This window comes from Microcaecilia unicolor, chromosome 1 (assembly GCF_901765095.1).
Source record: "Microcaecilia unicolor chromosome 1, aMicUni1.1, whole genome shotgun sequence".
Taxonomy (NCBI): domain Eukaryota; kingdom Metazoa; phylum Chordata; class Amphibia; order Gymnophiona; family Siphonopidae; genus Microcaecilia; species Microcaecilia unicolor.
The window spans coordinates 500799568-501847533 of NC_044031.1; the positions used below are offsets into that span (position 1 = coordinate 500799568).

At 43.8% G+C, this 1047966-nt stretch overlaps 2 protein-coding genes and 1 long non-coding RNA gene across 3 annotated transcripts; 2 read left to right on the forward strand and 1 right to left on the reverse strand.

Moving 5' to 3' along the window:
- Nucleotides 1-43626: 43626 nt before the first annotated feature.
- On the forward strand, nucleotides 43627-257508 carry RAB2A (RAB2A, member RAS oncogene family). The gene is made up of 8 exons (XM_030214829.1): nucleotides 43627-43924; nucleotides 64693-64764; nucleotides 110121-110188; nucleotides 128520-128602; nucleotides 157675-157767; nucleotides 180374-180485; nucleotides 231103-231171; nucleotides 256083-257508. Exons 1-8 carry the CDS (start codon nucleotides 43879-43881, stop codon nucleotides 256173-256175), a joined length of 636 nt encoding a protein of 211 aa, XP_030070689.1. The 5' UTR covers nucleotides 43627-43878; the 3' UTR covers nucleotides 256176-257508.
- A 152817-nt stretch (nucleotides 257509-410325) lies between these two features.
- On the forward strand, nucleotides 410326-914976 carry CHD7 (chromodomain helicase DNA binding protein 7). The gene is given in 41 exon segments (XM_030214843.1): nucleotides 410326-410599; nucleotides 470125-470170; nucleotides 505322-507116; nucleotides 586177-586589; nucleotides 634856-634988; nucleotides 636446-636583; nucleotides 674883-674948; nucleotides 690520-690575; nucleotides 700735-700849; nucleotides 702169-702252; nucleotides 703736-703873; nucleotides 703971-704092; nucleotides 704399-704642; nucleotides 738087-738263; nucleotides 760653-760796; nucleotides 769843-770098; nucleotides 772670-772880; nucleotides 775510-775705; nucleotides 776967-777134; nucleotides 816339-816518; nucleotides 818864-818974; nucleotides 819091-819296; nucleotides 833261-833460; nucleotides 834284-834443; nucleotides 836108-836197; nucleotides 836935-837038; nucleotides 839822-839979; nucleotides 840051-840088; nucleotides 840090-840120; nucleotides 840684-840741; nucleotides 847984-848212; nucleotides 848440-848648; nucleotides 848796-849470; nucleotides 851337-851497; nucleotides 862324-862420; nucleotides 862423-862550; nucleotides 876662-877105; nucleotides 893146-893367; nucleotides 911621-911761; nucleotides 911931-912035; nucleotides 913306-914976. Coding segments are annotated over 39 exon segments (8937 nt in total). The 5' UTR covers nucleotides 410326-410599; nucleotides 470125-470170; nucleotides 505322-505496; the 3' UTR covers nucleotides 914215-914976.
- A 57277-nt stretch (nucleotides 914977-972253) lies between these two features.
- Nucleotides 972254-991654, reverse strand: LOC115460374. Its single transcript, XR_003940472.1, has 3 exons — nucleotides 991641-991654; nucleotides 988240-988241; nucleotides 972254-972341 (listed from the first exon to the last, which is right to left on the reverse strand). It is a non-coding gene; the product is annotated as an uncharacterized LOC115460374 (long non-coding RNA).
- Nucleotides 991655-1047966: the final 56312 nt, after the last annotated feature.

Genomic DNA, 1047966 nt, shown 5'->3' on the forward strand with positions numbered 1-1047966 from the left:
TCTCCATTTATGTAAGCATTTTTATGTATATTTACTGTATATATATATACTAGCCGTTGAGCCCGTAAAAACGGGCTGGTATAGAGGTTTTCCTCCCCCCGCGGTCACCACCGCTCCCCTCCCCCCCCGAAGTCGCCACCGCTCCCCCCCCCTCGAAGTCGTCGCCGCCGCCGCCACCCCTCCACCTGGTCCGGGCCCTCTCTTCACTTCTGAACTTACAAATCCATTCGCCGAACGCAGCAACGCACATCAGCTGAGCTGCCCCTTCCTTCTCTGCCTGTGTGTCCCGCCCTCGCTGACGTTACGTCACAGGAGGGCGGGGCCACAGGCAAAGAAGGAAGGGCTCACTGCAGCTCAGCTGATGTGCGTTGCTGCGTTCGGCGAATGGATCTGTAAGTTCAGAAGGGAAGAGAGGGCCCGGGCCGGGTGGAGGGGTGGCGGCGGCTACTCCGAGTGGGGGGGGAAGCGGTAGCAACGTCGGCGGCGCAGTTTCCCTCTCTGTCCCGCCCCCCCCCCCCCCGTCATCACGTATTGACGCGGGGGCGGGACAGAGAGGGAAGTCTCTACTGCGCATTTGCAGTGAGTACGGTCACTCGCCGTTTATATATATTGATTATATATAATTTTTGCACGTTAAAATGTAGGAATATTGATTAGTGTGAATGAAGGAGAGAATGTATGTAGAAGTGTGTACAAAAGGTGATACATAGAATGTAAAAATACACATATTTAAGAACATACGTAAGAACATATTTAAAGAAATTTCATAAATAAAAATTGAATGAAAAATTTATAGTGATCGTGCAGTGAATATAATGTATTTTTACATGGGATGTTCATTTTATTGCATTATGCTTATAAACATGGTTATGAATATGAACCATGATTTTCTCTCATTTTTATTTATATGTTTAAACTCACTATCATATGTTATTTTTCATATCTGTGTGTTTAGTCAACAGTATGACCCCTGGCACAGCTCTTTATGGGGAGCATTTTGTTGTTTTTAAGTGTAGTGGTTAATAAAGACTTTATTTTATCTCTCTCTCTGTGCTGCCCGTCAGCTTTTGTATTGCTGAGGGCTCTCTATGCTACCTCAGACCTGGTGATAGATATTAATATGCTGTGCACTAATGTCTACCGTGTGAGCTAACTTCAGCGCAGAAACCCTTTCTAAATGCAGTGGCCACAATAATGAGCACATCAAGCATTAATGAGCAGTTTGTCTGATCATGCTACACCATTTCTCATCAAACTACACTAGCTACCCATTAAAGCAAGAATAGAATTCAAGCTACTTACAATGATCTTTAAACGTCTCTATGGCCTAACACCATCCTGCATTCGGCACCTTGTCCAACCCAAAGAACCCTAAGATCCTTAAAGGAAATCAAATTGGTTTTATCAACTTCACAAGAATGTCAAAGAAAGAAAAAAAAAAACTCACAACATGACAATTACAGGCAAAGGAGCGGAACTGTGGAACTTACTGCCGCGAGACATAAGATTAATAACTATATGCATTGCAGACTCTCAGTTAAAACTTGGTTATTCCAGAAGCACTTTGGTTCAACCTCAGGAAAACTAGCCCCACATCTACAAAACACATGGAAGAAAACCATGAAACCACCTGCTAAACCTCACTCACACAGAACCTAAACTTGTCCCGATAAAAATGGCGAAGGGTCTACATTGCAGAGTATGAGTTCCAAAGACTATCAAGTTTCACATGATCTTACATAAACAATTATGCTCAACCATGTCTAGCTAGTTAATAAGATGTAATATAATACTGTTTACTATATACTGAACAGTTTCACTGTAAGTTATTACAAATTAATGTTACCTAAACTTTTGATAGCATACTGTTAAATGTAAACTGCTTAGAACTTGTTGCTAGAAAAGGTTATAAATACCAAATTAAATTAAATCACACACTTCTGCCTGAGGTAGCTTTCTACGTCGGTCACTCTGTGCACCCTTTCTCCACTGCTAACTCCTGACTCCACTCTTTCAGCCTCTCTGTATTTACCTAGAACAGGTTTCTTGAACTGATACATCATGTCCACTTTCTGATAATATTCAGATTCAGCCTAAAACTTCACCTTGAGGCTGCTTTTACAGCTTGCCTTTTATATACACACACCCACAAATATATACACATACATCACACACATTTTCCTGGACTCTAATCCGTCATTTATGTTTATCATGACTAAACTGGAAGCTCTGTGGACCAGTCTTTATAAATGGTTGATAGTAGTCTAGAATGATTTCTGGGAGAAGAAGGTAAAGCCAAAACATTGATGGAATACAAAAAGGAGAGAGATGTAAAGAATTTCTAAAAGACAAAAGGATAAAAACCAAGTATTGAACACCTAGAATAGGAGGGAGGGGGTATAGGTGGCAGTTACCAGCTTACTTTACTGGGCCAGACTGCATGGGCCATTTAGGTCTTTCTGACATAATAGTAGTATATTTTAAAAACAGGAATCAATTAACAAATACATAAGATTAGATGACAGCGACTAAGCTAACACCTTCATAGGTAAGCATTCTTTCTGAACTACACACTGTAATCAATGAATATCCTGATCAAAGGGCCAAATGAAACTGAACTTTATAATTTGGAATGCATTAATACCAGATATTTATCTGCTAGTTTTAAAGAATCTGATCACGTAAAACAATCCAGGATAATAAGATTTCTGAAGATATTCACCATTTTTTTGAACAACAATCAGCCTTTCCCTTCAAACTATCATTGGAATGCTTCACATCACAATACTACAGTATATACATAATTGAATTATCTTTCTTTCATTCTGCTCTGTCCCAAGGAATAGGATTTTAAGTTCTAAACACTGTCAAGAAATGTATTAAGTCAGTCAATAAAAATGTATTGCTTTATAAAAGTTAGATTTTTTTTAATTATCTGTACAATCGGGCCAAAGCTCTGGGATAGTAATTTGTAATAAAAGGGCACACACTGCAAAATACACTTTTTAGCAAGATGCATTAATACTCCAAATATGAGTCCCTAACAAACTTAAGTGATGAAGCAGTCAAATAAAAGGCTATGAAACCTGTTTAAAAACAAACACCACTACCACACTCGGGCAATGGATCCGAGAGCTAAGTTTGATAAACTACTTTTCCCTCTTTTGAAACTTCAGCACTAGGCTATTCTGAGAATTAAGAAGAGCAGACTGAGTACGGGTGAATCACACTGGTGAGAATCATTTGACACTCGTTTCGGCTTTCTGGAATCCCGCAGGCACACACAGTCTTTGGCTGTTGTATTAAGGTATGTAGTTTTTGGTTCTGTCATAAAGAAATTCAATAACTCATTTGAACAGAAATACCTTCACATTCTTGAACCATACCTAGAACCCACCTACACCCACCAAGCAACCCAGAGCCGGACGGCAGGAACTACGAAAATGTTCTGGGCTGCCCTGCTGCACAAGTGACCTGAACCCCGTTTCCCAGGAACCAACCGGAGTGCAGGCCCAGTCTGAGCTGTCACTCGGAACTGAGCACAGCCAATACTGCCGTCACCGCCCAGTCCAGGCCTCAGTCCTTTGCACCTATCAAGCGAACCCCAGTATAAGGTAGCCCGTTCCCACTCTCCTATCCCCAGCGGCAGAACCAGAGAGCAGGGCCCGAGCCGGCCGCCCACCGCTCCTCCACGTCACCCGCTCCAACACTGCGGAAAATGAGCGAACTACTGTCCACCCACCCTCACCTGGCTGTTTACAAACAGATAGAGGAAAAAAAAAGATACGGGAGAAGATACGGCGGTTTCTGCTACGGGCTTTTCTTCTTACCTGTATCCCCGATGATGATGTACTTGAATAGGTAAGGCATACGCCATAGTCGCGCGCTCTCTCTACCTCCTATGTGTATATATAATAATATGTATGTGAACGCGCGTGAGCTAAGCCCGCGTTCGCGCACGTGAAAAAAAAAATCCCACGCTACGTCCGCGCGCCTGCGCGCACGTCGCTCGCCTGCTCCGCTTCTTTCAGATAGCTGTCGTCGGTCTGGCTGTGAGTTTTCTTATGTGGTAACAACAACCCGCGCGCTCACCCTCTTGGGGTCTGGCAGCCTGAGCCGGACGTGGCGGAACAATGATGACGGCCTCCCTCCCTTCTGTTGGCCGATCCCATGATGACGTCGCGGCAGCCTCCTTCTGGAACAAGGAGGTTAGATTGAGGAATCTGATTCTGGACTGGGATTGGGAAGCGGTAGTAAAGTGCTTTGGTCTTGTGTGGACTTCCAGTATATTGGGTCTGAAAGATCGCTTTTGATTCGGATTTTTTAAATTGCTTTTGGAGACTGCTAATGGGTAGTTCGGTTTTTATATATTTAGTTTACTTGCATCACAATTTATGGAGTAGTAGCAACTTGCTAGTGAAGAAAGGTGTCACATTACATATGTGTGGATATTTTCTGTTTATTTTTTAATTAACCTTTATTCGGATATTGGATGATGTTTTCATGTGCGGCGTATCACAACCAGTGTTGACTGGTTTTAACTTCCATTAATTCTGTCCTATCCAAGGACATGGGAATCATAGAGATTATGGTTTTGCTTGGTGGATTAACGTAAAGAAGCTACGTTTCCTTGTCATCAACAGCAGATGAATCCATTAACTGATGGGGGTTGTATCCGCTTACCAGCAGGTGGAGATAGCGAACACTGAAAAACCATAGTGACCTGCAAGGTTGCCAGGTTTGCGGTTTTACCGCTCAATTGGGCGGTTTTCCGCGGCCCGTTACGGGCAATTTTTGCCAGCTGCGGGAAATTGGGCGGCTTTTAAAAAGCCGCGTTGCGGTGATTGGGCGGTTTTCTGGGGCTTCTATTGGTCCAATTTGGTCCAATAGAAGCCCCACAGAAGCTGGGTTACGATGTCAGGGGTGGGGTTAGTGACGTCGGTGTCTATGTCAGGGGGCGGGGTTGATTGACGTCGGGGGGGCACATCGGGGGCGGGGGTTGATGATGTCGGGGGGCGGGGTTTAACTTTGTGTGGGTTTTGGGCGGGTTTTGGGCTCGTTTGTGTGGGGAAAATTTTTTCAACCCGGCAACCCTGCTTGGACGGCTAGCCTCTTCTGCCTTCAGTATATCTCTATCTCCCAGCAGGTGTGGACGTCCCTTGATCAGCTCCTGGAATTCTGGCTGGGGTGGCTCCTGTGCTTTGCCAGTAGAGTGGGGGTGTTGTGGCTGGTGGTGCCCACTTTGAAGGCATACTTGGTTTTGTTCCCTGTCCCTGCCTTACCCCATCCCCCCCTCCTGCCGGAGTCCCTCTTTTGCTGCCTGCCTCTGCTTTCCTCACAGTGAAAAAAAAGGCACGCTTTTACTGCGTGGCTGTTCTGAGGCTTTCTCCAGAGATTCTGGTTCAGTGCAGCTTGACTGGAGCTCGTTGACTCGGTCTTCTGAGGTGAGAGTGGTGTCCAGCTCCTCTGGGGAGGTTCCTGCGGACAGTGTTCTGTGCGGGGTAAGTTTTGGCGTGAAGCCGCCATTTTATTTCTATATTTCCGTCCGGTTGGGCGATGGCTGCTGAAGGCGTTAAGCGCTGCTCCCGCTGTGGTAAACGCAGGTCAGCAGCGGAGCTTTGCAGTACGTGCTCTGAAAACGCTCGTGTTAGTACAGGAATGGCGAGCAGTGATTCTTCCCGCTTGATGAAGCTGGCAGCGGGCGCCATTTTGGAAGAGCCGCGTGACTCGGCCCTCGCGGTTGCAGAGGAGTCTGAGTTCAGGGGAACGCCTCGTTCTGAGGCTGCTAGAGGAGCTTCTTCCTCTGCTTCTCCTAATTCGGGGGCTGAGGGCCAGGGTGAGTTTTTCTCCCCTGAATTTGTGCTGCTGATGCATAAGGCCTTTATTTTAAAAAGGCCTCTGCCGGAGGTGCCTGACACCGCGTTGCGGGTTGGATTCCCTCCAGGTTTTGATTGTCCAGTGTTTACTCCTGAGTTTCCTTCTTCCCCCGAGCTTTGGACTGACGCTAAACATAGACGGGTAAATGCTCCGTCTGAGGGTGGCGCCTCTCCCTTTTCCCCCCTCTGGTCAGGCTGTGGGGAGTCTGAGGAGTCTGGTAGGCCCTCATGGACGGATGATCCAGATGAGGGTCCCTGTTTGCCACAGGATTTGGATGATCCTAAAGCGGTGTGGATTTTCCACTGCGACGAGCTGCCAGCGCTCATTTCTGATGCCTTGCAGACCCTTTCTATTGAAGATCCAGCCAAGGGTGATGCCTCCTCTGTTAATCCTAGGATGGCTAGTACCAAAAAGCCTTCTCGGGCTTTTCCTGTGCATGACTCCATCCAAGAGCTTATTTCTGCTCAGTGGTCTGACCCTGATGGGCCTTTCAAGGTAGCCAGGGCTATGAGTCAGCTTTACCTTCTGAGTGAGGATCACTTGGCCCCTTTTGGGATGCCTAAAGTGGATGCGTTGGTCACGGCCGTGACTAAAAAGACCACTCTCCCGGTGGAGGGGGGGGGGGGGGGGGTGTCGCTTTTAAAGATATGCAGGACCGGCGGCTAGAATCCGCGCTAAAGCGGTCCTTTGAAATCTTGGGCCTTTCCTTAAGGGCGGCGATTTGCAGTTCCTATGCAGCCCGTGCCTGTCTTTCCTGGTTACAGCAGGCAATTGATCAGCTCGAGGATGGTGCGGGTTCCCACTCTGAGGTTGGCCCGCGTATGGAGTCTGCCCTGTCGTTTTTGACTGATGCCCTTTATGATCTGGTCCGAGCTTCGGCTAAGCAGATGTCTGTGGCGGTTGCTGCCCGCCGCCTTCTTTGGCTGCGATATTGGGCGGCTGACATGGCCTCTAAGCAGAGGCTGGTGAGGTTACCCTTTCGGGGCCTTCTGTTATTTGGAGAGGAATTGGAGAAGATTGTTAAAGACCTAGGGGACTCTAAATCCCACGGCCTTCTTCCAAAAGTCCTGTTTTTCCTTCCGCTTCCAGGCCACGTTTCCGTGAAGCTCGCAGGTATCGCCCGGGGCGCTCTGCTGGGTTTTCTCAACGTGCCCGTTTTCAGCAGAGGAACTCCTTTCACTCGGACAAGTGTTCTGCAGCGGCCGGCCAACGGCCAGGAGTTCAGGGGCGTCCACCACAACGATGGGACGCCGGTACACTCCTCTATTCCTGCAGTAGGAGGAGTCTTTCCCCCTTTCTCGAGGAGTGGGCCAAGATTACTTCAGATCAGTGGGTCCTGGACCTGATCAGAGAAGTTTACCGATTGGAATTCGGTGCCCCGGTGAGAGACCCTTTTGTGGAGTCCCGATGCAGCACTGCCATCAAACAGGCGGCGGTAGAGGAGACCTTGCAAGTCTTGCTGCACCTCAGAGCGGTGATGCCGGTGCCTCCTGCCGAACGCGGCTGCTGTCACTACTCCATTTATTTTGTGGTCCCTTGGAAAGGCGGGTCTTTCAGACTGATCCTCGACTTATGAAGAGTCAACGAGGGAGGCCCTAAGAGTGCGACACTTTTGCATGGAAACCCTGCACTCTGTCATTGCGGCGGTACAGCCAGGAGAGTTTCTCACGTCTCTGGACCTCAAGGAAGCGTATTTGCACATTCCTATTTGGCCTCCGCATCACCATCTCCGGTTTGCGGTTTTGGGCCAACATTTCCAGTTTCAGGCCTTGCCTTTCAGCCTAGCCACAGCTCCCTGTACCTTTTCGAAGGTCATGGTGGTGGTAGCTGCCTTTTTCCTCGCTCCCCTCCATATCCAGCATTTCTCCTCTCTCCCTTCCCCTCCATCCATTTCCAGCATTTCTCCTCTCTCCCTCCTCTCCATCCATGTGCATCTCCTTCCTCTTCTCTCCCCTCCATCCATATCCAGCATTTCTTCTCTCTTCCCTCCCCTCCATCCATGTGCATCTCTTTCCTTTCTCTTCCCTCCCCTCTATCCATATCCAGCATTTCTTCTCTCTCCTCTCCCCATGTGCATCTCCTTCCTTTCTCTTCCCTCCCCCATCCATATCCAGCATTTCTCCTCTCTCTACCCTCCCTCCATCCATGTCCTGTATTTCTCCCATCCTCTACTCTCTTTCTCCCACCTATCCATCCATCCAGCCTCACCCACTCTCTCTATTTCATCATCTCCCTCAGTCCAACCAACATTGCCCCTTCTCTCTCCCTTCCACCCTCAAGTCCACTATTTCTCCTCAAACCTTTCTCTTTTTCCTGCTGCCTGCCTCTGAGAGTCTGGTCCCGGCAGTAATCAGACAGTACAAGGACAGGCACCAGCGCTAACTCGAGTGTTGAGGAGCATTCACATCCACATGCTCGGGAAGGCGCTGTTGGTTCTACCCTCTCTTGAGACGTATGCATCAAAGGGGCGGTACCAACAGGAACTCTACAAGCGGATAAGCGCAGAGGCTCCTCAGCACTGAAGTTAGTGCTGGTGCTGGGTCTTGAACTGTCTGATTACTGCCGGGGGCCAGACTCTCAGAGGCAGGCAGCAGGAGGAAAACAGGATCAGTCCCATAGCAATGCCATTGGAAACAGGTAAAAAAAAGGGTGCCGGTATGCTGTACGACACAAAAAAAGCCCTGACCAAGTATATAGGAAAAGATCCCAAGAAATGAGACAAAGATTTAAAGAGAAGAGTTATCCTGATAGGTACTAAGGGCCCAGATGCATCAACCAAACGTAAAAAAAATCTAAAACGTAAAAGTCTTTAACGAATTTGAAAAAAACGAAGAATGCACCAAAAAAAACAAGTCGAACATGTTCAGTGCGGTATTGAAAAGTACAATGCATTAAAGATTCGTTAAACTGGTGTAATCCCCATCGGTAATCAGCCCCTAAAGTATGCGCAGAGCAGCCAAGCGTTATGCTGGCTGCTCTGCGCCTGCCACAAACGTCAAAACAACAACAACAAAAAAAACCAACACAAACACGTGGCTCCCCGCTTCCCCCTGCATAAAATAGAAAATCAAAACAAAATCAAAAAAGAATCAGGAGGGGCAAAGGAACTCATCAGGAGTGCCCTTTATGGACAGCCTTGCCCCCCCCCCCCCCCCCGCCTGAGATACCCGCTGCTCCCTGCATTAAAAAATCAAAATTTTAGCAGCCCCGACCCCCCTCCCTTCCTCTCTCCCTCTATCTCTACTTTCTCCTACAGCTCCGCCTCCCGCCATCCTCTGCCCTCGTGCCCCGCCCCCCCCTGAGGTCGTCGCCGCCGCTCCCCCCTCCACCGGGCCCCCCTCTCCGCCTTACCAGGCCCGCGCAGCGCCTCTCACCTCTGTGTGAAGGTGCACGGGCAAGAAGAAAATCTGATCACCGCCGAGTCTTCAGAACGTCTCTCCTTGCCTGACCTGGGGCCGCCCTCGTCTGACGTAGGTTACTTACGTCAGATGGGGACGGGCCCAGGTCAGGGAAGGAGAGACATCCTGAAGACTCTGCGGCGATCAGATGTTCTTGCCCGTGCAGCGCCTTCACACAGAGGTGAGAGGCGCTGCGCGGGCCCGGTAAGGCGGAGGGGGGGCCCGGTGGAGGGGGGGAGCAGCGGCGCCGACCTCAGGGGGGCGGGGCACGAGGGCAGAGGATGGCGGGAGGCGGAGCTGTAGGAGAAAGTAGAGATAGAGGGAGAGAGGAAGGGAGGGGGGTCGGGGCTGCTAAACTTTTGATTTTTTAATGCAGAGGGAAGGGGAGCAGCGGGAACATCTAACCTGTAATGCTTCAAGAAAGAATGCAAGGAAGCCTAAGTTTCCGCTTTACAAATGTCTGCGGGCGGCACCAAGAATCTTTCCGCCCAAGAATCCGCTTGTCCTCTAGTGGAATGAGCCTTGACCCCCTCCAGAGCAGGCCTGCCTGTGAGCAGGTAAGCGGAAGCTATTGTTTCTTTAAGCCACCTGGAAATAGTGGGCTTTGAAGCTGCCAAGCCCTTACGCGAACCATCAAGAAGGACAAAGAGGCGATCCGAGCGATGGAATTCCTCTGTGCTTTCAGATAGGCCTTAAGTGCTCTCCTGATACCCAATGTGTGTAACTTCTTCTGGTCTTCCGAACTCGAAGAAGAGCCGAGGACTGGTAAGACCACTGACTGGGAAAGATGAAATGTGAAACCACCTTAGGGAGGAACGAAGGCACCAGCCATAGGACTACCCACTCCCGAGAAAATTCCAAAAATGGAGATCGGCAGGAGAAAGCTCGGACACTCGCCGCATGGAGGTGATGGCCACCAAAAATACCGTCTTGAGTGTCAAATCCTTGAGAGAACAAGAAGACAACGGTTCAAAGGAAGGCCCCGCGAAAGTGGACGAGGAGCGGCAGCAGCAGGCAAAACCCTCCAACCAGGACTGGACCAACAGGACTGGAGTAGAAGCTGTAGGCAGGCTAGGCAGGCATAAGCAGAACCGGAATGGACTTGGCTTGGCAGGGACTAGAAACAGGAAACACAAGCAGGAATCAGGAACTAGCGTGACTGGAACAGGACTCCACCTGCGCTTGACTGCCGTTCCCTAGGGGTTGAGCCCCTAGGTGCGGGCAGCCGGCAGGACTTACTGGACCGAGGGCAGAAACAAGCTAGACTAGACAGTGTTCACGATACAGGGTCTCAAACAGACAGGGATACATACACAAGCTTGGCTAGAACAGGATTCAAGATACAGGGCCTCAGACAGTGATACATACACAAGCTTGGGTAGAACAGGATTCAAGATACAGGGTCTCAAACAGACAGGAATATATGGTTCACAAACAAAAGGGAAAGGAAGCCAAAAGCAGACAGGGAAGGAGCAATCAGGACTGGATTCAAGACAGGGTTCAGGAGACTCAAACAGGCAAGAAACACAGACTAGGAACACTAACTAAGAAATAAGGCAAGACAAGGCAGAAGTGCTAACTGCACAAACACCAACCTGGACCTTTGACGTTGCAAAGGCAAAGGAGAAAGTTTCCAGGTGGTTAATAAAGCCTACCAGCAGCTGACGCTCAGCTGCAGCAATCTCAAAGCAGCTAAGGGTGAGGCTAGCTGCCAAACTTCAAACCAAGTCTGGAGGGCTAGAATATCTGGACCGGACCGGAAAGAAAATCTGGAATGTGTAGGGAGACAGCAAGACAGTCTGGCAGCCACCAGTTCTGGCCACCAGAGGGCGAGGTGAGCACAGCCAAGGAAAATAGTCACCATTGTGACAGAATTAACCAGTTGTCCAGATACGGATGCACCAAAATGCCCTCCTTTCTGAGGGCCGCCACAGCCACTACCATGATCTTGGTAAACGTGCGAGGAGCTGTGGCCAGACCAAAGGGAAGCGCCCAAAACTGGAAGTGCTGACCTAGAATCGCAAACCGAAGGAACCTCTGGTGACACAGGTGGATGGGAATGTGCAAATAAGCCTCTGTCAGGTCTAATGCCGTCAGAAACTCTCCTGACCGGACTGCAACAATAACCGACTGGAGAGTCTCCATCTGAAAAGTGGTGACTTTGAGATTCCGATTGACTGCTTTGAGATCTAAAATCAGGCGAAAAGGAACCCTTCTTCTTTGGGACCACAAAGTAAATGGAGTAACGTCCCTGTCTGACCTCTGAGGGAGGAACCGGGCAAATAGCCTGAAGATCTAGAAGTCTCACTAGAGTATCCCGGGCCACCCCCGCCTTGACGTGAGACCAGCATGGGGACTCCAGAAAGGCGTCTGAAATAGGTTGCACAAACTCTAAGGCATATCTGTCGCGAATAGCCTCCAACACCCACTGATCTGTAGTGATCAGGGCCCATCTCTGAAGGAAATGTGAAAGCTGAGCTCCCACGGGAATCAGAGGAGAGACCCACGCACCTTCATTGGGAGGGACAGGAAGGAGACTGGAAAGAGGTGCCGGGGTCCCGTCCCCCACGGCGGGAGCCCTGAAAGGACTGCATCCTCTGAAAAAACCTAGACCTGTGTCTGAGTCCCACGGCTGAACCGAAAATGACGAAAACCACGCGTCCACCCTTGTCCCGACCAGCTGACCAAGGCTTATCCTCCGGTAGGCGAGGGACCTTGGTATCACCCAAACATGTCCAATTCCTCACCAAATAAAAGAAGCCTCTGAAAGGAAACTTAACTTAGATTTGGAGGCCGCATCTGCCGACCAACCCCGCAACCAAAGGGAGCAATGAGCCGCGACCCCCAAAGCCATGGACTTAGAGGAAGCCCTCAACAAATCATACAAAGCATCCGCCAAAAGAGCGGACCCCATTTCAAGCTTGGCTACCTCTGCATTAATGGAAGACAGATCATCTGAAGTCCTATCCAAGTCTCTTTCGTCCCACGGAAGCAGACTCTGGCCACCAAAAAGCCACAAATGGCCACCTGTACTGCCAAAGAAGAGACATCGAAACTGTTCATGAGGAGAGCATCCAACCTGCAATCCTGAACATCCCGGAGGGTCGTACCACCATCTACTGGTACTGTATTATGCTTGGTGACCGCTGAGACAACCGCATCAACCACCGGCACCTTAAGCAGGGACCTGTCAGCATCGGGGTCCAGGTAAAGGCGGACCATGGATCTGGCCAGACGACAAGGAGAGTCAGGCACATCCCACTGAGCCTGAATAATATCCCGAATGTCCGGATGCATGGGAAAAGTCCTCCCAGAGGACCGGATGCCTTTAACTAGTAGGTCCACCTTACGGATCTCTGGAACCGCGAGTTGCTCATCTTCAAAGTGAAGCGTGGAGGCCACCAAGGAAATGAGTTCCTGAAGATCATCCTTATGGAAGATGCGAACAACCGAGGGATCCTCACCCGGCGGTAAGGGGTCTGCGCCTGCCTCAGAGGGGACCTGATTCTCTAAGAGCCCTTCTGCCAAGCCTTCCTCCTCCTCAAAGGAGGGTATTTCCAAATCTAGATCTGAGCCAAGGTCCTCCTCCGGGGCCCAGGTGACCCTAGATCTCTTAGCCGACACTATAGGCCTAGAAGAATGAGCCCCCACAGAAGCTGCCCCAGGAGATGCTGCAGCACCAGACTTCTTTAATAACAATGCCTGGTACATCTGGAGGACAAACTCAGGGGGAAATCCACCCTCCTGAGTCCCTCCAGAAGGCACCAGGGAGAGTACTGCAGAACCAGAAGTCTGAGAAGAAACCTGAGCCAGCAGAAGTCTGCGCTGACAAGCCGGCGGATTTTCCCACCAAAACTAAGGGTCCTGGTAACTCGGGAGCCAGGACCGGGGGTGCAGACTGAATCGCGGCTGGTCATGGCCCTGAAGGAGAGGGGGTCGCTGCTGAGTCCACTACTGTGCAGAATTTGCAAACACCGAGCGTGCTGATGTCACGTCGCTGACAGACTACACAGCGCTTCAGTTTTTTCGCCATTGCGCTGGAGTGCCACCGTGCCTTTTTTTTTACAACAAACTTCTCTAGCACAATAAAGACCAGGGAGAATGGAAAGTGCGCCACTGTAAGCACTAAAAGAGCTGACCTGCTCGTTTGTGCTGAGGGGAAAGCAAGAGAAACACTTGTGTCTTTTAAAAAAAAAAATAACTTGATTGCCTCTCCCTAAAGCTACAGCACCTTCCCGCCGGAAGGGAGAGCTCTTCCATGCGAAAGCCTCGGGAGCTAAGGGAGGAAGAGGGGGAGGGACTCGGTAACCCCCGAGTATGACACCCCTGAGGCTGGGAAAACTCCACCAAAGCCTCCAATTACCGTTCCTCTGTGCACAGAAGAGAAACACTTATAATCTCCTTTTTTTTCAGCAAAGAAACAGAAAGAGAGAGAGACTAAGGGCTTACCTCCTTCCACCTGCTGGAGACTGAGATTACTGAATCTAGGGTCAAATGGCCAGGGCTCTTATTGGCTCTCTTAGAGTCAGAAGTTCTCAGTCTCCACCTGTTGGAAGGAGTGCACAACCCATCAGTCCAATCCTGGGCCAGTCCGGAGGGATGCTAAGGAATGGAATCGTGAGACTGAAAGATGATGTGAACTGCTGTGAGGATAATGATGAGGAAAAAGCAAACGTGCTAAACAAATACTTTTGCTCTGTGTTCACGGAAGAAAATCCTGGAGAAGGACCATGATCGACTGGCAAAGATACTTATGAAAATGGAGTGGATATAGCAGAGTTCATGGAAAAAAGTGTTTATGAACAACTTGAAAATTTGAAAGTGAACAAAACCATGAGACAGGATCCATCCCAGGATATTGAGGGAGCTCAGAGAGGTTCTGGTGGGTCCTCTTAAAGATTTGTTTAATAAATCCTTAGAGATGAGGGTGGTTCAGTGAGATTGGAGAAGAGCGGATGTGGTCCCTCTTCACAAAAGTGGTGACAGAGAAGAAGCTGGAAACTACAGGCCGGTAAGCGGTTATTGGAAAAATAATGGAAGCGATGCTGAAGGAAAGGATAGTGAATTTGCTGGAATCCAATAGGTTACAAGATTCGAGACAACATGGTTTTGCCAAAGTTAAATCATGCGAAACAAATCTGATTGAATTTGTTGACTGGGTGACCAGAAAATTGGATCATGGACGTGCTCTTTATGTAATGTACTTAGATTTCAGCAAAGCCTTTGACACGGTTCCTCATAGGAGGCTCTTGAATAAACTTGACAGGCTGAAGTTGGGAGCCAAAGTGGTCAACTGGATTAGGAACTGGTTGACAGACAAACACTAGAGGGTGGTGATTAATAGAATTCACTCGGAGGAAGGAAAGGTGAGTAGTGGAGTGCCTCAAGGGTCAGAGCTGGGGCCGATTCTGTTCAATATATTGTAAACAAAATCCAGATACACAATATCAACTGGCTCACCTTTATCTACATGTTTGTTCACCCCTTCAAAGAAATGTAATAGATTGGAGAGGCACAGTTTCCCTTCACTAAATCCATGTTGGCTTTGTCTCATTAATCCATGCTTTTGAATATACTCTGTAATTTTGTTCTTTATAATAGTCTCTACCATTTTGCCCAGCACTGATATCAGACGCACCGGTCTATAATTTCCCGGATCTCCTCTGGAACCTTTTTTAAAAAATCGGCGTTAACGTTGGCTACCCTCCAATCTTCCGGTACCACGCTCAATTTTAAAGATAAATTACATATTACTAACAATAGTTCCGCAAGTTCATTTTTCAATTCTATCAGTACTCTGGGATGGATACCATCCGGTCCAGGAGATTTGCTATCTTCAATTTGTCAAATTGCCCCATTACATCCTCCAGGTTTATGGAGATTTCATTCAGTTTCTCCGACTTGTCAGCTTTGAATACCATTTCTGGCACCGGTATCTCTCCCAAATCTTCCTCGTTGAAGACTGAAACAAAGAATTCATTTAACCTCTCGGCTGTGGCTTTGTCTTCCCTGATTGCCTCTTTTACCCCTTGGTCATCTAGCGGTCCAACCAATTCTTTTGCCAGCTTCCTGCTTTTAATATACTTAAAACATTTTTTACTATTTGTTTTTGCCTCCAACGCACTCTTTTCTTTTTTCAAAGTCCCTCTTAGCCTTCCTTATCAGCGCTTTGCATTTTACTCGACATTCCTTATGCAGTTTCTTATTATTTCAGTCAGTTCCTTCTTCCATTTTCTGAAGGATTTTCTTTTAGCTCTAATAGCTTCCTTCACCTCACTTTTTAACCAATCCAGCTGTCATTTGGTCTTCCTTCCTCCTTTTTTAATATGCGGAATATATCTCTTCATTAGGCTTCTCATCCCTCATGTGCAGACTAGGCTAACCCATCTCTTATCCCTCCTCACCAGATTTACCTTGCCTCTGAATTTTTTTTAGGTTTCAACATTTTTATTAATGAAGCACAGAAATAATGCTCAAAAATGGTGGTTACATCTTGTAAATGTCTCTACAAACAATCAACACACACCAAGTATTGAAATTATACAATATTGCTTATCTCCATTAATCTTTTTACTTTATCCCCCCCCCCTCCTATATTATTAACTAACATGTTATCATCAACCTCTAATAACAACAAATTCTCCCCCTCCCTTTCCCCCCCAACTTTCCTTACTGCCAATTGACACCGTGTGTTCAAACGCTGGGCCCCCCAAATTATACCACCTGCCTGTGTCAACTGTGCAACCACAAAGCCTCAAATTAGGATCAAACCTTACTATACGGGCTTATACCCCTCCACAGGCGAGCCAGGGGGCCTGTGCTCTGATGGCCCCCCTACCCCCCTACCGAGGACATCCATTTCACCCTGGGAAAGGACTAATAGAACTCCAAATAAAACAGTCTCCTCTCCTGCCCCCCTCCCTAAACCCCCCCCCCCCCCCCCCCCCCCCCCCAGCCATGGTCTGCTCTACCGTCTTGTCAGTTGCTAAAGGGTTGGTAGAAAAAGATCTCTATTCCCATTTAATTCCCATCAGTTGCCGGTGGAACTTTAGACAATGCTCCAAGTTTATTAATAATGTGGCTCCTCGCCCTATGAGACAGGGTGTTAATATAACCTTCCCAAGTAAGGAAAAAGTAGCCTTGTGTCCGAGGGTTAAGCAGGGAGTCCCGGAGCTCCATCATAAGTAAGTCATGTAAGCGATTCCTCCATTGCCAGAAGGAGGGGTTCATTTCTTGCGTCCAGTTAACAAGTATGCACTTCATGCCCACCAAAAACGCCTTATGGGCCATTATGTTCTGGTATCTCGTACCCCCCTCTACTGGCGCGTGGCAACCCAACAAAATGGTCGTAGGCTGCTGAGTAACCTTTTTCCCTCCTATTTTTTCTAAATATTTAACTATTCTTGTCCAGAAGGCTGTTATAGCTGGGCACTTCCAAAAAGCATGGTAGAAGTTATTGTCTGGCGCATTACAGCGTCTGCATTTGGCAGATTCTATATATCTCATCTGACACAGACGCGACTGAGAGGTATAAGCCCTGTAGATCACTCTGACCTGGCATTCTCGAAGGTTTGCGTTTTGCGTCCATTTCAGGACTCCCCTCCACCCCTTCAACAAATCTCCCGGGATGATCCTTTTTTGTATGTCAGCTGACCATTTTGCTGCCACTCGTGTAAGGTCTCCCTGTGGTCTAGCCAATAACAACCTTTTATGTAATACTGATATCGAGATAGGGTCCTCTGTTGTCGTCTCAAATAATTCCCCCATCTTAGTGGACAAATCAACACCAAGTGCAGCATGGGGGAGTGAAGCTATATAGTGTCTAAGCTGTTCATATGCAAAACATACCCCCCAGTCTGCTACATCTAGGTTTAGTTCGGCCATTGTTTTAAGCTTACCGCTGGGCTCCAACCAGTAATGTATAAGTACTTTGTCCCCTTCTCCCCAGGAACTCACTATAGGATTTTCATCCACCGGACGGAACGCTTCATTCCCTATAAGGGGTAGTAATCTACTGCATCTAGGATCGAAGGACCACAGCCTAGCCAAGTCCTTCCATACGGCCTTTAAAGGCCACACCAAAACACTAGTCCGCAGTCCTGCAGGTAGGTCCTTTAATGCCCCGTGTAAGACATACATCAGGCCCAAGGGGCTGCACCTTGCCTTTTCTATCTCCAATGGGGTGTAATCCTCCCTCTGCAGATACCAGTCCCCTAGATGGCGCAGTAAACATGCCACATTATAGCGTTTAATATCCGGCATCCCCATCCCCCCGTTTCTCCAAGGCCTCATCAGATGTGAAAATCTTATCTGGGGACGTTTCCCAGCCCACAAAATTTTGTAAGCATTTTTTGTAAAGATCTCACTTCCTGGTGCTTGAGATACAGTGGAATTGTCTGTAAAAAGTATAGCCATTTAGGGAAAAGCACCATATTAAACAAGGAGATGCGTCCCACCAGCGATATCGGCAGCCCTGCCCATCTTCCCAATGTTCTCTTGGTGTCTTCTAACAGGTATTCTACATTTGCACTATATAGCAGCTTGGGGTCCTTGGTGAGCTGTATCCCTAAGTATTTGAACGCCTCCCCCACTCTCTTAAGTGGACAACACAGATTCTCCCACTGCCCCTCGCTCATTTGAAGTGTCATGACCTCAGATTTGTCTAAGTTGAGACGAAAACCAGAGTAGTCCCCAAATTCAGCAAAATGTCCAGTAGGGACGGCAAAGACACCTGGGGATCCCGTATTATAGTTAAGAGGTCATCAGCAAAGGCTGAGATCTTAAAGGAAGTTTGCTGTATCTGTACCCCTCTCACCTCCTCCATATTCTGGATTTCTCTTATAAGAGGGTCAAGCACCAACACAAAAAGAAGGGGCGAGAGGGGACATCCCTGTCGGGTACCCCTGGCAATCCTGAATGTTTCCGATGCTTGCCCGTTTACCCATACCTCTGCCATAGGTCCCTGGTACAACGTTTCTATGGCATGTAAGAAAAACCCTTCCATCCCAAATGCCCTCAGGGAGGCGAACATAAAGTCCCAATTAACCCGATCAAATGCCTTCTCGGCGTCAAAACTAATTATTAAGGCCGGGGTTGATGATTCATGTAACTTTCCAACGCTCCCAAAATTTGTCTCATATTGCGGGCTACTGATCTTTCTCGTACAAAGCCACCTGGGCCTCCTCCACTATCTCCGGTAGTATCCGTGCCAATCTGTTTGCCAAAATCTTTGCCAGTAGTTTTGTTTCAAAGGGAAGCAAAGATATTGGTCTATATGAACTGGCTAAGAGTGGGTCGCGGCCCGGTTTTAACAAAACTATGATTTGTGCCTTCCTTAGGGACTCTGGTAGGCCCCCCCTCTCTATACATTTATTGAAAACCTCTGTCAGACAAGGTATAATATCTGATCTGAGGAGCTTATAAAACTCAGAGGAGAGTCCATCCACTCCTGGGGACTTATGCAACGGACTGGCTCGTATACCCCAGCACACCTCGTCCTCTGTTATTAATCTATTAAGGCTACTTTGTTGTATCGCTGTGATCTGTGGGAGTGATTGTCCTGCTAAATAACACTCTGCTTGAAGCCCCTGGTCCTCGCCTCTGAATTTTTTATTCCACCTTCCTCACAGGAGTGTCTCATCTTCCTACTCCTTCTTCCCAGAGCTCCAGAACATCTCTGTTCCCTGATACCATTCCTGTTTCCATCCCCTGCAGCACTTCTCCTGAAACTCAAATTGTAGGTGTGATCAGAAGGGATATTGGGAAACTAAGGGGAACTCTTTTCCATACAGATATTTGCAGGAGGAAGGGAAATCTTGCAACATTCCTTTTACCCTAGTCCAAAGCCCATCTACTACTACTACTACTTAACATTTCTAAAGCGCTACTAGGGTTACGCAGCGCTGTACAGTTTAACATCTCTGCTGTCTGTAGCTAAGTTATCCCCCTCATTGACACAGCCTAATTCCAACCTGGGGGAGGAGTTTCTTTGGCACAATATAAATACAGTCTTGAGCCTAAGGGGGGGGGGGGGGAGAGGGGGCAGAGCAGGAAGAGACATATGGGGAGCCTATGGACTGTGATTTCAACATGTAAGAACCTGAACCCTTAATGGCTTGGGGAAAGAGCCAAGAATTACCTGGAGAGAATAAAATGGCATGGATTTAAGTTAAGTGGAGCTTTGGCATCAGAGTATTAATACTTTGAACCCTAGCATCCTTAAGAGACTTCAGGTGGGGCAACAAGTGTATCACAGCAGATTTCTCTGGAGCGGCGTGGGGGGGGGGGTTAATAGAGAGAGGGGGCCAAAGTCTCCATTGTGTTGAACACAAAAGTTTAAAGAATGGGAACTTTTTGTTACAATACATTGCTACTGCATCCTGTCAAAAAGAACTGGAATTTAATTGATGCATATATTAATTGTTTTTACATTTGCCAGTTCAAGATCTTGTAAGCTGGAACCTCTGATTATTTACCTGGCCCATATGGTAAGCCAGCTTATTTGCATAGAACTTGTGAAGATTTGCAAGTGGGAAGTATTGACAGATCCATTTGGAGATATTTGCATAAATTCATCTCACTTATGGTAAAGATGAAGGAAAAGAACAGTTGAATAAACTGAGCTCCTTTATCTATTTATAGTAGAGTTTATTTTGAATTTATGAACATTTTAATTGTGGAATATTTCACCCTGAGTGAACGAGAAACAGAAAGAGGGACCCTTAAAGCTTGAACACCTTGGGAGCAATGGCTTTGTGGACACATATTAAGAGGGAAGCCTATACCTTTTTTTTTTGAAGGACTGTTGAGTCCTTGCTTCACCACTCCTTTGTTGGGTGCAGTTCCCCAGCAATGACACAGGTCAGCAGCAGTTCACATCCAGAAAGTTTCTACAAGTTACTTCAGGGCCACAGCTGCACATTTTCTTCCTGCCCTGATCCTGACACCCCACCTGCTAAAGCTCTAGTGTCTACAGAGTAAGGGCTGGCCTGGGGACTTGAGTTGGCTGTAGGGGACTAACCAGTATCCTCTGCAAAAATGAAAATTGGCACTCCCTTGGTGGTAACTTTGGGCATAATACCCTCCTTGGTGACTCAAGCACAAACTTCCTCTTATATCTTATTGTACCAAACATCTCCTTTCTCCATTCTTTGCCCAGCACTATTATCCCTCTATTTCTTTCCCTGTTCACATGATGTAGAATAATATGGAGATGGGGCACTACTATAGCAGTATCCTCTCATCCATGATGGCATGAGCAGCCACGCAGATCACATAACCTGAATCTGGAGTTGAGCAGCAGGGCAGTGCTGGAAGGAAAAGAGAAGCCAGGGCTCAGAGTCTGAGCCAAGAGGGAAACAATGTAAGAATACATATAGTTGGAAGGAAGGGGGACCCCTTGCCCCCTTCCAAACTTACCTCTCTCTCTCCTGTTACCTCTTCCTGCTGCTCCTATACTATTGTTAGGGTCATTGTATCACAATGAGGCCACTTGGTCCATCACTACTGTCTCCCATGGGATGAAACAAGAAGAATCATTGTTGATTGATTTAAAAAAGGAGATAGTGTTTCTTTCTATTTCCCCTTGAATTTGTTACTTTCTCTTCGTTACAGATCTGATAAAGATCAGTTTTTAAGAGAGTTTTGCAGACTATGGTCGCATACTGCAACCCCCCCCAACCCTTACTTCCTTCCAGTAAAAATTGTATCCTAATGAACTCAGAGCTGGAGGAGAGGGGCGAAATACCTGCTACTCTCTACTCAACCCAGCCCTGCTAGCACAGAAAGTTTTATTAAACTTAAACAATGAATAAACCTTTGTGTCTATTTTTTCTTGGTCTTCTCTTAAGTTTCTTCCCTGCCTTCAAATTCCTCCTCTTATTAAGAATTCTTTCAATCTTCCTCTCATTTCTTGATATAGAGAGTATGAACACCTTCAAAGACTTCCAGAGACTTTACTAGAAACAGTATGAGTTTGACATAATCAATTTCTGAAAGGACTTAGTGTCCCTATGCTCAGTTTTATAATCAAGGCAGGAGATTGGTTTTGGAGGGAACAGCCCAGGCATATACAGAATTCAGGGGGTCTTTTACTAAGGCACTCTATTGTTTTTAGCGCGTGCTAAAAATAGGCGCTCGCTAAACACTAGAGATGCCCATAGGAATACATTGGCGTCTCTAGTGTTAGCGTGTGCCTATTTTTAGCGCGCACTAAAAATGCTAGCGCGCCTTAGTAAAAGAGCCCCTCAAATTCTTGTCTTTGGCTTCCTGCCTCTCTGGTTCGCTGACCTACATTTGAGGGGAGAGCTATCTAACCCAAAGGCCTTAGACATCTAAGTCCAAACTCTTATAGGAGATAGAGACCCATGGTTACTCCAGTCAGGACAGTGTGGAGCAAGTACAGTGACAGTAGCCGCTTATGCTCTGTGCTGTGACAGGGATAGTGGGAATGGTTGTTATTGCCTTTGCCATAGTGACAGTCTCTACTATTATTATTGTTCCTGTGGTAATGTGGGTGTGGTGGGCACCTAGTCTCTCCAGAAACAGCCAAACAAAGGGATAAAGATAACCAAAATCTCTTTGTTGCTTCTTTCAAGTATTCCAAAACCTGTTATTGCACAGGCTGACTGTTTGCAATCAAGCCTGAACAATAAACATAAATAATAAATCAAAGTCTCTTGTGTATCAGTCAAAAAGTTCTCCCCAAGCTTTCATTTAGCTAGGCTGAAACCCAGTATACAATGTTCAAAAACAGCCATAGGCCAGTGCTAGGCCTATCTCTGGCCTGGACATAGAGGATCAGGCTTCTCATGGAAAGACTGCTTTTTTGGCAGTCTTCATATTCTACACATATGCGGTAGAAGTCCATGTCAATATAGTTCTTCTAAACCACAGTTTTCACTAAAATAGGGTTCAATGCTGTGTACAAAGATGAAAAAATAAATATCAATAAATTAGAAAACCCATATCAGTGCAGTAATAGAGATTATAAGGTACCTTAATGTTTCCAAAAGCAGCATTATTACATTAGAGTCACCCAAACAGATGAGACTTTAACATCTTTTGAACTTTCAAATAATTTTGCATTATCCGAATATGCAGTGAGAGAGAATTCCATAAAGGAACAATAACAGCAGAAAAAATTGTGTTAACTACCCTAAAAAAAAAATGCATTTATCTAAAAACAGGACATAACATTAATTGATCTTGTAGTTGAGAAGAATGAGCAAACAATGATTTTGAAACTGTATCTATCGGAACCTGAGAGGTGGAACCATGAGCAATCTGAAACAATAAGCAAGCTGCTTTAAATACTATACATTCATTGACAGAAAGCCCGTGTAATTTTGTAAACTTATGTACCCTAAAAATTAGTCTAACTTCAGTATTTGGAATAAGCTGAAGCTTCCTCAGATATCTTGAATTCAGCCCCAAGTAAGAACATTGTAATAGTCCAGATGAGGAAGTATCATCATTTGGACCTAAAATGCTAATGCTTCTGAATGAAAAAATGATCATATTGATCACAATTGTCTCAACTTGAAGATTGTCTTCTGTCACAGCTGACCAATCTGAGGACCGTAAGTCAGAGAAGAATCAAGAATAATCCCAACACTCTAGACTCCGCATAAATAGTTAATACGTTATTGTTATTCAGTACCAGTGAGGAAGACCACTATGCTATCTGGATTTTTGAACCAAAGAAGGGTATCCAGAGGGAGCAGTTCCCTTCTTCCCCAGGCCCATACTTTTGGATATTGCAGTACTTCCTGGGAATCTCCTGGAAAACACTTCCTGTTCTGAGCCTCTCTGTTTGTTCCATTCTAGGGATTTTAACTTTATCTATGCTTGAGCCCCACCCCTCGTGACTAGGCAGGCTAGCTCTGCTTCCCTTAACCTGTTAGTGCCCAATGTTCCCATAATAAGCCATATGGGAACAAATTGGATTTGTTCCAATATGGGAACATTGGGCACTAATGGGTTAATGTGCCCCAGTGAGGGAGTGCCATTAAGGAAACCCGAGCTTACTCCAGACACTTCATCACAATCCCATCTATTACTAACAAGTCTATAAAGAAAAAGTTGGTTCAAAACATATCTATGGAGTGGTCTGGCTCATTGAGTGAGTAAGGAATTCAGCTTATATGGTAACTGCTTATGACCTCCTGGTTTTACCAGTCCCAGCTATAGTCCCAATGAGAAATAAATATGGTTATGAGGGATCCAACCATAGATGCCAACTTTTCAAAATTATTGGGGGTGCTAAGCCCAGTGGAAGTAACCCCTCCCTGGACACATACATGGAATTTTCTCAATATGGGGGTGCTCAAGCACACACAGAGTCGGCTCCTATGTGTACAACAGAAGTTCTCTTACATAAATTACACCCAGAAGGATCCCTGCAGGCAGCAAAAATCCACAGTTGTGAATTATGGGAGAAAAGACTGAAAATTATGCAGAGGTAAAATCTTATAAAAGTCATTTTGAATTTTAAAATAGAAGATGTTGTGAACTGTTATCTAGACCAGTGGTTCCCAACCTGGTCCCTGGAGGCAACCCAGACAGCAGGTTTTTGGGATATCCACAATGAATATTCTTGAGAGATATTTGCATGCATTGCCTCCACTACATGCAAATCTCTCTGAGGACTATTCATTGTGGATATCCCAAAACATGACTGACTGTTGGGCTACCTCCAGATTCAGGTTGGGAACCACTGGTCTAGATAACAGTTCACAACATCTTCTATTTTAAAATTCAAAATGACTTTTATAAGATTTACCTCTCTGCATAATTTTCAGTCTTTTCTCCCATAATTCACAACTGTGGATTTTGCTGCCTGCAGGATCCTTTCTGGGTGTAATTTATGTAAGAGAACATTCTGTTGTACACATAGGAGCCGACTCTGTGTGCTTGAGCACCCCCAATATTGAGAAAATTCCATGTATGTGTCCAGGGAGGGGTTACTTCCACTGGGCTTAGCACCCCCAATAATTTGAAAAGTTGGCATCTATGGTTGGATCCCTCTCATAACCATATTTATTTCTCATTGGGACTATAGCTGGGACTGGTATAAACCGGAGGTCATAAGCAGTTACCATATAAGCTGAATTCCTTACTCACTCAATGAGCCAGACCACTCCAGTAGATATGTTTTGAACCAACTTTTTCTTTATAGACTTGTTAGTAAATAGATGGGATTGTGATGAAGTGTCTGGAGTAAGCTCGGGTTTCCTTAATGGCACTCCCTCACTGGGGCACATTAACCCATTAGTGCCCAATGTTCCCATATTGGAACAAATCCAATTTGTTCCCATATGGCTTATTATGGGAACATTGGGCACTAACAGGTTAAGGGACAGAGCTAGCCTGCCTAGTCACGAGGTGGGGCTCAAGCATAGATAAAGTTAAAATCCCTAGAATGGGAACAAAACGAGGCTCAGAACAGGAAGTGTTTTCCAGGAGATTCCCAGGAAGTACTGCAATATCCAAAGATGGGCCTGGGGAAGAAGGAACTGCTCCTCTGGATACCCTTCTTTGGTTCAAAAATCCAGATAGCATAGTGTCTTCCTCACTGGTACTGAATAACAATAAGGTATTAACTATTTATGCGGAGTCTAGAGTGTTGGGGATTATTCTTGATTCTTCTCTGACTTACGGTCCTCAGATTGGTCAGCTGTGACAGAACAATCTTCAAGTTGAGACAATTGTGATCAATATGATCATTTTTTCATTCAGAGCATTAGCATTTTAGGTCCAAATGATGATACTTCCTCATCTGGACTATTACATGTTCTTTACTTGGGGCTGAATTCAAGATATCTGAGGAAGCTTCAGCTTATCCAAAATACTGAAGTTAGACTAATTTTTAGGTACATAAGTTTACAAAATTACACTGGCTTTCTGTCAATGAATGTATAGTATTTAAAGCAGCTTGCTTATTGTTTCAGATTGCTCATGGTTCCCCCTCAGGTTCCGATAGATACAGTTTCAAAATCATGTTTGCTCATTCTTCTCAACTACAAGATCAATTAAGTTATGTCCTGTTTTTAGATAAATGCATTTTTTTTTTAGGGTAGTTAACACAATTTTTTCCTGTTATTGTTCCTTTATGGAATTCTCTCTCACTGCATATTCGGATAATGCAAAATTATTTGAAAGTTCAAAGATGTTAAAGTCTCATCTGTTTGGGTGACTCTAATTGTAATAATGCTGCTTTGGAAACATTAAGGTACCTTATACTATCCTATTACTGCACTGATATGGGTTTTTCTAATTTATTGATATTTATTTTTCATCTTTGTACACAGCATTGAACCCTATTTTAGTGAAAACTGTGGTTTAGAAGAACTATATTGACATGGACTTCTACCGCATATGTTAGAATAGAAGACTGCCAAATAAGCAGTCTTTTCCATGAGAACCTGATCCTCTATGTCCAGGCCAAGATAGGCCTAGCACTGCCTATGGCTGTTTTTGAACATTGTACTGGGTTTCAGCCTAGCTAAATGAAAGCTTGGGGAGAACTTTTTGACTGATACACAAGAGACTTTGATTTATTATTATGTTTATTGTTCAGGCTTGATTGCAAAACAGTCCCTGTGCAATAACAGTTTTGGAATACTTGAAGAAGCAACAAAGAGATTTGGTTTATCTTTATCCCTTTGTTTGGCTGTTTCTGGAGAGACTAGGTGCCACCACACCCACATTACCACAGGAACATAATATAGAGACTGTCACTATGGCAAAGGCAATAAACAACCATTCCCACTATCCCTGTCACAGCACAGAGCATAAGGCTACTGTCACTGTACTTGCTCCACACTGTCCTGACTGGAGTAACCATGGGTCTCTATCTCCTATAAGAGTTTGGACTTAGATGTCTAAGGCCTTTGGGTTAGATAGCTCTCCCCTCAAATGTAGGTCAGCGAACCAGAGAGGCAGGAAGCCAAAGACAAGAATTTGAGGGGCTCTTTACTAAGCGCGCTAGCATTTTTAGTGCGCGCTAAAAATAGGCACACGCTAAACACTAGAGACGCCAATGTATTCCTATGGGCATCTCTAGTGTTTAGCGAGCGCCTATTTTTAGCACGGCTAAAAACAATAGAGTGCCTTAGTAAAAGACCCCCTGAATTCTGTATATGCCTGGCTGTTCCCTCCAAAACCAATCTCCTGCCTTGATTATAAAACTGAGCATAGGGACACTAAAGTCCTTTCAGAAATTGATTATGTCAAACTCATACTGTTTCTAGTAAAGTCTCTGGAAGTCTTTGAAGGTGTTCATACTCTCTATATCAGAAATGAGAGGAAGATTGAAAGAATTCTTATAAGAGAGGAATTTGAAGGCAGGAAGAAACTTAAGAGAAGACCAAGAAAAAATAGACACAAGGTTTATTCATTGTTTAAGTTTAATAAAACTTTCTGTGCTAGCAGGGCTGGGTTGAGTAGAGAGTAGCAGGTATTTCGCCCCTCTCCTCCAGCTCTGAGTTCATTAGGATACAATTTTTACTGGAAGGAAGTAAGGGTTGGGGGGGTTTGCAGTATGCGACCATAGTCTGCAAAATCTCTTAAAAACTGATCTTTATCAGATCTGTAACGAAGAGAAAGTAACAAATTCAAGGGAAATAGAAGAAACACTATCTCCTTTTTTAAATCAATCAACAATGATTCTTCTTGTTTCATCCCATGGGACAGTAGTGATGGACCAAGTGGCCTCATTGTGATACAATGACCCTAACAATAGTATAGGAGCAGCAGGAAGAGGTAACAGGAGAGAGAGAGGTAAGTTTGGAAGGGGGCAAGGGGTCCCCCTTCCTTCCAACTATATGTATTTCTTACATTGTTTCCCCTTGGCTCAGACTCTGAGCCCTGGCTTCTCTTTTCCTTCCAGCACTGCCCTGCTGCTCAACTCCAATTCAGGTTATGTGATCTGCGTGGCTGCTCATGCCATCATGGATGAGAGGATACTGCTATAGTAGTGCCCCATCTCCATATATTCTACATCATGTGAACAGGGAAAGAAATAGAGGGATAATAGTGCTGGGCAAAGAATGGAGAAAGGAGATGTTGGTACAATAAGATATAAAGAGGAAGTTTGTGCTTGAGTCACCAAGGAGGGTATTATGCCCAAAGTTACCACCAAAGGGAGTGCCAATTTTCATTTTTGCAGAGGATACTGGTTAGTCCCCTACAGCCAACTCAAGTCCCCAGGCCAGCCTTACTCTGTAGAACACTAGAGCTTTAGCAGGTGGGGTGTCAGGATCAGGGCAGGAAGAAAATGTGCAGCTGTGGCCCTGAAGTAACTTGTAGAAACTTTCTGGATGTGAACTGCTGCTGACCTGTGTCATTGCTGGGGAACTGCACCCAACAAGGAGTGGTGAAGCAAGGACTCAACAGTCCTTCAAAAAAAAAAGGTATAGGCTTCCCTCTTAATATGTGTCCACAAAAGCCATTGCTCCCAAGGTTGTTCAAGCTTTAAGGGTCCCTCTTTCTGTTTCTCGTTCACTCAGGGTGAAATATTCCACAATTAAATGTTCATAAATTCAAATAAACTCTACTATAAATAGATAAAGGAGCTCAGTTTATTCAACTGTTCTTTTCCTTCATCTTTACCATAAGTGAGATGAATTTATGCAAATATCTCCAAATGGATCTGTCAATACTTCCCACTTGCAAATCTTCACAAGTTCTATGCAAATTAAGCTGGCTTACCATATGGGCCAGGTAAATAATCAGAGGTTCCAGCTTACAAGATCTTGAACTGGCAAATGTAAAAACAATTAATATATGCTCAATTAAATTCCAGTTCTTTTTGACAGGATGCAGTAGCAATGTATTGTAACAAAAAGTTCCCATTCTTTAAACTTTTGTGTTCAACACAATGGAGACTTTGGCCCCCTCTCTCTATTAACCCCCCCCCCCCACGCCGCTCCAGAGAAATCTGCTGTGATACACTTGTTGCCCCACCTGAAGTCTCTTAAGGATGCTAGGGTTCAAAGTATTAAATACTCTGATGCCAAAGCTCCACTTAACTTAAATCCATGCCATTTTATTCTCTCCAGGTAATTCTTGGCTCTTTTCCCCAAGCCATTAAGGGTTCAGGTTCTTACATGTTGAAATCACAGTCCATAGGCTCCCCATATGTCTCTTCCTGCTCTGCCCCCTCTCACCCCCCCCCCCCTTAGGCTCAAGACTGTATTTTATATTGTGCCAAAGAAACTCCTCCCCCCGGTTGGAATTAGGCTGTGTCAATGAGGGGGATAACTTAGCTACAGACAGCAGAGATGTTAAACTGTACAGCGCTGCGTAACCCTAGTAGCGCTTTAGAAATGTTAAGTAGTAGTAGTAGTAGATGGCTTTGGACTAGGGTAAAAGGAATGTTGCAAGATTTCCCTTCCTTCCTGCAAATATCTGTATGGAAAAGAGTTCCCCTTAGTTTCCCAATATCCCTTCTGATCACACCTACAATTGAGTTTCAGGAGAAGTGCTGCAGGGGATGGAAAACAGGAATGGTATCAGGGAACAGAGATGTTTCTGGAGCTCTGGGAAGAAGGAGTAGGAAGATGAGACACTCCTGTGAGGAAGGTGGAATAAAAAATTCAGAGGCGAGGACCAGGGGCTTCAAGCAGAGTGTTATTTAGCAGGACAATCACTCCCACAGATCACAGCGATACAACAAAGTAGCCTTAATAGATTAATAACAGAGGACGAGGTGTGCTGGGGTATACGAGCCAGTCCGTTGCATAAGTCCCCAGGAGTGGATGGACTCTCCTCTGAGTTTTATAAGCTCCTCAGATCAGATATTATACCTTGTCTGACAGAGGTTTTCAATAAATGTATAGAGAGGGGGGGCCTACCAGAGTCCCTAAGGAAGGCACAAATCATAGTTTTGTTAAACCGGGCCGCGACCCACTCTTAGCCAGTTCATATAGACCAATATCTTTGCTTCCCTTTGAAACAAAACTACTGGCAAAGATTTTGGCAAACAGATTGGCACGGATACTACCGGAGATAGTGGAGGAGGCCCAGGTGGGCTTTGTACGAGAAAGATCAGTAGCCCGCAATATGAGACAAATTTTGGGAGCGTTGGAAAGTTTACATGAATCATCAACCCCGGCCTTAATAAGTAGTTTTGACGCCGAGAAGGCATTTGATCGGGTTAATTGGGACTTTATGTTCGCCTCCCTGAGGGCATTTGGGATGGAAGGGTTTTTCTTACATGCCATAGAAACGTGTACCAGGGACCTATGGCAGAGGTATGGGTAAACGGGCAAGCATCGGAAACATTCAGGATTGCCAGGGGTACCCGACAGGGATGTCCCCTCTCGCCCCTTCTTTTTGTGTTGGTGCTTGACCCTCTTATAAGAGAAATCCAGAATATGGAGGAGGTGAGAGGGGTACAGATACAGCAAACTTCCTTAAGATCTCAGCCTTTGCTGATGACCTCTTAACTATAATACGGGATCCCCAGGTGTCTTTGCCGTCCCTACTGGACATTTTTGCTGAATTTGGGGACTACTCTGGTTTTCGTCTCAACTTAGACAAATCTGAGGTCATGACACTTCAAATGAGCGAGGGGCAGTGGGAGAATCTGTGTTGTCCACTTAAGAGAGTGGGGGAGGCGTTCAAATACTTAGGGATACAGCTCACCAAGGACCCCAAGCTGCTATATAGTGCAAATGTAGAATACCTGTTAGAAGACACCAAGAGAACATTGGGAAGATGGGCAGGGCTGCCGATATCGCTGGTGGGACGCATCTCCTTGTTTAATATGGTGCTTTTCCCTAAATGGCTATACTTTTTACAGACAATTCCACTGTATCTCAAGCACCAGGAAGTGAGATCTTTACAAAAAATGCTTACAAAATTTTTGTGGGCTGGGAAACGTCCCCAGATAAGATTTTCACATCTGATGAGGCCTTGGAGAAACGGGGGGATGGGGGATGCCGGATATTAAACGCTATAATGTGGCATGTTTACTGCGCCATCTAGGGGACTGGTATCTGCAGAGGGAGGATTACACCCCATTGGAGATAGAAAAGGCAAGGTGCAGCCCCTTGGGCCTGATGTATGTCTTACACGGGGCATTAAGGACCTACCTGCAGGACTGCGGACTAGTGTTTTGGTGTGGCCTTTAAAGGCCGTATGGAAGGACTTGGCTAGGCTGTGGTCCTTCGATCCTAGATGCAGTAGATTACTACCCCTTATAGGGAATGAAGCGTTCCGTCCGGGGGATGAAAATCCTATAGTGAGTTCCTGGGGAGAAGGGGACAAAGTACTTATACATTACTGGTTGGAGCCCAGCGGTAAGCTTAAAACAATGGCCGAACTAAACCTAGATGTAGCAGACTGGGGGGTATGTTTTGCATATGAACAGCTTAGACACTATATAGCTTCACTCCCCCATGCTGCACTTGGTGTTGATTTGTCCACTAAGATGGGGGAATTATTTGAGACGACAACAGAGGACCCTATCTCGATATCAGTATTACATAAAAGGTTGTTATTGGCTAGACCACAGGGAGACCTTACACGAGTGGCAGCAAAATGGTCAGCTGACATACAAAAAAGGATCATCCCGGGAGATTTGTTGAAGGGGTGGAGGGGAGTCCTGAAATGGACGCAAAACGCAAACCTTCGAGAATGCCAGGTCAGAGTGATCTACAGGGCTTATACCTCTCAGTCGCGTCTGTGTCAGATGAGATATATAGAATCTGCCAAATGCAGACGCTGTAATGCGCCAGACAATAACTTCTACCATGCTTTTTGGAAGTGCCCAGCTATAACAGCCTTCTGGACAAGAATAGTTAAATATTTAGAAAAAATAGGAGGGAAAAAGGTTACTCAGCAGCCTACGACCATTTTGTTGGGTTGCCACGCGCCAGTAGAGGGGGTACGAGATACCAGAACATAATGGCCCATAAGGCGTTTTTGGTGGGCATGAAGTGCATACTTGTTAACTGGACGCAAGAAATGAACCCCTCCTTCTGGCAATGGAGGAATCGCTTACATGACTTACTTATGATGGAGCTCCGGGACTCCCTGCTTAACCCTCGGACACAAGGCTACTTTTTCCTTACTTGGGAAGGTTATATTAACACCCTGTCTCATAGGGCGAGGAGCCACATTATTAATAAACTTGGAGCATTGTCTAAAGTTCCACCGGCAACTGATGGGAATTAAATGGGAATAGAGATCTTTTCTACCAACCCTTTAGCAACTGACAAGACGGTAGAGCAGACCATGGCTGGGGGGGGGGGGAGGGGGAGGGAGGGTTTAGGGAGGGGGGCAGGAGAGGAGACTGTTTTATTTGGAGTTCTATTAGTCCTTTCCCAGGGTGAAATGGATGTCCTCCGTAGGGGGGTAGGGGGGCCATCAGAGCACAGGCCCCCTGGCTCGCCTGTGGAGGGGTATAAGCCCGTATAGTAAGGTTGATCCTAATTTGAGGCTTTGTGGTTGCACAGTTGACACAGGCAGGTGGTATAATTTGGGGGGCCCAGCGTTTGAACACACGGTGTCAATTGGCAGTAAGGAAAGTTGGGGGGGAAAGGGAGGGGGAGAATTTGTTGTTATTAGAGGTTGATGATAACATGTTAGTTAATAATATAGGAGGGGGGGGGGATAAAGTAAAAAGATTAATGGAGATAAGCAATATTGTATAATTTCAATACTTGGTGTGTGTTGATTGTTTGTAGAGACATTTACAAGATGTAACCACCATTTTTGAGCATTATTTCTGTGCTTCATTAATAAAAATGTTGAAACCTAAAAAAAATTCAGAGGCAAGGTAAATCTGGTGAGGAGGGATAAGAGATGGGTTAGCCTAGTCTGCACATGAGGGATGAGAAGCCTAATGAAGAGATATATTCCGCATATTAAAAAAAGGAGGAAGGAAGACCAAATGACAGCTGGATTGGTTAAAAAGTGAGGTGAAGGAAGCTATTAGAGCTAAAAGAAAATCCTTCAGAAAATGGAAGAAGGAACTGACTGAAAATAATAAGAAACTGCATAAGGAATGTCGAGTAAAATGCAAAGCGCTGATAAGGAAGGCTAAGAGGGACTTTGAAAAAAGAAAAGAGTGCGTTGGAGGCAAAAACAAATAGTAAAAAATGTTTTAAGTATATTAAAAGCAGGAAGCTGGCAAAAGAATTGGTTGGACCGCTAGATGACCAAGGGGTAAAAGAGGCAATCAGGGAAGACAAAGCCACAGCCGAGAGGTTAAATGAATTCTTTGTTTCAGTCTTCAACGAGGAAGATTTGGGAGAGATACCGGTGCCAGAAATGGTATTCAAAGCTGACAAGTCGGAGAAACTGAATGAAATCTCCATAAACCTGGAGGATGTAATGGGGCAATTTGACAAATTGAAGATAGCAAATCTCCTGGACCGGATGGTATCCATCCCAGAGTACTGATAGAATTGAAAAATGAACTTGCGGAACTATTGTTAGTAATATGTAATTTATCTTAAAATTGAGCGTGGTACCGGAAGATTGGAGGGTAGCCAACGTTAACGCCGATTTTTTAAAAAAGGTTCCAGAGGAGATCCGGGAAATTATAGACCGGTGCGTCTGATATCAGTGCTGGGCAAAATGGTAGAGACTATTATAAAGAACAAAATTACAGAGTATATTCAAAAGCATGGATTAATGAGACAAAGCCAACATGGATTTAGTGAAGGGAAACTGTGCCTCTCCAATCTATTACATTTCTTTGAAGGGGTGAACAAACATGTAGATAAAGGTGAGCCAGTTGATATTGTGTATCTGGATTTTGTTTACAAATATATTGAACAGAATCGGCCCCAGCTCTGACCCTTGAGGCACTCCACTACTCACCTTTCCTTCCTCCGAGTGAATTCTATTAATCACCACCCTCTAGTGTTTGTCTGTCAACCAGTTCCTAATCCAGTTGACCACTTTGGCTCCCAACTTCAGCCTGTCAAGTTTATTCAAGAGCCTCCTATGAGGAACCGTGTCAAAGGCTTTGCTGAAATCTAAGTACATTACATAAAGAGCACGTCCATGATCCAATTTTCTGGTCACCCAGTCAACAAATTCAATCAGATTTGTTTCGCATGATTTAACTTTGGCAAAACCATGTTGTCTCGAATCTTGTAACCTATTGGATTCCAGCAAATTCACTATCCTTTCCTTCAGCATCGCTTCCATTATTTTTCCAATAACCGCTTACCGGCCTGTAGTTTCCAGCTTCTTCTCTGTCACCACTTTTGTGAAGAGGGACCACATCCGCTCTTCTCCAATCTCACTGAACCACCCTCATCTCTAAGGATTTATTAAACAAATCTTTAAGAGGACCCACCAGAACCTCTCTGAGCTCCCTCAATATCCTGGGATGGATCCTGTCTCATGGTTTTGTTCACTTTCAAATTTTCAAGTTGTTCATAAACACTTTTTTCCATGAACTCTGCTATATCCACTCCATTTTCATAAGTATCTTTGCCAGTCGATCATGGTCCTTCTCCAGGATTTTCTTCCGTGAACACAGAGCAAAAGTATTTGTTTAGCACGTTTGCTTTTTCCTCATCATTATCCTCACAGCAGTTCACATCATCTTTCAGTCTCACGATTCCATTCCTTAGCATCCCTCCGGACTGGCCCAGGATTGGACTGATGGGTTGTGCACTCCTTCCAACAGGTGGAGACTGAGAACTTCTGACTCTAAGAGAGCCAATAAGAGCCCTGGCCATTTGACCCTAGATTCAGTAATCTCAGTCTCCAGCAGGTGGAAGGAGGTAAGCCCTTAGTCTCTCTCTCTTTCTGTTTCTTTGCTGAAAAAAAAGGAGATTATAAGTGTTTCTCTTCTGTGCACAGAGGAACGGTAATTGGAGGCTTTGGTGGAGTTTTCCCAGCCTCAGGGGTGTCATACTCGGGGGTTACCGAGTCCCTCCCCCTCTTCCTCCCTTAGCTCCCGAGGCTTTCGCATGGAAGAGCTCTCCCTTCCGGCGGGAAGGTGCTGTAGCTTTAGGGAGAGGCAATCAAGTTATTTTTTTTTTTAAAAGACACAAGTGTTTCTCTTGCTTTCCCCTCAGCACAAACGAGCAGGTCAGCTCTTTTAGTGCTTACAGTGGCGCACTTTCCATTCTCCCTGGTCTTTATTGTGCTAGAGAAGTTTGTTGTAAAAAAAAAAAGGCACGGTGGCACTCCAGCGCAATGGCGAAAAAACTGAAGCGCTGTGTAGTCTGTCAGCGACGTGACATCAGCACGCTCGGTGTTTGCAAATTCTGCACAGTAGTGGACTCAGCAGCGACCCCCTCTCCTTCAGGGCCATGACCAGCCGCGATTCAGTCTGCACCCCCGGTCCTGGCTCCCGAGTTACCAGGACCCTTAGTTTTGGTGGGAAAATCCGCCGGCTTGTCAGCGCAGACTTCTGCTGGCTCAGGTTTCTTCTCAGACTTCTGGTTCTGCAGTACTCTCCCTGGTGCCTTCTGGAGGGACTCAGGAGGGTGGATTTCCCCCTGAGTTTGTCCTCCAGATGTACCAGGCATTGTTATTAAAGAAGTCTGGTGCTGCAGCATCTCCTGGGGCAGCTTCTGTGGGGGCTCATTCTTCTAGGCCTATAGTGTCGGCTAAGAGATCTAGGGTCACCTGGGCCCCGGAGGAGGACCTTGGCTCAGATCTAGATTTGGAAATACCCTCCTTTGAGGAGGAGGAAGGCTTGGCAGAAGGGCTCTTAGAGAATCAGGTCCCCTCTGAGGCAGGCGCAGACCCCTTACCGCCGGGTGAGGATCCCTCGGTTGTTCGCATCTTCCATAAGGATGATCTTCAGGAACTCATTTCCTTGGTGGCCTCCACGCTTCACTTTGAAGATGAGCAACTCGCGGTTCCAGAGATCCGTAAGGTGGACCTACTAGTTAAAGGCATCCGGTCCTCTGGGAGGACTTTTCCCATGCATCCGGACATTCGGGATATTATTCAGGCTCAGTGGGATGTGCCTGACTCTCCTTGTCGTCTGGCCAGATCCATGGTCCGCCTTTACCTGGACCCCGATGCTGACAGGTCCCTGCTTAAGGTGCCGGTGGTTGATGCGGTTGTCTCAGCGGTCACCAAGCATAATACAGTACCAGTAGATGGTGGTACGACCCTCCGGGATGTTCAGGATTGCAGGTTGGATGCTCTCCTCATGAACAGTTTCGATGTCTCTTCTTTGGCAGTACAGGTGGCCATTTGTGGCTTTTTGGTGGCCAGAGTCTGCTTCCGTGGGACGAAAGAGACTTGGATAGGACTTCAGATGATCTGTCTTCCATTAATGCAGAGGTAGCCAAGCTTGAAATGGGGTCCGCTCTTTTGGCGGATGCTTTGTATGATTTGTTGAGGGCTTCCTCTAAGTCCATGGCTTTGGGGGTCGCGGCTCATTGCTCCCTTTGGTTGCGGGGTTGGTCGGCAGATGCGGCCTCCAAATCTAAGTTAAGTTTCCTTTCAGAGGCTTCTTTTTATTTGGTGAGGAATTGGACATGTTTGGGTGATACCAAGGTCCCTCGCCTACCGGAGGATAAGCCTTGGTCAGCTGGTCGGGACAAGGGTGGACGCGTGGTTTTCGTCATTTTCGGTTCAGCCGTGGGACTCAGACACAGGTCTAGGTTTTTTCAGAGGATGCAGTCCTTTCAGGGCTCCCGCCGTGGGGGACGGGACCCCGGCACCTCTTTCCAGTCTCCTTCCTGTCCCTCCCAATGAAGGTGCGTGGGTCTCTCCTCTGATTCCCGTGGGAGCTCAGCTTTCACATTTCCTTCAGAGATGGGCCCTGATCACTACAGATCAGTGGGTGTTGGAGGCTATTCGCGACAGATATGCCTTAGAGTTTGTGCAACCTATTTCAGACGCCTTTCTGGAGTCCCCATGCTGGTCTCACGTCAAGGCGGGGGTGGCCCGGGATACTCTAGTGAGACTTCTAGATCTTCAGGCTATTTGCCCGGTTCCTCCCTCAGAGGTCAGACAGGGACGTTACTCCATTTACTTTGTGGTCCCAAAGAAGAAGGGTTCCTTTTCGCCTGATTTTAGATCTCAAAGCAGTCAATCGGAATCTCAAAGTCACCACTTTTCAGATGGAGACTCTCCAGTCGGTTATTGTTGCAGTCCGGTCAGGAGAGTTTCTGACGGCATTAGACCTGACAGAGGCTTATTTGCACATTCCCATCCACCTGTGTCACCAGAGGTTCCTTCGGTTTGCGATTCTAGGTCAGCACTTCCAGTTTTGGGCGCTTCCCTTTGGTCTGGCCACAGCTCCTCGCACGTTTACCAAGATCATGGTAGTGGCTGTGGCGGCCCTCAGAAAGGAGGGCATTTTGGTGCATCCGTATCTGGACAACTGGTTAATTCTGTCACAATGGTGACTATTTTCCTTGGCTGTGCTCACCTCGCCCTCTGGTGGCCAGAACTGGTGGCTGCCAGACTGTCTTGCTGTCTCCCTACACATTCCAGATTTTCTTTCCGGTCCGGTCCAGATATTCTAGCCCTCCAGACTTGGTTTGAAGTTTGGCAGCTAGCCTCACCCTTAGCTGCTTTGAGATTGCTGCAGCTGAGCGTCAGCTGCTGGTAGGCTTTATTAACCACCTGGAAACTTTCTCCTTTGCCTTTGCAACGTCAAAGGTCCAGGTTGGTGTTTGTGCAGTTAGCACTTCTGCCTTGTCTTGCCTTATTTCTTAGTTAGTGTTCCTAGTCTGTGTTTCTTGCCTGTTTGAGTCTCCTGAACCCTGTCTTGAATCCAGTCCTGATTGCTCCTTCCCTGTCTGCTTTTGGCTTCCTTTCCCTTTTGTTTGTGAACCATATATTCCTGTCTGTTTGAGACCCTGTATCTTGAATCCTGTTCTACCCAAGCTTGTGTATGTATCACTGTCTGAGGCCCTGTATCTTGAATCCTGTTCTAGCCAAGCTTGTGTATGTATCCCTGTCTGTTTGAGACCCTGTATCGTGAACACTGTCTAGTCTAGCTTGTTTCTGCCCTCGGTCCAGTAAGTCCTGCCGGCTGCCCGCACCTAGGGGCTCAACCCCTAGGGAACGGCAGTCAAGCGCAGGTGGAGTCCTGTTCCAGTCACGCTAGTTCCTGATTCCTGCTTGTGTTTCCTGTTTCTAGTCCCTGCCAAGCCAAGTCCATTCCGGTTCTGCTTATGCCTGCCTAGCCTGCCTACAGCTTCTACTCCAGTCCTGTTGGTCCAGTCCTGGTTGGAGGGTTTTGCCTGCTGCTGCCGCTCCTCGTCCACTTTCGCGGGGCCTTCCTTTGAACCGTTGTCTTCTTGTTCTCTCAAGGATTTGACACTCAAGACGGTATTTTTGGTGGCCATCACCTCCATGCGGCGAGTGTCCGAGCTTTCTCCTGCCGATCTCCATTTTTGGAATTTTCTCGGGAGTGGGTAGTCCTATGGCTGGTGCCTTCGTTCCTCCCTAAGGTGGTTTCACATTTTCATCTTTCCCAGTCAGTGGTCTTACCAGTCCTCGGCTCTTCTTCGAGTTCGGAAGACCAGAAGAAGTTACACACATTGGGTATCAGGAGAGCACTTAAGGCCTATCTGAAAGCACAGAGGAATTCCATCGCTCGGATCGCCTCTTTGTCCTTCTTGATGGTTCGCGTAAGGGCTTGGCAGCTTCAAAGCCCACTATTTCCAGGTGGCTTAAAGAAACAATAGCTTCCGCTTACCTGCTCACAGGCAGGCCTGCTCTGGAGGGGGTCAAGGCTCATTCCACTAGAGGACAAGCGGATTCTTGGGCGGAAAGATTCTTGGTGCCGCCCGCAGACATTTGTAAAGCGGAAACTTAGGCTTCCTTGCATTCTTTCTTGAAGCATTACAGGTTAGATGTTCCCGCTGCTCCCCTTCCCTCTGCATTAAAAAATCAAAAGTTTAGCAGCCCCGACCCCCCTCCCTTCCTCTCTCCCTCTATCTCTACTTTCTCCTACAGCTCCGCCTCCCGCCATCCTCTGCCCTCGTGCCCCGCCCCCCTGAGGTCGGCGCCGCTGCTCCCCCCCTCCACCGGGCCCCCCCTCCGCCTTACCGGGCCCGCGCAGCGCCTCTCACCTCTGTGTGAAGGCGCTGCACGGGCAAGAACATCTGATCGCCGCAGAGTCTTCAGGATGTCTCTCCTTCCCTGACCTGGGCCCGTCCCCATCTGACGTAAGTAACCTACGTCAGACGAGGGCGGCCCCAGGTCAGGCAAGGAGAGACGTTCTGAAGACTCGGCGGTGATCAGATTTTCTTCTTGCCCGTGCACCTTCACACAGAGGTGAGAGGCGCTGCGCGGGCCTGGTAAGGCGGAGAGGGGGGCCCGGTGGAGGGGGGGAGCGGCGGCGACGACCTCAGGGGGGGGCGGGGCACGAGGGCAGAGGATGGCGGGAGGCGGAGCTGTAGGAGAAAGTAGAGATAGAGGGAGAGAGGAAGGGAGGGGGGTCGGGGCTGCTAAAATTTTGATTTTTTAATGCAGGGAGCAGCGGGTATCTCAGGCGGGGGGGGGGGGGGGGGGGGCAAGGCTGTCCATAAAGGGCACTCCTGATGAGTTCCTTTGCCCCTCCTGATTCTTTTTTGATTTTTGTTTTGATTTTCTATTTTATGCAGGGGGAAGCGGGGAGCCACGTGTTTGTGTTGGTTTTTTTTGTTGTTGTTGTTTTGACGTTTGTGGCAGGCGCAGAGCAGCCAGCATAACGCTTGGCTGCTCTGCGCATACTTTAGGGGCTGATTACCGATGGGGATTACACCAGTTTAACGAATCTTTAATGCATTGTACTTTTCAATACCGCACTGAACATGTTCGACTTGTTTTTTTGGTGCATTCTTCGTTTTTTCAAATTCGTTAAGGACTTTTACGTTTTAGATTTTTTTTACGTTTGGTTGATGCATCTGGGCCCTTAGTACCTATCAGGATAACTCTTCTCTTTAAATCTTTGTCTCATTTCTTGGGATCTTTTCCTATATACTTGGTCAGGGCTTTTTTTGTGTCGTACAGCATACCGGCACCCTTTTTTTTACCTGTTTCCAATGGCATTGCTATGGGACTGATCCTGTTTTCCTCCTGCTGCCTGCCTCTGAGAGTCTGGCCCCCGGCAGTAATCAGACAGTTCAAGACCCAGCACCAGCACTAACTTCAGTGCTGAGGAGCCTCTGCGCTTATCCGCTTGTAGAGTTCCTGTTGGTACCGCCCCTTTGATGCATACGTCTCAAGAGAGGGTAGAACCAACAGCGCCTTCCCGAGCATGTGGATGTGAATGCTCCTCAACACTCGAGTTAGCGCTGGTGCCTGTCCTTGTACTGTCTGATTACTGCCGGGACCAGACTCTCAGAGGCAGGCAGCAGGAAAAAGAGAAAGGTTTGAGGAGAAATAGTGGACTTGAGGGTGGAAGGGAGAGAGAAGGGGCAATGTTGGTTGGACTGAGGGAGATGATGAAATAGAGAGAGTGGGTGAGGCTGGATGGATGGATAGGTGGGAGAAAGAGAGTAGAGGATGGGAGAAATACAGGACATGGATGGAGGGAGGGTAGAGAGAGGAGAAATGCTGGATATGGATGGGGGAGGGAAGAGAAAGGAAGGAGATGCACATGGGGGAGAGGAGAGAGAAGAAATGCTGGATATGGATAGAGGGGAGGGAAGAGAAAGGAAAGAGATGCACATGGATGGAGGGGAGGGAAGAGAGAAGAAATGCTGGATATGGATGGAGGGGAGAGAAGAGGAAGGAGATGCACATGGATGGAGAGGAGGGAGAGAGGAGAAATGCTGGAAATGGATGGAGGGGAAGGGAGAGAGGAGAAATGCTGGATATGGAGGGGAGCGAGGAAAAAGGCAGCTACCACCACCATGACCTTCGAAAAGGTACAGGGAGCTGTGGCTAGGCTGAAAGGCAAGGCCTGAAACTGGAAATGTTGGCCCAAAACCGCAAACCGGAGATGGTGATGCGGAGGCCAAATAGGAATGTGCAAATACGCTTCCTTGAGGTCCAGAGACGTGAGAAACTCTCCTGGCTGTACCGCCGCAATGACAGAGTGCAGGGTTTCCATGCAAAAGTGTCGCACTCTTAGGGCCTCCCTCGTTGACTCTTCATAAGTCGAGGATCAGTCTGAAAGACCCGCCTTTCCAAGGGACCACAAAATAAATGGAGTAGTGACAGCAGCCGCGTTCGGCAGGAGGCACCGGCATCACCGCTCTGAGGTGCAGCAAGACTTGCAAGGTCTCCTCTACCGCCGCCTGTTTGATGGCAGTGCTGCATCGGGACTCCACAAAAGGGTCTCTCACCGGGGCACCGAATTCCAATCGGTAAACTTCTCTGATCAGGTCCAGGACCCACTGATCTGAAGTAATCTTGGCCCACTCCTCGAGAAAGGGGGAAAGACATCCTCCTACTGCAGGAATAGAGGAGTGTACCGGCGTCCCATCGTTGTGGTGGACGCCCCTGAACTCCTGGCCGTTGGCCGGCCGCTGCAGAACACTTGTCCGAGTGAAAGGAGTTCCTCTGCTGAAAACGGGCACGTTGAGAAAACCCAGCAGAGCGCCCCGGGCGATACCTGCGAGCTTCACGGAAACGTGGCCTGGAAGCGGAAGGAAAAACAGGACTTTTGGAAGAAGGCCGTGGGATTTAGAGTCCCCTAGGTCTTTAACAATCTTCTCCAATTCCTCTCCAAATAACAGAAGGCCCCGAAAGGGTAACCTCACCAGCCTCTGCTTAGAGGCCATGTCAGCCGCCCAATATCGCAGCCAAAGAAGGCGGCGGGCAGCAACCGCCACAGACATCTGCTTAGCCGAAGCTCGGACCAGATCATAAAGGGCATCAGTCAAAAACGACAGGGCAGACTCCATACGCGGGCCAACCTCAGAGTGGGAACCCGCACCATCCTCGAGCTGATCAATTGCCTGCTGTAACCAGGAAAGACAGGCACGGGCTGCATAGGAACTGCAAATCGCCGCCCTTAAGGAAAGGCCCAAGATTTCAAAGGACCGCTTTAGCGCGGATTCTAGCCGCCGGTCCTGCATATCTTTAAAAGCCACACCCCCCCCCCCCCCCCTCCACCGGGAGAGTGGTCTTTTTAGTCACGGCCGTGACCAACGCATCCACTTTAGGCATCCCAAAAGGGGCCAAGTGATCCTCACTCAGAAGGTAAAGCTGACTCATAGCCCTGGCTACCTTGAAAGGCCCATCAGGGTCAGACCACTGAGCAGAAATAAGCTCTTGGATGGAGTCATGCACAGGAAAAGCCCGAGAAGGCTTTTTGGTACTAGCCATCCTAGGATTAACAGAGGAGGCATCACCCTTGGCTGGATCTTCAATAGAAAGGGTCTGCAAGGCATCAGAAATGAGCGCTGGCAGCTCGTCGCAGTGGAAAATCCACACCGCTTTAGGATCATCCAAATCCTGTGGCAAACAGGGACCCTCATCTGGATCATCCGTCCATGAGGGCCTACCAGACTCCTCAGACTCCCCACAGCCTGACCAGAGGGGGGAAAAGGGAGAGGCGCCACCCTCAGACGGAGCATTTACCCGTCTATGTTTAGCGTCAGTCCAAAGCTCGGGGGAAGAAGGAAACTCAGGAGTAAACACTGGACAATCAAAACCTGGAGGGAATCCAACCCGCAACGCGGTGTCAGGCACCTCCGGCAGAGGCCTTTTAAAATAAAGGCCTTATGCATCAGCAGCACAAATTCAGGGGAGAAAAACTCACCCTGGCCCTCAGCCCCCGAATTAGGAGAAGCAGAGGAAGAAGCTCCTCTAGCAGCCTCAGAACGAGGCGTTCCCCTGAACTCAGACTCCTCTGCAACCGCGAGGGCCGAGTCACGCGGCTCTTCCAAAATGGCGCCCGCTGCCAGCTTCATCAAGCGGGAAGAATCACTGCTCGCCATTCCTGTACTAACACGAGCGTTTTCAGAGCACGTACTGCAAAGCTCCGCTGCTGACCTGCGTTTACCACAGCGGGAGCAGCGCTTAACGCCTTCAGCAGCCATCGCCCAACCGGACGGAAATATAGAAATAAAATGGCGGCTTCACGCCAAAACTTACCCCGCACAGAACACTGTCCGCAGGAACCTCCCCAGAGGAGCTGGACACCACTCTCACCTCAGAAGACCGAGTCAACGAGCTCCAGTCAAGCTGCACTGAACCAGAATCTCTGGAGAAAGCCTCAGAACAGCCACGCAGTAAAAGCGTGCCTTTTTTTTCACTGTGAGGAAAGCAGAGGCAGGCAGCAAAAGAGGGACTCCGGCAGGAGGGGGGGATGGGGTAAGGCAGGGACAGGGAACAAAACCAAGTATGCCTTCAAAGTGGGCACCACCAGCCACAACACCCCCACTCTACTGGCAAAGCACAGGAGCCACCCCAGCCAGAATTCCAGGAGCTGATCAAGGGACGTCCACACCTGCTGGGAGATAGAGATATACTGAAGGCAGAAGAGGCTAGCCGTCCAAGCAGGGTTGCCGGGTTGAAAAAATTTTCCCCACACAAACGAGCCCAAAACCCGCCCAAAACCCACACAAAGTTAAACCCCGCCCCCGACATCATCAACCCCGCCCCCGATGTGCCCCCGACGTCATCAACCCCGCCCCTGACATAGACACCGACGTCACTAACCCCACCCCTGACATCGTTAACCCAGCTTCTGTGGGGCTTCTATTGGACCAAATTGGACCAATAGAAGCCCCAGAAAACCGCCCAATCACCGCAACGCGGCTTTTTAAAAGCCGCCCAATTTCCCGCAGCTGGCAAAAATTGCCCGTAACGGGCCGCGGAAAACCGCCCAATTGAGCGGTAAAACCGCAAACCTGGCAACCTTGCAGGTCACTATGGTTTTTCAGTGTTCGCTATCTCCACCTGCTGGTAAGCGGATACAACCCCCATCAGTTAATGGATTCATCTGCTGTTGATGACAAGGAAACGTAGCTTCTTTACGTTAATCCACCAAGCAAAACCATAATCTCTATGATTCCCATGTCCTTGGATAGGACAGAATTAATGGAAGTTAAAACCAGTCAACACTGGTTGTGATACGCCGCACATGAAAACATCATCCAATATCCGAAATAAAGGTTAATTAAAAAATAAACAGAAAATATCCACACATATGTAATGTGACACCTTTCTTCACTAGCAAGTTGCTACTACTCCATAAATTGTGATGCAAGTAAACTAAATATATAAAAACCGAACTACCCATTTAGCAGTCTCCAAAAGCAATTTAAAAAATCCGAATCAAAAGCGATCTTTCAGACCCAATATACTGGAAGTCCACACAAGACCAAAGCACTTTACTACCGCTTCCCAATCCCAGTCCAGAATCAGATTCCTCAATCTAACCTCCTTGTTCCAGAAGGAGGCTGCCGCGACGTCATCATGGGATCGGCCAACAGAAGGGAGGGAGGCCGTCATCATTGTTCCGCCACGTCCCGGCTCAGGCTGCCAGACCCCAAGAGGGTGAGCGCGCGGGTTGTTGTTACCACATAAGAAAACTCACAGCCAGACCGACGACAGCTATCTGAAAGAAGCGGAGCAGGCGAGCGAGTGCGCGCAGGCGCGCGGACGTAGCGTGGGATTTTTTTTTTCACGTGCGCGAACGCGGGCTTAGCTCACGCGCGTTCACATACATATTATATTATATACACATAGGAGGTAGAGAGAGCGCGCGACTATGGCGTATGCTTACCTATTCAAGTACATCATCATCGGGGATACAGGTAAGAAGAAAAGCCCGTAGCAGAACCGCCGTATCTTCTCCCGTATCTTTTTTTTTCCTCTATCTGTTTGTAAACAGCCAGGTGAGGGTGGGTGGACAGTAGTTCGCTCATTTCCGCAGTGTTGGAGCGGGTGACGTGGAGGAGCGGTGGCGGCCGGCTCGGGCCCTGCTCTCTGGTTCTGCCGCTGGGGATAGGAGAGTGGGAACGGGCTACCTTATACTGGGGTTCGCTTGGATAGGTGCAAAGGCCTGAGGCCTGGGACTGGGCGGTGACGGCAGTATTGGCTGTGCTCAGTTCCGAGTGACAGCTCAGACTGGGCCTGCACTCCGGTTGGTTCCTGGGAAACGGGGTTCAGTCCTTGTGCAGCAGGGCAGCCCAGAACATTTTCGTAGTTCCTGCCGTCCGGCTCTGGGTTTGCTTGGTGGGTGTAGGTGGGTTCTAGGTATGGTTCAAGAATGTGAAGTTATTTCTGTTCAAATGAGTTATATTGAATTTTCTTTATGACAGAACCAAAAACTACATACCTTAATACAACAGCCAAAGACTGTGTGTGCCTGCGGGATTCCAGAAAGCCGAAACGAGTGTCAAATGATTCTCACCAGTGTGATTCACCCGTACTCAGTCTGCTCTTCTTAATTCTCAGAATAGCCTAGTGCTGAAGTTTCAAAGAGGGAAAAGTAGTTTATCAAACTTAGCTCTCGGATCCATTGCCCGAGTGTGGTAGTGGTGTTTTGTTTTTAAACAGGTTTCATAGCCTTTTATTTGACTGCTTCATCACTTAAGTTTGTTAGGGACTCATATTTGGAGTATTAATGCATCTTGCTAAAAAGTGTATTTTGCAGTGTGTGCCCTTTTATTACAAATTACTATCCCAGAGCTTTGGCCCGATTGTACAGATAATTAAAAAAAATCTAACTTTTATAAAGCAATACATTTTTATTGACTGACTTAATACATTTCTTGACAGTGTTTAGAACTTAACTCCTATTCCTTGGGACAGAGCAGAATGAAAGAAAGATAATTCAATTATGTATATACTGTAGTATTGTGATGTGAAGCATTCCAATGATAGTTTGAAGGGAAAGGGCTGATTGTTGTTCAAAAAAATGGTGAATATCTTCAGAAATCTTATTATCCTGGATTGTTTTACGTGATCAGATTCTTTAAAACTAGCAAGATAAATATCTGGTATTAATGCATTCCAAATTATAAAGTTCAGTTTCATTTGGCCCTTTGATCAGGATATTCATTGATTACAGTGTGTAGTTCAGAAGAATGCTTACCTATGAAGGTGTTAGCTTAGTCGCTGTCATCTAATCTTATGTATTTGTTAATTGATTCCTGTTTTTAAAATATTACTACTATTATGTCAGAAAGACCTAAATGGCCCATGCAGTCTGCCCAGTAAAGTAAGCTGGTAACTGCCACCTATACCCCCTCCCTCCTATTCTAGGTGTTCAATACTTGGTTTTTATCCTTTTGTCTTTTAGAAATTCTTTACATCTCTCTCCTTTTTGTATTCCATCAATGTTTTTGGCTTTACCTTCTTCTCCCAGAAATCATTCTAGACTACTATCAACCATTTATAAAGACTGGTCCACAGAGCTTCCAGTTTAGTCATGATAAACATAAATGACGGATTAGAGTCCAGGAAAATGTGTGTGTGTATGTATGTGTATATATTTGTGGGTGTGTGTATATAAAAGGCAAGCTGTAAAAGCAGCCTCAAGGTGAAGTTTTAGGCTGAATCTGAATATTATCAGAAAGTGGACATGATGTATCAGTTCAAGAAACCTGTTCTAGGTAAATACAGAGAGGCTGAAAGAGTGGAGTCAGGAGTTAGCAGTGGAGAAAGGGTGCACAGAGTGACCGACGTAGAAAGCTACCTCAGGCAGAAGTGTGTGATTTAATTTAATTTGGTATTTATAACCTTTTCTAGCAACAAGTTCTAAGCAGTTTACATTTAACAGTATGCTATCAAAAGTTTAGGTAACATTAATTTGTAATAACTTACAGTGAAACTGTTCAGTATATAGTAAACAGTATTATATTACATCTTATTAACTAGCTAGACATGGTTGAGCATAATTGTTTATGTAAGATCATGTGAAACTTGATAGTCTTTGGAACTCATACTCTGCAATGTAGACCCTTCGCCATTTTTATCGGGACAAGTTTAGGTTCTGTGTGAGTGAGGTTTAGCAGGTGGTTTCATGGTTTTCTTCCATGTGTTTTGTAGATGTGGGGCTAGTTTTCCTGAGGTTGAACCAAAGTGCTTCTGGAATAACCAAGTTTTAACTGAGAGTCTGCAATGCATATAGTCTATTATTAATCTTATGTCTCGCGGCAGTAAGTTCCACAGTTCCGCTCCTTTGCCTGTAATTGTCATGTTGTGAGTTTTTTTTTTTTCTTTCTTTGACATTCTTGTGAAGTTGATAAAACCAATTTGATTTCCTTTAAGGATCTTAGGGTTCTTTGGGTTGGACAAGGTGCCGAATGCAGGATGGTGTTAGGCCATAGAGACGTTTAAAGATCATTGTAAGTAGCTTGAATTCTATTCTTGCTTTAATGGGTAGCTAGTGTAGTTTGATGAGAAATGGTGTAGCATGATCAGACAAACTGCTCATTAATGCTTGATGTGCTCATTATTGTGGCCACTGCATTTAGAAAGGGTTTCTGCGCTGAAGTTAGCTCACACGGTAGACATTAGTGCACAGCATATTAATATCTATCACCAGGTCTGAGGTAGCATAGAGAGCCCTCAGCAATACAAAAGCTGACGGGCAGCACAGAGAGAGAAGATAAAATAAAGTCTTTATTAACCACTACACTTAAAAACAACAAAATGCTCCCCATAAAGAGCTGTGCCAGGGGTCATACTGTTGACTAAACACACAGATATGAAAAATAACATATGATAGTGAGTTTAAACATATAAATAAAAATGAGAGAAAATCATGGTTCATATTCATAACCATGTTTATAAGCATAATGCAATAAAATGAACATCCCATGTAAAAATACATTATATTCACTGCACGATCACTATATAAATTTTTCATTCAATTTTTTATTTATGAAATTTCTTTAAATATGTTCTTACGTATGTTCTTAAATATGTGTATTTTTACATTCTATGTATCACCTTTTGTACACACTTCTACATACATTCTCTCCTTCATTCACACTAATCAATATTCCTACATTTTAACGTGCAAAAATTATATATATATCAATATATATAAACGGCGAGTGACCGTACTCACTGCAAATGCGCAGTAGAGACTTCCCTCTCTGTCCCGCCCCCGCGTCAATACGTGATGACGGGGGGGGGGGGGGGGCGGGACAGAGAGGGAAACTGCGCCGCCGACGTTGCTACCGCTTCCCCCCCCACTCGGAGTAGCCGCCGCCACCCCTCCACCCGGCCCGGGCCCTCTCTTCCCTTCTGAACTTACAGATCCATTCGCCGAACGCAGCAACGCACATCAGCTGAGCTGCAGTGAGCCCTTCCTTCTTTGCCTGTGGCCCCGCCCTCCTGTGACGTAACGTCAGCGAGGGCGGGACACACACAGGCAGAGAAGGAAGGGGCAGCTCAGCTGATGTGCGTTGCTGCGTTCGGCGAATGGATTTGTAAGTTCAGAAGTGAAGAGAGGGCCCGGACCAGGTGGAGGGGTGGCGGCGGCGGCGACGACTTCGAGGGGGGGGGAGCGGTGGCGACTTCGCGGGGGGGAGGGGAGCGGTGGTGACCGCGGGGGGAGGAAAACCTCTATACCAGCCCGTTTTTACGGGCTCAACGGCTAGTATATATATATACAGTAAATATACATAAAAATGCTTACATAAATGGAGACTACAATTGTAGAATAAATAGATATTGATGTACTGAGAAGGAATGAAAGCCAGGAACTTCCTTCAAGTGAATACTGTGCAAGTTTAAAAAAGGGGGTAGAGTGGAGTTAAACAATGAAAAATTGAAATAGATTGAAAACAGCAAATCAAAGGAAGATGAATAAAAATGGTAAAAACATACCCACCCAAAAGTTTTCTCACAGCATAATGTGGTATTGAAACACACACACACACTTTCCGATAGCATGTTTATAATTCACCACTGGGTAGTTCAAAGTTCACATAAAGAGTGAATAAGTTGTGGACAAATAAATTACAAGTTAATATGCAAACATGAAGGGATTCAAAATGACAACTAAAAATAAAAACTGTATAAAGGGTAATGGACTTGATATACCACTTTTCTGTTGTACAACAAAAGCGGTTTTCATATTCTATGCCGGTGCTTTCTCTATCCTTACTGGGTTCATTCTGTACCTAGGACAGTAGAGGGTTATTAAGTTACTTGCCCAGGGTCACAAGTAGCTGCAGTGGAAATTTGAACCCAGGTTCTCAGCCCATTGTACTAACTATTAGGGTACCCCTATAAATAGCACACACAAAAATTAGAAAAAGACAAAATTGTGGTGTTACTTCCTTTGCGTGCATAAAATCTGTTTCATTGAAAGAATTGAAATTATTGAAATTCCTTATCGAGCAATTCAGACTTGAAACACTTGAGATAACAGGCCCACCTGAAACACCACCAAACAGCATATAAATACCTGTGAAGAAGCCTCTAAAAAATGTTAAAAATCTGAGTGTTAATTATGCATTCCACAAATGTAAGAATGTGTGTCGGTGACATTTTCAACAATAGGGACGCATAGCAACTAAGAAGATACGTAAAGTGCATAGGACAGTTCAAAAACAATGCTGTTAACCCAAGCACAACACAAAGTAGGTGGACACATTAAAGATGGCTCACATATGAATAATAATGAAATGATGTACATACATGCGTGATATGAAAAGGAAATACAAATCAGCTTTAAGCGCACTAAGCTTTAGTAAAAGGGCCTCTAAGTGCCACATGGCCCATAGGTATAAAATCGTGTCTTTCCAAATATGTCTACCTGCCGTGTTTTGAGCAGTCTGAAGTTTCTTTAAGGTTTGTTCTTTGCATTCAGCATAAATACCATTGCAGTAGTCAATGTGGCTTACTACCATTGACTATATCAGGTTGCGATCCCTCGGGAAGACTTGTTTCACTCTGAGTTTCCACAGTGGAACATTTTCTTTGTTGTGGATTTCACTTGGCTCTCTAGTGTGAAGTTGCAGTCCATTGTAACGCCTAGGAATTTCAGGCTTTCTGAGATAGGGAGGGTGTAATCTGGGGTGTTGATACTTGTGGGGTAGTCCGCGCTGTGTTGGGATGTGAGGATGAGCCAATGTGTTTTTTTTTTCTTTATTGAGTTTTAGTTGAAATGCATTTGCCCATGAGTCCATGATATTCAAGCTGAGCTTGATTTCGTTGGTGATTTCTGTCAATTTAGTATTGTAAGGAATGTATATTGTGACATCGTCTGCATACATGAAAGGGTTGAGGCCTTGGTTGGATAATGACTTGTCTAGTGGGGTCATCATTAGGTTGAATAGGATCGGAGATAGCGGTGATCCTTGTGGTACTCCACAGTCTGCTTTCCACGGTGATGATATGTTTTGTTTTGTTCTGGGATTCAGAGACCCCTGGGTTCTGTCTGGTACTGGAGTTCAGCTGTATAGTGGCAGAGAGAACCTCCAAGAAGGCTGGATTGACCTCAAATCTGACTCCTTTTCTAAATAGCACAAGTACTGAGGTAATCAAGAAGTTGTGAAGTTCTAAAAGGAATTGCCACTGAGAGAGACGTTGGGTCTAAGGGTCCCGCATTAGTCTGCCTCTCAGCACTGGCAAGGAAAAGATACCAGCCTTATGACAAACTGGATTTAGGCTACAGGTTATACAATGCGGCGAAAGAAAGCCTGATAAAGCAGAAGCATTTATACTTCCAGCCTTTGATCATTAAGTGAAGCCCACAGAACATCATTTGGGATGAGGAGTTTATTTGCCAAGATACAAGCCAAATCAGTGGTTAACAACAGGCATATACAATCAATTAGTTATAGGTATATAATAATCCAGCAGCAAACAGGTGCTATCTGAACCCTAGTCTTTTATAATTTCTTTTACCAATCAAAAGGTTTTACATGGGAAAGCAATTAGGTAATCTGTGAGTTCTGCTGGTCACATTGGTTTCCCCTGGACAGAGAGAGCAACCATGGCCCCTCTCTAACTTAAACCAGGAGATACACTGATTTTTATAGGTGCACACAGGATATGGATAATATGACAGTAGATATACCTGATTGGATCTATGCTAATGTCATGGTTACCACTGATTGGCTATACTAATGAGTAGCTCTATCGTGAGAACATGTTCTCTTCCCTAGCTTGCTTAACTTAAGGAAGACCCTGCACCTGGCTATACTGACCACTACTTCTCCTTTTCCCACCATGTTGCAGAACATAATGTCACTCTGTCTGTTAGACCCCCACCTTTGTGTTTCCTGTTGTTCTCTGCAGTGCTCCAACACTGGGAGTTCAAGTCAGTCACACAGGCCTGTAAGCTTTTCCCTCATTTTAGAGCCTGAACCAAAGTCTAGGCAGGACCAAGGCTCATAGCTGTAGCATTTTTATACAGTTTGAGTTTGATTTTACTTGATATGTTCTTGTGGTTAAGAAAACCTTGATCCAACTAAGTATATTTCCACCAATCCCGAAGTTGTCTAGTAATCTTATTAATATATTATGGTTTACCATGTCGAATGCACTGGACATGTCGAATTGGAGGAGAAGGATGATTTTGCCTATTGCTATTTCCTGCTTGAATTTGGCTAGGAGAGTGAGTAGTACTGTTTCAGTGCTGTGGAGGGGGCGAAATCCTGACTGTGATTCGTGTAGTATTGAGAATTTGTTTATATAATCTGTAAGTTGTTTGGTTACCTTGCTTTCCATCAGTTTGACTAGCTTTCCATCAGTTTGACTACCAACGGGATAGATGCTACCAGTCGGTAATTAGTGATTTCATTTGTATTTTTCTTGGTATCTTTTTGTATTGGGGTGAGTAGGATATTGCCATTTTCCTTGGGGAAGAGACCTTGCTGAAGCATGTAATTTAGGTGGGATGTGAGGTCTGCTATGAAGCGGTCGGTGGCGGATTTCATTAGGTAGCTGGGACAGGTATCAAATTTGCAGTGAGTGTTGGAGAGCCTGCTAAGTGCTTGGGTAACTGTTTCGATGGTGAGGAGGGCGAAGTTTGACAAGGTACGGTCAGCCGGGTATTCTCCAGTGGTTGGGTCCAGCTCATTAAGGAAGTTTTCGATGTCAGTGTTGTCCTGAGGTAGCTTGTTGCGTAGGTTTACAATTTTTTCATTGAAATACTTAGCAAGTTCATCTCCAGATGGGATGTCTGTATTCGTTGTACTGACCATGTTGGTGTCTAGAAGTTTGTTCACGAGTTGGTATAATTTCTTCATGTCTTTGTAATCTGTCCCTATTTTAGTTTTATAGTATAATCTTTTGGTCTGTCTTATTGCGTGTTTGTATTTTCTTTGTATTTGTTTCCATGCATTGATGCGTTGTGTATGTTCATCTTTTGTTTTTTTTCCATGCTCGTTCGAGTTTCCTGGATTGAGTTTTTAGCTTTTTCACTTCGTCGTTGAACCATGGTATTGAGTTGTGCTTACGTGATGTTCTTGTTTGTAAGGGTGCTATTTCATCTAGTATGCTTTTACATCTTTTATCCCATTCTAAGAGGTAGTATGCGGAGTCCATTTGTGCTGTCCATTTGTTATTGTATATCAGTTGCCAGAATGTTTTCATGTCTACCTGACCTCTTGTGCTGTAGGATGTGTGTTCTTGTATTTGGTGTAACCCTTCTTCCGCCAGTGTAGGGATAAGTTTAATTGATCGGTCCAGGCTATTTCTGTCCATTTAATATCTGTTCAGTTTTGGTCTGTTGAAAGTTTGTGTGAGATGAGATCGAGTGTGTGCCCTTTGACGTGGGTTGCTTGCATTTGTGGCCATTTGAGATCCTGTAGGTGGAGGAATTCCTTACATTCTCGTGTGTTGATAGAGTTTGAGTCTTCTAAGTGAAGGTTGATGTCTCCTAGTACTAGTATAGTGGAGTTGGTTACACATTTGTTTGTGTTTGAAATGAAGTCCATGAAGTTGGTCTGGCCTTCGTTCCAATTACCTGGAGGTCTGTAAAACAAGACACAATTCAGATGATCGCGTAGGGTTTTGTTGTGGATTATGATTGAGGCAATTTCAAGTTGAGGCATTATGGATTTGGCGGTGGTTTCGGTGGTAAAATGGGATCGATAGATTAGTGCTATGCCTCCGCCTCTCTCTTCCTTTCTGGTCCAGTGTATGATTTTGTATCCTGGAGGGCACAGCTCTAGGATTATAGGGTCCTTTTGGTCATGGATCCAGGTTTCATTGATGAAAAGTAGGTCAAGGTTTTCCGACGTAATCCAGTCTGTTAGTATTGCTGTTTTGTTTACAGCGGATCTGGCATTGATGTATCCCACTTGGATTGTTTGGTATGGGTCTTCTGTGTTTGGTGTTGTGTGGACTTTTATTGTCTTTTCTTTGTTAAGGTGAATTTGTTTGGACCGGTCTTTCCCTTCTGTTGTGGTTGTCCGCATGTTGGTGTTCTTTCTTTGTTTAAGATGTTGTCAGTTTGATGAGGTGTGGTGTATCTGATCAGTCTGTGATGAGTGTGTAGTATGGGTATAATGTTACTTTCTGCAAGTGGGGTGGTTAGTGTTAGGTGGATCAATGTTAAGGAGTAGGTTATTAGGAGTACAGTGATACCTCGTTTTTCGTTGGTAATCCGTCCGAAAACAATCGGCGAAATCTGAAACCAACGAAAACCGAGGCAATAAGAAAGCACAGTAGACGGCGATTTTGAAGTTGCAGCAGTTACGTCACTTGTGCTACTGGCGCTGTCAAGTACCACCAGGAATGATTTTTTATGCCATTCCTGGGTTTTGGCAAACCTGACTTGATGGATCTGCAGCCAGCTGAAGACGAAATCCGAGACAAATTTTTTTATGAAAAAAACGACGAAAACCGAAAATGACGAAATCCGAAGGCAATGAAAACCGAGGTTTTACTGTAGTTTGAAGGCATTCATTTTGGTTTCGGTTCACTGTGGGCTACTAACGAGAACGTGTTCTGATGATTGGGTGCGTGATAGGACTTTGTTCTTTGGTATGGAGTCTGGTGTTCTGGTCTTGTGTGTAATTTCAGCTTGCCTTTCAGCTGTGAGGTCAGTATTGGATCCGGCTTCAATGATAAGTTAATGAGCAGAGGAGGGGGAGAGTAGCTCTGAATCAGGGTCCTCCTTTAATCTGTCTTATAGCAACTAATTGCTTCCCACCCTCCTTGCCCAAAGAATCTTAGGCTCTTGTTTCTGGCTTTGGCTGGAGACAGAGGGGAGGCTGAGGGTAGGGGGGACCTTTAGAGCATTTTCAAGGTAATTAGCAGGGAGGTGTCACACATGCAACACTAAGCATTCAGCTCGGATGATTCCAATTTCAGAGTACCTGCAAGGTAATTAGCAGTGAGGTGTCGTATCTGCAAACAGAGAACTCAGGTTGGGGGATTCTTCACTCTGATATCCTGCTTCCAAGTTTCTGATCAGTTGTACAGCGGTCACAATTCAGTTCTTAATCATTTTTATGCTTGCCTAAAATGTTAAAGTGTTCATGGTTTGCCAATGTTCATAGATTTGCCAGTACAAAGACCAGTTTCTCCTCCCGACTTCTGTGATTACCTTTGATTACTAGCAAGTCGACCGGAGGGGAGGGGTTGCTCTTTGCAAACTTAGCCCCTCTGGATTGATCAGATGCAGTATAGAGGCTCTTTTAAAGGCACGCTTGTCCCGCTGAAAGTGTCCTCGGCTCCCTCAGCAATCACCCAGCCCTCACTTTGGTTCTCAAAGTCAGGCCTCTCTAGCCTTGTCAATTACAAGGTCTCAATCTCTCGGGTACAATAGATAATGTACTCACAGACTGGTGTTCGGAAGCGTTGTCCAGGGCACAGAGACTCCGCAACTCTGAGAGCCGTGTCAGTGTACTTATGTACTTTAGTAAACAGGCTTTTAAGTGTACACTAAATATCCTGTGGCATTCTGCATTTACTAATATTTTCTTCTGAAAAGGTTAAAGTGCACTGGAACTGCTCTTCAAAAGCTTTAAGGAAAGGCAGGGTGGCTTCTTCCATCGTGACTTCCCGGTCCAGCTCCCGTAAGGTGACACCTTTCCCTTCTATTCCACATGGAACAATATGCTCAAACCATGTTACGTCTATATTGCAATTTAGGGCTAGTCCATGAGAAGTTATGGTGACTGCACATGACCACATATAGTAAACCTCTGAAGTTCTCTCTGTCTCTGCCTGCTGGTAGAGGGACATAACCCACAAGTCTCTGGATTGATCTGTTGGGACTAATGGATAGAAAATTATCAGGTAAGAACTAATTTTACCTTGGCTACCAATTGAATACTGGGTGCAGTACAAAATTCTTCTTGCCTTTTAAAGCATTTTGTTTAGGTACCATCTTATCGCTCTACATTAACTATCCCTTATACTCTTACATGTATGTTAAGATCACTAAATGACCATCATATAGTTTCACCTGGACCTTGTACGGCTCAGATGGAGAATATAGGACATAGTGCATTTTATTTTACAGCTCCAGCACTCGTCCTCCATGTCACTTGCAATTTGTGGCGAGTTTTCCTTAAGGGGTTTTAAATTGGTATTAAAATCCTGGCTTTTCATCAGGCTTCTAGTTCCTGACTCAAATGGAGTCATTGTTGCTCTGGCATCCAGCACTTTAAGGGCCCTGCTTACTAAGCCGTGTTATAGGCGTGTTAACATTTTTAATGCACATTAACTGTGTATGTGCCTATACGGTTAGCGCCCATGCTAATTGTAGGCGCGTTAAAAATGCTAAAACGCCTTGGTAAACAGGGCCATAAATGGTTTTGTTTTAATTGTTTTTATTCATTTTTTTTTACGAATGAATGATATGATGCTACACTTGGATAGATGTTCTCTCTTTACTTTTTGAACATTGTAGTTCTTTTCTTTATTTGTTTTATTCTGTACACTGCTTTGTTCTGCTAGTCACTTAAAAGGGTATATCAAGTTTTGAATGAATTAATAACTTAGATAAAGACATTTTCTATATAAACCTTGGACACTTCTTAGCAGTTGAGGTTTAAAAGTCAGTAGGGAGACCAACTGTAAATGCTCCAATGGAATAGGCCCTTTTGGTAGGTCCAATCGGCCAGAATTCTCTTCATCTTGAACCAATCTGGTAATGGTAATGCATTTGAAATACCACTTATCTATGACAGAACCAAAGTGGTTTACATATATACAGGTACTTTCTTTGTCCCTAGTAGGTTCACAAGTTATTTGCAACTGGGATAATGGAGGGAATTGAACCAATTTCCCCTGGTTTTCGGCTTACTCCTCCACTCTCTATATATATCTGGTTCAGTATATGGTCTTTAGATGTCCATTATAGTGATGGAGCACTCCTCTTTGGTATGATGGCAAGGATTGCATTTGTAAAATAATTTGCGTGTTCCCACCAATTACTCGGACCTCCTATTCCCCCAGACTGCTCCTACACAGTCCAGGAATTAACAAACTCCATAATCGAGGACTCACTGGGATATAAGATGATAGTTTATTACACTCTTACCAAAAGCAGTACAAGCAAATCAGGCATTCACGTAGTAGAACAGCACTTCATGACGCGTCCCTCTGAAGTCTTCCTTCTCTTTCCTTCTCTCCCCCTCTCTCCTTCTTCTACCTCTTGCTCTAGCTGACACCCTGCTTATATATTTTTGGTACTATTCATTTCTATGGACACTCATTCTCTCACTGGTCATCTTTACATGTTATCAGCTATTATCTTTTAAACATCAACATTTGATGTCAATGACGTCAATAATAGCCAAGATTCTATGTGTTCCCAAACTTCCCCCTTTAGCCCCCCCCCCGGATGATCTCATCCAGGGTGCAACTGACCCAGTACTATCTTCATGAAGCCAAAACATCTTTGCTCTTGACTTCTTGTAGGTGCCAGTCTTGCTTATTTGTTTATAGAGTAGATTCCCCCACCCTTGTCAGCTCTCAATTACCTCATTTCAGCACTTGCAACAGTGAAATGTAATTTGTGTCAGAAGTAATCTTTGATTTCTACAGGCCTAGTTCTTAGCCAGAGCCATTGACCTGTATTTCAAACAAGTGGCAGCATATTTCTACACATTTCACCTGGTTGATGCAGAAGGACCTATACTAGATATCTAAATGACTTTTGTTTACATTGTTATATACCTTTAGAGATCTAACAACCTGGTCACTATGCATCTTAATGGTGTGGGGGGGAGGAGGAGGGGAAGAAAATGACCATATAGAGAAAGTCAAGCAGCTGACTCTTTTTAGGTTTGTGGGTTGTGTTTTTACTATTAGAATTGAGAATGTGAATAGAGAGAGAGAGATTCTGATGTGGCTGATGTTGAAAGTGTGAGAAGTGATACAGAATTTAATCTGGCTGATATAGATGTGAGTGCAAGAACAACTGAACCTACACGTTGTTCTTCGAGATCAACAAAAGGAAAATGTCGTACTTTTCTCAGCAATGTTCTCAGGAATTTCTTCAGCGATTACCGCCTCTCTGCCTGGTGTCAGCACTTCATTTGGCTTAAATAACTCTGCCACTCTGGTCCATGCAGGAAGAACAATGTTTTTCTCACTCACATTCATCATTCTTACAGGCACAAAGCCTCGATTTGGACTTACTAATGCGTTAGTAACCAATACTTTATCTGGCAGGTTAACTTTTCTGGTGGCTGAGACTACTACATTGCAGGCCTTGAAATCCTCTTACTCTTTGACATCTTCCTGGGAGGATCTTCTCGGACATGGGTGGGATAACTATCGGGCTTTTGCTAGCTAACTTCACAAAACCCAAGCATTCATCAGTATCCCACTCATCAAACTTTTTCACTTCTGCGATGTCGGTCATAATTCTAGAAACTTGACCTGACTTCCCAGTGAAGGACATAATGTTCTTAAACACATCTTCCAGATGCTTGATCACTTTCATACCAAGAATTCCTGGAGCTTCAGTCTCCTCTACTTTTCCATTTCTGAAGTTGTCACGCACTATAAAAATGCAACGTGAAGGAACTATCTGTCCCATACATTGGACATCTGCAAAGATGCAGGCCAGCACTGGTAGTTCCATGCCATTTGCCACAAATACTGTAATCCAGTTGACTTCCTTGAGCTCAGCAGGGTTTTTGAAATGCTTATAGAAGTGATTTGCATACATTTATGCAGTAGAACAATGAGATATGTATTTAGAGTTTTTATTTAAGCAAGTTATTGTAAGATGCATTTGGGGAATGTACTTACTGCTGATTTTTGTTTTGTACTTTTTATTTTATTTCTCAACTGGGTATTGTTACAACCACCTTACTTTATATCACCTTGAAGACATTATGAGTAGGCAAATTTATAAGTGTGCATAAATGATAAATGACTTGGGTATTTTAAGTCTGTCCCTTGATTTTTGGGGGGCTGACTCCTAGATTCTTAGAAACTTTGTCAAGGCCTGATCTGCAACCTACCTAGGCTTAGGAATTTAATTAGTTTCGGTCTTCCAGGTTTATGAGAAGAATGCTTTTCAGAATAATTAATTTTGAATTTCCCCTGAAAAATTGTATTTTAGGTTTCTCAGGTCCTATATTGGTCTCGTACCTGACGTCTTTGAAATTAAGAAATATTTGGAGTAGAAACATTTTGTTGGTTTTTGTGCTCTGAACCTTTCTTTATTTCCTGTGGAGATTCATAAGAACATAAGTATTGCTATACTGGGACAGACCGAAAGTCCATCAAGCCCAGCATCCTGTTTCCAACAGTGGCCATTTCAGGTTACAAGTACCTGGCAAGATCCCAAAACAGTACAATATATTTTATGATGCTTATCCTAGAACTAAGCAGTAGATTTTCCCCAAGTCCATTTTAATGACTTTTTAGGAAGCTATCCAAACCTTTTTTTAAATCCCGCTAAGCTAACTGCTTTTACTACGTTCTCTGGCAACGAATTCCAGAGTTTAATTACACGTTGAGTGAAGAAATATTTTCTCTGATTTGTTTTAAATTTACTACTTTGTAGCTTCATTGCGTGTCCCCTAGTCCTACTATTTTTGGAAAGAGTAAACAAGCGATTCACGTCTACCCGTTCCACTCCACTCATTTTATAGACCTCTATAATATCTCCCCTCAGCCATCTTTTTTTCCATGCTGAAGAGCCCTAGCCGCTTTAGCCTTTCCTCATAGGGAAGTAAGTCATCCCATCCCTTTTGTCATTTTCGTCGCCCTTTCCTGTACCTTCTCTAATTTGAAAATATGCCTCTTTTTTTTTTTTGAGACGCGATGACCAGAATTGCACACAATATTCAAGGTGCGGTTGCACCATGGAGCAATACGAAGGCATTATAACGTCCTCATTTTTGTTTTCCATTCCTTTCCTAATAATACCTAACATTTTATTTGCTTTTTTTAGCTGCTGCCATACACAGAGCAGAGTTTCATCGGCAATGACACCTAGATCCCTTTCCTGGTCGGTGACTCCTAATGTGGAACCTTGCATTATGTAGCTATAGTTCGGGTTTCTCTTTCTCACATGCATCCCCCAGTCTCGTAAGGTCCTCTTGTAATCTTTCACAATCGTCTTTTGATTTAACAACTTTGTATTGCCTGTTTTATGATTTGTGTGACCTTGTCAGTTGTAAGCATGAAATAAATTTAATAATGCTGAAGGAGAGCATCTGATTATGAGTGCTTGTGTTTGAGCAAGGAAGCAGAAATTGGCCATTATGCTCCCTAGATCTCAAGGATGGATTGATATATTCACCCTCTGCATAGGAAGCTTTACAATGCATCGAGTTGATCATCAGTTAGGAGCCCTTGAAGTCTTCTAGTAGTGAGAGTAGAAGCTCACTGAATTGCAAAAAGAAATCTGTTTTTCCTTACTTAGATAATCAGTTGGTGAAGACCTCCCAGAGGCCTGTCTGTTAGTCACCAAAATCAACCTTACATTAATCACAATATCCTTAAATATAGTTTAAATCTATTTCTTCCAGTAAATTTCAGTTTTTTTACAAAGATGAAAAGAGAAGGATTGAGATGAGACTTTGGGAGAGTGGAAATATTAGGGAATGAAAAATGGAGATAGTGGGGAAAGGAAATCGTTTGCTTGTGTAATATATTGGGTGACCTGTAGAAGTCTTCACACACACACACACACACTTTGCACATTTCTTAAAAAAAAGAAATTCAAAAGGCGTTAAAGTATGATTGTTTTAGTCATCCACATAGCATACTTCATACTTTCAAAGTGAAAGAACAATTATAGAACTATTCAAACGTAAGAATCTCAGTTGTATATGGCTTCACATCCTTTGACTTAATACAGCATTTGATAGAAACCTTTATTGCAGTAATGAGTTATTATAAGCAACTTCCAACTTTACAGTTTTTGCCCATTCTTTTTGGCAGGATAGCTTATATGTGGACTGCAGTTTTCAGGTCTTGATGTAGATTGGTACTTAGGATCATTGTACTTCTAAAAGGAGAATCGTAACCCCAGTCCCAGGTTTATGGCAGATGAATAGAGAGAAACATGGATGGTGCAAAACCTATCTTCACAAGTCTCCTTGTCCTTGCTGTTGCAAAGCATCTCCACAAAATAATACTGCTTCCAACTAGTATGCTTTATTGTATGGAGGGTCTTAACGGGGTGATGTGCTGTTTTGTTTTGTCACACACTGCACTTAATATTGAGACCAGAATGTTCCACTGTGATCTCATCAGTGTCCTTTGTGTTTCTTTGCAATTCTCAGAGGACAAGCAGGCTGAATTATTCTCATACATAGGTCAATGATTTGCGTCGGCCTGGGAATCTGCATAAAAACTTGCAAAAAATAAGTTTGCTAGAGCCTTCTAGCATTCATGCAATGCCGCACTACGCATTCACAAACTGACTTCCTGCCTGTCACACGACCACACTCTTCAGTTTATTTTCTTCTGCACGAGGAGTGACAGCTTTTTCTGTGGTCCCTCTATGTGCGCCTGGGAAAGAGCCTTCTTCAAATTTTTAAGTATTTTTGCTTCGGTTTTTTTGTGTCCAGGCGACTCTTCCACTGACTGCTCCACCGGCCCTGCAGCCTTCTCCTATGGCCGCTCTCCACGAGCTCATACAGGCCCGAGCTCGGTGCCACTTGCGGCTCCAGTTTCGGCTGCCACTCAGGTCGGCTCCTCATCAACAACGGTGGAGGAAGCTTCACAGCAGTCCATGTGGGCGTCGGCCTCTCGACATTGCCATTGAGGCCATAGGTTTTCGACGTCCAGGCAGGTTCAGTCTCGGAGGTCCCTGAGGGAGGTGCACTCTGACACTGAGGAGGAGTGCTCTTGAGAGTCAGAGGAAGATCCCAGATACTTTTCCTCGGATGAGTCCTTTGGGATTCCCTCTGAACCTAGTCCTCTACCTGAAAGGAGACTGTCTCCTCCTGAGAGCCTCTCCTTTTCATCGTTTGTGCGGGAAATAGCTGGAGCCATTCCATTCCCCGTAGATGTGGAGGATGAGCCCAGGGCTGAGATGCTCAAGGTCCTGGACTACACCTCTCCACCTAAGGAGTCAGTAACTGCTCCTTTACATAAGGTACTCCAGGAAGTCCTTATGCAAAACTGGTCCTTCCCTCTGTCTGGCCCCGTGATCCCCAAGAAGACTGATTTCCAGTATCAGATCCACAATGAACCTGGGTTGATGAGGTCTCGGTTACCCCATAACTCCATGGTGGTGGACTCCGCCCTCAACAGAGCCAAGAGTTCTAGAGACTATGCCTCGGCGCCCCTAGGCAGAGATGTTAGGGCCTTGGATTCTTTTGGGAGGAAGACATATCCAGCCGCTATGCTCGCTTCCCATATCCTATCTTACCAGCTCTTCACAAGCGTTCACTTGCAGAACTCGGTAAGGCAGCTGTCTACCTTGATCGATGCCCACCCTCTGGAGCAGGCCGAACATTTTCACCAGGTGGTCAAGCAGCAGAAGGCGTGTCGTAAATTCCTGGCCAGTGGCACTTACGACACTTTTGATGTAGCATCCAGAATCTCTGCTTGGGTATAGCAATGCGCAGACTCTCATGGTTGTGTGTCTCTGACCTAGACCATTCGATCCAGCAGAGGATTGCGGATGTTCCTTGCCAGGGGGGGTAACCTTTTTGGAGAGAAGGTAGAAGACCTGGCAAGAAGCACACAGATGCTATGGCTTCTCTCTCCCACCGGGCGCCTTCTGCTACATCCTCCTCAACTAGGAGGGTTTTTGGTGGGTCATGGAGTGCTCCCTAATTCTATGCTAGATGTAGGTACACTCTGGTGTTCCACCAACCTGCTCAGCCCCAGCGCGCTTATTCCCGTCAACAGCGTGCACCCAAGGCTCCTGCTGCTCCCCAGCAAAAGCAAGGGACGGGCTTTTGACTGACTCCATGAAAGCATAGCCGAAGTAACAGTATCCATGCTGGATGACTTAGGGGGGGGGGGGGGGAAGTTAATGTTTTTTCACCAAAGGTGGCCTCATAACCTCCAACGGGTGGGTTCTTCGAATAGTCCAGTTAGGATGCACCCTCAATCTGCAATCCAGACCTATAAATTGCCCACTAGGAGCTCATTTGTACAACTCCCAGCACAGGCAGGTAGTTGCAGAGGAACTCTCTGCCCTTCTAAAGGCCCATTTGATCGAACCCGTTCCACCAGGGGAAGAAGGGCTAAGATTCTATTCCAGGTACTTGTGCAGAAGAAAACAGGAGGGATACATCCCATCCTATATCTAAGGGCCCTAAACAAATTCCTAGTCCGAGAAAAGTTCAGGATTGTTTCCATGGGCACCCTTCTTCCCATGATTCAGGAGAACGATTGGCTATACTCTCTGGACTTAAAGGATGCTTACACACATCTCAATACTTCCAGCTCACAGGAAGTATCTTTGATTTCGGCGGGGAAAGCAGAACTTTCAGTACCGCATACTACCATTTGGCCTATTGTCAGCTCCCAGGGTATTTACAAAATGCCTAGCAGTAGTAGTTGTAGCGTCGCTACGCAGCCTGGGAGTGCATGTGTTCCCTTATCTCAATGATAGGCTGGTAAAGAGCACCTCGGAGGATGGTGCACGGGAGTCCATGCGGATGACTATCCAGGCACTGAAACTACTAGGGTTTGTAATTACGCCGAGACCCATCTCTCTCATTTCCGGAAATTGGGGGTTCATTGGAGCACTGCTGGACATGAAGACAGTTCAGGCCTATCTCTCCGAGGCATGGGCAGACAATCTTCTGTCCCTGTTGTCCACGGTTCGAACGTCTTAGCAAGTAACAGTTCTGCAGATGTTGAGACTGTTGGGGCACATGACCTCCACGGTTCTTGTTACACCAATGGCACGTTTGCATATAAGGTCTGCTCAGTGGACCCTAGCTTCTCAGTGGTATCAAGCTGCAGGGAATCCAGAAGATGTCATCCAACTGTCCATCGACTTTTGGAATTCTCTTCAGTGGTGGACAATTCAATCCAATTTGACCATGGGACAACCATTCCAAATTCCTCAGGCGCAGACATTGCTGACGATGGATGCATCTTTCCTGGGGTGGAGGAGCTCATGTAGATGGGCTTCATACTCAGGGAGCCTGGTCCTTCCAGGAAACAGGTCTTCAGATCAACCTCCTGGAACTTCGAGCAATAAAGGCCTTCAGAGATCGGCTGTCCAACCAACTTAATTCAAACAGACAACCAGGTTGGAATGTTCTACACCAACAAACGGGGTCACTGGATCTCGTCCTCTGTCAAGAAGCCGTTCAGATGGAGTATGGGCGCACCATCACGGCATTTTTCTCCGAGCCACTTATCTGCCAGGCATATACAACAGTCTGGCCGACAGACTGAACAGGGTAATGCAACCTCACGAGTGGTTGCTGAATATGGGCATAGCCTGCAAGATCTTCCAAACATGGGACACCCCCTCCTGTGGATCTTTTTGCCACTCAAATGAATCGCAAGGTCCCTCAGTTCTGTTCCAGGCTTTAGGCCCATGACAGACTAGCTTCAGATGCCTTTCTCCTGCTTTGGAGAAAAGGCCTGTATGTGTATTCTCCCATACCTCTAGTAGGAGAAGACTTTGCTGGAACTCAAGACCGCAGAACCATGATCCCGATTGCGCCCTATTGGCCGCGTCAGATTTGGTTCCCTCTTCTGGAATTGTCCTCTGAAGAACTGTGGAGATTGGAGCGTTTCCTGACCCTCATCACCCAGAATGAGGGATCGCTTCTGCATCCCAACTTCCAATCTCTAGCTCTCATGGCCTGGATGTTGAGAGCTTAGAATTCGCTTCCTTGGGTCTTTCGGAGGGTGTCTCCCAGGTCTTGCTTTCTTCCAGGAAAGATTCCACTAAGAGGTGTTACTCTTTCAAATGGAGGAGGTTTGCCGCTTGGTGTGACAGCAAGGCCATAGATCCTCTTTCTTGTCCTACACAGACCCTGCTTGAATACCTTCTACACTTGTCAGAGTCTGGTCTCAAGACCAACTCCGTAAGGGTTCACCTGAGTGCAATTAGTGCTTATCAACATGTAGAAGGTAAGCCTATCTCTGGACAGCCTTTAGTTCGCTTCATGAGAGGTTTGCTTTGGTCAAAGCCACCTGTCAAACCTTCGCCACTGTCATGGGATCTCAATGTCATTCTCACCCAGCTGATGAAAGCTCATTTTGAGCCACTGTCATGGGATCTCAATGTCATTCTCACCCAGCTGATGAAAGCTCATTTTGAGCCACTGAATTCCTGCCACCCCTCTGTTGCCAAAATCCTCCACCTTGTTCTGTTCCCTTCCCCCCCCCCCCCCCCCCCCCCGGCTCCCAGTGACAGACCCCTCAAGCTCCAGTACAAACACCCAGCTTTCTTGGACCCCCCCTCCCAACCTTACCATATCTTCCTCCTGGATTATGTAGCATAAGAAGCAAGACCACCTCCTCCTCCTCTGCTTGCCTGGGTCTTGACCTGACTGCTTATTTGAATTGTCCTGGACTGCATATAGTAGTTGGGCCCAGACAAGCAGAGGGAGGAAGAAGTGGTCTAATGTGTAGCCGCTTGCTTCCTATTTATGCCACATGGTCTGGGAGGACGGGATAAGCCGAGGGAGGGGTTGTGTGGGAACTGAAAGCAATTTGTGGGTGTATGCCACAAGGGAAGGGGATCAGAAACCTGACATTTTTTTCTGCCTTCTGTTCCCTATGCAGGATTCTGCAAGAATTACAGAATTCTGTGCAGGTGTGGGGAATTCTACTCCAGTTCTGCAGTAGTACAGAATGCCCTCAGGAGGAAGCTTGATTCTTTATGTAGAAGTATTCAAATCAGCTAAACTACTGTGATTGAACTCCAGTGGGTTGTTTTTAACCTGGATAGCTAAACAGTCAAATACGACTGCTATCTGGTCACAGGCACCGAGTATTGCTGATGCTTGGGTAAGTGCAGACTGGCCCTGGATCACTGTGGCACTCCCTGCATAGCGTGGGGTCCGTCTTTGCTGATGCTGAGCGGTAGTATCTGGTTATGTGCCACTCTGGGCACAAGTGATTTAACCAGGCAGGAGTCACTCCTGCTCAGTTAAATTGTTTTGAATATCAACCCCTTAAAGTTTTGTTGTATACTTATGTAAGGTTCATGAATGAAGCTTTGTCTTTAAAAATCTTTTATTTTTTTTTCCAGGTGTTGGAAAATCATGCTTATTATTACAGTTTACAGACAAGAGATTTCAGCCGGTGCACGACCTTACTATAGGTAAGTTCTCCAAGATAAGAATTTGAACTACAAGATAAGAGCTTAAATAGGACGGACTGTGTTACAAAAGAGGAACTTTATTTTGAAGTGGAATTATACTGAAGCTGCAGTATTGTGTGAAGTGGCTTGGAGAATAACCCACAAACCTTTAGGGCACACTAGCAGAAGCCTGTTGGGGATCCCTAGGTAGCAGATTTAGAAGAAACTAAAGAATGGACTAATGCAGGGCTTCTCAGCCCAGTCCTTGAGGCACACCCAGCCAGTCAGGTTTTGAGGATATCCACAATGAATATGCATGAGAGGTTTGCGTGCATTGCCTCGATGTACAAATCTAGTTCATGCATATTCATTGTGGATATTTTCAAAACCTGACTGGCTGTGTGTACTCTGAGATCTGGGTTGAGAAGTACTGGGCTAATGTATAGAGAGAAATGGCTCTTGGAATTCTTTCCATCTTTTCTGTGCGTCTGTGTTTCAGTGTTTTCTGTGACTTGAGGGGAAGAAGAATGGGTGATTTGAATGAATGGTACCCAAACATTCTGTTGGTTTGGAAAGAATAATAAAATGAAACTGTGGTAATATATCTAACCATTAGTTGTCACTGTCGGCAGATCTCAGATTGATTTAACCACATGGTGCCTCTGTCCCCAGGCAAAAGGATTCTCTACCACTAGGAGGCAATACACAAATAGTAGTAAGCCACTTGGTGTCAGGATACATAACAAATTAGTGATTGACGCATAGCTTTCTTCGTTTTCATAGTAGAATTCACAACAAAGTAAAAGAAATGCACATCTGAATCCCTAAGAGTCAGTGCAGCAGGAGTAAGTGGATGATGGGGAAAGCATGCACAGCATTTCTAATAGAAGTATTTCCAATCCTTTTGCATGTGTATCTGTGACCAAGAGAGGAAAGGGGACAGGTCTTCATATGGATCCCAGAGAACAGAGCAGGAGCTGTGGGTGTGCCATCACAGCTCCTTTGTGGGTTCTTTTTCCCTTTTAGATGGGGGCTGATATAGCTTGTGCCGCACCAGGAAGGTCTCTGAGGGCTCCCTTCCAGCCATGGAAGTGACTGGGTTGGGTTTCCTGCATGTGGTTGAAACCATGGTAATGCAGCCATCTTGGACCAGTCTCGCAGTCTCTCACTGAAAGTTGTCAGTGATGTTTAAGGCTTATGATTTCTTCCAAGGGGCAGGAATCCCTCTTCCTTCCCCCCCTCCCCTGAGCTATGGCAATGTCAGCTCTAGGCCTTTCTCATGGAGGCCCTTATCTAGTGGTCTCTAAGCACTTGCTCTGGTTCCAGGAAATGTTGGGAGCCAAGGGGCCTGTGATTTTCTGGGAGAAGAACTCTCTTAGTGACATAAATGGAAGAAGGGGAAGCTTATTGCCATCCAAGGGAGAAAGTGGGGCCTTCAGGAAGGAGGAATTTCCTCTTTGATTTCTAGAGTCACAGAAGCTCTGCAAAGTTTAGAGAAGCCCTTGGAAGAGATGGATGGAGATCCCATTCTGGAAGACCCCCCACAAGCAATCTGAATCTTTCCTGCTTCATAAAATACTGCAGTGAATCATCCTTTTGGAATTTGTGATGCCAAAGGAGGCCCTCAAGGGGGGACAAGACTCCTGGGTCAGCTCCACCTTTTACCCAAGGAAGAAAGAGATTCCTTATTTCAATGCTGAAGGTGCATACCTTGGTAATTGTAGTGACATGGAGGATCATAATCCCAGAAGAGGGTTGCATGATGCTCCAGGACTCGCAGAACAGAAATATAGAGACCCTCCTGAAACATAATCTTTTTCTTCTATGTCTATAATACTTCAAACAGCTGTTTAGGGGGCTGTGTGGCAAGGTTCCCTTGAGATGGGTGCAGCAGCTTTTGGGAGGGGGGAGTCAGATGGGAGTGTCTGGAGTCTGGGACAGCTTTTTGTTGGATGTATTGTATGATCTCATCTCATCTGTATCTCAGCCAGAAATATTATTTTGGTGGTGACAGCACATTGACTTTTATGGCTGTGGCATTGGTCGGCAGGTCTCCCTTTTTCACTATAGATCTGGAGAAATTGGTCAAGGATCTACGAGAGTCTAGGCCCCAGTGTTTTCTAGAAGATAAGCATATTCTTCCTGGCCCAGTGTTGGGGATGCCTCGATTTAAGTACTCCAGGAGATACAAGTTGGGAGGCAGAGCAGGCATTCCCTGCCCTTTCAGATCTTCTGGAAGCCCAAGGACAGCACCATCAATGTTCAGTGGAGACACACTTCACAGTGATGGGTGGAGGACCCACTGTATACTGATTCTGGTGGGAAGTTGTCTGTTCTATTTCTATCTCGAGTGAGTATAGATCATCTTGGGTCCTCGATATAGTTCAGCACAGTTATTCCTGAAATTTGTGGATCCAGTTTCAAATTTCTTTATGGAGTCCACTTGTGGAGGAGAGCTAAAGAGCCTAATTTGCTTACTTTGGAAGCTATCGTCACTATTCCCACAGTGAAGCAGGGACTTGGGAAATATTCAATTTATTTTTTATTGCCAATAAAGGACAACTCTTTTAACATCCTATCCTTGATCTGAAGGGAGTCATTCAGACTCTCGGGATTCTTCTGGTTCCTGATGGAAACCTTCCAGTTGATGATTCTGGTGGTTCATAAAGTGAAGTTTCTGGCCTTGTTGGATTTGGTGGAGGCTTATTTCCATATTCTGATTTAGCTGCATTACCATTACTTTCTCCATTTTACAGTCTTGGCGCAATATTTTCACCTCAGGGCCTTGCTGTTCAGACTAGTCTTGGCTGCAAGAACCTTTATCAAAGTGATGTTCCTTAGCATCCCTCCGGACCGGCCCAGAATGTGACTGATGGGTTGTGTACGCCTTCCAGCAGGTGGAGACTGAGAAAAAAACTGTGACTCTAGGAGCCAGTAAGAGCCCTTAGCAACCAGAGAAAGATCCAGTAATCTCAGTCTCCAGCAGGTGGAAGGTGGTGAGCCCTTCAGTCTGTCTTTTCTATACTTTTCTCTCTTTCTTGATTAGTTTTTAAGTGTTGGTATAATTTTCTTCTGTGTCCCTGTGCATTTCTAAGGAGATATATATATATATATATATATATATATATATATATATATATATATATATATATATATATATAAACAAAAACCTGCTCTTGGAAGCCTGAAACCTGTGGGGGTCCCTCAGAGCCTCGGGGGTGCTACACTCGGAAGGCCGAGTCCCTCCCCCCTGTTCCTCCCTGAAGAAAAAGCATGATTTTAATTTTGAATGCTTTAAATAGCAGTCTGTTGTCAGGAACAGCCTGACTGTGTGAAGTTCCTCCAGCTCTTCCTAGTAAGAACTGTAGAGGCAGGGAGAGGCAGCTGCTCTTATAAGCAAGAGTTTAAAAGAAAAAAGCGAGAGCCCCCCGGTCTGCTCCTGGTAGAGCCGTTTCTGGGCAGTAACAGCGAGCAGCACAGCTCCGGAGCGGTTCGCTGCGATCCGATCAGCTGTTAATTGCTCAGCTGTTTTGTATTTATTTTCCCCTTAGGAATGTCGGGGAAATTCCACTCCTTTGCCTTCTGTCAGCAGCGGGCTTTAGGAGCGAGTAGAGTTTGCCATTTTGGTATTGATCCTCAGAAACCAGGGTACTGTGATTGGGCAGTCGTCGGTACCGTTAGTCAGGGGGGTCCGTTTTTCCCATTGGGCCAGCGATCGCATCTCCTTCTCTCCAGCGATCGCGTCTCCGCTCCCGTTTTTGGCGGGAAACACTGCCATTTTGAATGTATCCTCGCTGGTTGTTTCACACGCCCCTTTGGCTTTTGAGCCTGTTTCTGTTCCACAGCCATCCGTGCTGCCAGCGGGGGAAGGAGGTTTCTTCCTGAATTTGTGCTTCAGTAGTACAAGGCTTTTCTCCTTCATAAAGCTGAGCCTGTGGACTCTCCTGGGAAGCGTTCTCTGCAGGGGGTGCCTCTGTTGTTCAAAGTGAACAGTTTAGATTCCCTGAGGAGGTTAAACAGTTTTTGTTTCTTCTGCTCAGGAAATTCCTTCATTAGCAGAGCAGTTAAGGTTTACTGTTTTCACAAACAGCACTCAAGAGGGATAGAGAGTGTTGGAATCTAGCATATTTTTATTTTTATTTCACTTTCGTGGGCACGAGGTTCATTGGAGCAAGTGAATATTTATCTTTATGATTTAAACATGATCTAAACGAAATCACCAACGAGATCAACCAAAGCCTCCAAATCATGCACTCCTGGGCGGATGCATTCCAGCTGAAACTCAACGCAGAAAAAACACAATGTCTTGTACTCACATCACAACATAACACAAACAATTACTCCACCATAACCACACCATACTGTTCTCTTCCCGTCTCACAAAATCTGAAAATTCTTGGAGTTACCATTGACAGATACCTCACACTCGATGCCCATATGAAGAATACGACGAAAAAGATGTTCCACTCCACGGGGAAACTCAAAAGAGTAAAACCTTTCTTCCTGAGATACATCTTCCGTACTCTGGTACAGTCAATGGTAATAAGTCATCTGGACTACTGCAACGCACTGTACGCTGGCTGCAAAGAACAGACTATTAAAAAACTCCAAACAGCCCAGAATACCACCGCCAGACTCATATTTGGAAAAACTAAATATGAAAGTGCAAAACCCCTAAGAGAGAAACTTCACTGGCTCCCACTCAAGGAACGTATTGCGTTCAAGATCTGCACGATTGTACACAAAATCATTCACGCAAACGCCCCAATCTACATGCTAAACCTCGTGAACCTGCTTCCCAGAAACGCCATAAGGTCATCCCGCAAATTTCTCAATCTGCACTTCCCCAGCTGTAAAGGACTAAAATACAAGCTGACACATGCCACTACCTTCTCTTACATGAGCACGCAGTTGTGGAATGCATTACCTACAGCCTTGAAAACTATTGACGAAATAACTATCGCAAATCACTGAAGACTCATCTCTTCAACAAGGCCTACAAAGAGAACCCATAGCCTTACAAAACTACCTCATCAACCCACCCAGTTATGAAAGTCCACCTTCTATACTAACCTGCCAAACACTTTCCTTCTCTGTTCCCCTACTTAATCTTTGTACACTACCAATTGTATCTGATATCCTGGAATGACTATGTCATAACAAAACTCTGTAAGCCACATTGAGCCTGCAAATAGGTGGGAAAATGTGGCATACAAATGCAATAACAAAAAAAATTTAAAGTTAATAAGAGCATGGGTGTGCATTTACTTGTAAGTAAGTTACCAAATGCTCAAACAGAAGTTTGCTTTGGGCATGCTTAATATGGCAGCCTCAGTTAAAAAAAAAAAAAAAAAAAAGGAAATGGCTTCTCTGACAGCCATGTTTCCATCTTTATGCTCCTTTCTAGTCTGTTGCTATGTTGTTTTTATTTTGCTAAGGTCTGTATGGTCTTCCAGCTCTGCAGCTGGCTGAAAAGCATTCTTTTGGGGAGAGCAGTTTATAATAAGGCTGCTCTAAGCTCATCTTTCCTTTTCTCCTTTTTTTTCCCCCCCACCCACCGCTTTTGTTTTCTTTTCCTTCTTACAGTGGGGTGCAGATGTCTGGAATAGGAAGCTCTTAATGCACTTCTCAAGCTTCAGTACACATTTTTTGCTTATATGCTTTAGCCCAATCCTAGTCTATGTCCACACAGCAGTTTTGTACATTTGCAGAGGGTTGCAGCCTAATTGTGCAAGGGAGGAGAGTGATGGTTCACCCCTACCTTGACAATTGGCTGGTCAGGGCAAAGAACGAATCTGAATGTTTAAACCAGTGATGGGCAACCTTTTGAGCTTGGTGTGTCAAAATTCGCCAAAAAACTGAGCATAACTCGGGTGGTGTGTCACTTCGAGAAAAAAAAAACATAATTTTGCGATATTTATAGTTTAAATAACAAAAATATATAATTGTAATATATAACTGTATTTAATAAACCAAAAAGTAATTATTTAACTTACCTGCCGCTATTTCTAATGGCGGGAAACGGCACCCATGATTTATTCTCCCTTTTTGTTTTCCCTCTCTCATAACGAATTGCTACAAACAAGTAGTGAAAGGAGCATTATAAAAGCAATGAAAAGTGATTTCTTAGCTGGACCGGTATTTTTAGGAACTTCCCAAACAAGTGTGGAGCAGGAGCAGCAGTCAGTGTCGAAGCACAGCTGAGCTAAGGCTGCAACAGGATCACAGAGAGGAAGAAAGCGGCCGCTGACCCGACTTTATTTGTCTGAAGAGAGCAGCAGCTGCCTGGGTTACTCGCAACTCAGCACTCAGGTTCGACATTTAATCACAATTGCCTCGAGCCTCAGGCAGTTTTTTCACCTGGCTGAGCTACAACTGCAGTGAGCTTGATTGGTTGTAGGGAGCCTGTCTGGCGCCTAAAAGGGCACTCCTAATTGGATGATTCTGACGAAGAGGACTGCTGGTTACCAAGGCTGCGAGGTGGGGCGGAGCAGGGGGGTTCAGACTCCGAGGGGGGTTCTGAAGCTGCGATAAGACCACCAACGCCCCTTTTGTCCCTGCCTAAGTCCGTACCTGGCAGTAAGAGCAGGTAGGCTGGTTTCTATTTGCTGCCGGCTTTCAACCCGCGTGTCATCCAAAATGGCTACGCTTGTCAGTGCTGACACGCGTGTCATAGGTTCGCCATCAGGGGTTTAAACAGTGGTTCCCATGGGACATGTGAGTGGTGAATACAATGAAGAGCCACCTGTCACTGACCCAGTCTGGACTGCCTGGGAACTTGGTTCAACACCCACCTGGGCTGATGTCTCTAGTCAAGGAAAGGCTGGAAAGCTCCAGTGTTGTATGTGGTTTTGGCTTTTTGTCACCTACTCTTGGCAAATCCTCATCCAGCAGCCTGGTATTGCCTGTGTACTGGGTCTGTTGCCTTTGGCGATAGAATTGATTCAGTAGGCCAAGCGCACATTCATCCACTACAAACCTTGCTGTTGTCTTGGTGGTTGCCCCCATCTTAAGATTACGCTTGGTGCCTCATACTACCCCTGCACATCTGCAGATGTCTTGGTGGTGGCTGGAGGAGCAAAGGTTAATGGGCTATGGACATATGCGCCTCACCTGGGTTGTGGTGACAACAAAAATGAGGCTTTCAGATTGGGGTTCTCTTTCCTGGGCCTGGTGGCCTAGAGATGTTGAAACAGCTCAGAGGCAACAGGCTGAAGACTTGGACCTTCTGCTTGGTTCGTCAGGATTTTTTAAAATCTCCTATGACTTTTAATGCAGATCTGCGTGCCCGGTGATGGTTTCTGGGCCCCTCTTGCTGGATATCAGAGTCTTTTGGTAGGTCAAAGGATCCAGCGGGAGTCCCATTAGATATAACAGACAAATTGGGGGTTAGGGGGAGAGGTGCAAAACTGTTTGCCCAGAAAAGCAATCCTGGTGGGTAAGAAATATATTTTTTAGGTCATGGACAAATCTAGAACAGCCTTCATGTTGGGGGGGTGGAAGAACGAACTTCATGCTATCGTGGTATGGGAAGCGAGGGAGGCCTATCAAACTCCCAAGTGGAAAAAAACATTTTCTATTATTGTGGAATTATATCTGAACATTGGGCTTCTAGCCTGCGTTAGATAGTTTTGAATAGACTGAGGTCAGGACCACAATGACCGTACTTCTTGTGGTCAGAACCATGATGGGGAGGGATGGTCTATGGGTTGGTTTCGGTAAGAGGAAGACCACCTTAGAGTTCTTTTGTAGGGTAAGAGGTTATAAGAACCAGTGACCTCTTACGGTTATTTGGTTTAGATATTGGATTTGACTGTGGGTGTTTGGAGTAGAATGGGGAGGGGGTTCTTTGGGAATAGGGAGATAAGTGCTTGATATATGGATATTCTAATAAGACATTGTATTGGTATCTGATGTTAATTAAATACAATAAAAGTTGTTTGAATATAAATGTACTACTTAGTAACTTCATTGCATACCCCCTTAATCCTTGTACTTTTAGAAAAAGCAAGTAAGCAATTCAAGTCTATTCCACTCCACTCATAGACCTCTACTGTGTCTCCCCTTATCTATCTCTTCTCTATGCTGAAGAGCCCTGAACTCTTTATCCTTCCCTCATAGGGTAGTCATTCCATCACCCTTCTCTGTACTTTTTTCTAATTCAGCTACATCTTTTTCAAGAGGTGGTGACAAGAATTGTACACAATATTTAGGGTGCAGTCACACTATGGAGTGATTGAGGCATTCCTTAGCATCCCTCCGGACCGGTCCAGGAACTGACTGGTGGTTATGTACTCCTTCCTTCAGCAGGTGGAGACTGAGAATTCTGACTAGAGAGCCAATAAGAGCCCTGGCCAACTAGCCCTAGATTCAGTAATTTCAGACTCCAGCGGGTGGAAGGAGGTGAGCCCTTTAGTCTCCTCTCTATCTTTCAGGTTTTGAGGTTTTAGGTATTATCAAGGCATAGATTGTCTGCTTTCTCTTATCTATATCTCTTTCTGTGCCTCTGTGGTTTAGGCTTTTGGTGACTGGGTGCGGTGCACACTTCAGTCAGTCTTGGGGTCCCCCGACGTTTGATTCTTTACTTTAGGCTAAAGATGTAAAGGGAGGTGATAAGACCTTTTTCAGATACATTGGAAAGGAGAAAAGATAGAAATGGAATTGCAAGACTGAAAGATAATGAGATTCCTTGTCATCATCAGCAGATGAATCCTTTAACTGATGGGTTGTACCAGCCTACCAGCAGGTGGAGATAGAGAACACTGAAGAATCACAGTGACCCTTGGACGGCTAGCCCCATCTGCCTTCAGTATTTCTCTATCTCCCAGCAGGTGTGGACGTAGCTTGATCAGCTCCTGGATTTCTGCCTGGGGTGGCTCCTGTGCTTTGCCAGTTGAGCAGGGGTGTTGTGGCTGGTGGTGCCCACTTTAAAGGCATATAGGTTCGCCCTTTCCCTGCCTTCCCCATTCCCCCCTCCTCCCAGAGTCCCTCTGTTGCTGCTTGCCTCCAACTTTCCTCACAGCGTTAAAAAAAAAAAAAAAAGTGCGCGCTTATACAGCATTGCTATTCTGGTACAGTGCAGAGTGACCGGAGCTCGTTGACTCTGTCTTCTGAGGTGAGAGTGGTGCCCAGCTCCTCCGGGGTGGTTCCCGCGGACAGCGTTCCGAGCGGGGTAAGTTTTGGCACGAAGCCGCCATAACATTGCTATATTTCCATCCTGTTGGGCGATGGCTGCTGAAGGAGTGTTCGTCTGACAAGACTTCTTCACGTGCTGTAAAGTGCAGCACTTTACAGTGTGTGAAGAAGTCTTGTCAGACGAACACGTTTGGTTCGACCTACAGTCTTTTTAAAGAGTATTTTACTACTCTGAAGATTTTGCTTCATTACTTTCCAATAAGACTCCTGATGCAGGCTTAACGGCCTAAACACAACGTTGTGTTGAGTCTTCGTACATCAATAAACTCCTTTCACCAACATACATCTTCCAGTCTTTGGTATCCTTGGTCACCCTCCCACTTTTTCTGTTGTACTAAATATTCTCTGAGGACAAGCAGGCTGCTTGTTCTCACTGATGGGTGACGTCCACGGCAGCCCCTCCAATCGGAAACGTCACTAGCAAAGGCCTTTGCTAGTCCTCGCGCGCCCATGCGCACCCCGCATGCGCGGCCGTCTTCCCGCCCGAACCGGCTCGTGTTCGTCAGTCTTCTTTTTTCCGCGCTCGGGACGGTCGTGTTTTGCCGCCGTTTCGCGCCCCTCAAGTTGACCCTTGCGCGTCTTCGCGGTTTCGCTAAAAAAAAAAAAGAAAGACCTTGGTCTTTGTCCCTTCCCGTGTGTCCAGTTTGTTTCCCCGACGTAAGTTTCCTTTCGCTTTCGGGGTAGGCCTTTTTTGTGGCCTCGGTATGGGTTTTTTCTCTCCCCCTTATTTTTGGTGCCCTTCGTCACCATCGCGAATTTTGATTTCGCCGGCGTGATTTTTCTGCCCATGTCATCGAAGTCTCCCAGCGGCTTCAAGAAGTGCACCCAGTGCGCCCGGGTAATCTTGCTCACTGATAGGCACGCGTCGTGTCTTCAGTGTCTGGGGGCTGGGCACCGCCCGCAGGCCCTGCAGTCTTTGTGCTCTTTTACAGAAGAGGACTCAGGTAGCGAGATTGGCCCAGTGGAACATGTTGTTCTCGGGCTCTTCGTCGACAACAGCACCGGAGGCATCGAGTGCATCGACTTCGACAGCATCAAGGCCTTCGACCTCGGCATCGAGGTATCGACCCTCTGCATCGTCGGTACCGAGACATCAGAAGGCTGCGTCGGTGGTACCGGGACCTCCGCTGTTGCTGATGTCGTTGGACAGTGGTGCTTCGACTGGAGTGCAGGTGAGGGCTGTCCATTCCCCTGCTGGTGGCGGTGAGCCTTCGGGTGGGTCTCCTCCTAACCTGAGGGCTCCTGCGGTATAGCCCCCCCCCCCCCCCCCCCCCCCGAGACCGACCTTCTTCGGCCTTGGCCCCCAAGGAAGAGACGGTTGGATTCTACGTTCTCGTCGGTACCGGGAAGCTCCGGTGACATGCTTCGTTTGAAAAAGTCAAAAAAGCATCGACACCGGTCACCTTCCCGCATCGGTACCGAGAGCTCTGGGTCGCCGAGGGAGTCGGCATCCAGTAGGCATCGGCACCGGGAGGACCGCTCACCCTCTGTTCAGGAGGTGTCGATGCGCTCCACCTTGGACAGCCCGGAACAGCCTCCACACCCGGAACAGACTCTGACCTCGCCGCCTGCATCGGCTTCCATGTCTTTTTCCACAGCCGCTCTGCACGAGCGCCTCCGGGCCGTTCTCCCGGAGATCCTGAGAGAGCTGTTGCGCCCTTCCCCTCCGGTACCGGGGGTGCTTGCACCTCCGGTACCGTCGAGTGAGGCGCCGGCTGGCCCTTTACCCGGGGTGAGATCTCCGACTTGTGTCTGATACCGATGGTGAGGCCTCGTGGGAGGAGGAGGAGGACATCAGATATTTCTCTGACGAGGAGTCTGATGGCCTTCCTTCTGATCCCACTCCCTCCCCTGAAAGGCAGCTTTCTCCTCCCGAGAGTCTGTCTTTTGCGGCCTTTGTCCGGGAGATGTCTACGGCCATCCCCTTCCCGGTGGTTGTGGAGGATGAGCCCAGGGCTGAAATGTTTGAGCTCTTGGACTATCCTTCTCCACCTAAGGAAGCGTCCACAGTACCCATGCATCATGTCCTAAAAAAGACATTGCTGGCAAACTGGACCAAGCCTCTAACTAATCCCCACATTCCCAAGAAGATCGAATCCCAGTACCGGATCCATGGGGACCCAGAGCTGATGCGCACTCAGTTGCCTCACGACTCTGGTGTGGTGGATCTGGCCCTAAAGAAGGCTAAGAGTTCTAGGGAGCATGCTTCGGCACCCCCGGGCAAGGACTATAGAACCTTAGACTCCTTTGGGAGGAAGGCCTACCATTCTTCTATGCTCGTGGCCAAGATTCAGTCCTACCAGCTCTACACGAGCATTCATATGCGGAACAATGTGCGGCAGTTGGCGGGCTTGGTGGACAAGCTCCCTCCTGAGCAAGCCAAGTCGTTTCAGGAGGTGGTCAGGCAGCTGAAGGCGTGCAGAAAATTCCTGGCCAGAGGGGTATATGATACCTTTGATGTTGCGTCCAGGGCCGCTGCTCAAGGTGTGGTGATACGCAGACTCTCATGGCTGCGTGCCTCCGACCTGGAGAATAGAATCCAGCAGCGGATTGCGGACTCCCCTTGCCGAGCGGACAACATTTTTGGAGAAAAAGTCGAACAGGTGGTAGCCTTCAGCATCTACCTCTTCAGGTAGACATTTTTATGGGGGAAGGAGGACTGTCCCTACTCTTCTGGTAAGCGTAGGTACAATCCTCCTTCTCGACAGCCTGCGGCCCAGGCTAAGCTCCAGCGCGCGCGCTCTCGTCAGCAGCGTGCGCCTCAGCAAGGCCCCACGGCTCCCGAGCAAAAGCAGGGGGCGAGCTTTTGACTGGCTCCAGCAGAGCATAGCCGACATCAACGTATCAGTGCCGGTCGGGGGGAGGTTAAAAGCTTTTCACCAAAGGTAGCCTCTTGTAACCTCCGACCGTTGGGTTCTTCAAATAGTCTGGCAGGGATACACCCTCAATTTGGCCTCGAAACCTCCAAATTGCCCACCGGGAGCTCAGTCCTACAGCTTCCAGCACAAGCAAGTACTTGCAGAGGAACTCTCCGCCCTTCTCAGCGCCAATGCGGACGAGCCTTTGCCATCCGAGCAAGAAGGGCTGGGATTCTATTCCAGGTACTTCCTTGTGGAAAAAAAAACAGGGGGGACGCGTCCCATCCTAGACCTAAGGGCCCTGAACAAATATCTGGTCAAGGAAAAGTTCAGGATGCTTTCCCTGGGCACCCTTCTTCCCATGATTCAGGAAAACGATTGGCTATGTTCTCTGGACTTGAAGGAAGCCTACACGCACATCCCGATACTGCCAGCTCACAGGCAGTATCTGCGATTTCAGCTGGGCACACGTCACTTCCAGTACTGTGTGCTACCCTTTGGGCTCGCCTCTGCGCCTAGAGTGTTCACGAAGTGCCTGGCGAGGACTAGCAAAGGCCTTTGCTAGTGAAGTTTCCGGTTGGAGGGGGCTGCCGTGGACGTCACCCATCAGTGAGAACAATCAGCCTGCTGTCCTCGGAGAATACCTTCTACAGGTATGTAGCATTCGCTTTTAACCATTTTCCTCTTTTAATGTTAAAGCAATATTTATTTATTTATTTATTTGTTGCATTTATATCCCACATTTTCCCACCTATTTGCAGGCTCAATGTGGCTTACATAGTACCGTGATGGCGAACGCCAATTCTGTTATCAGAAATACGTAGAGGGGCATCTTCGATCGGGACGCCCATCTCTAAGGGCACCCATCTTCGAGGACGGTGCAGCGAAGGGGCGGGGCCAACCATATTTTCGAAACAAGATGGGCGTCCATCTTTCGTTTCAATAATACGGTTGGGGGGCTCCCAAATCTCGACCTAAATGCTGAGATCGCCGGATTTAGAGATGGGCGCCCTCAGTTTTTCCCCCATAATGGAAACTGATGACGCCCATCTCAAAAACGAATAAATCCAAGGCATTTGGTCGTGGGAGGGGCCAGGATTCATAGTGCACTGGTCCCCCTCACATGCCAGGACACCAACCGGGCACCCTAGGGGGCACTACAGTGGACTTCGCAAATTGCTCCCAGGTACATAGCTCCCTTACCTTGGGTGCTGAGCCCCCCAAAACCCACTCCCCACAACTATACACCACTACCATAGCCCTGAGGGGTAAAGTGGGGGCACCTACATATGGGTACAGTGGGTTTGGAGGGCTCCCATTTTCCACCACAAGTGGAACAGGTAGGGGGGGATGGGCCTGGGTCAGCTTCCTGAAGTCCACTGCACCCACGAAAACTGCTCCAGGGACCTGTATACTGCTGTCATGGACCTGAGTATGACATTTGAGGCTGGCATAGAGGCTGGCAAAAAAGTTTTGAAAGTTCGTTTTTTTGAGGGTGGGAGGGGGTTAGTGACCACTGGGGGGGAGTCAGGGGAGGTGATCCACGATTCCCTCCGGTGGTCATCTGGTCAGTTCGGGCACTTTTGGGACTTTGACTGGAAAAAAAAGGGACCAAATAAAGTGGACCAAGTTCTCCCCAAGGACGCCCTTCTTTTTTCCATTATTGGCCGAGGGTGCCCATCTCAACCACGCCCTGGCACGCCCCTGTCCCGCCTTCGCTACCCTTCCAACACGCCCCGGGAACTTCGGCTGTTCCGGCGACGGAAAGCAGTTGGGGACACCCAAAATTGGCTTTCGATTATGCCGATTCTGGCGCCCCTGAAAAGAAGGGCGCCCATCTCCCGATTTATGTCAAAAGATGGGTGCCCTTCTCTTTTGAAAATGAGCTGGATAGTGGTAATTGCGTTAAAGTCCGTGAGTAACAGAGAGTGTCTTAGGTAGTTGAGGAGGAAGAATTAAGTGTCCTTTTCTGGTACAAGGTTCGTTGTGTTGCAGGGTTCAGATGTTTAGGTTGGATCGTTGTGGTAGGCCTTCTTGAACAGATTGGTCTTTAACGATTTCTCCGAGGACAAGCAGGCTGCTTGTTCTCACTGATGGGTGACGTCCACGGCAGCCCCTCCAATCGGAACACTTTACTAGCAAAGGCCTTTGCTAGTCCTCGCGCGCTCATGCGCACCGCGCATACGCGGCAGTCTTCCCGCCCGAACCGGCTCGTGTTCGTCAGTCTTCTTTTGTCCGCGCTCGGTACGGTCGTGTTTTCGCCGTGTCATGCCCCGCAAAGTCGACCTCGCGCGTTCTTCGTGTTGTTTTCAAAGAAAAACAAAACAAAAAAAACCATTCTGTGTGTGGAAAGAGACTCTTTAGTCTTTTTCCCCCCGCTATTTCCAGCTTTTTCGCCCCGGTAAGTTTTCTTTCGTTGTCGGGGTAGGCCGCTTTTAGGCCTCGGGTCGAAGTTTTCTTCCCCTTGTTTTTCGGGTGCCTTTTCCGCCATTTCGACTTTTGATCTCGCCGGCGTGATTTTTCCGCCCATGACATCGAAGTCTCCCAGCGGCTTCAAGAAGTGCACCCAGTGCGCCCGGGTCATCTCGCTCACTGACAGGCACGCGTCGTGTCTTCAGTGCTTGGGGGCTGGGCACCGCCCGCAGGCCTGTAGTCTGTGTTCCCTTTTGCAAAAGCGGACTCAGGTAGCGAGATTGGCCCAGTGGAACGTTTTGTTCTCGGGCTCTTCGTCGGCATCGGCACCGGGGGTATCGAGTGCATCGACGTCTTCAGCGTCCAGACCTTCATCCTCTGTCGCCAGTGCATCGAGGCATCGGCCCTCTGCATCGGCGCTGAGACATCGGACAGCTGCATCGACGTCGGTGGTACCGGGACCTCGTCGGCTGATGTCGTCGGACGGTGGTGCTTCGTCTGGAGTGCAGGTGAGGGCTGTCCATTCCCCTGCTGGTGGCGGTGAGCCTTCGGGTGGGTCTCCCCCTACCCTGAGGGCTCCTGCGGTACAGCCCCCCCGAGACCGACCTCCTTCGGCCTCGGCCCCGAGGAAGCGACGGTTGGATTCTACGTCCTCCTCGTCGGTGCCGGGAAGCTCCGGTGACATGCTTCGTTCCAAGAAGTCGAAGAAGCATCGTCATCGGTCTCCTTCCCGTGTCGGCACCGAGAGCTCTGGGTCGCCGAGGGAGTCGGCACCCAGTAGGCATCGACACCGAGAGGACCGCTCACCCTCTGTCCAGGAGGTGTCGATGCGCTCCGCTCTGGACAGCCCGGAACAGCCTCCACGCCCGGAACAGGTTCTGACGTCGACGCCTGCATCGACATCCATGCCTTTCTCTGCAGCCGCTCTGAACGAGAGCCTCCGGGCCGTTCTCCCAGAGATTCTGGGAGAGCTGTTGCGCCCTACCCCTCCGGTACCGGCGGTGCTTGCGCCACCGGTACCGTCGAGCGTGGCGCCGGCTGGTCCATCGCCCGAGGTGAGGTCTCCGGCGTCGGTGCCGCGTGCGGTACCGGCTGCCGTCGCCTCCCAGGAAGGCTCCCCGACTACGTCGGCGGAGGGAGTCTACCTCTCGACGCCCCCATCGTGGACGTGGCTCCACGGAGTCGAGTCGGGCGAGGTTGCAGACACAGGTCCGTGAACTTGTGTCTGACACCGAGGGTGAGGCCTCGTGGGAAGAGGAAGAAGACCCCAGATATTTCTCTGATGAAGAGTCTGAAGGTCTTCCTTCCAATCCCACTCCCTCTCCTGAGAGACAGCTTTCTCCTCCCGAGAGTCTGTCTTTTGCTTCCTTTGTCCGGGAGATGTCTACGGTCATCCCCTTCCCGGTGGTTGTGGAGGACGAGCCCAGGGCTGAAATGTTTGAGCTCCTGGACTATCCTTCTCCACCTAAGGAAGCGTCCACTGTACCCATGCACCATGTCCTAAAAAAGACATTGCTGGCGAACTGGACCAAGCCTCTAACTAATCCCCACATTCCCAAGAAGATCGAGTCCCAGTACCGGATCTATGGGGACCCAGAGCTGATGCGCACTCAGTTGCCTCATGACTCTGGAGTTGTGGATTTGGCCCTAAAGAAGGCTAAGAGTTCTAGGGAGCATGCTTCGGCGCCCCCGGGCAAGGACTCTAGAACCTTAGACTCCTTTGGGAGGAAGGCCTACCATTCTTCTATGCTCGTGGCCAAAATTCAGTCCTACCAGCTCTACACGAGCATACACATGTGGAACAATGTGCGGCAGTTGGCGGGCTTGGTGGATGCGCTCCCCCCTGAGCAAGCCAAGCCTTTTCAGGAGGTGGTCAGGCAGCTGAAGGCGTGCAGAAAATTCCTGGCCAGAGGGGTGTATGACACCTTTGATGTTGCGTCCAGGGCCGCTGCTCAAGGTGTGGTGATGCGCAGACTCTCATGGCTGCGTGCCTCCGACCTGGAGAATAGAATCCAGCAGCGGATTGCGGACTCGCCTTGCCGTGCGGATAATATTTTTGGAGAGAAAGTCGAACAGGTGGTAGAGCAGCTCCACCAGCGGGACACCGCATTCGACAAGTTCTCCCGCCGGCAGCCTTCAGCATCTACCTCTACAGGTAGAAGATTTTTCGGGGGAAGGAAGACTGTTCCTACTCTTCTGGCAAGCGTAGGTACAATCCTCCTTCTCGACAGCCTGCGGCCCAGGCTAAGCCCCAGCGCGCTCGCTCTCGTCAGCAGCGTGCGCCTCAGCAAGGCCCCTCGGCTCCCCAGCAAAAGCAAGAGACGAGCTTTTGACTGGCTCCAGCAGAGCATAGCCGACATCCAAGTGTCAGTGCCGGGCGACCTGCCAGTCGGAGGGAGGTTGAAAGCTTTTCACCAAAGGTGGCCTCTCATAACCTCCGATCAGTGGGTTCTCCAAATAGTCAGGCAAGGATACACCCTCAATTTGGCCTCGAAACCTCCAAATTGTCCACCGGGAGCTCAGTCTTACAGCTTCCAGCACAAGCAGGTACTTGCAGAGGAACTCTCCGCCCTTCTCAGCGCCAGTGCGGTCGAGCCCGTGCCATCCGGGCAAGAAGGGCTGGGATTCTATTCCAGGTACTTCCTTGTGGAAAAGAAAACAGGGGGGATGCGTCCCATCCTAGACCTAAGGGCCCTGAACAAATATCTGGTCAAAGAAAAGTTCAGGATGCTTTCCCTGGGCACCCTTCTTCCCATGATTCAGGAAAACGATTGGCTATGCTCTCTGGACTTAAAGGATGCCTACACACACATCCCGATACTGCCAGCTCACAGGCAGTATCTGCGATTTCAGCTGGGCACACGTCACTTCCAGTACTGTGTGCTACCCTTTGGGCTCGCCTCTGCGCCCAGGGTGTTCACAAAGTGCTTGGCTGTAGTAGCAGCGGCACTTCGCAGGCTGGGGGTGCACGTGTTCCCATATCTCGACGATTGGCTGGTGAAGAACACATTCGAGGCAGGAGCCCTGCAGTCCATGCAGATGACTATTCGCCTCCTGGAGCTACTGGAGTTTGTGATAAATTATCCAAAGTCCCATCTTCTCCCAGTGCAGAAACTCGAATTCATAGGAGCTCTGCTGGATTCTCGGACGGCTCGCGCCTATCTCCCAGAGGCGAGAGCCAACAACTTGTTGTCCCTCGTCTCGCGGGTGCGAGCGTCACAGCAGATCACAGCTCAGCAGATGTTGAGATTGCTGGGCCACATGGCCTCCACAGTCCATGTGACTCCCATGGCCCGCCTTCACATGAGATCTGCTCAATGGACCCTAGCTTCCCAGTGGTTTCAGGCTGCTGGGGATCTAGAAGACGTGATCCACCTGTCCACGAGTTTTCTCAAATCCCTGTATTGGTGGACGATTTGGTCCAATTTGACTCTGGGACGTCCTTTCCAAATTCCTCAGCCACAAAAAGTGCTGACCACGGATGCGTCTCTCCTGGGATGGGGAGCTCATGTCGATGGGCTTCACACCCAAGGAAGCTGGTCCCTCCAGGGACGCGATCTGCAGATCAATCTTCTGGAGTTGCGAGCGATCTGGAACGCTCTGAAGGCTTTCAGAGATCGGCTGTCCCACCAAATTATCCAAATTCAGACAGACAACCAGGTTGCCATGTACTACGTCAACAAGCAGGGGGGCACCGGATCTCGCCCCCTGTGTCAGGAAGCCGTCAGCATGTGGCTCTGGGCTCGCCGTCACGGCATGGTGCTCCAAGCCACATATCTGGCAGGCGTAAACAACAGTCTGGCCGACAGGTTGAGCAGGATTATGCAACCTCACGAGTGGTCCCTCAATTCCCGTGTATGCGACAGATCTTCCAGGTGTGGGGCACCCCCTTGGTAGATCTCTTCGCATCTCGAGCCAACCACAAAGTCCCTCAGTTCTGTTCCAGGCTTCAGGCCCACGGCAGACTGGCATCGGATGCCTTCCTCCTGGACTGGGGGGAGGGTCTGCTGTATGCTTATCCTCCCATACCTCTGGTGGGGAAGACTTTGTTGAAACTCAAGCAAGACCGAGGCACCATGATTCTGATTGCTCCTTTTTGGCCGCGTCAGATCTGGTTCCCTCTTCTTCTGGAGTTGTCCTCCGAAGAACCGTGGAAATTGGAGTGTTTTCCGACCCTCATCACGCAGGACGAAGGGGCGCTTCTGCATCCCAACCTCCAGTCTCTGGCTCTCACGGCCTGGATGTTGAGAGCGTAGACTTTGCCTCTTTGGGTCTGTCAGAGGGTGTCTCCCGCATCTTGCTTGCTTCCAGGAAAGATTCCACTAAGAGGAGTTACTTCTTTCTATGGAGGATGTTTGCCGTCTGGTGTGACAGCAAGGCCCTAGATCCTTGCTCTTGTCCTACACAGACCCTGCTTGAATACCTTCTGCACTTGTCTGAGTCTGGTCTCAAGACCAACTCTGTAAGGGTTCACCTTAGTGCAATCAGTGCATACCATTACCGTGTGGAAGGTAAGCCGATCTCAGGACAGCCTTTAGTTGTTCGCTTCATGAGAGGTTTGCTTTTGTCAAAGCCCCCTGTCAAGCCTCCTACAGTGTCATGGGATCTCAATGTCGTTCTCACCCAGCTGATGAAACCTCCTTTTGAGCCACTGAATTCCTGCCATCTGATGTACTTGACCTGGAAGGTCATTTTCTTGGTGGCAGTTACTTCAGCTCGTAGAGTCAGTGAGCTTCAGGCCCTGGTAACCCAGGCCCCTTACACCAAATTTCATCATAACAGAGTAGTCCTCCGCACTCACCCTAAGTTCTTGCCAAAGGTTGTGTCGGAGTTCCATCTGAACCAGTCAATTGTCTTGCCAACATTCTTTCCCCGTCCTCATTCCTGCCCTGCTGAACGTCAGCTGCACACATTGGACTGCAAGAGAGCATTGGCCTTCTACCTGGAGCGGACACAGCCCAACAGACAGTCCGCCCAATTGTTTGTTTCTTTTGATCCCAATAGGAGGGGAGTGGCTGTGGGGAAACGCACCATATCCAATTGGCTAGCAGATTGCATTTTCTTCACTTACGCCCAGGCTGGGCTGGCTCTTGAGGGTCATGTCACGGCTCATAATGTTAGAGCCATGGCAGCGTCGGTAGCCCACTTGAAGTCAGCCTCTATTGAAGAAATTTGCAAAGCTGCGACATGGTCATCTGTCCACACATTCACATCTCATTACTGCCTGCAGCAGGATACCCGACGCGACAGTCGGTTCGGGCAGTCAGTTCTTCAGAACCTGTTTGGGCTTTAGGATCCAACTCCACCCCCCGAGGGCCCTGTTTGTTCTGTTCCAGGCTGCACTCTCAGTTAGTTGGTAAATTTTTTTAGGTCAATCTCAGTTATGTCCTCGCCGTTGCAAGGCCCAATTGACCATGTTTGTTGTTTTGAGTGAGCCTGGGGGCTAGGGATACCCCATCAGTGAGAACAAGCAGCCTGCTTGTCCTCAGAGAAAGCGAATGCTACATACCTGTAGAAGGTATTCTCCGAGGACCGCAGGCTGATTGTTCTCACAAACCCGCCCGCCTCCCCTTTGGAGTTGTGTCTTCCCTTGCTTTGTTTTGCTACTTATGGGACTGACGAACACGAGCCGGTTCGGGCGGGAAGACGGCCGCGCATGCGCGGTGCGCATGAGCGTGCGAGGACTAGCAAAGGCCTTTGCTAGTAAAGTGTTCCGATTGGAGGGGCTGCCGTGGACGTCACCCATCAGTGAGAACAATCAGCCTGCTGTCCTCGGAGAGTACCTTCTACAGGTATGTAGCATTCGCTTTCTGGTAGGTTGTTAGGTCATATATTGTTTTTGTGATGTTTGGTAATGCATATAGAGCAATACCAATCTGGAAAAGCACAATAAAGAAACCAACATGCCTCTTCCTTACACTACAATATTAATGGAGGTGGGCAATATGATATTATGAGGATATATCTCCAAATGTTGCCCGGGAGGGAAAGGTTAGGACAGCTGTTGTACTTGGTGATTCGATCATTAGGCATATAGATAGCTGGGTGGCTGGTGGACGTGAGGATCGCCTGGTGACTTGCCTGCCTGGTGCGAAGGTGGCGGACCTCATGCGTCACCTAGATAGGATTTTATATAGTGCTGGGGAGGAGACGGCTGTCTTGGTACATGTGGGTACTAATGACATAGGAAAATGTGGGAGAGAGGTTCTGGAAGCAAAATTTAGGCTCTTAGGTAGAAAGCTGAAATCCAGATCCTCCAGGGTAGCATTTTCTGAAATGCTACCTGTGCCACGTGCAGGGCCCAAGAGACAGGCAGAGCTCCAGAGTCTCAATGCGTGGATGAGACGATGGTGCAGGGAGGAGGGCTTTAGATTTGTTAGGAACTGGGCAACATTCTGGGGAAGGGGGAGCCTATTCCGAAAGGATGGGCTCCATCTTAACCAGAGTGGGACCAGGCTGCTGGCATCGGCGTTTAAGAAGGAGATAGAGCAGCTTTTAAACTAGAAATGGGGGGAAGGCCGACAGTCGCTCAAAAGAGCATGGTTCGGGATAAGGTATCTTTCAAAGATATCACCATAACAGGGAAGATAGAGTATCCTGATAGTGAGGTTGCAAAAGAGATTGTAGTAGATCGGGTATCTTTAAATAACAATAAAAATCAGACAAAAGATTGCCAATTAATACTGTCAAGTACTAAGCATGATGTACTTAGGAACAACAAACATAGTTTGAAATGTCTATATGCGAATGCCAGGAGCCTAAGAAATAAGATGGGGGAGTTGGAATATATTGCCCTAAATGAAAAATTAGATATAATAGGCATCTCTGAGACCTGGTGGAAGGAGGATAACCAGTGGGACACTGTCATACCGGGGTACAAATTATATCGTAGTGATAGGGTGAATCGGATTGGTGGAGGGGTAGCATTGTATATTAACGAGAGCCTTGAATCAAATAGATTGAAAATTCTGCAGGAAACAAAACACTCCTTGGAATCACTGTGGATTGAAATTCCATGTGCAAAGGGGAAAAGGATAGTGATAGGAGTGTACTACCGTCCGCCTGGCCAGGACGAACAGACGGATGCGGAAATGTTAAAGGAAATCAGGGACGCAAACAAACTGGGCAACACAATAATAATGGGGGATTTCAATTACCCGCATATAGACTGGGTTAATGTAACATCTGTACACGCAAGGGACATAAGATTTCTTGATGAAATCAAGGACAGCTTCATGGAACAGCTAGTTCAGGAGCCGACAAGAGAAGGAAAAATACTAGACTTAGTCCTTAGTGGTGCTCATGATCTAGTGCAGGGGGTAACGATACGAGGGCCGCTTGATAACAGTGATCATAATATGATCGGTTTTGATATTGGCATTGAAGGAAGTGAAACTAGGAAATCAAGTACGCTAGCGTTTAACTATAGAAAAGGTGATTACGACAAAATGAGAAAAATGGTGAAAAAAAGACTGAAAGGAGCAGCTCGCAGAGTAAAAAACTTGCATCAGGCGTGGATGCTGTTTAAAAACACCATCCTGGAGGTTCAGGACAAATATATTCCACGTATTAGAAAAAAGGGAAAAAAGACTAAACGTCAGCCGGCGTAGCTAAACAGTAAGATAAAGGAAATCATTAGAGCCAAAAAACAATCCTTCAGAAAGTGGAGAAGAGAACCAACTGAAAGTAACAGGATAGATCATAAGGAATGCCAAGCCAAATGCAAAGCGGAGATAAGGAGGGCAAAAAAGGACTTTGAGAAGAAATTAGCGTTGGAAGCAAAAATACATAGTAAAAATTTTTTTAGATACATTAAAAGCAGGAAACCGGCCAAAGAGTCGGTTGGGCCGCTGGACGAAAATGGTGTTAAAGGGGCGATCAAGGAGGACAAAGCCGTAGCGGAGAAATTAAATGAATTCTTTGCTTCGGTCTTCACCGAGGAGGATTTGGGGGGGACACCGGTGCCGGAAAGAATATTTGAAGCGGGGGAGTCGGAGAAACTAAACAAATTCTCTGTAACCTTGGAGGATGTAATGGGTCAGTTCAGCAAGCTGAAGAGTAGTAAATCACCGGGACCTGATGGTATTCATCCCAGAGTATTAATAGAACTAAAAAATGAACTTGCGGAGCTACTGTTAGAAATATGCAATCTGTCCCTAAAATCGAGTGTAGTACCGGAAGACTGGAGGGTAGCCAATGTTACTCCGATTTTTAAGAAGGGTTCCAGAGGAGATCCGGGAAATTATAGACCGGTGAGTCTGACGTCGGTGCCAGGCAAGATGGTGGAGGCTATTATTAAGAATAAAATTGCAGAGCATATACAAAAACATGGACTGATGAGACAAAGTCAGCACGGATTTAGTGAAGGGAAGTCTTGCCTCACCAATCTAATGCATTTTTTTGAGGGGGTAAGCAAACATGTGGACAATGGGGAGCCGGTTGATATTGTATATCTGGATTTTCAGAAGGCGTTTGACAAAGTGCTGCACGAAAGACTCCTGAAGAAATTGCAGAGTCATGGAATCGGAGGTAGGGTATTATTATGGATTAAGAACTGGTTGAAAGATAGGAAGCAGAGAGTAGGATTGCGTGGCCAGTATTCTCAGTGGAGGAGGGTAGTTAGTGGGGTCCCGCAGGGGTCTGTGCTGGGTCCGTTGCTTTTTAATGTATTTATAAATGACCTAGAGATGGGAATAACTAGTGAGGTAATTAAATTCGCCGATGACACAAAATTATTCAGGGTCGTCAAGTCGCAGGAGGAATGTGAACGATTACAGGAGGACCTTGCGAGACTGGGAGAATGGGCGTGCAAGTGGCAGATGAAGTTCAATGTTGACAAGTGCAAAGTGATGCATGTGGGTAAGAGGAACCCGAATTATAGCTATGTCTTGCAAGGTTCCGCGTTAGGAGTTACGGATCAAGAAAGGGATCTGGGTGTCGTCGTCGATGATACGCTGAAACCTTCTGCTCAGTGTGCTGCTGCGGCTAGGAAAGCGAATAGAATGTTGGGTGTTATTAGGAAGGGTATGGAGTCCAGGTGTGCGGATGTTATAATGCCGTTGTATCGCTCCATGGTGCGACCGCACCTGGAGTATTGTGTTCAGTACTGGTCTCCGTATCTCAAAAAAGATATAGTAGAATTGGAAAAGGTACAGCGAAGGGCGACGAAAATGATAGTGGGGATGGGACGACTTTCCTATGAAGAGAGGCTGAGAAGGCTAGGGCTTTTCAGCTTGGAGAAGAGACGGCTGAGGGGAGATATGATAGAAGTGTATAAAATAATGAGTGGAATGGATCGGGTGGATGTGAAGCGACTGTTCACGCTATCCAAAAATACTAGGACTAGAGGGCATGAGTTGAAGCTACAGTGTGGTAAATTTAAAACGAATCGGAGAAAATTTTTCTTCACCCAACGTGTAATTAGACTCTGGAATTCGTTGCCGGAGAACGTGGTACGGGCGGTTAGCTTGACGGAGTTTAAAAAGGGGTTAGATAGATTCCTAAAGGACAAGTCCATAGACCGCTATTAAATGGACTTGGAAAAATTCCGCATTTTTAGGTATAACTTGTCTGGAATGTTTTTACGTTTGGGGAGCGTGCCAGGTGCCCTTGACCTGGATTGGCCACTGTCGGTGACAGGATGCTGGGCTAGATGGACCTTTGGTCTTTCCCAGTATGGCACTACTTATGTACTTATGTACTTATGAGTCTAATACAAGAAACAATAAAGGAAAGGCTGTAACATGAAGTCTCCCATCCCTAATTCAAAATACAAGTTATTTTAAGAAATTAGATATTACCAGTAGCAACTTTCTTTAAATCTAAGACAGCTTTCAGCTGCTTGGGGGAGAAAAAACGTACTTAATTCCCAAATATTTCATAATGCATAGGCTAATAAAGAAGCCCCTAATGTTATTACTTCTTGTCTTAGGGCCAAGAATACTCTTCTGCATTCATGTGTTTGCTTGGACACATCAGGATAGATTCAAAAGGAATTTACATTTCTAAAGTAAAGTCTCGGAGCATTTAAGTCCCGTTCAAACACAAATAACACTAATAATGTGGCTCTTTCAAATTCCTCTGATAACGATACTTCCAAAATTGCTGAAATATTTACATATTCCACTTTTTATTCTTGATTAATTGCACCTTGCTGGTTTCCCACCTCTCTAGATACAGAAGGAATATAATATACTTTATTTAATGGAGGAATAGCAGCTGATGAATATTTAAGAACTTGTACCAACTATCTCTTAAAGACTTCACGAGGAGAGATTCCCGGGGACTTGGGGAAAATTTAAAATACTAAGATTGTCTTCTATGAAAGTTTTCAGTCTGTTCAATCTTTTTATGTAGTATGATCTTTCTTTCACAATAGCAGTAGCTAAATCTTAAAGGGATTTAACATCATCTTGAATGTTCTTTGATTTGAAAAGTCAAATTTAACCCTTCCAAACTTTTTGATATCACATCATCTTTAATCACAAGCGACGAGAGTTCTTCTGCAGACTTGCTAAAAGTAGTATCCAGCTTCTGGAGAGCTGTCAAGAGAAACCACCATGGGTTCTTCTCCTTGAGCTAAAGGCACTGACTGAGCTCCATCAATGTTCTATCTCCAGCGACTAACAGCCTCTACGCCCCTGGATGGGGTTTCCTGAGCAGCTTCTTCTGACACGAGTGCCCCTTCCGTGTTAACAGGTCAATGGACATGGCAGCAGGTTGTGAACTGGAGGTGATAGTGACATCCAGTCCCATAACCTCAAACGTTCCTCCAATCAGGGTTACCACAGGACTTTCATCAGGTCGAGCGGATGGGGTCCGAATAGCATACCAGGCCAGCGTCTGCTGCACAGGGGAAGAAGTCAGACTTGCCGGGGAAACAGTCTTGACTACCTCCTTCCTCTTAGTGTGAGGTAATTTGGAAGAATTCACTATGAAAGAAACAGCAGTAGGAAAGTGAGACCAGGAGCAACATCAGGTTCTTGCTGCCATCTTAGCCAACCCCCACGCACACACACTCCACCACCACACCAGTTGCCTCTATTTTCCTTATTTTGTGATAGTTGTCCTTTCAAAAATTTAAGTGCTACTCTGTAGTTTTCCTTTGTGACTTCACTCCAGATATTAGCTCAGATTTGATACTTGCTTTTGTCAGCCCAGTGAGGATGAATTTAATTCATTTTGTGGTCTGTTAAAGTTTATGTAAGTTCTTTAGCTACTGAACATATAGGTTTATTTTTTGAATTAAGGGGTCCTTTTACTAAGGTATGCTAATGGATTTAGTGCCCACTAATGATTAGTGTGCTCTAAATACCAAGAAGTCCATAGATATTAAATGGGCTTCTTAGCATTTAGTGTTCACTAAATCCATTAGCACACCTTAGTAAAAGTACCCCTAAGTGATCAGTGTGGTAAAAGTATCAAATTCAGAATGGGAAAAAATAGTTTTAATTTTGATTTTTTTGTAATGATGGCTTTTATACTATTATTTTTAAATGTAATTATGTTAGTCCACAGTTAATGACTAGTACCCATTTTGACTGTTTTTTTCCTTTGACATGAGAATAAATATAAAGTGACTGTCTTGAAAGGGGTAGATTAAATTATTGTCTAAAATTGGTCCTTAAGTCCCTTAACCAAATCACTGTTTTTAGAAGAGCCATGTTGCTTTTGCTATGTCTGCAAACATTTTGGTCTAAAAATGGGCTATTTTGAGCATTCAGCTTAACTTGAAAGCTTGATCAGGGAACGTAGTGGATAAAAGTTTAGGGAAACTTTGAATGACAATCTTTAACAAACATTTTCTTGTTCACTGAATGTTTATTTGTAATCAGGTTTTTGCAGTTCTATGTAAGAGTCTGGTAGATGGCAGTGTAGCTTAATTTATTGAAGTGAAGTACTATTTTTGAAACAAACAAGTTGGTAGTTACATTCAAGATGAAAATATTCTGTGCTACAGATAGTGTTTGGATACAGAAAGGTAATTCTCACACAGTATAAATTAGGGTAATAGAATATGATTATTTGGCTTTCTTAAAGCTACTTTTTTTTCCGGTGTCTTTGGGGCGGGATCTTAACAAATTAAGGGGTCCTTTTACTAAGCTGCAGCAAAAAGTGTTCTTAGCATGCTCTTATGGAGGATTTTCTTGCACACTAAGGTCATTTGTACTGCAGGCGTAAAAATAGCCTTTTGGGGGGTTTCTTTATTAATGGCTATGCGCTATTGTTGCCATTAGCGCGCAGCCATTTAAAAAAATTTACCATATGAGCACTTGCCGCCACGCATTTTGTAGGTGATAAGGGCTCATGCGGTATTCCTGCACTAGCAAGGTAGCACGCAGTAATGTAGCTATGCTAATTGATTTAGTGCAAGAACACCCATTCTCCACCCCCTGACATGTCCCCTCAAAAAAAAAAAAAATTTTTAATTTTAGCATGCAGTTAGCATGCATTAATTTGACAGTTACTGCAGGACACTTGAGCATGTCTTGCCGTATGCCATTTTAAGGTGGGTTAGGTGTGCATTAGCAAAAGGGCCCTTTAGCCCATATTAAATGATGGCAAATAAAGACAGTTCAACATAGCAAGCTTGCCTGGTTGAGACTCTTCCTGTCTAGTTTTCTACCACTTTGGGTAGATGATTATGTCCTTCTTGTCAAGTAACAATTTATATGCACAAGTGCACAAATTGGTGATGCCATCACATGTCAACAGGATGCAACTGCTCTCCTAGAGCCCAGAACATGTAAGTTTTCAGCATACACAACTCTCCTGTGTTTTGTTTTGCCAAACTGACAAAGCTTTTTTTTTTTTTTCTTATATTTGAGATTTTACTTCTTAGTCTGCTGACAAGGTTGTCTTCAACCTTTAAAACTAAATAAGTGTTTGTTTCCTTATTGTCCAATTGCATTGTACTCCGTGCTCTACCAAGTCCAGTCAGTGAACTGGAAACCTGGGAGCAAATCTGTTAAGCTCCAACAAGTAGTGTGGCTTTAGCTTTCACGTCTGGGAGCTAGGCCAGGGCCAGGAGCACAGGCCTGAACAATCTACCATCTGCTGGAGGTAGGGAAATACTGGAGGAGATCCGGGAAATTATAGACCGGTGAGTCTGACGTCGGTGCCGGGCAAGATGGTGGAGGCTATTATTAAGAATAAAATTGCAGAGCATATACAAAAACATGGACTGATGAGACAAAGTCAGCACGGATTTAGTGAAGGGAAGTCTTGCCTCACCAATCTAATGCATTTTTTTGAGGGGGTAAGCAAACATGTGGACAATGGGGAGCCGGTTGATATTGTATATCTGGATTTTCAGAAGGCGTTTGACAAAGTGCCGCACGAAAGACTCCTGAAGAAATTGCAGAGTCATGGAATCGGAGGTAGGGTATTATTATGGATTAAGAACTGGTTGAAAGATAGGAAGCAGAGAGTAGGATTGCGTGGCCAGTATTCTCAGTGGAGGAGGGTAGTTAGTGGGGTCCCGCAGGGGTCTGTGCTGGGTCCGTTGCTTTTTAATGTATTTATAAATGACCTAGAGATGGGAATAACTAGTGAGGTAATTAAATTCGCCGATGACACAAAATTATTCAGGGTCGTCAAGTCGCAGGAGGAATGTGAACGATTACAGGAGGACCTTGCGAGACTGGGAGAATGGGCGTGCAAGTGGCAGATGAAGTTCAATGTTGACAAGTGCAAAGTGATGCATGTGGGTAAGAGGAACCCGAATTATAGCTACGTCTTGCAAGGTTCCGCGTTAGGAGTTACGGATCAAGAAAGGGATCTGGGTGTCGTCGTCGATGATACACTGAAACCTTCTGCTCAGTGTGCTGCTGCGGCTAGGAAAGCGAATAGAATGTTGGGTGTTATTAAGAAGGGTATGGAGTCCAGGTGTGCGGATGTTATAATGCCGTTGTATCGCTCCATGGTGCGACCGCACCTGGAGTATTGTGTTCAGTACTGGTCTCCGTATCTCAAAAAAGATATAGTAGAATTGGAAAAGGTACAGCGAAGGGCGACGAAAATGATAGTGGGGATGGGACGACTTTCCTATGAAGAGAGGCTGAGAAGGCTAGGGCTTTTCAGCTTGGAGAAGAGACGGCTGAGGGGAGATATGATAGAAGTGTATAAAATAATGAGTGGAATGGATCGGGTGGATGTGAAGCGACTGTTCACGCTATCCAAAAATACTAGGACTAGAGGGCATGAGTTGAAGCTACAGTGTGGTAAATTTAAAACGAATCGGAGAAAATTTTTCTTCACCCAACGTGTAATTAGACTCTGGAATTCATTGCCGGAGAACGTGGTACGGGCGGTTAGCTTGACGGAGTTTAAAAAGGGGTTAGATAGATTCCTAAAGGACAAGTCCATAGACCGCTATTAAATGGACTGGAAAAATTCCTCATTTTTAGGTATAACTTGTCTGGAATGTTTTTACGTTTGGGGAGCGTGCCAGGTGCCCTTGACCTGGATTGGCCACTGTCGGTGACAGGATGCTGGGCTAGATGGACCTTTGGTCTTTCCCAGTATGGCACTACTTATGTACTTATGTACTTATGTACCCACAAAGCTCCAGCCCTCATACCAATGATATTACTGGGAAAAGTCGAGACACTGACTTTTCCCAGTAATATCATCGGTATGAGGGCTGGAGCTTTGTGGGTAACTCCAGTACTTCCATCTGCTGTTAGGAGGGGGGAAACTACCCAGTTGCTCAGGATGGTGTTGCAGGTATAACTAAATTTCACCATTTTGTTGGTGAGCTCAATATGTTAATAAAATCCTGAAAGTCCAACACCCACTCTAGATGCCTTGTCTTAACTGTCTGGGCTCAGACCTATAATTATGCTGAATATAAGCACTGAGGGAAAGTGTCTGAGGTGATCCTTTGACAGATCTCTGCAGTTGTCATGAGTTGGAGAGGAAGTGCCTCGTTGCACAGAAAGAAGAGTGAAAAATATCTGTGGAGAGATCATCTGATTCTGCAGACCAACTGATTCTCTTCTGTGACTCTTGCTTTTAATTTCCCTGCGCAGTAGCTTTAGAAATCCAATCACAAAAATACAGTGCCATGGTTCTTCCAGGTCTGTGAAAGTCTTCAATGCAGTTGCACAGACCTTGGACAATCTAAAGCACTGGAGAAGTGCTGTCAGCCTTTTAAGCACAAACAAGCACATGCCTATCCTGAGCTATCTGAGCTGCCTTAAAAAAAACAGTATGACTGTAATGCTGACCTAGGCCTTTTTTCATCAGCAAACAAGCTCAGCTCACAGCACAGTTGTAACGGCATTGCAATATATATTCAATTCAATTCTTGTATATTGCTAATTTCCTTGTCATCAAGCAGATGAAGCCATTACGTATGGTCTGGCAGAACTTCTTGGGCTGAGGAGCCAGAGTCGGGTGCAGAATTGCCACAGGAGCTTGATGATCCGTCTGCGGTGAGGATTTTCCACTGCGAGGAGCTGCCAGCGCTTATTTCAGATGCCTTACAAGCCCTCTCGAGTGAAGATCCTGGGAGTGGCACAGCCTCCTCTGTTAATCCAAGGATGGCTAGTACCAGAAAGCCTGCTCGAGCCTTTCCTTTGCATGACTCCATCCAAGAGCTTATTTCGGCTCAATGGGCTGACCCCGAGGGACCTTTGAAGGTTGCCAGGGCTATGAGGCAATTATACCCTCTGAGTGAGGAACATTTGGCTCGCTTTGCAATGCCTAAAGTGGATGCCCTGGTCACGGCTGTGACAAAGAGAACTACTCTCCCTGTTGAAGGAGGTGTTGCCCTAAAGGATATTCAAGACCGCAGGCTTGATTCAGCTCTGAAGCGGTCCTTTGATTGGGCAGGTCTCACTGTTCGGGCGTCTGCATGCAGTTGTTATGCTGCTAGAGCCTGCCTGGCTTGGTTACAGCAGGCAGTGGAACAGCCCAGTGATGGAGCGGAGACATTATCTGAAGTGGCTCCGCGGATGGAGTCGGCCTTGTCCTTTTTGACTGATGCCCTTTATAATATGGTCAGAGCTTCGTCTAAACAAATGGCTGTAGCAGTGGCGGCTCGCCGCACTCTTTGGCTACGACATTGGGCGACGGACATGGCCTCTAAGCAAAGGTTGGTGAAGTTGCCCTTTCAAGGCCTTCTCCTGTTTGGTGAGGAGCTGGAAAACATTGTTAAAGGCCTGGGGGATTCCAAACCTCAGCGCTTGCCCGAAAATAGGCCGAAGCCTTCCTCTAAGGGTCAGGCGGTCCGCTCCTCTTACAGACCTCGCTTCCGTGAAGCTAGAAGGTACCGCCCGGGGCGTGCTGCTGGGTTCACTTCGCGTGCCCGCTTTCAGCAGAGAAACTGCTTTCGCTCGGACAAACGTTACGCAGCTGCCGGTTCAAGGCCTGGAGTTCAGGGGTGACCCTCTCAATGATGGTGCGCCGGCCCCCTCCTCGTTTCCTGTCATCGGAGGAAGACTTCCCCCTTTTTCGAAGAGTGGGCCAAAATCTCTGCAGATAAGTGGGTCTTGGCCCTGATCAGAGACGGATACCGAATAGAATTCGATGCCCCGGTGAGAGACGTGTTTGTGGAGTCCCGATGCGGTTCTGCCGCCAAACGGGCAGCAGTAGAGGAGACTTTGCACAGTCTGTGCCAGATAGGGGCTGTGACCCTGGTGCCTCCCGCTGAACAAGGTCTAGGCCGCTACTCCATTTTCTTTGTGGCGCCACGAAAAGGTGGGTCTTTTCGCCCGATCCTGGACTTAAAAAAGCTAAACAAGTCCTTAAAAGTGCGGCATTTTCACATGGAAACCCTGCGCTCCGTCATTGTGGCAGTACAGCCAGGAGAGTTTCTCACATCTCTGGACCTGAAAGAAGCTTACTTGCACATACCAATTTGGCCCCCGCACCAGAAGTTTCTGCGGTTTGCGGTGTTGGGAAAACATTTCCAGTTTCGGGCCTTGCCTTTTGGCCTCGCCACAGCTCCCCGAACCTTCTCCAAGGGTAATGGTGGTAGTAGCTGCCTTTCTCAGGCGAGAGGGTATCTGGGTTCACCCATACCTAGACGACTGGCTCATCAGAGCAGACTCGGAAAAAGAGAGTCATCTAGCTACAGCCAGAGTGGTTTCAGTCCTTCAATCTCTGGGCTGGGTCGTCAATATGGCCAAATGTTATCTGACCCCCTCACAATCTCTAGAATATTTGGTGGCCAGGTTCGACACAGCCTCGGGCTATGTGTTTCTTCCCGAGCAAAGGCGGTGCAAGCTTCAGAATCAAGTCCATCTGCTCCTGAGGATGCCCCGCCCTCGAGCTTGGTACATAGTCCAGCTGTTGGGATCGATGACGGCCACCTTGGAAGTGGTGCCAGGGCGAGAGCGCACCTGAGACCTCTACAGTATTCTCTACTTCAACGATGGTCTCCAGTATCTCAGGATTATCAGTGCAGATTTTCTTAGCTCCCTGCGGCCCGCCTCCGTATGGAGTGGTGGCTCTCGGACAGCATGTTGCGGCGGGGAATGCCGCTGGCGCTCCCCGATTGGTGCTTGGTGGTGACAGATGTCAGCCTGAAGGGCTGGGGCGCACATTGCCAGGGGAAGCATGCCCAGGGTCTGTGGACGCCCGACGAGTCGGAGTGGTCTATCAACCGCCTGGAGTTGAAAGCGGTGTTTCTGGCTCTTCTGGCCTTTCAAGTGACCCTGGAAGGATTGGCTGTCCGAGTGATGTCGGACAACACGACAGCAGTGGCCTACATAAATCGACAAGGCAGAACTCAGTGCAGAGGTCTAGCCGCGCAGGCCGAACAAATTTGCCACTGGGCCGAGCTGCATCTACAGTCCCTGTCAGCAGCTCACATTGCAGGTCAGACCAACGTGCAAGCCGACTATCTAAGCAGGCATCAGATCGATCCAGCGGAGTGGGAACTAGCAGACGATGTATTCCTGCAGATATGTGCCAAATGGGGCAAGCCAGTGATGGATCTTATGGCGACCAGTTCCAATGCCAAAGTCCCGTGCTTCTTCAGCAGACGGAGGGATCCTCGCTCTGCCGGGTTGGATGCCTTGGCTCAACCCTGGCCCCTGGGCTTGCTGTATGTCTTCCCTCCGTGGCCCTTGATAGGGCGAGTGCTCCTGCGGATTCGGCTGCATCCAGGAGAAGTGGTGCTCATCGCCCCGGATTGGCCCAGGAGGCCTTGGTATGTGGACCTCCGACAGATGCTGTTGGAGGCTCCCTTTCCGTTACCTCTGGTTCCGCACCTGTTGTCACAGGGTCCGGTGGCCATGGAGGACGCCTGCCGCTTTGGTCTTATGGCATGGCGATTGAGAGGGCGCAATTGAGAGAGAGAGGCTACTCAAATCATCATCAAGCTCCTGTGGCAATTCTGCACCCGACTCTGGCTCCTCAGCCCAAGAAGGTCTGCCAGACCATACGTAATGGCTTCATCTGCTATGACTAAAGGAAAGAAAATTATCATGGTAAGAACCTAATTTTCCCATCCCCTTTCCAGGGTTCAATGCAGTTTACATTCTAGGCGAGACAAAAGCAGATAGTGTTAGTGTGAGGTATGAGAAACATTAGAGACCATTGGTGTAATGCATGAGACTAGAAACATTTAAAGGAAAGGTTATGGATTATACTAGGAAGTAGAGGTCATGATGGATTATTATGGAGAAGTCTTTGGGAAGAGAAAGGTCTTTAGCCTGAAGTTGAGGTAGCTGTTTTCTGTTCTGATGGGAACAGGTGGAGAGTTCCATATTTTGACTCCAAGTATGGGGAATAGAGAGCTGAAAATCTTCGATTTCAAATTGTCTTTTGAAATGGTGATGCTAGCATTAGTTGTTGTTTGTCTGTTAGACTGGACCAGATATAGCAACGTGGTTTTAGTCAGCAGTTCAGAGGTGAAGCCATGTAAGTTTTGAAAAACTAAACGAGCAACTTTGAACCTGAGTCTTTCTGTTATGGGAAGCCAATGCAGTTTGTTTAGATGAGTTGAAACATCTATTTGATCTGTATATTAGTCTTGCAGTTGTATTCTGTATGATTTGCAGTTTTTTCTGATATTAACACTTAATACCAAGAAATAGAACGTTAAAGTAATCCAAGTGAGGTAGAACTAACATTTGGACTAGTGTGAAGGCTTTTTTGGTCGAAGAATGATCTGACTAGACGTAGCTGTCTCATTTTGAATAGTGTTATCTTCCATAGCTGATTAATATGGGAATAGAAGGTGAGTGAAGAATTGAGCAAGACCCCTAATATTCTGGTTTCAGATTCGACTTTAAAGCTTTGACAAAGGTTCCCAGTCAAGCGAGGAACGAGGCAGGGGTGTCCTCTGTCCCCGTTCCTCTTTGATCTCTCGTTGGAGCCCTTGATACGGCTTTTGAATAGGTCTGGGGAGATTAGGGGGGGTGCAGATGGGAGGGGAGGAGGTCAAAACATTAGCTTATGCGGACGATATTTTTCTGGTTTTGCGTGACCCCCGGCCCTCACTGCAATGTAACTTAAAAGTTTTGAAAGAATATGGTGAGCTATCGGGATTTTCTTTAAACCTACAGAAGTCTTGCGCCCTAGCAGTAGATGATGCTATACGCGAGAGGTGGCAGGGAATCTTTCCGCTGCAATGGGCAGATCAGGCTTTAAAATATTTAGGAATAATGATCCCACGAGACATGACCTCCCTGTACAGAATTAATGTTGGCCCACTGTTGGAAAGTACGAAACATAGATTGTCCCTGTGGCGGACCTTGCCATTATCTCTATGGGGGCATATTGCTCTCTTTAATATGCTTCTAGCCCCGAGATGGCTTTATCTTTTTCAGCAATTACCTCTGTACTTGAAGGGAAAGGATGAAAAAGCCCTAGATAGACAGATTCAAGGGTTTTTGTGGAAAGGGAAGCGCCCTAGACTGCCGATGGCAGTGATTACAACCCCGAGGGAACAGGGGGGTATGGGACTCCTGAGTGTGCGGAACTTATCAATTGCCAGTGCGATGCGTCATATCAATGACTGGTATCGGGGTACCCAGGAGTTCTCTGTCACTGAGCTTCAGACTTCTATTTTTCCTCAGATACACTTTCGTTATACCAATTACCCAAGTTAGCGTTTCAGAAGCACCCCTTGTTGCAATCACTTAGAAATACATGGCGGTGGGTGTGCAGGAAACATCATTTCACGGCAAAAACCACTCCTTTGCTATCTATTAATAATAATCCTGATTTTCCACCGGGACAGGGTAACAGCATCTTCAGACACTGGGCAACGCGGGGTATCCTTTATTTTGTCACATGTAGTTAGTGAAGAGGGGAGAATAAAACCTCTTCCGACATTGGTGGAGGAATTCGGTATACAGGGGAGACATTATTTTGAGTATTCTCAGTTGAAACATTATCTAGCATCCTTGTTATGGACAGACCTTACAGAGGATGTAATAGACACTCTGACAGAGACATACTCACTAGGTGCTCAGTTATCGGTTCCTCTCAGGTTTCATCACCAGCAATTAAAAGATTCTACCTCTGAAATAGATTATGTGCGCTTGGCCCGAGATTGGTCAAGGGATCTGGAAGCTGCAATCACGACCGACATATGCAAGGATTTTATTAAAAAATTATACCGGTTGCAATTGTCGGTCACGCAGTGTGAGCGACTATACAGATTTTTATTAAGAACAGTTTGGGAAGCTTGCCAGGTGCCCTTGGCCTGGATTGGCCGCTGTCGTGGACAGGATGCTGGGCTCGATGGACCCTTGGTCTTTTCCCAGTATGGCATTACTTATGTACTTATATATGCCACCTAAGAGGGCTGCACGCGTGATGGAGTCCTGTGATGGGACCTGCCCTAGATGTGGTGGAGGGGAGGCAAGTTTAGGTCACATGTTCTGGTTGTGCCCCTTAGTAGTGGAGTTCTGGGGGGAGATCACTCAAGTATTACAGCAAATGTGGGGGTGCACCGTGGTCCGTGATCCCCTCCTATTGTTTTATAAGTACAAATTTTCGGGATCACCACCTAAGGGGTTCAAGCGTTTTGTGTGTTTGGCGACATTATATGGGATCTCCACCATTTTAAAGTTCTGGCTGTCTGACTTGAAACCTCCATTGGCCTATTGGAGAGCACAGTTACTTCATCAAATGAAACTTGAAAGATGTAGTGTTCACTCACTGGATACTGAAACGGGTGAGAAATTTCGCATACAATGGGATCCTTTGTGGCTGACCTTGCCTTCCAGAGGCCGCAGTTATATTCTGAACATCTGAACAGCTTATAGGAGGGGAGGGGGGGACAGTTACATGGGAATGTGTGTACTATTGTTTGTACAAATTTTAAGGTTAAGATGTATTCCTAGATAAAGTCATCAATATTTTGTTAAATTTAGTTGGGGAAGGGGCGGGAGAAGGGTAGTTCCGGAAAAATGTTAAATGGGATGACGTGCAGACAAGTGCAGATTTTGCTCAATGTGGTGTTATTGATATCTACATTGTACTTGGTTAGAAGATTGTATTATTTCTTGTTTGTGCGATGTCATCAATAAAAAATTATTGAAAGCTTTGACCATTGGACAAAGATATTGATGATGGGACCTCAACTCCCTGATTTTGGAACCACAGGACTTTGTTTTTTTTTTTGCGCATTCAGTTTCAGTTTTTTTGTGCATTCAGTTTGTTTATTGGTCAGGGCCCAGGTGGTAACAGCCGTCATACTATTCGCTACAGACTGATTTGGATCCTTCTTTGATGCTGTTATTGTTAAGAGAAGCAGGATGTCATCCGCATAGGATAACAGTAGTTCATTAATCCCAGGTGTATTGAGGCAAGGGATGACATAAAGAGGTTAAACAGGATTGATGAGAGAGGAGATCCTGCAGGATCCCGCAGTTACTATACCAGTAGTTGGAAAATTGGTTGTTTTGCTTGATAGAATAGCTTCGATTTGAAAGGAATTCACTGAACCATTTGAGCACAGTCTCTGTTATTCCTGTCTGATCCAGGCATTTGAGTAGCAATGTGTGGTCAACCGCACTGAACACCGCTGATATATCGAATTGGAGAAGAATTACTTAGTCGCCTTTGCATAGGTGGTGTTTGACATATGTAGTTAGAACTAGCAGTAATGTTTCCGTGCTATGTGATGATCTGAAGCCAAGTTGTGACCAGTGTAAAATAGAAATGTTTTCCAGATAAAGAGTTGTTTACTAATGTAAGTTTCTAATGCTTTAGTATATGCTTGCCACTGGACGGTAGTTTGCAGGCAATGTTACGTCTAGCCCAGATCCCTTCAGTAGTGGAGCGAGAACAATTTTGCCCATATCAGGAGGGAGAGAGCCGGGTTTTAACATCTCATTGAGATCATTGGGTAACCAATTTACTGCTTCCATAGGGATGGATTTGAGTAGGTGTTTGGGGCATTGATCCAGGGAGCAATTGGCTTGGGAGCATTTCAACAGCATTGATCTTACATACTCATCTGTTAGTGGTTGAAAAGATTCACAGTTTTGGTCAGTTTTGAGTCCTTGGGTTGTAGGATCTCCGGCGATTAAGGCTGGACTACGGGTTGGGCTATTTTCCTCTGTTGGAGTAGCCTTAGATAGTTTGGACCTAATTTGGAGGATCTTATTGGCGAAATGATCGGCGAGATCTTGGGCAGTGGGACATGTTTTCTGTGAATGTTCATCCTTAGTAGTGGAAGCTAGTGTTTTAACTGAGGAGAAAAGTTTTTTTTTTTTTTTTTTTTTTTTTTGGGGGGGGGGGGGGGGTTGGCGAGATCACTTTGACCAATTAGGCTGCTATAGTATTGGCATTTTGAGTCATCTACCTTCTTTGTAGCGTCGGAAGGCTGACTTCCGTTTGGATTTATCAGTGGTATCTTCTTTCTCCATTGCTTTTCAAGGCATCGACATTCCTTTTTTAGGATGAATAGTTCCTCTGTAAACCATGGCGAATTTCTGGATGTCTTGACCTTTTAAGTGGTAAATGGAGCAATTTTGTTTAATATGGCTTTCACTTTGGTGTGAAAAATATAATCCTAGGAATCTATCATCACAATCACTTTCTCAAAAATGCCAGTTATTCAAAATAGAAAGTTTTGAAATATAAATAAAACCTAAATATAATTTTTTACAATATACCAAATGACATATTTATTAAATTCAACATATATCAAAGAAAAGCACATCAATTATTACCCCTATGTTGTACATCCAATAAAACACCCCTAAAACTTGAAGAGTTTGTCCATGATAGTCGCTTGATCTTATAAGTGCAGTCCACATATATTGGCAACAAAGCCATCCATTCAGTCCGCTGTGAAAGTCAATCTTCATACATGGAACTTCATTAAATAACTCTTCAGTCCTTCAGTTTTTCATAAGCACCTTCTCAGTCTGTAACGTATTTTGCAGCTCTGAAAGTATGAAGATTGACTCTCACAGCGGATTGAATGGATCCATTTGTTGCCAATATATGTGGACTGCACTTACAGGATCTTGACTTTATCATGGACAAACTCTTCAAGTTTTAGGGGGTTTTATTGGATGTACAATATAGGGGTAATTGATGTGCTTTTCTTTGATACATGTTGAACTTAATAAATATGTTGTTTGGTACATTGTAAAAATGTATATTTAGGTTTTATTTATATTTCAAAACTTTCTATTTTGAATAACTGGCATTTTTGAGAAAGTGATTGAATAATTTTCACTTTGGTGTCCCAGCAGGATTTGATCGAACCATGTGTAGGAGATGCGATAGTGAGGGAATCTGTTAGCTCCAACCAGAAAGTGGCCTCGTTGATTATCTCTGCTGGATATGAGTTTGGATGACTTGTGTCTGATTAAGGTTGACATACAGTTATCAATGGTGAAATCCAGTTGGAAATGGTCAGACCATGGCACTGGCTTCCATTTGATTGAACTAATCAAGCTATTAGGATAGGATGTTATGAAGTCTAACATATGTCCTTTTTCACGAGTTGCACCCTCGGAGAATGTAGTTAGTTTGCAATCCTTCAGGAATGATTTGAAGTTGTAGACATTGGTGTCTGCTTCATTTTCCAGGAAGATTAATCCTTGAGAATTGTGACATGGCAGAGGAAGTAATCTCTACAAGTAGTGGTTCTGCCTTGGACCAAGCTCCCAGAGGATGGTAAATGAGGAGTAGGGCAATTTGATTTGCCTCTTTTGAATCATCACAGAATTTGCATGACATGTATTCCAGTTCAGGAGAAACCCTAGAACTAACTAGAGACACGTGGAAAAAAAACTCTTAAAGATAAGAGTAAGTCCACCTCCTTTTTTACCCTGTCTTGGAGAATGAAGAATACCATAGCTGGGTGGATAGATGTGGGGCAGAATCAGACTATCAACTTCTGTGACGCAAAGCATCAAGATCATGTTTCCCCCTTTCTTCAGCTACATGACTTCCTGTTGCTTTGTGCATTCAATTTACTGTTTTCACCTCATTTATTGTATTTGTTGATTCTTGGTTATTTTACTATTGTTATGCTGTTAACAAAATTGTAAGTTTTATGTTAAACCGTACCTGCTGTACACCACCTTGGATGAATTTCTTCATAAAGGCAGTTAATAAATCCTAATAAATAAATTTAAAATTCTGACATTAATATTTAAAGCTCTTAGTACCGGCCTTACATAAGTACATGAAATTAGCTGAAATTGGGTGGCGGGGGGAAGAGGGGTTGGTGGTTGAGAGGCTAGGATAGGGGAGGGCAGACTTATACGGGGTCTGTGCCAGAGCCGGTGATGGGAGGCGGGACTGGTGGTTGGGAGGCGGGAAATACTGCTGGACAGACTTATACGGTCTGTGCCCTGAAAAAGACAGGTACAAATCAAGGTAAGGTATACACATACGAGTTTATCGTGGGCAGACTAGATGGACCGTGCAGGTCTTTTTCTGCCGTCATCTACTATGTTACTATGTTACATAAGTATTGCCATACTGGGAAAGACCAAAGGTCCATCGAGCCCAGCATCCTGTTTCCAACAGTGGCCAATCCAGGTCACAGATACCCGGCAAGATCCTAAAAATGTACAAAACATTTTATACTGCTTATCCCAGAAATAGTGGATTTTCCCCAAGTCCATTTAATAACGGTCTATGGACTTTTCCTTTAGGAAGCCGTCTAAACCTTTTTTTTTTTTTTTAAACTCCGCTAAGCCTTCCCAACTATTGAGCCACTCTTACCATCCTTTATGTTCCTGCTCATGTTCTTTGATTTTTGAACAATCATAGACTGGTATTACCTTCCCCACCTCGAGCGTGTTGGGAATCCACTCGGTACTGTGCTTTCTTTTTATTTTCTTTTTTCCTTTAGCTCCATTTTATTGGAACAATTTTACCTTTGGCACTAAGAGTGGAGTTACCAGAAATTTCGGTCTAACCTAAAAACCCATTTGTTCTCCCTTGTTCTTAAGTTGATTTTTAGTTTCACAGTGGATAATGCTGAAAGATTGAATGCATATGCAGACACCATTACCTTATTTCTCAGTCTCCTGATTTTATAGGTTGTGATTGTATCTTTCCTGTTTTTACGGAATTTTTTTAATATCTGTAATGTATTGTACACCTCTTAGACTTGCTCCCAAATTAGGCAGTATAGCAAATAATTAGTCATATCCCATGCATCTTGAATTCCATTACCATTTTTGTCTCCACTACCTCCTGCAGGAGGATATTTCAGGCATCCACCACACTTTTCTTTCCATATTCAGATCCTCAAGTAACTTCTTTTGGCACAAACCCCATATCATTTTTGTTACTCTTCTCTGAGCCACATCAAGTCTTTTCAAATCTCCAAAACTGAACCCACATGGGAAACAGGAGCTGACCTCTGTGGGAATACAACACATAGTAGAGAGTGACTCATGGCTTTCAAGATGGGATTTATCAGATAAATCTTTCTTTATTAAGGCTTCACAGGAAGACTGACACGGGTCCATGTTTCGGTGGACAAACTGCCTGCTTCAGGGGTCACAGGACTTAATGGAGCCACTGTCCTTTGTGTGATACCTAAGGTGGTTTGTGTGAATGTTTGTGCTGTTAGCAGAATGACTGCCAGCCAAGGGCAATCCCACCAAAACACGGCAGCGTTCAAAACAATGTAGTCATCAGATGCCCCCTACCCCCCCACCCCTGTGACCCTTGAAGCAGGTGGTTACTCCACCAAAACACGAACCTGTGTCTGGTCTTCCTGTGTTGCCTCAAAGACTTAACTGATAACTTCCGTCTTGAGAGTCATGAGTCACTCTCAATGCTGTACTCTCCAAAACTGAACACAATACTTTAAGGGGGGCCTCATCAACTACTTTTACAGGGTATTAATACTTTTTTCTTTTGGTTATGCCTCTCTATGTAGCCTAGCATCTTTCTGGCTATTGCCACTACCTTGTAACATTGTTTCACCACCTTGAGATCCTTGGGCACTTATCATCCCAAGGTCTCTCTCCTGAGCTGTGCTTCTCGCCTCCAATCTTGTACATCTCCTTTGGATTTATGCAACCCAAGTGCATCACTCTGTAGTTCACATTAAATTTTGACTGCCCAACCTGAAACCATTCTTCTGTTGAACTTGAATTAACACCCTCCGTTTTACTAATCTGGTTAGCACACATTTTCTTCAGTGTTCTGTATCCTAGTTGTGTTAGCAATCATTAAAGGAATTGTGCTGGAACTTACTTTTTTTATATAGAAATTCAAACACTGTCCAGGTCTAACCAGCGGGGGCACAGCAACTTCAAAGCCCTGTGCCTGGTCCCTGCTGAGTATCTCTGGCACCTGCGCTGATTCCAACAACATTTCTGTTCCAAGTGAGGGAAGAGACGATGGTGAAGATTTGCCCTCAACTGCACTTAACAGTGCTATAGTTCTGTGACTTTGTGTGGCTCAAATACCATCATCTCCCTTCCAGCCAGAGGAGCTATAACGTATTGCCTCTTCCTCTTTAACACGAGTATTCTATATCTCTCTGATAACCTCTGTAGTTTTCCAAATATGCTCCTAGTATTGTCTTTTAAATCAAATCACATGCTATAACTCTACTGCTCATAATACACACATGAATACTTGTATATATACATAAGTACAATTATTCTTGATTTCACCAAACAGCTGTTCTATTAATGTTCATATACTCATGCTTCAGAGGATGTTTATTATCCATCTATAACTCCTCTCCCCAATGATAAGATTGTCCATCAAAGCATTAGCTTGAACAGCATTTTAGTCCAGTAGATTCCGTCTCTGTATTCCACCTTCTCTTTTCTCCTTTCGTTATTGTAGTTAATTCAGGTCCAGCTCCTTATTCAGCTTTTTTTCTGATCATTATGTCAAACCTGACACAGTCGCTGTGTTTCACTCTAGGCGACTTCGGGGGTTTAACTGTGATAGGTGGATTAGTATTATTAGAGAGCAAAACATATTTTCTACCAAACCTCAATTAACTTCTAAAAACATTACATACCTTTCATTCTAAAAACTAATTTTTTGGTCGCAACTCCAAAGCAGGTCGCTATCTGGCTACGGGAACAATGGTGCCATGCAGTGCACAACGCCAGTGCATGCACAATAACACGTTTCTACTCTTTTTTTTTTTTTTTTTTTTTTTTTTTTTATACTGATTGAGTACGTCATATCATTCTACCTCCTTATTCAGCCTGGTAAGATGAGGTAACTATTTTTAAAAATAAGTGCTTAATGAAGGATTTTGTTGTTAATATTGGAGTAATCATTTGGTTAAAATGCATATTCATTGGGGAAATCCTGAAAACCTGACCTGGCAAGGGCTGAGGTTGGACACTCCTGCACTATAACATCATAAGCACCAGGTCCAGTGTGGCTCTATTTCCAACTGCTAGAACAGTTCTGTCTGTAGAGAATCCTGGATCTCCCTACTTCTAGTTGACCCGACAGGAATGCCTTAGTCAACATCTGGTGTATTTAAATCGCCTAGTTCAGTGGTCGGCAAACTCATTAGTCATCAGAGCCAAATATCAACAGTACAATGATTGAAATTTCTTTTGAGAGCCAAATTTTTTAAACTTAAACTATATAGGTAGGTACATTGTTATTAACTTAATTAGGGTACTCCTAAGCTGGCCTTTGCTAAAATCTCAGTCCTGGCCAGAATTGTGCAGTAGGACTGAACTCACTCAGTTGTCTCTTGGCTATTTCAAAGTGCAAGGAACTTGTGCAAACAGTATCTACCATTCACTACTTTTAATAGAATTACAGCATTAAAACCAACCATTCAAGGAAACTGTATAACTCAACCCCCACTCCACGCAGCATGAGTTTGAGGTGCACTGCTACCCAGCCCTGCCCCCACCTGCCCACCACCCTCAGCTCCCCAACAGCCCTCCTCTCTCCATTCCTACTGGCCGTGGCCACCCAGGGTTTAAACCTTACCTTTTGTTATTTTAAGTCGCAGCGACCGATGGCTCACTTCCAGGCTCCAGCTTTTCCTTTCCCGCTCAGTGACTCCTGCCCGCCCGCCCTCGCGGAAACAGGAAATACCTCATCAGGAAGGCGGGGCATTGAGCGGGAAGTGAAAGGCTGGAAGAGGTGAGCCGCCGGCCCGGCGCTACAACTTAAAATAAAGACGTTTAACCGCTGGGCAGCCACCGGCAGGAAGGAAAAAGGACGGAGGGCTGTCGGGGAGCAGAGGGCAGGCGCCTATGGACTGACTGTGAGCGCCGGACAGTGGCGGGGAGCGAACTCGTGGGAAGAGCCACACTCGTGAGCTGCGGTTTGCTGACCACTGGCCTAGTTAGTAGTAAATTTTTCTGTTACTCTGTCCACTTCTGCCTTCTTTCCAGATTAACCCATAGAGCCTCTTCTTTGCCTATAAGTCATGCAGTTCTGTCACTTTTAATATATTTATTTATTTATTTATTTGCTGCACTTGTATCCCACATTTTCCCACCTGTTACTCTTCCTTTTCTAACTACCCTGTTCTTCCTTAATAGATTATAGCTTAATATAGCTATATCCCAGTCATGGCTGTTCATGTGCCACATCTCTGTGATCACCATTGAGTCCAAGTCGGTCTCTTCCTTCACAGCCTTCCTTTCAATTGAAAGAAACTTGCCTCCTGAGCATTTATGCTGCATAGATATTTAAATGTATCTATCATATATCCCCTCTCCTGCCTTACTTTCCTCATACTGTACTAATTGAGATATTTAAGTCTGTTCCCATATGCTTACATAAGTACATGCCACACTGGGACAGACCAAAGGTCCATCAAGCCCAGCATCCTGTTTCCAACAGTGGCCAATCCAGGTCACAAATACCTGGCGAGATCCTGAAAAAACTCAATACAGTTTATGCTGCTTATCCCAGAAATAAGCAGTGGATTTTCCCCAAGTTAATTTAATAATGGTCTATGGACTTTTCCTTTAGGAAGCCGTCCAGACCCTTTTAAAACCCCGCTAAGCTAACCGCCTTTACCACATTCTCTGGCAACGAATTCCAGAGTTTAATTACACGTTGTGAAGAAAACTTTTCTCTGATTCGTATTAAATTTACTACTTTGTAGCTTCATCACATGCCCCCTAGTCCTACCCAGTCCTAGTATTTTTGGAAAGAGTAAACAAACGATTCACATCTACCTGTTCCACCCCACTCATTATTTTATAGACAAAGACCACGTGCTATTTTAGTAACCGCCCTCTGCATAACTCCATCCTGTTTATATCTTTTTGAAAGTTTGGTCTTCAGAATTACATATGATATTCTAAATGAGGTCTCACCAGTGTCTTGTACAGGGGCATCATCACCTCCTTTTTTTTCTACTTACCATTTCTCTCCCTATGCACCCAAGCATCCTTCTAGCTTTCGCGATTGCCTTTTCTACCTGTTTGGCCATCATAAGATCATCACATATGATCACACCCAAGTCCCACTCCTCTTGTTCACAAAAGTTCTTCATCCCCTAATCTGTACCGTTCTCTCAGGGTTTTGTAGCCCAAATGCATGACCTTTCATTTTTTAGAATTAAATCGTAGCTGCCAAATTCCAGACTATTTCTCTAGTTTCGCTATGTCCTTCCTCATGTTATCCACACTATCAGAAGTGTCTGTCCAAATTCAGAATCAGTATTATCTGCAAAGAGGCAAACCTTACTAGACAGCTCCAGCAATATCTTTGGAATGAGCTTCATTTATCACTACCCCGTGTCGCATTCCACTTAGCCAGTTCTTAACCCAGTCAGTCACTTTAGGGCCCATACTGAGGGCACTCAGTTTGTTTATTAGTCATCCTTGTAGAACCCTATCAGAGGGTTTGCTAAAATCTAAATGTACCACATCGAGCGCTCTCCCCATCACTTTTCACTTGTCAAATAGTGATTAAAGAAATTAGCAATTAAACAGAAAAAAACACCATATATTAACTATTCGTCCACAATTGAGGCAAGTATAAAAATTACAAAAACCTGGAAAAGAAAAACCAAAATGAAGGAACCAAAAGTAATCCTTCAGCTAGCATTAAAAAGCACTTACATTTGGGAAGAACAGCCAAAGGTTTTAACTGCTTCTCGTTAATTGATTTAAAAAGTCATGGAGCTGTTTGAGTTCAAAGAAGAATTAACATTCAACAATATCAAACAATTACAGGGAAACTTCAACAAAAAAAATGTTTACAATGATGCACATTTTAAACTTGTCAGTAATAATGCCCAGTGCAGTTTTTTTTTTTTCTGACTTTGTTGTGTAACCCTTCTTAGACACCTTGGGGAAAAGATGGATATAAATCCCACGATTAGATCAGATGAAGTTTTTAAGTATCCTCTTTTTTTTATGTAATTATTTTCAAAGTTTTATGTCTGGTCTTGTATTCTAAAACAACAAGCAGTTTACGTTTTTGTTACCTCACTTTCAGTTACTTCGGTTACTTGACTTATATAATTTGACTTATATAATTCAACTTCTTTTCTAGGTGTAGAATTTGGTGCACGGATGATAACAATTGATGGGAAACAGATTAAACTTCAAATATGGGACACAGTAAGTACAGCAGAGGCCCATTAAACATTACTGCACAGGTAGTTTTATTTGAAGGCAACAGTGAATATTTTTTAAACAGATTTATTTAAATATAAAGTTGCATTTAATCTTAGCATCAAATCACAATTCATCATAAATTCTGATTATCCTGGGCACACACTCTGGCACAGTCCTTCTACATAAGAGGTTTGACAAGTCTGGGCTAAAAGCTTGGACCTGTCAAACCTAAAGCCCTGGTGGTCCTCCAGACCCTCTCTCCACCCCCCCCCCCCCAACACAGAGGCCTGGAGGTCCAATAGGACCCTTGACTGGCCTCCTACCCCCACCCATCGAAGCCCCGTCGTAACTTTAAACAGGTTCTTAGGTTGAAACAAGAGGAGGGACTAGCACTCCCTCCCTCCTGTTGGCATTGCCTCAAAATGACAACACCCTGCCCTGCTTGGTGCATCCTGGAGTGCGCTGGGCGAGGCTTAACTATCTTATAAGGTTCTCCCTTATATGGTAGTTAAGCCCCTTCAATCGCATTGCCATTTTGAGGCGGTGCCTGCAGGAGGGAAGGGAGGGACTGCTAGTCCCTCCTCCATGTTTCAACCTAGGAACCTGTTTGAAGGTATGAGGAGGCTTCAAGGGGTGGGAGAACAACGCTAGACCACTAGGGCTAACTCCAGGGAGTAGGGGAAGTCTGGCAAGGGTCCCAGTGGACCACCAGGGTTCAATGTGTTTACCATTGGAGTGGGGGTTATTTGTTTTTTTTTTGGGGGGGGGGGTATTTGTTTTGGGGGGGCTGTGGGGTCCACCAGACCTCTGTGTTTGAGGGGCTGGGGGACTGGAGGTGTACCAGACCTCCAGGTTATGTTTGGGGGTGTGGGGGGCCTGGAAACATGCAAATGCATGCCGAACAGGGTCTCCCCATTCTTACCCAATCTTCCCCATTGCCAAATCTTAGCTGGCTTAGGGTTTGTCGCAGGAGCAGTGCCCTTGTTTGACGTGCTACCTGCTGAGCAGTGTGGAGGAATAGTGATCACCCTGTTCAGCATGTGTTTCCATGCAATTAGTGTTCAGAGCCAGCAAGCTCGTTTTACATGCTCGCTGGCTCTAAATATCGTGCAGGAACAAATGCAGGCACTAGTCTGGTGCTAATGGCCTCTAGCACCCACATTTGCTTTTGACCATCTACCTACTACTACTACTACTATTTAGCATTTCTATAGTGCTACAAGGCGTACGCAGCGCTGCACAAACATAGAAGAAAGACAGTCCCTGCTCAAAGAGCTTACAATCTAATAGACAAAAAATAAATAAAGTAATCAAATCAATTAATGTGAATGGGAAGGTAGGTGGAGGTGAGTGGTTACGTTACGAGTCAAAAGCAATGTTAAAGAGGTGGGCTTTCAGTCTAGATTTAAAGGTGGCCAAGGATGGGGCAAGACGTAGGGGCTCAGGAAGTTTATTCCAGGCGTAGGGTGCAGCGAGACAGAAGGTGCGAAGTCTGGAGTTGGCAGTAGTGGAGAAGGGAACAGATAAGAAGGATTTATCCATGGAGCGGAGTGCACGGGAAGGGGTGTAGGGAAGGACGAGTGTGGAGAGATACTGGGGAGCAGCAGAGTGAGTACATTTATAGGTTAGTAGAAGAAGTTTGAACAGGATGCGAAAACGGATAGGGAGCCAGTGAAGGGTCTCGAGGAAGAGGGGTAGTATGAGTAAAGCGACCCTGGCGGAAGACGAGACGGGCAGCAGAGTTTTGAACCGACTGGAGGGGGGAGAGGTGACTAAGTGGGAGGCCAGCAAGAAGCACATTGCAGTAGTCTAAACGAGAGGTGACAAGGGTGTGGATGAGGGTTTTGGTAGAGTGCTCGGAAAGAAAGGGGCGGATTTTACGGATGTTGTAAAGAAAGAAACAACAGGTCTTGGCAATCTGCTGGATATGAGCAGAGAAGGAGAGAGTCAAAGATGACCCCAGTAAGTGTACTTAGCATTTGGATGATTCAAAATGAAATGGAAAATTCAAAGTTTTTTACAATTATTTTGCAAGCAACATCAAACAAATTCAGTTAAGCCACTCGATCAAACTTAGAATCTGTGAGTTTGCTGTTTTCATTTTGAATCATCTAAATGCTAAATACGCTTATTTAAGGGACTTTGAGCATAGAAGTTTTTTTATATTACAGTATGCTAGAAGTTTTTTTTTTTATATTACAGTATGCTTTGTGTATAATTACATAGTGGATTGGAAGTCATCTGTTTTGTAGAAGTTTGCAGTTTAAAACCAGCTTGAATACTTGCAGCTGCAAAATTTCTTAAACTATATTTTTCTGCAATATTACTATCTGATGTTGAGTTCAATGAGATATAAATTTCACAATCCATAATTTATGTTTCTAAGGGACTTATAACTGAAAATGTTAGCCTGGCTGCAGGACTGTATTGAGCTGGAATCTTACCCTGTGCAACACGCTTCCTGGTGCTCCCATCCCACTCACTGTGCCGTGGCTAAAAGGGAAGACGCAATTTTGGAATCCCACCCCCCTTGCCCCCTGTGCAGACACACCTGAGTGTGGCCCTTCCTGACAGTAACAGCATTATCAGATTTGCTGCATTACATATATATACATTTTTTTTCCTGGTGGGTCCCGTCTATTATCTTTTAAGTTACTTTCAAGAACCTGTACAGAACAATTGTGATTTTTGTATATGTTATGTGTTCTGGAGGATTTGTTTTTGGTTTTAGTAAATTATATACTCACTGCAAAACACTATGGCCAAACTTATTCAAAAACACTCAGAATCAAACATATAAACGGCAAGTAACCGACTCACCTGCAAATGCGCAGTACTACTACTACTACTTAACATTTCTAGAGCGCTACTAGGGTTACGCAGCGCTGTACAAATTAACAATTAAGGACGGTCCCTGCTCGGAAGAGCTTAAAATGCGCAGTACAGACGTCCCTCTCTGTCCCGCCCTCGCGTCAAGACGTCATGACGTCAGAGGGCGGAGCAGAGAGGGAAATGGAGTCGGACGCCAACTGGAAATGACATCGCGCGACCCAGCCCCCCTCCGTATCGGGCCCCCTGCAGGGGGCCCGGCATGGAGGGGGGGGGAGCGGCGGTGAGGAGGGTAGCTGGACATGGGGAGAGGGCATGGTTGCTGGACATGGGGTGAGAGCAGGGCAGAGAGGAGGGTTGCTGGACATAGGGGGAGGGGGGGAGGCCAAGGGAAAGAGGAGGGTTGCTGGATATGGGGGGGGGAGGATCGGTGGACGGGGTGAGGCTAGGGGAGAGAGGAGGGCTGCAGTACTCGCCCGTTTTTACGGGCTTAACGGCTAGTCTTACCATAATATAATGTCACTAGCTCCCAGGACTCAGAGGAACAAACTTACCCTTGAAAAGGCAGCACTGTAAATATTACACTGGGCCCTAAAACAATTGTTAGACTGTCTATCTGAAATGAGTGTCTCCTCTATCCTATCTAATAAATTGAGTTCCTTTCCTGCTTTTTATTATATGTATTTTTTTTTTTTACTGTAAACCACCTTGGTCTGTTTGTCGATTTTGCGCGGTATAGCAAATTGAATAAACCATCACTCCCCAGTCTCACTTGCACACCTCCTTCAAACCTCTTCTGTTCAACACTTCAGGTGCATAGTCTCTGGCAGAACCCCCAGGTATGGGCACTTAGAGAAAATAGAATCAGAACAGGAAGCACTAGGCATAGGAGGAGTGTTCCTCTCAGGTGAATTTAGGGAGTGGCACTTGTGGTTTAGAGACCAAGTATTTATCCATAGAGCCTTGCTGGAAAGTTCTTGATAGTGGGGAGCTTTTCAATTTAATTTCCTGTTTTCCCTTAATGTCAAAAAATATATACTCTGTGTTTAAGGAAATCCAACAGTTCCTGTTCCTTCGGTGCCCCAGGGGACATGGTATGCCCCTTTTGCTGTAGCCATGCTGCATGTGAGGCAATTTTAGCTGGTCCAAACACACTCTGATGACATCAACGTCACGTTGGCTCCCTGAAGATACTCTGTTGTGCTGTTGGCTGGATGCACAATAGTCACAGGGCTCTGCACCTCCCTCCACACAACAGTCTTCTCCCTAGAGATACTTATTCTTCTCAAGACACACTGGTTGCTGCAGAAGAACCTCTATACCATAAGAGGTTTTCCATTGATATTTCACAAATGGTCACAACACCATTTGGTGTCCTCCTGAGGCCATACTGCAGTATATATTATGATTATCAGCTGGGACTGCAGGTAGCATGCATCAGAATTCATTTTTGTGCTTTTTCAGACTGTTATGCCTTTGTCAATAAAATCTAAGCCTCACAATATCCTGTCATTTCCCAATTTGAGAGGCCTTTTACATCTCAGAAACCCCCCTCTATATTTCCTTTCATCTCTTATATAGCCCCCATTTGAGCTACTGGAATCTGCTTTACCCAAGTATGTCACCTACAAGTGTGTTTTGTTTTTTTATTTTTCTAGTAGCAGTTACCTTGACTACAAGAATAAGTAAACTTCAAGCCTTGTTGCTTATAAAATGTATGCTCAACTTCATGTGAATATTCTAGTTGTGTGTCTTGGGAGTGTATTAGGTCTTTCTTGTCAATAACAATGACAGCGTTTTCTTTTAAATTTGTAATTTTATTTTGTTAACCTCCATAATCTGTTTCAGCCAGGCGGTATATTAAATTTTTATAATAAACTTAAACATCACAGAAATGTGGTTCTTTATACTCAGGAGACAAGGAAAGGTGAGTAGTGGAGTGCCTCAAGGATTGGTGCGGCCGATTCTGTTCAATATATTTTTGAGCGACATTGCCATAGAGTTATAAGGTAAGGTTTGCCTTTTTGCTGATGATACCAAGAGTGGACACCCTGGAGGGGAGTGGAAAACATGATGAATGATCTGAAAAAGTTAGAGGAATGTCTATGTTGCACAAATTACAATACAGATTCGGTTAGGCTGGAGTGGGCTTTGACAGCAACTCTAGTAGTTGGAACATAAGGACACAGTCAGGTGGACTTCTACGGTCTATGTCCCAGAAACACCAAAGAAAGACCATGACCCAAGTATATAATATCATGTTCATTGTTAATTTAATCATGAATTGATAATGAATGTGACTGTTGGGCAGACTAGATCAATCAAGAGCATTATGATTCAGCTCTTAGCATCAGGAAGTGCTCGCAGAGGAACTCTTCCCTTCTACAGGTCCAAGTGGTTGAACCCAGGGTTAAAAGAAAAAGATTCCATTCTAAGTACTTCATGCCCATAAAAAAGATTCCGTTCCATCCTAGATCTAAGGGCCCTGAACAAATATCTGGTCAAAGAAAAGTTCAGGATGGTTTTCCTGGGCACCCTGCTTCCTATGATTCAGGCAAACAATTGGCTATGCTCTCTGGACTTCAAGGATGCTTACACCCACATTTGGATACAGATTTCAAATACAGAAATACCACTACCAGTTCCATATTCTGTGTTGTGGCCTTGTATCCGTGCCCAAGGACCGCTTACCCTCCATTCAGCAGGTGCCGATGCGTTGGTTGTCTGGGAGCCAGGTACCGGCTCTCGAACCTCATCTGATTCTGCCACCGACTCCCGTACCAGCCCCACAGCTTGTTCCGATGGCAGCCCTCGATGAGTGTCTCTGGGCCATGCTTCCAGGCCTTCTGGAAGGGATGATGCGTCCTTCTGCCTCATTACTGCAGCCCATCTCCTGCGCGGAGGTCCCCCGCCCTTGGTACCGCTTGCAGTACCTGAGCCGGTTGCCACCCGGGTGGACTCTCCCTCGACGTCGGTGAAGGAAGCTTCGCCGGAATCAAGGCAAGGGTCCACTTCTCGACGCCCTTCACGAGGACGTCGATCCTCGAGGTCGAGGCAGGCTCGGGTTCGGTCTGCTCTTCGAGAGCTATTGCCCGATACCGAACAGGAGCACTCATGGAGTGAGGAGGAAGACCCCAGTTTTTTTTTTTTTTTCAGAAGAAGATTCTCGGGCTTCCATCTGATCCCACTCCACCTATTCAGGTTAGACAATCTCCACCTGAGTGTCTCTCCTTTTCGTCTTTTGTGCGAGAAATGTCTAGGAACATTCCTTTTCCTATGGAGGCTGTGGATGAGCCCAGGGGTGAGATGTTGGAGGTCCTGGATTATCCTTCTCCGCCAAAAGAGGTTGCAACGGCCCCCTTGCACAATACACTCCGGGAAGTGATGTTGCGAAATTGGTCTTGTCCCTCTAGCTAATTCAGTGGTCAACAAGAAGTCCGAATCCCAGTACAGAGTCCAAGGTGAGCCTGTGATGAGGAAGGCCCAACTTCCTCACGATTCCATGGTGGTGGATTCTGCTCTCAGATCCAAGAGTACTAGGGGCTATGCCTCGGCGCTCCCAGGCAGAGAGTCTAGGATCTTGGATTCTTTTGGGAGGCGTACGTATCAGGCCGGAATGCTCGCGGCCAAGATTCAAACATACCAGCTGTACACCAGCATCCACTTACGGAGCTCGATAAAGCAACTGTCCAGTTTGGCTGAAGCTCTCCCTCCTGAGCTAGCCGAACCTTTTCACCAGGTGGTCAGGCAGCAGAAGGCGTGTCACAAATTCCTGGCCAGGGGAGCTTTTGATTCTTTTGATGCTGCATCCCGGGTGGCTGCTTAAGGTATCGTGATGCGCAGACTCTCCTGGCTGTGTGTCTCTGACCTGGATCAGAAGACCCAGCACCGAATGGCGGATATTCCTTGCCGGGGGTACAATCTTTTTGGAGAGAAGGTTGAGGATATGGTTGATTCCCTCAAGAAGCACCATGATGCTATGGACTCTCTCGCCCGCCGGACGCCTTCTGCTACTACCTCCTCTTCTAGGAGGTTTTTTGGAGGGAGGAGGAGTGCTCCCTGTTCCTCTAATAGGCGTAGGTACACTCCTGCTTCCTGACAAGCCTGTTCAGGCTCGCCCCCAGCAGGCCCGCTCTAGTCAGCAGCGTGCGCCTCAGGCCCCATCTTCCTGTAGGAGGGAGGTTTATATTTTTTCACCAAAGGTGGCCTCTGATAACCTCCGACAGGTGGGTTCTTCAAATAGTACGGTCCGGATACACTCTCAATCTGGAATCAAAGCCTCCAAATTGTCCTCCGGGAGCTCAATCTTTCAGTTCCCGGCACAAGCAAGTACTTGCAGAGGAACTCTCCGCCCTTCTCAGCGCCAATGTGGTCGAGCCTGTTCCACCTGGGCAAAAAAGGCTGGGATTCTATTCCAGGTGTACTTCCTTGTGGAAAAGAAAACAGGGGGGATGCGTCCCATCCTAGACCTAAGGGCCTTGAACAAATATCTGGTCTGAGAAAAGTTCAGGATGCTTTCCCTGGGCACCCTTCTTCCCATGTTTCAGGAAAACGATTGGCTATGCTCTCTGGACTTAAAGGACGCCTACACTCACATTTCGGTGCTCCCAAATCACAGGCAGTACCTTCGATTTCGTCTGGGAACTCAGCTTTTTCAGTACTGCGTGCTGCCCTTTGGTCTCGCCTCTGCACCCAGAGTCTTCACAAAGTGCTTGGCAGTGGTCGCAGCATCGCTACGCAGACTGGGAGTACATGTGTTCCCTTATCTCGACGATTGGCTGGTGAAGGGCACCTCGGAGGCAGGGGCTCTACGATCCATGCAGATTACTATTCAATTGCTCGAACTACTGGGGTTTGTCATCAACTATCCTAAGTCCCATCTGATTCCCGTTCAGAAATTGGAATTCATAGGCGCTCTGTTGAACACACAGACGTCTCGAGCTTATCTTCCCCAGGCATGGGCGGACAACCTTCTGGCCCTCGTATCCTCAGCTCGAGCATCCCAACAGATCACAGCTCGGCAGATGTTGAGACTTCTGGGTCACATGGCCTCCACAGTTCGTGTGACGCCCAAGGCATGTCAGGCTACGGGGGATCTAGAGGATGCCATCCATCTTTCCACCGAATTTTGCAATCCCCTTCACTGGTGGACCATTCGCTCCAATCTGACCTTGGGACGCCCATTCCAAATTCCTCAGCCGCAAAACGTGCTGACGGATGCATCCCTTCTGGGGTGGGGAGCTCATGTGGATGGGCTCCACACTCAAGGAGTTTGGTCCTTCCAGGAAATGCATCTTCAGATCAACCTCTTGGAATTGCGAGCGATCTGGAACGCTCTAAAGACTTTCAGAGATGGCTGTCCAACCAAGTTATCCTAATTCAGACAGACAATCAGGTTGCTATGTATTACACCAACAAGCAAGGGGGCACCGGATCTCGTCCTCTGTGTCGGGAAGCCGTCAGGATGTGGCTTTGGACAACTCGGCACGGTATGCTTCTCCAAGCCACATATCTGGCAGGCGTAAACAACGGCCTGGCCGACAGGTTGAGCAGGATCATACAACCTCATGAGTGGTCTCTGAACATGGACGTTGTCCGCAAGATCTTCTGAGCATGGGGCACCCCCTCGATGGATCTTTTTGCCACTGAGTACAATCACAAAGTTCCTCAATTCTGTTCCAGGCCCACGGCAAGCTAGTGTCAGATGCCTTTCTCCTTCATTGGGGGACGGGTCCCCTGTACGCGTATCCTCCCATTCCTTTAGTGGGGAAGACTCTGCTGAAACTCAGGCAAGACCGCGGAACCATGATTTTGATAGCGCCCTTTTGGCCTCGTCAGATTTGGTTCCCTCTTCTTCTGGACTTGTCCTCCGAAGAACCGTGGAGATTGGACTGTTTTCCGACCCTCATCACTCAGAACGAGGGGTTACTTCTGCATCCCAACCTCCAGTCTCTGGCTCTCACGGCCTGGATGTTGAGAGCGTAGAAGTTGCCTCTTTAGGCTTTTCAGAGGGTGTCTCCTGAGTCTTGCTTGCTTCCAGGAAAGATTCCATGAAAAGGAGTTATGGTTTTAAATGGAGGAGGTTTGCCATCTGGTGTGACAGCAAGGCCCTAGACCCTTTCTCTTGTCCTACACGGACCCTGCTTGAGTACCTTCTACACTTGTCGGCGTCTGGTCTTAAGACTAACTCAGTAAGAGTTCACCTTAGTGCAATCAGTGCTTATCATCACCGTGTAGAAGGTCAGCCTATCTGTGGACAGCCTTTAGTTGTTCGCTTCATGAGAGGCTTGCTTTTGTCAAAGCCCCCTGTCAAACCTCTCCACCATTGTCATGGGATCTCAACATCGTTCTCACCCAGCTGATGAAACCTCCTTTTGAGCCACTGAATTCCTGCCATCTGAAGTACTTGACCTGGAAGGGTCATTTTCTTGGTGGCTGTTACTTCAGCTCATAGTCAGTGAGCTCCAAGCCCTGGTAGTTCATGCTCCCTACATTAAATTTCATCATAACAGGGTAGTTCTCCGCACTCATCCTAAGTTTCTCCCGAAGGTGGTGTCGGAGTTCCATCTGAACCAGTCAATTGTCTTGCCAACATTTTTTCCCAGTCCCTGGTGAGGACAGGTTGCATACCTTGGACTGTAAGAGAGCATTGGCCTAATACGTGGAGCGGACGAAGCCCTATAGACAGTCCGCCCAGTTGTTTGTTTCTTTTGTTCCCAACAGGATGGGGGTTGCCATCAGAAAACACACAATCTCCAGTTGGCTAGCAGATTGCACTTCCTTCACTTATGCTCAAGCTGGGCTGAATCTGGAGGATCATGTCACGGCTCATAATGTTAGAACCATGGCTGCGTCTGTGGCTCATCTTAAGTCAGCTTCCATTGAAGAGATTTGCAAAGCTGCAACGTGGTCATCAGTCCACACATTCACATCTCACTACTGCCTTCAGCAGGGTATCCGACGCGACAGTCAGTTTGGGCAGTCAGTGCTGCAGAATCTGTTTGGGGTTTAGAATCCAACTCCACCCTCCTAGGCCCATTTCTGTTCTGTTCCAGGCTGCACTCTCACTTAGTTTTGTTGTTTTCAGGTCAATCTCAGTTATGTCCTCGCTGTTGCGAGGCCCAATTGACCATTGTTCATTGTTTTGAGTAAGCCTAGGTGCTAGGGATACCCCATGCATGATGATGTCCAGCCTGCTTGTCCTCGGAGAAAATGAAGATACTTACCTGTAGCAGGTATTCTCCGAGAACAGCAGGCTGGACATCATCACAACCCTCCCTCCTCCCCTTTAGAGTTGCTCTTGCTTGTTATTTAACTGAGGGAAGTGCGCGGGTGTCGCGGGCGGGAAGTCACTCATGCATGCGCGGTCCCCACTCCCGTCGCACTGCTTCTAGAAGTTTTTAAAGTTTTTTTTCTTTAAATTCCGGAGCTCCTGGGCCGTCGCGGATGATGACCCATGCGTGATGATGTCCAGCCTGCTGTCCTCAGAGAATACCTGCTACAGGTAAGCACCTTCATTACCTGGAGCGAAAAGCAGCGTGGCTCCAACATGCTGAAGAGTGCATTAGCAAGCAGGAAGACAGGTCAGAGACTATGGAGGGTCGGGTCTTAGTGGTGGAGGCGCTGGCGAAACAACTTACTCAGCTGACGGATGATTTAGAGAACAGAAGTCGACGTAACAACAGTGTTGTGGTAATTGCCTCGGGAAGGGGGAAGTCGGGAGGGAGGGGAGCGAGGAAGGGTTGGTAAGTGTGTAGAGTTGGTTGGGGTATGAATGTTGGGGTGACAGTTTTGGTGTGGGTTTGGTTGTTAATGAGTAGGGGTGGTTTAGAAGGGGGCGGGCGGGAAGTTGGGGGGAGGGGTGGAATATGAAGAATTGAGGGGCCAGGAAGGGGGTTGGGTTGTTGGTCTTGGGTTTCCACACAAAGACGAATGCTGTATTTCTAGGTGGTTTGTAAGGACCTGGGGGGAGAGGTGGATATCGGAGGGGCCTAGCTGGGGGTCCCGTCTGACAGTTTCGGTTCTGGACATTTGTAGTGTTAATCTACAGGCCCCAGTGTGTCTGTAGCAAAAATCCGGGTACTCACCCTTAATGTTGATGGCATCCATTCCCCTGTGAAAAGGACCAGACTTCTACAGTACTTAAAAAGAATGCATGCAGATGTGGCACTGTTGCAGGAAATGCACTTGAATGGTACAGAACACATTAAGCTGCGTAGGTATTGGGTTGGGGAGATTTGTTATGCTTTTTTCAGCGACCGCCAGTGAGGGGTAGCCATTTTGATTAGGAAGTCATTGGCTTTTACACTTCATGATATTGGTCAGGACCCTGAGGGGAGGTGGGTTCTTGTCACAGGCATGTTGCAGGGGTGACAGTGGCTTTATGCAGTCTTTATGCCCCTAATATCTATCCCCATAAATTTTTCACCCAAGTCAGAGCTAAGCTTGCAACGTCAGATGAACACCCTCTTATAGTAGGGGGAGACTGGCAGTACTGGATATGTGGCGCCTACTTCACGAGGAGGAGCGGGATTTCACTTTTTTCTCTCACTCGCATAAGGTCCACACTCGACTGGATTATGTGTTGGTATCTCACGCTCTGTTGTGAACTGTGCTATAAGTGGCCATATGGGAGACAATGGTGTCGGATCATGCCCCAGCGTGGGTGGACCTTGGTTGGGGTACTCTTGCCCGGCTCTCATGATGGCGCATGAATCCGGCTTTATATCAAAGTAATGAGTTTAAGGTCTACCTGAGAAAGGCTTGGTTGGACTACTTATCCGAGAATAGTGCAGAGGACGTTGGGCCGTGGACCTACTGGGAAGTGGCTAATGCAGTTATCAGAGGGAAAATCGTGTTTACAGTATCGATGTGCAAGAAGCGGGATCAGGACATTGTAGAAGCGGCGGGTCGTCTGGGTGATGCCCGCCGGAGGTATGTCTCTCGCCCGGTAGAGCAAAACCTGCATTCGTATGTGGAGTGTAGGAAGGAACTACAGTGTCTCCTGAATGCCTGAGTTATGTACAGTATTAGACTCTATAAGTATAGATTGCACAGGTGGGGTAACAAGACGGGGAAGCTGCTGGCATCCCTGGTGCGACCGCGATCTGATAAAAGATAATGCGGGGAGAACCCATTATAACCAATATACAAGGCGAGTTTTCTAGATTTTACGCATCCCTGTATGATACGGGCTCCTTCTCGGGCTTGGTTTGTGAGGCCTTTTTTCAGCACCTGAGACTTCCGAGTCTCACTGCAGAGCAGATAAACACACTCAACATGCCATTAACAGGTAAAGAGGTACAGGGGGCTGTTAATCACTTGCAGTTGGCTAAGGCACTGGGGCCAGATGGGCTGGGGACAGAGTTTTATAAGATTCTTCAAGATCTTTTTATCCCCCCCGTTTATAAGTATGTGTGAGGATATCCGAGAGTCTCAGACAATGAGTCCCACTTTGAGCCATGTTTATATCACTGTATTACCGAAGCCGGGAAGGATCCAGGGTTGGTGGGGTCATACTACCCTATCTCTCTCTTAAATCAAGACCTTAAGATTCTGGCGAGCATAATGGCTACCCGGTTAGGGAAGTTTCTGCCCCTACTCATTCATCCAGACCAGGTGGGATTTGTGCCGGTAGATTCACCTCAGCCAGTATATTAAAGATCTGTCGAATATTACGGGAGGGAGCACAAGAGTCAGGGGATGCCATATTGGCCAGCCTTGATGCTGAAAAGGCATTTGATAAAGTATGGTGGAAATATTTATTTTGGGTCCTCCAGCGATTTGGCATCTCGGGAGCCTTTTTGGATTGGGTACGGCTACTGTATAGCAATCCCACGGCCCAGCTCCTTGTTAACGACATGCTTACAAGTAGTATCTCCCTGGGCTGGGGTACCAGACAGGGGTGCCCTCTCTCTCCTCTGTTGTTCGTGTTGTCTCTGGAGCCTTTGGCTGCTCAGATTAGGCAGGACGAGGGGCTGGAGGGTATCAGAGTAGGGGACAGTGAGTACCGAGTGAACTTCTTTGCGGATGATATGTTACTATTGCTCAATAATGCCTCCACCTCTGTGATGGATATAATACGGTCATTTGGTGACTTTGTGGGCCTGTGCATCAATTTTGGAAAATCTGAGGCCCTGCCTGTCACTTCTCCCTGCAGCAGGGACTTTCCGTTAATATGGGCCCATACAGGGATTAAGTACTTAGGGGGTATACTTAAGTGCTGCTCACGAGTGGATATACAGGAAAAATGTTATAGAGAAGTTGGAGGTGGTTCGTCGCCTGTATGCTCAATGGAAAGATTTACCACTGAATTTTAGGGGTCGCATAGCCTTGGTTAAAATGGTGCTTTGTGGGTGGCAAAGTGAGAGGAGGGGCTGTATCGCAGCGTAGTCAGCTCATTTATTTGGCATTCAAAGCATCCCCGTATTGCTAAGTTATCTCGTTCTAGAAGCCAGAGGGGCCTGCGTCTCTCAGATCTCAGGGTTTATAATGTGGCATCGTTGCTGCGCTGGGTGCATGAATGTCATTCCCTGTTGGCTAAGTATGCTCTCCCTGGCTTTTGGCAAGGGTGGTGTGCTCCTTTTGACTTGTTTTCTACTCTCTATGGTCGGAAGAAGGTACTTTGGAAATCTTTAGGAAGGAATCCGTTTGTGGTAGCTCTGGAGAAGGCGTGGAGAAGTGTGATAGGGAAAGCGGGGAGGGAGTACCTGTTTTTTTCTTTAGTGAATAATCCTGAGTTCCCTGCTGGGATGGGACAAGGAACCTTTCGTTCATGGGTGCAAGGGGGTTGCTGGTACATAGGTCACGATGGAATCAGGAGACCATCCTTTCCCTACTTTTGAGTCCATCAAGCGAGTGTGGAATCTTTCCAATAAGCAGTTTTTTCAATTCTTACAGATGAGATTATTACCAAAAGTTAGTGCGTTCTGTGGGATTCACGGTCCCAGACAGAATATTTCTTGCCATGCCGGCATCCTCCAATAGACTTTCCCAGTGGTATCAAACCATAGTAGACAATAGAGGGGCTCCTCACTTGGAAGGGTTGGCCTCATTGTGGAGTGCAGACTTAGGGGAGGTGGCTTCCAAGGAGCAATTGGGAGAGGCTTTTGAGGTTATCCCTAAGATCACAACTAATGCGGCCCTCCAGGATATCCAGTATCGGATACTTTACAGAGTACATATCACTCGGCAGCGTGGGAGGGAGATGGTGCTTTGGGAGGATGACCAATGCATAAAATGTCATACTGTGGCGGGCACCCTACTCCATTTGTTTTTGGAATATTCAGCACTTTCAAAGTTATGGAGCCACTCTCTGGTGGTTATTGAACAGTCCCTGCGGTAGCCCTTTGAATGGTCACATCAAACGCTACTATTGTGTGATGTAGGACAGCTCAGAAGGGAGGGTTTAACTGATGTTCAATGTCAATTTGTTTTATTAGCCACATTATTAGTCAAAAAATGCATCTTACAATCCTGGGTGGATCCGGCACCCCCATCGATAGTTAAATGGCATAATTTGATGAAGGAAATGGGGGAATGGGTGTCTCTTCAACATTCTTCTGCCACTTCAGGGAGGCAAAAGATGTATTGAGATATATGAAAGAATTACTCTTCAGTGGGCTCTGCGGTAGGGTCTGATGATTCGCTGGACAATTAGCAGGGAAGGAGATTAGGTAGTGGAGACCTGGGAAGGATTGGGGGGGGGGGGGGGGGGGGGGTTGGAAGGGATTGATTTGGAAAAAGCCAGAGGGAAGCACGGTTATGGTTCACACAGTGTAATTTTGCACCTTGTTAAGTTTTGAGGAGTTTTCTACTCTCTATGGTCGGAAGAAGGTACTTGGGCAATCTTTAGGAAGGAATCCGTTTGTGGTAGCTCTCTTGCCGCATGGCCATGTGTGCTGGGGGCTTTTTTACCTGCTGTGGTAAAATTGTCCCTAGCACGCATGAAAAACTGACCCCACCACTAGTTCAGGTCCCGTTTTCCCACAGCATAGTATAAAGGACCCCTAAGTAACTAGTCAGACTACATTTTTGTGTGTGTTTAATTATTTTAAACTATATTGTGTTGAAATATTCTTTTTCTATGATAGTAGGATGTGTGTTTTGTTCTTGTAATCTGCCTTAAACTGTTTTGGGTTAAGTGGAATATAAGTACATTTAAATTAAACCCATTGTAGTGGACCGGACTGTAGTGACAGCCATCTCCAACTCCAGCTTTTATTATCAGCTTCCTCTCTCTGGAAAAAACAGAGTAAGTTGTTGCAAGACGGTCAGCAGGTGGGGGCACTCCTTTAGATAAATTTTTACTTTCACATTCTGATACAGGCTTTTGTTGATAGTACTCACTTTTTTTGGTGTGGGGGGAGCACCTGGTCTAGTCACCTAGATACCATAGGGCCCCCAGCCCCTGCAGGTAAGGTAGATCTTTTACGGGGAGTGGACACCATAAAGCTGCTGAAACAACATGTGGGAAGAACAAAAAAGAGGGCAGGGAAGTGGGGTGTATTGTGAAAACTGGATCCATGGGAAAACCAAAGATAAGCTTGGTCCCACAGTGATGTTTACTTGTGATCTTTAGGAGGCTTTGGGATTGGGGGAGCATGAGGAAGGCAGTTGAAAGTGGTGAGGGATGAATTGAGCCTGCAAATAAGTTGGGAAAATGTGGGATATAAATGTAATAAATAAATAAGTGCAGGGCCGGCTTGACCTGTGGATCAGGTGAGGTTGTGGGCCAGGGCACTGGAGATAAAGGGTGCCAAACACCTGAGCCTGTGATGTCACTGGCCCTATATGTTAAGCTGGCCCAGAGCTTACCAGCTGGTGTTGTGTGTGCAGGGAAAAAAGAAGAGCCGGCAACCCTCTTCCTCTTTCTGTCTTGGGCTACCTCCCCCCCCCCCCCCCCCCCAATCTATATTTAAAGGTAGCTTTTCCCTGCCAAACAGACATTTCACATCAGCACCCTGGTGTCTTCCACCCTAGCCCCTCCTTTGCCGTAACTTCCTGTTTCCACAGGGACACAGCAGAGGGAACTCATGGTGCTGATGCAGATAGCGTTAAGTGAAACGCTGTCGGTATTCAGGAGGGGGGATACTGCCTTTTAAGGTAGGCCATAGGGAGAATGGCCTTGGGAGAGGTTGCACACCAATGGGAGGGTGTCAAACCAGTTAGCTCAGGGCACTACGGTCCCTTGAGCCAGCCCTAGATAAATGAGAGTGGATGAGAAGGACAGCCATTTCTCTACCATCTGTGATGAAGCTGCACCATCCTGCCCTCTTATGTGTAGTGGTTTTGTTTTGTAATTTGCACAACCAGTTGAATGGTGTTATTCTTGGCAATTTTTAAATATAGTTGCAGCTGGTTACCTGAACCAGATCAGAGAGGGAGAGATGAAGGTAATGGCCTGTACAATTGCTTTGTTGCTGATGCAGTTGGGGGCAAGTAGGTGTATAACCATTGTGATATCCAGGGTTGGTGGCTGGGGAGGATTTGGTATCCTAGCTAGTCATATAGTGGGGTACCAAATAGTCTGACAGCAATTTAAAGTGAATGAGGGACCATTCAGCAAGTAATATGCCACATGGCAGACATAAAAATTGGCATACTGGATCACATGGGAGTTCCACCTAGTTCAGTGTCCTGTTTCCAGGTCATAAGTACTTGGTGAATCGACAAAAGTAGCAGGATTCCATGTTGTGGACCCCCAGGGATAACTACTGACTTTCCCTGTGTCTACCTTTAACAGTTAATGGATTTTGTCCACATTTTTTTTTAACTCTCATTAACTGCTTGTATTTTCTGATGAGTTCCAGAGCTTAACTATACATTGAGCAAAAATATATTTTTCCCTGTTTGTTTTAAAACTTGAATACAAGTTGTTGTCTAAATTGCGTTAAAACTCTGGCCTACTTTAGTCCTGTTTACTTAATGGCATGAGTTGGGGAGCAAAAACCTGATGGGAATGACCATTGTACTAGTTTTCCTGTTAACTCCTTACAGTGAGAAATCCAGTATCTGCAGATCAGCAGAGCCTTTGAATTCTAACCCAAATGTTACATGGTACAGAAGATATACAAACCCATACTGAGAGGACCTTGAAGAATTTAAAGGCAAATCATAAACATTTTAGATTGATAATTTATTTTAGAATTTTCTGAAGAAAGCTATATTTTTTAAAAGATCAGGAAAAATGCAGTATTCTGACACGTTTGTTTTTTGATAAGTCATATAGAAGGTAGCCTTTGTATTGAACTGTAGTATAACTGATAACTCATTATGTTTAAAAAAAAAAAACATATAGAAACTCAGTGGCTCAAACAGGTAAGAAACTTGGCTTTCATTTCTGAGTCTGGCTCTGCTCCTAGGGTCAGCTGGGTAGCAGAGACTGTTTCCATTCCTGGGTCTAGATAGTTCCAGCCTGGACAGGGGATGTAGTGTAGGCATTGTTCACAGGCAAGGGGGAAGGGAAGGGGGAGGAGTAGGTTTGAATGCAGTTCAGTAACAATGAACCCCTGTTGACTAATCAAGAGCACACTGGTGCTGGGCTCCAGTTCATTATCCTGCTAAAGGGGCTGTGGTCTCAGTGACTAGAAGTGAGGGGTTGCATACAGGAGTGAAAGGAAATCCTGGCTAGGTGTGTATAAATGCTCAGGTAACTGTTAACACTAGCTGTGGCAGATTCTGATTGAGCTGAAAAGCCAGTGGATCAGGATGATGCTTCTGCAGTAGCCACAAAAAAAGAACAAAGGATCCATGCTTATTATGTAGAAATTTTGGTGTCTGTTTCACCAGTGAACATAAAGATGACTTTTACATCCTGCTGCCTTTTGACAAGCATTATATATCAAAGACAAAGGAAATAGATTAAGTGTAGTGCAGACTGTGTTAAGCAGTATAATTTAGAATATAAAATTAAATTTGAAAACATTTTGTGAAGGTTTCTTTTGTAATGAAATGATTACAGAGGGAATTTTGTCTTAAGACTGTTGAAAACTGGCTACAGTTTATGATATAATGAATAAAATCTGCATCCTTGGCCTTCCGACAACCTTTACACCAGCAGATGGTGGGCGTAAAGATGTCATTCATCATTTATTTACAATGGGCTTTATTTATTCTAGTGTCAACAGCTGCCCCAGGGAGCGGGATATTGAATTCAAATGCGAAGCTCTGGGTTATTTGCTTCCTTTCAGATTTGTCTTCAGAGCTTAGTTGCTAGGAGTCCATTCTGTGTTCTAATAATGATTCATGTATTGTGAAGCCATTCAGTAAATTGGGTTGTCAGGGATTGCCAAAAAAAGGTTTAAAGGTCTTGTTTCTGGAAGAAGGAAAAAAAATGGAGTGCCTACATTGGTCTTTATCCATGGCTCCCCTTTTCAGCTTTAGTGAGGCTTATTTATGCCACCAAAAGTTGAAAAATCAACTAATGAGAATAATTGTGTTCATTTTGAAATGTATGAGACAGAATTAAAACAGGCTTTTTTTCTTTCTTCTATCCTTCCTGTAGGCTGGGCAGGAGTCATTTCGTTCCATCACAAGGTCATACTACAGAGGTGCAGCCGGGGCATTATTAGTGTATGACATTACAAGGTGAGAGAACTTGAGTGCACATGGAGTATTCTGGGGGCATGAGAAGTGAGTTCACTGGCCAAAAATGTCAGAATATAATGGTAGATCTAATCGCCTTGTTCACTTAACATGGTTTATAGAGGAAAAAAACTTACTACCATCCTACAAAGAAAACCAGTAATGACCATCAAGCCTTTAAGCCACCAAGACAACCATGTGATCTCACTGCAGCATGAGATCCATATGGTTCAGCAAGGAAGGATGGCTGCCACTACAGAGATGGTTATCTTTTGATAGGATAATATAGACAGGTTCACTTAGAGGAGATTTTCCCTTTGGCCCTCAGCAAGAGAGGGAAACTGATTTGTTCTAGGTCACAGTTTGTGAAAAAGGAATATTTCCCTAGTAGTTAGAACTGTGAGCCTTCAAATTCCACTAACGTTCCTTGCAGCCTGGGGCAAGTCAGTTGATCCTCCAATGCTTCACGTAAAAATTTAAGGGATCTTTTACAGATGATTATCACATTTTTTTCCGCCACAGAGTTCTGTGGCAGATAACATGGCGATAATCATTAGTAAAAGATCCCCTTAGATTGTAAGCTCTCTGGGAATACAGAAGTTATTATGCTAGAATGTAACTTGTTTTGAACTACCACCAAAAAAGGCATGATCTAAAAGTTTTTAATTTAAAAAGTCTATCAAATCTTGACACTCTATTCTCTTCCATGGTCTAAGATGGAGACATTTTGGGCCTATAAGAATTGTAGATGTTTGTTAATCTTTGAATTTTCCAACAAGCAGGTTGAATCAGTCACACAAGTGGGTGATGTCTGACAGCACCAATGCAAGCATGCTCAGAGCTCAGAAACCTAGAATGTGGTTTTTCTGAGCAGTAAGGCAGTTTGCCACGAGACACCTCTGATTTTGAATGTGCTGCCTTCTACATGTATTAAACTATCTTCCATTTTAGATATATGCAGCCGAGGAGAATTGTGTGTGTGTGTATGTCTCCCCTCTTGTTTTTCCATCCTTTTTTTTTTTTATTGGCTCTTCTTCTAAAAAAAAAAGTTTTCAAAATTGAATTTAATCTTGCAAGCATCCTCTTTTATGCCATGAAGTTGCAACCGCTCCTCCTTCAGGTAGATGTTCAGCTTGGATGCCCAACAGGAATGTTCTCAGAGGACAAGCAGGCATAATATTCTCACATATGGGTGACATGATCCATGGAGCCTGGTGTAGACCCTGCCATGTAGACACTGCCAAAAGTATACTGTCACTTTAAATCTTTGAGGCAGTGCCCCCAGTGTGCATGCGTGGGTGCCTTCCTGCCTGTTGCATGAATGCGGAACCAGCAGTCTTTCGTTTTCCGCAGAACCAGAGAGATTGTACTTTCGATCTGTCAGCACGAAAAAATAAAACCTTTTGGAGCCTTTCCTTTTTCGGGATAAATATTTGGAGCCTCTGAGCCATTTTTCTTACTAGTATCGACCTGAGCACAGGATTACTCTAGCTCTCTGGACCATAGAACCTTTTGACCTTGCGTCACCCATTTTACCTCCATGTCGTTGAGGGTGCCAAGTGGCTTTAAGTGTACTTGATGCAATAGGACTATTTCAGGCAAAGGCCTCCATAATTGGTGTATTCAGTGCCTAGGTCCAGACCACCGAGACATTCACTATAACTCTGCCAGTGCATGCAAGCAGGGTCTCTTAAAGCCCACAGACTCCAGTGTGAAAAACCTTTTGGTTCGGCGTCGAGTATGGCAAAAGATTCGGTATGCAACGCAGAACCTGCATCGACATCAGGTGCACCCATGCAACATCGAGAGAGTGCTACATCAGACTCAGTGGGAACAGTCGGGACTCTACATCCTCATCATTGATGCTGCATGCATTGAGGGACCTGCAGCACAAAAAGCCTAAGAAGCATTTCCATTGTTCTTCCTCCACATGTTCAGCCATACCTCTCCTGCATTGATATCCTCATTGCACTCTTCATTTATAGTCAGTTATTGTAATTAGAGTAAAAATCAAGGAGTGCTCTTACAGAGTTTTAAATACATTTCATTACCATCTAAGAAGGAAACACTAACTAAATCATACAATATACTATATAAATTAAAGACACTTTTATTTTAGGCTAATATCCTTAATACAGTAGCAAGTTTTAAATTATTGAAAAACTCAAAGACACTAAGATGGAGTCAGCAGTCCAATAGCGAGAGGGGTGCTATCCAGTCTTTTGCATTGAGTGTCACATGTATGATTTATCTCCCAGTTGGTGAGATGTCATATGTGTATGCCCGATGCAAAGAGCTCCTAGCTCTCAGGGAACGTGTCCGTTCTCTTGAGGCTAGAGTAGCAGACTTGGTGGAGCTGAGGGAGACAGAGAGGTACATAGAGGAGACCTACAGAGATGTTGTAGAGAAGTCCCACCTCCAGTCTGGTAACACTTGTGCTACCTTGGAGGAGGGAGGTCTCCTAGAAGGAGAGCATCACCCTGGTGAAGTAGGAAGTACTCCTTAGGCCAGGACCTGCCCACCAGGGGATGTAATATCCTCTTGCACCGAGGATATGTCTCCAAGTGCTGCCCGGGAGAGAAAGGTTAGGACAACTGTTGTAGTTGGTGATTCGATCATTAGGCATATAGATAGCTGGGTGGCTGGTGGACGTAAGGATCGCCTGGTGACTTGCCTGCCTGGTGCGAAGGTGGCGGACCTCACGCGTCACCTAGATAGGATTTTAGATAGTGCTGGGGAGGAGTCGGCTGTCTTGGTACATGTGGGTACCAGTGAGATAGGAAAATGTGGGAGAGAGGTTCTAGAAGCCAAATTTAGGCTCTTAGGTAGAAAGCTCAAATCCAGATCCTCTAGGGTAGCATTTTCTGAAATGCTACCTGTTTCATGCACAAATATATTCCGCGTATTAAAAAAGGAGGACGGAAGACCAAACGACAGCCAGCGTGGTTAAATAGTGAGGTGAAGGAAGCTATTACTACTACTACTACTACTACTACTACTACTACTACTTAACATTTCTAGAGCGCTACTAGGGTTACGCAGCGCTAAAACAAAATCCTTCAGAAAATGGAAGAAGGAACCGATTGAAAATAATAAGAAACGGCATAAGGAATGTCAAGTCAAATGCAAAATGCTGATAAGGAAAGCTAAGAGGGACTTCAAAAAAAAGATTGCGTTGGAGGCAAAAACGCATAATAAAAATTTTTTTTAGGTATATTAAAAGCAGGAAGCCGGCAAAAGAATCGGTTGGACTGCTAGATGACCGAGGAGTAAAAGGGGCGATCAGGGAAGACAAAGCCGTAGCAGAGAGATTAAATGAATTCTTTCCTTCGGTCTTCACCGAGGAAGATTTGGGTGGGATACCGGTACCGGAAATGGTATTCAAAGCTGACGAGTCGGAGAAACGTAATGAGTTCTCTGTAAACCTGGAGGATGTAATGGGACAGTTCTACAAACTGAAGAGTAGCAAATCTCCTGGACTGGATGGTATTCATCCCAGAGTACTGATAGAACTGAAAAATGAGCTTGCGGAGCTATTGTTAGAAATATGTAATTTATCCTTAAAATCGAGCGTGGTACCGGAAGATTGGAGGGTGGCCAATGTAACGCCGATTTTTTAAAAAAGGTTCCAGAGGAGATCCGGGAAATTATAGACTGATGAGTCTGACATCGGTGCCGGGAAAAATGGTAGAGACTATTATTAAGAACAAAATTACAGAGCATATTCAAAAGCATGGATTAATGAAACAAAGCCAGCATGGATTTAGTGAAGGGAAATCTTGCCTCACCAATCTACTACATTTCTTTGAAGGGGTGAACAAACATGTGGATAAAGGGGAGCCGGTTGATATTGAGGGGCATAATCGAATGGAAATGCCTATATCCATGGGCGTTTATCTCCGAGAACGGGTCCGTGAAGGGGCGGGCCGAACCGTATTTTCGAAAAAAATGGACATTTTTGAGCTGGGCGTTCGTTTTTTTTAGCGATAATAGAAACTAAAAACGCCCAGCTCAAAAACGTCCTAATCCGAGCCATTTGGTCGTGGGAGGGGCCAGGATTGGTACTACACTGGCCCCCCTGATATGCCAGGACACCAACTGGGCACCCTAGGTCAGTGCGGTGGACTTCAGAAAAAGCTCCCACATGCATAGCTCCCTTATGGGTGCTGAGCTCCCAACCCCCTCCCCCAAAACCCACTATCCACAAATGTACAACACTACCATAGCTCTTGTAGGTGAAGGGGGCACCTACATGTGGGTACAGTGGGTTTTGGAGGCCTCCCATTTACCAGCACAAGTGTTATAGGTGGGGGGGGGAATGGGCCTGGGTCCACCTGGCTGAAGTGCACTGCGGTACCCACTAAAAGTGCTCCAGGGACCTGCATACACGCAGTCCTCTAGGACTTGTTGCTGCTATATAACATTGGTACACCAGTTGACACCTGAAGACTAATCTCTCCGAAAACGTCCTTTATTGGAGTAACCGCCTTTACTCGCAGTTAACTGCAGATCAGAGGTTTTGCCCCACTGGCAATGAGTCTCCCTGGTACTGAGATGAGCAGTAGGTCAGAGCTGGCAGAATGCTGTACAATGCCCTCTTTCAGCCACATTCAAGGGAAGAACTAAGTTCTGTAACGTGGCTACCACAGGAAAGGGAACAAAAACTGGCTTACAAAAATGGCCACTACCGCATGGACTACAACAGGGCACACTGTGACCCAGTAGGCAGGGGGAAAAACACCATGTGAGAAGAGCCTACCAACTACCAACATCGTGAGACTGTAACACAAGCTAATGAAATCACGTAGACCAATACCCTACACCTACCACAATGCAATGCTGATGTGACCCTGTACTGCACCCGAGAGCCACATCTGACCCAGGGAAAGGCTGTGAGAGGATCGAACACATTCTGCTGTCATGGAGGTGGGTACGGCATTTGAGACTGGCATACAAGCTGGAAAAAAAAGTTTTTAAAGTGGGTTTTTTTTGGTGGGAAGGGGTTAGTGACCACTGGGGGAGTCCGGGGAGGTCATCCCCGATTCCCTCCAGTGGTCATCTGGGCAGTTGGAGCACTTTTTTGGGACTTGTTCATGAAAAAAAAAGGGTCCAAAAAAAGTGACCCAAAATCGTGGGCAAAAGGCCTTTTTTTTTTTTTCGATTATCAGCTAAAGACGCCCATCTCTCCTTGGCTGATAACCACGCCCCAGTTCCGCCTCCACCACGCCTCAGACACGCCCCCGTCAACTTTATTCGTTTCCGCGACGGAGTGCAGTTGGAAATGCCCAAAATCGGCTTTTGATTATACCAATTTGGGCACCTTTGCGAGACAAACGTCTATCTCCCGATTTAGGTCGCACTATAGGCGTTTTTCTCTTTCAAAAATAAGCTGGATTGTGTATCTGGATTTTCAAAAGGCATTTGACAGAGTACCTCATGAAAGACTCCAGAGAAAATTGGAGAATCATGGGATAGGAGGTTGTGTTCTATTGTGGATTAAAAACTGGTTAAAAGATAGAAAACAGAGAGTAGGGTTAAATGGTCAGTATTCTCAATTGAGAAGGGTAGTTAGCGGGGTTCCCCAGGGCTCTGTGCTGGGACTGCTGCTTTTTAACATTTATAAATGACCTAGAGATGGGAGTAACTAGTGAGGTAATTAAATTTGCTGATGACACAAAGTTATTCAAAGTCGTTAAATCGTGGGAGGATTGTGAAAAATTACAAGCGGACCTTACGAGACTGGGAGACTGGGCGTCTAAATGGCAGATGACGTTTAATGTGAGCAAGTGCAAAGTGATGCATGTGGGAAAGAGGAACCCGAATTATAGCTATTGTAAGAAGGAAGAGGCTGTCCTACCCTGGTTAGGCCCCTAGAGGGCGTAGTTCCCCTAAAATGTCCAGGGAAAAGGGCTGGGTGAGTTGCTGAAGGGAGCCAGAAAGGGGAGGTATAGCTGGAGGTCGCTAGGATCGGGGCGAGTCCTGGAGGATAGCTGGAGGTCGCTAGTACCGGGGCGAGTCCTGGAGGATAGCTGGAGGTCGTTAGGACCGGGGAGAGTCCTGGGGGGATAGAAACAGGTGCAGCAGGTTATGGGCTGGGTCCTGTTTGGCTATTAACTACTTATACTCCTCCTGAGTTGTGAAGGGATGAAGGAGAGCTGGCAGCTGAAGAAGGGGCTGGTAACTGAAGCAGAGGAATCCCCATGAGAAGTACTGGCTGTGCCCTTTGGACTGGTGGTAGAACTGGGTGTTCCCAAGAAGGAAGCTGGCTGGGGTAAGAAGGCCCTAGAGTGTCTAGAACAGTGAAGAGGTACTGTGGGTCCCAGAGGAAAAGCCTGTGTGTCTAGAACAGTGAAGAGGGACTGTGTGTCCGGGGACTGTGTGTCCGGGGACTGAGTTAGTACTGAGCCCAAATGGATGTGTGAGAGGGCTCAGGGGGAAGAAATCTATGGACATTGAACTGTGCAAGAAGAAATGTTTAAAATGGAAGATTGCACTGAGTAAGAAGAAATGAAATGGTTAAGCTGGAAGAACTGTTTAAGCTTGTGAAAGTGTTTTAAGCTAAAAGAAGTGTGCCCCAGAGGCTGGAATAAAGATGTGTATGAAAATAGCCTGAGAGGTGAAACCTGACTATGTTTGCTTTTTGAGAAGCAGGTCACCCTGAGCAGAAAAGGGTGGTAGATTAATTTGCATAGATCTGCATACTGAGAACCAGCTCACCCTAAGTGAAAGAGGGACCTGGGATCCTGAGGAGGGAGCTTCATCATCACAGTAGCCTCATCATTTTCACACTATGTCATGCAAGGTTCCACGTTAGGAGTCACGGACCAAGAAAGGGATCTAGGTGTCGTCATTGATGATGCGTTGAAACCTTCTGCTCAGTGTGCTGCTGCAGCTAAGAAAGCAAATAGAATGTTAGGTATTATTAGGAAAGGAATGGAAAACAAAAATGAGGATGTTATAATGCCTTTGTATCGCTCCATGGTGCGACCGCACCTCGAATATTGTGTTCAATTCTGGTCGCCGCATCTCAAAAAAAGATATATAGTGGAATTAGAAAAGGTGCAGAAAAGGGCAACGAAAATGATAAAGGGGATGGGATGACTTCCCTATGAGGAAAGGCTAAAGCGGCTAGGGCTCTTCAGCTTGGAGAAAAGGCGGCTGAGGGGAGATATGAGGTCTATAAAATAATGAGTGGAGTTGAACGAGTAGATGTGAAGCGTCTGTTCACACTTTCCAAAAATACTAGGACTAGGGGGCATGCGATAAAGCTACAATGTAGTAAATTTAAAACGAATCGGAGGAAATATTTCTTCACTCAACATGTAATTAAACTCTGGAATTGGGTCCAAGTGATTTACTCCTCTTGGTCAGTCTGCTTGACCTATTACGTCTTCCAGATTTGCTGAGATTTTGTTTATTCCTCTGAATCGCCATCCTTAGATAACAATTTCTAGTATAGTTTGCAATTACTTGCCTCATCTTTCTGTTATAGTTTTATTTTTGTTGGGTAGTTCTCTTACATCTTCCTCAGTAAAGTCTGAAGCAAAGAATTTTAGTCTGTTAAGACCTTTTCCTCCCTGATAGCTTTTTTTTTTTTTTTACGTCATGATCATCTCCCTGACAGGCTTCTTACTTCAAATGTATCTGAAATGTTCCTGCTTCTAAAACACACTTCTTTTTAAATTCCCTTTATCAGTGTTATGCATCTAATTTTACTATTGGTTATGCTCTCTTCTTCATTCAGGTACTTTTTCCAGGTTTTGAAAGGTTTTTTTTGGCTATAATACTCTTTCACATCTTCTGCCTTTTCTGGATGTCATTTGTTCTTCTGTCCACCTTTTGAAGTTTTGGGATACATGTGATCTGAAGTTTCAAGATTGTATCTTTAAATGATGTTCCCACTTGATGTTAACTTGATGTTGCACCTTCTAGTTTTTACATTTTTCTCATGTATCATAGTCTCCCTTACTTAGATTGTGAGCCCACTAGGGACAGAAAAAGTACCTGCATATGATAAATGGGGTTTTTTTTTGTTCTACTTCCAATATTTTTTATTTATTTTATAAAGAGATAACAAGGCTAACTAAAAACACAATTAGCCTGTATAACAACAGGAAGGAAGCATTGTATACATGTTCAAGAACAAAATTGGATAATGATTATTGACATAACATAGCATAATGGTCACAGATGATTAGTGTATCATTGCTTTGTGTGGTTGTTGTTATGAATTTGGTCATGTAAAGGAGTCCATATTTTATTATATTTAATAGTTGCACTGAGTTTCAGCTGCAGCATATTCATATTTAGCTATAATGCATACAGAATTCCACCATGTTAATAAATAAGTTGCTTTGGATAAGTCTTTCCAACAAAAGAAAATAGTTCTTAAAGCTTGATGTAAGAGAATATCCAAAAGTTGTGCTTGATATTTATCTAACGGTGGTTGTATAGCTATGGATCCTAAAATAATTGTTATATTATAAAACATCCTGGATATTTAATGCATTAGATATAGTAGTCCATATAGTGATCCAATATTCTTGTATGAAAGGACAATAATAAATTGTGTTTAAGCGTACCAATATCCTTTTCACATGACCAACATTTGTCCATATTATATTTCATTGTTGATGTGTTCAACTTGGCAAATGATAAATATGATAAATGTTAACCACTTTGTACCACAGGTGGTATGTCAAATCCCCTTACACCTTTTGAAAATTAAATATTAGTGCACTAGATTTCCTTAGTGTCAATATCAATATTATTCTTATAAACTGCAGTTTCCACCGAAATGGGTTCAACGCAGTATACAGTCTTTGCATGAAACAAAATCAGTTCAAAGCAAGTACAAAAAAACCCCTCAGCAATACAATAATAAAAGTGACTGAAAATTAAGGGCCCTGTCTACTAAGGTGCACTGGTGTTTTTAGTACATGCTAAAAATTATCATTTGCTAACTGTGTAGATGTCCATAGCAATATTATGGGTGTCTACATGGTTAATGCGTGCTAAAAATGCTAACGTGCCCTAGTGCAGCTTAATAAACAGGGCCTTAAGTAAATTATGTTCCTTCAAGCAAACAAGCTTTAACTTTCCTCCGAAACGTAATCTCATTCTAATCTTAAAGATAAAGGAAAAGCATTCCAAAGGGGCACACCACTATGAGAGAATAGAGTCTTAACCACGCTTAGAAAGCATATATTCCTAAGGGAGGGAGGGCGAAGAATCAGTTTATGCCATAAACGAGATGAGAATCTGTGTAACGGTTTAGGAACCATGTTTACCAACAATTCTGATGCGGTACTATAAAGAGTTTGCTAAAACTAACAAGCCACCTTAAAAGTAATGCGAGTGTTGACTGGGAGCCAATGTAGTTTAAGAAATGTGAGGAAACAGTATCAAATTTATTCAGTCTAAAAATCAATGTGACAGCAGCATTTTGAATAAGTTAAAATTTTCTCAAATTTCTTGAAAGTATTCACAAGTAAAGAGAGTTACAGTAGCCAAGGTGTGGGAAAACCAACATCTGGACCACAAGAGTAAATGCCCTTTGGTCAGAAAAAGATCGTAATAGTCTAAATTGTTTTAATCTAAATATAGTCTTATGCCACAAAAGATTCGCTTGAGAATTATAGGTTAATGAAGAGTCAAGAATTACACCCAGGATCTTAGATTCAGATTCAATGGTCAAGATCCTATCTTTTGATAGACTAAATGAGAAGGGTATAGATACTCTGAACAAGAGAACCTTTGTTTTGTTGGGATTTAATTTTAGCTTCTTATTTAAGGCTCAGTCCTGTATCTTATGCCCAATGAGATAGTGTCCACAAGTCAATAGGATTCATGGGAAATGAGACTAGCAACAGAATACCGTCTGCATAAGTGAGAAGCATCTCGCCAAGCCCCAACTCAGTTTTACCCAGTGATGACATAAAAAAATTAAAACAGGAGACAGTGGGGACCCCTGAGGAATCTGTGTAGCCCGGAAACCAATATTTTTCCTGACAGTGTAACTACAGTTATGGAGAAATTTTGAAACCACTTGAGAACTTTACCTGTAGTATCCATTCCCTCTAGCTGTTCAAACAGCAAGATATGGTTAACTGCAACGAAAGCTGCCAAAATGTTGAATTGAAGCAAAAGTATTTGTCTAACCAAGCATAGTTGTTCCTTTAGAAAAGAAATTAGAACAAGCAAGAGGGCCTCAGTACTATGAGCTGCTAAAATCAAATTGTGTAAAATGTAGGCAGAAAATTGACTACCAACCCAGGATTCTAACATTTTAGTGAACAAAGGGATACTAGCAATAGGGTGCTAGAGGGAGAGAATGGATCAAGCTCTTTACCCTTGAGTAGGGGAGATAAGAATAATCTGCCCCATATCAAGCAGTAAAGAACCAGAACATAGCAATGCATTAAACCATAAAGTAAACACTTCAAAATAGTTGAAGGTATTGAAGAGAATAATGAAAAAAGGCAACTGTCGAGAGAGCATTGAGATCGAGAGCATTTCCGCAATAAGGAAAGGACCTCAGCAGTAGAAACTGGTTGAAATGAGGCCCATATTTGGTCTGCTTACACAGGTTCATCCAAGACTATAGTAGGTTGACTGGAGGCAGATGGAGCTTTATCTAGTTCCCTGCAAATTTGTGCAACTTTATTAAAGAAAAAAATTGGCCAAATCTTGAGCCAATGGTAAAGAGCACTGGGAATCAGAATGAGAGGTTGGAAATATGGTTAAACTATTAGCAAATCCATGAATAGATATCAAGCCAACAAACTTGCCATAAGTCTTCCTAGCAATTGAAGTTACACTCTTAAACTTTCTTTGAAAGTTGCTTTTAGTATTTTCTAGCAATTTTGTTTTATACCACCGCTTCTCTAAATGACAGCAATTTTGCATTAGAGCCTTAAGGTCCTCAGAAAACCAAGGTGATTTCCTAAGGACACTAACCTCCTTTTCTGTCTTAGGTGCTATTCTGTCCAATACAGATAAAGCATCCCAGCACAATTTAAATGAAGATGTAACAAAATCCAAGGTGGTTGTTGTTTATTTATTTATTGCATTTGTATCCCACATTTCCCACCTATTTGCAGGCTTAATGTGGCTTACATTGTGCCGGAGTGGCGATCGCCGTTTCCGGGTTGAGAAATCCAAAGTGATATTGCATTAGAGTTCATAAATGATAAGGTAAATTACAAAGTAGTTTTGCATTAAAGTTCATAAATGATAAAGAGTAGATTATAGAGTAAGTTAAACAATCAAATATAGAAAGTTCATATCCTGCATGAGAAGTAGAGTGGTAGTGAGTAATGCGTAACGTTCATTAGTGGCTGCGTAAATGAAGCAGTCAAGTGTAGAGAGTTCTGTTTTGTCTTGTTTTGGTGAAGTTTCGTTTTCTAGTATTTAGGATGGATCATTGTGGTATGCTTTTTTTTAACAGGTTATAAGATACGTACTTCAGACCAAAAGAAATTATCATCAATTTTGCCCCTAGTAGTAATAAACTTAATTGATCTTTTTGTAATTGATTTTGCCAAACAAATATTTTAAAATAAATTCAAGCATAAGATGGTCTGAGCAAGGTACTGCTGACCATATAGGTGAGCTAATCAAGTTGGAGGGATAAACAGAAAGTCCAGTGAATGGTCTTTCTCTTGGGTAGGGAGGACCATTATCAGTTAAAAAAACAGATCACAGTTAAGTCAGGTTTGATCATAGTATAATCACTATTGTCACACCAAATCCTGCATTCCACGAAGGATTATTTGTAAAATAGCTCCTCCTCTTGCTGGTTCCTGAACCAGCTGCTTCATAATACATTTATTTCATCTAGGATCTTTACCTCCTTAACATATCCTGAAATATTTGCCTAGCCAGTATTGGGATAATTGAACCTAAAAGTTTTTACTAGGAGTTTTTGCCTCCAGTGCAGTCTTCTTTTCAAAGTCTCTTTTTGCCTTCCATATCAGTGTTTTGCATTTGACTTGCCATTCCTTATGCTGTTTCCTATAATTTTCAACTCCCAACAGAAGGTAACCTCTCCACTGGCAGTTTTTAGAGAGAAGAGGAAATTCACTAGTCTTGCATGATATATATACAACATAGGAGATTTGGCTACAATTTTACCGCTCTAGGAAAATGCACTGCTTTACAAAATTCCTAGACCCCTGATGCAGGCCGGTAGGGCCAAAACACAACTCATGTTGGGTCGTTTTTTGATTACTGTTTGAATAAAGAATTTGCTGAGAACACCATCTGAGAGAGGTTGTTTTTCTCCACTTTTCTTCGCTTCCTATAATTTTCCGTCAGATCCTTCCATTTTCTGAAGGATTTTCTTTTAGCTCTAATAGCTTCCTTCGCCTAACTTTTTAACCATGCCGGCTGTCATTTGGTCTTCCTTCCTCCTTTTTTAATACATTGAATATATCTGGCCTGGGCTTCCAGGATGGTATTTTTGATCTACATCCACGCCCAATGTAAATTTTTGACCTTTGCAGCTGCTCCCTAATTTCTGATAACGTGTTCATTCTGACCAGGTGGATGGTAGTACACTCCTTCTGCTATCCTTTTCCCCTTTATACATGGAATTTCTATCCATAGGGATTCCAAGATGTGTTTTGTGTCCTGCAGAATTTTGTCTATTCGATTCAAGGCCCTCCTTAACATATAATGCTATCCCTCCACCAATTCAGTCCATCTTATCAATGTGATATAATTTGTACCCTGATATGGCAGTGTCCCACTGGTTATCCTCCTTCCACCAGGTCTCAGAAATGCCTATTATATTTATCCTTTCATTTAGTGCAGTATTTTCTAACTCCCCATCTTATTTCTTAGACTTCTAGCATTTCCCAAACTGTTTGCCGCAGCACCCTGGTGCACCGCAGCAACCTCTCTGGGGTGCCACAGCAAATCAAGGCTGGCGCAACCCGTTAAGCATGGCAGGGGGCACCACAGGCCTTGCTTACCGCCGTCACAGTTCCAGCCCGAGCTGTCCGCCCTCAGCTCCCCCACAGCCCTCTTTTTGTTCCTTCAGTTTTGCGTGTAAATCTTTTATTTTACATCAAAATCAAAGTAGCAGCAGCAGCAAAAGAAGCAGGCTCGCCTCAAGCCTTCCCTTCTCTCTGTGTCCTGCCTTCCTCTGATGTAATTTCCTGTTTCCGTGAGGGCAAAGTGGATCCTGTAGTTAAAGGAGTTCGTAAGTCAGGTGGATCCTTTCCAGTGCATCAGGTTGCATCAGGATATAAGAGACATTGTTCAGGCACAGTGGGTTGTCCCAGATGTTCCCTTTAAGCTTACTTGCTCCATGGTTCGTCTCCATCCAATTCCTGAGCAGGACAGAGATTGGCTCAATCCTCCAGTGGTAGATGCAGTAGTGTCAGCGGTGACCAAAAAGAACATGGTTCCTGTGGGTGGGGGCTCTGCCTTATAGGATCCACAGGACCGTCATCTGGAGACACTCTTGAAATGTACCTTTGATGTTTCTGTGTTAGCAGTTCAGGCGGCTATATCTGGAGCTTTAGTAACCCGGGCCTGTTTTAGGTAGTCAGAATGGGTATAGAGAGCTGGTACCGGAAGATTGGAGGGTGGCCAATGTAACGCCCATTTTTAAAAAAAGTTCCAGGGGAGATCCGGGAAATTATAGACCGGTGAATCTGACGTCGGTGCCGGGGAAAATGGTAGAGGCTGTTATTAAAAACAAAATTACAGAGCATATCCAAGGACATGGATTACTGAGACCGAGTCAGCACGGCTTTTGTGTGGGGAAATCTTGCCTGACCAATTTACTTCAATTCTTTGAAGGAGTAAACAAAAATGTGGACAAAGGGGAGCCGGTTGATATTGTATATCTGGATTTTCAAAAGGCGTTTGACAAGGTACCTCATGAAAGGCTACAGAGGAAATTGGAGGGTCCTAGGATAGGAGGAAAAGTCCTATTGTGGATTAAAAACTGGTTGAAGAATAGGAAACAGAGAGTAGGGTTAAATGGGCAGTATTCACAATGGAGAAGGGTAGTTAGTGGGGTTCCTCAAGGGTCTATGCTAGGACCACTGCTTTTTAATATATTTATAAATGATTTAGAGATGGGAGTAACTAGCGCGAGGTAATTAAATTTGCTGATGACACAAAGTTATTCAAAGTCGTTAACTCGCGTCAGCATTGTGAAAAATTACAGAAGGACCTTACGAGACTGGGAGACTGGGCGGCTAATTGGCAGATGACGTTTAATGTGAGCAAGTGCAAGGTTGATGCATGTGGGAAAAAAGAACCCGAATTATAGCTATGTCATGCAAGGTTCCACATTAGGAGTCACGGACCAAGAAAGGGATCTGGGTGTCGTTGTCGATAATACACTGAAACCTTCTGCTCAGTGTGCTGCTGTGGCTCGGAAAGCGAATAGAATGTTGGGTATTATTAGGAAAGGTATGGAAAACAGGTGTGAGGATGTTATAATGTCGTAATATCGCTCCATGGTGCGACCGCACCTTGAGTATTGTGTTCAAATCTGGTCACCGCATCTCAAGAAAGATATAGTGGAATTGGAAAAGGTGCAGCGAAGGGCGACTAAAATGATAGCGGGGATGGGACGACTTCCCTATGAAGAAAGACTAAGGAGGCTAGGGCTTTTCAGCTTGGAGAAGAGATGGCTGAGGGGAGACATGATAGCATAATGAGTGGAGTGGAACAGGTGGATGTGAAGCGTCTGTTCACGCTTTCCAAAAATACTAGGACTAGGGGGCATGCGATGAAACTACAGTGTAGTAAATTTAAAACAAATCGGAGAAAATGTTTCTTCACCCAACGCGTAATTAAACTCTGGAATTCATTGCCGGAGAATGTGGTGAAGGCGGTTAGCTTGGCAGAGTTTAAAAAGGGGTTAGACGGTTTCCTAAAGGACAAGTCCATAAACCGCTACTAAATGGACTTGGGAAAAATCCACAATTCCAGGAATAACATGTATAGAATGTTTGTACGTTTGGGAAGCTTGCCAGGTGCCCTTGGCCTGGATTGGCCGCTGTCGTGGACAGGATGCTGGGTTCGATGGACCCTTGGTCTTTCCCAGTGTGGCATTACTTATGGATGATTTCTCTCATATTGATCAGGAGGTAGGTAAGATTGAGATGGGCTCAGCCTTTTTGTCAATTGCTCTTTGATCTTCTTAGAACATCAGCTCAGTCCATGGCGTTGGCACTGTCTGCACGCAGGATGCTTTGGCGTAGAGGCTGGTCGGCTGATGTGGCATCTAAGTCAAAGTTGACTAAGTTTCCTTTTCGGGGTCTCTCCTGTTTGGGGATGATTTAGATAAGCTGGTCAAAAGTTTAGGTGGATACTAAAGTTCCTCATCTTCTGGAGGACCGTCCAAGGGTGGTGGGCCGGGGGTTTTCCTCTGTAAGAGGACGAGGGCATGATGTTAGGCATTTTAAGCAAGGCAGAGGTTCCTCTTTCCAAAGGTCCCGGTATTTTCAACATACTCGGCCCTTTTGGGGCTAGGCAGGGAGGCAGAGATAATTCCTTCTCCCAGTCTTCCAGTTGTTCATCACAATGAAGGTGTGCAGGCCCATCCTCTAATTCAGATTGGGGGTTGTTTAAAAGAGTTCTACTGGCAGTGGACCCAAAGTACTTCAGATCAGTGGGTTCTCAAAATAATTTGGAACGTTTTCTCTCGTGTTCACTCATTGTTTGCCAGATATTTTCCTAGAATCCCCTTGCCGCTCTTGGATAAAGGCTCAAGCAGTAAGGGAAACTTTAGCTCGATTGGTAGCTTTAAAAGCAGTTTGTCCAGTGCCTCTGCTCAAGCAAGGTACAGGCAGATATTATATCTATTTTGTGGTGCCAAAGAAAGAAGATTCTTTTTGCCCCATTTTGTATCTCAAAAGGGTAAACCGAGCTTTAAGAATAGCACAGTTCCGTATGGAAACCCTTCAGTCAGTTATCGTGGCTGTTCGCTCGGGAGAATTTCTCACAGCACTCGATCTCACAGAAGTTTATCTTCACATTCCCGTACGTCTGATGCACCATCGATTCCTTCGTTTCGCAGTCCTCTATCGCCATTACAAGTTTTGTGCGCTTCCTTTTAATCTGATGACAGCTCAGACATTCACCTAGGTAATTGTAGTGGTTGCTGCGGCTCTTCGCAAGAAAGGCATTTTAGTGCATCCATACCTAGACGATTGGTGGATCAGAGCGAAGTCTTATCAGGAGAGTTGTCAAGTGACCACTCAGTACAATTCTTACAATCTCTAGGTTGGGTAATCAATCCATTCAAAAGCAGTTTGGTGCCTTAGCAGACTTGATTCTCTGGGGGTCACGTTTGACACCCTTCAGGGAAGGGTGTTTCTTCCAGTACAATGCATTCTCAAGATTCAGAAGCAGGTGGCTAATCTCCGCAGTCAACCGGCTCCATGTGTTTGACTTTATCTTCAAGTTCTAGGTTCTATAGCGGTGCCTATAGAAGCGGTGCAGTGGGCCAGAGCACACATGAGAAGTCTTCAGAAGTTTCTTCTCTCTAGATTGTCTCCTCAGACAGATTCTTTGGATGTCAGGTTGCCTTTGCCTATCAAGGTACTTCAGGAACTCCACTGGTGGCTTCGGTCGAGCAATTTATCTCAGGGACGCTTGCTAGACTCTTCTCAGTGGACGGAAATGACAATGTATGCCAGTCTTAAGAGGCAAGGGAGCTCGGTGTCTGGGCAATCTGACACAGGGTTTGTGGTCCATGGAGAAGTTGACTTTCTCCATCAATCTATTGGAGACCAGGGCAATTCGTCTGGCTCTGATCCACTTTCAAGACCTCATCAAGGGCAAAGCAGTACGAGTATTATCGGACAATGCTACGGCAGTAGCATACATCAACTGACAGGGACGCACGAAGAGTCCCGCTCTAGCATGAGAGATCCAAGTCACCATGCAGTGGGTGGAGACGCATATCTTTGATCTGTCAGCTTCACATGTGGCAGGAGTCCTTGATGTGCAGGCGGATTTCCTCAGCCACCAGTCATTGGGTCAGGAGGAATGGTCTCTTTAGTTCACAAGCCTTCGATGCAATAGTTCACAAGTGGGACTGTCCTTTGGATTTGGTGGCGAATTTTCTGAACGCCAAGGTTCCACGATTCTTCAGTTGCATAAAGGAACAGAACTCGGAAGGTCTGAATGCGCTACTGCATCGGTGTCCAATGGATCTTCTCTATGTAGTGCCTCCTTGGCCACTAATCAGATGAGTTCTACACAGAATAGTCATCTGGGTCTGGTGATCTTGATAGCTCCAGATTGGCCAAGACGGCCCTGGTACACAAATCTAAGTTGCCTTCTCATGGAGCCCGAGCTTTGTCTTCCAGAGGAGGTTGGACTTTCATTCCAAGGGCCACTGGTCATGACAAATCCAGAACGATTTTGTCTTATGGCTTGGCTCTTGAAAGAGCTGGGTTAAGGAGGCGAGGTTATTTGTCGGCATTCATAGACAGTATTCTACGTTCCCGTTAGCGTTCTACTTCCCTGGCTTATATTAGAGTATGGAGGAGATTTTTGAGTACTCGTGTGAAGATTGTGGAATTCATTCTTTAAAGGCTTCCATTCTGCAAGTTTTGGATTTCCTTAAAGATGATTTGGATAGAGATTTGGCCTTAGCATCACTTAAAGTTCAGCTTGCGGCCTTAGCTTCCTTTTGGGGAAGAGTAAAGGGCAAGCTCTTAAGTAGTCATCTGGATATCGTTAGATTCCTGAGAGGAGTTAATGTTCTGCATCCTCTCAGACGTCCTTCTTTTCCTTCTTGGGATCGTAATCTAGTTCTCTCCACTTTGATTCATTCTCCTTTTGAACCATTAGTTTCTTCTTCTCTCAAGGATCTTTACCTTAAAAGCTGTGTTTCTTGTGGCCATTTTGTCTGCAAGGCGAGTGTCGGAGTTGCAGACCTTGTCCTTAAGAGCTCCTTTTTTTGTTGTTTTTGCCAGATCAAGTGGTTTTGGAGCCGGTTCCTTCATTTTTGCTGAAGGTTTTGACAGCTTTTCATGTTAACCAATCCTTGGTTCTACTGACCTTGGCATCTTCCAAAGGACCAGTGGAACGGAGATCTTTGTGTAAGTTAGATGTCCTTAGGGTTTTGAAAGAGTATGCAAGGTGGATGGAAGATTTTCATCAATCAGACCACTTGTTTGTTTTGCTAGGTGGTTCGTAGAGGTTTTTCTTCATCTAAGGCTACGCTATCCAGATGGATTAAGAAGACAATTTGTTCCGCTTATATTCTTAAGAATAAATCGATTCCAGAGAGAATTAAAGCTTATTCTACGAGGGGCCAGGCAGCGTTGTGGGCAGAGTTTTCCTTAGTCGCCCCGATGGATATTTGCAAAGCAGACATGTGGTCCTCATTGCATTCCTTTGTTAAGCATTACAGAGTGGATGTTCAGGCGTGTCGGGACATGATTTTTTTTTGTCAAAGGATGTTGACAGCAGGGCTCTTAGGGTCCCTGCTTTGATACTTCCCATCAGTTCAGCTGGGTCGGTCCAGAGGGATGATAAGGAAGGAGAAATTAGATCCTACCTGCTGCTAATTTGCTTTCCTTTAGTTCCTCCGGACTGGCCCATCTCGCACCCTTAGCTGTTTGTATTTAACTGTATTTTCTTTGATGTTTTTTTTTCTTAAGTCATCTCTCTTTTGAAGAACAGTAATATTTTCTTTGGTTTAAAAAAAAATTCTGTATCAGTTTTGTACATGCACAAATTTATATTTTCTAACTGTTGCATTGGTCTATTGCCACTATACGTATTGCTCTTTGTGCATGGGTGGCTGTACAACCTAGCGGAGCACAGATATACTCTTTCTTTCTTTTTCTTTCTTGCTTTCTTTTTCTTCTCCTTCCAGGCGCCTCCGGCCCGTATCTTCCTTCAAGTGCTGGGATCTTTGGCAGCCTCGCTAGAGGTGGTCCAGTGGGCTCAGTCCCACACGCATCTCCTGCAGCAAGCATTGTTAGCGAGATGGTCATCGTAGGAGGACCTGGTCGTGTGACTGCTGCTCAGGGGATGGTGAAGCACAGTCTCAGCTGGACTCCAGCAACTTGACTCACGGCATGAGTCTTGCGCTGCTGGAATGGATGGTAGTTACTATGAATGCTAGTCTCTTGGGATGGGGCCCCCTGCTTTGGACAAGTTGCACAAGGCCTCTGGACGGCAGAGGAGAGTCAGTGGTCCATCAGTTGACTGAAGACGAGAGACATTTTTCTGGCTCTCCAAGCCTTTCAGGCTCTGGTGATTGGCAAGATTGTCAGTGTGCTCTCCGACAACACCACAGTGGGTGGTGTATGTGAGCCATCAGAGGGCACCAGAATTGTGCAGGAGGCAGTGGCTCTGATCTTCTGGGTGTAGCCTCATGTTCTGGATCTGTCCGCAGTACTTGTCATGGGGTCAGACAACCTTCAGACAGATTTCTTAAACCACCACACTGTGGACCCCATCGTAATTATAACTCTATGGCTTATATGCAAGTGTGGAGGATTTTAGAGGCCTGATACCATGACCGTGAACTATTGCCTCTTCAAGCCTCAGTGGCACAGCTGTTGGATTTTCTTCAGGAGGGTCTGGAGAAAAGTTTAGCGTTGCCTTCCTGAAGTTTTTTGGGGTCCCATTGAGGGTAATTCTTTGATCTCCTTGCCTTGATGTTCAGCGTTTCTTGAGGGCCAGGCTAAGTTTTAAATTTGGGGTATGACGTATTGTTCAAAAATGGAATCGAAAGGAGTTCAAATAGGAGGGAGCTAGATTACAGTCATAATGTCCCGCATTAGCTAGTAGCCGGATAGAGGTGTTCTGGACAGATTATAGCCTTTTCATTGGGGTAATTCGATAGGCCTTCATAAATTACATCATGTCCAGATGAGATGCCACCAAGACATATAGCAGGGTGGCACAGGCAGAGTCATCAAAACAGCTGCAAACCATCTGGATGAGGTGGAGGGCATGGAAGCAAAATTCACCACCTTCATCCCATTTTCCAGGAAGACTATATTAAAATTAATCCTAAAGGGACCAAGTGAAGATACATCATTTTTCTGGAAAACTAGTAACTCCAAACCAGAAATCATAATAGACTTGACTAATTTCAGAGAAAGCTAGTCCTCAAGACACATGTAGCCAGTTAGGTTTTCAAGATACCCACAATAAATATGCATCTTGAAAACCTAGCTTGCTTGATTGTGTGTCCAAGGACTGGATTGATAACCACTGTACTAGACTACTATAAAGCCCTGTATACGTTGGTTTGACCCCAGCGTTTGCAGCAGCTCCAGTTAATTCAGAGTGCTACACGACAACTGTTAGAGGGTTGCAAGTATTGTGACCACATTACACCTTTCCTGTAAAAACTGTACTAGCTGTAGCAGTTCCTTGAAGTACCCATCTCAGATCTTCAAGTTTCTCAGATGTGGATCAGGCCAGAGTTCTTAGGACTAGGTTATCCCTCTACACACCACCTGAACACTCCCAAGGAGCAAACTAGGCTCTTCACACCCTGCAACAGTGGAAGATGTATGGAAAGCTTGATCTTTGAGGACTTTCATTGTATCGAGTATTAAAATGCCCTTAGCATAGGATAAGGAGCCCATCACGTCACACCCAGATCACCAACATTAAGAAAGCGAATCTTAGACAATCACATGGTTGTGTTTTATATAAAATAAATAAGAAAGAACTGAATCTTACATTCTCTGCAAAGAAGCACTAAAACTGAAACAGGTCCCCCTCTTGGTAGATACTTTTTCAGCAGTATACTTTATGGGTGAGTAGACTATGGTTGCAGGCAGGTTAGGTCACTACAGAAATCTCGTAAATGATATTAGGACCAGGAGTTAATTCACTGTATCTTCCAGTGCAGGGGAGTCCCAGTAGTAGATCTCTATGCATCACAAGTCAATAAAAAAAAGCCTCCATGGTTTTGCTTCAGAAGACCATACTGATGCAGATTATCAGATGATTTTATGATGTCCCGATAGGTAGCTCTTGCTTCCTGTCGACAGCGGCCACTGTGGATTTATAGGACTGGCTGGTTAGTCCTAAGCTCTCTGACCTCATCTTTTCAAGCCTGATCTTTGTGCTCTCTCTCTCTCTCTCTCTCATTCAAAGATGCATATACTGCTGTGTTAGACCATGGGTAAGCAATTTCGGTCCTTGAGAGCCCCAGCAGGTCAGGTCTTCAGGATAGATTTGCATGCACTTCTTCCCTGACCTGCTTGGGGCTCTCGATGACTGCAGTTACCTACCCCTGTGTTAGACAATGGCTGGACCCTTTTGCTTGCACCCTGTAGGACTTGCTTCAGTCACTTAGGAATTGAGTTGTTTTGTTGTTTTTTTTCATAGATCACTGATGTGGAGTTCCTCACAGGTCTGTTTTATTCCCTTCTTGTGTTAATTTTTTTTTATTGATCCTTCATCCTTGTCATACTTTTGGTGCAGTTGTTTTTTGTTTGTTTGTTTTTTTAATATGCTGACAATATACATATTCTTTTTGATGTGAATTGTTAGATCCAGATATTAGTGCCCTTAGTACATGTCTGGATAAGGTTGCTAGATGTTGAAGACTCATAACCTCTGACTTAGCAAGATCTAATTTTAATTTATTTGATTTATGCAACAAATTCAGAAGTTGAATTCAGCACTTAAAATCTTGAATATAATCCACTTTTGGTAAGCAGTAGGGTGAATTTTATTTTAAAAGCTTCAAATGTTATAGAATATTATGGTGAAGCTCCTTTCTGGGGTAAATCACGTGACTTCCCCATTTTATGAAGCATACTGGCCACCAATTGATTTAGAGTTCAGTTCAAAATAATTCTACTAATTTGTCAGTCTTTGTATGCAGGTCAGCCTTTCTTATTCAATAGTTTTTTTTCATTTTACATAATCAGAGTGCTCAGTTTAGACCTTTGCAGTTTTTTTTAATTAGTCTTCCTTCACCAAACAGAATTAATTTTGAGGGTACTAGAAGATTCTTCTTTTTCTAATCGTGCCCCTCTTCTATGGAATAAACTCCTGCTCAGAATTGAGAGGAGAATATATCTTTAGAGTGTTTTAAACTTGATTTTATTTTAAGATTGCCTTTTTATGAAATTTTAGGTTTGAAATTAATTGGCTTGTTGGATGGGATTCCAGTACTCTGCCAGACAAACCTATTTTTATGTTTGTTCATTTTATTTTTATATTAATTAGCTTTGTATTAATTGGTGTGAGGTGGGATTACTGTGAAGGAGATAGTGTTTATTTTTGTCTGGTTTATTGTTTTATCTTTGGTTTTAAGGAGAAGTTACTCTGATTATAACTTTTTTATTTTTTAATTGTAAACAACCTTGCTGGTTTCCTGAAAGGTAGTCAATCAGATCTTTTTTTTTTCTTTAATTTGTATGTATAAACTTGTATTTATAATACAGTACTTGAAAATACCACAAAGTAAACCATTAGGATAACGTTAGGGGAACAGCATAGAAAAGCAAATTACAATAGCAAGCAAAGAAAAATCACTATCTGGCAGGCAAATATTATACCTAGTACCCTAATTATACATTCTCAACCCAGAACAAAACAAATAATATACTCATTCTGACTGTTCTGGTACTACTAACCTATCCTTCAAAAATTCCTCTGATTGACAGGTCAAAAAACACATAATGATTCTGATATGTAACCAAACATTTACATGGAAACTTGAGAACGAAAGTAGCTCCAATTGCCAAGACCTTAGTTTTCAACTGCAAGAAAGCTTTTCTTTTCAGTTGTGTAGCTCTTGCCAGATCTGGAAACATATAAATAACCTGTCCACAAGGGAAGCTGTGTTGTGTTTTCTTCTCTCTCTTTTTTTTTTTTTTTTTTTTTTTTAAATAAGTTCTCAGGATTTCCATTTTATTCATAGTTGATTGTAATACTACTATCCAAAGTAGCTCTTTTATCAATAATATCCTGAGAAGATTCCAAATACTGAGAAAGGTCTAGGCTATCTGGAGAATTAAGTGGCTCCAGGGCTGCAGCTGCTTTTTCAACCTTAGAGACTTTTGGAAGATTATATAATAATCTAGTAAATCTAGTAAACTTTTAAAACGTATCTGGACAAAGCACCTCCTCAATAAAGTTGCCTCCTAGTGCAGTAGCAGCCTACTCTGCATACATGAAGTGATGCAGGGTTTTCATAATTTGTTATTGTCCAGGTTCAAGACGTGGTTATTGTACACAAAATCCCCAGTGAGGAAACCCCCCAGTTCATGAGACCTCGACTTTGTAGCTCAGTTCATTAAAACACTTATAAACATACCGCCTCAACAGGACTGAACCACCTAACCTGGAAAGGAAGAATAAGCTACCTCCAAGCACCTAGGGCCGGATGATCAAATCTCTGGCGCTGTATGGAACAGAGCTGGAAAATTACTGCCGGGACAGCCCAGCAAAATTACTCCCTAATGCTCAACACTAATTATTTGCAAAAATGAAAACGCCTTTAGCGTTGAACTTCAGGTAGTCCCAGGGACGCTTGTATGTGGCACATACACTCAGGAGTAGTGCATCAAGCACAACTCTTATGCGCATGCCCCAGGGGGAGCCTGTGCAGACTTCTGCGTTTGGGCACTGCCAAACAGTACCAAGAAGAAAAAAAAAATGAATACAAACAAAAAAAACCTCCAAGGTTTCCCCTTATAGAATGAAACTGGGGAGTAACTGGGAGCTATGAAACTTCCCTTTTGGCTCTGCTGCATTACCCTCCCCCTTTTCGATGAAATAACCGAGCCTTGCTGTTGACAATAGGAAGAGAAGCCCCACATTCCTGCTCTGGAGCCACTTCTACAGCCACTGCCAATAGCGAGCCCTCCCTCGTGCTGCTGAAGCTCAACACTGGTTTCCCTGCTTCTTCAGAAACCCTTACGCCAGCTCCAAGCTGGTGTAGGGTTTCCTGCAGTAAGGTCACCCTACTTTACTGAACTTTTCTGTGAACATGGGAGGAATACGCAATAATCTAACTTGAATGCCCACTGCTTTATCCATTGGCGTGCTTGCTATCCCTGGCAGTGGGGGCCTTTGAGTATCTTGCACTGGCAAACGCAGGCACTACACCGGCGCAAATGGCCTATAGCACCTGTGTTTGCGTCTGAGCATCGGAGCCCTTGTTTACTATTCATCATATTTGCAATTTTTCCACTACAGGTTCTTCCTTCAATCACACCTTAAGTTTCTGGTGTGAAATGAAACTGCAAAAAGCAGTTAAATTTCACACCAGCAAATCAATTGTGTCTCCCACTCTTTACCTAAAGCTTTATGCTCAAATGGTGAGCAAGCCCAGCACACTAAATTGTAAGGGTACTAGCTTACTATGTGAAAAGAATGCAGCCACATCAGTCTACTCAGCTTTTTATGTCCTTTGATCCTAATTAGGGCTGCATATTTAACACAACACATTAAATATTTAATGTGTGTTAAAAATTGTAATGCACACTAACAGCAGGTCTCTCTCCCATACCCACAACCATCCAGCATTTTTTTTTTTAAATGGTGACTCACCTGACCTGCAGGGACTGGCTGCTGGGTCGGCCTGCTGGCAATGTGGAGGAAGAAGGGCCATGTACCAGCATCCTGGAGTAACTGCAGAGCTTGGGACCGGCACAAGACAGGAGTGGCTGTAGGCAGCAGTGTTGGGGCCCAGAAGAGGTGGCCCTTGTTTTCACTCCATATTCTGGTTCTACCTGCTTCTTTCAGTCCTCTGACCTTGCCTTTTTTTTAATTCTTTATTTATAATTCCAATTTTTACATTACAAGAGATTTTTGTTTCAGAAAAACAGACAAGAATAATCTTTAGGATTACATCATCCATAGGAAATATAACAACAATCATAATTTAAATGCCTTCTTTAGATCACAAATAAACACAAAGAGGGGGCATGTATATAAGATAATGGGGAAATTTAAACAAGCAAAGAAAAGGTATGTAAAGAATAGACTTAACACGCATTTTCTATCCTTCAAATTTTTCTTCTTCTTCATCAGTTGGTTAGTAATTGCTTGGAATTAATGTTTTCTAAAATCAAGGAACACTCTTAACTGTTCTGGCTGAAAAAAATTTTAAGCCTTCATATTTCAAGACACATTTGCTAGGATAATTCAGAAAGAATGAGGCTCCCATTTCCTGGGTTTCCTTTCTCATACTCAGAAACATTTTTCTAATCTCCTGTGTCTGCTTAGTAACATCTTGAAAAATACGCACTGTTTTACCATAAAATAAATCATTCATCCTGCGAAAATATAGTCTTTTTACGGCATCCACATCCTGTTGAAAAACAAATTGAACTAGTAAAGTCATTCTTTCTGAATGTTCTGATATAGTAGCTTCCAACAGTTTGGATACGTTTAAAGTTGTTTTTCCATCGTTTCCTATTGGTTTACCAAGTGAAGGTAATCCTTCCGAGAGAGGTTTATTTTGTATATAATAAATTTTGTTTACTGGAGGTAAAGATTCTAAAGAATATTTTAATATTTCAGTCAAATATTTTTTGAAGGCATCTAGAGGTGATATTCCTATTTCTCCCGGAAAGTTTAGAATACGCAAATTTAGTCTCCGATTATAGTTTTCAATTTGGTCAATCCTTCTTTTAATTATGGTTTTATCTTTTATCATTTCTGAAGATAAATCTTGCAATTTTTTTACATCTTGATTAAGCTTTGTTGTTTGAGTTGTTAATTCCGTTTTTATAGTAGCCAACGAATCAGAAAAAGTGTTCATTGTATTCACTAGTGTAGAAAGTTCTTTCGTGGAATTTTCAATGGTTACAGCCAACTGTTGGAGAACTATCTATACGTTCTCCAACGACACCGTCCCCGGAGCTGCTTTCAATTGCTTCCATTCAATGCTCAGGCCGACAGGCCTTTGCTTTCCTCCAGGTTCCGCTTTTCCAGCGCCTTCGAACGAGGTTCCCTTGGCAAACACTTCGGTTTCGGAAGGGCCTCTCTGGATTTGGCGTCCTTCTTGGGGGGAGGGGCGGTGGATGAAGTGCCGGAGGCGACAGCGTGACATCTAGGCCCAAGTCCTCTGGAGTTCCCCCTTCCTGGAGGACAGCAGGACTCGTCTCGGCATTCTGGATAGAAATTCTCGAGGTGAACCTTTCTATAGACGGCTGATGTGGAGAGGAGGTCCAGGTTGTCGAGGCTTCCTCCCCTGGACCGTTCCTTTTCTTTTAGTATGCGGCATTGGTAAGAAGATTTTCCCTTCTACAGAGCGTCGATTCAGGAAGGCTCAAACCTCGTTCAACTGCATGCCGCCATCTTGACACGCCCTCTGACCTTGCCTTTAATGCTGAAGGCAGTCTTCTTCTCTCATCCGCCCAAGTCTCTCTGTAGCATCCTGCTCAGAAACAGGAAGTTCTGTCAGAAAAGACTGGATGCTACAGAAAGAGACTTGGACAGATGAGTGAAGCTGCCTGCTTTCAGTGTTAAAGGCAAGGTCAGAGGACCGAGACGAGCAGGTAGAAACAACGTAGGGAGTGAGAGGGAGAGAATGTGGACCATGGGGTGGGGAGCAATGCGTGAAGGATATGTCAGGAGGAAGAGAGAGAGAAAAATGCAGACTGTGGGGGGAGGGGGAGGGAGCTTGAGAAGAAGAGTTGCTTGATATAGGGGATGGATAAAAAAAACAAACAAGGGATGATGGTGCCCATGGCATGGAGGGGAGGGAAAGAATGACCATGGGATGGAGGGAAAGGAAGAGATGGTACCTATGGAGGAGAGAGGAGAAAATGGAGGAGCTGGTGCCCATGGAGTGAAGAGGAGGGGAAGGGAGTGGAGGAAGATGGGAGGATATCATGCCTGGGTAGAGAAGGGGGAGAGAAACGAGAGGAGATGGTGTTCATGGAGGGAAGCGAAGAGATGGAAACTAGATAGATTTGAAGAGGAGGAAGAAAAATGAAAGTTAAATGTGAAAGATGGATATAGGGCAGGAAGTGAAGGAGGAGAAAATAGTGAATAAACAGGAGGCCCAGAAAACGAGTTCAGAGCACAGGGAAGCAGAACCAGAGGCAGTGAGCAAGATAATTAGAAAAATATAACAAAGGTGAGAGAAATTATTTTATTTGTAGTTTAGTAATTGAAATGTGTCAGTTTTGAGAATTTACATCTGCTGTCTATATATTGCACTGTACAGGAGGAAATGTGAGGAGGCACTTTATACGATTAATTGTGCGATTAAAAATGTTGATCGATGTATAGCCCTAATCCTAATGCAGTAGAAACTGAAGTTGTTAAGATACATTCCACTAAAGTTCATATCACATTGTTACAGTCTGTAACTGACACTATAAAAGCACATTCAGTTAGTTCAATGGTTTTCCATCTCCTCTCCTTCCAGTTGAAGAACTGCGGTTTAGTCATTCATTTAAACATTTACTGTTCACTGCTGTCTAACATAAAAATACCTGGACACTGGTGACGCAATGTAACCAAAGACCATAACGGACATTACCTGACTCTTCTTCCCCCTTTCCCTCTCTAAGTTCCCCCCAATTGTACCTACCATACATGTACCTCATTCTACCACAATATCACCATGTATTTGCTCAGACCGGAATCGGCTAACGCCATTAACGGTAATATGTAAGCCACATTGAGCCTGCAAAAAGGTGGGAAAATGTGGGATATAAATGTAACAAATAAAATAAAAAATAAAATAAATGTCTCAGAGGAACAGTTCATATGGACAAGCAGCTCTTCAAAACTTTAGTAGTCTGTTCCCCAGTATTAAACCATATGGATTATATTTGGAGGCCAAGAACTAAATAAAAGCAGGACAACCCTCATCTTTGGGATTCCCCATTTGTGTGATTGATTTATCCTGTTTATTGGTAGGATAAATCAGATGCATATTTTTATCAGCTTCCCTGAACTCTGAAATGGACTGACAAGTCTTATGAGATGCCATCTGCACTGGAAGGTTTCTACATTCTCATAAAAACCTACTCGTTTTTTCTGACCTCTGATAGAGCCTGTGTTAGATAAAGTCATCCATATGTGTCTGATTTTTCCTACCGTCTACAGCAGTATTTCCCAAGCTGTAGGTCAGGACCCCAAATGATGTAAAATCTTCAGTAAATGTGGTTACAGAAACAAGGCATGCTCCCCCCCACCCCCCCCCAAAAAAAAAAACACCTTCATTCTGCACCTCCACTATGACCTCTGCTCTTGATAATGGCAGTCAGCATGGAGCTTTGTGAGTCGGCAAGCATTCACAGGTGCTGCCCCTAACTCCCACATGGACTTCCTGTGCTTGGGTCTGTCAGTGCACACTGATACACAGGGTCCTGTTCTAACTGGTGCTACTGTTTCCTTCATACATGGAGGGAAGAGGATGTGGATATGAGGGTAGGGGAGTGGGAATCTGCTATTTTGTATTCATCTATCTGGGATCCTATTACATAGCATTTTAGGAAGTAATGGCCTACAAAGAATATCTGTTACAAGTAAGCAAATTTGATTTCTACAAATAAGAAAACATTTATTGGTGAGACCTCACCCAGCATATTATGTCCTTTTCTGGAAGCCATACTTTATAATGATTATAGGCATGATAAAAGTAAACTCAGGGGGGTACCAAAATGTTGCAGTGTCTGCACACACAGCAATATGAGATGAAACTTAAGAACCTAAATATATCTGTTGTAGAAAAGAGGACATTTAAATGGCTTATATAATACACATGAAGCAAATATTTTTTCAGAGAAAAGATTGCTGAAGAGCAGGAGGGCAGAGTATGCCCCCCCAAGCACCATCAGAAAATATTTCTTTATGGGAAGGGTGGTAGATGTATGTAGTAGCTTCCTATTGCAGATGATGAAAACAAAAACAATAGTAGAATTCACGAATATTTAGAATAAAAATAGAAGATCCTTAGTAGCAGGAAAAAAAGAGAAATTAACTTGTGTCTATGGCATTGCTCCAGCAGTGACGTTCTAGATAGACATTATAGTCCTTATCTGTCTCCATAATCTTTTTTTGTTGTCTCTATAATGTAAATAAAATACATTATTGGCACTTGATATATTTGTATCATTTTTGCTCATGCCTAGGAGGGACACTTTCAACCACTTGACAACCTGGCTAGAAGATGCCCGCCAACATTCTAATTCCAACATGGTCATTATGCTCATCGGAAATAAAAGGTAGGAAAATTGAGCTTTCCGTTGTTTATTGCTACCTTTGCTCAATTATATATGGTTGTTTTGACTAATATTTTAATGAATGGTCAAAGTTCTATTAAATAGAGTGCTGAAAGTGATAAAGATTTTTTAATGTGTAAAAACTCATTCAGTAGAGCCAGACATTCCCATAAGGTGGTGTTCTAAATACATGACTGTACTTGAAAGGCTTAGTGATTGCATTCAGTATTTTGGCATTTAAAGCACGACATAGTTTTAAAAAAGTGAGACCCTACATATCTATCAAGCAAATAGCAAGTGCCCAAATTTTGTATGCTGCTTGCTCAATTGGACTCAAATGTTCGTCACCTCAGGTTATCATAGCAAACAGCAGTTTGCCCCAATTTCTTTCCGAGCCTCACTTTTTTGTAAACCTTTCTTGAAGCTTTTTATGTCAATCATTTCTTACTCTAGAAGTGATGGAATGGCAGAACAGCAGATTTGCACGGCAGAACAGTAGAAATGTATTACAAAGAGTGAGTGGCAGTGTCTTGCAAGCTCAAGGAGGTGACAGATTGGCAGTGGAATTTTTTTTTTTTTTTTTTTTTAGCACTTGATATACCGCAATTGATCCCTGAGGCAACTATGCAGTTTACAATTTATATTATAGGTATGTTGCAATATCTCTAATGGGCTCACAATCTAAGTCATATATTGTACCTGGGGCAATGGAGGGCTAAGTGACTTGCCTAGGGTCACATGATCTGCAGAGGGAATTGAACCTGGTTCCCCAGGATCTCAACCCACTGCTGACCATCGGGCAGCAGCGGGATTCAAACCCAGTTCCCCAGGTCTGCATCCCACCACACTAACCATTTAAATGGGGATGGAAGCTAAAAGTGTGTATGTGTGGTGCAGCAGGAAGTGTAAGGAGGTGGGTGTTCTTCTGAGCCTAGTCATTGCTTACCCTCTATTTTGCTAGCAGCACAATCTAGGTCACAAAAACTAGCAAAATTCCATGCTGCTTACCCCAAAGTCCACTTAAATAGATTTATATACTTTTCTTCCAGGAACTCATGCAAACACTTTTTTAAACCTAGTTATACTTACTGCTTTTACCACATCCTTTGGCAAGAAATTCCAGAACTTTATTATGCATTCAGTGAAAAAATATTCTCCTACTTTTCCTATTGTTTTAAATGTCCTACTTAGTAATTTCATGTCTCTTGCCTTTGTACATTTGAAAGAGTAAGCAATTCATTTTATGCTTACTAGTTCAACTCTGCTGAGAGGAGATATGATAGAGCTCTATAAAAGCAGTCTTTTCTTCTACCTAGAGAGCCATAACCTTTTCAGCCTTTCGTCATAGAAGAGTCATCAGTCCCCTTTTGTTTTGGTCACCTTTCTCTGTACCTTTTATAATCCACTATGGGGTTCCTTTTCGAAACAGAAACACTCTCAGAAAAATGTGTAAAGCTTATAATCAAAGCATCACAAAAAAACCACACAAGACCATAACTGCTGAAAAGATGTTCCCAGAGGGGACATTTTGTGGGAGTGATATGGGTGGTGGTACATGATGGCTTATTGCCGATAATGGATACGACTTCTTGGGCGGAAGGAAAAATGCCTGGAACTAGACTTGCTTTAAAAGCGTCTACGATAAGGTTAAACGTGTCTTTAGACCCATTTTGTGATTTTGCTGAGTTGAAAAGTGGAGCGGTGGAAGTGGTCATTTGTGAGAAATAGAGGAGAGTTGCTGAGTGTTTACAAACTGATGCCGTGGGATTGGTGGGATATAGCAGCTGTGAATGTTGTGGAGGCACCCATTTGTGGCTACCTACCTGACCAATGGGGGGGGGGGGGGGGATTGCCTTGGGAACCACAGGTCTAAGGTTCATGGGGTCTACATCTTGTAACTTCTCTTCAGCCTTGTGCTTCACGTCTGTTTTCAGCTGGCTTCTATTGTTTAGTAAACTATAACAGAAACCCTTATTAAAGCTTTAAAGTATTAGAAATATTCTCATTTACTCATGTTGTATAAATAATTGCTTTTTGTAAAAAGCTCAATAAAATTATATAAATATTTATTTGTTGTGCTCAGTTTTTTTGGTGTATTGCTGTGGACTAAAAGTCCAAGCTTTGCAGGGACACCACATTTTACATCATAGCACATACTACCTCCATCCTGATCACAATATTTAATTAATAGACAATATCCAAAAACTGATATTAAAAAACTGATGTTCAAAAAAAAAAAGGAATATTGTATAACCGCTACTTAGCTTAGGTAGAGATTGTGCAGAACCAAAGATCTTCTTCCTGCAAAGTTCTTGTCCACTGCAATACTTTTTTCAAAAATCACTCCGTGCAAGACAAGATTAAAAAAAAATCACTGTTCATAGGTTTTTTAATATCAGTTTTTGGATATTGTCTATTAATTAAATATTGTGATCAGGATGGAGGTAGGATGTGCTATGATGTAAATGTGGTGTCCCTGCAAAGCTTGGACTTTTAGTCCACAGCAATACACCAAAAAAACTGAGCACAACAAATAAATATTTATATAATTTTATTGAGCTTTTTACAAAACGCAATTATTTATACAACATGAGTAAATGAGAATATTTCTAATACTTTAAAGCTTTAATAAGGGTTTTTGTTATAGTTTACTAATTTTGAAATTTGAAAACGATTTTTGTTGGTTACCCAGAATTGCGTTTGGTATTTCTATTGTTTAGTGCCAGTTGTCCACATTTCCATTTCTTTGGTAATCCCCATTTGACTTCACCCGTGTGCCCTCCCATTCCCAGAGTTGAGGGGTAATTTTATTTTATTTATGTATTGTAATTCTCTATAAAGTTAACTCACCAGCTTCTTTTAATGTTATTCTTGTCCTGCCTCGCATTTTCAGTAGGCCATGTGGTGGGGCCCCTCACCCTCTACAGGGCCATCTTCAAAATCCACAGGGGAGGTGTGTGTTCCTCCAGTAACTGTTCCTGCTCTTCCTGCACTGCAGACGGCTCCCTGGCTGGTGCCTACGCTATTCCTCTGCTCTCCGGCCTGCCGAACACAAAGTAAACATTCTAGTTTTCTATGGCCAAGGACACCTGCTGCTTACTACCTGACCCGTTGCTATTGTGAGAGAACAGACGTGTATAACAGTTCCTTTCCCTCCTCATGCATATATCCCCCCCGCCCAGTTGTATCTAGTTTGTTTCCCTTCCCTCCCCTCTAATAGCAGCCATTGCTGTCCATATGTAGATATGAAGCAGCTGTTCTCACATCTTCCAAAGCCCTCAGCCTTGTCAGTTGTGAGCAAGGAAGCATGCAGAACAGAGAGTAAAGTATAGTCTAGCCACTGCCTATGCATAGCTGCTGGTTGGTACCAGCTAGATGGCTAGTGGGAGACAAGACACCTTTACTTTGAGGATCTCTAAGCAGTCTGACAAAAGGGTGTGGGGCTGTAGTGTGAAGGGGGGTTATAGGGCTGGTCTGCTGCTTCAAGCGGTCAGGAACAGACAGGGAGATGCTTATAGTAGGGGAATTGTGACAGACATCTGTAGATGTGGCTCCTACCTGGGGCCAGCAGTGCAAATGTGTACCTAGGATCTTTGGCAAGGGACACCTGTGATGAGAATTTGATTCCATACTCCAGCATGGAGCTGGACTGGGAGACGAGCATACTAGGTTTACACCATAGTTAATGTCACAAACCATGCAGCCCCATCAACCCCAGCTTTCCCTCAGACTAGATATTCTGTTGGCAGCATCAGTATAGGATAATGGGTAGATTGTGAACCTCCAGGGGACAGATGGTTACAGAGTGCAATGGTGATGTAGGTGAGCTTTCTACACCTTACTGTGAGCCGCTATGCTGTTTCTGTGACCTGCTTTGTATTCTCATGTCTAGGTAACTGTAGCTACATTAGAAGATAATCTCCCTTGTTCCGCCGTGATCTGGGAGAAGGGAGTGGAAAGGGAGACTCCAATCCTGTGTTCCTCTTTCCCTGGGGATTTAGGTAGCAGCTTGCATAGACCTTTTGCCTGTGTCGAGCTGTGGTGGGCAACTTTAATTCCACCTTTATTGCTGGCTGTGACAGGCCCTAAGTCATTTGCCATCACCTAATTAATTAAGTATACATACATACATACATACATACATACATACATTCTTGAATCCCACTGTTATCCAAAACCAAGTTTCGGATCAAAGTGGCTTAATTTATATTCTGGTTGAAAATTACAATGATTGTTTACATTTGCATTCTGGTAGAAATTACAGTAATGATTTTTGCCTACTGGAAGCACAGCATGATGGTTTGGATTGTGGCCTGGGATCCTGGGAGGGGCCAGGTTTGAGTCCCACAGGGCTGCCTTCTGCTGCATGGCCCATTAGATCCCTCTCCCTTAGCATAGCCCTCTGGTCAAGCACTTGGCATTCCAGGGGGAGCTGCAGTTTCTCAGTCCACAGGTGATTTGACAACTTTGAATAATTGTATCATCAGTGACTTTGATCACCTGAGGAATTGTTCCTAATTTCAGATCATTTATAAATTTGATAAAAAGCACTAGTCTTGGTCACCATTAAATACAATTTCTGGCCTTGGTAACTTGCTTTTTCCTCAATAAAAGCAAAGCAAAGAATTCATTTAATCTCTGTAGCTTTATTCTCCTTGAGTGCCTCTTATACTCTTTTTGATACCTGATGGTCTGACAAGACTCCCTCCCCCCCCCCCCCCCCCCCCCCCCATTACCATAACACAAGAGGCAATCAGCAATTCAAAGTTGGTTACCTGCCAGTATTCTGAAAATTCATGCCAGCACTATAAACACCTACCCAAACAAATCAGGTAAAGTTAGTTCCTTGTCATCAAGCAGATGAATCCATTACGAGTGGGTTGTGTCCATCAACCAGCAGGGGGAGATAGAGAGCAATGAAAAACCATAGTGCCTCTTGGCCAGCTAGCTCCATCTGCCTTTTCAGTATTCTCTATCTCCCCAGCAGGGTGGTTGCAGCTTGTTCAGGCTCCTTCAGAAAATCTGCCTGGGGTGGCTCCTGTGCTTTTGCCAGTTGTAGCAGGGGTGTTGTGGCTGATGTTGCCCACTTTAAAGGCAAATAGGTTAGCCCTTTCCCTGCCTTAACCGACCCCCGATGTGGAAGTAGACAAATAGGCAAGCCCTGTCCCTGTCTTTGCCCACGCTGTGGATGCAGGCACATAGGTTCGCCCTTTCCCCCGCTACTGATCCTCCGGAGTTGGAAATTTGCCTCTTTCGCTGTTGCCTCAAACTTTCCTCACAGCGTTAAAGAGGTTTTCTTCTAATTGTGCAGAGTGACTGGAGCTCGGAGACTCGGTCTGGTGAGGTAAGAGCATTTTGTAGCTTCTCCGAGGAGGGCCCGCGTTCGGGACGATTTTGGCGTGAATCCGCCATTTTGAATTTCCGCCGCTTTCGGCGATGGCTGCTGAGAAAGTAAGGCACTGTTCCGTTTGTGGCAAACGCAAATCTGCAGTGGGGCTCTGTAAGGCGTACTTTTCAGATGGTAGAGCCGGCCCGAGCATGGCGAGCGATGTTCCTTCCCGCTCCGTGGAGCTGGCAGCGGGCGCCATTTTGGAACAGCATGGCGTGACCCCCGCTGAGGCGGAGGGGTTTGAGCCTGGAGGGGTGCCTCGTATAGAGTCTATTAAAAGAGCTGTTTCCCCCGGACTGGAACTGGGAGGCCAGGGTGAGCCATTTTCCCCTGAATTTGTTTTATTGCTGCATAATGCATACATGTTAAAAAGAGCTCTTCCGCAGGGGTCCTCTGCGGCCCTGCTTTCTGTATCCCCTCCAGTGGAGTCTGGCCTTGGATTACCGTCAGGCGCGTTTTCCCCTGACAGATGGCCACAAGACAAGCGCAGAAGGGTGGATTCCCCTTCAGAGAGTGGTCCCCCCCCCCCCCCTGTAGTCGGGATGTGACGACTCTGAGGGGTCTGGCAGGCCTTCGTGGTCTGGAGAGCCAGAAGATGGTGCAGGATTGCCACCGAATCCAGATGATCCTTCTGCAGTGAGGATTTTCCACCACGATGAGCTGCCAGCGCTTATTACTGATGCCTTGCAGGTCCTCTCTATATAAGACCCTGGGAGTACTGAGACCTCCTCCGGTAATCCGAGGATGGCAAGTACTAAAAAGCCTGCTCGAGCCTTTCCTTTGCATGACTCCATCCAAGAGCTTATCACGGCTCAATGGGCTTGACCCCAAGGGGCCTTTGAAAGTCGCCAGGGCTATGGGGCAATTATACCCTCTAAGTGAGAAGCATTTGGTGCACTTAGCAGTGCCTAAAGTGGATGCCCTAGTCATGGCTGTGACAAAGAAAACTACCCTCCCAGTGGAAGGAGGAGTTGCCCTGAAGGACATGCAGGACCGTCGCCTGGAGGCAGCTATGAAACGGTCCTTTGAAATTTCAGGCCTACCCTTACAGGCATCTGCATGCAGCTGCTACGCTGCCCGAGCCTGCCTCGCTTGGTTACAACAGGCAGTGGAACATCCCGGAGATGGAGCGGAGCCCCTTATGGAGGTGGCACTGCGGATGGAGTCGGCCTCTTCATTTTTGGCTGACGCCCTTTATGATCTGGTCAGAGCTTCGGCTAAACAGATGGCTTTAGTGGTGGCGGCTCGCCGTCTTCTGTGGCTAAGGCATTGGGCAGCTGACATGGCCTCTAAGCAAAGGTTGGTGAAGTTGCCCTTTTAAGGCCTTCTCCTGTTTGGTGAGGAGTTGGAGAAAATTGTAAAAGTCTCTCCTCTTACAGACCTCGCTTCCGTGAAGCTAGAAGGTACCGCCCGGGGCGTGCTGCTGGGTTCACTTCGCGTGCCCGCTTTCAGCAGAGAAACTCCTTTCGCTCGGACAAACGTTACGCAGCTGCCGGTTCAGGGGCGACCCTCTCAATGATGGTGCGCCGGCCCCCTCCTCGATTCCTGTGCTAGGAGGACGACTTTCCCTCTTTCTTGAGGAGTGGGCCAAGATTACTGCAGATCAATGGGTCTTGGACCTGATCAGAGAAGGCTACAGAATAGAATTCAATGCCCCAATAAGAGACGTGTTTGTGGAGTCCCGATGCAGTTCTGCTGCCAAACAGGTGGCGGTAGAGGAGACCTTGCAAGGCTTTATTCACATTGGGGCGGTTCCCCCATGCCTCCCGCCGAATGCGGCTCTGGCCGTTACTCCATTTACTTTGTGGTGCCGCGAAAAGGAGGGTCTTTTCGGCCTATCCTAGACTTAAAATAGGTCAACAAGTTTCTGAACGTGCAGCATTTTCACATGGAAACCCGGCGCTCCATAATAGCAGTGGTATAGCCAGGAGAGTTTCTCACGTCTCTGGACCTGAAAGAAGCTTACTTGCACATACCAATTTGGCCCCTGCACCAGAGGTTTCTGCGTTTTGCGGTGATGGGAAAACATTTCCAGTTTCGGGCCTTGCCTTTTGGCCTCGCCACAGCTCCCCGAACCTTTTCCAAGGTAATGGTGGTAGTAGCTGCTTTTCTCAGGCGAGAGGGTATCCGGGTTCACCCATACCTAGACAACTGGTTCATCAGAGCAGACTCTGCAGAAGAGAGTCATCAGGTTACAGCCAGAGTGGTCTCAGTACTGCAATCTCTGGACTGGGTCGTCAATATAGCCAAAAGTCACCTGACCTCCTCTCAATCTCTAGAATATTTGGGGGTCTGGTTCGACGCAGCCTCGGGGATGGTCTTTCTACCCGAGCAAAGGCGGTGCAAGCTTCAGAACCAGGTCAGTCTGCTCCTGAGGATGCCTCGCCCGCGAGCTTGGGACATTGTCCAGCTGTTGGGGTCGATGATGGCCACTTTGGAAGTGGTGCCATGGGCGAGAGCGCACCTGAGACCTCTGCAGTGTTCCCTGCTTCAACGATGGTCTCCAATATCTCAGGATTATCAATGCAGACTCACGTGGCTCCCTGCGGCCTGGCTCAGTATGGAGTGGTGGCTCTCAGACAGCATGCTACGGCGAGGAATGCCGCTAGCGCTCCTCGATTGGTGCCTGGTGGTAACAGATGCCAGCCTGAAGGGCTGGGGTGCACATTGCCGAGGAAGGCATGCCCAGGGTCTTTGGACACCCAAGGAGTCGGAGTGGTCCATCAATCGCTTGGAGTTGAAAGCGATTTTCCAGGTGCTTCTGGCCTTTCAATTGACCCTGGAAGGATTGGCTGTCAGAGTTCTGTCAGACATCACGACAGCAGTGGCCTACATAAATCACCAAGGAGGCACTCAGTGCATAGCACTAGCAGCACAGGCCGCGCAGATTTGCCACTGGGCCGAGCTTCATCTGCAGTTTCTGTCAGCAGCTCATATTGCAGGTCAGAGCAACGTGCAAGCCGATTATCTGAGCAGGAATCAGATAGACCCAGCAGAGTGGGAACTTGCAGACAAAGTATTCCTGCAGATATGTGGCAAATGGGGAAAGCCCGTAATGGATCTTATGGCGTCAAGCACAAATGCCAAAGTCCCGTACTTCTACTGCAGACGGAGAGATCCTCGCTCGGCAGGGTTGGATGCCTTGGCTCAACCCTGGCCTCAGGGCCTACTGTATGTGTTCCCTCCGTGGCCCTTGTTAGGGTGAGTACTCCTGCGGATTGGGCTCCATCAAGGAGAGGTGGTTCTCATTGCCCCGGATTGGCCCAGGAGGCCGTGGTATGCGGACCTCCGGCGGATGCTGGTAGAGGATTTCCTGCCGTTACCTCTGGTACCGAACCTGTTGTCACAGGGCCCGGTGACCATGGAGGACGCCTGCTGCTTTGGTCTTATGGCATGGCTATTGAGAGGGCGCAATTGAGAGACAAGGGATATTCCAGTAAAGTCATTTCCACTCTCCTACAGGCCCGCAAGCGTTCCACTTCCGTGGCTTATGCCAGGATTTGGCGCCAGTTTGAGGCTTGGTGTGCTTCTAAAGCGATTACACCCATGCGGGCTTCTGTCTCGCCGATACTTGACTTTTTGCAGGATGGTTTACAAAAAGGCTTGGCCTATAATTCCCTGCGTGTTCAAGTGGCAGCCTTAGCGTGTTTTTGAGGGAAGGTCGCTGGCCTCTCTCTGGCTGCTTGCCCGGATGTGACACGGTTTCTTAGAGGGGTGCTTCGGCTTCGTCCTCTCTTGCGGGCTCCGTGTCCGGCCTGGAACCTGGGGTTAGTTTTAAAGGCCCTTCAGTGTTTGCCCTTCGAGCCGCTTAGGCGAGCTTCGGAGAAGGATGTGACCTTAAAGATGGTCTTTTTGGTGGCCGTGACATCGGCGAGACGGGTATCTGAGCTCCAGGCGCTGTCCTGTCGAGACCCATTTCTGCAATTCTCAGAGTCCGGAATAAATGGTACTACTACTATTACTACTATTAAACATTTCTATAGCGCTACTAGACTTACGCAGCGCTGTACGTACGGTGCCTTCCTTCATGCCTAAGGTGGTTTCAGTGTTTCACCTAAACCAGCCTATTTTCCTGCCCTCCTTTTCTAAAGAGGAGTTTCCAGAAGCCTAGGGGCAGTTGCACTTTCTGGATGTGCGAAGGGCTCTGTTGCAATATCTGCGCATGTCAAATGCCTTCAGGACCTCTGACCTTCTTTTTGTTTTTTTGTCAGGTCCGCACAGAGGGTCTCCAGCGTCTAAGGCCACTATAGCCCGTTGTCTCAATGAAGCTATCTTTTCAGCAAATCTGCTATCTGGCCGGCCTCCGCCTGAAGCCTGAAAGGCACATTCCACAAGAGCGATTTCCTCTTCTTGGGCTGAAACTGGAGCACTCTCTCTTCAAGAGATATGTAGTGCAGCTACTTGGGCTTCTAAGCTCTCGTTTGCCCGACATTACAGGCTGGATGTGGCTGCCAGGAGAGACGCGCATTTTGGAGTGCAAGTGCTGGCACATGGTGTGGCTTGTTCCCACCCTATCTAGGGATTGCTTTGATACATCCCACTCGTAATGGATTCATCTGCTTGATAACAAGGAAGGGAAAATTAGGTTCTTACCTTGGTAATTTTCTTTCCTTTAGTCATAGCAGATGAATCCATGAGCCCTCCCTCAGTGGTTCATTATGTGATTTATGTTACTTTTATGTTCAGTTTTTCCTGTAGATATGTTCCCTCATTGGGAGAAGTTGGAAAACAGTCTTCAGGATTTCTGTTCAGTTACAGGAGGATGAGTGAGTTCATTCCCTCCTTTGAATTATAGCTCCAGTTTTGTGGCGTTCATCCGCTGTGACGAAAGTTCATGTTATGCTTTGCAGTGTAACACTGCATTGGAAGCTTCAAATACTGAAGAGGCAGATGGAGCTAGCTGGCCAAGGGGCACTATGGTTTTTCAGTGCTCTCTATCTCCCCCTGCTGGTTGATGGACACAACCCACTCGTAATGGATTCATCTGCTATGACCAAAGGAAAGAAAATTACCAAGGTAAGACCCTAATTTTCCCGTGCCCTGCCACAATCCTTGTAAATAAGGTAGAACAGGTCAGTTATAATGCGGCTTTTTTGATGTATACTCAGGTCTGTCTGGAGTCTTCATGTTAACTGATAAAGCACATCATCTTTCAACTCAAAATAGGTAATCAATAGAAATAAAAGAAAATAAAACATAGAAAAGAAAATAAGATGATACCTTTTTTATTGGACTAACGTAATACATTTTTTGATTAGCTTTCGAAGGTAACCCTTTTTCATCAGATCCTTCTTTCCGATGTGATGAAGAAGGGTTACCTTTGAAAGTTAATCAAAAGTGTATTACATTAGTCCAATAAAAAAGGTATCGTCTTATTTTCTTTGTTTTCTTTTATTTCTATTGATTACATTTAAAAGTGGACTAACACGGCTACCACATCGCTCAACTCAAATAGAAAATGAAGAAAATATTACCTCTTTCACCAGCTGAAAGTGTAAGTGCACAGCAAGGAGTCCTTGTCATTGATCCCACCAGAGGTCTAGAAATGATAGTGGAGGTTGTCTGGCCACTGCCACCTCCTGAGGTTTTACATCTTCACTGAGTAGTGTTGGTGCTCAAACTCTCTTTGATAATTTGACATGGGGAATCTTCCCTGAGGCTTCCTAGTAAGTAGGTTGGGATCCCTTACCTCTTTCCCTACTAACTCGGGGTCTTTTGGATGTGGGACCAGATTTCAAACAGACCCAAATCCATTAAGTGGTATATCTTGACAAGCTGGAGAAGGTCAACTAAATCAGCACCCCAACTCTGTAAGCCAGTCATGTTCTTAGCAAATAGCCATTCACTTCTAAGTTAGGCATTGACTTCAGGCACACATTCATCTCCAGGAAGGTTTTATTGTCCTCATCAGGATTCAGTTAAATTAGTAGGCCTTTAGTACTTGTGGACATACGTGGGGCACTGCTATCTCTGGGAGTGATTGGGATACTACCTGCTGATTGCTGTTTCAAGAGGAGGCATTTGTATGATTGACTTGTTACTAGAATTTTAACTAGCAGTTCTTCTGTTAACTGGTGGAGGAACTGCTGCAGATTCTGCTGTTCCACCAACCTCTCTGGCCCACTCAGTGCTTTTTTTGTAGGAAAAAAGGTACCGGTACTCATGGGCGGGGTCACCATCTATGGCTCTGCCCCATATGGTGACCACACCCCTTATACCAGCCATGGCACATATAAGAAGTATCATTGAAAATACTATACCAGTATAGAAGAAAAAAAATAACTTGTAATTGTTTTCATTATAAATAATTTCTATAAGCTGTTACAGCTTTAGTATACCCAGTGCAAAATAAGACAGCAGATATAAATTCTCAAATTGGATATCTTCCAAACACTAAAATAAAAATAAAATGATTTTTTCTACCTTTGTTGTCTGGCGACTTTGTTTTTCTGATCATGCTGGTCCCAATCTCTGATTCTGCTGCTCTCTATCTGTTCCCTTAACTCCGTTTTCAGGGCTTCCTTTCCATTTATTTCTTTGCTTTCCTCCTTTCTTCTTCATGTCTTGCCCTACATCCATAGGTAAAAGCTGGGTCCTCTGCGGACTTGACTGGAGGAGGTATAGAGTGGATCCAGCTTTTGCGTATTTTATTCATCCATGTGCAGTTTTTCTCCTCTTTTCCCTTTCCCTCATCTCGTCAGTATGCATCTCCTTCCTCTTTCCATCTACGTCCAGCATTTTTCCTCTCCCCCTCCATCCATGTCAAGCATTTCTCCTCTCTCCTCCCATCCATCCATGTTTATCTCACTTCCTCTCTCTTCCCTCCCCTCTATCCATGTCCAGCATTTCAACTCTTTTTCCCCTCCATCCATGTCCAGCATTTCTCCTCTCTCCCCTTCCCTCCATCCATGTCCAGCGTTTCTCCTCTCTTTCTCCTCTCCATCCATGTCCAGCATTTCAACTCTCTCCCCTCCCCTCCATCCATGTCCAGCATTTCAACTCTCTCCCCTCCCCTCCATCCATGTCCAGCATTTCAACTCTCTCCCCTCTTCTCCATCCATGTCCAGCATTTCTCCTTTGCCCCCGTTGAGTTCCAGTACCTACCCCAGCCCTACCTACCTGCCCGCCCTTAGCTCCCGACAGCCCTGCTTTCTGTTCCTGCTGCCCCACATGTTTAAATCTTTGTTTTTTACCTGAAGTCGCTGTGCCGGTGGCGGCATTAGTGAAAGGACCAGGCTCACCTCCTCCAGCCTTCCCTTCGTTCCCGTGCAGTGTCCCGCCTTCCTCTGATGTTTCCTGTTTCCGCGAGGGTGGGACACAGAGCTTGCTGCCACATTGAGTCACCCAAAACAATAGCAAACACTATTTAAAACAGTAGTAAATGCTTATTAGAATTAACGGACTGCTTATGTGTGGTCTGTCTGTAAAAAGTCTAAAGCTGTTCCAGTTGGATAAGCACTGCCTTAAAAGGTGGAGGATAAAGGATTTTTTTTTTATTTGACAGTGTTTTTTTTATTTGAAAGCTTATTTGAAAGCTTCCTTTATGTAGATATATATCATGAAATAAAAAAAAATTGAAAATCACTAAAACAGCATAAAAAATAATTATAGCTGGTAGAAACAGCAGTAATAAACTCTGTATTTTGTGCTCATTTTTCTACACTGTTCTATAGAATACAGTAATAGATGGCCAAATTTCAGTGAGGATATCCTGTTTCCTGATGGGTTCCTCTTAACTGTTGTAATCTGCCTTTAGAAACCTGGATGGAATATATTATAATTAAATGGAAGTAAAATTGGGATGCACTCTCATTGGGGCACATGGAATCACATCTTCACTTCATCTCTTTTGTAGAAACTAACATTTTAGATACACAAATTGATTATTCTGTTTTGAGCAGGTTTCAGAGAAAAGAGGTTTTATAAGTCAAAAATAAATATTTTGTTTCATGCAGATCTCTCATTTATTTAAACACTAGTAAAAAAAAAGCCCGTTTCAGTGAGAAATGAAACGGGTGCTAGCAAGGTTTTCCTTAGAGTGTATGTTTCAGAAAGAGTATGTGCGAGAGATGGAGTGTATGTGTGAGAGAGAGAGAAAGAGTGTGTCAGTGTTTGTGTGTGTGTAATGAAACAGGTGGTAGCAAGTGTGTGTTTTTGTGACAGAGAGAGTGTATGTGTGTGTGAATGAGACTGTGTGCCAGGGTGCCTCCCTCCCCCAAGGTGGCCCCCTTCCCTCCCTTTTCCCTGCCTGCCAGATGCAAGTGTGTATTTGTGACAGACAGAGAGAGTTAGTGTGTGCGAGTGTGTTTGTGAGAGAGAGAGTGGGTGTGCCAAGGGGCTTCCATCCCTCTGCCTCTCTCCCCACCTCGTAGTTCTCCTGCAGCCCTCCCTGGCACTTGATCGGCGTTACTCGGTACTCCTCCCCCTGGCTGCTAACACTGTCATGTTTTCCTGCGTGCCTGCCTGGCAAGGGCCCCCCCCCCCCCCCCCCCCGCCTCTCTCCCCACCTCGTACTCCTCCTGCACCCCGGCCTGCCACTTGATTGGCGTTATTCTGAACTCCTCCCCATGCCTGCTAGCAGTGACAGGTTTTACCTCCTGCTCCTCCAGCCTTCCGTGCCTCTTGATCTGCGATCGTCGTTATTCCTTCCCCTGCGTGCTACACACCCACCTTCTCCTCCGGCCCTTCCTGTGTGTGGATCGTCGAGCCTCGTTACTCTTCCCTCTGCCTGCTACAAACCCACCTTTTACTCCAGGAAGTTCATTGTTTTTTGGAGGGTGGCAGCTTCAGGATCGTAGCATTGTCATGAGCTGTTCGGACGGCAGGGTCGGGAGGGCGCAGGACAGCAGCGTCGGGAGGGTGCAGGTGCCTCGTTTTTTGGAGGGCGGGAGCTTCGGGGTTCCGGCGGATCAGCTTTTCGGACGGCACTCCTCCCCCTGCGTTGGTCGCTGTTTGTCGCTGTGCGTCGGGGGGAAGGGGTGGAGGCCCTGCGTAGGTCGCTGTCTGTACGTCGGGGGGGGGGGAGCATCGGAGGGAGGTGGAACTGCTGATTCGCTGAGTGTCATAGCCCCGCCTGCAACGTCGTCATGTTCTGACACGAGGGCAGGGCAGACACTCATGGGATCTTGCAACTACAAATTTAGAATGTTGGGGTTGTGAATTATGTGTGGATGGGGTGTGGCTGAGGGTGGGTCTATGAGTGAGAGTGAGTGGTGCTGACAGCCTGGATCCATTGTTGCCAGGGTTGCGGTCTTCTCGCAACACTGGGCGGGTTTTCTTTGAGCAGCTGCGGCAAAATTTCGGCGGCTGCGGGGTGCGGGTTTGGGCTCTTCTCCTGTGGCCGCTGTGTGCTTTTTTCCGGGGCTTCTAATGGTCCGATGTGGTCCAATAGAAGCTTTTGAGGGGCGTGGTCGACATCAGGGGCGGGGTTAACGACATCAGGGATGATGTCATGGGGTGGGGCTGGTGACGTGGGAGGCGGGGCTGGTGACGTGGGAGGCGGGGTTTGACGTTGGGCTGGTTTAGGGCTGATTTGGGGCAGGGAAATTTTTTCCCATCTGGCAATCTTGCCTGGAACACTACAGGGCTTCAGTGTTTCCCTGCCACACAGTTAGCGTCAGAACGTTGGAGGTGAGAATTATTTATATAGATAGCTAAATGGGCTGTAAGTCCCTAATGCAGTACATTGGTTTTCTTATATTTTGTTATTGTGATGACTTACACTGTGCCAAAACTGAACTCTTTTATCTGGTTGATAATAAAAGGAGCTCATTGTGAACACTATCCACACTAAAGGGTTGTTTTGTGGCTATACATGAGGAATTGTGATATTGCATAAATAGGTGTGTATTTTTATTTCTCCGAGGACAAGCAGGCTGCTTGTTCTCACTGATGGGTTGACGTCCACGGCAGCCCCTCCAATCGGAAACTTCTCTAGCAAAGTCCTTTGCTAGTCCTCGCGCGCGCACCGCGCATGCGCGGCCGTCTTCCCGCCCGAAACCGGCTCGAGCCGGCCAGTCTTCTTTTGTCCGCACTCGGTACGGTCGTGTTTTCGCCGTGTCGAGCCCCGGAAAGTCGACCTCGCGCGTCCAAATTTATTTTGACGTGTTTTTTCTTCGGAAAAGTCTTTCAAGTGTCGGGAAGTGCTCCGGAAACCCCCCAAACCGGGTTTCGTGTTAATCCTCCCCGTACTTCCAGCTTTTTGCCCCGGTAAGTTTTCTTTCGTCGTCGGGGTAGGCCTCTTTTTGGCCTCGGTCGAGATTTTTCTTCCTCTAAATTTTGGTGCTTCAATTTTCGTCATTTCGGCTTTTGATTTCGCCGGCGTGATTTTTCCGCCCATGACATCGAAGCCTTCCAGCGGCTTCAAGAAGTGCACCCAGTGCGCCCGGGTTATCTCGCTCACTGATCGACACTCGTCGTGTCTTCAGTGTCTGGGGGCCGAGCACCGCCCTCAGAACTGCAGTCTGTGTTCCCTGCTTCAAAGGCGGACTCAGGTAGCGAGACTAGCCCAGTGGAACGTGTTGTTCTCGGGCTCTTCGTCGGCATCGGCACCGGGATCTTCGAGTGCATCGACGTCGTCAGCGTCCAGACCATCTTCCTCGGCCGCCCTTGCATCGAGCGCATCGAGGCATCGGGCCTCTGCATCGGCGCCGAGACATCGGATAGCTGCATCGACGTCGGTGGTGCCAGGACCTCGTCTGCTGATGTCGTCGGACGGTGGTGCATCGGGTGGAGTGCAGGTGAGGGCTGTCCATTCCCCTGCTGGTGGCGGTGAGCCCTCGGGTGGGTCTCCTCCTACCCTGAGGGCTCCTGCGGTACAGCCCCCCCGAGATCGACCCTCTTCGGTCTCGGCCCCGAGGAAGCGACGGGTGGATTCGACGTCCTCCTCGTCGGTGCCGGGGAGCTCCGGTGACATGCTTCGGAAGAAGTCGAAGAAGCATCGACACCGGTCCCCTCCCCGCGTCGGCACCGAGAGCTCTGGGTCGCCGAGGGAGTCTGCACCCAGCAGGCATCGGCACCGAGAGGACCGCTCACCCTCTGTTCAGGAGGTGTCGATGCGCTCCGCTCTGGACAGCCCGGAACAGCCTCCACGCCCGGAACAGGTACTGACGTCGACGCCTGCATCGACCTCCATGCCTTTCTCTGCAGCCGCTCTGAACGAGAGCCTCCGGGCCGTTCTCCCAGAGATTCTGGGGGAGCTGTTGCGCCCTACCCCTCCGGTACCGGCGGTGCTTGCGCCTCCGGTACCGTCGAGCGTGGCGCCGGCTGGCCCATCGCCCGGGGTGAGGTCCCCGACGTCGGTACCGCGTGCGGTGCCGACTGCGGCCACCTCCCAGGAGGGCTCCCCGACTACGTCGGCGGAGGGAGCTTCGCCGATGCGGGCGAGGGAGTCTACCTCTCGACGCCCCCATCGTGGACGCGGCTCCACGGAGTCGAGCCGGGCCCGGTTGCAGACGCAGGTCCGTGAACTTGTGTCTGACACCGAGGGTGAGGCCTCGTGGGAAGAAGAAGAAGATCCCAGATATTTCTCTGACGAGGAGTCTGAGGGTCTTCCTTCTGATCCCACTCCCTCTCCTGAAAGACAGCTTTCTCCTCCTGAGAGTCTGTCTTTTGCTTCCTTTGTCCGGGAGATGTCTACGGCCATCCCCTTCCCGGTGGTTGTGGAGGACGAGCCCAGGGCTGAAATGTTTGAGCTCCTGGACTATCCTTCTCCACCTAAGGAAGCGTCCACTGTTCCCTTGCATCATGTCCTAAAAAAGACATTGCTTGCGAACTGGACGAAACCTCTAACTAATCCCCACATCCCCAAGAAGATCGAGTCCCAGTACCGGATCCATGGGGACCCAGAGCTGATGCGCACCCAGTTGCCTCACGACTCTGGAGTTGTGGATCTGGCCCTAAAGAAGGCTAAGAGTTCTAGAGAGCATGCTTCGGCGCCCCCGGGCAAAGACTCTAGAACCTTAGACTCCTTTGGGAGGAAGGCCTACCATTCTTCTATGCTCGTGGCCAAGATCCAGTCTTACCAGCTCTACACGAGCATACACATGCGGAACAATGTGCGGCAGTTGGCGGGCTTGGTTGATGCTCTTCCCCCTGAGCAAGCCAAGCCTTTTCAGGAGGTGGTCAGGCAGCTGAAGGCGTGCAGAAAATTCCTGGCCAGAGGGGTGTATGACACCTTTGATGTTGCGTCCAGGGCCGCTGCTCAAGGTGTGGTGATGCGCAGGCTCTCATGGCTGCGTGCCGCCGACCTGGAGAATAGACTCCAGCAGCGGATTGCGGACTCGCCTTGCCGTGCGGACAACATTTTTGGAGAGAAAGTCGAACAGGTGGTAGAGTCTCTCCACCAGCGGGACACCGCATTCGACAAGTTCTCCCGCCGGCAGCCTTCAGCATCTACCTCTACAGGTAGAAGATTTTTCGGGGGAAGGAAAACTGTTCCCTACTCTTCTGGTAAGCGTAGGTACAATCCTCCTTCTCGACAGCCTGCGGCCCAGGCTAAGCCCCAGCGCGCTCGCTCTCGTCAGCAGCGTGCGCCTCAGCCAGGCCCCTCGGCTCCCCAGCAAAAGCAAGGGGCGAGCTTTTGACTGGCTCCAGCAGAGCATAGCCGACATCCAAGTGTCAGTGCCGGGCGACCTACCAGTCGGGGGGAGGTTGAAAGCTTTTCACCAAAGGTGGCCTCTAATAACCTCCGACCAGTGGGTTCTCCAAATAGTCCGGCAAGGATACACCCTCAATTTGGCCTCAAAACCTCCAAATTGTCCACCGGGAGCTCAGTCTTACAGCTTCCAGCACAAGCAGGTACTTGCAGAGGAACTCTCCGCCCTTCTCAGCGCCAGTGCGGTCGAGCCCGTGCCATCCGGGCAAGAAGGGCTGGGATTCTATTCCAGGTACTTCCTTGTGGAAAAGAAAACAGGGGGGATGCGTCCCATCCTAGACCTAAGGGCCCTGAACAAATATCTCGTAAAAGAAAAGTTCAGGATGCTTTCCCTGGGCACCCTTCTCCCCATGATTCAGCAAAACGATTGGCTATGCTCTCTGGACTTGAAGGATGCCTACACACACATCCCGATACTGCCAGCTCACAGACAGTATCTGCGATTTCAGTTGGGCACACGCCACTTCCAGTACTGTGTGCTACCCTTTGGGCTCGCCTCTGCGCCCAGGGTGTTCACAAAGTGTCTAGCTGTGGTAGCAGTGGCACTTCGCAGGCTGGGGGTGCACGTGTTCCCATATCTCGACGATTGGCTGGTGAAGAACACATCCGAGGCAGGAGCCCTGCAGTCCATGCAGATGACTATTCGCCTCCTGGAGCTACTGGGGTTTGTGATAAATTATCCAAAGTCCCATCTTCTCCCAGTGCAGAAACTCGAATTCATAGGAGCTCTGCTGGACTCTCGGACGGCTCGCGCCTATCTCCCAGAGACGAGGGCCAACAACTTGTTGTCCCTCGTCTCGCGGGTGCGAGCGTCCCAGCAGATCACAGCTCGGCAGATGTTGAGATTGCTGGGCCACATGGCCTCCACAGTTCATGTGACTCCCATGGCCCGTCTTCACATGAGATCTGCTCAATGGACCCTAGCCTCCCAGTGGTATCAGGCTGCTGGGGGTCTAGAAGACGTGATCCACCTGTCCACGAGTTTTCTCGAATCCCTGTATTGGTGGACAATCTGGTCCAATTTGACTCTGGGACGTCCTTTCCAAATTCCTCAGCCACAAAAAGTGCTGACAACGGATGCGTCTCTCCTGGGATGGGGAGCTCATGTCGATGGGCTTCACACCCAAGGAAGCTGGTCCCTCCAGGAACGCGGTCTACAGATCAATCTCCTGGAGTTGCGAGCGATCTGGAACGCTCTGAAGGCTTTCAGAGATCGGCTGTCCCATCAAATTATCCAAATTCAGACAGACAACCAGGTTGCCATGTACTATGTCAACAAGCAGGGGGGCACCGGATCTCGCCCCCTGTGTCAGGAAGCCGTCAGCATGTGGCTCTGGGCTCGCCGTCTCGGCATGGTGCTCCAAGCCACATATCTGGCAGGCGTAAACAACAGTCTGGCCGACAGACTGAGCCGGATTATGCAACCTCATGAGTGGTCGCTCAACTCCAGAGTGGTGCGCCAGATCTTCCAAGCGTGGGGCACCCCCTTGGTGGATCTCTTCGCATCTCGAGTGAACCACAAAGTCCCTCAGTTCTGCTTCAGGCCCCCGGCAGACTGGCATCGGATGCCTTCCTCCTGGATTGGGGGGAGGGCCTGCTGTATGCTTATCCTCCCATTCCTCTGGTGGGGAAGACTTTGTTGAAACTCAAGCAAGACCGAGGCACCATGATTCTGATTGCTCCTTTTTGGCCGCGTCAGATCTGGTTCCCTCTTCTTCTGGAGTTATCCTCCGAAGAACCGTGGAGATTGGAGTGTTTTCCGACCCTCATCACGCAGGACGAAGGGGCTCTTCTGCATCCCAGCCTCCGGTCCCTGGCTCTCACGGCCTGGATGTTGAGAGCGTAGACTTTGCCTCTTTGGGTCTGTCAGAGGGTGTCTCCCGCGTCTTGCTTGCTTCCAGGAAAGATTCCACTAAGAGGAGTTACTTCTTTCTGTGGAGGAGGTTTGCCGTCTGGTGTGACAGCAAGGCCCTAGCTCCTCGCTCTTGTCCTACACAGACCCTGCTTGAATACCTTCTGCACTTGTCTGAGTCTGGTCTCAAGACCAACTCTGTAAGAGTTCACCTTAGCGCAATCAGTGCATACCATTACCATGTGGAAGGTAAGCCGATCTCAGGACAGCCTTTAGTTGTTCGCTTCATGAGAGGTTTGCTTTTGTCAAAGCCCCCTGTCAAGCCTCCTACAGTGTCATGGGATCTCAATGTCGTTCTCACCCAGCTGATGAAACCTCCTTTTGAGCCACTGAATTCCTGCCATCTGAAGTACTTGACCTGGAAGGTCATTTTCTTGGTGGCAGTTACTTCAGCTCGTAGAGTCAGTGAGCTTCAGGCCCTGGTAGCCCATGCCCCTTACACCAAATTTCATCATAACAGAGTAGTCCTCCGCACTCACCCTAAGTTCTTGCCAAAGGTTGTGTCGGAGTTCCATCTGAACCAGTCAATTGTCTTGCCAACATTCTTTCCCCGTCCTCATTCCTGCCCTGCTGAACGTCAGCTGCACACATTGGACTGCAAGAGAGCATTGGCCTTCTACCTGGAGCGGACACAGCCCCACAGACAGTCCGCCCAATTGTTTGTTTCTTTTGATCCCAATAGGAGGGGAGTGGCTGTAGGGAAACGCACCATATCCAATTGGCTAGCAGATTGCATTTCCTTCACTTACGCCCAGGCGGGGCTGGCTCTTGAGGGTCATGTCACGGCTCATAATGTTAGAGCCATGGCTGCGTCGGTAGCCCACTTGAAGTCAGCCTCTATTGAAGAAATTTGCAAAGCTGTGACGTGGTCATCCGTCCACACATTCACATCTCATTACTGCCTGCAGCAGGATACCCGACGCGACAGTCGGTTCGGGCAGTCAGTTCTTCAGAACCTGTTTGGGCTTTAGGATCCAACTCCACCCCCCGAGGGCCCTGTTTGTTCTGTTCCAGGCTGCACTCTCAGTTAGTTGGTAAATTTTTTAGGTCAATTTCAGTTATGTCCTCGCCGTTGCGAGGCCCAATTGACCATGGTTATTGTTTTGAGTGAGCCTGGGGGCTAGGGATACCCCATCAGTGAGAACAAGCAGCCTGCTTGTCCTCGGAGAAAGCGAATGCTACATACCTGTAGAAGGTATTCTCCGAGGACAGCAGGCTGATTGTTCTCACAAACCCGCCCGCCTCCCCGTTGGAGTTGTGTCTTCCCTTGAAGTGTATTGTCTTGCTACATACTGGACTGGCCGGCTCGAGCCGGTTTTGGGCGGGAAGACGGCCGCGCATGCGCGGTGCGCGCGGGCGCGCGAGGACTAGCAAAGGACTTTGCTAGAGAAGTTTCCGATTGGAGGGGCTGCCGTGGACGTCAACCCATCAGTGAGAACAATCAGCCTGCTGTCCTCGGAGAATACCTTCTACAGGTATGTAGCATTCGCTTCCTGGTCATGCATCCAAAGGTTATGTAATCCTTTCAAGAAAACCAGTTAATCATTTAAATTAATAATGAAACATAACCAGAAAGGCATGGTATGGTCGCATTTTCAATATGGTAATACTAGAGCCCAGCTAAGGATCAGGTTATTTTGAGTTAGTCTTCCCTGGACCAAACTTGCTTTCTTTGTGCCATCACCATCCAGTTGGGTAGGCAGTGCCTTAAAAAGTGGAGGATAAAGGATTTTTTATTTTTTTATTTTTTTACATTTATATCTCACAAGCAAACTCAGGTTCAGTGTTGTTTACAGTTGAAAATACAGTGAGACATAATAGAATTCAGTAACATCATGGGAGCAAGTCAATGGATATATCAGAAACATTTAAAGTTGAGATTACCATATATACCCAATTGAACATATAAAAGTCGTCTTTTTAATGATAACGCATGTTAGAAAACAGCTGATAGCCTCCTTGCTTTGTTTTGGGTCTACCAGTACGGCAGCTGCTGGGGGAAACCGTCATGCTGTCTCCTGCTGTTTCTCCCGCTTCCTTGGTGTGAAACAAAAGAGAAAAATGTACTTAGAAATTCAAGGGAAGGACCAGCAGGAAGTGACACACTAATAGCATATGTGTTCTTTCCTTTTTGTGTCTGCTTTTAACTCTCAACTCCTTATTTGCCTGTTCAGTACCCTTATTTGTTTTAGTCATACCCATATTAAATGTAACTCCCTAATCCCTTCCTTTTCCTTTTTGTCTTGAATAGATTGTAAGCTCTATTGAGCTGGGACTGTCTCACACATGTTTGTGTACAGTGCTGCTTATTTCTGAGTAGTAGCAATAGTACAAGTACAGAAAGCTGTTTTGATACTAGGTCTGCAGGAGGATGAGATCATGATCTGTGATATCCTGTTGAGCTGACTCCTACCTCTTGATTTGACATGATTCTTTAATTTCATTTCATTTATTAAAAGCTTATGTACCACCACACTGGCCTTTGGTCATTCATTAGCATAACTGCAAGATGCAGGTCAGTGTTTTTATTTACAGAATCAGTTTTTCTGGAATAGTTTCTTAGCCTTTTAACACTTCAGTTTCTGAAAATCTTTTTGGGTGGTTGGATTAAATTTGCCTCCTTAAGTAGTATGTTTGTTTCCCCCTATTTTAGTGACTTGGAGTCCAGAAGGGAAGTAAAGAAGGAGGAAGGTGAAGCATTTGCACGAGAACATGGACTTATCTTTATGGAGACATCTGCAAAGACTGCTTCCAATGTAGAGGAGGTAATTTTTCTTTCATTTTGGTATGTTTTGTAGTAGTGATATCACTTCTCAATAGCTGCTATGTCCCTCTGTCAGGTGGTCCATCCATATGCATACATTTTGGCACATATGTCCAGCAGCAAACCGAGTGACTTAGTATCTGGTGGAGTCCCCATCCCTCACCAGCAGAAGAATAAGAAACAGATCCACAGTGGTGTGACTTACCTGATGTGCCAGCTGGGTCCCGCCCCCCGTCAGCAGAGTTGCTAGAAGCGAATCTGCGACATTAGAACAGTGGAACTTCTGAAAAGGTTCTTCCCACCTCTTCCCCTCAAAGGCAGAAGAGCATGAAGCAGATCTAGGCTTGCAGAGGTACTAGTGACAAGAGAGAGGAAAGTGAAAGGGAGCTATAATAAAAAGATGGGAGGGAAGATAAAGGGAAGACGAATGAACAGGGTAAGGTGGAGGAAAGATGAAGAAGGGCTCAAATAAATTCTCCCTAGCAGCACATGGACATATACCCTCTCTTCATACTCACACACAACCCACCGAGTTACTTACCTATATGTTCATACTTGTCTCATATACACCGTCACTTGCGCATTTAGCAGAATATATTTTGTTGCAGTGCTTAGATCATGCACTTCTCAGCTTTTAAGTCTGATCTGACATTTTAGGATAATATTGCAAGAAACAATGCTTTGATAAAAGAATACTGGACCAATGAATTACTGCATGTACATTTTGTTTAATTTGCCAGATCTAGATTTTACTAGGTGCTCTGTTTTGTTTAGCTTTGTTTCCTGACTCACATTCATATTCTTTTTGTGATTTGAGCTCTTACTGTCACAGGTGACACCTACAGTTATGCAGAGATCTGAAGTTTATCAGCAATGCTATGAAAAAATGGGCATAGGAAAACAATAGCAAAATACCATCAGCTAAGGGGAAACCTAGCTTAGACAGTTAAAAAAATAATATATTGATTAAAAACAAGGTGATGGCATCCTTGAAAAGTGCACTTCAGCATGAAACAAGAGGACCTTTGCAATGTCATGTCCTGTATGCTGTGATCTTATTTTCAATAATAGTGATTTATTATATATATGATATGTGTGTGTGTGTATATATCAAACATATAAACGGCAAGTGACCGACTCACCTGCAAATGCGCAGTATAGACTTCCCTCTCTGTCCCGCCCTCGCGTCAAGACGTGATGACGTCAGAGGGCGGAACAGAGAGGGAAACTGAATCGGAGCCACTGTCTGACGCTGCCGCCTGGAAATGAACATCGCGCGTACCAACCTCTACCCTCCCCCCCCATCCCCGCTGCCGCTCCTGCCCCCCTCCGTATCGGGCCCCCTGCACTGACCTGACAGCGCCTCTCACCTCCGTGTGGAAGCGCTGCAGGCAGCAGCAGAGTGATCAGCTGCCTGCAGTGCTTTCACACGGAGGTGAGAGGCGCTGTCAGGTCAGTGCAGGGGGCCCGGCATGGAGGGGGAGGAAGCGGTGGCGAGGAGGGGAGCTGGAAATCTCGCACGTTTTTACGGGCTTAACGGCTACTGTTTATATAGTTCTCCGAGGACAAGCAGGCTGCTTGTTCTCACTGATGGGTGACGTCCACGGCATCCCCCTCCAATCAGAATCTTCACTAGCAAAGACATTTGCTAGCCCTCGCGCGCCCATGCGCACCACGCATGCGCGACCGTCTTCCCGCCCGAACCGGCTCGTGTTTGTCAGTCTTCTTTTGTCTGCGCTCGGGACGGTCGTGTTTTGCCGCCGTTTCGTGCCCCTCAGAAGACCTCGCGTGTCTTTCGTGTTTCTATTTTCTGTGTTTGTTTAAAAAAAAAAAGAGAGAGGAAGGTTCCCCTTTTTCCCGTATTTTTAGTTTTTTTCCCAGCGTAAGTTTCCTTTTGCTTTCGGGAGCGGCCTTGTTGGCCACCCGTACGGGTTTTTTCTCCCTTTTTTCTCGGTGCCTATTGTCATCATCGCGAATTTTGATTTCTCCGGCGCGATTTTTCCGCCCATGTCATCGAAGCCTTCCAGCGGCTTCAAGAAGTGCACCCAGTGTGCCCGGATAATCTCGCTCACTGATAGGCACGCTTCGTGTCTTCAGTGTCTGGGGGCTGGGCATGGCCGCAGGCCTGTAGTCTTTGTGCTCTTTCGCAAAAGAGGACTCGGGTAGCGAGATTAGCCCAGTGGAACGTTCTGTTCTCCGGCGCTTCGACGGCAACAGCATCTCTGGATTCATCGGATGCATCGGCGTCGGCAGCACCGAAGTCTTCGGGGATCGCATCGGGGTCGTCGGTACCGAAGCGTCCTCCTCCTGCATCGTCGGTACCGAGACTTCGAAAGAGGGCGTCGGTGGTACCGGGACCCCCGCTGGTGTTGATGTCGTCGGACGGTGGTGCTTCGTCTGGAGTGCAGGTGAGGGCTGTCCATTCCCCTGCTGGTGGCGGTGAGCCTTCGGGTAGGTCTCCTCCTGCCCTGAGGGCTCCTGCGGATTGCGGACTCCCCTTGCCGAGCGGATAATATTTTTGGGGAAAAAGTCGAACAGGTGGTAGAACAGCTCCACCAGCGGGATAACACTTTCGACAAATTCTCCCGCCGGCAGCCTTCAGTATCTACCTCATCAGGTAGACGTTTTTATGGGGGAAGGAGGGCTGTTCCCTACTCTTCTGGGAAGCGTAGGTACAATCCTCCCTCTCGACAGCCTGCGGCCCAAGCTAAGCCCCAGCGCGTGCGCTCTCGTCAGCAGCGTGCGCCTCAGCAAGGCCCCACAGCTCCCCAGCAAAAGCAGGGGGCGAGCTTTTGACTGGCTCCAGCAGAGCATAGCCGATATCAAAGTGTCCGTGCCGGACGATCTGCCGTTCGGGGGGGAGGTTGAAAGTTTTTCACCAAAGGTGGCCTCTTATAACCTCCGACCGTTGGGTTCTTCAAATAGTCCGGCAAGGATACGCCCTCAATTTGGCCTCCATGCCTCCAAATTGCCCATCGGGAGCTCAGTCTTTCAGCTTCCAGCACAAGCAGGTACTTGCAGAGGAACTCTCCGCCCTTCTCAGCGCCAATGCGGTCGAGCCCGTGCCACCGGGGCAGGAGGGGCTGGGATTCTATTCCAGGTACTTCCTTGTGGAAAAGAAAACAGGGGGGATGCGTCCCATCCTAGACCTAAGGGCCCTGAACAAATATCTGGTCAAGGAAAAGTTCAGGATGCTTTCCCTGGGCACCCTTCTTCCCATGATTCAGGAAAAAGATTAGCTATGCTCTCTGGACTTAATGGATGCTTACGCGCATATTCCGATACTGCCAGCTCACAGACAGTATCTCCGATTTCATCTGGGAACACGGCACTTCCAGTACTTTGTGCTATCCTTTGGGCTCACCTCTGCGCCCAGGGTGTTCACGAAGTGCCTGGCTGTGGTAGCAGCAGCGCTCCGCAGACTTGGAGTGCACGTGTTCCCTTATCTTGACGATTGGCTGGTGAAGAATACATCCGAGGCAGGAGCTCTACAGTCCATGCAGATGACTATTTGACTCCTGGAGCTGCTGGGGTTTGTGATAAATTATCCAAAGTCCCACCTTCTCCCAGTACAGAGACTCGAATTCATAGGAGCTCTGCTGGATTCTCGGACGGCTCGTGCCTATCTTCCGGAGACAAGAGCAAACAATCTGTTGTCCCTCGTCTCCCGGGTGCGAGCGTCCCAGCAGATCACAGCTCGGCAGATGTTGAGATTGCTCGGCCACATGGCCTCCACAGTTCATGTGACTCCCATGGCCCGTCTTCGCATGAGATCTGCTCAATGGACCCTAGCTTCCCAGTGGGTTCAGGCTGCTGGGGATCTAGAGGACGTGATCCACCTGTCCACGAGTTTTCTCGAATCCCTGCACTGGTGGACGATTTGGTCCAATTTGACTCTGGGATGCCCTTTCCAAATTCCTCAGCCGCAAAAAGTGCTGACTACGGATGCGTCTCTCCTGGGGTGGGGAGCTCATTTCGATGGGCTTCACACCCAGGGAAGCTGGTCCCTCCAGGAACAAGGTCTACAGATCAATCTCCTGGAGTTTCGAGCGGTCTGGAACGCTCTGAAGGCTTTCAGAGATCGGCTGTCCCACCAAATTATCCAAATTCAGACAGACAACCAGGTTGCCATGTATTACATCAACAAGCAGGGGGGCACCGGATCTCGCCCCCTGTGTCAGGAAGCCGTCAGCATGTGGCTGTGGGCTCGCCGTTACGACATGTTTCTCCAAGCCACATATCTGGCAGGCGTAAACAACAGTCTGGCCGACAGGTTGAGCAGGATTATGCAACCTCACGAGTGGTCGCTCAACTCCAGAGTACTGCGCTGGATCTTCCTAGTGTGGGGCACCCCCCCTTGGTAGATCTCTTCGCATCTCGAGCCAACCACAAGGTCCCTCAGTTCTTTTCCAGACTTCAGGCCCACGGCCGACTGGCATCAGATGCCTTCCTCCTGGATTGGGGGGGAAGGCCTGCTGTATGCTTATCCTCCCATACCTCTGGTGGGGAAGACTTTGTTGAAACTCAAGCAGACCGAGGCACCATGATTCTGATTGCTCCTTTTTGGCCGCGTCAGATCTGGTTCCCTCTTCTTCTGGAGTTGTCCTCCGAAGAACCGTGGAGATTGGAGTGTTTTCCGACCCTTATCACCCAGAACGAAGGGGCGCTTCTGCATCCCAACCTCCGGTCTCTGGCTCTCACGGCCTAGATGTTGAGAGCGTAGACTTTGCCTCTTTGGGTCTGTCGGAGGGTGTCTCCCGTGTCTTGCTTGCTTCCAGGAAAGATTCCACTAAAAGGAGTTACTTCTTTTTATGGAGGAGGTTTGCCGTCTGGTGTGACCGCAAGGCCTTAGATCCTCGCTCTTGTCCTACACAGACCCTGCTTGACTACCTTCTGCACTTGTCTGAGTCTGGTCTCAAGACCAACTCTGTAAGGGTTCACCTTAGCGCAATCAGTGCATACCATTACCGTGTAGAAGGTAAGCCGATCTCAGGACAGCCTTTAGTTGTTTGCTTTATGAGAGGTTTGCTTTTGTCAAAGCCCCCCATCAAACCTCCTACAGTGTCATGGGATCTCAATGTCGTCCTCACCCAGCTGATGAAACCTCCTTTTGAGCCACTGAATTCATGCCATCTGAAGTACTTGACCTGGAAGGTCATTTTCTTGGGGGCAGTAACTTCAGCTCGTAGAGTCAGTGAGCTTCAGGTCCTGGTAGCCCATGCTCCTTACACCAAATTTCATCATAATAGAGTAGTCCTCCGCACTCACCCTAAGTTCTTGCCGAAGGTGGTGTCGGAATTCCATCTGAACCAGTCAATTGTCTTGCCAACATTCTTTCCCCGTCCTCATTCCTGCCCTGCTGAACGTCAGCTGCACACATTGGACTGCAAAAGAGCATTGGCCTTCTATCTGGAGAGGACACAGCCCAACAGACAGTCCGCCCAATTGTTAGTTTCTTTTGATCCCAACAGGAGGGGAGTGGCTGTGGGGAAACGCATCTTATCAAATTGGCTAGCAGACTGCATTTCCTTCACTTACGCCCAGGCTGGGCTGGCTCTTGAGGGTCTTGTCACGGCTCATAATGTTAGAGCCATGGCAGCGTCAGTGGCCCACTTGAAGTCAGCCACTATTGAAGAGATCTGCAAGGCTGCGATGTGGTCGTCTGTCCACACATTCACATCTCATTACTGCCTGCAGCAGGATACCTGACGCGACAGTCGGTTCGGGCAGTCAGTGCTTCAGAATCTGTTTGGGGTTTGAATCCAACTCCACCCCCCTAGGCCCATTTTTTTATTCTGTTCCAGGCTACACTCTCAGTTAGTTGGATAAGTTGTTAGGTCAATCTCAGTTATGTCCTCGCCGTTGCGAGGTCCAATTGACCGTGTTTGTTGTTTTGAGTGAGCCTGGGGGCTAGGGATACCCCATCAGTGAGAACAAGCAGCCTGCTTGTCCTCGGAGAAAGCGAATGCTACATACCTGTAGAAGGTATTCTCCGAGGACAGCAGGCTGATTGTTCTCACAAACCCGCCCGCCTCCCCTTTGGAGTTGTCTTCCCTTGTTTTTGTCTTGCTACATAAGGGACTGACGAACACGAGCTGGTTCGGGCGGGAAGACGGTGCGCATGGGCACGCGAGGACTAGCAAACGTCTTTGCTAGTGAAGATTCCGATTGGAGGGGGATGCCGTGGACGTCACCCATCAGTGAGAACAATCAGCCTGCTGTCCTCGGAGAATACCTTCTACAGGTATGTAGCATTCTCTCTCTCTCTCTCTCTCTCTCTCTCTCTCTCTCTCTCTCTATCTATCTATCTATCTATCTATATACACTTATTTGTTCACTTACTTATTTAGAGGCCCTTTTACTAACCTGTGCTATTAAATGCCTTATCTCGCAGCACACTTAAGGCACAAAAGTTGTGAAGGCACGCCACTGTAATCTAACCCATACTTGCTTGTCCCTACTAAGATCCATTCCATCCCTGTAAGTAATCTCCTCCATCCCCACCCATACCTTTAGCCTTCAGAAGTAGTTATTTCATTTAATTATGCTACTGAAATACATGAGAGTACCTACTGCTACTGGGAAACTGGACTGTTACTGATTCCTACTCAGACACCACATACCAGCAGAATCCTTTACCTCAGTTGCAGATGCAAATATGACTCTCACGCGGTACAAAATAGGGAACTGCAAAAAACATGCAGACAAAAACTGAAAGCAGAGATACTGGACTCTACATGTCATGCAACACCAGAAAAATAGAAACGTATGTCATCCTGTATCATGCAATATAAAACCAACAGATGCAAATTCTCAGCACCTGCATAATTCAATCACTAAACTAAAAATAAAATCATTTTTCCTACCTTTGTGGTCTGGTGACGTTATTATTCCAATCATTTTGTTTCCAATCTCTGGTTCTGCTTTCCTCTGTCTGTGCTCTTAACTCTGTTTACAGGGCCTCCTTTCCATTTGCAGTTTCTTTTCTCACCTCCTGCCCTATATCTGTTTGGCACTGAGCTTTCATGTTCAGCTTTCATCAATTTCTGTGCAACCTTCTCAAATCTATCTTGTTTTCCCTTTCTCTTCCCTTCATGTGCAGCCTGTCTCCCATCTTCTCTTTATGTTCAGCATGTCCTCCTCTTCCCTTCCCTTATGTTCAGCATGTCCTCCTCCTTCCCTTCCCTTGTGTGCAGCATGTCTCCCCTCTTCTCTTCCCTTCCCTCATGTGCAGCATGTCTCCCTTCTCCCCCTTCCCTCGTGTGCAGCATGTCTCCCTTCTCCCCCTTCCCTCGTGTGCAGCATGTCTCCCTTCTCCCCCTTCCCTCGTGTGCAGCATGTCTCCCTTCTCCCCCTTCCCTCGTGTGCAGCATGTCTCCCTTCTCCCCCTTCCCTCGTGTGCAGCATGTCTCCCTTCTCCCCCTTCCCTCGTGTGCAGCATGTCTCCCGTTCCCTCGTGTGCAGCATGTCTCCCCTTCCCTCGTGTGCAGCATGTCACTCATTTTCCGCTGTGGTATTGCCTCTGCTCCTCCTCCTTTCCCTGCAGGTCCCGAAAGCTCTCCCCCCCCCCCCCCCCCCCCCAACAAAAAAGTCCAGCACCTCTTTTCTTCTCCACGTCCCCTCTCTTCACCCCTCATTGGATCTCTCTCTTCCTTAACTGATTTCTCTGCCCAACAACTCTCTCCCTCTTTGCCCCTCGTGTCGGTCTTCAAAATTATTTCCCAGGTTTGTTTTTCCATTTCTTCTCTTTTCTCTCTCTTTTCCTTCTCCACATCTGCCACTGATCTGTTTTATTTCCACTTTTCTCTTCTCAGCCTTTAGGTTTACCTAATTCTCTCTTTCTCTCGTCCTCTTTTTAGTCTCCTCCTTTTTACCTCTTATTTGACTACTGTTTTTTTTTTTGTTTTTTCATCTCCCTCTCATCCCCTCTCTAGCATTCCCCTTGTTCTCTCAGTCTCTCTGCTTAGTCCTCCATTTCATAGTAACATAGTGGATGAGTTCAGATAACGTCCCATCCAATCTAGTCAATATCCTCTTTCCCTCTCAACCCTCACATACCCTGCACTGCATCTCATCCCATCATCAGTCCCAGCTCCATCCCTGTCTCTCCATTCTTCTCTTGCCTGCATGCTATCTTTTTAATTTCTTACTCTCTACCCCACTCAAATTGTTTCTTTCACCACCTTTTAAACCCCATTTCCACCCCCCACTCAACCCTTTCAGAGATCCATCATCCCCTTTCTCCAATACCCCTCCTCAGGGCCCCCATCCCTTTTCAATGCCTCTCATACTCTCGCCAGTCTACCAGGTCATTTACATTATGTCTCAGCGTCCGTCCCCCCCAACAGTTCGTCCCCTCCCTCTTACCCCCTCCCATTTCACACCCTAATTCTCCCAACCCATTAACACACCCTCACTCTTACGTACTAATTGCCGGATCCTCACTATCCCCTCTAAAGTCTCTCTCCATCTCTCCCATCCATAATCCCCCCCCCCCCCCCCCCCCCCCCCGCCAAACACTCTTCAGCTCAATTCCCAGTTATTTTCTGCTCTGATCCCCTAGCCCCGAGTCCCATCTTCTGCTCTTTTCAGGGTCTCTGGTCCATTTGACATGTCTTCTCTCCATGTCCACCATCATTCCCTCTGCGTCCTGTCCTCTCTAGCATCTGCCCACTGTCTCCCCACCCCTCATCCTGTATCCCTTCCCCTTCTACTGCCCAGCTCTTTCCCCTCATCCAAGGGCAGGCATCTCCCTTGATTATTCTCGTTCCATCTTTAGGTCCAATGACTTTTCCACTCTTCCCTCTTCTCACCTGCCTTCCTACCTCCTCAGCATGTCTCTCTCTCTCTCTCTCTCTCTCTCTCTCTCTCTCTCTCTCTCTCCATTACTGCAGCCTCACTTCCACTCTCTTTCTAACTATCTCTCTTCTCTCCAGGTCTCCTCCCCCTCCCCAGCATCTCTGTCCCTCCCTGCCTCTTGGTCAGGCATCTTTGCTTCCCTGCCCACCCTGTACTGCTCTGCTCAGCTGATGGGTAACATTTTTCTCTACCCCCTAAATTCAGGCATCTTCTACCAATGCAACTCTCACAGAACCAGCATCTTCCATCTTTGCCTTCTTCCTTCCCTGACATCCCACACCAGTGCCCCCCCCCCCCCCCCCCCCCCAGAATTGGCAGTCTTGCGCCCGCCCCCTCAAGAACCAGCATCTTCCACCTGTGCACCCCCCCCCCCCCCCCAAGGTCCAGCAACTATTTTTGTCGCCTTTGGCACCTAACCACTATTCAAGAAATCTAGACTGCCCAACTTGTCATTTCGTCCTTTAGATTGTAAGCTCCTTTGAGCAGGGACTGTCCTTTTTGTTAAAATGTACAGCGCTGCGTAACCCTAGTAGCGCTATAGAAATGTCAAGTAGTAGTAGTACTTTCCTCCTCTCCCTGACACTCTTCCAACCTTCTCATTCAATGCCAGCAGAATTGACAATTCAGGCAAGCTGCTCCCTGAAGCTTTTATCTGCAGCTCTCGCCTATGCAGGGACAGGAATTTGTGTCAGAGGAGGTGGGAGCTGCAGAAAGAAAGCTTCCAAGATCAGCCTGCCTTGATCGCTTACACTACTGGTAATGAATGAGAAGGTTGGAAGAGCGTTGGTGGAGGATGAAAGGAATAAAAAGTTGTTGGACCTCGGAGGAGGGGGGCGCAGGTGGAAGATGCAGCATATCTCTGTAGAGTGGCTCCTCATGGGATCCCTGTGGCACACTGGTTGAAAAATGCAGTGCTAATGCTAGCATTAGTGTGTGGCCATGTAAAAAAATTAATATGTGAGCACTGCCTCCTATTTAGGAGGCACTAAGGGCTTCCGCGTTGTGGATGCAGTAACCAGTTAACACACCAGTAATGTCAGCATGCTAACTGAATAGCATTTCTACCCCCATTTTCTGCCCCTTTGAGAGGTTGTGGTTAGGGTTACTCCTTTGGAAGGACCTTAGTGACCTTGGAGGTGTATAGAGGGGAGATCCTGCTCTTCAAGTGCTCTGGCCCATTTCCTTTAAGGGCCTTGAAGATCAAGTTTTAAATTTAGCCCTGTATTATGCTGGTACCCAGAGAGGTTTTTGCAGAGATGGTGTGATGTGGTCACATTGCTTACAACTTATCAGTCTTGCTGCAGCATTCTGAATTAACCAATTGCCTTGATTAAGAGGATAAAATGGCATCTATTTTAGAAATACACACAGGCACTTTTGTGTCTTTTTAGAAAATACTAGCACAGGGAGACAGTAAGAATGGCATGAGGTTGACTGCCCCTCTCGTTTTATTCATGGTGGAAAAGTGGAAGAGGAAAGTGAAGGGGACTTTGCCAGTTCCACTCTTGTCTTCTCAATAGGCGATAATGCAATTCATGGTAACTCAGCCCTTTTAGAGTGGGGCAGCAGGCTCCTTTGCTAGGCAGGGATGAGGAAGTCTCTCTGCCCTTAAAGAGGCAGTATCACTTTGCCCGCATACCACCATGTCCCACGGCAACAAGGTCATCTGTGCTGGGCAGTACTTCTGCTAAGGAACCGGAGCTGAGCAGAGACACTGCAATTGCCGAGCCCAAATGCAGACGAGAGGATCTCGTGGCAGCTGCGAGATGCTGTAGGGATCAAGCCAGGTAGATTCTGGAGGAAAGGTATCTGCCGGCTTCCTCAGCATGGGTACAGTTCAAGTAACAATTCCAGTGACGCTGGAAACAATTTAGCAAGCAAATATCTGGATCAGAAAATGAGTGAAAACTTGAAATAAGAGTCAGATTTGTACTCGTTGGCCAGTAAAGTGACCATGTTGGAGAAACTCTGAAACTGGGATACACAGAATGTATAGTGTTGCAAAAAACTTGAAGGATACACAAGCAGTGTGAAAAAAGGTAATTCAAGATTGTTGTTGCACCGGAAATATGAAGAGAAAAAACAGCATGAGGAAGTTCATGTTGTTTTTCTCTACATTGCCATCATCTTAGGGAAATTCAAGAAGTTCAAATTGAGATTCTTGAATTTCCCTAAGATGATGGCAATTTCAACTAGAGTTGTTAAAGAAATATGTCTGAAATTTTTAGAATACCTTCAGAGGCTCTCCCACCAATTAGTAAGATTTATTATTTACCATCTAGATCAGTGGTTCCCAAACCTGACCTGGAGGCACCCCAGGTAGTCAGGTTTTCAGGATTTCCACAACGAGTATTCATGAGAGATTTGCATGCACTGCCTCTACTGCATTCAGATCTCTCTCATGAATATTCATTGTGGATATCCTGAAAACCTGACTGGCTAGGGTACCTCCAGGACCAGGTTTGGGAACCACTGATCTAGAAGACTGGTTCTTGAGGAACAAACATATGAGTGGGGACCCTTCAGCGGTATTTCTAGCTAGTTTGAATGTGCCGGAATTTAGAAATATCAATACAATATGTGGACACCAGTGTGACTATGCTGGCTACCTTGTCCTTTTTTGAGATGGATAGAAATCATATTCGTACATTATTTTTTTTCAACATAGAACCAGAGTTGTTTTATGGTCAGAGGATTTGATGTTTTTCAGATGTTTGCTGAGAATTGCAGATAGCTGCCTGCAAGACTGTAACTTGAGAGTGCTATAGATAGAGCAATTGGTGGAAAAAGTTATGCAGTTGTCAGCAGTGCATTATCCAGGTTTCCCTTTTTAGACTCTGGGCACAATCTTCTATGCTTTATATATTTTAATTAGAGCTTTGGCAAAAAAAAAAAAAAAATATATGGCTCTCCTTGTAGCTGTTCAGCATTGTCTCTGGCTCAGAAATTGGCCTGCATATATTTCTTCTAAAATCCATCTTAATAAATTACCTTTTAAAGGAAGTTTGCTTTACAGTGATGATTTATGTTTATGATTATTGATATACCACCTTTCTGTGGTACAACTAAAGCAGTTTACTTACATACGTATTAAATATGTTTCTTATTCCAAGGTTCATGGGTTTCTGGGAGATCATCCCAGAGCTTCTTTTAGAGATTTCTTTCCTGTAGAAGACACTTTAAGAGGTCCAAGAGATATAGACCAAGAAGAGTGAGTTCTACTTAGGGCAGTAAAGTTCTTTCAGAGGTCAGTCCTTTCAAGGTAGCTGTAGAGGAAAACTTTCAAAAATAATAGAACTTCTCCCACTTCACAGTGGTATCACAAAGTATTCCTGTATGTCAGTTGTTTCATATTATTTCTAGAGTGATATGTACACTACAATGTCATACATAATCTGAAGTTCAAGTTTCCTTTCCAGATTTGTGATGTTTTCACATTTATCTAAGACGGGAAATGCCTCTGTACGTCAGTGGACTGAAATTCTTTTGACTTTCACAGACTCGCTCAACTGACTCTTCACTGGCATTTTCCCGCAAAAAGATTTCTCGTCTTTTATATAAATTTGAAAACATCCCAAATCTGGAAAGGAAACTTAAACTTCAGATTATGTGTGACATTGTAGTGTACATATCACTCTAGAAAGAATATGGCACAACTGACATACAGGAATACTTTGTGATACCATTGTGTAGCTGTAGAGGAAGCCAAGATTTTTCTGCAAGAACATCAGGAACTACCAAGAGGTTACAATGAAGGTTCGTGGGCCAGACTTCTGGGGTCTTCAATAGCAGGTTGGCTAAAGCCATTTTACAAGAGGTAGGTCTAGATAACCACTGATATATAGGTGCTAGAAGTTATTTGGGATGGTTATGCTCTGGAGTTTTCTCAATCTCTTTCTAAGGCATTTCTGGACTGGCCCAGCCATTTTTGCCTAAAAGGGGTGGCAGTCTGACAAACCTTGTTCAGATTATTTCATTTCAAAGTTGTGATTCTATTTTCACCTCCAGAAGGAACGAATAGGATGTTATTCCATCTATTTTATGGTTCTAGAAAAAGAAGGTATTTTCCAGTTGATTCTTCATCTCAAAGCGGTCAGCAAATTTCTCAAGGTTCCAAGTTTTCAAATGGGAACTTTAAGGTTGTTGATTTGGCAGTGTAGCAAAGAGAAGAGTTTCTTATGAATTTAGATTTAAGGGAAACTTATCTACAAATCCCCATAACAGGTTTGACACTACTTGGGATTGATGGCTGTAATCTTGAGGGCTCTTTTACCAAACTGCAGTAAAAAGTGGCCTCAGCGTGTCCTTACGCAAGTCATTCCTACACGCTAAGGCCATTTTGCTACCAGGGTAAAATTGTTGATTTTTTTCTATTTTCCATATTAATGGCCACGTGCTAACTTTTCCATTTGCATGTGAGCCCCTACCGCCACCTATTTTGTAGGTAATAGGAACTCATATGCTAAGCCTGTGCTAATCAGTGAGCACATGGCAATGTCAACACACAAACCAATTAGCACGGAACATGCCCACTCTCCACCCCAGACCCACCCCCATGCTAAAAAATAAATTCTTTTAGCACGTGAGTAGCACATGAAAATCCAGAAATTACCATGGGATGCCTCAGTGCGCTCTATGGTAAGCCGTTTTTTTTTTTTTTTTTTTTTTTTTTTTTTTGCAGTGGTAAGCATGCATTAATTCTTACCGTAGCTTTGTAAAAGTGCCGCTTAGAGTTAAGTGCTGTGGAACAGGATGCACATGAGAGCTTTAAAGAGATTGCTTTTCTCTTGATGGTCTCCGCAGAATCAAGAATTCCACATTGTACTACCACTATCACCAGAGGTCAGAAAGAGTCTCGACTGGTGGCTACACAGCAGCAATCTGTCCAAAGGCATTTGAGAACCCCAAATTGGAACCTTATGATGACAGATGCAAGTCTCACGGGTTGGGGGAGCACATTGTCTTGAAAAGTGGGCACAAGGTTAAAGATCCTCTGTAATGGCTCAGTGGTCGGGCCAGGGGCGTAGCCACGGGTGGGCCTGGGTGGGCCCAGGCCCACCCACTTAAGCCCAAGGCCCACCCAGGCATAGCACACCCCGACCACCCATGATCCCTTCCCTCCACTCCCACAGATCTGGCACTTCTTTTTTTTCCTCCCTGTTTCTACCGCAGCGATTCAAACTCACAGCACAGGCTGGCTCCGGCATTCGCTCTGACGCGTCACGCCCTCAATGACGCAACTTCCTATTAGGACGGGAGGTGGCGGGAACTCCGGAGCTACTGCGAGGTGTGACTCGTGCAAGCCTGTGTGTGCAAATCGCTGCCGGGTAGTTCATGCTGTAAGTTGCAGACACTGCATTAGAAGCAGGGAGGAAAAAAAGTACAGAGGTGCCAGATCGGAGACTGGAGGCGGGGAAGGGAGAAAAGTGTTGGAACGGTTGGAGGAGGGGAAGGGGAGAAAAGTGCTGGACCCGGGGGGGGGGGGCACTGGACATGAAGAAGGGAGAGATGCTGCATGGGGGGGGGTGGAAGAGAGAAATGTTGGACCTGGGGCACAAAGGAGGGGGAGAGAGAGAAATGGTGGACAGTGAGATCGAGGCAAAAATATTGGACATGGCGGAGGAAGGGCATGAATGCTGCATGGGTGGGTGGGTGAGAGGGAGGGGGAAGAGAGAAGTTGGCTCTGGGGTACAAGGGAGGGGATAGAGAGATGTAGGACATGGGATTGGATGAGAGGCAGGAAGAGATGCACAGGTGGAGAGGGGAAGAGAAGAAGATGGATCCAGGAGCAGATGAAAATGATGGAGAGATGCCAGACAATGGGATTGAGGGAAGAGAGAAGGAGATATGCTGGACCATGGGGAACAGGACAGGAGAGAAGAGAGGACAAGATATATCAGGCTAGAAAGGTGGAGATGGAAGAAAGAGAGAGCAGATGCTGGGCTAGAAAGGTGGAGGGAGGAAGGTGCTGGGAATGGTGGAACCATGTGGGAGAGGCCAGGAAGGGGAGGAGAAGGGTGGCAAGAAAATGGATGAGATGATAGTGATTACAGAGGGTAGAAATATGGTAATGGAGAATAGATAAAGATGGAAGGGAATGGAAGGAAGCCTGGGGAAGGAGTGAGATGGGAAATGAGAGAGCTAGTGGGCGAAAGAAGAAGATAGAAAGATAGGTAGCTGAAAAGTAAAAAGGAGGAGAAGGATGAGGAAGAGGGTGAAATTTGAGTTGACAGAGGCAGAAAAGAAAAAAATGAGAGGACAGAACTAAAAAGCAATGATCATTATATCAGAGGTAGGTGTAGTGAGGGAATAGACAGCAGCGAGAAGACAAATGTACAGCAGCCGCTTGAAGGAGAATTAGTAGATGACAGACAGGAAATTGGAACCAACATAATGGAAAAATAAAACATCCAGACAACAAATGTAGAAAAAAGCATTTTATTTTGAATGTTTTAAATGGAATATATTAGCTTTCGGAAATGTGCATAGCAATTGTCTTTGCATTGTGTTCAGTAGAAAGGAAATGCATTTCTGTTGTTATTTCTCCAGTGTTGTAGTATATGTTAAGTTTAACTTCTTGGGGTTCTCAATTCAATTTTTGTGTAACTATTTTAATTTCTAATTTGTGATCCCTTGGTCTGTATTTGGTGAAGGTCTGTCAGTGTGATTAGTATTGGCAGGTGGGGAAATTGGAGGGGAGGCAGGGAGGAGAGGGGATCAAAGAAAGTGCTCTCCTTTATTTTCTGGCCTGGGCCATAGCATGTCTAACACTGGCCCTGACCCTTGCTTTATAACTGGTGGGGAACCCCAAGCATCCCTAGCTGAGAACCTCCTCCAGAGGCAGCCAGAATTCCCTTCTACCAAACTCTCCAGTCAGTGACAGCATCCTTGAGTCACCGACTACTAAGCCCGCATGTGGTGCTGGCATTAGTGGCTTAGGGACATTGCTGCTGCCTGCCGAGCTTGGTAAAAGGGAGTTCTGGCTGCCTTCAGAGAAAGTCTTCAGCTAACAGAGCTTGAGGATCCTCATCAGCTAAAGTATTTATATTTTAAGGTGGAGGTATGGCGGAGCAGAGATAATTTTGTGCCCACCCACTTTAGGCTCAGGCCCACCCAAAATTGGCTGTCTGGCTATGCCACTGGGTCGGGCAACTATTGGGAACATGGGCAAGCCGTTGGCGCTCCGGAGTTTCATCAGCTACTTCAAATCAAAGCACAATGGCAGTAGCCTATGTCGGTGAACAAGGAGGAACAATAAGTTTGCAGAAGAGGCACAGATGTTCGTGGGTAGGACAGAGGAGAATCTGGAAGACATCTCAATGGCATTTGTGGCCAGAACCCAAAATACTCAGGTGAATTACCTCTGCAGGAATTCTGTTTATCTAGGAGAATGGAATCTAGTGGAAGAGTCTCCTTCTTGGAAGTAGTGTACTATTGGGGTTACCTGATAATGGATCTGATAGTTTCACCTTAATATTCCCTTATCTCTTGTTTGTTCTGTTTGTCTGTCCTAATTAGATTGTAAGCTCTGTCGAGCAGGGACTGTCTCTTCATGTTTAGGTGTATAGCGCTGCGTGCGTCTAGTAGCACTATAGAAAAGATAAGTAGTAGTAGTATTAGTTTTTAGTAAGAGAAAGAATTGGAAGTCAAAAGGAATAGATGCTTTAATTCAACCATTGATGTAATTCCACCATAGTTACTCATAGGTAGTCATTCAAAAGTTCGAGAAGCATCTGGATGATTGCTCCAGATTGGCCAAGAATAGCCTGAAAGTAGAGGATACAGGAAGCACCTGTTGGTTCAAGGCCCAATCAGCATCCCATCAGTTTTGTCTTACGGTTTGGCTGTCAGGGAAAAGTTAAAGAAGAGAGGCTATTTGAGTAAGGTGATAGCTACCTTGTTACATTCTAGAAAAATGTCTACCTCATTAGTATACATAAGGATTTGGCAAATTTTTTAGAATTGATGTTGAGAGGTGTGTGTTCTTTATTTTTTTTTTCCTCTGCATTCTTCTGTTCCAGATATGTTGGATTTCTTCCAAAATGGTTTATTCAGCAGGCTGGTTAGCCTCATTGAGGGGCCCTTTTACTAAGCTTTGTAGGCGCATACGTGCATCCTACGCATGTAATTTTGAACTACCGCCCAGCTACTGCATGGCCCGGGTGGTAATTTCATTTTTTACATGCATGCACTAAGTGTGCCGGAGGTTTTCCAGCACACAGCGCTAAGCGGGTGGTAATCGGCATTGTATGCACTTAGACCATTACCGCCCGGTTAACGTGTGAGAATTTACCGCTAGGTCAGTGGGTGGCAGTAAGGTCTCAGGCCCAAAATGGACGCGCGCCAGTTTTTATTTTGCCGCATATCCATTTTCGGCCCCCCAAAAAAGACCTTTTTTGTAGGCTCACTGAAAAATGGACCTGCGCACGTCCAATACATGCATCTACACCAGATCAGGCCAGTTTTCGGCACACCTTAGTAAAAGGACCCCCAAAGGTTTAACTGGCTGCTTTGTCCTGTTTTAGTGGTCTAGTGAAGGGAAAGAGCCTGGCTTCACATCCAGACATGGTATTTTTTTTGATGTTTTTTGCAGAGGTTTTTCTGTGAGGTAAAACTTATCCTGCTGTGACTGTTGATTCTTTCTTGGGATTAAATTTGGTCTTTTCTACCTTACTACAGCCTCCTTTTGAATCTCTGGGTTCCACAGCCATAAAAGATATCCCCCTAAGATAGTTACTTCTTTGGTACTGGTCTCATGGGACAATAAAGAAGGGTAAATTAGTTCTTACCTGCTAATATTGTTTCCTTGAGTCCCGCCAGACTAGTTTAGAACCCAGTCGTGGTTCTTTGCATCAGTTTATTTTTGTCTCATGAAGTATAAAGATTTTGATTTTGGCTAGTATATTTTTCCTGTTTGAGCTTTAGTCTGAAAGGCTTTATCCTTCATTGGTTGATCTGTGTTGATCAGTTCATTAGTTCCTAGGGGAGTTTTTTTTTTTCCTTTTAATTGCCTTTCTTCTGCTCCTTTTTGTTTTATGATAATACTGGCCAGGGGTTTGCACAGGGTCCTTAAGTGATGAGTTACAACTTAGTAGTTCTCAGTCTCCACCTGCTGGCAGGGCAGGACAAATCCAACCATTTGGACTAGTCTGAAGGAACTAGAGGAAAGAAAATTAGCAGGTGAGGACTAATTTTACTACTAAATCAAGTAAAACAAAACTAAAAACAAAGACATAAACCCAGACAGAAATGTCAAACATTTTCCCGGGCTTGGATAAATAATCATTGATTCACTACTCACAAGCAAGAGACGGCATAGAGAAAATATCCCTCCTTGGATCTCAAACAGGTGTCTTCTGCTGCTTTACAGGATTATAAAGTAGTTTATGAAGATGCAAAATTTATTACCTTATGAGACTGGGCATTCAAATGGCAGATGACGTTTAATGTGAGCAAGTGCAAAGTGATGCATGTGGGAAAGAGGAACATGAACTATAGTTACATGGTGCAAGGTTCCACATTAGGAGTCACCAAACAGGAAAGGGATCTAGATGTCATCATTGATGATGAACCCTCTGCTCAGTGTGCAGTGGCGGCTATGAAAGCAAATAGAATGTTAATTATTAGGAAAAGAATGGAAAACAAAAATGAGAATGTTATCATGCTTTTGTATTGCTCTATGGTGCAACCACACCTCGAATACTGTGTGCAATTCTGGTCATCGCATCTCAAAAAAGATGTAGTGGAATTAGAAATGGTACAGAGAAGGGTGACAAAAATGATAAAGGGGATGGGACGACTTCCCTATGAGGAAAGGCTGAAGCGGCTAGGGCCCTTCAGCTTGGAGAAAAGACACCTGAGGAGAGAAATATGATAGAGGTCTATAAAATAATGAGTGGAGTGGAACAAGTAGACGTGAATCGCTTGTTTACTCTTTCCAAAAATACTAGGACTAGAGGAGCATGCAATGAAGCTACAAAGTAATTTTAAAATAAATCTGAGAAAATATTTCTTCACTCAACATGTAATTAAACTCTGGAAGTCTTTGCCAGAGAATGTTGTAAATTAACTTAGCAGGGTTTGGATAACTTCCTAAAAGAAAAGTCCGTAAGCCATTATTAAGATGGATTTGGTGAAAATCCACTGCTTATTTCTAGGATAAGCAGCATAAAATGTATTGTATTGTTTTGGGATCTTGCCAGGTACTTGTAACCTGGATGGGCCACTGTTGGAATCAGGATGCTGGGCTTGATCAACCTTTGGTCTGTACCAGTATTGCAACTCTTATGTTCTTATGCTAAAAGAAAAATAGTGCATGCAAAATAGTCAAATAGTGCATGCTGTTTTTTGGACCTGCATTAACTCATGATTTTTGGTGTTTCTGTGAGTACATTCACAGTTGCAAAACCCATTGACATCTTAGTACATTGGCTTCAAAGTAGGCTAATTCGGACTTTTATCTGCATCCTGGTTCTTGCATGATTTGAATTTAGGGTTATGGGATGGTTTGAGACACTGGCCTCATAAATTTGTGATAAGCCTTTCTCTCATTGAGTCCTGGTTCTTTAATTCCTGATTCTGGGATATGAGCTACTATCTCTCCAGAACTCAAGATTTTTCTTTTTAGCTCAGGCAAGTTACTGAAATCTGACTCTTTGTCATTATAGAGAAACTTTCAAGGATTCCTCCCTCCCTTCTTCTTTGGACACTGGGAAAGCTGTCTTTCTGGAACCCAACCCTAGATTGATTGCTTGGTGCTGTTGCTTCCTTCCTATTGTGCCTGCCAGCCAGCCAGCCATCCCCCACATTGAAATCTCTTTAGTGGTTGTGCCGATAAAGGCTTTTAAAGCAAGTATCTTTTCTTCTTTTATTCAAGGCAATGTATTCATCTCTTATATTTTAAGTGTTTAAATGAGGAAAATAGGGATATCATAGAATCATGTCGGCAGATGAAGGCCAAATGGCCCATCCTCTGTAATATCATCACTTTTTGATTGATTGATTGTGTTTGATTTAAACATAACAGTACAGCTAGAGTGGCTGTCTGGATTAATCTTAAGTACTGGGTACAGTTGACTTGAAGTCCTGTTCTGGGTAGCATCAGATATGCCATGGGGTTGATTTGCTGAGGCTGGGGGGAAGACAGATACAGTTGCAGTGGCTGCTGTGACTAGGTACAGAGGACAGTGCTGTAGGATAACCTAAGGGGAGACATCCTACATGAGGGTTCAGCCTACTTGAGGGAGGCCACTTGCACATTCTTTTTGAGGGAGAGGTTTTAACTGATGAGGGAAAACTAGGGAGGGAAAAAGAAATAATAGTGAAGACGTAGAACATTTAAACAAAAGTCTTTTGGTGTAAATTCCATTAGGCACTAACAGTTCCTTTTTCTAAACCCTTCCTTCTGGGTAATGTTGGGCTAGCTGAAGGGTTTTAAGTTGTAGTGCAGTGAGCATTGAATGTAAAAGTAGCACTGTCTATTGTCTCTTGCATTGTTTGCTGATCTGTCCTGCTCTAAATTCCAGGTCATTTGGATAGTTCTGCTAGGCAGAAAACCTTGACTTATGTTTTGTGCTTTTTGCCACAAGATGGCAGTATGTTACATGCAGAATCCCATTCACTGTTATGGGCCATACAAAACCGATTGCTTTAGGTTTGTTTGTATCTTCAACTTATTACTATTATATGATATCTTTCAATAACAAGTATGTTCAGGGGTGGGTTTGCTTTGCTGGCTATTGAGATTTTTATCAAATTTTGGATACAATTTTGTTTCATATGCTGTTGCTTTGTGTCCTTAGCTTGTTTGCTGAGTTGAACATATCTGTATGTGATAACATTTGTGTAGAACTAGCTTTATTTTGTGACTAAATTCAGACCTGATGAAGGGAGTGAAAGCCAGTCACAATCTCGGTACAAATGTGCACTACAATTAGTTTGACCTTTTTGTTTCTGTATCTTTTTAGTATTGGAAGCTATAGTGTAGTATCTTCATTTTTCTGTTGCCTTTTGTTCACTTAGGTAGTAATATGTTGTGGATTCAGGTTCTGCACATGTGCACTGTGCTTTATTTATCGAGGCCTGTATGTACCTGTATTTGCACCATACTGTAGCTAGTGTTGTGTCCCTTCCCCAGATAAAAATCTGTTATGAAAGATTTCAGTGGTGAAAATTTAAGAAATTGCTATTTGGCAAGCAGAGACCAGCACAAGCTTCCTACAATTGTGCTGGTTGGCAACCACTTCAAAATGCTACATACTAGATAATGAATGTTACAGATAAAATAATGTGGCATTACCAGACTTCAGACAAATTGCTGGAACTCTAGTTAAATATGTTTTTACATAGGCAGCCTCAATACAAGCAATTTGGGTACCATTCCTAGGCTTGATAGTTCTCATCAAATAAATTAATGTTCAGGCAAGGTATTTGGTCCTCGGTGTGGTATCTTCCAAAATAATTGTTATACCTTGATGTGTATTGTTGCCTACATGTACTCTTCATTATTTAGAATGTTCCATTTTCCCTTTACTATAGCTCTAACTGATGATATAAAGTTACCTGTTTCTTGTCCTGAAAAGACCATGGTCTTTTGAAATGTCATGCATAATTCTGTTCTGTGTTCTGCATGTTTTTTACAAACAAGCACTAGAATAGATTATATAGTGCCCCCCCCCCCCCCCCCCCCTGTTTTTTGGTTGGTTTTTGTTTTTTGCAAACCGTTTCCTGCACATCCCAAGATATCCTTTCTTCATGATACCAAATATATACAAAAGACCTCTCCAGGCAGGGAAATGCATATGAAAGGCTGATGGTTTTACTCATTCAATGCAGGTGTCTTCCTATTCAGAGTAATTGCTGAGCTTCTTAAACTACAATCCAGCAGCCAGTAGCATCCTCTGATGCTGCTCTTTGCTTCTGTCCACTAAAGAGTGCAGGAAAGTGGTACAAATTATACATGTCCCCAGGGACAGACTTGATCATCTTAACACAGTTGTTTGGAAGTGTGATGAGATCCTGAGATTGCTCATCAGTTTGTCTCTTTAACTTTGAAGTTAAAAACACTAGTTCTGGGAGCCACTACTCAAACCATGCAATAGATTTGTTCTCCAGGGCTAGAAAATAGTTGTTAAAGTATTAACTTATTGCTAATACCTACTTTTCATATTTTATCTGTTAGTAGCACTAGTTAAAATGAACAATACGTGTTAATTTTGTGCAGCTGAAAACTATAGTTTACTTGATATGCCTCACTGAAAATTGTCATACTCTGTAAGTGACTCCACTTCAGAGGCAATTTTCTTTGTGGGACAGGTAGTACAAAAACGAGCTTTACATTATTTGAAAGTGCTTCTCTCAGGCTTTATATGTTAATCTTATGAGCCAAAAGTCATCTCATAGAACTATAGGCACACCATGAGTAACTAAAAATTCTAATATTGGTTGCTTAAATTAACTAGTTTTATACAATGTTTAGATGCAATTTTATGATATTTAGTTATAATTTAGCTCTTTTAAAATATAAATTAGACAAGCTTTCTCGTGTAAAGATCTCTCCCAAGCCACGTTTTATACAAAAGGTCCAAATTTATTTTGTCTAAGTTGCACAGATCTGTAGGTCTGTCTACAGACATTCATTAACTTCTAAATAATTGCCAAGTTAACTATTTAAAGTTTCCAGATGTAAACCAATGTTATAAATATAGAATCCACGGGTAAAGAAATTATTACTAGTATCTTTGGATTTGTTTTGGCAAATAAATCCAGCCAACAAAGTTTCTAGCCAGTGAGAGCTTGACAAATATGAAATTATGACCAATGAGATGCTTGGCACAGATTTATCTGACTAATGAGAATAACTAGACACAGGTCACGTGATTACAGTTCAGTTAGACTCCATATTGACTCTGTTCAACAGTGATTTGTTGTATAATATTTTAGGTATCAGTGCACTGAATTTGTTTGATGGTGATCTCTGGAAAATGTCTTAACAAATTTAATGTGATTTTTAAAATCTTTGGATCTGTAGTGACAATATGACTGAGAAATTAGTGTCTTGCTCTGTTGGAATTATAGTGAGGACAGTTGTCACCAGAAAACTTACTGCAGGAAGGCTGGTCTGTTGAACCTGTCATATTTAACTGAGAATGAGAAACTACTATTTGCAAATATCAGTGGATTAGAAGGTGTAGTTTCAACTTCAGATGCTACATTTTACCAGGGCCGTGCCTAGGGTCTGTGGTGCCCCCCTGCAGACTGTCAGTTGCCCCCCCCCCCCCCCCCCCCCCCCCGTGTGACACAAGATGCAAAGGAAATAGGAGCTGAAAGATGGAGTGCATCTTTGTGGGATTGCTGAACAAATAGAGGGTTTACAACCACTTAGCTTTTCGTGCTTTCATGTTCATGAAATTAGTAATTAAATCTTTGATATCTAACTGGGCACATATATCATTCTCAATAGCAATCATGGCAAGGCTTACAAGCCTTTTTTGCGAAATACTTGATCGCAAATAATCCTATATAATAATTCTCACCTCCAACAGGACGTGCCTGGGACCGTGCCTCCCTCGGAGGTGGTCTGCTAGGTAGGCACGCACTGACGTCAGTAACAACTGATACCAAAGCAAGGGGAGGAGTACTCCTCCCCCTGTGTTGCAGCCCACTGCACCCCCCTTCCGTGGCCCAGTCGACCCCCCCCCCCTTCTCGGCGAAAACCGTTCCCCACCACCGTCCAGTACCTGTTCTGATGGGGGACCCCAACCCCCGTCAGCCGAAGTCCTTTGCTGGCCTTCGCACCGTTGCTTCTTCAGTGATCTTCGGTTCAAGTTCCTCTGCGTGCGTCTGATGTCAGATGCACGCAGAGCAACTTGGACACAAAATCATTGAAGAAGCAACGCCTCGAAGGCCAGCACAGGACTTCGGCTGACGGGGGTTGGGGTCCCCCGTCAGCACAGGTACTGGATGGCGGCGGGGGACGGTTTTCGCCGAGAAGGGGGGGTCGACTGGGTCACGGAAAGGGGGATGTGAAAACGGAGGGACAGCAGAGTCTGGAACAGCGAGGGAGGGAGGGTGGGGGATGGCCTTGCTAGCGCCCGTTTCCTTCCCTTTGGAAACGGGCATTTTTACTAGTTTTTTATGATTTTTAACCGTGAAAATGATTGTTCACTTGCCACACTGACAGGAATTGTCAGCAATATTCTTAGAAACAAATTACTATACATTGCAAAATAAGATAGCAGATGTAAATTCTCAAAGTGGACATATTCCAAACACTAAAATGAAAATAAAATGATTTTTCTCTACCTTTGTTGTCTGGTGACTTTCTTTTTCTGATCATTGATAAGTCTCTGATTCTAAAGTTTAGCAATTTCATTAAAGCAAAATATATTTTCACATATCACAGACTCTTCCCTATCCAAGGAGAATCTTTTATATAAAAACAAACACCCAAAAAAACAATCAGATTTTCACTTTCCAGCTCTTCTACACTACCCTTCCTCTGAAACTACTGTTGGAACCATCAGCCAATGAAATGGCTTTTAGCTGTAGCTATCGGGTTACTGATAATTATGCAAACATTATTGCAGTCATACCCTCCTCTCGGTGTACAAGCTCAGAGAAAAAAAACAAAAACTTTGAACCACTTACAGATTTTAACAATTACACTATTTAGTTTTTATTTCTCCCCAGTCTCACTTGCACACCTCCCTCCAAACCTGGCTGTTCTCTTTAATTTGAATGGTGTTCAAGCTCACCCTGAATGAGGAGTTCATCTCACACCAAAGACATAAATAGCACTGCCTGCCTCAGTGAGCACTGTGGTCGAAGAGGGGAGGGCAGGGGAGAGAGGAGAATCACAGCTTCAGGTAAAACATTTTGCAAGTGAGCTGACCTCAGGAAACGGTAGGCGCCCTCCAGAGGTCGGTGCCCCCCCCCCCCCCCCCCCCCCGCGGTGCTTACCTCACTTACCGTGTTAGCACGGCCCTGCATTTTACTACTATCACAAAAGAAGTTTACTTGGACAAGTATGAATTCAGACAGAAGTCATATGCTGATCCATTTTCAGTTCATGCTACTGCAGTAATGGGTGCTCCGAGAGCAGTATCCATGGATCTTTTTAGAAAAATTTCTTACAGCGGAAAATGTCAACAAAAAATTAAACCTGGCCAGAAACTTTGTCCCAAGTGTTTAACATCAGCTTCTGCAGCAAGTTCTTCGGCACCCAGTGTATCAGAATATGAAGAAGAAACTGAGTGAATTTGAAGAGACTGATATTAGCACAAGTCTAAATGCTCTTGGGTGCAGTCCAATGAAACCCAGAAAAGTAAGCAGAAGAGATTATGTTGGCTATGGCAGAAGAAAATGTGAGTGAACAAAAGAAACTTTCAAAACAAAATTTGCTCGCAGACTGGAAGTTGAAAAGAGTATCTACAACCAGAGTCAGTACAAAACTGCACAAAATGTTCTGATTTGGATGAAGTAATTAAAAACATGAAGAGTTCAGGAAGATTCAGATACTGACAATGATACCTTCAAGCTGGACAATAGAGCAAACTGTTGAAGAATTTGGAGTTTTGAAACATAGTTAAAGCTCGAAAGTTACAGAAAGCTAGTGATTTCATGGCTGAGCCCAAATGTAGTAAAGGTAAAGAACTGTCATCTGAAGTGTTGTCTAAAGTAGCCAAATTTTATATGAGGAGGATGATATTTCCTGAATCTTCCCTGGAAAGAAAGAGTTTCTCGGTGAAGATCGATGGTGAGCACATCCAAAGCAGAAAAGACCGCTATTAATGAATCTTCATAAACTACACGAAATATTTAAACAGAAGATGAGCAGAATGTACAAGACTGGAATTTCTAAATTCTATGAATTGCGACCACTTTGGTGCATTAGTGTTGGTGCTAAAGGAGCTCATTCAGTGAGTGTTTGCCAGATTCAGCAAAATGTCAAACTACTGTTGTTAGACTACAAATTGCTGATATCTTTAGTAATACGTGATATAGAATCATGACACTGATTTATCGGTGCCAGAACTGTCTACTTCAAGATGAACACTGCTTGGACTTAGAAGATGCAGTGGGGCTGCACAGATTGCACAACAATATTCACAAGAGAAGAGTATGTTGAGAACTTCGACATACTCTGCAACCAGATTGATGATCTCACTGTGCATCACTACACGGCTGCAGCTCAAGCTGCCTAGAGCAGTAAAGAAATTTTGAAAGCAGACAGTCTTAATTCTGCTAGACTTTTCTGAGAACAACTCATTTGTTGTCCAGGATTCCATTCAGGAGTTTTACTGGGAAAGCAGGCAAGCAACACTCCAACCTGTTGCTAGTTACCACATGTCAAATGAGGTCCTAGAATGCATTTCATCAGTGATTGCATGCAGCACAATACAGTGTGTGTGTATGCAATTCAGAAGGTATTTATTCAACATCTGAAAGAGATGCTGCCTAATATTACACACATTGAATTCTTACTGACGGTGCTGCAACTCTCTGTACAAGAATTACAAGAACTTTACAAATCTGTGCTTACACCAAGAAGATTTTAACTTGTCAGCAGAATGGCATTTTTTTCGCCAAAAGCCACGGAGAGTGTGTGTGTGATGGCATCAGTGGCACAGTAAAGCATCTTGCCACAAACAGTCTACAACATGCCACAAGTCTCGAGTCTGGAAGCCAGAATCTTAGCAAACAACTTCATATTTGCATTCAACAGGGCAATGGGCCTGTAATTTGAAAAGTGAGTAAGGTTTTTCCCTGACTTCAGTAGTACTACCACCTGTTCCCTATACATGGAAGCTGACAACTGCTGTCCACATAACACGGCATTGAACACTCTCGCCAAAACAAGTGCCAAAGGGACTTGCAGGGCTTTATAGAATTAGAACGGAAATCCATCCTCTGCTACTACTACTACTACTATTTAGCATTTCTATAGCGCTACAAGGCGTACGCAGCGCTGCACAAACATAGAAGAAAGACAGTCCCTGCTCAAAGAGCTTACAATCTAATAGACAAAAAATAAATAAAGTAAGCAAATCAAATCAATTAATGTGAACGGGAAGGAAGAGAGGAGGGTAGGTGGAGGCGAGTGGTTGCAAGTGGTTACGAGTCAAAAGCAATGTTAAAGAGGTGGGCTTTCAGTCTAGATTTAAAGGTGGCCAAGGATGGGGTAAGACGTAGGGGCTCAGGAAGTTTATTCCAGGCGTAGGGTGCAGCGAGACAGAAGGCGCGAAGTCTGGAGTTGGCAGTAGTGGAGAAGGGAACAGATAAGAAGGATTTATCCATGGAGCGGAGTGCACGGGAAGGGGTGTAGGGAAGGACGAGTGTGGAGAGATACTGGGGAGCAGCAGAGTGAGTACATTTATAGGTTAGTAGAAGAAGTTTGAATAGGATGCGAAAATGGATAGGGAGCCAGTGAAGGGTCTTGAGGAGAGGGGTAGTATGAGTAAAGCGACCCTGGCGGAAGACGAGACGGGCAGCAGAGTTTTGAACCGACTGGAGAGGGGAGAGGTAACTAAGTGGGAGGCCAGCAAGAAGCAGATTGCAGTAGTCTAAACGAGAGGTGACAAGGGTGTGGATGAGGGTTTTGGTAGAGTGCTCGGAAAGAAAGGGGCGGATTTTACGGATGTTGTAAAGAAAGAAATGACAGGTCTTGGCAATCTGCTGGATATGAGCAGAGAAGGAGAGAGAAGAGTCAAAGATGACCCCAAGGTTTCGCGCTGAGGAGACAGGGAGAATGAGAGAGCCATCAACAGAAATAGAAAACGGGGGGAGCAGGGAGGTGGGTTTGGGGGGGAAAATGAGAAGCTCGGTTTTGGTCATATTTAATTTCAGGTGGCGTTGAGACATCCAGATAGCAATGTCAGACAAGCACGCTGAAACTTTGGTTTGGATGCAAGGTGAGATATCAGGGGTAGATTTGGGAGTCATCAGCATAGAGATGGTAGGAAAAGCCATGGGATGAGATTAATGAACCAAGGGAAGAAGTGTAGATAGAAAAGAGGAGGGGACAAAGAACAGAACCCTGAGGTACGCCGACAGGCAGAGGGATAGAAGTAGAAGAGGATCCACCAGAGTGAACACTAAAGGTGCGGAGGGAGAGGTAGGAAGAGAACCAGGAAAGGACAGAGCCCTGGAATCCAAGTGAGGACAGGGTATCGAGAAGTATGCTGTGATCGACAGTGTCAAAAGCAGCGGAAAGATCAAGAAGAATGAGGATGGAATATTGACCTCTGGATTTAGCCAGTAATAGGTCATTGGAGACTTTAGTAAGCGCAGTTTCGGTTGAGTGGAGAGGGCGAAAACCAGATTGTAGTGGGTCAAGAATAGCATGTGAGGAGAGAAAATCAAGGCAGCGGCGGTGAACAGCACGCTCAAGTAATTTGGAGAGAAAAGGAAGGAGGGAGATGGGTCGGTAATTAGAGGGACAAGTAGGGTCAAGTGAAGGCTTCTTAAGGAGAGGTGTGACCACAGCATGTTTAAAGGCAGCAGGGACAGTCGCAGTGGAAAGTGAGAGGTTGATAATGTGACAGATAAAAGGAATAAGAGCAGGAGAGATGGCATTAAGAAGGTGGGTGGGAATGGGATCAGAGGAACAGGTGGTACATTTTGAGGAAGAAAGGAGAAGTGTAGTTTCCTCAATAGTAACTTCAGGAAAGGAGGAAAAGGAATGAGGGGAAGGAGAGAGAGGGGAACGGACTAGTGGAGGGAGAGGTGGTGAGGTAGAGAAAGCAAGGTTTATCTTTTGACCCTTGTTGTGAAAGAATTCAGCATGGGTCTGAGGAGATAATGAAGGGGGAGTTGGAGGAGGGGGCACCTTGAGGAGAGAGTTCAATGTGGTGAAGAGAAGTCGAGGATTAGAGCCAAGAGAGTTGGTCAGTTGGATATAAAATAATCCTGTTTGGCACGTAAAAGAGCAGATTGGAAGGAGGTCAGCATGAACTTAAAGTGTAAGAAATCAGCAAGGGCCCGAGATTTCCGCCAGAGGCGTTCAGCGGAGCGGGTACAGGAACGTAGGTAGCGGATATTAGAAGTCAGCCAAGGTTGGGGTTTTGTACGCCTTACAGGGCGGGTCATCAAAGGTGCAAGAGTGTCTAAGGCAGAAGATAGAGTATTGTTGTAAGAAGAAACAGCCTCGTTGACAGACGTGGATGGTGCCACAGTAGAGAGGAGGTTTGAAACATGGGAGGATAGAGATGAAGGGTCAATATCATGAAGATTCCTAGATAAATTAGATAAGATAGGACGGGACTGGGAGGGAGGAGATTTAAGTGTGAAAGTTATAAGATGGTGAACAGAGGAGGGAAGATCAGAGGCAAGGAAACTAGAGGGTGAACAGTTGGAGGAGAAGATGAGATCAAGACAGTGGCCATTTTGATGAGTGGGGGAGGTGGAGCATAGTTGGAGATTAAAGCGAGTAACTTGGAAATATAAGAGTTGGAAGGATCATTAGCAGGAATATTAAAGTCACCAAGGATGATAGAGGGGGAGGAAGGATCATGGAAGAAGGCAAGCCAGGCGTCAAAGTCACTGAGAAAGGATGAAAGGGACTTATCAGGGGGACAATAAATGACCGCTATTCGAAGAGGCAGAGGAGAGAAAAGGCGGATAGAATGGACTTCAAAGGAGGAAAAACAGTGAGATTGAGGTGGAAGAAGGGGTTGAAATCCTCCCCAGGGCCTTCCCAGTAGCCATGCACTTAATAGTAGCCAGTACTTCTAACTCTTGGATATTTTTGTTCATCCCCACTTGATCCTCTTCAGAGAAGCAAGGCAGTTGCAAAGAGGCAAGATAATCCTGCATCTCTGCCTCGCCAGTTCGCTTCATTTCTTTGACGGCATGAATAAACGTGTGGATAAAGGTGAGCCGTGATGTAGTGTATCTAGAGTTTCAGTAAGCTTTTCATAAAGTTTCTCATGAGAGACTCCTGAGAAAATGAGTCATAGGATAGGAGGTAAGCTTCTGGTGTGGATTAGGAGTTGGTTATTGGACAGAAGATAAAGGTCATTTCTTTCAATGGAGGAGGGTGGAGTTCTGTAGGGATCTGTACTGAGACCAGTGCTATTTAACACTAGTAAAACAGGCCCGTTTCTGGCAGAAATGAAACGGCTGCTAGCAAGGTTTTCCTACCCCCTTTCCACCTCCACCCAGGTCGTCGATACCGCCGCTCCCCCCTGTCCGTTCGCGCACCCACCCAACATACCTGTGCAAAGGCGATCAACTGTTTTGTAGAAGCCAGACGGCACCGCTTGCAGGCAGCAGCCATTTGCTGTTGTCTCTGAAGGCGCTCCTCTCCTCTGACGTCGCTGCGCTCCTGCGGGTTCGTCCACCGGGAGCATTGACATCAGGGTAAAGGAAGAGCGGCTTCTGAGTGTTCAGCTAATGCCTGCTTGCTGCCAGCGTTTTCTGTTTGTGTAGGTGGGCGGACGGAGAGGGAGGAGCGGCGTTATGGACGACCTGGGTGGGGGTGGAAGGGTGGTGCAGTGGGTGCAGAGACAATGTGAGGGGGTGGAACGGTGACGGGCTCTGGGAGGCGTGGCAGCAGGGGCGGAGAGAGAGTGGGGAATCGCTGGGTGGGTGGAGGGGGGAGAGAATTGTGCAGGTCTTTTGAGTGGGTGGGCGGATGGAGAGGGGGGAGCGGCACTGGCTGTTGTGATGTTGTGGGTGGGGTGGTCGCGTTCGGGACCTTGAGGTGGGTGGAGTGTTGTGCGGCTGCGAGCTCATGGAGGGGACGTGTCAGCAGGGACGGAACCCCGGGGGGGCGGTGGGAACTCGTGGAGATCTCCGCCCTCGTTTGTCAGGACGTTGTGACGCAAGGGCAGGGCACACAACGCTTCACAGTTCCGACTTCCGGTTTCCAGGCATGGGCAAACAGGATATCTCTGGCGCCTCACAGTTCCGGTTTTGAGGAGGTTTTGAGGCTTCATTTAGAACGTTGGGGTTGCAAATTATGTCCGGAAGGGGCATGGCTGAGGGCGGGTCTATGAGTGACAGTGAGTGGTGCATGAGTGAGAGTGAGTGTTGCTGACAGCCTAGACTTCAGTGTTTCCCTCCCACAGAGTGAGTTTCAGAATGTTCCAGGTGAGAATTATTATTATAGATATTTATAAATGATATGGAAATCGTAACGATAAGTGAGGTGATTAAATTGCAGATGATACAAAACTATTCATGGTTGTTAAAACACATGCGGACTGTGAAATATTGCAGGAAGGCATTAGGAAATTGAAAGATTGAGCATCCAAATGGCAGATGAAATTTAATGTGGACAAATGCAAGGTGATGCACATTGGACAGAATAATCCAAATCATAGTTTCCTGATGCTAGGGTCCACCATGGGGTCAGCACTCAAGAAAAAGATCTAGGTGTCGTTGTAGATAATACGCTGAAATCTTCTGCTCAGTGTGCAGCGGCAGCCAAACAAGCAAGCAGGATACTAGGAATTATTATCAAAGGGATGGTGAATAAGACCGAAAATACTATAATGCCTTTGTATCACTCCATGGTGCGTCCTAACTTTGAGTATTGTGTTCAGTTCTGGTTGCCATATCTCAAAAAAGATATAGCGGAATTAGAAAAGGATCAAAGAAGAGCAACCAAAATGATAAAGGGATGGAACTCCTCTCATATGAGGAAAGGCTAAAGAGGTTAGGGCTCTTCAGGTTGGAAAAGAGACTGATGAGGGGAGATATGATTGAGGTCTACAAAACCCTGAGTGATGTAGAAGAGTGTAGAACGAGTTGAAGTAAATCGATTTACTTGTTGCAAAAGTACAAAGGCTAGGGGACACTCAAGGAAGTTACATGGAAATACTTTTAAAAAATCAGGAGGAAATATTTTTTTCACTTAACGAATAGTTAAGCTCTGGAATTCTTTGCCGGAGGATGTGGTAACAGCGGTTAGTGTATTTAGGTTTAAAAAAGGTTTGGAGAAGGTCCTGGAGGAAAAGTCCATAGTCTGCTATTGAGACAGACATGAGAAGCAAATGCTTTCCCTGGAATTGGTAGCATGGAATGTTCTATAGGTTTCTACCGGGTACTTGTGACCTGGCTTGGCCACTGTTTGGAAAACAAGGTACTGGGCTAGATTGACCATTGGTCTGACCCAGTATGGCTACTCTTATGTTCTACATAAAGTACACACTGGCACTCTTTCCTAACTCTTCTCTATTATCACCCCTTATATAGTACCTCCTTTCAGAATCAGCTCACGTTTCGTCCATATCTCTGGTCTACTGCTCCAGACTTGAATCTACCTGTCACTTGAGTCTGCCACGACCCCTTTCTTTGGAATTCGCGCCCTACTGCTTTTTGGTCTGAGCAATCCTAACCCAAATTCAGATCCGCTTTGAAGGCACACCTCATTTCACTGGCTTTCCCTCCAGGAGTTTAGACCAATACGGGCCACCTGCCTGCATCATGCTGTGTCTCCTTGACTTCCTGCTTCTACCACCTTCTTTACTTCTCTGTCCCTGAACTTCAACAACATTGTAGTTCCTTTCTTTTCTGATTTTATTTGATTGTGGAATTCATAAAATTACGGGAATCCAAGACATCTAGGTGATTAGTGTCTTCTAATTGAAGGTTAACATCAACCAATAGTCAAATCATTTTTAAACAATAAGGAATGTTGTGAAACAAAATCATAAAACTTGATTGAGCTTGGGACCCATTTCTTTACTGTTAAAAGCATTTGCTAAAGAGACATTTTAGAAATCCTTATAATTTATAAGTCAGTATGATCCCTCCACCCCTTCAATGTGTTCAAGCAAGATAGATTATTTTATAACCTATTGAGCAAATTTCTTGAATGATTTGGTCGTTAGGGGACGGTAACTGTGTTTGTTATATATACCAATCCTAGTTGTTGGTCTCTAATACGTTATGCAAATCAGGAACATCCTGACATCTCAAGAACACCAGCTTGGTCACTTAAGATGATGTAAATTTCTGTGAATCGGGAATTCCACACCTGATTTTGAATTAACTTACCAGTTCATGGAAATCTGCAGCAAGCAAAATTCTGTCAATTGTCAAATCTGCATCAAATTTCAGGAAATAATAAGAATGAGAAAAAAAACATCGAGCTGTACAAAGTTGATAAGACACTTATCCTAAAAACATGGCTGTTATTGTTCCAAAAGGGGCTTTTGATTCAAGGGATATAGAAACTTATACAATCAAGACTTTCTGGCTTCTTATGTACTTAGAACATTTCTGTAATTCTTCATCATTGAAAGTGTATAGTACGTTGTGTTGGTCTGTAAAATAAACTCGTATATTTACTTTAGTCAGTAGAATGTGAAAAATATTCAAGGATATGAAGACTTCTGGAAGGCACTATTGTTTTCCCTTTCAGATACCATATGCTATAGGGCAGTGCTTCTCAACCCAGTCCTCAGGGCACACCTAGTCCCATTGGGTTTTCAGGATATCCACAATGAATATGCATGGTATAGATTTGCATACCAAGGAGGAAGTGCATACAAATCTATCTCATGCATATTCACTGTGGATGGGACAAGGTGTGCACTGAAGACTAGGTTGAGAAGCCTTGCTCGAGGGAACACCCCATGCAACTAAATGTTAGTAGTTTTAAGACAAATTTGAAAGAGTATTTTTTTCATTCGGTGCACAGTTAAGCTGTGAAATATGTAGTCAGGGCATCTACCATAGCTGGGTTTAAAAAAGGTTCAGATAAACTTCCATAAAAAAAATTTGAAGAGCTTATTTGTAAAACCCGCTAAGTCCAATGCAACTAATATGGACTTAGCGCAGTGGTTCCCAAACCTGGACCTGGAGGCATCCCCCAGCCAGTCAGGTTTTCAGGATATTTCCAATGACTATTGATAAGAAAGAGTTGCATGCAGTGGAGGCAGTTCATGCAGATCTCTCTCATGAATATTCATTGTGGATATCCTGAAAACCTGACTGGCTGGGGTGCCTCCAGGACAAGGTCTGGGAACCACTGACCTAGCAGGTTTTGGAAATAAGCCCTTCAATTATTAGCCACGTAGATTTGGAGAAATCCACTGCATATCACAAGGAATGAGACTACTCTTTGAATCTGCTGAGAATTTACATATAACTCAACTACTGTTCTGGCTCAGTAGTCATTTTTTGGAGAGTTAAGTTTTGTTAAGAAAACAGAAACATTTATCTGCAAATCTGAGGATAGTCTAAATTTACTGGACTTGATAACGTTCTAAAAGTTATGTGGTTATTTTATATATCCCTAACGGCACCTGAGAAAAAAAAATGGTGGTTGAACAGGGATGGATAGGATCACAAGGGTAGTTTCCAGTAGGCTGTTGTGTGCTCTTGAGCTAAAAGCTGGACAAAAAGAGCAGCCACAGTGAACCCTGTAAGAAAAGCTGAGGACTGGCATTGTGAGACCAAGGTGAAAAAGTAAGGAAACAAATTGAGGCAGGAATGAAATTGAGTAGAATATGTGCGGGGGGAGGGGGGCACGCAGTATTCTCAGTCCTGCACTGTGAAATTGCTAGTTTGTCTCTGCTGATAGGGAAACCAAGAAAGCTGCAAACTCCTTTTTTTTTTTCCATCCAGCTTTACAGACAGTTTCAGAATAATTACAATAAACTTGGAGGGTCTATATCTAAATCATTAATAATTGCACCCTGGGCTAATAAATCTCATTCTTTTCACCTCTAAGGACCTCTCTTACAAAGCCACACTAGTGATTCCCATGCACAAATGAGAGGAAGCCCATAGGAATTGAATGGGCTTCCTCTGATTTGCCACGCAGGAATCACTAGGGCAGCTTTCTAAAAGAAGCCCTTCATTTGTTATGCCCACAGTACAGTCATTACCTTGTAAACCACCTACATCCAGAAGCCATTAAATAATCATGGCAAGTATCGTATTATGCGTGTTGTGAGGGGGAGAGTTTCCTATAATGTGGTATAATTTAGTTTACCCATCTGACACTGGGTATTAGACATTTGTAGGAAAGAGTGCTATTACAGAATATACTTATGTCAACATCTGGATCCTGGCACCCACCTTTGCCAAGGAGTTACATCTGTTATTTAGAAAGAATAGTTTGCTTCGGTTTATGGACAACTAGTGGCTACTAGGACAAACTTTCCAGTGCTGCTATTTTATGTTAGCTTACTATGTTTTATCCATGATAGATTTATTTCTTGATAACTAGCTACTAAATGTGCTGTACCATTGAACACAGCTGTTACAGTAATCCCTTTTGGCACAGTTGCTGCTCGTTTTTATGGAGAGGGCTAGACTCATAAATCAGGACATAATCTTGTTGACCTAATGTAAGCTGTGCTCTTGGAATTTTCTCAAATTTGTGTGGATTTTATAGTAATTAAACAAGCAGGGATACGCAGATGCAGTAATGTTTTCCTGCCTATGCCAGTTGTTAAGTACTTGTTTACATGAAGTTATCATAACACGTTTTCAGTTCTTCATGGCCCTGTTTAATGTTTTAGTTAATGCGAACAAGTGCCTGCCCCAGAAGGAATCTCAGCTGGGTGAATTTATGGAGCTATTGAACAGAGTTTTTAATTAGCCTATTTTGTTAGGCCATTCCAATAATTGATATGTTAATCGGAAACACACATGAAGTTTCTTTTCTTTTTTTTTTTTAATGAAAACTTCCATTTCTGAGGAACGTGAATCAATTTATAATTGGCTCTAGGCCAGTTCCTCCTCCTCGATGCTAACACCCATTTGAAAAACCTACTCGTTTTCTAAGTGGTTTATGAATCTGGAATGATTAATTCTTCTCATTATTTTGCCGCAAATTCTCATGACCCTCTGATGATTCGATCACCCACTTAGAGTTTATGCATATTCATATCTTTCTGTGCCTGCCGCAGTTATTCAGGGCTTCTTTGCTGGCGGTGGTGTGTGCTTGGTGCAGTAATTGAGCTGCAGTAGATTGATTACTCTGGGGAGCTGTAAGGCCTTTAAAGGTGAAAACATATCAGTCCTGTTAATTAGGAAATAAAGCTCTGGTGGCAAGTTCAACAGCAAAATGCTTCCCGTGTAGAAACAAGGAGAACTATGATTTCTTATCTTCTTGAGCTGTGTTTACTTTTTATATTTGATTTAGATCCCAAATATTGCTATTGGGTGTATGCAGAAGTCGCACATCTCTTATTTGGAGCTTACAGTTTTTATGTTCAGTTTCTGAAGTCTGTGAATTATGGATTGCATCTGTCAAATATTTTCGGTCAATTATCCTACATTTTTTGTGAGAGATTCTTTACATTTTACAACCTAAGTTAATGAAGATCAAAGTCCTTTGCCTTGATGGCTTGTTTTTATCTATATCATAAAGTATTGTCCTTACCTTTGACATATTAAATTTTTGGAAAGTTATTTTTCTTCTTGGTTTAGGCAGAGATGTAGAGATGTTATTTATGTCTTACACTGTAAAACAGATCATAGAGGTAATAGGCAATTTTAGATTTACAGATGTTTAAAAAAAAATAGTCACATTTGTAAGTCAACATACACATAAAAGTAGCAATGAAATGCCCATGGCATGAACTGATTTAAGAGGCGTGGTTTCAGGAGTGGTGAAATTATATGTACATGTCCTATTTTACAATGGAAATGCACATATACTGCAAACAATGTTCCGTTAGACATATCCACCTCCATATGCTTAACTGTCAGCTAGATGTTCGGAGAAGTGATGGAGGGAAGAATTATGCTTACATCTCTGGTGTTCAAATTCACCTCAAGACAGGTAAAGATTTGAGTTTTGGGACCCACCTCCTTAATTGGCTGCCCTTGCACATGCAGTTTTGCAAAATCTGCTGCATATATGTGTACAAAGCCCTGACCAAAATGGCTCGCTGTACGCATTTCTTTAAAATCACTCTTCTATGTATATGTGCCACATGTTTTTCCTATGGCCTTGCATATATTTTCTAGAAGGCTTTACATTCAACAAATATTGGTAAAAATATATGGCAAATTATGTACATAAAGATTTGGGTGTCTCTCTTCCAACCTAGACAACATATACAAAATTGAGCTAGACAGCTATTATGCATTTAGCATGGCAGTTCGTTTCAAGTTGTGGGGTTTTTTTTGTTTGTTTTTTGTTTATTTTAAGCCTGGTCTGCCACGCTCTGTTCCATTCTTTGCAACATCTCAAGCAGAAATAGCCAGCTATGCTCTTATTTGTAAACCTCAAGAATTCTGGTCCAAAGACCTACTAGTGAAGTTCTGTCTTTTACTTGCAGTAAGTACCCTCCCTTTCCCATCCCCAAAGCTTGACTCCTTCCCTTTAACGCCTTGATGCTAGAGAACAAATATAATGCTCCAGAAAAGGCTTGCAGGGGTACAAAGTGCAGTTGTGAGGGAATCCAAAAACCTTGATATAGCAAAAACATTTTACTTTCTAAATTCTGTCCTCCTTATTTGAAAGCACTGTACAAAAGTACTGCGTACCATGCAGCATTTCTGCTTCATGGGCAGGCTTATTGCTGCTGATATACATCTTCAACAATCAAGAACTGTTTCCAAAAGCTGAATATACTTAGGCTCTTGTGTCTTACCTTAGCAGAATCTGATTTCTGTGCTGTAGTTCAAGCGCTTATGCCCTGTGTGGTTTTTGGGAGCGTAGTGTTACAGCATGGCTTGCCTGCATCTACTCTTTAGTCTTTGCAGTTGGTTTTGCATATGGCTGCATAACTTATATTGGGCATGGCTTGCTCATATCATGTCACCCTGGCTCTGATACAGCTTCAGTCATTGCCCATTCAGCAACATATACAATATAAAGTGCTTACTAGCCGTTAAGCCCATAAAAACGGGCGAGATTTCCAGCTACCCTCTTCGCCGCCGCTCCCTCCACCCCTCCGTACCGGGCCCCCTGCACTGACCTGACAGCGCCTCTCACCTCCGTGTGAAAACGCTGCAGGCAGCAGCAGATCACTCTGCTGCTGCCTGCAGCGCTTCCACATGGAGGTGAGAGGCGCTGTCAGGTCAGTGCAGGGGGCCCGATGCGGAGGAGGGCGGGAGCAGCGGCGGGGATGGGAGGGTGGAGGTTGGTGCGCGCGATGTTCGTTTCCAGGCGGCAGCGTCCGACAGTGACTCCGACTCCATTTCCCTCTCTGTTCCGCCCTCTGACGTCATCACGTCTTGACGCGAGGGCAGGACAGAGAGGCAAGTCTCTACTGTGCATTTGCAGGTGAGTCGGTCACTTGCCGTTTATATCTTTGACTAGCCATTAAGCCCGTAAAAACGGGCGAGTATTGCAGTCCTCCTCTCTCCCCTGGCCTCTCCCCCCCCCCCCCCTATATCCAGCAACCCTCCTCTTTCCCTTGGCCTCCCCCCATGTCCAACAACCCTCCTCTCTGCCCTGCTCTCACCCCATGTCCAGCAACCATGCCCTCTCCCCCCCTGCCCTCCCCCCATGTCCAGCTACCCTTCTCACCACTGCTCCCTCCCCCCTCCATGCCGGGCCCCCTGCACTGACCTGACAGCGCCTCTCACCTCCGTGTGAAAGCGCTGCAGGCAGCAGCAGATCGTTTCTAGGCGGCAGCGTCCGACAGTGACTCCGACTCCGTTTCCCTCTCTGTTTCGCCCTCTGATGTCATCATGTTTTGACGCAAGGGCGGGACAGAGAGGGAAGTCTCTACTGCACATTTGCAGATGAGTCGGTCACTTGCCATTTATATGTTTGATGTTCTTGTTTAAATCATGACAGTATTCATATCTTGATAGTTTGTTCACTTCGTCAGCTGCACTTATGAGTTCGTTGTTGTGCATGTGTTCCCAGTCTACGTACACTTTGGCTCCTATGGTCGATGGTAAGCTTACTCTAACCTATGCACAAGCCTTTTCTTGTTGTTCACCTCCCCTGTGGATCATGATACCGATCACATTACTTAACACAATTGATGGCGATTTTCATAGGTTTTTCAAGGCCTTTTTATTTAGAAGTACTTTTTTTGTTAGCCTTTTGTTACTTTCATCTGTTTCTTCTGAGTTTGTGCATTATACTTTTGTTGTACATGTTTGATTATACCCCGCTTTGACCCATGGCGATTTTCATAGGTTTTTCAAGGCCTTTTTATTTAGAAGTACTTTTTTTGTTAGCCTTTTGTTACTTTCATCTGTTTCTTCTGAGTTTGTGCATTATACTTTTGTTGTACATGTTTGATTATACCCCGCTTTGACCCATGGCAATTTGGTATGTTATAAGCTTTGTAAATAAAATAAAAATAAATATCTGTCAATCATTGTCAGGGGTGGGATAAAAAGTTCAAGAATTGTGGTGCTAGACAAAGTTAAAAAAACAGGTAAAAAAAATATTGTGTTTGTTATACTCTCTTGCTTTATTTGTTTTCATTTTTCTCATTTTTGGGAGGAGTTGCTTTTTGTTTTTATTTTGTTTATTTCTTTGCTTCTTTCCTCCAGTCTTTATTCCCTCTACTACTTCTACCCTCCTTCATCTTAAGAAGCAAGGATAAGGAGCACATATATTTTCTCCCACCACACCTTTCTTTTCCTTCCAAATCTCTTTCCCTTCCCTACAAGCCTGCTCCTCCCCCCCCCCCCCCCCCCCCCCAATTCTGATCTCCAATCTCAAATGTTACATTAGAGGATACATTTTGATATACCGCTTTGGGAGATCTTTTATAGAGGTTGGGGGGGCAGTATATAAAAAAATAGTAAAATATTTTTTATAATGCCCCTTTTTCAATATTGGTCAATATTGTCTATAAAAATAATAAATTGTGGACACTGTAAAGCTTTTGATCCTTTCAGACTTAATAAAAAATATGGTATAGTTCTTTGTTTTAAATTGCACAACTGGTTGGAAAAATAGTCAATGACAATATCAGCCTGAAGGATAATATCAGCCTGAAGGATATATCAAGAAAGTTCCAAAGGGGGTAGATCTTTAGTGTAGCACTTCCCATGTTTTTGCATTGAATGACAGAATACAGTATGGGGCAATTCTATAAAGTGGTGCCTAAATGTAGATGCAGTGCCAATTCTCTAACAGTGTCATGGTATGCCTAACCCATTATAGAACAGTAGTCCAAAACCACTTTGACGTGCTAAAACCACTTTGACATGCTAAAACCTATGTGCAACAGTTTATGCCAAGTCAATGGAGGGCATAAGCTGGTGCACCTTGCAGTGAGTGCATCTGATGCTATTCTGTAAGATGTGTGCATTACTAAGGTGGTACAGCCCATTTCCTGTTATGCACCATGCAACTAGTATGCCAATTTTATAGAATAGCTGCTTGCATAAATGCCCATGTGGCATCATTTGTGCGCATAAGTGTGTCTGTTCTGTAAATTTCTACTCACAATTTGCCCATGAATTCCATAAAAGTCACTAAAAATTGTACATGCAAGTTAATTGAATAATGAGTCAATTATCACTGATAATCGGGGCCCTAACAATCAATTACCGGTGCTAATTGGAACTAGAAATTACATGTGTAAATTTAGGTGCCGAGATCCATGTGCAAAAATTACACATGGTCCAGAAAGGTGGGTGCGGTCATGAGAGGGTCAGGGAATTCTTTTAATTTACTCGTGTTGTTATAGAATAAAGGGGATCCATACCTAATTTAGGAGTGGAGATTTACACTAAGATTTTGTTGGCATAAATGGTCATACCTAAATGTAGTCAGTCCTGGTGCTAAGCATTATTCTATAAACGGCTCCTAAAGCACCATTTATAGAATAGCGCTAAGAGCTATTTTTTTAGGTGCCATTCCTAGAATTTAGTCCTTGGTGCCTAACTTTGTGCACCCTTAATTGCCTTTTATACAATTCATGGATAAGTCCATGTTGGAAACAGCCACAGATGTCTTAAAGGAGAGGAACAACAATTCAAAATTATCTTGATTTTTGTTTAATAAATGGCTAGAAATAGAATGAAATACAGAAAGGACAGATTTCCTAGAAAATAAGTCAAATGCACAAATATAAACGAGGAACCAAGTTGAGAGTCGCGTGATGCAGTAGGAGCAGCAAGACATGTTTCTGCTTTGCTCCAGTATCCTCAGCCTAATCTATTGGCATCATTTTGGTATTTGGCCCTTTTTCTTTGGATTATCGTTGCATCCCTGCTCTGTGGGCAGGTTTCTTGCTAAGTCCTACCCGACCATGAGCTCATGAGTGCCAAAAAGAAATAACAAAGGAAAAGGGATGAGGAATAGATGGTTGCTAATGCTGGAGACCAGGCCTTGCAGCTTTCCCCAACGCACATAGTGGCACTTACCTCTGCAGGTGTGCAGGCTTTGGACCAGCGCTTAGTGCAGCTTTCAGGGGACCAGTTACCAACTTGGAATCCCTGTTGGCAGACACATCGTGTTGTACCGGTGAGTTAGAGTCTCAGGTTTCTGCCATGGAAGATTCTGCGACAGTGTCATCATATTTCTTTGCTGTTAGCCAGTCTGGATGCTACTAAGGCTTTTGATCAAGTGAGTTGGACGTTTGTTTCATGTCTTGTCACGTGGGAATTACTGGATGGGGATGGTTCTTAGATGCGATCCGCACCTTGTATTCCTGTCCCCGATATTCATTGTTAACTAATAGGTTCCACACAGACTTCTTTGCTATTAAGTGGGGTATGCACCAGGGTTGTCCCCTTTCGCCCCTTCTGTTTATTTTGACATTGGAGCCACTTTGTTCCTTGCAGTGGGAGGACCAAGTGTGGGTCTGTCCATTGATCCAATATGTCTTAAGACCTTGGCTTCTACTGATGACCGCTTACTACTTTTGACCCATCCCCACAATTCCTTACCGGTGGCCATAGAGCTTGTAGAGGAGTATGAGTTTCTCTCAGATTTTACCATAAATCTTGATAAGTCTAGAACTCTGCCATCCAGTACTTTGGGAGTGATGAGAGGGTTCCTTTCCTCTTCAGTGGGTGGATGGATCACGTAAGTATTTGGGTATCCTCCTCCCTGGGAATTTGTCTCACTTATATTCTATGAGTGTTTTGCGTTGGTTCTATTTCACTGAGGTTTGTCTACGTTTGATATTTTCAACCTTTTTCATCTCACGGCACACATGGCGCTAAAATTGTGAAGGCACTCCTCCACATATGGTCCATCATCCCCACCCCTGGAAAAAAATAGTCCAGCATTTACATTATCTTCCCCCCCCCCCCCCCCCCCCATCCTCACAAATAGTCCAGCATCTTTACCTCCTGTTCTCTTTCTAACCAGGAAGTCCAGATCCTCCATTCTCAGAAATACTCCCTGTTCCACGTGCAGGACCCAAAAGACAGGCAGAGCTCCAAAATCGCAATGCATGGTTAAGACGATTGTGCAGCTTTTAAACTTAGAATGGGGGCGGGGAAGCCGACAGTCGCCCAGGAGCACATGGTTCGTTGTGGAGTATTCTCTAAGGATACTATTGAAACAGGACATTTAGGGAATCCCAGTAGAGAGGTTTCAACAATACTGAAAGTAAGCCAGGTGTGCTTTATGAGAGAGAGCAGGATAAACCATGCACATTATCCCCTTCAACTTCTAAGCAGCTTGTAGATCCAAGGAAAAAACACAATCTGAAGTGCCTGTATACAAATGCTAGAAGCCTAAAAAATAAGATGTGGAAAGAGGACAATCAGTGGGACATTGTTAGCAGATTACAAATTGTATTGCTATGATAGGATCAAATTGGGGGGGGGGGGGGGGTTGTGCTGTATGTTAAAGAGGGACCTGAGTCGAATTTAAAAAAACAATCTACATGAAACAGCAGCGTGGAAGCATTATGGATAGAAATTCCATATGTGAAGGGAAGGGAGTATTCTGGTTGGCCTGTACTACTGTCTGCCAGGACAGGATGAACAGACAGATGATGAAATGTTTACAGAGATTAGGAAAGCTGGTAAATTGGGTAACACTATAATAATGGGTGATTTCAACTTTAAAAGTACAGCATTTGGACCTGGATTGGACTATGAATGGTGAAGACATCAATAAATGAGCTAAGTACTTTTTCCAAGCTTGGATAAGTGAGGTTTTGAGTCTCCTACAATGTTTGTGGTGGCACATGGCAGTGCTCATATGAAAGTTAATGTGGAGTTTTTTTTGTGAAGACATATGATTGTAACGGTTCCCTCATTATATCTAAGGTGTGTCCTTTAAGAACGAGGTGGATCCGATTTTTCTGAAGTCTTTTTTTTCTCCACTTTTTTTTATGTTGTGCCTGCCATAGTTGCCCTCAAACTAATTGTGCACGAGGTAGAATTGCTTGTGTGTTGTTGATTTCAACTACCCCAATATTGACTGGATAAATGTTACATCAGGGAGTGCCAGGGAGAAAAATTTTTTAGATGTAATAAATGACTGCTTCTTGGAGCAACTGGTCCAGGAACCGATGAGAGGGGGAGCCATTTTGGATCTGGTCCTTGGTGGTGTGCAGGGCATAGTGCAAGAGGTTGCAGTGTTAGGTCCCCTGGGATACAGTGATCATAACATGATCGCTTGAGCTGCTATCTGGGATGAACCTGCAAAGGAAATCTACTGTAGCTGCATTTAATTTTTTAAAGGGCAACTATAATAAAATCAGGAAAATGGTTAAAAAGAAGCTAAAAGGATTGGCTGCTAAGGTTAGGACATTATTAAAAAATATCATCTTGGAAGCCCAGACCAGATGAATTCCATGTATTTGCAAAGGTGGAAAGAAGAGAAAATGACAACCAGCATGGTTAAAAGGTGAAGTAAAAGAGACTATTACAGCCAAGAGATGAGCCTTCAACAAATGGAAAAAGGACCCAAATGATGAAAATAAGAAGCAACATAAGTACTGGCAAGCCAGATGCAGCACATTAATAAAGAAGGCTAAAAGAGTATGAAGAGAAACTATAAAACTCATAGTAACAACTTTTTCAGGTACATCAGAAGCGGAAAGCCTGTGAGGGAATCTGTAGGACCGTTAGATCATGAAGGAGCAAAAGGGGCACTCAGGGAAGACAAGGCCACAGCGGAGAAACTGAATGACTTCCTTGCTTTGGTCTTTACGGAAGGTGATGTAAGAGATCTGCCTGTACCAGAAATGATTTTCAAGGATGTTGATGTGGAGGAACTGAAAGAAATCTCTGTGAACCTGAAAGATGTACTGAGCCAAATTGACAAATTAAAGAGTCGTTAATTACCTGGACCAGATGGCATACATCCAAGGGTACTCAAAGAATTCAAGCATGAAATTGCTGATCTGCTATTAATAATATGTAACCTTTCTTTAAAATTGTCCATAGTACCTGAAGATTGGAGGGTAACCAATGTGACACCGATTTTTTAAAAGGGTTCTGGGGAGATCTGGGAAATTACAGACCAGTAAGCCTGACGGTGGTGCCAGACAAAATAGAGGAAACTAAAGAATAAAATTACAGAACATGTAAACAAACATGGTTTAATGGGACGGAGTCAGCATGGGTTCAGCCAAGGGAAGTCTTGTCTCACCAGTGCAGATAAAGGTGAGCCAGTTGATGTAGTGTGTCTAGATTTTCTGAAAACGTTTGATAAAGATCTTCATGAGAGTCTCCTAAGAAAATTAAAGAGTCATGGGATAGAAGGTCAGGTTCTGGTGTGGATTAGGAATTGGTTATTGGACAGAAAACAGAGAGTAGGGTTAAATGGTCATTTCTCTCAATTGAAGAGGGTGAAGAGTGGAGTGGCACAGGATCTGTAGTGGCACAGGTGCTATTTAACATATTTATAAATTATATGGAAATCGGAACGACGAGTGACGTGATTAAATTTGCAGATGACACAAAACTATTCAAAGTTGTTAAAACACGTGCAGAGTGTAAAGTATTGCAGGAAGACCTTAGGAAATTGGAAGACTGGGCTTCAAACTGGTAGATGAAATTTAATGTGGACAAATGTAAGGTGATGCACATTGGAAAGAATAATCTGAATCATAGTTACCTGATGCTAGGGTCCACCTTGGGGGCCAGCACTCAAGAAAAAGATCTAGGTGTCATTGTAGATAATATGCTGAAGTCTTCTGCTCAGTGTGCTAGGAATTATTAGGAAAGGGATGGTGAATAAGACCAAAAATACTATAATGCCTCTGTATCGCTCCATGATTCAACTCACCTTGAGTATTGCATTCAGTTGTGGTCGTTGTATGTCAAAAAAGATATAGTGGAATTAGAAAAGGTTCAAAGAAGAGAGACCAAAATGATAAAGAGGATGGAATTCCTCTTGTATGAGGAAAGGCTAAAGAGGTTAGGGCTCTTTAGCTTGGAAAAAGATGGATATGGGTAGATATGATTGAGGTCTATAAAATCCTGAATGGATAGAACAAGTAGAAGTAAATTCATTTTTTTACTCATTCCAAAAGTACAAAGAGTTGGGGACACTCAAGGAAGTTACATGGAAATACTTTTAAAACAAATAGGAGGAAATATCTTTTCACACAGCGAATAGTTCAGCTCTGGAACTCTCTGCCAGAAGATGTGGTAACAGCGGTTAGCGTATCTAGGTTTAAAAAGGTTTGGACAAGTTCCTGGAGGAAAACGCCATAATCTGCTGTTGAGACAGACATGGGAAGCAACTGCTTGCCCTGGGATTTGTAGCATGGAATCTTGCTACAATTTGGGTTTCTGTCAGGTACTTGTGACCTGTCTTGGTCACTGTTGGAAACAGGATACTGGGTTAGATGGACCATTGGTCTGACCCAGTATGGCTACTGTTAAGTTCTTATGATCATCTGCTACAGGTAAGTAACTTGGTTTTATCTGGCAAGTCAGTATTTGTAACCTTCTCCATTCTTAACCCAACTTTCGTGGACCCGACTTCCTGAATCAATATATCGTGCTTCCCCTCTACCCATGGTCATATCCAGACTAAACACTCAGTTTTTTGAGGTTACTTTAATATTATAATCTTCTCACAGTCTAGTAGATTCTATAGTTTGTCATGTATGCTTACTTTTACTAGATTGTAAGCGCTATTGAGCAGGGACTGTCTCTTATATATTTACAGCACTTCATACTACTGCTAGCACTTTAGAAAAATAGTAGTAGCAGAACTACAGAAACAGATTTGGAGGTTATAGTAGACAGCAGTATTTCTTCCAGTGTTCTCTTAGGTCATTGTTGCATTGTGCCCACTTTAGAGGCACATAGTTCAAGAAGAATGTGAAGAAATTTGAGGATATTCAGAGTTGAGCTAGTAAAATATGAGGATTTAGTGAGCCTTAAAAAGAGAATTCTTGGCTGTGATTTGATAACTGTCTTCAGATATATAAGGACTGTCTTCAGATATATAAGGACACTCTTCTACCTATTTGATCTAGAAAAAAAAACACAAGTAATAATTTTTTATTGTGGCAAGTGTGACTAATATTACCATTTCCTCCTGTTTTGGAGGAGAAAGCTAGCTATGGCCATTATGAATAAAGTCTTGCAGTGTTTATGTGAGGTATAAGTGGGAATTGGTCTGTTTGGTTCTTTTAGATCTGTTAAGCACCTTTGAATTGATTATCTTAATTTGTTGTTACAACCGTGCAAAGCAGTGTGTGTGGGTCATGTTTTAATATGAATCTCATCTTCTTTGAGAAATCTTTGTGAATACATAGGAGACTGTGAGGTATATTTTCAAAGCATTTAGATTTAAAATGTTATATAGTAACCTATGGAACTTTGTAAGTCTAAGTGCTTTGAAAATTAGCCTCTTTGAAGGACATTTTCGATATGACATCTAAATCCAACTTTGGATGTTTTGCAAAAAAACGTCCAAAAATCAATTGGCGAAAATGACCATTTTCAAAACTGAAGTCTTTTTGCTTCAAAAATGGCCATTTCCTAGACATTCTGTGCTTAGTGCATCTATCTTTTTGGACTAGTTTTGAAAAAAAAGAACTGTCCAAGTGAAAAACAAAATCAAGCCATTGGGATGTAGGAGGAGCCACCATTCTTAGTAGACTGGCCACACACACATCCCAGCAGAGTAGTGGGGCACCCTAGGGGGCACTGCAGTGGCCTTCACATAAAAGGTCCTATGTACACATCTCACCCTTACCCCCTTTTATTGTATGGTGAGACCTTTAAAACCCATCAAACACTTTTTGTACCCTACTATACACCACTATAATAAGCCTTATCTGCAGGTGTCACCTATATGTGGGTACAGTAGGTTTTTGGTGGGTTTTAGGGAGCTGACACTTTCCACCACATAGTGGTTTATGGGCCTGGGTCCCCTTCTCCACAGTGCACTGTACCAACCACTTGGCTAGTTCAGGGACCTGCTTTAATAGGGCTGGCCATAACACCTGAAGCTGTCTTAGAGACTGGTATGTTCTGTTTCTTTCACATATTTGGGGAGTGGGAGGGGGGATCAGTGACCACTGGTGGAGTAAGGGGGTGTCGTTCCTTTATTCCTCAAGTGGTCATCTGGTTATTTAGGGCACTTTTTTGTGATGTAGTCACTATTAAAACAGGTCTAGACCTAAACATTCAACTTTTAGCCCTTGACATTTTTGTTTTGTTCCATTATGGCAGAAAAATTAAAAATGTTCAAGGGCTAGGACCGCCCAAATCTTGCCCCTGACACCTCCCCCCCCCCCCCCCCCCCCAACACACACACACACACCTTGTGATTTGGATGCACCGTAGATGAACAGCATAGAAAAAGTTTTAAAATGGGTTTTGAAAATGACATTTTCATGCAAAAATATCCAAATCACTATTTACCAGTTTATGCCACTTTTTGGATGTTTTTCTCATTTGAAAATGAGCCCCTGCGTCTACTCCAAGTAACTCAGTCTGTGATATCCCACAGGATTCAATCTTGTCACTTGCCGTTTAATATCTTTGTGTACCTGCTGGAGGGCAAGGGCATCATTGGGATTCTTTGAATATCAAATGACATTCAGTTGATTTATCCCTGCTAGGGTAGTGGACCTATAAAACCGTATTTTGCAGGATATTGCTAACTGACGTTTAAGGAGTACATTGATGCTCAACTGTACTAGAACATATTTAATGGATTGGGGACAAAGAGGTAGATAATGTCCCAGTTACTTGTTTGCAGGATCTAGGGATCCTTGTGGATAACCTTGAATTACGTATATGTTGAGTAACTTGTGCAGCCTTTTTAAAGCTACTGGTGGTAAAAAAGATTACACCTATTTTTGGACATGTGCATTAAAGAGCTGTGCAAGCTTTGATGGTTTTTCATTTGAAGTTCTGTAATAGTCTGTATGTGGGTCTTCCAGCAAGACTCACGTACATAAGTCATTCAAAACACAGCTGCAGAAATAGTTTTGGGACTAGCATGGCACCATTGCTGCATAGTCTACATTGGCTTCTGATAATTGATGCTAGGTATTGATTTAAATTGATTATACTATCTCATACTATATTTAACAGTAACCCCAAATATATTGCATGATTAGAATGGTAGTGTATTTAGGTCTAGCCCAAGGGGCTTTTATGTGCATTTCATTGATGCATGATTTCCACAGTTATGTTTAAGAGCAAAAACATTTTTATGGCTATTCAACTTACATGGAAAAACCTACTGTTGGATATATTGTTTAACCTGAATTACCTAACCTTTAAAAGGAAAGTAAAAACATGGTTATTTCATTGGAATTATTGAATTTTTAGTGGCAACAAGGCTATGGTATTAGATTATGCTATACTTACTGGAAGGTTAGCTGTGAGATGACTAATATTTTTGTGGGGTGATTGGCGATGGTTGGGGCAATATATAAGCAAGTGCTGAAGAGCAGAGATTTTGCAGGGTATGCATGATTTTTGTGGGTATAGTGTTTAAGGGTGATATAGATTGAGATTTAATGTATAAAAAATCAGGCTGACCACAAGGTAGCACTTAATTTTATCTGTTTACTGGTGTTCTGGGGAAATAGTTTGGGCAGAGCCAGGAGCAGGTGTAAATTTGTGCACTACTGGGGATAGAAATGGTAAACATAGGAGGGAATAAGGCTAGAGGAGTGGGGGAAATGAGGGGAGTGGGAGAGACATGGAAAGCTGGAAGGTGAAAGCTTTAAAAAATATGTAAATTAAAGACTGGAGGGTGAAGGGGTAAAGTAGAAGTGAAATTAATTGAATGGATAGAAAGACAGAGCCTGTTTTGTAAAGACAAATAGCGCCTTTGTTGTCTTTATAAAATAAACATAAAGTTGGTACCTTTTGAAACTTTTCACATAGGTGCTCTGTTATCAAATTAATCCCTATGTAATCACCTGCCAATGTGTGTCTCTGATGTATTTGCCAGAGCATGTTAAAGAGATGCTATGAGTAGGGTTCATAAAATGTAAAAAAGTATTAGTTATTCTCAGTCATGGTACAGCACCTAATATATGGAAACTGAAGTAACAGAAACTCAGCAAAGTCTTGGCAAGAACTTGTTCAGCAGAAATGGCCAGCCTTCTTGTTTCAATTAGTGTATATTTGCTTTTTCCCTGAGAAGATGGTTTTAACAATAACTAACCCAAAACCTTACAAAATGCTTCTAACTAATCTAAATGCCAACATGGTATTACTCCAGAATTATGAATATTTGATTTTTAAAAAGTATAGTTAGATGATCATATAAAGGGTTATAGTAGCCAATGGTGTAATCTTGCTCCATCTATATAACCCAAATATTTAGTTAAATGGCCCAAAAAGAGCTCAAGTTGTGTTTTTACTTTATTGTATAAATAAAATCTCTTAGTTAATGTAATGCAGGTCAATAGTTCATGACCTTCATAACTGTAGACTTTCAACATTGGGCAAACTCCAGTTCTGCTTCACAGAAAACAAAACCTGTAATCTCACCATAGACAGCTTTCCTCCTCCGCCATTTTAATTTCTGAAACAACATAGGCCATGTCCTTATGGTGAACTTAAACCAATCATAGCATAGAAAGAAAGAATGCCTGTTGGTCATTCTGCCATTCAGCTTCACATTTCATACCCTGCAGGATGACAGTGGGACAGTTGAAGAAAGCAGTACTGCTGAACAGAGGAGCATGTCTACGTCCCTTTTTCACAGGGCTGAAAAAAATGGCCGCCTTCACTACAATTCATAAACAGGGAGGCAAACATTTTTTTTGTTCAACGTTCAAACAATATTATGCTCATTCAAACTGATCTTCAAAGTACATTTCATCCATGCAGTATATGTGAACAGACAACGATATAGAGAGATACCACATACAGAACAACAGTGGGTTAGCCTTTGCATATAAAACCCAGATCCTTCCTTAAGATGGATCTGGGTTTTCTCCCACCATATTCTGATGGCAGTATGGCCAATTATTGCATGGATATCAATCAGTATAATGTAGCTCATTGTGGTCTGAAAGACATGTTTATTTAATAAGTTTACAAACAACCAAAGAACAAAAAGTGTAATACTCCCCCCCCCCCCCCCCCCCCGTTTTTTTTACAAAGCCACACTAGCAACTGCCTGTGTGGTAATGCCAGTACAGCCCATTCAAAGTAAAAGGGCTGTGTCTGTATTATCGTGCAGCTATGTAAAAAAAAAAAAAAAATGGGGGGGGGGGGGGAGATTGGAAGCAACCAAGAAATGTTAATAGGCAAAATGTTTGTCTTACAGTTTTTTTCAAACTTGCAGTTTCCCCAACCCTAACTGCCTCCCTTTGGCAATGGTTACTGATATTATGCTGTTAAAAACAGATTCTTGTTTGACAAGAGGTTTCTGTTTAGATCGTGTCTATTGTACTGCTCACTGAAATGTTGCTACTTTTTTATTTATGTTTCTTACCTAGATTTCTCTTACATTACAGGCATTTATTAATACAGCAAAAGAGATTTATGAGAAAATACAAGAAGGAGTCTTTGATATTAATAATGAGGTAATTTCCTCTTTTTGTTCTTAATATGATTTTGCTTTTGTGATCAAGTACAAATGTATATAAACTCAACTTTAAATTAGTATTCTACTTATAGGATAGTTGAAGTAGGCTGGTCTGATATTTTAAAGGGTGTTAAACGCCAACTGTAACCTGTATATTGGGTATATGCAGAAACATGTATACATTTGCCCAGTCTAGGCCTCACGATAGGGCCTTGGGCAACCCCAGTCAGGTACTGTTTTCAAGACCAAATAATTTGATTTTGGCTGTGGCTGTATTTTTCAGCAACGTGTTCCAAAAGAAAGTCCATGGCAGCTTTTAATAGTGCACCAAGTGTGGTAAAAACCATATCCATTACGGATACACACAATTGATGTTTGCAGTGTCTGGAGCTTGACCATAAACCCTCTCAATGCAAATTATGGTCAGAGTTGTCTGAGAGATCTTTAGGGTGAAGAGAAGCAGCACAAACATACTTTTGGCACAAGTAAATATGGTCCAGAAGCATCGGTGCCAGTGGGGATTCACTGCCATCGAAATTGCATTGATTGCCCTCGACACGAAGCATCAACAGGGCCGACATTAGGGGGGATGGAAACAGGACAGTTGCCCTGGGCCCCACAGCTCCAGGGGGGCCCCTGCGGTCCTCCATCTCTTTCCCCCTTTCTGTTTGGAATGCGGCAGCAGAGGAACAGCGCCAAGGCAGTCACAGACAGCATATCAGAATCGCTGCTGTGGCAGTGATCCCTTGTCAACGAGAACAGGTTGTAAGTAGACAGGAAGGAAGGGAGACCTCGGATCGGGGTGGCAATAAGAGGGAAGAGATGGGGGACTGCAAAGGGCCCCTGGAGCTATTTTAAAGTAGACCATGGGGAGGGGATGGTGAAGGAATAAATGATGGGCCTAGGAACAGGGGAGGAGGAAAGAGAGATGGCAATGGGGTGGAGGAAAGGAAGAGAGAGGGAAAGATGTTGGACTCGTGAGTGGTGGGGAGGGAGGGAGAGATGCTAGATGAGAGGGCAGTTAGGAAGAAAATGAAAGATGTTAGACATGAAAGGAAGGAGAGGCAGGTGTTGAACAGTGGGAGGAGAGAAAGTAGGGAGCGATGCTGACTTCCATATCATCATGCTGATCAATCCATAGACTGGTGGGTTGTGTCTATCTACCAGCAGGTGGAGATAGAGAGCAAACTTTTGCCTCCCTATATGTGGTCATGTGCTGTCGGAAACTCCTCAGTATGTTCTCTATCTCAGCAGGTGGTGGTCACACACAGCAGCAGCTCTGGCTAGGCCTCCAAGCCTAATTTTTAGGTTTTGTTGAGTGCCTGGGGTTGAGGGCTCTTCTTGAGCAAGTGCAAACCTGGTGGCGCCAGGCCCCTCCTTTTCTCCCCCCTCCCGCTGGCTCCGTTAAAAAAAAAAAAAAAAAAAATTTTGAACGTCCTTAAAGGCGTTTATTTCGACGTTTATTTAAACGTTTATTGCAGCTACTCACTGGGACACCAGGTCGTTACAGCTCGGAGCGGAAAGCAGGTAATTTTTACCTTTTTATAGCGGGCAGGGGGTTCCCCGATTGATCTCCACGTGGCCTATGGCGTCGGAGGGCAAGGGCGCAAAGAGTCGCTCCCCGGATCGCTTGTGCGCTTCTAGAGGGGATGCGGGGGTCTTAAAGTCTGATTCGCCCTTGTTGGGTGACAGTTTCGTGACCGATGAGTGTCCCGGTCCTTCCTCCGGTGTGGCGGTTTTTCCCGCCATAAACGCCCATCCCCCGCTGCTCGCCTCCGCCAACTTGGCCGGCCACGCGGCTCGGACGGCTTCTTCTTGGGCCGCCCTTGAGGTGGGAGATGTTAATGCCATGAACGCCCTTAATTTGGGCGACGGCACAAAAGCGGCTAAACTGCTCCTTCGCGGAGTGTCGCGCCGGACGCCATTTTGGATGCGCAGCATGTCTCTCCCCCGCTCTTGCGAGCGCCGGTTGAGAGTGCGTCTAGGGCTGTAGCCCAGGCTGCGGAAGTGCACAGTCTGGGGGGTTTCTCCCCCGAGTTTGTTTTGCTGCTGCATCAGGCCTTCCTTATGCAAAACGCTGCCCCTGCTCCCTCGGCTGGTAAAGAGGTTGAGGCCCCCGGAGGTAAACGCCCTCGGGTTGATTCCCAGGCCTTGGAGGACTTTGTCTCCTCCGATGTAGATGAGGGCAGCGTTTCTGAGTTCTCCCAACGGTCCTTTGCGGATTCCTTGGAGGAGACGGATCCCCGCTCGGATGGAGCGGATGACCCCTCTGCAGCGCGGCTCTTTAGCTCAGAGGATTTGCCCAACCTGTTAGTGCAGGCCATGGGCATTTTGAAGATTTCCTCTCCGGAGGACGTCTCTCCCTCAGCCCCTGTTGGTTCTGCCATTATGCTGGGGACGAAGCGCCCGCCTAGAACCTTCCACGTGCATGATGCTATGCACACCTTAATTTCGGCTCAGTGGGATGTCCCGGAAGCGAGCCTTAAAGTGGCTAGGGCTATGTCCCGCCTCTATCCTTTGCCTGAAAGTGAACGTGAGGCCTATCTGTGACCTACCGTGGATTCTTTAATCACTGCGGTGACTAAGAAAATGGCGTTGCCGGTGGAAGGTGGCACGGCCCTAAAGGACGCCCAAGACAGAAGATTGGAGGCGGCCTTAAGGTCGTCCTTTGAGGCGGCTGCTTTAAGTTTGCAGGCCTCAGTTTGCGGCTCCTATGTGGCCAGGGCGTGCCTGACTATGGTGCAGCGGGCTTCCCCCTCGGATCATTCCTTGAGGGCTGATTGGCCGGCCCTGGAATCGGGCTTGGCCTATTTGGCAGACTTGCTGTATGATGTCTTGAGGGCCTCAGCTAAAGGCATGGCTCAGACAATCTCTGCGCGGCGGTGGCTTTGGCTGAAGCATTGGTCTGCTGACCACGCCTCTAAATCCCGCCTGGCTAAATTGCCTTTTAAAGGCAAGCTGCTCTTTGGGGTCGAGCTGGACAAAATCGTGACCGATCTCGGCACGTCTAAGGGCAAGAAGTTACCAGAGGTCAGGGCTCGGGCTAGTACTCGCCCCGGTACCTCCAGAGGACGGTTTCAGGAAGCCCGTCGGTACCGCCCGGGCAGGTCGGGCTCTTCTGCCTCCTCTTCCTTCAAGAGGAACTTCTCCCCCAAGCAGCATTCCTTTCGCAGAGACCGCCGTCCCGGAGGTGCTCCCTCCGGTCCTCCCCCAGGGTCTCGTACCCAATGACGGGGCCTTGGTCCACCCCCCAGTGCAGATTGGAGGACGGCTGTCCTCGTTTCTGGGCGAGTGGACCACAATAACCTCAGACGCTTGGGTGCTGGAAGTCATCAGAGACGGCTACAAGCTAGAGTTCTGCCGACCCTTAAGAGACGGGTTTGTACTCTCTCCCTGCAAGTCTCCGGTCAAAGCTGTGGCAGTGCAGCAGACCTTGGACAATCTGATCCGCCTGGGTGCGGTCGTTCCGGTGCCAGAAAATCAGCTTGGCAAGGGACGTTACTCCATTTACTTTGTGGTACCAAAGAAAGGAGGTTCTGTACGGCCTATCCTCGACCTCAAAGGGGTCAATTGGGCCTTGAAAGTTCGGCACTTTCGCATGGAGACTCTCCGCTCTGTTATAGCGGCAGTGAAGGCAGGGGAGTACCTGGCATCCTTGGACATCAAGGAAGCGTACTTGCATATTCCCATCTGGCCTCCTCATCAACGCTTTCTGCGTTTTGCAGTACTGGGCCGACACTTCCAGTTCAGAGCCCTCCCGTTCGGGTTGGCTACTGCTCCGCGGACCTTCTCCAAAGTAATGGTGGTCATCGCGGCCTTCCTGAGGAAGGAAGGAGTACAAGTCCATCCTTATCTGGACGACTGGTTGATCCGAGCCCCCTCTTATGCAGAGTGCGGCAAAGCTGTGAACCAGGTGGTTGCTCTTTTGAGCTCCCTGGGGTGGATCATCAACTGGGAGAAAAGCCAGCTGCGCCCAACTCAGTCCCTGGAGTATCTGGGAGTTCGATTCGACACCCAAGTGGGCAGAGTGTTCCTGCCAGACAATCGGATTGTCAAGCTTCAGGCTCAGGTGGACCAGTTCCTAGTAGCCTCTCCTCTTCGGGCTTGGGACTATGTGCAGCTGTTGGGCTCTATGACGGCCACGATGGAAGTAGTGCCCTGGGCCAGGGCTCATATGAGACCACTACAACACTCTCTGCTGCAGCGCTGGACTCCGATGTCGGAGGATTATGCTGTGCGCCTTCCCTTGGACCCAGCAGTGCGCAAGGCGCTGAGCTGGTGGACGCAGACAGACAAGTTGTCTGCAGGAATGCCTCTGGTGACCCCGGAGTGGATTGTCGTCACGACGGACGCCTCTTTGTCGGGCTGGGGAGCCCACTGCTTGGGAAGGACAGCGCAGGGGCTCTGGTCTCCTGCAGAGGCAAAGTGGTCTATCAACCTCCTGGAACTCAGAGCCATTCGGTTGGCGCTTTTGGAGTTCATCCCGGTACTGGCGTTGAAGCCAGTACGGGTCCTGTCGGACAATGCCACGGCTGTGCCTATGTCAACCGCCAGGGAGGTACCAAGAGCGCCCCTCTAGCCAAGGAGGCCATGAATCTATGCCAGTGGGCGGAAGCGAACCTGGAACAGCTGTCAGCGGCCCACATTGCCGGAGTCATGAATGTCAAGGCGGACTTTCTCAGTCGCCATACCTTGGAGCCCGGAGAGTGGCAGCTATCTGCTCAGGCGTTCTTGGGCATCACGAAGCGCTGGGGCCAGCCGAGCCTAGATCTGATGGCGTCATCGGCCAATTGCCAAGTGCCGCGCTTTTTCAGCAGAGGACGGGACCCTCGATCCCTGGGAGTAGATGCTCTTCTCCAACAGTGGCCGACACAAGAGCTCCTCTATGTGTTCCCGCCCTGGCCCATGTTGGTGCTAGACCGGGTGGCAAAGCATCCGGGCCGGGTAATCCTGGTGGGTCCGGATTGGCCCAGACGTCCCTGGTATGCGGACTTGATCAGGCTCTCAGTCGACGATCCTCTGCGGCTGCCAGTGGAGCAGGGTCTGTTACATCAGGGTCCCGTGGTGATGGAGGATCCCTCCCCCTTTGGTCTTACGGCCTGGCTATTGAGCGGCAGCGTCTGAGGAAGAAGGGCTTCTCAGACAAGGTCATCGCCACTATGCTGAGAGCGAGGAAGCGCTCTACCTCTACTTTTGTACGCCAGGGTTTGGCGTACCTTTGCAGCGTGGTGTGAAGCAGGCTCATGTTCTCCATTCACTGCTCCAATTTCTTCAGTGTTGGCATTCCTGCAAGAAGGTCTGGAGAAAGGCCTGTCGCTCAGTTCCCTTAAAGTCCAGGTAGCGGCCCTGGCTTGCTTCAGGGGCCGCCTGAAGGGTGCTTCCCTGGCTTCGCAGCCAGATGTGGTGCGTTTTCTCAAGGGAGTTAATCACCTGCGCCCTCCTCTGCACTCGGTGGTGCCTGCGTGGAATCTCAACCTGGTGCTAAGAGCATTACAGAAGCCGCCTTTTGAACCCTTGTCGAGGGCATCTCTGAAAGACCTGACGTTGAAAGCAGTCTTTTTGGTGGCTATCACTTCAGCCAGAAGAGTTTCCGAGCTCCAGGCACTCTCATGTCGAGAGCCTTTTCTGCAGTTCACTGAGGCAGGAGTGACTATTCGCACAGTGCCTTCCTTCCTGCCCAAGATTGTTTCTCGCTTCCATGTGAATCAGCAGCTCTGTCTCCCTTCCTTTCGTAGAGAGGACTACCCAGAGGAATACTCTGCTCTTAAATATCTGGATGTGAGACGAGTCATCATCAGATACTTGCAAGTGACCAATGATTTCCGGAAATCGGATCATCTGTTTGTCCTGTTTGCAGGTCCTCGTAAGGGTCTGCAGGCTGCTAAGCCTACAGTGGCAAGATGGGTCAAGGAAGCCATTGCAGCGGCTTATGTGGCCGCAGGGAAGGTGCCGCCTATTCAGCTGAAGGCTCACACCACTAGAGCTCAGGCGGCCTCGATGGCAGAGGCCGGGTCCGTCTCCTTGGAAGAGATATGCAAGGCTGCAACTTGGGCATCGGCCCATACATTCTCCAAGCATTACCGCTTGACTGTGGCGGCACGGGCGGAGGCCCGGTTTGGAGCTTCAGTGTTGAGGTCAGGGATTTCAATGTCCCGCCCTGGGTGAGTACTGCTTCGGTACATCCCACCAGTCTATGGATTGATCAGCATGATGATATGGAAGGTAAAATTATGTATCATACCTGATAATTTTCTTTCCATTAATCATAGCTGATCAATCCATAGCCCCTCCCAGATATCTGTTCTGTTTATATTCTGGTTGAATTTTAGGTTCAAGTTTAGTCTTCAGTTACTTCAGGAGGACTTCGTGTTCAAGTTTTTTCACTTGGATTCTTCAAGAGTTGAGACGAGTTTGTGTTACAGTGAGCTGCTGCATTCCTCTCCCCTCCGTTTTACGGGGCTGGATTGAGACTTAAATTCTGCCGGCACTCCCTCCCGCTTCGTGCGGCTGTAGGGCAGCTTTGTACCCCTCCCGCTTCGGCGGTGTTAGGGTCAGTCAGCTCCTCCCGCGGTTGCAGTTGCAGGATAAGCCAGATCCCCCGCATCGGTGGGGTGGTGTCCCTCCCCCGCTCCGCGGGGATGAGCTGGACGGATTCCCCTCCCCCACTTGTGTGGGGATGAGCTGGGTTACTTCCCCTCCCCCGTTTCGGCGGTGGTGAGCTGGGCAGAGTGTCCCTTTGTGGGTGTAATTCTCTAAGTGCTGAGTCCTGCGGATGGAGCTTTGATATCGACATACTGAGGAGTTTCCGACAGCACATGACCACATATAGGGAGGCAAAAGTTTGCTCTCTATCTCCACCTGCTGGTAGATGGACACAACCCACCAGTCTATGGATTGATCAGCTATGATTAATGGAAAGAAAATTATCAGGTATGATACATAATTTTACCTTATGTGGGATAGGGTGGGAGGGGAACAACAGCAGCAGGAAAAAGAGAAGGAACAAGGTTGAACCATGGAGGGAAGAGGAAGAGAAATGATTGGCCATGGAGGGGGGAGCAGGAGGGTAAAGAGATGGGACAGGAAGATGATAGGGGTGTGGAGAAAAAGCAACAGGGAGATGTTAGGCCATGGTGGGGGGAGGTTAGGGAGAGGAAATATTGGGCTCCAACAGTGGAGGGAGGGGAAATAGTGGAAATTGCCGAACCATTTGCAACAGGCCAAGAAGGGATGGCAAGATAATTATTGAGAGGAGGATAGTGAATATAGAGTAGGGGCTTAGCCAGACCTCAAGGTGAGAGGGGGCCAGAGCCCAAAGTGGGGGGCACATTTTGGTCCGCCGCCCCACCACCACCTCCCTGCCGCTACCCACCCACTGCCACCACTGCACATACTGTGGCTAGCAGGGGTCCTCAACCCCCGCTAGCTGAAGCACCGCCGCCTCACATGCTCAGTTTCACTAAAGCGTGCGTGCAGAACATGAGGGGAAGAGAGATCAGGGCAGGCAATGCAGTGGTGCGAGAGACCAGCGCTGGACAAAGGCTTCAGCTGGCAGGGGTTGGAGATGCCTGCCAGCTAAACCAGGGGCCCAGAGCCCCCATGGCCCCTCACCTATGCTACTGATATAGAGGTAGAAATGTAGTAATGAAGGATAGATGAAAGATGGAAGGGAATAGCAGGCTGGGGAAGGAGTGATGGGAAATGGGACAGCTAAGGGGATGAGAAAAGAATATGGAAAGTTAATAGGTAGTTGAAAAGTTAAAAGAAGGCGAAGGGTGAGAAAGAAGATGAAGTTTAATTGGATAGAGAGGCTGAAGAGAAAAAAGGGAGATAGGACAGATAATGGAATGATCAATACGTAAGAGATAGGTGTAGTGAAGTAATAGAACAAAACAGGAGAAAAAAGAAAAGACAAATACACAAAAGTCGCTGGAAAACGAATTAGCAGAAGACAGAGAAACTGGGACCAACATGACAGAAAAAATGTCCAGACAACAAAGGTAGAAAAAAGTGTTTTATTTTCAGTTTATTAGCTGGAATATGTTAACTTTGGGATTTATGTATCACAAATTACTTTATATTGTGTTCATTGGAATAGCTAGATGGTTGATTGAGGGGGAAACAAGGCTGAAACAGTGGGTGGGCACCGGATTCTCTCCCTGCCCCCCCCCCCCCCCCCCACCTGCCTGAATGCAAAATATAAATACCTGAGCTGGCAGGGACCTCCAATCCTCTCCAGTTGAAGACTTCCTCTTCCTTTGCTGCTTCAACAACCAGAACTCTTCCAAGTTTTGCAGCCAGTGGCAGTGTTCCCGAGCTGCTGCTGACCCACGCCGGTGAATGCTTGGTTTTTCTGCATACATGAAAACTGAGCATGCATGGAGGGGTAGCAATGGCAGCGACAGCAGCAGCTTGAGGACACAACCACCAGCTTGGAGAGCTCTGGCTGCCGGACCAGAGAAGGTGGTCTTCAACTGGCACAGCTTGGAGATCTCTGCCAACCACAGCATGCGTGATGGCTAATATTTTTTTTTGGGGGGGGGGGGGTCTGAGCCCAAAGTGGGGGGGCACAGGCCCCCCATAGTGATGCTACCAATTGTGTTCAGTACAAAAAGGAAGTGCATTTCTGTTTTTTTGTTTTTGGGGTTTTTTTTGTTGGTTTTTTTTTTAGTGTTACAGTACTTGCCACATTTCAGTTTTGATGTCCATATTTCCATTTTTCTAATTTCTGACCCCTTGTTCTGTATTTGGTGAAGGCCTGTCTGTGTTTTGTGTGTGAAGAAGTCGTTTACAGTTGTTTCATATGTGTCAGCAGCGGTGGGTGGGGAGATTGAGGGAGGGGGCCCCTCCTTAATTTCTGCCCTGGGCCCCAGCCTATCTAAAACCAGCCCTAAGCATCAATAGAGACTGTCATGATCACCCAAAGAATAGGAAGAATTCATCCTAATCTTCATAGATGTTGAGGGCTTGTGAAACCAGTAACAGGGTTGAGGCTGGGGGGAGCATCAACATCACACTTCATCACAGCTTGACAGGTGGTTTTCAGTTACTCCAGTATTGACTGGATAAGTGTAACATCAGAGCATGCTAGGGAGTTAATAAAAATCCTTAGTGGACAACAGTAACCATAGCATCAAATTTGGTTTAATAACAGGAGTAAATGCACATAGGAAAGCCAATACATTAGCATTTAACGTTTCTTTTTTGAAAAAGGAGACCATGATAAATTGTGGGAAATGGACAAAAAAATTTAAAGGAGCAGCTGCAAATTTACTTCAGGCGTGGATGTTCAAAAATACCATACTGGAAGCCCAGATCAGATATATTCCACATATTAAACAAAAAGGTGGAAGGTCCCATGGTGATGATAGGGGATTTTAATGAGTTTTGTGACCCAGATTTGGATAGGTCTCATTCTATTAGGCAGGAGAATGGCTAAGGCTTTTGTGTGGGGTCCCTTTGCTGTGCTCTTCTCTGGACACAGTGGATGTGTGGAGAACATATCTGACTGATAGAGATTATACTCATTTGTCACAGGTGCACTGTACATTGTCCAGAATAGATTACCTTGCACTTACTAGGGATGTCTTCCCAGATGTGATTTCAGCGACTATAGGCCCGATAGCTAACTCCAGTCATGCATGGGTTGAAATGCAGATTCTTTGGGGGCCTCCTGTGTCTGGGGCACCCCAATGGAAGTTTTCATTTGGCTTTATAATGATCCCCAGTCAGGCACATTGGAGTGATTCAGTACTTTTCTAGGAAGCTGCTAAGGCAGTCATATGGAGTGAAATAATCGCATAATCAAGTTTTTAGAAGAAGGTTAGATGTTGGAAGATTCTGCGGCTAGTGAAACAGATGACTCATCTGAGACAACATTATGGAGCCAATGATACCTTGTGTAATAGAACATTATTGTTAGAGGCCCAACAAGCTTTAAATGAGTCGCTCCACCAGAATGCCCAGAGGTCTAACAGATTTTACAAGTATAAGTTGTATAAATATGCAAATAAAAGTTACAGTCTATTGGCCTGGCTGATCAAGCACAGTGCAGGTCCTAATAGGATTATTATTCTGCGGGATAATCAGGAGAAGTTAATACATAATGCTGTAGAAATCAACTCCCTATTTCATTAGTTTTTTGCGTCATTATACTTGGCTTCAGAGGAGGCTCCCCTGGATAGTGATGTCTATTTTGCTAGTTTGGACCTACCCCAGGTGTCTGTGGCAGATTCTGAGATGCTTACCCAAATTAGACCCGAGGAAGTGGAATGGGCAATAGGTCAAAGTCTTTTGGGAAAGGCTCTGGGTCCTGATGAGCTGCAGAGCAAATTTTCCAAAATACTAAAAGAGGAAATAACACCTGTTTTGACCTTGGTTTTTAACACAGTTATTGAATGGGGCATTATACCAGAGGGGCTTAACACAGCTCAAATTATTGTTCTTTTGAAGCCAGGAAGGGATCTGGAGCGGATGAACTCATTATTATTATTAGCATTAACATTTGTATAGAGCTACCAGACGCACGCAGCGCTGAACACCTGACACAAAGAGACAGTCCCTGGTCAAAAGAGCTTACAATCTAAATAATACAGACAGACAAGACAGTTACGGGTGAGGGAAGTACATGGTGAGAAGGAAGGAAGGGATAAGGGGAGGGCAACTGAGTAGTGGCTAGGAGCTAAAAGCAGCAGTGAAAAGGTGGGTTTTCAGCATTGATTTGAAAACAGGTAGTGATGGAGCTAGATGTATAGGTCCAGGAAGTCTATTCCAGGCATAAGGTGCCGCGAGAGAAAAGGAACGAAGCCTGGAGTTAGCAGTGGAGGAGAAGGGGGACGACAAGAGAGATTTGTCCAGTGAGCGGAGTTCACGGGAAGGAATGTAGGGAGAGATGAGAGTGGAGAGGTAATGGGGGCTGCAGAGTGGATGCATTTAAAGGTCAGTAAGAGAAGTTTAAACTGGATGCGGAAGCGGACAGGGAGCCAGTGGAGTGACTTGAGGAGTGGGCTAGTGTGGGTGTAACGATTCTGGCGGAAAATAAGTCGTGCCGCATAATTTTGGACAGATTAGAGAGGAGAGAGATGGCTGAGCGGAAGACCAGTGAGAAGTAAATTGCAATAGTCCAAGCAAGAGGCGACAAGGGTGTGGACAAGGGTTTTGGTAGCGTATTCAGAAAGGAAGGGGCAAATTTTGCTAATGTTGTAAATAAAGAAACGACAGGTTTTGGCGATCTGTTGAATATGTGCAGAGAAGGAGAGAGAGGAATCAAAGATGACTCCAAGATTACGAGCCGAGGAGACAGGGAGGATGTGAGAGCCATTAACAGAGATCTCTTCATTAAATTATGAAGCTGAACTACTAGTGAAAATCTTATCAATAGATTGTGTAGGTTGATGCCTGCCTTGATTGCTGAGCCACAAGTGGGCTTTGTAAGTGGTCGGATGATTTCGAAAAACACGAGGAAGATTTTGGCAGACCTAGAATCCACACACCTTGGAGGGACACCCCCCTCATTGCTCGTCGGTTTTGGTGTTGAAAAGGCATTTGATAGGGTGGTGTGGGGGCCCTTCTGTGGAGCCCTAAAGGCATATAGGGTGAGCCAGTGGTGTCCTGTCAGACCCATTTTTGGTCCAAAGGAAGACCCGACAGGGTTGCCCCTTATCTCCTCTCCTTTCTATCTTGACTTTGGATCTCCCTAATGAGAGAATCCAATCTAATCCAGAGATCGAGGGGGAGGTTAAGTTAGGTTCATTTCTTTTTAAAATATCCGCATTTGCGGATTACTTTACTGGTCTATCTTACTGAAACATGTTCATCCCTCCCTGTTCACATAGAAGGTTTTTGGGAATATAGTGATTTTTCTGGCTTTCATTTGAACTACACCAAATCCGAAGCATTGGCGGGGAAAGCTGCTTTACAGAGAGGCTAGGGGACATCTTTCCCATTAAACTAGGCTACTGGCTTGTTTCACTATCGAAGGGTTTTAACTGTGCATATAGCTTCAGTCTATAGTTTGAATATTGATGTTGCTTGCTGATACGAAGCGTCAGTTGGATCTTTGGAATACCTGCCTCTAACTTTGATAGTTAAGAATTTGTTCTGAATGGTTCTTTTCCCAAGATGGTTGTATGTCTTTCAGTCTCTTCCTCTCTGTCCTCTTGTGAGAGACATAAATGCCTTGCAGAAGCTGATGGTGAGATTTTGTTAGGGAAAAAGACTAAAATGAAAAGGAGCTACCTGTTGGGCAGTTAGTGTTTAGGGTGGTCTTGGTATGCCTGACATTCAGTTGTATAATCAAGTCTGCCTGCTGTGACACCTAAATGTCTGGGTATTGGGTTCTAGTAAGTTTACAGATGTAGCATTTCAGCAGGCTTATTTTCAGCCATGGCACTTTAACTAACTATACTGCATTTGAAAATTTCCAAGCTTCACCACCAATTGAGCAAAGTATCTTATTGAGACTCCTTTGGCGGGAATTTCTATCGGTGTGGCGTCAGTATCCGATTTCACACCAGGAATAGATAGTGGAATTTTTGGCTATTGGAAGGACAAAGAGGTTCAGCTGGTGCAGTTGTACTGTACCTTGCTACCATTTTCTGACTTGGAGCAACGCTTGTCTTTTGGCTTCGCAGATAGGTTTGAGAATTTGCAAGGCTGCAGTGAGAGGTTGCGGCAGCCATTTTATCTTAGCAGCTACAAGGGGCAGGATCCCACTGGACTATCAGGGAGGAAAGATAGGCCCAAGGAGAGCCTCCCTGGACCGCAGGGGGAGGGGTGAGTCATGGGGGTATTCCTAGGGGTGGGAGGAGTTGTTGACTCTGGGGGAGGGGAAGGAGAGGAGGAGTAATGCAGGTCCCATCTGATATTTACAAAAAAAATGAAGAAATGGATAGGAACAGTGCAGTGTTACCATCTGATATTTAGCCAGAGCCCACATAACTCTTTTTTTTTTTTTTTTTTTTTTTTAATGTGGGGTTGGCTAGATATCAGCGAAGACCAGCTTAAGCTCCAGTGGCCGGACCTAACTAAATTGGCCCTAGATTTTCAGTGCTGGTGCCCGCACATGGCCGGGCACTGAATATCCAGGGCCAATATAGCCAGCAACGGTCAGAGTTTATTTAAATGCCGACTACCGCTGGCTGAATATCAGGGGGTGGGGGGGGGGGGGGGAAGTACCAAATAGCCGAGGGAAATCTTGCCTCACCAATCTCCTACATTTGTTTGAAGGGGTAGGTAAAGGTGAGCCATTTGATATTGTATGGCTGGATTTTCAGAAGGTGTTTAACAAAATACCTCATGAATGACTCTTGAGGAAATTAAAAGGTCATGGAATAGTAGGCAGCATCCTGTTGTGGTTAAAAGATAGAAAACAGAGTAGGGTTAAATGGTCAATATTCTCCTTGGAAAAGGGTAAATAGTGGGATTTCCCAGGGAACAGTACTGAGACTGCTGTTTTTTAATGTATTTGTAAATGACCAAGAAACAGGAATAACAAGTGAGATCAGATTTGCTGATGATACAAAATTATTCAAAACGTTAAATCACAAGAGGTTTGTGAAAAATTGCAAGAGGACCTTATGAGACTGGTAAACTGGGCAACCAAATGACAGGTGGCATTTAAGTGCAAAGTAATGCATATAGGGAGGAGGAACCCAAAATAGCTACATGATGCAGGGTTCAACATTAGGAGACAGTGCCCAAGAAAAACATCTAAGTGTTGATAGGTTGAATTGCAGCAGTGGCTAAGAAAGAAAATAAAAATGTTAGGAATTATTAGGAAAGGAGAACAAAAATGAGAATATTAAATGCCCTTATATAGCTCCATGATGCAGTTCTGGTCTTCATACCTCAAAAAAGATGTAGCAGAATTAGAAAAGGTGCAGTGAAGGGCAAACAAAATGATAAAGGGGATAGGGATGACTTCTCTATAGGAAAGGCTAAAGCGGCTAAGGCTCTTCAGTTTGGAGAAAAGACAGTTAAAGGGGGATTATGATAGAGGTCTATACAATCCTCAGTGGATTAGAACAGGTAGATGTGAATTGCATGTTTATTCTTTCCAAAAGTAGAAAGACTAGGGGGCATGCAATGAAATAGTACATTTAAAACAAATCATAGGAAATTTCTTCACTCAAAAGTATAATTAAACTCTGGTATTTATTCTCTCTTATGGTTGGCTATGTGCTACTAGATTGTGTCATCAATATGATATGTTAAAAACTAAGCTCCTGGAATTTGTTGCCAGAGGATGTGGTAAAAGCAGTTAGCATAGCAAGGTTTGGTCAAGTTCCGAAAGAAAAGTCCATAAACCATTATTAAGATGGGAAAATCCCCTGCTTATACCTGGAATAAGCAGCATAAAATGTTTTACTCTTGAATTTTGCCAGGTATTTGTGACCTGGATTGGCCACTGTTGGAAACAGGATATTGGGCTTGATGGATCTTCAGTGTGTCCCAGTATGGTGATTCTTACTTTATATAATTATAGAGCACAGAGGCACTGAGATCACCGATGTCCTCGAAGCACCCCTAACTTGAGGACTACTCATCCTCCTTAGCAGAAATTTTGGTAGAAATTTTTTTTAGAATATAATATTTACCTCCCATATAGCTTTTTATTAGCTCTTCATGGGCATGTACTTGCAAAACATTTTATGCAAAACCCAGGTGCTGCAGGCACTTCCCGAAGAAGGTTGAGCAGCTCCAGTCACTAGTTGGCAACGGGAAGCAGTGTGGAGAATATATGATCCAAGCAACCTATGATATTTTCAAAACACCATAAAGACCTGAGATTATGATGTGCAGGAAAAGCTTGCTGATGTGCTACATAGTAACATCATAACATAGTAGATGACAGCAGATAAAGCCCATCCAGTGTGTCCAACAAGATAACTCATAGCATATGATATGATGTGATATAACATATGCTTACTTAATCTTTTTTTTTGTTTGTTTGTTACATTTGTACCCCGCACTTTCCCACTCATGGCAGGCTCAATGCGGCTTACATATTGTATACAGGCACTTATTTGTACCTGGGGCAATGGAGGGTTAAGTGACTTGCCCAGAGTCACAAGGAGCTGCCTGTGCCTGAAGTGGGAATCGAACTCAGTTCCCCAGGACCAAAGTCCACCACCCTAACCACTAGGCCACTCCTCCACTCTACTTAATCTTGAACTGTCATTTTCAGGGCACAGACTGTAGAAGTCTGCCCAGCACTGGCTTAATTTTCAGCTACTGGATTTGCCATCAAAGCACACTCCATTCAAACCAAATCTGTCTAGCCATTATTGTGAAACAGATGGCAGTATTCTGCTTGGCAGTAGCCTCACTTCCCAACTACTGCATGTGCTATTTAAGTACTGCTAAGTTCTGTTTCCATTCTCTTGCCATTTATGAATCCTTTGTGTTTATCCCATGCATTCTTGAATTCCGTTGCTGTCTTGACCACTTCCTGTGCCGGGCAAGATAATTGAAATATTATAAAGAATAAAATTACAGGACACATAGACAAACATGGCTTAATGGGACAGAGTCAGCGTGGGTTCATCCAAGGGTCATCTTGCCTCACCAGTTTGCTTCATTTCTGAAACGTGGATAAAGGTGAGTCCTAGATTTTCAGAAAGCTTTTGATAAAGTTCCTCATGAGAGACTCCTGAGAAAATTAAAAGTCATGGGAAAGGAGGCAATGGCCTTCTGTGAATTAGGAATTCGTTATTGAACAGAAAACAGAGGGTAGGGTTAATTGGCCATTTTTTCTCAATGAAGCAGGGTGAATAGTGGAGTGCCGCAGTGATCTGTACTGGGACTGATGCTATTTAATATATTTATGATCTGGAAATCAATGACAAGTGAGGTGATTAAATTTGCAGATGACACAAAACTATTCAAAGATGTCAAAACACATGCGGATTGTGAAAAATTGCAAGAAGACATTAGGAAACTGGAAGACTAGACTTCCAAATAGCAGATGAAATTCAATGTGGATAAATGCAAAGTGATGCACATTGGGAAGAATAATCTGAATCATAGTTACCTGATGCTGAGGTCCACCTTAAGAGTCAGCACTCAAAAAAAAGATCTAGGTGTCATTCTAGACAATGTGCTGAAATCTTCTGCCCAGTATGTAGTGCTAGCCAAGAAAGCAAACAGGATGCTAGGAACTATTATGAAAGGAATGCAAAATAAGACCAGGAACATTATAATGTCTCTGTATCGCTCCATGGTGCAATCTCACCTTGAGTATTGCATTCAGTTCTGATTGCCGTATCTCAGAAACGATATAGCTGAATTAGAAAAGGTTCAGAGAAGAGTGACCAGAATGATAAAGGGGATGGAACTCCTCCTACATGAGGAAAAGCTAAAGAGGTTAGGGCTCTTCAGCTTGGAAAACAGACGGCTGAGGGGGGATATGATTGAGGTCTATAAAATCTTGAGTGATATAGAACAGGTAAAAGTACATCAATTTTTCACTGTTTCAAAAAGTACAAAGATTAGGGGCACTCAATGTAATTACATGGAAATACTTTTAAAACAAATAAAAGGAAATATTTTTTCACTGCAACAATAGTTAAGCTCTGGAATTCGTCGGAGGATGTGGTAACAGTGGTTAGTGTGGGTTTTAAAAAAATAAGTTTTGACAAGTTCCTGGAGGAAAATTTCACAGTCTTGTTATTGAGATAGACATGGGGGAAGCCACTGCTTGCCCTGGGATTGGTAGCATGGATTGTTGCTACTAACTGAGTTTAAGCTAGATACTTGTGACCTGGATTGGCCACTGTTGTAAGCAGGATACTGGGCTAGATGGACCATTGGTCTGACCCAGTATGGCTATTCTTATGTTCTTGGTGAAAATGTACTTCCTGATGTTACTCCAAAGTCAACTCTTCTGCAACCTCAATTCATGTCCTCTAGTTCTACCACTTCCCTTTCTCTGAAAACAATTTGTGTATTAATACCTTTCAAATATTTAATGTCTGTATCATATCACCCCTATCTCTCCTTTCCTCTGGGGTATCGATATTCAGGGACTCTTTTCTCTTCTCATGACTTTTGGCACAAACCCCATATCCTTTTTGTTGCTATTCTTTGTTTATTTTTTTATTGAGGACTTACTTTATCACTTTAATTTAAAAGCAGTTCACAAACTAATAAATCGCTTCAAATCTTATATCCTTATAGGCAGATGATCGAAAGTCCTGCGCTGTTCCAAACAGCGCTCTAAAAATAGCACTGGAACAGCACGGGGCTTTACCGCCCATATGATCAGAGATAGCATGCAAATTTAAGCACTCTATTTTCTATGATCATAGGGTACAAGCGCGGGAGGATTGTACCCGAGCATGTGCTCAGGCACAATCTTCCCGCACTTGTTTGACAGTTCTGGGCTGTCAAAAGGCCAGACCTGTCAAACACGGGCTGGTGGTCCATGGGACCACCAGACCCCAACTTCCCCCACCCCGATGCAAGCAAAATGGGTGCCGGAGGTCCGGTGGACCTCTGGTCCCCCCGACCCCCCCCCCCCCAACACAAGTTTGGGGGGGCTGGAAATCCAGTGGGTCTCCAGCCCCCCTAACCCCCCCCAGCATCCCCCCCCAACCTTGTGTTCTAGAAGCCCTTCCCCACCCCTGCCTTCGTTGGAGGAGAGAGGTGGCCTTCCTCCTCGGTGCTGCCTAGAAAATGGCAGCGCCCTGACCATAGCATCTTGGGATGCACTGGGCGGGGCTTCTCCCTTATATGGTGTGAAGCCCTGCCCAGCGCATCCCAGGATGCACTGGACAGGGCTGGGCACCACCTATTTTTGAGGCAGCGCCGATGGAAGAGGAGGGAGGCCGCCTCCCTCCTCCAACGAAGGTAGGGGTGGTGGGGAAGGGCCTGTAAACCACCAGGTGGAGGGGGACTGACCTGCGGCCCACTTTGCCACCAGGGACATCTGAAGGGATGCTGGGGGTGTTAGGGGGGCTGGAGACCCACCGGATCTCCAGCTCCCCCTGAACCTGTGTCGGGAGGACCGGAGATCTGCCAGACCTCAACCCCCTTGTCGCTGGGGTTGGGGGGGTCAGGTCAGGGTTCCTGCAGGGGGGGGGAGTCAGCTGCATTGGGGGGAATGGGGGCCTGCTAGCATGCAAATGCATGATGGACAGGGCTCACATTCCTCCCCAATGGTCTGCAAATCCTAACGCCACCTCTGAGCTGGTGTAGGGTTTGCCACAGCCAGCAAGCCAATCTTTGGCGCATTGGTCGCTGATCATTTGGGTGGAATAGGTTTAGCATGCATTTGCATGCTACTTGCACTAAGAGCCCTATTTTGCATGCATTTGCATGCTAATTGCGTTGAAAGCCCGCGAGCGTGTTTTCACATGCTTGGGAGCTCTGATCAAGAGGCAGTAGCAAACTCAGGCACTAGTATGGTGCTAACAGCCTCTATCACCTGTGTTTTATTCTGATCATCGGCCCATTAATGATATACAACTAAAAGGGAACACAGTACTCCAAGCGGGGCCTCACCAATGACTTGTACATGGGTATTAACACTTCCTTTCTTCTGCTGGTCATACCTCTCTAAACAGCCTAGCATCCTTCTGACTTATGGCCACCTCTGTACATGGAAAGAGTATCTTCTGAGACAAGGAGCAGGACACTGCTTCTCTTATCAAGCAGCACATATCCGAGATTGATAAGATTTCAGTTTTGAAACCTTTCTTCCTAAACAAAGACTTCCCATTTTGCAGTACTAGGATTTAAATTTTTACTGATGTACCCAGAGAGCAAATGAGAGAGAACTTTTTTTGTTCCTGAATATGCAGGTTCTTGCAGTAGGAGCTAGTTTTTACTTGAAATTTCTTTGTAAGTGCCTTTTAATTTTCAAGGATGTTAAGTATGTTTTAGTAGATCAAATGTATTTGGGATTGTTTCTTGTGGACAAATGAGTAAATGAGAAGTTATTCATTTCCTTGTTTCTTGCTATAATATTTTCCTAGTAATTTGCTGGTCACTCATAACGTGGAGTAGTGAAGCTACACAGATTGTTGCCTGATTTATTTTCTTTTTGATGCTTTGTCTGTTACCTACTTAACGTTTTTCATTTCATGATTGTAATGGTTAAACATTTTGAGAAATAAGAAAAAAGGGTTTTCAGAAGGCGTTTGACAAAGTACCTCATGAAAGACTCCAGAGGAAATTGGAGCATCATGGGATAGGAGGTAGTGTTCTATTGTGGATTAAAAACTGGTTAAAAGATAGAAAACAGAGAGTAGGGTTAAATGGTCAGTATTCTCAATGGTGAAAGGTAGTTAGTGGGGTCCCCCAGGGCTCTGTGCTGGGACCGCTGCTTTTTAACATATTTATAAATGACCTAGAGATGGGAGTAACTAGTGAGGTAATTAAATTTGCTGATGACACAAAGTTATTCAAAGTCGTTAAATCGCGGGAGGATTGTGAAAAATTACAAGCGGACCTTATGAGACTGGGAGACTGGGCGTCTAAATGGCAGATGACGTTTAATGTGAGCAAGTGCAAAGTGATGCATGTGGGAAAGAGGAACCCGAATTATAGCTATGTCATGCAAGGTTCCACGTTAGGAGTCACGGACCAAGTAAGGGATCTAGGTGTCGTCGTCGATGATACGTTGAAACCTTCTGCTCAGTGTGCTGCTGCGGCTAAGAAAGCAAATAGAATGTTAGGTATTATTAGGAAAGGAATGGAAAACAAAATTGAGGATGTTATAATGCCTTTGTATCGCTCCATGATGCGACCGCACCTCGAATATTGTGTTCAATTCTGGTCGCTGCATCTCAAAAAAGATATAGTGGAATTAGAAAAGGTGCAGAGAAGGGCGACGAAAAATGATAAAGGGGATGAGACGACTTCCCTATGAGGAAAGGCTAAAGCAGCTAGGGCTCTTCAGCTTGGAGAAAAGGCGACTGAGGGGAGATATGATAGAGGTCTATAAAATAATGAGTGGAGTTGAACGGGTAGATGTGAAGCGTCTGTTCACGCTTTCCAAAAATACTAGGACTAGGGGGCATGCGATGAAGCTACAATGTAGTAAATTTAAAACAAATCAGAGAAAAGTTTTTCTTCACTCAACGTATAATTAAACTCTGGAATTCGTTGCCAGAGAATGTGGTAAATGCGGTTAGCTTAGCGGAGTTTTAAAAAGGTTTGGAGGGCTTCCTAAAGGAAAAGTCCATAGACCGTTATTAAATGGACTTGGGGAAAATCCACTATTTCTGGGATAAGCAGTATAAAATGTTTTGTACATTTTTGGGATCTTGCCGGGTATCTGTGACCTGGATTGGCCACTGTTGGAAACAGGATGCTGGGCTCGATGGACCTTTGGTCTTTCCCAGTATGGCAATACTTATGTACTTATGAAGGTATTGAAGATATATAATACTCGCAGCTCCTTTTTCGGGGGGGGGGGGGGAGGGGGGCAGGACAGATCTGAGAGAGTTCCCACAGAACCAGAAACCAATCTCTCTTGAAGCCAGTCAGATGGGCTTTTTTCCCAGCCTTAATCACACAAAGCTAACATCTACTCCTTAATTATCTTAGCCTGGATGTTGTGAAGGATATAATTTGGTATAAAGTTCTTCCACCTTCTAGAAAGGAATCTATTAGCATGTCTTTTGATTTCCAGTAGAAGATATTTGTCTTTTTGTGTAAGAACAAAGCCTTAGATATCTTGGCCTACACGCAAAATGCCAAAATGCCCCCCCTCAGTCTCTGGGGCCCTCCTGTTGAGGTCCGGTTATGCCCCTGGTTTGCCGTAAAGATGTTGGTGCACAGGTCATTATGAGACAGGTTTTCTAAGGGTGAACTTGGCAGCAGGATTGTGACACAGTGCCTTCACTACTGACAATTTGTAGGGGTGAGGGCAGGAATTTTAAAAATTGCTGTTAAATTTTCTCTTTGAGAGTATGAGGGACTAATGAGAGACTTCATAAAGAGCTATGGATTGAAGTTTTTTTGTTTTCTGGTGGAAGAGAGATATTCCCCCTCCTAAAATATGGAAGAATGATAATCAGATTACAGGCTGATTACGTAAAAGAAGACAAATCAGGAGATTTAGAGGAGCATTAACCACATTCATAATGCAGTCTAAATTGGACAGTAATTGGCGCTTTAGTTGAAAAATGCATGTTCCCTTGTTTCTCTCGTGTTTTGTGCAGTAGCTACTTGTCTCACTGTGCTTTACTAGAGTTTTGATTACAGTATGCTGTTGAGTGCCAACAGTCCATGCTATTTGTTTGACTTTGTGCCAAGTCTGGTTCCTTGATTCCTCAAGAAGTTTCAGCCAGCCCCGAAGAGGAAAAACCAATGAGCCATAGGGCATGCTTTCTATTAAAGAGGAGGCCAAGAGCGTGGAGAAAAACCACATCAGCTGCTCTCAGTACTGAGCTACTGCCAGAAACCCCAAGGCTACTACTGTTGCAGTGCAACTGCCAAGTACTATAAATCTAACATTTACTGTGACGCAAAGTTTCCTTAAGAGCTTAATTCGGAAGCTACTGTATTACTTTTCTCAAAGTGCTGTATTTTTAGGTAAAATCCACTTGAGGGAGTGAGGGTTAGGACATAAGTATGAAGTTGATGAATGAAGGAACTATACCATGTGTGGTTTCCTGGCAAGTTGCCATGTCTTTGGGGATCTTAGAAATTATTGATGACACAGAACACTTGTATGCCTTTAGCTCATGCAGTTGATTCAACACAGGAATATAGGGCTGCTTGGAGAGCACTGGCTTTGTGTTTTAGCAGTCCCAATGAAAATTCAATACATTATTGCTAGGAAGACATACATTTAAAAACTTAACAAACAATCCTGAATATTTTAAAGTAAAAGTACTTTTCCGTTGTCTCTTCCCTTCCATCTTGCTGATCATTTGTTGAAGAGAAAATGATATGCACTGCATGTACAAAGAATTAGCTTGCAAAAGTGACAAATCCAAAGCCAACATCATATTAACTTGCATTTTTAATTGCAACTGCAAGTATTTGTCATGGCCTTATCTAAAACAAAATACAACAAGAATTTGTTCTTCATTTAAGGCAGAGAATGGCAAGCTATAGGGTAGGGAAAAGGTAATGGGACTTGGTATGTTGCTTTTTGTGGTTTTTGCAACTACATTCAAAGCGGTTTACATAGTATATACAGGTACTTATTTGTACCTGGGACAATGGAGGGTTAAGTGACTTGCCCAGAGTCACAAAAAGCTGCAGTGGGAATTGAACCCAGTTCCCCAGGATCAAAGTCCACTGCACTAACCACTAGGCTACCTCCTCCTGTAGCCAACAGGATGTTTCCAGCTGGTTCCTGTCTCATAAAACCTACCTACCCCCACCACCAGTGGTGGCCCTACCATTAGGCTAACTAAGGTGGCACTCTCCATGGAGCACCATCTCCCTCAGCCCTCTTCCCACATTTACCTTCTTTATTCCTTTCCAAAGGGCGGCAGCGATTCCCATAGGTTGCCTTGCTGCCAGCACCGGCCTCTTCTCCTTACTGCAGCCTGCCTCTTGACATAACTTCCTGTTTCCTCAGAGGCAGGGTGCAGTAGAGTGAGGAGGCCAGTGCCGGCAGCAGGGCAGTCTATGGGAATTGCTGCCACTGCCACCTTTTGGAAAAGAAAAAAAAAAGGTAAACATGGGGAAGAGGGTTGAAGAGAGAAGTAGAGAGATGATAGACCATGGCCAGGCGGGGCAGCATCTCATCCCTGCCCTCAGGTGGTAGATGATGCTGAAACCGCAGGTCTTCCACCCTTTCTCGCAACCACTGCTGCTTCATCTGCCCCCGAATTGCCACAAGGCCACCAATCCACACATCCAGTAGCTGAAGTGCTGTCGCTGCTTTTTTTTATCAAGAAAAGTCTAGTTTAGCAGGGAGCTACTGCTGCATCCAGTTCAAGGCCCTTGCTACCATGACTTCAGCATGAGAGCAGTTGCTAGAGGTGGAAACCATTCATGAACTTCAGAATGGTGACTCTAGATCCAAAGTCCTGAATACTATACTGCTGAACTTGTGCTTCCAGATACTGGGCAGCAGCAAAGAAAATGTGGTAGAGGACGGCCATATTCCATACTCTTTGAAATACATAAACTTAGAAGGGTAACAAGAGCCACTGCTATCCAGTCCTCCCAACTGTGGACAGAGGAGACAGCTATAAGCTATATCTGATGCTCTGGTGAGCCCTAATCGTTACCAAAACTATCCAGTGTGGACAGCGATCTTAATTTGAATTTTGGCTCACATATTTTTCAGTTGTAGTTTAGGGCAAGTTGCATTTATATAACTAGGTATTACCCTGACCCTGGAGGGCTCACAAATAAAGTTTGTACCTGAAGCTATGGAAAGCTAAGTGACTTTCCCAAGGTCACGAGAAGCAACAGTGGGATTTGAACCAGGCTTTCCTCATCCTGCTGCTCTAACCATTTAATGTACTCCTTTGCTTCATCACAGCTGTGTAGTGTCCCGGTTTGTGGGTGGTGAAAAACTACCCATTTTTGCTTTTCGACTTACAGTATATTCCTCTTGCTTACCTAGCTTTTTCATTTCAGATCACCACAACGGTAAAACCCTCTAGAAAAGAGACTTGATTTGCTCTGACACAATTCAAATACAGTAGCTTCTTTCTCTACATAAATACAATGTGGTTACTGTTGCATCATTTGAATGCAGCCCTTCTGCATTAACCCTCCTACATCTTTATCCACCACTAGTGAACTACATCTTCAGCTGCCAGCAGAGGTTCCCACCCTATCCCATTCCCTGCATTTCTGGCTAAGAATTGCTTACATTGTCGTTACATGTATGTAAGTGCTGGCAAAGGTTCCTTCCCCTTGCCAGTGAAAGCTCTCCCATGATTACATCTCTAAACAGTGCTCACCACCATAGCTGCAAGCTTTCTGTGTATCTCTACATGTAATCTGGTCCTCCATATGTAAGCTTGCAAACCTGCTGACATGGTGGCAGCTATTAGGCAGAACTGCTGGGAAATGTGGGATGGAAGAGCGCAAAATCTTCGAGTTAACTGCCTCGGCAATGAACAGCATTGTCAGGTGCAGTGGAAGATAGAGCAGGCAAGTCTTCCTGCAGAGTCGCTGAAAGGAAATGTGGGGCAAAGCAGCAATGGCGTTTTTGGCCACCATCAGAACTGCAGGAGAAAACTGTAGTAATGTGTAGAGCACAATTGCTCTTAAAGCATGGGAAACAAGTGTGGAGAATCAAATGGTTCAATATATAAATGAGTACTGGAGACCCAGTCAGTGGAGTGGCATATTGGTGTCCACACTATACGCTCTTCCTTGCCCCTTCCCCCTTACCACACAGTTGCATATCCACCCTGATGCTGCTTTGAAGTTATTCCTATTTTAACACATGTTCAATTTGGACATCATAAATATGCTGTTCTACTGAGTTTTAGTGAGTCTTCACTAGTTCTGTTGGAATAACTTTGGCTAGTATAAGTTTATTTTCTTTTTGCTTTTGTTTGCTAACCTCTTATTTCAGTGCATTGAATAAGAGATTATTGTGTATTTAATCTGCTATATACTGTTTAACTATTTGCTTATTTCTGAGTGAGGGGGAGGGAGGAGAAAACAGGACAGGGATAACTTCTCCCCATTCCTTTTCCTTCTGGTGAAGAAACCCCTGACCTTGGTGCAAGCAACTTAGATATAAGATTAATTGGAAGCAAAAAGACATGTCTAATTCATTCCCCCCCCCCCCCCCCCCTCCTTTAAATTTTCTACAAATCTTATCATGGAAAACTTGAATTGTTCATCTTTGTTTTGCCTTTTTTTTGGGGGGGGGGGGGTATACACAGTTCAATATCATGGTATTCTTATATAGGAAATATATTGGCATACATGAACAAGGGTTCTTTTTAATTTTGTGTTTTTCTCCTGCAGGCAAATGGTATTAAAATAGGCCCTCAGCATGCTGCTACCAATGCATCACTTTCAGGCAATCAAGGAGGACATACTTCTGGAGGATGCTGTTGAGTGTGTGTTTACTTTCAAGCTGCCCAAATGGGGCCTTTCAACTTGTTTTCCCCTCCCCCACTCCAGCTGAACTCAAGACATGAGTCCATTGCAAGATGGTTCTATGTCTCAGAAGACTTTATCCTTCAAATTCTTGTATAACTTTGAATAAATGGTTAATGTTCACTTTAAAGAGACAAATTTTGGAGATTGCATTCGTCTCTATTTACATTTGATTTCTAGGTAAATTGATTGTGATTATTTTTGTTAAATGTTGTGTCTTGTGCCCTTGACTTACAAACTGAATTGTATTAAACACTACAAAGTCATCCTGAGTATTTTAAAATCAGTTTGTGTAGCTAGGTTTCCTCAACTCCTGTGGTTACCTAATGTTTAATATTGTAGAGCTGTCTTCAAAAAAAAAAAAAAGTATCAGTTTTCCAATCTATTAAAAAGCAGAAGAACTCTTTTAATTCTGTATTTATCATTAACTTTCTGTATATATAGTTTAATAATAACATGCTTGGATGTACTTGCCAAGCTAAAATTCTTTAAAGAATTTGCATAAATTCTATATACTGTTTAGAGCCTAAAAACTACATAAGCATCATCTAGAATTATGTGGATATTGTATTTTTAAACATATTCAACATTGGCATATTTTCTTTATATCCAAGAAGTGCTTAATGTGTATTACTGGAGGCTGTGTGTGATCTACTTAATGCCAGAAGTTTGCCGTCATCTCTTCAGAAATGGCTGTTTGCCTTATTGAATACTTTTAGGTAAAAACTGTAGAGTGAATGGAAATGGTAAGAAGAATTAATATCCACATCAAATAGCACATTATGGAAACTCTTTTTTCCCCCCAAAAAAACGGTAATAATATTTGGCTGCAGCTCACTTACACCCCCCCCTTTTTTTTTTTTTTTTTTACAAAGCCGCACGGTAATGCTGCCACAGCCCATTCACTTTGAATGGGCTGTGTCAGCATTACTGCACCAGCAGCCGCTAGCATGGCTTTGTAAAAATGGGAGGTTAATTTGTAGGTGCTGTATTTCATGCAGACAGTTTTTCAACCTTAGATGTACAGTAACTCTGTAAAGTTTTCTTTAAGTGACAACCTGTAATCTCTAATATATGGTAAACATCTTGTCTATAGTGGGATGGAAGGGAGGAAGAACCATTTCAATAAATCAAACATTGAAAATCCTGAAAAATGCCAAAACTGAACTTGCTTTTTACCCCCACACTACTCATATTCTCCTGTTTTGGGTTTTGTATTTTAGGGTCTTTTTTATTTGCTTAAAATGCAGTGGTCACAAGAGTACAAAATAAAATCCTGTGTTCAAAGTCACTTTTTGAATATATGTCCTTCCTCCACCAATATATGATAATGTATGCCTTTGACTGTAGCTTTACCTGCTGGAAACTGATTCAGTTCTGTGTTCTCTTTTACTGGGGGGGGGGGGGGGGGGGGGTTGCTCTTTAAGGAAGCATAGAAAACCGTGAAGTGCTTGATGGCTGCTGACCAATTGGTCCCTGTAACAATGGAGCCCCTATTTTAAGGTACCAGTTAGGGTGCCTAGTTGAAACCTATTCTGTAAAGAAAAGTAAGGGCCTACTTTTCTTTATAGATCAACTAGTAAAAAAGGCCCATTTCTGTTTTAAAGGAAACGGGCGCTAGCAAGGTTTTCCTTGGAGTGTGTATGTTTGAGAGAGTGTGAGAGTGACTGTGTGAGAGAGGGTAAATGTGCGAGTGTGTGTGACAGAGAGAGAGTGAGACTGGGTGCGAGTGTGTGAGAATGAGAGTATGTGCCACGGTCCCCCCTCTCTCCCAGTTCCAGGGTCATTGTCGTCCCCCCCCCCCCCCCCGGTCTGTCTCCCAGTTGCAGGGGGGTCCCCCCTCCCTCCCTTTTTCCCCTTTTCCCTCCCTTTTTCCCAGTTGCAGGGTCCCCCCTCCCTCCCAGTTGCAGGGTCTGTCTGTCCCCCCCCCCTTTTGTCCTCCACATTTTAAGGCACTGTCTATCCAGTTGAAACAGCTTTAGACTTGTTTCAGATGGAACAACAATTTAAAAACGACAATGTGAAGTAGCAGCTCCCAGGTTTGCTTGTTTTTGAGTGTATACCAATGATGGCTGTGTAGGGGAGTGGAAACAGAGATTAACCAAATGGGCTTCCTTGCTTACCATAGACTTGCTTTGCTCACTTCCACTCCTGTCTATTAAACATCCTGCAGCATCTCATAGGTTTGCTTGCTTTGTGACTTCACCCGAGGTGCAGCCAATCAGTGGGATTCATGACGTCAGTTTGATCTACAGCACCTAGCAGACCATGGTTCCAGGCAGGGACAGAATGTTGGAGGTGAGAATTATTATATAGGATAGCAGAAGTAGCCAAAAACATGCTTAAATGTAAGGTGTGATCATTTGGTATAAATGCCCACTCCTAAATGTGTGCTAGAAAGTGCATGTAGTCCAATATAATAATTCTCACCTCCAGCGTTCTGACTTGCCTGGGACTGTGGCTCATTCCGAGTTGGTCAGCTAGGCTCCATAGATCAGGGTGACATCACCATAGCCATCATGATGTCAACTTCAAAACCCGGGGTGGGGGGGAAACATGCCTCACAGCTGATCCATGTCCAGAGGAGGGTCGCTGGACATGGGTGGCTTGAGGGGGGGGGGCAGGGGAGAGAGGGGGGTCGCTGGACATGGGGGGGCAGGGGAGAGAGGAGGGTCGCTGGACTTGGGTGGGCGCAGGGGGAGGAGGGTCGCTGGACATGGGTGGCTGAAGGGGGGCAGGGGAAAGAGGAAGGTCGCTGGACATGGGTGGTAGGAGGGAGGGCAGGGGAGAGAGGAGGGTCGCTGGACATGGGTGGCTGCAGGGGGAGAAGAGGTTCGCTGGACATGGGTGGCTGCAGGGGAGCCGAGGAAAACCTTGCTAGTGCCCGTTTCATTTGTGTCAGAAATGGGCCTTTTTTTACTAGTATTCTATAATTTATGCACATGCCTGGGCATTCCATTCACGTTCCACACAAACTCCACCAATGCAAATGTCCACTTGCAAAGTATGCACCATCAAATCATGGCATGTCTTTTTCTGTTAGTTGGTATTCTATAAGAGGACATTTACATGTGTAAGTGGCTGCTTAACATGCATAAATGACTAGAATGCCACCATTTACATGCCTTCTTGGCGCTTGCTTATTTATTTGGATTTTGCTAGCAACTTATACCTAGATTGCTTCTTATAGAGTAGTGATGGTGAACCTATGGCACACGTGCCAGAGAGGGCACACAAAGCCCTCTCTGTTGGCACGCGCGCCATCGCCAGGGGCGTAGCCACGGGCAGGCCCGGACGGGCCCAGGCCCAGCCACTTTCCCTCCAGGCCCGCCCACCCAACATCCCCTCGCATATCCTCCCCACCGGCGCTGATTATCTCCACAGAGCGGCCGCGTCTTTGAAAGCCCGTCTCTAGCCTTCCCTTCGTGAGTTCGTTCCCTCAGTCAGTTCCGCCTTCTGACATCTCCATGAGGGCAGGACTGACTGAGGGAACGAACTCACGAAGGGAAGGCTAGAGACAGGCAGGGCTTTCAAGCTTCCACAGAGGTAATAAAAAAGATTTACATGCAGGGCATGGATGGGAGGGCAGGAGAGAGGAGGGTTGCTGGACATGGCTGGATGGAGGGGAGGGCAATTGTTGGACGGATGGAGGGAAGGGCAGGGAAGACAGGAAGGAGATGCACATGGATGGAAGGGAAGGGAGTTATCAGCATGCATGCAACAGCAAAAATCACATTAATTATTCAAAAGCATGCCAAATGTTTTTAAAGTTCTGTTATTCAGGTTAAATTGCCCTGTTGGCACTTTGCGATAAATAATTAGATTTTGGGTTGCTGTTGGGGTACTCTGTCTCTGAAAGGTTCGCCATCAGTGTTATAGAGTTACCCCCATAGGGCTGGATTCTATATATGACGAATAAAATCTAGGTGCATCCAATTAGCACGCCTAACAGTATTCTATAAACCGCTTCTAAGTTCAGACACAGTTTATAGAATAGCGCATAGGCCAGGTGGATGCACCCAGATTTAGGCACAGCCATTTACGCCAGTGAAAAGCTGGTACAAATGCCTGTGCCTGAATCTAGATGCGTGCTCCCCCGAATTCTATAACCACACATGTAGATTTGATTGATGACCCTGACACGCCCACACTCCTCCCATGACTTGACCCCTTTTTTTGACTGCACGCTTGGGAATTTACAAACACTGCATTTTAGAATATGCCTACAAAGTACAAATAAATTCCAATTATGCCCAATTAGTGTTGATAATTGGTTACCAGCTAATTATCAAGACTAAATGGCTTATTACTCAATTTAGTAGTGTGTGTAAATTGGCCACATGCACAAATTTACGCACACTACTCTGTGTACCATATAGAGAATCCAGGGGATGCTGCTTGTTTCAAGCAATTACTCTTTACCCCAGAAGCCTTCCTCCTGTAGTCTTAAAGAATACTGCAACCGCACAGAACCTAGTGTTCCTGGAAATGTGCGTACAAATCAGCTACAAAAAGTTTTGGCCATACAGATCAGCCACAGATACAAGCCTAACATGTTTATTTGGGAAAAGATTATACAATTAATTGAAAAGCTGAGTTCCAAAACCTGGTAAGTATGAAAAGCTGTTTTTGTTTGTTTGTTTTTTACATTTGTTTTATTTTTTTTTAAGAATTATATCAGGTATAAGACTTTTGTTTCACTGAATATCATATACCTAATGATTAAATGCCCTTTAATGCAAATTTCACACATCCTGTGGCTTTCTATAAGGACAGTCTGTTCTGGTATGAACTCATTTTTGAAAAAAAAATATTTAACAGGTTTTGGAATTCACCTCTTCAATTCTAAACATTGTACCTACAAACAGGGAAAAGGAACAGGAATTATACAATGCACACTAATCAAGATTTAATTTAACTAGCCAATACCTAGGGATGCTCTAGTCAGCCTGTCTGTAGGATAATCAGATGAGGAGCAGGGACCTGGCACAGGTCTGGTTGGCTATGTTCTTAGGTCAGAGTTGTGCTAGTTTTCCCTAGAGCTGGTGCTACAGAACTTATCCTAACCCAGGACACTGGCTTTCATGTTGACCAATAAAACTGCATTCTCGTAAACATTCACAGAATATGTAGTAATAGTTTCCTGGGGAAAGGCAGGAAATTTATTATTTTCAGTGCTGGCAGAGACAAAGGAGAGCCACACAGCTGCCAGGAATTGCAGAACACCACAGAGGTCAGGAGGTTACTTCTGTGATAATTTAAGAGCTTGAAAAGGGGAGGGTATCCTCACTGAGGAAGACAGGAGTTCCAGAACAAAACAAGGAATCACAGTGCACATTTTAAAAAAATGGTGCAGTAGTCTGCTGCAAATGTAATTGTTCAGTCATCAAATGAGGTTTGTAGGCATCAAAGTAAACATTTCTTCTTTAAATCATTTTAGGACTTCTTACAAGAAGGTGCTTACCTAACTCTTGTCAGTCACATTCATGTTATCAATATACCAAGGGAATAATTTTGTTTTACATATTTCTAAGCACCTGATCAAAAAAAATGACAACCTTTTAATCCCAGTTTTATCCTGTGATATGTCAATTTCCTCTTGTTCAGTTAGACTTCCAGTGCAGTCAAATAACCTGCTCTAATCTCAGCACATTGGTTTATTTCCAGCTCAGTGCTGATTTTTCTTTTGAGTGCTATGATTATATTTCTAGTGTACCAAAAATCATTATACACAACAAAATCCATGCCAAACCATAATTTTATCACTGTTATTGGGATTGTAAGCTGTAATGAGGGCCTTCCATGGTGGGCAGGCGGATGTGTGGAAAAGGCTTCTGTCTTTAGATTTTAAGAGGTGCAATGCACCCATAGCAATGAAAGTTCTTGGCTAGAGTCTACACAGTGTAGTTTTCCCTGGAAGCTGATACACATGTGCCCTGAATAAGGCCAACAGATACTTGCCACTGTTGTGGAGGAGTGGCCTAGTGGTTAGGGTGGTGGACTCTGGTCCTGGGGAACTGAGTTCAATTCCCACTTCAGGCACAGCTCCTTGTGACTCTGGGCAAGGTACTTAACCCTCCATTGCCCCAGGTACAAATAAGACCTGTATATGCAAGCCACATTGAGCCTGCCATGAGTGGGAAAGCGTGGGGTACAAATGTAACTAAAATAAATAAAAATAATGACAAAATGTCAGCTCCACAACAGGGGTGGTGGGAGAGATATAAGGCACATACTCGCCTTTCCAGCTGCTAGGAGACAGGGCTAAAGTACTTTTCATTGGAGAAGATTGGTGGGAGGTGGCACAGCAGCTTTTTATTCTTATAATGTTTTGTCACACTCTGCCGCCAACCCTGTGGTGTGAAATTTGGATGCAGAATCACTGCCCCCCCCCCCACACACACACACACACACACACACACACACTAACTCACTCACTCACTGCAGAGGCTGTTTGGGTGGAGTTTATGCCACTGGCAAATATCAAACTGCTGCTAATGAACTGCAGATGGATTTATTTTAAATGCAGCGAACTGCTAAAGATTAGTACATTGTTTTACTTCTCCCTTGCTATTTTTTACTTCACCTCCAGAAGTGGATACAAATACATACTTATATTCTGCAAATTAACAATGAAGGTTTTATGTGGATTGCAGAACATTTAGCTAGACTCTAGGAAGAATCTCATTTAAATTATCATAAAAATGTATCAAAAATGCCAGAATTATGTCCTTAATCTCTTACAAATGGACATGTGTAGGGGCATTTTCGATATGTCTAAGTCTGAATTTGGACGTTTTATGCAAAATGTCCAAATCCAGAACAGGAAATAAGGTCATTTTCAAAACTAATGTCTATCTTTGTTTTTCAAAAATACTATGGATGTTTTGTGATATGGACGTTTATTTTTTGGTCCATTTTCAAACAAAAAATGTCCAAATGCAAAACACCCAAAATAGAGGAGGAGTGGCTTAATGGTTAGTGCAGCAGGCTTTGATTCTGGCAACATGGGTTCAATTCCTACTGCAGCTCCTTGTGACTTGGGCAAGTCAAATGCACAAGAGGCATTTTTGGATATGATGTCTAAGTCTGAATTTGGATGTTTGTTTTTTTTTAATGTCCAAAATCAGAAAAGGAAAGGTCTACAAAAAAATATCTATCTTTTCCTTTTGAAAATGCTGTTTGGAAAAACGTTTTGTGATTTGGATGTTTTATTTTTTGGTCCATTTTCAAACAAAAATCATACAAATACAAAACATACAAAATACACAAGAAAATACACAATAGAGTGAAACAATTCACATGTTCCAAGTGTGGTAAAAGCTTTGGTTGTAATGTAAATCTCAAAGTGCATCAGAAAGTCAACACGGGAAAGAAACCATTTGCATGGATAGAGTCTGGTAAAAGCTTTGGTCAGAAGGTAAACCTCACAATGCACCAGAGAATCCACACAGGAGTGAAACCATTTACATGTCCTGAGTGTGGTAAAATCTTTGGTTGGAAAGAAAGCCTCACACGTCATGAGAGAATCCACACAGGGATGAAACCATTTACATGCACTGAGGAGGTAAAAGCTTCACTTGCTTTGGGACAGGTAATTAGGGAATGTACACTCTTGCTATGAAGTATGGAAAAATAGCACTCTGGTATTTAGATATATGTAATGAGACCTCCTTTTCATCTATAGATCTGAATTCAAAGCCCAAATCTACTGATTAACAATAGACACAAGGCTCAGATTTTATTTAAAAAAAAAAATTGAAAGCTTGGCATCAGGTAGAATAGCGGAAAAGTGACATCCCAGGAAAGCAATAGGGCATCCTTGGGGGCATTGCAGTGGACTTTATAAAATACTCCCAGGTACACATCTGACCATTGCTCCCTTACCTTGTCTGCTGAGCCCCCCAAAACCCACTACCCCCAACTGTACACCACTACCATAGCCCTTACAGGTGAAGGGAGCACCAATATGTGGGTACAGTGGGTTTCTGGTGGATTTTGTGGGGCTCACAGTTTCCTCCACAAGTGTAACAAGTAGGGGGAGGTAGAAGACGGTCCACCTGTCTGCAGTGCACTACACTGCACTGCACCACACCACTACTAGACTACTCCAGGGACATGCATGCTATTGAAATGGACCCGAGTATAACATCAGAGGCTGGCTGGCAAGTAATATTTTTAATCACATTTTTGGGGGTGGGAGGGGGGATAGTGACCACTGGGGGAGTAAGGGGAGGTGATCCCCAATTCACTCCAGTGATCATTTGGGGCACCTCTTGTGTGGAGTAGAGGAGTAGCCTCATGGCTAGCATACCAGACCCTGATCCTGGGGAAGTGGGTTCAATTCCCACTGCAGCTATCCATTATAAAAAAACAGGTCTAGCTCAAAACATCTAAGTTTTAGTCCTGGACGTTTTTGGTTTGTTCCATTATGGCTGAAAAAATGTGAGTCTTAGGAATGCCTTGAAAATGCCCCCTTGAGATTTGGACATACTTCTGACAGGCTTCAGAGAAAAACATCTAAAAAGAGGTTTCGAAAACACTGATTTGGATGTTTTTGTGAGAAAAACATCCAAATGCAGACATGTCACTTTTTGGACATTTTTCTCTTTTGAAAATTAGCCTGATAGTCATTTTGATGTCTTAATTCAAAAGGCAGCACATTCTAGATAAGGACAGCTTGAAATGTAAAATATTGTCCCAGAACTTCAATGGAAGAGAATAGGAAGTTTAAAAATTCAGCCTGTATTGATCCCCCCCAGTTGTGGGCCCCAGGCCTGATCCTTTTCCTTACACCTCAGAAGCTTCCCACAAATCTTGTCTGCTACAAGCAGCAACCTTTAGGCATCCCTAGAGCCCGATCCACTGCTCTTCAGCTAGGAGCATAAGGCCCTGTAAGAGTCCCTGAGAGAGGCTTTATGAGCATCCCAGTTGATGTGAAAGTTCATATCAGGTTTAACATTTAGAGAGAATAATCATCACACCAACATTTCAGTGAACAGCTCCTGTTACCTAATAGTTGATTTCAGTGTTTCTGCTCAATAATCCATCGCTGAGCATGACATTTGTCTCTGGTGGTTGTGGCTAAGCCCCATCCCCTAGCAACATCACTTCCTGCCTGTTCTCTCTTCTCAAGATTGCCAACTTGAGGTGCTCCACCTCAGGCATGCAGCTGAAGGGGCACGTCAAAGTGACCTCTCCTTCCCCTTAGTTTGCTACTTTGTGGGCTACCTACTGATATTTTTAATAATCACGTACCATTCACTATAAGGGCCCTTCTATCATATACATATGTAACTTGCTTGCTTTGTTTGATTATCTTAGGTTATTTAAGACTGTGTTTGGAGATTAATGTATTTCAGCATGCAATTCCAGTTCTTATTAGATGACAATGGGAATGACAAGGGCAGTGAATAAATTTGCAGATGATACAAAGCTATTCAAAGTTGTTAAAACCATGCGGGTTGTGACAAATTGCAGGAATACCTTAGGAAGTTGAGAGATTGGACATCCAAATGGCAGATGAGATTTAATGTGGACAAGCGCAAAGTGATGCACATTGGGAAGCACAATCCAAATCACGGTTTTTTTATGCTAGTTTCCACCCTCGGAGTCAGCACCCAAGAAAAAGATCTAGGCGTCATTGTGGACGATACGCTGAAATCTTCTGCCCAATATAGTGGAGGCCAGAAAATCAAACAGGATGCTAGGAATTATTAAGAAAGAGATATAGAATAAGACAAAGAATATTATAATGCTTCAGTATTGCTCCATGGTTCAACCACACCTTCAATATTGTGTGCAATTCTGGTCACCATATCCAAAAAAAATATATAGATAGATAGATATAGAAGAATAAAAAAAGGTTCAAACAAGGGCAGCCAAGCTTTGGAAAAGAGACATCTGAGAGGGGATATGATAGAGGTCTACAAAATAATGAGTGGTATAAAACAAGTAAACATAAATTGATTTTTACTCTTTCAAAAAGTACAAAGACTAGGGAACACTCTAGGACGTTACATGGTGGTATTTTTAAAATGAACAGGAGTAAATATTTTTTCACTCCAAAAATAGTTAAGCTCTGGAACTTGTTGCCAGAGGATGTGGTATCAGCAGTTAGTGTATCTGTGTTTAAAGGTTTGGACAAATTCCTGGAGGAAAAGTCCATAAGTCTTCTATTGAGATAGACCTGGGGAAAGCCACTACTTGTCCCTGGGACTGGTAGCATGAAACTTGCTACTTTTGGGGATTCTGTCAGGTACTTGTGATCTGGATTGGCCACTGTTGGAAGCAGGATACTGGGCTAGATGGACCATTGGCGTGACCCAGTATGGCTATTCCTAGTGGTTAGTGCATCAGACTTTGATCCTGGGGAACTGGGTTCAATTCCCACTGCAGCTCCTTGTGACTCTGGGCAAGTCACTTCACCCTTCATTGCCCCAAGTACAAATAAGTACCTGTATATACTATGCAAACCACTTTGAATGTAGTTGCAAAAACCACAAAAAAACAGTATATCAAGTCCCATTATTTATATTTTGCTCACACCTTTTTCAGTAGTGGGTCAAGGTGAGTTACATTCAGGTACTCTGGATATTTCACTGTCCCAGGAGGGCTCACAATTTAAGATTGTACCTGAGGCAATGGAGGGTTAGGTGATTTGCCCAAGATCACAAGCAGCAGCAGTGGGATTAGCACTGGTCACCTCTGGATTGCAAGACCGGTGCTCCAACCGCTAGGCCACTCCTCTCTCCTTCCCTTTCCCTTTATATCAAGACTGAGACATGTTAGAAATCCTAACAGTTTAATTGCTTGTGAAATTTCTAATGATATTCTGGTAACTTGTGACTATGGGCGCTATAGTAACACTTTTTCCAAACCCAACTTTTTTTCTCCTTGTGTGAGAACATTACTGTCTGTAAGTACACTGTCTTCTAGACAAGATAAGACAATTCCTGTGCCTTATACTTTAATACTAGATCAGTGTATAATAAACTAGAACTTCTCAGAGATCTGGTAGATAATTCTGACCTTGGTCTTGCATTTTTTATGGAAACTTGGTTACTTGATAACGATTGAAGGTATGTGTTTTTCCCCACTGTAGCTGCCTCTGACACAAGGAGCTGCAGTGGGAAAAATAAATAAATATCATTCCTTTAATCACATGATTAATTGCGATTACAAATTGTAATCAAAATGCAGCCCTAAATTAAAGAATACAAAGTAATGAAAGAAAAATTACAAATTAAAGAATCTAAAACAGCATGCAGAATAGCTATAAACAGATTTACAGTTTCATAGCCTATTTCAGAAATACAAGCCTAGTTTAGAAATGGTAAACCTTCGTCTTCTTGGTCCTCTAGTTATAGAGTGCCCCAGGGTTCTTCACCGTCTTCCACTTTGTTTAATATTTTTCTCAGTTCCTCAGGATCTGAGCTTAAATAACTGGGATTTTCTTATTTCATGTGTTCAGATTTATAATCAAATAATTTCTCCATTATGGCCAACCATTGAAGACTTATATGATAATATGAATTCTTGTTTTTCCAGAATTTCAAATTGGATGAGTCAGCATCCATTAAAACTGAATGCTGAGAAAACATCAGCAAGAATTTGATTCCCCTTCCCAGTCTTTACTCCACCCTGTATGGCAAACAAAGTTAACTGTTGTTCAAAGATTAGGTGTCTGGCTTGCTTCTAGTCTAATTTGAAATTTTCAGATGAAACATCTGGTATCATCAGTGTTCTGTAAATTTCGATTCATAAGACATTCATTCATACTTGTCATTTGATGATTTGCAAAGATTGTTCATACTTTGATGTTTTCTAAGTGTGATTTTTGCAACTTATTATATATTGGTCTTTCTAATAAATCATTGTTTCTGATTCGATTGCTACAGAATACTGCTGCCAGAATCCTTTTGAACAAGTCTTACTATGAAAGCATTACGCCTATGCTGCAATCTTTGCGCTGGCTTCCTCTTAGAAGCCAGAATTGAATTTAAAATTCTTTGCTTGATTTTCAACATTCTTTATGGAATGTGTCCTGCCTATCTGTCCCTGTAGGTTCTTCTACTAGTCAGCATTCTAGTAGGTCTATTTCTAAGAACAAGCTTTCCTTTCTCAACTAAGAAGGTATTCAGCTGTGTTGCTGTGAAACTTTGGAATTCTTTTTCATTAGAAATTTGAGTAGAACAGGATTATTTGAAATTCCACAAACAATTGAAAGCATGATTTTTATTAAATTTTAAAATGTTAGATAATATTGTGTGTTAGTTTATTATAACTATTTTGCTAATCTTGCTGTTATTTTTGGCTTGTAAACCATTCAGAGCCTTTTGGTTAGAACACGGTATACAAAACTTTGCTATGTTATATTATGTTATCATAAGTTAGGAACCCAGGAAGTCGTGCCCAGACACCCTTAGCCAGGATGCTTCTCACAAACCCCTTGATGGACCAATAATGCCTGGTCCTAGGGAAGCATTGGGCATGCGCTTTGAACTGTTGCTGTTTTGGGGAAATAGAGCAATATAGCTGATGATAATATGGTTTGGTGGTGATGGTGTTTTTTTTACATCATCTGAGTTGCTACTATTTTCCAAGATAATATGTCCAGGTAATTATTTCTGGGCCACCCAGGGGGAGGAGGTTCACCAGAAATTTGGAGGCTTTCTGATCTGGTGCCTTCCTGTGCCCAGGATTTATTACATCACCCTTTTTTGTAACCTCCTTCTCTAACCAAGTCATCACAATGAACTTTCTCAGCAAGGGTCCACAGAGTGCAGCTCTCTGAAAGCCAGTACATATGTACCCTTAGTCTCTAGCCAAGTAGGTATTACCATTGTGTGATGAGTAAGGACTGACTCCATCTCCTCTCTGAAGAGCCTTTGAGCATTACCTCTTCAGCATCCCTGTCTTCATCCATCCTACTGAACCTGGCACTCTTTTGAGAATTAGAGTCAAGCTGACCTTGTTGCAATCAGGGCATATCCTTTTAAACATTCTGGAATCCCATATTGTAGTAATTATAGATGCATTAGAGAGCTTCGTTGATGAGTTCATGTAAGATCTCTAGTACCTCAAAGAAGCAAGATACCACTTTTATCTTCTAGAGATGAAGCAACCCTGAATGCTTTAATATTCTTTGGAATTTAACGTCCACAACTAAATTTTCCTCATTCAAATAAGACACCCCAGTTTCCACCTACTGCTTCAGCATGGTATGATTCCAGATTTTGTGTCAGGAGCTTATCTTGGTGTGTATTGTCTCATACCATGCTGTTGATGACCACTTATCAAACATTGAAAAAAAAATGTCCTGGTAGATAACATGCAAGATCTTCCTCAAGTTTCTATTGCTGTCAAAGTATCTGAACCCATATTCTCACAAAACAGCACTTCAGGAGTGCCCTAGCCACATCTTGAAATCTGTGTTATATAGGGATCATTGACCTGGCGTACTGCTTTTTTCTATAGTACAACCAAAGCAGTTTACATTTATTATATCAAGATATTTTCTCTGCCGCTAGTGGGCTCACACTCTAAGTTCACTATCCAAAAACAATGTTCATACTCTAATATCTACCATATCTGAATATAGCTTGTACTGAGCTACCAATAAAAAGGGGTGAGCTGAATATAAATTTACTTATAGCAACTTTTAAGTAAGAAATTTTATTAAAAATCACTCTATTCCTGCAATATCATGGACAACAGTGTTTTCATATAGTTCCAACTGTGTCTACATCTTGAAAACTTAGAGGGTTTAAATCCAACGTAAAGAATTTGAGCACTGCAAATTCAAAACAAGCATGGATGGTTCCTTGCTATTTTGGATGTATGTCTAACACCACCTGTAGAAGGCTGTCTGCAGTGAAATGGATTAGAAATATATATTAACAAAATAAATTATTTCTCCTTCAAATATTTGTCAAAATGCAGCACACCAGGTTTTGTGGGAGTGTATGTTTTTATTGATCTTGTCTGTGGATACTCTTAATACATTTTAGTTTTAGTAAATACTGAATTAATAGATTTTATAAAGTTCGTATGTGCATAAGACATAAGCTTGTTTTAGTGACATTTTTTGCTCACTGTCACACTACAAGAATGTCACTTCATGCTAAACATAGAGCATTACGGCAGAAAAGTCCAATCCAAACCCAACTGCTTAGTTGTACAATCTTTGCATCAGGTTCTCAGGGAGAAGTGGGCAATCATTTATCAGCTTTGTTCAGCCATCTCACATTCTCAGTAGGTGGGTTTGTGCATTTCCATACCTAAACTAAAATCTAACCACTTTCCATCTCCATTCAGCTTACTGGTTTCCCTTTTCTTTGTCTTTACCCTACCCCTTCTATTTCTGTCCTAAGCATGCATAAATTCGGTTTAGACCAAAATGACCCTTCTAATCTATCCAGAACAGGTTGGGGTTCTAACTGCTTCCTCTTCCCCATATACCCTCACCATCACACATGCAGTGGCTTTGTTTAGGGTTGTGACTGCCACTCTGTGTAAGTTACCCCCACTTCCCATCTCTACTTTGAAGTGCAGAAGTCATTTCGCTGCTTTTCCAAACAAGGTTATTTCAACTCAGAAAGGCATGAGTGCCTCAATTCATAGATGCGATGGGTAACTATAAACATTTCCTTTTTTATTTATTTATGTAAGTAAATTATACAATAACCATGCTTACTAGAACATATTAGGAATACAGCCATTAAAACAAAATAAACTATAATCATTCCTAGGCATATTAGATGGGCCATTGCAGGTTTTGCCTGCATTATCTACTGTGTTACTCTACTGATAAACTATTCCAAGATTTTTTTCTAAAGAAATGATTGCTCTGGTCTTGTCTCCCTCCTATTTCATAACATAACCTGTTAACCGTAAGTTGCGTTCTGTTGAAAATGTAGCTACCTTAAATTTTATTGAAGCCAAGTTCATTTACAAGCAAATATTTTTGGAACATCTTATCAAAGTCCTCAATGTCATAGAACCATCCTGTGAGTTTCATCTCCCCCTCCCTTTAAGTCACTTAATGCTTGTGAAATCTGGAAGGTTGCATTTTTGGTAGTAATTATTTAAGCTCACAGAAATTGATCATGCAACTAATCTACCCTTTAAGCTATAACATCAGAGCCAGATTCACCACATAGGCAAACAAGCAGTCACCTAAGGTGGCAGCTTCTGTAAGTGGCAAAGAGTAGCTGCAATCAAAGGAAAGCAATAGATCCCAACAACCAGACAACTCAAAGGGCCATCAGCACATACACTTTTGGCTGTAGAAAAAAAAAATAGATGATTTTCAAATAGCCCTGGACAAATAAGCTTTTGGGAAATTGCCTTTATTAGGTATGTAGATACAAAAAAAAATTAATATTTAAAAGTGTAATGTCTGTGCATTTTTACAGGATTTTTCTGGTATGGGTGATATTGAGATATTTGAAATTGAGGAAATGATGGCAAATAAAGATCAAGTGGCCTAGCCAGTCTGCCCATCCCTACAAATTACTAATCTCTACTATCCTTTCTTCTCCATTAGAGATCTGTGCTTGTCCCATACTATCTTGAATTCAGATATAGTCTTCATTTCCACTACCTCCACTGGAAAGCAGTTCCATGCATCCTCCACCCTTTTGATGATGAATTATTTCTATGGATTACTTATGAATCTCTCTCCTTTCACCTTCATCTTGTGTCCCTGGTTCCAGAGCTTCTTTTCAATTGAAAGAGCCCTACCTCATGCATTTATGCCATAGAGCTATTTAAATGTCTGTCACAGCTCCCCTCTTACAGAGTATACATATCAAGACCTTTACATCTGTCCCCATACATTTTATGATAAAGATCACTGACAATTTTAGTAACCACCCTCTGGACCAACTCCATCCTGTTTTTATTATGAGATTTTGCCTCTATGGCAAGCATTTTTATTTATTAGGATTTATTTACCACCTTTTTGAAAGAATTCACTCAAGGCAGTGTACAGTAAGAATAATTAAACATAAGCAATAGACAATTACATCAGTAAAAATATTCAAATAACAATACAAGGTATGGCATAGTACAGTACTTAAAATCTCTCTTTGCCTGTCTTATCAATGCAGTGCATTTAACTTGCTAGTTCTTATACGTTTTATTATTTTCTTCATTTGTATTCACTTTCCATTTTTTTTAAATGTTCTATCCTCTTTTTACATCTTTCTTCCTCCAGCACACATCCTCTAACTTGTGGTGTCTTACAAGGATCAGTCCTTGCCCCTCTTCTTTTGAATATTTTCCTCAGCACTCTTGCACTCCTGATCCAAGAGCTTGGTATTCATTCTTTCTATTATGCTGATGATATTCTTCTCTTCTTTGAAACCACACACCTAACCCTGACCTAAGCAAATTCAATACCGCCCTAGCTTCCACTGAGTCCTGGCTAACAACGAATCATCTTGTCTTGACCCCTTTGAAAATTATTGCCTGTTGGATAACTGGCTGTTGCTCCCCTCCATCACAGGTCCCTTCCTTTCAGGGATCAGGGGGAGGAATGCTGGCTTCGGCCTAACCCCTGGTAAGCCTTTCCTCAGCTGAGAGGTGCCCAGCTTTACCACCGGCTGCTTTCAGGTGCTGTGGAGGACTTGCAGCTCATCTGCATATCCTTACAGCCTTCTCCAGGGTGACACCCAGGTCCACTCCGATCCACTCAGGGCCTCCGCTCTAGGTGCCCAGCGCTCCCACCAGGTGCTGTGGAGGACTTGCAGCCCTTCTGCATTTCCTCACAGCTGTATCCGGGGTGACTCCAGTTCCACCCCGAGCTTCCCAGGGCCTTCGCTCCAAGTGCACAGAGTTTCCAGGTGCTTTTTGGCTAGGATCAGGCGACCCTCAGGGGGAGGAATGCTGGCTTCGGCCTAACCCCTGGTAAGCCTTTCCTCAGCTGAGAGGTGCCCAGCTCTACCACCAGCTGCCTTTCAGGTGCTGTGGAGGACTTGCAGCTCATCTGCATATCCTTACAGCCTTCTCCAGGGTGACACCCAGGTCCACTCCGATCCACTCAGGGCCTCCGCTCTAGGTTCCGTGCGCCGGGCATTTTTCTCTTTCTATCTAATCTTTTTCCAGTTGCTAAAGTACCTTAATCATTTATGGCCCCTATTCACATTCTCTTCCTAGCTCTGTCCCTTCCTAATCTTTTCCCTCACCCCCTACCTCTCTCCGCTACAGGAACTCACTTTCCATCCATTGACTTCATCACCTCACCTTCTCTCCTACCCTCTTCCTCCCTCTTGGCTTTTAATCTCCGCCTCTTTCTTCCGTCCATTTTGCCTTCCCCATTCCACCTAAATACCTCTCGCCTTCGACGCCTTCGTGGCCACACCTCTCCTACTCTCCTCCGCTCTCTTTTACTCCTTCTCTTACTCTCAGCCGGTGACATCAATCCCAATCCTGGCCCCCCTCACCAACTATTATCCCAACTCTACAGATCTCACCGCGACCTCTCTAACCTCATCTCTATTTCTCTACTCCCCTCCTCTTCTCTGCCCTTCTCTTGCGCCCATGGAATGCCCACTCTATCTGTAACAAACTCGCCTATATCCAGGACCTCTTTATCTCGCGTCACCTCCATCTGCTCGCCCTAACAGAAACCTGGCTCTGCCCTGATGACTCTGCTTCAGTCGCAGCCCTGTGCCATGACGGTTATCTATTTTCACATACTCCTCGCCCTGCTGGCCGTGGGGGCGGTGTTGGACTACTTCTCTCTCCCTCCTCCAGATTTCAACCCCTTCTTCCACCTCAATCTCGCTGTTTTTCCTCCTTTGAAGTCCACTCTATCCGCCTTTTCTCTCCTCTGCCTCTTCGAATAGCGGTCATTTATCGTCCCCCTGATAAGTCCCTTTCATCCTTTCTCAGTGACTTTGACGCCTGGCTTGCCTTCTTCCATGATCCTTCCTCCCCCTCTCTCATCCTTGATGACTTTAATATTCCTGCTAATGATCCTTCCAACTCTTATATTTCCAAGTTACTCACTTTAACGTCCTCCTTTCATCTCCAACTATGCTCCACCTCCCCCACTCATCAAAATGGTCACTGTCTTGATCTTATCTTCTCCTCCAACTGTTCACCTTCTAGTTTCCTTGCCTCTGATCTTCCCTCCTCTGATCACCATCTTATAACTTTCACACTTAAATCTTCTCCCTCCCAGTCCCGTCCTATCTTATCTAATTTATCTAGGAATCTTCACGATATTGACCCTTCATCTCTATCCTCCCATGTTTCAAACCTCCTCTCTACTGTGGCACCATCCACGTCTGTCAACGAGGCTGTTTCTTCTTACAACAATACTCTATCTTCTGCCTTAGACACTCTTGCACCTTTGATGACCCGCCCTGTAAGGCGTACAAAACCCCAACCTTGGCTGACTTCTAATATCCGCTACCTACGTTCCTGTACCCGCTCCGCCGAACGCCTCTGGCGGAAATCTCGGGCCTTTGCTGATTTCTTACACTTTAGTTCATGCTGACCTCCTTCCAATCTGCTCTTTTACGTGCCAAACAGGATTATTATATCCAACTGACCAACTCTCTTGGCTCTAATCCTCGACTTCTCTTCACCACATTGAACTCTCTCCTCAAGGTGCCCCCTCCCCCAACTCCCCCTTCATTACCTCCTCAGACCCTTGCTGAATTCTTTCACAACAAGGTTCAAAAGATAAACCTTGCTTTCTATACCTCACCACCTCTTCCCTCCACTAGTCCGTTCCCCTCTCTCTCCTTCCCCTCATTCCTTTTCCTCCTTTCCTGAAGTTACTATTGAGGAAACTACACTTCTCCTTTCTTCCTCAAAATGTACCACCTGTTCCTCTGATCCCATTCCCACCCACCTTCTTAATGCCATCTCTCCTGCTCTTATTCCTTTTATCTGTCATATTCTCAACCTCTCACTTTCCACTGCGACTGTCCCTGCTGCATTTAAACATGCTGTGGTCACACCTCTCCTTAAGAAGCCTTCACTCGACCCTACTTGTCCCTCTAATTACCGACCCATCTCCCTCCTTCCTTTTCTCTCCAAATTACTTGAGCGTGCTGTTCACCGCCACTGCCTTGATTTTCTCTCCTCACATGCTATTCTTGACCCACTACAATCTGGTTTTCGCCCTCTCCACTCAACCGAAACTGCGCTTACTAAAGTCTCCAATGACCTATTACTGGCTAAATCCAGAGGTCAATATTCCATCCTCATTCTTCTTGATCTTTCCGCTGCTTTTGACACTGTCGATCACAGCATACTTCTCGATACCCTGTCCTCACTTGGATTCCAGGGCTCTGTCCTTTCCTGGTTCTCTTCCTACCTCTCCCTCCGCACCTTTAGTGTTCACTCTGGTGGATCCTCTTCTACTTCTATCCCTCTGCCTGTCGGCGTACCTCAGGGTTCTGTTCTTGGTCCCCTCCTCTTTTCTATCTACACTTCTTCCCTTGGTTCATTAATCTCATCCCATGGCTTTTCCTACCATCTCTATGCTGATGACTCCCAAATCTATCTTTCTACCCCTGATATCTCACCTTGCATCCAAACCAAAGTTTCAGCGTGCTTGTCTGACATTGCTGCCTGGATGTCTCAACGCCACCTGAAATTAAATATGACCAAAACCGAGCTTCTCATTTTCCCCCCCAAACCCACCTCCCCGCTCCCCTCGTTTTCTATTTCTGTTGATGGCTCTCTCATTCTCCCTGTCTCCTCAGCTTGAAACCTTGGGGTCATCTTTGACTCTTCTCTCTCCTTCTCTGCTCATATCCAGCAGATTGCCAAGACCTGTTGTTTCTTTCTTTACAACATCCGTAAAATCCGCCCCTTTCTTTCCGAGCACTCTACCAAAACCCTCATCCACACCCTTATCACCTCTCGTTTAGACTACTGCAATCTACTTCTTGCTGGCCTCCCACTTAGTCACCTCTCCCCTCTGCAGTCGATTCAAAACTCTGCTGCCCGTCTCATCTTCCGCCAGGGTCGCTTTACTCATCCCCTCTCCTCAAGACCCTTCACTGGCTCCCTATCCGTTTTCGCATCCTGTTCAAACTTCTACTAATCTATAAATGTACTCACTCTGCTGCTCCCCAGTATCTCTCCACACTCGTCCTTCCATACACCCCTTCCCGTGCACTCCGCTCCATGGATAAATCCTTCTTATCTGTTCCCTTCTCCACTACTGCCAACTCCAGACTTCGCGCCTTCTGTCTCGCTGCACCCTACGCCTGGAATAAGCTTCCTGAGCCCCTGCGTCTTGCCCCATCCTTGGCCACCTTTAAATCTAGACTGAAAGCCCACCTCTTTAACATTGCTTTTGACTCGTAACCACTCGCCTCCACCTACCCTCCTCTCTTCCTTCCCGTTCACATTAATTGATTTGATTTGCTTACTTTATTTATTTTTTTTGTCTATTAGATTGTAAGCTCTTTGAGCAGGGACTGTCTTTCTTCTATGTTTGTGCAGCGCTGCGTACGCCTTGTAGCGCTATAGAAATGCTAAATAGTACTAGTAGTAGTAATCTCTGGTTTCACATTTCCATTATCAAGGAGTCATATTAGATCAGAAATGATCCTTCACTCATCAGCTAGCATCTCTGGTTCGTACTTGTTTCATTTCTCTGTCAGTTTAAGACTGTTTCTCCCTATCTTGATTTGCATTCACAAAAGATACTCTTCTGATTACTCGTCTGGACCAGTGGCGTAGCCAGACTGCCAATTTTGGATGGGCCTGAACCTAAAGTGGGTGGGCACAAAATTTTCTCTCTATCCCCCTTCCCCAGCAAAATGTAGTCACACTAATCAGATGCATTTGTCACATAGGGGTAAAGTGCTGCTTTTCAGTGCATCAGGTTTCAGAAAATTTATTTAAAAGCCTAACACCCTTTTCAATGAGCTTTCAGAGGCCAAAACCTCCTGCCTCAGGTCAGCATAACGCTGTTATGGTATCCTCTCCTGACCTAAGGAAGGAAGTATTGGTCTCTGAAACTTTATTAACACAGGTACCATATTACTTTATCCTAAATTAAAATAAAATTATTTTCTTTACCTTTGTTGTATGGCCATTTACTTTTTCTCATTGTGTTGCTCCCAATCTCTAGATTCTGCTTGCCTTCGTCTTTCTCTTGCCAGGGTTTCCTGTCCATTCACCACCTATGGCTTTTCATCTTTTCCTCACCCTTGTTCTCCACATGCCCCTTCCTCTTATTCTCCAGTCTTTCCCTACTCTGTCCTCTCCCTCTTTCCATCCAGCAGCTCCCCTCTTTCTTTTGCATCCAGCGTCTCCTTTTTCTCCCTACCCTTCCATCCAGTGTCTTCCCTCTTTCTCTCCTCATCCTTCCACCCATCTACCCTCTCTCCTGATCCTTCCATCTAGTGTCTCTATCTCTCTACCCTTTTCTGTTCAGTCTCCCCTCTCTCTCTCTCTCTCCACATCCTTCCAGTCTTTCCCCTTTCTCTCTCTCTCCACATCCTTCCAGTCTTTCCCCTTTCTCTCTGCATCCTTCCATCCATCTCCCCTCTTTCTCTCCCTATCCTCCCATGTCCAGCAGCTCTCCCTTCCCTCCAGTCCCTTCATCCTCTCCCTCCCATGTCCCAGCGGCTTTCTCCCTTCCCTCCAGTCCCTTCTTCCTCTCCCTCCCATGTCCCAGCGGCTCTCTCCCTTCCCTCCAGTCCCTTCTTCCTCTCCCTCCCATGTCCCAGCAACTCTCTCCCTTCTCTCCAGCCCCTTCCTCCTCTCCCTCCCTCCCATGTCCCAGCAGCTCAGCCATTTTTCCTGCAGGTCCGCCCATCCGCATCCTTCGCGCGCTGTCTCTATCCCTTTTGTCCCACGGAGGCAGCGCTTCCTTCCTGCCCTGTCTTCTCCCCAAAAGCTCCGCTGCATCGGTCCCTCCCTGCAAGTGGAATCCTCCTTCGCCGGTCGCGCTGCGCTGCCATGCACATGCAGCTTCGCTCCTCCCCCTGCCGCGTTCATCCGGCCCTAAACAGGAAGTGCATCACAGAGGGCCAGATAGACATGGCAGGGGGAGGAGCGTAGCTGCGTGTGCATGGCAGCGTAGCGCAACCGGCAAAGGAGGATTCCACTTGCAGGGAGGGACCGATGCAGCGGAGCTTGGGGAGAAGACAGGGCAGGAAGGAAGCGCTGCCTCCGTGGGACAAAAGGGGTAGAGACAGCACGCGCAAGATGCAGATGGGCGGGCCTGGAGGGAAAATGGGTGGGCCTTGCCCCTGGTCTGGACTACTCTAAGGTCGTAGTTTTTTCTTATTCATAAGAAAGAAAGATTTTTTTCACTAAGGAGGCAACTTGTGCTTCCATTGAGGCAGCGCTATCTATTAATACACCCAAGATCTTTATTACAGTAGATAGCTTATATTCAGTTTGGCCAATATAGATAGAATAGAGCCATACAGTGTTGCACCCTTGAGATATTAATCTCAGAGATGGAATTAAACAAGATAATAACAGAAACATCATCTGCATAGCTATATAGTAGAAAACCATTGTTCTCCAACATAAATCCTAATGATCATTAAAAAACAAATGTAAATACAGGCAAGAGGAGAACCCTGAAGAACACCACAAGGGTTTGACCAAACTAATGAAAAGGAGTCTTTTACCTTCATCCTATAAGACCTATTTGTTAGAAAACCTTGAAACCACTTCAAAACATTTCTTGTTATACCTATATCTTCTAAAATTTGTACTAAAATGACATGATTAACCAAATCAAATGCTGCTGAGAGATTGAATTGGAGCAGCAAAGCACTCTTCCCTTCACTTAGCAAGACTCTAATGTGATCCAAAGAGAACTAATTACTGTTTCCGTGCTGTACATTGAAAGAAAACCAAATTGTGAGTCATGCAAAACATTACAATTAGCCAGGCAAATTTCCAACTGTAAAGTAACCAAACCTGTAAGCTTGGTATAAAAGGGGTATTGAAGCTATAGGGCTCACGGCACGATGTCCCATTTGGACTATGTGCTCCTACACCGTGCCTTTTTTCCACATGTCTTTGCGGCAGCGGTGGGTCCTGGGGGTGTGTTGTTTTCCTGCATATTTATCCTCCAACCCTGACTTTCTCAGGTATCTCCAGGACAGATAGGAATGTTTTCTGGCCACAAACAGCCAACACACAGATCAACCTTGTTTGTTTTAGGAAACAGCTAAGGCTGTGCTGCGAGCGGAGGCGATTGTAGTTACCAGTGCCCATAATGCCTGAAAAGTCACTAGCATTTTGCATCTTGAACGCAAGTTGGTGCTTGCTAAGATGGAGTTTATTCCTTCTATCTTCCTCCCCGCTCCCTAGTACCCACTTCCACCCACTTGTACTCACTCCTTCCACAGCCCTTTCCTACTTTCCTCTGGCTTTCATCACAACTGCAGCCCTACCTCTTTCCCTGTCATTCTTTCTCACCCAGAGTGGATTGCCTCATCAGTAGGCTGCTGATGTAAACTACAGTAGGTTTGCTCTGAGTCTGTCCACTTAAAGTGTAGAGGTTTGCAGGCCAGCAATATAGGAACAGCAGGGCCGGTCTTAGGCAGGGGCAACAGGGGCCCTGCAGCAGCCTTGGCATCTCCCTCCTGCTCCCTGCTTCAGTCGTCATTGCCATCTACTGTTTAGAGAGCTGCATGGGAGCGGGGATGGTGGGATTCCCTTCCAGGTCTGCAGGAATCCTGCAGGGATGGACCCGGGTCTGCTGGGATCCCGTGGGGATGGACCCAGGTCATGTGGGGTCCCCGCAGAAATGCACGGTGATCTGAGCTTTGCCTCTCTTCCCCCGAGCTGCAGGATGCACTCCCGGCATATACCTCAAGCCACCTTGGTGGTCTAGTGGATTCTTCGGGGCAGGAAAGATCCCCAGTCTTTCCTGCCCACTGCCGCTGACCCTCTTGCTGCCACATTGCTTTTTTATGTTTAAATCTTTTTTATTATCATTGCGCAATAATAGGAAAAACCAGTACATGTGCAACAAACAGTGAAGAATCACAATGATCAACAGCTAACCAGGCATCAACATGCCATTTACATTTCCTCCCACCCCTTCCTCAAACTCCCCTCCCCTCAACCCCATCCCCTCTCCTTCCCTAGCCCTCCCAGCACACCCCTCCTCCCCCCTCCTACTTAATATATCCCCTTCCCTTCTCCCCTCCCTTCCCTCCCTATCCGCACAAGATTTATTAATGTTAACATTACTATCATTATTAGGTACTATGAATTGAAGATTCTACTTCGTGCTGTGGGTTGCAGAGTGTCCCAAAAGTTCGCCCACGTTTTCTGCAGTATCCGACCTTCTCTTGATGTCAAATCTTGAATTCCGCGCCTCTCTAACTTCAATAGTTCAATCATTTGTATCCGCCAGGCTTCTATGGACAGTGCTCTACTGTCTCTCCAGTGCAGCAATAGAACTCTTTTCCCCATCAATGCTGCCCTCTGTAAGAAAGCGCAAAGGCCTGGGGGGGGGAGGGTCCAGCGCATTTGAATTCTCCAAAAAGGAGTAAGGGTTGTCGCTGAATTGTATGACCCCAATATCTCCTAGTCTCACGCAGTATTTGTGCCCATAGCAATGACGAGTGGCGGCAAGCCCAGAACATATGTTTTTTTGTTACATTCGTACCCCATGCTTTCCCACTCATGGCAGGCTTAATGTGGCTTACATGGGGCAATGGAGGGTTAAGTGACTTGCCCAGAGTCACAAGGAGCTGCCTGTGCCTGAAGTGGGAATTGAACTCAGTTCCCCAGGACCAAAGTCCACCATCCTAACCACTAGGCCATTCCTCCACTGTCCAAGGGAGGCTTGAGCTAAACCACACCACGGGCAGGTATCAGACTGTCCATATCCTGCTTTAAAGGCTCTGCTTGGAGAAACGTAAAGTCGAAGGGCAAATTTATATTGTAAATCCCAGAAGCGGGTAAAGACCGAGGTACTTTGTATGGAGGTCAGAAAACCACTCAATGTACCCTCCGTGATCTCCACCTTCAGATCTGCCGCCCATTTTCGTGCCGTAGTTCGATAATCTATGTCCTCTGTATTGTAGGTATCTGTGGTGGTATTTCAGGGGTACCGGGTTCTGTGCCCCTAAAGTCAATGCAGTGTTTAAAGTGTCCTGAACATCCTCACTTAAGTTGTACCACCCCAGAGATCTAATGTAATGATGCACCTGTAAATAGGCAAAGCGGTCTTTCTCGGTCAGCTTAAATTCCTGTTGCAGTTCTGTGAATGGTCGTATCTTGCCCTCCTCCGTCACCAGTTGGTAAATGTATTGAATCCCACTTGTCCGCCATCGGGCGAAGGCTGCCGAGGTGGATCCCTCAGGAAAGTCCGGGTTGTGATACAGTGGCAGAAATGGAGTCGCCTTCCAATCAAAGTTATGCCTCTTACAGAGCCACTTCCATGTCGCCCTAGCTGCCAGTAATAATGGATTCTTCCCCAACCCCTCATCTAATCTATGTCACGGCGCATGCAGTCCCCATCCTAGATGTGCAGTGGGAGCCAGAGCCATCTCTAAAGGTGTTATCGAAAAATCCTGGGTTCCTGCTAGCCAGTCTTGTATGTGCCTCATAGAGCTAGCTATGGTGAGGTGTCGTATGTTAAGTAGGCCCATCCCCCCATGTGATTTTGGTTTCTGTAATATCTGAATAGGGAGTCTGGGCCTTCTCCCATTCCACAAAAACTTCTGTGTGAGCTGATTAAGAGTCCGCTCCTCTCTCCCCCTCAGGTACAAGGGCAGCATCTGAAATATATATAGCCACTTAGGGGCAATCATCATATTGAAAAGGCCTATCCAACCCGAAAGAGAGAGAGGGCATGCGCTCCATGCCTGTAATAATCTCCTGGTTGAGGTCACGAGGGGTGAAACATTACTCTCATATAGTGCCTCTATGTCTACTGGGATTGTGACCCCCAGATAACGGATTTGATGTTGTGCCCACTGTAACGGCTGTTGGCCTCTCCACTCACTCCGCACCGCCTCACTCAGCGGGAGGGCCAGTGACTTAGACAAGTTAAGTTTATATCCAGAAAGTTCCCCGTAGTTCTCTATCACAGAAAGGAGCGATGTGAGCAAGGCCTGCGGGTCACTCAACAACATCAGCACATCATCTGCGTATGCAAGTACTTTCAGTTCCCTCCCATGTACCTGAATATCCTTTATACTCTGCTGCGATCGAATTTCAGCCAATAGGAGCTCCAGAGTCAATAGGAAGAGCAATAGGGACAGAGGGCATCCCTGTCTTGTGCCCCTTTCGATGTCAAAACTATCTGTGTACACCCCATTTACTCTTATCATTGCCCGTGGGTGTGTGTACAATGTTTCTACAGCTTGAAAAAACCACCCTGCCAACCCTCTATCTTTCAGGACTTCAAACATGAAAGGTCATTCCACTTGATCAAAAGCGCGCTCCGCGTCTAAACTCACAAGCAACCTATGGGCCTCTGAACCTGGTCTAGCCAGCATGGCTTATAGTAATTTCCGAACGTTGAGGACTGACTGGCAGCCCCGAATGAAGCCTGTTTGTTCCTCCTGTACTAGTTGAAGCATTAGGTGCGCCAATCTATCTGCTAAAATGTGGGACAGTAGCTTCGCCTCTACATTAATGAGTGATATGGGTCTGTAGGAGCCAGGGTCCAAGGGGTCTCTGCCTGTTTTAGGTATAAGGCTAACAGAAGCCGTATTCGCATGCGCTGGGAAACGCCCTGCCTCCACCACCGTATTGAGATATTCTGTTAAAGGACCTACTATCTGTTATGTCAATATTTTGTAAAATTCGCCGGACAGGCCATCGGGCCCAAGGGCGGAATGTAACTTCAGCGCTCTAATAGCTGTCTGTAACTCTTTGGCCTCTATCGGGATATTCAAAGAAGCTAAATGGTCCGTCAAAATACTCCCCAATTTTCTTTCTTGTAGGTATTTCTGGATTTTCTCCCGGAGGCCTACGTCTTCTGTTCTCCCCCTATAATCTCGCCCCCAGGTGTTTTTATGGTGGAGATGAAATGAGGTCTCCAGGTTCCCTTCACTAGTCAGGCCATCATTCCTCCTGCTCTGACCCCAAATTTGTACAACTGGTACTTCCTGTACAACAAGGATTTCCTTGTTCTTTCATGCAGTAAACTATTTAAGGCCACCCTAGTAGACGTCAGTGTCTCATAATGGGGTTGAGTAGGTTCTTGAATATATCTGCGTCTCGCCCCTCTTAGCTTCTTCTCTAGGTCTATGATTCCCTGGGTGATTTGTCGATTTCGTCTACTGACATAGGCGATAATCTCACCCCTGAGTACCGCTTTGGCGGTAGACCAAAAAAGAACAGCATCCTCTACGTGTTCCGAGTTATGTGTCTGAAACTCCTCCCATTTCTTTTGCAAGTGGGTTTGGAATTCTTTAGAGGAGAATAAATATGCTGGGAATCTCCACCCTGATGGTCTCTGGAAGAAAGTCCCCGATTCAATATTCACCCAAATGGCAGAATGGTCCGAAATCTCTTCCGGGCCTATTGTGGCTGCAGTGACCTTGGGGAAGAGATCCGGTGTTACAAGTATATAATCTATTCTGGAATGTGTGTGATGTGCTCTGGAGTTATGTGTGTAGTCTCTCTCTTCCCCATGGAGGGTCCTCCAAGGATCTATCAGGCCCGGTCCCTGACAAAAGGTTTCTAACACCGAGGGGGAAGAGGTCAGACATTTGGAGGGTGGGTTAGATCTGTCCAACTCTGCATCCATCACCAGATTTAAATCCCCCGCTATTATTAAGGGCCACACCTTTCTGTCTTGATATCGGGCTAACAACTGTGCATAAAATTTTTGCGCTGAGGAATTTTGCCCATACACCGAGGCCAACAGTTTCTCGTTCCCTTGTAGATTAAGTTGTATCCCCACCAATCTCCCATCACCATCTTTGTACATCATTTTTGCTGTGCACAATAGTGTTTTGTGAATCAGGATCGCTACCCCCCCTTTTCGACCTATTGCTGGGGAGCTAAAAACTTCTCCCACCCAATGGCGCTTCAGCTTCTCATGTTCTTCCTCAGAAGCCTGGTCTCCTGGAGGCAGGCTATGCCTACTTTGTGGCGATTAAGGGCCGCAAGTATTTTAGTTCTCTTAACTGGAGAGGAGATACCCCCCACGTTCCAGGAGATCAGGCGAATCCTAGCAGGTGGCATACAGGGTAACAGGCTGTCCCGGCAACGCTAAGATGTTTTGTTTGTGTCTCCCGGGCACCCAGCCTTGCCCCAGAGCTCCCCCTTTCCCAATGCACATCGTTTCATCACTATCCTCTCTTCTGTACCTTGTGTTGCTATGTGTTTTCTTAACTTGTACCAGTGATGTAGTCCTTGTTCCCAAATTAAATCTTGTGCTTCCCCTATCTCTAGTCCTTCCCACCCTGTATCCTACCCCCCCCCCCCCCCCAGAGATCTAACCTATTTACCCGTTCCCTATGCATCTACCCTCGTTAAGTTGGGAGCCCCTACTATGCACGAGGCCTCCCGCCCTTGTTAGATGTGTAACTAGGAAGTGTTCTCAAGGCTTGCTGTACTCACTGCATCAGTCCACCACAAAGTCCAAGAACATTCTCACTGTCCCCCTTCCTCAGCCGGCTGCGGAGCCAATTTGCTTTCCAGCTCTGTGATGTATTCCTTGGCTGCCAGCTCTGTGTCAAACGATTTCCATCTGTCTCCATGTCGTATACATAACACCGCTGGGTAGATAAACATGAATCTGACCTGTAATTCCTGCAAACGGCGGCACAACGGGTTAAATTTCTTCCGTCGTTCTTGTAGGGATACTGAGTAGTCCTGGAAAATTTGAATCAGATGGCCGTCATATTTGGTGGTCTCTCTCTTTAATCTGTATCCTCTCAGAATCTCTAGTTTATGTAGGTAGTTATGTACCTTCAGTATGACTGCACGCGGTGCCTGGCGGCCATCCGGCCTACTCTGTGAACTCTCTCCAGACAGAGTGCCCCAGCGTGGTCTGACAGAGCAAATTCTGATTTGAGCCATTTTTCCACAACCTCTGCTAATGCCGGGTCACTGATCAATTCTGGCAGACCGATGAGACGCAAGTTGCCTCGTCTCGATCTATTCTCGAGATCGTCGATCTTTTCATTTAGCGCTGTTACCGTACTCTGCAGCTGTTTCATTGTTTGCTGGTTCGGGGGGTGTATGTCTTCCAAGTCTGACACCCGCTTCTCTAACTCTCCGGTTCGCTTGGAAGATTCCGCCAGACGAGCTTCAAAATGTTCTATCTGCGTCGATAAATGTTCTAGGCGCGGCTCCAGCGCTTGTGTTACTGCCGTCGTTATTTGCAGTAGCTGTTCCTCGGAGAGGGCAAACCCGCCTCGTGTCATTGGCTGATCCGCGCCAGCGTCCACTCCTCACGGTTTTTCTTTTTCCTTTTTAACGCTGCGGGCTGGCATCGCTTTTGGTTGTGCTTCGACAAACTTGTCCATCAGTGGGTAAGCTTCCCCTCTCTAGTCTTTTCTGACCTGCTCAAGATGTTTTAGCGAGAATAATTGACGATTTTGTGCGTCTGGCCTCGGAGAGCAGAGATCTCACGTCCTGCTCTCTCAGCGCATCACATGACCCCCTCACATTGCTTTTTTAAAATGGCTACCTAGACTTCCAGTGGTGGCCTCATAAGACTTCTGCTGAAGTCTTGCGAGGCCGCTGCTGGAAGTCTCAGCAGCCATGGATTGATGGCTTTGGGGGAAATATACAAATTAGGTTCTACTCCTTATTCAGCCTTATGCAAATTCTACCAATAATCCACCTCTTCCAAGGTTAAGTGCGGGGTTTGCCGGTCCTCTCACGGAATTCTCATTTAACATGCAGTATGGGACTGAGTCCATTTGGGTAGACCATTGGGTCACAAAACCTACAAAAATGCAGTAAACACTAGTGCAAAAATAAAGTAAACTAATACTAACAACACAAAGCACTAGGAATAATATAGCTTAAATGCGGTTGCTATTTGTTTTAAAGGAGAAAGTGCCCTCAGAAACCAATCAGATGGCAACCCTTGGTTAAACCCAGTTATAGTTTCAGCCGATGTTCAGTTTCTATCATCGGGATCAAGAAATCCTTTTTTATATATAATTTATTGTGCATCAAACAGTTTTTTATGTATATAGATTTTTTGACCAGTGATACAGGCACCAAAACTGCTAAGTGCAATAATAAGACAGCATTTATCTTAAATGTTCAACAGGATCACCATTTCACCTGTCTTGAGGCTTCTTCAGGAAGGATTTCCTTCCCCTTTATCATTTTGGTCACTCTTCCTTGAACCTTTTCTAATTCAGCTATATCTTTTTGAGATACAGCGACCAGAACTGAACACAGTACTCAAGGTGAGGCCGCATCGTGGAGCAATACAGAAGCATTATAATATTCTTGGTCTTATTTTGCATCCCTTTCCTAATACTTCCTAGCATAGTGTTGTTTTTTTGGTCGCCGCCATACACTGGGCAGATGATATCAGGGTATTGTCTACAATGATACCTAGATCTTTTTCTTGAGTGCTGACTCTTAAGGTGGACCCTAGCATCAGGTAACTATGATCTGAATTATTCTTCCCAATGTGCATCACTTTGCATTCGTTCACATTAAATTTCATCTGCCATTTGGATGCCCAGTCTTCCAGCTTCCTAAGGTCTTCTGCAATTTTTCACAGTCTGCATGTATTCTAACAATTTTGAATAGTTTTGTGTCATCTGCAAATTTAATCACCTCACTCATTGTTCTTCCAGGTCATTTATGAATATGTTAAATAGCACTCATCCCTGTGGCAGTCCACTTTATACCCTCCTCCACTGAGAAAAATGGTCATTTAACCCTGCCCTCTGTTTTCTGTCCAATAACCAGTTCTTAATCCACAGAAAGACACTTGCCTCCTATCCCATGACTTTTTAATTTTCTCAGGAGTCTTTCATGAGGAACTCTTTCAAAAGCTTTCTGAAAATCCAGATTTACTACACCAATCAACTCACCTTTATCCACATGTTTATTCACGCCTTCAAAAAAAATGAAGCAAATTGATGAAGCAAGACTTCCCTTAGCTGAATCCATGCTGACTCTGTCCCATTAAACCATGTTTGTCTATGTGTTCAGCAATTTTATTCTTTATAATAGTGTCTACTATTTTGCCTGACAATGAAGTCAGGCTTACCGGTCTGTAATTTCCCAGATCACTCCTGGAACCCTTTTTAAAAATTGGAATTACATTGGCCACCCTCCAGTCTTCAGGTATTACAGAAGATTTTAACAAAAGGTTACAGATCACTAACAGCAGATCATCAATTTCTTGTTTGAGTTCTTTTAGTACCCTGGGGTGTATTCCATCACTCTTTAACTTGTTTATTTGGCTCAGTATATCTTCCATGTTCACCAAGATTTCTTTCAGTTCCCCAACATTATCACCCTTGAAAACCATTTCCAGGACAAGTAGGTCTCTTACATTTTCTTCTGTAAAGACCGAAGCAAAGAATTTTATCCCTTCATGATATAAAGGTCCCATGGATTCCCTCGCAGGCTTTCTGCTTCTGAAATACCAGAAAAAGGTTTTACTATGAGTTTTTGTCTCTGCAACAAGTTTCTTCATATTCTCTTTTAGCCTTTTTTTTTATCAAGGATTTGCATCTAGCTTGACAGTGCTTATGTTGCTTCTTATTTTCTTCATTTGGATCCTTTTTCCATTCTTTGAAGAATGTTCTTTTGACTCTAATAGCTTCTTTCACTTCATCTTTTAACCATGCTGACTGTCATTTGCTCTTCTTTCCACCTTTGTTAATACATGGAATACATCTGGTCTGGGCTTCCACGATGGTATTTTTAAACAAGGCCATGCCCGATTTAAAATAATAACCTTTGCGGCTAATCCTTTTAGCTTCTTTTTAACCACTTTCCTCATTTTGTCATAGTTGCCTTTTCGAAAATGAAATGCTGCTGCAGTAGATTTCCTTAGTGACTTCACTCTAGATATCAGCTCAAATTTGATCATGTCATAATCACTGTTTCCCAGCGGGTCCAACACCATTACCTCCAAGATATGCTCCTTGTAGAATACCCGATACAAACAACCACTTTATTCAAAGGTTATAAAATGATTTTCCCATTTCTTACAGATCCACTGCATATTTAAACATTGATTGAGTTTCAAAAATAAATTCTCTATAAATGCACAGGGGTCTATTAAGCTATGCTAGCTGTTAATATAGCACCTTAGAAGTTAATGCACAGTAATTTTCATGTTAACTGCTAATGGAAATCGAAGTGCAGAATGAGCAAAGACTGTGCTTTTACAGTTAACATTCAACACGCAGTGCCACGCTATGGCAGATAGCCTGGCACAGTTATTCTCATCTGACTAGGTGTGACTAACTGCATTGCATTGCCTGTTACTATATTCAGTTAATATGTTGCAAAGAAATTCTGCATACAGTATTTCCTGAGTGGATTTGCAGCTAGTACATGTTAATTTGGGTCATTAAATGTAGTATATTACTTTCCTATCCCTATAATTTTGGAGTTCCTTTCACTTTCTGATTTTATTGTTATCTTTGTAAACTGCTTTGATTTGTATTCAACGTGAGTGGTATAGCAAACGTTTAATAAATGATAAGCGATAACTACAAAGTATTACCTCAGTTTAGTAAACAGGCCCCTTGTAAAGGAAAAAGTGGGCCTGTGCTTTCAAAGTAACAATGTGAAAATCATATATATATATATATATATATATAGACAGAAAAATGTAGATAATCCAAATGGAATGTGATATATGGTTTGTTGGTCAGGTTTATCCAGAAAACTATGTATAGATCAAAACTGACAAAGGACATGAAGCAACGTTTCACTACAGAGAAAATGTGAAGATCAAATTAAAGTTGTTGGTCCAAAGTGGCTCTAAGATATTTGAATGAGTCTACCTGTTGTATAGCTGCCCAGGAAAAAGTGAAAGGCAAGAAAGATGACCAGCTAACCACATGACAACAGTCTTAGATCATTAGTCAGTTTCAGTACATTCTGCTTAAACCAATCAGAAATTCTTGTTAATATGGCAGCAGGAAGGCAGAAGTGAGTGGACATTACCGTATACAGTTCAAGCTTCTCCTATTGACCTTCAAGTGCACTCAATCTGCAGCCCCCCATTACCTCTCTACCCTCCTCTCCCCGTATGTTCCCACCCGTAACCTCCGCTCTCAGAACAAATCACTCCTATCTGTACCTTTCTCCACCACAGCTAACTCCAGACTCCGCCCCTTCTGCCTCGCATCACCTTATGCCTGGAACAGACTTCCCGAGCCCATATGCCATGCGCCCTCCCTGCCCATTTTCAAGTCCTTACTCAAAGCCCATCTCTTCTCCCTTGCTTTTGGCGCCTAACCACCTTCCCCATTCATGATACCTATACTGACTACATAGCTTGTTACCTTTAGATTGTAAGCTCTCTTGAGCAGGGACTTTCCTTCCCCATGTTTAAACTTGTACAGCCCTGCGTAACCCTGGCAGCGCTATAGAAATGCTAAGTAGTAGTAGTAGTAGGAAGGCAGAAGCGAGTGGACATTGGTCTCACCTCCCAGCTTCAAAGTGCATGGGAAGAGGTCCAGGGCTTGGGGTCCTCTAGACCAAAATGAATTTTATTTTGGGTATAAGGGGCGGGGAGGGATCCACTAGATCACCATTAATTTTTTGTTTTGGGAATTGGGGGGTGCAGAATCAAAAGAGTCATCTCTAGGGTTGAGGGGTAGAGGGCATGGGAAGGGGTTCATGTGTGGGGTTGAGGGTTGCAAAATGCTGGATAGCCCCCTTCACTGTTGGTCTACTGCCTGTATCATAAATTTGTTGAGTTGTTAGTTGTTTATGTTTCAATAATTTTTTTATTGATGAACAACAAAATACAGAAATTAAACAATTCTATTTAGAACCAGCAAATAACACCATCATGTCAAACTGCTCATAATGCTTCTTCTGCATTGTCATTGTGAATTTATATTTTCTCCCTCCCATTCCCTTACCTTATGGTTCAATCTACTCATTAAACCTCCATATAGGCTATAATTATTACAGATTGCATAAAATCCACTGACACTGCAGTTCCAACATAGAACACAATAGAAGAACAGATGTGTAACTGTACTCTGCAGCACCAACTGCAAAGTAGCCCTCTTCAAAAGCCTTCCTTTACCCCACCCTCCCCCTCCCCCTCCCCTTTATCCCCTTTATTAAATTGTACAACAAATCTATACCAACACAACAACTTACTACTAACTCTCTCTCTCTGGGCTTCCCAGGCTACACCGTAGCCTGATAATATACAACTAAGCGAAAGGAGCTTACATTGCAGTTGTTTGAAATAAGATTCAGGCAAGGCCCCCCCTGAAAACATTCCTCCCTAGTTTCCAACACAGCGGTGCACCTTGACTTTGATGGCCCACCACCATGACTATGGATCCAATTTGAACCTAACGCTACTACCAACCTCCTCTGCCTATCTACCTAAGGGTCCCCTTTCACAATAAGGAACCCTCTAGCTTACTAGAGGAAATTATGAAAAAATAAATAAATAAATAAATAAATAAAATAATAATAATAATAAGTACAAATATTTCAGAGCTTGTTTAATATTAAACTCCGTGCCCTGGGTGATAGCGACTGTATATAGGGTTCCCAAATATCCAGAAATGCCTTTCTTCTCTTGGGGAAGGATCCCACCCCCCTATGCTCCATAACCATGATCTCATGAAACTTGTTCCTCCAATGCCAGTACTCTGGTGATTTCTCACTCTTCCATGCGCCCATAATAAGTTTTTTCCCTACTATGCTGGCCTTACGTATGAGCTGCTGAGCCCCTTTACCACAAATTCTGAATACTTCATATTTGTCTAATATTATTCCCTGGGGTGAAAATGGAATCCTGAGCTGCACCAGGGATTCCAGATATCTAAATATCTGTTTCCAAAAAATCTGAATCATGCTGCATTTCCAAAGAGAATGAAAAAATGTGCCCTCCCCCTGTTTACACTTTGAACATAACGGGTCCTCAACTCCTCCAAATTTAAACACTTGATTCTTAGCCATATATGCTCTAAAAAGTATTCTGTACTGGCATTCCTGCAAGCCTGCATTTTGCTAAGAGAACAGGGATGCTCAACTAATATAAAGTACTAATGCAAAGTGTATGTAGTGTATTTTTTCTTTGTTGATGATCTGCAAAAGGATGGCAATACAGCACATCAATAAGGTTAAGGATAGGGTTACTCACTTGCAGTTGTAAATACCAACTCTTCTGAAGAATTTCCCCAGTAGTATCTCAAATGTTACTTAGCAAATTAAAGAAAATAAGTCTGTGGTGCCTTCTAGTCCTCCACTGCTGGAACGAATGCAGAGCTGGTGAAAGTTTAAAACGCACCCCAGCCAGTCAGGATTTCAGGATACCCACAATGAATATTCATGAGAGAGATTTGCATGCACTGCCTCCACTGGTCAGGGGAGTACAAGTGCAGAGAATGTATGTGCAAGGAGCTGAAGAGTGTATAATCGATGTGTTTAATTAGGATAATTTTATAAAGCCTTTTCTGCATGTAAAGCATGTTTTACATTTGGAAACAGGAAGTATGTGCTGACAAGATTGCACATAGGCACTCCTGGGGTTGCAGTTTTGGCACACATGATCTATGTAACTAACATGATCTATGTAACTATGTAACCTAACTGCAAAGGGCTAAAATATAAATCCACATATGCGACCGGTTTCTCATACATCTGCACGCAGCTATGGAACGCACTATCGAAGGCCATAAAAATAACGCAAGACCTAACCATCTTCCGAAGGCTACTGAAAACAGATCAGTTCAAGAAGGCATACCACAAACATCCATCTTAAATACCAAATAATAAGACTTTACACGACCTAGACATAACTGAAATCTTACCACTTGACTGATTAACCTCTTTGCCATTAATGAATAAGCACTACCACTTCAATCTTTAGTTCGAATATGGTCTCTCCATAGTCAGTGACCTAAGGTATGCTACAACCCAATTCATTACTCAGGAACCTTCATGAATTACCATAATTTATTCTTCCTTACCATGTATATGCACACGAAATATATCTATACCATGATCTGTTCCACGTATGTTATGTTCCATGTATCTTACCATGTATGTGTGCAACTTAACGCATTACTATTTGTAATTCTGTTACCCAGAAATGGCAACCACCATTACAGCAAATGTAAGCCACATTGAGCCTGCACATTGGTGGGAAAATGTGGGATACAAATGCTACAAATAAATAAATAATAAATGTATGTATGTTCTAAAATACCCATGGACATATACACATTTACACCTTCTTCAGAGCAGGTATACATTTGTGTGAGTGCATTTGTGCACTACCAATACTACAATGCCTCTGTATTGCTCCATGGTGCGACCTCACCTTGCGTATTGTGTTCAGTTCTGGTTGCCGTATCTCAAAAAAGATATAGTGGAATTAGAAAAGGTTAAAAGAAGAGCAACCAAAATGATAAAGGGAATGGAACTCCTCTCATATGAGGAAAGTCTAAAGAGGTTAGGGCTCTTCAGCTTGGAAAAGAGACGGATGAGGGGAGATATGATTGAGGTCTACAAAATCCTGACTGGAGTAGAAGTGAATCGATTTTTTACTCTTTCAAAAAGTACAAAGACTAGGGGACACTCAATTAAGTTACATGGAAATAGGAGGAAATATTTTTTTCACTCAATGAATAGTTAAGCTCTGGAATTCATTGCCAGAGGATGTGGTAACTGCAGTTAGCGTATCTGGGTTTAAAAAAGGTATGGACAAGTTCCTGGAGGAAAAATCCATAATCTGCTATTGAGACAGACATGTGGAAGCCACCTGCTTCCCCTGGGAATCTTGCTACTATTTGGATTTCCGCCAGGTACTTCTGACCTGGATTGGCCACTGTTGGAAACAGGATACTGGGTTAGATGGACCATTGCTCTGGCAAAGTATGGCTAGTCTTATGTTCCATAAGAATATACCTAATTAATTATGCTCTGGCTTGCTTCATCAATGCATGAGTTATTATCAGAAGGGAACTCTCCCAGACAATTAGGTACAATTATCTTGACTCCTAAACTGAAAACAAACACTACAGATGCAAATTCATGCTTAAATTATCATCCGATTGCTAATATTCCAATCTTAGCAAAGTTATCAGAAGCTTTTGTGGCCTAACAGCTTTTGGCTTTCTTAGAATATTTCCATTTACTGAATTCATTGCAAGCTGGGTACTGTCCCTCATTTAGCATAGAAACTGTTAATTTCATGATTCATAAAATGTGACTAACTCAAGATAAAGATGGCCAAGGCATTTTATTGCAATTGTACTTGTCAGCCATTTTTGACCGCTTAGATCATCAAGTGATGTTGAGGTAATTAAATGTGATTATTAATTCATGTTTCACTGAATGGAGAAATTCCTAACCCAAAAAATGTATTTAGTACAATGGGATTTTGAACTCTGCACTGTGGAACATGAATTGTTGGATCACTCCCCAATCTCATTCAAGGAATATCGGTATCCATTTAACATTGACCTGCTTCAGTTTGGCATATCTTATTGCTGCTATGCTGATGAAATTTTGGTGTATATCCCTTTTCAGGGCTCTCTCAAACATGCTTAAATGACTTCTTTTTGCTGATAGGAACATGGATGGTTAATCATTGATTCAAACTTAATGCCAATAAAACAAAACTTCATTTCATCCACCTTGCAGATTCTAGATTTTACCATTGATTCTTCTTGGATAATGGGATCCCAGATGGCCATTTTAGTTAGACAAGCCTTAGGTCAGTTGTGAATGATGCATCAGATAAACTCTTATTTAACTGATACTAATTTTAGATATGTTGTTCAAATTATAATTCTTACAAAATTGAATTGTGCTAATCTAACCTACCTGCGATGAAACAGGTTGGCAAACATGGAGTGGAGGAGTGAACTAGTGGTGAGAGTACTGGTTTTGATATCCAGAAGTGGCGAGCTCAAATCCTGCTGCTGCTCCTTGATTGGTTTAATTTTTACTAGCGTTCAATACGTCACACTCACGCCAGTATTTATATCAGCTGTCTGAACGTGAACGCCAAGGCGCCATTTTGGAAAAATTCACGCCTTCAAATCAGTATGTCTGTCCGTGGTGTGACTTTTCATTTGTGTTTTGCATCGTTTGATAGCAGATTTACAACCATATTTATTGTTTGTTTTAGATCTCAGCGTATAATGAGCACTCCGTTCCTGACGAAGCCGTGGTCTTAGGTGAAACGGTGATCTCCGTAGAACGGATAAAGAAGAGTGCTTGAATTCAGTTTAAAGCTAAGTCTTTTTTCTCTTATGCTGAACCGATCCAGGCTATGAGTGGGGCCTGCTTCTTTAAAAGCACCGCTATCAGTTAATATATTTTGTTGAGGCTTTTTAAACAATTTAGCCCAGGCTTGACAGAGTTTTTTGCCCAGTGATAGAAACGCTGTGTGAGTTATAATTTGAGTAATATATAACCACGCACTAAACCGCAGGCAGTTTGCCAGCGGTTTCTGAGGGCTTTTCTCTGCCATACCAATTCAACACAAATACCTAGTGTACCTGAATGTAACTCATCTTAAACTACTACTGAAAAAAGTGTGAGCAAAATAAAAGTTGGGAACATGCTACTCCATGTAGCAGATTCCTTTCCATACTTACATGATTTTTAAATTGTTGTGTGTTACTTTTAAAATGCTATGTGGCATGGCCTCAACTTACATGTCTACAATGACACTTCTAAATTCATCCCAGCAGTTGACCAGATCTGCTTAAGATTAAAAATGTTGTTTTCCTCTATCAAAAATGTATGTTTATAAATCTATGCCAGATAAGATTATCTCTTTCAGTAGTTCTCTTTACTGCAATGAGCTGCCTGACAGCATAAGGAATTTGAAAAATTATGTGTCATTTAGAAAGCAACTTAAAACTGGGTTATTTCAAAAGTATCTATAAATGGATCTTGGATGTTTTGATTACTGGGAATTTTATTGCTGAGTTAGATTTAATTGCTGCATTAGTTAGTATTGTGGGAGTTTGATTGGTGGGTTTTAATTATATGTATTTTATGGAACTTTTTTGATGTTTGCACACTACATTGGACTTATTGGGATAAAGCAGAATATAATTAAATGGAATTATATTAAAATTAAATTGTAACCATGAATATGCTGCTTGATCTCCCATTGACTCAGAAAGCCACAGATTGTTAGCTCTCTGGAAAGAGAAACTCATTGTATCTGCACGTAATTGGTTGTAAATCACCCTGATTTAGGGTTTTATAAATGCTCATATAAAAACAATGTTCTATATGTGTCAATGTCTAGTTAAAAATGCTTCATTCACTTTCTCTTCCTTCCCTTCCCTCTTCACTTCTTCCCTCTGCAATTTCAAATACACATACCAAGGCTGCCTCACCAAAACTGCCTCATTCTGCCTCCATTGTTCCAGTAATCCAAATCCCCCCCCCCCCCCTCCCAATGCCCGAAGGAACAGTTAAGGTAGATATCAGACAGAAGCAGCAGGCAGATATGACTGGCAGCCCAGGGAACGAAGAGTACGACAGCCAAGAGGAAAATGGACAGCAGAGTACAATGGCCTGAAGGGAAGAGGATGAGGGAAGTTTTAGGAAGGGAACTGTGAACAGGTCAGTGCAGCTATCTGGAAAGTAAAAAAGTGGTAATGGAAGCGTATAAGACTGATGAAGGGAGCAATTTGCTATTTTCAAATTTACCTCATTGATTGTATTTATGCTTATATTTGGTCATTTCACTGTTATGCTGTTAACAAAATTGTAAGTTTTATGTTAAATTGTGCCTGCTGTGCACCACCTTGGGTGAGTTCTTCATAAAGAAGGTTAATGAATCTCAATAAATAAATAAGGGACCCTTTTACTATTATGCATTGGGCGCTAATGTATGCTTAATTCAGCAAAAATGGTACTAAAACGTTCCCTATTAGGCTTGCCCTATACATTCACTAAGCGCAGTGTAGCTAGTGCACGGACATCCCTGGCACACTAACTGGTTAGCATGTCCATAAATACCTCTAAGGAATAAATGCAAAAGAAATGGACTTTGTTCAATATAAAGTAGGCTCTGGAGTGACATCAAAGGATGAAAGTGAAAGGGATAGATTCACGAATAATGTAAGGAAATATTTCTATACAGAAAGAGTGGTGGGCTCAGTGGAACAGCCTTTCACTGGAAGTGGAGACAAGGAAAATACCAGGACTGAAGAATGCATGGAACAAGGACAAAGGATCTCTGAGAGAGAGAGAGAGAGAGGAAAAGACTGTAGAGCTGAGGGGGTGACATGAATGGGAAGACTGGATGGATCATCATGTTCTAAGTTTCTATACTTTGATAGTGTCATGGCTGTGGCCGTGCCCCACATCCAATGTCCAGATTTATTTTTTCTCAGTAATTTGGCTCTGTGATGTCTCCAGACAGCCTTTTACCTGCATGGTGGCTTCTGCTGATGGTGTTCCTGCATCCAAACCTCACTCTGGTGTTCCTGCAGCCAAACCTCGCTCGGGTATTCCTCTTGCTCACCCTCCAATAAACAGTTATTTTTATCTGGAGCTTCGTCCACTTTTTGAGTCATCTTCGCTGTCTCGTCACACACTACATACTCTTGTGGAGATTTGTTTCTTCTGTTTCACATCAATCGTTCCTGCAGCCAAGCCTCGCTCTGGTGTCCCTGCAGCCAAGCCTCGCTTTGGTGTCCCTGCAGCCAAGCCTCATTCCTAGTTGTGACATCATCAGCTAACTCCTTTATAAAAGACCTTGGAACTTTCATGAGTAGCCTTTGCAACTGGTCTTTTTACCCTTTACTTGCTATAGTGTTGTTGTTTGAATCAGTGTGAACTGCTCTTCTTGTTAGCTGTGCCTTCGGGCACAGCCCTGAACTGTTTCTGTGTGTGTGGTTTCTGTTTGAACCTGTGTGAACTGCTCTTCCTGTTAGCTGTGCCTCTGGGCACAGCCCTGAGCTGTTTCTGTGTGGTTTTTGTTTGAACCTGTGTGAATTACTCTCCTGTTAGCAGTTAGCTCTTCCATTTAGGCTGTCCTGTCTCTACTGTGGGTGAGCCCTTAGGTTCCCTAAGGCCCCGAAAGACCTCAGAGGACAGCCGTGCACCCCGAATCTTCACCCGCGGTGGCCGCCGTTCACCAAGGGTTGAGCCCCCAGCTGCAGGCGGCCAGCAGGACTGCTGGAACCGTGGGGTGACGGTTGGCCTGGCTGGTAGTTAGCAAACACAGTCAAAGGATGGACGGCTAGCAAAGTCGGCCAGCACTCCGTGGGAATCTCAGCTCGGCTCTGGGCGATGGCTAGCAAGGGCGGCTAGCAATCCGGAGGAGAATAGCACAGTCTCTGAATGGCAGCTAGCAAGGGCGGCTAGCAATCCTTGAGAAAGAGTAGCACAGTCTCTGAATGGCAGCTAGCAAGGGCGGCTAGCAATCCTTAAGAAAGATTAGCACAGTCTCTGAATGGCAGCTAGCAAGGGCGGCTAGCAATCCTTAAGAAAGATTAGCACAGTCTCTGAATGGCAGCTAGCAAGGGCGGCTAGCAATCCACACAAACTCCACTGTGCCAGCTTCGGGAAAACGACAAACCGGAAGCGCCGATGACTGCCAGCCCCGGAGTTTAAATAGCGCGCCTTCCCGCCCCCACCGGTGAGTTCCTCCAATCCGACCTCTTCTAATAGGCCCTGCCTGAACTCCCAGGCGGAGCTATCTCCTGGTTCCCCAATCAGCGTGAGGGAAGCGGAGCTCCAGAGTCCTCCGACACCGAAGCGGAGAGGGCATCGGCCCCGTGTTCTAGCGCCGCCATTTTGGGCGGCGCGGGTCCTTTCCTTGCTCTTCTCCCAGCGAGACCGGCGGTCGCTGTCGCCGGCCACCGACCCCGGCCCGGACCGCCGGTCCGCGGCGGCGCCGGTCCCCCTGCAGCGATTGGTCGACCATCCGCCCGCGCCGGGGCCACTGACTCCCGCCTCCCCGCGGCGGGAGGGGAGCAGGTAGGCGCGTGACACACGACATAGACTGTGTGGCATAGCCCTGAGCTGTTTCTGTGTGTATGGTTCTTGTTTTAACCCGTGTGAATTATTCCATTTAGGCTGTGTGGCACAGCCCTGAGCTGCCTCTCTGTGTGGTTTCCCTTTCACCCTTTGCTTGCTGTATCTGATGTAGAGAGTTGCACGGGGACAGAAATCTTACCCATCCCCGCCCGTCCCTGCTGGAATCTTACCCGTCCCCACCCATCCCCACTGGAATCTTACCCATCCCCACCCATCCCCGCAAAAATTTAAACCATCCCCACCCGTCCCCGCAAGAATTTAACCCATCCCCACCCATCCCCGTAAGAATTTAATAGTACATAAAAGAAAGTTCCAGTCAGCTCCCTCAGTCTCTTTCTGGATTTGAGCCACAGCACTGTAGGCAAGGAAGGAACGGAAGTTGGAACTTGGAACTCTGGTGCGCACATGTAAGATTTGTCTCTGATTCACTGGCAGTGTGTGCTGAGAGGCCGCCACATGCACGTGCCAGTAGGTCAGGTGACATCTGATTCTCGTGCCTGTGTCAGAGCTGAGGTCTGTGCACCAGCCTGGGAGCAAAGAGGATTAATAGTAACATAGTAAGTGACAGCAAATAGACCTGAACGGTCCATCCACTCTGCCCAATAGTCACACTCATGATCAATTCATCATTAAATCAACGAGTGTGATATTATATACTTGATTATGGTCTTTCTTTCGTGTTTCTGGAACAAAGACCACAGGAGTCTATCTGGCTCCATCCTTATGTTCCAACTGCTGGAGTTGCCATAGAAGCCCACTCCAGCCTATTCATTTTCTCATTTGTGGGACACAGACCGTAAAAGTCTGTCCAGCACTGTCCTCATGTTCCAGCCACTGAAGTTGCTGTCTAAGCCCTTTCCAGCCCATCCTACACCAGATTGCCATGTATGAGACACAGACCATACAAGTCTGCCAGGTATCAGCTCTAGTTCATCACAGCCAGAGTCACCATCTAAGTGTCACTTGACATATCCACACACATGCAGCCATTTAAGGTTAGCTTTTATATAACTTCCATTTTCTAATTAGAGATCCTCTGTGTTCATCCCACGCATTTTTGAATTCCGTCATCATTTGTGACTCTACCACCTCCTTAATGGAAGACTTTCCACATTTATGCTGTTAAAGCAAGGAAGAAGAGGAGGAGGAGGAGGAGGAGGAGGAGGAGGAGACAGCACTCAAATAAATTGGTATTCGGTAGATGAGAGGCTGGTGCAGGTGCAGCTTACACTTCCACGGGAAGCCCACAGAACTGGTTCTATCCCCGCGGGAACCCCGCAGGAACTGCCTCCGTCCCCGCGGGAACCCCGCAGAACTGGTTCCGTCCCCGTGGGAACCCCGCAGGAAATGCCTCCGTCCCTGCGGGAATCCCGCGGGTTCCGCGGGATTCCCGCGGGGACGGAAACCGTGCAGCTCTCTAATCTGATGTTTGAATCTGAGTGAGCTGCTCTTCCATTTAGGCTGTGTGGCACAGCCTTGAGTTACCTCTTTGTGTGGTTTCCCCTTTACTTTTTGCTTGCTGTATCTGAAGTTTGAATATGAGTGAGCTGCTCTTCCATTTAGGCTGTGTGGCACAGCCCTGAGCTGCCTCTTTGAGTGGTTTCCCCTCTACCATTTGCCCACTTTATCTGATAGTTGAATCTGAGTGAGAGGCTCTTCCGTTTAACTGTGGTTTCTAGCATAGCCCTGAGCTAGCTATCTGTGTGGTTGCTGTTTGAGTCAGTGTGAGTTATTCTTTTGTTTGATTGTGTGCTGGGAACAATGTGTATTGTTTCTTTGTGTGGGTTTGCCTTTTACCCTTCTTTTACTGCTTGTGCCTGTGTGTAGAGTCTTTTGACTGTTTGTTGAGGCTGTATTCACTGCAGTATTTTCTTTGGGAATCTCATTTTGTTCCTTTTCCCTTTCTTCCTCTTTGTTTGGGTTCCAGATCAGCCTTGCGGCCTGGGTGCTTGGACTCTGCTATGTATGAGTCCCAGTTCAGCCTTGCGGCCCGTATGAGTGTTCGTCCTTTTGTTCATGATTCCTGCTATAGTCAAGCTCTGTTCCTGGTTCCTGCTATAGCCAGGCTCTGTTCCTACCCTGTATTTAGTTTGCACTGATTGCCTTGTCTTGTGCTTTGTCTTGTGTTGCTCTTTTTCGTGTCTAGATCCAGTTCTTGGTGTGCCTTGTCTTTTCTCAATTCAGCGTCTGGCTCGCCTCTGCTTTGTACCCTGTGCCATCCCAGAGAACTTGTCTGCTGCAGGCCTGGCTGCAGTCCAAGGACTCACCATCCCTGAATCCATGACAGATAGGCTATTGCTAGATTATTTTGCACATTCTGGACCAGATTCAGTAAATGGTGCCCAGTGTTATTTGCAGGTTGTGTGCCCTTTTTAGATTAGCATGTAATGCTGATTCATGGCACCCAATTTGGACACACATCCCCAATATTCTATAACACTACACACAAATTTCTGGAATGGCCCTGGCCCCCCCCATGCCCCTCCCATGGCCACACCCCATTTTGGGGTTACCTTTTGGGGTTGTGTGCTATGGGATTTGGGCACACAATTTTATAAGAACATAAGGGCACTTGGAATCAAGATGGCGTCAGCAGCGGTTGCAGGTTCCCGGAGCTCCTGACACTTAACAGTGTTCGTCCGAGAGAATTTCTATCCCTGACTCTCTGATGGGGAAAAGAAAGGGGAAATCGCAGGCTCCTACCTCCATGGCGCCAGCGCTGCCCCCAATCTCTCGTCAGCCGACGCTGGAGAGCTACGGAATCGGGACCCCTGGTGAGCAGGTTTTTACCTCGACAGGCTCGCCCCTTCATGGAGCTGAGCACAGCGTAGAGGGCGCGACGCTGAGCCCTCCTTCTCTCACTGCTCCCCCACAACCCGGAAGCGTAGCTGAGCCGATGGGACCACAACTGCCAGAAGCGCTGTTTGCGGAAGGAGGACCCTCGAGCACTTCCACTCCGGGGGAAGGAAACAACAAACCAGGGACAAACGCTGGTCGGGTTCCCTGCTTCCCATGGATTCACTTCCGAGAGTAGTGGAGGAATGAAAAGACCTATTCAGGTGATAATGAATACGCTATGGGATGCAATCCAGGAGGTAAATAACACTTTGCTTCAAATGAATTGTTCTATAAAAGGCGAAATTGTGGCACTGAAGCAAACCAGTCAGAATTTGTCTATAAAGGTTCAGGAACAAAATGAAAGATGGAAAATGAGGTTAAACAATTACAAAACGTAACAGTGGCTTTGGTCAAAGAAAAAGAAACTCAGGAAAGAAAGATGGAATATTTGGAAAATAATGGGAGGAGAAATAACCTGAGGTTATTGAATTTTCCCAAATCTCCTCTAATTTCACCTACCGATATGCTTAAAAAATATTTTGCTCATATATTGGGGATCCCTGCAGAGAGTGATATATCTCTGGAGCATTAAGATCTTCAAATGAACAACCTCAGGCCACTCCAAACTTAAATCTGACAGAATTTCTTGAGAATTCTTTGGAATTGATCACGGAGAGAACAACTTTAATAGTGACATTCGCTCTTGAACTCGATAGAAATAATATTTTCAGGCTATACTTTCGCCATTTAAATGATATTTTCTTGGGACAAAAAAATTCAGATTTTCCCCGACATGGCAAGGAGCACACAAAAGAGGAGAAAGGAATTTCTATCGTATAAATCTAGAGTAATTAAATTAGGAGTTACTTTTTTGTTAAAGTTTCCTTGCAAATGTCATGTAACTTTTGATTCAGTTAATTATATATTTTTTGATCCCTCGAAATTGTTACAACTTATAGTATTGACGGAAGGTGTTAAACCCCCAGATGATTTGCCTCCCTAATTGAGAACGCTGTATAACCTGCTTTGACCCAACCGTTTAATAACCTAGTTTCTAGCTATGTTATTTGCTTTTTTTCTTTTCCCTTTGTATATTACCTAGTATCTTGATTCATTAATTGTGGACAAATTTAAAAAGATTTTCTTTTTATGCCAGAAATGCTGTAAGTACTTATGTTTCTTCTGTTTCTATTTTCTGATATTGCCAAATTTATGTCTATGGATGTAAATGTAAAATTCATAAATAAATAAATAAAAAAAGAACAGAAGCATTGCCATACTGGGACAGACCGAAGGTCCATCAAGCGCAGTATCCTGTTTCCAACGATGGCCAATCCAGGTCACAAGTACCTGGCAAGATTTCAAACAGAACAATACATTTTATGTTGCTTATCCTAGAAATAAGCAGTGGATTTTCCCCAAGTCCATCTTAATAATGGCTTATGGACTTTTATTTTAAGAAGATATCCAAAACTTTTTTAAACCCCACTAAGCTAAATACTTTTACCACAATCTCTTGCAACAAATTCCAGAGTTTAATTACACATTGAGTGAAGAAATATTTTCTCCGATTTGTTTTAAATTTACTACTTTGTAGCTTCATTGTGTGCCCCCAGTCCTAGAATTTTTGGAAACAGTAAACAAGCAATTCACGTCTACCTGTTCCACTCCACTCATTATTTTATAGACCTGTATCATATCTCCTCTCAGCCATCTTTTCTCCAAGCTGAAGAGCCCTAGTTGCTTCAGCCTTTCTTCATAGGGAAGTCACCCCATCCCCTTTATCATTTTCATCGCCCTTCTCTGTACCTTTTCTAATTCCACTATATGAGTCTATATTGCAGAATGTTAGAGGCTATTCTAATCAAATTTAATAGGTGGTAAATAATTTTCAGGTAGTCCCAGGATTTCTACTAAATATTTCTTAACCATTTGTACTGGTGACACAAGTGGAGATTTAGGAAAGTTAATAATTCTAAGGTTAAGTCTCTTTGATTGATTCTCCAAATATTCCAAGCGTTTAGAGGCAAAATTCCTTTCTTTAATCAAAGACTGCTCCACGATTTCCATTTTTTCAAGTTTGCCAGAGAGGGATTTTACCTCTGCTGCTTGGAGATCATTAATTTGTAATTGTTTCAATGTAGACCCAGCCAAAACCTTGATAGTTTCAAATTCTTTACTATCATAGTTTGTAAAGCAGAGAGAGTTATGGAATTTAAATCCCAAAGTGACTCTAATGTCACTACAGCAGGTCTTTCCAACTTCCCCTCAAAAACCAGTGGAGGTGCTTTAACAACTTGTTCCAGGATACTCACAGTCACAGCAGGAGTAGGGCTTTCCTCTGGAATATTCAAGCTTACAGCGTTTGTTCCAGCTTCGAGCAAGTTCCCTCCCTGAATGCTCCTTTCACCTAACAGGATTGAAGCAACAGGACTCACCACAAACCTCTCTCTTCCTGGTTGGGGTGGTGCTGTACTAGGACAGGGCTCAAAGAAGCCCCGTCGACACTGTCGGTCGGCTCCAAGGGGCGGACTCCAGCAGCAGGAGTAGAGGTCATACCTGAGCCAGACGCAATTCCAAAGTGTTCAAGCGTCGGCTGTTGGAGCGGGGGTTTATTGCCTGGGGCAGAGGGAATCTCCCTGACTTTCCCTCGTCTCTTACCCATCTGAAACAGCAGATAAGAGGCTCTTTCCAGAGTCAGCTTGAACATTATTCAGAACGTGTCTGTCAGTGCAAGTCACACCGTCGCCATCTTGGATCAACTGATTTCCAGCCTATCTTTAACTGGATTGTCATATACAGACACAGACCTACAAAGTCTACCCCGCACTGGCCTTAGTTCTTCACAGTTGGAGTCGCTGTTTATGCGTCACTCACACATTCAACCACCTGCAGCCATTTAAGTGGGGTTTTTTTTTAATTTTTCTTTTATACTGTTTATTTTCTAAATAGAGTTCTCTGTGTTCATCCCATGCCTTTTTGAATTCTGTCACTGTTTTGTCTATATCACCTCCTTCGGGATGGCATTCCAGGCATCGACCACCCTCTCTGTGAAAAAGAATTTCCTGACATTACTCCTAAGTCTACCATCTGCAACCTCTGTTCATGTCCTCTAGTTTTACCATTTCCCCTTCTCTGGAAGAGATTTGTTCCTATATTAATACCTTTAAAGTATTTACATGTCTGTATTATATCTCCCTTGTCCCTTCTTTCTTCTAGGCTATACATATTCAGGTCTTCCAGTCTCTTCCCATACATCTTTTGGCGCAAACCCCATATTATTTTTGTCACCTTCCTCTAGACCACATCTAGTCTTTTTAAATCCTTAGCAAGATAAGGCCTCCAAAACTGAATACAATACTCCAGGTGGGGCCTCACCAGCAACTTGTACAGGGGAATCAACACCTCCTTTCTTCTGCTGGTTACTCCTCTCTCAATGCAGCCTAACATCCTTCTGGCTTCGGCCACTGATTTGTCACACTGTTTTTTCACTTTAAGGCCTTTGGACACCAACACCCCAAGGTCCCTCTCCCCGTCTATGCATATCAGTACTACTACTACTACTATTTAGCATTTCTATAGCACTATAAGGCGTACGCAGCGCTGCACAAACATAGAAGACAAAAAAATAGACAAAAAAAAAAAATAAAGTAAGCAAATCAAATCAATTAATGTGAACGGGAAGGAAGAGAGGAGGGTAGGTGGAGGTGAGTGGTTACAAGTGGTTACGAGTCAAAAGCAATGTTAAAGAGGTCGGCTTTCAGTCTAGATTTAAAGGTGGCCAAGGATGGGGCAAGACGTAGGGGCTCAGGAAGTTTATTCCAGGCGTAGGGTGCAGCAAGACAGAAGGCGCGAAGTCTGGAGTTGGCAGTAGTGGAGAAGGGAACAGATAAGAAGGATTTATCCATGGAGCGGAGTGCACGGGAAGGGGTGTAGGGAAGGACGAGTGTGGAGAGATACTGGGGAGCAGCAGAGTGAGTACATTTATAGGTTAGTAGAAGAAGTTTGAACAGGATGCGAAAACGGATAAGGAGCCAGTGAAGGGTCTTGAGGAGAGGGGTAGTATGAGTAAAGTGACCCTGGCGGAAGATGAGACGGGCAGCAGAGTTTTGAACTGACTGAAGAGGGGAGAGGTGACCGACCGTTCACTTGTCTATTAGATTGTAAGCTCTTTGAGCAGGGACTGTCTCTCTTTGTTAAATTGTACAGCGCTGCGTAACCCTAGTAGCGCTCTAGAAATGTTAAGTAGTAGTAGTAGTAGTAAGTGGGAGGCCAGCAAGAAGCAGATTGCAGTAGTCTAAACGAGAGGTGACAAGGGTGTGGATGAGGGTTTTGGTAAAGTGCTCGGAAAGAAAGGGGCAGATTTTATGGATGTTGTAAAGAAAGAAACGACAGGTCTTGGCAATCTGCTGGATATGAGCAGAGAAGGAGAGAGAAGAGTCAAAGATGACCCCAAGGTTTCGAGCTGAGGAGACAGGGAGAATGAGAGAGCCATCAACAGAAATAGAAAACGGGGGGAGCGGGGAGGTGGGTTTGGGGGGGAAAATGAGAAGCTCGGTTTTGGTCATATTTAATTTCAGGTGGCGTTGAGACATCCAGACAGCAATGTCAGACAAGCACGCTGAAACTTTGGTTTGGATGCAAGGTGAGATATCAGGGGTAGAAAGGTAGATTTGGGAGTCATCAGCATAGAGATGGCAGGAAAAGCCATGGGATGAGATTAATGAACCAAGGGAAGAAGTGTAGATAGAAAAGATGAGGGGACCAAGAACAGAACCCTGAGGTACGCAGACAGTCAGTGACAGAAGTAGAAGAGGATCCACCAGAGTGAACACTAAAGGTGTGGAGGGAGAGGTAGGAAGAGAACCAGGAAAAGACAGAGCCCTGGAATCCAAGTGAGGACAGGGTATCGAGAAGTATGCTGTGATCGACAGTGTCAAAAGCAGCGGAAAGATCAAGAAGAATGAGGATGGAATATTGACCTCTGGATTTAGCCAGTAATAGGTCATTGGAGACTTTAGTAAGCGCAGTTTCAGTTGAGTGGAGAGGGCGAAAACCAGATTGTAGTGGGTCAAGAATAGCATGTGAGAAGAAAAACTCAAGGCAGCGGTGGTGAACAGCACATTCAAGTAATTTGGAGAGAAAAGGAAGGAGGGAGATGGGTCGGTAATTAGAGGGACAAGTAGGGTCAAGTGAAGGTTTCTTAAGGAGAGGTGTGACCACAGCATGTTTAAAGGCAGCAGGGACAGTCGCAGTGGAAAGTGAGAGGTTGAGAATGTGACAGATAAAAGGAATAAGAGCAGGAGAGATGGCATTAAGAAGGTGGGTGAGAATGGGATCAGAGGAACAGGTGGTACATTTTGAAGAAGAAAGGAGAAGTGTAGTTTCCTCAATAGTAACTTCAGGAAAGGAGGAAAGGGAATGAGGGGAAGGAGAGAGAGGGGAACGGACTAGTGGAGGGAGAGGTGGTGAGGTAGAGAAAGCAAGGTTTATCTTTTAAACCTTGTTGTGAAAGAATTCAGCAAGGGTCTGAGGAGATAATGAAGGGGAGTTGGGGGAGGGGGCACCTTGAGGAGAGAGTTCAATGTGGTGAAGAGAAGTTGAGGATTAGAGCCAAGAGAGTTGGTCAGTTGGATATAATAATCCTGTTTGGCACGTAAAAGAGCAGATTGGAAGGAGGTCAGCATGAACTTAAAGTGTAAGAAATCAGCAAGGGCCCGAGATTTCCGCCAGAGGCGTTCGGCGGAGCGGGTACAGGAACGTAGGTAGCAGATATTAGAAGTCAGCCAAGGTTGGGGTTTTGTACGCCTTACAGGGCGGGTCATCAAAGGTGCAAGAGTGTCTAAGGCAGAAGATAGAGTATTGTTGTAAGAAGAAACAGCCTCGTTGACAGACATGGATGGTGCCACAGTAGAGAGGAGGTTTGAAACATGGGAGGATAGAGATGAAGGGTCAATATCGTGAAGATTCCTAGATAAATTAGATAAGATAGGACGGGACTGGGAGGGAGGAGATTTAAGTGTGAAAGTTATAAGATGGTGATCAGAGGAGTGAAGATCAGTTGCAAGGAAACTAGAGGGTGAACAGTTGGAGGAGAAGATGAGATCAAGACAGTGGCCATTTTGATGAGTGGGGGAGGTGGAGCATAGTTGGAGATTAAAGGAGGACGTTAAAGCGAGTAACTTGGAAATATAAGAGTTGGAAGGATCATTAGCAGGAATATTAAAGTCAGCAAGGATGAGAGAGGGGGAGGAAGGATCATGGAAGAAGGCAAGCCAGGCGTCAAAGTCACTGAGAAAGGATGAAAGGGACTTATCAGGGGGACGATAAATGACCGCTATTCGAAGAGGCAGAGGAGAGAAAAGGCGGATAGAGTGGACTTCAAAGGAGGAAAAACAGTGAGATTGAGGTGGAAGAAGGGGTTGAAATCTGGAGGAGGGAGAGAGAAGTAGTCCAACACCGCCCCCATGGCCAGCAGGGCGAGGAGTATGTGAAAATAGATAACCGTCATGGCACAGGGCTGCGACTGAAGCAGAGTCATCAGGGCAGAGCCAGGTTTCTGTTAGGGCGAGCAGATGGAGGTGACGCGAGATAAAGAGGTCCTGGATATAGGCGAGTTTGTTACAGATAGAGCGGGCATTCCATAGGGCGCAAGAGAAGGGCAGAGAAGAGGAGGGGAGTAGAGAAATAGAGATGATGTTAGAGAGGTCGCGGTGAGATCTGTAGAGTTGGGATAATAGTTGGTGAGGGGGGCCAGGATTGGGATTGATGTCACTGGCTGAGAGTAAGAGAAGGAGTAAGAGAGTGGAGGAGAGTAGGAGAGGTGTGGCCACGAAGGCATCGAAGGCGAGAGGTATTTAGGTGGAATGGAGAAGGCAAAATGGATGGAAGAAAGAGGCGGAGATTAAAAGCCAAGAGGGAGGAAGAGGGTAGGAGAGAAGGTGAGGTGATGAAGTTGATGGATGGGCAGTGAGTTCCTGTTGCGGAGAGAGGTAGGGGGTGAGGGAAAAGATTAGGAAGGGACAGAGCTAGGAAGAGAATGTGAATAGGGGCCATAAATGACTGAGGTACTTTAGCAACTGGGAAGAAGATTAGATGTAAAGAGAAAAATGCCCCTAGAGCGGAGGCCCTGAGTGGATCGGAGTGGACCTGGGTGTCACCCCGGAGAAGGCTGTAAGGATATGCAGATGAGCTGCAAGTCCTCCACAGCACCTGAAAGGCAGCCGGTGGTAGAGCTGGGCACCTCTCAGCTGAGGAAAGGCTTACCAGGGGTTAGGCCGAAGCCAGCATTCCTCCCCCTGAGGGTTTCCTGGTCAGCCTTTCATCTCCTAGGACATATGGCTCCCTTGGGTTTCTACTCCACAAATGCATCACTTTGCACTTCTTTGCATTACATTTTAATTACCAAATGTTAGACCATTGTTCTAACTTTCGCAGATCCCTTTTCATGTTTTCCATTCCCTCCAGGGTGTCCACTCTATTACAAATCTTGGCATCATCCACAAAAAGGCATACTTTACCTTTTAATCCTTCGGCAATGTCACTCACAAATATATTGAACAAAATCAGCCCCAGCACCAATCCCTGAGGCACTCCACTACTCACCTTTCCTTCCTCTGAGTGAATTCCATTGACCACCACCTTCTGGCATTTGTCCATCAACCAGTTGGGTCCTAACTTCAGCCTGTCAAGTTTATTTAAGAGACTCCATTAAGGCTTTGCTGAAATCCAAGTAGATTACATCTAGTGCACGTTGCCAATCCAGTTCTCTGGTCACCCAGTCAAAGAATTCAACCAAATTCTTTTGGCTCAATTTACCTTTGGTAAAATCATGTTGCCTCGGATCTTGTAACTCATTGGATTCCAGGAAATTTACTATTGTTTCCTTCAGCAATGCTTCCATTACGTTTCCAATAACCAAAGTTAGGCTTACCGGCCTGTAGTTTCATACCTCTTCTCGTTGCCATTTTTGTGAAGAGGGACCACATCTACTCTTCTCCAATCCCGTGGAACCTCTCCCATCAACAAGGATTAATGAAACAAATCTTTAAGAGGATCCACCAGAACCTCTCTAAGTTCCCTCAATATCCTGGGATGGATCCTGTCCAGTCCCTTGGATTTGTCCACCTTCAATTTTTCAAGTTGTTCATAAAGACTGTTGTTCTATTATTGCTTTCTTCATAGCAGGTATGAGGGAGTTAGATATGAAAATATAATCCAAGCGTGAAAATGAGTCATGGGGTTCTGAATAAAATTAAAAATCAATATCTTTAGGATGAAGCAATTGCAATAAATTCACTAGCTTCCATGTTTGTAAAAGGTGGTGTAGGGCCTCTGTTGATTTCAAAGGTTTTGGCTTAATAGCTGATTTTCTAACACAACATTAAATGGTAGATTCATGTCCTCTCCCCTTATGATGTAATCTGAACCAGCTAAAACAAGTTATGTGTTCAAATTTTGAAAACAGGATGGCTGATCCACATTGGGTGCATATACATTCAGGAGTGAAAAAGTTTGTTCATTAATTTTTATTGTAACATCCAGCACCCTTCTGTATCTGAGGAATATGAAATTATTGAATATTGTAAGTCCTTAAACAGTAATGTAATAACACCATTTTCTCTGCCATGTGCAGGTGAGAAAAAAACTTTACCCAGTCCTGCTTTAATTTTATAGGCTCTTATCGTGAAAACTGGTGAAGGGTAGATACATATTTCTATCTGTAGGCTTTTTGTAAATGGTTGTATTAAAAAAAAAATAGGCATCCTTTTTAACCAGTGTATCAAGGAAATTGATCTCTTCACAGTGAACATGCATCTTAAGTCTAAAATTAGCATCCCTGGTATTAAGCTTAGGATAAAACTGGCAAAGACAATTGGAAGTCCCTTTCCACAGCAAAAAAAGTAGGTCAATTCAACATTTAAATAGATGGATCTCCTCTTTGAAGGTATGGTCTTCTAAAAAGGTATTCTCAAAGGAGGCAACATATAAATTTGAAAGGTGTGGTGCCATAGTCACACCCATAGCTGTGCCCTTAATCTGTTGATAATAAGTGTCCTTGAAACAAAAATAATTTTTAGTTAGGGATAATGTCACAAAAGTTAGAATTAAATGATTGGGGATTCTGCAGTAAGTAGTTCTACCTCTTAAAACATTTTCAATGATCAACAGGGCTTCCATTTGAAGAATGTTGGTATAAAGGGAATCTATGTCTAATGTGACCATAATAATCTCTGAAAGGTCACCATCAAAATCATTTGAAATATTAATGAAATGCATGAAATCCTTAATATGGGGGTCTTTTACTAAAGCTTAGCTCAAGTTATCTGCAGCAGGGCCCATAGGAATAAAATGGGCACTGCTGCAGATAACTTGAGCTAAGTTTTAGTAAAAGACCCCCTATATGAGGTAAAAAGTAATCAACAAATTTAGGGGCCCTTTTATAAAGCGGAAGTAGGGCTACCACATGTATAGCATGAGCCAAATTGACCCTACTGCCCAGTGTGCCCATCCAGAGGTAATTTCAAGGGTGGCGCGGTAGAAAATATTTTTCTATTTTCTACTGTGGAGGTGTTCCCGGCGGTAATTGGCAGCACAGCCACATTGGTGCACGCTGCATGAGTACTGCACGTGTAGCTCGTGAGCCCTTACTGCTAGGTCAGTGGGTGATGGTAAGGGCTCAGGCAGTAAATAGCTGCATGCTACTTTTCATTTTAGTGCACTGGCATTTACTGCCCCCATTTAAAAAAGCCTTTTTTCCCAGCCGCAGTAAAAAATGGCCCAGTGCGTGCCAAACACATGCGCCCACACTACCGCAGGCCACTTTTTACCATGGCTTAGTAAACGGACCCCTTAGACAACGGTTCAAGGACAGAGCCACTGCCAGAAACAATGGTTGTGCCCAGAGGATATATAGTGGATTTATGAATTTTAGGTAAGATATAAATAGTGAGTATAACTGGAAACCTAACTTTAAAAAAATCTTTCTCCTTTGGAGTTAAAACCCAATCCGTGTTGCAAAATCTACAATTTCAGCTATTTCTTTCTGTAAAAGCAGAGTGGGATCTTCAGTTAAGGGAACATAATACATGTAATTGTCCTTGTACTAGCAACCAACAAGAGAGGCGATGATCTGCACACCAATGTGACAGCAAGCAAAAAGCAGACCAAGGATATAGGAATGCTGGACAAACAAATACCCGACGTGGCCACATTTCGCCCTACGGATCCATCAGGGGTTAGAAACTATAGGGGAAAAAACCCAGCTTTCCCCTAATAGTTATAATGTCTCCAAATATATTGCAACACTTCCTCACTAATTCAGATTCACCTTCTCACTAACAGCATTGAGAACGCTATGAACAGTCAGAAAATCCTGATCTTAGATAAACAGGGTACACTTTAGTGAAATCACAGAGGAGATAGCTGTTTATCTCCTCTGTGATTTCACTAAAGCATATCCTGTTTATCTAAGATCAGAATTTTCTCTAACTGTTCATAGCATGGTTCACAGGACCCCTGAGGAAGGCATCAGAGCCAAAATACAGCCCGTGCTGAGTCATATATGCCTACACATCCTATTTTTGACATTAGAGAATAAAACCACTTTTGATCATCTTGTGACTTGTTTTTATTTTTGGGATCTTCCACCTCTCATACAAATAATATGTACATAAATGACCACATTAATATATTAACTAGAGATTTAACAACTATGAACCTAGCACCTATACTAATATGTTTTAATTAGTACAGATAAATATGAGTAACAATATAAACAGTTCATGAAATGTTTAAAAAAAATCAACATTCATATAGAAAGAACAATTTATGAGAACATGACCATATAAATTTAATGAATAAATATTATTTTTTTTAAAAACTATTAAAATAAAACTATAAAAATATCATCAACAAAATAAAAAAGACATACCTAATGATTTGGAGGCGCATTTTTGATATGACGTCTAAGTTCGACTTTAGACATTTTGCTTAAAACTTCCAGAATCTGATTAGCAAATACAGTGATTTTCAAAACAGCAAAATGTCTCTTTTTTTTTTTTTTTTCAAAAATGGCTACTTGCTAGATGTTTTTGTGTTCTGTGTGTTTATCTTCTTGGTCCATTTTTGAAACAAAAATGTCCAAGTGAAAAGCACACAAAATCAAGCCATTGGGATGTAGGAAGAGCCACCATTCTTAGTAGACCAGCCACACAGACATCCCAGCAGAGTAGTGGGGTACCCTAGGGGGCACTGCAGTGGACATCACATAAAAGCTCCCAGGTACATATCTCACCATTACCCTCTTATATTGTATGGGGAGCCCTCCAAAGCCCATCAAAAACCTACTGTACCCAACTGTACACCACTACAATAGTCCTTATGGCTGCAGGTGTCACCTATATGTGGGTACAGTAGGTTTTGGGGGGACTTAGGGGGAATGACACTTTCCACCACAAGTGTAACAGTTAGAGTGGATTATGGGCCTGGGTCCCCTTCTCCACAGTGCACTGTATCAACCACTAGGCTACTCCATGGACCTGCTTGATGCTCTAATAGGTCTGGCCATAACATCTGAAGCTGTCATGGTATGTACTGTTTTTTTCACATCTTTGGTGGGGGTAGGAGGGAGTCAGTGACCACTGGGGGAGTAAGGAGGGGTCATTCCTTTATTTCTCCAGTGATCATCTGATCATTTAGGGCACTTTTTGTGGCTTAGTCGTTATTCAAGTAGGCCTAGCTCAAAACGTCTTTGTTTTAGTCTTTGACATTTTTGTTTTGTTCCATTATGGCAGAAAAAAGTCCAAGTGTTAGGAACTCCCTAATCCCACCTCCAACATGCCCCCTTGTGATCTGGATGCACTGCAAACAAAATGCATAGATAAACATCTACAAAATAATTTTTGAAAATAGCACTTTGAACATTCTGGCTAGCAAAACATCCAAATGCTGCTTTATGCCACTTTTTAAACGTTTTACTCTTTCGAACATGAGCGCCTATGAGTAACAATGTTTGCAAGTCCATGTTAATGAAATGCAAAAGCCACTAAAAAAGAACTATAGACCCAGTTATTTAAAAAACATATAGCTCAATGTGTGATTACACATATGTGCATAAATTTGATGCACAAAATACACCAAGTGAAGTCTCTCATTTGAAAAAGTGCACACAATGTAATATTCACTACGAATGTGAAAGAATAATGTATGTGAAAAAATAAATAGATGGTGAAAGTGTCATGAAAATAGTGAAATACAATGTGAAAGTAAAAATATGGTGAAAAGTTTCATAAAAACAGTAAATAAAATGTGAAAGTAAAAATGGTGCCACACATATAAAATAAAACTAAAAAACGCAAGTATGAGAAGTAATAAATGTGAAAGAAAAATATAAATTGTAATAAACATGAAAGAAAAATATAACCTGAAGAATTAAATTACTGGACAAAGGGCCCTGTTTTCTAAGCCATGCTACAGGCAAGTTAACATTTTTAGCAGCGCTAACCGTATAGATGCCCATAATATTCCTAAAAATGCTAGCACACTTTAGTAAACAGAGCCCAAAGAGAGACAAATAAAGTAAAAACTACAAATGAGGCATATCACTACAAGCTGAAAACTAAAAACAAAGAATAAAATCAGGGTTGCAACCCAATGTAATATATTAAAAACGGCAAAAAGAGATGTAAAGGTGTTATATGAGCAAACAAAAGAACTACAATGGGAGTGAATACAGAGACCAACTACAGAATAAAGAGTCAAATTTAAAGTGAAGTATAAGAGACGTAATATAGTATGGCAATTGGCAAAAAACACAGGCTAAAGAACCAGAAATAAAAAGTCAACCAGCTAGTGAGCTATACCCACTAGCTAGAGAGAACCATAGGGGGTCCTTTTACTAAGCCACGGTAAAAAGTGACCTGTGATAGTGTAAGCGCGTGTATTGGGCGTGCGCTGGGACAATTTTTACCAAATCTACAAAAAAAAAGGATTTTTTTTTAATGGGACGGGAAAAGGACCTGTAGTAAAAATGAAACCAGCGCGTGCCCAAAACCGGCCTGAGCCCTTAACACCACCCATTGATTTAGTGGTAAAGGCTCACATGCGGTGACCAGTTGGCACTTGCCAAGTGCTGATTACCACCAGAACCGGCATGCATAGGAGGTAATAAATAAATAATTCATCCAGGCATTATGGGCATGCGCCAAATCTGAAATTACCACCAGGCAGGCGCACTGGCCTGCTGGTAGTCTCATTTTGGCGCACAGCCTACCACTGCTTAGTAAAAGGGCCCCATAATCCTTAAAGCACAAAAAAAGTGGCATAGGTAAAATAAATAACTGCCATCTGTGCACCAATACCATATACATACTAAAATGTAATTGAGCCACACCGATGGCTTAAAGAAATTGGCTGTGCAACTCCAAACGAATAAAAGGTTTTGTATAGTTTCAAGAATAAAGCACGTTATTCATCATCGGTTTGTCTGTATTGACGTTAAACAATTATATTCTATAATTATCTCATGTAATATCTTTCAAACTTTAATCAAAAACGTATTAATCTTTAAAAAAAAGACTAGCTTTGTTGGCTTGGGGCAAAACAGTTTGACATGGCACATGTTTCGCATAAAGCTGTTTCAAGGACATACCCCCATCACTAATAAGATTAATAAGATTTTGATTAAAGTTTGAAAGATATTACATGAGAGATAATTATAGAATATAATCGTTTAACATCAAGAGTACAGAGAAACCGATGACAAATTACATGCTTGATTCTTGAAACTATACAAAACCTTTTTACTAGTTTCGAATTGCACAGTTGAGGTCTGCTGTAAAATATCAGTAATAGTCAAGCCAGGTTTGATAATGTAAACTTGGACTCGAGCATATATTCAAGCGTTGTAGATCTTTTGCCAGACTTGAGATCAACACTGCCATAATTATTGAAGTTTATCTATGTTAAATAAACTGACGACATTACAATAGATACAAACTCCTTACTTATGATAAAATAAGCACACATCGTGTAAGCCAGCAACTGTAACAAAAAAATTGTACCAACTGACTACAAATTTACAAAGAACAACGTGGCCCCAAAGAAGCAAGAATTCCCAAAAAAATGAAGTTGTCTAGAAACACAAACTTCTTTAAAAATAAAATCGCAATGTGTGGCTACTAAAAAAACAAAACACATCAAAACAAATGGTGCATATATGATGGCAAAAGTGCCGGCCTGTCATAATTCTGAATTTGAAGCATAATGTGGCCTTAAAAAACTCCAAAATGGACTAATAAAAACACTAACATGTAAAAGAACAAAAAAAGCCAGCACAAAAAAAGATATAGTGAAATTAGAAAAGGTACAGAGAAGGGCGAAGAAAATGATAAAGGGGATGGGACGACTTCCCTATGAGGAAAGGCTGAAGCATCTAGGGCTCTTCAGCTTGGAGAAATGGCGGCTGAGAGGAGATATGATAGAGGTCTATAAAATAATGAATGGAGTGGAATTGTTTGTTTACTCTTTCCAAAAATACTAGGACTACGGGGCATGCGATGAAGCTACAAAGTAGTAAATTTAATACGAATTGGAGAAAGTTTTTCTTCACTCAACGTGTAATTAAACTCTTGAATTCGTTACCAGAAAATGTGGTAAAGGCAGTTAGCTTAGCGGGGTTTAAAAAGGTCTGGACGGCTTCCTAAAGGAAAAGTCCATAGACCATTATTAAATTGACTTGGGGAAAAACGCTGCTTATTTCTGGGATATGCAGCACAAAATGTATTGAGCTTTTTTGGGATCTTGCTAAGTATTTGTGACCTGGATTGGCCACTGTTGGAAACAGGATGCTAGGCTTGATGGACCTTTGGTCTGTCCCAGTGTGGCAATACTTACATACATCTGAGTGCTGAAAGCTGACAATAATAGCGAGAAACAATTGGAAGGAACAAAATAGTCTCACTATAAGGGAGTGTCAAAGTCCAACAATGTACAACAATGCCAACATAAAATGTCTAGCAAAGAAAGGTTTGTAAAGAAGCCCGATGAAAAAAAACTAAGATACCCTGGTTAAAAAAAGACTTTTCAAGTAAAAATGGTGTAGTAGGACACACAACTGCTAACAAAACATGCTAAAAAAAAGCGCTAAAAAACTGCACAAATCAAAAGAACCACGTTCCTAAAAATAAAGAAATAAACAAGCTCTCAGAAGGTCCATGAGAAATCTTAATACAACAATTCTTATGCAAAACAAAAATTGTTAAAAAGAAAAAACGACCGTGCAATCTTGGAAAACAAAATCATATAAAACAGTCTATAGTCAATCTCTGAATTCAGACCATGGGGAGATACAGTGTTAAGCAAATAGATCAACCTTTGTTCTTCCTGGATAAGATGCAAATCAAAGTTGCCACCTCTCCAAAGTGGTCTAAAGGTTTTAAAAACAAAAGAAACGTAAATCACTGATAGAGTATCCCAGATCATTCCAGTGTTGCACTAGCGGTGCAGAAAGAATGTTCCTGCTAATACAGCTACGATGTTCTATAATCCTAGTCTTAATTAAATAGTTTTCCCAACATAGATTAAGGAACAAAGACATAACAATATAAATCACAAAAGATATATTACAATCAGATATATGCTGTAGTTTAAATATGACCACTAAGTACATTATTGGAGGATGGATGAAAACAAGAGGAGTACATTACAGCGATGTACAGGATTATATAATGTATATTTAAAAAATAAAATAAAATAAAATTACACTCCACCACAACCACATCCTCACAACAGTGGACATAGGGGTGTCGAGGAGAGAAATGGGCACATGGAGAGAGTAGGGCATGTGCAAGTAATAATATAAAGAACCAGATGCAAAATCACATTACTTTAAAGTATTCATGTTGTTACCATTTATACAGATTCATGTTCAACTATGTATTTTTCTAAATTTTTTAGATCATGATATGATTTGGTTTTATTTTTATGCATGATTTTCATAGTAGCTGGAGGACACAACCCAAACTTCAGTCTTAGAGCTAGAAATGATTTCCCTTTGAAGCAGTTTCTTTAGAAAAATCTGCTGTAAAAATAATATGGTTTATATCTAGGAAATAAGGAGATATCAAATATCAAGCATCGAAAAATCTGACTTGAATCGCTCAAATAGTCACAGTACTTTTCAGAGGAAAGGCCTCGAGAAGCCCCCAGAATACAACAGCATCGGGGGCTGGGCTTCCTCATCATCGGCCAGAAAACCTCTGTAAGCTCGTTTATTCTTGGTAAATGCTTTTAATTCATATAAATTCACACCAGATATTACTTAGCTTTATCAGGTGTTTGAACGTGAGGGTCCTTCTTACACCTCGACCATGACCCATTTACCATTCCATTTTAACTGGCTTTAACATTTAGGAACTTGGAGAATTCCTTCTACATGAGTGCAGTGTAGAACAACTATTATAAAAGGGTGTGGTGTTCTATGATTCAGGCCTGTTCTAACTGAAATAGTCTTGTAAATTCAATTTGAAGGTGTGAAAGAATGAAATATTCTAACAATGTAATTGCATCTGCACCTTGGCTGCCCTCCGGAACACCTAAAATTCTAATGTTATTGCAGTGGTTCCAATTGTTGGCTTCTTTTAAAGCAGCTTGAAGCTTCATCACCATTTTGTGGGTGGTGTGGCAAAACATGGGACCGTTTTCTAAGCTGCTGATCCTACTCTCAGCTTCGTCCAGACATGTTTCAAAATGATTAAATCGATCTTTTGTCATGGCCGCAGCGTACCTTGTGCCCCAACTCACCTCCTACCCTCAGGGGGCATCAGGATCAGGTTCTACGGCTTCTGCGTGTCCCCAGACTGTCTCTTGGTGGGCCGGCCGTGCTGCTTCTTCTGGGGCTCTGGGGCACCTCACTGCTGTCTCTCCCATGTGGGTGACCTGGGTGCCAGTCAGCGCAGACACCCAAAGATTTAAAGGGCTTGTGTTGGGAAACTCGCCTAGATGCCCAATAATGACATCACCTGCTGGGGCCTTATAAGAGATCTTGGGACTCTTCTGCACTGCCATTGCAATGGGTCTCCTAGCTTCTGCTTGGTGTGAGTTGCTGCATTGGTTTCTGATTCAGTCTGCTGATCCTGCTCCTGCCCTGGTTCCTGAATGTCTCTCCAGCTGGCCTGCTCTAGTTCCAGACCACCTCTCCAGCCAACCTCCCCTGGTTCCTGTACGTCTCTCCAGCCTACCTGCCCATGTTTCAGTCTGTGTCTCCAGCCAGCCTGTCCTTGTTCCTGCTCCCTTCCTCAGATTGACTTCTCAGCTCAGAACCCAGCTTGTCTCCTCGATCTCTCTGGGCCACCATCTGCCCTGATTCCTGCTTGCCTGACTGTGCCTTGATTGCAGCCTGCCCTGTACTCAAGGACTGTTTGGACTTTCTTGAGACTCATCAGTACCATTGTTGGTATCCAGACCAGCTCACCTGCTGTTGGCCTCTATTACTGTACTCTCTACTTTCCTGGTGTACCAGAAGACTTGGCCAGCCCTGATCCTAGCCTGGGTGTGGCTTGCCTGCTGCCAGTCAGGGCCTACCTAGCTTCCAGGTTAGTTAGGCAGCATAAACTTGGCTGCTGCCCAAGGGCACCCCCCCCCCCCTCACCCCACCCAGCTTGTGATACTTTTAGATGTGAAACATCCTCCTGAATCACTTTACTGGCTGAATTATTTTCGGTAAGTAGTGCAGAATTATCATTGAGTTGTACTGATATATCTGGTGTTGAGCTCGTGGCATTTTTGTCTTCTGTACCTTTACATGGGGAAGCAGATAAGATTTGCGTCTTTTATTAGCCAAATCAACAGAGAAAGCAGCCTCGATTTTACTTTGTTTTTGTGGAGACATGTTCGCTGATAAGTGGGTAACAATAATCTACTATAATAAAACTCACCCTCAACGTTCTGAGGACACTGACGTCAGTGAAGCCAAGCCCTGACTTCCTTCAAAAAGGTTCGAAGGTTCGTGGTGGTGAAGCCACCAAAATTGCTCTGGGCCCCGCCCTCGAGGGCGGAGCAATGGCAGAACAATGAACGGGTTGGCAGGGAGGGAGGCAGGGAGCCGGAGGGGGGTTGGATATCGCTCCAGGCCCCGCCCTCACGTCAAACGTCATGATGTTGGGGGTGGAGCAATGGCAGAACAACGAAGGGGTTGGCCAGGGAGGGAGGGGGTGTTGGCGACGAAAACCTTGCTAGCGCCCGTTTCATTTACTCTGAAACAGGCCTCTTTTACTAGTATTTAATAAAATGCACCTGGTCCCTCAGATTAATTGAAAAGGATAACATACCCCCAGAGCTGTTCACTCATTAATCTATTCTGCAGCAGTGCTCGAGCATCTCCCCCCCCCCCCCCCCCCCCCGATTATAAATTTGTAAATAAATAAAATATGTAAGTCGGAATCAACACAACTACATTTAGGCACTAATGCCAGACCTATGGCTGGCGTACATGTTACTGCATAATTTCAACATTTATGTGCTTCATTCACAGTATTCTGACATAAATGCCAGTCCTGCCTATGCTCTGCCCATGTGAATGGCCTTCTGACAGTTATGCTCTATAGTATTTTAGCTCATAATTACAGAATAGTGGTTAAACGCACTTTTGTGCATAAATATTAGTATTCTATACATTTATATACAACAGGCGCTTACATTTAAGAGAAGGAAGATGCCTTTATTAATTCTCATGGCAGACTATTCCAATTCTATTACAATGAAGAACATTTCCTTTGAGTTGATATGTATTCATAATTAGTTTAAGTCTGTGCTCCCCAAATTGACCTTCTGTAATCCCAAAACTAAATATTTGCACACACTTGGATGACATTCATTTGGTCCCTTCAATGTTGATTTTCTCTAAAGTGAGCAGTCCTCATCTTTCTAATCTCTAAGCATATGGTGACAGGAGAGAACTTGATGAAAGCAGTAAAATAATTTTTAAAAGTTAGCAAAAAGCCCACCAGTTGTTTCATATCTTTTACTGTGACTTTATAACTAGTGTCCAGGGGACTTCAAAATTGTCTATAAAATTTGTTAGTAGATGTGACCCTACAGTTAAAATGAGCTTTGTAGGATTTGTCAAGCCTCGTGAGAAGAAATTTTTAAACTTTGCAGTGCCTCCCACAAAAACAATTGAAGTCTAATTAATGGAAACAGAAGTCCTTTTACGAGCTCTGGGTCCAGATGTTACCTCTGAAGGATGGAAAGCAGAGGGCAGCCATTGTAGAATGTGTTCTCACTGATGCCATTATGGTGGCAATATGAGATGGAATAAAGACTTGTTACCATTGACGCTATAAATGCTCCCTCCAGGACCTACTAAATTCTGTGCTTCCTTACCAATTTGTATTAGAAGAGTACAGTTTTCATGATGAATTATATTAAACGGTCTTTATGAAAATGTGTAGCATTATTATAGTAAGTGAATTCCTGAGAGACTTACGGAACGTTACTATGAGTTGACTCATGTGAAGATTGTATAGTTTGAGAGTTTCAGGTCTGCAGGCAGATGTGTTAACTGTGAAACCTGATTATCGTGAAAATTTACCATAAACTTGAGTCCTGTGGCGCCTTTATGCAGTGTAAAAAATCTTCCAGAGTTTTCCTATGAAAAGTAATAGGTATGCAATGAATACATCACACTAATGCAAGTCCATATGAAAATCCTGCAGATAGTGCTAATACATCTTTTACCTCTAGAAGTGAACCAATTAATTTTGCTAACAGTAGCAGCATACTAGGAGAAAAGATGAGTGCCAGCTCTGCCGTGACAATGTAAGGAGAAGATCCAAATGCTGCTGGCAGCACCACAGTACATTTCAAAACAATGTCAGTAAAGCTGTGCAGAGTGAAAGGAGAGCACAGTAAGGGGGCCTGCCTAGGGTAAGTGGCCTGAGAGGGAACAGGAAAGGGGATTTTGATATACCACTTTTCTGTGGTTACAATCAAAGCAATTTACATATTATATATAGGTATTTATTTTGTATTTGTGGAAATGGAAGGTTAACACAGTGGTGCTTCCTCTTTTGCTGATACGCTATATCTTTAAAGCCAGGATCAGAGCCCTGCAGAGTGTAAAGCAGCAACTCTGAGCAAGCAGGCAGCTTTGCTCCACCTCCTGCTGTGAGTAGACCAATAAGCCATAGAAGACAGCAGTGGCATAGCCAAACCTGCTATTTTGGGTGGGCCTTTCTGGTCCCTTCCCCCATAGCTCAGAATTTCCCCTGCCTTTCTCAGCTCAACCCCCTCCCCCCAAAGACATATAAAGAACAGGGGGGGGGTACCTTCCCCTCCACCTCTGCATCCGTCTCTCCCTATTTCATTCCTCCCACCCCCTCAGTCCCTGGTCCCAATATGGCTGCATTACTCCTCCCCCTCTGCAACTGTGGCCTGACAACTCCCCTTTACTCCGACCCTCCCCCATCCAGTGGTGTGCTGGTAAATTTTTAACAACAGGCTCTCTCCCCGGTCCACCTCTGCGCCCCCCGTCCACCCTTGTGCCCCCCCCATCCACCTCTGCACCCCCCATCCACCTCTGTGCCCCCCCGTCCACCTCTGCGCCCCCCCCTGTCCACCTCTACGCTGCCCCAAAATTGCAGAGCTGGCTATAGCCGGGGGGGGGGGGGGGGCGGCAATGCATTACTCTCTCCAGGAAAAAAAAATTAAATGATCCCAGGTTCCAATCTAATTCATGTTTAATGTGGGATAAAATGCCATAAATAAGTAAATAAATATAAACTTTTAATGTTGAGCACCCAATTCTCAAAGTGAACATATTCCAAACACTATAATGAAAATAAAATGATTTTTTTTCTACCTTTGTTGTCTGGTGACTGTTTTTCTGATCATGCTGGCCCAGTATCTGATTCTGCTGCTATCTGTCCTCTTAACTCCGTTTCCAGGGCTTCCTTTCCATTTATTTATTTATTTCCTTTCTTCTTCATTTCTGGTCCTCAACTTCTGCCTATTTTCTTCATCCATATGCAGTTTTTCTCCTCTCTTCCTTTTCCCTCATCTCATCTCCTTCCTCACTCTTCCCTCCCCTCCATTCATGTCCAGCATTTCTTCTCTCTCCCCTCCTCTCCCCTGCCCTCCATCCACCCATGTCCAGCGACCCTCCTCTCCCCTGCCCTCCATCCACCCATGTCCAGCGACCCTCCTCTCCCCTGCCCTCCAGCGACCCTCCTCTCCCCTGCCCTCCATGCACCCATACCCAGTGATCCTCCTCTCCCCTGCCCTGCATGCACCTATATACCCAGCGACCCTTCTCTCCCCTGCCCTGCATGCACCCATACCCAGTGACCCTCCTTTCCCCTGCCCTCCATCCACCCAATCCAGCAGTGACCCTCCTCTCCCCTGCCCTCCATCCACCCATACCCAGCGACGACCCTTCTCTCCCCTCCATGATCCACCCATGCTCAGCGACAACCCTTCTCTCCCCTCCATGATCCACCCATGCCCAGCGACTCCCTAGTTCTCTCCCCTGCCACCCGCTCCCGAGTTGTTAATAGAATTCTCCTCCCTCCCGTCACCGATCTGACTCCTTTAATTCTTCGGGGCAGGCAGTCTTGCCTGCCCGCTGCAAGTGCTGACTCTCCCCCGCTGGCGCTGCCGGTTCACACTTCAAAATGGCCGCCGAAACTTACAAGGGCGAAGTCTCGTGAGGCCGCCTCTGGAAGTCTCGGCGGCCATTTTTAAAGCGCGAACCTGCAGCGCCAGCGGGGGAGAGTCAGCACTTGCAGCGGGCAGGCAAGACTGCCTGCCCCGAAGAATTCGTCAGGTCGGTGATGTGAGGGAAGAGGGAGGGAGGAGAGCCGGCTCGCGGGTTTCAACAACCGGCTCGCAAGAGCCGAGCAAAGTTAACAAGCGGCTCTTGCGAGCCGGTGCGAGCCGGCTCCAGCACACCACTGCCCCCATCCCTCACCGAGTTGTCACCGATGGCAGCAGCGATTCATATTTGTTGCCTGAGCCACCTCTACAGGCTTTGTGCCATCAGTGAGAAAACAGGAAATGACATCAGCAAGAGTGGGACACAGCAGAGGGAAGCCTGTGGGATTGGTGCAGACAGCAAAGATGAATCAGTCTGCTGCCAGCGACTCTTCAGAGGTAAACTGGGGATGGACAGGAGGGTTCAGAGAGAGGAACAGATACCGGGTCGCCAGCAGAGGACAGGGAGAGAGGAGAAAGCATCACCGCTGGGTACGCCTGAGCCACCCATGCCCACCTGTAGCTATGAAAAAAAGGGGGAACAAACAAAAGTCTTCCACAAGAAGTCAACAGACAAACAAAACTGAAGTGGAAGTCACCAAACAAAAGTTCAAGACTGTAAATAGATGTCAATAGGCTAGTAATAATTATGTCCATCAAATTTATTCATCCATAATTGGTTAAACCTCAATCCAGCTAAAGGAGTATGACCCAACACGGGCCATGTTTCGGCGCACGTGCCTTCTTAAGGGGTCCTTGAAAGTGAATCAGTAAACAACTCATCAGCAGTTACACAGAATGCTGATGTAGTGACCTCTGTAACTGCTGATGAGTTGCTTGCTGATTCACTTTCAAGGACCCCTGAAGAAGACTTGTCTACCAAAACATGGGCTGTGGGGGAACCCACTTTTAATCTTTTTTTCAAAATGGAAGTGTTGGTGTTAAGACACTTAGGGCCCTGTTTACTAAGCCACATTATAGGCGTGTTAGCATTTTTAACGCGTGTTAACCATGTATGCGCGTTAACCATGTATGCACCTACAGTATCTCTATAGGCGCCTACACAGCACACGTGCTAATTGTAGGCATGTTAAAAATGCTAATGCACCTTAGTAAACAGGGCCTTATCTTGAAAAAAATGATTGATCTGCAATTTTCTCATAAATTTAAACATGCCAATTCTAGTTTGAAACGTATCATATTTATCAGTAGGTACATAAGTCCTTTTTTCAAAACTGCTGGCTCTATATCATTAAGCAGATATTCTGAAAGATTAACTATAGGAACCTCTACTTCCAATTGTTCTTGGGGACGTATCCACAGCCTCTCCCCCTGCCTCTTCTTCTCATCGGAAAGCCACCTCTCCCTAATGGTGACATACGGGTACTGTACAACCTCTCTCTCGATTTGTTCTGTTCCCAAATTTTCCCTAAAAAATCTTTAGCTCTTTCAAGGAGATCTTTACGAAATTCTCAGTACACACATTTAATTCCTCTACAATGTGTGTGAAATTATCATTTTTCTTCAATTTTTAAAAATTTACCACCTAGTTCAATTTTCAAACTTTCTGATTTACTCTTAGCTGTCTCTGCAATCAGGATCATAAGATCCAGCGAACATGTATTTCATATCTGGAGAAACAGATCCTTTGATTTTTGCATTTAATAGCTGTGTTCTTCAAGATGTGTAAAGGTTAGAAACCAATAAGAGAAAAAGGTGCTTTAAACACTACCAAAGATGAAAATAATACAATACAAACTCTTGCTAAAAATCAGCAAATAGTCATTAAGCTAGCAAACAAAGGGGGTGGGATTGTTGTCATAAACAGAGATGCATATGTCAGATAAACAGAGATGCATATATCAGATAAACAGAGCAACAAGGGACCCAGGTTCAAATCCCACTTTAACTCTTATTTTGTAATTGTGAGCCTCCAGGAACAAAAAATACCTACTGTACCTGAATGTACACCATTTCAATAGCCTTCCGGCTTGCAGGTGGCTTATATATTTAGGTATAGTAAGTATTTTTCTGTTCCTAGAGGACTCACAATAAAAAAAAATTTAAGAGTTTTTAAGTGGGATTTGAACGTGAGTCCCTTGGTTTATACTCCACTACAGTGACCACTAGGCTACTCCTCAGACTAGCTGCTTGCATTATTAAGAATGCCCATAATACCTGAAGCCATCATTGTGCTTGGTATCCCCTTTCACTTTAAGGGGAGAGGGAAGGGGACAGCAGCCACGAGGGGATTAAGAAAGGTTCATGCCTTAATCCCTCCCATGGACAGCTGCTCAATCAGAGCACTTTTTTATACCCTTGATGCTCTTGAAATAGGTCTAAATAAGGACATCCTTTTTAGACTTGGACGTTTCTTCCCCTTTGATAATTGTTGTTGGACATCCTGATTTTGGGCCTTTTAGTCCCACCCAAAACATACCCACAACACACCTTCTTGCTATTTGGAAGAACGGCAGTGTTGGAAACCCCCTTCCTGCCTTTGCAAAATCGGTAGTTTGACATTTCAAGCACATGTATATCCATTTTGTCTTTTTGAGACGACTATATGCTTTGAAAATAATCACCAAAATGTTATGCTTTTTCTGCTCATTTTCATTTGCTAATGACATGTAACAATATGGGACAAGTCGTTGACATGTCCCATGTTGTTGCGAATGACAGCCCATCCCTACTGTGTAGAAGCTTATATCCACTGCCATTGTAGTGATAGCAGCATGGCACTTCGCCCTCACCCTCCCCCACCCCACACACGTCTTATCCTTTACCTCCAGCAGCGCAAGCCCTATGGATTTTTTGCATTCTGCCAGTGACTATAGCAGAAACTGAAAGAAGTTTCAGCAAGCCAGTACTCATCAAAATCTGCAGGTATTATACTGTAGGACAAGACACCTTGCTATTTTGTCTATGAACTTGCAAGACAGCTGACTTTTGAGGAGATAATTAATGGTCTTGTGATTTAAAAAGGGTCAGAAAAATAAAGCTTTGACGTAAATTGCTCTATTTATAAAATGTTGTAGCCTTGTTGGTCTATTAGAACAAAAATGCTTTCATAATTAATGCCATTTGATATGTGTGTATGTATTTGAGACAGACAGAGCCTACCATAAAATAAATTATGCTTGGACCATGGTTATCACATAATATTCTAATTTAAACTCAAATTTTGTAAACATACATGTTTTAATATTTTCTAAGTCAAGGAGGGGAAGAAATGGACACACACATGTGAATAGTGATAAATCTCAGATGCCTGTGTGTGGTGTGGGGGGGGGGGGGGGTAGGGAGAGAAGGAATGCTTCCCATTAAAAAAAATAAAGTAATGGGGATTGCAAAGGTGGGTCCCTTCTCCAAAAATATTTACCTGACTTTTCTGGGTTTCAAATATATTCAAAATAGTCTTTTTTCGTTTTAGGATGCAAATTTCTCTTGTCCCTTCCTTAAGCTATTTTGAAACCAGATGGATGGATGGTTGGGCAGATACAAGCCCCCATTTACATAATTCCTTCCAACATTCTGTGTGTTAGTAGCATAAAAAGGAATGACATTCTCAGACTCACGCACAATCATAATGGTCAATCGTGTATTTCTCCAAAGGAGCCTTTAATATTAAATGTACAGATGGCTGGTAGATCCCCTTCTTCCAAAACTAAAACCTTCAGCAAGAAAAGGTTCTTCCGATATTTTTAATCAATCACCAAATTAATTTTTGTAAGCATGAGTAAAGAATAAAGAGGTAGAACTCACAAAAAAAAAAAACAAATATTGAATCCTGAATTATAATTAAAGTAGATGAACATTTCTATAGCACTGCTTCTGACATGTGCGTACTGTATCAAATGAGAGCTGCACAGATAGATCCATTACACCAGGCATCTTCTACAATCCTAAAATAGCCCTTCCTGCAGCGCAAGATCTGATGGACGAAGAGCAGGGGAAATAAACCAAGCTGCACTGGAAATTACAGTCTTAATTAGCTGCAATGTTGTCAGAATATCAAACTAATAGGTACACAAATACAATGCAGATACATACAGTCAAGTAGAGCTTTCCTGAATGCTGAAGATTAGACTAAATTAGCTGAGGAAGTGTCATTGGTTTCTATATCACAACCATCTAATTATTTACTTTTAAGGGAGGATTTTGTTTTGAGGGGGGGGGTTATTGCAAAAGGATTTAGGTAAAAATTACCGTTGACCCTCAAAGCAGAATTGGAACACATCTCATATGCATCCAGGATCAGGATCCCGCTACAAATGGGACCAAAGTATGAGGGGAATGCACAACGAAGGGAAAGGATGGAGGATACACAGCAACCCATGCAACACACAGGTCCAGTGTGTTTCATGGGAAATCCATCCAATTCCAAAGTAGTACCTACATCAGACTTGTTCACTTCCAGTTTGTAAGACTAATCTTGCACAGATTTTTGTTTGTGATTTGCAAGGAGAGGTTTACCCTTCTTTATCTTCATCTTAATCTTCCAACTGCCCAACTGTTAAAGTCACAGTCCTCAGGAAAAGGGAAACAGACCACAGCTTTTGGTATAGCTCCTTGTGAATGCAACCTTTGGAGTGGAGGAGTGGCCTAGTGGTTAGGGTGGTGGACTTTGGTGCTGAGGAACTGAGTTCAAGTTCCACTTCAGGCACAGGCAGCTCCTTGTGACTCTGGGCAAGTCACTTAACCCTCTGTTGCCCCATATAAGCCACATTGAGCTACCATGAGTTGGAAAGTGCAGGGTACAAATGTAACAAAAAAAAAAATGTCCCTCAAGAGCAATATTCAAGCCTTCCTCTTCTGAGATTGCCTTAGGCCATCCCTGGCCCTCAGGTAAGTGAAGCATTAAATACCCAAATTGCTCCCAGCCCCCTCATTTCAAGGAGAAGGAGCCAGGCCAAAGTTCTCCAGTTTTTTTTATCAATTATCACTGCTGCTCCCCCTACCCCCACCCCAACATTAGGTCAGTCACCATGGAGGAGTAGAGGAGTAGCCTAGTGGTTAGTGCAGCAGACTTTGATCCTGGTGGAAGTGGGTTCAATTGCCACTGCAGCTGTTTGTGACTGTGGGAAAGTCACTTAACCCTCCATTGCCCCAGGTACAAAATAAGTACCTGTATATACACAAAGTGCCTTGAATGTAGTTGCAAAATACCACAGGAAGGCAGTATATCAAATCCAATTTCTCTTCTTTTTTTCTTCAACTTGCTCACAACATACTGAACACATTGCACTGAGCTACACAGAAATCAAAGAATACACAGTATAGGTAGAGATTTAAAAGTGATTGTAAAATGTAAACATTTGAACTGTCCTGGTGAAAAAAAAAAGGTTAATGATGAAATTTGTAGATAATGATGACATTTGTAAGGCTGATTGAACTTCAAAGCACCTGATCACCTGTCTGCTTGGAAATTATTCCAAAGTGGCCCTTTTTCCTTGGCAGGCAGAACTTGGGTACCTTTGGGATTAGCAAGGTAAGCAACAACCTGTGCTTCCTGGGATTTTCCCTGATGTGGGGGAGGGGAGGGGGGTCTTTTAGGACCTATTAGGCAAATACTCATCAGCCCTTGCTAATACTGCAGCTATTTTGCCTTGGTCCTGTTTCTTTTCCCTACCCTTGTCCCCCTCCTGTGTCTGCTTCCTTAGTTGCCCTTCTCTTGTCCTTGACCCTTGAGCCCTAATATTCATGTATCAAATTATGTCTCCTAGGCCTCATAACATGTGTCTGTGTATTTCCCTTTTGTATTTCAAAATTGTAAACCACCTAGATATATATTAATGATTAGTAGTATATAAAAAAAAAAGTGAACCATGAACGTAAGAACATAATAGCCATACTGGGTCAGACCAATGGTCCATCTAGAACAGTATCCTGTTTCCAACAGTGGCCAATCCAGGTCACAAGTACCTGGAGGAAACCCAAATAGTAGCAGCATTCCATGCTACCAATCCCAGGACAAGCAGTGGCTTCCCCATGTTTATCTCAAAAGCAGACTATGGACTTTTCCTCCAGGAACTTGTCCAAACATTTTTTAAACCCAGATACGCTAACAGCTGTTTCCACATCCTCTGGCAATGAGTTCCAAAGTTTAACTATTGATTGAGTGAAAAAAATATTTCCTCTCGCACCTCCGAGTAGAAATAACCACAGTGCCACTCTGTAGGGTGTTCTATAGAAAGATGATGGCAGAAAACAACTGTATGGCCTATTTAATCTGCCCACCCCATCAAACCCTTTTATTGAGATACTTGAGGCAAATGTAAGATCTGGAAAGTGGTATGCTCAACTCCAACATATTCCATATAAAAACCAAAGTTCTATAACTGACACAGGCCCTGGTTAACTCACAGAAATCTACTGCACTGGAGAATCTTATCCTCCAAACCCCCTCAAAGAATACTTGGTGACGAGAGGGTCTTGTATGGGTCTGTTCCTACAGTGGTACCTGTTTCTTTAGCGACAAACTTCTGTGATAACAGTGAAAACTTGAATTCTCCCATACAAGGAGAAAAATTAATTAATTAGATTTCCCAGCCTGACAGTTCTTTCCTCTGTCTTCTGCGAGAGATCACCCCTGACTCAATTTAAACTAATCTCTCAAGGTAGACTAGGAATACAGTATCAGCATGACTCTTCCCGGAGATCACATTCTTGTTCTCTTTAGCTTCAGGATCTTCTTTGGACTTCAAAAATACTTCCTTATCCTGAGTGCCTATAAATCCCACCTTAGAGTACACAACTACCCTCTCAAAACAGGAGATGAAGGAGAAAGAATGCAAACAGGAGTACCTACACTTCATAGGTCAGCATGCCTCAGTGTTCTCCAGGAAGCACAGCTCAAATGGTAGGTGTTACTAAAAACACTGCTTTTCAACCTTCTCCTAGAGTATAAGGGTTCTTCACCCAGTCCTCAGGGCACACCTAGCCAGTCAGGTTTTCAGGATTGCCATACTGAATATGCATGAGATAGTGCTATGGAGAAGGGCCTAATGGTTAGGGGAACTGGGTTCAATTTACACTGTGGCTCTTTGTGACCCTAAGCATGTCACTTAACCCTCCATTGCCCCAGGTACAGAAGAAAAAGAAATCTAGATTGTAAGCCAACTAGGAACAGAGAAAATACCTGTATATATCATAACTGTCTCTAAAAAATATTGCTACACAAGTAAACTCCCAAAATTAGAGAAAAGAAGAGAATTAACCAAAGATAAAAAACATCACTCTCCTAATAAATGACTGTACCAATATATAAATGTCCATTTCTCACTGTACTTTACAGCAAAGTTCTAAGTCAGCAAATCCTATTCTAAAACACTAGCGTAACTGGAGACAAATATCTCAATTCCTTGCACGTCCTTTCTAAAATGGCACTCTAAACTGTAATTCTAAGGTAACAGACAATATGATCAGCAAAACAGGGTTGATCATAAACTAGCCTAGCCGCAACATTTTGAACACCCTGAAATCTGTGTATTAGTCTTTGGAGAAGACCATCGCATCAGCCAATAATCCAGGTAGGGCAAAACTAAGACATAAATAACCATCTGGAAAAAAAAAATAAAATCTAATAAAGAATGTAACTTCCTAATCATGTGTTGTTTGAAAAACAAAAAGAGGTATAAGACACCTGAGTAATGAGTTGTTCTAAAATTCTACAAAGGATAAATACCAATTCCAAAATTCTTAATAAAATCTGCTGAAGAGACAAGAGCTGCATCGGCACTAAGGAAGCCATTTTTCGGAGCTTTCCATGGCTTTTCCATATAGAAATCATGATTTTACAACTGGCCTGAGCAACATGTGTAAGTGCCAGTGATGCAGACATTTCAACATCCACAATGGAGATATGATGGGGGCATGGTAGGGGTGGTGGTGGTGCTGTATATATATGCATGGCATTTCACACAAAACCTGTGGATGGCCAGGGTGGCAATTGCGAACATCAGCATTTGTGCCAGTTATAACTAAGCCATGCATAAATGTGTCTTTTAGGCCTGGTGCATGTGATGCTGATGACTGGAGGAGATTTGCTTACAATATGTTTGCCTGATTGTCTTCATTGACTATGGGGGTTTTTTTGGGTGGGGGGGGGAGGTCAGCTGCCTTTAATACTCTGCCCTCCATACTCCCCATACTTATTTAAACTGGAATTGTTGGGGCAGGGTAATCAAAGCCCCCAGGCAAGTATAGCCCTCAGCAATGGTGACACTATCATTAGGCCAACTGAAGCGGGGGCCTAAGGCAGCCCTCTCCAGGAACAGCACTCTCTCCTTCCCTCCTCAACCCTCTTCCTCACAGTTACCTTATTTTTTTCCATTTCCAAAAGGCAGCAGTGGCAGCGGCAACGATTCCCATAGGCTCCCCTGCCATCAGCACTGGCCTCTTCTCTCTACTGTGGTCCGCCTCTTGACGTAACTTCCTGTTTCCTCAGAGGTGGGATGTTGTAGAATGAAGAGGCCAGTGCCAGTAGCACCGCAGCAGGACAGCCTATAGGAATCGCTGCTGCTGCTGCCACTGCCGCCTTTTGGAAAATAAAAAAAATAAGGTAAGTGCAGAGAAGAGGGTTGAGGAGGGAAGAGGGGAGATGCCAGACTAGCCATGGAGAAGAGGGCGGCATCTCATCTCTGCCTCGAGAGACAGGTTGCCTTGGGCCGCCCCTGGCTGGCCCTCAGGTATAAATACCTCTACACAAATGGTAAAAAGGGGCAATGTCTGGAGAGCAGTATGTACTAATGCCTAAAGTATGGGAAATAAGGTTTTAGATCGTGAGGCTGTGATGGAAGAGGCTGATTTGGATTTAGTGGCGACCACAGAAACATAGTTCACAGAGAACATGACTAGGTTATAGTTATACTGGGCTATAATCTGTTCAGGAAAGAGTAGGAAGAAAGGGAGAATGAGTGGCTGGTATTATATGCTAAAGATATTATTAAAGTCACACCATTGTAGGACCTACAGGGTAAGGAAGAAGCACTGTGGGTCAATCTGGAAAGAGGGAATGGCAAATGTATCTACATTGGTATGATATACAAGCCTCCTTCACAGACAGAAGACATGGACAGAGATTTAATTGAAGACATTCAAAATATAGCTGTGAAAGGGGAAGAACTACTAATAGGTGATTTTAATATGCCAGATGTTGATTGCGGTATCCCTATTGTAGGGTCTTTTAGAAGCAGGGAGATCCTGGATTCTCTACAGGAGGAACTATTCCAGCAGTTAGTAATGGAACCCAAATGGAATAGGGCCATACTGGACTTAGGGGAATTTGATTAAAAGCAAACACGGGCGCTAGAGGCCAATAGCGTTGTACTAGTGCCTGTGTTTGCTCCTGACCAATGATCAGAGCCAGCAAGCGCATGTAACAATGCGCTTGCCGGCTCTGAGTGCTAATTGCATGCAAATGCAAGCAAACGAGGGTCTCTTGCATTCCTTCCTTATGATCAGCAGGCAGCGCGCCAAACATAGGCGCTGCTCCCACTGTAAATCCTACGCCAGCTCGGAGCTGGCATAGGGTTTGGAGAACAAGGGAGGAATGGGGGAGACCAGCAGAAGAGGTTTGACAGGTCCAGGATTTTCTCCAGACCTCTCAAACCTAAGCCCACCCTACCAAGCACAAGGCCTGCAAGTCCAGTGGACCTCCAGGCCCCCCAACCCCTAAACACTAAAAAGACCCTGGTGATCTGGAGTGACCGCTAGCCCCCACCCTCCAACCGGATGCCCCCCCCCCCCGCCTTGGCCCGGCTAGACCTGACCCAATGACCCCCACCAACAGAAGATGATCCGCTGAAACTCATACAGTCCCTCCACTCAACAGACACTAACTTACTTCAACTGCCTCCCCCCACTGTAGTCAGATTAGACAATATATGCACATCTGCCTTTAGTTATGTTGGTCCTAAACTTTGGCATGGCCTAACTTACCTCCGCTCTGAATCCTCGTATACCAAATTTAAATCTCTCCTGAAAACTCACCTTTTCTCTCTTGCCTTCTCTGTCCATTCCTTACTGTTTCTTCTGTTTTCTAAAGCAGCCTATCATCATTTTATTGTAAATCGCCTTGAAGCCATATTCTGGCTCAAAGCGGTATATCAAGCTTTCTAAATAAATAAATAGAGTGGAAAGTAGTGGTTGTCTGCATTTGGTTGATATGGCAGCTCTTTCCAGCTATGGTCCCATGCAGACCATATGGGGATGGTGGAGGACATAGCAGCACTCATTCTTTTCTTAATCTCCATATAGATTGTTACTGGCAGGGAGGTCAACTACACTGATAAGATACTCACAGTCTAGAACATGCAAGTGTGGCTCCCCAAATATTGGCACTCTGGACAACTGTCTACTTCATAAGTTCCCACCACATAGTATACATATCCCCAAGACATCAGCAAGGGGTATGTGGTGCTTATCAAGAAAAAAACAAACAAACAAACAAAAAACAGCCAATATAAGTACCAGGTTTTGCCTCTGCTGGTCACTCCCAGGTCATTCCTTGTTTCTCCCTCCCACAATCTATCATATCTGTCTCTCTTCCTTTCCCTCCTTCTCCTCACCCCAAGGGTCTGGCATCAATCCCTCTACTCCACCCTCCAGTTGTCCTAAGCTCAAACATGCCTATATCAGCAGCTGCACTGATCACCACAGGAGAAAGGTTAGGCCCCCTATATGAAATAAGTAGCGATTGAAGGGGTTTTGGTCCAAGCATTGCTGGATTCGGAAGTCAACCAATCCATGATGTCAGGGAAATTCTGGAGGAAAAGTAAGCAGAAATTGTAGGAAAATTATAATTGTTATGAGGGCACTATTAGAATAATATGTATACATGGAGCATCCACCCTATATTCAGCTCAACGGTTGTGGTTAAAATACCAAGGGTCCAGATAAGCGTAGCCATCCTTCCCTGCCTTCCCTATGAAGTGATTCTAGGCCAAGACTGGGCCAATTTTTCCAAGTGTTTAAAGAAAGGAGAAGGGATGGTATCTATCCAGTCCCAAACTAGTAAAGCTGAAGGAGAAAGGGATTTGTGGAATGATACTCTGTTCAGCATCTTTCCTTTCCAAGATGAGGTAGTTGAACCACCAGGGAAAGGAAGGAAAATTAAGGCTAGTAGGAGGAAAGAAAGGAGGGAAAGGACACAGGCAGTGAGGGCCCTGGAAGAAGAGAATCCCATGTTGTGGGTAGCTAAGATGTGGTGAAGAATTTCCCCTCTTTTTCACAAGATCAGAAGGCTGATCCCACCTTACAGCAAACCTACAGTAAGGCAACTGATCAGACGGACAGGGTTTTCCCCAGGTTTCGGTTGGAAGAAGATGTATTATACAGAGAGGTACCCAATCACATGGGAAAGGGAATAAGGAAACAGATGGTAATCCCCCAGACATTTCGTCTTACTGTATTAAAGTTGGCCTATGATCATCCCTTGCTCAGAATACATTGTTACAGATATAGGAGAGGTTTTAATTGCCTGGTACATTCAGGGAAGTGCAATAATATTATTCCTCCTGTCTGGCATGCCAAAAGGTTTCCCTTTGCCTATAATTAAGGAGTCGATCACAAGGTTGGCCATGAATATAGTCATCTGCCCGCAACCTCGGAGTCATCTTTGACTCCTCTCTTTCCTTCTCTGCGCATATCCAGCAGATAGCCAAGACCTGTCGCTTCTTCCTCTTTAACATCAGCAAAATTCGCCCTTTCCTCTCTGAACACACCACCCGAACTCTCGTCCACGCTCTCATTACCTCTCGCCTGGACTACTGCAACTTACTCCTCACCGGCCTCCCACTTAGCCATCTATCCCCCCTTCAGTCTGTTCAGAACTCTGCTGCACGTCTCATATTCCGCCAGAACCGATATACTCATATCACCCCTCTCCTCAGGTCACTTCACTGGCTTCCGATCAGATACCGCATTCAATTCAAGCTTCTCCTTCTTACCTACAAATGCACTCAGTCTGCTGCCCCTCACTACCTCTCTACCCTCATCTCCCCTTACGTTCCCGCCCGTAACCTCCGTTCACAGGATAAATCCCTCCTCTCAGTACCCTTCTCCACCACCGCCAACTCCAGGCTCCGCTCATTCTGCCTCGCCTCACCCTATGCTTGGAACAACCTTCCTGAACCCTTACGCCAAGCCCCCTCCCTGCCCATCTTCAAGTCTTTGCTTAAAGCCCACCTCTTCAATGCTGCGTTCGGCACCTAACCCTTACCGTTCAGTGAATCCAGACTGCCCCAATTTGACTGCCCCGATCGGACCGACCGTTCACTTGTCTATTAGATTGTAAGCTCTTTGAGCAGGGACTGTCTCTCTTTGTTAAATTGTACAGCGCTGCGTAACCCTAGTAGCGCTCTAGAAATGTTAAGTAGTAGTAGTAATATAGTAGGCCTTTACCAAAAACAAAAAGGATTTTTCCTATGTTTTGGTAGTACTGGACCAAGCCACCAGGTTTCCTTGGGCCTTTTACTTACGAAGTACTTCGGCCAAAGTTATTGCAGCTAAATTAATCAAGCTATTCTGTGAGGTATTTATTTATTTTAAAAATTTATACACTGCCTAATCCCTAGGCAGTTTACAAAAAAAAAAAAAAAAAACACATAATAAAACATGACATATATACTTAAAACCAGAAACAAAGAAATAATACTGTTTCTCACTTATAACATAGTATAACAGATTGCTCCTATTTAAACGTGTCAACAAACAGCTGTGTTTTAAACAGTGTTTTTTAATGTGCCACATTCTGGCATAGACAGAAATACTGATGGATAGAGGAACCAATTTTATGGCAGACACCCTAAAGCAGATATGGGATGCTTTTGATATAAAGCACATCTGTACCTTTGCCTATCACCCCCAAATCAATGGGTCAGTAGAAAGGTTAAATTAAATTATGAATATGATGCTGAGAAAAAGATTAAAAAGAGAGTGTGATGATTGGGATCAGTTTCTCCTGTTTGTATTGTATACATGAAGGTAGATTATTCAGTCCTCCCTAGGTGTATCTCTATTCGAATTGCTGTATGGTTGTTCTCCTTGAGGGGTCTTGGATATCCTTAAGGACCAGTGCATAGAAAAGGCAGAGGAGGGCATCAATGTGGCTTCTTATTTGAAAGGACTCAGGACCCAATTAAAAAGGGTTTCCCAAGCAGCCCAGGAGAGCCTAAGTAAAAGCCAAGAAAGGCAGAAGTGCTACTATGATTGGACTGCTCAAAGAGTTTCCAAGAAGGGAATAAAGTGTTAGTGTTAGTTCCCACCTCTCCTCATAAATTTCAAGCCAAATGGTGAGGTTCTATGATAATTAAGATGCAAGTAGGACCCCTGACTTATGAATTAGTAAACAATCAAGGGTGAAAACCTAAGGAGCTTAGCCGAGATTGGGTGGCAGAGCCGGTGGCGGGAGGCGGGGATAGTGCTGGGCAGACTTATACGGTCTGTGCCAGAGCCGGTGGTGGGAGGAGGGGCTGGTGGTTGGGAGGCGGGGATAGTGCTGGGCAGACTTACACGGTCTGTGCCCTGAAAAGGACAGGTACAAATCAAGGTAAGGTATACATAAAAAGTAGCACATATGAGTTTATCTTGTTGGGCAGACTGGATGGACCATGCAGGTCTTTTTCTGCCATCATCTACTATGTTACTATGTAATGTTATAAAACCTTGGTGAGACAGAGAGGATTTAACAACCTTATTGCAAGAGGAGCGGAATGAAGATCTAGGACCTCAGATAGATCAGGTATATATAAAAAGTCACCCTAGAGTGAATCCCAAGTTAACACCCAGACAACAGGCATAATTGGGGGAGGTCTTAGGGTCCTTTCCAAATGTATTGACCTCCATTCTGGAAGTAACTCTCTTGATTTATCATACAAATTACTCTCTAGTAACCGTTTGACATTTTTAAAAACTTCTTTATTAATAAATCAATATAATCTTCCTAAAATTAAATCCATTCCCTTAACCCATAGTTACACCAAACCAATCCATACACACTCACATTCACCAACACATTTAAAATTGCACACAATTCTCCAAAATACTATTTCAATACACAATTAAATAACATATATGTGGCGATATTTTACATCAATATATGATCATAGTTCTTTTAGTCACTTGTCAATCCAGTGCTCTGAAGTGTCCCACCAGAGCAACCTTTCTTCAAATCTTGATTTATCATGAGACATATACCACTCCAGGGAAGGTTGTGAGACAGAGACCTTATCGCTTGCCTGAGGCTAAGCAACAAAAAGTAATTATACAGGTGAAGGAAATGGAACAATTGGGCATTATAGAAGAGTCCAGGAGTCCATCATTGAGGCCTATTGTGCTGCTGCCAAAATGGCGCCGAAAGATTTTGCATCGATTTTCATCAATTCAACGCAAAATCTCAGTTCAATGCGTACCCCATGCCTCACACTGATGAGCTTTTGGACTTGCTAGACTTAACCAAAGGTTACTGGCAGTTTCCCCTTGCCAGAAAATCACGACCAAAAACTGCTTTTAGTACTCCAGTAGGGCTTTACCAATTCTAGCATCTCTCTTTTAGTTTAAATGGAGCTGCCGCTGGGACCTTTTCTTGGACCTTACAAGTGCGTGGACCTGAATTGCTGGCAGAGAACCCCCTACCTGTGGCACCCTGTAGAGGCTAAGGAGCCACAGCTGTCTCGTAGGGGATCCTCATGCCACAGGCAGCAGGTTGTCCAGCTGGTCAAAATGTACAGCTGTCTGACTACAGGCGCCAGAAGCTACAGCTGTTGCACAAGGATGTAGAAGTTCAACAGCAGAGGCTCCAAGCCCAAGAAAACTGCCTGCAGGTGTTGTATACCATGCAGCAGGCGAGTTGGGATGCTAGGCACAATATGTGGTAGCAGCTTCTGGGGATCTGGTGAGCTCTGCATGCTTACACAGAAGCCTTGGCCAGCACCCTGCCTACCCAGCAGGTGCCTGACCCTTCCAATAGAACCATGGAGGCCACCATTCCTGTGGCACCACCTTCCACACCAGTGTAAAGTGCCACCAGTGCCCACATCACCCAGACTAGCTTCACAGCAAGTGCCTCAGCTGTGGAGAAGCAACCACCATCAAAGCATGGCTGATGGGACTCACTGGTCCCCAGGACAGTGGGTCAACCCTGAGTCCAGGTCCCTTCAGGGCCATCACACACTGCTGGGTGCTGGTACATCAGCAGCTCAGTCACAGAGTCAACCAGGTGGCCAGATTTTCAAGGGGCAACAGCGGCAGCTACATCTACTAGTAGCTCTGAGGGCAGTGGCAGTCCCACAGGGGAGGTATCTGACACTGTGTTTGCTCCTGTAAGGCCTAGATCATCCCCAGCAGCTAGAGGGAGGAGTGGGAGATGTGGACCCCCAGAGGGGAGGGGAGGGGAGAGGGAGGATGAGATAGGGCTGTGAGCCAACTAATTACCATGCTGTGGTGGTGTGTGCTAGGGGAAGGAGTGGGGAGGTGTTGTATGTGGGAGTGTCTTGGGTGAGAGTGTGGAGGTACCAGGTGGGAGAGGGTATGGGGGAAAAGAGGGGAGGGAGGTGCCGGTGAGTGGGCTAGTTAAATATATGGTGAGCATTAATAAATACTGAACTTACGTGTACTGAAAATTGGTCTGTATGAGTCTTGGGTGCAGACTCCCCAGCTGGTGTGGTCCATGATTAGCTCTGTGGGTAAGGGGGTCATCCTCCTCTTGTTCTGGCTGCTGCTGCTGTGTGCCTCTGGCAGGGGCTGTCTTCTTTGCAGGATGAAGTTGTGTAGCTTGCAGCAGGCCATGAATATCTTGGCAACCTTTTCAGGACTGTAGAGGAGCTCCTTGCAGAACAGTTGAAACATCTGAATCTGTTTTTGAGCTGGCCAAAGGTACACTCAATGATGGTGTGGGTGTTCTTATGGCTCTTGTTATAGTCTTCCTCCACCTCATTTTGGGAGTGGACAATGGGAGTCATGAGCCAAGTCCGGGGGGGGGGGGGGGTAGCATTTGTCACCTCTGGGGGGAGCAGGAATCACAGACGTGTGTTGACATAAGGGGGGAGGAGTGGGTATGGGTTAGGAATCCCAGTACTGCTTACCTAGGACCCAGCTGCCGATGATCTCCCCTTGGTCAAACCTGCGGTAGATTCCAGAATGCTGCAGGATATATGCAACATGGATGGGCCCCAGCTAACACACAGAAGTCCACAATCTCTCCATGAGACATGATCTGCATGTTCATGGAGTGATATGATTTTCTATTTCTATAGGTCTCCTCATGTACCCAGGGGGGCGGGATCTGAGTGATAAGTGTGTGAACCCAATGATGCCAATGACTGAGGGGAAGCGGTCTATTATGACATAGAACTGAGCCATCTTGTTCTGGAGGGCCTGGGTGGTAGTGGGAAAGGTAATATAGTGTAAGGTGTGGGTGAAGACATTGAGGAACTGGGCACGACAGTTGGAGGTAGCAAACTGGGTGAGGCCTACATTGACTGCTAGCACTGACTGAAAAGTGCCGGTGACAAGAAAGGCGAGGGAGGCAGTGACCTTAAGGTGGACTGGCATTGGATTATTCTTCTGTGTCCTGGCCTAGAGGAGGGGTTGTAGTTGCTGACAGAGGCCTAAATACTCTGGGATAGGGATATCTCCTCCTGGGCCTCCCCTTCAAACTTTTATCCTCATCCAGCAAAGCGTCAGCCATAAAAGCATTCAATGAATCCATGACTGACATGCAGGTGTCCCACCTACTAAGCTCAGGAACACCACTGTGCACTCCTCCACCTACTGCACCCAGTGAGACTCAGCACCAAGCACTCACTCTTCCAGCAGAAGCACATAGTCCTCACACAGGCAGCACCAACATAAGGAACAGTAACAAAGTGGGAGTGGACAAGCAGAAGAACAATGAGAGACAGAAGACAAGCAGGTAGGGAGTTTGAATGGGAGGTGTGGGGATTTGGGGAGAGTGAGGGTTTGGTTGTGGAAGGGGGTGAGATACAGAACAAGGGATGGGTGTGGCTGGGGGGGCTAGTAGGTGTGTGGGCAAGGACTTGATGAGACACAGAGAAAGAAAGGCAGCAATGTGAAGGTCAAAAGGTTCAGACTGGAGCAAACAAACAAAAGTAACAGACCATGCAGCAACTCTCCACTCTTTTTTCACAAGCCAACAACTCTATCTCTCCACTTTCCAACTTAGCAAAATCACAAATGGGTTCAAAGACAAGTTTGGTCTTGATCTAGTTGCTTTTAGCAGGTCTAAATCATTACATTTTTCTTTCTGGCACAGGGAAATAATTTTGCTATCCATTATTGCAAAAAAAAAAAAAAAATGTATATCACCTAACATCGCCCATCTTACACCCATGACATGTCCCTGAAATGCTCACTCTCAAAACATTTTTCTTTCAGCAAATATTGAACTTAAACTTTTTTTTAATTATATGATTTAAATATTTTTGCGTGAGAAATACATCCATCTGCCCCTTATCCCATTTTTTGCCCATTATGAGCCCCTTAGCTTTTTTGTTCTGCCCCCCATTTGTATGGAGACAGATGATAGGATATATAATAAGACTACAAATCACTACAATTCCCTGTAATCCTATAGTTCCCTGTAACAGGCTGTTTCAGAGCACATGCCTGGTTCCAAATCTTATGGTGCTCTTTGTATTGGCTTCCCTTGTTCTCTGCTGGGCAGGTTCCCCCCCCCCCCCCTTTTTTTTTTTTTCTCTCTCTCCATCAGATCTGGAGAGTTAGTCTGCAGCTTATCTCCTCTGTGAATTGAAACTGACCGTGCTGTATTCTGTTGTATGATCCTTTCAAGCTACTGTGACTCTATCAAGATTTCATCAATATAAAGTGTAAACTGCATTGCTATTCAGCATGTGACTGAAAATTTCCCAGCCTCTTTTGCTTGAGAGAGAGCTGGTGGAGAAAAGACTCCCAGTTTGCAAGGCAAAAACTCTTTCCAGTATATCTGAACTGTCAGTTATTTTTCCTTGTTTAATTACTACATTAAAGAAGATTTTGGTTCAAGAGTTCTGAGTCTTCTCATAGTGATGTTCTATACTCTGGTTTAAACTGCATGCCAATCACCCTGTGAGAGAGCAGAACAGTGAAATCTTGGAGGAAACATTGAAAATCTTGGGATTCTTCAGTGGGCTTTAGTTTAATAAAGTCTCAGTGCATTTACTCAAAGCATCAAATGTATGGTGACAGAGGAATGGTATTATCAGTTTAAGCACAAGCAACACTTCAGGCAGAATAAAAACATTCTTGTCTGAAGAAGCTATTCAATTGTGAAAGTCAATCAGAGTAAGAAATTGCAAATTGCTTTAAAACAGTTACTCTGAGGCCAATATTCAGCCCACAGAAGGCAACCTGCCTAAGTGCCACGATCAGTGCTGACCCCGGATAGTCAACACTGGGCAATTTTGGGTGACTGGCATTGAATATCTGTTTGTTTGTTTTGGCTGACTCAAACTTAACTAGCTATGTCACATTGGCAGGTTTAGCGGCCAAAGATAGGACTTCTATTTAGGTGGTCTGATTTGGCCGCTAAACTTTAGATGACCCGCTCTTGAATATTCGTGGATAGCCGGTTATATTGCGTGATATAACCGGTTAGTCGCTATGCACTAACCGTGAATATTCAGTGGAGATAACTGACTATCTCCTGCTGAATATTAGCGGATAGCAGGCCAAATGCTATTTAACCAGCCAGGAGCCATTCCTTGCCAGTTAATTAGTGATGAATATTGGCCACATTGAGCCTGCAAATAGGTGGGAAAATGTGAGATACAAATGCAACAAATAAATAAATAAATAAGAATTGTAAAGCCTGTAAGAACAATTCTTAGCAATAATTCACAAGCAAGAAAGTTGTATCTCTCACTTGCTACTCCAGATATTTAGGAGCCAGTTTTCTATGCACAGAGAGGTCAAAACTGCAAATATAATTAGTTAAGCAGGTGCTAAATACTAACAGAGAAAGGAGATACTGCATATCCCCCAACTTTGTTCTAGCCAACAGCAAAAAAGTAACAATTCTGGCACAGAGCCAATGTTCACAGACACCGCAGAGGGTGTTCTAAAAAAACAAAGAAATATTAATAATTTTATAAAGGTGTAAAAATAGGTTTATTTTTACCAGTGCAAAGCAATGGCAGAGAGTGAAGTAATTGAACAGACTGAACAAAGTGTTCAAGCCAAACTAGATGATCTGGGGAACATAGATGAGAATTGACAGTCTATTAGTTCAAAGAGAACACATAAGATTATAGAAAAGGACAGAGATAATTATGAAACAGAAGTACACAGGTACCTCCTTCTCCTGGAAAGATTCTGGTTCAAAGTAGGGCAGAAAATAAGTGAGGTTTCAAAAACAGGCAAAGCTGATAGCCTCCATAAAGAACAATTACAGTGAGTCTATAAGCAGTACCAGCACAAGTCTGAAGAATATTGCCAGTTACTAAGGAGGAAAGGCACAGAGGGTAGATTAGAGACAGCAAGCTACAGATCTCACATACTAGGCCATGGTGACAGAGGCAAAGGCACAGAACCTAACACAGAATCTGCAGGGGAGAATGAATCCCAATATTCTATCAAATCTAGATGTAGCTCTAGAACCTCTACAACTTCAAAATCACACAAGACCAGCCATTCCGGTCAGTCTGCAACTAGTTCAGCAGCCATCGGACTCCAAGCTAAGGCAAGGCTGCTAAGTCACATGTTCTTTATACCAGCAAGAAGCAGACTTGATGCAAAAAAGAGCTGAGATGGACACCACCATGGAAATGCTGCAGCAAGTGAAATAAGCAGCTGCCCTTGAAGCCAAAGCCAAGGCCCTTGAGGAAGGCATAAAGCAGGATGGTGAGGAGAGTCAGCTTAGCAACATTATCGCAGAAGATTCTACCCAGCAAACTACAGCCTATGTGAAGGCTTATACCCCAGCACATGCTAGCGTACAGTCACAGTCTGACTTGGAAGAGTCATCAGATTTAGTGAAAGTACGTCCCTCCATACCAGAGTCTAGCTTGCCTGAAAGAAACAAGCTTAAGGAACAGCATGCCATGGAAGTGAACCACCACCACCACCACAGTGATGAACACAGAGGATCTGTAATTAGAAAATGAATGATAAAACAAAACAAAACTTAAAGGATTGTATATGTGTTTGCATGTCAAGTGGTGCTTAGATGGCAACTCTGGTTGCATCAACTAAAGACCGGTGCCGGACTAGTTTGTATGGTCTGAGACCCATATATAGCAATCTGGTTTAGGATGGGCTGGAGAGAGCTTCGACTGAAACTCCAATTATTTGGAATGTGGTTAAAAGATAGAAAACAGAGAGTAGGGTTAAATGGTCAGTATTCTACTACTACTACTACTTAACATTTCTAGAGCGCTACTAGGGTTACGCAGCACTGTACAGTTTAACAAAAAAGGACAGTCCCTGCTCAAAGGAGCTTACAATCTAAAGGACAAAATGTCAAGTTGGGGCAGTCTAGATTTTTTGAATAGAGGTATAGTGGTTAGGTGCCGAAGGCAACATTGAAGAGGTAGACTTTGAGCAAGGATTTGAAGATGGGCAGGGAGGGGGCCTGGCGTATGGGCCTAGGGAGTTTATTCCAAGCATGGAGAAGGGTAGATAGTGTGGCGTTCCCCAGGGGTCTGTGCTGGGACCTCTGCTTTTTAACATATTTATAAATGACCTAGAGATGGGAGTAACTAGTGAGGTAATTAAATTTGCTGACGACACAAAGTTATTCAAAGTTGTTAAAGCACAAGAGGATTGTGAAAAATTACAAGAGGACCTTACAAGACTGGGAGACTGGGCATCCAAATGGCAGATGATGTTTAATGTGAGCAAGTGTAAAGTGATGTATGTGGGAAAGAGGAACCTGAATTATAGCTATGTCATGCAAGGTTCCACATTAGGAGTCACCGACCAGGAAAAGGATCTAGGCATCATCGTTGATGATATGTTGAAACCCTCTGCTCAGTGTGCAGCGGTGGCTAAGAAAGCAAATAGAATGTTAGGTATTATTAGGAAAGGAATGGAAAACAAAAATGAGAACGTTATAATGCCTTTGTATCGCTCCATGGTGTGACTGCAACTCGAATATTGTGTGCAATTCTGGTCACCACATCTCAAAAAAGATATAGTGGAATTAGAAAAGGTACAGAGAAGGGTGACGAAAATGATAAAGGGGCTGGGAGAACTTCCCTATGAGGAAAGGCTAAAGCGGATAGGGCTCTTCAGCTTGGAGAAAAGACAGCTGAGGGGAGATATGATAGAGGTCAATAAAATAATGAGTGGAGTGGAACGGGTAGAAGTGAATTGCTTGTTTACTCTTTCCAAAAATACTAGGACTAGGGGGCATGCAATGAAGCTACAAAGTAGTACATTTAAAATGAATCAGAGAAAATATTTCTTCACTCAATGTGTAATTAAACTCTGGAATTTGTTGCCAGAGAATGTAGTAAAAGCAGTTAGCTTAGCAGGGTTTTAAAAAGGTTGGATAGCTTCCTAAAAGAAAAGTCTATAAGTCATTATTAAAATGGACTTGGGGAAAATCCACTGCTTATTTCTAGGATAAGTAGCATAAAATGTATTGTACTGTTTTGGGATCTTTCCGGGTACTTGTAACCTGGATTGGCCACTGTTGGAAACAGGATGCTGGGCTTGATGGACCTTCGGTCTGTCCCAGTATGGCAATACTTATATATTTATGTACTTATTCACCCAACGCCCCATATACCTACCAACTCTCCTTGGGATGGGTGATAGTAGGTGACGTCTGCTTTAAAAGATTGAGGAGACCAAGTGTAGAAGTATACAAAACTTGTGTCTTGGAGAATGGGTGCACCACCTTGTTCAAGCCTTGTAATAACCATCTGCACATAAAGAAGGTTTTTAGTTGGGAAGAGCCAGACCCTGGCTCAACCATCTTTCAGAACACCTCTCCCCCAGATTTAGGAGACCATCTGGGGAACTCAATATTCCAACTTACAAAGAATGATGACAAACCAACTCTTTCAGTAGAAAACAGTTTTTGAGAATCATGAATACGGAATTCTACACAAATAAGTCAAACAGTAGGGTAGCTCTTCTAAGATTTTGGATGCCCAGATCACAATTCCCTAATAACAGAGATCAAGCTCCCTCTTGACTTTGTTGCAGAAGACTCTAAGAAGGAAACCAGAGACAAAACAGCACTTTATAACATTCATGCAAAATATGCACTAGATAATGGTCATGCAGAGCCAGCTCCATCATTAACAGACAATAAAGAATGCTGGTATTTACCTAACTTTGGTGTGTATCACCCACAAAAGCCAGACCAGATCAGGACAGGGGCGTAGCCACAGGTGGGCCTGGGTGGGCCCAGGCCCACCCAGTTTTGGTTCAGGCCCACCCAGCAGTGGAGGCAGCAGAGCGGAGGGAGCAGGCTGAGCTCCGTTCCCGCATCTGCCTCCCTCACTCTCACGGCAGCGCTTCCCAAACGCTGCCCACCACCGCCACGATCGCGGGATTTACCTCCCTCCTCTCAGCACTCAGCAGCAGCGGTAGAGAATCATACACGCTGCCTCCTTCTAACCCGGAAGCGGCAGAGGAGACGCTTCCGGGTTAGAAGGAGGCAGCGTGTATGATTCGCTGCCGCTGCTGCTGAGTGCTGAGACGGAGGGAGGTAAATCCCGCAATCGTGGCGGCAGTGGGCAGCATTTGGGAAGCCATGCCGTGAGAGACTGAGTGAGGGAGGCAGATGCGGGAACGGACGGAGCTCAGCCTGCACTGTTAATATTTTTGGGGGGGGGAGAAGAGGGCTCCGGGCGGGCAAGTGGAATCGCAGGACATGGATGGGAGGGGCGAGAGGAGAATCGCTGATGGCTGGAGGGAGGGGACAGGGGAGAAAAGAGAATTGCTGGTATAGATGGATAGAGGGGGGCAGGGGCAAGAACAGAATTGCTGGGTATGGCTGGATAGGGGCAGGGCAGAGAGGAGAATAGCTGGGGATGGATGAATGGAGGGGGGCAGGGGAGGGAAGAGAATTGCTGGGGATGGATGGATGGAGGGGGGCAGGGGAAAGAAAAGAATTGCTAGGTATGGATGGCTGGAGGGGAGAGGAGAGTTGCTGGACATGCGTGGATGGAGGGGAGGAAAGAGGACATAGGAAGGTTGCAGGACATGGGTGTATGAAGGGGAGGGCAGGGGAGAGGAGGGTTGCTGGACATGGATGGAGGGAAGGACAGGGGAGAGGAGGGTTGCTGGACATGGATGGAAGAGAGGGAAGGGAGAGAGAAGAAATGCTGGACATGGATGGAGGGAATGGAAGAGTGAGGAAGGAGATGAGGGAAAAGGGAGAAAAACTGCACATGGATGAAGAAAATAGGCAGAAGCTGGATCCACTGGACAGTCAAGTCTGCGGAGGACCCAGCTTTTATAGACATAGAGCAAGAAATGAAGAAGAAAGGAGGAAAGTAAAGAAATAAATGGAAAGGAAGCCCTGGAAACAGGGTTAAGAGGACAGATAGCAGCAGAATCGGATACTGGGCCAGCATGATCAGAAAAACAGTCACCAGACAACAAAGGTAGAAAAAAATCATTTTATTTTCATTATAGTGTTTGGAATATGTCCACTTTGAGAATCAGGTGCTCAACATTAAAAGTTTATATTTATTTACTTATTTATGGCATTTTATCCCACATTAAACATGAATTAAATTGGAACCTGGGATCATTTAATTTTTTTTTCCTGGAGAGAGTAATGCATTGCCCCCCCCCCCCCCCCCCCCAGGCTCTCTCCCCGGCTATAGCCAGCTCTGCAGTTTTGAGGGGAGGTGCACAGGTGGACCGGGGAGAGAGCCTGTTGTTAAACATTTACCAGCACACCACTGTCTAGTGCCCACCCATTCAACCTGTTGGCCCACCCAAAAATTGACTTCTGGCTACGCCACTGGATCAGGATTGTGTTCAATTCCTGTGCTCAGTTTCAAGGAATATCACTCAGCAATGTGCTGCTTTTTGTACCTGACATGATCAACAGCTTATTAGGAGTCTTGATTCACTTCAAAAAGGAACCCATCGTTATGACCAGGGGCGTATCTGCATGGGGCCACAGGGGCCTGGGCCCCCGCAGATTTCGCCCTGGACCCCCCTACCTTTGCTGGCGGGGGACCCCAACCCCCCGCCAGCCAATGTCCGCTTCCTCCTGCCATTAAAAATATTCCTTCAGCTGGTGGGGTCTTCTGTTCTTCTTCGTCCTCCGTGGCGTGCTGTTCATTCAAAGAGCTGCCTGCAATCCAGTTTCAGAGTCTGACGTCGCTGCACATTGTACGTGCAGGACGTCAGACTCACAGAAACAGAGTCTGTGAGTCTGACGTCCTACACGTACAACGTGCAGCGACGTCAGACTCTGAAACTGGATTGCAGGCAGCTCTTTGAATGAACAGCACACCACGGAGGATGAAGAAGAACTTGAAGACCTCGGCTCGGCTGGTGGGGGTTAGGGTCCCCCGCCAGCTGAAGGAATATTTTTAAAGGCAGAAGGTAGCGGATGTCGACTGGCGGGGGGGAAGGTTGGGGTCCCCCGCCAGCAAAGGTAGGTGAAGGCGGCGGGGGGGGGGGGGGTCGGCAATGGCGGCGGCAGCAGGGGGGACTATAATGTGCCCCCTCACTCTGGCCCTGGCCCCCCCTACTGCCAAACCTCAGATACGCCCCTGGTTATGACAGCAGATATCCAGCAAATGTTCTACTGTTTTGTTGTATACCCAGACCTCAGAAACTACTTGAGATTCCTGTGGTACCATGGCTATGACATCATCCAGAAGATTGTGGAAAACAGAATGAGAGTTCACATCTTTAGTAACAGTCCATCACCTGCAGCCCAAGAAAGACAAAGTGGATGCCAGACACTTCATTGAAAGAGACTTTTACATTGACAATGGTTTGAAGTCCTTACCTACCATAGGAGAAGCTATTGACTTGTTAAAGAAAACACAAGCAATGCTGGCAGACACCAGTCTGAGACTTCACCAAATCACCTCCAACAGTTCAGAAGTAATGAGAGCATTTACTGCAGAAGATCATGCCAAAGACTTAAAGGATCCAGATCTAAGAGTATACTCCCCTCCGCTCCAGAGAAACCTTGGATTGCATTGGGACCTAAAAAGAGACATTTTTACCTTTCAAGAGGAACCTTATACATGCAGAGGTGTTTTGTCCACACTCAATAGTCTGTACACTACTACTACTACTATCATTTCTATAGCGCTACTAGACGTACACAGCGCTGTACACTTGAACATGAAGAGACAGTCCCTGCTCGACAGAGCTTACAATCTAATTAGGACAGACAAACAGGACAAATAAGAGATAAGGGAATTACTAAGGTGGGGATAATAAAATAAAGGTACTGAGCAAGTGAATAATGGTTTGGAGTTAAAAGCAGCATCAAAAAGTTGAGCTTTTAGCCTAGATTTGAAGACGGACAGAGATGGAGCTTGACTTACCGGCTCAGGAAGTCTATTCCAGGCATATGGTGCAGTAAGATAAAAGGAACGGAGTCTGGAGTTAGCGGTGGAGGAGAAGGGTGCAGATAAGAGAGATTTACCCAGTGAACGGAGTTCCCGTGGAGGAATGTAGGGAGAGATGAGAGTGGAGAGGTTCTGAGGAGCTGCAGAGTGAATGCACTTATAAGTCAACAAGAGGAGTTTGAACTGTATGTGGAAATGGATAGGGAGCCAGTGAAGTGACTTGAGGAGAGGGCTAATATAAGCATAGCGACACTGGCGGAATATAAGATTGAAGTGGAAAGAGATGGCTAAGTGGGAGACATGTGAGAAGCAGTTGCAATAGTCTAAGCGAGAGGTGATAAGAGTGTGGATAAGGGTTCTGGTAGTGTGCTCAGAAAGGAAAGGGTGAATTTTGGTAATATTATAGAGAAAGAAACGACAGGTTTTAACAATCTGCTGAATATGTGCAGAGAAGGAGAGAGAAGAGTCGAAGATGACCCCAAGGTTACGAGCTGATGAGACAGAAAGGATGAGAGTGTTATCCACAGAAATAGAGAATGGGGGAAGAGGAGAGGTGGGTTTAGGTGGAAAGATAAGAAGTTCAGTCTTGGTCATGTTTATTTTCAGATGGCGGTGAGACATCCAGGCAGCAATGTCAGACAAGCAGGCTAATACTTTGGCCTGGATTCCTGATGAAATTTCTGGTGTGGAGAGGTAGATCTGGGAGTCATCAGCGTTTGTGGCTCCAGTTACCATTCAAGGAAGATCCCTACTGAGGCTTTCCCAAAGTACTGAATGGGATGTCACACTACCACAAGACATGCGCCAAGACATGCGCCAAGAATAGAAATGGAAAAATTCTTTAAAGACTCTTGAACAACTGCACAATTCACCCACTTACATCTCTGCAGCACTCACTACTACCTGTCACAGAGAAATCTGCATCTTTTCAGATGTTTCTGAAAAAAACATAACTGCAGTGGCCTACTTGAAACCTACAGATGCAGATGGGTTACCTCATGTGGGATTAATCTTTGACAAAGCCAATTTAGCACCACAACCATTCCACGATTAGAAATTTGTGGAGCAGTGCAGGCAGTAGAGATAGCAGAGATGATACTAAGTGCAATGGATATTCAAACAGACACCTATCACCAAAGTGGCATCAGAGATGCAGAACTGCAGATCATCAATGCCAATTTGGCACCACCTGGGAACTTCGACACCAGACTCCCAGGAAAGATAAACTTCTTCAGCAGAGTCATGACTGAGCCAGTGATCTGCATAGACCATGAAAAGGCATGAACTCCATGAACTGTTGTCTGCTCCAGAGACTCAGAGACTTTCTCTCTTGTATGTTGTTTGTTGTTTGTGTTGTCTGTCTCTCATTTCAGCTCTTGCAAGACTGCAAGAGAGAAGTCACCTGAATGACAGAGAACTTGAGACAAGCAGGGAGTTGTCAACTGTCTTGTTCCTGTCTGGTTTGCAAGTCTATGTGAGCCCTTGGGTCCTTCCGGAGGGCAGAGGTGACTAGAACCGTAGTCCTCCAGAGGACAGCCGACCAACCCCCTATCTTCACCCGTGGTGACCGCCGTTCACCGGGAGTTGAGCTCCCAGCTGCAGGTGGCCGACGGGACTTCTGGAACTGCGTGGGCCGATGGGCTGACTGAGGGTAGAGAGGACAGGGACCAGGCAGTGGACCTGAGAGTAGCAGCCGAGGCTGATCAGGAACTAGCAGAGGACGAGGCTGGCAGCAAGCAGGGATCGTCAGAAACTGGCAGAGGTCGAGGCTGGCAGCAAGCAGGGATCATCAGAAACTAACAGAGGTCAAGGTTGGCAGCAAGCAGGGATTGTCAGAAACTAGCAGAGGTCGAGTCACGTCAGAGTCAATAGCAGACTGTCTGGAAACAGCATACGGGAGCTAAGTCCTCAGAGACAAGAAGCCAAAGCAAAGACCATGAAAAAGGCGGCTCCTTAAATAGCCCTCCCCATCAGGGAAGAGAGAAACAGCTGGAGACCGTAGGAGACGTCAACCGAGGAGCCTCCAGGAATGGTGCAATGTCAGACCCTAGGTGGAGCTTAGCCTCCCGCAGCCAACCAGAGGATCCCAAGGCGGGGTCTCGCTTCCTGGGCTCCGCAGCCAGAAGAGAAGCCGGCTAACCAACGCCGGCGCCATGATCGAGGACTCCGATACTGGAAGCCCAATGGCTGGCCCTCGGAAGCAGCGTAGCCGAGATGGCCGGTGATTGGGAGCAGAAGCTAGACAAGCCGGCCAACGACACAGGGAGAGGCGGCCATTCCCGGAGCGCATCCCGCGCTGACGCGGCACTGCCCAGGTGAGAAGCGTGACAGGCGAGGGACGTGACAGTCAACCTACAGGATCCAGTTATTAATGGAATTTCCATGCTTATAACGCTGATAGTTTGGTAAATTAAATAGTGGTATCTACCAATACCAGGCGGGGAGTGTCTGCTCTCCATTTGCATGGAGGCAGATGATAGGATATATAATAAGACTACAAGTCCTTGTAATCCTGTAGTTCCCTTTAATAGGCTCTTTCAGAGCACATGGCCAGTTTCCTATCTTATGGTGCTCTTTCTATTGGCTCCCCTTGTTCTCTAAGCTTGCTGGGCAAGTTGCCCCCTCCCCCCCTTTCTCTCCCCATCGAGTCTGGAGAGTTAGTCTGCAACATATCTTCTCTGTGAACTGAAACTGCCTATGCTGTATTCTATTGTATGATTCTTTCAAGCTATTGTGACTCTATCAAGATGTCACCAAAATAAAGTATAAACAGCATTGCTATTCAGTGTGTGACTGAAAATTTCCCAGTCTCTTTTGCTTGAGAGAGAGAGCTGGTGGAAAAAAAGACTCCCAGTTTGCAAGGCAAAACCTCTTGTCCAACAGATCTGAACTGTAAGTTTATTTTGCTTGTTTAATTTCTGCATTAAAGAAGATTTTGGTACCAAGAGCTCTGTGTCTTCTCATAGTGATGTTTCTATACTCAGGTTTAAACAGCATGCCAATCACCCAGTGAGAGAGTAGAACAGATATAGACAGATTGGAGCAGTATTAGGCCAATTTTCAAATAAATTTGCCCAGGTAACTTAACAGTTAGCTGGATGAATTCCATGGGCTGAAATTTCCCCATCACTTAGTATGGACACAGGTACATTTGCACCAGTAGAGTTCTCCACTGCAGTCCACATTTTTAAAGGAAATCTCAATTTATAAGGCACTGTCATCAGAGACACAGAAATATATACACATGCTTGCACTCCCTCATACTTCAATCACACAAACATAGGCACATGAATGCTCTCTCACTCTTCAAACACAACACACATAAAGATGCCTGCACAGGTCTCATTCTTCAGTCATACAAACATGAACATGTATGCACTCTCATTCTTCAGATATAACACACATGCAAATGTATGCATGTACTCTCGCTTTACAGACAAATGTACAGGTCTCATTTTTCAGACATACACACATGCACATGCATGTAGTCTGTCACTTTTCAGACGGACACAAAGGGCCACCTTAATCACTTTTGGCACCATGGGCAAACCTTTATAGGTGGGCCCCCCTCCTGGTCCAGTGGCACCTGTTTCCCCTCCCCCCAGTCCAGTGGTATCCTTCCACTGCGGTCCAGAGCAGTGCCCTTCTCTAACACCTCCTCCAACCCTGGTCCAGCAACACCCTTGCACTGGCGTAGCTAGGTGGGGCCATGGGGGCCTGCCCCCCCCAAATTTGCTCTGGGCCACTGGTTGGCTGGTGAGGTCCCCAACCCCTGCCAGCTGAAGACTTTGTCCAGCACTGGTCTATTGCCTGCCCTGCTCTCTCTTCCCCTCACATTGGGCATGCACCTTTTAGAGAAATTGAGCATGCTCGGTTTCACTAAAAGGAGCATGCTGGATGTGAGGGGAAGAGAGAGCAGGGCAGGTAATGCGGCGGTGCCGGAGACCAGCACTGGATGAAGTCTTTAGCTGGCAGAGGTTGGGGAACCCCGCCAGTCAAGGTATTTGTGGCAGCAGTACTTTAACTGGCAGGGGTTGGGGATACCCACCAGCCAAGATGTATGGCGGCAGCAGGGGGGGTGAGTAAAATGCACCCTCCCACCTTGAGTTCTGGCTATGCCCCGCATCCTTGCTCCACCAGTCGAGCAGCACTGCTTCCTTACTCCTTAAAAAACAAGCCACTTTCCAGTGGAAGTGGGTTACCATATGGCTCCAGAAGAAGGAGGACGGATTGAGCCAGCCGGGTTTTACTTGAAAGCAATGGAAGTAAAACCCGGCTGGGTCAATTACTTCCATTGAAAGCAATGGAAGTAAAACCCGGCTGGCTCAGTCCTCCTTTTTCTGGAGCCATATGGTAACCCACTTCCACTGGAAAGTGGCTTGTCTTTCAAGGAGTAAGGAAGCAGTGCTGCTCGACTGGTGGAGCGAGCAAGGATGCGGGGCATAGCCAGAACTCGAGGTGGGAGGGTGCATATGGAGTGGAACAAAAACAAAAGCAGCACAAAGGCTCAGAGCTACTGTCTAAGCTTTGCTGGTCCCAACCTTCAGAAACAAGAAGTCCAGGTGAAACAGTTGCTTCATAGCTTTCTGCCACTTTTTTTTTTTTTTTTACCAGGAATCAGTGGGTCTGGAGGTGGGAGGTGGAGAAAGGGGAAGGAAGGAAGGAAGCTGGTGGACCAGGGGAAGAGAGGAGAGGAAGATGTAGGACTAGGATGGGCCCTGTGATCAGGGTTGCTTTTACCTATGGCCCTGAGCAGCTAACCACACACACATACACTTCACTGGTGCTGTGCTGCTTCTGCTGTTCATGTACTCATTCAGCCAGTAACCCCTCCCCCAACCAGCTCTGCCCACCATCATGCAAAATTTGTTGCTATCTCTTTTTCTCATGCCTGTAGCAGCAGTCCCTTCACATTTCCCTCCGTTCCTCTTACATTCCTTCCTACATCTTCTCAGTAAGCCCCAGCCCCACCCCCACCCCCAGGATACTGCTCACTGGTCCCACTGGCTCTCTCCAAGGCTTTGCACAGAGCTCAGTTTCACTACAGCACTTACAGCTCAGCCCCTTCTTCCTATGACTAGTACAGATTTCCATTAGCTAGATCCTACCACAGTCTCTGCACTAGTGGGGGGAGGGGGAGATGAGGCTTGGAGAGCTATAAACTCTGAAAAATATTCAGACACTTTAGCCATCTTTCTGGCTTTGAGACAATTAATTTACAAATCTGCAGAATCCTGGAAGAATCCAGACATTGGCAATCCTAGCCTCCTGAGTCCTGAGCATATCTGAAAGGGTCCCACCACCCCAAACTGTTGGGCCCTAGCCATTTACCTAGTTTGCCTATGCCTTAATCCAGCCCTGAAGAAAATATCACAACATGTAGCTGAACAGAAACAGTCTTGTGTAATTACACTTTCCCTGCTGCTACTCTGACTGTGGGACAGGTTTCATCTTCCCACAACCCCTCTGCACAGAAACTTCCTGTGTGACTCAAGATTATTTATAGCAACAGATCCACATAGGTTTTACAAATGCTACACTAACTCAGGCAGATGCTTGTCTAATCTGTCCTTAAAAATCTCTAACCAAAGAGCTCCACAAACTCCCTAGATAACTATCCCAGTGCTTAATGTCATTACAAGATCTTCCTAAAGCCTAATCTGAATATCCCTGACTGCAGTTTAAACTGATTACTTCGTGTCCTATCTCTGTTCTCTAGTTGAGAAAATCCAAATTAGAAGCCTGTGTTTCCATATCTGGCCCTTGCTTGGTGACTTTGTATCTGCTCACTTTTCTTATCAGATTCACTTCCTAACCCTCAGTTTCTGCCCACTGAAAATGGATTCTTCATCATCAGACAATGAGCAAGTAATGACCTATTGATGTCATGCTGGAGAGGGAAGGGAGGGGGTGACACTGTCTAGCCAGAACATTCCATTTTCACAGAGCAGAAACTGTGAGTGATGCCACCCTGCCTAGAAAACTGAGCTGATCACACATTGCAATTTGCAGCATTTTACAAAAGATAAAGATATAAATCTCCTGATTTATTTTTACCAAATAAGGGGATGACTTCCTCCAAAACAGGAAGAGTTAAAAAAATTTCTGCTGCTATTTAAGAATTTGTATTTTGAAGTATGCATTTATGAGGTAATTCTATAAAGAAGGTGTCAATAATTATATGCTGAATATGCACATAAATGATTAGAATATCTACATATCAGCATACCCTTGATGCCTAAGCACTATCCTGTAAACGTGCGTATCTTCCACAGTGCATATCCATTTGGATGGAGAATAGGCAGGGTACACAGTTGCATTTATAAATAACTAGTAAAAAAGGCCCGTTTCTGGAACGAATGAAACGGGCGCTAGGAAGGTTTTCCTGGGAGTGTGTATGTTTGCGAGAGAGAGCCAGAGTGAATGTGCGGGTGTGTGACAAAGTGAGACTGTCTGTGTGACAGTGTGTGTATGAGAATGAGAGTGTGTGACAGGGCCCCCTCCCCTGTTCCTAATGCCCCTCACCCCGTTCCCTCCCCTCCTTTTCCTCCTCCTTCCCACACTTTGGGTTCTTAAAGCTTTCAAAAGTCTATGTACCCCCGTGGCCCTAACGCCCAGTATCCGGATAACCCCACCGCTTTCCTCCTCACCCCTCCCCCAAGATGTAATACTTTCACGTCCTTCATTTTTTTTAAAAACGTGTCCTATCTACCCTGTGTACAAATGCCCGGCATTCAGATTGTGTTCCTCTCGTAAATTTTCATTTCTTTCATTCATTCAGAACTTGCCCCCCCCCTCCCCCCCCCCCCCCCCCCCCCGAACACTTTTGGTTCCTTCAGTCTTTTAAAACTCTCCTATGTACCCTGTGTGCTAATGGCCAGCATTGAGATTGTTTTCCTGTCCCAAATTTGCATGTCTTTCAGTCATTCACAATTCCCTCCCCCCCCCCCCCCCCTTCTCCAGTTTAACATTTTCGTTTCCTTCAGTCTTTTAAAACTCTCCTATCTACCCTGTGTCCTAATGGCCAGCATTCAGATTGTTTTCCTTTCCCAAATGTTCATGTCTTTCAGTCCTTCAGAACTCCCCCCTCCCCCATTTAACACTTTCGGTTCCTTCAGTCTTTTAAAACTCTCCTATCAACCCTGTGTCCTAATGGCCAGCACTCAGATTGTTTTGCTTTGCCAAATTGTCTGTCACTGATGTCAGTGTGTGCCTGCCTAGCAGACCACTTCCGGCAGGCCCGGTCCCAGGCACATCCTGTTGGAGGTGAGAATTATTATATAGGATAGACTACTATAAGTTATGTGTGCATTTCAGCAATTTAAGATGTGAGCAGGTGCCTACATTCCTTTATAGAACAGATGCCATATAGGTACCCTCTAGTCACCTAAATAAAGGTACACTATTGTAGAGTTACCCCTTTAGGGCTAGGGTCTATATACGATGCCAAAATTAGGTGCAGTATATAGAATACTGCTTAAGTCCCGGGGGGGGGGGGGGGTCGCACATAAATTTAAGCATGACCATTTGTACTAGCGAAAATGTGGTGCGAATGCCCCCGCCTAAATTTACACATGGAACTACCATATTCTATAATTCCATGCAGAGCCAAAATACGCCCCCGAACCTCCCATTTCCGTGCCCCCTTTTTTAGGCATAGATCATGCACCTAAATTTACACGCGTACAACTTGCTTCCAATTAGCATCAATAATTGCTTGTTAGAAAGCCAATTATTGGCACTAATTGGCTTGTTATTCAATTAAATTGTGCACACAAATTGGACATGGGCCCAAATTTGCACACAGTTTTTGTGACTTTTATAGAATTAGGGGGTTAATGTGCTTTACTTAAGAAAGTGCTTGGTTAGTTATTTTTTAAGCTGCTTTTGTATATAGTTTTAAACTGTTGTAAACCACACTGATTGATCTTTCTGTAATGGAAAAAAGGATCCTTGGGGAGAAATTTGGGATGATAAGCTCCTTAGGAATTAACCTCTCTGTGGAGCTATGACATCAGTTGTCACTCCAAGTGTGGTGCAAAGTCAGCCACTGTAAAAGAACCATTGCTTTTAGTTTCAGTTTTCCTTAGTTGCGGTCCATTTATGTGGAGGCTATTTTGCTTAGAGACAAAATACGAATTAGAACTTGTATAAATCCACAGCTTCCACTTCAATTAAAGATACTCTATGATTTCTTTTATCATGCACTCAATGTAAATTGTTTAAATTGTGCACATATGTTCGGAGAGACTACCACAACCTCCTGTGTCACCTCTTTTAATCAATTATAATTGCTGCATACTCCATGTCCTCATAAACTTGGATACATGCTTGTTTTCTCGTATGCTTAAACAGTCTTATTGGAATCACTAACATTATTCAATTCCAAAGGAGGAGAGGAAAGCATGCACTGGTGCTACTGCTACTGCTACTGCCATTACCAGGATCTATGGTGAGATGCTTAAAAGACTGGGAAAGGGTGTGAGGGAGTAAGAGAGAGAGTTGATGAACCAAGGAGACATGCAAGGGAAGGGAGAGCGATGCTTTACTGTGAGGGGGGGGGGCAAAGGAAGAGGAGATGGGGTGGGGATGAGAGTGGAAGTGGGGGAGGATATAAAGCCAGGACTCTCGGGGGGGGGGGGGGGGTAGAAGAAGAGATACTGGACCAACACATGTGGGAGCGGGGTAGAAGACAGAGAGGAACATTTGCTGAATTCCCAGGGAGGAGGGCAGGAGGAAGAAAAGAGAAAGGGAGAGATGTTGGACCCTGGGGAGGGGGGCATGAGAGAGGGAAGACAGAGAGAGAAATGATGGACATGGTGATGGATAGGTGCTGCCAGGCACATTGGAGGAGGGGATAAAGACACAGAGGGACAATGCTGGACATATGGAGGGAAAGGGATACAGAGGGATTACGACAGACATATGAGGGGGACAGTGCAAAGAAGGTGATGCTGGACAGGGCAAGAATGTAGACACAGAGAAGGAGAATGCTCAACATAGTGAGAGGATGGGACAGGAGCATGGGAAATACTGAACAGGGTGGATAACAACATAGAGATAAGATGGATGGTGGATATATAGAGAGAATAAATACCACATGCACAAAAGACCCTGGCAAGGGGGCCCAATTTTGTAGGAGCTGTTACTTGCCCCCAGCCCTGCCCTACTCGGCCTTGGCCTTGCCTGCTTTACCTCATGGCTCCATCCCCTTAACATACCTCAATTTCAGGGCCATTCCAGAAAATACTTTATTGACAGCAGGGATGGGTAAAAGGAAGTGTTTCAGTGCACTCGATTACACCCCTATCCAGCATCTATTCCCCCCAAGGCATAGACATGAGGGGACCTCAGTTCCCCTATTTTGAATTTAAACCCTCTCCAAAATTGTGGCACCAGTTGAATAACTGGCCATGATTCCCAAGCCTCGCCAGCCAAACAGGTCCACTACCTGTGCCCCCAACTGAGCTGTTTGAGTAGTGCGGAAGTCTGCTGCTTGTTGGGAGAAGCTAAACAGCAGCTGCGGCAGTGTAGTGGCGGCAGTGACTTAGAAGGGAACTTTGGCTGGAGTGTGAGATGACCAGCCAATGTGGGAGTTTCCCGCTGAAAGACTTGGCAGGTCTGTGGCAAGAGAGTTAATAGAAGACAGAGGAAAGCAAAAACCAGAGACTGGGGCCCAACATGGTTAGAAAAATAAAATGACCAGATCACAAAGGTAGAAAAAAAAACTTTAGGCCCCTTTTACCATGCTGCGGCAAAAGGGGGCCAGTGCTGGCATCGGTGCGTGTTTTACATGCATGCCGAGGCCCCCTTTTACAACAGGTGTTAAAAGGGAAGTCTCGCCTTCCTGCAGGAAATGTTTGTGTGGCAAGTAAAGCACTTGCCGCGCAGCTGTTTCGTTAGGGAGCACTTACCGCCACCTATTGAGGTGGCGGTAAGGGCTCCTGTGTTAACCTGGCGGTAACTGGTCAGTGCACGGCACTGCCTGATTACCACCAGGTACATCCGGCGCTACAAAAATTAATGTTTGTAGCGCTGGAAATGATGGTGCACTAGAGATAGCCCAGCGGTACTTCCTGTATAATGAGTAGTAAGCCCGCTTTGGGCTTACTGCCGCTTAATAAAAGGAGCCCTTTATTTTCTATTTATTGATTATGGAATGTATATCTGCCAGAACTGGTTTTAGTCATGGCTGGGGTCTGCAAGTAAAACCTCAAGCATAGCGGTGGTAAGTCTCCAGCTTTGGGATGGGCCACCCTTGGCATCTCTGCCATTTTAAATTTTCTGCCCAGGCCTAGCAACATCACTGCTCCCAGGGCTTGATATAGAAACAATGGCTTGAATTCATTGCATAGAAAACAGAGAAGCCACTGGGGATTTTACTAGCTCTTCTGTTATATCAGACCTGGCTATGCTGCAGGGATACAAAAGGGAAGACAGTGGTAACTATCATGCCAAGCCTTTGAAAAATATATGACAGGACAGCTGTAGAGAATATTTATTTTTTTAAATCTGGCTACGATCTCCTTGCAAATAAATTAAATAAAGTTTATTTTTCTTATACTCTTGAAAAACAAAAGAGAAAAAGAACGTTCTGGGTTGCTGCTGCTCAGTGTTTTCTGGGTCACTTAAACAGGAGTTTTCACAGCATTTTCTCTAAGCGGAGCCTGCCTCATCTCCCGCATGTATACATCGAAGACAGGGAACAGGAAACGTGAGACAATACACGACACTGTCTCTTTAAGAACCTCGTTCTCTTCTCTGGACTGATAATTAGCAGCTGCAGAAGAGGTCAGAAATGGGGGGAAGGGAAGAAAGTGACATCCAAGCACCCGGGGCGGCCCCTGCCCTACAGAAGCAGGATTGGCTCAGAGTCCCCTAGGTGATTGTAAATCAGACCTGTCACTCCTAATAACCGTCCGTCTCATTGGTCACCTGCAGGACGACTAATTATTACCACCTTCTCCTCCACTACCTCCTTCCCGCAGCTTAGAAACAGTAATCAGTCTCCCATCATAGGCCTTTAACCACTCTCATAGGGAGCTGGGGGAGGGGAGAAGCAGATACAGCTGCGGACAGCACCCTCCTCAACAACCTACAACTCTCGTTCAAGAACCAAGCAGCTGTTCCCGAGGCGCGTGTCCGCCACCAGCAGCAACGGATAGGACTGTCTTATTAGGGGAGACCCGGGGCGGGACGCTTTTTTTCTCGCGCTGTGCTTCAATTGGTTGAATATGGGGCCAACCAGAGCTAGCAAAGAGAAGAACCTTAAAAAGTGTAGGAATACCTCTATTTGATTACGTCATAAACGGAGATCCGTGTTCTCTGGGGGGATGGAATGTCTTGATGGGGGGGCGGGCAAGCGCGCTTTATTATCGAGGCTGACTGAGCCTGGAGAAAGTGGCGCGAGCGCGCTTTGTGTGAACAACCTGCAGTTACTGCTAAGGGGTTTCCTGCATTCTTGCAATTAAATAAGCAGGATGATTTTTCTGTTCTTTAGATAAATATGTTTCTAAGTTCCCCTCGGCCTAACGATCATTTACTGCTATTGTTGCCCCCCCCCCCCCCCCCCCCCGTAACAGTGCTGAGTTTGGTAAACAAAACAGGGTGAGTTTGCCTTCAAAATAGCGTCTCTCGATTTCTCATGCATCCAAAAAATGTCAAACGCCATTTTTTTTGTTGACTTTAAATACAACTAAGCAGAAGATCCCAGTTGTTTATAAACATTTTTATTTGTCTTCTTGCGTGCTAACACTATTAAAGAAGCAGTAAGCTTCACTTTCAGTCAACTATAGAAACTTTAGTTTGCATAACCTACCTGACTAGTTTATACAAACTACTCAGATGTACCCGCGTTGATATAGTTAAGAGATCGGATGAATGCAAAACTGAGAATGTGACTTCCAATAATTCCCTCGGTTTCTTTAGGGTCACGTATATTTATGTTCTATTTTAGAAAACGTAATTTTCAGACAATGAGCAATGGGGAGGACCCATCTATTTTCAAAGATGAATATAAAAGCATCTCTATGTACCAGGACGCATAATGAGCCTTTTGATGAAGTTGCAGAAGGAACGTTTTGGGTTCAGCATAGTGCCAGTTGAAAATGAAGGGGTCGGGGTGGTCTGCTCTGAGGAAATAGCCCTAGCTTTTGGGGTAAATTATAAATCAGCGTTAAGCGAGGAGTTTAGTCTTGTCCCTCCCTAGAGGGGACCAGTACGGAAGATCAAACTAGAGAGGGTAGACCAGTTCCCTCATTTGGACTCATCAGAACCTTGGTTCCCTGCTCTAGAGGCCCTTTAAAGGAGAGAAAGAAAGACTAGAACCACTGCTGCATTCAAAGGCGTTTCTATTATCCCCACTTCTGTGCATTGCCTAGGAATTGACAAGTGGCATTTCTTTCCTGCTATGTCCTTCTCTGATGGTTTATTTCCTGCTGTCAAAACCAGAGGCTCACTTAGTAAGAGTTTTTAAAATGTTTATTAAGGTGAGGGGCTCAATGTGCTTGTTTTCCTAGGGCCCACTAAATGGTTAATCCTGTCTTGTCTGTTCCCACATGAGAGAAAGACGAAGGGATTGCCAACTTGGCACATAGCTGTCTCCTGAGGCTGTCTCCAACAAGAAGTATTAGAGGGAGCACGGGATACAGCAGCGAATGTGGGCCAGTGTTTAAAGCCCCCACACCAGCAGAAGGAAGAAATACTAAATGGGGGTTGGGAAGTGAGATCCTGAATACCTGAAGTGGGGGGAGGGGTAGAGGGGAATTGGGATGCTGGTCATCTGGGGAAAGGAAGGGAAGATGGTAAACTATGGGGTAGGTGTGCTACAGAAGGAAAGGGGAGATGCTGGTCTACTGGAGGGGGGAGGGGGAAGTTGGGAAGTAGAGATGCTAGACTACTGGGAGGGAGGGGGGAAGAGAAGATGGTGGACTTCCAGGGCAGGGGTGTTAAGAGAAGGAGATATGCTGGAGTACAGGTGGGTAGGGCCTTGAGCCAACCCAGGGTGGGGGAGGGGGTTTCCCTAAGGCACTGGGTACTCTTCAGATGGCCCTGCCTGAGACAGAGTGCCTTAAAGAGGGATAGATCAGCAGGGAGAGTTGAGCCTGCCTATGTTTCCTTTATAAAATAGGCTTAAAGTAGGTGCCTTTTTGGACTTGGCATGTAGTCATCCTCTAATGAATTTCCACTGTGGGGGGGAGAGGTAATTTTATATTAGGAGGTATGGGAAGAGGCAGTTAATATGGCTATCATTATATGCATTAACAGCTAATGCTAAAACACAGTTAATATCTGCATTTCATTCTAGCAGCTTCATGCTGACTTTGCAAATGCTATTCCACAGTCTCCCACAATCTATTTACCACACAAAAGTCTTGCCCTATGTCCTCCATCCCTAAACCTTCATCCACTGATCCCTGATCCCACATCCAAATTCCATATGAACATCTAGGAATAAGCTTTCTTCAGATCTTTCCCTGGTACCTTCAGCTGAAGGTTAGAATCTGCAATTGCTAACTCATGCATATTAGAAGGAGCATTAGAGCATCCTTTATTCTGTACTTGTTCATCTTATCAAGGCCAGCTCATATGCCTCCCTTTCCTCCTCAAAGGTCTCACAAATTATACCAATCTTAGGCCTGAAATGATGTACAAAAATTTCACCTGGGCCAATGAATGTCCTCACGTCACAATGCTGCTCAGCATTCATGACAAATTGTTTACTACTGCAAACAATTTCCTAGGCTTACTTCTAGTTTATGTTTCTGACACCTCGATTAACATATCTCAGTCTCGGCTGATCACTATAACTACCTTCCTATAAAACTCATTCCACACCATCCTACGTTCCTGTGATTGTTTTTTTTTTCTAGCATCACTTTCGTACTCCTCTTCTTTTTCGTTTTAACTTGCTCAGCTCATTACCCCAAAGACAGAAATTCACAACTCACTAGAGCTATCATGTTCAACCTGTTACTCAGATTTGTGTTCCATTTCTCTACTAATTTATTAACGCCTGAAGAATGATAGGAATGAGGCACGAGCATGGGGCCTCTGCAAATTTGCCTTTCAGATCTGTATACCACTTACCCAGATTTTTCACTGGAAAAGTACTCTCTGTTAATAAAAAAAATGACCAATCAGGGCCTGATTTTATAAACAGGTCATTTCTGTGAGGAGTCCAAAAAGATACCTATTTGAAGCCTATTTTTTTAAAAGGTCAGTGATGAACTAAAGGAGCCTGAAGACAGCAGCAGTAATTTCAGATTTATGTTCATTTAAGTGCAGTTGGATCACTTGGTTACTACAGCCAACATACACTAAATTGCATGGACATATAATGATGTATACATTAAAACTTGCACATGATGTTTTCGTTTTTGCTTTTATGACACATTTTGTTTGCAGATCAGCCAGTCACCCCCAGCCCCCCCCCCCCCCCAATTGTTTGGCGACACCATTGACAAAGGCCACGTTGGTCATGACTGCCTGTGTCTATTCCCCCCCCCCCCCCCCCCATTATATATCTGTGAACTGACAGATGTTCCCCTATGTTTCTTCCTCTCTGGTATGCCATAATAGGGAGCTCTATAACAATATCAGAATGTAATTGCATAACGTGCCAATGTTTCCTAACTGATTTGTCCAGAGGAAAAAAAAATACATTACCCATTAATGGTCAGGTAATGGTACAAACGATGTGTCTATATGCTCATTTTCAAAGCATGATGTCTCAAAAGGCAGAAACGGACGTCCATGTGCTTGAAATGTCCAAATCCCAATTTTGCAAAAGCAGCAGTGCAGTAGGTCCACATAGCAAGGGGACATGTTTTGGGTGGGACTAAGAGGGTCCTGAAATCTGGATGTCCAACAGTGATTACTGAAAGGGAAGAAATGTCCATGTCTAAAAACAAGGATGTCTTTATTTATGCAGGTTACAGAAAGGTGGTTGCAGTCCCCCTCCCTCTCTCCTGAAAGTGAAACTGGAAGGGGATAAAACAGGCTGTTTGATAGCTTCAGGTATTATGGGCATTCTTAACAGATCAGGAAGTAGGTCTGAGGAGTTGCTTAGTGGTTAGTGCAGTGAACTGTAAACCTAGAGACCCAGGTTCAAAACCTCCAACTTTTTTTTCTTTAAATTCTGAGCCCTCCAGAAACAAAAACAACTACTGTACCTAAATATATATGTATATGACACCTGCAAGCCTGAAGGCTATTGAAATCATGTACATTGAGGTACAGTAGGTATTTTTCAGTTCCTGGATTGCTCACAATTACAAAAACAACGTGTAAAAGTGGGATTTGAACACCTGAGTCCCTTGGCGGCCCGTTTACTAAGCCTCGTAAGTGTCTGTCCACCTTATAATTGAAAGAGAAAAACGCCTAGATTTCGACCCAAATCGGGAGATAGACGTTTATCTCACAAAAACGAATAAATCGGTATAATGGAAAGCCGATTTTGGACGTTTTCAACTGCACCCCATCGCGGAAGCGTACAAAGTTGACGGGGGCGTGTCGGAGGCGTGGCGAAGGTGGAACTGGGGTGTGGTTATCAGCCGAGGAGAGATGGGCGCCTTTCGCCGATAATGGAAAAAAAGTATGCGTTTGTAGCTAGAATTTAGGGCACTTTTCCTGGACCCTGTTTTTTCACGAATAAGGCCCCAAAAAGTGCCCTAAATGACCAGATTACCACCAGAGGGAATCGGGGATGACCTCCCCTGACTCCCCCAGTGGTCACTAACCCCCTCCCACCACAAAACATGATGTTTCACAACTTTTTATTTTCACCCTCAAATGTCATACCCACCTCCCTGGCAGCAGTATGCAGGTCCCTGGAGCAGTTGTTAGGGGGTGCAGTGGACTTCAGGCAGGTGGACCCAGGCCCATCCCCCCCCTACCTGTTACAATTGTGCTGCTTAATGCTTAGTCGTCCAAACCCACTGTACCCACATGTAGGTGCCCCCCTTCACCTCTTAGGGCTATAGTAATGGTGTAGACTTGTGGGCAGTGGGTTTTGAGGGGGATTTGGGGGCTCAACACACAAGGGAAGGGTGCTATGCACCTGGGAGGTCTTTTACCGTTTTTTTTGTTTTTGTAAAAGTGCCCCCTAGGGTGCCCGGTTGGTGTCCTGGCATGTGAGGGGGACCAGTGCACTACGAATCCTGGCCCCTCCCACGAACAAATGCCTTGGATTTATTTGTTTTTGAGCTGGGCGCTTTCATTTTCCATTATCACTGAAAAACAAAAACGCCCAGCTCACAAATTGTTGAATAAAACATGGACGTCTATTTTTTTCGAAAATACGGTTCGGTCCGCCCCTTCACGGACCCGTTCTCGGAGATAAACGTCCATGGAGATAGACGTTTTCGTTCAATTATGCCCCTCCACGTGTACCCATGCTCCAAAATGGAGTTACCGCCTGGTTACTGCATGGCTCTGGCGGTAATCTCATTTTTGGCATGCGTCCGATATACGTGGCTGAAAAATAATTTTTATTTTTGGCTACGTGTATTGGGCATGCGCCAAATGGCATTTGACGTGCATAAGTCATTACCACCAGGTTACCGCGTGAGACTTTACTGCTAGGACAATGGCTGGCGGTAAGGTCACAGACCCAAAATGGACAAGCGGCAGTTTTGATTTTGCTGCACGTCCATTTTCATCAAAAATTTTAAAAAAGCCCTTTTTTACAGGTACGTTGAAAAATGGATTGGTGCGTGCCCAATCCCGCGACTACACTACTGCAAGCCATTTTCAGCGCACCTTAGTAAAAGGACCCCTTGGTTTACAGTCCACTGCACTAACCAATAGGCTGCCCCTCTGCTCTGCAGGGATGTCTGTGTGGCCATTTTCTAAGAATGCAGCTATACAGAGATCCATGTCCCTTGTCTTCCTTGGTCAAAAACTGCACATTTCAGTGTGTAAAATGGATATTCATGCTGCACATTTCCAGCACATGGCTGTATCCAGTTCAAAAATACATATGAGATGGATGTTCTGACTCGGACATCTTTTTGAGAATGCCACTCTATATCTCCTAATGCAAACGCATTATTAGATTTCCCAACTATAAAATACCAAATCCAATGATTAATTTGAGAAAAGCCCATCATTTCCATACATGCTGAAAATGGCTATTTTCCATTTCATCCCCTTGTTCCTTATCCATATTAAAAGAACCCAAAACAAGTACATTTATTTATTTATTTATTTATTGCATTTGTATCCCACATTCCCCCACCTATTTGCAGGCTCAATGTGGCTTACATAGATTTGTTAACATTGTCATTTCAGGATATCAGATACAGTTAGTAATGTGTAGCGATTAAGGAAGGGAAGAAAGAAGAAGGAAGAGAGTGATTAGGGTAGTTATAGTAAGGTGGGCGTTCATAATTGAGTGGGTTGGTGAGGTGACTTTGTGAGGCTATAGGTTCTCATTGTAGGCCTTGTTGAAGAAGAATGTCTTCAGAGATTTTCGAAAGATAGTTGTTTCGTTGATTGCTTTCAAGTCTGTAGGTAATGCATTCCATAACTGCGTGCTCTTGTAAGAGAAGGTAGTGGCATGCGTCAGCTTGTATTTAAGTCTTTTGCAGCTGGGGTAGTGCAGGTTGAGAAATTTGCGGGATGATCTTGTGGCGTTTCTGGGAGGTAGGTCCACGAGGTTTAGCATGTAGATTGGGGCGTCTGCGTGAATGATTTTGTGTACAATCGTGCAGATCTTGAACGCAATGCGTTCCTTAAGTGGGAGCCAGTGAAGTTTCTTTCTTAGGGGTTTTGCACTTTCATATTTAGTTTTTCCAAATATGAGTCTGGCGGCCGTATTCTGGGCAGTTTGGAGTTTTTTGATTGTTCTTTGCACCCGGCGAACAGTGCATTGCAGTAGTCCAGATGACTTATTGCCATTGACTGTACCAGGGTAAGGAAGATGTATCTCGGGAAGAAAGGTTTTACTCTTTTGAGTTTCCATATGGTGTAGAACATCTTTTTCGTTGTGTTTTTCACGTGGGTATCACGAGTGAGGTTTTGATCAATGGTGACTCCAAGAATTTTCAAGTTTTGTGAGACAGGAAGGGAACAGTATGGTGTGATTATGGTGGAGAAGTTTTTTGTGTGTTTAGGATATAAAGGGATGATTTACTAATGGTTAATTGTTAATTTGGTGTAGGAACCATTTTTATGCAGCAGACCCTATGGCAAATAACGCTCAATAACAGTGTTAAATTACACCAATGTGTCACTTCTGCTACCAAATCCAAAAGATTATCAAGTTCTTCCTCATTTCTAGGGTCTGGTATAACAATTAAATCTCTAGGCCCCTCAACCCCTCCAGTGTGACAAACATGTTCTGTTCCCGCTATAATGCTACACCAGTCTATACTAGTCCCAAAATACTAATTCAGGTTAATGTTCCCCATATTTTATGCCCATTTACAAATTCTTCTGCATAGCTGACTTTTCAAGTAACCAAGGGGTCCTTTTACGAAGCTGTGGTAAAAGGGGGCCTGTGCTGCTGTCGAAGCGTGTTTTTGATGCGCCCCAAGGCCCCCTTTTACCACAGTGGGTAAAAGGCAGGGTTCCCTTTTCTTAAAGAAATAGCCGTGTGGTAAATGAACCACTTGCCGCACGGCCATTTCAGGGGGGGGGAGCACTTACTGCCACCCATTGAGGTGGCGGTTAGGGATCCTGTGCTAACCCAGCGGTAAATGGGCAGATTACCGCCGGGTATACACCAGCACTACAAAATTTGAAATATTTTTGCAGCACCAGAAATAGCACGCACTGGTGGAGGGAACTACCACAGGGTTGCTGCGTGCACTAAAAACGCTAGCACACCTCTAGCACGGCTTAGTAAACAGGGCCATAAATTCTATAAATGGTACCTGTCACAAAATGCTTAGTCACCTGCCTGGGGTTACCCCGCGGCCACTTAGAGGGTGTATTCCCAGCACAGCTCAGGTCCGCCTGCACCTGCTGCTTGTGCTCTACAATAGCACCCTCCTCCAACCAACTGGGTCACAACCACCTCTGGGCGAGTCTCCCACTCTCATATTATCCCCAGTGATTTCTAGGTTACTGGGGCCACAACTGCTAGTGGTTCCACAATTCCCAGAAAGCACTCACAGACCCAACACACAACCCACCAGGATTCTTTATCAGTCCAGACAGGCAGAGCGAACAAACAAATGTGTTTATTCTCAGAACTTGGAATAGTGGACAAAAAAAATGAGCAACTAGCAAACAGTAACAAGCAACTGAAAAATGGATCAATTAGAAAAGTAACTAAACATCTGCATACTTGCTAGAAAGTACCTGGGGAGATCAGGACACATATAGCTGTTCACCAGTTATCAAATATAACTATTTTTTACAGGGCTTCAGCAAAAAGCTCCTTCCTTCTCCTGAGCTGAAACTGAAGCAATAGCATCTGCTGGGTAATTTCAAACTCCAGGCCAATCAGAGCCCAGAACAGTCAAGTTTCAAATAAAAACTGGTGAAATTCTCAAAAATCTGTGATGCTTGTATCAGTACTCTACCATAGGAGCTGACAGTTTTAGGAAGCAATTTTATAAAGTTATCACCAAAACGCAGCGCGCTGAACACAAATTCTATAGCAGCACCTGGGTGCCCAGATTCCGTTATAGAAGACTAGCATAAGCTGGCATTTACCTGTCATCATTTAGGTGCGCCCACTTATGCCATGTCTATAGCAGGGGTAAATGTGCAAGCCTGTGTCACTTTAATGTATAAATGAAGTATTCTATAACTTGATTGACACACCCATGCCCTGTTCATGTGCCTTCCCATGCAGTTACGCGCTATCTTCCTAAGTCTATAAAAGTCACCAAAAATTGTGCACACAAATTTGGGTAGCATCCAATTTGCACACACAATGTAATTAAATAATGAACTAATTAGCACCAATAATTGGCTTTTTAACAGGCAATTATTGGCACTAATTACATTTATTTAGAATTTACGTGCATAAATTTATGCATGTTGTTATATAATAAGGAGGGGGATAGGTGCATACATTTGCTCCATGTTTCAGCTGGTGAACATGGCCGCATCTAAAGTTAGGCACGATTCCCGGCCATAAGCACTAGACTATAAACCGCACCTAACTTTAAGCGTGGGCGTAAGTGCAATTCTATAAACCACACCTAACTTTAAACATGGCTTATAGAATAGCGCTTTTTTTCTGTGCCAATTTTTTCAGCACCATATATAGAATTCACCCCTATATGACTAGCTGAGCATGCAAATAACATGTGTGAATGTTACATTCCTGTGCTTAAATGCTAGTATTCTTTAATCTTAGCATGCAAATGACACTTCCATTTAGGTGCTAAAAGGTTATAGAATTAGGGGGTTAGTGTACAAGTAGCTGCAATGCACTGTCAAATAAGCTTTAAATTCACTCTGCATTAAACAGCCACGGGCAAGGACATTGCATTACATATATCATCAGTGCCGTAGCGAGGGCGGCTGACACCCGGGGCGGGTTGCCGCTGCGCACCCCCCCCCCCCCCGGGTGCAGCACGGCACACCCCCCTTGGCGCGCACCCCCCCCCCCCCCAGACGCATTGTTACTTACTTTAGAAGCAAGAAGCGGGCGGGAGGGCCGATCTGCCCCCGAGTCCACGTCGCTGGGAGCTGCGTCGGCTCCATTGGTTCCTTGCTCTCTCTGCCCCGGAACAGGAAGTAACCTGTTCCGGGGCAGAGGGAGCAAGGAACCAACAGAGACGACGCCCCCCCCCCCGGCGGCGTGCACCCGGGGCGAACCGCCCCACCGCCCCCCTTCCTACGCCACTGTATATCATATATGTAGAGTTACATGTGGTATAGTTCTGGGTCAAAAGAAGCTGCTGAATCAAACAATGTGTCCAAGACATACCACTCCATGATTGGGGGCACAATTTGCATTTACCACAAGGACAAAAATCTTTTTCATTCATCCCTGATATTTTTTGAATATTAAGTAATGCAGATTTCACAATCAACTCTCCAGTGTTTCTGCCCCCAGTAAATGCTATTAAAAGTTTTATGTTGAAACATCAAATGCAGTGAGAGGACCCGCCAATATTCAGAAATCCTTACTGTGGGATGGAGTAGCTGGTAAGAGCAGTGCTATCTCAAGGAGTTATGGTACCGAGCCAGCTGTTGCTCTGATACCCCCTCTACCTCTGACTGCATTCAGTGTCTCCCTGCTCTGCTCCCCCATGTCCAGTATTGGCTCAACCTTTTACAGCAGCAAGAGCATATCGCTTTGCTCTCATAAGAACATCAGATTGCCGAATTGGGACAGACCGAAGGTCCATCAAACCCAGTATCCTGTTTCCAACTGTGGCTAATCTAGGTCCCAAGTACCTGGCAAGATCCAGAACAGCAAAACAGTTTTTATACTGCTTATCCTAGAAAATGCAGTGGATTTTCTCGCTGCAGGTTTAAGCAAGAAAAGTGAGAACAGGAAGTAGCTGTTCTCATGTTTAAACCTGCGGCAGCGCCAGCGCTTGTACAGAGAAGAAAGCAAAACAGTGAGATCAAAATGTTCTCCCACTGTGAAGGCTGAGCTGGTGAGGCAGGCTTTTGGCACCCTTGAACTAGTGCCTCACCTGGCTCACTCCTTGAGCCAATCACAAGTTAGAGCAGCAAGCTGAGAACCAAGGAATCATGGTTCAAATCGTACTGCGGCTGACTTTGATCTTGGGTAAGTCACTTAACCTTCCATTGCCTCAGGTACACACCCTCCAGGGAAAGGAAAATGCCCATTGTACCTGAATGTAACTTACCTTGAGCTAAATTAAGAATCCCTTCCCTTAGTAGACAGTAATAATACACATGGTGCTTCCATCCTCAGAGGTCACTCCTGGCAAAGAAGGCCTTGTCTATATGCAGCTCTAGTCACCTTCAAGAGTAGCTCCGCTGTTAAAAATCAGACACACGTTTCCTTGGCTTGCATTTTCAAATGCTTAATTGATGAGCAAATTCTTCTCAAACTGAATAATTGATCATCTTTTTTTTTTGGGGGGGGGGGGGGGTTATTGAAGAGGATGATAACTGATACCTCAACATATTATTTCTCTCCATGTTTCTTATACAGCTTGATAACAATTTTATCTGAACATTTCAAGAGGTGTATTTTCAAAGCACTTAGTTTACAAAGGTCCACAGTAACTTATGGAACTTTGTAAGTCTAAGTGCTTTGAAAATGAGCCCCAAGCTTGAGATACAAATATATCCAAAAATCCAATTTGACAAGTCATCTTAAACTGAATATGATTGATAATTGAATTAAGCCATCATAAAAATTCATCACATTTGCCCTCATTCTGGTCCACATACTGAATATAAAAAAAATCTCTCTAAAAGTTCTAGTAAAATTGTTACCACTGTGTGTAGGAAGCTTGTGGAAAGAAATGACAAATGAACCCTGATTGCAGGAAATGACATCATGGAGGTTCCCTGTTACTAACTGCTGGTGAATCATCTAAACTTCCTTATTGCACAATCAGACATACAGACTTACAAGTCATGATAGTTTTCACCATTGCTTTCCAAAAGTACTTTCAATTTACTGTTTTTAAAGTACATATATTTAAGAGGGGGTTTTTTGTGCACTGTAAATGAAAAAGAATGCAGTGAATTCCTGTTATGGTAAAATTCCTTCTTGGCATAAAACTGGTTATTACATCAGTGGAAAGAAATGTTTGAATGACATTTGAAGCACAAAAACACAAGATATAGTAAAAAAAAGTTTAAATTACAATGAATAAGGGGGACTTGTATTTAGCTCTTGCCTTTCTCAGTAGTTCAAGGTGCGTTGCATTCTGATACAGCACACATTTATCCTGTCCCTGGAGGGTTTACAATCTAAGAGGACAATTCTATAACAGCATCAGTGGTGTGCCTAAAGTTAAGTACCATCATATATGCCAGGTCAATGGCTGGCCAAAATGGGTGCATTTAAGTGTTTCGTGCTATGCATCTAACTGATAATATTCTATAAATTATGGGGTGAATTCTATGTATGGTGCCGAAAAAAAGTGCTACTCCATAAGCCACGCTTAAAGTTAGGTGTGGTTTATAGAAAAGTGCTGATGCCCAGGAATTGCGCATTCTATTAACAACATGTGTAAATGCTAGGAATGCCCCCATTCTGCCCATGACCCTCCCATTTCCACGCCCCCTTTTTTGAGTGGCACGTAAAATTTAGGCGCGGACCCATGCCTAAATGTAGACATGTAAATTTCAATGAAATCTAATGTGTGCCAATAATTGCTTGTTAAGCCAATTATTGGCATTAATTAACTTGTAATTCAGTTAAATTGCAATGCATTTTTTGGTGTCTTTTATAGAATTAGGGAGTATCTCGCGGATTCTATATATTGCACTGAGATTTCCATGTAGAAATTGAAGCGCATTCCATAACAATGTGCACAACTTACCCACTGTTTACAAAGCCACATGGCAATGCTGATATAGCCCATTCAAACTGAATGGGCTGTGTCGGACTTACCGCACTGGCAGTCGCTAGCATGGCTTTGTAAACGGGGTGGGGGGGGGGTTAATTAGTTAACAAGCTAATCAGTGCGTATAATTGAATGTTAACAAGCAATTAGCACTAATTGGGCATTAATTAGAATTTACACCTACTACTGCTAAGCGTATTCTGCAAAGTGGTGCAAGTAAATTCTAATGTGCGCTGCTGAAAAGGGGGTGTGGAATGGGCGGGTCAGGGGCATTCCAGAAAACTACTCGCAGGGTTATAGAATACACCTGCTCTGCACCTAATTTAGGCGCCGGTATTTACACCAAATATTACTCGGCGTAAATGGCTATGCCTGGAGTTAGGTGCTGTCATGACCACATGCAAATTTAAGCTTATTGTATAAAGTATGCCTAAAGTAAGGCATACTTTATAGAATGAACTTAGGCCAATTTCATTTCAGCACCAAATATTTAGGCGCGATATACAGAATCTATTCCTATGTGCATAAAATGGGGACATGCCCATGTCCCTCCCATATGTGCACCCCATTGCAGTTACGCGTAAAGCACTTACACACTACCCCTTTTGCACATAAGCATTCAACATAGTAACATAGTAACATAGTAGATGACGGCAGAAAAAGACCTGCACGGTCCATCTAGTCTGCCCACGATAAACTCATGTGTATACCTTACCTTGATTTGTACCTGTCTTTTTCAGGGCACAGACCATATAAGTCTGTGCAGCAGTATTTCCCGCCTCCCAACCACCAGTCCCGCCTCCCATCACCGGCTCCGGCACAGACCCCGTATAAGTCTGCCCTCCCCCATCCTAGCCTCTCAACCACCAACCCCTCTTCCCCCCGCCACCCAATTTCAGCTAAGCTTCTGTGGATCCATTCCTTCTGCACAGGATTCCTTTATGCCTGTCCCACGCATGCTTGAATTCCGTTACCGTTTTCATCTCCACCACCTCCCGCGGGAGGGCATTCCAAGCGTTCACCACCCTCTCCGTGAAGAAATACTTCCTGACCTCTTTCCTGAGTCTGCCCCCCTTCAATCTCATTTCATGTCCTCTCGTTCTACCGCCTTCCCCTCTCCGGAAAAGATTCGTTTGCGGATTAATACCTTTCAAATATTTGAACGTCTGTATCATATCACCCCTGTTCCTCCTTTCCTCCAGAGTATACATGTTCAGGTCAGCAAGTCTCTCTTCATACGTCTTGGAACGCAACTCCCATACCATCCTCGTAGCTTTTCTTTGTACCGCTTCCATTTTTTTAACATCCTTCGCAAGGTGTACATAACTACATAACCCAGTTATAGAACTGCCCTTCACATTTGTACCTTAGGTAATGGAAGGTTAAGTGACTTGCCCAAGGTCACAAGGAGTGGCAGTGGGATAAAATAATGAGTGGAGTGGAATGGGTAGACATGAATCGTTTGTTTACTCTTTCCAAAAATACTAGGACTAGGGGGCATGCGATGAATCTATAAAGTAGTAAATTTAAAACGAATTGGAGAAAATGTTTCTTCACTCAACGTGTAATTAAACTCTGGAATTCGTTGCTAGAGAATGTGGTAAAGGCGGCTAGCTTAGCGGGGTTTTAAAAAGGTTTGGTCATCTTCCTAAAGGAAAAGTCCATAGACCATTATTAAAATGACTTTGCGAAAATCCACTGCTTATTTCAAGGATAAGCAGCATATAATGTATTGAACATTTTTTGGGATCTTGCCAGGTATTTGTGACCTGGATTGGCCACTGTTGGAAACAGGATGCTGGGCTTGATGGACCTTTGGTCTGTCCCAGTGTGGAAATACTTATGTACTTATGGATCTGGCTGTTTTAATCATTAGGCTACTCCTTCACTCCCTATTTATGAATGTATTTCTATCATCTCTGTCTTGGTTTACATCCCATTATAAACCATGTTTTTGTATGTACAGTATGTAAGATGAGAGCACAGGCCATTGTGTATTTATAATATTTTCATCAAACTAACCTATTCTGTAGCAAGGAAGTTGTCCACTATAATAGAATATTGAAAATAATGTGGAATTTAGGAAATGTTCAGTGGGGCTTCCTATTTATAAGAGAGTTCATTATACAAGCCTTAATTTTCCTTTTTGGTCGTGTTCATTCTGATAGTAGAAATACATGTTCACCATAGGCGCCCGGTATAGGAAGCTTGGGGAGGCTAAGCCTCCCCAGCCAAAGCGATGGTGGTGTGCTGGAGCAGGTTCGCACCGAGCCGGCTCTCCTCCCTCCCCCCTTCCCTCTGGATCCGGTCACCAACCTGACTCGTCGAATTTTTCGAGGCAGGCAGTCTTGCCTGCCCGCCCCACTGCCAGCGCTGACTCCCCCCCCCCCCCCGCTGGCGCTGCCGGCGTTCGCACTTTAAAAATGGCTGCCGAGACTGCCAGAGGCCTTGCGAGACTTCTGTAAGCCTCGGTGGCCATTTTGATGCGCGAACGCCGGCAGCGCCAGCAGGGGAGAGTCAGCGCTCGCAGCGGGCAGGCAAAACTGCCTGCCCTGAAGAATTCGAAGAGTCAGGATCCGGAGGGAGGGAGGAGAATTAGCGGAACAACTCGGGAGGGGGTGGCAGGGGAGAGAAGAGAGTCGCTGGGCATGGGTGGATGGAGGGGAGAGAACCAAGGGTCACGCTGGGTATGGGTGCATGCAGGGGAGAGGAGGGTCACTGCTGGACATGGGTGGATGGAGGGCAGGGGAAGGAGGGTCACCAGGCATGGGTGCATGCAGGGCAGGGGAGAGGAGGGTCACTGGACATGGGTGCATGCAGGGCAGGGGGAGAGGAGGGCAGGGGAAGGAGGGTCACTGAGCATGGGTAGATGGAGGGCAGGGGAGAGGAGGGTCGCTGGGCATGGGTGCATGCAGGGCAGGGGAGAGGAGGGTCACTGGACATGGGTGCATGCAGGGCAGGGGGAGAGGAGGGCAGGGGAAGGAGGGTCACTGAGCATGGGTGGATGGAGGGCAGGGGAGAGGAGGGTCGCTGGGCATGGGTGTATGCAGGGCAGGGGGAGAGGAGGGGAGAGAGAAGAAATGCTGGACATGGATGGAGGGGAGGGAAAAGTGAGGAAGGAGATGAGATGAGGGGAAAGGAAGAGAGGAGAAAAACTGCACATGGATGAAGAAAATAGGCAGAAGCTGAGGACCAGAAATGAAGAGGAAAGGAAAGAAATAAATGGAAAGGAAGCCCTGGAAACGGAGTTAAGAGGACAGATAGCAGCAGAATCGGATACTGGACCAGCATGATCAGAAACACAGTCACCAGACAGCAAAGGTAGAAAAAAATCATTTTATTTTCATTATAGTGTTTGGAATATGTTCACTTTGAGAATCAGGTGCTCAACATTAAAAGTTTATAGTTATTTACTTATGTATGGCATTTTATCCCACATTAAACATGAATTAGGATGTTTTGTGGCTCTACATGAGAATTGTGATATATTATGATCCCTTGTATCATATTGTTGACAGTCTGCATTTTCCGTATGGGTGGTATATTGGTGTATTAGGTTCTGCCCAGTGTAATATTTATGGTACAGTAAGGTTCTGAGTGTGTTTTTGCACAAAGTTGTGCATAGTGTTTTGCAGTTGAGTGATTGTGGTTAGTATGTGCTTTGAGCAACCACTTTATTCTTTGACATATGATACATAGCTAATATCTAAATTTAATAAAAGGTATTAATTGTGACTTTTATTTTTATTTATTTATTTTCTTCTGTGTGCTATCAGACATTTATGGATTTAAGCTCCACCCCTGGCCCCACCCCTAACCCCACCCCTTTAGCCTCCCCAAACAGTTGGGCCACCGACCGCCTATGATGTTCACCAGTGCTTACATGGGACATATTATCTTATTATTATATTAAATTTCTTTCCATACCCAAAAAAGGTTCACCTGCCTATAGCCACATCCCTTTCTTTTTGCTTTTTCCAGTTCAACAGATGTTGAAAATAAGTTATATATGAGGGGTTGAGGATGTCTGCCTGGGGCAAAATAAATCTGAAAATTTAACAGAATAGGATCAAATTTAGTGTGGGGGAAAAAAACTTGTGAAAACACACATGAAGCTTGAAAATTAGTTCCAGAGAAATAAGCTTCACAAAAAAAAAAAAGGCCCAATGCATTTCAATGGAAGAAGCACTACCAACTTCTGCATCTTAGAAATTCTGTTACATTAACACATAGCAGTTAAGGAATTACCCCTTTCAAACCATTTCACCCCTGCTCTCTGTGCTCCAGGCCACACACACCAGCATAGTGCCAACTAATGTTGGAGCAAACTCTGGAATTCATTGCCAGAGAATGTGGTAAAAGCAGGTAGCTTTGGGTTTAAAAAAGGTTTAGATAACTTCCTAAAAGAAAAGTCCATAAACTGTTATTAAGATGGACTTGAGAAAATCCATTGCTTATTTCTAGGATAAGTAGCATAAAATATATTGTACTTTTTTGGGATCTTACCTGGATTGGCCACTGTTGGAGACAGCATACTGGGTTTGATGGACCTTCGGTCTGTCCCAGTATGGCAACACTTATGTTCTGTTCCATCCTTTCAAATCTAGCTAAATATACTATCAAGTTTGATTTCATTTTACCAATTCCAACCCAGACTGCTCTAGTCCTGATCTATTCAAACTGCCCAATCTGTTTCCTCCCTCTTAGACACACAAGCATTCAGAGGTGTTGGAAATAATTCTATGACCATGCTGAGCATACTTTCCCACTTTTTTAAACAGCTGGACATCCATGACATGTTCTTCTGTTCCACAGCGTTGTAGAAGTACAGGTTGTTGTTGTTTTTTTTTTTTATGTGGTCTTAGAGGGGTTTCTGTTGTTTTGCAGCAGCTAGTTCAGTCAGGCTTCTTGCTCACTCTGAAATTGGTCTTGGTTTGACACTTCACTTTTTCTCTTGGATATAACACATTCTTGTTGAAGATGAATGAACCTCCGGTAACACAGATTTAGCAAAATACAATAGTCAATTGTTCTACAGTCTGGTGTTGGTTTATAGATGGTAGTAAAAAGAGAATGGGACTGGGACTTGATATACCACCTTTCTGTGGTTTTTGTAACTAAATTCAAAACAACTTACATAGTATATACAGGTACTTATTTGCACCTGAGGCAATAGAGGGTTAAGTGACTTGCCCAGAATCACAAGGCGCTGCAGTGGGAATCAAACCCAGTTCCCCAGGATCAAAGTCCACTGCACTAACCACTAGGCCACTCCTCCACTCTGAAGGGGTATTGATATGTATGTTTAAATCTGTTTATTGGTAACACACTTGTTACAATGCTCCAACACGAACATAAACGAAATCATGTCATAACTTCATCTCTAACTGCGTCACCAAACATTTTATTTTTGTCCCCCTCCCCCTCCCATTGTTAACTCCCTATCCCTCCCTTCCTCCCTCCCCCCCCAGTAGAAGAACAGGCAAGTATTTAAACATTTAAACATTTAACAGTCTGCTTCGAGCTCCAGATGACAACGATCTCCAGAAGGGGTTCCAGCAGTCCTGGAATTCCACACCTCTCTCCGAATTCCAGTCCTGTATCTCCAGCCTTTCAAGCCTCATCAATTCAATCAACTTGATACGCCATTGTTGAATTCCTATGGACTGTCCGGACGTCCATCCCGTCAGGAGTAACTGAAGTATTGTCAGAGTCACCTTATTGGCAAAAGGTTTATAGCCTCTAGGCGCTGGTAATCCTAGGCGGGGTCTGCCAAACAGCAATAAGACATCGTAGTGCCACCTAGCTCCCCACCAAGCAGAGACCTGCAACAGCACCTTTCTCCACAGCCTCTCCACACTCCCACATCCCCAGAACATGTGACCAATCAGTACGCCGGTATTGATATGTATAAATTCCTTCTAAACTCATCTAGTTAGAAACCTGAGGGATCCTTGTATCAAGCTATGGAAAAAGGGTACCTGCGCTAGTGTCAGTGTTTTTGACATGCGCTGAAGCCTCCTTTTACTGCAGTGGGTACAAGGCTGTCTTTTTTGCTGGAAAAGAAATGGCCATGCGGTAAGTGAACCACTTGCCATGCGGCCATTTCAAGGGGGAGCACTAACCCAGAGATAACCAGGCAGTGCCGATTACTGCCCAGTATGCACCAGAGCTACAAAAATAAAAATATTTTTGTAGCGCTGGAAATGGTGCACGCTGGGGGGTGAGAACTACCACCAGGCTCCTGTGGTAGTTCCGGATTAGCGAGCGCCAACCCTGTTGCCATGCACCAACCCTTTAGTAAAAGGGCCCCTGAGTGTTCTGAATGGTCAGTATACGCATCACAGATACCATAAAATCCTGGGCTTTCCATGACCCTGACACACATCTTTTCCCAAGGGAACAGATGTATGTGGGACTCTGAAGTCTTACCTGGTTTGTTCCAGGACAGATAGCATGATCTAGCATCACCACAAATAGCAAAGACCAAAATATGAAGAATAAGGTGAAAACATCTAGATTACTGTAATGCACTCTACACTGGCAGCAAAGAGCAAATAATCAAGAAACTTCAGACAGCTCAGAACACTGCAGCTAGACTCATATTCGGTAAAACAAAATACGAAAGCGCCAAACCCCTACGAGAAAAGCTGCACTGGCTCCCACTCAAAGAACGTATCACGTTCAAAATATGCACCCTAGTTCATAAAAGTATTCACGGAGATGCACCAGCCTACATGTCAGACCTGATAGACCTACCACCCAGGAATGCTAAGAAATCATCCCGTACATTCCTTAATCTTCACTTCCCAAATTGTAAAGGTCTTAAATACAAACTAACGCATTCGTCAACCTTTTCCTACCTGAGCACACAATTCTGGAATGCGCTGCCGCGCAACTTAAAAATGATATATGAACTAGCTAACTTCCGAATTCTACTGAAGACCCATCTCTTTAACAAGGCATACAACAACAAGCAACAAATATGAACTCATGTACACATATCCAGAACTGCCTCTACAATACTTGGTTGCCAAACTATTATCATGTTTTTGCGCTATCATGTTATCCAAGATCCTTCTGCTATTACTAAATGTGTATTTTCTTATATAATTCTTAGATATTTCTTACTATGTTTGCTTGTTAAAATATTATCATGTTACCCAAAATCCTTCTGTTATTACTAAATGTATACTTTCTCATGTATTTCCACTATGCATGATGTATTGTAAGCCACATTGAGCCTGCAAAGAGGTGGGAAAATGTGGGATACAAATGCAATAAATAAATAAATAAAAAATAATCATCTTAATATATCTGAATCATCATCACACACAATAATTATGGAGAAAAAGGACCTCAGCACCCCATAGGAATCAGAGTATACTCCAATTCCATGTATTTAGCCATCATAGGTCCTAACAAAAACTCTACATGTCCATAAAGTGGCAGCGCGTTGGTTTGGTGTGAAGCTCCTTGGAGTACTGACTGGTATAACTTCATAGCAGCGCTGGATATTCACCGAGGTTTTTTGCATTGGATAATAGATAAGTGCCAATGATAACAGATAAGTGCCATTTTCAGTATATATCGATTGAGTGAGTGCAGAGGTCTCTATATTGTAATAAAATGTTAAAAATATAAAAAAATAATTATTCCAAGGCACTTTGTGGATTTGTGGAGTGTTTTTAGGACCTATGATGGCTATATATATGGAACTGGGGTATACTCTGATTCCTATGGGTGCTGAGGTCCTTTTTCTCCACATTCAGAGATATTAAGGTGATTATTTTTAGTATTTGTATCACCATAAACCAGGGCGTAGCCAGCCCTCAAGGTAGGAGGAGCCAGAGCCCAAGGTGGGGGGCACATTTTGGTCACTGCCCTGCCGCCGCCCCGCTGCTGCCTCCCTTCCACTCCCCACTGCCGTCGCTGTAACATCTTGGCTGGCGGGGGTCCTCAACCCCCACCAGCTGAAGCATCACCACCACAAATACCTTGGCTGGTGGGGGTCCCGAATCCCTGCCAGCTGAAGACTTCATCCAGCGCTGGTTTCTGGCGCCGCCACCGCAGACCAGCGCTGGATGAGGTCTTCAGCTGGCAGGGGTTGGGGACCCCCGCCAGCCACACAGGGGCCCAGGCCCCTGTGGCCCCACCAAGCTACACCACTGCCACAAACATGAATGCAATGTTGGTGACTGATCAGTTATGATAAGGGACATGTTGAGGAGATTTAAACAAAATATGTAGGCAAAGAGAACAGTGCTGTGTTTTTCAGCTAAAGACTGTTGAACCTCTTGGTTTAAATTTATCAATTGAATGGCAGGCTTTGTATTAAAGCATATCTTTAACACTGCATTTTCCTGATTGGTGTTTCTTTGAGGCCGTCTGTTTAAATTCCATTTTTGAGGCTTTGTAAGAAATTGGTTCAAACTCCTGAAGCAGCAAGAAATGTCTTCGTGAAACAAGAAGCCCTTGTTCAGGAATGTGAACTTGAGTGTTGTTTAGGAGGAGTGTTTTGTGCCTGGCATCGCTGGATTCTGGAAGGGGACATGAGGAGTTTGCCGATGTGCTGTATCTCCTGCCTTGTCTTGAAGCTAAGTGCAGTGTTTGACTTTTTGGTGTGCACACTCAGGACTTTTGGGTATTATATTTTTGAGATCTGTGGGTTCTTTTTGTATTTTTGCAGTTATATTTGATGTGGACTATATGGAATGGTTGAAAGTCTATTTTATGAGGGGCACAATCTTTTCCTCTCAATTTTTGGGGATTTTTTTTTATGGCTCTTTTCTTTCCAGACTAGTTTTGAAAAAGGCAGATGATAATAAATTTGGGACTCCTTGACTGAGTATTTTTGGTTCCTTTGTGATTGGATACCAATAGTTGCTCTGTGAGCTCTGGGGCCTTAATTTTTTAATTCTATTTTTTATTCAGCAACCCCATAATCCACCTCATACAAAAAGTATTTGCAAACTATTTTTAAGTGGTGCATTTATGTGGTTTGCTACCCTTTTTTGAGCGATATTTTCTGGCATGTTATTCCTATAGAAGCATTGACTTTCAGATGTGTTGATCTCCTCTAAAATTTCAGAGTATAATATCCTACCATACTTCATAGCAGACTGTCACCCACTAGCTCTTCCTACAGCTGTCTTTGGACAGGGGTCGCTGGTGTCTTAATCTCTTTTTCTCAGAGATAATGAATTCGCTAACTCTTCTTTCTGAAACACGGGTGCAGTGATATTCACGCATTATTTTGCCTCATGAACAAAAGATGATCAGCTGCTGATTTATACAATCATGCAGCTAATTACCTGGTTTTCTATAGACATTGCACCAAATTTCACGATAGATGCATGCTATGATGGCAAATTTTGCTAACAGGATAGCCATTTTAGTATGTGTTAAAAGGTTTGTAAACTTTGGTGCCAGTTTGTTCACGTTGTTCTGGCAGGAAAAACTACTAGCAGAAAAAAGCTGGTGGAAATCTCCGATAATTGTACAAAGAAAAATTACCTGCAAAGGGCAATCCCCCAAATTCTCTAAACGGCGTCTAAAGTTAGGCATGCAATTTTGCATGCCAAGTTATAGAACAGGGTCAGTTATACGCATAACATAATTAGCTAATTGATACTGAATTGGCATTTAATTGGAGATAAGTACCAATGATTGGTGTTAACAAGAACTAATTTACACTAATTAGCATGTGCACGCATAACAGACTTAGACCCCTATTCTGTACACTGAAGCTAAAAAGAGCTGAGATGGACATCAGCATGGAAATGCTGCAGCAAGAGAAACAGACGATTCGGCAGCTGTTGCATAAAGGACTATAAATGCTTTAAGTCTGCCATATTCTGATGGTCAAACAAAAATCTTTTCTGATGTTATCATTGAAAATATATAGTGACTTGCATGTAATAAATGTACAAGTGGAGGAGTGGCCTAGTGGTTAGGGTGGTGGACTTTGGTCCTGAGGAACTGAGTTTGATTCCCGGCACAGGCAGCTCCTTGTGACTCTGGGCAAGTCACTTAACCCTCCATTGCCCGCCACATAGAGCCTGCCATGAGTGGGAAAACGCGGGGTACAAATGTAACAAAAAAAAAATGAGGAGTTATGCTGGGATTATATGACAATGTTGACATGATATCCCCGCATTGAAAATATTGTCCATAAAATTTGATTGCAGCAAGAGAAATAAGCAGCTGCCCTTGAGGCCAAAGCCAGGGCTTTTGAAGAAGGCATAAAGCAGGATGACAGGGAGAGTCATCTTAGCCACTTTATTGCAGATGATTCTGCCCTGCGAACTGCAGCCTATGTGAAGGTTCATACCCCAGGCCATGCTAACGCATAGTCACAGTCTGGCTTGGAAGAATCATCAGATTTAGAGAAAGTACGTCCCTCCACACCAGAGTCTAGCTTGCCTGAAAGAAGCAAGCCTAAAGCAAAACACGCCATGGAGGTGAACCGCCACCACAATGATCCACATGCTTACTTGCATGCATACGTATGCACTACCACTGGCTCTCACTCCAGGAAAGTGCACCAAGGGAAACGCTTCATTTCAACCACAGACTCTGGTGCCACATAAGAACTAGGCTCAAATAAAGGTTGAGCAGTTACACCCAGCTAAACACATTGGGCCCAATATTCAGCCAGTGGCAGGCAGTGGTTTTACTGTCCGCCGCTGGCATTAAACCTGGATATGTTATTTATTTATTTATTTGTGACATTTATATCCCACGTTATCCCAAACAAGTTTGAGTTCAATGTGGCTTACAATAAACAGTATAGGATTGATAAGGAAAAATAATGCATAAGAAAGTAATCTGTTGTAAGAATCCAATTTTACAATACAGTATTATAAACATACTGGGATAGCTAAGGATGTTTAGCATTTAGAAAATCTATTATGAATGAGAAATTGTACATGAAGCAAAGAAAAAGTTAATGGTAAATAGAGCAATAACCAATTCAGGTAATAATTAGTTGTTTGAGATATGGTTGTTCTTTGTGAGAGTTTGTTTGAATAGGAATGATTTGAGGATTTTGCAGAATCTAGTATATTCCTGTATATTTCTTATTTTGGGTGGTAAGGAGTTGCACCATTTGGTTACTAGGTAAGTGAAGTCTGCAGAGTGGACAGTTTTGTAGATCACTTTTTTTGCAATTTGAGAGGTGTAGTCTGAGATAATTTCTTGCCTCATATTTAATGTTTAATGTTTATTTGAGATAAGTTTATTAATGGTACCATATAGTCTGGAGCTGTGCCATTTAGGATTTGAAAGATAAAGGTACATAATTTGAAGGTGATTCTTGCTTTGATGGGAAGCCAGTGTAATTTGATTAATAAAGGGGAGGAACTTTCAAAATGAGAGATTTTGTATATGAACCTGGCTGCAGTTTTTTGAGCTGTTTTGAGTTTTTTCAACAGGTACTCCTTACAGCCAGCATATATGGCATTACAATAATCAAATTGGGATAATGCTAATGATTGTACCAATAGACTGAATGTTTCTGATGAGATATAGGGTCTGAAACTTTGTAGTTTCCAAAGAGACCTGAAAGATTTTGTGATTATTGAGGAAACTTGAGTATCAAAAGTTAAATGTTTATCTATAATTATACCTAGAATTTTCAGATTATTGTCAATGGCGAACGAAGTATTGTCAATTGTGAAACTGTTGTACTCGTTATGATCAAATAGGGTAGGTAATGACCATGAATTTAGTTTTTTCTTTATTTAGCTTTAGTTTGGATTCTGAGGCCCAGGTTTCCATTAAACTTAAGCCACGTTTTGCCTTTTGTAAGATGTCTTGAATGTTCTTTTTGAAGGTTATATATATGGTAACATCGTCAACATATATGCAAATTTTGAATCCTGCTGTTTCTAGCCTGTTACCTAGTTGTGACATCATGACATTAAATATATTCAATGCCGGGCTGTTTCTGAGGCTTTTCAATTATTCCTGTGTGCACTTTATAGAATAGTTGCATTTGTACCCAACTGCTACATCAGTTTATAGAATAGTTGCGCCCACCTGCTGCTTTTAGGCGCCAGTGTTTATGCCAGCAATAGACACAGCATAAGTGGTCATACCTAAAGTTTCTTGTGTAACTGCAGACTTACACTAGGTTGGAGAACAGTCAGCTGAGGGGAGATATGATAGAGGTCTGTAAAATAATGGAGTACTAGGAGGCACACAATGAAGCTATTAAGTAGTAAATTTAAAACAAAACCAGAGAAAATATTTTTTCATTCAACGTGTAATTAAACTCTGGAATTCGTTGCCAGAGAATGTTGTAAAGCAGTTAGCTTAGCAGGGTTTAAAAAGGGTTTGGATACCTTTCTTAAAGAAAAATCTATAATTAATCCACTGCTTATAGGATAAGCAGCATAAAATCTATTTTCTGTTTTGGGATCTTGTCAGGTACTTGTAACCTGTATTGGCCACTGTTGGAAACAGGATACTAGGCTTAATGAACCTTCAGTCTGTCCCAGTATGGCAACACTAATGTTCTTATTCTATAACATATTTGCATGCAATTCTGCCATTATAGAATATTAGCTTACCAGCCAGTTTTTTGGTGCCTAACTTTTAGCACCAGTTATAGAATTCCCCCCCAGTATGTGTGTACCTTACCTTTGAGAACTGTGCAAAATTTGTAGGTAATAGTACCAATAGGTTTTGCACCAACCCACATAATTTATGGGTGTTTAACATTGCAAGAAATGCTAAAGGATAATAAGGTTAGGGCTCTTCAGCTTGGAAAAGAGATGGCTGAGGAGGATATGATTGAGGTCTACAAAATCCTGAGTGGTGTAGAACGGGTAGAAGCGAATCGATTTTTCACTCTTTCAGGGGGTCTTTTACTAAGGTGCACTGGCGTTTTTAGCGCACGCTAAAAATAGGCGCGTGCTAAATGCTAAAGATGCCAATGTATTCCTATGGGCATCTTTAACATTTAGCGCACCTATTTTTAATGCGCACTAAAAACGTCAACGCGCCTAAATAAAAGACCCCCTCAAAGAGTACAAAAAACAGGGAACACTCAATCAAGTTATATGGAAATACTTTTACAACAAATATAAAGAAATATCTTTTCACTCAATGAATAGTTAAGCTCTGGAACTTGTTGCCGGAGGATGTGGTAACAGCAGTTACTATATCTGGGTTTGAAAAAAGGTTTGGACAAGTTCCTGGAGGAAAAGTCCATAGTCTGTTATTGAGATGGACATGGGGGAAGCCACTGCTTAACCTGGATTGGTAGTATGGAATGTTGCTACTAGTTGGGTTTCGGCCAGGTACTTGTGGCTTGGATTGGCCTCTGTTGGAAGCAGGATACTGGGCTAGATGGACTATTAGTCTGACTCAGTATGGCTATTCATATGTTCTTATGCTAGCTTTTCTTACACCGTGGCCCAAGTAAAACAAACTGTTTGTCAATGTAGATTTCAGCCAAAATTGGAAACTTATTTTGGATATGGTCAACTTTATTTCTGTGTGTGTGTGGTCATCATGAACTAGGGGCAGGACGATTGCATATGAATTCAAGTCTTGATAAACTTGCACCAGGCAATCTGGGGCAGGATGAGGCAGAAACACATTTAACATAACAGATGCAGTACATCATTAGTTTCTGTTTATCCTACCAGATATTGCACTTTGTAACTGCAAATATTTAAGCAATGAGACCTGAAAATTATCCCACAAATTAAACATATGACAACAAACTGCAATCCTTTGCAGACTGAACAGACCATCTACATCTGTGCATATGCCCTTTATTTCACACTAGACTAGCTAATGAAAAAAAACATTGTGGTGATGCATCTACCCACCACCTGTGCAGACTATGTTGTGGAGAACTAATGAGTAAACCCATGATGCAGTAGTTTCATAGAGGGAAACAGCACGTTATTGCTGCTAAAGTATTCTTGAGACATACAAAGGTCTACAACTGACTTCTAGGTCATGGCTTAACAAGAAAATAAATCTCAGTTTAGAAACAATGCAGGGAATAAATTAAATCATAAAAAAATGCATCTCAATTGGACATAAAGTGAAAACAGATTGCTGTGCTGCAGGGTGTGCAAGCAGCCTGAGCTATGAGAAATGTATCTACTTTTTGGGATCTGCCAGGTAGTTGTGATTCAGATTGGCCACTGTCAGAGACAGGGTTCTGAGTTCCATGGACCTTGGTGTTTTTCTTCAGTTTTTAGGGTACAGACCGTGGGCTTCAGCTATATAGAATCCTACAAAGTGTTAGGGAGGAGACAGCTATCATGATTTATATGGGTACCAAGGGCCTAAGTAGGTGCAGGAAGGAAGTTTTGCTGCATAATTTTGGGTTGGGAAATTTAAATCCAAAACCTCCAAATGCTTCCTGTGCCATTGAAAGGCTCAGCTTTGAAGTCTCAGTCCCTCAGATTCTATATAGGCCGTCCAAATTTGGGCACCCAGGGCAGATGCGTGTGCAAATTAATTAGCTAACGAGATGTCAATAATTGGAGCTAATTGGTAACAATTTGGATTTGCGTGTGTATCTGCCCTAGTTGCTCTTCTATAACATTCACACCTATATTTCGTAGCGCACAATTCAAAAGGGGTGTAGCTATGGAAAAAGAATGGGCACATCAGGAGGCATTCCCAGAAGTTAGGTACGATATTCTAGAATAATGTCACATCCATGCCTTCGTTGGGTGCTGCTATTACACCAGGTTTCAGCAGATGCCCTTTGCAGAATACTAGTTTAGCGTAGATGTTTTCGGCATCTAACTCTGAGCACCCATTATTAAATCTGTCCCACAGACATCTGTAGATGAGATGATAGTACAGAGAAGAGGGCTTTAGTTTTGTAAGGAACTGGGCAACATTTTGGGGATGGGGGATCTTGTTCCAACAGGATGGGCTTCACCTTAACCAGAGTGAGTCTCAGCTACAGATACTACTAATTAAAAAGAAAAAGATATAGAACAAGTCCTAACAAAAAAGGATATAGAGCAATTTTTAAACTAGAACATGGGGAAAGTCAACAGTTGCTCAGAAGCAAATGGTTTGAGGGAGTTGTCTTCAAAGGACACTTGCAAAACAAAGAAGTCAGAATATTCTAATATGCTGGGCTTGTGTTAGGAGTTTGTTTGCTGTCTGATGGCAGGGCCACCGAAGGGGGTGGGCGGGGAAGGCAAGATTCCCCAGGTCCAGCCTCCAAGGGGTGGGCCCCAGCACCAGAAGGTTCTAATCCCTCGGTCTGTCTCTCTCATGCTCTTGTGTGTCGGGACCTGAGTGATTACATTAACACGATAACCCGGGTCCCGGCATACAGGAAAAGAGTGACAGACTGAGGGAGGAGCAGATGCAGGAAGGTAAGAGGGCGGGGGCAGGGGCGGTGGTGGCCCTGCACTAGGCCTGGCTCTCTCTCTTGGCGGCCCTGCCCTGGGCCTGGCTATCTCTCGGCGGTCCTGTCTGATGGTGCGGTTTGTGTGAAGTGAGTGATAAGCAGCATTGATGGTGGCAGTAGGGGAGACTTGAGGAGTTTGGGGTGGGGGGTTGGGGGAGGTGAGAGTTGGAAGTTCTGTATTATTTGGTGGCTGTTTGCATCTGATTAGGGCTGGAATTTTTAGTATTATAGAGATGATTTAAATTTGTTTTTGGATATTTATATCTGTACTATGTAAAATGTAAGATATAAAAATAAATAAATACATACATACATAAATAGTATATCTCCTTTAGTCAGAGACATAAGTATTGCCATACTGGGACAGACCGAAGGTCAATCAAGCCCAGCATCCTGTTTCCAACAGTGGCCAATACAGGTCACAACTACCTGGCAAGATCCCACAACAGTACAATACATTTTATGCTGCTTATTCTAGAAATAAAGCAGTGGATTTCCCCCAAGTCCATTTTAATAATGGTCTATGGACAATAAAGCAGTTCACAAAATAATACTATTTGCAAAGAGTGTGCATCATTTATGATATTGCCCCCAATTTAAAAAAAATTCCTTTATATGACATGAGGCATTAAACAAAACAATGTTGGCTGCATGCTCCTAATAAAAACTATGTCAACAAATAAAAACAAGGCAAACAGAGAGAACATATTGCACTACCTGGAGAGCTGTTTGAAGAGCAAGAGCTGTTACATCCACCCTGTGAGTTGCTGAAGTGCCTTGAATTGTACCGAGAGAAAACGGCTTGCAGAGAGCTTCCCTTGATGGTTATCCGTAGGCGTTCAGCATTATTTATTTATGAATTTATACCCTGCATTATCACAAACAAGTTTGGGTTCAATGTGGCTAACAATAAGCATTTGCAAAAAGTGCAATACAATTAGTATTAGCATACGTGCAGGGGCATTTTCGAAAGGTCGTCCAAGTCTGAATGAGACGCCCTCATGAAGTCGGCCAAAATCAGGTAGGTATAATGGAAAAATAGTATGGACGTCCTTAGACATTCCATTATCGCAGTTGAAAACGCCCAAATCAAGGACACCCAAAGAATAGGAAAAATACTGCAAAGACGTCCTTAGTACAGTAACAAGGACGTGTTTCTCACAGAATTGTCGAAGGACGTCCATCTTACTAGGCCAGGGGTAGGCAATTCCGGTCCTCGAGAGCCGCAAGCAGGTCAGGTTTTCAGGATATCCACAATGAATATGCAGGAGATAGATTTGCAAGCATTGCCTCCATGGTATGCAAATCTATCTCATGCATATTCATTGTGGATATCCTGAAAACCTGACCTGCTTGCGGCTCTCAAGGACCGGAGTTGCCTACCCCTGTACTAGGCCGACCTAAGGACGGCAGCCCTGTAACAGGGACATCCTTCGGCAGTTCTGTGAGAAACACGTCCTTGTTACTGTACTTTAGCCTTCTTCATGTTCCTTATATTTTTTTCCATACCTGCATATCCGCAACTACATGCACTGTACTTCTGGAACATGCAGCTACAGGAAATATAAGGAACATACATATTTTATTGTGTATATATGAAGTTTGCACACTTGATAATGATCCATATAAGAAAGGCTCTGCACGTGTCAATAAGTACTCATCCAGATAAGGCCCCGCACGCTTGATGGCTATCTATGTGTGGAGCCATTATGTATGCCAGGACGTGCACATACTGACCCGTCCATATATGGACCTGTGCATGTAAGGACGTCCATCACGCGTGGGCATCCATATAAGGCGATGCACGTTTTCCAACGGTTATTCACTGAGAAACATGGCTATGAGAAGAGAGCCTAAGTTCACCATCGCAGAGAATCTGCTCCTGGTGCAGCTATGCCTGAGGCACCGTCACAGGCTATTTATGTATCACCACCATCTGACCCCCCCCCCCCCCCCCCAGGACTGTTTCTATTTGAGCATGGACACATATAAGAGAGAGGTTGCAAAGGTAACTGCTTTTTTTCACCCCCACCCCCCCCCCCCCATGGTCCTGGGCTATCAGGTCCCCCTCCTGTAGCACCACATTTAAGAGCTCCCTCAGCAATGTAAGCACTAACTGTAGTCTGCATTCAAGGGTAATCAGTGATATGTGCACATGCACATTCATTAATAGAATCTAGAAAGGTACTAGAAAGGAAAAACATTCTCACATCCTTACAATACTGCACACAAATGGTACTCTCTGTCCTCATGTCCACCTCAATGACATCACCTATACCAATGTGTGTCTCTACAATTTGGCTGCCAAATGAATTTGTGTTGTGAAAGCAAGAAGGGCCATCCCCTGACTCCTGGTGTACAAACTTGTATCTTGCAGACGTTTTGGAATTTGGAGGGACCTGGTGTCCCTGAGACACCTGTTCCACCGTATATTGTGGGACAGCCCCAACCTCGTCAGGCGCGTGCGACGGCGCCTCAGGGCTCGACGTAAGTATTGTAAATAGGGCACCTGTACTCATTTGTAAATGTATTTATTTAATAATGCAAATATCCTGTACAATATCAGTTTCCATGTGGCTAATAGGCAACTAGTAAGTCATAACACCTCTGTCCCAGATCAAGGCCTGAGGTTGCAGCTACCCTCCCATGAGTGTGGCTGTAACTTCCAACTAACCTCCTCTGAGATGAATGAGATGACATGCCTCACTTCTGTAACCCCCTTTCTGGGGTGGATATGGTTTCATGGTATTCTTGCCTGATGTCCTGCTCTTAGTGGATGTCATAGCATGATTTGAAAGTAATGTAAAGAAATAGTGCTTACACCCCCTCCTCCCCCCCCACAAAACAAATGGTCATCCTACCACAGTCACAACTCAAAATGCTAACATGCTGCTGAGGAATGAGTGTTCCCTGCCAACACATCTTATAGTGTATTCCTTTTTCAGACCAGCTTCCAGGGGTCCCTGTCATGTCATCTCATGCATCTCACACTCCATGTGTCTAGCCCAGGGCTCACCACTGACCCCACCTTTCCCCATTCTTGCCTCATGCCAGCCAGCCAGCCAGCTCCTGCACTATGCAAGCCATGTTGAATGTGCTGATCTCAAGGACAATCCTTTTACATACACAGGGCGCCAGCAGCAGTAGGAGGAGGAGGAGGCAGACCCATGGCATGACATGCCTCCCCTCGAGGGGGATGATGAGGGCCCAACACCACCCGCCCTCTCCACCCCACCCCCACTCCCAGCACTGTGCTTCGTGCAGCAACTAGTGAATAGCCAAAACCAGTTGCTGCAGGAGGTGTCAGCGATGCGGCAGGCTAACGAGCAGCACTTCAGGGTGCAGAGGTTGCTCCTAGTGCTGCTCGTTAGCCTGCTACAGGCGGCTGTTCAGGGGGAGGACAATGCCTTCCTTGAGAGACTTTGGAAAAACAAAACCCAAAATTGTAAACAGTTCTATTTTTTTTGTTGTTGTTGTTAAATACACATTTGATATTTTCTATAACAGGGTGTGTGTCTCTACTTTGTGCACGACATATTATCAAATGCTGGGGTTGATTTGAGAGGAGGCAGCAATCTGGGTTGCATGACAGGTGAACTGTGACAGAGAAACTTTGGTACATGTGTGTGATAAGTGTGGCCATACAGAAGGCCACCTGTTCCTTCCAAACTGCATGGCTGTATGGTAAGGGGGGGAGGCTGGGTGGGCATTTCTGTTGAGGAACACAAATGCCCATCCAGCCTCTCCCCCCTTACCATAGAGCCCCACAGCACAGAGTTGTGTAAATAATAGGTATGTTGTCTAGCACTAGTGTGATAGAGTCACATCCAGGATAGTTGGATTAAGGCAGTTTCAGTCTGAAATACAAGTCCCAGAAGGCATTGCAGGCAAGGAGCCAGGGGGTGAGATGAAGAACCCGGACTGGACTCCTAGCTGCAATAGGGGAAGACATGGGTGTAAGCTGGCAGGATGTGTAGATTGGCTGCCACTAGGGAGAAAGAGAGTTAGGAAACCCTGTGTGCAGGAGCTCACCATTAGTCTAATGCCTAACTCAGCTGGTAAGGGTGTGGGGGAAGCTAATGGAAGGAGAATGATTGGTTGTGGTAGCAGAAGCCATGGATTGATTACGCAGGTGGGAAGGAGGAGAGAAGCAGTTGCAGGCTGAAAACCCTTGGGTAAGAGAGGTCTCTAAAGTACTGAAGCAGGCTGAAATCCCTTGGGTGTGAGGAAGTCCCAAAAGTATTTGCAGGCTGAAAATCCTTGGGTAAGGGAGGTCCCTAAAGTATTGAATTTACCAGTGAAGCTGATGCAGGGTGAAATCTCTTTGGTATGAGGAGTCCCTAAAGTATTGAACTCTCCTGAAGGTAGAGTAGAAGGTAGAAACTGCTGCTTTGTGATTTAACTGTGAAGATGAACTGAATGAACTGCTTCTATTTGGAACTGAACTACTGTTTATTGTGCACTGGATAAAGCACCCAGACTGGAGCTGACTGTGAGCCTGTATTGAATCCTGGTATGTGCTGATAGCCTACTGCGTAAAGGGGACTATTTTCCACACACTTTCAGGTGGCTTACATGTGCCTAAGATTGAAGGTGAATGCTGCTGTTGGAACAGTGTATCAGGTCTACTAGAAACCTGCATGGAATAAAGTTCTTAAGATTGAAGTTGCTGGTGGACATTTACTTCTTGACTGTACCGGGAGCCCGTGGTTGGAGGAGATTGTTCTATCGTTGGCTGCACTTAGAGGTACCTGGTTACACTAGTGATCTGCCAAGTAGAAACTTGCAGATAACCATAGGTAGCGCATAGACGATGTTTGCTCTCTGATCACCAGACACCCTTACCCACAACCAAACCTCATTGGTGAGGGCCAGGAAGGAGCTACAAACAGCTGGGTCATCTTTTCACACTGAAGGTATCAGCAATGGTGTATAGTGCTGAGGAGAAAAGGAAAAACAAGGGTAAAAGCATTAGATGGATATTTACTTCATCACAATCGCAATATAATACATCAGGTACAGAAGGGTACAGGCTAGGGGAATTATATCGGCAACCAGGCTGTAGCCACCTGCAGGTAATTTAGAATAGAAACTGTAACCAGAACCCCTCTCCCTCACCATGCCTTAAGGGCTCAAGGCCATGGTAGGCATGCACCTGTGGCCACCTTGAAAATAGTTTGCAGGATAGAATTTAGAAATGTTGTTCCATAACTATGGAGGATTGTAGGACTGTGTTGAATAATGTGGAAAAGACATTCAGTGCATATATGCTTCCCCCCTCCCCACCCCCAACAACCTTGAGAATGGGTGGGCACTTCATAAAAGAGGACTGGTGTTCACCACATAAAGAAGGATGGAACCTAGCGGGGAGACACATGAGGTGCAAAGCGGGAGAAAAACTACCAGCCGTGGATACCCGTGAACCTGGTGAAAATAGAGGTAAGATTTGAATGCAGAGAACATACAGAGAATGGGGAACCATTGACCATGAGGGATGCACACATCCATTCTCAGGGCCTCTTCCCCTCCCCCACCCTACAGGCAGTCACAACTTAGTGTGTCCAATAGAGAACAAGACATCTGTACAATGAATTGGGTAGAAACAATCATGGCTTTCAGAGTCCAGTGTATTACAGTCCACTGCTGTCTCTTGCAATCCTCTTGACCAGCTGTCCTGCAAGATGCAAGAAGTGTTTGTTTAGCACCTACATAGCAGAAAGGGAAGAGGTGGCTGAGAGGTATGAGCTTACCTTGAACTTGTGGTGCAAGAATCTGTTGGCTCCAAGGGACCAGAGGCTTCCTGCTTCAACAAAGGAGAGAGAGAGAATGGGGGGCAGTGAGGGAGCACATCACAGACAGCAAGGAGCTCCTGGAGGGTAGAGAATGGAGAGTTGGTCACATGTAGAAAATGCAGAGTATATGCTAAGCTACCAGCTAACACCCAGTCTGAAACAAAGCCCACACACCAGTTATCTTTCAAGAATTGGCAAAAAAGTCCCCCCCCCCCCCAAAAAAAACAAACAAACAGGTGTATAAAAGCATACAGTGGCAAAAACAAGGTTTACTATAACTGGAGCTAAAATGCTTTGAAATACCACCCCATAATCTAAAGAAAAACCTCTAAAGTGCAAGCACAGAGAAAGCCGTTTTAAAGAGGCGCCAATAAAGGGAATGCAAACTTCCAAATGGGAAGAGCAGCTGCGGATGTTTATCATTATCACCCTTAATCGAAATGAGGACACCAAAAACACAGAGCAGCTGGGAACGCCCATAGTTTCCTACCTATAATCGAAATTACGACGCCCAAATCGCCAAAGCAGCTGGGAACGTTTAGGGATTTTGTCAATCAAAATTAGGATGCCCATCTCAGGGACACCCATCTCATTCTCACATGGGCGTCCCTGAGAGCATATTTAAGTGCCCTTCTCTGTATTTTCGATTCTTTGCATCACATTGGTACAATGGCACCAAAGCAACCACCCACCCGCAAGGGTAATTTCACTGACACAGAAGTTGAACTGCTGGTTCAAGAAATACAGAGGGAGGGCGGGGAATATTCACAAAGTGGGTAATGGTTGTAGGAGGGGGTGGTGTTGGTGTGTAAATACTGTGTGTGATAGAAATAAATGTCAACTTACTCTCACAGAAAACATGTCTCGATCAGTCTTTGCCTGGTTCTGACCCCCAGCTGGTGTGCACTCTGCTCTGCTCTGTGGGAGGGAGGTGGAGAGGGCTCCTCATCCTGTTCATCTGGGGCCTGCTGCTGTGGTGGCTGTGGCTCTCCTGGGAGGGCCTGTCCTCTGCGTATTGCCAAATTATGTAGCATGCAGCAGGCCAGGAATATCTTTGCCACCTTTTGGGGGCTGTACAGGAGCTCCCCTCCAGAACGGTCCAGACATCTGAACCTGTTCTTAAGTTGTCCAAAGGTGCGCTCGATGATGCCACAGGTGGTCCGATGTCTACTGTTCTAGTTCTCCTCTGACCCTGTTTGTGGGTGCACTATGGGGGTCATGAGCCAACTCCGCTGTGGGTAGCCTCTGTCACCTTTGGGGAGAAGCAGGATGAGAAAGATGAGTGTGTATTGTTTGGAGCGGGTACCTTGTGGAGGTGGGGGGGGGGGGGAATAGTGGGTTGTGGAGTGAGCTGGAGGGAGACAGTGCTGAGGGCTGCCTGTTGGAGGAGGTATAGTTTGGGCAGATCCATGCTGCACTTACCTAGGAGCCATCCACCGGTGATCTCCCCTTGCTCAAAACTGCGGAAGATTCCTGAGTGCTGCAATATATAGGCATCATGGGTGAACCTAGGTATCGGGCACACACGTCTAGAATCTCCCCCTGGGCATCACACACAACTTGCATATTCATGGAGTGGAATGCTTTCCTGTTCCTATGTGGCCTCTCGTGCCCGTGGGGGGGGGGGGGTCTGAGTGCGACATGTGTGCAGTCAATGGCGCCTATGACCGAGGGGAAGTGAGCTACGGCGTAGAAGTCAGCCATGTTGTTCTGCAGGGCCTGGGGGGTGGTGGGGAAGGTGATGTACTCAGAGGTGTGGGTAAGGAAGGCATCAAGGAACTGGGTGAAACAGTTAGAAATGGAAGGCTGGGTGAGACTCGTGTTCACAGCTAGGACATACTGGAAACTCCCAGTGGCCAGAAAAGATAGAGAAGGCAGTGATCTTTAGGTTCACAGGGATGGTGTTGTTCCTACGGGTCCTGGGCTGCAGGAGGGGTTTGAGCTGGTCACAAAGGTGCTGAATGGCAGCCCTATCAAAGCGGTACCTAGTGAGACACTGCAGGTCAGTGAGGTCTAGGAAACTGCTATGGGGCCTGAAAACTCTGAGGCGTGAGTACCTCCTGCGGTGCCTCCCCTCTTCCTCCAACATGTAAGCCACCTGTGCATTTTGTGCCTCCATTTCCCCACACTACAGGTGCAATGCAGTGCCACCAGTGCTCACCTCTCCCTACCAACTTGATGAAACACAGCAGCAACAAACAGAAGCTGCCACTCACTCTCCCACCACCGACAAACACCCACTACAAACTCTCCTGCCACACCCTCTAGCCACTCATTCTCCAAGCAGCAAAGACAGTCTTCACAAACACGCTGCAGCAGTACACAGGACAAAGAGACAAATAGAGACTACAAACAGGTAAGGGAATGAAATATGAACTTGGGGACAGTAAATGGAGAGGGGTAGGGAGAGGGGATGGGGGAGATAGAGGAAGGAGTAGTGGTGTCTGGGTTTGGGGGCTAGAAGGGGTAGGGAAAGCTGAAAAGGTAAAACACAAAAGAGGCAGTGAAGGTGAAAACATTCCAACTACGGCACACAGACAAAGGTAACAGGTACTGAACAAACTCTCAGCTTTCTCTGGAAACAACAATTCAGTATTCTCTCCCAACAATGCTCTCGCCACTCTCCAACTGCACAAAATCGCTAATGGGTCTAAAGACGACTTCCCCCTTACTCTGGTCGCTTTTGTTTCAGGTCTAACTAAGGACGCCCATGTTCCGACCCATGCGAAACCATTTCGCAAGCCGTTATATGATGGGGGCGCACATCACGTAATGCCGCCCCTAACACGCCCCCTGTGGGGACGACCATAGATGGGCGTCCTCGTGCTGAGGACGCCCTTACGGCCCGGTTTTGATTATTGCATTTGGGCGACCTTCTTTCACGGGGACACCCATGTGCCTTTTGTGTCGCTTTTTGGGCGTCCTTTTTTTTAGAAAATGAGCCAGATAGTAATAATACCATACACAAATTTCACACTATTGAATAACAAGAGCAGGGTTCCAACCAAGCCCAAAAGCTAACAATTACAAGTGTGAGTAAGGGATTTACTAAATAAAAATGCTTTCAACAGCTTATGAAATAAGAGGTAATTGGTAATGTATCTTAATGGATTAGGCAGAGAATTCCATATCTTTGTACCTTGATAGGTAAAGCCTGCTTTATGAATAGATTTATAATGAAGCTTCTTACAACTTGGGTAATAAAGGGATATGGGACTTAATAAATTGCCTTTCTGTGGTATTTTGCAACTACATTCAAAGCAGTTTACATATATACAGGTACTTATTTTTTTGTACCTGGGGTAATGGAGGGTTAAGTGACTTGCCCACAGTCACAAGGAGCTACAGTGGGAATTGAACCCAGTTGCCCAGGACTTTTTTTTAGTTACATTTGTACCCTGCGCTTTCCCATGGGGCAACAGAAGATTAAGTGACTTGCCCAGAGTCACAAGGAGCTGCCTGTGCCTGAAGTGGGAATTGAACTCAGTTCCTCAGGACCAAAGTCCACCACCCTAACCACTAGGCCACTCCTCCAGCCAAAGTCTGTTGCACTAACCACTAGGCTACTCCTAAAGGATGAGATAGTCCCTAGATGTAGGAAAAGCATGTAGCAAGGTAATAAACCACACAAATTTTGATAAACAAATACATAAAGTTTAAAGGTAATCTGAGAATTTATTGGAAGCCAATGTAATTTAGCCAGGAGAAGAGTTGCCTTGGTATAATGAGGAGCTCTACAAACAAGACAGTCAGCGGTGTTCTGAACTGTTTGAAATTTCTTGACTAAAGAGTATTTTAAACCTGAGTAAGCAGCATTACAATAGTCAAACGTAGAGAGCACTACTGTTTGGACCATAGAATGGAAGATTTAATTTGGAAAGAAAACATAGTAAATGTTTAGCCCAACGAGATCATATTTGATTTGAAAAAAACATATTGTATTACTTAATGAGAATGCTGCTTGAAGAACAAGAGCTGTTACATCTGTGCTACGGGTCACTGGGGTGCCTGGAATTGTATCAAACATATAAACGGCGAGTGACCGTACTCACTCGCAAATGCGCAGTAGAGACTTCTCTCTCTGCCCCGCCCCCGTGTCAATACGTGATGACGGGGGCGGGACAGAGAGGGAAGTCTCTACTGGCATGCTGCAGACGTCGGAACCGCTTCCCCTCCCCCCACTCCCCTGGAGTCACCGCCGCCCCTCCATCTGGCCCGAGCACTGTGAACTTACATCACCACGCAGCAGCAGGCACATCAGCAAAGCTGCCGTCGGGCTTCCTTCTCTGCCTTTGTCCCGCCCTCGCCGACGTTATGTCACACGAGGGAGGGACACAGGCAGAGAAGGAAGCCCACCCTGACGGCAGCTTTGCTGATGTGCCTGCTGCTGCGTGCTGATGTAAGTTTACAGTGCTGCTCGGGCTGGGTGGAGGGGCGGCGGCAGCGGCGACTCCGGGGGGAGGTGGGGCGGGGCCGACCTCGCGGGGGGGGGCTCGAAAACCCCCCCATTCCAAAAGTAGCCCGTTTTCACGGGCTCAACGGCTAGTATATATACAAAGAGAGCGTGACTTGCAGAGAACTGCCCCCCAGTGACATCATCTAAGCCCGAAGAAATTGCAACTAATCAGGGAGAACAAACTGCAGAGAGAGATATGCTTGAAGAGCAAGAACTATTATATCTGCATTTTGGATCACTGAGGTGCCTTGAATTGTATAGAGGGAGAATGGTTTGCAGAGAGGGCTCTTCAGCTTGGAGAAAAGACGGCTAAAGGGAGACACCCAGCCCCCCCAGCCCCCTCCCCTGCCCCCCCTTCCAGCCACCCAGTGATTCTCCTCTCTCCCCTGCCCCCCTCCAGCCACCCAGCAATGCTCCTTTCTCCCTTGCCCCTAACAATACTGGCCAACTCTCTTACTCTCCGCAAACTGGCCAACCTCCGCTGCAGTGCACAACTCAGCGTGCAGGTCCATTGAACAATAGATCCATTCGCCGCTGTGCGCCCGCCCTCCCACCTCTGGTTGGTCGGCTTTTGTGTCCGCCTCCCACCTCTGGTTGGTCGGCTTTTGTGTCCGCCTCCCACCTCTGGTTGGTCAGCTTTTGCGTGTGATGTACCAGGAAGTACTGAACGTTGGAGGTGCTTTTTATTATATAGGATGTTTAATTGTTGTATTCATAACAAGTTGTAAACAATAAAATGATGATTATTTTAGACTAGTGTATAAAGAATTACAGTAATCCAATCACGAGCATGCAAAAGAACATAAGAACATAAGCGTTGCCATACTGGGACACACCAAATGTCCATCAAGCCCAGGCCAGAAGTATGTGGCAAGATCCCAGAATAGTAAAACAGATTTTATACTGCTTATCCTAGAAATAAGCAGTGGATTTTCCCAAGTCCATCTTAATATGGCTTATGGAATTTTCTTTTAGGAATTTATGCAAACCTTTTTTAAACCCTGCTAAGCTAACTGCGTTTACCACATTCTCTGGCAATGAATTCCAGAGTTTAATTAGGAAAGGAATGGAAAACAAAAATAAGAATGTTATGATGCATTTGTATCACTCCATAGTGTGACCGCACATCAAATATGTGTGCAAATCTGGACATCACATCTCAAAAAAGATATAACGGAATTAGAAATGATACAGAGAAGGGTGACGAAAATGATAAAGAGGATGGGACAACTTCCCTATGAGGAAAGACCAAAGGGCTAGGGCTCTTCAGTTTGGAGAAGAGATAGCTAAGGGGAGATGCGATAGAGGTCTAAAAAATACTGAGTGGAGTGCAATGGATAGGCGTGAATTGCTTGTTCACTCTTTCCAAAATAGTAGGACTAGGGGGCATGCAACGAAGTTACTAAGCAGTAAATTTAAAACAAACTGGATAACTTATTTCTTCACTCAACATGTAATAATTCCTAACATTCTATTTGCTTTCTTAGATGCAGTAGCACACTGAGCAGAGGGTTTCAATATATCATCAACGATGACACCTAGATCCTTTTCCTGGGTGGTGACTCCTAATGTGGAACCTTGCATCATGTAGCTATAGTTTGGGTTTCTCTTTCCCACATGCATCACTTTGCACTTGCTCACATTAAATATCATCTGCCGTTTGGATGCCTAGTCTCGTAAGGTCATCTTGCAATGTTTTACAATCCTCTTGTGATTTAATAACTTTGAGTCATCAGTAAAAAATTTTTATTTTTTTTGTACCCCGCGCTTTCCCACTCATGGCAGGCTCAATGTGGCTTAGGTACTTATTTGTACCTGGGGCAATGGAGGGTTAAGTGATTTGCCCAGAGTCACAAGGAGCTGCCTATACCTGCAGTGGGAATCGAACCCAGTTCCAAAGTCCACCACTCTAACCACTAGGCCACTCCTCCACTGCCTTTAACTACCTTACTAGTTATTCTCATCTCTAGATCATTTTATAAATACGTTAAAAAGCAGCGGTCCCAGCACAGACCCCTGGGAAACCCGCTACCTAACCTTCTCCATTGACAATACTGACCATTTAATCCTACTCTCTGTTTTCTGTCTTTTTTTAATTTTTTTAATTTTATTTATTTATCATTTTACTTAATTACATTCACATTTATCACATAAATGTAAGGAAATACAGAAATTAATATAAAAAGGAAAACATTTTCTCTCAACAATATATCTCTCTATATAAAAGGCAACACCAACGTTCTATGAAGCCTCCAGCCGGAAGTGTGAAGGGGGCGAGATATCCGGTTTCCCTATGTCTGCCCCGCCCTCTCTGTAACACAGTCAGTGAAGGAAAACAGCAGAGCACGAAATCAAATCGCTGGCTCTGTAACAGTGAAGGACTCAGAGGGGGGAGGGGAGAGAGGCCAGAGGGCAGGGGCACACACACTCCCACATGCACACAGAAGAAAACATTGCTAGCCCCCGTTTCATTTGCATCAGAAACGGGGCTTTTTTTACTAGTATTTACATAATTGTCCACAATTGGAAGATCCAAGATCAGGAAAACAATCGTAAAGAAAATAAGAAAAACTCAAAATGGTTAATCTTACACTTCACATTTTCTGAGGGAAGAAGGTTAATCGGTTATTGCAGCCGGTACAGTGGTAACTGAAGGAAGTTGCTGCAGAGGATTCTTCATCTGTTTCCACAAACTCTTATAATTTCTTAGGTTCAAACAAATAAGTAATAAGGAAATAAAACACTTACAAGGGAATCGCGCTAGGAAGGTCCCACCTAGGGCAATGATTCCTGGCTTAAAAGCCAAGACCTCACACCTCCCAGTCTGCAATTTCCTTGATGTGTCAGGAAATATATGCATCTTTGAACCCAAAAAACTATCAACCATATATCTGAAATACAATTTTAAAACGTTGTTCCTATCTAATCAAAGACAAAAGTCACTAATAATATAACTCTATCTATAACTTCTGAATTTTCCAAAATGTCAATTAAACACATCTCTTTTCTCTGAAAGAAGATTTTAAAGGAAATATAATTTTAGTCACCAAAAGGTGGCTATCAGAAGGTATTAGCAAAGTATCACAGAAATATTTCTCCAAGAATTCATTAGCTAATATATAGGATATTATAGGTAAATTTATCATTCTCAAGTTATTTTCCCTTAATTGGTTCTCCAGAAATTCCAATTTTTACAAGAAAGATAACTATTCTTCATTACCAAATTATCTGATTTTCATAGAGAAGCCATTTCCGTAATCAAAGTCTCTATTTTTATATCTTGGACTTCCACTTTGTTAGATAAGTATTAATATAAATTCTTTAACTCACATAGTGAAAAATTTTAAACATCTGAAGAAGAGAGTTATTTGCATTCTGCTGCAGTTCCTATAGTATGTCCATTATGACATTATTGGCTTCACCAAGTCCAATTTCTCCACAGAAACCGCTCCAGATATCTTCGGGAGGAAGAGCTCACTCTCCAATCCCCCAGTTGGTTTATTATCTGAGTCGATGCTGCGCCAGGACCTCCTCGGGTCATGTGAAAATCCTAACCCACTTCGGGCGTTTCCATTATTGACCTCCATAGCGAAGCATTACTATTTCCGGGTCTTGGAGGGGTCGTGCCAACAGGGGGACTCAAAGTCACTCCCTCCACTGAGATTTGGCAATAAAGCCTTGCTGTTCGCCGAAGCAAGAACCGATATCCCCGACGTTATGATCCCGAATCTCTCCAAAATAGACTGAGAAGTGTTGGGAACCCCAGCCGTGTTCGAGGAGGACAGCACCACGGCTTTGCCTTTTCTCTTCCCCATTCTCTGGGGAGCGCACCCTCTTCTTCAGGCATTCTGGCGTAAAACGGGAACTCAACTAGCGTACATCCTCCCTCAACGCCATCTTGGATCCTCCAGGTTGGGACACTTTTTGTCTGGTTTCTCCTCAGAGGCCTGTCTGATATGGGTAACCCTATGTTTTCTGTCTTTTAACCAGTTTTTAATCCACAATGGGAAATTACCTCCTATTCCATAACTTTCTAATTTCCTCAGGAGTCTTTCATGAGGTACTTTGTCAAATGCCTTTTGAAAATCCAAATACACAATATCAATCGGCTCACCTTTATCCACCCCTTCAAAGAAATGTAGTAGATTGGTTAGGCAAGATTTCCCTTCTCTAAATCCATGTTGGCTTTGTCTCACTAATCCATGCTTATGTATATCCATGCTTATGATCTGTAATTTTATTCTTTATAATAGTCTCTACCATTTTGCCTGGCACCGATTTCAGGCTCACCTGTCTATACTTTTAAGGATCACCTATGAAACCCTTTAAAAAATGGCACTACATTGGCCACCCTCCAATCTTCTGGTACCATGCTTGATTTTACAGCTAAATTACATAAAACTAACAGTAAGTCTGCAAGTTAATTTTTCAGTTCTATCAGTACTCTGGCATAGGCACCTGGTATAAGAGGCTTGGGGAGGCTTAAGCAGACCCGGCAAGCCTCCTCACAGTACCATGCAGCACAGCACAACAGGAAAGACAAAGAACAAGAATCCATTAGTGTTGGAGCCTGCAGCACCTGTCACCTTCATTGGTCTTCTGCACCACTGCGGTGATAGCCAGCACCAGGACTCCCGTTCCTCCTCCCCCCAACTCTCACACATCGTAGCGATCTCTACTCTAGCCATTGCAGCAGGCCTGCCTTGGGGACTCGGCTTTCCCCCTATGACGTGTCCCACCTCCTATGATGCAACTTCCTGCTTCCACAAGGGCAGGATGCATCAAAGGAAGAAGGCCAAGTCCCAGAGGCAGGCCTGCTGTGATCGCTAGAGTGCAGACTGCTACTGGCAGCACTGTACGCTGCAGCAGAAAGTCATCCAAGGCAAGTGTGGAACTGCTTGAGGGTGGGGGTATGGGAGAGAAAGAGTGGAGCTAAGGGAGAGTCTGTAACTGGGAGGAGGGAAGGAGTGGGACTAAGAGGAAGAGACTAGAATGGGGGGGAGGGTTTGTTGGCAAGGAGCTGGACTAAGGCAGGGAGAGACTGGAATTGGGGAGCGGGAAAGACCAGGAGTAAGAGGGAGAGATAGGAGGAGAACCAGGAGAGGACAGAGCCCTGGAACCCAAATGAGGACAGTGTGGCAAGAAGTATGTCATGATTGACAGTGTCAAAAGGGTCCTAGCTATTGTGGGGTGGGTCCCTCAGTGATCACCCCACTCCTGAAGGGTGGCCTAGCATTTGAGTACTTCCTGTTCCGGGGCAGAGGGAGCTGCAGCAAACGAGCGAAGCTAGCGAACTCAGAGACGACAGGTGCATGCCGCAGCACCCCCCCAGCGGCGTGCACCCGGGGGGGGGGGGTGCACTGCACCCGGGGGGGAGGGCGCATCGGCGATCCGCCCCAGGTGTCATCCAGGCTAGGAACGCCACTGAACATAGGTTATTATCTGTAAAACATCAGCATAGTAAAAGCCACTCAGGCCCATGCTCTGAGTATATTGGTTAAAGGCAAAATGAAAACATTAAATAAGATGGGCCCAAGGAATGAATCCTGAGGGACACCACAGGTTAAAGGATACACTTCAAAAGTTGCATTACAAGACACATAAAATCAGTGTGTTTCTTCTAGCAAAAAAGGTGCAGGTACTCAAATGCTAGGCCACCCTTCAGGAGTGGGGTGATCACTGAGGGACCCACCCCACAATAGCTAGGACCCTTTTGACACTGTCAATCATGACATACTTCTTGCCACACTGTCCTCATTTGGATTCCAGGGCTCTGTCCTCTCCTGGTTCTCCTCCTATCTCTCCCACCGCACCTTCAAAGTGCACTCTCATGGATCTTCCTCCACCCCCATCCCCTTATCTGTTGGTGTTCCCCAGGGATCTGTCTTTGGACCCCTTCTCTTCTCAATCTACACCTCTTCCCTGGGCTCCCTGATCTCATATCATGGTTTCCAGTATCATCTCTATGCTGATGACACCCAACTGTATCTCTCCACACCAGACATCACCGCGGAGACCCAGGCAAAGGTATCGGCCTGCTTATCCGACATTGCTGCCTGGATGTCCAACCGCCACCTGAAACTGAACATGTCCAAGACCGAGCTTATCGTCTTTCCACCAAAACCCACTTCTCCTCTTCCTCCACTTTCTATTTCAGTTGATAACACCCTCATCCTCCCCGTCTCATCTGCCCGCAACCTCGGAGTCATCTTTGACTCCTCTCTCTCCTTCTCTGCGCATATCCAGCAGATAGCCAAGACCTGTCGCTTCTTCCTCTTTAACATCAGCAAAATTCGCCCTTTCCTCTCTGAACACACCACCCGAACTCTCGTCCACGCTCTCATTACCTCTCGCCTGGACTACTGCAACTTACTCCTCACCAGCCTCCCACTTAGCCATCTATCCCCCCTTCAATCTGTTCAGAACTCTGCTGCATGTCTCATATTCCGCCAGAACCGTTATACTCGTATCACCCCTCTCCTCAGGTCACTTCACTGGCTTCCGATCAGATACAGCATTCAATTCAAGCTTCTCCTTCTTACCTACAAATGCACTCAGTCTGCTGCCCCTCACTATCTTTCTACCCTCATCTCCCCTTACGTTCCCGCCCGTAACCTCCGTTCACAGGATAAATCCCTCCTCTCAGTACCCTTCTCCACCACCGCCAACTCCAGGCTCTGCTCATTCTGCCTCGCCTCACCCTATGCTTGGAACAACCTTCCTGAGCCCTTATGCCAAGCCCCCTCCCTGCCCATCTTCAAGTCTTTGCTTAAAGCCCACCTCTTCAATGCTGCGTTCGGCACCTAACCCTTACCGTTCAGTGAATCCAGACTGCCCCAATTTGACTGCCCCTATTGGACCGACCGTTCACTTCTATTAGATTGTAAGCTCTTTGAGCAGGGACTGTCTCTCTTTGTTAAATTGTACAGCGCTGCGTAACCCTAGTAGCGCTCTAGAAATGTTAAGTAGTAGTAGTAGTAGTAGACCCTGAAACCAGTCACAGAATCATGACAAGGCAGAATTGGTGTGTAGAGCCTGAGCTCTTTCATTAAAACTTGGGATCCACAGGTCAATTTTAGCAGACAATGGAAAAGGTGCCGGCACTCAGTACCCCCTAAAAAAAAGCCCTGCATAAAATATATGATCAGCGAAATAGAGAATGAACCAGTTTAGAACTATGACACCAATTCCAAAAGCAGCCAGATGTGAGGGTTTAATTTGTACTCGTATCTCACGTTTTTAAGAAAGATTTTACAAAATTGTGTATGTTGAGACAGATTTGGTCGTATCTAAAAGAAGGAGACCTGAGGCAGGTAGTTCAAGCAGTGATTTTGTTGCAGTTAAATGACTTTAATTTGTTGTATCTAGGGTTGTCCAAATAGCTTTTAGGCAGGCTCCAGTTAATAAAGAATACTGTGGCTAAAATGTGTAAGGGTAAGAGATATGATTGTATCCTTTTTACAAATATTGTTACATTGTTTGCTTTTGGATCCACAGATTTCTTTTAAAATACTTACAATTGTATTTAGAATTCTTCATACATGAACCTCATTCTACCATAATATCACCTTGCATTTGTTCATACCGGAACTGGCTAACGCCGTTACGGTACTATGTAAACCACATTGAGCCTGCAAATAGCGTGGGAAAATGTGGGATACAAATGTAACAAATAAATAAATGTTGGTCCTAAGTATTTGGGTAGTTTTATTAGTAAGTACAGACCAACCAGATCCCTTAAATCTCAAACAGAGTTTAGACTGGAGGTACCATAAGTGAAAGAAGTGCAACTGGCTTCAACCGGGGAGAGAACAATTACTAGTACAGTGCCATTTAATTTGAATTCTCTTCCCCCAGAGCTTAAATTGGAGACTAATTATATTTTATTTTGTAGGAAATTGGCTATTTAATGACCTATTGATGAAAGTATGAATTGACTATATTTGAAATAATGTTATGGATTGAAATTGATTTAATTGCATATTAGTTTGATTCTAATCTGGTTTTCATTTCATTTTAAAATGTTTTCCTTTGCTATTTCTATTTTTATTTCTGGCATGTATAGGTACATGTGTTTTTAATATTATACCTTTGTATATTGTACCATGTAAGCTGCCTAGCTGTCCTTTTCTGGGTATGGAGTGCAATCCAAGGGCCCTGTTTACTAAGGTGCGCTATCGTTTTTAGTGTGCGCTAACCCCCAGATTCCATATAGCGCACCTAGAGTTCTGCACGGTTCTGTGCATAAATCTAGGTGTATTCTATAACTACGCGCGTAGATTGTTTTAACAAGCTGTTTAGCGTTAGCAGCTCTTAACAAGCAATAACGAGCACTAATTGGCAAAAATTAGAATGCACATGCGTACATTGCTAAGTGTATTCTGTAATGTACTGTGCCTAAATTCTAACGCACGCAGGCAGAAAGGGGCATGGAAATGGGCATGGAAATGGGCATTCTAAAACCTATGTGTTCTTATAAAACATGGGCCAGTCCGCGTAAATCTACGCGTAGGGATTTGCATCAGCTTTTCATTGGCGTAAATGGATGTGCATAGATTTAGTTGCATGAACAATGCCTAGGTGTATTCTAAATGCCACACGTAGATTTACGCACGGTATTTAGAAAACAGTTAGGCCCCACTTGGACTATTGTGTTTGAGGCCCCAATTGAGAGTATTGTGTTCAGTTTTGGAGGCCGTATCTTGCTAAGGATGTAAAAAGAATTGAGGCAGTACAAAGAAAAGGTACAAAAATGGTATGGGATTTGCGTTGGAAACAGGATGCTGGGCTTGATGGACCTTTGGTCTTTCCCAGTATGGCAATACTTATGTACTTATGTACATATAAGGAGAGACTTGCTGACCTGAACATGTGTACCCTGGAAGAAAGGAGAAACAGGGGTGATATGATACAGACGTTCAAATAGTTGAAAGGTATTAATCCGCAAACAAATCTTTTCCGGAGACGGGAAGGCGGTAGAACTAGAGGACATGAAATGAGGTTGAAGGGGGGCAGACTCAAGAAAAGTGTCAGGAAGTATTTTTTCATGGAGAGAGTGGTGGATACTTGGAATGCCCTCCCGCGGGAGGTGGTGGAGATGAAAGCGGTAACGGAATTAAAAAATGCGTGGGATAAACATAAAGGAATCCTGTTCAGAAGGAATGGATCCTCAGAAGCTTAGTGGAGATTGGGTGGCAGAGACGGTGGTGGGAGGCGGGGCTAGTACTGGGAAGACTTCTATGGTCTATACCCCGAAAATGGCAAGGATAAATCAAGGTCAGGTATACATATAAAGTAGCACATATGAGTTTATCTTGTTGGGCAGACTGGATGGACTGTATAGGTCTTTATCTGCCGTCATCTACTATGTTACTATGTATTTGCCTAATGAGTGTTAAGTTTAGGCGCCATATATATTATCAGGCCCTAAATGCTAGAGACATCCATATATTCCTATGGGTGTCTATAGCATTAGTGTGTGCTAAAAACGCTAGTACGCCTATAGTACAGCTTAGTAATCAGGGCTCTAAGTGTTGAATTAAATTAAATTTTCTTACACAAGCAGTTGGTGACTCAGATATTTGGGGAGGCCAAAGTTTGGCATGGCTAGGATAGAACAGGGCTACACTGGGGTGTGGTGGGGCAAGTTAAAGTCCTTGGGATGGGGGTGACACCTATGTCAAGAGGAAGGAGATTTTGGGCTCTGAAAGCTAGTCAAAAATTATTTAATTAAATTGATAATATAAAATCTAGCTTACAGATTGGCCCAGGTTTAGTGGAGTGTTCAGTTATGCAAGCTTCACTATAAACTTGTTCTTTGTATATATATCTATCCGGTGCAGTGAGGAAGATGGTACTCCCTACTGAAGGTAAATGTCCTAAATGTGGTCTACAAGATGCCAGATATAAAAATTGTGTCTCGAGTTTAAAAAACAAACAAACAAATCAATAGAACACTAACCATCACAGTATAATATTGACCTGATTATTACTCAAGCACACTTGGCAGAAGAGTCATCATTTACCCCTGGAAATGAACAATAAAAAATAGATCTACATTTCAAAATATCCCAGGGATCTGTAACCCAGACTGGCCACTATCAGACACAGAAAGGGCCTTAGTCTGAGCATGTCTAATTTTATATTAGCAGCATTTTAACACGATATGCACAAGAATTATATGTTACTCAGGTGTTGATGCTCAAAGTTGGGCGTTAAAGCCCATAATGAACAAAACTTAGCTCAGGGATGCTCAAAAGAATCAATATGCATGCTTACTTCATGCTATTAAACTGAAAGTAAGGGAGGAATGTGCTTGGTAAGTGTGTCTCTTATGTGCATGTTTAGACAAAACTGGAAGTGGAAGCACACATTGGCACTGTTGTTCTGCACCTTTAAATATGAAACCTTCAAAAATTCTTTGAACTTAAATTTTTGACAGGCTCATATTTAAGCGCAGAACAACAGGTACTGATGTGGGCTTCCACTGTCATTTTTGCTCGGACTTGCACACAAGTTTGTTTCTCACTAACAGTGCTTAAAACTTTCACTGGTTTCCTTCCAGTTTAATGTGACAAATTGACAAGAAATCTTCTCCTGAAAACCTTTAACACTACCCCTGAGCTGGTGGTTAGTTTTCTGCATTACAGACCATCATTACTTCTGGGCATTGAAGCACCAGAAGCGTAGTGAGGCCAGCTGACACCCGGGGCGGTTCGCCGCTGCGCCCCCCCTGGGTGCAGCACGGTGCGCACCCCCCCGGAGCGCAGTCTTACCAAGGGGGGCGGGCGGGAGGACCGCTCCGCTCCAAGTGCAGTCACTGGGAGCTGCGTCGGCTCTGTTGGTTCCCCTGCTCTCTCTGCCCCGGAACAGGAAGTAACCTGTTCCGGGGCAGAGAGAGCAGTGAACAAGCGGAGACGACACTCCCCCAGCGGCTGCACTCGGGGCGTAAGCAAGGAGGGTATGTGTTTAGCGCATGCACAGAAGTTTCACAGTAAGCTCAGCTCCTGTGCACATGCGCCAGGCAAGCTCAAAAGTGAAGCCCACTTTGGTGTCTGTTTTCTGTGCCTTTAAATATAAGTATTTCAATTTGTTTTTTACTTGTAAGGCTTGTATTTAAATGCAGGAAACAGGCGCCAATGTGTGCTTTCACTTTTGGGTTTGCTTGGACTCGCACCCATTTGTTTCTCATTACTGGTGCTTTAGGGTCTTGCATGGGCTTCCTTTTGCATCCAGACTATAAAATCTGCAGGTTTTTTAATAGAGAAAGAATCATGGGAAATCCTCTCTTTAAACCCCCTAATGCCTGCTCCGAGCTGGTGTTATCTTTTACAGTGGTAAGGTGGCTTTGTTTTCTGAGCTCTTCTCTGAGCATTGGGAGGGAATATGAAATGAACTCATTAACATACACTTGACTACATTAGCATGCTATTTGCACTAATTTTTGGCACACTTGTTGTTTCCCATGCTACAGCATCTGAGCATTCTGCTCTCCCTAATTTGGGCACTAGTTTGGTTCCCCATTCTACTACAATATCACTTTGTATTCATTTATACCATGTATTTGTTCAGACTGGAATTGGCTAACGCCGTTAACGGTAAAATGTAAGCCACATTGAGCCTGCAAAAGGTAGGAAAATGTGGGATACAAATGTAACAAATAATAATAATTTGCTTCTGAGCATCAGAGCACTTAGGGTGTCGTTTACTAAGGTGTGTGTGCACTAAGATTTAGGAAGTGCTAAAAGTTAGTGATGGCCATATATTCCTATAGACATCGCCAATATTAGTGTGTGCTAAAAACGCAAGAGAGCCTTAGTAAAAGAGGCCCTTAACCAGTCAACTCTGCACTGTCAGTCTAGTAGGTATAATCAAACACAAATTTTGTTGTAGGGGAGAATAATAATTAAACTTTTGGTAAGCAGTAGGTTTCGAAAAGGAACGTTTAGCCGTGTTCCCAGATACATTTGTACAGCCTTAAAAAGTAACATTATTTCCTTTTTCCCCTCAGCAATAGTAAAGATTCGCTTAAGTATATCCCGATTGCCGGCGAATAACATGAGTTCCTTCCATCTATCACATCCTCCGCCCAAAGAAGTGATTCAGCCTATAAACATTCACGACGAACACGTTAATCATTTTAAAACACTCAACAAAAGTTAAAAAAAAAAAAAGTTGCAAGGCATAACCCTTTTACAAGGGCGTAGCTACATTTTCTAAGCACCCTCACCTACTACCATCCCTCCCCCACCCCTTTTCTTCTTCGAGAAAGAGTACTTTTTCCCTACTCTTCTTCACCGCATGAATGAACTTAGCTCCTCCTATCTGCTGGCAAGGGCCGAATTCTTGCATAAATTATACCGGGTTCTCGATGACGTCAGCGAAAGAGGCGGAGAGAAAGTGGCGTTGCGGGCACGTTAGTTCGTGCGTCAGACAGTCGTGCGCGCGCGGAGTTTCGGGAAAGGAGGGGGGCGCGGGTGAGGAAGGCTGTGGCAGCCAGTAGCTGCTCTGTGTAGCAGGAGAAGCGGAGGGGGCTGGGGCTGTGTGCGTGCGCGCACTCGGCAAACTCTCGGATTAAAAATTGAATTGAGCGAAATTACACAAAGGAGAACGAGCGGAGAGAGGACGGCCGGAACGCGGAGACGCACGGGGTTTGGGGGGGGGGAGGAGGAGTAGGAGGGGGTGGGGGAAAGGGAAAAAAAAGTAAAGCGAGAGGAAGAGACCTGGAGCCGGCCAGCAGCGAGCCTGAGGAAAAGAGCCGGGGCGACGCAGGGCAGGGTGAGGGAGAGGGCGACGGATTGCCCGAGAAATCCCGTGTGAGCCGCGAGCGCCCCGGCCACAACATTCTCCTGGTCGAGTTGTGCGCGTGTCTTTTTCTCTTTGTGGGGGTCTGTATGTGCGCTTTTCGGGGTTTTTTTTTCTTTGCTTTGTTTTATTTTATTTGCCTTGGTTTTTTGTTAAACTTCGGCTGGGGCAAGGCGAGGAGCCGGCGGAACAAAGTAGGTAAGTGACTAGTTGGAGGTGGAGCAGGTTGGTGGGTGCGAGCTCGGCCCGGCGCTCAGGTTACGGTAGTAGTGTCCTGTGCGACTCTGTGGTGGAGCCCGAGGGAAGGGGGTCTGGACACCAACTTGAATAGATCCAAGACCCTTAGCCCGCATCCTTCCATCATGTGTGGTGTTTATTTTTTGCAGTTTTAAAGGTGTTCTGGATTCCCTTTTCTAGTGACCTTGGCTTTCGAAGAAACGCGCACCTGGGCTTTTAGGTGTTGGGAAGGGACTTGTTTTAGATCATCTTGGGAGCCTTTATTTTATTTTTGTTTGCTTGGTGAGAACTCTTGGTGTCCCTTTTCTCTGTACGTGAGTTTCCTCTTCACTGAGAAACACGAGTTTTATAGTAGAATAGAAAAGTTGGATGAGGAGGAAATATGAACGGCAGAGAGGAGTCGAGAGTTGGAATAGAAAGTTTGGGAGGGGGGCTGGATCGTGATAGAGCTTGATGAGAATCGCGACAAGAGATCTTACTGGGCTGAGCTCTGCTGCCACACAAAGTGTAGTGGCTTTACTGTCGCTTTCTCTCTCCACTCACTTTTGGTTGTCTGTAGGGACGGGGGGGGGGGTTGTTAGTGTGACTTGTGGGGATATACGTGCCGGGTGTCTGCTGAAGGAAGAAGGGGGGGGGGGGAGAGGTTTTACTATATATACTGTTTCGATCTTGGAGGAAGTATGTGTATATATGTGTGTATGTATACATATATTGGGAGGAGGGAGACACGAGGTGCCTTGTTCTGAAGAGCGGGTTGGAAAGTACAGAGAGACAGCAGGAGGGGCCCCACAGGGCAGAAAGGTATTTTTTTTGGGGGGGGGGGGCGGAAGAAGAGCATTGAGGGACTGCTGCCTGGCAGAGCCAAGGAAGGAGAGGAAAAGAGGGAGGGGGCACACAGGGTAAATTGGTTGCTTCTGTATAATAGGAGCCTAACCCTAAGGAAACTCCTCTCTCTCTCCTTTCCATCCACTTGCACATCGCATGCGGGAGTGTGTTTTGTTTTTTTTTTTAATTGGGGAGGGGTGGTGGATTGGATTTGTAACACAGGTGGGGTTTTGTTCGTTTACCAAGAAGGCGATTTTGAGGGTGAAAAGGAAGAGGTGGGTTAAGGCCAACTGGTCAGTAGGAGAGAATGGGGGAGGGGTTGTTTTTACCCGGTTGACCACTGTGAAAAAGGGTATCCCTGGGTTGGGAGGTTATTTTCTTATCACTATTCGGTATTAGATCTGATTGAACTGTACTGTGGCGGTGGTAGGGCCGGTATATTTGTTTATGTGCGTCTTTCTTTTCCTTATGGTGAGAGAGAAGCAGAAGGTTGTTGGCGAGTCTTAGGGAGATGGAGCCTCAGGCACCGAGCAGCCATCATTACATTGCCTTTTATTTATCCTGATGATAGCACTGCACAGGACACCCTCGATGTATGATACTACTACCCATTCTCTCCACCCCCCTCTCCTTTTTGTATCACCCATCAAAGTATTGATATGAAACCGGAGACTTGACGAAACCGACCCAACAAACGCTGGTGATTGGGTTTATTTTTGCGAGGTCACTTCCAAAGATCGCTCACGCCTTTCTTTAAACTAGTTTTTTTTTTCCCCTTCCTCCCATTACAAACAATGGACAAAGGAAAAGTAGCAATGCATGCGGGATTTCCTTTGAATTAGACGATTAGAGCCGCTGTACAACTAACTCTTGGCATACTTTCGTCTCCTCTCAACGTGAGTGATCTAGATCAGCTATTATTTTAATCAATTTTCCCTATTTCAGATGCATGTATTTTAAGGCGATTTTTTTGTGTGATGCCGGGAAGAGGGGGGTAATCGTAGGAAAGTTAAACGTGCTTCGTTGAAAAAAATTTGACTTAGCTCATACCAAATGTGTCGTCCTCCCCCCCCACCCCCATTTTTCTTTCCCGTTTTATGTGGCGAGAAACGCTGTGGAGATATCCTGGTACTATTTCTTTGCAGCTTTTCAGGAGCATCCATTGCAGTGACAGCAACAATTCGAAAGGACAAGGACGGTGACCTTTCCGGTCGGAGGAGCCCATGTCTTCCGATGGGAGACAAACCGTTGTTTGGGGGGGGGGGGGGTTATTTTATTTTGGGTGCGTTGAAATTGAAGCGAACTTTGGTAATAAATTAAAAAAGTTGAAATTCTTGATCGCCAGCGACCATGGAGCTTTGGAAAACTTAATGGTATTTTTGTTTTGCTGTTGTACAACAGAAGCTCTCTAGTGAACCTAAAATGGCACCTTTAATTTGACTGAAGCCCATTCATTGACAACGATGATAAAAAGACTGAAAGGCTAACTGGCTGGCTGCTTGGAGCAGGCTGTAAAACTCTACTTGCCAGGAGGAGCGTCCAAGCTTAGCATTTATTACACCAATCACTGCTCCTTCCCCCAAGGAAAGTGTAATTTTTTATTTTTTCCTTGTTCAGATGTTAGTTTTCATGGGGAAAAAATTATTTTGGACATGTTAGGCATTAGCTGAATAAGCTATTAGTATATTTTTATTTGGAGGGGAGTACTTTAATGTTTGCCTGTAGGTTTGTGAAGCAATGGTTGATATTTCAGTAAAACTACTGTACAATAATATACAGGATTGTTGACGTAGGTTTACCTTTTAAGCATTGTAACAGGTGGAACAGTACTGCCTTTGTTTTAATAGATTTAGAAACAAATTTGCACAGGGTTTGTGTTCTTCCAGTATACTTTTGTATAATGAATAGTGAAACCTTCACATGTAGTATAATACTTGGTGTCAGATGGTAATGTGTTTAACAGTTCAAGAGGATTTATATTTTAAAAAATCTGACTTATGGGCCTTTTTTACATTGTTGATGCCATATGTGTACAGAGCTGCTTTGGATTCCATATAGCAAAAACTTTTGCTTCTTGTAAAGATTAGATTTTCATTAGGAAACTTTTTTTTTTTAATACAGCAGGTTTGTTGGGGTGTGTTATTTTCCAGTTAGTGACATTTCAAATGTTTTTCCTCACAAACTGTTGCAAAAGTTAATAGCTCTAAAACTTGATCTGTGATGTCTTTCATTCAAATTTGAATGGAGTGGAAGACACACCTTGTTGAACTTGCTCTAATTTTATTATTTTTTTGCTGTGTTTAGCACAGCCAGAAATGTTGGGAATAAAAGGATGTATTCTTTTGTCATAATTTAATGGGTGCATATTGTAAAACAGCAAAACTATTGATCTAGGTTTGATTCTCATTTTCCAATTGTCGCCACAAATATTTTGATGTTTTGGTTTGCAATTACTGGAAGGAACATTACAACCATCAAATTTTAACTCCCATGCTTTACAAGGTATGCGCGGTTTCACGTAATGTGTTTGTAGGTGTAGGCAAATAAAGCAGCTGTTAAAGAAAATGGAACTGTTCCATTTTCTTTAACAGCTGCTTTATTTGCCTACACCTACAAACACATTACGTGAAACCGCGCATACCTGTTCTGTTAGTCAAAGACCCAGGTTAATAATATTTTTCAAGTTGCTTGGCCACTTGAATACATTCATATCTTGAACAGGTCCATTCTGGCTCTTAAAGAGGTCATTTGATCTCTTTCCATCAAACCTGTTAAATGTTTGGTGGTGTTTTACATAATGGCGTTAGTTAAAACTGCATAAAATGTACAGAAAGTACACCTGTAAAAATATGCAAGAAAGCAACATTTTAAAGTTAGCATGGCGCTCTTTCTAGACATAGCGGTAATGGAGGTAACCTTAAGTTCTTCATTATCAACCCAGGTAGCAATGATATAAAAATGTATAAATGCTCGTCGGATCAAAAGCAAAATGATGGAGACGTATCTAATACAGAAGAGCCTTAACGTTAATGTCATTAGATATGAAATGAAGTATACCTTTTATGTTGTGCAGCTGGTATGAGATAAAGGGAATGGCACCAGTGCAGCTATAGATAGTCCTAATAATAATTAATGAAAGTTCTGTCGTCATTGTCAGGTTTTTCCTTTTGGCTTTCTCACTGGCTGAATGATATTTCTCTTTATGATGCAATATTTTTCCAGAGTTAGTCTGCTGCTTTGACTTGTTTGCACCAGCTGTATTAACGTTGGCAGGTGGCATTTGTCTGACCGTACACCACCACGGGCTGGTGGTGTGAGTGATGAAGGACCATAGCTTTATTGAACATAGACCTAAATCTGAACCTTAACAAACTGCCCTTAATGGTAGCCTGTTCCTGTTATCACCTCCAGTATGGGTGCTTGAGCTATGTCCACTGCCACCACTCAACAACAAGAGCCTTCCACTCTAGTTTGACCCCCTGCCACAGAGTAACTGATCCTCTTAGTTTCATCCCAGCGTCATACAGCTTAAGGAGTTTCACCTGCTCCAAGAGACAACTCTAGCTCAGCAGCAGCCCTTGTTAAGTTTCCTGTCTCCCGGATAACAAAATTCAGCAAACTGGGCTCAGCTTTGTCTCCCGATAAATCAACTGTACGTAAGTCGTATAACCAAGGCGACAGACCATCAAACAGGACACGGTGGGGTGGGTGGGAAAGACTGTCCCAGGGAGAAAAAATAATTTTTGGACTTGGTGGAGCAAAGGAGGCCATGTTAAAGATGACATGGGTATGGCATCACTTACACTCAACTTTGCTTCAGTGCACTGCTAAATCAAAGGGTGACCCTGGAATGTTGCTGCTGTTTGGGTTTCTGCTAGGTACTTGTGATCTGCATTGGCCACTGTTGGGAAATAGGATACTGGGCTAAGTGAACCTTTGGTCTGACCCAGTATGGCTATTCTTAGGTTCTTAAGGCCATGAGATAAGAATTCCCCCATAGCACAATGAGGTCAAACTGCCAGGGTTGGGGGTTGGAGAGGTTTTGGTAGTGAGGAATAGAGAATGACACGGGGATAAAATTTGTCCACGTGGGTTCTGTCTCCATCCCCACCCCATCCCATCCCTGCAGGCCGTGTCTCCGTCCCATCCCCGTAGGCTCTGTTTTCATCTGCAGAAGCCTCGAGCACTTATAAGTATAAAAAGGAACAATATGCTGTGCAACTGTTGTGTATAAATTACATCTACAGTAGCTGACTTCTACTACCCCAAGGAATCCTAAACCACCCTGTTAAAATGGCCAGGGGTACAAAATACAACCTGTTGTGTATGCCCTAGAGGGGAGAAATAAGCCCTGTGAAGCCCTGTTATGATTTTTTAATCTGTGGATGAATAAGAAGTCATCAGCAATCTCAGGATTCAGTCTATCTCTTAGACTGTCTTCCACAGTCCCTCCTGCAAAAGATGTCTTTTTAGAAGATGTGCTGGTAGTAAGGATGTACAGGATCCACCATGTAAATGTTGCTAGCTGTGGGCCAGCATGTTTGCTTGTTTTTCAAAAAAAATAAAAATATTGTCTTCATCAGTCAAACATAACAGTCCAGTTCATTAGCAGGCCTCAAAGTAGCAAGTGACACAGGGCCAAAATTTGGCCCTGTCCCCATGTTGGAATCCAGGATGCAAGGGAAGAGGGAGATGAGCCATACTCTCTCTGCCTTTATGCAGGTGTGGGAGTGGGAAGCAGCACCAGCACTTGCCATGTGAATGACACAATATAATGGAAGGCTGCCATATCAACAGCAGCAGTCCTGGGACCCACCTAACATAATGTATTTTTCTAACAAAATCCAGAGTCAAACCATACTTATCTCCCTTTTGAAGCTTTGGAGGCATTAGTTTTGTGCTTATCACCTGGCTTCCCTTCTGCCACCTTAACACCCAGAAAAAGAGAGAGATCTCAAATTAAAGGGTGTAACTTCAGCAAGTGACACTTTGGGTTAGAATAATGCCTCATAATTTAGTGGGATGGAGTGAAAGCAGGGGGTTTTATTATATCAAACTGAGTTTGCATGTGTGATATTCAGAGCTTGAAACAAATGTGGGTGTCTTAAAATTGTGAATATCTACTGACATAGTTTTCAGGTTACACAGATGTCATGTTCTTTCTGGAGATAAGAGATAAATCTCTTAAAAATGGCTTTAAGTATATAAAAGCTGATTAGGTTTTATCTGGAACACTGTGTATAGATTAAGTATTTTTTTATGCCTCCTATAGCAGTAGCTCGTCATAGTACTGCTGAACCTCAAGCAGTCTGTCTCTGTGATTACATCTGAAATATTGCTGTGATACCACCCTCACCCCCCCTCCAAAAAAAATAACCCTCTCAGCAGTTCTCTAGTTCTTCCTGCATGTCTGCTACAATTGTAACCAGCAACAGAGACTAGGTGGGATCCAGCGAATGTGTGAAGGCAGTGAGGGTGGAAGACTGGAAGGCAGCTCTAGACACAGGAAGAGAGAATAATATGGTGGAAGTTTCTGTGCTGTAGATGCGAAGTTTTGCTGGTGGGGGGGGGGGGGGGGAATGAACCCCTCCCCCCAAAAATGTCCAATTAATTTGTATGGGAGAAGCAGTTCCAACACCTGTAGTGTATATGTACCCATTCACTTTGATCCTCTCATGATCAGACACACAAACATGTGTATGCACCCAATTCACACATGCAGTTACATGCGGAGGAGTTGGAAAGAATTCCATATCCTTTGCTTTGCATGCTTTCCTCACTTGTTCTATGGTTCTTAAGCCTGGACTCCTTCCATAGTAATGCATTAGGTCACTTGTGTGGGGGGGGGGGGGGGGGGGGAAGGGGTTGTTGACTCTGGAACCCCTAGTTTGATTTGACCTATTTTCAAACTTGTTTTTTTGCTATGTTTCCCCTCGTGCCAAATTTCACTCCATTTCCTTAAGTTTTTGGAGAGTTATTTTGCAGGCAGCCAGATGTTCTTGACCACTTTTTTCTTTTTATAATTCTCCAATTTCTGTTCATTTGGAAAAAGCTTTATGGTGCAATTAAAGTTACAAAGAGAATAATCTTTGAAAGAAATAACACCAAGATTTTAAGGAAAATGAAATCAAGGAAATATTTACAAAAACACAAGGAAAAACCATGGTTAAGTAGTCCACAAATAGAAGGGTCCATGATGAAATTCCAAAGGAAGTTGGACTAAAAGAAAATAGGAAAATACAAGTAGTCTTCCCTATTTTTTTTATCTTTGTCAGCTAAACACTTGGATCTACACCCATGCTACCTTGAGAGTTCAGAAAACTGCACAATTGGAGAGGTTAAAAAAAACATATTTCTTATCTTTAAATAGAAGATCACATTTACAGGGAAAACGTAGTTGAAAGCGAGCATTTAACGATAACACCTCTTGTCTCATTCCTATAAATTTCTTCCTCCTCTCCTGAGTCCATTTAGAAATGTTGGGGAAAATCTGCATTTTTCCTCCTAGAAAGGTAGGTTGAGATTTTTGAAAATATAGTCTCAGTAAAGCTTCTTTATCTTGTGAGAACATGAAGGAAACCAAGAGTGTAGCTGTAGTTTTAACTTCCTCTGCCGCCTGTTGTATTGATGTAGAAAGATCCAAATTATCCAATAGAGTTTCCCATGGAGATTGTTCATCCTGTTTTTCTTGAACTTTCTCTAATTTTGATGGTATTATCGTATAGTATAATTTTTGAACAGGTGGAAGAGAGTTCTCTGGATATTTAAAATTATCCTTTAAAAATTTTTTGAAACATGTCTCTAAGTGAAACAAATCTCAAATATGGAAAATTAAATATTCGTAAATTTAAATTTCTCAATGAGGTCTCCAAATTTTCCACTTTATGATGAAGTAAAAGTCTGTATCCTGCAAACTTCTTGATTTTCTTGTAATTTAGTCATCTCGGCTTCCAGCTTAGTTTTAGTAGTAGTAGTTTCAATAACTTAACCTCTCTAATTTGAACAGCCTTATTTAAGGCAACAGAAACAAAAGAACAAACCTTATGCAGGATTTCAAGGGCTGTCCATATTGATTCCAGCAAAATTTCTTGCGGTCTCACTAATGGCTTAATTACAGAAGCACAAAGCAATTTTTGTCCTTAGTATACGCTGTAGAAATAATTTTCTCTGTTGCTTTCTCCACGCCATATCTAAAGAATGCTGGATCCCTTCCAAAAAGGGCTGTGGGCTTAACACGACAGCAACAATCTTTCTCAGAGCTTCCGAAGATGAAGTATGCTTCCCCTTCAAGTCTTCATTTAAGTGAAGTCTCTGCACATTAGCTTCATCTGGTTGCGGGAGTGGAGGGGTTGGTGGCCCAGCCGGGCTAAGCGATGACACGCTTTCCACATGCTTTCCAATCCGGGACTCTTCCTAGTGTCAGAAGCAGAGGTGCCCGATATCGGGGAAGAAACCGCGAAGGCTGTTATAGAAGTCTGACCAATGTGAGGAGTTTCCGGCTTCGGGAGGGGACGTTCCTTTAGCTTTCCGTTCCTCTTCGGCATGTTCAAACAAGAATGAGAGGAAATGTTCAAAAATGAGAGAACTCAGTAGGAGAGTGTTCTTAACAGCCAACCTGTATCGCCGCCATCTTGGATCCTCCACTCCTTATGGTTCACTTATTACAGCCTTAGAAAAAAATCAGAAAAAAATATTTTACTACCCAAGAACAGTACATTCTTAGATCTGAAGTGAAGACATAAGGTTCAGTTGCATTCTGGTTCAAATGGAGATGCAACCAGCAGAGTTATCTAAAAGTTGTTACAGCTTCTCGGAAATATTCCAAGAGCCATGTCTGATACTTTACTTTCCTTCATGACTTTCTTGGTTACTGATGGTCTCCACTGCTGATGTAAAAACACTTGCGAGGGGAGGAATTGTCTTCTAGTGAACTGTAGCTCATTTATAAAGTCATATCACTTGGGAAAATAAGGGGAAACGAGTATGTTTGAAAATTTCAGATTTCAGTCACCTGTTGGTGTTAATATTCTGTGTACCATCTTCTAATTTGTAATCAAAATGGTGCAGGCCTGCAACTTTCCCAGTTTTTTTCTCAAGTATGTCAAGTCTTCCATATTCCTACACAGTCACTCTCTTAGCAGAAAAGTGTGTGTTAAATTAATTTGTAACCTTCAAAATATTGTCAGCTTGTGTTAAGGTCTATTTGTCTGGCTATAGCAGCCAAATCCCTCTCCAAAGTGAGTACTCTAGATGGTACACCTCCTGCTTATGTTGAAACTTAGCACAGGAGCCCAGGAGGACCCTAAATGTCATCTAGCTGAAATGACCATTCGCTCCATTAGAGGAAGTGAATTTAGCTTCCATCCTCTGCAGCTTGAAGGAGTCCTTTTAGACTTTCCTAGTTTCCAAGTTCATTTAGTATTTGTACCGTATCATCAGCGGATGTCATCTGGGCTAACAGTGATAAGAGCTCCTCCATCTTGAGATCTGTGCTACCTGGATTTGAAAGTGACATCTGGTGTAAGTGGTTTCTTATCTGGCACCATAATGAACAACATCTGGATGTCATTCAGGGCAAGATTCACCACATAGCCCACCGGAGTGTCTCCTACATCTGAAAGCTCACAACAAATCCTTTGAGTATTGTCTGGGTTGAATTACAATGAGTTGCCGCTGAGTAAGACTGCAACTTCACAGTCTTCTGGGCTGACAACAGCAGGGTTCTATTCTAATCAATACAAAATACAAGTCAGAGCTCACAACTGCTGCTGCTTTTTTAAATTTTATTTTTCTTACATTTTACATAAACTAAATCTAATAATTTTGAAATTGAAATCAAGTTGGTAGAAAGAAATAAACTTTATAATTCTAGCAAGAGGAAATATTAATAAGACTAAGCAATTAACTAGTCCTCAAGGTGGAATCCAAGAGATAAATTAAGGAAAAAGGTAATCTGTACCTAGAAGAAAAGTACCCTAAGAAGAGACTTCACCATTCATAACTTCTGTGGGTAACGATAACAAAATAAAAGGAAACTAAGTAACTTACCCCTCATTGCTCTGAGGTAGATCAGTTGTACCCTCTATCACCACCTTGTTACTTAAAAACAAATGTATACTGCTCCATCACAATTAAGATTGATTTTGCCTTTTTTTTTAATATAACACATTCACATTCAAATTTTAATATAAATGCCCCAGAGCTAGAACTCTAAAACACATGATAAAAATGGTCATTTTTGAGTAATCTGTCACATAAGGAAACATCCTCACATTTAAGTAAAAAACAATTTCTATGCACAAAATAGTTGCAGTAGCCAGTCTTTGGATCCAATGTTAAAGTAACTAACAGTGTTTAAGGTATTGCAGTTTCATCCCTAGAAGACTCTAGAAAGGCAGTAAGGTCCAAACTGTTCTCAGAAATCAGCAGTAGGACACCCTGACCACCTACACCGGTTTTCTTTTTAAAAGATGATGGTAAAAAAAAAGAAAATCTTGATACATATGAGACTCTAAGGGAACGTGGAGAACTTTTCATATTGTTTAAGTATATCTTGAACGGCAGTTCCTAATGCCTGTGGAAAACATCCATTGCAAGTTCTTACTCTGCACAATATTTTCTAAATTTTCGCATTTATATAAGTACATAAGTAATGCCACACTGGGAAAAGACCAAGGGTCCATCGAGCCCAGCATCCTGTTCCCGACGGTGGCCAATCCATGCCAAGGGCACCTGGCAAGCTTCCCAAACGTACAAACATTCTATACATGTTATTCCTGGAATTGTGGAATAAAGTATGCCAAATTTAAATTTATAACATTCTCTAGATTCTCCATTTTATCTGTCTTAGGGGGTCTTTTACTAAAGATTAGCTCGAGTTATCTAATGCAAGGCCCATTTTATTCCTATGGGCCTTGCTGCAGATCGATCACAACATCACCATATATTTGTTTCTCGTCCGGACTTGGTGAATGCCTTTACGGTACTATGTAAGCCACATTGAGCCTGCAAATAGGTGGGAAAATGTGGGATACAAATGTAACAAACAAACAACTCAAGGTAATCTTTAGTAAAGAACCCCTTAGTTTCCAAATTTTAGCTCTGTTTTTGTATAACATCAGTTGTGCCTCGTGTCTTTTCAGTTCTTGTTTCCAAGGCTGAACCTTTAATCCCATTTTGTATTAACTGCTGCAACAAATTCTGACAGGTGATTACTTTCCAAATTTTTTTTCATGTAAAGACTGCCACTCTTACTGGATTGAAAGAAGAAATGGGCATTGTAGAGGCAACAGTTCCACTGAGAGACTGGGGGGGGTGGAATCCATCGAATTCAATGCCTCCATTATGCACCTGTTCTGCTCATATTGCCATCTTTCACCAAAGCTGCTGCCTTCAACACAGAAGGGCTTCTTGTGGCGCTGGAGGGAGTGATATTACCAAGCTGTGCCAAAACTTACCAAGAATCTCCTCTCAACGTTAGCCAGGTTGTTAGGCGGAACCCGCTCCTCAGGGGTCAGAGAACCATCCCAGGCTGGTGTTACTGCACCATGAAGGAATCCATAATTGAACAAAGTGGAGAGGAAGTAACTAAAGCAGCTGCTGAGGCTGGAGCCCGTTATCCTTTTTTTTCTTCTTCTTCTGTATATCCACCCACTGAGGTAAGGAGCTTCATGGTAGCGTTTTTCCTTGGGATCTTCACAAGCGTCTTCTGATGCTACCTTGATGCCTCCCTGTATATTTCTTTATTTAAGTCATTATTAAATGACATCAATTCAAAGTGTTATACAGAGCACTAAAAACAATATAAAATGAAAATATGTAAATACATGATAGTGTTAAACAATCTCCCAAAATATAAAGTAATTCTTTAAAAGAAAAAAAAAATGCAAAAACAAAATCTGCTAATGCTTAGTTTAAATGATCAGGCCTCAACCTGTTTTCCAAAAACTTTAGTTTGTTTCCTGGTTGAGTTTGGAGTTGTAGAGGGTTGATATAAATGAAAATGCTCTATGTTGAGATTCAGTGAGTCATAGTTCTTTAAGCAAGGAAATGTACAACAGGATTTGGTAGAACGTAATTTGCAAACTGGCTTATACTTGCAGTGTGGGAATTGATTGAGTCATTCTTGCACTGCTGTACCAAAGGCTGTGCAAGCAGTGTAGCCACAGAGCATGTATATGGAGGGGCTTCCAGACACAGTTTTCTTCATTGGCAGTGATGAAGCAGGTGAGGTGGGGATACCAGTGAAGGAGTCATACAAGACATAAATATTCCTCAGTGCTGTCCTGCAGACTAAGTACCTTGACTCTTACCTTCTAGCTACTTGGTAGTCGCTGTCATTTTTTTCCCTCAGGATTGGTGTGAGCCTTTACCTACCCAGAATAACAAAATTCTGTGATGGTTTAAAATAAGAACCAAGAAACAGTTTGACATTTGACTAGTAACTTAAAGGCTTTCTTGGCAACTGAAGTTTGCATTGACAACTTGGAATCTAGCAACACAATGAGGCTTTTTATCTTCTGATTTAAACAGAAGGGAGAGTGGTTGAAGGTGTGCAAATTTCCACTTTATTTTTGCACAAGGTGTGCTTAATAGTATTGTCAGTTTAAGAGGGGTTGGGTTGGTGGGTGCAGATTATGGGGTTAGAGAACTCGGCCGTCTTGTTTTTAATATTCAGTGGAGAGTTCATTGATGGTTTCTTGTATCGTTGCAAAATTGTGTTTTTAACAAAAGAGATGTTCCATAAACAGTAGAGAGATAACTATGTAGAAGTAGTCACAATGCAGGATTCATGATAAGAATCTGTTTACGTATATGTCCCCCTTTTTTTTTTTTTTCTCTGCAGTTATGCTGTGGTTTTTATAGAGCCAATTTCTGAGGGACAGCTGATAATGGAAGCTGCTCATGCTGGTGGGCGTCTGATTATTTTCTTTTAAAGAGGGAGGAAGCTTGTGTAACTGTGTCTGTGGAGGCTTGAAAAAAAAAGCAGAAATTTGTTTTAATTCTGTGGGTACAGTGGGATAGTGTTTGAGTGAAATAGTTTGTAGTAGGATATTGCCTTGCTCCTGAGAGGATTAGAAAGAGCTTTTCCTATAAAGTAGTGACCAGTTGTATGTATTCCTTCACCCTCCCCAATCATATATGTCTCTGTATTTACACCAGTTATGAGGTTAGGGGGAAAAAGGTTCACAACCGGAGTCAATTGGGGATATAGATTAATTAGTGAATAAACTAGTCCTTTCACAAGTCTCTGACGAACTAACAAAATATAGTCAATGGATTGTACTGTTGGAATTATTGAAATGTTTATTGTATAGGTGGTGGTCTTGATACCTAATTTAAATTATTCACTTTTTTTTAGGGATTCCAGATCTCAGTAAACATCGTTCCATACTCAAGCAGCTTTAATTTTTATAACTCTACACCATTAAGGTGCAGACATTATTCCAGCAGTGATGTGGTCTATCCAGTCTCTTGCACAGAGTTCTATATCTGATTAAGACCCAGCTGGTGTGTCTATTGCAGAGAGGTCATAGTCTTCAGAGAATAAGTCCGATCTCTGGAGGCTAGTGTATCAGACTTGGGAAGAGTTGAGAGAGAGGTATATAGAGTATACCTGCAGGGAAATAGTAGTGCTACTGCCAATCCTGAGAGGCTCTGTGTTGCCTTGGAGGAGCAAAGTCATCTGAAAGGAGACCTCCACACTGGTGTACCTAGGGCATGCCTTCCAGTTGATGTGATATGCTTTTACATAGAGGATGAGTCTCCAGGAGAATGTGCCCATGTGCAAAAGGGTTAGGACTGTTGCTGTTAGTAATGATTTTATCATTAGGAATATAGTTGGATGGCTGGTGAGTGAGAGGACTCCTTGGTAACTTGATTGCCTTAGCAGAAGTGGTGGACCCTAATCAGGATTTTAGAGAGTGACTGGGAGAGGCACAGTCATGGCCATGTGTGTATTAATGACTTAGGAGTGTGGGGAAGAGGTTCTGGAAGCCATATTTTAGTTTCAAACGATAGGAAATTGAAATGCCACATCATCAGAAGAGTTTCGGAAATACTTCCTGTTTTATACATAGGAACCTTCAGGCAGCCTGAGTTCCGGATTCATGTGATCAGCAAAAGTATCTCCAAGAGATGTAGAGTTTCTTCAACAGTATTCTGAGGGAGCAACTTTATAAATAGCTGCATAATTTTATGTGGCAAGAACATGTATGTCGGTATTTTAATAAGTAGGCACTTGTACTTTAAATGACCTTCTATAAAGTACTTTAAATGACCTTCTATAAAATACTAACCAGTGTAAAATAATGCACTTTGTTAGCATAGTATGTACTTTTACTCTGGGCGTGCATGTAGACAGAGTTTGGGTGGAGTGAGTGTACATGTATATATGCAAATTGTAGATCTCAATTCTCAACCTAGTCTTTTGGCTACACCCATCACAAACTTTCAGGATATTGACAATGAACAGGATAGAATTGCATGCACTATCTCAATGGTTCCCAAACTTGGTGCTGGAGTTACCCCAATCAGTCAGGTTTTTAGGATACCCACAATGAATATTCATTGTGGATATCCTGAAAACCTGTGTGGGGTGCTTCCAGGACTGGGTTTGGGAACCACTGCGCTACCTCCTCCTATACAAATTTGTGTCATGTATATTTCATTGTGGATATCCTGAAAGCCTGACTGGATGGATGTGCCCAGAGAAAAGGGTTGAGAAGCACTGGCCCTAGTGTAAGACAGCCAAAGCATGCCTATTTTTTTAATAAGAAAATTTAGAGCATTTTCGTTATCAAATGTTAGCGTATGTAGATGGCTGAAAACATGTCTTGATGTAAGGTGCAATCATATAGGCCTAGTTGTGCTGTAAATGCCTGTGTCTACATGGTTCCCAACCCAGTCCTCAAGACAACCTAGCCAGTGAGGTTTTTAGGATATCCACAATGAAATATGCATGGCACAGATTTGCATGCTCTACCTCCTTTCTATGCAAGTTCATCTGTGCATATTCATTGTGGGCATCCTGAAAGTCTGACTGAGTGTGCCCAGAGGACTGGCTTGAGAACTACTGCACTAGACATCCCGTTATAAGGTTATCCTCTAAATTTCTAAGCTTTCTGCAACCTTATTTCTTGTGAATAGCATGGAATAAGTTGCTTTACAGAAGCTTTCCTTTAAGGGAGAAACATCCTCTAATACTTAAGCTAATATGAAATTCTGAGAGTCTACGTAGGTAGTGATATTGGCTCTTGCCATTTGAAGGTCTCCTTTTTAAGTTGTTTTCACATCTTAACAGATAACTCATGCCTGCAACAATGTAGAGCTTTGCATTTGGGTAAAGTATCATTGACGCTCTAGAAATGTTTTCTCTCGTCATTGTTGAGGCACTTTGAATAGAAAGGTTTCGGATACCCTTCAATGAATACAAATCTCATGATGGGGGGGGGGGGGGGGGGTCAAGTATGGGTAAAATCTGTGTGTTCTCGATTTATGCATAAATGTAGTGTTTGTACAGAGAGGTTGTGTGTACTTCATTTACACACCTTTGTTTAAGAAACAAGACAGGGGAATGAATTCATGTTGACTGTAACAATCATGAGAACATAAGAATAGCCATACTGGGTCAAACCAATGATCCATCTAGCCCTGTTTCCAGCAGTGGCCGATCCAGGTTGCAAGTGCCTGGCAGAAACCCAAATAACAGCAAAATTCCATGCTACCAAGCAGTGGCTTCCCCGTGTTTATCTTGATAGCAGACTATAGACTTTACCTCAAGGAACTTGTCCAAACCTTTTTAAACCCAGACACACAAACTTGTGTTACCACATCCTCTGCCAATGAGTTCCAGAGCTTAACTATTCATTGAGTGAAAAAAATATTTCCTCTTTGTGTTAAAAGTATTTCCATGTAACTTCATTGAGTGTGCCTTAGTCTTTGTACTTTTTGAAAGAGTAAAAAATCGATTCACTTCTACTCATTCTACACCACTCAGGCTTTTGTAGACCTGAATCATATCTCCCCTCATATCTCTTTCAGTCTGAAGAGCCCTATCCTCTTTAGCTTTTCCTCAAATGAGGAGTTCATCCAGTTTATTATTTTGCTTTCTCTTTGTGCCTTTTCTAATTCCGCTATATCTTTTGAGAAACGGTGACCAGAATTGAATGCAGTATTCAAGGTGAGGTCACACCATGGAGAGATAGAGGCATTATAATATTCTTGGTCTTATTTACCATCCCTTTCCAAGCATCCTGTTTACTTTTTTGGCCACCTCTGCACACTGGGCAGAAGAGTTCAGCGTATTGTTTACAGGGACACCTAGGTCTTTTTTTAAAATTATTTTTTGGGTGCTGACTCCTAAGGTAGACTCTAGCCATCAGGTAACTATGATTTGGATTATTCATCCGTTCATCAGTTTTAGTTGAAAGTTTTGTAGCTGAATTTATTTATTTATTTATTTATTTGTGACTTGTATCCCACATTTTCCCACACATGCAGGCGCAATGTGGCTTACAGAGAATTAAATAAGAGTACAGACTTAACAGTTTAGGCAAGCATAAAGAAGTAAGTAGGAGGGAAGAAACTAACAAAGTGAACTAGATAGGGTAAGGAACAAGGGATGCTTTAATCAACATGGTAAATTGAGGGGTAAGTCTTAGCAAAGAGGAATGTCTTTAACAACTTCTTAAAAAGGGCATGGTCCACTTGAGTTTTAAGGTGACGAGGTAACATGTTCCAGTATTTGGGACTCCAATAACGGAAAGACGAGGCAAAGATTTTCTTATATTTAACTCCCTTACAATTCGGAAAATGGAGGTGGAGATAGGACCGAGCAGCAGGGTTGGCATTTCTAGGCGGAAGATCGATCAAGGGGAGCATGTATTCCGGAGCAGCCCCATAGATGATTTTATGTGTTAGGGAGCAGATCTTAAAAGCAATGCGCTCCTGTACCGGCAGCCAATGAAGTTTAAATCGCAGGGGGTCGGCGTGTGCGAATCTCCTTTCGTTTAGGATGAGCCTCGCCGCAGTGTTCTGAGCCGTTTGGAAAGTTTTCAATAAGGAGGCCTGGCAGCCCACATAAATACCACTACAATAATCCAGGTGGGATAGGACGAGCCAATGGACAAGGGTACGAAACAAGTCTCTGGGAAGGAGGTATCTGATGCGTCGAATCCTCCACATGGCCTGGAACATTTTTTTGGAGACCAAGTGTACATGATCAACCAGCTGGAGATGTGAATCCAGATGCACTCCTAAAAGTCTCAGGCTGTTTGCAATCGGGAGAGCAGAGCCCAGGACTGGAAGCATTGTATCAGTTACATGAGCGTGCGTGGACGAGAGAATGAGACAATGTGTTTTTTCCCTGTTCAGCCTGAAGCGGAACACCCTGGCCCATTGTTCTAAAGTGGAGAAACAGGCATCTATGAATTGATGTATAAACCAAGTTTTTGCAAGTAAGAAATAAGTAATAACTAAGCAATTTGTGATTATGATTAGTGGGTTGGTAAAGAGCTCATAATTGGATGTTTCTTGTTAATTTCTGATGTGGGAAGTCTGTAGAGACTTATCTGTCATCAGTGAGTGGGGTTTTCATTAGGAGTTACGGAAAGTATGGGTAGCATGGTAACTCCTGGCCCTGTTAGTGGACTTTTTTTTTGGGTTTTTTTGTTCCAACTCAATGGCACATTGAAAAGATTTTATGTTAGAGTAGAAAAGGTCTCTTTTGGGGTAAAATTTATGGGCAGAAAGCAGAGTCTGAAAATGGGCATGATTCGATTAGGGATTCTAGATAAATACACACCCCCTCCCCCAAAGGTGTGATGGTGTTTTAGCACCTGTAGCGTTGAAACATAGTGGTTAGAGAATTGCTTCTTTTCAAACGATTTCTCTCCCTTTTCTTCCCTTCTGATCAAAGAAACACAGTGGTTGCAAGGAACTCCATGAGCAATGCTGTATGTGCTTTTTCTTAAGCACAAAACATGGTTCCCTCGGGCTTGTTCTATCATAAAGAGCAGTGCTCTCACTGAGCTCTACTTTTCGCAGTGCTTTCCTGTATGTGTATTTTTCCTTTTCTAAGCTGCTGTTTTTAATTTCCCTTTTATTTTAGTTTTTTTTGGCTATTGGGTTTCCTTTATTTTTCATGAGCTACTAAGCCTGTTTAGGCTGGAGAACCAACCTCAGTTTGAATTATGCCCCTTTTTTGGCTCACACTTTGAGGAGTTTGGCCCCAGTTCTATTATTGATGTCACAGAAGACCCCCTAGTGGCTTTGAGAGGTGTGCTCAATGTAATCAGGTTATTTCTGTGACAGACCTGCACTCTTGGTACATTAGGCCTGACCTTGAGCCTAACTTGTTCTCTCTGTTTAAAAACACAGTTGAGGAGCCACTGTTTTGGAGAGGGACTATAAGAACTAAGGTTTTTCTCCTTTCTATGTTCTCTTGGATTTTGCTCACCTCATAAATACGTAAGTATTGCCATACTGGGACAGACTGAAGGTCCATCAAGCCCAGCATCCTGTTTCCATCAGTGGCCAATCCAGGTCACAAATATCTAGCAAGATCCCAAACCAGTACAGTACATTTTATGCTGCTTATTCTAGAAATAAGCAGTGGATTTTCCCCAAATCCATTTTAATAATGGTCTATGGATTGTTCTTTTAGGAAGCCAGCCAAATCTTTTTTTTTTAAACCCTGCTAAGCTAACCACTTTTACTATATTCTCGGGCAGTAAATTCCAGAGTTTAATTACACGTTGAGTGAAGAAATATTTTCTCTGATTTGTTTTAAATTTACTACTTTGTAGCTTCATTGCGTGCCCCCTAGTCCTAGTATTTTTGGATAGACTAAACGAGCGATTCGCATCTACCCATTCCACTCCACTCATTATTTTATAGACCTCTATCATATCTGCCCTCAGCCATCTTTTCTCCGAGCTGAAGAGCCCTAGCTGCTTTATCCTTTCCTTATAGGGAAGTCACCCCATCCTCTTTATCATGTTTGTCACCCTTCTCTGTACCTTTTCTAATTTCACTATATCCTTTTTGAGATGTGATTACCAGAATTGAACACAGCATTTGAGTTGTGGTCGCACCATAGAGCGATACAAAGGCATTATAACATCCACATTTTTGTTTTCTATTCTATTTGCTTTCTTAGCTGTTGCCACCGCACACTAAGCAGAGGATTTCAATGTATTGTCAACAATGACACCTAGATCCCTTTCCCCGTGACTCCTAATGTGGAACCTTGCATTACATAACTATAATTCGGGGTCCTCTTTCCCTCATGCATTACTTGCACTTGCTCACATTAAACGTCATCTGCCACTTAGATACCCAGTCTCCTCATTTTAAGCTTGGTGGTTCAACCTCTGCTGCTGATTTTCGATTCTTTCCCTCATGCATCACTTGCTCACATTAAACGTCATCTGCCACTTAGATACCCAGTCTCCTCATTTTAAGCTTGGTGGTTCAACCTTTGCTGCTGATTTTCGATTCTGCGGGTTGGGAGGAGAGGGATGGGATGTTTGGGCTGGGATGGATTTTGTGATTCTTATTTATCATCTTGTCATTTGACTTGAGAGTGAGGATAAGGTTGGGCGCTGGTTGTTTAGGGTTGTAATTGTTTAGATTCTTTACACCAATGAATCAGTCTGGTTGTATTTTTTTTTTTTTTGTCAATAAAAAGATTTAACACACAAAAATGCAGTTGATGGCATGGCAGGTTCAACAGGAGAAACTTTTTGTCTCCTTGAAGGCCAGTACATTATTATCAGCATTGGAAGCATCGACCTCTGAGGCTTCAACATCCACTGGGAGAGCACCGGCATCGATGAGGTTTCCACCTCTTGACACAGGATGCTGAGAGCAGCCCCTGGGACCAGTCAGTATTGGACCTTACAGCGAGGACATGTACAGGTTCAACATCCTCGTCTGCACCGAAGGACTGCGATGCTGAATATTGGAGGAAGCCCATTGATGCATAGTGCCATGAGCACTGGGGTATTGGCTTTGCCTATACCCGAGAAGAGCCAGTGCCAGTACTGGGAGGAGTGTTCAAATCTCCAGTCAGCCAGGTCCCCACTACCAGTTGGGCATCGACAGTTTCTCTGGGTCTCTCCCTTAGCTCTCCTGCCTTTCCCGATACTTCTTCAATGAGCAGTTTTGAGTGATCATAATGTGATCAGATTTGATACCAGCTTTGGAGTAAGTACATGCAGGAAAACCAGTATATTAGTATTTAACTTTCCAAAAGGAGACTATGATAAAATGAGAAGAACGATGAAAAAAAAAAACTTAGAGGAGCAGCTGTGAAGGTCAGAAATTTACATTGTGCATGTATGCTGTTCAAAAATACCATCCTGGAAGCGCAGGCCAAATGTATTCTGTGTATTAAAAAAGGAGGATGGAAGATCAAACGAAAGCTGTCATGGTTTAAAAAGTAAGGTGAAAGACGCTTTGAGCTAAAATCCTTCAGAAAATGGAAGAAGAAACCAACTGAAAATAATAAGAAACAGCATAAGGAATGTCAAGTCCAATGCAAAGCGCTGATAAGGAAGGCTAAGAGGGACTTTGAAAAAAATTGCATTGGAGGCAAAAATACATAGTGAAAAGTTTTTTAGGTATATTAAAAGCAAGAAGCTGGTAAAAGAATCGGTTGACCGCTAGATGACTGAGGGGTAAAAAGGGCTATCAGGGAAGACAAAACCATAGCATAGAGATTAAATGAATTCTTTGCTTTGGTCTTCACTGAGAAAGATTTGGAAGAGATACCAGTGCCAGAAATGGTATTCAAAGCTGACGAGTCAGAGAAACTGAATTAAATCAATTTGACAAATTGAAGAGTAGCAAATCGCTGATAAGGAAGGCTAAGAGGGACTTTGAAAAAAATTGCATTGGAGGCAAAAATACATAGTGAAAAGTTTTTTAGGTATATTAAAAGCAAGAAGCTGGTAAAAGAATCTTCACTGAGAAAGATTTGGAAGAGATACCAGTGCCAGAAATGGTATTCAAAGCTGACGAGTCAGAGAAACTGAATTAAATCAATTTGACAAATTGAAGAGTAGCAAATCGCTGATAAGGAAGGCTAAGAGGGACTTTGAAAAAAATTGCATTGGAGGCAAAAATACATAGTGAAAAGTTTTTTAGGTATATTAAAAGCAAGAAGCTGGTAAAAGAATCGGTTGACCGCTAGATGACCGAGGGGTAAATAGGGCTATCAGGGAAGACAAAACCATAGCGTAGAGATTAAATGAATTCTTTGCTTTGGTCTTCACTGAGAAAGATTTGGGAGAGATACCAGTGCCAGAAATGGTATTCAAAGCTGACGAGTCAGAGAAACTGAATTAAATCTCTATGAACATGGGTGATATAATGGCTCAATTTGACAAATTGAAGAGTAGCAAATAGCCTGGACCGGATGGTATTCATCCCAGACTACTGCTAGAATTGAAAAATGAACTTGAACTATTGTTAGTAATATGTAATTTATCTTTAAAATCAAGCATGGTACCAGAAGATTGGAGAGTGGCCAATGTAATACCTATGTTTAAAAAATGTTCCAGAGGAGATCCAGGAAATTATAGCCTGATGTCTGTGCCGGGTAAAATGGTAGAGACTATTGTAAAGTCAAAATTACAGAGCATATTCAAAAGCATGGATTAATGAGACACAGCCAACATTGATATAGTGAAGGAAAATCTTGCCTCACAATCTGTTACATTTCTTTGAAGGGGTGAACAAACGTAGATATAGGTGAACCAGTCGCTATTGTGTATCTGGATTTTCTAAATGCGTTTGACAAAGTATCTCATGAAAGACTCCAGAGCAAATTGGAGAGTCATGGGATAGGAGGTAAGCGTCCTATTATGGATTAAAAACTGGTTAAAAGATAGAAAACAGAGTAGGGTTAAATGGTCAGTATTCTCAATGGAGAAGGGTAGATAGTGGGGATCCCCAGGGGTCTGTGCTGGGACTGCTGCTTTTTAACATATTTATAAATGATCTAGAGATGGGAGTAACTGGTGAGGTAATTAAATTTGCCCATGATAACCATGTTATTCATAGTTGTTAAATCGTAAGAGGATTGTGAAAAATTACAAGAGGACCTTACAAGACTGGGAGACTGGGCATCTAAATGGCAGATGACGTTTAATGTGAGCAAGTGCAAAGTGATGCATGTGAGAAAGAGGAACCCGAATTATAGCTACGTAATGCAAGGTTCCACATTAGGAGTCACCGACCAGGAAAAGGATCTAGGCATCATCGTTGATATGTTGAAACCCTCTGCTCAGTGTGCAGCGGCGGCTAAGAAAGCAAATAAAATGTTAGGTATTAGGAAAGGAATGGAAAACAGAAATGATTGTTATAATGCCTTTGTATTGCTCTATGGTGCGACTGCACCTTGAATATTGTGTTCAATTCTGGTCACCACATCTTAGAGGCGTATTTTCAAAGCACTTAGACTTACAAAGTTACATTGTAATCTGTGGAACTTTGTAAGGCTAAGTGCTTTGAAAATGAGCCCCATAGTGGAATTAGAAAAGGTACAGAGAAGGGTGACAAAAAATGATAAAGGGGATGGGATGACTTCCCTATGGGGAAAGGCTGAAGGGGGCGACAAAAATTATGGGATGGGACGACTTCCGTATGGGGAAAGGCTAAAGCATCTAGGGCTCTTCAGCTTGGAGAAAAGATGGCTGAGGGGAGAAATGATAGGGTCTATAAAATGAGTGGAATGGGTAGATGTGAATCGCTTGTTTTCTCTTGAATTATGTAGCGGGAGAACATTTTGCAGAGTCGGCTCTTCAGCTTGGAGAAAAGACGGCTAAAGGGAGATGTGATAGATATCTATAAAATGAGTGGAGTGAAGTGATATGGGTAGACGTGAATCACTTGTTTACTCTTTCCAAAAAATACTAGGACTAGGGGACATGCAAGGAAGCTACAAAGTAGTAAATTTAAAATGAATAAGAAAAAATGTTTCTTCACTCAACGTGTAATTAAACTCTGGAATTCGTTGCCAGAGAATGTAGTAAAAGCAGTTAGCTTAGTGGGGTTTAAAAAAGGTTTGGATGGCTTCCTAAAGGAAATGTCCATAGACCATTATTAAAATGGATTTGTGGAAAATCCACTGCTTATTTCTAGGATAAGCAGCATAAAATATATTCTGTTTTGGGATCTTGCCAGGTAGTTGTGGCCTGGATTGGCCAGTAGAGTTTCCAAGTGATGTCAGACAGTGGCTTTCATCTGATTGGGAGACAGAAAACAACAAGGTAGGGAGTTTGCCAAATCCAACGCGAAAGATATGAAACATGGAGGCAGATTGTATTTTTTAAAAAAAGGCAGTATTTAATAAAGTAATATGCTCCCAGGTTGACATGGCCATGTTTCACCAGTAATGATGACTGCGTTAGGGGCAGAATAAACTAGAAACAGAAATACAAAAATAATACTTAGTAACCTAAAAAAAATCTCAAACATTTACATAAAAACATAGAGGAGCTGAGACTAAAACAAACAAACAGTAGTAGCTGTCTAAAGATAGTTGTCTTAAAAATAAAATAAAAAAAAATATATAAAAAGAGGTAAGTAAATGTTTTCTGATATTTGAAAATATATTTTAAAAAGTATAAGATGCACTGCAAGCGTCTTAAATGTTTTATGATAAACGTTTCCACCAATTTGAAATGCATATGGAAATTTTGCAGTAGTGGTCTCTGCATCGAGAAAACATCCTGAAAATAGGATGCTGGGCTTGATGGACATTCGGTCTGTCCCAGTATGGCAGTACTTATGAACTGTGCTCGGGGAAGAGCTGGTGCAGATGCTGGAGCTGCAAAGGTCTCAGGCATTAAGGGCGCTTGTGCCAGCTGCAGATCAGCCCCAGATTCTTCCTGAGGCTGAGCCCATGTCTGTGCAGAGATCCTTGATGTTGGCTTTTCAAAAGGTGTCAACATCAATACTAATGATACTGCTCTCGTGGGGGGGGGGGGGGGGGGGGGGGGGGGGGGGGGGGGGGGGGGGGGGGGGGGGGGAGGAGAGGAGGAAGCTTCCCTGGAGTTAGAGGGTAGGGATGCACCTCGGCGCTCTTCGGAGTGTGTACATGATTCCACTGAGTCGAGGCAGGCACAGATAGGTCTGAGTATGGTAAAGTCTGTGTGGACTCTGACGAGCCACACTTTCTCAGAGGAGGAGTCTTAAGGGATACCCTCTAATTCCTCCCTACCTGAAGAGAGATGTAAATCTCCATCTGAAGGTCTTTGTTTCAATGCTTTTGGAATAACTAAAATGCAAAATCTGGGAGATCATGGGGCTCATTTTGAAAGCACTTTAGACTTACAAAGTTCCATAGGTTGCTGTGTAATTTTCAGTCTAAATGCTTTGAAAATATACCTCCATGTAACTTCCATTTCTTAATGTTTGGCCAACTTTATTCAAAGTGTTTAGATGTTCCTTTTCTTTTTTAATAGCCTGAATTAGCTTTTTTTTTTTTCTTTTTTTTTTCCTAACAAGTTGCAAAGCTTCTTGGTTCATATTCCCTTTTTTAGTCTGTTAAAATCAAGAAATAGTAATTATGCATTACACGTGTCTTCTGTTGCCACAATAACAAACCTAGTGGTAAGCCTATTACTGGACGTTTCTTCTTGAGTAAAATAACTTTTAAGCATCATAGTACTGGATAGGCCAAAGGTCCATTAAGCCTAGTATCCTGTTTCCAACAGTTGCCAGTTGTGTCTGACAATCCCAAGAGTAAAAAAAGTTCATGCTGCTTATCCTAGGAATAAGCAGTGGATTTCCCCAAATTCACCTTAATGGTTTATGATCTTTTCTTTTAGGAACTTGTCAGTCTTTTTTTTTTTTTTTTTAACCTTTCTATGCTATTTGCTTTGACCACATTTTCAGCCAACACTGCATGAAGAAATATTTTCTCCAATTTGTTTTAAATGTACTATTTAGTAACTTCATTGTACTTTTGTGGGGGAAGTCATCCCATCCCCTTTATCATTTTTTGTCATCCTTCTCTGTACCTTTTCTAATTCTGCTTTATCTTTTTTGAGATGTAGTGACCAGAATTGCACACAGTATTCGAGGTGTGGTTGCATCCTGGATCGATACAAAGGCATTGTAACGTTCTCACTTTTTTTTTTCCTTTCCTAATAATTCCTAACATTCTATTTGTTTTTAGCTGCCACTGCACACTGAACAGAGAGTTCAATGTACCAATGAGATCTGGATCCTTTTCCTGGGTGGTGACTAATGCTAAACCTTGCATCATGTAGCTGTAGTTTAGTTTCCTTTTTCCCCACACGTGTCAGCTTCGCAGTTGCACTTGCTCACCTTAAACATCTGCCATTTGGATGCCCAGTCTCCCAGTCTCATAAGGTCATCTTGCAGTTTTTCACAATCCTTTTGCAAAACAACTTTGAATAACTGTGTCATTAGCAGATTTCATTACCTTACTAGATCATTTATAAATGTTAAAAATCAGTGGTCACAGCACAGACCCCAGGGAACCCCACTATCTACTCTCTATTGAATATATTGGCCATTTAACCCTACTCTGTTTTTAATCCACAATAGGCTATTGCCTCCTATCCCATGACCTTCTAATTTCCTTATGAGTCTCATGAGGTACTTATCAAATGCCTTTGACAATCCAGATACCCAATATCAACCAGCTCACCTCTATCCACTTGTTTGTTCACCACTTCAAAGAAATGTAGTAGATTGGTGAGGCAATATTTCCCTTGACTAAATCCATGTTGGCTTTGTCTCAATCCATTCTTATGTAATTTTGTTCTTTATAATAGGTTCTATCATTTGCCCAGCACTAATGTCAGGCTCCCCTGGTCTATAATTTCCGGGATTACCTCTGGAACCCTTTTTAAAAATTGGTGTTACATTGGCCGCCCTCCAATCTTCTGCTACAATGCTTGATTTTAAAGATTATATATTACAGCTCTGCAAGTTCATTTTTCAATTCCTACACTGTTGTCTTCTCTAAATCTAAGTTGTCTGTTTCCCCCCCCCCCCCCAATAAATACTCCTGTTTTATCACTACTTTCTCTATAATCTTTGAGATTAAAAAGGAGGTCCTTTATAGGACAGTAGCTAGTACAAATCTTTTGATCCATGTCACCCTTTCTTAAAACAGGCGTAACTGACTCTCAACAGAGCAGGCAATGACACTTCTAAGTATGCATTCATCAGGTTTTTGATGTAATCAAAAAATAGTTTTGTCCCAGAGGCCCATAAGTAAGAGAATTGGATCCAGTAGGCAGCTGGTAGTTTGTATGCACAATTTTAATCTGTTCTTTAACTCTGCAGACTTATCTACTCAAATGTTTTTTTTTTTTAAGTCTACCAACTGGGATCCCAGTTGGTTATTACACCCAGTAACTGCTCTTGTGGCCCCTAAATTTGAATTATTAATCCCTCACAGGATAGAGGATCATGTCAAAGTTCATGTCTAAGCCATGGTTGCATAGGTAGCCCACTTTAAATCGGTTTCTGAAGTAGATTTCCAAAGTTGCAACTTGGACTTTGTGCTATATGTTCACCTCACAATTTGGGCAGGGATTTTTGATGCGGTAGATTTGGTTAGTTTGTCATCTGGAGTCTTGTTAATATTCAGAATCCAGCACTCTTTTTCCTTGTCCTGTCTTCCCCAGTGTTCATTTTCTTTTTTTTTTTTTTTTTTCCCCAATTTGCCTTCATAAAAGAAAAACATTCTTGTTACCACCAAAATGTCGTGGAGGGGCATAATCGAACGCGAACGCCTATCTCCATGGGCGTCTATGTCCGAAAACGGGTACGTGAAGAGATGGGACAGACCGTTTTGAAAAAATGGATGTTTTTCAGATGGACGTTTGTTTTTTTTTTTTTAGCGATAATGGAAACTAAAAACGCCCAGCTCAAAAACGTCCTAATCTGAGCCATTTGGCCGTGGGAGGGGCCATGATTCATTGTACACTCGCCCCCCTGACATGCCACACACCAACTGGGCACCCTAGAGGTCAGTGCGGTGGACTTCAGACAATGCTCCCGCATGCATAGCTCCCTTACCACGGGTGCTGAGCACCCAACCCCCCTCCCCCCAAACCCACTACCCACAAATGTACAACACTACCATAGCTCTTAGGGGTAAAGGGGGCACCTACATGTGGGTACAGTGGGTTTTGGAGGCCTCTCATTTACCAGCACAAGTGTTACAGGTAGGGGGGGATGGGCCTGGGTCCACCTGGCTGAAGTGCACTGCGGTACCCACTAAAAGTGCTCCAGGGACCTGCATACACGCAGGCCTCTAGGACTTGTTGCTGCTATATAACATTGGCACACCAGTTGACACCTGAAGACTAATCTCTCCGAAAACGTCCTTTATTGGAATAAGCACGCTTACTCACAGTTAACTGCAGATCAGAGGTTGTGCCCCACTGGCAAGGAGTCTCCCTGGTACTGAGATGAGCAGTAGGTCAGAGCTGGCAGAATGGTGTACAATGCCCTCTTTCAGCCACATTTCAGGTAAGAACTAAGTTCTGTAATGTGGCTAACACGTGAAAGGGATCTAAAACTGGCTTACAAAAATGGCCACTAACTCATGGACTACCGGAAACAAAACAAGGCACACTCTGACCCAGTAAGCAGGGGGGAAAAGCACCATGGGAGTAGAGCCTACCAACTACCAACATCGCAAGCATTTGCCACAAGCTAGTGGAATCACGGAGCCCAATACCCTACACCCACCACAATGCATTGCTGATGTGACTCTGCAGTGCGCATAACAGAAAAGGTGTCACACTCACCTGAGACCCATATCAGAACCAGGGAAAGGCTGTCACAGGATAGAACACATTCTGCTGTCATGGAGGTGGGTACGGCATTTGAGGCTGGCATAGAGGCTGGGAAAAAGTTTTTAAAGTGGGTTTTTTGTGGTGGGAGGGGGTTAGTGACCACTGGGGGATCCCAGATTCCCTCCAGTGGTCATCTGGTCAGTTGGAGCACTTTTTTGGGACTTGTTCGTGAAAAAAAATGACCCAAAATCGCGGTAAAAACGCCTTTTTTGTAATTATCAGCTAAAGACGCCCATCTCTCCTCAGCCGATAACCACGCCCCAGTTCCGCCTTCACGCCTCTGACATGCCCCCATCAACTTTGCCCGTTTCTGCGACAGATTGCAGTTGGAAACGCCCAAAATCGGCTTTCGATTATACCGATTTGGGTGCCCACGGGAGAAAGACGCCCATCTCCCTATTTGGGTCGCAATATAGACGTTTTTCTCTTTCGATTATAAGCAGGTTAGTGTCTGTTTTCCCCCTTTATGTTTGAAGGCAGCTTGTAGACAGGGAGTCCATTCGTGAGGACTTGAATTCCTGCTTATCTATCTTTTAGCAGGTGTTCTCCATGAACATTGGGATGTCCTCACAAGCAGATACTTTGATGGAGCCTGGCACAGGAAAAAGCTGTTACAACTTAAGATACCCTGTTTCCCCGAAAGTAAGACATCCCCCGAAAATAAGACCTAGTAGAGGTTTTCCTGAATTGGTAGATATAAGGCCTCCCCCAAAAGTAAGACCTAGCAAATTTTTGTTTGAAAGCAGGACCGTCGAGAGCCGGACAAGGCCGTCCCCGGGCTGCCCCCCCCCCTCCACCCACCCACCGTCGCTCCCGGAACTAACCTTAAACGCCTCCTTTCACCTTCGCAGCAAGCAGAGCAGACCTCTCCTTCCTTCCGTGCCCCGCCCTCGCGGACGTTACGTCAGGCGAGGGCGGGACACAGAAGGAAGGAGTGGCCTGCCCTGCTGCTGCTTGCTGCGAAGGTGAAAGGAGGTGTTTAAGGTTAGTTCCGGGAGCGATGGAGGGCGGGCGGGCGGGCCAACCCCGATCCAACCCTGATGTTTCCCCGAAAAATAAGACAGACCCTGAAAATAAGACCTAGCGCATTTTTGGGGGCAAAAATTAATATGTGTCTTATTTTCGGGGAAACACGGTAGCTTCTGGAAACTCTTCATGACCACCCTGTTCTTAACTACCCTGTGTTGTCATGAGGCTGCCTCTGTTTCTAAACAGCTTACTAGAACCGAGGTGGTGAAAATGGGTGTAAATGGATTAGTCTATCCCATCTATGAAGCTGTCTTGATAACTAGGAAATTTGCTTCCCTTGTATACACTGAAGACATTAATCCAATTGATATTGGGCACTTGGAAGCCTGTCACTAGCATTAGCATTGTTTCCAGTTTTAGTAGCTACTCTGTTGCTTCTCAGTCTTTCATCATTATGGTCAAATGGGTGGCATTAGATCTCCACTGATATACTCTTTAATGTCACATAATATTCTGCCTTCTATAAGCATCCTGAAATGAATTATGTGAACAGTACATTAGAGCAATAAAAATGGTAAGACATACATTGAATTTTTATCTTGGATAACAGTGCATCATGCAGAACGTTCTTCTACTTGAATGGTGATTTGAGATTGGCATGGAGATAACTTACCTTGGGTTGGTTAGTTTGATTTAGGTTCCCAATGTTTTGTATTGCAATCTACAGTTCTATATACATATTTTTTTTTTTCTGGGAGGGAGTAACAAGGAAATTATTCTGACTTCAGAGCTAAACTGGAAATCTAGATTTAGCAGGAACTCTGTGCCACCAGAAACTGGAGTAAGCACTCCAAGCCACAGACTATTTGGTAAGTAAATATATAGGAAGTAATTTTTACTTCCTAAAAAGAAAACTTGCACAGAATTAAGCTGTAGCATAATCTATGTGGAATGCTTTTCTAATGTCTTTGATGCATTCTGAAAAATTACTGTTCACAAGAAAAACTGAGTGCTGAACACTTCCATGCAAAATAATTTGTGCTATTTACAGGCTTGTTTTCTGTCCTCTGGTGCAGTTGCCTGATGGCAGTATTTCACAGCTCTTAGGAAAGCCATTTCAACCATTGCTTAATGTTGGCTCCTAGTAGTCCTGTTAAGGTTACATGGATGTTAAGTTGCAGAAGTTATGGTCTGTGGCCCTGGGTCAAGGAGAATAATAGCAGTGGTTATCCCTTCTTTATAACTTACCCATATCCTGGGTAGTTGGTTGAAGCATCATAGTATTATAGTATAGGTTGGTTTTGATTTGAACCTGAAGCCCTAAAAAGCAGACAGGAAACTGCAGCACTCTCTCCCCTCCCCCGTTAAAAAAAAAAAAAAAGTCCTGAACAATTGCACTGTGATCTTGGTGTGAAAATGTTCTTTTGTGCAGTGTGTATACTTACTAGAGGTGGAAAATTATTTTGTTTCTAAATTTGGGAAGCTGCGTTTGCACATCATGGAAGTGCATAGAACTGCAGGCCCAAACCAGAAGAACTACCGCTACTTGTGCAAGCCTAGCTGGAAGAGCTGCTGCTTGCAATAGAATATGGTCTGGATGAGAGTGCTACTTGCAGCTGCCCAGGCTCCAAGGGCATCTGGTGCCTGTGGTGGGTCCTTGCTGAGAGACACTTCTGTGGCCTGGAGCTGCTTTCTTCTCGGGAGAAGAGGCGCAGAGAGCTGGGAGGTGAGGGTGAGAAAAATAAAAGTAGTCTGAGTTCTCAAGCTTCCACCTCTCCCATGCCAAAAAGCATCTCACACAGACTGCCAGAATAATGAACCCTCCCCCCCCCCCCCCCCCCCCCCCCGCAGCCTCTTAGCTTGAATAAATGCTGCTACCCTCCTCCCCCACCTCTTCCTTGCTTGATTGGATGTGTTTTCCTTAGTTGGCTGTAGCTGTTATCTTTATCACTTGCTTTAAAAAATAGGTTCTGTATTCACACACTTGTTAACTTGCTTTATCAAAGCTGCCCAAATTGGATTACAAAATCATAACAGTATAGCAAAGGTAATAAAATACAGAATATCTTCAGTATAAGACTTTTGTGATCTGTTAAGTTCACAGAAATTTTTTTTATGTGGCGTTGCATATATTTTCTCTCCAGCTATATACCTCCAGTGGCAACTTCCCTTCAGTCCTCATCCATCTTTGTCATCCAAAGTGATGCATCATAGGACTGAGCTTCACTGCCCTTAGGCTGCTTACAGGCTTTACTATTCATAGCCCTTCCTGTAACCTTGTCGTTTAGTTCTTTTTGTCCTTTTTTTTTTGTATCTATAACATAGGCCACATTTCTTGGAAAGTGTAAATAAATTGGTTCGAACTTCATATATCTTAATTGTGTAATGAAATTACTTCTTAAATCTGCATACTGTGTAAGTTTGCCTTTCAACCCCTGCACCCTTATTTTAAAACTTCAGCCTTCATGAAATAGTTTAAAGAAAAATCTTGTGAATTTCAGATTTTTTGTTTTCAAGGATGTTCAGTTGGGAAGTGTGTTGTTCTGCATTACCTTTTGCAGGCCCCATTGAACAGTGTGACCCCTTTGATTAGTTAATCCACGATCATTGAGATTGCATAGATTCTGGTAGTTTCTCTTGTTTATTATATACTTTATATTCTGCCATTTCTAGGGTTAGGTCATAGTGGTTACAACAAATGGGAACAAAAGAAAAAAAATAAAACCTAGAAGAGAATGCCAAATCAGGACAGGAAATGTAATCAATCACACAAGATAAGCTACATGTATCAAGGAGACCAAACTGTTCAAGTAGTCCAGATGTTAGCTGCCAGAGGTGTGCAGCCCTCATTGCATTAAGGCCCTTGGGACAGAACCCCAAAGGTGATACTGAAAAAAATGAGCTGTCAGTTGGGATTTAAATTTGAGATAAGAGGTCAGATCTCAAATGGGGTAAATCGTTTCAGAGTTAGGGGCAATGAAGAAAATAGCAGAATGCCTTGTAGACTCATAGTGAACCTGTTTGGGGGAAGGAAGAACCATTCCGTAAGAACCCAGTGAGTGGGGAGGGAGCGTGAGGAGGTGTAAGGGATAATCATAGCCCCAAGGTAAGAGAGAGCAGAGGAATGGAGGGGCTTTGTGGGCAAGACAGAGAATCTGAAACTGAATGTTGAACTTGACAGGGAGCCAGTGCAATCTGGAAAGGAATGGGGAAGCAGAGTCTGTTCATCGGGCGCAGCACAGAAAGTGGTAAGCAGTATTCTGAAGAGTTTGGAGATGGTGAATTTGGTAGGCAGGTAGCCATGAGTAGACTGAATTACAATATGAAATGACAAATGCATGTACCAAGGTGTGTAATAGTGGCAAGCGCAAGCTATTTTAGCCCAGGGTCTCATTGTATAAAATGGGATCCAGTTCTAAAATAGCACAACTTGTGGTAAAATGACCCATCTTAACAGTAATTGACTTTAACTTTTCTCCTTAGTGTGCTCAATTTAAAATACTCATGGTACTTAATTTACAGTGAATTCTGAACTCCCAGTTACTAAGAGGCATCTAGACAGCAGGTGCAGTTGAAGCCAAACTAAGCCAATAGTTTAATTCTGTATGGATACTTGGAAGCTCCATTGTCCTTGTAGAATATTAGTGTAACATTTAGGTACATCTAATTTTTAGGTGCCTCCATTTACATCTGTTATAGAGCTGTTGTAAATGGGGGCCTTTAAATGTATCTGGCAAGCCTAAATCTTGGTACAGCCCATGTGAACTTCCCCCCCTTACAAATGCACTATGCCATTTCAGCACGTATTTGTAGAATACAGTTGTACCTTCCTGGTATTTTTGTGGGTAAGTGTACTCTTAAGGTGTTCAAATGTCAGAATTCTGTACATTTAGGCACACAGTTGATGTGTAAATGGAAGCAACTGTTATAGAATCCCCATTTATGACTCTGTTGGTGCCTTCAACTCTCCTTACTCAGATGTGACTCGTCTTAGGCCAATGTAATTCTTTAGTGCAAATCTATTTCCAAAGAATTTCATATTTAGAGCATGATTAAACAAACCTTTTTGTCTCTTGTAGACAGATAATGGAGCTTTAGTAAACTGGGTCCTTTGGAATAAAAGATGCACACCATGCTGATTCAACTGCTCATAACTGTCTTTTATATATACATTGGGGAATAACTGAATAAGACTGGTGATGCGGAACATCCTGATTTACTTGGATTCATGTAGGTCAAGGGTTTCAAATATTACATGTTTTGCATCATGAATGAGGGGTGTTTGTATTTAGTGATGGGAGAGTTTCTGACTTAAGAACTAATCTGTCTTTTGGAAGCTTTTGTGTAGCTCTAGTAATCTAAATATGCTACTGGGGATTGTTTGAAATATCTATGCAGTGAATAAATTGTGAATCAGTAGAATTTGGCAAAAACAAGATCTAACCATACATTGCTGTTAAATTGCCATTAAACTGGGGAAGACACCTTTTTAGCCTCGGTTCTGTCAGCACAGGGGCAGCTTATGGGATCACAGTCTGGTATCTTGCCTTGCGACCTTTTCTGGACAGTCCAAACACCAACCCTCCATTCTGCCTTCATGACTGAAGCTTTTTAGTTTGGTCCTTCTCAGCCATTAAGTATGCTGTTTGTGGACATCTGTTTTTCCATAGTGTGACACTTGTGGTGTTACTGCTGTGAAATATTGCACTATTTCTCGGCCCAGGCTGGGTCTCCTCTCTGCTGTAGTTTGAGAATGTTCCTGTTCAGTCAGAGGATTGAAGCAAGCATAGGTGTGCAAGCATTTTCGCTTTCCCGTGCTGTTCTAGATTCTCTGGTTCCCGTCTTTACTATTTTCCTATTGCTTAACATGAATCTGTGTTTGACAGTCGGGCAGATTGGATGGACCGTTCAGGTCTTTATATGCTATCACTTCCTATGTTTCTATGTTGTGTTGATACAGTTGTACGGCTGCTGCAGATAAGAGGTCTATTTCACTCTCTTTCTCATGGTCTTAGTCTTCTGTGGTGGTCTTTCTCTGTTCTGCTTGATTAAAAAAAAAATATAGTACATTTCATTCCAGCTGCACCGAGTATATCTTCGTCAGAAACTTTGTGTTATCATTTATAGTTTATTAACTTGATACAGTGCCTCTTTGTGCACGAGTTGACACGGTTTACATAAAAATTCTAACATTTTTCAATAGCTTTTCCTTGTCGTCGGCACTAGATGAATCCATTACGAATGGGTTGTGCCCACCTACCAGCAGGGGGAGATAGAGAACACTGAAAAATCATAGTGCCTCTAGGACGGCTAGCTCCATCTGCCTCTCAGTATTTCTCTATCTCCCAGCAGGGTAGGACGCAGCTTGTTCAGCTCCTTGAAAATTTCTGCCTGGGGAGGCTCCTGTGCTTGGCCAGTTGAGCTGGGGTGTTGTGGCTGGTGGTGCCCACTTTAAAGGCACATAGGTTCACCCTTTCCCTGCCTTTCCCTCTTCCCCCTTGTGGATGTAGGCATATAGGCTCGCCCTGTCCCTGCCTTTCCCACCCTTTACTGCCTCCGGAGTACCTCTGTAGCTGTTTGACTCCAACTTTCCTCACAGCGTAAAACCGCGCTTTTTATGCTCTGCTATTCTGAGGCTTTTATTGACGTGCAGTGTGACCGTAGCTTGGTGGGCTAGGTCCTTTGAGGTAAGAGCGGTACTCAGCTCCTCCAGGGAGGGCCCGCGGACAGCGTCCCGATCAGGGTGATTTTGGCGCGAAGCCGCCATTTTGTATTTTATTCCGCCGTTTTTCGGTGATGTCTGCTGAGGGAGTTAAGCGCTGTTCCTGTTGTGGCAAGCGCAGATCAGCAGCGGGGCTCTGTAAAACGTGCTGTATAGACGGTAGAGCCAGTATGAGCATGGCGAGCGATGTCTTCCCGCTGAATGGAGCTGGCAGCGGGCGCCATCTAGGAAACGCCGCATGGCTCGACCCTCGCGGTTGCGGAGGAGTCTGTGAGCAGAGGGGCGCCTCGGGCCGAGGCTTCCAGAGGAGCTCTGTTCCCCGTAGCTCCTAATTCAGAGACGGGAGGTCAGGCTGAGTTCTTCTCCCCTGAGTTTGTGCTTATTTTACATAAAGCCTTCATGCTGAAAAGAGTTCTGCCGCTGGTGTCTGACACTGCGTTGCTACCTGGTCTCCCTCCGACTGATGATGGCCCAGGGCAGATGTCAGAAGTGGATGCCCCTGAGCGTTGGATGCACGCTAAACATAGAAGGGTAAATTCCCCGTCGGAGAGTGGCGCACCTCCCTCCCCCCCCCCCCCCCCCCCCCCCCGTGGGGACTCTGAGGGATGTGGCAGGCCTTCGTGGTCTGAGGAGCCAGAGGAAGGTGCTGGTTTGCTACTGGATCTGGATGATCCCACTGCGGTTTGGATTTTCCACTGCGATGAGCTGCCAGCGCTTATCTCTGATGCCTTACAGGCCCTCTCTATTGATGATCCTGTTCAAGGCGAGGCCTCCTTTGGTAATCCGAAGATGGCGAGTACTAAGAAGCCTGCTCGAGCCTTTCTTTTGCATGACTCCATCCAAGAGCTTATTTCTGCTGAATGGGCTGACCCAGAGGGGCCCTTGAAAGTGGCCAGGGCGATGGGGCATCTTTACCCTCTGAGTGAGGAGCATTTGGCCCGTTTTGGGATGCCTAAAGTGGATGCCTTAGTCACGGCTGTGACAAAAAAGACCACCCTCCCAGAAGAGGGAGGGGTCGCCCTGAAGGACATTCAGGACCAGCGCCTGGAATCAGCGCTAAAACGGTCCTTTGAGATTTCGGGCCTAGCCTTAAGGACGTCTGTTTGCAGTTCTTATGCTGCTCGAGCCTGCCTTTCTTGGTTACAACAGGCAGTGGAACAGCCCGTGGATGGTGCGGAGTCCCTCGCTGAGGTTGCACCGCGTACGGAGTCGGCCTTGTCATTTTTAGCTGACGCCGTCTATGATCTGGTCAGAGCTTCGGCTAAACAGATGTCTGTGGCGGTGTCCACCCGCCGCCTTCTATGGCTACGGCATTGGGCGGCTGCCATGGCCTCTAAGCAAAGGCTGGTGAAGTTGCCCTTTCGGGGACTTCTGTTATTTGGAGAGGATTGTTAAAGACCTGGGGAATGCTAAACCCCAGCGGTTACCTGAGGATAGGCCGTGGCCTTCTTCCAAGGGTCACGTGGTTCACTTCTCCTCTAGACCTCGCTTCCGTGAAGCTAGAAGGTATTGCCCGGGGCGCTCTGTTGGGTTTACTCAACGTACCCGTTTTCAGCAGAGGAACTCCTTTCGCTTGGACAAGCGATCCGCAGTGGCCGGTGCTAGGCCTGGAGTTCAAGGGCGACCCTCTCAATGATGGTGCGCCGGTCCACTCCTCCTTTACAGCTGTAGGAGAACGCCTTTCCCTCTTTCTCGAGGAGAGGACCAAGATTACCTCAGATCAGTGGGTCCTGGACCTGATCAGAGAAGGTTACCGATTGGAATTCAATGCCCCGATGAGAGACGTGTTTTTGGAGTCCCGATGCGGTACTGCCGTCAAACGGGCGGTGGTAGAGGAGACCCTACAAGTCTTGTTGCACCTTGGGGCGGTGATCCCTGTGCCTCCCGCCGAACACAGCTGCGGTCGTTACTCCATTTACTTTATGGTGCCGCGAAAAGGCAGGTCTTTTTGGCCCATTCTCGACTTGAAGGAAGTCAACAAATCTCTGAGTGCACGGCATTTTCACATGGAAACCCTGCACTCCGTCATTGCAGCGGTACAGCCAGGAGAGTTCCTCACGTCTCTGGACCTAAAAGAAGCTTACTTGCACATACCTATTTGGCCCCCGCACCAACAGTTCCTCCAATTTGCGATGTTGGGAAGACATTTCCAGTTTCGGGCCTTGCCTTTTAGCCTCGTCGCAGCTCCCCAAACCTTTTCAAAGGTAATGGTGGTAGTAGCTGCCTTTGTCAGGTGAGAGGGTATCCGGGTTCACCTGTACCTAGACTGGCTCATCAGAGCGGACTTGGCAAAAGAGTCGTCATGTCACAGCCAGAGTGGTCTCAGTACTGCAATCTCTGGGCTGGGTCGTCAATATACCCAAAAGTCACCTGACCCCCTCTCAATCTCTAGAATATTTGGGGATCCGGTTCGACACGGCCTCAGGGTTTGTTTATCTACCCGACCAAAGGTGGTGCAAGCTTCAGCATCAGGTGTGTCTGCTCCTGAGGATGCCTCGCCCGCGAGCTTGGGACATTGTCCAGCTGTTGGGGTCAATGACGGCCACCTTAGAAGTGGTGCTATGGGCGAGAGCGCATATGAGACCTTTGCAGATTGCCCTGCTTCAACGATGGTCTCCGATGTCCCAGGATTATCAACGCAGACTCACGTGGCTCCCTGCGGCCCGACTCAGTATGGATTGGTGGCTCTCGGACAGCATACTGCAGTGAGGAATGCCGCTAGCGCTTCCCGATTGGTGCCTGGTGGTAACAGATGCCAGCCTGAAGGGCTGGGGAGCACATTACCAGGGAAGCTATGCCCAGGGTCTATGGACACCCGAGGAAACGGGGTGGTCCATCAATTGCTTAGAACTGGGAGTGATATTTCAGGCGCTTCTGGCCTTTCACAAAACCCTGGAGGGACTGGCTGTCAGTTCTGTTGGACAACACGACAGCAGTGGCCTACATAAATCGACAAGGCTGCACTCAGTGCAGAGCACTGGCCGCAGAGGCAGCTCTAATTTGCCACTGGGCCGAGCTACATCTGCAGCTTCTGTCAGCAGCTCACATGGCAGGTCAGAGCAACGTGTAAGCCGATTTTCTAAGCAGGCATCAAATCGACCCAGCGGAGTGGGAACTGGCAGATGAAGTGTTCCTTCAGATCTGTGCCAAATGGGGAAAGCCCTTAATGGATCTTATGGCGTCAAGCACAAATGCCAAAGTCCCGTCCTTTTTCAGCAGACGGAGAGATCATCGCTCGGTGGGGTTGGATGCCTTGGCTCAACTCTGGCCTCTGGGCCTCCTGTCTGTGTTCCCTCCTTGGCCCTTAATAGGGCGGCTCCTCCTGCGAATTCGGCTACATCAAGGAGTGGTGATCCTCATTGCCCCGGATTGGCCCAGGCGGCCGTGGTATGCGGACCTCCAGCGGATGCTGGTGGAGGCTCCCCTTACTTTGCCTCTGGTTCTGAACCTGTTGACGCAGGGCCCGATGACCATGGAGGATCCATGCCGCTTTGGTCTTACAGCATGGCTATTGAGAGGGCGCAATTGAGAGACAAGGGCTATTCTAACAAGGTCATTTCCACTCTCATGCAGGCCTGCAAGCATTCCACTTCCGTTGCCTATGCTCGGATCTGGCGCTAGTTTGAGGCTTGGTGTGCTTCTAAAGCGATCACACCCATGCGGGCTTCTGTCTCGCCGATATTTGACTTTCTGCAGGATGGTTTACAAAAAGGCTTGGCCTATAATTCCCTGTGTGTTCAAGTGGCAGCATTGTCATGCTTTCGGGGGAAGGTCGGTGGCCTCTCCCTGGCTTCATATCCAGACATTGCACGGTTTCTGAGAGGGGTGCTTCGGCCTCCCGTGCGGGCCCCTTGCCCGGCCTGGAACCTGGGGCTAGTATTAAAGGCTCTTCAGTGTTCGCCCTTCGAGCCGCTTTTGGTCTTCTTGGTAGCCATTGCATCGGTGAGACGGGTATCTGAGCTCCAGGCGCTGTCCTGTCGAGACCCTTTTCTGCAATTCTCAGAGTCCGGAGTAATGGTACGTACGGTGCCTTCCTTCATGCTTAAGGTGGTTTCAGCGTTTCACCTAAACCAGCCTATCTATTTGCCCTCCTTTTCTAGGGAGGAGTTTCTAGAATCCTTTGGGCAGTTGCACCTCCTGGATGTGTGCCGGGCTCTTTTGCAGTATCTGCAGATGTCAAATGCTTTCAGGACCTCTGATCACCTTTTTGTATTGTTTTCAGGTTCTCGCAGAGGGTCTCCAGCGTCTAAAGCCACTATAACCCATTGGCTTAAGGAAGCCATTTTTTCTGCATATCTGCTGTCTGGCTGGCCTCCGCCTGACGCCTTTAAGGCTCATTCCACAAGAGCGATTTCCTCCTCTTGGGCTGAAACTGGAGCACTCTCTCTTCAAGAGATATGTAGTGCAGCAGCTTGGGCTTCTAAGCTTTCTTTTGCCTGACATTACAGGCTGGATGTGGCTGCCAGGAGGGACGCGCTTTTTGGAGCAGAAGTGCTGGCGCGTGGTGTGGCTTGTTCCTGCCCTATCTAGGGATTGCTTTGATACATCCCATTCGTAATGGATTCATCTGCTGCTGATGACAAGGAAGGGAAAATTAGGTTCTTTGGTAATTTTCTTTCCTTTAGTCACAGCAGATGAATCCATGATCCCTCCCTGATTGACTCTGTTTTGTGTTCAGTTTTTCCTGCAGACATGTTCCTTCATTGGGAGAAGTTGGAAAATATTCAGGATTTCTGTTCTTCTACAGGAGGTTGAGTTCGTCCCTCCTTTGTGTTATTGTTCCTGTTCTGGGGCGTTCGTTCGCTGTGAGGAAAGTTTGTTATGCTACTTTGCGGTTTAACACTGCTTTGGAAGCTTCAAAATACTGATAGGCAGATGGAGCTAGCCGTCCTAGAGGCACTATGGTTTTCAGTGTTCTCTATCTCCTCCTGCTGGTAGGTGGACACAACCCATTCTTAATGGATTCATCTGCTGTGACTAAAGGAAAGAAAATTACCAAGGTAAGAACCTAATTTTCCCTTATGTTTTTACGTTGAGTGCCATTTTTGACAGGACACACATCAGACATCATCCATAGATCGATCACGCAGACAGCATACAGATCTTCTACTCTGGATAGTCATTTGTCCATGTTGAACCTTTTTGGATTCTTTTGTCTCTGGTCATCTGTTGTTTAAAGCATTAAGAGGCATGCTAAGTTTTTTTTTTTTTTTTTTTTCTTGTTTAAAAGTCATGTACTATAACAGTTGTACCAACCTTCGGTATCTTTTACATCATTCACGCACATACCTACGGACATGGCAGCAACAGTCGTTGCCTATTATAGTACAGTTACTTCTCTTCTGTTATGATGACACGGAGGCAGCACACGCCAGATCTCTCCAATCGGTACTGCAGGGGTGTGGACAACATCTCTGAAACTGGATGCAGCAAGCACTTGGTCTTGGTGCAGCAGGCATCTGTTTGTCATGGTTATGGCAGAGATACAACTGCTGCTCAAGAAGATTGCTACGGGTACTCATCCAGCAGTTAGCCATATAACAAACAAGCAGCGGGCACTGTATTCAATATTACTTCACATAGCCATCTGCCTCTGATACGAAAGAGAGCCACAATGCATTGCTACAATAGGTGGTATATCGAGCTGTGACATCCAGCTGTATGACACAGCTGTGGCGCAGCTATGGTGGCCAATTGTACAACACATTTATTTCTGTTATGTCCCAAGGATCAGTCCAGATTTGTGGGTTATTCCCATTTACCAGCAAGTGGAGATAGCCTTTAAGGTAGAAATCTGCTGTATTCTACCGTGCATCTGCTCTCAGCCTGTATTCTGCATCTCTAGCAGGATGGTAGAGGCTGGTGTCTTGCTCCTGGGCTACTGAGTTAGGCCAGTTGAGGTGGGGCTGGTTGAAAGGCTGTACTGCTGAGCAGCTTGGGTGCAAACATGGTAGTGCCAGGACTTCCCCTCGCCTCCTGCCGTGTTCTCTTGTCTCCTTGGGAGGAGTAAAGTGAGTAGCAGCTCTTGCCTTACCGTCTGTTTGGGTTGGTGGGGAGAGGGTGCATGTTTGGAGCACTTCAGTCGCTTGGGGTGTGAACTTGCGGGATCCACATCTACAGCAGGACCAGTGAGTGAGTACTGGCAGGTTTTATAGCGATGGCTGCTGAGGCGTGAAACACTATTCATGTTGTGGGAGGGGCCAAACATTGGGGAAAGTGTATGATTGCTCACAGGGGTGTAAGGGGCAGGATCTGGCAGCTAGGGATTTCTGGCTTGGCCCAAGTGTGCTGATTGAAGGACAGCCACGTGAGGAGGTTTGAGTGGGCTCTGCTCCCATGGGGCCTCATGTGTTTGGTGGCCATTTTTGGTGATTTGCCTGGGACTCTGGCCTATTCTAGTACAGTTTTGATGCTCCTGACCTCGCCCACTCTTTGAACATGCTACAAGGTGCTTTTCTGCATTTTTGTGGTCGCCTCTGTGTACAGGAAACCTCTTTTTAGTACTCTTTTATTTGTTTGATAGGTGCTATTTTGATGTTTTTGGTTTATGTATTTTTATCTGTCTTAAGTTTTTTTTTTTATTTTTTTTATTTTTTAGGTTGAATGTAAATCAAATTTTATAGATCTTTTAGTTGCCTTAGGTCTATCCAACATCAGCAGAATGCCTTACCTGGTCGTGCCAGTTCTCTTTTTAGCTGGCTATGCAGATTTTGTGAGCTGTTTTCTACTATCCTGGTATGTCAAGCTGTATAGCTCAGGGACCTTCACTTGCATGTTATATTCACATATTTGAAGTTCTGTATTTACACTTTGCTTCTTTCCCAGTTCTCATCTTGTATGACAGGTTATTTTCCTTTTCAATCGAAGTACTATCTTCCTTTTTCACATAAGGTGGATGTTTTACAATTTTTCACCCTACTGATGAGAACGTTCTTTCAGTGGATTCTTTCTTCTCATGCCTGTTCTTATACTTCTCTATTTTTGAGATTTCTTCTCCTACCCTATTTGGGGAATTGCTTTGATACCATCCCATTGGTCTGGTATGGATGAAAAGGAAGGAGAAATTACTTGATTTTTTTTTTTTTGTCGTACCAGATCAGTGCAGACACCCACCCTCTTTTTTTTTTTTTTTTTTTTTTTTTTCCTCCTATAGTAGTGGTTCCCAAACCTGGACCTGGAGGCACCCCAGAAAGTCAGGTTTTCAGGATATCCACAATGAATATTCATGAGAGATTTATATGCAGTGGAGGCAGTGCATGCAAATATCTCTCATGAATACTCGTCTTTAAATCTGTACATAAGTACATAAGTAGTGCCATACTGGGAAAGACCAAAGGTCCATCTAGCCCAGCATCCTGTCACCGACAGTGGCCAATCCAGGTCAAGGGCACCTGGCACGTTCCCCAAACGTAAAAACATTCCAGACAAGTTATACCTAAAAATGAGGAATTTTTCCAGTCCATTTAATAGCGGTCTATGGACTTGTCCTTTAGGAATCTATCTAACCCCTTTTTAAACTCCGTCAAGCTAACCGCCCGTACCACGTTCTCCGGCAATGAATTCCAGAGTCTAATTACACGTTGGGTGAAGAAAAATTTTCTCCGATTCGTTTTAAATTTACCACACTGTAGCTTCAACTCATGCCCTCTAGTCCTAGTATTTTTGGATAGCGTGAACAGTCGCTTCACATCCACCCGATCCATTCCACTCATTATTTTATACACTTCTATCATATCTCCCCTCAGCCGTCTCTTCTCCAAGCTGAAAAGCCCTAGCCTTCTCAGCCTCTCTTCATAGGAAAGTCGTCCCATCCCCACTATCATTTTCGTCGCCCTTCGCTGTACCTTTTCCAATTCTACTATATCTTTTTTGAGATACGGAGACCAGTACTGAACACAATACTCCAGGTGCGGTCGCACCATGGAGCGATACAACGGCATTATAACATCCGCACACCTGGACTCCATACCCTTCTTAATAACACCCAACATTCTATTCGCTTTCCTAGCCGCAGCAGCACACTGAGCAGAAGGTTTCAGCGTATCATCGACGACGACACCCAGATCCCTTTCTTGATCCGTAACTCCTAACGCGGAACCTTGCAAGACGTAGCTATAATTCGGGTTCCTCTTACCCACATGCATCACTTTGCACTTGTCAACATTGAACTTCATCTGCCACTTGCACGCCCATTCTCCCAGTCTCGCAAGGTCCTCCTGTAATCGTTCACATTCCTCCTGCGACTTGACGACCCTGAGCTCTCTTCTTTTAAGGTTACCAGTTATGTTGTCTAATTTGCCCCTAAGTAACTACCATTATCATGATATGTACTTATATTTTTATTTTAGTTTAGTTTATGCTTGTTTGAAATCATTTGTATACAAAAATTTTTTCCCATAACCTTTATCTTATCTTATTTTTCCTCCACCAATCATTCTATCCATTCAATCATACCCTATACATTTTTCCAGTCATTCCTCAGAGGAAGAAAAAGTAATAATAGAACAAGTTAACACAGACTCGCAAAATTTTTTAGCGCCAGCTACGACATCAATAACACCAACAGACAGTCCCCAAGTTGGGGGTTGCTGTCCCAAGAGGTTACAAAAGAAACCACATTAAATGTATTCAATATTTTCTCAAAAGTAGTATTGGCTCAACAGCAAGAGGTGTTATCTAGAGGATTGTCGTTTGTTCCCACAACTGTATTCTCAAATCTTACTTCTCTTCCTTTCAACTCTCAGCTTCTCTCTGAAGGCCCCACTGCTTCTGAACTGGCTTTACATTTTTTTGACAAGGTTAACTTAGAACACCTCTTCCTCTTTCCACCTCACTGAAGATCCTCTCTAGGTAGTTCCATGACATCTTTTAATCTTCCATTCACCTCTAATATATTGATGCTTGATTCAGTTCCTAAAATTACTTCACTGCTTGATCTGCTTCCCTTATGTTATTTTAAGAAATTCATTTATACCCTAATTTTCCCACTACAACTATGGCATCCAAGTCTTGAATACAGCCTTGTCCCTGCAACCTAGAAAACTGCTTGTATTTTCCCTAAACAAAAAGATCAGAAACTTAGTTTCACCTTACTATCAAATTACCAGCCTATTTCTCAGTTACCATTCATTTTCAAAAATCACAGAATATTTAGTCTTACTCACTGACTGTTTAGACAAAACTGATGTATTGCATCCCTGCCAGACCGGCTTCATAAAAGCACGTAACACTGAAACTGCTCTCTTTGGATTGATCACCACTGTTCTCCATACCTAGATCAAGATAAATCATTCTTCTTTGGATCTATCAGCAGCTTTCAATCTTGTTGACCATTCCATTCTTCTCCACTGACTCACAGACTTAGGTATTTCTGGCACAGTCTTTAACTGGGATCCTGGGGATCTGGGTTCAGTTCCCTCTGCATCTCCGTGTGACCCTGGGCAAGTCGCTTAGCCCTTCATTGCCCCAGGTACAATAGATTGTGAGCCCATCAGGGACAGTAAGTACCTGTACAACGGTATGTAAACCGCCTCATTCATGCTTGAAAGAGACGGTATATCAAATAAATTAATAAACAGTGGTTCCCAGATTCTCTTGTAAATCTTGTATGCATTGGTATAAATTAATCTTCAAATCAATGCAAGTTGGTGGTGTTTGGAGAGAGCAAGGAAATAGTACCAAGTTGTAGAATGCGCTGTGGTGAGGATTCTGGTAGCATCCTGGGTGGAGTTCTAAACTGTGTTGGCAGTTAGGAGGGGAAACTGAAAACAACAGATGTGTGTGTGTGAGCTCTCCTGCTAAAGCCTTTAAATGTTGTTTTTTTTTTTTTTTTTGGTCCATACACGGAATGTGAGTGGAAGCTACAAGTGAACTAGTTAAGACTGAGCCCCACGGTGATTTTGGCTCCAGGCTGAGAGTTCAGTGAGAGAGAGAATGGATGGAAAAAGAAAATTAAGGTTTTTTTTTTTTGTTTGTGCATATGAACTGAGGATTCTTAAGAATTGACAACTACAGGTTGCATTCTTCTGTATCTAGAGAGGAAAAATGACAGCTGTTAAGCTATAACAACATTTGAAGCTGCCGTCAAGAGTTTTAAAAGCTTTAATTCAGTGCACTGTCAAAATGTTGTAAAAGGAATTGGTTAACAATGTTTAAACGTGAGCACTAGATACTTCAGCATGTTCTAGGGTACTGAAAAAGTACTTTAAAAAAAAACAAAAGAAAACCCTGCTCAGTTTTGCTGAGGAACTCTTACTGAGTTTGCTGAGGAACTCTACTGAGCTTTAGAGCCAAGTATAATTGAAGCAGAGTCACTTAAGAGTGATATAAATATACACTGTAGATGTACCTGACCTATCAGTTAAAAGTTCATGCTTGAAAGTTTGTGACTGTTGGCATCTAGGGCTAACATTAGTCTTTTCTTTTTGTATAGCTAGTGAAAAAAAAAACCCTTAAGTTAACTTGATTCAGCTTTCTGTATGAAATAATTTAACTGGTTAGGGATTAGGGCTCTTTTTTTTTTTTTTTTTTTTTTTAAATATATAGTTTGCACAGAGTAGGAAGTACTCCTGGACCTGTCTCTGGGCAAGCCACTTAACTCTCCATTGCCCCTGGTACAAAATAAGTACCTGAATATATGTAAAGCGCTTTGAATGTAGTTGCAAAAACCTCAGAAAGGCGGTATATCAAGTCCCATTTCCCTTCCCTTCTCCTGACGCCGCTGAAAAGATTGGTACCCACCGAAAGAAAGGTGAAAGAGAGCTTGAAGCCCAGCTAAGTCCCTGAACTGAGGCTTTACAAAATAAAGAGAACTGTGAACTAAGAGTAGGGAGAAGACTAAGAAAAAAAAAAAAACTTGTTTAGGAGTCCAGCATGGAGGTCAGACCTGAAAAATAAAAATTTAAACACAAAGGGCCCTGTTCAGTAAGCAGCGCTAAGGGTGCATTATTGTTTTTAGCATGCGCTAATGATTAGCACATGCTAAATGCTAAGTCACCCATAGAAACATATAGGCGACTCTAGCATTTAGCGCGTGCTAAAAATGCACGGCTTAGAGAATAGGTCCCAAAGTATCAAATTCAGGGTTTAATGTTTAGCAAGCAATTGTTAGGATTTAATTACAAGATGATACAAAGAATATTTATCTGATACTATGTAGCAAGGAACATGTTATTGTGGTGATATCAGTGGCGTACCAAGGGGGGGGCGGTCCGCCCCGGGTGCCAGTGGGTGGGGGGTGCTCCGCTCCCGCCGCCTCCTGTGGCCGTTCCCGCGGCGCCGCACATTTAAAAACCCGGCGAAGCAGCGTCGCAGGCAGCGCCTCGTGCCCTGCTTGTAAAAAAAAAAAAAAAAAAATCAAATCTCCTTCTCCTCCTCGTCTTGACGTTGACTCGGGCTTTCCAATCAATTTGATTGGAAGGCCCGAGTCGACGTCAAGACGAGGAGAAGGAAGGAGATTTGATTTTTTTTTTTTTACAAGCAGGGCACGAGGCGCTGCTTCGCCGGTTTTAACGGGACTGAGGTGGGGAAGGAGAGGGGCGAAAGGGACAGGTGGGGGTGTTCAGAGGGAGAAGGGGACTGGGGTGGGGGTCTCAGGGGGGGAGGGGAGAAGGGGACTGGGGTGGGGGTCTCAGACAGGGGAGGGGAGAAGGGGACTGGGGTGGGGATCTCAGAGGGGAGAAGGGGACTGGGGTGGGGTCTCAGAGGGGAAAAGGGGACGGGTGGGGGTCTCAGAGGGGAAAAGGGGAGGGGAGAAGGGGACTGGGGTGGGGATCTCAGAGGGGGAAGGGGAGGGGAGAAGGGGACTGGGGTGGGGGTCTCAGAGGGGAAAAGGGGACTGGGGTGGGGGTGTTCAGAGGAGAGAAGGGGACTGGGGTGGGGATCTCAGAGGGGAGAAGGGGAGGGGAGAAGGGGAGGGGAGAAGGGGACTGGGGTGGGGGTCTCAGACAGGAGAAGGGGGACTGGGGTGGGGGTCTCAGAGGGGAGAAGGGGAGGGGAGAAGGGGACTGGGGTGGGGTGTTCAGAGGGGAGAAGGGGACTGGGGTGGGGGTCTCAGAGGGGAAAAGGGGAGGGGAGAAGGGGACTGGGGTGGGGATCTCAGACAGGGGAGAAGGGGACTGGGGTGGGGGTCTCAGACAGGAGAAGGGGAGGGGAGAAGGGGGTGGGGTGTTCAGAGGAGAGAAGGGGACTGGGATGGGGGTCTCAGACGGGAGGAGAGAAGGGGACTGGGGTGGGTCTTGTTCAGAGGGGAGAAGGGGGCTGGAACTGGGGGCTGAAAAAGGGGGCAGAGAGAGAGAGAGGGGACAGATCCTAGATGGAAGGGGGAGCGAGAGGGAGGGCAGACCCTGGATGGATGGGAGAGGGAGGGCAAATGGTGGATTGAAGGGGCAAAGAGAAAGGGCAGGCAGTGGATGGAAGGGACGGCAGAGAGGGCAGACACTGGATGGCAGAGAGAGGGAGAGAGAGTGAAGACAGATGCTGGATGGAAAGAAGATGAGGAAAGCAGAAACCAGAGACAACAAACTGTAAATAAAATATATTTTTTTATTTTTTTTGCTTTAGGATAAAGTATTGTAGATGTGTTAAATGTTTATAATAGAACATGTAAATAAGGTAATCTTTTTATTGGACTAATTTTAATACATTTTGACTAACTTTCGGAGAACAAAACCCCCTTCCTCAGGTCAGGATAGGATACTGTAACAGCACTATACTGTACTGACCCGAGGACGGAGGTTTTGGCCTCTGAAAGCTAAATGTATTAGTCCAATAAAATGGTATTATTTTACTTTCTATATTTGTTTTATTTCTATTTGTTAATTTGTAAAGTGGTGATTGGTACTTGTTAGTTTTTTTCAAATTTACATCTGCTGTCTTTATATTTTGCACAGTACTAGGGGACAGTTTCTGTTTCTGTGGTGTTGCATTGTATGCAGAGTCTGGCATTGGGGGTTCAGTTTAATTTTTGTCTAAATAGAAAGTTTATGATTACTTATTCTATAGTGGATTAGGGTGTATCTGTGTTTGTGAAAAAGACATGGCTTTCAGTTGGCATTGACTGTGCAGGATCTACGATCTGTACTATTCTGTCTGGTTTCGTTTTACAATAGGTGAATTGATGTTCTAGTGCTCACTGTAGTGTTTAAGATGCTTTCCTTTTCCTTGTGTGACTCGTAGAATTGCTCTATAGGTCCTGAGTGTTTTGTATTTTCGGCATGCCTAGTACTGGATTTGGGGGGGGGGGGGGGGGTGTTAAAAAATGACCGGCCCCGGGTGTCAACTACCCTAGGTACGCCACTGGGTGATATATCACTGAATGAGTGTTTGAAGACCCGAAAGATAAATCTACTTGTTAATGAGTTACATTTTAATAGAATGTGCAATGGGGTTTATGTTAATAAATATTAATGTTTGTTTTAAAAATAACACTTGCCTCTGAGTTCAGCACTTTTAGATAATTTTCTCCTCTTTACAAAAATAGAAGGGTGAAGTTTAAAAAAATGTATCTTGACCTCTTTTTATTTAGTGTTCACTTGAGGTAACAGCTCATGGTAAAGTAAGGCTGACAGTAAACCCTTGGGGGTGAGGTCACAATGTGTATACTGATGATGATCAGGTTATCGCTGCCTTGGAGAACCGTCTTCAACATGTCAATGAGCTCAATGTGAAACTACTTTCTTCTGCAAATCTAAAATTAAATTCTGAATAAACAAACACCTTACTAATCTCTTGTACCAGTTTTTTCCAGTCTTGATCTTCCTGTCTCCATTGCAGGGATCCCCTGTTGATTTCAGACCAACTCTTAAAACGTGTGGTGTCATTTTTTATTAAAATCTCACTTATCTCGAGCATAGTACAGTGCTTCGATTATAAACTCAAAATGATTTTCTTAGTACGTCATCTATTCATGAAACAAGTACTTTGGGTTTTCATTCACTCATTAATCATTAACCTAGACTACTGCAACCTAAACTTTCAGAGCTTAGATGTTTAGTGCAAAACAAAAGCAATAAAACTTAGACCATGTAACCCCAGTCCTTTTGAAACATTGGTTACCTATTACCCATTGGATTCTCTTTAAAATTCTCATCTTGGTACAGTAGATTATCAGAGTAAAGAATTTTATATATCTCTCAAGACACTTGATTCCCTGTGTTCCCTCTAGAACACCGTAATTCATTAACTGTTCATTCATTTTGTCTAAATATGCTTCAACTTTATACAATCCAAGGCTTTTCAGTATCATTGGATGCCCTCTCTCTTTGGCTTTGTCTAGAGATCGACACTTGATTCCCTGTGTTCCCTCTAGAACACCGTAATTCATTAACTGTTCATTCATTTTGTCCAAATATGCTTCAACTTTATACAATCCAAGGCTTTTAAGTATCATTGGATGCCCTCTCTCTTTGGCTTTGTCTAGAGAAATCTTATGCAAAACTTTTATTTCACAATATCTTTGATTTTTAACTTTTTCTTTCACCCTCTGCTGCTGGGACTTTTGGGCACTGGATGAGGGAATATCTGCATGTTTTATCTATTCTCTCTAACTCTACTATCTACAGATGGACTACCCTTCCTCTTTCGTTTTTATATTATGTAAACTACCCTGAAAGATCAATCTAGAAAATTATCAAGGTTTTATAAACCTGAAACTTAAGACAGAGGACTCACAACATTTTCAATACTAAAGAACTGTTCAATATTTATTTTGTCTACATTTTTTGAGCAACACCTCTGCCCTAAATTAGGGCTCTCTTTTTTTTAATTTGTTGCATTCTCCCCTTCTGCCTTCACCAGAAGTTTCTCTTCCCAGCTGTTAAACTTCTCTAGTCACACTTTTCCTCCATTCATTATGAATTGGAGGAGTAACCTGTTAAAGAAGCAAGCTGAGACAGAGGCACCAGGGTTCAAATCTTATTTTTCCTAGTGATGCGTCTTGTGACTTTTTATACAAGTCACTTTATCCTCCATTACCTCAGGTATCTACTTGAAAACCCCTTGGAGCAAAGAAACACCTGTAAATACATGAGTATAACCTTGAAGTCTGGCATGAGAGGGTGAATAAAATCTAAAATCCAATTGGTGTCTTATCAGCATTTTCCATCTCCAGCATTCTCTTACCCTGTACAACAAAATGGTATATGTGGGTCAGTGATGCTGGCATTCCACACTGGTGTGGCACATGGGTTCAATCAAGGGAAGTTCTGCCTCACCAATTTGCTTCATTTCTTTGAAGGTGTAAATAAATGTGGCTAAAGGTGAGGCTGTTGATCTAGTGTATCTAGATTTTCAGAACGCTTTTGACAAAGGTCATCATGAGAAATTCCCGAGAAAATTAGTCATGCAATAAGTGAATTACCTGTGGATTAAGAATTGGTGATTGAACAGAAAACAGAGGGTAGGATTAAATGACCATTTTTCTTGATGGAGGAGGGTGAATACTAGAGTGCTGCAGAGATCTGCACTGGGACCGGTGCTATTTAACTTTATTTGGAAATCAGAACGACGAGTGAGGTGATTACATTTGCAGATGACACAAAACTATTCAAAGTTGTCCAAACACAATTTCCGGTTTAGCCTTCAGGCAGAGCGGATGCGAGTGAATACTGCTCCCCAAATCTCATTCTCTTCCCTCTTAATTGAAGCTGCTGCAGAGGTGTATTTACATTGAGGAGCTGCTGGTGACCAGAGGGGAAAACCGGAAACAGCAATATGCCAAGGATTTTGAAGGGAAAGAGTACCCCTTCGATTAAGGAGGTATACATCGGCAAGGCCCCGAAGCCAGGCACTGTCAGAGGAGGGAGCCCGACCGGAAATGTGCCAACAGCGGAAAGCAGCACTCAACCCACTACCCCAAGTAAACTGGTGGTGGATGACGCACTTACATTGGTGCTTGCAGAGTTGCATGTGGCCAAACTTGAAATAACAGAGAGAGTGGTGAGTAGGCTGGAGATAAAATTGGAGGAGCTGGCGGAGCGAGTGGACTGCCTGGAAGCAGATTGCATGGGGTAGAAGTGGCAAGGTGGGGCCAAGTTGGAATTGCAAGCTAAATCTTTGTGTATGTTAACTGACAAGGTAGAGGAGTTGGAGAACAGGCACCGTTGGTCCAACCTCAAAACATATGGCATTCCGGAGGGCATGGAGGCTGAGGAGCCTGTGGACCTCATAGAAAAAGTTTTGAGATCTTGCTTTCCAGAATCTTCTGCCCAACCCCAATTCAAAATGGAGCTGTGCCTCAAACCTGATTCTAATTTTCCTCCATGGATGTTTATTGTTAAGCTTTTGCAGTACATGAAAGTGGCATGAGTGCTAAGTGTGGCTTGTCAGGCAAAAGTGTGTAAATTTGAGAATTGAGAGCTTAAAATGTTCCTGGACCTCAGCGTGGAGACCATGCGGAGAAGGAAAGAACTGTGGAATTACAAACAGGTGCTGCTGGTGTGCGGTATCCAGGCTGGAGTGTGGTATCCCACCAAATAAGTAATTTTTCAAGATGGAAAGAAATGCTTTTTTATGAATCTACCAAAGATATTGATAGCTTTATCAAAACAGTGGCCAAGCCAGGTCGCAAGTACCTGGCAGAAACCCAGTTATTAGCAACATTCCATGCTGCCAATCCCAGGGCAAGCAGCTGCCTCACCATGTCTGTTTCAATAGCAAACTATGGACTTTTCCTCTAGCAACTTGTCCAAACATTTTTTTTTAAAACCTAGATACGCTAACTGCTGTTACCACATCCTCCGGCAAAAAGTTCCAGAGCTTCTATTTGTTGAGTGAAAAAAATATTTCCTCCTGTTTGTTTTAAAAGTATTTCCATGTAACTTCCTCGAGTGTCCACTAGTCTTTGTACTTTTGGAATGAGTAAAAAATCTATTCACTTCTTCTCGTTCTACATCACTCAGGATTTTGTAGACCTCAATCATATCTCCCCTCAGCCATCTGTTTTCTAAGCTGAAGAGCCCTAACCTCTTTAGCCTTTCCTCATATGAGAGGAGTTCCATCCCCTTTATCATTTTGGTCGCTCTTTGAACCTTTTCTAACTCTGCTATATCTTTTTTGAGATACAGTGACCAGAATTGAACACAGAACCCGAGGTGTGGTTGCATCATGGAGCGATAGAGGCAATATAGTATTTTCGTTCTTATTCACCATCCCTTTCATAATAATTCCTAGCATCCTTTTTGCTTTTTTGGCCGCTGCCGCACACTGAGCAGAAGATTTCAGCGTATTATCTACAATGACACCTAGATCTTTTTCTTGAGTGCTGACCCCCAAGGTGGACCATAGCATCAGGTAACTATGATTTGGATTATTCTTTCCAATTTGCATCACCTTGCATTTGTCCACATTAAATTATCTGCCATTTGGTTGCCCAGTCTTCCAGTTTCCTAAGGTCTTCCTGCAACATTTCACAGTCTGTATGTGTTTTAATGACCTTGAATAGTTTTGTATCTGCAAATTTAATTACCTCACTCGTTCCAATTTCCATATTTATATATGTTAAATAGCACTGGTACCAGTACTGATCCCTGCAGCACTCCACTTTTCAGCCTCCTCCATTGAGAGAAATAACCATTTAACCCTACCCTCTATTTTCTGTCCAATAACCAATTCCTAATCCACACCAGAACCTTGCCTCCTATCCCATGACTCATTAATTTTTTCAGGAGTCTCTCATGAGGAACATTTATGAAAAGCTTTCTGAAACTCTAGATACCTACATCAACCGGCTCAACTTTTTCCACATGTTTGTTCACGCCTTCAAAGAATTGAAGCAAATTGGTCAGGCAAGACTTCCCTTGGCTGAACCCATGCTGACTCTGTCCCATTAAACCATGTTTGTCTATGTGGTCTGTAATTTTATTCTTTATAGTTTCCATTGTTTTGCCCTGCACCGACGTCAGGCTTAGCAGTCTGTAATTTCCTGGATCACCCCTAAAAATAAAACCCTTATCCTTAGGATATTTAAGACCATTTTTTTCAGACTTTATAATTCCTTATAGTAATGCACTCCCAATGAACAGGTATTACCTATTTTTTCTATCGAAGGCAAATTAACTTATTTTTTCATTTACACTTTTATTGGATGATCAGAATTTTTAACTGAATTTACTTCAGAGGAAATTGGAAAGTTATGGGATAGGAGGTAGTGTCCTATTGTAGATAAACTGGTTAAAGGATAGAAAACAAAGTATGGTTAAATAGTCTGTATTATCAATGGAGAAGGGTAGATAGTGGGGTTCCTCAGGTGTCTGTGCTGGGACCGCTGCTTTTTAACATATTTATAAATGATCTAGAGATGGGAGTAACTAGGGAGGTAATTAAACTTGCTGATGACACAAAGTTATTAAAAGTTAAATCGCGGGAAGATTGTGACAAATTACAAGAGGACCTTACGAGTCTGGGAGACTGGGCTTCTAAACCGCAGATGATGTTTAATGTGAGCAAGTGCAAAGTGATGCATGTGGGAAAGAGGAATCTGAACTATAGCTATGTAATGCAAGGTTCCATGTTAGGAGTCACCGACCATGACAGGGATCTCTGCATCGTCGTTGATACGTTGAAATACTTTTTGCTCAGTGTGCTGCTACGGCTAAGAAAACAAATAGAATGTTAGGTATTATTAGGAAAGAAATGGAAAACAAAAGTGAGGACGTTATAATGCCTATGTATCGGTCCATGGTGCGACTGCACCTCAAATTTTGTGTTAAATTCTGGTCACTGCATCTCAAAAAAAGATATGGTGGAATTAGAAAAGGTACAGAGAAGGGCGATGAAAATGATAAAGGGGATGGGTCAAGTTCCCTATGAGGAAAGGCTGAAGTGTCTAGGGCTCTTCAGCTTGGAGAAGAGACTGCTGAAGGGAGATATGATAGAGGTCTATAAAATAATGAGTAGAGTGGAACGGGTAGATGGGAATCGTTTGTTCTTTCCAAAAATACTAGGACTAGGGGGCATGCGATGAAGCTACAAAGTAAATTTAATACGAATCTGAGAGAATTTTTCTTCACTCAACATGTAATTGGAATTTGTTCCCAGAGAATGTGGTCGAGGCGGTTAGCTTAGCGGGATTAAAAAAAAGGTCTGGACAGCTTCCTAAAGGAAAAGTCCATAGACCATTATTAAATTGACTTGAGAAAATCCACTGCTTATTTCTGGAGTAAGCATCATAAAATGTATTGAGCTGTTCTGGGATCTTGCCAGGTATTTGTGACCTGGATTGGCCACTGTTGCAAACAGGATGCTGGGCTTGATGGACCTTTGGTCCGTCCCAGTGTGGCAATACTTATGTACTGTATTGTAGTGTGTATTTTAATTTTGTTTTGTTTGGATTATTTGAAATGTGAAAGCACTTGACCCATTTAGGGGAGGGTGGCAGTATAGAAACATGTATGTTATTGCCTTCGAGCAACTATTAGCTCTGTCCCTCATGTAATGGTCTGTTTCTGACTTGGGGAACTGCCCTAGAGGGAGGAGGGGGGGGGGGGGTGCCAGAGCTACTGCTTCTCCCTGCTTTGAGGCATCAGAACCCGTGGTTCTGATGCCTCTAACAGTGGCCATTTTGCTCCTTGTGTCCAGTGGGGGTGGAGGGGGGCTTGCCTTCCCCACCCATCTCAGCTCTACCTGCAGATGGTGTTTTGATGGGACCCCCCAGGGTTGTGTTTTTTTGTTAATTTCTTTTTTTTTTTGCTTTGGAGCTTGAGCCAGTTCAAACAAATGCTGCAAGGGGAATCAGGGGTTGTGGATGTTCGTCAGCTCTGGGGCATCGGGAGGATCTGGAGGTCCTCTCTGGTCCTTTGTCTTCAGATTTGGATTTAGGTTATGCTCAGGAGGAGGAGCGATCCCATGTCATCTGGCTCTTTCAATGTGAAGAGCTCTCTCATCTCATTGAGGTTATAGAGACTTGGGATGCTGAAATCTCTGCTGCTGATCCTTCTGAGGGGGAATTCTCTCTTGGAGGGTCTGCATGTTGAAGTATATGACGTTGCGATAGAAACGTCCTTAACTTTGTCCCTATTTCTAGGGCCTTATATGCCAGCGATGAAAAACCAACCCTACTTTTTTAAGGGGTTTGAAACACATTCTTTCTAATGAAAATTATTAAAAAAGAGTTTCTAGAAGGTCTTTTGTTTTGTAAAAGTGGGCTAAAAATACCCTATTTTTGGTGTTTTTGCAAAAACCATCAACTTTACACTCAATTTGTGAACTAATGGAAAATATTAGGAGAATGAAATTTTATATTAGAAAACATTGTGTTAAGTTGTTGTGTGCAAAGTTTTACGTTTATCACAGCTGTAATTCCAGAGATATAGAAAGCCAAACTTTACAATTTTTTCGAGCTGCAAATTGTTCGGACCAAGTTTGCTCCAAATTTTCTTCATGGAAATAGCTCATGAAGATTTTTTTATTATTTTGTTCAATAGAGCCCAAACATTGTACAAGATGGCCAAGTTTTGTTTCTCTCAACAAAATATTGCCGGAGATACAGTGTCTCAAAGTTGCCGAAATCTCGGAGTCATACCATAGAAGGCTGTAGTATGGGGTCAAACAGATTGCTATATCTCAGCAAGTATTGCATTGGCGAACATACAACTTTACCAATGTTCTTTGGGGACATGTATGAATGTTCACAGAAACTTTCATCGAAATCTCTGATGGTCGAGCAGGGCACTTCTCTGAAATCAGACCACTTGACATGGAATGATCCTATTGTATAGGTACTCTTGAGGTCTTTAGATAAAACAGACCAATTGGTTTTAAATTTGGCTCTGTAAGATTTTTGTAAGAAGGCTATGCTGTGCCCTTTGTTCTTGGTTGTTGCTTGTTGTTGTTGATGCTTTGTTGCTGTTTTGAGAAGGCAGACTTTGGCTGGGGACCGCATTAGGCGCCATGACTGTTGTGTGGTCCAAGGACTTGCATGTCTGAGGAGTGTGTTTTGGGCTGGTGGTGAGGGGAGAGTCATGCCCAGCATCTCCCCTCCTACCTGCCCAGTGATTGGCTTTCCCTTCTTCCCTGTGCAGGGCCACAGCTGACTTCCCAACTTGATTCTGGTCCCTTACTGTGGCTACCTTGGGAATGATGATGAAGTCTTCAAACAGCCATCTTTGCGCATTCCTTAAGTGGATATTTTGAATGTTTGCTGATGTAATCAGTGCAGTGTTGGGCATGAGCCACAGCAGACCAGGATAAAGGGAAAATTGGGACTGGGTGTGTGTGGACTGGGTTAAAGTTTTGCCAGTTTTGCTCTCAGAATCCTTTTTTGGAGAAGGGCATTCCAGACATCCATCTCCCTTGCAGTGAAACATTTTCTGATAAGTGTAGTCTACTCAGTAGTTATATTGTGGTTCTAACTTTTGCTTGCTTCAATAATTTCTTTAAGGTATGAAGGTAAAAGGAAAGGGTGCAAATGTAGGTTGATTCTGTAAGAAAGCTTATTTGTCTGCCATAGACTTTGAAAAATGCATCTTTTCTTTGGTCCAAACCAGCTTTCTTCCAGAATCAACCTATATTTGTGACATCTTTTTCCTTTGATCTTCAAAAGCCTCCTTTGTCTCTGCTGCCCCAAAATATTTCTACAACACAGCACTGCCACCACTAGTCTTTACAGGGCGACATTACTGTTTCTTATGCCCAGTTGCTGCTTAACATCAAGACCTAAGAAGGCTATTCTGATCAGTCTCTCAAAATGTTTTTCTCCCAGTGTCCCTTAGATGTTTCTTTACAAATACTAAGTTTTTCTTGAGCAGTAGCTTCCTTCATGCAAATCTTCCATACAGGCTAGACTTGTGGAGTAATTTTGAAACTGCTGATCAACATTTTCATTTCTCCGCACTTGAAGAAATCTTTAGCCTTTGAGTGATCTTCTGCAGCAGTTTCCATAACTGATGGCTACCATTGTAGGGATAGGCTTAATGTCTTGGGGAGGGGGCAAACTGCTTCCACTTCATGATTGACTTCAGAGTGCTCCAGTTGTTCCAATTCAAGCATTTGATTTTTCTCAGTCTCCCCCCAACTTGCCCCCTCCAAATAAGTATCTGAGTTCTTTTGAAAGTTAAATACTCGGCATGTTTAGATCCTTTGCTTCATAACACAAATACAGGAGCAGTATACAGTGATATATAAATACATTGAAGATGGTTTTGCTGAAGAAGCAAACTTCCTTAAAAGGAAAGAATGAACTAGAACTAGGATCACAATATGAAGCTCTGCATTTTTCAGTAGGACAATGATCCAAGTACAAAGCAAAAATAGAGAAATTGCTCAGGAAGAAGAATATGAATGTCAAGCATCCCAATCAAAGCCCAAGTCTGAGTCCAGTAGAAAGGTCTATGGTAAAACTTGATCTGTGGCCTGCAATCTTCATCACCAGATAACTTGAACTGAGTATTGTGCCATTAAAAAAAGGTGGGGGGAACATAAACTACACCATATTCCATTTGGCATGGGCCGATGATCAGTTCCTCACACTATTGCAAACAGTGCCGTAAAATTACCGCTGGGACAGTGCGGAGGGAAAAAGTCCTTATGGTCAGTGCTAATAACATGCAAATATAGGTGTGTTGTTAGCGTTGATAATGGGGGTGGGGTGCGGGAAGATAGTGCTTGGGCATGTGTTAAAGGCACAATCCTCCCAAAGAAGTTTGACAAATCCAGGCAGGAGAAAAGCCCTGTCTGTCAAACCTTAAAGCCACAGCCCCCCCCCCCCCCCAAAAAAAAAAAACCCAAAACAAAACACAAGGTCAGGTGGCCCCCTGACCCCTCCCCCAAGCATATAAACCTCCCGCATAGCTACATTGAACCTTGGTGATCTAGCATTATTCCTGCCCCCTCCCCAGCACCCTCGTACCTTTAAAAGAGTCCTAGCTTGAAACAGGAGGAGGAGCAATCACTTCCTCTCTCCTGCAGGCATTGCCTCAGAATGGCAACACCCTGCCCTGTGCATTCTTGGATGTGCTGGATGGAGCTTACCCCCCCCCCCCCCCCAGTAGTTATGTGCTTGGGGGGGGGGGGGGGTGAGGGGTCTGGGGGTTCTCTGGACCTCCAGGTCCTTATGTTTGGGAGGGGCTGGGGGCCTGGAAGCATGCAAATGCATACTAAATGGGGTCTCCCCATTCCTCCCCAATGTCCTGGCAAACCCTAACACCAGCTCCGAGCTGGCATAGGGTTTGACATGGGAGCATTGGGGAGCAATATTAGTGGCCCTGTTCAGCATGCATTTGTATGCTATTGGCATTCAGTGCCAGCGAGCTTGTTATTTCATGAGCTTATTTCTCGTGCTTGCTGGCTCTAAACATTTTGTGGTAGCAATTCAGGCGCTAATCCTGCGCTAATAGCCTTAGTGCCTCCATTTGCTTTTGAGCATCGTGGCCTAAATGATTTAGTGTTAGTAGATGCCCCTTCTGTAGCACTAAGTATTGAGTCAAGAGTATGAAGACTTGTAGCCAATTCTCTTTTTGGTTTAATGCATTTTTTGACAAATTTTCTTTTGAATTTAGGAGCTTGCAGCTGAGACATTCCCCTCCCCACCTTCATGTTTTCTACTCAAGTTGAATGATGGAGTGGTGGAATGGGATAGAGCCCTTCTGAGATTTTTCACAGCTCCTTTAGGGTCAGAGTTAACTAAAACTGTGTGTTTCTATTTCATGTTTAAGACAAAAGCTTAGTAAACCTAGCTTTTTATACACCACTACTGGCCAGCAGCTCCCCTTCCATCCCATTGCTTTTCTTTATCTTCCAAGGTGTCATTGTGGACAGTATGTTGAAATACTTTGAAGTGTGTGGCAGTAGCCAAAAAACCCCAAACAATAAAGGGATAGAAAATAAGAAACAGGATATTATAAAGCTTCTATCGCTCCATGGTGAAACCTCACCTTCAGTACTGTGTGCAATTCTGTTTGTCATATCTCGGATATAGTGACATTAGAAAAGGTTGAAAGAAGGGCAACCTAAATGATTAAGAGATGGAACTCTTCTCCTAAGATGAAAGGCTTAAGAGGTTATGGCTCTTCAACTTGGAAAAGACGGTTGAGGGGCATATATTTTATAAAATCCTGAGGGGTGTAGAATGGGTAAACATGAATCAGTTCTTTTGGAAAGTGGTAAGACTGGGACACTCAATGAAGTTATGTGGAAATACTATTAAAAGAAATTGGGGAAATATTTTTTCACTCAACAAATAGTTAAGCTCTGGAACTCATTGCCAGAGGAAGTGGTAACAGCAGTTAGTGTATCTGGGTTAAAAAAAAAAAAAAAGATTTGTCCAAGTTCTTAAGCCTGGAGAAAAAGTCCAGTTTGCTATTGAGATAAAAATGTGGAAAGCCGCTGCTATCCCTGGGATTGGTAACTTGGGATTTTGCCAGGTTCTTGCGACCTGGATTGGTCACTGGTGGAAGCAGGATACTGGGTTAGATGCACTGTCAACCTAACCTATTATGGCTATTCTTACATAATCTTAGGTGACAAGATTACATAAGAATGTATATATGTGTGTGTGTGTGTGTGTGTATATATACACCCCTGTCACAGTAGTATAGCCAGGAAATTTTTACAGAGTGTGTGCTGCCGCAGCCACCTGCCACCCCCACCTTAAAATCCTCTTAGCATCTTCACGCATCAGTGACACTCATAGACCGCAGCCTATGAGTGCCACTGCCGAGTGAAGATGCTGAGAGGATTTTAAGGGGGGATGCATAATCCATGACGCATCTACCCTAAATACGCCACTGCCCTGGCACCTAATCTTCTCTCAAAATCTACAACTAGTCCTTACCACAGGAAATCAGTCAGCTATATCCAAAGCCCTTAACACCCACCTCATGTTTCCAGCTAGTTTTTGCCCTCAGGAGCTCCTGTTCTGTGGTAAAAAAATGCACACAGGGCAAGAAAATCTTAGGCTCCAGAGGGCAATTTCTAGTCGCCATGGTGACTTGGTGCCTGGGATTTGTCAAGCCCTGTCTTAATGACTCTTTGGATGTTTCTATAGTTTTAAGATTTATTAGTCTTGTAACTAGATTCATGTGTGTTCTTTCACAATGAAATTTTAAAGTATGTTGTGTAGATCAGTGAAACAAACTCCTACTTTAATACATTCTGAATTCCCTTTTTATTTATTTTTTTAGATATCAGAATGTGAAAGATGTACAAGGGTGTGAAGGCTTTTTCAAGGTACTGTATGCCTTTGCCAACTATCAGTGGCCCTAGTAGTTCAAACCTGTTTTCAGTTAGCAGAAATAATGGACAAATATCTAAACTATTGAGAAAGATGAGGAAAAAAACAGAAGCATGTGTACAATGATGACAGTATTGAAATACGTTCCTAGTATTTTTTTTTAAACTTTTGATTGACAACAAGTGACACTCAACTTAGAAATCAGAACAAATATGCAAAATGCCTGGGGAGGGATTTATTTTCCTGCTAAGGAGTGCACCTAATATAAGATGCCACATACCACCTTTTTAATAAATTGTTGCTGGTACATAAGAGTGAGTGTGATGTGCCTTGTACTTACGGAGTATAGTTTTTCCAAAAAGGTTGAACTATTTATGACCCCTTATCAGGAAAACAATCTAATATAATAATTTGCACTTCCAACGTTCCAATGTCTCTGGCTGCGTTCGTAACCACCAGCTGACGTCACCAGAGACATTGGAATGTTGGAAAAACCATTTCCTAACCTCCCTCCTAGTTCCAGGGTTCCCCCGTCCGTCCCTCCCTTCCAATTCCAGGCCCCCCTGCCTCCGAATTTAAAAAGTCATGTTGGACTTACCAAGTCAGAGTTACGTCGTCCGCCAGTAGCGCTAAAAGCCGTGCAGCCTCGGCTCTTCTCTCGCTGTCTGTCTCTCAGCTCTGGTCCCGCCCTCATTTCCTGTTTCCGCAAGGGCGGGACCAGAACTGAGAGAGACAGCGAGAGAAGGGCTGAGGCTGCATGGCTTTTAGCACTACTGGCGGACGACGTAACTCTGACTTGGTAAGTCCAACATGACTTTTTAAATTCGGAGGCAGGGGGCCTGTAAGTGGGAGGAAGGGAGGGACGGACGGGGGACCCTGGAACTGGGAGAAAGGGACGACCCTGAAACTCGGAGGGATGGAGGGAGGGACCCTGAAACTCCGAGCGAGGGGGGCCCTGAAACTCGGAGAGAGGGGCCCTGAAACTCGGGGAGGGAGGGGGACTCTGAAAATCGGAGGGAGGGAGGGACGGAACGACCTTGGAAGTTGGAGGGAGGGAGGGGGATGACCTTGGAACTCGGAGGGAGGAGGGGCACTGGAACTGGGAGGATGGCCCCTGGAACTGGGAGGGAGGAGAGGGGTCGACCCTGGAATAGGGAGGGAGAGGGACGATGACCATGGAATAGGGAGGGAGGAGGGCCCCCTCCCAGCCACACTCATTCTCACACACACATTCGCACCCAGTCTCACTCTGTCACTGGCACATTCACTCTCTCTCTCTCACACACACTCTGTCAAACATACACACTCTGAGGAAAACCTTGCTAGCGCCGTTTCATTTGTGTCAGAAACGTGCCTTTTTTACTAGTTGATTTATAATATGTACTTTGTTACATACACACTGCATAATATTCAAACATCTCTATAGCTATACAAAGCTTGTCATATCAAGATCTCAAAGAACTACAACTGATACTTCATTTTTCAGGATTTAGCATTCTTACTGTCTTTGTGCTGCAAATTGAAGTGGGTATAGAGGGGAAACTTCCCATTGGAACCCGAGTGGAGTAGTAGAGGTTACTTTCTAATGCAGGGGTTCTCAACCCAGACCTCAGAGAACACTCAAACATCTGGCTTTCAAGGTATCCACAATGAACATGAATGAGTTTAAATTTGCAAGTACTGCCTCCATTGTAGGCAAATTATATACAATTCATTATAGATATTCTGAAAACTTGACTGAGTGTTGTACAGACTGGGTTGACAGCCACTGGCCTAATGTATGTTTGAGTCCTGGTCCAACGTTTTACATCTTACATGCTAATTACTGCAGCAGTAATTTGCATGCTCCTTGCTTACTGCATTGCTGTAGCTTTATTGGAGTAATTTTTTGGTAGAACGCCATCAGCACATGCAGTTCTACCACAAGGCATCCTGCATTGGCCCCTGACTTAGCAGTGGCTCAACAATATGATGAGAGAACTGTATTGATGATGGGGATGTGCTAGAATGGTGGAGTTGGGTATTTGCTTGAGAAAATGGTGGGGCTGGGAGAGGCAATATCTCGGCATGTTCAATTGTGTCTTGAGGGCCAGAGAGAAACTGATGTATTGGGCTGTGATGAGAGTAATGAGTGAAAAGTAAATGCAAGAGTAGGGTTTGTGTACAATGTATAAGTCTTTATTGCCGCTTTGTTTCACTTATCATAGCCTGGGCCCCCATCAGTTTCTCATCCCTCCCCCAGCCTTCACCCAGTCTTTGTCTTCTCATAACCCCCATTCCTCCAGTCTTCACCAGTTACAGTGCTGCCTAAAACTGCTGCTTTCCACCCTGCAGTGTGATCGGGCTTTGCATGTACTTGAGCCACCTGGTGCAGGGGGTTTGGGAATTCTCACAGCTTCAAGTCCAATGACACTTCCCAAACCCCCTGCATCATATGGCTTGTAAATGGGGTGGAGAGAAGCAGTTACAGGGAGCACTGTGGTAGGGGAAAAATATTGGGGGTATGAAATCCTGGGTGCCAGGATGAAATTTCTAGGCGCCGAGCCCTGATGAGGGGAATGAATTTGAGGGGTGGGGACTAGTAATAACAAGGGATGGAGAAGATGCAGTGAAGGGCTTTTGTCAGTAGAGAGGCATTTTGTGGCCACATCAACTGGTTCCAAAACTTGAGTGACATCAGCCAACAAGTCTTCATTGATATGAGCCAGCAGACGGGGAAAACAAAATTTCTATTAAACCCTGGCTCAGCACTTAGTGTATGGAGATCTGAAAAATTTGTTGCCATTGATTTCAGTGTTAACAGCACATTGTTGTTACTAGCTGATTGTTAATTTTTGTTCTATTTGCCAATGTCACTAGTTCTTTTGAGGTGCCAATAAGTTGGGCTACCTCAGGAGGCAAACCAGTGCCACATGAACTTTGTCTGCTGAAGTCCATGTGACAAAACAAGATTTAGATTATGACATGAACATCCAATCCACGTGTTTTCTCAGAAGGCAGTCTTCATATTACTGGCATTGTCGCTAGTCTTTTTTTAAAAAATTATATATATTTATATATTATTACAACTCAACAGAGAAATAATACAGAAATAAAAAAAAATCACAATTTTACAAATAACGATATAGGTGTCAACATTAAAAGCATTGACAACAATTTGAAAATTATACTAACTTCGTCCACTAAGTAATTTGGGTCCAAGATGATAAAAAATAAAACAAAATGTTAACTAAATTAAAGCAACCCAGCAGACTCATTCCAGCCTATCTTATAGTGCACTCCTGTGGCTTAAACAGTGATTTTTGCCTCCTCTCTAGCTAACAGAAATTCTTCCAGTTGCTTGATTGACATTGTTTAGATTGAAATAATACACAACATATACAAGAAAATTTAAGTACAAAATTAGCGCCCAGGGCCAAAGTCCTTGGGTGCAAACTCAGAAAGGCCTTACGCCTTTTCTGCGTTTCTCTGGAAAGATCAGGGAATATTCTAACTTTAGATCCCAGGAACTGCCTAAGTGTCGAAAGGAAAGTCTCAATACTGCATCTCGATCCATCTCCAAAGCAAAGGATACTACCATAGTAGTTCTTTGAGTAACCTAGTGAAGATTCCAGAAAAGATGTGAGATTCATGCCATCCCCTACTTGGTGTTGGCTTTGAGAATGCTCACCAACCAGTTTTTTTAAAGGTCTGCAAATACTGTACACGAGTTGTAGGAGGCAATAAATCACTTGACATTCCCAAAATGTCAACCAGATATTTCCTTACCATATCTATTGGAGCTATTAGTGGTGACTTGGGAAAATTGGTTAGTCTCAAATTAAGCCTCCTAGCCTGATATTCTAAATATTCCAAATGACGGAAAGTAAAGTTCTTTTCCTTAATTTAGGCTGATCCCAGAGATTCCAAAGTCTGAATTTTTATGTCCAGAAGTTTTACTTCAGTGATCTGTTGGGCAGTTACCTCTGCTTGAGTAAGGACTGAAACCTTAATTTCACTAGTGTTTTTTAATGTCAATATTTGAAGAGAGGTAAGCAAATCAAATATCAAGTCCCAGAGTGACTCCATTGTCACTACGGCTGTTTTTTTCAAAGCTCCAGAAGAAATACCAGGTGTGGGATAATTCACAGTCTGTCTGAGAGAACTTACTATCTGTTGAGGCAAAATTTGTGGTGGAATATCAATTTCAAGCAGGCTGGTCTCATTCTCCCTTGATGTGGACAGGTTCCCTCCCTGCTCAATCGGTATCTCAGCATTCGGAGTGCCGATGGCAGGACTTGCCTTCTCAGCGTTTCTTCCTGGTTGTGGGGGAGCCGCACGCAGGACGGGGCTTAAGGAATCCCCGTCTTCACTGCTGGCCGACACCGATGCGTCAGCTCCGATAGAAGGAGAAGTAGTCTGCATGGGTCCAGATGTCAGCCCGAATCTCTCAAGTGTCTGCTTTGGAAGGTGGGTCCCGGTGGGGGTCGAGGGAGTATCCTGCACCTTCCCTCTCCTTTTCCCCATCGTCAGGGGAGTAAGAGCCGTTCCACGCAGCGAGTCAAAAAAGAGAATAGTTGCGCGCGTCTGTTGCTTTAATGCACTACGGCGCCATCTTGGATATTTGCATTGTCTGTAGTCTTGACGCTGTACACAAAACTCGTCCATAATTGACTTCACTATGTTTTATATTTTCTGAGGTATGATTTTCATCGCATAATCAAGTAGTCAAGATACACAATTCAGTTTTTCAGTTATCGGTATACTGTACAGTCAGTTCTCCAAGGACAAGCAGGCTGCTTGTTCTCACATGTGGGTCGGTGTCCATGGCCGCCCCAGGAACGGAGATTTTTTTCTAGTAAAAGCTGAAGAGCTTTGCGACAGCGAGCAGTTTTTTCTTTTCTGCGGTGGAGAGTGGCTGCTTGTTGGTCTCTCTCCCTTAGGAAAACTTAGGCGCCTTTTCGCGTGCTGTTGGCCGCTTTTTTCTTGTTTCCTGTCGCCTTTTTCTTGTTTTTTTTTTTTCTCTTCTAGTTAAAAAAAAAAAAAAAAAATCCTTCTTTTTTTTCCTTAGTTTTTGTCCTTCATAAGTTTCGTTTCGGTTCCGTCGTGGCCATTTTGGGCCACCCATCCGCGGTTCCCTTTTTTGTGCCCTCAGTTGGCACAGTCGAGCCGTTTGACTTCGCCACTGCGATTTTTCTGCTGATGTCATCGAAGCCTTCCAGCGGCTTCAAGAAGTGTGCTCGGTTCCAGCGGTCGATCTCGGGCACTGACCCGCACTCCTGGTACATTCAGTGCCTTGGGCCCGACCATCGCCCAGACGCAAGTTGTGTCTTAGCTTGAAAAAGCACACAGGTGTAGAGAAAAGCTCTTTGGAACCGCCTTTTTGGAGCTCCGACTGATTCCTCTGCGTCGACATCGGCACTGGGGATGGCATCGACATCGGGAGTGCAGGTAATGGCTGTCCGAACTTCCCCTGTAGCTGGAAGTAGTGAGCCGTCGAGTGGGTCTCCACCTGTCTTGAAGGCTCCTTCTGTGCAGGCCCACCGGGACCGACCGATGTCGGACCCGACCCCGAGGAGGCGTGTGGATTCCACGTCCTCCTCATCGGCACTGAGGAGTACCGGTGACGTGCTTCGAACGAAGGCGAAGAAGCATCGGCACCGGTCTCCCTCGAGACACGGTACCTGGGAGCTCTGGGGCTTCGAGGGATTTGGCACCCAGAAAGCGCTGACACCGGGAGGAGCACTCAGCCTCTATACAAGAGGTGTTGGTGCATTGATCTTCGGACAGCCCGGTACCTTCTCCCAGGCCTTCGCAGATTCTGACTTTGACTCTGTTACCGGCCCCACAGCCTTCCTCGACAGCGACTCTGGAGGAGAGCATTCGAGCCATTCTTCCGGGTCTCCTGGAAGGGCTGCTGCATCAGTCTGTTCCAGTACCGGGGGTGCTTGTGCCCTTGATACTGTCGATGGAAGCAGCGGCTGGCTCCGTGCCTTTGGTGAGGTCCCCGACGCCGGTACCCCTTGTGGCATCGGCCTCGGCTACCACCCAGGTTGACTCGACGTCAATGGAGGGAGCTTCATCGCCACCGGCATGGGAGTCAACCTCTCGCCATCGAGGACATGGTTCCTTGGCGTCGAGACGGGCCCGGTTTCGGAGTGTAGTTCGTGAACTCTCGTCCGATACCAAGGAGGATGCCTCCTGGGATGAAGGGGAAGACCCCAGATATTTCTTTTCCGAGGAGCCTTGTGTTTTTTCTTCTGATCCCACTCCTCCACCGGAGAGTCTGTCCTTCTCCTCCTTTGTCCGGGAAATGTCTGTGGGCATTCTTTTCCCTGTGGTGAATGAGGATGAGCCCAGGACTGAGATGCTCGAGACCCTGGACTATCCTTCGCCACCTAAGGAGTCATCCACTGCCCCTCTGCATAATGTCCTTAAAAGAGACATTGCTGAGGAATTGGATGAAACCATTATCTAATCCCACCATCCCTAAGAAAGCAGAGTCCCAATATCGGATCCATGGAGAACCTGAGTTGATGAGGTCACAGTTACCTCACGACTCTGTGGTTGTGGATTCCGCTCTTAAGAGAGCCAGAAGTACTAGAGATTTCGCCTCGGCGCCCCCGGGGTGAGGGGCTAGGACTTAGACTCTTTTGGGAGGAAGACCTACCAGTCCTGTATGCTCGTGTCCAAAATTCAGTCCTACCAGCTCTACATGAGAATTCACATGCGGAACAATGTTAAGCAACTGGCGGACTTGGTGGATAAGCTCCCTCCAGAGCACGCCAGGCCTTTTCAGGAGGTGATCAGGCAGCTGAAGGCGTGTCGTAAATTCCTGTCCAGGGGTGCTTATGACACTTTTGATGTTGCATCCAGATCTGCTGCTCAAGGTATAGTGATGCGCAGACTCTCATGGATAGGTGCCTCTGACCTGGACAATTGGACCCAGCAGCGGCTGGCGGATGTCCCTTGCCGGGGGGATAATAATTTTGGTGAGAAGGTCGAGCAGGTGGTAGAGCAGCTCCACCAGCGGGAAACCGCCCTCGACAAACTCTCCCACCAGGAGCCTTCAGCATCTACCTCAACAGGCAGACGATTTTTCAGGGGAAGGAGGAATGCTCCCTATGCTTACAATAAGCGTAGGTACAATCCACCTTCCCAACAGCCTTCTCAGGCTCTGCCCCAGCGCGCTCGTTCGTGTCAGCGTGTGCCCAGACAGGCCCCTGCAGCTCCCCAGCAAAAGCAACGGACGGGCTTTTGTCTGGCTCCAGCTGAGCATAGCCACCATAAACGTACCTGTGCCGGATGATCTACCGGTCGGAGGGAGGTTAAAATTTTTTTTTACCAAAGGTGGCCTCTCATAACCTCCGATGGGTGGGTTCTTCAAATAGTCCGGTTGGGGTACTCCCTCCGTTTGATCTCCAGACCTCCAAATTGTCCACCGGGAGCTCAGTCTTTCAGCTTCCAGCACAGGCAGGTACTTGCAGAGGAACTCTCTCTGCCCTTCTCAGCGCCAATGCGGTCGAGCCCGTTCCACCAGGGCAAGAAAGGCTGGGATTCTATTCCAGGTATTGCCTTGTGCAAAAGAAAACAGGGGGGATGCGTCCCATCCTAGACCTAAGGGCCCTGAACAAATATCTGGTCAGAGAAAAGTTCAGGATGGTTTCCCTGGGCACCCTTCTTCCCATGGCTATGTTCTCTGGACTTAAAGGATGCTTACACTCACATTCCGATACTTCCAGCTCACAGGAAATATCTGCGATTCCGTCTGAGAACACAGCAATTTCAGTATTGTGTGCTGCCCTTTGGGCTCGCCTCTGCGCCCAGGGTGTTTACAAAATGCCTAGCGATGGTTGCAGCGTCGCTACGCAGACTGGGAGTGCATGTGTTCCCTTATCTTGATTGGCTGGTGAAGAACACCTCAGAGGCAGGAGCTCTACAGTCCATGCAAATAACTATTCGACTCTTGGAGCTACTAGGGTTTGTCATCAATTACCCAAAGTCCCACCTTCTTTGAGTTCAACAACTAGAATTCATAGGAGCTCTGCTGGACTCTCAGACAGCTCTGGCCTATCTTCCCGAGACGAGAGCAGACAATCTTCTGTCTCTCGTTTCCATGGCCAGTGCATCTCAGCAGATCACGGCTCGGCAGATGATGAGACTTCTATGCCACATGGCCTCCACGGTTCATGTGACGCCCATGGCACACCAGCACATGAGATCTGCTCAATGGACCCTAGCTTCCCAGTGGTATCAAGCTGCGGGGAATCTAGAGTTTGTGATCCAGCTGTCCACCGATTTTCACAATTCCCTTCAGTGGTGGACAATTCGATCCAATTTGGCCCTGGGACATCCTTTCCAAATTCCTCATCCTCAAAAAGTGCTGACCATAAGAATCTCCCTCCGTAAATGGCTTATTCAACAAGCTCAGCTGTCGGGGAGAAAGCCTGAGCAATACCAAATTATCTAAGTACAAATCACTGTCCAACCCATCCTCCTCTGGAGTTGCATATAAGGATTCATAGAACTGGCCAAAACGATCTGCTATCTCTCTATCCAAACGTAGCATTTTACCATCTAAAGCCTTCACTTGAAGCAGAATTTGAATGAATCCCCCCTTCTTCCAAACCATACAGGCCAGCAACTGCCCAGCCTTATTACCACAACGAAACAATTGATATTTATAATACAACTGGGACTTGGCCGCCCTCTGATGTAGCAGTTCATTCAACTCCTTCTGAGCCACCAACAAAGCCTCTTGTTGTTTATCCAAGGGTGAATTCCCATACTTAATTCTATGCCTCCTAACTAGTTTCTCCAAACGAAGGATTTCTTTATCCCTAAGCTTCCGAGCGCTCGCACGGTAAGAAATAATGTCCCCCCGCAACACATCTTTCGCCATTTCCCCAAAAAAGAGCAGGCTGTTTGTGAATACCATTATGAAATTCGTAATCCTCCCACCATCAGACATGTAAGCCTGGAACTTCTGATCTCTTACCAGATCTAAGGGATATCTCCAGAAACTATCTCCTCCTCTATATGAGGGACAAGCAACAGGCAAAGCAAGGCATGATACGACACCTCATAAGGGCCAATTTCTGTCTGAGAGACCTGAGAAAAAAGGGGACCCAAGACAAACAGATAATCTGTATGAGATTGAGAAGCATGAGCTTTAGAGAGATGAGTAAAGTCTCTTTCTGAAGAGTGCAAAACACACCACACATCCACCAGATCCAAAGCACTGCAGAGCAACGATAGAGCACCCGGGCCCGACCGATCTAGCGAAGGATCGAACACCAAATTGAAATCTCATCCAAGGACTATATTCCCACTCATGTAAGGGGTCAACTGAGCAATCAACCCTTGAAAGAAAGCTTTGTCAAAAACATTTGGGAATATACATTGCAGAGCACTAGGTGGCGACCCGCTACTTCCACAGAGGTTAAGATATATCTGCCTTCAGGGTCTACCACCATAGTCTTAAGACCTGTAACCCCTTCCGAAAGAGGATCATCACTCCCGCTTTCCGACCAACTGCAGGGGCTTCTACCAAAGACCCAACCCATCCTCTCCTCCTAAATTTAGCATGTTCCCCTGAAGATAAATATGTTTCTTGTAGGAAAGCTATATCTGCTTTATGTCGCTGCAAAGCCTGTAACACCTTAGTTCATTTTATAGGGGAGGATACCCCCCCTACATTCCAAGAAATTATCCTAAGTGATCCCAAAGACCCAGAAATCACACATTGTCAAAACAAAACATTCCTGCTCCAAAAATGAGAAGGGATGCCCCCCCCAGCCCCCAGGCACCCTCCCTCTATCCACCCAGACAACTTCTCTCACACAACAAACCCACAGGTACCTCACATACACACCCCACCCCCTTAGAAATCTCCACATGTTGTCTGTGGAGTAAGATCTTGTGAGCTCCCTCCCCCAAACCCACTCGTCAAAAAAACAAAAAACCCCATGCATACAGTGACCCCCATATCACCCAAGTGACCCCTTTTTAATAAAGGACAACAGTGTTAAATGCACGCACTTACTCCATGAGGAATACATAAACCCCTCCCCCCCCCAAAACCAGTCCCACATAAAGAAAACTGTATTGCCTACATAAGTAGTTCTATGACACTGAGCAGCAGCTATCATCCCTGAGAGCAAAGGAACATCTGCCAGATCAAAATCCACCGAGAAACTGTTCCATGAAGAAACAACACACGTAGAAGGTTCACATCCTTAGGACTCTCAGCCTGTTGCTATAATGAATGTATCTGGATATTTATAAACTCATCCGATCAAAGAGAACTATCACAGTCAGACACAAGCAGGCTCACTGTCTTCATGACATCTTCCTCCACTGGCAGGTTTTACACAACATGTACATGCAAAAAAACCAAAAACAAACAAACAAAAAAAACTGTCCATATATCACCAGTTTACCACACATTATCAGAGTACCAAAATCCATCCCCCCCCCCATGTAGATTATAGCAGTTAGACAAGTACAGATCTGAATATTGCCGTCTTCTACACAGCAGGTCATGTCTGTTCCAAAATGCCCACTTCTTGTCGCGCAAACTTTAAGGCTTCCTCCGCTGTAGTAAAGAATTTCTGTGTCCCCTTATACCAGATTTTTAGACGAGCAGGATACAAAACAGCGAATTGGACCTTTCTGGAGAATAGCAAATTGCAAACTTCTTGGAACGCCCGTTGCCATGTGGACACCTCAGCGGAAAAGTCCTGGAAGCAGCGAATTGTGGCATTTTCATACCGCAGCGGCCCTGTCTGCCGAAGCGCACGAAAGATGTCCTGCTTATGAGCGAAATTTAGTACCTTGAAGATCACCACCCGAGGCTGCGGGTCGTTGATTTTTCCTGGCCCCAACCGATGGGCGCGCTCCACCCGTAAAGGGCCGCCAAAAGATGTAACTTTAACACTTTAGGAAGCCAACCTTCCAAAAACTCTCGCAGCTCCAGTTCCTTCACCGACTGAGAGAGCCCCACCATCCGTAAGTTACTCCGTGTCCGATTATCAAGATCCTCCAGTTTGGCCTCCAACTGCTCCACTCTACGCTGCAGAGACAGTTGTGTCCCCTCCTGTTGCTGCACCTTGTCCTCCACATCTGACAAATGCTGCTTGTAGAGGGAAAATTCCAATTGGATAGTGCCCAGTTTGTCATCGATTCCCACCAGCTGGTCTTTAATCCTTTGCAATTTTAGGTTTACTGAAGCTTCCAACAGGGAGACGTCCGCAGCCACCTCCACGGCCCATGCGGAGCCCACCGATTTTGGTCTTGCGCTCTCACCGTTTGCCATCTTGGATTCCGCTACACGACTCCGTCTTTCTTCGCCTGCTTAGACGCCATTCCCAACCAGCAAGAGGTTCCAATCCGTCCAGGCACTTCCCTAGCAGGTAAGCTATTCAGTTCGTTTACTCCAAAAAAAAAAAAAAAAATAAATAAAAAAAATAATAATAATAAAAAGACATATGGGTGAAGATTCAGTCGGGGGAGGCAGGAGCTCAGCCCGGCGACAGCCTCTCTAGTCAAGCAATCACCTCTTGTATCTCTGTGTGAAAGCGTTGCAGGCAGCAGGGCAGCAGATCACCTCCCTTCGGGCCTCCTTCCCTCCCTGTCTGACACTTCAGATTTAATGTTTGCGGGAACATTGTTGGTTTTATTAGATAGAGAAAAGCCTAGTATATCTGTAATCGTTGTTGCTGGCATATGGTTTGCACAGTAGTCCTTGTGAGCCCATAAGCCATTTGTCCCATCACGTGATCTCCAAGAGAGAATTGTCTTGCATCTCGAGCAATGCACAAAAGGCATTTCTTTGGCATTGACCAATACTGATTTAAAGAAATTCCATGCGTCACCCTTATTTTTTGTATATGAAACATGGTCGCTATTTGAAATAAGTTTCTGAATATCTGCTTTCTTTTCCATTGCCATAACAAAATTCCACAGGACTGAAGTACCGAATCAGTCTCTAAAACAATATAACACAGGAAAAATAAAATATAAAAATGTATTTCCAAATTCCTACTGTACTGAGAAAAATGCTACTAAAATGAAAAAACTCTTGGCAAAAGAAACAAGGTGTGCTTTAAGTTCTAGCTCTGATACAAAAACAACTCTGATACAAACAGCCAGCGGCAGCTGATCAAGAGAGAGAAACAAAACCACAGTTTCCCAGTGCCCCACTTCAGAAGTGTAGCCAGGTTAAGGGCACGGGGGGGGGGGGGGGGGGGGAGTAGAGAGCGGACTGCCGATGGTACCGGCGCATATTTTAAACAAGACAGATCATGTGAAAAATAGGCACTGGCATTGTTGGAAGTCCATTTGGGGGAGTGGTCGTTCCCCTGGTGATCTCTCATAGCTACGCCTCTGTTGCCCCACTTCCCACCACTAGACTCTAGAGAAAAAGCTGCCTGTGTACACAGTATACACTGCATATAAAAAAAAATTAAAATAATCTGCTGACTCACCCCTGTGCAGTCTTCTGTGGGTTGGGGCAGGAGGCCTCAGTCACTACTTATTGCCTCCTCTCCTCTGGTGTGATCTGCTCTGGTGCCAGCCACACAGCTGCTCAGATCCTGCTGCTTCCCTCTTCAGTGCCAGCCACACAGCTGCTCAGTTCCTGCTGCCTCCCTTTCTCCTCTGGTCACTCGTGCCAGCCATACAGCTACTCATCTCCTGCTTTCTCCCTCTTTCCTTCGGTGCCTTCTCTCTAGTGCTGCTCAGTTCATGCTGCTCCTCCAGCTTTCTGCCCCATGTGCTTGTTCCTCAAATCAGCTGCTTCTTCCCCAGGGAGAGACTGCTGGCTGTCACAGTCATTATAGAATCATTTATATTCACTAGTAGCGGACCTTGCTGGAGCCTGCTGCTCTCAGCGGCATGACTCCTCTATTAGTGTCACATTGATTGGAGCCCATAGAGAGAGAACGTGGCTAGAGCGGGCGGGTCTTGGCAGAGTCTGCACCGGAATTTGTCAGCAGTGCGCTGGGCACAAACTAGAAGTAGCAGGATTAGAGGTATGCCTGTCCCCAAGCGATCCCCGCAGGAAATTCCTCCATCCCCACGGGAACCCCGCAATCCTACTTCTGCCAGCCTGAAGGGTATTAACGCAGGATCTCAGCAAACCCCATTCCTGTGCATGTCTCTAGTCCCGAGCATACACTCAAGAACCCGAGAGACCCAGGAGACTCGGTCCAACCCCTCCCCCAACCCTCATCCAAACATCTCCCTATTTTTCCCATCTGAACATTCACACAGAAAAAGAACCACATACACATCCATTAGAACATCCACACAAACATATTCATGCTTAACCAAGAGAACCTCTATTTGACCCAAAACCCAAAGAAAAGAAAAACTCCCCCCAGAAACACTTGAGTGCCTCAAACCTCCCTATATCCCATCCTTACCTCTCTTCCCCCCCCCCCCCCCCCTCATATAAGCAGTTCAGCATGCTTACAATGAAAGCAATCTGTGCTAACGATGTTCTCCCACTTCGAGCCAGTCTCCGGTTACTGTCCGCTTCAATCCGTATCCCAGGAGCCTATGATTACCATCTTGTGAAAGGTGTTCTCCTGCGCCCGAAGCTATCAAGAAAAAGGCCACCATCTGTGTCAAGGTCACATACAGAAGACAAATTGCAATCTACAAAACCAAAAATTTAAACTAAACGCTGAATCTTGCTCCTAAGTAGAACTACTATACGCAGAACAAGCAAGATGGAAAGCACTAAAGGTTATACTCAGGAGGAAAAAAGACTTCAGAAATTCTGTATTCACTTGTATCAAAATTGTGAATCACAGACTGTCATAGAACTCGTAGAAAATGTTTTGTCAGAGACTGATACAGATTCCTCATTAGTCAGAAAAAACCCTCCAAATTAACATCAAAGAGCTATCAAACCTATAAATGGCAAGTGACCGACTCACCTGCAAATGCGCAGTAGAGACTTCCCTCTCTGTCCCGCCCCCGCGTCAAGACGTGATGACGGGGCGAGGGGGGCGGGACAGAGAGGGAAACTGCGCGGAAGGGGAGGGAGGGAACTGCTGACGTCGCTACCGCTCCCCCCCCAAGGTAGCCGCTACCGCCCCCCCCCCCCCCCCGGAGTCACCACCACCCCCCTTCACCCGGCCCGGGCCCTCTCTTCGTTATTCAACTTACAGCAGCGCCGAAACAGCAGCAAGCAGCAGCTCCCGTTGGCCTTCCTTCAGTGCCTGTGCCCCGCCCTCGCCGACGTGACGTCACACGAGGGCGAGGCACAGGCAGTGAAGGAAGGCCAACGGGAGCTGCTGCTTGCTGCTGTTTCGGCGCTGCTGTAAGTTGAATAACGAAGAGAGGGCCCGGGCCGGGTGAAGGGGGGGGGGGGTGGTGGCGACTCCGGCGTGGGGGGGGGGGGGGGCGGTAGCGGCTACCTTGGGGGGGGGGAGGGGACATGGGACGTCTCAGAAGGAGGGGGGCCTTGGAGCTGGGAGGGAAGGGGGCCTTGGGAGCTGGGGGGGAGGGAGGGAGGGAAGGGGGCCTTGGGAGCTGGGGGGGGCCTGGGGCCTTGGAACTGGGAGGGAGGGAGGGAGGTAGGGCGGGCGGGGGGCCTTGCAGCTGGGAAGGGGGAGGACTGGAGCCTTGGAGCTGGGAGGGAGGGCAGGGGGGCCCTTACAGTTGTGAGGGAGAGCAGGGGGCCTTGGAACTGGGAGGGAGGGAAGGTGGCCTTGGGAGCTGGGGGGGCCTGGGGCCTTGGAACTGGGAGGGAGGGCGGGGGGCCTTGCAGCTGGGAAGGGGGGAGGACTGGAGCCTTGGAGCTGGAGGGCAGGGGGCTGTTACAGTTGTGAGGGAGAGCAGGGGGCCTTGGAACTGGGAGGGCGGGAGGGAAGGGGGCCTTGGGAGCTGGGGGGAGGGCCTGGGGCCTTGGAACTGGGAGGGAGGGAGGGCAGGCAGGGGGCCTTGCAGCTGGGAAGGGGGGAGGACTGGAGCCTTGGAGCTGGGAGGGAGGGCAGGGGGGCCCTTACAGTTGTGAGGGAATGGGGCCCCTTACAGTTGTGAGGGAGAGCAGGGGGCCTTGGAACTGGGAGGGAGGGAAGGGGGCCTTGGGAGCTGGGGGGGAGGGCCTGGGGCCTTGGAACTGGGAGGGAGGGAGGGCAGGGGGCCTTGCAGCTGGGAAGGGGGGAGGACTGGAGCCTTGGAGCTGGGAGGGAGGGACAGAGGGGGCCTTGGAGCTGGCAGGGAAGGAGGATGGCAGGGGCTTTGCAGCTGCAACGGGAGGGGGGCCTTGGGGAAAAAAACATTCCAATACCCGCCCGTTTTTACGGGCTTAACGGCTAGTTTCTTAATATTCTAGTGCTTTATCGTCACAAAATAATAGCAGGTAATAAATACACCTATCTGAGCTGTGGCGTTATCCGGAGGGGATGCTCGACAGAAAGCTTCTGTTTCCTCACAATGCTTCGTCGGGAGCTGAGCCCTCAATCGCCAGTAAAGCCCTGTAACATAGATGTAAAAAAGTGCGCAAAAACAGTAGTGTGGAAACGGTCATACAGCATACCACCTGCATTGATTACAACATGTACCAAAAATAATAACTACCTTGGTTTGGCTGTATGACATTTTCAGCGACACAGCCAACATACAAATGGCGCCCAAAATTTAAAGGAACGCCTATCCCAGCTACCAATCCGCTGAGATGTAGTGAACATGAGATGTAGTGGACTGGTCTGGAGGGGCTAAAGGAAAGCAAATTAGCAGGTAAGATCTAATTTCTCCTTATCTGAGCTGCTGCTGAGGAGCACATGAGCCACATGTTCACATCCCTGCTGGAACTGGAAGCCCCCTGGAGCTCTTGCACACCGTGTGGCATGGTTGTGTTAGCACAGGAATGTATGAACAAGTTCTGGGATCAGAGGAGGACATTGTGTGTGTGCACAGAAGTCTTTCTGGGCTTAAATACTTTCAGCTGCTAAGCTCTGTGGCAGCGATGCTGAAGGGACAGCAGTTGGGTGCTGTTTTTTTTTCCCCTCAAGTTTTCTGCAGTTCAGGGTTGGGATCCTGTTCAGGGGTTTTAAGAACTGTCTGGCATGGTGGACTCTGAAGGGTCCAGGGGATCTCCTTTGAGTAAACAGCCAGACTGGGGTGAAACTAACCACCAGTGACAGCCTGAGGTGGGGATGGGAGCATTTGTCCCAGCTGGAAGACTTCAAGAATATCAGTGCCCTTTGCTTAGCTCTCCAAGATTTCTGACTGCTTCTGCAGGGGAAAGTGGTACAGGTGCTTTCGGACAATGCAACAGTAGTGGCATATCTCAACAATTATGGTTGGACCAAGAGTGCATCAGTGGCACAGGCAATTGGCTGGATTTGCTCCTGGCAGGGAAGCCATCTAGCAGTGATAGCAGCAGCTCAAATTGTGGGAGTAGAGAACGTGCAAGTGGACTTTCTCAACAGACATCTCCTGGGAGTGCATCACTTTTCCAGATTCTAGTGAACTGCTTGGGGCCACCTGTGTTCCACCTGATGGCATTTGTTCATCTGCAGAAAGGACTGGAACTCAGCAGGGGTCAATGTCCTTCTCCATCCCTGACAAGAAGTGAAACACCTGTAGGTTCTCAGTGGCCCACGATGGGCAGATCTTTGCAAGGTGACAAAACATTCCTTTCTGGTGATCCTGGCAGCTCCATATTAACCTTTGGCATACATGGTATGTGGACCTGGGTTGGATATTGGAGTCCCTGGTTCTACTTCTAAAGATGCCCAGGCTATTATGGCAGGGAATGGTTCCAGTGGAGTAGAGAGTTGCACAGGGATAGAAATCTTACCCTTCCCCACCTGTACCCGCAAGAATTTAATGGTACATTAAAAAAAAAAAAAATCCTGTCGGTGTTCTCAGTCTTTCTGGGTTCGAGCCGCAGCACTGCAGGCAAGGAAGGAACAGAAGTTGGAACTTGGAACTAGAGAGCTGCACGGGAACGGGGTTCGCGGGAATCCCGCGGAACCCGCAGGATTCCCGCAGGGACGGAAGCAGGTCCCGCGGGGTTCCCGTGGGGACGGAAGCAGTTCTGTAGGGTTCCCGCGGGGACGGAAGCAGGTCCTGCGGGGTTCCCTCGGGGATGGGAGCAGTTCTGCGGGGTTCCCGTGGAAGTGTAAGCTGCACTGCATCAGCCTCTCATCTACCGAGTATCTTGAGTGCTGTCTCCTCCTCCTCCTCTTCCTCCTTGCTTTAACAGCACAAATATGGAAAGTCTTCCATTAAGGAGGTGGTAGAGACACAAATGATGAAGGAATTCAAAAAGGCTTGGTTGAACACAGAGGATCTCTAATTAGAAAATGGAAGTTATAAAAATCCTAACCTTAAATGGCTGCATGTGTGTGGATGTGTCAAGTGACGCTTAGATGGCGACTCTGGCTGTGATTAACTAGGGCCGATACCAGGCAGACTTGTATGGTCTGTGTCTAATATATGGCAGTCTGGTTTAGGATAGGCTAGAAAGGGCTTAGACAGCAACTTCAGTGGCTGGAACATAAGGACAGTGCTGGACAGATTTTTACGGTCTGTATCCCACAAATGAGAAGACGAATAGACTGGAGTGGGCTTCAGCGAGAACTCCAGCAGCTGGAACATAAGTATAGGGCCAGATAGACTTCTATGGTCTATGTTCCAGAACCACGAAAGAAAGTATATAATATCACACTCGTTGATTTAATCATGAATTGATAATGAGTGTGACTATTGGGCAGGCTGCATGGACCATTCAGGTCTTTATTTGCTGTCACTTACTATGTTACAATTAATCCTCTTTGCTCCCGGGCTGATGCGCAGACCTCAGCTCTGACACAGGCAAGAGCATCAGATGTCACCTGACCTACTGGCGCGTGCATGTGGTGACTTCTCAGCACACAGTGCCAGTAAATCAGAGACAAATCTTACATGTGCACACCAGAGTGTTCTAAGTTTCAGCTTCCATTCCTTCCTTGCCTACAGTGATGTGGATCAAATCCAGAGAGAGACTGAGGGAGCTGACCAGAATTTTCTTTTATGTACCATTAAATTCTTGCGGGGACGGGTGGGGACGGGTTAAATTCTTGCGGGGATGGGTGGGGACGGTTTGGGATGGATTAAATTTTTGCGGGGATGGGTGGGGATGGGTGAGATTCTAGCAGGGACGGGCGGGGATGGGTAAGATTTCTGTCCCCGTGCAACTCTCTACTTGGAACACTCTGGTGCGCACATGTAAGACTTGTCTCTGATTCACTGGCACTGTATACTGAGAAGTCACCATGTGCACGTGCCAGTAGATCAGGTGACATCTGATGCTTATGCCTGTATCAGAGTTGAGGTGTGTGCATCAGCTCGGGAGCAGAGAGAATTAATAGTAACATAGTAAGTGACAGGTAAAAACCTGAACAGTCCAGTCTGCCCAATAGTCACACTCATTATCAATTCATAATTAAATCAACAATGAACGTGATATTATATACTTGATTATGGTCTTACTTTGGCATTTCTGGGACATAGACCATAGAAGTCTGCCTGGCCCTATCCTTATGTTCCAACTGCTAGAGTTGTCTTCAAAGCCTACTCCAGTCTATTTGTTTTCTCATTTGCAGGAAACTGACCATAAAAGTCTGTCCAGCACTGTTCTCATGTTCCAGCCACTGTCCAGCTCTAAGCCCTTTCCAGCCCATCCTAAACCAGATTGCCATATATGAGAACCAGACATTACAAGTCTGCCCAGTATCAGCCCTAGTTCATCACAGCCAGAGTCACCTTCTAAGCATCACTCGACATCCACACACATGCAGCCATTTAAGTTTAGGTTTTTTTAAAGCTTCCATTTTCCAATTAGAGATCCCCAGTGTTTATCCCATGCCTTTTTGAATTCCGTCACCATTTGTGTCTACCACCTCTTTAATGGAGACTTTCCACATCTGTGCTGTTAAAGCAAGGAGGAGGAGGAGGAGGAGACAGCACTCAAAGAACTTGGTACTCTGTGAGAGACTGGTGCAAGTACAGCGTACACTTCCATGGGAACCCTGCAGGAATGGCTTCCATCCCCAGGGGAACCCCATTCCCATGCAAGTCGCTATAATGGAAGATCCAGATGCCTTTTGGCTTGGCACTTGAGATTTGGTGCTTTAAGTGGAGGAGGTGTTAGTCCTCTGTCGTTTTGTGCAGTCAGGTCTCAAACTTGCATAATAAACACTAGAAGCTCAAGATAATTTAATACAGTCTTTTTAGGAGCTACAACTAGGGTAACGTAAGAACATAAGCATTGCCTTACTGGGACAGACTGAAGGTCCATCAAGCCTGGCATCCTGTTTCAAACAGTGAAAATCCAGGTTCCAAGTACCTGCGTAAGTAAGATCCCAAAACAGTACAATACATTTTATGCTGCTTATCCTAGAAATAAGCAGTGGATTTCCCCCAAGTCTATTTTAATAATGGCTTATGGACTTTTAGGAAGCTATCCAAATCTTTTTTTTTTAAACCCCGGTAAGCTAACTGCTTTTACTGCATTCTGTGGCAACGAATTCCAGAGTTTAATCACACGTTGAGCGAAGAAATACTTTCTCTGATTCATTTAGATTTACTACTTTGTAGTGTCATTGCTTGCCCCCTTGTCTTTGCTATTTTTGGAAAGAGTGAACAAGCAATTCATGTCTACCCGTTCCCCTCCACTCATTTTATAGACATCATATCTTGTCTCGGCCTTTTTGTCTCCAAGCTGAAGAACCTTATCCGCTTTAGCCTTTCCTCATAGGGAAGTCGTCCCATCCCCTTTATCATTTTTTGTCGCCCTTCTCTTTACCTTTTCTAATTCCACTATCTTTTTTTGAGATGCAGTGACCAGAATTGCACACAATATTTGAGGTGCGGTCGCACCATGGAGCAATACAAAAGCATTATAAAGTCCTCACTTTTGTTTTCCATTCCTTTCCTTAATAATACCTAACATTTTGCTTTCTTAGCCGCCACTGCATACTGAGCAGAGGGTTTCAACGCTACCATCAATGACGCCTAGATCCCTTTCCTGGTCAGTGACTCCTAATGTGGAACCTTGTATTACATAGATTCCTCTTTCCCACATGCATTACTTTGCACTTGCTCACATTAAACATCTTCTGCCATTTGGATGCCAAGTCTCCCAGTCTCATAAGGTCCTCTTGTAATTTTTCACAATCCTCTTGCAATTTAATATCTTTGAATACATTTAATTACCTCACTAGTTACTCCCATCTCTAGATTATTTATAAATATGTTAAAAAGTAGTGGTCCCAGCATAGACCCCAGGGGAACCCCACTATCTACCCTTCTCCATTGGGAATACTGACCATTTAACCCTACTCTCTGTTTTCTATCGTAACCCTTTAGTGTCCAATGTTCCCATATGGCTTATTACGGGAACATTGGACACTAAATGATTAACCAGCATTTAATCGACAATAGGACACTACCTCCTATCCCATGACTCTCCAATTTCCTCTGGAGTCTTTCATGAGGTACTTTGTCAAGCGCCTTTTGAAAATCCAGATACACAATATCAACGGCTTGCCTTAATCCACATGTTTGTTCACCCCTTTAAAGAAATGTAATAGATTGGTGAGGCAAGATTTCCATTCACTAACTCCATGCTGGCTTTGTCTCATTAATCCATGCTTTTCAATATGCTCTGTAATTTTGTTCTTTATAATAGTCTCTACCATTTTGCCCGGCACCGACATCAGGCTCACCGGTCTGGAGAAGGGTAGATAATGGGGCTCCCCAGGGGTCTGTGCTGGGATCACTGCTTTTTAACATATTTATAAATGATCTAGAGATGGGAATAACTAGTGAGGTAATTAAATTTGCTGACGACACAAAGTTATTCAAAGTTGTTCAATCGCGAGAGGATTGAGAAAAATTACAAGAGGACCTTACGAGACTGGGTGTTTAAATGGCAGATGATGATTAATGTGAGCAAGTGCAAAGTGATGCATGTGGGAAAGAGGAATCCAAACTATAGCTACGTAATGCAAGGCTTCACGTTAGGAGTAGAGAATGACACGAGGATAAAATTTGTTCCCGTCCAACTCCCCGTCCCCATGGGCTCTGTTCTCATCTGCAGAAGCCTCGAACACTTATGATTTTATATTTAAATCTTTTTATTAAAGTATAAAAAGGAACCATATGCTGTGCAACTGTTGTGTATAAATTACAAATTGAAAACAATAATAGCAATGAGCAACTATAATAAACCCTCCCACCACCACCACCCTCTACCCTTCCAACCCTAACAATAGCTGACTTCTACTACCCCAAGGAATCCTAATCCACCCTGTTAAAATGTCCAGGGTTACAAAATACAACCCGTTCTGTATGCCCTAGAGGGGAGGAATATACCCTATAAAGCACTGTTATGATTTTTTAATCTGTGGATGAATAAGTGATCAGCAGTCTCGGGATTTAGTCTAGTTCTCCTGTCTTCCACAGTCCCTCCTGCAATAGAAGATGTCTTCTTAGAAGATGTGCTGGTAGCAGGATGTACAGGATCCCCCATGCAAATTTTGCTAGCTGTGGCCAGCATTTTTGCTTTTTCCCAAAAAATAAAAATATTGTCTGCATCAAACATAAATAACAGTCCAGTTCATTAACAGGCTTCAAAGTAGAAAGTGACACGGGGACAAAATTTGTCCCGTTTTCACGGGCTCTGTCCCCATCCCTGCATCGTCCCCGTGGGCTCTGTTCCTGTCCCCATCCCCGCGTTTAACGTGGATCCCCCATCCCCGTGTCATTCTCTAGTTAGGAGTCACTGACCAAGAAAGGGATCTCGGCGTCGATGATATGTTGAAACCCTTTGCTCAGTGTGCTGCGGTGGCTATGAAAGCAAATAGAATGTTAGGTATTAGGAAAGGAATGGCAAACAAAAGTGAGGATGTTATAATGCCTTTGTATTGGTTCATGGGGCAACTGCACCTCGAATATGTGTTCAATTCTGGTCACCGCGTCTCAAAAAAAAATATTGTGGAATTAGAAAACGTACTGATAAAGGGGGTGGGATGACTTCCCTATGAGGAAAGGCTAAAGCAGCTAGGGCTCTTCAGCTTGGAGAAAAGACGTCTGAGGGGAGATATGATAGAGGTCTATAAAATAATGAGTGGAATGGGTAGACGTGAATCGTTTACTCATTCCAAAAATATTAGGACTAGGGGACATGCGATGAAGCTACAAAGTAGTAAATTTAATTCGAATAGAAGAAAAAGTTTCTTCACTCAACTTGTAATTAAACTCTGGAATTCGTTGCCAGGGTCTAAGTATGTCACTGTCCCTGCCCTGTCCCTGTGAGTTTTGTCCCCCATCTGCACAAGCCCCAAACAGCTATTTAGTAAAACATCAGAGATATAGAAAGAGATGCATTTACTGCTGTACTGTGCAATATATAAAGATGGTACATAGATGGTGTTAGGGGAGTGTGACTAGGGCAACTGCCCTTGGCCCCTGACCAGAGAGATCCCAAAGCCTCATGAAAGATGAAGAAAGTGTAGCCTGGTAGTGGGCTATAGAGGTCCCCTTCCAAATTTCTGCCCTGGGCCCCAACTGTTTAACATTAGCTCTGGCAAGATGTACATTTCAAATCTGACATACTCAAAATGGAAAATAAAATTATTTTTTTGTACTTTTTGTTGTCTAGTCGTATTTTTTAAATCATTTTGGTCTTGGGCTTTGGTTTCTGTTTCTCTGTCTTCTCTTAACTCACTCACCAGGGTCTTCTGTCCATTTGTCTTCTCTTCTCTCTCCATGTCCACCATCCATTTCCATGTCTGTGTCCTTATTGTCCCCCCACATTCAGCATCTCCCTTCTGTGTCCCTATATTTCCCTGTCCAGTATCTCCCCTGCATTTATATCCCCTCCATCATCTGCCTCCCTCCTCTCCCCCTGTTCTGTTTCTGGCATTGACCCTTTGTGTCCCTGTGCCCCCCCCCAATGCACGTCATTTCTCCTCTGTTACCTCCCTGTGTCCAGCTTCTCCCCTTTCTTCCTCTTCCACACCAATGTGTCTCTCTCCTCTCCTACCCAACCTAGCTTATCTCCTTCTCTTCCCCTACCCAATCCAGCTTCTGGGTTACTTGTTTGCATTCTTTCCCTTTCTCCTTCCTGTTATGGGTTTATTATTTTGACTCCCTTCTTCCCATTGGTACGGCATCTCTTTCCCTTTCGTGTAGACCCCCTCTTCCCAAAGTCCAGCCAGCATCCCTTTCTCCTTTCCCTCCAGCCCTCCTCCTCCCCTTGGTGCAGACCCCCTATCTTCCCATTGGTCCAGGAAGCCCCGCCCCTTCTCCCCCTGTTGTTCCAGCCTCCCCCTCTCCTTTCCCTCCTGCCCCCTCTTCCCATGTATCCAGCCAGCCCCCTCATCCTTTCCCTCCAGCTCACCTCCTCCCCCCATAGGTCCATCAGCATTTTTCTCCTGCTCTTCTCCCTCCCCCACGGGTTTCACTCATGGAGGTCTTGGTGTTACACTTTTCCTGCAACCAGCTGGCAGTGATTCACACAGGCTGGCTCTGTGGCCTTCCTCCTGCCAAGTCTTGCTTCTCTACTGCAGCTTCCTCTTTGATGCTAAATAGGTAGTTGCAATAGAAAGGGTAGGACTTGGCAGGAGGAAGGCCACGGATTCAGCCTTTGTGAATTGCTGCTGGCTGGCTGCAGGAAAGTGTAAGTGACTCCAATACCTCCTTGAGTGACACCCGTGGGGAGGAGAGGATTTTTTTTTTTAACCACAGGAACAAGGCTTTTTACCATTCCCATGGGGTGGTGAAAAGTTTTGTTCACACATCCACAGTAATTTTTTTTCTCGAGTGTTGCAATTGCAGTGGATTTACCACGGTTTGCCGCAGTATGTCCGTCATAATGGTAAGTGTCATTCTCTATATGAACGTGCACATAAGACGCCTGCCTCTAGAGCAGGGTCCAAAAGGGGCTACCTGGACCCATGGGAAGATAGGGGTGGCTGCCTGGATCCATGGGAAAGGAGAGATGTTGGCTGGACCCATGAGAGGAGGAGGAGGGCTGGAGTGAAAGGAGAAATGGTCATGCAGTTGGGTCACAAGAATCCGAGGGAACGTTACAATATAGGGAGTGAAGTGCTTCTGTGTACAAAGGAAGAGCGGGACTTGGGGGTGATTGTGTCTGATGGCCTTAAAGTTTCCAAACAGGTGGAAAAAGCGACAGTCATAACCAGAAGGATGCTTGTGTGCATAAGGAAAGAGATGACCAGCAGGAACAAAGAGGTGATAGTGCCCTTGTATAAGTCTCTGGTGAGGCCCCTTTTAGAGTACTGTGTGCAATTCTGGAGCCCACACCTGCAGAAGGATATAAACAGGATGGAGTCTGTCAAGAGGGTGGCTACAAAATTGGTAAGCAGTCTTGGACATAAAACATATAGAGACAGGCTTAGGAACCTCAACATGTATTCGTTAGAAGAGAGAAGGGAGAGAGGAGATATGATAGAGACGGTTACATTTTTCAGGGGCATTAATGTACAAGAGGTGAGCCTTTTTCAATTGAGTACTCTGGAATGAGGGAGCATACGATGAAGTTAAGAGAAAATAGGCTTAGGAGGAATCTAAGAAAGTATTTCTTTATGGAAAGGGTGGTGGATGCATGGAATGGCCTGCTGTGGAGGTCATAGAAACGAGAACTGTGTCAGAATTTAAGAATGCGTGGGAGAAGCACATGGGATCCCTTAGGAAAAGGAAGAGTTAGTGGTTACGGAGGATGGACAGTCTGGATGGGCCATTTGGCATTTATCTGCTGTCATGTTTCTATGTTTCTATTTTTCAAGTCAGGTTCTGTTTTTATTTTGTCTTGTGCATTTCTGCTTTTTTCCTGTGTAATGGAGCACATAATGCACTTGTTCCTTTCCCCCCCCTTCAGCCTTCTGTTCTCTGGCCTGGGCATGTGCAGAACATCAACACTTACCACAAGACTGTTCTGTGCATGTGTCGAGCACTTTCCCTACCAAACTTCACGCAGACTTTTCACGTGTCTCATTTGCATGTGATTTCCTTTTGAGTGTTGATCACTATTCCTTGTTTAGTAAGTTCAGCCGCAGCTATAAATGTGTGTAACTATTGACTTTTGAGCATTGGCCCCCAAGTATTTCCATGCTACATCTTAAATTTTCTCTTTCTTAGCATTCAAAAAAGGCAGACACATATTAACATCCAGAATGCCTGTGCAAACCTCCAGTTTACTGCTGTGACCTCTGCCCTCTTGGATCCTGTGATGCTTAGCTTGTCTTTGTGCTTTAGCTTTTTCATGATGGATGTGCTGTGCTGCATCACATATGCTGTGCTCTTGCAAAGGGAACAGATAAATTATTTTCAGCTGTAATCTAAGCTTGAAGGAGTTAAAAAAAAAAAGTGTCAATAGTGTGCATAAGAGGGGCCTTCTCCTTTCCATACAAATAACAGTGAGAACAGGGTGCAATCCTAAACCTCCCATGGAATATAAAAGGGTTCTACTTTCAGCCTTTCAAATCTCCTTTTAAATGCAAAAGAACATAGGAAATTGCCAGATCAGTTAGTTAATCAGTGATGACTGCTGTAAGTGTACAAAACGCATAGGCCTTAAAGAGCGTAATCAGTTGTGCTTGGTTTCTTCAGTGCCTCAGCATGGTGCTGCTGCTGGGCTCCTCTTCTTAAATCCTCCTATGGTTTATTGTCAGCTTTGTAGGTGAATGTACTTGTTTGGGAGATCATTACTAGGTGGATTAGAGAAATATAGTTTTCTTTTCCCTTTCATTTAGACTAATACAAATATGCTATCTGTCTGTTCCAAGGTATTAGTCTCTACTTCAGGTTTTCCCAGTTCAAAACTGATGTATGTTGCATTGCTTGCAAGGTCAGTTTGTTGTAAAGCCACATCCTTTGGATTAATTGTAAATATATCTCTATGAATTATGGTAATTTTCACAATTTTGCTTTTTTTTTTTTTTAAATTTTCCCAACCATGTTTACAGAATGTGTAATATCTTGTGAAATAGTAAACTAGATGATTTGCATTGTTCAGCCTGCCAAGCAGAGTAACTGTAAAACTGATTTTATTTCTTAAGACCTGTGAGTTTGTTCATCTGTACCAGCCTTCTCTCAACTGCATGCAAAGCACAGCTCCATATAGAGTACTGTTTAGTTATGGAGGCCATCTAGTGTTTAAGTAAGTTGCCCTTGTTCTGTACTATGACAGCTAAAGATATCGGGAGAGATTGGTCATTAAAAAAAAAATAAATCCAGGAAGGGGGGATCAAGTTGTCCACTAGAAAAGGGATATGAAGCAGAAGACTTTGACCCAGGTAGATGTCTGTAGTGGTTGCTTGGGAAGTGTAGCTGGAGGAGTGGCCTAGTGGTTAGAGTACCGGTCTTGCAATCCAGAGGTGACCGGTTCAAATCCCACTGCTGCTCCTTGTGATCTTGGGAAAGTCACTTAACCCTCCATTGCCTCAGGTACAAACTTAGATTGTGAGCCCTCCTGGGACAGAGAAATATCCAGAGTATCTGAATGTAACTCACCTTGAGCTACTACTGAAAAAGGTGTGAGCCAAATCTAAATAAATAAATTGCTTCTCTTCACCCTTTAACAAAGTTGTGATTAGGTTCTCCACTTCACTGCTGCCTTCTTATTTTTAGAGCATTGTCAGAGATCATTTCCTGATCACAGCATAACTGATGAGGGCAGAAATTGCTGCTACCTCCTCCCTCATATCGGACAAAAAGGAAAAATAAGCATGTATCGACTGGTGACCCGAGTTCACTTCATCTGCTCCTGTGATGAGCCTGAGCTGTTTTGACACAAGTCTGGCTACACCCACATACCAGTTGTGTGATTAATTTTTCATTGATCCTGTGTGCATATACACATGTTCCCTTTAAATTCTTCCCTGTCCATCTACTTACTTTTTCTGTCTGGACTGATACTTCTGCACTTTATAAGTTTGAGTTCACTACTGATCCTCCCCCCCCTAGCAGGCAAGAGATACTCAGTGCTGCTTCTCTTTCTATAGGGAATATCTTTCTGATTCCTGCTAGACCAGTCCCCAGACCAGTGTATGTCCCTGTACAGCAGATGGGAGCAGATCAAGCTGACAATTTTGTGATGTCAACACCAGCATAATACTTGCAGTATTCCTCTATCTCCAGCAGATGGTGCATCTGGATGATTGAAGAAGACCTGACTCCCTGGAGTAAATGTGGGCTGATATCACACAGTAGAATCCTTATCCCAGGACTTCTCATGGGGGATCAATGTAAGGACCTTGAGGGCTGATTCCCCCCCCCCCCCCCCAGCCATGAGCCTTGACCCTCGTGTCTTGGCTTGCTGCAGCCGAGCTAACAGAGGTCCCTTTGAGGGCCTCGACTACCTGGGAAGTGTCTCCCCCCCTCCTTGGTCTCTTACAGCATGAGTTCACAGCTGTTGCCTGACTGGCCCATGAGACTTACAGTGGGGAGAGAGAGCTGGCCAGAATCTCAAGTGGAGGGAATAAGTTTATACCTAAGGAGGTCTGCTTTCCCTCATTCCCTCTTTCCTTCCAGGCCCCCTTCCCCATCCCTTCTCTTTACTGGGGGTTCTGGCATGCCATGGATGTTCCATGTGTTTAAAAAAAAAATCCCAGCTCCAAAGAGCCTTTGAAACACTATGGCTATCTATGGTTCAGGGGAGACGCTTATTTTAGCTATTGCTGTCTTGAATGGCCTGGTGCGGCAAAGGGCTGGCAAAGGAGAGAGTTAAACCCCTACATGGGCTGAGGACTGTAGAGATTAGAAGGCAACACTTTTTTGGGGCTGGTTGCTGTGTCTGGGGTCATGTGGCAAGTTGTGGGTTATGTCCATCTACTGGCAGGTGGAGAATAAGAGAATACTGAAGAGTGAGGCAATGGCACCAGGACCCTTATAGCAGAGCACTTTGTTCTCTATCTCAGCAGGTGAATGGATATGGCCTGTGCAGCTCTCTGTCTGGTTCTTGCTCTTGGCTTGTTTTCTCAGGATCAGTTGAGCTGGGGATGGTGTTTGTCCACTGAGGTACATTGTATTAAAAAAAAAAAAAAAGACAGAGTAAGACAGTTACTGAGATTGAGATGTATTGGCTGGAGTTTTGGTGTGTATGAAGGAGCGCATCAAGGATCATGACCTGCACCACAGAAAGCACTTGGCTTTAATGTTATAGGTACTGACATTACTTCTGGGGGCAGAATTGGCCAAATTGCTGCTGGTGGTCTGATAGGACAGTGGAAGCAGAGATTAGATCTGAAAGACAGAAAGCAAAACCACATTGCTAATGAAAACAAAGCAACATCCGCTGTACAAAATACTTAGTTCTAACTCTTTAGATACTGATATCACTTCCATGGAAAGAGTTTGGTGCTGGTTCCCTATTCTCCTAGGTATACTTTGATCACAAGACCAAAATTATTTCATGGTCCCACCAAATTATAAGTCTGGACTAGATTCAACAACAAGTTCTTCTCTTTTTTTTTTTTTTTTTTTTTTTTTCCTTTTCCACCCCTATTCTTTGGCACTCCCATTTTATCTACAAAGCGAGACCAGTCTTAAAGTTAAGAGTGTTGAGACTTATTTTTTAGGTTGGCCTTCATGGACATCTGGTTGGTGGTGACATTAGCTTTTTTTGTGTGTGTGTGTGTGTGTGTGTCTTGCCTTTTTAATTTTGATTTTTTTTTTCATTTAATTAGGATGGATTTCTGTGAGTTTTAATTTACAATTCTATTTGATTTGATGTAGCATGTAAACTGCTTTGATTTATATAGAAGAGCAGTATATCAAGTAATGTAAATACATTTAAAGGGGAAAAAGTATGCATTAGAGAAGAGTAGAATGATAGGTGTTCAGATACCTCAAAATTTATAAATATATACTCCACTGTTTACAAAGCTACATGGCAATACCGACAACCCATTCAAAGTGAATGGGCTGTGTTGGCATTACCACACGGCTTTATGAACAGGGGTAAAGAAGCAAATCTTCCCGGAAAGAAAATTTTTATAAAGTCTAAGATTTGAGGATCAAAATAGGGTAGGCTCAGAAGTAACATTGGGTATGTTGGATGCATTAAGCAGCCTCTAGTGGAAATGATGGTGACAAATAGTATCAGAATTAAAGAAAACATGAGATAATTGCAAACAGATTATTAGTTGCACAGAAGTGACGAGAAGCAAGATATAAATTGGTGTTTGTGGCAACTGAAAAGAAAATAGAGCATAAGACTTGTAGCTGATGTGTTCACATTTTATTTTTATAGAGAGGAGAAACAATGGCTATGGAAGGAGAACTGTTCACCTCCTGAATTGTTCTCTTACATCAATGTTACTATCTTCAGTTGGCTTCCTTCACTCACTTCAGACTGTAACTTCAGTGCCTACCATAATGCGTCTTTTTTTTTTTTTTTTTTTTTTTTTTTAAAGATCATATCAGGTCTGAGGACAAGCATGACTCTAAAAATCCTCACCTGTGGTGACCTCACTGACAGAACCTGGTACTGGAAGCAGTACAAAAAAAGGGGTGGGGAAAATAGGCTCTATTCAAACAATGGGGCAGACGTATAAATTGATTAAAACAATGATTTGTATTGTGAATAGGTGACTGTTTCGGCGCCGTAGCGCCTTCCTCAGGAGTCTATAAAAACAAATATAATGACAGAAATAATACATAAATACTGCATACAAAATAAATATATCAGTGTACGTATAAACTAAATGAACATCTCAAAACATATATACGAGTTAAAGCCAAATGAACATATATAGATGTAAACAGAGCAAAAAAATAACCAATTTCAAATCCATAAAAGTAATATTAAAAGTAATATTAAAATAAGTCATGTAATCTCTAAAAGAATTAAATGTGAAAAAATGGTGTTGCAGAGTAAATGCATGCATCAGTAATGCAAAAACAAATGCTTATACAGGGAGTAAGGTAAGGTGTGATGTTTACACAAGAGACAGCAAACACAGGGTTCCAAACAGTATCTGATTGGTTACATACAAGAGTCTGTAGGTGTCCAAAAATTGTTGGCCAGAGAGAGTACAAGGAGTATACAAAAAGTGACAAAGTAGCAACATGATGTATAGACAAATAGAGTGTATAGATAATAAGGGGTGAGGTAGAATTGAAACATGCACATGAAAAAAATAATCACATGAAAAAAAATATATGAATATATATGTGAGAAAATAGAGTGATGATAAAGTGCTAAGAGAAAGATAGAGGGTATGGGGGGGGGGGGGGGGGGGGGAAGAAGATGGGGGGGTGGGGGGGGGGGGGGGGGGGGAGGAAGAAGGGAGGGAAAAACATGTGCTTATTTTTTTCATGTGCATGTTTCAAATCTACCTCACCCCTTATTATCTATACACTCTATTTGTCTATACATCATGTTGCTACTTTGTCACTTTTTGTATACTCCTTGTACTCTCTCTGGCCAACAATCCTGTGGAATGTTAGAGCTACAGCTGTCAGTAGACTACTTGATATCAGCCTCCATAGAGAAGATTTGCAGAGCTGTGATATGAACATGTGTTCATACATTCACACCCCTTCTGCACAATATGACAGATTTGGCCAGACAGTCATCCAGAATTTATTTGGGGTTTAGAATCCAACTCGTCCTTCTTAGGCCCTTCTCTTTCAGCTCCAGACTGCCTTAAAAAAAAAAAAACCAGGAAATAATAAAAATGATTAGTTGTCACCAAAGATATTGGTATCTACCTGTTGCGATATCACTAGCTTGCTTTCCCCATGATGGTAAAAGCAGCCTGTACCTAGGGTGTCCCAAGCGTGAGGAGTGTCTTGCTTGTCCTTGGAGAAGATAGGAACACCTTTACCTGTAGTAGGTGTTCTTCAAGGGGATGAAATGCCTCTCGTATGAGGAAAGGGTAAAGAGGTTAGGGCTCTTCAGCTTGGAAAGGAGATGAGGAGATGGCTGAGGGGGGATAAGATTGAGGTCTACAAAATCCTGAGTGGTGTAGAACGGGTAAAAGTTAATTGATTTTTCGCTATTTCAAAAAGTACAAAGACCAGGGGCACTTGATGAAATTACATAGGAATTCTTTTAAAACAGGAAATATTTTCTCTCTCAAAGAATAGTTAAGCTCTGGAACTCATTGCCAGAGGATGTGGTAAAAGCGGTTAGTGTATCTAGGTTTAAAAAAGGTTTGGACAAGTTCCTAGAGGAAAAGTCCGTAGTCTGCTATTGAGATAGACATGGGGGTAGCCACTGTTTGCCCTGGGATTGGTAGCATGGAATGTTGCTACTAATTGGGTTTCTGCCAGATATGTATGACCTGGATTGGCCACTGTTGGAATTAGGATACTGGGCTAGATAGATCATTGGTCTGACCTGTTATGGCTATTATGTTCTTAAGACTTGAATTCTCACAACCCTCCTACCTCCCCATCTAGCTAGTAGTAGATTGTGGAGGTCCTACTCATCAGTGGCGGGTGGGAACAGGCATGCATGTGCAGTGAGATGGCCAAATTTGCTAAAGTACCATTTCCCACACCAGGCTCCATTGGTGATGTCACCCATGCGTGTGGATTCAAGTCCTGTTGTTCTTGGAGAACACCTGTGACAGCTAAGTAATTTAATTTGTTCTTACCTATTCTGAAAAAGCATATTGTTTACATGACCTCCTTTTCCATTTATCTTCATATTAATTTACAGTGTGCATATCTTCTTGTGAGCCTGCAGTTTCATATTCCTGCACAGTTTTCTTTTCCTCGATGGGAATGGATCTTGCCACCTCCCCCCCCCCCCCCCCCCAGCTGGAATTTTTTTCCTTCAGTAGGTTGCAGGCAATTAAATACTTTTGAACAGAAATCTAAACAATTTGGGGTTCATTTTTCCTCCCATAAGAATGTAAACCAGACCCTAAAAACTAAATAAAACAGCATTTGCAGTGTGTCCCAGTGACTCACTAAATTTTAAGTCAAACACAGTGGAAAGTAGAGTAAGTCATTGAAACTTAACAAAAAGTAGAATACCCTCATTCTTTCTCAGGACTGAAGGGTTGATAGTTTTTGCAAAACTGTGGTACCACTGTCTGGGTCTTTGTTTTTGTTTTTATGTTAAAACATTACATGGTTCAGTGAAACATGAAGACTTTTTGATGACTCCTTGCACATCATGTGTTGGCATTATGCTCGCTGAAAAGTTGATGTTCTTCAGTCATATTTGGAGACCAGTGTGAACAAGATCAGCAAGGTAAATCGTTTGACTAAAGAATAAAGCGTAAGCATTTATAATACGGGAACAGAACCTTCTAAGTGTGAGAACAGCTACAGAGGAGGAGGATTTTATTTGGAGGTTTTTTTTTGGGAACGTTTTTTTTTCTCCTGTAGGGAGTATTATTTTAATGTTCTTTTTTCCTCACGCCTTTATACAAAGTGGAACCGATGATAGAAAATGGGACTCTTGAAATGGCAACACTATTAAACATTTTTGTGATTTTGTGCTATCTGAAGCTTTGAGATTCCTTTTTTTGCTTAGTAAGAGTACTTTCTTCCTGAGTGCCTCTTCTCTGTCTTGAGAGTGGATCAGAATGCCTTTTGCCATTATTTCAACTCTCTTGGGGTGTCTTTAAAAAAAAAAAAAAAAAAAAAAAAAAGATGCGGGGGGGGGGGGGGGGGGGGGGGGGGGGATACTTAAAAATACTTTCAAGTGCATATGGTTTGTCTGGAAAGGGCTAACAGAATTCCAAGGATGTTTGGGATTCCATTTCTTTAAATGCTTTGTTGGTTCTTCAGCATGATGATGAGCTGCTTAGTACTAGAATGTGTTAAATCTCCCAGTCTCCCATAGTCCTGTGTTTTTTTTTTTTTAGTTCAACTCTCCTGTTATCTGGTTAGAATCTGCTTCAGCAGCTGTTTGCCATGTAAATATGTGCATTTGCTTCATGCCCCCCCCCCCCCACAACTTTGTGATTGAAAAAAAGCAGTGGTGATCTGTTATGTTTGGAATGTGTATAGTAAAAGGTGCATTCAGTGCAGGGCCGCAGAACCTCCCAGCTGGAGCAGGGTAATATGTAGTCACAAAAGAATCCTATAATGTCACTGGCTACCGTTTTCCTGGGTGGGGGGGGGGGGGGAGGGGGTGAATGAGGAACCCAGGCCCTGATGCTCAGAAGCACAGGTGGGTACTAGAGGCTATTAGTGCTGGATTAGCACCTGATTAGTGCCTGCGTTTGCTGGCGCAGTGTTTAGAGGCTCCAGGTTACTTACGTCAGACAAGGGTGGGCCCAAGAGGAAAGGACGTCCCTCCTTTGCTCCTGTGCCTGCCCTCGTCTGACGTAAGTAACCTACGTTGATTACTTATGTCAGATGGGGGCGGGCCCAGGAGCACAGGAGAGACGCCGAAGACTGGAAGGCATCAGCTGAGCTGTTCTTGCTTTTCTTCTTGCCTCACAGGCGCAGCGCGGGCCTGGTAGGAGGGAGGGGGGCCCGGTGGAGAGGGGGAACGACAGCGATGACCTCGGGCGGGGCTGAGGATGGTGGGCGGGGCTGGGAAAGAGAGAAAGGGAGGGGGGCTCGGGCCAGCCTCAAAAGTTTAGATTTTTGAATTTTTGTCTGTTTGGATGCAGGGGGAAGCGGCGAACTCGGGCGGGGAGGGGGGGGGCAAGGCCGTAAAGAGCCCGTAGTGACGAACGCACAGCACGTTTTGTATTGCTGCATTTTTTTTTTTTTACAGTTTTTAGCCGGACAGCCCTAACGAGAGGTACAGACCTCTCGTTAGATTTCTTGGCGTTTCGTTCGGTTTTCCGGGGTTAAACAAATCGGAAAAGGTTAGTGCATGTCATTTCAATAGGGTTTCTACACTAATTGCTCATCTGTATTCCGTTTTCGGTAGCTGCTACCATCATTGGAAAAAGGGCTTTAGTGCTTGCAACGGTTTGAAAATTCTTTGTTAAAGTCTCATTTTTGGCTCGTTAAAGTTTAGTGCATCTGGCCCTAAGACTTTTGAGCTTAGAAGAGCCAATTCCTATGCAGGTATGGGAGAGGTTCTCTGTAAAAAGAAACATATCCCAGCTGCCCGGTTTCAGGTGCTGGGAGGATGAGCTCCTGCACGTTCTCCTCTGTTCAACTAGACATGCACACAAGAGCTGTGCATACCATACAGCTCTTGTGTACATGTGCTGGGCACGTGCTCCCCCCTTTACTTCCCAAAGCTTAGCGCTAATGGTGTGTATAAAATTTGCATGCCATTAACAGCGCTGTTGTGGCGTTATGTTCTGGCGCTGTTTTGTACAGCACTGGTGTTTTGAGCATCAGGCGCCCCCCCCCCCCCCCCCCCCCCCCCGGTGATTGTACTTCCTTTGCCTGCCAGCTGCAGAGAGGAATACTGGCCAGGAATAGATCTGCAGCAGGCATGGAGCCATATCAGTGTTAACACATTGCATATGCTGCTGATCTGTGGTATTACAAGCTTTTAAATTATTTTTGCTTGCTGCTTAGATCATTTTTTTAAATATAATTGGAAAGTGTAAAGAAGCAGTTGTGTAATTTTTTTTCATATATGGGAAGTTTAAAGCTAGCCATTGTTTTAAAGCTTTAATTGCTGAGCCCTACTTCTGCGCTAGTTGAATTTTATTGCTGTTACATTTCTAAATGAAAGTGGCATGCATATTCCTTCCTGATGGTTGCATAGTCCTGTAGCTGTTTTAGCTAACTTTAGCTTATTATGGCCCCTTACGCTGCTGCTTGCTCATCTGATTACACTGCTCAGGGGAATAAGGTTAAAGTCACTCGGTTGGTAACAAGAGCATTTTCAGAGCTTTCATTCAGCAGATGGGCTGCCTGGCGATATTCATACATCTGTCTGCCTACTGTGGCAGCTGATGCTTTGGCTGCATATTATGTTCTTTTGTTCTGTTCCGTCCAAGATTTGGGAAAGCTTGGAAGTGTAGTGAATGAATTAATATAAGGTTAAGATTTTAGTTTAGCTTGTCTTCTGGGTAACCCATTATTATAAAGCTTCTGATACAAGGTGTAATGAGTACTTTTTAAAGCTAGCAATTTAGAGAGAACTGCTTTGAAGATGGTGGGAGGTGAAGATCAGTACCTGAAACAACATAGTTGAAGCATTCATATTTGTATCTGTCAGTTTAATAATTTGCTCATACTTTCTTTTACAGGACCTGTCCAAAGGCTTTTCCTGACACTGCATGGTGCAGAAGAATTAAAGAAATATGGAATGACATGGAGGAGATTAGCTGAGGATTAAATTCTTTTGAGGACAAACACCTCAGTGAGGTGAAGCACAGACAAGCTTGTTCTGTTTGTGTCTGAGTAGCCACATGCTTCAATAGCATGGCAGATCCAGGAATGATGAGCTTGTTTGGTGAGGATGGAAATATTTTCAGCGAGGGGCTTGAAGGTCTTGGAGAATGTGGCTATCCTGAAAATGCAGTAAATCCTATGGGACAACAAATGCCCATGGATCAAGGATTTGGTTCTTTACAGTCGCCTCTGCATCATACCCCAACAAATCAGAATCAAGCAAAGCTGACCCACTTTGATCATTATAACCAATATGAACCTCAGAAAATGCATCTGATGGATCAGCCTAGCAGAATGTTGACAAATGCCCCTGGGAATGGCATAGCATCTCCACACTCTCAGTATCACAGCCCATCAGTTCCCCATGGTGGTGGTCAGATGGGAGTATATCCTGGCATGCAGACCGAAAGGCATGGACAACCATTTGTGGACAGTGGTTCTCTGTGGGGATCGAGGGCTGTGCAGGTGTCAGACCAAGTGAGGGCTCCTTATCAGCAGCAGCCACCAGCACCCTCGGGCCCCCCAGGTTCGGGCCACCCCCAGCACATTCAGCAGATGGGAAATTACATGGCTCGTGGAGATTTTTCAATGCAGCAGCATAGTCAGTCACAGCAGCAGAGGATAAACCAATTTTCTCAAGGTCAAGAGAATCTTAATCAGGGAAATCCTTTTCTTGGCACCTCAGGACCAGGCCACTTGTCTCATGTGCCACAGCAGAATCCCAGCATGGGACCTTCTCTGCGTCATTCTGTCCAGCAATTTCATCACCACCCCTCCTCCACTCTCCATGGAGAACCTGTTACCCACAATCCCAGATTTTCCCCAAATCCTCCTCAGCAGGGTGTTAGGCCACAGACCCTTAATTTTAATTCTCGGACCCAGGCAGTACCCTCACCTACTATAAACAACTCAGGGCAGTATTCGCGGTATCCTTACAGTAACCTGAATCAGGGATTAGTTAACAATACAGGGATGAATCAGAATTTAGGCCTTACTAGTAACACCCCAATAAATCCATCAGTACCTAGATACCCAAATGCTGTAGGATTTCCATCAAATAGTGGTCAAGGACTAATGCACCAGCAGCCCATGCATCCCAGTGGCTCACTTAACCAAATGAACACTCAAACTATGCATCCTTCACAGCCTCAGGGAACTTATGCCTCTCCACCTCCCATGTCACCCTTGAAAGCAATGAATAATCCAGCTGGCACCCCCCCTCCACAAGTTAGGCCTGGTAGTGCTGGAATACCATTAGAGGTTGGAAGTTACCCAAATATACCCCATCCTCAGCCTCCACACCAGACCCCTGGTAATATGGGAATTGGACAGAGGAATATGGGCCCTAGAAACATGCAACAGTCTCAGCCATTTTTAGGCATGTCTTCAACACCAAGGGAGATGGGTGGGCATTTGAGACCAAATGGTTGTCCTGGGGTTAGCCATGCAGATCCACAGGCAATACAAGAGCGACTTATACCTGGCCAGCAGCCGTCTTTTCAGCAGCAGCTGGCAGCTTGTCCTTCAATGCAGCCTCATCCAGCAATACATCACCAGTCTTCACCACCACCGCCACATCCCCATCATCAGCCATGGACACAGCTTCATCAGTCCCCTCAAAACACACCTCAGAAAGTGCCTGTCCATCAGGTAAGTTTCTCAAACCAGAAATGGCGCCACTTTAAATAATACATTGGAAATGTTACAAATGTGGAGATGTGAATACTGCATGAATTCTCAAACTGCTTGCTTCACTGTAAGTGGTTTCTGTGTGTTTCCTATCTTTGTGGCTTTTATGTCCCAAACTAGCTGAGACTTTTCTCAAGAAACAAACTGAACTTCCTGCCATGCATGCATTACAGTGATTTTGTAAGATAGACACTATGGTTTACTAAACAGGAAGTTACATTGGTAGTATGTCTGTAGCAGTTGGTGTATTATTGTGGTGAGTGTTTTGTATATTAGATCTGGTCTGAGAAGGAAGAAAAATAACTTGTTTGGAGGTTTTGTATTGAGTTAATTGATATGTAATTGCTCTACAAATGTTCAGCAAAGTTAAAGCAGACCTGAGCTGGTGGAAATTTTACCCTTGTGTAAATTGCTGTGACCTTGATTTGAAATAGTGTATCAAATACAATAATTATCTTGAGAACATTAGTGAAATCACTTTTAATTTTAGCATTTACAGTGGTTTACATTTTAGACTTTTAATAAATCTGCAGTAGTGTCCTGTATAATTGCAAAGGCAAGAACGAAAAATAGCCCTCCATTTTCTTCTGTCCTGCTCACTAGATATGGAGAGAAGTAGGTTCCAGTGGCAGACGCACATATTATTTAAGAAAAACAATTTGCCAAAGCTTTCTTCCCAACTTGTATTTGGACATGATAGTACTTACAGAAGGTTTTGCTCTTGGAGGGATTGTAGTGGGTCACCCCCCCCCCCCCCCCCCCCCCCCACACACACACACACACTTGAAGCTTTTAACATATTTGAGTCATTAAGAGTTTAAGCAAATAACTTTTCTACAAGAGACATAAGACTTAACACACACAACAGTGCATCCAATGACTTTTAACTTAAAACCTCGTATCTCTTATCAAATATAGGTACACCTTGCAGCTTATTTTGCTGGTCTTGGATCAGTCTTGTGTGCACAACATAGCATGGATTGTTTTGAATCTTCCCCCCCACCCCCACCCCCCAAGGCTGAGGCCTCTGTGCTTTAGGTATCCCTCTTAATTTTTGAAAATGGCATTCTTGTTTTTTTTTTTTTTTCTCTTTTGGGTGACTTTTTATTATTTTAAAAAATACTGCAAAAACAAATTGGGTACAGACTATATACTTGTCAACCTGGCTTCCTCAATTTTGAAAAGTTCAAAATAAATTCACTTTCCTGCAGCCAAAAGGATGGATTAAGATTTATCTGTTTGCTATTCTAGAGAAAACTCTTAATAGTCTGAAAAATAGTGTTGTTAACCTGCCATCTCTAGTAAAACTGTGTTTTCTTTAATGAGTTTCCTGGCCTTTAATACATTTTATATGAAAATCAGGCTTACAAATGAACAGAGTTTTGAAGGTTGTGCTACAGTTATTTTGTGATTGTTTTTGTGCAGCTACATGTAAAGACTGGTTAGGGCAATTGCTGGACAAAAGGACACCCAGGAATGTTGCTTTTGATGCCTTGCATACTTGTAAAATTCAGTGTCATAGCCAGACAGCTGATTCAGGGTAGGTAAGCAAAAAATTTAATCTCCACCCCTCCCACTCCCCTACTCAGGCCTGACACCCCTCCTCCAAGGTAAACAAAGTACCTGTGCTGGCGGGGATCCCCAAGCCTTGCCAGCTGAAGACCTCCCGTTCCCGTTGAAGAAGCTTACATCTTGGGTTGCCGGTGGCGGCAGTGTTCCCAAGTCACTGCTGCAGTTGCTGGCCTCCATGTATGCTCAGTTTTTTGCATGTGCATAAGCTGAGCATTTGCAAAACTGAGCATGCACGAAGGCCGGCAGCTGGCAGCAGCATCCTGAGAACATTGCTGCCACCGGCCATCCAAGATGTAGCTTCTTGTGCGGGGGGGGGGGGGGGGGGCTCCTTCAGCTTTTGGGGCTTAGGACTGTCTGCCAGCCACACTAAGGGAGAGAATTTTGGGTGGGCCTAAGCCCAAAGTGTATAGGCCTTGGCCCACCCATGGATATGTCACTGATATAAACCTGACTCAAAATGGTGACTTGATGTGCTACGTGGTCTGCAGCTTTGTCCACCTGGTGTGATAACCCTGGTTATGGTTATTTGATTTTGATTTTAAAAAGTAGTTGTTTATTGGTTTTGTAATATGCCTTAGAAGCCTAACTGTTGCTGGCTTTTTGTAAGGGTGAGTTGTGAGCATGCATGTCTCTTTATGTTGAAATTAGGTCTGTTTTTCAGACTGGTCCCTGACTGAACCTAACAAATTTAATCTCCCAATTCTCCACAGTGCATATGGAAGCAGTGAATGCAGATCTATATCATTTGCTCATTAGGGTTTGCTTGAAACCCAGACTGGTGTGTAACCTTTACCTCACTTCTGATCTATGGTGGTGTTGCTTCCCAGTTTATGAATATTGAATGTGTCTGCCATATAGATCCTTCTGCAATAGTTGTTAGTCACCTTTTCCTTTTGGAAAGAGGCTTAGGATAGGGCTTGACAAAGTTTCTTAGGATCTAGGAGCCAGATTCTGCCTCTCCCCCAGCATGCAGACACCCATACATCATATACCCTCCCCCCCCAACTGAATTCTAAATACCGCTCTCCAGCTTAGCTTTTTATGATCTCTACCTGCACATGTCTCCCCTGCTCCTGCACCCCAGCACACTGACACCCGTTTCCACTGCCCCTCCCTCCAGTAGCTTAGACACCCCCCCCACAATACTAGAAAAACAGAAATGAAAGATATCAAAGACATTTCCCATAGCTGACATGGTCCTTTAAAATTTTTTTTTCTACCTTTGTAGTCTGAGCTTTGAGCTTTTCCATTCAGTTTAGTCTGTTTCTCTTCTACTTTTCTGTTTTTCCTGCCTTTCCAGGGTCTCCTGTCTATTACACATTTTCTCTCTCCATGTCTGCCATCTCTCCATGAACCTATCTGTCCTCTTTAGCATATCTCCTTATCCCTGTTCCGGTCTCCCCCCCCCCCCCCCCCCCCCCCCAGCCATGTTCAGCATCTGATCTTATAGTGTCACTATCCTTCCCTTATATTCAGCATTGTCCCTCTGTGTCTCTATCCTTTCCACTCTGATCAACAGTAACCCTCGGTGTTCCTATTCCACCACTTCCTTGTGTCCCTATCTCTATTCTTACTCCATGCCCAACTTCTTTTGTCTTGTCTGTTCCCTTCTCTCTCTCCCTTTCTTCCCACACCCCAGGTCCAGCATTTCTCCCTGTCTCCCCCCTGACCCTCCCCCTCCCCTTTGTGGTTTGGCATAACTCTTTCTCTCTGTGGGTTTACCATATCTTTCTATTCCAAACCCCAATCCAGCCTCTCTTCCCTCCCCCCCCCCCCCCCCCCCAGTCTGATCTCTTTTTCTGGCAGGTGCAGCACATCTCCACCCCTCTCCAGCTCCTCTCCCACCCCAGGGTCCAGCACATCTCCATCCCACTGCCCACCCCAGGGTCCAGCACATCTTTCTCCCTTATTCCCCCCTCGTGTTCAGCATCTGTCACCCCCTCCCCCAGGAAAGCTGCCTCTGATCCTCACTATTGGCAGCAGAAGCAGCCTTTCAAGACACGCTGCTCTCGTTGACATTAGGGCCTTCCTTCTGCTGGGTTCCACCTTTGTGGAAGCAGAAAATTACCTCAGAAGACGGGACTGGCAGAGTGAAAGGCCTGATGTCGGCAACAGCAGTGTCTTGAAAGGCTGCCACTTCCAGTGAGGGTCAGAGGCGAGTTTCCCGGGGAGAGAAAGGTGATAGAAATGCTGAATTCGGGAGCAGTGGGCAGAGGGTGAGCAGCTGGCTGGACCCAACGGGGAGGAGAGAGGAACTGCTGGCCAGGACAAAACATAGGTGCTAGGTCAGATTTTTTTTAGGTGCTATCGTGACTTGGCACCTGGGGTTTATCAAGCCTTGGCTTAGGATATCAGTATGCCCTGCTGCTTTTTCATGCTCCCCCTAGCCCCTGATAACTTTTTTTTTTTTTTTGTATTTTAGTGGGGAATATGAAGATCCTAACAGGTTCCTCTTCAGGAGATCAAAGAGGGCAGGGTGAATCAACCCCATACTGAATACACTTATCTGTTTTTTACATGCTTCCTTCCAGGCGTTAATGTTTGTCTATTTCACCACAAAGATGATTGCAGTTAGTTATCTTGCATAGTATATATAAAATAAGGTAAACTTGCCTGCACTATTCTTAGAAAAATGCTTGCTGAATTGACTGCTTTGGGGGAGGGGGAGAGACTTATTTGTGCATTTGTCATTTCATTTTTTTCACTTTATTATTAATATAAATGTTGTCAGTGAGATGTTTCAAAGCAGATTCTGCAGCAGAGAGCCACCTCCTCCACTGCTAGCGAGTACTTTGTGTACGCACAGAATTGCAGAAAATGTGGGATCTTATTTTTTGGCTTACTTTTCAGTTACTGTGCATGGTGAAGTTTGTAAGAGATTTGCAGTATCTACTCTAGATGAGATGTACAGATCTGCAGCCCAAAGTAAACATAGGGATCCAGTCTTTCAATACATGATCTTGTAAAGAGTTTGGATTTGTTTACTTGCATTTTCAAACACATGCTCAAGGAACAAGGTGTTTCAGTAAAGGTAGGTATTTATCTACTACAGAAGATGTACAGTCTAAGGCCCCTGTTTATTAACTCACAGTAAAATAAGTGGTATTGGTTTTTTTACCATGAAAAAAATGCACCACATGATTCTTCAGTGCTGCAGTTGATCTCAAGTTAAATGTATTTGCTGCCGTCAGGAGCATCACATTCCAAGTTGGGGGGGCAAAAAAGCTGACCTTTTGCTGTTTACAAAAAAAAAAAAAACAGTGGCACCCCACTTACCACACTTACTGGGTCATCCCCGGGGACTAGTGGTTGGCAGTTACTACCCCCAGTTTCTCCTCTGTGGGTTGTTCCCTTAAGCAAAATGGCAACATTAACACCCCTTGCAGTAGTCTTATGTTACTTGCACTTGACTTCACGGGCGACTTTTAAGAGCCTAGGTGGGGTGGTACCATCCTGCTCTTAAACAGAAATGGGGGATGAAGAGTTGGGGGAACTTGAACTCAAGTGATTAGGGAGAAGAGGCCATTTTTTTTAAAAACATTGTTATGCACCTTAGCATCCCTGGGTACATTGACTCAATCCTTAGCGGGATGATGTACCTATGGGAATATTAACACTTGAGAGGCTAACCTTTTATGAAAACATTGTAGGGTTTAATGAGCATTGTTCATGTTGCTATAATGTGGACTACTATGTATGCATTTGCAGGTTTCATAACTTTTTTTTTATTTTCATTGTGTTAAAAAAAACTGCATTATTGATAAATGCATAATGCCGTTTTGATGCAGCTTAGTAAGTGGGGACCTAGGTTTACACTTGAGGCAGTGGAGAGAGAGATGCTAGAGTTCACAGAAGGTCCTACTGGGAAAAGTGGGATCTGAGCCTTGGCATCCCTAGTTTTCAGCTTGCTGTGCTAATCACAAGGGGTTATTAACCGTTCCTAGTGCAAAAGGACAAAACACTTTTAAGAATAACCATCAAGGAGCCTATTTTTGAAAGCACCCAAATCATTATTTTATTTATGCCTAATGCAATCGCTGTTGGAAAGAATTGTATAGGAGGAGTTGAATGTCCATCTGCCTGGGGCAAAGTGACTTGGCACAAATTTAATGAAATGGGTTCAACTCTTACACGTGGGCAAAAGAGATGAAAAGGAAAAATTAGTTCTAACCTGACTTTCTTTCCTTTAGTCCCAAAAGATCAGACTAATGCCCGTTTGCCAGTAGGTGGAGTTAAGAGAGCACTAATGATTTGGGCTTTATCTGTTCCTGTGCAATCAGCTTTAGCCAGTATTCGGTAGAAGTGTGACCAAGAGAAACAAAAATCATGCCTCCTTTAATAACTTAATAAATTGAAGAAAAAGAAGACCAAGTCCAAACTTTGAGAACCAACAATCCATAAATATGTACAAAAATACAGCAAGCAAAAAAAGTGTGGGCCCTGAACTGATCCTTTGGGTCTAAAGGAAAGAAAATTATTAGGTAAGAACTAATTTTTCCTTCCATTGTGTCACCAAAGGATCAGTCCAGACTAATGGTATGTGTTATGCAATCCTTAAGGAGGGTGAGACACTGCCATGGAGGTCACTCTAGCTCTAAAACAAGACTCCGCTTTAGCACCCAAATCCAGACTATCATGCCTCGAAAGTATGGCAAGAAACCCAGGTAGCTGAGCAGAAAATCTCTTCCAAAGAGATGGCTTGAGATTCTGCAAAGGACATAAAAAGAGAGCATGTTGAATGAGCTTTAATATTCAAAGGAGCAGACTTCTCAGAGGGCAAATAAGCCGTAGAAATAGTGTCTTTCAACCATCGTGCTACAGTAGGTTTAGAAGTTTGCAAACCTTTCTTAGGACCTGAGAACAGGATAGAGATGGTCAGAATGTCTGAAATCATTAGATTTCAAATATCTCATAAGAGCTATTGACATCTAAAAGATGCAGAGAGTAGTCCGTGCCGTATTCCTCCAGAAAAGACAGGAGGAAAATCATCTGACGTGGAGATGAAACTACCTTCAGGAGAAAGGAAGGCACCTTACGGTCAGACATCCCAATTTGAGAAATCTGTAGAAGAGGATCACTTTAAGGTAAAGCCTGGACTCAGAAATTCTTGCTGATTTTCACCAGTCAGTTTAGGGATGAAGAATTGTGCATGAAAGAGGAGCAGGACTTGAGTATGATCATATGTGATGATCTTAAGGTGGCCATACAGGTAGAAAAAGTAATGGTGAAAACTAGAAGTATGCTTGGATTCATAGGGAGAGGAATGGCCAGTAGGACAAAAGGAGGTGGTGATGCCCCTGTATAAGACTCTGGTGAGACCTCATTTAGAATATTGTGTTTAATTCTGGAGACAGCACTTTCAAAAAGATATGAACAGGATGGAGGCAGTCCAGAGGGCAGCTATTAAAATGGTCGGTCTTCACCATAAAGCATATGGGGGGACAGATGCAAAGATCTCAGTATGTATACTTTGGAAGAAGGACAGGAGAGGGGAAATATGATAGAGACATTTAAATACCTATGCAACATTAATGCACAAGAGGTGAGTACCTTTCAATTGAAAGGAAGCTCTGCAATGAAGGGGCATAGGGTGAAGTTGGAAGGGATAGACTTAGAAGGAACCTGAGGAAATACTTTACGGAAAGGGTGGTGAATTTGTGGAATGACCTCCCTGTAGAAGTGATGGAGACAAAAACAATATCTGAATTCAAGAGGACTTGGGGCAAGTACATAGGATCTTTAAGGAAGTGATGGGGAGAATAGATGGCTTAGATGGGTAGACTGGATAGGCCATATGTTCTTTATCTGCCTAGATAGTCTGTATGGCTGTTAACTAGATTGAAATCTGTTAAGCATTTTTCATCGCTTCAATTTCAAATGGCTACGATTTGGTATACATTACCTCCACTTTTGCGACGATGCCAATATTATTAAAAAAAAATTCTTTTCACAGAGAGGGGTTAAAGACCCTTTTGGGTTTGGATTATAGACTTTCTTGTTTCGGATTATATATGATTCTCTGTTATTCTATTCTGGTTGCTGTAACTCCCAGTGGTATTGGATTTGGTTTCTTGGTAGTGTGATCCACCTTGAACTGAATAGGTGTTTGGTGTAGTATAAGACATGATGTAACATAACGTAACTCAAATCTCAGATTGGTAGCCCTGACAGTTTAGAAGTAGAGCACTGTTTAGTTTCCACTCGGGACCTCCTATGCAAGAAAGATGGAGTATAGCTCGGAACTTGAAACTAGTTCTAATCTCTGGGAGCACCTTTCCGCCCCAGTACTGTTGGGTGATATTACCCACTTTTGCCTGCTTTATCCTGCTATCTGAAAACACCTTTTACAGGAGAGACGATGCTTTTCATGCAGTGGATAGTTAAGCTATGGAATCTGTTCTGGATGATATCAAGGCATGAAAACAACTATCCTGAGTCAGAACAAGGTCCATAGAGTCCAGCATCTGTTAGACAGTGGCCAGTCAAGGTCATAAGGACTTGCCACATCCTAAAAAGTAGATCTTTCTCAAGGCTTGTTTCTATCTGGCTAGTAATCTTTTTTTATGGTCTCTTCCTCAGGAACTTGTCTAATCCTTTTTTGTTACTCCTTGATCTTGTTCTTTGGCAAGAGATTCTACAACTTAGTTATGCAGTCAGGGGCTTAGCCAGACCTCGCTGGGAAGGGGGGGGGGCCAGAGCCCGAGGTGGGGGGGCACTGTTTAGCCCCCCTCTGCCGTCGCCCCCCCCCAGCCGCCGCAGCCACCACATTGGACCCTCCTCCCCCTGCCATCGCCCCCCCCCCCAGCCGCCGCCACATTGGACCCCCCTCCCGCCACCAGCCCGCCCCGCTGCCGCATCAGATACCTCGTTTGCTGCAGCCGAAGAGTCTTCTTTATTTCAGCGCCGGAGTAGCGCCTTCGTTCATGGAGCTGTTTCTGATGCCTTACGTCCTGCACGTAAGGCGTCAGAAACAGCTGATCACGCAGGAAATTCCTTGAACGAAGGCAGCACTTGGGGCTGTGTATGGTTCACAGTGACCAAGTTTTTATTCTTCTTCCTTGGGTGATGACTGTGACTCAGAGCCCAGCATTTTGTATTTGTGGTTGGGATTTCTCTCTGTGTATCACTTTGCATTGTTCACATTAAATTTAATCTGCCATTTAGGTTCTACAAGGATTTGTAGAAGGATCATGTCAGACAGACTGGGCATATATTTAGATAGATGCCCAGTCTGTCTGACATGATCCTCCTACAAATCCTTGTGATCCTCTGCCATTTTAATGACTTCAAATAACTTAGGCGCCGGTAAAAGTTAGCGACTTGCAAACAGTGAGTGATGCACAAAGGGAATCACATGCAAATGAGCTGCATGGGTCCCCCTTTGTGCATTGATCACTGTTTGCAAGTCCGAGCTGTCAAATGCATTTGACAGCTCTGATGCACTGAACCACGACTCCCTCCGCACACCGACAAAATTCCCTGATGTACTGGACTGCACCCCCGACACCTTCTGGCTCCTCCTGACATAATTCCCTGGTTGTCCAGTGAACCACATACTCCCCCAGACCCCCTCATACCCCAGCAACTGACCCTGGTGGTCTAGCGACCTCCTCTGTACCCTGTAAAAACAAAAGTTGGGTCAGAGCAACAGCTCCTCTTTCGGTGCCTCCTCTTTCAAAATGACAGCGCCCAGCCCCTGCACCGGATGGGGCTAAACACTATATAAGAAGTTGTTTATCCGTGCCCAGTCCTTTTCAGAGTGCACTGGGTAGGGGCTGGGTGCTGCCACTTTGAAAGCAGTGGTGCCAAGGCAGGAGGGAGGAGCTGTTGCTCCTGCTCTTCTGCCCAACTTTTTTTTAAGGTACCTGGGAGGAGGGAGGTTTGTTAGACCACCAGAGTCAGTTGTGGGTGGGGGGTGTCCACTGGACCACCGGGGAATTTTGCCAGGGGGAGGATGGGAGGGTTGTGCGGTCCACCTGACCACCAGGGAATTGCCTACAGGGTTGAGGGGGTGGGGGGAAGGTAGGGAGCTCAAGCAGAGTAGCCTTTGCAGCTGCCTGCTTGTTTCTTTCCTCTTCCGAGCAGCAGTAAGGTTAGTTCGTTAGAGCTAGGTGCTCCTGGAGTTCTGCATGGCCTGGAATGCTTATTAAAATATTGAGCTGATTTGCATGGGGTTCTCAGTGGTTGCTAACAGCACACACTAGAGCCATGGAAAACCTCTTTGTGCATTGCTTGCTAAATAATGTTTGCTTTAGTGTGGCTAGAACCAGTCTAAAGCAGATGCTAACATCACGGTAAGCTTTGTGCGTTGGGCTCTAAGGCATGATGATTTCCAGATCTCCTTTGGAGCCCTCTACTGTTGACCCTTGTGCATGTGGATAGCTGACCATTTAGTCTTACTGTTTTTGTCTTTTATCCAGTTTGTAATTCACAAAAAGGCATTCCCCCTTCCCCCATTCCATGATTCCTTTTTTGATGGAGCCTCTCATGAGAGAGTGACAAGTAAGTACCTTCTGAAAAGTCACACTACATGTAGCTCACCTTAACCAATTCTTTACACCTTTAAAACAATGAATAAATTAAGGCAAGACTTGCCTTAGCTGTACCCATGCTGATTCATTCCTTTTAGGCCATAGTTTATAATTTTATTTATTCTGCTTTTATCCAGAGTTGAGTACATAAAAAACATATAATCATAAAACATGATCACGGTACATAAACAGGATTACTTTAAAGGTTCAAGACACCAAACCAAATATCCAGTATCCTGGGTCAAAAAATCGCAGGTCATATCCCCAAACAGAACTACTATTATCTGAAATCCAATCCCAGGCCTCCACATAAACCAGCTGGAATAAAGGGAAATGGAATGGGATTTGATATACCACCTTTCTATGTTAGAATCAAAATAGTTTGTGTTTTTGTACTTGGGGCTATGGAGGGTTAAGTGACTTTGCCCAGAGTCACAAGGAGCTGCAGTGGGAATCGAATCTGGTTTTACTGGTTCTCAGACCACTGCACTAACGGTGGCTACTCCACTCCAATTGCTTCTTAAAAGCTGCAGTGTCTTCCAGTTGAATTGATAATTGATTCCATTCCCTGTAACCAGTCACAGAGATGGAACTTTTTCTAGTCAAGTGAGGAACAACAATACTTGTACTCTCCAATTTTAATGATCTTACAGCTACATAAGGTAGTAAAATGCTTTGCAAACAAAATGAGGAAACATAATGCAGAGCTAGATGGACTAACTGTCTTAAATCTAATATGAAATACAAGAAGCTAGTGCAGCTTAACATGATGTGGTAAAATATGTTTGAATTTGGAAAGTCCCAAAAGAAGTTATGCTCTTGAGTTTTGAATGACTCGCTGAGAATACAAGAAACTGGTAAACCCATGTAAACTATATTGCAATAATCAATCCCATTCGGAAATGTAGAATAATACTGACCTAATATCTGTCTATACAGGCAATAATTTTGTGTGTTTTTTTTTTAGTATAGTTTGGCCATTTTACCCAGTACAGATACCAGACTTTGAAGTCTTTAGTTTACCAGATCACCCCAGAGCCCTTGTTTAAAAAAGAAAAAATTGATATTACATTGTCACCCTCAGATACTATGGTTGTTTTACTTGATAGGTCCTACTTCTAAGGAGGAAGAGTAGCCTAGTGGTTAGTGCAGCAGCCTGAGAACCAGGGGAACCGGGTTCAATGTCCATAGCAGTTCCTTCAGACTCTGAGCAAGTCACTTAAACATCCATTGCCCCAGGTACAACATTCATAGACCGCTTTAATTGTAACCACAGAGAGATAGTATATCAAATTGCATCCCCTTTCCCTCAAGTTGCTAAAGTAATAATGTCATGTTTGATCTCTTTCAGGGCTTAAGAGGCAAGTACTAACCATTCCTGGTGACTTTTCTCTTTAATTTGCCAATTTGATGTATTGCACCATTTGAGACATACAGATAACTGCTTTAGTTGTTCCCAATCATCTTTGAAGGACAGTTCTGATATGGATATGAACCCAATAGTGAAGACAAAGAAATGGTTTAGTTTTTCTGCTATTAATTAAGCTTCCTGAGTACTCTTTAACCCCTTAGTCATCTAGCTGTACAACTTTCTCAGGGGCTTTTTGCTTCAGATGTACTAATGCTAAAATGTTTTGCATCTAAAGCTTATGTTCAAACCCAGTTTTCCCATTATGTAGCTTCCCACTATACCAGAACCTGTGGGATAGTTGTGTCCTTCAGCCAGCAAGTGGAGGTAGAGAACTTAAAACTGAGCTGAGACATCTCTTGGTATCCTGTCCAGCTCCTCAGTATTTTCTTTCTCCAGCAGGTGGATGGACACACTTTTCAACCTCTGGTTCTGAATGATTTGCTCTTGGGTCAGTTGGTCCCAGTTGAGTTTTGTGGATGGCTTGAGTCTGCAGAGTCATAACTGGAGGTATTCAGATCCCTAGTCTGTGGTGCCCTGTAACTTTATTTTTTTTATTTTTGTTACATTTGTACCCCACACATTTTCCCACTCATGGCAGGCTCAATGCGGCAGGCAATGGAAGGTTAAATGACTTGCCCAGAGTCACAAGGAGCTCCCGTTTCCAGTGGAGATCTCCTTTTCCAGCAAAACAACCTTTAAAAAAGAGGTTTGCTGTGCTAAGACTTGTGGAGACTGAGTTTGGGGGGAGCAGCTAGCAGTGGTAAGTCTAAGCTTGGAGGGAGCAGCCAGCAGTGGAAAGTCCAACTAAAGTTTGACTTGGAACCGCTTGGAGGGCTGCAAGTTCTACTTGGTGCAGGTGAAGGATCCTGACTCACCCCTTGGTACACGTGCTGTGCTGGTATCAGTGAATGGCGACTCACATGGAGGTAGTTAAGCAGTGTTCCTGCTGTTGGACCCAGTGTCAGTGCGCTGCAGTGTGTGCAAGCCAGGAATCCCATGGAATACAGAGGAAACTATTAGTGGCAGCACATCTTCAGATTTGGCGCGGTATCCAAGTACGCGGAGCTCTCTAACAGAGCTGGTGCACAATTTGATGCAGGAGAGTGCAAGAACTGTCACCATTTTGTTGGGGGCTGACTGGCAGTGAGCAGCCTCTGACTGATCACATGTGGAGCACAGCTACCATTTTACATCCTCAGGCTCTACAGCATTCCGCTATCTGTGCCTCCTTATTTGATGTGGCCTCGGTCTATTCAGAGGAGCCATCATTGAAGGAGCCCTTAAAAGGAGAGCTCCCTCCTGATGAGGGGGATGATCCAAAACTACTGAGGTTATTTTCATAAAGAGGAGCTAAGTACTCTTATTTTTGAGGCACTGGCAGTGTTTTCCAATGAGGAGCCTTCTGCTTTGGCGTCAGGAGTTCCATCTTTTTCAATCATGAGGGGGGCTTAGAGGTCCTTCCAAGGGTCTTCATGATGCTCCAGACTTTCAGGACCTGATTACAGCAGAATGGGTCTCAAATTGTAATCCAAAAGGAAATAGCCAATGGTATCGGGAGCCCACTTTTTGCAGATAACCAGTTACCTCCCGCATCTCCTTCCTTCTCTGGAGAGTGGCCCTGGCCATGTCCTGGTATATCTGAATCTTGCAGTTATTCCACACAACATCTCCCGGAGTGCATGCCCTTCTCCACACCTCCTCCTTTACCGAGAAATTATGGGAGCAGACTGTCTCATGGCAAGTTTCCTCTCTGGGGGCCCATACTCCTATGGGCTCTATCCAGAGACACCGAAGTTTGTGACGGATCTCCGGTTTGAGCTTCCCCAATTTGCAAGACTATGGCACAGATCTCTTTAACCAGCTTTGCACAGTCTTTATACTGGTCCCCCTCCGGGACTCCTTTAAAGCGAAGGTTGTTGCGCCTGGACCTATTTTCTAGCTCCTCTAATGCGGTCTGCAGTTCTTCCCTCGCTTGTCTCTCTGACTTCAGGGAGTCTTGCAGCCTCATCAAATCCTCGGTTTGACTGTCCAATGTCTCCTTTGTTTGCTCCACGCGGTGGCCCAGCTCAGGAACCTGTCTCCGCATTTCCGACACTGCTGTCTGAATATCTCTCCTTATTGCTCCCATCTCCGTTTTCAATTCCTGAAACCAGCGCGTAATGTCTCCTTTTGTCAGTTTGCTATCACTCGCCACCTGCTCCTCGTGGTCTGCCTCCGAATCAGTTTCCGGTCCGCCATTTTGGATCGGGCGCCGCCGCTTTCTTTGGCGCACTCGAGCCGCTTAAGCGCTTTTCTGCTGTAAACTGAAATTTGGCCAGCTTCTTCCATGCTGCCATCCCTTCTCAAGCGTGTTATTGTTGTCGAGAAGTAGCTCTCACTTTAGTGGAGGAGTGGCCTAGTGGTTAGGGTGGTGGACTTTGGTCCTGAGGAACTGAGTTTGATTCCTGGCACAGGCAGCTCCATTGCCCGCCGCATTGAGCCTGCCATGAGTGCGAAAGCGTGGGGTACAAATGTAACAAAAATAAAAAAAAAATTTGGGTGCTCTTGCATATAGTTATCCCCCCGCTCGAACGGAGCTGAGGATTCAGGCTTCCATGTCACTCCATGATGTCACTTCCTCCCGAGGAGTTGTACTTCATTGCAGATGCTTGAGTATCTGGATGTTCTGTTTGACACAGCACGGGAGAGGACCTTCCTCACGGGAGCGCAGGAGTTCAAAGCTGGTTCAACAGATTCATTTTCTCAGTCAAGGCAGGGACAGGGTCTGTCCAGGTGCTGAGGTCAATGATGATGGACATGGTGCCATGTGCAAGGGCTCGTATGCGGCCATTACAGGAATCTATTTTCTCAGCCACTGGTCTCCAGTATCACAGAAGTATAATCTTCATCTTCTTTGTACACTGGTTGCTGGACGGAATATGCATTGGTGGTTGTCATCCAAGAATTTGACTGTTGAAACTCCTGTTCTGAGAAAACAATGGAAGGTGTTGACAATGGACGCTAGGAAGTTGGATTGGGGAGCTCATTACAAGTTCCATCTGGCACAGGGCACCTGGCCTGAATAGGAGTTTCAGTGGTCAATAAATCGCTTGCGCTCATGGCAGTGCGGAATGCCTTATGCGACTTCACGCCCTTTCTGTTAGGAGCTCTGGTCTGAGTTTTTTCCAACAATGTGATGGCGGTGGCTTATATCAACAAGCAAGGTGAAACTCTCAGCTGTCCAGTGGCAGAGCAGGCAGCCTCTAATGAGTTGGGTGGACAAAGATTTTCTCTGTTTATGAGCAGCTTACATTATTAGGTACTTAAATGTGGAGGTGCACTTTCTCAGAAGGCACTCCTTGGATCCAGGAAAATGGGAAATATCCAGCCAAGGTTTTCACCTGATAGTGGACTGACTGAGATTTTCTGTTTTTAGTCTTGATAGTGATGAAAAGGAATGCCCAAGTGCCCAAGTTCTTTATCAGTTTGAAAGAACTAGGCTCGATGGGGATCGTTCTCCAGGCCGGAGACACATCTATAGTATGTCTTCCCTTCTTGGTCCATGGTAGGTCGTGTATTGAAAAGGATCGCATTGTACTGGGGTAGAACATAAGAATAGCCATATTGGGTCAGACCAGTGGTCTATCTAGCCCAGTATCTTCCTTCCACCAGTGTCCAATCCAGGTCATAATTACCTGACTGAAGTCCAAATATTAGGAACATTTCATGCTACCAATTCTAAGGGAAGCAGTTTGCTTCCCTCAAGTCCACCTCAATAAGAGACTATTGATTTTTCCTCCTGGAACTTATCCAAACCTTTTTTTTAAAACCCAGATAATGCCAACTGCTGTTACTACATTCTGCTGCAATGAGTTCCAGAGCATAACTATTTAAGTGAAAAAAATATTTCCTTCTATTTGTGTTAAAAGTATTTCCATGTAATTTCATTGTGTTCCCTAGTATTTGTAGTTTTTGAAAGAGTTAAAAATAGATTCATTTCTACTCATTCTACACTACTCAGGATTTTGTAGACCTCAATCATATCTCCCCTCAGCCGTCTCTTTTCCAAGCTGTAGAGCTCTAACTTTGCCTTTCCTCATGTGAGAGGAGTTTCATCCTCTTTATTATTTTGGTCACTCTTCTTTGAACGTTTTCTAATTCTGCTGTATCTTTTTTGAGATACGGTGATCAGAATTTAACGCAGCACTCAAGGTGAGGTCTGATCATGGGCTGATAGAGGCATTATAGTATTCTTGGTCTTATTTGCCATCCCGTTCCTAATAATTTCTAGCTTCTTGTTTGCTTTCTTGGTCATGGCCACACACTAGGCAGAAGATGTCGGCGTATTTGTCTACAATGACACCTAGATCTTTTTCTTGGGTGCTGACCCCCAAGGTGGACCCTAGCATCAGGTAATTCTCGTAGCCCTGGATTGGCAGAGACCGTGGTACATAGACCTGATTTGACTGCTGAATGGAGGTTCTGTGTCTTCTGCAGGTACATGGCCTACTGAAGTAAGGTTCGGTGCTTATAGAGGATCCGTGCCCCTTTGGTCTTATAACTTGGGCGTTGAAAGAGCTCAGTGGAGACGAAAACGTTTTTCTGATTTTGACATTACTTCCTTGCTTCAGGCTTGGAAATGCTCTACGTCCATGGCGTATATGAGAGTGTGGAGGACGTTCGAGGGCTGGTGTTCTAAGCGCAGACTTTCTCCCTTTGCTCAGATCATAAACATGTAGCATTTCTTCAGGTGTGCCTTTAGAAAGGATTGGCATTGGGTTCCATGAAAGTTTAGGTTGCGGCTTTCACCTGTTTCAGGGGCAGACTGCAGAACAGGTCTCTTGCAGCTCACCCGGATATGCAATTCTTTTGGGGAATGGGTCACTTGTTGAACCTTTAGACCTTATGTTTCTTAAGAAGCTGCCTTTAGAGCCACTCCAGGTGGCCTCCTTGAAAGATCTTACATAATAACATAAGCGTTGCCATACTGGGACAGACCAAAGGTCCATCAAACACAATATCTTGTTTCCAGCAGTGGCCAATCAAGGTCACAAGTACCTGGCAAGGTCCAAAAACAGTAAAACAGATTTTATGCTGCTTATCCTAGAAATTAGGAAATTAAGGAAATTATCCAAGCTGTTTTAAACCCTACTAAGATAACTGATTTTACCACATTCTCTGGCAATGAATTCCAGAGATTAAATTACACACTGAGTGAAGAAATGTTTTCTCTGGTTTGTTTTAAATTTACTACTTAGTATCTTCATTGCATGCCCCTTAGTCTTAGTATTTTTGGAAAGAGTAAACAAGCCATTCACCTCTACCTGTTCCAGTTTAGTAGGGATTGAACGACCCAATTTAAGGAGATTTGGTCTGTTCCATGAAAATGTACCACTATCTAAATCTGTTACTTCAGTTCAGCCTTCTGCAGGTTATTTATTTATTGTGAACATTTATATCCCACATAATCCCACCAAGGCAGGCTCTATGTGGCTTAGTGTTTGAGGAAAAGTTCAGCATATTTTGCCTTAAAAGTATCTAATATTCATTTATCATTTAGCTCTCTTCTTGAACCTGACAACTGTCAAGTACAGTAGATAAGGCTTCTGTGGCTATTCCTATTGATAGGGAAACGTGTTTAAAAGTAGACCATATCCTATCTTCTTTTTGCTCTTTAGTAAATAGATTGTCTAAATCTGGCTGTCCGCTAGATCTTTTCATCCAGTTGAGCTACTAACATTGATTTCTTTCTTTTGTCAGTACTATATTAAAATCGGGCTGGTTTTCTCATGATATAGGGAAGATTGTTCTTATACCCGTTATTAAGCAGCTTGATGAGGACATAGCAAATATTCCATTTTTTTGCAAAGCTGATTGAGTTTGTTGTCAGTTCTCAGCATGGTTTTAGATCGTGTCACAGTATGGAGACTCTTATTGGCTTTAACATCTGAAGTAAGACGAAGATTGTGCAATGGGGGAGAGATGGTTCTATTAAAATTTGCTATTTATGCTGCTTTGATACAGTGAGCCACAATATTTTATTATTTGTCGGAATTAGGTTTATGTGGTTGTTTTCAATTCGCTTGAATCTTACTTAAAGAATAGATTATATTTAGTTTTAAAGGATGGCATCAATTCTCATCTTGGGTTTCTCTTTGTAGAGTTCCCCCAAGGTTCCCCCTTCTCTCCATTCTTGTACAATCTATTCATGAGTTCTCTTGGTCAACTTTCATTAGTACCTGGTGAGCAGGTACCATTTTATGCTGACAATATTTTCTTTTTGTTTCCTGTAAGTCGAGCTATTCTGTTTCTTTTAAAATTCATAGCAGTATAAATAGGATAAAACACTGGTCAGACAGATTCAAGTTGAAACTTAATGCTGACATGACTAAAATTCTGTATTTTGCTATGGATCTAACTAAAATTCCTCAGACTATTATAGACAACACTGGATTTCAATTTAAAGTAGAAAAAACTTCTAAAGTATTGGGGGAACTATGTTGGATTTGTCTTTTGTCTATTGAGCTTCAAATTAATTGATTATAAAAGCTTATTTTAAAGTAAAGCAACTGCATTTAAGATCCTATTTTTTTTTAGAACACCCATGCTGCTCATCTAAAAAAAAACAAAACAGCGCTTTTGTGCTTGCAAAAAAAAAAAAAAAAGGCTACCTGTACTGTTTTCGTACATGCAGCTTGTCTGTGTGTATGAGAGCCGTCTATAGCATACGCAGAGCAGCCATGCATAGTGATTGGCTGTTTTGTGCATGCTTAGCTCAAGGACTGGCTTTCCCCTTATTGCATGCAAATGAGCTGGGTTGGAAAAGCAAAGAGCAGCTCATTTGCATGCTATTCTCTTTTGGAATCCCTCTGAGTTTTCAGATTAATTTTTACCGCTTTGGAAATAAGATGGATTCTTGTGCATTTGGGCCTCAATCCTGCTTGTTAAGAGGAGGAGTGTTTCTCACCTGTAACACTGTTTTCCATAGCAGGGTTGTTCAAGCATGCATCCTCCCACTCCTCCAGAGCTGCGTTCCTTTTGTACTAGGGAACTAACCGAGGTGCTGAGGAGACTACTGTATGAGGAGGACTGTGTGGCTAGTACTTTATACTTAGCTCTGGGAGTACCATTCAGTTCTGGTTGTCACCCACTTGTGTGCCTGATCAATTCTGATGTCTTTGGGAAAAACAATGCTTTAGTGTTTGATGTAGATTTCAGAGACTACAGATTCTCTTCCTCAACTTCCCCGCCCCCAATTGCTTTTCTAAGCTCCTGCCTTGGACTAACCAGTCCATTTCTTGCTGAGGTCAGTCACTATTTGTATCAGCTGTTAAGGAAATTTACTTTTATGACACTTCCTGCATCCTGATCCTCCCTCAACTTTTTCCATGACTGAAATGCACTCTGTAACATGTACAGTTTCCAGCCTAATGTGACTGCTGTCCTTTTGACATTCCATTCCTGTTTGCTTTTTTTTCCCTCCACCCATGCAGGGATGATACAGTATCTCAGTGAAGAGAGTTTTTTTTTTTTTTGACTGGTATAAATTTGGTAGTGTGCCTATAATCTTATGGCTGTTGTTCCCTAAACAACTGATCTACACTGAAGTTAGGGGAGGTCAGAAGTTCTATTTTGTGTATATATTGAATTTCTGGTTTATTGTTAAACATGACACATTTGCACATGTGTTGCTGAAACAATGGGAAGAGGTACAAAAGACTTAGAAAAAAAAGGAAATCATTTTATTGCTTTTGATAATTTTTGTCTTAAGCAGGATATGATAATTTGGCTGCTGTTTTCCTGTCCATTTTGTGGGATGTATTATTTTTTCAGTTTTGGGCTGTGGGTTGTTTATCTTCGTGTTTTGCATAGTTTGGTAGGAAATTTCTCATTTTCCAAGGGAGTCTGGCTTCTTGGTTTGTGTTTGTGTTTTGAATGTTTGTTTTGTACTCATTTGTGAGAATCTGTGGTATACATGTGATCCCAAGGTGAAATATTCTGCTACTTCAGGGGATTTCAACCCAGTCCTCTGGACACACCAAGCCAGTTGGGGTTTCAGGGTACCCACAATGAATTATTCATATGAGAGATTTGCATACAGTGGAGACAGTTTATGCAAATTTGTCTCGTGCATAGTCGGTGTGAATTTCTTGAAAACCAGACTGGCTTGTGTCCTGAGGATCGAGTTCAGAACCACTATGCTAGTCTGTATTTCTTTGTAGAAACCAATAATGGCCTCTTTGGGATGTTAATATCCACTTCCCAACAGAGTGATGTTTAGTGTTCTAGGGCTTATTGTTATATTTGCAGAGCTGCCTTTTCTGAGATAGAGTACCCATAGATACTCGAATATAAGGTCATCGAGTATAAACTGAACATTTCCCCTAAAAAAAAAAAGGGGGGGAGGGGGAATGTTAACTCTACATAAACCAATGGCTCATATTCAAGTAGTCATCTTTCTCCTTCTTTGCCTCCCTCCCTTCCCCCGAGGTATCCTGCTACTGCTGGTTCCACCCCTCGCCCCCAATTGTAAACTTCACTCCCATTGTACAGACGAGGCCCCCCCCCCGGGCCTACCTTACAGTCTTGGTTGTCAATTGGTGAGCTGGGGCAGAAGCGATTTCCCTCTACGCTCCTGCCCATGCGATCTCCATACTGAAAATGACTGCTGAGAGTTCGAACAGCAATTTCGGTCTGCTGCCTGAATTCGTAGCAGCCATTTTCAGCATGGAGACCTTATAGATGGGAGCATAGGGAGATCGCTCATGCTGCAGCTCACCGTTGGACCGCTAGGGCTGTAAGGTAGGCCCGGGGGGGGGCTTCATTTGTACAATGGGAGGGAGTGGAAGTTTCCAGTTTGGAGGTGGAGCCAGCTGTGGCAGGATATCTCGGGGAAGGGAGAGAACGGCAGGGATGTCAAATGCCACAGGGAGAGATGGTAGGCCTGAATATAAGCAGATTTAATTTTTGATGCCTTTTTGTGACCAAAAATATTGTTTATATTCACATACATACGGTAGTTTTAATCCAGGTAGTTGGTGCAGGTATTGAATAATATTCTTTGCTATGTAGGCACTGATTTTCTTGGAGGTTCCTGTGTTGTCACAAAGTGCCTGGTAATGAAGGGCATTGTCACTATGGGGCCATTTTACTAAACTGTGGCAAAAAGTGGCCCCACAGTTATTTTTACTGCCACTGTAAAATGGCAGATTTTCTGTTTTTTCCCCCTCTGTATTGATGTCTATGCACTAACGCTGCCATTAAAAATATTACTGCATGAGTGCTTAATGCTACTTATTTTTGTAGGTGGTAAGGGTTCACACGGTAATCTTGTGCTAACCAGTACATCCATATCATGCACTGTTTATAATGGGAACACCCACTCTCCACCCATTGATATACCCTTTTAAAAATGCAAATGTTTTTTAGCACCCAGATTAGCATGCTCTAATTTGGCTGTAATCACAGGACACCTGAGTGCATACCACAGAACTCTAGTCAGCTATTGTGATCATCATCATCCAGAATTGAACTCCTTGAATGACTGTCTAGTTGCTATTGCTTGATGGTTGAAGAGAAATAATTTGTGCTTAAATATTGGCAAATAGAGCTTGTTGGTTGACAGGGCATTTATTTAGGCTGTTGACGTTTCCTTTGTGATTCATTTCATTATTTGGGTGTGGTCCTGTATACGCAGTTTGAACAACAAATTTCAAAAGGTTTATACTCAGGATTTTATGTATTGCGGAGGTTGCGCCTGGTGCGTCCATATTTTGATAATGAGACTTGCATTTATTAATTCTTGAGTATTGCTAAACTGAACTGTGGAAATGTAGTTTACTTGGGGTTGCCCAGTATCATCTTAAAAGATTGCAGACATTGCAGAATGCTTGTATTAGGCTTTTAGGAAGGGTTGCAAGGCGAGAACACGTTACACTTTTATGTGTTAATTACCATTGGCTCCCAGTGGAGTATAGACCTATGTATAAGTTTTTGATGTTGACCCATAAGGTTGTATATGGGGAGGGGGAGGAGGAATCAAACCCAATTCACCAGGTTCTCAGTACTACTACTACTACTACTACTACTACTACTACTACTACTATTTAGCATTTCTATAGCGCTACAAGGCATACGCAGCGCTGCACAAACATAGAAGAAAGACAGTCCCTGCTCAAAGAGCTTACAATCTAATAGACAAAAAATAAATAAAGTAAGCAAATCAGATCAATTAATGTGAACGGGAAGGAAGAGAGGAGGGTAGGTGGAGGCGAGTGGTTACAAGTGGTTACGAGTCAAAAGCAATGTTAAAGAGGTGGGCTTTCAGTCTAGATTTAAAGGTGGCCAAGGATGCGGCAAGACGTAGGGGCTCAGGAAGTTTATTCCAGGCGTAGGGTGCAGCGAGACAGAAGGCGCGAAGTCTGGAGTTGGCAGTAGTGGAGAAGGGAACAGATAAGAAGGATTTATCCATGGAGCGGAGTGCACGGGAAGGGGTGTAGGGAAGGATGAGTGTGGAGAGATACTGGGGAGCACCAGAGTGAATACATTTATAGGTTCTCAGCCCATTACACTAATCATTAGGTTACTCTTTCACTCCTTTCCAGGTAGAAAAAAATACCTATACATTGTTTATAGTCCGCATATACCGTTTAAAGTTCAAATAATATTAAATCAACATAGCTGTATCTAGGGAAGATACAAAAGCATACTTTCCATAAACCAGATCATAACACATTTTTGAAATAGCCAATATTTGACATTTATGAAATTGTAAGTAACTTGTTACTAATCTAATAATCTAAAGGAAGTTCATGCCATATTTTAGCAGCTACAGAAGGAAAGTTAAGTTCAAAAATTGTTTATATTTAACTGCTCTGATGGAAAACATAATTTAATCGAGTTTCTAAGTTTGGTCGCTCTAGTAGAAGATAGTAAGAATATCAAGGAAATCATGTATTGTGGAGCTTGACCATATAAAATCTTAAAAACCATGATACATATATTAAAGAATGCAAGCTTGCATTGCGCCTTGTTTATCAAAGGTGGTGGTCTTTCAAATTTATCAACAGCGTGTATCAAATGTAATGTAACAGTCTGTTATGTCTATAATTTCTTCATTATACTATTCAAGCAACCTACATACAACAAATTACAATAGTACAACTGACCAGTAATTATCTTAAACTGATCTTGTTCAAAACAATTTCTCACACATCTAAGATGTCTCATGCCCCAAAAGACTTGTTTTTTTTTTTTAAACTAAAGATGCATTCAACATAACTCCTAAAATTTTCATACATGTTACTAATGGGAATTGAGCTCCTTTGACTAAATCCTGGTAGTTGTTTAGCTGGATGAGCTAGAAAACTTAGTTTTATTTAGATTCAATTTCAACCGATGCAATGCAATCCAAGTTACCACAGCTGTCACACTTTCATTCGTAAACATAATTCTTTCATAGCCTTTTGAATAGGAATGGCCAGAGTTATATCATTTAGCTCTTGATGGCTAGAAGATTGATCCCAGTGGAGTCTGTCAATCCCACAATGTCACCGGGATCCAGCAGTACTCTTAATATCTAATACCAAAGACCTCTGCCATGCCACTCAATGGGAAATCTTATCTGTCAAAATTTATGCACTGCAATCTTCATTGTTTTTTTTAAAATATAATTTTCATATTCTATTTTTTTAAACTTTAATAACATCAAACATTATACTTAGCTTTGTCGGCTCAGACTTACCCCTGGGATAGGAGGCAGTGCCCTTCTGTGGATTAGGAATTGGTTATTGGACAGAAAACAGAGGGTAGGATTAAATGGCTATTTTTCTCGATGGAGGAAGGTGAATAGTGGAGTGCTGCAGGATCTGTACTGGGACCAGTGCTGTTTAGCATGTTTATAAATGATTGGAAAGACAAGTGTTTGCAGGTGACACAAAACTATTCACGTTTGTTAAAAACACATACTGACTTTGAAAAATTGCAGGAAGACATTAGGAAACTGGAGGACTGGGCATCCAAATGGCAGATGAAATTTAATGGAGACAAATGCAAAGTGATGCACATTGGGAAGAATAATCCAAATCAGTTACCTGATGCTAGGGTTCACCCAAGAAAAAGATCTAGGTGTAGATCAAGGGTGTCCAACCTTGGCCCTCTCCAGGTAGCGTTTTCATGATTTCCACAATGAATATGCATGAGATCTGTTTGCATATAATGGAGGCAGTGTATGCAAATAGATGCTTTTTCATTGAATTATATCTTCTTATTTGAACATACTATAACATCTTAAATACATAACACAAAAATATCATACTTCATACACTTCTCTATAGTCTTTAATTTACATCCATACAATCATTTCTATCATGCATACTAACATATGGTAGGGAGCAAGTTTGGCTCTTACATACCAGGGAAGAAATCTATTTGAAAATATGTTTAGATATTGAAGATTGCCATATACACAGTCCAATCAATTGGAGGACAGTTTATACATGTTGGACTTTATATGATTACACTCGTGGTGAGGAATGATTAGAATCCGGGTGACTCAATGTCTACAGAACTAAGAGTATCATGCAAGAAGAGATTACTTCAACATGATCACAGGAAATTTACAAGATATCTTTTGGAAAAAGCTCTGTTTTAGTTTGATAACAAAGGTGGTTGGTTTATATATGAGTAGACATGTTGGATCATTCTAGTTAGATTATAGTGGAACTGACTATGAACTTGAGTTATAGTGATGTATTGGAATTGCTTGTGAGGTTGCTTATCTTTTCAGGTATGCTAGAGGGTCAGGTTAATGTGCATAATGGGAATGTGCATGATGGGAATGATTGTATAGATGTGAATGGAAGACTATAGTGGAGTTTATGAAGTATGATACAATTTTTATGTTATGTATTTGATTTTATAGTATGTTCAAATAAGAATAAAGGTAATGTAGTTGGAAAAAATTGTTTACTTTTTATAGTTTGATACGAATTGGTGGTTATTATATTGAAATTTAATTACACACAGGTTAATTGATTACATGCATATTCATTGGGGATATCCTGAAAACCCAGCTGGATTGCGGCCCTCTAGGACCGAGGTCGGTCATCCCTGTTGTAGACATTACACTGAAATTTTCTGCCCAGTGTGCGACGGCGGCCAAAAAAGCAGACAATGCTAGGAATTATTAGGTTCTGGGTGTGCTCCGTGCTGCTTTTTTCAGTTTGTTCCCCCCCCCCCCCAAAAAAAAAAAAAAAAAAAATCCTTGATTGGCAACCTTACAGGGTTCTCGTGATTTGGCTATATTCTGGTATATACAGGGTAGCGAGTGCCACTCTGTTTTGCTTGCTTGAGTATCATTGCAACTGTAGTGGTTGGGGCATGGGTTCATTATAAAAGGGCAGATGTATACTGGATTGTTTTCAGGAAGCACCACAGCTTATCCTGGTGATGTCACTTGCAGAATTCAGTTTTCTCTATCTCCACCTGCTGGTAAGAAGACATAACCCACAAGTCTTTGGATAGATCTGTTGGGACTAATGGAAAGATTCATCAGGTAAGAAATAATTTTTCCATTGCATCCCCTGACTTACCTCGGTTTTCTCTGAATAGATTGTGTTTTGGTAGATCTCCCATGTCTATTTGAGATTTGTTTTTTCACTTCCACCCAAAAAAACACTTTCCCTTTTATTTTCTTTCTTGGAGTTATTCGGGGCAATATTCAAACTCCACAGTCTGTTTCAAACTTCAGCTGCAGTGTGTATGCTTCTATCCAAATATTCAAGATCAATATCTGAATACAAATCTGAATAACGTAACAGTGTGTGTTTCCCCTGTCCAAGGTTATCTGGATACAAATCTGGATTCTGGTGTTGAATATTCCAGATTTCTGGTTAAATCCTGGCTCTGCCCCATGACCACATTGATGCTATCCAGCTAGCACTGGTATGGTCTGTAGTTATTTTTAGCAGCATTATCTGGATAATACCACTGAATCTGTGGATGGTCTCAGCACTGCTTATCCTGGCAGTAGGTACTACCCAGATAAACTAACTAGACCTGATATTCAAAGTTACTTAATTTATCCACTGAGTCTTGGATTTGTCAAAGGGAAAACTGGGCTTCAGAACGTGCCTACTTTTAACTGAATAATGGCCCTCAAGGATGGACTTGCAATCTTGCTTTTGTCGCCAAGGACCTGCTGAATCTGCAGACTTAAGCTAGCAGAGTACATGGTAGCAAAGGAGTTTGCTTCCAAAGAAAAAAGCAAGTAAAAACTTTGATCCTAAGACATCTTGCATCATCAAGAGAATGTGATGTATTATTCACAGGCGGTGACCTACAGAACCAGATTATGGTGTGGGTAGATGGCTTTGGCTGTGTCCATGGATCAAATAGTTAGGCATTGAATCCTTCATTGCAGACCCCAGGTGCCAAAATCTTGGTACAGATTCAGGAAATCTCTACTTAATAATGGCCAACACCCACTATCAATACAAGGCACTAACACTGAGAGGTTTCACCTAGTATTCAGCAATGGTGATAGCACATTTCTGAAAATAAAAAATATTGATATTTCCTTATTTTGTCTGATTGGTTATTAGGTGTGTATGCCAGATCATTTGCCAGTTGACTTGCTCAAACTACAATCCACCACCTTCAGAAGCAGGGTTTTCTGATAAACAACCAAAATTGTAGTTTAACTTTTTTGAGAGAATATCCATATGAGCTTGTCCTAATCACGTTAGAAGTCAAGGTCTTTCTGCCTAATAATAGAATGCATCTAGTGTGTTACATCTGTCAAAGAAAACATGTCAAAGAAATGACATCAAGAATATGATACTTGGTAGTGAGAAGTGCAGCGGGAGCTGGACAAGTTCTATTGGAATGTCCATACACTCTTCCTCAAAAAAATAAATTCTCACTTTCTCCAGTCATTTCATTGGTGGATTGTTTTTAATCCAATCTTTTTTAGGAGCTTTCATTCAAGCAAACTCTACATTGGTGTGTTCTGACCACAAACGTGTCCAGCCTGAGTTGGATATACCATATATCACCCAACACTAAAACCTGAATTTATCACAGCACCATACCACATAACGGATTTCTAGTCCTCAGTGGCAACTTTTTTCCCCTATGGACCACTCAGTCTGCGATTTGCCTGTCTTCTCATCAGTTGCTATTAATTGCCAATTTTAACCCCTTCATAATACTATCAAAACTTTTTAAAAAAATTTCCTTTCTCTTAATTTTCTGATGGACCCACTACCAACGTGGGCCATATTTTGCCTTTGGCTTCATCAGAGTACAGTCTTCAACTTTAGTTTCCATTACGTTCATTCCCACTATTCCAGGACGAGTGGGTAGTTATGTCCATCGACCAGCAGGTGGAGATAGAAAATACAGAACTGAGCACCACTACATAACTCCCTGCTAGTAGCTCAGCTCCTCAGTATCTTCTGTCTCCAGCAGTTGGATGGACAGACTTCTCTGTTTCTGGTTCTGAGGCCTTGCTCCTGGTCCAGTTGGTCAACTGGTTCCCAGTTGAGCAGACATACCTGGTGGTGCTGGGTCCCTGTTGTGCCTTCCCCCTGGGGTGTTCTGCGCATTTTCCCTGTTTTCCCTCTGTGTGAGAGCATGCTCAGCAACCAGTCTTCTCAGAAGATGAGGAGTCAGAGGCAACGCAGTGAGTCTGGCAGGCTGGTTCTGCTGCCGTGCCCTGCTCTGAAAGGGGGGTGGGGGTGGTGGTGATTGTGTCCCTGGGTAGTGTGGACCCAGGGTGGTGGGTCCTTTCTGCTGTGCTTCTGGCCTTGGGACTTCGATGGGAGCACTGTGTCAGTGCTACAAAAAAAAAATAAAACCATGGAGGAAGTGGAGGAGCAGTTTGATTAGATCAGTGGAGTGAGAACCAGGGGAACCTGGTTGAAATCTCACAACTGCTCCTTGAAGTCTTTGGCAGGTACAAACAGACTGTGATTCCTCCGAAGACAGAAAACTGCCTAATCTACCTGAATGTAAAAAAAAAAGGACATATTTTTGCTTTTGTGCTGTGCTCTGGTTTAAAAAGAAACAAAAAAAAAAAAAAGCGGGTGTGTATCGTGGTGTGCCACATGTTTTCCCACGCAGTAGCAGCCTCGGACCATGGCAACCCCCACTTAGTGTGTGACCTGCTGCCCGTCTTGCTGTGAGTGGTGTTCCTCCTTGGGCCGCTGCACAGTGTGCAGTCCGGTTCCCAAGTGGAGGAGCTGATTCGGGGCTCGCACATACAGGGCGTGCTCAGTCACAGCAGCGCGTTTCTTTTGGCTCTGGTCCCTGATGCAGGGCCTTGGTGTTTCGCCTCAGAAGGAGGAGGGAATGGTGGCCATTTTGGTTTTTTTTTGGCAGAAGCGAAGCCCCTGCGCAGGCAGCTGTGTAGGTGGGGGTCCCTTCGGGGGGGGGGGGGGGGAGAGAGCCCCTAGGTCAGGCCCTTCGTCTGCTCCACTGGGCCTTGGACTGTTGCTAGGAGCCTTTTCTCCAGCAGGCCTGGCAGCTCCGGGGAGAAAGAGGAGATGGGGATCTCCCTGCCTGTTCCCAGGGGATCGGAACTGCTGCCCCGTGGAGACTTAGTCTCAGATTTCGCTGAAGTTGGGCTGCTAGGATGTGGTCCCCTGATTTCAGAGGCACTTGCAGAGCTCCCTTGGGGAGTTTCCGGAAGGTAGTCAGGCAGCTAGCCTTATGAAGAGCCTCAGGGGACCATCCAGGGTATTTCTCCATTCACCCGGACATTCAGGTCCTGCTTGCCGCAAGGTGGAGTGCGTCTGACACAGGCCTACAGGTTGGGAGGACCGTGGCCCTTCCTTTTTCTCTGGTGCCAGGAGGAGGAGATGTTCCTTTACCTAAGTTGGACTCGGTGTCTGCAGTCACTAGAGTACTACCCTCCCGGTGGTTGGCGGCCTTGCCTTGAGGGATCTGCTAGATAGGAAGCCGAAACGGGCTTTCCAGCACCTTGAGGTGACTGCTTTGGAGCTGCAGGCTTCTATTTGTAGCCTTTTGGTGGCACAGGCCTTTTTGACATCAGCAGCCCTTTTTCCTGGGGCAGTCCCAGGCTGCCTGGATGGAGGCAGGCTTAGCCTGTCTGATGGTCACTGTGTATGCCAGTTTTTCAGCCACAGGCATGTCTTTGACGCTCTGCGTGAGGCTGCGGGCGTGGGTGGCCGTTGCCACTTCAAAGGCCTGTGTGGTCAGGTTACCCTTTTGAGACACATTTCTTTATGGAAATGACCTCAGCAATTTGGTTCAGGAGCTGGGTGAGTGGGCCCCAGCATCCTCCAGAAGATGTTCCTTGTTCCTCTGCTTGCCTTGTGGGTCAGCAGGTACCCTGTTTCATGACAGCTCCTTGTTTAGGTCTGGTCATCAGACCTTTGGCCAGTGGGCTCAGTTTCGGGCCCGGCAATCTTCCAGGGGACGGAGAGCCGTCAGGGCCCTCAGAGTGAGTGGCTGCTGTCTCCCGGCAATCCCAATATAGCCAGGCCGGATGGTCCCTCCGGGCCTACAGGGGGCCGCTTCAGGCCTTTCAGAACATGTGGTCTACCTTTTCCTCAGCTCTGGCGCTGGTTATTCTGGGTGATGGCTTCCAGTTGGAGTTCTCCCCTTCGGTAGCTCCTCTCTTCTTAGTCTCCTTGTCGGGGGGGGGGGGGGCCTCTGGCAGCTCAGAGCAGAAGCTCAGTTGAGGTGCTGCTGGCCCTTCAGGCCATTGTTCCCATCCCTCCCACTGAGCGCGGTCTGGTCGGTTCTCCTCCTATTTTGAGGTTCCCAGGAAGATGGGAGCACTGCAACCCAATTGGGATCTCTAGGAGTCCACTGGTGTCCATTTTCAGATGGTGAACCTGTCTGTGCTCCCGTCCATTCAGTTTTCTTCCACTCTTTAAAGGAGTTCAGAGTGGTGATTTTAGTGCCCTCTCACAAACCGTAGTCGAAGCTGTTACTCATTTGTGGTACCAAAGAAAGGAGGGGCCCATCATCCCATTCTTGACCTCAAAAAGTCAAGTTTCTAAAGATCCAACATTTCCATATGGAGACCTTGTGCTTTGTTATGGCAGCGGTTCAACCCAGACAGCATCTCACTGCTCTGGATCTCAAGGAGGCAGGCATGCTTGTACGTTCCCATTTGGCCACCTCATCAGCATTTCTTCCAGTATGCAATTTTGGGTCCTCACTTTGAGTTGCAAGCAGTGCTCTTCAGCTTTGCTACAGCTCGCTGGACCTTTTCCAAGAGCATGATGGTAGTGGTGGCATTTTTGTGGAAGAAGTGATTAGAGTACATCACTATCTGGACGATTGGCTGATCGGAGCTGCTACAGATCAGTCATTGTGCCACTGCCAAGGTAATTTTTCTCTTGCAGTCCTTGGGTTGGGTACTCAACTTCCGAAGAGTCACCTGTACCCACGCAAATTGTGGAATACATAGTTTTTTCAGTGTGGCTCAGGGCAAGGTTTTTTACTGGATCAAAGAAGGATCAAACTACTCTTGTTGCAAACCCTTAGTCCCTCCCTCACACATGGGATTATGTCCAGGTGTTGGCATTCATGGCATTGATGTTGATGTTGTGGGCCAGGGCTCACATGCATCCACTTAGTCTATGTTTTGCCAGTGCTCACAGTGAGTCAGTACTACGACCTCCCGCTATTGTGGACAACTTGAGCAAAGAGCAGTGTGTCATGGTGTCTTCAGTCCATAAATCTTTTCTGAGGCACATTTCTGGCCTCTCCATCTTGGGTCATGGTAGTGACAGATGCCAGTCTGTCAGGATATGGGGCACACTGTCTCCTACGCTCAAGATCTATGGAATGAAATGGTGTCATGGCCCATCAACCGTCTGGAGCTCAGAGCCATCTGCAAGATGCACATTGTGGTGGGCAAACCAGTGTGCATTCTCTCAGAAAACCTGACTGCAGTAGCTTACATAAACAAGCAAGGAGGCAGTCTGTGCCCCTTTAGCAATGGGGGCTCACCAGCTCATTCATTGGGCAGAAACCCATTTGCAGCAAATCTCAGCAGCCCACATTGTGGGGATGTTGAATGCTTCAGTTTAATATCTTTTATTGGATTTCGATACAATACAATAGAAGCAAGAGCTCACCACAGTACAACAAGCAACATTTACAAATCATGGCAAAACTGGAGCTCACAAGTAAGAAGCAACTATCCACAACTAGAATCACATTAAGAAAGAGGAGGAGGAGAAAAAAAAAAGGAGGGGGAGGGCTGGAGGATACAAATCCAGACATAGAGCATGCATAGGCCACACAATACATCAAACTCAGTGCTTATCTCTGTACCGAAGCAAAATAAGACTACCTCATCAGGAACTCCTTGGACCTGGGAGAATGGGAGCTGTCACTGTAAGTCTTCCGGCTTGTCACTCAGAAGTGGGGCACCCCAATTCTGGGTCTTACGGCTTCATCACAATGCAAAGTTCCCAGATTTTTGAGCAGAAAAGAGTTTCAGAGGGTCTAAAGTTCTCATATAGCTTTGGCCAGAGTCTGATCTTCTTTGTCTCTGTTCTGTGGCTGATGATAGGCAGGATACTCTGCAGGATTCTTCTTTGAGGTCTGGTGATTTTCATTGCTTCCAACTGACCCAGGAGATGGTGGTATGTGGACTTAGTTCATCTCCTGGTGGACAAACCATACATTCTGTCCCTGTCAGTGGTTGCTCCTTTAGAGTTCCATGCAGATGGAGGATCTATCCCGCTTTTGGTCTTACACCCTGGCTAGTGAGAGATGAAGTAAAGAAAGAAGGGTTACTCTGAGGAGGTTATTACAACCTACTCCCTCTGCTTATGCTTGTCTGGTGAGTTTTTGAAGCATGGTGTACAGAAAGGACTTTGTCTCCTTTACATACCTTTGCCCATATTTTAGCCTTCTGCAAGAGGGTCTTAAATGTCTGGCCTACAATTCTCTAAGAGTTCAGGTAGCAGTCCTGGCCTGTTATAGGGGTCATATTTGTAATTCCTCTTCTGCTCATCCAGATGTAGTGCGTTGAGAGAGGTTAGTCGCCTTAAGCCTCCTCTCCAATATCCTTGCCCTGAGTGGAATCTTAATCTGGTGATTGTCTCTACAGAAGGCACCTTTTGAACCTCTGAGGAAAACTACTCTAAAAGACACTACTCTCAACAAAATTAAAGAGTCATGGGATAGGAAGCAAGGTTCTGGTGTGGATTAGGAATTGGTTATTGGACAGAAAACAGAGGGTAGGGTTAAATGGTCATTTCTCTCAGTGGAGGAGGGTGAGCAGTGGAGTGCCGCAGGGACCAGTACTGTTTAACATATTTATAAATGATATGGAAATCGGAACAAGTGATGTGATTAAATTTGCAGATGACAGTTGATGTGGATAAATGCAAAGTGATGCATGTTGGAAAGAATAATCCAAATCATAATCTGATGCTAGTGTCAACCTTGGGGGTCAGAACTAAATAAAAAAAATAAAAAAATGAAAGTTGATGTGGATAAATGCAAAGTGATGCACGTTGGAAAGAATAATCCGAATCATAAGTAATCTGATGCTAGGGTCAACCTTGGGAGGCAGAACTAAATTAAAAAAAAAATCTGGGTGTCATTGTAGATATGCTGAAATCTGCTTTAGGGTGTGGCGGCGGTCAAAAAAGCAAACAGGATGCTAGGAATTAGGAAAGGGATGGTGATTAAGACTGAAAATACTAGAATGCCTCTGTATCGTGCCATGGTGCAACTACACCTTGAGTATTGCATTCAGTTCTGGTCGCTGTATTTCAAATAAGTTATAGCGGAATTGGAAAATCTTCAAAGAAGAGCGACCAAAATGATAAAGGGGCTGGAACTCCTCTCGTATGAGGAAAGGGTAAAGAGGTTAGGGCTCTTCAGCTTGGATGAGAGAAGATATGATTGAGGTCTACAAAATCTTGAAGTATATGAATTATTTTTTTCACTCATTCCAAAAGTACAAAGACCAGGACACTCAAGGAAGTTTCATGGAAATACTTTTAAAACAAATAAGAGGAAATATATTTTCACTGAATGAATAGTTAAACTCTGGAACTCATTGCTTTAGGATGTGGTAGTGGTTAGTTTATCTGGGTTTAAAATGGGTTTGGACAAGTTCCTGGAGGAAAAGTCCATAGTCTGCTATTGAGACAGACATGGGGAAGCAACTGCTTGCCCTGTGATTTGTACCATGGAATGTTGCCACAATTCAACACTCCTAGACAGAAAATTGAAACGGCAAAAGGGAGTGTTTTTAATAAGCATCAATGATTAAAAAATCTTAGGACTACTCAAATAGTAGGCAACGATCTAATATAATTTGCACTCCCAACGTTCCAATGTCTCTGGCTGCGTTCGTAACCACCAGCTGACGTCACCAGAGACATTGGAACGTTGGAACTCCAAGTGAACTTTAGGGATATGGGTGGAGACAAACATCTTTCTCCAGCTAAACAAAGGCAAAATTAAAAAAAAAACTACTTAAAAAAAAAAGCCATTTGCTAACCTCCCTTCCACTTCCAGGCCCCCTGCCTCCGAATTTAAAAAGTCATGTTGGACTTACCAAGTCGGGGTTACGTCGTCCGGCAGTAGCACTAAGAGCCGTGCAGGCTCGGCCCTTCTCTTGCTGTCTGTCTCTCAGCTCTGGTCCTGCCCTCATTTCCTGTTTCCGCAAGGGCGGGACCAGAGCTGAGAGACAGTGAGAGAAGGGCCGAGCCTGCACGGCTCTTAGCGCTACTGCCGGACGATGTAACCCCGACTTGGTAAGCCCAACATGGCTTTCTAAATTCAGAGGCAGGGGGGCCTGGAAGTGGAAGGGAGGGACGGACGGGGGACCCTGGAACTGGGAGGGAGGGACGGAGGAACGATCCTGAAACTCTGAAGGAGGGATGGAGGGAGGGACCCAGAAACTCGGATGGAGGGAGGGACCTAGAAACTCGGATGGAGGGGGATCCTGAAACTCAAAGAGGGAGGGGAGGGGGGCCCTGAAACAAGGAGGGAGAGAGGGGGGCCCTGAAACTAGGAGGGAGGGAGGGGGCCCTAAAATTCGGAGGGAGGGAGAGGGGGACCCTAAAATTCGGAGGGAGGGAGAGAGGGACCCTGAAACTCGGAGGGAGGGAGGGGACGGCCTTGGAACTCAGAGGGAGGAGGGGACCTTGGAATTCGGAGGGAGAGAGGGGGGCACTGGAACTGGGCCCCTGGAACGGGGAGGGGACAACAATGGAACTCGGAGGGAGGGGACGACGACCCTGGAACTCGGAGGGAAGGGGAACGACCATGGAATTGGGAGGGAGAGGGGGAGGACCATGGAATTGGGAGGGAGCAAGGAGGGCCCCTGGAGGGAGTGATGGCCCCCCCCTAGCCACAGCCACACATTCATTCTCTCACACACACTCGCACCCAGTCTCACTCTCTCTGTCACACTCACACACTCGCACATTTACTCTCTCACACACACTCTGTCAAACATACACACTCCGAGGAAAACCTTCATAGCGCCCGTTTCATTTGTGTCAGAAACGGGCCTTTTTTACTAGTTATATATATAATATGTCAAGTCCACAAAGTAAAATCAGTGTTGAGGCATCATAAACCAAAGTAGACCGGCTGTGATCTCCTAGAGCCTCCATCTATCTGCAGCACTAAGTGTAGATTAATCACCTGCCACTTAAGCTGTCAAAACCTTTTTATAAATATTTAAATTTTAATTTTCGCACCATCTTTAAAATATGTTCAACAATAGAGAAAAACCAGCAAACAGCAACCCTTATACTTAGCTGACATCGATGTGGCATCAAACCAGCAAAGCACTGGAAATAGTGAAAGCTCTCGACACCCACTATATGAGGAGCAGGACATTTCGGTTCTGTGGAACCTGCTTCGGGGGTGGTGGCAAACCAGGTCGCTGGATACTAAAACGTAAAAGAATCAAATGTGACCATTGGGGATTCCCAAGTAAAGATTTTAGCACTACAAATAAGCATCAAAGCTAAATTCCACCATTGGTGCTCGAATGCAGTCTCCTGTCAGTGGAATAAAGCTGCTTGAAAAAAAAAAAAACTTAAGGGAGAGAACTTTTTTCCTTTCCTCATGCTCACACCTGGAGACCCGCAGGAGGACCCTGGGAGTCTGGTGGGTCCTGTGCTGCAGGCCTTTTTTGATTGGCAACTTGTTTGCTAGACCAGTTAAGTAGCAACACTTTTTCTACAACTCTCTTTAATTTGTTTCATTTCCACTTCATTTACTTGTAGTTTGTTATACTGCCATCTTCTGATTAGCAGTTTGAAGCAATTTACAGTTAGGGCTATACCGAATATACCTGAATAGTGCCCCAGATACATTATTCGTATTCAGCTGAATAGTGATTTAAATTTGAATACGAATAATCCGGGGCTCTACTTTGCTAAATCCTACTGAAATAAACACTTAAAACTCTGATTTCATGTTGCTTTTGTATTGTTTATGTTAAATCTCAGTGCCCATTATTGGTATTCATATTTGGCTGAATAATATTTTTATTCTTATTTGGCCAAATAGAAAAAATGTTATTGGTACAGCTCTATTAGTTTAAAACAAATCATAAGAAAAGAGCTTCATAAATTGGGAAAAAGTGCTCGGTCACACCAAGAGCAGCAACTAGACATACAAATAGAAGTCCTATAGTAGCATTTCTAGAGTTGCTTGTCCAGCTCCCCAAAAGCCTGTTGAAAAATATTTTGAATCTGGCTTAATATACAGGGGTGAACTTCTACACTACCTGTTTGATTAAACCTGAGGAATCGCCTAACTGAAGAGGCACACCTGTGATCAGTATCTGGTAAACCAGATCTTTAAATTGGTAGTGCATGAATATGATTTTTGGGTTCACTGGCAGATGTAAGCTGATTCTCCAGGTAATCATGTGTCTGTTGATTATATTGTGGTTAGCAGAGTCTGGAAAATTTTCCTGTGACTCAGAGCTACATAATCAGAACTTGCTGCAGACGTGTTGACACTTGTAGGCATTTGGATTAGCCTCTCCAGTTGTATGCACAAACACAGTAGCAAATGTTCTTTTGTACCCATGACACCTAAGGAAAGAGTGATGTATTCACTATAGTAGTTTAGGTGTCCTGACATTCTCCTCTAGGCCTTATTCCTTTCCCTCCTTTCCCACTATATTATGAGAGTGCCATTCTATCCATCTATCTATCTAGATCACTATAAACCAACATCTTCAAAAAGGCCTACCCCAACGACCCCACGTAACCCTCTTCACCTACCAACACAGCATGACTATGATAGAACAGGACATCATGCAATCTTCATCCATTCCGACCCTCCACTTATACCTCATACGATCACTATACAACTTTGTATTGTTATCCACTGACTGGGCAAACACCTTTGACGGTACTATGTAAGCCACATTGAGCCTGCAAATAGGTGGAAAAATGTGGGGTACAAATGCAACAAATAAATGTATCTATATATATCCTTGATAACTGCTTTCTTTACTGTGCAGTAGTCAAAACTCGGAAAGAAGTTGACATGGATCATGTGACCCAATTTTGTTCTCTTCAACCTGTTCTCTTTGGGGAGTTTTTTTGGCTTCATTCTTGTGCTAGTCTCTGGACTATAGTGTTGCACCGCCTTGATAGAAGTAAAAGTGGCATTCTGCAGTGATAATAATGTAATAATGGGTGCCAATCTTATTCTTTTTTTTTTCTTTTTTTTTTTATTGTACGTTCACATTGAATTGCCTTCCTTATTTAGTATTGTTGCTGGAGTAGACAAAATGCACTTTATTTTAACTTCAATGCAATTGCATGGAAGAGACCTGCTTATGGAATTAATTCCAATGCAGGCAAATGTGCTAAACATGACACACTTTTTTACCCAGTTTTCTTCCATTGAAGTGGTAAGTTAAAAAAAAATACTTATACATGGATCTTCTTAATTTTTGTGTATTTTATCGTATTTGTTTTGTTGCCCTTCTAATTGTTATCAGGGATGGTGCTAGGTAGGAGGAACATGAATTATTCCAGTAATAGGATTTGGAAAGGGAGAGAGGTTGATGTTCACACACGTCTAGGTTGCATTTTGTCTTCATAGCAGGAGTCAGTTGTACCATTGGCTGTAGTGGTGTATGGTTTACAGGTATTGTGTTAATGTGCAGTCAGGCTCCAATGCTCAAAACTCTGGCGCTGTATGCAGTAGTGTGGCAAAACAACTTCCTAATGCCCAACTCTAATTGTATGCAAATACAGGCATGCTGTTTGCGTGAAGAATCGGAAGGTAAGGAGGAGGATTGTGCTTGGTGCATGTACACAAGACTGGAGCAAATTCTTTTCGTGTGCACCCTCTTCCTCCGTACCATGCAGATGATAGGCTACTGGCAGAGATAGGGCTTTGCGATTGGTGGAAACTTTATAATGCGGAAGGAAAGTGGCTGGGGCCGTTTCTAGTGAGGGAATTTGATGATTTTTACATATGGCATGTAGTAGCTATCAGATCAGGGATGCATGCACTGTGTGTGTGTAGAGTACAATCGTTTAGAAAACAGAGGCTATGCTCATAGTTAAGCAATATATGATTTTATTTTATTTTTGTTACATTTGTACCCCGCGCTTTCCCACTCATGGTAGGCTCAATGCGGCTTACATGGGGCAATGGAGGGTTAAGTGACTTGCCTAGAGTCACAAGGAGCTGCCTGTGCCTGAAGTGGGAATCGAACTCAGTTCCTCAGTTCCCCAGGACCAAAGTCCACCACCCTAACCACTAGGCCACTCCTCCACTTTGTGTGACCATGGCATTTTCATGTTACCATAATTGTTAGAGCTGGCTTTAGAATGGAATAGGACTGGCTGGGGTAATGAAATGCATTGGCCTCTCATTACATGAGTGTGCCTACATCTTTTTCTTACTCTTCCCTCTTTGTCCTTCATTACTGATTAGGATCGACGTGAGAGAGCTGCTAGTTTGCTGCCATCGGATGCTTTTTTTTGTATCTGCCTTCAGACACATCAGTAATAGATCTCTGATGGTGGCATTGTTAGCTACTGCTTATCTTTTATATAATTTGGGATATAAATTTATAAATAAAATGGGAAACCATGTGTATTTTGAGCTCATTGAAAATTTAAATAAGCTTTGTAAATGTACGATCAGAGTTGAGGTTTTCCTCGAAGCAGTGGAATCACTGGGTTTTCGTTAGTGTATTCGGTGCCCTACGTACTTCATTAATCACACAGTTGATTATTTTTTGCAAGTTCTACTTTTTGGGAGAATGATGGGCCTTGTTCAGATCACACATACTGCCTTCTTCAAGGGGTTTCAGGGGCTTGATTATTGTAAGCTGCTTCCTCTGACTACTAATAGGGTTGATTTGAATGGGCTTTTCAGGTGGATTGTCATCTTTAGAAAGATGAGGATGTGAGCTAGTTTCTCCATTTAAGATGGGACAGTTTGTAGTAAGGTGTCTGTTGCATCTTGAAAATTAGTAATACAGAAAATATTAAGAAAGGTAAAGATCTGAGGAATGAAGCAGGATAGGTCTTAAACAAACAAACAAAGCATTGTGGGGATGTGGCTCAAGATGGCCATGGAACAGGCACACACTGGCTTTGAGCTCTGAGTACTTACTGAACTGATTCCAAAGGAATCAGATTGTGTGAGATTGTGTGAGATCCCACAGACTCCTCATCTTGTTCATATGAAGATAGCAGTTCTCTGGGCATGGTGCTAAGACTAGAATTTCATGTACCGTGGCAAGGCTGCCCAGAGTGAGAGAGAAACTTTGGTCAGCAGAGCAAAGTGTCCTGTCCTGGCCTCAAACAAGGGCCCTTGAATTCAGCAGGCATTGATCAAGGTGAATTGTAGTTGGGAGATGCTGCTGAGTGTGACTTATTCAGATATGGTCCATTCCTTCTCCTGATCTAGATGCCAGTAGCAGAGGGAGCAGCACTAGTGGAAGACAGACTAGTGATGGCTTCATTGGAACCATAGCCGCCCACATGGGGACCTCTGTAGTTCCTGATCTCTGTTCTCTTGTCCTTGTTATGGTGTTCTTTTCTTGTGGTATATTAAATCATAATAAACATAATGTGGCTTAAAGAAATATCACTTAAGTAAACCACTCATAGTGATGCAAGTTTCTTTATGGAATTCCATAGTGACATTTGAAAAAATTGATTCTGTATTGGATTTAATGTTGGAGGCCCATGGCAGAGTCAGACATAACCCTCATTTTCTCAATCTTCTGCTCATGTTGCAGGAAATTCAGCAAAAGACAACCGATTCATAGGTATGTGTTAAGGCCCATGATTCAGGATTAGCTAGTGATGCATTAGAGACTGGAAAATTTTGGAAGCTATCCTAAGAGATTGCTGGAGACTGGTGAAAATTCAAATGTCTCATATACAGTTTCTCCCACTGACATAGCATGGAGAAGAAAAGTGCCAGCAGAAACTATCCCACCAGTTCTCAAAGCTCTTTTTCTTCCTTCAGATCTGGTTAAGACCAGGTAGAGACAAGAAGATAAGTTTAGTTGAAGTGTCAGTGAATACAGTAGAATTCCATAAATCAGAGCACCTGAGAATCTAGACCTTTTAAAATTGCCTGCCAACTGCCTCAGCACCTGGACCCCCCCCCCCCCCCCCCCCCCCCCGCACAGCTTTTCTTTATCCATTCTCTGCCCTGCATTTTGCTTCTCTCACTCTCTCAGGTCCCCACTCCCTCATGGTTGTGCCTCCCCTTTCCCTCCCTCCTTCCCCCACACTCCTTGCTCTGATGAGGACCTTTCACCTCTGACTTGTCCCCGCCCTTCCGATAGCAGGAAGTTGCATTAGAAGGGTAGGACGGGTCAGAGGGGAAAGGCCCGCTGTATGCTGGAGGCAGCCAGTAAATAAGGGCGCCACCAGTGCAAAGCAGGCAGGGTTGGAGAGGGTAAAGGAAATGGGAGGCATAGCTATTGGGAGAGGGGCTGGCTGCTGGATTACAAGTACTGCCTGAGAATCTGGAAAGTCCAGCAATCCAGACTGAACCGATCCCCGAGCAGTCCGGATTTTTGGACTTCTACTGTAGTTTTAGACTTGTCAACTCTTAGTGGGTTTTTACATGCAGATCAATGGTAGACTCACTTTACTGGTGATGTTTATATTTGTCTGAAACTAGACTTGCAGTTAATACAACTTTTTCTTGGTACTAAAATACATGGTTTTCTGGTGATTCCTAGTATACCCTAGATATGATTTAAAATATTTCACTAGGTGACAGTGTGGTCTCAATTGGAATGTCTTATGCAGCCCAAAAATGTTCATGCCATTTGTTTCCTGTCATTTACAGGAATTTCTTTCTTTTCTTTTTTTTTTTTTCATTATGGGAAATGTCATTTCAAACCAGTGCTCGTCCCTAATGATTTCCTTGTCTTTGTACAGTATCATGGGTTGGGAGAATATCTATATGTTTTTGCAGAATTTCATTGATAATGGAAGGGTTCTAATGGAGGCAGTACCAGAGGGGGTTCTGTAGGAAAATATTGAAATATGGTGCAGACAGTGAGGGGATTTTGTAAGAACCAGGACTCAAACTAGCATGAAATGGCTAATGGAGCTTTTCAAGCAGTCAGATAGCTGTGGGCTTGAATTCTGATGTGAGCGCTGAAGAGACAATGTACGTATTTCTTTTTTTTTTTTTTTTTATTTGTAAAGTTTTTATTAAGCACCAAGATAGTACAACTGTGCTTTAGCATTGATTTCCAATATCATACAACATATAACAAAATGTATCACTAAGTGATTTTAAGTCGTTTTCTCCCCTCCTCCCTCCCTCCCCCGTCCCCCCTCCTCTATCCTTTCTCCATTTCCCTCAGGATGACATGTTATCTGCCCCCTTACTTCCTTCCAAGGCTGCCTTTAGACGTACCCATTCATGTCCCTCTGGGTTATATCTACCCTTCCTTTTATCTGTTAATTTTTCAAGCTCCATAACATTTCTGAGCTTCACCTTCCAGTCAGATAGACTGGGTCCCACTCTACTTTTAATGTATGTATTTCTAAAGGTGTCTGAAGTGATAGAACATGCTATGCCAGGTTCACAAATTTCCTGCTGGAATGCTTTTTCACACTGTGAATGATGCTATGGTGCCATGATATGAAATAGTGGCAGGGAAGCATATGTTGGACCTTTGTCCGTTTTATACCCCCTAGGGAATTATATGCACATGCATAATTTTTGCACATAATTGAGCATGTGCATAATTGCACAAAATTGCGTAATTCCACAAGGACAGTATGGGCTCAGGTGGAAGGAAGCAGAACAGCCAAGGCTCCACAGGAGGGGAATATCGGTAACAGTTAAAGCACTTCTTGCTAAGCCAAGCTGGGTACAGGGGGATGCAGGCTACCAGGCAGCGTAGATTAGGTGTTTGTGTGCTGCTGCTGAAGCCTAAGGTGGAGCTGCTTGTGGCAGAAATTAGAGAGCTGGGTGCCTCTATCTTCATGGAGTGGAACAAATATGTTGAAAGGGAAGCTAGTGAGAAGTTTGGAAACCAAGCCAGCTGAGCTTGGTGTAGCCCCACTGGCAGTGAGACCACCGATACCACCAGGAAGGCCAATCTAAATAATCTGTAGCCAACTGCATGGATCTGACAATGGTCTTTCCTTAGCGTCAGCAGCAGATGAATCTAAAGACTTATGGGCTGTGACCATCTACCAGTAGATGGATATAAAGAGCGCTGAATTGCACTGCCTTATAGCGTGGCATTCTTCTCTATCTCCAGCAAGCGAGCGGATAGATGGTCTCTCATGAGCTCCCGGTCTCATTTGTTAGCAGCTCCTGTTCTGGGTCTCTCAGTTAAGTTGAGCTAGGGGTGTTCGGCTGAGCAGTGTTGCATTCAGAGGGTACATCTGGTCATGCCAAGTCCCTCCCTCACCCTTATACCCTGTACAGCCCTCCTCCATTCTCCTTCCTCACTGCAGTGGGCTCTATTCATCTGACAGGGCCGTGTTCAGATTGGCCTGGCCTTTTTCCAGCCCAAACAGAGCAGGGAATGGTTGCTTTCATGTTGCTGATGAGGCTTTAGTGGCCATCGTGTCGGCATGCACACCGAGGTGCCTTGTGTTTTTTCCTTCTTCTCTTCGCCAGTTCGGCTGGTCCGGGAGTTTCTAAGGGGGAAGTATCCTATTCTGGTTTCCCACCATGTTTCAGAGGCATTGTGTTTCAAAAAAAAGGCAAGGGAGCGGGTCCCGGATGGTGATTAATAACTGCAGCTAGAGGAGCCTTGGTGGTTCTCAGCCTCCCAGCTGCCCCCCCCCCCCACTCGCTTCTACACGGCAGAGTCTAGGTTTGTTGGGTCCGGCTCAGTGCGCTCTCATGCCTGTTTTGTCGCCCCTGACATAAGAGTTCTGGCTGGGGCAGATGGGGGCTGCAAGACGGCGGGAGTGGCATATTATCCATTCACGCCATGTTACAAACCAGATCTTCTGGTCTTGGATCTCTGCCTTTCTCCCGCCATCAGAAGCAACGCGCTTTAAAGGTTTGAGCATCTACCTTAATAACCAGAGCGCACATATGTCTAGTTTTTGGGGCTACCTATGTTCCTTCATTGATTGCTCTGGGTTTTAGTTCATGCCTTTTTTTACCACTGGGGTGCATAGCTGTGTAGCATTCATTCCCATTTGTGACTCTTAATTGCTGTTCTGTATGTGCATGTGTATGAGCCACAGGACTCGTCTTTACCAGACATTTGGGACCCCCCCCCCCCGACAAACGAAATCACTCCGCATGGAGCTGGACTGCGTTACGTCGAGGGACTTCCTTGATGGCAGCAGTCGCCTCGGGCCCTCTTCAGGCCGGAGGTGCCTGGTGGTCACCCAATTGCTGACTGTGTGCCTGGCTTCCACTTTCGGGGCAGTCCGTGAAGGCAGGGCTTGATTGTCTGGATCAACTGGCACTACTGTTCTGTGCTCAGCACCCTTTTATGGTTTTCCTTAGCAGCTCAGCTCTTGGGTATGCTCCCCTGATGCTTTCTCTGGCACTTGCAGTACTTCTCATTGTAGGGGACAGCATGCGTTTCTTTCACAACTCCTTGATGTTTGCAGTTGGTTTACTGGTTCCAGCCACTGGTTGGGAGTGGACACCGAGCTAAAGAGGTTGCTGATTCAGTACCTTTGCAGCTTACTGTTACTAGGGACCTGTGGTAGAAACAGGTGGAGTCTGGTTCTCTGGCGGTGTCTGTCTCCATATTTAGTGCCTAGGCTCAGCCGTGCTGGCTAGTTCTGGAGCACGACCTCCCTAACCTTTTGATACTCAACAGTTTAAACAGTTCTGACTTAGATACCACTTCAGAGGTCCAGTGCCTAGCTTTCAGTTGGGCTAACTTCCTCTTGGAGGTAAGCTTTGGTGCAGTTGTTTATGGCTCTAGAGACACCAAGTCTCGGAGGTTGCTAGGCTCTCACCTCGAGGTCCTGTTCTTTCTCTTGGTCTCCTCTTGGCAGTATTCTGTCTCCTGCTGGTAGGGGTTCATAAACCACTTGTCTGGACTGCCCTAGGAGGACTCAAGAAAAGGAAATTAGCAGATAAGTATACATTTTACTATCGTCCAACTTCGCTGCCATTGTTCTCATGCTCCCTTTAAGATCAGTCATTTGCTATTTTATCTTTATCTCCTTTTAACATCTTTATGCTCTATTCCACCATTCACTGCCCCTAGTTTTGCAGTACTTGCCTGTAATCCCATCATTTTAATCTGTCCTCCAGCAATCTTTGAATTTGTTAAACCAGCTCCCCAGTTTGTTTCTAATTATCAGCTGGTTCCCCCCAATTTTCTGACTTACTAATTTCATTTGCAGACTCCTCCAGTGAGAGTGTTTCTTTCCTGGCCTTTGCTATCTGGGTATGCAAACTTTTAGGTCAGCTGTTTTCCTTCTTGTCCTCATCTCATTTGGTGTCAAAACTCTCTCTTATGCAGGGGAGAGAGAGAATTTCATGCTGTGGATTGCAAATTATTGCAGGGTAGTTAGATGGAGCTCCTGGCTCAAAGGTCCATTTAGCTGGCCGATGTTGCATCTTCCCTCTCCCTTCCCCCACCCAACCACAGCTTTTAAGTATTTGTGACCTAAAGGTGACTGAAGTCTCAGAACCAAAATGTTGAGTGGCCAATTTTCTCATCTCATGGATCCATAAGCAGTATGAAAAAGTTACATGTTTGAGCTTTTGTAACTTTATTTTTTCACATAAAAGGATGGAATTTGAACTGTTACAAATTGTGTGCTCTGACAGAATTAAAACTTTTTTTTTTGTTGTTGTTTCTGGAGACCTTTTCCCCAGAAGTAATCATATTTAGGTTGGTGCTTTATGGGACCAGAAAGGAGTATAAACATTTCTGTTGCTAAGGATAGTGTCACATTTCTGAGAGCCTGATTTATGAAAGATTTGTCTGAGTTCTGTGTCTAGTGGGAGAAATGCAGTATACCAGGTTGGCGAAATAGAAAAGTAGTTATTTGAATGCTTTCTAGTAAACTTTGGGATGTGATAAAATTAAGTCGCTCTGGGTAACTGTTTTGTGTCCTTGTGGTCATTTCTAGGACTTGTTTGTAACAGTTTTATTTTCTTGTTTCCTTAAGAAATTGTGGTTTTCCTCTTAGACTGTATGTAACTTAACTATAAAACAATTTGTTCCCAAACCTGTTCTCATGGCTTCAGATTCAGTTGGACTTTCAGGATATCCAAATTTAATATCCTTGATGTAGATTTGCTAATATTAAATCACCAATGTATGCACATTTTAATATATATTCAGTGTGCAAAACCTGACTGATTTATGGCATCCTGAGGGCAGGTTTGCTGGATTTCTTACTGAGTTCTAAAGGTACTATCTACAGAAAAGTAATATGGTTGAAACCCCCAGTGATATGTATGTGCAGTCTGTACTTTTGTCTAGTTAAACATTTCTTCTTGCCTTTAGTAATACTCACTAGCATGCAGCACATTGAATGCAGCTTGCCTTCAGTTTTTTTTCTATAAAAAAAGGATATTCTTTAAAAAAAAAAAAAAACATTCCTTTGAGTAATCTTTGCTATCTGAGGGGCTGCGGTAATGTGGAAGACTTCCATTTATCAAAACGTGATAGTGGTTTCCGCATGTCAGTGCCAACAAAGCCCATTCAAAATGAATAGCATTACCGCACCGGGTACCACTAATGTGGTTTGATAAGAGACCCTTAATGCACAGAACATGGGTTCTGTGCATTATTTTCTATGCTGTAATGGCAGTCCTATACACAGGAGTTGCATGCCCAAGAAAACTGTGCAGGTATGAGTGCACTGATCATTTAAATTTAGTGGTAATGAAGACATTAGGTATAAAGTAGGATGCAATGAAGTGCACATAAGACCTGAAGGCTTAATACCTGATTTTCTAATGCTGGAAATTTTAGTCTGGTCTGAGAGTACAAAATTAGCGCACTTCTCTCCCCCCCCCACCCCCCCACTTAGAAACACAAAAGTAAGTTCAAATACCATACAGAAAAATAATGTAAGCAATGCAGTATCATAGCCCACAATAATGGAGGTATCCAATATACAAAGGAAAAAAAAGCAAGGAGTTGCTATCTAATTAGAAATACTTTAAAAAAAATTTGGTTAGATAAGGCATATATTCCTCATCTTGTAAGAGAACTACTAACACTACTAAACTTGATGGTTTAGTAATCTTATTCCATAGCGTCCCCAGAAAAATCCAGAGACTTGTGGGTTATGTCCCTCCACCAGCAGATGGAGATAGAGAACTTCAGAGATAACTATATGTGGTCATGCACAGCCAGCTTCTCTTCGGCATTCTCTCTAGGAGGTGGAGGGTCATAAGCACAGCTTTGGATTGATCTGGCTCCTTGACCGGCGCCCACGGGTTCCAGTTGAGCCTGGATAGGGGTTAAGGTTCTGGCATTGGTTGCTATTGGGGGTGCATACCTGGTGGTGCCAGGCCCTTCTCCTTCCAACGACCCCAGGTTGTCACTTCTGCCCTCCCAAACCCTCCCCCCCCCCCCCCACAAATCTGGAGCTTTTGGCAGCTGAGGCAAGCACTGCTAGGCAGTTTTTAGCAGGGGAGCTGGGCCGAGGAGCGCTTACCACACGCGGGTGCTGTGTTCCAGGGTGAAGTTTCTTGGTTGTATTTCTCTGTGCCGTGATTTCAGCATTGGAGTCTGTGAAGTGCTGCCCCCAGTGTGGGAACCAGAGAGCATCGGCAGAGGTTGTGAAGCATGCACGCATCACAGCATGTTGGACGCGGCGCCGGGGATTTCAGGCGGTCTGGATTTGGCTACGCTGAAGAGCCCATGTTGATTTTGGTAAGAACGTTGGGCATGGTACTGAAGCGCCCTGCTGCAAGCGTCATTTTTCGACTCCACTGACTTCAACATTGCACATGGCGTCGGGGGGGGGGGGGGGGGGGGGATGCAACCTGATAGAGCTGATGGGGCACTGGAGTTAAGCAGTCCCAGGCTATGGGACAGACATTGGGGAGTGATAAAGCTCTTTTTTCCCCAGAGTCTGTTGTGCTTATTCACCAGGCCTTTTTATTAAAGCGGTCGAGGAGTTCGGGGCCCCATTTGGCTCCCCTTCCCCCTTGCGGCCTAATTCTCCAGCAGGGCTGTTCATGGCTAAGTGGCCATGGGTGAAGCCTTTTGTTTTTGATGATGCGTACAGTCGGACCCTGAAAATGTCATTCCTTCTGTAGGGTCCCCCACTGGAGACACAGACTTTGGTGAGGAATGGGAATTACCCACTGAGGAGGGTGATGACCCCACGATGGCACAGCTTTTCCAGAAAGAGAAACTCCCCGCCCTAATCGTCAGTGCTGGAGATCTTGGATATTTCTTCCCCTGGCCGCGTGGTCAGGGTGCAGCCCGCCTCCTCTATTATGTTCAGGACTAAGAGTCCTGCGAAATCCTTCCACATTCACAAAGTGATGAAAGTCCTCATCTCAGCACAATGGGATGCGCTGGACATGAGCCTGAAGGTGAGAAGAGCAATGGCACGCCTATATGCACTGCAGGCATTGGTTCTGGAATCTCTGAAGCGCCCTACCATGGACTCGATCACGGCAGTGACCAAAAGGACCAACTTACCAGTAGAAGGCGGCATGGCTCTTAAGGACCCTCAGGATCGTAAGCTGGAGGAGTCCCTCAAACTGGCATTTGAGGTGGCAGCGTTGAGCTTGCAGGCATCTGTGTGCGGATCATACACGGCCAGGGCGTTACTTCCTTGGGTACAGAAGGCCTCCTCAACGGAGGACCTTGTTAGGTGTCTTCCCGGCCCTGGAGTCAGGATTGGCCTATTTGGCAGATCTGCTGTATGATTTTTTGCGGGTGTCAACGAAGCAGCTGTCATGGCCCCCCACTGGATTTGGTTGAAGCATTGGGCAGAGGACGTGGCGTCCAAAATCGAGGCTAGTGAGGTTACCCTTGGGGAAGCTTCTCTTTGGGGAAGAGCTAGAAAAGATATTTAAAGCCCTGGGTGATTCCAAGGGGCAGCGCTTGCCAGAAAATAGGTTAAAGACTGGAGCTCGACCTGGCCCGTCCTGGTCTAGATTTCAGGAAGCGTGGCGTTACCGTCCTGGGCACATAGGATCTTTATAGAGGCCTCACTTTCAGCAGAAGACAGTCCTTTAATGGTGATCCCCGGCTGGTGGTCTTCTTAGCTAGGTCTTAGCCTGCTGCAAGAGGTCAGCAATGATGGGGCCCTGGTCCGTCCCCTGTCAATTTTCTGGGAGAATGGGCCAAGGTAATTTCTGCTGAATTGGTCTTGGAGGTAATTCGGGATGGGTACAAACTCGAGTTTGCCTGGCCTTTGGCAGATTTCTTTCTAGAATCTCCCTGCAAAGCATTGGTAAAAATAGTGGCAGCGTGGAACACGCTAGCGGAGTTGTTGCGCCTTGGAGTGGGTTGTCAAGTTGCCCCAGAGAGAGAAGGGCAGCGGTCATTACTCGATTTACTTCATGGTACCCAAAAAGGGCGGGTTCTTTCGTCTGATGCTAGATCTCAAGTCCATCATGAAGGCTCTGCGGGCCCGTCATTTCCGTATGGTGATTTTAAGAGCGGTCATCGCAGCAATACAGCTGGGGGAATTCTTGACTGCACTCGACCTAAAAGAGGCCTATCTACACATTCTCATTTGGCCCCCTCATTAGCATTTTCTTCAGTTTGCTGTGCTTGGGCAGCACCTGCAGTTTCAGGCTATGTCCTTCGTGCTTGCTACAGTGCCCAGGACCTTTTCAAAGATCATGGTGGTAGTAGCAGCGGCACTTGGACAATTGGCTCATTCGGGCTCTGTCCTACAAGGAAACTCTGAAGGCGAGTGATCAATCTCCTACAGTCCCTGGGCTGGGTGATCGATGTACCAAGTGTCATCTTGTGCTGTCAAAGTCTCGGGAGTACCTGGGGGCGATTTTCAACACCAGGACCAGGACTGTGTCCCTGCCAGAAGCTCTCAGGCAGCGTCTCCACACACAGGTGGAGAGTATTCTTTGGAAGTTGGCGCCATGGGCATGGGATTATGTGCAGGTGTTGGGGACCATGGCGGCCACATTGGATATGCTGCTGTGGGCCAGGAGTCACATGAACCCCTTCAGTTGTCCCTGCTCAGGCGGTGGTCTCCCCTGTTGGGACATTATCAAGCTCGCTTGCCATGGTCGCTACTGGCCAGGTTGACATTGTAATGGTGGTTGATGCTGGATCATATCCAGAGGGGATTTCCCTTGGCGACGCCAGACTGGGTGGTCATGACGACAGATGCCTCACCGGTTAGGGAGCTCATTGTCGGGGACAGGTGACCCAGGGATCTTAGTCCCCAGTGGAGGTGTCTTGATTGATGAACCGGTTAGAGCTCAGAGTGATCTCTGGCACTCTGGGAGTTTCTGGGCATCCTGCAGGGGTGCCCTGTGCACATGCTCTCAGACAATGCGACAGCAGTAGCATATATAAACATATGGGGGAATGAAGTGCGACTGTCTGGCAAGAGAGATGGAACTGCTCTTCCTGTGGATAGAGTAGCATCTCACTCTGCTTTCAGCACTGCATATTGCGGGTCAATGAAATGTTCAGGCAGACTTTCTCACTCACAACGCATTGGATCCAGGTGAGTGAGAGTTCTTGAACTTTACATTTGAGTAGATCACAGCCCCGGTGATGGATCTCTTGGCCAGCAGTCAACGTGAAAGTGGACCGCTTCTTCAGCAGGGGAAGACAGTACGGATCCAGAGGGATCGATGCAGTGCTCCAGAGTTGGCCTTCCAGACTATTCCCTCCGTGGCCCATGTTAGGTGAAGTGGTAGGTTAGATTATGAGGCATTCCAGCATGGTGATATTAGTAGCGCCAGATTGACAGAGATGCCCTTGGTATGCGAATCTGATCAGACTGCTGGTGGACGGCCCTTGCGTCTTCTCAGGGAGAGCTTTCTGTTCCAGGAGCCAATTTGGATGGAGGATCCCTCCTACTTTGGTCTTTCAGCCTGGCCCTTGAGAGGGCACGTTTAAGAAGGGGTATCCTAATTCGGTTATTGCGACCATGCTGCAGGCCAGGAAATGGTCTACTTCCACAGTATATGCTAGCGTCTGGCGCACCTTTGAAGCGTAGTGTTTGGCTGGAATCCTTGCAATATCGGCTTCAGTATCTGTGATTCTAGCATTTTTGCAGGAAGGCATCACAAATCAGATGTGGCAGCCCATCAGGATATGGCTTTTGGGGTGTCCTTGATTGCCTCAGGAGTGGATGATCCCGCCCCACTTGAGGACTGCTTTGGTATATCCCACAAGTCTCTGGCTTGATCTGTGGACGCTATGGAAGGAAAACTTTGTTCTTACCTGATTTTCTTTCTATTAGTTCCATCAGATCAATCTAGAGGCCTACCGTTGTCTGTTTGAGTATTGTGTTTTCTTTGGGTTTTTTTGTGTGCAGTTTTTTGGTTTGTTTTGTTTTTGTGTTCCTACGTTTGGTTTAAAAAAAAAAATCCTAACCTACAGGATTTAGAAATGCTCAATTTTGGAGCTCAGGGGCAGGAGAGTATGCAGCTTGGTTGGTTCTTGTAGTTCACTGCTTTGGTATTGACAGTACTGAGGAGAAGCTGGCTGTGCATGACCATATATAGCTATCTCTGAAGTTCTCGATCTCCATCTGCTGGTGGAGGGGCATAACCCACATATGTCTGGATTGATCTGATGGGACTAATGGGAAGAAAATTATCAGGTAAGAACTAATTTTTTCATCTGGACTTTTGTAAACTACTTATTCCCAAATAGTGCTGAGTGGTATACAGCAAAAACTGAGCCAATACAACATTGGGAGATATCACAGCAAACACAAAATACAATAAAAACTCAGTTGAAAGGTTCTTTAAAAAAAAATAGTTAACATTACCCATCCAAATCAAATGTGTTCAAGGAAAATGTAACATAAATCGAGTCCCACTGATAACATTTCCTGCCAAAGAGCCAGAAACTGTTTTCTTCTAACCTGAGTCCACTTGCAAACATCAGCAAGTATCTGCTCTCTCCCACCCTGAAACTCAGCTTCTTGCAAGTGAAAATAGAGGCGTAATACTGCATATTTATTGTCTGAGAATACAGAAGAAACCAATAGAATTGCTGTTTCCATAACATAACAGAATGTTCTGAAATAGTAGCACTTCCTTCTCTAGCTGACCCAGCATTCCTTCAGAGCTCACGGTATCCAAGGGTGAGTGGTACTTAGCAGTCTAAATGAGACACTACATTTTAAGTAGGGCCCTGCCTTTGCTCCTGCATAGTGGATAGACCTAAGACTGCCTTCAGATATAGAAGTCTACAATAATAGACTGCTGAGATCCTGTGATAATTTGAGAAGTGGGGCGGGGAGAGGGGATGACTTTCCTTTCTGCTTTCACATTAGCAAACCAAAGGATGATAGAGGAGAAAGGGGAAACGTGTAGAGCTCTGCAGCAGGGTCCTCAGCTCATTTTTCTGTGGCTAGCATTGAGGGTTTTGTGGCAGTTCCTTGTGCCAGCATGAATTACCCACAACTTTTTTCTTGTTTTATTGTAGGTGATGGGTGGTCAATCTAGTGAATAAAATGGGTGTGGGGGTAGGTAGAAACACAGGGGTGATCACATGCTGCAAAATGATAGGACACTGTGCAAAACTGCAGAAGTTTACATAGAAACCATACTAATTATGTATAGAATATACATTCTAAATACCTGCATTTATACATGACCCAATATTTACACATTGCAGTGAAACTTTATAGCAGTACTAAACAGCTGTAGTACAGTATAGTTGTAAATATTCATGTGGAATATGGCTCTGCCCTAAATAACTTACATTCTGTGCTGGAAAATTCGGGTGCTAGTACAGCGCTAATGGCCTCTAGTGCCCGTGTTTACTTTTGATCATTTGCACCTAAGTGTGTACCTGAGTCAGTAGTAGATGGTAACTTGTCAGTGCTCACAAGGAGTATTTTAGTGGCAGGGTCAAGATTTGAACCCTATCTTCCCTGGTTCAGTCTATTGCTGTAACCACTATGATATGTCCTCTCTGCTACGTACATACAATTCGTTAGGTCCTAATAGAATTTCTTAGGAAAACATGGATTCTGTGGTTAACTTCCTAGTGTAACAGAATATACACATTTCTAGGGTGATCAGTGTGCTCTCATATGTCTGTGCACATTTTTTGTACTATTTTACCACATCAGATGCAAATATTTTTGTGCACTGAACTTCAGCGCACAGCTGTAATGCATGTATTGATATCAGCCTCAGTTTGCTAGCTTTTTATACTCTAAAAGCATACATTTTTCTTGCTTTCTGTACCTTGTCCTTCATGAATGATGCTCATCTATTGTCTTGCAAGTGTTGTCAGTGCTACTGGATTTCTTATCGGGAGAAGTCAGGTGTGGAGAAATCCCAGGTGTTTGGTCACCCAGACAACCAGCGTTCATACCTTGTGTGTGTCTACCTGTATTTAGCACAGGGCTCTGAGGAATTAAACATGTGGCCCAAAAAGACTGCACCAGGAATAGTGACCGCAGGAAGGAGTACATATAGGCCACAAGCCTGGAGCTCTGCTACCAGAAGGAGTAAATAGTAGTTACAGTGGCCTCTGAGGCGAATAGATAAAGCAGGTTGAAGAAAGCTGCATCGGGCTTCTAGATAGATTGAAAGGATGGAACCTTAAGGAAGTGAGGTTGGAGAAGGAAGGGAGAGAGTCTAGGTGAGAAGTGAACAAAAGAAAAGTAAAACACATCCCCAAAAGATCCAACTTCAAGTGTTTCCCGAGACACTTCTAGCATCAAGGTGGCCAAGACCAAGAATTTTATATTCCCTTTTAGTGAAGACAAGGGGATAATGTGAGGCCACTCAAGAGGACTGCCCTTGTTTTGCAAAGTCCCAAAGGAAAGAAATTCTGGAGGTAGACATGGTCAAAGTGGAAAAATATCTTTATTAAAGTAGGTTAAAATACTGCCTGACATGGCTGTTTTTTGCCCTGCAAAGGCTTCTTCAGGGGCTTAATTTTTACTGTAAAATACAATAAAACACATCTCATTAACAGGTCACATACCCTAACACACAAGCTACCTACCTACAAAGCATAAAAACAATAACAAATAATTCACTGAATAAATAAGTCCAATAAATAGCTGAAGAATAAATAGAATAGGTAATACTTAAAATAATCATGTACAAGATATATACACAAAGCATTCAAATTGGGCAGAGGCTCATGCTGTACATATAAAATGTGTGGGAAGCAGGCCAGTGTTACATACCCTTGTGTCAATGAAAAACATAAAAAGAGAATCCACTTGCATGGAGAAACTGAAGTCAGGGAGGAGAGTGGGAATGAGAACCAGCATAACCAGAGACAGGACTACAGGAGTTCTCAAAACAGTATTTATTGAAAATCAAAATGACTCAACACAACGCTGTGTTTCGGCCAGAGGCCTGCATCAGGAGTCTAAAAATTAAAATAAAAATCAAACACAAAACTCATATAACTTGTAGACATACAGAATGAAAAATGATATACAGTAAAAATGTGTACATTGTGTAACGTATATTGTAGAACATTTTGCAACACATAATCGCATGCAAAATACTCTCCATAAAAAAGTATAAAATAATGGAAAATAACCAAAGAAACCATAAATCAATATGTAAAAAGAGAACATGATGAAGTGCTCAACAGATTTTGCATTAGAATAAACAAGAAATGTGAACTTGAATGATGATGTGGTAAAAAAAAAAAAAAGGTTTGCAAATGGCTTTTGCTGACGTTTGTATTTGTTTCGAAAGATGAGAGTTCAGAAATCATGGCGCTGAGCTGTGATGGTCTAAGAGAATCATAATGAAAGACTGTCATTAATAATAGGTGTACTAGAAGATAGAGCCAAAGACATTGCCGTGGATAGTAAAAAAGGAGGTACAGTGAGAGAGTTTTGTTCAGTTATAATGCTATTTAGCTAAGCAGAACTCCTAGTAAGTCATTTAGGAGGTTCTGCCTTGGCTAAATAGCATAACTTTGAGCAGAACTTTCTCACTGTACCTCCTGTTTTACTGTCTACAGCAGTGTCTTATGGTGGTGGTTTTCACTGATACCATATGGGGTATGTAACACATACATGGTTCCTACACATGTATAGCATGAGCCTCTGCACAATTTGTATGTTTTGTGTACGTACCTTGTACATGATGATTTTAAGTATTATGTAGTCTATTTATTCATTAGTTAACTATTGGACTTATTTAAGTTATTTATTCATTAAACTTATTATTCATATTGTTTTTATGCTTTGCATATACATAGCTTGTGTTAAGGCAAGTGACCTGTTAGTGATGTTTTTTGTTGTATTTTACAATAAAAGTTAAGCCCTGAAGCAGCCCATGCAGGGTGAAACACAGCGCTATGGGGCAGTAATATAATAGATGACGGCAGATAAAGACCTTTTCTCGTCATTCACCAGACCAGTCCAGACCAGTGGGTTATGTCCATCCACCAGCGGAAGGAGACAGAAATAGTTGCATGTAATTCACCCCTTTAGGGTATTGTGCAGCCTGGAATGCTCTGTATTTGCTGTCTCCTAGTGGATGGTGGATGGATTTGTGCAACTCCTGTTTGGTGCTTAGCTGATGGCTCCTGATCTAGCTTGTCCAGCTCTGTTGAGCAGGGGGTTATGCCTGATGTTGATTTTTCCTGAAAGGAAAGGATGATACTTGGTGGAGCTGGTTCCCGCACCCCTCGGCTGGGGTGACACCTGGTGGTATCTGCTGTCCCTCCTGCTCCACTGCTGCTCAGGGTATGGGTGTAGGAAGTGTTCTAAGGCAGTGTTTCCCAAGTCCGGTCCTGGAGTACCCCTTGCCAGTCAAGTTTTCAGGTTATCCACAGTGAATATGCGTGAAAGGTTTGCACATAATGGAGGCAGTGTATGCAGATCAAGTTCATGCATATTCATCATGGATATCCTGAAAACCTGACGGTCAAGGGGTACTCCAGGACTGGACTTGGGGAAACACTGTTCTAAGGCTAGCTTTGTGGGATAGATGATTCAAGCAGCAAGTATACTCCTCTTTTCCACATTTTAGTGTTTATCTCCTTTCCTTTCAGCGGTGCTTTTTGTCAAGTGCAGCCCCTTCATTGGGGGATTAGCTTTCCTTTTGGTGGTATGGTTTCCAGTGCTGGGCAGCGAACGTGAGTGTATTTAAAAACAAACAAAAAAGAAACCAAAGTCAAATGGGGGAAAATTAGTCTTACGACTGGATTTCTTCCATGCCGCTTTTGCCAGTTCAGCGCTCTTGCTGTCCATGTCTGGTTACTGCACTTTTCTGAAGTATTTCTTTCTTTGGCATTCGGCCTTCTGTGGACAGCGGGGGGCGCTTGCATGTCCAGCCTCATGCTGAGTTTTATTTGGCCGTCCTCTGTGCTTACGGCGGTGCTTAGGGACGATATTTGACTGCATTTTTCTTCGGCAGGTGCTGCCTGCCTTTTCAGCAGTTCATTTTCTGGCTTCCGGCTCCTACTCTTACCTCCTGCTTTTGTGGGTCAGGGTGCACCATTTCTGAGAGGGATCTGTTTTGGGGGGCTGCATCGCTCGTGCAGCCTGTTTTATGTGCGGATTGGAACTTTCCATGCTTCTGCCTGTTGACTCTGAGGTTCCGCCTTCAATCCAGCATCTGAGGTCTTATTACTACCCTTGGTTTGCTTCCTCTTTGGGCTTCCTTTTGGAGTCTTCATCGATCCTTTCCTGTTGGCACTTTCCCTGCTGGGCCCTGGCTCTCATACGTGTGGTATCTTGCAGGTGGGCTGTGCTTGGGGCTGGCTCCTTCGGGTTATCTTTTCCGGCAGTGCGTGGGTGCCCTCCTGCCTTTTCTATAAGCTGCCAGTGGAAGGGTTCCCTTCTAGGCTTAAATTCTTCAGTATTTCTTTTGTATGACAGCTGAATATTTGAGGTGTTTGTGCCCATGGCTGGCATGGCTCTTCTGTTTTTACAGAGTTTACCTTGGTCACAGTTTGTGAGGACCCTGCTCCTTCTTTGCCTAGAGACTAAGAGCCTTCTCTACCTGGCTGTCGGTGTTCTCTTCTGGAGGTAGGCTCCGTGCCTTTCCTACATGCTTGTGGCTTTGAGTGTCCTGGTTGGCTCCATCTCCATGTGTGGTCATTGTTTTTCCATGGAGCGGATATCTAGATTTGGCTGTAGAACCTGGCTCCAACTCGGGCAGCAGACTGATTGACTCCAACTCATATCAGTAGAGCCTTGATCCGGTTGTAGAGCCTAGATCCATCTCGGGTGATGGAGCCTAACTCCAGCTTTGGCTATGGAACGTAGATCCAGCTCAACATCTACTCAGATTCCTAGCTCCAGCTGTGGAGCCTCACTCTGCTGGTGGCCATGGAGCCTAGTTCCAGTTCTGACCCTTGGGCTGTGAAGCTTTCCACAGTCTCCAGCTGGAGACTGTGGAAAGCTTCACAGCCCAAGGAACTAGGCTCCATGGCCACCAGCCAATAAGGCTTCTCATAGATTTAGAATGAATCTGCCTAAAAGAGGGGCACGCTAACTTCATTTGAGTAGCTGAGCATGATTTGGACAGTGAATTGAAAATGTGTCAGTCTCGATGGCCAGAACCAGAGCTAGGCAAGGCTTGAAGGCCAGAATCCAAGCTAGGCTCAATGGCTGGAGCCAAGGCCAGGCGGCCAGAAGCCATTGAGCATAGCTTGGATTCTGGCCTTCAAGCCTTGCCTAGCTCTGGTTCTGGCCATTGAGACTGACACATTTTCAATTCACTATTATATGGCCTTTATATCTTTTTATGGTATGGCTGCCTTTCCTCTTTCAGAAACGCTGGAATGTTTGTAAACCCTGTCCAAATCATGCTCAGCTACTCAAATGAAGTTAGCGTGCCCCTCTTTTAGGCAGATTCATTCTAAATCTATGAGAAGACTTATTGGTATCAAATAGTCATGATGTGGAACAGACTTCCATTATTTATTAGATCTATGTCTTCATATCCTGTTTTGAAAAGCTCATAAAACCTATATCTATTTTTTAATCATATGGGTCTTGATAGACTGTCTTGTAATTGTTTGATCCTAAGTAGTTTTTAAATTATTGTAGTTCTTAGCATAAATGTGTTAACTTCAACTAGTGATATGTCTTGAATCATGGTTGAAATAAGGCAGAATATAAATACTAAAAATACTGGATTGGATTGAAGTATTTCTATGCATGTGCCTTCATGTGCAGTCTCCATTTAACATGCTGGTATGGCACCTGCTATATTCTGTTTAGTATGTGTTGTCATTTGATCCAGCTTCACTACAGTACTTTTTTTGTTTGTTCTTTTCTTGTGCTCGTGTACATTTTGTCCTGTTTGCATTCTGTACATCGGACAGAGTCCTCTGTTTCATGCAGTAGAAAAAGCCACGTTCTGTTGTGTTCTCTAAGCAGGGTTGGTCACTTTGCTTGTCTGTCTTGGTTATGCTGTATATCTTCTCTCTTCTGTACACCTTGCTTTTGCATTCTTTGGTCATGCACCATAGTGTAGATGTTACATAGGCACATAGTAGATGGCAGATTTGCTCAGTTGTTAATTACTGTGATCTACAGTGCTAAGAATGTATCTGAACTGCTGCAGCTGTAAAAGCTTGATTGTAGAATGGCTCTCCTTAAAGTTGGTTTTTATCTTTGTCTTTGGATTGGTACCATTCTGAGTAGACAAGCATACAAATTCATGCTTAACAATAGAACTACCAATATTTTTCATATCTAGAACGACAGAGTCATTTTGACCCTAATTTAAAATTGCTTTTTATGCAAAAATAGATGCAACTTACAGCTACTGAACAGAATTACAAGCAAATATAGTATTTTTTAAAATTAAAAAAAATCAATGTATATTCATTATAACTCATTTTTCAAACAATTATGGGAAGTGGGGGAAAACAGAATACAAGTAATTGAACAAATGGAAGTAAAAATCAAGGGTGTTTCTAAAATGAATCATTGTACAAATTTCAGTTATTCTGGAATGCATGCCACACATACAGAGTGCTTCCCATTTTTTCTGATAATTTCCCACACTTGGACTTCTTGTATGCTCTACAAGACCTCATGTTTTTGTTTCCATTGCACATCACGATCTGACACATATCTTTTGCGGCTCCCCCCAAGCTGCTCTTGGGCAGCAAGTGACTTGGGCTTATGCTTTCTCAAGGAGACGTGATGCAGTCAAAGTTTTGATTGTATTAGCTCACATTGACTTATCTTTTTGCTGGTAATAGTATAGTATAATACTGTTTGTATGAATTGAAGCCAGATCAGGGACATTGTGGAAAACCTAGAATGACCATCTGCAACATCTGGTTTCGTGGAATAACTTTGAGCCATTTGGTCTAAAATATTGATCCATGACTTTGTCTTGTAAAAGGTTTTTGTATTTTTGGGTATCTTCTTTCTGTTGGTTCCAGTGTAGACATCAGACATCTAGATGGAAGATGTTCAATAGCAGAACATTTTTGTTTTAAAATTATGCTTGCTCGTCTGAAGTAGGCTCTGAAAACTGTAAGACTACTTATAGCTATTCTGCATGCTGTTTTATATTCTTTAATTTGTAATTTTCAGTTTGTATTTTGCATTTCTTTTCATTACTTTAGGGCTACATTTTGATTAACATTTGTAATTGTGATAATGCAATTATTTTTGTTCCCACTGTAGCTCCTTGTGACTGGGCAGTGGAGGGTTAAGTGACTTGCTCAGAATCACAAAGAGCTGCAGTGGGAACAAAAATAAATAACATACCTTTAATCACATGATCGCAATTACAAATTTTAATTGAAATGCAGCCCTAGTTTTTTTTTTTTTTTTTTTTTTTTTAACCAAGGAAAGGCAATTGTCATGGTGTCATAGAGGTTTGGTTAGTTTTTTGTCAGTGGTTGAACATCTTTGATCAAAATTCACAGTTCCCATGATGCTTGTACTCTTGGTCTTCAACTTCTCAGCTAGTTTCTTTGACGTTTAAGTAAAAAAAAAAAACTTCCAGAAGCCGGGGGCAGTGATTCCCGTTGTGGCCCGGAAGCGGGGACAGAGGTGCGACTCCATGTATTTCATGGTGCCTATGAAATGGGGCTCCTTTCATCCAGTGCTGTACCTCAAGCATGTCAACATCCAGCATTGCTGCATGGAAACTCTCCGTTCGGTCATAGCGGCGGTGTGGCCGGGGTAGTTTACCTCGGTGGATCTCAAGGAGGCATACTTTTATATCTCTTCCCCCCCCCCCCCCCCCCCCACACACACACAATTTGTCCTCATTTGCGATTATTGGGCAGCACTTTGTTCCTAGCCTGCCTTTTGGTCTTTCCACCATTTCTTGCGCCTTCTCCAAGGTTATGGTGGCATTCCTCCAGAAGTAGGAGGTTTGAGTCTACCCCTATCTGGATGACTGGTTGATAAGGGCCTCATCAGCTTAGGAGAGCCATCAGGCCACCTCCAGGGTGATGCTTCTTCAGTCTCTGGGCTAGGTCATCATTGAGTCATCTGGTTCTCACTCAGTCTCTGAAGTATCTGGGGGCCTCTTTGACACTGAGCTGGGCAAGGTGTTTCTGATGGAGTCCCACCGCATCAAGTTACAGGGTCAGATCCAGTTCGTCTTGGTTGTGCCGATTCCGAGAGCCTGGGATTATGTCCAGGTCCTGGGCTTCATGCCAGCAACTCTTAAGATTGACCCCTGGGCCAGGGCACACATGCGTCCTCTGCAGCAGGCCTTGTTGTCTTGTTGGTCTCACCTGTCTCAGGACTTGGCAGGCGAGGGCCAGCATGGCATGGTGGATGCATCCCTTGCATCTCCACCTGGGGAGGACTCCTGGAGTGGGAAGCTGGTTCAATCAATCTAATGACTATGGCTTACATCAACAAACGGTGGCACGTGCAGTGCCCAGTTAGCAATAGAACTGGAGTGAAGGGCAGGGTGCAGGAAGTTTGGGTGCTGGTTGGCTCCACATGCTAGATGTTCATTTTTAGTTGGGCCGGGGCTGCTTTGACACAGGTTCCTTTCTGGCCGGTGCTCTCCAGAGGTCGCGTCTGAGTTCGTCTCTAGACTGGTATGTGTGACACACTGAAGTTATATAGTGGAGCTGATGTAGGTAGTGATAAGCTGAGCTGAACAGCTATAGTGTGGAGTGAGCGTATGTTCCACGGACCCAACGAAGGTTGTGAAACTTTGGCCTTTGTTGGCCATCTCCATAGAAATATATGGAGATATAAGGAGTCAGTGCATCTCCAAAAGCTAAGTAAAAACTTGATTGGACCTTATATATAAAATAATAATTTTGGGGAGGTTTTTAGCCAATGATGACTGTATGATCTCCCAGAGTCGATCGGCTTCTGTAGCCAAGAAGGAGTCAGTTGAGGCTTTTCCTCCCATTTTTAGTAAAAATAAGTTTGATTTAAAAAGTTGATGTAAATTTATTGGAAGAGGATTATTTTGGAGTTGTATAAGATTTAAATTATCCTTGGTAGCCCCCTATATACATTTTTGTAGCGTATGCTGTACTGTTTTCTCATCTACTTTATTCCGTTCCTACCAGTCCTATCCCTCATCCTCTGCCTTTGCATTCGCTCCTTGCTGGATCCCGATCTTTGTCGCTGCTGGAATCTGGGACAGGTGGTTTAGTCAAAGACTCTGCTTTAAAATCGGGGACATCTGGTAAGCTTAGTGTGTGTGTGTGTGCGCATGTGCAGAAGACGTGTGTATTTATTTTAGGTCACTGTCAAACTGATAGTTTCCCTTTATAATATTTGGCTGGAGTAGTCCACTGCTACAAATGTAACCATATGCGTACTAATCCACACCAATCCTCATCCTATCTATGCAGACCACTCCGGAATGTCTCCAACCTCATTTCCATTCTCCTCCTCTCCCCCTCTTCCCTCCCCTTCTCGTGCACCCTATGGAATGCCCGATCTGTCTGCAACAAACGCTCCTTTACCCATGATCTCTTCATCTCCCATTCTCTCCAACTCCGTGCCCTAACTGAAACCTGGCTCACCCCTGGCAACTCTGCCTCAGTCGCGGCCCTATGCCATGAAGGCTATCTTTTCTCCCATTTTCCCCGCTCAGTTGGCTGCGGTGGCGGCGTCGGGTTACTACTTTCGCCCTCCTGCAGTTTTCAACCTCTCCTCCTACTGCAATCTCACTGCTTCTCATCCTTTGAAGTTCACTCCATCCGTCTATTCTACCCACTGCCATTCAGAGTTGCAGTCATTTACCACCCCCCTGATAAGTCCCTTTCTTCCTTCCTTACCGACTTCGATGCCTGGCTCTCTGTTTTTCTTGAGCCCTCATCCTCATCCCTCATTCTTGGAGACTTTAACAAACACACTGATAACCCATCCAACTCATACGCTTCTCAGTTCCTCACTCTAACCTGCTCCTTCAACCTCCAACTGAGCTCCAGCGCCCCTACTCACCAATCTGGCCACTGTCTTGACCTCGTCCTCTCCTCTACCTGCTCACCCTCCAATTTCTGCGCCTCAGCTCTTTCTCTCTCTTACCATCACCTGATCACCTTCACACTTCATCACCCTCCCCCGCAGTCCCGCCCAACACTAACCACTACTTCCAGGAATCTCCAGGCTGTCGACCCTCCCACCTTATCCTCTAGTATCTCTAATCTCCTCCCTTCCATCATGTCCTCCGAGTCTGTTGACAAGGCTGTCTCCACTTACAATGCCACTCTCTCCTCTGCTCTGGACACCCTTGCACCATCCATCTCCCGTCCCACAAGGCGTACTAATCCCCAGCTCTGGCTGACCCCTTGCACCCGATACCTTCACTCCTGCGCCTGATCGGCTGAACGTCTCTGGAGGAAATCTCGCACCCATACTGATTTCATCCATTACAAATTCATGCTATCTTCCTTCCAGTCCTCCCTATTCCTCGCCAAACAGGACTATTACACCCAATTGACTAATTCCCTCAGCTCTAACCCTCATCGTCTCTTCGCCACCCTTAACTCCCTCCTCAAAGTGCCCTCCGCTCCCACCCACCCCCCTCACTCTCTCAATCACTGGCTGACTATTTCCGCGACAGTGCAGAAGATCAACATCGAATTCACCACCAAACCATCTCCTCCTTTTCACCTTATAACCCACTCCCTCAACCAACCAACCCAGGCCTCCTCCTCCTCTTTTCCTGATATCACCGAAGAGGAAACCGCCCATCTTCTTTCCTCCTCGAAATGCACCACCTGTTCCTCTGACCCCATCCCCACCAACTTACTTAACACCATCTCTCCTACCGTCACCCCCCCATCTGTCATATCCTCAACCTTTCTCTCTCCACTGCAACTGTCCCTGACACCTTCAAGCATGCTGTAGTCACACCACTCCTCAAAAAACCATCACTTGATCCTACCTGTCCCCCCAACTACCGCCCCATTTCCCTCCTACCCTTCCTCTCCAAGATACTTGAACGCGCCGTTCACAGCTGTTGCCTTGATTTTCTCTCCTCTCATGCCATCCTCGATCCGCTTCAATCCGGCTTTCGCCCCCTACACTCGACAGAAACGGCACTATCTAAAGTCTGTAATGGCCTGTTCCTTGCCAAATCCAAAGGTCACTACTCCATCCTCATCCTCCTTGACCTATCTGCCGCTTTTGACACTGTCAGTCACAATTTACTTCTTGCCACGCTGTCCTCATTTGGGTTCCAGGGCTCTGTCCTGTCCTGGTTCTCCTCTTATCTCTCCCACCATACCTTCAGAGTACACTCTCATGGTTCTTCCTCCACCCCCATCCCGCTCTCTGTTGGAGTTCCTCAGGGATCTGTCCTTGGATCCCTTCTTTTTTCAATCTACACCTCTTCCCTGGGCTCCCTGATCTCATCTCATGGTTTCCAATATCATCTTTATGCTGACGACACCCAGCTTTACCTCTCCACTCCAGACATCACTGCCGAAACCCAGGCCAAAGTATCGGCTTGCTTATCCGACATTGCTGCCTGGATGTCCAACCGCCACCTGAAACTGAACATGGCCAAGACCGAGCTTATTGTCTTCCCACCCAAACCCCCTCTCCCTCCACTCTCTATCTCAGTTAACACCCTCATCGTTCCCGTCTCATCTGCCCGCAACCTCGGGGTCATCTTCGTCGACTCCCTCTCCTTCTCTGCGCATATCCAGCAGATAGCCAAGACCTGTCGCTTCTTCCTCTATAACATTAGCAAAATTCACCCTTTCCTCTCTGAGCACACCACCCGAACTCTCGTCCACTCTCTCATTACCTCTCGCCTTGACTACTGCAACCTACTCCTCACTGGCCTCCCACTTAGCCATCTATCCCCCTTCAAATCCGTTCAGAACTCGGCTGCACGTCTTATCTTCCGCCTGGACCGATATACTCATATCACTCATAACACTGTAACACAGGGTGGTAGTTAATGACCCACTGGCTGTCCATTCTGTACAGTTATGCTGATCTAGACTGCTATAAACATATCCTATCTGCCAGTCATAGAAGCTTGACCATTTGTAGAATATTGCTCATTTTTCCAAGACACGTTAGTCACTTAGATGAGCATTCCAGTGGTTATTAATAGTAATCTAACACACAAACTCTTCTATCCTTTTGTCTTAAAAGAAAGTTTTGTAATCTACCAGAACTGAACCTACTCTCCAAACATCTGAGCATCTGTTCTTTGTATCCTTACTTGGCGATCCGATGGAGAGTTCTAATCTGGTTTCTATTCATCTACCCCATGGTCTATAGTGTCAATTAATGAAGGCAAACATGACTTTATTAGAAAAATAAACATAAAATACCTATAGAGTTTGGAGGGCTGTATATGCAACTGATGCTGCTGGACATTAGTTTTCAAGCTTCCATAAGGAAGGAAAAGTGGAGAGATGATAGACATTCAAATACCTCCAAAGAATAAATGCACTTGAGACTGGACTTTTGGTAGAAAGTAGGCTGTAGAGCAAAGGGTTATGGGAATGAATGTGAAAGGAGGAGGAGAGGGAAATGGGACTTGATATATCACCTTTCTGAGGTTTTTGCAACTATATTCAAAGCGATTTACATAGTATATACAGGTACTTATTTGTACCTGGGGCAATGGAGGGTTAAGTGACTGGCAGGAATTACCTAAGAGAACGTTCAAAATTTTTTTTTAAATGTTCTAGAAAGCAAAGGAAAAAGATGTTCTCCAAGGGAGGGGAAGGGATAGTAATTCTGAAGTAAAGATGGGTCCTCTAGTTCTTTCTGCAGGCATATTCTGTTTCTGTGTAACATGTGCAGGTAGCCCTGTCTGGTATTTTGAAGGTGCTTTTGTGTGTGTGTTTATGGGGGGTGGTGGTGGGAATTCAAATTTGTGTTAAAATCTGATTAAAAAAATAAGTTTAGTAATACTAGTTCTCCGAGGACAAACAGGCTGCTTGTTCTCACGATTGGGTCGACGCCCAAGAAACCGGCAAAACTTTGCAAGCAAAATAAAAATCTTTTGAGAACGCTCTGGCGTGTGGGTAGTGCGTACCGCACGAGCGTGCCATCCTCAGTTTCCTTTTTTCCGCATAGGAGGTGGCACAGTTTTTGCTGTGTTCCTCTTACATGGCTCAGGAGTTTTTGCTGTGTTCCTCTTACATGGCTCAGGAGACTTCGTCTGTTACGCTGCTTCTCTTCGTTTCTACAAAACAAAAACATTTTTTTTTTGTTTCTAGAATAGTTCCCTTATTTCTTTAGTTTTTGTCACTAAATTTAAGTTTTCTTTTCTTTTCGTCGCGACCAGGTTTCATTTTCCCTTTTTCTGCCTTTTTGTTTGGCACAATTGTGTCCTTTAATTTCGCAGCCGCCATTTTTCCGTCCATGTCATCAAGGACACCTAGCGACTTCAAGCGTTGTACTCTGTGCGACCAGACCATCTCGGGTACCGACCCCCACGTGTGGTGTCTCCAGTGCCTTGGGCCCGATCATCTACCAGCTGCTTGTAAGCTGTGTCCTTTGATGAAAAAACAGACCCAAGTGTCTCGGCAGGCTCAACGAGAAAAACTTTTTGCTGATCGGTCCCCGGTCCTTCTGCATCGGTACCGAGGTCGGCGATGTTGAGGGAAGCATCGACTTCGAGAGCGCAGGTAATGGCTGCCGAAAGACCACATCGCGCTGGGAGCAGTGAGGCATCGAGTGGGTATCCACCTATCTCGAGGCCTACTGCTATGCAGGCCCCCCAGGACCGACCTTCGTCGGACCCGGCCCCGAGGAGGCGTGAGGATTCCATGTCCTCCTCTTCAGTACAGAGGAGTCTCGATGACGGGTGTCGAGCGAAGGCTAAGAAGCACTGTCATCGATCTCCTTCCATGCGCGGTGCTGAAAGCTCCGGGGAGCCAAGAGATTCGGCACCACAGAAGCTTCGACTCCAGGAGGACCGCTCACCCTCTATACAGGAGGTGCCGATGTGTTGGTCTTCTGGCAGCCTGCTACCGGCTCTCGAGCCCCCCACAGATTCTGCCACTGGCTCCTGCACCGGCCCCACAGCCTTTTCCGTTGGAAGCTCTGGACGAGCGCATCAGGGCCCTTCTTCCAGAGCTTCTGGAGGGATTGCTGCGCCAGTCACTTCAGTGCCAGGGGTGCTTGCACCTTCTGCACCGTCTGTTGAGGCAGCACCTGGTCTACCTGTGGTGAGTCCCTGACCTCGGTGCCTCTTGCGGCATCGGCTGCCATCCGGGTCGACTCGACGTCGGCGGAGGAAGCTTTGCTGCAATCCAGGCAGGGGTCGACTTCTCGACACCCCCCTCGAGGTCGTCGTTCCTAGACGTCGAGACAGGCTCAGGTTCGGGCTGCTCTTAGAGAGCTTTTGTCCGATACCAAGGATGAGTGTTCGTGGGAGGAAGAGGAAGATCTCAGATACTTTTCTGAAGAAGAGTCCTGTGGGGTCCCCTCTTATCCTACTCCGCCCATTGAAAGAAGGATGTCTTCGCCTGAGAGTCTTTCTTTTTCCTCCTTTGTTCCGGAAATGTCTAAGGATATTCCCTTCCCTATGGAGGTTGTGGATGAGCCCACGGCTGAGATGCTCAAGGTCTTGGATTATCCTTCTCCACCTACAGAGGTTGCAATGGCTCCCTTGCATAACACACTCAGGGACGTTCTTATGCGAAACTGGTTGTTCCCTCTCTCTAATCCAGTGGTCCCCCAAAAAGCTGAGTCCCAGTACAGAGTCCACAGAGAACCGGTGATGGTGAAGTCTCAGCTATCTCACGATTCTATGATGGTGGATTCTGCTCTCAGAAGAGCCACTAGGGACTATGCCTCAGCGCCCCCAGGCAGAGTCTAGGACCTTGGATTCTTTTGGGAGGAAGACATATCAGGCCGCTATGCTCGCAGCCAAGATTCAAACATACCAGCTCTACACGAGCATCCACTTACGGAACTCGGTGAGGCAACTGTTCAGTTTGGTCAAATCGCCGAACCTTTTCACCAGGTGGTCAGGCAGCAGAAGGCGTGTCAATTCCTGCCAGGGGTACTTACGACACTTTTGATGTGACATCCAGAATAGCTGTTCAAGGTATAGTGATGCGCAGACTTTCATGACTGCGTGTCTCTGACCTGGATCATAAGATCCAGCAGCGAATGGCAGATGTTCCTTGCTGGGGGGATAACCTTTTTGGCGAAAAAGTAGAAGATGTGGTCAATCAGATCAAAAAGCACCATGATGCTATGGATTCTGTCTTCTGCAGGGCGTCTTCTGCTACCGCCTCCTCATCTAGGAGGTTTTTTGGAGGGAGGAGGAGTGCTCCCTATTCCTATAATAGCTGTAGGCACACTCCTGCTTCTTGGCAGCCTGCCCAGGCTGAGTCCCAGTGCGCTCGTTCTTGTCAACAGCGTGCACCTAAGGCTCATGCGGCTCCCCAGCAAAAGCAAGGGACGGGCTTTTGACTGGCTCCAGTGCAGCATAGCCACAGTGCAAGTGTCCGTTCCGGATGCCTTACCGGTTGGAGGGAGGTTAATATTTTTACACCAAAGGTGGCCTCTTATAACCTCCGACCGGCGGGTTCTTCAAATAATCTGGTTAGGATACACTCTCAGTCTGGAATCCATGCCTCCAAATTGTCCTCCGGCAGCTCAGTCCTTCAGCTCCCAGCACAAGCAGGTACTTGCAGAGGAACTCTCCACCCTTCTAAAGGCCAGTGCAGTCGAACCCGTTCCACCAGGGGAAGAAGTGCTGGGATTCTATTCCAGGTACTTCCTTGTGCAAAAGAAAACAGGGGGGTATGCATCTCATCCTAGACCTAAGGGCCCTGAACAAATTTCTTGTTTGAGAAAAGTTCAGGATTGTTTCCCTAGGCACCCTTCTTCCCATGATTCAGGAAAATGATTGGCTGTGCTCTCTGGACTTAAAGGATGCCTATACCCACATCTCGATGCTCACAGGAAGTATCTTCAATTTCGGTTGGGAACTCGGCACTTTCAGTACTGTGTACTGCCCTTTGGCCTGGCGTCTGCTCCCAGGGTTTTTACAAAGTGCCTGGCTGTTGTCGCAGCATCGCAACGCAGACTGGAGTGCATGTGTTCCCTTATCTCGATGATTGGCTGATGAAGAGCACCTTGGAGGCATGCGCTCTACAGTCCATGCTGATGACTATTCGAGTGCTAGAGCTACTGGGATTTGTGTTCAATTATCCCAAGTCTCATCTTGTCCCGGTTCAAAAATTGGAGTTCATTGGAGCTCTGTTGGACACACGGATGTCTCGATCTTATCTTTCCCAGTCAAGGGCAATCTCCTGGCCCCTTGTGTCCATGGCTCGAGTGTCTCAACAGATCACAGCTCGGCAGATGTTGAGACTCTTAGGACACATGGAGGCATATTTTCAAAGCAGTTTGGGAGGCTAAGTTCCATAGGTTTCTATGGAACTTTGGGAGGCTAAGTGCTTTGAAAATGAGCCTCATGGCCTCCACAGTTCATGTAACTCCCATGGTACGCCTACATATGAGATCAGCTCAATGGACCCTGGCTTCCCAGTGGTGCCAGGCCACAGGGGATCTAGAGGATGTGATCCATCTCTCTACCAACTTTTGCAGTTCCCTTCAGTGGTGGACCATTCGATCCAATTTGACCTTGGGACGTCTATTCCAAATTCCTTAGCCACAAAAAGTGCTGACGACAGATGCATCCCTCCTGGGATGGGGAGCTCATGTAGATGGACTTCACACTCAAAGAGCTTGGTCCTTTCAGGAAAAGGGTCTTCAGATCAACCTCCTGGAATTACGAGCGATCTGGAACACTCTCAAGGCTTTCAGAGATTGGCTGTCCAACCAAATAATTCTGATTCTGACAATCAGGTTGCTATATATTACACCAACAAGCAGGGGGGCACCGGATCTCGCCCTCTGTCAGGAAGCTGTCCGAATGTGGCTGTGGGCACGCCATCACTGCATGTTTCTCCAAGCCACATATCTGGCAGGCGTAAGCAACAGTCTGGCCGACAGGTTGAGCAGGATCATGCAACCTCACGAGTGGTCGCTCAACATGGGCGTTGTCCACAAGATCTTCTGAGCGTGGGGCACCCCCTCGGTGGATCTTTTTGCCACTGAGATCAATCTCAAAGTCCCTCAGTTCTGTTCCAGACTTCAGGCCCATGACAGACTAGCGTCAGATGCCTTTCTCCTGCATTGGGGGACAGGCCTTCTGTATGCGTATCATCCCATACCTCTAGTAGGGAAGACTTTGCTGAAACTCAAGCAAGACTGCGGAACAATGATCCTGGTTGCTCCTTTCTGGCCTCGTCAGATCTAGTTTCTTCTTCTTCTGGAGTTGTCCTCCGAAGAACCATGGAGATTGGACTGTTTTCTGACCCTCATCACCCAGAACGAGGGGTCACTTCTACATCCCAACCTCCAGTCTCTGTCTCTTACGGCCTGGATGTTGAGAGCTTAGAAGTTGCCTCCTTGGGTCTTTCTGAGGGTTTCTCCCGAGTCTTGCTTGCTTCCAGGAAAGATTCCACGAAAGTGTTGTTCTTTCAAATGGAGGAGGTTTGTTGTCTGGTGTGACAGCAAGGCCCTAGATCCTTTTTCTTGTCTACACGGACCCTGCTTGAATACCTTCTACACTTGATAGAGTCTGGTCTCAAGACCAACTCCATAAGAGTTCACCTTAGTGTGATTAGTGCTTATTGCCATGTAGAGGGTAAGCCTATCTCTGGACAGCCTTTAGTTCGCTTCATGAGAGGTTTGCTTTTGTCAAAGCCCCCTGTCAAACCTCCGCCAGTGTCATGGGATCTCAACGTCGTTCTCACCCAGCTGATGAAAGCTCCTTTTGAGCCACTGAATTCCTGCCATCTGAAGTACTTGACCTGGAAGGTCTTATTCTTGGCTGTTACTTCAGCTCATAGAGTCAGTGAGCTTCAGCCCTTGGTAGTGCACGCACTTTATATCAAGTTCCATCACAACAGAGTAGTCCTCCGCATGCACCCTAAGTTCCTGCCAAAGGTGGTGTCGGAGTTCCATCTGAACCAGTCAGTTGTCTTGCCAACATTCTTTCCCCGTCATCATACCTGCCCAGGTGAAGACAAGTTGCACACCTTGGACTGTAAGAGAGCATTGGCCTTTTACGTGGAGTGGACAAAGCCCTATAGACCGCCCAGTTTGTTTCTTCTGATCCTAACAGGACGGGAGTTGCCATCGGGAAAACGCTCAATCTCTAATTGGCTAGTGGATTCCATATCCTTTACTTATGCCCAAGCTGGGCTGACTCTAGAGGGCCATGTCACGGCTCATAATGTCAGGGCCATTGCTGCAACAGTGGCTCACTTGAAGTCACCTTCTATTGAAGGCTGCAATATGGTCATCAGTCCACACATTCACATCTCACTACTGCCTTTAGCAGGATAGCTGATGCTACAGTCAGTTTGGGCAGTTGGTGCTGCAGAATCTGTTCGGGGTTTAGAATCCAACTCCACCCTCCTAGGCCCAATTTTGTTCTGTTCCAGGCTGCACTCTCACTTAGTTGTGTTTCTTTTCAGGTCAATCTCTGTTATGTCCTCGCCGTTGCGAGGCCCAATTGACTAATGTTCATTGTTTTGAGTGAGCCTGGGTGCTAAGGATACTCCAATCGTGAGAATAAGCAGCCTGCTTGTCCTCGGAGAAAGCGAAGATACATACCTGTAGCAGCAGGTATTCTCTGAGGACAGCAAGTTGAGTGTTCTCACAAACCCACCCACCTCCCTTTTGGAGTTGTTCTAGGTCTCTGGTTGCTTTTTATTAAACTGAGGATGACATGCTCATGCCGTGGACGGGAAGCCGTCCGCGCATGCGCGATGTGCTCTGCCCGCGCACTGGAGCGTTCTCGAAAGAATTTTATTTTGCTTGCAAAGTTTTGCCGGTTTCCTGGGCTGCCGCGAACGTCGACCCAATCGTGAGAATAATCAGCCTGCTGTCCTCGGAGAATATCTGCTACAGGTATGTATCTTCACTATATTTCAGCTTATCCCTATAAAGAAGCAGGCAGCAAAATTTGAAATCTTCTGTCATCTGCCATGAGCTTCTTATCTGTTATCCGTACTGAAGTCTGGGTCACATTTGTTCAATCCTTGCTGTAGCAGCAGAAGCTTCCCTTTTCTGCTGTTTGACATTACAGTCGTCTTTTCTACTAGCTTGCTTGGGATATTATGCCTAATATTTTTTAAGGCTGTTAAGTGTTCCTGAGGATGTAAAGACTCCAGTTGTTTACAGTCAGATCTATGAAATATTTGCTGCACGGAGCACCCAGGTATTTGTAAAATACCTTCCAAAAAAAAAGTAGAATATCTATAAAATTATAAAATGCACAATTAAAATGTCTAGCCTCCAACTTCAGTTGTGCATGCCACCTGTCAACCTTTTTTTTTTTCTCTTGGGTGAAATTTCTCCAAATGGGTTAGTTTAGTGCACATGTCGACAGGAATGAACTTCACTCCTAAGCAGCCTTCCCTCTAAGGACTGAGTTGACTTGAGCAAAACTTTTTTCTTCGCAATCCAGGGACTGAGTTAACATGAGCAAAAAATTTGTTTCTTTACCTTATGAGCACTTCTTACAGATATATAAACAACACTTGCAGGGACATTGCATGCTTTCCCTACTTTCTGCCTGTAGTTTATAACTACTCAGCTTGAAAGGGAATACTGCTTCCTCTGAGCACCACTTTTTTTTTTAAGGGGGTGGGGTAATGACTGCTCTTTTGAACACAGTGGAGAAGAACCCCTTCACTGTCTACCAGCTGCCTTACCTAGCACTTCTGTTACTGATGGTAGTATACAAACTGTATGCGCTCCAGGGAATTATATAGTAAAAAAAAAAATCAAAATAATGCAACATATTGAACAGAATACATGCAGGTATTTTAACACTTGGCTCAGTCAGTCCTAGCTCAGTTCAGTGTCTTGCTGTTGGCCATGTGAACAGCAATGATCAGCAGTACTGTAACAGAATCTGAAGTTGACAACCATAAAATAATTTATCAGTGTTTTTGGTAGGTTGGCAAATGGCTACCAGTCTTCATCTCTGTTGCCTTTAGTTTGCTGATGAGTTTACCGAGCATGGTTAGAGCAGCAGGCTGAGAACCAGGGAAGCCAGGGTTCAAATCCCACTGATGCTCCTTGAGATCTTGGACAAGTCATTTAACTCTCCATTGCCTCAGATACAAAACTTAAAATTGTAAGCCCTCCAGGGACATAAGAATACCTACTATACTTAAATGTTACTTGCCTTGAGCTATTACTAGGAAAGGTGTGGTCTAAATCCAATGGCAGGCATAATGTGAAGTAATATAAAACATTACAAATGTCACTCAGGACCTACAGAGCAATTCCAGCATACCATAATAGCAACTTCCACAAGTCACATAAGCTCCTACCTAGGAAAAGACAGTACCACAAACACAGCAGTGAGCATTAGAACATCAATAAACCTATTGGAAAACTAAACAAACCAGATTAGAACAGATCGATTGTGCAATCAGTGCTAACAAAAAACCACATCTCTTTCACACACACAGAGCACAGACCCTCACTCAGTATAGAATAAGAGGCATATTTTCAAAGCACTTAGCTTTCCAAAGTTCCATAGAAACCTATGGAACTTTGGAAGGCTAAGTGCTTTGAAAATATGCCTCTAAGTAACCACAAAATAAAAATAGAAAAAATTAAACTGAACCCCCTAGAAGCCAGAGTATTCATACAGTGCAACACCACAGAAAGAGAAAGCAATGTGTCCCCCTGTACTGTACAAAATATAAAAATAGATGTAAATGTCAAAAACTGACATATCCCAAACACTACACAAATGAACAAATGCAAATAAAATCAAACATTGAAAATATGATACCATTTTATTGGGCTAAATATATTTTTTCAATTAGCTTTGAGGCCAAAAAACTCCTTCCTAAGATCAGGATAGTATAACTTATGTTATCCTGACCTAATCTGAGGAAGGAGGTTTTGGTCTCTGAAATTTAGTGAAAAAGCTATAATAATTAATCCAATAAGTAGGTAACATCTTATTTCCATTTTCTATTTTTATTTATTAACACAGCTATCACACTACTTTATCTTAGAAAAATAATTTTATTTTTAGTTCATTTTTTGTTGTCTGGGCATGTACTTTTTTCAGCTATGGTCCCAGTCTCTGGCTTCTGCTTTCCTTGTCTCGCCAGGATTCCCTGTCCATTTGTCAATTTTCTCTCCTTTTCCTTTCGACTTCCTTCAGTTTATTTTGTGTTCCTGTCCAGATTTAATTTTCTTACTATTTACTATCCAATCTTCAGTTTCCCTCTTTTTACCGTCTACCTACAGCTTGCCTTCTATTTCACTTCCTCGTATTCCCCACTCCCTCATTAACTCTGTCCTCTCCCTCTCCATCCAGCATTTTCCATCTCTTTTCCCTCTTCCATCCAGCGTCTGTCCCTTCCACCTTCTGTCTAGCATATCCTCTCCCTCCCTATCCAACATCTTCCATCCTTTTTTTCCCTCTTCCATGTGGCATCTGCCCTCTTTGCTCTCTTCCACCCAGAGTCTACCCCCCCCCCCACTCCCCCCTGCCCCACTCTACTGTTCGCCTCTTTCCCAACAAAACAAAATATATTCAATGGCTCTCAATCTTCTACTAATGTGCTCAAACCATATACCAAAAAAAGTAGACTCCAATGTTCACTTCAAAGTATATTAAAGAATGTTTAGGTAGGAGGAAAAGGTCTCGTAAATCACTGGGATATTTCACTTTGTAGTGGCTTAAATATCATCGATTTCTACTTGTGATTAAAATAATTATAGACCAAAAATCTCCTCCTTCCTCAATTTGTGCTACTATATGTGAAAAATTTTCTTTTTTGTATGTAATATCAATGAGATGAGAATGACCAACAGTTTAGCAAGAATGAATATGATCTCACTTATCTGAAAGCTCAGTCAGTCAATCACAAGTGGGAATCGCTGATATTTAAGCCACTACAAAGTGAAATTTATCCCTGTGATTTATGACCTTTTTCTTCTACCTAATCACTCTTGAATATACTTTGAAGTGAACATTGGAGTCTACTTTTTTTGGTATAGGGTTTGGGCAAAACAAAATAGACATTGAGGAGCAACGCTGTACATATCCTCTGGTGCTGCTTCTGTCCCATATCAAGAAGTGATGTTGGAGGGGGGTGGGACTGGCAGTCGAGGGTATGTACAATGCGGCCCCTCAATGTTTGTAATTTGTTTTGCTGCCACTGCTGCTGCTGGTTTAGGAAAGCAGCAGAAGCAGCAGTGGACAGAACAGGTCTCGTGCACTGGTTGTATGGTGGGCCAGGACGGCTGCGCGGCCTCTTAGCAGAAACTGTGCGGCCAATCAGCTTAGAGGGAACAGTGCTCCTGAGTCCCAGGATATGTACGAGTATGATCTCAGTCTCTTAAATTTACTTCTAACGTTCACCATAATACTCGCATTTTATTGAGTTTATTTCTGTGTTCTGTAAATACATGTTCAAAGAAGTGAAAAGTTAAAAAGGACCATACCCCCCCCCCCGATCCTTTGAAAAGATGCAGTGAGGGGTACTGTGATGTTAATAGTAGATAACAGTGGCATAAGCTCTCTAATACTGCATGCAATGGGATTAACTACTAGATATTTATTTGTTACATTTGTATCCCACATTTTCTCACCTGTTTGCAGGCTCAATGTGGCTTATATAGTACCGTAAAGGCGATCGCCAATTCCGGTATGAATAGATACAAAGTGGTGATGTGGAAGAATGAAGTTCATGTGTAACAGTCCCATTAGGGAATCATAGGGAGGAAGAGTTAGGTTATGCCTTAGGTTTCGTTGTGTTGCAGGGTTCAGGCATTTAAATGGAGTTCATACCTGAGAAAAGAGGTGTTAACCACTGATGTGCCGTAAAAATCAGTTCTTAGCCCAGTTCTTTGTAACATTTTTGCAACCAATATTGTAGAACGACTGTCAGGTAAAGTTTGCCTCTTTGCGGATGATACCAAACTCTGCAATACGGCAGACACCTCTGAAGGTTTGAATAACAGGAAAAGGGATCTGGTGAAACTTGAATATCACAAATTGGAAAAAAAAAAGCCTGCTGTAAAATTAAGCATCACTACTGAAAACTGTACCCCTGAAGGCTTGTTGGAGAGATGTTGCTCTTCCCTTTCAAGTACAGGTAGTCTGTGGATGTGCTGGGGAGAAATAGGAGCTCACTAGTTTTTGTTGTGGATGGGAGTTGTATTTTTTTTTAATTCTCACATGATTAGGATAGGCCATCTACTCTTCATTAAGGCAGTGGCGTAGCCATGGGTGGGCCTACCTATTTGGACTCTGGCCCACCCAATATTGTGCACTCTTGCTATGGCTTGCAGAGGTCCTCAAACCATGTCAGCTGAAGATTTCCTCCTTCTCAGGCAGCCAATGCTCTTTCAAACGGCAGCTGGCAGCACTTGCCTCGAGCTGAAACCATTATCAGCCCCTCTTCACATACTTAGTTTTCATGCATGCACAGCCTTCTGGCCGTGGTATCAGCTCAAGAAAAAGTGCTGCTGGCTTGTTTGGAAGAGCGCTGACTGAGCAGGAGGAAATCTTCAGCTGGCGGGGTTTGTAGATCCCCTACTGCTCAGATATTTAAATATTGTGGGCTTGCAGGTGGAGGGAGGGATGCGGAACAGAGGGGGGCTAGGGACGGGGTGGGGGAGGGGGCATGAATTCCATGCCCACCCACCTTAGACTCAGGCCCACCCAAAATTGGCTGTCTGGCTATGCCCCTGCATTAAGGGCCTCTTTTATCAAGCCATGCTAGCGGGTCCCGGTGCGGTAATGCCGCCAATCCCATCCACTTTGAATGGACTCTGTAGGCCGCGCAGAAACCACTAGCACAGCTTGATAGGCTCTAAATATTTACCAGAATATTTTTCTAAAACAAAGGCACTGTGACTGTTTGCTAAACATAGTAATGTTTTTCAGTGCCTTTCTCACCTTATATCATTTGCTGTCAAAATGTTTTCACTGAATATCAGAGTTAAGGTGGCTCCCCTGTGAGTTCCTTTTTGTCCCCTCTGCTGCCTGTGTCCTTTGCCCCCTGAAAATTTAGTATGAAGATATTTAATTACAGTTTCTACTGAGACCACAGCATTCATTTGTGAGTGGATACAAGTTGCTTTATTTCAAAATCTTCGAATACCAAACATCAGCTGAAAATTTATAGATTTGTAAAAGGGAAGTCAGAGCTGTTACCTCAGGAAGAAAAGCTACATGAAATCGTGAAAGGTGATACCTAGGATTTTTGTGCAGTTGTAGATCTGATAATTTATACCATGGTGACAAGCATCAAATGTCATAAAAAGCTTGCTTTTCAGTTTCTAGGACTTGAGTTTTGTGTACCATGAATGTGAAGCTCATTTAAAAATGTTTCCCTTTAAAATATTTTGGCCAGATTAAGTGGAAATAGTAATTGTAATATGGGATTTAGTTTGTTTGCCTTTATAAGTTAGCTCGATAAACTTTAAGTAGTTGCATAGTTAGAACAGTTTATCTGAGGTGCAGCTGTAGAGAACAGCCCTCTTCAAATCTGAAATCTAGATTCTTTAGCATAGAAATATAGTACAATGACACACGGGGGGGGGGGGGGGGGGGGGGGGGGGTGGGGGGAGGGGGGGATGGACAGAACACATGGCCTTATTGTCTTTCCTGCTGCAGTACTCCAAATTCCAGGTGATCTCTGGTTTACCTTTGCTTCGGTGCAGCTAAGGATCATCTAAGCTTCTCACATACACAAATTCTTACACTGTATTGTCTCCACTAACTTCACTGGGAGGCTGATCTGTGTATCCACCACCCTTTCTGTAAAGAAATGTTTCCTGTGTTACTCCAGAGTTTATTGCCTTATAGCAATCCTACTGTGATAATTTTTTTTTTCTTTTAGAATTGCCACTGTCCCTGTTTCCCCCCCCCCCCCCCCCCCCCCCCCCCCACACACACACACAAAAAAAGCTTCAGTTTGTAGAACTGCTCCATTACATCCTCCAGGTTTATGGAGAATTCATTAAGTTTCTCCAACGCTTCAGCTTTAAATATTATTTCTGGCACCGGTATCCCACCCAAATCTTCCTCGCTGAAGACCGAAGCAAAGAATTCATTTAATCTCTCTGCTATGGCTTTGTCTTCCCTGATCACCCCTTTTACTCCTCGGTCATCTAGCGGTCCAACCGATTCTTTTGCCAGCTTCCTGCTTTTAATATACCTAAAAAATATTTTACTATGTGTTTTGGCCTCCAAAGCAATCTTTTTTTCGAAGTCCCTCTTAGCCTTCCTTATCAGCACTTTGCATTTGACTTGACATTCCTTATGCTGTTTCTTATTATTTTCAGTCGATTCCTTCTTCCATTTTCTGAAGGATTTTCTTTTAGCTCTAATAGCTTCCTTCACCTTACTTTTTAACCACACCAGCTGTCGTTTGGTCTTCCGTCTTCCTTTTTTAATACGCGGAATATATTTGGCCTGGGCTTCCCGGATGATGTGTTTGAACAGCATCCACCCCTGATGTACATTTTTGATCCTCGCAGCCGCTCCTCTGTTTTTTTTTTTCACCGTTCTTCTCATTTCATATTCTCCTTTTTTAAAGTTAAACGCTGATGTATTTGATTTCCTATGTATACTTCAAAGCTAATATCAAATCCGATCATATTATGATCACTATTATCAAGCGGCCCCAGCACCATTACCTCCTGCACCAGATCATGTTCTCCACTAAGGACTAGGTCTAGAATTTTTCCTTCTCTCCTCTGCTCCTGTACCACCTGCTCCATAAAGCAGTCCTTGATTTCATCAAGGAATTTTACCTTCCTAGCGTGCCCTGGTGTTACATATATCCAGTCAATATTGCGGTAATTGAAATCACCCATTATTATTGTATTGCCCAGTTTGTTTGCGTCCCTAATTTCCTTTAACATTTCTGCATCCATCTGTTCACCCTGGCCAGGCAGACGGTAGTACATTCCTATCGCTATTCTTTTCCCCTTTACACTTGGAATTTCAATCCGTAGTGATTCTAAGAAGTGTTTTGTTTCCTGCAGAATTTTCAATCTATTTGATTCAAGGCTTTCTTTAATATACAATGCTACCCCTCCACCAATTTGATCCACCCTATCACTACGATATAATTTGTACCCCAGAATGACAGTGTCCCACTGGCTATCCTCCTTTCACCAGGTCTCAGAGATGCCTATTATATCTAATTTTTCATTTAGTACAATATATTCTAACTCTCCTATCTTATTTCTTAGGCTCCTGGCATTCGCATATAGACATTTCAAACTTTGTTGTTCCTATTTACATCATGCTCAGTAGTTGACAGTATTAATTTGCAATCTTTTGTCTGATTTTTATTTAAGGACATCTGATATACTGCGGTCTCTTTTGCAACCTCACTATGAGGATACCCTAGCTTCCCTGTTTTGGTGATATCTTTGAAAGATACCTTATCCCGAACCATGCACTTTTGAGCAACTGTTGCCCCCACCCCCGTTTCTAGTTTACTTAACGGCTATGATTTTTGAACAGGTCATTATTAAAGGACATGCTTTTAAATGCCTAGTTAGGTGTGTATGCTAATCTCAACTTTGTTAAATGTTTCAGACATATCCATCTACTTGCTCCCATGATGTTACTGAATTCTATTATTCTGTCTCACTGTATTTTCAAATGTAAGCCATATTGAACCTGAGTTTGCTTGGGATAATGTGGGATATACATGTAAAAAAAAAAAATCCTCCACCTTTTAAGGCACTGCCTATTCAACTGAATGGTAACATATCATATAGTAAAATAGTAGATGACAGCAGATAACAACCTATATGGTCCATCCAGTCTGCCCAACAAGATAAACTCATTGTATGTGATACTTTATGGTGATGGCACAAAGAAAGCAACTTTGGTCCAGTGAAGACTAACTCAAAATCACGTGTTCCTTAGCTGAGATCTAGTATTACCATATTGAAAAATGCGACCATACCATGCTTTTGTGGTTATGTTCAACTAATAAGTTGAATGATTAACTGGCTTTCTTAAAAAGATTACATAACCTTTGGATGCATGACTAAGAACACAAACATACACTTACTTATGCAATATCAAAATTCCTCATGTACAGCTACAACAACCTTTTAGGGTGGATAGTGTTCACATTGAGCACCTTTTATTATTGACCAGAATGATGAGATTAGAGTTTTTAGTTTTGGCACAGCATGTCATCAGAAGAATAAAATATATGGAAACCAATATGCTGCATTAGTGGCATACAGTCCATTTAGTTATGTTTAAACAAATGAGAAATCTGCATGAAAATATTTACTTTTATTTTGACTTATAAAATCTCTTGTCTCCAAAACCTGCTTAGAACAGAATAATCCATTTGTGTATCTAAAATATCAATTTCTACAAAAGAGATGAAGTGAAGATGTGATTCCTTGTGCCCAGTGAGAGAGTAATTTTGCTTCCATTTAATTTCAATATATTCCTTAATCTTTATAACACCAGGCTTCCCAAGGCAGATGGAAATTTGGCCATGTATTACTACTGTATTCTATAGAATGGTGTACAAAAGTTAGCACAAAATAGTTTTACTGTTGTTTCTACCATCTACAATAATTTATGTTCTAGTGATTTTCAGTTTTATTTCATGATATCGGCTGTCGGGGTTTTGGGTCCCCCGACAGCTGAAGTGTTGTTGTGCCCTTTGCGTTCCTTCCTCATCTTCTCTGGAAGTTCCTCTGCGTGCGTCTGATGTCAGACGCACGCAGCAGAGGAACTTCCAGAGAAGATGAGGAAGGAACGCGAAGGGCACAACAACACTTCGGCTGTCGGGGGTTTGGGTCCCCCGTCAGCACAGGTAGTACACAACGGCAGGGGGGGGACGGTTTTCGGCGATCTGGGGGGGGGGGCGACAGGATCGCCGAAGGGGGGGGCGAGGGGGCCGTAGCGCGGGGGGGGGGGGAGGAATTGCCTGCCTAGGGCCTGTTTCCTTGCCTTCAGAAACGGGCCTTTTTTACTAATATATATATATATATATGAGAGAGCTTTCAAATAAAAAAAAAATAAATAAAGCAAGCTCTGGGGCACCGACAAAAACATTTTGAATATAACCCTCCACCCCTTTCACAGACCTCTCAAAACTCCCCAGCCCCCAACTCCCCTTAGATCCCCTCCTAAAGAAACAATGTAAAACCAAGGAGGTTTAATAAAACAGTATAAACCTCACAGGTTTTGGGCCACTCAGTGTGGTGACAAGCTCTGCCTACTGGCTTCAGCCCACAGAATGGGCCAGATAGGCACATGCTGTCTCCTGTCTTATTAAACCTCCTTAGGGTATAGAGTCTCAGCTTTTAGTGTTCTAGGTAGACTGTGAATGCTCAACTTCCCTATACCCCTTTTTTTTTTTCTCTCAGCCCAGAATAACTGAAAATTGGACCACTGGTTCTTTTATTTTTACATCATGTCATAGTTATTTCTCTCTTCTTGTGTATTTCAGCATTCTCCATCGGAACCTTTTCTAGATAAACCAGTGCCGGATCTTACCAGAATAAGTGGTCCAAATGCCCCACTGTTGAAAAGTGAAGATTTTCTTCTTTCAGTGGAGAAACAGCCACCTCAGAAAAAAAAGAAGAAGAAAAACAATCACATTGCTGTAGAGGGTACCAGCAAAGCGGGTCTTCCTAGTGTTCCAGACAAACAAGAGTTTTCTGGCAGTTTATTGGATTGTTCCCAGGATGGGAAAAAGAAAAAAAAGAAAGCAAAGACAAAAGAGCCCAGGGAGTCAAAAGAACCCAAGGAGAAGGAGCCAAAGGAACCCAAGGCTCCCAAAGCCCCTAAGGTTCCCAAAGAGCCGAAGGAAAAGAAAGCAAAACCCACAACACCAAAACCCAAGAGCAGCAAAAAGATCAGGTAAGCGTGTTTAGTGTAATTGTGCTGCGGAGTTGTCTTGTCAGAGTTTTCCTAAAGTATAGCCAGAAAAAATGTACTATAAAAGTTTCAAGCTTGAAGTTTTTTTTTCTATGATTTAGTGAGGATTCTTGGACTACAAGGTTGCTTGGTTTTAGTAACCAAAATGTGTATATTTTTCTGAATAACCAGCATGGTCATCCATAGAAAATCAGTTTGTAACCCTCACTGAAAAGAACACCTGTTCTAGAAATTGAACATGAAATATTTTGTTTTCCAATGACTTAGTCTTGATTGACAGGTGGAAGGTATTTTATTAGTTAAAATAGTGGCAGTGGTTGTAGATCTAGGCAGTACTGATTGCAATGCAGTCAAATATGTCGTCATTGGAGGGTAGAATTTAAAAAAGTCTATTGCAGTTGTGCTTAATTTTGAAAGGGAGACATGATCAAATGAAATTATATATATATATATATATATATATATATATATAAAAGCTAAACTAAAAAAGTTACCAAGATCAAACGTTTGTGTGAGGCTCGGACATTATTTAAAAAGACCAATTTGAAAGTCCAGATAAATATATTCCATGCTTCCTTGTCATCAAGTAGATGAATCCATTACGAATGGGTTGTGTCCACCTACCAGCAGGGGGAGATAGAGAGCACTGAAAAACCATAGTGCCTCTTGGCCAGCTAGCTTCATCTGCCTCCCAGTATTCTCTATCTCCCCAGCAGGGTTGGATGCAGCTTATTCAGCTCCTTCAAAAATCTGCCTGGGGTGGCTCCTGGGCTTTTGCCAGTTGTAGCAGAGGTGTTGTGGCTATTGCAGCTTCACTTTAAAGGCACATAGGTTAGCCCTTTCCCTGCCTTACCCTTCCCCCTATGTGGATGCAGGTATATAGGTTTGTCCTGTCCCTGCCTTACCCTTCCCCCTATGTGGATGCAGGCATATAGGTTTGCCCTGTCCCTGCGTTTCCCACACTCTTCTATGTGGATGCAGGCACATTGGTATGTCCTTTCCCTGCCTTTACCACAGTCTTCTATGTGGATGCAGGCACATTGGTTTGTCCTTTCCCTGCCTTTCCCACTCTCCTGGACCTCCGGAGTACCTCTGTAGCTGTTGCCTCTAACTTTCCTCACAGCATTAAAAAAAACAAAACAAAACACTACGCGCTTGTTAGTGCTGCGATTCTGAGGCTTCCTTCTGTCTGTGCAGCGTGACCGGAGCTCTGCAACTCGGTCTGGTGAGGTAAGAGAGTCTTGTAGCTCCTCTGGGGAGGGCCTGCGATCGGGGGGTTTTGGCGTGAATCCGCCATTTTGAAATTTTCCGCAGTTTTCGGCGATGGTAGTTAAGCGCTGTTCATGTTGTGGCAAGCGCACATCCGCAGTGGGGCTCTGTAAATCGTGCTCTTCAGACGTCAGGGCTGGCCCGAGCATGGCGAGCGAGGTTTCTTCCCGCTCGGTGGAGCTGGCAGCGGGCAGCGGGCGCCATCTTGGATGCACTGCATGGCTCAACCCCCAAAGGAGCGGAGGGGTCTGAGGCTGGAGGGGAGCCTCGGATGGAGGCTACCAGAGGAGCTGCTTACCCTGGATTGGAACCGGGAGGCCAGGGTGAGCCTTTCTCCCCTGAGTTTGTGTTGCTTTTACATAAAGCGTTCATGTTAAAAAGAGCTCTGCCGCAGATGTCTGACTCTGTGTTGCTACCTGGTTCCCCTCCGGTGGAGACCGGCCCGGGACTGCCGTCAGGTTTTTTTCCCCAGACAGTTGGCCACAAGACAAGCCCAGAAGGGTACATTCCCCTTCAGAAAGTGGCGTCCCCCTCCCCCATGGTCGGGCTGTGGGGATTTTGAAGGGCTGGCAGGCCTTCGTGGTCCGAAGAGCCAGAGGTAGGTGTAGGATTGCCACTGGATCCAGATGATCCCACTGCGGTTAGGATTTTCCACCGCGAGGAGCTGCCAGCGCTTATTTCTGATGCCTTACAGGCTCTCTGTATTGAAGATCCTGTGATGGGTGAAGCCTCCTCTGGTAATCCGAGGATGGCAAGTACTAAGAAGCTTGCTCGAGCCTTTCCTTTGCATGACTCCATCCAAGAGCTTATTTTGGCTCAGTGGGCTGACCCTGAGGGGCCTTTGAAAGTTGCCAGGGCAATGGGGCACTTATACCCTCTCAGTGAGGAGCACTTGGCACGCTGGTCGTGCCTAAAGTGGATGCCCTAGTCACGGCTGTGACGAAAATGACTACCCTCCCAGTAGAGGGAGGGGTCGCCCTGAAGGACATGCAGGACCGACGTCTGGAATCAGCAATCAAACGGTCCTTTGAGATTTCAGGCCTAGCCTTACGGGCATCTGTGTGCAGTTGTTATGCTGCTCGAGCCTGCCTTGCTTGGTTGCAACAGGCAGTGGAACAGCCTGGGGATGGAGCGGAGCCCCTTGCGGAGGTGGCACCGCGGATGGAGTCGGCCTTGTCCTTTTTGTCTGACGCCCTCTATGATCTGGTCAGAGCTTCGGCTAAACAGATGGCTGTGGCGGTGGCTGCTCACCGCCTTCTATGGCTACGGCATTGGGCGGCTGACATGGTCTCTAAGCAAAGGTTGGTGGAGTTGCCCTTCCAGGGCCTTCTCCTATTTGGTGAGGAGTTGGAGAAAATTGTTAAAGGCCTGGGGGAAACTAAACCCCAGCGCTTACCCGAGGATAGGCCTCAGCCTTCTTCCAAGGGTCAGGCGGTTCCCTCCTCTTCCAAACCTTGCTTCGTGAAGCTAGAAGGTACCGCCCGGGGTGTTCTGCTGGGTTTACTATAAGTGCCCGCTTTCAGCAGAGGAACTCCTTTCGCTCAAACGTTCCGCAGCGGCCGGCTCAAGGCCTGGAGTTCGTGGGCGACCCTCTCAATGATGGTGCGCCGGCCCACTCCTCGATTCCTGCAGTTGGAGGACGTCTTTCCCTCTTTCTCGAGGAATGGGTCAAGATTTTGTGGGTTTTGAACCTGATCAGAGATGGCTACAGATTAGAATTCAATGCCCCGGTGAGAGACGTGTTTGTGGAGTCCCGATGCGGCTCTGCCGTCAAACGGGTGGCAGTAGAGGAGACCTTGCAAGGCTTGTTGCACCTCGGGGCGGTGGTCCCTGTGCCTCCCGCCGAGATCGGCTAAGGCCGTTACTCCATTTACTTTGTGGTGCCGTAAAAAGGAGGGTCTTTTCGGCCCATACTCGACTTAAAGGAATTCAACAAGTCACTGAGAGTGCGGCATTTTTGCATGGAAACTCTGCGCTCCATCATTGCGGCGGTACAGCCAGGAGAGTTTCTCATGTCTCTGGACCTGAAAGAAGCCTACTTGCACATTCCTATTTGGCCCCCGCACCAACGGTTTCTCCGGTTTGCGGTGTTGGGAAAACATTTCCAGTTTCGGGTTTTGCCTTTTGGCCTCGCCACAGCTCCCCGAACCTTTTCCAAGGTAATGGTGGTACTAGCTGCCTTTCTCAGGCAAGAGGGTATCCGGGTTCACCCGTACCTCAACGACTGGCTCATTAGAGTGGGCTCTGCAGAAGAGAATCATCATATAACAGCCAGAGTGGTCTCAGTACTTCAATCTCTGGGCTGGGTCGTCAATATACCCAAAAGTCACCTGACCCCCTCTCAATCTCTAGAATATTTGAGGGTCAGGTTCGACACAGTCTCGGGGTTTGTCTTTCTACCCGAGCAAAGGCAGTGCAAGCTTCAGAACCAGGTCCGTCTGCTCCTGAGGATGCCTCACCCGCGAGCTTGGGACATAGTCCAGCTGTTGGGGTCGATGATGGCCACCTTGGAAGTGGTGCCATTGGCGAGAGCGCACCTGAGACCTCTGCAGTGTTCCCTGCTTCAACGATGGTCTCCAATTTCTCAGGATTACCAGCGCAGACTCGCGTGGCTCCCTGCGGCCCAACTCAGTATGGAGTTGTGGCTCTCAGACAGCATGCTGTGGTTAGGAATGCCGCTAGCACTCCCCGATTGGTGCCTGGTGGTAACAGATGCCAGCCTGAAGGGCTGGGGAGCACATTGCCAGAGAAGGCATGCCCAGGGTATCTGGACATCCGAGGAGTTGGAATGGTCCATCAATCGCTTGGAGTTAAAAGCGATATTCCAGGCGCTTCTGGCCTTTCACACGACCCTGGAGGGACTGGCTGTCAGAGTTCTGTCGGACAACACGACAGCGGTGGCCTACATAAATCGACAAGGCGGCACTCAGTGTCAAGCAGTGGCCGCTCAGATATGCCACTGGGCCAAGCTACATCTGCAGTTTCTGTCAGCAGCTCACATTGCAGGTCAGAGCAACGTGCAAGCCGATTAAGCAGGCATCAAATCGACCCAGCAGAGTGGGAACTGGCAGACAAAGTGTTCCTTCAGGTCTGTGCCAAATGAGGGACGCCCATAGCGGATCTTATGGCGTCAAGCGCAAATGCCAAAGTCCCGTCCTTTTACAGCAGACGGCGAGATCCTCGCTCGGCGGGGTTGGATGCCTTGGCTGAACCCTGGCCTCAGGGCCTCCTGTATGTGTTCCCTCCTTGGCCCTTGATAGGGCGAGTACTCCTGGGGATTCGGCTTCATCAAGGAGAGGTGGTTATCATTGTCCTGGATTGGCCTAGGCGGCCATGGTATGCGGACCTCCGGTGGATGCTGGTAGAGGTTCCCCTTCCTTTGCCTCTGGTACCGAACCTGTTGTCCCAGTGGCCGGTAACCATGGAGGACGCCTGCCGTTTTGGTCTTACGGCATGGCTATTGAGAGGGCGCAATTGAGAGACAAGGGCTATTCCAACAAGGTCATCTTCACTCTCCTTCAGACCCGCAAGTGTTCCACTTCCGTTGCCTGTGCTCGGATTTGGTGCCAGTTTGAGGCTTGGTGTGCTGCTAAAGCGATTACACCCATGCGGGCTTCTGTCTCGCCGATACTTGACTCTTTGCAGGATGGTTTACAAAAAGGCTTGACCTATAATTCCCTGCATGTTCAAGTGGCAGCCTTGGCATGTTTTCGGGGGAAGGTGGCTGGCCTCTCCCTGGCTGCTTATCCGGATGTGGCACGGTTTCTTAGAAGGGTGCTTTGGCTCCGTCCTCCCGTGCGGGCTCCGTGTCCGGCCTGGAACCTGGGGTTAGTTTTAAAGGCCCTTCAGTGTCCGCCCTTCGAGCCGCTTAGGCGAGCTTCGGAGAAGGATGTGACCTTAAAGACGGTCTTTTTGGTGGCCGTGACATCGGCAAGACGGGTATCTGAGCTCCAGGCGCCGTCCTGTCGAGACCCATTTCTGCAATTCTCAGAGTCCGGAGTAATGGTACGTACGGTGCCTTCCTTCATGCCTCAGGTGGTTTCAGCATTTCACCTAAACCAGCCTATTTTCCTGCCTTCCTTTTCTAGAGAGGAGTTTCCAGAATCTTTTGTGCAATTGCACCTTTTAGATGTGCGAAGGGCTCTGTTGCAATATCTGCGCATGTCGCATGCTTTCAGGACCTCTGACCACCTTTTTGTTTTGTTGTCAGGTCCTTGCAGAGGGTCTCCAGCGTCTAAAGCCACTGGCTCAAAGAAGCTATTTTTTCAGCATATCTGCTGGCTGGCCGGCCTCCGCCTGAAGCCTTTAAGGCACAGCGATTTCCTCTTCTTGGGTTGAAACTGGAGCACTCTCTCTTTAAGAGAGATGCAGTGCAGCGACATGGGCGTCTAAGCTCTCTTTTGCCTGACATTACAGGCTGGATGTGGCTGCCAGGAGGGATGCGCATTTTGGAGCACAAGTGCTTGCGTGTTGTGTGGCCTGTTCCCACCCTATCTAGGGATTGCTTTGATACATCCCATTCGTAATGGATTCATCTGCTTGATGACAAGGAAGGGAAAATTAGGTTCTTACCTTGGTAATTTTCTTTCCTTTAGTCATAGCAGATGAATCCATGAGCCCTCCCTGATTGATTGGTTGATTGATTAATGCTGTTTTGGGTTCAGTTTTTCCTGTAGATATGTTCCCTCATTGGGAGAAGTTGGAAAACAGTCTTCAGGATTTCTGTTCTGTTACAGGAGGTTGAGTTCGTCTCTCCTTTGCATTACTGCTCCTGTTCTGGGGCGTTTGTTCGCTGTGAGGAAAGTTCATGGTGTACTTTGTGGTGTAACACTGCTTTGCAAGCTTCAAATACTGAGAGGCAAATTGAGCTAGCTGGCCAAGAGGCACTATGGTTTTCAGTGCTCTCTATCGCCCCTTGCTGGTAGGTGGACACAACCCATTCATAATGGATTCATCTGCTATGACTAAAGGAAAGAAAATTACCAAGGTAAGAACCTAATTTTCCCTTTATCGCAAGACAACAGCTTAGGTTTCCCTGATTTACTTTGTTTTTGTATTGCCATATCCCTGAATGGTGTGTGTTTTGTTTGCTTGGTTTTAATTGCCTAATTTTATTCCCTTAATACAATGAGATGTATCAGGAAGTGTGGGTTCTAAAAAAGCTCTGGTTAATGAAATCAGATGTACATGTAGGTTGGGCATTCAACTGGTTATGGTTCCTAATTGGTTCGCTGTTATTCCTTGAACTGGTTGCATCTTGTATCTTGCATTAGAAGTGTAGCTGCTTATCTGTAATAAGGGGTTCTTCATAGATGGCAGGGGAATGCAGTTACAGTTCTGGGGATGACATGGGCTAACATTGCTATCACCGATGCTATCACCGAGTAAAACACAAGTAAAACTTGTTTGGGCATATGTGGGAGATTCCTGCTTAGTAGCATTAGCTTCTTCCCACCTTAGTCTATTCCCAAGTTAAAGAGAGAGGAAGCATCCACATTAAGAGAGAAGGGGGGGGGGAGGGGAGGTAATTGTGACTGCATTCCCTTCTCTTTCTATGGAGATTCCCCTGTTAAGGTAAACCACATTTTCACTGAACAGAAGCAGGGCAGTGGAGGTACACTTCCTGTTGAATCCTAAGCTACAGGTTGCTGATAAGCCAAAAGTGGTTGACCTAGTGATGGGTGGAAGGAGTTATTAAGCAAGACTGGTGTAGGGAGCAATTATAACTTGCCAAGATTTAGGCACCTCATTGGGGCATGCTTGGCACCAATTCTATTACAACATTTGGATACATCTAAGCCACTATGGCATGTTAAAATTTAAGTGCGCTCCCAGGTTAATGGCTGGTGTAAGTTGGTGCAGCTAAGTGTGCCTTGCAACATACACAACTGTTAGTCTATAAATTGCACACGTCACTTGGTGACAAACCTAAAAGCAGAAGAAACCCCCTTTGGAAAAACAGAATAGAAAATAGGGGGAGTGACCACTGAAGTTCCAACTCTGGGATATTTATTTAATATATACAAGAAAAACCATAAATATGACTTGACACAGTCCTGTGTTTTGGCGTAGAAGGCGCCTGCCTCAGGAGTCTTAGGGATGAATAAGTGTATCAATTATTTGCAGTAGTCTTTTTGGAGCAAAAATTGCATTAACCACCAACTAGGGAAGTAGCGTTTCCAACTGACGCACACAGTGAGGAGGAACACCAATGTAACATGGCTGAAAAAATGATCTATAAAAATTACCGTGTTGCTGTTAGGAGCATTAGTTGATGACCTAAAGGTATGTGTTGGTTTATTTGCATTGAGAGTAGTGTAGGAAACCAAACCTGTCTGTGCCATTAAGAAGCTGAGGATCACTTGAAGCCTTGTCTTGACACATTTTCTATATAGATATCAATGGAATTGGAAGCATACAGTAGTTCTGCAGAATGACGAATGCGACATGAGCTATTCAAGAATGAAAAGGGCAGATGGAAGAAAATGACACACTATGTATCGTCTGGGGCTCTGCTCAAAATAGGTAGATGTGTAGTTGATCCAAGTTTTGAAGTGAGCAGAAGAAACATTGCTTTCTAGTGATATGTGGATCTGGCTTCTGACTGAGTCCACCATGTGTTTAAGTTGGCCAGGAAGATAGGATGCTTGTATGTTGATTGCTGAAGACAGAGCAAGGTATCATATTTGCATTACTTTTTGGCAGAGTTTGAGGGATCCTTTCCTTGTTTGTTCACATACAACATATCTTCTTGGCTGTCAGTTCAAATGAGAATAATTTTACTGTTCTGGGCAGAAATGCTTTTGACTGCATAGCAGATAGCCCTGAGTTCCAGTTGATTGATAAATAGCTGTTTCCAATCAGAGATCATTGCTCCTGCATCCTGTAATGCAGTGAATGAGATGCCCAGTCTAGAGGCAAAATCATTAGGGTGAGTACTAACTGAGATTGTGGGGTCTGAAATGGATATTCTCCAGAAAGGTTTGCCGACTGAGTCCGTTGGAGGGAATGTCTTATTCCTTTTGGTAGGGGGATTCTGGTGGATTGGGATTGATGTGTCTGATCCAGTGGCACTTGAGATGCCATTGAAGTGAGTGCATATGGAGTATAATCAAAGGCAAACCACATGCACTGTGGCTGCTATGTGACCTAAGATATAGAATATTCCTGGCAGATGTACTGTGGAGCAAATTTGATCACAGTTTGGCGTCTGTCCTCTGATAAATATGCCTTGACTGTAAGAGCCAGCCAAAGAAGCCATTTGAGACAGGCTAGAGTGACTTCCTAGTTTTTTACTGACCTCTTTTCCTGATGAAGTCTGTCCCTTCTCTTTTGTTTTGCAGGTTTAGGGAACTGAGTTGAAGTACTTGACTGCTTTTGATTTGCAGAATATTTCTCTGTGCTGTCTTCATGGGATGAGTGCAAATGTTCGCTCACATTTGCTCCCCCACCACCCCAATGGTAGCAAATATCGGGTGTGGGAAGCATTTATTGTTATGCAGACTGCTGGTTTTGACTACCTCTTGAGTTGTTGCAGCTCCGAGGCAGGCAGGAGAACTGGCAATGTAGTAAATTTAAAATGAATCGGAGAAATTTTTTCTTCACTCAACGTGTAATTAAACTCTAGAATTTGTTGCCAGAGAATGTGGTAAAGGCGGTTAGCTTAGCGGAGTTTAAAAAAGGGTTGACGACTTCCTAAAGGAAAAGTCCATAGACCGTTATTAAATGAACTTGGGGAAAATCCACTATTTCTGGGATAAGCAGTATAAAACGTTTTGTACATTTTTTGGATCTTGCCGGGTATTTGTGACCTGGATTGGCCACTGTTGGAAACAGGATACTGGGCTCGATGGACCTTTGCTCTTTCCCAGTATGGCAATACTTATGTGTGTACTTATGTAATTTGTAGAGAAGATAGCCTTTGGGTCAGAGGCAGCCAACATATAGTGTAGGAGCAGAGAGTTCTGAGTGCTGGTTTCTTCTGCTACCAGAAATGAAAGAACATTTAACTTGTAAATGAGTGAGGTGAGAAGAGTGTCTTTCTCCAGTTGGGCATGCAGATGAAAAAAAAAAAACTGTGGTGGGGGATAAGCTATCGCTGCTGAGCGGAAATCTCCTACGTAAAATGCAACTGCTCCAAAATACACCTGGTAGACTGATCTTTGGGTTAGGTAGATATAAAACAGCTTCTTCATTGTTGAGAAATTTGCATTAGTTACCTGTGGAACAGCATTTTAAATTTAAAATCACTACTCTTTATTTTTAAATCTTTGAGTGGATTAACTTTAATTGACCTTATTCAGCTTTTGAGCTTTCCATCTACTCATTCCAAGTTTTGTTTCAGTCAGCATTAAGACTTGGATCTCCAACAATGATGATTGATTTTAAACAGTGTGTTGGAGCATTTCCTTTTCCATTCCAGGGTGTAAAAGTCTAGAATGATGATCCTATCCAAATTAGTCAAATTCAATCTTATACTTGTTTTAGAAAGGTGTTAAACACATTTCTTTCTGATTTGACTAATATATTTGGTTTTATATTATTCTTTAATTTTATATCTCTTCTGTTTATAGATGACTTACCTTGAATCTATTAAGGAATTAGGCAGATTAAAAATCATAGAATAGAATGCCCAAAACATGTTATAACTAGGTGGGGAGAGTTCCAGTATGGCAGTGTCGGCTGATGTCACCACCAGGAAGTGTGCCCGTTATATCTTTGGAGAATGGAATGCACCATTGTGTTTGGTTGCAGGGAATTATTTCTTGCTTGCGATGGTGTTGGATTGGAGAGAAAAGGACCAGCCAGCTTAGTTCAGACTCCTGTCATTTTATAAATGCTATTTTACATCCTGCTAATAAATATATCATCCATGCTACATTAACTTTATCTTACCACAACATCACTTTGTATTTGTTTACACCGGAGTCTCCAAACGCCTCTCCGATACTATGTAAGCCACATTGAGCCTACAAATAGGTGGGGAAATGTGGGATACAAATGTAACAAATAAAAATAAATCTCATTCATATAAATTGTATCTGATAAACTACCTGGCTTACGGGGCAAAGCTAAGAGGATCTTTCTGTGACTAAGTTTATGTAAGCCATAGGATGATAAATCCGTGATCTTTTCAGCTTAAACACACTGAACAGCCAGTTGGTTTCTCTTCCTTTTCCCTTTTTTTGTTTTCCTGTGTGATAATCAGTTTGATGTATTATGTATCTTTGGGCAAAGATAGGTCAGCATGTGAGAATTGGTAGCATGTGTGCACACTTTTTTAAAGCCAGTCTGAACTATACTGCCCTTGGAAGTATGTTAAGCCTGCTGCAGACCTTGTGACAAAGCACTTGGGGCCCAGTGTGACTAAAAAGTATGTGTGTGTGTGTGGCTCCTTTTAGAGGTCACCAGTGTTACGATGCACCATCACTTTGTCAACTTGATCTACCTGGCATTGGTTCAAGTTCCCTTGGCAGGGCCAAGCTTTGATTTAAACAAATTTGAGAGAGGTTTAAGTTTTTTCCTTTTTGCACTGATTTGATAAAAGAAACCACAGAACACAGCAGCGCAGGTGTTGCAAATGTTTGAAAGCTGATTGAGGGAAGCAGATGGCTTTAGTCAGTGGCATCCAGCCAAAAGAGCAGGTGCTGGTCATGTGACCACTGGTTACCACGGTAATCTGATTGCTCTTGGCGTGCAGATGAAAGGAAAGGGGCCCAGTGTTCAGCTGGAGCATTGTATAATTTGTGGCAGTTAGAGCGGAAATAAATGCTGGAAATAGAGCCTCATGGTAGGGGAGACTTCTGGGCATGTGTAATATAAACACAAGGACAGTTGGGAAGAGTGCTGTTGTGTGTATCTTGAGGGGTTTTATTTTTTGGAAACCGAGTTTTTCCTCTGACTGTTTTTGCTGCTTATTCTGGGCCTACAGTTTGAAAATAAAACTCAAATGTTTTAGAAAATATTCAATTTAAAATATTATTTTTTTTGTGGTTACTGTAGGTTAAAAAAAGTGATGTATAGAGTTTGTATTTTCTCTTAAAATTTAAAATTGATTTGCTTTTACAAAGTGTTAAATTAGCAGTATGCTCTGTTTCAGCAATTCACTTTTTCAGAACCTTGTGCATACTGTGCTGCTTCTGGATTTAGAAGGATTTTATCTGGCATAATTGTGTATTGCGTTGGAGCTTGGAATCATCTTGGAATACAGTATTCAGTGGGTATATGCTATATAAACTGCAGTTAAGCATGCATTTGACCTTTGTGTCTGAATTGCAAACTGCAATGCAGAATGTGTAGATGTTCATGAAGACTTGATATCGTATATTAGACTAGTTTTAGAATGCAAATGATAAATGAGCATAACCTAGTATTTCTAGTCAGCATAAAAATGAATTTTATGCTGAAGTACGCAACTGAAGGGCTGGAAGTAAAAGCTTTTTTAAAAAAGAGTGGACATGATACAAAACAGGCAGTTTGCAGAGATCTGTAGTTTAAAAGGAGGCACTATTTCCCTTGGATGACTTAAGTATAGTGCTTTGCAAAAGACTTCAAGCCCTTCCACATTTTTCTCATTCTGCTGTTCTAAAAATAAAATTTAAAATGCATTAAAGTTGGAGTATGCAGAGCATGTTAGGTAAATTAATGAAACACTTTCAGTATTCAAGAGCCAATACAGATATTGACAGGACAAATCCAGGAGCTCCTCAACCAGGAAAGAGGGGTGTCACACAGAAGAGGTTTGAGGATCCTTCAGATTGGAAAGAAGGGTAGCCCCGAAACCAACCCTGAGAGTTTCAAACCTCCTCTCTACTGTGGCACCATCCACGTCTGTCAACGAGGCTGTTTCTTCTTACAACAATACTCTATCCTCTGCCTTAGACACTCTTGCACCTTTGATGACCCGCCCTGTAAGGCGTACAAAACCCCAACCTTGGCTGACTTCTAATATCCGCTACCTACGTTCCTGTACCCGCTCCGCCGAACGCCTCTGGCGGAAATCTCGGGCCCTTGCTGATTTCTTACACTTTAAGTTCATGCTGACCTCTTTCCAATCTGCTCTTTTACATGCCAAACAGGATTATTATATCCAACTGACCAACTCTCTTGGCTCTAATCCTCGACTTCTCTTCACCACATTGAACTCTCTCCTCAAGGTGCCCCCTCCCCCAACTCCCCCTTCATTATCTCCTCGGACCCTTGCTGAATTCTTTCACAACAAGGTTCAAAAGATAAACCTTGCTTTCTCTACCTCACCAGCTCTCCCTCCACTAGTCCGTTCCCCTCTCTCTCCTTCCCCTCATTCCCTTTCCTCCTTTCCTGAAGTTATTATTGAGGAAACTACACTTCTCCTTTCTTCCTCAAAATGTACCACCTGTTCCTCTGATCCCATTCCCACCCACCTTCTTAATGCCATCTCTCCTGCTCTTATTCCTTTATCTGTCACATTCTCAACCTCTCACTTTCCACTGCGACTGTCCCTGCTGCCTTTAAACATGCTGTGGTCACACCTCTCCTTAAGAAGCCTTCACTTGACCCTACTTGTCCCTCTAATTACCGACCCATCTCCCTCCTTCCTTTTCTCTCCAAATTACTTGAGCATGCTGTTCACCGCCGCTGCCTTGATTTTCTCTCCTCACATGCTATTCTTGACCCATTACAATCTGGTTTTCGCCCTCTCCACTCAACCGAAACTGCGCTTACTAAAGTCTCCAATGACCTATTACTGGCTAAATCCAGAGGTCAATATTCCATCCTCATTCTTCTTGATCTTTCCGCTGCTTTTGACACTGTCGATCACAGCATACTTCTCGATACCCTGTCCTCACTTGGATTCCAGGGCTCTGTCCTTTCCTGGTTCTCTTCCTACCTCTCCCTCCGCACCTTTAGTGTTCACTCTGGTGGATCCTCTTCTACTTCTATCCCTCTGCCTGTCGGCGTACCTCAGGGTTCTGTTCTTGGTCCCCTCCTCTTTTCTATCTACACTTCTTCCCTTGGTTCATTAATCTCATCCCATGGCTTTTCCTACCATCTCTATGCTGATGACTCCCAAATCTACCTTTCTACCCCTGATATCTCACCTTGCATCCAAACCAAAGTTTCAGCGTGCTTGTCTGACATTGCTGCCTGGATGTCTCAACGCCACCTGAAATTAAATATGACCAAAACCGAGCTTCTCATTTTCCCCCCCAAACCCACCTCCCTGCTCCCCCCGTTTTCTATTTCTGTTGATGGCTCTCTCATTCTCCCTGTCTCCTCAGCTCAAAACCTTGGGGTCATCTTTGACTCTTCTCTCTCCTTCTCTGCTCATATCCAGCAGACCGCCAAGACCTGTCGTTTCTTTCTTTACAACATCCGTAAAATCCGCCCCTTTCTTTCCGAGCACTCTACCAAAACCCTCATCCACACCCTTGTCACCTCTCGTTTAGACTACTGCAATCTGCTTCTTGCTGGCCTCCCACTTAGTCACCTCTCCCCTCTCCAGTCGGTTCAAAACTCTGCTGCCCGTCTCATCTTCCGCCAGGGTCGCTTTACTCCTACTACCCCTCTCCTCAAGACCCTTCACTGGCTCCCTATCCGTTTTCGCATCCTGTTCAAACTTCTTCTACTAACCTATAAATGTATTCACTCTGGTGCTCCCCAGTATCTCTCCACACTCGTCCTTCCCTACACCCCTTCCCGTGCACTCCGCTCCATGGATAAATCCTTCTTATCTGTTCCCTTCTCCACTACTGCCAACTCCAGACTTCGCGCCTTCTGTCTCGCTGCACCCTACGCCTGGAATAAACTTCCTGAGCCCCTACGTCTTGCCCCATTCTTGGCCACCTTTAAATCTAGACTGAAAGCCCACCTCTTTAACATTGCTTTTGACTCGTAACCACTTGTAACCACTCGCCTCCACCTACCCTCCTCTCTTCCTTCCCGTTCACATTAATTGATTTGATTTGCTTTATTTATTTTTTGTCTATTAGATTGTAAGCTCTTTGAGCAGGGACTGTCTTTCTTCTATGTTTGTGCAGCGCTGCGTATGCCTTGTAGCGCTATAGAAATGCTAAATAGTAGTAGTAGTAGTAGTAGTAGTGAACCAGAGATGAGAACAAACATTTCCAGCTGTGAGATGGAAGTAAAAGTGTGAGCTGAAATACTTGGCCAAATTATTCAGTTAAATAAGCCATCTTCAAAGTATCTATAATGGTATATTGGCTTTGTACTAGCAGAAGGAAAGAAAAGTGAGAAATCAAGAGACATTGAAGGGACCACAGAGAAAACCCAGCCATACACAGCACCATAGTAAGAAGAAATCTTCTTACCTGGTGCCAGGCAGTAACCGGTATCCCTGAGCAATCCAAAACGGTCCAGTTCAAAGCCATCCACCAACACTGGTAGAGAATTAAATAACCAGTTCCCATAGCATTATAAGAAAGTGTTCATTGTATAAGCACTGAGAGACAGGGACTCTGCAGTCAGATTCTCTGTCTGAATTACAAAGCATTGTGCTGCACCTTATATAGTATTACAATATTGTGATTTCCATAAGTACAACCCAGGATAATACATATATGGCTTGTTAGTGCATATACGTAATCCTGATTAGTGACATAACGCATGCTAATCTTGTTAACTGCCCCTCACTAATGAGCGATGCCCTTTAAGCACTACCTATTTTAGCAGAAGGTGCATAAAATGATACAGGCCAGACATGCATAGTGAGTGAACGTTTGTCAAGAGGTAGCTTGAAGGTTAGTGTCTGACCTCTCATGTCTTCACACACTTTTGAGGAAATCAAATTCTGCCCCAAACCAGTTTGTATCTGTATGATAGGGCTATACTGTGTGCCAGGTCTTTTACATAAGACACATCCCTCTTATTTATATAACTTCTACATGATCTCATTTCATTTCTGAGCAGACCCCCCTCTTGTATGCTTCTTATGGTCTTCAGTGTATATTGCTGAATAATTGGTACTGCAGGCCTCCCCCCCCCCCCCCCCCCCCGATTCCTTCACTGACTGTACAATTCATAATAGCAGAAAAGATAGGCCTATGATTTCCTTCAATATATTCAGAAAGTTAATTAACAATTAAGAATATGCAGCCAAGACTCTCTGGTTTCTTAAGTCTGCACACACTTTTGTCGTAGCAAATCCAAATTTCTTATCCTAGATGAGTCCACACCTATGGGTTATGTTCCCTTAACAGCAGATAGAGGCAGACACATTGAAGGTTCTGATATCACTGATACAAGGAGTGGTGTAGCCAGGAATCTTCTGTGCCTCCAACAGATGCAACAGTTAGTTTGGTACAGCAGGGTTTTCTTCTCGGCCTGATTCTCAGAATTTTGGTCTATGAATCTTATCCTTGTGGTTTCAGCCTGCCCAAATAAAAGTTGCTGCGCTGTCTTGTTTTTTTTTTTTTTTTTGGGGGGGGGGGGGGGGGCATTCACGGTAAATCATTAGCTAGCCATCTGGATATCTTTGTTTCTGCGTGGAGCAGGTCTCATTCGTTCTCCCTTTAGGACCATCCTTCATGTTTAGGACCTTAATTTGGTTCTTTCATTTCTCTCTAAGTCACCCTTTGAACCCTTGGCATCCTGTACTCTGAGGGATTTGACAGTAAAGACAATATTCTTGGTAGCCATCACCTTGGCCAGGAGAGTGTCAGAGTTGCAGGCTCTTTCCTGTTGGTCTCCATTTTTGGAATTTTCAAAGGAGCGAGTGTTCTTTTGCCCCACTCCTTCCTTTCTCCGTAAGGTCGTTTCAAGGTTTCATTTGTCCCAGTTGGTGTTGTTACCTATGATAGGTTCTTCCTCTGGGTCGTAGGACCAGCGGTGTCTAGATGTCCAGAGAGTTTTGAAGCACTGTTTGAGAACTATGGAGGAATACTGACAGATGGCTCGTCTGTTTCTGCTGCTTGGAGATTCCCATAAAGAGTTAGCGGCGTCTAAGCAAACCATTTTTCGGTGGCTTAAGGAGACGATTACTTGGATGTATCTTCTTTCAGGGAAAGCTATACCACCAAAGGTGAAAGCACATTCTAGCAGAGGGCAGGCTGTGTCGTGGGCAGAGCGCTTTCTGGTTACTCCTGTTGAAATTTATAAGGCAGCAACTTGGTCCTCATTGCATTCCTTTTCGAAGCATTACAATTTGGACATTGTGTCATCAGGAAGCAGCCTTTGGTGTGAAGGTGCTTTTGGAAGGCTTGCTAAGTGCTCTCCCATGATGATACTGCTTTGTTACTTCCCATCAGTCACATTCTGGGCCGGTTCGGAGGGATGCTAAGGAAGGAGAAATTAGGTCTTACCTGCTAATTTTGCTTTCCTTTGGTCCCTCCAGACTGGCCCAGATCCCTCTCTCTTATGGTTTGATTAGATGTGGTCGATTCTCTTCGTTTTTCTTTTTCAGTTCTTGTTTTCCTAAAAAGCTGCTTTGTATGTTTGCAATTTCTTTGAAAAAAAAAATAAAAACTATAGTAAAAGAAAAGCCAGCGGTAGAGGTGCAGCCAGTTTTGGCACATTGTGCAAGATTCAAATTCTCATGCTTAGTAAGTCTTGGTGGCTACTCAAGTTACCTGGGTGCACAGAAGGGTTTTTTTTTCTTCTTCTGCTTTGGGACATTAATACTGACTCTATCTCTAGCTGGGCAGGGCTCTTATTGGCTATCTCTTTAGAGTCAAAGTTCTCAGTCTTCACCTACTGGAAGGCATGCACAACCCATCAGTCACATTCTGGGCCAGTCTGGAGGGACTGAAGGAAAGCAAATTAGCATGTAAGAACTAATTTCTCCTTATTTGTCCTCCTCCTTTGATGTTGGGTTTTTGTGTGATATTCCTTTCTTTAGCGCAGGCAGCAGATGGATCCAGTAACTGATGGGTTGTGTCCGTCTACAAGCAGGTGGAGATAGATTACTAAACTGTGGTGAGTGAAGCTGTAAGACCAGCCCCTCTATCTCCAGCAGGTGGTGGATGGCATCTCACCAGCTCCTGGATTCTTCTGTTATTCTGGGATGACTACTTGGCTTTTCTCTAGCCAGTTTGAGTCTGGGGGTGACTGGTTTTTGCTTGCAGCCATCTTTGGAGGCATACCTGGTTTGCTGGGTCTCTGATTCACCCTGTGTCTCCTTGCCTTGCAGTGCCTTGGCAGACTTCCCTTCCTCACCACTAAAAAAAAAACAAACAGACAAACAAAAAAAACAAAGTGGAGAAAACAGTTATTTTTTTTGTTTCTCAGTGCAAAAAAAAAAATAAAAAGCCATTTCTATAGAGGAACAGAATGCACTGTGCACTTTGCTGGGCATTTCTGCAGTGGATTTCTGCCTTGCAGCATGTGGTTCCTTTTTGGCAGCAGGCTGGTGCTGTGTCTGGTTGGGGAGCCTGTTACCATGGTGAGTGCCTGTCTCCTTTTGCTTCCCTACGCGGTTCGCACCGCAATTATGGTGGCAGAGGCAGTAAAAAGATGCTCCCGCTGTGGGAAGCGGAAATCCCCAGCGGGACTTTTCAGTATGGGTTGTTCGGAGCCTTTAGCTCCTGGGGAGAGTGTCGCTTATGTTTCCCTTTCTGAAGTGCGCGCGCATGCCGTTCTATTTCTCCTACCTCAGGCGCAGCTCCCGTGAAACAGCTAATGGCAGTTTTGGAGCCTTTGCTCTATTCAGGTGACTTTTCGGTTGGCACTGCACAGCATTTGTTTCTTCTCTTGGCACCGCTCCGGGGACCTCCTTTGTGGCTGGGGGCTTTGATGATGTCTTTTCTCCGGACTTCGTTCTTGTCCTTCATCAGGCCTATCTTTTAAAGTGGTCTCTGCCTCTCTCTCAGCTCCAAGTCTCTTCCTTCCCTCAGGCGGTCCTGTTTTGGATTTTGGGTGCAGGTTTCATGTTCCCCCGGAGGACCTGGCTCTTAAGTGGAGACACTTCTCCTCTATCTTGGATGTACCATCTTTAGGTTCCAGTTCCCCTTCACTTGCCGCGCCTTCTGACTCCCTTTTCAGATGGATCAGTTAGAGGAGGGGTGAGTTGCAGCAGGAGGAGCCTGTTGATCCTACTGCCGTCTGCATGTTTCATATGGATGAGCTGCCCTCCTTTATTTTTAGTGCGCTGGTGGTTTTAAACATGTCTGACCCTGAGGTACAGGCTGCGATTGTGGTTAATCTGAAGATGACCAGCACGAGAAAACCGTCTAAAGCTTTTCCCATCCACGAGGCCAACCTGGAGCTTAGCTCAGTGGTCTGACCCTGAGGGGACCCTCAAGATGTCTATGGCGATGTCTCACCTTTATCCAGCGGTCTCAGATCAGGTGGATGCATTGGTGACAGTGGTCACCAAAAAGACTACAGTCTTGGTGGAATGGGGTGTAGTGCTTAGATATGCAGGACCAGCGTCTGGAAGCCTTTCTCTAGCATTGCTCTTATGCGGCCAGGGTGTGCCTCAGTTGGCTTCAGCAGACTCCGGAACAAGGCTCAGACATGGATTCTGGGTTGGTATCTGTTGTACCCAGATGGATTTGGGCCGTGCTTATTTGAATGATGCCCTCTACTACTTGGTTAGGGCCTCAGCCAAACAGATGGTGCTGGCGGTGTCTTCTTGCTGGCTGTTATGGCTTATTGGGCGGCAGACTTGGCCTCTATGCAAAGGCTCACTCTTTTTGGGGCAGACTTCTGTTTGGAAAAGAGCTGGAGAAGATTTTTAAGGATTTGGGGGACTCCAAGGGTCAACGTCTCACTGAAGACAAGCTCAGATCTGCTCCGGGAGTATGCAGCCTTGCCTAAAAGAGGCTCACCATTATTGTCCAGGTTGTTCTGCTCCTCCTTTCCAATGTTCCCGTTTTTCAGCAGTAATCTTCTTTTCATGAGATAAATGATCTGTGACCAACTCCACGCACCCAGGAGTTGCAGGCTGCTATTCCCAGTGATGGGGCGCTGGTCTACTCTTCCCAATGATGGGGTGCTGGTATACTCTCTGGTTCTTCAGATAGGGGATCATATGATCCTCGTTTATGAAGAGTGGGACAAAATCACTTCAGATCAATGGGTTCTGGATATTAATTGGGACAGTTAAAAGCTAGCGTTCGCCTCGCCCGTCGGAGATGCATTTTTGGAGTCCCACTGCTCTACCACTTCCAAGAAGGTAGCAGTCGAGGCAACTCTTCATTCCTTGTTGGAGATTGGAGCAATGGTGCCTGTCCCACCTCATGAGGTTCGAGCTGGGCAGTACTCCATTTACTTAGTGGTGCTTCGAAAAAGGGGGAGCAAGCTGAACTAGTTCTTGCTCATTCGGCACTTTTGTATGGAAATGCTGATCTGTTGTGGCGGTGGTTCAGCCAGGAGAGTTTCTGATGGCATTAGACCTCAAGGAGGCTTATCTCCATATCCCAGTATCCCAATTTGGCCTCCACATCAGCGTTTCTGCGTTTTGCTGTTCTGGGTTACCGTTACCAGTTTCAGGCACTGCTCTTTGGCCTCTCCACTGCTGCATGGACTTCCTCGAAGGTCATGGCGGCGTTCCTGTGGAAAGAAAGAATCAGGGTCCATCCCTACCTGGACAAATAGCTGATTGGGGCAGACTCTGTTCAGGAGAGTTGCAGAGCCACCAACAGGGTGATGGCACTGCTACAATCTTTGGACTGGGTTCTGAACTTTCCTAAGAGCCACCTACTCCCTGCTTGTACCTTCGACTACCTGGGGACTGACTTTGACACGGCTTTGGGCTGTGTATTCTTGCTGGAGGAGTGGCGGATCAAGTTCCGCTCCCAGATTTCCAGCCTTCTTCGGGTGTTGAGTCCCTGGATTTGGTACTGTGTTCAAGTGCTGGGTTCCATGGCGGTGACCCTGGAGGTGGTTCCGTGGGCAAGAGTACATGTGCGAGCTCTTCAGTCGTCACTGCTGAGCAGATAGTTGCCGATATCTCAGGATTATTGGCACCACCTTTCGTGCTTCCACTGGTTTGGAGCAGAATGGCCTGATGGCTTCACAACCCCCACTTGCATCCCCGCAGTGGGTGATTGTGCTTACGGATGACAGTTTGATGGGTTGGGGCGCTCATTGTCTCCATCGTTATTCACAGGGAACATTGTTGGCTATGGAATTGACTTGGCCTATCAATTGCCTAGAGCTTTGTGCGGTGCTTTTCACCTTCATTGCATTTCATGATCTGCTGATGGACAGGGCGGTTCGAGTGTTCTCAGATAACACAACAGTGATGGCTTACATCAATCGACAAGGTGGCACCCAGAGTCTGGCACTTGTGACCGAGGCGGGTCGCCTTCTCCGGTGGGTGGAGGTCCATCTTTAGTGCCTGTCAGTGGCTCACATTGCAGGCCAGAGCAATGTACAAGTGGATTTTCTCAGCCTGCATACTCTGGATCCAGCAGAATGGGAGCTGGCTGTGGAATTATTTTGTCTGATTTTTGTTGCAAGTGGGGCACGCCTCAGATGGATCCCATGGCGACTTGGGCGAACGACAATGTTCCTGTCTTCCTCAGCAGAAGAATAGAATCCAGGTTAGCAGGGCTGGATGCTCCTCTCCTGCCCTGGCCAGAGTCAATGCTTCTGTAGGTTTTCCCTCCATTGCCATTGATTGGCCGGACTCTGCTCAGGATCAGGCAGTACTTGGGGGAGAGTCATCTTGATAACTCCAGATTGGCCTCAACACCTATGGTTCGCGGACTTAATTCTGCTGCTAGTGAAGTTGCTTCTTAGTTTTCCTGTCTGCCCTGGGCTTCATCAGGATCCGATTCAGATAAGAAGATCCTTGCCAATTTGGTCTATGACCTGGCTATTGAATGGCCATGTTTGAGGAAGAAGGCTATTCGGATGAGGTTGATAGCTACTTAGATCACTTCTGAACCTGCAACAATCTTGTCAACGTATGCCTGTGTTTGGTGCACTTTTGTTGCATTTTGTGAGAATCGCGCTTGGTTGCCCTTCCAGTCAGTGCCGGGGAAAATGGTAGAGGCTATTATTAAAAACAAAATTACTGAGCACATCCGAGGACATGGATTACTGAGACCGAGTCAGCACGGCTTTTGTGTGGGGAATTCTTGCCTGACCAATTTACTTCAATTCTTTGAAGGAGTAAACAAACATATGGACAAAGGGGAGCCGGTTGATATTGTGTATCTGGATTTCCAAAAGGCATTTGACAAGGTACTTCATGAAAGGCTACAGAGGAAATTGGAGGGTCATTGGATAGGAGGAAATGTCCTATTGTGGATTAAAAACTGGTTGAAGGATAGGAAACAGAGAGTGGGGTTAAATGGGCAGTATTCACAATGGAGAAGGGTAGTTAGTGGGGTTCCTCAGGCGGTCTGTGCTAGGACCGCTGCTTTTTAATATATTTATAAATGATTTAGAGATGGGAGTAACTAGCGAGGTAATTAAATTTGCTGATGACACAAAGTTATTCAAAGTTGTTAAATCGCGACAGGATTGTGAAAAATTACAAGAGGACCTTACGAGACTGGGTGGCTAAATGGCAGATGACGTTTAATGTGAGCAAGTGCAAGGTGATGCATGTGGGGAAAAAAGAACCCGAATTATAGCTACATCATGCAAGGTTCCACGTTAGGAGTTACGGACCAAGAAAGGGATCTGGGTGTCGTCGTCGATAATACACTGAAACCTTCTGCTCAGTGTGCTGCTGCGGCTGGGAAAGCGAATAGAATGTTGGGTATTATTAGGAAAGGTATGGAAAACAGGTGTGAGGATGTTTTATTGCTGTTGTATCGCTCCAGGGTGCAACCACACCTTGAGTATTGTGTTCAATTCTGGTCGCCGCATCTCAAGAAAGATGTAGTAGAATTGGAAAAGGTGCAGCGAAGGGCGACTAAAATGATAGCGGGGATGGGACGACTTCCCTATGAAGAAAGACTAAGGAGGCTAGGGCTATTCAGGTTGGAGAAGAGACTGCTGAGGGGAGATGATAGAGGTATATAAAATAATGAGTGGAGTGGAACAGGTGGATGTGAAGCGTCTGTTCACGCTTTCCAAAAATACTAGGACTAGGGGGCATACGATGACACTTGAGTGTAATAAATTTAAAACAAATCGGAGCTTTGCCAGCTCTCCTTTCTGTCCTAGATAACTATGGTCACCTCTCGGGCTACAAACTTAACAGAACTAAATCTCTGGCTTTACCACTCAGTGAGGCAGTGAAACACACATGGAGGGGCCCGTTTCCCCTGCTATGGGCACAGCATCAAATCAAATACCTGGGAGTCACCATACCAGCTGACATGAAAAAATTGTACGAGCTCAACGTCCTCCCACTTCTAGAGATAACTAGGAAACTGCTGCGATTGTGGGGCGCGTGCCCTCTCTCCCTCTTGGGTCGGGTGGGTCTTTTCAACATGATGATCGCGCCGAAATGGCTCTGTGTTCCAGATGTTGCCCCTGTAAATGAGGTCGAGGGAGGAGCGGGCCCTTAATCACTTGACACAACAATTTCTGTGGAATCGGAGGAGACCCACACTTCCAATACAAGTATTACAAAAACCAAAATCACATTGGGGGATGGGACTTCTCAGCATTCGGTATCTTACGATAGCGTGTGCCATGAGGCACATAAGAGATTGGTTAACCGGAACGCAAGATTTTTCAGCTACGCTCTTAGAGATGGGCCTGGCTCCCACTGCGCAACTAGGGTGGGGATTACACTCTAGAGGACAGGGGTTGGAGGAGGGATTAGGATCACACCCCTTAATGATAGCAGCCAGAGCAGCGTGGAAATGTCTATGCAAGAGGCACAACATTGACTGGAGAGCGACCCCGTTTTTACCACTGCTTAACAATCCGGACTTCCCTGAGGGGACTTCCTCAGCAGCCTTCGCCCGCTGGCGGAGGAATGGAATTCGATACATTTACCAGCTGGTGTCGGAGGAGGGCAAGGCACGGCCATTTGCGGAGCTGCAGCAGGAATTTAGATTGACTGAACGCGATCGATTCGCTTACATACAAATTCACCACTACATCACAGCCTTGGGCTGGAGTAATTTGAGCGAGGATGTCCAGGACACTTTAAATACTGCTATGACGCTGGGAGCACAAAACTCAGTACCACTAAACTATCATCACAGGTTCCTGCAGGATTCAACGGAGGACATAGACTTTCATACCAGAGCACGGAAATGGGTGATTGACTTACAGGCAGAGGTGACAGGAGACGTACTGAACAGATTCTTGCTCTCCATTCGCGGAACCTCAATCTTCACTCGATTCTGGGAGATGCAATATAAATTTGCATTAAGACTGCACGCCTCCCCAGCGAGAGCCTTTAAGGCAGGCTTTGGTCATTCAGATGCCCATGGTGCGCGGTGGCCCACGCCTTGCTGGCTCAGATGTTTTGGTTTTGTCACTACACATCACAATTGTGGACTCTTATTCTCGGTGAGACGAAGAAATATTGGGGACGCTCACTTCAGAGACAGCCTTTACTCTTCTTTTTGGAGAATTTAAACAAGTTAAACCCACCTTGCCAGGCTATTGCTCGTTTGTACAGCGGGCGGTCCTGATGGGGAAATGAGTCATCCTCCTTCATTGGAGAGAAAACAGAGCGCCATCCATAGGAGCATGGAGGTCACAAATGATAGAACTGCTGAAGCTGGAGAGGCGTGGGGTGCAGGATATAGACTCTAAAGAGGGCCGGGCGCTCCAAAAAACGTGGACGCATTTTTGGGACACACTGCAACCACTGGCTCGTTGCAGGCTCCTCAATTGACAGTGTTGTAGACAGTGCCGGACGAACCAATGAGTGTTTTCTTGTGTTGTGCTTGAGGGGGGGATAACGGGGGGGGGGGGAGGGGAGGGATTTGGGGAGGGGGGAGAGGGTGGGGGGCGGGGAGAAAATTGTTTATTGCTTCTAGACAGACATGTTCAGACATTTGGAAGTGCTTGTATTTGGAGTAACGTCTGGTTTAGGTTCTGTCACGGTTTAATAATAAAAAGATTTAAACATAAAACAAATCGGAGAAAATTTTTCTTCACCCAACGTATAAGTAAACACTGGAATTCATTGCCAGAGAAAGTGGTGAAGGCGGTTAGCTAAGCAGAGTTTAAAAAGGGGTTGGACGGTTTCCTAAAGGACAAGTCCATAAACCGCTACTAAATGGACTTGGGGAAAAATCCACAATTCCAGGAATAACATGTATAGAATGTTTGTACGTTTGGGAAGCTTGCCAGGTGCCCTTGGCCTGGATTGGCCGCTGTCGTGGACAGGGTGCTGGGCTCGATGGACCCTTGGTCTTTTTCCAGTATGGCATTACTTATGTACTTATGTACTAACTTCTGGCTTTTCTGCAGGATGGCTTGCAGAGAGGGTTGGCCTATAACTTGCATCACGTACAAGTGGCAGCCTTGGCCTATCTTTGAGGCTGCATGTGTGTTTTTTTTCTTGGCTTCTCATCCAGATGTTGTTCGTTTCCTGCGAGGAGTGCTTCATTTGCATTCTCCTTTGCATCACCCATGTCTGGCCTGGAATCTTAATGTGATCCTTCAGGCACTCCCAAGGGGCATCCTTTGAGCCCTTGCATAAAAGTTCTGACAAGGGCCTCACCTTGAAGACGGTGTTTTTGGTGGCTATGGCTTTGGCACATAGGGTCTTAGAATTGCAAGCACTGGTTGAGATCCCTTTCTGCAGTTTTTGGAGTCAGGAGCCACTCTCCATACCTTGCTTTCTTTTTTGCCAAAGGTAATCTCGTCTTTTCCTCTCAATCAGCCTCTTTCTTCCCTCCTTTCGGGAGGACGATTATTCCGTGGACTAAAAGAAGCTTCAGTTCTTGGATGTTTGCCACATCCTCCTCCGCTACATAAAGATGTCTGAGTTTCACTTCCCGGAGTGAGACAAACCAGTAATTGGGTATTTTAACAGTTAAAATGACCGCATAGGCAAGCTGGATTCCACTGGAGAGTTAATTGGTTCATCCATATCCCATGCATTTTTTTGTTGAGTATGTGTGTGAATGGGGTGGCTCTGGATAATCCTATCAGCTTCTTTATAATCTTTTCAAGAGTTGAATGCTGATTTGAAGATGGAGGTTTGATATTCCCTACAGTTGCCTCTCTGGAATAATCTCATACAAATTAACAAAAAGACACTGCTAGACAATTAATTGGAGACTTTTGGCAAAGGCATAATATTTAGACAGTGGGATAACTTTTCTCACAGCAAGGCTAATTGTTTGAATGTACAACAGGAATACGGTAGAACGAGAGGGCATGAAATGAGATTGAAGGGGGGCAGACTCAAGAAGAATGTCAGGAAGTATTTTTTCATGGAGAGGGTGGTGGATGCTTGGAATGCCCTCCCGTGGGAGGTGGTGGAGATGAAAACGGTAATGGAATTCAAACATACGTGGGATAAACATAAAGGAATCCTGTGCAGAAGGAAGGGATCCTCAGGAGTTTAGCCTAGAATGGGTGGCAGAGCTGGTGGTTGGGAGGCGGGGCTAGTGCTGGGCAGACATATACGGTCTGTGCCGGGGCTGGTGGTTGGTCGGCGGGGATAGTGCTGGGCAGACTTATACGGTCTGTGCCAGAGCCGGTGGTGGGAGGCAGGGATAGTGCTGGGCAGACTTATACGGTCTGTGCCAGAGCTGGTGGTGGGAGGCGGGACTGGTAGTTGGGAGGCGGGGATAGTGCTGGGCAGACTTATAGGGTAGGGTCTGTGCCAGAGCTGGTGGTTGGGAGGCGGGGTTGGTGGTTGGGAGGCAGGGATAGGGCTGGCCAGACTTACACGGTCTGTGCACTGAAGAGGACAGTACAAATAAAAAAGTAGCACATATGAATTTATCTTCTTGGGCAGACTGGATGGACCGTGCAGGTCTTTTTCTGCCGTCATCTACTGTGTTACTATGAGTGGAGGACTGGCCTAGTGATTAGAGCACCGGTCTTGAAATCCAGAGGTGGCCGGTTTAAATCCCACTGCCGCTCCTTGTGATCTTGGGCAAGTCACTTAACCCTCCATTGCCTCATGTACAAACCTAGATTGTGAGCTCTCCTGGGACAGAAATATCCAGAGTACCTGAATGTAACTCACCTAGAGCTACTACTGAAAAAGGTGCGAGCAAAATCTAAATAAATAAATATGCAGTGAAGAACACTTCAATACCACTCTTGAACTTGAGTGAGATCTGGACATTACATGAAATTGTACAGAAAAGGGTGGTCTTTGCCCAAATCTGGATCTCGTTTTTATAAAATACTTAAAGAAAAGTCAATGAGTCAAATAATAGGTATTAATTTTGTTTGGGGACATGAGTTCAGTCATATGCTGGACCTACACTAGTGAGAGGATATATAGTGGGCTTCTACTTGTACAACAACCTCCGTGGCTTTATGACAAATGCCTTATTTTCTCATGCTTCATGCATATTGGACACCATATAAACTTTATGAAGGGGTTGTAGAAGAGCAAATACAGCATTACAAGCTTCTTGTAACAAATGGAAACTTGTATGTGGCATCTCATACTGAATGATGCATATGACTTGTTTTTACTAACTGGCTTGATTTTTTTTTTTGTTTGTTTAAACATATCAATAAATATGATTTGAAGTAAAAAAAAAAAAAATGTGTGGGATAAACACAAGAATACTGTGTGGAAGGCATGGAACCAAACAAGTTTAGTAGTGGTTAGATGGTACACCAGTAATTGATAAGCAAAGCCACTGCTGGGCAGCCTTCTACAGTCTGTGTCCCGATCGTGGCTAGAGGGACTTGGATGGGCTGGAGTGGGATTTGATGGCAGCTTCAGGAGTTGGAGAATAAGGCTAGTACTGGGCAGACTTCTACAGTCTGCGCCCTGAAATTGGCAAGGACAAATCAAGATAAAATATACATATATAGTATCACACCATACCTTATGATATGAGTTTATCTTGTTGGGCAGACCGGATGAACTGTATAGGGTCTTTATTTGCCATCATCTACTATGTTAAGCTATGAACCAGTATAGTAAGAATGTTCAAGTGCAGGAATAGAAAAACTGCTTTCTCTAAAAAGCAGTGAAGAATAAGCGTCAAAGTATATTCCAGGAGCAAGCCCGCAGGTACCTACAAAAACAGAAAATTGTGGTTTCTCACCCAGCATCACTGCAAACTGATCTCCATTTCCTACAAAGAATCACAATGCTTCAAATATACATTTTATGAGTGTAATATCAAATATACATTTTATGAGTGTAATATCCTGGGTTTTATTTTTGTTTTGTTTTTTTACATTTACATAGTAACATAGTAGATGACGGCAGAAAAAGACATGCACGGTCCATCCAGTCTGCCCAACAAGACAAACTCATATGTGCTAGTTTTTGTGTATATCTTACCTTGATTTGTAACTGTCATTTTCAGGGCACAGACCGTACAAGTCTGCCCAGCACTATCCCCTCCTCCCAACCACCAGCCCCGCCTCCCACCACCGGCTCTGGCACAGACCGTATAAGTCTGGCCAGCACTATCCCTGTCTCCCAACCTCCGGCTCTGGCACAGACCGTATAAGTCTGGCCAGCACTATCCCCGTCTCCCAACCACCGGCTCTGGCACAGACCGTATAAGTCTGGCCAGCACTATCCCTGCCTCCCACCACCGGCTCTGCCACCCAATCTCGGCTAAGCTCCTGAGGATCCATTTCTTCTGAACAGGATTCCTTTGTTTATCCCACGCATGTTTGAATTCCGTTACCGTTTTCCTCTCCACCACCTCCCGCGGGAGGGCATTCCAAGCATCCACCACTCTCTCCGTGAAAAAATACTTCCTGACATTTTTTTTTTTAGTCTGCCCCCCTTCAATCTCATTTCATGCCCTCTAGTTCTGCTGCCTTCCCTCTCCGGAAAAGGTTCGTTTGTGGATTAATACCTTTCCAATATTTGAACGTCTGTATCATATCACCCCTGTTTCTCCTTTCCTCCAGGGTATACATGTTCAGGTCCGCAAGTCTCTCCTCATACGTCTTGTAACGCAAATCCCATACCATCCTCGTAGCTTTTCTTTGCACCGCTTCAATTCTTTTTACATCCTTAGCAAGTACCATGTGTACTGTAAAGTCTCTGTAATCAGATCTTTACTGGAAAGTGCAAAATTGAAGCACATGTAACAGCAGAACTAAACCAGTTTCCTCCCAGTTCAGTCTTAAAAAGGCCTTATTTTGAAATTAAACCTAATGTTTAAAAAAAAAAAATCCTGATTCCACTTTTGCTCTTCTTAAGGTCAAAAGGGATTGAGTTGGGACATGGGAAGCTAAATTCATGAATTGAAAAGAAAACCACAGATAGAGTAGTGGGTGGTAAAAACAGATGACATTGGAATAAAGAAAAGCTTCAGAAAGGAATTAAATAGTGGAAGGCACAGAGTGGTGCTTCATCCCACAGCACAAAGTCTTTGTTCTTTGGGTTGCTAGGAATTGTTTTTTTCTTCCAGTGAAAAGGACACGTGCCAAGCCCACAAGATACAAGAACACTAGTCCACTTTTATACTGCAGGGTGATTACCAGGGTTATGTGGTTATATGCAGCTCAAAGTTTTAAAAGTCTCTGCATTTGTACATGAGGAACCAAAAAATAAACATACACATAAATACTGGAAATCAGAAAATAGTTCTAGTTGTGTGTCTCAATTTTCTCTTTTTTATTATAGATAACAATATTTACCCTATTTATGAACTGCTGATGCTAAAAAGTCAAAAAATGGAAATAAATATCCATCATAGTGTATATTTCAGAAACCATTTTAAAGGGGGTCTCTGCCCATTTAGACATTTTTAGAATTTAAAGTAGCACATTGCTTCAAAGGAAATTTAAAATTACAATGGTAAAGTTTAAGAAAACTCCACTTATAGACAATACCACTGTTAGGGAAAAACAGCACAGCTGATGTGTGTATTCTCATCAGAACACTTTCAGGGCATAGTAAACACAGTAAAAACAAAGAGCAGTCCAAAAACAAACTAGTTTTATATAAACAAAATGGCATAGGCATAATCATAAATATGTATCATTTACTTGGGGCAGAGTGACAATACATTAGAAAATGAAAGCAGAAGTTAGAAGAACTCAGTTACTTTCCTCAACAGTTTCTGAAACCCACAGCCGACTGACTTTGGAGACCAAGCCTAATCAACAGTGTCCAGTGTCCCAGTGGTGCCAAACTGTTTCTACTTTACAATGATAGACTTGACTACAGCCCATGGGATACCACCACACTGAGATTTTCTTATAGCCCTCCAGCTCTACCTTTGAATTACTATCTGAGCTTTTCAGCAGTTCTGTCTCTTGTGGTTTAGACCTTTGCTTCAACGTCACAACTTACAACAAACAGCCTGATTCTTCAACCAGGAGTATATGAAAATCAGCTCAACTACTGTGATTAGACACAGGTAGAGTCTATAACATATTCTGGGCCTTAAGACAATTTTCAGGAAAAGAGCTAGACCTTGAGAGTCCTGCTAAACCTGTCCATACCTATGGGCTATGTCCTCTTACCAGCAGATAGAGGCAGAAACTGACAATTCCAGTAACATCACCCATTTAAGTTGTGGTACAACCAGGAACCTTCTTTTATGCTAATACCAATGTCAATACCAGGTAGCTAACAGTTAAGAATAAAAAAAGTGAGAACGTTTTGAACAATAACCAGAATAGAGTCCCCATAGGGGAACTTACGTAGAGTTGTGTACAAACAGGGGGCAATCCTAGGACTCAGGCATCATCCAAATCCCTCAGTCTTCCAGGACGAGTTCTGGACTGGTCTAGGACAACTCATAAGAACACGCCATACTGGGTCAGACCATTGGTCCATCTAGCCCAGTGTCCTATTTCCAACAGCGGTAAATCCAGGTCACAAGTGCCTGACAGAGCCCCAAATAGAAGCAGCATTCCATGCTACAAATCCCAGGGCAAGCAGTGGCTTCCCCATGTCTATCTCAATAGACTTACGGTCTTTTCCTCCAGGAACTTGTCCAAACCTTTTTTTTAAACCCAGATACGCTAACCACTGTTACTTACATACTCCTTAAAAGAGTTCCAGAGCTTAACTATTCGTGGAGTGAAAAAATATTTTCTCCTATTTGTTTTAAAAGTATTTCCATGTAACTTCATTCAGTATCTGCTAGTCTTTGTACATTTTGAAAGAGTAAAAAAAAAATTCACTTTTACTCATTCTACACCACTCAGGATTTTACAGACCTCAATATTACCTCCCCTCAGCCATCTCTTTTCCAAGCTGAAGAGTTTTTCCACATATGAGAGGAGTTCCATCTCCTTTATCATTTTGGTCGCTCTTCTTTAAGCACTTTTTAATGCCGCTAGATCTTTTTTGCGATATGGCTATCAGAACTGAATGCAATACTCAAGGTGAGGTCACACCATGGAGCAATACAGAGCCATTATAGTATTATTGGTCTTATTTACCATCCCTTTCCTAATGATTCTTAGCTTCCTGTTTACTTTTTTTGGCTGCCATCGCACACTGGACTCAAGGAAATCAAGTAAGAAATTTCACTTTTGTCCTGCTAGGCTAGTCTACACCAATGGGATGTACCAAGTCTTTATCCTCAAAGCTCTCCCCTTCCCAGAACTGCCCTACCAAAGGCATTTTCATCCCATATTCCAAGCATCGATCAATCTTGCAATGCCTGACAAAGGAATGGAGGGAGAAACATGACATATCCTTGCAAATTTTCTCCAAGTCTAATGCCCTTGCTTTGGCCCAGGATGCAACGTGTGCCCTGGTGAAGTGGGCTCAAAGACCCTGAACCCCTTTCCCTCTGAATATAGGCTGACTCAGTCAAAGTAATCTAGCGTACAATTGAGGATTTTGAAACTGCATGTCCTCTGCGAGGACCATGACACACAGATGATCTGACATCTGAAAAAAATTAGTGACCTCCAAGTGGTGCAGACCTCCAACTTAAGGTGTGCCCACCTTATTGCTATGAGGAGACCACTTTTGACAAAAAGGAGGTAAAATTAGGCCTTACCTGATACTCATCTGCTGCAACCATTGCCCCATGTAAGCCGCATTGAGCCTGCCATGAGTGGGAAAGCGCGGGGTACAAAAAATGTAACTAAAAAAAAAAAAAACTAAAGGAAAGAAAATTAACTGGTGGGTTGTGTCTGTCTACCAGCAGGTAGAGAGAGAGATTACTAAACTGTAGCGAGTGATACTGGACGACCAGCCCCTCCATCAGCTAGTATATCTCATCAACAAGCAGAACTCGGAAACAAACTAGGAAAATGTTTCTCATAACACTGAACCACAGCAGTCATAAACAGCGCTGCAATGCAAAACTGCAACAATCAGAACTCTGGGCCTCTTTTTTTTTTTTGTTATCAAATATGAAAAGAAAAAAGCCAAAGGAAAGAAAATTATCAGGTAAGACCTAATTTTACCTTCCTTAGAGCAGGCAGCAGATGAATCCAGTAACTGGCGGGATGTACAGAGCAGTCCCTAAAGAGAGAGGGAAGCTGTCACCCCTCCTAGCCAGTACCGCCACACCAAAAGAGGCATTCGATCTGGCAGCGACATCCACTTTGTAATGTTGAGAAAAAGTGTGTAAGGACGCCCAAGTAGCCACCCGACAGATCTCATCCAGGGACAGCACCGATGTCTCTGCACACAAAGCCGACAGCCTGAGAAGAATGGGCTCGTAGCGCCTCTGGAAGACCCCGGCCAGCCAAAAGGTAAGCCGAGGAAATTGCCTCCTTGATCCATCTGGTGTCAGGGGCCCGAAAGCATACCACCCTGAAAATGAGAGAACTTCAGTCTTTGGAGAAAGATGTGTGATGGTTTACCCTGCCAAAGGAAGTGAACCAATTCTCTTTCTAAAATTTTTTTAATCATTTTATTTATATTTTGCTCACACCTTTTTCAATAGTAGCTCAAGGTGAGTTACATTCAGGTACACTGGATATTTCTCTGTTCCAGGAGGGCTCACAATCTGTTTGTACCTGAGGCAATGGAGGGTTAAGTGACTTGCCCAAGATCACAAGGAACAGCAGTGGGATTTGAACCGGCCACCTCTGGATTGCAAGACTGGTGCTCTAACCACTAGGCCACTCCTCCACTCATTTATAGGAAAATAAATTGGAAACATCTGTAAAATGTATATAATCTTAGGGGTTATCACCATATGGATGACCTCAAAGCATCCTGACCAACTGAGAAAAAGCAGGAACCATTCAACAATAGGAACTTGGAGTATCTTATATAATCCCATATTTTGCTGCAATCTCTCCTGTAGAGTAGGCACAAAACAAAGTCCTAAGTATTTAATCTCTGAGGAACTACACGGAAAGGAGATACTGCTAAATCTGAAACCTGTAAATGTACATTAGGTGAAAGGACCTCTGACTTTGTCCAATTAATTTTATAACCAGACATTGTCCCAAAACCCTCAATTATTTGGAATAAGTGTGGTATATTTTGTAATTGTAAAAACAATATTAAATCATTCTGTGAATGGTGCAATATCCAGTTCATTCCCAGAGATACCCTTGGCAGCTGACCACAGTCTTCTGGGATTTTCTTATGTGAACACTAAAGAAAGGTATTTAGCACGTTCACATTATCGTCATCACTCTCCACGTAGGTGTTCTCAGCATCTTTCAGTCTTGCAATTCAATTTCTAGATTTTCTCTCTTCCTCAATATATCTGAAAAAGGTCACGTCACCTCTTTACATCTTCAGCCATTTTTTCTTCCTCCAGTGCTTTCACTAGCTGTATTTCTCTCCTTCTCTTCTTTGAGTTTAATCTGGTAATGTCTTCCGTGATCCTCTTGTTGGGTACTTCTGTATTTCTTGTATTTCTTTTGCCCTTATTTTTTTTGGCCACTTGTTCGGAGAATTGTATTGGCTTCCTTTTTCGCTTGTTTTTGTTTTCTTTCTTTATATAAGTGTCTGTCGCCTTATTTATAGCAACTTTCAGCTTGGACCACTGTCCTTCTACTTCTCCTATGCTTACCCATGCCGTCAGCTTCTTCAGGTGTTCCCCCCCCCCCCCCCATTTTACTAAACTCAGCATGTCTGAAATCCAGCTACTTATTGAACTCTGCTTTATGTAGATTTTTCTTTCCTTTCCCATATGTAGGAATAACTTCAGAAAAAGCTGCAGTGTGAACCACAAATTTGAGTCCCTTCCCAAGCTTTCTGTGCTGTAATTTGCTATTGTTGGCCAGATCACTTGTCTCTCCCCCCCCCCCCTCATGGATTACAATATTAGTATTAGAATCCTTACACTCTTCTCAGACCAAATTCAGTATTTGTTTAGTACTTTTGGTAGCAGAGAAACTTGGAAGACATTTCACTAGATTGGGACTTTTTAACTGTATTCTTAAGTTAATGCCTTTTATAATAGTCTCCTACCAGTAAGAATTTTCTGTTTTGAGCCAATTTGTCATTGGTTTTGCGATGTCCTATGGGTTGAGTTGCATTCTTTGCCTCTGGCTTTACCTCCATAGTACTATTCTGATTATCGTAATGCTCCAGTGCTGCAAAGAAATTAAACAGGAACAAATTTTGGGAGGTTGAATGCCTTTGAGAGAGAGAGATCGTAATCTACCTGAGCCTACTGTGTTCTATCTACTCCTCTGTTGCTTTAGTCTCTGTAGCAGTGCTGGTGGTAAATTGGTTGGGAAATGGGTAGTCCTGTATGCTTCCTTAATTGCTGCCAGTTCCACCTTTAGTTTGTTGATTTCATCTTCGTAGCTGATATTTGGAGACAGATGGGTTTGCCTTAGGACTAAGGCACAACAAATAGTGCATTGAATGAAAGTCATGTTAATATGATAAGCATTAGAAGGTGCACTGTGTTAAGGGATATCAATGAGCAGGATTGTTCAATATTTGGTTTATTGAAAATGATTGTTTTTTTGTTTTTCCTATATAGGGAGAGCTAGCTTAGGGGTGGGTGGGACGGGAGGGAGTATAAAGTCAGCAGGAGGACAGAAATATAGCAAATTATAGCAGCAAGCAGCTCTGCAAGTGAGAGGAAGGGGTTTTTTTCCTTTAATTTTTTTCCTATATAGGATGGAGGTACAGTCAGCAGTAGTTCTAGAAAGAAATTAGAGGCACACACTAATGGTCTAATGTTTAGCGATTAAAATTCAGTGCAAAGAAGTACAAAGTGATGCACTTAGGGAGTAGAACTCCAAGGGAGCTATATATGCTAGGCAGTGAGAGGCTGATATGCACAATAGGGAGAGTGACCTTGGCGTGATAGTATCTGAGGATCTAAAGGCAACTAAACAGTGTGACAAGCGGTGACTGTAGCCAGAAGGGATGCTAGGCTGTAATAGAGAGAGGCGTCGCCAGCAGAATGGAGGTGGTGTTGCCCCTGTACAAGTCATTGGTGAGGCTCCACTTGAGGTATTGTGTTCAGTTTTGGAGGCCATATCTTGCTAAGGATGTAAAAAGACTTGAAGCAGTCCAGAGGAAGGCGACAAAAATGGTATGGGGCTTGCTCCAAAAGACATATGAGAAGAAACTGGAAGACCTGGATTTGTATACCCTAGAGGAGAGGAGGGACAGGGGAGATATGATACAGACGTTTAAATACTAGAAAAGTATTGATATAGAAGCAAACATTTTCCAGAGAAGTGAAAATGGTAAAATTACAGGACATGAATTGTGGTTATGGGGTGGTATACTTAAGAGTAACGTCAGGAAATTCTTTTTCACGGAGAGGGTGGTTGATGCCTGCAATGCCCTCCCGTGGGAGGGGGTGGAGAAAAGAAATGGTGATAGAATTCAAAAAGGTGTGGGATGAACACAGAGGATCTCTAATTAGAAAACAAATGGTTTAAAAAACAAAATTTAAATGGTTGCATATGTGTTTGCATGTCAAATGGCACTTAGATGACAAATCTGGTTGTAAAGAACTGAGGCAGGTGCTGGACAGGCTTGTATGGTCTGGGTCCCATTTATTTTGACATTTATACCCCACGTTATCCCAAACATACTCAAGTTCAATATGGCTAACAGGAAATAATCATCAAAAAAGGTTTACAAAGCCATAAACAAAATGTCAAATATAGACCATTGTTGGCCAGTTGCCATCTAAGATACTCCATTAATGGATAGAAACCTCTCATAGGAGTGTTTTCAGTCTTTTATGAAATACCAAGTAATCGGTCTGACCCTTGATTGCCATTGGGAATCTGGTTTAGGATGGACTGGAGAGGGCTTTGACAGAAACTCCTGTAATTTGGAACATGAGGACAGTGCTGGGTTGACTTTTACAGTTTGTCCTGCAAATGACAAGACTGATTTTTATAGGCCGGAGTGGGCTTTGATGGCAACTCCAGTAGTTGGAACGCAAGGACAGAGCCGGGCTGACTTCTTCAGTCTTTGTCCCAGAAACACCAAAGAAATACCATGATCAAGTATATAATATGTTCATTGTTGATTTAATTATGAGTTAAGTGTGACTGTTGGGCAGTCTGGATGGACTCTGGGTCTTTATCTGCCATCACTTACTATATGAAAGCAGCATAGAATCTATGAATGAAATCAAACACAAAAATCTGAAAATACATAAATGTAGAAAAGTCAGGAATTCAGTAGCCTAAGGGCCGATGCTGTCAGTTTTAAATGTACCTGAATTGGTTGTCTCTTGTCTACAACTGGTCTTAATTGCTGACAGCCTTTCTGTTAAGGTCTTTATCTTAAGCATTACATCTTGTCTGGCTTTCAAGGATGAGAAGAAGCAAAGCAATGTTACCTGTGTTCACTTTAACATGAATGATGTGGATTTGAATCAGTGTGCATTGAATAAAGGTGCTTTATGAAAATTGTAATATATTGACTCATATCTAGCTCAGAGGAACCCTTATTCCATGAGAACACAAAGGGCACATGTCCTAAATTTTAATTTTTCTCCCATTAGGTTTATACATGTAATGATATCGCCTGAAGTTGCTCATTTTTTGTGCCATATGACTAATCAATCATGGAGGTTCCTTGTAAACAAAAGTATCGGAGAGAGATTTGATTTGGTTGCTTTAGAGATTCTAGATTAGTTGCTAGGCAGTTGACCTGAAAGTGGTGTTCAAAGCTGATTGTGGATAAGTTTGGGTATTTTAAAGGTTTCGGGTTGCTGGAGTGATGTTACTGTGTAATAACATATGCGTTAATTCTGCTAGGCATCTTTAGACTGTGATTTCCAAGTTCTTTAACTATTTGCTTAATCACAAAATGTGCGCGGACTGCTGCTCTGCCTAAATTTTGACTGCCAAAATGAAAAGAATATGGCTTACTAGTAAAAAAGGCCTGTTTCTGAGAAATGAAACGGGCGCTAGCAAGGTTTTCCTCGGTGTGTGTGTGTGGACTGGGTGCGAGTGTGTCTGTGATAGTGTATGTATGAGAATCACAGAGTGTGTGCCAGGGGACCATCACTCCCTCCTCCCTCCCAGTTCCAGGGTCTCCCTCCCCCTCCCTCTGCACCCCAGCTGACCTTGTTAATCACCCAGGGCAAGACTCTGGGAAGAGTTAATTGCTTTACTCCAGCTGACCTTGTTAATCACCCAGGGCAACCACTCCAGGTGCCTGAGAAAACTGTGGCAGGAGTTAATTGCTTTACTTGCAACTCTCTCTTCCTTTGTGTACTTGCTAAACCGGATATCTATGCCACCTCAAGTTTCCGGCTGGAGGCTTCAATTTAGAGAGCTGCGCGGGAACGGGGTTCCCGCGGGGACGGAAGCAGGTCCTGCGGGGTTCCCGCGGGGACGGAAGCAGGTCCTGCGGGTTTCCCGCGGGGATGGAAGCAGTTCTGCGGGGTTCCTATGGAAGTGTAAGCTGCACTGCATCAGCCTCTCATCTACCGAGTACCTTGAGTGCTGTCTCCTCCTCCTCCTCTTCCTCCTTGCTTTAACAGCACAAATGTGGAAAGTCTTCCGCTAAGGAGGTGGTAGAGACACAAATGATGATGGAATTCAAAAAGACTTGGGATAAACATAGAGGATCTCTAATTAGAAAATGGAAGTTATAAAAATCCTAACCTTAAATGGCTGCATGTGTGTGGGTGTGTCAAGTGACGCTTAGATGGCGACTCTGGCTGTGATTAACTAGGGCTGATACGGGGCAGACTTGTATGGTCTGTGTCTAATATATGGCAGTCTGGTTTAGGATGGGCTAGAAAGGGCTTAAACAGCAACTTCAGTGGCTGGAACATAAGGACAATGCTGGTCAGATTTTTACGGTCTGTATCCCACAAATGAGAAGACGAATAGACTGGAGTGGGCTTCAATGGAAACTCCAGTAGTTGGAACATAAGCATAGGGCCAGATAGACTTCTATGGTCTATGTTCCAGAAACACGAAAGAAAATATATAACATCACACTCATTGAATTAATCATGAATTGATAATGTGTGACTATTGGGCATACTGGATGGACCGTTCAGGTCTTTATTTGCTGTCACTTACTATGCTACAATTAATCCTCTTTGCTCCCAGGCTGATGCGCAGACCTCAGGTCTGACACCTGACCTACTGGCGTGTGCATGTGGTGACCTCTCAGCACACAGTGCCAGAAATCAGAGACAAATCTTACATGTGCACACCAGAGTGTTCTAAGTTTCAGCTTCCATTCCTTCCTTGCCTACAGTGATGTGGCTCAAATCCAGAGAGAGACTGAGGGAGCTGACCAGAATTTTCTTTTATGTGCCATTAAATTCTTGTGGGGATAGGTTAAATTCTTGTGGGGACGGGTTGTGATGGGTTAAATTTTTGCGGGGATGGGTAAGATTCCAGTGGGGATGGGTGAGATTCTAGCAGGGCAGGGTGGGTAAGATTTCTGTCCCCGTGCAACTCTCTACTTCAATTAGAATGTTGGAGGTGCCTTTTATATAGAGAGATTTAGCATAAATGTAGTGCAGACATCAAGAATTATAGATAATGAGGTTTAGTTAACTTGTTAATACTAGTGCTGTCTGATTCAGCCAAGATGTTTTCTCATATGAATCAAATTTTTCTTTAAGGCCACTGTCAATAAATAGAAAATAAAATTCATTTTTCTACTGTCTTTGTGTGGTCTTTTAATTTTTGTAATCTTGTTGGTCCCAGTCTCTGGTTTCCATTTTCTTCTGTCTTCTAACTTAGTGTTTCCCAAGTCCAATCCTGGAGTACCGCTTACCATTCAGGTTTTCAGAATATCCAGAAAGAATATGTGTGAACTTGATTTGCATACAATTCCTCTATTATATGCAAATCTCTTCCATGTATATTCATTGTGGATATCCAGAAAACATGACTGGCAAGGGGGGTTCTCCAGGACCGGACTACTCTTTCCAGGGTCTCCTGGTCTATTTGGCATTTCTTCTCTGTCTATATCCGTCATTCAGCTCCTCTGTCCTTCCCCCTGTCTTCCTGCCATATTCAGCATCTCCTCTCTCCATCTTTATTCTTGCCTTGCTCAGCAGCAACACTGTTACTCTGACCCCCCTCCCCGTGTCTAGCACTGCATCTCTATGTCCCTATCCCTCCTCATGTTCAGCTTCTCCTCTTATTCCTCCTTTTCTCCTGTTCTGCACCTCTCATCCTTTCTCTCCTAGGACCAGTATCTCCCTCCCCTTGTCCTCCTCTGCCCCCTTTCATCCAGCAGCAGCAAAAGAAGCTACTGACCGCAGGGCCGGACTCTTTGGCGCGGATGCCTATCCTGCCCCCTTGGACGTCTCTTCCTATTCCGGGACAGAGCCAGCAACCTGCACAAATGTTACGTGCGGCCCCGTGGTGAATAGCTTTATAAACATGCTGTGGTCACACCTCTCCTTAAGAAGCCTTCACTTGACTCTACTTGTCCCTCTAATTACCGACCCATCTCCCTCCTTCCTTTTCTCTCCAAATTACTTGAGCGTGCTGTTCACCGCCGCTGCCTTGATTTTCTCTCCTCACATGCTATTCTTGACCCATTACAATCTGGTTTTCGCCCTCTCCACTCAACCGAAACTGCGCTTACTAAAGTCTCCAATGACCTATTACTGGCTAAATCCAGAGGTCAATATTCCATCCTCATTCTTCTTGATCTTTCCGCTGCTTTTGACACTGTCGATCACAGCATACTTCTTGATACCCTGTCCTCACTTGGATTCCAGGGCTCTGTCCTTTCCTGGTTCTCTCCCTCCGCACCTTTAGTGTTCACTCTGGTGGATCCTCTTCTACTTCTATCCCTCTGCCTGTCGGCGTACCTCAGGGTTCTGTTCTTGGTCCCCTCCTCTTTTCTATCTACACTTCTTCCCTTGGTTCATTAATCTCATCCCATGGCTTTTCCTACCATCTCTATGCTGATGACTCCCAAATCTACCTTTCTACCCCTGATATCTCACCTTGCATCCAAACCAAAGTTTCAGCGTGCTTGTCTGACATTGGTGCCTGGATGTCTCAACGCCACCTGAAATTAAATATGACCAAAACCGAGCTTCTCATTTCCCCCCCCCAAACCCACCTCCCCACTCCCCCCGTTTTCTATTTCTGTTGATGGCTCTCTCATTCTCCCTGTCTCCTCAGCTCGAAACCTTGGGGTCATCTTTGACTCTTCTCTCTCCTTCTCTGCTCATATCCAGCAGACCACCAAGACCTGTCGTTTCTTTCTTTACAACATCCGTAAAATCCGCCCCTTTCTTTCCGAGCACTCTACCAAAACCCTCATCCACACCCTTGTCACCTCTCGTTTAGACTACTGCAATCTGCTTCTTGCTGGCCTCCCACTTAGTCACCTCTCCCCTCTCCAGTCGGTTCAAAACTCTGCTGCCCGTCTCATCTTCCGCCAGGGTCGCTTTACTCATACTACCCCTCTCCTCAAGACCCTTCACTGGCTCCCTATCCGTTTTCGCATCCTGTTCAAACTTCTACTAACCTATAAATGTACTCACTCTGCTGCTCCCCAGTATCTCTCCACACTCGTCCTTCCCTACACCCCTTCCCGTGCACTCCGCTCCATGGATAAATCCTTCTTATCTGTTCCCTTCTCCACTACTACCAACTCCAGACTTCGCGCCTTCTGTCTCGCTGCACCCTACGCCTGGAATAAACTTCCTGAGCCCCTACGTCTTGCCCCATCCTTGGCCACCTTTAAATCTAGACTGAAAGGCCACCTCTTTAACATTGCTTTTGACTCGTAACCACTTGTAACCACTCGCCTCCACCTACCCTCCTCTCTTCCTTCCCGTTCACATTAATTGATTTGATTTGCTTACTTTATTTATTTTTTGTCTATTAGATTGTAAGCTCTTTGAGCAGGGACTGTCTTTCTTCTATGTTTGTGCAGCGCTGCGTATGCCTTGTAGCGCTATAGAAATGCTAAATAGTAGTAGTAGTAGTAATAATGCTGCTGCCGCTGCTATAGAGGAGCTGCAGCAGCAACGGCTTAGGTGACTGGAAGGGAGGTGAAGAAAGTTGATTTTTTTTCCCTAGGCAAATAGTTGATACACACTGTTCAAAGTTTTCTTGCCTTCACTACAAAAGGCAAAGGCTAATTCTTTAAGTTCATCTGTGTGAGCAGAAATAGATTTTATTTGTTTTATTCCAAGGTAAACAATCTGAAGAAAAAAAAATTAGATGAGCATAGCCACCCTCATGATGGAAAGAAGACCAATTCTTGTTGCCAGTACAAGTGCTAGCTAGCTAGATGAGGTAAAAATACTGATTTCAGACAAAACAAGTTTTTTAACTTGATGCTCAAAACTCTGGTGCTGTATGGATCAGCGCTGGAAAAATAACACTGGAGCAATGCGGCAAAATAACTTCCTAATGTTCAACGCAGATGATAGGTAAATATAGGTGCACTGTTATCAATGAGCATTATTAGGAAGTAAAGGGGGAGGATTGTGCTCATGCCCAGTGGAGCAGGGAGCGGGACAGAATTTGCATTGTTTAGCCAACTACAGAGGTAATATTGACAGCCAATGAGATGCACACTTACATAGAGACTTTCCCATAACTTTCACCTAGGTGGCAGGGAAAGGGGGAAGGTAGGTTTGGGTGGTGGAGAGACAGAGGCTTTCTTGGAGGAGTTCAACTGACATTCCTGCAGGGACACCGTGAAGTCATCCCGCTTATTCCAGAGTGTCATGATGGAACTTGAAATAGCCAAGGAACTTCTTGTTTGGCATCAAGGGGGTCAGGCCACATCGGATCAAAAGGGAACTGGTCCAGCTGGACGCATTTTTTTTTTTAAATTACATTTGTACCCCCGCACTTTCCCACTCATGGCAGGCTCAATGCGGCAGGCAATGGAGGGTTAAGTGACTTGCCCAGAGTCACAAGGAGCTGCCTGTGCTGGGAATCGAACTCAGTTCCTCAGTTCCCCAGGACCAAAGTCTGCCACCCTAACCACTAGGCCACTCCTCCACTCCCATTTGGACACCCTAACGCTAGCTCTGAGCTGGCATAGGGTTTCCAGCGGTGGAGTGCCCTTATTCAAGTGTGCTGTTCTTTGAGCATTGGAGGGAATAGGAAATGACTCCATTTACATTGTTTTTACTACATTAACATGTGATTAGCAGTGATCGTTGTCAAGCTCGTTTGCTGCGGTAAGGGCCTCTGAGAATTATGCAGTGGTAAGTGCGGGCTCTAGTCTGGTGCTAATGACCTCTAGTTCCTGCATTTGCTTCTGAGTATCGGGCCCTTAGTGATGGTCACCTAAGGGAAGCTAGTTATGGAATTTAAACCACTGAATCCTAGGTTTCACATTAGTTTGCATTTGTGAGTGTACAAGAGTTAGTTCCTTTCTTGTTTCACTTTCAAATCATCATTGGCTGCCTGAGAACCTTTCAGGTTTTTGTGCTGGAACTGGTTTTGCTATTGTGGATCATGCTGTTTGTGTGTGTGTGTGTGTGTAGAGAGAGAGAGAAAAAACCCTCTTTTGTCACTGTTTTTGAGGGTTAGAGATACTTTGCTTTTAATACTTCATCTGGTTCAGAAAGCAAGGCAATCACGCTTAAGAGAAACAAGTGGGGAATGCATGTGCATCGATTAAGGCTGCATTAATAAAGTGGAAGTTAGAAGGCAGATCTGATGCATAGTTGGCTCCTGAGGAAGATGCGAAACAAGGCACCTCGAGCTGTGGAACTTTGAACTGCTATGCCACATATAGAGAAGTACTGGGTTCAGTATATTTTGAATTGATTTTGATATTAATTTCAGTGGGCTACTTAATGTTCACGGAGAGATTTAATTATGAGATTTAAAGTCCAAGGATGTTGTTGACGCATTTGATGTGCAGCAGCGATTTAAATTCCTAAACAGGTGGGTCTGTTTTTGGGCCTCTATTGCATGCATGGCTTTGAACTAATGAGTACTATTGCGCTGGTGACTGAGGATTTTCTTTCCCATTTAGCATAACACTGGCTGGTGTTTTACTCTACTTTGTAAGGTTTCCTCTCTTTTTGTTAAGGTTGTAACTATTGGGTTTTGGGGAGTGTTACTTGATTTCATGCATCTGCAAAGTATTGCATACATCTGGTACCACTAATATAAACAAGTTGTACACATTTTTACAATAACTGTAAAAATATAAAATATTAGGGCAAAGTATAAAGGACTGAAAAGCGTAAAACCAGAAAGGACTGTAATGGATGAAGTTTGTCTAATTTCTGGCTGTGTGCCTGCTTGTGCAGTTGTGATCATCACACGGTGTGGTTTGATTATAGGAAGCAAAACAGAGGGCAGGCACACTAAACTGAAAGGACTGGATTTCAAAAATGTTCACTTTATTAAAATGGAGTCCCTAAAGAGAGAGCTGGCAGGATGTGAGGAGATGAGGGGCATGGAAAAGACAGTGCATCAAGCTGAAATGAACTATAAAGGAAACAGATACAAATTTTCCAAACAAGTAGCTGAAAAAATGAAGGCAAAAGAGGTAACATTCACAAAATACAGAAAAATGCAAGAACACCATAAAAGAACACTCAAAGTTCTGATGGTTTTCTTAAAGATTTATTTAATAGATCCTTGGAGGTGGGAGAGGCTCTACGGGATTAGAGAGAGGGGTGATATGGTCCCTCTTCCCCAAAGTGGTGACAGAAAATGTGGGAAACTACAGACTGGTAAGACATACCTTGGTGTTTGGAAAAGTAGTGGAGTTGCTGCTGAAGGAAGAAATAGTGAACTTTCTAGAATAATGGGTTGCAACATCTGAGGCAACATGATTATTTTATTGTGCAAGTTTAATATACAATATAACATGCTGCAGTGAGGGTCGTTATGGGGCTGTTGAGATGTGAGCATATCACTCCTGCTTTGAAGCATCTGCACTGGCTGCCTATGCAATATAGGATTCATTTTAAGATCTTGTATTTTCTCCATCAGTTTGTGTCTGCCAAGATTGCATGGTATTTTTGGTCTGTGATCAAGTTGTTAATATTTGCATGGGGGTTAAGATCTGACTTCGCAAAATAAACTGGCAACTGACTCATTATAAGCACTCACTATGCTTGTACACGGGTAGCAGCCTTTTTTGGTTGCAGGTCCTGGATTTTGGAATGCCCTGCCCCAGCTATCTACGTTACTGTACTAGTACAGGACATTTTAAGAAGTTTCTGAAGACACTTATATTTTTCAGGCCTTTTAAAATCTTGTGGCGAGACTTTTTAAAGTTTCTGGTTGCTTGGGAAACAGTGGGTATTGTTGTTTGTTTTATATGTGAATTTGTGAATGTTATATTGTTACCCGCTTAGGCAGGATATACATTTTATAAATATGTATAATCATGAGAAGGATAACAAAATTCCATCCAACATCGCAGGGAAACACAAATCAAAAATTATTCTAAAGTCCACATAATGGAGAAGAGAGTGAGAGAAAAATAAAAAGGAAAGCATAATCAAATGGAATTAACATCCAACCCCCCCCCCCCCCCCCCATTAGCCCAAATCATTAATACTCTATACTTAAATCTTTATTTTTTTCTCCTGTTCCAAACACATTTTTCAAATATATATATTGTTTCCCTTGCAAGCGTTTAACACACCTGCATGGAAAATGCAGAAAAAAGGTGCCTTTAATGGCTAATGCCCTGGGCTTCAGAGTTAGAGAAAGAGGAAATAGAGAGAAGGGGGTGGGGGGAGCAAAGAGAAGAGAAACAATGGTGATCATGAAAGGAGGGAAGGGAGGAGATAGTGCCCATGTAGGGGAGGGTAAGGGATGGGATGTGATGGTGCCCATGGTGGGGATGGTAGAATAAGGGAGGGGGTGATTTAGTGCCCATGGAGGGAAGGGAAAGGAGGAGATGGTGCGCTGAGTCATACGATTGAAACTTTTAATCGATGTACAGCCCTAAAAAAACATATTCAAGGCATCCACTTTTGGTGCTTAATTGTTTAATTGTCACACATCTCTCTATGCACAAGCTTATAGAATTGCCTTTCACATGCTTGAAGAAATTGTTTTGTTTTAAGGAAACTGGAATCAGATATTGGTTGAATGTTTAGGATCAATAAAAAAATATATAAATTATGTGTACATGTTTTCTTTGTGACTATAGTCACCAGTGCATCCACCTTAGGAAGTGTGAGTTTCTCTAATCTGGAGGAAGAGGATAAAGCTTGAACATAGAACAAACTACTTTGACTTGCATCCAGGGTAGCTCATTGTGTAGAAATAATCTCCTGCATGGCCTTGTGGACAGAGAATGCCATGGACAGCTGCTTAGATCCTGCCAAAATAGGATCTTGATGAGAAGAGGGCACTTGGCCTGAAGAAGAGATTTTAAGAATTTCTAACACTTTAGTGATTAATTTAGTAAGCACTTCTGTATGAAAGAGACCACTGTAGGATCTTCATCCTGTTCTCCAGGAATTTCACCTTTCTCCAAAATGTCACTCAGACCCAAGGTTCCAAATCCAGAGAGGGAGCTACAGCAGAGCATTTACTTGGAAGGACAGTCCATTTCCTAATCCCTAAACTCTGTGTTTGGCACATGCTACTGAGGTACCTGGAGGCACCTGAGCCCTCTTGAATTAGTGAGTCTTACATAGCCAGGGTGGGCCTTCACTGGTGGGGGACTCTGGACTTGATGCTGATCTGCCTGCTTTGGATTATCCTAGGCTTGAAGCAGGCTTAACTTATTTGGTGGACACTTGTGCTTTGGGCTTTGGCGAAGAAAATGGCATTAGTGGTAGCTCAGGAATTGGTCAATGGATGCTTCCAACTCTAGGCTCTTTAGAGTAAACTATTGTTTGATGAGGACCTGGAAAAATTGGTGAAAGATTTGTGACTTTAAAAAAAACTTTTTTTTGAATGCTCCGGCAGTAAAATTCTACCTGCTTTGTTAGCCTTTGTCACTTGGATCCTGAAGCAGCATAGCTTAATTAAGCTGGAGCGAAACGCTGGCCATCATCTGTCTGGGGTTACCTAAAGTGAGATATGTGACTGCAGTTCCATGATCTGTGACTTGCAAGATAGATGACTGTATGTAAACCAAGTACTTTACTTGTAAGCTTCAAGCTGATTTATTGTGAAGAGCTAATCTGAATTGAACATGTTTAGTGTCTACAAAATATATTGAGTAAGTTTTGTGCCCACAAAATATATAATTATATTACTCTGAAGCTTGAAGCTTTGCACACGTTTGGAAACACTACTTTTTGCACGTTATTGCATTTCCTGAAGATGAATATGGAAGGACACAAGAAGGGTTTTTTAGCCGATGATGAGGAACAGATCTTATTGACCAAAGTATAGGTCATTTTGATCAATGGTAGTTCTCTAGACCTGTTGGTTAGGAGCTCCTTGAGACTTTTTCGTTCCATTCAAGATACGTTCTGTGTTCTCACATACAGTTACTTGCCAGTACTGTGGGCCACCTATGTGATTTGTAGTTATATATTTTTTTTACAATGTCAGGAGATGCAAACTTCAGTTGCAAAATTTAACGAGCTCCTGAGCCTAGAGTTTGTATGCATTGGACTACATAGAGGTTCTAGGAGCAATGGCTGCAACCCTGGATGTGCCGTGGTTAAGATCACATGAGACCATTCCAGCAATCTCTGCTGAGTCTGCTTCCCACCTCTCAGTGAAATCCAGTATGACCTCTCTGGCTAAACTAGAGTGGATTTGTGGTGTCCTCCGAAGCCAGTTTGTTCTGCTGGAGAGCTCATTGTCTTCATCATATGACACAGGTCAAATAGACCTCCACCGAGGCATTGTGGTCAATTGCTGTTTGCAGAGCTCTACTCTCATTTGCCAACCTGATTGAGAAGAAATTGATGAGTCCTATCCAACAATATAATGGCAGTGTCTTTTATATCAACAGACAAGGAGAATGAGGAGCGACCCATTTTCTTTTCCAAGGGACAGAAAATCATTTGGCAATGTTGGTAGCATACAATGTGGGTGTATTGAATCAACAGGCAGATTACCTCAGCAGGAGTTCCCTAGATCCAAGAGAATGGGAACTTTCACCCTCATATTGTCAACATGGGGTCTTTCCTTTCTGAATCTGAGACAATGAAGTGCAATTGCTTGTTTCAGAGGGCACCTGCAGAATTATTCTTTAGCAGCTCATCTTGATCAATTTTTAAAGGGAGTCCATCGGTGGAAATCTCCTTATCAGCCAGTTTCTCAAAGTGGAATCTTGTTTTGGTCCATAAAGCAGTGCATAAAGTATCTTTTGAGCCCCTTAGGGTTGCAGCTGTAAAGGTTCTAACCCTAAAGGATCTAACCCTAACCCAAACAGTAATGGAATTCAAACATGCGTGAGATAAACACAAAGGAATCCTATTTTGAAGGAATGGATCCACAGAATCTTAGCGGAGATTGTGGTAACGCTGGTAATTAGGAAACAAAACCGGTGCTGGGCAGACTTCTATGGTCTTACACCCTGGTTGTGACTGAATAGATAGGGATGGACTGGAGTGTAAATTTTAAGGGACTTCAGCGTTTATTTATTTTATTTTATTTCCATTTAGCTCACACCTTTTTCAGTAGTAGCTCAAGGTGAGTTACATTCAGGTACACTGGATATTTCTCTGTCCCAGGAGGGCTCACAATCTTGGTTTGTACCTGAGGCAATGGAGGGTTAAGTGACTTGCCCAAGATCACAAGGTGCAGCAGTGGGATTTGAACCGGCCACCTCTGGACTGCAAGACCGGTGCTCTAACCACTAGGCCACTCCTCCATTTTAGCTTCAGAACTTAGTACAAGAAGAGTGCTGGGCACACTTCTACGGTCTGTGCCTGAGAATGGTAAGGACAAATCAAACTTATAACACTACCTTTGTCAGAATTCATTTTTATGTTTCAAATTTATATATTTTAAAGCTTATTTTATTTCTTTCTAACTACATTTGTTTTTAACTTTTTAGTTCTTAAATATTTATAAATTTTTCACTTTTTCACTGTGTACTATTTATTGCAAATTTTAATGTTTTTAATAGACCTTCTATGTAGGCATTCTGCTGAAATGCGGCCCATGTTGGGTCCTTCAATAAACTTTAGATGCCAATCTATCTTTGAAGAAGGCTCATTGTGGGTTTTTTGCATCTTTACCAGTTTCTTGTACCTTGAATTCCTTTTCCTGCTTGTTTGTACATGTTTTAATCCATATTCCTGTGTTCCTATTCAGATATGAGCAGACCAGGTTTTGTATGATGATTCAAAATTGTCACTCTGTGGTCCTAACTGTTGGGCAGCCAAACGTAGCAATATATTTGGCAAAAAATTCTGAATGTTTATAAGCAGTTATACCACAGAATTCACTCTTTTGCTGAAGTTGCAGTAGGCACTGTGAATTTGTGATGTCACACACAAATTATATACATCTGTTTTCAAATCTAGCCACATTTTAAATTTTAAATTCTATGTTCACATGTATTGTGCATACTGATAAGTATAGTCGTTTTCATCTTACTGAAAGTTACCATTTATGTGTAAATTTCTAACTTGCTGAACATAAATTACGGAACTTATAGTACATAGTAAGAATAAAGTCTTAATATATTAGCTTCTACTGGGGAAGCTTTTAGAGCAGCAGTTCAATATCTGAATGCAAAATACTCATTTGAACAATTTGCATTTCAGTAATAAGCCTGATTCAGAAACAAGTGCTTCAAAGAAAAAGGCCAACAAGGGGAAATTAGAAGGTTCTGAGCATTCAGATTTAGAGAAGACGCCACCAGCTTCTCCTGAAGAAGAAGATGACCAGGGAATTCAGGTAAAGCTATTCTTTCCAGACATTCAAGCTTGACCATTAAGATGCCATAACCTAAGTTTTTACAGGAAACACAAATATGCCGTTTTAGTCCTCTATGTTACGTGTTTTAAGTATTTGCTGGTTAAAGACAATCAAAAGGAAAAGTATTATGGTTTGCCTGTTTTAATTTTTCTGTTTCTCAGTATTTTTGTTTTTCATTTACCACATATCTCTTGTGCTACTTCTAACCTTGTATTCCTAGTACTGTTAGGTGCCTGGGTCAGGATACCACATAGAAACCTAAATAATAAAACAAATCTGTATTCTTAGGAATGAATGTTCGCTGTACACGGTTGACCTCATTAGTGACCCACTTCATTCTCAATATTTTGCTTTGAAAACAATTTCCCATCTCCACTGTCCCAGTTTTCCCTCACAGTAGACTAAATTTATTTACTTTTTAGTCCAGTACTAGGTTGTATTAATTTTCTGTGCAGAATTTTACTTTTGATACTAATGTTCTACAAATCCTCATGGTACAGGTCTGAGTTAGATTTGCAAGTTTAGAAATTATCATATGCTAAATGTTTATATTAGCATTTTTGTAGTGTTGTGTCACCAGAAACAAATGTTTTTTCTTTTTCATACTGGTATTTAATAGCAAACTCCTTCCTTTCTTCTTTCCATTACACCTCTAAATATAAGTGGTTTGTAGCTAACTTAGGGCTTCTTTTACAAAGCCACACTAACATGGTTTACTAAAAAACCGCCCTTAAATTGTGGTCCTATTGTGTCTTTGTTTTGAGATACTTAGAGGTTGTAGCTGCTTCATTACTTTTTGTGATGAATTTGTGTAAATGAAACAATTTCTGATATTCTGTTTACAAGCCTGAAAGCTATCAAAGTGTGCACATTCAGGTACTCTAGGTAATTTTCTATCCCTGGATGGCTTACAATTTAAATTTGTATGTGAGGGTTAAGTGGCTTGGCCAAGATTACAAGGAACTACAGTGGGATTTTAACTAGGCTCCCCTGGGTCTCAGTCAGCTGCTGTAACCATTAGGCGGCTACTCCACTCCATGTGCCTGGTAGCACCGAGGACAGGATCCTACTACCATTGCTTTCACCAGTGTTTCCGAAGTCTGTTCCTGGAGTACCCCTTGCCAGTCAGGTTTTAGGATATCCATAGTGAATATGCATGAAAGATTTGCATATAATGGAGGAAGTGTATGCAAATCAAGTTTATGCATATTCATTGTAGATATCCTGAAAACCTGACTGGACTTGGGAAACATGGGCTTACACCATTTGGCTTGTTCTGGAATAGAATAGTTGTAATTGAGATAATGAACTCTTCCTTGCTGCATTTCCAAAGAACATTTTCTGCACTTCTAAAACTAAAATAAAAAAAATAGTTGTGTGATGGTTCAGCAGGTTGAGCTTTGATCTTATAAAGAATGTTGATTTAAAACTTCCAGAAGAGACGCTCCAGCAGGCAGGTTAAGAGAAAGCGCTACACTGAAGATTTGGAGTTCAAGATTTCTGATGAGGAAGCAGATGATACAGATGCTGTTGGAAGAGAATCCCCTTCTAATATGTCACAGTCGGAGCAGCAGGTTAGTTCCTTCTAAACATACCTCCCCACAAAAAAGCCTATCATACTTGAATTAGTATGTGCTCCTTACACAGAATGCATACACTTCACAACAATGTGCATTAAAACATAAACCTTGGCTTATAACCCCCCCCCCACCAAAAAAAAAAAAATCTACATTAATCAATATGACTTATTTTTGTGGAGTAGACAGATTCTATACAGGGTATTCTCCCAAATTGCTCCCAAGAATTAAATCCTCTACTTTAATAAACCACTTACAAACTTTCCTTCTGCTGTTCAATGCTGTAAGAACTCCGGTATGAGATTACGGTCCTATAATACACAGTGGAGTACACACTATTCTTTATGCAAGGTAAATTACAAAACAGTTTTTGCAAAACTTGTATGTAGTGTTGTACGAATGATTAATTATTTCCTGTTTTTCTATTTTTTCTGGAGTATTTCTCCTAACTCATAATCAAACGTGCAAGTGCATTTTTTTTTTTTTTACTTGGCATATGTCAGTTTTCTCCATGTTAAGCTTGGTCACCCATTGTGTGATTTCCTATAGCTAAATGGGTTTGTTTGTAAAACAGTAATAGTGGGGTATGCTTACTTGTGACTTTGATTAAAAAGTTGTTTCTTGTTAGCAGCTGTGTCGCATGAAGTTATTTTCCTTAAGTGAATGGATGTTGTGGGATTTGCTACCAGGTCCTGGCTTTAGGGAATGGAGAAAGAGAAGGCCTGCTTTGAGAAGCTTGTCATTATCCAACAAAGGTTGTTGCCCTTCAGCCTGGATGCATCGGTGATCCCCAGATTCTGTACTACACTATCCTGCTTATTTTTGAAAGAGAAAAACGCCTATATTTCGACCCAAATCGGGAGATGGGCGTTTTTCTCGCAAAGGCGCCCAAATTGGTATAATCGAAAGCCGATTTTGGGCATTTCCAACTGCACTCCGTCGCGGAAACGAATAAAGTTGACGGGGGCGTGTTGGAGGCGTGGTGAAGGCGGGACTGGGGCGTGGTTATCAGCCGAGGAGAGATAGGCGTCTTTAGCTGATAATCGAAAAAAAAGGTGTGTGTGCCGTGATTTTGGGTCACATTTTTGGACCCTTTTTTTTCCACGAACAAGTCCCAAAAAAGTGCCCCAACTGCCCAGATGACCACTGGAGGGAATCAGGGATGACCTCCCCGGACTCCCCCAGTGGTCAGTAAACCCCTCCCACAAAAAAAAAAAACACTTTAAAAACTTTTTTTCCAGCCTCTATGCCAGCCTCAAATGCCGTACCCATCTCCATGACAGCAGAATGTGTTCTATTCTGTGACAGTCTTTCCCTGGGTCAGATGTGGCTCTCGGGTGCACTACAGGGTCACATCAGCATTGCATTGTGGTGGGTATAGGGTATTGGGTCCGTGATTTCATTAGATTGTGTTAGTCTCACGATGTTGGTAGTTGGTAGGCTCTTCTCCCATGGTGCTTTTCCCCCTGCCTACTGGGTTAGAGTGTGTCCAGTTTTGTTTCCGGTAGTCCATGAGGTAGTGGCAATTTTTGTAAGCCAGTTTTAGATCCCTTCCATGTGTTAGCCACGTTAGAGAACTTAGTTCTTACCTTGAATGTGGCTAAAAGAGAGCATTGTACAGCATTCTGCCAGCTCTGACCTACTGCTAATCTCAGTACCAGGGAGACTCGTTGCCAGTGGGGCACAACCTCTGATCTGCAGTTAACTGTGAGTAAACGTGCTTATTCCAACAAAGGACGTTTTCGGAGAGATTAGTCTTCAGGTGTAAACTGGTGTGCCAAAGTTATACAGCAGCAACAAGTCCTAGAGACCTGCGTGTATGAAGGTCCCTGGAGCACTTTTAGTGGGTACCGCAGTGCACTTCAGCCAGGTGGACCCAGGCCCATCCCCCCTTACCTGTAACACTTGTGCTGGTAAATGAGAGGCCTCCAAAACCCACTGTACCCACATGTAGGTGCCCCCTTCACCCCTAAGAGCTATGGTAGTGTTGTACATTTGTGGGTAGTGGGTTTGGGGGGAGGGGGGTTGGGAGCTCAGCACCCGTGGTAAGGGAGCTATGCATATGGGAGCTTTTTCTGAAGTCCACCGCACTGACCTAGGGTGCCCAGTTGGTGTCCTGGCATATCAGGGGGGCCAGTGTACTATGAATCCTGGCCCCTCCCACGACCAAATGGCTCGGATTAGGACGTTTTTGAGCTGGGCGTTTTTAGTTTCCATTATCGCTAAAAAAAAACAAAGGCCCAGCTCAAAAACGTCCATTTTTTTGAAAATATGCTTCGGCCCTCCCCTTCACGGACCCGTTCTCGGAGATAAACACCCATGGAAATAGGTGTTTCTGTTCGATTATGCCCCTCCACGTATTATGATTAGTTAAAAGGTAGAAGGATTGAAATTCTGTGTGTAAAGGGGAAAAGGATAGTGATAGGACTGTACTACCATCCACCTGGCCAGGATGAACAGAGGATGTAGAAATGCTATCAGAAATTAGGGAGGCTAATGAACTGGGCAATACGATATGTGATTTCAATTACCTTGATATTAACTGGATAAATGTAACATTGGGGCATGCTAGGGACTTAAATTCCAGGAGCCAAAAAGAGAAGGAAAAATTCTAGACCTAGTCCTTAGTGGAGTGCATGATCTGGTGCAGGAGGTAACATAAAATGTAACTGCTGGGGCCGCTTGATAACAGTGATTATGATCAGATTTGATATCGGCTTTGGAGTAAGTACACACAGGAAATCCAATACGTTAGTGTTTAACTTACAAAAAGAAGGCTATGATAAAATGAGAACAGCAATGAAAAAAATCTTGAACAGCTGCGAAGGTCAAAAATTTACATCACGTGTGGATGCTGTTCAAAAATACCATCCTGGAAGCCCAAGTCAAATATATTCTGTCTATTAAGGAAGGAAGAAAGACCAAGCAACAGCTGGCATGGTTAAATAAGGTGAAGGAAGCTGTGAGAGCTAAAAGAAAATCCTTCAGAAAATGGAAGAAGGAATCGACTGAAAATAATAAGAATCAGCATAAGGAATAGGAAGTGAAATGTAAAGCGCTGATAAGGAAGGCAAAGAGGGACTTTGAAAAAAAGATTGAGTTGGAGGCAAAAACACATAATAGAATTTTTTTTAGATATATTAAAAGCAAAAAGCCGACAAAAATATTGGTTGGACTGCTAGATGACAGAGGGGTAAAAGGGGCAATCAGGGAAGACAAAGCCATAGCAGACAGATTAAACAAGTTCTTGTTTAATCTGTCTTCACCGAGGAAGAGTTGGGAGAGATACTGGTGCCAGAAAAGATATTCGAAGCTGATGAGTCAGAGAAACTGAATGAAATACCTATAAACCTGGAGAATGTAATGGCGCAATTTTACAAATTGAAGAGTAGCAAATCGCCTGGACTGGATGGTATTCATCCCAGAGTACTGCTAGAATTGAAAAATGAACTTATGAAAATATTGTTAGTAATTTATCGTTAAAATCAAACATGGTACCGGAAGATTGGAAGGCAGCCAATGTAACACCGATTTTTAAAAAAGGTTCCAGAGGAGATCTGGAAAATTATAGACCTGTGAGCCTGACGTTGATGAGGCAAAATAGTAGAGACTATTTTAAAGAACAAAATTACAGAGCATATTCAAAAGCATGGATTAATGTGACAAAGCCAACATGGATTTAATGAAGGGAAACTTGTCTCATCAATCTATTACATTTCTTTGAAGGGGCGAACAAACGTAGATAAAGGTGAGCAGGTCGATATTGTGTATCTGGATTTTCAAAAGGCGTTTGACAAAGTACCTCATGAAAGACTCCAGAGGAAATTGGAGAGTCATAGGATAGGTAGTATCCTATTGTGGATTAAAAACTGGTTAAGAGAGAGAGAGTAGGGTTAAATGCCTAGTATTCTCAGTGGCGTTGCACAGGGATCTGTGCTTGCACCACTGCTTTTTAACATATTTATAAATGATCTAGGGATGGGAGTAACTAGTAAGGTAATTAAATTTGCTGACAGTTCAAAGTTGTTAAATCGCAAGAGGATTATAAAAATTACAAGAGGACCTTACGAGACTGGGAGACTGGGCATCTAAATGGCAGATGATGTTTAATGTGAGCAAGTGCAAAGTGATACATGTGGGAAAGTGAAACCCAAATTATAGCTACGTAATGCAAAGTTCCCACATTAGGAGTCACCGACCAGGAAAGGGATCTAGGTGTCATGGTTGATGATACGTTGAAACCCTTTACTCAGTGTGCAGCGGTGGCCAATAAAGCAAATAGAATGTTAGGTATTATTAGGAAAGGAATGGAAAATAATGTTGTTATGCCTTTGTATTGGTCTATGGTGCGACCGCACCTCAAATTTTGTGTTCATTTCAGGTCACCGCATCTCAGAAAAGATATAGTGTAATTAGAAAAGGTACAGAGAAGAGCAATGAAAATGATAAAGGGGATGGGGTCACTTCAGTATGAGGAAAGGCTAGAGCGTCTAGGGCTCTTCAGCTTAGAGAAAAGACAGCTGAGGTGAGTGAGATATGATAGAGGTCTATAAAATAATGAGTGGATTGTAATGGGTAGATGTGAGTCGCTTGTTTACTCATTCCAAAAACATAGGATTAGGGGGCACACAATGAAGCTACAAAGTAATAAATTTAAAACGAATCAGAGAAAATATGTTTTTCACTCAGTGTGTAATTAAACTCTGGAATTCGTTGCCAGAGAATATAGTAAAAGCAGCTTAGCGGGGTTTAAAAAAAGGTTTAGATGGCTTCCTATAGGAAAAGTCCATAGACCGTTATTAAAATGGACTTGGGGAAAATCCACTTTTTATTTCTATGATAAGCAGCATAAAATGTATTGTACTTGTGACCTGGATTGGCCACTTTTGGAAACAGGATCCTGGGCTTGATGGAACTTCGGTCTGTCCCAGTATGGCAATACTTCTGTACTATGTAGAATATCCCCCACCCTCCTTATACCCTTGGAATGCCACAACCTGAATATTTTTCTATCAATCACAGAAGTAAAGTTCAAATTTCCCACTATAGGTAATAGAGGGGAGGAGAAACACTTACATCATGTATGCACACAAAGCTTGTGAGTGTGAGATCCAGAATCCAGATCAGATATCTTCACATGCAATAAGTAAGAATTTGACAATGGAGATAAAAGGGCTCTTTCCAACAGAAAAGGAGTAAAATGAGAAATCTCCAGTCCCGTATATAAGGCAATCCACATGCCAGCTTATACTTCTGAATATCCAAGAGCCCAAAGCCCCCTTTATCCTTAGTTAACATTAACACTTTGAGCAACAATTTCACTCTTCCCTCCCCACAAAAATATTCAAAGTGCCCTATTCAACTTCTGGAGATCTTTCCACTTCAGCCATAGTTGTAAAATCTGCAAAAGATACAGCCATCTAGGGACTATTAACATGTTATATAAGAAGACCCTCTCAGAAAGCGCTAATGGTAATGCTCCCCATATTAGAAGCTTATTAGGCATTATCTGAATACCATCCCAGTGCTATGCTTTATATAAGCGAGCGGTGCTCAGTGAATACAACTTTGCTTGGGAATTAATGTATGGCTTTTATTTTGCTCAAACTAATAGGTACACAAATTAATTAACAAATGTAATTAAGGTCTGATTAAAGAAATATGTATAAATTTACAATCGCTGTGTTTCAGTAAGATTCTATGTTTAATGTTTCCATACAGAGTAAATACCACATATTTACTCTAGCTTATTCCCAGTTTGGTTAATGGACTTAGACTTTGCTAGTTGTTAGGCCAGTACTGTTCCAAAAAGTCTGATTTTAAAACAGAATTTCACTATAGCAGCATTTCTGATGGATGTTCATTCTGAATAGGAATGTCTCACCTTTTCCTATGTACTAATCCTTATTTAGATCTGTAACTAGAGTGAAATTGAGGGATCTCATTATAATACCAATATAAAGTAACTACCTATTTGCTTTTAATTCTTTATTCTTATCTCTCCCACCGTACCTTCAGAGTACACTCTCATGGATCTTCCTTTACCCCCATCCCGATCTCTGTTGGAGTTCCTCAAGGGTCTGTCCTTGGACCCCTTCTCTTCTCAATCTACACCTCTTCCCTGGGCTCCCTGATCTCATCTCATGGTTTCCAATATCATCTCTATGCTGATGACTCCCAGCTCTATCTCTCCACACCAGACATCACTGCGGAAACCCAGGCCAAAGTATCGGCCTGCTTATCTGACATTGCTGCCTGGATGTCCAACCGCCACCTGAAACTGAACATGGCCAAGACCGAGCTCATTGCCTTTCCACCCAAACCCACTTCTCCTCTCCCTCCACTCTCTATCTGTCGATAACACCCTAAAACTCCCCGTCTCATCTGCCCGCAACCTCGGAGTCATCTTCGACTCCTCCCTCTCCTTCTCTGTGCATATCCAACAGACAGCCAAGACCTGCCACTTCTTTCTTTATTACATCAGCAAAATTCACCCCTTCCTCTCTGAGCACACCACCTGAACTCTCATCCACTGCCTCATTACCTCTCGACTACTGTAACCTACTCCTCACTGGCCTCCCACTTAGCCATCTATTCCCCCTTCAATCCGTTCAGAACTCTGCTGCGCGTCTTACCTTCTGGCTGGACCGTTATACTCATACCACCCCTCTCCTCAAATCACTTCACTGGCTTCCGATCAGGTACCGCATACGGTTCAAGCTTCTCCTACTAACCTACAAATGCACTCGATCTGCAGCCCCTCATTACCTCTCTACCCTCATCTCCCCTTACATTCCTACCCGAAACCTCCGCTCACAGGACAAATCCCTCCTCTCATACCCTTCTCCACCACCGCCAACTCCAGGCTCCGCCCTTTCTGCCTCGCCTCTCCCTATGCTTGGAATAAACTCCCTGAGCCCATACGCCAAGCCCCTTCCCTACCCATCTTCAAATCCCTACTCAAAACCCACCTCTTCAATGTTGCATTCGGCACCTAACCATTATACCTCTATTCAAGAAATCTAGACTGCCCCAACTTGACATTTCGTCCTTTAGATTGTAAGCTCCTTTGAGCAGGGGCTATCCTTATTTGTAAAACTGTACAGCGTTACGTAACCCGAGTAGCACTTTAGAAATGTTTAGTAGTAGTATTCATATCAAACTATCCTATATAATAAAACGCACCTCCAACATTCTGAAGCCGAGAAAGTGAAGCCTTGAAGCATTCCTGCAACGTTCCGGAACTACGTTTCATCAGTTGAGGAGATGGAGCCTTACAAGAGCGCACAGGAGGAGAAAGAGGGAGAAGGGAGGGGGGCCTGCAACTCAGAGGGGAGGAGAGAGAAGTAGGGGACCATGGAACTGGGAGCCCCACACACACTCACTCTCTCTCTCACATACACTCTCTCTCACACACACTATCTCTCTCTCACATACACTATTGAGCCTGCAAATAGGTGGAAAAATGTGGGATACAAATTCAATAAATTAAAATCTCTCTCTCGCACACATACACTCTCTCTCTCACACACTCTCTCTCTCTGACACAAACACACACACACACACTCTTGTCTGCCTCTCTCTCACTCATTCGCTCTCACACACACTTGCTCTCTCACACACACACTCTCTCTCTCAAACATACACACTCCGAGGAAAACCTTGCTAGTGCCCGTTTCATTTGTGTCAGAAATGGGCCTGTTATACTAGTACATGTATAAAATCCACTGTTGTTGCTACATTTGAAAGCTGGAGTGTTTAGAAAACATCCGGCTGAAGACTCCAGATGCATGCCATTGTGGCCGAAACACGACTTGTGTCGAGTCATTGGATGTTTGAATACATTTTCCGCATAATTTGAACATCGTCTAGCTTCATTTTTGGTGTTGCCTTCACTGTGTTTGACTAATTTAATTTAGTTTCTTGCAACCCTGCTATTCCAACTTTACATCTTTTTAGAGTTTGCAAAATTTTTGCCCTCTTCACTGGTGAGTTAACACTTGCCACATTCTGTGATGGTATTCTCACAGAATATTTTATGGTGTTACTAGCCATAAGAGACCAGGAACCCAAAGCCTCGCACAGCAGTTTTAATAAATCGCAAAGATAAACCACTGCCCCCAGTAGCATGTGCTGCTAATATCGACTCCTATGTCCACATAAGAAAGAGTTTCCCCATGTCATGTAACATAAACCCCCCCCCCCCACAATATTCAAAACATTAAAGAAAAAAAAAAAAACACCCCCTCCCTCAACAAACTCCTCAGTTCCCTTTAATAACCAGTCCCACTTCTCATCTCCTCTGGTTGTTCTGTGCGATTAGTTGCTCCCCTCAATGACCCCTCGCTGAAGCCACCCTTTCGTAAGACCGCTTTAATAAACGGTGTCCTTTCTCAGCTATATAAGTAAAACAGTTGCAAAGGAACACGAGATAACTAACTTAGCAGATGATCAAAAGCCCCACACTGTTCCAAACAGCGCTCTAAAAATAGTGCTGAAGCACCGCGAGGCGTTATTGGACCTATGATCAGAGAGAATGACATGCAAATTTAAACACGCAATCATCTCTGATCATAGGGTAAAAGTGCAAGAGGATTGCACTCAGGCACAATCCTCTTGCACTTGTTTGACATGTCTAGTCTAGTCAAAAGCCCAGACCTGTCAAAACACAGGGGCTTGGAGGTCCATGGGACCACCAGACCCCAACTACCCCTGCCCCGAGTTAGACAAAATGGGGGCCGGAGGTCCAGCGGACCTCCAGTCCCCCCCCCCCCCGACAGGTTCAGGGAGGGCTGGAGATCCAGTGTGTCTCCAGCCCCCCCCCCTAACCCCCCCACCCAGCATTTCTGAAATGTCCCTGGTGGCCCAGTGGGTGACCGATGACCCAGCCCCTTCCCCCCAGCGACAGGGGGGCTGGAGGTCCAGGGGACTTCCGGTCCCCCCGACACAATTCAGGGAGGGCTGGAGATCCGGGAGGTAGCCTGCCTCCCTCCTCTTCCTTTGCCGCCTGCAAAATGGCACCGCCCAGCTCTGCCCAGCGTATCCTGGGATGCGCCCGGTGGGGCTTCACACCATATAAGGGAGAAACTCCCTTATATGTTGTGAAGCCCCGCCCAGCGCATCCTAGGATACACTGGGCAGGGCTGGGCGCCATTTTGCAGGCGATGTCGAAGGAAGAGGAGGGAGTCAGGCTACTTCCCTCCTCCAACTCTAGGTAGGTGGATTGGGGAATTAACAGTGGCCCGCTGGACCACCAGGGACCCCTTGCTAATGTTGGGGGGGGGGGGGGGGCTCCAGCCCTCCCTGAACTGTCGGGGGGGGGGGGCCAGGGGGACTGGAGGTCTGCCAGACCTCCAGCCCCCCTGTCGCGGGGGGGGGGGGGGGGGGTCGGGTCGTCGTTCACCCACTGGGCCGCCAGGGACTTTTTAGAAATGCTGGGGGAGTATCGGGAGGGGGGGGGGGCTGGAGACTCACCGGATCTCCAGCCCTCGCTAAACCTGAGTCAGGGAGGGGAGGTCAGGGGGACCAGAGGTCCGCCAGACCTCCAGCCCCCTGTCGCTGGGAGGGGAGGGTCATCGGTTCCTGGGGGGTTGCTTCGTTGGGGGGAATGGGGGCCTGCTAGCATGCAAATGTGTGCTGGACAGGGCACACCATTCCTCACCAATGGTCTGCAAATCCCAACGCCAGCTTGGAGCTGGCGTAGGGTTTACCACAGTCAGCAAGCCAATCTTTCACGCTGGTGGCTAATCATTGGGGATGAATAATTTTAGCATGCATTTGCATGTTATTTGTGCTAAGAGCTCTGTTTTGCATGCATTTGCATGCTAGTTGCGTTCAGAGCCCATGAGCTGAATTCTGTCTTTAGTTCCAGCACAGCTCAATTCTGGTCACATTTCAAGCGAGATTCCATATGAATTGTCAAATGGCTGCACGTTAGTCACATTGAGAGATGGTAATGAAAACAGCATGTACACCAGAGAGACAAGCAGAGAAAAAAATGCTGCTGAAAGCTCCGTATATTTTGCCAAGCAGCCATACCTTCTCAAAACATGTCTAGCGCTCAACTGTGCCGTTTCTTCCAAGTTAAGTATCCTGCAGTCAGTGGCCCTTCATCTAATTGTAAACCATTGAGAAATTTGTGGTTGAGCTTCAGCTCTGGTCGCAAACAAATTTGTCTTATCCTTGTGCAGTACTCTGAAATAATGCTGGAAATTGCGGCATGAATCTTACGTTACGCTCCACCAACTGCTTACAAATATCTGCATATCCTCAACGTAATGTTGCAATGTGTGTAGATTAATCTTGGAAGATCAGTACACAATGGTTTGATATGTAAGTCTTTAATCTTTCTGTAGTTCCTCATCAGGTGATCCTTTATTGCGAAATTGAGATCCCTAGTGAATCATACCTTTCAGTCTAGAGGCACCCTCCAAAAATCTGCCCATGTGGTATGCCCACTCAGTGCACATTGGGGCTAACTGGGAGTTCTTTAGCAGTTCTGCAGATAGCCATTTTCCCATGAAGCCCAAGAGCTCTCCATCCTTCAGGGTTTTAGGTAAGCCAACAAGTCTGTTTCACCATGACCTGTTTTCCTGGACATCTAATTTCTTTTTGCAGCTTTCCACCTCTGTTCACAGTTTAGTAAGTTCTTCCACTACATCTTTCAAACAATTCTCAAACTTGCCAACTTTGCTCTCGACTTCAATGACTCTCCCATTAAATTCTGTAACAGTGTGTGATGCCTGAAAATTCTCATTATAAGTGTATTGATCCTGGTACTAAGAGCCAAGATTACAGCTTCAGTAAGTTGCTGCAGTAAAGCTTCATTTACCATCTTGGTCATCATTCTGAGGTTCTTGCATCTTGGAGTCCCCCATGGTGGAGGACTTAGACTTTTCTTTGTCCTTTTTTAACTGATTTTGTGGACATATCTGCACAGCCTTTATGAACAAACTTGTCCATAGACTGTAAGGTTTGTGCTGGACGGGTCCATTTTATTATTTAGGAGCAGAAGTTAGATTGATGTGATCAGGAAAAACACTGGCTCACTGCATTTCATGACGCCCTTTAGCTACTTTTTAAAACAAAACAAAGTGCAAAACAGCAGCAGAAAAGGCCATCAAAATTAAACTGTATAAATCGGAGGCTGAAAACTGGATTTCAAATGCTGGGGGATTTGGATCTGAATTAATTCTTTTCAATCTGTGTGTGTGTCTGTGACTCTTTCTGATTTGAAGGGATGGTAGTGCCCAAAGATTCTGTGTTTGGAAAGAATAATGAAATAAAACAAAGTATGAGCAGACTGTATGAAACCAAATAGATCCCATCATCAACAGATTTCAAAGGATGAGTTTTAGTTCAACAACAAGGTGCCATTGTTGTATGTCAGTGGATATTGCCGTCCTTCACCACCACTGGTTGACAGTACTCACAGGAAGCATTAAAACTATATAGTTCAGTCAATAGATATCACAGTAGAATTTACAACAAAGTAAATGAAATGCATATCTGAATCATTAAGAGGAAACCTAGCAGTGATAGGGTGTGGTATCACAAGGTTGTGGGGGGGGGGGGGGGGAGGGGGGGGGAGGTTGCATGGTGGTGAAAGCATGCAGTGCATACCTCATGGAATTATTTCTAATACCTCTTTCTGTGTGTGTGTGTCAGAAGAGCACAGCATGGAAGAGGGAGAGAGGCAGTCTGAAAGGAGCAATTTCCTAACTGCTCTTTCATTGTATTCGTTTTCTGTACTGCAGAAGCTGGAACTCCTCCCCCTGTAGAAACTCATTGGACCATTTGTAGGGGGAGCTTATTTCTGTAGAACACCCCAATCCAACCGGGCTCATTTTGAACTCTTAAACAGGTTTTATCCCAGGTCAAATTCATTCTCATTCCGTTAAATTTTCAGTGTTTTGCACTAGATAGATCAATTCTTGACGTATAATTTATTTCTAACATTTGTTGGTTTGGAAAGAATAAAAAGAAACAATTAGTTAATTGTTTCTTTGCTCTGGTTTAGGAATGGGCAAACTGGATTGGTAGCTAAACGTGATTCACTCTGGCCTGAATTATTTAATATGGAGAAAATAGCATGTTTTCCTAGCAGAAAAAAAAATTTCTCCAAATATTTGAGTCTCCAGTTTCTCTCTCACATCCTGGACAGATGCTATTTTGAAATAAAAAAAAAAAACCTTAAAAGATTCTAAAAGATGTTGTTCAAAACTGATAGAGGTCCCTATAGATCAGAAGAAATTATTTAATGTGAGTAATGCAGTTGATAACTTTAGTTCTTCACCAAGTACTGCTACATGGTAATATAGTAAATGACAGCAGATAAAGACCAGTCTGCCCAACAGGATAAGCTCATTTTACATGGTATGCAATATTTTATATGTATACCCGAGTTTGATTTGTCCTTGCCATTCTCAGGGCACAGACCGTAGAAGTCTTCCCAGCACTGTTCTTGTACTAAATGTTCTGAAGCCAATGTCGAAGCCCCTTAAAATTTACACTCTCAGGGGGGAAGTGACGTCACCGGAGAGCATGGCTGCCTAACTTCTGTGCTCCCGAGTACCCGAGGTGCAAAGAGCGCTACCCGGCACTTACAATAAGCAAGGAGGGCAAAGAAAACGGCGCCACTTAAGAACGAGGAGCGGAGGAGGCCAGAGACGTCCATGCAAAGGCGGCCTATGCCGCTAAACCTGTCAAAATTCGCGTATAAGAAAGGCGCGACGAAATCCAACATGGCGGCCAGAGCGAACGAAGAAATGGCGGAGCGAATGGATGCGGAATTGCAACCATCGGGAGACATGTTCGCATCGCAGACCCAGGGAGAGCCTGAGGGGGCCGGACTGCCGGAGCTATGCGCTTGGATCCAGGAAATCCGATCGGATCTAAAAGCCATGAGGTCAGAGCTGGCGACGCTGGGGGCTGACCTGAGAGGGGAGATAGCTGAGCTCGGACACCGGGTGGAGGAGGCGGAAGGCCGAATAGATGACCATTCGGAGTCCCTGGGCTCCCTTGAGAGGCAGATCGCAGATGAGCGAATAGGGCAGCAGCTTCTCTCTGAAAAACTGGAGGATCTGGAAAATAGGAGCAGGCGCCATAACATCCGCATTCGGGGCTTGCCGGAGGTTTCAAAGTATCAAAATAGTGAGCAAGTGGTCCAGCAAATTGCCAGCGATGTTCTAGCGAACACGGAGGATCCGATTCCACCAGAAAAAATAAACTTGGACAGAGCACATCGGGCCCTGGGGGCTAATAGAAAGAACTTACCAAAAGATATTATAGCATGCTTCCAGGACTTCAAAGTGAAAGAGCGAGTCATGGCAGCGGCAAGACAAATAAAGGATTATAAATGGGACACTAATAGAGTGGAAATATACCAGGACTTGGCGGCTGCCACCCTGAAGAGAAGGGCTGAGTTGAAGCCGGTAACGGCAAAGTTGCGAGAACTGGATATTCGTTATCGCTGGAGATATCCGTTTGGACTAGCATTCTACAAGGATGGGAAACAGCACATGGTCAAAACCTTGGCAGAGGCGCAGAGAATACTGCAGGGAGACTATCAGATAGATACACCCTCGGCAGCGGAGCGCCCATCGATGGCAGCGGATCCCAGGACCCACCCCAGATGGCAAAGAGTGGGTCAGAGTCGACTACAGCGCCAGAAGTCAGCGGGACGCCTCACCTGACTTTGCATGGCAACAATGGGAGATAAGATCCCACTTGTTTAACAGGATGCGCCCTTGTGGCGAGTTTACCAGGTGCCGTGGACTTGGAGAGCGGCAAGCTGGCCTGGTCGAAAGTTATTGTTGGTTATAAGGTGCAGTAGGGTAATATAGAACATTGGTTTAAACAGGGAGCAAGATAAGAGTTAAGTTAAAGATATTAATAGCTAAAAATGTGAAGGGGTACTAGTGAGTTACAACACCTCCGTGTTGCACCATCCAGAATATGGTAAAGGTGCTAAGGTTTTGGGGGAGGGAAGGGGAGACTAGGGGGGGAGGGAGAAGGAAAGGAGCGGAGGAGGGGAGGGGGGGGGGAGGGAAGAAGGGTGGGAGAGATGGGTGGCTAATATTGAGATATGCTATAATGATGCTCATAACTGAAGAAGTTGACTATATATACAATGCTTAAATGTGTGACTATAAATGTGCGGGGCTTGAATACTCCGCAAAAACGGAAGCAGGTATTTAGGGAAATGCAACGCCAGCAAGCCGATGTAATGTTTCTCCAGGAGACCCACCTTAGAAAAGTCCATGAATACTTAATGAATAATAAGCAGTACCCATATATAAGATGTGCATCAGCCACAGAGGTTCAGAAAAAGAGGGGAGTTTTGATAGCTCTATCCCGGTCCCTACCCTGGCAGGTGCATACAACGGTCAGGGATACAGCGGGCAGATATATATTGATGGTGGTCTCCCTTGATAAGGAATATTACACACTGGTATGTGCATATGCACCCAATGAGAATCAGAGGATATTTATGCAGGAACTGGAGAGGATTTTACAAAAGCATGCTAAAGGTCATTTGGTGATAGGGGGCGACATGAACTTGACACTGGACCCGAAGCTAGATAACTCAGGGGGGGTGGCAAAATACGCGCAGGGAGATAGAGTAGCCTTCCAGTCCTGGCTGGCAAGGTGGGGGCTGACTGACTTATGGAGAGATACGCATGGGACTGAAAAAGATTTTACCCATTATGCCCCCCTCCACAAAACCTACTCGAGAATTGACTATTGGCTGGGCGATGCGATGGTGAGGAGGCAGGTTGAAAGGGTGAATATCGAGCCCTGTAGTTGGTCGGATCACTCTCTGGTGGTGCTAACGCTGAGGATGGGAAGAAGGCCTATAGGCCGTCCCCATTGGAGGCTAAACGAAGCCTTACTCCTAGAGCCACAGAATATAGCTGAATTGGAAAAGTACATAAAGGAATATATAGAGCTTAATGATAATGAAGAAGCCCATCCGACCAGTATTTGGGAGGGAATGAAAGCGGTATTAAGGGGTCAGATAATAGCATGGCAGGCACACATCGTCAGGGATCATAGGGGGAAGGAGGATGCAGTTAGAAATAACATGGAGGCCAGTGAAAGAAAGCATAAAGAGGATCCGTCCGACACGCAAAAATTGCAGGAAGTGCAGCAACTCCGAGCACAGCTTAATGATCTCCAGATGACGGAGATAGCAGGGCAGCTTCAGCGGGTTCGGCAGGAGCATTTTGAATTTGGAAATAGGGCTGGCCGGCTATTAGCAAATAAATTGAAAAAGCAAACCCAAAGAAATTATATTGCAGGGGTATATAATGCATCAGGTCAGTTAGTAAACAGCACAGAAGAGATACAGGAAGTGTTTCGGGATTATTATGGCCAACTATATAAGTCGGACCTGAGGGGCACAAGGGAAGAGATTGCACAATATCTACAGGGGATACAAATGCCAGGCCTATCGGAGAAGGAGGTAGAGGAGTTGTCCTCCCCCATAACGCTTGAGGAGATAGAAAGGGCAATCGCGAGTTTGCCAAATAATAAGGCGCCTGGGCCTGACGGATTCCCAGCGAGCTTCTATAAGCTGTTCTCCAAGTGGTTAGCACCATTACTGTTAAAAGCAGTCACAGCATTTGACAACATGGGGGAAATGCCTTACTCGTGGAGGGTGGCAGAGGTAGTCTTGATACAAAAGCCGGACAAGGATCCCCTATGTTGTGGATCATATAGACCCATTTCCCTATTAAATGTGGACTATAAAATTTTCACTAAAATTCTGGCTGCAAGGCTGCAGAGGGTACTCCCGAGAGTGGTTCATGAGGATCAGGCGGGCTTCATAGAGGGCCGGCAGACGTTCGACAATATTAGATGCCTGCTCCATGTGATTCAGCAAGCTAATGAAGAGCCAGACTCGGTTCTACTCCTCTCGGTGGATGCTGAAAAAGCGTTCGACCGGGTGGAGTGGCCTTTTCTGTTTGGGGTCCTAAAGCAGATGGGACTGGAGGGAAGAATCTTAAAATGGTTCAGCTTGCTTTATACTAATCCCCTGGCAATCATAAAGATAAATGGGGCTTATTCGGAGCCGATAGGGCTGGGTAGGGGAACGAGGCAGGGGTGTGCGGTATCGCCCCTGTTGTTCGCAATATCCATTGAACCATTAGCACAGAGGATTAGAGAACACAAGAGTATACGGGGGGTGGTTAGAGGTAAGAGGGAGCACAAGATTATGCTGTTTGCGGATGATGTATTGCTGACCTTGGCACAGCCTAAACAATCGCTACAGCAGGTTACAGAAGTGATCTTGCAGTATGGGGAGCTCTCGGGCTTTAAAATTAATACCACTAAGTCCGAAATACTTAATCTTACGGTTCCGCAGAGGGAGGCCCAGGAATTGCAGAAAGTATACCCATTTAAATGGGCAGCGAGGGCAATAAGGTATCTTGGGGCTATGATTACCCCAAGAATAGAGCTTTTATATCAAGAAAACTTCCCTAAGAAGGTCAGGGAGCTTTTTGAAGAACTGGATAGGTGGGAGGGCCTCACGATTTCGTGGTTGGGTAGAATACATGCGGTAAAAATGATGCTCCTGCCGAAGCTGCTTTATTTATTTATGGCGCTTCCAGTTCCCATACCGCGTATCTTTTTCCAGCAGTTGACTAAAAAGGTTTTTGCATATATTTGGAGGAAGCGGCCACCCAGGGTGCGAAGAAGTGTAATGTACCAAAGGCCGAACAAAGGCGGCATGGGGGTCCCAAATTTTTTTCTCTACTACCAGGCAGCGCAACTGCGGGTATGCGCAGAATGGTACCCGACCAATACCAAAAAGTGGCTTCACTGGGAGCGAGCATGGATGGGGACTAGATACACAGGGGACGCACTCTGGAAACCGAGAAAGGAACTCTTAAAGATAATTGAGAGGGTTCCGTTGGGCTTGAGCCACATTTTACATACCTGGCTTCAATTAAGAAAGCGGGCTTTCCCAGAAAGAGAATATTTCCAACAGATGGCAATACAAGATGCTCCAGGGTTCCCCTTGGGGAGGGAGGAGAGGGTATTTCAGATCTGGGCCAAGAGGGGTCTTTACCAACTGGGGCAAATTTGGGTCAACGGAGAGATGAGGTCATTTGAGGAGTTGCAAGATGAGTACGGATTGGAGGAGAGGGACTTAGTTTATTATAACTGCATCAGAAATTATATACTTAAAAGAGCTAGGGATGAATTGGAGTTGGCAGAGACGGAGGTGGAAAAGGCAATGAGACAAGGAGGGGGTAGGGGTGGCATAACGAGGATATATAGAGCTCTGCTTCTGCTCTCGTCCCCACTGGGATTCTATACTAGAAAATGGGAGGAGGAACTACAGGGTAACTATACGGAAGAGTGGTGGACACATAGCTATAGACACCTATTGAAGCCCTCCATTGCCCAGCCTCTGGCAGAGAATGGGTATAAGATCTTATACTGGTGGTACTATACCCCAGTTAGACTACAGAAATTCTGCCCACAAATGTCGACAAATTGCTGGAGGGACTGTGGAGGGAAAGGCACATTTTGGCATATATGGTGGGAATGCCCAAAGGTTCAAAAATTCTGGACGGAGATCATGGACAGGGTGAAGGAAATGACTGAGATTAGCTATCCGAAAACGGCAGAGAGTTGTCTTCTGCATGTAAGACCTAGCAAGAGCCCCATACAAAGTCACAAGCTGGTCATCCATGTCTTAGGAGCAGCAAAATTAGCGCTCGCTCGGGCCTGGAAGCAGCAGGAGACTCCAGCCATGCAGGTGGTGATGGGCAGGTTACATCACCTGTATCAAATGTCAAAGTTGACGGCATTGCGAAAAGGTCAGCTTCAAAAGTTTAAAAAAGTATGGGATGCATATGAACAATGGAAAGGAGTGGAATGAGGCAGGATGATGCACACCCGAGGGGGGGGGGGGGGGGAGGGGAGGGAGGGGGGAAGAATTGAAGGGGAAAAGAAATGAGCATATGAGCTGTACGATCTGCATTGTTTGTATGTAGTTGATGTAATAAGTTTATCAGAAGCTTGTAACAGTAGAGGTTGTTTATTTTTGAAAAACCAATAAACAAATATAAAAAAAAAAAATTTACACTCTCACATCCATATCTATTTAGTCACGATCAAGTCATAAACCGTAAGTCGGCCCAGCACTGGTTTTGCTTCCCAGTTACCAATGTTGCCACCCAATCTCCATTAAGATTCCGTGTATTCATTCCTTCTAAACAAGATTCCTTTGTGTTTATCCCACGCATGTTTGAATTCCATTACCGTTTTCCTCTCCACCACCTCCCGCGGGAGGGCATTCCATGGATCCACCATCCTTTCCATTAAAAAAATAGTTCCTGACATTACTTCTGAGTCTGTCCCCCTTCAACCTCAATTCATGTCCTCTAGTTCTACCGCTTTCCTGTCTCATGAAAAGGTTTGTTTGCGGATTAATACCTTTCATATATTTGAATGTCTGTATCATGTCACCCCTGTTTTTCCTTTCCTCCAAGGTATACATGTTCAGGTCGGCAAGTCTCTCCTTGTATGGTTTGTAACGCAAATCTCATGCCATTTTTGTAGCTTTTCTTTGCACCGCTTCCAGTCTTTATACATCTTTAGCAAGATACGGCCTCCAAAACTGAACACAATACTCCAAGTGTGGCCTCACCAAGGACTTGTAGAGGGGCATCAACACCTCCTTTCTTCTGCTGGTTATACCCCTCTCTATGCAGCCTAGCATCCTTCTGGCCATGGCCGTCGCCTTGTCGCGTAGTTTCTTCACATTGAGATCCTTGGACACCAACACCCCAAGGTCTCTCTCCTCAGACGAGCTTACTAATCTCTCCCCTCCTATTCGTTATCTGTCTTTTGGGTTTCTGCACCCCAAGTGCATCATCACCCTGCACTTCTTGTCATTAAATTTTTAACTATAACTTATATAGAAATCTTCTTTATATAACATATTTTTTGTTTTATAGCATCAAACATATAAAATTATATTGAATAGTGCTCAGAACTAAGTGCATATCATGAAGTGGGAGCCATCTCCTTTGAATAGAACTATAGGTCGGGAGGTGGACTTCAGTGCAATGATGATGGTAATCAGTCCAATCAAAGTCTTTCATGAACTTCATCTTACCACAACATCCCATTGTATTTGTTCACACCAGACTCTGTAAACGCATTTCCGGTACTATGTAAGCCACATTGAGCCTGCAAATAGGTGGGAAAATGTGGGATACAAATAAATAATTGAGTTGTCCGTAGTATCACAATTCTAATCAAATAATCAATTTTCAGCTTATTTGCGGGTATAGGTGTCCTGTAGTTAGTCCTCTAGCGTATGGCGCTCATAAACGTTCCTCTCTGACAACTTATGATATTCTCAATAATGCTCTCAGTTCATTTCTTCTCACTGTGTATGTTCTCTTCGTTGTGTACATGCTGGCATGTTTCACCTAATGTGGCGTCTTCAGGAGAACGTTAACTGTAATGGAGACTGCTTGTCTCTCTTCCCCACAGATGAAACATGAGTAGTAAGCAAACAGCATTGTGAAAATCTTGCAGGATCATTTTTTGGGAGAAGACTTACTCCCAGCTGTCTTAAGGTTGCTGTAATGTGTGCCAAGTTTTATGAAAAACAAGGTGGTAATAAAGGGCAAAATGACTGAACTTATTAGAGGAGCCCGGATAGACAAGTTTTCAAAGGGCAATTACAGTAGAAGTGTCTGTCTTCTAGGCTGCCTGGTGGTGATGATAAAGGTGTTACTGTGGGTCAGATTTTGGATGAAAACATTACATCATATGTTGATAAAGCAATAAAAGCTACCAAAAGGATACAACACAGTTTGCAGCTGTTCCAAGAACATGTCAGGTGTTTTGGTAGGCTGAGAGAGGGAGATCTTTGAGAGAGAATTGAATATTAATTTTGATGTATTTATATCATTTATATCCCAATAGATTAGGTTCAATGTGGCTAACAACTTATTGTAATTAACAGTACAAAAATGATACAGGATAGTATACATTAAGTAGTAATAACGTAAATGAAGATTGAAATGTAAATGTAAATTTGTTTCAGATAGTTGACACTACTTTGGCATACTCAGCTCAAAAGACTTGCTTTCCTGTACAACCAGCTTTTGCATAGTCCTTTACTGTGTGCATAGGAAGGACAATGCAGAAAGCTGATTGTATATATTTAAAGGACAGTAAGAACTCTTCTATGGTTTTATATTTGGGGTATTTGTGAGGTTAACAGTTTAATTCTGCTACTTTGGATTTAAGCTCAATTAGAATCAGTCTCCTGAGTTTAGACCATTATAAGCCTTCATTCAGAACTACCTGGAATTTTTCCTTTGTCTATATTCCCTGTCAACTCGGGTAACCCAGTCATTGCAACAATAGGGGCCATGCATTTCTACAGTCATGGGCTCTGAATTAGCCGCTAGGTTTCACCATCGCATGGTGTCACACATTTTCTACCCCCTCCCCTTTTTTACTCTTGTATAGGTTGTAAATAATGCCTTCACAATATACTTAGCCAACCTGGAGAAAAAATGTGGAATCTATCCCTTGTTGGGAACATGGCAGGCTATCCAAAATGCAGCTGCTAGAATAGTGGCAGGAGTGTCAACTAGGTACATATTACTCCTGTGCTGAAACTGCATTGGTTGCCTGTACAGTTTAGAGTATAATTGTGCGCTGTCTCATTCATCAGACTTTATATTGGCTGTGCCTCTCCATTCAGGGGTTATATCAGACTCATTATGCAGAAAGTAAGGCTGCAACTTTTTCTGTAGCTGGACCACTGCTGTGGAATGGCCTTCCAGGTATTATGGAAATATGTGATAGCAGAGAGAAATTTTTGAAAATACATTTGTGCAGGCTTCTTTTTTTTTCAGTATAGAGCGAGAGTGTGTTTTGAGATTGAGGCAGAGATTGTATCTATCTATGTTATTTGATTAGTTGTATTTTAGTTTTCTTTTATGTTTTTTTTTTCTTATTGTTGTAATCAGCCTAGGTTATAGGTGGACTAGAAGTTTTAAAATAATGGTAGTACATAGCATTACCACTGAGTCATTGGTTTTGACTGGCTGGCAAGATTTTTCTACCCACAATAAAATTTTATCAGCCAGTGGCTGCTCCTTTAATATAGAAGATGACTTCATAGACAGACAGATTGAACAAGACTGCCTATAGAAATAGACATGGCCCCATAGTTTGTGTCTTGATTTCCAAAAAAATGTGAATTAGAGCTTATGTACTTGGAGGAATAGACAGAAAAGGATCAAACCTTATGTTTGTAATTTTTTTGATGAGCTTTCCATCCATGTAGTGTGAGAGATGGATCTTACCATTTGAGTCCAAACATTTTAAAATATTCTAGTGCAAAACGAAAATGTTTGTGAAAATGTTTGTTGTTATATCTGAGGGATTTAAAGTTGAATACTATGAAGGAGTGGGTGGTATGTGGCCAGATTCCAATAGAACCACTTCATCTCTGATACTGATCTATCTTAGGGTAGGTGGCGTTAGGTGCTGAATCAGAGTGACAAGGCTTAGGCAGGGAAGTGATTAAATGCCCTGAGGTAGAACAAATGAGGGTGCCCCTGAGTGAAGAGGTTTCCAGGAACAGACCCCAGGTCAAGAGGTCTCTAAGGAAGTGGCAATTGAGGCTACAGTACCTGAGGGGTGTGCCAGGGGAAAAAAGTAGCTAGAGTTGTTTCCCTGGGAGCAGGAAACTGTAAGCACTCAAGTTAGCCTCCAGGAGTTAATGATACACGGACAGAAGACTGCCAAGGTAGGCGAGAACCTTGCAGAGTATTCCTGAAGTAAATGAATTTGATATGTGTCAAGAAGGGATCTGAAGTGGCGTTGGTTGCCAGAGTGTTTGGGCCTGGCTAGGAGTTGGCCCCTATGAAGAGTATTGACTGGGACTATATTTTGAGAAACTCTGCTTAAAAGGACTTAGCCTGTGATGCAACAGACCTGACCACAATCCCTTTGGTGTACATAAAGTAAGTACTTTTGACTTTTACTTTAAATATGTGTCTATGTGCCATATCTGTGTGAGGTCCTGCAGCCAGTCGTAAGCCACCCTGCCACAAAGAGAAAAAACTAGTGTAAATTTCATAAGAATTGGACATTTCACCATTTGTTGGGTATTTTAGGCCATTTTGGGAGTTTTCTGGGTTTTTCCCTGAATTTGATTGTCTAAAGCACTTCCATGTCCACTCTGTATCAGGTTAATGTCTAGCCCCTTCTGGAGGACACCTGCTTGAGATTGCACCTTTGAAAAACATAACATTTGTCCCTTTGGAGGCATGTTCACTTATTTAATATGATTATGGCTCCACACCAGTTGTACGTGTTTCAAATGCTGCTTCTCTTTCTCTGAGGAAAAAAAGAAGAAAGAATCCACACACCTTCCACAAAGGAAATCAAAGGAAACTAGCAAGGGTGGAAGTGGGAATGTTCAGAATGACCAAGGCAAACAGCTGAGTAAGAGCATTCAAAACTTTATTGCCAAAAGGTGAACTGACCCAAAGAGACCCAACGTGGGCCGTGTTTCGGCTAAAAAGCCTTCCTTAGGGGTCTACAACATAAAAATATAATTAAACATAGCATAAATATAAGTAATATAAAAAAATCAATGTAAAATTAGAAGTAATAATAGAACATAGAAAACATGTAGACATCGTGTTATAAGGGAATCAAAATTCAAGCACAACACACAAAAAAATATATATACCAGCACGTGAAGAATAATAGGCTGATTTGAAGTGCAAATCAATCAGCTTCACAGAATCATAAAACATGCGGAACAATTGAGTTCTTGAAGTGATGATACCACTAAAATAAAAATGCACATTACAGATATATAAACAAATCATTGTAAAACCTGTCATAGTGCTTATTGTTGTATATCACATATTGGATTGAACAAATTGAATCCTTAATGAAAAATGCATGTGAAAGTTGAGAATACATAGCCTGTCTTATGACACCATAATCAGAGAAACAGTATGTTTGCGCATGAACAAGTTTGGTCTGCATAAGGGATATGGTACAATACCCAATTATATAATGGGGTATAGTACCATATTCCTTTTGCACAGGACACTTGTATGGTGTAGACATATCATCTCCCTTACGTTCCCGCCCGTAACCTCCGTTCACAGGATAAATCCCTCCTCTCAGTACCCTTCTCCACCACCGCCAACTCTAGGCTCCGCTCATTCTGCCTCGCCTCACCCTATGCTTGGAACAACCTTCCTGAGCCCTTACGCCAAGCCCCCTCCCTGCCCGTCTTCAAGTCTTTGCTTAAAGCCCACCTCTTCAATGCTGCGTTCAGCACCTAACCCTTACCGTTCAGTGAATCCAGACTGCTCCAATTTGACTGCCCCTATCGGACCGACCGTTCACTTGTCTATTAGATTGTAAGTTCTTTGAGCAGGGACTGTCTCTCTTTGTTAAATTGTACAGCGCTGCGTAACCCTAGTAGCGCTCTAGAAATGTTTAGTAGTAGTATTCCTCCGCATCGTTGATTCCAGCATTTGGTGGTTAAGTTTATTATATGTATGCATGAGCTCATTTATATATCATGACGTATCCTGTCACATTATCACTTCTCTGTTTGTTTTTTGGTGTACTGTTTTGTTTTTACAGTCATTACGCCAGCTACAGCGTTCATTTTTAACTAAGAAAGGTCTTCATTAGACTGCATCGCACACATATTGGATTGTTATAAAGTTTTCAGTTCTTTGCTATTGAATGCGGCAGCATTCAATAGCTGTTTGCACTGATCTTTTTACTGTTTCGTTTAGTTTTTATTATATACTGAGAGAGTGGGTAGTATATTTTATAGTCTTATTTCACTTTAATTTTGATGGCAGTTTTATATCCACAGTTTCTCGATTATTCAAAACAGTCTCGTGATTTCGTTTATGACCATGATATATAGTCATAAGACTTAGGCTATATATTCTCAAATTTCATGTGCATTTTTCATTAAAGATTCAATTTGTTCAGTCCCTTATGTGATCTACAACAATATGCACTATGATAGGTTTTACAAAGATTTGTTTATATATTTGTAATGTACATTTTTATTTTGGTGATATCACTTCAAGAACTCAATGCTACCTGTTTTATGATTCTGTGAAGCTGATTGATTTGCACTTGTATGGTATGTTTAAAAAAATCTATTATTCCTCATGTGCTGGTATATATATATTTTTGTGTTGCTCTTGCATTTTGATTTCCTTATAACACGATTCTATTTATATATGTTTTATATGTTATTATGTTATGTTACATTGATTTTTTTTTATATTTGCTTATTTTTATGCTGTTTATATTATATATTTGTTGTAGACCCTTGAGGAAGGCTTTTTAGCTGAAACACAGCCTGTGTTGGGTCTCTTTGGGGCAGTTTACCTTTAGCAATAAACTTTTGAACGCTCTTACTCAGCTGTTTGCCTTGGTCATTCTGAACATTCCCACTTCCACCCTTGCTGGTTTCATCTCTTTCTCTGACATTGGGAGGAATAAGAGCTGACACACGTTGTGCAAAATTACCTGTGGATGGGCAAGAGGCCACGTGTGCTGCCGGCACTGCTTCAGACCCCTAATGCACATAGTGGTGTGGGGCTGCTTAATATTTGCTATTTGATGGTGGTCATCAGCATGCAACATATTAATGATTGGTATCAGGAACGGAGCATTTTTCTGTCACATCTATTGAAACGCAGTTGCTTCCAGAGGTGCATTTCAGTCAGATTTTGCATACTTCTGGCAAACTGCCACAAGGAGCTTTGGCACGCTATCCTATGCTAAGGTTCACATGGTTTGGTGCTGGATGTGCAGAAGGTACCACTTGTCTGCCAAAGTCAAGCCATTTTTGTCCCTTTGTAATAAGCTACTGTTCCCTACAGGCAGGGAACCTAGTGTTTTTTTACTCGCTGGCCAGCATCTGGTTTGGTGTATTTGGCACAGGCAGTCACTGATGAAGGGAAATTGAAAGCATGTTTATTTACAAAGAGAATATTCTATTTTGCCTACCCATTACTTTGCTTATTTGCAGCTACAGCGCTATATTTCTTCATTGCCTTGGACTGACCTTACAGAGGATGTGCAAGACACTTTATCTGAAGCGTATACTTTGGGCTTCCAGCTCCTTGTACATCATCACCATTTAAAGGGTACCGCTCCTGACATTAATTATGCAGCTCTGGCTGAGAATTGGTCTTGGGACCTCAATTGTGCACTGTCAGCGGAGCAATTAAGTCGCTTTATACTCAACTTCTCCAAGCAGCATGTGAATATGTTACACAGAGAACTTTTGTATAAATTTGCTGTTCGTTTGCACGCTTCTCTACACCAGGCGTACCAAGCGGGTCTGTCCAAAGTGTGGCTTTTTTCTGGCTTCTCTGGGTCATATGTTTTGGCTGTGTGCTTTCACTGCCAGATTTTGGAGGGGTGTGTTTCACGTCTTGATTGTCTGTTGGTGTTGTACTGTACACTTTGACCCTCTATTACTCTTTGGACACTACACCTATACGGACCCTGTGCTGTTAGGACTTAAAGGGATCCTCAGCAGGGCAGTCATGTTTGGATTGAAGGCTGGCTGTCGGACTGGGGGCCCATGGTGCAACGCTGGCGCATGTTGCTCATTACACAGCTGAGAGTAGAGCATCAGGGCATCTGAAATTTTTGAAGACCTAGTGAGGTTTACTGCTACTGAAAACTTTTGGCAAGCTTTGCCCCCTCAGGCGCTCAGTTATCTCTTGAACATTTGAACAAGTTTTTCTAGCAGTAATATTTTCAGCTATTCTTTCTTGCCTACCAGGTGTGGGGGAAGGGGGGGAGGCTGTTGGGAGGGGTTGGGGATTGGGAGGCGGGTAGGGATGTTTGTACTTTGGTTGTTTGTATTAAAGCCTGATTGTTCTGGCTGTAGCTGATTTGTATGGAACTTTTCAATGGTTTGTTTTCAAGGAACTCATCTTAATAAAAATGATTTCAACATAAATTCATAGGTGAGCTGTAAGATACTTTCTGTTCCAATTTTCAGTTTAAAGCATATATTTGGTGTATATAATGGTTATAGACTTTCACAGCACACTATACCATGTCTTCATTGCAACTGCAGGTACTGTGCATAGAAGGTTGCTGTGCACTTGGGTACATCTGAGCCTAGTAATTGCAGCAGTAGCTAGTGGGGATGCACCCAGGGCAAAAATGTTTAGCTTATATTTGTTTTATTTGACCTTTCCCAATTTTTGGACATTTCAGTTACTTTCAAGGCAGTGTATCGAATGCTTCAACCTTACTGTTACCCATTTCAGACATTTTTAATAAAAAAAAATCTTTTAATATGCATTAAAATGTTTTCATGTGCATTAATACACAACCTATGAGTTAAGGTGCATTTAATTTAGTACACACACAAGGTACACCAATGAACCAAAAGTGTACCAATGAATGCACATTCCTAATGGCTAGCATTGGCTCAAACTACAATGCAGTGTCTTGTTCCTATGGTGGTAACGAGAGCAGCAGAAGAAAATGACACTGGTAGGCCACATCCAGATGGAAGGATCATATGATGAAAGGTGCACTAAAATCATCAGATCTCCATGGATAGTTCAGAGTTAAACACCATCCTTTCTGAGCGTTCAAATTTTTATAAGCTGTTGGGTTGTATTCTCTGTACAATAATAACTAGTTTAAAAATTCCTTTTGCTTGTTATATGACAGGTATAGTTTTTAAGACATAAGTTTTGTTTAAAAAAAAAAAAAAGTTAACCGTAGAAGTACCACCTTAATTACAAAAGACAGGGCAGCACATGCTGACTGCAGCACAGAACATCTGTATTATTCCTTTAGACATGTTTGGATATGTGATGAGAGAATACATTTGTACAGCCCAGGTAATGCATATGCCTTTTAAGGAATATGCATTTTGAGTATGTGAAAACAAGATATCTGCACAGCTGTGAAGATGAAAATGGTGGTCTGGAGTAGGAGGCTTTGTAATGGAAAAGATAAAACGACTTTAAAAGGTTATTAATAAATTTTAAATGACAGGGGAAGCCTGGCAGGATATGGGTTGCTGTTCTGAGCTGTTAGTGTGTAAGTGAGTGGGCCTTGGCAGGATTAGAGGGGCTGTCAAGTTGATAAGAAGGAGCTTGCACAGAGGGACGATACACAAAACTAGTGATGGTAGAAGCATGTGGTTTGCATGACACGCATACACAATTTTTTGGGTGCTCAATGTAGAAAGGTTTACACAGAAGCATGTGTAAACTCCTGAGTTCTACACCAGCACAGATCTGTGAAAATTGATAGCAATGAGGCTATTATCTATTCTACCCCCATGTAGAGAACTGCTGCAGTAGAATTTAAGGCAAGCTCAACATGGGAACATGAATGCCAGGTCTGAGGAGGCGCAGAAAGATTAGCTCATTCTACTACAGTAGCATATAAGGAATTTTTTTTTTTTTTGCTGTGGCCACTCCCAGATCCCCAGTCCCAAACATGATCCATGACAATCCCCCCCCCCCCCCATACCACTCGAAAAATCTTTATAGTCTAGTAGATCCCCCCCCTGATTCTCCCATTCCTCCCAAACCCAGAAAAGACCCCCCCCCCCAGAGATGCCCTCCTGCCCCCCGACACTACCCAAAAAAATTCCTTGTCTAGTTGACCCACCAACCCCAAAGATGACCCTAGATTCCCCTTCCTGACACCTCAAAAAAAAAAAAAAAAATCCCTGCTAGGTCTAGTGGACTACTACCTTTGTGCCACCATCTTTCAAAATAACAGTTCCAGACCTCATACAATGCATCCAGGAATGCATTCGAGCAGGGTTGGTCTGCCCTATTTCCTTATTTATCACATTTGACCCTATGTGATGCACTCTAGGATGCATTTTGGGGATGTCAAGTGCCACCATTTTGTTAGATGGTAGCACGGAGGTGGAAGTGAGTGGGCATCGTTCTGCTTCCCTTTAGAGGTATGTGAGAAAGGGTCGAGGGTGAACCAGAGGTATTGGGATTTACTAGATTATCAGGAACATTATTTTTAGTGTGTTGGGGTGGTGGAGTCAGGGGTTACCTTTGCAGTTGGGGTGGGGAGGGTCCACTAGACTATCAGGCATTTTTGGGGTTTTGTTGGTGGGGGTGAAGGAGTATCTGGGGGTTTGCTCAGTTTTGTTGTTGGGAGAATAGGGGTATTCTTAGAGATATTTGGGGGGGTTGGGAGGTGTCTTGGAAGGAGTTAGCGATGGACTTTAAATGTCTCTCTATTGTCAGTGCATGAATCAATCACTGACAAGAAGGGAGACCGCTTTTTGCTCTTCACCACCAAATGGATACATACTACCGCAGCAGGATGTTCTGTTTTGTTCTGACAGTGCACACTTTTTAACATGACAGTAATCTACATACCGTCTACTGCATTGAGGAGCAAAATGTGTGTATTCAGATTGTTGGAAGCTGTGCATTAAGCCATTAAGCACATGGCTCTAATTCAGGCTTTCTGCATCAGTGCTAGGCAGCAGTATATTTTTTAGATGGTCACAAAAAAAACAAGTAGGCAAATGATCTGCTAAGTCCCTAAGTAAGGAAGTTATGGAGGCGCACGGTCAAAGTGGATGGAATCTTAAAACAGATTAAATTGTTGCTCGACACAGCCGTATTTCACCCTACATGGGCTGCTTTAGGGGCTTAACTTTTACTGTAAAATAACAAGAAAACATGTCTCAAGTCACAACTTAAAACAGGCTATGAACAAACAAAGCATAAAACTCTTAAGAATAAGTACATAAATAGCCAATAATTTAAATAAATAAAATACATGTTTAACAAGGTAAACATTAAAAGAAATGCATGAAAAAAACATACAAATTATGCAGAGACTCATTCAATACATATAAAGTGTATGGGAATCAGGTCACACTGATACATAACCTTGTGGTGTCAATGAAATGTATCACTGTGGATAATAAAAAAGGAATACAGTGAGAAAGTTCAGCTCAAGAACTATTTAACCAAGGCAATACTCCTGAAATGAGTTACGAGGACTTCTTGACTCCAAAGGATGAATCAAAAATAAGAAACTGATTGTGACATTAAGAGAGGATAGAATCTCAGAGACTTGTTAGTATAGTCTGTACGTTGAAGCATGAGAAAAGAAGTCACACAACTACCATCAAGACATTTTAGATGTGGGAACTGTTCATTCTGTAGAGTAAATCTAAGAAATTTACAAACCCACAGGCTGGTGTAAGATCTGGCTTAAGACATTTTTCAAACTGGAAGACCATTGGAGTATATGCAGCAGTTTTCCCATGTGACCTGGTATACATTGGCAAGAGGAAAAGACAATTCAATGAAAGACTAAAAACCCAAAAATGCCATTAAGAGAAGAGCAACAGATAAGCCTTTGGTGGCCCCAATCAACAGAGAAGAATCATTCCTTTGAGGACTGTAGATTTTTAGCCAGACCCAGGATTTCTTGGAGAGAGGGGAGGCATAGACAGGATTCTACTGAGATTGGAACAGAGATTGATCTTTAGGTCTAACACTGTCCCCTATATGGTAATCTGGTTTAGGATGGGCTGGAAAGGGCTTTGACAGCAACTTCAGTGGCTGGAACCTGAGGACAGTCCTGGGCAGTCTTTTATGGTCTGTGTCTCACAAATGGCAAGACACAGGCTAGAGTGGGCTTTAAACAGCAGGGCTGGGAGGATATTTATGGTCTATATCCTGAATAGACCAACAGGAGTAGAGGTTGAACCAACAGAAAAGCCAACTCGGGAGATGCTGCTTGATGGTTATTGATTGTTTGTATAAGGGACCCGACATGGTCTGTGTTTCGACATGATAAAACACCTGCTTCAGGGGTCACAAATAGTGTTCACGGAGTATACTAACTAAGAGTGTTGCCACCGAGCATGCACTCTGTGAAGTTAAAAGGAACAGACTTTCCCTTCATGCATTGCCTCAAGGGATGATAAAAGAACTGCATTCCAAAAAGTATCCTGAAAACACCAAAGAGAAATCATGATCATGTATTTTACATCGCATTCATTGTTGTTTTAATCATTAATTGATGATGTGTGACAGTTGGGCATACTGGATGGACCATTCAGGTCTTTATCTGCTCTCACTCTGTTACTGTCTCTCCTCTAACCATGAGTTAGACCTCTCAGTTTTTCTGTAACCTACTTTATTTTTATTGCCTGATAACCCTCTATCTGTATGGCAAGAAACATCACCAAGATAATTGCACATTTTATTTAAACAAAGCAGCTACGATTAACTCTTAACCTCTTAGGGGGTTAAATTTTAGCGATTTTGTGATGATTTCAAATGTTGTTTTATATGGTCTGATAGAGCAAACAATGCCCTCTATGCCAGTATATTATTTTCAAAACAGAGGCTTTTTAAAGGTTTTTTGGGCTGTTTTTAAGTCACGGCTGCCATTTTGTTTTGGCAATTTTTAATATTTTTCAAAATTGCAAATAAACATATTTAAATAAGAGCATGCCCTTCATATTTTTTGTATGAAAACAAAGCTTATTTTAGGATTTGTGTTTGTTGCGACAGCCATCTCGTTTTAGTGATTTTTTTTTTCCCCCCAAATGGGATATGAAAGAGGATGTTGTGCCCGTCATGAGGATATGTTTTTGTTTTCAAAAATTAAGCTTTATGAGCATTTTATTTCTCTCAGCTGCCATCTTGGATTTCTGGTTTCAACGTTGGTCTAAATGGCGTTTATATTTTAGACAATTTTCAGTGGTTTACTAGCTGTTTTCTAATGTTTCATGTTTATTTTGTTTTTGAAATAGCTTTATGCCTCACTATTTTAGAGCATGTCGGTGAAGGTCATGTGACCTAGTAAATGTTAAATGCAGTACTTTCACTGACAGACCATGAAGTCCATGCAGGAATCCTCCTTTGGAGTTGGGAGGTCCTGGTAAGTCATTTCAGGAGTATTACCTTGGTTAAATAGTACCATAATTTTGAGCTGAACATTCTCACTGTATTCCTTTTTACTGTCCACAGTGATGCCGTATGGTGATGTATTTCATTGACACCACAAGGTTATATAACAGTCTAACCTGGTTCCCATACACTTTATATGTATAGAATGAGTCTCTGCATATTTTTTTTTTTTTTTTCGTGCATTTATTTTAAGGTTTACCTTGTTATGCATATCACAATTTTAAGTAAGTATTTATGGAATGTATTATTTATGTATGTATTCTTAGACTTTTAATGCTTTGTTCATAGCCTAATGTGTTAAGTTATGTGACTTGTTAGAGACATGGTTTGTTGTATATTACAGTAAAGGTTAAGCCCCTGAAGTAGCCCATATAGGACAAACACAGCTGTATCGGGCAGTGTTTTAATCTACTTTTAATAAAGATTTTTAAGATTTCTTCCACTTTAATTGTCTGCCTCCTCAGTTTCCTATTTTATAGATGGGCCAGTGTGAGCTCAGTTGCAAACTCCAAATTTTCAGGTAGTCTCTCAGTCCAGGTTGAAATGCCCAATGTTGTTTATGTAGGTTGCTTTTTCTTATAATAACATTTTTGTACTTCTGTTGTCCTCCAGGTTCAGTACAAGATATTTTCTAGGCCACAAGCAACTTTGAAATAGTTGTTTTTTTTCTCACTTAGTTCCCATAGGTTTGAGGAGAACTTAATAGCAGCATGCAGCAGGGCAGTTTCAAAATGAAGAGAAATGTTAAGACAATTGACGTATCAAAAATTAGAACACAAAAATGCGTTTTCAGTGTCACAGCAAGAATGACAGTTCATTATGTTTAGTTCTCCGAGGACAAGCAGGCCGTTTATTCTCACATGTGTGTGACATCATTTGACGGGGCCTGGTGTGAATACTGACTCGTGAGTTATAGAAATTTGTAGCAGCGTCCCACCTCGCATGTACTGGTGCCTTTTCACCCAGTGCGTAAACTCAGTTCCCTCAGTCTTCAATGAAGGGGACACATCATTGTCTTCTCTTTGCGGCACATATTTTTTTTAGTGTTGCAGTATCTTCCATGTGGCTCTTTTTCTTAGTTTTTCTTTCTTTTTTTTTTTTATATAGATATTTTTCTTTTCTGTCAATCCAGTTTTTCCTTTTATTTTTTAGTTTTGTTTGGCACTTGTTTCGTTTACTTTTCGCCACTTGCTAGGCCCTTTTTTTAGGCCAGAGCCCCGACCTCAATTGAACACTGCCTCTTTTTTTTCTGTTCAAGATTGAGGAGTTTAATTTGACCATGTTTTTTTCTTTTTTTTAATGTCTCAGAAGACCCCCAGTGGTTTTAAAAGGTGTGCCCAATGTAATTGGGTTACTTCTGTAATGGTGCATCGAGTGCCTTGGGGCCTAAAAATGAGCCCTAATTCTTCTCTTTTTAAAAATGCAGCTGAGGACATATAGGGTGTTGTAGGCCCAACAGGAGAAACTTTTTGGGTTCTCAAAGACTGTTGCTTCGTCATCAGCAATTGAAGCATCTACCTCGATTGCTGTGAAGGCTTCTACATCCACTGGGAGTGCACTGGCTTTGGGACAGTCTCCACCTGTCTCAACATCGGGTGTTGAGAGTCTGCTCCAGGACCAGTCAATCGGGTGTTGAGAGTCAGCTGCAGGAACGGTCAGCATCTGACCCAACACTGAGGATGCATATGAATTCAGTGACATTCTCATTGGCACCGAAGCACCATGCTGAGCATCAGGGGAAGCCCAAGGATCGGTCTTCTTCGACACACGGTATCAGGAGCCCTGGGGCATTATCACTGATACCCGAGAAGCACTGGTACTGAGAGGAGCATTCCTACACTTTGGAAGAGGTGCTAGTGGGAAGCCTCAGAGCAGCCAGGTCCCCCCGCTACTGGTTCGGCACCACCTTCTCGGCTGCCACTCTCTCGGCTCCCTCACCTTTGCTGATGACTTCCTTCAATGAGCAGTTCCGAGCCATCCTAAGGGAGGAGCTGATGCAGATGCTACAGCAACAAGACCGCTCAGGCATCAAGGATGCTCTCACCAGCAGCGGATCAGCCCCAGCATCTCTGAAGCTCCTATGTCTGTGCAGACATCTTTGTCACCGGCACCTCGATGGGTATCGACATCGATGTATACTGTGCTGCCCTCTACACTGGGGGAGGAAGCTTTCCCAAAATCAGAGTAGGACCATACCTTGGTGACCTTCAAGGCGAGGACATGGTTCCTCTGAATCAAGGCAGGGACAGACTCTCTCAGCCCACTCTGATTACGATGTAGAGTGTGAGTGGGGACCACTCATGGGACTCTGAGGAAGACCCTCATTACTTCTCAGAGGAGGAGTCATATGGTATGCTCTCTGATCCCTTCCCACCTTAAGTCAGATGAAAATCTCCACCTGAGGGTCTCCTTCACTGGATTTGTCAAGAATATGGCTTTGGCCGTCCCATTTAAGTTAGAAATTGAGGAAGAGCCAAGGATAGATATGCTGACTGTCTTGAACTGAGTCTTCTCTTAAGGAAGGGGTCATGGTACCATTGCACCCTGTCCTTAAGGATGCACTGATGAACTGGGCATCTCTCCTCTCAATGCTGGTTGTAGCAAACAAGGTGGATATGCAGTATCACATCCAAAAGACTCCCAGATTTGAGAAGGTTTAATTGCTACATCACTCTCTGGTGTTCGAATCCGCCCTCAAATGATCTAGGAGCTCCAAGACTCATGCCTCAGAAGCCCTTAGGTAGAGAGGCCAGGACACTGGATTCGTTTGGGAGGACAAAAGTTTGGGCCCTGATGCTCATTTGGTTAAATCCACCCTTAAATGATCTAGGAGCTCCGACTCATGCCTCAGAGCCCCTAGGTAGAGAGGCCAGGACACTAGATTCGTTTGGGAGGAAAACATTTTGGGCCTTGATGCTCATTGCCCACATCTAGTCCTACCAGCTCTACATGAGTCTGTACTTGCAGTCCCTGGTCTGTAGTACACTCAGTCTGGCAGACTCTGTCCCACAGGGGCAGGCTGCTGAGCTTTTCCAGCTGACCAATAAGCTGCTGGAGTGTAGAAAATATCTGGTCAGAGGGGCTTATAACTCTTTTGATGTGGCGTTCAAACTCTTGGCTTTGAGTGTGGGGATGCGCAGATCTGGTTTCTGGAGCCAGCGGTTCAGGAGAGGTTAGCGGTTGTCCCGTTCCAAGTGGACAATTTGTTTGGAGATAAGATAGAGGAGGTCTCTGACCTCATCAAGAAACACACAGATACCATATAGATACCATCCAAACTATCTCGCACCCTCCAGCTGCACCCTCCACCAATCGGAAGTTTTCCAATGGGCCTAGTCGGTGACCCTATTACTCTCAAAGGCGTAGGTTCCTGCTGTTCTCCCACTCTGCCCAGCAGTCCAGGGCCTGCCAACCCTGTCCTCAGAAGTCCTAGCTTGGTCCCCAGTCAAATCATTGGGTGACCTTTTGATTGGCTCCAGGAAAGCTTAGCCACATTCCAGGTAACTGTTGAAGATGGCCTTCTGGTGATGGGAGGCTGAATTTTTAACCATCGTAGGTGTAATCTCCAGCCGGTGGGTTCTTCAAATAGCCCATCTCAGTTACACCTTCCATTGGCGGCAAAAACCACCAAGTTGCATTGTCACTCAGCTCTCAGCACAAGCAGGCACATGCTGAGGAAATCTCCGCCCTTCTCTAGGCTATTGTGGTTGAACCCATGCCACCGAGGGAAGAAGGAAAGGGATTCTATTACAGGTACTGGGATTGGGGGGGGGGGGGGGATTTTGTCCCATCATAGACCTAAAGGCCCTGAACAAATTCCTGGTCAAAAAAAGTTCAAGATTTCCCTGGGCATCCTTCTCCCCATGATTTAGGCAAACAATTGGCTATGCCCTCTGGACCTAAAGGACACCTACACTCGCAATTTGATTCCCTACCTTAGTAATTCCCTTATTTCTTATTTGTCCTAATTAGATTGCAAACTCTGTTGAACAGGGGCTCTCTCTTCATGTCTAGTAGTGCTATAGAAATTAGTAGTAACAGGAAGTCTCTCAGGTTTTGTCTAGGAAAACGCCACTACCAGTAGTGACATTTTGCCTCATGTCAGTTCCCAGGGTATTCACCAAATGTCTAATGATAGCGGCGTATCTACACAGGCTGGGAGTGTATATGTTTTCCCTATCTGTATTATTGGCTGGTTAAGAGCACATTGCAGGAGAGGGTGTCAGAGTCTACGTGCCTAACTATTTAGTTGGTTGTGTTACTAGGGTTCATTATAAACTACCAACGTCCCACCCTGATCCCAGTGATTGGAATACATAAGAGCCCTGCTAGATACATTTTAGGCTCACGCTTTTCTTCCACAAACCAGAACAGAGACCTTATCCACGCTTGCCTCGCAGGTCCATGCCAGTAAGCATGTCACAGCTTGGCAAATGTTGAGATTGATAGGCCACATGACCTCAACAGTTCATGTGACTCCTATGGCACGTCTTCAGTTGAGAGAGGCCCAGTGGACCCTAGCTTCTCAGTTGGCTGAGAATCTAGCTAGTGTCATCCAGATTTCATCTGCAGTTGACTTATGCCCTTCTCTGGTGGACGATTTAGATGAATTTGACTGTGGGACTACAATTCCAAATTCCACCTCCACAAAAAGTGTTAATGACTGATGCATCGAACTTAGGCTGGAGAGCTCATGTAGATGGGCTTCATACTTAGGGGACTTGGTCTACTCAGGAAACAGATCTTCATATCGATCTCCTTGCTGTGATCAGCTGCAAAACCAAATTCTCATCCAAAGGGACAACCAGGTTGTGATGTTTATCTTATCCCTTATGTCAGGAGGCAGTGGGGATGTGGCAATTGGCTCTTCTTTACGGGATGGACGTCTGAGCCACATGCCTTCCAGGAAATGAAAACTGGCTGGCGGACAGACTGAGCAGGGTTTTCAACCACATGAGTGGTCTCTCAACATGGGTGTAGCCCGAAAGATCTTCCAAGAGTGGATTTATTTTACCACACATCTCAACAACAAAGTCCCTCAGTTCTGCTCGAGGCTCAGATCACACGGCAGAGTAGCATCAGATGCCTTTCTCCTGCATTGGGGGAAGGGTATCCTGTATGCGTATCCTCTAATACCTCTTACAGAGAAGACTTTGCTGAAATTCAATCAGTATCAGGGACCTATGATCGTAATCATGCCTTATTCTTGAGGGACAGATTGGGTTCCCTCTTCTGGAGTTATCCTCCAAAGATGCGTGGAGATGGGATTGTTTTCAGACCCTCATCACACAGAATGAGGGGTCTCTTCTGCATCCTTACCTCTAATCCCTGGCCCTCACAGCTTGGATGTTGAGCGCGTAGAATTTGAAACCTTGGACTTACTGGCTTCCAGAAAAGATGCCACTAGACAGTTACTCTTAAGTAGAAGAGGTTTGCTGTCTGGTGTAAGGACAGGGCCTTAGATCCCCTCACTTGCCCTACACAAAAACTGCTTGAATACCTTGTTCACCTGTTTTCCTTGGCTTTCCCCTCTGTTTCCTAGTTCCCTGACTCAGTGGCTAGCTCTCCTTGCAGAGTTGCACTTTTCTTTTTCTTTTCTGGCCTGTCCAATATACTGTAGTTCCTTTCCATTAGGCTCTGTTGTAGTATTGTATACCACTTCGGTTTTCTCCTAAGAGAGGCGGTATATCAAGCCTCCATTAAACATTAAACCTCTCTAAGTGGTTTGAAAGCCAACTCTGTAAAGGCTCGTCTCTGTGCGATTAGTTCTTACCATCATTGTGTGGGAGGTAAGCCCATCTCTGTATAGCCTCTAGTTGTTCGCTTCATGAGATGTTTGCTTTTGACAAAGCCCCCAGTCAAGCCTCCAACTGTCATGGGATCTTAATGTTGTCATCACTCAGCAGATCAAAGCTCCTTTTGAACCACTTGATTCCTGCCATCTGAAGTATTTGACCTGGAAAGTTGTGTTTCTGGTTTCAGCTTGCAGAGTTGGTAAGCTTCAAGCCCTAGTAGTTGATCCACCTTACACTAGGTTTTACCACAACAGAGTAGTTCTCGACATGCACCCTAAGTTCCTTCCATCTTAGTTAGTTGTCCTGCCAACATTTTTTCAAAACCATATGCCCATCCCGAGTGTACTGCATACTTTGGACTGCAAGTGAGCCTTAACCTTCTATCTGGAGTGGACTAAAGCCCATAGACTCCACCCAGCTTGTTTCTTTTGACCCAAACAGGATGGGGTAGCTATTGGCAAACACACAACTTCTAATTGGCTAACAGATGGTAGCTCCTTTACTTATGCCTAGACTGGGCTGACTCTGGAGGGTCATGTTGAGCCTCATATCAGCGCCATGGCTATGTTAGTAGCCCACTTGAGATTTGCAAAGCTATGATGTGGTCATCTGTCCACACATTCATATCTCGTTTACTGCCTTCAGTAGGATACCTGACGTGACAGCCAGTTTGGTCAGACAGTCCTGCAGAGCTTGAGTTTAGCCTCCATAGAGGAGATTTGCAAAACTATGATGTGGTCATCTGTCCACACATTCACATCTTGTTTACTGCCTTCAGTAGGATACCTGATGTGAAAGCCAGTTTGGTCAGATAGTCCTGCAGAACTTGTTGGGTGTGTAGAATCTACTCTTCCTCCCCTCCCCCACCTCCCAGTTTTTTGTTCTGTTTGAGGTTGCACCTCCACAAATTGTTTCAGGTTGATTGAGTCCAGGCCTCAATATTTTAAGTCCCTATTGTCCTAACATTATTGTTTTTGGTGAGTCTGGTAGCTAGGGATTCCCAAAGCCTGCATGTCCTCGGAGAAAGCAAAGTTACTTACCTGTAGCAGGTGGTCTCCTAGGACAGCAGGCCAAGTATTCTTACATACCCTTTCACTTTCCCTTGGAGTTGCATTCTGTAGCTTTTTACTATGACTAAATGATCAGAGCTGAAGCATCAGACAGGAAGGCACCAGAGCATGCATGGTGGAACGCTTCTAGAAGTGTCTATAACTCGCTAGTCAGCATCCGCATTGGGCTTTGTTAGATGACGTCACCCACATGTGAGAATACTTGGCCTGCTGTCCTTGGAGAACACCTGCTACAAGTGAGTAACTTTGTTGTATTCCTGACTTCTTATGTTTTACTCTATTACTGTACTTTACCAGAGGTCCTTATGCTATGGAATATTGTTTACATAAAATACTAAAATTGAATTTGTGTAAGATGGTCTTAGGAGTAAAAGGAACATAAACATTCTTCATCTTTGTCCTTCAATTATTTTTGCAGGAAGCGATGGATGCTGAAGGTCCTGTTGTTGAGAAAATCATTAGTAGCCGTATGACCAAGAAGCAGGTATTTGCTTTTCTAAACAAAAAAAGACATTTTGAGCTGTCTGGATGTTCAGTCATTTTAGTGATTGTGTTTGGATTTGAAATTAGATTGGATCTCTTAATTTCTTGAGGAATGATAAACTTTGGAGGATCCCTCAGTGGTAGCCTCTGAATGGTGCTCTTAAAGTTAATGCATGCCATATATACTTAAATATAAACTGAGATTTTTTTTGCCTCCCAAAGCATCACAAATTTTTGGTCTTCCTCAATCCTCCCCTCCTCCCCCCCCCCCCCCCCCCCCCCCCCACCACCGTGGTGTCTGGCATACCTCCCTTTCACAAGTCAGACAATGCTGACACAAAGGATCATGGTCAGTTAGTGCGGGGCCTCGAGCTTCTGTTGATGCTCAAAGCCTGCTGGTCCCACTCCCTTTGAAGGGTAGGAGCCAGCAGACCATGAGCATGTGCAGATGCTCGAGGTCCTGCACTAGCTGACCATGATCCTTTTTGCATTGGTGTTGGCTGAGACACCGCTGGAATGTCAGCTAACCTGGTAGGTGGAGGTAAGGGGAGGAATGCTGGAATACAAACCCTTGGTTTATATTAAAGTAATTCTCTCCCCCCCCCCCCCCCCCCCATTTTTTTTTAGGGGAAAGACGTAATCTTTCTATGTTGGTCTTGTTCAGTCGTCTTTCTTTCTACAACACAGATCCCATTGGACACCTATTAAATCTTTCAAAAGTAAATTTTCTACTACCTTGTTCACACCAAAAGGGAACATTAAAACATATGTCATTCGTAATGTTAATGCATTTTGGCTAGATATTTGAAGAATCCCATCATTTGGAAATCCCTTTCATTAACTCCTTTTTAGATGAAGACACTGCATTATTTGATTTTTTTTTTTTTTTTAATTTCAGTGCACTGGAAAGATAACTCAAATCTCTCCATCAGTTTTATTGTATAGGAAATATGAAGATATCTCTTTAAAATGTTACTCCAACTTGTACAAGTAAATGGCTTAAATTGGATAATTTGTCTACAGCAGTTAGTATCATAATGCCTCTTTTCATTTTGCTTCTGCTCATATACTTTATCAAGCGTCATGTTTAAAGATTTTCATAATTGTTGTTCTTATAGCTACATTACGGTGTATTCCAATTTGGCTCTCTTTTTTACATTATACTTTGTTATATTCTTAAAATACAATAAAAATGATAATTAAAAAAATAAACTTGAGGTATAGTGACTCTAGCCCTTACTATGGAACAAAGGTTATGTTTAAAGAAAGAAAATACCAAAGTGCCAAAAATACCAATATTTCCAGGGGGTTTCCTGGTGAAATCCTATCTCTTCTGGCATGACACCTGTACCACCCATTACGTCTGCAATATTAGCATCCATATTTATAAGACTTATGGGTCAACACTGCAGAATGGTTTGATTGGGGTCTTTGTGTGCCACCATATTGCATACCTGCTGGGAGTGGTTGACCCTTTGTTCTGGAACTTCTGTGCACTAAGATGTTCTTGTTTTTTTATAGCTTTGAGTTCTTGACTGTCATATACTACACTCTGGATTTGTCTGTATCCTTTTGAAAGGACAGCCTACAGCAGTGTTCTTCATTAAAAGCCTAGGGCCCAATGGCGGCTCCTATTAAACTTAGTGTAGCTCCCTGACTTTCTTCCCTCAGCCTTTTTTGGAAGTTTGCTGGTGGCACATACTTTAGAACAACTGTTCAGTTTTGCATTGGGACTGTGTAGCTGTTGAGTGAATTTGAGGCATGCAGTGTCTAAACACCAGTGTTATTCTTGTGAGGCACTGCGAGCTATAAAGGGATTTGGATACTATATAGCTTACTCACCTACATGTACATAATACTGGAAGCCCGTTCTAGAGGTATCACCAGTAGCAAGATTGAGGAAGGTGAAGGGATGTTAAACTGGGAGCTGGTTTGAAGAGATGGGATAGGATGATGGTAGTTAAGACTGGCTAAAACAGGACTGGGAGATACTGAGTCTGCAGAAATAACTCAATTACACATGTTTTTCTGAGTGCCAGACTTGATGCATCATAGCAGAGGAACCTCCCTTTCCTTCATTGCCTAGGGTGCTGGTCACTGGCAATATTTCTGGCTCGTGCATTGAAATCTTTTTGTCATTGTGGCCCTCACTCAGAAAAATAGTGAAGATCATTGGCCTAAAGCAATGGTTTCCAAACTATGTGAGACCCCCAACTGGGTTCAGAGTCTTGCTCCCCTTTTGTTTGGACTGCCACTGTGACCTGCGCCTAGGAGTGGAAGTGATTATTAGGCTTATGAGTAAACATTCACAGACCCTGCTGCTTTCCTAGGCTTCCTTTTATACTGGAAACCCATGGAGAGTACTGGGGTCTGAGAGTGCATATCGACACACATGGCCCATGAATAAACATGTGGATAAAGGTATTTTCAAAAGGCAGGTGACAAAGTACTTCATGAAAGACTCCTGAGGAAATTAGAACATCTTGAGATAGGAGGTAATGGCCTATTGTGGATTAGCAACTGGTTAAAAGATAGAAAACAGAGAGTAGGGTTAAATGGTCAGTATTATCAATAGAGAAGAGTAGATTTATTTATTAGGATTTTTATATTTTATATTTATATATTTATAAATGATCTAGAGATGGGAATAACTAGTGAGGTAATTAAATTTGCTGATGACACAAAGTTATTTAAAGTTATTAAATTGCAAGTGGAGCTTACGAGGCTGGGCAACTGTCTTCCAAATGGCAGGTGATGTTTAATGTCAACAAGTACAAAGTGATGCATGTGGGAAAGAGGACCCCAAACTATAGTTATGTGATGCAAGATTTCACATTAGAAGTCACCGCCCAGGAAAAGGATCTAGGTGTCATCGTGGATACTTTGAAACCCTCTGCTCAGTGTGCAGCAGCGGCTAAGAAAGCAAATAGAATGTTAGGAATTATTAGGAAAGGAATGGAAAACAAAAATAAGAATGTTTTGCCTTTGTATTTCTCCATGGTGCAACCACACCGTAAATACTATGTGCAGTTCTGATCACTGCATCTCAAAAAAGATATAGAGGAATTAGAAAAGGTACAGAGAAGGGCATGAAAATTAAACTCTGGAATTTGTTGCCAGACAACGTGGTAAAAGCAGGTAGCTTAGGGTTTTAAAAAAAGGGTTTGGATAGTTTCCTAAAAGAAAAATCTAGAAACCATTATTAAGATGGACTTGTGAAAATCCACTGCTTATTTCTAGGATAAGCAGCATAAAATGTAATGTACTGTTTTGGGATCTTGCCAGGTATTTGTGACCTGGATTGGCTACTGTTGAAAACAGGATACGGGGCTTGATGGACCAGTCTGCCCAATATGGCAATGCTTATGTTCTTATTGTGACTGCTATTAGTGATTCCATCACTGCTGGCGCCTTTGTGTTTTAGTTTAGTGGGGGAAGAAGGATATGTGAGTAATGCAGATCTACGTTTTTTTCTTCATCACCTGGGATTACATTGGCGTAGGGTTTGCCACAGCCAACGAGCCAATCTTTGGCGCGCTGGTCTCTGATCATTGGGGATGAATAGGTTTAGCCCTGTTTTGCATGCTAGTTGCGTTCAAAGCCTGCAAGCACTCGGGGGCTCTGATCATGGGTTGGTAGCAAATGCAGGAGCTTAGTATAGGTCTAACAACCTCTAGCGCCTGCGTTTGCTTCTGATCTGCCTATTATTGCAGCTTATTTTATTTCTGGCTAATTCAGAGACTTAGCATTGAGGTGATATACGTGGCAAATGGGTGTTAACACTTATACCTAGATGGGCTGTAATTAAGGCTTATATACAAATCAGAGTTTGTGTTTTTAGTTCATGCAAAGCAGGGGTAGTTGTTATTGCTTAACACTAACAAATTAAGTTGCCAGTTATAAAATAAGCCTTCCCATAATGACACTGAACATCTTAATCCTGGCAGTTTATATACATAATGGGTCAAAAGACAATGCCTTCCCTCAAGGACCTGTCAATGTGATATACCTCTAGGGAACCCCAGGTCCTAACTCAGGCTGAGAACAACACACAAATATGCAAGACTAGTAAAAAAGCCCCGTTTCTGATGCAAATGAAACGGGGGCTAGCAATGTTTTCTTCTGTGTGCATGTGGGAGTGTGTGTGTCCCTGCCCTCTGGCCTCTCTCCCCTCCCCCCTCTGAGTCCTTCACTGTTACAGAGCCAGCGATTTGATTTCCTGCTCTGCTGTTTTCCTTCACTGACTGTGTTACAGAGAGGGCGGGGCAGACACTTATAGGGAAACCGGATATCTCACCCCCTTCACACTTCCGGCTGGAGGCTTCATAGAACGTTGGTGTTGCCTTTTATATAGAGAGATATACTCTCTCTCTGCACCTCCCTTATCACTTGTTCTTAAATTATGAGGACCCATTTCCTCAGTAGTTTTTAGCTTTAACCCTGTCTCAATATTAAGATCTCAGTTGGGTACAAGGAGGGCTTTTAAGACTGGGAAAGTCCACTAGGACTGTGAAGGCGAAAACAGGTAATGACTTCTCTCACTTAACCCCTTAATAAATATTCCCTTAACTTTCAGGAGCAGGGGCCATCTTGTAAAAAAGGGTTGGACGGCTTCCTGGAGGAAAAAGCCATAGAATGTTATTGAATAGACGAGGGAATACAGTATTTCTAGGATGAGCGGGACAAATTGCTTGTTCTCTTTTTTTTGTTTGTTTGTTACATTTGTACCTCGCACTTTCCCACTCATGGCAGGCTCAATGCGGCTTACATGGGGCAATGGAGCGTTAAGTGACTTGCCCAGAGTCACAAGGAGCTGCCTGTGCCTGAGGTGGGAATTGAACTCAGTTCCTCAGTTCCCCAGGACCAGATTCCACCACCCTAACCACTAGGCCACTCCTCCACTCCGTGTCAGTGACAGGGTGCTGGGCTCGATGGACCCTTGGTCTGTCCCAGCATGGCGATGCTTATATACTTATGAAGAAAGAATGAAGGTTACTACTTTAGCTGTACATGCTGAGAAGCATCCAGCCACTGGCCTTGTTACCATGTTTATTCTGTGGGTGTTAGGTTTATCTTGATGCTGTGTGTGTATGCAGAGGCTTCTGTTCTGTTACTCTGGCTTATCAGTCGCCTGGTGTTTCCCCCCTTTCAACTGACAGCTCAGCCTTCTTCAATTCTCTGTACACCTGGGATTCTGCTGCTTGTTTTTTGGGTTTTTTTTTTTAGCTGGGCCTAAGGATTGCTAGAAGACACTGACATTTGACATGTTAATTGCTTTTTTCTAACAACACTTAAATTACTCTGTAGAGATGACCCAGTAACTCCTTCATCCCTGTTAGGTTCTTGGTAAGGCCTAAGTATTCCAGTAGGGGAAGTTAAAATTTTGAGGCATGAATATGCTTTGAAGGTTCCTCATCTGAGGAGCTGCATTTGCTTCTGCTTGTGTTTTCTCATCACTAACCAAATCCTCTCCCTTCCCCCAAGTGGGTGTTTGGTTAGAATTTGTAAAGGGTGCAGTGTCCTGTTTATGCCCAGGGGAGATGTGTGCCCACCCTTCATCTTCACGGCCACTTCAGAGACTGGGCTAATATGCAATTCTGTCTCTGATCTAGGGAACGTATTGGAAAGAAATATTTTCAACTTTCTGTACAAAGTTTGGCACTCCATAGTGCTTATAAACAGCCTTACCCAATCTTGTACATAAACACTCGAATGCTCCAGGGTCAGGATATTTTTATTCAAGAGGATCACATTTTATTGGTCCCTGAAGTTTCTTGGGCATTTCCATGTTTAATGCTTGAAGGGTTTCACATAATTCATGCATGTTTGATTGCTAGATGAGGTTAGTCTCCCACAATACCTAGACTTTTCAAAATCTCACTGCTACTGATAAGTGGGAAGTGACCTGGTTTATTTTAGATGTCATGTTTGCATGACTTTTGTAAATAAAAGAATGGTTCCTGTTCCTAAAACTTAAATGGACATTTCACTGTTAACTTGAAGCAGAGTTTATATATCAAATCTAAGCTGGATAGTGTTATAAGAAACACACTGATGTAATTCCTGACACTTAGCAGACAAGGTCTGTCCCTTTTCCTGCAACACAGCAACAGCTGTGAACACTTGGCAAATCATTTAGGCCTTCTAGAGCTAATTGTTGATGACCCCAGCAATTAGACTGTACGTGTGGCTCCTGGGCCCACAATGCTCATTCAGTTAATTCAAATGCCTTAGCGCAGGACCCCACTTCCTTTCGGTCCTTTCTTTAGAGTTTGGGAGTGGTCCTGGACCTCTTGACAAAGCGCTATGCATCTGATCTCTCACCTGACATGTTGTCTCTAAATATTTCCATTGCTAAATTACTTATAACTTGCATATAGGCGTCTGTGCTGAAAATGGCTTCTGACATTACTAGCAATTAGTGCATCAAAAATGAAATCTTGCTCAAAGCAAGGGAAGTACACAGAAGCAAGCTGTGCGTTCACCAATTAATTCTTTTTTCAGTCTGAGGCCTCACTTTACAGCACTGCGCATCAGTTCTCGTGGTTATCTCTGCTGCACAGATGCTTACCTTAATCAAGGACACAACTCTGAAAAAGTCAAACACAGGGGAAGAAGCACAATGAAAGTTTTAAACCTATGCTTCACCAGAGCCTTGAAATTTGACACTGCAGTCTTGCCAGTGGAAAATAAGTAATTATAAGTAAATAAAAACACTATATCTCGAGGGTGCCACCCAAAATCTGTATTGTGGTGGTACCTGCTCCTGTATTGTGGTGGAACCTCCAACTGTAGGCAGAGCTAACTATAGTATATTGCTTTTTTTATGCACTATGAGTGAGAAAGGTAAATTGTATAATGGTAGCTGTTATAAGTTTTAAAACCCCACCCCACAAACTTTGTAAATCCAAGTTCTATTGCTCTGGGAACTGACAATCAAAGAAACAGGCCAATTATTATAAAATTAGAGGCTAGCTAAGTGGAGGAGTGGCCTAGTGGTTAGGGTGGTGGACTTTGGTCCTGGGGAACTGAGGAACTGAGTTCGATTCCCGGTACAGGCAGCTCCTTGTGACTCTGGGCAAGTCACTTAACCCTCCATTGCCCCATGTAAGCCACATTGAGCCTGCCATGAGTGGGAAAGCGCGGGGTACAAATGTAACAAAAATAAATTTATAAGCAAGTGAAACAACCATAAGTGGAAACATGAACAACTAAGAATTATGTATAAATGTGAGGTAACTCAGGAAAATAAGTCAAAGATTCTTAGAGAATTAGTGAACACATGTTAAACCTTGGGTCAGGCACTAAAATCAGGCTGCTTATCTTTACCCTTTAGCAGTGATAGAGCTGGGTTTTCCATTCAACCTGAATTACTACTGTTTCAGGTTTCTACTAGCCATCCTCTCTGCTGTAGCACTGCTGGGACCTGCCCGAGATTTTCTGCAGGGCAGGGGCAGCTGATCGTCTGATGTCCTGTACTAGCATCACCTGCTACTGTCATCTACTTCCAGGTTGTATGTAGCTCTGTTATCACTAAATGATAATGATATGAGACCTGGGTTTAGTGCTTGACCCAGGGTTTAATATGTGTTCACTCTAATTCTTTGATAAGAGCCCACTCTTATAGTGCATATAAAAACACTATATTGTAGCTAGCTCTGCTATACTCCAGCCATATAATAAATCCCCAAAAAACTGTGCCATTGTAAAAAAAAAAAAAAATCCTTAATGGTAGTTCCAATTTTTTTTTTTTTTTTTTTTAGTGTGATGGGACTATCATATAGGGGCAGAACTAAGTGAAGTTGCTACCTTTGAGTATGACTCACTGCCCCTTCTTGTGACAGTCCTACCACATATTTTTTCATCTTTAAAAAAAATTATCACTGAGGTTTTTTGGGGGCATTATATGGTTGGAGTGCTTTAGATGTTTTAGTGATATTCCAGCCTTCACTTCCTTCAAGACAAGAGAGATACATCTGTGTTATAAGTGGCATTTTTGCTTTCCCTCTTTGATTATGGGGCACACATCTGAATCCTTGGATGACATGGTATGCTAAAACCCTACTGCAAGAGATTGTTTATTTAGGGTTGCATGCGTATGCTACCTATATGAAGATGCTGAGAACCAAAGTGGGAAGTGGACCAATGACTTCAGGACGCTGAGATTATGGTGGTATATAAAGGAGTAAACTTTATTGTAGACTCGACACAGTACTGTGTTTCAGCCACAGGCCTGCCTCAGGAGTCTAAAGAATTATTCAAAGGAAAACATTTTAAATTAAAAATTGTGACATAAATATACGAAAATATACAAAAAAATGTGATTATAAAATTCGTGGGGACAAACATATATGTAAATATTCAACACATAAATAACAATAGATGAATAAAATGCATCAAAAATTGATTAGGTTAAATCATAAAATCTCCAAACATATGATTCATATACATTTATATATAAAAAAGCTTTTGCATCAAATAAAACAATAATTCTCATACATGTATGTATATATATATGTGTGTATATATATATCTACTATAATAAAAAGCACCCTGAACGTTCTGAGGACAAAGTTTCTGAACTCACAGCACAAGGGTTCGTAACTTCATGGTGGTGAAGCCATCCCACTATGACTCGGAGCCCCGCCCTCACGTCAAACGTCATGACGTGAGTTCAGAACCTTAGCAAAAAGAACGTTCAGAGAGCGTTTAAAAAAAGAAATAGTCAAGGGAAAAAAAAAAAACAAACAAGCAGGGGGAGCAGTAAACCTACTCCTCCCCCAGGATGTGCAACACCCATCCCCTGCACCGACCAACCCCCCACAAAGCCACACACGACAAACCGCAAAAAAAAAATAAAACCCAGCCAACACATGCTGCAGGTGCAACAACCACCCCCGTGCCACACCCCCCCCAAGCCACCTACGAAAATCCTGCAAAAAAAAATAAGCACCGCAACACAATCCACTTGAAGCAACACCCACCCCCACCCCTACCCACCCACCGATGCGTAGCTTTGCCGCCAGGGAACCCGAAACCCCGCAAGAACACGTCCTGTCTTCAGACTCCGGCGTGATCTTCAGCATTACTAGCCTCTGCAGGCAGGGCTTCTGTGCGTCTGACGTCATGCACGTGCACGACGTAAGACGCACATAACCCCGCCCTGCACAGCCTAACAATGCAGAAGATCAAGCGGGACTCAGCAGAGCCCACAACGAATGACTTCTGCTGGCGGGATTTTGGGTACCCCGCCAGCAAAACTAAGACACGGTAGGCTGGGATGGTGGTGGGAGGGGGGGGGGGGGGGAGCAACGCACGGCGGTGGGTGCATCACGCGGAGGAAGCAGAGACGGAGCAGAACAAACAACCCCAGAAAGCAGGCTCCGCTTCCTTCGAAATTCATCACACTACAATCCCCCACCCAAAATGAAATAAAAAACACACACACACACCACAGGCACTGCTCCATGAAACCCCAGCCCCCCCCCCCCCCCCCCCACACAATTAATAACTCATCTGGCAACAGTTCCAGAACCTACCACCCAAAAAAAAACCCCCAAACTCTCATTTGGCCACAGTTCCTCAACGCACCCCCCACAACACACACTCACTCAATCATCTGGCAGTGCTTCCTGGAATCCCTGCCGCACCACACACATTCAATCACTCATCTGGCAACCCTCCCCCCCCCCCCCCCCCACAAACACACACACACACTCACTCTCTCATCTGGCAGTGCTTCCTAAAACCCCTGCCCCCCCCACACTCATACTCTCATTTTGCAACAGTTCCTGAACCCCCCCCCCTCAAACACACACACGCACTCACTCTCGCATCTGGCAGCGCTTGCTGAACCCCACCACACACACACTCTCACATGTGGAAACGCACAATAAACACACCCTCACACGCACACTCACTCAACTGCCAGCGCTTCCATAACCAAACCCCAAACCCCTCTTCTTCCCTGCTGAAACCCCAAACACACACACCTCGACACCCCTACAACACACACACACACACACACTCTCTGTCTCTAACTCCGGCAGCGCTTCCTGAATCCCCCCTCTCCCCCCCCAAACCACTCTCTCACATCTGACAGCGCATCCTAAAACCCCGTACACACACTCACTCTCTTTCTCATCTGGCAGCGCTTCCTGAAACCCCTGCCCCACCCACACACACACTCACTAATCTGGCAGCCGTCCCTAAACCCCCCATCCCACACACACACTCACTGTCATTTGGCCCTGCTACCTCAAACCTCCCCCCCACACACACACTCACTCTCTCTTCTGCAAGTGCTTCTTGAACCCACGCCACAAACACACACACACTCATCTGACAGTCACACACTCGCTTGGTTTCATACACTCAGTCTCACAGAGTATCTCAGTATCACAAACACTCTCTCTCACGCACACACTGAATCTGTGTGAAACACACTCACAATCACACTGCCTCTCACATACGCACTTGCACACACTCTCATTCTCACACTCACACCCACACTCTCTCTCTCTTACACACACTCGCACTTTCACTCTCTCTCACACTCACTCACTCACATACACTCTCCCAAACATACACCCTCCGAGGACAACCTTGCTAGCGCCCGTTTCATATGTGTCAGAAACGGGCCTTTTTTTACTAATATATATATATATATATATATATATATATATATATAAACTTCCATAAAGTTCCAGTATAGAGTAAATATATTTGATAGTATAAATTATTTCTAAATGTGCTGTGTAATGATATATAACATATGTAAATACATACGAGAAGAGTTTATTAAAAATAGATCCAACATAAAGTAATATATATGAACTTGTATTTAAGTCTAAAATTATATTCAAATTGAAATTTTTATTTGAAAATATATATTTGGATTTGAAAAATTATATTTGAAAAGGACCTTTCATATAATTCAGTGGAGACCAAGAAAATCTGACTATAGAAATTACATCAAGAAAAATAATTTAAAAAATTAAAAATATATATATTTCTCACCCTGTTATTGGAATATAATGTAACCCGAGGGGTTAATAAAATAAGTAAAATTACTCAAGTTGTCCCAGGGTTCCATTTATTTATTTATTTATTTATTTATTGCATTTGTATCCCACATTTTCCCACCTTTTTGCGGGCTCAGTGTGGCTTACAATACATTATGAATCATGGAAATACAATTTGTTACAACTTGGTTATGGATTACATTGTGATAAGTTATTTGAGTCAAAGTTAAAGTATCGTTAGGGAGTATAATCATGGAAAAAGCATTGTGCCCAGCAGCACAGGTCTTAGAATTAGCTGAGAGCTGAGCTTCTGTTGGCTTAGCAACAGCTTGGCTTACTGTTACAGAGAGGCTCTCTGGCTGGCAGTTGGGAGATGAGCCTGCAGCTTTGAAGGAGAAGGATGATGTGTGAGTGAGCTCTGAGTGGGAATTAAGAATTGTAGTACAATTGTAAGGAAAAATAAGATTGTCAGGATTGAAATGTGGGAATGAGTATGAAAAAAATAGGGTAATAGGGGAAGAGTGCAAAGAAAGTCTGTTTGATGTAAAGTGAAGCTGTTGGATGATTGATAAAGGTTAAAGCCTAAAGGAGAAGGGGATTGTATGAGAAAAAGGGGAGAATCACTATAGGTTAGAGGTGAAAAGGGGAAAAAAACATTTCTTTTAGGATTTAAAGGAAAGAAAAGAGTCTATTGGAACTTCTCCTATCTTAAGCACTGAAAGAGATGTGAATAGAATGTTCGCTGTCTGGGTGGAGAGAGAATCTTGAGCAGAGTGAGTGAAAGCAAAGCACTGCAGCGCTTAGAATAGGGAACTGCAGTACAGAATAGGTGTGTAGAAGGGAATATTCAATTAATTTTAATTAGAAAAGTTGCCCACAGTATTGATACCTTGATTAATATCCCATGAAGGTTGCTGAAAATTTACAGGAAGGAAGGGTTTTGCTTCCAATTATTTTGGTTTAAAAGAGTGAGGTGTAGGAAGAACGGGAAAGAAGAGGAAAATTACCATGACGATCTGGGCCCCCACGCAAGAAAGTGATTGCTACATTTGTTATTGAACAAGCAGCTAAGTGACTGGAAACTTGATAGAATAATTTTGGGTGTGTTGAATAGAGAAATCAGGAAAAAGATACTTACCACGACATCCTGATTTGAAAGAGGCTGAAACCTGAAAGAGAAAAGTTAAACACAAAGCATCAAATTCTAGTATTTGACACATATAGGAATGAATTAGATAAGACTTGATGTTTGATTTAAATCAATAGATATGTGATAATTTACTTATCTGATAGGTACCTGTGTTAACTGGAGAAATTCAACTCTGTTAAGAAACAAAGAAAGTTAAAGTTAAATTGAGTTATATATTTAGAAGAAAACATTACACAACTGTAAAAGTAAGTGCTATTGGAATTCACGAAGGTAATATTTTTCATGATTGCTAATTACTTGAATAAACCAATTTTTGCATTATAAAATTGAATTTGATTCTTTCTAACAAGCGCAAATCCTGAAATTAGTTTTTTTCCTCCGATACCTGATCCAGGGTTGGGACGAGGTTAGTTTTATGTGACCGGTTTCCCCCCTGTTCCGGAGTTTGGTGATAGCTCTCTTGGCTCAACTACAGACAAAGAGAGTTCTGCATCACCTATAAACTAAAGAAACACCTCTTCGGAGCAGGGGGCAGGTAACAATAATCAAAATAGAAAATCGGAAGAGTACTGGATAAAACATGAATAATCTGTCAAAAAATATAGTAAACAAGAAAATAAGAATAAAAATAAGAAAGAAATAAAAAAAATAAAAAATATATTTAAAAAATATATTAAAAATGAAAAAACTGGAGGACGAGTATAAACCATTATTTATATAATAAATCATGAGATTTTATGGAAAATTCCATGTATTATGAAAGACAAAAAATGAGTATTATAAAAGGACCTATATTTATATAGTCAAGTACAACAAAATGATAAAAAAAAATAGAAAAATGAGAATAGAAATAGCAAAACAAAATGAAATAAAAATATATTTAAAAAACCTTTGTAAGAGACAGATAAAAAAATAACTAAAAAAAACTATGGAAATAAAATCGAAAAAGCCAATGAAGAATTATATGAAAATTTTATAAACTCATATTTAAATAAAAATAAAATATTATAATAAAATAAAATTTTATAAGATAAAAATTAACTAAATAGTGTGCCTTAAAATGTATGTTATAACAGGTTTAAGTCAATAAATGAATAACCAACCTTGAGTGATCAAAGAATTTTTAATTACTGTTTAGTCTTGAGGGATGCACAAAAAAGTACCTGATACTGGTTGTACTAGGAATTAAAAAATTGAAAAATAAACAGTGTAAATATAAGGGATACTTTACTCTTTAAAATAATGCATGAAAAAGGCATGATTTGTCGATCCTAATTAGGTAACCTGATGTTGTGAAACATAGCGCGGTGTTGAAATCTCGGTAAAGAAAGAGTTGTTGAGAACATGCAGGGAATTCGGACTTGTTGAGAACATGCAGGGAATTCGGACTTCGAAAAGACAAACCATCATCGGTATATAAAATGGAGAATATCTTACTGTCTCAAGATGATAAAACAAAACTATCAATATATTTATCGAGAACAATAAACAAACTGTCAATATATGTATCTGGGTTAACTTTGTAATTTGTATCGGACCCAACATCCAATCTGTATTAACTGTATATATCTACGAACTTTAAGAAGACAGAGAGGAATGTCATGTTAATGGTCTGCTTATAAAATGTTTTCTCTATTGCATGCGGTAGACTTGAGCAACTAAAATGTTTTGAAAATTATTTGCTTTTAGAAAATTTGAAAAGAAAAAAAGGAAAAAGAACTGTTTGGAAAATGTCATGGGGAACCTTACCTTATCACAGACTTACATGATTGTCAAACTGGAGTTTGGTAGCACGGAAAAGCCTATACCTTTGGAATGAAAAAACTGATTGTCTGACCAATGGGTAGTTCAATACTTTGATAAGGCGCCACAGAAAATAAGAGCCAACATGGTGAATACAAGGAGTGTCATAGAAACGAAACATCATAGATGTACATCTCTGCGAATGAGTGTTTTTAAAAAAAAATATATATATTATATGCGTCTCAAATAAGAGAAGAAATGTGTGCAAAAAAGTAATGGGGAACCTTACCTCATCAAAGACTTTCTTGATCATCAGTTTGAAGTGTAGCAGGGCGAAACTGCATATACCTTCAAGAGGAAAAACTAATTGGCAAATGGGTAGTTAAATACTCTGATTTGGCGCAAAAAAAACTGGAAATCAGATCCACCAATGTGAACAGAAGTGATGTCATCGAAACAAAAAGAGATAGACGTGTATCTCTGCCAATGGGTGATCTTCCTCATTATCTAATGAGTGGTGTACACATACGACTGCAAAAAATTCTTTTAGACACTCGTGACCAATTAATAATAATGTATACTTTGAAAGATTTGCTTAAAAAAGTTATGTAGAAAAATTGTATCTTTAAGCAGGTCACCGGATATTGCTCAAAAAACGTCATGTAGTCAAACAATTGATGGAAGTCCATCGTATCCAATGATTGAGTTTCTATTCAAGTGGAAGTTTACTCTTCTGAGAGCATATCGCTACATAAACCACTAACTTTTAAATATTGCTCAATATATCTGTGTGATAATAGTATTGTGGTTCTTATATCTTATGTTCTTTGAGAATTGTTGTATTTGTTTTGTTTGATGTAAAAGCTTTTTGTATATAAATGTATATGAATCATATGTTTGGAGATTTTATGATTTAACCTAATCAATTTTTTGATGCATTTTATTCATCTATTATTTGTGTTGAATATTTACATGTTTGTCCCCACGAATTTTATAATCACATTTCTTTTGTATTTTTGTATATTTATGTCATGATTTTTAATTTAAAATGTTTTCCTTTGAATAATTCTTTAGACTCCTGAGGCAGGCCTGTGGCCGAAACGCAGTACTGTGTCGAGTCTACAATAAAGTTTACTCCTTTATATACCACCATAGTCTCAGCGTCCTGAAGTCACTGATCCACTTCCCACTTTGGTTCTCTGTATCTTTACCCCCTGGGATTTTGTGTTCATCCACTCTGTGGAGAGCCTTCCCTCACCTATATGAAGATGTACACAAAATCACATGCAATCACTTAAATTCTATAATGTAAACTTATCAATAACCCCAGCCAGCAGTAATGGTACACTTGGTGTCTGGTTTTCTACTAAACCCACAGTATTGAGCAATCTTGGGGTCAGGTTATTGTGAATGCTGCATGTGGTTAAGGAGGAATTGATTCATATCCTAGGTGATATAGTAAACATAGCCTTCCTACAAGAAAGCCGATGTGAGACTCGCTGCCCATTCTTTCTCGGCTCCCATTATGCTGCTTTTTTCTTTTTCCTTTCTAAATCCTACCACCTTTGGTAAATATTCTGTGTTCTAATAGGGGAAAACTCAACAATTTAATATCCTGATGAATTCTTTTTAAACAACTTGTGATTTTGTTGTAGATGGAGTCTGGAGAAGAAGTGGAAGTAGAGGAGTTCTATGTAAAATACAAAAACTTGTAAGTGAATTATAATATTTTAACCCCAGTTCTTTTCAACTTTGCTCTGCTAGGAATAAAATATAGGTCAGATTTATCAAAGCATTGCTTCCATTTGCATACAGGGGATGGAGGAAAGTTTTAGTAAATTTGACCGTATGCCATTTTGCACTTGTCCTTTGAAGCTGACAATTTCATCTGTTTGGACTGATAGCTTTATAAATGAGTGTAAAGCTTCAAAAAGAGGAGTGGAGAAAAATCTATTTTTTATGCCTTTGCAAAATATACAATAAACAGAATCAAGCAAATAATCAGAATAAACATCAAGAAAAAATTACAACGGATAAAATAATCTTAACATTTAGTCCACATGTAGAGATCCAACAGTACAACAAATGGAAAGAAAAATAACTTGAAACAGAAAAATATCAAGCTAAATGGAAAAGCATTAAACTATAATATTACCCTCATTTGCACCTAAGAATTAAATATGAAGCATTAACATCTTGAACAGGTTTATCCACAAGAAATAATTCCAATTGAGAAGGGTCAAGAAAAACATATTTATTGCTCCCATGGATGTTCAGACATTTATATGGGAACTTAAGGAAAAAATATAGCTCCCATAGCCATGACCACATCAGGGAACATATAACTCTGTTGGCCACAAAAGGGAACTTCTTCTTCTTTTTTTTTTTTTTTTTTAAGTAAAATAAAGTTTCAAAATTGCATTTTTCTCAAGCTCAGAAGAAAATGTAACCATCAATGTAGTATGTTTAGAAATCAAATCTTGAGATGTCCAAGCTAGCAACTGAAACAATCTGATCCATTTCTCCTTCATCCCTACTCTGCCTAAAGCATAGAGTATAAAAAATATTCTCGACAAAACATTCACCTGAGGATATTGCAATACATTTCTAAGGATACATCTTTAGGATCTCTAATGGAATTAATGAGTTCCTGGAAAGTTTAACATTCTAAGATTTTAAATCCAATGACAATTTTCCATAGATTCCAGCTGAGAAGGTACTATTTTTCACAGTTGAAACTGCAGAAGATTGTAAAGTAGTGAGAGGAGTCAATTTTTAGTAAATGAGACTCAACATTTAATTGTTTCTTCTCATGTTCATCAAACTTGACTGATCCCTCTTGAGAAAATTTTCATAGTGAAGAAATAGTCCCTTGAAGGGAATGTTCTATTCTTGTGACAACTTGCCAAATATCTTGTAAATAAATTGACTTATAATCAGTTGCTTCCTTCGGGCCAAAATCCAAAGGAACATTGAGAGGTACTGGAACAGGGGCTCTATTAGAGTCCCCCCCCCTTAACCCAGAAAGTCCAGCTTTTCCTCCAACAGTGCCAGAAAAAATTGTACCATCAGCTACACCTTCCAACAGTGTGCTAGTGCCAGACAATAGTCATAGTAGGTTGTGGTGGAAGGGTATCTTGAAATTCACAGGTCTTCCAATGGTGGCCAGCGTTTCATGGTTTTAAGCCCTGAAAGTCCAAAATCATCTATTCTCTGCAGAAGAATAGATGATTTTGGACTTTAAGCCTTGAAGCAGTGGTTGATAGCCATAAAATGCAGGTCACCATCGGGAAGACCTATGAATTTTAAGATAAGTCTGCTGCTGCTGCTATTATGTATAGAGCTAATTTGCTGTTTGACAAAATTTAATAGAAAATCTATGTTGTTAAATAATCATACCCAAGTACTGTGTGGAGATTTTTCTGTCAATGATTGAACTGAATAAATATTGGAAAGATGGAATTGTTTATTTTGAGGCTTTTTTCCTCCATAAATTGGATTTCACTGTTTTCTTCTTTAAGTGACATAGTTTTGTGAATAGGAAAGTAGGGAGCTTTGAGTTGTTATTAATTTATAAATTGAATGCTTATTTCTGAATTAAGGAAAATACTGGTGCTGTGATGCATCCTTTTTATTAATTTTATCAAAGTATAAATGAAGAAAAGCCAACAGGTGGCATATTTTAGACTTGCTTCTACAAGAAGTCTCATTAGTTCAAAGTAGGATCCTTGATGTTAGATGCAGTTCATGGTGTACTCTGTTTTATCTGTTTTATTTTGCTTCCGCTATCTCCCATCAGTGTATAGGCTGTCATTTATAAATACATGCTACTTCTGGAAACAGAAAGCTGATTAATTTTAAAAAGAGAGATTTCATGTATTCTCCCACCTTGTCATTAAGCAGCCACCTTATGTGCACTTCTTGTGTCCATTGCTGCTAAGAAGCAGATTACCTGAAGACAGAATGAAAGTGTGTGTGCAGTGCTGCTGATCAGCATACTCATCCCCCAGAGTGCTAATTGATAACCTGAGAGTGCTTTTATTTTATTTTAATTAAAATTTAGGAGCAGTACAAATCTAAAACTGACAGTGGATAATTATTAGTAATGCTGGCTATAGAAGTAGATCTAGAAAAGGCTGGACTTAACATGAAGTGTCGCTGTAAATGAGGCTTGAGCTGAATATGTAGAGAAAATAAAACATGACTGTTTATAACACACTATTACCCATAGATGTGGGGTATGTTTTCCCAGTAGCCATATATTTTAATTAACCAGAATCCACTATATGAAACATTCCTTTCAGTAAGCCTGCTCCTTGTTTCTGGGAATCCAAACTTTCAGCCCTTTCTAGGGTTTCTACCATGGGCACCGTTGTTTTTAGCCTCATTTTAGATGCTGTTAAAATTCATTCTTTCCATACACCTTTATAACAAGCCAGCCAAAGTAATTTTACAACTTAATTTTACAAATTAACCCCAAGGAAGGTAGGACTTCTAATGCCTCTATAGAAGTGAATAAAAAGAGTAAAATCTGGAGAGCCTTGTATACCAATGCCCGTAGTATGGGAAACAAACTTCTAGAACTTGAGGCTACAATGATGGAAGCGGACTTGGATTTAGTGGCGGTCACGGAGAACTGTGACTGGGATGTTGCTATACCTGGCTATAATCTATTCAGGAAGGACAGAGTAGGAAAAAGGTTGGAGGTGTGGCATTATATGCTAAGAATAATATCCAAGTGGCAGAACTGCAGGACATGTGGGGTATGGAAGAAGCACTGTGGGTCAAACTGGAAAGAGGGAAAGGAAAATGTATCTATATCGCAGTGATATACAGACGTCTCTCACTGTCGGAGGAAATGGACAGGGATTTAATTGAAGACATCCGTAAAATAGCTAGGAGAGAGGAAGTACTACTGATAGGTGACTTCAGTATGCTGGATGTTGATTGGGGTGTCCCGGCTGCGGGGTCGTCTAGAAGCAAAGAGATCTTAAATTCCCTATAGGAAGAATTGATCCAGCAGTGGGTAACGGAACCGACGTGGGATGGAGTTGTTCTGGACCTGGTGCTTACGAATGGAGAGTACGTTTCTGACGTCAAGGTGGCGGACCATTTGTCATCTAGTGATCATCGTATGGTATGGTTCAATATTAAAACAGAAGAGAGGGCTCACTCGAGATTGAAGGTCCTGGATTTCAAAGGAACTAACTTTGCCGAGATGGGGGAATTTCTCAAGGAACAGTTAGCGGGATGGGAACAGCTGAAGGATGTAGAACAGCCATGGACGAGACTGAAAGGAGCTATATTAAAGGCCAACTAACCTTTATGTTAGAAAAGTACATAAAAGAAAGAGGAAAAGAAGGCCTCTCTGGCACTCGAATGTAGTAGCTGAAAAGATAAGGGAAAGGAGGCTAGCCTTTTGCATCCCAGTAAATATGGTCACAGTGAAAACTGTGTATTAGAGAGTGACATGGGGATTGGGACCCATGGTAATCTACGGTAACAAAAAAAAATTTGCCGCATATACTGCAGTTGTGGGAGCAAAACTTTTTATCACCCCTTGGGAAAGTTAAAAAGCCTTGCTCCCACAGTAAGAGAAAAAGGCACATTCCTGCTCCCAAGGGTCCAGCATCTGTCTTCCTCCCCTGCTACCTCCGCCAACAGCAATTCCCACAGACCTACTCTGGGGCCTTCCTGCTGCTGGCTCCCGCCTTCTGATACAAATTCCTGTTGCGAAAACAGGAAATTGCATCAGAAGGCGGAACCTGGCAGAGGGAAGTCCCTGGCGCAGGCATGTGGGTATCTTTGTGAGCAGCTCCATAAGGTAGAGAAACCACAGCGGGGAGAGGAAGACAAAGTCCTGAACCCGTGGGTGGGGGGGGGGGGGGGTGGAAAGAGGTGCTGGACCCATAGAATGGGGGCTGGAATGAAGATAGAGGTGCTGGACCTGGAGAGAAGCCCCCTATATATGGCCCCTATACACATTCTCTTCATTGCCCTGTCCCTTCCTAACCTCTTCCCCCCCTCCCCTTCCACTGACTACCTCAGGAACTCACTGCCCACCCTTGTCCCCTCCCGTCCTGCTCATTATTCCCCTACCCTACCTCCCCCCACTCCCCACCACCTCCCCAGCTCTCCTGCCCCCCTCATCATTCCTAGCTCTCAACCTTCTACACTTCCTCCCCACCATTAACCCATCCCCATTCCTCCTTAACACATCCCGTCTTCGTCATCTTCGTCAACTCTCCTCCCCCCACCCTCCTCCGCACTCTCTTACTCCTTCTCCTACTTTCCGCAGGTGACATCAATCCCAATCCAGGTCCCCCCCACCTCTCCTCTCCATATCCACGTAACCGATCCCAGAATGCCTCCAATCTCATCTCTATTCCCCTTCTTCCCCCCCCCCCCCGCTTCCCTCCCCTTCTCGTATGCCCTATGGAATGCCCACTCAGTATGCAACAAACTCTCCTTCACCCACGCTTTGTTCATCTCCCGTTCCCATCAACTGCTCGCTTTAACTGAAACTTGGATAACCCCTAACAACACTGCCTCAATCGCAGCCCTATGCCATGGAGGATATTTTTTCTCCCACACTCCCCGCCCAGACGCACGCGGTGGAGGCGTTGGGTTTCTTCTCTCACCCTCTTGTAGTTTCCAACCCCTCCCCCTGCCACAGTCTCACTGCTTCTCATCCTTAGAAACTCATGCCATCCGGCTATTCTACCCGACACCACTCAGAGTTGCAGTCATCTACCGCCCCCCTGATAAGCCCCTCTCTTCCTTCCTTACTGACTTCGACGCTTGGCTCACCGTCTTTCTTGATCCCTCATCTCCATCCCTCATTCTTGGTGATTTTAATATTCACGTTGACGACCCATCCAACTCCTATGCTTCTAAATTCCTCACTCTGACATCCTCCTTTAACCTCCAACTATGCTCTACCACCCCTACTCACCGTAATGGCCATTGTCTCGACCTCATTCTCTTCTCTTCCTGCTCACCTTCCAATTTCTGCACCTCAGTCCTTCCTATCTCAGATCATCACCTAATCACCCTCACACTTCATCACCCTCCCCCTCAACCTCGCCCAACTATAGCCACTGCCTTCAGGAATCTCCAGGCCGTCGACCCCCCTACCCTATTCTCTCACATCTCCAATCTCTTCCCTTCCATCTCGTCTTCCGAATCTGTCGACACGGCTGTCTCTGCCTACAATGAAATTCTCTCCACTGCTCTGGATACCCTAGCACCATCTGTCTCTCGACCCACTAAGCGCACTAATCCTCAGCCCTGGTTAACCCCTTGCATCCGTTACCTTCGCTCCTGCACCTGATCTGCTGAACGACTCTGGAGGAAATCTCGCACCCTGTCAGACTTCACCCATTACAAATTCATGCTATCCTCCTTCCAGTCCTCCCTATTCCTTGCCAAACAGGAATATTATTCTCAATTAACTACCGTATTTTTCGGACTATAAGACGCACTTTTTTCCCCAAAAATTTGGGAGGAAAATGGGGGGTGCGTCTTATAGTCCGAAGGTAGAGATTTTGACTTCAATTCTCGGCGGCCATTTTGAATCTCACCGAGACCGTCAGGCTGCATACGGGAGGATGGAGAGCAGCGCGCTGGGCAGGAAAGAGGGGGCTCTTTCCTGCCCCGACGTCACTAGACCACCAGGGAAGATCGCGTGGGTAGGGAGAAGTGGTGACAGGGCCGGGGGGAGGGCGATCCCGAACTCTGAGGGAGGGAGGGAGGGCGGGCGGGCGGCCTGGCAGCCGGCCAGCCAGCCAAATCTCTACCTTCGGAGGTAACCCTGAGGGCGATCCCGAACTTGGAGGGAGGGATTTGGACAAGACGCACCGGAGCACCTAGGTTTTAGAGGAGGGAAAAAGCAAAAACATTTTTTTTCCTATTTCCCTCTAAAACCTAGGTGCGTCTTATGGTACGCACCGGAGCACCTAGGTTTTAGAGGAGGGAAAAAGCAAAAAAAAATTTTTTCCTATTTCCCTCTAAAACCTAGGTGCGTCTTATGGTCCTGTGCGTCTTATAGTCCGAAAAATACGGTAATTCTCTTGGCTCCAACCCTCGTCGCCTCTTCGCCACCCTCAACTCCCTACTTAAAGTGCCCTCCGCTCCCATCCCCCCCCCCCCTCACTCTCTCCTCAAACACTAGCTGACTACTTCCGCGATAAGGTGCAGAAGATAAACCTTGAATTCACTTCCAAGCCTTCTCCTCCCTGTGACTTCTTAACCCACTCCCCCAACCAACCTAGCCTGGACTCCTCCTCCTTCTCCGAAGAGGAAACTGCTTGCCTTCTCTCTTCCTCTAAGTGCACCACCTGTTCCTCTGATCCCATTCCCACCAATCTGCTTAACAACATCTCTCCTACAGTCAACCCCTCAACCTGTCACATCCTCAACCTCTCTCTCTCCACTGCTACTGTCCCTGACACCTTCAAGCACGCTGTAGTCACACCACTTCTCAAAAAACCATCACTAGACCCCACCTGTCCCTCCAACTACCGTCCCATCTCTCTTCTACCCTTCCTCTCCAAATTACTTGAACGCGCTGTCCTCAGCCGCTGCCTCGATTTCCTCTCCAAATTACTTGAACGCGCTGTCCTCAGCCGCTGCCTCGATTTCCTCTCCTCTCAGGCCGTCCTCGATCCGCTCCAATCCGGCTTTCGCCCACTACACTCGACAGAAACAGCACTCTCTAAAGTCTGTAATGACTTGTTCCTTGCCAAATCCAAAGTCACTTTTCCATCCTCATCCTCCTCGACCTATCTGCCGCCTTTGACACTGTCAATCATAATTTACTTCTTGACACACTGTCCTCATTCGGGTTCCAGGGCTCCGGCCTCTCCTGGTTCTCTTCGTATCTTTCCCAACACACCTTCAGAGTATATTCTAATGGCTCTTCTTCCACCCCCATCCCGCTCTCTGTTGGGGTTCCTCAAGGTTCTGTCCTTGGACCGTTTCTTTTCTCGATCTACACCTCTTCCCTGGGCTCGCTGATCTCATCACATGGTTTCCAGTACCATCTCTATGCTGATGACACCCAGCTTTATCTCTCCACTCCCGACATCACGGTCGAAACCCAGGCCAAAGTTTCGGCCTGCCTTTCAGACATCGCTGCCTGGATGTCCAACCAGCATCTGAAACTGAACATGGCAAAGACTGAGCTCCTTGTCTTTCCACCCAAACCCTCTTCTCCTCTTCCCCCACTTTCCGTCTCTGTTGACAACGCCCTCATCCTCCCCGTCACTTCAGCCCGCAATCTCGGAGTCATCTTCGACTCCTCCCTCTCCTCTGCCCATATCCAGCAGACAGCTAAGACCTGTCGCTTCTTCCTCTATAATATTAGCAAAATTCGCCCATTCCTCTCTGAACAGACCACCCGAACTCTTGTCCACTCGCTCGTCACCTCTCGTCTTGACTATTGCAACCTTCTTCTCACTGGCCTCCCGCTTAACCATCTATCCCCCCTTCAATCTGTCCAAAATTCTGCCGCACGTCTTATCTACCGCGTGAACCGATACTCTCATATCACCCCTCTCCTCAAGTCGCTTCACTGGCTCCCGATCCGCTACAGTATACAGTTCAAGCTTCTCCTTTTAACCTTCAAATGCACTCAATCTGCAGCCCCCCAGTACCTCTCTACACTCCTCTCCCCGTATGTTCCCACCTGTAACCTCCGCTCTCAGGACAAATCACTCCTATCTGTACCCTTCTCCACCACCGCTAACTCCAGACTCCGCCCCTTCTGCCTCGCATCACCATATGCCTGGAACAGCCTTCCCGAGCCCATACGTCATGCGCCCTCCCTGCCCATCTTCAAGTCCTTACTCAAAGCCCATCTCTTCTCCCTTGCTTTTGGCGCATAACCACCTTCCCCACTCATGATACCTACACTGACTACATAGTTTGTAACCTTTAGATTGTAAGCTCTTTTGAGCAGGGACGGTCCTTCCCCATGTTAAACTTGTACAGCGCTGCGTAACCCTGGCAGTGCTATAGAAATGCTAAGTAGTAGTAATAGAGAGGCACTGGAGTCACATGGGGGGATTGGAGGGAAGGGAGATAGGCACTAGATCGGTGAGAGGGGTCTGCTGGAGGGCAGGGAGGGTGTGGTGCTCAAGGAGGTTTGAGAACAGGAGATGGCAGTAGGTGGAACTTGTTGCCCTATCAGTTTCATTGTTTTGGGTGTACCAAGATGGCAGCGGCTGCATTTGGACGATTTAAAACCACTTTGGGTGGCGAGGAGACTGGATTCAGCCTTGTGACATCAGGCTGTCTCCTGTCATTGAACCTCCTTGGTGGTGTTGGAACCATGGTAGGGGGCTGGAGGGAAGGAAGAGGTGTGCTGGACCTGCAGGGAAGGGAAAGAGATGCAAAGAGGATGAAGGACGAGGGAATGAAATACTATACACACAGCTGAGAGAGGAAAAGAGACACATTGGTGTGGAGGAGAAAGAGAGGGGACAAGCTGGATACAGGAAGATATAAAGAAACAGAGGAGAGATAATGGGCATGGAGAGAGCATAGGGACAGGGGCACAAAGGGGGAGGTGCTGCATGCGGATGGTATTTGGACATAGTGGAGCAATGCTAGACATAGAAGGGGGTATATGGACTCAGAGGAAAGATGTTAGACATGGTGGAGAACAGAGAGACAGATGAGAGATACTGGTCTTGGGGGGGGGGGGGCATAAGAACACAGAGGACTGATGCTGGACAGGGAAGTAGAAGTGAGATGCTGAACATGGGTGAAAGATAACTACACAGAGATGGAAGATAGATGGTGAGCATGGAGAAAGAAGGATGCCAAATGGGCAGGAGATCCTGGAGAGTGAGTTAAGAGAAGACAGGGGAGAACAAAAACCAAGTCTGGGACCAACATGATTTGAAAAAAAAAAAAAAATGACCAGACAATAAAATGTAGGAAAAAATTTTTCTATTTTGTGATTAGACTGTCTGATTTGAAATGTGTATCCTGCCAGAGTTGGTGTTAGACATGACTGGGGTACACATCAGAAATGTGGGAGGGGAACCCAATGCCGTGCTGATTTCAGCTTCCAGCAGGCTTAGGGCTCTCTCTGGTCGGGGGCAGTTGCCCTAGTTGCACTCCCCTAACACTATCCCTGGCATGTGTGATCTTTATATTTTGCACAGTATAGGAAGAATTGCATCTCTTTCTGTTTCTTTGGTGTTATACTACATGCAAGGTGTGCTTTCTTGGGATTTTTGGTTTAATTTATGTTTATCATTTTTTGTCATCTATTATGTATTTTGCATTTGTGTTCTGTGTGTGTGACCGAGGTAGAATGTTAGCATGACTGTAATTTGCTTGTTCAGTTTTCCTGATAGTGGAGGGGATATTTGTGAGGGGGAATGGAAACAGGGGGTTTGTTGATACTTGTTCTGTAGTTTTTGTGATTTCTGAAATGACAGTTGTACAGAATATTGTTTTTATACTTTAATAAAATGATTCAAATATAAAATCATAACTGTTCAAGGCTTGTTGCAGATAAGATCAGACAGATTGTGAGAACGGAGACAGAGTTTGCAGGGACGGGGGTGGGGTCAGGGACAAACTTTGTCCACGTGCCATTCTCTACTATATATTCCTAATCTCAGGGAATGTGCTGTGGGGTTCCCCCTTCCTCTCTCCCCCTCCCACTCCCCAAAATGGAATGAATTAGCAGCTCTGTTTTTTCTCTAATGCAGATTCTGTCAACAAACAAATGTTACAGCAATTGTCTCTTTACAGGAACAGCTTGATGATAATCCCTGAGGTTAACACAGTACTGAGGATTTGAATTCTTGTATCTTTTTAATGCTTTCATTTTTTTTTTTTATTGTCTTAAGCTCTTTTCTTCATTGTCACTGGGCAACTTTAGAAGAATTGGGGAAGGACAAGAGAATCCATCAAAAGATTAAACGGTTCAAAGCAAAGCAGGTTCAAAATAAATTCCTTTCAGAGGTATAGTATTTTGATCATATGTTAAACTAAATCTCTATGTAAAATTCCTTCAAATTTCAGTATATAGAACCTTTTGGAGCATTTAAATTGTGGTTGTGGCTCTTTTCTTACATATAGCAAATGGTTACTGTAATTGTTAAAATGCTGTGTAGGCAGGAAGTTTCTCAGCCAACCAGTTACTTTTTTTTTTTTTTTAATTTTTTGACCATTAAAGACCCTACAAATATTTTTTCTTGTATTTGTTTCAAATAGGTAAGAGGTTGATACTGTCAAATATTTCTGCGTGTGCTGCTCACTTATAACCACAGATACCATTCATAAGTCTTTTATATCATAATATTTAAATATTTTTAAGATCAAGAGTGGTAATAACAGTAGAAAATATCTAGAGGTGTTGTATTCCAAGATTTGCATGAAAAATCACATTTATACCTTTTGAAATGTCAATGGTAATGTGTATTTCATTTCATGAACACCTCAAGAGGAGAAATTCAAAGGCTGCTATTTTGAGCCTTCAAGGTTTTTGTTTGGGGAGGGAGGAGGGGAGCAATTTAGGTGATCTTGCACCTGACTCCATTTTGGCTGAGTTTTTTTGTCTTTAAAATAAATAAATGTATGTGTGTGTGTATATATATATATATATATATATATATATATATATATATATATATATATATATTGCTTGTTCTTACTTTCCTACTTACTTTTCTAGTCATGTGGAGTGGTATGATAAAGGGCAGTATAGTTATAGGAGCAATACTAGGCTAACTTATTCCCAATTTTCAGAATACATTGAAGCAACCTTCAGTTTTCCAAGAATTGTGTGCTTTCCGTTTACAAAATTGGCAGCCTTTTGATTCTTGTTTAAAAAGCAGTCAAACAACTGTTTGCTAATATAAAACAGCACTTAATGTACACTGCTCTAATTTCTTTATTGCAAGCTGTAATTCTCAAGGATGCTAACTGTGTGGCATGCCATAAGCCATTTTTGATTGCTCATTAGTGAATTGTAATTTCACACTTCATTTAAAATATTCTCAAACATTCTCTTGCAGTAAAAGGTTTCACTCAATAATTAAGAGGACTAGTTAACAATGTCTGAGGAATCTGCTTCCCTCATAGAGAGCAAATTTGCTGAATTGTAGCATTTCAATTAATGCGCTTAAGTTTGCTGGTAGAATTCTGATGATATACTGACCCCAAATACTAATACCTGCTGAATATAAACCCTATAAGGGAAGAGGGAATAAAAGGTGAGGTGTTTACAATTCTTTATTTTTCATTCCCCTCTCCCCCCCCCCCCCCCCCAAAAAAAAAAGATTGATGATGAGCTCTTTAATCCTGACTATGTGGAAGTTGATCGAATTTTGGATGTTGCTCACAGCACCGATGATAATGTTGAGGTAAGGAGAAAGCACATAGCTGTTTTCTCTTCTTTTAAATATTAGTGATTCCAGTCAACCATTATGTAAAAATCTAGGAGATGTGCAAAATGATAAAATGAAGAGCTTAAGAGAAGCTGCCTACTGGTTACAAGAAAGGTTAGTGTTTTGTATGAGCATACAAGGAAGTCATAGTAAATTTTGGCTACAGAAGGCATTAATGTCGTTCTGTGTAAGATGGTATACTAAAAGAATTGATCTCTTATTTCCAGTAACCTCATCTCAGGTATCATCTTTTCCAACTCTTCTGGGGTTAGTATTTGACGAGTTTTTAAAAATGCCCTCTAAATCTCTTGTATCTCCTTTAAATGCTTGGAAATATTGATGTTTAAGCAAAGAGGCTTCATAGCCCAATGAGAATTTTGTAACATGAAATAGTCCACCTAACTAGAGGCCAACTGAGTTTGTTAGGGGTCTGAAACTGGCCCAAAATCCTTTCAATTTTCAGCCATGTTTTTGGTTTGTCGAACATGATCATGTGTTTTAAGCCAAAAATGTGTGCTTTGTCACCCGCCCGCCCGAAAAGGCACCCCCCCCCCCCTCTGTAGGCCCCCTGGGCCTATCTTACAATCCCTGATGGTCTAGGGGTGTAGTTGGGGGAGGAGCAGTCCCCAGTTACTTTTGCCTATTCCAGCTCTGCTCTCAAAATGGCTTCCATCATTCCTGCTCTGACTACTCCCCTAGACCTCTAGGGATTGTGATGTAGTCCTGGAAGGTGGCTAGTCTTTTGTATTCCTTTTTTTTCCCCCCTATGATTGCAAGTAATGCAGTTTTGATATTGCACAATAGTTTATATGGTAAATAAACTTGCTCCAAATAAATGCTTTTGATACAAAATGTTAGGAATTAATATCTGTAAATTTGAGATGGTACGGTCCTCAGGAATTAGCCTGATTGGAGTTTGTTGTCAGCTGTGTCTTCAAGAATGGTGCAAAGTCCAGCCTCCACACACATGGACTGCAACTAATGAAAACTGAAATTAAAAGTCACTGTGCTTTTACAGGGGCTATTTGGCTTGGAGGTAAAATACTGTCTTACATTATTCTGGTTTGGATACTGTGGATTTAGAAAAGAGATGCCGACTGCATCCCCAGCAGGCCTCACTGTCTCATCCGAACTAGTTTTCGGTTTCAGCTTTGGCCGAAACCAGGTGATGCATTTCGACTGCAGTTCAGTTTCGACCAAGAGCTTTCAGACAGTTCTGGTGGCAGTTTCGTTTTCAACTAAAACTGAAAAAAAGCAGTTTGTCAACCTCTACAGCTAGCATATCAAACCTTGCACTGAAAACCGGTGATGCTTAGGTGGTAGGAAATAACCTAATAAATAACACATTCCTATTGGCATATTTATTTATGTAAAAATATTTCTTAGAAGCTGTACTTCAAAATAACCTAAGTAGCAATGCAGCATACTTCTGAAATAACTTACTTTCTTTAAAATATAGCCTGTGACTCACTATTTGGTAAAATGGTGCTCGCTTCCCTATGAAGACAGTACTTGGGAACTGAAGCAAGACATAGATCAAGCTAAGATTGAAGAATTTGAGAAACTGAAGTCTAGAGAACCAGCAACAGAACATGTGGTAAGAATTGGCAACTGTAAACAGTATTTGATTGGAAAATAGCAAAGTCATGTGGTGTTTCGGAATCGACTAATGGAATTGACTGTATTTGAAACAGGAGCGACCTCCTGCTGACGAGTGGAAGAAATCTGAGAGTTCCAGGGAATATAAAAACAATAACAAACTCAGGGAATACCAGTTGGAGGGAGTGAACTGGCTTCTGTTCAATTGGTACAACACGTATGTAGACATTTTTACTTTTGTCAATGGTGGTGGGGAATTTTTATAACTTTATTACATAACCTAGTTTAATTGTTTGGAATTTACTAGTCATTCAGGACCAACATTAATATTTAATTCATTGTTTGGTGATTATGTAGCTTGGTATAGAATGAAAATCTTGAAGCTTTTCTGCTGTATTCTGAAAGTCATTTTCGCTATAGATTTGTTTCATTGCCTGACATGGTGTGTCTGGATATTGTGCAAGTGAAGGAATCCATTTCTCCTGCATGCGTGAGTAACTTTTTAATGTCTCTCTGATTTCAGGCGCAACTGCATTTTGGCAGATGAAATGGGATTAGGAAAAACTATCCAGTCCATTACATTTCTCTATGAGATATATTTGAAGGGAATCCATGGACCTTTTCTGGTTATTGCTCCTCTGTCCACAATCCCAAACTGGGAAAGAGAGTTCCGCACCTGGACTGAGTTGAATGTGGTAGTGTATCATGGGAGTCAAGCTAGCCGTCGGACCATTCAAATGTATGAAATGTACTTCAAAGATCCACAGGTAGGAATAATGCAATACTTTAGTGTCAATGATTGGGGTTGGATAGAAAGAATCAACAACCAGAAAGTGTTCTTTTGACAACTGACACGTTTAAGCCTTATTTCAGTAGCAGCAGTATGTATTCTAGATAACAGTTCATTCAGCTTTTATGTGCGACCATGTAATGGTTCATGAAAGAATTAATGAATTGCAAACAGAGAGGAGTCTTAGATGTTTGCTAGTTTCAATTTAAACAAACTACTAAATTGCTTTGTAGGAATATATTTAATGTATATATTTTCTGGTTGATATAAAGATGGTGGTTCTTCTAGGGTCATAATTTTGCTCGTTATCCAGCTAGGTGGGAAAACTAGAAAGTGGCATGATATACCTGAGATCACTTACCATCACAATCTCTTCAGGTTTGCATAGTGTTCAGAGTCATCCAGCCTTCCTATTCTGATTCAGATTTCTGTAGCTACACTCTGCCCTCCTTAGTATGTTATTGGTTCCTAACAGATCCTCATGTATCTAAACATGTAGTTACAAGCCAAGCTGCTTATATTCACTCAGAAGACATACAGTGCTATGAAAGATAGTGCTGATCTTGTCTTTACTTATATAACATAGAAATTAAGGGAAAATATGGTGGGTGTTAGAATTTTTATCATCCTACTAGAGCAGTCCAGACACAAGAGCTTTGTCAGTGCAGACAAGCAGCAGCTTATAGTTATTTCAAAGAAGGAAAAAAAAGTATACAGAGGGGGACTTAGAAGGGATGTCTTGTTGTCCAGACTTCTACCTGAGCTCTGTTGCTCCTTTCAGCTGGTGTGACGCTGTCTGCTGGCCTGCAGCAGTAGGAGCATTTGAGCCAGCAGCAGTTTGCCTAAGCTTTGTGATGGTTGTGTGCTATCAGTGGGGAGAACTTGAAATTAATTGCCTGGTTCTCCTATGCATTGGAAAACCACAGATTGGGGGGGGGGGGGGGGCAGGGGGATCTCTGAATTTGACTTCATCAGTTGAAAAATGGCTACGGCAGATATGGTCCCCTCCTCTTCTGGAATTATCCTCCCAAGAACCGTGGAGATTGAGTGCTTTCTGACCCTCATTACTCAAAACAAGGGGTCACTTCTACATCCCAACCTCCAGTCTCTGGCTCTCACAGCTTGGATGTTGGGAGCCTAGAATTTGCTTCCTTGGGTCTCTTGGAGAGTGTCTCCTGGGTCTTGCTGGCTTCCAGGAAGATTCCACTAAGAGATGTTACTCTTTTTAAATGGAGAAGGTTTGCTGTCTGCTGTGAGAGCAAGGCCTTAGATACCCTTACTTGCCCTACACAGACCCTGCTTGAATACCTTGTACACTTGGTCTCAAGACCAAGTCCGTATGTGTTCACCTTAGCGCAATTAGTGCTTATCAACGTGTAGAAGGTAAGCCCATCTCTGGACAGCCTCTAGGTCTCGCTTCATGAGAGGTTTGTTTTTGTCAAAGCCCCCGTCAAACCTCCACCAGTGTCGTGGGATCTCAACGTCGTTCTCACCCAGCTGATGAAAGCTCCTTTTAAGCCACTGAATTCCTGCCATCTGAAGTACTTGACCTGGAAGGTCATTTTCTTGGGGGCTGTTAAACTTCAGCTCTCAGGGTGAGTGAGCTTCAGGCCTTAGTAGTAGATGCACCTTATACTAAGCTTCATCACAGTCCTCCGCATGCACCTAAGTTCCTTCTGAAAGTGGTGTTGGGAGTTCCATCTGAAACAGTCGATTGTCTTGCCAAAATTCTTTCCCCGACTTCATGCCCATCCTGGCGAAAGCAGCTTGCACACCTTGGATTGCAAGAGAGCCTTGGCCTACTACATGGAGCATACAAAGCCCCACAGACAGTCTGCCCAGCTTTTTGTTTCTTTTGATATCAACAAGATGGTCACCATCGGGAAACGCACCATTTCAATTTGGCTGGCATATTGCATTTCCTTCACTTACGCCCAGGCTGGGCTAGCCTTAGAGGGTCATGTCATGGTTCATAATGTCAGAGCCATGGCCGTGTCAGTATCCCACTTGAGGTCAGCCTCCATTGAAGAAATTTGCAAGTCTTCGACGTCGTCTTCAGTCCACACATTCACATTGCACTACTGCCTTGAGCAGGATACCTGTCACGACAGTTGGTTCGGGCAGACTCTGTTTGGGGTCTAGAATTCAACTAGTGGCCTAGTGGTTAGGGTGGTGGACTTTTGTCCTGGGGAACTGAGTTAGATTCCCACTTCAGGCACAGGCAGCTTCTTGTGACTCTGGGCAAGTCACTTAACCCTCCATTGCCCCATGTAAGCCGCATTGAGCCTGCCATGAGTGGGAAAGCGCGTTGTACAAATGTAACAAAACAAAAAAAAAACTCCACCCTCCTAGGCCCATTTTATTCTGTTCTAGGCTGCACTGTTGTTCAGATTGTATACAGTTTCAGGTTAATCTGCGTTATGTCCTTGCCATTGCGAGGCCCATTTGACCATTGTTTGTTGTTTTTTGTGAGCCTGGATTCTAGGGATTTCCCACGTGAGAATAGATAAGCCTGCTTGTCCTTGGAGAAAGCGAAGATACGTACCTTTAGCTAATATTGTCCGACAGCAGGCTTTATATTCTCACAATCCCTCCCCCTTAGTTGTCTCCTGTGTTATTTTTACTTCATTTTTTTGCTACAGTATTAAACTGAGGAGACCCCGTTTGCGCAGGATGGCACTTGCGCATGCACAGTGAAGCACAACTTGCACTCCAGAAAGCTCTCATTTAGCTTTGATAAATACTGGACCGGGTGACTCAGATTGGCATCATTCACTTGTGAGAATATAAAGCCTGCTGTCCTCGGAGAATACATGGTACAGGTAAGTATCTTCACTGTCTCTGGCAACCCATGTAAATGCTCTTTTTTGGCACTGATGTTGTGGAGGAGGAATGCATCAGGTATAGTGTTGGTGGGGCTCAATGTATGTGCATAGACTTGGACCCGATAATATCTGTTACAGATTTTGAAGGGTTATAGCTGCTTCAACATGTCAGGCTTAACAATTTATCAAAATCACAACTGTTTCTGACAAAGCTCAAGAAGAAAGCTATGCTGTTGCTGAAATCATGGCAAAAAACATGAAATCACGTACAATTGCTGAGTCAGTAATTGTACCAGCATTCTGTAAAATTGTAAGTATGTGTGGCAAAACATGAACAAGAGATCTCAAAATTCACTATGTCAGATAATACTATTAGTCTGCATATATGTGACGTCTCAGAACTGAGTCACAAGTGATAGCTAACATTAAAGAAGCTGACATCCATTTGGATGAGTCAACTGACATCACTGGACAAGCTCAACGCCTAGTATTCAGCAGTTTTGTTTGTAATGGAGACATCATTGAACAATTGTTATCTTGCAAATCACTTACAGAAACAAGAGGCCAAGACATTTTTGATGCTGACATCTATTTCAGTTATCACATTTTGTCATGGAAATCATGCATCAGCACTGATGGTGCTCCCTCTGTCGGGAAGCCTAAGAGGATTTGTCACACTGGCCAAACAAAAGAACCCTTGCATTGTTTTTCACACAGCTTCCTGCACAGAGAAGCCGTCATTTCAAAATCAATAGTACCTGAACTCCAAAAAGTACTGGTTGAAATGATCAAAATGGTTAACTACATCAAGAATACACCATTAAAATCAAAGTTGTTTCAGCACCGTGTTCTGAAATGGAAGCTGCTCACACACAATTTCTGCTGCTCATGGAAATGAGATGGCTATGTTGAGGGTGGGCGCTTTCAAGGTTGTATGAAGGAAGAGCTGCTAACTTTTATTTTACACACCTCTGAAGAGTCTGAGCTGACTGACCTGCTTAGTGATGAGACCTAGCGCAACAGAGTTGGATTCCTAGCAGACATTTTCCAAGTCTTGAACATTCTTACCAAGAGTATGCAAGAAAAGAATGAAAATATTCTTGTACTGACAGTTATCTCCTTTAAGGAAAAACTAAACGCTCTGGGGAGCCAGAATCAAAAAAAGAGAACAAAGGTGAAATGTTTGTTTTAATTCTACAAAGTTTGTCACTGCTGACTAAAAATATTGAGAAGTATTTCCCATTACTTGATATATCTTCCTTGGACTGGATTTTTCCTTTAGAACTGGGACAAATTGTTTTAATGTCTATTCCAAAATCACAGGGAGCTGACTTATCAGTTGCATCCAATTTTCGACCAGTGGCTAGTATCCCATTGATGGCAAAACGTATGCAATCATTAGTTGCGCTGCAAATTACATCGTACTAGGAGTCTTTTGATTGTATAATTTTTAATTTGGATTTAGGATTATGCACAATACAGAATCATTATTTTTGGTTTATAAAGTTCGGGAATTTCTCAGTCTGGGAATTCATTGTGTCTTGCTCCAGTTCGACATTTCAGGAGCTTTTGACACAGTGGATTATGATATCTTGATGTATAAATTGAGTGAATATGGGTTATGTGGAGCTGCTTATAAATGAATAGAAGGTTTATTTGAGAAATAGATCATACTGTGTTAAGAAGAATAATACCTTTATTTACTTGGAGGTCAGGTTTTGGTGTTCCACAGGGTTCACCGTTGTCTCCAATTCTTTTTAATATGTTTGAGTTCTTTGGGTTTGGTTTTGGATGTATCTGATCATTGTGGTTGTTCATATGCAGATGATATATTTGTATTGATCCCAGTAATGGCAGATTTTTCAGTGTTAAAATCTTTTGTTTCTGAGTGTATTGCTTTTATTCACACCTGGGCTAATTTTCTTCTTTTGAAACTTAAGTTTTTATATTTCTGTAATGATGATTCTCTAGTTCTTAGTAGTGTAACTGTAGCTTCTTGAGATGAGTAGTTTGAAAAATCTTTCAAGGTTTAGTATTCATCCCAGAATGCTAATAGAACTGAAAAATGAACTTGCGGAACTATTGTTAGTAATATGTAATTTATCCTTAAAATCGAGCGTGGTACTGGAAGATTGGAGGGTGGCTAATGTAACGCTGGTTTTTAAAAAAGGTTTCAGGGGAGATCCGGGAAATTATAGACTGGTGAGTCTGACTTCGATGCCGGGCAAAATGGTAGAGACTATTATAAAGAACAAAATTACAGAGCATATTCAAAAGCATGGATTACTGAGACAAAGCCAACATGGATTTAGTGAAGAGAAATCTTGCCTCATCAATCTACTACATTTCTTTGAAGGGGTGAACAAACATGTGGATAAAGGTGAGCCGGTTGATATTGTGTATCTGGATTTTCAAATGGCGTTTGACAAAGTACCTCATGAAAGACTTCAGAGGAAATTGGAGAGTCATGGAATAGGAGGTAGTGTCCTATTATGGATTAAAAACTGGCTAAAAGATAGAAAACAGATTAGGGTTAAATGGTCAGTATTCCCAATGGAGAAGGGTAGCTAAAGGAGTTCCCCAGGGGTCTGTGCTGGGACCGTTGCTTTTTAACATATTTATAAATGACCTAGAGATGGGGGTAGCTAGTGAGGTAATTAAATTTGCTGATGTCACAAAGTTATTCAAAGTAGTTAAATCGCAGGATGATTGTGAAAAATTACAAGAGGACCTTATGAGACTGGGAGACTGGGCATCTAAATGGCAGGTGACGTTTAATGTGAGCAAGTGCAAAGTGATGCATGTGGGAAAGAGGAACCCGAATTATAGCTACGTCATGCAAGGTTCTAAGTTAGGAGTCGCCGACCATGAAAGGGATCTAGGTGTCATCGTTGATATGTTGAAACCTTCTGCTCAGTGTGCTGCTGCTAAGAAAGTAAATAGAATGTTAGGTATTATTAGGAAAGGAATGGAAAACAAAAATGAGGACATTATAACTTTGTATTGCTCCATGGTGCGACTGCACCTTGATTATTGTGTTCAATTCTGGTCGCTACATCTCAAAAAAATATATAGTGGAATTAGAAAGGTACAGAGAAGGGCAACGAAAATGATAAAGGTGATGGGATGACTTCCCTATGAGTAAAGGCTAAAGCGGCTGGGGTTCTTCAGCTTGGAGAAAAGACGGCTGAGGAGAGATATGATAGAGGTCTTTAAAATAAAGGCGTCTTTGGGAAGACTCCATCAGGAACTCTGTTCCACTGTTAAGGCTATTGTGCCATGTGAGAAGGAAGGTAAGTCCTTATTTTAGGTTTCAGTACTTTAGTAAAGATTTGCAAGGAGTAGTGTATGTTTTTAATATTGAATTCCCTCATCTGCATTATAATTGTTTTATAGCAATTTGGAGTTGAGAAGAATCGTGGAAGCAGGCGCAGTGAGTGCTGAAATGCCAATAAGGCTGTTTAGCCTGACTGGATTCTATATATATGAGCGTCAAGTGGTGTCCATTGTAAGCGGTAGCAACTGCAGAATTGAGCTAAGAGTTTATTTTTAGATTGCTGGTGTTTGTGATTTTTATATGTGATATATATATATATTTTTTTTTTAAGAAATTTTCTTTCTACAAAAAGAATAATTTTCAATTTAAAATATTTTTGTATAACCAAAGAAACATACTTTGAAGAGTAAATGATTGAATATGTGGAGACCTAAGGTTGAGGGCTTGAAATGGGATGGCCTATAAAGAGGCCCAATAACCTGTTTAAGGTCCATTCTGATATGAATATTCTGATACTCTTCAAGTGTAGGTAATATCAGGTTTAAGGAATAGGAGTGGATTCATATTTTAGGCTATTTACCCAAATAGTTTTTTTTTGTATTTTGGGTATAGTGGGCTAGCTGATATTTTTACCTCATTTTTGTGATTTGCTTCCTAGTATTTTTAAAATGGACGTGATATTGGACTGGGAGCCAATGATGGGCATAAAGCAATATGGTTTTATTTCCATGCATTGCACAGAAGACGCTTGCTGAGTTCTGAATTAGTTTATGGATGTTTGAGTTCATACACCAAAATGCCTGCATATATAACACTACAGTAGTCAAGCTCTGACATGATAAAAGCATGGAACAGTGCTTGTTATCTAGATAACGGTGCAAGCTATGGAACTGCTAAAGAATGTGAAAGCAGGATTTAACTACTGCAGAACTATGGGAGGAAAATGACAATTGATGATCACCCCCCTAAGTATTTGAAGGAGGTAACAGCTAGGTATCTGAAGGAGGTAACAGCTTGAATGGGGAGATCAAATAACATAGTGACCAGTGTGGGGTGAGATGGGTGCCTGGTGATCCATGAAGCAATTGTATTATTTGGGTTCTGGACAAAGCAGTGGGAATACAACCAGTCTAATTGCGTCCAAACAATATTGGAGAGGAGACAGATCTAAGATGCCTGGATCAAGAAAGGCAAGGAACTGGATGTCAGCATAAATGAAGAACCATAGACCATAGTCTTAAATGAGGATCATTAAGGGACTCAAAAAGATGTTAAATAACAGTGATGAAAGTATGGAGCCCTTGGGCCCCACAAGGAGGAGTGTGGGGGGCAGAGAAGGACCTGAATAAAATCCATATATGAGCGGCCAGTAAGAAAGGAGTTAAACCACACAGGGACAATATCTCTGAAATTCCAACTGATTGGAGCCTGTGTAACGTAAGTGAATGATCAAGGAGTTTGAAGACTGCTGAGATATCTAATGAAACTGCTAGTGCTATGTGGTCATTGTCCAACATAATAACTTTGCTTAAAGAAAGCATGAACCATTGTTTTTGGTGGAAGCCTGTCTGTTAAGGGTATAAGATGTTACACTTCTGTACCTCGTCTGAAAGCTGCTGAAACATGTTTTCTATGAGCTTAGAAACAATAGGGGAGATTAGAAATTGGATGGAAATTTGAAGTGAGCAAAGAGTTCAGAGAAGGCTTCTTGAGGCTTGGATGAACAGGAGCTGCCTTTCATAGAGTGAGGAATATGCCTCTGTTTATTTTTCAGCACTTGATATACCGCATGTGATTTGTGAGGCGACTATGAGGTTTACAATTTCTGCGCAGCTATTTTGCACTGTTACTAATGGGCTCACCATCTAAGTTTTATATATTGTACCTAGGGCAAAGGAGGATTGAGTGACTTGCCCAAGGCCACATGGAGCTACAGTGGGAATTGAACCCAGTTCCCCAGGATCTCAACCCACTGCCAACCCTCAGGCAGCAGCAGGAATTGAACCCGGTTCCCCAGGTCCACAACCCACGGCACTAGCCATTAGGCCACTCCTCCACTAACCATTAGGCCACTCTAGCAGGGCAGCTGTTGATCATAGTGGTAAGCAATGGTTATCAAGGTCCAGCAAAGGTTCAAGGAGACAAAGTGAGGGAAAGGCATCTAAAATACATAGGCAGCTTTCCTGGTGGATGCTATGTCTTACTTTTCCTGGCTTTCATTCTGTTCACCTCATGGAGGCACTTGTGGCTGCAAAACTGGGCAGTGGTAGAGCCTCTAAGACCCAACTCAGCAAGCTCCCTTTTAAAGACAGGTTGATTGAGGATGGTCTGGGTGAATCTAAATTCCAGATGTTCCCAGAGGTCAGAGCCCATCCAGCCACTAGCAGCATGAGGAGGTCACAGTGGTTTTGCGGATTCTAGGTGGTGCAGTCCTTATATTTCATTTTTTTTTTCATTTGTTTTTTGTACCTCTCATTATCAAAACATGTTTGGTTCAATATGGTGTACATTGTATCATTAAACATTGTAACAATAAACATTATACAATATAACAGTATAACAATAAGCAATGAAACCATAGAACAGGGTGAAGCACTTTGTAGCATTAGTTGACATTGGAGAAGATATGGGCAATTTTGTGTCAAGAATGGCTAGTGAGATACGTCAAAATAGAAATTTTAGGACTGTGGGTAGGGCCTGGTGAGCTCCCATCCTGATGAGGGTATTTTTGTAGCGTGCTATAGAAAATGTGTATGGTGTGACTTGGTATTTTGGAGAAGGAAATACCCAGCTACACTTAGAGTTTCGTGATGACTGACAGCCTATATCTCTCCACATGATGATACTGAATGGTTCAATGTATCAGAGCTAGTGTGATTTATTTTATTTTATTGACAGAGTCTATGTGTTTGGAACAATGACAAACATTGGACTTCCTACCTTTCCAGCCCTTTGGGGTGGTGAGCCAGGCTGCAGTTGCTCTCTTCATAGTTCATGTAGTTGATCTATTTGTTGTACCATATCTCATCAGGGGTGCACATTGTTTCTCTCTGATTCTGTTGTATGTGGGGGGAGACCTCAGTGACTCTCTCCATAAATGGAAGGTGCCATGCAGGGCTTATAAAGTGGGGGTGGGGGAAGGCAGGAAAGCAATGGGATGGGTGGAGAGGGCTAAGCTGGAATCTCCTGCTACTTTGGGGGTATATGTGTGCAGGTGGAGGGGGGAGGGGAGTGTTTAGGCTGATTGTATGTGTGGTAGACTATCTTTGTCAAAATCTATTGATGAATATATACTTGACCACTGGGTGTGACCTTTTTTTCCCCAAAGGACAGGCATATGTGGCACTTGGACTGGGTAGTTCTCTTTTAGTCCTGAGTGAGGCTGGGCGTGTACTGTTCTATGTCTTCATCACTTTCCATATGGTAGTATTTTTCCATGCCTTTAGGTACCTGTCATGAAACACCTTGCACCCGACTAGGGTTAACCCTGCTGCCACCTGGAAGGTCTATCCCCAGCACTGCTTGGGCCTTCCTGCACCTGTGCACATGCTCTATACTAGCACCCTCCTCCCACCGACTGGGTCCTACTCTCAAGTTATTCCCCGGTGATTTCTAGGACACTGGGGCCACACTCCAGGGGTCCCACACTTCCTAGAAAGCACCCACAGACCCAAAACACAAACCAAGGTTCTTAGTTCAGGAACACAGAGGGGGGGGAGGGAAAAGGGAAATGAGACTTGATATACTGCCTTTCTGTGGTTTTTGCAACTACATTCAAAGTGGTTTACATAGTATATAAAGGTATTTATTTGTACCTGGGGCAATGGAGGATTAAGTGACTTGCCCAGAGTCACAAGGAGCTGCAGTGGGAATCGAACTCAGTTCCCCACGGTCAATGTCCGCTGCTCTAACCATAGAATTAGAACACTGAACCATATAAAAGAGGTGGAAAAACAGCACACAATATCAGGTAACTGAAATAAGGATCGACATTAAACTAGCTAAACACTTTGTCACTACCTGGGTTGTACCAGGGGAGTTCAGGAAATTAACTGCTCACAAGTTCCGAACAGGGTCTCAATGCAGAGTTCCTTCCCTCTACACTCCGAAGCTGAGACAGAAGAAAATCCAGTATCTTCAGGCTGGATTTGAACTCCAGAACTAATCAGAACCCAGAACAACTTTTGAAAGTAGCTGGCCACAGCCTGCAGGTTACTTCCTCCTTGTGCTAAACTAAAGAAGAAACAATCACTTTCTGTAACAGCTTTAAAACATAAAATATGCACTACTTGCTGGCCAAACTAGAGAAATACATTGCATGAAAAATTAAGAAATTTATTACAGGTTACAGGCATAAGTCCCCTGTTTTGCCACACCTACCCCCTTTAGGAGAGACCCAGAACTGTGGCAGATCGCTGGTTGGGTCTTGACAGTTCACTGTCAGGCGGTTCTGGCTCTTCCTTCCTGGAGAGTCCATCTGCATTGCCATGCTCACTTCTTTTCAGGTGCTGTATGGTGAAGTTATACGTTTGCAGGACATGCTCCACCGGAGTAGTTTCCCATTCTCTCCTGAGACTCAAGCCAGACCAATGGATCTCGCCCATGCAAGTATGGTTGCAGTTTCTTAAGGGCTCACAGTAAGGCCAAACATTCTCTCTCAACAGTGGCATAGTCTACCTCTCTGTCAAGGAGCTTGCAACTTAGGTACACAATGAGTGCGCCTCCCCTCTGCTGTTCACTTGACTGAGTGGAGCCCCAGTGCCATAAGTCGAGACATCAGTCTACATAAGTAATGCCACACTGGGAAAAGACCAAGGGTCCATCAAGCCCAGCATCCTGTCCACGACAGCGGCCAATCCAGGCCAAGGGCACCTGGCGAGCTTCCCAAATGTACAAACATTCTATACATGTTATTCCTGGAATTGTGGATTTTTCCCAAGTCCATTTAGTAGTGGTTTATGGACTTGTACTACAAATCTTTGTTGGTAATTAGGTTCAACTAAGACGGGAGTTATAGCCAATGCAGTCGTTAATGCTTGGAAGGCCGCTTCACATTCTGGTGACCAAGTAATGATTCGGGGTAGTCTTTCTTTAGTTAGGTCAGTCAGGGGCTTGGCTGTAGTGCTGTAGTAAGGCACAAACTTTCTGTAATACCCTGCTGTTCCAAGGAAGGCCAATACTTGCTTTTTAGTTTGAGTGGGCCAATTTTGTATAGTCTCCACCTTGGCTGGCTCAGGCTTTAACTGTCCACTTCTCACTCTGTGTCCTAAATATTGCACTTCTGCCATCCCTATCTGACATTTTCTGGGCTTGAAAGTCAGATGGGCCTTCCTGATTCGTTCTAACACCCCACTGTAATGGATCAGATGGTCATCCCGTCTGACTGTACCTCAGTGTCATCAAGATAAGCCCTAGCATGCTCCTGGAGTCTATTTAACAGACGATTTACCAAGCACTGAAACGTACCAGGGCATTTTTCATTTCAAAAGGCATTACAGTAAATTCATACAGACCAAATTGGGTAATAAATGCTCTATATGCTCCTGAGCAGCATATGGAGCCTGGAAGCCAAGGAACAGCGCCAGCCTGGCTAGTGTTTCCTGATCAATTCGGTGAATGTCAGCAGATGCTCTCCATAGTAATTCCAGTAGGTAGTTAACTTAAGTAGTTCTGATGGGAGTAGGGCCACATCACCATGGACCAATGGGTCTGGGACATAATTAAATATACTTATTCTTTAGAGTTAGCCATGTCCATTCTCAACTGCTTTATGGTATCCTCTTGTGCCCCTAACATGAAAAAGTTGGCAGTGGCAGCTATGCTGATAGGACTCCATGTGCTGGAAGCAGTAGTCCCAGTAGTTCTAGAGTAAGGCTATCAAGTGGATCCAGATTCACAGAAAGTCCTGGGTTTACCCCATTGCGTGCAGGGACTTCATAGTTCTGATTTCCCCATTGTGTTCCCTATGAAAAGCAAGACTACAAGTCCCAGCATGCACTGAGGTAAACTCAGGACTGGATCCAGTTGGCAGGTTTAGTCTATAGGAGGATGAATCTTTCTGACGTATTTTTGATCTCAAGGGAGTCATCCAGTGCCTGAGCTTCTTGCTTCCACATAAAAACTCTGTTAATTGTGGCTGCAAGGAAAGGGGAACATTTCTTCCCTAGTCCTGTTGGAAACATATTTCCAAATTTTTGTCTGGTAAAAAGGACCTGTGGTGGTGTATCCTGGACAGCTGTTTTTAATTCCAGGCAGTGCTATTCGATCTGGACACTGCTTCACAGGTGTTTTCCAAGGTAATGGTGACAGTTGTTGTTTGTAAAGAGAGAGGTATCATGGTTTATCTGTACCTGGACAATTGACTGATTCAAGCCAAGATGGAGCAGGAGGATTGGTTGACCACCTCGAGGACAATCCAGCTGTTGCAGTGCTGGGCTGGATAGTGAACTATAAGAAAAGCGAGCTTATACTTGCTCTCTTCTGAATACTTAGGGGTCTATTTTGCCACTAGGGAGGGCTGTGTCTTTATGACATGGGAGGATAGTTGAGATATGATTCTATGGTTCAGGGGTTTCTCTCGCAAACTCTTTTAAGGTCCGGGACTATCTCGTCTGAAAGGTTCCATAGTGGTTACACTGGAGCTGGTTTGCCTAGTTCCCAGTATTTCAAAATATACCTCCCCTGCAAAGACTGCGTGACAGGAGGAGGAGGAGGAAGTGAACCGCTGCACATCAGGTCACTCCTCCTCTGCTGGCTTAGACCCGGTTCATATACACAGTTGGGCCTAAGCCGGCAGAGGAGGAGAAAGGGACCTGATGTGCAGTGGTTGATTACCACTACCTCCCCCTACCCTGTGACTTCTGCAGGGAGAGGGAGAAAGCAGCTGATATCGGATGAGTGTGCCATGAGGAGGATGGCAGACAGCATAGGTAGGGGCAAGCAAAGCAAGTTGTGTGCCATGAGGAGGTGGGCAGGCAGAGCAGATTGAGTTTGCCATGAGGAGGTGGGCAGGCAGAGCAGGTTGAGTGTGCCTTGGGGGGGGGGGCGGGGTTGGCGGTGCAGAGCAATCTGCCTTGTGGAAGTGGTAGAGCAAGTTGACTATGCTAAGAGGAGGGTAGGGGGCAGAGGAAGATTAGTGTGCCCTGGGGAAGTTGAGAGGGGGCACAGTAAGGTGAGTGTTCATGGGGAGGGTTGGGAGGGGGCAGAGTAAGGTAAGAGCATGCCATGGGGGTGGGAAGAAATCAATCTTGAGGATATGCTATAGGGAGGGTGGGAGAGACAATGTGATACCTGGGGAGAAGAGGGGAAATAATTAGAGGTGGGGGGGGGGGGGGGTGTGTGTGTGTGCCTGATGGAGGAGAGAATAAATGTTATTGTATGCAGAAGACTTGGAGGCAGAATTAGGGGTATTGGTGGGCGTTAAGAGAGAGAACAGCAGTTGTAGTGAGAGATGGAATTGGGAAGGCTGTAAGTCTAAGGAGGGAAAAGGCAGAAGATAATTTCAGGTCTTATGATGGGGGAAATTCTGTGGAAAAACACTAAAAAATAATACAGAATTTTTCCGAATTTTTAAATACTGTATGCAGCATTTTCAAAATTTTGTTCAGAATTTCCCCAGGAATAAAGTGTCTAGATTGGTCTAACAAGTCCAAGGAAAGGAAACCTACAGATAAGATTAAATTTTTTTTTAAATTTCTTCATGCCCAGATCTCTGTAGCCCTCTGTACCTTTTATTTTAAATTATCCTAGAAGAATAGCATTTTACTGACAGATGTGACAAGTTGTGTGCATATACGGTAAAGTGCTGCTGAATTACATTTTCAACATAAATATTAAAACAGGCCTTTCTCTTATGATTAAAATTACTTTCACAGACTTCTCCATTTTCAAATTTGTTTTCCTTGGTCCCTGGTTTGACTCAATGTAATGGACCAGTTTTCTCTTGTGTTGTCTTTTAATGCTATTAATGTCTGCTATATCCAAGGTTTAAAACTGCATTGAAAACTCACCTGTCTTCCCTTGCTGTTCTGGGAGCAGCAGGCACAACGTAGTATTGGCACTGGTGCCAGTGGCTGACCTAGATTTTATTTCTCTTTCCAAACTCAGCTTTGTTTTTCTGTTCTGTCCCTCATTGTAGTTCCTTTGCTTTCAACTGTTAGTCTGTAAACTGCTCTGTTGATACAGTGAAAGGCGGGAAAGCAACAAATAAACATGCACTTCCCCCATGTTATACCTGCCTCTGAATAATTCATATTTAGAATGTTTACAGTTCACTACATGTAGAGTACTTAATATTTTTGTAGAAGTCAGCACTGTAAAATCCTTTCATATACACTTGTCATTCAGAGAATGGAGTAAGTTGGACAGTGCTTACCAGTCTTTTTTGGGCTGTGACATCCATGACCCCACTGTTGTATAGATACACTTAGACCAGATCATGACCCCAAATGCTGCATTTATGGCCCTATTTGGGGTCGCAATCCACAGTTTGGGAAGCCCTGATATAGGGTGTGATTAGAAGCAAAATGTTGATTAGCATAAAGATGTGTCACATTAAATCATACCAAAGTCCTATCAACCCAGCATCCTCTCACCTTATTGCTGATTTCTAAAGGTAAGAGGTGGCTATCCCAAAATCTACCTGGCTAATACTAGAAACTTGTTCAAACTTCTAATAGTAGCAGATGATGGCAAATGACCAAATTTCCTAGCCATTGTGCCTACTAAGATAGTTATGGTTATACCTACTGTTCTGTGCAGATGATCCCCCCCCCCCCCCCCAGGCTACCCCCTCTTCCTATGCTGCTTTAAGAAATGCAAAAGACATTTCACTGCAGGTTTGAGCTGAAGAGATGTTGAGACGGGACCTTCTGAGGGGAGGAAAATGTTACCGTTGAGTTTTTCTGCTGGGAAATTAAACTTGGGAAAATATAGATTTGGAGTTACATAGGTTACATTGCCAGTTTAGTTATGGTTTACAGTTTAGCATTTTTAAAGTCTGTTTCATTTAAAAGGTATTTTAGAGTATAGTTTACCATTTAAAACTGCTGTTTTTGAATCAAATAGCATCAGTTTAGTGTACAACTAGCTGTTAAAGGAAGTCTGTGTAATGGGAAAGAGAATACTTGTGGGGCTGTACTATTGTCAAATTGGCCAGAGTAAATAGACAGATGATGAAATTTTAAAAGAAATTAGGGAAGTTAGCAAATTTGGTAACACTATAATTATGGGTAATTTCAGTTACCAAAATATAGACTACAAAGCCAATCATTCTCGGATCCACTTGACACTGAATGCCCCAAGAAAAAAAAATCAGAAATGGATAAGGACCTCGATGGCAAACATCTCCCAACAGGAAACCAGTTCCAATCTAGTGGCTACAGCGATTTAATCATAGGTCTCCCACTCTTCAAAAATCAATAGTAACTTTTAATTTAATAATTCTTTTCAGTATTGAGGAGAAAAAAACTGAACAGCAGAAAATCCCCTTCTAAAGTTTGCGTACCAGTTGAGCAATAAGTGAATTTATGCAAAAGTCTTTTCCGTTCTTGTAATGTCTTGTGTATCACTCAATGTCATAAAAGTACACCAACAATATAACATATAGTCCAACATATCTATGAAACAGTAGAACAAACTTGACACATGCATCCAACTAACTGGACGAGCCCCTTGTTTTGCCCATCCCAGGCTGTACCTCTCGTGTCTACCTACCCAGATGACTCCAGCAGAAAGAGAAGGCTGATGTCTCCTTTCTTGGATGACCTATTCGCCAGTATTCAGGATATATCATATCCCAGATTCGTGTAAAAGATGGCAAAGGAGGTACTTTTTTCACTCCAGCATGAAGCTGAGCCAAAATCAGATGTTTTTTCACCAAATATATAGTGGCAGTCCCAGTCCAGACTCTTTCTGGAACAGCATACTTGCATGTGATAGATTCCAGTTTTAGTATATCATCTAAGAAATTATACTTTAAATATATCTTACACATGGATTCAATATGACAACTTTCCTGTAGTACAGTAGTAGTGGAATCAGCTAAGAAAAAAGCTAGAAAATACAGATCTACTCCAAGACCCCCATCTGGAAAGGATCTAGGAATTATTTCTTGGATGTATGTTACCTGCATGGATTTCTTCCCATCAATATTATATGGTGCACTATATGCACACATTTATCAAAAGAGTATAAAGGGTTTCTAGTACCATTCCTTTCTACAGCACAAAGCAAGCTCAATTCATTCATTTTAGATGCTGACAAATGTGATTACCTTGTTCATTTAGGTGCTCATTTTCAAAGCACATAGACTTACAAAGTTACATTGTAACCTATGTCACTTTGTAAGTCTATGTGCTTTGAAAATGAGCCTCTATATCTACAGTGCATTTGAAACAGCTTCAGTGATCTGTTCCTCAAGCCATTGCTGCCCAAAGACTTGCTTGGTTAAAGGCATCAGGGCTTAGATAAGGTGTGCATTCTAAAACTTGTATAGGTGACCACCATTCCAGAGAGAAGGTTGAAGAAATCTTTAATACCATCAAGGACTATTGCACCATTCTTCAACATTTGTTTGCTCTAGTGCCATAACCCACATTATCCTCTGGATGAATAAATATCACTCTATAGGAAGAGTTTTTCTTTTAGGAAAATATGTTCCTCCCCTTTGTAACACAAACTTTGTAAGAAAAAGCAAATGGTTACAGTTCAATCCAGACTTGGAATTTTTGATTGAAGCATTTGAACATTGCTGGGTACAACTATCACAGTCTCATATGCACCACCTTCAGTAGGAGGTCAAAATATTTCAAACTAATGCAATAGAACCATGCCCATCTCAAGAGTTCCAAGTATTTTCTCAGCAGTGCCCCATATTTCTCTGTTTTCATCTTGGACCTTGGGTACCATGGCCTCTTTCTCATAAAAAATGCTATTACCATACTCCTCTGTATAACCAAGGGGAGACTTTGTATTTGCTAGATATCCAAGTTATTTGCTGGTTCATCAAAATTACAAAAAGCATTTTTGCTTTACCCTGAAGATTGACCACGAGATCATAGTAACATACATGATAGCATAGCATATCATAGCATAGTAAAAAATAAAGAATTAAATTAGATAAAGACCAAATTCACTCATCTAGTCTGCCTAGTAATTTGGTTAAGGTTGTAACTGCAGTTCCATGCAGTTAACCCTTCCCTATGGCGTTGATTTTTTTTGGGCTTGATTCCAAGGATGTTCACCAAATGCCTGTAATCATGAAACTCCACCTACACAGACAATCTCCTTGTTCCAGAGTTGCATGATTGGCTTCTAGCAGATCTATACCAGAATCTGGCCATCTCATTGAGAAACAAATCCGTTTTTTTTTTTTTTAATTCTGGAAGACTGATTAGATTTGTCAAGATTGCTTAAACAGTTTAATGTTCCCTTTGGATCTTAGCTAAAACTCACTTAGCTATATAGCATCTACAATGTTTCTGGTTCATCTTGAGATGAGCAAAAGGGGGGGGGGGTGGCAGCCACAATGAGACCTGAAGTTTTACTAGGATTAAACTTCATCACTTATTAATGGTGCTGAGGTGGACCACTGGCTCAGTATCTCAACCCCCCCCCCCCCTTCCACAGACACAGACATATTTGTCTTTGCAACATCATTGTGTACTAGTACTGCTTGATAGATCTTACAATTTAATCAAGACATGTTTTAAACATTGGTTGGGGAGCTCACTTTGGCCTTTGACGTACACAGAGTGTCTGATCAAGAGCTATGTTACCTTTCCACATCTATAATCTGACAAGATAATTTAAAATCAATGTGGGTACATATTGGCACTAAAGTGGAGTTTAATGAGTGGAGTTATATTAGGTTTTTGAATAGGTCTGTAATGTACTAGAGTCTCAGTTGGCCTTAAAGATAAACAATTTATAAGACAACAATTTATAGACTTTATAGAAGATAATTTTTGTCATCTATTAGAACAGGGGTGTCCAACCTAGGTCATCAAGGGCTGCAACCCAGTGGGGTTTTCAAGATTTTTTCAATGACTATGCATGAGATCTATTTGTGTGCATTGCCTCCTTCGTATACAAATAGACCTCATGCATATTTATTGTGGAAATCCTGAAAACCCAACCTAGCGAGAGCAGAGGTTTGACACCCCCTGCATTAGAAGATATTACTACTGAAACTGTTTTGCCTATCTAATGAACTTGTCACCTGCTCCAAATTTAACTCCAATGAAGAACAAATAATAAAATAAAAGCACCTCATCTTCAATATTAAACAGTGTAGTCATCAAAATTTCAATACTCAGGGGCTCAGTTAAGGGGCATATCCTGGCTTCATATCTCAGGATCCAGTGTGATTCTGTTACCAGGAAGGTGACCTAAGAATGATGCGTCCTGTACAGTGAAAGCTACTCGTGTTTCCTGTAGCACTTGCTGAGATGACTGGCAGTGCAGAGATGACCCAGTCAAATGGAGTCTGTTAGGCAATACTCTGAGCTGGATTAGCGGCATGACGGAGGTAGGAGGAAACGGATCCCGTTCACATCAAAGCAGCCTATGCATACAGGGATGGAGCTCAAGGACGGCTGCACACCCAACTACAAAGTGACAATTCCAAAGGCTCTTGCAAAAGCTATGCTGTTCTACTAACCAGCCTATAGTTCCCAATCTCCTCCTAACTTTTGCTTTTGTGGAGATGGACCACATCCTCCTTTCTCCAGTTCTGTGGGACCACTCCTGACTCTAAAAAAAAAAAAAAAAAAAAGCATTGAAAAGTTCAGACAGCAAAGCTGCTTAAGTTCTTTTACAATCCTCCCATGTATTCCATCCAGCTCCATTACGTTGTCTATAGTTCAGTTTCTCATGAACACAATCTTGTGGAAAGTGTTCAAAATCTACCACTCCTCTTCACCCTTGTGCCTTGCAAGGCCACTTTGCATGTCCTATCAGTAGCATATCTAAAATATGTCTCATCTCCCCCCCATTTTACTGTACTGGCTGTTTTTTTTTTTTCTCTTCGGTATCTGTATCTTTGCTTTGCTGACTATTTTTCCAGCTTCTCTAAGGTTTTCCAGATATTGCTATCTGTCTTCTTTCATCTATGATCTCATAAAGGTTATGAAGTTTAACGTACTATTTTTGAGAACCAAAGTGGCCTTCTTTTCCTCTTATTTTTATTTACTTTCCTGACAAAAAGGTTTATTGTCCGTTCAGTTTTGCCTACTTCTTTTCTACTTGCCCCAGCTGTTCCTAACCAGTTGTCTGCCTTGCTACAGGTCAAGAAAACAAGAGGATTTCATCCTATCTTAGATCTAAGGGCTTGAACAGGTACCTGTCAAAGCAGAAATTCAGGGTGGTTTCCCTGGCCTCCTTAGTTTCCATGATTCAGGAAAATGATTGTGCTCTCTGGACTTACCCACATTCAGATACATCCCAGTCACAGAAAGTATCTAAGATTTCAAATAGGGTAACAACACTATCCATATCACATTTTGCTGTTTGGCGTTGCATCGGCTCGAAGTATTCACAAAATGTCTCACAGTAGTTGCAGCATTGCTACGCAAACTGGGGTTGCACGTGTTTCCCTACCTAGATGACTGGCTGGTAATGAGCACATCAAAGGAAAGGAGCTCATGAATCAGTCTATTTGGATGTTGGAGCTACTAGGGTTCATCATAAACCACCCAAAGTCCCATCTCCTTCCTTTATAATTGGAGTTTATAGGAGTCCTGCTAGATACGGCTTGACCTTGAGTGCTTTTTTTCAGGAACAGCACATGGAGGCACTGTAACTTGCTTAGTACAGCAGGTTCATCAGAGCCAAAAAGTATCAGTTCAACAAATATTGAGATTGTGGGTCATGTTCCTCCAGCGGGTTGATTAATGGTGCATCTATGGTGAGTTGTTACAGGTAGCAACTTTGCTTTTTCACGTTTATTCTCACATTTTTTAAAATCCTACCATGCTTTTTTGATGGATGCTGCACACTGAACCTGGTGACTTCATATTTCATTTCTTGGATAGTAATGCCTAATTTGAAAATCGGCATTCGTTACTTTAGCAGTAAGGCTTCAAGTAATAATCATTTGTGGATTTTTGTGATCTCACTAATTGCTCCTTTCCCTGATCATTAATTAATATTAAAAAGTGGTCCCTGTTCAGATTCCTGGAATAATCCCCTTTCACATCTTTTGGTTGGGAAAATTGACCATTTTTAGGGACATTGACAAAGTGCAAGTACATGTTGAGGAGGGTTAGTTTATCTTTCCATTCCTCCTGGGAGATAGAAGAGGCACCCAGGAGCAAGAACAGGGATCAGCAACTGTCAAAAAAAAAAAAAAAAAAAGCAGGATATGGCAGCAAGGTCTGATGTATCTCCTGACAGCTGAAGTTGCTGGTGACATAAAAAGCCAATGATGTTTCTACCTCTCACTGGTTGAATGTGACTGGCTGTAGTGGTTCATACAGGTGAAGAGCTGGTGAGGTTACTATTCTATACTGACTAAAGATGAGGCTGGGCATGGGATGCATAGCAGTAAAGAGCTGGGAAGGGGTGGGAATGTGGCCAGCTGAAGGTATAGCCTGACTGCAGTAGATTGTAACAATCTCAGAAGGCATGGAGAAGGGGGCAGGAATAGAGAATGACACGGGAAAAGTTTGTCCTCATCTCGTCCCCACAAAGGTAGAAAATGTCATTTATATAAAAAGTGAGCAATTTGTCTTTTATGGGAAATGATGGAACTATTTTGATGGAGTTTTGAGTTTTTTGGGGTGGGGACAGGGACAAATTTTGTCCCCATGTTATTTTCTAACCAGGAGGATAACAGGAGGAAGGGTGAGGCTAATTTACATAATTCCCATTTACTTCCATCCCCACATGCATATATGCTGCAGATACCTGCCCACCCACATACACCCTCATGTTCTACTACAAAAAAACTGCACAATTGCATCTCCCTGCAGCCACATCATTCCCCACCATAACCACACCTCATTATTACTACCTACGCAATCTCACTTTGGTATTACGTACCCCTCTTCCAAATCACACCTTTGTGTGATACTTAAAACATGCACTTGTTAGATTACTCTGCTTTGCTCAGTTATTTGAATCGTCACCTACAATAAACAGTTCAGTGTTTCTCCTCCCATATCTCTTGCCATGAAGGTGGCAATAAAATCTTCATTTATATTTTGTGCTATAGCTTTAGCCTCTGAATGATCCTTGACTTGAGAGACAAAATGAAATAATCTACTGACAATACCAATGAAGCTAGTGTACATGCTTAGTCTGATAGTAAAATGTTTTTCTGCATATTTTTTTTTGGGGTGGAAAAGATTTTTATTGGAGTAACATACAACATAGAACTAGGTATAGAAGAACATACAAAACCAAGATTAAACTTCCCAGATATATAGGGCAGTATCTTTTATTTATTTATTATTTGTTACATTTGTAGCCCACATTTTCCCACCTATTTACAGGCTCAATGTGGCTTACATAGTACCGTATCGGCGTTCGCCAATTCCGGTCTGAACAATACAAGGTGATATGGTAGGATAAGGTTCATGTGTGACAGATACATTAGGGGATCTTAGAGAGGAAGAGTTAAGTTATGTCCATTATGAGCTTTGGTTTCGTGTTGCAGATATTCAGGATTTTATGTTGGGTCAGTGGGGTATGCCTTTTTGAACAGGTTTGTTTTTAGTGATTTCCAGAAATTTAGGTGGTCTTTCGTTGTTTTTACGACTTTTGGCAGTGCATTCCATAGTTTTGCGCTTAAATAGGAAAAGCTGGATGCATAAGTTGATTTGTATTTGATTCCTTTGCAGCTTGAGTAGTGAAGATTTAGGTTTGTTCGAGCTGATCCTATTGTGTTTCTGGTTGGCAGGTCTATGAGGTCTGTCATGTATCCTGGGGCTTCGTTGTAAATAATTTTATGAACCAGGGTGCAGATTTTGAAAGCAATATGTTCTTTGATTGGGAGCCAGTGCAGTTTTTCTCGGAGGGGTTTGGCGCTTTCAGGCCGCGTATCTAGCTCAGTCAGTGTCCTTTCATAAATGCAAAGCACAGAGAGCACACTCGTGCATACCTTCTAGGATTGTTCAAAAATCTGGGAATTCTGGAATGTAGTTTGACAGAAATTGGACTTATGTGGGAGTGCCCAGATGCAGAATAGCAGATTTCTGCCAATTTTTATCTATCAGTTTTCATTCTGGCACTTCGTTGTGGTTGTAAAGAAGCCTTCCCACATCTGCTGTTACATTCTACTGCAATTTCTTCTTAATCTTTATCCAGTTTCTCAGTGTATGGTGCTATGAAACAGATATTTCTCTGCAAACTGCTGGGGGATGCAGGCACACTCAATGGTGACATCACGCTGATGTTGCCTGTGTTCCGGAGCTCTCCCTCAGCACAGAGGAATCTTGCTGTTCTGGGATTCCTGCATTAGGATGTGATATGAGCAGTAGAGGGTTGAGTATGTCTGGTAACTCAACAAGCTATAGATTTTGAAGGATTAAGGACAAGGTAATTCTTTATCCAAGAGACAGTGTCATCCAAACAAGACTGAAAATATGAAATATCAGGGGAATCAGACTGAAAAGCCACAAAGGAGTTTGAATTAGCGCTGTTTAAAGGGCTTAGAAATACATTGTACACTAAATGGGACAGGACAGACCCTTGGGGAACACCACATAATTGTCTCGGAGCAGTCTGTGAAGTGGAAAGGTGTACAGAAAATTGGATTTGAAGAAGAGGCAAACCATTACAATACTGTTTCTGTAAGTCCAAGAGTGGAAAGATGTGCTAGAAGAGAGTGATCCACTAGGTCAAACACTAAGGGGAGATCCAGCGAAATCAACTATGTAATTCCTCCTCCAACCTGAATAATATGAAGTTCATTAAGCAGGCCAGTGATGATTGTTCCGGTGCTGCGTCCCAGATGGAATCCAGACTGCTGAGGGTGGAGGATATAGAATCGTCCAGGAATTGCCCGAAGGAGCTTAAGTACAAAGTTCTACTGGCTCTGGGGCATGATCGCCAACAACTCCCTTTCTATTCCATAGTATCAGAAACAACATCAACCTCTCTTCAAGAGAATGCCATTACAAATCCAGTCTACTCAAGGACTTCCATTCTTATCTGCCCATCCCATCCAGTTCTCTTCACACCCATGCTTCCATGAAAACCTGGGGGCTCATTTGCTCCATATTTCTACACAAGGTATCTGGTCCCCAAAAGAGCAACAATTCCACATCAATGTCCAAGAACTCAGAGTAATATTCCTTTCCTTCTTTACTTTGCCACCTGGTTGTCTGTCCTTACTAAATCTAATTTGCCCCGAATCCAAGGGGCAAATGTTCTACATAAACAAGGAATTTCAATTTTGCCACATATTTGTTGAGAAGCCATGCATCTCTGGCGGTTTGTCTGCTTCCTTCTACAAGCAGTGTACCTACCAGGTCAGGACAACAAAATTGCAAATTCTCTTAAGTCACCAGCTAGATCCCTTTGAATGCCCCCTTGAGAGCGATGCTTCTCAAAGATTTACCATGAGGCTTTTGCCATCACATGGATTTCAGGTCATCTTCACACTTTTCCTCCAATTCCTCTTTTCTGAAGAGTCTCTTATAAAAGATGTGTAAACATAGGGAAGTTCATTCTCCTCACCCCACATTGGCTATGACAGTTTTGGTATTCTCACCTTCTTAGAGTAGTAGTATCCCATTCCTACCCCTGGGTGTCATTCCACACTTCTCGCACAGCAGGTCACGCTATTGCAGCCAACGTGAAGTGTTTCCTTCACAGCGGGGATGTTGAACACTCGGTAATTAATAACCTCCCTTTCCCACCAGAAGTCAAGGAAGTTCTTCTTGCTGCCAGAAAATCAGCAACTAGAAAGTGCTATCAATTCAAGTGGTGTTATTTTACTTCATGGATAATAGCTTGTAAATGAGATCCACTTCCCCATCTGCTTTCCCACATCCTCAGATACTTCCTTCATTTGTCTAATGCTGGTTTTAAAACATCATCAGTTCAACTCCATTTATCAGCCATTTCAGAATACAGTGCAATCCGCTTAAGTGCAAGGGTCTGGGACCAAAGAAATACATGCAGTTAACCGGAGCGTGCACTTAACCGTTGTGACCCAAAGAAGCTTGACATCTGATAAACATATGTACAGTACTGTTTATTATATGTACAGTATACAGTCTCCATTAACTGACGTTATACAGTCTCCGTTAACTGACGTTAGGCTTACTTGAAGTAATCAGTCATAGTCCTCTTTACACCCTTGTGTCTGTGAGTTCCATAGACTACGTCTGCCAGACGGTAAAAACTGTCATAGCACTGACATCCAGTGGCCTCCAGATAGGCCCACACGGTGACTCTCCAGCGCTCTTGCAAAGGTGACAGGAGGTTGTTGAATTTCGTCAGCATGTGCCTTGCTGCTCATTTCATCTGTTTCATCATCAGCCATTACCTGCGTGTAGGCGCATATCTGGACATCAGTGCTGTCATCAGCTGTTTGTAGATCATAATCAACAGCAATGTAGTGATGAAACTCCTCTTCAGTAACACCGGCTGGGATGTCAATAGCCTGTTCATCTGACGCGTTTGCAACAGCTGCATCTGTTTTGTCCCTTTCCACATCCCTAACAAAGCTTGCCCGCTTGTAGCAATTCACAATGGTTGCCTGTGTAATATGATTCCAAGCTTCTTTCTACATATGTAGGGATTGGGAATCCAACAGTGATAGATTACGAGCCAGTTCAACAGCACGTTTATCCTTGCTAGTCTGGTCATCCATAACGCTCATCAGACGACATAGCACAAGAGCCCGATAATGTTGTTTGAAATTGGCTATTATGCCCTGATCCATAGGTTGGATCAGAGAGGTAGTGTTTGGTGACAGGCAGACCACATTGACGTTAGAGAGCCTGACATCATCCCTGTGTGCAGCACAATTATCACAAAGCAACAAAATCTGATGCTTTTGTGCCCGCATTCTAGTGTCACTTATTTAGCCACTGCTTCCAAATTTCCCCAGTCATCCATGAATTTGCGTTAGCCTCGTATGACACAGGAAGTCACTTAACATTCTTGAAGCAACGGGGCTGTTTGCTCTTTCCAGTGATGAGTGGTTTCAACTTCTCACTCCCATCCATATTGCAGCAAAGGAGGATCGTCAGTCGGTCCTTCGACGTTTTACTTCCTGTAGTTTCGGCTTGTTTGAATGCAAGTGTTCCATCAGGAATCGCTCGCCAATAGAGACCGTTTTTGTCAGCATTGAAAATGTCACGAAGTGCAAACTCGTTCAGCACCAAAGTCATCAGTGTCTTGTTTTTCACCATGCTGTTCCTCTCCTTCCATCTTTCCAACCATCCAACAGGTGCTTTGAATTCAGTTAGTCCAAGATTTCAGCTAGCTGATTAGCTTTCTCCATAAGCAGTGGACCACTGATAGGAAACTGCTCCTGACTCGAGAAAACCACCGAAGAAGAGCATCTTCTGCATCCTCAGCTTTTCCCGCCCGTTTACGTTTCCTGTGTGGATTTGTATTGTTTTGCCAGTCTTCCAGAAGCTGGTCTTTCTGCTTCAAGATACGTGAAATTTGACTGGGATTAACACCATATTCTTTAGCAATAGATGCTTGACTTTGTTTTCTAATTTTTTAAGAACTTCTATTCGTTCAGCCAGTGTTAGACTTACAGTTGCGCGACGACTCCAGTGTACACTCAACAACATTCTTTCGTTTCTGCCTGTGGAAGTTAACCGAGATTTCAAATTTACCGCCCCTTTGTCACGCGCCAATCGGCTTCCATATTCTGTGTGTATGCTTATGCGTGGAGTCTTTCCTGTAGAGGAGCGGTCTTAAACCATGCATATAAGTGAATCTTGCACTTATCAGTGGTGCGCTAAACCGAAGTTTGTCCCCAAAGAAATTGATGGTGCCAAAAACAGGACTGAAGTACAGCATGCAGTTAAACAGAGCATGCGCTTATCCAACATGCACTTAAATGGAGTGCACTGTACATAGTATCATGGTAGAGGATGGCATATATACAGTGGGGGAAATAAGTATTTGATCCCTTGCTGATTTTGTAAGTTTGCCCACTGACAAAGACATGAGCAGCCCATAATTGAAGGGTAGGTTATTGGTAACAGTGAGAGATAGCACATCACAAATTAAATCCGGAAAATCACATTGTGGAAAGTATATGAATTTATTTGCATTCTGCAGAGGGAAATAAGTATTTGATCCCCCACCAACCAGTAAGAGATCTGGCCCCTACAGACCAGGTAGATGCTCCAAATCAACTCGTTACCTGCATGACAGACAGCTGTCGGCAATGGTCACCTGTATGAAAGACACCTGTCCACAGACTCAGTGAATCAGTCAGACTCTAACCTCTACAAAATGGCCAAGAGCAAGGAGCTGTCTAAGGATGTCAGGGACAAGATCATACACCTGCACAAGGCTGGAATGGGCTACAAAACCATCAGTAAGACGCTGGGCGAGAAGGAGACAACTGTTGGTGCCATAGTAAGAAAATGGAAGAAGTACAAAATGACTGTCAATCGACAAAGATCTGGGGCTCCACGCAAAATCTCACCTCGTGGGGTATCCTTGATCATGAGGAAGGTTAGAAATCAGCCTACAACTACAAGGGGGGAACTTGTCAATGATCTCAAGGCAGCTGGGACCACTGTCACCACGAAAACCATTGGTAACACATTACGACATAACGGATTGCAATCCTGCAGTGCCCGCAAGGTCCCCCTGCTCCGGAAGGCACATGTGACGGCCCGTCTGAAGTTTGCCAGTGAACACCTGGATGATGCCGAGAGTGATTGGGAGAAGGTGCTGTGGTCAGATGAGACAAAAATTGAGCTCTTTGGCATGAACTCAACTCGCCGTGTTTGGAGGAAGAGAAATGCTGCCTATGACCCAAAGAACACCGTCCCCACTGTCAAGCATGGAGGTGGAAATGTTATGTTTTGGGGGTGTTTCTCTGCTAAGGGCACAGGACTACTTCACCGCATCAATGGGAGAATGGATGGGGCCATGTACCGTACAATTCTGAGTGACAACCTCCTTCCCTCCGCCAGGGCCTTAAAAATGGGTCGTGGCTGGGTCTTCCAGCACGACAATGACCCAAAACATACAGCCAAGGCAACAAAGGAGTGGCTCAGGAAGAAGCACATTAGGGTCATGGAGTGGCCTAGCCAGTCACCAGACCTTAATCCCATTGAAAACTTATGGAGGGAGCTGAAGCTGCGAGTTGCCAAGCGACAGCCCAGAACTCTTAATGATTTAGAGATGATCTGCAAAGAGGAGTGGACCAAAATTCCTCCTGACATGTGTGCACACCTCATCATCAACTACAGAAGACGTCTGACCGCTGTGCTTGCCAACAAGGGTTTTGCCACCAAGTATTAGGTCTTGTTTGCCAGAGGGATCAAATACTTATTTCCCTCTGCAGAATGCAAATAAATTCATATACTTTCCACAATGTGATTTTCCGGATTTAATTTGTGATGTGCTATCTCTCACTGTTACCAATAACCTACCCTTCAATTATGGGCTGCTCATGTCTTTGTCAGTGGGCAAACTTACAAAATCAGCAAGGGATCAAATACTTATTTCCCCCACTGTAGATCTGTACGGTCCCTCCAGTCTGCCCAACAAGATAAACTCATAATATAAGTTATGATGTGATACTGCATATTCATACTTGATCTTGATTTGTCCTTGCCATTTTCAAGGCACAGGCTGTAGAAGTCTCCCTGCACTGGTCTTGTTCTCCTACTACTGAAGTTGTCATCAAAGCCCCACTCGAGCCCATCCAAATCTATCCAGCCACTATCAGGGCACAGACCATAGAAGTCTGCCCGGCACTGGCTTTGCTTCCCAATTACTGGTGTTGCTGTCTAATCACCGGTAAGCTTGTCAGGTACATGCCTTCTACAGAGAATTCCTTGTTTATCCCATGCTTTTCTTTAAGTTCTTTTACTGTTTTTCATCTCCTCCATCTTCCGCAGGAGGGCTTTCTAGGTATCTACCATCCTCTTCATGAAAAAGTATTTCCTATTTCTTTTTATTTATTTATTTATTTATTTATTTATTTATCATTTTACTTAATTACATTCACATTTATCATATAAATGTAAGGAAATACAGAAAATAATATAAAAAGGAAAACTTTTTCTCTCAACAATATATATTTACATAATTGTCCACAATTGGAAGATCCAAGATCAGGAAAACAATGTTAAAGAAAATAAGAAAAAGGAAATACAGAAATTAATATAAAAAGGAAAACATTTTCTCTCAACAATATATATTTACATAATTGTCCACAATTGGAAGATCCAAGATCAGGAAAACAATGTTAAAGAAAATAAGAAAAACTCAAAATGGTTAATCTTACACTTCACATTTTCTGAGGGAGGAAGGTTAATCGGTTATTGCAGCCGGTACAGTGGTAACTGAAGGAAGTTGCTGCAGAGGATTCTTCATCTGTTTCCACAAACTCTTATTATTTCTTAGGTTCAAACAAATAAGTAATAAGGAAATAAAACACTTACAAGGGAATCGTGCTAGGAAGGTCCTACCTAGGGCAATGATTCCTGGCTTAAAAGCTAAGACCTCACACCTCCCAGTCTGCGATTCCCTTGATGTGTCAGGAAATATATGCATCTTTGAACCCAAAAAACTATCAATCATGTATCGGAAATACAATTTAAAAAACATTGTTCCTGTCTAAATCAAAGACGAAAGTCACTAATAATAACTCTATTTATAACTTCTGAATTTTCCAAAATGTCAGTTAAACTTGCATCTCTTTTCTCTGATAAAGAAGATTTTAAAGGAAATATAATTTTAGTCACCAAAAGGTGGCTATCAGAAAATATTAGCAAAGTATCAGAGAAATATTTCTTCAAGAATTCAGTAGCTGATATATAGGATATTGTATGTATCATTCTCAAGTTATTTTCCCTTAATTGGTTCTCCAGAAATTCCAATTTTTACAAGAAAGATAACGATTCTTCATTACCAAATTATCTGATTTTCATAGAGAAGCCATTTCCGTAATCAAAGTCTCTATTTTTATATCTTGGACTTCCACTATGTTAGATAAGTATTAATATAAATTTTTTAACTCACATAGTAAAGAATTTTAAACATCTGAAGAAGAGAGTTAATTCACATTCTGCTGCAGTTCCTATAATACATCCATTAGGACATTATTGGCTTCACCAAGTCCAATTTCTCCACAGAAACCGCTCCAGATATCTTCGGGGGGATGAGCTCACTCTCCAATCCCCCAGTTGGTTTATTATCCGAGTCGATGCTGCGCCAGGACCTCCTGGGGTCACATGAAAATCCTAACCCACTTCAGGCGTTATTGACCTCCATAGCGAAGCATTACTATTTCCGGGTCTTGGAGGGGTCGTGCCAACAGGGGGACTCAAAGTCACTCCCTCCACTGAGATTCGGCAATAAAGCCTTGCTGTTCCCCGAAGCAAGAACCGATATCCCCGATGTTATGACCCTGAATCTCTCCAAAATAGACTGAGAAGTGGTGGGAACCCCAGCCATGTTCGAGGAGGACAGCACCACGGCTTTGCCTTTTCTCTTCCCCATTCTCTGGGGAGCGCACCCTCTTCTTCAGGCATTCTGGTGTAAAATGGGACCTCAACTAGTGTACGTCGTCCCTCAACGCCATCTTGGATCCTCCAGGTTGGGACACTCTTTGTCTGGTTTCTCCTCAGAGGCCTGTCTGATATGGGTAACCCTACAGCATAGCCCTCTGAGTCATTGAAACACGGAAGGCCCTCCACCACTTACAAGGTGGTGTCCCTTCAGAGGGGAAGTATTTCCTGTCATTGCTGAGTCTCCCCCCCCCCCCTCCTCGTCAACTTCAATTCATGTCCTCTTGTTCTACTACCTTCCTGTCTCTGTGAAAGGTTTATATATTAATAGCTTTCAAATATTTGAATGTCTGTATCATATCTCTCTCCTCTCTCCTTTCCTCCAGGGTATATGTGTTCAGGTCCTCAAGTCTCTCCTCATATGTCTTGTGACGCAAACCCCATATCATTTTCATCACTTTTCTCTGAACCGCTTCAAGTCTTATATCATAGAACTGAGCACAATACTCCAAGTGGGGCCTCACCAACTATTTGTACAGGGGCATCAACACATCCTTTCTTTTGCTGGGTTGTACCCCTCTCTCTGTACTGTCTATCATTCTTCTGGCTGTGGCCACCACCTTTTCATTATTTTGTCAGCTTGAGATCCTCAGACACTATCAACCCAAGGTGCTCCCCTCCCCCCAAGCTGTGCTTATCAATTTCTCTCACACCCTATCTGGTACATCTCCTTTGGATTTCTGAATCCCAAGTGCATCACTCTGTACTTCTTGGCATTAAATTTTAACTGTCAGTCCTTTGACCATTTTTCTAATTTTTGGAGCTCTCTTCTCATAGTTTCTACTCCCTCTGGGGTATCTACTCTATTGGCTATCTTCATGTCATCCATAAAAAGGCAAACTTTTTTTCCTTTTAATCCTTCAGCATTATCTCTCACAAATATATTACACAGAATTGTCCCCAGTACTGACCCCTTTGGCACTCCACTACTCACCTTCTTTTCCTCCAAGCGGATTCCATTTTCCACCACCCTCTGTCACCTGTCAGTCAACCAGTTTCTAATCTAGTTCATCACTTTGGGTCCTAAGTTTAGTCCCCTCAGCTTGTTCATGATTCTTCTGTGAGGAATCATATAAAAGGCTTTTCTAAAATCCAAGTAGATTACCTCTAGTGCATGTCCTCTATCCAGTTGTTTGATCGCCCAGTCAAAGAAATCAGATACGTTTGGTAGGATTTTCCTTTGGTAAAGCCATGTTGCCATTGCTCCTGCAAACTGTTGAATTCTAGAAAATTAACTCTTTTTTTTCTTTCAACAGTGATTCCATTATTTTTCTTACCACCAACGTGAGGCTTACTGGTTTGTAGTTCCCCACTTCTTCCCTGTCCCTGCATTTGTGAAGAGGGACCACATCCGCTCATCTCCGATCCTGCAGAACCTCTCTTGTCTCTAAAGATCTATTAAATGAATCCTAAGAGTTCCGACCAGGATTTCTCTGAGCTCCCTCAGTATCTCATCCAGCCTCGTAGCTTTGTACACTTTCAGATTTTCAAGTTGTTTATAAACGTGTTCTTCTGTGAACAGTGCAGTATGTACTCCATTCCCAGATAGATCCTTGACAGCTGACCATAGTCCTCCTCCAGGATTTTCTTCTGTGAATTTCATTCCTACTTTTTCTCCTTTCCCCAATATATGTGTGAAAGGTCTTGTCACCTCTCTTCACATCTTTAGCCATTTTTTTCTTGCATCTGTGCTTTCACTAGCCGTATTTCCTTCTTTATTTCTGTGAGTTTAATCTGGTAATCTTTTGCATTCTGGTAACTCTTGCTGCATTCTTCTGTGTTTCTTGAACATAGCCTTTTTGCCCTTATTTTTTCAACTTCCTGTTTCTCTTGATTTTGTTTACTTTCCTTATATAAAGATCTGTTGCCATATTTATAGAAGCTTTCAGCTTGAACCACGGTACTTCCACTTCTCCTGTGCCCATCTATGCTGTCAGTTCCTTTAGGTGTTCCCCCATTTTACCAAAATCAGCATTGTCACATGACATTCACAGCAAACCCGGTTCATGAGGGGCCTCATGAATTTAAGATAACTGCTGAAATCTCCACCACTTCCTTGAGGTTTAATGTAGTACTTGATTAATGGAAGCCTCTTTTGAACAATTGGTGAGCATGTCATAAAAGTTCATTATGTAGAAAATAATTTTTCTCATCATTATTATGACAGCAGGGAGAGAGAGTGAGCTACAAGCACTAGTTCACTATCCCCCATACACTTAATTTTACCACAGTAGAGTAGTTCTCAGGAGTCGCCCTAAATTAATGCTTAAGTAGTTTTTCATTTGAGCAACCATTGTTCTAATTTTATTTCCCCCATCGAGTTATGTTCCAAGGCAACTTCCATTTAAAACTTGAATTTGGCTTTTCTTGATGACGAATGTATAGCACTGGGGCTCCTGATGAAGATTACAAAATGGACCTCTGTAGAACCAGCAGTGGGAGAAAGTTTTGGCTGCTATGTCTTTGATTATTGTCTGGCACACAGATAAGTAACATTTTTGAAAGACTTGGACTTTGTTACATTTTAATTTTTAGGGGACACTTCAGTTTATTGTTAGTGTACACTTTGTGATTATTCATCCTGTATTGCATTTATTTTAAAATTCTTGTTCACTCAGGGATGTATCTGGGCAACAAATGAGAGCCTCATATGGTAGGCTTATAGTTCTTGTTAGCCTTAGAAGCCTTAGCTGCGGGAGTGCCATGACTTAGATAACTGAGAGTGACCATTATCTTTATCTGGAGGGATTTTTTCATCCCTAAGTGTCACATCTCCTACTATTGATTTATATAAGGGAATTTTTTTCTTGTTTTTGTATTCCCTATTAGTGTTTTACTTGTATGTATAGCTGTTACATGATCTTTTCACACCCTTGCTAAACATTACTGTTTGGACCAGTCTTTGGCTTATAATTCAGCTTTTAGATACGCAATTTTAAGAAATTTCTTGGCTCACTGATTTCTGGATGCTTTTGAAACTTTTCATACCGCCACCCCTTGACTTTTTCTTCAGGCCACCAACATTCATATTCCATCAGCAATCCCCCCTGCTTGTCTGCAGAGAAGTTGGAGTTAGTTTTTTTGTAACTGGGGGGTTCTCTGTAAACAGCAGAGAAATGCAGCCATTCTCACCCCTCCTTCCCTTACCATTAAAAAAAAAGAGAGAGAAAATACTTGTTCACAGCTTTTGCTCTGGAATAGAGTGAAAGTGAGAAGACACCATTTGGCAGCGCTGCTCTGGAATAGAATGAAGGTGGGAAGGGACCATGTGGCAGCAAGAAAACCCTCATGCAGACGCAGAAAAGTCAGTAAGATCTTTCTGTTCTATGGGATAGCTACAGCACATAGGCAAAGTCAGCATGATATTGCCCTGGAGTGTGGCTGTGTTCCCTTGCTGTTTATGGAGATGTTACAGGTAAGGAACTCCGCTTTGTTTGAATAATTTACTGTAATTTGGATAAAACCTCAGCATTAGAAAGGTCTAATTGCATTTTTCTAGCCATTCACTGGATATATAGTTGTAAGTTGCATTTGAATAATTGGAGTATTTAATGTTTTTGTTTTGTTGTTTTTTTTACTTTACAAAGGGGCGTCCAATAAAGGGGTCCTACAAGTTCCATGCCATCATCACTACGTTTGAAATGATTTTGACAGACTGCCCTGAGCTGCGTAACATTCCATGGCGTTGTGTGGTGATTGATGAGGCACATAGGCTGAAGAATCGCAACTGCAAGCTGCTGGAGGGACTTAAAATGATGGGCTTGGTCAGTGTCCCTGTTTGTTGCTGTTGCATTTCTAAGGAAATGGGGTGGGATTTATTTGTGCTTGTTTGAATTTTTGCTCCAGGATAAGGTTGTCTAAATGACACTTCAGTGTTATAAATAGAGCTCTCTTAAGGCATGGGCCCAGATTTTCCCCTCCTTCCTATCATCCCTCAGCTGTTTCAATAGAGAGAAACACTTCTCACTGCTGATTGTATATGCTTCCACTTGCCTTCAAATGCCTAATTGCAGTAAGGTGCACTGTCCTTTAGCACAGTGGTCTACTGCTGATTTTCCCAGGTTAATCTTATTCCTGATGGCAGTAAGAATGTTTAGCACCAGAAAATCAGTGGTAAAACCACTGCCCTCGAGGGTAGTGTAGTGTCCATGCAAAATGCTGAATAAAATTGATCTCAATTTATTTTTTTTGCACAAAATATAAACAATTCAAAAATACCAAGCAATCTCGATTTTACTTTTTTCACTAATTATGTTGTAGTGTAGGAGGAAAAGTCCTCAGAAGCTCAGCCTGTGGAGTTTGTATTTCACCACAGTAGCTGGGTGAACCTCATGGCTCTAAAAAAAAATCCCTCCTTTTTATTTGAATTTTTTTTTCTTTCCTTTTTACTTTATTTTTCCAAATATTTTTGTATTTTTCTACAGTAATATTGTCTTTAGATATTAAATAGCACTTAATCTGGGAGAGTCACGTGATGGGCTGAGGGAAGAGGTCGCATTCCTTTTCACTCTCGGGTCCTCCCTCCCTCGAACCCTCCACAAACTGGATTGACTTGCTGATAAACAAAGGAAAGTAATCGGAATCAAACTTAAGACACATGGACTCTTATATCATCCGCGAAACTAGAGCGATGACGGGGAAAACAGCAAAAAAAGAGCCAGAGAAGCAGCGAGGGGTCGGCGAAAGCAAGATGGCGCCGAGCCCAGCGTCAGACTCGGCGCCAAGGTTCCATCAGGCCCAACTCGAGCAGCTCACAGAAGCGGTAAAGTCCGCTTTGGAACCGCAACTAACCCAGATTGCTGAAAGGCTAACAAGCGTAGAAACGAAGCTTGGTGAAACAACAAAAAGAACGGGCGAACTTGAAGCACGTGTATCGGAAGCAGAGGACGCCGCAGTTAGCGCTGTGGCGTCGTTGCAAGAGATACAAAAAGAATTGAAAGCGCAGGCAATGAAAATGGATGATCTTGAAAATAGATCTCGAAGATCCAACTTGAGACTTATAGGTGTCCCGGAGTCGATACCGGATCGGTCACTGGCGGAACAATTAGAACGCTGGTTAAAATCAGAATTTGCCCTTTCTGACAGTATGGGACCACTCTGCCTCGAAAGAGCTCACAGGTTGGGGAAAAGACTTAATAATGGAACTCGACCAAGAGCAGTGATTGTTAAAGTACATAATTTTGTACATAAAGAAGAAATTTTAAGGGGAGCACGATTAAAATGGGATTCCTTAAACTTTGATGGAGTTAGTATTAAAGTGTTCCAAGACTATTCACAGGCGTTACAGGAACGCAGGAAAGCTTTTACCCCGATTTGCAGACAACTTGCAGAGAGGAACCAACGATTTTTGCTACTATACCCAGCACAATTAAAAATCAACATGGATGGCACTTGGAGATCCTTTGGCTCTCCAAAAGAAGCTCAAGAGGCACTTCAATGTCAGGATCATAAAAACTCTGAACAGGAGGGAAGCAACAGTTGAAGAGCACAACTTAATTCAATGAGAGCTAGAAACTCAGTAATCTGAAGTCAAGTCTCAGTTGGATGTTAGAAAGTTGGCTGAATAGCCTAATGTTGAATAGTAAGTACAATATGTAGTGATCTACAGCGCTGTGTTTTTTCCTGCAGAGAGAGATGAACCAGTTTGAACAGTGAGATACTATCTATGGCAAGTGTGGAGGGGGGAGGGAGGAGACCCTACCATCGTTGACTCAGCACACCTGATCTAAGATAAGAGAGGGGAGTGCAAGGTTGCAGTCAAGGGGGATAGGGGAGGAGGGGGGAGGGGGGGGAGGGGAGGGGGGGGCGGGAGAGAGGGGGGGATGGGTGGGAAAGTTAAATGTAGGACTTTCTGGGACACATATAGAGATCATCGCGCTGTTGGACACATAGAAAGGGGAAGGGCAACAGAACAGGTCACTGGAGTCATGTGGACAGATAGGAAGGAACACGGGTGGAGCTGGGCCCCGGGGTTCCTCACAAACAAAAAATTTCATCGCTACTCGACAACCGGACATAGTAATGACTAAGCACAATTTAGTTCGGTTCCTTACTTGGAATGTGGGAGGTATTTCATCCCCAATCAAAAGAACAAAAATTCTAGCAGCCCTTAAAAAACATAGAGCGGATGTAGCCTGCTTGCAGGAAACCCGCCTCAATACAGAGGAACATCAGAAACTGAAGCGGGCGTGGGTAGGAGAAGTACATGCGATTCCAGCTGAGGGGAGGAGTAAAGGAATAGCTATTCTGATCCGCAAGGGATTAGTGGCCAAATCGGAAGTTATAGAAAGAGACACTCAGGGGAGATATCTGCTGATTCACCTATGGATTCAACATCGCGAATATACGCTGGTAGCACTGTATGGGCCAAATCTATTTGACAAATCATTCTATGAGCGGGTGGCCCAAAGATGTCTCATCCGCAAAACTATCCCCCTAATTATAATGGGAGACTTTAATCTCGTAGCAGACCCAACATTAGATTGTTCAACACCTAGACGGGCCAGCAGGGGAGGAATGAGATCGAGAGCCCTTCCACAATTCATGCAATCACTAAATTTGGTAGATGCGTGGCGGACTCTACATCCAGACTCACGAGACTATACTCATTTATCACGGGCACATGGCAGCTGGTCAAGGATAGATTACATACTTGTAGATCAAAACATGTTTCATATGGTAGCAGACGCAGTAATAGGGCCAGAAGAGGTCTCAGATCACGCGATGACATGGATTGACTTGACAGATCCAGGGTCATCTGGAGCCGGGGCGGGGTGGCGCTTCCCAACATACTTAGCCGCAGATACTGAATTCAAACGATACATACAAGATAGCTGGGAGGAATATGAAAAATTTAATGCAGTCCACAAAAGCCAGCCATCCTTGTTTTGGCAAGCAGCTAAAGCAGTATTAAGAGGGGCAATTATAGCCTTCACAGCAAAAAGAGAAAGGCGAATCACTAGAGCAATCACCAACCTAGAAAAAAGACTCCAAAAAGCAAAGCGCAGGTACATTAATAATCCCAACACACATTTCAAAGAACAAATGCAGTCAGCAAGAATAGCGTTAGATTCCCTCCTACAAGATCGAGCCTCTAGGGCATTAATACGTAGGAAATATCGGTTACAACGTTTTGGGAACAAATCGGGAGGCATGTTAGCACGTGTAATAAAAACTTGGGGAGGAAGCAGAGTAATAGTGGCGGTCAAGGATAAGGAGGGCCATATTCAAAACCAAAGAGACAAGGTAGCGAAGGTGTTTCGAGATTTCTATCAAGACTTATACTCTACGCCCATGCCCCACTCTACAGACTCTATTAATCAGTATCTAGAGCAGGCAGGGCTAAACAAACTTGGTGAGATGGAGTTAGAGGAACTCAATTCACCAATAACAGGGAAGGAGCTACAAGACATAATTAAAACGATGCCTAAACACTCGGCTCCGGGGCCAGATGGGTTCTCTAGTGCATTCTACCAAATGTTAACCCAGCAGATAATAAGACCTCTGCTCTCATATTACGAAGAGGTGGTGGATCTGGGAGAATTCCCACTCTATGCTAATGAAGCGTTAATCACATTACTTTTAAAGCCAGGAAGGAAAGAAACGCAGGCAGACTCCTACAGGCCCATATCACTAATCAATGTGGATACAAAAATCATGGCCAAGCTTCTAGCAAACAGAATTCAGAGAGTGTTGCCGACATTAATAGATCCAGAGCAAGTGGGTTTTGTACGAAATAGACATGCCGCAGTAAATGTGAGGCGTCTACTTATGGCAATGGGACAATGTAGTTGTACAGAAACAAAGGCGGTCTTGGTGAGTCTGGATGCCGAGAAGGCGTTCGACAGAGTGGAATGGGAGTACATGTTTGCAGTGCTACAACACATAGGTGTCAAGGGATGGGCATATCAGGCGATTCAATCGTTATACTCGGGTCCCACAGCCGCAGTACTGATTAATGGCTCAAGAACAGCACAATTTTCTATAGCAAAGGGCACGAGGCAGGGCTGTCCATTATCTCCGGCCCTCTTCCTCCTCTCGATAGAACCACTGCTGAGGAGCCTGAAACTAGAAAGGGAGATAGCTGGGGTAGAGGTAGGGGGAGAGACAGTGAAAGCATTAGCGTTTGCAGACGACTTATTGATAATGACCTCTAAACCAACAACGTCACTGAGTGTGCTGATAAACAGGGTCTCCCAATTTGGTAAACTCTCAGGCTTTAAAGTCAATTTAGAGAAATCTAGTGTTATGCACATCCAGTCCAGCCCCGATGACATGAAGAGATTTAAATTCCCATTACGTAGAGCGGCAGGCGCCATTAAATATCTGGGGGTACAGATCCCGAGCGACTTATCCCAACTCTATAATCTGAACATTCAAAAACTGCTGACTGAAACAGCAACAAGGCTGGGTCATTGGCAGGGGCTACCTCTCTCTCTCTCGGGACGCATAGCGTTGTATAACATGATGATAGTGCCACGCTGGCTGTATATCTTTCAAGTTTTGCCATTATACCTTTCTAGTAAAGATGAAAAGCAGTTGAATGCAATGCTAAAGAAATTCCTCTGGCAGGGGAGAAGACCGCGACTGCCTCAGTCAGTGATGGAGATACCAAAAGAATATGGGGGAATGGGAGTGCTGAGCATGCGGCATATGACGGTGGCCTGTGCAATGAGACACATCAATGACTGGTTCCGTAACACATCAGATTTTTCAGCGACTCAAATGGAGAAAAACTTATTAAAACCCTTCCACTTCAGTAGTGCCCTTCATGGTTTGGGTAAGAGAACATTCCCAGTTTTGGCGGCCACTAACATTTTACAGACTGCGCAAAAAACCTGGAAGTGGATTTGCAGAATGCATCAATTCTCTTATAAAACTACTCCATACTTGACATTGAAGGGGAATCCAGACTTCCCTCCCGGAGATTTATACACGATGTTTCAACGATGGGAAGACCAAGGAATAATCTACCTTCAACAAATACTAACAGAGGAAGGGAAACTAAAATCATCTACAGATCTTCAAAGGTCAAAGCTGATAACTCCGAAAGACTATTTCCACTATTGGCAGCTACAGCATTATGTGTCTAGCCTGGAATGGGAAGACCTAACAGAAGATGTCCAAGTGGAAGTGGCGGAGGCATTCTCATTCAACTCTCAACAGAAAGTGCCTTTGAAATACCATCACAGACACATCAAAGATCATAAGCTGGAATTGGACTATGATAAATATGCTGGGGGATGGGAGAGTGACTTGAATATCACAGTAACGTCTGACATGTTCAAAAGACATGTCCTGACAATCCAACGATCCTCCTTATTATCAGCACATTGGGAGATGCAGTATCGATTTGCCCTCAGACTACACATTCCCCCACGGCGAGCGTTTCACATGGGAGCCTCCCCAGACGGAGAATGCCCCAAGTGTGGGAAGGAGGGAGCGACTTTGGGGCATATGTTCTGGCTCTGTGTACAGGTGGAGGAATTTTGGAAGATCATTCTGAGACAAGTCTCTAAATTGTGGGCTATAGATTGGCGATATTCCCCGTTGCTGCTATTTGGTAATCCTGAGGTGAATGCCCCGGTCCCAGGAGGCTGCATTGCATTCATAAACCGGGCCATAGTCATAGCGAAGGCAACAATTCTTGTAGATTGGCTTTCCCCAGATGGTCCCTCAGCACAGGTGTGGAGAATGAAAATGGTGGCATTAATGCGTTTGGAAAGACAGATGTGTCAAGGCAGGCCAGAATCAGACTTGCAGCAATTCCTAAAGAAATGGAACCCATTTATACAGACATTACCACATGCTTCAAAGAGTTACCTGTTGAACTTTTAGTGACAACAGCTTGTATTCAGACTGTCAGAAAGTATCCTAGATTTTGAAGGGAAGGGAGGGCAGGGAGGGAGGGTTTGATAACTGGGAAAGGTAGGAGAAAGGGGTTAATTGCGGATCAAAGAGTTACACTATGATTCATTGTGGAATGTGAAGCGAAACTTGACAACTCCATGATATAAGATTGTTTATTATTATACGCTCTGAAATAGTATGTGTGGTCTCTGTCAATATCAACTGCAATGGTTAAATATAAACAGATTTAAGGCAGAGGGATAAGAAACGGGGTTGGGGTGTCTGGGGATAAAAAGAAATTTCATTGACTGTGAAATACTGACTGATGTTCTTGTATAAGATTTGTGTACAAGTTGATGTTTCCTGTTCATATGTATTGACCTTTCAGTCAATAAAAAAGATTTAAATATAGCACTTAATCTGAGTATGTAGCTGCTTTTATGGTTAGCTCAACAGTGCCTTTGTTTCACAGTTTGCTTCTTCGGGAGCTAAACTGTTGACCATTTTGTCAGAAGGTCCTAGATACAAAAGAATTTGTGAGTAAAATCAGGAGTTACAGGAACTTCTTTACTAACTGCATACTAAATATGGTCTACAAAGTTACCTATTAGATGTACCTCTGTGGTCCTGCTTCACAAATGACAACAAAAATGGCGCCCTCCTTTTTTTTTAAAGATGCTATTTAGCCTTAACCAATCAAACATCTTCCCAGAGTTAATTGATCTTAAAGGGCTAGAAAGGGACTGTGATTATTTAGAGTAGCCTAAATTACTAAGGAGGCTAAGAAAACCCTTAAAGAAACGCTTTCCACTCAATTCTGTTATTTAATCTCTTTGGGGTGAGCGATTGTGACCATATTTAGTATGCAGTTAGTAAAGAAGTTCCTGTAACTCCTGATTTTACTCACAAATTATTTTGTATTTAGGACTTTTTGACAAAAATGGTCAACGGTTCAGCTCCCGAAGAAGCAAACTGTGAAACGGAGGTGCTCTGTTGAGCTAACTGTAAAAGCAGCTACATACTCAGATTAGTGCCATTTAATATCTAAAGACAATATTACTGTAGAAAAATACAAAAATGTTTGGGAAAACTAAAGTAGAAAGAAAAGAAAAAAATTTCAAATAAAAAGGTTTTTTTTAGACCCATGAGGAGGTTCGCCCAGCTACTGTGGTGAAATACAAACTCCACAGGCTGAGCTTATGAGGTCTTTTCCTCCTACGCTACAACATAATTAGTGTAAAAAGTAAAATTGAGATTGCTTGCTATTTTTGAATTGTGAAGCACTCAGACAAGTAAAGCAGCCATACTAATTTTCAAACAAAAAATAAAAAGCTACCATTTAGCCCCCTTTTTTTTTTACTCTCTCTAATAGCACTGAACCTTTACTTAAATATGGGAGCATAGACGTCATCAGAGGTGAAGTGCGACACTTCACCTTAGATAACCCAAGGTGCTTGGTGGCGCAAGTGGCACCATGAGCCCCATCCTGTCTCTTGACCAACAACAAAAAAAACCTGTTGGAGGCCCTGGACCTCTTTCCTGCTGCTCACAGGTCATGTGCCCGTTGGCCCAGGTAGCACCCTTGCTTTTTTCACCTCAAAAAACACCTCTCCAGAAACCTACCTCTAAAGTCAGGAGGCAGGAATTATGCCTACTGTCCTCTAGTTACTACCATTATGGAAGATGATGACACCTAAACTCTAGCACTGTAAGGGTTCAGTTTGCCAAATAAGGTTATGCTTTACAAGCAGTAAAACACAATGCATTATATGAAAAAAAAAAACAAATTTGTGAGGGAGTTCTGAATGCATACAATTTGCCGTATGTAGGTAGTATAGATACACCTTTGTCCTATTCTACTAACTCTGAGGTCTAGTGCTCCCGGTAAAGTGTGAGTGGAGATGCTAAAATGTTGCTTGGAAAAAAATAAATTATTAAATAAAAAAATGAATAATAATAATGGAGGTAATGATAGGTCTGTCTTACGTGCCCTCTTATTTTCTTCTCATCTTTGTGTTCCAGCTCTTTTGGAGTGCCCTGAGCTTTGTGGTATTTTCAGTTCTCACCTCCCTTATAGGCCGGCCATTGCAGCGGCTGCCATTAAGTAGGGATCACAGATGGCTTCCTTTTGTTCTCAATATAGGGGCCCACCCACTATACAACCTCCTCTCCACTGGGATGCTGTTCCAGGCATCTGTAATCCTTTCCATAAAAAAATTATATTTCCTTAGCTTACTCCCAAGTCTACCTGCTTTTACTCTCATCCTATGATACTTTGTTCCAGATCTTCTTTTTGAATGCGGCCCTCTTCCTGTACATATAGACCATGGAGATATTTACATTTCTCTACCATATACACTCTCTCTAATCTTTCTTCCACATTATACATATTTAGAACTTTGTCCTCATATTCTTCGACAAAGACCACTGACCATTTTAATAGTCGACCTCTGGTCTGACTCCATTCTGTTCACATCTGAAGGAAAGTACAGTCTCCAGAATTGCACACAGTATTCCAAATGAGGTCTTATTTGGAGACATACTTTATGACTGTATATGTCTTCTAGTTTGGAGGAATCACCATATAAAGCCTTGAAACCATTGAGGCAGAGAAGAGGCTACTGTTAACCTAATAGGAAGAGAAAGGACTTCCTCTGCACAGAGATCAGCCTATTCCAGCAGATCCTCTTTGGTGGAACTTTCATTCACTTCCCTGGGTAGTAACTTGAAAAGTCCAGTCACAAACAAGCAGTACCAAAAATTGGTTAACGTTCTGCAAAAGTTCATTGGAGGTTGCCAGTCTAATAGCATATTTTGTGAACATTTACAAAGGTCTGAGTGGAAGGCATTCTCTGTACCCCCCCCCCCCCCCCCCCAAACTCCAAACTTGCAAGATGATTGCATTCCAGTTTGGCCTGTGACTTCCAAAATGTGTCCTATAGGCACAGACCTATGTAGTCATTTCAATCTTTGTGGCAGCATAAAGACACTTCTGACATTTGACCCCTGTTAGTACAGTCATTCCTGAGCACCAAAAGTTCAGATCAACTGTACATTGATTCAGCACAGAATCTATTTTTGTACGGTTACTGCAGACATAGTGCATGGCTTCTCAGGCTCTACAATTCAGCCTCGGTCATCATCTGCATGATCACCAGCAGACCTAACTCCAAATGTTTTCAATTCTAGTTTGGCTATCAAAACTAAGATGACCCGTTTTTCATTGCTTTGCAGCCCCTTCCAGTACATCCGTGTTTGTTCTTGCAGCAGATGCTCAGTGAGCTTGATAAAGGTTATTGCAAAAATTTGCCAGACTTATAACATTAACATCCCAGCATATGACCATCCCATCTATGGGCATAACTCCTGCACAAACATACACGTACTCTCCTCAAGCTCTGTCTCTCAACTTTAATTTATACTCGGCCTCATTGAGGCAATTCAATATCATGATGCTCCCCACATTCTAAGGTCTCACAAATTGCCACTGGAGAACTTCCTAGATCTGGATTCCATTAATCATGAATCCTTTCTAGAAGCAGACCTTGCATATACAAGATTCTTTCAACACATGGTGGAAGTGGATGCTTTTCTAGTAATACAAGCACTATGTTGACGTTTATTTTGACTTTTGAACTTCATTAGATTCCAAGATCTGTGGTTCCTGAACCAGTTCATGGCTTTCCATAGAGCAGTAGTGCCATAAATGGAAGTAATACTCATTTTACTTTGCCTGAGGTTGACCTAGCCACAAAGGCAGTAACAAGTGCACAAAACCTTTTTTTTGTGTTATTAATTTTTTTGTTACACACGCCCCCGGCAAACATCTTACACTTAATATTAGAGACAAACCACGCACAGTTCCACTCTACCACCAACTCAACCTCTACCATAGTCTCAGCTACCTCTTCCCTATACACCCTGTCTGTCTTTTCCCACAATACAATACAATTCAGTCAGTGCCTCAGGAAGGGAACTAAGGCTTCAAGTACTTCCTGATCCACAAGAATAAAAAAAAGCTTGTACCTTTCATAGTCCTCATGAACCTCAACCTTTCCCCTGTGAGGAAAACTTCAAAATGAGCACCCTTCATTATTCTTCCTTACTTCAAGAAGGGGAGTCCTGCTACCTATTTTGTTTTTTCCAAGATATGTATATATGTTCCCATTTATTGATATTCAAAATATACCCCTGGTTCATTTTATATATGAACCATTATCAGCACAAAGCCCTCCTCTTTGACCTCTCAGCCCCAGCAATGATCATCAAGTGCTTTGTACTTGTCTGTTTGTATGTGTGCAACTGGGAGTCATCTGGTATCTCTATACATGGTAGAATGGCTTTTGGCAGTGTATTGAGAGAGCTTAATTCTAGTCTTCACTGATAAAACAATTTGCCTAAAAAGGAACCTTGGCTTCTCATCAACTTCAAAATGTCAACCTTGTTAACCATCATCAACATTTCCTTTATTGAAGTTCTAGGCAATAGTACAAGTGAAACAACCTTTCACTGAAGACAAGCAGGACATGATCTTCTCACATCTGGATGATGTCATCTGAAGGGCCTGGTATAGATGTTATCCAGTGTTTTTCCAAAAGCCTTTGATTAAGGCACAACTGCGCATGTACAAATGCTTTCCTGCCAGGCTCACTTGCGCAGGACCAGCAGTCTTTTTCCACAGGACTGAGAGACAGGACTGGGAGACAGGAACCCAAACTACAGCTACGTGATGCGAGGTTTCATATGGAGTCAGCACCGAGGAAAAGGATCTAGGTGTCAATATTGATGTGTTGAAACCCTCTGCACAGTGTGCAGTGGTGTCTAAGAAAGCAAATAGAATGTTAGGAAGAATTAAGAAAGGAATGGAAAACAAAAATGAGAATGTTATAATGCCTTTGTATCGCTCTATGGTGTGACCACACCTTCGGGCTCATTTTCGAAAGAGGACGCCCATCTTTCGACACAAATTGGAAGATGGATGTCCTTCTCACAGAAACGTCCAAATCGGTGTAATCGAAAACCAATTTTGGACGTCCCCAACTGCGCTCTGTCGCAGGACTGCCAAAGTTGAAGGGGGCGTGTCGGAGGCATAGCAAAGGCGGGACTTGGGCGTGCCTAACACTTGGACGTCCTTGACCCATAATGGGAAAAAAAGGACGTCCCTGACGAGCACTTGGATGTTTTCACCCGGACGGGTTTTTATTACGAATGAGAGGACAAATTCTGCTGTTTCTCTCCTCAGTGTGTTTTTTTTTTCCCATGCGGTCTTCCCTACCTTGCCAGTGTTAACTATGAATAGTGGGGGACATTTTTCTTCTTTACTCCCTTTTATTATTTTTAGCTGTTTTCAGCAATTTTGTTTTCTACGACTCAGGATTTTCATTTAAAATAAAAAAAAATCATTGAGCTGTTTGATTTCGCTTTGGCTATTTTTCCATCATTGTCACAAATTCCAAGTGATTTCAAAACGTGTTCAGTTGCAGCAAGGTCCGTCAGGTCTGTCACTGACCAACTCAACTGGTGCTTGCCATGTCTGGAACCCAATCACTGTGCCTCTAAATGTAAGCTGTCTTCTAAAATGCAGAGGAGAACCCAGAAGAGTTATCAAGAGGCCATGTGTAAGAGACTTGTTCCCACGTCAAAGTCCTATCCGCCAGCATGGGTCCCAAGTGCTCACAGAGCTATGTCAGACACTTGGGACTCTCTGGTACTAAGAAGGTCTCCACCTGCCTTGATGTTGGACCCAACACTGAGGACATGCAAGGATTTGACATTGTCTTCATTTGCACTGAGATTCTCGGATGACAGGCATTCAGCAGAGGCAAAGAAGCATTAGCATTGGACCTCCTTGAAGTGCTGTGCCAGGAATGGTGCCATGAGGACCGCTCCTCCGTGGTGGTGGTGCTGCCACAACAGTCTCCTTGGAGCAGGGTCTAGTCTTCCAAATCGGGCTCCCACATTTTCTCAGACAGTTACTACACTGGTGGACTCCTGATGAAATTAGAAAGTCATGGGATAAGAGATAATGTCATATTGTGGATTAAAAAGTGGTTAAAACGGGATCAATATAATCTTGTTGTACTGGCCCTTTGCCTTTTCCATTTGGATTTGAGTAGGACCGGTGCATTCTCTGTAGCTGCCACTAGAATGGAATAAACTGCCTCTGTGCTTAAAGACCCACTGTTTACCTCTTTTAATAAGAACTTGAAAGACTATCTGCTTTGTATAGCATTTTATGTGTCTATTTGATGGCTGTTTGTTTTGTAACTGTTCATAGAGACCTGTACTGTTTGTTTTGATCTTATTATGTATTGTATGTCTTTTGTATACCCGCCTTAGCTAAAGGTGGTTAAATAATTTCTAATTCTAAAACAGAGTAGGGTTGAATAGTCAGTATTCTTGTCAGGCTTTCAAAGCAGAAACTAGGTTCGTGAGCCCTTGGGCCACTGCCGTGGAGCAGCAGTGGCAGGCAAAACCACCCCACACCAGAGGCAAGGCAGAACTCTGACAGAAACAGCTAGACTTCACCTGCGCTTGACCGCCCTTCCCCAGGAGTTGAGCCCTTGGGTGCAGGCGGCCGGCAGGACTTACCGGCAGGGCAGGCACTGGATACCAACTAGGCTAAACAGGGACTGAGGGTCAGAGGGAAAAGGAATATACTTGGGCAGCAAGGCAGAAAACGGGGCTAGGAATCACAGACAGACTATACTACACAAAGCAGGACATGGACAAGCTAAAGGACAGGAACTGAAAGCTGCAGAGCAGCCACTAAAACAGGGTACAGATACTGACAGACAAGAGACAGGAACTGAAAGCTGCAGAGCAGCCACTAAAACAGGGTACAGATACTGACAGACAAGAGACAGGATTGAAAGCTGCAGAGCAGCCACTAAGCAAGAGACACAAACAGAAACTAGACAAGGAATACAGACCAGAAACAAGACTAGGGAAGTAAGCAAATAAACCTAAGCTAAACTACACACAGACTAACTAGAATCAGACAAGGAACAATACAAGAGACCAGACTGGGCAGAAGTGCAACAAAGCACCAACAAACCAGGGACCTTAGACGATGCAAAGGCAAACTCAGAAGGTTTCCAAGTGGTAATAAACCCATCAGCAGCTGAACTCAGTTGCAGGAGTCATGAGGCAGCTACGGGTGAGGCTAGCTGCCAAACTTCAAACCAAGTCTAGAGGGCTGGAATATCTGGACCGGACCGGAAAGAAAGTCTATGGCAGCCACCAGTTCTGGCCACCAGAGGGCGAGAGGAACACAAACCAAGACACAGGCAGAAAGCATACTGAAGCACAGAGAGGCTTAACACACACAGGTGCAGTATAGTGGAGTAATCAGAGCCATGCTGGAAGCAGCCAGCACACAGAGACAGAACTCAGGAAGAACAGACAGAAGCCAGCTCAGAAGCTGACCGCCGGAAATAAGGTGAGTCTGAGAGGGGTCACAACCACAATCGTGACAATTCTCAATGGAAAAGGGTAGATAGCTGTGCTCCCCAAGAGGGGTCTTTGCTGGGACTGCTTTTTAACATATTTATAAATGATCTAGAGATGGGATTAACTTGTGAGGTAATTAAATTTGCTTATGACTGTTGTTCAAAGTTGTTAAAAATCACAAGAAGATTGTGAAAAATTGCAAGAAGACCTTACAAGAAATGGAAACTGGGCATCCAAATGTCAGATGACATTTGTGAGCAAGTGCTTAGTGATGCATGTGGGAGACAGGAACCCAAACTACAGCTACGTGATGCGAGGTTTCATATGGAGTCAGCACCGAGGAAAAGGATCTAGGTGTCAACATTGATGTGTTGAAACCCTCTGCACAGTGTGCAGTGGTGTCTAAGAAAGCAAATAGAATGTTAGGAAGAATTAGGAAAGTAATGGAAAACAAAAATGAGAATGTTATAATGCCTTTGTATCACTCTATGGTGTGACCACACCTTCGGGCTCATTTTCGAAAGAGGACGCCCATCTTTCGACACAAATTGGAAGATTGATGTCCTTCTCACAGAAACGTCCAAATCGGTGTAATCGAAAACCAATTTTGGACATCCCCAACTGCGCTCTGTCGCAGGACTGCCAAAGTTGAAGGGGGCGTGTCGGAGGCATAGCAAAGGCGGGACTTGGGCGTGCCTAACACTTGGACGTCCTTGACCCATAATGGGAAAAAAAGGACGTCCCTGACGAGCACTTGGATGTTTTCACCCGGACGGGTTTTTATTACGAATAAGGCACAAAAAGGTTCCTGAAATGACCAGATGACCACCGGAGAGAATCGGAGATGACCTCCTGTTACTCCCCCAGTTACCCCCTCCCACCCTCAAAAAAACATAATTAAAAATATTTTGTGCCAGCCTCTATGCCAGCCTCAGATGTCATACTCAGGTCATGACAACAGTATGCAGGTCCCTAGAGCAGTTTTAGTGGGTGCAGTGCACTTCAGACAGGCGGACCCAGTCCCTCCCCCCCCCTGTTATATTTGTGGAGGAAACAGCGAGCCCACCAGAAACCCACTGTACCCACGTCTAGGGGCCCCCATGTCAGGTCTTCACCCACTGTTTGGAAAACAGGATACTGGGCTAGATGGACCATTGGTCTGACCCGCTTATGTTCTTATGTAAACTTGCTGAGAGGATGCTTATTGGATTGTCTCCTTGGAAACTGTGTTTATAGACACTGATTTAAAAAAACAAAAAAAGAAGAGGTGAAAAGACTCTGATCTTTTTCTCCTTATCTGGCTAATGCAGGCTCAACATTTCTTGTTCTTTTGGCAGAGATTTTTTCCTTCTATGTTTTTGGTGGGCATTTTGAGTGTTGTGTCTTGCCTGCTAGTGCTCTCAAGTCTTTTCTGAACTGAACGGTTCTCTTTCCCTTTTTGGCAGGGAGGTGCTTGGTTCCTTTGGCACTTCATTTTTCTCTTTGATTTCAATTTTCTTTGGTTGGCGATTTTGTCTCAGCACCCTGTGGATCCTGCTCCCACTTTTCTTGCCGGGGTTTCATCGGGTTGATTGCCTTTTGCCGCTCTAATGTAGTTTTGGTTCTGTTGGTCTATCATGGTGGGGAATGCCCAGTTGGTGGGGTGTCTGCTGTGGCTCTGGCCTTCAGAACAACCAAATTTTTTTTTTTTGTGGCTCCTTGCGGAGCTCTAGCTCTGGGGGTCCAGCTTGTTTTACCATGGTTTCCTGTCACAGTCCTGAGGAACCTAGATCAGCCTATCATGGCCCGAGTCTGTGGTTGATCCTTTTTTTGAGGAAGACGGCAGTGTTCTCTCAGGTACAGGTGGTACTACCGTTGTTTTCCTCTTCGGTTTGCCTTTTGAAGAATGTCAGGCTGAGCCTTGAGCAACTCTGAACTGGTTGTTAGGGCGCAGTTTCTCTCATATGCTGTTGGGCCTCTGAGCCAATTGGGGAGGCTTGGTGCGGCTCCCTGCTAGCAGCTCTTGTCTCGGACGCTTTCCTTGTAGCGTATGAGGCTGCTTCATTCTCCTATGGATGTGTGGCTGTTTTATTTTTTGCGGGTGCAACTGTGCACAGCATCTTCCTGAGGTCTGCATGCTTCTTCCTTTCCTGCAGAATGCGGTTCTTGTCGGGTTGGTGGCAGCAGTTCTTCGTCTGCTAGTGCAGCAGTTTCCTGGTTTCGTTTTCCAGCAGCACTCGTTCTGCTGTGTGGCAGCACCTCCATTTTTTGGGGGACGCAGCCCGGCTTGGATGAGTGTCTGTCTCTCTCCGTTAGGGCCTTTTGCTTGTCCGGTTTTCTCTCTGGCCTGCAGCTGTCTTTCTTTGTAGATAGCTGCTCCTCTAACCCTGTGGGTTTTCCTCTCTGTCTCGGGGCGTGGCTCCCAAATCAACCCCTTGTAGGGGCTCGGCTCCCTTTCTCTGTGTGCGTTCTAGTGCTGGCTGGTCTTTTCGGAGCACAGCTCTACCTTTTTAGGGGCATGCAGTGTCTTTGTTGTTTTCCTGCCACAGCTACTTTGGGGGGTGTGCCTTGGTTAGCTGACAGCAAGCTGATTGCCTTTTCCTCTCCTCACGATTGAGCAACTTCTTCCTTACAGGTATGGCTTTATGTTTGGCGGGCCTGCACTCTTCCTTTTTCCAGACGCTACCTTGTCTTGGTAGTTTAGTGTGGCCCATTTTTGCATGGCGCTATCTTGCTTAGGTCTGTCTGTGGTGGCAGGCCCTTTCTCTGGCAACAAAGTGCTCTATTTCTAAGAGTGGAGCATAGCCGCAGTTCTGGATGTGGAGCAGGGCCTTGGTCAGATGCTGGCAGTGCTACTTCTCTTTAGCACAGGCAGTGGAGCATTGCTCCTTCCCTGGGGGGGAGGGGGGATTTCCCCTCATTCAGTGGTGGTCTTTCATGTCCTCTGTAGCTGCATCTCTCCCTTTGCTCCTTCCCTGAAGGTCAAACTTCACTCCATTGCTGCAGGTGGAACACTGTTAGCGGTTGGGCATTGTTCCTTCTTTTAACAGGGTAGCTGCCCTACAGAGTTGGATGTCGAGCAGTGCTTCATTGCTGAATGCCTGGCAATGCAACATCTCTGGTTGCTGGGCAGTGCTCCATCACTGGATTTCAAGCTGGGCTCCAACATTGGATGTCAAATAGAGCTCCCTTGCTGGATGTCAAGCAGAGTTATTTAGTTGGATGTCGAGCAGGGCTCCCTCGTTGGCTGTGGAACATCATTCCATTGCAAATGTTGATAGCAACTGTTTCTTCAGAGGTTGAGTGCAGTGCTCCCTATGATTCTAAGGTGCACTCCCCCTTTGCCTGTTTTGCGCACTTCGAGGTCTGTCTACGGAGAACAGCTTCCTGTTTGGCTGTAGGGTCTCTCTACCTGGTTGCTTGAAGAGCACCAGCCCTTCTGGCCTTGTGAGCATGATGCTGTCATTTGTGGTGGTGCACAGTGGCTGCTGCACACAGCTCAGTTCCTCCTTGTGCAACGTGGCTACTTGTCTGAATGTGGCACATTACTTCATTGATTTTTCTACAGTCTGGCTCTTTTACTGATGGTTAAGCATGGCTCTCTCAGGCTTCGGGTGTGGCTCCCTTCCTGACAGCTGGGCGTAGCTGCGTTTCTGGCTGCATAGACTTACTCCATCTCTGACAATGAAGTATTGCTTTGTCACTGGCCATTTCACGTGGCACCAGTTCTGGCTGTTGGATATCCCTTAGGGTTGGTCCAATGATGGTTTTGGCATCTCAAGAGATTGTGCGTAGCTTCTCTCTGGGGGCAGAACTTTATTCTTCTCTGATGCTGCGGCGTGGTCTCTGTTTTGGCTGTGCAGCAGTGTGCTTTTTCTGGCAATATCTCGGGGCGTGTCTCCGGATTTGGCTGTGGAGTGAGGGTTACATTTTGGCCTGTTTAGTATTGCTCCAATTCTGGCAGTACACTATGGTTCTGCATCCAGCATGGATACACTTTCTCTTTGGTTGTGGCGACCCATCTCTTGCTTTTGGGCATACTTCCAGCTCCGGCTAGTGGCAAAGTTGCAACTATGTTGGTGGTGCTTGACATCATCTTTGCTTCTATGCCCTTGTTCCAGTCTCTTTCGATGGAGGTACTGATGCTCTCCCTGCTCAGGGAGACCTTGGTTCTGTATCTCATGATAGGGCCAGGATTCCATGTTTGCATGGAGAATTGGGCTCTGTTTGAAGGTGGTGCATGAACTGTTACCACTTGGTTCCCTCCCTGTTCATAGAGCTGGACTGCCCCTGGAGATATTACTGTGCCTTCTCGATTTCTGCTGGCTCAGTTCTGGTTCTGCGGCAGGGTTCTGATATGGTTCCTGCTGGGCCCGTGGCATGTACCTTGCTACCTGCTAGGCTCCTAGAATGCTGGAATTTCTGTTGGGTTGCCTGTATGTGGTTTTGGGCTCTCAGGGTTACTTACAGTTGTTGGAGGTGCAGCATCTTTTGTTCTGTAGCAGCGCGGGGCTATTTTGGGTCTTCAGACTTGGGCAGTATTCTTATATCTTTAGCCTCTGATATTTTAGCTGAATAGGGCCTCTCTGCACGGTCACTATGCATGGACTCAGTTTCCCTGATGGCAGATGCTTTCTGTTGGTTCACATTGCTCCTTCGAGGTAGCCTCAAGGTTCTGCCTACCATGGGTAGCAGTGTGTTCTTCCTTTCCGGAGACTTTCTCTATTGCCGCAACTGGCTACCATGCAGATGTGGACTGCTTAGCTTCACATTGTTTGGTGCATTTGGTCTTTTGTTCTCCCGCCCTAATGGAGTGACTGCTTTGCTACATCCCATTGGTCTGGATTGATCTGGTACAGATGACAAGGAAGAAAAAATTATGTTCTTACCTGATAATTTTTTCATTTAATACTAGACCAGTCCAGATGCCCTCCCTAGAAGGGGGTTTCTCTTCTTTTTCTTTGGATCCTCTAGGATTTATTTCTGGCAGGTGTGTGACTGGATTCCCTCCAGTTCATGGAGGCCATAAACATTTCATCATGTGGACATTCTTTGTCTTTCTCCTTGCCACCATACTGTGTCAGCCATGCGAGGCTCAAGGGCATTTTCAGTGTCGAACCCTTTGCACTGCCTTGAGGATCTGACTAATGGTGGTTGGAGCCAAGCCCGAGAGCACATCACATCTTGCTGATACTTTCCTTCGCTTTTGGTACTGCAGGAGCTTTGGGAAGCCCTGTTTCTGTGCTTGTGTGGCTTCTGTATTGACCTTTCTTGTGTATTCTCATAGAAACTTTGAGCACCATTGCTTGGCTATTTGAAATACTGAGCATTCCAGGCTGCACGATACCCTTAAGGGGGTGGATTACTTGAAACTATTTTCTCTTTCTCCATCCGCTGGTGGATGGACATAACCCATTGGTCTGAACTTGTCTGGTATGATTAAAGGAAAGAAAATTATCAGGTAAGAACATCATTTTCCATTCTTATTGTCTTTTCAAAAAAGTTTCTAAACAAGTCAGTTACCGGTCAGGCAATTGACTTTTGTTTAGAAAGTTTAAAAAAAAAAAAAAAAAGTCAATGAGAATTATTAACTTAAGAAAATGTGGTCAATTAAAAGATTAATATGAAAATAAGAAAAAATAGATTCAAGTATAACATATTTTGCCAATGAGAAGGTGGGTGCTGTAAATCTCGTTGATTACAGTAAAGTTCATTGAGTTCACTGCTGAGGCAAATATCTGTTGCTAAAGGTTATGATCTGGTATTTTGTTCTCGGTTTCTTCACAGCAATGTTCTTTAAACTCATCCCAAGTTTTTATCTAAAGCACTTGCTCCTTTTCAGGTTAGGAGGAGAGAGTACTTCCTAACTTTTTCTCCACAACTTTATAAGAATCCATGCAAAAGTCCCACCACACTCTAGACTGCAAATGGGCTCTCACCAAATAAAAAAATAACTGTATCCATCAGAAAGTCTATGCAGCGCCTTGCTCCCTTTGACTCCCACAGAGCTAGCATTTCAGTAGCCAAGCAGGTTTTAGTAAATTGGCTATTATTCTACCTTTAATTCTGTTACAAACGAGCAAGTTTTCTGTTAAAGAGTAAATTGAAACCTCATCAGATGAAAGACGTTATAGCTACTCCTCTCCTGTAATCTGCTTCTCTGAATTCCATATGTAAAGCAGCATCATGGTTCTTAATACTTGGACCAGTCTGTAGTCACACAGTGCATTTGGTTGAGCTGTGCTTTTTGACCTTGCTGTATTATATTAACAATTCTCACATCTTAACCTTAGACAATTTGTAACAAGGTGAGCAGTCCTGAGTTTGGGAGGCATCCATTTTATTGCGTTTTATAGAAAACATCTGTTACAGATAATTAATAGCACTTTCTTTGGTTTCTGACAAAAGCTTGAGTAGTTGCAGTAGCATGGAATGTTACATACCTGTACACCAGGAGCAGGAAAGTAGAGGACAACACAGGCTTCCACGCGGGGAGTGTTGAGCAATAGAAATTTTATTGATACCAAAGAAAGACCTGAGCCGATTTTGGCGCCAAGGCGTCTGTGTCATTTATGGTGAGCTTTTTGTGTTCATTCAAACCAGAACAGTTTCATCACAGGCATCTGATATAGCTTTGGCTTCACCTGAAGTGTTGTACTTGACCCCTAAGGCATTTGGTGCACCCGCTGAAACACAGCCCCATGTCAGGTCTTTGGTACCAATAAAGTTTGTATTACTCTGCATTCCTCTCGTGGAAGCCCATATTGTCCTCTTCTTTCCTGCTTCCACTTTTGACTTTCATAGAGGTCTTCCTCCTGTTTTGCTGTGGTCTCACATACCTGTACACCAACATGAGGTAAGAATTATCTTTCCCCCCCCCCCCCCCCCCTCCAAAAAATGCTGTAATCCTGTAGTGATGAGTCCACAGATACCCCGTTCTATAAAAGCAGGATCACTACTAAATCATAAAAACACAAGTGTTGCCATACTGGGACAGACCTAAAGTCATCAAGCCCAGTATTCTGTTTCCAACAGTGGCCAATCCAGGTCAAAAGTACCTGGCAAGATCCCTGAACCAGTAAGACAGATTTTATGATTCTTATCCTAGAAATAGTGGATTTTTCCAAGTCCATCTTAATATAATAGTTTATGGACTTTTCTTTTAGGAGATGATCCAAACCTTTTTAAAACCCCCTATTAAGCTAAATGATTGCATTCTGTGATGTGGTTCTTACATTGCTCATTTAATGAGTCAGCCTTCTGAATATTGCATTTTCTGTTATTGACAGCTTCCATGCTAGAAGCTGTGTTGTTTGAGTTTTGGTGAGGTGGTGGATACATTGAGGTTGACACTGGCAATTGCTCCAGCAAATTTGAATTATTTTGAAGGCATCTTGTACTGTTCACAGTAACTGATGAAGTTTGGTTCTGTGCTAGGAAGTATTATATTGTTGTACCAAGTATGGCTCATGATCAGTATGTCATTTTACTTTCTTTAAACCCAACTTTCACTGTTAAAAACGGGCAGAGCTGTGAGACATTATTGCCTTGTTACAGCAGTCTGCTTTCTCTATTGGAAAAGTGAGTTCTCATAATATATTATGGAATGCACAAGGATCATATAAAAAAAAGTTCTCAGGTAGAAACTTATGCAGCAAGTCACGTTATGTATACTGAGATGTGAAGAGTATGTGGAGAAGTGTCCTAAATATAATGGATAACGCTTATACAGGGCATCAGCCATATATGTAAGTACAGTAGCCTGACATGAACCACACAAATTTTTGTTGGTAAAGTCAGCTCAGAATATTTTTACTGTAAACACTGTAACAATGGCATTGCCACGGTAACCTATTGTACACTAGCCCACAGAGTGGGACATACAAGAGGAAAGGGAAAATCACAGTGTTCCACAAAGTGGTACAGTTGAGTAGAAAGGGGTAAAGGGCCTTTTTGGCTACTGACTTAAGCATTGGAGACCAATGCTATTTTAGTGTAGCACTTGAAAATAGCATCAGCAGCAAGAAAGACCATTCAAATGACAAAAACAAGAAAACTGCTTTTTGTTATAACTTCATTCCTCTTTTTTAAAAGATTGTGTTGTATAGTCAATTTGCACTATTCCAAGTTTCATACAAAAGAATTTACAACTGCAATTGTTCTTTCCCTTCTCCTACCCTAAAACATGTAGGGTGTCCTTGTGTGATGGAACCCAATTTTCAGTGTTATCCAATGTCTGCACCTTGAGCATTTAGCTCACGAGGTGAACTGTTCTGATACTCATGAGAAGTAGTAAGTTCTACTAGTTCTTAAGTGTATTCTGGCCCTATACCCCTAGATCTTGGACTTTTAAAGATGGGCAACGTCATATTTTTTAACTAGGCCTCTTGCCATCACCTAGATTAGTTTATATGATGGTCATGGGAACAGTTGATTTACCAGGTCATTTTTATGCAGTATTCAGCAGTAAGTCAGTTTGCTAGTAATCTTCTTTAATCTAAATTGAACAGCTGTTGAAAGCTATAGGTCTTTGAGCTGGAACTCTGAGTCATCTGGCAGACCTGGCACTGGGGACACAAGCTGGAACTGAAACTCCTCAAATCTCTGCTTAGAGCTGCTGTTTCACTGTGGGCAGTGCTGCTATTATGGTCTTAGCTCTAACATAGTGTGGAAAGGAGGTGCCAGAGGCAACTGTTTATCAGCAGTCATGCAGAGGGTAGTATCACCTTTGTTCCTTAGTCAAATTAATTCATCTCAAGCTGTTAAGACTTGGGATGGTTTTGTGCAGTACTTTTTAAGGCATCCAGAGTAGGGTTTGTTTTGTCTAACTGTATGGCATATTTTAGTGTGTGTATACAAATTCTTTATTTCAGGAACACAAAGTGCTGCTGACTGGTACCCCTTTACAGAACACTGTAGAAGAGCTTTTTAGTTTGCTTAATTTCTTGGAACCAGGCCGCTTCCCTTCAGAAAATACCTTCATGCAAGAGTTTGGCGATCTGAAAACAGAAGAACAGGTAAATTTAACCCAAACATGATGAAAAATATAGACCAGCTAGTAAATGGCAAGTCTGACTGACTGTGGACCTTTTCATTGTGAGGAGAAGTGCATCTGAGGAAATGATTGATTCAGACTAGTAAATAATTCAGGGCTGCATTTGGTTAAAATTTTTAATTGTGATAATTTTAATCATGATTAATTGCACAATTAAAGGTATTTTATTTCGTTTTCCCACTGCAGCTTCTTGTGACTATAGGCAAGTCACTTTAACCTTCCATTGCCCCAGGTACAAAATAAGTACCTGTATAATATATAAACCGCTTTGATTGTAACCACGGAAAGGCAGTATATCAAATCGCATCCTTCTTCCCTTCCCTAAAGGACTAATCTCCCTTTTTCCACCCCCAGATCCAACATCTCTCCCTTTCTCAACCTTCCCTCCCTCTCCTTTTCCCCCAGGTCCAATACCTCTCTGTTTCCTGAGGTCCATTTTCTCTCTCTCTTTCTCCCCTTTCCCGTCCACCCCCATGAGCTGTGACACAAACTTGGTGGTGAGCTGCACCAAGCTTTTCTCGTGGGTTCTGGAGCTCACTTCCTTGGTCATAGCTTCCATCTGTGATCTGTCCAGTTCTGCTTGTGGGTCTACAGCTCACAATTTTCCACTCACCCAGGGTTCAGCATCTACCCCCCCCCCCCCCCCCCCCCCCCCCCCCGCTGGTCTACCTTAAAGATGGTCCTCTGCTGGTCCTGGGAGTGTCAGTGTTGCACATTTGCTGCCTACTTTGAAACTCTCCCTCTGGTCTGTCCTGCCTCCTATGACATCACTTTCTGTTTCTGCTAAGGTGGGACAGGTCAGAGGGACAGCACCGGGGGGGGGGGGGGGAGTTGATGTTGAATCACAGATCAAGGGGGAAGATATCTAATTGCACCGAGGACAGGGGTTGGAAGTGGAAGAGAGTAGGAGATATAGCTTGATTGGGATTTGTTGTGTTAAATAGTGGTGAAGGGGCCATATAGGAATCTCAAATGGTATTTGTCTATCCTTTACACAGTTGACCGTTTGTAACCACATCCTGAAACTTATTATTATTATTTATTGCATTTGTATCCCACATTTTCCCCACCTCTTCGCAGGCTCAATGTGGCTTATAATACATCATGAATAGTGGAAGTATATTAGGAAATAGACATTTAGTGTTACAGAAGGATCTTGGGCAACATGATGATGATAAAACATAACAGTATAACAAGCAGATATTGTAAGACAGTTCTGAGTATATGTGGAGGAGTTATGTATGTTCACATTGGTTGATCTTTGTGGTATGCCTTGTTAAAGAGATGGGTCTTCAGCAGTTTGCGGAAGTCCGCTAGTTCGTAATTCGTTTTTAAGTTACCCAGCAATGCGTTCCATACCTGTGTGCTCAAGTAGGTAAAGTTTGACGCATGCATTAGTTTGTATTTTAGACCTTTGCAGTTAGGGAAGTGCAGATTAAGGAATGTGCGGGATGATCTTTTGGCATTTCTGGGTGGCAAGTCTATCAGGTCTGACATGTAGGCTGGTGCATCTCCGTGAATGATTTTGTGGACCAGGGAGCATATTTTGAACGTGATGCGTTCTTTAAGTGGGAGCCAGTGTAGTTTTTCTCGTAAGGGTTTAGCACTTTCATATTTTGTTTTACCGAATATGAGTCTAGCTGCAGTGTTCTGGGCTGTCCAGAGTTTCTTGGTTATTTGCTCGTTGCAGCCGGTGTAGAGTGCGTTGCCATAATCTAGATGACTGAGCACCATAAATTGTACCAGGTTACGGAAAACAGTCCTTGGGAAGAAAGGTCTTACTCTTTTTAATTTCCACATTGAGTGGAACATCTTCTTGGTTGTGTTTTTCGCTTGGCTCTCGAGTGTTAGGTGTCGATCGATGGTAACTTCAAGAATTTTTAGGGTGTCCGAAATTGGAAGGTTCAGATTTGGTGTGTTAATGGTGGTGTATTTGTTCTTGTTGTGTTGAGAGGTGAGTATTAGGCATTGGGTTTTTTCTGGTTTGCAGTCGTATAAAAAGATATTTTGGTTCTTGAAATATGTTCTGTTGACTGCAGGGGGAGTGTTTAACTTATTTACTTTAAAATGTATATTCTTCTGATTGAGTTTTGTTGTTTTATTTGCTGGTTTGCATACAGATATGAATGCCTAAGATAAGTTATCTTGCATTAAAAAAAAAAGTTGGGTTCTTAAAAAAAAGAAAAAAAAATACATGCAGGGCAGTTAAAACTGCAGTTCAAAATTACTGTTCTAATCGTAGTCCTAAATGCTATTGTGCCCTAAAAGAAAAATTTGTAATGTATATCCTGGTGCCATGGTCAGCAAGAATGATTTCTAGTTTTTGGTTGGATACCGTCAGATAATTTTTATAAATGCTTTGACACATAAATATTTGCCTCTTATTAAATTACCCCTGCATAAAAGTATGTGCAAAAATGAGAAGACTCATACTTTTTTTTGTGTGTGTGTGACTTGGAGGTAGGTATGTTCAGGGGTAGAGTTTGGAGCACAGGGAGAATTACGTTTGAGCATGTTTATAAGGTAATGCTTACATTTATGTATGTGCTCCTGGATTCTTTTTAGCTCCAATTTCTGCAGGGTATGTGTTGGTATTTTATAAAGACACATAGCTCCAATGTGTCTTTATAAAACATACATGAAAAAGGCACCTACTTGTCCTTCATACATAGGTGACCTGTTATAAAATTATCTTCCAAATAGCTGTGAAAAAGCTGTTGGAGAAAACTTAATACATGCAGTAGCTCTAATAGGCCATTGAGTAGGGACATATTGGGAGTATAAGACAATGAGAGTCCTGACATTTGCTGCCTATCTGGATAAGTTGAGAGACCACATTCGTTGTGCAACCTAGTTTCATAATAGTGCACTCTGCATGACTATCCAGTTCTGTACAGTTAAAATTCCAGTTTTCCTTAATGTAACTATATGCCCATAGTATGTTTACTTTTTTGTAAAAACTTGTCCAATTTTTACTTTTGAATTGGTTTGTTTGTAGCCATAGCAGCTTGTGCTTGCAAAATGTTCCATAGTTTTACCATTCTGAGAAAAGTGTTTTTTTAATCATTGTAGCCCCTTAATTATTTGTAACTTGTATAGCATTATCAGGCATACAGACGTATACAGGCGTACAGAAGCACATGAGATGATCTTTCCTCCTTGGATCTCACAATTTAGTCAATATAGAAAGGCAAGACTCACAAAAATAAGAGTTTCTGAGTTAAAACAGTGAAGCCATGATTGGGAGAAGATAAACCAGGTGCTCTATAAATAGTCAGATTTAATGTTGATTGTCCCATAGAGTCTGAGGTAAGATTTAAAGCACCTTTTGGTAGTTCTTTAAATCAGGGGTGTTAAATGTCAATCCTCGAGGTCCACAACCCAGTTGGATTTTCAGGATTTCCCCAATTAATATATATGAAATCTATTTCCATATTGTATGCATAAAGATCTCATGCATATTCATTGTAGAAATCCTGAAAACCTGACTGGGTTGCGAACCTCGAAGATCGACACTGTGCACCCCTGATTTAAAGTATTAGCAAAAGAAACTCATACCAAACCAACCTGCTGTGGGCACATTCTACGTGCTACCCAAGATCCACAAACCGGGAAACCCTGGCAGACCAATCATATCAGGTATTGGCACACTCACGGAAGAAATATCTGGATTCATAGAGGGAATTCTGAAACCTTTCGTACACAAAACTAACAGCTTCATACAAGACACCACAGGCTTTCTGAATAAATTGAAAAATATCAAGCAACTACCACCTAACACCCTTCTGGTCACGATGGATGTAGAATCACTATACAGCAACATTCCACATGCGGATGGCATAGCTGCATGTGGAAGACTCCTAAAAAAAATCCACACTGGACCATCAATACTCACCAGAAACTATTACAAAATTAATCAAATTCATTTTAACTCACAACTACTTCCGCTTTAACAATGATATCTATCTGCAAATAATGGGCACTGCGATGGGCACCAGGACAGCACCCCTTTTTATGGCTGAGCTGGAAGAGACATTTCTGAATACACACCAGACCAAACCTCTAAAATACTACCGGTACATCGATGACATTTTTATGATTTGGACGGAGGGTGAAGAAACTCTGAAACAATTTTATTCTGCCTTCAATACATACCATCCTACAATCAGATTCAAAATTGACTACTCCCCAGAAAAAGTCAATTTTTTGGACACCATGGTCTCAATCAGTGATGGCTGTATACAAACATCTATATACAAGAAACCCACAGGCAGATGCAGCTTCCTCCACAACTCCAGCTTCCATCCTTCACATACAAAAAGATCCATCATTTACAGCCAAGCCACAAGATACCACCGTACCTGCTCTGACCCAGGGGACAGAGACAGACACCTTAAAAGTCTGAGTGCATCCTTCAAACAGGCTACAACCCCAAAATAATCTCCAAGAATATTGCCGCCTCCCTCAAAACACCCAGGGAGAATCTGCTACAGTACAAGGAGAAAAAATCCACAGACAGAATTCCCCTTGTAGTGACATACAATCCAGAGCTGGAAAAACTGAGGAAAATCATAAGAGATCTACAACCTATACTCCAGGAGGATGAATTACTGAAAGAGATATTCCCATCCCCACCAGTACTGGCCTTCCGACAACCACCCAACTTAAAACACAAGCTAATCAGAAGTAAACTTCCATCACAGACTGAAAAAGGAACAGAAGGGCACACGTCCCTGTAATTTATCCAGTTGCAAACTATGCCAAAATATTTCACAGGACCCCACAGTTACCCACAAAGGAAAGATATTCAACATAAAGGGATCTTTCACTTGCTCATCTTCCAATGTGGTATATATCATTCAGTGTAAAAAATGTAACGAAGGATGCTATATTGGAGAAACAGGCCAGATGCTTAAGACAAGATTCAATTTACATAGACATCACATGAACAATACAGCCAGTCGGGCCCCCACCCCGGTGGGACAGCACTTCACAGAACCAGGACACTGTACCAGTGATTTCACAGTGAGCATACTGAAAGGTAACTTTAAAACCATACAAGAACGTAAGCCCTTTGAAGTCAGAATGATTGAATATTTTAACACCCAACAGAAAGGACTTAACAAGGACCTGGGGTTCCTAGCCCATTATAAACCATAAAGCTGTATTTCTCTGTTGATCACCCCACCCCTCACCTATCCACACACATCCTGTTAGAATATCAATGATATGCTTTGATGTCCCCATGCATAACTCCGACCCACCCCCATCCTCCCACCCGTTCAGACTGTCATAGTAATGCTTGAATGTTTTCACTTATATACACTGTCAGCTAGCACATTTGCTTATTTCCAATCTGACGAAGAAGGGCAACCTTCGAAAGCTAATCAAGAAATGTATTGTTATGTCCAATAAAAAAGGTATCATTTTATTTTATTTTCCATGTTTTATTTTGTTTGATTTCTATTGATAACCTTAAGAGTGGACTAACACGGCTACCACACTCCTCTACTTTAGATTACTCATCTAATCTGTTTATACTGCAGGAATTGGGCCTCAATCTCTGTAACATTCTGTGTACAAAAGTCTGGAACTGGGAGTGAGTAAAAGGCAGAGTGGAAGATCAGCCCTGGAAGTTTAACACAGCCTTTTTATTCTTTCCAATCAAATAGAATGTTGGAAATAAATTATACATGAGAATAATGGTCCCAAAATTTGATGGAATGGGACCAGATTTGGTGTAGGGGAAAAAAACCTAGTGAAAAGACCGTTTAAAATGGGCAAAATCAGATAGAGGGTTCCAGAGAAATAAAGCCTCCTTTAAAAAAACATGACCATGAGTTTTTCTATTGCAGAAGCAGTTCTAGCTTCTGTATCACAGAACATGGATACACTGAAACATTGCAGTTAGGGAACTGATCTTTCAAACAGTATTTATTCACACAGATGAATAGGAAATTCACAAGGTACCCTTCACATGCTTTCTCTACAGTGCTACCACACCCCTCTTCATAATGGACTTCCTCTTAGTGAATCAGTCACAAACGGAAGAACCAACCTCCCCAGATGAAGTACTCCAAGTACAAAACAGTAGAGGAGACACAAAAAAAACCTCTGACAGATGGTGTCCAAATTTTTTTTTATTGAATCTTCCAGGTGATTCTACAGCAAATGAGACACGACACGGCTCGTGTTTCGGCCATACTGGCCTGCCTGGGGGGTCTAAAATGTCATGTCATTTGCATCTCCAGAAAATCCACAAGAACAGTCAATAAATCAGTAAACAGTAAATCTGTGCTTAAACAATTCACATTGCTGATAGCAATCCTCATATACAGAGAAGAGCGGAGAGGTATCTTGTGGTCAAAATGTAACCTCTAATGGCTGATTATTTTTCACACTTGGTTTCATTTTGTTCTTTCAAAATCAAAAGAATTTTGGGAACTGCTCCTTTCAAACCACTCTTCCCTTCGTTTTCAGATCAGAAACAGGCATATATACACAAGCTTGTATATACACACAAACATGCAAAAGGGCAAAATTAATTGAAACTGTTATATAGAATAAAATTACTGAAAAAGTAGACAAACATGGTTTAATGGGATGGAGTCAATATGGATTCAGCCAAGGGAAGTCTTACCTCACCAATTTGCTTTATTCTTTGAAGACTTGAATAAACACATGGATAAAGGTGAGCCGCTTGATGTAGTGTATCTAGATTTTCAGAAAGCTTTTGACAGAGTCCTTCATGAGACTGTTGAGAAAATTAAAGAGCCCTGGGATAGGAGACTATGTTCTGTTGTGGACTGGGAACTGATTAAGGGATAGAAAACAGAGGGTAGGTTTAAATGGCCATTTTTCTCAGTGGAGGAAGGTGAATAGTGGAGTGTTGTAGGGATCTGTACTGGTACAGTGCTATTTAACATCTATAAATGATCTGGAAATGGGAACAAGTAAGGTGATTAAATTTGCAGCTGACATAAAACTATTCATTGTTGCTAAAACACATACGGACTGTGAAAAATTACAGGGAGACCTTAGGAAATGGAAAACTGCGCATCCAAATGGCAGATAAAATTTAATGATGCACATTAGGAAAAATAATCTAAATTGTAGCTACTTGATTTTAGGTTCCACCTTAGGATTGTCATCATGGACAGTACGCTGGAATCTTCTGCCCAGTGTGCAGCGGCAGCCAGAAAGGCAAACAGAATGCTAGGAATTAGGAAAGGGATAGAAAATAATACAAAAAATAATAATTCCTCTATCGCTTTGTGGTGTGACCTCACCTTGTTTATTGTATTCAATTCTGGTCACTGTATTTCAAAAGATATAGCAGAATTAGAAAAGGTTTGAAGAAGGGCTACTAGAATTATTAAGGGGATGGAACTCCTCTCATATGAGGAAAGGCTAAAGAAGTTAGGGCTGTTCAGCTTGGAAAAGAGTTGGCTGATGTGGGACATATGGTGGTCTTCAAACTCCTGAGTGGTGTAGAATGGGTAATCATGAATCGATTGTTTCTTCTTTTAAAAAAGTACTAAGACTAGGAGGCACTCAATGAAGTTACATAGTAATACTTTTAAAATGAATAGGAGGAAATATTTTTTCACTCAACGAATAGTTAAGCTTTGGAACTCATTACCAGAGGATGTGGTAACAGTGGTTAGCATATCTAGCTTTAAAAAAAAAAAGTTTGGACAAGTTCATGGTGGAAAAGTCTGCTGTTGAGATAGAAATGGGGTATTGGTAGCATGGAATCATACTACTGTTGGGATTCTACCAGGTATTTGTGATCTGGATTGACCACTGTTGGAAGTAGGATACTGTGCTAGATAGGCCATCAGCCTGCCCCAGTATGGCTATACCAAGGGTTTCAAATGAATTCTGTGACTTGTGCTCTGCTTCTTTTTTTTTTTTTGTTACATTTGTACCCTGTGCTTTCCCACTCATGGCAGGCTCAATGCAGCTTACATGGGGCAATGGAGGGTTAAGTGACTTGCCCAGAGTCACAAGGAGCTAGCTGCCTGTGCCTGAAGCGGGAATTGAACTCAGTTCCTCAGGACCAAAGTCCACCACCCTAACCACTAGGCCACTCCTCCACTCTGCTTACTTTCCTACTTGTTCTTCTGAGTGGTATGACTGTTTTAACCTTACTATCCATTTATTGGCATTCCTTTCTTTGCTAATTTTTAACATTTTTACCTTTTGTAAACCACATTGATCTGCTAGACAGCAAATTGTGGTATATCAACCCTAAGCAATAAACATAAACATATAAATATAAGCCTTCTTTAGAACTTACTTTCCCTATCTTGCCTTATTTAAGGCTTTATCTTAAAACTATATCCTAGCTCTGTGCTGAACTAAGAGATGCAAATGACCTTAATGATTTGTTCATTGCTGTTTAATAACTCCTGTAGCCTGCAGACTGCAGTGCCCTCTAATACATTTTGTATAACATTTGTTCTCTTCTTGAATGTGTTTTGGGGTGGTTGTTTTTTTTTTGTAATTAACCCAATCCTAATCTGTACAGTCTTTCAGCATGTGTTATTTTACCTAGCTTTTACAAGGCTCATCCTTTCCTGAAGAATTGCCTAACTCTGTAGGGCAGTCCTCATCTTAAGTTATAATTCACCTGGTATCTTTGCTCTTAGAATCGCTCAAGAGGTCCACTTCCTGAAGCTGGTTCCACTGTTTTAACTAGATCCCACTCCATATATTTTTCTGTGTTCCTTGTTTGTATGCACAAGAAGCTTGGGTTGTCTTCTGTATGTTGCTTTAATGCAATGTGGTATATCTGATAGCACTATACAAATGTCAATTTGTGTTCACTTTTATTAGCTTAATGGTTCACCCTGTTTGGTCTTATTGAGGACGGGTGCCCAAACGTAAACTTACTACTCTAAATGTAGTCTGATAAACGCCTTATACATTAGCCTAATATTCTTGCCGTAGTAGTGCATGAAAGAAAATTCTGTAAGGCTTGCTTAATCAGTTTTGCTTTCTAGGTGCAAAAGCTCCAAGGTATTCTAAAGCCAATGATGCTGAGACGCCTGAAAGAAGACGTAGAGAAGAATCTGGCCCCAAAAGAGGAAACCATTATTGAGGTGGAGCTCACGAACATTCAAAAGAAATATTATCGTGCTATCCTGGAGAAGAATTTTGCATTCCTCTCCAAAGGTGGTGGCCAAGCTAATGTACCTAACCTTTTGAACACTATGATGGAACTAAGAAAGTGCTGTAATCATCCATACTTGATAAATGGTGGGTCCTGCCTCCTGTTTCTTAAAGTAAGGTCTGGTATTTCTTTTGCCCCATTGAGATTTTTGTTCTCTGCCCTACCCAAAGATTGCTAGTATGATAAACTTGCAGTAACTGGTCAACATGGATCTGGTGATGACTTCATTAAGAAAGTGAAAGATGTTTTCCTGTTAATTTCAGGGATGATACTTGTCCCTGGTAAATAACGAAAATAAATTTGAACAGAAGGCTTCTCTGGTAGTGTAATGGTCTGTTTAGATTAAGATTAGAGCGAGTGGGAGAGGAGAATAAAATGGTGTCTTATGCTGAATTAATCATTTGCATGCTCCCTGGGTGGCATAGTATGTTTTTGTGAACTTGTTTGATAGTCTTTCCCTTCTCTAGGTGTGACAGACCCTATTTTTCTAGTCCTACACAAAAGCAGAGTACTTTCTACATCTGAGTCAGGCATCAAAACCAACTCCATTAACATTTACTTTAGTGTCGTTGACGTTTATCACCTTCATATATAGAGGGTAAGGCCATCTGGCAATCTCTTCACAGCCTTTGGTAATTTTTTGGAGGGCTTCTGTTGAAACCTCCCATCAAGCTCTCCTGCTGTGCCTTGGGATCTTTTTATTCTAATCCAGCTGATAAAAGCTCCTTCTGAGCTCTGGGATCTTTTGCTTATACCTAGGCAGGCTTGAGCACTTGCAGGCTTATGTCAAGACTCGTATCAGAACCATGGGAACAGCAAGTTACCCAATTAAGGTCAGCCTTCATGGAGGATCTGCAGCATGGTCCTCGGCCCATTCATTCACCTTGTTTGGAAAGGGATTCTGGAAGTGGACCACTGTGTTCTGTGGAATCTCTTGAAGATTTAAAATCCAGCTTCCCCCCCCCCCCCCCCCCACCCCCCCCCCCCCCCCCCCCTCCTTTCCCAGGCCCAGTTTAGCTTCCAGGCTACTTTTTGTTTAAAAAAGCACAAGATTGTCAGTGACTTGTTGCCACTAAAAACAATGATGATATCTGCTTTTTGGCAGTCCCTTTTTTTTTTTTTTTTAATGTAACACAACACTCTGGCTAGGAAGAACCAGTTGGGAGGACTTGTTTATACTTTTTGTTCTTGAACAAAGCAAGTTACTTAAATATGTTCTTTGTGAACATCAGGATTACAAGTCTTCATATAATCCTCTCACCTACTCTTGGAATAGTATTCCAAATTAAGCTGGAGAGAAGTTAGAGGCTTGGTAGACTGTTTCTTAAAACTTACAAAGCTGGGAGAAATTTTTCCCATGTCTCCATCCAGATGAAATCACCCAGTTGTGAGAATTTGCATTCTGCTTGCTTACAGGTAAGTAACTTGGTTAACACTGATCATACAGAATCAAGCAGCTTTGATTCATCCCAGTCTTCAAACCTAGATCCTTTCTTCTGCCCTACTAACTTTTTGGATACTAAATTTGATTTTTTTTTTTTAGTTTTTGCTTGTATTTTTTTCTTATTGTCACCTTGAACTAGAGACCTGCACGGGAACAGGGTTCATGGGAATCTCCTCTGGGGCTGTGGGGTTCCTGCAGGGAATGGAAGCAGTTCCTGTAGGGTTCCCGTGGGGACGGAAGCAGTTCCTGTAGGGTTCCTGTGGGGACGGAAGCAGTTCCTGTAGGGTTCCCGTGGGGACAGAAGCAGTTTCTGTAGGGTTCCTTTGGGGATGAAAGCAGTTCCTGTGGGGTTCATGTGGAAGTGGAAGCTACACCTGCGCCAGCTTCTCACCAAGTTCTTTGAGTGCCAACTCCTGCTCCTTTTTGCTTTAACAGTGCAGGTGTGGAATGTCTTCCATTAACACTCTCTGTTTCTGAGCTGATGCACAGTCATCAGAGGTCACCTGACCTATTGATGCATGCATGTGGCGACCTCTAAGCAGACAGTGCCAGTGAATCAGAGACTAGCCATATATGTGCACACCAGAGTGTTCCAGCTTCCATTTCTTCCTTGCAGTGCTGTGGCTCGAACCCAGAGACACAGAGCCAACCGTAATTTTTTTTTTTTTTAAGGGATGGGTGGGGATGAGTTAAATTCTTGTGGGGATGGGCGTCGATGGGTAAGATTCCAGCAGGGATGGGCGGAACAGGTTAGGTTTCTGTCCCCTTGCAACTCTCCACCTTGAACCAATTTGTAAAAGTGGTCTATGAATCTGAAAAATGTACTTCCTGCATGCAGATCTTTGCACTGGGAATACTCCTTTATTCATGTAACAGTGAAAACAAGAATTTTTTGGTGTGCCACATGGATGACAGAACACTGCTTATCAGTGAAGAAATTCTGACTAATTTTTTATTTCCTTTTTTTTTAATGTGTTGATCTTTCATTGATTATGGAAGATTTTCATTTCTTTAGAAAAGAACTCAGGTAGGATTTTGCCTCTTTCTCTGCTCATGGACTTTTTATTCCTGTGTGTTTTTCAGTGTTTGTGGCTGTTTTATGGTACTGCGTTAGCCCAATGCTTAACACATGTTTGCATCAGCATATTGGGTCAGTGACACAAAAATAAAAAAACCTTCCAATGCACACCTCAAGCTTGTCCAATCTCTGCAGGTGCTGAAGAGAAAATTTTGGAAGAGTTCAAAGAAACACACAGCACAGATCCTCCAGATTTTCAGCTCCAGGCTATGATTCAAGCTGCTGGCAAGCTTGTGCTGATTGACAAGCTGCTGCCCAAATTGAAGGCTGGTGGGCACAGGGTGCTTATCTTCTCACAGATGGTGCGATGTTTGGACATACTGGAAGACTACCTCATTCAAAGAAGGTGAGGGAAGCAGTACCCAGAAAGAGTAAGAAATTGCCAGTTTGGGACTTTAAATCATAGTATTGTGCCTTTCCTTTTTGCAATATTTGATTTTAAATTGATACTCCTGGTGAATCAGGCTTCCCTTTCTTTCTGTCTTAGATTGCAGGAGGAAACATTTTATTGGTTTGCAAGGATGTCCTTTCATACCTTTGTTTATATATGAAGGAAATCATAGAAAGGAACAAGGAATTCTACACTGTTTCTGGGAAACATGACATGCCTGACATCTCTATATGCAGGTAGATGTCCCAAAGAAAGAAAGGTGAAGGAAGTGGGATAAGATCCACCATATTGGTGGTGGCTACCTGTCTACAAGGTGACTTCTGGCATGTCATATTTCATTCTGCTTTACCTCCCTGTCACTGTATCTGCCTTCCTTGCCATATAGCTTCTCTTTCCTATCCACTTGTGGTCTTCACTTTTCCTTCTGCTCCAGCTTATACTGCCTGAAGTGGCACAGAGCCCCAGATCCATGTCCCTCATTCCACTTTCCCTTGGGTCTCTCTCTTCCCCTTCACTCCTTTTGAACACTGCTTACTGCCCCTCTGTTTCATTGCTTTTGAGCAAAGGCCCTAGTGATAACAGGCTGCAGGAGGGAGAAACAATAAGCACTTCAAGTACTCTGCTGCTCTTACTTTCTTCATTGGTCTGTAGGTTGTGAGCATAATGTTCATAACCAGTAGGCTGTGGATGAGGTGAGCCTGCAGGACTGCAAATCATTTTATGAATATGAAATTTACTGTCACCAGTGGTAGGCTGGCAGCTAGAAATTTTACACCCCAGGTGCTGTATGTATGACAGAATCCCCTAATTCTATAATCTTAGTCTAAATGTAAGCACTGTTTGCACGCTAAGATTAGAGTGCTAACACTTAGGGGCAGATGCAGCAACCAAACGTAAAAAAATCTAAATCGTTAAAGTCCCTAACGATTTTAAAATAACAAAAAATGCACCAAAAAAAAAAGTCACACATGCTGAGATCGGTATTGAAACGTACAATGTATCAAAGAATCACAATACACATCGTTAATCGGCCCCCAAATCATGCGCAGAGCAGCCAAGCGTTATGTTAGCTGCTCTGCGCATGCCACAAACAGTCAAAACACAGTCAAATCACAAGCACATGGCTCCCAAATCAAAACAAAAATAAAAAAAAAGGGTCGGGAGGGGGCAAGGGCGCTCATCAGGAGCGTCCTGTACGGACGGCCTTGCCCCCCCCGCTGCTCCCCACTTTCCGCCGCTCCCCCCACCCCGAAAAAGCAAAATTCAAGCAGCCCCTGCCCCCCTCCCTTCCTCACTACTCTCTCACCTCAGCTCCGCCTCCCGACATCCTCCGTCCTGTGCCCTGCCCCCTTTTGGGGTCGTCGCCGCCATTCCCCTCCTCCATCGGGCCCCCCTCCCTCTTACCGGGCCCGTGCAGCGCCTCTCTCCTCTGTCCGAAGGCGCTGCACGGGCAAGAAGAAAGCTGATGCCTGCCTTCGCCCAGCTTCGATGGTGCGTCTTTCTCCTGCTGGGCCCGCCCCTGTCTGACGTTATGTGTTTTCTGACGTCCTTTGGACCAATCACAGTGCTTTTAGCTCTGCTAATGCGCTGGGATTGGCTCAAAGTTTGTTTATTTTTTCACTTAATGATTTTTCCTGGCACAGAGCTGTCCTAACGAGAGGTCCAGACCTCTCGTTAGATTTCCTGCCTTTTTCCTGCGTAAAGGCAATCGGAAAAGGTTAGTGCATGTCGTTTCAATGGGGTTTTCACACTAATTGCTCATCTCCATTCCGTTTTCGTTAGCTGCTGGCTTCCTCGGTAAAAGCCCTTTGCATGCAACGGATCAAATTTTCCTCGTTGGAGAGTCATTAAAGGCTCATTTAGCTTTAGTGCATCTGCCTCTTAGTGGGTAAATGAAACCATCACAAAAGTAAGTGCCAAATGAGTGCTAATTGGTACTCTACAAGCTTAGCACAAAACCACAAAGGGTTGGCATATGAGTGGGTCCCACACTTAGCCCATAAATGTTACACTTTAGTGTGTAACATAGTATTTTATAAATTACATGCCTAACATTTACACCTGTCCCTTACATGGCATAAGTGGCAGTTCCTAAATGTCAGCACACAAATACCGACTTATGCTGTATTCTGTAATGGAATTTGGGTGTTCAGATGCTGTTATAGAATTCATTCTCGGCACCCTGCATTTTAGAGCCCAAATTTGGCTGATCTTTATCAAATTGCACCCCATGTGTGTATACATTTTTCTGGTGGAGTGTGGCTACTGAGCTTGGAAGATCAAGTAGATAAGATTTCTGTAATTTTTATAAACCAATAAAGGGATTAATTTTATTGGAGTGTAAAAAGTTGCCTTAAAGTGGAAAGGTGAGAGGAATTCAGCTGTGCTCAGAGTGTACTGGTATTTTGTGAATGTGAGTTAAAATTTGCTTCTGTTCTTTCCGATGTGTGATTGGGTAAAGCCAGCATTCTGCTGGGGCTCCCTGGTGGCATGAACATGCTTTTGAAGGAGGGAAGTAATTAGTAAACTTTGGAAGCCTGTGCAAACTGGTGATAATGCCTGTTGTCATGACCCTTTATTTCAGGTACCCATATGAGCGCATAGATGGCAGAGTAAGAGGCAATCTTCGTCAGGCAGCTATTGACAGATTCTCAAGACCAGATTCAGATAGATTTGTCTTTCTGCTATGTACAAGGGCAGGAGGCTTGGGCATTAATCTCACTGCTGCTGATACCTGCATTATCTTTGATTCAGACTGGAATCCCCAAAATGACCTTCAGGTAAGCCTAGGCTATGTTTTCTTTTTTTTCCTGTTTTGCTTCATTCTCTGCTATTAAGCTAATTTTATTCTGAGAGAATTTGATAACATCTTTGGTGTTTGATGTCCCACAAGTCTAAATTCTAGGATGTCATTTGATGTAGGATTTTGAAAATCTTTGCGGCTAAGGTTTCTGTGTATCTTACTATATTGACAACTAGTAAAAAAGGCCCGTTTCTGACACAAATGAAACGGGCGCTAGCAAGGTTTTCCTTGGAGTGTGTATGTTTGGGAGAGTGTATGTGAGAGTGACTGTTTGAGAGTCAGAGTGAAAGTGTGAGTGTGTGAGAGAGAGAGTGAGTCTGGGTGTGAGTGTGTTTGTGAGAGAGTGTGTGTGTGAGAATGAGAGTGTGTGCAAGTGTGTATGTGTGTGTGTGTGGGCGAGAGAGAGAGAGTGTGTATGAGACACAGATTCTCTGTGAGAGTGAGTGTATGAGATCAAGCGAGTGTGTGAGTGACTGTGTGGCACATAGAGAGTGAATGTGATACAGTGTGAGACAGAGTGTGTGAGAGTGAGAGTCAGAAAGACATTGTATATGAGAGAGAGAGTGTGAGCCGTGCCCTCCCAATCCATGGCCATCTGTCCCCTGCCGCCTCCATCCATCCTTTTCCAGCAAGTCCCCTCTCTCCCTTCCATGACCCCCCCTCGCATCCATGCTCCTCTCTCTCCCATGTCCCAGCCTGGCCCGCCCTCTTCTCCCCCCCCCCCCCTCGCATCCATGCATCCCTTTTTTTTTTTCTTCTTCTTTTTAACTTTACCTCCGTGGCGGTTCGTGCAGCGAAGCGTCAGGGAAGGAGGCGGCGCTCCCGATGTCTAGCCTTCCCTTCGCTGTGTTCCGCCTTCAAAAGAAGGCGGAACACAGCGAAGGGAAAGCTAGACGTCGGGAGCGCCGCCTCCTTCCCTGACGCTTCGCTTCCGGATTTGTTTGGTTTGAGGCGAGGGCGGGGCAGAGACGGCTGGCTGGCTTGAAGGCTTCACACCACGAATCCACGAACCCTTCAGCCTGGGAGTGACATCAGATGGCTTCACAGAACGTTGTCCTCAGAATGTTGAGGGTGCGTTTTATTATATTAGATGATTTGCGAATTATTACCACAAAGTACAGGAAGCCAAAACTCCTCTGTCTTCCCCCCCCCCCCCCCCCTCCCAGTTGTAGTTTCAGTAGATTTCCTACTTAGGTGACTTTTGTATTAATTTTTACCTTTGATATCTGTGTTTGTAGGCTCAAGCTCGATGTCATAGAATAGGACAGAGCAAAGCTGTGAAAATCTACAGGTTGATAACCAGGAATTCTTATGAAAGGGAAATGTTTGACAAGGCTAGCTTAAAGCTTGGTCTAGATAAAGCTGTTCTGCAGTCCATGAGTGGAAGAGAGAATGCTACAAATGGGGTGAGACTAAAAAACAATATATGCAGCTTGACATTGTCTGTTGATTACAGAGATATTGATTGTTGCATAGATATATACTTTTTTCACTGTTAAGCACTGTTTATTATTTTTTTGTGCACTTCACCTACTCACACACAGTTGCATCTGATGATGGTGTGAAGTTTCAGCCAGTTTGTGAACGTTGATTGTACTCAGCTGTGAGTTAGAGAAGAGCATTGTCTCTGTTTCCCACTTTTAAAATCCCACACTGAGGACCCAACTATTTTCACAAATTGTTTTGTTATATATGTGCATTTCTCTGTTATCCACACTTACTATATGATTTTATGAGAGGAACTGTTTGTATTTTGCCTTACTTTCTTGAGAGGTCTATATATTGTAGAATTTTTTTTTAAGTTTCTCCAGAATATAGCTATTGCTCTGACACCCCCTAAGCCACTCTAGTTTCTGGATGAGCGAGACACATGAGATAGTTATAGCATTGGATGTTCTGTGGACAAAATTACTTTGTTATTAAAGACTAGTAAAAAAGCCCCGTTTCTGATGCAAATGAAACGGGGGCTAGCAATGTTTTCTTCTGTGTGCATGTGGGAGTGTGTGTGTCCCTGCCCTCTGGCCTCTCTCCCCTCCCCCCTCTGAGTCCTTCACTGTTACAGAGCCAGCGATTTGATTTCGTGCTCTGCTGTTTTCCTTCACTGACTGTGTTACAGAGAGGGGCGGGGCAGACACTCATAGGGAAACCGGATATCTCGCCCCCTTCACACTTCCGGCTGGAGGCTTCATAGAACGTTGGTTTTGCCTTTTATATAGAGAGATTCGTTGGCAACTAAGTAACTTGTGTCTTCCAGAGCTTTGAGTGAGTTCAGTTGGGCGAGGTCCCTTGGTGTGACTTGGTGGCACCCAGTGCAAGTATTTCACATTGTTGTATATTGGGATTTGAGTTTCTTAAAATTCCTGCTGTAGTTACTTTTAATTAGTCAGTTTACTTTTTTAATGCCAAACATCCTGATATGTCACTGCATACGTTTTTGTATTTGAGCAGTTGTATTTTGAGATGGCATTTTTTTTTTTAAGTGTAGAAAAACGTGTAGAAAAAACATGTTGAAGGATTGTTTTATATGTTATATGTAGTAGGGCAATTTTTAAAGACGTTTTGCTGTAAAATTCTGAAAGTTTGCTGAAATCTACAGATGACTTGGGATCAATAGGATAGAAACATTGAGTTGTACTAGCTGAGATGTTTGGAACAACAGACCAGGAAATATATATATTTTTTTTTTTGCTTTTTTTTGTAATCCACTTTGGGCCCTTGTGGGGGGAGTTGGTGGAATATAAATGTATAGATTGTATTGTATGAAAAAAGCAAATAAAAATAAAACTTTCCATACATAAAACAGGCTTTATGTGTAGAAATGGCCTTTTTGAAAATTGCCCATCTTATATGTGTGCAAGCTTATGTACATTTCTCTAACATAAGTGTTAACAGAAATATATGGTTAAGTGATGCTGCAAGTAGGGTTGCCTCAGTTTTTTTTCATTTTTAGTCTAGTCTTGTTTTGTCCTATGTCCATTCTTGTGTCTGGTGTTTTATGGTAGTTGATGTTTTTGTTTGCTGAAAACATTTTTATTACATTTTTTTTATTTATAGCATTTATACTGTGCACACTACTATGCGGATCCTTAATACCTTAGCAAGTTTTAAATGATTGAAAAACTCAAAAATACTAAGATGGAGTCAGTAGTCTGGCAGCAAGAGGGGTTTTATCCAGTGGTGTGCTGGAGCAGGCTCTCACAGGCTCGCAAGAGCCGGTTGTTAAGTTTTTAAGAATTTTGGGAGCCAGTTGTTAAAGTAGGGCCCTCCATGGCTACTTTAACAACTGGCTCCCAAAATGTGTGCTTGGGCCCCCTGCTGAATTATCTTTTACTTAGCTGGTGGGGATGCTGAGCCCTGCCAGCCAAGTAAATAGACTACTGCTGCTCCCCGCTCCTTGTTTCCAGCTCTGGGCAGCAAGCTGGAACTTCTCGAGCATGTGAGAGAAGTTCCAGCATGCTGCTCAGAGCAAGACGTTGGGAGTGGTGGCAGTTCATTTATTGGCTGCCAGCACGAAGGGAGGGAGGAGAGAGAGGCAAGTGTTGCTCCCCCCCCCGGCCACCCCTGGCCCTTCCAACTGCAGAGCTGGCTACGTCTGGAGAAAGAGCCTGTTGTTAAAAATTTACCAGCACACCCCTGGTTTTATCCAGTCTTTTGCACTGAGTGTCACATGTATGATTATCTCCCAGTCGGTGAGCAGTTATATATGTGGGCCCGATGCAAAGAGCTCCTAGCTCTCAGAGAATGGGTCCGTTCTCTTGAGGCTAGAGTAGCAGACTTGATGGAGCTGAGGGAGACAGAGAGGTACATAGAGGAGACCTACAAGGATGTTGTAAAGAAGTCCCCCTTCCAGTCAGGCAGCCCCTGTGCTGCCGTGGAGGGAGGAGGTCTTCTAGAAGGAGAGCATCACCCAGAAGTTGGAAATACTCCTGTAGCCAGAACCTGCCCACTAGGGGATGTACTATGCTCTCGCACCAAGGATGCAGGAGTACTTCCTACTTCAGGGTGATGCTCTCCTTCTAGGAGACCTCCCTCCTCTAAGGCAGCACACAAACGCTCCAGAAGATACCGATGTTCTGGGTACACCAAGTGAGGATAAATTCCTTTGTCTACCAACTCACCAGAAGCAGATACCGCAGGGTAAGAGAACCCTTCAACGGCTACAATGGAGACAGCTTCAACCACTCCCCGCTGTGCTGAATATCCTCCTGCAGGAACACTTCGAGTTTTGAGGGTGGCAGCCATAACACAGGTCTCAATGAGGCTCATTCCAAACTGCACTCTGCCAATTCAGCAGAGCCACCCAAAGTTCCCTACACTGTGTCAGCAGTATGAAGGCCACACTCTCACAGTCTCGTCTGCAACAACTGAGGTGTGGAAGCCTGCACCGAAGGGTAAGTGCAGGTCTTCCCATGTTTCTTTCCCATCGTTGAAAATTCAGCCAGAGGAGCAGTACAGCTTCCTGCCCTTCCCTTCAAGACACAATCTTGACTCTGCAATTACAATTTTTAATCAAAATGCAGGCCTAAAAAATCAAAGAACAAAAAGTAAGGAAAAGATAAGAAATACAAATTGAAAAATTATAAAATAAAGAATCTAGAACTACTATTATCAATCTAACAAGCGAGCTAAACAATTTTCTGGAAGATCCCAATGTATTGTCCATTGCTTTAGATCGAGTATGGTCTGACTTCTTACCTCCAACTTTTTATACAGCCAGAACACTTCTGCATAAATATGCTACTTCTCATTGCATCTTAGATCCTTGTCCAAGATTCCTCCTGAGATCAGCTCCTGACTCCTTCATTGAATGTCTTAAGATCACATTTATCTTACTTATTCAAACATGACATTTTTCCTGAATCAAAGGGTAATATGTTTACATCCATCCCTAAAAATCCATCGGGGGTAAAAATAATGTGACCAATTACAGACCAGTAGCATCAATTCCACTGATTACTAAATTAATGGAAGGTATGGTAGCTCAACAACTTATGGAATTCCTAAATTCCTCATTATTACATAAGTCACAATCTGGTTTCGGACCTTATTACAGCACTGAGACGGTCTTAACTTTAATATCTAATTTTAGGAGAGAAATTAGTGGACACAGAAAAATTCTTGTCCTATAATTTGATATGTCCAGTGCCTTTGACATGGTAGACCATAACATATTAATGAGAATACTTGACAACATGGGAATATGTGGCAGAGACCTCAGTGGTTCAAAGGTTTCCTCAAGAGCATATCTAGTGAAGTTCACAGGTCTAGTCTCTCCATCATTGACTCATGTATGTCGTGTTCCACAAGGTTCTACATTATCTCCTATCCTCTTTAACATCATCATATCCCCACTTGGGAGGAAACTAGAAGAAAATGGCTTCAACACCTTTCTTTATGCAGATGGTGACTGTTTACATACCTTTCAATAACTAGACCTGATGGAATCATGGACATCCACCTTCAAACTGAAACTAAATAGGGGAAAAAATACATATTCCTAGTCCTTACTGATCCATTCCATTCATACCTTACCAAAGAATTTGTATTGGATCAATGTAAGTTTCCACTAGAGCAGAACTTGAAAATTCTAGGATTACAATTGATCAACACCTTTCCTTTGATCTGCAAGTATCTCTAGTAATAAAGAAAGTTAAAACTTTATGGAGGTTGAAAAGAATTAGACCCCTTTTCTGAAAAGAAATTTTCAGAAACTTAGCCCAAACCCTAGAACTATCCCAATTTGATTACTGTAATGCAGTGTATGTAGAATGCAAGGACAAGGTCATAGTGTAATGTCCCCTACCACACTGGCATCCTCGGGCAGGGCGGGGCTCTGTTGCTGTGCCGCCTTAACCAGCACAGCGCGCACTTCCAGCTCAGGCGGTGCAGCCTTTTCCCCTGTTCAGTGCCTCATCTCCGCGACGCATCGTGTGTTGTCTTGGCGCCTCTCACCTCACTGGATTCTTTGTCCTGCCTCCCTGGTCCGTTTCGTGGCTCCTCCCACTTTTTGCCCCGCCTGGCCTATCGAGATGCTCCCTTCCCCGTGCTCCTCTCTTACTGGCTTTTGGTTGTTCCGTCCTCCTCTCTCCCTATGGCAGCTCCCTCTCACCCTGCTAAGCTCTTGCTGACGTAAGACACCAGCACTTTATCTGCTGCTCTTTCCTTGGGCCCCATGCTTTAGCTTCTACTTTTGTGGGGGTTACTTGCTCAGTAGTGTGCTTCTCGACTGGTTTTTCAATACTGACTCTGACCGTACCTGGATTACTCTTGCCTGCTGCCTGCCTGTTGAACATTGCTTGTACCTGGATTACTCTTGCCTGCTGCCTGCCTGTTGAACATTGCTTGTACCTGAAATACTCTTGACCGTCTCATGGCACTCAGCAGTGCTCTACTTGGCACAAGAACTCACAAGCTTGACATAAAGAAACTGCAAACTGCCCAAAACACTGCCGCAAACCTTGTATGTAACGTCTCATGATTTATGTTTCAACGGTTTTTATTGATGACTTGAAGAAATACAAATCCGACTCAATACCTTAACGGTGTTATACCATTACAATTTTAAAATCATAACAAAACAGGGGAGCTACCCCACTACTTACAGTCATCACGTTTTTTCCCAACTTTTTCCCCATCCCCCTCCCTCCCCCCTAGCCATGCTTTATCAACAGTGTTCACCATGGCCAATATACAAATAATAACTTTCATTGATGTGTTAGCACAGCCTTCCCTTCTCCCATATCCACATGCCAAAATAATATGTTCAAAACTCATATGTTCCCCCATCTCACACCAATCTCCACCACTTTTTAAACGTTATGAGGAGCATGTTATTACCAAAAAGTGTTGTGATATAGTGAAACAACTACAAAGATCCCTTCCTCCCCCCTCCCTCTACTTCCCACCCCTTGTTGAGAGATTTCCAGATTTTAACTTATTACCACGAAGGATGATCCAATTTCAAGATACATCTAAAGTGAGTTCACCATTAAACTGCGTCCTTTAGGAGACAGAGTATTAATATATGGTCCCCAAACATCCAAAAACCTCTTCAACCTCCCAGGGGAGCTCCCCACCCCTCTTCTCTCAAACAATACAAATTCGTGTAACTTGTTGCGCCAGTGCCAGAAGTCCGGGGGGGTCTCCGCCATCCACTGACTCATTATTAGTCTTTTACCAATCAAAAAGGCCTTCCGAACCATTTGACGGGCTGACCCCCTCTGCAACAGAAAAGCTTCATATTTATCTAACAAGATTCCCATCGGAGAGCACATGATTCTCAAGTCCAAAAGATCCGCCAGGTATTGGGCAATAGAATCCCAAAAGTGTCTCACTTTATAGCAGCTCCATAAATAGTGAAAGAAAGATCCCGGAGCCCTCCCACACTTCCCACATAGAGGCGTAGAAACTCCTCCCATCTTGAATACCTGAGCCTTCGTTAGATAGGCCCTATGAAGAATGCGATATTGGCACTCTCTAAGCCCTGCATTCCCCGTTAAGCTCCGTATCCTGGCCGTCAAAACATTGAAATCTAAAGAAAGATGTGGTCTTTCCAAGTCTCCTGCCCATCTCTGACGAATGTTCTCCCGATCCCTGGGCGCCAAAAGTGTCCCCAAAACCTTATGTAACCCAGAAATAGATAGTCGTTCACTTTGTACCGAATGGAAAAACTGTCTCAATAAGCGACAGTGTCCAGCGCTCAAGGCTTCCATCTCCAACGAATCCACATAGTGTTTTAACTGGGCATAGGCAAAAGTACCGCCCATATCATATCCCAGCCCCAGTGCTCCTAGGTTTAACATGCGGCCTTGTCGATTTAATACATGCTCCAACCGATTTATCCCATGTCTCGACCAGGTCCGAAAAACCGCGTTCTCCAAGCCCGGCCGAAACAACAGATTACCCTGAATAGGGAGCAAATCTGATACACACCTATTCAGGCCATACATCCGCATCATATCTCTCCAAAGCATCCGTAAAGGGAACACAAGTATACTAGAACGTAGATCAGGAGGAAGCGATTTACTAGGAGCCTGCAAAAGAAAATGAAAGTGACACGGTGCATAATATTGGCTTTCCAACCTTCTCCAAGTATAATCATCTCGCGCCAAAAACCAATCTCCAAGATGACGCAAAAGACAGGCCCAATTATACCTCCTTAGATCCGGGAGCCCTAGGCCTCCCTCCCTCCAAGTCCCCTGCAATATATGTATTGGCAATTTTGCTTTTCTACCTCCCCAGCAGAAGCATCTGATCACTTTGGTCAGCAAATTCACATCTTTTGTTTTCAAATAGAGGGGCAACATATGCAATAAATACAGCCACCTAGGAAACTCTACCATTCTGAATAATTGAATCCGTCCACTGAGAGACAGAGGCAACGACCGCCAAGCACGTAATCTCTCCGTCGTGTTCCCCAACAGTCTAGAAACATTCAAACTATACAGCTCTGAGACTTTCATCGAGATATGTAGACCAAGATATTTGAAAGATCCCGGTGCCCATCGAAGAGGAAATCTCTCTCCCCATGTTTTCTTTAGACCTTCCACCGAGGGCAGTGCCAGTGATTTACTGTAATTAAGACGGAACCCTGCAAAATCTCCAAACTCCGTAAATAATTCCAGGAGAGCTGGTAAAGAAGAGTGCGGCTCTGTGAGATGTACTAGTAAGTCATCTGCAAAGGCAGAAAGCAAGAACTCAGAATTCCCTATCTGTACACCTCTAATCTCCGGGTGTTGTAGTATTTCTCGGAGAAGAGGATCCAAGGATAAAACAAACAAAAGAGGAGACAGGGGACATCCCTGTCTCGTTCCTCTATAGATCCGGAAGGATCTCGAGCGCTCCTCATTTACCCATACATAAGCACTCGGCTCCGAATATAGGACCTTGACCGCTTCCAGGAAAAAACCCTCAAAACCATAAGCACGTAGTACCGCAAATAAATGTGACCAACTGACCCGGTCAAACGCCTTTTCCGCATCAAAACTCACTAAGAGCGACGGAAGGCGGCTTTTGGCTACAACTTCTAAAGATGTCAATAAAGATCGAACATTTTTCACTGCCGTCCTTCCCCGCACAAAACCCACCTGGGACTCCTCAACCAGGGATGGTAAAACCAGTGCTAATCGATTGGCTAGAATCTTAGCATATAATTTTGCGTCTGCATTGATCAAAGAAATGGGTCTATAAGATCCCGGATCCATCACATTTTTCCCCTCTTTAGGTATCACAACAATTTGAGCTTCTCGAAATGTAGCAGGGAGCGTCTGCCTAGACACCATTGAGTTAAACAAATTCAATAAAGGCCCCCGGATCTGATCGTAAAACTGTTTATAAAATTCCACTCTGTAACCATCAGGTCCAGGAGCCTTATGAGAGGCACTTTGTTGTAATGCCAACATCAGCTCTCCCTCTATAATTGGTGCATTCAATTCTTCTCTCTGCCGCTCAGAGAGGCTAGGTAAATCTAAATTGTCCAAATACAGAGTGCTGTCTAACACTACGTCTCGGTCCGATGCATATAGCGCCTCATAAAACTTACCAAAAGTGTCCGCAATATCTCTAGCTTCTCTCACCATCTTCCCACCTCCTGTTTTCAACTGTGAGACCCGGTTGATCCCTTCCTTCCTACGAACCATTCTAGCTAACATACTTCCTGCCTTATTACCATATTGGAACAGGCGATATTTATAATACAACTGGGTCTTGGTCGCCCGTTGATGTAATAACTCATTGAGTTCTTTCTGCGCCTCCAATAACGCCATTCTATTTGAAACCGTGGGGGAGTGCCCATATATTCTCCGCAACCTCTGAACCAAACCTCCCAGTCTAACAATTTCCCTATCTCGCATTCTCTTTTTATGCGTTGAGTAGGAAATGATATCTCCCCTTAACACCGCCTTTGCTGTTTCCCAGAACAAAGCCGGCTGATTTACATGGGCTCCATTGTGATAAGTATAATCCTCCCATCTATTTAATAGGTGTTTATGAAATCTCAAATCTCTCACCAACTCCAGGGGGTATCTCCACATCCAATTGCCCCGACCCTTCAAGTGATTCGTCAATTTTAACCATATCAGAGCGTGATCCGAGACTGCATAGGGACCAATCTCTGCCTTGTGCACCTGAGAAAACAAGGAGTGTGAGACAAACAAATAGTCTAGGCGGGACTGAGAACCATGTGCCCTGGAAAGATGGGTGTAGTCCCTTTCAGATGAATGTAATACCCTCCAGACATCTACTAATGCTAGGGCTTTACATAAGGAGGACAGCGCTTTACGACTCCCTCCCGGACCCTGGGAAGTTAGGGTGGAGCGATCCATGAGAGGGTCACATACCAAATTGAAGTCCCCCCCCCACTATCAGTCCTCCTTCTGCATGCGGAGACAGCCTCTTAATCAAATCCTGCAAAAATTTTTCATTAAACACATTAGGGGCATAAACATTGCAGAAGACCAACGGGCAGCCATTAATTTCTACTTTAGTCAATACCCACCTGCCCTCCGGGTCAGCCCAGACGGAGCCGATCCGAAGCGGAATGCCTTTTCGAAAGAGAATCAGCACCCCTGCCTTCCGACCCACTGCCGGGGCCTCCACCAAGGATCCCACCCATCCCCTCTTAAATTTAGCATGTTCTCCAGAGGAGAGATGTGTCTCCTGAAGCAAAGCCACATCAGCCCTCTGTCTCTGTAACTCCTGCAGCACTTTAGTTCGTTTAATAGGGGAGGAAACCCCCCCCACATTCCACGAGACTATTTAAGTGAACTCATAGATCCAGTAGTCATACATTTGAATTGCAAGGTTAGTTTCCCCAAATATCAAAAGAGGAGACCTCCCAGCCCTTAGGCCTCCTCCTCTCGACCATCCATTCCAGACATTTTCCCCCCTTATTCTTCCCGGATATCTCTTCAACCCCTCCCTCCCTCACCCCCCCCCTTGTCTATCCCCTGTCAGACCCTTCATGGCTCCTAAAGAGAAGCCCAGTCACGCGAGTTCCCCCTCCCACCTATATATGCTCCCTTAGCAATCACACTGTTCATGTCCCTACTATCTTCCCACTCAAGTGTAGCTCAGGTATTCATATGAACAAAACAATCATTTATCTAACTCTTATCTTGAAGGCCCCAAAAGATAATCTAAATAACATTGTATTAAATCACATTATATGTTATGGGACTCTTCAAATGCTCTCTTAGGAATATCGAGCTTTAGATAGTTATCCGGCAGCAAGATCTTGCACTCTCGTTAAGTTTCGAAAGTTCTGGTCTACCAGGCTGGATCACTCATGCCGGTCCCTCTGCTCTCACAGCCTGCTGCGCAAATTTCAGCGCCTCCTCCACCGTGTTGAAAAACTGTTGGGATCCTCTGTACCAAACCTTCAGCCTGGCAGGATAAAGTAAAGCAAATTGAATCTTTTTCGTGAACAAAAGTTGGCACACGTCTCGATATGCCCTTCTCTGCTGAGAAACCGCCATGGAATAATCCTGGAAACAGCGCACCACACAATTTTCGTATTTCAGCTGCTCTACTTTCCTGAGCGCTCGAAATATCTCCTGCTTATGCGCAAAATTGAGCACTTTAAAGATCACCACTCTGGGTCTCTGATCCTCTCTTCGCAGAGGGCCTAGCCTGTGGGCGCGTTCCACGCGTAGCGGGCCTGTTACCAATGTTAAATTAAGTGCAGCAGGAAGCCAGGATTCCAATACAGATCTCAGGTCTGCTTCTTTGATATTTTCTGGCAAACCTATCATTCTAATATTGCTCCTCCGTGCCCTGTTTTCGAGGTCCTCTAATTTAGCCTCCAAGCGTTCCACTTTTTGTTTCAGGGTCTTATCTGCTTGTTCCTGTCTCTGCACATAATCTTCCACATCTGATAGTCTCTGTTTGTACTGGGCAAACTCCGTCTGAATTCCACCCAACTTGTCGTCTATTCCCTGTAGTTGTTCTGTGATTCTTTGCAGTTTTAAATCTACAGAGGCCTCCAGCATTAAAGATACTTCTGCCGCTACCTCTGCAGCCCACGCGGAGCTCACCGTCGGAGGACTCCCGCTCCTTGCGTCCGCCATCTTGGATTCAACGATCCGGCTTCTCGTCCCCTCTTTTTTCCCCGATTTCGCTGCCATCCGCTTTTTCTGAGTCGCGTTTTATTTGCACTGATATTAGCTCAGGACTTCGCTTGAATTTCAGGTGAATCACCAATTTCGCCGATGCGTTTTATCGCTGTTCTATCTCAGGCAGGGGGGGAGCTCAGCACGACGACAGCCACCCTCTAGCCGTGCATCACGTGACCTCTCCAACGTCTCATGATTTAACAAGGAGTCACCACTTCTTAACTCATTACATTGGCTTCCGATCAAAGCCAGGGTTGCCTTCAAATTATCTTTGCATTCCAAATTATCTATGGTATGGCCCCTGACAATATGCTCCCTTTGATTGACCTCCCTATGAGGATCCAGAGAATTCCTAATTCTTCATTATCCTAATTGTAAAAAAATTGTTTACAAAACAGTGCTCTCTGCTGATTTCCCCTATCAGTATTCTAATTGGTGAAATCATTTTCCAAGGGCTGTTAGATCTGTACATGATTACAGTTGATTTCTGAAATTATTAAAAACTTTTCTTTTCAAAAAGTTCCTTCAACAAGATAATGGAAGACAGGAATAACCACTTTTATGTAAAATGCTGTGTCAAACCTTATCCTGTATAACTGCTTATAATTTGATGTTTGTTACACAATACAACCTTGTAAAATAATTCATAAACTAATTTTTTTTAAATTCCATATGGTCGTATATAGATTTACTCAACATTTTTCCTTTATCAGAAGATTTATAACTTATCATAAGTATGTACCAAATTGAGGATTCAGCCAAAAACTTGTAGTGAACGGAAACAAGGTACCTTTACTTGTGTAGACCCCCACCTGCACATTGTCAGGGGAAAGACTACAGTTAAGTGGTAACTCAGAGCTTGCCATATTGCTGCCGCATCTGGAAGTGAATACTGGCTCTGATAATGGAGTACATTATTTTTTTGGGGGGGGGGGGGGGGCAAGGTTCAGCCTGCCAAAAGGGAGACATCTGAGGGAGAGAGAGTTCTCAGTTTGGTAAATGTTGCTATTGCAAATGCATATCCATGAGTCCCTTCAAAACAATTGTCAAAGGATTCTTCTTTTCCCTCCTCTCCGTTTTCCCATCAGGGTGGAGCAGAGTTCCACGCTCAATAGCTCCAAAGGGTTTTTCCAGTGATGTCACCAGGGCCAAGGGTGCCCAAACCAGTGCCTGCAGGCACCAACAAACTCTCCCAGCTGATGCTCAGAGGATACCTCAGTAGTTAAATTTTCTTTTTTCAAATGATCTAGAATCTCAGTTCCTCCTCCTGATGTGGGATAGATTTTATTGATGTGTGTAAGGGGATTTTTCCTGTTAGAATTGTTATATAATTTGTTATTTTATTGACATACTTCAATTAAAAAACAAAAAGAAAGAGAGAAACTCAGAGCGTTGCCTAGCAATGCCACCTCACTAGGCCTAGCCTCCTTGATCTGGGTAGATGCAGGAGCAGAGGTTTCTGTATGCAGTGGTAAGCTCCTCACAGACGGCCCCAACTCCTTCGCTATGCCCACGTATAAGACTTTTTTTTTTTTATTGTGAACCACCCCCACCTGAGAATGGGTACAGCAAAGTAATTGTATGGCACCGCACTAGAAAAGCTCATTGCAGAATGATGCTATGGTTTTCCTTTAAGCAGAGACTTAGGCATAGAGATCCTACAATATCAGTATTTTCCATCCTGCTAATTTGAGTTCTTGCCACTGTCAGTATTGTGCAAGCAAATCTTATCTCATGAATGTTCTTTGAGGATATACTGAAAACATGACTGGCTGGGTTGCTTCCAGGTTTGGGAATCACTATTTTAAGAACCAGGCAGTGACTGGTCACCTTTAGTTTTCTGTCATAACTCTTGAGCTTCAACGTTGTTGTTTTTTTTGTTTTGTTACATTTGTACCACGCGCTTTCCCACTCATGGCAGGCTCAATGCGGCTTACATGGGGCAATGGAGGGTTAAGTGACTTGCCCATAGTCACAAGGAGCAGCCTGAGCCTGAAGTGGGAATCGAACTCAGTTCCTCAGTTCCACAGGACCAAAGTCTGTCTGAGTGCATCTCATCTTCATCGCTGCTATCATGCCTCTCCTACTCTTCTCCATATGCTTGCTGCTCATCATGATCTGTGCTGGGAATATCAATCCCAATCCTGATTTTCCAAATCAACTCACCCTACCCATGGAGGTCATACCACAGCATCTTCAGTCTTATTTCTTTTTCTTTCATTTCCCATTCTTTGCCTTTGTCGTGTGTCCTGTGGAATTTCTGTTCTGTCTCCAACAAATTTGCCTACATCTATGACCTCTTTATCACTCATACTCTCCATCTGCTTGCTCTGAGACTTAGATTTGCCCTGAATGTTGATGTCCTTTGTCATGGAGGGAGCCTTTTCTCCCATATTTTGCCCAGTTGGTTGCAGAGGTGGTGTTGGGCTGCTGCTCTCATCTTGCTGTAGATTTTAGCCTTTTCTTTCACCTCAGTCTCGCTGCTTTTCTTCCTTTGAAGTCCATTCCATCCATTCATTCCACTACCTCTCTGAGTGGCAGTCACTTATCAACCCCCTTGATAAGTCCCCATCTTCCTTTTTCTCACTGACTTGCTCCTGGCTTTCCTTCTTTCAAACTTTCATCTCCTTCCCTAATTTGGGGGGGGGATTTTAGCATTCTTGGTGATAGCACCTCTGACACATTTCTTGCTTTGAACATCTTCATTTAGTCTTTAGCTGTTCTCCACTACCCCTACTCAGAATGGCCACTGCCTTGATCTTGTCTTCCTCTCAACTGCTTATTGTCCAGTTTCTGCACTTCAGTTTTTCCCCTCTGACCATCATCTGATAACGTTCACAATTAATCACCCCTCCCCCCATCCCGTTCCGTCTCATCTAATCTCCACCAATACATTTAGGAATCTTCAGGCCATTGATCCTTGCACTTTCTCCACCACTGTTTCATCTCTCTCCTCATCCACTATGGTATCCAAGTCTGTCAATGAGGCTGTCTCTTCCTTTATTATTCTCTACTCTGTTCTGGACACTTGCTCCTCCCATTCCCTGTTCTGTAAGGTGTACCAAATCCCAGCCTTGGCTGACTTCCAGAATTGGCTATTTCTGTTCCTGTATCTGATCTGAATGCTGTTGGCAAAAATCCCATATCTGTGCTGATTTCGTTTGTTTCAAATTCTTTGCTGATCTCTGTCCAGTCTGATCTTTCACTTGTTGAACTAGACTACTGCATCCATTTGACATACTCACTTGGCTCCAACCCTCTCTGTCCATTTACCACACTGAACTCTCCCCAGACTATGGCTGAGTACTTCCATAACAAGGTTCACAAGATTAACCTTGAGTTCTTGACCAAGTCACCTCCATCTCTTTTTCCCCGCACCACTCCATTCTCTCAATCTTTCTTCAATCTTTACCACCTTTTCAAAAATCACTGAAGAGGAAATTGTACATCATCTTTCCTTCTCAAACTCACTACCTCTTCCTTTGATCCCATTCCCACCAATCTACTCAGAGAATGACAGTAGGTGATGTAGTGCTATCTGTCATATCCCCAGTCTTTCATGTTCCACTGCAACAGCTCCTGATGTCTTCAAATATCTTGTGGTTACACCTCTCCTTAAAAAAGCCTTCATCGGACCCTACATGCCCTTCCAACTATCGCCCTCATCTCCTTCCTCCTTTCTTATCCAATGTACTTGAAAGTGCTGTTCATCGCCATTGTCTTGACTTTTCCATCTCAAGCTATTCTTGATCCTGTACAATCCAGCTTTTGCCCTCTACATTCAACAGAAACATCTTCTCTTCCATATCATCAAGCTGATCAATCCATAGACTGGTGGGTTGTGTCCATCTACCAGCAGGTGGAGATAGAGAGCAAACTTTTGCCTCCCTATATGTGGTCATGTGCTGCCGGAAACTCCCCAGTATGTTCTCTATCTCAGCAGGTGGTGGTCACACACAGCAGCAGCTCTGGCTAGGCCTCCAAGCCTAATCCTTAGGTTTTGTTGAGGCCTGGGGTTGAGGGCTCTTTTGAGCAAGTGCAAACCTGGTGGTGCCAGGTCCCTCCTTTTCTCCCCCCTCCCGCTGGCTCCGTTTAAAAAAAAAAAAAAAAAAAATATTTTTAAACGTCTTTAAAGGCGTTTAATTCGACGTTTCTTTAAACGTTCATTGCAGCTACTCACTGGGACACCAGTTCGTTACAGCTCGGAGCGGCAAGCAGGTAATTTTACCTTTTTATAGCGGGCAGGGGGTTCCCCGATTCTTCTCCTCGTGGCAATGGCGTCGGAGGGCGAGGGCGCAAAGGGTCGCTCCCCGGATCGCTGGAGCGCTTCTAGAGGGGATGCGGGGGTTTTACAACCTGATTCGCCCTTGATGGGTGATAGTTTAGTGACCGATGAATGTCCCGGTCGTTCCTCCGGCGTGGCGGTTTTTTCCCGCCATAAACGCCCATCCCCCGCTCCTCGCCTCCGCCATCTTGGCTCGGGGCCGCCCTTGAGGTTGGAGACATTAATGCCATGAACGCCCTTATTTTGGGCGACGGCACAAAAGCGGCTAAAGTTAAGCGCCGTTCTTCCCGCGCGGCTCCTTCACGGAGTTTCGCGCCGGACGCCATTTTGGATGCGCAGCATGTCTCTCCCCCGCTATTGCGAGCGCCGGTTGAGAGTGCGTCTAGGGCCGTTGCCCAGGCTGCGGAAGTGCACAGTCTGGGGGGTTTCTCCCCCGAGTTTGTTTTGCTGCTGCATCAGGCTTTCCTCATGCAAAACGCTGCCCCTGCTCCCTCTTCTGATAAAGAGGTTGAGGTTCCCAGAGGTAAACGCCCTCGGGTTGATTTCCAGGCCTTGGAGGACTTTTGTCTCCTCCGATGTAGATGAGGGCAGCGTGTCTGAGGTCTCCCAACGATCCTTTGCGGATTCCTTGGAGGAGATAGATCCCCGCTCGGATGGAGCGGATGACCCCTCTGCAGCGCGGCTTTTTAGCCCAGAGGATTTGCCCAACCTGTTGTTACAGGCCATGGACACTTTGAAGATTTCCTCTCCGGAGGACGTCTCTCCCTCAGCCCCTGTTGGCTCTGCCATTATGCTGGGGACGAAGCGCCCGCCTAGAACCTTCCACGTGCATGATGCCATGCACACCTTAATTGCGGCTCAATGGGATGTCCCGGAAACGAGCCTTAAAGTGGCTAGGGCTATGTCCCGCCTCTATCCTTTGGCTGTGAGTGAACGTGAGGCCTATCTGTGGCCTACCGTGGATTCTTTAATCACTGCGGTGACTAAGAAAACGGCGTTGCCGGTGGAAGGTGGCACGGCCCTAAAGGACGCCCAAGACAGAAGATTGGAGGCGGCCTTAAGGTCGTCCTTTGAGGCAGCTGCTTTAAGTTTGCAGGCCTCAGTTTGCGGCTCCTATGTGGCCAGGGCGTGCCGGACTATGGTGCAGCGGGCTTCCCCCTCAGATCATTCCTTGAGGGCTGATTGGCCGGCCCTGGAATCGGGCTTAGCCTATTTGGCAGACTTGCTGTATGATGTCTGGAGAGCCTCAGCTAAAGGCATGGCTCAGACAGTCTCTGCGCGGCGGTGGCTTTGGCTGAATCATTGGTCTGCTGACCACGCCTCTAAATCCCGCCTGGCTAGATTGCCTTTTAAAGGCAAGCTGCTCTTTGGGGTCGAGCTGGACAAAATCGTGACCGATCTCGGCACGTCTAAGGGCAAGAAATTACCAGAGGTCAGGGCTCGGGTTAGTACTCGTCCCGATACCTCCAGAGGACGGTTGCAGGAAGCCCATCGGTACCGCCCGGGCAAGTCGGGTTCCTCTGCCCCCTCTTCCTTCAAGAGGAATTTCTCCCCCAAGCAGCATTCCTTTCGCAGAGACCGCCGTCCCGGAGGTGCTCCCTCCGGTCCTCCCCCAGGGTCTCGTACCCAATGACGGGGCCTTGGTCCACGCCCCAGTGCAGATTGGAGGATGGCTGTCCTCGTTTCTGGGCGAGTGGACCACAATAACTTCAGACGCGTGGGTGCTGGAAGTCATCAGAGACGGCTACAAGCTAGAGTTCTGCCAACCCTTAAGAGACGGGTTTGTACTCTCTCCCTGCAAGTCTCCGGTCAAGCTGTGGTAGTGCAGCAGACCTTGGACAACCTGATCCGCCTGGGTGCGGTCGTTCCGGTGCCAAAAAATCAGATTGGCAAGGGACGTTACTCCATTTACTTTGTGGTTCCAAAGAAAGGAGGTTCTGTCCGGCCTATCCTCGACCTCAAAGGGGTCAATCGGGCCTGGAAAGTGAGGCACTTTCGCATGGAGACTCTCCGCTCTGTTATAGCGGCAGTGAAGGCAGGAGAGTTCTTGGCTTCCTTGGACATCAAGGAAGCGTACCTGCATATTCCCATCTGGCCTCCTCTCCAACGCTTTCTGCGTTTTACAGTCCTGAGACGACACTTCCAGTTCAGAGCCCTCCCTTTCGGGTTGGCTACTGCTCCGCGGACCTTTTCCAAAGTAATGGGGGTCATAGCGGCCTTCCTGCTAAAGGAAGGAGTACAAGTCCATCCTTATCTGGACGACTGGTTGATCCAAGCCCCCTCTTATGCAGAGTGCGGCAAAGCTATGGACCGGGTAGTTGCTCTTTTGAGCTCCCTGGGATGGATCATCAACTGGAAGAAGAGCCAGCTGCGCCCGACTCAGTCCCTGGTGTATCTGGGAGTTCGATTCGACACCCAAGTGGGCAGAGTGTTCCTGCCAGACAATCGGATTGTCAAGCTTCACGCTCAGGTGGACTAGTTCCTAGTAGCCTCTCCTATTCGGGCTTGGGACTACGTGCAGCTGTTGGGCTCTATGACGGCCACGATGGAAGTAGTGCCCTGGGCCAGGGCTCATATGAGACCACTACAGCTATCTCTGCTGCTGCGCTGGACTCCGATGTCGGAGGATTATGCTGTGCGCCTTCCCGTGGACCCAGCAGTGCGCAAGGCGCTGAGCTGGTGGACGCAGACAGACAAGTTGTCTGCAGGATTGCCTCTGGTGACCCCGGAGTGGATTGTCGTCACGACAGACGCCTCTTTGATGGGCTGGGGAGCCCACTGCTTGGGAAGGACAGCGCAGGGGCTCTAGTCTCCTGCAGAGGCAAGTGGTCTATCAACCTCCTGGAACTCAGAGCCATTCGGTTGGTGTTATTGGAGTTCATCCCGGTACTGGTGTTGAAGCCTGTACGGGTCCTGTCGGACAATGCCACGGCTGTGGCCTATATCAACCGCCAGGGAGGTACCAAGAGCGCCCCTCTAGCCAAGGAGGCTATGAGTCTTTGCCAGTGGGCGGGAGCGAACCTGGAGCAGCTTTCAGCGGCCCACATTGCCGGAGTCATGAATGTCAAGGCGGACTTTCTCAGTCGCCATACCTTGGAGCCCGGAGAGTGGCAACTATCTGCTCAGGCGTTCTTGGACATCACGAAGCGCTGGGGCCAGCCGAGCCTAGATCTGATGGCGTCATCGGCCAATGGCCAAGTGCCGCGCTTTTTCAGCAGAGGACGGGACCCTCGATCCCTGGGAGTAGATGCTCTTCTCCAACAGTGGCCGACACAAGAGCTCCTCTATGTGTTCCCGCCCTGGCCCATGTTGGGCAGGGTGCTAGACCGGGTGGCAAAGCATCCCGGCAGGGTAATCCTGGTGGGTCCGGATTGGCCCAGACGTCCCTGGTATGCGGACTTGTTCAGGCTCTCAGTCGACGATCCTCTGCGGCTGTCAGTGGAGCAGGGCCTGTTACATCAGGGTCCCGTGGTGATGGAGGATCCCTCTCCCTTTGGTCTTACGGCCTGGCTATTGAGCGGCAGCGTCTGAGGAAGAAGGGCTTCTCAGACAAGGTCATCGCCACTATGCTGAGAGCGAGGAAGCGCTCTACTTCTACTGCTTACGCCAGGGTTTGGCGTATCTTTGCAGCATGGTGTGAAGCAGGCTCACTTTCTCCCTTCACTGCTCCAATTTCTTCAGTGTTGGTGTTCCTGCAAGAAGGTCTGGAGAAAGGCCTGTCGCTCAGTTCCCTTAAAGTCCAGGTAGCGGCTCTGGCTTGCTTCAGGGGCCGCCTGAAGGGTGCTTCCCTGGCTTCGCCGCCAGATGTGGTGCGCTTTCTCAAGGGAGTTAATCACCTGCGCCCTCCTCTGCACTCAGTGGTGCCTGCGTGGAATCTCAACCTGGTGCTAAGAGCATTGCAGAAGCCGCCTTTGGAACCCTTGTCGAGGGCATCTCTGAAAGACCTGACGTTGAAAGCAGTCTTTTTGGTGGCTATCACTTCAGCCAGAAGAGTTTCCGAGCTCCAGGCGCTCTCATGTCGAGAGCCTTTTCTGCAGTTCACTGAGGCAGGAGTGACTATTCGCACAGTGCCTTCCTTCCTGCCCAAGATTGGTTCTCGCTTCCATGTGAATCAGCAGCTCTGTCTCCCTTCCTTTCGTAGGGAGGACTACCCAGAGGAGTACTCCGCTCTTGAATATCTGGATGTGAGACGAGTCATCATCAGATACTTGGAAGTGACCAATGATTTCCGGAAATCGGATCATCTGTTTGTCCTGTTTGCAGGTCCTCGTAAGGGTCTGCAGGCTGCTAAGCCTACAGTGGCAAGATGGGTCAAGGAAGCCATTGCAGCGGCTTATGTGGCCGCAGGGAAGGTGCCGCCTATCCAGCTGAAGCCTCACTCCACGAGAGCTCAGGCGGCCTCGATGGCAGAGGCCGGATCCGTCTCCTTGGAAGAGATATGCAAGGCGGCAACGTGGGCTTCGGCTCATACATTCTCCAAGCATTACCGTTTGACTGTGGCTGCACGGGCGGAGGCCCGGTTTGGAGCTTCAGTGTTGAGGTCAGGGATTTCTATGTCCCGCCCTGGGTGAGTACTGCTTTGGTACATCCCACCAGTCTATGGATTGATCAGCTTGATGATATGGAAGGTAAAATTATGTATAATCATACCTGATAATTTTCTTTCCATTAATCATAGCTGATCAATCCATAGCCCCTCCCAGATATCTGTACTGTTTATATTCTGGTTGAATTTTAGGTTCAAGTTTAGCCTTCAGTTACTTCAGGAGGACTTCGTGTTCAAGTTCTTCTTTCACTTGGATTCTTCAAGAGTTGAGACGAGTTTGTGTTACAGTGAGCTGCTGCATTCCTCTCCCCTCCGTTTTACGGGGCTGGATTGAGACATAAATTCTGCCGGCACTCCCTCCCGCTTCGTGCGGCTGTAGGGCAGCTTTGTACCCTCCCGCTTCGGCGGTGTTAGGGTCAGTCAGCTCCTCCCGCGGTTGCGGTTGCAGGATAAGCCAGATCCCCCCGCATCGGCGGGTGTGGTGTCCCTCCCCCGCTCCGCGGGGATGAGCTGGACGGATTCCCCTCCCCCACTTGTGTGGGGATGAGCTGGGTTAATTCCCCTCCCCCGTTTCGGCGGTGGTGAGCTGGGCAGAGTGTCCCTTCGTGGGTGTAATTCTCTAAGTGCTGAGTCCTGCGGATGGAGCTTTGATATCGACATACTGAGGAGTTTCCGGCAGCACATGACCACATATAGGGAGGCAAAAGTTTGCTCTCTATCTCCACCTGCTGGTAGATGGACACAACCCACCAGTCTATGGATTGATCAGCTATGATTAATGGAAAGAAAATTATCAGGTATGATTATACATAATTTTACCTTCTGTCCCCCCCATCCTTCTCTATCTGCTGCTTTTGACATTGTTGATCACCACTTCGGCAGCAGGAGCCCAGGCCCAAGTCTCAGCCTGCTTGTCTGACATTCCTGCCTGGATGTCTCGCCACTATCTGAAACTGAACAAGGCCAAGATTGAGTTTCTTATCTTTCCCCCTAAATCCACCTCTCCTCTTCCCCTGTTATCTATTTCTGTGGAAACACGCTCATCTTCCCTGTCTTGTCAGCCTGTAACCTTGGGTTTTCTTTAACTCTCCTCTTTCTTTGCACATATCCAACAAACTGCTAAAATTGTTTCTTTTTTTATAACATCAAAATTCATCCCTTCCTTCTGAACATGCTACGAAAACCTTTATCCAGACCAGTGGCGTTCCTACCCTCGACGGCACCCGGGGCAGATCGCCAATGCACCCCCCCCCCCCCCCCCGGGTGCAGCGCCCCCCCTCCGGTGCACGCCGCTGGGGGGGGTGTCGCAGGGCGCACCTGTCTGCTCCCAGTTTGCTACGCTCGCTAAATTCTCTCGTTCGCTGCAGCTCCCTCCCTCTGCCCCGGAACAGGAAGTAACCTGTTCCGGGGCAGAAGGAGGGAGCTGCAGCTAACGAGAGAATTTAGCGAGCGTAGCGAACTGGGAGCAGACAGGCACGCACTGCGGCACCCCCCCCCCCCCAGCGGCGTGCACCCGGGGCGGACTGCCCCCACCGCCCCCCCCCCCCTTGGTACGCCACTGATCCAGACTCTTATCACCTCGCACGTAGATTACTGCAACTTGTATCTCACAAGTCTCCCACTAAACCATCTCTCTCCCCTTCAATCTGTTAAAAATTCTGCTACACATTGTATATTCCTGTGTCACTATGCTCACGTTAGCCCTCTCCTCGTCACTTCATTAGTTCCTTATATGCTTCTGCATACAATTGAAACACCTCTTATTGACTTACAAGTGCATTCATTGTACAGCTCCTCAGTGTATCTCCACTCATCTCTTTGTACATCCCTTCCCAGGTAAGTCTCTTATCTGTACCGTTCTCTACTGCCAACTCCAAACTCCATTCCTTTGATCTTGCTCCACTGTATGCCTGGAATAGACTTCCTGAGTCAGTACATCAAGGTCCGTTTTTGGCCATAGTCAAATCTAGGCTAAAAGCCCATGTTGTCGAGGCTGCTTTTAGCACCCATGGCTATCTCATGAGTTTGTAAAAAGAACCTTTCCTCAAACTGAAAATTATGCAGAATCACAGCATGAGCCAATTGATTCAACAGGATTATCTTGTCTCGTGAAATATCTAATTGCTGTAGATGTATATCAATTAGATTTAGAGCTTTATCTTGGGGAATCATAGTGTACAATGACACTACATTTAATGTGACCAGAAGAACAGGAGTGGTTCCAATGTTTAGCTCCTTCAATGTAGAAATCAAATGTGCCGAATCTCTAATGTTTGAAGGTATACTAGTTACAAGAGGCTGCCATGTGCTTAGTGAGTTTAGGTGGTTTTCTATATTTAGATTACTTTTCCTTCTGCCATCATGTTTATTCTAGGGGTGACTTTCTGAATTTGCTTGTTTCCTTTGTCACCCCCACCCTCTAGTTTAAATGTCTAGAAACATACCTTTTGAATTTGTCCCCAAGGATCCTTTTTCCCATCACAGAAAGATGTAGCCCATCTTTACAGTACAGCCTGTTATTTTTCCACGTATTACCCCATGCTCCTATGTATCTAAAACCTTCTTCTTTACACCAAGACTCATGCCACTTATTGAATTCCACTTTTACATAGTCTTTCCTTTCCCTTCCCCCATGTAAGAATTATTTTAGAAAAAGCCACAGTTCGAACCAAAGATTTCAGTCCCTCCCCAAGCTTCTAGAATGCTTTCTGTGCTGTGAACTTGCTATTGTTGGCCAGGTCATTTGTCCCCAGGTGAATTACAACATCAGTATTTGAAGCCTTGTTGTCTTCTCGGATCACTTTCAGTATTTGATCAGTATATCAGGTAGCTGAAGATCCTGGAAGGCATTTTACTAGGTTGGAACCCTTGAACTGTGTTCCTAAGTTAATGCCTTTGGTAATGGAGTCTGAGCAGTAAGAATTTTCTACTTTTCATCATTCTGTCATTGTTTGGAGGATGTTTCTTGAGTTGTGCTACTTTCATTGCCTCTGGTTCCACCACAGTACTTCTTTTTTCAGCATCATAATGATGCGAGTCAGCAAAAGAATTAGATAGGGGCAGAGGTTGGGAGGGTGAGTGCTTCTGTGTCACAGGTCGTCTACCAGAGCCTACTGTGACCCATATATTCCTCTGTTGTTTCATTATCTGTGGCAGTGGTGGTGGTAAATTGGCTTTCTTCTGGAGTTTGTTGATCTCATCTTTCAAAGCTGATATTTGGAGACAGGACAAACTCTGGGGTGGACAAGCTCTGAGGTTCCAGATAGTTTGCCTTAGGATTAAAGCAGAACATGTATTGCACTGAAGGAAGGGAGTTCACCTAGGGGTGGGTGGGAGTATAGAGTCAAACCCTCTGCAAGTGACAAGACGGTTTTTTTTTTTTTAATAGAATAAAAGGAGGAAAGTCAGCAGTTTGTCAGGTAGAGCGGGACACAGGTAACATCAGTTTACAATCAAACAAGTCTGAAAATGCCCAGCTTAGATCAGACAGCTCTCAAGGTAAACTAAGTGTTCTGCTTTTTTTCACCACACAGCTGTATACAACTGCCCTTCCTCCAGAGGCACACACAGTCTGAGTCACCAGATGCTGTGTAACCAAATTGATTGGATTAAGTTTCTGGCACAGAATGTTCAAAACACAATTCTAATAAACACAGTTCTAATAAATGCACCTTTAAGACAGACACCAGATTCACCAGATGCTGTGTAACCAAATTGATTGGATTAAGTTTCTGGCACAGAATGTTCAAAACACAATTCTAATAAACACAGTTTCACCAGATGCTGTGTAACCAAATTGATTGGATTAAGTTTCTGGCACAGAATGTTCAAAACACAATTCTAATAAACACAGTTTCACCAGATTCTGTGTAACCAAATTGATTGGATTAAGTCATTTGGTACAGAATGTTCAAAACACAATTCTAATAAACACAGTTTCACCAGATTCTGTGTAACCAAATTGATTGGATTAAGTCATTTGGTACAGAATGTTCAAAACACAGTTCTAATTAAAGCACCTTTAAGACAATTCCAGCATAAAAATATGAAATCACAAAGCAAGAACAATTTTAAGTTATAGGCAATAGGATGAAGACAGATTAGAAACTTTTAGTGGTCAGACCCTCTGCAAGTAAAAAGACAGGTCTATTTCTTTTTGTTTTTAATAGGATAGATTAGAAGGAGATAAAATCAGCAGTTTATTAGGTAGATATTAAGAGCAGGACACAGGTAACATCAGTTTACAATCAAGTCGGAGATTCCCAGTGTGTCGCTATCCAGGGCCATGGCCTGACTCTGTCAACAGGTCAAGACACAATATGTAATGTATCTCGGCAAAATATTTTGTTAGGACACTATTACATTTCAAAGCGTAATATTGAAACTGCAAAAAATTGTCATTAAGAAAGGACTAATATTTTTGTTGACCATCAGAGGCAGTGTTATTTCCAAACTGCTAGTCAATGAATGCAGCCAGATGCTTCAAATTGTCATCTGTCCTAATTTTCATTTTTTAATAAAACTTTTGCTTATATTCATTGCTATATAAAAATTCAGTTTCCAATAATAGATTTCTTGTGTTCCTTAAAGTTTCTTATCAAATTTAGTTAATGCACCTAGCTTTTGAAAATTACTCCAGTGCCATCGCTTAGCTTTTCAGGACTCACTTTTGCAGATCTTTCTTTATGTTTTCCACTCCCTCCGGGGTGTCCACTTTGTTACAAATCTTGGTATCATCCGCAAAAAGGCAGACCTTACCTTCTAACCCAGTGTCGCTCAAAAATGATAGTAAGTATAAAATCAAGCTGGACAAAGTAGTTTATGTAGTGTTTGTCAGGTATTCATTGTGTATATTTCAATCATATTCTTACTACTACTACTTAACATTTCTATAGTGCTACAAGGCTTGCGCAGCGCTGTACACCATACACAAAAAAGACAATCCCTGTTCAAAGAGCTTACAATCTAGATAAGACAGGTAAACAGAACAATTAAGGGTAAGGGAATAAAGAGGTGAGGATAAAGGACAGGGCGAGTGAGTAGAGGTTAGGAGTCAAAAGCAGTGGTAAAGAGGTGGGCTTTAAGTTTGGACTTGAAGACGGCCAAAGACGGGGCTAGGTGCACAGGCTCTGGAAGTCTATTCCAGGCGTGAGGTGCAGCAAGACAAAAGGAACGGAGTCTATAATTATTCCCAATGTATTCAGTTAGATGGTAATTTTATAAACAATTTTCATAGTTAAATACCAATTTACGTGCATAAATGGGCTCTTATAAATATCAACGGAGTGGAGGAGTGGCCTAGTGGTTAGAGCACTGGTCTTGCAATCCAGAGATGGCCGGTTCAAATCCCACTGCTACTCCTTGTGATCTTGGGCAAGTCACTTAACCCTCCATTGCCTCAGATACAAACTTAGATTGTGAGCCCTCCTAGGACAGAGAAATATCCAGTGTACCTGAATGTAACTCACCTTCAGCTACTACTGAAAAAGGTGTGAGCAAATCTAAATAAATAAATAAAATATATTGAACAGAATCAGCCCCAGCACCGATCCTTGAGGCACTCCACTACTCACCTTTCCTTCCTCTGAGTGAATTCCATTAACCATCACCATCTGGCGTCTATCCATCAGCCTGTTCCTAATCCAGTTCTCTTGAATAAAGGTTTTGCTGAAATCTAAGTAGATTACATATAGCGGATGTGCTCAGTCCAATTCACTGGTCACCCATTCAAATCAGTCAGATTTGTTTGGCATGATTTGCCGTTGGTAAAACCATGTTGTCTTGGATCTTGTAACCTATTGGATTCCCGGAAATTCACTATCCTTTTCCTTCAGCATTGCTTTACTTTTCTAATAACCGAAGTGAGGCTTACCGGTCTGTAGTTTCCAACTTCTTCTTTGTCACCACTTTTGTGGAGAAGGGACCACACGCGCTCTTCTCCTATCCCACGGAACCTCCCCAGTATCCAAGGATTTATTAAATAAATCTTTGAGGACCTGCTGGAACCTTTCTGAGCTCCCTCAGTATCCTGGGATGGATCCCATCCAGTCCCATGGCTTTGTCCATCTTTAAGTTTTCAAGTTGTTCATAAACACTTTCTTCCATAAATGGTGCTATATGCACTCCATTCTGAAATGTACCTTTGCCAGTCAATCGTGGTCTGTCTCCAGGATTTTCTTCCATGAACACAGAACAGAAGTATTTGTTTAGCACATTTGCTTTTTCGTCGTCATTATCCACATAGCAGTTCACAGCATCTTTGTCTCACAATTCCATTTTTAGTCTTCCTCCTTTCACTAATATACCTGAAAAATATTTTGTCACCCCTCCTTACGTTTCTAACCATTTGTTCTTCCACTTGCACTTTCGCTAGATGTATAATCAGTTTAGCAATATGTATAAAAGATTTCAAGATAGGGGATATCCAAAGAGATACATAAAAGGTAGAGGATATCCAGAGACATACATAAAAGGTTTGTCTAGGGCATATCAAAGGGACCGGATCTCAATCCCTGGTGAATACCCTGCTAACTGAATATGGTCCAATTTTGCACTACTCACCACCGACACAGTTACCCAGGCGATTAAACAATACTCAAACAGCCACTGTCAACTGGACATTGCCCCAGCTACTTAATATGATCTGCCCCCCCCCCCCCAACGCTTCATAACAGATATCACATCCCACTTCACTTCATGCTACAACAGGGTATATACCGTCAAGAAAAAGGCAACATCCTGCTCACCCCAATACCAAAAGACACCAAGAAAAAAACAAATGATATTACAAACTACCGCCCAGTAGCTTCTATCCCATTAGTAGTCAAACTCATGGAAGGACTGGTGACCAAACAACTCAATGACTACATAAACAAATTCGCTATGCTACATGAGTCACAATCAGGATTTCGACCCCTACACAGCACCGAAACAGTACTGCTCACTCTCCTAACCAAATTCAAGCAGGAAATAGCAATAGGCAAGAGCATTCTCCTCCTCCAATTTGACATGTCAAGTGCATTCGACATGGTTAACCATAACATACTGCTAAGAATCCTAGAATACTTCAGAATCAGTGGTGGCACTCTGAATTGGATTAAGGGCTTTCTAACCACAAGAACATACCAAGTGAAATAAAAAACAAACATATCGTCAACATGGAAACCAGGCTGCAGAGTACCGCAAGGATCACCACTATCACCGATCCTCTTCAACCTCATGATGACTCCACTAGCCAAGACCCTATCCACTCAAGGCCTCAACCCATTTATCTACGCTGATGACGTTACATTATACATCCCATACAAACATGATCTGGCGGAAATCACCAACAAAATCAAACTAAGCTTAAACATCATGAACTCATGGGCAAATGCATTCCAACTAAAACTCAATACAGAAAAAAAACACTGTCTCATCATCTCATCCCAATACAATACATACAAACCCACAAACATTAACACCCCAGGATACACCCTCCCTGTCTCAGATAGCCTGAAAATTCTCGGAGTAACAATCGACCGTAACCTATCACTAGAGACCCAAGCGAAATCCACCATAAAGAAAATGTTTTTCTCAATGTGGAAACTCAAGCGTGTAAAACCATTCTTCCCGAGGGAAATATTTCATAACCTGGTACAGTCCATGGTATTAAGCCATGCAGATTACTGTAATGGAATCTATGCGGGGTGCAAGGATCAAATCATGAAGAAACTTCAGACCGCCCAAAATACAGCAGCCTGGCTTATATTTGGAAAAACACGTTTTGACAGCGCCAAACCACTCAGAGAAAAATTGCACTGGCTATCAATCAAAGAACGCATCACTTTCAAAATCTGCACGACTGTTCACAAAATTATTTACGGCGAGGCACCAGGATACATGACAAACCTCATCGACCTGCCTACCAGAAACACCACAAAATCTGCACGATCATATCTAAACCACTACCCAAGCAGCAAAGGACTCAAATACAAATCCACCTATGCAACCATCTTTTCCTACCTAAACGCACAACTATTGAACGCATTGCCAAAAGCAGTAAAAATTACACTCAACCACCTAAATTTTCAGAAAGCACTAAAGACAGACCTGTTCAGAAGAGCATACCCCACTGGCCCAACATAAAAATACCAGTCACTTGCGACACAACATAACCAAAGACTGCAACGGACATTACCTGACTCTTCTTCCCCTTTCCCTCTTTAAGTTCCCTCCAACTGTTCCCTACCATACATATACCTCATTATACATAGTATTCATTCATACTATGTATTTATTCAAACTGTAATTGGCTAGCACAGTTAACGGTTATATGTAAGACCACATTGAGCCTACAAAAGGTGGGAAAATGTGGGATACAAATGTAACTAATAATAATAATTGTTGAACACTCAGCCTAAAATCTATGGATAAGATTGTATGTCTGTATATTATATCGTATGATACATCATACTGCTGAGCTCCCAGTCTCACTGTAAGCCTGCACTTGCTTTAAAACTGTTGAGCTCCCACTTTTACAGCAGCCTACACTCTTATTAGAGTTGCTGAGCTCCGAACTTCATTGTAGCCTGCTCTTGGTGAAGGCTTTCTTCAGCCATCATCTACCATCTTCCACAACAGTTTTAAACCTGGCAAACGGTTGGTGACACCAGCAAGCACCTCCCACAATAGGCAGCCTGCGTGTGAGGCGTCACACCAAAGGGACGCACAAAAGCCCTTTGTGCATCATATTCAAACTTTATCGAGGAGCGATCCCTGAGAAAAAGGTGGTCCCACATTCTAGTGCCTAATAAGGTCTTCTTTTCTGTTTGTACTTGAATACAGCTACAGAAGCAATTGGTTCAGTGTGTTATGTGAATCTTAAAATAAAAAGCTTTTAAACACCCCATTAGTGGGGAGAATTATGACCTAAGGCATTATTCAAATTGCAAAACTGAACATACCTTGTGATTTGTTCATGCAAAACAGAAAGCATTTAACAAGCAGATCATTGAGCACAGGAGTGCAATGAAAAGAAAAGTTGTTGAAAAGCCATTGGCTGAACATATGATGATGAAGGATTACAAATTTGATGAATTGCATTTTGTTGTATTATGAAAAATCATATCTCATTGGAGAAGTGGAGATACAGAAAAATTGTTACTACAGGAAGAGCAAAGATTCATATTCAGATTTAATACTGTAATACTATATGGTCTCAACCAGGAGTCTGATTTGTCAGTCTTTTTCTAAATCAAAAGAGACACTTTGGTGTTTTTTAATTACCTCAGTTTTTTAACGTTTATTTTTTGATTAATATATGATTATATTTTGTAATATTATGTATTTGCATTAGAAATGAAAAAGTTTGAAATAGTAGTTTATGCTATATTATTGTATTCTACTAACTATGTAAGGGGGTCTTTTACTAGAGCTTAGCTCGAGTTATCTGCTGCAAGGCTCATAGGAATAAAATGGGCCCTGCTGCAGACATCTCAAGCTAAGCTTTAGTAAAAGACCCCCTAAATTCATTAAACATTTGTATTAGGAATGAAAAAGTTTTACATAGTATTTTATGCTGCTATAATTATTATCAATATATATCAGAAGATATTTGATTAATGTTTTAAGTATTTTAGTGGAGCATCCAAGACATTTCCCTCATTTCAATGACGTAAAATCATCATTTAAGTATATTAAAGGTGACCACTGGGACGCATTGCATTCTTTTGATTATTCAAATTATTTTCAGCATTTCCAGCAGCGTTTTTATTCCTTAAATAATGAATCTGGGAGGGTATAATGATTCGAATGATACATTCGGTCTTTTAAAAAATTGTGGTTTTATTCTGCGAGTTATTTAAAGATACATCAGATATTATACAGTGTTAGTGCTTCCTAGAGACTTCCTCGCTTTCAGTGATGTCAGAATTGTCACTGAAATGCACAAAATATGGCTGCTGGAACTCATAATGTAATGTTATTTCTTGTGATTTCAGCAGTGTTTTTGTTAAATAATTATTAAATTTGGATGGGCACAGTGTGTAGATTCTGAAAATATATTTGTTTTAACATTTTGTATTTTTAATGTTGGCCGTTTTTTTAATTACACACCATTTTTACAGACTAGCCAAAAATGAATACAATATATTTTTAGCTATCCATTTTGAACTGTTTGATGTAATTGTTTTTATTTTTATAGCCATTTAAACATAGGTTTGGCCATTTTATTTTGTTTTTATGAATCAGTTAGTCATGTGATTCCTCTGCCTGTATTTAATGAGTTCTGACTAAAGCATGGCATTTCCACTGTGAGAGATGCTGAGAAGCTGCCACAGAGCAAAGGCTTGTTGTTGTCAAGTAAGAGCTGATCTAAGTAAATACACTGGTTTGGTAAATACACATTGTTTTTTGATTTGCTTTCTAATTAGAGTACTTTTTAAGCTGGTAATGTCTGATTTTTACAATAGGAAGTCTTGGGTGTAATTCCTCTAAGGGGAAGTGTTGTGGTAACCCTTAATAGGTATGTGTCCCATTTGAATAGTTACTTTCCAATAAGATCTCACGATTATTCTTTTGACACTCCTGACACAAGCATGATCTGTTGGTTCCGTTTTATTGTGTATATAAGAATTGTTTTTGAAGTATCGTATTTGTTTGGAAATGCACCTCAGTAATGGCATGCTCTCTTTGATCCACCTGGGTTTTAATTGAACACTTTTGCATGTATTCTACATTTTGAATGGTTTAATGAATTGTAAATGTCTGTTCACCAACATGTCACAAAGCTTGCAAGTGTGAGATAAATTTTAATTTGATTTTATTAGTTAATATATATGTTGATTTGATGTGAGTTTTAATATATTTTAATATGATTTATTTGTTGAAAGTCTTTTTGATGTTTGTTTCGCCTAACAGTGTGTGATTAAGCCCCTGACGCAGCCGTTAAGGCAAAACATGGCCACGTCAGGCATTTATTGTAATAAAGAACATTTTTACTACAAGCGGTCTGTTTGTTGCTGGTTTCTGATCAGGATGCAGAACTGAGCCATTTCTCTCATGATGACCCTCAGAGCCAAATACCTGGCAGGAAAACTGAGTTGACTTTTACAACCACGTGTGTGGTCTCCAGATGAACAGGTGACGGAGTCCTTAACTCTCTCAGCTTGGCTGTTGAGAGGTAACATACACTGGTAGGTTTAGAGAAGGAAGTCAGTTCATTTGGCTTTCAAATGAGATTCTGCTAGGAGGTCATATATTTTTAAATGAAAATGATTTCCTTTCTGTTGTGACCAATAAGGCCCTAGTTTTCTTTCCTACTCCACACAGAAACTGCTTCAAATACCTTCTGCCTCTGTAAGGTTTAAAAACCAACTCGGAATACACATTACAATTGGTGCCTGTCATTGTCATGTAGAAAAGCCCAATTCACTTTGTTCTCTTTATGTGGCACTTGCTTCTGTTGACACCTTACGTGAAGCTGCTTGCTGTGTTCAATATTAATCCAGTTAATTAAAACTCCTTTTGAGCCACTCAGCACTAGTCATCTGAAGTACCTAACCTGGATGGTCTTGGTTTTGTTGGCTACTTCAGCTGCAGGCTCTAGTAGCTAATCATCTTTCACAAAATTTACAACAGAGTGGTTTTGCATGCTCATCCAAAGTTCTTCGAAAGGTACTGTTGGAGTCCATCTTAGCCAGTCAATCAGCCTGCCAATATTTTTCCTAGGCTTCATGCCCACAAAGATGAAAATGCACTTCACATTTTAGGTTTCAAGAGAGCATTGGCCTTCTGTCTGGAGCACACTAGAGCCCTTAAAGTCCACCGAGCAGTTGTTCTTTTTACCCTAACAGGATGGGGTTTGCTGTTGGCAAACACACTCTTCTTATAGTCATGCCGCAGTTCATAATGTCAGAGCTATGGATATATCAGTAGCCCACTTGAGGCTACCCTTTATGGAGATTTGCAGAGCTGCACATGGTCATCTGTTCATACACTCATATCCCACTACTGCATGGAACAGGGCTTCCAACGTTGACAGTAGGTTTGGTTAGTTGGTCTTCCAGAATTTCTTTGGGTATTAGAATCTAACTCCAGCCTCCTAGGCCTAGTTCTTTCATTTAGGCTGTTTTTAACAACATCAACAAAAAAAAGACAAGATACTCAAAGTTGGTATCTGCCTATTGCAGTGCCATTAGTTTTAGCGTTTTCCCTTTTTATTGTTGAAGGCAGCTTGAAGCTAGGAATTACTATGCTGTGAATTCTTGCTATCCGATTTGTAGAAAAATGCCAAATTACTTACTTTAGCAGGTGTTCTCCATGGACAGAAGGATACAAGTCCTCATATACACCCCACCCCCTATCTCCCTGTGAAGTTGTATTCTATTATAAGCTTTAAAAATGGGCTGAATGGTCTGTCACAACAGCAGCAGACAGAAAATGGTGTGCATATTCAGTGATCCTATTTAAAAGCTTCTATTAGTGATACCACCCACTTTGTAAGGACTTGTATCTTGCTTGTCCACAGAGGAAACCTGCTACAGATAAGTAACATGGTTTTATACATATATAGGGTAAGCTTTCTGTGAGTGGGATTGGTTTGTGATTGGCACTTAACACATCTTTATATATAAAACGCACTTCCAACGTACTAATGAAGTCTCAAGCCGGAAACTTGAAGTGGCATAGATATCCGGTTTGCCCATGAGTGTCTGCCCCGCCCTTGCGTCAAAAGTCATGACGTCGAGGGCGGAGCACTGACACTCAACGAATCAAGGAAGCCCATTGGTTAATCTCTGTTTCCGCTCCACGCTGCCGTCATTCCCAAGCACTCAAAACCAAACAAAATTGCTGCTGCAGCCCGTCCCCCCGCCCACAGTCCCCCTCACCCACCCTCCTGCAGCCACTCGTTCACCGTTCTGCCGCACCCCCCCTCCTCTCCGACTCTGGCCATGCAGCAGGATGATTACTACATACGAGTGAAAGTGACCCAATCAACTACACTGTAAGCAAGGAAGCTTATTGGTTAATCTGTTTCCACTCCCCAACACAGCCATCATTCCCATACACTCAAAACCAAGCACACCTAGGAGCTGCTGATCCACATTGTCGTTTTTGTTTTTTTTCTTCTTCCATCTGAAGCACGTCTGTTCAAGACTCTTGGGGCTTGATAACTAGAGGCCCCGATATCTTGGAGTATAACCTTGGCACACCAATCACCCGAAGTCTCTATTATTTTTATGAAGTCTCTTTTATTGAATAAATCACAGATAATTTACTCACAGATAGATGTTCTGAGGTGCTGCTCCAGGACACAGAGACTCCTTAATCTGAGAGCTGTTAGGGGTGGAGATCTGAAGAGAAGTAGGTATATTGCAAGGGGGAAGGATAGATGAACAGGTAGAAATGGTCCAAAGCTGGGTGACTGGAATGTGCAATATCTCATTAGAGAGGAGATATTTTCAAGGTAAAAAAAATCAGGTTCGTTACAGGGAGTTTCAGCAGGACGGAGCTGTCTGGAATGAGATGATCCATGCTCCATGTCTCTGGCTAGATGGTGTTGGAATGCCTCATGGCTGAAAGGACAAAGAGGTGTTGAGGCTTCACACAGGCTCAGGGAGGAGCAGATAGAGACCAACGGGGACAGAGTCTGCCATCGGGTAACAAGGAGTGGCCCTAGAGGACGGCTCTCGATTGGGGGGAAAAGGTCATACCTGGCTGACCTCCCAGGACATAGGTAGTGAGAATGACCAGGAAATGATAGCAGGAAGACAAAAGAGCCAAGCTTGGCAGAGAGAGGGAGGAGGTCTGGGCGGAGGTCTGGGCAGCCTCACGACCAGTGGTAACAGTTCTTACACAGCCAAGCAAGTGTGGTTGCACTGCCTGTGAACTACATTACCCACAGTGCATTGCTCATGTATCTTTGCAGTGAGAAAGTGCAGCAATGATAGTCCTTAGACTGAGAATAACAGTAAAAGCATTACACACATTTTAGGATCACGTTATAAACTAGTGTGAGGCTGTCGGAGGACAGAACGTCTAAAGCTGTTTCTACTGGATAAACTGCGCCTTAAAAGGTAAAGGACAAAAGGTTTTTGTTTTCTTACTGCACACCTTTTTAATTTATTTGAAAGCTACCCATCTGTACATATGAATATCATGAAATCTAAATTAAATAAAACTAAAACAGCTTTAAAAAATATTCTACCTGGTAGAAACAGCAATTTTAAACTCTGTATTGTCAGATCATTTGTCAACAATACAAACTTTTTCCAGGTAAGTGCCCGTGGCTGCGACAGCCCCGCCGTTGCCTGTCAATGTGTGTCAGAGTATGAGGGAGCTCCAGCTGCCTGTGGGTCACAAAAGGACTTAGCTGCTGGACACCAGAAGCAGTCTCTCCTTAGGTTGACAGCAAATAGCAACCCCCCCCCCCCAGCACCCCGGAGGGAGGAAGGGAGGGGACAGGACCGTTGAACTGGGAGGGAGGGGGAGGGACCCTTGAACTGGGAGGGGGGCCATGGAACTGGGAGGGAGGGAAGGTGACCCTGGAACTGGGAGGGTGGGGACCCTCAAATTATGAGGGAGGCTGGGGGGGAACCCTGAAACTGGAAGGGACCCTGGAACTCGGAGGGAGGGGGGATGACCCTGGAACTCGGAGGGAGGGAGGGGGGATGACCCTGGAACTCGGAGGGAGGAGGGGGGGCCCCTGGCACACACTCTGATTCTCACACACACACAATCCCTCTCACAGACACACTCGCACCCAGTCTCTCTCTCTCTCTGTCACACACACACACACACACACTTGCACATTCACTCTCTCTCACACAGTCAATCTCACACACACTCTCTCAAACATACACACTCCAAGGAAAACCTTGCTAGCGCCCGTTTCATTTCTGTCAGAAACGGACCTTTTTCACTAGTATTACATATTTTTGCAGTTTCAAAAGAATACACGTAAGTTTATACAGAACTAGTTCCTCTTCCTATAGAAGCAAATTAACGTGTGTATGAGCAGTTTCATAGTGAAAACGTGCCCTTTTTATAATTAGCATTCTCTTTTAAAATTAGTGTAAGGTTTGAAATTGCCCCATGCTATGATTGAACAGCTCTTGTCAATCTATTTCTCATTCTTAGTTTCCCCTGCCACAAAAAAAAAAAAAATTCTCTCTGAACTGCAGGTGTTAGTTTGAGTAAGTTAAAAAAAAAAATGATGGCCGAAACATTAGGTTTCCAGGATATCCCTAATGAATATGCATATCAAACATATTTTGATGACTTTCTAAAACATTAAATTTGTTGTTTTATTAAATTATAATCTTATACAAATACACATTTATATAAACACAATTTATATGCATATCACAAATCTCCCCATTTCCACAATCAAAAATATATAAAATCACTTATCTTTTAAATGTCCTTTGCTGGAATTTGTATCTCTCTCTCAAAGTTCAGATGTTAGAAAGTCCTTCCATACAACACAAAATATCTCAAGATTGCTTCCAACTCCCATTTTATCCGAATGCCTAAAAGGAACGCTGATTTTCAGACATAATATCCTTGCATCACACAATTAATAAAAGTTCCTTTTAGCATGATTCTACTACTCAAATGATGATATTCAGTTCTTGAGATTCTGATACTTGTAAATCTTGAAAATTTTAACTCCACTAAAAACTCTTGAAGAAAATAAGATTGCTAACGATTCCATGTAATATGTTCATTACTGTTCCACAATTACACAGTCTTACATGGTCTCAACATTGGCCATGTTTCACTAAAGCATTATCAGGAGACCACACTGTAGTAATAATACAATTAATCACAATTCTGCATACAAAATTCTCACTTTAAAAATAACCTCTAGATTCTCCTAAGAGCAGCCATACCTGAGTTGGACTCATACTGCTTCCACTATGGTGTCTGCTACCAAAAGACGCCAACACATGCGCAGTATGAAAAGTTCCTCTACCAACAGATAAAGTCCCCTCTTTTATCACACAGAATTCAATTTGAATTAGCCAATAGCAGACTCCAATCTAATTCCTTATTCAATCCTTTTGGGGGTGACAATATCCCATATTGTGTCCCCTATATACCAATATGCACAAGGGCATTGAATACCATATACCACTTGATCTGTGTCACAATTGGTAATTGATTTTAAAACAAAATATTCAGATATCTGTAACTAAAGCATATTTACAATGCGCACAACAGTTACAACTTGTATGGCTTCCCAAAGATGTAACTTCATTTGAAATATCCCTTTGTCTGCTAAATACTTCTCCCAAATTAAATCGAGTATATGAAAATCTTGGGAATGTTTCAAACCCAGCATGAAAAGGTAACAATGGCCAGTGTCTCCTAATTGATTCCTTTATCTCTTGAACCTGTGAATAATATAGTAAAACACATGTCATTCTTGAAGCCACTTGTTTATTCAATGTACAGAGTAACCAACATCTCTGAGCACTGGTGACATGCTTATATGCTTGCTTCACTACTTTATTGGGGTAAGCTCTATTACGAAATCATCTATTCATATTGCCTGCCTGTGCCCTATCAAACCCAGTATGATAAGATAACAATGAGCAGTGTCTCCTAATTGATTCCTGTATGTCTTGAAACTCTGAATAATATGGTAAAACACGCCATTCTTGAATCCACTTGTTTATTTGATGTACAGAGTAACTGACATCTCTGAGCATTAGTAACATGCCTATACACTTGGGATAACCTCTGTTACAAAATTTTCTGTATATATTGCCTGCCTATTCCCTATATTGATGTTCCTGAGAGCATAATTTCTTCAAATACATAAGCTGACCCACTGGGATGCTGTTTTTCCATTTTTTTAGATGGCTATTATGTAAAACAGCATTCCTATAAGTGGGTTTCCTGAACGTTTGAGTGTTCAATTGACCTGCCTTATACCGAATTGAAATATCCAAAAATTCTACTTGATGAGTACATACATGGCTAGTGAATTTTATATTTTCATCACGTATCCGCTGACCATATCAAAAAGATATCGGCTATAAAACGTTTCCATGATATTATATGCTCTAAGTAAGGGGTTTGATAAACAAATCTTCCATTCGCGCCATATAGAGGCATGCCACCATGGTAACTCCCTTTATCTGTAAAAATAATTTTTCTTGGAAAATAAGTAATTCTTTTTAATAACCATTTCAGCCAGATCATTCAACAGCTGTATCCTGAAATATTCACAGTCAACAGAAGATCATTAACAATTCGTAATACTGAATCTTGTGGTACATTAACGCTGGTGTATCTAATGTTACGAAAATAATAATCTGCTGTGGAGGAATAACCAATTGCTCTAAATTATCAAATTCTGAGGATCCTTTACATATGATGAGATCTTGGAATACTGCTGGTTGCAGATGAAAATGTAAATACTGTGATAAAGGTTCAAATATAGAATCCTGTCCTGACACGATAAAGACGGTCAGGGGGTTTCTGCATGTTTTTATGGATCTTTGGTATAAAAATATAAAAGGAACCTGAGGATCAGGTTTATGCACATATTTGAATTCCATGGTAAGACAATATGTCTTGATCAACTGCCTCCTTTACCCTCTGGTATACCACCTGTTGGTAATCTTTCATGGAAAACCCACAAGTTGTAAATAAAATTCCTGGTCCCCAAGTTGTGTCCATGATTCCTGAACATAATCTTGCTTATCCAGAACTACTACCCCCCTACCCTTGTCTGCCCTATCTCAATTGAACAATCCTGCTGTAATTCTTTCAATGCTTGCCATTGTATTTTAGTTAAATTATTGTGTGTACCCCGTACTTTGTTCTGCTTTGCACAAATTGCTCATCACCAGTTTCTGAAAGGTATCCAGAACAGGATCCAACGTTCCCAAAGAAGACCATGATGATGATAAACAGTATTTATGTAGCAAGACAACTGGTTCATTCCTTCCTCTTTATTTTCATCGTGTGTACCAAAATGTAACCGTAAATGAAGTTTTCTAAAAAAAAAAAATAATAATAATCTGTATAGATATTCTACCTTTAAATGCATCTTAGAATTGGGTAGGAACAAAAGATAGGCCAAGATTCAAAACCGATTCCTAACTAGGGGTTAAACATTTTGAAGACAAATTCAATACAATTGCTAAGTTTTCCTGTTTCGACATTTGGGCCAAGTTGACAATGCATTGGCTGTTACTGTAGGAATGCTCAATGGCATTGTTTCTGCTAAAAAAGATGAAAGGACCTGCCTCTGAAACTTGTGCTAGCACTGTAGAGCTATCTCCACTAATGGGAATACATTCTTCCCCTGATGAGTCACTAGAGGAGTTCAAAACCCCAACTTTTTGTCTTATGATTTCTCCTAGAGTGCCTGCTGCAGTCCATCCAGGATACACTTATCGCTTGGTATAATCCAATTCATCTCTTTTATATTTTGCAATTTTTTCTTGCTCAAATTTCACTTTTATATTTTTCTGCCTGTTGTTGATGATCCCCATATAGTTGCTCAGATTGTCCCTGCAGCACTATTTGTTTCATGGCTTCTAACTTAAATTAAAATCTGATTTCTGTTTATCTATCTCTTTGTTCAACTTATCTTTGGTTGGAAGCGGGAGATGTAAAGAACAAATCGATATTAACTTAATCCACTTAGGTATGTAATCTGGATCATCAAGGAACCAAGGGACTTTGTATAATCTCAGACCTCTAGGTATTATTCACATATTACAATACTCCACCATTGCAGCTGCATGGAATTCTATATATGCAACTTCAGTAACTCTATCCAGTGTATTTAATGCAACTTCAATAACTCTATCCAATCTACAACAGGTCCTTGAAAAGAAGATTCAAACAGTTTACCCATCAACAGTATAATAATCTTCACCACTAAAAACCCAGTTTGAGTCCCACACAGGTGCTGCCATATTACCCTCTTAAAGTATATAAACCCTATTCAAATTGGTTTAAATACTGTTATTTTACATATCAAATATTTTGATGACTCTCTAAAACATTACGTTCTTTTTTATTAAATCATAATCTTATACATATCATACACATTTATATAAACACAATCTATATGCATATCACAACTCTCCATTTCCACAATCAAAAATAATCACTTATCTCTTCAATGTTATATTTGTTGATGATTGAAGAGCATTTAAACCTGTTTGAATAGGGTAACGAATATACATAAGAGAGATTTGCATACAATGGAGGTAGTAGGCAAGAAAATCTTTTCATTTGTTAGGGATATCTGGAAAACTTGACCTGTTGGTGGCCTTTGAGCACTGGAAGTGAAAATGAAGGTGCTAGAATGTCCCGTGGCAAAAAAAACCAAACAAATTTCTGCCAATTCCTTCTAAAAATAGCGATTACTGAAAAGAATAAATAATGAAATGAAAAGCTGTCAGTGAGTACTTGATTTCATAGAATACAAAAAACTCCCCCCCCCCCCCTCCACAGTCAAACAAAAATCTGTTGTCCTCCAGTTTATATATTTTGACTGTAAAAATGGTGTGTGTGGGTGTGTACGCCTTCATAAACCTCAATGTACTCTGCCCACAATTGATAAATTATCAGCTGTGGAAAATCTCTTCCTTCTCCCTGTTTTTTTTTTTTATTGTTTGATAGTTATATTTTGTTTTATTTTTTAAATGTTTGATAGGTACAGCAGCTTTCCAAGAAAGAAATAGAAGATCTTCTACGAAAAGGCGCCTACGGTGCTCTTATGGATGAAGAAGATGAAGGGTCCAAATTCTGTGAAGAAGACATTGATCAGATTCTTCTAAGACGCACTCACACCATAACCATTGAGTCTGAAGGGAAGGGCTCAACTTTTGCCAAGGTGATATGCAAAACTGACTTGCATTTGTGCTTGTTGTACTAATAGAAATGTTGAAATTAGTGTAACTTCATGCCTGTTCGACAATAACTGTGCCTCATGATATGAAGAACTTGGGAGCATACCATGCACTGGATAGCAGAATTTGAACATTTATCATAAAGCAAATCAGAGAATGGAGTGAACATGGGCAACAAACTGAGATTCTACATTAACTTGGTAATGAAATTTTAAGGCTGCTGCATCATTTGTTTCAATAATTTTGTTTAGGGTTGCTGGTTTCTGTATGTTTGAGTTAATGTCTGGCATTTTTTAAAAAGAATATAGTGTCGTATGTTCATCTCTGTTAAAAAGAGATTCAAACATGGTAGGCAGAGGCCACAGTGAACCCGCGTAATTTAATGAATTTCAAACATTTTTGCCTTCACATTTTTACAATTGTGATTATATAATATACAAGATAAAAATCATTTTGTGTATGATTAAGTATAACAGGTTACATTCTTGTCCCCAACACTCGCTCCTTCCATAGAAAGGCAGGAAGTTATAGACCAAAGTAAATGGAATTTGTTGCCTATATAGCTTTGGGGCTCATTTTCAAAAGAGAAAAACATTCAAAAAGTGGCATAAATATGCATTTGGACATTTTTCTCACAAAAACATCCAAACTGGTATTTTTCAAAACCAAATTTTAGATGTTTTTCTATGAAATCCATCAGATCTGCATTCATATCACAAGGGGGGGGTGTTAAGGGTGCGATCTGGGCGTTCCTAACTCTTGGATGCTTTTCAGCTGTAATGGAACAAAACAGAACTGTTCAGGACTAAAACGAAGATGTTTTGAGCTAGACCTATTTTTCTAACAAGGCACAAAAAGGTGCCCTGAATGACCAGATTGACCACTGGTGGGAATCATGGATGACCTACACTTCCCCAGTGCTCACTGACCACCTCCCACCCCCAAAAATGTGATTAAAAACATTACTTGCCAACCTCAGATGTTATACTCAGGTCCATTAGAGCAGCATGAGATTCTGGGAGTAGTCTAGTTGTGGGTGCAGTGCACTTCAGACAGGTGGATCCAGTCCCATTACTCCCCTTACCTGTTACAGTTGTGGTGGAAATGTTAAGCCCTCCAAAACTTGCTAAAATCCCACTGTACCCACATATAGGTGCCTCCTTGGGCTGTTGTGGTATATAGTTGGGGGTACTGGGTTTTTTTTGGGGGGGGGAGCTCAGCAGACAAGATAAGAGAGCAACAATGAGAGGTGTAGCTGGGAGCATTTATTTGAAGTCCAATTCATTGTCCCCTAGGATGCCCCATTGCTCTCCTGGGGATGTCTGTGGGGCCAGTCTAAGAATGTTGGCTCCTCCTACATCCCAATGACTTGATTTTCTGCATTTTTCACTTGGACATGTTTTTTTTTTCGAAAATGGACCAAAAAGATAAATGCACAGAGCACAAAAACTTTTAGAAAAACATCTATCTATCTTTTTTTTGTTTGGTTTTTTTTCGAAAATGGCTATTCGCTGTTTTGAAAAATGGCTGTATTCCACACTCAGATTTTGGACGTTTTGAGCAAAATGTCCAAAGTTTGACTTAGACATATCAAAAACGCTCCTCTACGTCTGCTTTTCTTGATTTTAGAAAAGAAAGCCTTTTTTTTATCTAATTTTTCCCTATGTTCAGGTTAGAATGTATTTTAATTTGATTCTAAGTTTTTGCTGATTGTTGAACAGTATGTATGTTGTCTTGAATTTTATGTAGCTTGATTATGTATGTATGTTTGGAACTTGCTGAGGATTTTGGATCAATGAGCAATAAATTAAATGACCTTCCACTATCAAAAATAAAACCATTTCACAAACATGTACATAGTGTACTCTCCTACAAAAAAGCAAAGCGTAAAAATTCCTGCAGATATCGCACACCCAAACAGTGCTCTTAATTGGTCCCAATTGCTTCTAAAGAAACCTTCAGCAAGCTTCTGCAGTTATCCCTCAGATATTGGGAATGAAGCTGCAGTAAACACTGAGCCAGAGCAGCTCAGCAGTTGTAACAGCCAGAGGAAGTTATAACAGGCAGGAGGAAGTTGTGATTGCTGGCATTTTATTTCTCTAGCTCCTTGTTGTAGATGTCATGGGTAGACTGTCTTCTTTATAATTGCAATGGACCTCTATTGTGATTCTAAGTTGGTAAATATTTCCTGTGGCCTTGCATTATGTTCTGGATAATACTTGCATTAGTAACCAAAAGAGAAATGTTACATGCATAGTTGCCGTGTGTATTCTATAATAAAAAGGGGGAAAATTTGACTCATAGGTTTCTTTGTTTTTCCATTTTCCAGGCCAGCTTTGTTTCATCTGGAAACAGAACTGACATTTCCCTGGATGACCCAAATTTCTGGCAAAAATGGGCTAAGAAGGCAGAGCTGGACATTGATGCCTTAAATGGCAGGGTGAGGACAGCATTGAAAGCTCCTTTCTGTTTACTGGGTGGGGGGAGGGGGGTTGCTTTTTTTTTTTTTTTTTTACCCCCAGCAGTGTTCATAAACTATTTCATTATCCTATGCAGAATAATCTGGTTATTGACACACCGCGAGTAAGAAAGCAGACCAGACTCTACAGTGCTGTGAAAGAGGATGAATTGATGGAGTTTTCTGATCTGGAAAGTGACTCTGAGGAAAAACCAAGTATAAAGCTACGTCGCCCTCTGGACAAATCACAGGGCTATGCAAGGAGCGAGTGCTTCAGGGTTGAAAAAAACCTATTGGTTTATGGGTCAGTAGAATAATTCCATTTGTAATTTGGAATATGTTGACCCCCTTTTTGGTAGGTTCTGTTTTTTTTAAGAACTGACATCAGATAATGGGTTTTCTTGGAGAATGTACCCCTTGCATGTTGTTCTAATATATTAACTAAGATACTAGATTTTCTTCTGAACTCATGCAGATTTTTTGACCACAGTAGATTTTTTATCACTCCTGGGTTGACATTGCAATACATTAGCTTCCAATTCACTAGATTTGGCAGCTGTTCCATTAATTAGTAAACTTGGTGGTAATATATGTATGGAGGGGGGTGGAGAGCTGGGTATTGGATTTAGTAGGTATCCAATATGATCTTCATAGCTAGAAGTCCTAGTTGAAACATACCAGCTCATGTAGCTGGATCTGTGTGGCAGGTTGTCTGGAGAATCTGGAAGAAAAGGGGTTTTAAGCAAACATTGTACAAAGCAGCAGTGATAGAATTCAGCTAGCAGCTGGATCTGTCCAGCTGCAAGCACATTTGAAAACCAGGAGTCCTACTGGAAATTCAGATGCACACATAATCAGGTGATAGACAAGGCTGAATGTTTGGTCAGTGGCCACACTAACATAAGTAACTAGTTAAATTATTAAATTATTACCTGTAGGCATGGAAGGGAGCTGGTTGTGAACTAAATGGGAAATCTTTATGCTAGAAAGTGATAGCCCATGAGCTAGATCTGGCCTATGGAGTACTTTAAAGTTGGCCCCTATTGTTTAGATATAAAAACTAGAACATGACTGCAGTAAAGACCCTATGCCTTTCTAGTCTACCCATCTGCTAAGCTTTACAGTCTTTTCCTCTGTACTTATGCTTTCTGGGACGCTATTCTACACATCCACTTCCCTTTACATAAATCAGTACTCCTTGTCCTTACCAGACCAGTCCAGAACCTGTGAGTTTGTGCCCGTTGACAAGGAGATGGAGACAGAGAACAAAGATTTGTACAACCTACCCTATTTGAGCACCATGCAGCTGCAGGCCTTCCAGTATTTCTCTGCCTCTAGCAGATGGTGGCGGTTGGGTGTGCAGCATCTGAACCTAGTGCTTGGTATAGTCCTGGGCTAGTTGGAGAGCTATTGTCCAGTGGACCAGGTGCATCCTGTTTAAAAAAAAAGTGTTGGAATAGCTGCTAACAAACAAACACATTTTCTGTGGAGCTTGGGGAATAGCCCAGAGGAGTCTGTTCTCCACCTTCCTATTTTATTTTTACCACAGAGAAGGTAATGTTTGAAACAGCTTGTTTTTTAGTCTTGTTTATTTAATATCTATCATTGAGGGAGTTTACTGGGACTTAGATATTTGTTCCAAACATAGAAACATGACGGCAGATAAAGGCCATATGACCCATCCAGTCTTCCCATCCTCTGTAACCCCTAATTCTTCCTGTTCCTAAGCTTATCCCATGCCTTTTTAAATTCTGGAACAGTCCTCGACTCCACCACCTCCACCAGGAGGCCATTCCACGCCTCCACCACCCTTTCTGTGAAATAATACTTCCTTAGGTTACTCCTAAGCCTATTTTCTCTTATCTTTGTCATATGCCCCCTCATTCCAGAGCTCTCCATTTGAAAAAAGGTTCTCTTCCTGTACATACAGTGGTGGAAATAAGTATTTGATCCCTTGCTGATTTTGTAAGTTTGCCCACTGACAAAGACATGAGCAGACCATAATTGAAGGGTAGGTTATTGGTAACAGTGAGAGATAGCACATCACAAATTAAATCCTGAAAATCACATTGTGGAAGTATATGAATTTATTTGCATTCTGCAGAGGGAAATAAGTATTTGATCCCCCACCAACCAGTAAGAGATCTGGCCCCTACAGACCAGGTAGATGCTCCAAATCAACTCGTTACCTGCATGACAGACAGCTGTCGGCAATGGTCACCTGTATGAAAGACACCTGTCCACAGACTCAGTGAATCAGTCAGACTCTAACCTCTACAAAATGGCCAAGAGCAAGGAGCTGTCTAAGGATGTCAGGGACAAGATCATACACCTGCACAGGCTGGAATGGGCTACAAAACCATCAGTAAGACGCTGGGCGAGAAGGAGACAACTGTTGGTGCCATAGTAAGAAAATGGAAGAAGTACAAAATGACCTGTCAATCGACAAAGATCTGGGGCTCCACGCCAAAATCTCACCTCGTGGGGTATCCTTGATCATGAGGAAGGTTAGAAATCAGCCTACAACTACAAGGGGGGGAACTTGTCAATGATCTCAAGGCAGCTGGGACCACTGTCACCACGAAAACCCATTGGTAACACATTACGACATAACTGATTGCAATCCTGCAGTGCCCGCAAGGTCCCCTGCTCCGGAAGGCACATGTGACGGCCCGTCTGAAGTTTGCCAGTGAACAACTGGATGATGCCGAGAGTGATTGGGAGAAGGTGCTGTGGTCAGATGAGACAAAAATTGAGCTCTTTGGCATGAACTCAACTCGCCGTGTTTGGAGGAAGAGAAATGCTGCCTATGACCCAAAGAACACCGTCCCCACTGTCAAGCATATGGAGGTGGAAATGTATGTTTTGGGGGTGTTTCTCTGCTAAGGGCACAGGACTACTTCACCGCATCAATGGGAGAATGGATGGGGCCATGTACCGTACAATTCTGAGTGACAACCTCCTTCCCTCCGCCAGGGCCTTAAAAATGGGTCGTGGCTGGGTCTTCCAGCACGACAATGACCCAAAACATACAGCCAAGGCAACAAAGGAGTGGCTCAGGAAGAAGCACATTAGGGTCATGGAGTGGCCTAGCCAGTCACCAGACCTTAATCCCATTGAAAACTTATGGAGGGAGCTGAAGCTGCGAGTTGCCAAGCGACAGCCCAGAACTCTTAATGATTTAGAGATGATCTGCAAAGAGGAGTGTACCAAAATTCCTCCTGACATGTGTGCAAACCTCATCATCAACTACAGAAGACGTCTGACCGCTGTGCTTGCCAACAAGGGTTTGCCACCAAGTATTAGGTCTTGTTTGCCAGAGGGATTAAATACTTATTTCCCTCTGCAGAATGCAAATAAATTCATATACTTTCCACAATGTGATTTTTCCGGATTTAATTTGTGATGTGCTATCTCTCACTGTTACCAATAACCTACCCTTCAATTATGGGCTGCTCATGTCTTTGTCAGTGGGCAAACTTACAAAATCAGCAAGGGATCAAATACTTATTTCCACCACTGTAAATACCCTTGAGATATTTAAACATCTCTATCATGTCTCCTCTCCCCTCCTCTCTTCTAGCTTATACATGTTGAGGTTCATAAGCCTGTCCCTATAATTTTGCATTCAAGACTACTTACTAATTTCGTAGCCGCCCTCTGGACTGATTCCATCCTGTTTATATCTTTCAGTAGGTGCGGTCTCCAGAACTGCACGCAGTACTCCTAATGAGGCCTCACCAGAGACTTATACAACAGCACTGTCACCTCCTTTTTCTTGCTGGTCATGCCTCTCTTTATGCACCCAAGCATCCTTCTGGCTTTGGCCATCACTTTTTCTACCTGTTTGAAAGTTTTAAGGTCGTCCGACACAATCACCCCCAAGTCCCCCTCTTCCTTCATACACTGAAGCACAACACCCCCTATACTGTACTGTTCCCTCGGATTTTTGCGACCCAAGTGCATGACCCTGCATTTTTTGGGATTAAACCTTAGTTGCCAAATATTGGTCCATTCCTCTAGCTTCGCTAGGTCCTTCCTCATGTCATTCACACCTTCCAGGATGTCCACCCTGTTGCAGAGTTTAGTATCATCTGCAAAGAGACAAACCTTACCAGACAGCCCTTCCGTAATATCGCTCAAAAAGACATTAAAAAGAGCCAGCCCTAGGACCGATCCCTGTGGTACTCTACTGACGACATCCTTTTCTTCAGAGCAAGCTCCATTTACCACCACCCTCTGTCTCCTACCATTCAACCTATTTTTTACCCAATCAGTTACTCTAGGTCCCACACCGAGGGCACTCAATTTATATATCAATTGCCTGTGCGGAACCGTGTCAAAGGCTTTGCTGAAATCCAAGTATACCACATCAAGCGCCCCTCCCATATCCAACTGTTTGGTCACCCAGTCAAAGAAGACAGACAGATTCGTCTGACATGACCTGCCACTAGTGAAGCCATGCTGCCTCAGGTCCCGCATTCCATGTAGTTCAAGTAATGTCACAATCCTCTTCTTTAGAAGCATTTCCATTAGCTTACTCACCACCGAGGTCAGACTGACAGGTCTGTAATTCCCTACCTCCTCCTTACTTCCACTCTTGTGCAAAGGAACCACATCCACCCTTCTCCAGTCCACCAGGACCACTCCAGTTTCTAAGGAAGCATTGAAGAGGTCCGTAAGCGGAGCAGACAGAACTTCTCCGAGTTCCTTAAGCACCCTTGGGTGTATCCCATCAGGCCCCATCGCTCTGTCTACTTTTAGTTTGGCAAGCCCCTCACAAACACAGTCCTCCGTAAACGGGTCTTGGTCTTCCATACCTCCATCCCCTTTAGCCTTTGCTTTCTGCAGCCCTACCCCCAGTTTTTCATTCGTGAACACAGAGCTAAAGTAATCGTTAAGCAGTTCAGCTTTATCCTTATCATCTTCCACATATTTCTCTCCCTCAGCTTTGAGCCTCACAGTGCTATTATGGCACTTCCTCTTGTCACTTACATATCTGAAAAAGGTCTTGTCCCCCAATTTTACCATATTAGCTATCTTTTCCTCCATTTGCCGCTTCGCTTTCCTGATAGCTTTTCCAGCTTCTCTTCGCTTATTTAGGTATTCTGTCTTGTCTTTGTCTTTCTGGGTCGTCTTATAAATGCAAAGGTAGCCTCTTTTCCCTTATCTTTTCAGCTACTGCATTTGAGTACCAGAAAGGCCTTCTTTTCCTCTTTCTTTTATGTGCTTTTCTAACATAAAGGTTAGTTGCCTTTAATATAGTTCCTTGCAGTCTCGTCCATTGCTGTTCTACATCCTTCAGCTGTTCCCATCCCGCTAACTGTTCCTTGAGAAATTCCCCCATCTCAGCAAAGTTAGTTCCTTTGAAATCCAGGACCTTCAATCTCGAGTGAGCCCTCTCTTCTGTTTTAATATTAAACCAATACCATACGATCACTAGATGCCAAATGATCCGCCACCTTGACGTCAGAAATGTACTCTCCATTCGTAAGCACCAGGTCCAGAACAGCTCCATCCCGCGTCAGTTCCATCACCCACTGCCGGAACAATTCTTCCTGTAGGGAATCTAAGATCTTTGTTGCTAGACGACCCCGCAGCCGGGACACCCCAATCAACATCCGGCATATTGAAGTCACCTATCAGTAGTACTTCCACTTTCCTAGCTATCTTGCGGATGTCTTCAATTAAGTCCCTGTCCAGTTCCTCCGACTATGAGGGAGGTCTGTATATCACTCTGATATAGATACATTTTCCTTTCCCTCTTTCCAGTTTGACCCGCAGCGCTTCTTCCCTACCCCACATGTCCTGCAGTTCTGTCACTTGGATATCATACTTAGCATATAATGTCACAACTCCACCTTTTTTTTCCTACTCTGTCCTTCCTGAATAGATTATAGCCAGGTATAGCAACATCCCAGTCATGGTTCTCCATGAACCACGTCTCCGTGACCGCCACTAAATCCAAGTCCACTTCCATCATTGTAGCCTCAAGTTCTAGAAGTTTGTTTCCCATACTACGAGCATTGGTATACAAGGCTCTCCAGATTTTACTTTTTTTATTCCCTTCTATAGAGACATTAGATGTCCTACCTTCCTTGGGTTAATTATGGCTTCGTGGCCTTTTATACCATCCCCATCAATTTTAGTTTAAAGCCCTCTTAGTACTTTAGCCAGCCTGTTGCTAAAACACTCCTTCCCTTTCTTGACAGATGGACACCATCACCGCTCAGTGCCTCTTGGAAAATCATCCCATGGTCTACGAAACCAAATCCCTCTCATTGGCACCAACCACGCAGCCACGCATTTATCTCCAAGATGTGAGCTTCTCTCATTCGACCTTTACCTTCGACAGGGAGAATCGATGAGAACACCGCCTGCGCACCTAGATGCTTCACCCTCTGACCCAAAGCCATGAAGTCTCGTACGATACATTCATTAGGATACTTAGCTGTATCATTTGTGCCAACATGGATGAGAAGCAAAGGAGCGTGGCACCCGGCAGATAGCACACCTCTCTGGACAACATATCCGGCAGGCAGATGGGCGCTTCGGTACCCCTTAGAAGTGAATCTCTAACCACCACTACCTTTCGCTTTCTTTGGACCAATTGTCCGGCTGTGATGGCATTTTTGCTCATTGTTTCCTCCTGTTTTTTTAGATGTTTCTAGCTCTTCTGCCTCCAGGGCTGTGAACCGATTCTTTAGCTGAATAGAAGGTGGAATTGGAGGATTGATCTTGTGGGACTTGGTGACCTGCTTCCAGCTGTGCTCTGTGTGCCCAAGATCTTCTCTCCCTTTGCTGGAAGTCCTCAATGTTTTGACCTGTGTCTCTGGGTCAGATTTCTGGTTGTCCAAGATGTTTCTTAGCCTTACCACTTCTTCTGTTAGTTCTTGTACTTCTTTCACAAGGCACTCAATATATTTACATTTATCGCATGAAACCAGAATCTTGTCTTGGTCCAAGGGTTTGGTCTTGACAGTGGTAGAAGCTATACTGAAAGCAGTAGCTTTACATAGTTCTGTAATGCTTCAGTGCAGTACTTCCAGCTGCATTCATCTTAAGACTCCTTGAGAGTGGGACTAATGCAAGTGTTAGATGGATAGTTATGGCCATAGATTTAGTCCCTTTGGGCTCTACTGCATATGAGACACTTGAATAATTATTTTCTCAGTTGCTGGTTGGTGGTCTCCCAAATTCCATGTATGGAGCAAGCCAGGATTAGTATGAATTAATGGCTCAAGTCATGCAATTTACTTAGGGAATGAGCCTTCAGACTCCTGACTGGAAAGTAGTAACAGATGCCAACTTGTTCATATGAGGAGCTTGTCAGGACAAGATTACACAGGGAACGTGGTCACAATTAGAGAAATCTTGGTCCATGAACTGCCTGGAGCTGAGAGCTATTTGCCTGGTGCCTTGCAAGTTCTGCTCAATAATACAGGGCAAAGAAGTCAGTTTCTTCTCTGATAATGCAACAATGGTAGCTTACATCAGCAATCAAGGAGGCACCAGAAGTATAGCAGTGTCCCAGGAAGAGAATTTGCTACTAGTGTGGGCAGAGAACTTGCTGATTAGGTTCTTGATTTCCAGTTATACCCGTGTCATTGTAGTAGCTCCAGAATGGCCAAGGAGAAAATTGTTGGTGGACATAATTGTCTTAAGAATGATCGGCAACTGTGCCTTTTGTCAGGAGAAGGGCAGCCTTCTTCAGGGGACAATCATTATAGAGAATCCATCTCCCTTTTACATTACAACTTGGCTTTTGAGTGGTCAAGATTAAGGCAGAAAGGTTATTCAGAAAATGTTCCACTTCTATAACATATGCAAGGGTTTAGCATGTGTTTGAATATTGGGGGCAAATCAAATGGTATGTGTTTATAAAAAATAAAAACATAAAAAAAAACTACAAGGGCCAGTAGGGGGTCCAAAATAGGCTAATTGTTCCAAAAAGGACTTAAGATATAAATGGGGAAAGCCACTGCTGTCCCTGGGATTGGTAGCAGAGAATCTTGCTACTATTTGAGATTCTGCCAGGTTTTTTGACCTGGACTGTCCGCTGTTGGAAGCAGGATACTGGGCTAGATGGACCGTCAGTCTGCCCCCTCAGTATGGCTGTTTTTATGCTCTTATACCAAGGGGTTAGAATGAATTCTATGACTTGTGCTCTGCTTACTTCTCCACTTGTTCTTCTGGTATGACTATTTAAATTTTTCTATCCATTTATTGGCATTTCTTTTCTTTGCTAAGTTTTAATATTTTTACCTTTTGTAAACCACATTCATCTGCTAGACAGCTAATTGTGGTATATCAAGCCTAAACAATAAACATAAGCACTGCTAAGTGAAGGACTCAACACAGCGCCATGTTTCTGCACAATTACCTGTGTCAGGAGTCTCAAACATCTAAAAGATTTTGAGCACAGCTAGAAGCAAACAAATCATCATTCTGAAATTAAACCAGTTTCTATGAGGAACCCTCTTGCAACAGACTCTCCAAGCAGTGTCAGTATACAAATAAACTTGGGCTTTTTTTTTTTTTTTAACATATCCTTGGTGAGCCCCCTTAGTTTTTTTTTTTTTTCCCCCACATACAATTTGGTGCACCCCTACTCTTTTGTGTGTGTTTTAATCTGTAGGGGAACCTTTTCCCTTGTTCTCTGTAGCTCTTTAATGAATTCTGCAAGTCTGTTAAATTATTGGTACCTTTTCAGGGGTCCAAAAAGGTGAGCTGCAGCCTCTAAGGCTACAGTTGCGTAGTGAATTAGGGACATGATTTTGTCAGCTTTATATTGTTAAGAGAAAGCAATCTTCTTTGGGATTAAGAGCTCATTCTGCTAGAGCTGTTTCAACATCTTGGGGGTAGCAGTTGACGGTGACTTCAGATTAAATTTGTAGAGCAGATGCCTGGTCATCTCTTCATACATTTGCTAAGTATTACAGGTTAGATGTAGGTGCACGAATAAACCTCTTTTGGCACTGAGATCCTTCAAGCAGGAATTTCTGCCTGCCTTGAGGATTGCTTTGATAAATCCAACAGTTTTTAGACTGGTCTGGTAAGGACAACAAGGAAGATGAAATTAGGTCTTAGCTGATAATTTTCTTTCCTTTAGTCCTACCAGACCAGTCCAGATTCTCACCCAGTTGCTATATTGTTGAAATCTGCTGTTTATGCAAATTATGGTGTCCCTCTCCTATTATGTATCTTTCCTTCACATATGGTTACGTGTTTAGTTTTTCAATTCAAATAATTATGGTATAATGCTCTTCTCCTCCATTGCTTTGCCATTCAAAATATTGCAGGTCTGGAGCTTCACAGTGCCCAAATAGGGCAGGTTGAGCAAGTCTTTCTTCTCTGTTTTCTTCTGTTGGTCAATGGGCATAAACCGAGAGGTTCTGGACTAGTCTGGTAGGACCAAAGGAAAGAAAATGTATCAAGTAAGACCTGTTTTCTCCTTTTCCTTAGATTATTCCTGAGTCTATCCCCTTTCATCCTCATCCTGTAACCACCTCCCCTTTCCAGTGCTTCCTTTGAATCGAGAGGCCTGCCTCCTGTGCATTTATACCATGCACGTATTTAAATGTCTCTCTCTCCTCCCCCCCCTCCCCACTTCTTCCAAAGTATACATATTGAGATCTTTGTCTCCATATACTTAATGATAAAGTCCATGGACAATTTTATTAGCTGTCCTATGGACCAACTCAGTCATGTTTATAACCTTTTGAAGATGTGAGCTTCAGTATTGCATACAGTACTCCAAATGAGGTGTCACCAGAGACTCTCTTCTTATGCTTTTGCTATTACCTATTCTGCCTGTTTGGCCACCTTAACTTTCAGATAAATCACTTCTGGATCCTGCTCTTCTTTCATACACAGAAATACTTCACCGTCAAATACAGTGCCATTCTCTTGGTTTTTTTCAGCCTAAATATAACCATGCACTTTTTAGCATTGTCTTAGTTGTCATACCCTGGCTGTTCATAAAGCTGACCTAGATCCCTCCACAGGAACAACTAAGATTATTTAACTGGTAAGACACATCAGTGATTTTTACTTGGAGAATTGTTCAGCGCTGCATGCGTCTGGTAGCGCTATATAAATGCTATTAGTAGTAGCATCCTCTCTAATGCATAGGGCGGATTCTATGGATGTCTTGTTTGCTTTCAGCGTAACTGTGTAACATACGCCCACATTCATTGTTGCACAGTTTTGTTCCATGGTATTGCATTGTACTACTCCTTAGTCTTGCCTTGATAACCTAGACTTATTTCATCACTCTTGCTTTCCTGTCTTTATTTTCCGTTCTTTTTTTCATGCCACCTTCACTCTCAGGTCATGCGGGTTACCTTTAACTGAATCAGCGTATTAATACCATGATAACCTCTTTTTGTTAGTCCCCCTTCTGGTCCATAAGAACGGCAGTCTGTCCCAGTGTGGCCTAGACCAAAAGGATTGCCTACCCTTTGTTCCTTTTCTGCCAAGGTGGTAGAGTACAGTTAAGAAGCAGAAACAATCTTGGATAAGGAGAGAAATCTTACAAGAGGTCATACACTGTATCTAGCAGCTGGAATATATTATTGCAATATAATCTGTTTAGGATTCCCTAAATATATGTCAAAAAAGCTTGTCTATTCCAAAACATGACAATAAGACTCATTATTTCACTAAAAAGGCATGATGGTCTCTCAATTTTATATTAAACTACATTGCCTTCCAGTAGATTCAAGGACCTTATTTAAACTGGCATGTTTTTTATTTAAAATCTTAAATGGAACAGCTCCTTGCTATTGGTATGATTACTTCTTAGTCACTAATCCATCTAAGTCATATAGGAAGCCTAATTTCTTTCTTTTCCAACTTCTAGAGGCATAAAAAATGTAAGTTTTTTGAGAAACTTATTGGCCTTTCAGGCAGCAAATTTGGAAAGGAGATACCTTTCTTAGCTTCTCTGCAAAAATTATATAAAATGTTTAAACAGAATATTAAAATGTTTTTTCAACAATATGTATTGGGCAATAGAAACTAATAATATTTGATCAAGGTAGAATAGAGATGGTCATAGTAGTATTATGACTATTTTTTTTTTCATTTGTAATTCCTGGTAATTTCTAGCTTCTTGGAATTGTACTCTACTAAGAACTGAGAGGTATTTTGGAATATACATTTGAAAATTAGTTGTGTATTATGTTATCTATCTTTGTAGCATGGACATGAACGACTGGGTTGATCTTTTTCTGCTGTACTCTACTATGTAGCTTTAAGAACATAAGAGTAGCCACACTGGGGCAGACCAGTAGTCCATCTAGTCCAGTATTCTGTTTCCAACAGTGGCCAATCCAGGTCACAAGTACCTGACAGAATTCCAAACAGTAGCAAGATTCCATGCTGCCAATCCCAGGGCAATCAGTGGTTTCCCCCATGTCTGTCTTAGTAGTTGACTCCGGACTTTTTCTCCAGGAACTTGTCCAAATCTATTTTTTTTTTTATTACAAATATGTTAACCCCTGTAACCACATCCTGTGGCAACGAGTTCCAGAGCTTAACTGTTCATTGAGTGAAAAAGTATTTCCCCCTGTTCGTTTTATGTTTAAATCATTTTTATGTCCAGCGTTCTATTAACAATTTTATTTCTTAACAAACTGCAAACCTTTCCCCTCTCTCTCTAATCCCTTTCCCTCCCCCCGCTCCCTCTACCCTCTCCCTATCTCCTCCCTCCTCCCTACCCCCCCTACCCCCTTTCCCCCTTTGTAAGGAAAGTCTCCACATTCCATTTCAGTCAATCAAGCAGTCTTACTAGGGTCCACAGGGCGTCTGAGCTTTTCAATACTCCACTGTAGTCTTTGGAGTATTTTCTGTTTTGCTCGTGCTTGTAATGTATACAAAAACTTCCTCCACACCTTCTGGAAGGAGCTTATATCTTTTGCTGTGGAGTTTTCTACCCCACATAGTTCTATGTGTAGGAGTTCTATCATTTTTGACCTCCATAGGTCTTTAGATGGTGGGTATGCCTCTCTCCACATGAGCAGAATTACTTTCTTCCCAATCAGTGGGGCTCTCTGCAGAAAGCCCAACAGTCCCGGGGGGGGGGGGGGGGGGGGGGGGGAGGCTCTGTGAGACTGAATATGTTGAACAAGATCCTCCTGTTCGTTTTAAAAGTATTACCATGTAACTTCAGTGAGCCCTAACCTCTCTAATCTTTCCTCAGGTGAGAGGAGTTCCATCCCCTTTATCATTTCATTTACCCTTCTGTGAGCCTTTCCTATTCTTCTATATCTTTTTTGAGATAAGGTGAACTGTATTTTACACAGTACTCGAGGTGATGTCACACCATGAAGTGATAGAGGTATTATAATTAAAACTGTACTGCATAGCATATCTTAATATTCAGCCGAATATGAATAATGGGCATTGATTGAGCTTTATTATAACAAAAAAAATAAGAAGCAATGTGATATCATAGATCGAGTGACTGTTTCAGTAGGATTTAGCACAGAGCCCTAGATTATTCATATTCAAATTTAAATCACTATTTGGCCAAATATGAATAATATATTTGGGGCAGTGATAGGGGCCGAATCAAATACGAATATTCTGTAAACTCCTAATTATCTTATTTTCCATCCCTTTCCTAATAATTCCTAGCATCCTGTTTGCTTTTTTGGCTACCGCCACACACTGGGCAAAACATTTTGGTGTATTGTCTATGGTGACGCCTAGATCCTTCTTGAGTATTGACTCCTAAGGTGGACCCCTAGCATCAAATAACTTAAGATTTGGATTATTCTTTCCAATGTGCATCATTTTGCATCTGTCCACATAGAATTTCATCTGCCATTTGGATACCCAGTCTTCCAGTTCCTAAGGTCTTCCTTCAATTTTTCACAGTCCATGTGTGTTTTAACAACTTTGAATAGTTTTGTTTCCTCTGCAAATTTAATCACCTCACTTGTCTTTCCGATTTCCAGATCATTTATAAATATGCTAAATAGCACCGATCCCAGTACAGATCCCTGCAGCACTCCACTATTCACATCACTATCCATATCACGTTTATTAATGTCTTCAAAGAAATGAAGCAAATTGGTGAGGCATGACTTCCCTTGGCTGAATCTATGCTGAGTCTGTCCCATTAAACCATGTTTGTCTATGTATTCAGTAATTTTATTCTTTATAATAGTATATTTTGCCTTGCCCTGCACTGAAGTCAGGCTTTACCGGTCTGTAATTTTCCGGATCACCCTGGAACCCTTTTTAAAAATTAGTGGTACGTTGGCCACTCTCTAGTCTTCAGGTACTATGGATGATGTTAATGACTGGTTACAGATCACTAACAGCAGATCAACAATTTCATGATTGAGTGATTTACTACTCTTTAATATGTCGATTTGGCTCAGTATGTCTTCTAGGTTTCCCTGAGATTTCTTTCAGCTCCTCCACATCTTCACCCTTGAAAACCATTTCTGGTACAGGTAGATCTCTTACATCTTCTTCAGTAAAGACAGAAGCAAAGAATTCATTCAGTCTCTCCACTATGGCCTTGTCCTCCTTGAGTGTGCCCCTTTTGCTCCTTGATGATCTAACTGTCCTACAGATTCCCTCACAGGCTTTCTGCTTCTGTACCTGAAAAAGTTTTAGCCTTCTTTATCAATGTTTTGCATCTATCTTTCCAGTTCTTATGTTGCTTCTTATTTTCTTCATTTGGATCCTTATTCTATTTTTTTTTTAAAGATGTTCTTTTGGCTCTAATAGCCTCTTTCATCTTTTAAGCATGCTTGGCTGTCTTTTGCTCTTTCCACCTTTGTTAATACATGGAATACATCTGATCTGGGCTTTCAAGATGGTATTTATCAGCCAACAGGCTTGGTTTTCAGAATACTTTCTGTAGTTTGGTTAATGTAGTTTGCAGACTAAATGTTAGTAAATATATCATGAACATTAATTGTGACTATCCTGATAGCTAGATCTGACAGTTGCACATAAGGGTTAATATGTTAGAGAAACTGTCTCGCTTAGTAGTTCTAAGTCTCGCATGTAAAGTCTGAGCATGTTTAAGTTCTTGCATTTAAGGAATCCAGGAAGTTTTCTGACAAAGAGGAGCAGAAAGACAATTTTCTATATATAATGTAATATCTCCAGTTCTGTGCTGTATGTTTTCTGAACTTTTGCAAAATGCTGGGAATTTACCTATGTAGTATATTTAAAGCCTTTCTGATACAAGGAAGACGTACCATTCTAAAATCTCAAAATTTAATACTGGTCTTTTGTCAGATGGGGTCGGTGGACAGACATCCTCTCTCATGGGCGCTTCAAACGGCAACTAACCGAACAGGATGTAGAAACTATCTGCCGTGCCATCTTGGTCTACTGTCTGAACCATTACAAAGGGGATGAAAATATCAAACGTTTCATCTGGGATCTCATCACACCAACAGAAGATGGGCAGACACGTGCTTTGCTTAACCACTCAGGTGGGGCTGGTAATAGCAGTGCAGTACAGTGTAGCCAGTGAGAACTCAAAAGAATCGGCTCCAGTTGAAGTGGTCCACCTGTCACTTGTGTTCTAGAACATCAGCAGTTACTGGTGAATTATACTCACTAAGTTGGAGGACCACTAAGACTGTAGAATAAAGAAAAAAAACAGGTCTGGTTTTCAGGATAATCAAAATATGGACCTTATCCTGATTCTTAGTCCAAATATTTGCAAAACCTCACATCTGTCTTCATTGTAAATATTCAGGAAATCAGCCTGTTGGGTAGCTATGAGAAAAGGAGCTGAGAGTAGCATGGGAAGAGAGGAAAAGTTTTAATAGAACTTGGAAAGGAAGAGGAGAATCAACAGTGATAAAAAGGGATAAGGTGTGAGGAGTAAGGGGAGTTATGTTTCTGCTTAGCATGGGGATAATGGGTGACAGAATGAAGAGTAGTGAGAATGAGAAATGTTTGGGAGAGGGCAAGGCCTGGAAGACTGAAGAGAAATGATCAGTGTTTTGGTGTAAGAAAAATGCAGTAGTAGCAACGTGGTTTGTACCTGGAGGCTTTCTGTATATCTATGTAGACAGCAATTAGCAAATTGTCTACATCTCTAACGGGTGAAAAACTGAGCCTGACCATCATTGGATTTGAGCCAGTGGTCACCAGATATGTCTGCCAGATATCATGGACACCAAAGCTTGTTCCCTAGCATTTATGAAAATAAGTTCTAGTTTAAGGAAGGAAATAATACAGAGCATGAAATTCATCAAATAGATTCTGAAATCCATTTATTAAACATTTTCCTTTATTTATTGGCAGGTCTCTCTGCTCCAGTGCCCCGGGGAAGAAAAGGAAAGAAGGTGAAAACGCAGAGTACCCAGCCCATGCTGCAACAAGCAGACTGGCTGACGACCTGTAACCCAGACACCTTGTTCCAGGAGGACAGCTACAAGAAACACCTCAAACACCATTGTAACAAGTAAGTGGACTGCACAATCAAGTGCTAAATGTTAATTTGTTGTCCTATGTTGTCTTAAAATATATAAACTGGAAGCAGAATCCCACTCCAAGTGTGAATTGATATATGCCAAGATGCTTTTTAGTGAGGGTGTAGAAAATATTCTGATCAATATACATAGAATTATAAATTTTGTTACTTTTTTTTGGAGATAAGTAATATTTCCAAATGCTGGTTTTGCCCCTTAGTAATCATCCTTTGCTAATAGAATCTGAAGGATTTACCAGTTTGCTATACGTGGGAAATCGTTATATTTAATCATATACTATAGCCCTTAATTTACTTATCCTTGCTCCAAAACCTGTCATCTCTTCCAGCTTAGTAGCAAACATATTAAAATGTCCATTCACCCACAGGAGATTTGCAGCCTCAAAGTGTCTACTGTTTAAATAAATATAGAGGGGTAAAGCTGAAAGTTTTGCTACAAATACAAAGGACAGCCTAGTGTGTGGCACAGAAGAGGGAATGAACATTGAAGTGGTGGTGTGCCACTTCACTATGGGGTCCTTTTACAAAGCCGCACTAAACACTAGAGACACCCATAGGAATATAGGGGTGTGTTGAGCATTTAGCGTGGACTAAAAATGCTAGCATTCCTTTGTAAAAGACCCCCTATGTAATCTAAGTCTTCAACCACATTACAGTGGATTGGGTGGGAGTGGAGATTGCACTCACTGGGTACTACTGTAACACACCACCTTAGGTGAATCTCTTCATAAAGATGGTTAATAAATCCCAATAAAATAAGCATAAGTGTTTGTGGATCACAGTTTGTGTAGTACAGTTTTGTGTAGTATGTTCTCTGTGAATATCAAACATTGGTATTATTCACTAGCTGTTTCTTCAGGGTTTGAAATAGTCCACAGAGTGTCTAGAAACATGTTAGTAACTAAAGTGGACATTCTTAATATTCTTCCTATTTTGTTTACTAAATCCTAGATCACTTGTCTCCTAAAACAACTACTGTATATATGTAGTAAGTTGAGGGGTGGGGGGGGGGGGAGAGACTTGGGAAAGATGGAAGCAAAAAAGTTTTGTATAATCTGGGCTGAGAACCTTTGCCTCCCCCTCCCTCCTCCTCCTTGGGCATTCCATATTGAGGGTTTATTGCAAGGTAGTAAAACCAGGTTTTATATCTCGATTATTCTTACAACTTCTGATGCGCTTCCAAAAATGGCATTAAGGCAGCAGCTGAGGAAATTTTATGAGATAATGAAGCAGAACAGTTACTGAAAGCCATCTGCTCAGTTGTTTACAAACTTGCTTCAATACTTCAGAGGCAGTGGTGTGGTACGTGTCTGAACTTCACAAGCTGTGCTAGGTAGGACTAAATAAATGTGCTTGGGCTGGGCTGAGCCCAGGCGCGCTCTGTGCAGTATAAGTGGTTGCCAGGCAGGCCTGTTGGAAGCCAGCAGAAAGCACCACACAGAGGTGATTATGTGCCACCATCTGTCATGCTTCAAGCCTACCATACAGCATGGCTAATCAGCCTTGGCAGGATGATGGATGAACAGCAGCAGCTGCCAAAAGCCACTGTTGGCAAACAGTCCTGAAGTTGAAAACTTTTTTTTTCACTCTCCCTCCCCCGCCCCCCCCCCCCCCCAACCTTCATCTTTATTCTTCAGGGTCCTGCTGCGTGTCCGCATGCTATATTACCTAAGACAAGAAGTCATAGGGGACCAGGCAGACAAAATCTTAGAGGGTGCCGACTCAAGGTTAGTGAAAGTGCAGATTTATTCTCTTCTTAATCGTAGTGAGCACTGTCACCTGACTCTGCTGTTGCATGCTACCCTGAGAGATTTTGTAGTCCTTCATCTACTTTCTTGTTTTCTATGAACTGGCTTGGGATATGCTTGTATGGTGGGGCGAGGCTTAGTGTAAGATTTGTCTCCCAAATTGGTTGTGCCAAATATGTTTTTATTTTTTAATATATGTGTATAGATGTCCTAATTTGTTTTCCAATATTTGCTAAATTGGCAATCAACATTTTTAGGACTCCTTTTACTACTACTTTTACTAAGGTGTGCTAATGATTAGCATGCACTAAATGCTAAGAGACCTATTTTATTCCTTTGGGCTTCTTAGCATTTAGCATGAGCTAATTGTTAGTGCACCTTAGTAAAAGGAGCCCTAAGAGATTTAAGTACAGCTAAGTATAAATAGTCATGATAGGTCTATCTACTGATGGAAAGGATATTTAAGATATAATGACACCATTTGACTAGTTTTTGCATTTTGGAGATTTAGAAATTAAAAGTGCCTTCATAGGAATAACTCAAAATAATATGGTGCTTTAAACTTACAGTACATAAAATACCTATCCCTCCCCCTACCATTCCAGAAAGCAATTTTCCCTTTTCTTTTGCTCTCTCCTTCCCTGCTCCTCTCCAGAAGTTTAAAGGAAGTATCTGGAGTAAGTTGGCTACATGTACTAACACGGTTGTCTCTGCAGTGAGGTGGATATCTGGATACCTGAACCTTTTCATGCTGAGGTTCCTACAGCCTGGTGGGACAGAGAAGCTGATAAATCCCTTTTAATTGGCATCTTTAAACACGGTATGTGATATCTGAATGTGAGAACTGATCTGTTGTATGATTTTTATACTTGGATCCAAGTGCTTCAAATATACAGTACTGCAACAGCAGAAGAGCTGTTGGCTTCTGCTCCACTTTGTTAGAGTGAACATGAGCTTTCAATATCAGATGCTGTTGTTACATGTTTGCTTAACGTTTAGGAAGAAAATATTTTTTTCTGGTTGTAAATAAAACAGCCATATTTTGTTTTTAATAGTAACCAAGTAGCACTATATATCTCTCTAAACTTTGCTTCCAGTGATGTTTTACTCACTAACTCCCTGCCAACCAGTGTCAAAGTGGATGGTGGGCTTAACCTCTGCTATTAATCTGTACAAGTGCCTCCTGGGCTTTGTTCCAAGCAATATTTCACAAATGTCAGCACTGAGAACTCCCGGCTCCCTTGAGTGGGATGCAGTCTTGTTAACTTAGAAAGGCTGGGGATGCAGAGTTGGCATGATATACACAGTGAGCGATTACTGATTATAATCCCAATTCTCCAGAGGTCACAGAGGCATTTTCAGCAGCCTAGCCTGACTAAAGGGGGGGAATGATGGTTTATAAAAAACTTTCATGATTATGGTTTGGCTTGAGGCTCTACAGTGGTTGGGAGCAGTGTGTTGTACAGAGCATAATTGAATTGTGCTAGTCTCCCTATATACAGGTTGGCCCCACTTTACATGGGCTCAGCTCAGAAGTGACTAGTCTTTATTTTAAAAAATAAAATCATTTTCCTCTATGCACTGTTGGGACCTGCCATTTTCTATCTAGTCGCTTTGGGCAGTAAAAAGCTATGGGGGAAGAGGGGGAGAGTTTATCTTACCAACACACATCATCCTAAATTTAATAGGACAAGTTTGATGGCCTTATATGTAACTCGTGCAGTCTAGTGGTGAGGTACAGGTAACAGGTGCTAACAGTCTTGATACTAAAGTGCTGAAGTAGATGCAGAGAAACAGAGGACATAAAGGAGGTAAGTAAGACTGGTTTCAATTCTTCCATGTGCCAATCGATGTTAAGGTTAAAAAGGAAGGTCTGGAAACTTCTGTGGTAATCTTAAGAGATTGTGAGGGGGAGGGGCTGATTGTCATCTTGACATTTTTCAAGTAAACTGATTTTTAAAAATGACAAGATAGATAAGCTTGTCATGTTTTTTTTTTTTAATTAATTTTCTTTGTGTTTTAATGTAGCAGACAACTAACATGAGTAAATGTTAACTTTTAGGCTGTATTATACTTTAGGATAGATTTCTGCAGATTTGATTTTACAGAAGGCACCTTCAAAACTTCTGTTTTTGTGGTTTGCATAGGAATGAATGCATTTTGATCCTAGAATCTAGTAAACTTAAATTCCAGGTGTCCCACAGGTGTTCTGCTTATACAAATGTTGCTATTGGTTCATGGCATTTTTGCAGGTTAGAGGTTAGGGCAAAACTATGTGGTGTTGGTTGACTTTTAGGTATAAGGGTCAGTTGAAGCCTAGCCATGGGGAAGCTGCTGATACACTGGCTGTTCCAAACACCACCATGCTGGCTGTTCTAAAATTCTGTCAGGATGCCATAGACACATTCAGAACTTGCAGGCCAGCGGTGCGGAGCTCAGTACACATCTGCAAAGTTCATGCCTGAGTTGTATGTACACGTACATGGTGCCCCATGCCAGCCAGCCAGCTTAGAAACACACTGGTGACTCGAATGAGCTGGTCACTTGCCAGGTTTAAGTTCTGATCACCTCTGCCAGCTTTCTAGCCTCTTCTTGGTCTTCAGATGACTGTGGTGTAAATATTGCTAAAATTTACAAGTCTGCTTGCTAGGTTGATTCCAGCTGTGCATGAGATTAGCACAACCACTTCTGAATTTTAAATATACTTTTGCAGTGTCTCTGAGATGCTCCTTGTGATTTTGGGCAAGTCATTTAACCCTTAATTGCATCAGGTACAAACTTAGATTGTAAATCCTTCAGGGACAGGGAGGAATCTAGCATATCTCACCTTGAGCTACTACTTAAAATATGAGCTGAATTAAAAAGAAAAAAAAAAGTCATCCACTGGTTGTTCTTGATGTCTTAACTTCTCTTCAGTAGTTTCTGGAATGGATTCGGTTGGCTGACTCAGCTACATTTCTCTCCTGTCAGCTCTGTTATATACCTACTTTTTATTTCAGGATACATTTTCATTCACTTGGTCTAGGAGCTCAGTTTTGCATATGGTGACTCAGTTTGTTGCCACAAGACCAAGCAAGTAGTTGCTATTGAAGACTACAAATTGGATATATATCAGGTGGATTTTGAAAATTTTAACAAACCCAGTCCTCAGGGCCTTCATAGCCAGTCTAGATTTCAAGAAATCCACAGTGGACTTGGCATGTGTGCTGATATCTCATAAATGTTGTTGTAGTTTCCTGGAAAGGTTGAGAACCAGTACTTCAGAGAATGCAACAAGTGACTTGTACAACCACTTGAGAGAGAACCTGGCTGGATAGCATAACAATATGACATTTCAGACTTGTTAACCCCTTAAAACAGATTTGTCATTATTTGAAGTTAAAGAAAAGTTAACTTTGCTTTCCCCTGTTGAAAATGTTAACATTAAATGCCAGCAGATATTCATTCAAAGGCTCTCTACTGAGATTTTAAGAAAAAAAAATGAAAACTTAGGTCTTTCACTAAGCCGTAGTAGCATTTTTAGCACATCTTTGTATGTTTTGTCTATATACTGTCCATAACTGTGGGGTGTATTGCATTTTTATTCTTTTTTTTTTTTTCCAGGTTATGAGAAATACAATTCTATCAGAGCTGACCCTACCATGTGTTTTTTGGAAAGGGCTGGTATGCCTGATGCAAAGGCTATAGCAGCAGAGCAGAGGGGAACGGATATGCTAGCAGATGGTGGTGATGGGTAAGATTGGCAGAGGGAGGGATGGAGAGTTCATGTGTGGGTGATTCTAGCATAGTGGCTCTGTTATGGTACTTAATCTTCATAATTGCAATTGTATAGGGAGAATTTGACCGGGAAGATGAAGATCCAGAATATAGCAACCAGAATCCCATTTAAAGATGAAATTGATGTAAGTTTTGAATGTACTTCTTCTGTATGTTCCTGTTTGCACATACATATGCTGTGTTTGAGATTGAAGGCTACTCATAATGTTGTAAAGATACTGAAGGACTATCAGTTTTAGGAAAAAAAATTTGATTCAAAACAGAAGTTGCAAACTAATCTATTAAGTATAGTCATAAATCTGGGACAAGCAAAATAAGTTTAGTATATGTTCATAAGAGGCCCATTAAGGCGGAAAGAGCATAATCAATATAACATTCTTAATACCCATGTTATAATTACAGCATTACAATGTTAAGTGCAATGCACCTCTCAAATCCAATAGATTTCGAAGAACAAAAATAAAATACCTGGAATTAGTGAAACTGTGCTGATGAAATTAAATGTAAATGAACCACACCAAAAAATCAAAACCAAGAACCACTAAGAATTTTTTAAACATGTAGGTCCTCGACTGAGTCAGCTTGGCTCTACTTGCAGCTTCACTGAAGTCTTGCAGAGCATTCTATGCAGTTTTACTTTTACAAAGAAACATGAAAATATAATTCCAAAATATATTTTCTTCTATAGGAATTTACAAACTCTCCACTTGAAGATAAAGAGGAAGTCATGGAAATAGATGTTTCAGGTAAGGCATCAGGGATGTGAAAGGATTTGGGTAGGCCTAGGAAAACTGACTTTGTTTTATTGTCTGGACCATTGAGATAATGGTGGGTTTCTCCTGGAGTAGTGGTGGTAACACCTGTTCTTGAGTATCATGCTCAGAGATGGATATGAGTAATAAAGTTCTTGGTAACTGAGCCAAGAGATACCCACATTATACATAGGGTGAGGCTGAAGTTTGTGCAGTGGTGGTGCACTCTGTGCTCACAATTTGTAGTGGTAGTTTGATGTATCACAGACACAGCTCTTTCTGTAACACAGACGTTTGGAGGTAATTTCATAACATGGTTACCTAAAACATTTTCAGAAAAGCAGCTATTTTATAAAGGCAACAGGTACTTATGTGCCTTTGCAATAAAATAGGATTCTAAATATTCCTCAGTAGTGTACACATTCTCTTAGCCACATTTATAACTGCTTTGAAGAAGGTGTGTTTGTGTGTGTACTCTTTGCTTGCACACGTATTTTTTTTAGTTTAAAACCGTTTTTATTGAACAAATAAAGATAATTCATCCTTCAACATTCAAATTGTTCAATATTTTACAGCTTATTCCTTTCCCAACTCTCCCCCCCATTCTCTATACTGTATTAAATCTATTTATTAGTGATAAAGCAATAAAACAGCCATTAAACATTGCAGTATCGTACATCTTTAAAGCAAACCCCTCCCCAACTCCCGAGCCACTCCCCAGTCCATCTCCTCCCAGCTCCTTACCATATACAATTTATGGAACAAGTGATTTAGCATACAAATAAGATACTATAACCATTCAACACTAATCTAGACAACAGCACACCACCAAAGAGGGAAAGAAGGAGAGCTCAATTGAAGCCCTATTCTCTCCTCCAGTCCACATCTCCCTGAGAGAGGCCTAAACTCATAGCCTCCCTCAGGAATTGTGCAAAACTTATACCACCCCTAGCCATGTCCTCCCCCCACCCCAGTATCACCTCCACTCTTGTACCTATTAGCAATGTGGTGTAGACTAGGGTACAAAAAGACTAAAACAAGCCAAATAAAAAAATGTTTTTCCCCTATTAGAGGAGATTCGCGTCCTCCAAAGCACTGGGTTTGCAGTTTGATGACAGCACTTCTAGTGTGTTGTGGAAGAGACAATGTAAAAGCCCTATACTGCCAAAAAGCGTCTGGAGCGCTTAAAAGTAAGATGGGCCTCATTTGCCTCCCACATCATAAGAGTATGAAACTGGTTCCTCCATTGCCATTGTGTAGGTCTCTTTGAATTCATCCATTGTTGTAAAATGCTTTTTTCCCTACAAGGGCAGCTTTAACGGAGAAATGGGATCACCCCCCCCCCCCCCCTCCCAAATCTCCTGTGTTATTCAGACTTCAATGAGAAGTTAATGCGGCTTCCCAGAAACTGACTTAAATAAGCAGCTGTCTTTCCAAAAAAAAAAAAATATCCAAGCAATCCCCAAAAAAACATGAAATAGGGCACCCTCAGCTGTATCACACTTTTCACAGAAAGGTAACCGCAGTACATGGGCTTTAAATGCTTTTTGGGGGGAGAAATAAGCCCTGTGTAGAATTTGAAACTGACACGCCCTGTAAATCTGCACCCTGCACAATTTGGGGAATACCTTTTATCAAGCGGAAGTTAAGCAAGCCTAAGGCTGGGCCCACCTCTCAGGTCCAGGCCTTCTGTAAGGTCCCATAATCTTACCCGGACTCAAAGCTTGGTGTAATTTACCGTATTTTCGGACTATAAGACGCACCGGACCATAAGACGCACCTAGGTTTAGAGGAGTGGAAATAGGAAAAAAAAAATTTCCTTTTTCCCTCCTCTAAAACCTAGGTGCTCCGGTGCGTCTTGTCCGAGTTTTGGATCGCCATCCCCTACTTACGCGATGCCATGTTCCCTGGTGGTCTAGTGAACGTCGGGGCAGGAAAGAGCCCCCTCTTTCCTGCCCATCCCGCTGCTCTCCGTGCTCCTGACTGCTTCCTGACGGTCCGCGGCGAGATTCAAAATGGCCGCCGAGATTCTCGGTGGCCATTTTGAATCTCGCCGAGACCGTCAGGAAGCAGTCAGGAGCACGGAGAGCAGCGGGATGGGCAGGAAAGAGGGGGCTCTTCCTGCCCGACGTCACTAGACCACCAGGGAACATGGCATCGCGTAAGTAGGGGACAGCAATCCCAAACTCGCTAACCTTCGGACTATAAGACGCAGCCCCCATTTTCCTCCCAAATTTTGGGGGAAAAAAGTGCGTCTTATAGTCCGAAAAATACGTAATGTAAAGCTGAAGTTCCATAGCATCCCACAGATCAATCCGGAGACTTGTGGGGTTGTGTCCCTCGACCAGCAGGTAGAGCTAGAGAGAACCTCCGAGGTTTGCTATATGTGGACCTGTGCAGCCAAGTAAACCTCAGTATTCTCTCTATCAAGCAGATGGAGGGACATCTCTGTGCAGTTCTGGTTTCATTTGGCTACTGGTGTCCTTTGGGCCTAGTTTAGCACAGTCAGGGGGTTGAGTGGCTGTTGGTGCCAGGTCCCTTCCTGTCTCCCCCTACCTTTCCACCGTCGCCCGGGGCTGTGGGCCTGATCGGGTGTTTGCCTTTCTCTCCTGAGTAAAATAAAAAAAAGGTAAGCGTCTCTTTAAGAGACTTTGTTTTTGTTTAATCATACGGAGGAGCTAGACGGGCTGCCAAGTCTGTTTGAGGGGCAGGCGATTGTGGAGCATGTCAGTGCCTTCTGAAGCGGCTAAGTGCTGCTCCCGGTGTGGGGGGCCGGGAGAGCAGCGTTGGGGGAGTGTGAATCGTACCGCCGTCAGCCCACAGTGGGGTGTTCAGCGCGACGGGGGTTCCCCTCAGGCATCCGGTGAGTCGGAAGCGCAGGGGATAGTTTTGGCAGTTTTCTTGGGGGCAGTTAGTGCAGTGCGCGTCGGCGGGTGCCATTTTTTCCTCTCAGGCGCGATCAGCTCCGCATGTGGCGGTTGACAGACAGGAGGCACAGAGCCCTTCTGTGGCGCAGGATCCGATGGAGGAAAGCAATTTAGAGGGAGCACGGGAGTCAGTTCTTTTTTTCCCCAGATTTTGTTTTATTAATGCACAATGCCTTTCTTCTGAGAAGTCAGCAGCTTCTCTTCCTCAGCAAACTTCAGTTGCTGCAGCCTCTCAGTCTTTGCTGCCAAAATGTCCCCGGGTGGAGATTTGGATCCTGAGGAGCTATCTGACACATATGGCCCGGTTTTGTCTCCGGGCTCTCCCTCAGTATCATTGGATTTGGCAGATGAGGTCACTCTGCCTTCTGAGGAGGGGAATGACCTGACTGCTGCCCGCCTTTTTCACAGTGAAGAGCTTCCCTCCCTGATTATTAGGGCTTTTGAGGTTTGGCCATTCACCCCCTGAATCGTCAGGGGAACAGGTCTGGTGCCCTCTATTATGTCTGGCATCAAGTGCCCACCTCGTTCATTTCATGTGCATGAGGCCGGTGAAAATTCTTATTTCGGCGTAGTGGGATACGTCGGACAGTGGGCTTAAAGTTGCTAGAGGCTATGTCGCGTCTTTACACGCTGCCTGCTGCTGACTTAGACTTGCTGAAGGTTCCTATGGTGGATTCATTAATCACAGCAGTCACTAAGAAAACCACTCACTCTATGGAGGGTGGCACAGCGCTCAAGGACCCTCAGGATTGTAAGTTGGAGACTTGCTTGAAGCTGTCCTTTGAAGTAGCAGCCCTTTCCCTGCAAGCTTCAGTTTGTGGCTCCTATGTGTCGTGGGCATGCTTATCGTGGGTACAGAAAGCCGCCTCTCTGGAGGACCTCATGGCTGTTTTGCTGGCCTTAGAGTCTGGTTTAGCCTTCTTTGCAGATCTTCTTTATGATCTTTTTGAGGGCTTCGGCGAAGGAGGTTTTCCTAGCAGTCACCACGCGTTGCTGGCTGTGGTTGCAACATTGTTCTGCAGACGTGGCCTCTAAGTCACGGCTGGCAAGGCTTCCTTTTAGGGGAAAGCTTTTGTTTGGGACAGACCTAGAACAGATTGTGAAGAACCTCGGTGACTCTAAGGGCCAGCGCTTCCCGGAGGACAGGTCCAAATTTGTGCGACCGGCGGGATCTAGACCTTAGGGATATACGTTGTTACCGTCCAGGTCATGGGGCTTCTTTTCAGAGAGCAATGTCTTCTCAGAGACCTCAGCCCTTTCGAGGTGACAGGCGGGCCTTCCTTTCCGGTAACAGAAACCAGCCCACAGCCAGGTCCGACCAATGATGGGGCCCTGGTCCATCTCCAGCCGGTTATTGGGGGCATGCGGGTCCCTATTCCTAGTGGAGTGGACCAGGGTAACATCTGACGGATGGGTATTGGAGGTTATCAGAGACGGCTACAAGTTGGAATTGGCTCGTCCGATAGTAGGCTCGTTTCTGGAATCTCCTTGCAAATCTTCCGCCAAGGTGCGGGCAGTTCGTCACACCCTCCTCAACTTATAGCGACTGAGAGCCACCCAGCCTGTACCGCCAGCAGAAAGAGGGTGCAGTCAATACTCCATTTATTATGTGGTGCCAAAAAAGGGCGGTTCTTGGTGACCCGTCCTAGATCTCAAGTGCGTCTACAGGTCCTTACGGGTTCGGCATTTCCGCATGGAAACCCTCCGCTCGGTGATCGCAGCGGTACAGCCAGGAGAGTTTTTTGACGTCTCTCGATCTCAGAGGCCTATTTACACATTCCAATGTGGCCTCCCCACAGGCGTTTTCTTCGCTTTGCAGTGCTTGGTCGTCATTTTCAATTTAAAGCGATGCCCTTCGGCCTAGCCACAGCACCTCGGACTTTTTCCAGGGTCCTTGTTGTAGTGGCAGCCTATCTCAGAAAGGAAGGGATTCAAGTCCATCCTTATGTAGATGAATGGCTTGTGCAGGCATCCTCTTTCGAGGAGAGTCGATGGGCAACTGACAGAGTGGTCGGGTTGCTTCAATCGGTTGGGTGATCAACTTCCCAAAGTGCAGCCTTACGCCCTCCCAGATGCTGGAATACTTGGGAGTGTGCTTCAGTACCCGAACAAGGATAGTTTCTCTTCCTTCAGCTCAAGCACAACGGTTGCAGGGTCAGTTGCGAGCTCTGTTCCAAACTCCAAACCTGCGGGCTTGGGACTATGTACAAGTTCTGGGTTTCATGGCCTCCACCTTGGATGTCATAAAGTGGGCCAGAGCTCACATGCATGCCCCTGCAGTGGCACCTTCTGAGCCGTTGGTCTCTCTCGGAGGATTACGAGGTTCGGTTGCCATGTTCGACCCGTCTGCACACAATCATACACTGATGGTTCATTCAAAGAATCTGGTGTTGAGCATTCCTCTGCAAACCCTGGAGTGGAAGATCGTGACCACCGATGCGTCGCTGTCTGGTTGGGGGGCTCATTGCCTCCAACAGATGGCCCAGGGCATTTGGACGTCGACGGAGGCGTCTTGGTCCATCAACCGCTTGGAGTAGCGGGCAATTCATCTGGCCCTTCGGGAGTTTGTATCTTCTCTGTGGCTGCCCAGTTCGAGTTCTCTCGGATAGTGCGACGGCGGTCGCCTAGGTGAACCGTCGGGGGGGGGGGGCACCAGGAGTGCACCACTAGCACGTGAGGCAGCCCTGATCTGCCGTTGTGCAGAGACTCGGCTCTCTCTCTTGACGGCGGCTCATATAGCGGGGTCACAGAATGTGCAAGCAGACTTTCTCAGTCGCCACCAGTTGGAGCCGGGGGAGTGGACACTCTCCCTTCTGGCCTTCGATCAGATAGCTGCCCGTTGGGGGATGTCAGTGATGGACTTAATGGCCACCACATTCAATGCGAAGGTTCCCCTTTTCTTCAGAAGGAGAAGAGAGCTGGGCTCGGAAGGCATCGATGCTCTTCTATAACCTTGGCCCACGGACCTGCTCTATGCCTTTCCCCCGTGGCCTATGGTGGGCAGCTTACTGACTCGCATTGCCAGTCATCCCGGTCCAGTGATCCTGGTGGCCCCGGATTGGCCCAGACGTCCCTGGTACGCGGTTATGGTCAGGCTCCTGTTCGATCGTCCTCTTTGGCTCCAGGCGCAGGACGGTCTCTTGCTGCAGGGACCAGTCATGATGGAGGATCCCTCCCCCTTTGGTCTTACGGCCCTGGCCCTTGAAAGGGCGAACTTGAGAAGGAAGGGTATCCGGACACGTTATCACTACAATGCTTCAGGCTCAGAAAGATCCACCTTGATAGCTTATGCTAGGGTGTGGCGTACCTTCGATTCATGGTTGTGCGAGTTCGGGATTGTCAGCGGCTTCGGTATCGGTTATCCTCGCGTTTCTTCAGGAGGGTTGTACAGAAATCACTCTCGTTGAGTTCTCTTAAGGTACAGGTGGCAGCTGTGCATGCTTTAGAGGCCGACTTCAGGGGGCGTCGATCACCTCCCCACCTGTTTGTGGTTCGTTTTTTTGAGTGGCATAAATTGGTTGCGTCCTCCGCACGTGCTAGTTCTGCCATCCGGAACCTTAAACTAGTTCTCAAAGCGTTTCAGCGTCCGTCTTTCGAACCCTTATCGGGGATTACGGTTAAGGATCTTATCTGAAGGCAATTTCCTAGTAGGCATTACTTCGGCTCGGAGAATTTCAGAGTTGCAGGCTCTTGCAGAGACCCCTTCCTGCGTTTTACGGAGGCGGGTTTTTTAATGAGATCTCCCACCTTTCTATGGCATTTGATGTTTTAAAGTTTTACATATGTCCAGTATCTTTATGGAGTTCTGATGAAGATCTGTAGTGCCTTGATTCTACAGCAATTTATAGCCATGGGAAAAAGCTAAGGAGGTGAAGCTTTCAAAATTTAAAACTCTTCAGGAATGAACAAAAAGGGACATCAAGTTATTAGCACCCAGTTGTATTATCTAATGAAACCATAGTATTGTTAGTACTATTTTTCATTGTCTGGCCAAGTGGGCCATCTTTACAGGAGCATCAGCACCTAATGTAATACCATTTGAAATCCTGTACCCGAAATGGCGATTGCCATCACAGCATAATGTAAGCCACATTGAGCCTGCAAATAGGTGGGAAAATGTGGGATACAAATGCTACAAATAAAATACCTGTTTCACAGTTCACCCCCCTCCCCCCCCCCCCCCCCCCCCCCCCAGTGGTAGAAAATAGGATTTTAATCCTCATTTCAGGCTAAAGTGTACTGAGCACTTAAGAGTCCTTTTGGGTTATTATATTTGTCCCCCTCACTCTTTTTATCCATTGATTTGTAGGCAAGCAGAGTGATGGTGCTGAATTAGGACAGCTGTATTGGCCTAACACTTCGACACTGACCACTCGCCTCCGCCGACTTATTACTGCTTATCAGCGCAGCTATAAGAGGCAGCAGATGAGACAGGAAGCCTTAATGAAGACTGACCGGCGGAGGAGACGACCTCGAGAGGAAGTTAGAGCACTGGAGGCAGAAAGGGAAGCCATAATAACAGAAAAGCGCCAAAGTGAGTTTCAACCAGTTACAACTTTCTGCCACCCTTATGCCCCCTATCCCCTCCCCAAATTGCCCTTACTATAGCAGTTTAAAATTATATGCTTCAAATGTCTTTAGTGTTTAAAGACTTTTTTTTTATAACAGTGCAGATATTACTGATATTTGATCCTTGCCAACTTTTTTTTTTAAACAGTAGTCACTTTACCTAAATCTTTTTCTTTTCTCTCACCTCCTTTTTCAGATGGACAAGGAGAGAAGAAGCAGATTTTTATCGTGTGGTATCGACGTTTGGGGTGATTGTTGACCCAGTTAGTCAGCGTTTTGACTGGAATCAGTTTAGAGCTTTTGCTAGACTTGACAAGAAATCAGATGAGAGTTTGGAGAAGTATTTCAACTGTTTTGTCGCCATGTGCAAGCGAGTATGCCGCATGTCATCTAAAAAAGATGAAGGTACATTTCATCACTAGGAAATCCTCAAGTTAACATTTAGTGTAGTAAAATGCAAGGTTTGATTGTTTAATTCAGATGAAACATTTTCAGTGTCTGTTTGCATAAAAGCCAGCATCTTTTATATAAACATTTTTTTATTGCTCACAGAATTCTCTGATCTTTCCACTATGATTGAACCAATCACAGAAGAACGTGCCTCTAGAACCCTGTACCGCATAGAGTTATTAAGGAAGATCCGAGAACAAGTTCTGCGGCACCCTCAACTAGCTGAGAGACTAAAACTCTGCCAGCCAAGCCTGGATCTGCCAGAATGGTGGGAGAGTGGCAAACATGACAGGGACTTGCTGATTGGTGCTGCTAAACATGGAGTCAGTAGAACTGATTACCACATCCTTAATGATCCTGATCTCTGCTTCCTGGATGCACATAAAAGCTTTGCTCAAAACCGGGGTGCTGGGCAGCATGGTAGTGTCTCTTTGCTGAATCCACCAGGCCCAGTCTACAGCCCAACTCCCCCTCCTGTGGTTCCATCAGCTTCAATCCAGGAAGAAAAAACTGTAGAACAGGAAGAAACTACTAAGCGGTCTGAGGATTTGGAGGTAAAAGTTAGAGAGGAAGAAGTGGGGGAGAGAGAGAGAAATGTTTCAGAAAACCTTAAACAAGAAAGTAAACATGAGGCAGTTGCCTTGAAAAGCGAAATACAAGATGTGGTAATGACTCCAGATACAGGTCCAAAATCCCTTTCTGAAAAGGGTTCAGAAGAGGAAGATGAAGAAAAACTTGATGATGATGACAAATCAGAAGAGTCATCTCAAGCTGAAGGTAAGGGTTATAACAGTATGTAGTATAAATGTTGCTGTAAGTATTGAGATAATCTGCTTCCTTTGTAAATCTCCTTTAGAATGAAATCCCCATATAATTTAGTTCATTGACATTTAATATACCGTCTTTAACAAAGCCAAAGCAGTGTACAATCAATTAAAAAGAAGCAAGAAACAAGAAAGGAACTTAATGAGAGACAAAGGAAAATATAGAGAGAAGAATGATGGAAAGAGGTAAGGAAAAAAAAAGAAAAAGCTGCAGAGACACCAACGCTACTGCCTGAGGGATGCCACTGACCAGAGCACCACTCAACCTATACCACCAAAGTTAGCCAGCATAAAAAAGTGAACAGCTTAAGAGCAAGCAATTACAAGTCATTGGCTAAGTAATAGGCTATATTATATAGATTGATTAAAATCTAGGGCAGCTCTTCTCAACCCAGTCCTTGAAGCACACCTAGTTCCTTAAGGTTTTCAGGATATCCACAATGAATATGCATGAGAGAGAAACACTGATCTAGAGTAGGTTTGGGTTGTTTTATTTTTCTTTCCTTTTATTTCCTAGTTTTATGCTTGGTTGTGCATTTATGATATCTTGGACCCCTATTTAACAAGACTTGGCACATGATAACAGTGTTATCAAGTAGTGTCTGTCAGTAGGTAACATAATTATTGCACACTAAGCATTGATGGGGACCTTAATGAAAAAAAGATAAAATGCTGTGTTTCATGTCACATTGTCAATCTGTATGGGGAGAGAATGGTATAGGCTGAGCTCAAAGTTGATGTATCTTCTACATCCAACCCAGAACAAAGAAGGGACTCATTTTTCCACAAAAAGGAGGAGCTATGAGACATTGAACATCCATCTCTAGAAGCTCTTTAGTATGCTCTAACATGTAACACTATAGCAGAGGAAGATATTTGAAAGCTTCAAGAAATCCTAGGATGGATAAATAATGAAGAAAAATGACAGGACTTGTACTTTGATCTCTCTTCCCTCAATACCTTAGTATGCTATCTGTAAAACATGTGGAGCAGCATTTTAGAAAGGACATCCAAGTCTGTGCATCACACATAGACGTTCTTCTCGCATGTATTTTAGACCAGGATACAGCCTTTTCTAAAATGTATGTGAGATGGGACATCCATATGCTGGAAACATCCAGCATGAACATCCATTTTACAAACTGAGAGCCAGAGCAGAGATCCCAAGGTTGCTGGTTCAAGTCCTAGTTCAGTTTTTTGTAATTTTTTTTTTTTTTTTATTGTGGGCACTCCAGGGACAGAAAAATACCTGCTGTGACTTTCTTTATCGCCATTTAGTGGAGAACTGCTCAATCAAAGCACCTTTCTACAACCTGGACGTGACAAGTACCAGGTCTAAATATGGATGTCCATCTTTTTAGACTTGGACATCCCTTCCTCTTCTGTGCTCGGAGTTGGATGTCCCTACTATGGGCCCTCCCTAGTCCCGCCTAAAATACACCCAGACCACACCCCTTGCCATATGGATGTACTGCAGTGATAGACATCTATAGCCTGCCTTTGTAAAATTGGGATATGGACATATAAATTGCAGTTTTCAGACTTCCAAAACAAGAATAGAGCTTCTAAAATAACTGCCATAACCTGTTTGATTCTTGTCTGTATGTAATTAGTCTTCTGCGATGTAGGAATTGAAATATTTGTAAGATTATGCCACCTGTACATTTTTTTTAGTTGCCTTACATATCAAATATTTGTTTCCCTTGGTAGACACATCCTAAATGGTCCAATTTCCTCAAAATCTGGTTGCAATTTGTCTTCAGCCTTGTTTGTGATGAATGGGTCTATATATATTAATGCCTAGTGATCTGTTCCTCAGCAGGGACTGTTTCTCAAGGTAAGAATTTTGATGAAGAAAGCAATGCATCCTTAAGCACTGCCCGAGATGAAACCCGTGATGGATTTTACTTGGAGGATGGAGACCAGTCGCTAGCTCAGATGCTTCACGAAAGAACTTTCGCCTTTTCATTTTGGCCCAAGGTTGGTGCAGCATTGAATGTCTGCCTTTTTATATCCTTGGTCAACATTTTTTTGTTACAGTGTATATCATTTGACAGGAAAGGATCTGAAGAATACGTATCCCTTAATATTACATTTATGCATTCTCAGTAAATTAAAAAAATCTGAAAACAAGTTTTTGTCCTTGGTTTTCTACTTTTAAATACCCAAAATGATTTGCAATAAATTTAAATTCAATGCAAGAGCCATACAGAGTTATAAGTATATAAACAAAATAAAACATTACAAATAATATAAAAAAATACTTAACCTTCATTTTTATTTATTAAACTGATTTTCACCCGTAAATTCCTGGATATTTTGGGTCATGAAAATTTACTTAAACCAATTTTTGCCCTAATTTTATCACCTACAAAACTTCTTTTGAAAAACTCAGCTTATAAGAAGCAACCCTCAAGAATAAGAAATTATGTCACTTTTCAAGTAAACTATAAAATTATGTGATGGTAGTAGCAGTCCCTGAACTGGAATCAAAACTACTGTCAACCCTCTTTAATCACTGCACAGTATAAAAAGACTTTCTTCATATAGTGATAAACAGACTTTTAAGTGATTAGTAAGATGAACTGCAAAAAATATACTGGTTCATCAAAATCAAATTAAAAATACTTCGAAAGTGCTGATGAGTGATATATCAAATTCAAAGAGATGCTCCACTGTCAAACTTGAAACTGAAACGTTTTCCAAAGAATCATAGGTCCCCAACACAGGCCATGTTTTGCTTCAGTTGCTTCAGGGAGAGCAGTTAACATTCAAGACAATTTTTGTCCAATTTAAAAGCACTGCAAAATATATATATATATATATATATATATATATATATATATATATATATATATATATATAAACAGAATTAGTGACCAATATTATTCACAAGAATTCTTCACTACAAATATATTGGTGTTTAGCATACCACACACACATTTGTTGACGCTTAAATTTTGTGAACAATGAATCTTGCATTAAAATTGTAAGTAAAGCAGTCAACCAATCACCGAGGCTCAATGATAATTTTAAAAAATTGAGTTAACATTCCTGTGCATGGGTGGAGTCCAGAGTCTAAAACCCACCTGCAATTCCATGTCTTTATTCAATCATGAAAGTTCTGAAACTCCCAATCATGATTTCAGCTGCAACCTCAACCCTGGTCCCAGTAGAGACTTACTGCTCTGCAGAGGAAGTACAATATTTTTAGACAAGGCAGAGACTGCTAGCTCAGCTCCGTGCAGCTCTTAAGGCACTTACTCTACGCAGTATCCATAATCCACATGTTATCACAATGATTAGCTGGAACTGCTGGAGAAATAGGTACAGCATTTGTATACAAACGCCTGAGTCATGAGGACCAGTCAGAAGAGTGAGCACAGGGCAATGACAGTGCCAGTGATGGCTTGTTATATGTACCAGAAAGAAATGCTTTCCTTTTCTGTCAGGACCTCCCTCTGTGAGCACTGCAGTTGAAGAAAAATGCTTAGTAAATAGGTCTTATTAGTGCAAATGTTAATTATGTGTTCATGATATAATGTACAGTATACCAAAGTAGAGAGTTGATTCAAGGGAAAATGTTCTATCTACCAAAATATACTCTATTTACCTGGGGAAAAAAAGATGCGTTTTCCACTGACATTCTCTTGATGTTTGTTCTTATCAAGACAAATGATAAATTCCCAGGAAAAAGACTACCAGTAAAAGAAAATAGTAAGCTATAGCATCAAGAATACTTCTTCCTCCATTTCCTTACCAAACACTGAGAAAAAAAATCATACTCTACGCTCCCCTACCAGAAGATGGAGAGACAGAACTACTGGTCTGACATCTGACAACACACACATTTATTTTATTTGTTGCATTTGTATCCCACATTTCCCCACTTTTTGCAGGCTCAATGTGGCTTACATAGTACCATGTTGGCGATCGCCAATTCCGGTTTGAGAAATACAGAGTGGTATTGCGTTAAAGTTACATAAGTGACAGAGTAAATTAAGTAGTCAAGGAGGGAGAGTTAAGTTTTGTCCACATAATTGTTTGGGATGGAAGAGTAGTCTAATGGGGAACTTGGTTTGATTCCCACTATAGTTTCTTATGAACCAGGGCAATTCACATAATCCTTCATTGTCCCAGGTATTAAACAAATAGACAAACTTATATTGTGTTTCCACTAAGGATAGAGAGTGTGTCCTTATACATAATATGGAGAACAGAGGAGAAGCAGACCATATGAAAAAGTGTGCTTATTTGCCACTTATAACTCCCAGGTTTAAACAAGGTCCCTCACTATGGCGATGTTTTGCCAAATGGCTGCCTCAGAGGCAGATGAATACCAGCTGACGTGAAATCTCTAACCTCACCAAACTGATAAAAAGTGTCTCCAACCTGGGTTAGCTGGTGATGAGTCAAATGTGAAGCAACAGTCTAGGACTGAGGTAGCAGGAAACCTGCTGCCTCAGTGAATTGCCCTGGATCTGGTGGGGCCATTCCCCCATGAACATTAGGACCATTAAGGGAGAGCTTTGGAGCAGGCGATTTTATAGTAATTGTTATTGCAATGTTTTTTTTGTTTTGTTTTTTGTTACATTTGTACCCCGCGCTTTCCCACTCATGGCAGGCTCAATGCGGCTTACATGGGGCAATGGAGGGTTAAGTGACTTGCCCAGAGTCACAAGGAGCTGCCTGTGCCTGAAGTGGGACTCGAACTCAGTTCCTCAGTTCCCCAGGACCAAAGTCCAGCACCCTAACCACTAGGCCACTCCTCCACTATTTTATTATGGATATATTATTGTAACCTTCTCAAATTTAGAGATGGTGCAGGATATAAATATTTTAAAATAAATATTCTAGGCCCAGGGAGTCAAACTGTGGCTTGGGACCCCCCCCCCCCCCCCTTTCTGTTCCCCCAGAACCTTCAGCGTACCTCTTTCATCCTTTTGCATTTGAAAGAGGGAAAGTGGGGGGTCAGACAGTCAAGGGAAGGGGTCTGGATGGATAATAAAGTTAAAATAAAAATGAGACAGAGGGGCAGCCTGGGGGAGGACACTGTTGTCCTACAGCCCCAGAGGTGAGTAGGAGGCAGTGATTACCTGGGGAGGGATGTGCACTGGGTTGGACTATGTCAGGGCAGGCTGAGAATGGCAAACACTGCACAGTCTATATAAGTGCATAAGCGTTGCCATATTGGGACAGACTGAAGGTCCATCAAGTCCAGAATCCTGTTCCCAACAGTGGCCAATCCAGGTTACAAATACCTGGCAAGATCCCAAAACAGTACAATAGATTTTATCCTGCTTATCCCAGTGGATTTTCCTGACGTCCACCTCAGTAGTGGCTTATGGACTTTTCTATTAGGAAGTTATCCAACCCTTTTTAAAACCCTGCTAAGCTAACTACTTTTACCACATTCTCTGGCTACGAATTTCAGAGTTTAGTTACATATTTAGTGAAGAAATATTTTCTCCAATTCATTTTAAATTTACTACTTTGTAGCTTCATTGCATGCCCTAGTACTTTTGGAAAGAGTAAACAAGTGATTCGGAATGCACTAACCATACCGATGATTGCAATGAATCATTTACCGTCAGAAATTTTACATGTGCTCAGACCTGTCGTTAAGGCCTGAGCTATCATCTCCCCGCTGCCCCCTGCACCATAAAAATCCAAGCCAGCATGTTTAAAAAGAAAAGTGAGATACAAACACGTGGCTCTCCGCTTTCCCCTGCATCATTACAAAACAAAACATACTGCTTCTCCCTGCAGCTTAAAAATCCTGTCTCTCCCCTTCTCCCACAGCTTTGAAAATTAACACTCTCTGCTATCCCCTAAAGCCAATTTTCCCAGTACTGTAAACAAGCTGCAAAGAGGTCTTTTGTTACAAAAGGGGATTTACGAGGGTCGTTCTTTTTAGAGTTATCTTCAACTGCAATTTCTGCTAGGTCAGACAGCTAAAAGGCTTGCAGGGCGGGATCCCCCCCTCGCATGCCCCAGTCTGACGGAAGTAACCTACGTAGGTTTAATACATTTGTGGCTGCTCTGCGCATGCTTAAGGAGCAAATTAACGACGGGGATAACGAACGCTTGATACATTGTACTTTTCAATACCGCACCGAACATTTCTGAGCTGGTTTTTTTTTTGTGCATTCTTCGTTGTTTCAAATTCGTTAAGCACTTTTACGATTTAGATTTTTTAACGTTTGGTTGATGCATCTAGCCCTTAGTGTTTTATTCAGTGGTCAAAAGAAAGGAGAAGCTGGTTCCAAGGCCTAAGTGCTCGTTCGGTAAAGGGGGATCATGGATTTGGTATACTGCCTTTCTGAGGTACCTTTATTATAAGCAGGTACTTCTCTGTCTCAACATATGTCTGATCTAGTCTGGAAGGATGATAAAGGATGGAGAAATTAGGTTTTCTAATTTGCTTTCCTTGAATTCCTGCAGAGCAGTCCAGAACCCATCCCTGGAATATTCTTCAGTCTGTTTCTTGCCTGTCTATGCATTATTGAAGGATTCATTATTCAGATGGATCCTTTTACCTTACCTTTTCAGATCAGGTTGTTTTTCCTGTATAGGAGAGTGGTTCTTTAGAGTTTAGGTCTAGAGATGTAGTTGAGTTGCTTTCTTTATGGTATTATAGTTGTGTTCTGACTTTGGTGTAGGAATACTGGGAGAGTATGGGCTGCAGAGGTCCAGGGCCACCGATGGGTGGGTGAGGGGGGGGGGGGCAAAATTCCCCAGACCTTTCTTTCCCGACAGGAGCAGGAGAGAGAAAACTCCGCTGCCGGGTTCCCCTTGGAGGCTGGGGAGGAACCGGAGCTTCCTCCAGCACTGCTCTGCTGTCCATTGCTGAGTTGCTGCTTTTCCTCTCTTGCGCGCATGCTTGGTTTTGAAACCGAGCATGCCCTGAGAGGAAAAGCAGCCGCAAGGGCAGGCAAGTCGGCGCTGGAGGAAGATGTCTTCTGCTGGTGGTGCCTCGGGATCCCCGCCAGCCAAGGTATTTCAATCTTCAATCCTGTTGTGGCAGCGATCGGGGGGCAGCAGTTTTCATCTGCTGGTAGGGTAGTATAAACTGATTCATGGATGGCAAATTAGTGAGACTTAATTTCTCCCTCTTTTTCTCAGCCAAAACTACCAACAAAAGCAAAAGAATAGCGAAGCCACAAAATTATAGCCATTAAATATTCTTAGTCTTACTTTCATTTTCAAAATTAGATTTTGTTTTCAGCAATTTGTCAAGATTAATAAATTGGCTATCACCATCGTTTTTCTTTATCAAGAGATACTTTAATTCAAAAGCCTGAGGAATCAGTTTGGAAGGCCAATTTCTGCATAGCCTGAGAGTTCAAGAACTGTTTGTGAAAACTGGCTTAGGAACATGTGGCTAGTGTTAATAGAATAGTTGGACTTTAGATAAGCTTCTAGAGAACAGGGCACTTAATTATTAGCCAAGAAGACATGTTAGTACCTCTTAATCTGGGAGTAAGCAATAGGGAATTGGTTTCTCCATTAAGATCTACAGAGTATGTCCAATTGATCCAGATTGGCCACTATTGGATACAACACTGCTGGGCTTGGAACTATTGCTCTAACCCTATATATTTTGTGTTCTTCTGTACTTAATGTTGTTTATATTATATCAATATTTTATACAGTATTGTATAGAAAATACTCTAAATCACAATTGGGAAACACCCAAACCTAAATATTATAAATTCTATAAATCAAAATAGTTTGGAGAACTCACTAAAAAGAAGATGTGTCACCCCTTTGACTCTGAAATCATCAATCAAGATAGATCATCTATAATTACCAAAAGAACCTCAAACCACCTCCTGGAAACCAACTGCTCATAGAGCTTGATTCACCATTCAAATGAGGAGTAAATTACTATCACTGGTTCTGGTAGGGAGATGCGGAGAAAAACACCAGCTGAAAAAACTCAAACTAAATTGAGAAAACCAGCTGGTCCAAAAACTGGTGTTTTTCTCCGCATCTCCCTACCAGAACCAGTGATAGTAATTTACTCCTCATTTGAATGGTGAATCAAGCTCTATGAGCAGTTGGTTTCCAGGAGGTGGTTTGAGGTTCTTTTGGTAATTATAGATGATCTATCTTGATTGATGATTTCAGAGTCAAAGGGGTGACACATCTTCTTTTTAGTGAGTTCTCCAAACTATTTTGATTTATACAGTATTGTATACCAGGGCTGTCAGAGAAAACTTGTGTACAATAAATCCCTGCCCTGAGGAGCTTAGAATCTAAGTAAATTGTCTTGGAAAAAGGTGTGAGCTAAGTGCATGCATAAATAAACACACCCCTAAACAACTACAAAATTTGATGGCTGTGGTTTTTAAAAATTCTTATAAAGTATGTTTGTTTGCTTTCCTTCAGTGAGGAGTATCTGTTAAATTCCAGATCAAAATTATTTGAATTAAATACATTCTCAAAAAAACTAAAAAGGAAAGCTCCTTTGAAATTCTGATGATACTGGGGACGAAATCGCACAGTTAATTGATATGCAGCAGATTACTGGTGTAGACCTCTCCGGTCTTTGAGTGTCACAAGTCTGTTGGGTTTTAGGAAGATCTATAATATGAATGAAATTTTCAACAGAGGCAGTACATTCATATGTGTGTTATGCAAAGTATGGAAACATCTTACTCACCCCTATTCCAAAAGATGCCAAGAAAAGTAGCAATTCTCTTACCAACTATCGGCCAATTGCATCAATTCCACTCTTTGTAAAATTAATGGAGAGTATGGTAAACAAACAACTCAATGAGTATCTGGACAAGTTCAATATTTTGCATGAATCACAGTCGGGATTCCGCACACTTCATAGCACAGAAACTGTGCTCGTCACATTCCCTGTCAAACTTCAAAAAGGAAATAGCAGTAGGAAAAAGCATTCTACTTTTTTACAATTCGACATGTCGAGTGCTTTTGACATGGTGAACCATAAAATCCTACTACAGCTCCTTGATTACTTAGGAACCAGCGGAAATGTGCTAACATGGATGAAAGGCTTTTTAACCTCCAGAACCTACCAAGTCCAGTCCAACGCAAGTTTGTCACCTCCACAGAAAGCCAACTGTGGTGTGAAATGTGACTGAATGTTTGTTGCTAGATCGATGTAAGCCACATTGAGCCTGCCCGTGGGTGGGGAAAATGTGGGATATAAATTTTGTAAATAAATATTCAGCATGTGTATATTAAAAACCTGCACAAAAGGCCTCCAGAACTGGAACAATGGTACAATCTTTAATAAAATAAACCCCACACAGGCCGTGTTTCGGCACTCAACAGTGCCTGCCTCAGGGGTCAAATACGAATATTATTTCTAGATCTGTTCAGCAGATTGTACCAAGCACTCTCAACCGCCGTATAGGCTTCTGAAAAAAACTTTTTTGGCGTTTTTTTTTTTTTTTTTAGAAAGCCTATATGGCGGTTGAGAGTGCTTGGTACAATCTGCTAGTAAAAAAGGCCCGTTTCTGACACAAATGAAACGGGCGCTAGCAAGGTTTTCCTCGCCTTCCCTGCAGCCACCCATGTCCAGCGACCCTCCTCTCCCCCTGCAGCCACCCATGTCCAGCGACCCTCCTCTCCCCCTTCCAGCCACCCATGTCCAGCGACCCTCCTCTCTCCCCTGCCCCCCCCCCTCCAGCCACCCGTGTCCAGCGACCCTCCTCTGGATATGGATCAGCTGTGAGGCATGTTCCACCCCCCCCCCCCCCCGGGTTCTGAAGTTGACATCATAATGACTACGGTGATGTCAGCCTGATCTACGGAGCCTAGCAGACCAACTCAGAATGAGCCACGGTCCTAGACAGCAAGTCAGAACGTTGGAGGTGAGAATTATTATATAGAATTGTACCATTGTTCCAGTTTTGGAGGCCCTTTTGTGCTTTTTTGTTTTTGTACTGATTTATTCTATGTACTTTTGGACCCTCTCTTGTTTGCTGTCTAGCATATTTTAAAAACTTGACCAGTTTGTGGCACTTGAGAACTGCAGTGTGTTAAATGTGTAAATTTTAATCCTGGATTTGATCTTTCTGATCAAGATCCCTATGTGCTGACATGGTAAGCCGAGTATAGAAGAGTGATCAGTTTGCAATAAAGAGTTAGAAGCTCAACAGGCCCAGAATTTTATATACTGGGAAAAGTGGTTAATTTTTACCCATTTCTTTTAATTCTGTGGTTGATTTTTTTTTCACATAAATTGCTAGAAACCATTCAGAAGTGAAATTAATTTTTGAGCCAGAAACTTCCATTGTAACAAATCCACAAATAGTTTGGACTTAACAGAGCAATCTGTCCAAGACCAACTCCCTGCCCCTGAATAAGGTTATAGCATAGAAAAGGAGCAATTTGTAAGAGCTGCTGCTATCTGCTAATGAGTTATGTTCTGTGTAGCTGGCTATAGGTGGACTTGTACCACTCTTATCCATAGTGGTTCCTGGTGCATTTCAAAATAGAATGCAGTGCTGGAGCTGTACTGTTCAATCGACCCTGGAATGCACTGCCTGAAAGGTTCCACTTAACACAAGTCTATCTCTACTTCAGGAAGCAGGTGAAAGCTTGGCTTTTCAACCAGGTCTTTAATGGAAGAAGTAACTAACTTATTAGTCTCACTTACACACACAAGGAGTGACACAGGTTGCACATACTGAAGCAGGACATGTTTATCCACTCCTACCCTAGCTGAGATATTTAACCATCTCTCAGACCTCATGTGCAACTTTCTTTTAAATCAGTCACCTTACTTTCTAACTCTTCCTACTTTCTTACCTTATCTATATGTTCCGTCTTTGCTTTACCCTTCACTATCAATTAAAATGTTCTATTAAGTATTGTGTTGGCATGGTATTTGAATATTTTTACTGCTGTAATTGCCTATTGCTCGTTTGATCTATTCTTACTGTACACCGCCTTGATTGAATTCCTTCAAAAGGCGGTAAACAAATCATAATAAATAAAAATAAATAACGAAAAATATTTGATCAAATACTAAATATGATTAATGGGCATAGAGCTTTTTAACATTAAAAAATAATAAAAGAAGCAACGTGAAATCGGAGATAGTATTATTTCAGTAGGATTTAGCATAAGTAGAGCCCCAGATTATTCATATTTGAACTTTAATCACTATAAAAAGCGGTGAGGGTGGGAAGTCATAGGGGATGTGTCTCTCGCCTCTATGAGGCACTGCTTAGTGATAAGGGGCCAATATTACACTACATACAGTGATGGGAACGGGATTTGCAAGTAACCATAGACTACACGCAATGGGAAAAAGCTTTGGAACATATGTTACGGGTCTCCATATCTAGTTCATTGATTGAAAATAGTTACAAAATATTATACCAATGGTATTATACACCGAAGAGACTGGTAAAAATGTATGGACAAGGGTCTGATCAGTACTGGAGAGGCTGTGCAGTGGTGGGGGATATGCTTCATATCTGGTGGTCCTGCTCGAAGATTCAACTCTATTGGGTGGAACTGCTTGATGTGTTTGCCCAAGTGACTGGGGTACGATATCCTGCTAAACCAGAGGTATGCTTGTTACATATTTGCCCGCCAGGAGTCCGGCTCTCAGACCATCGGCTCACATCAATATGGCTAGTAGCGGGAAAAATAACACTGGCCTCAGCATGGAAAAGTCCAATGGCACCACCAGTGATAAAAGTGATACAAAAGATGGACTACCTGTATCAGATGTCCAAATTGACAGCCTTGCGATCTGGACATATAACAAAGTTTAATCTGCAATGGGAACGATACAGAACATGGAGAGTACAAAATGGGATTGACCTTGATGCACCTAAGTTGATTTTTCCAAGACTCTGAATGATGTATTCTTGGACCTAGCAGCACTAGCCTTCAATAGTAGCTGGGGGGTTTTGTTATCAGGGAAAAAGGGGGGGGATTTGGGTTGTTGTTTTTTTTTTTTTTTGTTACATGTTATCCAAGCTTTACATATGTGATGTATGATTGACTTACGGATACTGTTTATGTACCAATGTTCAGACATTTTAATAAAAAATTTTAAAAAATCACTTCAGTCGAATACAAATAATGTATTCGGGGCTGTATTCAGGGCTGAATCAAATTGAATGTGAACATTCAGTACAGCCCTAGAATGCACGCAAAACAAGACTGTAAATGTTAAAATTATCAGGAACGAAGTTTTTAAAAACTTGACAAAATTGAAAAGATTCATAGCTAGTGGGGGGGATATGGAGTCTAGTGTCCAAATTCTTTAATTAGGGGGGGTTGTTTTTTTGTGTGTATGTTTATGCATGATTCATTGCAGTCCGATCTTATGATAGGTATGAAATGAAAACTGACATTCATTAAATGTTCAGTATGAAATAGAGACATTAGCAGTGATACTAATGAGGACCCACTTTTTGGGACAGAATTTCTGGTCCATTCTGTTTTAATCTGAAGCATTAGAACTGTGGATACTGAAATCAGCAGTTTTTCTTTTCCTGTTTCCAATATTTTGAAGTATTAATGATGAATGATCTCTCAGAAGGATAAGAATTTTCTTGTGAAAAAATGCTGAAGGAGTTTCCCTTTATATTTATATTGACTATTTTGTATGTAAACAAGTTAGCATGAAAACCTGCCCCTCTCTAGTCTCCGGCCCCCTGCCTATTATGCTCTCATTCTAGTTTGAAGTTATGCCAGCACTAGGCTGCTGTAACCAGTCATCAGTGGCACTGAAACCTGTTAATTGAAATAATTACTTCCAGGTAAAAAAATAAAAAGTCATTATGTGTCTTTTCTTTTGACAGGATCGAGTAATGATCAACCGGCTAGACAACATCTGTGAAACTGTATTGAAAGGAAAATGGCCAGTAAATAGGCGCCAGATGTTTGATTTCCAAGGGCTCATCCTGGATATACACCACCTACTGTGGATAGTCCTCTACCGAAAAGAAGCTTTGCAGAGTTCTCCTTAGTTGGTCAAGGCAACTTCAGCGGCAGTGAGGACATTACTGCATCTCCTCAGTTATCAAAGGCATGATACACTTATCTTATATCTTTGGTGTATGTGTGAGAGCTTCGGAGCTTGGATTTGAGATTTATTTACTTGCCTTTCTCAAATCCAAACTCAAGGTGAATTGCAATCACATACACAAATTATTTTCCTGTCAGGTAGACTCGCAATCTAAGCTATACCTGAAGCAGTGGAAGGTAAAGTGACTTACCTAGGGTCACAAGGAGCGACAAGATTTGAACACTGCCTTCTCTGGTTCTATGTGCTAGCCACTAGAGTACTGCTTTGCTTAAGGGTGGGGAGAGAAAATTTACCACTACTACCTATTATTTCTGTAGCGCTGTTAGAAGTGCGCAGCGCTGTATGCTGGACATGAAGAGACAGACCCTGCTCGACAGAGCTTACAATCTAATTAATCTCTATATAGTACGCTGTAAAAGGCTTTACACACACTTTCCCCACATTTTTCATGTTCTGTCAAATACAATTCAGAATGTTACTCTATACTTCCCATTGTGAAATAATAGTTTACAGAAATATAATTAAGAACCCTTCACACCTGTTGGTGAAAGCTTCTTTTGCAGCAATGGTTAACATGAGTCTTTTTGGAGGTAATTTTAGAAGAGCTGTACAGTGTCGTATTTCAACAGGAATGCTTTGCTTATTCTGATCCATACTTTGGTAATAAGCCATCTTTGATTCTCACAGCTCTCAAACTGCAAAATGTTCAGAATGTTGCTGCAGAACTGGACCATTATGCTAAAGGATTAAGTTGTTACCACCATCTTACTGAGAATCAGTGGCTTCAATAGCCTATAGCTGTGGTCTCCAACATGCGGGCCCCGTAGTCCATTTTACGGCCCACATATCCAGAGAAAAGGCCTAATGAAGCTCCTCTGGGTCACATGTGCTTGTGTGGTGCATTGATGCATGCACACGCAAATGCTGCTCAACTTGCCCGCATGGATGCACATGTGCATCAATATGACCATGCAGTCGCATGCAACCCAGGGAGCTTCGCAGGGCTTTTTCTCTACCCACAGTAACGGCAAAACCTCCCAACGGTGCAGCTCTGCTCCAGCTCAGCCCCAAGCAAGAAGGTTTGAAAATGCCATCATCATAAATGTGCTTCTTGGAGCACCTCCTATCAACTTGACTACAAGTTTTCATGTCATGGTGGCCAACTTTTATCCACATAATTCACTTTGCAAGTAGATATTACATTTGTAGGACCCCCCCCCCCCCCCCCCCCTTTTACATTCTTTTCCTTTTATATCCAGAGGACCAACAAGGTTAAAAATTATTTCCTTTCAGCTCATATGGGATAGGGAGGATTAATAGTAACACAGAAACTGTGTGTCATTTATGGTTTTTGTAACTGTTAACAAGCCAAAATAGTGATTTAAAAAATATCTTTGTAGAATCAGAATTAGTATTTAGAATTACACTTGCAATCCCCAGATCTTTTGGTGGCCCTCAGAACTTTCTCATGTCTACTTTGTGGCCCTTTACATGGAAGTTTGGAAACCACTAGCCTTCAGCATCATTTTAAAACTCTGGTCTTAATAATCAAGTCCTTCTATCCAGGCCAGCTGTCCTCTTTTCTATGCTTTGATCCCTTACATTCAGCCACTGCGATCTCAAAACAAGAATCTCTCTATCATCCTTTCTCCATTTCGGCCACATCTTGACATTACCCGTCAGTCTGCCTTTTATACCCTGGCTCTTCTCTGGAACTCTACTTTACTCTTTCTTCACGTTAAGTCCTTGCTTGCAAGATTTAAAGCTGGTCTCAAGGCTGCCTACTATTCTCAGGCATTTTGGGATATGACTGGCACTGGACAGGGTTGTGAAAGTGATGACATCTATAGCAAGTTTTTTTTTTCTATACTCATGTTTTCAGTTAAGAATTGTTAAATGTTGTAAACCACTTTGATGCTCTTGCAAAGAGTGGTATAGTAAGATTTGCAATAAACATGTAAATAGTAGCAATTACATGTGTGTATGGCATGTGTGTGTAAATGCTGATTCTACAGTTCAAGACAAAATAACAAAATTCAGGTTTTATTCACTATAAAATGAACCGTAGGAGCCAACTTTTCAAAATGTTTGGGGGTGCTGAAATTTTTTATTATAACAGGTGGTGCATTCCCCCCTCCCCGTCCCCCCTCCCTCTCTGAGTTCCAGGCCCTCCCTCTGAGTTCCAGGCCCTGCCCGCCCTCTTCTCCCTCAACAGTCCTCCGCCAGTTCGCCCTCACATTCCTGCGTGCCACCCAGAATTTTGTCATCTTATCTTGGGGTCCCGGCGGCAGCGGTGAAAGACGAGCAGGCTCGGCGCTTCAGCCTTCCCTTCTCTCGTCTCAGCTCAGAGCTGAGACGAGAGAAGGGAAGGCTGAAGCGCCGAGCCTGCTCGCCTTTGTTTCTGCCACCGGGACCCCGAGGTAAGATGACTTTTAAAATTCTGGGCGGCACGCAGGAATGCGAGGGCAGACCGGCGGAGGACTGTTGAGGGAGAAGAGGGCAGGCAGATCGGGCTGGCGAACGGAACTTCCGGTTCCGACTTCCGTCAGGTGAAATATTGGGGGTGCTCGAGCACCCACAGCACCCACTGAGTTGGCGCCTATGAAATGAACAAGGGCCACCTTAGAAAACAAGGGTTAAAAACTAGAAAGTTCAGGAGAACATATAGAAAAAATGTTGTTGAAAAGTGTTATTTTTTTATTATTACATTATTACTTTTTTACTTAAAAAAAAAAAGGCGAAAAAGACCATCAATCTGGTACTGAAAATGCTACAATAATGTAGTTCTTAAGTGTAATAACCTTTTGTCTGTAACCAGTAAAAAAAGTAATCATGTCAGGAAAACCTCCAAAATCAGTCTGTTGCCTTAATCATATCAAGAAAATGTATGCATCTGTGCATTAATCAATCAAAGACGCACTTAGCTTTGTAGTAGCTCTTTCCACTGCAAGATGGTAGATAGCAGAAGCGCTTTACAGTAAATTTCACAGCATTGTAGCAGTGCTGTGGTTCATCCTGCGTCGTTATAGACCAAATTGGAGCAATGCTGTGGCTCTCAATATAGTACAGGTCCAAACAAGACAGCTTCGGTCCCAATGGGGACTAGTTTCCAATGACTTCTGGAGACTTTGCCGTACTAGTGCTGTACTGTCCATACGGCAGCAGTTCTGGTATAGTAAGGTCTCCAGAAGAATCCGTCGCGAAATGGGTCCCCATCTGGACCAAAGTAATCTTGTCTGTACCTATACTGCGTTGAGAGCTGCAGCATTACTCCAACGCTCTAAAGATTTGGTCTGTAATGACTCTGCTTGAGCCACAGCACAGCTACAATGCTGTGAAATTTACAGTAAAGCACTTACTACTACTACTATTTAGCATTTCTATAGCGCTACAAGGCGTACGCAGCGCTGCACAAACATAGAAGAAAGACAGTCCCTGCTCAAAGAGCTTACAATCTAATAGACAAAAAAAAAATAAAGTAATCAAATCAATTAATGTGAACGGGAAGGAAGAGAGGAGGGTAGGTGGAGGCGAGTGGTTACAAGTGGTTACGAGTCAAAAGCAATGTTAAAGAGGTGGGCTTTCAGTCTAGATTTAAAGGTGGCCAAGGATGGGGCAAGACGTAGGGGCTCAGGAAGTTTATTCCAGGCGTAGGGTGCAGCGAGACAGAAGGCGCGAAGTCTGGAGTTGGCAGTAGTGGAGAAGGGAACAGATAAGAAGGATTTATCCATGGAGCGGAGTGCACGGGAAGGGGTGTAGGGAAGGACGAGTGTGGAGAGATATTGGGGAGCAGCAGAGTGAGTACATTTATAGGTTAGTAGAAGAAGTTTGAACAGGATGCGAAAACGGATAGGGAGCCAGTGAAGGGTCTTGAGGAGAGGGGTAGTATGAGTAAAGCGACCCTGGCGGGAGACGGGCAGCAGAGTTTTGAACCGACTGGAGGGGGGAGAGGTGACTAAGTGGGAGGCCAGCAAGAAGCAGATTGCAGTAGTCTAAACGAGAGGTGACAAGGGTGTGGATGAGGGTTTTGGTAGAGTGCTCAGAAAGAAAGGGGCGGATTTTACAGATGTTGTAAAGAAAGAAACGACAGGTCTTGGCAATCTGCTGGATATGAGCAGAGAAGGAGAGAGAAGAGTCAAAGATGACCCCAAGGTTTCGCGCTGAGGAGACAGGGAGAATGAGAGAGCCATCAACAGAAATAGAAAACGGGGGGAGCGGGGAGGTGGGTTTGGGGGGGGGGGAAATGAGAAGCTCGGTTTTGGTCATATTTAATTTCAGGTGGCGTTGAGACATCCAGACAGCAATGTCAGACAAGCACGCTGAAACTTTGGTTTGGATGCAAGGTGAGATAGGGGTAGAAAGGTAGATTTGGGAGTCATCAGCATAGAGATGGTAGGAAAAGCCATGGGATGAGATTAATGAACTAAGGGAAGAAGTGTAGATAGAAAAGAGGAGGGGACCAAGAACAGAACCCTGAGGTACGCCGACAGGCAGAGGGATAGAAGTAGAAGAGGATCCACCAGAGTGAACACTAAAGGTGCGGAGGGAGAGGTAGGAAGAGAACCAGGAAAGGACAGAGCCCTGGAATCCAAGTGAGGACAGGGTATCGAGAAGTATGCTGTGATCGACAGTGTCAAAAGCAGCGGAAAGATCAAGAAGAATGAGAATGGAATATTGACCTCTGGATTTAGCCAGTAATAGGTCATTGGAGACTTTAGTAAGCGCAGTTTCGGTTGAGTGGAGAGGGCGAAAACCAGATTGTAGTGGGTCAAGAATAGCATGTGAGGAGAGAAAATCAAGGCAGCGGCGGTGAACAGCACGCTCAAGTAATTTGGAGAGAAAAGGAAGGAGGGAGATGGGTCGGTAATTAGAGGGACAAGTAGGGTCGAGTGAAGGCTTCTTAAGGAGAGGTGTGACCACAGCATGTTTAAAGGCAGCAGGGACAGTCGCAGTGGAAAGTGAGAGGTTGAGAATGTGACAGATAAAAGGAATAAGAGCAGGAGAGATGGCATTAAGAAGGTGGGTGGGAATGGGATCAGAGGAACAGGTGGTACATTTTGAGGAAGAAAGAAGTGTAGTTTCCTCAATAGTAACTTCAGGAAAGGAGGAAAGGGAATGAGGGGAAGGCGAGAGAGGGGAAGGGACTAGTGGAGGGAGAGGTGGTGAGGTAGAGAAAGCAAGGTTTATCTTTTGAACCTTGTTGTGAAAGAATTCAGCAAGGGTCTGAGGAGATAATGAAGGGGAGTTGGGGGGGAGAGGGGGCACCTTGAGGAGAGAGTTCAATGTGGTGAAGAGAAGTCGAGGATTAGAGCCAAGAGAGTTGGTCAGTTGGATATAATAATCCTGTTTGGCACGTAAAAGAGCAGATTGGAAGGAGGTCAGCATGAACTTAAAGTGTAAAAAATCAGCAAGGGCCCGAGATTTCCGCCAGAGGCGTTCGGGGGAGTGGGTACAGGAACGTAGGTAGCGGATATTAGAAGTCAGCCAAGGTTGGGGTTTTGTACGCCTTACAGGGCGGGTCATCAAAGGTGCAAGAGTGTCTAAGGCAGAGGATAGAGCATTGTTGTAGGAAGAAACAGCCTCGTTGACAGACGTGGATGGTGCCACAGTAGAGAGGAGGTTTGAAACATGGGAGGTTTGAAACTGCTCACTACCATTTTGCAGTGGAAAGAACCACTACAAAGCTAAGTGTGGCTTTAGGAGATGATACAGTTCCACTATTTACATGTATAAATGCTGCAGGATGTATAGATTTCAAGGTCATGTTCTGAAAATATTTTAAAATGTATAGATTTCAAGATCATGTTCTGAAAATATTTTAAAAACTATAACCTTCGCTGAAGAATGCATAAGGATTAGCTACCTGTTTATTTGGATATGCAGTGTTCTCCAGTGATTGAGAGTGATACTATGCTGACCTCAGTAGTGTCTACCAGCACCCCAAAAGGTACAAAAAAATTTTTCACTCTGCTCCATAATTGACTCCCATTGTGTGTGTAAACATCCACACCACATGTGTATGCTGCAGGATCAGCAGTTACACATGTAGTTATTGGTACTTAATGTGTAAAGCTCTGAGTGATGGTTCTAATTTGAAAATGTGTTTTTGTGAAATGGCTGTTGCTGCTAGATATGCCAGCAAATAAACAGGTATTTACCAGCATCTTTGTATGTATTTTACAAAAGGTTCTGTTCAGCAGAGCTCTTTGTAAAGTATTCAGAATTGGGAACGTACTCACTTGGACATCCCTATTTCTACCCGAGGTGTCCTGTGCAAAATGGGGCTTTTAGGATAAGTCTGTCGACGTTCACATAGCTGGGTGATTCCATTTTTGCCTATTTTTGACAGAATAATTCAAGGTCTTTCAGGTTGGTTGAGGATAGTCTGTAGACTGCAGTCTTCAAGTCTTACCACAGATTGTCTATTGGGTTCAGGTCTGGGTTTTGGTTGGGTCACTGAAGGACATTAATTTTCTTCTTGCTGAGACACTCCATTGTTTTTGCTTTGTGCTTAGTGTCTTTGTTCTTTTGAAAGGTGAATCTTCTGGTCTGTGCCAAACTGGAATAGGTTTTCCTCCAGGATCAGCCTATAATTTGCACCAGTTTTCTTTTCCTCAGTCTTCACAATCTTCTCTGGCCCAACTGCTGCAAACCATCAAAGCGATTCACATCTACCTGTTCCACTCCACTCATTATTTTATAGATCTCTATCATATCTCCCCTCAGCTGTCTTTTCTCCAAGCTGAAGAGCCCTAACCGCATTAGCCTTTCCTCATAGGGAAGTTGTCCCATCCTCTTTATCATTTTCATCGCCCTTCTCTGTACCTTTTCTAATTCCACTATATCTTTTTTGAGAAGCGGTGACCAGAATTGCACACAATATTTGAAGTGCGGTCGCAGCATGGAGTGATACAGATGCATTATAACATCCTCATTCCTTTCTAATAATATGTAACATTCTGTTTCCTTTCTTAGCTGCCTCCGCACACTGAGTAGAGGATTTCAACGTATCATCAATGATGACATCTAGATCCCTTTCCTGGTTGGTGACTCCTAATATGGAACCTTGCATTACATATCTATAATTCGGGTTCCTCTTTCCCACATGCATCACTTTGCACTTGCTCACATTAAACGTCATCTGCCATTTGGATGCCCTGTCTCCCAGTCTCATAATGTCGTCCTGTAATTTTTCACAGTCGTCTTACGATTTAACAACTTTGTGTCGTTGGAAAATTTAATTACCTCACTAGTTACTCCCATCTCTAGATCATTTATAAATATGTTAAAAAGCAGTGGTCCCAGCACAGACCCCTGAGGAACTCCACTGTCTACCCTTCTCCATTGAGAATGCTGACCATTTAACCTTACTCTGTTTTCTATCTTTTAACCAGTTTTTAATCCCCAGAACACTACCTCCTATCCCATGACTCTCCAATTTTCTCTGAAGTCTTTGATGAGGTACTCTGTCAAATGCCATTTGAAATTCCAGATACACAATATCAACCGGCTCACCTTTATCCCACATATATGTTCACCCTTTAAAGAAATGTAATAGATTGGTGAGGCAAGGTTTCCCTGCACTAAATCCATGTTGGCTTTGTCTCATTAATTCATGCTTTGAATAACTTTTGACTGAGCTTTATCATTGTGATTGGATATTGGGCTGTAATGTAACATAGGAATGTTAAAGCAATATTTAGAACCAGAGCTAATTTTGTTTTGCTAACAAAGGGACCAATATAATATGCTACACATTAGAACACTGTTCTGAGCTTCAGTTCAGAGTGTTCTAATGTATGCACATTGCAGTATACTAATGGCATATAAATTGCTGTATTGACAGAAAAAATCATTGCATACTGCTGCAGTTACATGCCACCATATTTTGCATTGGGTAGAACTGTTTTTTTTCTTCAGGGTGCAAACCAATCCATTTGCAGTATTAATGGACAAAAAGAAAGGGGCTGTCACAATTGTTACTGCTACCCAAGTTCTGAGACGCTCATGGCTAACAGATGGCTACCAAGAATATCACCCTGAGCACGGCTTTCCTAATTAACTCAAAGGGAGAAACCATCAAGGTCACGAGGACTAAGTTGAAACCCCCCAAAGGGGAACTGGAACCTAAGAGGGCAGCCAAGTGTGCTTCATTCTTTTGGTGAAAAGTACAGTATGCATATGATCTTCAACTGACTGTGCATGCTCTCTTCCCCTATATCAGATAAAAACTGTTGCCTGTACTTTGAGGGAATTTAGAGCCAGACCTTTCTCCAGGCCCTCCTATAAAATGGCAAGGAGCATTAGAATAATGATAGATGGGTTAAAGTTTCCTCTTCCTGCAACACCACTCAAAAAGTGTGCATACTTGCTCATTCACAAGGGATGTTGACTTATTTCCTGACCTGCAAAAGAGCAAATATTTCTGTCAAATAACCCCTCTTGTGCCCCTTTCAAGGGCTACACCATAATGCAAAATGAATCTGTGACTATCAGCCAAACTGGACAAAGAACCTATAGTCCTCTGCCTTCTGGTGACCTCAGCTGTTCCCCTGCTTTGGACCCTTATTAGATCCACATACCATGGTTGTCTGGGCCCATTTGGAGCCTTGAGAATCACTAGTCCCTGATGGCTTTGCTTTGCAGGATTCTGCCTCTGAGAAGCCATGGCAAAAAGACATATAGCAGGCCTTCATGAGGCCATGGGCTGCGTTAATGCATCTAGGTCTACTCTTTCTCCACTGTTATCAGCTGAAGAATTTGGGAGCCTTGCAGTTGTTTTTGGTGACCATCAGATCTGTCCAAAGAGATTCCCAATAGTGGGCAATGAAAGGTGAAAAGGCATCGTCTGCCAGCTCACTCCTCTGGATCCAATTTGTGCCTATTCAGGAAGTCCGTGATGTTTTTCCCTCCTGCTGTATGTGCCACTGAGAGACAAGATGTGTTCCACCAATGCTAGCAAAAAGCTTCATTTCTCCAGCTAGTTAAAGATTCTTGATCATCTCCCCCGCCCCCCCCCAAAAAAAAAAAAGCTGCTTCACGTAAGTTATGGCTGTGGCATTGTTTTGAAAGTGCCCAGACTTACTCTTCATGGATTGTCAACAGAAGAGCCTGGAGTATTCTGTGCACTGCCCTTGACTCCTGAGTCCTTACTGGACCACTATCAGTTTGGCATCTGCTATGACTGCTACCCATGATGGTACATCTATATCTACTCCTCTGACCCAGAACTGAAGCCTCACTGAGACTATGCTGTCCACTGAGACAAACCTACTGAAGTGTCTACATATGGGCCTTGACCCAAGGAACCACATCTAGCACCTATAGATGATCCCAGTTGTTGGGTTTCTTGAAGTGAGCAGCTAACTTGAGAGTCCTCTCTGCTGGCACAAAACCTTTCTAATCTGCAAGTTACTGGAATGGGTTCAGCCTGCTCTTCGTAAAGTTGATCACCCAGTCAAACTCCTGAAGTACAGCGATAACCATGGAGGTCACTGCCCAGCATTTCTTTGCAGACTTTAAAGCTGGGATGAGGGGTGGACTAATATTGCCTCTTTGTGAAGTGCTGCGGCAGCCATTACCACCATCAGCGTGGACAAAGTTCTTGGGGCAATAGCCAACTCAAAAATGGAAATATCTTAGAACAGCAAACTTTATACAGCTTTTTATGCTCTACCCTGATGGAGATGTGCAGGTACAAACTTTCTTAGAGGGGCATCAAACTCACCTTTTCTTACTACTGTTATTACAGATCACAGGTTTTCCATGTAAAATGTTAGAACTTTAAAGGGCCCCTCTCTGGGGACCACAGAGCAAATGGAATATCAACCTTGGCCTCATTCCTTCAGTGACATTCAGGGTTGGTCCTAGGGTTTCTGGCGCCCTCCTGCAGCCTATTAGTCGTCGCCCCTACCCATCCAGGGGCGGGATCACTATGGCTCCGTCCCTATAGTAGTCACACCCCTTTTACTAGCCATGGCATCATTGAAAATATTACACCTGTCTTCCCTTCCCTCCCCTCCATCTATGTCCAACAGTTCTCTCCCTGCCCTCCCCTCCATCCACCCATGTCCAGCAACTCCCCTGCCCTCCATCCATCCATCTATCCATCCATATCCAGCAATTCTCCTCTCCCCGGCTGCCTCCCTCCATCCATATCCAGCAATTCTCCTCTTTCTCCCCTGCCCTCCCCTCCATGTCCAGCAATTTCTCCTCTCTCCCTGGGCCCTGTCCTCCCATCCATGTCCATCCTTGTCCATCAATGCTCCTCTCTCCCCTTCCCTCCTCCATCCATCCATATCCAGCAATTCTCCTCCCTCCCCTCCATGTCCAGCAATTTCTCATCTCTCCCTGGGCCCTGCCCTCCCATCCATGTCCATCCTTGTCCATCGATACTCCTCTCTCCCTTTCCCTCCGCCATCCATCCATATCCAGCAATTCTCCTCCCTCCCCTCCATGTCCAGCAATTTCTCCTGTCTCCCTGGGCCCTGCCCTCCCATCCATGTCCATCGATCAATGCTCCTCTCTCCCCTGCCCTCCCGCTCCCATGTCCACCTGCCCATCCTCTTTTCTGGTTTAAATCTTGTGTTTAAATTCACTTCCGACGTCGCAGCAGCTGCGCAGCGTCAGTGAAAGTGCTGCTGCCGACATCTCCCAGCCTTCCTTTTGCTCGTTCGTTCCCTTGGTGTCCCGCCTTCTTCTGACTTCATTTCCTTGCGAGGGCGGGACACTGAGAAGGGAACGAACGAGCGAAGGGAAAGCTAGAGACGTTGGGCAGCAGCGCTTTCACTGATGCTGCACAGCTGCTGCGACGTCGGAAGTAAATTTAAATACAAGATTTAAATGCCCTAGGGCGGCGCGGGTACCGGAGCAGGAAACCGAAGGCAGGGCTGCTGTTGGGGTCTGGGAGCTGAGGTAAGCGGCGAGGGTCAACATGGCGCGGCGGCGCCCTCCTGCCATGCTTACCTCGCTTACTGGGTTGGACCGGCCCTGGTGACATCAGTACCACCATGTCCCTCTGCTGCGGTTGTTGGAGCTTTGCCATCATTGCATAGTAACATAGTAAATGACGGCAGATAAAGACCTGTACAGTCCATCCAGTTTGACCAACTAGATAAACTCATTTTACATGGTGTGTGATACCGAGTTTGATTTGTCCTTGCCATTTTCAGGGCACAGTACAAGAACAGTGCTGGGCAGACTTCTACGGTCTAAATTCTGAAGCTAAGTTCTCGCTTTTTAGAGAGGTGGAAAGGATAATCATAAAACCATCTGAAAGCTGATATTAAATTCAAAATATATAGCCATTCCTTACCAACTCCAAGACCCGCACTTGTCCACAGTGACCTTTGATGGAACTGCAATAGACATTTATACATGTCACCAAAATATGGGTCCCCAAAAAGCTCGTTGATTCAATCTCTTATCACCTCTTCTGCTGACTCCAAATGACTGGCTCCTACTTGGGAACTAATCCTTTGCAAAACTTCCCTGGCTGGCACTTAACAGAAATCCTTCAGATGGCTCCTGCCTGAAAAGGCTTCATTGAACCTCTGTTGTTTAACCTCCTGGGGCCTAGGAATTTTCAGCTCACACAAATCTTCTCTAAACAGAAGTTTGTCCTTCAAAGCAAGTTTGCTTAGGCACATCTTGGAAACAGAATCAGCTGACTAGTTGCAGAACCACGATAACCTCTGAATTGTCGGTCATTCTGCTGTTGGCCGTATAGGAGTCTAGTCATGTAGTCTCTGCATACTGCCACATATTTTGTTAATTAGGCTCTTGATATACCACTTTTTAATAACTATCATCTGGTTAACAAACTGTGTCCAGAAATGAAAAGTACAGCTACTATCAGGAAAGAGTCAGAAGATGGAAAGGCAAGTAAAGATAGTAGAGAAGAGGAAGGAGCTGCAAAGAGCAAATATCAGCTACCGTGCCAACTGATCTCAATAGACAAATGCAACAAGGTGAGTTGTCAAAGCAGCTGTGGTAGAAACCTCAAAGGACTGCTTCTATGCATCTGCCCTACAGGTTTAAGACAGTACTCTCTCCATGGGGATAGAGGTCAGTTTTGTTACAACTAATACCATGCTTAACTAAGACATCCACCTTAGTCAACTGGAGCTTCTCTTCCTCAACGAATATTGGATAAATTCTACTCATAGATCTCTCCACCATCAGCCCAGAATCCAGCATCTTCCACTCCATTTTGATGGTTATCTTGGTTGCCGTATGGATCAGAAATCCCTTAGAAGACTTTCTAATCTCTTCTAGTGCAATACCCTCAGAGGGTTCAGTCTCCACTATCCACTCCTCTGATATCCCCAAGTTAACCAGGGCTTGCATAATCAGCGATAGAAGCTTGGGTCTCTTAAAAATCAGGGTGTGCTCCCATAGCGAACCCCTCCTCCAGGGGTTCTTACAAGAGGGTCACTTGTTTCTACAAGAGTGTCCCTCGGTGATTCCTGGGACACTGGTGATACCATGGAATTATCCTCATCTGCAATGTCCTCCAGATGTACCTGGGATGTTTACTTCCGCAGTATGCTGATAGACCAATGTGAGACCCCTTCATACAAAATGCTCAATCCATTAACAAAACTCTCCCGCGAGAAGGGCGCACAGAACTATACCACCACACCTGAGAATCTTGGGAATCAACTTGCCCCCAGCCCCTGTACACATGAAGGACAGAAGAAGCAGTCTTGTATGCTCCTGCTCCAGCATCACAGAGCTGCCTCCATTTACACCAGGCCTTTCTCCTGCTGGCATAAAGGAGGCAGTATGTTTCTTCCCTGCCACCACTACCCCCCCCCCCTAAAAAAAAAAAAGAATATCCCCCTCTGCCTCTGTTGTTTATGTCAGGAAACTCTTCCAGGCTGTTCTGTCTTGTTGCCCTGTGCTGCCCAAATTGGCAGCAAGAGGTCTTCCATGGCAGGACCCGAGTGACAACATCTTCAGGCTAAGCAGCTCTGTTGTTCTCAGCCTACTGTGATGATCTGTGGTGCAGATTGTTCCCTTACTTAACCACCACCACCACCACCACACCTGGGAAATCATTCCACCCTCCAGACCTGCTTCTACTGAAGCTGACTTTCCTTATTTTTATTTTTTTGTCTCTTTAAACTCTTAGTCAAGTGCTGTTATTCCTGTGCTCCCCAGACCCCATCTGAAAAGTAGGAACGAGGGATAGAGGCTCTAGGGAACAGAGTGAAGGAACCCAAGCTAGTCAGGTTCAAGGTGGGTGTCCACCTGGTCCAAAGCCCATTTGAGTTCCTTTTTATGGGGCCCCAAGGGAGAATGCTCCCAGAGCAGCCTTGCTTTTGAAGGTCTAGACTACTGTAACTGCTGTACAGGAATGATCTAGCGTCATCTGCTGAGAGACAGAAGGTTGCAAGAAATCCTTCAGTAGTTCTGTCTCCATCTTCTGTTAGAGGAGCATAAATCCATATGTCGGAATGGTGGTAAGGAGCGTTTGTTTATTAACACTCCAGCCTATTTCCTGTGCTCAGCCTTTCAGAAACTGTCTCCACTTTCCTGTACTAATATCTGTTGCAGAACTTTTCAGTTGTTAACATCTTTTCCTTGTACACACTTTGAAACCAGTGTCCAGTTTCATATCATTGAACAACCTCCTCTGGTATAGTCTGATTTATTTCATCCTGCTTTTTTTTTTTCTTCTGCCTTTCATCTCACTTGATGACTCCTCCCTTTTCTGGAATTCCTGGGTTGGATTTGGACTTACTTTCATTTTCCTAATACCTTACCTTGTTAGTTTAAATACACGTTGATTACAAGGGTTATGTAAAGCTGTAAATGAAAAAGAGCTGTACCAAATAGTATATTTTACTATTCAGCCAAATACGAATAATGGGCATTGAGCTTTAATATAACAAATAAAAGAAGCAAGGTGAAATCGGAGATCGTTTATTTCAGTAGGATTTAGCACAGTAGAGCCCCGGATTATTCGTATTTGAATTTAAATCACTTTTCGGCTGAATATGAATATTAATATTCGGTACAGCCCTAAAATGAAATATATTTTTTAATATTATAGTTGAGATTTGAGTACTCATTTATATCTCAATAACAAATACATTTTTCTATAGGAAAATGCACTCACTCTATCAGTCCCACGGCAGCGGAGGAGGAGGAGAAGGAAGATAGAAATTGAGGCTGAAAGAGCTGCGAAGAGGAGGAATCTTATGGAAATGGTTGCTCAGCTGCGAGAGTCTCAGGTGGTCTCAGAAAATGGACAAGAAAAAGTTGTGGACTTATCAAAAGCCTCTAGAGAAGCAACAAGTTCTACCTCAAATTTTATATCTGTTACTCCCAAGTTTATCTTGCCTAATGTTTCTACACCAGTGTCTGATGCCTTTAAAACTCAAATGGAGCTGCTACAAGCAGGTCTGTCCCGCACACCCACAAGGCATCTGCTGAATGGTTCTTTAATTGATGGAGAGCCTCCTATGAAGAGAAGGCGAGGAAGAAGGAAAAATGTAGAAGGGCTTGATCTGTTGTTCATGAGCAACAAACGGATATCATTGACTACAGTAAGTTAACAAAATATTATGTTAACATTGAATTGCATAAGAACGTAAGAATAGCCATACTGGGCCAGACCAATGGTCCATCTAGCCCAGTATCCTGTTTCCAACAGAGGACAATCCAGGTCATGAGTATCTGGCAGAAACCCAGATGATAGCACAATTGGCTATTTTTTCTCATTCTTTCACAAACATTTTTCACATTCTTCATCAAGAAAATAAAGTTCTGCCTACAGTCATCAACACAGGTTTTAGAAGTCTTCTAAGATTGTAATGTTTTTCCAAACAAGTCTAGGCAGGCTTCTAACAGCATGTCCTGTTCAGTGGTGTATGTAATACAGTAATTTCTCTGGCACTAGCAGTGTTTACAACACTGCACAAGATAAATCACCTGATGAACGTCTGTATTATGAAGAGCTTACAGTCTTCCAGTTTCATTGTAGGCAGTGTAAGTGACTTGCTTGAGGCTATAAAGTAAATGGTAAACATGGAAGCTAAATATGTTTTTTGTTGTTGTTTTTTTTTTAATCATAGATTATTGCTCTAACCTCTTGATTATATTGCAAGCCCACATTTGCCTGCTGAAAACATTATATGGTCATCTTCTCAGCCTCACTTGAGGAAGGAGTAGCTTCACCCATTGACCCTTCTTGTGACCTTGGGTGAATCATGTTTTATCTCCAATTGCCTTAGTACTTACTTATAATATAAGTACATTGGAGAAGGGACTTGCTGTGTTTGGAAAAAAAATCCTGCTGTAAATAAACCTGATATAAACTGGAAAGGTCTACCAATATAAAGTATTTTTGTTTGTTAATAAAGAAACTGAGCAGTACTGAAGGGTTCAAAGTACAAAATAAAGTCCAAAATACTACAAAAGCACCAGGAGCCTTCAGCAATAGGGCACGGTTCTTTATTAATAACTGTCAATATGGACCCGTATTGGCAATTATTAATAAAGAACAGTGTCCCATTTCTGAAGGCTCCTGGCGCTTTTGTGGTATTAATAAAGAAACTGGACATGAAAGCTGTCATTCTTACTTTCAGTCAAGTATAATTCCTTTTCATCCTTCTAGGCCAGTCTAGACAAATGGGTTGTATGTCCCTACCAGCAGGTGGAGGTAGAGAACTGAACTCTTCCAGTGACATCACTGGTAGATAGGCTTGTGCATGCTGGCAGCCTTCAGTATTTCTCTACTTCTAAGAGATGGTGTAAGTTGGGCTGGTGTAGCAGGTTTGGTGTCTGTGCCTGACTCCACAGACTGCAGTCTCTTGTCTATGCAGTTGAGAACCTTGGCTATCTGCTCCTTAGGTTTGGGCCATGGTCCTTACTCCCAGTCAAAGACGGAGGGCTTTAATGCCCTGAGCTTAGTCTAAGTGCTTGTGTTCAGTATGGTGGGGAGGGGGGTGGGTATGTTAGTGTGTGCTCTGTTTGCTTCCCCCCCCCCCCCACACCCACCCCCCAGGTGCACCCTGGGGATGTTTTGACTGACTTTTTTTCCTGGCTGTCTGCAAGATAGATAATACTTTTTTTTTAAGGGAGGGGCTTTCACATTAGGCTGAGCCTACTGAGAAATACTTCTGGTGAGGGTTGAGAGCAATGACTCAGACTCCAGTGTGGAGTAGTCAGAGTGAGGGTCTTCCCAGTAAGCTACAAGTGGTGTGTGATGCCTGTGGAAGCTGGTGGTAAGAAGCATTGGCAGTTCCTTTTGCTCTGTATATGATGGGGCCTTGACTTCCAGGACCATACTAAGAAGATTTGTGGTGCTTGTTGCCTTACAAGTCCATTTAAGTGGGTAGTAGCATTCCCATTTTTGACAGGACCAGCAGCCATTTGACTTGACCATTAGAATGCAGACAGCATGGAGTAGTAGGGTGAACTCAAGGGACTCCAGATTGGGTCTGTTTTCCCCAGCTGATGCACCTATATTTGGTGGCCCCTGGGGGACCTATGCCCACACTTTATTGAATGCCATTTCAGAATATGCTGGGCAGATCTCAGCAGGAGGTTTTCTCCCCACTGTCGATGTCTCTCCCCCCCCCCCCCCCCCCCAACTCTGTTACCATGGAGGTTCCCTAGGGGTCTGGATTCCTGGGGCCACGGTGCACTCGCTCAAAATGCAGAGGCAACAGCAGTAGCTCAGTAAGGGGATAAGGCCCTACAGCCATCTGCATCTTCTTTTTTAGGACCTGTGGCGGCAGGAAGATATGGAGCCCTAAGAGCTCCCTTCATTGTTCAGCTTTGAGAGGGACTTCAGCAATGCCTCAGGTGGAAGTGGCAGATGGGGATCCCAATCTTAAGAGACTTTGGAAGCCTCTCAAGACCTTCCCATTACAAGGGTCATTCTCCCATTTGATTGTAGTTTTATCTATCTAAGACCAGTTTCTAATCTCCCTTTTATATCAAAAATCTTGGAACACAGTTTTCTCCCAGTTACTCTAACACATGGAACATTTGAATTGCCTTCACCTATGACAATCTGGTTTCCACCCTGGCTATAGCATGAAACACTTATGCAATACAAAAGTGCATTACGTGTCTCTTTAATGGCACTCATTTTTGTATTAATATACAGACGTGTCTCTGGCTGTTTCAGGCGCAGCAGCAGTACTTATCTGTATTTTGACATTTATTACATTGTTCCAGCACTACAGTTGTTGGAAGACCCCTGAAAGCAAGTGGTTTGTTGTTCCGAAACATGGCCCTGTGACAGGTCCCTTTCTGGTGCTTCCTCAATAGTGTGAAATTGCATCTGTCTGCTCTTTCTGGAAGTCATTTGGTCATTCCCTACTTGCTCCTCAGCATTTGGTACCACATGAGAAAATGGACTCCAACTCCTAGGGAGCTTCTAAGTCACAAAAAGGAGGACTGTTTTGTAGAGCATGTAGGGTAATGGATCTTGGTTCCTCATACCTAGGGTTACCATATGGCTCCAGAAAAAGGAGGACGGATTGAGCCAGCCGGGTTTTACTTCCATTGCTTTCAATAGAAGTAATTGAGCCAGCCGGGTTTTACTTCCATTGCTTTCAATGGAAAGCAATGGAAGTAAAACCCGGCTGGCTCAATCCGTCCTCCTTTTTCTGGAGCCATATGGTAACCCTACTCATACCCCCTGACAGGAGGAAATGGGTCTCAATGAGGATCACCAGGACTCTTAGAAGGTTCCAATGGGCAGCAAGCTCTGTCACCCCTACCATGAGTGAACTTTAATGTTCTCTGACCGGCAAGTTCCTGGAGGTGATTGTTTGGATATACCTGGAATGGGCACATCCCATTTCAGACACTTTTTTGGCTTGTCCCTATGGGCTCTATTCTCAAAAGAGAGGTTGTAGAAATTGCCCATCAGTTGTTCAGCTTGAGAGCTGTAGAGCTGGTTCCCTCCCAGGAGCATGGCCATGGGTGCTGTTGTCCCAAATAAGGGTGGTTCCTTTTGTCTCATCTTAAACTTGTAAGGGCTCAATGTTTCATTGCAGGTTCCTCGCTTCTGCGTGGAGAACCGGTATTCAGTCAAGGTGGGATCATTTTTAACTTCTCTGGACCTAATGGCGGTCTGTCTGCACATAGCAATCAGGGAGTCCCACAGGTACTTTCTGCGTTCGTATTGTATCCTTGGCAGGCATTTTCAGTTCAAGGCAATGCCCTTTGGTCTATCCACAGCACTCCATACCTTCTCCAAAATCATGGTGGTGGCAGTGCATCTCCACAAACAAGTCATTAGGGTATATCTTTCTGTGGATGACTGGCTCATCCAGGCAGATTCTTGGGCAGTGGTGGTGGCAATAATGTGCTTGGTGGAGTGGCTCAGCTGAGTGGTGAAATTTGCCAAGAGTTACTTGGTACCCTCACAGGAGCTAGAATACCTGGGGGGCTGTTCAACACAAGGCTAGGGCTGTGATTCTCCTGGTGAGGGGGAAATGCTTAAGTTGTAGATTTAAAAGAGTTCTCTACGCTTAACAGGAAACCTAGGCTTGGGACTATCTACAGTTACATGGCTCCATGGCTGCAATGCTGGAGGTGGTTCCTTCTGTGAGAACTTGCATGCACTCTCTTTAGAAGGTGGGTGCTATTCTGGTGGGTTTCCTACTCCCAAGGCTTCAAGGTGTCTTCCCCTACCTACAGTCTTTCGGAAGAGTTTGGTGTGGTGGGACAAATTGGCTCACCACCTCAGGAGGCCCCGTTGGACCCACATGAAAGGGTGATGGTGATCATCCTGTTCACTCAGGTTCTTTTTTCCAAGTTAGAGTCAGTGTAGACCATCAATCAGCTGGAAAAAAAAAAAAAAAAAAGCAATTTGCTTAGCACTGCAACACTTCTATGTTGAACAGCTAAGTGGTCAAGAGAGATGACCGTGCCATGACAACATACATCAACAGGCAAGATGGAACTCAGTGGGTAGAAGTGGCATTGGAAGCAAGTTGGTTGTGCAACTGAGTAGAAGGACATCTTGTCACAGTCAGCAATACATATTGCTGGGGACATCCAACATGCAAGTGGATTTTCTCAGCTGCAACCTCTTGGATTCGAGAGAGTGGGAACTGAGTTCTGAGGCTTTCAAGGACCTTGGTAGATTGTTGGGGCACTCCATTCTGCAACCTAATGATGTTGCAGCTGAATGCAAAATGTCCCCCATTCTTCAGTTGCAGGAAGGAGTTCAGCTTGGCTAGCTTGTGCAGTTGTGATTGCAACAGTCACCTCTTTACATATTCCTTCCCTGGCCTTTGTTGGCAGGGTTCTCCAGAGGGTGACCGGGCATCCATCTGTGATTCTAGAGGCTCTGGATTGGCCCCAGCAACCTTGGCATACAGACTTGATTTGTCTGCTGGCGGGCATATGAGTATAAAGGGCTGTTACATCAAGCGTAATCAACTGTGTTGATTGTTCATTATCTATTTGTATCAGATCCAACATATGTAATAAATGTGATGTATCACGTACTTGTGAAGTGATTTTTGAAACTTCTGGACTTAAATGGTAGTCCAAGTATTGTGACAGTGGCTCCATTAATGATCCTCTGCCATTAACAATTGGACGACCTGGAGGAGCTGTAACACTTTTATGGATTTTAGGAACAAAATATATTTTCGGTATTGATGGAAACTGACAACTGGTGTGATCCCTGATTGATTTGCCCTAATTAGTGCAGCTTGTGTATTGTCTTGATACTATTGAGTGGGGTCTTTTGATAGTTCTTGATAGATCTATCAGTCAATTGTTTTTCAGCTTCTCTAATATCCTCCCTATTTTGCACCACTACTGCTCTGCTCTGCACGGGATACTACCAAGGATTCTTCCCTTTGCAATTCCTTTATAGCTTTTACTAAATCCTTAGATAAATTCCCTTGCACATAAGCATTCCTCTCTTCCATCCTCTTCAAATCTTTCAACACCCATTGCTGGAAAATATCTAATACACTATCTATGGGGCGTGCCGGCACCCATGACGATGGCAAATGATATTTTGTAGAAAAAGATAGATTATCCGTATTAATACCCTCTCCTTGTTCCTCTTGCTCTCCAAAATAAATCTTTAATCATAATTGTCTAAAGAATTTATAAAGATGTCACATTGTAAAAGGGTCATACTGATGTGTGGGGACAAAAGATAAACCCCTAGATAGTACCTCATACTGTTCTTTAGTCAATTGCTTAGAAGAAATATTGAAAACATTTAATGCTGTTTTTTCATCTGTCTTTTGGGATGTGCTCCCTGATGTTGAACCACATTCTGTACTCCTTGATTTATGTGTACCTTTTAAAAAAGATTGACTATTGTGATTAGTATTTTCCACAACCGACACACTTTGCTCATTCTGCCCTTCAGAAGAATCACTAGAGGAATTAATAAAATTTACTTTTTTGTTTTCCTATTTCTTCTAGATTTTTGATTTCTATCCATCCAGGGAAATACATACCCCCGAGTATAATCTTGTTCGTCACGTTTAAATTTAGAGATTTTTTTCATTTCTTATTTCAATTTTATATTTATCCATCATCTGAATATGTTCAACATATTGCTGAGTGAAGAGGCCATCCAGGCTCTTCTGTTTCATACTTTTGATTCAATTCCTCTTGAATGCTCTTAATGATTCTATTTAGTTTATCAATGGTTGTAAGCATCAAATCCAATGAGCACTGACTACTTAGCTCATTCCACTTTGTCCAAATCGTCTAGGAATCTAGATTCCTAATATATTCTGAGTCCACATTGGACTCGCCTTGCATGACAGTACTCCACCAGAGTTAATTAAAAATGTATTCAACCTATGAATATCGTCCTCTGCTGCTGATCCAAAGAGGCACTGCCCCCCCTAATAATAACAATATTTGTTTTCCTGTCATGCCTGTTTTGGAATTCCATCCTGGTGCTGCCATATTTTCTCAATTATAGTAACATACACCAATTCACTGAGTACCTTAATTCCAATCTAGTTACACTATTACCATTCAACACCAAAGTAACTACCACTTTTTATCAATATGTTTATAATAATTTTATTGAAAACAATATTACTAAAAAGAAATTTTATATTCTTATTACAATCCAACTTGTATCCTCACCTACACTCATACCTCTCTCAATCACACAAAAACTGCTTACTTTGCTTCACAATTCTTCCTATCTTGTACTCTTTAACACATTCAAAATTTCCGTCATTTCTATTATGGACAAATATTAATACATATCCAAGAAATGTGGTTCTTTAAATGAACACCCTACCCTGCTCATTATTTCCCAATACGTGTACATCAAAAATCGTAGATGCAACCACTCTCAACTGACCTTCAATACTTTGTCATATGTTCCTTTTCTTCAAATACTTCTGATTTCAGCACTCTGTAATTCCACATATTATTCCATATTCAAATCTTGCACAAATTCAATCGATCACCGTATTCTTCCTTTGCCAATAATCAAAACATGTCAAACCCTACACAAATTTGTGTTTCGCTGATTGCGTCATCAGAGGTTTTGACTATAAAGCACAAATCGGTGAGGATATCAGATATACATTAGACAAAATACATTAGTAACACAAGTTTTATATCAAAAAAACATAAACTGTTTCATACCTTAAACTATTAATTCAGTCATTCAGCCGCTCCACCCGAAGGGAATGAATATGTATGAGACCGATTTCCATGCTTGTAACTTCTGTTATATACAAATCTCTTTCGTGCATATTCTTTGTAGATATCCTGAAAACCTGACTGGCAAGGGTACTCCAGGCCCAGACTTGGGAAACACTGCTCTGTAGCATGCTAGGTTAGAGGCCATTGCAGAGGCCCACATCTTTTAGAGGAAGGTAGTGCTACTGCCACATGGATGCAGGAAACTTCCTTGGCTGAAACCCAGACGGTTGCTCATGAAGACATTTGCAGGAGAGCAACGTGATTATTGCAGCATTCCTTTGTAAGGCATTACAAGATGATGATCAAGCCAGGGACGCAAAATGCTGTTTGGCAGAGCTGTCAGGGGGCCTTGTCTTCCTTTACCCTGTGATGTATTACTTTTGTACATCCCATTTGTCTGGATTGGTTTAGCAGGATGAAAAGGAAAGTGAAATGTATTCATACCTGTTAATTTCTTTTCTTCAAATACTTCTAGACCAGTCCAGGAACTGCCCTGGTAGACACTGATGTTGGAAGGTGGTTCTGAGCTTCACTCGCTCTTTCCCTTTAGTCTTTATTGTTTATAGTTGCATTATAGGGTGGGAGGGTTTGAATGTTCTGCAGTGGTTCTGTTCGGAGTGTTTAATCTTGTGAATTTAACAATTGTATTGAGTTGCTTTTGGCATGAGTATACAGAAGGCTGCCAGATCCATACCTGTGATGTCATTGGAAAAGGTCAGTTCCCTACCTTTAACTACTGGTTGGGGGACACAACCTGAGGTCTGGACTGGTCTAATAGGATTCAAAGAAAGGAAATTAATAGGTATGAGTTAGTCACCTTTTATGGCATCTAAGCTGCATTTGTGTTGGTCATGTACTCTTCCTGATAGTTAAAATGCTACAGATGTCCAACTCATTGTCTATACTGAATTCAGTTATTCCTAATCTTGGGGAAAAGGATTTGTCTTAACTTCTTTCTCTTTATACAGTATGTGAAAAAGTTTTTGTCCTCTTGATTTCCTCTACTGCATGTCATGCTGAATAGTTTCGGGTCTTTAAACAAAATGTATAAGACAAAAGAAACCTGATTAAATATCAGTTTTTAATTTATTTATTTTATTTGGATTTTGCTCACACCTTTTCAGAAGTAGCTCAAGGTGAGTTACATTCAGGTACACTGGAAATTTCTCTGTCCCAGGAGGGCTCACAATCTAAATTTGCACCTGAGGCAATGGAGGGTTAAGTGACTTGCCCAAGATCACAAGGAGCAGCAGTGGGATTTGAACCAGCCGCCTCTGGATTGCAAGACCAGTGCTGTAACCACTTGGCCACTCCTCCACGCCTCTAAAATAAATTTGTCAATTTATTTAAGAAACAAAGATATCTAACACCCATGTGAAAAAGTAACTGCCCTCTTAATTAAACAATTGACCAAATGTAATTGATTAGATTCAGCTGATAGAACAGAGCCGGGCTTGATTGTAGCCAGCCCTATTGAATATAAGCCTCACCAAATATTGAATCTTGCCATGGGATTGAGGTAGTCACCACAAAGTTTCAACAATAACTTTATGCCATGATTAAAGGAAATTTCAGAAGCAATCAGAAACAAAGTTATTGAAAGATATCAGCCTGCAAAGGGTTACAAAGTCATGTTTTAAGCTCTGGGACTCCACTTGAACAGTGAGAGTCATTATCTCCAAATGAAGAAGGTTTTGGAACAGTGATGAATCTTCCCAGAGTGGCAGCGACAACTCATCCAGGAAGTCACAAAACATCCCAGAAGAGCATCTAAAGCGCTGCAGGTCCCTCTAGCCTTAGCTAAGGTCAGCATTTGATTCCACAGTGGGTAATTATGGAATGCATTGTCCACAGACCTAAGAGCAATCGACGAAACAACTATCTTCCGCAAATCTCTGAAGATATTTCTCTTCAACAGTGAGAACCTTTAGCCACACTAATCCACCTCACCAACCCAATCAGATAAGAAAGCCCACTTCGATACTCACCCTAATCACTCCCTCCCTTCTTCTTTCTTCCTTTACTTAATCTCTGCACAAAACTAAATATATCTGTTATCCTGTAATGACAATGTTACAAAACTATGTAAGCCACATTGAGCCTGCAAATAGGTGGGGGAATGTGGGATACAAATGCAATAAATAAATAAAAATGGAATTTAAGGAAGAGTAGCAAGGTGAAAACTGCTGCTATCCAAGAGAAGAGGAAGATCGGTGCTCACCTCACATTTGCAAAAACACACTTGAATGGTTCCCAAGTCTTCTGGGATAATGATCTATGGACAGTCTAGTCAAAAGTATAACTCTTTGTACCACATAGGTCCCATTATGTCTGGTATAAAGCAAACACATCATTCCACCTTAAGGGCGTCATATCTGCAGTCAAACATGGTTTATTAATTTATCTATTCGAGACGTGATATACTGCTTTACCTGTCAGACAGGGCAGAGTGGTTAACAAACTAATAAAACATAAAAGAGCAGAAGAGACACAACATACATAACCAAAAATAGGTGCTCTCACTCGGGTACTAGCACCCTAATTGCGTCGAGCGTCACTCATATGGTTGTGGTAGTGTGATGGTGACAGTGTAGGGATGCTTTGCTGCTTCAGCACCTGGAAAACGTTTTGAAAAAAACATGAATTCTGCACTGTTCCAGAAAATTCTGAAGGAGAATGTCCAGTCATCTGTCTGTGAGCCAAAGCGTAATTGGGTAATGCTGTTATGCTTGTCTGTTTACATTTATGGAGTTCCTTTCTTTGTTTTTATTCTGTAAAGCGCTTGGTTCTGTTCTCAGTCACAGCAGTATAGCAAATTTGAATAAAGAATGATCCAAAACACAAAAGCAAGTCTACATCTAAATGGTTAAGGAGAAACAGAATTAAAGTTTTGGATTGGCCTAGTCAAAGTCTTGACTTGAAGCCAATAGTGATGCTGTGACAGGACCTGAAGTGAGCAGTTCATGCACAAAAACCTACAGATGTGTCTGAATGAATTAAAGCACTTCTGCAAAGAAGATTGGCTAATATTTCTCAACAGCAATGTGAAAGACTATAATCAAATTATATGAAGTGTTTGGTTGCAATTATTGCTGCTAAATGTTTAGGGGACGGTTACTTTTTCACATGGGTGATATAGGTGTTAGCTAACTTTGTTCCTTAAATGACATAATAATTTAAAAACTGTTACGTGTTTACTCAGGTTCCCTTTGTCTAATATTACATTTTGTTTAAAGATGTGTGACATATATGCAATATTAGAGCAAATCAGGAAGGTGGGGGGTACAACTTTTTCACATCACAGTATATCACCATGAGCTATACAGTTGGTTCTCAATTCCAAAAATAAGGTCACCTGTTGGGTCATGGGTTCTTTATGCTAGCCAAGCTTGATGGTCATTCTGTTTGACCTCCCTATTCCACCTGTGACTTCCTCTTGTTACTCTGGGAGTTATAATAGCTTTCTTTTCAGAAGCTGATTTCTAATGTTTCCAAGCATAGCTTTTTTTTTTTTCTTTGCTTCAGCATTGCTACTTAGTTTTCTTGATTTTTCTATGCTTCACACTCTTATTCACACTTTTCTGATCTCAGACATTGCTGCTCGTTAACTTAAACCACTCCAAATTGTGCAAAACTTAGCTGTTAAGCTCCCTTTGTCAGGCTTGTAAACATAATCATATCACATTTCCTTTTTCTTTGATTACACTGGCTTCCTGTTCATTTTTTTCTCTCTCTCTCAAGTTCTGTGCTGTTAAGGCTTATTTGGGTTCCCTACACTGTCTTCCCTGACTATCCCTTGCACTTCCATGTGATCCTTGAGATCCCTGGATTTTCATTACCTTGTTCTTCCAAACCCTAAACAGGCACGCTATGGAATTTACCAAACATTCAGCTTTTTTCTTCTTAACATCCAAACTAGGAAACAATCTTCCTTCGTCTTTCCGTACTGAGCAATCATTTAAGAAATTTAAAGTTTTACTAAAAACATTTTTACACTAGCATTGAGCGTCTGGTCATTGGACTCAATTGCTTACTCAGATGCTTTCTACTCAGTATGCTTTTTTGTGTATTATTGAATCCTGTCTAATGTCATTCTCTTCCTATCATTATCCTTTTTTTTTTTTTTTTTTTAATTGTACACCTTTATATTTAATTCTACATCTCACCAGATTAGGCAGTATATCATATTTGCAATAAGCATCCAACAGTAGGATGTCCCCATGGGGTATGCAAATACAGTCTATTTGAAGCATTTCATGAGGATTTTAGTTCTGTGAAGAACTCTGTGCCTCTTCCTAAGCAAACCACTTAAGTTTTATTTTTGCCCTCAGAAGAGTATCCTATCGCATACCATTGTACTTTTTTATGTTCTAGAGGCCCCCGTTCAACCAAAAGCCTAGACCATGCTTGTCTCCCCCCCCCCCCCCCCCCCCCACCCCTCGACCAAAGGTGCACCCTTCTCAGGCCTACTATAGAATCCCTTGTGGCCTAGTCAGGGCAGGAGCTCTGCATTCCAGTTGACTGTCACATCCTCCTGCCCTCTAGCTACAGCTGCAGTTCTGTACCTGTGGACCCTGTTTTATGCAGCTATGGAAAATAAGTTTGGGAGAAAATTTGAGCCTAATTTATTTTCCGTTGGCTCACAAACCTGTTCATATCACTGCTGTGTGGTGGTAGAGAATCAGAATGTAGCCTGCTTTTCTCCTCTTGTGATGTCAAAATGGCACATCCTTTTCAAAATCAAGTCAGTATAGACTTTTTCTCACTGTTGCTACCATGGCTTACTTTGTGTCTACTATTTTTTTTTTTTTTTTTTTGTATGTATATCAAAGACTTCTGGTTCAGTGTAAGTTTTGTGGTTTGCATTTTCTTTTAAATCGGGAACTTCTCTGTAATTTTAGGTTGATAAATAGTAGCACTACCTTATAGATTCTCAGAAATGGGGGCCATCGAACTGGATATGAATCACCCCTCCTCCATACCTGTTAACTATTTCACCAGCCCCCCCCCCCCCCCCCCCCCCCCACACACACACACACACACAAACTCATACTGCTCCTTTTCCTTGTCACCTCATACCCATACCAGCTTCTCCTTCTGTTTGAGTTAAGGAACATACTTTATATCCTGCTTGTCCATGGAGAAAAGAATCAGCCATGTACATAGGTGACAAAGAGGCATATTTTCAAAGCACTTTGGGAGGCTAAGTTCCATAGGTTTCTATGGAACTTTGGGAGGCTAAGTGCTTTGAAAATGAGCCTGAAAGGTCCCTAATGGCTCCAGGTCTGATCTGCTCTACCATGACCCAGAAAAGTGCTGTATATTTAGCAGAGAACTTCGTGTTGCCATTCTCATCTTACCAGCAAGCAAAGTACCTGATAAGTTATGTCAGATAACTTACAACTTTGTTGGAAAAGCCAGGCCTGGGTCCACTAGATTGCAAGAATAAGCCTGTCATAAATTAGTTTTTATGGCAAAAGAGTTGGAACATGCAATTTGTGTTTTGGAGTGCCTTTCTGCTTACACCAGTGATGCTGAGCAGGCAAGTGTGGGGCTTGCAGCAGTGGCGTAGCCAAACTGCCAATTTTGGATGGGCCTGAACCCAAAGTGGGTGGGCACAAAATTTTCTCTCTACCCCCCTCCCCCAGCAAAATTTAGTCACGCTAATCAGATGCATTTGTCACACAGGGTAAAGTGCTGCTTTTCAGTGATCAGATTTCAGAAAATTTATTTAATAGCCTAACACCCTTTTCAATGAGCTTTCAGAGGCCAAAACCTCCTGCCTCAGGTCAGTATAATGCTGTTACGGTATCCTCGCCTGACCTAAGGAAGGAAGTATTGGTCTCTGAAACTTCATTAACACAGGTACCATATTACTTTATCCTAAATTAAAAATAAAATTATTTTCTTTACCTTTCTTGTATGGCCATTTACTTTTTCTCATTGTGTCGCTCCCAGTCTCTAGATTCTGCTTTCCTTCGTTTTCGTTTAACTCTTCTGCCACGGTTTCCTGGCCATTTCTCATTTTTCTCTCCTTTTTCTTTGCTTTCTTCAATATTTTTCTGCCTCTCTCTCTCTGTCCTGATTTAATTCATTCTTACTATCCATTCTTTAATTTCCTTCATCTACTTATGGCTTTTCATCTTTTCTCACCCTTGTTCTCCCCATGCCCCTTCCTCTTATTCTCCAGTCTTTCACTACTCTCCTTTTCCATCCAGCAGCTCTCTTCTTTCTCTCCCCATCCTTCCAGTCTCCCCTCTCTCTCCCCATCCTTCCAGTAGTCTCCCCTCTTTCTTTCTGCATCCTTCCGTCCAGTGTCACCTCTTTCTCCCTACCCTTCCATCCAGCGTCTTCCCTCTTTCTCTCCCCATCCTTCCATCCATCTATCCTCTCTCCTGATCCTTCCATCTGTCTCTCTCCCTCTTTCTAACCAGTGTCTCTGTATCACTCTACCCTTTTCTGTTCAGTGTCCCTTCTCTCTCCACATCCTTCGTCTCTCACCTTTCTCTGCATCCTTCCAGTCTCTCACCTTTCTCTCCCCATCCTTCCATCCAGAGTCTCTCTCCCCATCCTTCCATCTGTTTTCTATCTTTTCTCCCCATCCTTCCATGTTTTCCCTCTTTCTCCCCATCCTTCCATGTTTTCCCTCATTCTCTGCCATCCTTCCATGTTTTCCCTCATTCTCTGCCATCCTTCCAACTGTTTTCCCTCTTTTCTCCCCATCCTTCCAAGTTTTCCCTCTTTCTCCCCATCCTTCCATGTTTTCCCTCATTCTCTGCCATCCTTCCATCTGTTTTCCCTCTTTTCTCCCCATCCTTCCAAGTTTTCCCTCTTTCTCCCCATCCTTCCAAGTTTTCCCTCTTTCTCCCCATCTTTCCATGTTTCCCTCTTTCTCCCCATCCTTCCATGTTTTCCCTCATTCTCTGCCATCCTTCCATCTGTTTTCCCTCTTTTCTCCCCATCTTTCCATGTTTTCCCCTCTTTCTCCCCATCCTTCCATCTGTTTTCCCTCTTTTTCTCCCCATCCTTCCATGTTTTCCCTCTTTTCTTCGACGAGGCCCGCCCTGCATGCCAGCGCCAGCCCCCATTGCCGGCCACTGCTGCTTTTCCTGTTGAGCAGCAGGGCCGGCGCTACAAAAAAGAAGCGCTAATGGCGCTAAGGACAAGAAATGTTTTTTTTTAAAAAAAAGCGCGGCTCCGGCAGACACTGTCTCGGCAGCCTTAAGGCATTGGCTGCTGGCTCGCAGGCTCCTCCCGCAGACGGGAGGAGCCTGCGAGCCAGCAGCCAATGCCTCAGCAGCCAATGCCTTAAGGCTGCCGAGACAGTGCCTGCCGGTGCCGCGCTTTTTTTTTTAAACATTTCTCGTCCTTAGCGCCGTTAGCGCTTCTTCTTTTTTGTAGCGCCGGCCCTGCTGCTCAACAGGAAAAGCAGCAGTGGCCGGCAATGGGTGCTGGCGCTGGGCGGGCCTGGGCTGAAATTCCTGGCTTGCAGTCAGAAAAGCACATTACCCTTGAGTGGGGGGGGGGGGGGGGTAGAATGGAGGCTGCAGCATCAGGGAGGGGCATTCAGGCCATTGTGGATTGCATCCAGTAGGGTTTGGTAGGGGGTTGGGTCCAGTGCTGTTTTCTATTCAAGGTGCATGTGTTGCGTATTCACCCCCTGTCAGTTTATCTGGGTTCTCCCTCCTCCACTGTGGATAGCAGGAGGGAGAATGCAGATAAAACTGACATCTCTCACTTCCCTTCCTGGCAAAACTGTGCAGTCCAACCCCCCCCCCCCCCCCCCCCCAAACACCACACCTTGAAATCACCTCACTCTGCTCCAATCTTCACCCACTCATGGGCTGCCTGCACCTGCTCCAGGATTTTCTCTCACTCTGAACCATCCCACCCATTCTGGCATAATTTCCTGTTTTGTCAAGGGCGGAATGGATCAGTGAAAGTCCTGGTGCAAGTACAGACAGCTTATGAGTGCCACTGCCCAGGCAAGACTGAAATAGAACAGATTTGAAGGTGTGGGGGGTGGGAGACGCACCCTCTGTGGAAAAAATCCAGGTTACGTTGCTGATCAAGTCCCTAGTTTGTGGGCCCCTGATCTTGAGATCCGTAGGGTCCAGAGGCAGTCGGGCCGCAATCTGTGGTTCTAAAAGGTTTAGGCAGCATAATGTGTGTGTTCTGACCTTAATGGGGCCCATTAAGGAAGACCTTGATGTCTTGCTGAGGGAGGCTGCCTCCCTGGGCCTGGGGGACCTCTTCCTGGAGGGTTTGGGCTGTTCCACAGAAAGAATCTGTCATCCTAATCACTGTATGAAAGGCATTTGCCTCTTGGCTTCACCTTCCAGTGTGGCCTAGATATCACCAATGTTTGTTAGTCATCTCCCTGTGGACTTGATGTAGCCATGTGTCTTTGTTAGCTAATTCAGCCATCACAAAAATAAGGTGTCTCGTGCTAGTTATGCTGTTGTAGAGTACAAGCAGGAGCACATAACCAGTACCTCTGTGACAGCAAGTTACAGTAGGACCACACAGTACAGAAATTGCTGAGCACATGCTCTTGATTTGAAAGTATGACCTTAGCAGGCAGTCTCTGCAAGGCATAGTCCTAACTTATTGAGAGCCAGTCATGCTGTGCAGACCATAAAGATCTTGTTTTTGTAGAGGTGGTGACCAAGGCTTCAGAAACAAAAACTTTAGGGAATGCAAAATCCTGGGTGCTAGGGTGCATTTTCCATGCTCTATTGCAACATTGGTTAAGCTTTTTTTCTGCTTCATCCTATAAGATCTAACAGAATATTGCTACTGTTTTGACAAATTTTACATTGCTGTGTTTTGAGCAATCATTTTTCCTGATGTGAAGTTTAAAGTTGTTACATTTTTTTTTTTTTTAAATGACTCATAACACTAATTTTTATAGGAGGATGCTGAAGTGACCAAAGTTTTTGAAGATGATCTAGAGACTCCACCAACAAGAAACATTCCATCTCCTGGACAGCTGGACCCAGACACCCACATCCCAGTAATTAATTTAGAAGACAGGACCAGGCTGGTGGGAGAGGAGGCCCCTAAAAACAAGGATTTAGTAGAATGGCTTAAATTACATCCTACTTACACTGTTGATATGCCAAGTTATGTACCAGTAAGTACAGCAATTTTTGCTAAAGTTTTTGCATGGACACTACATAATATGGTTGGGGGGGGGGGGGGGGAAGAGAGTTTAACCTTGGTTTAATACAAAGAGAGGTATGTCAGATGATGCTAATATCCTTAAATGATTTTGTGAGTCTGTCTTCCCTCTCCCCCCCCCCCCCCCCCACACACCTTAACATCTGGATGGCTGCATCTAGCTCAGCCGCACTTGGTGTGGAACAGGTTCATTGGGGTGGATGTTTAGATTGTTTTAAAACCCGGGGAGGAAACACAGAAGGGGATAAGGGGCAATATTTGCAGGGCTTTTTTTGCTTTGGAATGGCGTATCGGCACCTTTTTTTACCTGTTCCATGTCGCTACATGGCTGATCCCATTTCCCGCTGGTTGCCTCTAAGAGTCCGGGCCCTAGGCAGTAATCAGACAGTACTAGACCCGGCACTAGTATTAACTTCAGCAGTGAGGAGCCTTGGAGCCTATCTGGTCCTGGAGTCCCTGTTGGTACCGCCCCTCTGACGCATACATGTCAGAGAGGGGGGAACCAACAGGGCCTTCCCTAGTACATGGGTTTAAAGGCTCCTCACTGCTGAAGATAGCGCTGGTGCCAGGCCTAGTACTGTCTAATTACTTCCGGAGGCCCAGACTCTCAGAGGCAGGGAGAGGGAGGAAGATTCAAAGAGAAATTGGGGGGGGGGGGAGGGGGCATTGTTGGAAAATAGGTGATGAAATAGAGAAAGTGGGTAAGGTAGGAGGGAAGAGAGGAGATATGCTGGATATGGAGGGGAGGGATAAGAAATGCTGAACACGGATGGAGAGGAGGAGTAAGAAGAAATGCTGGACATGGAGGGGAGAGAGGAGAAGTGCTGGACATGGATGGAGGAAAGGGGTAAGAAGAAATGCTGAACATGGATGGAGAGGAGGGAAGAGAGGAGGAATGCTGGACATGGAGGGGAGGGAAGAGAGGAAAAATGCTGGAGGGGGCAAGAAGAAATTCTGGACATGGGGGAAGGAGGAGAGGAGAAACGCTAGACATGGATGGAGGGGAGAAAGGAGAAACTTTGGACATGCATAGAAGGGGAGGGAAGAGGAGAAACACCAAACATGGATGGAGGGGGAGGGAAGAGAGGAAAAAAAACTGCACATAGATGGAGAAAATAAGCAAAAGCTGAATGTACTCTATACCACCTCCTGTCAAGACTGTGGAAGACTGTGGAGGAGTGTAAAGAAATAAATAGGAGGCCCTGGAAATGGCTTTAAGAACCAGAGACTGAGACCAACATTTATTTATTTATTTATTTATTTATTTATTGCATTTGTATCCCACATTTTCCCACCTCTTTGCAGGCTCAATGTGGCTTACAATACATCATAGTGGAAATAAGAAGAGAATAGACATTTGGTATTACAGAAGGATTTGGGGTTGCATGGTAATGGAATACATGATAGTAATATAACAAAAGGCATTATTAAACATTTCTGGATATATGTGGGGAGTTTCACGTGTGTTGATCTTTGTTGTATATCTTGTCAAAGAGATGGGTCTTCAGTGTTTTGCGGAAGTTGGTCAGTTCATAGATCAGAAAAATAGTCACTAGACAACATTTTAGTGTTTGAAATATGTCGAATTTGAGAATTTACATCTTCTGTCTTATTTTGCACTGTACAGGAGGAAATTTGTTTCTTTGTGCTTTCCTGGTATTGTGCTGCATGCAGAGTCTAGCTTCTTGGGATTTCAGGCTAATTTTTGCCTGTATTTGAAGAGGGCCATCTCTGTTCTGCATGTGTGACTGCAAGGCCAGTGTCTGAATAGGGATCTTTTTGTTAGGTTCTCAGATTTTGATGGCACATTGGGCTCCTTTTGCTAAGCCACGCTAGTGATTCGTACATGGCAAATGCAATGAAGCTCATTCAATTCCTATGGGTTTGTCACATTTGCTACAGGGGAATCGTTAGTGCAGCTTAGTAAAAGGAGCACATTGTGTTTCAGATTTGGCAAGATTCCTGGTCTGTGTGCTAATTTGGTTTGTGTCATTTTGGATGTACCGAAGCTGTAACAACTTACAGAAATTATTTATAATGAAAAAAAATCACAAGTTATTTTTCATCTCCTATACTGGTGTAATATTTTGAATGATGCCTTTTTATATGCTCCATGGCTGGTAAAAGGGATGTGGCTACTGTAGGGGTGGGGCCATAGTGACCCCTGCCTATAAGGTTGCCCTGTATATGTACCCAATACCTTTTTTCCTACAAAAAAAGCACTGAATATTTGTGATAAGAAATGTACTGAAATTCAAACTGAGGCTTGATAGAATATTGCACTTTATACTTGGTTTCCCTCTATGCTTCTGTTCCAGTGCTAGCAGGAATCAGTCTATCATTTACATTGTTAAGGAAATGGGTATTTATAGAAAAATTCAAAAGCTGTTAAGTTAAAAATATATACATATATTTATTGACAGTATTAAAACGTATTTTTGTTTAGTAACAGGTGATAGTTGTGGCTGAAATGGATTATTGCTTTGATAAGATTTTATTCGTGAAGGGGGAATAAAGACAGTACTAAAGGCTGTATAATTAGGCATTCCATTAGTTTAGCTCCAATCAAAATCAACATGTTGAATTTGATATTTCCTGACATACAACAGTAACGCATGGCAGTGCTTCCCCCTTTCTGCTGCCTCATAGCCAGTCTACACTGGTGCGCTGTTTCCAAGTACTTCTTTTTCTGAATTAAGGTTCAGGGTGAGATACAAATCAAGTTATAGTTGATAGTTCCCTGCCCCAGAAGATTTACAGTTGCTGTGTTTACCTGTGGCAATGAAAGGTGACATGACTTGTCCAAGATGAGAGGGAGTACCAATGAGAGGAGGGGGATTGCACCTGGTGAATCATGATTCAGTGATGAGCAGGACAGGTAGGTGCCCTACCAGGATATAATATTTTCAGAAGTGACAAGGGTATTTTTACAAAGAGGAGGAATAGTTCTTTTAGATACAAAAATTGAGGTGTAAAGGAGTAATCCTTTTATGAGCAACTGGAGAATGCTAAATGTTTCTCCATGGACAAGCAGGGTATAACCTGCTGTCAGGCTTCTTCCCTGGAAGCACTGGGTTTGTGAGCCTTTGGACCACTACCGTGGAGCGACAGTGGCAGGCAAGGTCACCTTCAAAGCAGAGACAAGGCAAGGCTGGACTGGAACGCACTGGACTGGCACCCACTGGACTGGTACACACTGGAGTGGAGCCCACTGGACTGGAACACACGGGACCGGAACACACTGGACCTAGGCTTCACCTACGCTTAGCCACCATTCCCCGAGGATTGAGCCCTCAGGTTTGGGCAGCCGGCAGGGCTTACAGGAAAACCGGAACTGGAACTAGCAAGCAGGAACAACAGGAATCAGGATACAGCAGTGCCCCCAGGCACCTATGCGAAAGCAAGGCAGACAGGCAGGGGATGTCCGGGTTCCGGCAATAGTCAGGTCTGTCCACAGGCAGAGAATATCCAGGTTCAGGCAGTAGTCGCAGCAGGCAGCAAGTATCAGGGTTCAGGCAGTAGTCAGGTCAGGCAGCAGGCAGAGAGTAGTCAGATTCAGGCAATGGTCAGGTCAAGTAGCAAGACTATGGCTGGAGCTCCAGTAGCAAGGAGTACTGGCAGCGGACAGGACTAGGGCTGAAGCTCCAGAAGCAAAGGAAAACACACACGGGAAAACCAGAAAGCTAAACACAAGAAAACTAGTAAAGCTGTACACAAGCTAACAAGAAAGCTATGCCCAAGCTAACTAGTCACAAGCTAGAAACTGACAGCAAAACACAGGAGAACTAGTAAAGCTGTACACAAGCAAAGCTATGCCCAAGCTAACTAGTCACATGCTAGGAACTCGCACAACACACAGGAGAACTAGTAAAGCTGTACACAAGCTAACAAGCAAAGCTATGCCCAAGCTAACTAGTCACATGCTAGGAACTCGCACAACACACAGGAGAACTAGTAAAGCTGTACACAAGCTAACAAGCAAAGCTATGCCCAAGCTAACTAGTCACATGCTAGGAACTCGCACAACACACAGGAGAACTAGTAAAGCTGTACACAAGCTAACAAGCAAAGCTATGCCCAAGCTAACTAGTCACATGCTAGGAACTCGCACAACACACAGGAGAACTAGTAAAGCTGTACACAAGCCAACAAGAAAAGCTATGCCCAAGCTACTAGTAACAAGCTAGGAATTCACACTGAACTGGACAAGGTAGCAGTGCACAGAGCACTCTTAACATACCATAGACCTTAGACGATGCAAAGGCCAAGGCTGCAGTCTCTAAGTGATTAATAAAGCCCTTCAACACCCGAGGAGCAGCTGCAGCCATCAGTACGCAACTACGGAGCCTGTCCAGGCACAAACAAGAGAGACAAATCCAGCAGCCAGGAAGAACTGGACCGGACTGGGCTAAAGTCTGGAACGGGTAGGAACAGCAAGACAAACTATGGGAGCCACTGGCTCTGGCCACCAGCGGGTGAGAGGAGCACAATCCAAGGAGCAGGCAGAGCGCACACAGAACATAGAGAGACTCAGAATACCTAGGTGCAGCACAAAGAAGCAAACAGAGGTAGAGCTAACTCAGGCAGCACCCCCAGGTGCAGTAAAGTGGAGTAATTAGAGCCATGCTGGAAGCAGCCAGCACACAGAAGGAAAACTACTCCAGAAAGAAGCTGACCCCCAGAAATAAGGTAAGTCTGAGGGTGGTCACGGCCACAGACGTGACACCTGCACATAAGCGAGTTATGCCATCACATGGCACCAGAATGGAACAGCTATTGCAGAGTTGAGAAGTAGTGTAAAATTCTAAGCATGCATGTGCAGCAGTCTCCTCAGTCCCCTCAGTTTTGTTTTTTTTCCAATCTGTTGAATGGATGTGAAAGTAAAGCTCTCATTTTCAAGAGTTTCTCTTTTTTGCCATCTTCAAAAAAAATGTTGTTACTCTTTCTTATTTTATTTTTCACCTTCCAATGGAGCATAGCACAAACCAAATCAGGGTTTTTTGTTTATGTCCTCGGTGTGAAAGAAATGTCCAGAACTTTGACACCTATTCTAGGTCTCATCTGTATGGGCTCAGATCACAATCAAGTTGAATGTAAGCACTGCAGAAGAATGTCTGCAAGTTCAAAAATATTGACTTCATAACCATTATGAAGCAGAAAGGAGGTTCCTACTTGTAAAGAAAGAGCGAGTATTTGGTTTCTGCACAGAAATTCTCTGTGCATTCAAGTAGATCATTCCTCTGACTCTAGTCTCTACTCCCCTGTGACTTGAAGGGGCAGCACATCTTTGTCCAGTAACTTATCCAGCAAAAACATTGTGTTCACTGATTGTAGCATATGCCTCTGTTTATCCTACCCTGTGCTGCAACCTTCCATTTAGCCTTCAAAAGTAAGGCCTTTGATATCGGTTCCCATGCTAATAAAAGGGACAAATGAGTCTTCCTCACCACTATGTCTACTTCTGGTAGAATGGCCACATTCATTCTTACAAAAGACATTAATGTGTTACACCTGAAAGATACTTGCAGTACCCATTAAGGCCAGGCCACAGTACAGGCCTCTTGATCTATAGGAGTTACATCTGCACGGAGACACGTACCTACCGGGATCCAATAGTTTCTATTTTGTCCCCTTTGAAACTTTGAATTTTTTTTTTGTTACATTTGTACCCCGCGCTTTCCCACTCATGGCAGGCTCAATGCGGCTTACATGGGGCAATGGAGGGTTAAGTGACTTTCCCAGAGTCACGAGGAGCTGCCTGTGCCTGAAGTGGGAATCGAACTCAGTTCCCCAGGACCAAAGTCCACCACCCTAACCACTAGGCCACTCCTCCACTCTGAAACACAAGGGAGATATTCTTTACCATCTCCTTTGCCATGATCTGAAAATTCCCAAAGTGACATGAAAGATCATCTCAATCCACATTATATTCCAGAGATTAAAAGTACCTGGCAGAGTCCGAAAAAGTGCAGAACCCATCAAAGTCTATGTGGTTGTTTCCTTGGACACCCCCACCACCAACAACAACAACAACAACAGACTCGGCATTCCAGTGTCAAAGTGGACCCTCACTAAATTCCACTTATGTTATGAGCAGACTAGTATCTAGTCAACCAATTAAGGTCAAACCTGATCAAATCAAAGCTATTGTAACTACCATAGGTTTTTGATGATCTGCTTCACTTGATTTGTTCAAAACAGCTGCTTGATGCTCACTTTGTTCTTTCGTGTCACAGTCTTCCTGGACCAAAGCATTTGAGTAAGCAGCACTAACCAACCTGCCTTTTTGATCTATGCAACTTGCTTCCATCATCTGATTGGGATACACCTTAACAATGAATGAACTTGGGATTTATCCAGTTGTGTGCCTGATTACATTCTGCTTGTCAATGGAGAAATCAAAGTTGCTCAATACATGTTCTTTGTACAAAGCAGAATTAATCAGACACACAATCCCTCCCACCTCCATGATAGTTGCAGTACTTGACCTATAAAATGAGGGGACAAAGGAGCCTGCTGGGAATGTGAAGAAATGTGCATGCTCAGAACTTTATATTAGTTTTAACCTCTATGAGAACTGTTCCGTCCTGTGTACCCACTTGTGTGCTGATTTGTTCTCCTGTCTACAGAAAAATCAGTTACAGGTAAGCAACTTTACACTCTGTGTTTATAAAATTGCCCATGGATTTATGTGCATAAAAATAGGCAGTGAGAAAACATAGTGTCTACTCTTATGTGATAAAATACATAGGTGTTCCTTGGGATGGGTAATGGAACAGGGGCACATCCTTTTTTTACATGTGTATTACAAAATGCACATGCACCAATTACAGACACTCAGTTACTCACTCTTAAACTACCTAAGAGGTGGTGTAACTTTGCAAGAGCTTTCAGTGAGAGCTGAACTAATAGGGACTTTTTGAAATAACACAAGGGGTTTAATAACTCTTTGTAGCCTATTATTGGCTGCCTTCAACAGAAAAGAGATAGTAACCATCAAATGGTTTTCTGCAAAGTAGCGGTGTTGTTAATGGGGCGACCTAACTCTACTAGATGTAGATTGAAGAATGCAAGTTATAACATCACCTAAATACAAGTTAAAAAGTGCACACTTACACGACTCAATAGCACATTTCCCCTTCATTTACAAACATACAATTCTGGATGGAGTAATCAGTGGTATGGGATGTGCTAAAATGCATTTTGTATTGGTGGCAAGGTTGTCAGGCTGTGTAGATGGATGCATGTGGGTGTATGACAGAGAGTGAGTGAGTGACATTGAGTGAATTTACCTTGAGAATATAGGACTAGCTGTGTGTTTTGAGAGGGGGTGTGAGCACAGTGGGGCTTCGGTGATCAGAATTGAATGCAGTACTCGAAGTGAGGTCGCACCATGGAGCGAAGGAGGCATAACATTTTTGGGCTTATTTTGCATCTCTCTCCTAATAATTCCTAATATTCTGTTTGCTTTATTGGCCACCACCGCACACTGGGCAGAAGATTTTCAACTTATTGTCTACAATGACACCTAGAGAAACTGCAGGTTTTGGGTTTGTTTGTTTTTTTTCAGAAACATGAGACATTGTGCTCAGAAGATACAGGTTTTTTCAGATTTTTGCAGTTCCACTCAGGATCAGTGAGAGTGAATTTGTGTAATTCTGAAGAGGCAGTCTCTCCGCAGGTGTGCAGTAGGAGTTGAGTCATTTACCTTTTAAAAGTTTTCTTGTCTCTAGCGGTTGTGAGCAGCAATTCATACAGCCTGCTCACGCCAACCCCGGAGCCTTCTCTGATGTAACTTCATGGGCGTAGTTTGGGGGAAGGTTAGGGGGCATTGTCCCCCCAAATGAGCTGCCCATACTACTAGCTTCTCCCGGCAGTTGCTTTGGTGGCTTGGAGGAACCATGAACTTCCGTGCCCTTCCCTTCTGTGCCCTTTCCTTCCCTGCCTCTCACTTACACTCTCCACGCCCCGCAGCTGCAAAGCAAAATGAAAACGTGTGGGGCCATAGTCCTGCGTGTGCAGCTGCCGGTTTCCCTCCCCAGCCTCCTGATGTAAGTTCCTGTTTCTGGAGAGCCAGCATCGGTGCGCACAGGACTATGGCCCCGTGTATGTTTTCATTTTGCTTTGCAGCTGTGGCGGCGGGGGGGGGGTGGAGAGAGTGATTCAAGAAGCAGGGAAGGAAAAGGCAGGATACAGCAGACGGAAGCTCATGGTTCCTCCAGGCCGCCACAGCAGCAGCCAGGAGGAGAAGCTAGTAAGCTAGTGTTTTGGTGCCTATCAGGCTTATTTTCGAAAGAGAAGGACGCCCGTCTTTCAGCACAAATCGGAAGATGGCCGTCCTTCTCACAGGTTCACCCAAATCGGCATAATTCTCAACTGCTTTCCGTCGCGGGGACAACCAAAGTTCCCAGGGGCGTGTCGGAGGCGTAGCGAAGGCGGTACTTGGGTGTCCTTTACCCATAATGGGAAAAAAAAGGGTATCCCTGATGAACACTTGGATGCTTTACCTGGTCCTTTTTTTCTTACGACCAAGGCACAAAAAAGGTGCCCGAACTGATCAGATGGCCACCAGAGGGAATCGAGGATGACCTCCCCTTACTCCCCCAGTAGTCACTAACCCCCTCCCACCCTCAAAAGACATCTTTAAAAATCTTTTGTGCCAGCCTCAAATGCCATACTCAGGTCCATCGCAGCAGTATGCAGGTCCCTGGAGCAGTTTTAGTGGGTGCAGTGCACTTCAGGTAGGCGGACCCAGGCCCATCCCCCCTACCTGTTACACTTGTGGTGGTAAATGTGAGCCCTCCAAAACCCACCACAAACCCACTATACCTACATCTAGGTGCCCCCTTCACCATTAAGGGCTGTGGTAGTGGTGTACAGTTGTGGATAGTGGGTTTTGGGGGGCTCAGCACATACGGTAAGGGATCTTTGTACCTGGGATCAATTTATGAAGTCCACTGCAGTGCCCCCTAGGGTGCCCGGTTGGTGTCCTGGCATGTCAGGGGTACCAGTGCACTATGAATGCTGGCTCCTCTCACGACCAAAGAGCTTGCATTTGGTCGTTTCTGAGATGGGCATCCTTAGTTTCCATTATCGCCGAAAATCTGAAATGACCACGTCTAGGGACGACCTAAATGTCAAGATTTGGGCATCCCCAACCGTATTATCGAAATGAAAGATGGATGCCCATCTTGTTTCGATAATACGGGGTTCCCCTCCCCTTCGCTGGGATGTTTTGCGAGGACGTCCTCAGCAAAACTTGGGCGTCCCTTTTGATTATGCCCCTCCACGTCTCTATCCTTGCTGGGGGGGGGGGGGTTGGAGAGAATGAGTGAGAGGAGGGGGGTTGGGGAGAGGGAGCGAGAGGATAGGTGAGGTGGGGGAGAAGAGATCCTGGATAGCTGCATCAGAGAAGGGTTGAAGGGAGAGACACTGGATGGAACGGGGAATGGAAGAGAATAGAGAGAGGGGGATGGTGAATAGAAGTGGGGAGGCAATGGAAGGGATAGAGAAGAGGGGGAGATGCTGGATGGAAAGGAATTAGAGATGGGAGGTGCTGGAGGGAAGGGAATGAGATGGCAGATGCTGTGAAGGCAAAGATAGAGGGGGGAAGGCTGGGGGAAGGGGAGACACTGGATTGAAAAGAATGAGCGGTAGGAGATGCGAAGGAGAAGGGGGAGGTTCTGGATGGAAGAAGGGGAGACACTGGATGGAAAAGAATGAGAGATAGGAGATGCTGCGAAGGGAGAGAGAGAAGGGAAGATGCTGAATGGAAGGGGAAGAGGAAACTGGATGAAAAGGAAAGAGAGATGGAGATGGGAGATGCTGTGAAGGGGGGGGGATGCAGGATAGAAGGGGTGAGAGAGGGAGATGCTGGATGGAAGGGGAGGTGAGAGGAGGAAGAAGGAGAGAGAGCGGAGACTGCAGAATGAAAGGGGAAGAGAGGAAGGAGACATTAGATGGGATGGAAGGAAATGCAGGATGGAATAGGGAGAGAGAGGATGGAAGGAGGAGAGGACAAAGTTTTAGTGTAAGTCGGGGGAATATGAGGAAGGGAGCCAGGGTGAGGGAAAGAGACAGAAACTTGTAGGTAGATGCAGTAAAAAGAGGGAAATTGAAGACTTAGTTAGTAATAATGAAATCTGGATAGAGAGGCAGAAAAATAAATGGAAGAAACTGGAAGGAAAATATCAATGCTGGAGATGGATGTAATGAAGGAAGTGAAGGAGGAGAGGGAAAAATGACAAATGTAAGGAAACTCTTGCAAGAGAGCAGAAACCAGAGACTGAAATCAACACAATTAGAAACATGAAATGACCAGGTAGAAAAAATAATTTTATTTTTAATTTAAAAACTAGCATATTACGATCAGTGCAAAGTGGAAACTAAGGTGATGGTTTTCTATTGGACTAAGTGAATACATTTTTCAGTTAGCTTTCAAAAGCCTAAACCACCTTCTTCTCATTAGGACAGCATACCACGCTTTAGGAGTCCTTTTACTAAGGTGCGCTAATAGATTTAGCACGCACTAATAGCGTGTGCTAAATGCTAAGAAGTCCATAGATATAAATTGGTCATCTTGGCATTTAGCATGTGCTAAATCTATTAGGGCACCTTCATAAATGGACCCCTTAATTTGTAATGTATATAGAACATGTTAGGTTTTGAAATTTACACCTGCAATCTTTATTTTGCACAATATGAGGCAACACACTACTGTTTTTCTGGTGTATTGTGTACAAAGTCTGGCTGCTTGGAAGATAAGTTTAATTTTTGTCTACATATTTTGGTTTTTAGTCTGTAGTTACATATTCTATATTTGATGAGGGTTTATCTGCATTCTGTGTGTGTGGAAGAGACCAGGTATTCTGCTAGCATTTAGTGCCTATACAGGATCAATCTGTACTAATCTGGCTCGTTTAGTTTTCTAATAGGTGTATTGATGTTCTAGTGCAGCTTTTCTTAGGTAGGCCCTTTTTATGGTGCAGCTTTTTCATAGGTAGACCCTTGCGAGACTGCTGGAAATTAGTGACATTTGTAGGGTTTTGTATTATTTTAAAATATGGTCTGATAGTGGATTTTAGATTTGAATTTAGATTATGCCATTCTCCATAGTTGCTCAAGGCAAGTTACATTCAGGTACAGTAGATATTTCCTTTTCCTGGAGGGCTTGCAGTCCAAGTATGTACCTGGGGCAATGGAGTGTTAAGTGACTTGTCCAATAAATCAAGGACCAGCAGTGGAATTTGAACTCTGGCTTCCCTGGCTGGCAGCCTGCTGCTCTAACCATTAGGTACAGCTATTACAAATGATACTTATTCCAAACATGTTTGGTAATCCAACAATGAACTAAAGGTTGGCAGATCTGAAGCCTGGTAGCTATTTGGTAAATTACTAGGCAAATTACAGGATTTCTGTTACAGTGCTGCCGAATATTATTGTTCACACGGCCAACAAGAGGATTCTGGACTGGGGAGCTAGAACTGATTGCTAGCCAAGTGTTAAAGTACCTGCATATATTACCAGAATACTGCAAATAGAGAGACATTAAAGGGGCCCTTCCTTCTTTGATGTATTCAAAAATTCCCCCATTGTACCTTTACTGTTGATGTAGGAGTTCCCCCACCACCTCCACCTTAGTCCCACCCATCTGAGCCTCCCCAAACAGTTGAGTCATTGACTGCCTATGATGGATTGGAGGATGAAAGTGGAGGTCAGCATGAGGAGCAATGAAAATGGGGAAACTGTTGTGCAAAATCTTCAGGGAGAAAAGAGGATTTGGAAGGGATATTTTAAGGGCATTTCTGTAACAGGACACCTATATTTAGGTACCTGATAGGAGCCAGTACTTCACAGAATAGGCTCCTATCAGGTACCTAAATATAGGTGCTGTGTTATAGAATTGCCTTGTGTGTGTGTATGTGTGTGTGTGTGTGAGAGAGAGAGAGGGGTGGGGGAGGTATAAGTGGAGGGATCCCCGACCCCTTTATGCTGTTGAGGGGAGATGGAAGGGCGGTGGTGGTGTGTTTTGCTAGGATATATTTACGCCTATGGATTTGTAACTGTCCAACTTTTCTGTTTTCCCAGAAGGAGGTGTAGTGATGATCTAGGGCAGGGGAGAGGGATACTGTGCTCTGCCCTTGATAATTCATGGGGATTTGAGTGGGGGCACCATGAGACAAACTTCCCTTGGGGCTTGCTCATTTCAGTGAAAAAACTTTCACTCTAAAATAAACTGGGTTCCTATCCAGTCTATTTTTTGAGATAACCACAAATGAATATGTATGAGATGTGTATACGTGGATGAATATGATAATGTCACTGCCCACATTTTGCCACCCCAAATGGAACAGTCAATCTACGCCTATGTGTAACTTCCTGCTTCTGCATAGGCAGTAAGCATTAGAGAAGGGGCTCTGGGGTTGGTGCGAGCAGACTATGTGAATTGCTGCTCACTGCTGCCCACTGCTAGAAGCATGAAAACTTTGTAAAGGTACAAAGGGGTGAGGAGGAGTCAAGAGACCAGGGGAGATGGCTGGATGGGGGACAGGAGGGAAAGATGCTGGACTATTTGTGGGGGTGAGGGGAAGAGAGGGTAAATGCTAGACTGTTTGTGAGGAGTGGGAAAAGGTAAATTTTATTATTTATTTACTGCCTTTTTGAAGGAATTCATTCAAGGCAGTGTACAGTAGGAATAAATCAAACATAAGCAATAGACAATTACAGCAGTAAAAATATTCAAATAAAAGTATGGCATAGTATACTGCTTACAATATCAACACAATACATAATAAAACATTTTAATAGTGTAGAGTAAAATGCTGGACCATGTGCGGGGAGAGGTTGGGAAGGGAGGGAAGAAGGTAAAATATTGGACCATATGTGGGGGTGGACTGGGGCTGTGGGGAAGGGGTAAAAATGCTTGACTGTGTGTGGGGTTGTGCCTTGACAATTTTAGCACTGTGTAAGTGTGCCTGAGATGAAAAAGGTTGAACATTTCTGTTGTAGGTGCTGAAACAGGCATTCCCAAACTTTCAGAACTAAGGGCTACATTGTACCTTTCAGATCACTGAAAGGAGCCAAGGGGATTGTTGAGCCAGGGAAAGGGGAGTCATAAGATTTCTCTCTTCTCGCCCGCCACCCCTCCCGGCAAGCTCACACTCTCTCTCTCTCCTTCCCTGCCTTCTGTTCTTATGCACTCCTGGCATACACATTCTCTGTTCTCTTTGGCTTTTCTTCTGGATGGAACAATAAGAAACCAAATCCTTTGAAAGTGGCAGGTTGTCAAAAGTTGAATGAACTGAGATTTCATGTCAGAAGGACAAAAATGTGGTACATTTCTTGGGAATATTCAAAATATTACTCTAAATAGAAAAGTAATTTTTCCTGCTGTTTGGGGATTGGGGGAGTGGAGGGATAAAGAGCAGCTGTGCAGCTCATGTGAAAGCAACAGTGGCATTTCTGGCATATCTTTCACCTTTCTATTTTAGCCCCAGTGCTTTGTTATATTTTTACATGTGTGCAGTCAAAGTTGTATACTTTTCCGACAAGCCCGCTGTACTTTATGAATTCCTTCCTGCCAAGTGTACCTCTTTTCTTTTCTTTCCTTTCCCATCCCCCTCACCTCACCTGTTTGGCAGTTCTTCAGCTTTTGCAGCACCCATAGCACTTTTCCTTACACCAAAAGCAGCATGCTTCCAGCTGCACTACTCTTCAAGCTCTGATTGCATCACAAAGATTAATGGTGCTGTAACTGCTGAGCTGCTTCCAGTGCACAGATGTCATTAGGAGGCTCCTTAGGTGCCCTCATCTATGATACTACTTCATGACATCACTTGCATACTGGAAGAAGCCACCAATTCATGTATCAAGCTGCAGGTAACTACGAATCCAGGGGCACCAGTTGGGCCAGGGAAAATATGTGCAGGCTGTAATTTTGAGAAAATTGCACTAAAATATAATATTACATTTCCTTGTTTAAAAGCTTGCTTACGTTGGGCTGTGTATGTTGTTTTCTTTGAATGTTTCAAATTGTATCCTTGGATTCCAAGAAAGAAATGTGCTTACTTGGTTTTTACTGATGGATGACCAAATTAATAAGACTGCTATGTTTTGCTCCTTTAAAATAATACAGTAGCTGTTAGTCCTTTTACTAAGCTGTGGTGAAAAAGTGGCTTTTATGTGCCCTTGCACAGCTCTTTCCCATGTGCTAAGGCAATTTTAACGCCATTAGCATTGCCATTAAAAAAATAAATAAATAAATTAGTGCATGTGCACTTACTGACACTTATTTTATAGGTGGTAAGGGCTTGCACGCTAATCCTGTGGAGGAATAGCCTAGTGCTTAAAACACCAGTCTTGATATCCAGAGGTGGCCAGTTCAAATCCCACTGCTGCTCCTTGTGATCTTGGGCAAATCACTTAACACTCCATTGCCTCGGGTACAAAATTAGATTGTGAGCCCTCCGGGGGGGGGGGGGGGGGGGGGCAGCAAAATACCCAATGTACCTGAATGTAGCTGTGAATGTAACTCACCTTGAGCTACTACTGAAAAAGGTGTGAGCAAAATCCAAATAAATAACCCAGCAAGTGCAGAATGTAGCTGCAATGAGTAGCGCAGGAACACCTGCTCTTCGCTCCCCAGACACACCCCTCCAACAAAAAGTTATGGAACGTACCACAGGACACCTGAGGACATCCCATAGTAAGCCATTTTTAAGTTGTGGTAAGAATGTGCTAGCACTTACCACAGCTTAGTAAAAGGGCCTCGTAGGTATTTGTTTTTATGCTTACTTAAAATAGTTGCTTTCCCATTTTTGATATAAGTCCAAAGTAGCATATAGCATCATAAAACATAAATTAAAATTGTTTGAACTAAAATCAATAAAACCCTGATCGACCAGGTATTTATTATGAATTCTGATTGAGGCAATTTCTAATTGGGATGCTATGGACTCAGCAATGATTTCAATGGTGAAATGGAAGTGATAAATTGAGTAATTTTATATCCAGAAGGACAAAGGTCAAGGATTATGGGGTCTTTCTGATTATGGGTTCAGGTTTCATTGATAAAGAGTAGGTCAAGGTTTTCAGAAGTGATCCAATCCATTATTGTTTTATTTAATACAGATCTGGCATTAATGTAACCTACTTGAATATTGTGGTATGAGGCTAATATAAAAGGCTAAGTATGAATTCTCTTAAGTTGTCGTGCCCTACTTAGTTGACTTTTCATAACATTTTGGTGGTAACGACCATGTGTAGGTACTGTACCTTTAGTATGGTGGTTGTTAATTTGGTGAGATGTGAAGTGTTTGAACAGTCTCTGGTGATTCACTATGATGGGTATGATATTATCTGAGAGTAGGGTAGAAAGTGATAGATGAAGCAGTGATAGGGAGTATATTGCTAAGAGTAATTTGACAATATACATACTGGTGACAATCTAACAATTGGTAAATAGAACTCAGTTTGGTCAGATCTTATAGCAGTCCCATTTGTTCTGTTTTCTCTCTAGATGGTGGTGTAATGTTTTAGGAACTGGTGTAATAGAGTTTGATCCCCCCCCCCCACCCCCCCGCAACACATAAAGTTATTGCTCTTTGAGTCCTGGGAGTTCTCTTATGGTATGGTAAAGTTCCAACTCTTTTTTGCACAAGTTTATGCATAAGTGTTTTGCAGTGGAGGGGATTGTGTGTTGGCCTTACTGAGGTGGTGTCAAAACTGTAATATAGTTTAATTTGTCAGGGCTTTAGATATTTTGCAGTAACTGATGTGTTGAGGTGCAAGAAGAGCCTGTTGATCTTGTAACTCCAAATCTCATGAAACAGCAAAATCAACAAGTTCTTTGAGAAAGGGAGGGGATGGGCAGGTGGGATGTGTGTGAGAGAAAGAGAGGGCAGACTGGCCAAGGGCAGATAGGATGTGACGGGTGGGGGGGGGGGGTGGAACAGACTGGCTGCAGACCTGTATGGAGTTGTAGGCATCATATTGGAACATTTTCCGCTTTTATTCAATTGCTGACTCTGACCACTCTGGGACCTTCCCTCTGTCGCACTGAAACACTGCAAAATGAGGGCCTGGGAAATATTGTGATGTTGACAGATGCAGAAAAGGGAATACCCACAGCTAACAAAAATGGCCCTTACAGAGCTGCTTCCTTTTGCTTCAATATGCTTATGTAAAACCAACTTCTCTCATGTAATAGTGGAGGAGTGGCCTAGTGGTTAGAGCACCGGGCTTGACATCCAGAGGTGGCTAGTTCAAATCCCACTGCTGCTCCTTGCTCTTGGGCAAGTCATTTAACCCTCCATTGCCTCAGGTACCAACTTAGATTGTGAGCCCTTCAGGGACAGGTAAATAACCAGTGTACCTGAATGTAACTCACCTTGAGCTATTACTGAAAAGGTGTGTAAAATCCAAATAAATAGTTTACAAATGTAAAATGACAAACCACTTCTATCTAGAAAGTGACCTGACTGTGGAAATCAGTACACTGAAACTAAGATTCAGAATGCTTATTTCATCCAAAAAGCTCATATATCCTATTAAAACTGCAAAAACAAACGTGTGCCTATATTTCACCATGTTTCACTCTTTCATTTTAATCGACTATGGTTGCATTCCTTGTATGTTCTGAAGATAGTTTCTTCTGTGTCATTGCTATGTGCTATTTATTTTTATTTTACATTTGGTATGTGCATAGTAAGCTGCTTTAGTTCATTGGAGCCAAATATCAAATTAAAAAAAAAAAATAGTCCTTTACAAAAGTAGAGTTCTTGGCCATAGTGACCAATCAGATTCAATGTTTCATTTTGCCAGAGAAATGAAACTGAATTGGTCACTATTGGCAATTTTCGCGGAGAACCTTTTCTCCTGTTCTTATAAATAGGCCCCCTCTAAGTGTCATTGTTCATTTTTACTCAGTTTGTAAGAATAACACACCACCTGTGAAGGGGCCAAACAGTTTATATGAGTGTGAAATATAACGGATCATGCCAACTGTGTCTTGGTCTGTATGCCAGTTGCTGTAACCTGTATTTCTTATGTATGTTGGTTGCCTAGTTAATTAACAGTTTAACAATAAAATGTCAATTTCAAAATCTCTGCTGCTTAGAGCTCAAGAATAGTTTGAAATTTGTTTGACTTAGGGGGTACTTGGCTTGAAGAAGTTGGGGGAAACACTGTTTTAGAACTGTACCAAATAGCACATTTTACTATTTGTCCAAATACGAATAACGAAAAATATTATTTAGCCAAATAGGAATCATGGGCATTGAGCTTTAACATAAATAATTTTAAAAAAGCAATGTAAAATCAGAGATCAAGTGTTTTTTTTTCTAATAGGATTTAGCATAGTAGTGCACAAGATTATTCATATTCAAGTTTAAATCATTATTCAAGTAAATACGAATATTTGGTACAGCCCTACTTTGTACATTGGTCACTGATAATATACTTGCAATATTATATTTGATTTTTTTTAAAACAAGAAACAAAAAATAAAATTATGTACTGAGAAATAAACTGGAAGCACTGATGAGCAGCTGTTATACTATAGGGCAGGGGCATACCCAGAAGTTGATTGGGGGGTGGGGGTGAACTGGGAGGCCAAACATTTCTCCTCAGTCCCCCCACTGCCGCCTTTGCTGCTGTTGCTGCATTCCCCCTCCTCCCCCAAATATATCATACCTTTGCTGATGGGGATGCTCAAGCCCTGCCAAATGAAGTTTTGTCACCACCCGCCAGAGCCTTCCCCTGCTATCAGTGAGGCAGGCAGGCAGGATGCTTCACCCTCCAACACCAGCACTTCTGCGCATGCTCAGTTCAAGTATGTGAACTGAGCATGCATTCAAGTACCAGTATCAGCTACTAGAGCCACCCTGCTGACTTTCTTCTGCTCAGGTAGTATAGGCAGGGCTCTGGCAAGGAAACTCTTTCTGGGGCTTGAGCACCCCTGCCAGCGATGTATTGGATGCCACAGTGTTGAGGAGACCCCCAAGCCCACCCCCCTGTGGCTACATCATTGCCATACATCACTGCCATAGGGTCATATGATAAGCAGTTTGAGCTGCCTCTGAAAGGATCACCATATCAGGTGAATACAGTTGGACTGAGTTTGACAGTGACCTGTTTACAACGCTTGGTGTGGATCCTGCCTGCCTTGAATGGTTGACAAATGATAGCCTTCTTACTTTCTTTTATAGAAGAGTGCGGATGTGCTGTTCTCCCCATTTCAGAAGCCGAAGCAGAAACGACATAGATGTCGAAATCCTAATAAACTGGATATTAACACCCTGACTGGTGAGGAGAGGGTGCCGGTTGTAAATAAAAGAAACGGAAAGAAGGTAGCATTCGTTATTATCACTTCTGCTTGCATTTGTAAACTATAGCATTTATCACCTTTCAAAAGGACACCTAACCGTGGAAATGTTGATTTTCTAATTTATTTTTAATGATTAAGATTTCTGTTATTTTTATGATCTGTGTTGAGGGTTATTGTGTTTTTTTCATTAGATGGGGGGAGCTATGGCTCCTCCAATGAAGGACCTTCCAAGATGGCTGGAGGAAAATCCTGAATTTGCTGTTGCTCCAGATTGGACAGATATTGTGAAGCAATCTGTAAGTTGTGTGGCAGGAATTAAGACATTTTTTTTTTTCATCTTCATAAGAACAAGCCTTTAAACACTGGACATCGCTTCCTTGTACTTAAGGACAGATTTACCATCTGTCAGCCTTGGGAAGTTTAACCTTGTAACTTCACAAAGCTGTCTAGGCCACTTATTCAGTGTTTGACACCAGTCTCACGGCAGTGCAAGTGTTCAGTTGCAAGCTTGATTTGTGCTTCTCTGAGTACCTGAGGCTGAGATTGTCACTCAAGAGATATGCCTACTGTCCAGAAGAGCAAATACTATTACAGTGGGACTATAATGACCAAGCAAAGTGGCCCTGAAGTGGTTTACACCAATCAGGTTTTCAAGATGTCTAATTATTCATTTGCATACCATTGATGGTGCTGTATGAATGAAATGTATATTATACACATTAAGCATTGTCTGAAAACCTGAAAGCTTGGCCCTCCAGGATTGCAATTTGACACTGCTAGCAATAATGTTTGAAAGGTTAACTGATACAGGACTTATACATTTGCTTCCCCCCCCCCCCCCCCCCCCCCGAGAATAGAAAAGGGCCATTTTCACTATTTGATCAGACTTGTGATCAAAAGATGTACAAACTCTTGTACTGATTTTACCAAATTAATTCAGTAGTTTATTGAAAAATAAAATTGGACTAAGTAGTAAATGAAATCTATGACTAGCCAAATAGACTAGATCTGAGCAACTTGGAAAGGTTAAAAGAAATCCTACAAAACCATTGCAATAATCAACAAATTACATTTTTACAAGAAAATCACCAGAATTTAGTATGATTTTATCCATCCCAGCAGTGGTATAAGATGCACGTCAGCAGAAATTAGCGGGTATTAAGCATCTTGTTTTGGGCAGTTTCCTCCTCCTTTTGACCTTCAAGTTCAGACAGGACCAACTTTTATGAGGCCTGTATGCATTGAACTTTCTTTCAGAACTACTTAGGATTCTTCCTAATTTATATCCCTCTCCCACTGCACTTAACCCTGCAATTGCAGCAACAAACACTTCTTTACAAGTCTAATTCAGTTTGAGCTGTAATTACTGTAACATTATTGCTGAGAATGGATAAGAATAAATGGTGAATTTACTTTTAGCTTGCCAGCAAAAACAAGTAGTTCTGTTTCTTTTGGTTCATGCTTCTATTATCTAAAGCTCTAATGCACTGAATTATGTAATAGACAATGCTTGGTAAATGAAATACTGGATTTGCAGTATAGTAAATGTTGTTTCCTTATGAACAGGGTTTTGTTCCTGAGTCCATGTTTGACCGCCTTCTCACAGGACCAGTTGTGAGAGAGGAAGGTGCAAGCAGGAGAGGAAGAAGGCCAAAAAGTGAAATTGCCAAAGCAGCTGCAGCAGCTGCCGCTGCTGCCTCCACTTCAGGAATCAATCCACTACTAATGAACAGCTTATTTGCTGGAATGGATCTTGCAAGCCTTCAAAATCTCCAGAATCTGCAATCTTTGCAGCTCGCAGGTCTCATGGGCTTCTCTCCCGGACTTACAACAGCTGCTGCTGGAGGCGATTCTAAAAATCCTGCTGCCATGCTGCCTCTTATGCTGCCAGGTATGGCAGGATTGCCCAACATGTTTGGACTAGGTAGTTTGTTAAATAACCCACTGACAGCTGCTGCTGGAAATGCCACTACAGCTTCCAGCCAAGGAGAAACTGAAGATGGCACTTCAAAATTGGAAGAGAAGAGAAATGAGAATGAGACTAAAGACTCTGAGCAAAGCACAGACACTGTTTCTGCTACTGACTCTGCAAATGGATCTATTGGTGCTGCTACTGCTGCAACTGGATTGCCCACAAACCCTCTGGCCTTCAATCCTTTCCTACTGTCCACAATGGCTCCAGGCCTGTTCTACCCATCCATGTTTCTACCTCCAGGACTAGGAGGATTGACACTGCCTGGTTTCCCGGCACTAGCAGGACTTCAGAATGCAATGGGCTCCGGTGAAGAGAAGGTTGCTGACAAAACTGAACGATCCTCCCTCAAGGAGGAAGAGATTATGGAAGGCAGTGATGCAGAGGAGAGCCTTGATAAAACTGCGGATTCATCTATTTTAGAAGATGAAATAGCACAGGGTGAAGAATTAGACTCGCTCAATGGGGGGGATGAAATAGACAACAATGAAAATGATGAATAACCAGTTACAGTTGAAGTGTTTTAAACTTTTGACAAGTGGTAGTCCTACTGTTTACACTCACAGTAAATGTCAATACCTAGTTTTTATAAGCTGTTCTGTAACATAGTGTAGCAAAAAAAGGAAAAAAAAAAGTCCAAGTCATGTTATACAAATGTGTCAAAAGGTATCTTGGTCATTAAGTATTGTGCAGTGCATTATTTATTATCCCTGGGAGAGATGAAATCTGGGAGCTGATCATGTCTTTTTAAGGTAATTTTGCATAATGCGCTGCTGTTTTTGTTTTGTTTTTCATTTGGTACCATTGGTATTAAAAGCAGCAATTCATAATCATATAATCAAGTGGCGCAAATAGAAGAAAAATGCTGCTGAAAGGAAGTATGAAGTTATATATTTAATTTGTTTTTCTTTGTTTGCTGTGAAGGTCAAGATGAAATTTTTACAGTACATATCACACGTGCTCGTTTTTTTTTTACTGTATACACGTGCACGCACCCACCTACGTACACACACTGACAATCTCTCCATGATAGTGTGAATGTCTCCATTCCGAGACACAGCAATAATAAGGCAGCTGTTGAATGTGAAGAGTACCTTTTTTAAAAAAAAAAATTTAACCCACTGCTAAGTTTGTTACAGAATGATAAAAACCCTACAGTTTCATTGTCTCATCTTGTAATGCACTGGTGGAAACAAAAATTAAAAATAAATCAGGTACCTTTTTTTTTTTTTTTTTTTAAATTAAAGGACTTTGTTACTTTAGCCACAAAGCTAAACAGCATTACCTCAACTCTAAACTAACCTTTGAAGTTTACACACATGACTTTGTAAATGTAATTTTTTTGTGATGTCTCTATTTTTTTTTTCTTTTGGAAACTGCTATCATGTAAGATAATATGTAAATTGCTGACAACTGTAGTAATGATGCTTTTAATAAAAGTGACCCATGATATGCAGTGATGTAATTAGAGAAATGTAGGTGTGTCTAGAGAGACCAAATTCACGCCTGGTGTTCACTCCTTTATATTTTGTATTCACAATAGAAGCAAATACAGTATTATGGCTTTTGTATGCTTTCTTGATCATATCCTCTTCTCTGGACTTAGCTAAGCTTTCTTTGTTTTTCCTTTTACTGCTGTGCTATTGAACGTCTTTGCTTTGATTTTTAATTACAGTGTAGCTTACTGTAACTACAGGAGAAGAAACTATAATATGGTAAGCTAGATGACAAAAGGCACAATATTGAAGTTGCGTACCTGTGGTTCAATGGGTAAAATAATGCACACAGAGCAGCACAATGGCAGGCACAGCCCGCAGACGCTTATCATATTCAGTAAACTGGTATTTGTGCTGCCAGCCACTATTGTGCCAAACAACTGCCATAAAATGAAAACTGATATTCTGGATTGGAAAGCTGTTCTGTACACCTATTGATTTTATACCATTTTGCAAGTGACCTTTTGGTAGTTGAGAAAATGCAGAAGCACAGGATCACTGTTTTTAGTATGCTCCTCATGTCTGGTCACAAAACAGGGGCTGTTCTACAAATAGGGTTTCTGCAAAAGGGTAAGTAAATGCACAGGATACCACTTGTAAGTTTGAACATCCATAGGATTTTACCCTTGCAGGCATTTTTAAAAAATATATTTTTTTGTTCCTCAGCAGTACCACTGAAGGTATTCTTGAAGGAACATCTCAGTAGCTTAACAATGACAAGGGAATCCAACATAGAAAAATGAGTCAACTGTGGTTTTCTTCAGTGTACATGAGTGAAATGTTAAAGCTTATTGTGGTCACTTCTCACAATGTTTGAATGTAGAAAAACTAAACAATGTTCAGTGGATATTCTGCACTTTATTTGGCAAGGTGAGATGTTTACTGGTATAGATTTTAAAGCAGAAATAACAGCTTGATGGTACTTCCCTAAAATATTCATTGTTTAATGATTTTATACATTTAGTACATTTTAAGAGTGTTTGGAAATATACTTAGCCAGGAAGTATACCTTATTTTTAGTGGCCTGAACTAGCTTAGCAATATGCAACCTGTCCTTGGTCCCAAACATTCAATGAAGAAGATGCATAAATCAGAGCCCGGAGTCTCTAGGTTAATAAATTAAGGGGGGGGGGGGGGGGTTAATGTTTGTATTTTTCTAAGACTGACTTTTTTTCAAATTTGGCCCAGGATTGATTGATTTTTTAAGTATAGGCTCATTTCAAACAGGGCTATTTCTTCGGGGGGGGGGGGGGGGTTAATGCCTCTTTATAGGTAGCTCAGTGGAAGATGGATTAACTTGCACAGGTTTACAAGGAGCTCTCTATACCATCTCCATCATGCTACAAGATTAGGATGACTTCTGAAGAAAGCATTACTACTATTACTTATCATTTCTATAGTGCTACTAGATGTACGCAGCATAATGCAAAAATCTTCACACCATAGTGTGGGCACTTTAGATTTCCATTTTACTTCTCTTTTCCAAATTGGAAGTCAAAGGCAAATGACAGTTGTGCACAGAGGTGTTTCCTCACCTTTAATGGGCTGTGATATGCCCTAGCACATGAGGAGATGCAGGATTTGAACCCTAATTTCCCTGAGTTTTACCCTGGTGCTCTAACAAGTAGGCCACTCCTCCACTCATGCCCTGCATTATGGAGAGCAGTGTTTACATTTTATAGTGTGAAAGGTCTGTAGTGTGTCAGGTCACCTATTCATTCTTTGCAGTGCTAGAAATTTTACAAGCACACATTAATTTGTAGTTATAGATGTATGCAAGTGACTTATACATGTTTAATTTTTTTTATTTCCATCCAACAAAATAAAAATGGTCTCAAGAACATATTGAATTAAACAGTTATAAATTCAGTTCATTATGCTAGGAGTAGCACTATAACCACAGCATCTAGTTGTAACATGGATCAATTCTAATTGTTTTACTTGCCCCTTCCCTTATACACCAGTGGCATAGCCAGACAGCCAATTTTGGGTGGGCCTGAGCCCAAAGTGGGTGGGCACAAAATTTTCTCTCTGTCCCGCCCCCTTCCTCCCCCTCTCCCCCAGCACCTCCCAACTCAAAATAGAAATAGAAACACTTTAGCTCATGAGGGAAATGACATCCGCTATGCACATTTCTCAAGCTATCATATTTCAGTTAAGATTCAAAATAAAATGCTTTTTCTACCTTTGTTGTCTGGTCATTTTCTTTTTCCATCATGTTGATCCAGTTTCTCTTTTGAACTTTCCAATCTTTCTGCTATTTCTCCTTCAAGCAGCTGTTGTCCATTTGTCTTTTTCTCCTTTCTTGTTCTATTCCCTCATTTCCCTTGCCTCTGACATATTGACCTTTCCATTTTAGCTCTTTCCTCTCTTTTTCTTTTCTTTTCTCTGTCTACCCAAATTTTATCCTAACCCCTTTTCCTTTGTTTTACTTTTCAGATACCTGTCAGATTTCCATTTCATTTTCACCCACTAGTTCTCCTAGTCCCATCTCTCTACTTTCCCTGCAATCCATGCCCTTCCATCTTCAATGTATTCCCCATTACCATATTTCTTTCCCCTGTAATCACCATCCTCCTCTGTTCATTTCCTTGCCACCCACTTGGCCTCTCCCACATGGTTCCACCTTTCCCAGTGTCTCTTTCCCTCCACCCTTCTAGCCCAGCATCTGCTCCCTCTCTTCTCCCCACCCTTCACCCCCTTCCAGCAACTTCCTGTCACTTCTCTCTTTCCTCTTGCCCCCTCTCCTGTGATCCAGTGGGGCCAGGATCTCCCCCATTTCCTTCCCTCATGCCCAGCTTCCCCTCTCTATGACCTATCCCTCCCCATGGCAAGGATTTCATCCATTCCTTCACTCATACCCAGTACCCCCCCCCCCCCCTAATCTGCTCCTCCCTGTGGCCAGAATTCTGCCTGCCTAGCCATCTACCCCTCCCCCCCCCCTTCAGCTCTCTAATCTTCCTGTTCACTGCAGCAGTGCCTTTCCCCTGCTGGACCTTCATTACTGCTTGCCTCCAAGATCTGTGGGGAGATGTCATCATCCATTTCTCAGTTGCAGCATCCGATTCTGAAGATCCATGGCAGAGGAAATCAGCTGATTGAATCCCCAAGCACTTTCTTCTGACTGCAGCGCGGGACCAGCCCCATGCCCGCGAACAGCTCTGTGCAGCGTTCTAAGTCCTGCCCCTTAAGATACAGAGAAACAGGAAGTTTGTATCTTAAGGGGCAGGACTTGGGGATTCAATCAGCTGATTTCCTCTGCCATGGATCTTCGGAATCGGATGCTGCAACTTGGTTGCTGAGCTGGCGTGTGCAGCTGGGAGATACCTTCGCTGCTGAAGGGGCAACAACGGAGGAGGGATAGTGGCTGGTTTTCTGCTGGGTGGGCCTGGGATGAAAATGAGTGGGCCCAGGCCCACCTGTGGCTTCGCTCCTGTTATACACAACAGGACCCTAGCTCAGATAGACTTCCTGAGAAGATTTATGCACATTTAAAATTTTAGGCACCCAAATAAACTGTGTGTTACGTGTGTACACTCCTACTTTAATGAAATATTTTGGGGATATTTCGCTTTTAAAATGCAAGTTTGAAATTTGGCTTTTTTATTACAAATTTGGGAGCCCTTATACCAGGTGGCTGTAAAAGGTGGCCTGCAGTGGCGTTGTAGAGTGGGATTACCACCTGCCAAGGCCACCTTTTTACCACAGCACGTAAAAGGGCACTTTCCCCAATAAAGGCATTAAAAGGCTGTGCTGTACTTAAAAATTTGGCATGCATCCATTTACTGCCAGAGCCCTTACTGCTCCCTATTTAGGAGGTGATGAGGCCTCCTGTGGTAACCCAGTGGTAATTGGACATGTCTACTCTCTGCCCACTGCCTTGTGTGCGGCAGAACTGGAATTACCACCAGGCTCCTGGGAGAGCCTGGCAGTAAGGTCAATATGTTGTATGCTACCCTGGTGGTAGTCCTACTATGAATTGGTAAAAGGGCCCCTTGATGTGTTCAAGATATTACAGCTTTACCTTAATAAATGAACATACTTGGGGTGGCACCAGGGATGAAAGCTAGGTATGGAGGGTGAAGTCAATGACACCCCCAAACTTTTAAATTAGCTTGATAATTGATAGTGTCATTGAACACATTCTTGTGTATGGAAGTTTTCTGTTTTCTTTACAGGATTAGTCAGAATTTCTACGCAAATGCTGAAGGTCTAGTTCAATATTCCCCAACAATGGAGCTATCCTTAGCCTGCACCATATAAAAATATTCAAATTGTGATTATCACCTCATGAACAGCACAAGCGCCTTCCACTGCAAGATACTTTGTTTAAAGCAGATGGGTTTTAGTTTGTGTGGTGATGTTATAGGATGTGAAGATCATTATCACGAGTGTTTTTATTTTGGGTGACAAGGGCTTCTTTTGGTAGCCCCATGCCCTTTGCAAAATAACACAATACCCTGCAAAAAGGCACTCAAAACCTACTGTATACAGGAAAAACTTAGCAATTACAGTCCTGACCCACCCATGAAAAGTCAGTGTTATAAATATTAGACGGTGCCCTACAGCACCAATATACCTGTTACTGGAACAAGCTGGACTGTTTACATAATATTACACAGACACTACATTTTAGCAGAATCCTTCACCTCAGTCAGACAAGCAGAACACAGACAGACTTTCACCTGATACAAAATAGAGGACCACAAGAAATGGAAATTGAGACCCCCAACTACACCAGTCTCTATATGCAGTGAAAATTCAGATAAAAAAAAAACAAATGTATTTTCTCCTGTACTACGCTAAATACAAAAATAGTAAAGATATTACATTTCCCAAATCAGACACATACCAATCCTTAAAATATCCATAAAAATAAATCCCACCTCGAATGTTCTGAAGCTCACTCCATGGCAGTGAAGCACTGAACTCCTGTAGTCATCCTAGGTTAGGCTATCAGGACCAGTCACCCTCACTCATAGACCTGCCCTCAGCCATGCCCCATCTGTACATAAAATGCTACCTCAACGTTATGAAGACAACCTGCTGAAGCCAACAGCAAACTCCCTAACGAGTTCGTTAGTTCATGGTGGTGAAGCCATCAGACTCACCATGTCTCTCTGCCCCGCCCTCGCATCAACACGTGATGACGTCGAGGGCGGGGAAGCAAAACAATGAACTCACGAACCCAAGTCCGCCACTGCCGCCACACCCCCCACCAACAAAACGGCACAAGTCTCCTGCCCCCCCTCTCCAGCCATCCACCAATTCCCCTCTCTCCCTGCCCCTGCCGCCACGCACCCCCAGAGGCAGTGAACGCTCCCCACCCCCACGATGACTCTGCACCCACTACACCCCCTTCCACCCCCCACCCAGGTCGTCGCTGCAGCCGCTGCCCCCTCTCTGAATGCCTACCCACACAACTGACCTGCCCAAACATTAACAGAAGATTGTAACCTCTCTCCCTGCCCCTGCCGCCACGCACCCTCAGAGGCAGTGAATGCTCCACCCCCCCACGATGACTCCGCACCCACTACACCCCCTTCCAACCCCACCCAGGTCGTCGCTGCAGCCGCTCCCCCCTCTCAGAACGCCCACCCACCCAACTGACCTGCCAAAACAGAAGATTGTAAGAAGCAAGACGGCACCGCAAGCAGCCAGCGGCCATTGGCTGTACACACTGAAGCCGCACCTCCTGTAGCCTCTGACGTTACTCTACGAGTTCGACCTGCAGGGGCATTGACGTCAGGCTACAGGAGGAGCGGCTTCAGAGTGTACAGCCAATGCCTGCTGGCTGTCTGCGGTACCGCCTTGCTTCTTAAAATCTTCTGTTTCGGCAGGTCAGTTGGGTGGGGGGTGTTCGGAGAGGGATGAACGTCAGCAGCGACGACATGGGTGGGAGTGGAAGGGGGTGCAGTGCCAACAGACACATTGGGGGAGGGGAATGGTGACAGACGCTGGGGGGGTGTTGCAAAAGGGGCGGGGCAAGCGGTCACACACTTCAAGGAAAACCTTGCTAGCGCCCATTTCATTTGTGCCAGAAACGGGCCTTTTTTTTACTAGTATTAAATAAAAATATTGTTTTCTTTTCTACCTTTGCTGTATGGGCACGTTTGAAATTGGATTGGTTCCAGTCTGTTCCACTATTTGGGATGGTCTTTGAAAATTTTTCCAGGTTTGCCTTTCCATTTTTTCTCTCTGTCTTCTTGTCCTTCCTTTTTCTTCTCTACATCTGTCTGGCACTGGCCTTTATTTCTTTTCTTTTTTTCTTCACATTTTTCTGCCTCTGTGTCCACCCATCTATGGCTTTTACCCATCATTCTCCCTTCCTTTCACCCTCTAATACTTAGTTGCCTTCTTTTTACCTCTCATCTACCTACCAGCTTTTCTAATCTCCCTCTCATCCCCTTTCCAGCAAATCCCATTTGCTTTCTTTTTCCTTCCCCGATCTGCTAATCCCCCTTCATATTTCACCCATTTCCATCCCCTGTATGTAGCCTCTCAGCCATCCTCTATTTTCTGCTGCCTCTCATCCCTGTTTCTCCTTCCTTCCCTTGTCTCCAGGCCATTCTCTTATCTTCTACTCCATCTCCTCTTACCTCTCTTTAACCATGTACCTCCATTTCAACCCTTCCCTGTCATCCATTTACATTTCTTCCCTTCCATCTGTAACTAGAACCCTCTCCTTCTAGTGGTGGAGTGTGAAATTACACTTAAAATCAATTCAGCTGAAAGGTCACAGTTTCTGGATTTCTCAAAAATAATATTTTTTTTGTTACATTTGTACCCTGCGCTTTCCCACTCATGGCAGGCTCAATGTGGCTTGCATGGGGCAATGGAGGGTTAAGTGACTTGCCCAGAGTCACAAGGAGCTGCCTGTGCCTGAAGTGGGAATCGAACTCAGTTCCTCGGGACCAAAGTCCACCACCCTAACCACTAGGCCACTCCTCCTATTCCTCACACGGGCTTTGATAAGAAAAATGAGTAGATATTTTGCTAAATAATACTAAACAAAAATATCTGGATAAGTAGGTGACAGGTAAAGGGGTAATGGCATAAAGTAAGATGGTAAATGTTATGCAGAAAATTACAACTGTATTATAATTGTCCAATAAAACAGCACAAGAAGCTTTTCAGGTCCACAGCAAAAACAAAGACCAAAAGTCCAAAGAACACTTCATTAAAAAGACCTGACGTGGCCATGTTTTGCCTAACATGGATGCTTCAAGAGTTTATAAATACACTGTTGGATAAAACATACACAATATTCAAAATATGAACATATTGAAGCATATGCATGCTAAAATCTAAAATGTAAACAATTATATTTTTATATGATGCCAATTTAAATACAGTCTAAAAACAAATTACATGCATCATGATATTAGATAGTGATCTTTAAATATCAGTAAACAAAAATAAAATCATAAATAATGGCCAATAACAAATAATGTAAGGAGTAAAATGTGCTTATATTGGGGGGGAAAAAAAATATATATATATATATAAATTTAAGCAATTCATCAACCATAGTGTGTGCAAGAATCAATGCAACATTTTAAAAAAAAACCCTGCCCATCAAAGGTTGGGGGGAAAAACATAGTGCTTCCTCCTAGCTGGCCAATGCTCATCAAAAGGTGCCTAAAAGAGATGAACATCAAAAGCTTGAAGCTGAAATCCTTTGTAAAAAAAAAAAAAAAAAAGCCTCTCTTATTGTAATCTTGAGCCCTAAATCAATTACTTGCAGTCAGCAGCTCCAAGACAGTAAGTTGTGTAAAGCAGAGCAGCAGCACTTCACCTTCCTCTCATGGATGGAATCCACTATCTTGAAATTCAAACAACTTTATATACAATGCAAGTGATGGTGTTCAATCACAGAAATGAAACTCCTTCAAAAAGGCAAACATTGCTCAAAAGCCAAACATCTAGTAATTAAGTCTGTTTGAATAGCCAAAAATATTCTGAAAAAAAAAATCAACGAATATGCCTTTAAAACAAACAGAGAAAATGACCAAGTATACCAAAGCATAAACATGATGCTGGATTATACATCTCTGTGTTATGACTTCAGAAAGATAAATTTTTATTAAAAAAAAATACTGCATTAAAATGCAAAAAAAAATTGCATTTAAAAATAAAAAGTGGCGATTTGGGGGGGGGGGGGGGTCAGTTCAAAAATTAAACACAATGATGGGCATAGCATCAGTATGTAATGCCCTTCTCAAGAGAGTAATTTATAATCCAAAAATGCTATGTGTTCCAGTGGCCATCTTTGATGCATTCCAATGATGCAGATGATGTCATTGGAACAAGGGGACATTAAAATCAAAGATAACAATGTAAGGACCCTCTACAAGTATGATAAGTATGTAAGACATCTAATAATTGTTTTAAAACAGCATAAAAATACATAAGCCAATTGCCGAATAGCAATGACAATGATGCAATTGCATGAGGTGATAAGTTGATACTATTCAAAGCATTCAATAAATCATTAAACTCCAAAAACAGCATAAAATACATAAGCCAATTATGATGAGGCACAAATGGTGTATACACAACATTCTAATGGTGATAAAAATATGCAAAAATCATCTTTACAAAAAAATATTTCAATATAAATGGTTAATATATCCTTTTATTAAAAGTTAAGATGTCAGTCATTACTGTACTTATGTAACATAGAGATTATTTAAATATGGACTATCAAATCAATATCTTTAACCCATAGGGTGAGACAATGTTAAACTCAAAAATTAACCTCTGCCCAGTCTTAATCAACATCTTGTCAATATCCCCTCCATGCCATGGTAACTTTGGTTTCCATAAAACAACAACAAAAAACTATGTTCCTCAAATTTGTGTCTGATTTGTAATGAGTGTTCTACAAGAGGCTTTATCAATTGATTTTCTGTTAATGGCACTGCGATGTTCAGTAATCCTCATATTTAGTGCCTGTTTAGTCTTCCCTATATACTTCAGGTTACATCTGTGCAGAACTTCCCATCTTTCTTATGAATTAAGATGTCTAGAAAGGGGATTTTCTTCTTGCTATTGTCCATCTTAAATTTTATATTATCGTCTCTACTTGTAATCCATGTTTAAAAAACCAAAAAACTCTTTTGGCCCTTCTTTACCTTTCCAAATGAGAAACACATTGTCAATATACCATTTCCAAACTAATAATTTTTTATCAAACGGATGTGTTGCCAAAAACATTTGCTCAAAATTGACCATATATAGGTTTGCAATGGAGGGTGCCATGGTGCATCCCATAGCTGTACCTCTGATTTGTAAATAAAAAGTCCTATCAAAACAAAAATAATTGTGTCAATGCAATCTCAGCCAGGTACAAAATCTCTACAGGTATTTTTCTTAAATTATAATTGGTAGATAAACTTTCATGAATGAGGTGAAGTGTGGCATCTTGAGGAATATTTGTGTAAAATGATTCCACATCAACTGATTCAAAAAGTTAATCGTGTCTGAAGAGTCTCTTATATAGGAAGGAATTAAAGGAACCAGTGATCTAAGAAATGTCAATAAAAATGAAAAGTGGTTCTAATATGGACTTATTCCAGAAACTATCGGTCTACCAGGTGGATTTTCCAAGGATTTATATATCTTCAGTTTATATAGAGACAGAGACTCAGAATGCATGAATAGTGGACAATCAGAAAATCAAATTCCTTTTTTAGTAATGTAACCTGCATCCAGTCCAATTCTTAAAATGGAGTCAATGGATTTTTTTTCTACAGGCAGTGGGGTCTTCTAAAAGTTTTCTATAGAATTTATGATCTTCGAACTGCCGATCAATCTCTTTTAGAGACACTTCCACCCTTGTCTGCTGTTTTGTGAATGATCTTTGTATCATTCTTCAAAGACTCGATTGCTCTTGTCTCACAGTTGTTTAAATTGGAATACATCTTGTTGGTACTCTCAAGCTCTGAGATCTCTTTCAAAACTACTTTTTCATATACTTGAATCATTGGGTTCTATGAACCTGGAGGCATTCATTTTCTCTCTCTCCTGACAATTGACATATCCGATGCATTTGAGGTCTGTTTTGAAAAATAATCTATGATTGTGAGCTTGCATGTAAATTTTAAAAAGCTATATCCTGGTATTGAAAGCATTATATTGTGGAGTGCGAATGAAGTAAGTCCTTTACTCTCAGTTTCGTTGAGAACTCTGCTTGATAAATTGTACATTCTGCTTAATCTTTTTAGGCAAAACATGGCGACATCGGGTCTTTTCAATAAAGTGTTCTTTAGACTTTTGGTCTGCTTTGTTTCTGTCCCTTATGCTTGTCCAATTACATGAGCAAAATTACACCACTTTTAGCTTAACTGTGCTAGCCTCACAAGGTACCCCAGTCAGCTGTACCAAACAGGTTATTGTCTTAGGTTGCCTCAGCACCATTTAACACATGGTGCCACTGTAACCTTACAGGTCTCAGTCTCTAATAAAACTCTTTTAACTCACTAACATTCAACTTTTGTTTGTGCACAAAGGCATTATATGAACAAGAAAACCTTGGCTCTTGGAGCAGCTGTCTTGCGGTGGGTACCTTTGGTGTCCATTGGCATCGGCATCAGCTCACTAGCTCAGGAACTGCAGGGTACCTACTAACCTAACTTTAAAAAATAAAAAAAAAGAACCCTGGCTCCCCTGCCTTTGGTGCATGTCTTCCAACTCCAGTCAGTGGCTTCTTTGGCCAAGGCCCTTTCAGCCAGTGCTTGCCTGCAGCAGCTCCTCTCCAGACTTGTTCCTTTGCCTCCTGCATGCAGTGTCTGGGCTGGCTTACTCTCTGTCGGCCTATCCTCTCTGGGCTTGTTAAGAACATAAGAGTAGCTATACTGGGTCATCTAGCCCAGTAACCTGTTTCCAACAGTGGCCAAGTCAGGTCACAAGTACCTGCAGAAACCCAAATTGTGGCAACATTCTATGCTACAAATCCCAGGGCAAGCAGTTGCTTCCTCATGTTTGTCTCAATAGCAGACTGTGGACTTTTCCTCCAGGAACTTGTCCAAACCTTTTTAAAACCCAGATACACTAACCACTGTTACCACATCCTCCGGCAAAGTGTTACAGAGTTTAACTATTTGTTCAGTGAAAAAAAATATTTCTTCCTATTTTAAAAGTATTTCCATGTAACTTCCTTGAGTATCCCATAGTCTTAGTATTTTTGGAACTAATAAAAAAATCAATGGGACAGTAAACAGCCATGCGCTAATATTAAAATTGGCATGTGGATATTTACTGCCTAAATCTTTACTGCCATCTATTTACTTGGTGGTAAGGGCTCACGCGCTACTCGTGCAGTAATCTGATAACGTGTGGCCATGTGGCCAATTACCGCCGGGAACCTCCCCTGGTAGAAAATAGAAAATTATTTTCTACCACAGGAAACTGCATGCATCAATTTCAGAACTACCACCAGGTGCCCGCGTTAACCCAGCAATAGGGTCAATTTGGCGCATGCTACCCATGCGGTAGCCCTACCATGGCTTAATAAAAGGGCCCCTTAGTGCATAATTTCCTCTGCCTTTACATCCTGCTTCTTCCTCACTCCTACCCTGAGCTGCTATACCGCCTGCCTCTGGATAGGTTAAAATTTGTATCCTTTCTCTGCTCAGCCTAGTGATTGGCTGCCTTCCTCCACTGCCCCTCAAGCTCCCAGCATCCCCTGGGGCCATTTATTAAAATTTTAAAAATACATTCAAAAACATTGCACAGCCAGGTCATGACCCACACAAGACCTCTGGGCCACTTTTATTGATTTTGGCTTCAGAGCCCCCCCCCCCCCCCCCCCCCCACACACACACAAAGTTATTTTAGTTTTTTTACAGGCCCTCCCCCCTTTGGCCACAAAAATGGGCTTCCATGCTTGCGTGGCTTATGATGTCACTGCAGCGCATACACAGTGACATCACGTGCATGCATGCAAGCTACCCAGCCTGAGGCTCAGGTAGCAGCCAGGGCCTTTCCTGCCAGTGCTCTCCAGTCAAAAATGAGCCACATATTGCTCAAAAATTGGCCCAGAAGACCTGGATTCCCCCCCCCCCCCCCCCCCCCCACTCACCCAAGTCACAAAAAACCCCAAACCTTTAACTTTGGGTTACACGTGCAGAATTTCTCCCCTCTTCCATCTCTTCTATCCATGTACAGCATGTCCCTCCTCTCTTTCCTTCCATGTGCTGCATTTCTTCCTCTCCCTTCTTTTTCTTCCTGTGCAGCAGTTAGCTTTCTCCATCCCCTTCCAGCCATGTGCTGCATTCCCCCTCTCCCTTCCCTTTATATGCTGCATTTCTCCCTCTCCCCTTCCTGTGCAGCATTTCACCCCTTCCATCCATGTGCTGCATTTCCCCCTCTCCTTTCCCTTCTGTGTGCAGCTTCTCCCCTCCCTTCTTTCCTCCATGTCTGGCCCCTCCACCCACCCCCCATCTCTACCCTCCATGGGCCCCATGTTTTGCTAAGAAATGCAAATGAGCTCTTACCCCTTTTATATCCTTAGCTAAATTTGCAAAAATTTCTCACACAGCAAAGAACTTCTTCTAGGATGTGGCAATAAACCATGCCAATGGCCTGAATTAGAGGTTTCCCCCTTCCCCACTGCAAATCCTTCATCAACGAGGACCTCGGATCGCTTGAGGTCCAGTGGACTTCCGTCACCAGTCTGGACACAAGGTTAGAATGAAGAAAAGTCTTTGTCCTGCAGGGCTGTATAGGTGGCTTTGTGGAGCCCCTTGAGTCAGTTGTTTTTGTAGTGTTGCCTGTGTTCATTATACTGTTAACCAACCATATTTGTGTACCCAATTTTGCAGTAGCTTTTGTTTGGAAGAAAAGAGGCATGCCTGGTTGGTTCAAGTGGATAGAACAGGCTTGTCAGATGAGAAAAAAAATCAGTGTGGAAACTTTGGCACATGCTCAAAAACTTGACCAGAGGTTTCTGGGCTCTAGGGTTGCAAAAGGTGTCTGGATTATTTGGCTTGAACAGGTCTTTGATTGTGTGTGTGTGTATTTAAAATGATATGTTTTGATTTAAACTACAACCTGCAATAAAGAAAAAAAAACAATCCAAGAACAACACTATTCCAAATAATTGTAAAATTAAGAAAAATGGAAGGAGAGACCTAAGTCAAACTCCTATTAAAAGATAGGACAAAAGAAACAAAGCAGAAATCTGAAAACAGTCAGACTATTCACTTACCATACCCTACCTAAATTTAAGCCTCTACTTCCATCTACTAAAACTAATACATTCCCAAATTCTAAGTAGATGTCACATTAAGTCTCTTACATCCCTGTTTACTAAGCCATATGCTAATGCCAACACAGCCCATTCACTTAGTAAACAGGGGCATTATCTTCTTCAGTCTGCAATAGATTCTCTAGTTGTAGGGGATCCAAGAATATCTATTCCTTCCCTTGAAGTTTCACTTTGCAGTGCCTAGGAAACTTCAAGAAAAAAGTCATACAAAGAGACAAAGATCTTGGTCTCAACTTAAGAAATTCTCACCTGACCAAAGGAGGCCCTCAAGAAACATGAGGAGAAACATATATCTGTGAGCCATGAATGTGAGCTAACCTATTCTTAAAGAAATTTATCAATACCTTATTTCTGTCATCACTACTTCCAAAGGTAACCATCAAGGTTGCCCTCAGTGTAGTTTCTTGAATTGAAGTTTCTGGCATTGTGGTCAAGTCTGTTTCTAATACCGCCTCAATCCGTCCATCGGAAATATTCTTAGTAGAAGTGGGATTATAATAAATTTTAGAAACAATTGGGAGGGAGTCAAAGGAGAAGATGTCTACTTATGTTATTTCAGCATCTCATACGGGGAATTTAAAAATCATAAATTATTAGCTCTCATCTGGTTCTCCATTTTTTCTAGTCTAATTTCTAATAAGTTATTCCCTTTCACCAAAGAAACATTTATTTTTTCCATTGACTTAATTTTCCCAGAATGTTCATCCGGTCTTCTACTATGCAAGTTGATGTTGGATTCAAATGTAAAAACTTGGATGCTGCTTCAAAGAAAAGGTGTGGTGTGTGCTCATTTCTTTCAGGCAGGTCCAGAGCTTGTTTTGCTCAAGCACATCAAATGCCTTTGAATAATTGATAAGACACATGTAGAGATCTTTATGGTACTCCCTAGCTTTTTCCATAATCCATCAAAGGTTGGCAATATGATCATGAGTGCCATTGTCTTTCCTGAAACCAGCTTGCACATCTGACAACTCCTTGTCAATGGGTATACTCAATTGCTGTTGAATGATCTTCAGCAGGATTTTGCTTGCATGTGAGTCAAAGTTCCTTCCATCTTATAAACTACCTTCCAAATTTCAACATTAGATACCTCCTTAGGGGTACAGCTAAAGCCCCCACATCGCCATACATCTTTCAAATGAAACAGGCTTCAAGGAGGTTCTGGAAGTTGTTACAGCATTAGGAAGAGTTTCAATGGGAGACACCAGAACAGTATTCAAAGAAGCTCCTCCCAGTGGAGGTTCATCAGACTCATCTTGCTGACATAGCTCCCCTCTCGACAACCACACTTGGTAAGGGACTAGATGTAGTGGGACGCCTGTCAGATGAAATATTGGGTGGCTTAGGCGGTGAGCGGGTATCCAGACTTAAAGAGGGAGCTTCAGGGCTCACAGCTTCTTCCACAGATAAGCTCAGATCTTTAGCAGCACACACAGTTGCACCCTTGGTAGTAGCAAAATTATCCATTGGACCCTGAACTTTCTTTTCCCTTGTTTGATTAATACTCTTAGGGGTCCTTTTACAAAGGTGTGCTAGCGTTTTTAGTGCATGCTGAATGCTAGAGATGCCCATATAGTCCTATGGGCATCTCTAGTGTTTAGCACGTGCCTTTGTGAAAGATCCCCTTAGTTACTCTCTTCCTCTTGCCCCTCCATGATGAAATAGAAACACACAAAAAAAAACAGTACCTGGAGTCAGTGTCTTTCCAAAGGTCCTTCAACACAAAAGTCCTTAGCTGGCTCCAAAGGGGCATGCCCCTTAGGTCATGCCCCTTTGGGCCGCGTTCCACAGCAGTGCTCAGGTTTTAAGGAAGACTAGGACTTGAAAAGATTATGTCAGATGCCCTGATAGAACTCTACCTCTGAACTCGATCACCTCCTCTCCCTGTTCCTTGCTCGGTTCAGAGTAACATAGTAACATAGTAGATGACGGCAGAAAAAGACCTGCATGGTCCATCCAGTCTGCCCAAGACAAACTCATATGTGTATACCTTACCTTGAATTTGTACCTGTCCTTTTCAGGGCACAGACCATATAAGTCTGCCCAGCAGTATTTCCCGCCTCCCAACCACCAGTCCCGCCTCCCATCACCGGCTCTGGTACAGACCGTATAAGTCTGCCCTCCCCTATCCTCACCTCCCAACCACCACCCCCTCTTCCCCCCAACTGCTCCGCCACCCAATTTCAGCTAAGCTTCTGAGGATCCATTCCTTCTGCACAGGATTCCTCTATGCATATCCCACGCATGTTTGAACTCCGTTACCGTTTTCATCTCCACCACCTCCTGCGAGAGGGCATTCCAAGCGTCCACCACCCTCTCCGTGAAAAAATACTTCCTGATATCTTTCCTGAGTCTGCCCCCCTTCAATCTCATTTCATGTCCTCTCGTTCTACCGCCTTCCCATCTCCGGAAAAGATTCGTTTGCGGATTAATACCTTTCAAATATTTGAACGTCTGTATCATATCACCCCTGTTCCTCCTTTCCTCCAGGGTGTACATGTTCAGGTCAGCAAGCCTCTCTTCATATGTCTTGGAACGTAAATCCCATACCATCCTCGTAGCTTTTCTTTGCACCGCTACCTGCTCTCCTGCAGTTCTATCCTTGGCAGCGCTCAAGTTTTAAAGAAGACTGGGATGATAAAAGAACACATCAGATGCCCCAATGGAACCTGCCTCTGGAACTTGATCACCTCCTCTCCCTGTTCCCAGCTTGGTTCAGAGTAACTCACCACTCTCCTCCTGGGATACATTTTTAAATAGATAAAATCTTTCTGGATATGGAGAGCCCCCATTACAGGTAATCAACCTCATTTTGGAGAACTACTTTTCCATTGAAGAAAAGATTTGTTTCCTCAGCAGAGAGATGTAGTTCACAAATGCAGTTTTTACAAGTTATAAAAGCTGTTCAATAGGAGGACTAGTATAAAGTAAGATTTCCCCCTCCCCTTTTTCCCCATCAGTTTGTTTCTCATGAGGAGGAGAGCATTGGTGTAGATTTCCTAATTTACTTTTCATTGCATTGCCTTAGACTTCAGTTGAGCTCTCTTCCTCTGTGATTATCCTATGCCTCCTAAAATGTTATTGATTTCCATAATAAACAGGATTAAGTCAGATACACAGGGCGTGAGGCATTTTGACAGCTCCAGGATGGAACAGCTCCCATAGAGCTCAGAACTAATTCTAAAGTATGTATGACCTGTCTCACATGTGGTGGTCTTTTTTTTTTTGGGGGGGGGGGGGGGGCTCTACCGAATCAACTTGAAACAAAGCTGGATATTGCCATCCCAATATTTATTTTTCATTTCTTTCAGTTCATCGCCCTTCTCTGTATCTTTTCTAATGCTGCTATATCTTGCAGCACAAACAGCAGCAGCAGCACACAAGACAAAAAGAGCAACACAGACAGACAACAAACAGGTAAGGGGGGGGAATAAAAGGAGTGTGAGCTTGGAGACAGTGAGTTTTATTTTGGTGGGGTGGGGAGATACAGAGGAAGGGTAAGTAGCAGGGCTTTTTTTGTAGGAAAAAAGGTACCGGTACTCATATAGTGCCAACCTTAAGGGCGGGGTCACTATCTATGGATCCACCCTAGAGTAGCTACATCCCCACAGTATCCACACCCATTTTACCAGCCATGGAGCATATAAAAAGGCTCCATTGAAAATAGTACACAAGTCCCCAGGTCCAACAAAAGACCCCTAAGACTGACCATAAACTAATAAAATACATAGACAAAAAAATCAGCTGAAACCCTCAAAAACCTGACTCTGGCATGGAGGATAACACCAGAAAAACAAAAATATTTTCCCCTTAAAAATAGCAGATGTAAATTTCAAATATTCCATTCATTACAAATTAACAACTATAAATAAAATAAAACAAAAAAAAATTGCACAGCTACCACACTACTTTCTCTTAAAATAAAAATAAAAGTCTTTTTTTCTACCTTTGGTGTCTGGCCACATACTTCTTTTCATTTGTGTTGGTCCCAGTCTCTGATTTCTACTTTCCTCATCTTCTCTTAACTTTATTGTCAGGATTTCCTGTTTGTCATTTTTCTCTCCTCCTTTTCCTTTCAGTTTTCTTAGATTTTATTTTCTGCCTTTATCCACATTTAGTTCTTTCTTACTATCCAATCTCCAATTCCCCCCTTTTGACTGTGTCTTCCTACAGCTTGACCCTCTCTCTCCTCCCCGTATCCATCCAGCATTTGCCCCCTCTCTCTCCTCCCCACTTCCATCCAGCATTTTCCCCTCGCTCTTCTTCCCACTTCCATCCAGCATTTCCCCCTCACTCTTCTTCCCACTTCCATCCAGCATTTGACCCCTCTCCTCCCCACTTCCATTCACCATTTCTCCCTTTTCCCCCTCTCTCCCCATCCAGCATTTCTCCCCTTGCCCCCTCTCTCCCCATCCAGTATTTCTCCCCTTATCCCCTCTCTCCACATCAATAAGGGAGTATGACTGGTGTGGTGGAGAATAGAAATTAAATTCTTTTTGTGTGGGGTAAAAAATTCTCCATGAATCACACAGGCCAAAATCTTTGATAATAAGATGCAAGTCATGCCACATTTTTGAAGGTCAAAAAGAACATGTTGACTGACGGTCTAGAGTCCCATCCAATGGTAGGTTAAAGTCATCACCGATTAATAGTGGGGATGAGCTATATTCAAAAAGAATGTCTCTTACAGATGATATAAATGCGGTAGAATCAATATTAGGAGCATAAATATTCATAACAGACAGAGGAGTGGAAATCAGTTGTATTTAGAAATTGCCCATCTCCCTTCTAAATCCATAGCCTACTGCACAACACTGGCGTTTAGTGATTTTTTAAAAAATAAAAAACCGAGACACCTTTTCTTTTAGATTGGGCAGGAGAGTATAGATGAATAGAGGCCAGGAAAAATTGGTTTTGGTGCAATCTGTAATGTTTAAATGAGTCTCTTGAAGGAATCAAATGTCTGTCTCTTCTCTGAGCATAGTGTGAAACCCTCCGTCTCTTGATCGGGTGATTGAAACCATTAATGTTCCAAGAAGCAATGTTTAAATTAGGTATATATGCTTAAAGAGAAAAAACAGGGACAAAGTCTTATTTGAAAGCAGGAGGTTAAATACAAATTACAAAACAAGGATGCATTGATTACATACAATAAATTACCTGTGAAAAGAGTAGAAGGTGAAATATGTAGATGTAGCACATATTGCTGAACATAATAGCAGAGAAACTCCCATAGGACTAAGCAAGAAAATATGTGACTAACCAGAGGCCTAGACATATGGCGCTTGAATACAAGCTGAACCACCAAAGAAATATAATGAAAAAGATGGTTCACTTCATTATAACAAAGAAGATAATACTATAATGCATCATTGAACATGAAATTTGAATTATCAAATAAATAGGTGCAACACAACATCATTCCAGCAATATAATCAGTAAGAGATGTAAGCTGAGAAGTCTGCAATAACAGAAGAGCAAATCCCTAATCTTAGAAATTAGGTAAATTGCTCATAATTGGCATCAGATAAGAAGCCAGAATGCTCATAGCCATGCCCCTCTTGAACTGCAGTTCATTACAGAATATGCTTAGCAAGTTGTGTGCATACATTCTAATTATTGCTACTTAGTGCTCATTATTGCTTGTTTTGTGCTGTTATCAATGCTAGCTTGTTAAGCCAATTAAGTTAACGCGTTGTTATAGAATACGCCTGGATTTCGGCATGGTTCCAGGGATAGCAAAACCACCGGGGTGGCAAAGAACAACGATATACCATGGGTAATCTTAGGAGCAGAGGAGGAGTGGGAACAGAACCAGGCTCTTCAAAGAACAGACAGAAGACCTCCAGTGTTTGAAGTTTAAGTTTATTGAGGGAAGACTCTATAAGGTACCCTGTTTTGGCACAAGAAGTGCCTTCTTCAAGAGTGTTGGTACTTTATTTCCAAGAGTTAGTGGACAGAAATGTTTGGGATAGTCTCTGGTGGATGACGTTCTGGTCTTGAACAGTAGAAAATATGGCTGCTAGACGCTGCTTTTTCAAGACCAGAGACTTTGCACTAAGATAAGTGACTATATATATACTCCTACTCATCATGAGATGTTCTTTCAGTGGAAAGTCTTACATAATAAGCAAATATTAACATAAAACTTACATTAAAAATATATTAAAGAAATATCTTTTCTAAACAAAAAAAAAATACTAATAAAGTAACTTGGAGGTTTTTAAGGCCGGTGAAGAGGTTCCTTCCGCAGTTCTGTGTATAAAGTTCACACGAAAGAGCCAAACGCCTGAGGTCTTTTCCTCCTTAGAAAATGGCTTAAAATAAGAATAAAAAGTTATAAGAGACTTGCTATTTTGTACTTATTTATCTAACATAGTTTGTATAGCAAGATATCTGCCACAGAATATGTCCAAAAATATATTAGCAATAAAAAAGTATCACTTTATATGATTATTTTTTGATGGGGTGCCCTTTATTTCCATAGATTACTTATCCTAAAGTATGTACTGGAATAATTGCTGTCCGTTATGTAAATGGATGGAGGAATAGTCTACTAGAGTAGTGGGTTGAGAACCAGTAATGCTCAGTTTAAATTCCACTTCTGTTCCTTGTGATGTTGGGCACCTAACCCTCCATTGCCTCAGGTACAAACGTAGAGCCCTCTTTACTAAGGCATTTTTAGTGCACACTAAATTCTAGAATTTAGTCCAAGGAAGAGCAGAACACACGTCTTAGTATGATAAATAGGCTTTATTTGTGCCACTCTGTAACATGTCGCGTCATGGCCACGTTTCGCCTCAGTAGAGGCTGTGTCGGGGCTAAAACACCTATTGTGGTCCCAAAGGGCACATACATGCAATAGAGCTAAAATCCAATGAAAGCAGCAACAATCAGCCTTGCAGCTCGCAGGGTAGATAGAAACACAGCAACAGTCTCTTTCTTGAATGGTTCTTCTCCTGACAGAGCTAAGATATTTCTCTGCTCTACACTTTCTGCTCCTTCAGCTGAGGAACAGCTGCACAGGCTTTCTATAGCGTGGAATGTATCTTAAGGCCATTGAAAGATTCCCCCATGCCACCCAGGGAATGCTACGAATGAAAGGGAAAGGGAAATGGGACTTGATATACCGCCTTTCTGAGTTTTTTTTGCAACTACATTCAAAGCGGTTTACATATATTCAGGTACTTATTTTGTACCAGGGGCAATAGAAGGTTAAGTGACTTCTCCAACAAGTCTTCTGCATATGAGAATCAGTAAAAATGTGTTTGTTTGTTTGTTTGTTTGTTTCATTCATCCCTTCTTCATACACCTGTGTCTCTTTCATTGTCTTATCCCATGGGCAGCTTGTACAGTCCATGATGGTAGATAGGCTTATTTGGAGTGTGTTCTACAGCAAAAATAGAACCTTTTGATGAAATCCATATAAAATAATCATCTGGTCCTTTAGGGAATTTTTGTGACTTAGTTTTGAATGAAGCAGGTCTAGACTAAAACTTCTAACTTGAATTGATTTGCACTGAAAGCTTTGTTCCATTATGGCAGAAAAACATCCAAGTTTTGGAATGTCCAAATCCCACTCCCGACTCACCCCTTTGTGATTTGAACGCACTGCAGACAAACTTCATTTAAAAATGAGTTTTGAAAATAGCAATGTTTTGGCCAAAAAAAAGCCCATTTGCTGCTTTGTGACACTTTTTGAATGTTTTTCGGTTTCAAAAATGAGCCTCTGTCATATGCTTTGCACTTGCTTTTTGAGCTGCCAGAATAGGGGGAGGGGGGGGAGGCAAAGTTGCCTGTGTATATTGTGAAATCAAATATATGCATGTTGGTTTTCTCCTCTGACCTAAACAAGCTAATAGGAGCATCTCATTTTAGTGTAACTAAAAATACACATACTATAACTTTTGTGTACTATTAGCCACAGTTGAGGATAGTTTTGAGTCACACCATTTTACATAGGTAAATATCTTTTCTTCCACTTACTTTCCAAATAGTTCATTGCTTTTCAGTATCATATTTAAGTAGATCTTTTGTTCATATAAAAAATGTTCCCTCTAAGGGCTTTGAAACTGACAAACCCACTCAAGGTTGAAGGACTAAACTGAGGATTACATAACAATTTTTTAAATTTTTTTGGAGAGTTCAATTGAATGTTTCTAGTATGGTTAATGAATCTATTGTTAGAATCACTACAGCAGTGCAAGGGCAGTATCGGACTGGTTGAAAAGATGATTGATACATAAATTAAATTTAAGCCTTCACTTGGCAGGTGTAACAATAACACAGCTTTTGCTGCTTACAAGAATATGGGCCTGAGATTAATTGTTTTCTTCAGCAGGAGTGCTTTTCCTAGGCCTAGGGATTGAATTGGTGCAATAAGTCATTTATTCATGATCTTATCTTTCATATATAAGATTGTTTAGTTCTGCTGCCAGAAAAAGTACCCCATACATGGATTCATAGGTGGCCAGTGACTCGCTTGTTGGGGAAGGCTGAAGTAGAGGCGCATGAGGAGGGGCGGCAGTGGGTGGCCAGCCCTAAGTTGCACAGAATTCCTGTCTCCTTTCTCTCCTTCGCCTTTCCCAGGGACTCTCAGAATCTCCTGCTTTCTTTTTTCTGTGCCCATAGGCAGAGACTGACTGCTTAGGTTGGTGGTACCACAGAAAATTTGCTGCTGCTATGGGATTCGCGAACAAATTAAGCACACGTTAATTATTTAAATAGAAGGGCTAATGAGCTTCTAAGCTCATATTCTCCCATGCATTAAAGTGCATGTAGTTGTGAGAAAACTAATGGTATTGGGGTGAGAGACTAAAGACTAGCGTGTCAACTCTGCATTGCAGGGCCACTGTGTTAACTTCTTTGGCAACCATTCTAAGATTTAAAAAGAGTAATTTAGATTCTGATTATTTACCTTTCTTCAAGGCACAACAACAAATACACAGACCTGAACATCCCTGTTACTCCCCTCCAATGCTGCCCAGATCTCTTGGAAGCATAGGTGCCATTATTACAAAATGATGAGGAGTGCCAAACGCAATACAAATTACTCCTCCTTGAGCAAAATGAAGGAACTTCCTCAATATTAGGGCTGCTCAGCACCACTGGCACCCACAGAGCTGGTTCCTATGCTTGGAAGTCTTCCGGATCCCGCAAAGTAATACCCCTCTATAGGAAGAAGAGGCCCTTTATTTCCTGCTCTCTGGCCCCGTATTGAACAAATCATGCCAGCTCTGTACCTGTCTCATGCTCTGTCCACATACAAGTCAGAAAGACAAGCAGAATTGAGCAGGCACCAGTTTGACAGTAATGGGCAAGCCAGAGGTAAGCATGAGGGAGGGAGAAGAATTCAGGAGAGCCTGGCCCTGGGAACATTTGAGGGATGGGCAACTTTGTTACAGACAGGCCAAGCTTGGCTTGTGAACTTCAGAGATGGGCTGGGCAGAGTTAGGAATAAAAGGAAATGTTATAATACATATAACCTCTCAATTGCCTTCAGGTAAAAAAAAAAAAGCTTTGCACAATACTACAGGACGGGGTTAACATAGGGAAAAGACTGCCACCCATTTTGGGGTCAGTTATTGGACTTAGAATCAGGCTGTGATCTGGGTTAAGCAGTTCCAGCTGTATCTTGTGCACAAAAGCAGCACTCAGAGTTACACGTGCACACATCTGTGCATGTGGTAGAATGCTATTCTGTACATAAAACATTTGCAATAATAATATTAATGCACTGAATATCATCCCAGTGCATATTTGTGTATTTGACTCAGGAGGCCCACAAAGACGACTGTTGTTCCTAAATTTCAACTGTTTGAATACTGTTTATTGCAATGTAAGTAGAACAGTACTTACAGCAAGCATGAAATTGAAACTGTAAGTCTTTCTGCCCCAGGGCAAGAATCTTTATACTGGATATTCACAGTTGCAGATAAGTAGATGAGTATTGTAGAGAAATGGGTATGGAATGCTTGTAGAATGAGTTGATTTATTGTAGAAAATGGTGCTTGAAAGGTCTAGCTTAAAGAAAAAGGGAGACGTGGATGGAAATAATTGTATAAAGGTTAAAAAAAAAGAAAGAAAGAAAGAGAGTCTGCATCTTTAGGAAGAGAGGACTGGACAGAGCACAGCAGCATGCACTGGAGCAAGATGGAGAGCTTGCCTTGCAGAGTGGAGGGGGCAAGAAGACCTACAAGGCTAGAGTGCAAGGAATGGGACCAATAGGCATAGCTCACTTTTATTTACTATACCAAAAATAATTCAAATATCTACAACGTCAGAGGAGGGCGGGCCCAGAAAGAACAGAGGGACGTCGGAGAGGGCAGCACTGATCGCCGATCAGCTGTTCTTGCCCATGCAGTGCCTTCACACAGAGGTGAGGGGCGCTGCGCGGGCCGGTAAAGCGGAGGGGGGGTCTGGTAGAGGGGGGAGCGGCGGCGACGAGCTCAGGGGGGCACGGCACGGGGGCGGAGGATGGCGGGAGGCGGAGCTGTGGGAGAAGAAGAAAAACAGAGAAGAAGGGAGGGGGACCGGGGCTGCTAAACTTTGTTTTTTTGTTTTTATTTTTTATTTAATACATGCAGAAGCGGGGAGCAGTGGCAACCTCGGGGGGGGGGGGGGGGGGGCAAGGCCATCCATACAGGATGCTTCTGACAAGCGCCCTTGCCCCCTCCCGTTCCTTTTTTGATTTTGTTTTCGTTTCATTTGTATTGTATGCAGAGGGAAGCTGGGAGCCACATGTTTGTGTTGTTTATTTTGTTTTTCAACATGCCAGCTTGGAATTTTAAGGTGCAGGGGGAAGCGGGGAGATGACAGCTCAGGCCTTTACGAATGCTCTGACCATACGTTTAATATGTCGCGGTAAATGATTCGGTGTAATCGTCGGTATTGTTAATGCATCCCGAATCGTCCACATTACAATGGTAGTTACTCGTTTGTATTCCATTTTCGTTAGCTGCTTGCATCATCAGAAAAAGGCCTTTAATGCATGCAATGGTTAGGAATTTCTTCATTAAAGGGTTGTTAAGGTTTAGTGCATCTGGGCCAGAGAAAGAGGGGGCTCAGAGCAGACTACTAGAAAAGGCTGAGGTACCGATAGTGAAAGGAGATCCGGAACCACAAGAGTGTGAAATAAATGAAGGACAAGCAAATATCAACTGAGGAGGAAGCAAAAAGGAAAGAGAAGGACTTGGAGGTGGAGGAATTAATGACTGAGCTCCTAGCCTATTTAGAAATAAATATGTTAGATTCAAAGATAGGGAAAGGTTACCCAGGTTGAATTTAACACCTAGTGTAAAGATTATTATAAGTAAGATGAATAAGGCCATTACCTGTCTAAAGGGCCCATCTATTGATATCGCTGAAATTAATGACAGCAAAATGTATTACTGAGAGAAGTCTATCGACATGGATGCAGGAACAGAGGAAGAAGAGAGAGCTAACACTCCTCCTTGGAAAAAAAACATATTGAAGAAAAGATAAAATCATTGCCATGAGTGGGAAAGTGCGGGGTACAAATGTAACAAAAATAAAATAAATAAAAATAAAATCAGAGGTGTCCCTGATAGATGGATATCTAAAAGTATCAATATCACTAAAGACAATTAGAAAGATTCAAAACATCACACTGCAACATGCTGCATTAATGGAAGAAGACCTTAAATTCATATGCTTCAGTAATAGTTTAAAAGTAGCAGCTGAAACTTAAAAACTGTGGTGATATGAAGAACATAAAGAGACATATCAAACTGTTTAGGAAGAACCCAAACAGTTCAGTGGTTTATAGGAATGTATATGAAGATTCTTGCTATTCTTTGAATGATTACGCTAAATACCTCAACTGGTTACGTGTACTGTTGGTACTTACTGTAAATGTATAGTAGACTAAGTTAATAAAATTTATAAATACTGCCAGCAAGTCACTAGGAGGCCCTATGACAAAGGTGCGCTGAAAAATGGCCTGCGGTAGTGTAGACATGTGTTTTGGGCGTGTGCAGAATCATTTTTCAGCGCACCTGTAAAAAATGCCTTTTTAAAAATTTCTGCCAAAAATGGACATGTGGCAAAATGAAAATTGTCGTGCGGCCATTTTGGGTCTGAGACCTTACTGCCAGCCATGGACCTAGCAGTAAAGTCTCATGCGGTAACCGGGCGGTAATGACCTACACAGGTCAAATGCCACTTGGTGCGTGTCCAATATGCGCATCCGAAAATAAATATTATTTTTCAGATGCATGTATCGGACACACACCAAAAATGAAATTACCGCAAGAGCCACACGGTAGCCAGGCGGCAACTCCATTTTGGCTCATGTTGGACACGCGTAGATGCTTTTGTGGCTTAGTAAACAGGCCCCTAGAGTTAAAAAAAACTTTTTACCGGGGGGGGGGGGGGGGGGGGGGGGGGGAAGAGAGAGAAATCTCACACACTAATGACCTTTCTCCTCAGGTGGATCACCAGGTGCTAAACATTCAGGGACTGATGGAGCCTACCCATGGGGGATTCCTGCCAGATCAGCTGAAGGTGCAAGGACATCCACAAATGAAATGTACAAATAAACAGTATTTGCAATAATGTATTCATTTACAATATAAGAAACTCTCTCCCCTTCCCCCCACCAACCCCCCTTTTCTGGATATTGCTGTAAAGAAACCAGTAAAGGTGGGGCCCTCCCCTAAGTCAAAGCAGTAGCAATCAAAAGTCACTTGGAGAGCTGTTGCTCTCATGCCCTCCGTGCTTCCCAACTTGCATTAGAGTCAGAGATATTCATAAACATAAACATGCCCTTAACTTAGAATTACTCAACACTGAATGCAAACATTTATTATAATGTGTTTAACATGAGGCTATGTCCAAGTGGGTGAAGAGTATGCAAATAGGGCTCCTGTACCTGAAGGAATTGTTTTTTATGCTTTGGGGATCTCCTGGCATCCTGAGCTTCCCCCAGAGCCAAGAGGTGAAACTGGTTCTTTCAATGCCAATAATTAGGAGAATCCTGGGACGTCCAATATTGCATTATGCATTTCCGTGCTACAAGGCTCATGCCCTTGCACTGACCCTGAAAGGCCCCCTTTTATTCAGTAACATTTGTTCCACTGAAGCAACCCCTCTCAAGCCCATGTTAATAGTTAAATAACAGACCCAAAACTGCTGAACCACAGAACACTGCCATAAAGCGCGAACGAACGTATTGTCCTATTACATTTCGAGCAAATGAGTGTCTATATGCCACTCACCCTTTATAGTTGTGTTTGAGCACAATATGCCCTGAATAATACTCGATAATAACTCTCTTGCAGCCATACGCAGGTAGTAAGAGTGGGTATACCTCTATTATTGGTTAACAGATCCCAACTGGTGAGATCCACCCCTAAATCTCTTGCCCATTTCAAACAAATTTCCTCCTGGTCCTTTAGGTTCTCTAATTTAGTTAAAGTCTTATGGGCCCCTGAAATGGTGACTTCTCTTTCGGCGATGGCATTAAAAAATCTCTAACCCTCACACCCATTTGTAATTTGAGCTGGTTGCTGTCTAGGATGTTTTATAATGTTTCATCCGGCTATAGACGTACCTATTTCCCCAACCTACTCCTATCTTCTGTTGAATCTCATCAAAAGAAATAATGCATCCCTCCCTGTCAATGATGTACTCAGACAAGGATAACCCCTTCTGCTCCCAGGCCACAAAGACATTATTATCCAGTCCAGGTTCAAATGCCAAGTTGCCTCTCAGTGTAATCTGATCAGTAATGAAAGGGTCGGAGGAGGAGGCTTCCCTTCAGCTTCTGGGGAATTTGGGAACTAGAATTATGTAGCAAAGAGAAGAGATTATACGGTGCATAATAAGCCCGTTCTATCTCTATTAGGATGAAATGTGACTTCAGAAACATCCAATCCCGGATGTGTCATAACAAACAGGCCTGATTATATATATGCAAGTTACGTACAGGGGCGTAGCCAGACCTTACGGTGGGAGGGGGCCAGAGCCTGAGGTTGGGGGTACATTTTGAGTGCCACCCCGCCGCCCCCCCACCACACCTTGCTTCACCTCACCTCCCCCCCGCCACCGCCTCGCGCCTTCTCGCACCCCCTCGCCTCACAAATACCTTTGCTGGCAGGGGTCCCCAACCCCTGCCAGCCGAAGCTTTCTTCAGTGCCGTCTCCAGTGCTGCTGCGTTCCTGCCCTGCTCTTCTTGCTCCTCCTATCCTGTGCACGCTGACTGTCCTCAGTTTCACGTAAAGGAACGTCAGTGTGCACAGGACAGGAGGAGCAAGAAGAGCAGGGCAGGAATGCGGCAGTGCTGGAGACAGCGCTAAAGGAGGCTTTGCCACCAGCCAAACCAGGGGCCAGGATATAATTTGCTGGGGCCCAGGCCCCCGTGGGCCCCCCCACCCCTTAGTTATGCCCCTGGTTACGTAGCCCTAACCCACCCTGGCTCCAATTCCCAATAACAAATTTCATTTTAATTTTGGATTTTTATTGGCCCAACAAAATTTGGAGATGAACTGGTTTAGTCTTCTCAAATCTTAATAGGTGGAGCGGAATAGTTTGGAGGAGCTCCATTACCTAGATATCATGGAGAGAGGCATATCCCTCCACCCCTCCAAGTACCATTTGGTTTCTCCCATCATTCTAGGAACATTTAACACATATACAGGTGAAACATCCCTCGGCAACTATATACCCCAATATTTAAAGGAGGTGTCAGCCCACTTAAGTGAGAAATTGGATCACTGGCGTATCTGTACAGAGGATGGTATAGCCTCTGATTTGGCCAGATTCAAGCGGAGACCCGCATAATCTTCATATTCTTTAAATGTTTACAGAAAGTCTTCTAATGAATGCTTGGGGCTAGTAAGATACACCAAACTGTTGTCCACAAAAGCAGCCACCTTAAAGCTGTGTGAGCTAATCTGTTCACCCTGTATGTCTGGAGACCCATGAATGTCACCCTCTCAACCCCCCCCTCCCACCGCCAACCCTGCCGTCGCCTACCTTTGCTGGCGGGGGGGGGGGGGGGGGGGACATCAGAAACAGAAGGAAGCCTTTTGCGAGAAGAAGAGGACCTTGGCTAGGTGGGGGTTGGGGTCCCCCGCCAGCAAAAGCAGGCGACGGTGGGTTGGCGGCAAGCAGGTCGTCGGCAGGGGGGTCCAGGGCCAAATCTATGGGGGCCCAGGCCCCCAGTGGCCCCATTTAGCTATGCCACTGACGTGAAGAGTGATTGGCTATAAAGCTTCCTTTAAAAATAGTGGGCGGCCATATTAGAAGCCGCCAGTAAGAAGTAGTATTGGTCAGTAACAGTTAGGTCTTGCATCGGGGCATAATAGCTTGGTTAATAGCTGAGATTCAAGTTTGTTATTAATTTATTCTACAGTAGACTACCTTGAAACAGCTCGCAAGCGAAACATAGATCTTTGTCGGTGACAACGGGTCTCCACCATGTATCGTGAACTGTAGCTGAAAAGCTAAGTACTAACTGGAAGATTAAAGATAAGAATGTTTGTGAAAAAGCAAAAAATAATATAAATAATATAATTGACTAATGAAAAAATAAGTAAAAATCATAAAATTGGATTGATGAGGATTGCAGTACTGCCTCTAGAAGTATGCTTGGCTCATAAAAATCATTCAGCAAATATGGAGGCAGGTACGCTGATCTGATGGATCCTATTATAGCTCTCTGATCACTTGGACCTCTGTGATATAATAAGGATGTATATGTTGTGAAGTTGAGTATATTGAGAATGGATTGACTGTGAACTCCCTTCACTATTTAAGTTGTATATGTGCCTAGTTATTGTTGTGAGATCATAGAGTTGGAATCTCTTCATGTGGGATTCTACAGAGTCCTGCTTGCTTCCAGAAAAAATTCCACAAAGAGGTCATATAGTTTTGAATAAAATAAGTTTTCCATCTGGTGTGAGGACAGGGCTCTAGTTTCTTTTTCCTGCCCTTTACAAAAACTGCTTGAATACCTTCTACATCTTTCTGAGTCTGGTCTCAAAACCAGCTCCGTAAGGGTTTACCTCATTGCAAGCCACTTGTCCATCCTAGTGAAAGCCCCAGCTCCATCCCTGTCTCTCTTTTCTGTCCTTTCTTTCAGGCTATTCTTCTATCCCATCTCCTATTGCCTCCCTTTCATCATTTTTGACCCCATTTCCACACTCACTCAACCTCTTCAGAAACCCATCCCCTTCCTTTCCCCATCCCCTCTCCAATACTCCCATTCCTCTTCAATGTCTCTCATCCTCTCTGTAGTTTTCCAGGTGATTCATACTGTGCTTCAACCTTTTCCCACATTTCATCCCCTTTCTCTTACCCCCCCCCCCCCCATTTCACACCCTCACTCAGTCTTCCAACCCATCAACACACTCCCATTTATACCTGCCAATTGCCAGGTCCCCACTATCTCCACAAATTCCCTCTCTATCTCTCCTATCCATAATTCCATGCTCTCTCTCCCCCCCAAGACTCTCCCATATAATCACCAAGTTCCATCTATCTTCTGCTGTGTTCCCCCTCCCCTGAGTCCTATCCATGTACTGTTCCTTTCCCATTCCAGTTTCTCTTATTCACTTCCCTTCCTTCCATCGCCCAAAGGTATGGCATCTCTCTCTCTCTCTCCCCCCCCCCCACCCCCTTGCAGTGCGGTATCTCTTTCTCTTTCCTCCTCTCCTCTCTCCCAGCAGTCCTCTAACCTTCTATGAGTTGCATTGGCAGCATTAGCAATTAAGGCAGGCTGTCTGTGGTTGGCTCCAGAAGCCTTCCCTCTGCCACATCCCACCTATGCAGAAACCGGAAGTTGCATCAGACCGGGCACTGTTTTTCACCTGGTATTTGTTTTCTGTAGACAGCAGGATTGATCAGGCACACAATTCCTTCCACCTCCTCAACAGATGCATTCTTTCTTGAGATATGGAACTGAGGCACTGAGAAGCCTGCTGAATATGGGAAAGACCACACTTGCTCAAAATTTACACTAGTTCTGAGAGCTGTTCAGTACTAGTGCTGTCTGATGTAACCACTTGTGTGCCTGCTCATTTCTGTTGTCTACAGAAAACATCTGTTACAGGTGAGAAAATAATGCTTACTCTTTACCAGTTGTACCATAATTATTTTATTTTACTATTAATGTATCTTTAAAATATATTTAGAAGAGGTACAGGGTCATGTGCTGAATTTTATATGTGCAGTTAGATCCAGATATGCCAATGCCTTGGAAGGAAGAGAGAGATTATATACTAGAAAGTTGCACAGGGACAGAAATTTCATGCATCCCCACCCATCCCCAATGGAATCCAACTCATATCCATTCGTACCCACTGATACATTCCATCTCCACCCATCCCCACAATTAATCTCCTCCATCCCCACCCATACCCATACTTACTCACAGCCCTCTGTTTTCTCCCAAACCCAACAGTCTCCCGTGTTTTTTTGGATGTTATTCGCTATTCAACCAATAAATATTCCAAGCCTCAGTCTGGTGTTCTGGCTGCCTTTCTGGTCATTCCAAGTCTCATTAAAGTGCTTCAACTGCCTTTATCCATACAGTCCAAGCTTCATTCTAGTGCTCCAATTGCCTCTTTCAGTGAACTCCAAATAAGGTTTAGATTTTAGATTTTTTGCTCACATCAACTGAATCCAGATTCACCTAACAGGGTTGATCTAGCCCTGTGTTTACCCCTTTGCATGCAGGGACTTGTAGTCTTGCAATACAATGGGGAAATCAGAAGTACACATCCCTGCATGCCATAGGGCAAACCCAGGACTCAATCAACCCTGTCGGGCGAATCTGGATCTAGTTGTCAACCCTAATTCCAAACCTCATTCTAGAGTCACCATATATGTTGACTACACTACCGCAGGAAGCCCACGGCAACTTCTTCCATCCCTGTGGGAATACCATATCACCTTCTTCCATACCTGCGGGAATCCTGCAGGTTCTGCGAGATTCCCACAATCCTCATTTTCATACAGCTTTCTGTTATGTACATTACTACCAATCCAAGGCTTCCCATTCATGCACACCTGTTTAAAAGAAAAATAACCTTATTCAGAGATCAGTTGTCGTGCTTCTATTTATTATCATGTGTGAAATTCTATCGTAGAGTGCATTAAAAATATGTATACCTTACATGGGTACTGTAATTACAAAAGTGGTTGTGTTCCCTCAAGCTCAAGCTATCCATTCTTACATGACACTAAACCATCTTTTCAATCTGCATTGATATGTTTTCTCGGTAAGGGCCCTCTGAACAGTGTGTTTACATTATTCTATCTGTATTGTAAGCAGGGGCCATGCCTGTATTTCCCATATGGTAAGATCGAGCTTTCTGCAATCCTACTTCCTGGTTAACAGAAGAAACTGATACCCTAACAGAGAAACATGAAAATTGAAATACATATCCAGAACTATTGCTTCGTACATGAAATAACAGCTGCCTTAATGCATTATTTACTGCCACTTAAAATCATTACCAATAATCTTCCCTAATTCGCTTGTGGCTCTCTGTTCTATAGCATTCATTAGTTAAAAAGTCAGGAACATTGGGCAGCTCCAGATGAAGGGTATAATGCAATTAAAAGATTAATGAGAAAGAGAAGCTATTATTTATTTATTCATTCATTCATTCATTTAAGAAATTTATAATCCGCCTATCAAAGATCTTGATGGAGTACAAAAGAAGCATATATAAAATATATAAAAGCAATAAAAATACTCTGAAAAAAACAGCTATCAAAATAAAACCACACAAACTTATACAAAAATGATAGTAAGCTAATAAATTTAGAAATACAAATCATCCTGACATCACACACAAAACAAAATGACTCAAAAATCTGGAGCTAAGTCTCAAATACAGCTAGGTGTAACCACCACAAAGCAGAATACCTGCTCATAGCCCATCTCAACAAATGCTCAGTTAATATGGCCGTTAATCAAGAAAATGCTTGTGAAAATGAGAGGGTCTTTAGTTGCCTTTTAAAAGCAACCCTGTCAGAAGACTATGTTGGCAATTTATTCCATTCCAGCGGGACAGCTATTGAAATGCACAGCTTCTAGTTTCAGAAAAAGGAATTGGTCAGAAAGCTGGGATGCCCTCATTGAGAGTTCATTTGCTGAGTACCACTTTTGTTTCTTTACATTTATAATAGTGGGTCTTATGTTGAGGATGATGGCAGCTAAAGATCAGGTGGCCCATTTCATCTGTTTGGTAAAGTGGTTATGGCTGTAATTGTGTTTTACTCCTTATTGTCTTAGAAGTTCAAAGAATCATTATGTTGTTGTTTTGGATTTTGCTTACACCTTTTTCAGTAGTAGCTCAAGGTGAATTACATTCAGGTACACTGGATATTTCTTTGTCCCAGGAGGGTTCATAATCTAAGCTTGTACCTGAGGAAATGGAGGGTTAAGTGACTTGCCCAAGATCACAAAGAGCAGCAGTGGGATTTGAACCAGCCACCTCTGGATTTCAAGACAACCAGTGCTCTAACCACTAGGCCACTCCCCCATTCCTGCTGAAGCATTGCAAGCTACCTTTATGGCCATGCTTGGTTTCCATTTTCTTGCTGTCATGGGATCGTCTGTGTTGCAACCTGCACCTTCCTGAATTTCACCATAGTTTTTATCTCCATCCACTCTTCTGTGAAAAGATATTTGCTGCTTCTTTTCCTTGGTTTACTTTGCACGTTCCTATCATGTCTCCTAACTCTAGGTGTATAGCACCGGGAAAGAGTTTGGAACGTTTAGTTTCTTATTCATTAGTATCTTTCAAGTATTTAAACATCTCCTTTGTCCCTCTTCTCCTCTAGAGAATATATCTTGTCACAGGCTATCTCTCTAAGTTAGGAATTCAACAATAAATTCTCATTTCTATATATGAAGAAGGACACTGTTGTACTATTTACATGCTTTATTTTCAGCTTTAAGTGGATGCCCCACTAGGACTTCTATTTAGAAACTGTCCAACATACAGATCCCTTGCACATCTTAATCAAGAGTGCAATTACAAACATGAACATGCCCTAAGCATAGCCATTCTGACCCTTTGTGACATAGCCTGCAGCCTATGGACTTTGATATACTATTTAACCTCTACAGCAAAGTTATAGCTCCTCACATAACTTAATCCAAAGTGCCATTACAAAAAAACAATGTTCTGACCTCCCAGCTGTTCTGTCCCTCCATGATGCAGACTAGTGGTGTAGCTTGGGCTGAATGAACCCTGGGTGGGAAAATGTGTTATAGGATGGGACCCTATAACACTAACAGGCTTATTTTCGAAAGAGAAGGACGCCTATCTTTCAACACAAATCGGAAGATGGGCATCCTTCTCACAGGATCGTCCAAATTGGTATAATCGAAAGCCAATTTTGGGCGTTCCCCAACTGCTTTCCTTTTCTTCCCCTTCTGAAATCACTGAAGAGGAAACTACACATCTTATTTCCTCCTCGAAACTAACTACCTGTTCCTCTGATTCTATTCCCACCCATCTACTTAACACTATCTCTCCTACTGTCATCCCTTTTATCTGTCATATCCTCAATCTTTCACTGTCTATTGAGACTGTTCCTGATGCCTTCAAACATGCCGTAGTCACACCACTCCTTAAAAAACCTTCATTGGACCCTACCTGTCCTTCCAACTATTGCCCCATCTCCCTTCTCCCTTTCCTATCCAAGATACTTGAACGTGTTGTTCACTGCCGTTGCCTTGGCTTTCGCCCCCTTCATTCAACTGAAACAGCACTTGCTAAAGTCTCCAATGATCTGATCCTGGCCAGATCCAAAGGTCTCTATTCTATCCTCATCCTTCTTGATCTATCTACTGCTTTTGACACTGTTGATCACAGCCTACTCCTTGGTACGCTGTCCTCACTTGGATTACAGGGCTCTGTTCTTTCCTGGTTTTCTTCTTATCTCTCCCAGCGTACCTTTAGTGTATACTCTAGTGGATCCTCCTCTACTTCTATCCCACTGTCAGTTGGTGTACCTCAGGGTTCTGTCCTGGGACCTCTCCTTTTCTTCATCTATACTTCTTCCCTTGGTACTCTGATCTCATCCCATGGTTTTCAGTATCATCTTTACGCTGATGACTCTCAGATCTACCTCTCCACACCAGAACTCTCAGCCGCAATCCAGGCCAAAGTATCAGCCTGCCTGTCTGACATTGCTGCCTGGATGTCTCAGCACCATCTGAAACTAAACATGACCAAGACTGAGCTTCTTATCTTTCCCCCTAAACCAACTTCTCCTCCTCCCCCATTCTCTATTTCTGTGGCTAGCACTCTCATCCTTCCTGTCTCATCAGCTCGTAACCTTGGGGTCATCTTTGACTTCTCCCTCTCCTTCTCTGCACATATTCAGCAGACTGCTAAAACCTGTTGTTTCTTTCTCTATAATATCACCAAAATTTGCCCTTTCCTTTCTGAGCACACTACCAGAACCCTTATCCACACTCGTATCACCTCTCGCTTAGACTATTGAAACTTGCTTCTCACAGGTCTCCCACTTAGCCATCTCTCCCCTCTTCAATCTGTTCAAAATTCTGCTGCACGACTAATATTCCGCCAGTGCTGTTATGCCCATATTAGCCCTCTCCTCATGTCACTTCACTGGCTTCCTATCTGTTTGTTACAAGAAATGATTTATTTTGGGGGAAAGAGCTCTAGAGCACTCGCTACTGTTTATAATTTAAGAGCAGGTGCTGTATTTATAAGTTTTAGGATATTAATTTCTCCACCAATCACCAAAGGTGATAATTGCAATAAATTAAATAAATTAAGTAAGTATATATATAAGATACCATATACTCAGAACACAAAGAGACCGTATTTTTAGCTTCAAAAAAGTTGATTTAATATACAATTGCACACGAGAGGTAGGTTTTAAAAGATCTTTACAGATAATCTGTGCTTAAGTAAGGTAAAGTAGCAGGTCTAGATCAAAAGTTATGTTACTTACAAGTCCTTGTTACATAGTATGAACAGCATGAAGTAAGCACATGTTCAGGACAGGAGGGCTTCTGCAGTGAGGGGATCTGAGTTGCTTGCAGTTGAAGAGAATCTCAATCTTGGGGAAACAGCTTTTGCTTTTATATCTTGCAAGCTGCAGGAGGATATGATCACAGAGTCCCAGCACCTGCTTCCTGGTTTGCACTGGATAACTTGCAAGGCATTGTGGTTATTGTAGTCTGTTCACATGATCTGCATTATAGGTCTCTCCTTTCGGCAGATGTCCTGGCGTCCATTTGTCTGATAGCTGATGGGAGGGGCAGGTATACCTTTGACAAGCAAATGTCTTGTTTATGGTTTCCCCTCTAAAGTCTTTGTTATCAATAGCTGGAGTTATGCCTTTTCCAGACTATCTGTCTGTTGGTGGAGATGTCTATGTGATTCTTCAAGTATCCACCTTAGTCATGCTTTTGTTCAGTCTTTTTAGGTGGGAGGGCAGAGAGAGTTTTATTTCTCTTTGAAGCACAGTACCCTTTTGTCTCTTAAATGTCTTTTAAATGTTTTTTTTAGTGTTCCCCAAAGGGAGAGGGAAGAGGGCTTTTGGAATGAAAGCCAGTTCTGCTGCAGTGTCAAATATATATTTTTTAAAAGCTGCACAAATATATTGGTGTATATAAATGTATCTGATCCAACATAACATCATGCTACACATTTAATTCTGATGATTGGCTTATACCATAACATGTTAACCATATAGTAACTCCTCTTATTGACCTATAAGTGCATTCACTCTGCAGCTCCACAGTACCTCTCAACTCTCATCTCTCCCTACATTCCTCCCTGGGAACTCCGTTCACTGGGTAAATCTCTCTTATCTGCACCCTTCTCCTCCACTGCTAACTCCAGACTCCATTCTTTTTACCTTGCTGCACCATATGCCTGGAATAGACTTCCTGAGCAGGTACGTCAGGCTCCATCTCTGGCCGTCTTCAAATCTAAGCTAAAAGCCCACCTTTTGATGCTGCTTTTAATTCCTAACCCTTATTCACTTGTTCAGAACCCTTATTTTATCATCCTCACTTTAATATTCCCTTATCTCTTGTTTGCCCTATTTGTCTGTTCTAATTAGATTGTAAGCTCTGTCGAGCAGGGACTGCGTATGTCTAGTAGTGCTTTAGAAAAGATAAGTAGTAGTAGTAGTAGTATTTCTTCTCTTTCTGTGCCCACCATCTGTCTTCCCATTCTCTGTCTTGTACTTTCTCTAGTTTTTGAACATATGTTGATTTTTCCTATTAATATAATTGTAGTTCCTTTTTCCTTTATGTTTACCTTTTTAGTCTGTAAACTGCTTAGTCCTGCTTGTCACCCAAATGGTCTAGTAAGTTCTAAAAAAAAAAAAAAAAAAAAATTCTGCCCTGCATCTCTATTGTGTTCCTGTCCCTCTTCTCCACCTGTGTCCAGTATTGTCCCTCTGTGTCCTACTCCTATACTCCTTCCATGCCCAGAATCTCTTTTGTGTCCCTCTTCCTCTCTTTTCCCTTCCTCCTGCACCCCTACCTCAGGATCACCATCTCTCTCCCCCCCCCCCCCCCCTCGCACAGGCCCAGCATCTCTCCAGCTCCCATCCTCCCCCTCTGTACGGGTCCAGTATCTCTCTCTGTGCAACCCCTTCCCTCCTGAGGCAGTGAGAAAACAGGTTGCCATTGGCCAGCCCCACCAGGCCTTTCCTCTGCCTTGTCCATCACTTTGAAGGACCCCTGGTTAGGGGTAGGGTCAAGAAAGGGAGACAGAGCTGTTGAACAGCAGGAACAGAGAGCGAAGGACATCTTGGTTCCAAAGCAGCCAGCCCCTTCCAATGAGCGGCCTTGAGCTTTTTGCCGAGCTTGCTCAATGACTTCTACAACACTGGTACAGACTACAACTTTAACATGCCTTTAACTTTTTCAGCAAACTTACACCCCTAAAAAGACTTACCTGCCTCTGCTTATCAAAGACCTTAGCCTCAATATTAAGGCTAAGGGGGATTAATATCGAGACTAAGGGGGATTAATCGGGGATTCATTTTTGCTGGGACTCTGGTTAGTAACAGTATCAGACCTCTAACACAACTTTAACCAGGGTGTATTTCTAAAAGCATAGCAGCTTATCTGTTCGTTCCCCAGCACAGACTGTCTGCCTAGATATTTTTATAGAGATGGTTAAGATTCTGCCTGTGCAGCAGTACCAGAACCTTCAGCAATCTACTAGAAAGAAAAAACAGTTCTGACCTTTCAATAAACTCTGCAACTTCCAGAACTGGAGCTGCATCTCTCTGCCTAACAGGGTGATGGGATCCAACCTTTGGGAGGGAAATTTGGCCCCATAAAACACCCAGCCCAGGGGGAGGGTCTTTGTAGCTTGCAGTCCCCAGCCATCGTACCAGGATAGTGGAACAGACTTGGCTCTTACCTCACAAAGGGGCCCTTTTACTACCACTAGCCAAATGTAGGTGCCGGCAGTAGTTCCACCCCCAGCATGCACCATATCCAGTGCTAGTGGAAATATTGAAAAAATATTTCCAAAGGGGTTACCTGGTGGTAATTGGGCAGCATCCTGCACAACCCGCTTACTGCCAGGTTTGTGAGGGAGCCATTACTGCCACTTCAATGGGAGACGGTAAGTGCTCCCTCTCGAAATGGCCGCATGGCAAGTGCAAACTATTGCACAGCCATTTCATTTTTGGCTATTTTCACCCGCTGCAGTAAAAGAGGCTCTGGTGCTTGGCAGAAATGGCCACTGCCACTAGCACAGGGCCCCTTTTAACGCAGCTTAGTAATAGGGCCCCAAAGTTTATTGACTTTAAAGAGGGAGAAGGTCCCTGGCCATTCAGGCTACAGTATGGGAACATGGGGCACACAAGCATCAGAACATACAAAAGATGCTGCACTTGTTGAAGGAGGAAGTTTGGACCAGGGAACCAACCTCCCACCCCACCCCCCACCCCAGTTCAACAAAGAGGTGGTAGAGGAAGAGACATCAAGATGAAACCTTAATCATCTAATTAGCAATTGCCACTGGAGTCAGAAGCTGTGTTCCAGGGGAGAAGGAACTCACAAGAAGGATTCTGTTTGTAGAGGCTCAGTGAGCTCAACACTTCAGGGTCCTTTTACTAAGGCGCACAGATTTAGTGTGGGCTGTATGATAAGACACCTATAGGAATATAACCTGCCTATTATCTAGGCAAGGAAGAACCCCTCCCCCCCCCACACACAATAGAATACATAAAACATAGCAAACAACAAACATTATAAATCATGTATAAAATCTAAAACTAAAAACAAAAATCAAATTAACAAATCCTTTTTACAGATTTTAATATAGCAGAATCATAGAACTGGTCCCAAGCCACCTTACTCCCTAAAAGCTTGGACAAAAAAAGGGTTTTCAACCTTCTCTTAAATTTAGTAACAGATGTTAACATCCAAATACTTCCAGGGAATTTATTCCATAGGCCTGGGCCAGCCAAGGAGAAAACACTGACACAAGTGTCAACATATTAAACCTTCACTAAAGAAGGCTGCGCCAATAGCCAAGTTCCTGTCAATCTCAGGGAGTAAACTGGTTCTTAGAGTTTCAAAGTCTTTAAAATAATTATCAGTACTTTAAATATTATCCTGAAGCTCACAGGTAGCCAATGTAAACACTTCAGAGAAAACGTTACATGATCAGTATTTTGTAATCCCACAATCAGCCGTACAGCAGCTTGTTGTACAACCTGTAATGCTTTACAACAAGATTGAGATAAACTAAAACAAAGACTATTACAATAATCCTAATCTAGACAAACTTAGACTCTGAACCACTATCTGAAAATCAGATTGAGGAATCATAGAAACAAATTTGAATTATCTTTGCTACCTGTGCCTTAAAATTCAACTGTGTAGCCAATACTACTACTACTACTACTTATAATTTCTAAAGTGCTACTAGACGTACGCAGTGCTGTACACTTGAACATGAAGAGACAGTCCCTGCTTGACAGAGCTTACAATCTAATTAGGACAGACAAACAGGACAAACAAGAGATAAGGGAATATTAAAGTGAAGATGATAAAATAAGGGTTCTGAACAAGTGAATAAGGGTTAGGAGTTAAAAGCAGCATCAAAAAGGTGGGCTTTTAGCTTAGATTTGAAGACGTCTAGACATGGAGCTTGACGTACCGGCTCAGGAAGACTATTCCAGGCATATGGTGTGGCAAGATAAAAGGAACGGAGTCTGGAGTTAGCGGTGCAGGAGAAAAGTGCAGATAAGAGAGATTTACCCAGCGAGCGGAGTTCCCGGGGAGGGACTCACAATCTAATGTTTAATAGGAACAAGAAAGCCTTGGAGTTGTACTAGGTTAATCTGGCTAAAAACCTCCCATCTAACGAGCATAATTTCAGTCTTTGCTAAATTTAAAGCCAACCTATTATTCTTCATCCGAAATGGAATAGCATCCATACATTTCTGTAATTTTAGATGACCAAGTGCAAAAATCATCATCAACCAAGGAAAAAAACCTGATTGTTATCTGCATAAACCCTAGCATCAACCTCTTAACACATGCATAAAGATTTCAAAAACAGGTTAAACAGTATAACTGACAGGGCAGGCTCTTGTGGAACATCTGTATTCATAAAATGGACCTCAGATATCATATCAGCCCATTTTACTACCTTCCTGCGATTCTCCAAAAAGATGAAAATCACTCATGAACCTTTCCCCTCAGACCCATATCCCACAAATTCTATAATAAAATACTATGATTTATTGAATCAAATGCAAAGGAGATATCAAGGGAAGACAAAGCTGTAGCAGAGAGATTAAATGAATTCTTTGCTTTGGTCTTCACCGAGGAAGATTTGGGTGGGATACCAGTGCCAGAAATGGTATTCGAAGCTGACAAGTTGGAGAAACTTAATGAATCCTCTGTAAACATGGAGGATGTAATGGGGCAGTTCTACAAACTGAAGAGTAGCAAATCTCCTGGACCAGATGGTATTCATCCCAGAATACTGATAGAACTGAAAAATTAACTTGCGGAGCTATTGCTAGTAATAGGTAATTTATCCTTAAAATCGAGTGTGGTACCAGAAGATTGGAGGGTGGCCAATGTAACGCCGATTTTTTACAAAGGTTCCAGAGGAGATCAGGGAAATTATAGACCGGTGAGTCTGACGTCAGTGCCAGGCAAAATGGTAGATACTATTATAAAGAACAAAATTACAGAGCATATTGAAAAGCATGGATTAATGAGACAAAGTCAACATGGATTTAGTGAAGGGAAATCTTGCCTCACCAATCTACTACATTTCTTTGAAGGGGTGAACATGTGGATAGAGGTGAGCCGGTTGATATTGTGTATCTGGATTTTCAGAAGGCGTTTGACAAAGTACCACATGAAAGACTCCAGAGGAAATTGGACAGTCATGGGATAGGAGGTAGTGTTCTATTGTGGATTAAAAACTGGTTAAAAGATAGAAAACAGAGAGTAGGGTTAAATGGTCAGTATTCTCAATGGAGAAGGGTAGTTAGTGGGGTTCCCCAGGGGTCTGTGCTGGGACCACTGCTTTTTAACATATTTATAGATGACCTAGAGATGGGAGTAACTAGTCAGGTAATTAAATTTGCTGATGACACAAAGTTATTCAAAGTCGTTAAATCGCGGGAGGATTGTGAAAAATTATAAGAGGACCTTACAATACTGGGAAACTGGGCATCTAAATGGCAGATGACGTTTAATGTGAGTAAGTGCAAAGTGATGCATGAGGGAAATAGGAACCCGAATTATAGCTGCGTCATGCAAGGTTCCACGTTAGGAGTCACGGACCAAGAAAGGGATCTAGGTGTCGTCGTTGATGATACTTTGAAACCTTCTGCTCAGTGTGCTTCTGTGGCTAAGAAAGCAAATAGAATGTCAGGTATTATTAGGAAAGGAATAGAAAACAAAAATGAGGATGTTATAATGCCTTTGTATCGCTCCATGATGCATCACTATTGCGTCTGTGCTTACTCAAGGGCCTCACGTTTTGACACAACGGTCTTTTTTAAGACTCCTGATGCAGGCCATCAGGCCGAAACACAGTGTTGTGTCGAGTCATTCCTAAGGAAATATTAATAAACTGTGTTGATTTTATCATTAATTATTTGTTTGGTTCCAGTTATTTGGACAAGCCTGGTTCACTTTTCCCACTCCTTTTACTTCTAAGTGCCGATTACTGCCAGAACTGGTGCACGTAGGAGGAAATAAATAAATAAATCATTCACATGTTATGGGCATGTACCAAATCTGAAATTACCACCAGGAGGGCATGCTGGCCTGGCGGTAGTCTCATTTGGGTGCACACTGCACATGCATAGAGCCTACCGTGGCTTAGTAAAAGGGCCCCTAAGTAGCATTTAGCCGGCTAGGTGCTGTTCCTGGCCAGTTACATGTTTCTGAATATCAGAGGGAGTATCTTTATGTCGTAATCAATTTCTATCATTGGTCTTTAGGGATACTTAACCGCATCAACAAACGCAAATACAAGTGCTGTAGTACTAAAGCAAATGAGCACATTTGGTCTCGGTTCTTAAACTTGGACAACAGAGGGAATGAGTAAGAATTCACCAAAATGAGGACAGAAGCAAGCGACAGAATTTGCAGAGAAAATGATCTTTTAAGGAATTAGCCAGAAAACAAGGAGAAACAATTCTTAAATACAGTGGGAAACCTTAAATAGATCAAAAACTTACACAGGAATTGTTACAGAGATGTGAACTTAAAATCACAGATGAATAATTGAAGCACAGGATAGTAGACTCTTTAGTTAGCATACAAATGCAGATTTTGTAGCACTGCACTGGAAAGTCACTCATCTGATCATTGGGAATGATGTGCTAATGTCAGAAGGTCTGTATGCAGAGAAGCACAATAAGACAGCATGTCTCGTCTACATGTCTCATCAGCTGGAAACTGTGTAACCACTATAATACTGCAGTTGCTGGCGTCTTTTTGTTCTCTTTTGTTAAAGAGAAGACCTTATTGGCAATTACTTATTGGCTATCATTGTACTCCTTCGCTACCTGAATTTTGATATCTTTTTGAGGTAGCTTTTTTCCTCCACGTTTATTAAAGTAGTGGATTTTTTTTTTTTTTGCCATCTCTCTTTGTTGGGAGCTGATACTGGTGACTGCAACCCTGACAGATTTGTGGAGAATGAAGAAATGGTCATCACCTGGAATGTTTCCATTTTCACCAATAAATACAAGGAAATCAGACATTGTGATCAGTGTTGCATAGTAACTAAGTAAATGTAATTAGTTACTGTACTTAAGTAAAAATGTCACTTTTACTTGTAAAGAAATACTGGAAACATTTGTTATTTTTACTGAAGTAATAACTTCACCAATTTTTACTACTTTTACTCAGTTACATCTATGATTCCTTGGTAAACCAAATGAAACAGCAACATCTGGAACAGGATTTTGCTTTTGCAAACCTTATCATTCAAACAGTGGATCATCTCATCTTAAGTTTTGCTGTTCAGTGAATATAGCCTATGAGAACAGTGGAGCTGTTGAGTTTGGTTACTGGTCTCCAGCCAAACAGAACAGTGATGAGTTTGGTCACTTCGAAGTGGAGATGAAGATGAAACTGGTTGCAATTCTTGGTGAACAGGCGTACGTCTACCACAACAGACTGGTAGTCATTCCATGGAAAATTTTACATTGGGGTGACAGACCACTGGATTGATAGAGTCTTTAGACAGGAAGCCTGTTTGTCTAGTTTTTAGTAATACAGTAAAAACATCTTAGAGAATACCTCACGCTCCATTATCCAAACTGCAAAGGCCTTTATTACAAATCAGTCCTTGTTGCAGGCTTGACCATATCCGAGTACCAAACTTTGGAATTCTCTACCCAAGCAATTAAGGTACTTAGAAGATTCGGTAAATTACTAAAGTTTTCTATTAAGTACATATCTTATCAAAAGACAATAAACATGTTGCCGTCTCTCTTATATACTTCAACATAACCAATACTCTAGGTTAGCTTCGTGACAAACACCCAGTTATTCCTTTTCTGCAGGATATACATGTGTGCAGGTTATATACGTGAAAATATGGTGCACCATTTGGGACTAGATTTAGTAAATGGCACCCAGATTTGGGGGCAGGAAAAAAAAAAGAGCACTGCTATTCTATAAACGGCACTTCAAGCTGGGTGCTGTTTATAGAATAGCACTTAAGGCCGGGATTCACGCCCAATTTTGGGCACGGGGGTTTATACCAACTGAAACCTAGTATAAATCCTTGTGCCTAAATTAGGCACAGATCCCCCAAATTCTATAATAGTGCACCCATCTTTAGTGAATGCCCTGACCCACCCATGCTCACACCCCCTTTTTAGCTGCATGATAAAAAATTTACATGTGCATCTTTATAAAATAGTGCCTAACAAGATACACACGTAAATTCAAATTGTTCTCAATTGGCGCCAATTATTGATTGTTAGCGCTTAGTTATTGGTGCTCATTGGCTCATTACTCAATTAAATTTTGTGTACAAATTGGAAATACAATTTTGAGCACCATTTATAGAATTTGGGGGTTGGGGACACTGCTGTAAGTGATTTTTTTTCAGAAGATTCATCATATTAAGAGAGGGACATAGGAATGGAAGAGTCCAGAAATCCATACAAAGGAAGCTGTGCGTACAACAGCTGTGGTGACTCAGTGCTAGCAGCAGTGGTGACAGTGAGGTTAGCCACTGGTTAAATCCCCTGGTTAAGATCAAGCATGACATTTTTACAGGAAAAGCCTGCAGTTAGCCATGCAGAGTTGGCTGAAACATCTTCTGCATCTCTGTCTCAGCTACTATGGTACTTACTGACTTTGGTTTCATCCAGGATTTAGCCTTTGATGGAGTATAACATCCATTTTCAGATGCATTACGTTACAACCTATGAGAAAGCCTAACCCCAGTAAGCCATGGGCTACCACCAGCTTAAAGCCATTCAAGGTATTTGCCTGAGTCAAAGGACTTAGGTCTCGATGATCAGACGCCCCACACTGTTCCAAATAGTGCTCTAAAACTAGTGCTGGAACAGTGTGGGGCAATAACACCCTTATGATCAGAGCTAATAGTATGCAAATTTAGGCATGCTATTAGTTCTGATCATAGGGGAAAAGTGTGGGAGGATTGTATCTGAGCATGCACTCAGGCAAAGCCCGGACCTGTCAAACGCAGGAGATAGAACTCCCGCTATCGCTTCAGCTCTGGTGGCCTAGTGCCCCCAATCCCCCCCCCCCCACCGACACAAGGGCATGGGGGCTGGAGATCCAGGAGATCTCCAGCCCCCCTAACCCACCCTCACACCCAACAAAAATCCCTGAAGGCCCAGTGGGCCGCAAACCCAACTCCCCTGCCCTGAGGTCTAGCGGTGCCCTCCCCTGTACCCCTGTGATGGAGGAGGGAGTAGCACACTCCCTCCTCTTACAGTGCTGCCTTCAAAATGGTGGCACCCTGCCCTGCCCAGTGCATCCGGAGATGCACTAGGTGGGGTTTCCCTACCTTATAAGTTTTTATATAGAAACATCTTTATTGTCATCATAAGAAGAAAAAAAAGCATATAGCACAGCACTGAAATCCACAATACAGCATTGCAAATAACAAAGCAAGCTCTGGAACCCTCACAAATACATTTTGAATATAACCCTCCCCCCCTTCACAGACCCCTTGAAAACACTCCAAATCCCCAAAACTCCTCTTACATCCTCCCCTGATCCCCTCCTAACAGAGAGAATGCAAAACCTAGGAGGTTTAACAAAACCTCACAAGTTTGCTATTGTTTTGAATAGCGATAGCAATTATTTTGTTCTGGCCAATATGGTGGCAAGCTCCACCCACTGCCTTCAGCCCAGATAATGGACGAGATAGGCTCATGCCTAAGCCTCTTTGGCAGAAGTAGCGAGAAAACAGAATGCTCTAATCTTCGATGCTGGCATTTCCACCCATGCTCGGTTCAACTGAGAATGCACGGGAGTGCCGGCATCAGTGGCTGGAGCACCCCACCCACTTGAAGCTGCTGTAAACTGTGGGGCCTGGAAACACATCTTTCGGTCCCCGCACAATATTTAGTACTATGTTCACAAGCACAACAAATGCATGTGAATGTGCTAACCAACCGGCACATATATGTGCATACTACTGCATGTGCAAGTGGTATAAAATACCAAAACTTACACATGTATGTGATGACCTTCTGCTTTCCTGTGTCTCCCACTTACTCGTGTATTTCCTGCCATATTTATTTTTGTTCTAAGTGGATTTTGGGGAGAGAAGTTTGTAAGTATTCACAGATGTCTGTGCATTCAGCAAGCTATTAGTGAAATACAGCTGGAAGTCTACATGTCCTTACTTGGACATCATTTTCCCCAACTAACATGTCCTATGCAAAATAGGGCTTCACATGTAATTAAGAATTATCATGCCTAGCTTCAAGATAAAATGGCTGAGCGATGGGTAAGGGACTGCAAAAAGATATAACTGGGTACATTATAATAAGCAAGCACCTGTTTTAACCATGATCTATGTTTTTGTGAAAATTCATTACAACACGTCCTACAATACCAGGCTCTTCAATGAATTTTTCATGTCTGCATACCAAGATATATATAAGATGATTGTAATCATACACCTTTGGGGCAATGCTGAACGCCAGCTGTTTCAGTAATGATTTATAGGTTGCCATCCTCAAGGTTAATAATCAGAGAAACAGGTTACAGTGCGCAATATATTTCTGTCACATTAGTTCAGTCTTGGACCTAGTGAGCGTTCTTACACCTGCTTTAATTACTAGCCGCGCCCCAGTATCTTTCGACAATAAAATAATGGAAAAAGGACCATCCCTACAATTCTGTACAGAAATATTAGGTATTGTACTGTCAGCAGTTTTCTAAGTGTTTAGAAGCATATGGCTTAGATTAGCAAAAAGAGAATTTGAAATTATCTGAAAAACAATGCTTGTTCTCAGTGCTCTGTTGCCACCTATTTAATTATGACACTTATTCATTCTTATGATTTTAAAGCTGCAGTAGAAGCTTAACAAGAACTGGTTCAAACTGAATGGGTAGCTTTTATGGCTTCGATTTATGTATCCTTGTTGCAGCATCACAGGGACTAACCCATGTCAGACAATTTGGAAGGTCCCATTTGCTAGCAGAGTTCCTTTAAATAGCATCAGTTTTTTTATTTTTTTTATTTTTTTAAGAAATCCCTTCTGAATACATTATATTTTACTCATATATTGATTGAACAATATTCTTTAATGTTAGACCATTACCCTATTATTATTCAGACTGAGGATTTATCATGGGCCTCTTGCCCAAATGGGACATTTAATAACAATTCCTTAAACTTTACTGAGTACAAAGTGAAAACATCCACCAAAAATGCTAGGTGGAACGGTTGCATTGGAGTGGGAGGTGGGTGTTGTGGAGTGTGTGTAGAGTTTCTGGGGTCATGTGTGGGTTGTGAAGGAGTACATAAGTGTACTGTAAATATAGGATAGGTCAAGTTTGTTTGAGAGAACTAACTATATGTGTGTTGGAGAGGGTATATGTTTGTGTGGGCTGTGAATAGATGGGGTTTGTGAATGAGTTGGTAGGATATATAAACAGGTGAGTGTGTGGATTCTGGGTATGTGTGAGTAGTAGGGGTGTTCGTATATTGTCCCCCCCACTGCTGCTAGACACACCTTAGAAGCAGACCTTTTATTCCAGTGTTCAGTACTTCAATGGCCCCTCCCCCACTTCAGCTGCAGAGCTTGACCTGGCTCTGTTTTGAGGCTTGTTCATCAAAGTTTAAAGTTCTGGAGCCAGACCAACTCTCTTGAAAACGCTCCCTCTAACTTAAGCACAGTCTTCTTTGCTTACAGCTTTCAAGCGCCCTCTAACAGGAGTCATAAGTACATAAGTATTGCCATACTGGGAAAGACCAAACATCCATCGAGCCTAGCATCCTGTTTCCAACAGTGGCCAATCCAGGCCAAAATACCCGGCAATATCCCAAAAATGTACAAAACATTTTATACTGCTTATCCAAGAAATAGTGGATTTTACCAAGTCCATTTAATAACGGTCTATGGACTTTTCCTTTAGGAAGCTGTCCAAACCTTTTTAAAACTCCGCTAAGCTAACCGCCTTTACCACATTCTCTGGCAATGAATTCCAGAGTTTAATTACACGTTGAGTGAAGAAAAACTTTCTCCAATTCATTTTAAATTTACTACATTGTAGCTTCATCGCATGCCCCCTAGTCCTAGTAGTTTTGGAAAGGGTCCTGCCCAGATGCTGAGCTCCCAGCCCCTGAGGAGCTCTAGCCTTCCAACAAACGACTTTCCTATGAAGAGAGGCTGAGAAGGCTAGGGCTTTTCAGCTTGGAGAAGAGACGGCTGAGGGGAGATATGATAGAAGTGTATAAAATAATGAGTGGAATGGATCGGGTGGATGTGAAGCGACTGTTCACGCTATCCAAAAATACTAGGACTAGAGGGCATGAGTTGAAGCTACAGTGTGGTAAATTTAAAACGAATCGGAGAAAATTTTTCTTCACCCAACGTGTAATTAGACTCTGGAATTCGTTGCCGGAGAACGTGGTACGGGCGGTTAGCTTGATGGAGTTTAAAAAGGGGTTAGATAGATTCCTAAAGGACAAGTCCATAGACCGCTATTAAATGGACTTGGAAAAATTCCGCATTTTTAGGTATAACTTGTCTGGAATGTTGTTACGTTTGGGGAGCGTGCCAGGTGCCCTTGACCTGGATTGGCCACTGTCGGTGACAGGATGCTGGGCTAGATGGACCTTTGGTCTTTCCCAGTATGGCACTACTTATGTACTTATGTACTTATGTATATGAGATCAGAGTTTTTGTCCCCAATGCAGTTTTTAAAATGTCCAAACTATAAAATCTTCCTTCTTTTCTTTCTTAGCAAATCTTGAACCAAGCTCAAAAGTATAAACTCAAGGATTAAGACTGGCTGCCTTCTCCAGTACCAGGACAACTAGTTAGACAGTGACCCTCCCACTTGTAGCTCAAGCTGCTTTCTCAGTATCCCCCCCACCTGACAAATCACTGCAAGTACAGTCTGCAAGGTTAAAAATAAAACTTTAAAGGCAGCTGCTAGAGCTCCAAACCAACCTGCTCCTGTTTAAGCACAGTCCTCCCCCTGTTCTAGGAATTCCATAAAGCTGGCTTCTGTCTTCAACACTAGGGCAACCCTGTTGCACCTCCATGACTCATAGCTTTTAAAAAGGTAAAAATGACAAATTTTCTAAGCAATAGATATCACCGTGCCTCAGGGCTCCCCACTCTCTCCATCTTTATTTAATATTTATATGATTTCCTTTTGTAATGGTTATTCTCTGCTAGGGGAGAAATTTTTCTCTTATGCAGATGACATGTTTTTGTTGATTATTGTTGAAGTAAACTCAATTTCTACACTTTCTAATATTGCTCAGTGTGCATCTAGGACTGAACAACTGAGTTTAGCACATGGTTTCAAGTTAAATAAGGATAAAACTAAAGTCTTATGGTTGAGTCATTTGGATTCCCTTGTTTCATCTGATTTGATTCTAGTAGAGAAAAAGTTTCTTTAGTTCTTGGGGTGCTTTTAGATACTATGCTGTCATTGACGCCACAAATCAATGCAGTAATTAAGACCACTTTTTAAAAAACTGTATCAATTTAGAAATATTTGCTGTTTGTGGAAAAAACATTTTCTATTTTTTTCAGTCTGTAGTTCCATCTTACCTAGATTATTTCAATGGATTATGTTGTTTGTTGTCAGTCCAGGCTCTGTCCCGTTTACAGATACTACAAAATACAGCAGCCAAAATTATTTTTGGTAAAAAAAAATTATTTTTGGTATTAAAAAAAAAGATTGAATCATGCCACACCTTGTTTGTTGAACCCAGTGCTGGTCTTAGGTGAGCGACAGGGGCAGTCACACAGGGCCTTGTACTCCTAGGGGCCCACATCTCTGGCATGTCTATCCTCCTGTCTCGAAACACCTCCCTGCTCTGTACCTTAATGTGCATCCACATTTCAGTAGAAAGCATCAGGTAACGGCAACGATTTTCATATGCTGTCAGCTGCCAAGCCTAGAGCCTCCTTGCTACTGCATCCCACTCCCTTTTGATGTCTGAACTGCTATGGATTTACAGCCTATCTCACTGACACAGACTACCCAATAATTACCGTGGATTCTTTTGGATTCGTATCAAGTAAATAAGACCTTTATTAGAGGAGCTAAATTCTACAATGATTAAGGTATATACAATGGTTAGCACATATACAATGATTAGCTGTATATTTATTTTTGTTACATTTGTATCCCACTCTTTCCCCACTCATGGCAGGCTCAATGTGGCAGGCAATGGAGGGTTAAGTGACTTGCCCAGAGTCACAAGGAGCTGTCTGTGCCAGGAATTGAACTCAGTTTCCCAGGACCAAAGTCCACCACCCTAACCACTAGGCCACTCCTCCACACAATGATTAGCTAAACAATCATTACATCACTGGTCTCTACATCTGAGCAATGCAAAGAAGCAATAATTACATACATCACTGGTTCTTATATCATCCAGGCTCGTAACATCAGCTGGGGGGGCCCAGTTCACAGCGAGAGCCAGGAGCCTCTTGGACCAGGAACAGCTCCTCTGCGTAGCACATACATTGCTCACATATGAGCTCCCACTCTGCTGTGACAAGCCCTCCCTTTTTATTAGGCTCTTAGCTCATGTTCAGAGCTAAGGAAAATTACAGAATACTTCTACTGTGGGAACGTGGTCACATGATTTCCAACTCCAGGTGGCCAGGCTGGACCTGGAAAAACAAGTGTCATCCTCCCCTTTGCATACCAAATTAGTTAGAGCAGTGTCTTATCTTCTGCATTCCAACTTATTTTTGTATTTAGAAGAAAAGTTACTTTCAGTCAAAGACAGAGTTGAAAAACAATCTTTAAAATTCACTTCCATTACAGATGTCACTTCCTGCTTCCGCAAGGACGGGATGCAGCAGCAAGGAGGCTCTGGGTTCAGCAGCTGACGGGATATGAAAATTACTGCCACTGTCTGCTGAAACGTGGAGAATACATATCAAGATATATGGTGAAGTGGGGTTCCGAGAGATCTAAACCTCCTTTTAAACTGATAAATTATGGCTTATGGTGGTGGGCATGGGTGGGCATGGGTGGCACGGGTGTGGGTGGGGGGCCCACTAAACTGGTCTGCACAGGGAGTGGAGGAGTGGCCTAGTGGTTAGGGTGGTGGACTTTGGTCCTGAGGAACTGAGTTCAATTCCCAGCCCAGGCAGCTCCTTGTGACTCTGGGCAAGTCACTTAACCCTCCATTGCCACATTGAGCCCGTCATGAGTGGGATAGCACAGGGTACAAATGTGAAAAAAAAATTCTCTTTTTTATATATCAGGCGATCCAGACTTGGAATTCATTGCCCTTAGGGATTAAACTACGCCCACTTATTTGCCGAAAACCTAAAAACTTACCTTTTTTTTTTTAGTTTTATTGATTTTCTTTCTAGTATTGAGATTGTTTTTGTTTTTTTTCTTTTGTTTTAATCCTCTTTGAACCAACTTCTTTGGAAGTTGACAGATTATAAATAGAATGTTTTCATCATCATCATCATCATTTGTTTCATTGTTTCTGCTCCCCATGGTAGTTCTGACTTCTTTACAGATAGAGACCACATCTTCTCCTCCTTCCATGGTTCTAAATAATTGCTTATATCTTGCTAGGGGACCTAGGTTTTCTCCTCCTTCTCCCAGGTGAGAGGCAGCAGCTTTGGATTTGCTTGACCACTTGTGAGCAGTTCAGACTTAGTTACCTGATGTGTATCAGAGCTGCTCCTTCCCCAGTCCTTAAAGATTTCTCTGGCTTCTTGACTTGTCTATCAGGGCTGGCTGGTGTTATGCACAGATCCTTTCCACAGTATGTATGTATATGTGTGTACTTGGTGTGTCAGTGAATGAATGAGTTGGTGAGCTGTTAGTGAGTGAGTGAGTGAGTGAATACATAGGCTGTACTTCTGTGTGTTTCCCCCCTTGCAATTCCCTTTATTCAGTGGTCCCTGTCTTCCTCTTCTGATGCTTCTCAGCTTTCCATCTCTCATTCCATTCTCTTCTTGAAGCCTTACCTATTCCTCCCCTGCTCTTTTTGTCTTTCCTCTATTCATCCATAACTTCCTAAATACCTTCAGCAAGCACTCCTCCTGTGGTTTTGTTGTAGGAGACTGGATGAACTCATGCTCCCTTACTGAATTCCACTCCCAAATTCTTTTCCCATTTAATCATGAACTTATACTTCTGAAATTCCTTTCCACTAATAAATTTATAGAAGATCGAGATCAGGTCCTTCAACTTTCCCAGAGCCACCCACAAATTTTCAAGTTGTTCCTTCTCTTTTGGGTCATCTCACAACCAACTCTGGGTAATTATAAAATGTTTAACCTGTAAGTAGGGAAAAAGATCATTAACTCAAAGAAGGTAAATATCCCTTAACTCTTCAAAGGTACAGAGGTACCTCCCATTTTGCTTCTCACCAGGGACAAAATGCCCAGCAAATTAAAAGGGTTGATGATTTTACAACTATGAACAAAAAAATGTGTGGTCTAACAAAATGAGGAATACAAGGTGTGAAGACAAATACAGTTTTATTTAGAAAAGTCAGTGTGTTATAAGGACTCAACACAGCCATGTTTAGGCAATAATGACTGCATTGGGAGTCTGTCAATATCTGAATGGCAGTAGAGCGAAAGGTGCTATGCATACACTATGTGCATGTGAGTACAAATCAAACAATGGTATAGGTGTGGCAGATTTACAAGTGAGACAGTGGATCACTGTAAAGTGCTAAGCGTTCTCATTGTTTTAGTGCAGACTTACATGACGTATGTTATTTATGCGATTGTATGCCCCTGTCATCTACTGTATATTGGGCGCTCTTGTCGTCCTATAAAAACATGACTTAATGAACATAAGTTGCATATTAAGAATAAAGTTTTTTCAGGTCCACTGGCACAACATTGGCATGATCATCAACATCACTTAACTGACATAAGATGGCGTGTTCTGGACAGTGTTCAACACACGGGTGGGAGGGTGGGAATGTTGAACAATTGCTAAACTACAAGGAGCAACATTGGATTTTTCAATCGAAAACACTACACCCTCAGGGTTTGAATGCGGAGTTAGAGTGGTGGTCTTTGGTGTGATTGGTCCTGTGCTAGTATATGAGTTATCCAATCAGCTTTGTGTTTGCTGATCAGCTGTTTGTTATTCATTTGGTAAAGTAAGATGCCATTTTCATCTTTCCTGATGCTGAGTGAGAGCTCATATGGAACATTTTGTGAGTTGTCACCGCTGATAGCTGACTAGTAGGGAAGACTTTTGAAGCTGCCAAACCTCTTTCAATAAGACCAAAATTTTCCACACATTCTTGACAATGCACCTATCTATAACAAAGCCCGCCAGGGAGTCATGAATTAGGGCAAGGATGACCCCTGCCAAATTATTGGTCAATATATAAGTCAACAGTCTAGTTTTGAAATTAAGAAGAGAGATGGGCTTATATGATTCTGGCAGAAAAGGGTCTTTTCTAGGTTTCAGGAGGACAATTATCTGCACCAAATTGAGTATTGAAGGAATTTCCTTCCAATCGATCATTTGATTGAACATAAAAGTGAGGGGAGTAGTTATTTCTTCCAGTAGGTTTTATAAAAATCCACTCGTAAGCCATCTGCTCCCAGTTCTTTGCATAATGAACTTTATTTTATTGCCCAGCCCTCTTCATCCAATGTAATCACTGAATTAAAAAAAGGCCACCTCAGAGGCAAACATGATAATTTGAAATTGTCCAAATAGGTTTCCCCATCTAACACAGTTTCAGGGGAAGAAGCATATAGAGTCTTGTAAAAATCCCAAAATTGCTTCATCTGAACTGGTGTCCACCCCAAGCACCCCTTAAAGCAAATTATCTTTTTTGGATCTTCCTAATTGTTTATCAAATTAGCCAGCAATCTGCAACTCTTATTTCCATGCTTATAAAGCTGGTATTTATAATAGACCCAAGATTTTTGGGTCCCCTTGATGCAACAATTCATTGAATGATGACTGAATAGTTAACAAGTGAGACTGAGTTTGTGCAGTTGGGAGTTGATTGTATTTCTTACGCACCGCTATAACTTGTTTTTACAATCTCAGAATATTCTTCTCTTGAGCTTCATGCTTGTGGCAAGTATAACTAATAATGTCCCACTTAGGACAGCTTTCACCATCTCCCAAAAGAGGAGTGGGTGAGACTCATGTGTTTGATTGTGGATTCTGAATGCCTTCTATATAATCAAGATGTATTCACTCAAGGAAAGGTCCACATACAGGTCTAAGGAGAATTTCCAGGGATAAAACCCCTGTCTGTGTGTGTCACACTCCCAGTCCACCCAAATTACTGCATGGTCAGAGACTTCATACGGACCTATCTCTTCCCCATCACCCCTGACATGAGTTCTTTGGACAATACAATATAATCAATCTGTGGTTAGCTAGAATGTGGTCTCAAAAGATGTGTCTTGGGGTGATAGTATCTGAGGATCTGAAAGCGATGAAACAGTGCGACAAGACGCTAGCCGTAGCTAGAAGGTTGCTAGGCTGTATAGAGAGAGGTGTGACCAGCAGAAGAAAGGGGGTGTTGATGCCACTGTATAAGTTGTTGGTGAGGCCCCACCTGGAGTATTGTGTTCAGTTTTGGAGGCCGTATCTTGCTAAGGATGTAAAAAGAATTGAAATGGTGCAAAGAAAAGCTAAGAGAATGGTATGGGATTTGCGTTACAAGACGTATGAGGAGAGACTTGCTGACCTGAACATGTATACCCTGGAGGAAAGGAGAAACAGGGGTGATATGATACAGAAGTTCAAATATTTGAAAGGTATTAATCCGCAAATAAACCTTTTCCGGAGATGGGAAGGCGGTAGAACTAGAGGGCATGAAATGAGATTGAAGGGGGGCAGACTCAAGAAAAATGTTAGGAATTATTTTTTCATGGAGATAGTGGTGGATACTTGCAATGCCCTCCCACGGGAGGTGGTGGAGATGAAAACGGTAACGGAATTCAAACATACGTGAGATAAACATAAAGGAATCCTATTCAGAAGGAATGGATCCTCAGGAGCTTAGCCGAGATTGAGTGGCAGAGCCGGTGGGGGGGGGGGGGGGGGGGGAGGTGGGGCTGGTGGTTGGGAGGTGGGGCTAGTGCTGGGCAGACTTCTACAGTCTGTGCCCTGAAAGAGACAGATACAAATCAAGGTAAAGTATACACAAAAAGTAGCACATATGAGACTGTCTTGTTGGTCAGACTGGATGGACCATGCAGGTCTTTTTCTGCCGCCATCTACTATGTTACTATGTAATTATGTTCCAGTGGGTGTAAGATTTGCCATATATGTAATAGATCTAACACAGAAGACAGATGTGGGAATCCCTGGCATTGTTAAATGTTTCTTGTTGAGGGTTATGGTATCTATCCATTGAAGGGATGAGTTTCCTGCAAAAATGCGGTCTGTTTTGTGTCTTTTCAATGCTTACAGAATCTTGGATCGCTTTATAGTAGAGCCAGGATATCCCTCTGACATTCTATGAGACTAATCTTGTAGCATGATATAAGTTTAATTGTGAGAGTTATTAATTTTGCTGGATCAGATCTAAATCATATAAAATATACAGCTTCAAAGACTCTACTCCCCCCCCCTTTTCCTCTGGAAAACTACTAGCTGGGTGGTTACCTAAGCCCATCAACACCTATCCAAAGAATCAATCACAGAGACTACAGTAACAAAAGACAGTGAAACTCCACCTATTACTCAGACTCAGAAGCCCATCACCCTCAGACAATGGACCAGCAGATGTTCCTTTCAAATGACAGCTATCTCAGAGACTGCAGTAACAAAAGACTACACATCCACCTATTTTCAGACAAAGACTAAGCCCATCTAAGCTCAATCACTTTCAGACAATGGACTAGCAGATGTCCAGGCAGGAAGTCTTGTGATGTCATTGAGCATGTGACCTGTTGCCATGCTCCATCTCAAAGCCAGATGCCCAGAATTCAGCTACACAGGAGCTTTCTAATTGGACCAAGGGCAACCACATGACGTGAGTCTAATGCCCAGTTCAGACACTTTAAAAGCAGAGGCTCTTTCTTTAGAAAGAGTTCTTCCTGGCTGTTCCTGATGCTCATGCTTCTGTCCTAGTCGCTGCTGCCCTGAAGTGATTAAATCTAAAAGCAAGCTAGAATCCTGACTTCTCAAGCTGGACATCACATCCACCTAAAAGAAACTGCTTCAAGCTCATCAGACAGCAAATCTATAAAGAAACTTCCTGTTCCAGCAAGGATCTCCTGCATCACTCTCCATAGCAGCCTCCAACAATGTGAGTTATCTAGTTTCATTTACAATCAAACCTGTTATTTTGTAGCACACTTCCATTGGTAAGAGATCCTCTCTAAAATTGCCTCTCTATTGTAAACTTGTTACCTTGCCTGTATTAGAAATAAACATTTTCTTTTTAAAGTTAACTATCTGGCCTTTATATTGGGAAAAGCATATGTCCTCACATGAGCAACCTCCAAATGCTTTAAGCACATGTTCCTAAACGTACAATGCAGGTTAATGTAATTAATTCAAATTTAGTGTATTTACTTCCCCTTTTCCTTACCTTATAGGTATTTGGGGAATAATAAAACAGAATAGAATCAAAATATAAATACAGCACATGTTGCGACCACATGCTCTGAGCGATCCCCTCTATTCTTAAACATCATTTTGGAACTGTAACTTTTCCTGTAACAATCTTACCAATCTTACTAATCTCTTGTGTGTCATGTCTTCATCAGACCCAATCATCCTTCCTAGTGGACCAATGTACTCCATTTATAAAGTAACTAAGAACTGAGAACACAACTGCACCTAAAAAAATTTGTTTTCCTCTCCAGCACTGTCAGAAATAGCCTGTCTTGCAAATATTGGAGCCAATTCATAGGCTGTCCATGGGTGTTACCTCCATAAGGTTTCCTGCATTGTCTGAACTGCTATCCTTCCTTGCAAGTGGACAAACTGTGTACCATTTTATTGTCCCAGCTTTTTCCCAATAGACAAAGGGAACCAAGGCAATTGTCCCACAACATCAACAAGATTCTACCCTATCATCAGCAAAGAGGTAAACCTTACCGGATAGCCCTTCAGCAAGATTGCTTACAAAAATGTTAAAAGGAACCAGCCCAAGAACCGAACCTTGTGGCACACCATTGGTAACCTCCTTTTCCTCAGAATGAGCTCCATTTACCACTACCCACTGGCACCTTCCACTCAACCAGTTCCTAACCCAGCCAGTCACTCTAGGGCCCATACTAGGAGCACTCAGTTTTTTAATTACTCATCTATGATGAACCATGTCAAAGGCTTTGCTAAAATCTAAATACCACATCTAGTGCTCTCCCTCATCTGCAGATGGATGCCTCTGTATCCCTCAGAAGAGAACTGCCAACCATCACTGACCCAGCAACTTTGGGGATTTCGAGCGCCAATTCCTCCTCTCTCTGGGATGCTCTCACCTCCTCTACTTCCAGGGATGCATTAGATCTTCAGTTCAAGGGCAGGTGGAGTCATGATATCAATCCTGCAGGGTCTTGTGATTTAAGTCCAGCTGTCCTCTTTCAGCACAGCTTCTTCTTCCCCATTGCTGGAAATCTTTGATGCTTCATGAAGCATTTCATCGATGCATTTCTCATTTTCACAGATGCTTCTCAACCTTGCCACCTCCTCTCTGTTCTTTCACTTCTTTCCTAAGGGATTCAGTTTCAAGACATCTTGCACATGGAACCAGCCCTTCTCCTGGGATCACATTTTTTCTGTCTGCACAGAGGCAGAAGCCATAACTGGGGCAACAGCTTTGGTGACATGATATTTCCCAGCCATACTGCAGTTGCAGAAGTATTTGCACCTGTAGAAAGAAAATAGAAAAAGCCCTACCAAAGTCCTTGACTTTTCCTCAACTGTCCTATAGGATAACAATAGCAGCTATCTTCTTTTGTGTAAGGTCTATCCCTCAGAAGTGTGAGGACCTCAAAAGTGATTATTTAGGTCACGTTCCTTTTGAAGTGGAGGTAAAAAAGAAATCATGGAACAAGCAAGCAAAGAAGCTCCTTAAAGAGAAAATTAAACTAAGGGGTCCTTTTACAAAACCGTGGTAAAAAGTGGCTTGCGGTAGTGTAGGAGTGGGTTTTGGACGCCTTTTAAAAATTTTCCCCCGAAAATGGACGTGCGGCAAAATCAAAATTGCCGTGTGTCCATTTTGGGTGCCTGACCTTACCGCCGGCCATAGACCTAGCAGTAAGGAATCAGTACGGTAACGACCTAGGCGTGTCAGATGCCATTTGGCACACGTTCGCTACGTGCAGCAGAAAATAAAAAATATTTTGTGGACGCATGCCAAAATGAAATTACTGCAAGAGCCACACAGTAGTCGGGCTGCGCGTAGAAGCTTAGCAAAAGGGTCCATAAGTAGGGTTACCATATGTCTGTTTTTACCCGGACATGTCCTCTTTTTGAGTCATGCGAGGCAGCTTCAACTCTTGGTGGTCATTTTGAATCAGTGCCAGGACCGTCAGCATTGCAAGGGGAAGAGAAAGAATGCAGGGCAGCGCTCCGGGCAGGAAAGAGCGGGCTCTTTCCTGCCACAAGGAGTAAGGTAAGGGGAGGGAACTAGGGGATAGGACACCCTTAGGGGGGTGTAGGGAGCATGGTGAAAGGGGAGGGGTGATACGTGACAGGGGCGGGGTGGGCGGGGCACATGTCCTCTTTTTGGGGGACCAAATATGGTAACCCTATCCCTAAGTCCTCTCTACTAAAATAAGAAAACAAAAATAAAGCAAGTTTTCCCAGCAATATAAAATTAGAATTTAAATAAACCCTTTCTTAAATAAATCAAGTTCAGCACTTATTGCAAAAAAAAAAAAAAAGTCAAACAAATCTACTTCAGTCTATAATGTCTTCCTCCTAAATGGCTGGAGAGCCTATAAATCAAAAATCAGTCTTGGTGTGGGTGGAAGTTGGGGTTGGAAGGAGGGAATTAAACATTAAACAGAGACTTCCCTCAACTGGTATCTGTACTCTAAACTGATGTTATGCCAAACATTAAAATGCAACCTAAAATACTAAAATAGACTCTAAAGCACTATTTATATAAAACCATAACAGAGACTTAAAAGACTTCACTAAATTATTTCTTCTGAAGCGATTCTCCAGGTTGTCACTCTTGTCCTCCAGGTAAGAAACTTTTTATTGCAACTTAGTTTTGGTGACTTCAGCTGCTTGTAAATTATCCTTGATCTCACTGGTATGGTGCTTGTACTCATCAAACTCAAGCCCGAGACTATAGGCGCTCAATGTACAGCTTCCACTCTGTCCATGATTTGTTGTAACTTGGCAGCTAACATTGCCTTCAGTGCCCAACCAGGTAGAGCTGATCGAAGGGACTAGCTGCGGTCACCATCTTGGAAGCTGTGATCCATGTCTTGTCTTTATCTTTCTGCTGTGTCTTGGATGCCATTGCAGCGATTAATCTTCTAGGTCCAAAAACTGAAGGGGTAAGAAACCAACCTCAGCCCTTGACAGCAGGTTCAACTCCAATGTATGTGATTCCCTCTCCCCCCGCCCCCCCCAGATGCCTTAAGATGTTAAGTGGGATGCATCTTCTAGGTCCCATTTACTTCTCAAGGAAAACTGTCAGATACTTGCAGTGTAAATCCCTTTTGGAGGATCTAGATGAACATTGGTTAGCTTCTGTTGCTTCCAGTCAGTGTTCACAACTGGAACTTTACTGCCAGACTTCCCCTGGGACTTGATTTCTCTTTATTCCTCTTTACTGGTCAGGTCAAGCCAGCTTATGAAAATTGCTCTCTTTTTACAAGCCTAGCCACCTATGATATGAAGCAGCTCCCTGCAGCATCTTAGCACTCCAAAAGACCCGTTCAGCTTTAGCCCATTGTGAGCAACTGCTTCCACTGAAAATCCTCCAACACTCTAAGTCTAGGGCTCTTAGATGGAAGGCCGACTTCTAGTGGTAAAACTGTGAGACTACCATTAGGGGTCAGTGCTCAATGTTGAACCTGGAGCAAGATGGAGTGGGAGTGGAAAGGGACCATTTCTGCCCTTTCCCCACTAGTCTACCAAGGAGCACCTCCAGGTAAGTCCTGAGGGTGGCTGGGGGTCTAGGGAATGGAGAAGGGATCAGACAAAGGACCAGAAATGTTGGCAGAGTAATCATATTTTATGATGTAGTTAGGGCTGCTCTTGCATGGGAAACTGTCCCTGCAGAGGAAATCACAAGGTCTTTCTGTGGGGATTTCTTTTTTTTTTTCATTTCTTTTAAAGTTCCCATGCAAATGTCTTGTTAGCTTTCAAAGTAATAAGATAATACATCTGGATAATTTTGTGAGGAGTAGCTCTTAGGATTCATATTCTTTCCATGGTTGACGTGGCCTAGAGGCAGGTGTTATTAAAGTCCAATAAAGAGATGTCATGATTGATTTGAACAAATTCCTATGTTGAATTATTCATTCATTTTTCTGCTTTTTTTTCTTTTAATCTTTCTGTCTCGCTTACCATAAAAGTGAACTTGGGTATTTTATTTTTGTTTCTTTTGTGTTTTCTGATTTATTTCTATTAGTATGAATTATGCATTATTTTATTGTTTGTTTTACTGATGTAAACTGTTTGGAAAAACTGCAATTAAAAAACCAAAGAAATATAATTAAATAAAACCATTGTCTCCACATAAAGATAAACAGATGGCTTACCTTACCTCATGCCTGATATTCAGTGGCCCTATCTTTTAGGTAGATACACAGTCCTGAATTCAAATGGATAACTTGCCTAAGTAAGTTAGAACTATTATTTGTGTGGTCCCCTAAACTGATAAACTTATCCAAATAAGGGGTAATTCTATAAACTAGGCACTAACATTTTTGCGCCAGTAATGCGTGCAAATGTTCAGAATACTAGCATGACTATATTCCTATATGTGTCTTTGATGTTCACGTAAGAAAAACCTGGAGAGGGTCCACAGATGACTGATAAACAGAAGTATTTGTCGAACATTTCCACTTTTCCCTCACCATTTTCTACACTTTGGTCCTCAGCGCCTTTGAGTTTTGCAATTCCATCTTTGGTTTTCCTCCTTTCCCCAATATTCCTGAAAAAACTTTTGTCACCTCTCTTTACATCTTTAGCCATTTTTTTCTTGTATGTGTGCTTTTACCACCCTAATTTCTCTCTTTGGGGCCCTATAACTAAAGCTTAGTGTGCACGGCCATTTCGAGGGGGATCCCTTACCGCCACCCACGGCACCATGGGCGTAATTTGACAGGGGGGGGGGCAAAGGATGGGGCGGGGCATATTAGCATATTAATTTGCATATATATATGCAAATGAAGGAAGGAAGGGAGAAAGAGCTGGCTTTTTTGGGAATAACCATAATGAATATGCATGAGATATCTCATGCAAATACATTATGGTTATTCTCAAAAAAGCCAGCTCTTTCTCCCTTCCTTCCTTCCTTCTTTCCTCCTTACCCAGCACTCCCTCTTCCTCTCCAGTAGTATTTCCCCACCCCCTTTCCCATACCATGCCAGTGTAGACCTTAGAAATGCATAAGCTCTATATGTAGATCCTTCAAGAGATAGTGTGTCATGATTTAGGCTCTAAAACCCTTTCTTGTGTTTTGGTGCCACCTCAGTAAGGCCAACACACAATCTCTCCACTGCAAAACACTATACACAAACTTGTACAAAAACCCACTCATAACCTTACCAAACCATAACAGTACTAATTCCAAGGACAGGACGAGCTACAACCTTGTGCGTGGAAAGGCAGCACTGTAATTACACCGGGCTCTAAAACACCAGTACACTACCTAGTGACAAAAAAACAAAAAAGGGCTGCAAATACTACACACTAGCAGAATACTGCACCTTGATCACACATGAAAAACACATGACACAAGGAACTAGAAATAAAAAAAAATATGAAGGCAATATACTGAACTGGAAAGTTACCTCAAGAAGTCAGATTCGGCATGTAGCAATACTAGAGAAATTGAAACTTACATGCAAAATATCACAGATGCACATTTTCAAAAGCTGACGTATTCCAATTAATAAATTCTGAATAAAATACTTTTTTTCTACCTTTGTTGTCTGAGCATTTAGTTTTTCTATTCGATTTGGTCCCAGTGTCTTCTCTTTTATGCAGTGTCTTCTTTCCATTTGATATTTTTTCACTCATGTCCACCATCCTCCTGTGTCCTTTTGCGTCCTAACATCTGTAGCCCTGTCCCTATCCTTCAAGTTTTAGTATTTGCCCTCAAAGTGTTCCAATCCAGCCCTTAAATTCAGCAATTTTCCCTCCATCCATATCCAGCATTTCTCCTCACTCCCCTCCCCTCCATACACCCATGTGCATCTACTTCCTCTGTCTTCCCTCCCCTCCATCCAGGTCCAGCATTTCTCCTCTCTCCCTTCCCCTCTATCTGTGTGCATCTCCTTCCTTTGTCTTTCCTTCCCTACCTCCATCCTTGTCCAACATTTCTCCTCTCTTAACTACCCTCCACTCCATCCATGTCCAGCATTTCTCCTCTCTTCCCTCCCCTCCATTCATGTGCATCTCCTTCCTGACTTCCCTCCCCTCCATTCATCCATGTCCAGCAACTCTCCATTCTCCCCTGCCCTCTCCTCCATCCACCCATATCTAGCAATGTTCCTCTCCCCTGTCTTCTATATTCATCCATCCATGTCCAGCAGTTCTCCTCTCTCCCCTGCCCTCTCCTCCATCCACCCATATCCAGCCAAATTCCTCTCTCCCCTGCCCCAATTCATCCATCCATGTCCAGCAATTCTCCTGTCTCCTACACTCCCCTCCATCCATATCCAGCAACTTTCCATTCTTCCCTGCCCTCCCCTCCATCCATCCATATCCAGCAAATTTCCTCTCTCCCCTGCCCCCTCCACCCATCCATGTCCAGCAATTCTCCTCTCCCCTGCCCTCTCCTCCATCTACCCATGTCCAGCAACTCTCCATTCTCCCCTGCCGTCTCCTCCATCCACCCATATCCAGCAAAATTCCTCTCTCCCCTGTCCCCTCCACCCATCCATGTCCAGCAATTCTCCTGTCCCCTGCCCTCCATCCATCCATGTCCAGCAAATTTCCTCTCTTACCTTCCCCCTCCATCCATCCATGTCCAGCAATTCTTCTCTCTCCCCTGCCCTCCCCTCCTCTCCTCTCCTGTCCAGCGATCTCTTCTCTCCCCTGCCCTCCTCTCCTCTCCATGTCCAGTGATCTCTTCTCTCCCCCTGCCCTCCGCTCCTCTCCATGTCCAGCGATCTCTTCTCTCTCCCTGCCCTCCCCTCCATGTCCAACAATCTCTTCTCTCCCCCTGCCCTCCTGTCCTCTCCGTCCAGCGATCTCTTCTCTCCCCTGCCCTCCTCTCCTCTCCATGTCCAGTGATCTCTTCTCTCCCCCTGCCTTCCCCTCCCATCCATATCCAGCGATTTTCCTTGCCCTCCCTCAGCTCCCCGACAGCCCTCCACTCCATTCCTTCCACCCCCCCCCCCCGGCGCATATAACCTTTTTATTTTCAGTGGCAGCGATGGCAGTGAAGAAGAAAGCACTTGGGCTCACCTCCAACTTCTCCCTTCCCTCACACAGTGTCCCACCTTCTGCAATGATGCATTTCCTGTTTCCACGAGGGTGGGACACTGTGTGAGGGAAGGGGAAGCTGGAGGCGAGCCCGAGCGCTTTCTTCTTCACTGCTGTCGCTGCCACTGAAAATAAAAAGGTTAAACGCGCGGGGGGGGGGGGGGGGGAGGAACGGAGAGGAGGGCTATTGGTCGGGGAGCTGAGAGCGGGATGGAGGGAGAGCTGCCTGCATCATTGCGCCGGCCCTGCATTTGGGGGGGGGGCAATGCCCCCTCCCCCCCAAACTATATATATAATGTATTTCCTTCAACCCTGAGATGTTCCTGGACCAGCAGCTGATGAGATGAAATTCAGGTCACTTTTCTATAATAAATATACGAATAGACCAGTCTGTCCTTCTCAGGAACTCAAGAGTGACTGTCTTTTTTCTATGTTTGTGCAGCGCTGCGTACGCTTTGTAGTGCTATAGAAATGCTAAATAGTAGTAGTAGTAGTGTTAAAGTTTCCCTGTTTTCTCTGCCATCCACTAGGGCAGGTGCATCACTGGCTTTCTGCCACCTAGGTACTCTTGAGTAATCCTTTGATTTTAAAGTACTGGCTTGGATAGCATAACACTAGGCTTTTTAAAGTCTGGGCTATAAAGCTAAGGCTTAGACTGGAAGGCTTTCTCCTTATGACTAGGGTCAGAGGCCAAGGAGGAACAGGAACCTAAGACAGGGCTTCAACAGTGATTTAAGGTTTTATAGTCAGGGGAGTTTCCTTCCACCAACAGCTCTTCTCTCTGATTATAATATGTCACTCCTAGCTTCTATTTCTTTCTGGAAGAGGCCAGAACTTCAGATGGTTCAGTATTGCTCTGCCTACCTATCACTGAGGTCAGACAAGAGGTGAAATTCTGTTAAAGGTTAAAGTAGTGGCAATGGGAATCTAAACAGACACCCTTACTGCCAGATTACCAGCAGTTTTACATAAGCTAGTAATTGGTTGGTGGAAATGTGGCCTATACCAGTTCTGCTTTCTGCTGTTCCTGAAAGAGACAGGAGTGGTCTGGTGGAATTCTTACTCTTTCAAGGCTCATGGTCCTGGACACACTGTGATCTTTTTACCCCTCTAGCTATTCCACTATCACTTAAGTTATGGCATTTGAAATTAATGAATTATTCAGCAACACCTGTGAGGCTACTGGCTTCTGAAAAATACCAGATTAAAAACATAGAGAGCTGTTTGTCAAAGGGAATGCACGCAGAGAAAATAATTTTTATCTGCTCAGTCTCAAGATAATTTATTAATTTTCTGGGCAAAGGACAGAAGAAACAAGTGACTTGTCTACAGTGTCATATACTAATCAGTTAATAGTTTCTCAATAAAAAAACTCTTGCGCATCTCATAACTAGGGAACAAACTGGCAAGCATTCAAGTGTTGTGAAAACATATCCGAATTAATGTGTTTGACAAATACTTTTTCAGTTTTGCAAAAATTCTGGCTGTTGGGAATCAAACAGAGACATTTGCCAAATCAGCCATCTTGAATCTGCTGGAAGACAGAGGGACCCTGGCAAGAAAAGAGCTGTACTGATTTCTTTGCCATCTCTGCAGTGATGTGCTGGAACGGTTCTCCTAAGCTCCTTATTAAACTGTATTATGGAGACAGAGTGGAAAAAGTTTGATAGAATTCTGTTCTAAGAAACAGCAATCCCTGTATTCAGAGTAACTTAGGGGCCCTTTTACTAAGGTGTGCTGAAAAATGGCCTGCGCTGGTGTAGATGCGTGTATTGGAGGCACGCAGGCCCATTTATCAGCGCGCCTGCAAAAAAAAACAAACAGCTTTTTTTGCCAAAAATGGACGTGTGACAAAATAAAAGTCAACACGCACCCATTTTGGGCTTGAGACCTTACCGCCACCCATCGACTTAGCGGTAAGGTCTCACATGTTAACCGGGCGGTAATCGTCAGTGCGCGTACACTACCGGATAGTGCCACACGGTAGAAAATAGAAATTATTTTCTGCCGCGCGGGTTGGACGCACGTCAACATTAGAATTACCAGGGCACACGGTAGCCGGGCAGTAGTTCTAATTTGACGTGCGTTGTACGTGCATAGGCACCTACACATCTTAGTAAAAGTGCCCCTTTGTTAGTAGGTCAGAAAGCAGAGAAAGAGAAAATGGATAGAGAAATTACTCTGGGGTCCTTTACAAATGTGTGCTAGTATTCTTAGTGCACGCTAGAGATGCCCATAGAAATATATGGGCGTCTCTAATATTTAGTGTGTGCTTATGTTTAGCACATGCTAAAAATGCTAGCTCACCATTGTAAAAAGACTTCTCTATTTGTAGTAGTTAGGCCCAATTTACAAATCAGGCAATAGCAGGACCAAAAAAATAGAGCATCTTTTACCCAAGGATTACTAAAGCTTAGTGCACGCTAAATGCTTTGTATCCTATTTTATACCTATGGCCACATGGCACTTAGCGTCAGGGGCGTAGCCAGACACCCAATTTTAGTTGGGGCTGGGTCCAAGATGGGTGGGAAGAAGAACTCCATTTGTCCCACAGGTGATTTGGTCTCTCCCTCTCTCGCCTGCATGCCATATGGTCTCTCAAACATCCCCCCACCTCCTACATACCTTTGAAATAGCAGATTTCCACCAGCAGCGAGCAGCAACTAATACACACATGTTGGCCCCACAGCCTTCCCTCTGATGCAACTTCCTGTTTCCGCATAGGCGGGAATACATCAGAGGGAAGGCAGTGGGGCTGGTGTGAGCAGTATGTATCAGTTGCTGCTCAATGCAGGCAAAGATCTGCTATTTACAAGGTATGCAGGAGGGACAGTCGTTGGGAGGTTTTGGCTGGTGGGGCTTGGGGCTCCCTGCTAGCCACATCATAGGTGTGCTGCTACTGGGTGGGCCTGAGTTCACTGCTTAGCGCATGCTAATGTCTGCTAGCGCAAACTAATCTTTAGTAAAAGGGCCACTTATTTTCCTACTACTTCAAGAATGGAAACATATCCAAAGGGAAAGAAATTGCACAAGAAAAGACTTCTGCAAATGGAACTGTCTGATTCCCCCCCCCCCCCCCACCCCCAAAGTGGATTATTTAGGAATTTTGCAAAAATTACATTGGGCTTTTTTTCCTCAAATTTTTCCTTGCAAATATTTTTTTCCCTCCCCTGTGGAATTTTTCCCTTTCTTTAAATGAAAACAGTCTATATGCATTCCCGATGTGGAGCCGAAAAGTATGCACTGATTTCCTGATTTCCATTTATACCCAATAACATTTACACCAGATCTGAGTCACATGTGTGAGCTAGCTGCACATTTGGACCCGGATTTTGGTGAGGTAATCGAGAGAGCAAATTAGAGTTTTGTAGCTTGGCTCCTTAATTAGCTTACCATGGGCATTCAGTTTTGTGAAATCTAACACGTGAAAGTTGCAAAGTGCATCATCTGTGCTTGTGGAGCTCTGGTGATGCTGCTCTTCTTTTGCATATTCATTTTTATAAAATGACTATTTCTACTGTATGTACCACCACATAAACAGTTTATCTTAAAGGTACGTTATGGAAGGCTCCAAGTTCAGTGAGTCTTTTGTAAAATACAAAGCTCATTGTGAAAGTCTCAGCTTGGACGTCTCTTTTCCTATGTAGTAAACCTGTGAAAAATCAGGCTTTTATTTCTTCTGCTTTGGCAGTAGTCATTGTAACATTATCATGGACCCACTTGGGGGGAAGGGGCAGAGGTACATGGTCTTAAATGCCCCCGGAATTGTACAGGTTGTTAGAATGAGCCAAAAGCCAAAGAGGGGACCATCCTCAGCTCACAGCTTGGATCCTACTCGTGGATCTCAGTCCTAAAAGTGTTTCTTTTTTTTCCCACACTTTTTGCTGCTTGTTATTTCTTGTTCTTCAGTCATGTCTGTAGTATTCTGTGTTGGATGTTATGTTGGTGCCAAACACTTGAACAAATGTCTGTGTTTTATTTTGTGGTTGCCAAACCTCCACCTCCTCCCGCTCTCCTCCATTTGAAATACATACTGCCCCTTTAAATTTGGGCAAGAATAATAAGGTAGGGCACAGTATGTTTGCTTTGAAAGCAAGATAATGACCAAAGAACATTTGTCTTTTGATCCCCTATAGCTCATAAATACTGAGTATAAGCGGCTCCAGCATGAAGGCTGTGGTGAATGAAGGAAACAATTTCATCCTCTTTATCTTTCAAACCAGTGTGCACTGGAACAATAGCTGGTCTTGTTCTCCTGGAGAGTGTCTGTTCCTGCCAGGGCAGTAAGAGCTCTCACTACCAAACATGGCCTGAACCCTCCTCCCCCATCCTTCTTCTTTTCCCCATCCCCAGACAAGCGCTTCTCTATTCATGGGAGCCAGTATCAGTTACATGAAACATTTGGTTTCCAATGGAGTATTTGTACTGGAAAGCAAAGCTCTGTTTGGGTAGCCACAGAGATCCCAAGCAGTGATGTTCACCCTGTATATTTCAATCTGGTTTTGCTCCCCCCCCCACCCCCCATCTCCAGCCTAGAAAAGGACAATGGAGACAGACTGAGCTGGAGGCAGCTGTTAGAGATCTATAATTTATGATGATTTCCCTACCAATCAGGGTTTGGGTTACAAAGGCATCTCTCCTCCTTTCCCACCTGCTACTTCCCTTCCTTATCACAAAGCAAACAGCGAAAATATTGAAAAGCCAAAATAAAATGGAAAGAAAAAGTGAATGCAATTTTACTGTGCAGGTATAGAATGTGTTATCACAAACCGAGGCAAAGTAACCTCCATGGAAATGCGTGCACTGCAACCTCCCTGCCACACAGCATTGCACACACTGTTCAGCTTGATCTGAAGACCCATGAGAGCAGTACTGCTAAGACATGTCTACTTAGCTTACACAGTGGCTGATGGAAAGGTGAAAGGGTAATTACAAAAATACATCTTAAACTCAGCACCAACACTCGTACATTTTTAATTACTTCCCCACCTTCTCTCACCCTCAAGACTTTCAACTTGAGCTTATCCTTTCACTATCCTGACAAAATTTGAAAGACATATTTTTTGTTGAAATGATAATAAAAACATGAGAGGTTCACAGAACAAGTTCACAGTTGTTGCTGCCAAGGCATCTTGCTGTAGGACTAACTAGACACAAATTTGGCCTTGGAGACTATCAGGCTTATTTTCGAAAGAGAAGGTGCCCATCTTTCGACACAAATCAGAAGATAGGCGTCCTTCTCCCAGGGTCGCCCAAATCGGCATAATTGAAAGCCAATTTTGGGCGTCCTGAACTGCTTTCCGTCGCGGGGACAACCAAAGTTCACAGGAGCATGTTGGAAGCATAGCAAAGGCGGGACTGGGGCGTGCTTAACACATGGGCGTCCTCGGCCGATAATGGAAAAAAGAAGGGCGTCCCTGATGAGCACTTGGCCGACTTTACTTAGTCTATTTTTTCTTGCGACCAAGCCTCAAAAAGGTGCCCGAACTGACCAGATGACCACAGGAGGGTCTATGGTAGTTCAACGTGCAGGACGTCAGGACGACTCACAAAGAAGAAACAGAATCCTAGGCTTCCATATCAGCTGCAGCAACGCGCCGGCCTGGAGACCGGCTGAGGAGGACTTCGGCTGGTGGGGGTTGGGGACCCCCGCCAGCACAGGTACCTGTTGGCGGCGGGAAGGGAGGTATCGAAAGGGGAGGGGGCCGGGGGGGGGGGGAAAGGTGGCAGGGGGGTCCGCAGCGCTGGGGGGGGGGGGGCTAAAATGTGCCTCTTCACCTCAGGCTCTGGCCCCCCTCCCGCTGAAGTCCGGCTACTCCCCTGCTCGGGGCTATTTCCTTTAAGGGCCTTGAAGATCAGACATAGAGTTTTAAATTTACTGATGCTTAGTATAAGGACCCCATAGTTTGCAGGTAGTCATTGGGGGATAAATGTCACCAGTTCTTCTTTTACCATGACGAGGTTTATTTCTTCTCACTCTCCATAATGTGGTCTTGGAACTAAGATGATTTCTTTCTTTTTTTTTTTTTTTTAATATAGTTCTGTTGAAATATTCTTGGATGATTATTGTCTCGATTTTTCTTATCTCTTTTATTGGATGTATTAAATTGAAAACTTAATTAAAAAATTAATTATCCCTCCCTGGACAAAACAAAGGAGCTTGATCAGTATTGGGAGTATTCTGTCATGTCCCCTACCTCAATGCAAGCAGCGTCTTTGGGCTGCACAGTGTCCCGTCAACACGCACACTTGACTGGCACACCCCTGAGCCATGTGTGTGTAGTTCTTCTCTGGCTTTCAGGCTCCTTGATTGCTTTGCTTCCACACACCTGAGTCTGCTCTCTTTCTCTGCCTGGCTTCCCTTGCTTTTCTCCTATTGGTCTTCTGGTTCCTTCTTCCCCTGCTCTTGTCCTATGGCTGTGCTCTTTCTCCCTGCTGGTCCCTGCTGATGTCAGATGCCAGCACTTTATCAGCTGAGCTCTTCCTGGACTTCATGTTTCGGCTTCTACTTTGGTAGGTGTTACTTGCTCAGTACTGTCCTTCTTCTCTACTTTGTCCCTCGTTGCTGACTTTGCCTGTACCTGGATTACTCTCTTGCCTGTTGTTTGCCTATACCTGGATTACTCCCCTGCCTGTAAACATCGCCTGTTCCTGGATTACTCCCTTGCCTGCTGCCTGCCTATTGACTTTGCCTGTACCTGGATCACTCTCTTGCCTGTTGTTTGCCTATACCTGGATTACTCCCCTGCCTGTAAACATCGCCTGTTCCTGGATTACTCCCTTGCCTGCTGCCTGCCTATTGACTTTGCCTGTACCTGGATCACTCTCTTGCCTGCTGCCTGTCTGGACATTATGTTCACCACCCCGCTTCCTGCTCCCTCTCGTAAGCCCTGCAGGCCGCCCGCATGTAGGGGCTCAACCTCTGGGGCACGGCAGTCAGCGCAGGTGAAACCCAGGGTTGTCCGGCTGCCAAGCAGAACCTGGTCCGAGTACTGGGCTCAGCAGCACTCTACATGGTACAAGAACTCACAAGTCTGACATATTCAGCACCTACTTGCACCCATAGAGTTGGCTTCTGTGGAGAGAGAGAGTACCTTGGAGGAGTGGGATGGGAAGGAAAGGGACAGGAAGAGTGCATGGGGGAAGAGGAGGAGAGCAAACAGGACAGGGTGTGTTTGAGTGGGTGGGAAGAGAAGGACAGGGCAGCAGAGAGGAGGGGGCAGGGGGGGACAAAATTCCCTGGGCCTCCAAGGGGGGCCTGGCACCACAGTCTCACCTGCCTGCCCTCGGTTGCATTGACAACCCCTCTCCGTACACCACAGGACCCCCTGCATTCAAATCGATTCGGCAGCTCCTCACCTCCATGTGAAAGCGCAGGGGCAGATTGCCTCCCTTCGGGCCTTCCCTCCTTTGGTCCCGCCCTCGTCTGATGTAACTTCCTGTTTCTGCGAGGACGGGACACAGGGAGGGAAGGCCCGAAGGGAGGCAATCTGCCACTGCGCTTTCACACGGAGGTGAGGCACTGTGATTTGAATGCAGGGGGTCTGGTGGTGGACAGGGGGTGCTGTCGACGGGGCTGAGGGTGGGCGGGTGGAGACTGGGGACTGTGGCGTGGTGACCTCAGAGAGGGTGGGGGCAGGGGCCGCCCCAGGCCCGGCCCAGTCTCTCAGCGGCCCTGGCGTGTCCACCCAGTGGTAATTTCAAAGTTAGTGTGTGCTGTTTCCCGTGGTAGCAAATATTTTTCTATTTTCTACTGCGGGGGCATTCCCAGCAGTAGAAATGGCAGTGCGGCCACACTGGCACATGCTGCATGAGTCCTTACCAGTAGGTCAATGGGTGGCGGTAACGGCTCAGGCAGTAAATAGCCATACGCTGTCTTTGATTCTAGCGCATGGCCATTTACTGCCCCCATTTTAAAAAGCCTTTTTTCCCCGCTGCAGTAAAAAATGGCCCAGTGAGTGCCAAAAACATGCACCCACACTACCGCAGGCCACTTTTTACCGCGGCTTAGTAAAAGGACCCCAGCGTGAGATTGGAATTTGCACCTGCTACCCAGAACATCTTGGTTTCAGAAAAGTGAGTGCTCCACTATTGGGATTAGGGAAGGTCACCACCTTATTCCCCCAGTGCTTAATGTCTTCCCTCCCCCCTCCAAAAGCCAAACTGGAAAATGCTTCTAGAATGACCTAGATAGACATTTGCTGCTCCACAATCTCTATGTCCGTGTGCCTGGTTTGACTCATTGATATTTTATACATTTATTTTTCTAAAATGGATGGTTGTGGCACGTGTAACCAGGGCATAAACGCCCCTTTCTCTATCTATTTTAGAATAGGCTCTACTTTGGGAAATCCTGTTCAAAAATACTAGAGGAGGCTTGAGATGTACCTGGACATCTCAGTTCTGGTTTGATTGAACGTCCTTTCTAAAATGCCGCTCTAAGTTTTTGTAGATGTGTGTATGTTATATAAAAGGAGAGTATGTATTAAACTTCTGACATTGGAGCATTGGGATGGGTGGGTATTTATGGGAAGGGGGTCCTGATTGTGACTGAGACCACTGTGAAGAAACAACACGATGTGTCTTGGGTTTGTAATTGTGATTGGTGATTCATTGGGAGAGATGATGGGGGAGGGGGTCTCAAGAAACCCGGTGACTATTCCATACACACCAATAGACCAACCACTGTAAAATACAGCATCATACAACCTTGTAAATGTAATTGAATCAATGTAATCGCTAACAACTGTTAAATGTAAGCCACATTGAACCGAAACTCGTTTTTGGATAATTGTGGGCTACAAGTATGAATAAATAAATAAATAAATAAATGTACTACATGAGAAATCAATTTGTATGTTCTATTCTTGCTACCTTTGTGGTCTTTGATGAAGAGTTATACATATATAAAAAGGAGAGTGCTCTGCTAAAAGGATCTGCTGCATTCTGTTGTGGGAAGACCTGCCTCTTGTTCCTCTGCACATGGTAACACTGCATCACAGGTGTGCCATTTGTGGGCAGGACACGCTTAACCATTAGGCAAGACTAGGTGGTTGCCTAGGGTGACAGCTTTTGCGGGGATGGAAAGAGCTACTGCAGTCACAGGAAAATAATAGATCCTGGCAGCTTCACAGATGCAAAGAACTATCAGCACATTCTTTTACCTGTAGGGAGGGTAGACAATTTTCAAATAGCTCATTTACCTGGTTAAAAAGCTTTGGAAATCGCCCTCAAGTTTTTAAAGGATTGTTGCAGGAGAGGTGGTATTGGTATGATCAAGAATGTTGAGCTTAATTATCAAAATCTCTGAGGGGTGAGGAAAGGACAGGATGGTGAGCTTGAAAGGTAATGAAGGGAAGTGGGGAGCGGTGTAAAGATGAAGATTCACCTAGGGCACTTAATATCTCTGCATTGGAGACAGACTGAAAGGAAAATGTTAGGAGAGACAGGGATCACTTGATAAATGCATTGTCCACTTTTTGCCTGCACTTCCTTTCCCTTTTTGCAATGGCTGATCACTTTATCTCAGTGATCATCAGTTTAAGAACACCTTGTGCCAGGCAGGCAGCATAGAGGAAGCAGGAGGAATGGCTTCTGAGTGCGCAGCTATTTCTCCTGTCTCCCATAACTCATTGCTTCTCTGAGAAGAAAGCTGACAGAAATGTGGGAATAGGGCAGACCAGCAGTATGCTCAAGAGTACGTTAGAACACTTAGGCGCCAAGTGAACATAAGAACATAAGAATATAAGCATTGCTATGCTTGGACAGACCAAAGGTCCATCAAGCCCAGCATCCTGTTTCCAACAGTGGCCAATTCAGGTTACAAGTACCTGGCAAGGTCCCAAAACGGTACAATACAGTTTATGCTGCTTATTGTAGAAATAAGCAGTGTATTTTCCCCAGGTGCATCTTAATAATAGCTTATGGATATTTCTTTTAGGAAGTTATCGAAATCGTTTTTAAACCCTGCTAAGCTAACTGCTTTTACCACATTCTCTAGCAACAAATTTTAATTACACGTTGTGAAGACATATTTTCTCTGATTTGTTTTAAAATTACTACTTTGTAGCTTTATTGAGTGCCCCCTAGTCCTAGTATTTTTGGAAAGAGTAAACAAGTGATTCACGTCTACCCGTTCCACTCCACTCATTATTTTCATATATCATATATCATATATCTCCCCTCAGATGTCTTTTCTCCAAGCTGAAGAGCCCTAGCCGCTTTATTCTTTCCTCATAGGGAAGTTGTCCCATCCCCTTTATCATTTTCATCACCCTTCTCTGCACCGTTTCTAATTCAACTGTATCTTTTTTGAGATGCGGTGACCAGAATTGCACACATGGTGTGGTTGCACCATGGAGCGATACAAAGACATTATAACATTCTCATTTTTGTTTTCCATTCCTTTCCTATTAATACCTAACATTCTCTTAGTCTAAGCTCACAGGCACATAACTGCCATTTCACCCCCATTTTGGTACTTAACTTCAATTTCAGCACCAGAAGTTAGGCGCTAGCTTTTGGTGCACTACATAAAATTAGGGGGCTAATGCTGAAAATCATTGTTAAGCGCCTAACTTTTTTTCCCCTCAATCTGCCCCTGTTGCCACCTACTTTTTAGGCTTCTAAATTTAGGAGTTTAATGAAATGTTGAGTACCTAGGCACTCAGTCCTAGTAATTTTTATAGAGGCCAATTTGGGAACATAACTCTCAAAGGGGCCCTTTTACTAAAGCTTAGCATGTGCTAATGGAATTAGCGCATGCTACAAGCTAAGAAGCCTCTTTTTTTATACCTATGGGCTTCTTAGCATTTAGCTTGCACTAGTTTTGTTAGTGTGTGTTAAACTTTAGTAAAAGGGCCCCAAAGCATACATCTTTCAAATATGGAGGAGTGGCCTAGTGGTTAGGGTGGTGGACTTTGGTCTTGAGGAGCTGAGTTCACTTCAGGCACAGGCAGCTCCTTGTGACTCTGGACAAGTCACTTAACCCTCCATTACCCCATGTAAGCCACATTGAGCTTGCCATGAGTGGGAAAGTGCAGGGTACAAATGTAACATCAGGCCCATTATTTTTTGTTCTTTTGTGCCTTTTTGCTTCATGTCTGAAAGTTTAGTCCCTGAGTGCAGGCTGTCCGTATCCGCTAGGCAGGGGTGGCCCAAGGCAAGATGCTGCCTGTCCCCCCCCCCCCCAGGCTGAGATGCCCCCCCCCCCAGCCAAATTCTGGCATCTCCCCCTTCCTTCCTCCACCCTGTTCCTCGAGTTTACCTTCTTTCTTCATGTTCTAAAAGCCAGCGACGGCAGTGATTCCCACACACTGCCCTGCCGCCGGCACTGGCCTCTTCTCTACTGCGGCCACCTCTGAGGAAACAGGAAGTTACATCAGAGTGGCGGCTACAGTAAAGAAAAGAGTCAGGTTCCAGCAGCAGGGGCAGCTTATGGAAATTGTGCCTGCTGCTGCCGGCTTTTGCAGATACTATTAACGAATGTTCCATGACACCTTTTTAACTCTACTGTTACTTGTGGAACACATACATATATAATACACACATATGGCACATTTATTTAACACTCGGGTGCAGATACTATTTAAAAAATGCAAGCAGACTGTTCCACTGAAAACGTAATGCAATGACAGATCCAGACCTGCCAGAACATTTTGAACTTTAAAGGTAGGTGCTCCTTTCTGTGCACTGCATGGAATGCTCATTTTAATACTAATAAGCTCATTGTAATACATTTGTATAGGATTATTAGTAGCTGCTACCACAAACAGTAAAAGCAATGCAGAACCCCTTTGTACATTAGACACTGAATAACGTACACACTAGACAGTCTAAATCAAAGGTTGCAAGCATAGTAATCTTTGAGAATTCCCCCCTAGGTGCCCCGTTTGCTGTTCTCTGTTCCTTCACCACTTAAAGAACAATATTTATTTTATATATGGCAGACTACTGACCCCAAAATTCTCAACCGGGATATTGAATGGCAAGTATATTTGTAAATGCAGATGTACATCCTATATAATAAAACTCACCCTCAACGTTCTGAGGACACTGACGTCACTGTCAGGTCCTCCGGGCACTTCCTTCCGGTTCGAAGCCTTCGTGGTGGTGAAGCCACCGAAAACAGTGTTGGGGCCCCGCCCTCGCGTCAAACGTGATGACATCGAGGGCGGAGCAATGTCAGCAGATTGAAGGTGGCGTGTCGAGGTCCGCAACAATGGCGGATGAACGCCGACGGGGTGAGTAGGGAGGGGGGAGGTCTGGCCAGAAACCGTGCTAGCGCCCGTTTCATTGCCGCAAGAAACGGGCATGTTTTACTAGTAAGTACATAAGTAATGCCACACTGGGAAAAGACCAAGGGTCCATTGAGCCCAGCATCCTGTCCACGACAGTGGCCAGTCCAGGCCAAGGGCACCTGGCAAGCTTCCCAAACGTACAAACATTCTATACATGTTATTCCTGGAATTGTGGATTTTTCCCAAGTCCATTTAGTAGCGGTTTATGGACTTGTCCTTTAGGAAACCGTCTAACCCCTTTTTAAACTCTGCCAAGCTAACCGCCTTCACCACGTTCTCCGGCAACGAATTCCAGAGTTTAATTACGCGTTGGGTGAAGAAAAAATTTCTCCGATTTGTTTTAAATTTACTACACTGTAGTTTCATCGCATGGTCCATGTTGGGGACTTCAAGTTTCTGGTTTGATGGCATCTACTATAGAGGATATATGAGTATACATACTTCTTTTGAAAGATTTTTCAGATAAGTAATTTGTTTTATTATATATATATATATATATATATATATATATATATATATATATATATATATATATATATATATTATTGTACAGACAGATTGGTATTTTAAACATTTCTGTGTGATTAAAATAAAACTTGTTTCATGTCTTTGATGAATCTCATTCAAATAATGTGTTTCTCTACGATGAGCACTCAAAATATATATTTTCTTTTGGTATATTCTGCACTTCTGAGGCTGCCCTCATCCCCTCAGCGAGAGGCCAGTATGAGACCATCTTGGCTTTCTTAGGCGCTCTAGTGTTGTTAATGACGGACCATGAGCTTAGAAGCTGCAGACTAGGATACCAATGTGGTTTAAAAATGGCCATGTAAGGTTAAACCACAGTCACTGTGGTTTCAGACAGTAGTGATTAGTCACAGGGAGTGATCCATTTATAGCACAAAACCTCACTTCTTATGTTTAAAATGATAGTACCCAGAGGTTTAGGACAGCCTGATTTGAAAACATATGTCCGATCCCAAAGGACACAGAATGTAAATTTGAATGAGTAATGCTTATATCCTCAAATTTTCTCTTTGAAAATCTACTTTAAAGAAACCATGCTTAATGTAGCAAAGACAGGGATTCAAGGAGGCCTGTTGTGTCATCACTCAAAGTGAATAAGCAAGCAGAGAGGAAGTCCCATAAAACAAGGTTGCTGAGAGACTGGGCCTGAGGTAAACAATCCTAAGGGCCTCCCCCACACCCCCCTGCACCCCCATGTCATCAATCAAAAGTAAACATTTTGATATTCATATTCCCCATAAATTATATTAGTTGTTTTAGTTTAAATTTCTACACTCCCCACAAATTAGTTGCTTGCTTTTAAATTCAGAAATCGGACTGCTACTTACTTACTATGGCCGTAGTAGTCTTCTTGAAGATGTTAAGAAGGTCACAGCTCTTGGTACAGAGCAAGTTCTGTGTGTCTGGCTCTGGGTGGGCAAACTCAATGATGACTTAGGCAGCTGCCTCCTCTCTGCTCTGTCTGACTCTGTTGTTACCTAAGGCCCCAAGATGAGAAGGGGAAATGGAAACCACCAGATGTGCTGTGCCTGTGAGTTTTGTGGCTCCCACAGAGTCCTTATCTGTGTGTGCACTCTCAGCCCAGCTGGCGCTGCCTCTATTCCTTAATCCTCCTCAGAGCATCTTCTCTCATCTTCTGCTGCTGTGCTAATGCTTGTTTGTGCTGTCGGCCGCGGGACCCAGATTATTGTGTTAACCACATTAACTGTTCTCTTCTGACTGCCACCACAGATCCTCTTCCTGCTACAGCCTCCCCTGTGAAAGCAGGAAGTACGTCGAAATGAGGAGGTGGAACAGGCAGGAAGACAGAAGGACCTGCGGTGGCACGGCAGAGAAGACTTAATGTGTTAAAGCAATAGGTCCCGGTTGGCACACAAGCATGAAACGTGATGTCACTGGACTAATGGAGCCGTCTTCTGCCTGCGCTGGAAGCTTTGCTGATGCAGCACCGGACTCCCCCCCCCTTTGGAGGCTGGGCCTGAGGAATCTTGCTCACCCCTCTTGGCGGCCCTGCCATAAAAAGCCAGAGGCTTGGAGGCAATTTAAAAGTGTTTGAGGATCAGTGAAAGGGAACGCTAGCAGGCCATCTTTTGAACAATGGAATGCTTCATCATTTGAATAAGTCATTCTCTTTCAAGCCAGTATAGTTTGTGCAGCAGTTCTAGAACCTTCACTACTCCACCCCTGCAACTTCCAGAATAAGGGTTGTGCTTTCCCTGACTCACTGACAGGGTGGGAGAATCCAGCCCTTGGAGGGAAAATTGGGCTAGTATATAAATACTTAGCCCAGGGGAGGGACCTTTTACCAGGATAATGTTAGGGGATTAGGCTTAGCTCTTACCTCACCAAGATCCATCTATTGAAGAGAGAGACGGTTCCTGACTAAAGCACCTGGAGAAGGGAACAAAGGAAAAGCAAGTACCAGAGCCTGCTATGCTATTGCACTTGCTGCAGGAGAAAGTTGGCATGGGAAATCAGCTATCCACACCACTGTCCTACAAAGAGAAAGAAGAGGAAGAGAAAACAAGATCAAGCCGTAAACAACTTATTTACATAGTCACAAAATCCAATAATTGCATTCCATGGGAAAAGGAACAGTTTGTAAGGACTTTGAGCAGAGGCTCAGAGAGCCTGGACTACCTATAAATAGAGGGAGGGAGAGAGAAAGAGAGAGAGAGAGAGAGAGAGAGAGAGAGAGAGAGAGAGAGAGCAGAGCCCAGAGGAGAAGTGAAGATGTACAGTTTCTATATTGAAAGATACATTCTGTGTAGATATTCCAGAAGTATTGTCTTGTTTTGCCTGAAATTTCAAGCTCTGGTAAACCCAATTCTTAGTTTGGAGCCTTTAGGTTGCTTTGGTCTGTTTCATTAACTGAGAGGGGAGTAAGTGCCAGTTGGCCTCCTAGTTTTGCTAGTCTCAGCCTTGACCTTCATCCAGTCCATAAAAAAATATATTTGTGTAGCCCATCTGATTCTCATACCTGAACTTAGGGTTGCACTAGGCTCTTTTCCTAGTGAGATGGCAAGTGAGCACCCCTGATGCCCATCTAAGTAAGTTACCATGGAGGGGATGTGACAGTGTTCGGTATCACTACCCTAGGGCAAATGACAGGAAATATTGGAGGCGGTACCACAATGTATCAGGGAAATGATTGCCATAGATGACAAGCCCCTTCAGATGGTTGATAACGTGGGCTTAGATGTCTGTTCCATCTCTTAGCCCCTAATAACCAACTGCTCTCCAGGACAATTTTTAGTAGGCAGGTAACCTCTCAGAGCAATGCCTGGCTTGAGGCACAGTTGGCCAAGCAAAAGGTACCACCTGCAACATCTGGACTAATTAGAACACTACATATGTCTACCTCTTCCTGATGGCACACTGGTGGCAGCTGGATGGGGCAGGGGCAGGTTGTAGATATAGTGCAGGTGCACCAGTAGATGGGTAGGGGTGGGCTGTTCTATACACCCATGTGACAGGTGATAGTCATACCTTGGCCCACATCTTAGCAGAAATAAGGGCAATGATGGAAGATTGGCAGTGAATCTGGATAGAGAGAACTGTGATTCTTGGCTCTGAAAATTAGCGGATAGCACTGAACAAGTGGTTTTACCGATCAGCAGCTGTTTCTGACCAGTTAGTTTTGAATATTGACCAGTAAGTTTCAATAATGGCAACCAAGGAGGGAAGTTATCAACATGGGCTACTGTTAAGCAGTGGCGTAGCTAGGTGGGGCGCAGGGGGAGCGGTCGCTCCCCCAAACAGATTTTTAGAAGAGATGGCGCCTAAGTGCCAAATGCCTGCAGTGCCAATAGCGTTCTCTGCCTCCTCCCCCTCCCGCACGAGTCTTGCACCTACTCCTGTTTCTTCCACCCGCTCTCTCCCATCTGTGTGGTCACTCGTTTTTAAAGCCCCGAGGCTTTCTCCTTCCGACACTGGCGATTCACATAGCCTGCCTTCTGCCAGCGTCGGATCTCTCCCTCAGATGCGTCCCACCTCTGCAGAAGACAGGAAGTTGCATTAGAGGAGTCGGGACATGCCTGAGGAGAGGCTCCGATGCTGGCAGAAGGCTGGCTATGTGAATCACCAGTGTCGGAGGGAGAACGCCTCGGGGCTTTAAAAACGAGCAACCATGCAGATGGGAGAGAGCGGGCTGAAGAGACAGGAGTAGGTGCAAGACTTGTGCAGGAGGGCAGTGAAAATCACCACGGACAAAACATGTAAGACTCAGGAGGGGGGTGGGGGTGGGGGTGGGGGTTGGAGAAGGGAGAAAGCTGCCCAAGAAGGTTTAAAAGACAGGAGTGGAACTGAGCCTATCTAGTCCATTGTAAGCAAGGAAGCCAGTTTTGGTTAATCTGTGTCTACTCCCCCGTGCAGTTGTCATTGCCATTCACACGAAACAAAGCAAACAAACTTATGAGCTGCTGCATCCACCTTGTAATTTGTATTGTTGGGCCATCTGTAACAAATCTAAAGCAGTTTCAGTTGGATAGGCAGTGCCTTAAAAGCTGGAGGAGAAAAGAAATAATTGAATTTCACTAAAACAGCTTCAAAAATTATTATAGCTGGTAGAAACCGCAATTATAAACTCTATAGGTTGAGCTCATTTTTCTTCACTGTTCACTGATAGGGACACAGGGGCACTACTAGAAAGGGGGGTAAGGAGAAAGGGACACAGAGAGTGCACTACTGGAATGGGGAGGAGGAGATAGGGACACAAAGAGGCACTACTGGAAGGGGGGATGGGAATATGGGGGGAATGGTAAAAAAGGAGTGAGATGGGGAGAAAGAGGTAATGCTGGAAAAAGGGGGAAGATGGGGACACAGGGCAATGGGGACAGATGGAGACACCAGGAGGGCAGATATTAGAAAAGGGGGAGATGAGGAGACCAGGTAGGCTTGTGCTGAGAAAGAGGAGAGATGGGGACACAGAAAGGGCAGATGCTGAACTTGGAGGTAGGATAGGGACAAGGGACACAGAAGGGAGATACTAGACAGGACAAATAGTAGTGCAGAGGAAAGAAGGATGGTGCACCTAGAGACAGAAGAAATGTCAGATGAGCAAGAGACCCTGTAAAGGCAGAAGAAACAGAGAAAAACAGAAAAGAGACAGTGGGACCAAAGCAAAAGAGAAAATAAATTGTTCAAACAGTAGAAAAAGGTATTTTATTTTGAATTTGATTTTAGGAATATGACAGTATTTAAAAATGCACATCTCCAATGCCTTCAAATTAGCAACCCTGCAGGGGTCCGAGTGCATTTTCTTAAGTAATTTTGAATGTACTGCAGCACAGATTTTGATGGGTAGAATCAGGGACTGCAAATCCCACATGAATTTGGGATGTCAGTTCACACTAGGACTGGTTGAAAAATCTCCCTTCTGGAGCTCGATCACTTGGCAGCTCTGTGCACAGCTATTTTATAGTGGGGACATAAAACGACAGATCAGTACCAACAGATGTAGAGAAGGAAAGGAAGAAGACAAGAGGCAAGAGAAGAAATGGAAAGGCCAACCTGGAAAAGAATTTATATGGCTGACTCGTGGAACATGGAAAAAAAGACTGGGACCAGCCAAATTCCCAGACAACAAAGGTAGAAGAAAATTATTTGTATTTAATACTTTGTAAGGACTGAGATGTACCTGCTTTGTAAAAGGTACATTTTTTTCTATTTTTATTTTGCAAAGTACAGGAGAAAATGCATTTCTGTTTCTTTTTTACCAGTATTGCACTGTTTATAGAGTCTGGCTTCCTTGTGCAGAGAGCAGGGGGGGGGGGGGTCTCTATTTTAATTTTTGTTGTTTTTTTTTTGTTGTTGTTGTTGTTGTTGCTGTCTATTCTGTATTAGATTGGTAGCATGGAATGTCACAATTTGGGTTTCTACCAGGTGCTTGTGACCTGGGTTGGAAACAGGATACTGGGCTAGATGGACCATTGGTCTGACCCAGTATGGCTACTCTTATGTTATGTAGATGAGGGTCTGTCCATGTTCTGTATGTGTGACTGAGGTGAAGGATTCTGCTAGCATGTAGTGTCTGTGTAGGAATGTGTAACAGTGCAGCTTCTTCTAGTTTCCCAATAGTAGGTATATTGGTGCTCCAGAGCCCAGTGTAATATATATGGCACTGTCTTTTTATAGGTAGGTTAGGGCTGTTATAGTGTGGTGAGTTTTGTGTTCTAGGGCAGCGTTTCCCAAATTGGTTCTACAGTGCCCCCTTGCCAGTCAGGTTTTCAGGCTATCCATAATAAATATGCATGACATTGATTTGCATATACCATGCAAATCTTTTCCATGCAGATTTATTTATTTTTGTTACATTTGTACCCCACGCTTTCCCACTCATGGCAGGCTCAATGCAGCTTACATGGGGCAATGGAGGGTTAAGTGACTTGCCCAGAGTCACAAGGAGCTGCCTGTGCCTGAAGTGGGAATTGAACTCAGTTCTTTAGTTCCCCAGGACCAAAGTCCACCACCCTAACCACTAGGCCACTAATGGATAGCCTGAAAACCTGCATGGCAAGAGGGTGCTCCAGGACCACCTAGGGAAACACTTCTCTTGGTCCCACTGTAATATTTATAGCACCGTCTTTTCATACGTAGGTTAAGGTTTTTATGGTGTGGTAAGTTTTCAGTATAGGTTTTGGGTGTCTTTTTGCAGGGGTTTGTGTTATTTCACAAAGTGTCTAGCCCTATTTGAATGTAGGTTGTGGGGCAAGGGCCACCTTTGGTGGCCTTAGTCACCCAAAATAAAAATGCTCAGGACTAGTGTTCTTTACATCCTGTAGAATCACCACACAAACAAATGCCCATCTGATTTAAACAAGGTGTCTAGCAGTGGAAGGAATGTGTGTGCTACTCCTGAGGTGATGGTCACGATTTGAATATTTTTACTTTGTGGCTAAGAAGACAGGTTGCCTGCTCTGGTCAGTCCAGGGACTTCTTCTGTGTCCTGCCTCCTGATGTAACTTACTGTTTCCTTGTAGGCAGGACGCAACAGAGACAGCCTGTATTAATCAGTGCCTGCTACAGCCCCTGAGCAACAACACAGACACTGTTGTCTAGCTGATACCAACCGGCGCATTTTTTATAAAAGTCTGCTCCCCCTGAGATCAAACCTGGCTACGCCTCTGCTGTTAAGATGGGTTGTTTTACCACTAATGTAACGGGGGTTAGGAATTAAAAGGGAAAAAAATAATACTTATCTGGGGTCCGTTTTGGGGGCTCCGGGGCTATTTTTGAGCAGGTCTGAGATTTAGGTGGCTGGAGCGCTGTAGGAGACACAGCGTCGGGTTTTTCTGACTCCCGGGGGCAATGGGGCATGTCCCCGGGAGTAAAGAGGCATTCGGGCCCGAGAATCGCGCCAGCAGGAGAGAGGGAGAGGAGAGATGCGCTGCAGGAAGCAGCGCTGAGGTTTTTCTGTCTCCTGGGATGCGTGGATGTCCGGGAGGGTCGTCGGGCCCATTTTCGGGGCTGAAGAGGAGTGTGGCAGGAGGCAGCGCTGTGGGGAAGAGCCAGCGGTGCACGAGGCGGCGAGCCTCATGCACATGTCGGGAATGCGCGAAACGCCGTGTAGCCCAAAGCCGGGGCCTAAATTTTGGGCCGGCTTCGGAGCTTTTTTTGTTTTGACTCCGTTTTTGCGTCGGGACGTCCGGGACCAGAATCAAGGGAAGTCATTGAGTAAGGAGAAAATCCCGGACCAGGTAAGGGGTCACTTGACCCAAAATGTTAAGTGGTTGATTTTAAATTTGCATAAATAGCATTTTTTATTTTTTAAAATTCGGGGTCTCAAGTTATTTAAATTTAGTTTTCAGATTTGGGTTCGGGGAATTTTTTAGGATTTTTGTGGTGATTTAGTTTTTCAATTTTTAAATAGGTGTTTTGGACGAGCGGGGGTTTAACAGGGATAGGAAAGGGTTAAATTGTTAAATTCGATGGGGCAGGTTAAGGAAGTATTTATTGAATTTTTGGAATGGTTTTTACTGAATTTGGAATTTTTGGAAGAAGTTTAAGTGGAATATTGGCGAGCGGACGTTAAATTTTGGAATATTTAAATTATAAAAATACAGTTAGGTAGGGAATGGGAAGTTTAGTGGGCATAGGAAATTTGGGGTGATTTAACATAAATTTATTGTTGTTTTGAAGTGATTTAGGGATTTCCCATAGATTCCTATGGGGTTTTCCTATTTAAAATGGAGATTAAGTTGTGCTGCTCAGCATTCCGTTTGTCAGCAGGCAGGTGCGGAATGTTGAGCAGGACTTAGGATTGGCTGCTCGGGTTTGGAACCCCAAGCCGAAGGGTCCGTTTCCTGGGAAACGGCTTGGCTGGCAGTTGGTCAGAGTGATTTGGGACTTCAGTGACTGAGGAAGCGTTGTGGTGTCTGTGAGAGTAAGGGTGTGGTTTGGTGAGTGTAAGGGGAGAAAGAGTGTTTATAGGGTATCTTGATAATTAAGGGGAATAAGGAAAAGTGTTGATACAAGCGGGAAGTGTGTTCTTTTGTGTTTGATCGCTTAAGGAGTGTGAGTGGTGTTTGAATAGTGAGTGTGTGTTAGAGCGAGTTTGATTAAAAAGGGGAGGGGATAGATGACAGTGTTGTGCAAGATTAAAGGTGGATTAGGAAGCCGGAGTGAAAGTGAGGGAAGTTTTACTTAAAAAATAGGGGTTCATATGGGAAGTGAAGGAGTGGAATGTTGAGGGGTAAGCCTGGTAACAGATTGTGGTGAGTTGCACTGTATCGCTACAAGAAGAACAAACACTCTGTTTAGGTTAGGGAATAAAAGTACAAAGAACAGGTTTGAAAAGGACAGGGTAATTTATTTAAATTTATTTCCTTGTATTTAATGGCCCCAGTTATGATCAAAAACCCTTACTGACGGCTTCCAGAGAAAGTAGGAAGGCAGGGTATTGCTTCCTTTTTATTTGTTAAGTGAGAGGTGTAGCTGGAGAACAACACCGCTGGAGAAAACATCTGTCCAAAGGGCCCCACCGCATGAAAGACCTCGAGAGCAGCTCTACAGCTAAGTACAGTTGGAAAAGAGCATTTTTAACAATTATTATCACAAAATTGTTAGAGTTCATACTTATCTTAATTCCGGAAAAGAAGAGATACCTGAAAAAGAGAAAAGTGGAACAAAGAATCAATTTCTTAATTGAAATATTCAGGAGTCAACTATGCAAAAGGGTTTTTTTTAAAAAGAAGGTTGCATGACTGTTTGCACATAGAGAAGAGGTTTTAAGGGAAACAAACTTATCTGATAGTTGCTGGACTCCGATGGTAAAAGTGGTTGACCTGAAAGAAAGGAAAATTTAAGTCCAAAGGGTTTCACTCTTAAAAAAAATGTATGACAAAACTGAGAATAGTTGATAATTCTGAGTTCCGAAAAGATTTAATGTTATTTCAATACTTTTGTTGCTTGTATTTTAATAAATGTAAATTGTTTAACAGTAAAAGTCTGATTTCTTCCAAAATCAGGAACAATCCAATTTAGATTATTTTCCCTCTTCACTTCATGGAAGTGGAGAGCGTGGTTAGTGACCTGTGCAGCTTTCTGACGCTCGGTGGTGTGAAAGCTGGGAGATGGTCACGACTAGCTACATCACTCCCAGCAAAGCACTATTAACCGAGCGTGAGCATAGCTGATTACACTAACTCATGCTATTTTAGCACAGGTCCCATTTTTTAAAATAAGTTTAAATTTTTACAAGTAATAAAATAAACTTGCAATGAAATACAGAGAAAATAATATGAAGAAAATAATATGCATTCAAGTATTCAATAAACTGTTCCTTAGACCACCAATTTGGGGGGGAGGGGTAAGACAAGGAGATCAGTTATCTAATAGAAATAATAATACAACAGAAAATGTTTTAACCTGAATATCCCCACTGATTATTCATTTAAATCATTTGACCCCATCGGTCCACTGGATAATTTCTTCATGTCTAAAAAGGTGTGCAGTTGATTAGGTTCATATTGGCCAGGAAATGTACTAAGCACATGCAAGGGTATGCTAACAAAAAGGATGCACCTAGTTTTCTCTCTTAATGCCAAAAATTGTTTCCTTCTATCTTGCATGGTCTTAGTCACATCTGGAAAAATCCATATTCTTTGACCACAAAAAGGTAATGAAGCATACTTGAAATATAGTCTCATCACTGAGTTCAAATCCTGCTCAAATACAAACGAAACAATAAGCGTCCCTCGAGTAGATACTTCAGACAACGACTCTTCTAACAACGCAGACAGGTCTTGAATCTCTGCTCCATTTCCCATTAATTGAGACAAGATCTCAACATTAGTGGGTTCCACTCCTTTTTGAACAAGAGTTGTTAAATAATATATTTTATTAACTGGGGGAATAGCTGAAGAAGGAATTTTCAAATTTTCCATTAAATATTTTTTGAAGAAATCAATAGAAGTCATACCCGAAGCTCTAGGAAAATTCAATAATCTTAACGTTAACCTTCTATTAAAATTCTCCATTTGTTAAATTTTCCGGTGAATTAAGAATTTGTCTCTTACCAGAGCATCTGTTGTAGATTTTATAGCCTTAACCTCTTCCTGTACCTGTTGAACTTTGTTTGAAGTTTCAGTTTTAACATTCTCAAAGGATTCAGTTAAGCTATCCATTTTACTCACAAGTAAAGTTGTATTCTGAGCAGACTTAGTTACTGCCACCATTAGATCCTGAAGCTCCTTCCAGATGGAACTCAATGTAACCTCCATGGGAGACGAAAGCTTCAAGCTGGCTCCTCCTGCGAGTTTAGGAGTAGCACCACTGATCTGAGTTCTGCTGCTAGCGTCCTCTGTTTCAGCATACACTCCTGACTTACTCCTATACTTCGCAGGACATGGTGGTGGGTTGATTTCCAGAGGCGATAGAGTTGTTTCCAGGCCCAAGAGAGTTGATGCTCCTTCATCAGCACTCAAAGCGGGACTCGCTAACCTGGCTGTTTGTGGGCGGCTTGTCACATAGCGGTCCAAAGTTTGTTGACCAGGGAACGAAGTTCTGGCCATCGGCGTTTGGCGTTTGGCCATCCCCTTCTTCTTCATTTGGGGCATCTGCTTTTAGTAAGCAAAGGAATTAGGTAAGAAGAAACCTTCAGAGGACAGCAGGGCCGCTAAGCATTCAAGCTTCAGGTCGCCATCTTGCCACTCCCCTTTCCCATCTTAGCACAGGTCCTATTTTATACGATTAGACTTAATCACTAATAGCCCAGGTTAGCAGTAAAATAACCTGTCTTGAGTGGCTCATAAGGATAACTTCTTCCCTTAGTGCAGTTATGAACGTAACTGCAAATTATTGTCAATTAGCAGCAATTAACTCAAATTATCACCTACTATTGGTTATTAGCACCAATGAATCCCTAATTTACCAATTAACTTATATGCCTAAATGCTAGTATTCTATAACCTACCACTCAATTTTGCAAGCTAAGTGTGAAAATATGTGCTAACATCATAGAATTAGAGTGACAGTATTGTGATGCTTCACTAGACAATTAAGATCCTGTATTATTCACCATGACATGTTTTTTGTGCCAAGTGTCAATACTGAACTCCATGTCACTCCAACAATTATACACAGAATTCTCTCTCCTTCTTGTCATGAGATGCGTCACTTCTTCAATCACATCCATCACATCACAAACGCTTGCATGGTCCCAGAAAAACTGATGCAAAATATAAACTGTACAGTTTAGAAGAAAACAAAAAAAAAAACTGAAGAAGAGAAAACCCCTACAAATCAAGGCACAGAGCAAAAATGAGAGGAAGGGAGGTCCTGTACAATTCCAACTCAAGGGTAAAAACAATTTTATTGGTCGGATTTGGCGCAGATCTGTGCTTTGGCGCGGGGGCATCTGCCTCAGGATCAGCAGTGCTGAAAAAACAGACAAGGCCTCTAATGTCTGCTTTAAAGTTGCTGCAAATGATTTGCTTGTGCTTTAAAACAGACTTTAGATGCTTTGTCTGTTTTTTTTCAGTATTGCTGTTCCTTTTGACCACTTTTTTTTTTTTAAACCTGCAATTTAGTTGCAGCACACAATATATTACTCTGCTGGTATTTGCATTATCAAGGACACTGCTTTGTAGTTTTTTTCACATTTTATTTATTAGGATTTATTTACCACCTTTTTGAAGGAATTCACTCATGGCGGTCGGCGGTGTACAGCAAGAATAAGTCAAACATAAGCAATAGACAATTACAGCAGTAAAAATATTCAAACAATACAAAGTATGGCATAATATGCTATGCTACATTACAACGTCACCACAGTATACAATAAAACATTTTAATAGACTGCATAGGGTGTAAGCAAAGATGGAACATGTAGATAGATAAAAGAGTAACAGGAGTAAGAAAATAAGGGACTAGTTTAAAGAAAGTCGCTTGAACATTATCTTAGCTAGGGTAGGAGTGGAGAACTACTACTACTATTTAGCATTTCTATAGCGCTACAAAGAGTACGCAGCGCTGCACAAACATAGAAGAAAGACAGTCCCTGCTCAAAGAGCTTACAATCTAGTAGACAAACAATAAAGCAAACAAATCAATTAATGTGTAGAGGAAAGAGGAGAGGAGGGTAGGTGGAGGCAAGAGGAAAGAGGAGAGGAGGGTAGGTGGAGGCGAGTGGATACAAGTGGTTACGAGTCAAAAGCAATGTTAAAGAGGTGGGCTTTCGATCTAGATTTAAAGATGGTCAAGGATGGGGCAAGATGTAGGGGGTCAGGAAGTCTATTCCAGGCATAGGGCGCAGCAAGACAGAAGGAGCGAAGTCTGGAGTTGGCAGTAGCGGAGAAGGGAACAGATAAGAAGGATTTATCCAGGGAACGGAGTGCACGGGAAGGGGTGTAGGGAAGGACGAGTATGGAGAGATACTGGGGAGCAGCAGAGTGAGTACATTTATAGGTTAGTAGAAGAAGTTTGAACAGGATGCGAAAACGGATAGAGAGCCAGTGAAGCGACTTGAGGAGAGGGGTAGTATGAGTAAAGCGACCCTGGCGGAAGACGAGACGGGCAGCAGAGTTTTGAACCGACTGGAGAGGGGAGAGGTGACTAAGTGGGAGGCCAGCAAGAAGCAGATTGCAGTAGTCTAAATGAGAGGTGACAAGGGTGTGGATGAGGGTTTTGGTAGAGTGCTCAGAAAGAAAAGGGCGGATTTTACGGATGTTGTAAAGAAAGAAACGACAGGTCTTGGCGGTCTGCTGGATATGAGCAGAGAAGGAGAGAGAAGAGTCAAAGATAACCCCAAGGTTTCGAGCTGAGGAGACAGGGAGAATGAGAGAGCCATCAACAGAAATAGAAAATGGGGGGAGTGGGGAGGTGGGTTTGGGGGGAAAAATGAGAAGCTCGGTTTTGGTCATATTTAATTTCAGGTGGCATTGAGACATGTTCTGTTATAGTATGTGCAGCTGGTGTCACTTATTTTTTCTGTTAAAGGCCTGGTTGAAGAGCCAAGCTTTCACTTGCTTCCTGAAGTAAAGATAGTCTTGTGTTAAGTGAAGCCTTTCAGGAAGTGCATTCCAGAGTGTGGGGGCTACTCTGGAGAAGGCTCGTTTGTGGGTAATGTCCTTTGGAGAGGGTGTGGTTAGGGAAACTCCTTGGGATGACCTTAGTGACCTTGAAGGTGTATAGAGGGAGATCCTGTTCTTCAAGTACTCTGGGCCATTTCCTTTAAGAGCCTTGAAGGTCATAAAGTTTTAAATTTGGCCCTGTATTGTACTGTACCGGGTCAGGATATAACTGGGTCAGAACCACCCCAGTTATCTCCAGCACATGTACCCCAACCGTATCTTGGGATGAACACCAACAACCGGTTCAGTCTTGGTCACAAAAAGAAAAACTACACATGCCTTGTAAAGTGTCTGCATGAGTTTAGGTACACTAATATCCATACCCATCTGGATTGATTTGTTGACTCCTGAGGCATGATTCGCTCCCACATTGAAACACAGTCTGACTAATAAAATTGCTTTTTACTCTTGAGTTGGAATTGTATTGGTCCTCTTCTACTTTCATTTTTGCTCTATACAGCTGAAAGCCAGCATGTAGATGTGGCATGTGAGTGATGTCCTTGCCTGGCTGCCGAGGATGTGAAATGCAGTGTGTGTGTGTGTTGCTCTGACAGTTTGCCATTTGCTTTTCTCTTTCTCTGTTCAAGGTGGCGTCCTTTTGAAGGATGATCTTGGCACTCATGCATTGGACAGATGAGTCTCCATGTCCCAACTCCTCTGCTTTTGCCGAGCTTGCCTGCTCTGCATATTATTGTTGTGAGCTCTCTGGGCATCCATGCATTGGTGGGTGGCGGGGGGAGGGTTGAGTTCTGATTCCTCCATGTAATACAAAGGTGCCCCTTTCCATCTGAGCAGTCACTGTTTCTCCTTAATGAGCAAGGCAGATGTTAAGCAATTAAGGAGAAGGTAGATTGGATACCTGGGAATACTTCTGTTTTTCTTTTTTCATACATGTTAGCCTTCCATTACTGCCGATCATCGTGCTGGGTAAGTTCTTGAGCCGTGGAAGTTCAGTAACTTGATCCATGAATATTTAAATAAGCTGATCTGTTTTTTTTTGTTTTTTTTGCAGAAGCACACAGGGGTGGGAAAGCTTTTTAGTGCAAATGGTTGTTTTGTATATCTATGCTTTGTGTGTAATTAGATGTCATATATCTCTATAATTTAATTTAAAGAATAGTCAGTTATGTCATCCTCTACCACAACTCATATGTCATGTGTCGGGTAATTTTATATAGGATGGATCATGAGTGCCTGAAACAGAGCCAGCTCAAGGGGTTGTGGTGCACTGAGCCAAGCGTTCTCATCCTCATCTTTGGGCCAATTTTGCAGTATAAGCCATGCAAGTAAGGGTACATTTTCAGCGCGCAAGGTCACTGGCTTAAGTTAAATGCTGGTGTTTAACTTAATCTGCATAATCTACATCATAATCCATACAGGTACTGGTGTTGAATGACTGCACCAGAACTATCTGTTTAGCTTAGGCCGGCTATTTTGCAGGCCTAAACTAAATGTATCATTTGTAGCGGCTGAATATCGCCGCTGTCCATTATCTTTTGACCTGCTCTCAGTCCTTCCTTAACCTGACTCACAAATATAAGGATAATATCTGACTCTTTAGAGATTGAAATGGCCCAATATTTTCTGTATACTTTTTAAAATACATGAATAGGCTAATAGAGCATTCACCGGTGAACATATAATGCAACATTCCCAGACTGACCAATTAAAAACTCCCCCAACATCGGGAGCAGAGTATTAGGGATGCTTCACTTTACAACTGAACGCACAGAATTCTGCTCAAATTCTGATATCTCATGAATGATGGCAAATCAAAGTCCCTCTACTGTCAGACACTATATGAAGTAAAATAGAACGCTGGAAGTGGCCTTAGCGTGTCTTTACGTGGGCCATTCCCATGTGCTAAGGCCATTTTTCCAACCAGGATAAAATGGCCTTTTTTTCTATTTTCCCTATTAATGGTCATGTGCTTTTTTTTCACATTAGCATGTGGTCATTAGCGTCTGACCCCCTACTGCCACCCGTTATATAGGTGGTAAGGGCTCACATGCTAATCACGTGCTAATTGGTTTTCGCTAATTTATTGATGCAGAACACACCCACTATCTGCCCCAGACCCGCATGTGGGTAATGTGCACAAATTCAAAAATTATTGCGAGACACCTCAGTGCGCCCTGCGGTAAGTCATTTTTTGCTGTGGTAAACATGCTTTAGTAAAAGGACCCCTTAGAAGCTTTTCAGACAATACTAGCACCAAGTCCAAGAACTCAAACTGCACCAAGCCTACTTATGTAAAGTCAGTAATGTAAATATTCTACAACACCAATATACATCCAGTTGGGAAAACAGAACTTGCCAGATTGATTTATTTTTCTACACAGAACGTAAATGTTAACAGAGTTCCTCATCTTGATTGCTCAGGCAAAACACAGCAGTTTAGACTGCAATCCACTTGTTCTGCATTCTTAATTTATTTGGACTTTGCTCACACCTTTTTCAGTAGTAGCTCAAGGTGAGTTACATTCAGGTATGCTGGGTATTTCTCTCTGTCTAGAGGGCTTACAATCTAGTTTTGTACCTGAGGCATTAAAGGGTTATGTGACTTGCCTAAGATCACAAGGAGTAGCAGTGGGATTTGAACCCCGCAGCTCTGGATGTCAGGAGTGGTGCTCTAACCACTAGGCTACGCCATGCTTTCTCAGTCTAGTCTTCTGGAACTCACTTCCCATTGTGTTTCGCTCAGAACAGTCTTACTCTGGTTTTAAGGTAGCTTTAAAGACCCATCTGCTTTCTATAGCTTACTCTTACTGATTTGACACAACAGGCTGCATATAACTTTACATCATTATATATATATATATATATAGTTAAATATTTTTAGTACCCTCACAGGCAAGTCCCTCCTGGGACGCACGAGGGGTCTCCATTGGTAGTTCAGTGTTCTCAGGTGGCATTGGTCCCCATCCACTGCTGCCTGGGACAGCACTGAGATCCAAAATGGCACATCTGCCATAGTTTCCTGAATAACTGCTGTCCAGGACATTGACCTACCAGTGAAGACTCCATAAAGGTACTGGCGGAGGAGGATTGGTGTAGTGGGGAGAGTAGGGCTCTAGGTGACTGAAACTTTGGTATCCAGGGATGTGGAAGGGGGTTTGCAACTCTTATGGGGGGGTGGTCAGGAGGAAGATCACAGGGGGCACTCAAGAGGAGGAATTGGATGAATCTGGGGAGGGGGAGTTGGGAGGTAGAATTGAACCTATTGGCAGTGGACATTAGTAAGATATGCTGGGGGAGGGGTCAGGAGGAGGAATTGGGCATGTGCAGCCATGCTAATAGACTGCTGATAGTGCTGATGCACCTTCTGCCTCTTTCTGATGATAGTGCTACGTGCAGCAGTATTATCAGCTGCTGTGACAGCTAGCCCACAGTAATAACCCACATGCTAGCTGTCACACCAGGTTCTGCGACAACTTGAGCCTAAATGAATGCTTAAGTGAGTAATACAGTTGACATAAACATTCATTTGCTGACACATGAATGTCTATAGGGCTGTTTTTCCCCATTCATATTTTGGACAATTTATTTTTTTTCTAAAATGGATGTTTGTGCTGCATTTCATCATGTGTTTTAGAACAGGCTCTTGGTCAGCAGATCCTGTTCTAAATTACTAGTGAAACTTGAGCGATCCTGACCTGGAGTCTCAGTTCCAATATATACATCTTTTCTAAATGTCGCTCCACGTCAGTAGAATAGCTTAGAATAGACAAAGTCCCTGTCAGACTTTTCTAGCATGATTCTGACAGATTGTTTCTGTGTTTTGTTACACTCCAGGGAATTATGCACCACAAAATTTAAAATTATGCAAAATTATTCAAAAGCAATTGCTATATTTTTAAATAAAATATTTTAAATGGAACCGTATTTCACCATTCTTAGAAACATGTGTAGGTACTTTTAATACATTACAGTAATATAATAAGATTGATATCATTTTGAATATATAAAGAGTATTTTTAAGAGCAAATACTCCAGGCCCCTTATACCCTGTTCATCTCTGATATGTGCACCCAAAACATATATACTCATGCATTACTGCTGTGAAATTTATGTATCTAACATGATGCCTCAACATTGTCATTCCAGCACAAGAATAAAACTGTGTGTTCCAGTGAGTAGAAATGTTTTAACAAATGAATTTTAAAAAGCATTGTTTACTCTTTGTGTTTTTTTTCTTCTCTTTATATGGCTGTTTCCCTTTCAGCTCCCTTCAGTACTCTATTCCCTTTCCCACCTCATTCCTTCCTTCAACACTCTGTTGTTTCCCTCGCTGTTACATAGTCAGACCTTCAATACTGGGGGAAGCCTGAGTCTTGGAGGCCATAAAATTTTGACCTGACCCTCCTGATATTCTGTTTTCCATTCTCCCCCCCCCCCCCTGACCTCTAAATACTTGAACTGGCTGTGATCTCCAGGCTCTGCCAGTGGAACAGGTCCTCCATTAGCACCAAGGCAGTGAGAATATCTGAGCACAGATCATGTAAAAATAGGTGAAGGCTTACCATATGCATACATTTTATGTGTTTACAATCATGTAATTTTATAAAAGCCATTTTCTGCATGTCAAATATAAGGTATATGCAGAAGAACATGTCTAAAAAGTAGCCCAATGAGACCTTTTCTGAAAACCATTTTCCAAAGTAAATGGGCTATTTAATTATTATCCACTTTCTCTGCAAGTAAAAGTACATGCTGGTGGTTGTTTAAGGTAACCTATTGTTTTTCCTTGAATACAGATATAAAAACTGAAGCCCTGGGTGATTGCCTGGTGTACCTAGTGGTTAACCTGGCCCTATCTCAGATGAAATGACCTCCTTCATGGAGGAGCTACTGCTCCTGGATGACTGGTGGCTGCAGAGGATCCCGTGGCGTCTGATGTTGTCTGGAGGGGGTGGAGCTTCCTCCCATGATGTTTCCTTGGCGTGTGGGGAGTTTCCCCAAAGATGACAACAGATGAAATGGTCTCCCTCATGGAGGAGATACTGCTCCTGGATGGCTGGTGACTGCAGAAGATCCTGTGGCATCTGATGTCATCTTGAGAGGGGCGGAGATTCCTCCCACAATGTTTCCTTGGCATGCGGGGAGCTTCCTAAGAATGGCAGCAGATGAAATGGCCTCCCTTGTGGAGGAGCTACTGCTCCTGGATGGCTGGTGGCTGCCGAAGATCTCACAGCATCTGATGTCATCTTGAGGGGGCAGAGCTTCCTCCAACAATGTTTCCTTGTTGGAGCTACTACTCCTGGATGGCTGATGGCTGCAGCATTTCTATCCCACATTTTCCAATTAGTGTTGTTTCAATGTGGTATATATAAAACTACAAAATACAATATGATGGGGCTCTGAATTACATAGAATCAAAGTTTTTTGAAGAGGGATAGGCGGAGAAGTGAGGCAGAAGGAAATACAAAGGACAGGGGAAGGGTGGCAGGGTGGAGAGGTGGATCTATTAGTGGAAGCTAATATGGGGTCGTGACCAGGCAAGGGATGGAGAGGATGTTGCTGAGTAAGAGTGGACTATTCTTAGCTGATTCACAGTGGAGCTATGTGGAAGGATATTTTGAAGTGGGCCTTGAGTTGTTCATAAAAGATCAGGTAAATGTCTAGGCTCCTCAATGCTTTAGGGAGTGCATTGTACTCCATCAGGCAGAGTAAAGCAGATAAAGGCCTTGAGGCCAGGAATTAGTCAAGATTTTATACTTTCAGTATGAAAATAAAGGCTTCCATATCACCCATAAAATAAGCACAGACTTAAATTAATGATATTCCAAGTCTATTGATATGAAATTGATCATCTCAAGCAACTAACTTTTCAGTCAACTAGAAAAAGGTTTGCATGAGAACAACATACCATACATTCTAGCTCCATTCCCTCTCTTTTAGATTGTAAATTGCCCAGATGGTCTGTCTGTTGGGCGGGATAATAAATTTTTAATAAACTTGAAACTTGTAATGTTTGGACTTATGTGCTACAAGTTAGTCAGGATTTCAGGATTTATACAGTAAATATAAATGAGATATATTTGCACAAATTGAAGATATAGCATGCAAGTGCATCTGATGAATATTCAATGTGGGTATATTGAAAATTTGACCAGTTTGTGGCACTTAAGAACCACAGTTGCCTACCCTTGCTGTAGCTTAATCTGCCAGACTACAGGTGCAATGGAATAGCAAGTGGATCATTTTCACAGTGAAAGAAGTACAGAAATTTCTGACTCCACATTTCCCAGAGCATACTCTGAACATCCAGTGAGGGGAATCTCAGTTCCCGAAGGGCCAAGAAAGTGAATGTAGCTGCTCTTTAGGGTATGAATGACTCAGAGGACTCACAGGGATCCAGGCAGTGGTGTAGCCAGAAGGCACGTTTGGGGTCGGCATGCATTTACTTTTCTGTTACCCCCCCCCCCCCCCCGTGAACTTTAACATTTAAATACATTAGCTAACAAAGATCTCCTGCCAAACCAGCTGAAGACATTCACAACCTGCCAACCCATGTTTAGAAAAGTGCAGCAGTCAAAGGCAGAGCTCTGAGCGACTGATACCAGCACCCCAGGCATACTCAGTTCTCGCACGTGAACTGAAAAGGCATGAGAATTGAGTAGGCCTGCAGTGCTGGTGTCAGTTGTTTGGAGCAGCACCACTGACTGCCATGGTTTTTTGATGGGGGTTCGGTGGGCTACAGATGTCTTCAGCTGGTGGGGTTTGGCGATCACTAATTGGGCACTTTCCCCCGCCCTGCTCTACCACTGTTTTGCCCCTTGCTGCACCCCATCCCGCTCCCAACAGTTAGGGCAGCAGTACAGGACTGAGCACCTGCAGGCCACATTGAGGACTTGGAGTGGGTAGTACAAAAGGTTGCTCACTTCAACCCCCAATGAGCCACAGCTCTCTCCTTCAACAATTGCTGTAGTGAGGAGCTAGAACATTTCCACATAAAACATGCTGTGCAAAAAATATTTGTTTTTAATGCAATCTCAGTAACTGCAACATAAACTGTCAGCACCAGGCATATTGTAAAGTAATACAAAACTGTACAAAAATTCACTCATGACCTAAAGCAAATTCACCATCCACAACGCGGGCACTTGGCACATACTCAGGCATACTTCTTGTGTCAATATTAATAGACTGGAGTCTGCTTTGACAGAATTTGGAATTTATTTGACCGCAGCCAGGTACATCTAACATATTTCTAACTTAACACATACATATTCCATTACTTGACATGATAACTGTTAACACTTCTTATGCCTGGGTACACAGCTTCTTTTATTGTCCCACAGGCTGTGCTGTTGAAGCACCCTGTTTCCTCGCTGTGCTGCCTCTCGCAGCACCTGTTGTCTCTCCAGTGTATCCCGTTGAAGGATGCATCTACGATCTTTCCCAATCTGATGATCTGGGCCTCCTGGCCGTCAAAGCCAGGAGGCTAGCTGTGAATCAGCTCTGATGCAGGCATATTATTCTTTGCTTACATTTTAACTTTACAATCAACTGTTTTCAAATAACGAATTTCCACATCACTTATAACTTTTATCTGTTAATCTGCTGTGTACCCATCGCTGTTATTGTACAACTGCTGTAGCCTGATGCCTAGCTGCGACAGCCGCTGCTTGGTACTCGGGTGGGTGGGTTGGGTCAGTGCTGCTTCTCCCGTGCTTGCTGGCTCAAAAGGACTCTCCGCTCCTTTACCTGTGCCTTTTGTGTCCGTCGCCCCTCCCCTCTCATTCCTTAACTCTTTCCCTACCTCTGCCCATGTAACTACTCTTTGTCCCTATTCTTTCTAAACCCCTTATCCCATCCCTCCCTACCCTTTTGTCTTTGCCGTCCTTCAGCCCGTTTGTGGGCGGCATCCCCCTACTGGGTCTGCCTCTTTCTTAACTTCCAAAACTCACATTACAAGGACCCTACCTAGGGAAAGGCAGCACAATAAATGTGTAATGGGCTCTACAACATCAGTACAGCTATTGGTAAACTGATGAAGCCAGATTACTACAGATTCTTACATAGAAACTCCATGATACCAGAATATCTGGCCTTCGCCACTCACACAGAACACAGAGAGACCCTCACCAAATACAAACTCAGGGACCATAAACTAACAGAAATATGTAGATAAAATTTCAGCGGAATCCCCAAGAAACCAGACTCTTGCGTGCAGTACAACACCCTCCACCCAATATCCCCCTTGAACTATAAAAAATATAAAGCTAGCAGATGTCTGACCAGTGATTGGGGAGTGGGAGGTGGAGGTAGTTGCAACCAGGGCACTTTCTCTGGGCTACCAAGCCAGAGAGGGCCCCCAAGCCTGCCTGAAACTGTTAACATGCTTTGGAGTTTCCTCCCAAATTTCTGCCTTGGGCCCCAGCTATGTCTAACACCAGCTCTATATTTTCCAAAAACTGACTTATTCTAATCACTAAATAGAAAATAAATTCTTCTTTCTACTTTTGTTGCCTGGTAATTTTTCTTATTATTACATTATCCCAGTCTCTGGTTTCTGTGTTCCTCTGTCTTCTCTTAACTCTTTTTTCCAGTATCTCCTGGCCATTTGACATTTCTTCTCTCTTCATGTCCACCATCCATCTCTCTTCTGTGTCCTTGTCCTCCCTGTGTTTGGAATCTCCACCCATTCCTTTCCTCATCCAGTATCCCCTCTCTGTGTGCAGTGTTTCCTTGTATCCAGAATCTTTTACCATTCCTTCCCTTGTGTCCAGCATGCCCTCTCTGTGTTTTGTTCCTCCCTTAGGCCAGAATCCTACCCCCTAGCATGCCCTCTCTCTGTCTGGTCCCTCCCTATCTCCAGAATCTTCTCCCATTCCTTCCTTCATGTCTAGTATTTTTTCTATATATTCTTGCACCCCCCCCCCCAAAAAAAAAAAAAAAAAAATCTAGCATTTCATCTTTATTTCCCTTTCATCCTCCTTGCATCTTTCCTCTAGGGCACATTTCCTAGCTGGCCACCCCACCCCTCTCCTCCCTCCCTCCTTCCTTCCTTCCTTCCTTTAGCTCTCCTCAAGATCTTCCTGACCCCTGCAGCATCTTCCTTTCCTGCAACCCTGCTGGCCCTTCACCAGTAGCTGCCACCTGCAGGCAGTGGCAATGTCATCTTCAGAGGGCAGAGCGGGACATCCTAGCCACAAGCACTAATAGCTCTGCAGGTCCCAACTTCATGGAAACAGGTTGTTTGTGGCTTAAGGGGCAGAACACTGCAGATTCATCAGTGCACACATGTCTGGGAGGTCTCGTGCTGCCTTCTGAGGATGACATCACAGCTGTCTGCGGGTCTTTGGGTGATCCAGTGTATGCAGCAGCAGCAGCAGCAGAGGAGAGAATGACACTGGTGGTTGGCAGAAAATCAGCACTTACAGTTCTGTTCTGTCTATGAAAACTGACCAGGCCAGCCACTGCTGGGTGAGCTTGGGATGAATGTGGATGAGTCCAGGCCAGTTACAGGTCCCTGCTCCCACGAGCTACTGGGAAAATCTGGCCTGGATTCTCTGATAGGGAAAGGATTTTTTTACTTCAAGGTCCTAGACCAGTGGTTCCCAAACCTGGTCCTGGAGGCAGTCCAGCCAGTCAGATTTTAAGAATATCTACAATGAATATTCATGAAAGAGATTTGCATGCACTGACTCCACTGCATGTAAATCTCTCTCATGAATATTCATTTTGGAAATCCTGAAAACCTGACTGGCTTGGGGGATCTCTAGGACCAGGTTTGGGAACCACTAATGTTCCCTTATCCTAAAGACACTCCAAGGTTAAAGGAAGAAGTCACCTAGAAAAAGGCATGAAGTTAAAAAACATACAAACAAAAAAACAAAAATGTGTGAAAATAATATTAATTGATTAAAAACACAAAAGCTGTGTTCAAATAAAGTTACAAACCCAATACGGCTATTCTGCCTGTATCAGGGGTAAAGCAATAAGGATATAATTATTCACAAGAAATAAAAACCTGTCTTGCATCAACCTAGAAGTAAAAAGCAAATAACATATTTAAACTATTAGAGTTATTATATATCGATAAACAAAAATATTAATAAATACACCATAAATACATGCAATATCATTAAACATGTGAAAACCTTATTCTGCAGACATCAGGTATCAGGTGATGATTGGTAAATGTTAACTATACAAGTAAAAATATGGAAGATTGTAATAAATAAAAATCAATAAAATAAAAATGTAAAGATAAATATAAAATTGATGATAAGATAATGATTTCTCACTTGTTATATTATAAATCTATTATAGACAAGACCTTATAACAACATGCACTCTTGAAGGTAAAATAAAAATACAGACAGTAAAGATTTCTGTTCTAGTTGGGCAGTTGGTATTCTCCTCCAGCCCTGCAGTCATCAGGTTATTCTACTGGAAAGATATGTGTCATCAGGAGGGGTTTGCTGCAGTATGCAATGCTGTGTTCTTTGGCAGCTGAGTTATTGAGACAGCCTATGTTAAAATCTCAAACTGAGAAGGGAATGGAGAGGAACATCATCTCCCCTTTACTCAAACATAACACTATCATTCCCCTTGCTACATCCTATGAGATGCAGCAGTAGTAGGCCAGGTAGACTCCTTGTGCGGTATCATCACAAAATAATAGCATGGCAGCAGCAGGAAAAGACAGAAGAGATGGGTGGCATTTGGAGGTGGGATTCTTGGAGGAGAGAGAAAGGAGAGGCTGCTGTGCCAAAGCTGCCAACATGAAAGAGGATGCAAAATTCTATATTTCCATTGGGCTATGGTTAGCTAAGAACCATCTGTGACTCAGTTGTCCAGGCTAACCATTCACTCAGTGACTATTATAGCTGTATTAGGTGGACTGGCATGCAATGAGTCAATAAGTGCATGTATCTGTGTTCAGGATTGCTAGATTGTCTCTAAATCTCATACTTAATATGTGACTTCTGGAGTTTTCTGGCTGATGGGCAAGAAGCACCATGTACACCTGTGGCCCTAGGGGTGTGAACTTGAAGCTGCTGACTGCTGAGCTTCCAAGGCTTGGACAAACAGGTGGTGGAGTGGCTCTCTGTGCATGGACCTGCCTATGTCCTTCAATCCTTAAAGTGCTACAGGCGACAGTAACACAAGAATAGTTCCAGAGAACAGAAGTACTAGGGCTATGAATGGGATGGAAGAGCAGGAAAGTGATCCATGCCTTTGTGGAAGGAAGAATAACAGAGACATGAGCTGAATCTGGGATGAAGATCAGTGTGAAGGAATGGTATGAGTCTAGCCTGCGAGGGAAGGAAGCTGCTTATAGAGGAGTAAGGTGGACCTGTTGGGGAAAAGAATTGGAATCAGGGGAGTAGAGCAGATCAGAACAGAGGAAACGGAGAAATATAGGATGGTGGAGTAGAGCAAGTAGAGGGGAATTATGCAGCTTACCCCTATACGTAAGTCAAACTTTGCATAGGGAGTAAAAGGCAAGAGGAAACAGAACAAGAAAGGGAGAAGACGAAGAAGAGATTTTAGAGAACGAAGTGGAGATGATCTGGCAAAAGAGAAAGCATGTGATGGGGATGGGTTGGATAGGAAAGAAAGTGAAGACTGGCTGGGAGGAGGAGAGTATGGATAGTGTGGATAGGCAAGGCTATACTAGAAAGGATAGAGTGTGGTATAGAAATGCATTTTCACAGAGGGTAGTAGATGCCTGGAATACACTTCCAGCGGAGGTGGTGGGGACAAAAACAGTGAACGCATTCAAAACTGCATGGAATAAACATAGAAGATCCCTATATAGAAAGAGGATGAAACTGAAACATGACCTAAATGACCTTCACATTTTAAACAGGGCATAGAGAAGTGTAACCTGCATGGAGCAGCAGGTTCAACTCTGGCTGCCTCATTGGGCTGACTGGATGGACCATTTTCTATGCAATGCTATGAGTAATTGAAAAGAGTATTGCTTGGCCACAAGAGTCTGAAAAGACAACAGCTTATAAGCGCTCAGTAGAATTGTTATATTTGATTAAACCTATTCCTGGAGGTTTCATGACATGATAGTAATGGCTTTAAGGAGTGATCTTATTTTAACTTATTTACTATGAAAACAGAACAGACTGCTTGCAGTTTGCCTCATTAGTAAATAAACAGCAATGTTTGTGTCATATTTTTCATGTGCACGCAAAGTTCAAGCTCATTACATAAAAAATATTGAAAAATACTTTAAATCTTATTTTTAAAAGGACGATTGAGTTTATGTTTTTAGTGCATGCTCAAATAGTTTGTCTATGTATTGATGTGTTACTTAATTGCATTCAATTATTCAAAGAGAAAAAATTGTATTCTATCATGTAAAGTCTGATATATCCAAAATGCAGTGAACTGAAAAGGAACTAATTATTACTGCATTTACTTCAGAAATATTGGGTCTCCTGCAACTACTTGTTTTGTTTTTCTCCTTTAATCTTGACATTGCAAACATTAGCTGAACCATAGGAATGTAAGAAAGGGATAACAAGATAAATCTCAAAAAAGATATAGTAGAATTGGAAAAGGTACAGCGAAGGGCGACGAAAATGATAGTGGGGATGGGACGACTTTCCTATGAAGAGAGGCTGAGAAGGCTAGGGCTTTTCAGCTTGGAGAAGAGACGGCTGAGGGGAGATATGATAGAAGTGTATAAAATAATGAGTGGAATGGATCGGGTGGATGTGAAGCGACTGTTCACGCTATCCAAAAATACTAGGACTAGAGGGCATGAGTTGAAGCTACAGTGTGGTAAATTTAAAACGAATCGGAGAAAATTTTTCTTCACCCAACGTGTAATTAGACTCTGGAATTCATTGCCGGAGAACGTGGTACGGGCGGTTAGCTTGACGGAGTTTAAAAAGGGGTTAGATAGATTCCTAAAGGACAAGTCCATAGACCGCTATTAAATGGACTGGAAAAATTCCTCATTTTAGGTATAACTTGTCTGGAATGTTTTTACGTTTGGGGAGCGTGCCAGGTGCCCTTGACCTGGATTGGCCACTGTCGGTGACAGGATGCTGGGCTAGATGGACCTTTGGTCTTTCTCAGTATGGCACTACTTATGTACTTATGTACTTATGTACTTATTTACCATTTGACATTCATTTTCAGAGAATGAGCTTTTGTGTTTTCATCAGTAATGTTTGCACTAAGGACTATCAAGTCATCCCTTAAATCTGGAAACTCTTGGGAACTTCACTGGCTGCAGATTTTTCAGATGTGAATTGGAAATACTTTGTTTAAGGCAATATGGGGCCCTTTTACTAAGCTGCGGTAGGCTCTACGCACGTGCAGTGTGCGCCCAAATGAGCCTACTGCCAGGCCATCGTGCCCCCTGGCGGTAATTTCAGATTTGGTGCGCCCATAACGCCTGGCTGAATTATTTCTTTATTTCCTCCCACGTATGCCATTTCCGGCAGTTGACGCGCGCCTACCGGTCACCGTGTGTGTAGCTTGTGAGCCCTTACTGCTAGATCAATGGGTGGCGTTAAGGGCTCAGGCCGGTTTTAGACACACGCTGGTTTCAGTTTTACTGCATGCCCTTTTTTCATCACATAAACCCCCCCCCCCCCACACACCTTTTTGCAGATGCGGTAAAAACTGGCCCGGCGCACGCCTAATACATACGCCTACACTGCCACAGGCCACTTTTTACTGTGGCTTAGTAAAAGGGCCCCTTAATGTTTGTCAGAGAGGGAGCCTTTTACTAAGGCATGCTAGGCCTAATGCAGGCCTACTGTATGGTAAAAGGCCCTACCACGGACTAGGGGGCATGCGATGAAACTACAGTGTAGTACATTTAAGACAAATAGGAGAAAATGTTTCTTCACCTAACGCATAATTAAACTCTGGAATTTGTTGCCGGAGAACGTGGTGAAGGCGGTTAGCTTGGCAGAGTTTAAAAAGGGTTTGGACGGTTTCTTAAAGGACAAGTCCATAGATCGCTACATGTATAGAAAGTTTGTACGTTTGGGAAGCTGCCAGGTGCCCTTGACCTGGATTGGTCGCTGTCGGGGACAGGATACTGGGGTCGATGTGCCTTTGGTCTTTTCCCAGTATGGAATTACTTATGTACTTATGTACTGAGGTGTCCCATGGTAGTTTGGCCAGCAGCGCATGCTATTCCATTGGTAAATTTGTTTTTGCTGCATGAGGCATGTCTTGGGGGCAGAGAGTAAGCGTATCTGTGCTAATTGGGTATTGTGGGCACATTACCATGCACTACCCGATTACCACAGGAGTAGCACAGGAGCCCTTACCACCTCCTAAATATGTGGTGGAAAGGGCTCCCAGCAGTAATGGCCACGCGCTAATGGGGAAAGAAGAGCATGGCCATTAAAAAAAAAACAACCATGGCCATTTTTCAGCCATGCTAGAAAGTGGCCGAAGTGCAGCACACTCACGCACTAATTGCAGCGCCAGCCGCTTTCTAGCATGGCTAGGTAAAAGGACCCTATAGTCAGGCTTTATGAACCTGCTCATCAGCTTAGGGCTTTCCATTATTAATTCTTTTATCTTATTTTTTTATTAAGTTTTAAAGAAATAACAGGGATTCTTTTCTTTACGAAAACAGTTACGAGGGTAAACACAAATAAGAAACAAAGTTAAATACATTAAGCTATTCCTCTGTAGTCCACAATTATGGGATCCCAAGAGCTCAGAACTGTTTAAGAAATGCAATTAACACCAAAGAAGTAAATAAGCACAGAGAAGGAGGGCTATACAAATTATTTTTACTATGACAACAGAACTCCTTCATACTGCATTGCTAGACTGTGGCTGTGTTGCATTGCCTGCTTCAACATTCTTATTACTCAAGAATTCTGTCAATTAAGATGGTTCGAAGAAAATATGAGTTTTTCTCGATATTTTAGAATACACTTACATGGAAATTTATGAAAAGTCCCTATCCGCCACTCTAAGATGTGGGAACAAAAAACTGCTTCCGACATCTCTGGGTGGCCTTTGCAACACCTGGGAACATTCTAACATTCAAAGAAAGAAAGGGAGATTTTTTTTATGTCTGAAATATGGTGGAAGATAAAATATTCGAGCTATGGGCAGCAATGATTAGGTAAGAACTTGTAGGTGCTCCAGAATATACACCAAGATTTGTAGGAAAATTAATAAGCTGCAGATTCCTGTGTCTGACTGTGTTTTCCAGATTTTCACATTTAATAAGCAAGTTGGAGTTGTCTTTTGCAACTGCTGAACAGAGAGTCTGTCCTGGAGAATCTTTCTTCCAGCTTCTCAAGTCTATTGCTTGTCCCCACTAAACATGTTTCATATACCACTTTACTCAAGGCTATGGTAGTGGTGTACAGTTGGGGGGGTCCAAAGTTGGACTCAGACGTCATATCAAAAATGCCCCTCCACATGATTGCGATTCAGGAACCAAACAGATGTTACTAACAAATCTGGGATTTGAACTATTTCACTTTCAATGTTTCACATATATACTTGCATTTTGGTTTTATTTAATTGCTATGATAGATTTTCTATATAGGTCTGGAATGTGTTTGCTTTTTGTAGGTTTTTTTTTACTGGATTCCCCCTCCTTCACTCCCCCCCCTCCGATCCCCACTATTTTGGGAGAGATGGTGCTATAGGGGGCCCATCTTAATTTTTCTACCCAAGGCCCATCCAGTCCTAGCTATGCCACTGGTATCAGACATAAATTAGCCATGGAAAGTTGCACATCAATTCTGCTTCTGTTACTACTGAGTGTGGTAGGGCATTGTTCTATGAATTTTAAGCATTTCAAAAGCCATTAGTGTATTTATGAAACTACAACTGACATGGAGGAACAGCCCTTCAAAAAACACTCTGTCATTCTCCTGGTTTGCACTGGTGTGGAAGCATATGTGCTGTATGAGATCTTGACCTTTGAGAGTGAGGCAGACAAAAATGATGTGTACAAAATCCTGGATGCTTTTTATAATTACTGCATTAGAGAAACAAATGTGACTTATGAAAGGTACATCCTGAATAATAGGCAGCAGGAAACCAATGAATCTTTTGATACATATCTAGCAGAAGTTAAGCATCTAGTAAAGTTGTGCGAGTACAGAGATTTAGGGGAGAAGGTGGAAATGCTTAACAAATATTTCTGTTCTATTTTCACAGATGAAAGGCCAGGAGTAGGACGCAGAGAACAAACATAAATAAGAATGGAAATGTGATAGACCTGAACGATTTTCTAGAGGACTTTGTTCATGAGGAGCTAGCTAAACAGAAGGTAGACAAATGAGGCAGGATGGGATACATCTGAGGGTACTAAAGGAACTTAAGGAAGTTCTGGCAGCTCTACTCTCTGACCTTTTCAATACTTCTCTAGGGGTGGGGAAGGTCCCACAGGACTGGAGAAGGGCTGATGTGGTCCGTCTCCACAAAAGCGGAAGGAAGAGATTGGGAACTATAGGCTGGTTAATCTAATCTCTGTGGTAAGTAAATTAATGGAAATACTTCTAAAACAGAAAATAGTGACGTTTCTGGAATCCAGTGGATTACAGAACCTGAGGCAACATGGTTTCACTAGAGGCAGATCCTTTTAGACAAGTCTGATGAATTTCTTTGACTGGGTGCCCAGAGAGAGTTAGATTTAGGGAAAGGGCTAGTTGTGATGTACTTAGATTTTAGCAAAGCCTTTGACATGGGTCCACATAGATGACTTATAAATAAATTGAATGCCCTCAGTATGGGCCCTAAATGGTTGGCTGGGTTAGGAACTGGTTGAATGGACAGCCACAGAAGGTGTGCCGTAAGGTTCGGTTCTGGTGCCGTTCCTTTTAACAATTTTGTAAGCAATATTGCCGAAGGACTATCTAGTAAGGTTTGCCAATAGGGTAGATACCCCTGATGGTGTGGATAGCATGGGGAGGAACCTACCAAAGTTTGAAGACTGGTCTAGAATTTGGCAGCTAATATTTAATGCTAAAAAATTTCTGGGTCATGCATTTGGGCTGCAAAACTCTGAAGGAGCAGTATAGTTTAGGGGATAAAGTATTTTTGTGCATGAAAAAGGAGCAGGACTTGGGGGTGAATGAATGTGATGATCTTAAGGTGGCCAAACAGGTAGAAAAAGTGATGGCAAAAGCAAAAGGATGCTTGGGGATATAGGGAGAGGAACATTAACAGGAAAAAGGGGGAGTTAATATCTCTGTATATGTCTCTGGTATGACCTCATTTAGAGTACTGTGTACAATTCTGGAGACTGCACCTTCAAAAAGATATAAAAAGGATGGAGTTGGTCCAGAGGACAGCTACTAAACTGGTCAGTTGTCTTTGTCATAAAGTGAACGGGGACAGACTTAAAGATCTCAATACATATACTTTGAAAGAAAGGCAGAGAGATATGATACAGACATTTAAATACCTGTATGTCACAAATACACAGGAGTCAAGTCTCTTTCAATTGAAAGGAAGCTCTGGAATGAGGGAAGATAGGATGCAGGTGAAGGAAGCAGATTCTGGAGTAATCTGAAGGAAATACTTCTACATGGTCAGGCGCAGACAAAAATGTATTTGTTTAAGTAAACCAAGAAACGTTGTGGTGCAATGCGATGCTAGTCAGCATGGTCTAGGGACCTGCCTTTTGCAAAACGGAAAAACTCTTGCATATGCATCCTGAGCATTGATAAATATAGAGCCCAAATTGAGAAAGAGCTTCTAGCCATAGTTTATTTACTGGAGTGTTTTCATACCTATATATACCCTAGACCAGGGGTAGGCAACTCCAGTCCTCGAGAGTCGCAGGCAGGTCAGGTTTTCAGGATATCCACAATGAATATGCAGGAGATAGATTTGCATACCATGGCGGCAGTGCTTGCAAATCTATCTCCTGCATATTCATTTTGGATATCCTGAAAACCTGACCTGCCTGCGGCTCTCGAGGACTGGAGTTGCCTACCCCTGCCCTAGACCAGTGTTTCCTCAAGTACAGTCCTTGAGTACACTTGTCAGTCATGTTTTCAGGATTCCACAATGAATATGTGTGAACTTGATTTGCATATAATGGAAGCAGTGCATGCAAATCAAGTTCATGTATATTCATTGTGGATATCCTGCAAACCTGACTGGTAAAGGGTACTCCAGGTCCGGACTTGGGAAACACTGCCCTAGACAAGTAACTGTTCAAACAAGCCATTGGTCTTTATCTTCAAGAAACCCCTAAACAACTACAGAGAATGATACTTTGCCTTGAAACATATATCTTTGAACTACAATATATACCAGGAAATGAGGTGGTAACTGCTGACACACTAAGCCAGACTTTTCAAGTGACAGCCCAACGCAGATCACAACTGGAGATTTTTAAGGAAATGTTGGACCTACTGATTGATGAGGTATCTTACCCACTGGCTATGGCACCTGAAATGATACCTACTATTTGGTGAGCTGGAGATAGTAATGAGATCTACAAGGCCATGAAACAGCAGATATGAAGAGGATGGCCCACGAATAAGATGTTGCTGCTGGAGATTAGACATTTTCACACCTTTTGTAATGAATTGACTGTTGAACAGGGCTTGATTTATAAAGGACAAAAACTGTATGCTCCAGCTGGAGCCAGGAAAAAGATGCTTGAAAAAAAATTCATGCAAGTCATATTGGTATCAAGGGATATTTTTGACATGCCAGAGAGGTACTTTTCTGGCCATCCATGAATCGTGAAATTGAGAACTTTGTCCAGAGGGGCTACATATGTTAAGATCCAGTAGAAGACTGGCCAAAAACCCTTATTCCCTCACCCGGCACCTATTAAGCCATGGCAAAAGGGGAATACTACTACACATCATTGAATACTTAGGAATAGGAGGTAACATTCTCAATTGTTTCAAGGGGTTCCTAACCACACGATCATACCAAGTGACATCTAATTTGATCACCTCAGCCACATGGATACCGGAATGTGGAGTCCCACAGGGATCCCCCCTCTCACCAACTCTATTCAACCTAATGATGGTACCCTTAGCCAAACTATTATCAAACCAAAACCTCAACCCATACATATACACAGACGATGTAACGATCTACATCCCATTTAAACAAGATTTAAAGGAAATTTCAAATGAGATCAACCAAAGTCTCCAGATCATGCATTCATGGGCGGATGCATTTCGGTTGAAACTCAATGCAGAAAAAACCCAATATCTAATACTCACCTCTCAACATAATAAGAACAAATTCACCACCATTAACACACCAAATCTGAACCTTCTAATTTCGGACACCCTAAAAATTCTTGGAGTTACCATCGATCGACACCTAACACTCGAATGCCACGCGAAAAACACAACCAAGAAAATGTTCCACTCAATTTGGAAACTAAAAAGAGTAAGACCTTTCTTCCCAAGGTAGTCTTCCGTAAACTGGTACAATCAATGGTGCTCAGTCACCTAGACTACTGCAACGCACTTTACGCCGGCTGCAAAGAGCAAATAATCAAGAAACTTCAGACAGCCCAAAACACTGCAGCTAGACTCATATTCGGCAAAACAAAATATGAAAGTGCTAAACCCTTACGAGAAAAACTACACTGGCTTCCACTTAAGGAACGCATCCCGTTCAAAATATACTCCTTAGTCCACAAAATCATTCACGGAGATGCACCAGCCTATATGTCAGACCTGACAGACCTACCACCCAGGAATGCCAAAAGATCATCCCGCACATTCCTCAATCTGCACTACCCTAATTGCAAAGGTCTAAAATATAAAACAATGTACGCGTCTAACTTTACCTACTTGAGCACACAGATATGGAATGCACTGCCATGCAACTTAAAAACGATCTACGAACTAACGGACTTCCGCAAATTGCTGAAGACTCATCTCTTTAACAAAGCTTACCACAAAGATTAACCAATGTGAACTCATATAACACCTCCACATATATCCAGAACTGTATTACAATATTTGCTTCATGTTGCTATATTGTTTTTTCATTATCATATTGCCTAAGATCCCTCTGTGACACCAAATGTCTATTTTCTTATATCCTTCCACTATTCAAGATGTATTGTAAGCTACATTGAGCCTGCAAAGAGGTGGGAAAATGTGGGATACAAATGCAATAAATAATAATAATAATTCCAATTCAAGGAAGCTGAGTACCTCCTAATAATGGTCCACTTGAGCAATTACTTTGAAATTGATTGCCTGTATAGGAAAAAATACAAAGACATGATATATTACCTGAAAGGGCCTTTTGCTTGTCATGGTATTCTAGAAGAGGTATTTAGTGCAATTTTCTGTTCAACTCCATAAGCAGTAGTGTAGCTATGGGGTGGGGGGGACATTCCAGCCTCAGGCCCCCTCAACTCTGGTGACCAGTCAAGTGCTTTTGTTTTGGGCATCACTTACTGTGCATCGGGTGAATGTGAGCCTCAGTAGCCAGCTGGATTTCTCCCTGTCACTGTTTGCTGCTGCTGCTGCTGCATTCTGTGCATATGCCCCTGCCCCCCAGCCCTAATTGCTAGCTTACACTCCCTCTCTGAGTCTGTGGCAGCAACCAAAAAGGAACTGCCAGCTTCCCTTCCTTCCCTACTGCTGTCTGCCCGACTAGGTAAGCGCAAATGAAATGAAACCATCTGATGCTAGAGCTCTGTGCATGTTCCTGCTGGTTTCTCTCCTCCTCTTCCCCCCTCCCCAAAACAGAAAGTTACATCATGAAGAGGGAAGAGAAGGAGGGAGACTAGCAGCAGTGCTTACAGGGCTCTGTCTCCGCAGATGGGTTCATTTTATTTGTGCTCATCTAATCCGGCAGACAGTGGTAGGGAAGGGAAGGGAAACTGGCAGTTCCTAATTAGTGTTGCCACCATAGAGGCACTCAAGTAGCAGACTGGATGAGGTGTGATTGAAGAGGGAGTGGAATGAAGTGAAGCATGGGGAGGAGGGAGGGGGAAGAGAAAGAGACAGAGCGATGGCAGGGTAAGGAGATGAGAGATGGGTCAATGCTGTATGGTGGGGGATGGGGAAAGAGAGAAACAGGACTATTGGGGGGATAGACAGGCAATGCTGGATGGAGGGGTGGAGAGAGAGATGGGGCAATGGTGGATGCTAGAGGATGAGACATAGAAGGGTGATGTTATATGGGGAAGAAAGAGAGAGAGAAGCGATGGGGATGAAAAAGACAGAGGAACAATTTTGAATTGCAGAAAAAAAGAGAGAGGCAATATTGTATTGTAGAGGATGAGAGACAATGTTCATTGGGGGCAAGAGAGAGAGAGAGAGAGACAGACAGACAGAGAGAGAGACAGAGAGAGAGACAGAGACAGAGGCAACCATGGATGGCTGGAGGAGGAGGAGGAGGAGGAGACATACAGAGAGAGAGAGAGAGGGAGAAGATGCTGCATGGCTGGAGCTGGGGTTGGGGGAGAGACAGGGGACAGAGAGAAAGAGAGAGAGAGAGAGAGAGAGAGAGAGAGAGATGCCATATGGCAGGCAGACAGAAAAACTGGAGATTCTGGATGGAGAAGGAGAGAGGAAATACTGGTTGGTGGGAGTGGGAGAGGAGAGGTTGCATAGCTGGGGGAGGGAAGAGATGATACATCACAGGGGGGGAGGGAGAGAGAGAGAAGATGCTACATGACTGGGGAGAGGGAAAATAGACAGAAAGGAGGTGCTGCATGGATGGCAGGAAAAAGAGAGAGACCCACAGACAGGAGAAGTTGTATGGCTGGGAGGAGAGAGGAAAGAGTTGGTGACAAATTGGGGAATTAGAGAAGCAAAAGGGGAGGGCCTGAGTGAAAGAGATAGAAATCTGCAGGTAAATGCAGGTTAAAAAAAGGGGGGGAATGGAAGACTGGATACTAAGGGTGAATGAACAGAGAGGCAATAAAACAGAACAAAGCTGAATGGAAAATATCAATTTCAGAGATGGATGTAGTGGAAGAACTGAAGAAGACACAAAGAGAGAGAAAAATGGCAAATGAATAGGAGACCCTGGAAAGAGTTATGAGAAGATAGGAAAACAGTAACAAGAGACTGCAACCTATAATTAGAAAAATTAAATGGCCAAATAAAGGTGGAAAAATAATTTTATTTTTAAATTTAAGGTGAAATAATGCAGAATGTTAGCCTATATTAAAGTTAATAAATAAAAATAAAACAGAAAATAAAGTGATACTTTATTATTGAATTAAATATATGTTTAGACTACCTTTCAGAACAAAAATCTAAATTCCTCAGGTAAGTAAACTCTCCTGACCTGAGGAAGGAGGTTTTGGCCTCTGAAAGCTAATCAAAAATTTTATTAAATTAGTCCAATAAAAAGTAACACCTATTTTTTTCTTTTAGTTTTATTTTTATGTATTAATTTTTAATTTCATGAGTGGAATGTGTTCATTTTTAAGTTTACATCTGCTGTCTTTATATTTTGCACAGAAGAGAAGGAAACACATTACTGTTTCTAGTTCTGTGGTGTTATACAGTATGCAGAGTCCAGCTTCTTGGGATTTTAGTTTAATTTTTGTCTACATATTTCTATTTTTAGTTTGTGGGTACTTATCCCATGCATGGTGAGGGTCTATCTGTATGAAAAAGACCAGTTATTCTGATAGCATTGAATGTCTGTGTAGAATCGATCTGTAGTAATCCCATTTGTTTAGTAGGTATATTAATGTGTCCACTGATATGTTTACTGTGTTATCTTTTCCTTGGTAGGGAATGGGACAACTGGGTACCTGAGGTCTGGGTTTGCATGTGCATGGATGAGTGGATCAAGCTCTGTGTGCGAGTGGTTTTATGTGTTTGAGAATGTGACTGCATGCATGGGTACCAAGTAACTGGGTGTGGAGCGCAAGTGCTGGTGCGTGGTGTGGCTTGTTCCCACCCTATCTAGGGATTGCTTTGATACATCCCATCTGTAATGGCTGCATCTGCTTGATGACAAGGAAGGGAAAATTAGGTTCTTACCGTGATAATTTTCTTTCCTTTAGTCATAGCAGATGCAGCCATGATCCCTCCCTGTCTGATTGCTATCTGCTGTAAATCTATTTCAGGTTCTGTTCATGTTTCCTGGAGATTCCGTCCTTGGGAGAAAGTCGGAAAACAGTCTTCAGGATTCTTGTTCAATTAAAGGAGGATGACTTAATTCCCTCCAGTTTCATGTTTTAGAGGATGAGTTTATGCCCTCCGGGAGGATGCTTCATTCCCTCCATTCTGAGTTAATGCCCTTTGTTGTAGGGCCATAGTTCGCTGTGAGGAAAGCTCATGTTATTCCCATTGCGGTTTGCCATACTGCTTTGGAAGCTTCAAATACTGAAGGAGAGGTAGTGGAGCAAGCTGGTATGAGGCACTGAAAAAAGTGTGCTCTCTATCTCCCTCTGCTGGTGTAGTATGCTTGAGTGAGTGAGTGTGCGTCACACCATTTTCTCCCCTCCCCGCTCCTCTCTCAGTCTTTCTCCCAGCTCTTCCCTGTAATCTCTACTCATTCTCTTATTTTCCTTTCTTTTCCTCTCCTGCTTCCTCTTCCTTTCTGTCTCCTCTCCCTGCTCTTCTGTCCCCCTCACCTTGCCATCCTGTGGGTCTCTCTTCTGTTGGCAGGAATTGGAAACTTCACTAGCCAGGGGCCCTTTCTGTATCACTACATGGGTCTCTCTTCTGTCAAGAACCCCATCAGCACACTCCCATGCATTTCTGAAATTAAAACATCATATATACAGACAAATATACAGACTGATCCTCAACAATGGCTGTGGTCAGTGTTATGAAAACACCTAAAATACCAACTGTGAAAGAGAGATTTTTCAATTAAAAAAACAATTTAAAGTCCAAATAAAAAGCAAGGAGACAAGCAACTTAAATCCAAACCGAGTGGAAATGAATTCCTCTTAAGGTAACAGACCTAGCTATGAATATCTAGGTCAAATTCAGCTCGCTGTGGTCAGTGCCTTTAAATTTGCTGACCGCAGTGGGCTCACTATCAGGGAAATATTTTTAACCTAATGTTCTCTTTGACCAAAAATATGCCCACATCTGCCATTACAGTTAAATTAATCATTTCTACTGCATCAAACACCAAGCCTGTACTTTCAGGGTTGATTGAGTAGGATACAGAGCTATGATTACAATTCAATAGTCGTAGGAATTCATGGGAAATTTGTCTTTTTTTGCATGCTTACATAAGATCATTTTTGGCTGCTGTTTTGTGTCGTAAACCTACTTCTGCAATCGTCTTGCCAAACAGAAGCACACGTACTCACAGAGGACTAACTTTCCTGTGTCCAATTTATGCTTTCTAAAAATAACAATCCAATTATAATGTAGCTTGCTAAAGACATTTAATTTTAAATCTAGCTTGGTGCTGCACATCCTGTGGTTCCTCCTACTCATGCTCCGTTCTGTCTTATGTTTGATCTTTAGTAGCTTTGGCCACAGAAAGGGTGTAATCGTTTTATCAGAGGCAGCCAGATGCACAGCACTGATAACACATGCGGTCTCTGGAGACTGCTTAGCATGTAGTCTTGTAAGGTATTATGCTGGCAGGTTACTTGTACAATGGAGATCCTCATTTAGGGGTCCTTTAACAAACTTGCGGTAAGCCCAATGTGCGGGCTTACCACTCAAACAGAAGTACTGCCGGGCTACTGCAGCAGCCCGGTGGTAGTTCCCAACCCCAGTGCACGCCATTTCCGGCGCTATAAAAATATCTGGTGTGTTCCCGGCAGTAATCGGGCAGTGTAGCGTGTTGCCCGGTTACTGTTGGGTTAGAGCAGGAGTCCTTACTGCCACCTCAATGGGTGGCGGTAAGTGCTCCCCCCTCCTCCGGAATGGCCGCACGGCAAGTGCTTCACTTGCCACATGGCCATTTCTTTAAAAAAAACAAGACCTTTTTACCCGGTGCAGTAAAAGGGGGCCTCAGCATGCATCAAAAACACACAGGCCCCCTTTTGTCGCAGCTTTATAAAAGGACCCCTTACTGAGCCTCAGTGCAGAGACAAATCTTGAGCAGCGTAGGGCACTTTCCCTGGGATTATCATTTATTATGCTTACTATATATATATACTCAATCTGCAGCCCCTCCTTACCTCTCTACCCTCATCTCCCCTTACGTTCCTACCCGTAACCTCCGCTCTCAAGACAAATCCCTCCTTTCAGTACCCTTCTCCACCACCGCCAACTCCAGGCTTCGCCCTTTCTGCCTCGCCTCACCCCATGCTTGGAATAAACTCCCTGAGCCCATACGCCAGGCCCCCTCCCTGTCCATCTTCAAATCCTTACTCAAAGCCCACCTCTTCAATGTTGCCTTCAGCACCTAACCGCTTTACCTCTATTCAGGAAATCTAGACTGCCCCAACTTGACATTTCGTCCTTTAGATTGTAAGCTCCTTTGAGCAGGGACTGTCCTTCTTTGTTAAACTGTACGGCGCTGCATAACCCTAGTAGCGCTCTAGAAATGTTAAGTAGTAGTAGTATATGCTTCCCTTGAACTCAAAGCAAAACGGTTCACAATACATTAAAATATAACAATAAAAGCAGCTAAAACTGAGAAAGGAACACCATCATATAGATAGGAAAGCACAATCACTCAAGATGAGTCAAATAATTCACAAACATCTAACTCAAAACACACACACACAAAAATTCATTTGCATTCTCTCCCCCCCCCCCCCCCCCACACTGTCGAAATCAAACCAGAAAGGACATTAAAGTCCAAAAGCCAATTTGAAAAAAATAAGCTTTCAAGGAAGTTCTAAAAGAAGTATAAGAATCATATATCTTTAAATATTGAGGAAGCAAGTTCCAGAGAGTGGATGCAAGGAAGAAAAAAGCAGATGACTTATTAGACTCCCACCATACCTTAGACGGATGGGGTATAACTAACCTGTTATCAGTTAGTGAACAGAGGGTTTCAGGAAGGTGTATAGGGAACAACCAAAGAAACCAAGTAAGAAGGGATAGCAGTATGCAAGATTTTATGTGTCATTGCAAGGAATTTAAACTATATTCAGAACTCAATAGGTAGCCAATGAAGACAGTGTAACAGTGCAGAAACACGATCATAACGGCTTGCATGACAGATTATACGTGCTAAGTGTTTGGAAGTGTTTTAAATTAGCCTTAGTATTACCTGCATACAGTGGCGTAGCAAGGGCGGGGCGGTGGGGGCGGGCCGCCCCGGGTGTCAACGGGTGGGGGGGTGCTCTGTCCCCCCCCAGCGCAGTGCCTCTCACTTCCCCCGACAATCCCCACCTGCCTACCAGCTGAGCTCCGGCCGGCACCTCCAATCTGCAGCGCTGCTGACTTTAAATGAAGAAAACCGTCTCGTCGTTGGCCCTTCACTCACTGAGTCCCGCCCTCGAGGAAATAGGAAGTTATATCAGAGGGCGGGACTCAGTAGTGAAGGGCCAACGACAAGACAGTTTTCTTCATTTAAAGTCAGCAGCGCTGCAGATTGGAGGTGCCGGCCGGAGCTCAGCTGATAGGCAGGTGGGGACTGTCGGAGGGAGTGAGAGGCGCTGCGCCGGGGGGGGGGGGGGTTAGGGTCCACACCAGGGGGGGTGCTGACACCAGGGGGGGTGCCGTTCCACGCCGGGGGGGGGGGGGGGGGGGGGGGGGCGCCGTGTTGCACTGCACCCGGGGGGGGGGGGGGGTGTGCGCAGCGGCGATCCGCCCCGGGTGTCAGCCAAGCACGGAATGCCACTACCTGCATAGATAGAATTGCATTAATCATAACAAGAATTAATATATGCATAAAACAGAGAGCAAAGAGAAGTTGAATCTACCAGGCTACGGACAGACCTAAGACGACCGAGAAAATAGAAACCAGTTTTCATAACCTGAGATATTTGAGGTATAAAAGACAAAGTAGAGTCAAGAATTATCCTAAGATATCTGAAAGAGATTCTATATATACTAGGAAAAAAGGCCCGTTTCTCACTGAAATGAAACGGGCGCTAGCAAGGATTTCCTCTAATGTGTTTAGTTGTTTAATGAACGGTGATGATACATCTGATGTTTTGATAATTAGTAATTTTAAAGGGTGTATATGGAGCATGATGGGTCAGGAGATTGACACAGAGAGTGTGTATGTGTGTGTCACAGAGAGAGATGGTGTGTGTGTCTGAAAATGTGAGAGGGTGCATTGAACTCGGAGGGAGGGGGCGAGTGTGTGTGTGTGTGTTTGATGTTTGAAGGGGTGTGTGTCTGGTGAGGTGGGAGAGTGTGAATTTGGAGGGGTTGTTGGGGTGCTGTGCTGTGAGAGACAGTGAGTGTCCATGTTTCCATGTCCTGCCTCTGTGTGTGTGTGTGTGTGTGAGATTGACAGGGGGAGGGGGGAACTGGGATCCTGCGCCAGTGTGTGTCCGTGACAGAGAGTGTGACAGGGTCCATGCTTCTTTAATGGGAAATGGTGGTGAGGGGCTTGGAGGGGGGGTCATTGGTGCTGGGGGGTGGGGTATCAGTGATTGAGTGTGTCTGTCTGTGGCAGAGAGAGAGAGAGAGAGAGAGAGAGATGCTGCTTGTCCATGGTAAGAGTTTGTGTGTATGGGGGGTGGAGGGTGGGAGAGGTTGTGTATGTTGTGGGGGGGGGGGGGGGGGTGGAGGGTGGGAGAGGTTGTGTATGTTGTGGGGCATTTGTGTGTCAGAGTGTTCCAGTCCCCCCTGTCCTTCAAGTTGCAGGTCTAGCTCCCCGCCCCCCTCCCCTTCCAGTTGCCGGACCGCCCGCCCCCTCCCTCTCTCTCTTGCCCTTCAATGTCCACGCCCCCCCTGCCCTCTCCTCTATTTGGAGGGTGGTGTGTGTGTGAGTTGCTTCCAGGAGTATCAGTGTGTGTCTCTGTTATATTGAATTTTTGTTTCTGTGTGATAGTCGGGGGGAGGGGGTTGCAGATAGTGTGTGTTTGTGTTTGTTAGAAATATATTGTTGCTGTCATTTGGGGACGTGTTATGTTTTGCAAGTCTGTGTGGGAGTATAGCTGTCTTTGAGAGTATTTTTGTCTGTTCGTTTGTGTTGGGTTTTTTTAATGTGTGAAAGTGAAAGTGAGGTTTGTTTTTAACTCTGAGGGTGGTGTTAGAGATCGTTTTTCTCTATGGAGGGTGGTGTGGATTAAGGGTCATTTGCTTTTGTTTTTGCCCCTAGGAGTGAGGGGGAAGACGTTCCTGTTACCTTTTTATTTTTTTCTTCTCCTGTTTTTCAGTTTGTTGCCCACCGTTTTCTTCCACAGTGCTACTTTTTGATCAGCTGTTTCTTTTTGCCGTCGGGTGTTGCAGAGTTGCAGCAGGAGGGCTGTTGTGCTTTTGAGTGCCACTGGTCGGTGTTCTTCGTTGCGGGCGGGCTTAGATGTTTTCGTGGGTGCAATTAGGAACGATGTAAGATGAATGCGCAGCAGGAAGCAGCGCAGTGTTGTTCCGTGTGCTGTGTGCATCCTCGAGGTGGGTGACGAGTTTGTTGAGGCAGGGGATGGTTTTGCACGTCCTGGGTTGGTTCGTGAGAAGGTGAAGGGGGGGTTGCAGTTACGTGCATGTGCGTGAGAATCATTTTTTTGATTTATGATCTTTGTTGCCTCCGTGGTTTTGTATATTTTGCTTTTATTTAATTTTTTTGGTATTGAAGGAGTTTGCCAGCCAGTCTCTACCGAATCCTAGGGAGGGGAGGAGTAGGGAAACATGCTCCGCGTGTTTCCCTACTCCTCCCCCTGCCTGGGTCGGTCTGTGATGCAGGCTTGGTTGGGTTGAATTTTTGCAGGTGGCGCTTAGGAAGTCCTGGCGGCGCACGTCGCAGATGGCGAGGGGCACGCTGTACTCCTGTTCCCCCAGGGTCCACGTCAACAACAATTTAGTGTATTTCTGTACATACCCACTGCTGGGATATTCTCTCTTTCCAGCGGCGTTCATGTGCTCTCTGTGCTGCTCAATGAGGCATTCTATAGCTGAATGATCCTCCCTTCTTGTTCTGTTTTTTCTTCTGATAGGTGCATTCTATGTCGCATTCCGTTGCCTGGTAACATTTGTGCTTTGTTAGTGTGCAAGCCCCTTCTGATAGGTCCGTGCTATGTCGCTTAGTAACGTTTCAGCTGTTTTCCTGATGCGAGGGCAGGGCAGGGAGGCATTGTCAGTGGGATGGCTTCACCACCATGAAACCATGAACCCTTTATCGTTGTGCTGTGACTTCAGAACCTTTGTCCTCAGAATGTTGACGGTGCGTTTTATTATAGTAGATATGGCACCTTAACTTCCACGTGGAAATCAAAGTTTATTCTATAACAATGTGTGTAACTTAATTGGTTAACTAACTAATCAGAATTGTTAATTGGATGTTAACAAGCAATTGTCAGCACTAATTGGCATTCATTAAGGTTTACGCTCACAACTCTAAAAGGAAATTGCCCTGAGTACTTGAAGACTAGGATAATCCTCTACAGACCACCAAGGACACCAAGGTCCTCTCAAGGACTATCACTAACCAACACCCTCTCCAAAAGACATTACATGATGTGATACCCGCAAGCAAGCCTTCTCCGGTAATGTACTGCCTGAAAGGCTCTGCTTAATACAAGACTATCTCTACTTCAGGAAGCAGGTGAAAGCTTGGCTCTTTAACCAGGCCTTTAATGGAAGAAGTAACTAACTTGTTAGTCTCACTCACACACACAAGGAGTGACAGGGGGCTGCACATACTGCAGCAGGACATGTTTATTCACATTTACCCCAGCTGAGATAATATTTAACCTCATGTGCACCTTTAGTTAAATTAGTCATCTTATTTTCTAACTCCTCTTACTCTCTTACCTATCTATATGTTCCATCTTTGCTTATACCCTTCACTGTCAATTAAAATGTTCTATTATGTATTGTGTTGACATTGTAAGCAGTATACTATGCCATACTTTGTATTGCTATTTGAATATTTTTTACTGCTGTAATTGCCTATTGCTCATGTTTGATATATTCTTACTGTACACTACCTTGAGTGAATTCCTTCAAAAAGGCAGTAAATAAATCCTCATAAATAAATAAAACTCACTAAGCGTATTCTGTAACATGGTGCGCCTAAATTCTAAGTTGTATATTTGAAAAGGGGGCATGGCCAAGGGCGGGGCATGAGCATTTCTAAAATCTATGTGCATTGTTCTAGAATACACTTTCTCTGCACCTAATTTAGGTGTCGGGATTTATGCCAAGTAAAACATGGCATAAATGGCCACGACTACATTTGGCTGCATGGAGAGGTGCTCGGCATTATCCTATATACCATGTGGAAATTTAAGCCTATTCATTAAAATTAGGCATACTTTACAGAATACGCCTAGGAGTATTTTTTTTCCGCACAGAATTTTCAGGTATCATATATAGAATCTAGACCTTTATGCATGAGTCTTAACATTGAAACAGTCAACTGGATTGCACAGCTTGGGAATTATCTACGCTTAACTAAGGTGTGGGGAAGTAGAATACTTGCACAGGTTGCTGAGTCAGCTTCAAAGAGCCTGTTTAAAAGAGGCCCCTTAGATTCAAAACTATATAAAGAGGAAAGGTCCCACTGAACTTTCTTTCTGAGAAGTTCTGAGAGAAGAGGACATTTCTCTGGTAAGTGAACGCTACTTTGCTTTGTGCTTTGGGAACTTAAACATTGGGGTTTAAAGGAAGAACTGTAGGTTCGTGTTAGGCAAAATAAAAATATAAAAAGCAAATTTTAACAACTAATCGCCTTAGTCTTTTCCACTTAGTTTTAAAAGCTTTGTACCACAGCATTAACAGATAGAATCTAACAAGCACTGCAGGATCTAGTTTTAGTCTTCCTACCCACCCACCCCTAGGACAACTCTTCAATTATAGTCAGTTATTGTAATTAGGGTAACAAGCAAGGAGTGCTCCTACAGAGTTTTAAATAAATTTCATTACCATCTAAGAAGGAAACACTAAATAAATCATACAATATACTATATAAACTAAAATACGCTTTTATATTAGGCTAATATCCTTAATACTGTAGCAAGTCTTAAATTATTGAAAAACTCAAAAACACTAAGATGGAGTCAGCAGTCCAGCAGCGAGAGGGGTGCTATCCAGTCCTTTGCGTTGAGTGTCGCATGTATGATTATCTCCCAGTTGGTGTGTGCCCGATGCAAAGAGCTCCTATCTCTTAGAGAACGTGTCCGTTCTCTTGAGGCTAGAGTAGCAGACTTGGTGGAGCTGAGGGATACAGAGAGGTACATAGAGGAGTCCTACAGGGATGTTGTAGAGAAGTCCCACCTCCAGTCTGATAGCCCTTGTGCTACCTTGGAGGAGGGAGGTCTCCTAGAAGGAGAGCATCATCCTGGTGAAGTAGGAAGTACTCCTGTCACCAGGACCTGCCCACCAGGGGATGTACTATCCTCTCGCACCGAGGATATGTCTCCAAGTGCTGCCTGGAAGGGAAAGGTTAGGACAGCCGTTGTAGTTGGTGATTCGATCATTAGGCATATAGATAGCTGGGTGGCTGGTGGACGTGAGGATCGCCTGGTGACTTGCCTGCCTGGTGCGAAGGTGGCGGACCTCACGCGTCACTTAGATAGGATTTTAGATAGTGCTGGGGAGGAGTCGGCTGTCTTGGTACATGTGGGTACCAATGACGTAGGAAATTGTGGGAGAGAGGTTCTGGAAGCCAAATTTAGGCTCTTAGGTAGAAAGCTCAAATCCAGATCCTCTAGGGTAGCATTTTCTGAAATGCTACCTGTTCCACACGCAGGGCCACAGAGACAGAGCTCCAGAGTTTCAATGCGTGGATGAGACGATGGTGCAGGGAGGAGGGTTTTAGATTTGTTAGGAACTGGGCAACATTCTGGGGAAGGGGGAGCCTATTCCGAAAGGATGGGCTCCACCTTAACCAGGGTGGGACCAGGCTGCTGGTATCAGCATTTAAAAAAGGAGATAGAGCAGCTTTTAAACTAGAAATGGGGGGAAGGCCGACAGTTGCTCAAAAGCGCATGGTTCGGGATAAGGTATCTTGCAAGGATACCTCACAAACAGGGAAGATAGGGTTTCTGCATAGTGAGGTTGCACAATAGACCGTGGTAGGCCAGGTGCCCATAAATACAACCAAAGATCAGACAAAAGATGGCAAATCATTAGCGTCAAGTACTAAGCATCATGCAAATAGTAACAACAAACATACTCTGAAATGTCTATATGCAAATGCTAGGAGTCTAAGAAATAAGATGGGAGAGTTGGAATATATTGCCCTAAATGAAAAAGTGGATATAACAGGCATTACTGAGACCTGCTGGAAGGAGGATAACCAGTGGGACACTGTCATACCGGGGTACAAAGTATATCGTAGTGATAGGGTGGACCGGACTGGTGCAGGGGTAGCATTGTATATTAACGAGAGCCTTGACTCAGATAGATTACAAATTCAGCAGGACACAAATCACACCTTTGAATCATTGTGGGTTGAAATTCCATGTATAAAAGGGAAAAGGACGGTGATAGGAGTGTACTACTGTCTGCCTCGCCAGGATGAGCAGAAATGATAAGAGAAATCAGAGATGCAAACAAAATGGGCAATGTGATAATAATGGGTGACTAGGGGGCATGCGATGAAACTACAGTGTATTAAATTTAAAACAAATCGGAGAAAATATTTCTTCACCCAATGCATAATTAAACTCTCAAATTCGTTGCCGGAGAACGTGGTGAAGGCGGTTAGCTTGGCAGAGTTTAAAAAGGGGTTAGACGGTTTCCTAAAGAACAAGTCCATAAACCGCTACTAAATGGACTTGGGAAAAATCCACAACTCCAGGAATAACATGTATAGAATGTTTGTATGTTTGGGAAGCTCGCCAGGTGCCCTTGGCCTGGATTGGCCACTGTCGTGGATAGGATGCTGGGCTCGATGGACCCTTGGTCTTTTTCCAGTGTGGCATTACTTATGTACTTATGTACTCGGCCAGTACCCGAAAAAAGTTTGGATTGTATCTTTCTCATCCTGAGAGAAAAGTGGGCGGTGAGATAGGACTGTCTGGGAGAGGGGAGCCAAAATGGAGAAACCAACCTTGTCTGGGGTTTGAGGTAGATTGTATTTTCAGTAAGCAGTGCTTGGATTGAATTTGGCTTACACTTTGGTAACTGGATCTGTGATTTGAATTTGATTTGTACCTGGGCAAGTGGAGTTGTGGATTGAATTTAGCTTATATTTTCAGCAAGCAGTGCCAGGATTGAAATTAGCTTATATTTTGGTAAGCAGTGCTTGGATGGAATACAGCTTGTACTTTGGCAAGCAGTGCTGGGATTGAAATTGGCTTGCACTTTGGCAAGTGGAACTCTGGACTGGTATTCCTTGGCCTACACTTTCAAGTAGACAGTACAGGATGAAATTGCTATATCTTAAAAATTAGAATTAGAAAAGGTTCAAAAAAGGGCAAACAAAATGATTAAGGGGATGGAACTCCTCTCATAAGAGGAAAAGCTTAAGAGGTTAGGCGTGTTTAGCCTAGAAAAGAGATGGCTGAGGGGGGATATGATAGAGGTTTACAAAATACTTAGTGGTGTAGAATGGGTAAAAGTAAATTGATTTTTTACTCTTTCAAAATGTACAAAGACTAGGGGACATTCAAAGAAGTTACATAGTACTACTTTTAAAATGAACAGGAAATATGTTATCACACAACGAATAGTTAAGCTCTTGAACTTGTTGCCAAAGCATGTGGTATCAGTAGTTAGTGTATCTGGGTTTAAAAAAGGTTTGGACAAGTTCCTGGTGAAAAACTCCATAGGCTGATATTGAGATAGGGCCGGTCAAACCCGGTAAGCAGGGTAAGCACTGCAGGGGGGCGCCTGCCTTCAAGGGCGCTTTGCAAGCAAGCAAGTTCTGCTGAGGCTTTTGTTTTTCAGAATCTAATCACTGCAGCTCATCTCAGTCTGGCTCCAAAGCGTCCCGTCCCCTCCCATGCAGAGAAATATCCTCCTTGTGTTTGTCAGAGGATGTCACTGCTCCAACTGAATATGGCTCTGAAATAACTTGTGGGAGCTCAGCTAACCTCTGCCCCCTGCCCCCCTCTGGTGACAAGGGGCTTCAGGGCAAGAAGGAAAGCCTGAGGAGGCTCCAGCACAGGCACTCACTATGCCTGGCTGAGCTCAGGAGCTAAGCAGCAGCATAGTATTCTCTGCAGCCACCCCTTCAACACATTGGGATTGAGTGAAACCAGGAGCTGGAATCCAGCCCAGAGAGGGCTCAGAGACAGCACAGCAGAGCCTGGATCCTTGTCTTGTCAGAGACTGCTGTTTAGTGCTGCACCTGACCCACCCTTTTCCACCCCCCCCCCCCAACACAGCAACTCACAGGACAGGAGGGCTAGATGCATGCTTTCAATTCCTAACCATCACCAATCTCCTATCTCTCATTCCCACTTCAGTAACTCCTGTTAGTCTGTCCAATTCAGATTGTAGAATATGTTAGTTTATGCTGATTAAGTCTGCCCTAGCTAGATCCTAAACTGTGCTGGATGGGAAGGCTATTGTGCTGCATGCAGAGTCTAACTTCTTAGGATTTCAGGTTAATTTTTGAAGAATTTGAAGAGGGGCTATCTCTGTTCTACATGTGTGACTGCAAGGCCAAGTGTCTGAATAGGGATCTGTTTGTTAGATTCTGAAATTTTGATAACACATTGTTTTTCAGAGTTGGCAAGACTGTCTGTTCTCCTAATTCCTGGTCTGTGTGCTAAGTTATTTTTCTTCTATACTGGTGTAATATTTTCAATGATGCCATGGCTGGTAAAAGGGGTGTGTCTACTGTGGGGCGGAGCCATAGTGATCCCGCCCCTGGATGGGTAGGGGTTCCGACTAATAGACTGCAGGAGGGTGCTAGAAACCCTAGGGCCGGCCCTGGAGATAGACATGAAGAAAGTCACTGCTTTCCCTGGGATCAGTAGCATAGATCTTGCTACTATTTGAGATTCTATTAGGTACTTGTGACCTGAATTGGCCAATGCTGGAAGCAGGATACTGGGCTAGATGGACCATTGGTCTGACCCAGCATGGCATGTTCTTATATTCTTATGACTACAAATCTCACACTGCTTTGAGATGTGAATTCAAAACCAGGACTAGCCAAAAAGTCACCTGGACTGGGTAACGACAGCCCCGGCCAATAAAACCCCAGAAGCTGCTATACGTTTTTATTCACGTGACCCTGCCTGTCTGGGATGGACAGGGAGGGGTTGCGAGGTAGTCTTCTTTGCTAAAGGAACTCCTGTGTTTTCCATGATTTGGGAGGGGGAGGAGGAGCAGCCTGTTTGAGTTCACACACTCAGGGAAACTGTTATGATGCCTTGAAACAGGAGGGCTGTGAGAGGAGGAGGAGGGGTGCAGAGAGATATGGGAGGAGGTGTGGATTCTCTCACATAGTACAGCACATTGCTCCATCTGCTGGATTTGCTGTGGAAGGAGGAGGGGGGTCTGGGCTTAGCTTAGTCGCTTAGACTATTGCAACTTGCTTCTCACAGGTCTCCTACTTAGCCATCTCTCTCCTCTTCAATCTGTTCAAAATTCTGCTGCATGACTAATATTGCGCCAGCGTCATTATGCTCATATTAGCCCTCTCCTCAAGTCACTTCACTGGCTTCCTATCCATTTCCGCATACAGTTCAAATTCCACTTATTGACCCATAAGTGCATTCACTCTGCAGCTCCTCAGTACCTCTCTACTCTCATCTCTCCCTACATTCCTCCCCGGGAACTCCGTTCACTAGGTAAATCTCTCTTATCTGCACCCTTCTCCTCCACTGCTAACTCCAGACTCCGTTCCTTTTATCTTGCTGCAACATATGCCTGGAATAGACTTCACGAGCCGGTACGTCAAGCTCCATCTCTGGCATCTTCAAATCTAAGCTAAAAGCCCACCTTTTTGATACTGCTTTTAACTCCTAACCCTTATTCACTTGTTCAGAACCCTTATTTTATCATCCTCAATTTAATATTCCCTTATCTCGTTTGTCCTGTTTGTCTGTCCTAATTAGATTGTAAGCTCTGTCGAGCAGGGACTGTCTCTTCATGTTCAGGTGCACAGCGCTGCGTACGTCTAGTAGTGCTATAGAAATGATAAGTAGTAGTTTGCTGCCTTAAAAATCAAACAGCTCTTCAGGCATGAATTGTTCATTGTTTTGTTAAACAACAAGTCTTTTTGTTCCTCTGTAAGCAGCACGATTTGAGAGATGCATTTAAAGCAGGTGATCTGCTTATCACTGTGTATATGTGAGCTTGCTGTAGGGAAGAGGAGAGGGGGAACAAAAGTAAAACCATTAGGTTTGTTTTAAAGTTCAACACTAACCATTCACACTAGTTCTTTTGCCTATGTTCCCTTTAAAGCCTAAAATGTAATTTTGATTTTTCCTGAGAGAAAACAATGTTTTGTCTGATACCAGTGCTTGGGAGGAGGAGGGGGAGGAGGAAGAAGGGGGGTCTTAGGTTGAGCCTTTTTGCAGTACTGTTCAGAAAAAAAGAGTTTACAAGTCAGCATGTATTGACAGAAATCACTGAAAGCCCAACTAGCCAGACACCCTCTAGTTTTTTGTGAAAGTTATCTTAAAGTAGCTTCGTGTCTGAGCTAGTGGTAGTGCTGAGACCCAGGCAGTGATGTGGTGGAAAAGTTTTAACAATAGGCTTTCTCTCTCTGGGCATAGCCAGTCCTGAAATTCGGGGAGGGAACTCAAGGTGGACTACGGGGCAACATATTCGTTTCTCTCCTCTTTCCCCCACGTGGGCATGCTAGGCATACCTTTGCTGGCAGGGAGGCCAAGCCCCACCAGCCAAATAAATGGACTACCGCCACTACCCGCAGTTTGTTTCTGGCTTTGAGCAGCATGCCAAGAATTCTCACGCATACTTGCGTGAGAAGTCCTGGCATGCTGATCAGAGCCAGAAACAAACAGTGAGGAACGGTGGCAGTCTATTTATTTGGCTGGTGGAGCTCGGTATCCCTGCCAGCAAAGGTAAAGGAGTTCAGAGATGCCAAGGGTGGTCCATATCAAAGCTGGAGATGTACCACCATATTCTGGAGATTGAAGGCCAACGAGTGAGGTTTGTCCTTGTGGGCTCCAGCCATGTCTAAAACCAGTTCTGGCAGATGCACATTCAAAAACTGACATATACGTAATACATCTAGAACTGAATTATTATCTTCTCATTTCCATCTTCCAGATCAGCAGGACCCAAAGCAGTCCAAAACACGTAAGTCAGAAACACAATTTACATCTAATTATTCAATTACCCTTAGGATTCACCTTTGGGTTTAAAAAGCAAAACCATGTGCATGTAAGGACTGGATAAACAAATTAAATGCCCTTAATATGTAATTATTGGTAGCAATAATGAAACAGTGATAGAATATTCACATAGCAAGCAGCTTGAGCCAACAGATTTATTTTCCATTGAAGATAATTAACTTTGTATGAACTTGGCAGCTAATTGTGTGCTGAACTGGACAATGTTGACACATTTAGACTGTCTCTGGACTTCTGCATGAAGGTAGCTCTGCCCTCATTATTCAATATCTCTCTTATAAATAGTAGTAATAAACAATATAAGTGCATTTTTATAATATACCACTGCATTCCAAAAAAACACAAGGAGCAAGTTCCCACAAACCATCTTTCTCTTTTGATCTAGGCACAGGTAAAGATTTTAAATGCTGCCACATTTCAACCTAATTCATGTTTAATGTGGGATATAAATGTCATAAGTAAAATATGTAAATGGATATATAGAAACTCTGAATGTTGAGCACCTGATTCTCATAATATGATGTCTGTTTCAGTGACCCTTTACCAGGAGAAAAAGAAATCTCTATACAAATACAACGCGTGCTAGTGTATCCCTATAACCAGTTCTTCCAAATGACACACTGATTACAATTTATAGCAAATTACTACTCTACCTATGAAAAGTTATTCTGTTATTATACTTCCTCTGTGTGTACATCTATATGCTGCACAAGCAGGAATGTTTGAAAATATAAGTGGGATGAAATAAAAATGGTACCAATAATAAAGAAAGAAAACGTGGAAGAAGTAGCTCATAGGTTTGGTTGCTTTGTTTTGAGGCTCCTTGCTCCCTCTCCCCACAGTCAGGCATCTGCGATCTCCCTCCCTTCCTTTGGGTCCGGCCGGCTATCTGTCTTGTTTCCAGCAGTGAGCCGTGGAACGGGCAGAGCTGAAGACAGCTGCTTCCGGCTGCCCCGGTCTGTCCCACTGCTTAATCCCACTCACAGGAAGTTGAAAAGGTGGGATGAAGCAGTGATTAGACCGGGGCAGCCGGAAGCAGCTGTCTTTAGTGCTGCCTACACCGCAGTTCACTGCTGGAGACAGGGAAGAGAGATAGCTGGCCGGACTTGAAGAGAGGGAGCGCTCACCTGCCTGACTGTGGGAACAGGAACCACAGGGAGCCTGAGGAAGCAAAAAAAAAAAGCCTGGCTGGCCACTATTGTTGGGGGGGGGGGGGGGGGGGGCTGAGACAGAAATGGGAGGCCTGGGTCCCTGAGGTCCCCTGTAGCTACACCACTGGAACAAGCCACAGGGGAGGAGGAGGACAATGATGCCGAGAAGGGACCCATGCCCAAAGTTTGGAAGTCTGTTGTTAAAGTTTAACAACTGGCTCCCAAAATTCTTTAAACATTAACAAACGGCTTCTGCGAGCTGATGCAAGCCAGATCCAGCACACCACTGGACCCGGGTTACATAAAAACTGGTACCCGAACATGGGGCATTGGGATATAAGTGGAAGGACTTTTGACTTGAGAATTACAAATTTTTGTTTGCCCTGTTGTTGGAGATATAATGTAGGGTGAAAAGATAAGCCCAGAAAGACTGCTTATTTCAGACCTGGGATTTGAACAAATTACAACGCCAGGGAAAGACTGTTGGACCCAACCTGATATATTTGAATTTCCTGCCTTGGAAAGAACTGTGCAAACTGGTCTTGCCAATTGCCAGTGCAAACTGGGAGATAACATCAGAACAGTGAGAATCTGGGAAATGGTGGGAGAAAAAGTGTAGAGTCATTATGGCCATGGTTCCTGTGCTGGTGGAGAGGGAGAGGAGGAAAGTGCGCCATCTTTCAGCTTGCTGTGTGGACTACTGGGAACGCGATGTGATTGGACACTTAGCCCTCCTTCAGGATCACGGACAGGATGCATGTGGACTTCAGGCATTCCGGGGGTTGATAAAATCTTGAGAGGAGCACGTGGAAAGTGTAGAGGAGTTAGAGATTGTGATGTTGAACAATTTAGAACCAGCAAAGAAAATGGCTCACCAGCTACAGGTCAATAGCTGCTGTGGGATGAGGTTGTCTGTTCAGGGTATCTGTACCAGAGTGACCTGGGCCCAGTGAAGCTGTGCTGCCCGGTGTGTGGCATGGGATTTTACAAAGAAGAGGAGAGCATGGTGTCCCCCACTGAGAAGAGCCGCGCTCCAACAGCGGTGGAGGGGAGAAAGCCTGCCTGAGAAGATTGGAAAGACATGTGGATGAGGATCTGAGAGTTGAGAGTGGCAGAATCTGCTGCCGGGAGCTCCTTGGAGTTTGACCACAATGGGGAGGCAGTGGCGAGACTGGATCTCGTTAAGTCAGAGAGCCATCAGCCCAGCATTGGACCTGAAGGTCCTGTCATCAAGGAGGTGAAGGTGAGGAAATGGGAGAATGCCAGAAAGGAGGAGTCGAGCTCTAGTACCCCCCCCCCCCCCGCCTGTTGTCCCAGCTGGGAGCAGTCCGGAACCTAGGATGGCTTAGACTCAAGGTCAGGGACACCAGCGAAAGACAGTGGAGAAGGAGCAGGTGCTGCCTTGGGAGGGGTATTGATGACTCCAAGGTTGGCAGCTCCCATTCCAGAGGACCTCAGGGGCAGTCTGGAGCCTCCACTAAGTTATTGGTAGATCCCTTGGGAGAGAAAGAACTGCCTGATATGGAAAGTCCTGAAGGATCATGAGATGGGACTACCTTCTTGTGCCTAGCCACGGGGGGTGCTGGACCTCACTATCCCCATGCCGCTAACCATGGGGGGTGGTGACCAGTCTAGAAATTGACCATTTGCTCAGGCAACTCAAGATCTGCACCAATATGGTGGATGTGGAAGGCAGGCCAGGTTTGCAGCCAGAGGCCTTGGAGGGGTGCTGGCTGGGGGAGTCAGTGCTGGATGAACTACTGCAGGAGGTGTGGCTTGAAAGAAGATAGGTTGACAGGGAGAACCTACCAAAAGTGGGTAGAGTGAATAGACACCTCAAGAAAATGGTATGGGATTTATGGGGCTTGGGCTACCTATATGTCCTGCTCCCCATAATGTGCTTGGTGTATAGAGAATGGAGAGAAAGTGGTTTATTCCTGTGACCTGGGTCGGGAGGTTGGAATTGAGCTAAGGTTAAAAGCGAGACCTGGGTTACACAGTAATCAAACAAGGAAAAATAACTTGCAATTCACATGTGCTGAACTAGAGCTTTTGCCTTGCAAACTGGGAGACTGTTCTCCCCCAGCTCTTTCAACCAAATGAGACTGGAAGATTGCGGCAACATGCTGAATAGCAATGCTGTTTATATTTTATATTGGTGAAATCTTGATAGAGTCACAGTAGCTTGAAGGGGTCATACAGCAAAAGCAGTTTTGAGTTCACAGAGGAGATATGCTGTAGACTAACTTAAAGACCTGGTGGAGAGAGAAAGGGGAGGGGCAACTAGCCCAGCATACACAGAGAACAAGGCGAGCCAATAGAAAGAGTCCCATAAGACACAGGGAGCTGGACATGTGCTCTGAAAGATCCTATTACAGGGAACCACAGGAATACAGGGATTTGTATTTCAAGGGCATAACCTAATTCCCTGCTTCCATGCAAGTGTGTGTGTGTGTGTGTGGGGGGGGGGGGGGGTGCACAACACACCTAGCCCTACAATTATTCCTAAGTTACTTATTCACCCTAGCAGCTCCTCCTTTGCTCTCTTTCTATTGCTGACTGGTCTGGCCTGGCGCAGCCCAGTGGTAGCAGAGCTAGTGGGGGGGGAGAAGAAAGGAGGAGATGGAAGTCAGGAAAAGACTGTTGAGAAAGGAAGATTGAGAAACAAAGGAAAATGGGGTGTGGTTGCCTATCTAGGTTGCCTTAAATTTTGGTAAGATGACAGCATACTACAAAGCAAGTGCTGGTAGGTGGATTAGGCTAGCACAATGCAAAAGAGAACGTGGGGGATACAGAAGAGCTATTTTGCAGATCAGCAGGGAGGTTATTCCTTAGGATCAGGGCAAGAAAAGTAAATGCTTGAAAGCGTGAGGAAACTTGTTTCACACATGGCTGAAGCCTAATAAACAGGTTTAAAAAAAATTGTGGAAATAGCTGTTGCAAGGGTCTGACACAACACTGCCATCTGCTATGATTCTGAAAGGTGAAATGCATGTGCCCAGTCAGGGTTTGCATACTACTACTACTACTACTTAACATTTCTAGAGCGCTACTAGGGTTACGCAGCGCTGTACAATTGCATCTGGCTCAGTTCAACCCTGCTTTCTAACATCGTGTTCACTGTTATTTCTTTTACTTTTGTTAGACAAAATTCCACTTTCCAGAGTCAGATCCTTAAGGTTATGCACATCCCCAGCTGGGCCCCTATCAGGTGGCAGGTCAGGGCAGGAGAAAAATCAACAGAACCTAGTGGTTAGAACAGTAGGCTGAGCATTCAGATCTCACTGATGCTCCTTGTGACTGTAAGCAAGTCACTTAAACCTACATTACCGTAGGTACAAAAATCAGATTGTAAGTCCTTTTGTGACAAGGAAATACTTTCTGTACCTGAATGTAAATTGTCGTGAACTACTATTGGAAATTACTGAGCTAACTTACATAGGAGAAGAGAAGGACAACAGACAAAGCAGCTCCCTGCCTTACTAAATACAGTGAGAAGAGGTAGGAAAAGAATGCAGAAACCAGAAGGGAAGGGTTAATCCTTTCATGTTCCCAGGCTGCTCAATCAGGGGAGGAGGTAGGGAAAAAAATAGAGAAAATTCTGAGGGGCTTCTGCAGAAACAGAGCATTAGACCAGTGAGCCTGATGTCATGTCCGGGTAAGATGGTGGAAGCAATTATTAAGAACAAAATTACTGGTCATTTAAATGTAACCCTAGGGCTTACCCTGTCCACCCTCTAAGAAACAGGCCCTATACACCTTCAGGTTTCTGGGGGTTGTTCTTCAATTGAGCCCTAGTACCTGGAATCAGGGGTCTGCCTGCTAAAGTGTGGTTAGCTGGTAACAAAAGGGATCCATCCCTGTGATAACCCCCCCCCCCCCCTTTGCACCAAAGAACAGACAGTGTTCGGTAACATTCAGCTTTACTAGCATATACTTGCTAAATGTATTATATGAGGTGGCATGTAATTGTATTTATAAGAAATTGAAAGATCAGGTTAAACATTAAGCAGACTTTAATTCAAAGAATTCAGGATAGTTTCAAACACAAGGAAACCCTGCCCTTGTAACAATAGAACAGAACTGCAGCTGCTGTCCCAGGTCAATTGTACACCTCCCCCCCCCCCCCAAAAAAAAAAAGAACTGGTAGCCAAAATTACAGAACTGTAACAAAAACCCCCCAGTGAAAACCACTCTCTGTACTGTGTGCACATAGTTCAGCTGGTGGACACTGTGAGATTTTTGGTATTTTAAGTTTTCTAGGTAGTTATTTGAGCACGCTAATGGTGAATAAATCTTTAACCTGGGGTGAGAAGTTTCTCAATCATGTGATCTTCAGAAACTTGATTAGCCTGAATCCCTTCCTGGGCTTACTGGTCCCAGATTCAGTTCACTCCCTTCTCTCAGTTGCAGAGAGAAATCTGTACAGGTTATGTTTAATTGGTAGTAGGAATTTTCCTTTGGATGTCTTCTTTTCAGGGATGAAGCATCTCAACTGTGGTTCCAGAGGAGCCTTTGGAGCTTATTTTCAGAGAAAAACGTCCAAAAAGTGTCATAAAGCACCATTTAGACGTTTTACTTCTAAAACGTTCAAATTGGTATTTTCAAAACCTATTTTGCACTTTGATTTATCTGCACAATCAATCAATATAATTAAAGTCCTGTATACCTCCCCAACTACATTTATTCAAATTAATGATGTAATTTCTAAGCCTTTTACACCAACAAGGGGCACTAGACAGGGTTGTCCCTTATCTCCATTATTATTTAATATAGCCCTTGAACCATTATTAACAGCGATTCGTCAACACCCCCTTATCAGTGGCGTTAAAATCGGTCAACAAAACATTAAATTAGCCGCGTATTCACCTCTCTTACATCAATCCCTCACATACTGTGTTTAATATCTAAATATGCCAAAATATCCGGTTATAAATTAAATACCACAAAAACGGAACTTTTGCCCATAAATTGTGTTCATCTGAAACACATTATTCAACAATATAATTTTCAATGGAATGATAATCAAATTAAGTATTTGGGAGTTTTATTTGGCCCCACTATTGATGGTCTTAAAAGTTCTCAATACTACAAATGGGTTCAACTCAAACACTGTGTAACTAACTCCGTAGATATAAAAAAATTAACTACTGATTACCCTTCTTGTTGGCAACTTTGCAAGTCTTTTATGACTTCCAAAAAAGTCGCATCTAAATGGTACAAAATACTACAGTTAGCTAAATTCAAAGAACCTACTAATACCATGCAATCATGGGAATGCGATCTAATGCCCAACTAGATGAAAAAACTGAGAAAAATTTTGGTTTAAAATTACTCATACCACCAAATCAGCGTCCATTTCACAATCTATGTTCTACTTAGCACACAGAGCCCTATGGACTCCTGCTAAACTCGCCAAATTGAACACAATAAAACCAAAAAACAGTGCGA

Bases quoted from the DNA above. Each gene is read 5' to 3' on its own strand.
- RAB2A (XM_030214829.1), top strand. From the start codon at position 43,879: ATGGCGTATGCTTACCTATTCAAGTACATCATCATCGGGGATACAG. The intron at 64,765-110,120 runs GTAAGTTCTCCA...CTTCTTTTCTAG, and splicing joins GGTGCACGACCTTACTATAG to GTGTAGAATTTGGTGCACGG. The intron at 128,603-157,674 runs GTGAGAGAACTT...GCTCATGCCTAG, and splicing joins TTAGTGTATGACATTACAAG to GAGGGACACTTTCAACCACT.